Source organism: Lasiosphaeria miniovina, assembly GCF_030549165.1.
Source record: "Lasiosphaeria miniovina strain SMH2392-1A chromosome Unknown B0T26scaffold_1, whole genome shotgun sequence".
NCBI lineage: Eukaryota > Fungi > Ascomycota > Sordariomycetes > Sordariales > Lasiosphaeriaceae > Lasiosphaeria > Lasiosphaeria miniovina.
Window position 1 is genome coordinate 5,134,829 of NW_026848220.1, and position 1,009,534 is coordinate 6,144,362.

The following is a 1,009,534-nucleotide window of genomic DNA, read 5'->3' on the forward strand; positions in this document are numbered from 1 at the left end:
AAGTGCAACGCATCGTGTTTGTTTGTCATGGTGGGAAAGGCAAGGCTCGGGGTACAACTCTTGCTTACGCCGGGCTGGTGGGCCTTGGTCAACAAAACAGGGTGTTCCTAATTCAGTATTCCTTAGAAAGAAGATAATATGCTGTAGAAGAAATGACGACTAGGGATTAGGCTAGCAGGCACCCGGCACGACACTTGATCGCAGGGAATACACTGGTAGTTTTCTTGTTTCTTTTTTTCTCTTTGACCTTTCATCTCCTCTCCTCTCCGCAGTGGATCGAGAGGCGGAAACTGATGCGAAGCAATTAATTGACATGTTTGTGAGCACCAAAGGTATGAGGTACGTTAGGGGTGCTGCTGAGCGTGTAAGCGAGTCAGTTGAACTGTTTCTGTGTCCGTTGTGTGGTATCACCAATCCCGAGACAGAAACTCTGTCGCATGTTTGTTTGTTTGAGAGTGAAGAGTGCGAGTCAAGCTGCATTTCTATACGTACTACCTATTTTGACTGCCTTCCATACGCAAAAGCGACTCGTTGCCATGGTGAGAGATGTGCTCCGTATTGTGTTTTGTGTTTTGATAGGCATCAATGGGCTGCATGAGCTGCTTGGGGTCTTGTTTGTGTGGACGCATATATTCACGGATAAGTGTTGCGTACATATTTGCCGTATAGTTCCCGCGATTTTTGGCTCCTGGGCAAAAAAAAAGTCAGATTGCGATCTACCTCTACCCGCACTAATAAAGGTAGGTAGATGCAATTCCTGGTGACGATAATAACTGCTTCCGGGATGGGTGGGTGTTGGATGAGTGGTCTCGACGGGCGTTGGTGGACCATGAGAGAGAATGGGGGTCACCTTTGATGGCTGGCGTTGAGCGGTCGGAAGCCAGCCCGGCTTTGTTTGGCATGTTTCAATCACTTCTATTTTTTGTTCTACATGATTCTTCAAGAGCAACGAGTCAGGCTGGCAGTACGAGTCACGATGCAACTCCTTGACCTTTTGTTTTGTCGCCTTGTTTCCTTGGAACACCACTCACTGGCACTGCAGCCGCTGGTGATTAAGACATGCAAGTCTGGTTGTGCGTTCGTCGGGGAATAATAAAATGAAAAATAAAATGGCAATTTTTATCGACCTGTGATGTGAGGTTCAATTGCCACAGCTAGATGTCCTGGTGCGACATGTCTTGTGTCCTCGGCCTTTAAAAGACGGCAGTGGTGGCGGTTTGTCTCTTGTCGGTGGAGCCGACTGATTTGAGCCCGAAGAGGCCGTTGCGGAATGACGTGCAAGTGGAAGGCTTCGATTCGCTAAGTGAGACAGGGTCATGAGGGGCGGCGGCGGTAGGTTGTTTCGACGATCAAACCCGGCCGGCCCATAGCGAGAACCGACCGGGCTCAACCGAGCCTCGACAGGCACTAAATCCAGCTTTCTCGAGACGATAATGCCGTGAGACAATGCCGTTTCTCGTGTGCAGGCACCCGAAAACCAGGGAATCGCCCTCGGCGCATCAGTTGGTGATCCGATGCCGCGTCGTTCTGCGGGTAGCTCAGCGCAGATCAATTCGATCACAAAGCCGGATCTTCCTTTTTTTCTTTCTTTCTGCACCCCTTCGAATGGGGCCCCGACGACCAGCTGCGCGGGCGGCCACAGGGCGAAGTCTGGTCGGCGCCAAGGCCTGAGGCCGGTTTTCCCTAAAAATATCTTCTCTCAGGAGCCCTTTTGTGGGTTGCTCTGGGCTGGTTCCCTGCGGATCTGTTCTGCCGCCTGCGGAATTCAATAATTACACATCTAGCGATCATCGCGGCGGCGCGATTTCAAGATCGAGAAAAGCAAGCCCCCCCTTGATCGACCCCGCTTTCGACATCGCCGCACGCTCGGCGAGGAAAAAGGCAAGCGGACGGATAATCAAGGGGCACGGATCGCACAGAATGGGGATGGGATGCGGCAAGGCTTTGGGGAACTGGCCAGCTCCCTGCCGAAAATAAACCTCGACAACAGAAGTTGTGCCACAACCTTTCCCCAGCGCACAATGGGGCTTGCGTGCCGCCGGGCGGCGGGACGTGACGCTGTTTGCGACTTTGTGTTCACCGTATCGGTCGGCGAAGCGCCCTGACTGCTAGGTAGCCAGACCGGAGGCAGCTGAGGCAGCTGAAGCGCGCGCGCAACCCACAGGGTTGTTGCAACACCAACCAGCAGCTTTGGAGTTTTGACAACCACTCATGCTTGGGATTCATTTCGCTCTCGAATTACGGAATAATTAACCAGGCAATAATGATGATGGTCTGGTGATGGGCTGCTTTTGCTCTGATGGTTTATCGGCGCTTCCAGTGTTGCAGTTGCATTTCGGTCCCAAAGTGCCGCCGGCCCAAAAAGACATGATCGGCTTGTTGATTTAATCGGCCGATCCCATCAGCCCAGCTGGACTTTGGGAACATTGAGGGTCTCTGTCTCTTAACTTGAAGACTCGAGGGTCAACGTTGACGGCAGCTTGGGATCCTTTACATGATGATTCCCGTTTCTGCAGAACAAAGTGAATCTTTATCAGCCAGCCCCGCGCTTTCCTTCTCGACCTGCTGGTTCGCTGACGCAGGGGCACACCAGAATATCGAACAGGAGGAGGATAAAGGAGGTTCCATTGGTGCTTCAAACTGGCAAGAGGCCCTGGGATCGGGAGGGACGTGCGTGCTGCAGCATGCAGGTACCAAGCAATCTAGGCCGCAAAGGGTCGGGGGCCGGGGCCAATTGGAGGCGCCCAAGGGTACCCAGGGGTGTCCTGTCGTTGGCCCCTTCCTCGATTTGCCAAAAGCGGATCAGAGGATGGCGATGGCGCCTCTGGGGTGTGGCTAGTGTGCCTACCCTGCGCGCAAAAGCACGACAACGACTGGTTCGTGCGGGCGACTGTTGTAATGAGGCTGCCAGTGCCAGGCCCTTGCGGGCGTCAACGGCCCCCTTTCGATCTTTTGCTCGCTTGCTGCTGCCCACTGGAGCCCTTGCCGCTGCTACACTACAGTGCCTTCCCCGGAGGGCCGGACTGAAAGAAAGACGGCACCTCCACTGTCTAACCTGACTGGACTGGCTGCAACTGCAACTGCAACTGCAACTGCGACCGCAATCTTTCTCTTCTCCCTCTTTGTTCCCACCCTCTAGTCTGTCGGCCGACCGACTCTGATGTGTGATTTCGCAATTAATTTGGACATTCTCCCGTTTGTTGTCGCAGAGCCAATCCCGCGCTGCCAAGCATGTGGTCCCGGGTTTGCTGGTCTGCTAATTGAATGAATTAGTCCAAGCAAAGAGCCGATTGCCTCCTTGTTTTACTCTTTGTTATCTATACCATACTATGACCGCCCTCGAGAGTCCGCCCGCGGGGGCCCGACACCCCCCCTCTACCATATCCGAGATACAACTGGCATCTGGCATGGCATCTGGGCCATCTGATACGACAAGTGCTTCATCGTCTGAAGGTACTGCCGGCTCGTTAGGACCGAGCCCGCGCCCGGTCCCTTCGCCACCGAGCCCCCTCGAAACATCCGACCCAGCGGGCGACTCAGTGTTTCCGCCGCTGGCCGTGCTGGCCTCGCTGCCGTCGAAACAACACCCACTTCCAAGCCCAAGGACCGTCCGCGCTCACACCCTCGCTCACAGCGCTGCTCCCATCCGCCGCAAGCCTCTGTCTGCCACGGCCTCGCCCTTGGCCACGAGGTACTCGTCGTCGCAGACCCAGACCCAGACCCAGACCCAGACCAAAGCCGGCGTGGGCCCGGCTGCCGAGCTCGAACTCGAGCTCGAACTCGCCCGGCCTGACCAGAGGTTTGCGAGGTCCTTTTCACTCGACAGTCCAACCCTGTACGAGTTTCCTGGCCATTACGGCTTCGACGCACTTGGCTTGCTGAGCACTCTGAGCTCGCCGCCAGCCGGCTCCGAGACTAGCCAATCGTACGTCGTAGCCCTGACTCAAATCTCCCTCCATGTACCCGTGATATGACCATACCTTCCCGGCTAAAGCCATGCCAACTGCCGACTGACGGGATCCCAATGTCAAGTAGATCGTCTCCCGTCTCCCAAGATTCTGTGGAACCTCAGTCTCCGACTGGCACGGTTGACTTACAGCTACGAAACATTTCGGAAAGTGGCCCTACAGCGGCCCAGGTAGCCACAAGGCCTTACTCACCAGAAGGCCGCCTAAGCGCCGAGACCACCAGCCCGGCCTCGCCAGAGTTCGCCCGCGACCTCGACCTCGTTGACGCCCCCCGTTTCGACTCGCCAGAGTCACGGGACAAGCGCAACACGGCCACTACTACCATGTCGTTGTTTGCCCGGAAGTCTCCCCCTCCACACCTAACTCTTGGGCCGCCGGTCGACACTGGCTTCCGATCTTCAACCATCACAAGCCTCCCAGAGAGCAGCAGTATTCTTAATAAACCACTCCCAAAATCACCCGCCTTCTCAAACCTCGCGACCTCCCCTGGCTGGGCCGCCTCCCCTTCGTCCTCAGCCGACTTCTCGGACGGAAGCTTCTCCCCGCTCCCGTCGCCCTACTCCCTGAAGCCGGCCACGGTTGCGACAGGGTCCCATGAATCAACGCCCTACGTACCGAGCTCCACGTTCACAGATGCCCCAGAGGAGAGCCCGTTGCGATACTGCGAGGGCAACCTACAGACACCGCCGGTCGGTACCACACCCGCCGTTCACACCACCACCACTGCCACTCCTCTACTAGTGCAGCTCGAGGAGATGGAGGATGAGCTGAAGGCCATTAGCGCCGAACTGGCTGGCTCCATTCGGCGTGAGATGGACCTAGAGGACCTCGTCGATAGACTACAGGAGCAGATCAACAACCCCCGAGCCTCCGAGAAGAGGACGAGTGACTACTATTCGGACTCAGGCTATAGCTCAACCAAGTTTAGCGAGTACGATCACGTCAAAGAAGAGATCTCACAGGTACAACGCAGGGCAGAGCAGGAGAAAGCTCAGATCAGACTGGAGCTTACCGACAAGCTTCAAGATGAAAGGTCACGGCGTCGGGAGCTGGACCAGCAGATACAAGAACTGTCCAGGAAAGCATCGCAAATAGACCTCGTCCAACTCAACAGCAGCAGTGGCGCGAGTGGGCGCGTCAGGGAACTAGAAAACACATGCAATGACTTGCGCCGAAAGCTATCAGACGAGCGCCAAGTCAAGGACAACTTCGAGGGCCTGCTCAGCGCACTAAAAGGAGAGCTTGAGAATGCAACCAACGAGCGCGACAATCTTCGCGACGAGATTGTCCCCCAGCTGCGGGCTCGGGTGGAAGGGTTAGAAGCAGAGGCAGCTGAGGGTGCCAAACTGGCCTACGAAACATCTAAAATGCAGCAAGAACTCCAATCGCTCAGGTCCGAGAACACGGAACTCAAAGAGTCGGAATCTCGTGTGTCAATTGCACTCTCCAGGTCGGCCTCTGTTGCGACGGGCTCATATAAGAAGATGCGGCCGCAATCCGTCGCGCGGTCAAACACGGTCAAGCAGAGCGAGCCCCGCGAAGTTCTTGCCGACAGGCTCCAGGACGTCGAGGCACAGCGTGACGCGCTTCACAACGCGCTTAAGAACCTACTCGAGAGACAGGAATTCCAGAACCGCGAAAACAGCAAGAGAATTCGTCAACTCGAGATAGAACGAGACCGCCTTCTTGCTGCATCGCCGAGAAAGGCGGGCTACGAGAGGGAAGTCTGCAATCTCCGCGAAGAGATCAGTACACTTCGTCGCAGGGCCGAGGAGGCAATTGAGCAGAAGTGGCAGGTTGAAAAGGGCCTGAGTGGTCTGAAGATGGACCTGGACCGTGCCGAGGAAGAAGTTGCCTCGCTGCGTAGCCTGCTCAGGGAGAAGGACATACTAATCCCTGAGGCGATTGGTCGATCCAGCAGCAGCAGCCTGGCCAGGCTTGCCGTCCCCGTAACATCTGCTTCGCTTGAAAGGACTTTCAAGGAGTTGCAAAGTGCCTACTCAGAGGCACTTGAGCGTGTCAGGACGCTCGAGGAGAGCACAACTTCGGATGAAAAGACGCGACTCGCAATCGAACACCTCGAGCAGTCGCTCTCGGCCGCCGTCTCGGACCGGGATCTTGCCCGGGATGAGGTCGCCACGTATCGCACCCAGCTCGAGTCTCTACAGGCGTCAGAGAAAAGGCACCTCGATGTGGAGAACGACTTGGCTGATCAGCTACGGAATTCGGCGTGCCGGGTCGAGGAACTTGCCCAACAGGTGCGGGCACAACTCGAGACTAATGAGACGCTTCGAACGCGCCTTTCTGACACGATCGCACGGGGCGAAGCCGACCAGCGTGTTAGTACGGAGCGCATTGCATCCCTGCAGAGCCGCCTGCGCGAGCTCGAGGAACAAGTCATTGCAGCCCAAACAAGTGCCGAGGAAAGGGTGGCACGCCACGAGGAAGAACTTACATCCCTCAAAGATGCGCATAATATCCAGCTGCAGCGCTTGCGGGATGGCTCGGGCGGCATGCGTAGCCCGCGGAGCCCCCGTCTCTTCCCACCCAAGTCGCCCCTGACACCCTTGATGAGCTTGAGAAGCGGCGCGTCGGGCCGATCTCCACGCATGTCCTCACCTCTCCTCTCTCCAGGAGTCGATCGACCAGGCATCCGGCGGTCAAGCACATCACCCCTCGACGGCAGCGCCGGCAACATGGCGGGGCAGGTTGAGGCGCTCAAGGGACGCGTCGCCGAGCTGGAGGGAGCTTTGGCGTCTGCGGATGCCGAGATGCAAGAGGTGGTCGGCCGCATGAACACGGCTCAGATCGAGGTCATGATGCTCCAAGAGGAGCGCGAGGAGGCTATGCGCGAGACCCGAAGGTTGCAACGCGTCGTAGAAGCTGAGAAGGTGCGCGTGTTTGAAGATCAATTCAAGAACATCACGACCCAAGTCAGGTAGTTACGACTTGGCGGCGAAATGTCAATGTCGCTCTCGTGGACCTGAGCACTTCATCTCGCGGTTTTCCTTCGACACTTTATCGGCTTACTGAGGCCATTGCATTGGATCGGCGCAATTTTGGGGTGCTTTCCCCTTCTTTTTTTTGAACATAGCATTTCGGAGCATTTCAACTTGTACAACACACAACAGCACCCATCGCCACCTGGATAACCCTCCGGTCTGGTGACACGACACTGTACGACATATAACGGCTGGTATACCACTGTTCTTCGATTCTTGCCCCAGATGGCAGCGGCTGTATGCCCTAATTATTTTGCACAAACATAACTACTTTTGGATGAGGTGCGGCCGGACAGGTTGGAGAGGCAACAGTTTGGATCATGTACCACTGTATAGATTAAATCACTTATTTTGGAAAGAGGGGGTTGAAAAGCTCTGTACGGACAGGTTGGTGCACAGCTTCAACTTAGTTTAAATGTTTAAACATACCATTTGATACAGGCACTTTTCTCTGGTCAAAATTTGTATCGTTCTGTGAGTTTTGGGCGCCATCTACGTTAGTTCAGAGTTTGATAAGGGTGTCTTGTCGTGTAGATGCTTTTCACTTTCTTACTATAACCTCTGTTGGGAAGCATTTCGGACACACCGAGATAGCAGAACAATAGAAGCCTCTTTGTGCGGAAAAGGTAAGGCGCTAACTGAATTGGCCGCCACCAGTCTATCACGACGAGGATGCGCATCCTTCGCAGGAAACAAAAGCAGCTAGCCTGAGGTATATTCGCATTTGGTGCTTTCATTCTCCGAAGTAAGGATTATCCTCCCCGCAAATTGATCTCAAGCGTCTTCTCAAGGACGCACTTCCGAAGTTCTAAGAGGAAGTAGAAGATTGTAGCGTACAACGCACATCAGAGCAGTAGACAGAGGGGGTGGGATCATGGCCCTGGTCTAATAATTTGTTCAGGCAAGGAACCAGGAACGCTTTTTCGATACAACCACCTACACCTGCAGGTACTCCGTGCTCCGTACCTTAGTGCTCACTGTAAGCCGTGGATTCGTCCTAGTGTTGGGGATGAACGCGTAAAGTGCAGACATTCAATAAAAGTGACATATTCTCTAGTCACTGCATGGCCCCGTCAAGATTGTGCTGCTGGTAGCAGAGCAGAGCAGCGCAAAAGGAGAGCGAGCACTGAGCACTCAGCCCAGGCAGGTCCAGTCGACCGTTTTCGTCTCTTTAGAACCTGGAATCACCTCCCACAGTATATATATCTTCCCCAGGGGCAGTTTATTCCCGTCACGTCACTCTATTCCGTACTAGTAGTTCCCCCTTGGAAAATGGGGACCGCTCGCTCGCTCACCCCACGGGAAACCAATGGCGGACCCTGCTGCAGGAGCCGTTGGGCTGATAGCACCAACGCCATGCCATGGTGCTGCCCGTACGGTGCAAACACGGAGAAGGGACGAGGAGGGGGGAAGTACATCGACAGTGGTGATAAGATCGGGCGTGAGAATAAAAAGAAGATTGCAAGATTGTAATCTTCTCGACAAGCTACCCTAGTGCACAACAGACACGCCATTTCAACAACCCGGACGAATGTTGTTGATGCGGACACTAACGGTAGAACATGGGAAAAGCGATCGATCGGTGGCAGCGGCGCTGATCTGGCCGGACTGTCCGATTCTTGTGCGAGAGATAGCTAAATCAATGAAGCCCGCTATGAGTGTGGCAAGTCTAGACCGATTAGCAGTTAGTTATTAGACTGAGAAGTACGGAGCACATAAGGTGGCCAAAGACGGATGCAGAATATTACATTCGATATCTATTTTTCTCATGCTCCCTGGATACAGAAGTTTTCGGACTGAATGGGGGGTTCCCCTTAATTTCTGTCATATACCTATAGCCAAGTCAATTATCATCCGCAACAAAATTTTCCAATGCCGTGTTACCAGGGAACGGGCCACACCGAGTTATAAGTGTACGTGATACAGATACTGAATAGATGCGGTGAGAGAAGAAGAAAAAAAGACACTCCCGCCACGCCGCCCACACTCGCGGGAGAGGGGCACGGAGGTGGCGCGCAGCCGTGCGTGCCGGGTACCTTGCGTTGTGTGGTGTTCGTGGGACGACGACAGGTCTGGGGGAATGGCGAACGAGGCATCAGTCGACCCCAGCGTCACTTGCTGCTTTGGGAACAACCCCCCCATCTCGCCCCCCCCCCCCCCCCCCCAAAAAAAAAAAAAAAGCGAGGACCCGAAGATGGCTTCTGTGCCTTGCAGCAGGATGATGGTGGAAAGTGAACAAGCATATTACATGCATGCAGTAGCAGCAGCAGCAGCGGCAGCAGCAGGAACATGTGGTGCTAGGGAGGAGCAAGTAGGTAATCAATATCATCCAGCCTCCAGCATCTAGGCACGGCATTGATGCAACGTACCAAGATGGTGATATAATCTAGCCAGCTCCACCAGGCATCTGACTTACAGCATCTGGAGATACGGCAGGTCAAGCGGGCGAGTGGTTTCGAGGTGGCCTGCCTTGAAGCTGTGTCGATGTCGTGTATAAGGAGTTCGTCTCTTTACGACATACTGAGATAGATTATCCTCGGCTCGTTGATTCCAGGGGCTTGGGTTCGTGTTTGACTGTGCGGGGTGTCTGTGTCCTGTAGGTGATTCTGATGTGATGCTCGAATCTGGAGTACAGAGTTCTGCAGGTCCATCAAGTGCCGCACGCCAGGAGAAGCCCCCAAGCCCAAGTCACGTTCCAATGGGCTGGGATGTCGCTCCTTCCTTCTCAGTCGAGCGGCCTTTGAATGCTCAATGCTGAGCTAATCGTCTCTTCAACGGTGTGTCCCCCCACTTGAGGACCCTCGCGAAGAGGGGCACCGCCGAGATAGCTGCTGTCACCCAAGACACTGGGCCAGCCCGTCCAATCAGCCAGCCGCTGGCTTATCTTTACGCTCACATTTTTTACGAATCAAGCAACCGTCGCCCGTTGTGGTCCGAGGACCCACTGCTCTTGACCAGGGAGAGCGGGGCTGCTCGGGTGGCGCATTGATGATGCCGTCTTCCAGAACCTCGCGTAACTCGAGTCCAGTCCCTGTTCAGCGGTGGCTTTCGTTTCCTTGAGAGAAATGGGGGGCCGAGAAGTGCCAACCCCTCTCTATACTCTCTCGACCCTTCTCACAAGTCTTGTGTCACTGCAAGTCTCGTGTATGTACGTTACAGGCAAAGCGACAGTTGCCTGTCGACTTCAAGTCAGCAAGACTGCATGATTTAAAATCTGCACTTTGTCATCAATGGCCGTCTGTTCTAATTTGTATCAGAAACCCAATTTCCTCTTGCTGCAGGACGGGTCGGGTTGGTAGCATAATTGGGGTTGACCCCCGCCTTTTCGTCTGGTTCCGAGTAAAAGGCACAGAGCAGGCACGTATTTCATATGGCTCTCAGAGAGAGCAATGCGCCTGCCGCGTGCTGTGGTGCTGATGTCGCGCTCACAACCACCACGGCAGAGTTGAATGAGACTAGCCCAGCCTAGCAGTGGTCTGTCTGTCTGCGGGTCTCATGGAAAGTGCAGGCATGAAGTGTGGCCACACTTGCCTGCAACTAGGTGCCTCCTTCCCCCCTTCCATTGCCGTGCATGTTCAGTTGTGCTTTCGCGTTGCGTTGATCGATAAGCTAGAGAGGGCCGGGTTGTTGTCGTGCCACCCCTCATTGGCCCGAGCGAATTGCTTCTTCGCCCGAAAAAGTCGGAGGGGGGGGGGGGGGGGGGGGAAAGGAACATGGCTGCCAGGCCCTGCTTAGCCCCATTTTCCTTCTGATCGTGAGCGTCTTTTTACTCGCAGCTAGTGTCATCCCACGCTGCTGCTCTTTTTCTTTGCCCGATGCCCTCTTGTCTGTTTGCGTTCTCTAATTTCGGAAACAAGAAGAGAAATCACCACATGAAGTACGGTATCTCGGGCTAAAAAGACGCCCAGGCCATACAAGTCGGTTCACAACTCTGAGCGAAGAGGTTGAGAGCAACACCAGCAGCATTGTCAGCAGTATCAGCCTCGTCCATCTGCAATACGCAGTACACACGCCGTTGTCAGTCATTAATACACCACAAGCTCTCGAAACCCAGCCTTGTCCGCCTCAGCCGGTGAGGTTTCTCCTACCATGGCAGACGACAGCCCACCGCAAGACTTCATACCTCTAGTGCCGTACAATGGCACCGGCCCAGCAGGAGGGAATGCCCTGACTGACGATCTGAACATCTGGTACCAAGTAAGCTCACCTGTGCCGCATGGAGATCGCGGATACCCGATCGATCAGACGGGAGCCGGGAGACGGACACGCTGACGCCGCATATCTGCATTGCTACAGTCAGGCGACATCGGATTCATGATCATAGCAACTGCCCTTGTGCTTCTCATGATCCCAGGTGTTGGGTAAGTTTCAATGTTTGGACTGCAGATCAAACCCTCCCCTCCCCAAGTGCGTGCGTGCTCGTCCCAAGCCTTTCTGTGTTAGGATCATTGGCCTGGCTGTATGTTTTGTTCATCTCTCTCTCTCTAACAAACGAAACCCACCCACCATGCAGCTTCTTCTATTCTGGCCTTGCGCGGCGAAAGTCCGCTTTATCCTTGATTTGGCTGTCGGTTATGGCCACGGCCGTCACCACCTTCCAGTGGTTCTTCTGGGGTTATTCCCTGACGTTTTCGCACACGGCCGGCCCCTTCATTGGCGATCTCGCCAACTTCGGCTTCAGGGACGTTCTCGCCCAACCGTCTGTCGGCTCGTCTCGCATCCCGGATCTCCTATTCGCCATCTACCAGGGCATGTTCTCGGCCATAACAGTGGCCTTGGCAGCTGGTGCCGTGGCTGAGCGAGGCAGGATGCTTCCCTGCGTCCTCTTCATGTTCGTCTGGTCCACGATTATCTACGATCCCATCGCTTGCTGGACGTGGAACACATCCGGGTGGTCGAACAAGATGGGAGGTCTTGATTTTGCCGGAGGCACGCCCGTGCATATTGCCTCGGGCTCAGCCGCACTTGCATACTCGATGATGCTTGGGAAACGCCGCGGCCACGGCACACACGAGCTCAACTACCGGCCGCACAACGTCACCCATATCGTCATCGGGACTGTATTCCTCTGGGTCGGGTGGTTCGGATTCAATGCAGGCTCTGCTCTCGCTGCCAACATGCGCGCCGTCATGGCCGCGGTGGTTACTAACCTCGCTGCTTGCGTCGGTGGCATCACTTGGTGTGTCCTCGACTACAGACTGGAGCGGAAGTGGTCGACTGTGGGGTTTTGCTCCGGTGTGGTTGCCGGACTGGTTGCCATTACTCCCGGCTCTGGTAAGTTATCTGTTTGGATAACCCTGAAGTGGTGTTTCGTGTGCACATCCCTAATATGGTTTGCAAATAAAGGTTTTGTTCCAGCTTGGGCTGCTGTTATTTACGGTATCCTCGGCGCGGGATTTGCCAATTATGGTACCAAGCTGAAGTTCATCCTACGCATCGATGATGCCCTTGATATCTTCGCCGTCCATGGTATCGGCGGTTTGGTAGGAAATATCTGCACGGCCTTCTTCGCGGCTGACTACATTGCCCACCTGGACAATGTGGCGGTAATTCCGGGCGGATGGATCAATCAACACTGGGTCCAGCTTCCTATCCAGCTGGCTGACTCTTTCACGGGAGGCGCTTACTCGTTTGTCGGTACAACCCTGATTTTGTTCACCATGAATCTAATCCCGGGCCTGCACCTCCGCGCTTCCGAGGAGGCCGAGATTCTTGGCATTGACGACGCTGAGATTGGCGAGTTCGCCTACGACTACGTCGAGCTTACCCGCGAAGTGCTCAACGACGTGGACGGCGAGACTGGTAGTGTCTTCTCGGCGGCTGACCGTAACAGTGCCATTCGCGACTATCCTCCGGTCGGGAGGGAGAAGAACGCCATTCACATGATGGATCCACGCATGTATGGAGCGGGACAGTCTAGTCAATAATCACCAAGGTGCCCTCGTTTCTTTTCATGTTGCCAAAACGGCCACTTCTTTCCCCCTTCGTCTTTTCTTTTGTTCGTATACATGTCATACTCTGGGCGGGGAATACAGGAGCGACACAGGGGAGTTATGGTGTTTATTATTATCTCTTTCCTTTCCTTGGTTGGCCTGTGAAAGGAAGAACAAGGCGTTACCGTGAATCGCAAAGAACAGGCCAACAATGAGTGGAAGTTTCATTCAAATGAGGCCCATCCAAGACGGGTCTTGGAAAGGGGTCAGCTCAAATTTAGACGCAGCCCCGAAAATGTGAGAAGAGTATGCGTAATGACGGGATGGGAAGGCGAGCTCGCCGCGGAATCGTAAACGGAATTTATATCCCGACAAGATGTTGTTCAATGTAAATATATAGAGCTAAATCCGAGGTCCTTCACTTTTAATGATTTGCAAACTTTACCGCTCAGGTGGAAACACTTGCGCGTGCTTGGTTGAGATTCTTTTCCGTAATAGCGAACACGGTGCTGCACGCCCCGGGAATGGCGCCCTCCCCCAATTCTCCTCATTTGGTTTAGCGCGGCCATTCCTTACGCCTAAACATAAATAAAATTACCTCCCCCGGCGTCTCTTTCTTGTATTATTGACCTTTGCTCTTCTCCTCATATTCTTCGTAATTGCACCAGCATGTAATACGGCGGTGTGTGATCCTTAACCCCTGTTTAATTGTTAGTCTGTATCGCTGTTTAGGGTGCCGTTCTTAGCAGCCTAGACCCGCTAATCTCGGCACCTAAAACACTACATTTTCGGCGGGGTAACCGAAGCAATTGCTCTACAACACCTATTCCTTCCGTCGTCAACAAGCAAACGAGCTCTGCTCCTTGAAGTCGCCCTGGGTGCACCAACATTCTATCTCTATCATCAGCTATCCGCCCATATGGATAGCAAAGCAATCACACCGCCCAGCTCGATTGGCTCCCCCTCAATCGGCTCCCCTTCAATCGGCTGACTCTCTACCCGGCAACGCCTCCAGAGACGGCATCCCCCAACTCCCCCACACCATCCGTGAGCTTACCGGTCTCTGGTGTCGATAAGATTATCGCCGAAATTCGCAATCGCATCTGTGGCCGAGTCGAGGTCGAAGAGGAGTGGTGGTGCATCAGCCTCAACCGTGACGAGTTCAAGGCTTTTGAGGCGCGTTTCGAAGCCGAAGGGGACTACCGCTAGCCAAAGTAGGTAGCCTATCCCTTTGTCCCTCTGTCTCTCTGCCCCTCTTCGTCTAGCTGCCCCTTGTCTAGCATTACATTAGCTAACCTCTGATTAGGTATGATACTTCCCTCAGCTCGCCAAGTTCGTCTTGCGAATGCCGGGCACTATCCACGAAGCCGTTGTCAGAAATTTCGAACACCTAGTTACACAACAGCTAGATATTATCAAGCAGAGTAACGACCAAGTCGCTGCCGATTTCGCTCGGGGCGTATCCGTAGTAGGAAGTCCCAAGATTGAGAGCGATGGTGGTTCCCATTACCCAGACGGGTCGTTTGCGCACGAAGATGCGGAGGTAGAATGTGTTATCTTGGAGGTCTCCCATTCACAACAACGACAAGATATGCCATTCCTTATAGATGACTATATCCTAGGTTCAAATGGGCGGACCCAAGTCGTTATTGGGGTTGACCTTGAATACCGGGAGGAGAAGGGAAAAGAAGCCAGGGTCACTGTGTGGCGACCAAGATATATTGAGGAAGATGGGGAAGCCGTACTTGAAGCAGCTGAGACGGAAACGAGTATCTTTCGGGCAGTGAATGGTAGTTTGGTCGATGGGGAACGGATCCTTCGCATCGGGCTCAAAGATTTTTGGTACTGGCCTGATTACCTCAGAATCGATGACATCCCCGGGGAGATTACTGTTTCGTTTTCTCAACTTTACGAAATAGTACAGGGGGCTGAGGCTAGAGCGGAGTGCAGGGATCGTGGGCGCAGGAAGATCCAGCAAGAGAATCATCTGAAGCGGCCAAGGGTTCGGTCACCACCACAGCAACTCGCAGAATCAGGCGAGGAGCTGTTTAAGGCAGCCGAGAAAAGAGTCAAGAGGAAGCTTAGCGACCAGTAGGATCCTATTTTGGGGCAGGTGGCAAAGATAGAGCTTGTAGAATATTTAGACCCGTGGATCCTGGGTTCTGGGCGCCACCCCCATATATATATTTTTAAGCTATAGTCTGCGCGCTCCTTAATACGTAGCCATAACCATATCCTTTTCCTGCTCTGTACTTCTTCCTTTCTGTAGCTTTGAATCTAGGCTTATTGGTTGCGAAGTCCTCCATCTAAGTTCGAAACGGGGCGGCGTATACCCAGATCCCAAATGCCCCTAGAACGGATGAATTGATCAATTATGTTGTGCTGTCTCTTGAAGCCCACCTAGATACTCTTTCGACCGTGACGGAGATGCGCTAGGAAGGCCGCTATGATATAGGTACACCAATGGTACGTGTAAGAGACTTGTGCGCCTGGTGTTAAAGCCGCCGAAAATGGCAGCATACGTTTGCCAAATTCGGCGGCCAGAATAACGCTTTCTCTGTTTGTGGAGTATTTTCATGTCGACTTAATAGCACAGTGCATGTAAATGCATGGTATCCTGGAAAGTACAAACCAATCCCTAGAAGCTTGCCCTACGAGGTAGAGGGGGTCAAAAACCGGGGGTACTTGGGATCCAAAAACGGGTCCCTCTTTCCCTCTGTTAGTGACCCACGGACCTGTGTAAATTAACCGTTATAAAACGGTGACTTCCGTTTTCGAACAGGCTGCCTCCTACCCTATGCCCCGCTGAAAGAGACCTCGCGATAAGCCAAATTAATAGCTAGCCGGCTCGGTCAGAATACGGGCCCCAGCGTACATGCCTTTATGGCGTACCGCTATGTTCTCGCTTCGAGCGAAATTCCAGCGTTGTCTAATCGTTGCGCGAGCAATTAAAGGCAGTCGAATACAAATCACTCGCGGCGACTTGGCTAGCGCTAGAGTATTAGGTCAATACCAGTGGCTTGCCGCTATTAATATGGTTCTTACGTACGGATCCGTAGTAATGAGTGCATTGGGAAGCTAAAACTAGAAGGAGGAAATCTCCCTACAAAATGTGTGGGCGAGAACTCCTCGGCATGTGTAAGGCACCCCCGCCACAGAAGCTCTCGCCAGACATCCGCCGCCAGGGTTAGGGTTGGCCCCACATTGGGGGATTCACCTGGTATTCGTAGCTTCGGGCCTTCGGCCACTGAACTTAGAGAAAACAAGCTATTCCATCGACAAATTTTCACCCCCGAGCCCCAAGCGACCGAGCCCAGCAAATACAATGTCCGACAAAGACAAGATTGCACAGCTCCTTCGCGAGCTGGAGGAAGTCAAGGCACGAGAGGAGGAAGCCAAGGCACGAGAGGAGGAAGCCAAGGCACGAGAGGAGGAAGCCAAGGCACGAGAGGAGGAAGCCAAGGCACGAGAGGAGGAAGCCAAGGTACGAGAGGCGCGAGAGCGACAAGAGAAGGAGCGGCTTCACCTGGAGAACCGACGGACCACGCTCAACGAATACCTGGGGAACTGCCACAGTCTTCTCTACGACAGCCTACGACTTGCCGACGCATCCATATCTTCAACAGGCTTCACAAATGTCTTGGGCAAGTACTACCCTAAGCAACTTCGTCCTTGGACCGAGTTCGAAACCGTCCTCCTGCCACGACACTTCGGTTTAATGAGCAGGATCTGTGGCGAGAAGCGACGCTTCCACCAAAAGAGCACAACCATGGATCTGGGGGCGGTAATTGCCCGGAGGGCAGCTGGTAACGAAAATGCGATCGAATACTTCGAGAAGCTTGCTGTCGAGGAGCCCGTTGCGGAGATCGTCGGTGTCCTCGCGACCGACGAGGAAGCTCGCGTCGCGTACGACTTTACGGGGTTTCGGTTTAGCGGGAACCTCCGCGAGCTCACACAAACGAGTAATTGGAGTGGGATGATAGAGGGTGAGACCAGCGAGGGTGGTTCGGAACAACGACGGCAAGCTGGGCCGAACAAGCGTCTCGCGCTCGAGCAGAAGCATAAACACCCAACGATACAACCGGACGGAATCGGCTTACGAACACGAACCGACGGCGGCCAGACCCAGGCCTTTGTATACGACTATAAGGCAGCCCACAAAGTCGCTACCGAGCATCTTCGGTCAGCCGTGGCGAAGGAGCACCTGTTCCGCGAGGTCGTCACCCGGGTCAACGGTGTCAAGCTCAGCCGCGATACTAAAGTACAACACCGGGAGGAGGCCGAGGCATTCATCGCCATGGCACTGACCCAAGTCTTCGACTATATGATTACCTACGGGATATCATATGGCTATATCGCTGCGGGACGGTCGTTACTACTGCTCTATGTCGATAGGAACGACCCGCAAACGCTGTACTGCCATCCGTGCCTGCCGGCCGACGATGTGGGCGAGCTGACCGGCGACTGGACCGACCGCCTGTCCCGTATCGCAGTAGCTCAGCTAGCCAGCTTTTGCCTACTGAGTTTTCAGTCCGAAGCTCTTAGGGGACCATCACTCCTAACAACATTATCTATGGCGGAGACAACACTACAAAAATGGCCGGAGCCATATGAGGATGCGGCCTATCCCGGGCTCAAGCCCGCCGAGTCATCGTCCACGCAGTCATCGTCCGCGCCGTCATCGCAGGCCTCGGACGGCTCGGAGTTTGAGTCTGACGCGGAACCGACCGGTCGCAAGGTGGGCTTGCGGCCTCGGTCGTCTTGTAAGCCAGCAAGTATGCTCCCCCAAGGCGATGAGGATGACGAGGATGACGAAGAGGACTATCCGGAATACGACCCATCTCAATCCCTACCGGCCAATAAGCGGAAGGACGGTCCGTCGAGTGGTAGCGAGGACGAGGATATCGCCATAGTCGACTCGGCACCCACCAGGCAATACTGCACACAAGCGTGCCTGTTAGGTCTTAAGAGACGGAAAGACTTGGACGAGAATTGCCCCAATATCTTATTACATCGCTCCGACGGCTCCTCTCGGCATCCCGTCAATGCTGACCAGTTTACCGATCTGGTGAAGCAGCAGCTCCTCCGGGATCCCTACTGGAAATGCCAGATAGTGGACTTCTGGAGCAAGAGAGGAGCGATAGGCTGGCTTTTCAAGCTGGAGCTTATTCCATACGGCTACACATTTGTCGGCAAAGGGACGCTAGGATGCCATCTCGGTCGTCTGAAGCACGAAGGCCAAGTCTACGCACGACTTGACGATCTCCAGGGCGAGTTAGTACCAGTACATTTGGGCCTCGTGCGCCTCGATCCTGGCTATATCCTACCGGGGTTCAAGTTCGTCGTTCACATGATGCTTATGTCGTGGGCGGGCGAGACACCAGACGCCAGCGTAGAAGACGTAAAGACGCTGAAGGACAAGTCGTTGACGGCCATCTTGAGGAAGGGTGTTGATCCTATGGATCACTGCAGCGGCAATTTTCTCTGGAACGCAGAGCGCCGTTGCATTATGATTATCGACTTCGACCGAGCCCTCCTCTTCCCACTCCCCAAGCACCAGGCGGTTTCCAGGCTATCCGGGCCGCCCAAGAGGAAGCGTGGCCGTATCGAGGCCGACGCTCGGAACCGTAGGGCCCTTACTTCCCTATAAAGGGATCCCTCCAGGCACCCAATTTACACTTAACGGGAATTCTCAGATTGTCGGGCGCAAGGCCCGTCTTCTTGCGGATCGGCAGGAGTCCGAGGCCGGTCATTAGGTGAATGATGATTTGATAGGGAACGATATCTCTAGCTGGCCGCTGGCCTTGGCATTGTGGTTATTTTGTACATATGGAATATGGGGCAAAAAGTCTTCGTCACTCGCCAGGGTGCCCGGGTCCTCTGAATCCGTACGAGAGGCCGAGGGGAAGTCGTTTGCACTATATTTTGTTAGCGTTCTACATTCCCTTTGACCCCTCATTAGGGTTGCACCAAACTTGTATCTTAGAATCCACCCATCCATACGGATCCGTACCACAATTGAAGCTGAATTCGAAGTAATGATATATACACGCGTTACGAAATGTTTGCGATAGCGAGAGCTGCTAACAAATAGGGAGGCCCAGCTCCCCTTAAATAGACTACGCCGCCGCCGGAACGGCGAAGCTGGCGAAACGGTCATATTAACAGTGTGCCGCAAATTCAACGGTATTTTCGTCTCCCCGCCTGACAAACCTATCCCTGAATGTTTATTAGCGGGGGATTTCCCAAGGCTTTAGGAGCGTACGGCACAGTACATGCAGTGCAGGGACGGGACTGCCTTCCTGGGCCGCAGGGGCTACCGGACTGCACAATAGCAGCCGGTCCCAACGGCGTACGATGATATACCTATCTAGACCCCATTCAGCCGGCGAGTGAGGATCGAGGAGGAAATACATGATGGGCTCGGCGACTCTCTAGACCCCTATTTCCGGGCGGTCTCGTTTTCTCAAACTAGGCATTGCCACCTCACCCGGTGTGGCCTGGACCTGGACTTGGGCCTTAATATCTCACAGCTTGCCCTAAAGATTTTCGAGGAGGGAGGTAATAGGTATTGGAATCCCTATTATACAATCTTAAAGGAGTGTCTCTCTTCTAGAGATGCCCATCAAAGGCTTTTCCTAGCCGGTTTACTTGCAATAATCATGATTCATTAAGTACCTATCCAGGTACCACGTTAACAAGCATTCGGGGATTGGACTGTAAATCAACCATATCCTAGATATTGTCCAACTTGATGCCATGTATCAACACCAGCGCTCCCACGGCTCGCGCCACTTGACGCCGAGGATGTCAAAGATCCTCCGCTCGTCACTGCCCTCGAGCAGCTGGCCGTCGGTAACCCGGGCCCGGTCGCGCCCTCGCATCACCTCGGCGTACAGGCCCCGCTGGTTGAGCCGCATGCCCTTCTTGGACGCCAGGAGCCGCATGCTGCGGTTGAAGATGTCGTCGCCGGTGAAGTAGATGAGCGCGGCGCCGTACTCGGACTCGGGGACCAGCAAAAAGTCGATGCGCCGCCAGATTGGGGTTCGTCTTGGCGCCGTCTCTGCGCCGTTGTCGTCGTTGTTGTTAATGGCCATCTCGCCGGGCGGAAGCACGCAGCAACCGTGCCATTTGCTGCCCGGGCGGTCCTTACCCGGGCGATGGCTGTGCAGCGCCGCGAGCTCCGCCACGAGGAACCCCCTCTTCGTGAGGACGTCGACGAGGTCCATGAGGAACGGGACCAGTTCGCTGGCGGACGTGGTGTCCTTCTTAGTAACGATCAGATCGATGTCGCCCGAGCTGTTGGACCCGCGCCGGTAGCTGCCCCCGATGAGTAGTTCGACTGCGGGGTCTAGGTCGCGAGCCGTCTTCTTGACGTACTCGCCCAGAGCGGCCACCTCGTGGCGCGGAATGCGTGTGTTGAGGTCGTCGTAGTACTCGATTCCAATGCGCTGGTTGGCAGTGAGATCGGCTCTCTCCTTTAGATCTTCGAGGGTTCGGAACCCCTGAGAGACCCATTTGCTGGCTCGGCTGGTCCCGACATCGTAGATCTTCATAAATGTCTGGAGCGTCTGGTCGAGCGACTCTTCGTTTGCATAGTCGAGGCGCCGCAGATTATTGGTGTTGACGATTTCCTCAATCTTCATGGCGAGCCGTCTGCCAATGTTGGGAAGCAGGTAGGCTTCTTCCTCGGTCGTGATCTTGACCGTCTGTCTGCGGAGGGTTGATATGGCTTTTCGGTAGGCGAGGGTCCTCCACAGATCGCCTATCCTGGTGTAGTAGTCAAGCATGCTCTGTAGGACGTCGATTGTCCGAGCATTTGGGTTCTGGTCTTCGCCTGCGGTTTCCTTCGTTCCTCCGTGGTTGCAGGCAAAGCGATCCGCAAAGACAATGTCTTTCTTGCCTCCCGGGCGACCAAGTCTAGATGATTGCCTCTTTCTCGTGCGGTCATCGCTGTCTGAGCCACTTTCCACTTCTTGCTCCGAGATAGCTTGCTGCCCGCCTTCGGAAGGCTGAAGCTCATCTTCGTCCGCATCTAAAGGGAGATCTTTGTATTTCTGCATCAGCTCAATGTAGTTTGATAGCTCATCCTGAGCACTAGTCTCTGTCTCCGTCCCAAGAGTTTGCGGGAGGCCCGACATAGACTCGCCCGTCTGCAATCCGTGACCAACAAACTGGGCCTGGGCAGAGATAATAACTAGATTCCGAGTGTCCTCGGAATTATTCAGACCAATGTCTGCCTGTGGGTTTGGTTCATTGGCACTAATTTGAACAGATGATTCCGCGCTGAGCGTCGGCGTGGCATTCCGAGAAGCATGGCCGTGTCTTCTTGAGCTTGGTAGGGGCTCTTTTAGGGGCAGTGAAAGTTCCCTATCCCGAGATGGCAGCGCAGACCGAGCCGACTCTGAGGGGATAGGTTGGGACGGGCAGCCAGGGACACCATATCGGTGCTGGTGCGGATTGAGGAGGGTGCGGAACTGAATACACTCGAGTGGATAATCCTCATTCACAAGGACCAGAAAAGGAGCTAGGGCGGAGCCCAAAACAGGTTGGATGTCTTTGTGCTCCAGGCGCTTGTCGACGACGACGTGGGTGGCCAGGGATAACTCCCGAACCCACTTGGCGCCATACTCCTGGGCTCTTCTAATGCGAAGTTTCCTGGCAGGGGCAATGTCGTTGTTTGGAATATAGAAGAATGACAGGTCTCGGAAGATGCGGCCCGATTCGGGTACCGCAATAGTTGACTCCTGACGCTTCCGCTTCCGCTTTCTTAGAGCAGAGCTCATCGAGGGCGACTGGTCAACAAGTGCAGACGAGACGGCAGGAAGTGGCATCGTCGCCGTCCTCCGCAGCGACGCGACTATGTGGCGGTTTGAATCTGGGACTGGCGTTTCCTCGATGAACGACACGGCGCCCAACGGGGTTCGCCCAAGTCTGCCGAGCGCCCGGCCTGCGGGTTTCTGGGCAGTGGGGGTGGCCTTGATAACGTCAGGAGGCAGTGCGGTTGTGGATGGCGAAGGCGCTGACACAATCCGGCGAGGGCGATGGAAGGCTGTCCCATCTCTGGCAAGTTGTAATGGTCGAGAAAGAGGCTTTGCCTTCTCTGCCGGCTTGAAAAAGGCCCGCGATCTCGCCCGGTGGTCGCGCTCCTCAATGCCGACCTGGTCCTCCCCGTCGCTCAGGCCATCGAGTGCTTCCATGGCCTCAAAAAAGGCCACCTTCTCCTGGAGTGATTGGCAAGCCATTCTGGCTGTTGATGTGACCTAGAGCGTGGATGCCCGGTTTGCTGTGCTTGATAATTACAAGGGAAATAATTGGCACCAAGGAAGATGTGAAGTTGGGCGTTGGGTCCGTCCGACGCACGCACTCACTTATATGAGCGACGAGGGCCTAGCAATGGAGTCCATTTCCATCTAGAGTTACTTGCTGCCTAGGCGTGAGCCTCAAGGTCGTTGGTCCTTGCGCGTCATGAATGGATGTCATGGACGAGACGGGGCGGGATTGCGTGCAGCTTTAGTTAGGTTGACAATCCAGCTTAGCTCTAGCGCAATTATTCTGAGCGTTTGTAAAGTGGAGACTAACCAAAAAGCAACTGCCCCAAATCGTCTAAATTTAACACCAATTTACGAAGCTTTCACGGGTAAATACACGTCGAACCAATCCCATTATTCTCACCATTCGCTTTTTCTCACGATACATACCGGAATAAATTCTCGCTTTCTCATTAGGTAGGGTTGCTATTCTTGCTCCAAGGTTACCTATATGAATTACTGTAGCCGTTGATTTTCCCAGTCGCGACTGGACGACCCTTGCCCCACCTGCCGCGAGTAACGGGATTTCTCCCGACAGGCAGCCATGTCAGGGGGCTCCCCAGGGGAGGGTCCTCTCGCGAAAGTAGAACGTCGGCACGTGCATCGAGTGCATCTGCCCATTCAACGGAATAATTGGGTGTTAATTACCAATCCAATGTGCGCCTGTAGTAAAAGTGCTTGGCCGTTACAGACCTAATACTTTATACAGTACACAGGGCATTTCGTACGTACGTTAGATCCTGCAACGTCCCGCACTTCGCTCGTCTCGGTGCTCTAGGTACCCTCGGTACGTACTACTTCAATCCCACTCTCCCTTCATTGGCCGATGGCGGGGTAGGCGGTCTGTACATACCCATTGAAACGCCCGCACTTCCCCCTTTTATACGTTGCAGCTAATAAACCGTCCTGCCATCACTTCACAGTACCGATTAACTTTTGTCTCCCCGCAGCACGGCAACTGTTGCTGTTTTTTCTCATTCCGACCTCACATCGTGAGATCTGCCCCAAACGAGACGCGCCTTCCCTCGGCACTCGGTCGGGCTTCCGAGCTTGGTACTGTACTTTATCCCCAACTATGGCGAACCTCTTTTCTGGAATGTGAGTGCCCGCGGCTTCGTTCTAGACCTTGAACTTTATTTTCGTCTATAGCTTTTCTTCATTGCGATGCGAAGGATCGCCTTTCCAATCTTGAGACACCCAGATTAAAATTTCCTGCCTACCTACCCGCATAGACCTGTGCGCGATCGGCCAGGCATGCTCGCGATTTGCTTGCGAGTTTCCCTCCCTTTTACGTCGAGAATGAATCTCTTATATCCCTTCCATCCAACCCCAGCTTATGGTTCGAATATCACGAACTTGCCGTAAGCGCTGGGGCTTGATGCATTTACCTTGAAACGAAGTCGATTTGAAAATATACTGTTCACTGCCTAAAGTTGGGCTAGTACTAGCTGGAACGGTCATTGAACTTTAGATCAAGACTTTTATGAGTGCGGTGGACTTTGGATGTTGACCTTTGTTGCAGCAATGCCCGGCTGAGGGGGACGGCGAACAAGCCCGGGAACAAAAGTCCCTTGACTCCTACAGCAGATGACGGCCAACTGCCTCTCCCTGGTTACCTGTCTCAAGCAAGCCAGTCGTCCAACGCTCTTGCTTCCAAGCTGCCTCCTTTGCCCGCCTCGCCTTCATTCTCCCAGTCGATGGGCATAATGGGCACTGCTGAGGAGGCGCTGAATTCGTACCAGCTGCCCAAGCCCCTTCCCGTGTGGCTCAACCCTGGCTATGCCAAGCACATAGTGAGAGGCAATTTTATGACTCTCAGTGCTCGGCCGAAGACAGTTGAACAAGGAGAGTGGATAGCTCATCAAGGTAGCTGCTGACCTGACCTGACCTGACCTAACCTGCTCTGACCTGCTCTGACCTGCTCTGCCCTACTCTGCCATTGCCAACTCAACCGCGCAGTTGCTGATTTGTTTGCAGTTGTCGAGCACTACCGTAACCTGTGGAACTTTGTCCGCGTCATCTACGAGAAGGAGGAGAACGGGAAGTCTATTTGCGATGCTACGTCGTGCCCTCGCATGTCGGCTGGAACGTGAGAGCTTCTCTTCTTTCCTCTAATCTGCTTGCCTGCCCATTCTGACCTGGATCTTCTGCGTAGAAACCACTCGTACACGTGGCTCAACAACCGTTTCGAGCCCATTGAGCTGCCGGCCTTTGAATACATAACCCTGATGCAGAGGTGGATCTCTGGCAAGATCGACGACACCAAAATGTTCCCCACCGAGGCGTCTGGAGTCTCTTTCGCACACAACCCTCAAATCACAACCACATCACTCTTGAACGGGCCCGATGAATGGGTCGGAAAGCGCAGCGGGTTTCCCAAGGAGTTTTTCAGCATCTGCCAGACCATCTTCCTCCAGATGTTCCGAGTCTACGCCCATCTTTACTGGGCTCACTTTATAGACCCATTCTACCACCTGAACCTAGAGAAGCAGTTGAACAGCTGCTTCAGCCATTTCGTGCTAACGGCCACCGCCCTCGACTTGCTAAAGCCCTCAGAGCTCGAGCCAATGCAGCCTCTCATTGATCTCTGGGCTGCCAATGGCACCTTCCCTCCCGAATCCAAAGCGTACGAGTATGCAAACCTCAAGGTGGGGAATCTTCTCTTACAGCTTGGGGGCATGGCTTGACCGCGCCGCGTTGATCGCGTGCACATTATTGCCAGTTTACCCTTTACGCCCCCGGTCCGGTAGGGTCCGTTTCCGCCACACTATCTCCGAGCCCGATGGATGTTGACAGCAAGAGGGGCCGTGTTCTGATTCGGAGTTTATACCCATCTACAAGGCAAAATATGTTAGGATTGTGTGGGCAGGGAGGCACGGGGCTACGAGCTGAGTTATGAGACGGCTGCTTTGTTGGCAATTTCGATTTTAGCGGCTACCTGACCCTCGATCATGGTCGATTTCTTTTTGATAAAAAAACAGGTGTCTCGGAGTTGGGGTTTAGTTCCAGCCCAGAAATGACACACGGTCCAGGTCGTTTGAGCAGGTACAGTGCTTTGGTCATCAACAGAAGCTGCCGATACTAGTGTAGAGCTGTTTCGGGCCGCACAAATATTGGCGGACCATCGATGATTGTGGTAATTGTTAGGGACAGGGCTGGCCGTGTTGGCTTCGCTAGGAAGACAATTAGCCACAAAGAAAACCAAGGAATCTACCGCCGTTTCTCGGCTTTTGTTTGTATTCCATGTCACAGTCGTGTCGGGGTTACCTGGTGTTCTAAATCGAGCATGATGCCATGCTTTGCCGTCTTTGGACGCTTGTGGGCCGTTCTTTTTTGGAACCTTATTCGCTTGTTGCGCCGCAAGGTTCCCTCACGACAAAGCTTTGCGGGCCCAACGACAGGGAAGAGGCTGCGGGGCAAGCCCCGTTAGGCAGTTAACGGGTTGGCCTGCTTGGATTTTCTTGCGACCCAAATTCTTTCAATACAGGCCGTTCCCGTCGACAGTCGCTCCTTTCCGTCAAGTCTCGCAAATTTTCTTGAACACCTCGGTCTCTCTTTTGACTTATCTTCATCACATTTCAGATGAGCGGCGACAAGATGGATATCGAGACTGCCGAACAGCGGCTCAAGGCCCTCGAGAACTCCGAGCAGCACTATTTCAACAGGTAAGCCCACCAATATGTCTCTCTCTCTCTAGTTCCTTTGTGGTCCCTCCCTCCTCAGGCCCCCCCTCCGCCGATTTTACGTTTGTTTGCACTGGCGCATCTCAACGAGGCTAACATAATGGGTGCAGCTATAACCACCATGGTAAGAACATGCTCGCCTCTTACTTATACACTTCTGCCCCCCTGGATTGGCTGCTGCCCTGTTATCTGCAATGGCTCGCTAACACCTGCTGTGTTCCCTGAAATTCAGGCATACACGAGGAAATGCTGGTACGTAGCAAGAGCGAAAAACAGCCCAACCCCCGTCTTTTTCGTTCAACTCGAGAATTCCCGGCTAATAATGTCCCTTTGCGATCCTGCAGAAAGATGAGGTCCGGACGAGATCATACATGAATGCCATTGTACAGAACAAGCACCTCTTCAAGGACAAGGTGGTTTTGGATGTTGGATGCGGTACCGCGATTCTGTCCATGTACGCACCCCCTCCCCCGCCGAGAGCCCTCTCTGGCGCACGAATGCGCCATCGTGAGCCTTTGGATTAATGGGAACTCACACAGGTTCGCCGTCAAGGCTGGCGCGAAGCACGTCATTGGCGTCGACATGTCGACGATCATCTTCAAGGCCCGCGAGATCGTCGAGGTCAACGGAATGTCGGACAAGATCACACTCATTCAGGGAAAGATGGAAGAGATTGACATGCCATTCCCCAAGGTGGACATCATCATCTCGGAGTGGATGGGCTACTTCTTGTTGTACGAGAGCATGCTCGACACCGTGCTCTACGCACGCGACAAGTATCTGGCCAAGGACGGCTTGATCTTCCCCGACAAGGCCACCATTTTTGTTGCCGGAATCGAAGACGGCGAATACAAGGAGGAGAAGATCGGATGTGAGTACACAGCAGCGAATCTGAACTGGGCCGAACCGTCTAACCCTGTGTTCCATGCTTTGGAAACACTTTGGAGTTTGCCCGCGAGCTAACCTGGCTCAACCCTTTTAGTCTGGGATAACGTCTATGGCTTCAACTACTCTCCACTGAAGCTCACAGCGCTCTCGGAGCCGCTGGTGGACACTGTCGACATGAAGGCAGTGGTGACAGACCCGACGCCGGTCCTGACGCTTGATCTTTACAAGTGCACTACCGCGGACTTGGCCTTCAGCTGCCCCTTCGACCTGACGGCTCGGAGGGACGACTTCATCCACGCCCTCGTGGCGTGGTTTGACATCGAATTCACCGCCTGCCACAAGCCGATCCGCTTCTCCACCGGCCCGCATACTAAGTATACGCACTGGAAGCAGACCGTCTTCTACCTCAAGGACATGCTTACTGTGCAGCAAGGCGAGAAGATTGAGTGCTCGCTCCACAACCGGCCCAACGAGAAGAACAAGCGTGATCTCGATATCAAGATCCAGTACCGGCTAGAGACTCAGGACTCGACGAGACAGGCAGAAGGAACATGCCTGTACAAGATGTGCTAGCGAACAATGGGTACACAAACTGAACGGCGTGGTGGTTCATTATGGTGCAAGCGAGACCTACATACGGCGCACACATTGGAAGACCCTGGCATACGGGGGAGGGGGCGGAAGGGGCACGGCGACTCACGACAATATCGGCATGGGATGGCAAAGAGGATTTTGGCATGCATTGCTGGGCTTTTTCTAGACCAGGGTTCATTGGGCGTTTCCCTTGTTTTGGTATCTCAGTTCCTGTTATGTTTTTCATGGTATAAATGAGCAAAAAGAAGTCACTGTTTGAAGCGTGTTCGTCCCCCCCTTAAATGTTGTGCACGCCTATTGCGCCAAGACCATGGCCATACATACTAAGTCAAAAATGGATATAAACCATAAAAGGGGAAATCCAGTGTTCATCGTCCCCCCCTTGATAAATTTACACCCTTTCTCAGTGTCTGTGATGATTACTAGTATTAATTGTACTGGCTGAGGCCTTACCGTTCCAAACTTATCTTCTCTTCACCCTTTTAATTGTGTGACACGCGGTTAGATGAGAGAACGTAGCCAGTGAGTCAGTGTACCGGCATTTGATTTGTCCGACTACCTTTCGTGACTGCTTGGTCTACTACCTAATGTACCTACGCGCCAATGACGACGCAACAGTGCCCGATTGTGACACCCGAGAGGTAGATACAACTAGGGAAAGTTCTAAGCCGAGGTGAGTGGCTAGCTGCGATATGTAGTGAGGAAGGAAAGGAAAAGACCGACCGAGGAAGAGCCCAACACACAAGATTGCATCAATCATGAGTTCGTATATCCCTCCCAAGTCTGATATCCTGCTCCTTGTCTAGCATGACATCTATCTCTCTTTCCCTTTCCCCACGTTTCCAGATCTTCAGCCGCGATAAACCTATTTTGCCGTCCTTGAAGGGGGGAAAAAGTACACCAACATTTTTTTTATTTTTTTTCGACTGAAAAAACATCGATTGAAATTTCTTCTTGAAGTTTTAGTGTTTTGGGTCGAAGGCCCAGGCAGGCTCGCGCTCAGTATTCCGAACGGTATGGAAAGGGTGGCAAATCGAAAACAAAGACTTTTCCTCCTTTCCATGCAAGTTCCTCGCCCCAGGCAGGATATAACGCCATTCGTCATCCGTAGCTTTTCATCAAGGAAGTCGTCGCTTGCTTACTCAACACCGTCAGAGCTGTCTGAAGAGCTCCCGTGAAGGACAAGAGCATTGTCAGTCGAGGGACTTCCATACGTATCGTCAGCCGAGGAACTGGCAAACACATCGTCAAAGCTGAATTCGCCGCCGAGTCTGTCTGGATCATGCAAAACCAGTGCACTCTGGAAGGACTCACGAAGTTCTCGGTCGCCACCCTACTGGTTTCCGTATCGCTCAATGATGCGTGCAACGCGTTCGGCAAGTTCGTTGGCCTCGGACCACGTAGCAGCCTCGGCGTAGACGCGGCAAGCGTTCTCGGTACCGCTGGCGCGAGCGAACGAGCGTGCATTCTTGAACTTCTTCACCTCGTTGTCGATTTCATCCTGCGCGCCCTGGGGGCGCGACAGGCGGCGCTCCGCATCTGTCGTCTTGAATAAGTCCTTGTCGCCGACTTCGATGCGTACAAGGCGGTTGGGCAGGTCCATGTATGTCATGGCCCAGTCGCTCAGTGTCCAGCCCTTGTGAGCCAGGATGACCTCGACTAACAACATGTCCGAGATTGCGTCACCCACCGTCTGGTTAATCAGATCGCTCAGAGCCAGCAAGATATCGAGACAATCCTTTTGAGCTGGCGACTGCGGTGCCGTTGTCTTCAAAGCGCTGAGGGCATCAGGCGAAAATAGGACGGTACCGTGTCCGTTCGCCTCGAAATAGATTCCAATATCGAAGTTTTGGGCGACGTGATGTAAATGCTTGACGCCCGTCGGGGTGCAGATAACAGGCAGCTTTAGATGCTGCGAAATGTACGCCGTACTGGCCCCATTGGCATAGGCAGTTTGGACAACTCCAATGCGGAGTTCATCTTTGAGGCCGGCGCCCTCAACAAGGTTGCCAAGAAAAAGGGCGGCAAGGGAGGAGATGCGGTCTCCATCTAGCATGCTGAACCGTTTCTCAGCGTCGGTCCAGTAGTAAATGAGCCGGTCTGCATCTCCGTCAAAGGAGCAGGATCTGCCACTCGGCACTGGCTCAGGGGAAAGGGGGGCTCTCTGCTTCGTCTTCACGAAGTCAGCACCACACTAGAAGGAAAATTTTAGCGGCGGAATTCAACGAGATATGGAGAAAGGGGATATAGGAGAACATACATTGAGATTGAGAACATCTGGCTTGACGACGTTGTCATTGACGACTTTGACAATAAAGTTCACCTTGTCTTGAGGGAGGGACTTGAGAAATTTGATCAACTTTGGAGCACCAATACCGTTGGCGCAGTCGACTGTTAGGGTGCCGTTGATCTTTCTGCCATTCATAGCGCGGATGAACGCATCGGCAAGCTTCTCGTAGTATCCATCCTCTGAAACTTTGCCGTACGAGAGCGGGTTGCCCTCAGTGTTGGTAGCGCGGACGAGATAGTGCAGTTGCGGGGTCGTCAACCATCCGTAGTTAATAAACTCCGTGTTGGTGGCGGCCAGAGCGTCCGTCAGCGCCGCGACCAGTTTCGGGCCAGAAGGTCGGGTATCGCGGCCACAGATGACCTTGGTAGGCAGCTTCAAATTGATCTTGAGCTCAGACGCGATCCGGTTGAAGATCTTGACCAACTCTTGATCAGTGGCTGCGTTGACAAGGGCAGTGGCGTACTTCTCCCAGTCCTGCTCGAGCATCTCGCCCATGGGGTCGACAATCTTGACACCGTTGTCGGGAGCAGGGTTGTGACTGGCTGTCACCATGACTCCGATTGTCTGAGAATTCATGAACGCACTACGGAGGAATGCTAACAGACCGACCCGGAAACAAATGGGCGCGAGAAGTTCGGCCTTCATTCGGAAACCGGCCGTTCCATAGGTGTACGCTTGACCTCCACCAAGGGGCACAATTGGGTAATTCTGTGAAGTTGCAAGGATGGCAGCCTCCATAGTGGCGTGCTGCAGCTCCATGGTGATGAATACCTATCTGGAAAGCAGGAGGGGTGGATGGATGGACTAGCAGCGGCACAAAAGGTGGGATGAGGTTGGAAGACTTGAAAGCCTGAGATGAAGGATGGATCGGTGAATCGGACGGGGAGTAGAAGTCGCGATTCGCAGAAAGGGTGCGGAGTAGGAGGTAGAAGTAGAGGTAGAGAGGAAGAGGAAGGAAAGCAGCGATCGACGATATTTTAGAGGTGGACCACTCACTCCCGCTCGAACTCAGGAAGTGTGCGGTAGGTGAAGAAGGTTAAACGTGGACGAGCTGCCCCGCACTACCAGTTGGCGAGAGAAAGTGGGATGAAGGCCTTGGCGGGGTGCAAGGTCAGGTCAAGGTGAGAATGCGAACCGACGAAGAAGGAAGGCGCGCTAGCTGAACTGGGTCTCGAGGCGCGGAAGAGGAGAGAATCTTAAGCAAGGGTCTCGGCTAGTGCAGCCCCACTGCCCCTGGTTGACGGTTGCCCCCGCCAACCGCTTGGATTGATTACATCACACTGAATCCTAGCACGTGACTTGGCGGAAACGTTACTGGACGCTAATCGCGTGACGGACGCGTCTTCTAGTTTCGATCATGTCTAACAAGCTGCAAGCAATTGAACTCTGTCTCCATGGGATAACGGACGTGTTCGTTTGATTTCACCCATCCAATTTGGTCTCTGTAGCTACAATTTTTAGTCGCCTGTTTCTGGCACATGGTTGCTGAATTTTTCCTCCCCCCCTTATTTCCTGTGTTTTCTTTGTGTTTTTTTGTCTTCTTCCTTCTGAGCACTTGCGAGACTTCGCTCGTCCGCCTCGTTAGCTTGTTTGTTTCTATTCTATTGCTCTTGATCTCTTGCCTCTACCACGGAACTGTTTTGATATCTAGCCTCTCGTCATGGCACAAGCTTCCTGTGCCAACCCGCTGATGCTCGGGTGGGTTAAAGAATGGTGGGATACCGCCCGCGAGCGCAACTCCAAAGGCGTTACCACGTTCAAACATGCATACGACTCTCTGAAAGCGTGTCCCATCACCTTTGGCCACCCCTCGTCGCTGCAGCAACTGAAAGGCTTTGGGCCGAAGCTGTGTGAACGTCTCACAGATAAGCTCAAGCAGCACTGCGAGGAGAATGGGCTGCCTATGCCGTCAGTTCCCAGGGGTAAAAAACGGGGCGCCAATCTAGCGAGCCTCGGAGGCGATGACGAAGAAGATGCGTCCTCAGGCCCGGTCAAGAAGCCGAGGAAGGTCAAACAATATATGCCGACATACCGCTCTGGAGCCTATGCCTTGGTCCTCGCTCTCTCCACCCTCGAGGAGACCTCGCGGTCGGGCATGACCAAGACCGAGCTTATAGAAAAGGCTCAGCCACACTGCGACTCGTCTTTCACCGCCCCTTCTGATCCGACAAAGTTCTACACAGCCTGGGCCTCCATGAAAACTCTGGCTCAGAAGGACCTCGTCTACGAGAAGGGCCGGCCCCTGAAGAAATATGGGCTGACAGACGAAGGATGGGAGGTCGCAAAACGCATCCGACAGGCCGCCATCGCAAACGGGACTTTGGTTGGCACCGAGACTGGGGCAGGGGCCGGGGCTGGAGGTGTAAACCTGCCCAACACTGTGGCTCAGCCTGCGTCTGGAAGTGGAAGCGGAAATGCAGCTGCAACTTCGATTGCGAGACCACCGCATTCTGGTGGAGCTGCTATGGCAACCGGGGTTTCTTCTCGTCGCACGGCAACGCCGCTTACCTTTTTTGTTGACGACGACGACGACGGCAGCGTCGACGATGAGGATATCGCAGCCCGGGTTCAGAATGGAGAGTACGGAAGCGTCGTAGCAGATGGCGATAAGGTCCCTGATGGTACGGCTCTACCTACATTTACGCCCATTCGACTGAACCCAGGCATGTTTACCGTCGAGTTGGTCCTCGACGTCCGCGAAGTCAGGGCCAAGACGGACCGCGACTACATGCAGGAGGAACTGACCAAGAAAGGAGTCAAGCCAATCATGAAGGCCCTGGAACTGGGCGATGCCCTCTGGGTCGCCAAATGTAACCGCCCAGGCTGGCTCGCCCGACAAGGCGCAGAAGGCGACGAGGTGGTGCTGGACTGGATCGTCGAGAGAAAGAGGCTGGACGATCTGATCGGGAGCATCAAGGATGGACGCTTCCATGAACAAAAATTCCGGCTGCGGAGGTCGGGGGTTAAGAACGTCATCTACTTGGTTGAGGAGATATCGATGGACTCAACCCACTTCCAAAAGTACGAGGAGGCGGTGCAGTCGGCCACTGCGTCGATCCAAGTAGTTAATGGCTACTTCCTGAAGAAGACGCAGAAGATGGACGACACGATCCGCTACCTAGCATCCATGACCAGGCTGCTCAAGAAGCTCTACGAGGCCAAGCCGCTCTTCGTCATCCCAACGCACATCCTCACGGCCAAGAACTACATGCCGCTGCTGAATCACATCCGGGAGAAACAGCCCTCGGCCAGCCACCACATCAGCTATCCCGCCTTCGCGTCGCTGGCCTCCAAGTCGGACATGATGACGCTGCGAGACGTCTATCTCAAGATGCTGATGTGCACAAAGGGAGTCACGGGGGAGAAGGCGGTCGAGATACAAAAGGTATGGAAAACGCCCAACCACTTCATCAAGGCCCTCGATCAATGTGGGTCGGGCGAGGATGGGAAAAAGCAGAGGATTAGTCTAGTATCGACACGACTGGGAAATCTTGTCGGCTGCAAGAAGATCCCAAAGCCGGTTATCCAAAAGATCGTGGAGGTATGGGGTGATGCATAGCGTGGCATAGGGACGGGTTATAGAACCTTTTCAAGTCTGTTGGCAGGGGTAAACAGGACTTGACAGACTTATAGATGCGGCACAAACCAGCGACATGTAGGCATATCACTTGGGAGGAGGCGCAGGATCTCTTTGCGTTCTTAGCGGTGAAATTGAGAGAAAGAGAGAGCGAGAGCTCAACAGTCTACGAGAAGCTCTGGGCCACCATCCTTTCTACCATCTTCTGCAGCAGCGGGAAGCCGCCGGCGCCCGTCTCCTCGAGACTCAGCAGGTAGGCCGACAGGCTCTTCTCGACGTACTTGGCCGTCATGTCGACCTCGACGTTGACCGTGTCGCCGGCCTTCTTGGCGGCGGTGACTATGCGCTCCTGCGTGTACGAGATGAGCATCACCTCCCACCAGCCCTCGTCGTCGTCGACCTTTGTGACGGTCAGGCTGGCGCCGTCGAGCGCGATGAAGCCCTTGTAGACGACGTAGCGCAGCACGTCGCGCGACCGCGGCGCGAACCGCATCGTCACGGCGTTGCCGTCGGGCTCGCGCCGCGTGATGGTTGCCACCGTGTCGACGTGCCCCTGCACAAAGTGCCCGCCCATGCGCGTGTCCGCCCGCACCGCCCGCTCCAGGTTCACGCGCGACCCGCCCACCAGCTCGCCCAGGTTCGTCAGGCGCAGCGTCTCGGGCGCGATGCCCACGGTGAACTGCGGCGGCGCCCCGGAGGCGGTGGCCGCGTCGAAGGTGGTGACGGTCAGGCAGCACCCGTTGACGGCGATGCTGTCGCCCAGGTGCGCGTCCGACAACAGCTGCGACCCCGCCGGCAGCTGGATCGTCAGCGACGTCCCGCCCGTCTCATCGTGCGGGTTGAGCTCGGCGACGACTGTAAAAAGAAAGAGCGGGTTGCGCGTGTCAAATACGATGAGCCAGGCCTTTTTTTGGGGGGGAGGGGGGGGTTTCTCTCTCGGGATACATGGGCAGGGAGGAGGGAGAGAGCTTCTGAATCGTACCCCGCGGCGGTGGTCATGGCGGGGTAATTGGAGTGGGAGGGAGTTTGTACGCACCGCCAATCTCCTCGACTATCCCCGTGAACATGGTCGTCTGCTATTTCTGGAATTCCGTCACCGCCGTGTGGTCACGTTAGTCTTTAAAAGCGATGCTGAGTCGTTGGTTTGACTCTCGGGAGACGGGAGACAATGCTTGTTCGCTGGCTGTCGTTGTCAGAGATCGCCGCGGTGGGGATCCGGGACGATCGCCATCCTCCACTCTCCTCTCCCCTGGGCCGCCCCCGTACCTTCCCTTGCCCCAAGCTCCGCGCTTGGCAGAATCGATCAGTGATCAGCTTGGTGACAAGCTTTTTCGAATTGCCTAATTAAAACGCTATATTCGGTACAGTACATATTTAGTAGACGCAGGCAGCAGCGATCTGACTTGCAAGCTGTCCGATCAGTAATATAATAATAGAAGCTGACAGTCGTTCTAGAATTTCTGTTATTTCTTTCTGAGGTCGTTATTCCCCGTTCCCTGGGCGCCCAGTCCCGTGGTTTCATTCGGTATTTCTCAGGATTTGGGAAGGCCATCATAAGCTCACCGGAAGGGGTTTAGCGCAAGGCGTAGGAGCCAAGGAGGAGACGTGAAACCGACAGCTGTGGGATCCGTTTCAATGGAGATGTTAGTAGCAAAGAACATAATTCAGTTACTTACCTTATCTAGCTAGAGCGCGGTCCTTTGACATACCAGAATAGAGTCTGGCATCGCGGACGGGAGCGAGGTTACAGAGCGGTTCACAATAATTATCGAGTCCCGGTCAGACAGTATTTCAATGGTTTCTCCAGTAGTACTGTAATTACACACTCCCCAAGCGCAACTTTCTACCACAGTACAGTACCACTGCCCCTCGCTCTCGCCTCGCATCCACTTGTCATGAGACACACGCGCCAGGCCCCAATCACTGCGCCGCGTGCTACAACGCATGGCGCCAAGTCCCCCTGGGGCTTAGGGGCTAGCAGCACCTACTGTGGTATTCCGTCAGACGACGGGGAGAAAGAGCTCAAAAGGAAGGATAGCTCCAAGGAGGAAGACAGACATCATGGCGTGTGATTGAAACGTTCTTGGTCGTTGTCGTTGGTCCGTTTCATTCACCGTTCTGTTTTTTAAGCTTCCTTCTTTCCGCTACTTTCTTCTAGAACCGACAATAATCGCCATCGCTGTTGCCGTGGCGCGCTTACAGCCAGCCCTCGACTTTTCGAAATTTTGCGGTTCTTGGACATCGTCTCGCGTTGGCCCAGCTAGCAGACAGAGGTGAACTGGTTTTGTGTGAACAACGACGACGGGCACGTGCGCCATGCTCATGCAATGGGGACACCTTTGGCGATGGGTCAGGGCCGGCGCAGTGATTGGCATTGTGTGGATGCTCTACCTCGCGATGCGCTCGTCCTGGGCGCCGTTCGACCCATTGAGCCCGACCAAGAACTGGAACTCGGGCCAGATCAGCCGGCACGACAGCTGCCGCCGCCACGGATGGAAGTCGTTCAAGCCAGCATCCGAAGACACGCCGCGCAAGGTGTACGACCTCATCATGGTCAACACAGAGCTCGACTGGCTCGAGATCCGCCTCAACTCGACCTGGCACGCCGTCGACTACTACGTGCTCGTCGAGGCCGCCCGCACCTTCACCAACCTGCAGAAGCCGCTCGTCCTGCAGGACAACATGGCCCGCTTCGAGCCCTACCGGTCCAAGATCATCTACCACGAGGTGGCGTTCCCCCCGGGCTTCGTGGCCCACCGCACCTGGGACATTGAGGACCTGCAGCGCAACGCCATGCTCACCCAGGTCTTCCCCAAGCTGGCCGGCGCCCAGGCGCCCACGTACGGCGACGTCATCGTGGTGTCGGACGTCGACGAGGTCCCCCGGCCCGTCACGTACGCGGTGCTGCGCGACTGCTGGTTCCCGCGGCGGCTGACGCTGCGCAGCAGCTTCTACTACTACAGCTTCCAGTACCTGCACCGGGGCGAGGAGTGGGGCCACCCACAAGCAACCTACTACCAAGGGTCGCGGACGGTGCTGCCCAACGACCTGCGCGTCGGTGACGGCGCGTGGCCGTTCAAGTGGCTGGACCAGGGCAGCCTGGCCAACGCGGCGTGGCACTGCTCGTCGTGCTTCGCCACCGTCGACGAGCTGCTGACCAAGCTGTCGTCGTTCGCCCACGTGTCCATGAACGCCGACGAGTTCCGCGACCGCCGGCGCATCGCCGACCGCGTCCGCAACGGCAGGGACCTCTGGGACCGCCCCGGCGAGCTGTACGACCGCATCGACGACAACAAGGACGTGCCGAGCTTCCTGCTCGACAACAGGGAGAGGTTCCGCTACCTGCTGGACCGTGACGGCCCCACCGCCGGCTTCTCAGACTACGAAGATTAATTAGTAAGCGTGAGGGGAGATGAAAAGGCTGGGCGAATATAGGTATGGGGCTGCGATTATTTTATCCACGGCGCACGGGAAATTCTGGGAACCACGGGAGAAAGACTCTGAGGGTTCGATAAAATATATAAATGGACAGGTGTTCCATCATGACCATGGCGTTTTTTGGGGGGTTTGTTGCGGGCGTTTTGGCGTGGCCCGATCGGCGGCGCAAGACAAGAGGGGGCTCTTTTTTTCTTGATATAAAATGGAGTCGGTGTGTGTTTCGGTTGCAGAAAACATTAGACTATTTGTAGAAGCAGAATGGTAGATGAGTGGATGTGTTGTCGTTGAGCTGAGCGAAGTCGGCTATAGTTCAGTAATATGACCAACTCCGTATCCGCTTCCGAGGTACCCGACATATATTGTTGGGATTAGGGTAGGTTACGTACCAGCTATCAAAGGGTATTCTCTACTTTGACTCAGCGTATTTTACATTAGTCGGTACCAACAGACTAGAGGCTAGTAGTAACTCTGTGAAAATGTTAGCTGTTGGTTTTGTTGTTGAATAGGTAGACAAGTCTTGACACGGATAACTGTGGAAACCATGACTGGCGATATAAGCAGCAGCAGATGGTTTCATAAGATGGCTAGGTATCGAGTTTCAAATAGGCCCATACGTTTATTCTAATCCGCGTCTTCACCTAGGTAAAAAGAAAATAATTACTAAACTTAGGACCCCAATTTCATCCAAACGTCGCCGTCGCCGAATTACTAGAATCCCCGCCCTGTTGATCTCCAGCTCGTCCCCTGACTAGAGAAACTGGACGTGTATGGCTCTGACGCGAGACTGTTGGCATGTAGAGAATGTTAATAAAATGCCGTTGAGGCTGGGTATGTATGTATTGGTAGTTCTTGATGTGGTATCGTAAATTGCATTCGGCGTGATGAGTCGTCATAGTACTTCCCCCCCCATTCCCCTGGAAAGCCATGGGGTGGAGGGAAGGGGAAAAAGGGATACAAAGGAAAGAAAAGGGACGCTCATATCGCTCGGCAATGTCGGCTGGGTAAGCAAGTGTTGTCGTTTGTTGTTACCGTCTCCCTTGTAGACGTCGATCAATTTGATCCTTGTTCCTCCTTTCAGCTTACTGTGCGGTATCCTGGACGTTCGACTTCGGCAGGGCGAAGCATGAAATAGCAGGAAACCTGCACCTCCTTTCCCCCATCGGTTCCGTTTTTGGTTGCTGAAAGCTCAGTCTTCGCTGCGACCTCTCAAACAGCTGTCTATGGCGCCACGAAGACAAAGGCCACAGCACATGCTATCGACCATGCAAGCCCGAGTCCGAATATTGACTGGTGATCTGCACCAGACGACGATATTGCAAAATAGGTTGGCGTGGTGATCGGGATACCACCACCACCGTCGCCGCTCTCACTTGTCGGCGAGATGGGGATGGGGCTCGGGAGCACGGTGTTTGATAGCGGCAGAACCGTGTTCGACGACGACCAAAAGCTCGCTGTCTGAGAAGGCCGCACCAGGGTCCTGGACACGGTCTGCGAGCTTTGACTGCCGCCTTCAGAGCCTCCCGGGGCACATTCACACACTGGTTTATGCCTGCGTCAGCAACTTTGATCCTCTCAAGCCTCAGACTCCAGCACTCCCTGTCTCGAGGTGTAGATTCAAGCCTCACCTTCTGTGGCGCCGTCAATGACATTCTGGGCCTCTGATTCCTCGCACGAGCTGGCCACGCAGCCCTCGATAGCGGCGTACATGGCCGATTCCTGAGCGCACTGGCAGGCGAAATCGAAGCCGCCACAGCCAATGGTCGGCGCCCCGTCGATAAAGCAAGACTGAGCACACCCCGGGATAGCCTCGACGGCTACGGCGGCGCAACCGGTCAACTACGAGCTGGCGCGGGTGGCGAGCAGGAGCGCGCCCCCGACGAGCTGTGCGGATGAGAGTCTCATCGTGTCTCCGAGACGGGCAGAGAGGAACAAGCAAGCAAACAAGATATCAAGATGTCATTAACTGGGGAAAACCGTGTTCGCGTACGCGTGAGAGGTATGGGGATAATGTTTACTTTTAGCAAACAGGGAGAGAAAGAGTCTAGATGGAGAGTCAGCTGCAACTAGGGAATCTGGATGAACAAATAACAAACCGGCCGGGGACTATAAGCCACGACGAAAACGAGCTCGAGGGCGATATCCACCACCTTTCCGCATCCTCCCCTCATTCACTCGTCCCCTGCCATCCTCCTCTTTCTGGAGAAGGCAAGCACGACCACCCAGCGGGGCCGTGATGATGGAGACAGAAGTGCTCTCGCGCTTCTCAGTGGCCCACCGTCGCACCTAGCCCACTAACGGCATTCCTAGGTTGGCTGGAGGTGGGGAAAGTTGGCCATGCATGCTGTCCATTCTGGACGGACAGGGCGAGCACTGTACCTGATGTGTGGCGTCTCCCTTCACGATTTCGAGGCTGGAGACATGTTGGCGAGAGCTGCAATAAAAATTTCACATGGCTTTTCCCGTATCCAAGCTCGTCGGAGCCCAAGGAGGGGATTTTTTGACTGGAGAGGGGGGCCAGATCCATTCGATGAAGTCATGCTGCCCCAAAGAGCTAGCATGTCTCTGGGAAGGGACAGTTATGGACGGGTCTCTCTCCTAGTCTAGGGTTATTAGACAGTGAAGATCTAGGGATAGGTCCGGTCCACTTAAGCCCACAGGCTACATGTTACTACTGAACTGGGGAGCGACATGAGCGGCGGCCCCACCCTCCCGCGAGCTCCGTATGCTCCCTCCCGCCCGGCTAGACAGACAGACAGAAATAAGGGACTCTAGCCAGTCTAGGATCTGGAGCCGGAAACTTCCAGCTCGTCCTGTTCTTCACAGTTCACCCGCATTTTCTGGGTGGGCGGAGAAGTGGTTCTCGTGTTGGTACATAAAGACACAATGTATTCACTAGATATTCCCGGCGTACAGTATTTGATCGAACCTGAGGGCATCGGGGTATGTGTCTCGGACGACGAAGCCACAAAATCACGGATAAGGCCGCAAGACCAGTCATGCGGGTTCTGGGTAGGTAGAGGAGAAGTTAGAAGTGGAGCTAGAACCCCCTTGAGAGTCGGGAGACCCTGCTTCTCGACAACTGTACCCGTTATGTGGTGTGGGTCAATTAACTTGAAGCTGTCTTTCTGCTTGGCAACCTGGAGTTGGTGGTTCCTGGGGAGGAGTTCCTGCAGCGCCGATCGCCAAGGCAAAAGAGACAAGTGCTGTTGACACGGCTGGCATCTGATGCGGCCCCTCACCCGACCCCAATCTTGCAGATGTCTGGATTTGGCAGGTGAAACGCAGAAAATCCAATACTTCAAGCCTCGCGAGTGTAGCTGGGGGTAAAGAGGCGTAAGTAGTCGATCAGTCGGGGAAAGGTAATCGAAGCGTGGTTACAGGAAAGCTGCCTTCTGATTAGTCCTTCACGGGGGATCGCACTAACGAATCAAGGTTCCATTCGCAAGACGACATCTGTACCCACATTCTCCCTAGGTAGTAGTACCACTTGGTTTCTATGGCAGGATGCATGGCGGTTGAGCTAAAAGAAACGTATGGAGAGATATTTCCTTCTCGTGGGCTAACTTGAGCATCTCAAAGATGCTGAACGTTTAGACCGAGCCGACCCAACAACGAAATCGCCCATCAACGAAATTGACCCACACCATGCCCAAACCCACGCAAATTATCCATTTCTACGCAAAATAACTAGCAAAAAATTTTTTTAAAAAAAATACTCAATCCTCTTCTTCAGCCTCTCTATATTGTTTAAGCCCACGGGCGATTATTTCCCAGGCTCCTTCGACTGCTTGTGGCTGACTTGGTGCCCGGTCAATGCGTCCCAAAGGTCTCGCAGCCATACTAATGCTATCACATCTTATCACGGAGCGCGTCAAATATCGACATCAGCTCATTTCTGCATGTCTAACCGCCGCTTGATTTGGCAAATGAACCGAAGAAGGCTCTGACTGCAGCAGGAAATCTGCTAGGTGTTCGAACTTTGATCGTGCCCAGACATGAGGCAGAACCCGTCAACCCGCAATGTTTCGATGGTTGAGCCTGGGGGATTCTTCCCTAGTGGGTGAGACAACCGCTAGCATAGGCAGATTCGTAACCATGACGGCGTTGTTCGCGAGGTCGTTGAGGGCAGCGAAGGTTGGAATCATTATCGCGCATGGCGGCAAGCCGCAGATGGATATGGCGTTGAGTGGAAGGAGCGAGGTTGTGGGAATTGAGTTTCTTAGTACTGTTTCAGTGTTTTTGACGCAAATGGGAATTACAACTCTCGTGCAAGGAATACATGATATTTCACAGGTGGTTCCTAAAGTGCGCGCAACAAGGGTCACGAAATACGACGATACAGCTGCGTTACTAACAATAGAGGGGACTAAGAAGATGCCCCGCACTTTGCTGCACGCGCCTTCGGCCAGCGAACGCGACTTTAGGTAGGATTGATGCCTTCCACCTATTTGTCCACCTGCTGATGCACTCGTCTTTAGCTCTTAGCCGTGTTGAGCTGAGCTGAGTTGAGCTTCGCATACTCAGTCGTAAAAAGGCTATTTGGCGGCCTACTGAGACGTAGTACTGATACTAGCTGAGCTGTTCCTTGTTCGATTCGCACATCTGCCTCCCTTCCTTTCCCTTCGCTTCACCGCGGCGGCTGTTAGATGCCGTACAACGATCAGGGAAACACCAAGAATTCCAAGTCCCAATCCTTCTATCAGTCAACCATGGGGTCCACTGGCGCCGATACGTCGCAGGACGAGCTGACGGTGCTGATTACCGGCTTTGGCGTGAGTTTTCTTAAACTTTACCACTCTCTATTTTCTGACCACGGCCGTTTGGGTTTGCGGGGAAGATGGCGCCACGGGGCACAACTGACTGGGCGGCGCCGCAACCCAAGATGGCGCTCAGCTAAAGCTGGCGATACTTGGCGGCAGCCGGACGTTGCAAAGCCAAGATAACCGAATAATACCATTGCAAAATATTCTCCACCTTTGATGAACTACCTAAACTTGGAGATTCGCCAAAAGAAGACTGCCTACCTTGATTATTTCTTATCTAACGGCATGACCAGGCATTCAAGAAGGACTTCCCCGTGAACCCCTCATGGGAGATTGCCAAGGAGCTTCCCGAGTACCTGCCGCCGTTGCGGGCCAAAACGCGCGCGGCTGGCGCTACCTCGGATGACGCAGCGCCCTACCTGCCGCCCGTGAGGCTGCTGGTGCATCCCGAGGCTATTCACGTTAGCTACGACGTGGTGCGGGACCTGGTGCCGGGCCTCTGGGACCTCGACAGGCAGCTGCACCCGGAGCGGCCCAAGATCGACGTCGCCGTGCACATTGGCATGGCGGGTCCGCGGCCGTATTACTCCATCGAGCGTCGAGGCCACCGCGACGGCTACGCCATGAAGGATGTCGACGGCAAATTTCTCAACGACACGGAGCGCCGCCTCCGCGAGGGCAAGGACTGGGTGTGGGAGGATGCACCAAAGGAGCTGCTTACCGACCTGGACATCGACGATGTACTGAGGCGGTGGAAAAAGTACAGCCCGGTGAGTAACACACTTCATATTTCACTCTCTATTACTTTTCAACTTGGGCAGCGGGAGCTAACAAGTCCCCCTTCCGTACCCTTGGGATCCGCGCTCTGAAGAACGACGCAGACCTAAGGGTTTCCGAAGACGCAGGCCGCTACCTGTGCGATTTCATCTACTTCTCGAGCCTCGCACACCTGGACAAGGCGGGTGAGCCGCTCAATGTCATCTTTTTGCATGTGCCCTCGGACAGCACCGACCAGGCAGTCACTCTGGGCAAGGATCTCCTTCTGCAGCTGGTGCGGTCCATCGCCGAAAGCGAGGTTGCGCGCAGGGCGCTTCGTAAGAAATGACGAGATGAGCGCCGAGACGATTCAGGCATTCTCTGTGGATATTTAAGGTGTAGATGGGAAGTGCAGTCTATACAATGAAGGCATCATGAACTTGGCGTTTTCTTCTTTCTGGGGGTTTCATCACTTTTCGTCAGGTATCTTCTGGCTGCCTCCTACTTCCGAAGTACTCAGTGCAGTCAAATCTATCGATCTCAATTTGACGGCCACGGCACGTCTCCTCTACACACAGGGGTTTCCTGCAAGGTGGATAGTCGTTCAATAGGCTCGCAGTAGCAACACATTGGATTGGCCTTAAATCACACTAGTCAAGTTATTGCAAACAGGTGCTTCCCCCGGAAACAGGCCTTGCATGCTATGGGCACCGGCATAACATGATATAGCGTCAATTTGGCATCTTTCTGGGAGGGGTTGTAGGTTGGGACATTCCGTACGGCTCATACCTAAGTAGCTTGGAACTGGTCGCTGTATGAATACGTTACGGTTAATCTGGCGATGGGTCGTGAAGTCGCATTAAAGATATTGAGGCACAAGGAGGGGTGCCTGTCCAGCTACCTTAAGCTATATGTTATTCTTGAACCTTTACCTCGAGTCTGGTATCGATACGGATAAGGATGAGGTTATTCAAAGGCCCAGGGTTGACCGGGTGCGGGGGTGGGCCTGACCAGAGGCGAGTACAAGCCTAAAATTTCAGACAGGCTAGGCCGCTACGCGGAAGTTTGACATCAGTGCCCGGAATACCTTAAATCAATTCAGCCTTGCAGCCGCAACGCAACCTACCTGAGAAAAACTGCGTTCGCGACTCTCAGCCTTCTTGCGACGACGACGCGACAGGCCCCTACCGACCCCCGACACAGCCACCACTTACCCCAACTCTCAGCAATCATGGATGACGATCTCTATGATGAATTCGGCAACTTCATGTACGTGCAGTCCCGTCCAGGCTGGGTTGTCGATGGCATCCTCTGTCGCCCCAGCCAGACAGAGACCGACGAGCGCCGCTTCGTCCTAGCTAGTGCTTGCCCCTCCTCACCCCTCACCCCCTCTTCTTCCTGGCCTCTTGTCCTTGTCATTATTTGACTGCTACGATACTAGGTGCTGACCTTCTCAATTGCAGTGGCGAGGAGGCTGAGACGTCCGAGCTAGAATCCGAGCATGGCATCGACGCCGGCAACTACGCCTACGATGAATACCCAGAGGAAGCCCCAGAAGTTCCTGGTCAGGACCTGATGGAAGTTGACGGTATGCGGCTGCCGGATCCTAAGTCGCCGACGGGTGCTGTCTGTGTTACTGTGACTTACTTGCCTACAGATGAAGGGCCATCGAACGCAGTTGTGCTGCACGAGGACAAGCAATACTATCCGACCGCCGCTCAGGTGTACGGGGAGGGTGTCGAGACTATGGTCCAAGAGGAGGATGCACAGCCTTTAACACAGCCCATCATTGCCCCCCTGGAGCAGAAAAAGTTCAGCATCGAGGAGGCCGATCTTCCGCCCGTCTTTTTCGACCGAAGCTTCATGACGGATTTGATGAACTTTCCCGAGCAGATCCGAAATATCGCTCTAGCAGGGCAGCTACACCATGGCAAGACCGCGTTTATGGACATGCTCGTTCTGGAGACCCACGATATCGCAGACAGGCTGGAGAACCGCACGGGCAAGAAACGTGATGAGCAGCTGCGATATACCGATGTCCATGTGCTCGAGCGAGACCGGGGCCTGTCCATCAAGGCTTCGCCCATGAGCTTGGCCCTTCCCAGTACCAAAGGAAAGTCGCACCTCTTCCATATCATCGACACTCCGGGCCATGTGGATTTTGTCGACGAAGTTGCCGCGTCCATCAGGTTGGTAGACGGTATCTGTCTTGTGGTCGACGTTGTGGAGGGCGTCCAGGTCAACACAGAGCAGATCATCAAGCATGCTGTTCTTGAAGACATCCCCATAACCTTGATTGTCAACAAGATGGACCGCTTAATCCTGGAGCTCAAGCTCCCGCCCAACGATGCGTACTACAAGCTCAAACATGTTATCGAAGAAGTCAACACGGTGATCGAAAATACGATTCCCGGCCGCGGCGAGCTAAAGAGACTGAGCCCCGAGAAGGGAAATGTGCTCTTCGCCTCTACTGACATGGGTTGGTGCTTTACTCTGCAGTCGTTTGCCAAAATGTACTCGGACGGGTGTGGTGGTGTAAACACGGAAGAATTCGCCCGGAGACTCTGGGGTGACGTCTACTTCAACCCGCGCAAGCGAACCTTCACAAGGAAACCACTCGAAGAAGGTGCAAAGAGATCATTTGTCAACTTCATATTGGAGCCGATATATAAACTCTACTCGCACACCATCAGCGAAAGCCCCGGGGATTTGAAGAGAACATTAGAGAAACTTGGCATCTGCCTCAAGCCGTCACAGTTCAAGACCGACCCCAGGGTTCTCTTGAAGTTGGTTTGCGAGCAGTTCTTTGGTATGTGGATCTCGGATATTTCTTGTTTGGAGACCTTGTATGGACTTGATTGGGCGTGCTAACGTGGATTCACAGGTCCTGCTACTGGCTTTGTGGACATGGTCTGCCAACACATCCCGTCGCCTGTGGAAGCTGCCGAGAAGAAACTCGAGCATTACTATACGGGGCCGCTTGATTCCAAGGTCGCAGAGTCGATGAAAGCTTGCGATCAAAACGGCCCTTTGGTCATCTACGTCACTAAGCTGTTCAATACGGTTGACGCCAAGGGGTTTAATTCGTTTGGACGGGTGATGAGCGGCATAGCACGACCAGGCACAGAGGTTCGCGTCCTCGGCGAGGGCTATTCCCTCGACGATGAGGAAGACATGGCTATGGCTAGGATTTCAAGCGTCTTCATTGCCGAAACTCGATACAACATCCCAACCGACGGTGTGCCGGCCGGAAACTGGGTCTTACTTGGCGGCGTTGACAACTCGATCGTCAAGACAGCCACCATCATGGACAAGAAGCCCGCTGATGACGAGGAGGCATACATCTTCAAGCCCCTTTCTCACTTCACCGAGTCCGTTTTCAAGGTGGCTGTTGAACCTATCAACCCGTCCGAACTGCCAAAGATGCTTGACGGCATTCGAAAGATCAACAAGAGCTATCCCTTGGTCACCACGAAAGTGGAAGAGTCGGGCGAGCACATCATCCTTGGAACGGGAGAGCTATACATGGACTGTGTTCTGCACGACTTGCGGCGCCTCTACGCAGACATGGAAATCAGAGTGTCCGACCCCGTCGTCCGGTTCTGCGAGACTGTGCAGGAAATGTCGGCGACAAAATGCTATGCTGTCACACCAAACAAGAAGAACACAATCACGATGGCGGCGGAGCCGCTCGATGACGAAATTGCCGGGGACATCGAGTCTGGAGCCGTCAAGATTCGCGATCCCGTGCGGAAAACTGCCAAGTTCTTTGAGGAGAAGTATGGCTGGGATCTTCTTGCGGCCAGAAGCATCTGGGCATTCGGGCCGGACGAGATGGGCCCGAACATTCTGCAGGACGACACTCTTCCGTCAGAGGTGAGTTGTAGAGTTTCATCCCCCGCATCACCGGGAACCCCGGTATTATCGCCTCTCAGTCCCGGCTGTTCAATTCGGGCCTTCTTCACCAACAGACAACTGACAGAGTATACAGGTCGACAAGAGACTCCTGAACACGGTCAAAGAGTCCATCCGGCAAGGATTCAGTTGGGCGACGCGGGAAGGACCGCTTTGCGAAGAACGTAAGTGCTCAGATCTCAAGTTGTCTCGCATCTATGCCACGACCAATTGCTGCCCTGTCCCGGGCGCATTAGCTCGGCAGTGTGGGCTTCGCCGTTGGTATCAATCGTTCTATCGTCGCCCAGGCTCTGCAGATAACGCTCTCGGGCTTAGCCGACCTGCTTAAAACAGTGTGGCGAGTCGAGGGCGGATGCAGGCACTCTAGAACAATGAGAGAAGAAGCGGCAATGGCTATCTGTGCCGATTGCGGTGTGGATCCCACAGGGCTCCTGCAAAGCAGGGGTCTTCTGGCGGGGGATTCACGGGAGCAAGACATGGATCAACCCTGCCTACCTTCGTCTCGTTCACACACACCACAGCAGACAGCAGACTTGCTTTCTGTCCTTGAGCTAATGAACCTTGTTTTACTCTAGCAATACGCAATACTAAATTCCGCCTCATCGACATGTCGTTGGCGCAGGAGGCCATCTTCAGGGGTGGGGGCCAGATCATTCCCACTTCCCGTCGAGCCTGCTACAGCTCGTTCCTGATGGCATCACCACGGCTGATGGAGCCCCTGTACTCGATGTCCATGACAGGTCCCCAAGACGCAGTCAGCACGGTCTACAACATCCTGGCTCGCCGCCGTGGCCACGTTCTATCGGATGGGCCAATCGCCGGAACGCCCCTGTATCGTGTCAGTGGTTTGATTCCTGTCATTGACAGCTTCGGCTTCGAGACGGATCTGCGCATCAACACGCCCGGCCAAGCCATGGTGAGCTTGGTGTTCGACCGCTGGAACATTGTGCCTGGCGACCCGCTCGACAAGGAGATGATCACTCGCAACCTCCAGATGGCGAGCGTCCAAGCAACTGCGCGAGACTTTGTGCTGAAGACGAGGAGACGCAAGGGCTTGAGTGAGGACGTTAGTGTCGCCAAATTCCTCGAGCCGGAGTTCTACCAGAGTCTGATAGAAAGCGGCACCCTGGGCGAAATGTGATTTTCGGGAAATCTAGCGGGGCGACTTCTGGCGTTTTAGGTTTCCATGACGGCATAATGAGAGGAGGACGGCGGTGTAAAATACGTGTTTTATTCTTCTGTAACTCGATATAGCACGCACATCGGACCCGCCGGTCTTGCTACGGAAAGCTGGCAGACGGCCTACCTGCCTAGTGTATATTGACGAGACATGAAATACCTGAGCATATTCCGAGGAGCCGGTTGTACCAGCGGTGGCGTGCGAAATTCCAGTTCACAGTCAAAGATGCCATGCATACATACCATGTGCAGAAGAGGAGTATTCGTTTTGTTCGAGAGTCAAGAGGCGCGTGCGTTGAGAGCGATAGCTGCGAGGGCGTGGCGGCAACAACCTAAGTATCTTTCTGCGCCCCACGTCTCCTCACTTTGCTAGCTAGCTGCTTGCTGACCGACCGGCGCCCCCGGCGCGGCGAGAAAGCCAAGACGGCGGGCGCCACACGGTCCAATGCCCATTCCCCCGGGACCAAGTGCGAGGGAGCCACGGCCGTGGAGGCCATGGATTATGTATTATTGGACACACACGCCACGGACCACTTGTGTTGGTGCGCTGTTCAAGATAGGCAGAGCGGCCAGTTAGTGGTCGGGAAGAGCAGGCAGCGTGCAGAGAGACAGAGCGTTGTTTTGCAGATTATGTGGAGGGATGGTTCCTATTTGTCAACCTCGACTAGCAGCAGTGCGTGAAGCCTGTGTGTATGTATATACGGGATATGTATGGCCTGTGTGCATGGGGGGTCATGTGCTACCTGTCCACCTTTTATTCGTGTTCTTTGTGCGGTATGATGTGCGTTTTGACTCTTTGTGATGCTGTTGGGTGTTGAATGTGTGTGAAGAGATTTGTGATTGTGCGTATGGGGGTGCGTATACATAATCCGTATGTGCGTATTCCGTACTCCGTATCGGTTGATGTGTTTATTGGTGAAGTGAAATTGCTTCAAGGGGTCCCCGACGCGCAGATCAGAACCAAACCCCCCGACCCAGTGGACTTGTGTCTGCCTACCCAGGCATGAGGCAGGAGGTTGATAACAAAAGAGATAAAATGCCTACCTAGGTAGGTAGGTAGGTAGTTTGCTTGCTGTTTTCTTGTTGCTAGATCTATGGATGTTGAGTGCAGAAAGTGGAATCAGTAAGTACGGTTGCTCACCTAGTAATAGTAACGTCAACGAATACTACGCTACCTATCTTTGGTAACATTTACCGTACTTGGTAAATCTTACAACCGCTGCACCCCTCCCCCTCCCCGTCCTCCCCCTACACCGTGAGATATATTGAACAAGGCGGGGAAACCGATTCGTCGGGTTATAGCCGGCAGCCACTTGCATCATCGGTGACAAGAGTGAGACTGGGCATGAAAGGAGGGGTTGAGTTTAGTTAATTGTGGTTTAGAGGTGGGAAGGATTTGGCTTCCCACACCAAGGCCCAATTAACAAACGGACATTCCCTGCTGGTAAACCGCCGAAAAGAGGCAACAAAATCATATTCGAGGGTTCCAGACTTGCAGTGCCGAGGACTTGCTAAAAGCCGAAGACCGAACGCCAAGGTAACGTAGCTTACCATAGCATTATGTTAGGTAGGTGGGGAGGGGAGGCAGGCAGGCACGGGTAGCTGTACTGTAGGGCATGTGTGTGCTGTATTTCCGTATGCGCGTACGGATACAGCGGGGGGGCTCTTACCTGTCCCTTCCCCGCCAGTTGAGGTTTCCATCTTGGTCGCCAAGGCGCGCTCTTCCCCTCCGCCCGTCCCCCCCGCCCCCTTCTCGCCGACCATATCCGTCCTTCCTTCCTGAAAGCCACACCGAGAGCCAAACAGGTGCGGCCGAGATTAATCCCGGAAGTGATCGATCGATATGCTAAGTTGCAACAACGACAAACCAACAAGTCCCCTTCCCCATCGCCCCCACTTAACCCCCCCAAAGCACCCTTCTCCTTTTAATAACTTTGGTTATCGGAGCCTGGTTTTATTACTTGTCTTTTTTTGAGTGGTTTGGGATGCCTGCGGAATGTTTCCACACGACGTCAACTGAACTGAAGATAATAAAGCCGACGACCCGGCCGTCCGGCTGCCCGGCCTTGTCCGCCAACAACAACAGACTTGTCGCAAACTCAATCCTTCCCTCCTCGGTCAACATACCCGGTAACTTTCCCCCTTTCTTAATTTCTTATTTATTAATGGGGAATATGTAGTTACGGAATGCCCGGGGAAGAGAATACCCACTTCTTACCTATCGGGACTTAAGTGACGGTATATCCGCGTCTTACTCAAACCCCGAAGCCAATCGGGATTTGCAAGCACAGTACGGATGCATAGTAGGAGGTGTTGTATGGATAACCTTCTGTCTTGTCAGCTAAACCAATGCTCGCTCTCTAGGCTCGATTTGCTCGCAATACATCGGGCATGTCCTCTGTGTAACTCAAGGTTCAAGGCAGAAAGAAAGCCGTCTCGCATCTGACACCTCGCGACATGAAAGCTGTACTCAGTATTTGGCAACAGTTTGTTTCCATCAAATATGATCGCAGAACGGCCTCGTTGTCACATATAGCTAGCTTTTGGTGTGTTTTGATATGATACCACACTCATTCTAACGGAATTCTGGTTTGGGGAGGACGAAAAACGCGGTAGATGTTGGGGGTTCCTCCTTTTTTGTTCATATTGTTATATATTGTTCGAAACGACGGCCCCTGCCGATCATCGATCGGAGAGTGGGGGGAGCGGCAGCAAAGCTCACTTTATCTCCTTTTATTTATTTTTGTGTTTCTATTTTCCTTTTCTGCAATCAATCGAAACTCGTTTGTATCTTTTCGCTTTAAAGAACAATCAAATACGCGAAACGGCCTTGAAAATGGGGTCTTGAATTCAAGATCATGGACAATTGGGCAGTAGTATCAACCCTCTCCATCCTTCCCCCTGAGGGTACGCATCCGGATATTCAGACACCCCCTTGAAGCACCCCATCTCCTCCCCACAACGGAATTACGTGACGCGCGGGCCTGGCTTTTTCGTCGTCAAGCCAAGCGGGCTGGCAGGCATGGGGACATGGGGCATGTGGCATGGCGTGCATTGTCGAGATGGGAAGCAAGACAGACAAGCTGTACCGTACCGCAGTGCATCCATCGAGGGTTGGGATCACGCACGTGCGACGTGGCTGGCCAGTCTGCAGAGAGAGTACTGTTTACATGGTGCATGTACTGTGCCAAAAGCACACCGCCAGCAATAAAAAGAAGCTGCGCTCCAACCAAGGACCGGGCAACATGTTGCGAGACTCGAAGGCCCGAACCCCTTTACCAGACTGCTGGGACGGGCTGATGGGCATGATAGGTTGTGACCGAATGGCCCCTTTGGGGTCTCCGCATGAAAAGGCAACTCCCATCAAGCAGAGGTGGGAAGCACCTACTACACACCGCGCACACACAGCCCTGGAAAACATGCGGCGCACGCCTGGAATTATAAAAAGATGGGAGAATTTGCTGATGAAGGCGGAAACGGCAGCCGCGCGCGGTGATAAAGAACCCTGGAAGGACCAGGGAAAGAAGAGAGCAAGGGATCTTTTGTCCTGTGCAGTGTGCAATATCGAAATAAATGTGGCACGACGGCAGGTTGAGGAACCGTCTGATGAACCCTGCACACGGGAGAACGTGCAGGCGCCACATCCTCACGGACCGCAGAAAAGGAGAGCTCCCGAGTGGGTGGTTGGGGTTTGACCGAATTGGCCCCGCCAATGACGGCACCTGTAGCCCTTGAGTGGGTATCTAACCCTCTCGCTAGCGTGGGTGATTTGTCGAGGCAGACGCAGTTGCAGGAAGGAAGCGCAAAAAAAGAAATAATGAACAAAGTCTGCGAGTGCATTTGTAAACTGATTACACAAAACAAGCAACGATCTGATGAACAAAGGGCCATTCTGTTTCGTAAGTGGCTACTCCGCACCTACGGAGTAGGTCCGCCGTCCACGCTGTGCAAAGCGGCTCCAACCCGGTCCACCGTTCACTAGCCTAATGGCCACGCGACAGAAGTCGCCCGTGCATTTCTATTTATGCGCACGTCTCGAGCATCTTGTCCACGACGTTTCGAAGCGTGTCGTTCTCGAGGGCTGCAGCGACCCTTTCCTTGTCGCCCAGCTGCTTGTTGACCTGGTCGTCCTGGGCGTGCGAGCCGTCCTTCATCCTGACGTCGACGCGATAGCTCGGTGGCAGAGCTTGCTCGAGCCTCCACCGCACCGCCAGGCCAATGACGGTGGCCAGCGAGCAGTGGTTGACGGTGGGCGTGAGATCAACCAGGACCGTGGTCAAATTTGACCGCTGCCCGGCAGGAGTGACACGGATGTCAGGAAGCCTGACGACATTCAACTCCCCTAGGGTATTGGGATGCTCAGGGTCCGATATTGTGGAGATCAGGTCTATGAGACGTCAGCCGTTTGATCGCCCTCAAGGTCACTTACAAAAATAGCATCTTAGAGGCAGAACAGGCGCATCAACCAAGCCAGCAGGCGACAATCGGCCGTGAAACATTTGACTGCGTTAGCACGCGGAGGCTCATGGGTCCATCCGTCTCTCTCATGCGCCAAGGGTCAAGACAGCAAGCGGCTTAGCTGCTGGTTTTGAGGTTTGGGGGCTGATGAGAGGAGGAAGCATGGGGTAGGCCAAGCGAGACGCTGGGGTAAATTTGCACAGGGCGAACGAGGGTAACAAACCATAGATTTCCTGCTCGTCAACAGGCGCCTCCCATATCTCGTCGTGAGCATCGCCGTAGTCGCCATCGATATCATCGTCCGAGTGCCACGACGGAGTGTCACTCGACAGGGAAGCGAGAGCTGCATAGTCGTATTTAGAGTCGGGTCCGTGCCTTGCTGTGCCTCCCGTCGCCCTCCTACTCGGGAGCTGCGAGACACTGAGGATTGTGGGGTTGGCGTTGTCCAGTTCCGACTTCTGCATTGTCGAGGCGGGGCCTTGGAAGGCTGCGTCACGATCCCAGGAGATGAGACTGTTGTTGGGCAATTCCGAGATTGTCGAGATGCAAATCCGGTGCTCTGCCGACGAAGCTAGTAGCGCGTCGGGCTTTTCTGCGTTTTCTGACTAAGATGCGGAGAGAGTGTGTGGTGTTACGTGCAAAGCAAAATGCAGGGTGAGGTTGATGACGATGGAAGCTTGTTGCTTGCCACCTGCCGCCTGGAATCGCCGACGGCATCTGCCGCAATGGGTAGGTTGGTGCCCGGGTGCCCAGATTCTGTAAACGGCTGCACCCTTTTCCGATCTTCGTACGGACACTCCACCCTCACCCCCACACACCCCCTCGGAGGAATGATTGAAGGAGGCCGATCTACTATGTATCAACGAACATGAACGCTGGTGAGTGTAAGTGGCGGTTTGGTTGTCAACCCTTTGCGGATTTGCCTCACGGATTTGCTGATTACTATAACTCGTCTACAGTCACGAAACTACCCGAGGTAACTGATTGAATCACGAGTCAGAATATGTATCCTAGGTATGGAGCACCGTACCATGGTCCGTACCTTTGGTATTCATGTATTGCTTGACGGCCGGAACACCTATCGATTCCGAAAACCTTGGACTAAGGATTGGTATCTAGGTCCAACGCGGGGTTGTGTTCTCAAAGCCTCCGAAGTTCGGGCTCCCCGCCCTGGCGACGCGGCCTTGTCCGGCAGTTCCTCACATGTACCTACGTTTTTTGAGACGTGTGCTTCTGGCCGATATGCACGGAGGCCGCGAGCTTTCCAATAGCGCAGGAAGCTTCCACAACCCCTGCGCAGAAGATCCGAAGAACGCCAAGGCGTCCGTTGCTGTCGTTCGGGCGTTCGTGCCCTCCCCACGTTCACGGGCGGTAATGACGCACCTATCTTCGGAGTTCCTTCTACAACAGGCCTGGAATGTGCGATGAGAACAAAAGAACCGATGAGATTGGGGCCTGCGATCACCAACCTTAAATTCAACGCATATCGTAGCGGCGGCCCTTGTACCTGACATCTGCCAGTTCCGTTGGCACGGATTGTTCCTTGACCTCGACAACACCCGACACACGTTAAGGTACGCAATCTTACTATAAATGCTAGCGCGAAGGTCTCGTCCGCAACGCTCTTCCCGTTTTATTTGCTTCTTTTTCCAGTGACTTGCATGCGGCATCCCTGGAAGCATCGTCCTTCCTTTCCGGTCCAGACTCTAGACTAGACCAAGCACAGCGCAGGGCTCGCTTCGCGGCCATGACCTGCGAGGATGCTCCGATATGCCTGGGTCGCTAACCCCGCCATGTGACTTGCGCCGCATTCCAGGCCCGTAGGACGCCAAACCAGACATAGAAAGACGCATGGACCATGGCGTCCCGCAGCACACTCGCAGCAACCATCTCGGTCTCTCTCAAAGACAACGTCTCCAGTATTTGGGAAAAGAAGCGCCTTCTGTTCTAGGCAGTACGCTAGTCACAACGGCGTTCTATGTACCACACATTTCTCTCTTCAGTCGCCCTCGCTTATTATTGGACGCGTCACAGTGTGCCATCTTCTTTGATAGGTTAACGCCGGCAAAGCTTTGCCCTCGGTCCTGAGGATATTGTGTCTCATCCAGCCCTTTGGGCATGTGATCGTGGGTGGTCCGGGATACCCATGCCTTTAACACTAGGCGGGATCGAGAAATCTTGCGGAGGTTTGTTGTGCACGAAACTTGAACTCGTAGCTGGAACCTCTCGTTCATGGCCGCTCGGGAAGGAACGGCTTTAAGTTCCGACATCCACGTGTGAGATCAGTCACTTCTCATTGTTAAAGTCGCCGTGATCAGCGAGTCGGTAGTGACGTGTCAGTAGCAACGGACTGAAAAAAGGTAGGCCCGGAGATGGAGGCGAAGGAAAATTTCCGTCAGCTTATTAGTGATGGCCCTCTTTTCTGGTCTTTAGAGTGGCCGCATACGGCTGCTCTTATGCGGTGCACCCGTCTTTCGGAGTCCAATACTATCGCAGTGATATATGGTAGATATTCAAGGATCGTTGCTTATTAAATAGACAGATTACCTGGAACTGCCTACCTTGGGTAGTGTTAGTGAGACAAGGGAAGTTGTAGAAACATCACACACACGTATTCGGATTCCGGGGAGCTCTTCGGGGTCCAACTGCATCTCAAGAGTCCCCGAATAATACCTTGAAGATCTTAGAATCTAGTGGGCTCCAGCCGAAGGTCCTTTGCCGATGCCCCCCTGACGATCAAGAGAACTTACCCTCCCACGGCGACATTTGTCGACACGCATTTTGACTTTCTCATTATGTGCCTGGGCCAAGCGATATAAATGGAACAACGCCCGGGGCCAAAAGGAAGCGAGGGCGTTGCCGCAGCTGAGATTTGCCTTCCATCCCACTTGTTGACATCAAGTAAAAACTTTGGACTGGCGTGGAAAAGGCAAAAGGCGAAGAGGAAGGAACTTTTCACGGCCAGTCAATTGGCTACCCATCTGGAACAAGTATAAGGCAGGTACGGACACAGTACGGATTAAGTCACGATATTCATGGCTGCAGCTCGTCCCCGCCGGCCCGCCCTGCTGAGGTGATTCCATCTTCTAGAAAAGTTGGAAACATGCGGGGACGGACTGGCACACATGGATGGGCTGGACATACTCCACCGAAAGATGTCATCAGAGACAGGAAATAGACTCTCTTTTCCCACTAGAAGTCGTTAACCATCTTCCATGGCATGGCTTGCATGGACATGCACAATCTTTTGCCATGGGTTGCAAGGGCCCAGCGGCTCCCCACGTTGTTGGGTTCAGCGGGTTATAATTGCATATTTCAATCCAAGCAGTAGAGGTAAAGTGCGTGGTGACACCCGGATACCGACACCCTCTTACCCCTGGTCGATAAATCTGCAGTAATATCTAATATCAATGTGTCCACATCAAGGGCGACAGGCATTTGAGTTTGTCGCCACGCTCACTCACCGCTAGGCCGCCACACCACCACGACCACGAGGCGGCCGGCCTGGCAATCAGCCTGGTAGCCTGGCAACAACCTGGAAGACTACCCGCCAGCCAGCCAGCCTCCCGGGCATCGCGGCCTCTCTCTGTGCACCCTGCTGTAGGGCAAGTCCAAGTACATACCTATGGATGCATCACAGAACACAGAGGTATGCAGGTGGTGTCGGGCCGGAGGGAGCCAGTGAGAGATCGCCAACGGGAGAACAGCGCTTTACAATCCTGATTTGCCATTTCCACCTGCCTTCCATCCAACTCCGAGTTGACGATCAGCACTGCGAAATTACTACCTAGGCAGCTAGGTAGGTACGAGCAAAAAACTACGTACCTTACCTACCTCGGCCCCAAAGGCATTGGGATATTAATAATTGGCGTGGCCAGAACAGAGAAAGCAAAGCCGAGAGTCAAACTTCGGTTCCCACGCGACCCTGTGACCCAGGCTGTCAAAAACACCCAAACACACCTCCTCGATCTTAGTAAATTTGAGGTAGGCAAGACCGCCGTCCCAGTCGTGCGAGTCCGCCGTCAGTGCGCCTTCTCTCCATCTGGGCTTCTGGCGCTCCTCCTTGGAACATCCCTGCCTGTGGGAGGGGGACGAACCCTGGTTCGCTGTGAGTGTGGGCGAGTCGTGCTTTGATAACCCCACACCATTCCCTACCTGGTCCGCCTCAGGTAGGGTGACCCCTCCCGCCCCTTCATCGCCCCACTCGATGGGCCCTTGGCTCCCCTGCCCTGGCTTTCCTGCTCTGGGCTCAGGAATGGCGCATCGACACGATTCGCTTCCAGGCTGGCCCTCACGACACATTCCCCCGCTCAAAGCATCCATTGTCTGTCGAAAGGGTCTTGCGGAATCTACGCTGGGCCAGCCTTGACGACTCCCTGTCGTTTCACCCTATACGACGCCCACTAATGTGGATGCCAGGCCGCCGCTGATAATAACACTAATTGCCAGACATTTGAGATATGGCGGCAATTGGTAAAGGCAGTGTAACGGCAGCAGCGGCAGCAGCAGCAGCAGCAGCAGCTTGAGCTTGGAATATTGAGAGGTAAGGTAGTTCCTGGTGTCCGGGCAGCTTTCGTCGAAACAACAACCTACACACAGCACGTACAGCTCTTCTCTTTAGTCTTGGATTGCCAGTCTCGGTTTACCTGACTGCCTTACCTATCTTATACCTACCTTGCCCACCTAATGTAGGTAAAGCTAAGATAATTCCAGGTGTTGGTCAGTTCATCCCTACTCGGGTCTGTACAGTACTAGGGGCTGGAGCGCCTGCAGCATCTCGTGCTTTCTTCACTTCCCAAGGTATGTATGCCGTGTACGTATCTACTGCACACGGTCCAGTCCACTCTGAGGCTCGTCCCTGACACAGCATCGCGAAACTCGTCTCCCCGAATGCCCACCCCTAGTGTGTGTCTCTGTCCACTGTCACTGCCTAGAGGAAAGGTGCGATTCATGACAGGCCCTGGCTGATCCTGATCAACCTAAGCCATCTACCACTCGCTCGACCCTAGGTCTGTCTTCTCTCGAGGTCCCTTCTCCGCAGGCCCTCCACCGCAGTCTTGCAACAAGGGTTGCCCCTTCTTTTATAGCCCGGCCCCTACCTAGGCCGCCCTTATTAGCTCTCTCCATTTCGGACCAGGGTCACTAGCCTGGGCTTTTGCGAAAGCCCCGAGTTGACTAAAATCCCGTCCAAACCCACCTTCGTGTGTTGCGCCGATCGAGTCTCCCTGCCGTTGCATCATCCCGACGACAATAGAAACGTCTAAAGCGCTCTTGTCTGCGCGAGCCTCCCTCCCCGTTCTGTTCTCGGCGCCATCAGGACGAGAACGCTAGAGGGGACCGTGACGACACTCACCCACTCGCCTCAGTCGTGCCCATGACTTGACTTGGATGCGGAGTCGCCAATCTCAACCGTCACGCCTGCGAGCGTCCGTGCCAGTCGTCCGTCGTCAACATGTCAAACGATCCCACAGTGCGCCGCCTGCTTCCCCAGAACTCTCAAATGGGAGCCTTTTCGTTTGCACCGCAATCCTCTTACCAGCAGCCACGCGAAACCCAAAAGAGTACGCCTCCTCTTCGGGACGAGACCTCTCTCTCCCTCACTCTCTACGTGTAACGCATCTTCCTGGGTGCTAACTCGCCGTTGCTAGATTATGTCTTTGTAGACGAGCATAACCGCCACAAGCGCTTGAAGGGTATGGAAGCGGCCCCCAACCGTCCTAGCCATGCCTAAGTGCGAGACTGACTCGTCTACACAGTGATGAGAGCATGTGAGGGTTGCCGGAGAAGAAAGATCAAATGTGATGCCGCCACGACAAACACCTGGCCCTGTACCGCGTGCATTCGTCTGAAGCTTCACTGTGTTCGTCCCAACGGGTACGATGGTTCGGCCGAGCCCCAAGTCTACGAGCCACCGCGGCCACAGTTCGAAGCCTCACATGTACAGGATGACTTTCGAGAACAGCTACCCATTGCGGATCAGCAGCTTCTTGGCCATGCGCCAAAGCCCGCGCCCATCTACACCACGCAGCCCTCCTACCAAAACCCGGCCCTCTACCACGACGTGCAACAGTACGCAGAGTCCCAGGGGGTGCAGCATAACCTGCAATACGCCAACGCCCATACTCCAGTCGACATTGTTGATCAACAGTATACATCACAGAACTCATTCCCGACACCACCGCTGCAGCATTCGTCCCAGCCCGAATCTCCAGAGGCGTACCAGTCCGAATACGCACAGCAAGACCTGGCTGATCTCTTGGGGTCTCTAAAGGTGAACGAGGCGGGAATAGGTAAGAAAATAAGGCCGTAGATGTGGTGATTGTCTAGCCTAGCTAACGTTAAAAATCCAGCCCCTTACCTGAACAGCAAATTACGATCGAAGAGGGCGGAAGAGCCCGCTGTTGAGGATGCAGATGACTACAAGAGCCCCTTGCCGCCTCTCACATCAGGCCCTGGCCTCAAAATCCGCATACCCCCCGAATTGATGCCAGATGACGAAACAGTCCTCCATTTTTTCGATTTATACTTCAGCAATGCTCACCCTTATGTTCCCGTTTTGGACAAAACATCGTTTTATCAGCAATGGCACGAGAATAGAGAGGCTGTCTCTCCGCTGCTTCTCGAGTCGATTTTTGCAATAGCTGGTCGCTTGGCCGACGAGCCCGCACAGGGCCAGCAATGGCTCGCACTCGTAACGCGTATGATGGGTCCCCACTATTTCTAATGACAACCGGACGCTAACAACCACAGGGCACGCGGATTCCTTTATGGACGAGCCGAGATTGAGCACGCTCCAGGCGCTGCTGATCATATTGAAAGCGAGGGAGCAGGCGCCGAAAAGGGGCTACTACTATCGTTCATGGATGAGCATTGTCCAGTGTGTTCAGATGGCCAAGGACCTGGGCTTGGACGAGCATCTCGCAGACCACCAGGCCGGGAGGCCGTGCGACTCTGACCCGTCTGAATGTCTGCTAAAGAATAGGATCTGGCAGACTATCTTTGTCTGTGAAGTCATGATTGGCTCTCCTCAAGGTAGGGACACCTTGGCTCTCGTAATTCTCCTGTCTAAGCTGACTAACGCCTTGTTTAGGCCGAACCGATCTGCAGGTTGACGAGGACACTGTCGACTTCAACGTCCCACGGACAACACCGAACAGCGATGGGTCAGAGTACCACGTGTCTCGGAATTTTTCATACTTCGCCAAGGTCGTACGCAACGTCAGTAAAATGGGAAGGGCCTATGCGCGCCTCAAGAAGAACAAGGAATGGGGCATCGACCCCGAGTTCGTGCAAATCAGGCCTGCACTCGACCAATGGTTGGCCGAACTTCCCGAAGATCTGGCTGTCAGCTACCCGCCTGATGGGTCGCCGCCTTGGCTCGCCTCGGCTTATATCGGAAATCTTCACTCGTACTACTACCTGAGCATAATTTTGTTCCATCGGCCTCAACTAGCGTTTCTGACGCCAGGCGGCGTAGGCGGCCAGTGGAAGCATAACATGCTGGTGTCCTATAATGCGGCTAAGATGCTGTGCAGGCTCCAGGAGTCGGTTATGGGTTCATTTGGACTGCCCGGGTTGCAGTGCATGCAGCGAGGCATCAACTTCACGATCTACGCGGTGCTTGCCTGCATCGTGCTACATTTGGTAGGCACCAACCACCTTTCTTCGCCCTCCAGATTCTTCTTCTCGAGCGTGATCCTCCGGGCACAGAATTAAAATTTCACATAGGTCGCCTTAACATCGCCTGATCCCGACCTGAACTCTGAAGCCCGAGGCTACTTTACCCGTCACATGAGAATCCTGGAGAAGTGTATGGGTGCATGGCCTATGCCTGACATGCAAAAGCAGGTGGATTCAGTCCGCCTGGCCTTTTCCGCGGATGTCAGAAAGCCATTTGTTTTGAAACCGAGCTTCCCTTATGGCAGCCCGCCGTCATCTACACATCCGAGCCCGCCTGGGCCGTCATACCGGACAGGTACTATGGGCCGACAAGTAGACACACAAATGCCGCCATCGCATGTCAGTTATAGCGGTCATCCCATTTCACCGCCAATTTCTGCGGGTCCACTGGATTCGAAAAGTGACTCGCCTCGTGTACAGTCCTTGGCCATGATAGCCTCAAACCACAGTTCCCAGCCGCAGCAGCTGCAACAGACGCTGCCTCTGGCGGACGCCCCTGCGTGGAACCCCTCGCGAATATTTGAGTAAGTGGCCATAATGTCTTCAAACTAAGGTATACGACAGCGAGGCTTACCCCATCACAGTCAGTGGAATACTTCTTTTGGTACGCCCCCGCCCCAATCTTCCCCGACTTCGGTCACCGGCCAGGGCAGTTCTCTAAGTGCGGTCTCTTCAGGCGCTGTCGAGGCCCCGACGCTCCAGGACATCCAAGCGGCCCAGGCCCAGTTACGGTCCGGATCTCAGCAACTTCCGCCGCAGCAGTTCTCAGCAGCACAAGTGCAAACATTTATTACCCCTGCCATGTGGCGAGAGTCGGTGGCCAGTGTTTACGAAGGCGGCCTCAAGCGTTCGTGGGACTACGACACTCATGCGCCTGTGAAACGTCACTGAAGGACACACTCCTTTTTTCCCTTCAGAATTTGATGCATAAAATGCTGTTGCTTTGGATTATTCTGGTGGGCCTGAGCCACCTATCCCATGCCCTGCATTTTATATGTGTGCTGCAGAGAGATATCGCTTCGGGAAAAGGCTGCCAGCAACGAATCCAAGCACTAACGTGAGAAATAGCTGGGAAAACCAGCTGGAATTGGAAGTCTCAGTATCTCCATTTCTTATTTTTACCCACAGATGTTGATGAATATGATGACGAGGTTTGCACCGGATGCGATGTTATTTATGGTTAGTTTGGGGGGCCTTTGGGAATTTCAGAAAAGGGGCGAGGTATCAATTCTGGGTTGGAAGCCAAAGCATGGTGTCAAGATGGTAGGGGATGGCACTGACGACATGGAATGGTCTGGTGGCGGTTCTGGCGGGCGGGGCTTCCATGGAACGGCGTTTTAAAAAGGCTGGGGCTCACTGTATTAGGTGGAAAAAAGGAGGCAGTGTTCCTTTTTGCGACAATCGGTGATGTGGGCGTTTGTTCTTTTTCTTCCAATCTGTATGAATAGTAACGACTGGTCTCTATCGAACGGCATATGGATATAGAGAGAGGAAGGCGGACGGCTGCGTGACATGACATACTGAGTAGGTGAAGGCTACGACTGCTACGAAGTATAGTACATATATTCAACGGTATCACGGTTTATATACTATGCTGAGGTAGTTCTTGCTTCTCAATTTGAACACTCAATTGGGATTTTATCAAGTTTTTTCTCCACATGTCGATAATCATACTCTACTTCCCGGGACCGGATAGAGAAGACGGCCTCCAAATATTACACATTGTCCAAAACACTCTGGTCATAACCTGTTATTACTAAAACAGTGAAACCCAACCACGTATTGTCTATCGTGTCTTCGAGACTGAGATGTTGAGTTGTCGTTCGGTGCTGTGTAGGGTTAGGGTTGGAGCTGGAGCCGTCTTGGTTTCTACCGGCTGTCTGCCACCTGCGTCTTCAGTCCAAAAGCGGGCAGCTCTGGTACCACCCCTGTCGCAAAGCATCATTGCCTGCAGCTCCGGGAAGGCGTTCTGGACAGCTGGTGTTAACTCAGGTACCGGCATTATCAAGCACCAACATCCCACTTTACACTACAGTTACGGAATAACTACCAGCTTCTTCTCCTTCAGAATCGACAGCCTCGATTCAACCATGACATGACAACATCTCGGCATCCTTTCTTTTCTTTTACGACTGGTCGACGATGAGGCGACATCTTTCGTGGTTGTTTCGTAAGTCGGCCTGCCTGCCCTAGTCGCGCTGCCCTGCTGCCCGCAGTAAAACATCGCTATCGCGTGCTAACCTACTCTACCCCCAATTTTGCAGTGCTTTTGCAGTTTGTCCTCTTCTCTTGCGCCGGGCCGCAGGTCGCCCAACATGTCCTCGATGCCGACTCTGCAGGGGAAACAAAGGGCGAGCGCGATACATTCCACGCCGAGGTGGCAGCCGCGCAAACCGGAGGACAAACGGTTCGGGAACCCGGCGCCGACCTAGTCGACTCGGCCCTCGTCGAACTGCGAAAGATATACCAGCCGCTGCACCACCACACGCGCAAGTCGCGTAGCATCTTCAGCACCTTGGGACACCTGGCGCTCAAGGCGCTTCCGACCTTCCGCCTCAGCGCTCCTCCCGCCGAGCCTGCTAAGAGTGTTCTCACTGGCCCCCTCCACCACGCCGCCAAGCTCCTCGAGGAGTCTGCTCGACAGAACAACTCCGATGCCCTCTACCTGCTGGCCGAGCTGAATTTCTATGGCAACTACTCGCACCCCAAAAACTTCAAGGCCGCCTTCGACTACTACCATAAGCTATCCGCCCTCAATGGAAACGCTTCGGCCCTGCACATGCTAGGGCTCATGTACTCGACCGGAGTGGGAAGCTCCGTCGAGCGAGACCAGGCCCGGGCCCTTCTTTATTACACCTTTGCCGCCAACCAGGGGCATACGAGGGCCGAGATGACGGTGGCATACCGGCACCATGCCGGAATCGGGACGCCTAAGAATTGCGCCACGGCCACAAAGTACTACAAGCGCGTCGCAGACAAGGCCATCGATTGGTATCGGTCGGGTCCCCCGGGCGGTATGGGCTGGATCGCGGAAGCCTACTGGATCGCTGACGAGTCCGGAGGCGTCTATGGCGAGGGAGCCAGTGTTTCGAGCGCGGGCATGAATGCCATCAAGGCGCACCCCAACTCGGATGCGTATGCGTCGATCGAGGACATCATCGAGTACCTCGACCTCATGTCCCAGAAGGGCGACTTCAAGGCTTCCTTCAACCTCGGCCGCATCTACTACGAGGGCCAGCGGGGTCTTCCCAAGAACTTTGACTTGGCCAGGAAGTACTTCTTCACCGTCGCCCAGAAATTCTGGAAAAAAGGGCGCCCAGTCGAGAACTTCAAGCCGGGGCTAGACAAGACGGCCAGCAAGGCAGCCGGGTTCATCGGCCGCATGTACACGAGAGGCGAGGGCGTGGACCAGAGCTTTGAGCGCGCCAAGGTTTGGTTCGACCGCGGAAGCGAATTTGGTGATGCCCAGGCACACTATGGCTTGGGCTTGTTGCTCCTCCACGGATACGGCGTCAAGAAGAACATTGTCAAGGCCACCAACCTATTCAAGGCGGCTGCGGACCAAGACTTTGCGCCCGCCCAGGTGCAGTATGGTTCACTTTACATTGATCAAGGCTACGCTGACGACCTCTCGGCCGCGAACCACTACTTTGAGCTAGCCGCGCGCTATGGCAACATCGAGGCCTTGTACTACCTCGCAGAGATGAACAACTTTGGGGTTGGGCGTGAGAAATCGTGCAGCCTAGCTCTAGGGTTCTACAAGAACGTGGCCGAGAAAGCCGAGCCTCTGGTGTCGTCTTGGGCCGAGGCCAACCTGGCCCTCGAAGAAGGCGACCACGAGCTGGCGCTCCTCGAGTACTTGGGCGCGGCGGAGCAGGGGTATGAGCGGGCGCAGAACAACGTTGCCTACATGCTAGACCCCGAAAAGTCCCGATTAATCATTCCTCAGTGGCTCTACCCCCGAGCCCCAAAGTCTTCGGTCCTCCAGAATCCTACCCTGGCCTTGATTTTTTGGACGCGCTCGGCGAGGCAGGGTAACATTGACGCCCTGGTGAAGATGGGAGACTACTACCTCAACGGCATCGGCGCATACCCCGACGTCGATAAAGCCGTGCAGTGCTATACTGCGGCCTCGGAATACCACCAGAGCGCACAGGCGCTGTATAACTTGGGATGGATGCACGAGAACGGCGTGGGGCTGAATCAGGACTTCCACCTAGCCAAGCGCAACTACGACTTGGCTCTGGAGACGAACGAGGAGGCCTATCTCCCCGTCGCTCTGAGCTTGCTGAAGCTACGGGTAAGGAGCGCATGGAACACGATTACGAACGGGCGGATCAACTCTATTCAAGACGAGCCCAGTAAGTCTCACTCTCACGGGCCTACTTTAGGGCATGGTTCTTGGGTCTCCCTGAATCTGACACGACGAAACTGACATACCTTTTTCCCCCTCCACTAGCCCCTAAGAAAGACTGGTCCCTCAGCGAGTGGATTGCGAATTTCTTGCAGGAAGACATGCCGGGGTACTACGAAGGTGATGACTATGAGGACAGCATATATGACGACACGATGCCGGGCGGCGACCCGGGCTTGGCGGGCGACATTGATGAGGGCATTGTGGAAAGCCTAGTGATTGTCGTTCTCGCGTGCGCCCTCGTGGGGTTGCTTTTATACAGACAGCAAAGGCAACAAGCGGCGAGGCGCGCCGAGGACGAGCGCCAGCAGCAGGGCGTTCTCGGGAATCAACAACATCAACAGCAGCAGCAGCAAATACAGCAGCAGCAGCAAGCAGAGCGAGGTTTCTTCCCCCAGCTAGGTGATCCCGACTTTGGGCAATGGGCTGCAGGCGGAGTAGGGCATTGAAAAGGAGCGCTCTGATTTCTGAATGGTGTATATTTGTATTTATTTTTGGTACGTTTTTTTCCCAGACTGACAGCGTGTAAAAAAAACCTGAAGAGAAAAGAAAATGGTAGGGAATAAGCAACAAGCTGGGGAATGTGTCAGAAGATACTGGGCATGGCTAGATATGGTTCTTCTGGTTTTGAAAACCTACTGTGTACTTTTCATTCTCTCCGATGTTCGATGCCACTACTCTTTCCTCTAAATATTATCATCGACATTGAAGCCTAGGTACCTAGGATATTGCGCTCTCAAGACACACGACCGTTCACTTGGCAGGTACCCATTCCCTCGCTTGCAAAACACTCACTACTCAACACTGAAGCCATCCCCTTTTTTTCTTCTATACACCTAGGTAAGCATGTGTTGGTCCATCCTCCAAGACAAGGATACTGCCAGGGACACTACCACGGCCACGGCTACTCGTCAATAAAAGGTGTAAGGACGAGAGAAATCCCCTTTCACTGCCAATCGCTCATTATATTGCAATTTGTTTGCGGGCAACCACCATTTCGATGCTAGATAAAAAAGTCAAGGTCGGCAACCCAATCTCCCCTTCCGTCCCAGTCACAAGATGATCGAAACTAAACGCCCACTCCATTCCATCCATCTATTCCATTCATTCCATCCATTCATTCTAGGTGCAGCGACAGCAGCCATGTTCCCCCCAACCCAACAAATCGGGACACCAGCCCAGCTCAGCCCAGTCAAAAGAGGCAGGAAAAAGTACAGTCTGTTTCCTCCCATGTCGAAGAATTAGAGGAAATTAGAGAATAAGGTATATAGAGCTCTGAAGCGCTGCCGCCCCCTATCCCACCTTATCTTTCTTCCCCCCTAGACCAAACCAACCAAACAACCTAAGGCAGTTAAGAGACCCAACCTGTCCCTGTCTCTGTCCCAAATGCCAGCCATCCATTCCCCTAGGGCCGCTCGAGAGAACAGAAGAGAAAAAAGAGGTTTAAATGCAACCGGCTCAGTATGCTTCGCTCACCACAATTCATCACAGACTTTGTATATCTACCCTTTTGTCATGTCCCCACGGAAGGTAGAAAATTAAAGTAAAGAATAAAAATGAAGAGTTAAAAGGGAAAACAAAACAGACACAAAATTACCCTCACATTACATATACGTACACACGCTGGAAATCCTTCTCTCCCATCTCGCTGCTCACTTCCGGCCGACAAGTTTAGAAAATTAGCAAATCCTCATCGTCCGCCCGCCGCGCAATGTCGTACATGAGAATCGTGTGGTCCATGTAGTGCAAAATGAGACGATACTGCGCCGCGGGAAGTGCCGAACTGCGGCGGCCACCCCCCCGGGCAAAGAGCTCGACGCCCTTCGCGCGAGGCTCAGGCACGGGTGAGATGGCGATGCCATGGAGGGCACACCAGGGCCGTAGGCGGCGGTCTTCGTCAGCTTTTCGGGGAAGCACGCGGTCAACCCGGAAGCCATACCGCAGCGTGCTGGCATCGACCCGCCTGACCGACTTGGTCAGCGTCAGAAGCGCGACTCGTCCGTTTCGCGAGCCCACCACCACCAAGTTCAACTCGGGCACGTGCTGTACCATGCATGCCCGCTCCGAGTTGATGCGTGCGAGATCGTACGGCTCCACCCGCCGGCGGTGATGGTTGTGGTGCCCGAGCACGTTCTTGCACATCACGCCCGTTCCCATCGGGTTGAATGGCTGAAGCTCAATATCCGTACCCGTCGTGCGCAGGATGGTTAGGTTCTTGGTCATGTGAGGCGAAAACTCGGTCTTCCAGTACCGCACGGGTCTGGTTTTTGATTGCCGCAAAGCGCTAGTCGAAATAAATTCCATGAATTTGGGCATGCTTCCGTCCAGTGGAGGCGTCTGTCCGAGACCTGGGACGATGGCTCGGGCGAGTTGAACGATATTGCCGATATCCTTGAGCTGGGATCCTTCAGGGCCCGGAAACTTGCTTAGATGAATCCACCTCCTATCCGACGACACCCTTGGGAAAGACTCGTCCCGCGCAAATGAATCGCTCTCAGATTCGCTGGCGTCCTCCCAGGGGTTAATTATATTATCGTCATCATCATCGTCGTCATCGTCGTCGTCGTCATCGTCGTCGTCGTCGTCCTCATCCAACAATCCGGCCGGGTGGACTGGGGAGCCCTGAGGGAAATCCTCCCCCTTCGTTACTCCGGCATGTGTCTTGTGATACAGGTTCCAATTGCGGTTCCGGAAAAAATCATCCAGCCTGGGGGCAAAATCCTTTACATACCACAGGCTGCAGGTGGTGTCTAGCCAGGTAATGGTTTCCGGGGCCGGAGCCGACCTTCCAACTATGATCTCGTTCGGCGGAAGCCCTAGTGCCTCACGCAGATTCTTAGTCGGTTTGAAATGGCTGTCTGAGAGCACCAAGACGCCCCAGCCCGAGTATCTATGCCGCGTGTAAGCTTGCGTTCAAGGCCACGGTTTCTTGACAAGAAAAGAAGAAACACACCGTTGTGTCGGAAATCCCCGAAGCGGAGTTGAGGGGTACAGTACAGGAAAGGCACCGATCTTCCAAATGTCCAGGAACCAAGTGTTGCCGTCAACGTCAACGGCAATGACCTTGTCTGCATTTCCAAACTCGTCGTCGGCGAACGAAATCGTAGGGATATTATGACCGTTTGGGCCGAGGGTCAAGACGATCCTCCAGGTTCTCGTCCTCTCCTTCAAATGTTTCTCAAGCTCCAAGGCTGTCTGGCCCGACGGTACCTTGGGCGAGTCGTCAACCAGAGGTGACTCACTTTCTCGGCGCGGGTTCGGCTTTCCTCGACCTGGAGGGGTGTATATTGCGAATGCAAAGACATGGACCTCGTGTTGGTTCGAACTAACAGCGATCAACCGCGACTGTTCGTGAATGGCGAGACCCCACGCCGACAGACCGACGTTTGCGTGGAAACACTCCTTGGGTACTGCTGGACGAAAGGTCAGGGAGCCGCGGCGGCCTCGGTGCTGTTCGCTGATGACCCTGATGTAGCGGGCTATGGTGTGTGTGTAGTATGCGCCGACATCGCCGTCGTCGTAGGCAAACAAGACCACCTCGTGGATTCCCAGATTCCCCACCATGATACTGTTCATCTGGTGCGGAAACTGCCTGTCCAGGGCGCCCCCGATCAACTTTGCCGCCTTTGTCTGGCGCGGGTTCAGGATGAGGGACGGCGGGGGGAGGATCTGAGGCGCCTTTTTGGGTTGGTAGACATATATCTTGTCTTGGTATGCCGCAAAATATAGCTGTTCCGTAGATGTTTAGCACATTTGTTTGGCTCACCGTTTTGCCATCCCACGCCTGTCCCATCACTCGGAGAGCGAGTTCACATACATTATAGCGCTGTGAGAGGGCCGTCAAGTTACATCTGAGCCTGGCGACTCGCGGAAAGCCCTGTTGCTGGTGATGCTGTGGGCTATTAGTGGTAGGCGCTCCCCACGATACCGGAGTATCCGTCTCGTGGTTGGGGTAGAACCAATTTCCGTGCACGCCCGCCGATTGAGGAACATCTATTCCCTCGACCAGATCTACCCAAAAGATGGGCTGGGATAGATCAGCGAGGTCATCTACGGCGTCAAAGCCATCGTCAATAAAATCGTATCCAACATTGTCGTCCTCCTCGTCGTCCTCCTCGTCATCATTTTCATCTTCCTCCTCGTCGTCATCGTCGAGATCCATCCCGTTATTGGCGTATGGATCCTCGAACACGTAGCTCTTGAGGTCTTCAAGAATGTGCGAGCCGAACTATCGCCAGCGAGAGACAACGAGGTTAGAACATGTCCACAAAGTCATACACTGCCCCGATCCGCTCCGCCCCCACTCTTCTCTCGTCTTTCTACATGTCCCCTCTCACGGCAAATCATGGCGAAACAACTCGAAAGCCTCCAATGGGCGGGCCAAGCGAGGCCAGGCCAGGTTTGAGAGATGTAGCGGCACGGCGAAGTCGAGTGGCTATTTCGGCTGGGAGCGCCCCCACCCCCAACCCACCACGGCCGCCCCATCCATGTGGTCGTGTACAACCACGATTGTGTATAAACGTCTTTTCGGGACCGGGAGGAGAATTGGTACGTCGTTCACTTGTGTTTCTCTCCGCACTCTCTTTTTGATTACCAAACGAATTCCCCCCCCCCAACCCACACCTCCCTCCTTCCCCACTGTCCAAACACCTGGGTGGCGATGTGTGCGTGTGCGCGCAAGCCCGCAAAATGGAGGCAAGAAGGGCAGCGAGGACGAGACAAGAGAAACAGAGACTGCGGAGATAATGCTGTCACTTACCCGATTCTCGGCCGTCTGGACATGGCACGTTGGGCCGACGTAGATCTCCGAGTAGGCGGCCGCCTGGTGAAGGGAGGTAGTATGGGGAGAAGTACAATCGCTAGCAGGAGTCTTTGGGCTAGCAGTGGCAGTCTCGGCGGCGGTGGCGACAGCAGGAGTGCCGGTTGCCACTGGCGGTAGCGATAGGTCCATTGATTCTGGCGCCGGCGTTCCTTAATATTTGGCACTGATGGTTCTGGTTCTGGTGCTAGACTTGGTAGTGGAGAGAGATGGCGGGGTGCCGAACATGGTCGGATGGGTGGGCGCTGAGAAATGAGGTTGACGACGAGGCTAGGTTTGGTGTACTGTAGGTTAGGTTTGTGTTAGGTATTCAAGAGACAAGAATGAAATCATTCCTCCTTCCAAGTTCTACGTTGGTTTGTGCTGTGGTGTGGTGCTGGGGCCGCATTTGATGGCGGAAGGTGGAAGCCAAGAATTGACTGATTGCTTCGGGCGAGCTTTAAGGTACCTATCCTTTAGGCTTTCCCTCTAAAGTTGCTTTCCGCTGTACGTGTTATCGATAACAAATGGCGGGGTGGTAGACCCGGCCTCAATGCTACCCCAGAAAACGGTTGCGGGAAAGCAAGCGATTCGGAATGCGGTGGGGCCGATCTACAGCAGGGTTGCTTCAGTCCTGAACAGCCGGGGACGGGAGCGCTGCATTTTACACGCGTACCGAATACAGTGCCTACCAATAGACGGAAGATATACACACTGGAACATATCGGCATCGAAATTTTTCCATGTCGGCTGCTAGAAGCATGCTCCGAATGTGAATAAACGCCTTAGGGACTATATATGCATTATTCAAGCAAAATGCCAAGAATAAAAAAAAACCCCCTTTTCATATACTATCGGCTTATCGTGGTATAAAACCCGAGTCAAACGCTGCTTCAAAACAAACAGTTAACATCTTTGAGCCCTCAAACATCCATCCCATGTCTCGTTTCGCCTCAATATCCCAATTCCTTGGTATCAAAAAAGCAGCTGCAGTGTCCCCTAGTACCTAACGATAGGAAATAAGGAAAAATGCATCGCTAAGTGTATGCGGTATAACTGCATGCGATCCTAGAGCCCAGCAAGAACAATTCTCGCATACCCAATATCCCGGAAACTCATCCCAGAAAGCAGACTCCATGCAATACAATGTAGCGCTGATGGAAAGCAACAAATCATGCCCCGCTTCTCTTGCTTTTCTTATTGCAGCTCCAGACCCAGCCCGCCTGACCCATCGGCGACAGCCGTGCTCGTTTGGCGCCAGAAGAAATCAGAAGCCATGCACTCTAATTGCTTTTGTTTCCCAAATCGTCCAGCCTCGCGGCCAGAAGGGGAGTGGGCGAGAAATTTCATTTATCGTCCCTCGATGTCCTTGATATCCCTTTCCGGGTGTACACCTCGGGGTTATCTCAACCCCCCCTCATGAGATCCGTCATGTCTTTCATGCGGTAGTCGAGTACGGGGGTGATCCAGTCGTCCTCGACAAGGCAGTATGACTCCTTCTCGTTCTCCTTGGGCTTGCGTGGGTTGAGAGCCCAGTAGGCAAAGTCGGCATCGATCGACTTGAGGTAGCGCATGAGATTGTTCCAGTAGTTCGCGTCGCCTTTTGACGGCTTGTGGGGTGCGCCGAACTCGCCGACCCATACGGGCGCCAGGTTACCCTCGATAAGGTAGGCCCAGTTCTGGCGCATCGACTTGACAAACGACGGGTAGCTGCGCTGGGCGTAGCGCCCTCCCAAGCTGCCCCAACCGCTCCAGGCATAGACATGCGCCGAGTAGACGACACGGTGGTTCACGTCGAGCTTCACCGGCCGCTGCAAGGCACCGGACAGGTCGTTGCCCGACTCGGTGCCGCCCACAATCATGAGCCAGTCCGAGTTCATCTCAAGGAGTGCGTTGCCCGCCCTCTCGGCTGCTGTAGCCCATCGGTCCCACGACATGGTCCCCCAAAGCCCGCGCACTTCGTTGCGAAGGTCGGCGCCAATTACCAGAGGATTGTCGACAAAGGGCGCCATAATCTGACGCCAGTGGTCAATCCACTCGTCCTCGGTCTGGCGGATGCGGCATATCGGGCCAAGGTGGTCGTTAGCCCAGCCGGCATCGCAGGGGTCGGCGCCGCAGCACCACGTGGCGTGTGTGATGTGGTTGTTGATGATGACGGCGAGGCCAGCATCCGTCAGCGACTTGACAACGGCCTCGAATATTTTCAGGGCCGGTAGGCCCACTAGGTCCTTGTTCGCCGCCAATAGGTGGGGGAGGATGTGTGGGTTTGAGATAACCATCTCGTCGGCGTAGGGTAGGCGAACGCTGTTAAAGCCGAGGTGGCGGATGGTGAGGGCGATGCGGTCGCGGTGCTGCACGTCGAGACCGCCGGGGATGAAGAGCTCGTCGCTCGCGCCGTACCAATTGACAGCCGACAGCTTGAAGCGGCGGCCGTTCTTGTCCACAATATCACGGCCCTTAGTCCGGAGCGGCAGTTCGTACTCTCCCGACGACAGGAAAGAGGATTCGACGGGGGGTTGTAGAGGTAGCTGGCTGAAGATGCGGGCGTCTGCGGTCGGGGTCCACGGTGCGCTCAGAGCCCTCTCCCTGTTCGAAATGTACCAGAACAGGGCCCCCACCAAGAGGGCGGCAATGAAGAGAAACATGCGAGGCGTATTTCGCTCGAGAGAGAAGCGTCCTTTTGTTTCGGGAAGATAGCGACAGCGGCGATGTCTGCGCGCTGGTATTGGTGTTAATATAGGAGTTGTTGTGGTGGGAGTCGGGCAGCTGTCCTCTTCGCAGCTGCCATCGAGTTGGTTCGACATCGGAGGGGGGGATGGTGGCTACCGCACCGCAGTCGGTGGGTAGCTCAAGATTAATAAACTTGCGCGGGTGCCTGTCGGGGGTTCCACCTCATTCTCTGTTTGAGCTTGAACTAGACTTGTAAGATGAGAGAGGCGTCAACGCCATGGTCGGTTAATCCAAAACCAGCTCCAGCGGCAGAGCAGGGAAAAGGCCGGACGAGGTTGGTGCCTGGGTGGAGAAGCTATATATTATACGCGACAAAAGCGAAAGGGATGCCGGGTTCAAAGAAGTTTGGGAAGAAGTCGCTGCGCGGCAATGGAACGTACCCGCGTGGGAACTTGTCTTGTGGGGCGGGCGGGCGCAACTCTTAGTCTTCGGTGGGTTTTGTTTGACAATGAAGCAACGTCGAAGGACCGGGCTGGTCGGAGACAGAAAGCAGCGTCTGGAAGTGTGGCTGCTGGGCTTTTGGGCTTAGGCTTGCTAGAGCGCTTTGGGTATCAAATACCGGTCCGCTCGGTAGATGAGAAACCTGAGCTTCTTTGAGCGAGGCAGGGACGAGGAAACCTAATGAAGAGGCACACAGCGTATGTACAACCATGCCCGTAGATAGCTTGCGGCGGTTGCGGTGAGAGGGGTGATGTGATGGCTAACAGTCAGCACCGGCCGCCAGTCAGGGTTGCCCGGGGAGGTTGGTTTTGCCGCAGCCTTAGTAACAGATGCCCTGCGCTGCGGGTATTGGGCCTTTGAGCCTTTTCCACGTCCAAAATGGCCTGGGCCTGGGCGGGGCGCCACGGAACTGGGTGTCACAGCCGAGCAACTCGGATTCTCAGCGGCCAGGGCGGCGCCTCATATACCCCTAGCAACGACTGCCGCCAACAGCTTGGCCTTTGTCCGAGGAAGAGGAACTTGAATTATTCAGGTCTGAGGAAAGCAAGTTCCAGAAGCGCGAGAAGACGGAGACGCGGATGCATACCGACATGCGTGCTTATGGAAGCGACGGATCTGGGGACAGCTTACATATACCTCTCTACCTTCGATGTCCGTTCCTTCCTGACCTGGTATAACTAACCTATAGTTGGTATGGACGGACCCTGCCCTGAAGAGACCCCTGTCCGGGATAACAGTGGAAGGAGCCCAGTGTTGGGCGGGAAGCATGCAGGTCAGTCAGTCACTCCACTGCAACGGGGAATGGTGGATGCCAGTCAGTGCCCAGTGCCATGGACGGCCCACAGGAGTTGCGTTGCGGCGGGCAGCGGGCAGCGGGCAGCGGGCAGCGGGGAAGAAACAGAGTCCTGGCCGTCTCCAAGGCTTGCCCACCTCTACCCAGCCCAGCCTCGACTAACAATAGACCTTCCATTAGGTAGGCATCCGTACTGCGGAAGGCGTGTGTGTACCTATGGTATAGATCTTGCCGGCCGGCGGAAGGATTCAATTCAGTGCTTTGTCAAACGCAAAGTGGCCTTCATTCGAGGCCGAGTAAAGCTTAATCATGACCCAGCTACACCCGTGCCCTCCAAGTTGGTTGTGTGTGCAAATCCTTTGGAATACCTTGGGTATTGGATGCCCCGGAGACGGCCACATTTCATCCATTTAATGGACTCGTTGGCTCGGCCCGCCTAGGAAACTGTCAGCCGCCTGTCCGTAGGTTGCACAGCAACAAAAGCGGCGGTCCTGGCGAAGGTTGGATCACGTTCTTTTTGTTTGAGGGGGGTTTCCGGGTTATTAGTGATCATGTGAGCAAGTCATCCTCCCAGCGACCGCCCCCCGGCGGGTGCCGAATTTAGATCTCAACCCGCCAACACCTCAGCACTCCGTAACCGCCGCCGGCCTCTTCGACCTCTTAGCCTTGCGAGACCAGGCTCCGAAACATCTCTCGGAAACAAATTTGTGACCTCGTTTCTCTTCTGCGTTTCAACGAAGAGAAGAAGTTGGGATTATCTATTGTAGGATTATTATGTAAGATGCGTCGTAGACGTACTGTGTACACACTTGAGTTCAAGCCTACGTGTCTGGTCCAATGTCCAAGGTCTATCTATGTATGTGGGTATGTATGTACAGGCACAGCACGAGGTCATGCATCCCGTCCCCCGGGGCCTCAGCTAACCATCCACCGCCCTTTTCCTCAACTACAGTAGAGGTATTTCTCTTCCTTATCCTTCGCTCTCGCCCTCGCCCTCGCCCTCGCTCTTAGCTTTGCTCCCGTGTGCGGCTGAGAGTCGGCATGCTATGGGCCAGCCGACACAAGAAAAAACCGTGCCCGATCTTTTCCGAACGCAACCGGTAAACCCGACAGAGAGACAGGGTGACACGGAAAAAAGAGGTGGGTTGCTGCTTAGTCGTAATCCGTCATCGAGCATTTACCGTCCCCGAGGGACTCTGCGACTCTAGGACTCCCCGTAGAACCGGGGTTTTCGGGGAAGCATCCTCCTGCATTATAATCCCCGCCGGCAATAAATTTCTTTGACGTAGGTGGTTGGGCCAAGCGAATCGGTCAGAAACATCGACCATCGGCGCGCCCCGGACAAGGCCATATCAGGTGGCCGGCCTGGTGGTCCCCCGCCCTCCCCCACACTCCCGAGCCTTCCGCGCATGTCCCGAGCATTCCGACCCGGTAGTTGTTGCCAGCTAAAATATCGAGATCCCGCGCGCGGGAGAAGAGCCAAGGAGGTCCCGTTTCCACCGCGCGCTTACTTATCATATAGCCCGTCGCTTGTGCTGTTTGCGCAAAACAAGACTCTGCATGCGAGATTTCTTCCAACATGATATTCCGTAGAAGACCGTGCGTCGTCGCACACGTATTGCCTCCAACAAATAAATTCGCCGCGAAGCTTGTCTTCTCCATGCATGTTGATCGCGTGCCAAATTCAGCTTCGACCGAGACGCATTAGAACGGAGCCACATACTATATAGCTGCAGGAAAGAAGACGGGTTGACCACATGGGTTAGACGCTTAACGAGAAAGTCCTCGTGGTTTGGCCCTAGCCGTAGTCGGCTGCCGACCACTAGGGCGTGTTTGATCCCGATCCGATCTCGAAACGGAGAAAGAGAGAGATTGACGAAAGCACGTGAGTGCATAATATAAATCTTTTTGGTAGTGACCGAAACTGCCTTTCGGAGCGATCTGACGAGAAGAATCCAAGCGGTCGTGTCGCAATTCGGCTCTCATCTCGGGTCTTCCCCTTTTCTTTTTATCTCTCTATTTTCTGCCGTGGGTATTCGCCTCTTCCGCCTCCATTAATGTATTTCATCCTTCATATCCTATTCATACCCAGCGGGTTGACGTAATCATCATTTGGTGACTGTCCTTGTTGCTGCTGCCTCGGCGCGTATGTCTCCCGCGCATCCCATGTCACCGTCTGTGTCGGTGGTCGGGGGCTAGAGAACGACCTTGTTGGCGCGTGATATCTCGCCGTGTTCCCGAAATAGTCAGGCGTTCGCCGCCCGTCGTCGTCGGTCATGGATTCCTGGTTGCCCAGCGGGATCCCAAAGGGCGACCTCATGTGCGCCGGCGAGATGGGTGTCACTACGGAGGGTGTTACTGCTTCGTCCATCGTTTTCCCGGTATCCCGGGACAGCATCTCGTACGAACGTGTGTCTTTCTTGAGATCGTCCAGCCGCGCGTCGACCGAGACGAATTCTCTCCTGGCCCGGCTCGCAGGGCTCAACAAATCGCGCCAGCCCGTAATCATAGTCCAGCGTCCGAGCAATAGGACAAGCCAGATGCCGTTCATCTATACGAAAGGGGTTGTTAGAATAATTGGCCCTCTATCAGGATGCAAAGACCGCCGTAAGACAATAGACTTACCGCTAGGAGCAGCAAGACTGCGCCGACTGTTGCGATGTTGACGACAAGCGAGCCGGCCTTGTCTAGACAAGCATTTTTGTTTCCGCCGCTAAAGGCAATGCAGACGATCCAATCTTGCGCTTTGTTTTGGTCCGTCTTGACTGACTGAACAGTGTTGTCCTGGAAGACAAACACCACGGAGAAGAAAATAACGTCGGAAACAATGATGAGGACGATGGCGATACCTCTCCACTGCAGCGAAATGACGCGCCGCACTCGTCGGTAAGCCTGCTTCGGGGTCATGGTTCGGATGCTGTTCGTGTAAGAAGGGAGGTTGGAGCCCTCGGTAGACGCGCTGTTGTCGGCGAGCGAGGCGAGATAGACCTTGATGCAGTAGCCGAATGTTGCAAACTGGATGATGATAGTTAACCCCGCAAAAATCAGCAACGGGATCCAGAGGTCTGCAAGGCTGTTCTTGTGGTTAATGTGGCAGGTTGCTCCAAATCGGAACGAGACGCCGCTGAAGGTGAGGGCAAGAATGACACCGAGGACCGGGATGCCCCAGCCTAGGGCTTGAGAAAACCACATGAAGTTGCGGCCGACCACCACCTGCCAGCAAATCTGCAGGTGGAGCGACATGGCTCGCAAGAACACCCACATAACCCCTGACCAGCCTCCAAGTATCAGGAGTGCGCCTGATGTACCGCATACTGAGCTTGTCTTCTGGTAGTTGGGCGTGATGCGGTCGAAACACTGGTCCGGTTTTGCTGCCAGAGGAACAACAAAGCCCAGCTGTAAGACAGAGTTAGCAGGGCCCCTCCCTCATACCGGGGGAATCACAACTTCGAACGTACGTTCATCAACAAGACAGCTGTAGTTAGGCATATGCTGAGGTAATGCCTATACGTCTTGTCGACTGGCAAAACTGCCCAAGAGACTAAGAGGAAGGCGCAACAGATTGTGCCCACGACTGCCACCCATTCTGCTGCCACGCCCAAGGTGACGAACCTGTCTGGGTACGCCCAGTCGGTCATTGGGCACGGCAGACAGCAGCTCAACCCATTGCCCAGTTCTTGACACAGTCTTCCATCCACGACTAGACTGTTGGTTAGCAACACGTTGCAGAGAGTTGGAGCTCGAGCGGCTTACAGCCTCCGTTGGTGAAGAGAGTTTCCTCGAGGAAGGGCGTAGGACACCGACTGCTCGACATTTTGAATATTGTTCGATCGTCCCCCGTCGCTTGAGTTCCAGATATATATCTCCCCACGGCCTCCCGTCTTGGGGCGCGCGACTTGCGTTCAACCGGCCGCCTGGCGGTTACGAATACCGAAAGGAACCGTCCCCAGAATCGATCCGGGTTAACAGTGGGTAGAGTTAGATCCCGAGTTCCCAGCGTCCTTCCAAAGTTCAACCAAGAACTCCCAAGTCTCGAACTAGTCGGGGTGTCGTGGATACGGATACCGCCGTTGTGAGGGCGTACGTGTGACGCTCTCGGGGCTCAAGTGCCCATTGACCTTCTCAGGGGTCCAGGCCTCGTATGCCTGTTAGTTGAAGGATACGGCTCCGAGTGATGGTGATAAAGAGATATGCGCCGATGTGACAAAACGTGTAGGCAGTAAGCAGACTATTAGAATTCGAATATGGCCAGAGGATGAAGGATTATTGGCTGTATAAAATGGCCGAGCAAGTCTCAAACAAGGAGCGAATTCGAGTTGCACGTCACCAGTGGGCGTAAGAACGGAGTCAGACAGAAGACCAGAAAGAGTTCCCACCAGAGGCAAAGACAGGTTGGTAGAGGGAGGGTGGCACATATGTACAGTATTGTGTTGTATGTACAGTCGATAGGTCGAGATCTCCGCGCCCTTTTCGCGGGGGGGCCGTCTGGCTACTGAACTGTTTGTGCTTGTCTTGTTCGGTATAGCCAAGCTAGGTACATCCAAGCCACGCCTGGAAGGGCAAGAGACCAGACCTCGCAGGTCCTACAGGCACGCGAACGCACTACCCAATTCTCCTTGGTGGACCGAGGCCGAGGGACAAGGGCCAGCAACCCCAACTAGCGTAGCTGAGCCGGGCATGATGATGCGGGGCGTTGTTGCATCGGCGTGCCGGAGTGGGAGGCTTCTGGTCTGCCGTGCTATCCAAATGGTCATCTCGCCCGAGGTTGGATCCAGGAAAGAGGGCTCTCATTGGGACGTGCCGTTTTCCTGTTGACGGGACCAGGATGGTGGGGTCCATTCACGATGGGAGGGATGGTCCTTCAAGGGGGCGAGGGTGTGCAGGGGTGTCGAAAGCCACAGCCATGTTCCTGGTCCGAGCTGCCTGGCTGGTCCAAGACTCGTCCAGGGGTGCCACCTGTGCCCGCGGCCGCTCGATATTTCGCACTGTCCGACCACGCTGTTGAACTCTGGGCGCATTGCTGTCCGAATTTGCGGTGTCTGCGCCAATACAACGACTGTAGTGCAGTGAAGGTCGGTCTGTCTGAATACCTACCCAAGACTCCGCTCTTGAGGTCCACCACCTTGGCTTGGCCAGCTTGAACTGCCAGTGTATGTATGTATGTAAAAGGTTCAGTTAGTTAGGCGGGCCATCGTGATTCCCATCGCTCAGCGGGCTTTCGTTTGTCGTTTCTTTTTCGAGACGGAACAGCGCCGCAGCGTATGAAATGGGATGGGATGGATGGGACGGGGGCTGAAAGTCGAAGGCCGAGAGCCTTCGGCCTCCCGAATCCTAACTAAGAACTCCGCAGCTGCAAGTCGGCGGTGTGGTGTCTCCTCTCTCTTCTCACGTCTTGACTCAGATCACGGCGTGCAAAAGCCTAGATGACGAGAATGTCTCGGTCGGCCGGAAGCGCAGTGCAACCCCTCCGCCTGCTTCCTCGTGGTGCTATACCCCTCCATCGCACGCGGTCCCTCACGAGTATTTTGTATAACAATAAGCCGGAGAGACAGGCCATCCGCTTGCCGCAGGCTTGTTAGTGGAGTTGTTGGTTAGAGATTGGTCTGCGAGGACGACTTTGGTGGAGTGTCTATCGGAGCGTCCACAGGCGCGGAGTAGAGGCTCGGCACAAGAATACAGCCAGTCTGGCTGACATTCAGGTCTGTTATTAGAATCTCTGTTCACCTGCCTGCAAAGATCCAGCATCAAGGTGGCGGCGAGCACCCCCCACGCGGCGATCTGGTGTCCGATAGCTGCCAATTGTCTCGGACCAGGCCGAGTCAAACAATGCAAGGCAGCGAGCATGGCTGCACACCCAGCGGCCCTCCACCTCCATCCCAAGGCCGAGCGATAGGATCTGGGATGGCTGGTTGTGGCACAAGCCCATCGCCTGTGCCGAAAATCTCAAGATTGTCGAGGCCGCGGAGCTTGACGCCCCCCGCAACTTCGCCGCTCGTTGGTGCCCTTTTCTTTCGAGTCGCTCTTGTTAATGCTTCCAAAGAAGTGATCGAGCCGAGGGAGGAGCCTGTGGCTGGGCGATCGGCCGGCATTGGGGTCCCTGGTGCAATGGCGTCACGAAGGGCTTGATCGATATCGTGCCAAACGGCGAAAAAAAAAGCAAACCACAAGTGCGCCTGCCTTGCAGGCACCTTAGTCCCTTACGAATTTAGTAGTACTTACCCGAACGACGAGGGCTGCCACGAGTTCTAGCTATCTCGACATTCGTCGTGCCTTCCTAATTTAGAAACCAAGAATGTTGTCCCACGCAACTTCTACTAGTGCAGCAACAACCAAGAGAAACTAAATATACACTGCCTGCCTGCTTAAGAAGCTGAAACTGAAGCTGGCCTCTTGTCGGTGAGGGCATCCGTATAGCGCATGTCTTCTTTTTGTCTTCTAAACCGCCTCTGCAGCCCTACTTGACCTCGCGGTGACTGTCTCAGGTAGGTAGTCAGATCCTGTAAGTGTGTTGCGTGATCTCGAGTGGTTGGGTCGTGGCCTCTCCCGCCAAAGTTCGGGTCGAACAGAAGGGTCTGGAGGGCGGGGTGACAGTGAGCATTCACGCAGAGCCGGACGATTGGTGGAGGTGGGCGGAATTCCGAGCGAGCATGAAGAGATCGAATGCAGCATCAATTCCAGCCAACGGGCTTGGATGCCAAATAACACTTAGTCCTCTATGTGGACTCGAGATTCCAGTGCAATCTCCCTATGCGACCACTTAATTACACACTGGTTAGTCGCCCCTGAAATCCCAATTACGAGACTACGAGACCGTAAAGCGGGTCTCTCTAAATAAATTAGGAGTGGAGTACCTAAGGCACTGTAGACATCTGTCATGCCGTCAAAGTCGTTTACGAACGGTTGGGTGAGGTGGGTATTAGACTGCCGCATCTCGAAATAGCTTCCATTGGCGTCTTGACGCGCTTTATTCACGACGCGGCTCTTATTTAAAAAAAAAACTTCCCGTCTCTTCCCGCCCCCTTGTATTTCTTTTTTTGGGAGTTCCCCGGGATGGCGTCCATAGTAAATGTCATCAGAGCGTATACCTCACAGGTCTAAAGGGGGGAAAAGCTGGGGAAGAGTAGTTTAAAGGAGCAGCAACTTCATTTTCCTCATCTGGAGCTCTGTCCTGCACACTGTGTGGCCAAATTTCCAACCGCCCTTTGCGCGGATCTGCCATCTCGCGGTGGGAGAAGCCTGGTTCGGCATTTTGACTGGCCGAAGATGTGTCGATCTTTCCCACCAGTTGGGATCCCGTCCTGGCCCGCCCGCCCAAAGCAAAGGCCCAGGAATCCTGGGGCTTGACGTTCCACACGCAGCCATCGAAATACCACGTGCCGTTTTTTTTCTGACAGAATGGAAAGGCTTGCCAATAACCATCGCCTAGTGGAAGCGGTTCGTGAAAATGTCTCAGCTTGCCTCGTGGGAAAAGAGAGACTGCGCTACTCCATGATGGCTCTGAGACCCAATTCTACAACGGCACTAGCTAGATCATCCCCCCATTATCCATCCTCTCACCCCCCCACCCCCCCAATGACGGGAGAAGACGATGTTTGGGTGTGGACGACTCCAGGTTTCCAGGTATCTACTAACGCATCCTGCCAACGATCTATACCAGATGAAGCTCAATTGGCCAGAGTAGGGGAGGCTACCAGCTGCATCTTGAAGAATGCGGGGTTAAGCTCCTGACAGCATCAATAGCTTTTGAACTACTCCGCAATTTCACGTGAATTCAACTTTGTGGTTTCTCTGCCATGTGAAGCCCAGAAGGAGCGGGGATCACCAAAAATGTGGCTTGAGGGCAGTGGTTGTGGCTTCTACAGAGTTAACCGAATTGGGTGCGCCTTTATCACACACAGTGAGTGCACCTGCCTTGCCCCTTGTTAGCGCCCCATTTCACGGTGCAGCCATTTCGCCACTAGGGGGGGAACCACGATTTGCGATGGCTTCGCTAGAGTTGGACAGGCCTGGAACGCTTGGCGCTTTCTACTCCGTACAGTACAGGATGTCCACCTCTTCCCTCGACATGGACGCTTGGGAGTTGTCATCGGTCTAACCCGGAGTCCAATGAAACAGACTGATAAGCCCATAATGTTCGGTTTTATTTTATTTTATTCCGTTTCTAATATTACGTACCTAAGTTTTGCTTTTCTTACTCTTCCAATAAGTTTGCTTGATGAGACTTGCCACTTTGCCTTGGGATGTATCAAGACTGTTTTGGCGAGAATCTGGCTTCTCTCATCCGGTCTCAGACTGCTACGGCCAGCCCTCTGGTAATCGGTCCGTGTAAAGCTGTTGGACGTTGGGGCGCCGATCCCGAACCATACAAAGTACGACCTCGTCTACGAAGCTACCTTAATTAACTTTTATGCTCAGCTTCGGTGTACTGCACATACAGCATGTAGGTGCCGATATATTACTCCCGTCCTCAGACAACCCAGCTAGTTAGTTAGTGGCTCGGCGTCGCACCACCTACTGACCCGGCGCTTGCTAGAAGTCCTGCCGTGCGGTTTTGCGTTTACCAAATTCGGTCTTGACGCATTCGCGAATGTCGTCCCAAGTGATGGTGCGGCATGCAGGAGAGTCCCGGGTTTTCTTTAGACCTAGCACAATGAAACGCATAACAACAAGTAGCAGATAGTGTCCCAGAAAACATGGCCAGCGACAGGACAACCAACTGCCGGGTCAAAGGCAAGAATGAGGCCATGTCTGCAGAACATCTTCGTACAACGCTTGTTGGTAGTTTATATCTTGCTTGCGTGTCCAACGCCGCTCGACGGACGGGAGGAGGGGGATACCCATACCATACCCACTGGGACGGGGCGATTGGTAAACAGGGCCTCCTTGTCTCTCCCCCGCGGAGGGTCAGAGCGACAGTTGAGAGACCATCCATTTGGTCCCGGCGCGGGTTGCCGAGCGGTGTTGTGGGGAGCTATTCCTAGCGTTCCTTTTTTTCTCTTTTCAGTCCCAGACTCTCTCTTGTCTGGTTTGGTTGATCTTGGTCCCGCGCGCTGGTGCATCGCCTGTCACGCGAATGCAACCTCGGTCAAAGGGTTAAAGAGAAGTCAGTTCACATTCAACAGGGAACAGAATTGGAGTCCATCCACAGTTCCAAGCCGGCTGAAGAAGAGAACCAATCTTTTGCTTTCTTGGAGATGACCTTGCGAGGAGTAGCGGGAGGAGACCAGCAGCAGTCATCAGCAACAGCACGTCAGTCAGCCAGAAGGAAAGCAGGGGGGCTGCCTGCCTACCGTTGGGAGAGAGATGCAGGTGTGCAGCTCGAACGCTAGTCTCCGTCTCCTCCACACGTAAAATAAAAATGACCCTTGTTTCTGGAAGTCCCATCGAAGAAACCTCCTGAGTACGCTTGAGACCGAGACGTGCTTGCGCTGCGCGGCTCGGGATCAATTCGGCGTGCCTTGCCTCGTTGAGCGCAATGCAGCGGAATCTGGGGTCCTGGTTGGTCTGATTTTCTTCTCTTCTCTTACACCTCCCTATTCCGGAAGCGAATGCGCAACGCCCTCATTAGATAACCAAACTGATCGTTTCCTTTTTTTTCCCCTATTTTTATGTGTATTTCTTTTTTTTTCCGCGGACGCGGGATGCTATTGCTTCATGACATGATGATGAAACGCCTTTTACGCGGTCCGCAATACACGGCAGAGAGCATAGTCAGTCAGCTCTTGTCATACGCAACTAGGGAGGAAAATAGAGGTCTGATGGGAGACGACAAAGAGAGAGGCACAGTTGTCTAGCACTGTGCTCGCGCCACCCCCGTCTTCCATCTACAGTGTTCTTGGCGGCATATTACGATCTTGGCCAGAGCTTCAAAGTCGACGCCCTTGAGAAGGGTTCGCGATGGGTTCTCTCTCGTATTATATGAATAGTAGTCATCGAACGACAGGGCTCCAGTACACCGCCTAAAAGACCGACGAAGAAAAGATAATAATAAAAGTAAAAGGAATAAAAGAAAGCTTCCAGAACAAGCAAAACCGTGACGATAGGACGGTCCCGTCAGGACGGAAGGAATCCTGCCTGCATCTTCCTTCGTCTGCACTGACGAAAAGCTCTGTGCCACCCTTCGCCTCTCTTCGCCTTATGAGCAGTGGTATTATAGTATGTATGGCGTAAGGCAGCAGGATACGACTTAGCCACGCTGATGCAAGAAAGAAAAAGGCGTGTGCGTACTGTTGGTTCCTTCCCTGTTTCTTCTTCTTCTCTTCCATGAGCGATCTCACATCCCAGAAAAACGAGAAAAGAAGACACCGATCCCTGAAGACTGACACCTGTCGCAATGGCACAGACGTCGTCTCCCGCGGCACTGCAGCAGCCTATGGATACGCTGCGGTGCACTGCACGGTACCTATGTTTTTTTCTTGCCGTGATTTGTTTTCGGCAATACCGTCATTGTTCATTTAATTCTCATTCTCTCATCTATCTTACATACACCAAGACTGGCGTGCATTAGGCAGGCAGTCAGTCTGTGCCAAATATCTCCTTTCGGGCATCTTTTCCAGTTGCAGAGTTTCCGCCTTTCAGCTCGAGCCAAATCTCAAATTCTCAATGCCCTGCAAGTTTAGCTCCAACGGGTTACGACGTATGTATCCGTATAACGGCAAACAGGTTGGTGAATGACGGGGCTTGCCGTTGCCTCTCCAGGGGAAGGAGCGGCGAACTGCTTAACGATTCGCCAGTTACTGGGCATCCGCACGGGGTACCGAATGCTAGTATTCCTTACCTTGTGTTCCCCTCTCTAGTATTAGAAAAAAGAAAAGTTTTTTTTAAGAAAAAAAAAAAAAGAGAAAAAAAAGTTGTCATCAAAAGCAAGTAAAAGCCAAGGCCGCCACTCCGTTGGATGTTGCGCCGGGCAGCTAACGGGATTCGGGTCGATCTCCGTGAATACCTAGGAGGCGCAGGAGGTCCGTCCGTCTCCCGTTCTGCAGGGCCCGAAGGATCGAGTGCCAGGAACTGCAAGAGGGGGGCGCGGGCGGGGCTAGGAACTGCAGAGCTCGGACACATGAAACATCCTCGATGACAACGGTACTTTTGCCAACCCTTTTTTTTTCTTCTCTTGTTGGTAACGCAATCCTATCGGGATCCTTTCCTTTGCGGGTTGCTACGTATAAGACGCTTTAATAAATTATGTGAGTGCGGCTGTCTGGGCTGTTATTGTCGCCTCAAATCACGTCATGGCCACCATCATCAGTCTCAGGGGGTTATTTGTTAATTATTGTGCTGACGTCGGAGTTACACAAAAAAACGCACTTCAATGAGCTTCAATGTCCCGGCTTGGACACTTGCCATCCGTCCCATGTCACCATGACATGTGCCTTGTCCGCACGGACTGACATGGGCGCAAAGCCGTCGAATGATTGCAATCATCACCAACCGCGCCTTGCAGGGTAATCAACAGTCTCGTTTTCGCTTTACTACGTAAGCAGAAGCACACATCTGTGTTGTACTGTAGCGTGGGGTTTCTGGTACGTAGCAATTGCAGATACGCAAATACGTCTCGTCTCGAGCTCGCCACCAGGCTCTCGCATGATATCGAAGCGAATGTGTTTCTCTGCATCATGACGCCGAGCCGATAGATATCGGCAGACACATGTGCTATTAGGCCTGGAGGCTGTGCCTCTGGGTATCGGCTATCGATGCGTGCGGGTTGGTTGTATGAGTACCTCCGTAGAGGAGAATATTCCATTGGTTCCCGGCGAGGTTGTGCGGCATCTGGGGAAGGGATAAGAACCCGTGCCGGCCGTTAGTTCACTCCTTCTGCCTACAACCCACTAATACGGGCTATATTGCGATTGCGCTCCGTAACAAGTACCGTAGATGCGTCTTTCCATTCTCCAGGTTTTTGCGGGGGAACTAGCTGTGTCGGTGTGTGTGTGCGGCGTGTGCATTGTTTGCAGTCTTATCTTGAATGCGGCTAAAATGATAATTTGCGGAAATGCAACTTGGGAACCAAAACTTTCTTCTCACTGCTTCTGACCTCGTCGTGCTTGTCATGCAGCGTACAGAGTAACATCCGCAACTCGGTACATACGACCGGGTACTGTGCGCGTCCCTTTTTGCCTACGAATGTACGCATTGACGCGCTTGGTGGGTGGGAGGCAAGCTTACGCAGTAGTATGCACGAAGAGGTCAAAACTCCGCTTGATACGGAATAATAAGAGGTGTCTGCCACACGTGGCAACTGTCGATGCGTGCTAGTGTAGGACGCGTTTTCCATACTAGTATGTATATCGGGACCGAAAGTGGATTACCAGCGCGCTTCCCTGCCCTGATAGAGGTGAGGTGCCTGCAAATGTCCGCCTTCTGTCAGTCCGAAATTCTTGTTCCGGACTAGAGATTCCACTTCGAGAGCATGATGCAGGGTAACCTCGACGCAACGTGGGTGAGCGGAGCCGTCTGCACCCTTCCAGGAGTGCAGGTGTCGAGCTCCGTCAGAACCAGAGTTCGAGATGGTAGCGCGGTTTTACGTTGCGTGCTGGTCCACAAAATGTCCGCTACGGGGTCTCCCAGGGATCGGCCGGCGACGCTGTTAGGAATAGGGGCTCCTCATCGGGGAGCCCACCGGGCGGACAACGGCGGACAACGGCGCCCATCGCGAGCCAAGCTTGCCTAAGGTAGTGCAGTGCCAATGTGTCCAACGCTTTGTCTTCAAGCTGTTAGCTTGGGTTGACGAACCGGCTTGGAGGCGAGAATCAGAACGAAAACAAAAACCTCGCGGAAGGCAAGAAGAGCCGAGATAAAACGATGGTTAGATCTCGGCTACCCTATCCCAGAATGGTCAAACAGCCGTGCTACTAGTACTAGTCGAGGTACCTCGTAGATGACAAGACCAAACGCTCCTTCTTCATGCCTTAGGCCGATTCTTCTTGATTGCCCAAGGCAGGAACGATGCGCGACAGCCCAGTCACCCGAGTCACAAGAGCTTGAAACTTTGATATTGGGCCAATGTGGGTTGAGATGGCAAGTACGCATCAACACCTTGCTTATCCTTTGATACGAAATGCCGAGATGTACATGTCTGGTAACCAGGCAGTCCGCCCGGGTAGACCTTCGCTGTAGATGTGCATGTTGATGTTGGCGGGAAATAGAAGAAAAGCCGAAGCGCCCAGATTCTTCTGCATACATTTCGTTTCAAGTCTGCAAATCCAGCATGGTTGACGTAGTCTTTTCGGCCCGTTTGGGTCTATGGGCCTTCTTTTGGGCACGCCTGTTGTGTTGAGAATGCCGTACTACCTTGCAGTCGGACAGACACGACCTTGCCTCTTCATTTGGTGGCTGATGCACGCCTCGTTTGCGTCTGGTTCGCCATCGCTTCTCTTATCATGCCATAGACACCTTAGCTAGCTAGTGCGTTGCAGCTGTTATATCTCTTCTGTGCTGTCGTCAGTCGGGCCGGCTGCTCATACTGCCTCGCCGGCCGGGCACTATCTTCTGAAATGGCTGGAAGCGGAGACAGGATGAGCTTAATGTCTTGGGCGAGTATCGGCTGCTGGGCTGGAAAGAAACTTTTCCTCCGAAATAGCGCTGCCGACGTTGCGTCCGCTTCTTTCATCTGCCTTCCAACGTGAACTCAGGGTGAGCTACCTAGCTCTGTCGATATCTCTGTTGGTTTCAGCAGGCGGAAAGAGAAAACGATGCCGTACAACCAAGCCGGGATATCCTGGTCTTCCTACGTTACTTCCTGGTAGAGCGTTTTGGTCGGGTTTACTCTGGTGGTTGGGTAAAGCATGGTGAAATCCCCCCTTTCTTCCGATTGCCAAGAGCACCGAGATAGAATGAGGATCTGAGGCATTGAGCAGAGTGTGCCATCGCGTGCCTCGCCGTAGGCAAGCCTCGCCTCCTGTCTAAGGTATCATATAAATCAGAACAGAAATAACGCGCTCAGATACAAAAGAAGTATGCAATCAGCGGCAATGTCCTATCAACTCAGGTAAACAGTCGTTATCGTGAGCTGTTGTTGTTTCTCTATATACATAGTACCACAGGTTGGCTGTCCCCGATTACACAGAAAAGAAGACACTGCCCCAATACCAAAGGCGTATCTGTATGTGTCTACGTTATTCGAGGCCGGATTTCTGATATAGTAACAGACACGAGAATTTATGGGTATAGTGCTACTCGTTCAAACAAATCCCCATCCTAATGTATTGTTCAAGCACGATCAAGGAAGCCTTCCAACCACCATTAGACTACTATTGGTGAATAGTCACAAATATCCTACACATTCACAAGCCCGGATTTGGTCGCATTTCATGAGTTTTCCTCCCAAGTCTCATCGTGTTGTTCGTTCAGGCTGTGCCACTGGTGACTACATTCATCGTGAAGCTTGTTGGCATATGCGTTGCAAGTTGGTTGCTGCCTACTCGTTTGTGGGAGGTCTAGGTGCGGCAAAACCCAATCAAGACATATTCCCGGGCACAGACCTGCGTAGAGGTTAAACCCGAATAGAAAGAAGTACCCTAGCTAGAGGAATGGAGAGAAAAGACAAATACCCGAACTGTGACTTTGCTCTGGCAGATGCTCGGCCATATCCCGAGAAGTGGTTATAATGGCTTGCGGCAAGGAATGCCTCTCATGTGTAGAGTGTGCCTCCTAGCACGGCAAGCTCACCTACTATCTGTTCCTAATACCTCCTAGAAATATTATTGGTTGACTTTATACCCCCGACGAACGTACTTCAACAGCACTGACACCATAACACCCGTCTACAGTTAACGATAATTGAGAAGCTAAGTAGCCGGCCCATGATAAGAGCATAAACCCCAAAAGTTTTCTATGCAAGCACAGGAATACTGATTGGTTGTGACAACATTTAGGTAGCAAGAATAAAAAGGGCAGCACAAGACACAACTTGGGAAGCTGCAACTGGCATCCTGTATGACTGCTATTCCTGTGCCGTTTATCCCCGACCATTACAGTCTGAAGAGAAACTCTCTGCAAGGACTCGTTGTCTAATGCAGAGGGCCCGTACCAGCTCAAAAGGGAAAAAGATAGGAGGTATAGACCCGAATAGACCCAGGTAGACGAGAAGCAACCTTTTCAACTCATATTCGAAATATCGGGGGTCCCGTTGCTCAAACATAGAGTGAAAGACTCAAGTCTCGAAAAATCGACAACCACAACAAGGACCGTGGGGCCAAGCAGTGGCTACAGCGATTGCTCTGTGTAAAGAAGAACAGTCTATTCACTCCTGGACTGAAGAGTTAAGGGCACCGGGTTTGTGAACTATCATCAATACCTAGATATAAAGGAAAGTGTTACTACCTAATTCAAGTACTCGAAAGACCAAAAACTAGAGGCCTAGGTGACGACGTGGGAAAGCCACCCACGTAAATGCAATCAGGGGTCACACCCAGACCGACAGTTAGATCCCTCCCGTACCCAGGTAGGCAAGGCAGGTTGGGTGGTAAACGGGTGCCTATGCTCTGATGTTATCTTTGTACCTCCTGCTAGCTATTCCTTTTTCCCTTACTTGAACCGACCGGGCCAAGCCCCCAGAATGACTCTCAAGTGGCCAGCTGATGTCTTGCCTTGCCTTCTCATGGGACATCAGGTTAACACTCCACTCACTCTATTTCCTTCTTTCTAATACAATCCAAGTAGTCCCGAGCGCTCCTCGTTACGAAGGAAAAGGAAAAGGAAAACCGCTGAAAGGGGTATCTCCAATCTACCCACTCGACGAGACGTGATGATGCAACAAAGCCCGGAGTCAAGGGTCTACCAGGAGGCACTAAACTTCGTTGTTATCAAGTAGCAATTAAAGCAGAGACGGACTCCTTTCGGTTTCTCCAGACTTTTTATGAGTTCCCTGGACAGAAGAATGAAGGGAGGGGGGTAATGAAGCAAAATGAAACACGGAGTAGTATTCAGTGTCTATGCGGTGATGGGTATCAGAAATATATGTCACTTTGGTGATAGATCTAACTGTGGAAGTCCCTCCTTGAGCAGAGCCTCCCTGAGCGGACGAAATGTTACAAAACACGGAGTGAATACAAGGAAATAATATGACTGGAATCAGATACACATCGCCGCACAATCCACGGCAAGCTGTCCTAAGCCCTCGCCATTCTTACAGACAATAGCTTCTGCGTGTCCCATCAAGCAACGATCCATACCTACTTTAGGTAGTTATGTTGTGACAAAACTAGCATTGGTGCCAGCTACACATTGCCTTCACACGGTCCGGAGAATCTTGATAATCCAGAGCAAGGGCGTTGATGGCCGCACTCTCACGAAATAGACTTAGACAAACAGCAACCGGGATATTAATAAATAAACGCATCATATGGCTTCGGCTACCAACATTCCATGATAGGACGTAATAGCTGGCCCTGTTCGCTCTCGCCAGCTGTCTCTTCTCCTCTCCGGGCTGTCTCTAAGCGCCCGCGCCTGCGCCCATAAAAGACATATATATTCTCTGCCTGAGCTTAAGGTTGTCAAGGGCATCTCAAAAGCCAAAATCTACTTGTGAAAGCAACAATGGCAAGTCATTTACTACCACCTTTGACCTGCAACATTGCCTACCTTGTTACCTACATATCTAGTATATCACGCCTAGACCTCGAAATAAGCATCTGCGGACGGGAAGGAGGAAATCGTTGGACCTGAACTCTTGGCAATGCAGACTTAGTTGCCTTAGTGGCTTGGATCGTACCCGAGTGAATACTGGTAAACTGGGGGCGAGGGCAAAAAAAGGGGGGGGATGGGGGAAAAAAAAGCAGATTGTCATTTTTTTCGCGATTATGACAGACTCATAACGGACGAATGACGGGCTTTTGACGAAACCACACAAAATCATCCTCTATCTCCGCCATATCACCTGCTCGACCCTGGAGCCACCGAGCCTAGAACACGCCATTTCGTGTTTATTGCTGGCTGCGAGATAATCTCGCAGCGCAGCAAGACTCGGCGTGTCGAATCTAGTGGCGATGGCGCGAGATGGTAGGAGACTCGACGAATTACAACAAGGAGAGAAGCAGCGCTGAGAATTCGCCGCGACGACAACATAGAAAAGTGGGTGTTGAGCGGAAAAACCCATCCACTACAAAAAACCCGAATTGGAGCTCCGGAATCAGGTTGGGACTCACCGGTGGAGGGTACTGTCGCAACCGATGCAAGGCCCGTCACAGACAAAGGGGTGTGCTGTCCATATCGGCCAGCCGGACGGCGCACGTCCGGAGTCGCCAATGGCTGGTCTCTCTCCCTATCGCAGGAAAAAGGAAAAGTGATACAGGGGTACAGGCAGAGAAGACAGAATTCAGCTGAAAGTCTTCGGCCACAAAACCCATGGGGATCGAGTCTCGCGCTGGCATCGAGGCCGGTGAGACAGATACGAATGCTCATCACCTGCGGTCGGCCAAGCCACGGTTGCAGACCGACAAGAACCCGAAGGCCGATACCCCATCAACGCAAGCAAGACGACGAGCACATCACCAGCCTCAACGCCGCCGCCGCCGCAGCGTGCGGTGAAACACGAGCCGGAAACAATTCCTAGTGGCCCAGGGTTTTATTGTCCAGTTCGGGCAACCCGCCTGGCAGCCAAAACAACCTCAAGTAACAGGAATGATAATGCGTCGACATAAGAGGTTGTCAAAACTAACCTTTGCCAGTTACACGACAGGCGGGCGTTCGAGCGAGGGTGTCAACACGAGCCCGGGGCGACGTCGCAAGGCCCGCATCGAATCAACGACTCTGCCGGATCTGGAAGAGCTTGTGGAGTACCGATCAACGCGGAGTCTCCGATTTTTGCGCCCTGGTTGGTGCGAGGGCTGAGGAGAGGTTGGCATGACGGCGGTTTCTGGACGGGAGAGCGGGAAAAAAGAAAAAACCAAAATATGAGAAGTGACAGAGAATGAGGGGCAAGAACCTGGAAGAGCCCGAATAGACCCCGAATGTGACAAGGTTCATAGTGACAAGGCAGATGTCGACGACCACTACATGCTCGTACATAATGCATATGTATGCGCTTCAGGGACAAAGCGGTGTGACGTTGGCGTGAAGCGAGCAGCTCGAAGCGGCCAGGGGCATGGTTCGGAAATCGAGTGTTTTTTTGTGTATTTCCAGGGCGGAAGCGAATCGGATTGCCAAACTTTGCCCGCTTCCTTCCAGTGGCCAAAAACAGCGCAGCGCACAAACCCCAGCATCTCGTTCACACCGCTCGGGCCGAGCCCAACAAATCGGTTGGCTGAAAAAAGAGTGATGCCGTTCCACACCCGCGGGACGGCGGGGGCTGGACGGGAAGGGTAACCTGGAATACCCAGTGAACGTATGTGTATGTATGTGCCTGTACTACCTACGGATACAAGGAGCACTTAAAATGGAAGATTCGCAGCTTGACCTGGGCCTAGGGTTGGAATCATGGGACATCGCTGGGCTGACAAGTCAATGGACAAGAGACGAGAAATAGCCCAAATGAGGAAAGTAGAGGAGACGGGACACTAAAAAAAAAGATTAGAAAAGAAAAAGAGGGGAGATCCCCCGGCACACATTAAGCATGCGACTCTGGTACCGCACAACCCTAGTGATTCATGGTGTTTACTTAAAAGCCGGGAGGGAGGGAGGGAAGGGGCGTAGTCTAAAATTCCCATACTTGACCTTGATCTACCCTGTCACGTCATGAGTGTCGACGGACCACCCCAGGGCTGACACTTTATTTCAACGACTGACACCGCCTATCTCCCGACAAAAAAATCCCCACATCACGACTCGGGACTGAGGTTCAGCGGCGGCAAACTGGGAAATAAAAGAAATACAGAAAGAAGGAAAAAAGAAGAAGAAAAAGGGAAGAGGCCCCGAAGTCGCTCCCATTGGAAAACTCCGGACGAGATAGGGAGTCCGCTTATGTTCTCTCCCGCAGGGCAGACATGCAGCTAAGAGAGCGGCTTCGATCTCGGGCACCGCTCTAGACTAACTCCGGGTCGGCGACACAAGACTTGGCGGTGATCTTGGCAACATGCACTGCCGGTGATCCTGGTCCGGCCATCCATTGGCCGATCCCTGGGTTGCTGAGCGAGTAGCGCGGAGCACCGTAGCAGCGAGCCTCGATAGTTCCTAGCTTTGGAGGCCGCGGAGCCACATGGCCCTTCCCTGATGCGTTCGAGTTTGCATTAACCCATCTCTAGGACGCACCCGAGAACGAGACAGCTGTCGGCCTTGGCCGGCATGTTAACGCACGACCCCACAGGCTAGTGATACTACTCATGCGCTCTGAGCTGAAGTAGGGAAAATCTTCCGTCCCAGACCGCGATCAACCTCAGCCTGCCTTACCTCTTCAGGTTGTACTTGCAGCCAGGCCTGGGTTGGCAGACCCCAAAGGCGTCGAGCCCGATATCTGACTAATATGAACACATCGTTAGCGTCTGCGTCACAGAGACGTCAGAGGAGAATCCAGCCTTTGTGAATGGCCACTTTTAGGCGAGAGGATGCAGCTCTAAAATACATGGTGGAGAAAGACTCAGCGTCCGGAAGTCGTCCGGGCTTGGAAGGGGATGAGGCCATATTAGTTGCATCCGACACGGCAATTAGCCGGACCTGGCGGCTCACTTGCATCCTCGGATGCCCTACCTTGGCGGCGCGGCCGCTGACGCTTCTCTGGATAGACTCCCGGCAAGTCCCCCGGCTGCTCCATCACTGCCCTATCTCTCGGAAGGATCTGCCAAAAAGGGCGAAGGCCTCGCCATATCACTTGTCTTGCGGGCCCGGATCCGTTGACTTGGCTCTCTGCGGCAGATGGATCGGAAAAGAGGAGTGATGCCGGATGATGCTGTGAGACGCGATCAGTCTCGGCCTCTACATAGGTGCGCTCCTTTATGCGGATTCGAGCACCTTGCAGACGCACCGAAGGGATACACAAGCCCCGGGCTCCAATGCCATGGACCGCTTGTCTCTGGTTCCGCCGTCCGAGCACGAACTGCAAACTAAGCTGGCGACCATCTAATGTAGCATAGCGCCGCCTGGCGATCCTGAGAATGACGAGTAATTTGAGTGAATACGCACTGAACTGGCATTGACGGGCTTCACACGAACCCAGGCTTCTCGCAGTCAAACAAATCACAGCACAGCACAGTGGTACGCGGAACATATGCGTGACGCCGCCAGCGGGCATGTATTTATTGGTCCACAGTCCCTGCATGAGGGCACGCAGGATATCGACGAGCATCTTGCATCCCCCCTCTTCCATAGAAGACCTGTACTGTACCAAACTCATCAGTTAGGAAATTAGCCGGGCAACGCGGAAGGATAGTCATCCACCCCTCTCCTTGCATTTTCCCATCTCGTTTTCCTTTTTGATTTTGTGACTAGCCGTGCGGAGTTTTCCCCCTTTACTGCGCCCCTACCCTCCAATAATGTAGGAATGGATCAATGCTGACCGAGACGCCGCTTTTCCAAGGCCCCAGACCCATGCCATACCTAGCCAATAGCCTGAGAGAAAGTACCAAATCCAATTAATAAGAGAGTGACAGAAGAAAACGAGGCTTGTGCAGAGGAGCCGATGTTGACGCCTTGGCGTGCTACCTAGTTCGGCTGGCTGCGGAGTGGGAAGAAGAAAGCGGGCATGGGCTCAAGGTGCCAATGTTTGACGCCCTGTTTGTTGAACGCCTTATCCCACTCGTGAGATAGCTCTTTGGGGATGCGCCAGCCCAGCTGGGCGCTGCGGAGGCGCATGCGCACCAAGTGGCGTTTCTCGGCCGCGTCGCTGCCATTGACGAAGCCCTCACGTCGATGGAGGATGGCAAGATTGTTGATGAAGTGCATATCTCCTGCCTGCGTCTTTATCTCCATCTGGGTGGCTCGTGCCACAGCCTCAATGGCATCTAGAGCTTGCACCTGGCGGGGCGTAAGCGAGGGCAAGTGGCTTGGTCGGGGATGTGCTTCGTTGCCGAGCAAAGCGGCACGGCCAAAGTTCATGATCAACTTCGAGTCTTGGTAGAAGATGACCGGCCGGCATTGAAACCGTGGCCTGCGATGTGAGGCAATAAGTTAGTACTCGGGTTTTGTCTACATCAGGGGGTGTCTTCTCCTCCTGTTGCCGATCTGGGAATAACTCACAAGGCAAACGGCCAGTCTGAACGGGCCAAAGTTCGAATGACATCAGGACGAGTAGCTGCCAAAACGTTGTAGATCGTATAGGCAGAAGCAATTATGCACTTGCCACCGGCAGCAGCAGCGCCCCGCGTCAACCAGCTAACGACATCGCCCGCCTCTTCGCTGTGGAAAGTCTGCCAAATAGGGACAGTGGTTAACCCTTCCGTGCCTTATGGTATAGACAACAAGAACGGGCCAAGACAAGCGGCAAACTCACGATGGACTTGGTCGAGTGGCGGTGATGCTCGGCAGCATCCTTGGTGCTGTTGTCGGCAACGATGTGAACTTTGATGCATCTTTAGTTAGTTGGTGTTGGCAGTCATCAAAAATCATGGCGGGCCCCCCCTATCACAAACTAACCAAGCATATTTCCACGCTTGTCTTGGCGACCGCGTTGTTCTGCAATGTATGACTGGATGCCCAAATAGACCAGCATGAGGTCTTCGACGGAGTAGGCAGTCGTATCAATGCCACGAACGGCGCAAAAGCCCTTGCCGTAGTGAACATCCCAACTGAGAGCCGAGAGCTTCGGCCCTAGAGTGGGAAGCGGAAAACATGTCGGATCGACAAGATCTCCGTCTTGATCAAGTGCTGGGCTCAAGTCAGCTGGAAAAATAGACAAAATTGGACAACAAGATATGTGCGCGTAAATAAAATGGAGGGTGCTCTCTTACATTTATAAAATCTGACGGCCTCGTTGATTTCGGCCACGTCGTTGGGGACAAGAACAAGAGCCCAGTCCGAGGCCGTCGGAAAGTCGGACCCAGTCCACGCAAACTTGGCGTTCAGCTTGGCTGGAAAGCCGGCCGGAAGAGCCGGGACGTCAGCGTTGGATTTGGCTGCGCTGGGACCGCCAGCGATTGGGGCAATAGCCGCAGCCAGAACGGGTCCAGCGCCAACAGCAGACATGGCGGCGGGCGAATTGCAGCTGGAGATATATGACTACCTGATCGGCTCCGGGTCAACGCCTTCCCTGTTAGACACTACCACAACAACACCGCCACGTCCGCCCCCTTAGACCCGATCTGACGCGCATTGGCATTGCATGCGCGACGACCGGAGCGATGCTATGATATGCTGCCGCCAACAGGATACTGGGTGCTTACCTCGAGAGAAGATCAACAGAGGTTACAGAACCTCAGCACGTGCCACCCTTATAGAGGATGTGCAGCGACTACCTGGCCTAGGAAGACGGGTCGATAACCGAGGGAAGGCAAGGTACGCGGGCAGACTTGTTGGACATCCAGGTTTTCCGGCGGGGAGCGGGAAACCTAGGGCAGGTTAGGCAGCGCGGAGAGCTCCAGCACGGCGAGTCTCGACGGTGCCTTTAGGGGACAGGGGTCGAAAGGAGTCCGGGTGTCAACCTGAGGTGGGTTCCAGGTAGGTTGGCAATGGGAAAAGGCTGGATATGGGGGTTGTGGACTGTGACCTTGGCTGTGATTGGGATCTGACTGGGAACGAAGAACGGGTCTCATGGTTTTGGGCAGAACCGAGTTCCGTGGCCGGGCTTGATATAAGAAAGAGAAGATGCTCGTCGGCCGGGCAAATTATCCCTCCCGTCTCCTGGCAAGAGACAGACGGACTGTTGAACAAGACAAGGCACAGCTCGAGAGCACGAAGGGCAAAGAGAGAGAGACATACAGAACAAACATCGGACAGGAGGAACAAGAATCCAAGACCTGGGCACTGCCAGCCCCCGACCTCCAGCTGCCTCTGTGTAGCCCAGGAAAGAGGAAAGATGCAGCCGGGCAACCTAGCTGGCAAGGGCAGGCGCATTCAGCATGGAAGCTCAGGACCACAACGAGAATATCGATGTTTTGCAAAGGCGCCACAGCAGGACCGGGAGGGACACCGACAGTACAGTACCTTTACGATCGGAAGCCAAACAGAGAGAACATTCCACTTGCGGCTTCGTATGGAGGTCCCAAGCCGGCATGAAGGTAGGAAGTCCCGTCAGGCGGGCACCCTCGAGGTGGTCTGAGGGAGATAGGACAAGAAGGGCGGGTAAAGTAAGGTAAGGCAGGCGCAAGGTGAGCTAAAGCAAGCTGGGAAGAATGGACATAGATACCTACACTAGCCGTCCTCGTTCTTTGTGCAACGCGGCTTCCCAACTACTAGGAGCAGCTAGCCATGATCGGGCCTTGGAGGCGTTCTGGGGATTCCATCCCCGGTGTGGGCAGAAGCAGCACCCATAGGGCGAACTTGGAGCGGGCATGCATGGCTTGACACCCTGGCCACCTCAGGTGGTAGAAGCCGCTCGCAAACAAATAGATGTAGAGTGTGCGGGCGGGTGCGAATAGGTATTTTTCTTTTTGGGAAACCACCCGGCTCTCGCCGAGAAAAGTCACCACAGGCCCAGGGCTGTGCAGCACCTGGGCTCAGAGACTCGACATCCACGAACGCAGCCGCTGCCAGAGACGCGCAGTTGCTGAGTCCCCAGAAACAAACGCGCAGGGTGACGGGGAGCTAAGGTATGGACTGGCTCAGACTCTTTGAAGACAGGCAGGTGAGGTTGAGGTGGCTTCATGCACACGTCCACCTCGAGGCACAGTAGGCCAGGTACCTGACCCACCTCTATAAGTAGGTAGATAATATACTTTGGGTTGAGTGCCAAACCAGCCTTACCGTCAAGTCTTGCCGGGCTTGGCTCGTGGAGGACACAAGGCAGGGGCGGTACTTAGTACTAAGACCCATGGTAGTACTTGCCTTGGCAGGGTACTTGCCCCAGCAGCCCGCTTCGCTGACATGTCTAACCAATTGACTCTACCAACCTGAAAGGCTGGAAGGTGTAAGTCTTGGGCGAAACCGTCGTGGACACCTAGATCTTGGCAGATTCGAGACATCCAGCGTGAAGCATATAATACGCCGTGTAGAAGACATACTTAGCCCTCTCGGGATCGTTTCGCAGCAAGGGCCCGCTAGCCAAGGGGACCTCCCTAAGATGGAAAAAAGTGCAGCGGTAGCGGGAACGGCAGGAGCAGCACCGGCAGCGGCGGTAGTGGAGACGAAAGGGAGGAAATGCCTTTAAGCAGAGCCAAGGTTCCAGGCCCAGGTGGTACTAGCCCGGAGCAGTGGAGGAGGAGGAGGAGGAGGAGGAGGAGGAGGAGTTCTGGAGTCCCTAGGGTATCGGGTGATACCTAACCCAAGGTCTCGAATTAAAAGTGGAGCCGAATCCACGCTCCCCCTGCGAGCGAGATCGAACCCGCCGCTGTACGCGATGGGATGTGACATGGGAGCACACAGCAGGTGCGGGAGGAACGCGCTTAAATTGCACACAGACGCCCTTTTTTGCGCCGGGTGGTTAGAAGGGCTGGCATAGTTCCATGGTAGATGGTACCAAGGCAAGTACGGTAGTCGAGAAGTAGGCAAAGTCGGAAAGGAGTCCAGGAAGCTGACAGGGGAGGCAAGGGAGCCAGGGGGCCGGCTGATGGAGGCAGGAGTGATCTGGACACAGATATTGAGCCGGTCAACAAACCATGGCATTCCGATGGGAAAAGTCGTGGAACAAGACAACCTGGAGCCCAACAAGTTTTTTCTGGCAACAGCAACAGCAACGGCAGCCGAAGCCGGAACTCGACTCGAGGCGGAGAACGAGAACGGACAAGGAGGGCGTCGCTGTAGTCACTCTGGTTGACAAATTCCGTACTGTACTTCGGACACATGCCTTGGCTACCGAGGTAAGATAGTTGAGCCTGGGGCGAGAACTCACCGCGAGACAGGAATCTCGAAATAGCTCGAGATTTGTGAATCGGGAAGAGAATATCTGCCACCCGGCTGCAGTGTGGGTTCAGAACTGACTGTCAAAGGTCGAGGAGTGGCTACTCTGTTCATGGAGTCAGCAAGTCACTTTGGCTAGATGGTCCTGGAAGGTACCGGATGGGATTCTGGAGGTTGAAAGACAGCTTGGCGAAGGGGTGGTTCTAAGAGCAATATGGAGTGGTACACTGAAGAGAAAGAGATGCCTTGGGTATGGGGTGTGATGGTGATTTGGAGGGGAAAACCGGATGGATGACCAAGACGGGGATGCGGAAAACTCAGTCACACCAGAAGATGGCAATCTTTTTTTGTGGCTTTCTAGCTGCTTGACCGGTCAACGAGAACGGGGGTGTATGGCGTCGATGGGGTTGCTTTGCTCGCGCAGCGTGGCGGCGACGGCTCTCGGATATTGCGCAAAGCGCTGGTGTGAAGTCGGGGCATACATACGGAAAGCATACGACGGGAGCTACTTGATTTGCTGGCCGTCCTGGCCTGGCCCCCGACAGCGGGCATGCCGATTTCGGGGGAAGAATGGCAATCAGAAAGGTTGAGCGACCTGGAGATCGGGATGCCTAGGTATGTGGATGGAATCACTCCGGCATGTATACATGTTCGTCTCACCGTTCTAATATCCCTATCACACATCACACTTGCGCACCCACGCTCATGCCGCACACAAACACACAAACACACACACACACACACTCAGACGCATGCAAGCACGCACAATTTTCTCTCTTTCTCGCACGCACGCACACACACACACTCTCTCTCCCCCTGTCTCTCCTTCTCTTTCTCTCTCGTTCATACCTCCAGCTCGTGCGAAGGCCAGACCGACCCCAATGCACGCTGGCCTAATCTTCCCGATTGTCACACTCCTTTCCCCTCGTTGCCGACAAGGGCCCAACCGAACTCACTACTACCCGCTTCTCAAGACTCCAAGAGCCGGCAAGGTGCCTGGAGCAGGCCGTGCCGGGCGGGCCATCTGCCGCCGTGGAAGCCCAACACCTCGCTACCACCTATCCACCTTACCTCCCCGGTGTCACGGCCATCGCTGGTACCCACCAGCGGTTCAGCACCCATGGGCAGAAATCGTGAGCCGCATCGGAAAGGCGCGCTGGGGACACTCATCGTGCCATGTCGCCTCGAGGTTGGGCCGTCTTGTCTTGGCTCCAGCTGACCGTAGTGGGGTAATGGAAACCCGCGAGCTGCAGTGCAATCCATTTACATCCCCGGACTTTCCCGTGTTTGGCTAGCAGTGGCACTTCACCGTGCAGCTCACATGTGTGGGACGTGCTTCTCGATGAAGCCGGTGTTGCAGCGAAAGCAGACCGACTGAGCCGGGGTTTTGACTCTGCAAATATCATATCGACCTTTGATTGGGGGGTTGTCTGCGTCGAAAGCCGGCTAACCAGCCTGGAAAGGCACATGAGCGGCACGGCATGGCTTGACGACTATCCAGTATCTATTTCCTCGCAAACAAAATGCAGCTCCACTGGCCAGAAGCCCATCTATGCCAGCCAGCCAGCCAGCCAGCCAGCGTAGGCCTCGGAGAAACACTGCGACCAGGACAGGCTCAGGCTTGCGGCTGGTTGGCTGGCAGACTGGAAGGCAAGATATAGTGCTACTAGTAAGAAGCAGTTCGCCAGCCCCGACTTGCAGGCGTCCCATCTCCCTCATACGACTGGGCTTGCTGAGATGTTTGTGGTGCTCGAGGAAGGAACCCCAGGGCTCAGAGACTAGGCACCCAATCCAGAAAGACGCAGCATGGCACGCTGTCCGCCTGTCGATGTGTCTCTAGCCAACAGAGTCCGCTCGTTCAAGCGTCCTCCTCAAAAAAGCATTCTCTTTTGGCACACCTGCATCAAACAACATGCATTGACCTAAGACAGGAAACGCAGAAACCCAATCATTCCTGCCCAATCGAAGCCCAGACTAGGTCATTGTTCGAGGCTGCCAGTTTGGCTCAAAGAGCTGGCTCACGTAGAAGTACTCATTCTCATACTCGTCCCTACGCCACGAGTCTTCCCACTGCTGTTCTGTTCACAGGGGTGCACATGCATTAGCGCCGCCCCAGTGTCTTGGTCTGCATGGTCAGGAATCGGGTGGGCCAGGGCCTGCTCACTTTGGTTAGATGCCAGCCGCCTTGTCTCTCCGACAAATCTGATGGCGTTCTCGTCAAGCTCCGCCAAGCTATGGAGATCTTGATCCTTGCAGTCGTCCGAGAATGGATAGATGCCCTTGTTGCAGTAGTGGAAGTAAGCGAGAAGTGTGTTCGCCCCTGCTCTGCCAGTCAGTGAGGGCGAAGGAATTAAGGAGCCCAACTAGTTCGTAATTCTCACCTAGATTATACTCCTTGACATTCTGCTCTCGTGCAAACCGTCTCTGTGGTAATAAGCAACCGTTAGCCGACATTGTCCTAATCTTGATCCCCACAAAGAACAGCCTTTTGCCATTTTGCGGACTAGGAAGCGACTTACCCCCATCCCATGCTTTTTAGCATAGTCCGCGTCGTGTTTCGTGATGAGGGCAATGTTGTGTAACAAGATAAACGTTACTAGGTATGTTGTAAGCCACGTCTTTTGCTTCTTGTCTTGCGTCATCTTCTGCAGTTCTTCGAGCGTTCTTCGGCGAAGTTGAGGCTGAATTTGGTGTATCAGAACCGAATCGATTTGCGCGCCCATCACCGGCGGAAGGGGAATCTTATGATATAACGGATTGTCTTGATCATCAATTAGGTCCTGAGGCATGCCCAGTGTCTCTTTGCCGACGATTTCGAAGGACTTGGTGGTCAACCTAACGGACATCCAGAGGTCGAGCGTGCTCATGAGCAGCTTTCGCTCCGTGTCGCTCGTCGAGGCGTTCCTCATCGTTCCAATGGCGAGGAAATACGTGCGCCAGAGCAGCTCCTGCTGGGCGTCCAACACCTGCCTGCAGCATTGGATCAACCCTCGTTTGATGTATTGATCAAAGGCAGATTTGGCAGCATCCATATCGACAATAGCAAAAGCCGGAACCTGCACCTTCTTCTTGACGCCACCCGACACCCAGGACCTGTCCAACTTGTCGCCCTCTTGGGGTCGAAACTGTCGAACTTGAAGCGCGACCGATTCACCGGTGTATCCTTCGGTTACGTATATCGTTCTCGACTCTGGAGCTGCCCAGTTCTCGATGTCGTCGACCACGCTGTCTTTCCAGCGGTTGGTCCATTCAAGGCCCTTGACCTGACCGGGCTTAAAGAGCTTCACGTCCGTGATCTTCCAACGGAGACAGTTCAGTCGGTACACCTTACTGTTGACGGCGATTTTCTTGCATGACACACATGGGCCTCGCTCATCCTCGGGATCAAGGTTACACTAAGCAAAACTGTCAGTAACGTCCCAGCCTCCCGAGCAACACCGTCAGGCTCGTCAGGCGCAGGGAGTGTGAATTTCTCACCCGAATGCGCTGCATCCGACACCTGATACAGCTTCCCATTTTCCTTGTGAGTGCCGTTTTGTCTCGCTTGTCACGGTCCGTGAACGGTCCTCGTCTGGCTGGGAGCGTTCTCTGGTGTGGGAAGAGATCGAATGTGGCCGACCTTCCTTGAAGCTCTAACCCATCCGGGTCGCCTTTGACTTCATAGCTTTGAGATGAGTGGTAGCGAGGAGGAAGACCCACGAAGCTGGTGTACCTGCTAAATGGTGGGGAATCAAGCTCGGCGTTGTATGGACCTGGCACGGAATTTGATGGTCTAACAGAAGGGCTCATGAGGTGAGACTGGATGGGAACTCTAAGATCTGTGCCATTGCGTGGCGTGTCCACGTTGCTATCATATTTGACAGTCACAGGCGGGACCGGGTAGACCATCTCTTCTCTACTCATCTGAGGCTGCGTGCCCATGACCCGGTTAGGCTGCATCGGCGGGTAACCACCCGCCAGGGCGAACAATGCGGGCTCGTCGCAGGCGAATATTCCCGTCTGGTCCGAAGCTATCGGCGAAGAGTTAAACGAGGCTTGGCCATGAGACTGGATTGGCAACATGCCGCCGTCAAAAGCTGGCCTGGCGGCGTCGTAATCGTACGACGCAGTCGTAGGCAGAGGTTGATATGCTAGCATGACCTGTCAGGTCTCGAATTCGGCACATGCGTACAGATTAGCCATAACTTACAAGTAGAGGGCTCGTAGGTAGAGCAAGGCGGGCACATTCCAAAGCTAGCAAAGCAGTCGGCAAGCCGCGTGCCTGTCCATCCCGAAGGAAAACCGTTGTCGGTCAAGGCGGCCGGCGGTCGCGGCGGGAGGACACTTCCATTGTGCCCTGGCCGGGAAGTAAGGGGAGACTTTTCCAGGCCATTGTGAGAAAGAGGTTCGTCGCCCGAGTACGGAGCTGACATATGAAGGCTCGTATTCAGGCGAGGTCTCTTGTGAATATGGTGTTGCCGAGTGCTGAGCTCTAGGAGGAAGGGAAGTGGCCAACCAAGGTTCAAGGCGGCTTGTTGGAAGATATAATGCTGAAGGTCTTGCTGATTCAGGCCCACAAGCGTGGAGATGGGTACGTCAATCCTCACATTGGCAGAGAGGGCGCGCTCCGGATTATATTGGTAGTTGCCCGGTAGGGATAGGGGATCAGAGCCAGCCGATGAGGGATGTGAGACGTCCTGGAGCACGGACTCCGCAGGGGAGTCCTCGTGGCAGTAAGCCCGACGTTTCTTGATATTATTATTCTAGACAAGCATCATCAATTCACCGCACGTTGGCGAACGGAAGGAGCAGCTGAGAAAATGGGGCGTTCGCAAAGTAATGCGACTAGACCGGTGAGGAAAGGCCATGTCAAGCATGGAGATCGGAGGGGGCTGATGTAGAAGATGTGTAAGTGACGAGGAGGGGGGGTGTGTGTGTGTGGTGGTACAAGCGTGCGAGACAGACAGGTGGGCGGCTGTAGGTCGACGACATAGCTCGAGTGGGCACCAGAGGGAAAAGAATGGGGAGATCGGTGCCTTTTCGACCATGTAGCCTGCCGCCAGCCGCCAGCCCGGAGGCAAAGACGGGGTTCTTACCATGATGGAGGAGGTTAACAAGCTAGGTAGCAAGTAGATAGGTTGGCCAAGTAGGCAAGGTATCGAGAGCGGATGGTGTAGACCGGGGATGTACTTGGCCGATAGGTACCGGGTATACAATAGACGGGCACAAGGAAGCGAAAAATGGTCCTTAGCGTAGCACAGAGATGACCAAGGGATAGGCCGCTCCAGACGCAAGGCGGTGGTGGTCCTCGGGGTGGGAAGAATGGGGGGTGTGCGGGGGCGAGACCATCTCACAAGAGCGCCATCGCCACGGGGACAACAGCCCGTAGTACGACGACGGATGGACAGCTGCAGCAGGGCTCGGGAGGACTTGGCGACTGGAAGCAGCAGCTGGTGCAGCTGCGGGCAGAGGAATCGGTAAACACCAGTTGATGAGTGGAGGGGTGAGAGAATGGAGAGACCGGGAGGGTGACGACCTGGGGTGACGGGCGTGACGACCTGGGGTAACGAGGCGGAGCCGACAGCCAGCCAAGAAGCAGGAAGCAGGCCGAGAGGAACAAATTAGGTACTATTCGGCTACCACCACCCCAGCTGTGGTTGCTCCCATGTGCTTCGGGGAGCTCTCTCTCTCTCTGCCTCGCAGACCAGACCTTGGGGGGGGGGGCAATCTCTCGGGTCGGGAACCCTCGATGAGCCGTATGTGGCTGCGGCGCTGAGGCGAGCGGGGAGGGGGGAGCCAAAAACAACCGACACGGAACGTGTGGCGTCGACTAGATCTGTCTTGGCTGGATGGGTGGGCGAGTCCCGGGCAACTCTAATGGGACCGAGACCAGAGACGAGACGAGACCAGGACCGGGACACAAGAGCTTGACCTGGGCTGGGCCCCTTCGGCTTTCAGGCGAGGAGCGATGGATGGGGCGACACAGACGACGGCAGAGACGACACGAACCTGAATGGCCTTGGCTCCAGGCCGTCCGTCCTGGCGCAGCAGCAGTGGAATGGACCCTGTAACCTCGAGCTAAGGTAAAGGAACCCGAGAGAGAAAGGCCCGGGCAGGTTTGGTGGCCCCGTCGGTGAGCGAGGGCGCCCGGGCGTTCGTTGGGTTGGGCGCAATTCTCCAGAACTGACCTGACCTGGCGGGAGGTGACTGGTCTGAGTCCACCTCAGGCACCTATAGGTCTTCTGCGGGCGGCGGGTGCTGCCCTGCGAGGTAAGCCGAATTGGGCGTCCAGTGTGATGTGATGTCTCACGGTCTAGGTCGACGGGGGGAGCTGGAATTGCCCAAGTCGGTCAGAGGCAGGTCCAGTGCTGGGCCGACAGTGGAGGCAGGCCGTCGTTCAAAGTCGGGCAGGTCGGTGGAGACCTCCACCTCAATTCACATGGAGAGTCGGGGGTGAGGGGACGCGAGGATGGATGCGATTCTCTCGTTTGCTGGCTGGCGTGCGAGGGAAGGAACAGGTCGGTGAGGAACTGAACTTGTAAGTGAAGAAAAGAGATTCACCGGTCGTGGGGAAGGCGCACTTGGCCCCCTCTCCTCCCCAAGCTAGGTAATTAGGGCAGGAAGCGACGTTTGAGCGGGACACGGCTGGGGCAACGTAGCGCAAAATGCGAAAAAGAAAAAAAAATGCAAAATGCAGAGCGCTTCCGGTCATCAGGAATACCCGACAACGGTAAGGTGGCTACCAAACAAGGTGCAATGGGCCCAGAATGAAGGCATGGACGGGCAAGCATGGAAGGGGCGCCAACCTGGGGGACCTCGAGGAACCCTGTCTCCCCGATCGTTTAACGGCTCCCATTTTCTAGCTTCCTGCGGATGCGTTGCACAGAAGTTCACAGACCCCGTCACCCGGTCCACATGTCATGGATATTGCTGTCGGCTCATTGCTCAATCGGCGTCTGCGACTGGTTCAACCGCCGACCCAAAGTCCCCTCCTCGACCATGTGTGGGTATATCAGGAGGAAGCTATAGGTTCCCGGCTCCTCTCTACCGTAGTAGTTTCTAGAAAAAGGAAACAAGAAGGGGGGGCGATGGAAGGAAAAAGAAAGAAGGCGCCAGTTTCTACTCATTACTTGGCAGCCTGACACGCACCTGCCAGGAACTAAAATTCTCAAAGTGGCCTGAGGCGCGATAAGCATCGAAAACATGCAGAACAGCCTAGATCCGAGAACTGGCCCCCTGGTCGCTGTATCAATCAATGGGTGGCCGTTGAACACTGAAGCTCCCTTAGATGCTTACCTAGACCGACCCAAGGCTGCCTCTAGACTAGGGGTGGCAGCTGCAAACTAGCACTTAGGTAGGTACCGTAGTGAGGCGTTTTCGGCTGCTGCCGATGGGATGGATACTTCGAGGTGAATGAGTGGATGGATCCATCCGTTGTCAGCGCTGACACGAATGCGGAGGCCGGGGAAGATGAGGGGTGTGTGTGGAGGGGGGACGGTGGAGGTTCTCTGGGGGAGTCGCGATGGAACTAAACCTAGCGGCCGTGGAAGGCGGCAAGGGCAGCCTCGCTCACCCCAAGGCCAGTATTTGCTGATTTTCGGGCGAACACCTTTCAGTTACATACATTCTTCATAATTCAGCACATAGACTGCAAAACGCACTTGTGCATCAACAATACGACAGAATGGCGGCTGGCAGAAGCCACGCCACCAGAACTTCAGAAGCGGCTGTGAAAAGTCTCCACCATCTACTGGTAGCCGAATGTGGTGATTGGTCGGTGCAGGTACCCAACTCCCATCTCACAATCCCTTGTGCCCACCGATACCCCACCTCGCTTGGCTGTAAAGTTGTCGACTTCGATACGAAGATAAATTTGGAAATTTTGGGACTTTCCCATGATGTTAGAACGTGTATGTACCTACCTTATTTTACATGCATCACATGGTAAACACCCAGATAGAAGGTGCAATGGGGGCCTCAATGGCGCTTTCTAAAGGCAGGGGTCTCGCTGCGGATACTGTGTAGATATCCTCGAATTTATAACTATAATTTCCCTGCCAGATACTCCGTACATGATGCATGCATTCCATTTGGTCCGTCACCCAGATCGGCGAGCGCGGGCCACTCAATGTTTTGAGTCTTCCGACTGGCCACACCACTATATTCCTCTCCAACCTCCTCAGCAAGTAGACAGACACATAGTAAGGACAGACACCACCCTCTCACTGCTTGGCGATGCCGAAATTTGCCGGACTCGAGGGTTCATAGACGCACCCTACGACCCTCATTTCGAAGCCCACCAAGGGTAGGCTGAGAGTCACGATCTACAGATGTTAGCTCTCGCTCAGCAGAATTCCTCTACTCAGTACATGCACTTCGGAGTGCCGACCTGGAATATTGAACCCATGGGCTGCGCACAACCTCCTACGCAGTAAGCAGGCGCCAAGAACAAACGCATAAGGCATCCGTACTGTAACCTGGAAGGTATCCAGAACCCCACTCTTGGCGCCTCTCTAGATTCCTTCTCCAGGTTTAAAAGGTTAGGTATCATGGTCTAATCTGGTAATCAAATCCTAGCAATTCAGGCATACGGCATAGAATCGGCATCTCTATTGGTCGCCCAGCGAAACAGAGCACAACCTCACGACATCACAGCGCAGGAACACTCCTACCTAATCAAAGCTTCTAACAACAATGGAACAGATTAGGTCGAGCCCGAGCGGGGGGGGCATTGCCCAAATCCCTGAAGCTGCCAGAAACAGCAGAGTCTTGGCCCCGTCCTCGACATTTGACATTTGATCGACTTCCCTAGTCACGACCCCAAAGAGCCTTGAATGAACCGAAAACTTTGGTCTGGCCCTCGTGAAGTTAGCGATACCTTCCAGAATCCACGCAGAGCACAGATTGCCCGGCAGAATATTTAATAACAAATGTATAGGTCGGCAAGACTTCCTTCTGCCACAGTCGGATTCGTGCTTTCGCTCATTATTTAGCAGTCGCGTCCTTGACACTCCGTCAATTGGTATTCCGTACTGAATGTATGTACGCATGGTTCCCGTCAGGGCCGACGACATTGCTTCGCGCACATGACAATATGCCGAGTAATTGCATGGGACTAGCGGCATTTGATATATGGAGTATATCATTCTGATATATAACTGTTGCTTCATTTCCACCCGACAAGGGCCCCGGGATCGCGATGGCTCGGTGTCTGGGGAGAAGGTGTGAGGAGTACATTCGCATTGCGGCGGCAATGCATGCGAGCCCAATGCATGCGAGCCAATGGCCACACCTCCATCCCCACAAAGCGACGGCGTCTCAAGCCACTCTTGTGGTGTGTGCGCGAACCTGCGGCGTATCTTCACCTAAAGCGGCCTGAGTTCTCGAATCTCAATGGCCCCCAAGAGGCTGGTCGTCGGGCTGTATTACCTATCCGACTTTCACACCGGTCACTGGGAACTAACCCCGGCCCGACAACCCGGCGACGATCAGTTGCGAGCCTGGCTCCAATGAGAATAGAATCACCCCTCATCAGCAATGGCCAGCCTGCCATGGCCCTCTACAAGAGAGAGAATGCGTTTCTCATCAGTGAGCCCTGTCGCCAGCCTTTTGAGTTCATTCGGACTCGGCCTCGAGGTGACCCCACATCAGCAAGAACCCCCCTCCTCCCCGGATGCCGGCCCCCATTCCGCTTCCCGCGTCGTCCTCCCAGCTTCCCCGCTCGCTCGCTCGCTCGCCCGCTAGGCCAGGGGACCGGAGTCTAGCCCCACACCAGCCTTATCTCCAGGGCGCTGTGCCGTAGCGTGAGGCAAAGGCCTTCGCTGCGTGCTAGTATTAATGTTCCTTAAACCCTCCCGGAAGTCCGATCCGGACTAGCGAATCTCGCAGCCAAGCAAGTCACAGCCTTCGCCGCTAGAAGGTTCGTCGTTCAATCTCGAAAACTCGTGCAGACGAGAACAAGCAAGCACTCGACGTCGGAGCTTCCATTTGTCATTTGTCCGTGTCAGTCAGCGGTGCTTATGAAGGAAGGAGACCACCATTTGATGCCTGCAGGGCGGGCTGCTCGGTCAGAGCAAGCTTGCATCATCCCATATTGCGGACTCTTGGATGGACTTTTCTGTTGGATTGGCGAGATGCAGGACGCTTATTGCGCCTCTCCTCACCGGTCATTAAAGGCTTGCAGATTAGATGCCCGACCCGCAGAAAAGCTTGCGAGACAAGTAGAGGACAAGTTCTGTCGGTACCAGATAGCATCAGTACCTGGCGAGGTAGGTACCTACGTATCCGTACTTGCTTACCTCCTTGCCTTAGTATGGACTTTTGGGCAGCTGCAGCGACCATCTGCAGTTGGGGAGATGGGGGCGGTCGGGGTGCCCGTCAAGATGCCGTCAAGATGCCGTCAAGATGCCGTCAAGATGCCGTCAAGATGCCGTCAAGATGCCGTCAAGATGCCGTCAAGATGCCGTCAGGATGCCGTCAGGATGCCGTCAAGGTCCCGTCATAGCTGCCCTCATCGCCGAGTTTCAAGACAGAAACTCCTGTCATTGTTGCTGTAGTTGAGATTCGGACAATCCATCTAGCTCTTGAGAACCTCGTAGCGTGGGGGCACTCAGGGGGAGTCATATTCTTCCGGCTCACGGTAACAACAGGGCCCGCTGACCTGCCCGTCTCTCGGAATTGGGAGCCAGAGGAAAGTTTTATGTGAAGTGGCCGCTCTTTTTGACGGTTATGACGATAGCAGTCCGCCCCCACTCTCTTCGAGTGCCGTTTCTCTCCGTAACCTACCAAAATTTCAACTTCTTGCTGTGTCGAAAAGAAAGCCCGTATTTAGTTTTCAAGTTGTTCCCCCTCCCCTCATCCTCGTCCAGGGCAAACTCGCAATTCACCTTCGGCTTGTGAGACGGAATCGCAGACATCATGCGAACGAGCAAAGTGTTCCGGCATATCTGGCCATATTCCAGCCAGGCAGCGTGATCATAATGGTGGGATTCAGCCAACCCCTTCGCTCTCATGTCTCTCTGGTATTGAGAGAACCCCATCTGGTGCGGCTCGCTGCCACCCTAGCCAAGTCCTTCTTTGAGACGGCGATGTCATATCAACACCCAGGTCTAATGTGGAGAGGCCGTGGAGCTGAGAGGAGAGCAAGGGAGAGAACGATTTATGAAAATAGGAAGCCCTGGAGGGGGGGCGAGGACTAACAAAACAATAACGAGAAGGCCCTTGAAGTAAAGGGGCCGGCAAGGTAAGACAGGAAACTAAACGTCAACAGAAGACATGTCCACTTCATACGTAGCTGCTGTATGCTGGACCGACGACTGATGTCTCTTTTGACGTATTCTTATGGACCGAGGTCAACGAGCGGCTACCAAGTTTGGCAAGCCTCCAACAGCTACCCTGCCTATTGCTGTGGCCTGCGGCCCACTGCCACCCACTGCCCGTCGTCCTCCGCCACTCTTTAGTGGACCTGGCCGCTGCTCCCTCGCAGCAACAAGGAGTGGAGGGTTCTCGGCGGCTGGCCACGGCAGCTATCGGGCTGCCACTCGCAAAGGAGGCCATCGCGTCACAGCATCAAAAAGCGGTGCCTCTCGCAGCATCTCTCTGCTACATCCTCGTCTGGGGCTGCTGATAAAGCGCAGAAGCGAACGAACGGCGGCCTGCAAAACACAAAAACCCACGAGCCAATCAGATGGAGCTTGAAACTCGATCCTCTTGCAGGGAACAAAACGATTTCCCGCCCTTCGATAGAACGACCGAGAGATGTTTGTTGGCCCCGTCATCGCTTGATACTCTCCCGAAGGCACCCCTCAGCCAACCAGCCAACCAACTAACCTTATGGCGGCCAAGCTACAACACTCTATAGAGAGCCTCATTTTCTGTCCAGCGTCTCGTTTAAATGCACGGGAAGCTGGATGGTCAAACGCCTTAGCCTGATAGGACGCCATCACCACGCCCCAATAAACCGCCAGCGAGGCGCGCTTCCCGCGCTGACGGAGGGAGAGAGAGGGCGGCTCGAAACTCCTCTCCTGTTTCTTGCTCTTCAGCAGGTGTGTGTGTGTATGTTTGCGTGTGCTTGTGGATGAGAGCCTGAAGGATCGGACGGGAGCCTGCAGCCGGTGAGTAGACAAAGAGGCTGATGGTGCTCTCAATCTTCACACGTCCATGGTGGCCGCCCGCGGCTTGGGGCAGATTATGCAACGCGAAAAGAGCAATCGTTCGCCGATCCGCCCAACCCCCGAGCGCATGGCTTCAAAAAGCTTCCGCCGACTTGTGCTCTTTTTTTTTTTTTTTGGCTGCTGATCCGTTCCGGCAGTTCCGCCATCCTCCGGTCTCGAGTCTGACGGTTCCGCCCCCCAACCCCCTTTCCCACAACAATGGAGCTCAGCTCAAAGTCGATCCGTGATGTCATCCACCCGACGGCGGCATTCTCCAAGAGCCCGCCGCGGGTCCCGCCCCCTGTCCTCGTGGAGGCTGACTCGTGGGGCAGCTCACAACTGAACCCCAAAAACCGGATCGATAGTCTCGGCCCGCTCGCCGACCCCCTTTGGAGGATCGACGGCTGTACTGGCCTGGGGACCCAGTATTATGTGCTGCCTCTATTCCTGGGAGCCACCCCGCCCATGCGTTTCGACGTCTTCATACCAGAGGAGGCCGCCAATTCCCCACTTCTCCGGCAGCTGCTTGATCTAGAGGCCACGTTCCACACTAAAGACCCGGCCCGAGTCCGCCGCCTTGGCATCGCGAGCCACATTCTTCGGACGCTTCAGGCCTGGACGGCAACGAGGCGATATGAGGGGCCGGACTCGGTGTCGAGCATGTACAAGAACTTGCCGTTTGGATCTCGCATCATCTTTGAGAACCTGGACCTCAACATCCACAACATCAAAGTCACCATCGCCCCAACCTACTATGTCGAAAAGCAGTTGATTGGCCTGGCAAGGCTGGCTAGCTCTCTCGGGCTGGCTCCGGACCTCTTGCCGGAGGCCATTGATATCTCGCGGTTGAGCATTGTCAAGCAGCTTCACGACAGCGTGTGTCTTGTCCACATCGACCACGCCAACCAAGGCCGGGACGACAAGGGTGGCGATAACGAGAATGACAGGGAATTGTGGATCCTCAAAGCTCTGACAAGCGGCCCCAAATATCTCTACATCGAGCTGCGGAACCTCCTGCGCATGGAGCCGCATGCCCACGTAATCTCTCGGCCGAGATATCTCGTCACGAAGTACTGCCGGTTCGGCGGCAAGACTGCCGTTGTCGGCTTCGTTCTCCGTTTCCACACGGGTGGCAGCCTCCGCGACACCCTGCCGCTGCTGCGCATTCACGACCAGCTCGCCCTAGACGTGCAGCTCAAATGGACCACACAGCTGGCGTCGGCAGTGCTGCACGTTAGGGAGCGCGGGGGGATGTTCTACCCGGACCTCCGCCTCGACAACATCGTGCTGTCGGGCCTGGGCGACGTGGTCATGGTCGACTTTGAACAGCGCGGCGTCTGGTGCGAGTTTGCCGCGCCCGAGGTGAATGCGCTGGACTATGCGCGCATCCTGGCGAGCAGTGACGAGTCGTCTCCTCCCAATAGTAGCGGCAGTAGCATCGGCAGCGGCAGCAACAATGACAGAAACAACACGGACGACGATCCGGCCGTCCCCGAAGACGTCCGATCGCGCTTCGCGGCGGTGCTGACGCGGCAGCTCCCGGGTTGGGAATCGCTGCAGGACGACGAGGAGTATACGGCGCGCGGCCACGCGAGCTACAACGTGCCGTGGCTGTGCCTGTCGGCGGCCGAGCAGGAGGCGGCCGAGGTGTACATGCTGGGGCGGGTGCTGTGGTGCGTGTTCGAGGGTCAGAGCGCGCCGCAGCTGGCCGCCGTGTGGCAGTCGTACCAGCGCGAGCCCGAGATGGAGTTCCCCGAGTTCCGCCACACGCCGCCGCACCTCCGCGACCTCGTCAACCGCTGCACGCGCGGCAGGAGGGACGGCCTGTCCAGGCTGATCACCAGGCGCGGCAGCAAGCTCGTGCTGCGTTCTGCTCCTGCTGGACGACAGCAGCAGGAGACAGACCAAGACGGGGATGCTGTTGCTGCTTTCGAGGTGCATAGGGTCGCGCAAGAGTGGTGGCGGACCGAGGTGAAGGCCGCCGAAGACTTCTTGCTGATGCGGGAGCGGATGAAGGCGCGCGGCGAGTGGGATGACAATTATTTCAAGCGGCCCACGCTGGAGCAAGTGCTAGACGAGTTGAAACAATTCCAGGCGACAAGTGTCGGCTTTGCCCCGAGCTGAAAAACATGGCGGTTTCTTTTTCCTTTTCAAAAGGGGTTGGTTGTCAAATGTTCATCGATCTCGCGGTGATATATCTCCACGGATCACAGCCTGGTTATGCGTCAGTCTTTTCATTCTGGTCAAGGTTTTCCCCCGCTGGTAAGAACGAATAAGATACCTGACCGGGGCAAATTGGCGTGGTTTTTTTTTTTGGAGTACTTAATTTGAAGTAGACTGTAGACGAATCATGATGTTTAAGATACTGCACCACCTTCTGCTTTCTTTCCATCCGTAGTTGTCACACCTGTCGAATGGCCACAAGCACTGGATTTTGGCGCCTACTGCACATCATTAAAACATTTTCTCGTATTGACTAAGAAGGGGCTTTGCTGCATCTCGAATGCTACCCCTGAAACCCCTGAATCGAGCATTGGTTGGTCTAAATAGAAAATTCCGAGCGAATCCTGTCCAAGATGGAGTTCCAGCTCGTGCTCTCCAGTCCCCGTTTTTCTATCGCTCATCTCGTATCATCGCTAATTAAATATAATAGAATTGAAATAGGCCGCTTGCTTCTCACAAGGGCAGTTGCCGACTTCTGGACCAGCCGGAAACCAGCAAAGCCCGAGATATCACCATCCATTCATTGAAAAACACAACATTCAGCACAACAAACGTGCCAAGATATGAGAGGTATATGACGATGACAAGGGAAGCTCATCGTAACAAACGCCTCTAGCGTGCCCGCTTTGAGCCTTTGCCCCCTTCTTGCCCGCTACCAGACACTGATCGTTTCGAGCCCGCGGTGCCTAAGCTCCCGGCTCTCCCGCGCCCTCCTCCGCGGCTGCCTCGACCGCCTCGACTCCCCCGTTTTGATGCGCTTGCCGGTACCTCAGGGGTAATAAATTGTCCGCTACTCGGACCAGAAGAGCCCGAAGCCGGGGGCTCCTCCTCTGGCGGCGTCTCCAGAGCAGGTGTCTCGGTCCGGGGGATACCGCTTGTGCTGGCACCGACAACAGAGCCGCTGCCGGCCGTGCTAGCGTAGTTGCCGGCCGTCGTATGGCTGCGCATGCGGGTGATGAGACCTCGCATGTTAGCGGCGTACGAGGCCGGAGAGCCAAAGCGGCCAAGCAATTCCATAATTCCCTCGAGCTCCTCGATGAATTGACTCTGGTCGACCAGCGTGTCGAGAGCCGAGTAGACAAAGCCGGTGTCGTGGTTGCCCACCAGGCACATGTATAGATTCCGGTCGTCAAGAGTAGCTCCGCCGTGTGAGTCGAAGTTGTGATTTGTCACGGCCTTGAGGATGCTCACGAGTGCTCGTGCTGCCGATGCGCGAGCCGACTTGGCTAGGGGTCTGGAGCCGCGCGACACAAGCTTATCGATCTGCACAACACATTGCCGAATCTGTGTGGCAGCCCAGGCTACACTTCGCGGGCCTTCTGCCTCTTTTCCCTCCTCCTGGCGGGCGGCGACGGCAGCGGGGTCATGAAGAGACGACGAATAACCGTCAAGCTCTGCGAGAATACGCAAAGCACGTAGCTGCAGGTGACGAAAGGGGTCGACAGCTGGGTCGGTGGGGTTGAGCTGGGCACGCACCCAATTGGCTAGGGAGTGCGACGCAAGTATGAGGGAGAAGAGTGTGGCCTCGAGATCACCACGGCGTATCAGGTTGTCGCTGTTGTACGATGACTCGAGGTCGAGCCTGTAGGTGTCGAGTTCCGAGGCCCCGACTCCAGCCACGGCGGCAACAATTTCCCGAGCTTCTCTCACACGACTTCTGCTGGGAAGGGCGGTATCGCGGCTAGGGGCTGATATGTCGCAGTGGAGGCTGTCGGCCAGGACGTCAAGGCGCATTTGCGAGATATGCTGGAAAGGGTCTTGGAGCTCTTGGGGGTAGCCCATCTCTGTCATGGTGAGGTCTGAATCAGGGTCATGGTCAAAAAGGGCTTGCTTCGAAACGTGGTCAAAGAGCCACACTATGTGTTTACACGGCTGGGCACGTCGGTATCTGGCATCGGGACATTCGCACCGGGGAACCGAGAATCGCGTGCTATTTCTGGCGCCAATGCGAACTGAGCAAGGGACGGTTTCGTGCATTTGAAAGGCGTAAAAAATGCCACCACCTTCGGAGCTCTCCTCCTTTATCCCGCATAGCTCGAGCGATATCTGTGGCGACCCCTGAACCGAGGCTTGGCTGATGAGTTCTCGCACCACATTCTGTGTCCTGGGAGAGACGCGAGAGATGTTGTAGTTGAGACCCGAGGGTAACGAAATGACGTCGTCTTCATCCTCTTCCCAGTCGCTCTCGTCCGAGTGCTGTTCCGACCCGTCCGTCGAGGAGCTTGCCCGAGATTGCTGCATTTGGAGATTGGCTCGGGTAGGTGCGGCTGCAGTTGCCTCTAAGGAAAGCCTGCCGATGCCCGTGGTAGGGGACAGCGACATTGGAGCGAGCCTTGGGCGGAGGGAAATAGGGGAAGAGGAGGAGAGGAGGAAAAAGAGAGATAAGGCGAGTAGGAGCGGGAGTTCTGATATCAAGGGATTTAACTATACTCGAGGCATCTGTCGTGTGAAGAAGATCAAGCAAAGGTAAAAAGCTGATAGGGCTGAGCAGTCGCAGGCTGGGCGTAGAGGGGGTAGATAGGTGGTTGCGGAGGCCCAAAGTCGCGGCCCGCCCCTGTTGGGCGAACCGGGTCTGAGAAACCTGATGGGGTGCGACTACGGCCAAGCTGATGAGCCGTTGGCAGCACAATGTCGTCAAGCGAGCGAACAGGATCACTCGGAGACAACCACCTTCAACGGTGAGGCAACGAAGGTACTTATCGTCCGTACTCAGAAGCAACCAAGACGGGACGACGCTACCTCCGAGTTGCCGGTCGCCACTGAGTCGGCCTGGCCTCCTTTTGCTGTCTATCGGTCTCTGAAGAGCCGATATCGAGCATGTGCGGGCCGTTCCACATACAAGGTGAGAAGTGTAAGGGTAGGCCCCGTCCCTTGTGACAATGGCAAGGGGGAGAGGGGCCGAGTGCCTCGCGTCGGCCAGGGATCGAGATCCGGCTTGTGTCCACGGCAAGTGCCTTGCGCCTTGGGCCTTGCAACTGACCTACGCCGAGAATGAGGCGGATGACGGGTGGACGGGAAGGGATTTGAGGGAGGGGGTGGGTCAACCGAGAGACAACCTGGCGGGAAGCATGGGGCCACGGCAATGGAAATATCAGGTAGACGACGGGACAGGACACGTAGTACAAGATAACGCCTCCTCGGAGTTGGGTAAGAGATGACAATGTTAAGGTCCGATGGGCATAACATGCAACGGAAGCTGGTGGGCAGGCAGGTAGGTAGACAGGCAGATGAGTATTTACAGGTAGCTTGTAGGTAGATACTGGACTTGCAAAAGAGGAATGTTAGATGTATGCTAGGTATCCGTATCTTGGATAGCATCATCTCAGTTTGTCTCGATCGCGATCAAGAACAACTTGAACTGAACTGGATGGGACGGAGTAAAAGGCGGGTGGGTACCTTGCCTACGTGCATGCCCCTAATACCAGAAGTCATAATTATTAGAAAATCTGGCTAAGGTAGGCAGAAGGGGGAACATCCCGTTGGGCAGGCGCGCATGAGTGCAGGCAAGAAAACACCGAGCCCCGAGTTGGAACCTGCAACTGCATTCCATTGTCATGATTATGGCCTTTCCGACTGCTGGCGAGCATTATTGACAACTCCCTAACTTGTCTAGGTAGGTACGGTCGAGGAGGCGCCGACCTAGTTAGGAAGGGACGGCGTGGAGGTGCGTGCGGTGAGTCTGGAAAAGGAATCGCGCGGGAGGTACTCCTTACATATACATACCCAAATGAAGTACCTTACCTTAGTAATGGAAGGTTCGGATAACCTGCCTCGAACCTGCACCAGGTTCAAGGCAAGTACGAGCTAGGTACGGAGTATTGTGTGTACATGTGATTTCCCGCATCTGCACGCTTTCAAGGTCAAAGATGTGTTGGAAGGAAGGTCTATCTCGACTTGGCGACCGACGGAGCAGCCTCGACAAGCTTGTCTGCCTGCCCACCTGCCTCCCTGCCTGCCTGCCTAACTCTCTTCCTACGACCATGACGGGATCCGGAAACCCCTTTGGCGACGGGAGCACAGGCTCATCTCAGGATTATTCCTCCCTAACCTTGAGATGCTTACGTTGTCCATGGTGCCGTCGCTGCACGCCCAATGTCGGGCGGCGGTCGGCGGGCTGTGAACCGTTGCGGCTTGGAGAGGCCAGTTCTGGGGGCCACCCCACGCAGCTATTGTCGCCTTCGATTGGTCGCCAGGGTGCCATCGACTGAGGATGCGTCGGTTTCGCCGCCAGCCCTACGCCCGGCCCCAAGTCCCGGGCCCCAGACGCTCACGAAGAACCCTACCCTCCCTACCGAAGGATGCACTTAAGGATCCGCGAGAACATACACGGGGTAGCAGCTACCGATCTCCACTGCGGTACGGAGTACGTAAGGCATGTACGTTGCAACTAGAACCCCCTACACACAACTCCGTATGCTATTTATTTTTAGAGGTGGGAAAATAACAAGGGACAAAATAGATTGCATCCCACCGAGCATCCGACCTCACTGCTCCGTAGATCAAGTATGGAGTGGTATGTGAGGGTTCAGCACTGGGCGGTTGAAGGCTGTTTTCAATACCACTTTCCATATCTTCGGCCTGTTCTGTCCCCCCACCTACCAGTTACAAGAGAAGCTAAAGCCCCGAAAGGCGGGATGGCTACGCCTGCCATTGAATGGCAATTGCCAACCGTAACGGGCGGGTCTGCCTTGCAACGTGCAGCGCCCGACTTGGACACACCGGTCGCTCTATCATAAATGTCGAAGATGGCCGCATTTCTGCGGCCACGTCTGTTGCGTCTTTGCTCAGGTTGCTCATCCCAAAACGAATGTGGACTGTCTCGAATGCGGAAAGACGGCGCCTGAGCTACTACGCACAGTGGACAGATGCCCCCGTTCCTTGCCTTTCGGTGAAGTTCTTTGCAGCATTGACCCTTCTCTCGCGTTGTCGTGTCCGTCCTCGTCTCGCTAGGTTGAGCGTGCATCTAACCAGGACTGCTGACCGCCCCTTGGTTTGCCATGGCTATCCATGGTACTGTATTCGTACATACAGTACTTCCATACTTCCATACCACTCTCCTCTTAACTTCTTCAGTATCTAGCATGGATGAGGCCGTTGGTGTTAGTTTCTTTTCTAGAAACGGGTAAACATCAAGTGCATCCGAGGCCTTGTCAAGTCGATCTGCGCCGTTACAGTGTTATGCGAAACAGGAATCCTGGCGATGGCAGTCAAAAGACAGGGTTCCCTCTGTTCACAGTGATGCAATTTAAGGTGCAGCATCGTGTATTCCTGCCCCCTACACCATGATTTGTAACCCCGCCATAGCTCCTGCACATAAGTCATGGACGATGAATTGCCCCCCGCGTTGCTATCTGGATTCTGGGACTGACACTCACCGAGCCTCTCACTGTCCTGACAGTGGCCGGCTCGGACCCGCCACCGAGCTTGTTCCCTAGCGGCCATTGCCATGTCCCGGCCTAAACTCGGTTCCGAGGCGATCAAGCTGAAGACTGGATACCAAGAAAAGGGCCAAAACCCCCTTGATGAGAGAGCCATGGTTGCTTTTTCCTTTGAAACGAATATACACACTCACAGACCTCATACAACCTTCGCCTACCAAGTTATGGCCGATGGCTCGGCCACTTTCCAGTCGCCTACTATCCGTGCCTTGGCCGCCGCAGCCTCTGACCGGCATGCCTTCAGCACCAGGGGCAAGCGACAACTTCATACCTCCCTACATATGCCGTATGGCCAGCCACCTTTTCAGCTGCCAATCAGGACCTGATTTTAGGCTTCGTCACGAGCCACACGTCCGCCCATGCCGCAGGATTTCCGCAGGAGATTTTAAGAGACTAGCGAACAGCCCTCTCCGGGTCCTCTCCTGGCATATGCTTCTCAAGAACCTGACATAATCGGTTCCAGAATCCTCCAAGCGTTGTAAGCACGAACCCCCTTTTCGCGCCCGATAGGTATTCCCGCAACGTTGCTATTTGCTATTGTTTATGCTTTACAGATGCAACAGCCCTATCACAGCTCTCTTTCTGGCAGATCTGCGCTGATAGGCCAGCCAGCGAGGCAGACAGAGCAGGGCGTCGAGGCCTGCCTGGGACGGAATGCAGCCGCGATGGGAACCCGGCGGAGGGATTCGAGCGGACCCGGTGGAACGGTAACGGGGGGGCCACTTGCATGGAGGATGTGCACAATGTCCGCTCCGCGGTGGGAAAAGGGGCTGTGGAACGACCCGAGTCGGCCGTCGTCTCGAAGGCCGACCCAAAAGGCGGAATTCCAGACACGAATGTTTTGCACTGCCTCCGAGTGGCCAACCTGCATGAATTTTTGTTTCTTTTTTTTGGAGGTCTTGCCCTCCATTTTCTCCCCTCCGGCCGTTGCGGAATTCCGAGCCTGAACAATTTTCTCGCCTTCCTCTTTTCGGTTGCTTCGGGGTGACTCTACAGGGTGACAATGAGAGGATGCAAACGATATCCGGGCATTCCGTCATGTCAATGTCTACGCAACTCTCCAAGTCTAGGCGATTGCGACGATGCGATTTTTGGCGATGCACTGGTCGCTGCCGGCTAGTACGGGCGGTCTTCTCAACCGTATTGGTTCGTCTTGAGGGCGACATTAGGGCATCACTACCCTGTACCCGCAGGTCATGATAATGCCGCCGACGCCAAGGTCGCGTTAGCATCGACCCCCATTCGCATTCGTCGCGTCCGGTCTGTCGCCGCCTCACCTGATAAGGGGCTCTTGAGAGCTATTTACAGCAGCCTTTCACCACACGTCTTTAGTGTGTGCCTCTACATTAGTGTGCGTGTGTATGTACGGATACCCGTGGCATCGCAACCGGGTTTCAAAGCCCGTGTCCGTACCGACTTTTACCTCCACCTCCATGGAAGATGGGCTGCGGAGGCTTTGGGATGACGTAGGTAACGTAGCTTTCTGCTTAGAGATCTGACGACAGTGTTTGGCTTGAAGAAAGTGCTTACTCGCCCAGGGGCCTACCTTAACTACCTAATTGTCTGGCGCGCTGCGGGCCAGCATCATTTTTCGTAATGACGTTGCTGGCTGGGCGCACGAACACACGAATTGATGTATGATTGCATGTTGCGGATACTCCGTACGGACACATACATACATACATACATACATACATACAGTCCCGATGCTTGCCTGGCAGGTCTCGGTCTCCATCAACTGGTCAGCTCACACTCTTGCTTGGTCAAATACAAGGCTCTCACTCACATGACAAAAATGGCTGCGGGATGGCTTGGGGATTGGTTGCATCGTGGCAGCCATTCCTCTTTTCCAGCCTCCGCGGCCTCAGTAGAATGTAAAGGACATACTGTATATATGCATATACATACAGTACAAACGCACAGTAGGGTACCTCTTCCAGGACACGCGCACGCAGGGGCTATGCTCGGTGCTTCCCAGAACAGAACGGCTGCGTTGTTTGGCTGCTGTTCGAGACGGGCAAACGAAACTCACCGTCGTTGCATTCGTGACTCACTCACTCATTGCTACTGAGCAAGAAACCATCACTAACAATACGAAAATGTCGTGCCTCGTAAGGGAGAGAAGTGACGATAACTGGAACCTGCGAGGAGGTTCGCAATCTAAATTGACTAATCGAAAGACACAGCGGACACTCAGTCATGTGCGAAACTTTTTCCCTCTTCACTACGAGATTTTCTATGATTCAAAATGAAATATCCAACGCCTACATTCATTCCTACAATGGCGTAGATACCCACCAACTTGTGTGTGTGTGTTGTATTGAGCACCTTACACTAAAGAAGGCGGTCAGCCATATGAAACCAGAGCAGCAAGCCAAAGCTAGCCACCTTAGGTATGTAGAGAAACAAAGTAGAAGAAAAGGACACCGCAGATGAATGAAACATGGCCGCACCGCACCCATCCATTCCCATTCCAGGCAAGTAAGGTATGCCATGCACGGCGCATGCAAGTAAGATCTAAACAGAGAAAAGTCCTTCCGAGGCAAACGCACGTGGACAAGTCCGTTTGGAGCAAGTTTTTTTCTCTTGGTGTTGCTGCACGATGGGGTAAGCAAGTCAAAAGAGGCAATCCCGCAAAAAAAGAAAAGAAAAAAAAAAGAGAGGTGTTCTTGTGTTCCATGTTAGTGCGTGCGTTGCGTGCGTTGTTACGCGCATTGGCACATGGAAGAAGAAACTGCGAATCACGCCCGGCGTTCTTAATCTGGTTCACAATACCTAGGCGAGAGAGACGAACAGGCTTTTGTCTCATTTTTCTCTGCAAGTTATCGAGAAGAGGGAGGGAAAAGGAGGGGCGAAAAAAGGATTACCCAATAGTAGGTAGATAGGGACAGTTACCGTAGGCAGGCTTGATTGTGAATGGGATTCGTCTGGCAAAAGACGCAATTGTGAGGTGACCACCCCTTTCTCTCTCCGTTGTCAGGCTGGCTGGCCGGCAGCCTCGTAAGTATTCCTCGCATGCTCATTCGTTGCGCAACCCCGCCCCCCCGCGCAGGAAAAAGGAAGCTCCCGACGATGTGGTGGCTTTGAATGGGCGACTGATTTCCTACCTGAGGCAAGTAGGCGATAAGGGATGATGGATGGGGAGGAGCGTGGCTATGGCTGTGGCTGAGGAGCAGCCTCTTGTTGAAGTGTGTGTTGGGTTGGGAAGGGGGGTGTCCTAGGCAACGGCATTGACGGAGAGCGGGAACAAGAACATTTTTTCTCCCCAGTATAACACCAACACTAGCACTAACAGACGCGTACAACAACTATGCTGCGCCGAAATATCTAGGTAGGAGGTAGGTAGTCAGTCACTCGGTAGAGGGCAGAGGGCAGAGGGCGGGCTCCTTGCCGCTGGCCGGCCGCCTTGCAGGAACCAGGTCCGAGCATGTGATGTTTTTCTCTAGACTGTTAAATAGCAGACATGCTAAGTTTTGAAACAAGGCAGAGAACTAGTGCAAGAGGGAACGAGGGTATGCATGACATGGCATGAATCCAACGGGGGCAGAGAACCCCCAAGCTTCCTTCCTACGAGCCTAATCTATATATATCCACCCCCCCCCCCCCCAAAAAAAAAAAAAAAACACGGCCAAGCCCCAGAGCACAGCACGGACGATATGGCTGTTGCTGGTCCTTTCTGACAGAAATCGCATCTCGAAAGATATATCTTCGGCAGGTTTCTGTTTGACAAGATGGCTGTGCGAAGCTGTGTGACGACAAGGAGTCAATGATATGCCGAAATACCTCAAAAACTGAAATACCAAACGTGTATTTCTCAAGTCATAGTTAAAGTGACCGTGAAAAGTTGACACAGGCCGAGTTTGAACACGGTTGGGTTCAATAGCCGCCGTGTTTTTATCAGAACACGGGATTCTCAATGTCATGAAGAGTCTCCATATGGCCGACAGTACACCAAGGCATACACCAGCTAGCTCATAATGTTTGCTAGTATGTTGTCCAGACCTGCTCTATTAGGTCAAGGGTGTCACGGCGAGGTCTCTCTTCTCCTTACTTCCGTTCGGCAGCGCATTGGCGATCTTTAACCATTCCCCATTAAAGGCGTTGACAAGCCAGTTGCTTAGTTCTACCGAGGCCGGATTAGCGTTTTCACTTTTACCGTGGGGCTACTGCAAATTAGGGAACACTCACTGTCATAAACAATCCGGTTGGCGTTGTGGAAGTAGATGCCGTGGTCGCTATCGGGGAACACGTGGACGTCGTAGTTCTCAATGCCGACCAGGTCGAGCCGGTCCAGCAGCGTCAGCGAGTTCTGCATGTGGACATTGTCGTCTGCAACGCCGTGCATGAGGAGGAACCGCACGTTCTGCGAGAGGGCCGTGACATTGGTGATAGCGCTCGTATCGTAGCCGTGGCCATTTGTCTGCGGCGTGAGCATATATCGCTCTGTGTATATGCTGTCGTAGAAGCGCCAGTCCGTCACGGGCGCGACGGCCATGCCATAACTAAAAGTCTCGCCGGCATCTTGCTCCAGCGTCTTGAGAGTCATGAAGCCACCGTAGCTCCAGCCCCAGATGGCGAGCCGAGCCTCGTCGACGTATTTCCTTGCTGCCCATATCTTGGCAGCCGCAATCTGGTCGTGTGACTCCCAGTGGCCCAGATTGCCACGGACGAGGACACGGTTCTTGCGACCAATGTATCCGGTGCCCCGTCCATCGACCGTCACACACACATAGCCCAAACCAGCAGCCGCGTACGCTTGGAAGTCGACAGCAAACTTCTTGTTGACAGTCTGCGAGCCCGGGCCACTGTATTGCTGGAAGAGGACTGGGTACTTCTTGCTCTCGTCAAAGTGTGGCGGCCGTCGCTCAATGTAATTGAGCTCGACGCCGTCTACGTTTACGGTACCGTAGATATTGATGGGAAGCTCGTGCTTCCTGGCATTCTCGGCCAGATTCTTATTCTCTTCTACGACATGTTCGTATTTGGCCGAATTGCTTGGAGTGCTGACAACCTTTTGCCACGGGATTCCAGGGCCTGAATACGACAGCAGGGCATAGCCGGCCCCAGCGGAAAACGAAATGCTATAATAGCCCTCGACCGTGGTATCAGACACGGGTGCCAGGTCATGTCCGGTGAGCTTCACTTGGTAGACGTGGCGCTGGATAGACGACTCCTTTGTTGCGACAAAGTAGACAATATTCCTGTCCAGGTCAACGGCTGATGGAGCATCAACAACTTCCCAGTTTCCAGAGGTAAGCATGACCGGCTCGGGATTGTCCAAAGGCGAGAAGTATGCCAGGTGGTCACCATCGTCGTGGATGACAGTGTCAATATAGCCGTCGTGCGCTCGCCCCTTGGAGGGGTCGGCCGGGATGAACTTTGTCTTCTGCGAAATCTCGAACCAGCCTCCGTCAATCGCCTTGACATCGGTAGTCTTGACGGCCTTTCCGGTGCGCACAACCACATCGACGAGAACGACGCGCATAACATCGCTGACCCTGTTCGTCTCCTTGATCAAGATCTGACTGCCGGCCCAAACAACTGTAGTGATGAGCCGATCATCATCAGCAAACCGGCCAGAGATGTTGTCGACCGAAAAGACATCACCGCGGACCACATCGAAGAATTTCAAGTCGACGACGGGGTTGTGGGCGCCGGCTTTCGGGTACTTGATGTTCCGGACCTCGGGGTACGCTTCCTCGCCGGGCTTCGGGGTATTGCCGCTCGGTCTGGACACAAAGTATTGGATAGGGTACTCAGGAACGCCTGTCTCGTTGGTGCGCAAGAAGGCGATGTAGTTGCCGTCATCCGACACCCAGGTGGCGCTGGCTCCGCCAAACACTTCCTCCTCGTAGACCCAGTCAGGGACGCCGTTGAACACCTCTGAGCCGCCGTCGGTGGTGATCTGGGTGATCTTGTCGTAGCCGACCCTGCGGATGAAAAGGTTGTTGTCTTTTGTCAAGACAACACTGTCGCTTGTCGGACTCCATTGGGCCAGCTGGACAAGCGCCTCGGGCTCGCCCGGAACCAGAGGGTCGGCAGTTTGGGTGTTCACGTCAAAAATCCAGTAAATGCCCCGAGTCGAGTGGCGCCAATTGGACTGCATATTTGTCCCAACTAGCACTCTCTGTAGATCCCTGCTGGGTTTTGTCGTGGACGCTTGGTACGTCTTTCCGCCGTACTCGAAGGTGCCAGACTTGATCAAGGTCTTACTTTTCAGGACATGAGGCTGGCTTGCGGCACTCGGGTTCCTGGCCCGAATGTCTTCGACGACGAGGTACTCCTTGCCAGCCGCGCCCTGCTCGAGCAGCAGGCCGTCCTCGCCGTCGGCACCGGCGATCCAGCTGATGCTGTGGCTCTCGGCGCGCCAGAAGCCGCCCATGACCTGATCCAGCGTCACCTGCTTTCCATTTCCTCGCGAGACGGTCGCCTGTGGGTCATGCTCGAAGGTAGAGGCATGCTTGTAGGACTTTGTAGCGATGTAGGCGAAGAGGCCGATAACCCAGGCAGCAACCACGAGGCCGGCGCCGATGATAAGCACTTTACGTAGCCCCCGATCCATGCGCTTGGGACCGAGTACGGGCCCCGGGTGGTCCTCTTGGGAGGCAGTGCCATTGCCGAGGAAGGGCCCCGTCTCGAGATCATCGTGGTCGGGGTCATCCTTGAGCGGGTGGTCGTCGTCGGGGGAGCGGGCTTCCTTGGCGGCGAGGCGCTCATCGATGCGCTCGAAGACGAGGCTCGTGGTCGAGACGGAAGACGCTGTTTCGTGCGACATCCTCCTTCGGCTTCGGCTTCGGCTTCGACTTCTGTTGCGGCTGCTGCTTGTGCTGCTTCTTCTGTGTCGGCTGTGTCTGACAGCAGAGACGAAAGGGTCGTCTGAGTAAGGCGTCGGCGCCATTGGAGGCGGAGGCAAAGGCCCTTGAGGGGCACACAAGGTGCTGCGCTGCTGTGCTGCCGTCGCACAAAGAAAGGCACGACCACGACTACCAAGCTCGCCAAAGGTCGAGAAAATTGTGCAGTCTTTGTTGAGCGCACAATAAAACCATAGCTGGTTGTTGATTGGACAGCTATTCAACTACCATTCGGGAATGGGGTGGTTTGTGTTGCTTTGATTCGATTCTTCTGCCAGCAGAGAGACACGACGACCTGAGACGAGGTGTTGAGGTGCTGGCGTGCCGCGACGACGTGACACCGCCCACTGTTTTAGCGGGCGGGCCATGCCGAGCTAGACCTCCATCGCTGTTGGGGCCTGGACCTGGACCAGGCCATTTAATCCCTGTAACCCGTACTGACCAACCCTAACCCTCCACGGCCCCGGCTCCCGAGCGGGGTGAGTGAGATGTGGCTGTCACCTGCAGTGATCAGAGACCTGAACATGTTTACGAAGGTGCGCCATGGTCCTCTCAAGTCCCACGAGATACACGTTGGCAGCTTGAACGGACTGTCCGGAGGAGAGGGAGGCAGAGGAAATGGGACTGGACTGAAACTTGAGGCAGTAGGGGTTTCCACGGAGCTAGATAATGGCTGCAGGATGACGATTAGTAGTCAAGAACGATTCGTCTGCTCGGGAAATCACGCCAGCCTTCATTATCAACCCCAGAATGACTGACATAGCCCACCCAGAGTTTGGCGGATTAGTGAAGCCAAGGAGAGACTTGCACGGTTAATTAGGTTATAAAAGTAAAATAGCTTATAATCATCACCACGCACACACTAGTGTAAAGGGGACTATGGGAGTACTTTGAACCCCCTCATCGACCACTCCAGCTCGCGTGGGAAAAGGAAGCATAGCAAACGATCACGGCCGCTCTTTTCTTTTACCTCTATCACTCCAGCTCGCGCAGGAAAAGGAAGAATCGTAGACACTCACGACCGCTCTTTCCTTCCACATCAGCCACTCAAGTTCCTGCAAAGAAACGCTCCAGAACGGCCTCCTCAGCAAGACAAGAGCAGCATTAGCTTATTCCACGCTCAGATACCACAAGCGCGCCAGTGCCGATTTCACGAGCGTTGCCTGGTGCGCATCGCGGGCTTGAAGTCCTCCTTACCTATAATCGCGCTAGTGCCGATTTCACGAGCCTGGTCCTGGGCGTATTCCGGTCTTAAAGTCCTCCTTGACCAAAAGGCAAGGAGAGGCAACTTCACGGGCTACTACTCCCTTCGTACCAGGAGCGTCCGGTCGCAAACTTGCCTAAGCCATTTTCAGGGGCATACTATGAAGTCTATCCCAGTCTACCGCTTCACCATTTTATTTACCATAGCCCTTTGTCTCCTATCCAACCCAGATTTACCTTACTACGTTCACCAATTTAACTCACCATACTCCTCCTATACCAATACGATAACGTCTATTTCACGAGACAAATAATCAATCTACTAATATATTTTACGATGAGGCGCTTCTAAATATGCCTCCGAAAAAGTAGAAAAACGCCACTGTGGTAGAAACGACTTATTCTATATACCTATAGGATAGAGATGACTTGGATAAAAGCCGTTACAAATTATTGAGCATTAGGCCCGCGTACCGTGCCTTTTACGCGTACAAGAGGGACATCAGGTCAACCGATAGCATTCCTCTGACGTTGTACCTCGGGGCGCTGTAACCAGTGCACACAGAGTAGTGCCTTTTCCTTTGTTTTTTGACTCCCCGGCTGTGGAATCCGGAACCTGTACTCTGTAAGGCTCGCCTGCGGCTCGCCTTAGTGTTGTGGTGCCTTTCACCGCTTCAGTACAGCTAACAGAGAGAGCCGGCCTGGTGAAATGGCTGATCGAGAGAGCCGATCTAGTGGAAGTAGCTGCCTGGAGAACACGGGGAAACCAATCCGGTGAAATATCTATCTGGAGAACACAGAGAGGCGATCTAATTAGATTCTCAGGACAAAAGAGAGATTATATCGCTGGTGAAACTTACTCTATTAATCTAATCCCTAAATATGCCTTAATACCGCACGGCTCTCCCTAAAGATTTCTCGCCGAGGGAGGTAATAGCTATTTAAATGCCCATTTTAGAATCCTATAGGCCTAACGTGTGTGATAAGCGAGATGAACAGACAAGCGAGTTGAACACTTTTGACGCGACGCGCCTCCTCTCTACAAAACACCAAATTCCTCAACAAACTCAAATGTCTCTTCCTTCATACGAAGCTAGGGTGAATTTGGCCCTCAGGGCTATTCAAAACGACCCAAAACTCAGTATTCGAGCTGCAGCAACAACATATCAAGTCATGGTAAATACTATACGCAACCGACGCGACGGCAAACCTGCACGACGTGATACTCCAGCCAATTCGCGTAAGCTTACGGATTTGGAAGAGAAAACGATTGTTCAGTACATCATTGAGCTATGTGCGCGCGCATTTCATCCCCGGCTTTCGTACGTAGAAGATATGGCCAATCGATCGCTACGCGAACGCGACGCGCCCTCTGTCGGTACACGCTGGGCTCACAACTTCGTCAAGCGCCAGCCAGAACTTCGGACGCGTTTTACGCGTAAATACGACTACCAGAGGGCCAAATGCGAAGATCCAAAAGTTATTCGCGAGTGGTTTGCGCTTGTGCACAACACGAAGGCCAAGTACGGTATCCTTGACGAAGATTTGTACAATTTCGACGAGACCGGCTTTATGATGGGCATTATCATCCCCGCTATGGTAGTTACTACCTCTGATGGCCGTGGTAGGGCTAAGCAAGCCCAGCCTGGTAATCGAGAGTGGGCTACAGTCATCCAAGGAGTGAATGCTCTAGGCTGGACTATCCCACCATTCATTATCTTAGCTGGGCAATATCACCTTGCTAACTGGTATCAAGAGTGCAACCTTCCGGGTACCTGGCGTATCGCAACAACCGACAATGGCTGGACTACTAATGAGAAAGGCATGGATTGGATTCGGCACTTCGATTTCCACACAGCATCTCGTACGAAGGGAATATACCGACTGTTAATTCTCGACGGCCACGATAGCCACCACTCCGAAGAATTCGAGACTTACTGCCGGGAGCACAACATCATCACACTCTGTATGCCTCCGCACTCTTCACACCTACTTCAGCCATTGGATGTTGGTTGCTTTGGGCCGTTGAAGAAGGCGTACGGCTGTCAGATTGAGCAGCTGATGCGGATGAACATCACACATATTAGCAAGCTGGAGTTTCTTTGTGGGTTTAGAGAGGCGTTTTTTGCTTCGGTTACGGAAAGGAATATCCAGGGGGGGTTTGCTGGAGCCGGCCTTGTGCCGTACGATCCAGAGAGGGTGATATCCAAGCTAGATGTGCGTATTCGGACTCCAACACCCCCAGCTACAAGCCTAACTACATCGCTACCTTGGGTCTCCCAAACGCCACAAAACCCGAGAGAGGCTGCCTCACAGTCAGCGTTCATCAAAACTCGAATTTCCAACCATCAGGGCAGCTCTCCAACACCAATGCTGACTGCTGTGGATCGATTAGCTAAAGGTACGATGGCTATGATGCACGAGGTGGCTCTTTTGCGTACAGAGGTCTCAGCACTTCGGAAGGCCAATGAGGGGCTTAGTAAGCGACGGAGAGCCAAGAAAACACGTGTTCGGCTTAGAGGATCACTTACTATACAAGAGGCACAGGATCTACTAGATCAGAAGGCTGTGGGTGGGCAGTTAGTCCAGGAAACACGACAAAATGGTGGTGGTGCAGGGGGGTCTCGTACGAAGATTCGATGCTGTGGCGTATGCGGCAAGCCTGGCCATAATGCACGTACGTGCAAGGAGGCTGCAGAATCGTCTGATTCATCTGTTTCCGATTCAGTTATTGTTATTTCCTAGTGTTGTGGTTGTGTAATTGAGGGTAGTTGTGGTGAGGTTGTGGAAATTGTTCAACTCGCTTGTCTGTTCATCTCGCTTATCACACACGTTATCTATTCCCCAAAGATGTCTAATAAAGGCCTTCCTTAGTTGGTTTGTTTACTTTAAAAGGAATTTGGGGATAAGACTGTAGGTGTTTATTAAGAGCCGTGATGTTGTGAAGAGAGAGGTTGCAGGTACTGCAGTGGTTTCTTCCCGATGATGTCGCTCGTAACGCCAGCGGATATTTTGGCCACCCTATCTAGGTATCTCCCCGGGGATGCTATCGCTCGTGAACAAGCCCTGGCGACGTTTTCCACCACCTTGTCTGGGTTAGCGCGCTGCCAATGGGGCCTTATTTGGAGCCTGGGTATCCGTAAATTTATTAGTTCTGAATAGTTAACGAGTCTAAGGCCGTGAAATAGCTAATAGCAAGAGCTGATCTAGTGAAATGGCTGACTGTGACGGCGCCAGCCTGCAGCACTCACTACCACTGCGCTAGAACCCCCAAAAGGATGCCAGAATTGCAAGTTAACAACTTGCAACCTGTAGTAAGCTATATAGTACTGCTACGGCCATTGCGCGCCGTGACACTGACAACAAGAGCCGAAAAGCCCGGTTGCAGTACAACCCTCTTACCGAGAGAGCTTTGGTGATTTTGGTATATATCTTATACTAAGCCTTAACACGTTATTAAGGTCAAGAAAAACACACACACACTACCCGCAAAGCTCAGTCAGAGCCGTGGTATAGAATAGTGATAAGCCCTCTTCATTCTTAGAGGCACCGTCAAAGCCCTCTTTCTTCTGAGGCACCATCTCAAGCCCTCTTCATTCTAAGAAGCACAGTCAAAGTCCTCAACAGAGCCTTCCTAGCCGACCGAGCCAAACAAACAATATCAACAGATGGATCGACAAGCTCAACGACTAGGAAGATGAGCTTGATCAACGGCAACAGGACCTCAGCCGACAAGTTGAAATCCTTCGGACCTAGCAAGCCGACTTGACAGCCGAGTCAGAAGCCTTCAACCTTCAGTTGGCTCAGTTAAGCTAACCAAGCTAAGCAGTCCGAATGCTCTCACTTTTCCTCGCCCGGATCTAGACAGTTATCTTAATCTAGCCTGTCGATTGCGTTGTCCTTCCGATAGTCCTGACGACAGGCCAGTTAATTCCAACAGGCCAGCCAAACCCTAGCTAACTAGCCGACCGTCGGACCTGCAAAAAATGCAGCTCCATACTGCCTTCTAGGAATGCCCTCTTCTTACATGTGTATTCTAACACACAGCTTAACACCAGCTGCCCTAGGGCAGGACTTATGGAGACAGCGTCGGATATGGTAGAGAAGTATGAGTATGAGAAACCGGTGATGGACGAGGAAATGAAGCCCCCAGGGCAAAAAGTCGAAATAATCAACTAGCAGCTTGGAAGATTTTAGTCTAACTCATTAGTATTCCGTATTATATTTCTAGCACCCAACCAACAACATAAACATCACCCAGCGTACCTTCTTCACCTCACTACAGCGCACCCCCTTACGGCCAGCACTCTATCTCCGGCAGTCCTTACACCTCACAGCTATCTAACGGCCACCAGCCTTCTTCCCCAGCTCTTAGTTTCTTTTCCTCTTATATCAAATACCTCATCCTTTCTAGTCTTATGGACAGCCGACCGAAGGCGTTCACAGCTTCCTGAAGGCGTTCACGGCTTCTGAACTAAAAGCGTTGACTGCGCAAATCATGAACGTCAATCGCACCCACTTCCACATCATTCCTTACATCGCATGCTCATTCTTCAAGGCGCCCACCACTGCAAATAAAGCGTCAAGCACCCTTCAGAAGGCGTCGACAACACAAGCGATACATGCAAATGGATGGGGAGTCCCAACTATATGAGTAAGACGTCGACGAGGAAGACGTCGACGAGGAGGGCAACCCTAGCACCCTATCGGCGGGGAGCAACAGGACCAAAGCATCATCAGTCTTGATCCCAGTCGTCCTCAGCCCAGGCAGTCTGAAACGGTTAGCAAAGTTCAAACGAGAGCAGGCCAAGCGAAGAAAGCTAGAGTGTCAGCAGGCGTCTAAGGTGGCCGCCGCGCCACCTTTGATCAGGCCTCGGCACTCACACGAACGTGTATATGAGGCAAATCCCGATACGAACGCAACCATCTTAGCTTCGATGGAAGACCATATCGCCTTTAAGCGAATCGACTATTTTGTTCAGGCGTTCGGGTGTTTTCATGCCGAGCATGACGTCAACGAGTTCTACTTCCAGCTGAGTAGAAGCCAGTCAGGAGTAAACAGCAGCCACTACTTGTGGCGCAGTGTTCGCCCAGCCTGGGAGGGTATGCAGGACTGGATCAACCAGACGCTTGGAGATACGACTTATGCCGAATCAGTCGAGCGGGGACACAAAATGCCTGGAATCGGTGGACCAATTGACTGCTTGGCCCTCATGGTAATCGACTCTACTAAGGAAGACGCTAATATCAAAGATACCGGTACAGTCTAATCCCCAAATGTCTCTTAAAGTAAACCAACCAACCAAGGAAGGCCTTTATTAGGCATCTTTGGGGAATAGATAGGCCTCTAGGATTCTAAAATGGGCATTTAAATAGCTATTACCTCCCTCGGCGAGAAATCTTTAGGGAGAGCCGTACGGCATTGAGGCATATTCAGGGATTAGATTAATAGAGCAAGTTTCACCAGCGACAATGCCTCCCTCTTGTCCTGAGAATTCAACCAGATCGCCTCTCTATATTGCTACTTTCATCAGACCGGCTCTCTCTATCACCCACTTCACCAGATCGGCTCTCTCTGTCCGCTATTTCACCAGATCAGAGCGACATCAGTCGGCCGTTCTAGCGCTTCTACTTATCGAAGACGCCTTTACGCTAGCCGAGGGGCATATCTAAGTCCTATATTTTTCTTTTATTTTCTTCATTTACTAGTTAGAAAATTGCTCGGCAATCGTAATCGAACGCCTAAGAGATCTTATCTAAGCGAAAGATTCACCAACCCAATCGAATAAGAGAACAAGATCAAAAGCACGGAGTAGACGCATCAATAAAGAGTGGGCTAAACCCCCGGCTAGCGCAAAGGCGCCTTCGACGAGTAGAAGCGGTTATCTCCATGCTAAAGTAATGACTAATCCGTCTAGGATGAGACCCACTAATTAACCTTTTAGGCTAGATTTTGCAACGATAACCTTCATAGAATTACTGAATATCAATAATCGAATCCCCAGTCAATGGTTATTGTTGGAACAGCGGCATTCATGACCGTACCTTTAGTGCAGGAGGGAGGTAGCGCCAGGCACGTGCCGGCTCACGTGGTACGTGAGCGCACGGGGGCCTGCGTGCCGATCCACCAAAACCAAGCCCACCCAGAAGCATTAGTTACTTCTGTAGACAATCAATGAAAACTATTACCCCCTCCACAGTAGTACTACTACGAACCATTCCGGAATACCACGAACAGTTATGTCCAGCGCAAGCTGCTCATGGTCTGGGACAAAAGGAATCGAGTGCTTGGTTGAGTCTCTGCTCTATTTTACAACTAGTTTGGCCGGAGAATCATTTCTCACGCGTCCTCCCCCAGTCCAGCAACCAGCGAGATAGAACACCCCCTCTCTCCTCTAGAAAACACACAACGATACGGTATAAACAGCCACCCCCTCTCCATTATTTCCCTCAACACGCCGGGTACTCTTATATCGAATGCGCAATTAAGCCAAGAAGGTCTTGGTGAAGGTCGAGATGACGTCCTTCAACCTGGCCTCGAGGTCCTTGCTGAGCGCACCCTCCTTATCAATCGTCGCGAGCAACTCAGTCTCGTTAGACTTGAGGTGAGCCAGGAAGTCCGCCTCCCAGGTCAAAATCTTGTCGACGGGAACAGTGTCGAGGTGACCGTTGACACCAGCATAGATAAGAGGAACCATCTCGTTAACAGCCATGGGAGAGTACTGCTTCTGCTTGAGGAGCTCGGTCAACTGTATAAACACATGGTTAGCTCTGCCACAACCGCAATTAGCCGCTAAAAAAAACTTACCCGTTCGCCACGGTTAAGCGTCTGCTTAGTTGAGGCATCCAAATCTGAGCCGAACTGGGCAAAAGCAGCCACCTCACGGTACTGGGCCAAGAAGAGCTTCAGGGAGCCAGCAACCTGCTTCATGGCCTTGAGCTGAGCAGCGGAACCGACACGCGAGACAGAAAGACCGACGTTGATGGCAGGACGAATACCCTTGTAGAAGAGCTCGGCCTCCAAGAAGATCTGACCATCGGTAATGGAAATGACGTTGGTAGGGATATAGGCAGAAACATCACCGCCCTGGGTCTCGATGATGGGAAGCGCAGTCATGGAGCCACCGCCAAGCTTGTCGTTCATCTTGGCAGCACGCTCGAGCAGACGAGAGTGAAGGTAGAAGACGTCACCGGGGTAAGCTTCACGTCCAGGGGGGCGGCGGAGAAGCAGAGACATTTGGCGATAAGCAACCGCCTGCTTCGATAGATCGTCGAAGATGATCAGAGAGTGTTTGCCATTGTCACGGAACCACTCCCCGATTGCCGCTATGAATATATGTTAATTGAATACGCGTGCAACAGAAACCTGGGGGCGTAGATGTCTGGGGGTGTGGATGTCTAGGGTGTAGATGAACGCGTGCAACAGAAACCTGAAGGTGTAGATGCCTGGGAGGATAGGTGTCTGGGGGTATACTAACCACCAGTAAAAGGGGCGATGTACTGGAGAGGAGCAGCCTCCGACGCCGTGGCGGCAATAATGACCGAGTATTTCATGGCATCATTCTCCTCGAGCGTCTGGACGAGCTGGGCAACAGTGGAACGCTTCTGGCCAATGGCGACGTAGACACAGTAGAGCTTCTTCTTCTCATCGGTGCTGTTGTTCCAACGCTTCTGGTTGAGCATAGCATCGAGGGCAACGGCAGTCTTGCCGGTCTGACGATCGCCAATGATCAACTCACGCTGACCACGGCCGATGGGGACCATGGCGTCGACCGACTTGAGGCCAGTCTGCACCGGCTCTCTAACAGACTGACGGGGCAGAATGCCGGGGGCCTTGAGCTGCGCACGGCGCTTCTCAGAGGTGTTGATGGGGCCCTTTCCATCAATGGGGTTGCCCAGAGCGTCGACGACACGTCCAAGAAGCTCCATGCCAACAGGGACATCGACCTATTTAGGTCAGCAGAGGTTGACAGGTTAGGGCGTGTGGCTACCCACGATTTGACCAGTGCGCTTGACGATCTCGCCCTCCTTGACGAGGCGATCAGAACCGAAGAGCACGACACCGACCTGGCCGGCCTCGAGGTTCATGCACATGCCCTTGACTCCAGAAGCGAACCTGCAGCCCGGTTAGATCTTTTGCTCCGACCAATACCAAAGAAGAGAGGGGGTTGCCACATACTCGACAAGCTCCTCGGCCTGGACATTGGCCATACCGTGCACACGGGCGATACCATCACTGTCCGGGTGCCAAAGTTAGCGTCCATATTCCATATAGCACCGCAGCAGCGCCGTCCCCATATTCAATTGGCGTCGGTGGCGGCGGGGGATTCGTGACCTCGCTCGGCTTCGTGTTCTGTCGCCAAGACTCCCAGCAGGCTTATGGAAACGTACCCGATGGACAGGACACGGCCGGTCTCAGCAAGGTTCGACTCCTCCTGGACACCGCGGATTCTCTGCTCGAGAAGGGACGAGACCTCTGTCGGCGTTGCCTTGTCGGCGTATGTGCGGGCTTGGAAGGCAGAAACGACGGGTGCGGCATTTCGCTGCATGCAAGTTAGCCGAGCCGAAACGCCCCGAGGCAGCCAAAAACAGTGGCAGCAAAAATGCAACAGCTCCCATCCCAGCTCATCGAGAGCACCGAGAGCCCTTGCACGGCGGGGGTGAAGCTCAATTGAGTTTCGCCGATGCGTCCGGGAGCGATTGGGATGGGATTCGAGGCGGGAGCGATGGAATTGAGATCGATGCGGACGGGCGGAGGGTCACTCACCACGGCGACTCTGCTCGAGGCAGAGATGGCGCCGACGGCACGCGTGCTCTGTCGGAGGGCGTTCCGGAACATCTTGGAGAGGCGTCTAGATGTGGCTGGACGAAAAGGAAAACAATTGCAATCGAATTGCAATTGCGTGGAGAGGAGATTGAGGCAGAGGTTGATGGAGGTTCGGAGAGCCGGCGTGAGGAAAATTGTCGAGAAAGGGCTGGCTGGCCTGGTTGATGAGGGAGCGGAGTCCAAGCTTGGCACAGGCCAATCAGAGCAAGCGAGAATTTTGCTCATCCAAAGGCAGGCCAAGGTGGAATGTGTCCCCACTCGGCACGTCGAAACGCGAGCGTTACGAAACCGGAAGCTTCCCAACGCTACGAATCGATCGTTCCGTTCCTTGTCGATGAAGTCTTGTTGAAATCTCAAAGTAATGGCGTTGCCTTGGGAGGTAGCCGATTTCGTCCCAGCATTGTCGCCGACAAATTGGTAGTTGCAGCGTCCCAATTGCACCTTCCATCCACCACAGCCCTCGTCTTGTCACCTGGGTAATCCCGACCGTACCAGCGTTTGGAGCTCTGACCAACTCCAAGTTGGCCAAGTTGGATCCGGTGCACCACCACGGACGGCACTGGGCCCTCAATTCAGCTCGTCTCTCGCTCCGTCACATACCTAGTTGAATATTGTCGCGGCCTCAAATAGAATCTGAGAGGGGCTTTGGTTAACAAAACAGGCCTTTATTATTCGATATTAGAGATACTGGTAAATAAAATCAGCCTGAAAAGCCGTTACCAGGGTTCTAGTAAGAAAGAGACAGACCTTTGGGATTCCATATTTGGGGTTCTAGGAAATTAGTAGAGTATTAGTTTGTCCCCGTATGGGAGAAGACGACTTGGACGTAACTAAGTTCAAGGCTGCCAGTAATCGAACAGCCTACCAGGCGTTTTACGAGAAACTTAAAGCTATCGAGTCAAATCCGGAATTGAAACTGCATGTCGTGGAGTACCTTGGAGCATTGGCCGTCTACTATGACGAGCAAAAAATCACCCATATTTCTCGAGCCCTTCTCGACTCCTGGGGGCGAATGGCAACAAACCCAATAAAAAAATCTTTAGAGCTTTTCGCCAGATCGCCATCAGATTTGGATCCCGGGAGGAGTTATCGAAGACGACGGTCTGTCCCTCCTTACTATTCACGAAGTGGCCGTAGAGTCCCAGAGGCGTAACAAAACCAGACCGTCAAGACTAAACGGAGTGCCGGTTCCTCGCGATCTCCGTCGGCTTAGAGAGCCAAACATTCGAAGCCGGATAATAAATCCGATAAGAGATCTAATAAGTGCCATGATTTAGGGTCTGGCCCCAAGATCGAAGGTAATAAATTTAGTATTGACTCCAAAGCCGATGACAAAGCCGATGGCAAGTTAGAGTCAGAGGATACTGACAATGACTCCAAAGCCGATGACAAAGCCGATGACAATTTAGAGTCAGAGGACAGTGACAGCGACTCCGAAGCCGATGACGAGTCGGAGCCAGAGGGGCAGGGCAGTGGCCCCAAAGTTGATGACGACAAGCCAGAGAGCGAGCCGGAGCCGGAGGAGCAAGGCAGTGGCTCTACGTCCGTCAAAGCTGACGGCGGCAAATGGACACCTATGAAGCTGTCCCCAGATATTCTATCGGATAATGACGAGAAGCCCGAGGGCTTAGGCCCAGAGAACCAGTTGGACGAATCTGGTGGCGATAATACCGAAGCGCCCACTGGTGAAGGTCCGGTTGGTCAGACTGATGAGGAGATTGAGCACCACAGCACCCATGATGGCGATATCTTCGGAACTAGGTACCTTGGTAAGAAAGAGATAAACCTCAACAGTAAGGACCTTGGCAAGAAAGAGAGAGACCCTTGGGATTCTACGTCCGGGGCTTTGGTAAACAAACCCGGGCTGAAAAGTGTTCGAAGGCATCTGCAAGACAGGAGACGGCCTTTGTTATTCTGCATCACGGGCTCCAAGGGCTGCCACCCTACTCGGAGAAACCCCTCGAGGGCGGGCTGTACGACATTTAGGCCTCTAAATATGTCAATGACACGTTTTTTTCACGTCTCGGAGCTGGAATATATCCAAAGATGGTTCAAGTATTGGGTATTTAAGTCCTGTTGGAACGTCCCAGCCGTTGCCATCCCCAACGACGCTTCCTCCACGTCCCAAAAATGCAATTTCTCCCACGAGTAACGACCTAATTACGGCCCCTTCGACTTCATGCGCTGGCCATACAGGTCCACGATCCGAACTGAGGGGTCGAAGCAGCTCTTGCGCAGGAGCTTGTAGTTGGTGCCGACAATGTTCCACGGCACGCTCAGCCGCCCTCCCTCCTTTGCGGATGCAGCTTCGTCCAAGTTGGGCACGCTCCTCTGTCGAGTCCGGCCACCGCAGAGGTCGTACTTGTCCTTGAGGTCCCGGTAGTCATCAAAGCCTCCTTCGTCGTCGCTCAAGAGCGGCGCTGAGAAGTCTTTGCACACAAGTTAGTGCCGGCAGTTCCACACTGATGACAAAAAGAAAACAACTCACCGCCTTGGAGATAGCTGTCGATCATGTGCTGGCAGATGGCACTCGCAGTCCTCCTTCCCTTATCGTCGCGCTCGGAGCGGACCAGGTAGCTGCGGCCGACGTAACTCTGGCGGCTGTACTTTTGGTCGAACAGGGCGGCGACGTCGAGGAACATCTTAGGGCAGCCGCCGAAGAAGGCGGCCTCGAACTCGGAGCCGGCGTCGTACTGGGCGACCAAGCTCAGCACGTCGTCGTCGGCGACCTCGGCGGCGAGCCCGCCAAAGTTGCGCAGGAACCCCACAAACAGGTGGCACAGGTGGTGGGCGACCCCGACCGAGGCGTGGAACTGCAGCCGCCGGAACCGCGTCGTCTGCACCACCTGCTCGACGTGGTCGCGCCGCCGCCGCGCCAGGTCCGCCTTGAGCCGGGCCTGGTACAACTTGTCGGCCAGCTCGCGGTCGAGGTGCAGCACGGCGGCCGCTTTCGGATTGAAGGATAGCCGCTGCTCGCGCGGCGCCGACGGGCTGCCCCGCGGCTGCTGCTTCTGCTCCGTCTCGCCGCCGCCGTCGTCGCTGAAGAAACCCTCCTTGCCGTCCAGCCGCACCGCGGGGAACTGGTGCCTCACGCACCGCAGGAACTCGGCCACGGCGGCTGACGGCCGCACCTCGCGCTGCGGCAGCTCGACCGCCGAGAGCGGCTCGTACGCATTGTTCAGACTGCTCAACGGCGCCTTGCCGAGCCAGACGTGTATCACGCGAAGAGCGATGTCCTCGAGAGCTGTGGGTTGGAACGTGTCAGACGTCAGTAAGTCTGGTTGGATTAACCGCCCGATGGTGAGCTTGGGTAGGGGTTATGAATCATTGTTTACCGCTTTTGGACATTCCAAAGAGACGTTGCACTTGTACAACCAAGCCGGGGTAGGGGCTCTGGACCGTTGCCCACCCCTTTCACAAGCCATGGGAGAGGCATGAGGTATGAGACACGAGACACGAGACACGAGACACGAGAAATATACGCACCATATCGTCCGCGGAGGCTTTCGAGCATGCGCAGGCCGAGGTCGAGCACGGCGGCGACGGCAAACGTCCTGCCGGAGCCGCGCTCGAGGGGCTGCTGCTCCGAGCCGAGGGCGCCCTCGAGCTCCTCCGAGACGGCGATCTGGTAGATGCCCTCGGTCGGCAACTCCTTCCACGACTCGGGCCGCACCAGACCGAGGCGCAGCAGTCCGCGGTGCGATCGCGACAGCCGCTTCGACAGCGCCCGCAGGTCGACCGGCCCGTAGGACTCGTCTGCCTTGTCGATCGAGACGAACGGCATCGTCGTTGGAGGCCAAAAAAATAACTAACTACCGAGACTCTGTTTCCTGTGTGACAACTCTAGGTAGTCTTTTTTTTCGCGAAATTTCCCTACGGGAAAATGGTAACAGCACAATGCAAAACAAGAAAGCACACACAATCCCTCCGGCGGCGGCCGGCATCGTTTGTTTTACACACTGAGGGGAGGTCATTTGCAGAGCCATGGATGGGTGGTGGCCGGCCTCGTAAGCAGTGAAGCCAGCCCAGCAAGTCAGTCAGTCAGATAGCGTGTTTGCGGGAGTGTGGGAAACAGGTCCTAGTCTGAGGCCCATCGTGTGTGGAAAAAGTTAGACTGTCGCGATTCACAAAAGTTTGAACCAAAGACGCGGGTGGCCAGCCGGCCGTCTTAGTCGGCCAGGTCCGGGTAGCCACCCACTCCTACATGTCGTGGGATTCTGGGGTCAGTTTATAAACCCAATGTTTCCGTAGCAGTTGCTGTATCGCGTTAGCCAAAGTCGGCCACAGCTCTTGATCGTTCGCGTGATTTTTCTTATTTGTTCCGTTGGCTTCGTTTTCCGGCCCTGGTTGGAATTGCCCAGACAGACGGCTTCACGCGCAGACGGCTTCACGCGCAGACGGCTTCACGCGCAGCTGCTGAATGCAGTCAGCCGTCTACTGTCCGGGGAGCTGTGCGAAGCACCCCAAAGTTTGAACCCTGAAGGATGTCGGACGGGGGCGGGCGTGGCTGGCCTCGGCGGCTGTTTCAAGCTGTTCTACAGGCCTGGGTCTGGGGGGGAAGGCCCGCCTCAACCGTGAACCCGCATGTGGTGGTTACACAAAATGGCGTTCACGGTTAGGCTAGTGCTGTGCCGCTCTCAGCGGGCGCCCATCTCTCATCTCCCATCCATCCCATTCCATCCATCTACCCGAAACTACCTAAGCGCGTGGCGAACGGCGTCTCGTCTGTTCTATTTCAAGCTCATCAACAATTTCTTCTCGCCATCGGGCGAAATAGACGCGCAAGGGCTGATTTCCACAAGTGTCATTTGCGTCGGGTGAAAGTAGCCGACTCTAAGGCTATAGCTTGATTCAGAGGGGGGGATTTTAAACCCTTTCAAGAGCTCAACAGCTGTAAAAGGCTAGTGAGAAGCGAAAAAAATGAAATCGGTATATTGATCCTTCTACGGATATGTCTTCGAGAAACCCGATAGGGGAGGAGCAGTAGTCTTATCAGGGGTTCCGCGCTGCCAACCGCTTATGATGCTGCTCGTCCCACGCCCATCAAATCCTGAAAAGCAGACGGCCGAAGGCGCGTCAACCCTGGTTCTTCAGGTAGAACAGCCGGTCAAACTGGGACATGTTCTCGAACGTGCAGAACTCTGGCGCGCCGAGCTCAAACTCTTTGGGCATGTCGCGAAAGTGGTCTGCGAGCAGAGTAGCGATCTCGTCTGCCTGCGCTTGGTCGAGGTAGCTCAGGTAGTACGCCATGCTCAGGTGCAGGCCGTAGTTGGCGTGGTGCGGGTGCCGGATCTGCAGCGCGTCGGCGAGGAGGTCGCGTAGTGTACGGAAGCGGGACTCCTCGTCGGCCGTCTGTAGCCGGAGGTTCACGCAGATGCCGAATAGCTGCGACGTGACGGCCGTCGCTGTCAGCCGGAGCGGCGGGCCGCACTGCAGGTCGAACGCCGCGAGCTTCTCGGCAAAGCGCGCCGTGCAGGCTTCCAGCGGCGCGTCTGCGGCGAGGTCGCGCGGCCACGAGCCCGGCGCACGCACCTGGTCGCAGACGCCGTCGAACACGGTCATGTGCCAGCTCGGAGGCGGCAGCAGCGCATACAGGTGTGCCAGAGGGCTCGCGGCTAGCTTGTCGTAGAGCTGCTGCATCGAGCCGTACAGCTCGCTCGAAGGAGAAAGGTGGCACAAGATGGTGTTGCCGGGGAACCGTTGGACGTTGCCGTCGGGGTCAAACTTTCTGGGAACTCCGACTGGGTGATGGGGGCGCGTAACCGCGAACTGCTGATGCTGCTGCTCCAGCTGATCCTCCTGGTATTTCTGCCGGCGGCGCCATTTAAACATGGTCTCAGACTTGAGATAGCCCTACAGGCTACGGTGGTGGTGTCAACGGAGGTTGCCGTGCTTTCAGGAGCCGCTTTCGTACAATCTTGAAGTTATCTCGGGATAGCGTCCAAGGTAGATGGCGGTCACAAATACGAAGCCCGGGTCGGCATGGTTGCCGGGGCTTGCGAGAGCTTGGGGCTGAGGAAGCTCACACTATGCGATCAGAGTCCTGAAGATGCTTCGATGTAGGTCATGGCTAGGATAACGGAGAGTGATTGGTTGGTCTCAGCGCCACGTGGCTGACCTTGTCCTCATTGAGGAGTCTTGCGGCATGAGAATCCCAAGCATGGACGAGGCTGCGAGAGCATGCGGCCGCGTCCAAGTCTGTGTTGGTAGCAGAATAAGTATGCCTTAGGCCTCAAGCCTCACGGCCTCATGGCAGATGGTAGCCTAGCGCGACGGGCTTTCTTCAATGCTGATTTTGGATCCCGGGCTTTGTTCGTTCGATTGGATGGGAGAGCTCGGTTTTGGGCCTTGCATAGCTGGTGTGGGAGACTGCGAGCCCCTGCGTCAGTGGGAAAAAATTTCTGGTGGAAGCAACTGCTGGAAACCATGCTGTCGATTGTGGCCCTGAGTAAGGCCGTTTTGAGAATTTACGGCCCAGCAGGCGTTACCAAACTGTCGGGTCCATCCTCCCAATCACGACCGTCTGTCTAAGCGCCAGCTGCCAGCCTGGCCCCCCTTGTTTTTTTTTGGCAGGATTCCCCACAACAACACTTCAGCTGTCGGGGCTGTTTATGTCCCGGGGGACAGGGACGCGTGTGTCTCTTCTGTTGTGCAGAGATTAAAGAAGAGAAGATGGTCGTACTTTGGGTCATTCGCGCTTCTGAAAGGGGCTTGCTGCCACCTGCCTCGCCGGTATGCCCTGACCCCTGACATGGACATATCAAGCTCCCTGAATGGCCAGTCCCTTTGGAATGTCTGGCTGCAGAAGTGGCCACATGCTTAATAGGCAGACTCCTTTACCCCTTACGGTACGGGCCATGACGGACCCGCCCAAGGCTGTGAACATCCGCAAGTGTCAATGATATAGACCAGGAGTGTTATTTAAACAGCCGGGTCTAGTAACCGATATGCGTCGGCCTAGCGCGGAAACCAGTCTCTCAGAGTTTAGTTATAACCAGTCAGACTTTGATGCTTCGTTCGTGTGTCTTGTCTCGTTCTCTGTTCTCTTCACACTCAGCATCCGCGTCGTTTGTTCGGGAACGAAGTTAACCAAGCATGTCTAACATCCCCAAAGTAAGTAACATAGGCCCAAAAAGCAAACTCGAAAAGAACCCACAACTGACTCATTGCTCATAAAGACGACGTATGAGGCCTGCGAAGGACAAGATCGGCCAGTTTCAAGGCGGCTCACAATCCTAACACGCTCCAGCGAATATTCTGAGCTTAGCGAGAGCACCGATCACCAGAGCAGCCTCGATAAGAACTTGACCTCGCGCTATACCTGCAAAGGCTCGGTCGGTACAGAAGGTGCCCTGCGGCAGATGGCTCTTTCGTCGCTGGAGGCCGAAGGCTGGCTAAGACACAGCCAAATGAACCCGTATCACGCCTCAACACCTCCACCAGAGGACGACGAGACAACTCAAGACCTCCTGATGAATGGGATTGGCTGTCACTTTCCCAGCAATTCGCCATCCAGGGCGTCGTCGTTGACCGTAGATGGCGAATCCGTATTGAACCACCCAGCCACTCCTCGTCGTGGCTCTGCAGATGGAGACGCCAGTGGCAGCGATGACAACATCACTCCCACCGCCACCGCCTTGGAGACCGTGCTTGCCATAACTCCCACCAAGCGCGGCCCTCCCCAAGCAGCTGTCAGGGCGAGCATGCCAATGTTTAGCAATTGTCTGTTGACGCCAAGCCCATCGCCTAGGGTCAAGAGGGGCGCGAGTCCCCCGGCCACGCCGCAGCCCGTCAAACGGCCAAGATCTCGGGCTCAACAAGCCCGCTCGGACACGCACTCCGACGAGCCGGGGGCTTGGCAGGCCTTTCGGAACGCGAGACAGCTCACGGCCGAACTGGCAGAGTCGGCGAGTCTTCTTGCCAGAACTCCGATGACATCCATGGAAGCCATCGCTCGGGCCCAGGCTCCCCGTCATGCTGAAGCTTGCTCTCCGGCCGTGAACAGGGCGTTATTCGAAGATCCCGCAGAGGGCGAAGGTGAGCATGAATTTCTCCATTCCACGGCCTCCCTCGCTAACAGCAACCGAGGCCGAAAATACACAAGCATAATCCCGATACAGTACAGTCTCGACAAAGACGAATTTACGCTCGAGCTCCATTGGTTTACCGAAGAAGAGATCGAGAAGCAGCTGGCCAAGCTTCTGCGGTCGTATCGGAGGTTCTACGCTGCCCCCGACGACCTCGAAGACGAAGCGTCGGCCGCTGATGGCGATGCCAGCCAGGCGGCAACAGCCCGGGACGCTCTCAAGACAATATTCATCGGACGACTAGACCTGGTCCTGGAGGGAGACGAGAGCCAGGACGGGAACGAGGGCAAGGATTTCCTTCTGCTCCAGGAGGAGGAAGACGTCTTGAACACGTTCATGATGTGGATCCGGGAAATGGCGATCCCGTCGCATGCGCACGTCGAAGTCATCCAGGACATGCAGGGCTGCATCGGCCGTCTGATGCAGCTGACAGTTGAGCCCGCCAGGCCGGAGGGCTCGCAGAAGACGGCGGCCTTCATCAAGAAGATCACGTAGGTCCCAAACCCGCACACCATGAGCCATGAGTCAGTTCCAGACCAGACATCTAACGCAAAACAAAACAAAATAGGCTGCTCTCGAATTCCCGCAGTAACCGGCTTCTGCTCGACGACTTGCCCGGAGCCCGAGGCTTTGGTTCGCCCACTAGTTCGGCTGGCGGGGCCCTCTCTTGGGAATACGCCGACATCTTCTGCGGTCTTGAGCAGTCCGAACGCGAACAGCTGCGAGTTGCGTGTGGCAATATCAGGCTTCGTGACGACATTTTCCAGGGCCGCTGCTAATAATTTGCCCGACGATGGGTACTTTTCTCACTTGCAATGTAATGTAAAATTAATTGGTGTTTTCATTTCTTTTTAGTTGATGGGTTGAGGTGGTGGTGTTGGCAGGATTGGCAGTGTCAAGTTGGCGGGAGTGACCGTGTTCCGTCCGAATGAGATACCATCGAGATTAGTTGATGGAATTGACCGACTTAAACCTAGATATTTCTGGAAGCTCCTCATCTGTGGCCGGATTCTCGTGCTCATTTCTTGTCGACCATGCCTGACGTGTTCTCTGGTGCGCCAGACAACTCCTTCCGAGTTTGATCAAGGATTTTGGCGAGGAATTGGGAACTAAGCGGTAAAGGGTTAGGGTTAGTATAGTAAACCCTGTCTCCGCCCTGAGATACCAATGATCCGTACTCTACAAATGCTCTGCACTAACAAAGGCCTGCCGATCTTATTCGCCAAAATTCCAGGTCTAGCTGGGAGCTCCATGGAATTATCAGGGGATCAGAAGTGCTGGTGGTGGAGATCTCCCGAAGTGAGTGTGGGGTTTGGCCGAGTGACATGATGCCATAGAATCTGTGTGTGTAAGCATCAGAGCACTGTGCCACTGTTTCAACACATCTCAATGCTCTGCGCAATCCAACTCCAAAGCAGTGCTTGCCAACATCACCAAAGAGAAAACTACCATCTGCCTCACAAGATCCCACTTTGAGAGAAAAATTGTTGAGGTTCTCCCCAACTTCGATTCCCGAAGGTACGTTTCAGGGAAGGCGCCCCGGGGTGTCCTGACCTTCCCCAACTTGGATCCCGCCTCTTCCCTCGCTGTCGCCTTCCTCTCCGAGCCGGACAGTGTAAAATAACTGCTCTGACCATCGCCAGGATAAACCGGAGAATTGAGACATGCCATCTGACTCGCCGTCGTCGTCGGATCCTACCATGTCCGCAGCTACAAAAGAGATGCTTGCGCGCGTGCAGCGCATGGTCCCGCCCATGCTTGAGAAGTTCCACAAAGGTGCGAAACCTAAACGGAAGCTGGCTCGTGCTTGCTGCTTTCTCATCACTCACCTGATGTATTTATTCAGTTGAAAGACGCACTTGCTAATCTGTAACCATGGTAGGCCAACTTGGGCGTGTCGGCGTCATTGGCGGCAGTGAGGACTACACAGGCGCGCCGTATTTCTCGGCCATGGCAAGCGCGAGGCTGGGCTGTGATATGGTATGTTCTCTCGTTTCATTCGATCTTTTTGTAGCCGCCAAGGGTATTGGAAAGGGGGTTATGGCGGAATAGTCTACTGTGCTCAGGTCGGTGGTCTCTCTGCTTCCGGAGCGGCACTTGATCTACAACTACGACTACCCATACATGTTGTAGCATTGGAACACGACTGACAGCCCCTTTTCCTTGGCTCGCACCAGTCCCACGTCATATGTACACCAACTGCGGCCACAGTCATCAAGACCTTCTCGCCCAATCTCATGGTGCACCCGCTCATGCGCTCCACGCCGTCCTCATCTCCGCTATCCACCCAAACACCCGGGTCGGCGGCCGACTCGGACCCGGACCAGGTCGCCAGCCGCATCATCCCAATGCTAGACCGCCTGCATGTTCTAGTAATCGGGCCCGGCCTCGGCCGTGACCCGCTGATGCAGGACACGTGCGCGCGGGTCATCAAAGCCGCTCGGGCAAAGGGTCTACCCATGGTCCTCGACGCGGACGCCCTGCTCATCGTGCAGAAGGACCCGTCACTGGTCAAGGGCTACGGGCAGGTTGTGCTGACGCCCAATGTGGTTGAGTTCGCGCGGCTAACCAAATCACTCGGGGTCGACGACCAGGTTAGGGCCACGGCGGAGAGCGAGGGGGACACGGCCAAGGTCGAGGCGCTTGCGCGGGCACTCGGGGGCGTCATGATTCTGCAGAAGGGTGCCAAGGACTACCTGAGCGACGGGAAGGTAACTCTGACGGTCGATCTCGAGGGCGGAAAGAAGAGGAGTGGCGGACAGGGCGACACCCTAACCGGAAGTATCGCGACATTTCTCGGGTGGCGGAAAGCCTACCTCGACGGCATCTGGGATCCGGCGGGAGAACGATTGAAGGACGAAGAGCTCGTCGGGCTAGCCGTCTTTGGCGGGAGCGCGATTACGAGGGTAAATTTCTTTCTTTATCCCCCCCATTCCCGTCCCTGTTGATTAGTGCTACGATCTCGGCTATTATATTGGCTGGGGTTTGGTGTTGTTGTCGCTGCTCGTATCCGGCGAGCGAAAATAGCTGACGTGGGCGCTCCAGGAGTGCTCCCGACTGGCCTTTGCAAAAAGGGGCCGCAGCTTGCAAGCGAGCGATCTGACGGAAGAGGTGCACACTGCATTCATAAACCTTTTCGGGGGCGTTGACGGTGAAGCTGGAGCCGCAAGACTATGAGGCTCACCCGGTTTCCCCCCACACCACCTCCACCCCGGCAGATGATATTCTCCTGAAGAGGCTGGCGATCTCCTGGGAGCAGTTCCCCCAGTCAGGGGTTCCTCGGGGGGAACAGCCGATCTCAAGGGAACGGGCCGCGATTCGATATAATGCACATCGAGTCAGACTCCTGGGTGTCCGGCCGATCAACCAACTTCGGAGAGTTTTCAGGGCGGGGAAAAAGAAAAGGCACACTGCCATTCAATGAACTAGGGACTTGTGAGGATCATTGGCGTGAGACATCCCATAGACGCCTGTCTTGATTGTTAAATCGAATCATGTCAAATACTGCGGCTGGGCGCCGCACCCCTGAAATCTGGTGTGCCTTGTGACATCCAATGAAACACCCTTCTACAACACACCTGCATTTCGCTTGTTGTCCGAAATAAGGTACGAGAGATTCCAGTGTGTCGTCCTCCACCAGGAAACCAAACCGACCACGCGTGATGCGCGAAACAAGCTTCGGAAAGAAATCCCCCCACCCCCTTCCTTCCAAGAACTGCCCTTTGGGTGGACACGAATTTGCATTTCTTTCTCCCTCTCCCGGTTGGTTACACTCGTGTCCAAACCCCATCCAACGTACCATTCTGTATCCTGTGTTCTCTTGCCTGTTTCCGAAAAGGGGAACCGCCCGAGATCACCGCCGTGCCTGCTGCCTTCCGGACAGCGCATCACCATCATCCATTACCCTGTTAGGGCTCCGGAAGCAAGCCGTGCTAAGGCTGCCGCTGCCGCTGCCGCTTCTGCTGGTGGTTACAGTTTTATTTTCATCTGTCCGGAACAGGTAGGACTCGGTGCCGTGGAAACACGGTCTCATATTGTTAAATTACAGAAATACGTTTGACATCAAACACTGCCACTGCACAGTGAGCCGTGCGTATAATTTCGGCGGCCTGAAAAATTTCTGTTCAATCTTGTTTGGTCGGGCCTTTGGCTGTTGTAATAAGTAGAGTACATCTGACGAGTACCTAGTTGGGATGTTTCGAGCAGGTGACCCAAAGTCACTCACCTCAAGGCCCTTACAGAAACTCAAATTGACCATGTGTTGATGTCCACGGGCACATGATTCTGCGGTGCAGGTCTTGGAGTCGTTGCTAATGCCTGCCTGGCCTTTCATGTTCAGTCTTGGGCCCCCAAAGATAGACACGCTTGGCATACTGATATTTGTAGCGTAGTTCTAATGGCGACCTACTACGGATTACCGACGGAGCAAAAGTTGGACGCCTCCTCAAAGACCGGTTGTAGCCTTCCCCACACGAGCTGGAAAGACAGAACCGACACTCGCATGAAATGCGAGAGAACCAGAAATGCGAACGAACCAGAGAGCACAGCTGAAGAGGGTAAAACCTGCGAAGCGCGGGGAAAAAATACCTATTCAGTCTGGAGATAGTAAATCTACTACCAAGACGTAGGGTGGGAAGGTGAAGTAGGGGACTGAGACAACAGCCGCCCCTCGCCTCCCAATGAACGGTCCGATCTAAACGCCTCCTTTTCCATTAACCACCCCACTCTCCTGAAGCCGCTCTGCCGTAACGCCCGTTACCAAGGTCTGGCCTGGGACTAAACAGGTCCGATAGAGCAAAGCGGCAAGATTGGTTGTGCTGTCATCGGCTGCTTGCAGCTCAATGTCTAGGAACACACTATCATTCCGAAGAATCTGACTGTAAAGGGTAACTTCGGACCCGAGCTTCAGACTAAACTATTGGCATTGTTTTCGTCTCGGGATTTAGAGCCATTAGTCTCGCTGGAGAGTCAAAGTGGCAAAGAGTTGTCGTAGGGATATTTCCCCGGGTCCAGGTCATCCTAAGAGAGCTGGCATGCGCAATCTCGTGATGTTGTCGGGACCTGCTGGAAAATATTTTAGTGCGCGTGGCGAAAACGACCCATTCGGGGACCTGGGGGAGCCCTATGGAGCCCGAGACGTAACTGTAGGACGTTGTACTACCACACGCTGCGTTGCCTGGGCTCATGAGTACAGCTCTAGTTTTAGATTGGTGTTCGCCATTAGAAACGTTTAGCCTTTTTTCGAAAGGCGACCTGGGATGAGTGGATTTCGAAATCTCATGCGTATTTTGCAAGGTGGTCAAGGGGGGTGTTTCTGATTTCCGAACTGGAGAACTAACTCATTGGAGATGAGGTTAGACAACCAAAGTGTATGTCTCATGACAGGCAGGTAATTTGGACATGCCGATTCCGGGAACAAGAGCCATATCGGCGAGCACACCGTGTGCTCGATGGAGAGATAACTCGTTGCACTAGAACTAGTCGTCATTCTATTGCCGCGATGTTAAAAACGAAAACCCCCTAGGGAGCGCAGCTGAAAGACATCGGTAAGGGCTAAAACCACTTGGGATTAAAAGATATGATGGATGCTGGATAGCACATACGTTGTTCCCGAGACGCAGCCAATCCTCAACAAACCTGAGTCGCAACAGCCGAAGCACGGATCGGATCTGGGCTTTGAGCCTCCGCCAAAAGGGGACGGGAGTGACCGACTTTCGGTACTCGGTGCCGACGGTGACTCAACCAGCACTGGCCAGGCTGCCGGATTTGTTCGCGTGCGGCTACAAAGGGATAGCAAGGGAGAAATTGATGCATTAGCTCAGCAGCTAGCCCCTCGTCTTGCCTAAGAAACTGATCGCGCTGGACGCAAAAGGAGAAGGGAGGCCTATAGTAGACCCGCAGCTGCAGACGCATTGTCGATCACTACCTCAGTTCGAATACTTGAGAGACACACATATCTGAAGCGAATGAAGGTCTACGCAATAATAGGTAGGCGGAAAAGTCGACTGCTCGTGGACCGAGTAAGGCGCTGCTCTACCATAGTAAGGGGACAGCTGGCCGAGAACCAGAGACTGTCCAGACTGCCTATTCCGTACAGTATCGTACACCATTTCTGTCCTGAAATGCGATGCGAACCTGAGGGAGGGAGCCCAAGGAAGTTGGGTGGTCGGAGCCAAGATCAAATGAAAGCCTACACCATCAAACTGTCAGTCGAGAGCTCGTCCTGCGGGCTGGCTCGCCCGACCCAAAACGAGAGCCCGTGGGCGGCGTTGAGTCAGGGTAAGGGTATTGTGGGGTTAAAGTCCAGGTCCGGCGCCCCAGTCGCTTCAATCGCTCCTTCCGCGGGGTCGGCTTGCTTCCCACAGGAAAGTGCAACTACTGCCCAGGGCCTTGGATTTGTTGACACCGCCAATTGCTCGAGCAAGGGTTCGAGTCCAGGTTCCTCTTTTCTTGAGCTGTCACCTGCTTCATCACGCCCCGCGATGCTACAATGTGTGCGAGCAACTGCGGTGACAGGCCTTGCCGTATCCTTGCCAGTGGATGTTTCCGCCGTTTGACGTCCGAACGTTATGCCCGTGCGCCGCAATTACTAGACTCCTAGCGTAGTATTTTTTGTTTGTTAGTGTATTTCACCTCGATCACTGCAGCCTTCTTATTATTAAGTATTGCAACGCACTGATATTGCGTCTTTTGGTGATGCCTTTCTCCGTCACCAGCTGTTTTCAACCTGTCACAAAATCGGCTTAATTTTGTTATTGTTCCGTCGCCGCCCAATCCGGAGCTTTAGCAGCACCTCATGCAGTGTCAAACATGTGACGGACTATGTTGCCTCTTTCGAGTTTCGATTCAGCGTGAACAGCTAGGGGAGCTAGATGACCGCTCGAGAACAATAGGAACAACAGTGTTGACGCCCCGATGCCGACCTTGGCTGACCAGCTGGTTAGCTTCTCATCCCTTTGGTCAGTCCCTAAACTCGTGCTGACCAAGGCACTCCCTTGGAACGTTTTTCCTACGGCCTTAGACGACAAGAGTCGGTGGTACACAAGAGTACTTAGAGCTTGATGGCCATCCCAACCTACTCACCTTACGTATCAGGGACAGGGGGAGGTCGCGCAGGGATGCAATCGTCCGAGTCCTCTCCCACATTGGATTAGCTCTCGGCGGGCCAGGCAGTAGCGGCATGTTTCTTTTTTGTCGAGACTCGGATCACCTGCAGCTCAAGCGGAGGTGGAGGCAGGCCGTTGAGCTTATTCTAACCGGATTGGTCGAGTCTATTGTTGTGCATGCGCTGTCTCCCTCCCTCCTTCCGTCTTTCCGTACGACCAAGACAACAATGGACGGTCTGGAAAGGAAGGCACTCTCTACACGACTACGCCAGCGCGACTGCTGCAATGGCAGGAATGGTCTGGTCAGCCGAGCTAGCCAGGCCCAGTCCGCCGCCAGTCCGTCCGCCGCTGGTTCTTTGCCACAAATGCTAGGCCAAGCCAATCGGTTCGTGTGCTGTACCCTTTGGTCTGGAGGGATGTAAGTGGAATCAGCCGATCTCCATCTTCAGTTTTCCATTGTATCCGCTCAGTGTGCGGGCCAATGAGTGTCGGCGTCATCTGGGAGGTCGTTGTTTGGTAGCTTCTCGTGCCTGCCTCCTACCTACCGTAGGTAGCAACCTACTATCATCCCTAGTTGCTATCTTACCTCCCCCCCTCCCCCCCCCTCGGCAAGTCTGCCAGCCTTGTCCGATCAACATTCGGGGCGCCATCGCATATCAGACACACCCCCTTGTCACTCCTCAGTTATCTTTGTCTGTGAGCCCTGCCCTATATGATCCATGTCCTCCCCCAGGATTGATGTACTCCATCCCTGCTCAAAGCTTCGACAGACCAGGCTCAAGTGATCTCCAATAAGGTGCCTACGGGAGCACGAGAGTCTCTGACGACGGCCCTTCAACTCGCACCAACATTCTATTTCCCGCTTTACACGACGACTTCCACGGCCTTCGACATCCTGCCGTGTAATTCGGCATTGTCTTCGGCATAGTGAGGCCAGCTCTCGTTCAACCTACGCGGCATGTCTCTTGCTGGGAGATCGTGACGGCGTTGTCCCACCAGCAAGCTAGAGTCTCGGCCCAAAATCCTCGGCGATCCCAACTGTCTTCAAAGTGAACCGCAAGCCCCTTGTCCCGCCGATCGATCTCGCAGGTAACTCTTCTCCCTCCCACACCTTGCGGTCTAGCCCGGGGTGCTCTCCAGCGGGGGGCCCTTGTTCCAAACTTGAAATCTCGCATTCGAAGTCAAAAAACAATAGTTGAGGTATTGGTGAAAGACCTGTCTTGCGACGCATTCTTTTGTTGGTGCCCCGTCAAGAGATGTTCAACAGTGCGGTGTTGGCTGACACCGACACTCGCAGACGTTATTTCATTTGCACACAGTCACAATGACAGCGGCGTTCGAGAAGCTGGAAAGAAGGCTTGACCGGCTGGAGAGGTTCTTCTCAAAAAAGCGGAGGGTACAGCCTGACTCAATCGCCATTGGGGATGGACCTATATCACCTCTTTCTCTCTCACCAAAACCGGGGGCCGTGTTCCAGACGTTTCCGCAGCCATCCTTCATCAGGCCAATGTCAACGCGGATGTTGGCTCGAGAAGAAATCGCCTGGACCTCGAAATCTAATCGTCGGGCTCAGAGTCTCCCCGAGTCTCCCAGCACACCTCGCCTCATGTCTCTAACAGATTCCGCGAACGAACCAGCCACGACTCCAGTTTCATCCGATGAAAATTTTCCTTACATCCCTCAGCGCATCTCCTCACTCAGCCACAGGCATAGAACGGCTTCTCTAGCAGAGCTGCTGGAGTTCAGCTTCTCCAGCGAAAACCGGAAAAGCGCCGATAGCTCACTGTCTTCTCCAATATCCCGATCGCGGCCCACCTCCAGATCGATATTACGGCCCACCTCGCCTTCTGTGTCACCTAAAGCCCAGCTCAACAGGAAACGCAATTTTAACGAACTTCGGGTGGAGGGTTTGATCGCACAGCACCCCGACCCAAACACGCCACCACTGTCCGCCCACCAGAACAAGTCATTTGCTTTGATGCAGCTACAGCACAGGATGCTAATCCCCGAGCTCCTCCCGTATGGCAATCCGACGCCGGAAACCTCCCCTAGGCTTGTCCCGCTCCCTGAGCCGGAAGCCGACGAGCTTGAGCTAGATCAGACCGTGATGTTGGAGCGACCCAAGAGCCTAGATGCTTCGGTTATGGTCCCTAAAGCGGCCATTTCGGCGTTGCGCAAGTCCACAAGCCTCTCAAATATTGTAGCAGGTGCGGCCATCAAGCGCGATCCTATCCTCAAGGAACCGAGCTTCAGCGATTTTCTCTCGCTAAGCGACGATGACATTGCCGATGGTCAACCGGTACCTCGCGCCCAGCTCCCCGCAGCATCGGAGCCTCCAAGCTTTTCTTTACCACCCGACCCTCCAGCGCTTGTTGCAACTTCCCTCATCGCCAACGCTTACCCGCTTCTCACACTGTCACCACCTTTGGCCACCAGACCAGCAACTGCTGCAGCTTTTGAGGCTGCACGTATTGCAGCTCGGTACGGGTTTGACCTCGTCTACGTCGTCAACTTGTGGCCTCACCACATCGCTTCGTCCCAGCAACGTCCTGTCACGAAGAAATCGTCTTTCTCGTCTCTGTCGACTTCCGCAACCGTCTTGCATACACCGTCCTCGCCGCAGGACTCAATGCTGAGTGGAACTACTTACGTCCCTAGCACCGATGGACAAGTATCAGCTGGCATTGACAAGCCAGACAAGCCACGCATGAGAATGACTGGCCGCTTGCTGGCAGCGTATGGCTTGCCATCAATCATGTTCCCATTCCGAATCTCGGCGCCGGTGCATCAAAAGATGCTCAAAAACGAAGGATGGCTTGAATATAGAAGCGACAATGCCGCCGCCGACGAGTTTGCTCGCGGCTACAGCTGCTCCTTCTATACTGGCTACAACCTTGACGGAAGACTGAACGGCTTCGAATCCGAGGCGGATTCTGACACAAAGACACGGAAGCGCAAGGGGCGAGCTGCCAACCGCGGGATAGTCTTTTCAGCATATAGGCTTCCCCGCGCTGACGGGAGCAGCCTTGGAAGCGACACCGAGGAGCTGGAGGCCCTCAGAAGGGACGCCGAGACCCTCGTCGATATGTTGATCGATATCCACATGACACAAAGACAGAGACGGCCATCTGCGCCAAAATTAGAGACCGGACCACTTCCGGAGCCGAAGACACCAACCTATTCTGACTGAGGAAGCCGTGCGCTGTCCTTGCCTGGCTCCTTGATGTTAATGACAGAACGATTGATGATGTATGTGCTGGCCGAAATATGGGGTCTTCTTTCCTTTTCTTACCGTCGTCGATTGGAGCAAAGGCTCTGCTCCAATTTCCTATTCGACGCTTTGAGACCTTCACAGAGACATACTATACCCATGTTTTACGGCCACTTTGTATGTAGATATGAATGGAGAGCCTCATCGGCAACGCGAGTACGAATTTGATGGCAGTTATCCCCATATCTAATCCTACTTGTCCCACAGCTACAATAAATATCTAGAGATCACAGAGAGCCGATCTGGTAAAATAGCTGTCTAAATAAGTCGCGACTGGTGAAACCCGAGGGAGGTAATAACTATTAGAACCCCTGATCTAGAATCCTAGAGGTCTATCTCTTCTTTAAAACTAGTTAGGAGACCCCTTTAAAAGGTCTTTTTGGAGAAGAGATAGCCCTCTAGGATTTTAAAATAGGTATTCTAATGGATTTTGCCTCCCTCGGCGAAAAATCTTTAGGGAGAGCCGTTAAATATTAAGGCCTTTCGAATCTTGGAATGTCCCCCGCTAATAAAAATCTAGGGATTGGGTTGTATGAATGGAGAGGCGATCTGGTGAAATGGCTGCCTAGAGAATACGGAGAAACCAATATAGTGAAATAGCTGTCCGAACACAGACAGACGATATAGTGAAATAGTTAATAGAGAGAGCCGATCCGGTAAAATGGGTAATAGAAAGAGCCGATCTAGTGAAATAGCTGCCTGGAGAATATGGAGAAACAAATCTGGTGAAACAGCTATCTAAATGAGTCGCGACTGGTGAAATTTGCTCTATTAATATAATTATTAAACATGCCTCAATATTTTACGGCTCGCCCTATAGGTTTTTCGCCGAGGGAAGTAATAACTATTATAAACCACCCTATTCTAGGATCCTAGAGGCCTATCTCTTCTCTTGAGCAAGACGGTCAATAAAAAGAGAAAGTTTGACGAGATCGAGGACAAAAGAAGGGCATACAGGAAAAAGCTCAAGGTCCGATGATACCAAGGGTGGGTCGAACTTGCGAAGGAAACCCGTCATGGCGATGTACCTAGGTTTCCAAGGCATCGTCTGTGTCTTGATCTTGACGATGGCTTCGACTTTGTCCGTCGTGGTTGACAGACCCAGTCCATCGACCTTAAAACCCGAGCAATTTGACAGAGGGGAATGATGGTTGCTATATGGCCACAGAGACCGATTTCGGACGGGAATTCGAGATCGTTGCCGACGTCGAAGCAATCCTCGACCTGTCAGACGAGAAGGCTACAGCCCTCTACCAAGCACTGCTCAATGACACCGCAAAGCAGAAGGCACCGGGGCCAAATCCTCATTGATCCTTCCCGTCCTCTTCCAAGTGAAGTCCTTTATGGCTATCACGCTACATCACGGGTACAACCTACCAGGTCGACCTCATCGCAAGTATTTTCAGCAAAGGAACGGGCCCTTCAAGGTGTTGGAGATGAAAGGTCCTCTGGCGTGCAAACTCGAGCTGCCACCGCGACCCCATGAACCTAATGGACCTGATTAGCGCTGTGAACGACCCCTAAAGATTCGAGCACGAGGCACGAGGTTAGCGGGGAGACATTGTCTCACAGTTGGGAAACCATCAAGACGCAATGAACGACATCACGTATTAAAGCCCTCTTCTGCTAGTTTATTTACGATAACATTCTCCTTGTTCCTAGGTACCAGGCCAAAAAAAAAACATGCAGAGATTGGAGTGTATGAGCAGGAAACTGTAACTCTAACGCTGAACGTATAAACCTGTCGCCTAGATCACGAAGATGGTCATCATCACGAGTCGGCTAGCCTGTGGCTTTGGCCTGGTATTGAAACCGAGAAGCATGAGTTCTCCAAAGAACAATGCCACGTAAATTGAGAGAAAGGGATGGGGAGCCGGCATAGCGCCGGTCGGTCTCTGAGGCCGCAGCTTGACTGATAAAATTCAGACCAAGCTTGGATTGACGAAAAAGCGTCAAGGTATAGAAGTGCATCTACATATCCGTTATGAAAATGTCACCCATTTTAAGTTCCGAGTCGACAATGACCTGCCCCAGAGGACCAATGGTTCCCAGATCGCCTGAACTCCCCACTCCGTGATATGCCTTTCCCCCCCGTTGCTGATGGACCCCCACCAGGATGGGCCAATTTAACGGACAATGGCATCGAAGCGCTGCTTGAACCACTTGACGGTGTCGTCGCGGTTGATGCGGTGGTTGGAGCCGATGCGGCCCTTGCTGCGGCGGCGGCGAGCGACGCGCTCACCGGGGCGGGTCATGCAGCAGTAGAAGTCCATGCCGTAGATACCAATTGCCGGGTCGTACTTGATGCCGAGATCAATGTGCTCGCTGATGCCGAAGCCGAAGTTGCCAGTCTCGCTGAAGTTGCGCTTGCGCAGCTCGTACTCCTTGACCTTGAGGCCACGCTCGAGGATCTCCTCGGCCTTGGGGCCACGGACGGTAACGTGGACGGCGATCTTCTCGTTACGGCGGATACCGAAGGTACGGACGGTATACCGCGCCTTGCCTAGAGGTTGCGGAAGAGAAACAGTCAGCGGTTTGTCCGAAAATTGCAAGTGTAGGCACTTCAGATCTCGCCGCGCTCGAAGAAATACTACTGGGGCCCGGAATCAAGGACAAACTCACTGTAGACGGGTGTCTGACCGCTCAGCTGCTCCAGCACCTTGGCGGCTCTGGTCAGTCTGTCACCAGACTCGCCGACTGAGATGTTCAGGACGAGCTTCTGGATGCGGAGGTCCCGCATGGGGTTTTGGGCCTTCTCCGTCTACACATCGCAGGATTGAATTAGCAAGAGCAGTGGCAGGGCATTATAATAGTTTTATCGTACCATGATGGCTTTTGTTGTTGTCGATGATCCGGGTGGGAGGGAAAATCTGGCGATGGTTGAGGAATTACAAGATCAAGGTCGATTTTCGTCCTCGATTTTTGAAATTGTGCGAAAGTGTGGGGCCAATTGCTCCTCAGCCCAGAAAATTGGGTGGGGGACAAGCAAGTGCGGCGTGCAGGAGCGTAAGCCGCAATGAGGTCCGTGCAAAGAGCAGAGCGATTGTGGCTCATTTAGCGGCCGCGGGGGGCCGCGAGAGCTTTCAACATCCTGCGCCTCGCCTCGCGTTGAAATTTGAAGTGCTTTACTAACCCGCGAGATTCACCCGATTTCCTCAAGAGTTTCGAATCGCGCCGGCGAGGTCACCGAATTCATTCGCAGACAAATCACCTGCACAGAACAAGAGGCTACTCGGTAGCTCCAGCCGCCACCATGGCGTCCAACAAGCAGGGAAAGATGGTGAGTTCAATCCTTCCGCACCTTCCCCGTCACCGCTTTGGAATCGTCAAATGTTGACATCAGACACTGACAAGGCGCATTCTTTCTAGGTCGGCTACGTACGTACTCTGTTCGATCTGCGACGGAATATTCGACTCTCTGCAGGAGGAGGAACTAACATTTGCACTCCTAGATCAATTATCGTATGCGCGTCACCCTCAACGACGGTCGCCAGATGACTGGACAGATGCTTGCGTTCGACAAGGTACGAGCGACCCCGTTCTTTGCGTGATTACAGTATTGGTAAGTGCTAACTGATGCAAAAGCACATGAACCTAGTCTTGGCCGACACCGAGGAGTTTCGCCGCGTCCGCCGCAAGCAAGCCAAGTCGAACGCTCCTGGAGCTTCGGGAGTTCAGGTCATCGAGCAGGAGGACAAGCGCACCCTTGGTCTGACCATCGTCCGCGGCGCACACATTGTGTCGCTCTCTGTCGAGTCGCCTCCCCCCGCCGAACCCAGCGCACGTCTCGGCAAGACCACCAGCGCAGGCATTGCTTCGACCCTCACCGCCGGACCTGGCGTTGCCCGCCCTGCTGGTCGCGGCGCACCTGCCCCGATCTCGTCGCTTGCTGGCCCCGCCGCTGGTGTCGGAGGCGTTGCACCTCCCTCACAGTTCCCAGGATTCCCTCCACGTCTCCCTCCCGGCTACCCCGCGCCTCCTGGATTCCCTGGATCCGCTGGATGTAAGACATTCCCTTCCCAATCTTCCTCCTCCTCTGCCCTATCCTTTAAACCACATATATCCAAGCCTCCATTGACGTAATAACCAGCTGCCCCTCCTGGTTTCTCGGGCGGATTTCCACCTGCTCCGGGCTTTGGCCCACCTGGGTTCGCCGGACCTCCTCCTGGCTTCAACCCTTCTCGGCGTTAAGGGATACTGTGTTTGGGCTTCATGATGGGCTATAGGGCTTTCTGAGACGTTCGATACCGTGTCTACTATGGTCAACTCTTTATGATTGCTCTGGACGCTCTGCCTAGGTTTATGAGGTGGGATTTTTCGGCGGCGTTCTGGGGTCAACGAAAAATGTGCTTTAGAAGTGGAATGGGAGACTGTATTTCGACACAGATCAGAAAGCACGGCGATCTTAGAGCATCAGGAAACAAGCTTTGATTGCTGCGGGGCATTGCTACTGTGAATAAACTCCACATTGCTTTTCATATATGTTTTTGTTGTTCTATCCACGTGACCTCCCTTCTCTGTCTGGAGTATCTCCGATTTTGAGGCTCTCGGTGGTGAGTCGGTGATCGTCGCGAAGAGCTTGGGGTCCGTGCTGGCGCTACAATCCAACCCCTGAAATCTTGTTAGTGGGGGACTTGCCAAATTTGAAAGGCCTTGATAACTTACGGCTCGCCCTGAAGATCTTTTGCTGAGGAAGGTAGCCGTTATTAGAACCCCTATTACAGAATCTTGGAGGCCCTTCTCTATCCTTGAAATACCTATCACAGGCTTTTTCTAGCTGGTGTACTACGTATAGTATCCGTTATGATCTTGTACTGCGCTAACAAACATTTCGGGATTTGGCTGTACATTCAGTTGCAGCCAAGCCAAGCCCCGAGCTCGGACCCCCAACTTTGTTTGCCCGATAAGTCAACTCCACCGTTGGCAGCTGCACGGGAAGCTGCTGGAGCTCAACATATCGCCGTCGCGTCAACGTCGTCGAGAATCGCTAGACTACCCGTCATCATGGCTGCCCTTGTCAAAGCGATCAATACGAAAATCAGGTCTAATGCCGTCCTAGACTATGTCTGCTCGACACGTACGTTCCCCCGATTGCCCCAAGTATTTTTTGTGCCGTATGCTCGTCTGTTCGGCCGCTTGCCGCAGTCGGACTTTCCCCGGATCCCACACTTGGAACTGCCATGGGTGGTGCTCGTGTGCCGCGATTGTTGGAGCCACTCGGCGAAGCCAATTGCTTTTTTCTTTCTCTCTACGAATGCGCTCCGATACTATCTGGGTGCAGCTTCGTGCAATGGTCGGGAGCTATGGATAGATAGCTGACGCTACGTGTGGTTCTCAACAGATTTCTGGGGCCCCGTCTCCAACTTCGGCATCCCGGTTGCGGCGGTGATGGACACCCAGAAGAGCCCTGACCTGTGCGTAGCCCCGATCACTTGTTCTCCTTCCTTGGTAAGAAGAGCGCGATGAAGAATTACAGGCAGCTGATTTTCGCTGGGCCGGGTCTCGCTCGCAGAATATCCGGAAAGATGACCCTCGCGCTCGTCATCTACTCGGCCACATTCATGCGCTACTCGCTCGCCGTCACCCCCAAGAACTACCTCCTCTTCGGCTGCCACTTCATCAACGAGGGCGCCCAGCTGACGCAGGGCTACCGCTTTCTGCAATGGCACAACTGGGGCGGCAAGGAGAAGGCCGACCTGGCGGGCGCCGTCGACGCCTCCGTGGACAAGGCCAAGGAGCTCGAGGCCAAGGTCAAGAGCTCCGTCAGCAAATAAATCGTAGTCTGGGTCATTAAAGAGTCTGGTTTTCCGCGGGGTTGGGGCTTGACGGCGGGGGCTCGACATTGTCGTTTACCTACTGTCCCGGCGCCGGATGAAGGCTCCCGAACAAACCATCCGAGAGGAACAATTGCGAGAGTCGTGAATGGGCTCGAGACATCGTTCGCGAACATTGAGGAAGGCGGCGTTTCCAATGGGCTAGCTGTCTAGGTGTATATTAAGTATCGGCGCATTTTAATTTGGTCCGCTGGCAACTTCCTGCAGCATTGTCTCGCTTTAGCCTAGCCGAGAGAAGAGAGGGAGGGGGCTTCTGGTAGTACGGGAAAGTGAGATGCTGAAAAGATAAATCACCAACGTGCCCCGTTGAGTTGCTTCAACAAGCCGCGCTATGTTAGCGGAGGTGACTAGGCGTTGACCTATCCTGGTTCACCTTCACTGAGGGACAGATGGATATGAAATGGTATAACGGCTTTACTCACCTTTTGTTCGTGGCGAATTGTGTGAATTCTTTCCTTTGGTGCTTGGAAACAAAGTGTTGTCAGAGTCGTCGTGTGGCTAAGAAGAAGAAACGAAGAATTAGCATATCCAAAGAGGAAATTGTAGAGCCCCTCTGCCTCTGCGCTTTACGAGACCGAAGTTTGGGCGGGCGGACTTTGCTCAGTTCTCCGCTGGCAGTAATGAGTTGTCGAGACAATCAAGCAGGCGCATTGCGGAAGAAGAGACACCCGGGTCTTGGCTGTGCTCCTCTGCAAGCAGGATGTTCGTCTTCTCGGGCTTCACCGCTTGACGATAAAGTCAGAGAGGGAGAGAGAGGGGGGGGGGGGGGTTGGTACGGCGATCTTGATAGAGTGTGTGACAACTCTTCCTCCTTTTCAACTCTCGGGCTCTTGGCAACCTCCCCCTGGGTGCTCCGAACAGTCCAATCCCTGAATGTTTGTAGCGGGGGATTTTCTAAGACCTTAATGGTCTTCGTACCTTATTTCTCGCCCTTATTATTATTTGCCGAGGGAGTTAATAGTTATTAGAATTCTTATAATTGAACCCCAGAGGCCTATCTATCTCTTTTCTAGAAACGCCTATTTAAACGCCTTTCCTAGGCCATAACGTTATACGGTTGTTTACTAAATCTTTATTCCGCCCAAGTATCCGTACCGCGCCATCAGACATTTAGGCATTGGATTGTACAAAAACGAAAAGCCGCCCAGGTCCTCAAAAGAGAATTGCGCCGAGACAGCATTTGCTTGGCACGCAACACAACACATCACCGGATCTCACGGACTTGGGAGCTTTCCAAGAGATCTGCATCTTACAGCCGCGACGCCAAGACGGAGGAGAGACGATGATGATGCCGACTCCCCCCCACCCTTAGCTTCATCTATCGTACGCGTACACCATTCCACTGGGAAGGAATATGGTTTATCGTCACTTCCAGTTTTACTGGGTGTACGATCTTATCTCCGAATTTTTGTTAGCGGAGGACTTTCCCAAGATTTGAAAGGCTTCCATATCTTACGGCTCGCCCTATATACCTAGTCTTTGCTCTTTAATACATATCTAGGTACCATACTAATATACTAACAGGCTTTCAGGGGTTAACTGTAGCTTGTAAGAGCTTGCTTCCGCTCCGTGACTTTGACACATGATTTCGTTGATCTGTCAACAGATAAATGTTTGTGGCAGGTAAATAGTGTACTGTAAACTTTGTAACCGCGGCCGCCTATCGCGGAACGCATCCGTGGAGGTTGCTCTGTGTCTTTCGCGATGTTCTTGGCCATGGATAATCCCAGCCAATGGACGTCTCGATTATATGACCAGTATGCACTCCGCGCGCGGGTTGCTCCTAAGGCGCCGAAGGCCGGTCATCACCGTGGGGGGAAGGGGGGAAGTGGAGGCGGGACCACACACCTACCGTACATACACACTCCCCGAAAACGGTTTTTTTCTCTTCCTTTGGGAGAGGGGGGTGGGAAATGCATGGCTTTTTCCTTCTTTCCCCATGTGACAGAGCGGCTCTCACCTGATGGGGAAAATAGCTCAAATGCGGTGTAGCCTGCATACCAGTCCCAAAATGCAGTTTTTTCCCTTTTCCTTTCCATTCTTCATGTCGAGTCGAGTCCCCGACTGATTGGGATGGTTGCGCTGTCGGGAACCACAAATGACTCAACGAGCCGCAGGGCACTTTGACCAGAGAGGTCCCGTGACAGGATCCGACCGCCTTTTAATGGCGCAGGCAAGACAGAGATACCTGGGTAGCTGCGGGAAGCATGTAAAGAGGAGAGGAAGAAGAAAGGAAAAAAGGGGCAGAGGTACGGCAGCTGTTGTGCTCATCGAGATGATCCATCTCTTGGCAGACCAGCCGGGTCTGTGAAGGGAAGGGAATGAGGGGAAAAAGAAAAGAGAAGGAAGAGGAAGAGGAAGAGGGGCCAGGCAGGACGAGACAGACTCTCAGCAATTCATCAACCTCTCACACAACTGTGCAACCAACCATCTTGATGTTGATTGAAGCGGCACAATTGATACCCAGCATCAGTATCCCCGGCAATCGTGTGGGGAACCCAGCTATCTTTGGGGCTATTGAACGTCAACGCTGACGATACTGGCCCCCTCTCTCTCCCCCTCTCTCCGTCTCTCTTTTGAGCTTACTGTCGGCTAGATAAAGCCGGTCGTGGTAGGTGCAGAGCTTAGGTTGGTAATGTAGCTCGGTAGGTACCTGGTATGGACCAAGGGAACCCTGCCCATCTGCTCTGAGCTGAGCTTGACACCTGATGGGTTGTCCGTCCCAACTACCGACTGCCCGAGGTGCGGTGCTGCTGTGGTGCCAGCCGGGCTACTGGATATTCCGAAACCACCCTGTTATCCGAGGCATGTCTCAATGACGAGATGGCGAGGAATGGGCTTCTCGGAAAACGCCCCTTCGTCACCTTGATGGCCACAAAGTTTTGGTGGACTTCTTGAGATTTAGGTATTCATTAGCCATGAAATGAGGGGGTCATTTAGGTTAGCCAATAAAAGGCCATATGGAATCTCTTGTGAAACTCCTTCCCCCCTCCCCCCCACAAGCCATTGCTGCAAGCCTTTAGGGAAAACCAACTTTCCCCCGTTTTGCAAAGAATCCCACCGTCGAGCTCCTCCCAGCTTGAGCTAGGAAGCGGCGGCGCACATTGCCAGTGCGCGCCGTGGGAAACCCATCAGCCCCGCTAACAACACCATTGGCCGGCGTGTGCACCATCTCAATGCCTGTCAAGTGCTGGCTTCACCTTGGTGTAGCAAGTGCAACTCGAGATCTAACGCCAAGAGGGCGGCAAGCATGGTGATCGCTGTTCTGGGCTCTGGCTGTGGAGCTCAATCAGCCAGAAGTGCCGGGCATAGTGTATCAATACCTATGTATGTACGCAGTATGTACACGTACAGTATGTTTAGGTCTGGGCTGTCTACTCCGTGCCGCTGTGCGAGCGACGGCGAGAAGAGATTGCGCAGTCAACCGTCCGCAAGACCGAGATATTTCCTTTCCCGGGGGAAGGGGAGGAGGGATGAGAGGCGGCATTGGATGCAGGCCGCCGATGTAGCTCAGATCGCCAAGCCGATATCTACCTACCTACAGTACATAAGGCGAGCTTGGTTGCCGTGTGCAATGTGCATGTTGGTGGAGCTCCGATTTGCCGCTGGAAAGCGCCCGTTGCGAAAAAGGACTGACGGTCACCCGGCCGGGAGACACACACGCACACGTCCGCCCGCACCCTTGAGAGTTGAGACCTCGCCCATCACCGAGCTACCTGTGGCTCGGCCTGCACGCACGATGCAGTTCGGCATGCTCGCTTCCTGATTTTAAAAGAGGGGACCATGGCATGGCATGGGAGCGGCGAGGCTTACCCTGCTTTGCTGGACTCGGTCGGACTGATGACTGGGTTGAGTTTTCCCACCATTTTAGATCCAGCTTGGCACGACGGAGCTTGATTATTGATAAAGCAGACCCGGGGCTGCCCTGACTCTTTCTTGTGCCTGGCTTGACAGAAATCCCCTCACCCCAGGAGCCCCGTCCCTGCTCTTTGCCCTCGCTTGGTTTTGTCTATTTTTTAGACTCTGCCCCTCCAATTCCCCTCGCCTCTCTGTCCGAGCTACCGTGCCTCCCTCGAAATCTTTTGCAGGATTGTCGTTGAATTGGCTGGCATCTCTTGCTGCTGCTGTTATCGTCTTCCGCCGTCTGTCTCCGCCTACTTTAAGTTGGCCCCACTGCAGAAGCACCCAAGGTTGCGCCCGCCGGAGCTCCAGGAGCTCTCCCTCCAACCCCGCCATCGACGAAACCCCACTGTCGTCACCCCTCGTTCCTCGCCTCGCCCTGCGCACGCGAACGTCGGCTCCTCCGTCTCTCTCCCTCACCCTTCGTCTGCAATTGACCTTTCAATCCCACGCCAATTGAGTCGCCATGGCCGCCGACAGCGCAGCCGACAAGTACGAGGAGGTTTTTGAGGATGGCGAGGTTCCCAAGGAGGCCCATACGGTCCACCGCATCCGCGCCAACTCGACGATTATGCAGTTGAACAAGATATTGGGTTAGTCACCTGCCTACCTCTCGCGCGTCCGCGGATAAAGCTTCTCAACAAGCTCTCTTGAAGCGCCCCAGAAGCAGCATTCGTCCAATCAACCCCCTCTGAATTCGGGACATCATGGCTAACGATATCTTGTCTACTTAAACAGTCGCCAATAGAGGAGAAATTCGTATGTAACCCCCTCCCCCTTTTCCATCTGCCCACTCAACCGGACGAGAGTCTTGTTAGTCGCGGCGATGCTGACATCAATTAGCTATTCGTGTATGTCCGCGCCCGTTGCCCCATGCGGCGAGTCTGTTTAGCATTCGGATAGCCATGTTGACTGACAATGCGCCCGCCCTATAGATCTTTAGGACAGTAAGTATCTCTCGCCCAGCACTCCTTGTCACTCTTTCATAGGCAGCTAGTTCCGAGAACTAACCCCGACCTCTAGGCCCACGAACTGTCTCTGCACACTATTGCTATCTTCAGGTGAGCTGCTCGGCCTCGTCTTCGGCCTGCGCAATTGCTGATTTAGTAGCTATGAGGATCGTCTCTCGATGCACAGGCAGAGTATGCGCGATTTTACTTTACATCCCCTGACACCGCCCGATTCCTTCCTGTCCTCCTGCTGACAGTGAGACCCCAGAGGCCGACGAAGCATACGTCATCGGAAAGCGCGGGCAGTACACGCCTGTCGGAGCCTATCTTGCCAGCGACGAGATCGTCAAGATTGCTGTTGAACATGGCGCCCAGATGATTCATCCCGGTAAGCGGAGCTTTCTTCGCGTATAGACCAAAAGAAACGCGCATTGACAATCTTACAGGATACGGATTCTTATCCGAGAATGCCGACTTCGCTCGCAAAGTCGAGAAGGCCGGGCTTATTGTAGGGCTCCCTGTCCCGAGGTTGGGGCTGCTATCACATTGCTTACCGAGTGTTTCTTCCAGTTCATCGGACCATCCCCCGAGGTCATCGACGCGCTCGGTGACAAGGTTTCGGCAAGAACACTCGCCATTGCTGCTGGTGTCCCCGTCGTCCCCGGCACGGAGGGTGCGGTCGAGAAGTTCGAAGACGTCAAGAAATTCACCGACGAGTATGGTTTCCCCATCATCATTAAGGCCGCCTATGGGGGTGGCGGTCGCGGCATGCGAGTCGTGCGCGACCAGGCCACTCTCAAGGAGTCGTTCGAGCGAGCCACGTCCGAGGCTAAGAGCGCCTTCGGTAACGGAACTGTCTTCGTCGAGCGGTTCCTGGACAAGCCCAAGCACATCGAGGTTCAGCTGCTCGGAGACAATCAGGGCAATGTCGTCCATCTGTACGAGCGTGACTGCTCAGTTCAGCGGAGACACCAAAAGGTTGTCGAGATTGCCCCAGCAAAGGACCTTCCTGTCGAGGTTCGCGACGCGATTCTGAACGATGCGGTCAAGCTAGCCAAGTCTGTCAACTATCGCAACGCTGGTACCGCAGAGTTCCTTGTCGACCAGCAAAACCGCTACTACTTCATCGAGATCAACCCCCGTATCCAGGTGGAGCACACCATCACCGAGGAGATCACGGGCATCGACATCGTCGCGGCCCAGATCCAGATTGCGGCCGGTGCTACGCTCGAGCAGCTTGGACTGACCCAGGACCGCATCTCTACCCGCGGCTTCGCCATCCAGTGCCGTATCACAACCGAGGACCCCTCCAAGAACTTCCAGCCCGACACAGGCAAGATCGAGGTGTACCGGTCCGCTGGCGGCAACGGTGTGCGCCTTGACGGCGGCAACGGATTTGCCGGCGCGGTCATCACTCGTGAGTGCACCTCCTCCACGTCATGCCCTCACCCTCGGACTAGAAGTCATGCTAACTCCGTGATCAAGCCCACTACGACTCCATGTTGGTCAAGTGTTCAGTTCATGGTTCCACCTACGAAATAGCTCGCCGGAAGATCCTCCGCGCGCTGATCGAGTTCCGCATTCGTGGCGTCAAGACCAACATTCCCTTCCTCGCCTCGCTCTTGACCCACCCTACCTTCATCGATGGAAACTGCTGGACAACTTTCATTGATGACACGCCGTCTCTGTTCGACCTTGTTGGCAGCCAGAACCGCGCCCAGAAGCTTCTGGCGTACCTTGGCGATATCGCCGTCAATGGAAGCAGCATCAAGGGTCAGGTTGGCGAGCCCAAATTCAAGGGTGACATCATCATCCCTGAGCTCTTTGACGAGAGCGGACATAAGCTCGACGTCACTTTCCCTTCCACCAAGGGCTGGAGGAACGTCATTCTCGAGCAAGGCCCGAAGGGCTTTGCCAAGGCTGTGCGCGACTACAAGGGCTGTCTGCTCATGGACACGACGTGGCGTGACGCCCACCAGTCTCTGCTTGCCACCCGCGTGCGCACAGTCGACCTGCTGAACATTGCGAAAGAGACCAGTCATGCTCTCGGCAACCTCTACGCTCTGGAATGCTGGGGGGGCGCCACTTTTGACGTGGCCATGCGCTTCCTCTACGAGGACCCCTGGGACCGGCTCCGTAAGATGCGCAAGCTGATTCCCAACATCCCCTTCCAGATGTTGCTGCGCGGCGCAAACGGTGTTGCGTACGCCTCTCTTCCCGACAATGCCATCTACCACTTTGTGGACCAGGCCAAGAAGAACGGAGTCGACATCTTCCGTGTCTTCGATGCGCTGAACGACATCAACCAGCTCGAGGTTGGCATCAAGGCCGTGCAGAAGGCTGGTGGTGTTACCGAGGGCACCGTCTGCTACAGCGGTGACATGCTGAACCCCAAGAAGAAGTACAACCTAGAGTACTACATCGACCTTGTTGACAAGCTTGTTGCGCTCGACATTGATGTCCTCGGAATCAAGGACATGGCAGGTGTTCTCAAGCCTCATGCCGCGACAATCCTGATCGGCACAATCCGCAAGAAGTACCCCGACCTTCCTATCCACGTCCACACCCACGATTCGGCCGGTACTGGAGTAGCTTCCATGGTTGCTTGCGCCATGGCTGGCGCTGATGCCGTTGATGCTGCCACCGACAGCTTGTCCGGCATGACATCTCAGCCGAGCATCAACGCCATCCTTGCTTCGCTTGATGGCACGGACAGGCAAACTGGCCTCAACCCGGCACACGTTCGTGCTCTCGACACGTACTGGTCGCAGCTCCGCCTGCTTTACTCGCCGTTCGAGGCCCACCTTGCCGGCCCAGATCCAGAAGTTTATGAGCATGAAATCCCTGGCGGCCAGCTCACAAACATGATGTTCCAGGCCTCGCAGCTTGGCCTCGGCTCCCAGTGGCTTGAGACCAAGAAGGCGTACGAGCAAGCCAACGATCTGCTTGGCGACATCGTCAAGGTTACGCCCACATCCAAGGTCGTCGGCGATCTAGCTCAGTTCATGGTCTCAAACAAGCTCTCGCCCGAAGACGTCAAGGCTCGCGCTGCCGAGCTTGACTTCCCCGGCTCGGTCCTCGAGTTCCTCGAGGGCATGATGGGCCAGCCGTATGGCGGGTTCCCGGAGCCTCTCCGCACGAATGCGCTGCGCGGCCGCCGGAAGCTTGACAAGCGCCCTGGTCTTACCCTCGAGCCCGTCGACTTTGCCGCCATCAGGAAGGAGCTTTCCCGCAAGTTCGGTGGCAGCCCGACAGAGTGCGACGTCGCCAGCTACGTCATGTATCCCAAGGTCTTTGAGGACTACAAGAAGTTCGTCGCTAAGTACGGAGACTTGTCGGTCCTGCCCACAAAGTACTTCTTGTGCAAGCCTGAGATCGGTGAGGAGTTCCACGTCGAGCTGGAGAAGGGCAAGGTGCTTATCTTGAAGCTTCTGGCCGTTGGTCCTCTCTCCGAGAACACGGGCCAGCGCGAGGTGTTCTACGAGATGAACGGCGAGGTCCGGCAGGCTACCGTCGACGACAAGCAGGCGTCGGTCGAGAACGTCAGCCGGCCTAAGGCCGATACAGGAGACTCTAGCCAAGTCGGTGCCCCGATGGCTGGTGTGCTTGTCGAGCTTCGCGTCCACGAGGGCAGCGATGTGAAGAAGGGCGACCCGCTTGCCGTACTGAGCGCCATGAAGATGGTTCGTTTAATTCCCCAATTCCCCGTTGTTCCACCGTGCAGCCACCTTGTGCTGTTGAAGAGGAAATTGCTAATGATATTCAACAGGAAATGGTTATCTCCGCTCCTCACAATGGCGTCGTCGCTTCTCTTATGGTGAGAGAGGGAGACTCAGTAGACGGCTCCGACTTGGTATGCCGCATTGTCAAGCCCGAGAAGAAGTGAACGTCAGCTATTTCCATAGCATGACCCAAGTTTTCTTTCTCGATTTACACTCCCCGTGTTTAGAGGCTTTCCAGTCCTCCACGAGGTAGTATTCCATGACAACAACGGCAAGTCAAGGACGCTGGCAAGCCCCGCTGTGTTCGATTCATGGCAGATTCTTATGTCTCTGGGTGGGTGGAACTTTTTACACGCGCACACACATTTACGTGGTTGCCTTGATGAGTGCCTTCCGCTGTCGGCGCTCTGGGAGAGATACCTGAGAAAAAGAGGGAAAAAACAGCTACACCATTTCCTTAGCCTAGGTAGATACGTCAAGAAGTATTGGCTTATAAGAATGCAAAGCAAGAATCGAGCAACTGTTTGTTAGCTTTTTATCGCGTGGGATTGGGCAGTGTGTTTTGTGAAGCTTGTGCATAACCTTTCAAGCCCTGATCAGAGTAAGAGACAGACCGGGGATCATGAGAGCAGCTCTTTACGAACTCCTATTGCGAACCCTACATGGCTAATTACTTGAGTTCTTGTCTCAAAGGTAATTATCTTGAGTGTAGGAATTACCGATTAATCAGGGTCATGCGGCTTAATCAAGCTCATGCGGCTACAGAGCTGTGATTGATTGGCCAAACATGTAAAACAGTAGGAGTCAGGTCAGCGCACGGGCCACCTACGCCCGACACGTGACCGCGGGGTATCACAAAAGCAGCCCTCTTCCTGTTCCCGTAGTTCGTGATCCTTTTAGGTAGACATAGCAGAATACAACCACCACAACCCCCCCATCCTTTCGCAGTTACTATAGTGACTTGGATGAATGACCTTGTCATTCCAACATTGAGGACTAGCAATCAATGTTACGTACGATGCACCTTAGCCAAGCTGGTAGGTTTAAGCCAAGGGAAAGCTGGGTCTGAGAGCCTCTACAATGCCTCTACAATGTATTTGACCGTCTCCTTGTATTTATAACAGGAATATTTGCCATGACTTGTTCCGCGTCGATTTTGTCTCGAATGAGGCGTGATGTTAACAGGAGAGAACAGAAGGGGACAGGAGAGGACAGGAGTTGGCGAGTTTGGGTCACATGTCTGGGCCACAGAAACCCAGACTGTAAGCGCATGTCGTTTGCCACAGCAAGTCTCTCAACGAGATACCTATCAGTAGAAGGTCGGAAAATAGATTTGGAGCTACCTAGAGCTAATCCTCAGAGGAAATGCAGAGGCTGGCTTAACAACTCATCCACATGCTCCTTTCCACGAGTTCAGTGGAACCTAGATTCTGGGCCCCAGATCATCTCCCCAAAATTATGGACACGGAAACTCGGAAAATAAGTGGTCAAGCAAGCTACTCCGACAACAGCAAGCGAATTAATACAGGTATAGTGACACACAGAAACCTCTTTGACCTGCAGCAATACCATGCAGAATCAAATCCAGCCCTCCGCGTAAAATCCGTGTTTTCATTCCCGTTAACTAAAACTACAGGGGCCAAGACTCCAAACCTTGAAGGGCTCTCCAGGAGCGGCAGGAGCCGCAATCGGATAGAACAATTCGTTTCGCAGGGGGTCAAAGAGGCAAGGGCGCTCAAATACGACTGGGGCAACCTTCTAGAAGCCATAACCAGTCGACTGCGAGGCGAAGCCATTGGTCTGCGCAAAGGGTGCGGGCGACAAGGGCGCTGCAGGCCCGGCAGTGATCATAAGCCTGCCACCGCCGAGAATGGGGGTGTTGTCCTCGACTTTCTCCTGCTCCTTCTCCTTGGCCTTGCGGGCCTCGTTGTCCGCTTTCAGGAGAGCGAGCTCTCGCGTCTGCTGGGAGAGAAGGTTGATAAAGTACGGCATCGTGAAGTCGTCCAATCTGTTGCGCCACATAAGCTCTAGGACGAGGTCGGGGCGGATCAGGTCGTAGCATGCATAGAGAATGCCGACATAGCACTCCCGGTTACCGATATCAACGAACTGCAAGCTTTTAGTTATCATGCGCGGAATGTGAGCGGAGACAGGGAACTTACATATCGGAGAAGCTCTTCTACCACCTCTGTCTTGCCAGACAAGGCCGCCGTCTCGATGGCATCCTTCCAGAGTTTGTCCTGCTTGGACAAGTTGATTGACTTCTCCCAGCGCTTGTTCTTGCGGTAGATGCCGGCAGCGATCTGTCGGAAGAAGACCAAATCGTGCTTCTCGAGGCGACCAGCAAGGTCGACGGGGTCGTAGTTGTCATAGTTCTCCACCGAGTCGCGGAGCGTCTTGTAGTCTTCCTCCTCAATGAGAAGGTCGTTGATCGCGTCGTTGACAGTGCGCTTGTTCTGCGGCTGGACGTTGAGCAGGAAGGGCTTGATGAGTGGTAGATTGTCCGACTTCTGGAACATGCGGACCACCCGGTTGACGTCGATGCGCGGCGTAAGAACTTGGAGGAGATCCGTCAGTAGCGAGGGGTGCTGCTCCAGGTAGAAGTTGATGGCCTTATAGTAGATCTCTAGGTTGGCAACCTTGACGGTGATCTCCTTGAACTGCTGGTGCTCCCAAGAGTTCTCGGGTCGCTCCATGACAGCGAGCACGGCGTTGTCGAACTCATCGTAATGGTAGTAACAGAAGACCAGCTCAGGCCACAAATTGGCTTCCTCACAGGCCCGGATCATCTTTGGCAGGTTCATTCTGCTCCAGAAGAGCTTGAGGTGCTCCATCAATCGCCCAGGGTGGTACTTGGACAGGGCAATGCCAAGCTCGGTGAACATTCCCATGTGTGCGCGCTCCAGACCAAGACCCTGGTCGAGCAAGCTGATCAGCTCGTCAAAGTAGCCGTTGCGCTCGTACTGCTTAACCAGAGCCTGAAGTTGCTCTGCGTCAACGATCAGGTTGAGACCGCAAATTTGGGCAAGGCGGAATTCCTTCCTCTCGACGCAAGCCTCGTGAACTTCCTTCCAGACCTTGATATTGTTGGCCTTACGGGCGCAGTCCACAGCTGCCTGGTGGTCGGCAAGGTGGACCAGTGTCGTAGCAAGCTTGGCCCAGTTGGAAATGTTGGTATAGAAGATCTTGGCTGCCTCAAAGAAGCCCTCAGAGTAAGCCTTGTCTCCCGACTCCTCGATGTTGGCCACGTTGGTTGCTCGCAAGAAATCTTCAAGCTCGGCGAGAAGATCAAGGCGCGCATAGCAGAAGGCAAGAGCTGTGTCGATGGTGGGCTCGCGCAGCGTCTTGCGAGCCATGCGAAGATATTTGATGAGCTCTTCATTTTTGCCTGCGGCCACCGCGATCTCAATGACTTCTTCATAATTCTTCGGGTCCTCGGCCTTGATGTAGGAGTCGATAGAGTCGCTCACACGCAGTCCATCAAGCTGGGCCTTGGCGACCTTGCTCCAAACCTGAGGAAGATCAACCTCTTCAGCATAAGCTTGAGCACGGTCGATGCTAACAACGTGCTCCACGAGGACGTTGACGGCAGCTTCCTTGTTGTCAATCTTCTTGAATACCTCAAAAGCCTCCTCATACAGGCCGACCTCAATGCACACATTGGAGATTTCGTCGGCAGCGAAGTTGCTAAGACGGTGGATATAATCCATGACACGAGCCTTATCAGCCTTGGCGGCGGTGAATATGAGCAGATTCTGGAGATTCTGGTTGTCGCTGAAAGGTGTGGGTTCCAACACAATCTTCTCAAGGAGCTCGATGAGCTCGGCAGGGAGATCGGCGTTCAGGAAACAGTTGACCGCCTCCGAAACATTGGCTGGATCTGTGGACTCGGGCACAGCAGTCGAAATGACTTGGTCAACTACAGACCGGCGATGAAGATTGTTCTCGCTGAGGACAAACATCCAGAGTTCTCGGTCCGCCCGCTCAAGAAGATATCTCGCTTGGGCCTTGTACATTGCGTTTTCGTTGGTGATGTTGACCAGTTCGAGGTCGTTCTGGCCCTTGCGATAGGCGATATAAGCGAGGTTGGGATCCCGCTTCTCGCAGTACTTTCCGACAGTGAGCGTGTCGTACTGGTCATTCTCCTTCAAGAACTTCTCGGGATTGTTGTTCGAGTCAATATAGATTTTAGCCAGAGCATTGTAAACCGCTTGCTGTTGGTTTCCGGCAGCAAGAGTTGCCTCGAGGAAGGGGAGGAGCAGCTTCAAGCGATTGCGAGTCTCAACCTCTTGGACAAGCTCGTCAATCTTGATTGCGGCTGGATTGACTGTCGAGAGGAGGTTCTTGATGACGGTCTCATCGCAATCGACATCGAGCAATCCACCGATGACGCCGGGGGTTCTCAGGGGGTTAACCTGTTGCACATATATCTCGATTGACTTGAACTGCTGGTTCTGGTAGAGGTAGAGCACTAGATCGTGGACAAAACCGAACCGGTCGCACACAACCATCAGGGGAAGCAACTCGGTGAGCTTCGCTTCCTTGAGGAAGTTTTTGACCTTCTCTGGATTGTAGACGTTGTTGTCACGGCAGATACGTTCAACCTCGCGGATCTGTCCCATCTTGGTTGCTGCCTCGACGTACTTGTAGACGACCTCGGGGTCCTCAGTTACGTTCACAATACTTCCAAGGAAGTAAAATAGACCTTCGGCCGTCTTGTACTTCTCAAACAAGTCAATCAAACGCTGAGGCCCAAGGAGCTCGGCGTACTTGGTAGCCACCTGGACGACGGACTGGAGGTTTTGGCGGATGTTCTGCTTCATCATGGCATCGAGGCAGTCAACCGACTGCTCAACGGACAGACGGCCAAAGAACTCAATCAACCAGTCGGGATTGAAGTTGGGTGTTCCGGCAATATTGACAACTACTCGCTTCACGGCTGCGGGGTCCTCGTAGAGCTCCAGGGCCTTCTGCAAGAGTCCGGCCTGCTCGCACAAACTCGCAATGCGGGCCTTATTGAAGTACGAGAACATCTCGTTCCCTAGGATGGCATCTGCAACCTGAGGCGCATTGATGAGGTTCATCTCCAACAGCCGAGTCTGGAGGCGGCCCTGCTCGGGCTTGTTGTCCTTGAGCGCATCGAGTAGGAAGGCGGTCGCTTGTTGGACCATGCCCTGGGACTGGAAGATATCCACAACCCGCTCGAGGTCAACTAGAGACCCGCCCTCGGTGTTGGCTAGTGCTGTCGCAAATTCAGCGCCCTTCTCCGGGTTGAGACGGACGATGTGCTGAAGAAGTTGAATGAAGTCGGGCTTGTAGCTGGTTTCGGCGCAGTATGGGAGAATTTTATCAAACTGGCCTGTCTCGGCAAACCCAGCAACCACTTTATGCGGCACGTTTGCCTTGAGGTAAATGGCCAGGGCCATGGGCAGGTCGTGCGGTCGCACCATATCTCCAAGCTGCTCTGAGCACTCAAGCTTGTTCTCGCCAAGCCATTTTTGCAGCAGCTGCTTGCGATTCTGAGCAAGCACCGGCTGGGCAAGCTCGACCGATTCGTGCTGATTCAGGGTTCCCTTATCGAGCAGGAGACCAAAATATTGGAGAATATGCGACATCTGGCCTGGCTGCTGGGGAAGACGCTTGAATCGCTCGATGGTCTGTGGTGTCCGCAGGAAACCCCGGGGCGAGTTAGCGGCGACCTTTGCAGCCTCTTGATAACTGCCAGTGCTGAAGAGCTGCTCAAACCGCTGCTGGTAGAGGTTGTCGGCACCTGGGAGACCTGCGCGCGAGGCCAACTTTATCGCCAGCTCGTTTCCGTGGCTCTCGAGAACATAGGGGACGATGGTGTTGTCATCGGCACTAACGAAGAGCACCTGACCCTTGCGATTGATGCCGACAACGCCACTCGAATCCTTGTCCCCACACGCCGTAAAGATGGTCTCGCTCGAAATCCGGTTCATGAAAATGCATGTTCCGGTCTCGAGGTCGTACAGGTGGATGAAGCCATACTTGGTGATGAGGTAGATGATCCCGTACTTTTGAGAGACCTGCAGGGCGACAGGGAAATCGTTGGCAGCCTCGGGAGGGAAGAAGACGTCAACAGCCTTCTTCGTGAAGACAGGATTCGTCTCGGCATGATCAACCTCGACGATGTGCAGCTTTGCGCCGGCAGCCGAGCGGACCGCGAAGGTGAAAAGCTTGGTGTCTTCGGGGGCGCCGTCTAACCGGATCGTGCCAAAGGCGGCCGCGTGGCCTTCGATTGCCTGGCTGATACCGCGGTCTCTCGAGTATAATTGCATCGCTCCAACGACGCGGCCTTGGTGCTGGGAGATGCCTACTACTACCATCCACTTCCCATCGGCGCTAGTCCGGTAGTTGATTATCTGGTTGGCCTACGAAGCTGTCAGACACGTCACACACTTGCGCCAAGCATTTGAGAACATACCTGAATGTTTGCGTTGCGATCAAAGACCTTGACCGGCGCGGCTTGGGTAGGCTCGAAGACATCCCAGTGGTAGATGGAGCTCTCCGTGACCAATCCCAGAGTGGTTTCGCTGATCCACTTCCAGAATGACACGTCCTCGCTCATTGTCGTCGACTTCAACTTTTGCTTCTGCTCGAGATCGAAGATTTGTAGGGTCCGCAATTGAGCTTTGAGGGCGATAACTTGACGCGTCCAATGCATTATGGCACTGTCGGCCTTGATGGGCCGGCGGATCACATTGTTGCCATTCTTGAGGTCGATGATGAGAACCTCGGCAGGGGCGGCTTCATCCTTCTTGTCTCGAATGCAGATGTAGGAATCTGACTCTAGGGTCTGTCACACGGTTATATCGGGTTAGCAGAGCGATCGGCGGAAGGCAGGTTTGGAAAGGAGGCAGACGCACGCAAGAGTTGAAAGTGATGGCAGGCTGGTTGACGCCCAGGCTGCTGAGCTGGAGCAGCTCCTGGAACTTGATGGGCAATATATTCGCCATGATGATCCTGATGCGCTGGACTGCGCGCGATCAACGAAGGGTAGCAGCCAACTTGTCAAAAGTTGCTGGAGGGTGGGTGGAGGCAGAAGCTCCAAACGTGACGTGCAAGAGTGGAAATTGGACTGAAATCGGGGGCGCAAAGGAAGGGTCGGGTATTAGTAGAACCGGCAGCCGCAAGAGCCGCTCAATTAGAAAGAAGTTCCCGAAGAGAGCACCGCGGTTTCCTCTGTGCGATGAATGTGAGGAAAGCTCGTTGCAGAAATGCAGATGGAAAGAGAGTTTGGGGACGCAGTAATGTTGTTTGCAGGAGCTTGCTTGCGTGAGGTGCTTGCTGCGGGTTTACTTTTTTTTGAGTGATGTGTTAAGACTGGCGGGTGTCATCTCGGGCGCGCGACGCTTGATCCTTTCCTTCGCATTCATTCTTGCTAGGCGCAGGGGGCAGCGTCAGCTGCGCTAGCAGGGGCTACGAATTCGGCAACGTATTGAGGGCGTGCACTTTGAACTTTGGGGACCCGTGCCACATGGCTGCCACTGTTTGGCAACTGGCCGCCTCGAGCGCGCTTCTTATCGATAAGGCCGAGAGTGGGAAAAAGATCCCCAAGCCAAAAAAAGTAGTTGCGAAATATCCTGCGGGTAGGCAGTCTAGTCGGCCACACCGAACATTTCCCAGACCAAAAGCGGCCAGCCACCTACCTTGCTATCAAAATGGGTGTCGGCCGTCGCATGCAAAAACAGGGTCCTCCCGAACCTCTGTCGGAAGCACATTATGCCAACCTGAAGCGGAAAAAGGGCATTCCCGTCGAAGACGCTCCGGCTGAATTTCCGTCGAGCAAGAAGCCGAGGCGGGGGAGCCAGGCGGCGATCAAGGCGAACAAGGCCAGAGCCGAGGCGTCAAAACCGACCTCCAAGCAAGCCAAAGGCGCAAATCGGGAACCGATTGCCCTGAAAGATGGCAAGAAGACGGCGGGCTCAAAGTCTAAGAAGGCGCCGGCGCCTGCGCCCGGGTCCGGCTCAGACGTGGAGATGGACGACGAGTTTGGCGCATCTGACCTAGATCAAGCAATTGGAAGCGGAGATGAGATGGACGTTGCAAAAGCCGGAGATAAATTCTTCGCCTCAGATGACTCGGTGTACGACTCGGACCAGGATGCGGCAAAGAAGGAAACATTTTTCTTCTCTGACGACGAGGACGAGGACGACGAAGACCGAGAAGAGAAGCTGACGGCCGCCAATATCGAAGGCCTCTCGAAGAAACTCGACGACAAGCTCGCAGAAGAGGCAGCAGACAACGAGGCCGAACTGCGCGACGGCGCCCTTCAGACCAACATTGACGGCGACAAGCCCAATGTCCTAGGTGATGACGACGACGACGAGCTTTCGTCCAAGACCAAAAATCTGCTAGCGCCAGACCTACAGATGCTGCGGATCAGGATAACGGAAGCAATCCGGGTGCTTGAAGACTTCTCGAATCTCGCGGAGGAGGGTCAGAGTCGGGCCGAGTACACCAGCCAGTTACTGAACGACGTCTGCGCCTGTGCGTCTTTGAAACCCCAATTCTCTTCATTATCTTCTGGCTGGACCGGAAGCGACGGCAGTCGAATTTCCGCCATCTTGGCTCGATATTTTTGAGAAGGTGCTGACTCTGGGACTCACAGACTACGGCTACAATGAGTTCTTGGCAGAGAAGCTTATGTGTGTTTTGACCCCTGCGATCACTGCCTTTCTTTTTTGCTGACTCTGGGCAGGAATCTATTCCCAGTAAGGGAGGCGTTTGCATTCTTTGAAGCCAACGAGGTACGTACTATAACCCGAAGGAACGAGGGGCACACCCTCCCAAGAGTCCTGCCGTAGATTTTGCTTTTGCATCAGCAGCTAACCCCGAGCCAGAGCGCCCGTCCAGTCGTCATTCGAACGAACACGCTGAGGACACATCGTCGTGATCTTGCGCAATCTCTCAGTGAATATTCCTTCTGCGTCTTCGTCACAGTGGCGGCAAGCTAATGCGTCTCTTCAAGTCAACCGTGGTGTCACGTTGGAGCCAGTTGGCAAGTGGTCAAAAGTTGGTCTCCAAGTCTTCGATTCCAAGTATGTATTACCTTAACGGCCATCGCGTATGATCACAATACTCGATTCACTTTGTCTGAGACTCGACCCGGAAATCCCCCTTCCCCTTATTTCATCCCGTGTACGCGAGAGATTCTAACGTAATTTCCAGTGTACCGTTGGGAGCGACGCCCGAGTATCTAGCGGGCCATTACATTTTGCAAGCGGCTTCGTCTTTCTTGCCCGTCATGGCATTGTGCCCCCAGGAGAATGAGCGTGTTCTTGATGTAATTACCCCTTCCCGCAGTTTGTGCTTCGATGCTGACAATGGCCGTGAAAAGATGGCAGCTGCTCCCGGAGGCAAGACAACGCACATGGCCGCTCTGATGAAGAACACCGGTGTTATCTTTGCCAACGATCCGAGCAAATCTCGTTCCAAGGGTCTAATAGGCAACATTCACCGACTCGGCGCAAGGGTAAGAAGCCCCCAGATATCATTTCTTCTCTATACGGATTATAGAATTGACACGCTGTCACAGAATACGATTGTTTGCAACCACGATGCGCGGGAATTTCCCAGGGTAATGGGAGGGTTTGACAGAGTTCTTCTTGATGCTCCGTGCTCAGGAACCGGAGTTATCGCCAAAGACCCCTCTGTCAAGACCAACAGGGACGAGAAGGATTTCCAAGTGCTACCGCATACGCAGAAGCAGCTGCTTTTGGCGGCCATCGACTCTGTAAACCACGCCAGTAAGACTGGCGGCTATCTTGTCTACTCGACATGTAGTGTGGCAGTCGAGGAGAAGTAAGTTTGACTTCCATTTCTGCGCTTTTCGGCGTTCCCCGTTTTGTTTTTGGATTGCCTGGCCTGGCAAGAATATTCTCTTACTCTTTTGGTAGTGAGCAAGTTGTCGCGTACGCACTCAGCAGGCGGCCCAATGTCAAGCTCGTCGAGGTATGTAGGATCCAAAAAGAGCAAACCCAGAAACCACCCCAATCAAGGCACTCGGATTGCTTGGAAGAAGATGCTAACTCGATACCTCTAGACTGGCCTTCCTTTTGGCAAGGAAGGATTCACTAGCTTTATGGGCAAAGAATTCCCCCCCAGTCTTAAAATGACCCGCAGGTTTTACCCCCACCTGTACAATGTCGACGGATTCTTCGTTGCCAAGTTCCAAAAGACGGGCCCTACGCCCCCTAATGCTGTCATGGCCAGCAAGGACAAGAACAACAACGCCAAGCCCCGCAGCTCTACTGCCACTGACGAGAACAGCGTCGTGGATAAGACGCCCATCACTGAAGAGGGAGACAACGACGAGGATGGGTTTGCCGAGTTTGATGATGAGGAGGATAAGGATTACATGGTTCGCGCCAAGCGCAATGCCATGCGGAGGAGAGGACTGGATCCCAAGGCTCTAAACAAAAAGGCGCCTACAAATGGGAAGGAGTCCGAGAAAAAGGCGAAGGCAGTAGAGGAAAAGGGGAAGGAAGCAGAGAAAAAGGTGTAGGGACAGATGAGCAATTCTGATCTAGGTATCCGGCCATAATAGATGTAGATTGGTGTAAAATCTTCACGTCATCTGCCTATTGCACTTACGCTTGCTTGAAATGATGGGAACACAATACTTGACGTTTGAGGTGACCATGCAATTGCTCTGGTGTGTAAAGAGAACTTGACGATGTTATCGTCTAAGGCTCTGTAGGATACCTTGTGTCGCAATTTTCAGCATTGATGTATCCACCAGCAACCAGCAGACACTCTGATACAACAGGCTGGTAGGCCCCGGATTTATTGACAATTTCAATCAGGGGCGGCAAAGAATTCTCGGGTTTCCTTCAAGCCTTGGCCAGTGTCTTACGACGTGCGCGATTGCCGACCACGGAATCCGCCGCACAAACGACTCGGTTTTACAGTTTTGCTCCTTAACCTACGCCTTGCCGCATCCTAAGGGCGACATAGCAAGCGACAAATACAACAAGAAAAGCATTACGGGAATGAAAAAGGTGCATCAATTAGTTAAACTAGCAGCAGGCAAGCAAAGCGGTGAGGGTTTGTACGTGCAATCATTGCGGTCCATCCCATTGAGGAAAAAGGGAAGCACCGCACCCAAGATTGTTCGCTGGTAGTTTTTCTCCATTCTGTTCGAAAAACTTTCGATCGGGTCGTGGGCCCAGCTCAAGGTGCAAGCACCAAGGGGACCTCACCATCGAAAAACAAAGAGTTCCGAGAATGTGGTTTATTGCGTTGTTCATGATAAAGGAAAAAGAGAAAGAGAAACAGAAGGGGCGGACGCTTGCGGCATGCTTTATCCCCAACGGGCGGGATCAAATTTTTCGGGGCGCCACAGTGTGGCTCCACTTTGGCAATAATTTAGCGTGTGTGTGTGTGGCGCTTTGTGTTTCGTCCAGATCCGATGACGCCGGACGTGGGGTACAAAGCCACAGTTCTTTCTGCCACTTCCATGCTTAGGTTAGTCCGAGTCGGCACGTGGGGCCAAGCTAGCAAGAAAGCAACTACAGGAGTCAATCGCCGAAGAGATAAGTAGCGCTTTTGCCCATTGAAGGCCCCATACGGAATACCCTCCGACGCTTTTCTAAGTGGACGTGTCGCTGCGAGAGCCCCAAACATGAACGTTACGCAAACACTCCCGAGATTCCTGCTGCCGCGGCTGAGCTGGACTGGCCCGCGGTCCCCGGCGACAGCAGCCACAGCAGCCACAGCAGCCGCCAGCTTAAGCTTACCCCGGACGACAAGCGCCTTCTTCCCACCGGCATCTGCGGACCAGCGAGGCGGGTGGCAGGCTGCGGGACGACCGCTACACACAAGCGCACGATGCGGCGGCCCTGACCCTAGCCGGCGCTCCGACGACAGCCGGCAGGCCCGCAGCTTGGGCGCCCTCGCCCGCAGCCCTCCCCTCCGGCGCGCGTTCCACGGTTCCGCGGCGCAACGGCGAGACCACCACTTCGACACGCTCAAGTTCGTCCAGCGCCTGGAAGAGGATGGGTTCACAGAAGAGCAGTCGGTGGCTATGATGAAGGTGCTCAACGACGTGATCGAGGAGAGGTAGGCTGCTCTACCTCCTTTCCTTGTTCGTCCTCAAACTGACCGACTGTTGCCCGCTTCAGCATCCAAAACCTGACCCGGACCATGGTGCTGCGCGAGGACGCGGCCAAGGCGACATACACGCAAAAGGTGGACTTCGCCAAGCTGCGCAGCGAGCTGCTGTCGGCTGACAGCACCGAGGGCAACACGACGCGGGCGGCGCACGAGCGGCTGACCAACGAGATCGCCAAGCTCAACACGAAGCTGCGCGACGAGATCGGCCGCACCCAGGCCAGCGTCCGCCTCGACCTCAACCTCGAAAAGGGCCGCATCCGCGAGGAGGCCGTCTCGCAAGAGCTCAAGATCAAGGAGACCGAGACAAAGATCGAGCAGGAGGTCGCCGCCCTACGCCAGCAGCTCGAGCAGGTCAAGTTCCAGACCCTGCAGTGGCTCATGGGCGTCTGCACCGGCTTTGCCGCTCTGCTGCTGGGTTTCTGGCGCCTGCTAATGTGACGAGGCGGGCGTGTTTATATTTTGCCTTTTTTTTGGGCCAGTTCTAGCGTAGTTGAGCCATGCACAGCGAATTTCATTTGTTACGAATACTAGGTCTTCGGGCCAGCCCACTGCCCAACCCGGCCAGGTTACAGGTTTCGTGTAAAGTCTGCTTTGTGCACACTCGATCTCTCAAACCAAGAGTTTCGGATTTCTACCAGCGTGATCCCTAGTCGTCTCTGCGGTTGTCACACATGCATATATTCGTATGGGTGGTGTCTCGGGAGTATGTATTTATAGTTGCCACGGTCATCCACTCCACACAAGGAGAAGATTCAAGGAGGAGGGGGAAGCAACCAACTACCTAGGTACACACGTGGCTCTCAAGCAACAAACACAGCAACACAGCGAGAGTAGCGCGTCATCCCCTCGATAGTCTTTGATGTCTTTACAACAAGAGCACAAAGACTGAATCTCAGGCTGCCTTTCTTTATGTATCTGTTCTTGTCAGACGAGCAAGCACCGCGATGGTAAACGCGCGCGGCTCTCCGTCAAGGCAGCTGAATTCTTCCTGTAGGGATTGGGAATGAGAGTCCCGTATACCACACCAAATTACATCACAAGTCACGCCAGCAAAGCAAGACAATCTCAAGTAGAGTCATCCTGCTCCCAACCAATTTGCAATATATATTTGTTTCTTGCAAAGAAGAGAGAAAGAAACCACACATGGTATAGACACGGGTAAAATCCCTGAAAACTGGTCATAACTGTAGACAAAGTCCCCATCTCGCTTTCATGACCGCCAGCCGCCACCAGAAAAACACAATGCTTCCCTGATGAGACGGGGCCTGTTTATGTGTGGTAAATAAAAAGCGTAGCCACCAGAAAGGAAACTCCCAAAGTAGCGCTCAGTGGGTATCAACTGCAGACAGCCAGCTAGAAAATGTCGTGCTTGTCTCGAATGTCTGCCCGGCCCGCCCCGGTCAAACGAATACCTTCGTCTCTATCTGTACCAGTGACACGGGAGAGACAAGACATAATATCTGAAGGGGAGCTGGAGAAGTAAAGAAGGGGGGGGGGGGCGCGAGATGGGGGGGCGTTAATATTTTTTTCATGCCCTGCCCACGAAGCGGGCAAAAAAATGTCGGAAAAGATGAAGAAATAAAAATGGCATGTGCTTGCGACGGTATTTTCCCCCAAGCAATGCATCCGTCTAATCATGACTTTTGTGTGCCCGGAAAAAAGAATGCGCATGCCACATGAGTAGAAGTGAAAAAGTTGGAAGAAGAGAAAATCCAAATGCTACCACCACCCGTTATTACTGCTCAACCTCTTTCACATAAAGCCGTAACGTCGCCATCCCACGGCATCACCTCCGAGACTCCAGTGCGAAGACGCGGAGAGATGCCCAAGACATTAGGCGTCTGTGGTAAGAGGTTAAACGAGTGTCCTAAGAGGGCTTGAGGGGAAGAAAGAGGCTCACCTATTCGGCGCTGGCGGCATCCAGAATGCTGCGGGCAGCATTGTAGATGGCGTGGAGGTCGCGCTGGGCCATGGCGCAGGCGCCGCCTGGGGCGTTGCACGAGGCCATGGCCTCGGCCTCGCGCTTCCAGCAGGGCTGGCCCTTGAAGGTGTTGCACCAGGGGTCGGCCTCGCGCTTGACGCGGGCCTGGGGGTCGAAGGGGGTGTGGCGGGGGTCGTGGGCAGCGGAGCTCTCGATGGCGCTGACGACGGCCTCGGCCGCGCGCTTGGCCTTGAAGCACGACTGCCCGTCCGACAGGCAGCGCGCCTTGACCTCGGCCGGGTACTCGGGGTCCGACGGCGCGCGCTTGGCCTTCCAGCACGGCTGCCCCTTGAACGTGTCGCACCAGGGCTCGGCCTCGCGCTTGGCCTTCCAGCACGGCTGTCCCTTGAAGGTGTTGCACCACGGGCCGGGCTCGGCCTCGCGCTTGGCCTTCCAGCACGGCTGGCCCTTGAAGGTGTTGCACCACGGATCGGCCTCGGGCTCGCGCTTGGTCTTGTCGTCAAGCTCGAAGCGCTTGTCGAGTGCGAGCGACTCGTAGTAGGCCTTGGCGTCCTCGAGGCTGGTGGCGATGATCACGCCCAGCTCGTCAGTCTGGCGCTTGGCCATGTTGGCAACGTCGGACTCGTCGCGCGCGAACTTGGTGTCGGACTGGATGGCGTCGGCGAAAGCCTCGGCGGCGCGCTTGACGGTCCAGCATGCCTGGCCGGGGGTGGAGCACCACCGCTTGTCCTCCTGGACAGCGGCCGCGTCGACCGCGGCCGCAATGGTAAAGAGGGTGCCGGGAATAGAGAACTTCATGGTGACGAAGGCTCGAAAAGGATTGTTGGTGAGTTGGTTGGTTGGTCTTGTTGTCTGGACCTGTGGGGTCTCTTGGTGTTTGATGGAAGGAAGGTAAAGTTGGTATGACCCAAAGTTTGGCCTGAGTTGTTGTGTTCTTGGGTAGAGAGGGAAAAGGGTGGAACAAAACGAGCGATGGCATCCGCGGGGGATGGAGCCCTTTTATAGACGAGTGAAGAGTGCCCAGAGCCCTCACCATGGAGTCTATTGTCCTGCGAGATGAATTGGTTGCCCAAGTAGTCTAGGCGCCGCGGCATCTGAAAGGGCGTCTAGGTCACGCTGGCAAAGCGTAGGACGAAGTCCCTGCTGACTTGAAAGAACCATATTGTCGACAGGGGTCGAGGCTCGAGGACGGGTCAATGGAACCGTAACTATTCAGACCCCGAATCGAAAACCGGCGTCTTTCATGCGCGCAGAGGTCCCTATTTCCCCTGGACAAAGCGTCTGAGGAGGGTTGATAGGGGTTGGTCAGTAGGTCCATGGCCCAGATCCGCCCAGAAGGGCCCGAGGGCCACAGGGGCAGTCTGGACGAATCTGGGCAGGACCCCGGCCGCCTCAATAGAACATGGCCGCTGTCTTTCTCCGTTTTCAGGGGCGCTGTTGTTGAAAAGTGGGGCCGTGTGTGTTCTATTGATTTGTTTATTCAGACCCCCTTTTAGAAAGGCGTTTCATGATCAAAGGAGCACTCGAACCACCTTGAATTTCAATTGGACAGCCCGCAGACGGGAAAAGTGGAGTAACAATAGAGCACAGGAGAAGACCGGATGAAAAGTTGCGGCCGCTTTTGGTGGCAGGGTCCCTACAACCCGAAGCGTTTGGGGGAGAGAAATTAGGCGGGAAAGCACTTGCCGTGCTGCTGTGCTTTCGTGAGTGTGACTCGGGGGAGGAGCAGGTGGTGGCCCCTGCCGTCAATTTTCGAGCCGACCGAGGAAGGAAGTAACCACATCGTATGCTTGAACAAATATCCCTCAAAAAGTATTATCGAGTCTTGTGTTTTTCAAGGTTTACCTCGGCTATTATTCTCTCGCACAATCTCATCTCTTTTAATCTATACAGTAGACTTGGATGAAGGGAAACGGGTGTTCACAGTCTACCATCACAGTTTGTTGTTCTCAAAAACTCAATGTTCAGGTGGAATACTTTTTTATTTTTATTTTTATTCATTACAGTATATATCCGCGGTGACTGAATCCAAAAAAGGTTGTCTTTTTATCAAGTCATATAGTCAGGCGTTGCCAAGCCAGTTTCTCTACTTGCCCAGTTCCGGGTAATTAACTTCTGACGCCCTATGCGAGAAAAGACAGGCTAGTAGAAGGACTTGTACAGTCGGCTTGACGCATTTCTAGTATCGCCGTTCTCATCGTCGTATCCTGAAGCTCCTTCCGAGCCTTGTTCCTGCTCCTCCTCTCCGTATGGAGGTGCATTGAGAAACTCGTCCAGGTTGTCCAGGGTTATTATGGCGCTCCGTCTAGGTCTAGACCTAGCGCGTTGTCCGCCGCCACGTCTCTTATCGTTCTGAGTTTCATCAGTCATCTCAGCCTCAGGTGCTTTCGCCTGTGACGCCACCGGACTTCTCGCAGGCTCGCTTCTTTTGCTCGAATCCGTAGCGAGCAGCTGGTATCCCGTGTTCCTCCTCTTGACTGGTGACCCCATCAGCGCCTCCGGCACAAGAAACTCATCATCTGGGCAGGGGTGGTTAGAGGGACGGGATCTGCCCACCTCCCACAGTACAACTTCCGGCGCTGTCGCCGTTGCGGGATGGAGGACCCTCCCAGAGGGATGGTTTCCGGCCGATGAGACTGCGGTTGTGCTGCGATTCCGAGGCCGCATTGAACTTTCCGTCCCCCGAACAGAGGCGAGTCGTGTCACGCTTCTCACGCTGAACTGCGGCTGCTTCTCACTGGAAAACGCCTCGGAAAGCGCCTCGGCCATCCTACGACGAAAGCTTCGCTTGGAGTAGCCGCTGTTTTCACTGGGGGCAGCCATGCTTACTGTTTCTTGGTCGCTAAGAACAATCCCTGGTTATCCCTGGTCTTGTAACTTGGGTTAGATGGCGACTGAGGCGAGGCATTCAGTTAGTCTCGTGTCTGTCATTTGTTGACATTTGCGGGAACGTCTTTATAACCACGGCCTTGTCTCTTCTATTCATTGCTACATAGCTCATCTAGCTTCTGTTAGGATAGCAGCCTGGTTCGAGAACAATTCCATTCATTTGTTCAGTTCAATCAGAGATCGTGGTATGTCTTGAGGTGTTACCATTTCTGCCTTTGTTTGCCCCTTTGTTCAATTGTTGTCTCTTAACGTGAGCACAGCTCTGTTTCCAGGTAGGGCTGAAATCAAAATTATGTCGCTACTCTACAGGACACAGACTGTTTCTGCCACGAGTTTCTGTGAATGAGGCTGGAATCTGTTTTAGCTACATTCCAGCCCCCTGTTTTTATGTATTGCAACCCGTTCTCTACCTTACCTCCGGCCGGACACCGACGGACCCACGAGCTACCCCTACCTTAGTGCCAAGCCTTTTTAACTGCTACCGTTTGTGTCGACGTGACTGCAGGTCTCCCTTACCCATTTCTTAGTAAAATAACGTCATTCATAGGCACTACGGTTTCTTACTAAGGGCTTCCCACAATTATCCCAAGGGCCACCTCCCATCCCAAGTTCCCTTGCTCGGAGTTATTGCCGTCAGCGCCGTTCCGCGCACTATTCGAGAACCGAGTCACGCTAACCCAGCAAGCAGCCAAGTGCATCGAAGCTGATTATAATAGAATTGGGTTGGCAGCGGTCCGATCCGGCGATTCCGGGAAGTAGAAAAAAAGCCTTTTTTCTTTCCTTTAATTCCACATTAATATAAGGAACCATCCCTGCCTTCCGGTTCTGGCAGCCCCGGATCCTCTCTGACCAGTGACCGCCAAAATTCACACTAGCGGCTCTCTCATGTCCTTCTTCCTGCCTGCGCAAAGCGAATTTGAGCGAGGATCAGTAGCCCTTATTCCCGGCCGGTCGCGGTTTCCTCCTGCAAGTGCAGGCGCAAGCATTTCTCCGTATTAATTATAGGCTAAAATTATCATTCAAGCCCAACGAAGCGGCAACGGTCCGCAGACAAGCTGGAACTGGAACGCACACTGCTAAAAATGAGTCATGGTGACTAGGCCGGCATGCCATTCCTTCCTCCTACTATTGCCGTCAGACCATCGGCTCGTGACAAGGAGGCTTTTTTTTCCCGATCTGCCGCCGCCATTTCCATCCGGACCTTCCGGATCGGCTCTGGGGGTGACCCTATTCGGGATTCCTACCTCAGGGCTCAGGCTATCGCTGCACGGCCATGCTGTCCCATTTGTTATGACCTCTTGTGACCTGGTCACTGGTAAGGTACTCCGTAGTCGGTGTTGTTACTGGTGCTTCCCATTGAGGGCAGACAGGCCACTCTATCCCAGCCAGTCCGCCTTTTGCGCTGACAAATGTTGGGATTGGGTCAGCGGGTTGTGTGTTTTTGGTGCCGCCCTCGACGGATTTCTTTATCTCGAGCCCGGCCGGCGCCACAAACAAACACGCAGGTTCCGTGCCATGCTCACCTTACACGCGCCCACACGCAGTCATCCACCACCCTTTTTTGTGCTACACTACACTACCTTACTTAGCTGCTGCCGCATGCGATCATTTAGCTAAACTGCCAAACAATAATAGTCACGTTATAGTGATCCGTTTCCAGTCCTGCCCTGATCATTTTCTTCTCCCTGCCAAACTCTAATTAATCATTCGCAACAAGAAAAAAAGTCTCGGGCAGCCAGCTATCCATGTCTGCGGCAATCATGGTGCGTCCTACACAAGAACCAGTAGCATTTGAACAGCAACAGCAGCAGCAGCAGCAGCAGCAGCAGCAGCAGACGCCGCAGCGGACATCAGAGGCGTCCGATAGCGACGGTGTCGTCGACGAGAAGCACAATGCACTGCTACCGCCCACCGCAGCAGCAACCCAGAAGAAGAGGAAAAATGGCGGGGGACTGGATCTCGACCAGGCCGACAAGGCGTCGCTGTCGAACCGGCTCAAAACGTTCCGCAAGTCGTTCAAATACCTGTACAATTTGACGCCGCAGCAGGTCGACGACTTCATGGCTTCGTACGTAATCTACAACCTGGACTGGGCCGACGAGGCCCAGATGGTGGCCGAGCTGGGCCCAAACTACCGCGAGAAGGTCGGCGAGTGCCTCAAGTCCTACTACAGCATCATGAACCACCTGTGCGCGCTGGGCGACGTCGAGAAGATGTACATTCCGCCCTTCATGGACAAGAACGCCTCCGTCATCGAGAATCAGCTGCTGTACGAGAAGGCCATTGCCCGCGAGATTGGCCTCGACACGCTCGGCCTCCGCGTGCTCGACATTGGCTGCGGTCGCGGCCGCGTCGCCGCTCACATGGCCACGGCGACGGGTGCTCTGGTCACGGGTCTCAACATCGACCCCAACCAGGTTGCGCAGGCGCGCGAGTTCAGCGTCGAGCGCAGCCTGCGCAACGAGTTCATAGTGCGCGACTTTAACGACCTGCCACTGCCCTTTGCGGACGCCTCATTCGACGCCTTCTACCAGATCCAGGCGCTGTCGCTGTGCAAGGACCTAGGCGGGCTGTTTCGCGAGATCCACCGTGTCGTGCGCCCCGGTGCCAAGATCTCGCTGCTCGACTGGGCAAGTCTGCCCGCCTACGACGCGAGCAACCCCGAGCACGTGGCGCTGATGCGGCGCGTCAAGCCGCTCATCGGGGCCGTCGGCACGCCGACGCCGCGCAGCCTCGAGAAGGCGCTTGAAGACGCCGGCTTCGTTGTGTTGCGATCTGAGAACGCCAGCCAAGGCGACCTGCAGACGCCCCTCATCGAGCGCGTCGACGTCTATTTCCGCGCCATGCGCCAGATCATCCTCGGCCTCGTCAAGCTGCGCTGTCTGCCCGCGCACTTCAAGACGCTGATAAATCGCCTGTGTCTTGATGGCGAGGCGTTCGTCAAGATGGACACGATGCGGCTGATCACGACGAGCTACTGGATTGTGGCCGAGAAGCCGCAATGAGCATGTTCTTAATGTTTGCGCTTTGGTTTGCTCTGAGGGAAGCAGGGAGCATGGTCGGAGGGCAGAGGCGCGGTGTCACCCTCTTTTCTTGCTCTCCCTTTTCTCTTCCCCCGCATCTCGGCCTTTTCATGCATGTAACCGGCCCGGCTCGTATGAATTCTAGATGGCAGCATTTTCGGAGCATGCTTTTTTCTTTTAATACAAAATAATTCGTTTGCCGTTTGATTCGCTGCCTACGGTGTGTACCGGCGATTTGTAGTTGCTTTTGTTTGTGGTGTGACAGGCCATAGCACAACAGGCTGTGTAAGCCAAGCGACGGAAAGGGGCTGATATTCAGGGGTCGGGAAAGGGTAGGTTGACGTCTAATAGATAAGTCAGCAGTATTGTCCGACGTCGTACAGCTGCTTGGCTGATAACTACACTCCCCGTCTATCTGCCAAGGTAAATATTGCCGAGAGAATGTGGCATCGGGCGGGACTCCGCCAAAAGGTGTCTCGCTATTTCCGGCGCTGGTCTTCCAATTCAATAACAAACAGAGGGTGTTTCATGTCCTCTGGATCAAAGCTAGGAGAGTAAGGACATCTCACTAATTTAAGATAATGGATGAATGAGTGAGACGTTGTGTGAGTAGAACGGCTTGATGAAGTGCATGATTTTCGACTCTCCAATGCAGACGGGGGTAGTATAGCTACCTTAGGTACGTAATAAATTCCCTGTCAAAATAATTATCTCACAGGAGCAGCTGTCTAACAGGAGTCTATTCAATGTCTAGCTGAAGTAGTTGTTTTTGAAGAAGCAGCCACGGCAGACGTGACGTTGAATTTGGCACTGGGGGGACTTGGCAGTGGCGGGCTCGGGCTTTTTGCTTTAAAGTCCGACCCGTTACAAAAGTATGACTTCTATCATTCTGATAGGTGGCTCGCTCAGCGTTGTGTTCACTCAGTAATAATAATGCTTACGTTATGCAACGTATGAACGTAGTATACATAACGGCTGCGGAAATAACTAGTTCTACACAATGGCCGAGGGTTGGGAGCAGGTAATTATATAGAGAGTAATATATTCCAACCAGCTTAGATAGCTACCCAAGTAAATAGCTAGAAACTGGGCTTTGGAATGACCATTGTTCTCCTTCTAAAATAAAACAGAACCAAATAAAAAAGACAACGCGCAACCCCCCCCCCCCCCCCCCCCCCCGGGCACACACACTTTCTCTGTCTCTCTCTCTCTTTTTCTTTCTTCTCCCCCCTCCTAGCCAATTTTTTTTTTTTTTTACATATTTTTTAATACAAAAAAGAAAACAATAGTATGAAATTGCATCAGGAGCCAAAACAAACCAAAAACAATATCTCTCCAACATTCCCTCTCGTGTTGTACAAATCGTAATACAATGCCAACTCGTCAGTCTCAACTGGAATAAAGACAAGGCAAAAAAAGAAAGAAGCAAAAAAAGGAGCGCAGAGAGTAAAAGAAAAACACGCCCTTACTCATCATCATCATCATCAATATCATCATTATTAACATCATTATCATCATCAACATCAACATCAACATCAACATCATTAAAATTATCATTATTAATATTAACATCACCATCATCATTATTAATATCATCATCAACATCATCAGCATCAGCAACCCCCACCCTCATCCATATTCTCATCCTCCTCTCCCCCCCTCTCCACCCGCACCAGCCAGCACCCCCTCGCCCTCCCTCTTAACCTTCCTCCTGCCCTTGGCCCCCTCATCCTCCTCATCGCGGCACGCCTCGCGCAGGAACACGCACCGCGCACAGGCGCCGCCGGGGCCGCCGGCGGCGCGCGGCAGATCGTCGCCCGTCACCGGTGTTGCTGCTGTAGCTGTCGGCGCTGTTGCTGCTACTACTGATGGTGGTGGTGGTGTTACTACCGGTGTTGCTGCTGCAGCTGTCGGCGCTGCTACTGCTACTACTGATGGTGGTGTTGTTACCACCGGTGCTAGTGCTGCTGCTGCTTGGGGTACTGCTGAGATACCGGGATATCAGTGATAAGTTACCCACGCAGAAGGGCACGTGTACTCCGTCTCAGGTTTCTTCTTTTCCTGCCGTTGCCCTATCTAGTAGCAAGGAAATGGATGACTTACCAGCAAAGAAGGCGCGCACAGCGCCGGGATTGTTGTGCCCGTCGAGCTTCATAAACACGAGGATGTTCGCAGCTATCATCATTGTCCTAATTTCCTCGTGTGAGCTCTTGTGAGAGGACTAGATGAACGGCATGACTATGCTTAGGATAGGGAAGGCTGGTGGTGAGTGGGCATGGGATCGGGTGTGTATCTTTGCAGGGGTGAAGATGTAGGTGGGCACTGCTGGGAAACAAGAGATCACGTACTTATCAGACGTGATCCCCGACGCAGAGGCGAGGAGCGGAGTGACGGGCATGGCCGCAGAGAAGCTGAACGCAGTTGGTGGTGGCATTCGTGTCAAAATTTCCGTCCTTGACCACTGCTGTTGACTGCGTGTGCTATATCTGGGGAATAAAAAGGCCCCGGGGCTGGGCAGACTGCCAGATATTTTATACCCAGCGGTCTGTCTGCTTTCTCCGATATGAAGGTTCCCAGTTTGGGCAGCACCTAGCCATCGGAGATGGGTAGGTTTTTGTAAGTGGGTTTCAAGGTGTGCCATCGGATATGGGTGGGTTTCTGTAGAGGTGTGCCTTCAGGTTAATAAACTCGGCCATATGTTTTTTGGCTGTGGTTTATTGAAATTATGATGGCTCTGGCTACACTGTCTAGGGGTTTATTTCAAAGCTAGTATGGTTAGCCAACCCGAAAATGGTCTCTCTGTTTGTGAAATCCAGAGCGGGTGGGATATTGCGCAATGTGCCTCAAAACCGAATATCTCGAATTTCTCCACTCCCCCGAGGCAAGAACTCCCAATCGAGGCATCTGGTAAGCGCCGACCTAGTCTCAAGAACAAAATCTCGTCTTCCTAGGCCTCCGAACTTCTCAGTTGCCTCCTAGGCCGTTCAGGAATATTACGCTTGTTAATATAGAGATTCTGATAAGGCTGTGGCAGCTGGTGCGCCGTTTACCGTTTGCCGTTTGCCGTGTGGCACTTAATTCCGTGTCTGTGGATGCTTCCAAACTCTATTCCGCCGTTTCCCAACTCTGTTGAGCCGTTTCCAGTAAAAAGACGAACCTTGACGCCCCGTTACTTCGTCTGATGTACGTTCCCAGCCTGGTCCAGCGTCAAGAATAGGAAACGCACAAGTCCGAACGTGTATCCAAGCGTCTCGGGCCGAGATTTGTCGGGCGGCTCGCTTGGGCGGAGGACACTCTGCACCAGGCGCCATCTCGGAACGTCGCCCTCGCCCGTGCAGTCCGGCAGGCTTCGTTGTACTAGAACTCGCCCTCGCGGTCTGATGCCGCCGTGCAGAGATGTCTGGCCTCTAACTCGACAACGAACTCATCGTTAAGCCCGTGGACAGGACTGTTGCACTTGATCAATTAGATGCATTTGTGTTGATATTTGCTGGGACATTTGAAGTGTCTCGTTAGTAGGCGGCACACCTCGTCGTTTGTATGAAAGTTTCCGTGTCTTCTCGAATCCTCTTAGGTTCTTTGCTTGTTTGGGGAACGGGCTTGGGTAGGCAGGATCGACAGACGACTGTTGAATTATCAAGAAGAGCTGCGTAGACTAGCAGGCCAAGCCCCCCAAAGTTGCTGCGTTGATGGAGAACAATTAAGAGAAAAACGAAAAGAAAAACCGGCTTCTGTTAAGAAATTTAAACCAGGTAGACGTGGTAGGATTGCGACCATATAGCTGCTGTTGCCCGAGTGCCAGGCAACTGGTAATTGTCTGTTTTGACTGCTGGCGCAACGGCACACCGTTATTTACACTAGAAACTAGAAAGAACTGCCTAGAACAACTTCTTTACTTCGTTTTCATTTGAATTCCCTAAAATATATTAGCAAGAAGACCCATTCAAACGCAAACCAAGGCGCTTTGGATTTTCTTCCATGTCTTATGCATACCTAAGGATAACTGTAATAGGCCTTAAAGGGGAGTCTGTCAGCCTACTCGTTCACTCAGATATCTGGACTCCATGCACCTCTGGGATTTCTTGGACCCCGTCAGGCAGAAGTGCTTGCGGTAGTCTCCATCAACCGTAAGAAGTAAGAAAGGACATGACTAGGACCTTTAGGGCCTGAGCCCGACCGGCCGTAAAACTCTAGGCCCTCACTAGGACTGGCTACCACATTGAAATTTCTTTGCGCTCCAGCTTGGAGAGGACTCGGGGGAACAAGCAGCCCATAATGAACGCCCCATCGTGGCCTGGAATAAAGATAAAGTTCCAGAGGTGCCACGCCTTCAGAACATGGTGGATTATCCGCCCGAATTATCACCTTAGTTACAAGCCGATAACCACCGCCGCTCCAACCACCCTAGCTGTGACGGCGGGGCTCAGCACCTACTACCGCTGCACCACACCTTCCAAACGGATGCCAGAATTGCAAGCTGCCAAGCTGCAATCTGTAGTAGGTTATAGTATGGTCACGCACCCGTAGGCCTGCTCACAGCGCCTACGGTACCGTGCCGTGACACTAGCCCACCTCGTTGATACTGGCAACCTGGAAGACGGAAGAAAGAAAATGGAAGTTTTATTATTCGTATATGCACACACACACATAACTCCAGCAAATACCGTATATTCTCTCGAGACTCAGAGATTACGGCGGGGTGAAAATATGGGGGATTTTGCGAGAGCAACCAATTATACGTAAGAAATAAGAGGCACCTTCAGTAGATTTTGAGATGGGAGATCCTATGATCGGTATAAGATTATTGGTTACTCTTTATAGGACCCCCCGTAATTGCACCCCGCCGTAATCTCCGAGTCTCGAGAGAATATGCGGTACAGCCAGTCCAGAACCCGAGATTCAGAGAGACATGTACCCATGTACCCAAGGTATTTAATTACATATGTCACGGTGCGCACGTGACAGGGATTGACTCTATTGGCCGCATTGTATTTAGAGTGTGGTCCATGCGCACGCCCACCACGTGCCCTGCACCGACACCTATTTCCCCGCGCCCTGCGCGGTCCCTGCAATAGCTTCCTCTTCTCCTTCCTTAGCTTTAAATCCACATTCGTTACTGCCTTCAACCATTGACATCCCTACTGCGTAAGGCGGGCCGTCACAACATACATACAGAAGCTTATTCCCAGAACTTAATAGAAGGTAAGGTACGGTAGGTAAAGCAGCTAGCAGTAAACCCTACAGTAGATGGCACTAGCTTCACAGTAAGTACTCTTACTTAACTACCCAAACAAAAAACAGTCCAGTCCAGTCCAGTCCAGTCACGTCGTTGCAGCACCCAGTGTTATCCCAACAAACCCCACCCTTCCGTCCCTGCCCAACACAACCCCGCCCAGCAAGAAAATGAGTTGCAGCCGTTGTAGCCGTTGTAGCCGTTGCAGACAGCCGCCCCTCTCACAGATAATACGCTTAAAAGTTTATGCCTGCCGTGCGATGCGAAAATGCAAAGCCAACTAAGTCTAAAATTAGGCAATAATAAACCGTCATCATAGTAATCATTCAGCTCAACCGTTTATTCGCCATCGAGTCGTACCCGCTTTCATGGGGGGAAAAGGAAAAACCAGTGTCAAAACCCCGCCGAGACCGTTTCCCAATCCCGATGACGAACTAGGGCTATACCGTCAACTTGGAATTTACCAAATTAAATCACCGATCCCTATGCAACGGCGCATGTATGATGGCAGCACAGGGGACGGACACGCCCGCATTAACTAGGCGATTGAAGAGGAGGTGACAGCCACTACGCCAAGTAGCGGTAGACAGTCGAGTCGCCTTCCGTGCGCTCGAGGTATTCGCGCACCAGGAGATCCTCGATCCGTCTCTTGATCATCCCAATATCGGGTTTGAACCGACTCGAGAGCTGGGTGATGATCTCGGTGGTGAGCTGGATGTGGCTGAGATTCTTGCGTTGTCTACACGGCAATTTGGTTAGAAATTAAAGTCTCGAAAAGGCAAGGTTGGCAACCCACTTCATGATCCGCACAATCGCCGCATCCACCACATGTTGGCGAGTTTGATCGTTCTTTTTCTCCGTCTCCTTGCGCTCCTCTTCACCCTCCACCTTGGACACGCCGTTGAGAGTGGGCGCCTTGATCTTGATAGCTTTGCTGACAAACTGTGGGTTGAAGCCAAACTTGTCTGCCGGCTTGATGTTCTTTGTCGGCGGCTCTTTCAGGAGCACTCTTGCCTTTGGCGCAATTGAGAGCGACGCAAGAGACCGGACGAGATCTGTCCCAGACATGTTCGTCTTCGCCTGGATCTCCTCAAAGCTCAGGGTTTCGCCGTCGGGGAGGTCGTTGAAGAGCATCAGGATGACCATTCCATGAGTGGGAACGTTCAATTCGTATCGACGCTCCTTGCTCAATGGGCCTGTCTCTTTGCCCGGCACCTTGGGGAAGACGCACTTGATGTCGGCAGAACCCGCCGAAGGGACCCAAGTCAGCACTCTTCCACTCCGGTTCCGGAGATAGTACTTGAAGAAGCTATCTTGCAGCCGCCTAATCTCGGGTGGGAAGATGCAATCACCCTTCCCCTTCCACTTGGAGCCTTCGTCCTGGGAGCTGCGCGTGGCTTCGGGCGGCCAGTTGTTGGAAGTAAGCACATGGATGCCGAGATCGACCCGCCTTGAGTCGGCGTCTCCCAGGTTCCGGATGTGGTCCCTGTAGTTGTCGCTCAGGTCCTTCGATATCTCCATGTCCTTGAACATGCCGTCGAACTTGTGTGTGAAATGGTTTCCCATCTCGGCCCTCATCCGTCTTGCCAGCTCCTTCTCCGTCTCAATCTCGGATTTGCCGTGCAGCAGCCGTCGCGCAAGGTGTTTCTGGTAATATCTCTCGAACATGTCTCGATCGCCGAGATATCTCAGCAGAACAATGGCCTTGTCCAAGACCACTTCGATCTCCGCGTCCGACCTGCCCTTGTTGCCTCGCTTCAGGTTGTCGTCTATGAAGAGCGACACGTACTCGGAGCTCATTTTAAACAGGTTGATGAATTCGGAGAAGCTCTTTGTCACGGCGGACTGGAGAACGAGGTCATTGTTGAAGCACGTCACGCACAAGTTGTCAAACTTGTCCTTCAGTCGCAAGACATCGTCCACCCATTTAATTGCCGCTGCTGTCTGCTGCGCGGCCGCATTCAAAGTCTGCGCCTTGGGCTTGTCTCCACCATCGTCACCGTCGGCAGCGACGTTGGCGGACGGGTTCGAGAAATCCGTCTCCCGGAGAGTCTTCTCCACCTCAACCCCAAGGTCCATGACTCGGCGCTGCAGCGCGTTCTTGAGCGGCATCTTGGTCTTGTCTACCCTCGACACGAGATTGTACACGATGGTCAGATCCTCGATGCGGTCATGGTCGATCATATTCTTCAAACCCACGCCTTCCATCCCGAGGAAGTCGTCCAACTTTGAAACTATCAGCTCGGCATCTATCACCGCCGCTATTTTTTCCGCAGTGAGATGAGATATTGTTGTGCCACACCGGTCATGTTCCTCTTCGAGCCGTCGCCGGGTGTGTCGGAGCCACGTGCCTGTGTCGGATTCTCGAAGGAGCCTCTCAGACTCGTTCCGGTAAAAGGCTCTGCTGGATTCGAGAAATCGCGGTTCAAATACAGTAAGATATAGCTTTTGCTTCTCGAGCTCGTCGTCGGTTTCATACAAAGACTCCAGCATGGTCGTGATGTTGCGGAGGAGATTGCGGTCGATATTATCGCCATCTCTCTCCATATTGATCAAATCCAGCACCACGGCGTTGAGAATGTCGAAGATGACAAAGGGCTCTCCAAGATCTTGCACGGCAGAGCCCAACGTGTTGCGTAAAATGTTGTCCCGGAACAGGCCGATTGTGGTGGCAAATATGGAAGGTTTCTTATAATCCGCCGTATAGGTTCGGTCCAGGTACATGAGGACGTCGGCAATCATATTCATGGACATGTTGTGGTCGCGCCACGAGTCTCGTATGCCTCTTAGGAACTTCTCGCCCGTCTCCCGCCGCTCGTGGGCGCTCGACCCCGACGGCTGGACCAGCGCGGTGCTAACCAGGTTGTTGGATACGAGCTCCGTGATGACGGGCATAATGTGGTCACGGAACCATTCCATCTCAAAGATTTTGACTCTCTCATAGAGAAGATCCCCTTTTTTCCGCAGGACAATCTTGTAAGAGGCCCGGTAGAGCTGCTCGAAAGAGAGGCGGCTGGCATTTTTCGTGTGGATGTCGACGAGCGAGGACCGGAGCAGATCCCAGCAGGGCTCGAACTCGCTAACCTCTTTGTTCATGATCGGCTACAATCTGTTAGCGTGGTTGGGACACGAGGGGCACACAGGGGAACTAGGAAAAGCGCTCTAGCTTGGGGAAGCGGAAGAGAGGGACGAGGACCGCGGGGCGGCGGGCCCAGCATCGACTGACCTTCCGAATGGGCCGCGGCTTATTTGCGCGGTTCGCCATCATGTCTGTGGGTAGGCCACAAAGCTTAGAGCTGTTTGAGGCAGGTTGTAGAAGAAACTTGCGAGCGAGGGTTGCGATGCCGAGGTGAACCACCTGGGGCTCAGATTGTTCGCGGCAAGACGGGTGAATGCAGAGACCCTGCGACAAGGCCGACGACCATCGGGCAAATGCGCTCTGTCAGGACTGCCCGGTTTTTTTGTTAGGCGAGATTCTTCATAAAGAGTTGGGCGTGGAAGGCGGGTTTCGGGCGCGTTGCCGCGGGGATGTGCGCTGCGCGTCGTACAGAACGGTACCTGTAGCTTGTTCGAGATCGGGAGTGTTAGAAGGCAACAAAGTGCACGACACGACACGACACGATATGACACGAGCTCAAGACTCACCTGGGAGAGGCTGCAACCTAGAGGCTGGCTGCGATGCGAACGGGCGAGAAACACTTGAACCTAACCAAGCCGTGCGTGCCGTGAAGCTCAACGCGGGACCGACAAAAGATGTGTAGAGTTGCCTAACGACAGAGCTAGGTGAGTGCAGCTGTACCGTCCCCCGTCGGTGCCTTTTGAAGCTGCCCCTCTATAAGGTACCTACAGTAAGCCTAGGTGGGTTACTAAGGCCTTAGCGGAAGAAACGCTGATTTGCTGTTGCACAGCAGTCGATCAGGGACTGTAGGCTAGCGGCAGCCCCCCCGCTAAGACTTGGCGGTTGGGGTTATCTTATCGATAAGGAGGTTTTTGGACGACGATCCGGCCGGCATCCGCAGGCCGCTCCACCTTTTTTCTCCAGACTCTTTAGCCCCCAGCCGGACATCAGAAAGGTCTCGAAGCATCAGTCCCAGCCGTGCACGATAAAGACACTACAGCCACTACAGCAACAGCAACAAAACAAGCATCTACCCCACCTTGTTTTCTCGCTCGCACCCACAAGCAAGATGGGCTCTAAACGCGCCGTAGCTAGCTCGCTCTCGTGCCTCGCACGCCTCTCCGCGGCGGCGCCGCAACCGCCACGCGTATCCGCGGCTCTCCTCAGCACCTTCATCCACCCAGCGCGTACGGCCTCGCCACGCGAACAACCACAAACGACCACGACCAACACCAACACCGACACCTCGCGGAGCGCCGCAACACCACACCCCCAATGGCGACCGCCGCAGCATTCACAACGTCGCAACCTCAGCACCTCCCCCCCGGCGCAGCGCAACTGGAACCTCGACTCTGGGCTCGACCGGACGCGTGTGACGCGCGAGCCGTATCCTCTATCACCGACGAAAATCGTCGGGCCGGCGTCGGCACCAGCCTCCGCGGACCCGCTAGACCCAACCCGGCAGCTGGCGGGGGACCGAGCGGCGCACATCCAGCCGCGGTACGAGCTGACGTTTACGTGCGCGCCGTGCGGCGAGCGGTCGCGGCACCACGTGTCGAAGCAGGGGTACCACCACGGGTCGGTGCTGATCGCGTGCCCGGGGTGCCGCAACCGGCACGTCATTAGCGACCACCTGGGCGTGTTTGGTGATAAGGGCGCTACGGTCGAGGACATCATGCGCGAGCGCGGCACGCTTGTCAAGCGCGGCACGCTCGGCGAGGACGGCGATATCGAGTTCTGGGAGGACGGCTCCACTACCGCCCGCGCTGAGCGCGACAAGGACGTGCCGCTGCCGCCGCAGCCGAAGTCGCGGGATGCTGCTGCCGATGAGAGCGTGCCCGGGTCGACCTTTGCTAGTGTTCGGCCTGAAGGAAAAGACGGCCAATGAGAGGGAGACGGCTGGCGGCTTCGCGAGTGGGGACCCAGGAATGACCCTCTCTCGTTGGGTAAGTGGGTGTGGTCGGCCAAGGCCGCAGACCGGGGTATCTGGTGTAAGTATCCGGTGTAACAAGATGTATCTCTAGTATCTCTACTTTGCGCGTTGCAGCGTTGATGAATAATGGCGTTGGTATATCTGTGGTGGACCTCTCTGCTAGGCATCTGCTCTCCAGGAACAACAACTCCTTTTTGAAACCCTTTATATACAGTTCCTTCTCATTGCAAATGCCCTCCCTGGCCTCTTCATTGGTATCCGCTCCGGAGGTCTCTCTGTTCTCTGCCCCGGACCTTTCTTTTCTCCTTCTTCTTCTCAAACTTCTTCCGCTTGTCCTGGCCGTGCTTCTCCGGCGCAGTGATGGCCTCGATCTTGCGCTTGCTCGACCTGTACTGCCTCCTGTCCCTGACGCTCCTGCCGACCGCCACCAGAGCCTTGGTGTACTCGGAATTGCCGAGCTTCTTTTGCAGAATCTCCATGATGGCCTGCGACTTGACCTTGAGCGCGTCGTACCGAGTCTTAAAAAGCTCGTTGACCGAGAAAGGCACTGGAATCGACGGGTCCGTCAGGTTTCGCAGCGGCCTGAGTATTGTCTGGACCGAGGGTAAAAGGACGTCGCCCGGCGTCTTGGCGCAAAAGGCATCGAGCACGTCCAAGGCAGCCAGCTTTGGCACAAGCGTTTCGGGCTTGACCTGCCTCTCCTTCCTTATAATAGCCGCAAGTCTCCAGAACAGGTACTTGAGATCCGCCTTCTTCTCAGACTCATCTGCGCCCTCGTCTTCGTCTCCCCCAGCCTCGTCGTCGTCATCCTCATCATCCTTATCGTCATTTCCAGAACCGAGATATCCACCAAGGAACATGAGAATTTGAACCGTCTCCTGCGCTAGGGGTTCGTCGACCTCTGCTGATGTGAGAATGTTGAGCGCGCCCTTGACGAGACTGGTGATGTCGTCATCCCCAAGCTCTAGCCCATGAGACCCCTGGAGCGGTGGTTTTTGCCCCGCATTCCCAGCATTTCTTGCAAAATCGGCCAGGTAATTACTCAGAACCTTAGTGGAAGTGAGTTTGACCGTGGGGTTCGTGTGGGCCAGGCATTCCCGGACCTCAGACCACAACTCGTCCGAGCCGCGGGCCAAGACCTTTTGCGGATTTGTCTCAACCAAAGTCTGCAGCGCGATGAGGGCGGTATTGGCCAGCTCCCAGTCCGATTCTCTGGTCTTTTCGTCGCCCAGGACTTCGGATACTTTGTCAACGACGAGAGACAGATCCTTCTTGTCTTTGGCATTGGGCTCCCTGCCATTGAAGTATAGGCCAAATACCTGGAGGGCAAGCTTGAGCACCGCAGGGTTGTCTCCCTGCTCGGCCCACGACCGAAGGAGAGTGAGGAACTTCTGCAGGCGCCCCTTGTCCGCCACGCGGAATATCTCCTTGATCAATTCTCCGCCCGCGAGGCGGCACTTCTCGCTGTCGTCATTGGCCAGGACAAAGACCAGCGGGATGAAGCAGGTGGCAGCGACCTCCTGAGCGAAGTCGTCTGCGGATTTTTTGAGCAGGAGATTGATAACCTCCATGACCGACAGCCGTCCTCCCTCTCGCTCATACTTGAGGTTGGCGACAATGAACTTGAGCTGCTTCTCCCACCGGCCCCTCTTCTGCGGGTAATCACGGAGAAATTGGAAGAAGGCACCGCGGGCTAAATCCCGGGTGTCCTTGTCATGGTTAGTGATCATAATGGTGCCGACGTGGTCAAGAGTGTCGTAAACCACGGCTGTCTCTAATTTCCGGTCCAGGACCGCCCGCAGGAAGTTAAACGTGACATGGCGATAGAGAGGCTCCGTCAGGTCGTCCTTGAGTTTCCCTAAAAGCATGTCCAGTGCGGCATCCTTCATCGGGATTTCTCGCCTGTCTCTTAGAATGATGGATATGAGCTTTAGCGCTGCCTGGGCAAGATCAGAGGTAGTCGACTGGGACATTGAGATCGCCTTAATGGCCTCCTTGAAGGCGACTTTGTATAGGTTGGTGGAATCGTCGTTCTTGAACGGGACCTTGGCAATGACGTTGAGAGTCTTGAAGGCCGCAATCTTGACTTCTTCTTCCACCGACAGCACAGCGTCGCCCAATATAGACAGGAAGCCGGTAATATGCACTGCGGTTCGCAGGTTGTCGTGGTTCTTCAATATGGATCGGAGAATGTCAATCGCAAACCTGACAAGTTTGTAGGTGTGCTTGCTCGTTAGTCCTCCGTCTGTCTTCCTCACACCTTTCTGGACGAGATATCTCTTGAGCCGAGGATCTAGCTTGGCCTCGACCTGCGGCTTCTCGCTGTTGTATACCGCCTGGATTGCCTGGTAACAGAAGATCAGGATGTCCTGGGATGCTGCGGCTGGGTTTTCCAGCAGCCCCTTTGTGATGCGAGTCAAGAGCTCATCGATCTTCCGAACCGTGCGAAGATCAAGCTTTTCGAGAAGGAGTGACTGCAAAGGCGCCGTAAGCTCGCCGAGGTGTGCGATAGAGGCGTTCTTGGCAACGAGTTCTACGGAATCTTGGCTTTTGCTGCTCTTGACTTCCTTCATCTTGCTGACGTAGTCTTCGGCGTCCTTCTCTTGGCCCACGACACCAAAGATATCATCCATGATGACCGCCATGATTGACCCGAGGCAGTAGTCGAGCTCGCCTTGCTCAAACATTGGAATGATGACCAACAGGATTGAGTGCAACGTGTAGGAAAGAACGTGAAGTTGGTAGCCCTTGGTGAGTGCGCCTCGCAGCTCTTTGAGGATAAACTCAAATCTCTCTGGGCCGAGGATACCTGCAATCCTCGAAAGAGTGTCCCGAGCCATATCTCGGGATTCCATCGACTTGCTTCTGAGAATGTGGCAGATATCGGTGAGAACTCCAGGGAGCTTTTCAGCAACCAAGTTTTCGGGGAGAAGAGTAATGAGTTTAGCAATGACGATACCGACTGGCACCCTAGCACTGACAGTTGTCTCATCTTTGTCGTGGATGTATTTGAGCAACGTGGGCAGGAAACCGTTGACGATCTCGCCTTTCAGCTTCTCTTGGTCGGGCAGCGTCGTGGCAAGCCTGCACGACGTAGTCTGTGCTAATTTCTCGCTGTCCACCTCCATGGCATCTTGGGGCCTATCGGCCATGGCCGTGCACAGCGTGTCAACCTCTTTCTCCAGGAGTCGAATGACCCGCTTTTGCCAGTCTGGTTTAGACTCGACGTAGGAGATGAACCGCCGTAGAATAGCTCGATACTGTTGCCACTCTAGTGACGCGCTCAACCCTGCGATCGTGCTTATCGCCTGTGCGCTCAGGCCATGGTCATCGCCGCCTTCGGCCCGATAGAATACCAAGTGCTCGATAAGAGGAATGAAGAACTGGCTGATGTGTTTGCTGCGGAACTGGTTTTTCTCGTTGGCCGGCTCCAGCAAGCGCAGAGCTTGCAGCTGTCTGGAGACAGCAGGACTCAGAATGTGGAAGAAAAATGAGCTATCGGAATCATCGGATTCAGGAACCAGAAGGGCCAGGTCGGCGACAACCTCCCAATTTGGCAAATGGGAGATCATATATCCAAACACGCGCAGGATCTCGCGCCGGACAGTCTCGGACGTCTCTCTAGCGCCTGCATAGATGGCTGGGAGAACGACGGTTGACATGACATCAACAAAGGCATCCTGCTTGGGCGCCCCCCAAGCAGCCTCAGCCACGGCGATGAATCTACATATGCCATCAGCCGAGTTGGTTGACAAGACACCAAACTCCTCGTCCTGAAGGATATAAAAGAGCAAGTTGTGCAAGATTGGCATCCACTGGTCGAGTGTCAAGGATTCTTCACGGTCCTTGGTGATGGAGTTGAAAGCAGAGAGCCGTGTATCGTAGTCGGGCTCGTCCAATCTCCTCGCAGAATAAGAGTTGAGGTCACGACAGAGTTCAGCCACTTCCTGGGCCCAGGGCTCTTGCGAGGCAAATACCAACAGAACCTCTGCAAGTGTTTGCCTGTTCTGCTTGTCCTTGAAGTATCCAAACAATGATGCAATTGTGCTGTAGACCTTGCTCTTCAACTCCGGGTTCGCCTGCAGGTCATCAAGCACAACGAACTGCTTTAGTATCAAAAGAATAGACCCCTTGATCTTGGGGCTGACTTTGCGCGACGGCTGGTTGAGTAGGAAAGTAGAGATATCCACCATGTCCTGAACAGTGGCCGAAGTTTGCACGATCGGCGCCAGATCAACAACAGTGTAGACTGCGTTCGCAAGAAGGTCTCGCCCGATATCGTGCTGGTCTCTGAGAAGTCCGCCAATATCTTTGAGGATGAGATCGATGTTCGAGTCCAGAAGCTCGGATCTGATCAACTCGTTGTATTCCGATTCAGCCACCGGGGCCTGCGCCAGCTTGATAAGGTTCTTGACGATGTCCAGAGCAAACATCTTGACCTCGTCCTTCCCCTTTTGGACTCCCAGGCATGCGACAATCTTTGGTATAATCCGCTTGTCGAGAGACAAAAAGAGGGCTGCTTTGGGCAGCACGGACCACGCAGCCATGAGCTTCCAGGTTCCAGAGATGTTCTGGGTGGTCTCTTCTGGCAGCTTGTCAATCCGAGGGCTGATGATCTCCTTGACCATCACCTCCTTGTAAGGCGTCCAGTCGAAGGTCGGGTCATTTTGAAAGAGCTTGCACAGGCACTTCAAGGCGGTCGTCTTGATGACCTTGTACAAAGAAGCGTTTTGGACAGGGTCGGCGTCCTCGGACTCTTCTGAGACTCCCCCAAGTTGTCGGCAAGCAGAGATGAGGCAAAAGAGTACAGTATTGGCGATGGCCTCCATGTACGCCTCGACGCTGCTGCCCAGTTCGCTGATGATAGATTCAACCATATTCAAAAGACCAACCTGCTTTCTAGCAGGGAGAATCTCGTGTGCAAAAACGCTCTCACGGATGCCTCGGTCATCAACGACTCGGACATCGCGAAGATGGCCGAGGGCAATGCCCAGGAAGCTCCCCATGTCATCCACGTTTAGATGGCGAATGACAGCGAGGCGGGTGGCGTGGAGACCATGGCGGCCACTAGCGGCGCCCTTCTTCGAGATTGTACGCCCATACAGTAGGCGAAGGAGAATCGGCATTATTTCCGCGTGATGCTCGGCCTGAATTTTGTTGTCTCCCTGGAAGAGAACAGTAAGCTCGTTCTTGAACCTGGATTCGTCCAAGAGGAACTCGAGATGCTCTCGGTACGGCTTGATAGCGTCGATTTTCCACGCCAAGATCGCCTTGAGAGCTGGCTTCTGGAGCTCAATGTCGCCATTGGCCAACAATTTCAGGAGCGCTTGATACAGCTTTTCGCTCTGATAAAGCACTCTGGGGTTGTTGAACAACGCAAAAACTCCTACAAGCGCCTTCCTGTCAGGCAGCGTCCAGGTGCCTTCGAGCTTCTCTTCCGCCCACTCATCCCCGGTTTCTTCTTCTATCGGTGTTTCATCCTCGTCTGTGAAGGAGAGGAGATATGGTACTAGCTTCCTAGACCGCTTTTCGGCTAGGCCAGGCAGGGCAGAAAACACCTTGAGTGCCTTGTTCCGCGCGTTATCTGAGCGAGGTTCAACAATCTTCTGGCCCATGTCGAATGTTTCTAGCATTTCTTCCGAAGAGGCTTCCACAGCCTGTCCGGTAAACACGGCAGTCTTGCGCAACTTCATGTGATTGAGACATTCAAAGTCGGTCATAGCGATACGACCGCCCTGGGTCGGCGACTTAAATGGCCCAGACCATCGAGGAGAGGGCACATCCAGCAAGTCAAAGGCTAGATCTGCCAATTGTTCCTCCCCAAGCTTAGTCTCTGCTGTCTTCTTCATCGCCTCTAGAGCTTCGTCCCAGACGGGAGACAAAGGCACAGTCATCATACCGAATAAGAAGGCCGGGATGGCCCGTATCAACCAAGAGTTTTCGCCAAGATGAGCATATTGGTGGCCAAGCTTTCGAAGATACACACCAATAGTGCGTGCGTTTTGAAGATTCAGCTCAAGCTCTTCGACTTGAATCATTGTCGACAACGCCGAGTTTTGGTCGACGGTGGACTCCAAGACATTGAGAATCTTGAGAGACACGAGCCGTAACGGATGGGATGGAGCTGAGAGATTGCCGATGAGCGACTTGACTAGGGGGTTTTCCTCTTCTTGCGGACTGCCGATTCTGCCGTTTACTTCCGAAGTGGCCTTGCCGCCAATTTCACATTCGTAGGTAAGGAGGGCTTCAAGGAAGGCCGGCGATCGGCAGAACCGTGGTGCCGCAGCTCTCAGTAGGGGAGCCAAGCTAGCATCCACGGACCCGGGGACCGCACACATCCGCAGGTAGGCCCGGAAACCATCGCTGACGATGAAGTTTGCCTCGTCGGTGGGGAGAGATGACGATGGCCGGAGAGCGAGCTTCAGTTTCTTGAGCAAGACCTCTGCTATCCTGGAGTTCGTAGAAGGGTGCACTAACGTCATCTCCAGTACCCGTAAGAGTGCCGAGTATTTTGGCAAGCATTTGTCTCTCCAGGTTTCGGGGTCCTTGCCAAACCCTCCGCTCTCTGGGAACGGGGTATCCTCGAGTCTCACAAACTCACTGACAATTTGGTCCTGCCATGATTGGGGGAGTGGAAGAGAGTCGCGGTCACCGCCGCCGACTTTGATGATGTGCGGGAGGAGAACACAGAGAATGTCCTCGTTCGCGCTCTCAGACCAGTGTGCAACGACAAATCTATCCGCGTTAGCCCGTGTATTGGCGAACCAAAGTTAAAGAAGAGAAGGCAAACCTCTGGAATTCCTTCTGGAAGAGACTACGGAACCGATCCGAGTTCAAATCCGCGAGATAGGAGCAAAACGGTATGTACCACCTCATCAGGGGCTCCTTGGTCATGGTCCCGTTAAAGGTCGACAATGCAGGGATCAGAGCGTCGATAGGTGCCTGGCTCCATATGATGGTCACATTGATAATAATGCGCTGCCAGACCTGCGGAGAGGAAGAAATCTGGTCCTTCTCCTTACATGTGGCGAGTTCCCCTATTAGCCGGTTGAGCACCTTGACAAAGCTGTTCCAGTCGTTGATGCGGCCGCCCCTCCGGACACCAGCGATGGTCCCGAAGAGTTGAACGAACATTGCCGCCCGCTCTGGCGCAGCTTGCGCCTCCTCTACGATCCTGACTTCAACAATCTTAAACGTCTCCGCTGTCGAGTGGTGGATGGTGCTGGTGATGACACCGCAGCAGACATCCGTCCAGATGTTCTGCTCGGGCAACGCCAGCTCGGCTTCGGGCACGTCCCGTATTAAAGCGGCGAATATCTCTGGGCCAGCCGAATGGACCGAATTCCCCGCGCTCTTGATTGCCTCGGCGAACATGGTCATGATCCCCTGGCTGTATAGATCGAACTGTTTTGTCCCGGCCACGCTCTCGAGGTCTTTCCTGGCGTGCTCAACAATCATCGGCAGCGCCTTCTCCTTGTGGCCGGGCGCGGCAGCCTTTTTGATGAGAAAGCTCATTGCTTCGGCGGCGAAACGGGCAATGTGCCCTGGGATCCTCGACTTGCCCATGAGCGGTGCCACGGCATCGTATGTCGGGCGTAGGTCGGGTGTGATTAGTCTGGCAAGGTACTTAAAGAGGAATGCCAGCGAGGCAAATGTCCACTCGATAGCCTCGACATCGTGCACCTTGCTAGCGAGGTCGACGATCAGGGCCAGGGCGCGCGGGTAGTGCTTCTCGAAGCGCACGCCAAGATCGTGGGCAAAGGCCGTGACCAGGTCCAGCAGCGGCTCGAGGGCCTCCCCGTCGTGGCGGGCTATGTATTCGGCCAGCAGGCCCATGATACGGTCTTCATGGTAGAGGATCTGGGCCAGCGACTCGGTGAGGGGGTTGACCTGCTTCTTGAAGTCGGCATAGGACTTGGAGACATTGAGCTCAGCCCACTTGTCGAGGCCATTGCGCAGGTATGAGGTGGTGGCGGTGAGGTCTTCGGCGTCGAGATCGTGTCGGCGCACCTTGCGCAGGGGGTCGAGGGAATGGAGCTTGGAGATCTTTGCGCTGAACGACTCCCACCGATGGTTTTTCTGGTGGAGCGTCTTCTTCGAGTTCGAAGGCCGTTGGGCCTTCACGATGCGGCCTGACGAGGTGGAAGGCATTCTAGCGGCGTCGGTAGCGTGGCCGTCGTCGCTTCTGTTGACGAAACCGACCAAAACCTTGGGCCCTTCAAGTGATCGAGACCCCAGAATGGGATTTCGAGCTGGATTTTTTTTGGCTGGGATGCCGATGAAGCTAAGATAAGCCGATAAGGGAGGGGTCACCGCTTCGTCCAAAGCTTAATGATACTGATACTGATACTGCTTCTAAATGCATAACTACTTCAATTAGCGCATAAGGATAACTGTTTGCGCAACTGCATATAGACGTATAAGTCCCCTTCTGCTGCTTATATTCCGTATCAGACACCGACAACGAGAACATTACTACGTATCTCAAAGAGTAGATATTGTGTTTGTGATGTTCTCAAGCTAAAGGGTGCATGTATTCTGGACCAATGCATCTCTCACAGGCTTTATGTGAATGTCTACCTATACTTTTCTTCGATCACATATTTTCATCAAGATTTGAGAAAGTCAAGTCAATTCTAGTCGTCGCCAATAGGAACCTTTCAGGTGAATGTGAAGGGAAAGAAGGGAAGGAACGAAGAAGAAAAGAACCCCATCTCTACAGAACGACCCAAAGTCTATATTGTTACAATCGTGGGTTCTTCTAGACCGGCAAGGCACGTGCAGCCCATGCAAGCGATCAAATTCCGCAAGTCACATATTAACCTCACGCTTGTGAAGATAACATCGGTTTCGGTTACCGACAGTCTTACTAAGGTATTTTGTACAGTAAATTTGTGTGCTGCAATTGGCGCAACAAAGAACAAAGAGACAAAGAGAGAAATAGCTAAGAAAGCGCCACCCAGATCCCACCGATTCCCAGTCTTTTAGAACTACCGAGTCCGATCCGTGCGCCGATGCCAAATATATCTACAAGTACTTTATTGAAAGGGGCGAGCTCGTGTTGTTCCCTCCAGCAAGCAAACAAAAAAAAGGGGGTGGCCTTAAAGCCACTTATCCATGATTTACTGCGCCAGTAGCGTGAAATCGTAGGGCTTGAACGCCTCGCGAAAAGCGGCGACGTCTGCCGTCTCCTCCTGCTCGGTCTGGCCCACCGTCTGCCAAACGACGCGGTGCTCCAGGCTGAGAAGTTTGGCCATGACCTTTCTGGGAAACTGAAGGTCGAACGGCACGTGCTTGTCGAACTTGATCACCAGGCTCTTGGCAACCGTTTCCAAGTTTAGATTGTTGCCATCCATCCCCTCCGCCCAGATCCAGACGCGCAGATAGTCTTGATCACCCCCGGCCTCGTCAGCTGTGCCAAAGTCCTCTTCCTCAAACTCCCCAAGCTCGGACTTGACGGCTAGTTGTTGGAACACGGCTTCGACGCTGCCGTCGAGGACCTGTGCGGCCGGCACTGGCATGGTCTGCCAGTGCACGTGGATGTTGCGGGCACGGTTGAACTCCCAGGCGACGGTGCCCAACCGGTGGCCCGAAAGCGCCGAGACCATCTTCTGGAGAGATTTGAGATACATTGCCATGTCCTCGTACGTCTTCTTGGCCTTGTCCACGCCCATGACCTCGGTGCTGACCGAGGGGGCATGATCCAGCGGGGCGATGATGAAATGGCACGGAAAGGTTAGTCCATATTCCTCAAAGGTATCCACAGCCAGGAGCGGCCCCTTGGCGGTGACAAGGTAGGCCTCATCACCGATGCTCGTGATCATGTGTTGCGGCAGATTCGTGTTGGAGAGACAGAAAAAGCATCGGTCCGGGCCGGGGGGAGGCGATCGGTCCCTACGATGCTTCCGGTTGCCATGGCGGTTATCGTGGCCATGGGAGAAGCGAGAAAACCCAGCGTCTTCGGCCGAGCGCTTCTTTGGCGCCAGTCCGAGGAATGGTGTCGCCGTGCTGCCCGGCGGCGGGGTTGTGAAAGCTTCACGGTTGATAGTAAAGGCGTACATGCTCTTGGCCTTCTCTGCGTTGCCCCATGGGGCTAGCGATATGAACCGAGTGACCGCGATGCTATCGCCATCTGCACCGCCTCCAACAGAAGCAAAGGGCTCTCGCTCGAAGCACACATTGCCCGGGGACGTGGCAAAGTGATACGCGGGCTTGAGCGCGTTGCAAAGATCTGCAATGGCTTTGTTATTGGGGGCCGTCGTGGAATCAATGCTCATCTCGACGGCCTTGGCGCTCTTGTTCCATATCCCAGTTGGCCAGATGGAAGTTAGCAAGATGTCGACGTTCTTGGCGGACTGGAGAGACTTGGCATCGTCGTCGCCGTGATATGCCAAGGACAGCTCCTGCGACGTTCCCGGTGCGGCGTTCTCGGGGACAGGAACCCCACCCAGGGTCACGATGCGCACACCCTCGAGGGTGTTGATGATGCTGCGCTTGCCGAGGAAATGGAGATTGGGAGCGATCTCATCCCCCTCTTGGATCTTCTCGACCACCCGGTGGGGAAGCAGGACTGTGCCAGAGGTGAAGTAGACGGAGCAGGGGATCTCGATGTCTCCATTAAGAAGGGAGCTTAGTTGCTCGTCATCCTGCTCCGTGGCAAAGAGATTGCCCGTGACAATCCCAAAGCTGAAGTCATTTTTGGCGTGCAACACGCCGATCTTGGTGAAGGCTGAGCGAAGCTGCCCGTTCACACTTCCGAAGACGAAACTAATAAAAGAAAATTGTCAGTGAAATGCAACATCTAGCTCTCGGCGCGATGGGAAGTGATGGTATTTTACATTTTAGGGGCCTTCTTCTCGGTCGCCATAGTTGCGACGGTAGATGTGGTTTACTGGTGAGATGAGTCTAGTGAAGGTGAGTGTGGAGGATTAGCGGTGGTAAAAGAGAGGCAGCGCGAAGTAAATTCAGGGCGAAAATACTTGACAAGGGGTCCCTGGTCATTTTGTTACACCTAAATAACGGGACCCGGAGTGGGGCGTTGTATGCATATATGGGGGTAGGTTGTCTTTTGCGGGGCATTGATTACGTGGTACGGATACTCAAATCACTCGAACCAGATTTCTCGAAGCAGCAAGGAAACCAAGGGCGATAACTCAAACCTTTTCACTCTTAAATGACATGCTTTTTTGCGACTAAAACTCAGAGGAGAGAGATGGGTTTACCCAGTAGAAGCGTACAAGACAGATCTTATAAGGTGTTGCACTTGAGTGGCCAGCTAAGACATAAACCGTTACAAACAAGATATCAGGTATATGTAGCTGAATACACAACAGGCAACTTCCTTACAATTTTATCCCTCCAAGATCGTTGATTTTTCAACATTATCGTAGCCGAACCCCTGCTCAGCTCGGCTTCAGCGGCTTCACATATTAAACCTTCTTACAAAGAAGTCACACATGGCAAACAAACCGAGTGCACAAAAAATAACAAAAGCCCAGCTTGTGGGCACGGGGAGAGAGAACAAGTATTCAAGTCCAACTCGAACAACACTCGTATCAGAGATAGTACCACACAGGATGACGGTTAGCCTGACAAAACAAGCATCAACGGATGCACATAGCCCGTCTAGAGACAAGGCTGTATTCTCAGCCAGTTCAATCCCTCCATCCTTCCTTTCCTGTCTGGGAGAAGGCGCTTGAAACCACCAAGCATGTGATTACCACCCGCAACAAAAACGTGCCCTGCCCTCCTCTGTATGCACATGCACTGCAGCTCTCTCTCTTCCTCCCTGACCTCTGCGCGCAGGGAAGAAACTTGCAAACCACTGCAACCATCAAGGCGGAGCCTCATGAATCTTCTTCGCATAGCAGCTCTTGGGGGAAGACGTATCATTTCGAATCAACATAGAAAACAGTGAGCTAGCTCGGTGTGTGTCGGACCGAACCGGGTTTGTAGTAGTGGTATCATTTTTCGTACATATTTGTTGTGAAGGGAAAAAACCCGGCCCGAAACTGGGCAGGTTGTGCGTCAGACACCCTGGCGAAGAAAAACAATCCGGGGTATGGCATTGATGCTGTCTTTGGTCTGCAAAGGTATTATGAACCACCGCCAGTCCATGTCGCAGCAGGACTAGCAAAATGGCGTGTGCTGACCGCCGAGGATTCGATCTCGGCGTGGCCTAAAAAGTGAAAACGCTTGCCTGCCGAACTTGAGAATGATGCAATGCTGAAGCATGAACGTCAAACGTGAATGCAGTATGATACAACCCAAATAAGCGAGCTAACGGATGCCGGATCCAAAGCCCGAAATGCTCGGAAGCTGCGATGCTATGCCAATGTGATGAACGTCGTAGGGAAATATCGAGTTTGTCAACGATTGTCGGGTGGCAATCCTCCCGCCGACAAGACCCGCCGGGTCCTCAAGAGCTGCGAATAGGGGGTGGCGGCATGCGAAAGAAGAAATATGTATAATGAAAAAGGGAAGAAAATGATGGGGCGGGGGGCCCGTTTCTCAAAGAGAAACTAAGGCCCCGGAATGCCAAGTCGTAGTGCTTACAGAGACGCACAAGCAAGGCGTGAATGACTCTGTCAATGATGATTAAATCCAACAAAAGAGACTTCGAGAAATTCTCGGCGCAGTTTAAAACGAGACCATGCGCCTCGCAGGGCGATCGTTGCCTAGGATAGGAGAAGCTCCGATCATGTCGACGAAGTCGCAATCGCGGGAACCGGCCCGGCCCGGCGCGGTGGGTGAGTCTTGCACGGTCCGGCCAGAGCCGAAGGCAAATGTCTGAGCTCGGCCCAAGCCCCGGCGGCCCTGGCGCAGACGGCCCATTTTCCTCTCGCAGGTATTAACATGCTCGGCTGCGTTCATCTCGACATATGCCTGAGGGTGGCACCGATTCCGATGGGCGGAGAAGAAACCACTATAGCCGCCATCCAAAATGTAGACTTCGGGATACGTAAGCTTCGGGTAGCACTCGATATTCGCGTTCCTATCCTGGGCTCGAATATGGCGAGCCATGATGGGCGCTCGATGGGCCGAGTACTCGCAGTGGAAAATAAGGAGCGTGCGGCCTTCCATTGGCGTGTTAAACAGATGGCTTGCCAACAACTCCTTATCATTGTAGTTTATTGCTCCATCGATGTGACCACCATCATACTCGTACTCAAATCGGCAATCAACGATCATCTTCTGGCTGAAGTGCTCCGTGTACTTGCCGTCCAAGACACCGAGCATGGTGCTCTGGGAAATGCGGGGAATGTTGTCGTCGCTGCCCTCGGGGAAGAAATGCGGCAGAACCGGCTCGGCCGACTCGTCAATGTCCATAACGGCCTGGAGCGCTTTTGGAGGCGTCGGCTCCTCCTTCTGGGGCTTCATGATCTCGCCCGGGTTCTCAAACATGCTCAGCGAACGGCGAAACTGTTTCCGAGGGCGCATAAAGGGGTTTGAGGTTCGTCGGGCATGGCTGGTGATGGGCGAACCGTTGCGCGAGTTTCCCATACCACTCAGGCTAGCGAATTGAGGTTTCACGCGTAAAGATGCCATGGGAGGGCAGGGGCTGTTTGCAGACTGTGGCCGGCGTTCTTGAGGAGGCGAGTCTTGAAAGCACTCGCTCAACGACATGGATGGAGAGCAAGAGGTAATCTGACTATCCCCGCCAAAGCGAAAGGGGGGCAGCTGGTTTTCAGGAGCGTGCGCACGGGCAGGTATAGCACCCGTGCTGTAGCCTTTCACACGATTTAACGATGGGCGCCGCAGGCCAAGCTTCCTCCGACTTTTTAGAAAAAAACATTAAACAGTTAGCTGGGGATCTAGGGGAACCGGCGGAAACTGGTAGTTTAGACTTACTCAGCCACAACGGGCTTTGGCGGCTCCAGAGAAGTCTGTCGCGGCAGAGGAGAGTCCAGCATGATTTCATCGGCTGGCGACTGCGTCGGGGTGGGCGAAGGCACCTCGACCTGAACAACGTACGGAGCCTTGTGCGGCAATGGTGACATCTCCATCATATCGACATGCCCAGGTGACGAAGACAGGGGCATCGGAGGCGTCGTCACATACTCCGAGTCCTCTGCAAATCCCCGAGCTCCGTACCCGACCCAGCGGGTTGGCCCCCTCTTCCCACGGCCCTCAATAGCATCCATCATAGCGGCTGTGGTGAACAGGGCTCGGCGTGGAGTCGGGAACATGGGACTACTACAGAATGACGCAAGTGAGTACAGAGCACTGGGACGTTTTGGGACGCTAATGGAAACTAACCTCGAGTCGTTGAGCTTAAAGTTTTGTGACAGGTCGGCCGCCAGAGACGCCGTGGGTGAAGAACCTCGAACGGTCTTAACGTTAAAGTACCCGGTGGTCTGGTGAAAGTTGAACTGCTCCCGCAACGTTAGGCCGCCGCCGCCAAGAGACGACGGGGTGAAGTGAGCGTTGTGCGATCCGAACAGGTCTCGCCGGCCGAACGAAGGAGGCGCTGGCCGCATGGCAGCCAGGGGCGAAGACGTCTCCATGATCGAGATTACCAAAGACCCAAGACTCAGCGAGCGTGCGGCAGATGCTGCATGTAAAGACGTGGTTGGCCGAGGACTCAATTGGGACGTGCGTACAAGTCAACGGCGGGCGACAACGGCTGGTGCGTGGGTGCAACGAGTGGAGGGCGTCCGAGTTTGAGGCTGCCTTAGCCGTCACAGCAAGGTTGAAGCTGCTGCAGCGTGTCGATGCACCTGTGCTCGATCGAGCATCAATCACCAGCGATTGCCACTTCAATTGAGACCTGTCGAGAAGTGAGGATGCTCAATTGTGGCAGTCGATTTCTAGGACCAAGCTTAGCAGGGTTTTTGATCGGTCGTCCCGTGCAACGGCAGGGCGGTCTGCGGTGTGCGGCTGGCAAAACCAGGACTGGAAGATGTGATGGCGGGGTCCGTGTGGGCGCAACCTGCCAGGAACCTCCAAGAATAGGGTGTGGGATCGTCTGGGTCGTCAAAAACCAAGAGGGTTAGAGGCCGGAGTGAGGGTTATTCCTGAATAGTATCCGTAGAACGCGAACACTTTCCAAGTGATGGGACGGAAAGGACGCGAACCGACGTCGGTTGGTAGGTTAGGTTGTTCTATCCCAACCTCGAACGCAGCTGGACCAAGCTGCCGCTTTCCTGGCTACGGCACCAATTCGCCGTGTAGAGAGAGAGCCAGACGGAATCTACCAAAGTGCTGCCGAGCTGAGGTACGGTGTTGGCGCGCGTCGGACCGAAGAACGTCTGGCGTTGAAAGCTAGATGTCTTCCTCTCGAACTCCAGGGCACACGACACCTCCAAAGGGACGGATAGGCGATGAAGTGCACGCTGGAGAACAGAGCTCGGGGCCAGAGAAAGCGGCCGTAGTCACGATGCTTACCTATCCCAACTCGGCGGTCGCTATCAAGAAACACAGAAGAGGTTGCACCTGGCGCGGGTGCGTGGTGGTTAAGAAGGATTTTCCCACGCCGGCCTGATGCACGGCGTCGACAGGGAAGCCCAAACCAGCAAGTTGCTTTCTTCACGGGTTGTCAGGGGCGATTCGTCGCGGTTGCTTGGTCGAGAGAGGCGCTGGAGCAGCGGGGGCCCCTGCTGGTCGGAGAGCTTCGCTCGCTTTTGGAAAGAGTGGAGCGCTGGAGCAGCTTCCCTGCTCACCACCTCCATTCGCCCACTCACACATCCATGGAAGTTGCTGCACTTGCACGGTTCCAGCACCCCACGCCGCTAAGCGCTGGCGTACGACCTAGGCGCAACGCCTATTGAGACAAAGTTACATTCGCGCCGCCCACATCACGCAGCGGCCCAAGGTACAGTCTAACACGCGAGGGCCGGGCTGAGGTACCTCTAGCTCTTTCTCACCTCACACAACTGCCCTTTTTGGGCCAAGTCTGATGTCTTCTCTCGATTGTGGCTGCGATAGTGGGCCAAACCGTGCCGCCCTTCGCCCTTCTAGGGCAACATGCAAGCAAGCAATCAATGAATGCAGCCCAGCGGGTGCAGCTGCCAGCGGCCTGCCTGTTCAACAGGTCGGTCGGTCGTTGCCAGGCCAAAGACATGGTGACTCCGAGGGCGGTGAGGTCGATCGGCGAACGACGGAGGGCAACGTCGGGTGCTCTGGGCTTGTGTGGGCCGAGCTGAGCTCCAAGTCGAATCGTCGATGGACACAGGACAAGACAGACAGACAGTCCGGCTGCGAACCACTCGGCCGATTCGGGACATATTTGCATCTGGATCCTGTGTCAATTCCCTCTGGAATCTCCTCTCTCCCGAACCTCGCCCGTCATCCCATTCTTTGTGCACGCACTGTCCGCTCCATCCCATGTCCATGCTCCACGGCAACACACTGCACTATAAGCTCGTTACATAAGGTTACGGCTCGATTAGTTGCCCAGGAGAGGCTTCAGTGCTGAGGTGACATGGACGGGTATCAGGTTCTTGGTCGGCAGAGCACCCGCGTTCGGATCGCTTCAGGAATAAATTAAAGGGCACCGCGAGCACATTGATGACCTCTACCTGGCACCCAATCTTGGTACCAGCCCAGAGCTCTTGTCAACTTCTTAGCAGATATTTCTTGGCTCCAAAAGTCAATCCAGGCGGGTTTCAGCGACGGCGCGGGCATCACAGTTCCCACCAGAAGAGCCCGCTCCTATCCCACGCCGCCTCAGCAACCGTGGGACCGTGGTGGGGCTACCCCCCAGCCCTGGCGTGCCTGGGCGAGCTTACACAGTGAGGCGGCTGAGACGCCTTGCCGACCCTGGCTGCGAGTTTCGGAATCGCATCACAGCGAATGGGCTGCCGCCTGTCGCTCGGGGGTTGCACCGGAGCCTCCTCGAACTGGAGAGGTGCTGACAGTCGACAAGGAGGCGCTGCGGTTTAGCGCTCCTCCTGCTCACCTCAGTGCGACTTTGGCTCTGGTAGGGCGCCCACGGCCCCGAAGCGCGGTCGCTCTAAGATGAGTGGTGCCACCGCCAGCCACTGAGCGCCTGGAATGGCCAAGGGCCTGGACTGAGAGAGACGGCAGAAGTGAAGAGGGCCGAATTGAGGTGTAGAATTTTGCATTTACGCTGAATGCTTCGTCCACGTGTCGCCCGCCGCAAAAGCAAGTTCAGCGGCTGATCGAGGTCTCAGATCTCACAGTCTGGGCTAGCCTAGAAATAAGATAGGTATACTAAGCTCAGTAGGTAAGACGCCGTTAAAACCACACATTCCGAGAGCTATAGCCCGTCGACGGACCTCAAAGTTTCTAAAGCCTTGGGAAAATACTAACACCAAGCCGTATTGCCGTATTGCCGTTTCCGTCTTCAGCACAGACGCGCTCCGGACTAGAGAGAACGGAAGATCAATAAACTTGCGGCAAAACGTCTGGATACTCGTCCGTGCCCTGAGAACCACCACGCCAAATGAAGCGGCACTTTTGGTGCACTCCACGGAAATACAACATCGGAAAAAGAAGCACACATTATCCATTCACTATTCACTCAATACTACACATGCAGAGAGAACAGGGACGGCAGCTCTTCTGTTCCAAACTTCCAAGAGCAATGACGCTTTGATCGTCGGTTCCCCGCCAGCCGGCCTTGGCCCATTGACAATGGGTCGTTTTGTCCAGGTTTCCGGGTGAATTGTGCCAGGAAAAATCGGCAGAAGAGGGCGCCCTAGCAACTATCGCCAGGGAGGAGGTGGGGAGAAGCTCGAGCTCTTTTCGTCCCGCTTTCGATGCGGGTCCGAAAGGCGGCGACCTGGTTCGCGCGCCTTGGAGCCGCGACCTTCCCCGCGGCCATTGGTCGGCCATTTGTTGCTGTGCCCCTTGGCGATATTTCGCATGTGCCAGCAGGCGAGCGGGGAGAGAGCTCGGGGGCATCAGAAACTGCCCTCGGCCGGCAAAATCCATCATGACCTGTCCAGCATCCTCAAGCCGGATTTCAACTCGGCGCGAACATGTCCCGGGCGGGCCAATGGCCAGCTGAAGTCGGCTATTCCGTCCCAAGCGCCAGCGAGACGGTCATTGTCCAGCCGTGCCCCTTGCAGCGTGTATACAAACAGTATCCGTATGTCGTCCAGGTATTCTCCAGCTGCGGGATATGGAAATATCGACTCGGTATATAGCTCGCTAAGCTTTCGGAGAATACGGAGCTTTGAGCTTTGAACCTTGGACCTGGCAGCTCAAGCTCTTGACAGCCTACCTCCCTAGCCGCACAGCCGCCCTTGAGGGGCTTCCTGGAATACGTAGCAGAGGACCTGCTGGTGAGAGGGGTTTCACGTTTCCGATCCTTCAATCCGAAGACGTCATCCTTCATAAGGCGGATGGGCCTGCCCAACTCAGTACCCTGCTCCGAGCAGCGCGTCACCCGAGGTGGTCAAGATCGCCCGATAGCGTCTTGCCTCTCGTCATTCTGCGTACCAATCCAGCTCAGTGATGGAGCTCACAATGTGCGATCGAGATCTACTAGTTATCGAACAACTGACAGAAGACCGTCTGTTCTTCTTCTTGCTCACTCTTGGGGCGGATGCCAGTGCTTTGTTTACACGGCACTTGCGTCTCCGCACTTGTCTCCCTTGGCTCCTCCCCGAAGACGGACAGTGCGCAGTGTCATGCACATCGTCTGTTGGTCAGCTCGAACTGGCTAGGTAGGTGCTTTCGCTGCCACGACATGATGCTACCCGCAGCGCAGAGCAGATAGAGAGGAGAGGCGTAACCTGCATAGTCCCAGGAGATACGGTGTAAGCACACCACCAAGTGCACCACAGCTCGCGAATCCCGTCCAATGGCAGCTTGCAATTGACATGTCGGCGTGCCGCTCTGTTGGTGTTAGACCCCGCGCCTGGGCCACTTCAAACGCCAACCATTCTGGCTCGGTCTTGGTTCAGCTCTCGTCAGACACGCCAGCCTTTCCGGAAGGAAATGCCGCAGCATCCTCCCGGCCCTGCCCTGCCCGTGGATCGATCACGCCGACTATCAAAGCAAAAAGAAAGCGCATTGCTCGGTCACGTTTAAGATATGTCGCACAAGGCGGGGAAGACGTCTGCCTTACATGGGCTGTGAATTTGCCGAGTGCGGTGTGCACAGAAGAAGAGAGCACGCACGCACGGTGCACGTGTTGCATCGCGACATTCGTTAGCGAAAGTAAACAAAAGAAATGACGCGCCAAGCCCTGTGTCAGATAAACATTCTCGAGCCCCCTGTTTGCGGCGCGGGGTAACCAGCCCTTCCCACGCAGGGGGCACACGGATTCACGTGATCACGATCTTTCTCTCGGTCTTTGTACCCTTATCTTCCCCACACCTCGGTGAGCGGCTTGGCATCTTCTGCCCCTGAAGTTGTTTAATGTCAAAGTCTTTGGGCAGCTCGCATCACGAACAACTGCGCAGTCTGCACCATTTATTTGCAAAATACTTTGTTGACGATATCTTCTCAACGCGGCTGTGAGAATAAACACGCCGATTGTTTTTATTTGTCAGGGAGTTCTTTGTGACTGACTGTTGCCTGCTGACCGGACTAGGTTCGCGGCGGGCGGTGCGGCGTAAAAGGAAAGGGAGGGGGGCGGAGGAGGCACAACAACCCGAAGCCATCCATTCCACCCGGTAGGACATCGTAGTAAGAGTCTGGTAAGTCAACAACTCCGACGGGCCTCCAGATCCTAACCGGCGCATTGATACAGATACAAGCACAAGTCGACGTAAACCAACCAACCGCGGGGGAAAGCGCTTTGTTTACATAGCATGCAAAATAATTATCCGTCTGACTACCTAACTCTTGGAAGCTTACAGCCCCATCCTTCAGTGATGTGGTGGCGTCTTCATCCGCGGCCCACACTGCCGGTGGATACTTCTTTTTTTGTCTGGAGTGGAAAAAGTGTAGGTTCCTTGGTTTTTTTGAGTGTTTGTGGCGATATGCGATAGGGGGGCTTTACTATTTACTATTTACTATTCTCACTCCCTATTCCGCCTCATCTCTCAATGCGTAATGTGCATATCTTTGGAGCCAGTGTTAGCTAGCAAATAGGTACTGTCATGCAATTCTTGCTATACTGCGGTAAATGCTTAATTGTGTTAAATTTAGTGTGCGCATGACGACAGGTGTAAGACAATTTACTTTGGCGACAAATCTAACTGTGGGAGTCGCTCTTCGAGTGGACGAAAGAAAATAAGTACCGTCATGTGTTGAGCATGCGTCTTGTAAAAGATTGTCTGACCTTTAATCCGTTAACAAACGAATCATTTACGTCTACTTACATAAATAGATCCTTATATAGGTAGGTACTGTACCTAGGCTGGTCTCTGCATAAAAGGTAGTTAATTGTTGCGACCTTTTTTAGGTGCGCATATACATATAATTACCCAGTACGAGTTATTCAGTACAAGTCAAGGGGCATATATCAAGATCAAGAGAGGACGTGTGATTGTAACAAGAGAAAAGAAACACAGGTAAGAGGCTCAACTCTATATTCCTCCCTTTTATTTTCTTAACAAACTAGCACATTGCATCTGCTCTCTTCATTCAGATTAGCGACTGAGGTTAAGTGTTTAGTTTGGTATATGCCTTCTGGAATACTGTATTGCGGATTTGCTGCATTTGGGGTTTGGTAACTATTCCGCTCTCAGGTGTCATTTCTTTGGTCATACTATCTGCCTTGGGTGTGTGTACATCGAAACAGATATTGACGTCGGCAGTTATCATAAATAGCCTCCCGAACTTTTTCTCAATATTATTCCCCAAAAAGATCGTGAACAGGGCGAGAAGAGACGCAGATGCAAACAATACTGGTGGCTGTGGGCGGAAATAGTGAGGGTAATTAAAGCACTAGAGGCAACATATAACTGTGTTACAGATTAAGTCGTGTTTAAGAACTCGCTGCAAGTAAATCCCTTCCCCGAGCTCTTGAGTCGTGAATCGTAGAGGAATTCGAAGTTCGAGTTTCCCTAGGCTATGGAGGTTTGGAATTGAGTCACTCACAAAGAGCGTCAGACAAACTTTCCCATATTTGTATTGCTCAAATATATTGATAGATTTACTGTAATAGTATTCGTATTATTCTACATTTCCAGAGACGTTGTGCACATATGTAGCTTTCCACACTGATATCGCCCTTTGTGCCCCTATTCCAGAGCCAAACACGCTCTCCACCTATGCTTTGGTGGGATGGAAACTTTTTACCCCTGATACCCGGCTAGAACAACTCTAGAATTTCTGACATGCATGGAAGAGCCAGGGTCCGAAGAGATTGAACTGGGGACCGTTGTTTGCGCTGTGAGCTACAGCGAGATCAGTGCTGTGCAGTTTGAGATCCTCCACTGGACTACCCGAAATTCTCTTTCTCAGCCCCCCTACTCTTGCCACCTGGATCCTGCCGTGCAAGGAGACCGGGGTCTCAGACGAAGATACTGATTCGGCGTACCCTGCTATTGTGCCCTGTCGAGGCGAACGGGATCGGCGAGTGGAGTCCAACCGGTGATGCCGACGCAGAAACATGGACGCCGTGACAGGCCGACCCCTACCACGGCTCTATCTGGTTCCCCGAGCTTGATGTGAGTTCAAGGAACAGGACGAGAAAAACCAGAGAGTCTGCGCGGAGACGAAGGCAAACTCTCCTCGGGCGCCAGTCCAAAGAATAAAAGAATCGGCAGGCAGGCAAACCTTGCCATGAATAATGCAAAGCTTTTTATCCCATACAAAACGTGCCTTCATGACCAAGGTAGATATCAAATACCAAAGAAATAAAACGAGTGAGTCCAAGACAATGTTCCTCAAACCGCTATTTGAAGTGAATTGTGAGTTTCTGACAAAGTTTCAATACCAAGGCAGGTACGGATACCGTAGGCGTCAAAACCTGACAAACAAGCATGAATAGGTTCGTAACGATACTAGGCCGAGCCAGACATTAAGCAATTTTTCTGTCGGGGATAATATCGCATTCGTGGAGAATGCTAATATGGAGCAAGGCAGGATATGCCGGCCCTCGCGAACCACTTTGACGACTTACACAGTGGAACACCGGCATTAATCCGGTACTGCACATATGCAGATCCAGGAGCACCCCCGACGTGCAATAAGCGGGGTTACCCTTGTGGATGCACGCAGCTTCCCCAGCTTTTCGGGGCTGGCCAGAGCGGTGAACCGTTGCAGAAAACGGACCTGCTAAAAATTTCCAGGCGGGTTGATCGAAGCATTTGACGGGGGATGCTGTATTCAAGCCTAAGCCTGCCGGCCGTGCTCCATCGGAAGCGACCCTCGAAGCTGTTTTCTTTCCACAAAATGGGTAGCAAACGCAAGCGCACGAACAAGGAGGCCGTGGGTGACATCCAGCCGTCGCAGAAACGATCAAAGAACGGCCAGGCCAAGACCAAAACGGACAATGCCCTCGACAAGTCCCCCTTCACCGAGCAGCACACGGTCGAGCAGCGGAGGAGGGAACTCGAAATCTACGAGCTTTTGGGAAGCGAGGATATCGCCGATCGCATCAATGCCGCCGATGCCATTATCTCGGGCCTCCTGGGCGGAGACGGCGTCCCAGAGTCGGTCCTCCTCCGGCATCTCGACAAGCGTCTCTTCCGCGGGCTTGCCAGTGGGAGGAATGCCTCGCGCCTGGGCTTCAGTCTCGTTCTGACGGAGATTCTCGGCCAGCTGTTTGGCGAGAAGGACCTGGCTGGCACAAAGTACACGAGCCTGACTTTTGACAAGGTCTTGGGCCTCTTGGTCGAGAAAACACACACGGGCGGGAGCATTCCCGGCCAGGAAGAGAGGAACCACTTCTTCGGCCAATTGTTCGGCCTCGAGTGCTTTATCCGCGCCGATATTCTCTACTCTGACAAGACAAGGTGGTTTGCCGTCCTGGACCTGCTCCTGAAGCTTGCCGAAAAGAAGTCTTGGCTCAAGCCGCAGTGCGGCTTCATCGTCGCCCAAGCCGTAGCCCAGATGAAGCGTAAGTTAGCCGAAAAGACGCTGCAAGTCCTAGCCGAAAACGGCTACCCCAAGACACCAGAAGGCGTCGGCATCTGGATCGCAGCCCTAGACCGGTTCCCAGAGATGCAAGTCCCCTCTCAGCCATGGAAACACCCCCTGGCTGCCACGTCCCTTTCCGCTCTGCCTGCAGCCCTCAAGGACACAGGTAGCGAGTCGACTGGCGACCAAGAGCCGGGGAAGAAGCAGAAGACGGCCAACTGGACCGCTCGGCTTCATTTTGTGTGGGATACCATCGTTGCTCACTTCGTCAAACTTGGCAAGCAAGCTGAGGCTGATGCTGCTGAACAATTCAAAAAATTCTGGAACCGAGTTGTAGATGGTTAGTCTTGACAATCGTTTTTTCTTGTACTTTTTCTCACTAATACGACTATAGAGGGCTTCTTCTCAAAGGGATCGTCAGATAGCCAAAAGTTTTCTGGATTTATGATATTCCAGAAAATGCTTGAAGGTGCCCAGAACTGCCCCTTTGTTCTGCCAATTCTTTTCAGTAAGAACTTCATGGCTTGCTTGATGAACCAGGCCTCTGTTGAGGACCGTTACCTCCACCGTGCGGCCCTCAAGGCACTGAAGGCGATCGAGGCGGCCACGGGAAACGAGCCGTCTTTTCTTCCCACGACCCTCAAGCAGCTTCTTGGTAACCATGGTGCCTACAACTTTGACCAGCGAACCAACACCAAGACTGTGGACAAGCTCCTTCAAAAAACCAGTCCCGCTACCATAAAGGCTGTCCTTAAGCTCTTGCAGCTGAAGGACCCCTCCAAGAGTGGCCTTGACGAGGCTAAATACTACCAGGCCCTCGGCAACTATCTATACAGGCTCTCGAGCACAACCTCTGAATCGGACGAGGAAAGCAAGTCCAAAAAATCTGTTCCGGGCTCCGCGATTCAACTGTTGACAGAGCTCGCGTATTCCAACAAGTCGGTACCCGAGAATATTAAGGAAGCACTCCGGACCAAGTCTACGTCCGCATTTGCCAAACTGGTAAAGAGGCCCGAAGATTTTGGGCATCTCTGCAACGCCATTTTAGCAATTGAGACGGACCTGGACCCAGAGGATGAGATGGCTAGCTCAATTCTCCCTCAAGCCTACGAGAGACTCAAGGACTTGCTTGACCCTGAAAACGAGACTGATGCTACCAAAGGCACCCGGAGAGCGCTTGCCCTGCTGCACTCGGTGGGGATTCTGCAGTTTTACAACCAGGACCCCGATGTAATGGATTTGTTTGAAGAGCTTGAGGAATGCTATGATAAGCTGGCGGACGAAAAGCTCCAGGACGGCGAAGGGATCTCCGAGTATCTGGTCGAGATCCTGCTGGCCATGGTTGCTCGGCCATCATCTCTCATGCGGCAGGTCTCGCAGCAGGTATTCGAGGCCTTCACCGGCCTCATGTCTGCCGAGGCCCTCGAGCTCCTTACGGGCCCTTTAGCTGCCGACGAGAGCGCTAAGGGCCAGCAGGCTCTCTTTAGCACCGAAGACGAGGATATGCATGACGCTGAAGGGGGGAGCGAGAGTGGAAGTGATGAAGAAGAGCTTGACTCCGACGTGGAGATCGTAAATCTCGAGGAAGCAGGGTCTGAAGACGGCGACAAGAGCTCAGGGGACGAGGAGGACGACGAAGAAGAGGAGCAGGAAGAAGAACAAGACAAGGATCAAGAGGCCCTCGAGGCTCTCGACAATGCCTTGGCAGACGTTCTCCAAAGTCATCGACTTGACAAGGACAACGAGGCGGAATCTGAGCCCGAGTCGGATATGAGCGACTCGGAGATGATGGCTGTCGACGAGAAGTTGGCCGAGATCTTCAAGCTGCGCGCAAAGTCGACAAGCAAGAAGAAGGATAAACGAGATGCCAAGGACACGGTTGTCAATTTCAAGCACCGTGTCCTCGACCTTTTGGCAATCTTTGTCAAGAAGGAGGCGACAACTCTCAACCCGCTTGCCTTTGGCATCCTGCTTCCGCTCCTCCAACTAGTGCGCACGACAACAACAAAAGCCCTTGCCAACAAGGCCTGCGACATCCTCATCAACTTCTCCAAGGGTCTGAAAAAAGCGAGGGCCAGCCACGCCAAGCTGGGCGAGGAGGTGGACGCGGACGCGATGACGGCGCTGCTCCGGGAGCTCCATGACGAGGCCCCGAAGGATCCCTCGCACGCTTTTGCCAGGGCGGTCTCGACGGCCAGCCTGGCGGTGGCGTCGGTACTGTGCGGGATGGACGACAAGGCCACCCAGGACGTCTTCCAGCTATACGCCGAGACCCAGCTCAAGTGGTATCGCGGCCAGGTCAAGATCCAGCCAGCCTTCTTCTCCGACTGGCTACACTGGTGCCAGAGCCACGTGAGCACCTTGGCGGCGCAGGACTAGAAATAGATTCCTAGCTCAGTTCCGTAGGTAGGCGAAGAATAGAATGCCCTCTGATGTAGTAAAAAAGAAGACTAAAGGGGAAACCCAACCAACCGTAAGACTGTTATGGTGCACTCGTTGGGCAGCTACTTTTAGCCACCCAAGTGAGTTTTGATGCGTGATCAGTCAAATCACACAAGACAGACACGGAGCAGGTACCGCTTTCTCAGGAGTGACGATGCCAAGAGGAAAATTAGTCTATCTCCCACCGGGCCGAACCGGAACTTGGCCACCATGAAGGTACAATTACAATTGACGCGCCCGCTTGCAATGCCCCTACCGGGGAAACCTATTCCTGCATCTTATCGTCCTCCTTCTTTTCGTCGTCGTCATCCTCGTCCTCGAGCGACTTCTTGGCCAGCCGCTCGGCCTCCTCGCGGAGGGCCTTGGGGACCTCCTGGTGTAGCCCCTTTGTGGGGCCGTCGGCGCCGCTGATCCAGCTCATCTCGAGCTCGAACTCCTTGTCCTTGTTGTCGTCGTGGGCGACGTAGATGATGCGCGCGGCCTCCTTGACGGCGTCGAGCAGGCTGAGCGCGCCCGAGCCCAAGTCCAGCTTCTCGAGCTCCGCCTTGGCCGCCTGCCGGCCCTTGCCCGTCGCGGCGCCGTAGTAGCCCCAGTACAGGCCCGACGGCTCGATCATGTACAGGAAGGGCCCGCCGTACTTCTTGCCGGCGGCCTTGCCACCCGCCCCCACGCTGGGCCCGCTGCCCACCACGCCGTCCACGGCCGCCTCCAGCTCGCTGTCGAACCCGCCCACAATCGCCGTGATGCCAAACGGCCGCACCGACTGGTACAGCGTGTACGCCTGCATGTACCCGCCCATCCGGCTCGCCAGGTCCGCCGTCGGGATCGGCGTCTTGAACGTGTCGCGCCACGACCGCGACTCGTCGCGCGCCCGGTCTATGAAGTGGCGCCCGTCGGGGATCATACCCGAGTATACCTGGGCGGGGAGGGGAGGGTTAGTGGGCGGGTTAAAGAAACGGCTGGGTAGCAATGGAGGGGGAATGTCAGGATATACAGAGCAAGAGGAGATAACGATAGACCGTAACCCTGAGAAAAGGGAAAGAGAAAGAGAAAGAGGAAAACTCACAACTCCCAAATGCCTGTCTACGGTGGCGATGCGCTTGTTGGCGCCCTGCTTGAGCAGCTTGGACGTGACGACCTTCTCGACGGCCAGCACGACGCCGTCCTTGCACCGGATGCCGATGGACGTGCCGCCGTTCTCGACCGCCTTGACGGCATACTCGACCTGGAAGTTGCGGCCGTCGGGCGAGAAGATGGAGTTGGCGAGGTCGTAACCTGTGCCTATCGACGTCTGTGTGTTTCGTTGTCAGCCCCTGTCCCTTTTGCCTATTTTGTTCTTCCTTCTTATTGTCCAACGGGGAGCGGGAGAGAGCAGTGCCCGAATGGGGAAGCTCAGAGAGTATTTTGGGCAGTAGTGCGCGCTCAGCTCAGCTCTGCTCTGTCCGTTGCGCTGCGGGCGTGCGGGCGTGCGGGCGGGCGGCATCTTACCATTGTGATTTAAATTTGCGGGGGATGATCGAAATGTGTTGTTTCTCTGACGGGCCCGATGTGCAATTCTGTGCGTCGCTTGCTTTCAAGACGCGGGGGCAAGGTGTGCGGCGGTTGAGGAGGGAGGATGCTGATTATTTCGTCGACGTTGCGGCTCGGGAAGGTTGGCGGTTGTTGCTGCTTGACTAACGAACGAACCCCAGAGCTTCAGGCAGCCTTGGGAGCTGCGCGTTGCCTTGCCGTGATTGGCGACTGGCTGGCTTGTGGCGCGCTTGTGGCGCTTACTCCCGCCTCACTCAGCCTCAGCCACAGCTCCCTAAGCAGTGAGCGCACTGGCCATGTCCCGCACGCATGCACGCACGCACCTAGACGGGCTCAGCTCACCTTTCCAGCGAGGCAGGCACATCAGCAAGACGCGGCCACGCAACCCCCTCAATCAGACGACAGGAGAGCGCGTAGATTCCCTCTCACTCATTGGTAAGTCGCCACGACTCTCATAAAGTTTCATTGAGGCGGGGTAATATCTCATGAGTTTATTTTCTTCTATCTTACAAATCTCAGGTGAAGCTGGTTTCTGGAGCACGAGACCAGCTAGTAAGGTTTTGCACTATCCTAACCTGTTTGGAGACGGCAACTGACCAGCCTAGTGGCGGTTATTGCTCTTTGTACGTCTGCTATGGTGCTTACCGACAATTCTGAGCCTCAACCCCTCAACCCCTTTTCTTTACAAGTCTATTAGCTGGCCAGGCGGAGAACCTCAACCAAGTTTCGGCGTCGCTGACTCAGAAAACAGGCTGCCCTGCGTCGCCAAATTCTGTCCCCCGCCATTCAATGAAGCATCTTTTCTATTAGCCGCCCTGTCGTATAAACGGCATGTCACTTGACTTGACATGACAGCAGCGCATGACTGCAGTAAGTCTGGCCTTGGACTAAGCGGCGCAACATTTCTCTTGCGCCAGGGAGGAGGCAAGGCAAGGAATACCTTACCTAGGGTAATTACTGGTTCCGGGTGGTCCTGTGAGTTCGGTCAAGATTGTGAAAGTGAGCATAATCTGAGCTTCGGTATGATTTCCGCCGTCTTCATAGTTCATCAAGGTCTTTGATTAGCTCATTCGGACCCATCCTGGTCTAGCATCGCCCCGCCTCCACAAAACAAGCTGATCGGATTTACTAGCAAGTTGTGGTCAACATGAAGCGACAAAATTTCAGACTCTTGCTCTCCGTTGCGGTGATAGCTCTCACCTATCACAACCTACGACATGCGTTCAATTCGAACATGTATCCCTCGAGACTCGTTGCCGACACGCCCAAGGTTAAGCAGACGCCCAGTCGCGAGAGAAAAGGCGTGCCCGATGAGCAGTCCGGCGCCAATGGGAAATAATTAGACTATAGACTGAGCCTTTGTTGGAGGCAAGACGAACAACCAAGCCGTGTTACCAAGTCTGTGCCTACGGCAGTCCGCTATCTGAGGTGGGGATATCTTGACAGCGGCCGATATTTCTTAGGGTGGAATTAAATAGTTCTGGCACAACGCTTTGACGGAATCATAAGCCATGTATTATGTGGTTACACTGAATTCTTGAGGGGCGAATTGCTCTCCAAGTTTCCAAATTTAGTCCCAGGCCCACGGAGTGAACTAATGAGACCAATTTGTCGTGACTTGAATTATACTGAGTCACCGCTTAATCAAGTGAGTCGACTGACGTGGCGTGAAACACCATGGTCTGCCATTCCAAGATCGTACACGACTCATGAGAGGCAAGGAAATAGGCGTGGCGTCATAAAAGCCTCAGCCAAGCACTTCGCACTTGGTGACACAGCAGTCCAGTCCCTTCATGGAGACAGACCAGACCCTAATCATAACTTGAGCTAGTCTCTTTTTTTTGCAATGTGTTCTAAGAACCACAAGTACATTACGCAAAGTACGCTCCTCGCCTTCCAGGTTGTCAATGAAATGAATTAGAGCTGTAACAAGAAGGTCTTAGATTGGAGATAAAGCTCCCCTCGATCGGCCTCGGCGACTTTTATCTGATCAGAATCTGTGTTACTCCATACTTGTTGTATTTACTTGTATGCCACAGAGGAGCGAAACTCAATTCAGTGTGTGGCGGAGGGACGGACTGATCTATTTTCTGCGTGCAGTATCAGCACAGTAGCCCAAAATATACTCTGCTAGCAATAATGAAATATAAAAAAGTAAAAAGAGAAAAAAAGAATAGAGTGAATCTCTCCCGCCGGGAATTGAACCCGGGTCCCGAGCGGAGTCTGCTGTGAAGTTGACAAGCTCATATACTGACCACTATACTACGGAAGATTTACTAGTGTGGATCACTAACTGTAGCTTGGAATCGATGAGTGGAGAATGCCGATAAGGCATATAAGTAGGTAGGTAGTCTGCGGGCAATTGCGAAGCGGGATATGGGTTTTCTGGCGTGCATCCAGGGAGTGCCTGGCAAATTTCCGTTGACTCGAGGGGGTGGTCCCTGCGATAGTACCCTGCAAGCAATGTGAAGCTCTACAAAGTCCGACGACTCCCGCTGTTCTGTGATGAGACGAATCTGGGCTCACGAAATTTCCTTTTTCGTACATACGTCGTCCATGTGACATTGCTCACCCTGGCTCTGGCTCGGCTCGGTCTTTGCTCAGGATTTGCTCAAGCTTGCTCATCTTTGCTTACCCTAATTCCGTGTTTAGCAGGCTGCGCCGCGGCGTAGCAGCGTGCTAGATTGCTTTAACTGCCCGTAGTTAAGCGAGCCCAGAATTATGGAAGTAGTCCCTGCCAGCCAAAAGAAGGGTTTGGACTTAAGTACCAAGTTGACGCAGTTCGACAGTTCCAGGCCCTTCTTTCTGACAGTGGCCCGTGTTCCTCTTTCCGCACCGTAGTGCCTCTACTTCTCTTTTTTAATAGCTGAAACTGTTGTCTGCCGGCTCGGCAGTATTCAATGACTCTCTAATACCCTCCGTACCGATTTGATGCGGCTTTGCGCAGCGCGCTGTATTAAATGACGAGAATGATCGTTGTCTGCCACTTATCGAACTTGGCCCTTGCCCATTGTGCTAACCTAGTTTTCCATGGTTCTGAAGAGCTGTAATATGGGCGGCGTAGTTGCAGCACAGCACACCGACTAACTTACCTATTTGACAGCAAGCAAGCCGGCCTGATAGTGATAGGAATGGATCATCTTAAAGTCTAGAGTACTGGTGGCAACCACCCAGTCTTGGGATCCGGCAGAGAAGGAGAAGAAGAGAAATTTCCTACAACTCCCTACAATTCCCCGTCCGGTCCGCCGCCCACGGTAATATTATTAGCATCTGGGGGGTTAAACCGTTGGACAAACCCTCAAGATCAGCCACGGCCTGCCGGAAAACCGTCGGCCGGATTTTCTTGAGCGCCCTAACAAAATGCGACCTTTCGAGCCGCAGCCTCTGCATCTTCTTGCCCCTGGGCGTTGTCCTCACCTACTCCACGGCCCAGATCATGGCAGCCTCGGCGCACACGTTCCGCAGGTCCGAGCCCGAGTAGCCTTTGGTGCGGTGCGCTAGAGAGTCTCCCTCGTCGATGAAGAGCACGCAGGGAAAGAGCTTGGCCGCGAGCGAGAAGGCCGCCTTGGCGACCGCTCTGCTGAGGTGTGTCTTGCCGGTCCCGGGAGGGCCGTAGAAATGGGCCCCGCCGATGTGGATATGCTTGAGAAGGGAGCATGATGCCATCTCGGGTGGCAAGTTGGAGAGCGACACTAGGTGACTAACTATCTGCTTGGTCTCTCTATCTATAATGACATCGTCGTACGTGGTCCGTATCTCGCCTGGAGGGGTGAGTCACGAGTTAATTAGCGGATGTCGATGAGATTGTCAACACCTACCCGAAAAAGGCTGGTGCGCTTCTAGGACCTGCAGAACCTCTGGAGAGAAGAAATGGGGTATGTGATATCGTAGCAGGCGCTTCAGCCACACCATATTGAACCCCCCCTCTCTTGTTGGTGCACTTGAACAGCGAGACCACTATGGCGACTTTCTGTCCGGATGCCCGTCGGTGGTGAACGGTGTTCCATAGTCCTGCCAGAATCCGATGACCTTTCGGTAGGCGCAGTACTTGGCTATAGTTTCGGAAGTGTAGCAGAAGGGGGGTTTCGGCCTAACCGTTGCCATGTGCGTCAAGCACAGTCGTGATGTGATGGCTTTGCTATTCTGAGCCTAGTCATCATTCGATGCGTGCTGCTGGTTGCGGACGCTAAAGTAGTGAACTGCCATCCTCGCGAGGGAGTCGAGGTCGGCGGGGCATGGAGCCTCCTTCTCCGAGTTTGATGCCGTCTCTTCACCGCCCTCCAAGTCTGCCATACGTCGATCCTGCCCATCAAACTCCCATCCCAGATCCTCAAGGTCTTCCAAGCCCCATCGACACCAGATTTGCCTCGAGGGCTTTCGCAAATGCAGAAGCATCCTGTCCATCAGCGGCATGGCGTCGTTGGTTGGATAGCGGATGATAATGCTGGCCTGCGATGGCGATAGGTTTCCCGCTCGGCCCAAGGCCAGGCTTGCGGCCGTGGTGTCTCGCACCTCCGAAAACGCTCCATCGAGATGGTCGGTACCGGAGAACACAGTCGCGAACAGGGGCTCAAGGTCGCATAGCTGTGCTGCGGTTCGGACATTGCGGCTCAAAAACTAGCCGGGCAGGAGGTATTCTTCTGTGACCCCGGCGGCTAATACTTTGTTCTCCTCTGCAGGAAGTGCTGCACATCTTCAATGTGCGACATCTGCGTCGACAGTGAAGGCGGCGCTCCGGTCATTGTGACGGGTCACGGTCTTGGTGAGGAATGCTTTCCTGGTCGTTTGTGAGATGCTTTATCAGAATTAACTATCTACCTACCTAGCAGAAGTCGGATCACTTCGGTTTATGGATATCTGTGATACTTAATAGGTACTTAACTTATCTGAACCAGAAGCTCGTTCAGGACTGAGCCTTCATTGGTGCCTGATAAGCACCTACCTCGGGCATGAGAAAATCGGCGGAAGGGACGGCCCTTCTTACTAGCGTTTTACCTACGTCAATATCATATTGTGGCGGAGCATAGCAAGGTTACAGTTATGACTGGTTTGCCACTGTCAAGGCATATTATTCCGTGGAAGGCGATAAGTCAGTCGCAACGTTTGGTTTATTTACAATCTCTTGTGCAGTCCGCCGAGATAGACCTTTGAGTGACGGACGGCGCTTCTCCCCTCATAGGAGAAAAGAATCTGGCGGTGTAGAGGTCTTGCATAGAAAACCTTATGCTCGGCCGGACGTGCACCTTCTGGGAATCCCTCGGCCATGCCTCCCTCGGTACAGTGCCCTACGTGGACGGGCAGGCTCGTGAGACGACGCACACCAAGACTGAAGTCCTGCGCATGTTACCGCCCGTGTATGTGCTCGCCAACAGGACTTTCATCTCGGGCTCCGCAGCCGGACGAGCCTTCATCTCGACGACGAGCGGATACGTGGGACTGGGCCTGACGGCAAGCAAGCCAGGAGACGAGATTGCCTTCTTCTTCGGGGGTCGTGCTCCCTATGTCATCCGACGTCTCGCTTCTGGCAAATACAAATTCATTGGGCCGTGCATAATCCTCGGCATTATGGGCGGGGTGGCTCTTGATGGTCATCCAGCCAAGCTTGTGGAAGATTTTGTGCTTGTATAGCGGCCTTGTCTGATGGCTTTGTGGCACTCTCTAACCCTATTACTACGGTGGATTACTGCAGCATTCAATAAAACAGGTTCAGCTGCATTCCTGCCGTTGCGCTAAGCAGTGTTCCGTCTACGGACATCACATAACTGCGGGCCGTTCATGTGCATAATCATATTGCATGTTGTAGCATCGACTGTTCAAGTCTCGCTTTGGGGATATTGATAAAGAGAGAAAGGCTGCCTGAAAGGTAGTTAAAGAAGGGATCGCGTATGGCAAGTTCTCTGCTTTTTATACAGACCGGAAGGCTGATTCCCAAAACGCCCACAGCTCGGGCCAAGCTGAAGCGCCAGAAGGGGCAAGCTGGCTGACTTGCAAATATAAATCAAATCCTCGTTGAGTGTGCCCCGTAATAGTAGGGAAGAGAGTTACGGTCTTTGTCTAAATGTAGGGGTCTGAAGAAACAGGAGAAGAAAGTCACCGGCAAACACCTTGTTCTGTTCTGCATGGAATCCCATCTGTATAGCTTGATGGCGACCCACTTCGACTGGTTGGTTGAATGGGTCTTGATACCTACCCTCCGCGATACTCTGGAGAACTATTTCAAATTGCGGGTCGGGCTTGCCTCAGTCTTACATGCCTACCTAGGCATTATGCACTCCAATCCAAGCAGCTTAGGTCCAAAATGCCGCATACATTCTTGGCAGCTGCGTTGAAGGAGCAGGTTGGCTGGAAGCTCGACCATTGAGTGCCTGGAAAGCCGTGGCAAGCTTCCTAATGACCATTTGATGACTCACGATGAACAACAATCCGAGAATCACTTGGACAAGCTCTTCTAATTCCGGACCGTAGCCTCTACTTCAATACCTTACCTTAGTGAATGCCTTACACGACGTACTCCGCTGCCCTCACCGTCTAATTATCGTGTTGCCTTTTAAGTGGGTGGCTGTGTCGGGAGATTATAAGGTACCTTAGGTAGACACGTGGCACGGGAAGCGCGACTACAGGCTCAGCGGCGTGTTCGATAATAATAGAAGGTACCCGGCTTCAGTTACCCGGCGACAAAAGCAACCAGATCACAGACGCTCACACGAACGCCCCAGGCCTCGGGGTCGGTCTGCACGACGGTGCTGGAAGCGCAATGGGAACCCCTAGCCTGCGCAGTACTTGAGCCAAGGGTGGGATGCCGTCGCCGACACGCCCAGGAGGCAGGCATCACGGCCGTCTCTGACGTCTTGCATATAGAAATTTAGCATGCGGAGGGTTGAGTCTCGCGACGGCCCGAGCCTGATCACCTCGTTCGCGGATATCCGCCCGCGCCCACGGAGGGTTCCTAAGTGGTCCGGGACGTCGGGGACAGACCTTCCCGTGTCTTTGCGGAAGCCGAGCTGGACGTCTTGGACCAAACCCTTGCTCTCTTGACCCACCAAACCCAGTGGACGTATTCTCTCACGTTCCGCATTCCAGCCAGGGCCAGAGATCCAGCTCAACTAACTCCCTGGCGACATGCCTAAACGGGCGCTAGGACAAAGACCGGGAGGAGTCGTCCTGGAGGCGGAAATTGTGGCGATGTCGTAGGACGTCGGACCTCGAAATAGGGTTGTCCGAGTAAGCACACGGACTCTGCCACTCGTCGTCGAGGAACGGCTGAGGGGTCCCAGTCCAGGCGGGTATGGTTGTCTCGGGAAGGGACATGGAACCGAAACCGCAACGCTTTTTGAGCGTTTCTAAATAGCGGGCGATCTATTGTAGAATAGTAAAATCGCCCAGGAGAAAGACGCCCAGCCACCACGATGTTATACGAGGTCGGCGGCATGCAAAGACTTTAGTGAGCTGGCCTAGGTTACGGGACTCTAGGACGGGCTTGAGGAGTGGGAGATGGAGGAGAGCTAGGGACTTACCAGGTTGGTTTCGATGTCGGGTTGCCAAAAGATGCTCCAGAGCGCGGACCCAAGACACTTTGTGTTCATACTGAGCGTCATATAGTACCGAAGATCGGCAGTGTACTGTCGAATCCGAGCGGGTTCCTTTGTAGCGGCCTTGGCTGTGCCGGGGCTCCATCTCTTGAGAAGGGGGCTGGGGAATTGTGGTTGGAGGCCGTCGGAATGAAAAAATGGAAGCGCGAGTGCGGCCAGGAAAGCGCTGGTAGCCGGTAATAGCTCCGGCTGACGGTCATCGGGCTGGTGCTCGGGCTCAAAAAGTCCATATATCGCACACAACTGGATCAGGAGCTCGGTGGCCTCTGCCGAGTTGGGCGGTGATTCGCCGGGAGGGGGGAGGCTCGCCGGCCCGTCGGCGGTAGCGACTGCAAAGCGGACGTGTCCGGAACAGAAGGCGGCCCATGGAGGAACCCCCTCGCCGTTTGCGGTCTAGCCGGGTCGAGGCGATAGGATAGCACAAAGCCATCTTATCAGCCTGGGGGAGGCTGATTCGCCGCGATCTAGAAGAATCTCGCCGGCACTGGGCTTGAAAGCCCTTGCCGTAACGGGTAGCAAGCAGTGCTGAGAGTAGACTGGCTTCCTCCGCTGCAGCTCCAGGAGCCGGACGGATAGAATGTACGGCTAGCACATGGTCAAGATGGACAGGCCTCGCTGAGCACTCAAAAGGTCGTGACCAGGAAGCGAGTGGTGGGAGTAGACATGAAATTCGACTGGTTTCGGGCGGGAGACGTGGAAGTAGACGCGGCGGCCGGAAAGGCGTGCGCAGGGAGCGAGTTGGCGCGCTTGAGGAACGCCGTCAATGTTGCACGACCATCCCGAAAGACGCGGTTGATGGCCGCCGAGGGGGGTATTGGAAGGTCGTCGTCGTCGTCGCTGTCGCCGTCGCCGTTGCCGTTGCCGTTGCCGTCGCTGCTGCTTGACCTTGACCTTGACCTTGACCTTGAACTTGTGGACGAGGGCGGTGACGCATCCGGAACCGGCTGAGCTGCGCGGTTGCTGTTGTTGTTTATGTTTATGTTTTTGCCGTTGTCGTCAAATAGAACACTGTTGCTGCTGCCGTCCAGCGGCTTAACGTAGTCGGCCTCGACGACATGCCTGCCAGTGAATATCCACCCGAGAACGCGCTCATGATGCCAGGCATTCATCGCCGCGGCATTATCTCGGCCCCGGGGCTTGAAGGAGTGCGGAGTCGACCATGTTTGGTTTGAGGGAGAGAGCGTCGTTCCATTACGTCCAGAGGTATGGTTGGCCGAGAGTGCCCTGGCGGGGTAAGGCGGGGGCACTCAAATGTCCATTTCCGAATCATTGGCTTCTCGAGCTTCCCCAGTACTTCAAGGTACTCTGGCCATGTCTAGGTAGTTTCAGAGTGACGAAATCCATAAATACCGTGATAACTTCTTGGCTATTAGCTGTTAGATGGATGGGGCACAGAGTTTAGGCGGTTTCTGCTGTGACTGCTGACCGATAAATCTTTGCAACTGTCCTGTTACAGCACCTTTAGCGGTGGACGGCTGGCTGAATTGAAGACCCGCCCGAATATTGTCCAATCACTCATTTTCACAAGGCTGAATATTCGACAGCATTCCCCAACCAAAGGCAAATAGACTGCTTTTTTGAGAGAAAGCCTTTGTACAACTTACAAGTCAAGGACAGAGGCAACTTGGCGTGAAGGTGGACCAGAAAGGGGCAGACTGAGTGTAACCCGGTCTCTTGGTACGGAAGTACATACATGTACATACAGCACACATGCGGGGATAGGGTAACGAATAACGACAAGGGGCAAACACCACTCCGATGAACGAGATAGATAAAAGAAAAGCCCAACAGGTGGTTACCCACTCGCGCACCTGCGGGCAGCATTACCTTACTAAGTAATTAAATAGGCAACCATCTGAGATGGGCCATGAAATGATGACGCCAAGGGCAGACACCTTGGGGGATGAAGTCGCCCCTAGTCTCCACAAAAAATATTAGTGCCGAGGGAAGGAGAGCGCATTTCCATATAGTTGCAACACGATTGCAGCAGTGGCCGTTCAAAGGGCTAGAAATCTAAACAAGGATAAGTAGAAGCCGAGGCCAAACGTGACTTTTGGTCGTCAAAAGGTCGGCTTCCGGCCGGTTGCTGGGTGCCCTTCTCGACCTGCAAACTGGCCTCTGTCTCGGGCTTGGGCTTGGACGGCTGGGACCCGGCGCGCCATCCCTTAGTAGGCAATAACGGGAGCCTATTTGGGCAACCTGGCTTCGCCTAAAGCCGCAGCGCATATCTGGCAGCTTCCAGCGACGGCCTAAACTGTAAAACGTCGTTGACCCTGAAACTTTGCAATCGTCGGCAGTGCCATCTTTCTCTTTTTTCTCTTCACTTCCTTGCCTTTCGTCCACTACCAACCGGACTCATTGGCACATGCTATAATGCAATCATGAGGATTTCGGCTCTCTCCCTAGGCCTCTTGGCCCTCATAACGCCATTGACAGCAGCATGGACTAAGGAAGGCAAGTTTCTAGCTCAATCCCCGGATATGATGGATCCTCGGCCGGACGAGCCAAAAAAAAAAAGTAGCACCCGACAGTCAGACTCGAGCTAACCTGGCCTCCTAGACAACGAAATCTTCCGCGTTCGCGACGAGCTCATAGCGCACGAGGGCCCCGATGTTACCTTTTACGAGTTCGTGGGCGTGGAGCGGACGGCGAGCCAGGAGGACATCAACAAGGCGTACAAGAAGAAGTCGCGGCAGCTGCACCCGGACAAGGTGAAGCAGCAGCTGGCGGCCGAGCGCGCGCAGCAGAAGCTCAACCACAAAAACAGCGGCAAGCCGGGCGTGCACGTGTCCAAGCCGCCGACGGCCTCCGAGGTCAAGGCGGCTATCAAGCGCGCCTCGGAGCGCCAGACCCGCCTGTCTATCGTCACTAACGTCCTGCGTGGGCCCGGCCGCGACCGCTACGACTACTTCCTGTCCAACGGCTTCCCCACCTGGAAGGGCACCGAGTACTACTACACGCGCTACCGCCCGGGCCTCGGCACCGCCATCTTCGGCGTCTTCCTCTTCGCCGGCGGCGCCGCACACTACATTGCCCTGTACATGGGCTGGAAGCGCCAGCGCGAGTTCGTCGAGCGCTACATCAAGTTTGCGCGCCACGCCGCCTGGGGCGACAACCTGGGCATCAACATTCCGGGCATTGACGGACAGCCGGCCGCCGCGCCCGCGCCCGCTCCGCCCCCGCCGCAGCAGGTCTACCACGACGAGGACGGGCGCGCCATCCCGGTGAACCGCAAGATGCGCCGGCTGCAGGAGCGCGACGCCAAGAAGGAGACTAGCAAGAACTCGCAAGCCAGCAGCGGGCGCCGGGGCCGCCGGGGCCGCGATCAGCCGGCGTCGGGCACCGGGTCGGGCACCGCGACGCCCCTGCCGCAGCCCCAGGGCAGCGGGCCGACGGGCACTAAGAAGCGCGTCGTGGCCGAGAACGGCAAGGTGCTGGTCGTGGACTCGCTCGGCGACGTCTACCTCGAGCAGGAGGACGAGGACGGCAACGTGGCCGAGTACCTGCTTGATGCAAGTCTACCCTGCCCCCCCCTCGACATGTGATCCCAATCCGCCTTGATCTCTCAAAGCTAATTCATTCCTACAGCCCAACGAGCTCCCCCGCCCTTCGGTCAAGGACACGGCCATCGTGCGCCTCCCCCTCTGGGCCTATTCGCTGACGGTCGGTCGCCTCTTCGCGAAGCAGGGCGGCGGGAATGGCGCAGAGGACCAGCCTGCCGAGGACGAGTTTGTTGACAACGACGAGGAGGACTCTGAGCCGGGCAAGGCCACGCCCAGCACGGACTCGGCCGAGGAGTTTGAGCTGCTGGAAAAGTCGGTCGACGACCTGGGCCAGGCCAAGACGACGGGCAGCAGCCAGAAGCAGGGCGGCAAGGCGGGCAAGCGGAAGAACAAGAAGAGGTGATCGGATCGAGGGGAAGAAGATGGAGACGAAGAAGAATAGAGAGCAGTAAAATGGTATATATGCATACAGACACGCAGGCGAGGCATCTTTTTCTTTGTTCTTTTTGGTGTATACAACGTGGGTAGTCAGGAATTGCTTCTTGGTAGCGGAAAAACGCAGAGCTACGGAGAGAAGAGTAAACGTTTGCCAACCCCTCTTTTCTACTTGATCACATAGAATTCCAAACTAGCAATTACCCATCGAGATAAAAGGAGACAACCCGAGCAAGAGCCATGACCCAAAACGAAGTAGGTAGGCTGTTTGTGAGGAACCGATTCGTGCTAACTAAGGTACTTAAGATTCGCACAACGGCAATGAAAAGAGAAAACGAATTCGGTGCCTTGCTGTAACCCTGCTCATCGCCCGCCCCAAGAACCCGAACCCTCCAGTCGAGGTGTTCATGGCTGAAACTCCAAAAATAAAAACGACGCACGCCTGCCACCAAACCTAGACCCAAACCTAGACCTAAACCTAGACCTAAACCTAGACCTAGCCCCTGGAACCCAAAACCCGGAACCCTTAAACCCAGTCCTATCCCGATCTTTCCTCCCCCAGCATTGCTCATCGCGGCTCGCCTAGGCGCATGGTTTGCGAAAGCCAAGTTCTCGTCGCGGGAAAATCGAAATCTCTGTTTAGATGCCGACGGCGTGGCTAAACACCCTCGCGGCCAGCTGGCTGAGCAGCTTGGCGCGGTCGTCTTGCGGGAGATCCTAAACAAACAAAGGAGAAGCGGGCAGGTGTCAACAACCTCACTGCTTTTTACTCACTCACTACCACTGGCCCTCATGAACCAGTTCAAAACCAAGGGCGCTCACCTGGAAGACTGCATAGACGCTCTTGCCCTTGGCGTCGCGCACGGCGCCGAGGCGGTTGCCGGCGACGGCGCCCGCCAAGAGGCCTGGCACGTTGGCAACGATGAACCCCAGCGCGCCGCCGCTGAGCCCGCCCAGCAGCGCCCAGAACTTGCCCGTCGGCCGCCCCGTGGCGGGCTCCGCCAGGCCCTCCTCGCGCAGCATCTCCTCGAACACGTCGGCGAACTGCGCGTCCTCGGTCTGCGCCCGCTGCTGCTCGCGGTTGTTCCCTGCTCCTGTCCCGGCGGCATTAGTGTTGGCGTTGGTGTTTTGGCCCGTGAAGAAGTTCCATGCCCACGAGTATGCCCCGCCTGCGGTGTCATTGGTGGCGTTGTCGGTGTCGTCGGCGTCCGTGTCGAAGCCGCCGGGCATGTTCGGCGACGACGCGCCAAAACCAGCGCCAGCACTTCTACCACCCCCAAACAGCTTGCGTTGGGCGTCGTACTCGCGCCGCCGCGCGGGGTCCGACAGCGTGAAGTAGGCGTCGTTGACGAGCTGGAACTTGCGGGTGCGCGCGACCCGCTCGGGCGAGTCGACGGGCACCCGGTCAGGATGTGTCTTTAGCGCGGCGCTGTGGTTTGCATGGTCCGTTGTTTAGTATGTGTGCCTATCGGAGACGAAGCGATGGTTTCCGAGAGGGAAGGGGGCATGTCAAGCGTACCGTTTGTATGCATCGCGGATCTGAGCGCTTGTTGCCGTCTCGGGAATGTCGAGGATCGCATCTATAAGTCCGCCGTCCGGGGGTCAGCGCAACTCTATAGCTAAGGTACAGCCTTGCATGTCCCAGGCAAAGAGAAAGGCGAGATGGGGTTTGTAGACGCACAGTAGTTGGGAGGCCGTCCCGATGTCGACATGTTGGCGGATTGCTTCGTCACAGGTTAAATTGAAGGTCTCGTCCGGTCTATAATGTAAGTAGATTCGTCAGGGAGTCGTGTGGAAACTCAAGATTGAAATGTTAGGTATTCATTCGTATGTATGTACGGAAATGGAAGAAAATATACAGCGAGGCCACCAAGGCGCAGGCCAGCCTCGAGCTAAGGTATTCATTCACATCAGGCCGGAAGTCGCAAAGACACAAACTGTCAACGTCATCTGTGGCGTTGAAATGTGGCTTCTCCGCACATGTACCACTGTCCCGAGGCCTCGACGCCTCACCGGCTCCCGCCCCTTGTCCTTCTTTGGCTTGGCATCCAAGCAAGCATCGAATCTCTCGCTCGCTAAGATCACTTGAAGCCCAGGCCCCTTGGCCTCCGCCCTGCAGGCCGGGACCGGGCCATTCAAAAGCTCCACAGACCCGCGAACAAACTTTACGGTGACTCGTCCGTTTCGCGGGGAGCCACCTTTAATCTTTACTTTATTGGCCAAGTTCTGGCCACAGCTTTCAGCCGGCTGTCCTCAACACATCAACACAACATGAATCAATGGCCGTATCGCGAGAAGCGGTGCGTATCGGTTATCGGTCGGTTAGGTCCTAAGGAAAGCAAAAAGTCAAAAGCTCGTGTCGATGCTTCATTGGCGGGGGCGACTCACAGGTAGCCGCTTTAGGCCCGTTTCATGTCGCCTGCCCTGTGACGCATGACTGCTCTGGGGAAGGTCTGACTGTGTGACTGCCCAACCGGCACCCTATGGGCTTGAATGGGAGCCAGAACAGACGCCGGCCGAAAAAGGGTCGAGTGCAGGATTTACCTGCAACTGCAAGCACTGGCCTTTAATTTCATCGAATGTCCTTTTTGCAGCCCGACATTTGGGTTCTGCGATGGGTCGGTTCCATGCTGCTGCTGCTGCTGCTGCCCCTGGGCTGCCCCTGGGCTGCCACTGGGCCTGCCAGGCCGCCGGACCTGCGTCCGCCCACCTGTCCGCCTGTCCGCGTCAATCAGGATTAGAGGTTGTCGATCCGCAGCGGTCGTCCAGTGATTAACTGCCCCCTGTCTTCCAGGCTGTAGACCCCCCCTCCTCCCCCCGTCATCACATCGATATCTCCCGTCCTTCTCCTTAAATAGCAAGCTTCGTTGCTACCTTTCCCCGTTGCATTTGCCTTCTCTTTCTATTCTTCTTTGCAGCTCAACATCTCGACTTCTTCGCCAGCTCCGACTCCGACTTCGCCTCGCCCTTGCTCCTTCCCCTCTTTGTTGTCCACCCATAACGCCCAGGCCAGGTAGCGCCGAGCCTCGCTTCCTCGTGATAATCCCGCACGGCACCGCCCACCTGTCTCTTTCTGTCTCCCGAAAGATAGTGCGGGCTCCTTGTCCCCCTCCCTTGTTCCGTCCGATACGACGCTGCCTTTGCGGCGCCAGGTCGAACTGAGCCCCTCGACGAACAATTTCTCGGTTCACCCTCAGCTTCCAGAATTCTTTCTTTTACTGTGTTTTAGTCGCCCGAAGACTGTCCGTTTCGGTTTTCACCTCAGTACATAGCATAGTCAATATAAACGAGTTGTTGCATCCCGCTGCTCGGACCGAGCCCAAAGCTCCCCCACCCTTTTTGCTGGCCTTTTGCCCCTCCGCTGATCGTTAATCACGACACGCTCTGCTTGCCGCCAGCACCCGGAAGAGGAGTCTGCTGAAGTTCGGACCGCTAGGAGGACATTGGACATTGGCCCAGGTACACGACAATTCTACATTCCGGGCTTTGTTGTTGCACATTTCACCGGGTTTCCTTTTTCGTCCTTCAGACCTCACTTCCCCCCCTTCCGAGACACAACCACAACACCGCTGACCATGGCATCACAGCCAATAGCAACCTCCGGCATGGCTGTGGTTCACCCCAACAACCCGCAAGCCCAGGAGGAGCTGATTGCCCTATTCGCTCGGAACCTAAACTTTGAGTCTCAGCAGCCCACGCCAGCGCCAGCGCCGGTGTCGGTGCCGGTGACGGTCACTGTGCCAGCGCCCGAGGAGAAGATCGTCTACATTTCACAGCACTACAACCACTCGTCTCACATTGCCAGACACGATGTCCACGTGACTCAGCAGCAGTCATCGAGGCCCGCCTCGGAGCCGCCACAGGGTGAGCATTCAGCCATAGAATGCGTCCTGAGAGAGCACGGTGTCAACACGTCGGGCCTGTCGTCGGCGCAGCTGCAGCTGTTCAAGACGGTTGACGACGCGCAGAAGATGCACCTCATCGACCTGTGGCGCATCTGCCCTCCCACCAACAGCAACGACAACCCTACCCTTGCTTGGAGCATGACGAGCGTGAGTCAGGAGGAGATCCTAGCCAAGCTGCGCTACGACCAGAGACAGCAGCAGCAGCAGCAGCAGCAGCAGGTGGACACACCAATCATGAGCCTCGACGGGACGCCCATCCAGGCGCGCGATGGGCGGTGGGGCACGAGCGCTGCCACAGCGCAGAGCTACATGGAGCCGTACATGGCATCCGGCTACGAGGACATGGCTCGCCGTGAGTACGAAGAGTCCGAGCGTCGCGCGGCTTTCTTTGCTGAGGCCATGATGCAAACACGTCAAAAGGACGCGTACAGCAGCAGCCACTTCGCCATTGCCACCGCCGGCCCGACCTATAACCCCGCCCACGCCGACCCCGTCTACAACGTGACGACGGTCGACTGGCGCCGCCAGGAGGCCATGGCCGATCAGTACGGCCGCATGATGGCACTCCGCGGCGGCGGCGACGAGGAGATGCTCTGACGCTCTTGCTCCCTGCTCTATACCCGTCACTCTGAGACGGGAATAACTAGACTGCACATAGGTACTTTGATATCGCCGGGCCACGACAGACTACATCTCATTGCTTCTGCCTGGGTAGCAGGCAGAGGCGGGTAGTAGCAGGAACTTAATAGCAGCACTCTTGTGAAGGGGTTTCACTGATCTTCTTTGTAAATTGATTTTTATTCGCATTTCGCATTTCGCATTGCCAGGGAGTGAAGGACGCATGACAACAAGGGTCGATTGATTATTGCTAGACAGGCGGGGAAGAAAGAGGGCGACAGGACAGACTGGAGGCGGTTGTGTCTCACTATCAACTATCCCCCGCCCTCGTCCTTATGCTGTTTGGTGCTTGATCCTTGCTGCCTGTTACATGCTATGCTGCCTGATAATTCCTTGCTGGGGCGTGCTCTAATCGTACTAGGAAGGTATGCGCTGCCTCTGCTGTAATATTGCAATGCTCGTGCCGTGCCGTGCCGTGCCGTGCCGAGATGCTCTGGTACTGTACTTGATCAAAACGTCGTTCATGTAACCCCGATCCCGTGCCGGCCGATAGTTAAGTCTCTGCCTCTTTTGCTGCCGCCGCGCCGCGCGCCGCCTGCTCCCGCGCCCGCGCCTCCACAGCCTGCCTCTCGGGCCAGCTCAGGTGCAGCATGCTGACCTCGGCGATGTCGATGACGGGCTTGTCGGGCCGGAGCTTAACGAACAGGGGGCGCACGGCCGGCGCCGCACGCACCGGCAGCCCGGGCGACTGCCAGGGCACGGGCTGTGCCGCCATCGCCGCCGCGAGCAGCGCACCGCTCTGTGCCGCCACGTCCGTGTACGTGATGGTGCGGTGGTGCTGGCCATAGGGCAAGTGCCCGTCGCCCGCCCACACCTCGCCGGCGAAGTCGGCCGGCACTTCGCTCACGATCGGCACCTCGCTGCTGAGGCCGCTGTCTTCTTTGCCCAGCAGCGCCGCCGCCGTCACCCGATGCCGCGCGTTGCTGTCGGCCGTCGCCCCGTCGTCCGTCGTCGGCACCACCAGCCCGATGGTTTCGAGTGCTGGCAGCTGCACCATCAGCTCCAGCAGCCCGGCGACGCCGCTCACCATGCACCGGTCGGGGTCGGCCGGGTCCGCCGCCAGCTCGACGCGCCCTGCCGGCTCGACGTGCACCGCCACGTGCTTGATCAGCGCGTACTCGCGGCGCTGCTCGAGGTGCGGCCAGTTCTGGTAGCCCCACCGCGTCGGCGTGTACAGCAGCGCGCGGCCGAACAGCACGACGTCGACGTCCGGGTTGAACAGGATCGCCGGGCCGGGGATGCCGGGGAAGCTGCCGAACGCGCGGGACGACGGCCGGAACGGGTCGGCCATGGTGCTGCGCAGCTTATTATTGGCCGTCAGCTGCCGCTCCAGCATGCCGTACATCTCGGCGGCGAGTTCGCGCGGCACCACGCGCTGCTGCGCCATGTGGTGGAACGTCGTGACTATCCACCCCGGGTCCGACGCCGCACACGCCACCAACAACCGCGGCTGCACGACGGCTACGTACGCCCAGATCTTGAGCTCCAGCTCGACCGGCAGTAGGTCGAGACGCGTCTTCTTGAAGACGCGGTGACCGGGGAGGCGGCGGGGGGCGGCGGTGCCCGAGGAGACGGTGGAAGAGAAGGAGGTGGGCTTGGAGGGCGACATGGCGTGTGAGGGTTTGCTAGAAACAGATATCGGCGACGAAGTTACCGGTTACAAAGTTTAGAAGCTCCCCTTTTCGAGTACGACGGGAGAGAGCTTTCTGGACGCCGATTGGGGATGCGATGTTTGGGTGCTGGCTGCAAAAAATCAAAAGAATAGTCAGTAAAGGTTTACCAGAGCTAGATATTGGCGACAAAGTTTATGTGAGAGCGCCTAGAAACTTACCTTGACGAGTACGGTTGGGGGAGTTTTCTTGCCGCCTATTGCGGATGTGATATTTGGGGGTGGGGGAGTTTTCTGCACGCCTTGTGCGGATACGATAGTTGGGTGCCTGCTGCTAGCAATGAATTCAATTGTGAGTAAGGGCTCACCAGAAAGAACTAGATGCCAGTGGCGAAGTTAAATGTGAGAGCGCCTAGAAACTTTCCTTGCCGAGTGCGGCGGGAGAGGAGATTTTCTTGACGACGTTTACGGGTGCGATATTCGTGCGCTGCTAACTATAAATCAAATAGTGAAAATCAAATAGTGAGCAAAGACTTACCAGACCTACTAGACACTAGCGACGAAGGTAAACTGCGAGAGCGCGTAGAAGCTAACCTTGCGACGAGTGTGATGTGTGTGGGAGACTTTCCTCGACGGCGGGTACGGATGCGATGTGTGCAACGTTTGATTTTCCGAGGGTCGAGGGAGGCAAACACTAGACGCGAAGAAATTTATACGCCGTCAGGAGACCGAAAAGGGCCGGGTTCTGAGGGAGATCGGATGGAAGGTCGAGTTTACTACTGTGGCTGTTGTGGCAATTTTTGAAAAAAGAAGCAGGGGGGAAAGGGTAGGGAACAAAAAACCGGGTCTCACTCGTAGAGGCTGAGACTAGGCTTCAGGCTCTGGCTCTTTGAATTAGCAACAAGCAGGTGAGTAGGTTCTGATATTCAGTTTGAATATGAGACGCATGGCTCACCGGTTTGCACGCTTCTGCGGTCGTCTTCCCTGGAGCCTTGTCGAAGTTGCTCGCCACGTCTGGGCTACTGGGCGCCGACAGCAGCGTCATGACTATTCTCTCAGCCTTATGTGCTACGTTGTTACTTGCTGCTAAACGTTAACGACATGTCACATCGCGCTCCCCGACTCCTCGGTGCCTGTCCCTGCGTACTTGCTATTCTAGAGGTACGAAGGCTCAGGCTAGAAAAGGGCCACCTTCCCCAGTGCAAGGTCCAGAATGCCACGTCCGAGGGGTACGTTTTCTGATTTCTCGTCCGACGTTTGCTACCACCGTCGTTATAACCACCCACCTACAGGGGTTAGATTGAACTTGCCAGCTGCCAGGCCAACAGGCAAATCTTTTTCGTGGAAGAAGAAAACTAGCTTTAGGGGTATTACAGGGGGCTTAAGGAGCTTGAACGGATCCGCAGGGTGTAGAACGGCAGCTGGTAAATGAACTGGTACATGCGGTAATATTTCAAATCCTGACCACTGGAAGGTGACTCTTTTTTGACCCCAGTCGAAGTTACCAAAATAGCCTTCGTCATCTGACTCCAGCCATTGCCCACAGCGTAGCAGTCAGGCTTTGATTTTGACCAAACCATGAGACGCCGAAGCTGTGCCTGGGCGGCTCTTGGATTCCCGCAGACGATGTTGCAGGCCATGGCGACGGCAAAGCTTGGCATGCAGCAGCGTTTCTTGGCGGACATCGATCGGAGCCTCATCTCACTCAGGCCATCGGATGTCGTCTGTCTGCAGGCCCACGGCTTGTCTGGGGTATATTGCACCACGCAAGTCCCGGTGCAACCACGACAGCACACTCCACATAATCACTCCACGGGCAATCAAGAGAGCGCGGGCGGGCTCGGTACTGTGCCCCTCGTGGAGCGGCTATGCTGAAGCTAGGATGCTGCCCCTCTCGTCTTTTTTGATTAATCCCGGGAAAATGGACGGGTCCGTTAGGTACAGGTGCGTCGAACGGCCACCTCGGTTTGTCGACTCCTCATTCGTCAGCGCCGGACATGACTGAGCGTCGAGTTGTACAGGATTCGCCGCTATTTACCCCCATCGCGTCCATGTCGGCAACACTTGCCGTCCCCGCGCCATCGTGGCTCCCCACCCGATGCCGGCAAAGAGCACGAGCGAATCGGGTTCGCCCGGAGAAAACCCACGCCAGCTTGGACGGTCTGCATGCGGGGATGGCAATATGGCGCTGGAATAGCCTCTGCAGTATTGAGTCAACAGTGCCAAGCGATGTCCAGGGTTGCAGGCTCTGCGCTCCCTCAGTGATTGGAGCGTCTCCTGGCTCGACTCGTCACGACGATATGATCTCTCTCTCGATTCCCGCTTCCAGGCGGGCGGCGCGGCTGGGCCAAGCTTTCTTCCAACCGATGCTGTTCTATTGTTGGCAACCAGGTCCCAACGGCAACCGATCCCGGGCCACGGCGCCGAAGCTGACAATCAGGTAGACGCGTTAATTAGTAGACATGTAACGTACCAGTCTGTAATTATCTCACAGGATCGACACGGCCGTCTTCTCCAAGTACCGCAAGTACGTACCGTGGGCTGGATAATGGTGAACATAAAGCACCCCGTGCTCCTCTCTCGTTTTTTTTTTCAAAAGCCTAGGGTATTGCCCTCGAATTCAAACTAGTCCCCGCAGTGCCACTCGGGCTCGTTTACTGCTGTCGCATAGCATCTGATATGATGGCACTCCTCAAAGGCGCCCTCGTCCTGGCATTCGGGCTAGCCTCGGTGGTTGTCGGCGGCCCGCTGCCCGCCGCTGCCCCGGTCGACGTGACGCCCGCGCCAGAGGAATCGGAGCCGGACGCGGCCAGGCCTGCCAAGTGCAACAACTGGCTGCCGACTGTGATATCGGGCCTGACAGACGACCTCGCAACCATTGCCGTGTGTGCTCCCGAGCCGACGGAGCTCGCGCAGGACGACAGCCACGGGGCCCGCCACGACGCGCTTGACGATCTCCCGACCACGACCGTCACAGTCACCGTCACGGCCACCCCGACGGCCTCCATCGTCGTGCCGCCGGCCCCCGAGGTCGTCACTGTCCAGCGAACATACACGGTGACGGCGTGGACGCAGACGGCCACCATCGTCGAGACGCTCAACTGCACGCAGACGGTGCTCGCCCAGGCCTCGCAACCGCCGGCCCGCGCCACGCCCCCACTCCTGCGCCGGCAGACAGGCTCGTCGACAACGACAGCGACGGCCGCCACACCACCGCCGCCGGCCCCGAAGACACCGCTGCCGACTTCCAATGCCACGCTGCCGGCGCCGCCTCCGCGGCCGGCGCGGACGCGGACCGTCTGGACCGTGACCACGGCCACGCAGACGGGCCCGCTGCTGCGCACCCGCTATCAGTGCGACGCGACCGTCGCGTACGCCTTCACAGTCGACAAGACGGCGACAGTCCTGTTCACGGCCACGACGTGGGCCGCCAGCAACATCGTCACCACGACGTCGCTACTGTCGTGCAACGCCTACGGCCTAGGCACGCCGAGCCTACCCACGCCGGCGCCAGCTCCTCCTCCTCCGCCGGCAGCTGCGTCACCCGCGGCAGCCGCAGCCGTTAAGAAGCGCCAGGGTGCCACCGCAAGCCCGACATCGGCATCGGCAGTGGCGGCGAGCCCCGCGCCAGGGTCGACCACCGTGGCCGGGCCCACGACGTCGACCATCGTCGTGCACCTGACGCGCACCACCTACTCCATCGTCACAATCGAGGGACCCGGCACCAGCACGCGCCTGACGTACGCGTGCATCCCCACGCCCGTCGCCCCGCCGCCGCCGCCGCCTGCCGTCACCACGACCAGTGTCAGCATCATCCCGGCGCCTCCCACGACGACGACGAACCCGCCCGCTGCCGCCTCCTCGCCGGGCGCTTGAGTGTATGCTGGGTGCGGTGTAGGTGTGGTGCGCAAGGTAGTCAGATTGCTGGTCTTGCGCCAGATGGTGGTGGCAGTAGAGAGCGGCAGTCGGTTCGGAGGGGAAAGAAAGGAGATGTGTGGCTGGATAGGGGCGCCTCGAATGCGAAATCAAATACAGTCTGTCGTTATCATTTTCCGGAGCAAATATTCATGCGAAACTTCACTTGAACGGATGTATGTATGCGAGAGCCAAGCGCCTGACCATGAGCCGCCGGGTGTGTTTGTCGGGGTCGTGTAGAAAGCAGAGAAAGAAAAATCGAGAGAGGGCGAGAAAAACCAACGGTATACTTTTGGAGCTCCAAGCCACACGGCCCCCATTTATGTGTATATTCAAGGCAAGGTTGGTTCGCAAAGAAACTCAAAAAGCAGCCGAGGTGGTAGTACTAGCAGGAGGCAAAGAACGAAACTTTCAAAGGGGAAAAATGCCCAGCGGCTGCAGTCTTTAAAACAAATAGTAACAGTAACAGCAAACATTAACAGCCAAACTCCTCTCCTGATTAGGGCTCAAGACGGGCAGATAGACGCATTGTCTTCCCTCCTTTCTCCTCCCACTCCCGGGGATATAAAGCTAGCAAGAAAACAAGAATAAAAAAAGAGATGCGAAAAGGGAGTCCAAGCTTCTGACACCTGCCGGCGTCTCTCAGAAGAAGCTGACTTGGCCGAGCTTATTCGAGTGCGGGCGCTCGTTGCCTATGCACCAGAAGCTGTGCGAGGAGAAACACGGGGTTGTTAGATGTAGCGAGATATTGAGGAGGGAGGTTGGGGATGGCCAGAAGAGAAAGAGAGAAAGAAAGAGAGAAAGAAAGGAAAACTCACCCGCGACGGCTGTCGTTCTCGCGATCGAAGCCCTCGGGGCCCCAAGCCTGCTCCATGTCGGTGCGGTGCTTGGTCTTGGGCTTGCCCTCCTTGAGGCGGAGCTTCTCGAAGAAGACATAGGCGCCGTAGTAGACGCCAGTGGTAGCACCGGCGCCGGCGCCCTTCATGCCGCGGAAGCGCGACAGCTGCGAGCCCTGGATGCTGGCGGGACGGCCGGGGCCCTGCAGCTGCGCCAGAATGTCGCGGCAGAACTGCGCCTGCGTCACGCCTTCCTTCTTGAGGTGCAGGTTGATCTTGCGCCGCACCTCGTCGCACGAGTCGAACACAGGCACGGCGTCCGTCGCCTCGCCGGGCAGCGCGATGTCGCCGAGGTCGACGCCCGCCGAGTTGAAGGCGGGTTTCCTGCTCGCTGCGGTGCCAGTCGTGCCGGGGGCCGTGGCCGTGGCGCCTGACGTTGTAGCTGTGGCGGCAGTTGTCTTGAGCCTCTTGACGGGCAGCTTAAGGCCGACCATTTCCCGCTTCTTGAAGAACTCCCAGGCGGCACGGTACGAGGCATGGTTGTAGCCCTTGTTGGGGCCGTTCTCGGCCATGAAGCCGCTGAGCGACTTTGAGCTGACGCCAATCTCGCGGGCAAAGGCCGTCTTGGTGGTGGCGCCGCCGTCGATGTAGCGGTTGATCTTGCGGCGCACCTGGTCGGGGTTCTCGTCGATTTCCTGGTTTCCGAGGTAAATGTCGTCGACGTTGAATTCCGGTGCGGGCGCGAGGGCCTCGGTCGACTTGCGCTTCCTGCTGGCTGCTGCTGCTGCTGCTGCTGCTGCTGCTGCTGTTGCTGCTGGCGCCTTGGTGACAGTGGGGAGGGGCAGGGGCAGGTTCTCCTTGTCTGGGGCGGCCGAGAGGAGGCTCGAAATGGGCATGAGGCTCGACGGGCGGTTGGCCGCGATGGGGAGTGCGCCCAGCGCGCTCCGTGGTTGCTGCAGCTTCTCGTCAGTCGCGTGCTCACGTTCAGGCCGGGGAAACGGAGACTGACGAAGGGAGGGGCCTGTAGGTTCATGGCGGGCAAGCTGTGCTGGGGGGTTGGCGACGACTGCGCGCGGGGCTCGAGGGTTGCGAATGCTGCTGCTGCTCAGGTTAGGTACCTATCCACCGGACACCGAGTATTCCGCGTTTTGGCAACAAAAGACGGTCGACGACAAGGACAGCAGCACGTTTGCAGCAAACTTATTGAAAGGGCAAAAGGACGGCGAGACGCGTCTGTTTGCATTCCCAAACATCGATCCACGTCTTTGGAGGAAAAAGAAAGGAGAGCGTGTTTCTCCAGCGCTAGCAGGGTCCCCCCTGAATTGTGAATTGAATTGGGCTTCTCGCTTCCCAGGGACATGGCTCTTGGGACCGCAGTAGCACTGACTGCCGGCATGGCGCCCAAGAAGCTGAGACAGCTCATGTCTGCTAGCTGCTGGGATAGTTGCTAGTGCCAAAAATAAGGTAGTGAGGTGATTAGGAGCAAAATCAGGAGCTTGACATTTTGGTGTCAAGGTTTGGATCCCCCGCACTTGGGCTGACGAGTTGCTGCAGGCCGCTGACAGAGTTGCTGCTGGCCTGCAAGGGTCCCGGGACAAGCTCTCGCTTATTCCTGATTAATGAGCCTTCAAGGTTGGCGGGAAGCTGGGATAGCTAACCGTAAGGTACGGATGCTGCACCTGCATTTTACGGGTAGTTCTAGATTCTTGGCCAATGGTGTCGGGTTATTAGGTCGTCATGTACTCCGTAGTACTATGTAGAGCCTTGGCCGAACTGCAAACTCACGGTAGCCCTAACCATCACCGCCTCGACTTGGCGTTTCCAAAAATGACATTCTTAGCTCCGGCTGCTGGGCATCCCGACATGAAGTTGAGGCAGCAATCATGGGAAACAACGAACTGGATGAAAGGGCAGGGCATGAGCGCCGAAGACCTCAAATGGCTCAACGCTTTCGTGGCGATTGATCTCTACGACTCGCCGAACGAAACTGTCAGGGCTTAGCTCAGCCCGGACCGCTGCGCGATAGAACTGAATAGAGGGTTCTGGTACGTGATAAGTTTCGTTGCACTTCTAGGACCTATTCAATTATCATGGCCTCTGCGTGGACAGGTCGGCAAGACTGACACCGTGTTTACTGAGTAACTAGGGAATATTTCATAACAACGACCGCTACAGCTTCCTTGCTATCGACTGAAGAGTTTACTGATTCAGACGAGGACAAGTTTGGATTCACCTCCAGGCTTTATTCCCCTCCGAGCTCTGGAGGCCCTCAGTACTTTGACGTTCCTCTGAGCATTGACGAGTTCTGAAAGACTAACGGAGCATACCAGCTCCTCTGCCTGGTCTATACTCTACTTTTAATTCTCCTTAGTTTCTCTCTTGTGCCCCGAATGAGAAGGATAATGGCATTTTCCTTTCACCCCACAACTCAAAGCTTGCTCAGCAAATTAACCGAGTCTTCATGGATGCTAAACGCGCTATTATAGGCTCGACACGCTAGAAAACCCCAAAGATTGGAACGTGGTGGGAGAAGATAAGGCGGCAGTTACAGCGGAGAATGTTGGTGAGTGTTCATCAAGACAAGCATTTACCTGAACCATCCGGGCCCTGTTAACAAAGTCCCGCCATCCAGCTCTGTATGTTATTTGGTCAGCCCTCGGCCACATGAAATGCAGCTCGCATGTGGAGAATTCGATATTCGAGGGCGGTTATCCTGTCGACAAATCGTGGCACCCGGAACTCCCAATAACCGATCTTAGGTGGACCAATATCACGTACTACCCTGACATCACGGCGCTAGATCCCCAGCCACCGAAGCAGCCACCACCGCAGCCCAGGCAGCCTCAACAACCACCGCCGGGGCAGGCTGGGCAGCCGCCGCAATGGCAGGCTCAGCAGCTACCACTAAGGCAGCGACGACCACTGCAGTCCGGGCAGCAGCTGCGAAGACCAATGTTGCAGGCCCCGTAGTCGCTACAAGGATAGCAGTCACGATGGCCACCACCACAGCCGGGACAGTCTCAGCAATCGTCCCAGGGGCTGCAATGACGACCCCCAGGGCCGCCTCAGCAACAGCCGCAGCAGCCGCAACAACAACAACAGCCAAGGCGACGTTGAATCAATCTCAGAGCCGATATGATTGATTATAGCTCGTTTTGGATGGTTCCTTGGCACCGGTGTTAAGAGTTCCTCGATTAGACAGTAGAAAGGAAAAGTGGTCCACGGTACTTTTTCAGATTTGGAATCTCATTTTCTCCATCTCTTCCCATTTCCCTTTTTTACCTCTTTATTTACCCCATCCTCTCTCTTCGCATCCAGAATCCTCGCTGAGCTATATTACGACGTTTTTGGCTAGGATGTCTTTTTTCTTCATTTTATTTCTGCCACTGCGGCTTATTTGAGGAAGCTGCGTTTCTATTGTTGGAGGGGGAAACATATCGCATAGCCCAGATACGTCTAGGCGGCTTGTACGAGGTTCTATCGCACCGCACTGAGGATTGGGGGGCTTTCTGGATTGTCTCCTTTTCCTTCTAATTAGAACAGAACAAAGACTGCGTTCATCACGCCAGTCTGTGGCGACTTGACACAGGTATGTTTCATTTCGTCTACTCGAGGAGCGACATCCACAACTAGATTTATCACCATGTATTAGGTACGCTGCAAATATGGTTATTACGCCCTTGCCAAATACCCGATCCCTTCTTCTTTATTATTCTTCCTCTCTTGATCGTCCTCCAGTGCCATACGCGTCCCCACTTCTGCAAACTTGCCAACTAGGCTGGTGTTTTGATTGACAATTAACTGATTAGATGCTCCGAACTCGCTATTACTTGCTAGATGAGGCCCCGGGCCATTGGTCTGAAGTTACAGCGGAGAGAGCCCCAGTGACAGTCCAGAACGTTGGTGAGTGTTTATGCACCTTATTTGCGCAGCGTGATCAGTTACACACAAAACAAAATGGAGCCCCTACTGGGCTACCTCGGAACCGAGCTTCCAGTTGTACCGAGCCCAGGTGCTAACACAAATCCTTTGCAAACTTTAGCCTTGTTTATCGTCTGGGAAGCTCTCTCGGATATTAAGCGAGCCCGCCACAGTAACGCCGAGGTATTCCGGGGTGGATATTCTGTCAGCAGCGAGTGGAGGCTTCAGATGCCCCCAAATGCCGCGCCACATGAAATTCTTACCAACACTCGTCTGAGGTCAAAAATAGCATACCTGGAAAACATTACAAGAAACCAGAGATCCAGGGCCGGGGAACGGCAAAGCGGCAGCGGCAACCGCAACGTCTCCAGAATCCCCAAAACCCCCAGAATCCCTAGCATCCCCAGCATCCTCAGAATCCCCAGAATCCCCAAAATAACAAAAATAATGGCACTGGAGTCAGTCGCAGTCACAACAACGGCAGCCAAACCGGCCCCAGCAAGGACAAGGAAAGCAGCATTGGCGGCAAAGCCTATAGCGGCAACACTAGCCCCTAGCAATATTCTCAAAAACCACGCCAGCACCACCGAAGCCAGCGATAGCATCCGCCACAGCATCAAAACGCAAAGGCGACACCAGCAACACCAGCAACACCAGCAACACAGCTAATAACAGCCTAATCACAACTCTAACAATATCGAAAAGCATGACAGCAGCACCAAAGACAGCCGCAGGATTCTCCTCAGCAACAAAACAGAAAGTCGTCACCAGCGGCCAAGGTGGCAGGAGCACGGCCACACCGGTCCTTGCGGTGAAAACCGACAGCCCCGACAAGAAGAAAAAGACCAAGAATACCGGTAACGGCCTGAGAAACGTCGGCAACGTTAAATAATCGCGACCCGGACCTGGTTGCATTTGACCCCCCCGCTCTTACACCAGTGGCCGTCTTGAAAGGGACCTCGGCCTAGCACAACTCTTCCGATTGCTTTACCCCTTTTAATTCTCTATATTTACTTATCACATAGCCCCTTTTTTGTCTCTTCCTCTATCTCTTCCCCATGGCCACGGCATCCATACCGACCAGTGAGCAGTCAAGAAATTGGTAGCTTATGGCTCGTCATCGCCACCAACACGGCGCCTAATTAGACAGGTTGCGTGTTGACCAATCTCTGGGATTGTAGGGAGGAGGAAATAACACATAATTGGCCATGTCTAGGTGGCCTGTACCTAGATCCATCACAGACAGCGGAGATTGGTATTTCTTTTTGGACTTTATCACCCCCTTTTCTGGCAACAAGCGAGGGCTGGCTTTACGCGGCCGAATGGCTTCACACGCACACATACACGACAGGAACCGGGCCTGCTTGACTGGTAGTTAGGCTAGGGCGGGTTGGTTTTGGAGGAATTTTCACCCCCTTTTGGAACTCGCGAATGCGCAGATGGTCAGATAGTCTGCTAGGCAAATACACTCTTTTAAGCGCACGCCAAAAAGACATTTTGAGTGGCGAGATGTGAAATGAGATTCAGAACCATTCTGTGATGGCAATTGAGTGTCCACATGCGGCAACTCGTAAGTTGGACATGACTGTGCAGTTGTCTGACCACTGACGAGTGCTATATCGTCGATCGTCGTAAAGGCATGGGCATCCCCCTGGCTAGTAGCTAATGATGAGTAAGGTAAGCTAGGTAAGCTCCCTAGGTAACCTACGTAAGGTTACCTGTGCCTCCTCCAATGCGTGTTTTCCTTCCTCCGACCTCTCGCGCCCACAGAAGAAAGTCATGGGTATATTTTGAAACGCGCTTGACGGAGCTGAGGCCGGCTAGTGGCAGCAGTGCCGAATGCTAGCACCATCTAAGGAGGTCGCAAAAAATCCGAACACATTGGACGGCCGACGGATCAATCCTCTGTGCTGTGCCGGGCGTCGGCGCCACTGCCGAGGAGACCGTTGGCCGCCCCCAGGGCGCCGTACCAGAGATTCACGTCAATGGAACCCTTCCAGAACAAAAAAGAGGCTCGGGTACCTGGCGGATGGACTGGCGGATGGACTGGAGCCGTCTGCTGTGCCTGGGCTGGGCCGCTGCTTCCCTGCTCTGGTCTTGCCTAAAGTCGCCAATCAGAATCCCCACTGGTCCCGAAGGGCTTGCCCCAGTGGGGCTGCTACCTTAGCCTGGTTCTTGTGGTTCGGTGGTTCGGTGGTTCCGTCAGCTGCCGCAGAATGGCCGATGGATCCATTGGCAGATCGACCGCCCTTGCCCCTTTTGGCAGCGTGATTCGGGATTGCATTTTGAAGAGGAGACTAGGATCGACACCGGGCCCATCGGTCGACTCTCTTGCGCCCCAGACCCCGGGTACGGTTGCGTTAGCTAGGCGCCAACAAAATGATGATGTCTATTTGTCTTGCTCGGGTGCTACATTCCATGGAGGGTGGGTTTGCCTCCATTACCACGCCTTACATTTTCGTCCCGGCGGCCCCAAATTAGGTCGTGCATGATTAAAGCCGCGTGAGCGGCCCCCCTTCCTCCCCCTTCCTCCCCACGAAGCCTACTCAAACGGTCAAATCACACGCTGCACCGCCCTCCGCCCGCCTAACAAACTGGATCTTAGAAATCCGTGTTGGTTGGTTTGTCGTTGCAATGACTATCGATTCCTAATGAAAACGGGCATGGCCGAATCTTTTTATAATCTGAGAATCCGCCTATTTTAGCCGCACGCTTTGGATATCCATATCCATTATTCGACACTCTTTACCATCATTATCCTTCACCAAACACCAGTCTTTTCCGCCATGCGCTCCTTTCTCTTCCCCTTGCTCGCCACGGCCAGCGGGGTGGCCGCTTCTCGCTATGTCGTCTACTTTGATCAGTAAGGGGCTGCCAAGAAGCCGAGGCCGTCGAGACCGGAGCTGGAGCTGGAGCTGGAGCTGGAGCTGATCGACCACATAGATACCACACGGCATCCCTGCCCACCAAAGAAGTCACGGCCGGCATCACACATGTGATTACCGCTTTTGCGAGCTCGTCTCTCTTTACCACAGACCCTCCCGGCGACTATCAGCCGTTCATGAACGTCACACAGGTCAGGGCCTTGTTCGACCGCGGCACCAAGGTCTGCATGGCCATTGGCGGCTGGGGAGACACCGACGGCTTTTCCAAAGGAGCCGCCGACGAGGCATCAAGGAAGCTCTACGCCAAGAATGTCGCCGCGACGGTCAAGCGGCTGGGCTATGACTGTGTTGGTAAGATATTGGAACCCCAGACGATGGTCAGAAATCACTCCTCGGCCGTATCGGCCACAAGCTGACGCAGCACACCACAGACGTCGACTGGGAATACCCCGGCGGCAATGGCGAAGACTACAGGAAGAACCCGAATTCCAACAAGACCTCGGAGATCGAAACCTTCCCTCTGCTCCTTGCCGAGATCAAGAAAGCCATTCCATGCAAGGAGCTGTCCATCGCCGTCCCAGGCCGCGAGGAGGACATGATCGCCTACACCGCAGAGCAGGTCCCCAAGATTAACGCTGCCGTGGACTACATCAATGTAAGTGCCCCTTGTTTGATCAAAACAGCCTCCATCTCTGACCGGGCCTGAAGGCCATGACGTACGACCTCATGAACCGTCGAGACAACTTCACCAAGCACCACACCCCGATCCAGGGGTCTCTCGAGACAGTCAAGACGTACATCTCGCGGGGCATGACGCCGAGCAAGATGAATCTGGGCCTTGCTTTCTATGCCAAGTGGTTCATGACGGCGAAAGGATCGACGTGTACGTCGCCCGTCGGGTGCCCGACGGAGCTCCTTGAGGCCGCCGACGGCACCGACACGGGCAAGTCTGGGGCCATGACCTTCGAAGCGGCCAACTTCGCGCCCGTGCCGACAAACCTGACCGAGACCACGGACGGCACGTGCGGTGCAGGCACATATGCCAAGTGCAAGGCGTCAGACTGCTGCGGCCAGTACGGCTTCTGGTGAGTCCCCCCATCCACAGGCTGAGGTCCTTGCTTGATCGATACCTGGTGCTAACTTATTTACCTCAGCGGCACGGAAGTTGGCCATTGTGGCACCGGATGCCAGTCGGGCTTTGGGCGGTGTGAGGGCGTGTCGACGAAGGACTCGTTCAAGAAGGCGGTGGCCAACGCCGAGTACGACAGCACCAACGGCGGCGAGTGGTACTGGGACGCCGAGGGCGGCATCTTCTGGACTTGGGACACGCCCAGCATCATCCAGGCCAAGTTCGACCAGATAATCGGCCCCCAGCGCCTTGGCGGCGCCATGGCTTGGAGTTTGGCAGAGGACAGCGAGGGCTGGAGCCACCTGCTTGCGATGCAGGCCGCAGTGAAGAATCGCCACACTCATGGCAAGCACCGCCGGCGGCACGACATGTCCTGATTAGGTGGATAGCTAGATGGCAAGCAGAGGCTAGATTCATGTGGTTTCTTCTTCTTTGGAAACATACTTAGCTTACTTGATTACAATAATTGAGGCTTCTTGAATAAATCACTATTTATACAGGTTTGGATGAGCTGCTCGAGTCTGACCTGTCTCGAGCTATGTTCATGGCCGACAAATGGCGGAGGGAACGTGGAGGGGCAGCTCACCGGAGGGATTGTGGAAGCCATCATCGGCGAGCGGTCGCTCCCGCTGACCCCCGACCTGCGAAGCGCCCCATCACTAAGTCTACCGCGGCGTTTCGATAGGTTTCCAGCCGTGGCTAGACTGAGCGGTGAGAAATGTTGGCGTGGATTGATTGCAAACCGGACCGGGCCGTAGTACAGACCATCCTTCGATAGATGAAGTTTGCTCTCAAAAGGAGCCACATGACCAGCTCACGGACGTCAGAGGCAACGCCTTTGTCCCGTCGCTGGCCTTCTGACTCAAGAGCCTTGAGTTTACGGGGGACGGAACCGTAAGTAATGGGCGAATCATACAAGTCCCTCGCCTCCGTAGCCGAGAGAGAGAGAAAGAGAGCCGAGCAGTTAACGTAATTAGCTCCATCCCTGCCGAACGAGGCAACCAGATGTTTCAAAGCTCGGCTGGATATGTAATTATTTGGTGGCGCTTCTTGTTTCCGACACTTGTCCCAGACTCCGACGGTGTCAATGTCAGCCCGCCCTGTCTAGTCTATCTACCCCAGACAGCCGAAGCATTATTCTCCGGGACAAATTTCCTGCCCGGCCGTCACCGAAGGAGAAAGAGGATGTGTGTGTATACATGCCCGTGGTAGCACCAGGGGTCTGGGCCCAGGCAATCAAATAAACAAACACAATTAAATCAAAAAGCTTTGCGCACGAGGCCTCTCCAAAGCTTGACTGCATTCGGGTCTTGGTTTCTTATACATGGAGATAATTACCGAGAACCCCCGGCCTGTCTGACAATGGATAGGCCAAGCTGCGGGCGTGACGTGGCGAGGCGAGGCGAGGGAGGGGACGGGCGTAGGTTAGGCTATTTTGCTTCCCATGCGGACACCCGAGACTATCTATTGCTTGCTTACAAGGAAGCCGCCGGCAGTTAGTTAGATGAGATACACGAGAGCCTGTTTCCGAAAGCCGTTTGAGACTTTGCTTGGTGTAATACCACCTGTCAGTTTTTTCCTTTCTTTTTCGTTGCCTCGTTTGTCTCAGCTTACTGTACGTGGGTCGAAATGTCTGAGAAACTTAGCTTATCGCAGAACTGACGTCCGGAGTGCCAGCCAGGCAGTCAGTCATGCGGAGAATTTGTGCTTTGTCGAAACTGGGGTAGACCCGGTAGTTAGATGACAGCAAGTGGTTGCTAATATGTAGCGAGCCCGCCGCGCCATCTTGCTGTGACAGCAATGCTGTCGGATGCTGTTTTGGCGACGATGCAGCGCTATCATGTGGCGACATGAAGTACTCAACTGCTCTTGGCGCTCGGGTTGGTCACTTCCGAGCCGTCGAGGTCTCGTCAGAAAGGGTATGACATCAGAGGCCTCGGCTCGGCGGCGTCACCGGCGTCACCAGCGGTGAAGACTTCCGGACAGGGGACTGTATACTAATACGCTTGGTCGGTGGAAATGGGACGGCACTGTTGCTCTTTTGGGCCATCTTGGCGGCGGAATATGAAGGATGGCTCGAGGTGCGAGCTAAGTGTACGACGAGGAACATGCCTGTGGTAACACAAGCGGACTGCCAGCGTGTACTAGCACCAACGCTCCTGCAGTGGACCACATCCTCGGCCTTATTGTTCTACCGTGGTAAAGTGTCAATTTGGGATGCATGATGGCAGAGGGGGGCGCCTTGTTTTTCTGCCACCCGTCGAGGACTCAGGAGGTGACACATATCTACTCCGCGTAGACCTGCCCCCAAGGGGGTGAAGCTCGGTATCGCTGAGCACGAAGAACTCACTGCCGCCAAGAGCATGCAGTGCGACAATGCCGTTGCTGTGTAATAGCAGAGCTGACGTCTTTCTCCTGGTCGTATGATAAATGGCACCGATAGCCGAGTCGAGCAAATAGTAGCTAACTACTACGATTCCCCTGGTAACAGAACTTGGGAGAAACAACACACCACCCATAGGCACATGTTGCGAGTTTGGATCTCTCTAGCGGTGTGAACGTGGTAGCTAGAAACATCCAGGGGTATTTCTTGAACGACGGGCAGTTTCGTCGGGGTTGGCGCGTAGGATAGACATCAACGGCCTGTCACCAACAAGGATTCAACCTCCTGACAGCGCGGAATGTGGGTTCAGCCACCTCGTTGTTGACCATACCGACTTAGAAATGTCTGCCCATAAGTCCAAGAAGCGCCGACATCAAGCCACATGCAGGGAAACATGGGCCGGCGTCGACGTCGTGGCGTGTCGGCGTCTTCCTAGACAGGGCAAAAAGGGAGCCAAAAAAAAGGTAAGTGAAACCAGTGGAACAAGCTCTCTCTCTCTCTCTCTCTCTCTCCAAAAAGGCGTTAAACTCGGAACATGCGAATGAGACATGTTGTGCCAAGCAGGTGCGCCAAACGTACACAGACCCCGGAATCCCCTTGACCCGAGCATGGGCTTCCTGGAGTACGGTAGCAGTTTCTTTTTACCGAAGTGTTGGACTACACGTGTACGACGGCCATAGCACACGATCGAAGCCGGTCTGTCGGCTGTCCGTATCCCGGGCCTATCAAGTGGCACCTCATGTGTGCGGCTTTTAATTGCTGTATACACCGCACACCGCGTACTGCATCGCATTCTTTCTTTTCATTTTAGAAAAAAAAGAAAGGAAAAGAAAAGCTCCAGAGATTCCGTCGACCTATGCATAGCGACACCCGTCTCCCCCCCTTTTGTCCTCGAGTTGTGTGCCTGCGCTGCAATGCAGACATCTAGTGTCAGCCCTCGACTACATGGCAACGTGGATACCTCGGAAGTGAGAATCTTGGCCCGTTGTCCCATCCGGAGATGCTGGGTCTTGTGTGGTTGTGCAGCAGGCCTCGCGATTCCCAAACCAAGTTTACGATTTCCGGGACGGGACACCCGGCGGCGCTAAGCAAGCAGCTAGCCCTCTGCTAGGGGCTACTCGGGCAATGGTTCCTGATGGGTAAACATTGGGAAGTAACTCCAGAGGGGAGCACGCAATTGTGCTTCTGGGGATAACAGGGGGAGGGGGACGGAATGAGGCAACACAGTGATCCTCGACTCGGGTTCCGGCCCTGCTTGCATGGAGCATTTAACGAAAACGCACTGTGTGTGCCCTATACAATTATGTAGTTTTGCGTGTACAACATGCTGCACCTGCCGTGGTGCATTGCGCGTGGCCATCCCGTGTTGGCAACTTTGTGTTCCCACACATGGCTGTCTCCGAATCGACCCGAATGCTCTAGTTCTCATGTGCCAACCTTATGCAATGAGTGTCCCTGGCTGGATGAGAAGTGTTTATTAGCTCTGGACAAAGCACTGTAAATAGACGCTTGTCACATAGCCGGGTATCCAGTCAGATGGTCAGTGTAGGACGCTGAACCTGTCAAGGGGGTATTTTGGTCTTTGTGTTTACTTGGATGTTTGGGTTTCTGGGTTTCTGGTCAATCTCTTGGGGGCTACCAACTCTCTTGAGGGCCAGGACAAGACAAAAGGACACGGGAGAAAGAAAAGCCCCGCCTCGCTCCGGTGGCGCTACCAAGGCCCAGGGGCAAAGTAGGGAGGGCCCGGCAACGGGAGTAGCCAACCTGCCTCCGGGTACGTTGTGCCACGACGTGCGGCCAAGATCCTAACCTCTCGGATTATGCATGTACCATTAGAGCCAGTGCGTCTGGACATGTTGAGGAGCGTCTACACACCACACGCCACCAACAATGTTTTGGGTACTTGATTGCCTTAATATCTTGGCCTTTGGAGAACACAGCATATGGCGCCGCTCCGACACCGAACCAGACCGACAGTCTCACGCGTCCTTGTCGAGCCAGGCGACCCTCGGAATCTCAAGACTGGAACTCCGTGATGCGTCAGTTCCTGCAGCACCAAGGCGTCAAGCGGTCATCTTCTCGCCCCCCCGAGCTAGGGTCAGCCATGACGACCTCTTCCGTCTTGCGATACCCTCTGACCCGATGTTTTGCCTATAAATTGACCGTCTCCCGCTCCTCAAGGGCATCTGAATATTATCATCATCGAGCATCATCAGCCCTCATCAGCTCTATCAGAAGACTCACAACCTTGAAACACCACCCCAAGATATCTCATTCAACCGCCTACCCCTTTCTTCCTCATTGACCACCACCCGCCACCCAAAATGAACCAAGGCAGCACCACCTCGAACTGTAAGCTCCTCCCCAACAAACCACAACCTCCCCCCCAAGCCCATTGACTTACACGTGCTCCCACAGCCGGCAAGTCGACGACGTACGCCGGCCACGAGAGCGGCGCAGACCCCAATCCGCACTTCAGCAAGTCCAACGGCGGCAACGGCGACTACGGCATCGTCGACTACCTGAAAAGCGCCGACGCCTGGAACTCTGTCAGCGCTACCACGACTCTCAGCGGCGGCAGCAGCAGTGGCAGCACCACGTCGACTAGCGTAGGTTCAGTCTCTTCGTTCTCATCTTGAGACCTTACGGAACTGTTTCGACACTCTCTGTTCTTTTCTCTCTCTCTCTCTCTCTCTCTCTCTCTCTCTCTCTGAAGTAGTATTGGTTTCAGAGAATGCTACAAGCGCGCTGGCTAACGTCTGAGCCCACCGACAAAGAACGACACGAGCAAGAAATATTGATAGCACAAGGTACTTTAGTAGGCTCTGCCTGCCGAGTAAGCGAGGGCTTGGATTTACCGGCAACAACCGCAATTCGGGTCTCCTCGTGTCCGGTGCTCATGTTGGATGGGAACTCACTTGGGTGTTCTGGATCATGAAGAGTCTTGGTGGTCTGGAGCCGTGATGTGGAGATATTGTGGAAACATGATGGATCAGGTGCGGAAATCTAATTTGTTTGTTTCTTGAGAGACTGATTGGTGGTATTGAAGGGGTGAGAGGCCGAGGAGGAATGTGATATCTCTTGCTTTTTGAACCGTTTCTTTTTCCTTGTTTGAGTTAATGAATCTATGCCGCCTAGTTCTTCAGCTTTGAAGTTCCCTTGAGTGTCTGAATTAGGTAACATCTCGTTTACTCTTGATCGGAATGCTTTGAGCCATTCACGTTACTGTTTTTGTCAGTATCTAACGGTGCTAATAGTGGTGCGTAGCCTGGGTGATGTGAGATGTCCTCTCACCTAAGGACCTGAGTTAGAATACACAGACCTAATTAGGAAGACAAGTTGGTTAGTTTCGTCGAGGTAAACCTCACCCCTCGACACTTTATTTACTAGCACTAGATGCCTAATCGGTTTTACGTGTGAAACCCGAGTTTGGCTTCTTCCATCATTCTCTAGGCGACTGGGTCTGGTATGCCCCCTACTTCCTTCAGTCATTTTACATTTGCAATTCAAAGCCTACGTAAAGCCTCAGCCTTTGGTTACCGTTCCAGAGTCCCCTAAAAATAACATCACGTCAGGTATGCAAACCTCCTCTCCGGAATTTGAAGGGTAGACACACAATGTCAAAGACTCAAATACCACCCTAATTAATTACCAAATTCGAGCTGAAAGTGTCGTTCACAGACAAATTAGCACCTGCATTCATCAGTATAGGAACGATTTTGATTCAAGCTGGAAACCTTGGGTATCTTCTCTAGAACGTCGCATGCTTTCAATTCACGGCTCGCACTCTCGTTGATTGCCTTCTTTATCAATCGCGACAGCAATCTTTAGCCTTCGACTGGCACCTCTCATCTCACTAATTGATGCAGAGGCCGCCGCACCATCTGGCATTCATAGATCTTGGCAGCAATCCGGCATGAATGAACAAACTGAAGTGGCCCGTTTTGGGAAGGGCTGCTATTATGTTTTGTCGGGGGACGGTGTTGAGGGGAGAATAAATTAATTTGCAGTTTAAATTGAGCCGACGAGTCAGCATTTCGGACCCCGTTGAGGGCTGCGCCCGTGAGGTGGTTGTGGCTTGAGGCTTGGCACAAATCAAAGTGCGACGATGCCATTCCACAAAATGCAGCATGCGAGGCCCCAATCTTATTCGTTCCGACGCTGCGCACGTGACGTCAGCAGAGCACCACGCTTGTTGCGCTCTTTCAAGGCACAAGATTAAAATTTAAGAATGATTACGGCGCAGAGTAGAGGTGCCATGTCGTGTTGTGTGGATCAGACCCGTGGGTGCCTGCTAAGCACCAAACTTGCGCGGTGGAGCGCGTCCGGCCGGGCTTGGCAGCCACTTTGGCAGGGTGACAAGCAATGGCGGGGAGCGGGATGCACAGCCGTCACAAAACTGGGTCCCTTCACAGGTTTCCACTCGTGTTGCCCGTGTCCTGCAATTCTATACGCTACGGAGATTTCCGAGGGCGTGTCAGCATCATCGCCGCCTCGCTCTATTTTAGCTCAGCACGAGAAGCAGGAGCCTGGGCTGAAATCGATTGGCTGCTGGACTTGCGGTCCGAGACAAGAAAGACTCAGCTGCCCGTCAGGCCCAGCCACGGTGAAACTCGCAGAATAGAACAAATAATCGTAGGAATCGTTGGGAGCGACGCAAATGGTCGCCGGCACAAACAATAAATGGGTCATGGGTGCCTTTTCGTGGGTTGCATTGCCAGTTTTTAGGTAAAAGAAATGGACCGGCCTGGTCCTCTGGGCTCCACTTTCCAGTTCCTGCCGAGCAGCTCCGGGCACCCTCCCAGTCAAGCCGTCTCGTCAGCAGGCTCAATTCCCTGGTTTGGCTGGCTCCCACCTGGGCGCCCCGAAAAGGTCTCAGTCAGTAGCGCCCCAATTGCCTGCACGATTGCACCACCCACTGCAAGCAAGCTGGAGTGACCGCCGCCCAGTCACACAGCCGGGTTTCCTGGGTTGCTCAGTGACCCTTTCGCCTTTCTTACAGGCACCTTCCTCTCTACCCATTTCCCACTTTCTCACCACCTCGCTCTTCACCCACCTTCGTTCCGGTGACGCTCGTTTTCGCCCCTCCCCAAAGGCGGTCGATGGTTCTTGCGCAGACTGGAATCGTCCAGTATTTTGTTGGAAGCACAGGACATCATCAGCATTCGAACAACACTCGCTGGGTCGGCGCCGCGAACCGAAATAACTAGAGTTTTGGCGAGATCCGCGACACGCCCCGGTTCCACAGGCAAACTCTCCCCTGGTGCATGGCATAGTGCATTGCATTCCTTCTGGACGAAAAAGAACTTTACGAGCACGAGCACCAGCACCAGCACCAGCAGGCCTGATCGTTTTCACCCAGGTCGCAGCAATCCGTTGCGAGACGAGCCCTTGTCTCTCGCGGTACCAATATCCGCTGCGGCACCCGACACGCGCAGAATCGTTACAGGGGAAGAATAGGTGGTCAGGTTTCGGACAGGCAGAGAAAACACGCCAATTTCCTTCATCTCGACTGTTTGGGAAAATAGACGGTAATCTATCGTTTGTGTGTCTTTTTTTTTTGTGGAAAATCGACGTTCGCGGCGGGATATCCGGACCACTTTCCTGTCAAAGGAATCGATTCTTGTTCTTTTCCGGGAGACCCCTCAGACACTGGTCGGGCCTCGATTGACGGCCACTTCGACGCAACGAACCCAACTGCACGGCGATCTGTTTCGTGGATCCGCTGCAGCCCTTCCCAGCCGGTCGCTTGACCGAACCCAGAGAGCAATAAAGTTGTGCGCTCGCATCCTCCGCATGCGATTTGCATACCCGGAACTATCCACGACGACTCTAAAAACCGCCCACGATGGCAATGCGTATGTCTTAATTCAATTGTGCTTTTGCTGCCTGCTTCTCTTCGCTCCCCTCGTGCCCGGCATGCGATTCGATCCCATTTCCCCGCTAGCCACACCTTGGCAGCTGCGCGCTTTCCCACATCCTTCGTCACAAATGCCGATTGGGAGAGCAAAGCTAACCAGTCCCTGAGCAGAAACGACACTATTCCCGCTACAAGCGCTGCCCTCTTGCGTCGCCGCAGGGGGTTGCGGTAAGCTCTACGACGCAAATGGGAAATGCGTGCCTCCCGCGGCCGGCGTTCCTCAAAACGCGCCCGGTGTCTATTCCAGCTGCTTCTGTGCCGACTCGATCCTAGCGCCCTTCAAGACAGGGAGCACTGGCGTCTGCGACCCTACAATATGTACGGCCGGGAGTGATCTTGCCAGTATTCAAGGCTGGTTCACAAACTTTTGCGGGATCAACGGCAATCAGGTGGCAAAGACAACATCATCATCTTCATCTTCAACATCCACGCCCGGCACAGGATCCGCAGGGGTCACTAATGCCAATAGCGGCGGTGGCGGTGGGACATGGTAAATACACCCGCTATTTTACTCCTGTCATTTGCTCATGAAAGTCGTGTCGCCCTTTCATGTTGGTGGCTGTGGACTTCACCTGCCAAAAGGCTGCTTGGTCTGGCGATGCGGAAAATTCTCGGATCAAACATCATGGGAGCTGACACCCCCTTGTTCACAGGCTCTCAAATCACTACCAATGGGTCATTTTCCTCGTTGTCATAATCGTTGCCATTGTCGGCATATGGGTTGGAGCGTGCATGTGGCGGCGCCGCTACCTTCGCAAGAGGGACCGCCAGTATGCCCTGGGTGCCAACCTAGCACACGCTACTGAGTCGGGCCGGGTAGTGCCGAACGCCAGCAATGGCGAGTCTATACACGTCCCTGCGGCCGGCATGTTCGACCCTGCGCCCATCGCTAGCGCCGGTATCTACGGCGAGAAGTCGCCCAAGAAGCAGAAGAAGAAGTGGGTCGTCAAGGAGCGGACTTGAAAGGGCCGTCCCTTCCTCCGCACTCTTCCTCCGCACCCCATTTGACATATACACAACTCGCATGTATATACGAATCCTCTTACTTCGCCCCTCATCACTGAGTGGATTACAGTGGGCTCTGGGCACGCACACATTGCAATGCGTGCATGCACCCGAGTCTCTCGGGATTACTGTGTTTTTGGGGTTTATCACGACCTAGAATAATTACCTAGTGGGAACATGATATTTTTTCTCCGTTTTTGGGTTTTGCTTCTTCTAAGAGAATGGGGTTTTTTTTGGGTGGGATGAAAGGAAGGGATAAGGACGGGAGGGATTTTCCTTTGTTCAAGGGGCCACACACATCAAAGTGTTTTATGTTTTTCTTTTGGCGTTTTATTGACTCTGGAGTTCCAATGACGGGTTAAATTGGGGGGGTCTTAACTTTTATTGTTCATTATATATTACACATTACACTATCACATCGACATTGCTTGGTCTTTGTTCGTCCCTTTGTGTACGGTTCCATCCCGAAATCCTCTTCAAACACACCTTAATAACTGCAACACGACATAGCCCGGAGTCTTGTAACCCGGAGTCAGAGTCGAAGACTCCCGAGTATATGCCTAGGTCTCAAGGATCCCTTTGAGGGGGAGGAGCATTGGCATGCATGTCTATCTGTCCTCTGTTTATCCAGTTGTGCATTTACCGCCAACATACATCGCGAGCAGCTCAGATGGCTTGGATGAAGAAGAATATTACTTATTAGGCTCTTATCTCTGTTTCCTTGTGAGACTCTTGTGTAAGAATCCCGGAAAGCTCCTAGCCGAGCCATGTTCCCCTGTGGGACGCCGTTTTTACGGGATCTAATCTTGCCGTGCTTGTTGGGCAGGTTGGTTACATATACCTGGAGTCTTGACTCTGACTTTGGGCTACGAGACTCTGGGCTACGTTTGGTTGCAGTTATACAAACACAGAGTGATTGAGGAATGGTTACTTGTACGTAGTGCTATTTTTGTCCTGTGACGAAGAGTCTAGCAAGCAGACAAGCCACCAGCACGGCAGTCAAATTTGGAGACTATCAGCCTTTCATCTCATTAGTACTAATAGCTGTATTCATAAGGTCCCACGAGAACCTTAATACCATGTTGTGTATTTTACCTGTCTTTATAATAACCACGTAATGCGCCTGCCCTTACGCGAAATACAATCTGAATACAATCACTTAGACCAAAACCGGAACGCCAGCACATTCATATCTAGGTATGCAATTATTTCACGGCCTCCTTCATGCCAGCCCGCCCCCGCACTCACCGCAGCGGAAGAGTCTGAGAATCTAGCTTGGCTTGCTCATCCGCCGCATCCATATACAGGTCGATCAAGCAGCTGGCTGACCACGCTTGAGTTGGAGACTGTGAACATGTTAGCACCTAGTGATTGAAGACACGACCATCAAAAAGACAAGTAAACTTACAGAGTCAGCGCAGTGCTCGCCGTTCTTCTGGGTCAGCTCCGCAAGTCCAGCCCAGGGACTGCGCTCAATCATCTCTTTGCAGCCGATGAGTCTCCGTGTAACCTGCTGGAATGCTTCGGTGCGACCCTCTGCATCATCACGACCGCGGCGCTTGAGGTCAAACTTGAGAAGAGCGCGAAGGAAGAAGCCCGTAGGCCACAGCCATTCTGGGCCTTGGTGGTAGTTGCGACCCTTACTAGTGGCAAAGTCGGTGCTGTCTTCGCTGTTGTGGTAGTAGGGCCGGTAGTTCATGTCGCCGGGGTCAAGCGTCGCCATGCCAGTCGGCCCCCTGAGGACGCTGTCGGCAATGCACAGTGCATGCATGGCGTGCTTGTCGTCGAATAGATCAGGGGCGCTCGTCATGGCGATGGGGAAGTTTGGCCGGAGCTGGTAGTCTTCGTACTCCTTCCCAGAACGATACAGATCTTTGTAGATACCGCGACGGTGGACCACCGAGGTGTTGATATCATAGGCGCTGTCCTCGGAAGGCGAGATGGGGACAAAGTAGCACCTCTCAAAGTTGCTCTTTATGAGGCTGGCCCATCCCTCAAAGGTTACCTCTGAGCCGTCTGTCTTCCGGACGCTGGCGTAGCTGTATTTGCCAGATTTGTTCAACGACGCGACCCACCTCAAGCTGCTGTAGAGCAGGCCCGTAATTTCGACAGCGGCGCCGTCTCGAGGGGTACCCGGAACGCCCTTTGAACCCGCACGATCGCTCTCACCCATCTTGTCCATCCAGGTACCGCAGTTCTTCTGGTTGCCACCGAAGATGAAGCCATTGCTCCAGTCGACCCTGATTTCTATATTGAAGCCCTCGTCGCCCATCTGCATGTCCAGACCGGGACCAGCATTTGCCTCGCGGAACTTCATGCCAGCTGCATGGCGCTGGAGCACCTCGAGAACAATATCACCAATGGTACTCTCTTTGCTGTACGCGCGAGGGTCGTCGGTGGGAAACCAAGTATCATCATACGGCAAGAAGCGCCGCTTGATCTTCTCATCCAGCAGTGACAAACCATCCGGGGCGATGCGCGTGTAGTCTTGGATGCACTGCAAGAAGAACCAAACAGAATCTCGAGCGTTGTATCTTGGTGTGTTGCCGCTTCCAAGAAGATTGGGAATCATGCCGTGCTTGAGAACACCGGCAAAGGCACGAATGTGTTCCTTCGCTTCATCGAATCTTCCAGTGCCGAGGTACAAACCACGAAGAGAAATGAAGACATCACGGCCCCAGCAGCGAGCCCAATCAACCGCGAAGTGCGGCAGGCCGGCGGCGAGAGACGGAACAAGCCGGTTCGGATAGAGAGATGCCGACTTGACGAGTCCAGTCTGTTGAGTGCTGACCATGGCCAATTTCTGCAAAAACCACTGCCCATTGCGGATATTGTGATTCATGAGAGAGACGCCCTGCTCAAAGGCAGCCATGTAAGCAGTCCGGAGGACCAAGCCAAAGTATCGCGGAAGGAGGAAGCTGGGAATCCCGCGGATGGCATCAAACCGCTCCCTCAGCCAAGCTGCCGGTTTTGCGAGCCGGCTGTAGGCCTCAAGTTTGGAAGCGCGCTCAAGTCTCCCGACAATGTAGTCAAGAGCCCATTGTCCGTCTCGGAGGTGCTGGCAAAGTGGATGAGCCAGATTGTTGTCCTTGATGATGTCCGCAAGAATGCTCCACCAGCCTTGAAGGCCAGCATAGACAATTTTGCCGTGTCCCGGGATATCGTAAGTTCCATCCCTTCCATTGCTGACATCGTGTTCCTCGGGCTCACACTTGTACAACAAGAAGTTGAGGTCGATCAGGCTAAGCTCATCCATAGCTACCTTGGCTCCAGAGGTCACGAACGTGTCCAGGCCACTAGAGTGCTCTGCGGCCGGAATCCACGTCTCGAACAAGGCGATGCTGCCAGGAGGGAATCTGTCGCGCACGGTGATGATTGTGTCATCGCCCTTGACCTCCATCCGAATGCCTGGGAGAGCAATCAGCCGGCTTGGGAGTCCTCGAAGATACTTCTTGTCACTCAGGACTTCCTCGACCGCTTCTTTGCTCGAGTCAACTTCGAGCATCCAGCTTCCAAGATGCTTGGCCTTGGTTCCGGTCAGATGAACCGCATTGAACGCGCCATTTCCATTCCCGTAGCCGGGGAAGGCAGTGTGGGCGATTAAGAAGTAGCCCTTACGGGAGCCTGGATGGACACGATGAACCGTAATATACTGGTCCTCGTGGTGGATGTGCGTCTCGTCATAGCCGTCTAGACCCATCAGAGTGTGTATCTGGTTCAGCAATTTCTTGACACCGCCAATACCGCCCTTGCCGTCGCCAACCTTGACTGGGAACTTGGACGACTCTGAAGTGTAAAGGCGCGACTCGCTGACTAGATCAACCAGCTTTGGGTAAATCTCATCATAGCCCATGACGCTACCAGTTGCGCTGGAGCACATGCAGACCAGTGCCGCGTTGGGGAGCGTGTCACGGGCATCTCGCTTCTGAGCAGGAACCTCGTTGTCGTGTGTGCAATCCATGAACAAGGCCTGGACGGGAACGGGCTTGATCCGGCGGATGATCTCGCGCGTGTATTGGTGCTCGCCATTCACCGTCTCGCCGTTTTCCTTGACGGGGCCTCGGACGTCGAGGCTCGAGATCTCATCAACCTCGAAGCTGCCAATCGGACGGCCGCCATGCCGATGGACGAGTCGGCTGAGTTCCGCGGTGCTCCATGCCTGCATCGCTTCGCGAACGAGCGAGCTCAGACCAAGCCGCTTCACAAAGACGTAATCCATCTCTTCCGAGCCTGTGAAGAGCTCGGCCACAACAAAAAGGTCTGGGCGAACGCGGCGGGCTTCGTCTAAAATATGCTCGGCTACATGGAGAGGGGTAGAGTGGCAGTTGTCAATCCGGAAGCCGGCGAAATACTTTGCCAACATCCGGGCGTACTTGGTCATATGTTCCCAAAGCCATGGACTGTCGTTGGGACCGGCCCCATACCGGAGCTTCGTGCAGTCACCCCAAACGATGACCTCTCGTCGGAGATAGACGCGCGATTGCGGGCCGGCATTGTCGACGAGCGCATTTCCGCCCCAGACCCATCCGTTGTTGACGAGCGCCAGATCTTCCTTCCTGTGCTTCACCGTCTTCTCGTTCAGAGGCAAGCGGGTAAAGTAGGTCTCAATCAAGGGGTTCTTTGCGTTGATCGGCCCCTGCTTCGGCCCATGTTCATCCAAACGGACATACTTGATGCGGTTGAAGAGCTGCTGGAGAATCTCGGCCACCTCGGCGTCGTATTCTTTATAGAAGGGCACGTTCACGATGTCGAGTATTTCCAAAATTTTGACTCGGGCTGCTGCTTGATCCGTACTGTCACCCGATTCGCCTTCGTATCGGCCAAATATCGCAGACAAGAGCGCTGCAGCAATATTCGGGTCGACTCTCCTCCTAAACCGCTCTCCAAGGCGGTCCATACCCTTTAGAGCGTTCTTGACGAGGAAATCCGCCTGGTCCTTAGGCGCGGCTGCGCGAAGAGCATCGATGCCACCAGGGCCAATGGAGCCCTCGGGAAAGGCTGTCTTACCCACCACCCAAGACTCGATAGCCGCGTCGGCATCGCGATCGACGTCGAGAGCGTAATACTCCCAGAGGCGGATCTCTGCCATCACCTCCTTCTTGATTGCGTCCATGATCTTGACGAGATCGTCCACAGACTTGAGATCAGTTGGTAGCCCTAGCTTCTCTAGCTTGTAACTCAGCTCGAGCAGCTTCGAGTCCAGGAGGTAGGCCGACTCCAGCCACGGCGCCGTGGTCAAATTGTAGCCTGCCTCTGGGTGGTCTAGCAACCAAGTGCTGTTATGCGCAGTGTGGTTCAGGACGATGTCCGTCAGACTGAGCATGGAGTGGTTCTTTTCCAAGCTCTCCACCAACTTTTGCACGTCCTTCTCGCCTTCTGGGAAACAGTTGGGGTCCCAGCCAAGCTGGTCATACAAACTGTATGGCGAGTCCGAGGCACCCCTGACTTGCAGCGGGGTGAAATGGATCATGTTGTACCCGCGATCGCTTATGCCCCGGAGGTGCCGCTCCCAGTCTTGCGGATACCTGCCCATGAACTTGCTGATGATGGAGAAGACGGACAGCGCCGGCAGAGGCAGCGGCTGGCCGTCCAGCGTGAGCCTCGGCGCAACATCGATGTAGTACAGAGGCGTCTTCTTCGTCTTGGTCGTAGAGACGCCATTGGCCTGGGCGAGGTTGTTGGCAAGGTCGGGCAGCTCGGCGTACGTCGTGTAAAAGGCGTATGCGCCGGCTTCGTAGATTGGGATGGAAATCTCGAGCGTGCGGTTGAAGTCGGGAACGAGCCTGAGCGGGTACGGGTAAGCTTTCCACACGCAACCAACAGGACAACTCTCATCTTGCCACGGGGGCAATGGCAATCAAGGGGCATCGTACTTGAACTCGCGAAACTTGTCGCGGCGAAACTCGGCCCCACGCTCGGGAATGTTGACCCAGAGGCTGCCATGGCGGCAAATGCTCGACGTGCCCTCGATTGCAAAGCGGATTGTCACCGACTCGCGCGTCTCGGGCGCGAGGTAGATGTACTCTCCAGTGACCTGGGGCGAGCCATCGTCGTTGAGCGGCAGCAGGTAAACGTCGTTGGAAACCATGGTTTTGGGGATCATTGTGAAAGAGGATCGCTCCGAGCCCGTAGCTGGGTGGGAGCTATTGGCCTTTTTGGGCAGCACTGCTGCAAGCGACTTGCCCCACGTCCGGGATACTGCCGGCTGCAGATCACACTAAGCAGCAAATCAGGCAGAGGCAGAAACAAAGCGTTCGGGCGATTCCTCTAGACATCAGGTATTGTGGTTTGTTTTCCCTAGGATATATGCTAGCGACAGTACGAAGTAGGCAAGGTTGGTGACCTAGGATGTTCCCACTGACAGGAACGAGCCAAGGCAAGGAGAGCACGGCGCGGCGGGACGAAGACGTCGACGACTGCGGGCGTTCCGTTACGAGTTAGCCGCTAAACAGGGAATCCAAGGGCAAGGTTCAGGTCAGGCGATCCAGTGTAAGATGGACGGCACGGAGTGGAGGTCTGTTTCTCTCAGTTGGGACTCAAGCAAGAGCTGTACGTGTAAGATGGACGAAAGTGCAGGAGCAATCCAATGCGCGCGCCGCTCGCAAAGAAATTGAAGGGAAACAAGCTAGACGTGAACCGAAGGCACGATGCGCTTTACTAGTATTACAAGAGAAGCATGGAAACAGTCTGCGAAACGACCCGGAGGACGGAAGCAAAATCCATGTCGGGCGGTCAAGGCTCCGGTCACCTCAGGGCAGGCTGACGCAGGTCTCTAGGATTTCTTCGCCCTTCAACTGGTTTCCAACAGCGAAGATGGAAGCTCAGGGCACGACGGGCATCCATTGCTGGCCTGGTGGGCGGCCCTGTCCAGCCTGACACCATGGAACAAGGTCGGATAACCTGCCCTGGAAGCCTCGTCAGACGGCAGCGGGCCTGCGCTTGTAATTGCAATGTTTGCGGAGCGGTTGTGGCTGTTGGTTTCACGCAGGCCTGGAAGGGGCCAATAGTAGTGCAGGCTGCTGGCCGAGTCTCCATCCCGGTGGAAGCGGCACTCCGCATTCCAAGGCGCCTTGACGACCCGTCCGGGAGGGTCTTGGGCTCTTCGCCGGCCATGCCTCTCTCTGATCGGGCGCACGCTGTCAATGGGGGGGACCTGGGAGATGCGAGGCGATGACGATGACATGCAGCTGGTGGGGCTGTCCCGCCCGGTTTGGTTGGCCTGAGCTCCCTGTCATCTCGAATGCCAAATCCCGAGCAGCTCCAGCCATTCCAGCTCTCGCAATGGTATTTCTGTGCTTCAATCCGGCAGGATACCGCTCAGTTTGAGCCTCGTTTTGTATCAAACACAGGGCACGCGAAGCAGCCTCACTATTGAACGGCTTCAGAGTGGCCGGGTGGTGTGTTTTGTCAAGGATCTTCGCGATCGCCGATTCCTTCTGGAACCGAACCTTGCTCACCGACAAGGCCTGGGCCGCTCGAGCCCCGCACCCCCTCAGCTGCCATCCATGGTTTTAGCGCAGACTGCTGAGCAAAGCTCGCATGGAATGCTCAATGACATCAGTGCCCACACCTCGCAAGCCACGTAAAATTTCAACTGCACATTCGGCCAAGGTCGTCAACTTCCCGACTCCGGACAGTCGTATCCTCAGAGTCACCGACCATCGCAGGTATTGGGAATTGGCATTACCACAAGGCGAGTGCCGTGCTTGTGTCGATTAGAATATTCGCCGTCGGTAAGCCCAGGACCGGACCTGTTGGTGTGAGATGCTCAGTGGGGGCTAGTGTATGAGGGCCACCTTCGCCTCTGACCTCGCCAACCTCTGGGCCAACAGGCCGCTGGCACGAGAAACGCACGTTACCTTGCTTTGTGAACTGGAACAGTAAGGTGCATAGGTGCATTCCAGCCCCAAGTATCATTGGTGGTTCTGAGAACCAGGCCAATGGTTGTGGACCTGGTTCCTTCCACGCGCAGAGTCGCCGCATGGCTAGCATTGAGGCGGCCCGCGTTGGTAGCAGAACAGACAATCGGACCCGGGGCGGAGATCTGCAACGATCTCCGTACGCACCTTTGTGAAACAATTGCTTTGGTTGGTGTAATTAATCATCGAGGGTGAGCTAGAATATGGCGGGCGAATACTCTTCCTTAGTGCAAACCCACAACAGCGTTCCGCAGCAGGTTCCCCTTTACGGTCCAGAGGAATCCGTGGGGAAGGATTCGTACTCCGTTGTTAGTTGAGTATAAATCTGTCGACCCCCCTTTCAATCGATCTTTGAGAATGAGCCATCAGACAGGAGCTACCTGAAGACAGCCTTCACAATCGAAGCCTTCCTGGCAAAGCTTTTTGCGCTAAATAGGACTCGTTAGCAGCATTAGTATCTGTACGCGCTCTGCTCCGTACTATCTTCAGTTACGGCATTCTTGCGTTTTATGTCGATAATGGAGACATCGGGGTTGCAGATGGCTCGGCAATATGGTTGGGAATGTCTTGTTGGCTCGTTAGTCTGTGGCCCTGGAGGTTTATACCGTGGTTGACGTCGTTGTCGGACTTAACAAAAGGCACACCCTAGCTGGAGCAACCGTTGTTTTCCTATTCGACTTCTGGGCATTCGAGGAAAATGCCCGCTATGATGTGCTTGGCACAAAGATTGGGTCGGGAATATAGCTGATGCGCCATTAGACATGGCGACTCCTGTGACTAATTGCTAAGTAGATCTGCAGATATGATAGGATACGACCTTGTTAATTTTTTTCTCTACCTCGCGGGGATGCATTGTAATCCCCGCAAGGCGGCCCGGGTCCGCGTGGCCGAGATTTCCGTTCTGCGGTCCGAACTGTCGTCGGCCAGTGACCAGGAGTCCGGTCCGGCAGCCCGCCGTCCCCATCGGCCACACATCAGCGGCAGCGAGCGGCCTTCTTACCTGTTTACCGGCGTCGCGCTTAAATGTGGCCTGAATGAGCCGAATGGCCGATGTGGGAGCTCGGTTCACCGATCGACCATAGCAAGCAGATAGTGTGCCCTCAAGAGGGCATTGCAAAGGAGGAATACACTGCACCTTCGCACTCCGTCGGCCACCCGTGATGCCGGTATTTCAAATTGCAAACAACGCCCAGTTTATCTCGTATTGGTAGTTTGGCGCATCGTGCCTCGGCCGACGGCATTTGAGAGCGCTGCCGAAGGACATTCCGCCGTCTAAGCTTTCTAACCAGACGCCTCGGCGCGGAGGAAGCGATGACGGGATTGCGGCCGGCCGAGGTTTCTTGCAAGGAAATGCCAGCTGTACTCTACGGAAGGGGTACCTGCTGTCACAAGCCTGCAACTGGCCAATCAGAATCGTGCTAGAACCAAAAAAAAAATTCGAAGGCTGAGCCGCGGGAGACTAGACGAAAGGGGTAGCCGGTCTGAAGCGGCAGAATGGGCGGCCTGCACTTTGTTGCGTTGTGCACCTGCGTCATCTGTAAATTGAGCAGCCAAGGCCCAACCGTTTTGCTATCTTCCGTCGTCCCTTCCCGGTACGTCCTTGGTGGAAAAGGAAGGAGCGCAGCGACGTAAGGTCACCTGCAAAGAACCGAGCTACTAGCTTGACCGAAGAGAGAGCTGACGCCACGGCCGCCCTCGTCCGGCGTCTGCCCAGCCCAGTGACAATCCCGAGGCGAGTTTGCAGGTTTGCCCCTGATGGTTCGAGGCTTGGTGCGCTGTCGTGTGGCCCCCCTGTATAATAAGAAGGGCGTGAGCCTTTTCAGTTGTCTGAGCACTCCCAGTCCAGACTTGACATTGACCTATCCGCATCTGCATCCGCGCCTGCAACAGACACAGACGCAGACCCTGACATTATTCAAGTTGCTTGTTGGCCAGTCTTACCACTCGCCCTCGCTCTCACTCTTACCGCATCCGCCTCCACCTCCCCCCTCGTCGCCCAAACCCAACGTGACCCAGGCCCGGACCCAGACTGGGGCCCATCTGCATATCCACTCTGCTGCGAGCCGTCGTCGACCCAAGGGTTTCCAGTTCGAGGCCCACCTGCACTCGTCCCTGCGCCTGCGCCCTCGAATTGCCCATCTCTCGACCTGGTCTCCTTGCCTCGCCGCAGCCCACGCACCAGCATCAGCATCCGCACCCGCATCTGCACCCGCAGCCGCACGCACGCCTACGCCTATGCCCACGCCCACATCTGTCCTCACACTTGCATCTGCATCCGCTTCCGCTTCCGCTTCCGCTTCGCTGTTCACGCCCCGTCTAGTTGCCCGCAGTGTCCGTAGCTTCTCCCAGTCAGCTAAACTCAAAATGACGGCGTCTTCGGTATTGCCCAGTCGCAAGCACAAGGTGGTGGTGATTGGCTCGGGCAATTGGGGCACCACCGTCGCCAAGCTTGTGGCCGAGAACACGCGGGAGCACCCGGATCTCTTTGAGGAAAATGTGCAGATGTGGGTGTACGAGGAGAAGGTGACGCTGCCCAAGGTCTCGCCACACTACGACGCCTCGGCTGGCGACGAGCCGCAGAAGCTCACGGCCATCATCAACAAGTGCCACGAGAACGTCAAGTACCTGCCCAAGATCGCCCTGCCCAGCAACATCGTCGCGAACCCCTCCCTCCCGGACACGGTTAAGGACGCGTCCATTCTCATTTTCAACCTGCCCCATGAGTTCATCGGCAACATCTGCCGCCAGATCAAGGACCACATCCTGCCCTACGCCCGGGGCATCAGCTGCATCAAGGGCGTGACGGTGACAGACGACAACATCGAGCTCATCTGCGAGTACATCAGCGAGTCTCTGGGCATCTACTGCGGTGCCCTGAGCGGCGCCAACATTGCCACCGAGATTGCCAACGAGGAGTGGTGCGAGACCACCATCGCCTACAACACGCCCGCCGGCGACGTGCACCACGCGGGCAACGCCGTGGCCAACGGCAGCAGCAGTGGCGCCGCTGCCCTGACTGAGTACAAGGACGCACGCGGCCGCACCAGCAAGAACAAGCTCACGCCGGTACCCGGCGATTATCCGTCGCTGGACCACCATCTGCTGCAGAGCCTCTTCCACCGGCCCTACTTCACCGTGTCCATGGTCTCGGACGTCGTGGGGGTGTCGCTCGGCGGCGCGCTCAAGAACATTGTGGCGCTGGCCTGCGGCTTCGTCGAGGGCCACGGGTGGAACATGACGGCCAAGACGGCCGTCATGCGCCGTGGCATGCTGGAGATGATTGCCTTTGGCCGCGAGTTCTTCCCCGAGACGATCGAGGAGAAGACGTTCTGGGAGGAGAGCGCGGGCTGGGGCGACATGATTGTGAGCTGCACGTCTGCGCGCAACTGGCGCTACTCCAAGATGGCAGTCGAGCGCGGCGTGTCGCTCGAGGAGATTGAGAAGACGGAGCTGAACGGCCAGAAGCTGCAAGGCATCTCGACCACGCGGGAAGTCTGCGGCTTCCTGCGGGCGAAGGGCGTCGAGAGCAAGTACCCCCTGTTCATGGTTGTCGACCGCATCCTGGACGGAACGGTTAATGTGGAGGATATTCCCGAGCTGTTGAGGAAGTAAGCAAGGAAAACAGAAGGGCTGCGGTACGGGGTATTCCATCTACATCTGGCGAGGCACGGCGAGGCGCATCACGGGGCCCATTTACAGGATATCAATGATGGTAGTCAAAGGGGAGAGAGAGGGGGGGAAAGACATATTGTCCCACACGGGGCCGGCCTAGACGCGAACAGTAGACGCACGACCTGGTCAATAATGAATTGAGTTTTACAAATGTTCAATTTGGTGCGAGGAGCGACGTGATACAGAGCCGTGATACCCAGAACCCAGAGCTCAAAAGCATGTACCCCAAACCCAAACTTCCTGTAATAAAACTCCTAAGGAAATATATCAAATTGGCCGCCACCTTGTTTCCAGCTCCAGTCATTCCAGCAAGTGTACCTTTTCCTCATCAACGATCCCTCCCCGACCTCGCGCGAGCCACGGCCTCCTCTCACCCACAGCAGCCCGCCGTTGGCCTTCCTCATCCTCGGGTAGCGTCCTCTCACCGTCAAGAAACAGCGGCTTCCCAACAGCATCATAACTAATCCACACAAGATTGAACAACACAGCCGACGTGGCGGCGAGCCAGCCGGGAACGCGCCCGCCGTCGTCGGCCAGCACGCGGCCGGCCTCTACCAAAATCAGCACGAACGGCATCCAGAACCCCAGGAATAGCAGCCGACCCAGCCGCTGCCGCCCCGTCGTCGGCGCGTACGCCGCCATCGCGCCAAGGTGCGCCTGGTAGGCTGCCGGCAGGTCGTGCTCGCGCGCCCCGTCCCGCAGTAATTGTAGGTAGCGTGCGGACGGCTGCGCGTAGTCCGCCTCTGGCCGCCGGACCGGCAGGAGCAGCTTGCGCGCCCACGGCGGGAGGGTCGGTTTGGGTAGCTTGTCGTCATCGTCACCGTCGTCATCGTCACCGTCGTCATCCCCGTCGTTCGAGCGTCGGCTGTTGTTGTCGTTCTCGTCAGGCACGTCGGGCAGGCGCGGCGCGAACAGGGTGCGGGCGAGGAATGGGACGGGCACGGGCGGCGCCGGCGGCTTCTCGGGCACGCCGATGGCGGCCGGCAGCGCGAAGCACGGCACGACGATCTCGTGGTAGCTGGCGCCGCCGCCCTCGGTGGCCAAGATCGTGCGGTAGTCGTCGGCCGTCACCTCGTACACGACGCCGACCAGCCCGCTGTCCCACTGCTGAGACTGGGAAGGGGGCCACTCGGGCGCTGGCGGGATGTCGGGGACGCCAGGCGGGAGTTTCGGCGGGGAAGGTAGCGGTGGCTGCCCCGGGATCTTGCGCAGCGCCGTGTTCGCGAAGCACGGCTCCTGGTACGGCAAGCCCGGTAGGTCGAAGGTCAGGCGTAGCGATGGCGCGGACACGTTGACCTGGCTCAGCGGCCGGATGCCGCGCATGCCGAGGAACGTCGATGCGCACATGTTGGACCCGTAAGCGAGGTAGAGCACGCTCGACGGGGCGGCGGCCGCGGCGGTCGTCCCATTGCCATTGCCATCTCGTTTCTGTTGTTGTTGCTGCTGCTCGGAGGATGCGGGGGAGGTAGTGGTGGTGATGATGGGCTCGGTAGGAAAGGGCGAGGGCGAGGCGTCAGGCTGGGCGAGACGCGCGGCCGACGTGTGCGGGATCGACGAGATCGGGGGGTATGCGGGCCGTGTCCGCGACAGGAGAGAGCGCAGCGGCTGGGCATAGAGGGACTCGAGGTGTCGCAGAGCGGCCGGCGCCGAGTGGTGCTGCGGGCTCTCTTCGGCGAGAGATGCCCGAGAGAGAGCAGGAGCCCTGGTGGAACCCATGGAGCAAGGCTGAGAAGTAATTCTGTGTGGCGGTTAGGTTCTTACGTAAAGTCAGCGGGCGGATCAGCAATGATACTGATAATACGCCTCGGCTAGATCCCGGACGTGCACTTTGCGATTTGTGGTGATGATGGCGAGCTCGACAGATTACTCGACGACGTCTTTATCGGGAGGCTCGGATGATAAGCTGGCGATGGGCGAGAGTGAATGTGGTGCCCGCAGGAGGCACACGTAGGAGGCACACGTAATCCAATCAAAGGAATGGCCTGGCTCTTGGACCAAGCAGCATCGTCACAGCGGTTTGTGCACTAACAACGGACCCCTCACAGCGCTGAAAGCCCCACATGAGCCCGCAATCAAGACGGGATTCTGCATTAGGCAGGTATCTGTGCCTTTCTCGACTCTAGACTTCTAGTGCAAAACGTCCAGACAATGACGATTTTTGATGTTGTAAACCATCGAAACCCTTAGGTTTCCCTTTTAGCGACGTCTCTTGCCTGCATCACTCTGCTCCCTTTATTAGATCTGTGACTGTTGACAACGAGTCTAGGTTTGATCTGAAAGGGGATCCCTCTGAAAGGAACGTACCCGATCTCCCGTCGTCTTCGTTGCCTAGTTGCTAGCCTCCATCGCTGCATCAAGGGGCACATAACCGTCCCAGTTCGACCTATCGATGTGTGGTAAGTTGAGAATATGGCGTGCTTTTCGTCATCACCGGCATTTCGATATCACTCTTCAAAGGCTACAGTGTCTAATTATACCAGTGGCAGGTTTACAACTCGCATTGGCTGCAGCGGGCTCTACCCATCACCCGGGACCTTAGCCATCCTCTGCTTCTGTGTCTAGACTCGGTAGACGGTAGATTTACCGACGAGAGAATCAAGCATTTGCCATGCACTGCTGCCGAGCCTTGCGGCTCGGAAGCCGGCTCATTCTGGGACTTCAATATAGCTGATACCCCACGTCGCCAACTACCTTAGTGCCTAGGCATCTCGACCATGGGCCGTCCAAGCTCGGATCACGACCCAATATTGCATAGCTTCCCCTCGCCTCGTTGACTTTCGTCATCCTCCACATTACGCTGCCCAATATCCGCACTTAGCCGAATGTCTCTCCTAGGTCGGCAATCTTGTCCAACCTCCCAATGTAACAGTCCACTGGCAGATCAACGCGACCTCGTCTCGTCCGGCTGCTCAACAATACGCAGCTTGCAAATGGCGTGTGCTAGGAACTACCGTGTCCCGTCGTCAATGTCACCGTGGAAGGACCCGAGGCCAACCAATGCAGGGACTGAGTAACCCCGGGGCTTTAACCGACGTCAATAGCAACGTGGAAGCTTCCCGCCCGGCTTCTAGACCTGTCACCTATCTGCTACACTAAATGGCCGGCCACTATATAGGAAAGACGGCCGCCGAGCTTTGCCAAGCGTCCGGCTTGACGGCGGCTTGGAGGCCGTTGCTAGCCTGCCAAGATACAGATCATCTAAAACAATAGGGATCTCAAAAAATAATGCAGATGCGCTTTCCAAGACGAAAGGTCCTCTTGCTCACCAACTCGGAGCTTGGTCAAGCCAATGTCTTCCTCGCCACGAGCCATGCTCTCCTGCAGCTCGGAGCCGAGGTGCACTTCGCCTCCTTTCCAGCCATCGAGAGCTCTGTGAGGGCACTGTCCAGAGAAATCGTGTTCCACGCCGTGGAAGGGGTCGACATGAAGACGGCATATCCCCGGGCTGAGGTCGAGGGGTCTGGCTTGGAAGGCAAGACGCCGCGCTTCTACACCATGCCCGCCGTGCTCCGGATCTGTCTCCACACCACCATGCCGTGGTCCGGACCCCAGTACGTCGACATCTACCGGTCCATAGTCGGCATTCTCCAGCAGGTGGCCCCAAACATCATAGCCGTCGACCCGGCCTTCTCGCCGGCCGTTACCGCGTGCCGCCACATGGGCGAGAGGTTTCTCATCTTGGCCCCCAACACCATCAAGGACTTTGCAATCTCGTACCAACCCCCAGGCGACGTGTTCTGGAAGTACCCATGGTAAGTTGTCTCCGCTTCACGCTCTCAATTTCACCGTGCTGAGGGTCTCATAGCATAGCCTCGGGTCTCCCGTTTCCAATTCCATGGTGCTATGTCTTGCTGAACATCTACTACGTCGCCCTGGCCCTGGCAATATGCTGGGGCGACCGGCGGCTGCGAGAGGTCAAGCAGTACATCAGGGACTACACGGCAGGGGACATGATCAGCCTCGAGGACCTCAACCAAAGGCCGCCACCCGGCGTCAAATACCTGGTCGCCAACCTGCCCGACCTTGAATTCCCGCTCCAGACAAGCCCACCGCACATTATCCCCTGCGGGCCAATCCTCCGCCCGGCCGAGCCGATCTCGCAGGCCGACCCGGATCTCGCCTCGTGGCTGTCCCGGGGCCCGACCGTCTACATCAACCTCGGCACCCACGCCAAAACCACCGAGGGCACAGCTGTCGAGATCGCCAAGTCGGTGGCGCTGCTTCTACGCGAGGCTGCGCAAGAGACAGGCGAGGAGAAGATGAAAGAGAAGCTCGCCGGGCTGCAGGTGCTGTGGAAGCTGACGCGCAAAGGCCAGTACGACAACCGGCGCCTCGCGCAAGTGCTAGGGCAGGAGATGGAACAGGACAGGGTGCGGATCGTGGGCTGGGTCAAGGCGGAGCCGCCGGCGGTGCTCGCGCACGGAGGTATCGTATGCGCAGTGCACCACGGCGGCGCCAACTCGTTCCTCGAGGCCGTGGCAGCGGGCGTGCCGCAGGTCGTGCTGCCCGTGTGGATCGACTGCTTCGACTTTGCCAACCGCTGCGAGTTCCTCGGCGTCGGCCGCTGGGGCAACAAGTCCACGCCGCCGCGCTGCCGGGCCCCCGAGCTCAGCCCCGTCCTCGTCGACGTCGTCTTGGGCCCCAAGTCTGCAGGTTACCGCGCCAGGGCCGCCGAGCTGGCCAGGCTGTGCGCGCGCGAGCCCGGCAGGACCAAGGCGGCGCGCGTCATTCTCGGCGAGATTTGACCTACATGTCTAGATGCCTAGGCAAGGTACCTAGTCAGACAACTAGATCATATAGATAGGCTATTAAGTTTGACCGGGAGCGTCCCGCACGGACTTTGCTTGGTTACCTGCCTAGGCATCTACCTGGGTATTCGAGCAACACCGGAGTATTCGAGCAACGGGGTCCTGGATGTTCGTCCTGTTGCGATTATAAATCCAAACTATTCGTAGTTACTCGTCTGCCCTAAGCATTGATGGGATGAAATTTCAGGCGATAAGCAGCAGACAATACCTAATTGCCCGTCTCCGTTACACATAATTGGAAAACCGCAGGTCAACCACTGCACTGTTTCAATAAGACTTGCCTTGAGGAGGGACTTGCACAGTTGGATTTATCACAAAAGTGGAATGGTTCATACCCATCACCACCTACACATTAAAGGTTGGCACAGGCATTTGCCGCGGTACAGCAAAAAGTCAAACAATTGAACGGCACTACTCTTATGTCCTGTATCATCTTGCAGTTGCAGTCGAGACCATAAGAGCTTGGCTCCGTCTTTCGCTCGCCGCCCACTTTCAAGCCCCCACCAGTTCGGAAACAGCACTGCCGTGTGAACTCAGTAAGTATGGCAGAAATAACCAGTTTGGATGAGTGTGGGGCCGTCACTCATCAAGCATTAAGCAACAAAATGGAAATCCAAGTAAGGCAAGAGTCGTCGGCCCTTGCCCAGATTCCCTCCTCCCCATTCGATCGCGCTTGCCTTTCTGGCTGCCAAACGTGCTCAAAGTGGAAAGCGCCTGCCGTCTGCTTCACTGGCTCGCAATGGGAATGGGATCCTGGTAGAGATTTCTTTCCCGACACCCATTCGTCTGGCAAGCTCACAGCACTCTCTGCCGCTGCCTACCAGGAGCCGCCTCTCCCGACGCCCACGGCGCCCTTTGACCGCTCACCATGGAACCTCCATATTGGTCTCCGCAACCGCCCAATGATGAGCTCGTGTGCGGCTACCTTAAGGAGTCCTGGACGGGAGTTAATCAACCAAGCAGGAACAAAATCGACCCCATCACCTTCTCTGACGCAAACGACCTGGTTTACCTCGACCCTATTGCGCAATCTAGACGTGGTCGCTCAAAAGCGAAGAAAAAGGACCTGCTGCCAGACTTGCTGAGAGGCGTCATCGACACGTCCCCCGTGCGACACGCCCGGCTGTCAATCCGCTCTGCTCAGCGCTCTTCTCAGGCCCAGTTACCAAACATAAAGACTCAGAGAAAGGAAATCAACAGCGACACTACCGAACCGCACCCCGGCTCACAACCAAACAGCAAAAGCCAACACCCCGAACTTCCTGCCTCTGAGGCAATCGAGGTCTCAGGCTCTCAGCCATGTACACCGCCGTGGCCACCTCCCCGTCTCCAAAATCTTCACGCCAACGACCGCTCTGACTCCCCCGACGGTGGACAGCTGCCATCCAATTTTCCGCGCAAATATTTCCTCGCCAACGACTGCTCTGACTCTCCCGACGGTGGACAGCTGCCACCCAATTTCCCGCGCGAAGATGCCCTCGCGCTTCCGGCACTTCAGTCCCCGCCTAACGCGTCCCCTGTCCTTCCATCGTCAGACGACGATGTCGTCTTGGATGAGACCCCACGCTTGGCTTTCCCGGTTCCCGACCTCTTGGTGAAGTGTGGCCATCGCCTTGTTTTAGGCTCCAGAGCGACGAAGTCTTCGCAGGCAAACATAGTCCCGGATAACAATTTTAAATACACCAATGGATTAGGCTCAACGAGCTTGCAGTCTGAAACACGAAAGAGACACTCCTCTACACCGCAGACAGAATTTCAGGATCTAAACGAAAATGAACAAGATTCAAGACCCGAAAAGAGAATTAAAGGCCCTCAAGCCTCTCAGCATTCCCACAACCTGCAGCGTATTGGGCCATCAAGTGACCCCAGAGACAGGGGCCATGTTTCTGAAGACGAATCACACGAGAAAAGCCAGGAAGCAAGATCAGAAACTGGAGTTCTCGAGATTATGCTAGAGCCTCCCCTCCGGAAGGGAGAGACTTGCACTCCAGAGGCCTGGGAATGTTATGAACAATCCTCGGATGTGCAACACTATATTGGTTCTAAACTCGGCTCAGGAGGTAACAATTATCACGGCAGACTAGCCGTGATAAAAGACCGAGAGACTACTCAAATGTTTAAGCCTAGGATGGCCACCTCGATCATCGCCCCGTTCAAGATAACTGGTGACATTAACATACCGAAAGGATCTGCGCCGTTTCTCACCATCTCCCCTCCTCAACTTCCTCTCCCAGTTCAACGTCACTCTCTGCATACGACCCCGGAGTGTGTGCAAAGAGGTCAGCCGCAGAATTCTCCGCCTTCCCTTGTCAATAACAGTTCCCCACCTCAGTCGCGAAGTCGACCCCCTCCCACCCTTGCCATCGGCGCGGATGTCTTCAACTACAGATTGCGGCCCAGTCCAGAAGAAATGCGGAAACAAGCAATCGCCGATGACTCTCCCCCAGCTGTCATGCACAAAATTGTCAATGTAAGCAGCAACCTCCAAGTATAGACAATTCCAGTCTCTAACATCGCCTGTCTCTAGGTGCTACATCGTTCGTTGAAATCACGCGAGGACTCTATCGGAGACATTGCAAAGGAATATAATAACAACGCTTTGAAACTAATTAGGAATCTGGAAGACCGTCACAAGATGGAAAGAATCGAGACAACAACCGCTCTCTGGAGCTCAACCCGTGCTGTTCTTGCTACATTCACCGATGCCGAACGGGACACAAGAGAATTGGTTGAGCAAGTGCGATCCATTGTCATTACTCGCACGACGCCTACATTCGCAAAGCCCCAGCTTGCTGGAAAGGTTGAACTGTTGGAGCGCTTGCTCAATGTGAAGCTAAGGGGGCGTTGCAAAACGACCAACAACGATTTGGATGCAACATCGGAGGACCCCCGAAGCGACTCAGGAAGTGCAACTGGTGATGAGGAAACACTCGAAGAGATGTACAGAAAAAGCTTAGTATGGAGAGCAAGCCTTCAGGCGCAGCCACCCGAGGGTTCTTGAAAAGGTTGGTCTTCTAATCAATGAAATCTTCGGAATAGGGGGCAAGAAGTCCACTTCCAGTCTTCCCAAACCGGCGCCCAAACCTGGCCAGGGCGGCCCTGGAGTCCTCGAGGAGCTTGTGGGCGGGTGGATCAAGTCCCTGCAAGAACCGCCCAAAGTTACGAGTTCAACTAAGCTTCCGAAGAGGAAAGGATAATCAAGGTCCGAGAATCCCGTCGACTAGCCTTGTGCCTTAGGCAAAGAAAGCCCCAAAGCATGAAACTCAATTCAATGCCTACCGGTGCATTCGATTCGGTTTCAGATGGGCAGGTTTTATTACGTACTGTAACCTTGGGGCGGCCAGGTCGGGTAGTCCGGAACAATGGTCTTGGGAGCATTTGTTTAAGACTTCTATTTTGTAACTATGTGATGGAATGTCAGAGTTCGGAAGCAGCCATGATCTGTAGCACGTAGTGGTGATTAGACAACTTGAGGGAACAGGACGTTGCAATTTGTGCCGTAAACATTTGCCACTGCAACAATATCATTCTGCTGTAAAAGACTTTATGGCATCTAGCTAATTCTACTATGGTATATTAAGCCTCGCTGATCAAGGGGAACAAATCAACCCTCTTCATTCATTACCTGCGCCATCGCTGAAAAAAGGCAACCACCTGGTGTTGATTGACATGGAATTGGTTTTCCTCCAGCGGCAAATACATTAATTTCAGACCCCAAACCCCCTACCGGAACTTGATGATAGCAAAGAAAGCAAATTAGTGACGTTCGTTGCCGGCTAAACCGCTGCCCGTATACTTTTTCCAACTCTGTAATTACTTTAAATGACAGAGTTTTTTCTTCTTCCAAACGCTGTTCTGGAAACCCTTCCTAGAACAGTCCACCGCCGAGGAACATGGGCAGCTGGCGCACAATCGGCAGCGGCGCGTTGTTGGGCCAGGGCTTGTCGCTGTTGTTATTGTTATCTTTCGTGTTCCTGGGATTCTTGTCCGAACCGGAACCGGAGCCGGATGCCTGGTTTCCGGGTCTTTCGTCGTTGTTGGTCTTGTCATTCTTATTCTTGACGTGGTTGTTGCCGCTGCCTTGATCGTCGATGCCGAGCTGCTGGCTCGAGGAAGACGATGAAACGGAGTCAGAGCTAGAGTTGGGGTTGAAGCCAGACCGGCCGGACCACGATCCCAGTTGCTCGTTGATGCGCTGGAGCACCGACGACAAGGTCGACGCGCCACCAATGCCGCAGTTCAGGGTCTTGAGCTGGCGGCTGGACTTTTCCTCCGTCGCTGTAAAGGTGTTGTCCTCGTCGATGTTGTTGTTCTTGTCAAGGTGCGAGGCCGACGCTGGGCCGCGGCAGAGATTGCTCAGCACGGCGAGGCTCGGCACGTCGGTGATTTCTGCCGCGCTTCGCTGGCCGCTGAACGACGAGGATTTGAAGGGGCCATTGCTGCCGCTTCCACCCGGCTGGGGGATGGTCTGGGGCGCCGTCTTTGTCAGAGTGTTGGCCGAGGTTGTGTAGAAGACGGCCGAGTTAGACGGCGACTGCGAGAACTTGTTGGGGCCCGTGGCAGCGCTGGTGCTGGCAGCGAGCAGCGACGAGGGTCCGGCGTGGGCTCGGCGGTGGAACGACGCGAGGAGGACTTGGTGCTGCTGGCCGGTTGCGGCCGCAGCGGTTGGTAGCTCGCTGCCGTCGTCGTGGGAGGCGTACGAGATGTTCCACACGTTGCTCTTGTGCTGGGGCGTGATGAACTTGAGGTCGAAGACGGTCGGGCGCTGCTGGTTCTGCTTCTCGGTGCCCTCCTGCTCCTGCTGCTTGCGGTTGCGCTCCTTCCACTGCGCTATCTCCTCGAAGCCCATCGTTAACTGGCTGAGAGTGCGTGTCTGTGTCTTCATCGCGGTGACGCCGGCGACGAGGTAAGAAGGCCCCCGCGCCGGCTGCGAGAGAGCACGGTGGGACAACATCCTGGCAGACACACGAGGCTAGTGATGGTGTCGTGGTGGGAGGAGATGTATGAGATTTGGCTGCGAGGACGCTGTAAAGCTGGATCGTGTCTCTCTTTCTTGATGTGCTTCTTCTGCGGATTGTGCAGGGGAAGTCACAATAATTGTGTCGGTTTTGGTGTCAGAGGAGAGCGCCCGTGAATGGGAAGAGTGGAAGCGACCGTGGGTGGGAAGTTCGCGGGTGGGTGGCGCCCCGAAATATGCTTGGCCACACAGCTTTTCCCGAAGGGACCCACGAGCTGATATATGAACAATGTCTTTGTTCAGACAGAGTTTAATTCTGGACTGGTGCTCGGTAAGAATTTTTTTTTTTGCACGCGTGCTGAGGCGGCGGATTTCTGAAATATAAGGCCAGGAAGGTGCCGTTCCTAAACCTTTCTCCAGGCCAACCTCCTGATATCGGCGCTCCTTCCGTCACAGAGATGAAAGCAAGGGGAGCGGATGGTTGCGTGTTGCCAATAACTTCTGTTGTAACTCGGAATCTCAGATGTTTTCTACATTGACGAACCCTTTGGGCGGCTAGCATAGTTGAAGTTCAACGAAAGAAGGGCCATCTTTGGTTCGTGGATAAGGCTTTGCATCTGACGAGATGGAGGTGGAAGTAAACAATGCCAATGCTAATGCCAACGCTTCCAAGCCACACCGCCAGGATCCGTTGCATCGACGTGGGCCTCTCAGCAACGGAAACTTACACATTCACACGGCTAGAAACGGAAGGAAAGGCGGCTGGTTTGGCAATACGAGCGGATTGTGAGCTGAGCAATGAGTTCTGGCAAACTTTGAGGCTGTCGTCAGCAGGTACTAATAACCGATGGAACCTCACACCTTAAATTGGCCGTTGACTGGGCTTCTAAAAACATTTTCTGTGCAGTAAACTTTTACTCCTTTTCTTTTGGGTGCTTACCGAGGGGGGGGTAGTGCTGTGGAAGATGTTCTATTGGGAAATGAGGAGGTGGAGACTAGGACTAGGAAAGAATGTTCCTTTCACCATCCCATGTTTACGGCCTGTGCCACATGCGTTGCATCCACAGTATCGATTTCTTCAAGGCGCAAGTTGATCTTAAACAATGTGGCGTTTGTTTGCTCGTTCAGAGTGTTGGTTTCTCGACTAGGTTGTCGATCACCTGGTCTGGGTGTCATTCTCTGCCATGTTGCCGTCACATTTTACTCACAGTTATTAGACCCCAATCTCAGTTATTATTCTTCGTTGCAGTCTATTGCGGTGCGTATAAGCCACATCATAGTCTGATTCATCAACTCTATTGAAGACGCAATTCCGGATTCAGGGGTTCTCCACCCCGCAGGAGAAGAAAGGGAAGAAACAAAGAAACAGCCTAACTAACAAGAACACACAGCACGGATTGCTTATAGGAGGATGAGCGTTGAGAAAAAGGATCAGAGAAGAAATAAAAAAAGAGGAAACAAGGAAGAACAATTTGAGCCACGAGGTGTGGCTCTCCAACGTATAAACGACACACTCCATCCGCAACTGGAAAAGGAGAGGAGGATCGTGCTGTGCTGCGGTGACGTCTCCCCTCTTTTTGGGGTTGTCCGCTACTAAAGAAGCCTAGCGCAGCCGGAGCGTTGCAAGGGTATCTGCCGATTCCCGCGCCACGCCAGGGGGGGCTGTCGCCAGCGTTCCAGTCGGACAGTGACGTATTGACAATTGTGTGGCTCGCGCTCGCAGCAAGGCGTTTGCCCGCCGTGTCGACAGTCAGTAAGCGTCGGTTTTCAGGATGAATGTATTGTCCCGTCTCAACCCGGCGCTATTATCTGTGGCTCAGGCCCGCAAACCTGAGATCCAAGGCAGGCCGCTCTGTGTGTACTATTGTTCCCTATTGTCCAGTTCTCTTCAATAACGTCAGCCCGGTACTTAGCGCACAGCCACAATGCCCCTCCACAATACCAAGCGGCCTGTGTAGGCGTGCCCGGACAAAAATGCGGGGTCTCAAAGTCCCGCGACTTCAAAACCTCGAGGTCTTCTGCCTGCCCGCCGTGCCTTTTGCCTGACTGTCGCATGTCCCGCCCCCCTACTGTATCCTATTGTCCAAACCTTGATGACGACTCTGTCGTGAAGCTGAGCTGTATTGCGCCCCTCGCCCCGACCTGACGCTATTGTGCAGTAATTGTTTTGGCCCTGACAGACTGACCGAGGAACAATAGGAACAGGCACGCATCGTGCTTTCGCGACGCCCATTTGCAAGGCAAGGGCCGACGAATCCGACACACCTCGTCAGCGACCTCGTACAAATACCTCCGCCGCCCCCCGCCACCGCGACAACCGCTCCTGAAGTGAAGCCGACGAGAGAATGCCTTTCCGACAGAGAGTCGCAAGACACTTTGGAGACAGTGTGGGCAACTCCCATCTTCTTTGAACTTTGAACTTTGAACCCCTTTTTCCCTTTTCTTCGAAGTCGAACCAAACGGTAGAGAAAATGAAGGCGCAGGAGCAAGCGCAGGCGCAAAAGCAGGTGCAGGTGCGCACGAAGGGAGAGGCACGGGCGCAAGCCCAAACCATGTCTCCTCGGCCCCGTGGAGTCACGGTCTGCAGGATTCGGGAGAAGTTTTCTGCCCGTGCTGGGCCCAAGCCCAAAGCCTCTACCCCGGGCGCTGTGGGCCCGCACAAGTCTGCGAGCCCTGGAAAGACGGAACCCAATGCCAACAAGGTCACGAAGCCGATGACTGTTGGCCGCCCTGTCGCCGCCGCTGCCGCCGCGGCTGTTGTTCGCAAAGCCCCCTTGAGCAGCAGCAGCAGAGTCTCCAAGAGCACCGCCGCTAAAATGGCGGCGAGAAAGAGCGCCAGACTGATGGGCCAGCAGTTGTCTCCCACGGCACCATACCTGTCATGTAAGTCCAACCCCTTCTCGAATATTGAGTTTCTATCCCGCTGACTGGTCGCGCTTTAGACTATGACATCCTTTGTATGAGCCCTCGGTTCCCCGCCCATCTAGAATGCCACATCTGACTCTTTCTTAGTGACGGGCGACGACATCAGATCCCTCAAGCAAGATTGGCTTACTGACAATGTAAGTCGACATCCTCATTCGCCGACCGTTTCAGGTTGCTAACCAGACGTAGAACATCGCATTTTGGGAAGAGTATGTTGATTCCCTTCGTCATGGTTCTGGGCCCTTCAGACTGAGTCCAGTATCAGCTCACTCCACTTCCATAATTTATCACCTCCCAAGTTAAGTCGGCTTTGTTTTGCCTTGGTCCGAGTCTAACTGTTGTCTTAGATGGCTAGAGCGAGAGATCTTGCCCAGGTACCCGCAGGCTCGGATTGTCCTCCTGCGTCCCAGTATGACATTTCTGCTCATGCAGTCTGTCGATGTCAAGGGCATTGGAGCCGCTCTGCCCAACTTCTCCAAAGTCACACACATCTTCCTCCCCGTTAATGACAACCGGGATCGAGAGCGTGCCGACGGCGGATCCCACTGGTCGTTACTCCTTGTGTCTGTCATCGATGGTGTGGCGTTCCACTACGACTCCCTCGGCGGGGCGAACTTTCTCGAGGCACAAAGGTGCGCGGACCGACTTAGTAGGGTCCTCGGCATGGCGCTCCGGTTTCACCAGATGGAGGACTGCCCCCAGCAAGAGAACAGCAGCGACTGCGGCGTGTTTGTGTGCATCCTAATGCGCCACCTCCTGATCAAGCGCCTTCTCAACGCCAACGCCAACGAGAAAGTGTCCATGTCGATGGCGAACAAGATGATCGACAGCTACGGCGGCCGGAAAGAGATGATGAAGATCATCGAGTCTCTGCGTAAGGAGGGAGAACGACGACGCAGTGCTAGTCCCTATGCCTCGTCGCACACCCCGCCCCGCATCGAGTAGGCAACGGCGCAACCACCCATTCTGTCTTGCGGGTTCAAATATAGGCTTTTTGCGAATTTGTCTTGTCCGACACGCCATCTGCCTTTTCTTCTTTTTCGATCAAAAGCAAGCATTGCAGGTGGAAGGGGCGTTGAGCCGCCGTTTTGAACGATGGTGTTGTCCGAAGGGAGGTTGGTTGCAGGATTGGTGTGCAGGGTCTCTGGAACCCAGGGACGGGGCGTTTTTCGTGTTGGCATTCGGCGTTTGGCAGGTATGAGTACCCCATGGTATTATTGGCAGTTTACGACGGGAGAGGACGACAGGGACAGTCAGGGACGGGGACGGGGACGGGGGTGGAATTGACTCGAAAATGGCTTGCAAGTATGTGTGGGCTGGCAGGAGGTTCCTGAGTAATATACCTATTCATTGCCGAGCGGGTAGTAAAATAATCCGTAGGCGCCGGGATGGATGCATCGTCTTAATCTAAAGCGGCATCCGGGTAACAGTACCCTCGATACCGGAATATACATACATTCTTCTTCTTGAACACACGTTTTAGTCTGCTTTCGAGAGGTCGGCGGCACCTGTGACGCACCTTCCGTATTTACAAGCTGGAGGTTGACTTAGTCTGGAAGGTCCGTGGATCTAGGGCCAAGTGATGGTGGTTTATGAAGAGTTTCAATTCATTTATGTCCTAAAAAGGAAGGATTTTGCTCCATTGTCGCCGAGATGAACCCTCTCAGCGCCGCCCACCGGCTCGCCGTGACTGGCGCCACCGCCGCCGCCCCAGCCCCAGCCGCAACATCCGTGTCCATGTCTTCCGTAATCGCACTAGAAGCAGAAGCAGCAGGCGCTGCCGCCTTGACCTCGGCCAGGGCCGTCAGCTGAGCCAGGCTGCGCCCGAACCGCTCCATCTCGCCCCGCACCACCTTCTCCTTGCGCTTCAGCGCCCCCGGGCGCGACCGCAGGCTCTTGTGCCGCACCTTGCCCTGGCGCGCCTGCTCCGGGTCCATGGCATCCGCGTCATCTGCCGCAATCCCCGCCGTGATGTCGTCGAGCGCGTCGCCGAGCGATTCGAGCGTCGCGACGAGTTTCTTGGACGGCCGCCGCCGCTTGATGCTGCTGCCATTATGGGTCTGGGGAGGCGTCTTGGCGATCCGCGACACGAACGAGCTGTGCTTGACGATCTGCTTATCGCGCCTGCTGTTGCTGAATACACTCGCCCTGAAGCTGGAGGTGGAGGCGGTGTTGGTGGCTGGTGCAGATGTTGGCGACCGCGCGGCGGCTTGCGCTTTCGACCGCGCGCTGACGCGCTTCTTGGCCGCTGCTGTTGGCGCTGTGGGTGCCTTTTTTTTTTCGTCCAGTGTTGTTAGAGAGAGAGCGGGACTGCGGAGGGGATTGGCCAATTGGCGAGGGAGGGAGGGAGCGAGAGATACCATGTCTGTGAGAGTTCTATCGGCGGTGAGAGAGGGTTAACGGTGATGGCGGATTTCGCGATCGATTTGATGGACGCCTCTCTTCCCAATGATGAGCTGCGCGCCCCCGGCTTGACTTGATTGACTGCTGTGGCAAGCAAGCGGGGCAGTTTGGACTTTTTAGTGGGGTCCGCGGTCGATGAAGTCTTCACCGCCTTCCATGGTGGGGGTTGGATGCCAAGAACAGCTAGGATTGAGCTCTTTTGGTGGGGTTTTGGTATGCCTCAGCCTTACATACATGCACGCACATATGTACAGCGAGCGGGCTTGGTGGGGGACGGGACTTGGGATTGCAGAACCTCCACTTGCACTTGGTCAGAGCTTGACTTGGTTTGTTGCTGACAACCTCGACAAAAGGGTCAAGCCGTGAGACTTGAGTGCAGCTGCTATACTCGGGGATGCGCCTGGAGTGCTTGATAAGTGTTTAGACATCTATAGCTCGAGAAAGTGGCCATCCACCTCATCAGCGGGATGAGCGGTCCATAGCGTGTCACTGTCAGCCAGCAACGCCACGCAGACAATGAGAAGATGCACCAAGACTCTGAGAGGAACGGCGCCGCAGATGGGGACGCCAACGGCAAGGATGGACACAGCCGGCGTCTTACGGACGAGGAATTCGAGCGGTATTCTCGCCAGATGATTGTCCCTGGCATGGGTAAAGAAGGTGACGTCTCCCTCATCCGCATCACATACCTGTGCGACTAACTCGCATGCACATACATACAGGCCAGCTCCGCCTGATCAACTCCCGCATCCTCATCATAGGGGCCGGCGGGCTCGGCTGCCCCGCCGCGCAGTACATCGCCGGGGCGGGCGTCGGCACCATCGGCCTCGTCGACGGCGACGTCGTCGACAAGTCCAACCTGCACCGCCAGGTGGGTCACGCGACGTCACGCCTCGGCATGAAGAAAGTCGACAGCCTGATCGAGCACCTGCGCGGGCTGAACCCGCTGCCGACATACGTGCCGCACGCGTTCCACCTCGACGCGCAGAACGCGGCCGACATCGTCGCGCGGTACGACGTCGTCGTCGACTGCACCGACAACCCGGCCACGCGCTACCTGATCTCGGACGTGTGCGTGCTGTTGCGCAAGCCGCTGGTCTCGGCCGCGTCGGTCCAGAAGTCGGGCCAGCTCATCGTGCTCAATTGCCCGCCCACGCCCCAGGGCGTCGTCGACGGCACGCCGCGCGCCGCCCCGTGCTACAGGTGCTGCTTCAAGAAGCCGCCGCCGCCCGGTTCCATGGTCTCGTGCGGCGAGGCCGGCATCATGGGGCCCGTGGTGGGGATGATGGGCGTCGCGCAGGCCGGCGAGGCCATCAAGATCATCGCCTCGGCGCTGCACATCCCGCCAGACCCCTCCTCTTCAGTCTCGCCAGAAACAAACCTCGGCCAGCCCGCGCTGCTCATCTACTCGTACGACCTGGCCAGCGGCGTGGGGCCGTACACGTTCCGGGCGCTCATGATGGCGGGGCGGCGCAGGACGTGCTTCGCGTGCGGCGAGGGCTCGACGCTGACGCTAGAGGGGATCCGCGCCGGGTCGCCCAACTACGAGCAGTTCTGCGGGCTCGCCACCTCCATAAACCAAACCCGCCTGCCGCCCGAGGACCGCATCACGGCGTCGGCGTACGCCGCAGCCGCGGCCCGCGGCGAGCTACCCCCACACATCCTGCTCGACACGCGCGAGCGCGAGCACTTTTCGTTTGGCAGCGTCGACGGCGCCGTCAACGTGCCGTTTGGCAAGCTGCTCGTGGCGGCCGCCGCCATCAAGCGCGACGGGGCGCCCGCGGACACCATACTCCCTACCACAAAACCGTCGCTGCCCGACGACGCGCCCGTGTTTGTCGTCTGCCGCAGGGGGCTGGACTCGCAGGAGGTCGTGGAGAAGCTGAGGGAGCTGGGCGTGGACAACGGGGGCAAGAGGAAGATTATGGACATTATCGGCGGAATGAAGGCTTGGCGGGACGAGGTCGATCCCACGTTCCCCTTTATTTAGGATAGAATGGAACAGGTAGGGGCATGCACGCCGTAGCTGGCTAGAGGCTTTGACGGCTATTGGTGGTGTCACTTCGCCTCGCGACTGGAGGTTCACCACCTTTTCCGAAAGCGAAAGGTTGGGTAAAAAGGGGAGAGTGTCATTATTGTCCTGTCGATCCCCGAGCCAGATATATGGTTGGTAGTTACTTGTACAATGAGGGGGCTTTGAACACCGTCCGACACAAAAGAAACACATAAGGAGAAAAAAGCGTGACAGAGATAGTAAGTGTTGTATAGTGGCAGCAACCACCCGAATGCCATCAGAGAAAAACAATCATTTGTGTGTTTTTTGTCCCATCCATGGGGAGTCCCAACTTCAATTTCCTTTCCTAGGTTTCACCTCTTCTGTGATTTCCATCTACTCCTTTCTTTTGCCTGCCTGCTTGCCTCTCATGCCAAAGACCTTTCATACAAACGTCGTCCGCTTCTTGTTGAACGCTCTCTGGTCCCTCAGCCACTGCCGATAGCCCGCCACGCTCGAGATCTTCTCGCCGTAAAAGTCGGGCACTTGAAAACAGGTTAGCAACTGTCACTTTAGTTTCGTACCCGAAGTGTACATGGAAAAGCAGAACAAACCAAAAAAAAAAAAAGGGGGGGGGGCTTACCTGGGTTCCCCATGGAGCTGGTGCTCGGATCAACACGATGCTTCTTGATGCGCGCAAACAGCTGGCTCTCCTTGACGGCCATCTGGCTCTTGTAGCTGCTGCGCAGGGCGTTGAAGATGGCGGTGCCTATGCTCGGGCCGACCAGCCAGCCCAGTGCGGCGAAGCTCATTGTAATAATACCCATGGTGAAGATGGGGTCCAGCGGCACCTGGCCCATGATGCGGTCGGCCGTGCTCGTCGTCACGAACAGCGCGCCGCCCGTCGACGTGCCCAGCGCCGTCGCCACGCTCAGCACCAGCTGCAGCCGCCGCCGCGTCTTGCGCAGCTTGAAGAACGTGTTCCAGTCCAGCGGCGGCTGCTCCGGGTGCGCCGCCGCCTGCGCGTTGGCTGCGGCCTGTGCCGCGCTGGCGTCCACGTCGTGGTCGCTGCGGGGCTGCGTCGCCGTGGTCGTCGTCGTGGTCGAGGCGTTGCGGCGCTGCTGCTGCTGCGTGCGGAAGCGGATCAGGAGGGCTGACGGCGCCGGCTTGCCAGAAGTAGCGGTGGCGGTGGCGGTGGCGGCGGTGGGAGTGGCGGCAGCAGCAGCCGTGGAGATGGGTCGAATGCATATGGCCTGTGGCCGGGCTGCCGCCGACGCCGCCGCCGGGGACGACTGCTTCGACGGGCGGGTGGCAAGCTGGGGAGTGGCAGCCATGGAGAAGGGCGAGACGCCGGCGCTGGCGGCCGAGTAGGGGCAGGCGGCGTTGCGGAAGAGGATGGGCTGGAGCCCGTTGGACGAGCGGCCCACGCCCGTGCGGATCATGCTTGTCGCCGTCGAGGTCAACATGTTGTGCTGTGCGTGGTGCCCTCGGGTTGACTTCCTTCGAGGCCGGAGGAGAGAATTGACAAAACTATCGACCGATCGGAAGGAAGGCCCTGATTGATCGTGGAATTGAGTTGGCGATGTTGGACAGGTGCAATCCACCTCGTCGAGCGAAGAGAAGTCGAACTGCTGCTGGGAGCTGCTGGTTCGAGGATTTTGCGAGCCTCATCTATCAGGCGGCAGCTCGCTTAACGGCATAGTGGGCTGCTAGCCCGGGTAGATAAGCGATAAGAGCTTGGTGCTTGGTGCTCTGACCAACGTGCCTAACCCGCTACCCGCCCTCCACTGCTGTCCAGTAACTGCAGGCCCCCACCGCAGTAGCAGCTATAGTTCTTGCCAAAACAGCCCATCATGACGTCTTCTGTAGGAAGAAAAATGTATTATAACCGATTGTTTATCGAATCTACTTGATGACGGCAGCTCCACGAGGGTGCTCTTGGAAAGTTTTGACACGAGTTCATCAGCCAGAGAGGCCTCGGCTGCAACTTCGCCAGATACCTCTCTTGGTCTTTATACCCTTTCCAGTTTGACAGACGAATATATTGTACTCACTCCATAGGTACTTAAGGTAGGTATAATTCTATAAAATCCATGTAAAATTGCTCGCGTCGCTTCGTTCGTCAGTCGCGTGTCCCTTCGCTACGCTACGGGACGCTTCCTTCCTCTCTCTCGCTCCTGGCAATTTAGGGCGCGACAGTCAGCTTATTTGGATAACGTGGAGAGCAAGCGAAGCGACAATATCCTATCCGGAGGCCAATAACTCCGATGCTCAAGAGATCTTTTCTTACAACGATGGCTAATCCTACACAACTAAATCTTGCATCTATACAATAGAGCTATTAGTTATATACCCGCTCATATCTCTCGAGTCAACCTCCTCTTCCTGTGGATCTAATAGCTGTAACTTGTGATGAACCGCGCCCGTCCTGGGCTAGTCATAGTTCTGAAAGTGGGGCCGGCCAATAGGAATGACGAGACAGGCATGCGGGGCAGGGACCCGCATTTGCTCTGTGAAGCGGGGCACGGAGCAACGGTTTTATTGGCTCTACGGGGTTGCTCTGTAGCTCTGCCAGAGAGCAACAGAGCAATGCTCTGTAGCTCTGCCAGAGAACAACAGAGCAACAACCTAATTGGGCCGCTCTAGGTAGATATATACGACGACCGTAGCCACGGTCTTAGATAATTCTTGCTTGGTTCTTCAAGCAAGCAATACACATTCACTGCACTCATACACTTTGAGTGGCATTCCGATTTGACTGTATTACCCGTGCGATAGGAGCTTGCCCTTTGTTCTATCTTCATAATTACCAACCCTAGCATTCTGTGGAGCCCGTGCTCCCTTACAGACAGACGACCCTAACAGTCGAGTGGTTTGTAATATAACTTCCTTGCCTCGTAATCTGCTATCTTCAATTGTATGCTCTGTACCGGTATTTTGCGGTATATCCTGCTCCGATCAAACGGCGACTCAAATATTAGGCCATCTAAGGTCTTGACCCTGGAAACTGCCACGTACGATAGGCCGGATGCGAACTCTGGCGCGGAGATATCATAAACCACCTTGTCGAGAGTGACGCCCTGTGACTTGTGTACTATGATTGCGTAGCAAACAAGTAGTGGAAACTGCTCCCGGTAGCCAGTGCCAGCCCCAAGAACGAACTCCTGCCGAACCCTAAGGATAAGAACCACCAGCTTAGCCCTATCACGAAGCTCTTCTCCGCTAGGTAATAGGAACGGCGGCCTAGTATAGTTATCAAACGTAACCATAATAACCTGCGGTGGGTCTTCCAGCACGTTAGCGCCTTCAGCCTACTATTACAAACCACTCGACTGTCAGGGTCGTCTGTCTGTAAGGGAGCACGGGCTCCACAGAATGCTGGGGTTGGTAATTATGAAGATAGAACAAAGGGCAAGCTCCTATCGCACGGGTAATACAGTCAAATTGGAATGCCACTCAAAGTGTATGAGTGCAGTGAATGTGTATTGCTTGCTTGAAGAACCAAGCAAGAACTATATAAGATCGTGGACACGATCGTCGTATATATCTATCTACGTAACCAATAACAGTGGTTCCGTTGTCCCGTGGTCCCGCGTCCGGGTCACCGCCCGGCCGGACCTGTCCCGCGCCCCCGAGCTCCAGAGCTCGGAATCCTGGAACGCTCCTGATTGGCTCGCGCCAAAAGTGCATGCCCCACCTTTGTGCATAACCACAGGGAATCCACAGGGATTCGTGACAGGCGGGACTTTGTCCGCAGGTTACGGCAACAGCTACAGAAACTCTTACGTTCGACGCGGCTCTCTGGGAATGAAGTTAGCAAGGAAACCAAGGAAGATACGTCTAATAGACTTACCTGCTGCCTGCCACGATTGCGGCAGTCCGCGTAATCAAGGACGATCCGTCGAGGGCCTCGGAACGACCGGAATTAGTCGATATCCTTCTCAACGCCGCAGGTCTGGCAAACTTTGCGGGCAGCCGCCTTCGCCGCGTCCGCCATAGATACCAAATAACCTGGCCATAATAGGCAAAACGGTACTACGGAGGAAAGGAGGTTAGCTACGAAGAGCGGGCAGATTGTAAGGTTCGTCGAAGGTACTACGGTACGACTAATTATTGGAAAAAGAAAAGCAATCATAGGGTGGGCGAGGAGTTTCGAGGCGGGGTTGAAGGGCAATTCGCGTAGTCACGTACGCAAGCCCGCCCTGGCATTGGCACTACTTGCGTACGCCCCACCACGCCAGAAAGCATTTAAACGCTTATATCTTAGCCAATTTCTATTATAATACGAATCAGACTTCAGATTCAAAATTTCCGTAAAGTTATACACATAATAATACCAGTTGCATCAATTTTGGAAAGTATGCTGACTGAATAGCAGATAGGCACGTAATAGGGGCTGCTGTTGGAATAGCGATACTGGTGACTGCACACTAGCAGGGAGGAAGCAGAGATCGCGCGAGTACGCACGTGCAAGTAGGCACGTGCGGCGCGCGGACCTCTCACACACACACACAAAAACCCCGGTCGCAAGCAGAATCTACCTTAGTTCCGGGGAGAGAATGAATCAGAACAACTTTACACCCCCCCCCGGTAGTACTACCACTTTTTGACCCGTTGGAACACCTACGTGGTTGGAATACCACGAACAGCTGCCCATATTGAATATGACTGAGAAATCGGGTCCACCTTTCTATGTAGGTTAGCCAATCCGGAAAGGCGATAAGGCGTCTTATCAATTTCACATAACGTGGTTTACCACCGAGCGGGACACCCCACCGACCGGGACACTTTTCCTCGACCCCATGACCTATAGACTGAATTGCAACCGCACCACAATGAAAATTCAATCGGAATCCATCTCATTATCTTCGCCCGACAATTCTTCATTCATAGGGCAGGTTCGTACATTATGCCCAGGCTTTGCGCATTGTCTGCAGCGCCGAATAGTCGCCGGCCCCGCTTGCGACGGACCACCGTCTTCGTCCTCTTTGCTCTTTTTCTGGCGACTGGAATCTATCTTGGCCATTAAACTATGCGCATCTTCTACAGAAAGTGCACCGCCTTCTTGGAGTCTCGTACGCTTAGCTCGCCGGCGCTTTGCAAGGGCCTTATTGGCCTCCTGAGTCGTACGGAGCTCTGCCCGCAAGAGGGTCATCTCGTACGCGATTGCCTCCGTACCCTTTGCCAACTGCTTGATAGCGTTAAATATTGAAGTCTGTGAGCTCCCTTGATGGTCGTTGATTCTCTTCCGTACGAATTCGGACTGCAAAATAGCCTCGGCCGCCGTATGTGGCGTCTGGGAGGTCCAAGGGCTGGCGTCGGCGGAAGGGGGACCAGTCGGTGTTGGCGTCCGAAGCTTGATATCTAGCTTCGATAAGACGGCTTCTGGGTCGAAAGGTACTAATCCAGCACCGCGGAATCCAGCTATAATGTTTTCAGGCGTCATAGTATCGTGGTGGGCGGCAGTAAAGGCGATGAAGAACTCGGGCTTCATAATGTGGTTGATATGAGCCCGGATGAAGACCTCAAGTTGCTTGCCATACATTCGCTTTAAGACGCCAAAACAACCGACGTCGAGAGGCTAGGTGAGGTGTGAAGATTGAGCAGGGAGGCAGAGGGTAATAATCTTGTTCTCCTTGCAGTACTCCTCAAAAGGTATAGAGAGGTGGCTCTCATGACCGTCCAAGACGATCATGCGCCAAGAACCCTGTTGCCGGGCAATAGTATGCTTATTAAAGTGCTTAATCCACTCCATAGCTGCTTTATTATCCGTCCAGCCGTTTGGAAACGTTTTAACGACCCAGGGGTCGGGGAGATCGGTGCCCTCGTACCATACACGAGGTGGTTTTTGCCTTGTACGATGAGGAACGGCGGCACCACAAAGCCGTCGCTACATATACACTCGATCGCTGTTGCCCATTCTCGATTCCCTGATTGTAATTGCTTGCCTCGTCCGCGGCGGTCCGCACGTGTAACGGCCATTGCAGTGCAAATAACGCCCATCATAAAGCCAGTCTCGTCGAAGTTGTAGAAATCGCAGTCCTAGATGCCATACTTCGCGCGCATGTTCTTTACCAACTCGAACCACTTCCTGATAAGGTCTGGATCCTCGCAGAAGGCTCTCTGGAAGTCGTACACGCGAGAAAAACGCGTCTTTAGCTCTTGACGGCGTTGTACGAAGCGGTATGCCCAGTTCTTGCCGACGCGTTTCTCGCCACGCGTCGCGCGAAGGAGATTCGCCATTTCTTCCACACCCTCGATCCGGGGTCAAAATCCTCGCGAATCTAGGTCGAGAACATATCGGACAATCGTTTCTTCTTCGACTTCGGTCAATTGAAGCGCGGCGTTACGCGCTTCGCGTTTCATAACGCGACCGGTCATTCTAGCGTGGAGAGTAGATCTAGGTACGTCGTACGCCTGCGCAGCACGTCGGATTGACATTTTCTTAGATGCACGGATAGCCTCGATAGCAAGGATGATTTTGGCTTCTTGGGATTAGTTGGACATTGTTTTGGTTGTAGTGTACGATGGTTTGAAGTCTAGAGGTCATGGAGTCGCGGAAAAGTGTCCCGGTCGGTGGGGTGTCCCGCTCGGTGGTAAACCACGTTAGTAATTTTTTCAAAGTTTCGCAGTAGTATGTCCTCCGGACAGGAAAATAGGCCATTAGTCCATGTGGATACCCGAGCCGAAGCTGATTGACAAGCGCTCACTCATGCAAGTTTCATGCTCCATCCTTTATTAGACTATTCACATTGCTTTAAATGCTGAACGAAACGCTCATGCCATGTTTTTAACTAAGTTAACTAACCCAGATTTGGCCAGGCCCTACATTTGGCCCATGCGCAAGCCACCATGCACTTACACCAAGGGTGATTGACCGATTTTTCTTCATCACACCGCAACTTCCTCAAAACAAGACCAAATTCTTCCATTTCTTGGTTAATCGAGAGCTCAATCAATCCTCTATTTACCATGCCTGAATACGACGAATTGGAGATGCTGACCGCGATGAAGTTTGTGCGAGACGGCGGCAGTGTGCGTCAGGCGGCAGCAAAATATTGTGTGCCGAGGAGTACACTTCGGCACCGGCTGGCCGGCACAAAAGCCCGTTGCATTGCGTTTGAACACATGCAGACTCTAGATAAGCCTGTGGAAGAGCGTTTGACCGAGTGGATCGTCATGCAGGGTGCCCTCGGCCTGCCTCCTACGCATGCGTAGGTTAGGGAATTCGCCCGCCGGCTGGCCCGGGAGCTCGGGAAGCCTGACGAGATCGGGGTGAAGTGGGTGCGGCATTTCATGGCCCGGAACCCGACCATTAGGACCCAGAGAGCACAGCGGATCGACTCGGTGCGCCTCAACGGAGCTACGAAAGCCGTGACGGCCTGGTTCGAATACCTGGCCCTCCCGGTTATTCGGGGCATCAAGCCCGAGCACCGTTGGAATAAAGATGAGACAGGCATTCTTGAAGGCCAGGGTTCCAACGGCCAGGTCATAGAAAGCTCAGAAAACAAGTTGTTGATGAAGGAACAACCCGGATCTCGCAGCTGGACTACCTTCGTGGAATGTATCTCTGCAACTGGCCAGTCCCTACCTCCTGCGGTCATTATGAAAGGAAAGACCGTTCAACAACAACACTACCCAGAAAAGCTCAAATGCTTCGTTGGTTGGCACTTCACAAGCCAGGAAAAAGGCTGGATTGACGATGCAAGGGCATTGGAATGGCTTCAGAAGGTCTTCATTCCTAGGACCCGGCCAGCCAACGGAGAAAAACGACTACTTATTATTGACGGCCACGGCAGTCATACCACCAATGATTATATGTGGTCATGCTTCCAAAACAACATCTACCTTCTTTATTTACCTCCACACGCTTCTCATGTTCTTCAACCTCTCGATTTGACTGTCTTCTCAGTCCTGAAGAGGGCATACAGGAAGGAGCTCAATAGCAGGCCGACGTTATCGCACAGCACGGTTCTAGGGCGCCGGCTTATGTTGCTTTGTTATTTCAAAGCCCGGAAAACCGCATTTCAGCCCAGCAACTGCAAGGCAGGTTGGCATGCCGCCGGGTTGTGGCCTGTCAACAAGCAAAAGCCCCTGCGAAGCAAGTTGTTGCTAGAAAACAGGAACCAAGGCACCACAAATACAGCTTCACAGGCCCTGGAGGAAGCCAGGTCATTAGCTTACCTGCAGCAGCAGGTATATGATAAATACGGCGTCTGGAAGACTCCTCAAAAGGTCACGGAGCTCACGGTCTCCCTGGCGAAATTGAACATACATTCGGCGGCTCGCCGCACTCGCCGTACGCTATTCAGGAAGATCGAAAAGGCATTCAACATCAAGGACTTCGAATTGGCTAAGCTACGACGTGAGAATGAAGCTCTCAAGGCCGAAATTGAGAACAAGAAAGGCAGCAAGAAGAAGAAGGTCCAATTGAGCCCGAATTCCAAGTTTGCTACGATTGAGGACATTCGCAAGGCACAGAGGGCAGCTGGGCGCGATATTGACAGTTCAGACGAACCAGAGGGCTCGGAAGATGAAGAAGAAGACGAAAGTTGCATTGTAATTAGTTGATTTGACCTTTTTCTATAGCTTCAAATGTCATGCGTTGCGTTGTGTAAGTGCGGGCGGCGCCTGGGCCAAAAGTGGGGCCTGGCCAAATCTGGGTAAGCTAACTTAGCTTGTAAATGTGAAGGATGATGAACAAATGAAGCAACACGAAGGGACACGATTATATAAATCACCCCCTTACTCTTGACCACTAATTATTAGGTATTATTTACAGGATAGTCGACGGTCTCCCCCTCCGTAATATTCCAGACATGGTAAGATATTGAGGCTTGATAGCCTACTTCAATGCCTTTACTTCCTGGCTTGGCCTTTGCCCGCAACATGGGCTACTTTTTACTGCCGACAAGTTATATTGAACATGCGGAACCGTGCATCAGATAAGAGCGGTTAATTGCCGTCGCCATCCCGGTGCTTACTCGAGGTAGATGCCAAGGCCGAGGGTGTTTTACTGCCATATAGCTTATATTGCCTGAGACTAGGACTGGCGCGCTTCATAAGTAAGGCATGGCACCCGTTTTACTCGAGCAGGCGATGACTATGGGGTCTTGACATGATGCCCAACCCCGGAAAGAGATAGCCTCAGCCGAGCTTTTCAATGTTGTGCAGAATCCTCGCCGCCGTGGCACTGCTCCGAGTTTTCCAGGATGGCGCCGCCCAGAATGTCAATGTGGGCAGGTTGCTGCGGTTCTCATGTAACCAGCTCGTCATCGAGCGTATCGACCCACTGGTGACCCCTGGCATGAGTCCGTCAACGCACACTCACCAGATAGTCGGCGGCAACTCGTTCAATGCCACCATGGACCCCGACAAGATGGACCCGGCGTTCGCCTCAACCTGCACGTCGTGCACTTATGCCGAGGACTTCAGCAACTACTGGACCGCCAGCCTGTACTTCCGGTCTGCCGAGAACGGCTCGTACAGGATGGTGCCGCAGCAACCAAACTTCATCGGGCTCGACGGCGTGAGACACCCGCAGAGCGGCGGCTTCTCCGTCTACTACATGGCGCCGTTTCACTCCGCTAATCAAAAGGTGGTCGCGTTCAAGCCGGTAAGCCAGCCCTCGGCCCAACGGCTTACAGCTAGTAGAGCTGTATGCTCTCGCTCCAGCCTCAAATATTGAAAACCCCAAAGGGCTTCCGGATGCTCAGCGGCGACCCGGCGGCGCGCAGCGAGGAGGCCAAGTTCGCGGGCATCTGCCACCGGTGCAACGGGAACGGCGAGGGCTTCATCCCGTGCTTGGCACCCGACGCGTCGGGGTTCCCGGCTCGCATCTGCCCCAAGGGCATCCGGGCGTCGGTCAAGTTCCCGTCGTGCTGGGACGGCAAGAACCTCGACAGCCCGGACCACCGGAGCCACGTGGCTTATTGGTCCGGCAGCGGCGTGCTCGCGGGCGCCGAGTGCCCGGCCTCGCACCCTGTCCGCATCCCGCAGCTCATGTACGAGATCAACTGGGACACGGCGGCGTTCAACGACCCCCGCTACTTCGAGGGCGGCAGGCAGCCGTTCGTGTACAGCTTTGGCGACGCCACGGGCCACGGCCAGCACGGCGACTGCCTGTTCGGCTGGCAGGGCGACGCGCTCCAGCGTGGCATGGACGCGCTTCTTGGTGATGACTGCCTCAACGATGCGTGCGCGACCCTCAAGTCGCAGTCGGCCCAGGACGTCGTGAAGTGCACCAAGAAGACACAGGTGCCCGAGGATGTAGGGATAGGCGGCGAATGTGAGTCCCCAATAGTACTGACCCTAGTGTTGTCAATGTTGCCTTTTGTCACTCGTTCTACTTATTAGTAGCCGATACTGGCGCTCGATTTCTGCAGGGCTCGACGCGCTCCTGGGAAATGTGCCCATCATGTAGACCTAATGGCTATGCTTGGCTGGATATGTCGTAAAATTACTCTGTACTCTGAGCTTCTTTGGCAGCTACGCTCAACTCAGACGGCCAAAACAGGATCTGTCATATTATGGGAGAAGAAATCCCTCATAAATGTGGGAGAAGAAATCCCTTGTAAATGTGAATTGTGGTGAAGTTGATGACACTCATGGTGAAGGACACACAGATGCCCCATACGTATACGCCGTTCTGCAGAAGCCAGTCTCCTTGAATTATTCTAGCATATTTCCAGTTCTGAGATCAGCATAAAGGACAGCTTCGAAACCAAGTCGAGATTGTTATGCAGACAGATTCTTGAAATTGCCTAAATATCTAGGTATACCATCCCCCCCCCCCGATCACCCAGGCTAGGCGATCACTTTTTACACCAAAACGCTACAACTTTGAACAACCGTAGCATAGTCAATTGTGAAGCTATTTATAAATAAAACATGGAAAAATGTAGCTAATTAATCGCTTAATCCATATATTGTACCAACATCCTGGTTGCTCGCCCTAATCTGGTCATTCTTGCAGGTGGAATGTCGTCATCTGCAGCGTCATCCTCATCGTCTTCTTCATCCACCTCTTCTTCTTGCGGCCTGCCTGAGCGGTATTTTGAGCCTCAACTTGATGCTCTGCGGGAGCCTCGCCACCAAGTAGTATGGTAGCCAAAGTCATGAACCGTTTATTCGGGTTTGGAATTTTCCTCCTTTTCTTTGGCTTCAAGCGTTCCAATTCGTCCTCTAGGCCTTCGATTCGTGCCTGCTTCAAAACCAACTCGGCTTGAAGCCCGTCAACTGCTCGGGCGGCCTTTCTGAACTTCATTCTTGTGCCTGGACTAGCCCCCTTGCTCATATCCATTATCTGGCGGCCTGACACGGGGGTATCAGGGACTTCAGGGAGGGCCGGAGGTTCCGGGGTCTTTTTTCTGTCTTGTTGAATCTCTGGATGATTCAACGCCTTTTGCCTACTTATAGGCCAATTACCGGTTGTTCGCCATGATGATTTGATGGTTCTTGAAGTAAAACCTTCCTCTCTAGCCACCTTATAGCAGCGCATGAAGTTAACTTTGTCAACTGGTGCTGCATCGGTTAGACTGGCTAATTTGGCCAGCTCACGTCTATAGTAAGCTTTAACGGCATTGAATGGGCCGTTGTCAAGTGGTTGTAAGCCGTGAGTGGTGTGGGCCCGTAGGAAGCAAAGATATATGTTGTTGTGGAAGCAGGTAGTTATTACAAACCACTCGACTGTTAGGGTCGTCTGTCTGTAAGGGAGCACGGGCTCCACAGAATGCTGGGGTTGGTAATTATGAAGATAGAACAAAGGGCAAGCTCCTATCGCACGGGTAATACAGTCAAATCGGAATGCCACTCGAAGTGTATGAGTGCAGTGAATGTGTATTGCTTGCTTGAAGAACCAAGCAAGAACTATCTAAGACCGTGGCTACGGTCGTCGTATATATCTAAGGCGGACCAATCAGAGTCCTTCTCCAAAAGTCAGAGCGATCACTGCGATCAGTCTACACTGATCGCACTGATCACACTGACCGCTTCCTGACTGGTTGACCGTCCTGCCAGTGGTGGTCAGTCGGGCCTTGGCGGCCCGTCGTGACTGACCACCTCCTGGTTGGCTGCACCAGCCCCTAGGTGGGTCTACCCCACCTGGCTGCCCCAGCCAATCTGGCTGATAAATCTACACTAATATTAAAGTGCACACAATCATCTAACCAAATCTACTTTTTACTTGTGAATACCTTCAAAATTGACTATGCTACGGTTGTCCAAAGATGTGGTGTTTTGGTGTAAAAAGTAATCGCCTGGCCTGGGTGATCGGGTGGGGGGATGGTAGTGTATGTACTCCAGGGAATTGTTTACCAAAGCTCTCGGGCGCGCACCATGTCACACCAAGGTCTGTAAAGATGGCAAGCAAATCGAAGCCGAATAGCCCTAATCTTTTCTCTTAGCCTCGAATTGTTGGAAAGTGCGTCTTTGAACAAAATCCGAATAATTAATACGTGTCGAACGTGATAACCATGGCGGGCAAAACCCCAATATCGCCAGACCCGAAGGGAAAGGGATGGGTCGGCTGGTGGGGGGGGTGTGGTCGATATGGGCCCCACGTGACGATAGATCCCATCCATGCTGACGATTGGGACCACGACCGCTGTAGCTAGCAAAGCTTTGGCGCACTGCTCCAACTTTGGGAGACCTAGGCCAGGCATTGAAACGACGACGCGTCGTGCTGGCTACGAGACATGCACCGTCCGATGTCCTTCTCGTGTCTGCTCGGGTTTTCGTTTCACGACTTTCCCTAACTTACAGAAATACCTACGGCCACCACACATAATAATTTAGGCTGCACCTATTAGGAAAACTTTCTCGAGGCGCGCATCCGCATCCGCACAACCCACCCCTTCTTCGACATCTCCGTCTTCCTCGCTGCCATGGTTCCCAAAAAGACGGAGCCGAGTCGCAAGACAACAATAGAGATCCCCCTCCCCTCGGTGCGAAAATATGTGCGCGGCTCAGGCCCCCCCCTCCCCAAAATCTCCCTGATCCCGCCACACGACTCGACGGGCTACATTATCGACAAGTTCGTCCTCCCCCCACGCGAGCAGACAACTGCCACGACGCGCCGCCTCATGTACTACCGCATCGGCTTCACAGATCTCCCAGCCCTAAAGGTCCTGGTTCCTTGCCACAAGGTCCTCGACTACGTCTCGCCCCGCGAGCTGGAGGACTGGGAATACCAGAACATGGAGAGGAAGGAGCAGGAAAAGGCCCGCGAGCTCGAGGACGAGGACAAGGACAAGCAGAAGTCAAAGTCAACCGCTCGCAGCGCTGACCGCCCCGCCAAGGCCCGCCAGGTTGAGGTTGCTGCTCCGGAATCCGTCTTGAGCCCGCCCGACAATGCTCTCCTGCTCGCCAAGCAAGCGGCCGGCCCGTCCCTTGCAACTCCCCAAAAGAGGAAACTGGGCCGCATGTTGGACGACGAGGACCAGAGCGAGAGCACCAGTAGTCTCGAGTCCGACAGGTCTGCCCTCCGCCGCCAGCTCTACTCAGAGATGGAGGAGTCCGAGGGCAACGTCGAGCTTGGCCGTGGGCCAACGAGCCCGTTACCTTCTGGACTCCCATTCAAGGCATCTGCCCTCGAAGGCTCGTCCCGGGCTAGCAGCCCGACACCGCCTGCGAAGGACCTGCTCTTCAAGGCGACATCAACCTCGAGCCGCGCGACTACGGGACCCCCCCGGCAAACCCCTGTCCCTGTCCCTGTCCCTGTTCCCGGTGCCGCCTCGAGTCTCGGCGTGATTCACCCCCTGTGGGCCAACTCCGTTGGACTTGAGACTCCTCTCCAACCTAGTGGTAGCGGTAGAAACACTCGGACGAGTAGTTCGGCGGGTGATGTGACGCCCAAGCCGCAACCTAAGCCCCAGAATGGTGCGAGTCAGTCCAAGCCGTCCAAGCCGTCCAAACCGTCTAAGCCATCTCCTGCCACCAAGTCGACGCTGGCCGACAAGGCTCCTATTACTTCTCAAAGCTTCACACCTTATACTCCTGCTCCGGCTGTACCTAGTGGAACACGCTTTGCTTCGGATTTCTCAGCTGGACAACAGCTGGAGCACTCGGCGAAATCACAACCGGAACAGTCCAAGCGGAAGTTTGAGGGCCCGCCCAAGGAAAAGAGGCAAAGATACCTCACATCCACAAATGGAAAGAAGCCACGCCAAGCGGACGAGGACGACGAAGACGAGCTCGCGGCAGATGTCTGGGCGGTCAAGGAACTGCTCGACGAGAGCTGGGTGTTTGAGAACGGCACCAAGGTCCACAAATTTCTCGTCAGCTGGGAAGGCAACTGGCCCCCTGGCCAGAATCCGACCTGGGAGCCGGTCGCCAATATCCAAGAAGAGCTGGTCAAGATTTTCCGCAAGAAGAAAAACGCAGGCCTGCTAAAATCGCAGCCAACCCAGAGGACGATGCTCTCGTACATATCGAGGGCCCAGTACTCCAGCCTTGCCGAGGCGTTCGAGGGCGATGCTGCCGACCACCTCCACCCCCAAGCCTCGGATGCCGGACACGTTTCGGACGAGCCGGATGACGAGTTGCTGCCAACTGAGAATTTCTCGCTCAACGGCAAGGCCATCACGCCCATCTTCCCATCCTTTGACGAGAAGCTGTCAAAGTACAGGCAGAGCTTTTCACAGTTCTAGCCTCGGCCTGGTCGCTACTTGCTTCGCACATGCTCAGACTACCGACTATAGGCACCGTCGTGGCCTCTTCTGGAAGGAATGGAGTGAACGTGACTGACGTGACTATGACGCTTTGAGAGGGGGGGGAGGGAGGGCTTCGGGGCGAATTGCAGCAAATTTTGTAAATATAGCTGGCTTTGCTCTACCCTTTTGGTAATTGGATTATTAGAAGGCGGCTGCTAAGGCTCCGTCAGTAAGAATCGAGTGCGCTTTATTCCCCATTGTGGAGCACATTTCTCTTGACGCTTCGTTGCATGTTTGTGGCTTCATCGAGTGACATGCCATGTGGGTCTAAGTCTGCCTTGAAAGGAAAATGGGCTGGTACTTGGTGGTGATGACAACTATATGGCTATTTTTAGGCCTATTTGTTTGCTGTTCTCCGGTTGGCGAGATACCAGGCTAGGTTTTGCCCCTTAATTTCACCAGCATAACATGTGGACAAGGGCTTTTTGTGTACGGATGACCCTACCAAAAGAAAGTTCTCGCCGCCCTGATACCAATTCTGCCGCCAGAATCCATTATAGGGGGCCATAGCATATGTAACCAGGCCAGCCTAATTCGGAAGAACGCAATACGTTGGGCAGCAATATGGTGTAAATAGTACCTAACCCAAAAGCCCAGAATTTCCCTTCTTTCTTGCAACATCATCCTTTTGGCTATCATTAAACAAAATACCATATTCCGACATTGCATCTCGTGTTCAAGCCCTTACTTTACAAGCCCTCGGGTGGAAAAATGAAGATATTGAGAAGCTGACTGGCATTAAATCGAGGGCCCTCAATCGAGGGCCCTCAATAAGCTACTTGACCGTGCTATCGAACGCGGATTTGAGCCTAGGAAACTCCAGATTCAAGATTTATATGTTACGAATTCCCCCAAATCCGGCCAGCCACAGAAGTAAGAGGCCTTTAAAGAAGAGGTGCTTGATAAGGTACGCAAAAGCCGTTATGGGCGCGAGTTATCCTATGCTCAAATCGCCTCGGATTTAGGTAACCGGATCTCTATTATAACGGTCTGGCGTATCCTTCGGAAAGCTGGCATGCGCAAAACAAAGCCCACGCGTAAGCCAGGGCTTACAGCGAAGATGAAAAAGGAGCGTGGAATGGTACATAGCTCATAAAGATTGGACTTTGGAGGATTGGAAATACATGATTTGGTCTGATGAGACTTCTATTATATTGGGCTTTCCCCGTGGTGGTTATTGGTTTGGAGGAAGTCAGAGGAGCTGCACTTGAAGACTTGTATCCGCGAACGGTGGAAAGGCTATTCGGAATACATATTCTGGGGTTGTTTTTCTTATAACCAGAAGGGGCTATACTATATTTGGAAGGTAGAGACTCCTACTAATAGGAAGTTGGCTGATGAAGATTTGGAGCAGATGAATGCTGTGTTGGAGCCGATCATAAAAGCTAAATAGGAGCTTACTAACCCAATATCTCGTTTAAGAATCGACCGTCTAATTCAAGGGCGAATTCCGTAATGGAAATGGATAAAGAAAACGGGGAAATTAACACGCGGTAAAGGGACTGGAATTGACTAGTATCGTTACCAAAAACTGGTTATGATTCCTAAGTTAATTCCATTTATGTAGAGGTGTAGCCCTCAGGCCCTTATACAGGAAGATCGCGCTCCAGCATATACTCACTATTCGCAACGCGTAGTATACTCTACTACACACGTTTTACGCCTTCTTTGGGTTCCAAATTCGCCAGATCTTAATATGATTGAGCCTACAGGGTTCTATCTAAGGAGGAAGACTACAAAACAAGGTGCACTACAAAGTCGGAAGCAGGCGGAAATTGTATGGAAGAAGGCCTAGAAGGAGATGCCTTAGCAGATGATACAGGAGTAGATCTAGCGAATTGTAAGGAAACCACCCTCGTAACCACCATGGCCACCGCCACCAGGGCCACCATCGCCACCATCGCCACTATCGCCACCGCTAACAGGGCCACGCACTATCGCCACTACCACCCTGGCCACGCAAGGATGACTCGTAACCCCTTTCACGTGTATATAGACCATGGCCTTCGCACACCTCTTTAGCTCAGGCCAGGTTGAAGTCTTACGCCAATACCAGTCATTGCTCGCCCTGCTTGTTGCTTCTATTGTGACCACCTTGATCAGGCGTACCTGCCTTCTCTTACACGAATCTTACACCACGTTAATGAAGTTATTATTACAAACCACTCGACTGTTTTGGTCGTTTGTCTGTAAGGGAGCACGGGCTCCACAGGATGCTGGGGTTGGTAATTATGAAGATAGAACAAAGGGCAAGCTCCTATCGCGCGGTAATACAGTCAATTGGAATGCCACTCAAAGTGTATGAGTGCAGTGAATGTGTATTGCTTGCTTGAAGAACCAAGCAAGAACTATCTAAGACCGTGGGTACGGTCATCGTATATATCTAACTGTGTAACCAATAACAATGGTCCCACTGGCCCGTGGTCCCGAGACCTTGCGGTCTCGGGACGCCGGGCGTGCGGGGCACTGTCCCGCGTCCCCGACCTTAAGTTGTCCCGAACCTCGGGACCCAGGGACACTCTTAATTGGTTCCTTCCATGGGACGCTCCTGATTGGTCCACACCAAACTGAGCGTGCCCCACTATTGCGCATTTCAACAAGGATTCGTAACATAGAGGTTCTAGAGGAGGAAGAAGAAGGTTTAAAAGGTACTGATTCAGATGATCTGATAGAAGATTCCTGTTACGATCCTGGCTCAAGTCTGCAGGAGGCGCTGGGACCCGGTCGCTGATTGGGCAGCACGGGCAGGTGGGCCGAGCCACGCGGGAGCCGGTGCGGCCAATCAGGCGGCGCTCAGTGCATCTGGCCGCCAAGACTGGAAAGACCCACTGAGCAGGAAGTGCAGCCAATTGGGGAAGTGCTCAGCTACCATTGCGGGCTCAGTCGTCCTGAGAGACTGAGCGCTCTGGATCACTGAGCACTGCAAGAAACGGACTCTGATTGATTGTACGTAGTTCTATATAGGAGCTGGCAGCACGCTCTCTGGGAGAACGGTTCTGCAGCTATCAATGCATCTGGTTAAGCATAAATTGGTTGTGTGTTGAAAACCTGTCTTTCGCAATCTGTGCACATACTCCTTGTCTCCTGTCATCTCCTACCTGCCGTCCAGACCCCCACAATCCTAGGCCGGGCCTAGCTCCGTGGACCTATTGTCCAGATTGTAACAATTCCGAGTCAGAAGAGGATGTTTGGACTGAGGAATCCGAAATTTAGATAGATAGGAAGAATAAAATACTATAGTTGAATCTTTTAAGTAGTATTACAAAGTAGGTAAAAAACAGTACTATAAAGTAAGTGGGAAATAGTACTATAAAGTGGGAAATAGGCTGTAAAGTAAGTGGGAAATAGTGCTGAAAGTGGGAAACAGGGTGTCACGGCAAGTGCAGACAACTGGCTGGATTGGTGGGTCCCGCCCCGGCCCCACCTGGCCACACTGGATTTAAGCGGTGGTCTGTGCACACCATAACCACGCGACCCACAACACAACCTACTTCCCCCGCGCCCTGCCTGGGCCTTGGAAGCTTCTTTCCTTTTTTCCTTCTTTAGCTTTGGATTCTACGAATACAGCGACTACATTGCAGCCTTGCCTCATAACAGTTGACTGTGCGGTGACACAGGGCTGTAAAGTAGGTGGGAAATAGTGCTGCAAAGTGGTAAAATGATTATGTAGGAGCAGATCAATGGAAGGCGCTATAATTATAGTGGGTAAGACCTGAAGCGGCGAGATCTTGGCAAAGGCGGTGAAAACTTTCTTTTGGTAGGGTCATCCGTACTCTGGTTCTATAGGTATCTATCCCCTTTGACCATTAATCAGTGATAACCGACCTAACTTTGCTATGCCTACTTTGTGCTTGTGAGATGAGCCGGGGCAAGGGCCTCACGCTTCGATCTTCCAGCGTTGAGCGACCCTGCAAATGTCACCCAAGTGTCGATGAAAGAGGAGCAGCTCCGGCATATCCCTTCTTACATCGGGCTGGATAGAAAAGCTTCCACGCTGGGATCCTTGCAGAAGTTGGCAGGTGATCAGACAGACGAAGTCACCCACTGGACGACATGAGTGACGCCTCTATGCTGTTGAATGAATGATACGATCCGAGAACCACCGTATATCCTTTCCATGTGTGCATTACTACCTAGGTACCTAGCGGAGCTGTTCTTTGATTGGCATAGAGAGGTCAGGTGTCTGTCTGTCTGTCTGCGGTGCGTAGAATAAAGCCGGCAGCTTTCGTGCTACGTGTGTGTGACACAGGAAGTGACTCCTCTCTCTCTGGAGATACGATGACTGGCCGTCTCGCCCGACATCGGCGCCGCCGCCGCCGCCACCGCCCTACTGACGACAGTCTTGATTCGACTCGCGCGGCGTTTAGTCTAGAACTTGGGTGGGCGTCTGCAGCGTCATGCATGTATGTCTGCATGTATGTGCAGCTCGCCCAGACGCAAGGCTTCCGAGTCTAATAATTCTACGATGCAGTTCAAGCAACCCACAAGCACCTCCTCGTTCTCGTTCTAGTTAGAAACCAATGTAGCAACTTGTACGTGCCATCTCACTATTCAGATCTGGGCCCCCATTGTTTTGCCTGGTGTTCCTTCTTTCTTGCCCCAAACCCTCATGGCATTGGTCCCTTGGTCCTGCGTTTTCTTCCCCAACGCCGAGAGCGCTTGCCGCGGTGAAAACGTCCAGCTAATGAGAGGCTGTTCCTGGATTGGTGACCCCCACCGGGCACGAGAGCAGCAGGGCAGGGCAGGACAAGGGTGCTTCTGTCTGCCTGGTCAGTTGACCACCCCTGCTTAGGGTTCTGCTTCTGCGTCTCGGCAGCCTCTCGTAACCAGATAGACACTGCATCGTTGGAATATAGCTGAATGAGAGAGTAAAGCACTGTGAGAGTAAAGCACTGTGGTAGGGGGCTGCGTCTAGGGACAATTCAGCAACCGGGTCGTTTCTCGAAAGGGGAAATATAGCTCGGATCTGTCCGAATGTAGGCGGCTCCGTTGGTAGTAGATTGACGAATCGAGCGGCTTGCTGCGGGTGTGGCTGACTGGGAAAAGGCAGAAGTGTGTGGTGTGTGTGGGCAATAACCCAACATGCGGGAATTTGCGGGCCCCAAAAGAGACCACACACACGCACACACGCACACGCACACGGCGAGCGGTGAGACCCAGCCAAGCCAAGCACCCGTCACACAAGCAAAAATGAAAATCATGTTTACCTTGACCAACCGAAGCAGAGCAAAAGATCCCGGCCATGGAAAAAACTGCATTCGGGAAACAGCCAATGGAATGGCAAGGTTAGGTTGTCCGTCTTTTTCTTCCCCCTCCTTGCATTACTAACCTGGGTTTCCCAAAGAGGAGAGCGGTGTGTAAGTGCGTGTCACGATGTCTGTCTGTGATGGAAATCAAGACGTCGGTTGGGTTGCCAACGGTAATCCCTTCAACAATGACAGCCACGTGCACTGGGTGGTCTGATGTCTCGGTGTTTTCTAAACTATCGAAACTCTTCTAGTCTCCTTTAGGCCTTGCACTATTGAAAAAAAAAGAAACCCGAACGGGGGCCCTTCTCATTTCAACTTGGCCTAGACCTAGTCCTGAACAAGACCTAGTCCTGAACACGCACTCATCAGGGAAAAGACCAAAAAAATCACATTACACAATGAGAGATGGGTCTGTGGTTTGAAGGTATTTGCGTCACGGTAACGTATCTAGATAGTCAAATGCATCGCTCATCTGGGTGTGTGAAGCATCCGAATGCAAGTGCATGTCATGATTGGATGCCTCTTCCGCACAAAAGCGACCCGGGTGTCTGCAGGGTGGGATGCAGCATTCTGCAGCTTGTGGGAAGCGAGACGCCGTGGGTGGCATGGTCCGTCCGGCCCGGGGCGCAGGGCAAACGTTCCTCTTCCTCCCAAGGCGTGGGGGTTTCCATGGTTGTTCGTGTGTGCGTGCGTGTGTATGCGTGTGTGTATGCGTGTGTATGCGTGTGAGATTAGTGCCCGAAGCCATTGGGTGAGCGGGTTGGGTGCCACTGGCTCTCGCTCTCGGCCGAGATCTGTGGTTGTGATTGCTAGATGGTCCGCCATGGCGTAATCAGCTATAGACCTAGGCAGTATCGAACGAAGATATATCGTGATTCGCGAGGAAGATCCAACCCTTTCATTTCTGGTTAAGCAGCTGTTGACGAATAATCACGAATTAGCAGTTTCAAAACCTGCCATTATCAGAGCATTTCGCAAACTTAGGCACCAAGCAAGAAAGCTGTTGTACATGGAACTGCCCTTGTGCCGAGACATGTACAGATGAGGAAATATTGTCCTGTGGAAGCTGCAGAAGTCAGACATCCTGTACCACGTGCTATGAGGAGCAATGCTAGAGGTCTGGTTGGATGCAGCTTGATACCTCGAGGACTCTCAGAGCCCCGTCATGCACTTTATTATAGGGATTTGACGAGCAGTCTGAAACATGCACGAGCGCCTTCTAATGACGGCGTGCGCGCTCCGCGGTCGGACTGTTCTAGGTTACACCAGCTCGACGGGCGAGTCTAGACCTGTTCGCTCATTGGAGCAGGGGACGTATGAATGGAAGGCCCGGGAGGCAGTACGATATGAAGAAGGAATCGTGGGCGCCGTCGGGCTACGTAATCACGTCCACCCGCAGACATTTTAGCGATGACGCTGGCATGATGCACAGAGTCAGCCTCACTGAAGACAGGTTGGGTCACGAGTGCGAGTGGGGGTAGGTCGCAGAGCGAGTAGAAATCAATATCAAACAGCCCGCGCGATGCTGTGTTACCCCTAAAAGCGTGGCAGGCGGCGTTGGGCAGGGATTGTCGGAAATATCTCTGGGGGAGCCTTGAGCCTGACACAATCATGATTTTATTTGCCTCGTAACCGTCTTTCTGATCGCTTGCGCGGTCTAATCTCTGTCTAGGAATCTGTCCCTGCCCAGTAGTAGTAAACACACGGGAAAACATCCCGAAGCCTGGCCCAATTGGCCATCTTTTGCAAACCGTCGTGGCTCATAAAGACAAAATCGAAAATCCCCTGCTTCTCCACCCCTGACCGCTCACTCGCTGGCCGCCGCGGCAGCCAGCGTGGCCTCGATGGCCAACGCACCAGACATGCCCTGCTCAATCTCCTTGACCGCCGTGCCGTTCTCGTCCAGCCTGGTGAAGGGGCGGCGAGGCTCGGCGCACGAAGCCTCTCCCGCGCCGTGGAAGATTGGCATCGCGGCCTTGACGCCCACAAAGCCGTAGCGGATGGCTAGCCAGTCGGCTTTGGCCACCTCGTGCTGCAGCTCGCGCGCCTCCTTCAGTCTCCCCTGCTCGTACAGGTCGCAGATTTTCACACAGGCTCTCGGGGCCAGGTTTGCGAAGCCGCTGATAGTGCCGTGGCCCCCCACCACGAGGCCCTGGAGGATGAAATCGGCGCTGCCTCCGGCCACAAAGAAGTCGTCGCAGCCGCCTCGAATCTTGGGCGACTCGGCCACCATGCGGGCCAGCTTGCCAGTGTTACCGCAGGTGAGCTTGACGCCGACGACGCGGGGGTGAGCGGCAATGCAGAGCAGTGTGTCCGAGTCGAGGTCGACGCCGTTGGCGGCCGCGGGGAAGTTGTAAATGAGCACGGGGATGGGCGAGCGATCGGCCACGTCGTGGAAGTAGGTGACGATGGCGTCCTTGTTCAGGATTCCGGCGTAGTATCCGGGCGGCAGGATGAGGGCGTGCGTGGCGCCGGCATCCTTGGCCTCCTGACAAAGCTCTACCGTCTCCCGCAGCGACTGGGCGCCGCAGCCAGCAATGATGGGCACCGGGGCATGGCTGTCGGTCTCGTGCCTAACGGCGTCGGCCACAGCCTCGATGACGGAACGTCGCTCACGCCGCGACATGTGGACAGCCTCTCCGTTGGAGCCGTGAACAACGAGCCCGCTCACGCCCGCAGCTACGAGGCGTGCTGTGTGCCGCTGAGTTGCCGGGACGTCGATTTCGTCAGACGAGGTGAAGAAGGCGAGCATGGGGACGTAGACGCCATTGGGAAGACAGCCGGACCGGGCCTGCTGAGATGCTGTGTCATCGAGCTGGAGCGAGTCCGATAACAGACTGGTCGGCGTAGTCGACATGTTGAAGTCCGTGGCGTGTCCAACGGGTTTTGCGGGGTTGTGCTGGCGTTGGTGATCCGGGGCGGGAGGAAGGGCGGGAGGACGGGGACTGCTAGTCTATGTCTAGGTCTAGGTCAAGGTCAAGGTCGAGGTGAAGGTCTGGGTCGAGTGCCGAGATGTGCGTGGCATATGGTGTGGCTCGAGGCGGCCAAAGTAAGGTGAGATGAGGTAAAGTGATTAAATTGTGTGTGGCCCGGATTCAACGCGTTTCAAACGGTAGGCGGGAGTCTAATAACCTAAGTTGCTGGCTGGGGGTGGATCGGGGGGGGGGGGGGGGGGGGGGGGGGGTGGTGGAAACAATAAATGTGTCGGCCCTGGACCAAAGGCCGGGCCCGCCATTTTAAACACTGACTGGACTGGACCAGACGACCAGCGGACCAGGGCACCTTCCTCTCTCCAAATTGCACCTTAGTAACCCAAGGCCAGGGAGGGAAAACCCCCTGGAAGCCTGGCAGATGAGATGCACCAAAGATTTGCACCAGAATGAGGCTCCAGGGATCACCAGCCCAGCAGAGAGCAGACGGCAGCCACGGAGCGGAGAGAGTTCCTTGTCGTGCTTCGCCAGAAGAGTCCTTTTCCGGCCACGACTGGCAGGGCGTGGGGGTCCCAAGGGCTTAAGATCCACACTTTGGGAAAGTGCACAGTATAGATACTGTCCTACGACGTTCCCTAGGTTTGTATTATGTATGGACTGCTGCTGGGGAAGGAACTATGTGCGATTTTGTGGATTTACCTCGAGTGGGACAGGGCCTCTTTCTCCGGAATTGGCGTTTGGAAGGTGCTGCTGGCATGGCGGGGATCCCATCCATGTTCTACCGTCCGACCTGCAGCCGTCCGTCTCGACGCCACACAGTGACACCGGGCCTCCGTGGCATTCGGAGGAGCCAGTTGAACATGATCACAGGGACCACAGGGAACTTCGCGACTCCAGAGACCCGCAAGTAACCCCGCTGCGCATTGGCCGTGTCAATTGTTGCTAGTACTTCTCGTGCGCTTCACTTGTGGCGGGCGCAAGCGGCGGTGAGGCCGACGTATGAGCAGGGCTTCGTCGAGGCGAAGAGGCAACCGAATCCATGACGTCGGGCGCGGCTTACGGGGGACTGCGGACTTCCAAAAGACAAATCAGGGACCGGCGCAGGCTTCTAGGCAGCATCCCATCGGACCACCGTGCGCCAATCACTAAGCTCGGCCGCTTGCCTCGCTCGGCGAAATCCAAAATGAAATTATGAGCCCTGCGTGGACGCCATGTCTGTCTGCCGGGCTATGATGGGAGTGCCTTCTTCCATCCTGGGTTCTCGTCGAGTTTGCCCGAGACAAGCTGACGAGTTGCTTTCCCGACCCGAAGCTTGGGGCCAGCAGCCAACCTGACCCCCACGCCGTTTGGCTTCTCCTTCTCCACGAGGTGGGGCCTTTGGCCTTGGGAGCTAGGGTCTTTGTCAACCCCCCGAGACTTGTTCCCCAGACCCCAACCGCTTTTCACTTTTAGGAGCTGCTCTTGCCCAGACCGCGCCGTCTTCCCAGGGGCAAAGTCGTCCAGCGTGATCAGCTTAACGCCGCCATCCCGAAAATCTCGTTGGGTGTGCTGGCTCGTCTGCTCACTGGCCAATTCGCCGACTCGCATCACCGTGTCACTCTCTTTTCGCTGTCTGCCGCCCACGTCGACGCCCCAGGCCTGCAGAGTTGCAGCCCCGCCCTATTCCCAGAACTGCCACGCCCCCGAATCCCAGCTGGACGGTAAGACTCTCGGTGTGCAAGGACCTATGCCGATGGCTTGGGCTGCACCTCGTCTTGCCGGCCGTCAATGTGCAAAAGACTTCTTTTGACATAGAAGGGAAGGCGTGCTCGTCGTGGTCAAACCCCGGCAATATATTCCGCAGCCCTCCGTATACAGAGTGATTCCCTGGTTGGAATGCGAAGCCGCGCAAGAACTCCGTCGGCCTTTGATCACCCGACTAGCTCCACAGCCCCATCACGTGTTGCGAACAACTGGACCTGAAGAAGCAACGAAGCTCCGACACTCGACACCCGACACCCACACCCCGCCCTCTCCTGTCGCCAGCTACTCTAGTGTGCTGTGACTAGGCTATTCATCACAAACTAAAGATTCCCACTTCTCCCCCCCAAACTCATCTCGCATTGTCTACCCTCCCCGGGGCGCAGGGGCGGCAGGCAAGCAAAAATACAGCGCCAGAAAGTGCAGCGTCGGTTCAGTGATGGGCCCCCTGCAGCCAAGGACACTCACGTGAGCTGAAACCATATCTCGAGGCGCGGGGGTCCCCGCGACGGCCAGTCGTTTCAAGTGCCGTCATTGGCCCGTCCGGGCCTGCTTTGTGAGCTGAGCCCCTAGTGAAGCTCGTTTTCGTTTCAATAGTCAAGGCCCGGGCCCCGGCCTTATTGGCCGCCGGGCGGGACCCGTGACGATGATGTCTCTTCCCATCACCTTATCTCCCAAGGCCGCGTGACGCAGACGCGTTCCTGCTTTATCCCTGCGGTAGCGCTCACCTCGCACACACACCTTGGGCATGGCTGATGACGGCATCCTTTGCACCGCTTTGCTGACTCATGCTGGTTGGAAGCAGGCCATTCCCTTGTTGTCCGTCCCGACGCATGGCTCTCGGGATAGCGGAACCATCGGAATGTTAGCGACGATAATGCCCGCCCTGTGATGGGCCGATGATTGCGCAGCATACACAAGCTAACAAGGTACGCGGTGCTTTCATTCAGCTTAGTATTGTATCCTCGTGCAATCCAATTGTCTCCCGACGAGGACTTGATATCAAGAAGCAAACGCGCTAAAGTTCATAACCTCTCGACCCGACAAGGCCAGGGCAGCATGCGGAGGTTGCGAATGCGATCGGCGGAATTGGGGGGCCCATGTGGCCCTGAGCCCTTGAGCCTCTGGGATGGATGGACCCATTCTAGTGCGTACGCCAGGCACCCTTTTTTGCACTCACGCCTTGCAGCCGCGACGGCCGTTAGTTGTGGGATCGGTCACCGCAGAGCTATGGGGGGTCGTGGTGGGTTCTGAGCGGGAGGGGGTGGTTTAAGATTGCGCCGCTTGTCCAAGGGGGCAAGTGCTCAAGAAAGGTGAGCAGTAGCGCATGGTCCGGGGGACTAGAAATAGGAAAGCGTAGGTACTACCATACCCCCGATCACCCTGCCACCCGATCACCCTTTTTACACCAAAAGAGTAAATATTTGAACAGCGACTGTGCAGTCAATTCTGAAGCAATTCGCAAGCCAAATATGGCAAAATGTATCTAATTACATGTTCAACGATTATAACGAGCCGGCATTCGTGTTGCACGGCCAGATCGGGTCATTTTTGCCGGTAAAACGTCCTCATCCTCGTCATCTTCGTCCTCATCTTCATCTTCGTCCTCATCTTAATCTTCCATCTCATTTTCATCTTCCATCTCATCAGGTTGCGGCTCTGCTTGAGGCTCTGCTTGAGGCTCTGCGGAAACCTGACCGCCTAGTAAGATGGTCCCTAAGTCCATGAATCACTTATTTGGGTTAGGAATTTTCCTGCGTTTTTGGGGCTTGAGACGTTCCAATTCAGCCTCAAGGGCTTCAATCCGAGTCTTCTTGAGAACTAGGTCTATTTGAAGCCTGTCAACGGTCCAGGCCGCCTTCTGGAACTTCCTTCTTGTACTCGGGCTGCTCCCTTTGCTCAGATCCATAACTTGACGCCCTGTAGTAGGGGTATCAGGGACTCCGGTAAACATAGGGGGCTCAGGGGTCTTTTCCTTGTCCTGCTGAATCTCTGGGTGTCTGAGGGTTGTGTACCTGCTAATAGGCCAATTCCCAGTCGTCCGGAGCGATGATTTGATAGTCTTTTCCGTGAATCCTCCCTCCCTAGCTACCTTGTAGTAGCGAATGAAGTTCAGCTTATCTACTGGTGCCGCGTCAGTTAGACTAGCCAGTTTGGCTAGTTCACGTCTATAGTAAGCTTTAACAGCATTAAAAGGTCCGTTGTCAAGCGGCTGCAAGCCGTGAGTGGTGTGGGCCGGTAGGAAGCATAGATATACATTATTGAAGAAGCATATCGTCATGAATTCATCCTATATATATATATTGTGAGATAACTAGACGAAAGAGCGTGCGGGACTTATCTCTTGCAGTTGTATGGCTGCCGTGGCCATCGAGAATAAGAAGCCAGGCCTCGCTGTCGTACTCTAGTAATGCGTTGGTTTGTGGAAGGAAAACATCCTCAAGCCAGCTAATTGCTATTTGGGTGTCAGTCCACCCCTTTTCAGCGGTAACGAAGTGTCAGGGTACCATGTTCTGCATCTCTTGCTCGAACCAGGAGCTCTGAAGGTCTTTTCCTTTGAAAATAATGCCTGGATCGAGTAGAGTACCCGTAGCACCGATTCATTCGATTATGGTAGACCAGCCGCGGCCTTGATCGCTTTTTAGGTAGGTTTTCTTCGTTTCTGCAGTCCCTACGACCAATGAATCAAGCCCTAGATAGTATAGGTAATAGAAGAGACAATAAATATTATTTTCTTACCAAAGCCCGCCATGATACCAGCCTTATCGATATTGAAGGTAAGCTGAGGACTGATCCAGCCGTATTATTTCTCCCTGATATTGAAATACCAGTTAACAGCCTTACGAGTAACCCCGTTAAAACGAGCGGCTTTCATTCTCTTGCCGACCTTGGATCGAATGGCGGGATTCCGGGCTTTGAAGCCAATAATCCAGTTTTTCCCGATAGGCTCTAGATCCCCTACTTCTTTGCAGAGCGTTGCAGCAATGCTAGAAACTTGTGAGTATGTAGGCGCATAGCCGAGGCTTTCCTGCTTGATGATCCACTCAATGAGCTTCTTTTCTTGAGGCTCTGCTAGCCTGCGTTGAGTTTAGAGGCTCTCTTCTTTGGCAGGGATGCCTTTGAGCCTGTCGTTCAATGTTGTATACGGTACGCCGTTCTTTTGAGCAGCCCGACGAATAGAAAGCTTGTTATCCGTGACATCTAAGTAGGCATTGCAGTAGTACAACAGTTAAAGGTAGGGATAAGGGAACACAAGGAAGCTAACTTGCAATTAATTTGCGACGAGCAGGAAAATTCTTTAGGGCCTGCGGGCTGACAAATTTACATTAAGCTTAATCTAAATGCATACGGCTAGCCAAATCTGGCAACGGCTTGTGAATAGCTTCATAATTGACTACGTAGTTGTTGTTCAAAGATGTAGTGTTTTGGTGTAGAAGGGGTGATCGGGTGGCAGGGTGGTCGGGTGGGGGGTGGGGTATGGTAGGTACGTTAGCGCTAGCGCATTTCGCTTACTGTGCATAGCAGTAGCATCTCGTCCAGTCAAAAATGAGGTTATTCCAGGTGTGTGTATTGTGTTGTGTTCAAGAAAGAAAAAGGCCTGCCCAGGCTCCCTAGACTATGCCGAAATTCTGACAGGAGCCTCTAGGGCGGCCCCCAAAAGCGACCGAAAGTAAGTTGCGACCCTATAGCCTAGGGACCTTCGTGGCTCTACACGCGCCCCGGATCACGTGATAGGTACACCATTTCAACCTTTGAACTTCAACCGAACTTCAACCTTTCACCCTTTCGAAAAAAGGCCCATATCGTCTTTCGCCCGCTCCTGCTAGTCAACCGCGCAATCACGTTGACAAAATGGCTCGCGCTAGATCGCCAGATCCCGACCTACAATTTCCACCACTTCGGCCACCCTCCCTCGCTATAGTGAAAGACGAGCACCAAAGCGTACGGCGTACTTCGCATGAACTGCAGAAGGCATACGAAAATCTATGGAAGATGGCGATAGCAGCAGTGGCGATGAGGACGAGGACGAAGATGAGGGTGAGGGCGAAGATGAGGATGATTAGACAGGGAAGGGCAGTAAAGTCACCAAGACTTTGAAGCGTCCAAAAGAATGAAGGAGTGACCCCACCGGCGAGTGACCAGGGGGCACCTGGGGTCGTGGTTGGCCGATCAATCATTGTGCTGCCGCTACGGCCAATTTTCTTCACTATACCCAGTCAGATACAGTTATTCGACTGCAGCATATCCCTTGGCCAAAACAACAGGACTTGCATGTCCTGGTTGATTGATAAGCTGCATGGCGGAGCGCGTGCTTTGAAAGGGTTCTTATCCGGGGCAACCAATACTTTTTCAGCACCCCCTTGTGACTAATGAGCCGTCCAAAATGCATACCTCAGCCGTGTAATAGGTGTATACTTGAAGCCTCTTGAAAGCATAAATAAACTGTTTTAAATCTCAATAGAAACTCTTCATAGAACCCTAACCAACTTCAACTTAGTCGAGATAATAATTAAGTAAAACCGACTTGGAGAACGTGGACCGAAGTAGCGACGGCTGGAGCCCGGCCAAGGCCAAATTCACCATAATTAAATGTCAACAGAACTCAAGTGTGTTCTGTAATTATCTCTCAAGTAAAATCAGGTAAGCTCACCTCCGTAGTAGTATTGGTATCCTTTGTTAGTAAAATAGGAGGCGGAGTTTAGAGCTGGGCAACTTTGGATACCGGTAGCGAGTAAATACAAGCAGCAGGTATCGAGAACCCGGCGGACCAACACGCTATTATAGAGCGTTTCATGAGCTGCTCTCGTATGGTTAGTCACTAGTCTACTGCCCTCCTACTCTATACCTCCACTGCAAAGCCATGCCTGGGCCCCGGCTACCCTGCGCGCGTCATCTACCAGATCGACGAGTATAGCTCTATGCGTGTCGAGTACATCGCGTATGTCGACCAGGACCTCGCCTTCCTTGCCCACGACAACACCATCCCAGTTCGAGAGCCCATCTTATACGGCAATAAAACGCACCTCAACCATCAATATCTTGAAGTCAACCAGAGTAGATGCGATGATGGAGACGTGTCGCAGCATCTCCGTCCCCTGGTCGAGCGCGTCCGGAACGATCCGGCCCTTAGAGACTGGTAGATCCGGAACTAGACGGTTCCAGGACAGTAAGCTACGGCATCACAGCAGAACCGGATTCCGGAGACTTGGTTGGCCCTTCCTTTGTGGGCTTGGCATTAGCTGGCAACGGCAGCTACAGATTCACCGCATTTGTAGCATGTTAAAGGAGTCGCTGTTACTCACGGCTTCGGCGAGTCTGGCAGCTTGGAAGACTCTCACAGCTCTGACGACGGCGGCGGACAGTCGGAGATACGGGAGACAGCACGATAGCTGGAGACAGACTTGGTGACAATTTCAAAGTTACCTAGGTAGTGGGCATGCCCCTCGCATGGTAGTATACTCAATCTCATCGTGAAATAGAGATGCAGGGGCCACGGATGCCGGTTGTCAGGCTCTGCTGGGGGAGGGAATATCATTGATAATAAGGCCTGTTCTTTTGGACACCCAGCTTTTCTGCGTCAGCGTCCGATAGTTTGTTGAGTTCACCAACGCGCAGGTTGTGCTTGGCAAGCGGTCCGCGTTTATCTGCGACTCACTCAGATCTGCTTCAGAGACTGCCCTCGGTCAAACTGGAGGAGTGGCTAGTCTATTATTACCTCTACGAAGCCTTCCACTAGTATATGAGCTGTCGCGCCATATCCAGTCCGCTCGATTTTGCGACACCATCACGAAAACCAACCCTCACGACAAATTGCCCGACTGGCCTCACTCAAACGAGTTCTTGGCAGCCCTCAGGGACGTGGCAAAGACCCCTCTAGGTTCCATTTCTCCCTGTGCGTTCCCAGGGTCGAAAACGACGAATCTCAAATCAGACGCCGTAAAACTTTCTCGCCGCAGATGTTGAAATACGTTAATAGTGTCCCAAACGATTGCTAGTGGAGTCTATATGTTCCCGTCATATATTTATATCTGTGTATATCACATATTGCCCTTCCTAACTCTCTTGAACATGCATTTCTCTCTCCGTTTCGCTAGTTAGGCTTGTCCTCCTTACTATTAAGATCCAATACTTAGCGCGTACAGCATACTGCGTAAATAAATGATCAGCATCTACTAGGCCGCTGTGATCGTATTAGAGGTCAACCGTAAGCGCCGCAAATCTCTTGTCATGCTCGATCAATGTATTCACCTTCTCGATGATGTCGATGATAGCTTGGTTCTGGGTATCATTTTTTCTAAGCAGTCCCTTGCGTCCAATTACAGCTTGGGCATTTTGCTATCTAAGTACCTTGGTTAAGTATATAGTTTATAAAGGGAGCATAGTCACGAAGCTGTGATGAATATTTCAAAATTTCAGTGCATTCATGAGGGGGTACCTACCGCCCTACCTTGCCGGGCTTTTCCGGTCCCAAAAACACCCGCCCAAGAAAAACCTCCTCTCACCCCTTTCCAGTCCTCCCCTACGACTTCTAAAAAAAGAATGAAGCCGTAAGTCTTTACCTAAACCAAAACCTTGTTAACATACCTAGTACTAGACAACAATAAAACAAAGTCAACTTAAACACTTACCGATGCTGAAACTAGACCAGCTCGTGCTCGGCGAGCACCTGCAGGCGGCGCTCGCCGCGTCGGTGCCGGCGGAGCCGCAGACACACCCAGCAGGGCAGGCACAGCACCCGCAGCGCGAAGCGGAGCGGGGCGAGGGCGGGCTGGACGGGCTGTGCGTGTGTGTGAGAGAGAGAGAAAGAGAGAGAAAGAGGCGCAAGGTTTTCTGTAAAGTCTGCATTATCAACTGTTAGCTGGGATGGGAGGCTTCGATCCTATCTAGTATGCGTGAGATAGCGCGAGGGATGAAATTACTTGAGTCTTTGGATGCGACTGAACTGACGAACTTGGTAAACCTGAAGAAAGAAAAGAAAAGGAAAGCGAAGGCAGAACGGGGGGGAAGGATTTATTTATACTCCCTCCCTCGAGACGGAAAAAACGAGCCGCTTGGTCGAAGTATCCACACGGCATGAGACAATAGCAGTGGTATGAATAAGTGCGGACGGTGATGTTATGTTGCTGTACGTGCCTTGCCATTGTTTGACGGCTGCGAGGTATCCACCGGGCGTCGAGACAATAGGATGAGGGAGAAGAGTTCGAGGTTCTATTGTCACTCATCATGCGGTATCCACTCACGCGACGGACAATAGACTAATTAACGAACAATAGCTACCTAATTCCTTTTGTTTAGTCTTCGTCAAGAGCTCGTCATGGAACTTCTCGCCACTCTGACGACGTCGCCCGGCAAAGGCGCGCCTATTACACAGCGGCGCGAATATAAGAAATGGTGTACGGGTCGTTCTTGGTGATGCATCCGGTCCACCACTTTCTCACAGACTCGCTGTCTATGTAGGCAAACTATAGATTACTGGATTTTTCGGAATAATTACTAGATCCTGCGGAATAATATGTCACCTCAATAAAACCCTCCTCTCCAAGCTAGATATTCATTTCCCACAGAGTAACTCAAATAATCTGTAATATTCCAAGTATTCAAATCCGGAGTGACGTAGTTGACGCATGTAGCGAGCTGCAAGATATTCAGAGGGAGCAAAACACAGTGGTTACGAAAGAAAGATAAATTGTTCAATACCTGCTACGTATTCCAAAATAATAATAATAGGGGAAATGCAATCCCCCAACACATTCTACAGCTCTCAACGAGTTTCATCAGCCCAGGGGGAAGGTGTTTAGCTAGGCCACTTCTATTGGCTCCGCTACGGACCCGTCGTCGGCCATGATGGTCTCGCTCCAACATATAAAGTCTGGGAACTCGCGGATGGCGACGAGGTGGCGCTCGGTGCTAGGGGCTTGCGCGACGTCGCGGTAGTGGCGGAGGATGGACAGGCCGATGTCGGGCAGGCGGGTGAGGGCCTCGACGTTGAGGTCGGTCATGATGGGGGGCACATCGAGGGCGAAGCGGAAGCCGCAGAGGACGCGGGTCAGGCAGTCGAGGTCGCCGTGGTAGGCGCCGTCGACCCAGTAGTAGCTCAGGGGCTGGGTGCTGTACCACTCGGCGACGGTGCTGCTGCCGAGGAACAGGTGGTTGCGCGCCGCCGCGAACGCGCGCCGCCCGCGCTGCTCGACCGCCTGCGCCGCGTCGAGCGCCGCCGGCGGCTGCAGCAGGTACACTTGCCGCAGCCGCGGGAACGACGACGCGAACTTGACCAGCGCCGCCTCGCACCGCGGGTGCCCCGACTCGGCGTCCATGAAGGTCTCGCGGTCCGAGAGAATGTCCAGCCCTAGGTGCTCGATCCCACTCAGCCCGTCCGACATCTTTTCCACCTCGAGCCCTAGCTGCCGGAACTTGACCAGAAAGGCCACCGTCACGTCGTCAAGCATGATGACGTCCTTGCTGAGGTCGCAGCGCAGGACCCCACCGCCGCGGAGGAAGAGGTAGTCCGGGAGGAGCGAGTGGCAGCGGAGGATCTCTCTCCTGGATTCGTAGCAGGCGCCCATGAGAGCGCGCACGCCCTGGGTCGAGTCGACCAGCGCGGGTGTGGGCTCGAGCTCGAGCTTGGTGCCCTCGAGACAGCCGTCGCCGTCGCCGTCGCCGTTGCCGTCGGTAGGCGATGTGATGACACAGCGGACTCGGTGGACTCTGGCGTTGGCGGCTGCGGCACCCATGGCGAGGTGCCAGACGCGCAGACGCAGTTCGGGAGGTAGTATTGGGAAGAGATGGAAGACGTCCTCGGGGTTGGCGCCGGCCGCGGCCTCGCCTGATATCATGTCGAAGTCATCGTGAACAGTACTACGCGCCGAGTCGTCGGGCTTGGCGCATGACTCCTCTGCGGGCGGTTCTTGATCTTGAATAGCCGAGCCTAGTACCATCAAGCCAGCTGCAGTGTGCATGGCGTATAATTAACAAACAAAGCAGCACAAGGTAGGGCAGGGTGGTCCCTCTGGGCGGTCCTTTGTGCGGCGAGGGAGACTTCTTTCAAGCCATTTTCTTGGGGGGCTTTTCCCGCATGATTTTGCGCGGCACAATCAGGTATTTCAACCTGAACATGAAGTGCCTGGCCGAGAAAGCGGGCGGGTGGACCGTCCCGGCGGCGGCGACCGGTTGTTGGCCGCCACGGGCCCCGTACTGGCCCCCTCGGGCCGGCACAACTCGGACGTGCAACAGCACCACCTCGCCGAAACAGAGGGCCAATGTTTCATGATGGGCTGAGCCTTGCAGTCCCCAAAGAGGCCCCAGATGGTTTTCGGGAGGGGGCGCTCAATACGCACCGTCGCGTCCATCTGATGTCTGGTCTGCGTCAGCACGTTAATTTGGTAGTAAATACGCCCTGGTGCGGGCCGAGGTTGTCAGTGAGGCTCAAGACAGAAGCCAGTGAGTAATCGGATGATGCATGAGCCATGAGCATAAGCCATGAGCTGGTGCATGACACGCCGAGACACCATAGTCACCATCAACTCACTGTCGACGGTCTGAGCTGATTTGTCGAAGATGACTTGGATGATGCTTTATCTGGCTCCCATGTTAAGCCGCCAAAATACTTGAGGACCGGGACGGAGTTGCATCTATCGCTGGCTTAGCCGGCTTGGCTGGCTTGGCTGTCTTGGCTGGCTTGGCTGTCTTGGCTGGCTTGGCTGGTTCTTGGCCTCTTGAGCCTTGGTAGCCCGCTGTTTCGGCCATTGCATCTTGGTAAAACGGACGGAATGAGGGGGTATTCCGCAGCCGATCCAAACACCACAGAGTCTAGATCAACCAGGGCACTTCTTTGCCGCCTCTTGAACGGGCCAGGTGATGTCGATCATTCACAGTGGAGGGCTTGGAGTGGCGGTGGACAGGTTTGATTTAGTGTTTATGTTTGGGGGGGAGGGCGCTGAAGCATCAGGGCGCTGGCTGCCTGTTTGGGGGGCACAGTTCTGAACCGCCCCACCAGCCCTGCCCGTCTCTTTGTTTCGCGCCGTGTCGGGGCTGTCAGCCACAGAAAGCGGCCGCCCGGCGCGTGGGAGGGCTGGGAGGGTCATATTTCCATTTCATTGGCAGTCAAGAACGCTCCGTGCGTGGAAAATATAGGGGAAATTAAATGGAAAATGGGAAGTGACTGCGCTGTTTTGCCCGTTTCTCGGCTACCTGGTAGGTAGCACAGGCAGGCAGCCAGGCAGCCAGCTAACCAGCATGAGCGCAAGTCTTTCGCTCTTGCCTCACAGCCCTCGTCCGTGACACCTGCGACACGCGCGTTATTATTAACGTTGCCCCCCCTGCAGAAAAGGAGGAAGAATTAACCCAAAAAGTCGAACGACATATTGCGGATACTAATCCACCCGAAGTTTTGAATCCACCCGAAGTTCTGAATCTACCCGAAGTTCTGAATCCACCGTACCTTAGAACCGACCCCGAAACCCACCCCAGTTGCCGCCGTCATGAAAGTAATTGTCACAGGGGCGACGGGGCTCGTCGGCAGCGGGGTGCTCGCCGCGTGCATCGCTGACGAGAGGATCACCCACGTCTTCGCCATGTCGCGCCGGCCGCTTCCCAAAGCGCTCGCTGACGATCCAAAGGTCACGTCCATCATCCACCACGACTTCGGCTCGTACCCGCCGGACATCTTGAGCGAGCTTGCAGGCGTCGAGGCATGCATATGGTTGGTTCTCCTCGTTTATCACTGATGAGGCTCAGAGAAAGGCATCGGCTGGCGCGTCCCGGGAGTGGCACCCAGAGCTGTGTCTTTAGACTTAGTCAAGCTTGAGATTAGAGTTCAGACGACAGTAACTGACATTTTTCTTCTCTTCCATCTCGTCTGCAGGGCTATTGGCGGCAGGGCCCACCAGTTCCCCGACATCGAAACCTACAAGGCCGTCCAGGTCGACTTTCCCGTGGCGGCCGCGAACGCGTTCCTCGACAACCTGGTGCCGCAGCTGCCCGCGGGCAAGAGGTTTTCCTTCATGTTCTGCAGCGACCGGCACGCCGAGTGGGACGAGAAGAAGCCGCTGTGGTTCAACCCTGACACGCGCCGCATCCATGTGAGTGCCTCTTAACTCGATCTTCTATTCCTCGCTTTTCATGCTGACGGGCCGTGACCAAAACCCCCAGGGCGAGGCCGAGCAGGAGCTATGCGACCTGGCAGACACGCGGTGTGGCAGCGCCGGAAGCAAGCACCATTTCTCTGCCTACTGCGTGCGGCCCGGCCACGTCCTCCCGGCCGGCGCCAACATGGCCAGCAAGTTCGTCGGGAAGCTGCACTGCTCCATCGGCGCCGACCAGTTAGGACGTGCCATGATCCGCATCCTGCTTGAAGGCTACGACGAGCGCATCGTCGAGTACGAGGACCTGGTGAATCTCTCATAAGCTGGGTAATCACGCCTCGGAGTAATAGATGGAGATCACATCTCCGGCTGGTTGGGTCCATATCGGCTGTTCCAGCAGATCTTCGGGCCTTTGTCTCTCTCTATCTCTTTTCTCCCCCCTACGGAGTAGTGTTCTTTTTTTCCCTTTAGTCATTGACACCTTTGCTGTCCGGCAGTTGAGGGGCTTGAATTCCATATCGGGCAGGTGATCGACTGGTGCTGCAGGTCGTATTTGATGTCGTGTGTGATCCGTTCGTAAGCGGGGAGACCGGCCTACCTTAGACAGCCGTCTTCTTTTCGGTCTTCGAGAAGCGGCTCGTTGGGTTTGATGTAACAGGTTCGCCCCGACGTTTTCCTTCGGCGATTAGGTGCCCTCTTTGTACCGTGATGCGACTAAATCGTTGGACCCGGACCCTGCGGGTCAGAATCTCACACAGAATCGCTTCCATGGCCATTTCCAGGCCGAGATGCCCTCGTCGTATCGGAAATCCCCAAGTCCCGTCCCGTGACCGTGTTCATTGGTTCCCACCCCAACGTTGGGGAGTTGGAGAGTTCGTATAGTAATGATCCTTCCCCCTTGGCTGCGTGTGATGAATAGTGGAGACGCAGTTGGTAGGTTTAGACGGCGAGTTAGTCGCGAATCAAAACGGTTTTATGTACGTCCGCGTTGTTTCCGGGTAAATCGAGTCTTGCCCGCTTGATATGCCTGATGCACGGCATGGTCAGCGACGCTCTTGTCTTGGGGCTTGGTACGTGTTACGAGGGCGGCAGTATCACCAACGCCACCCTCCTGCTGGCAACCGGCTTCTAGCTGACATATTCACAGACCCGTATCCAGATTTGGCTGGTGGTCAGACGGTGTCCCCGTCATCCGTGCGACGGAAAAAAACACGAGGTGGAGTCGTGCAGCATCGGTGGATTCAGGAGAAACAAACAGTGGGCAACCAAGGTCATCCGGAGATTATACAGATTAACACGCAGTCTACTCCGTAGTTGGTGTCAAGATGGATATAAAGGCCAAGCTTTGCCCATGATGGAAGTGGCGTTCTCTAGTTCCCCAGTAGCACCAGCCGAAGCACACTCGCAACAACCTTATCCAGATAGCGTACAAGCCAGTAAACAAACACACGGCAGACTTCCTACCCTCCACCTCAAACCCAAGCCAGAATCGCCAAGCCAGAATCGCGAAGCCAGAATCGCCAAACAGCTCCAGCCTCTCTCCAAGATGCATTTCGTCACCTCCATGTCTTCCGTCATCGTCATGGCCATGGCGCTCGGCGCCAGCGCGCTGACGTTCCGGGCGGACGGCTTCGCCAAGGTGACGCGCCAGGACCCGCACATTGGCGATATCCGCATCTTCGGCGAGACCGGCTGCTCGAACCAGAACCTGGGCGTGTGGACCGTCACGCAGTCGGACCTCGACACGTGCAACGACTTCAGCGACGTCGTCAAGTCGGTGACCTTGACCGATATCAACGCCGGCTGCAGCTGTAAGACACTCTCGCTGCTGCCCCTTTTCTGGACAAGAACTTTGATATCTGACCTGAGAGTTTTGCAGTTTTTGTCTGGGCCGAAGCAGGCTGCCATGGCGTTGGCCGCTCGTTCAGCACCGACAGCGGCTGCGGCAACGTGGTTGAAGGCATCGACTCGTGGGGCTCTTTCGCGTTCACCTGTCCCACGAGCGCGTCCAAGGCATGATTGATGCAGGGGAGGGATGGTTGACTGTTACTTGGGGTGTATATCGAGTAGCCTGTGTGTGATTATATTATCATTCTCCTCTTCAGGGTTAGTTCAGTCGCGGAAAATTACCTCAAATAATGGAACAGAGATTGAAACCTGTGAGCGATGCCAGTTCATCATTATATAATTTACCGAGACACGAGACGATATAACAACAGAATGCTGGTGATTCGGTCCCTGATGATGCTACTCAGGGGCAAAGGAAGAGGAAAGAAGAAAGAAGAAAGAAGAAAGAAGAAAGAAGAAAGAAGAAAGAAGAAAGAAGAAAGAAGAAAGAAGAAAGAAGAAAGAAAAGAAAAGAAAAGAAAAGAAAAGAAAAGAAAAGAAAAGAAAAGAAAAGGGGCAGACAATTTTCTTTCACGATGCGCGGATGTTAAAGATGACAGGTGACATCCCTCACATTGACCGAGGATTAGGGCAGTGTTTGACGCCACCCCACGATTTGTCTCTCAGATTCCAAAACTTGCAGTTAAAAACTCCGAAGATGGCAGGTGAACAGAATGCCTCTTGTCAGATCTCAAATTCATGGATGCCCGCTGCGGGCCAAGTGAATCTGACCAACAATGGAGAATTGTTATTGAATCGGAATCTATTAGCTCCCAAGTCCGCACCAACGAGCCTCAGTAGGAACCTTGACCCTAAAACTAATGACTGCACCTTCACCAACGAAACCGAATACCCCCGGGCTCCAGCTGTTGGTAATTTCCAGATACGGACTTGGCAAGCTCGAAAGCTGTGCCACTCCGCTCCCCATTCCGCCATGAACTGCCGCTGCGCTCGGCTCAAGCCGAGAGAGAGGCGTAATCATGGCGCAACACATCCTGGAAAAGTTTGTGCTACACGTTGTACCGCTACCCGGCTCGACTCCCAAGTGAGTGACAAGGATTAAAGCTCATCTCACCAATCCTGCTATAAGTCCGAGGTACTAATTAATTACGAAAGAAACCTCGCTGCACCGCAGCTCTGGTACAGAGTGTCCGTGAGAAACATGGAATGTCTCACCTGTCCCTCTGCACAACGCTAACGAGCCTTTTAGGGCCGACGGAATCCCGATTTTGCAAAAAAAAAAAAAAACCCCTTCTGAATTCCGCACCAGTGTCTCGTAGGCTTGGCTGCTCACCCAACCCGCTCTTGGCTTTCGCGGCAGAAATGGAGGATCTGGTGAGGGTTAGGTGTGTAAAGACGAACAAACGAATCTGGAAGTCAATCTTTCAATCAGAATCAGGTAGGTACCGAGGTATCCCAACCCTGCTCCGCAAGCGCGCAATCCATCGTGGCGAGCTAGTGGTCTTGGCATCGAAATGTGGGGCTGTGAGTGGTCCGGTTTGGTGGGTCCAAAGCCACTCGGAGGACAAATTCCATCACCTTTTTTTGTAGACACACACACCACCGACTGTCCTCACCGCATCATGTTTCCACCACCTTACGAATACGATATCTTAGCGAGTGTGCAAGAGTAGCAGCAGCGGGCTGGCCAGCAGCACAATGCAAGTTCAGCACGGTTTAACTCTCGTTGGCTCTCTTCCCCAGGTCGCATGTCCGAGGCCACCAATGGGGGCCGCTGAGCGGACGAGAAGCTCCGATTCTGCCAGCCCGATGTCAGCAGGGTCGCAGTATCGGCTTATTCCGAGGACCGGGGACCGAGAGAACTTGAAATGAACGAACCGGGCATGGGGTATCAGAAACGGGTTGTCATTTTTTCCCTTTTTTCCCTTTCTTCCTTGTATTTTTACCGAGAAATCCGCACTCGAGTGCGACGGCAGTTGGGAGCTCCTGGCGATCTCGATCCACGCTGGCTTTCTTTTTCGGCGCCATCTGAATGACAGACCAATCGCATCTGCGGATCCCAATACCCAACCTAATCTAGGTGGGAGACCAGAGTGTCGGGACACGCACCAGCAGGTGTGAAGGCGTCCCCACTTCCTGTACTACAACGCCTTGCTCTTTCTCGTGCCGAGCCTTGCTGCCGTCACTGGCTCTGCGGTGATGTGCACTGACTTTCGTTCCTTCAGTCCACCCCTTTCTGAATATTTGCGGGAGCATTTAATTGTTGCGCGGTCCACACCTTCGGGTGTTCCACTTTAAGTTACCTCACCTTAGCTTCTTGCCCAGCCCCCGACCCGTAGGTGCGGGCGGCACCACTCCTTTTCAGTTGCTTTTCGCGGACAAGCTCAGCAATGAGCAAGGGCGCGTGCACGCCCTTGCCCGGGGTGACAGGCCCTTGGCGACTACCCAAAGTCGGCCCCCCGACGCTGCCAACTGCCTGCCAGGACGTAATTTCTCCCAGACACCCGACATTCCCGATTCCCCGCTCACTGTCCAGGACTCCAGCTCGCCCTCCGGGTCACAGTCATTCAATTATGCGCACAGACCTGACCTAGCGTTAGCTTGCGCAATTTGTGGAAGGTGACCACGGGTGCGTCTTAGCCCAGCTTGGACTTAGACCCGACTATTACCAGAACCAAGCTATTTTTTAGGGCCAGACGCACCCCCTCCCAACCATGACTAGGATCCGAACGACTGGGATCCGAGTGACTGGGATCCGAATGACTGGGATGCCAGCAACCGTCAGGTACTCTGACATTAACTTCCTAACTGTGCCTACGTTACACGTACCTAGTACTCCAGACTTGGGGTCTGAGGCTTGGCTTCTTGGGATGTGGAAACGTGGGAACGGCAACCGTATCAGTCCCACCTTGGACTGGTTTCGGGGTGAGATGCGCTAACTTGAGTAGCTTCCCAATATGTTTATATAAACCACACCCCTCTCCCTCCCCCGATCTCGACCTGCAGAAGGTTTCTTCTCGCGGCTTCCTCTGACTACCAATGCCGACCTTCTCCTCTACCGACCTCAATTTTGTCCTCGAGGGAATACCCAGCAACATCATGGCTACCAGCATGTGTCAACCCGCTCGTCCCGTGGCTGCATATGGCTGCCAGTCTCGGCGTGCACCGCCGATGATCCAACGTGAACCTGGGCCAGAGTTCCGCGTTGCTCACGTTCAAGAGCTTGCGTCTTTGTCGCCCTCAGCACTCGACATGACCGCGCACGCACGGTCGATGCAGCACGTGGCCTGGCACCCTGTCCCCAACCCCAGCGAGCTCAAGAGCGGTATGCCACCGTCTCTCGACCTCCTGGTAGCTCTCTGGCGCACGGAACAACCGGGCCGTGCCGCCGATGAACTCTCAAACATAACCACAACGAAGCTCGGGCTCAGACCTCGGCGGAACCAACAACAACCCGCCGCCTCGGCCTCCGCGGCCCCGACCCCACTCATTCACATACCACAATGCCGCCTTGAGATCACATCCGGCGACGAGCTTTTACCGATAGGTGCCAGCTCGGCCTCCTTCTCCGGGGGTATGCTGGAGCGAGTGGCTCTTCCAAAGTCGCTTGTGCAGCCCTTCCTGTCTCGCCTTCCTCTGCCCCACGGCGTCTCGGCAGGCGCTCCTCACTTTGACGATGACGACGAGTGGGTGTATTCGCGGTGTTTGCTGTCAGACTTCACTGAGATGGGAGAAGAAGGCGCTGCTGTCCTGTCGCAGCAGGGTCGCCTATGCTGCTGGGCCAGCGTCGTGCTCATGAGGTACGCCGTGGACGGCGGCGGCCACGACAACACCGAAGCACACTGGGATCTCGGTTTCATCGTCCACAGGGTTCTCACCAGACGAGACCCCGACACAACGCTCTGCCCCTGCGTACTTGGCGAATAGCGCTGCGCGTGCCTTATTATGTTCTGCGTTTGTTTCATTCTCATGATGGGTACTGTGTCGGTGGGCGCGGGTATGGGGGCATATGGATGTATCTTTACGTTGCCAAGGCGTTTGGATTGATTTATTGGGGTGCTGTTGGGAACTCAGCTCTGTCAAGTGCGAGGAAATTTCTGTTTGGATTTTATTATACACCTGTACAATTCAACAAGCTCTTTTCTGCATCGAATGCAAATTCCTTTTTTTTTTTTGTTTATTCGAGCATATTCTTAGTGCTAATGATCTTTTGGCTTGGCCAAGGGTGAGAGGTGTGTCTCGAGATTCACTCCCTCTCCAGAAATGTATCTTTTTGGTTTGGGCGCTCGCTGTGTTGCAGTCCAAATATCACGTCTCCTCACAAAGCTGCGAGGAGTGCAAATGAGCGAAAGTCGGCCCGAGACTGGGCAGTAGCAGGGAATCGGATCCTTAGGTGAGCTAGGCGAGTCCAAAAACCTGCGGGGCACCCCATGGATGCGAAAAGATAGCGAAAACGCAGAAACTGGGGGCGCAGTAAGCTGACTGCCGGCTCGCTGAGGTCCTGCACCGGGCAGAATTGCCGCAACCAGCCCCAAAGAGGAACGAAGAGGATGACGTCCGCAAACCGGGCAGCTACAGCCTGCGGAGGCTTTCGCTGTTTCCGGAACCGGAATCGCCCGGGATATCGGAATTATTAGGCTGTTGGTTCGGGCTGGGTTGGGTTGGGTTTGGTCAGCCCTCTTACGCACGCACGAACCCACGCATTAAATTCAGTCTCTTATGGATGGGGGATCCTCACACCGCAACCCCCTTGCATTTTGATTATTTATGTTCTGCTGAGCCAACGACCGGTGAGCCTGGAAATGGGGATTGTACGTGGTACCCGACGCCAATCAAAACATCGGATTCTGATGTCAGCTTTCCCAAGCTCCCGGCCCCCCGGCCGTCCATGGAGGTCTGGACTTTGAGATATACGTATCTTTTATCCGCGGAGGGGGGCATAAAGGAGCGCCCAGGCGCGCATCCTGGATATTATAGATCAACTACCAATTCGTTGAGCGCAATGACTCGTCGTGTGGCGTTTCACAGGTCGCCGACCGCTTGTTTTGTGTTACCCCCAAGTTGTGAGTTCTCGGTGAGGGACAAACCTGTCTCAACTTTTCTGTCTTATCTTAAACCATTTTGGGTCTTCAAGTTCAAAAAGGGAATTAGGTTTCAAATTTCATATTAGAGCCTTGAAAGTCGCACCAAGAGAAGTGATTGCTACTTGATACAGCTGAGCTGTCTGCTTGGGTTTTATAACTAAGGTACCATCCCACCTGTCAAAGCTTTCCGTCACTACCTAATATCAAGTACCAACGTCGCCTACGCCGGTAGAGGAAAACTGTCACAGCAAAATGGAAGGCAGCTACTCCCCTGATGCTGCCCCGGAGGGTTTCATCTCTCCCTCTCCCCACACCCAACCAACTCAGTATCAGGCAGCCTCGGTCGAAATCAACGGTGCGGTCTCGGAATCCTGAGCCTGTTCTCGACCGCCGAAAGGCTCGGGCAGTAGCGCGCTCTCTTCGTCCGGCTGGGCACCGGACTGCTCCGAGGTCTCGTCTAGAAGATATCTCCGATCGAGCCACGTGAAGACGGCGGCGGGATAGAAAACAAGCCTAGTAAGGTGGCGACTTGTCAGCAGAGTGCATAAGGCCTATGACCGATCGATCCCCTCGCTCTGAGTGCTTGGTCGGTACCACCGGCGGCGCAAACCCATGCGACTTGAGCGGACAGACATGACAACACAGCTAAACTCACAGAAGCACAATTCCAGAGGTCCAAGCCGCAATGACATTGTAGAACCTGAAGTCGCGGCAGGAATAGTAGGAGCAGGGAGCCAGGGCACCGAACGCACTATGATCGGTAAGTGACGAACCAGACTGGGCTAGAGTGCTAATATTCGGCAGCAAGGGACACCACTCACAGCAACAGGATCCACAGCACAGTGGCCAGAATCGACTTGCCGACCTCGAGGCGGAAGTTGAGCGTCTTGCGGGCCACGCCCAGCTTGCGCTGGACCAGGACGTAGAAGAGGATGGAGCCGGCCAGGACGGCCAGGGAAAGACTTAGGATAAACGTGGCGATGGAGTGGTCGGGATAATTCTCCATGACGCTCATCACGGCGGCGAGCGTGAAGGCCAGGAACAGGATGCCGGTGATGAAGGCCTGGAACAGCCACAGGCGCGTGAGCATGACGCGGCCGATGTGGCCGACATCCGACACGACGAACTCGACGGTCTGCGGCATTTTGATGACGGTGAGTAAAAGGTTTTTTTTCTCGAAAAAATTCGCGATATTGAGATTGAGAAATGAAGATTGTTGCGCGTTCTAATTATCACCCCCTCATTAAACACGCAACCCTTTTTGTTTGGCGAAATCTGTCCTGTTTTTGAACCGTGCAACAGATTCCGCTGCTGCCTGGTAGGCGGCCGACGCGCTCACGTTGTTCAAAACGGAATTGCAAACCGCAGCCCCACCCAACAGCCCGTTACATAGGGAGCTACAGGCCCCATCCTCCTCTCCAGGCTCAAAGCAAAAGGCAATGCTACCCAAAGGAATTAGAACCTTGCTCGCCCCGACGGACGAGGGGACTGAGGCGCGCGTGTGTGTCGCGACTCGCGCGCCTTGATTGCGCAAAGGAGCAAGGACTGGATAAAATGTAACTTTGGAGAACCACGCTGCTTATGCTATTAATTAGGTAAATGGTTGGCTTATTGGTTAATACGCGGATTACCCGTGGCTGGTGGCTTGATGACCTTACGCGGGCAACTAATTGGCTTGGCGGGTTCTTTTCTGTCCCCAACGTGAAACGATTTATCGCCAGGCAACATCATTCTGTTTGTTGTTCCATGGGGGTCGATAATTATAAGTAGAACTACGGCACCTAAGTTTTTGTCAGCTCAGGGCTTTGCTGATGGTTTAGGGGCGATCAAAACGCTTGCCGTGGGGCGAAGGAGAGGAAAAAAGAAATAACGGGAAAGGCCGAGAGAAGAAGAAAGGAAAAAGGAAAAAGAAAGGAAAAAAAAAGAAAGAAAAAAGAAAGAAAAAAGAAAGGAAAAAGAAAGGAAAAAGAAAGGAAAAAGAAAGGAAAAAGAAAGGAAAAAAAAAGAGGAAAAAAAAAAAAGAAACAAAATTTTGGAAAGAAGTTGGAACTGCCAAGACTCAAGGAAGTTGTTGAGCTAGACCTAGACTTGTATTGCGTCAGGGAGGCAAACTGTCAGCCAAGGATATACGGGTTCCTGTATCTCGGCACCCGCACTTCTTAATCTCGGCTCTTTACATCCTTAAGATGTTGTGCGTGCCGCCGTTGTAGATCTTGCCTCTTATCAGAGACGGCGGGGGGTAAGGTGGGGGGTTAGGGGGGTCCCTGGGTTTTGGGGGGGGGGGGGGGGTTCAGCCACTCGCCGTCATCATGATCTCATCGTGCATGGGCTCGTCTAGGCACACTGGCCGGTGAAGGAGAGGAGCCTGTACAGACACGATCCGATTCGTCGCGGCGATGGGTCCAACACCTGTCATAGGTCACGACTATGCAGTCCCGGGTAAGGCGGTATGCAGTAATTAATGCGCTTGCTCTGTAGCAATTATTATGTGTTCCGCAAAAGGAGTGATCGGAAGAGACAAAGAGCAAACATTGCCATGAATGCAAGTTTATGCATGTCGGATGAAGTAATTTCACTGCTACCTAGATGGTAGTTAACGGATATATAAATGGGGGTGCCGAATGAGTTTGGCTCATGTACATAATCCCCACGGAGAGCTCATACACTGCTCCCGTCTCCTTCAAGCGAATGGGAGCTTGCCGGCCATCGCGCTGCATATGATGCAGGCGAGACAGGTAAGGTAAGTCGATATGCCTTCCCGCCTTCCACACAACAGTCGCCATTCGACCTTTGTACCTTCCTGACCCAAGACAAGGCGTCTCCTTCCGTGGTGGTTCTTGGCCTGGAGGAAATAAGGTTCAAGCCCAGGGCCCGAACCCAGCACCGCCTGACCCAGCAAAGACGCCTCCACTCCACTTGCGAGCGGGAAGGTGCCAACCTAATGCATGGTAGAGCCTAGACCTCTGTCCCAATCACAGCCTGGGATCAGATGGGCTTTTGCCTCTCTGCTCTAGATTCGAGGTGCTAAAGGGGTTTGCACCCGACTGTACCGCCTCAAATTCATTCCAACTTCCTGTTGACTTTGTTGTCTACGCTCTCACCAGGCACTTCTTTCCCTTCCGTCAGAAGCTCGACCTTCCTCCTCAAACCCTTCACCTCGTCCTCCAGCGATAAGATATGACATCCGGCGCTTCGAACGACCTCGTACTTGCTCAATCGCTTCTTCCGATTCGGACTTGAGGTCGGGGAACTCGCACCGTCCTCGCCAGCGCCAGCGCCACCCTCTCCCTCGGCCTCAGGCAGTGCCTTCAGCAACAGCTCAAAGCCTTGGTGCAGTCGACCCCGATACTGCTTCTCCACCTGGTTGTGGTTGGTCCTTGCGAGCCGCTGCTGGGGCGACTCGCCAGGCTTCATTGGACCCTGGGTGCGCCTCGTCCGACGAGCTGCCGTCCGCAACGCCGGACCTGGTGGTGGACCAGGCACCGCCGCCGTTGCTTCCCCACCCGATTGTTTGGCCTTCCGTCTCCTCGACGACGGCGGAGACTTTCCCCCTTCTGATGTCTTGTTGCTCTTGGCACGTTGACTTTCTCGACCCGCCTTAGTTTGCGATTCCCTGCTCTTCTTGGTGCGCGCGGAACCGTCTTCGGAACCCTCGCTGCTATCATTGTTGCTGCCATCATTGTTGCTGCCATCATTGTTGCTGCCATCATTGTTACTGCCATCATTGTTGGAGAGCGTCCTAGTGGAGTTGGATCCCGCGAGGCTGTACCCCAAAGATCGACTTTGGCTGAAGTCTCCAAGTGGTGCCGTGTGATCCTCTGGCAGCCCAGAGTATGCATGGTGGACATACGAGGTGATGTTCACCCAGCCGTGGGGAACAGTTTCCACGCCCGCTGGCGATGCCGGGGCACTTCCGGCGTAGCTCACCGAGCCTGGGTGGCCGTGGAAGTAGCTGGTCAGGCCATCACCTTCAAGCGGAGTCGTCGGCGTGATTGGGGCCCAAGTAGAGCCAACCGACGAGCCGTCATGGACGGAATGGCCGAAAGACGCTGTCGCCGGGTCTCCCGAAGCCGTGCCCGAAGAATAGCTGTACTGTTCCATGTTTCCATATTGTGAACTTCCGGCCGGGGCGAGATATTCGTGCGACGACCTGTCGTGATAAAGGGCCGGGCTCGAGGTTTCGCCGTTGATCCATGCAGGGGTTCGGCTCTCGGCAAGTGCGTCCTGATCAAAGTCCTGGGGCATCAAGTATTGATAGGGCGGTTCCTCAGAGGGCTAAAGTCGTCAGCTTCATCCAAGTCTCCTCCACGCGTGACAGCTGTGGGTAGCGGAGTAGCTGAGGGCATGACTGTGAGGTGCGAGGGGCAAAGCTGAAGGAGGAAACAAGACTCCCCACGACTCGCGATCGCGGTCATCGCCAGACGTACAGACATTCTCAACTAAACAGTGCCGAATCCCGCCGCTAATGCAGCTGTTAAGCACTACGTGCCTTAGGATTTCATGTATCCTTGCTTCCCGACGTTGGGGATCGACCGGGGTTCAAGCACGGACAACGAGCAGACAAGGCAGCAAGAACACGCGAATGTCCAGATTGGCGGGGTAATAACGAGACAAACATCCTTGACATACCTGGGACGGAGCTTGACCGTACCAGTCCTGATCTTGATTCATGGCGCTCTGGGACTCGGCAGCTTGGGATTCGGTGTGGGATGAGCCTGCTCTTGGTTTTGAGTGAGGGTTGGGACGGTTTGAGTTGGGTGTCGCCATTTTTGTGAACGTGGGTAGTTGCCGTTTTCCATCGGTCTTATAGGGTACTGACTCCGGTCACACTCGCTGTGATGTGTGCTTTTAGTGGGAGCTCGGTAATGGGCCCACGGCGATCCCTACCAGATCCGCGGGCAACGAGCCCGCCTTCACTCTCTGCCAGAGAATGGAAGCAAAGCGAAAACGACAGAACCGACGTGGACGGTTTCCCGGGACCGCATTCTGCAAAAAAGAAGACCGCTGTAGGGGTATTCTGCTGACAACAGGCGGCAGGTATTGTTCCATCCGTGAGTCTGGCGCAAAGAGGCCTGAATGTACGCCCGGCCGACGCTCTGAAAGGGCCCGACTGGGTGCCCTCTAATTACGTGTGCTCGCTGTAGAGTGCGCGCAGCATCACGCGAACGCCAGATCAATGCAGTCATCAGCAGACTTTACGCCACAGAACGGTCCAGCCGATATCTTACCTGCCGGTGGACCGCATCTGTTGGAGCACCAGCCATTTGGAGAGCAGGCAAGGCCCAAACTTCCAACCCGACACCGTGTCCCGGTGGTAATGCCTGTCAATAGGTTCGCCACCTCGGGCTCCTCGAGGCCAGATGCTGTGGGTATACCCCAAACGCTCAGATGTGTCCCGCCATGCCGCGGCACGACAAGCTCGAGGCGTCCGGTGCGAGGCCAGGAGAGACGGCCTTGCAGATGAAATGCAACCGAGACCAGGATTCGCCAAACAAACACGACACGCCCAGCCAGAGCCCCAAGTTCGGCGCCTCGGCCACAGGCGGCAGCTCGCTGCCAGCACAGGGGCGCTGTCGCTGGACAACTCAGAGGCGACCAAGACCAATATTTGGTCATAACTAGGTTCCGAAAGGGCAAGGCGAGTCGCCACTCTGGGAACCCATAGCAGGCAACATGCATCGCAGCAGCAGCGCTGTGCTGTACCTATCCAGTGCTAAGTCGGAAACAGAGAATCGTGGTGCGGTGAGAGACAGTCTTATCTGCGGTGACTGGAGTGCATGATGCGAGGGTGACCAGTCGCGTGGCGGCGTCCGGTCCGGAAGGCCTTCCGCCAATCGCATCCCCCCGCGGCCTGGCTGCCCGAGTTCGCTCCACCTCGTTCTTGTGCGAATGCGGAAGACAACATGTATGTATTGAACGAGGACATAGATACGTGGGATGCCCCAGCGACGTGCAGCGCAGTGGGATTGGCGGGCGAAAGGGGCAAGGTGGGCATGGCCGGGGGCCCGGTGCAGGTCGTGTCGATGTGTTTGGACCTGGCCGGTCTCCTTTTGAGCAGCTCGGCGGAGGGAGGGTGCGCACGGGCAGCTGCCACCTGCGGACGTCATTCGACGGTCGGGTGTCGATCATTGAGCGGCGGCTTTGAAGACCGTTATCGGCCCCAATTCTTTTCGGGCCGGAATTCGTAGTCGCGAGAGACTTGCGCCCATGTCTCAGCGGCCACCCAGGCCAACTGAAGTTCCACTCGTGCCGCCTCCGCCGGATGCAGTTAATACAACTCCACTCGCTCGCCGGTCTGTCGATCTTTAATCGGCGGCCAAGCTAAGGCAACAAGCTACAAGCCACCGGTCCACTCTGGAGCTGGTCTGGCGTCAACCGCCAGCGGTGCAGCAGCCCCACCAGTATTTGGACACTTTGAGCCTGGCGTGCTGGCGGATTTGACAAGTCATATTTCCGAGCACCACATGAAGCACGGCACCCGATGTCAACATCCATGCGAGAGTCGGTTGCGTCAAGCATGCCGCACCACTGCTATACATAAATAACGTGATATATTGGCGTTGAGGGGCCAAGAGCGCGCTAGATTAGGCCGTGTAACAGCGCCTTGCCTAGTCGGACATACTGTCGCAGCTTATCCTGTGTCATTTGGCAAGAGCGAGACTGGGTAAGGTTCGCGAAGAAAGCGGCAAATAAGTAATATAACGGGGATCGACTGTCTGGTCGCAGGAATTTTGGCAGGCTGCACTGGTTTGCCAATTCTCCAACGATTAGATTGGACTAGGTACCTACGTATTAGTGGAAGATGGGCAATCGAGAATCCGATTTTTTTTGGGCACATTTTTTGGGGCACATAGTGTTCGTTTAATTTCAGACCCATTCCACGTTTCAGTGGGGCCAGTATAGTTCAGAGTCAAGCTCGTAATTAGACGAGTAAAGGGGTTGGGGGGTAGCAGAAACAAAACAAATTTGTGGGTTTCCATTGGACATCGGCGGTCTGTCTCCCTACGTGCCAATTGGGGGACCGCGTGCACTAGGCGTTGTCGGAATAGTCAAACTGAACCTCCCTCTCTAGCTGCCGTGCAGCACTTTTTCCAGTCATTCTTGAACTGCTCCTCTTTTACCACTGTCACGGACATGGACTCTTGTGGTATTCGCGGCGCCGTCGGTGTCAAATGGCGGTATATTACCACTCAACCAAAGTCATGCAAGTAACTATTCGTAGGTAGGTAAGTAGGTAGGTAGGTAGGTAGACCCTTCAATACAGGCCCCAACTCTCGATGGAGTGCAAGTCTGTGAAGGGTAGAGAGAGAGTTAGCTACCAATGTAATTGAGTCTAGGAGGACGACATGGCCCGCTCATGCGAGCAGAAGGAACCTATCGAGATGAAGGTGACACTCCTAGTGATTGCTTGGGGAAAGATCTGCAGCAGCTGAGAAACAGCAGTCGAGCAGTGGTTCCTTCAGCGTGTCTCGGCGAGCTTGTTGGCTTCACTGGCACCTCACACTGCGGAGCTGACCCTGCCTGCAGATATCTAGACGACCCTTGTCGGTGCATCTTGCATTTGCCCACCCTGGAGGGAAGCAACCCAAGATCTGAGGCCTGCCTTGTGTTGCATACCTGCCTACCTACACTAGGCAGGAAGCTGGCTCACTTGGAGGCTAGGGGGCGCTGGAGACAGAGGGTCGATGGGAGTGTCCACTCCAGCAGGTCCTCAGGTCTCCGGAGACTGGAGGGTCTGGGGCCCAACACCTCTTTGGGACTCGTGCATATGTCCATGTATGTGTCTTCGGCTCCGTCCATAGGCAGGTCAGGCAGGTAGGTAAGCAGCTGGGAAAATGTCTCCGGGCTTTAGCACACCTAAGCTAAGACTTTACTGGCTACAGGGCCACCACAATTTGAAACCGGCGAAGACAAGCCAAGGCGGAAGGAAGGCACGGACTGGACAGACCGGCTCCTCTGGATCTTTCACAACTCGAACCCCCTCCACCTCGCCCCAGCACCACCGAACATCTCCTCGTCTGGTCTTCTATTGTCTTGAGAGAACCCGGAAGGTGCACTCTGTGCCTACTATTACGCCACTCTCTCCTTGTCTTGTGCTGCTTTCTTGGTGAGGCCAACCCCCCCAAATTAGGTGCTGAGATTAGCACCTACCTAGCTTTCCGAGTTCCGACATTCCCTGTCTACAGGCCTGCCATGGATCCTTCTGTGTAGGTACTGCATAGGCATGCCTAGCTCCGTCTCTCATCCCCTGCGCCGAAGCTTCCCGTCGCAGGGAGCTGCCTAGCGGCACATGGGAGGAACAAGGGAGCCTGGGCAGGCGCGTGAGACTGCCTGCATGCCGTGCACGTCCATCGGGTTAGAGTTCCCGTGTGTGTCCGCCGACATTGAGGGCGCACATGGAGGCGGCCGCGATTCTGTCTTTACCCGCGTCCCTTCCCGCGTTCTGGAGCTGACCCAGCGTCACACTGCATCGGACCAGTGCGCGCCTCGGCCGGGGAAACACGACAAAGGCCGGCGAAGGCAAGAGGAGAAGATAAGCAAACATGCAAGAAGAAAAAGAAAAGAAAGAAAAAGATGAAAAATAAGCACAGAAATGTTGACGTGGAGCGCGCGCTACCTCTCTTTACTCTGCCCCTTTGTCGACTCGGAAACGAGGCAGCCAGACATAGACGAACAGACGGTCCGACCGACCGACCGACCGACCGACCGACAGACAGACAGACAGACACACAGACAGACAGACACCACCCTCAGACGAACACGTTCGGCTGCGCGCCTCACTCGGCAACCAGCCAAGCCAAGAGTACGTACCTAGTGTACAGTACATACATGCATACATACATACACACCCGGTTGCATCTAGGCCGGGCGTGGCAGCGGGCAGTTCCCCAACGCGACCAATCTGTCTTCAGTTAGAGTGGTACGGACAATGCGTAATGCACGACGCTGATCATGTGCGACGCCAGCGCGGCTGGTGCCATGCCATTCCACATCCCATATCCCACATCCCTTGTCCTTTAGAGGCCGGCTTCAATGTTTTTTTTTTTTTGGCTCGAGGCAAGCCGCAGATCGCCCACCACGCTGCCAAAACCATCGCAAGGCTCTGGGGATTTTGGAGTTCATGGGAGGCTCGACCGCGGTGGCTGCTGAACCTAGTTGCCTAATTCGTTGCTCTCGTCGCAAATCTCTTGCACCTCAGCTTGGATGCTGCGCACGAGAATGGTCTCTGCCGCCAACCTACGCACCTCGGCCATTGAACCTCACCTCACTCGGCTCCGAGGAGATGCGGCTGTTGAATGTGCGCTCCCCTTCCAATCACAGACAAACGCAGCTCTTCTGTTCAGTTCACACATTACAAGCAGCCAGCGATCCGAGCCCGAGACCGAGAGGAGCGGAGTTGGTCGTCCGAGACGAGCTGCTGCTGGGGGCGTCGAGTGAGGGGGACTTGGCCTCTGCTGTCATTCCCATCCCATGGCTACCTTGGGTTAGTTGCCAAGCGGCTGGGATGAGCGGAGCATGAACGGCCGAATCCGGGCGGCGGCCCACCCACCCCCGACTTCCGTCTCCCCCGCAGTATACTATGTACAGTACAGAATGTGCTGGGTGCTGGGCCTCGACAGCTGCCTTATCCGCAACCCACCCAGCAGAACCGCAGGACGAGGGAGGAAGAAGCTAGGACGAAAAAAGGATGGGCCAGCACGACATGCTCACTACGGTGAACTACTACGACGACCCGGGCGATGGAAGCCCGCCGACTCCAGTCTACGTGGGCAGGTAGGTGCTCTACTGTGCTTGCTTGCTCTCAACAGGCTAGGCTTCGCCCCTCCCCCCCTCCCCCCCCTCTGGCTGACGCGAGACGAAGCAACCAAGTCACCAATGAGCGGCCCATGATAGCAACCGCCGTGGCGGTGACGGATGTCACAGGCAGCGAGAGCAGCTTCACGCTCGACAGCCACGGCTTCCAGTTCCATGGCCACACCACCAGCCAGAGTGACGGCTTCCACGACGATGACGCCCTCCGCGCTCGCTATTACCCCGAGTGCGAGCTGCTGGTCAAGGAGATGTAGGTTTGCCTGTCTCGTTTCCTCCCCTCCATTCCTGGCACTTGTTCAGGCCTGCCCTCGCTGCCAGTCATTTGCCCATTCATCTCGGGCTCGGCGGTTGTGCAGGCCCACCACGATCTGTTCTCTCACCGTGCTGATGCAGCGCATGTCGACAAACCAACCAGCACCGGTGCATCCCGCGTCGTCGCATTCGACCACAAGGTCCGCCGCGGCCCGTCGTCCTGGCACAAGCTGGGCGAGAACAACACCGAGTCGCGCGGCCCCCTGCACCGAGCCCACGTCGACCAGTCCTACGACGGGGCGCTGGCGCGGATGCACGAGCAGTTTGCTGCCGACGAGGACGTCGGCGGGCTCCTCCAGAGACGGTGGCAGATTGTGAATGTGGGTGTCGTGCGTGTCGTCATCCTGAGGGATAAGCACTGATCATGGAACGAAAAAGATCTGGCGCCCCATCAAGACGGTGTACAAGGACCCGCTGGCCTTTGCCGACGCCACGTCGGTCGCCGACGCCGACCTCGTGCCCGCGTCCATCGTGTACGCCCGGACGGGCCGGCGCAGGGAGTCGTGGACCGTCAAGCCGAGCGCCGGCCACCGCTGGTTCTTCAAGTACGCGCAGCGGCCCGACGAGGTGGTCCTGATCAAGTGCTTCGACAGCGACGCATCCGTGGCGGCCCGCCGCGTGCCGCACTGCGCGGTTGAGGACGCCGAACACGTCGACGGCGAGTGCCGCGAGAGCGTCGAGGTGAGATGTCTGGTTCTGTTTTGAACGTGGTTCTAGTCGTTGCTGTGGATAAGGGCGCTTTTTGAGCTTGCTCTACTTTCCCAGCAATCGCCGCCGTCACGTGCTCAAGGACTGGTGTGAGAATGATTGTATGAGAGGGAAGGAAAAAAAAAGGGTTGCTTGTCATTGTACTAAACTATCGTGCCATGTGGCCTGGTCGGTGATATGCAAACCAAACGGATACAGTGAAAGGTTCCCTTTCACATTAACATGTCGCTCTTCATGCCTCCGTTGCCCATGCAATGGGCAATGGGCAATGGGCACAGGTGACGTGAACGTGTTCCGGAGAGAAGCTGTCATCAAGTGTCCCTTTTCAGCTAACGGATAGATACCGGCATCTTGACAGACGAAAGGAAGAAAACGAAATCAACGTCACACGCAATCCCATGGCAACCATATAGACTTACTAACAGTACACGAGCTACACATGCACGGTATTCGGCGTACAGACCGGTAGCATGCCAGCCAAGACACGCAATAAATTATATTAATTAGGTCTAGCTAACTACATCCGCAAGTCATCTCCACAACCAAGGCAGACTCGCGCCCACATACTACTCACCATCTGCGGCAAGGCCACACACCATCAAGCACACCGCACACCATCAAGCACACCGCGCACCATCAAACACACCGCACATCATCAAGCACACCGCCAGCTGGCCGCGCTGTTGACATTGCCGCTGCCGTAGACGGCGCGCTGCGGGAACGGACACAGCGGGCGGGTGCGGTTGACCGAGAAGTCGGCATTGAACGCAGTGGCGATGATCTGGTCGACGGCGCGGCCGGCCTCGACCCACTGCACCAGCGCCGCCAGCGCGTCGTACCGCGAGTCGTTGAGGTGGCCCGGCACCGACCACCCCTCACCAACCGCCGGCAGGCCCACGCCCAACGTCGGCAGCAGCCGCAGCTGCGTCGCCTGGCCAGACCCGGCAAAGTCCCAGGGCGCGTTGTACCGGTTCGAGAACCAGCAGTGCTGCATCCCCGGGACCTCAAACAACCTGAACCACGACCGTGCCACGTCAGCCGTCCTGCCAGTGGCGGCGATGGTGCGGTTGTAGAAGCGCTGCGTCGTGCGCGGCGAGATCAAGCCGTCCGCCAGCCCGTGGTACATGACGATCCTGCCGGGGCGCCCGGCGACGCCCGCGCCGGCTGCGAAGCCCGCTAGGTTCGCGAAGCCGTCCGCCGTCGCCTGCCCCGCGTTGACGCGCTCCGAGTCCGCCACCGCGCCGTCCGTGTAGTCGGTCCACGCGTAGCTGCTCCGGTTATACACCCAGTACCGCTCGTAGTCGAAGTCAAACCCCGTCAGCGTGCTGTCATCGCCAAAGTAGACGGCCCACTGGTCCTCGGAGCTCAGCCCGAACCCCTCGTACACGCCCCGCCCGCCGACGACGTAGTCGCCCCAGATGCGCTGCGCGGTGGCCGCCTGCGCGGGCGTCACGCACCGCGACGCGTCGCCGCAGGTTATCGTGCTGAGATTGAACGCGCAGTTTGCTGGCGCGCTGACGATGCCGTCGGCGACGCCGTCCTGCGCGTCGCACTGCCGCAGGACCTCGGCCGCGAGGATGCTCAGCTGCGCGGCCTTCAGCTTGCCGGCGCCGCTGCTGCCCAGCTGCCACGTCGCGACTTTCGAGATCCACGGCATCAAGTGCGACGTGTCCCACGCCGGCGCGCCGATCAGCGCGCCGTCGAAGCTGCGCGCGTCGTACTCCATCTCGCGCAGGCCCTGGCGGCCGCCCGTCGAGCAGCCGCTGTAGTAGCTGTACGCGACTTCCGTGTCGGAGTAGTAGTGCGCCGTCAGCAGCTTGCCGACGACCACGGCGCCGTGCAGCGCGCGGTAGCCCCAGTCGTAGAGCCGCGCCGGCGTCGCCCACGACAGGTCGCTCCCCGCGGAATTGTGGCCGTTGTCCGTCGACACGGTCGCGAAGCCGTAGTGCGGGCCCTCGCCCATCCCCGGCCAGTTGATCCCGCCCGCGAACGACGCCGAGCCGACCGTCAGCATCCGCCCGTTGTAGTTGTTTGCGGCCGGCAGGAACAGGCCCACGCGGTAGCTAGATGCCGGTTTGGTGGGCACATCGCTCGTGTTGGTCACGCGGACCGTCACGGCGCACAGCGCGGGGAGCACGTCGATCGTTTGGGGGAAGCCTAAGTTGCCGGGCTCTACGTACGAGCCCCGGTTGGGGACCGCGAGGACTCGCTCGACCGTCACGGTCACCCCTGGGAGGTTGACGGCGTTGGCGAATGAGGCCGTGACGCATTGAAGCGCTGCTGCGACGGGTCGCGACCGCCGTTCGGCATGGTTGGCGGCGGTGGTGGTCAGGGGGGCAGCTACTACACCCGTGTCACGATGGAGGACGAGACCGGAGGTGGCGAGGAGGAGGCCGAGGAACGTGGGGCCCAGCATGGCCGGGAGGGACAGGCCGGGAGTGGCTGCCCGGTCGTCTAGTTAATTACGAAGTATAGGTAGGTAGGTAGGGAAGGCAGCTGGATAGGTAGGTATGCAAGACCGGCTGGTCCCGGAGACGAAGATTGCGTTTAGATTGAATAGCAATCAATCTGATATCGAGTAGCTCCCGGGGCTCCGGTCGAGCGGTGATTATAGCCAGTCTTAATATAGCTAGGGGCTGGATGGCTGGCCTCTTGGTCTTCTTGGTCTTCTCCAGACTCTCTCTGGCCGCTCCGCTGGCTCAGGCTGGCATGCTGGCATGCTGGCGTCGCATCCAGAGAGAGTCTCTGATGCTCGAGAGGAGGCCATGCACGCTCAGCAGCTGTCGACACTGCCACGCCAGAGGGCGAGGGAGGGAACCGTGATGGCGAGCTGGTGACCGCGTCTTGCCTTGCCTTGCCAGCCCGCCAGCGAGCCTGTCCAAGGTACCCATTCTGCCTCGCTCGGTCAGCGTCGAGTAAGTAAAGAGCCAGCATCATGACCTTCGTCATCTACGAGAATGGATCAGTGCGCTGCTGGGGGGGAGGAGGGAAAGCAAACAGCCAAGATCGGCGGCGATGCGGTGCGTTGGTGTAGGACGCGGGCCGGGGATTTCTGTTTTCGGTTCTTTTCCTTTTTTCAATATTTCAGCAGGCACTGCAACCCTCCCTTCCCGGCCGGTGCGTCCGTGACACAGGCCGGCAGACCGACGAGAGTGGGCGATCAGATGCCGGATGGGGCTGGGGTAGGGGTGCGGGCGTGCGGGCAGCAACAGCGGCTCGGCTGAGCAGGTAGAAGAAAGCTGGCCTCAGACAGGCGAGGGCTTTTTCCTGTCCTTTTTTCTGCTCTCCTTTTTTTCGTTTCCTTGGCCGCGAGCATGTGAAGTGATTATTAGACTTTGCATCCATGGTGGTTTAACAGAGGGGGAAAATTGACCCGAATCCACTTAATTACCCTCTCTAGCGACAAATAGTCGTAGTCATGGTCGTGGTGCGTGCATGCGTGCGTGCGTGCGTGCGTGTGTGAGTGCGTGCCGTCTTCTCGCCCGACCGTTGCATCTGGCCCCGCCGTATCGGGCCGGAGTCGGGCACTGGGATGGACTCCTGACAGGAATGCCCTTCCCCCATTTCTTTCCTCTTCCCCGCAATCAAGGTTCTGGGTAGGAAGGAACCGTAGGAGTGGGACGAGGCCCGAGACCGAGCCCCGACCGGGCCCATTAGGGAGGCAGGTGACACAAAGCCCCCTCTGTCTCTCCCGTCCGTCCCAGGACAGTAAGCAGGGCCGAGCGAGGGGGCGAGCTTGGGGGCGGGCAGCCCGTCGCCGTGTGACCAGAGTTGTTCTGCCAGCGCAACAGCATCTTCACGTAAGCAAGCAAGCAGGCAAGCAAGCAGGCAGGCAAGCAAGCAGGCAGGCAGGTAGGTGCTCCTCCCGGGCCTTTTTTTTCTGCAGCAAACCAGGACAGAGACAGAGACAGAGCATAGACAGAGACAGAGCATAGACAGAGACAGAGCATAGACAGAGACAGACAGAGGGGGTTGCTTTCCCCCAGACTGGGCAGAACATACTGACGGACCCTCGGCACTGTACTAGGTAGGTAGCTTAGCTAGGGCTGAGACTGCGGGGAAAGCAGGGCAGGATGACCCAACTGATCGGAAAGAGGGCGTCGACGCAACGCTGGGGCGAGTCACGCCCTCTCCCAGGACGACCGGCTGCTGCGTGATGCAGCTTGGTGGTCAAAAGGTGGCCAAAAGGTGGCCAAAAGGTGGCCAAAGTCTGAGTAAGAGTGCGAGTCGCACTTTCTCGTATTCTGAGACTATTGGTCAGGGCTGTGAATCGTGTCTGGAGTTGGTGTCTGGTTTGTCGAGTCTCGGTAGTTGTCGTGAGGCTGCCGTCACGTGTATTTCGGCCGTCGGCCGTTCGTTGAACAAGTCTAGGTATTTAGCCAGGTCAGGGCCGCATCTCGATCACCCCAGTCGCCAGTGGACCTTGGTAGCCTTGGACGGCGCCTATTCCTGTGTCCCGGAATGGTGGTAGCAATCTGTTGAGCCTCCGATTTTAGGGAGCCAATGCGGTGGTTGGTGAAGAGTGTGGCGTGCAGACCCTATCGAAAAATAGCTAAGCCCGGGCGCAACCTCCTCTCACTCGTAGACTCCAGAGCCGAAAGTCCAGACATGGCAAGAGGAAAGCAAGAGATGTTATTAAGCTACTCCTGACAGCTCCCAAGCCCGCGTGCCTGTCATAAAGGCGGGGCAGTGATAATAATGTAGAGGCGACGCGGCTAAATACACCGCGTCGGGGCCCCTCGGGCCACACGAAACCTTTTAAAAAAAATTCCCCGAATTATCATATCATACATGGTATACACACAAGATACGTCCAGGCCCCTGCAAGGTCATGCGGCGATAGCGCTGGCTCGGCAAAGTCATCACAGTTAAAAAATTGCCGTCCATTCTGTTGTGCCCGAGAGCGGTCCACGAGCCGGAAGGGCTCAGTTGACCCGGTAGGCGTCGTAAACAATCTCGGCGCCTCGGCGGCAGCCGCTTCCAACCCAGATGCCCGTGTTGATCTCGGCGTAGCGCGGATCGCCAGTCTCGAGCTCCATGGTGACGCGGAACTTGTACCGCTGCGCAGCAATGTTATCCGCCGCGACGGGATCTTGGAGCCGCTCCATGATGTCCTTTTCGCCGAGCCACCAGCCCTTGATGTTGCAGGTGATGACGGCCGGGTTATCGTCCTGCGTCTGGATCAGGTATCGGGCCGAGATGTGAGTCGACATGTCTTTGACTGTCGTCTGCATGTCCTGGCCTCCGGGCTGCAAGAAAGACACACGGGTTAGTCGAGGAACTAGGCGCAGAGAGGAAGGGGAAGACTCACGAGGACGGTGCCCTTGCCCCAGCGGCCAGCCCACTGCCCGCCGATGCACGAGATCCAGCTCTGGCGGCCAAAGTTGCCCGTGCCGACGTTGATCTTGGGCTTGACGCGGATGCTAAGCCGGAAGTCGAGGTCGAGGGTGGGCGAAGGGAGGGCCAGCGAGCTGGCGACATCGTCCTCGTCGAACTGGTGGCGGAGGTTGTTGGCGGGGATCTTCTCCTTGAGCACCGACTGGTAGCCGGAGCAGGACAGCAGGTGGTCGCGCTGGCGCGACGTGTTCTTTGCGCGGACCTGGTTGCAGTAGATGCAGCGGGCCGACACGCACTTGTCGTCGTCCTTTACGCGGAACTCGACGAAGGCGGCATGGACCTCGCGCAGAGGGATCTCTGGGAGGCTCGACGTGTTAGCCTTAGCGACCTTCTGGCGCTTAGCCGAGGGGGTTCCGTCGGCGGGCGTGGACAGCGAGTGGCGGGGAGGCTGGATGTTGGGGGTGCCGTTGACGTTGACATTGACGCCGGGGACGCGGGTAGGGGTGGGAGCGGGGTAGCCGCTCAGGGCAGTGGTGGGATCGGCCGAGCCGTCGAGGCTGGGGCTGTCGGCATAGCCGTCGGCGGCGGCGTCGGTGATGCCACCGATGCCGCCAGGGTGAGGGTGGGAGGGTCCGCCGATGACCACGTCGGGGTGGGCTTGGAGGTAGGTGGCGCACTGGGCCAGGTGCTGCTTCTGGCGCGTCGTGTTCTTCGCGCGCACCTGCTGACAGTAGATGCACTGCACCGACATGCACTTGTCGCCCTCTGGGGTGGAGCCGGGCCGACCGAGGAGCGCGAGGTTAGCACAGAGGCCATTGATGGATCGTAAGATGACGGTACAGTAGGCAGGTTACTGTCAATCCTGTGTACTCGCAGGTACGTGTACCGACCAGCGAGTATCCGTACAGCGACGCGGTAAGAGCGAATACAACGGAACGAACTTACCCTCTGCGCGAAATTCGACAAACGCGGCGTGCACGTCCTGCTCAATGTGCCGCGCCATGGTTTTGGCGCGTTTAATTCTTCAGATGGGCCCCGTATATAACAGACGAGTCGTGGCAGGCATTGGCGGGCAGCTAGACGGTCGAGAGAGCGATTGTAATGACAGCTGGTCCTGTGCTTTGGCGGAGTCGCTGTGCAGGGTTAAGAGCACCAAGGTCGAGCGGCCGACCTGGCCCGATGAAATTTTGGAATTACCGCGTATCCCAGACGGTCACGTGCCCGCCCTGCACCGAGATTACTGCCGTCAGCTGCGCTAGCTGAAAGCGGAAAGCTTAACGAGATAGGGTTAGGGTTACTCCACAACTTCCTTCTGCTGCCACCGTCCGCCAGCTGCCATTTCCTGCCGGGCCGATAATTAGGTAGCTGTCCGTGTTGCTGGGATCGGGCGGACCGTACTAGCGACCACTCTCAATCGCTCCAACCATTCCCTGGTATCCTATTGATATCGCCGGACAAGTCCCCAGAGCAGGCTAAGGAAATTGTTGTCGTGTTGTCGTTCTGCGCCTAGGGCGCACCGGTACCGCATACGTCTTCATGATCTGGATTTTGCGGCGAGCTTTCGTCCGAATGCCTCCCTTTTCCAGCGCGTGCGACGGATCGGAACATGCCGGTTGTGCTAGTTGGGCCGCGTTAAGTATATGCTTGTGGTTGATTTGATGGATTTGGTTGGTCTGGTAGACTTGGGTAAGGATTGGAAGGTGTGTGCAAGGAAGACCCTTTCGTCAATGCAGCATTCTTGTTCTATTTGTACTCGCGCCGGCCGATTGAGTTTGACACCACGGCACGGCGTGTAGTACCTGTGATGGACTTCCGAGTTCAAGTCTCGGCGGAGCCGTCAAGTCCCCTATTTTTTGTCTTTTGTCTTTTTTTCCTTCTTGTTCCACTACCATGGAACCTTCAGCCCATTGACTGTTCGGGCCACCAGAAAGTCCTTGCTCTCTCTTCGTCTTGTCCATCACCACGCACGCCTTCGGCTCCAGCATGGTATTGTTATCCACCACCTCCCTTCCAGCGACCATTGTTTTCTTTTCAACTTCGCATTCCTGCTCACTTTCTGGCTTGTATGTACACAAAATGCCACCAGGTTGTCTTTTTTTCAAATCGGAGAAGCACTGTCGATTTATGTCAAACGACATCCATTCCGATTGAACAATACCGACATCTTATCCTAGTCCGCCGACCTTCCTCGTGATGCACGAAGAGCACATATAATTTCCTCAGCTGAATACCTGCCAGAGCAAGGAACATGATTTTTCATTCTTGGTCGCTATCGTTGGAATGGGGAGAAGACGAACTAGTCACTAGACAGCCCCTGACCCCTGAGCAAAACACTCGCCATTCACAGATCCGTTCGTTCTGACATTGTGACGAATGTAACGTCGTAACCAGAGCAAACGTGTCGGACGATTGCCCTGCTTGCCATATTCTCGTCGGTACAAGGCGAATGATGTGTGTCAACTCATAATTCCCAAGTGCTTTGCATTCTCTCCACATCGCCGCCACGGTTCAACGTCACCTGGCCCTCCCTCACTTGGTCTGCAAACGCCCGATTCCAGAAACACGCGAGCGCGTGTTTACGGAGCCATTTTACCCGAGATGATGGGAGCTTCAGCCTCTCCTCCGTGAGGCAATGAAACGATAGACCTTGTCCTCACTACCAGCACTTGAAAATTTGGCCCTCGGTTTAGTTGTTGTTTGTTTGATCAGCTAGACGCCCTGGTTCTCCAAAGCGGAGCCTAGGGAGGGATTACAGATGCATACTGCAATGGACTCGGTTTGGGAAAGTGTACTGGAGATCACAAGAGTATCTGGGGGTAGGGGTCATTGAACTAGCTACTGAATCACGAAATTTGAACTGTGTATATGTTGAGCCTTGGAGAAGGGGTCGAAGCTTCGTTCGAGGACGTGAGCCAAAAAACCTGCACAGTCCCTGGCGCAGGTAAGAGTCAAGAACGCATTCCACGAGATGGGAGAGGTTGAAGCCAGTAAGCCTCGAGAAAGCCCTTGGCATGGTCCGATGACACCCCTGCGACCCATGTAGCCAAGCACCTATCACGAACGCTGCCCGCCGCGGCAAGGTAGCCACAGGTAGCCAAGCATTGGAACGTGCTGATGTCGATGCCAAGTCGCCAAGATGCAAACTCGTCGATGGACGCCAAGTCTCTCTAGTTTAGCAGCTATTGTGGATAGCGAACGGCCCGAGATGCTTGGCTGGCCTAAGGTGGAATTTTTGCCTGACCCGAGCTGAGAGAACGAGCTGTCTGGGCAGTCATCAATGACAATCATCAACGATTTAATGATGATAGGCGACGCATATGGTGCGAGGCATCTGCGCACCATATATGCACATCCAGAGTCCTAGTGTATCGGGGATAGTCGACAACAGCTGCAGCAGCAGCAGTGAAGTTTGGGAGTCTGAGTCATTCAGGGGTTGTAGAATCGTGAATGGGGCATTTCAGGTGATTTGGAACGAAGCTGCAAATGTTTAGGCTAGTTCGCTACTCAACCAAGGTAACGACATGCCACGCAGCTCCATCCGTGACCCCAGGGGTGAGAGGCGCATATGGCCGGCTTTGCAAGTCGAAGGAGCGGGGCAGGGGTCAGATGAAATACCGAGTTTTCGGTTGGTCGTTGTCGTTGTCGTTGTCGTCGCGTTGTCGCTGCCGTGCCGTTCCCAGAAGGATTTAAAGACGTCCGAGGCCGGAGCAAACTCGGCAAGTAAGACGGGTTGTGCCGTCGTGTCGTTCAAACCTGGGAGGAAACCTCTCTCGCGCTCGCCTCGGGCTTTGCAACAAAGAAAGCTTCTTATTGGCCTGGCAGCTTGTTCTTGTCCTTGACGCCTGATGCGCACACTTTACTGGACACAGCCTGCATGGGCTATTGACAATGGACCGCTTTTGATGGGATACGATCCGAACATGGAGAGAAGCAACGGCTCGTTAGTTTGGGCTTGACAGGTGTAAGTGCCAATACAGAGCTCGCTCTACAGGTGGCGAGCCCTGAAGAGCGCCAAGAACACTTCGCTTACCCATTTCCCACAGATTCGAGTGTCCACTTGACAGGCTAGCCGCTACGGGCGTGCAGTGACCTCATTTTCAGATCCAGCACCCCAGGGCTTGGGCAAACCAACGGCAAGCATCTTCCAGGCCCCTTCCAGGCGCTCTGCGACTGCATTTTTTTTATTGCAGGACGGGCCGCGAATGAACGAACTCTCCACCGCGTCGCCTTCTCGGAATCTGCTGCTCGTCAAAGAAGCACACTCCACACCGGTATCCTTTTGTCCTGTTTGCATCTTTTCTTTCCTGTGGACCTATGTGGGGCCTCTGTGCGCGCGTCTGTCTCGCTGGGATTCATGATGCGTGATGCACCAAGCAAAGAGACCCCTCTAGGTAAGTATTTTGGCCAATCGAAGGACACAAGACACTGACGGGAGGCTAACAACAACACTCGATAGGTAGCGAAGCAGACTCTGCAGCTGCGGCTTCTCTCCCGTGCATATACCGCCGCACCGATGCAGACTAAGCTTAGCGCAGCTGAGAAGCGGGCACTGCGTCACGGGCAGAGACAGAGGCGATAACAGCCAAATATTTGGTCGAGCTCGCCTTTAACTCTGGACGCGACGCCGAGACGTGGGGCCAGCCGTGGATTCTTTTGCCATTCGCCCAACGAAGAAATGCCAAAAGACCCCTGTCGAGTGGGTATGGTGTTCGCAAATACCATGCCTTCTCTTTTTGGTGTCGTGGGCGGCCATGCAGATACCGCACTGCGCTCCGGCCCCATCTGCTGCCGCATTGAGGATGAAGATCGATGCAGGGAAAAAACCCGCAACCCGGTCACAACCTCCAGTACCTGTCCAACATTTCCGAACATTCCCGAGAGACGGCCGTTTCCAGCTTGTTTGTTGCCATCTATAAGACTCGACAGGGCCGCCGCCAAGCTGGATTGTCAATCTTGGGTTGGATATCTAATTCTTCGACATCGACACAGGGGCCAGGCTCAAGCACGAGCCGGATTGCATTCCTTTCTTGACCACCTTCGCTTTCGCTACTTTTCTTTTTCCCTCGAGGAATCGGAAGCCGCTCACTCCAAGCATTCTCGCTGGGGACTCCAAGCATTCTCGCTGGGGAGTAACAAACGACGCATCGTCTACCTACTCACCCACACACCCGAATCAGGATGGCCAACGCAGGTCCTCGGCCCATAGAGCCGGCTCGCCGCTCCAGCTCAGCACGCTCCTCTCACCATGCCGCCGCTGTCGCAAGAACAGGCACGGCATCGGCTGCCCACGAGCCCGTCGATGTCAACTTGCCCTACCGCACCCTCTCGGCCAACGCAAACATGGCCGAGTACGAGATCGAGACTAAGACGGGCGTGTTGCCGGCCGGGCCTCTGAACGGCACCGAGCGAAACTACAAGCTCGTCACTTTCGTCGAGGGCGACCCCGAGAACCCCAAGAACTGGTCCCGCGCCTACAAGTGGTACTGCACCATGGTCGTTGCCGTCACTTGCTTCATTGTCGCTTTCTGCTCCAGTGTCATCACAGCCGATATCCCCGGTGTTGCCGAAGAGTTCAACGTCAGCGAGGAGGTTGCTTTGGTTTCTATCACAGTCTTTGTTGTTGGATTCGGTGTCGGTAAGCAGTACTTGGAGCTCCCGCCAGGCTGGGGCAATGAAGGTGAACGGACAGGAGGCTAATGTCTTGCCGCAGGGCCCATGATCTTTGCACCGCTTTCTGAAATCTACGGACGCCGCGTCATCTAGTATGTCTTTCCATCCGGTCACCAGGAAGAGGTCGTATGTGCTTACCAGCCTTCACAGTGGCTCGACCCTCTCTATTGCCGTCGTCTTCATCATCCCTTCCGCTGTGGCCAAGAATATCGGAACTCTGATCGCCTTCCGGACCCTTGACGGCATTGCCTTTTCCGCGCCCATGACGCTCGTTGGCGGCACGCTTGCCGACCTTTGGCGCACGGAGGAGAGGGGCGTACCCATGGCTGCCTTCTCTGCCGCCCCTTTCATTGGCCCTGCGAGTATGTTCCCCCCCTTTTCCGTGACACTGCGCTCCTCTAACCGCGAAACCCACAGTTGGCCCCCTCGTTGGCGGCTTCTTGGCTGACGCCTGCGGCTGGCGCTGGCTATACTGGATCCAACTCATCGCGGCTTTTGTCGTTTGGGTTCTGATCACCTTCACTGTTCCCGAGACATACGCACCCACTATTCTTGACAGACGTGCCAAGAAAATGCGCAAGGAGACGGGCAACGCCGACCACGTTACCGAGCAGGATCTTGACCTGCGGCCATTCTCTGAGCGCCTGGGAATCTTCTTGATCCGTCCGTTCCAGCTCCTCTTCCGAGAGCTCATTGTCCTTCTCATCAGCCTCTACATGTCGGTTCTCTATGGGCTGCTCTACATGTTCTTTGTCGCCTACCCTATCGTCTTCCAAAAGGGCAAAGGCTACTCGGCCAGCATTACTGGCTTGATGTTCATTCCTATCGCGTTTGGCGTCGTTTGCGCCGCCTTCTGCGCGCCGTGGGTCAACAAGCACTACCTCGAGACCGCTAAGAAGTACAACGGCAAACCGCCCGCCGAGATCCGTTTGATCCCCATGATGTTGAGCTGCTGGTTCATTCCCCTGGGTCTCTTCATATTTGCCTGGACATCTTACGAGCGTCTGACCTGGGTTGGCCCTTGTCTTGCCGGACTGCCCGTCGGATTTGGCTTCATCTTCCTCTACAATTCCGCCAACAACTATCTTGTCGACTCGTACCAGACCCAGGCGGCCTCAGCCCTTGCCGCAAAGACGTGCATTCGTTCATTCTGGGGCGCCGCTACTGTTCTGTTCACAGAGCAGATGTACGAGCGCCTAGGAATGGAGTGGGCCTCGAGCCTGCTCGGCTTCCTCGCTCTTGGCTGCTGCCTCATTCCGTTCCTGTTCTGGAAGTATGGCGCCCAGATTCGGGCCAAGAGCAAGTACGCCAGCGGTGACGAGGACGAGGAGAATTTCTCGTCGTCTTCTGAACTAGAGCATGAAAAGCACCCTGATCAAGGCCATCAGAACGCCGACGACTTGAGACGAGCCCAGAGTTATGTGAGCAACCCCTAATCGGGAGGGTCTACCTGGGATGCTACACACGGCAGCCTCCGAGTCCTCTGGAAAATAGCTTTCCATCTAGATATCGCCGCCGCCAAAGTACAGCCTGCCTGGCTGGCATTGTCAAGTAGACAATAAACACGCCGAGCTGCAAAGCTCTGAGACATTAACAAGACGAGAATCCTAAAAAGTCTCTAATTACTTTAAAGGCCAAGACAGCTTAGTGGATAGGCCTAAAGCTTTAGGCATCAACCCCCGAGCCTTGTCATACGCTACGCCTTTTTTTTTATCAAGTTTTGATTGGGATTTCGTGGAATTATATAGCGTCATGGACAAGTATAGAAGGAAGGAGTTACGAGGGTTAGATTACTGATGGGCCATATTGAGTCTTGCAGTCTATTAGTAGTTCAGCTACTTTAGTTTCGATAGTTCATAATGCCATACAAATTACCATGTTTTCGTCGATGCGATGTCACCATTGGCTGCGTAGCTGCAGTTCCTCGTGATGCATCAACAACAAAAACAAACGATGCTGGCTAAGTCAAAGAGGAGCCACAGCATCGTGCCGCGAGATCCGCACTTGACAAAGAGTGGAACAACGGAACCCGGTAATGTTGACAACCGGAATGCTTCGCCATTTCCTCGCGTTTAACTGCCTGTCCCCCACGCAACGGATCTAATTAGCGAGGCGGATGAAGCGGCAACAGTTCGCATGCTATCGGTTTAGGGCTACCTTGCCAGTAGACCGTGCCCGGTGCATGCTACAGGCTCCCTAGACGTTTAGAATAGATAGATGAGTGAGTGGGGGGTTTCCATCAAATAATTTCTCGCTGCAATTATTGGTAGGCACCTAGGTAGTAGGTATGTACCCCCTTCTGTCATTGTTCAGTGTTGCATTTTCCAGTGCAAGGACGGATCATCACAGATTGACGCGACGCGTTGCTGTTCTTTTTTCTTCTAGGTTTCCTTTTAGTATTGGGAGTAGTCTCTATTATCCTGCCCAGAGGACAATATTACTGCGAAACTCTGAGAAAATTACCATGTGAAATTGATAAGATGCCTTATCGCGTGTCTGGGTTGGCTGACCTGTATAGAGAAGTGGACCCAATTTCTCAATATGGGCAGCCCCTATCACGTGCCTATCTGCCATTCGGTCAGCACACTTTCCAAAATTGATGTAACCGGTATCATTATGTGTATAACTCTACGGAAATTTTGAATCTAGAGTCCAATTCGTATTATAATGGAAATTGGCTGAGATATAAGCGTTTAAATGCTTTCTGGCGTAGTGGGGCGTGCGTAAGGGTGGGCTTGCGTACGTGACTACGCGAATTGCCCTTTAGCCCCGCGTCAATTTCCTCGCCCACCCCATAATTGCTTTTCTTTTCCAATAATTATTCGTATCGTAGTACCTTCGACGAACCTTACAATCTACCCGCTCTTCGTAGCTAACCTCCTTTCCTCTGTAGTACCGTTTTGCCTATTATGGCCAGGTTATTCGGTATCTATAGCGGACGCGGCGGAGGCGGCTGCCCGCAAAGTTTGCCACACCTGCGGCGTTGAGAAGGATATCGATCAATTCCGGTCGTTCCGAGGCCCTCGACGGATCGTCCTTAATTACGCGGATTGCCGTAATCGCGGCAGGTAGCAGGTAAGTCTATTAGATCTATATTCCTTGGTTTCCTTGCTAACTTTATTCGCAGAGAGCTGCGTCGAACGTAAGAGTTTCTGTAGCTGCTGCCGTAACCCGCGGACAAAGTCCCGCCCTTGCGCCTCGCCAGAATCTCACCTTTCGTTTGATAAGTCGGTATTCTGAACCACAGTCCAATGGCAATAGGGTGAAGACCAGGCTCTATTCCGGCAAGCCCTGAAAGAATTACGGCAGGCCAAAGTATCTGTTTCGTCGTGGGAGCTTCTCACGTCGAGATGTGCGATCAAACTGCCTCCGGCCTGGGTTAAGGCTTTTGATAATGCCCTCCGCATCTTCCCCATCAAGGCGCAGGTCAACGTGTTACAATCTTGACAACAGGGTCCACGGAGCTAGGCCCGGCCTAGGATTGTGGGGTCTGGGACGGCAGGTAGGAGATGCTAGGAGGCAAGGAGTATCGTGCACAGATTGCGAAAGACAGGCTTTCAACACACAACCAATGTCTGCTTAACCAGATGCATTGATAGCTGCAGAACCGTTCTTCCCAGAGAGCGTCCTGCCGGCTCCTATATAGAACTATGAACAACCAATCAGAATCCTTATCCTATATGCTCAGCATGCTCAATGTGCTCAGTGTGCTCAGTATGCTCAGTGTGCTCAGTGTGCTCTTTTGCCACTGAGCCAATTGAGCGTACTGATCATACTGAGTGCCTTCTGATTGGCTTCATCCGCCTTGCCGAGAGCCCTACCCTAAATGCCGCTCCAGCCAATCTATCGCGAGCGGGCAACGCCCTCTGCACCTTTGAACCAGGATCGTAACACGACGACCTCTCCCTCCAGGCTTCGTCCCGAAGCCAACAATCGTTAGTCGGCAGCCAGAAGTCCTGGTGAGTTTCCCTCAATCAACCTAACCGCGCATAGCTAACTATGAGTTTCCTTCCTAAGAAAACGATCGCGAAAAGCACTCTTCGTCGCCACAAACGCGCTGCTGCCCTATCCTTATCCGAAGAAGCCATGCCCTCCTGTATGCGGTGCCGTGAGAACTCCCTGACTTGTCGAGCTCCGCCGGGTGCTAAACGCTGCGGCGAGTGTACCCGCGTTGGAAATATGCAGTGCGGCCTGGACGGTCCTGACCGTACGTTCCCTCTCAAAACTGCAAGTTCCCTGATTCTGACCTCCGTCCTAGCGCGCGCACTTCAGCGCGAGCGCGCTCAAATTGAGGCCGTGGAGGATGAGGCCATTGCTTTGGACGAGGAAGCTGCTGCTCTGCATGCTGCTGCCGCTGCTGAGTTCGCGGCCGCTGCCACTGCCGCTGCCGCGAAAAGCGCCGCCGCTGTCGAGAAGAGCCAGACTGCGGCTGCCCATCGGCGACGTGCACAGCGCCAACGCGCGGCGTTCCAAGCCAAGGTGACGAAAATCCTGACTCACGAGGACTCCGCCATTGACTGGGCCTCGATGAAGGCCGACTTCGCCTCCTTCTTGGAGTCGTCTGCAGCACTGCCCGCACCTTCTGTAGCTAGCTGACTGCCGCTCCCCTCCGGGTGCGCCTTCCGGAGGCCCTAGGCCTGTCCCGGTTAAGCTGATGAAATCTTTGTAGCTCTTTGCTACAGTTAGTCAAATTTGAAAGTGGTTCCTACTTATCGTGCTCGTGAGTCTAGTCTTTCCAGTTGACTAGGTATTCTAGTCCCGAGGGTCCTTCCCTCGAGTCGAGGATGTCGTAGACTTCCTATTTAGTCTCGTCCTCTTCCACTTCGGTGGTTTGGTCTAGGCGGGCTCCCCGTGGAGCTGGCTCTAGAAGTGAGATTTGAAACACCTTGGTGCGTAATCTTATAGTAGGCGGGAGGTCCAATTTATAGTTGGAGGCTCCTACCTTCTTCAAAATCTTGAACGGGCCGAGCTTCTTGAAGTCGAGTTTGTCGCTTGGCCTACTAGTTTTGAGGTTTTTTCGAATAAGGTAGACCTTGTCTCCTATTACAAACCACTCGACTGTTAGGGTCGTCTGTCTGTAAGGGAGCACGGGCTCCACAGGATGCTGGGGTTGGTAATTATGAAGATAGAACAAAGGGCAAGCTCCTATCGCACGGGTAATACAGTCAAATTGGAATGCCACTCAAAGTGTATGAGTGCAGTGAATGTGTATTGCTTGCTTGAAGAACCAAGCAAGAACTATCTAAGACCGTGGGTACGGTCATCGTATATATCCAACTGTGTAACCAATAACAATGGTCCCACTGTCCCGCGTCCCCGACCTTAAGTTGTCCCGAACCTCGGGACCCAGGGACACTCCTAATTGGTTCCTTCCATGGGACGCTCCTGATTGGTCCACACCAAACTGAGCGTGCCCCACTATTGTGCATTTCAACAAGGATTCGTAACAATAAGCTAACTATCGCGCTTTAAATTACAGGAGCGAGAGAGACGGAGGAAGCGTCCCGTAGCGCAGCGAAGAGTCACGCGACTGACGAACGAAGCGACGCGAGCAAATTCAGACTATTATTATATAGAAACGCGCTGGCCTGAATTGCTTGAATTTATAAGGGGTTTAACTGTAGAGTGGTGGACAATATGGTCTACCGCTTCTACTTTGAAAAATAGAAACTGAACTAGACCGGGGCCGTGGTCAATATGCCCACTCTTCCTTCAAATTCTGCTACTTCATTGGTTAACAATTTAACTGCGATGTTAAGATTGATAAGATAAACTTATCGATCGCATCGACGAGTGAATACCGACTAGGCCAATTAAACAGACGAGCTGAAAGGAAAAGTGGGTATGGTGACTGGGCCCCGGTCTAGTTCAGTTTCTATTTTTCTGAGCAGAAGTGGAGGAAATCCTGCACTGACGAAGACGGAAGTACCAAAGTACCCTGGGTAAGGGGAGTTTGATGCCCCCGATTTTGCCCCCCGGCTGTCACGACCAGGGCAAGGCATTGAGGTGAACTCAGTCCATTGGGTGCTATCGACGAAGATTCTAAACTGAGGAGGGAAAGAAGGAAAAGTCCGACAACGCGTCGCGTGCTCGCGAATAAGTTTTCATCTATCAGTGGGGTAGGTGGGGCCTCGAGGAGGCTTCTGATAGGCCCGGGGGTTCTGGGCGGCTCTGGCTGCTTGAGGGCCAGTTTGGTGGACGGGTCCTCACACCGGCCTTCAAATTGGGAAGCCGCCCTAGCTAGCAGCAATTGCCCTTGGTCTCTGCGACAATCTTTGTCTTTCCTCCGAGCCATTCGCGGTGGTGGTCTACCCAAACGCAATTCAAGATACACCGAGGTGAGTGTTTCTTTTATCTCTTCGCCTCTCACACGACACAATGTAACCCCATAACTGTGTTGACGAAACGCGATTGCAGTACAGCGTCGATTGTCGGTCGCAACTTACCGCGCAATATTGCGCCCCCGAGCGAGCGCCGAGTCTTGACTCGGCGCCCCCGACATTCAGAGTCAACACAATGATCACCGCCACCGCATAGAACAAGAGGAACCTAGCCTCCTCGACAGCTTATCATGGTATCCCTTTCTTTACGATACACCAGCCTCTCCTGGCGGTTGGAATAGGACATCCAGAGTGTGCAGCGAGTTGAGCGAGCCGTGGCCGTCCAACGGCCTCGTGCAGGCGCCAGCCGCTGCCGACAGCGACTTCAGTTTCACCCCAGGACAGGGCTGTATCTCACCTCAACAACTAATGTTAGTTCCTGTCATTGGACCGTATCATTCACTGGCAAACACCACCTCTCCGAATCCCGCCGAAGCAGCCTCGTCGTTCGACTTCAACTCCCCGCTTAAGCATCCCAATCACCCCCACGACCGTGGCCTCGCACTCTCCTACGTCCAACATCCAAACACCGCCACGAGCATCGCCGTCCTCTGGTTTGCCGCCGCTGGCCTGCGACCATTGCCACATCCCCGCGACTGATGTGGCATTCTTGGTGTATGTAACACCGTCCCTTGCTTCATTTGGTATGGTTCAGCCGTATCCTGTTCAGCCCGAGGGGGAGCTGTGCAATTCGCGTCATGATGGATGATCACTCGTCAACCGTTGAAATGTCTGGACAATCGCCGTTTTCGCTAGGGGCCGCGAAGGCTGCGCAAGACGGCCGCGCCGACACCGAACCAACACTTGGAGTTGTGGGCAGGGAAAGGAATTTGTCTTGTTTCAATGAGACACAGGACTAGGAAATACCCCATAAGAAGGTTAATTAGCCTTGTAGGTACTGACCATAGTACCTATCTACCTACAATCAAAAGACATCGTTTTTTTTTCTCAAACCCACATCTCACCTAAACGTGCCGAGCAACCCCCTCCCCCCGGCCTCGAGCTACACGCAATAAACTTAGAAACCCGCCAAGCCATGTTCTTTACAAGGGAAGGATTTCGCGTGAAAGAGATTCCTAATTAAAAGAGTGGCTAATATAAGGTCCCATCCCTTACGGTACGTTGACGGTCAACAAATCTTCCTCGACGTCCGACTCAGACTCGAGTACACAGGATTCCAAAGCTTGCTCGGTTGACTTTAGTTGCCTTGCCAATGCCTCCCACCTCCCAGCCAACTCGCCAAACGTTGTCGACAAGGGGGCAACATTGTCCTGCTAGGTAACAACCGTGCGCATCTTCTCCCGTAGCTGCTCCCGCTCTCCGCGCAGCGCTTCCACGTTGCTCCTCTCCTCCTGTCGCCGACGGACTCTCTCCAACTTCTGCTTGAGCTCCCTGAGGGTCTTCTCGGCGTTTTGAATCATACCGGGCAGTGCCTTAGTGACGTGTCGCACCGTCATCAGCCGGTGCTTCGCAAACCGCGTCACCCTTTGCGAGTCTCCTTCCATTGCCTCGAGCTCGGCGCGTGTCGGGCCCGCTGCTCCCGCACAACGACGAGGCATTAGTCCTTGTAGTTCTGATCAACGCTAGGCATCCGGCTGAGTAGCCGTTCGAGAAAGATAATCTCGCTCTGCTTGACGGCCATGTACTCTTGCATGTACGCGGTGCTGGTGAAGTTGAGGTTCTGCCGTGAGAGGTATTTCTGCATGTACCCCAGCAGCACGGTGCTCGTGCCTTGCAGCGCCTGGCTAGAGTTCTCTGGGATGTCGTCGCGAAGCTGGCCGGTTTCGTCGTAGGCCAGGTACAGGAGAACCAGCATCCAGAAGTTTTCCGTGTCCCCCGACTCGTCGAGCTTGGCGGCCGTGCTGTTGTCGCCATTGCTAGGGTCGCTCTTGGGCTGCTGCCGTCTGGCTTGTCGTGCGGCTTGGCGACGGTCGCGTTGCCTTGCTTTCTTGATTCTTGTTGGTAAGGCGATTTGCGCGGTGGGTGTTGCTTTGGCATAGGTGCGCCTTGGTCTTTCTTGCCATCATCGATGGCAGTTGGGTTATCGCTGGTGGCACCATATTCCTCCCCCACCGAGACTTCCACCGTATTATCTGAGCCCTTTGCGACTGAGGCAACAACCGAAACCTGTGTTTTGGACGTTTCATTACCTAGGTCCCTCGGTTTTCGATGTCGCCCTTTCGGTACACAACGATGCGATAGGATGTCGTACCGGCTTCGAGTACAACACGGTTAGCAAGCCTCTTAATGCAGCTCAGCTGATGACGTCGTATCTTAGGAGGCACCCTTTGGGGGTCAATCAAAAAGAACCGCGCCTCGTGGTTAGGGCATTCCTGCATACGATCTTTCATTGTATTAATAACAGCGTAGACCTTGCTGTGGCTCTCAATCCGCAGCCACTGGCCGACGACAAAATATCCGAGGCCAATTCGTTAGTGGAAGGGGTGCGTTAGAGTGCCTTCGGAAACTGCTGAGCCTCGGGGCGTTGACGGCATGAATGCATCCATGATAGTGATACCTCGAACTGGTATGATAGGTGGCTGGGGCTGCAACAACCAAGGAGAGAGATTTAATCTGGCTATTTTTCCATGGATAGTATGTTCCTAGGCAGTGTGACGTGCTTACACGTGGTATGGGTTGATAATTGAACAGGGCTTGATTTTTGAGGCTGGCAAGACCCAAGGACAAATTCGCATGAGCGAGTACAGTATCTACCTCTTTAACACCCTATTGCAGCCTCATTTTGGTTCTGTGCTGGTCATTGAGGGCCAATTTGGTGATTGGCTGGCACTATTTTCTTGGCGCGCAACTCGATAGTGACGGCCGTACTGTACCTCGCCCAGCTGCCCGGTAAAGGATTGGCTGAGAAAAATGGCCCTCATCCAAGATCTCACAGTCGATCTCGTTTCCGACGGTCAAAGCCAGGGCCAATTTTGTAACTTGCTGGCCAGCATATGCCCCTATTCGGGAGTAAACAATTAACTAATGAAAAAAGTGGCCTTCATTTCAACCGTTCGGTTACCGAGGGGCGGCATTGAAGCAGGGCACGTCGGGTACGGTCTACTCATTGTGTCTAGGTGTGTTTGTTGGGACTCGAGGCAGCTTATATAAATGCTGTCATGAGTGGTGGCTCAGAGAGATAACTTACTCAGTGGTATTTTCTAGTGATGAGTAAATGATTGACACCGTACGATTAAAGTCAGTAACATTAACCCCAAGATCAAATTCAGTAACATCAACCCCCTAATTTACCGGCCAATTTAAATCAGAAGCCTCCTACACACAACCCTTCGCCATGGACCCTAGGAGTTTCTCCAATCAAGAGACTTTGGAGCGTGAGTGTACCAAATTCTGCAACCCAAGTGCTAGACTTTGAGCTGACGAGCCAAACGCAGAGACCACCGGCCCCCTCATGGACTTGCTGTCCTAGCCAAAGGATGAAGACCCGTGGTCGGAATTAGCTCGATTACCCCTAACAAACAATGGTACCCATCAACCACGAACAACAAAGGACATGATGGAGATGGCGAGAACATGGATGTGGAGGTTGGATTGGCAACAGAATGATAGCGGAAGCTGAACCGATTCACTTGGTAGGAGCCCAAATAAAATATGTGTTACAAAGTCCATCCATGGTATCACGAACGTCATTCCTTCCTATCAATGACGCCAAAGGGTTGATAGCCCGGTTCCCTTGAAGAAGCCCTAGCTGGTGCGGGTTCGTTCTTTCTTTGCCCACAGAGCCGGAGTTGAAAGTATTTAACCGCCTGCCCCCCCCCCCCCCCAACCTCCCACCCACCATACTAGGGCTTTACCGAGCTTATTGCTACCAACAACCTCCTTCGCCAACATCTTCTCTTGTACGCTCTACAAAGAACACCTAATGCCTTTCTACGGAATACTATTCTACGGTAGCTAACATACCCATTGACAGGAGGGGGGTACGGTCAATCCAGGCCTTCCAGGCTGGTATTGATTTTTCGTGCATCACTCAGATACGGTAAGTGTAACCGGGATATCCCTGAGACTCACCTCGGCTTAGAGTAATGCTTAGTACGCCTCAGCTTTTGCTTAGGTTCTAAGCCTAATACGGATTTGGCTAAAAAACGTTGTTGGGGGTGACTATTGAGGTAGGTAGGGTAATTAAGCAGATGCTTCTTTGCTAATTACTTAATATCTGAGAGAAAAAAGAAAATATATGAAAGGCTTGAGCCCCTCACACACCTCACACACTTCGAACTTGACACAAAGGAGAACCGACAATGACGTACGCCTTTGCCATGTTTCAATGTGCAGGAAATACCTGGCTTTGGCACAGGGAGTGTTATGGCAGGGACGGATGGCTGCAGTGAAAGTGTGGTCGGGCGTGGTGACATATTACCTGGACGAATAAGCACGGTATTATGAATTTGTCTTTTTGGCAAGGTCAAGCGGAAACTCCAAGAGATATGTACACTCATGTATTTTCCATGTTTAGCTAGAATCCCATGCCGGATATAATGGTACAGCGCCTTGCGAGGTCAAGACTTCCCGCTAGATGACAAGAGAAAAGATGACATCAAACCAATTTCCGAGACGCTGCAGCGTGTCACGCCGTTCAGATCCATCTACACTGCGTCGAATCTTTTTGGAACAATGAAAAGGGGGTATTTATTCGGGGTATTGCTGGATACAAGGCCGAAATGGGGAACCCATCTAGCACCGCCTCCACTCAAAGTCCAGCTTCTCTGTAAAGGCCTCAAAATAGGCCTTGCCGTCGCCATTGAGGGCACCGCGGAAGTTGACGTTGAGGATGCCGATGGACCCGCCGTCGCCTGTGCATGGCGACCAAACCTGGCCCGAGAAGGTTTGGCGGAGAGTAACGCCCTGGTCGATGGTGCCGTCGCCGCCATTCGTCCATCTGCCGCGCAGGGAGGCCTATCACCGGGTTGGACGCGTCAGCCATCGACTCTGTTGGTCAAGGTAGGTGGGGTTCACTTGGGTCTTACCGTGTTGGAGGCCGACTGGCTGAAATAGACAGTCGTGTAGTAGTCAAGGGTTGTGCCGGGGCTCAGAACCAAGTGGCCCTTGACCCAGTTGTTCTTGAGAGCGACCTGCCACCCGGGACTTGTGCCCGCCGTCTGGATGTGGACCTCGCAGTTGAGCGTCTGGTTGGTGCCCGGTAATGAGGCGGCAAAGTTGTTGTATGTGAAGACTGGGGCGTTGAAGTCGCCGTCGAATTTGGGATCCCGGGGGCACCCGTTGCCGGACCAGCTGATGCTGGTGATCCTGGGAGACGACGACGGAGTGTCGGCCGCGGCGAGCGCCGGGTACACTGCCGCCAGCAGGAGGGCGAGGTGCGAAAGAGGACCCATGGTCGATTGTGAAATGGCGGTTTCTGCTTCAGTCGAGGACGTTATGCTGCTGAAAGAGAGCAGGTGGGCGGCGAGGGTGGAGATGCTTTTCATTGCTTGTGAGCGGACGCAGCGTGCTTTCTTTATATACGCGCATCAAATGACGACTGTAGACGCCCACGGGAGTTTAGATTGAACAGGCGACGGTGGTGGTGAGAGGTTTGGACATTTTGCCACCTGGGCATGATGGACGAGCATCAGTAGCAGCGTCGGCGGTGTCGCGGGTGCGGAGCTTGCCAATTTATCCATATTGCAACCCGCGAAACCGAATGCCTGGATTGGCAAAGACTCTGGATTAGATTGCAACCCAAAAATAGGATCATTATAGGTTCCGGGTAGCATGCCATTGGCCTACCGTCTGGGGTTAGATGAGCGGCGATAACCTAAAGCACCTGGGGTGGTCATCTCGGAGGCTCGATGTAAAGGGGTCGCGGCGGCCAACCTGGGAACGGTCAGTGGGCGCGGCGCGCACAGATGCACAGCACTCAATTTAAGCATAGATTGCAAAGATGGGATTGCCACGCCAGGGTCACACCACGGACAACCTGACGATGCGATTGTCTTTGGGGACGCAATGGCGAACACCCACCATCCACCCCTAAACAAGACCGGCATTCCGTCCGGGACGCTCTCACAGGGGACGTCGCTGATGCAGCCAGAACCGTTAGGCCGACCATGCTCAATTAACGACGCGAGCGCGGAGACCATTTTCCGTCGTCATATTGCGTCGATGCGACACCACACCTGTTCCTGATTAGAACTAGTTCTACAGACAAGGTGCAGCCCGGGCTCAGTCTGCCAGCGCCAGTCTGGGAACCCAGGCACCGGCAGAGCCGCTTTCGACTGTCGACGACCACCCAGGCCGGCGGCTGATTTGCCCCAGTCGATTCCAAGGGCGAGCGATCATCATATGGAGATGGCGAAAAACACTCAAACCAGGGTGGTATCGTCTCCCAACCCCGGAAAGCTCTGGTCCTATTTATGGCAACGTCAGTAGATCCAAAGACCTTGGCGGCCGCGATTTTAACTCGGGGGCTGCTGTGTTTTCCGCCCGTGCCTTGCTTTGGTCCGGGGGAGCTCGCCTGCTCCATGTGCCAATGTGGGTGTGGTGACGAATCGACGATGGCGTTTTGATTGCTGGGGCAGGCTGTTTTCCAACATCGTCGCATTGCGTATTTGCTGCGACCCGACCTGGGCCTGCCCGTCTGAAAACCAAACCTGTCCGCACCGCTTGTTCCTTCCTCCGTTAACTAGCGGCAAGCTAAAGCCAAAGTTCATTGTTCGGTCCCGCCGCGAGGAAGCTGCGAACCATGCATCTTGCTTTCCGCCAACGACCGTCTTTCAGATTGCTGTGCTTGGCGACTGTGATGTAATTAATCCAGACTCAAATGCACACTCTTCAAGTTCAACATAAGGAAAATTTTGCTTTGGGGACCGAATAAGTTGCTTCCCGTTCAAATTCTCATCTCGCCCAAATGAAACCCACATTCGCTTGCCAATTCAATCCCTTTTGACCGTTCCTGCGAGTTATAAGTCGTGCCGTCAACGTGGATTTTCGGGTTCCTCGGAGAGGAACATCCAGTGGTAAAACCCGGCGCAAAAGACGGCACCCCCGACCATGTTCCCGAGAGTAGCCGGAATGATGCCTGACGTATAGAGAAGTGCGAGAGATTAGCTCGTGCGGTATCATCTGCGTCGGCTCAACTAGAAGGAGGTCACTCACCTTTCCAGATATACATGCCAACGCTCAGGCCAGGCGTCTGCAGCCAAATGCCCAGCGGTATGAAGAACATGTTGGCAACCACATGGTCCAAGCCTAGGGTGGCAGAGGCAAAGGTTGGCCACCATATGCCGGCGATCTTGGAGATCAGCTCCTTACCCTGCATGCCGAGGCAGCACCCAAGGCAGACAAGCCAATTGCAACCCACGGCGCGCAGGAATATTTGGTGGAACTGAGGGCTGACTTGTTTTTCTATGGCGGTGGCGATGGCTTGGTCCCGGTACGGTGAGTGGTCGAAAATCCCGCCGTCTGGAAGGAGAGGTTGAGTCAACGAGGAACTCAGAGTCTGCTTTTGATCACACAAAGACTGAACTCGATAGGATTCTAATTAATCAAACTTACAGCCGCATATTATGGCCGTCACAAAGAGTGAGCCAGCCAGGTTTCCCCAGAAGCAGATGAACCAGTGCACCAGCATTTTCCAGATGGACAACCGCCCGTGAAGAACGGCCACGGCTGTGTACTAGAAGTCCATCAGTCGGAAACCATGGCTTATCGGCGGGGTGTTTTGGTCGCCAACGGGCTGCTTACCAAGTTTGTTCCTGTGAACAGGTCGGCTCCGGCCAGGCTATTTAGTCAACGACACCGTCAGCATTCGCACCCGACTGGCAAAACTTGACAGGACCGGCTGAGCCGGAACATACACTATCATAACCAACCCTATCGGGAAGATTAGTGCGCTAATCATGCGAATCAGCCCTGGCGCATTGGCCTGGAACCACGGGGCCGTGTTGGCGCTGAGCGATGCGGCGGCCGCAAAGCTCAGAAGACAGCCTGCTGACACTGCTGACAAAAAGGCCTTGTCGAGCCTCATGTTCCCCTTCTTGACCCCGGCGCGGGACACGAGCTCGATGGCCTCTGCCGTCGTGTAGGCGTCGGCAATGGCCATGTTGATGGTGGCAGGGTTTGACATGCCCTTGCTGTCACGCTGTGCCCCGTGTGATGCCGTTGCTACTAGTGCTGTGGTCGATGCAACGTACTTTTGTGGTCGAGGTGAGCGTTGGCCGATGTTCAGTTACAGGTTGCACTCGCGTCGCAGTGAAAAACGAGCGAGGAAGAATCAACAAGGAATCATGATGCAGACTGTGGATCTGCCGGGCCGCGAGTCATGTCAGAGACAGTATCGAAGGGCAGGCGAAGCTGCTTACCGCAAGATGCCGAGAGCCCTCCAGCTCCGCCGTGAGAGTCCATGCCTTCAAGGAAACAAAGAAACTGCGATGAATAGAGCATCACCGGTATTCGACACAAGATTTTAGCTATGCATGGGAAAACACTGCCTAAGCCCCAAGATCGCGGTAAAAGTGGATCAATAGGAGCCTAGTGATGCACCACTAGTTCGTCTCGAAAAGTGGGGTATCAAGGAGGCGCTGGCTCAGCTGCAAAGAGATAGCGGGTACATCACATCAAGAATCACTTTGGTATGGGAGACGCGGATACGCCGATCTAAATTAGATGCTGCATGAAAAGGCGAGATCTCAGATGGGATAGCGGGCTTATTTCATCAGTAATCATTAATTATTCCCGTAAAATTGCCTGAATTTCCGCGGAACTGGGCGTCCAAGTAGGCCGCACTAGAAATTGTGACTGGGCGTAATTAATCATGAGACATTATTCTCAAATATTTTGGTGTCTGCTTTAACAATGGGCTACTAAGAAGATGCTGGGTAATAAGTTACGTGATTATGCAGCACTGCTGTCATCCAGCCGAATTTCCTCCGTAGCCAAAAGTAATGCTCCGGACTTCGCGATGGACTTTTCACTGCATTGCTCACGCGTTGGAAGCCGGCTTTCAGAGAACAAGGCTCCAGCCCGTGACTGAGCCAAATACGCCAAGAGGCAAAGGGCAAACACAAAGGTTGGTACCAAGTGGGTAGTGCCTTACTAGATTTGACTTTTGATTTAGAGATGGCGTGCAGGCCACGATGTCACACCCGCTTCAGCTCATCTGCACATTAGCTTCCTCAGACATACCAGGGCTATCGACAGAAACGTTACCTGTCCATGGAAGGCATGCCCTTGACGTCAGCAGGTATCTAGGATCTAGTCCACAGTTCGCTTATTTTTCTAACAGAATTTCCTGCTCATTGGAAGCTGGAGCATGTATTCACCCTGAAGCAAGAAATAATTACCTAGAAACTCGTGTTACGCACATGTCAGGCTATGGACGTTGACATTCGCTCAAGTTACAGAACAGGCGAAGCATGTCGTTAGAAGTACCCTAAATTGATATAATAACTCTTTAAAGTTATTATCCGGCGGCACTTACGCATCTAGTCCTTGTAGTATCACTTGATTACTTGAATGCCAAGGAGTAACATCATTTCACGTTACAGGATTTCTACGCATAGGTAGGTAGGTAGGTAGGTAGGTAATCAGGCAGGGAGGGACACACACGACTTGTCGCGTCGTGGTTTATTTTCTTGCCAATAGAGAGGAAGAAGATACCGGCTAGTGACATGGGGTCGGCCGCAGAGATATCGGGATATAGCCATCCCTTTTGTCACGAAACCCAGGCCCAAAACGTCCAACCACGCCCAAATCCCGGCGCCCCCCACTCAACGCTGCTGTTCTGACCCAATCACTCCTCCTCATCCAACTCCATGCCCCACTCCCAGCCGCTCTTCAGTTGCTTCACCACCTCCTTGACGCCAAAGACGGGCGTCGCGACGATGTCGTCCACGACGGCGGCAGGAACCAGGCGGCGGACTAAGCGCGCCGCGGCGCCGCCCTGCTCGACGACGGCGGTGAGGCGCTCGAGGCAGCGGAACACGGCGACGACGTTGTCGAACTCGGCCAGCTCGGCCCGCTGCGCATGGGCGCGATAGTAGTAGCGGAGGTCGCAGTCCGCCGGGTCCTGGCCCGTGACGAAGCGCGCGCGCACGAGTAGCTCGGCCAGCGCCTCGGACGGCAGGCAGCCGGGGATGTCGATGTGGGGCTCGCCGCCCAGGATCTCGCTGCGAGGCAGCGCGATCTCGTACTCGATGACGGCCTCGGCCGCCGCGCAGAGCTGCGCTATGTCGCTGCTGCTGCCGGAGCGCGTGCCGACGATCTCGGCCTCGTCGTCTAGCCCGACGCGCACGCCCGCCGACTCAAACGCCTCGACGATGGTCTCGCGCATCGCCGCGCCCTTGGCCGCTTGCCGGTAGAGGTACCTGCGCGAGAAGCCCTCGTGGTCGCGCTTGAGTTTCCAGCGGACGTACTCGATGATGGCGGCGAACAGCGGGCCCTGGGCCTCGACCTCGGCGACGGCCTAGAGTTGGGTTGGTGCGGTGGTTAGCTAAATCAAAACGCATTGGCTTTGAGCATGCTGCTCGGTGTGCGTGACGTGACATCATAGACTACCGCTGCTCTAGCAGACAAGACATATAATGCCTGTTGCCTGGATACCTGCGCAGCTGTGGCTATATGTGGACACAGGGCGGGCTATATGCAGCATATGCGACAGGCGGAGACTAGATTGCCTAGCCTAACCAACTAGAAGATGAAGGGAACGAGGGAGAAGGAGTGAGTGCGATAGGTGATTGAATATAGGGTGGCCTGGTTGGCCTGTGCCTTGGACTAGGAGCACCAGATGCTTGGCACACTACATCTGCGGAGCAATGCTTACGGCTAATCGCGTCGACCTGAAGTTTTCCGACCTGGTGGCGGTATCCTGCTGCCACATCTTGGTTGTGTGGTGGTGGTGGGGATGGCGAGGGGCGAGGGGCGAGGGGCGGAAACCCGAAGATCTAGATGTTACTGGAGTAGGTAGGTAGAGTGGGTGATACTGGTCGTTATACCAAAGCCGAGGAATGGAGGGAGACTTGGAAGACTGAACCGACGAAGAGAAGGAATCCAGGAAAGAAACACGAGGAATCACAGGCAGCTCCCAAATTTATACCTACGGGGAAGAACTCTACGGGTGGGGCTGGGCCAGCAGAAAACGTAGAACAGTAAGATCACTTTCACTTCCTAGTCCCCGCTTCGCATTTTCAGACGATTAGCAAGCAGTGCAGATATACGAGGAACCTGACGAGTAGGCCTAGGTACACAGATTCTGCAGAGCAGGCCCAGGTACGCAGATGCCGTAGAACAGGCCTAGGTACGCAGGTACAGTAGAACAGGCCCAGGAACGCATATACCTCAGAACAGGCCTAGGTACGCAAGGACCGAGAACAATAGGGTCACGTTCACCTCCTGGTCAGTATTCACCGTTTCGTCTGTTCAGTCGGGGAGTGAGAAGCGGGGCTGGTGGCCAGCCCAGAAAAACTTCACGCAGAAACCGTGCAGAGATATGAGGAAGACGAGGACCTTGGCAAGCAGAAACCGTGGAACAACAGGATCGCTTTTATTTCCTATTCACCATTTCGTCTACTCGGTCTAGTAGTGAGCAACTAGACTAGTAGGAGCACGGAGAGCTTCACGCGGAAACCGTACGGAAACACGAGGGACTCGACGAGGGTCTGGGCGAGCAGGCACTGTAGAACAATATAATTTCACTTCTTGTTCAATATTTCGCCTGTTCGGACAAGTAGTACGCAGCGGAGCTCTGGGAAGTCCGAGACAACTTCACGCAGAGGCTGTGCAGGGATACGATGGACTCGGCGAGGGCCCGGGCAAGCAGACACATTAGAATTTCACAGAAAGAAACGCAGCTGTGAAGTTAGTACCGATAACAGGGCTCAAAACGGAGAGAAAAGCTGGCTGGTTTTATTCTGGTAATATGCTGCTGCGTGGACGCAAGATTCCCGAAAACGCTGCTAAAGAGGGGGCCTGTATCATCTTCAAAATTTCGACCAGGTTTCGAGGCGGAAAGAAAGGCCACTGCGCCTGCCCCGCCGCTCCTGCAAGTGCCAACGTTCACTTCTTTTTCAACTGTTCGCCTGTTCGGACGAGTAGCAAGCAGCGGGGTGGTAGGGCTCTCCGGATCGCGCTTGCAATGATTTGCATGGAGGGTCTAGTCACTCAAAAGCAGCTGGATGAGTTCCTGGAGAAATTACTAGAGGGTCTGTACAGTTTGTACACGCATATTTTGCTTGGGGTACCGGAAATCTGCTGCGAAATAGTCCGTTGTGCTCTACAACTGTGCAGAAATATGAGAATCTCGACGAGCGGGTCTGAGCAAGGAGAAATCGTAATCAAATGATCGAATCACGTTCGCTTCCTACTTGCCATTTCGTCTGTTCAGTCGAGTAGCAGGCGACGGGCTCGCAGGCAGTCTGGCACAATGCCACATCGCTCAGGAACTATGCAGGGAATCTCAGGCGGCCAATGCCGCCTGTCCAGGTCCACTGCATCGCAACATTATTTGTAATGGACGGCGTCATTATAGATTACCAGCCTCTATCGCCTTCCATTATCCAGGGTTTCGTGATTCAATGCTTATGTTTTAGCTCCATTTCTTTCCCATTTACTTGCGGGAGGTGTAACAGACGCGCATGGAAGGCGTACCAGATGGTTTCGTCTGGAATCTGAGCTAGGCTCGGATTTAAGCCCTATCATTAAGGCAAGCAAGGCAGCGAAGGGGCGGAGAAGAAACAGAAGACGTAAAGGACACAGGGACGCGCGTTGAGGGAGGCAAAAGGACACAGGGACACGTGGAGGAAGTAAAAGGTCACAAAGGGGACAAAGCATTGCCATTTTCGCACATGTATACTACACAAATACGTCAATCAGGACGTTAGGAGGAAGCAAACGTTGCCTGGAAAATGTCACGAGGAGAGACAAGCCGCTTAGAGAGCAAATGCCACTGGACGTTCATCCGCGCCCAGGGCGTACTATAGCGGTCGATTTTGTCGCTGGCCTTTCGGTCGCCACCGAGTCCAAAGTCTGGGCGGTACCCAAAGCTAGCTTCTTAGATTTCTCATCTAGACTATTCATTCATCCATGTTTCTCGCATCATGCTCTGCCCAGTGCCGCTTTCACGGATTCGTTCATTGGTATATAGCGTGACACTAATCGCCTGCATTGATGCCTTCATGTTTGACTACTGGAACTGCTCGGCGTTGCGAAATAGCGGTGCTAATTATAGAAAGATGCCGTGTCTCTATTGGTCCATTTGTAATTGACACCATCATGAGCTTGACAAAGGCCACATTGATGCTTCATAAAATTCCATAATATTAAGCCGCGGTCCAAAGAATAGTAGGATTGCTAAGCTTATTCAAATACCACAAAATACCATGACCCAGCGCAATTTTCCTGACCAGTATCCAACATGAAGTGAAGCTCAAAGCTGGTCCCTGAACCGCTCATTCCGCCCTATTTTCCCGTCCAGCAAAACGCCGCGCATCCCAAGCCCAGTAGGTATCCGACTGAAAGAAAATAATCCTAGACCCTTCTGCGATCCTGCGCAGGCACTCATGATACTCCGTAATCCAACATTCAGCCACCATATCATATCTCGACCATATCGCTGCTCCCCTCGCCGTTGCCCGACTCCTTCATCTGGCCGTGTTCTTGCGTTCTATCTATTGTCTCCCGAGACGGGAACTGGGCTTTCTGGGACCTTTGTCACCTCGACGGATCTCGTCACGTGGATAGAGAGTCGCAAATGAGCCTTGGGCGGAGCCCGGAGAGCGCCGGCTGCTTCCTCGTCACATGCAACAGTCGAGATGCTGCCCGTGCGCTGCGCCTCGAGATCCTCAGGCTTCAGCACCCCCAAGCAATGCCCTCCCTCGAATTCCTCCAGTTGCGGCAGCACGCTTCCCTTGCTCCCGCAGCCCGAAGTGCCGCTTGGGTGGCTGACATGACGTGTGATTGGACGCGAAAAGGACTGTCTCGAGTTCCTGTTGGTAAGGGGCGTGATCCATGGAAGGCTCCGGTCGCGAGCGTAGCGTGAGGATAGGAGACTCGGAAACCATCTTTGGATGAGGGGCTTCAAGGTCATCATGCACGCGCAGCATATCGAAGCATTAACCTCTACCGACGTCCAGAAGATGAGCTTGGCGCTCGTGTATGTCGAATCTAGTGATTGCTGTGCCTGTGCCTGGACGTTGATGAGTGTAACGAGGCGTAGAATGGAGATGATGCAGATGCTGGTTGGTCAAAGCTGTCAGTCCTACTGAGGTGGGAAGGTATCCCGAGCAGTTGCTGCTTACATAAATCCAAGAGCAAAGACGCCAATGAGGGCAATCTTTTGTCTCCTCGGGAGCTTGAGCGACGACAGAACAGGTAACTATGGCTGTTAGATCAAGTCGCCAACTAGACGCAGAGGCTGGAATACATACCGGCAGCGTCATTATGACCAGATCGCATACGATGTGTAAGGCCGCATTACCCCACCACAAGTTTGGAGGTTGGCAAAAAACAGGCTGTGTGTAAAAGAGCCCCCAGTTCCAAAACGCCTCGAGCGGGACGCATGCGGTGCATACAGATGCCACCAGCCATATGCCGATGGCAATTACGAGGGTTAGAACAACCTGGATGGCTTTCTTGGTCCAGCTGTAGGTGAAAATCCGCCTATACAGCAGCAGAATGGAGATTCGAGTGAAGACAAGGCTCAGGGTGTAGAAGAGGATGCCGTACCAGGCCGCCTGAATCAATCTTAAGTCAGTAAGTTGGCTCGCAGGGAGTTTGGCTAGTCGGCATATCGGAGCTTTACGACAACCTACTTTCTCGAGGTCCGGCACTGACCAGAAGTCCACTTGCCAATAATGTTTCCCTGCGCCCCGGCACGCCTCTGTATTGTGTTAGACATGGCCGGCAGTGAAGTTGGAACGCGTGGTCGACCTACGTTCAAGTGAACTGGCCGTGACACCGGCGGCAAAAAGCTAAAGTTGAGCTGTTAGCAGCACACATGGAATGGGGAGAGAGGATTGCGTACAAGAGCCGGTAACAAGAACCAGTCGGCTGGGCCGAGAACATGGTTGAGCCAGCCTCGGGTGTAGAAGCGAAGCACGACGAATGCCAAGGCGATCAGCCATGTGAGAATTGCGCAGACAAAGATATCCGGCTGGAGGGACCTCCTTTGATCATCTGGAATAGGGGGCCAAGCTATTGTGGAATTGGTCGGAAGCGTGTTGTTCCCGTCGATGGTGAAATTTGACCAGTCAAAACTAGTGGCCATGATTATTTGCACTCCACTGTTTCAATGTCAAACAAGCGTCAAGCACTTGTTTACTTGAAGTCGGCCGAGTCCGCACAGTTCACACATGCTAATTAGCTGGGCGGTGGGCAGGCACCGGCTGTCGTAAAAGTGCCAGAGATGGGGACCATATACACACATCAACCCTCCCCCGCAAACACAAAATGTGGAATCGGAAGAGGTACGGGACATGGAGGGCGATGGCTGGTCTGGCCATGGCCTATGGCCCAGATCAGGCCGTTTTCGAAGTAGCAACCCGAGGAATCTGGGGCCAGGAACGGTGACATGGCGGTGCCTGTCAAGCGGGGAAGCTTTCGGGAGGCCGGGAATCTGTGTTGCAGCCTGGGGTTGTGACTGGCTAGGCAGGAGATGGCAACGGAGAAACTGCGAAGGAGCGGGCCAAGGTTCACTCCGGCCGTTGAACGCGCAGCTGACGTTGTGACAGCACGTCGCAGCCCGGAGCCCTCGATCATTTTGGCATGATTATCTCGGAGGCGATGGCCGTTGTCATTCGGTGGTAGGTGGCCAATGCGGGGGAGCAAGGGCGGCGAAATAGATTAAAGTGAGGTTTGGTATGCACAAAAGCGACGGCTTTCCAGTTGGGATTGGCCGGCTGCGAAACCAAAAGTTTGGGTCGGCTATAGGTCAAAGCTTTTTGATATATCATTCCTCATCACGCTTGCTGCCCGCTTGCTAGCCAAGCTAGCTCCAGGACCAGACACTCTTGGCCAATGATGAGCAGAGCCAACCAGGTTGCATGTTGACAGAAATTTGCCCAGGCCAAGTGACCATCGCCCCACCCACTTCTGGACCCAGAGCAAAACCAAAACGAATGACGAAAATGAAAGGATGGGAAGTGGAAGTGAGAGCCGGAATAAGCAGAAACAGCTCAGTAGACGATGTGATGGAGTTTCGACCTACAATTCTGTGTCTCACAGGCAGAGTGAGGCTCTTCTTGTCGAGAGAGCTCTCCCGACAATAAGGCAATCACAATGTGTGTAAAGTTGCCGGAACGGGAGATAAAAGACCGGGGCATGGCTGGTGCGACGCGGGCCCAGATTTCCCAGAGCCGAGTGTAACACGCACAGACAGACGGTAGCTATTAGGCCGTGGAGGCTCCAGAAACCGCTCCGTTCCTTTCCTAAAGCGATGTCGCTACCACCTTGCATTCTGGCAAAATTTCGGGTGTGTCCAGTTTGTTAAGGCTCGCTGGCTGGGTTCCGGGGAATTCTGCGGCAGTTGCTCATGCAAAAATTCTCTGCGCTTTGCTTGGGTGCCTCGAGAAGTAGGATGACAAGCTTTCGCACAGGAAGATGGGGAGTGGTCAATGCATGGCAGTATGACGCAGATGACGCAGATGACCCAGTACTACTACTAGTTAGTACCTCGAGGCGGAGTGTTCAAGCTGTGTCGTGGCTGCCTGACCGAGCGGTCTAGTTCAAATGGACGAGACGTTCGGGAAGGAGCGAGTCGGTGCGCGCTTCGTCATCGCATCAACTGAGGCAATTACCAATGCGGATAGCTGCCAATTATTAAAGCAGGCACAATCCGCCCGGCCCTGGAATCATCAGGTTGCGTGGTTCTTGCTACGTCTGCGAGCATGCGGCGCCCCAAGGCTACCCAAGAGAGGAACAGAGCTGCCCACTCCCGCCCATCAGGACCGAATGGCAAGCTGCCTTGAGACACCGCAGGTGTCTCGTCAATGCAATCAATCGGGAATTTTCATGGACCCGTCTCGCGACTTTGCGTTGGACGGCATCCCGTCTCGCGACTTTGCGTTGGACGGCATCCCGCCCCGTCCGACTCTCCGGTCCACGTCACGCCATCGCCACGTTCTCCCAGCAACTTGATCGAGGCTGCGCACGACTCAAGCATGATTTAAGCACCCCAAAACTTCACAATCCGCCTTTTTACTTACCTTTCTCAACTCAAATGGTTTCCGACTTTCTGACTTGTTGCAAGACAATATCGCTCAGATTGGGAGTTGGGAGGGTCGGCGGACGGCGAGCGGCCCCGGCCGGGCGGTCGGGGGCCGGCGTGCCGAGGACAAGGGCAGCCGAGAGCCGAGCCGGACCGCTCAAATGATTTGGCGAGGCGCGCACCGGAAGCCACTATTGGAATGCCAGCCGACGCACTGCGCCATTCGAACGCCAAAAGAGGTGTGGAAGAGCGCTGTTTGTGAGACTTGCGTAGCCGCTAAGGCAGCCCATTCTCGTTAATATCCCAGCCCCGGCGTCGTGGCATCCAATCAGCTATGGAATGCACGTGCGCATTTTTTAACCTGTGCATAAATCCACGTATGGTCCCGGGTGGCCGCATCCGTTCATTCTCGGGCTGCCGGCGCCTGGCCACGGTCTCCCTGGTGGCTTGGGTCTTAGATGTTGTGAGAATTGCAAGACACAGGATGGACAGCCCATATGCGTGACCTCGGAGAGGTGCGAAACCAGTGGTTCACCGAAAGCTGCACTGCTAGTGAATTTAGTATAAATCGCATAATCTCTTGCATTCGTCCTGGCACTCTGCGCCACATCTTTGTTTTATCGTCGTTGACTTGCTCCGCTTGATAGTGCACCAAAGAGACCTCGTACCGCAACCTTGCCGACTCACTGACTTTGAGTGTGCAACAATGGCCCAACCAGATGTCCCTACCCAGCTGGATGCCTTGGCTCAGGAGCTGAAGGATGCTGCCAACGGCATCCGCGCCGGGACCCTCTCCTTGGAGACGGGCGCGCGCTTCAAGGTGCTCGAGGCCGCCAGGGCTGTCATAGGCGCCGTCGAGGCCCCCACGGATCTCCTGATGCAATGGGTACCATCCGTGACCCAGCTCACAGCCGTCCGTCTCTTCAACCAGTGGAAGGTGTTCGACGCCATCCCGACCGAGTCCGGGTCGTCCATCTCGTACAAGGAGCTCGCCGAGAAGGTGAACGCCGATGTGATCCTTCTAGGTATGACAGCCTTACCAAGTCGTGCCATGCACGAGATGCAGGGCAGACACTGACATTGCACACCTGCCTTGCACAGTCCGCCTGGCCTGGATCCTGGTTGCCACGGGCGTTTTGGAACAGATCGGCACGGACCGGATAGCGCACACGCGCAAGTCCAAGATCTACATCGGCACCAACCCCGTCACGGCCATGGTGCGGCTGATCTTCGACGACAACATGCCGTCGTTCATGGCCATGCCAAAGTACTTTGACAAGTTCGGGCTCAAGGAGCCCACGGGCCGCCTCGACACGGTGGTGGCCTTCGCCTTCGACCAGGTCGGCAAGTCGGCGTACGAGGTGATGCTCGACACGCCCGAGCGCACGGCCAACTTCATGCTGGCCATGCAGTCGCTCGAGGTCGAGTACCCCTTCCTGGGCACCTACGACCTGAGCTGGGCCGTGCCCGCGGCCGGCGACACCAGCGACCGGCCCCTCGTCGTCGACGTCGGCGGCGGCAAGGGCCAGTCCATCAAGGCCATCGTCAAGGCCACACCCGGCCTCCCCGTCAGCCGCTGCGTCGTCGAGGACCTGCCTGACGTCGTCGCCGAGGCAAAGACCATCGACGACCCCGAGCTCGCCGGTGTCTCCTACGTCGGCATGGACTTTCACGCCGAGCAGCCGGTGAAAGGTGAGTTCCCCTTGTTCCTGCACACCTGCATTGAAGAGAATAGCAAAATCTGATTCCTGCAAACAGGCGCGCTGGTGTACTTCATCCGGCGGTGCCTGCACAACTACGGCGACGACGACAGCGTGGCCATCCTGAAGAAGATCGCCGACGCCATGGCGCCCGACAGCCGCCTGCTGATCGTCGAGCAGGTCATGACCAACCCGCCCAACCACTACTCGTCGGGCTTCGACATATTCATGTCCACCATCGGCGGCAAGGAGCGCACCTACGACATCTTTGAGGACATTGCGGCCCGCGCCGGGCTCAAGATCCTGTCCCTGTCCCGCAACCCGGGTAATGATGTTGGGACTGTGGAGTGTGTCAAGGCTTGAACGTGTGTGCGTGTGTGCGTGTGTTTGTGTGCCCATGGGGAGGGGTGGTTTGGGAGTAATTGCTCGCCGGGAAGCCGCAGTTGGATACATAGCTACCTATATAAATACGGTGCTTGGTCTTTGTGTGCGTGTCTTGGTTGCTAGGCTAGACTTTATTAGGTGATTGTAGCAATAAGAAGCTGTCCCCAATGATCCATGAATTATTGGCTCTCGTCGTTCTCTCCTCTCTCTTTGAACAGTATGAAATGTTTCAAGCCTCTACTATCTAATAAAACCCGGAGCTTTCATGGAGTTGGCTGATAATAGTTAGAACTAGGTAGTTAGGTAAGTGTGACTCGACGCCTGTAATGGCTGCGTGAGGATTCGGCACGCACTCGGATGCTGAGCAGGGGAAATAACCCACGCTTGTCAGGGGTAGCCGCCCTGCGGCCTAGCGTTTAACGATAAAATATCTGCTCCAAGGCCCTCTTCCTTTCTAGGAAACATCGGTAGTTACACCCTTTTCCGAGTTACGGCTCGCCCTGATTCTGCTTTTGTTGTTGTTTTTGTTACGTTGTGGTGCCTTTTCACTACTTCAATGCATCTTGTTTGTCGGAACCACCGTTACGGTACATTTACATGCCTGTGAGCCAATTGTTCCCTGCCTGAGCAGAGATGGGTGGCTGTGCCATTGTAGCTCATTAGCTGAGAATCGAGAACCCGCAATTGGCACTGGGAGATTGGCTTATTGACTACCTTAACTATTAACCTCCTATTCGTCGATCGGTTGCACCACCATGGCTGTGCATTTCAGCGGCTTTTCGAGCTTTCCCCTCGCCCCCACGACTTCAACTTCCCACAAAAATCCCGCCAAACAGTCTGTTAACCTATTCCCAATCGCCCGCCCCCTTCGCCTGCACAGGTGCCCTCACGCATTTTGGCACCATGGACCATTTTACGGCGTTCAGCTTGGCATCGAGCGTCCTGTCATTTGTGACTTTTGCCGGGACGCTTGTCAAGGATGGGATGAAGATACACGAGTCCGGTGGCCTGGAAGAGAATGCGACTCTGGAGAGTGTTACTATCAGAATGAAGGCGTTCTGGTCCCGAATCGACCGCCCCTTAGCAGCCCTCAGCTGGGAGGAGATGAAGAAATGCTTTAGAATCTCCTCGAGGAGAGCGATAAAGTCGCCGCCGACCTTCTGGCCCTGCTTGGGAAAATGAAGGGGCCGACGGGAGGTGGCCTTCGAGCACGGTGGGCGAGTTTGGCGGCCTCCTAGCGAAACCTGATTGGCGAAAAGAGCAAGAAAGATCTCGAGGCCCAGCTTGGTAGCATCGAAGCGAGAGCAACAATAGTCCTAACGCAGATGACAAGATTTGCTGCCCCCTCGCCCTCCCTCCTTTCAGTTCTAGGATTTCCCGCGCTACCCATCTAATTATCTACTTAATTACCGAGAGACTACGGCTTCGGGGTGCTGGCTAATTCCCCTAATAGAGCAGAGATGGAGAAGATTGTCTTGCTGGCAAAGCAACACGACGACAAGCTTGGCGATCTGATGGAGAATGTCGACGAGCTCAAGTCGCTCTACTCGAGGCTCAAACCCCTTAGCGAGGACACAATACGAGGGATCCAGAGCATCCTTGACGTCATTGACAGGGCATGCGCTGATCGCGTGTTAAGCGCTCTGAAGTACGACACAATGATGGAGAGGAGCACTTGGGTCAGGGATGACCCCTTTGCAATCCAGAGGGATGTCGACTATGGAAACGCAATTAACTGGATCTTCGAACGAGGGAGAGTCCCGGATTATCGGAGAGGGAGAAGATCGCCATGGAGGAAGCCAGACGTCGATTTGAAGACTGGTTGTCGTCCTCCGCAGGGGGGATCTTTCACATTGCCGGAAACTCGGCTCTGGCAAGTCGACCTTGATAGAATTTCTATTCAGCCATGAAAGAACAAAGAAACAATTGACTCGCTGGTCAGGTAAGTCTGTGCTAACCCCCCTACTCTGTTCTGACTCCTGTGGATTTGCTGACGAACTGCAGTGGAACGCGGCAGCCGCCTCAAGATGGTTAATTTCTCCTTCTCGATGCTTACTGGCGGCCTTCAGGAGCGATTCGACGGCCTATACCGAACTCTACTTTACCAACTCCTCAGCGACGACCCCGAACTAATCTCAAAAGTTCTAAAAGGACCTTGGGGGCGGGCATCCAGCACCAAACGCGACGTCAACATCACCATGGAGGAAAAGGTCCAGGCCCTCACTGATATATTCGGCGGCAATGCCTCCGCAGACGTCAGCCTGTGCATATTCATGGACGGCCTGGACGAGCTCAAGGAGGTCCAAGTGGGAGACATGATGGACTTGGTTAACCAACTTAGCGCCTGGGCCGCACCAACTGAGAGAGGCGTTAAGATCTGCTCGCAAACAGGGTGGATTGGCCCTTCATGAGCATGTTTGATCGCGAGAAGAGATTTCTGCTTCACGAGATCACTCGGTACGATATGGAGCGCTTTGTCCAGAAAAGAATACCAGAGCACAAAATTCCAGCGACGGTTCGGGCCCATATCGTGAAGGAAATCCCAAAGAAGGCGGAGGGCGTGTTCCTCTGGGTCCGGCTAGTTGTCGGCTTCATACGCGACGAGATAGCGGATGACGAAACCACCGTTCAGGCTCGAATTGATGACGCAACACGACGACTATATACTAGATTCAAGGGATTCATCGAAGCCTCGACGGATGATGGGATCCTCAAGTTTATCCACCGTCAGTTTGGGAGTACCTCAAGAGCGACGACATGGACAAACTACTCGCAAAGAGCAACCCCCATTTCAACGCTGCCGATGCCGCCTCTATCATCTTGCTTGCGGAGGTTCGAGTCCTGGGTATCGAGTTGTACGTGGATATGGAACGCGAGATGTCTTTGTGCTGGGACATTCACCGACTCTGCCTGGATCACAACCTTATGTCAATTAACGTTGTGGATTGTCTTCAAAACATCACGGATGCCAGCCATCAGGTGAAATTTGGGCATTTTACTGAAACCGGCTCTCTACGAATACGTTACTTGCACCGCTACCGCAGCTCAAGACCAGTTAGGGTTCCAGAGGGTCAAGAAATTGCATACTCGAATATACCGAAAATGTGGAATGGTTCCCTTTGGGTAGGATCGATTTGCACCTTTTTCACGCCTCTCCATGCCGGCGCGTTCATTGGGGATTATCGCTACTGCATACAACGACTGAAAGGCCACCCCACGGAAGCCATGAGCTTTGCCACCTTCGTCACGCTGTTTTTTCTCATCCGTCACGCTGTTTTTCCTCATTCGTCGACGCGGGTTTCGTCACGGGTTTCGTCACGGGTTTTCCGAAAAAGTGGGCGACTTTCTCACTCTTGTTCAGACAAAACCCAGTGCACGTAAAGAGAGCAACGTCCTTCTCTCCTACATATCGATTGGAATATCACGACATATGCACAAGACGGGGGAATATTAACAAGGAGAGGCCAAGCGTTTGGCACCGCTTCCTCACAGAGGAGTTTCTCTTCAGACTGTATGAGTTCATCTCTTCGGCAGTCCTCTTCCGGCCAAAGCTCTTGACGCTAATTTTGGGCTTATTCTCAAGTCATTTTCACGATTGGGTGTTGACCAGCACTTTCGGTGCTACTGGACTCTCGGTTCACATGATTGGGTACTCTCGGAAGACGAAGTGGACGAAGACGAAGTGGACGAAGACGAAGTGGACGAAGACGAAGTTGACGAAGACGAAGTTGACGAAGACTTGGGCGGGCATCTGGTAAGATTTGAACTCGGCAGTCAGAAGACTATAGTGGAAGCATGGATGTCAAGAAATAATTGGATCCGCCGGGACTCTTCCAGTAATCCGTCTCCGTTGTTAGAATGGGAGGAGAACCTGAATGGTTCGTCCCTCCGAGACTGGATTGAGAGAATGGACTTGCCAAACAAGACCACGATATTGAACCTGCTCGGCCCCAACCCTCCTACAAGCGACGAGGCTCCGGTTGAAAAGGAGACAATCACTGCCGAGGATATGCAGAACACAGATCAGGCAACCCCGGGGAGCGAGGAGAATTCGCTAGCCTCAGAGAAGGGGATCTCGGTCCATGATGACCACTAACAAGTGTCCATTGCCGCACTGCCCTTACCGCCGACGAGTCACCCGAGGTACTCGGTCGTATTTTCGCTAGGTTCGTTCCACCGATTGGGTTCAAATAGTCCAGAAGCTGACCATTCTACCTCAATTAGGCGCATGCTTTATGCTCGTGTGCGTGTTATCCCTCGTCCTCTATCAGGTATTCAGGCATTAGCAGCACCGCGCCCCGGAATAATAATGTCTACCACTCGGGCAACACGCGGGCCTCGTTCAACGCCTACGCCGACTCCCGTATGTTTTACGAGCCGCTGAAATTCTAGGCCACGGTGGGGATCAACGTTTTCGCGTCCGCACGCATCGGCGGACGTTGGCTCAGCAAGAACGGCAGCGCCGAGATCCACGCCGACGCCGAGCTGCACGGGCCGCCCGTCGCCGGCACCGCCCACCTGCACTTTTGGTTCTCCAAAGTAGGTAGAGCTGGAAGCGTGTCGAGCATTTACCAGGGTTGCTTGGCTCTTACTGATCAAAGTTGGAAAGCCATTAATTGAAAGTTCTCATACCGCCCTGGTGACGTGACCTCGATTTGCACTCTGAGACAGATCATGTCTCTGGCGTCGTTACTAAGTGAGGCTGTCATGGCTGGGTGGTCTGACGGTCATATCAATAGGATATCCCCACCTGGCCTTTATGGCACATCTACATTCACTATTCACGCGGCAATTGAACGACGTACACACTCAGCGCAAAACACGGCGCATCGACACTGCCCGAGTATGAAGATTCGACGATTCAATCTGGATGAAATACTTCTTCCAAGCAGCACTTGCAGCATGTTTGCACTCGGATCCAGTGCACACTGAACGAGAGAGGCAGCTCGTGCATGGGATTCTGCATTCTCCGATCAAATCCAACCGGAAAGGCTTTTTCGACGGCGGGGCTTGGCGATACGACCCTGTAAAGTCTGCGAAAGTCTAGAACAACGGATTTTGGGGGTGTGCAGGTAATAATTATACAGATTGGGGTGCCATGCAGCCATCACATCATTTTTTCTAATTTTCCCATGCGGGCGGTATGCGCGATCTGTGCCTGGACGGGTCTCGCCCCAGGGCCTCGCCCCGTTCCTGCCACCGCTGCCACCACCACCACCACCTCCACCACAACCCGACACTGTGTTCCGAGACCGTGCGCGCTGAGCAGACGATATCCTCGGAGAAAGGTATCGGCCCCGCCCCTCCGCGGATTGCAACTCCAGGCCCTCTGATTGGACCTTTTGTTCCCCAAAGTCTGCCCCGCCCACCTGGCATCGGGCTGCCAGTGCCAGCCCAGCGCGCCGGGTTTTGGGGGCTTTCGCAGCTAATCTCTAGCGCTTGCTATTGGACGCGCGCTGGCGTCGAGTGCCAAAACGAGCGCTGCCAGCTCTCTGGTTCTTGTGTGAGGTACATGCCCCCGCCATCCCGCAAGTACTGTACGTGCTGTGGGTGGTACATGCAATTCCGGTCCCCACCTCCCGTTCCTCGTGCCAGCAACCACGGCTTGTGTTTGAAGTTCGGCATATGTTTTCTTCTTCCTACTGCTACTTACTACCAGGGTCTCCGGGACAGTGGAAGCGGAGAAGGAGCGGTCTGTCCCTCCCGTTGTCGAACCTGGTGGGCTGACCGAGGGCGAGCCTGGCGGCTGTGGTATGATGGCGTGGTATGTCTTACAAATCGGGATCCAAACTTCTGTCATTATGTAGTATTTCCTAATTACACACCCCTCAATCTATCCCTTGAGCCAACCCACCGGAACGAGATGCTGGGGCTGAACTATCGAATCTCTGCCGCCGAGGATCCCCAGTCCAGATCCAGAGCGGGCGCACTAGCCGCGGGCACTGATGCACGGGTGCACTATGCTGGGACCAAAGAGAGAGGCCCGGGAGAGAGGGACCAAGGTCCCCGGCGGGCGAGCAAGAAAGGAGGTGTGGGTTGTCTCCCTCCCCCTCTCCCGAGTCGTCCCCAGCCCAGTCCCGGAGATCTGGAACGCTAGACACCCGACCCAAGGCGCAGGCGGACGGATCCTTCGGTCACACCTACCTAGCTGTTCCCAGCTCCAGGTCCCCGGGTTCACGTCAGACTGCCTACGTAGGCTAGGTAGACAGACACGTGGCTGTCCCCGTGCATCAACTTATGGCTGTCCTGCCGCACCAGTCTAGTAAGCTGAGACCCGAGACCCGGTTCGAGTAAAGTGGAAACCCGTCTCCCGCGTCCCAGCCCCTCGGCCTCTCCCCGTGAACCAAGCTCGACACGACATGCGCAAAGGTACGGAGTCGATACTGTAATATGCACCTGTAATCAGCCTCACACCACGTCAGCCAGCTTGACGTGATGCAGACCCGCATGCACGTGCACAAGCACAGTATGGGTAGGACGGCCTTTCATCCCTTGCATCCCGGGACCCGGGTTGGTGGTCCCTTACGTCAGCCCCCATTCCCATCCGAATCTGTCACAGCACAAACAACCACATTGTCTTGCTCTCCACACTGCGTGCAGTCTTCAAGCCATAGTGCAGTAAAATGGGTTATCCGTAGAATGATGTAGCTCTTGATCATTGAGAACCAATCGAGACCTCATTCAATGAGTGATGGCAAATAATGTAATGCGCAGGGACTTCGAGATGACGAGATACTCTTCCAATTCTAGGCAGAAATTGTGCAAACTAATTCTACGTGATTAAGCCGTCACATCATATCATTCATGAGCGTCATTAAATCCCAACCCAACCACCCATTCCCATGAAGGAAAGACTTAGGACACGGTGAAGAAAACCCGAAAACCGAGTGCAGTTATGCTCTAGTCTAGTACGACCGAGCTAGACTCTCAGCCTTGAGCACGGCGTCGCGCAGGTTAGCCTCCTCCCTGTTGACGGCCTCGCGCATGCGGCCAATGTTGACCTGCAGCTTCTGCGTCTCGCGCTCGAGGGCGCCGCGCTCGTGCTCGATCAGCATGATGCGGCGCTGCGACATCTCCAGCGCCTCGGCCTTGCAGATGCGCCACGCCTCCTTGCGGATCTGCTCCGCCGACGCTGCGGCAGCGGCAGGAGTGCCGCCGGGTGTCAGTGGCGGGCTTTGTGACTTGCGTTTGGAGGAGGAGCCGCTTTGTTGTTGCGGGTGGCTGCTGCTGATACTGCTGCCGGCGGCCCTTTTGGATCTGGCGTCCGATTTGCTAGCTGACACGGACTTGGCCTTGGCCTTGTGTGCTCTCTTGGGTTTGGTGGTGTTTGACGGCAGGGCGGCCGCCACCGGAGACGACGACACCAGGGCCATGTTCCCCGGCGACGCTGGCTCGCTCGAGCTGCCGCCGTGCTTCAGGTTTGGCCGCCTGGTGAAGTCGAGGCCCGAGCCGGCGCTGAGCCCGTTCTCGGCAGACACGCTCCGGATTAGGGGTGTGTGGTGGGTGGCGATGAACGGGGGCGCCTCCGAGTGCGGCGAGTACAGGGGCTGGTCGTGAGATCCCCAGACGCTGCCGGCTGCGTAGAGCCCGCCGGGAGAAGCCGGCAAGCCCGAGGTAAAGTAGTCGACGGGGGACGGGTCCGGGTGGCTCCACGTGTTGTGGTGGTGGTGCGAGGATGGCATGGGGCCGAAGGAAGACCAGTCTATCTCGGCGCCGTCGGCGCCAAACATGGTCGGGTCGTCGTAGTCTGGCCCGGGCAGGCGGGGCAGGCTCCCGTGCCAAGCATTGACGTATTGCGTGTTGGACGTGTTGTCGGCGGCGGCATGGCTGTCGGCCCCGTCTGCGCCCGTCCACGGCACGTATTCAGGGCTGCTCTCGAAACAGGACTGGAGGCTCGGAACCTAGAGGGAGAGGAGAGGCCTTGGTCAGATCAAGGTAATTCTACGCTGTGCTGACACGGCTGTGCCAAAAGGCCAACGCAATCACTCTAGCAAGGTCTGGCCCGCGGCATTGGTGTGATGTCATGGGTGGGTTTGCCGTCCGATATCAAAGAAAGAATGCCAAAAAGGTACATGCCGCTAACAGCACCGACGCAAGCAAACAAGTCTCTTACATCGCCCGCATCCATATCCGGCTCGGAGGAGTAAGAATTGGCTAGCATGTTGAACTTGTGACGACCACAGTCTAGGCCTCTGAAAATGCTGCGACGGTGGTGTGATGTTGACGTGGGGCTGTCAAGGCGACGATGGGACTAATGGACGGTTTTATTCGTACCGTGGCTTTGTATCCAAGTGTAAGTCGGTCGGTGGTGGTGGGGTTGCGGGCAGTAGGTACGTGGTTCGTTGCGATGACGCAGGGCCAGACCTGTGATCGACAAACGACTAGGGGAAATCCAAGAAGTTCCTTTGGGGCAACGACATCATCCTCTCTCGGTTGGGCCCATCGTGCCGCACGACGGGTGGGTTCCATCTATATACGTACTCTCTCGGCGGTTAAGACGATAACGATACCTAGATACATGACGGAGGGATGGGGTTCAAAGTCGGCTTTTTTGGCATCGAATTTTGCGTTCCCTTCCATTTCACCCATGCGCATTCTCGCACATGGCAAAGCGAGATGGATGGTCATGTCATTGCATGTACTTCTTGCTGCCCGTACCCGTCCTTTGGGTACAGCCCGTACAGTACATACACCACACGAGCCGCGGGTACGCTGGGCAGCCACAGGCCAAGTACCGCATGTCTCGCCGGCACCTGCCTTGAGGGCCTAAGTGCTGAAGGTTCAGACATTTCAGCACCACCTGCAGGTCTCGGCTAACGACAGGGGTCATGGCCACACCCCGGTCATGCCGCACCACTGCCTCCTGCTGAGCAATGTCTATCCGTACCTCCGCGGGAATCGCACCCAAACGCAAAGCACACCTATGGATGAATTGGCGCCATTTTCAGCCGTCGTCTTTTTTTGCGTCGTCGGCCACGTTCTAGATTAGTGAAAGCCCCTTCTAGCCTCGAGGCGGCGCATCCAAAGGGGAACAGCATGCCGCGCTACGGAGCCTCTGCAGGGAGCCGAGAAGTCTCCATGCCAGGGCCCCATGGACGCCCGACGCGACCCGGCCATTCACGTTTGCGTGCCTCGCACCAAAAACCCTAACCTTGGGCCCCCAAGACCCCCCCAAAAAGGAAATCCATTAAAGGAAGGAAGCTGCCATTGACGCGGCATCCATGAAGCCGGCGATGCACATCCCTTCCTCGTCGTGCGTCTCGGGCCAAATACGAGACATGGCAACCCCGAGCTTTTTTTTCTTCTGGTGATAAATCACAAAAGAAATGTCATAAGGTTATCTGTACGAAGTACTTCGCACCGCCTGAGCACACACCACACCGCATCCACGCTCCGGTCCCGAGCGCCTGGAAACATCTCGCAGGCTGCTGCCGCCGCCATTCCCGACTCAGCTCGCTATACTGTCGCCAAGACGCACCTCCGGAGCTATCACCATATCCGCCCGTCCATCTATCCAATCGCGTGTGTGGCTCTTGCGCCTTAAAGCGGCATTGCGATATCGCAAGTACAGATTACACCACCTGCAAAATAATCCACACCCCTGCTCTGCTTGGCCTGTCAGGGCGACAGAAAGAAAAAGCCTTGCTGCAATTGAAAGAATGTGATTTCCGCTCACAAACACATAGGTTGGGTCGGTCAGCTATCCAAAGCAGTCGTCTATCTAGTCAGCCTCTTCGTCAGCTCCCCCAGCCCACCCGCTTGGGTGGTTGCTGCCGAGGAATCGGCTCTGCACATTGCACAGCGCACTCCGGCTAGCCACGGCTCCGGGGCTGTCTCTGTCCCACTGCACTTTCACGCTGTTTTCCCACCCCCAATCTAGATGTCTGTCCAGTTGCGCCAGTGGCCCTGTACTGGCCCCCTTCTGCTGCTTCTGCTGCTGCTGCTCTGGGAGCGCGGTGGCCTCGGCTATCTTGAGCTTCGCGTCGTCGTCGCCAAAGGGCCGGCAGAGAGCCTCTAGCAATGACAGGGACAGGCTCACATTGGAAGAGTCAGAGCCTAGAGGAATGGTGAGGAGATAATCCGCCGGCGGTGGGGGCTCTGAGAGCCCGGGAGGAGCTTTCGGGGACGAGTATGAGGCGACCTGCGTGTAGATTGGCTCCAGGCAATCGTAGAAGTTGAGGGCCACGCTGTCGATCGTGCCGCAAAACTCAAGGGCCTTAAGACAAGTGTGCGCGTGAGCAAGGTCGTCTTCCCAAGAAGACTGGGGGAACAGGTGCAGTTGCTTTTGGATGGCCGAATGCAGCATCACCATGCACGCAGTTTGCGACTGAAAGCTGCACGGACCATGCATGTTAACAGACCTGTCGGAAGAGGAGGGGTGAACATTGGGTAATTGGTAGGCTGGCTCACATGACGATCCAGCACCTCTTGAATATGCCCTTCTTCTCCAGCATAAGACCCAATATCCGGGCCGAGTGCCTCGCGGCCGTCACCCCCTCCGAGGTCTGGCTGACGAGCGTCGTCTCGAACGCCCCACCAGACTTTGGCTGACCCAGCTCGAAGCCAAAACACTTGACAAACTGCGAGGCTATGCGTCGGTAGAGCAGCATGATGGTGCCGAGATAAAGAAGGTGGGCGTGGAAAATGGAGAGTAAAACGCCGTCGGGGAGGTCCTCACGACTGACGTTGCTTAGCCGCATGTGACCTGGGAGGCGGTCGTGCCAGTCGTGGAGATCTTTCATTATTGTTTCAAGGGCTGGTCCTGTCATTTCTTTGAAAGCGAGTTGCACGTGCAGTATGTCTGCTTGGAGGAGGGAAATCTTGGTCATCTCCATCTGGACGACTGTGAGAAATACTGTCAGTCATAATCAACTAACCCAGGGCGAAACACGGATTTCGGGCGGCCGGAGACGCACTGTTTCCGATATCGTATGGGTTATCGCCTTCCACGTCGAGAAACTAGAAGAATAGAAATGGTTAGTAATGCTAGCAGTGGGGGGTACTCAGCAGTGGGAGGTACTCGGCAAGGGGTGGGTCAAGCTCACGGGAACCATTTCCCGAAATTGGATACCCGCGCCAGATATGTAGCCTAGAGTTGACGAAAGCCAGCTGTATTGTCAAGTCACATGATGAGCTTGGAATTTTGAAATTGAGCGTCAATCGGGAAAGACTTGCCTGGAGAAAAACATCAGAGTTCGCCATGTTCTGCGGTAATCAGCCCACGCCTTGTCCGAGACATTTGGGTCACGGCACTGCTTGACATGGAGGCTGTATTTTCTCGACATATTCAAGCCGACCTCTGGAACCGGGAGGTTGGGCCTGTTAGTCTGTCTGCGCCACCGTATCGTTTGTCTGAGGGTTCTAACCAATATATGCCAGAGCCACGGTTGATTTGTCCATGATATTGTACATGGCCAGCACTGCGCATACTCTGATGGCGTCCAGGGGCAGCTCGCCAAGAAAGCTGGAAAAGTAGTGAGCTGCGATGTTGTAATAGACTTCGGACATGCCTTCTCCAAAATCATCTTCGTTGTATTGCACACCGACAGCTGCAACGGCAGCGAGACAGCAGGTTGCGATTTTCTGGTTCGGGATGGGATTGCTGTCTCCTTGAAACACGTCCGAGTGGTAACTTGCGACCTGCTCCTCGGAAAAGACGTGGAACAACCTGCCACTGGAGCGATAGAAGCTCTCTGTGGCTGCCTTAGTAGTGGCAGGGTCAGGCATAACCAGTCGGATCAGAGAGGCAGACGCATTCGCCAGTAGCTGTGGGTTGGAGAGACTGCTCGAATTCGAAAGCGGTGAACCGAAAGAGAACCGCACCTCGTCGTCTGACGACGCGGTTAGAGGACTTGCGCGACGGGGTGTCAGCTTTTCGTCGATGCTCATAGAGCTGCCCGAGCTGGGAGATGAAACCACAGAATCGTCCATCTCAATTAAGGTGAGAATGTCACTGGACGAGCGAATGCGACGGAAGAGGCTCTCGGCGTCACTATCGGGGATCGACTTCAGCGCCACGAACAGCTTCTCCATTGCCCGCATGCGCGACTTCATGAGTGCCTTTCTCGACTGGCCGGCGTGGCCCTCATAGTAGCATGGCCGTTCCTTTGCGGTGCACGTCCTGCATGTAGGACGACTTCTATCGCACTGGTAATGGCGGTGAGCAAGTGTACGGCGTCAAGGGCCGAACCTGAAGTTCTGGGCATGAAAATAACGAGGTACAGGTTAGCGGTCGGTTACCTTGACCTTGTTCTGTCGACATTCACGGCAAGCCTCGGCAGCATTACGGATTCTTTTCCCGAGGCTCTGGTACGACGAATGCAGCGGCCAATGGGCCGAGTCCGAGGGTTGGATGAGGCGGTATGTTGAAGCCATGACGAGCAGCGCGCCGGCCGCGACTATTTAATCATTGGCTTGGAGCTGCGGACCTCTCTGTCGTCTGATGCGCGCCTGCTAGCCCCGGCAGGATAGAGCGACGAGAAGCTGGAAGTGGTTGTGAGCGAGCTGCTGAGTCTCGTCATGAGGGGAAATCAAGCCGAATTTGCGATGTGGGTGCGGTCAGCGCGGTGGCACAACTGGCCGCCAGTGGTTGGACAGCTGGGGCATATCGTGGTCCCGGCACGCCGAGCTTTTGGCGGCGGCATGTCGCTGGAAAGGGAAATTATCGGCGCCAAATGCACAGGGAGCGTGCCCGGGCGATTCACATTCGCGCAAATTCCACACATCAACCACCGAGACGAGAGCCACTTGTTGGTTCCAGCGTGGCCTCCGTCGCTGTGCGAAATGGAACTGAGGTCAAGGATCGGCGGAGGAGGAGAATGCAGCCCGACGCCAGCTAAACGCACCGAGCGAGGAAATGACGTTCGACACCCCAAGACACTAGGCTGAGGTAGGCACATTAAGTACTGGATGGAGGATTTTCATTGAAATTGTTTGAAATTGCTGCCAAGTTCCCAAGTTCCAGGTTCGAGGCAGGGACGAGGAAGCTCCCAAGCTCCTTCCATTTTTCGTAGTCTTCAGTGAACGCCTGACTACCAGCTGTACGAATTAGGCTACTGCACTTATCAAGGTTCCCGTTGCAAAGCAATACGTTCTTTCCCTTTTTTCTACCATGCCCAATGGCGTTCAGCCCTCGGTGTTACTGCACGCACTAGCGGCCGAATTCCGAACTTGCATTGCAGATCTTCAAGAGACCGTTCTTCATTAGTTGGGGCTGGGCTTCCCGAGAATTACTAGTGCAAACTCTCCGCAAGATCCGCTGTTTTCATCTCATGCTGGATGAATGGCTCTATCTACTAGCGCTACACACGCCCATTACCGTTGCCATAGCTAAAGTTTGTTGCTCTACCTAGTCCGTCTCGTCGGTACTCTTTCGATCGACGTTGATGTGCTGCCGTGGCGGCTCGTGAGCAGCGAGCCCAAGATGGCGGGCCCACCAGCGCGGTGAAACTGAACGCCACGGACTACCGGACAAATCGAATCGACGCGTTGATTCAGAGGCAGGTGCGACAATAAATGGCGGTGAGGTGAGCTTAAGTCGGCCGTTTGACCGCTGCCACTGGTCTCACAACGTTGACCCCTCTCCACCATGGCACCATCGCAGCCTCCTCAACGTGCGACTCTGCGAGTGTGTGGCGCATCCACGGTTTGATGGTTATCATGAAGGCCAAGTTCGCTCTCGGGACGCTCGTCGTCGCGTCGCTTCCGATCCTGGGAACTTGCGTCAACCCACTGGTCAATCTGACATACGCCACGTACATCGGGCGGCCGCTTGTCAATGGAATCACGCAATGGCTAGGCATCCGCTATGCAGCGCCGCCAGTGGGCAACCTCCGGTTCGGACCTCCCCGAGATCCGCTCTTCGTCCCTACGCCGCAGCAGGCCAACAAGGTAGGAAGCGCGGGCAAGCCATTCAATCGACAGGCTGGGACATGGGAACTGATCTGCCAGATTGATTAGCACGGGAAGTTCTGCCTCAAGACGGGAGACAGGCCGAACAGAACGATGACGTCCGAGGACTGTCTCTTTCTCGACGTCTACGCGCCCAGCAATGCGACAGCCGACTCCAAGCTGCCCGTCTTTTTCTTCATCCAGGGCGGCGGCTTCAACGGCAACTCGAACCCCAATCTCAACGGTACAGGCCTTGTCATGGCGAGTCAAAACTCAATCGTTGTCGTGACCTTCAACTATCGTGTTGGACCCTACGGCTTCCTGACGGACGGGAAGAACGCGACTGCTAACAACGGGCTCCATGACCAACGCAAGGCGCTCGAGTGGGTGCAGAAAAACATTGCCCGGTTCGGCGGCGATGCCGGCCACGTCGTGCTTGGCGGCTCGTCGGCCGGCGCCGCCAGCATCAGTCTGCACATGATCGCATACGGAGGCAAAGACATGGGCCTCTTCCACGCCGCAGCCGCCGAGTCGGTCTCTTTCGCCACGGCCCTCACGGTCAAAGAATCCCAGTACCAGTTTGACAACTTCGTCATCAGGCTCGGCTGCGTGGGGAGCGACCCGCTTGCCTGCCTGCGCGCAAAGTCGGCCAAGGAACTGCAGGCTCAGAACTTCAACATACCCTATCCCGGATCCGCCAACAAACCTCTATACATGTGGAACCCCGTCATCGACAACGACCTTCTCTCCGAAATTCCCTACGTTGCCTTTGACAGAGGCAACTTTGTCAGAGTTCCGGTGATAATCGGCGATGACACAAACGGGGGCACCACCTTTGTGCCATCAACCACTTCGACACGTGGCCAAAGCAATCAGTTCTTGAAAGACCAGTTTCCCTACCTCACACTGCAGCAGCTGAGCAAGCTCAACGACCTCTATCCGAATCCCGATCAGGGTGACTGCCCCAATGAGGGCTGCTGGTGGCGCCAAGCGAGCAACGTCTACGGGGAGATGCGGTACATGTGCCCCGGACTGTTTATCAGCGCAGCTGTCACGCGATACGGGGTGAATGCATCATACGCTTACCGCTGGAACGTGGAAGATGCAGCGCAAATGAGCGCAGGGCTCGGCGTCCCTCACACCGTTGAGATTAACGCCCTGTTTGGGCCATTCAATGTGCAAAGCATGCCACCTGCCAGCTACTTTCCCAACGGCACAAATGCGCACGCAGTCCCGGTCATTCAGGGATACTGGACGAGCTTCATACAGACATACGACCCGAATAGGAAGAGGTGCTGCGGGTCTGCCGTATGGAAGCGCTGGGACAACTGCACGAAGGAGCGTCTGCGGTTTGATAGCGGGGGCTGGACCACAATAGAGCCAATCGATGATGGGCTCAAGAAGAGATGCGAATATCTACACAGCATAGGGGTGGGCCTTCAGCAATGAAGCAGGAAAACTCACAGAGAACTCGCAGAGTTCTGCTTTATCACACCCTGAATTCCCGAGTAAGATTCCTATTATACATCTTGATGGACATGCATTAATTCCGAGAACCATAGGAAAGCATTGGTATTCGATAGCAATAGTAATATTCTTCATGTTTCAGCATTGGGTTTCTTCTCTCCTTTCGGGACGTGAACTAGTACAAGATTTGACTTGGAATCGAGTCGAAGATCAAGGACCACGGTGACGTGATTGGTCTCGTCGTCGGATCACACGAAACATTGCTGGCGAGTGGGAGATTGGTTGCTAAAAGGTCTTGGCACACGGTCGCTTTCGCCAAACAGACTCACGGAAATTGTCCATCCGCTCCGAGGTTGCATCTCGACTAGCGTCCACGAAGCCCCCTACCACTCGATCAGCGGGCTCGGGGGACGTTGGCGCACTGGCGGGCCGACAACGTCGAGATTAGTCCGGTTCTGGAAATCGGCCCAGTCCCCACCGCCCTCGCTATGGATGGCATGGGGAGCTCGGCGGCCGTCTGTCCATGCACTAGACTGCAAACCGAAGGCTAGCGAGACGGAGCGCTTGGCACGGTTCTCGGGGCTCGCAATGCGACGCTGCTCCGCCTTCCCAGTCATGCTTCCCGGAATTCAGTATTAGAATCCCGGAACGTACGATCAGGCCGCCAATCAAGTGATGCTGGCCAAGGAAACGAGGGCCTTGAGCCGCATTCCCCGCGGGGGGCCGACGGTGCACGCCGATCTCATCATTTCGTCAACGGCACGATGAGAGCAAGAGGGGGGGTATAAGTCTCGATACGGCGCCGCTGTAGACTTATCTCTGGCTTCCTCAGCAGTCGCTCCATTGTTCCCCGAGAACCAAGCCCGGACCTAGCTGCATCCCGCCATGAAGTCTTCGATTCTTGCCAGCGTCGCCACCAGCGCTGCTGGAGCTCTCGCGGCCGGTGGCGCCTGGCAACAGTGCGGTGGCATTGGTTGGAATGGAGATAAGACGTGCATCTCGGGCTACTCGTGTGTCTACTCGAACGATTGGTATAGCCAGTGCCTACCGGGCGCTGCCGCTCCCACCACCTTGTCGACGTCGACGACCTCAAAGGTCAGCACGACTTCTTCGACCAGCACGAAGTCTTCGGCTGCTCCTACAGCCACACCGACGACCACACCTGCTGGCAAGTTCAAGTGGTTTGGAGCCAACGAAGCCGGCGCAGAGTTTGGAAACGACGTCTTCCCTGGCACCTGGGGCAAGCATTTCACTTTCCCTGACAATGCCGCTGTCCAGGTAGGAATCTCGAACACAGCGTCCTGGCGTGCTTACTGACACGTGACAGACCTTAATCGGCCAAGGGTATAACATCTTCCGCGTGGCCTTCTCCATGGAGCGCGCTACACCCAACACGTTGACGGGCGCCTTGGACACGGCCTACATCAAGAATCTGACAGACTCGATCAACTACATTACAAATGCGGGCGCTTACGCCATCCTCGACCCCCACAACTTTGGGCGCTTCTACGGCAACGTGATAACCGACACGTCGGCCTTCCAGACGTGGTGGAACACCATCGCCAAGCAGTTTGCCTCCAACTCCAAGGTCATCTTCGACACGAACAACGAGTACCACGACATGGACCAGAACCTGGTGCTCAATCTCAACCAGGCCGCCATCAACGGCATCCGGGCCGCTGGCGCCACGTCCCAGTACATCTTTGTCGAGGGCAACTCGTGGTCTGGCGCGTGGACGTGGAACACGACCAACACCAACCTCGCTGCTTTGTCGGACCCGCAGAACAAGATCGTCTACGAGATGCACCAGTACCTTGACAGCGACGGCTCGGGCACGAGCACGGCGTGCGTGTCGACGACCATCGGTGTCGAGCGCGTCGTCGGCGCGACGGCCTGGCTGCGGGCCAACGGCAAGCAGGGCATCATTGGCGAGTTCGCTGGCGGCGCCAACAGCGCGTGCCAGACGGCCGTCAAGGGCCTGCTCGACCACCTCAAGACCAATAGCGACGTGTGGACTGGCGCCCTCTGGTGGGCCGCTGGGCCGTGGTGGGGTGACTACATCTACGGCTTCGAGCCCCCCTCGGGCACTGGCTACACATACTACAACTCCCTGCTCAAGACGTACACCCCGTAAGCTGGCCGAAGCTGCGCGCCAACCGGCTGAATGCTCCCTGGCAACATGGGGGGGAAGAAAATGGTGGTAGTGAGAGGTGCCCTGACGCACATAAGACGTTGACTCGATTCTCTGTACATACTTTAGTCGCATGTTCCTCGTCTGGCGGAATTGTCCATAACTTCATTCTACACCTGCTTGCATATATATAAGCAAACGAATACTACCACACCCATGGAACCATTGCATGTCTTATCACTCGTCATCTTTTCTTCGGTCTTTCCTGCGCCGGACCGGCCGAGTCCTCGTCTTTTCGTTTCCGCCCCCTCTTCGGCGGGGGGGCAGCAGCTTGCTGGGCCGCCGCGGCTGCTCCGCGGGCAGGGGGACCAGGAAGAGGACCGGCAGGGCCAGCGGCACGTCCAGGTGGAGGAGCAGCAGACGCTGGCACGTCTAGCGCGTGAGAGAAAAGGCCCGGACTATCACCGAATCTGGCACCGGGAGGTCCCGGAGAAAGAAGCCCGGGAGCTGCTAGGCCCGGATCGCGAGTGGGAGGACCAGGACGGGGACCAGCGGAATCGGGAGGCTGGAAAGCACCACTGCGAGGACCAGAAGCTGTAGGACGAGCAGGGCGGGGACCAGCACGAGGTGTAGGACCAGGAAGGACAGGACGAGCAGGGGTGGGACCAGCACGAGGTGCAGGGGGAGCAGGGCGGGGGCCGGGTACGGCTGATGGATCGGGACGGCGCCTAGGCTGCCAAGCAGCAGGAACTGGACCATGGGGCCCAAGAAAGTATAGTGTCCCATCGATCATAACTCCTTGAGTTTCGGCAAGAGTTTGACCACGGCTCTCGGGAAGCCCAGCCGGTGTAGGGCCAGCACGAGGTGCAGGACCAGCAGGTGTAGGACGAGCAGGGGCGGGAGGAGCGGGAAGAGGATCGGCCGGACGCCTACCAGGTGTAGGACCGGCCAGACGCCCACCAGGCGTAGGACCGGCATGTATAGGACGAGCAGGCGCGGGAGGAGGAGCTAGATGGGGGCCGAGAGGATGACCAGCACGAGGCGCAGGACCTGCAAGTACAGGACGAGCAGGGGCGGGAGGAGCTGGACGGGGAAATACGGCCCATGGCTTGGGACTGCGAGCAGCAGGAACTGGACTAGCAAGTGTAGGAGGAGCAGGGGCGGGAGGGGCCGGATGGGGACCAACCGGACGCCGAGCAGGGACTTGACCAGCACGAGGCGCAGGGCCAGCAAGCACGGGACGAGCAGGTGCGGGAGGAGCGCCAGCCGGACGGCGAGCGGGGACGTGACCAGCACGAGGCGCAGGAGCTGCGAGCACAGGACGAGCTGGGGCGAGACCAGAACGAGGTACAGGACGAGCTGGGGCGAGACCAGCACGAGGTACAGGACCAGCGGGACCAGCAGGGGCATTGGCCCGGGGCGGCTGAGGCCGAGCGCTGCCACTACTGGAATCAGGGGGAGGAGCGCTGCCACTAGTGGGCTCAGGAGAAGGAGGCAGAGGTGGAGGAGCGGCACGAGGTCCAGGACCAGCACGACGTGCGGGACCAGCAGCGGCGGCGAGGGCGGCCTGATGCTCAGCAGCGGCCTTTATCCGCGCAGCAGCAAGTTTCTGGGCCCGAGTACGCGGCTCCAGAGTAGGAGCCCGAGGTGGAGCCGGGGGCGGAGGAGAACCACGAGAAGAAGGGACAAAGGGAAGAAGTGGAGACGGCGGCCCCGCGACGTCGGGGCGGCCGAAGAAGTCGCGGGCCCAGGCGCGCGTGGCCTCGTCGGCCTGGTCCTCGGAAGAGTACTCGGCGTTGATTTTTTCGTCGATCGTCTCCCAGAGTCTGCGGAGGTCGAAGTAGGAGCGGTCGGCCGGCACCTCGCTCATGAGCACGCCCACTACCCCCTTGAGGTCGTCGTCCAGGCCGTTGGCGACCATTTCCGTCAGGTACATCTCGTACGTGTAGCGATATCTCGGCACCATTGTCCCCGACTCGGGATCCAGCTCCAAGTCCCCTGGGACGGTCCTGGGGCTTGGCCATGGCTTCTGCGGAAACCGCAGCAGCATTATCAGCTGCCACATTATCTGTTTTTTTTTTTTTTTTTTTTTTTTTAAAAAAAAAAAGAGTCAGTTCGGAGCCAAGGTGCGTAGGTATCAGGGGGGCGGACACTCACGAGCCCGATCCAGTAGGCGTTGGTCCTCCAGCTGTACTGGCCTGCGACGGTCGGCTTGAACTTGGTTTCCTTGTCGGGCAGTCCCTTGATGTAGTCCCACTCTGCGTGGAATTGTTCCTGGATGGGTTAATCAGACGGTGGTGAGCAAAGACCGGTACGTTGCAGACGAGATGGATGAGACTGATAGGGTGGGATCGGGTGGGCATTGTGATGATTACCGGCGACAAAAAGCCACCGGCTGGCTTGCCCACGTGTCTCGTCAACCACAGAGTCTTCCTGCAGTTGTTGTTCTTCTTGTACTTGCGCATCTCTTTCGCCAAGCCTAGGTCGGCGATCTGGAATTTTTAGGCGACGAAAGTCAGTACCGCGTTCTGGGCGGCCCGGAGGCCAGCTGTAGACGGATGTGTCCACTATCACTAATTCATACCTTGAGAATGGGCAGGAAGCGGTGCGTGTGGTCGCCGTACGGCCCGTTGTCGAAGTCGCCGACGAGGACTAATCAACCAGCCAAGAGGACATGCTCAGCAACTCGTCGAAAGAACTAAAGGGTGGGGGATCGGGATCCAGGGCCGTCTTACTGTTCAAGGGGTCAAGATCAAAGTGGATAAAGTCGGGCGACTCCTTGTGGCCAGCGCGCGGGAGCATCTCCTCCTCCACGGGGCCGTCCTCCCCGCCCGTCTCCTCGAAGTCGGAACGAAGAGCCGGCGGGTAGGCCATGGCCAGCATGCCGCGGAACACTAACGGTAATGCGCCGCCACCGGGCACAGGTCAGTATACTAATACTGATACAACAAACCAGACCACGGGGCAGCTCACAGCAGTCCAGCATCATCCACAGCACCCTGTTGGTGAAGTATTTCCCCGACGACGACATCTTCTTGATCCACGTGTCGAGGTTGCCGCGCGCCATGACCTCGATGATCAGGATCCTGTCGTCGTCGTTGATGTCGGGCTCCGAAGGCGGCGGCGACGGTGAAGGTGGCGGGGGTTCGGGCTTCTTGCTCTCTGTAATGGCTTTCTTTCCTTTCTTTGCGGCCGCCAGCATATTCTTGGCCACCATCTTGACCGGCGCGACGTGTTCGCGGATCTTTTTAGCCACCTTGGCGCCACGCTTGGCCACGTTGTCCAGCGCGTCCGCGAAGACCTGCGGTCGCTTGCCGCTCTTGCCGCGCCCCTGTCCCACCATTCCCCCGGCGGCAGCCGTGGGGACGTAGCCGGACTCGGAGCGCTGCCGCTTCCCCCCCCTGCCGCCGCCGTCATCGTAGTAGTCGTCATCGTCATCACCACCATCATACAACCGGCCGCGCTTCCTGCTGCCGTCGGCAGGTTCGACGCGCACGGTCTGGATGACGTGGTGGGCGCGGGCCATGAGGCAGTGGTTCTGCTTCTCGCCTGCCAGGTCGCCGGCGTCGGCACTGGGGTCGATGTTGCACTTGACGACGACGCTGCACTGGCGCCGGCCCGCGCCGTCGCGCACCTCGTACAGCGCCGCGATGCCCAGCCCGCCCCACCCCAGCAGCTTCTTAAAGTGCAGGTTCCCGCGCTGCGCTAGCGACGCGCGGCGCATCGTCACCGCGCCCGTCACGTCCCCCGGCGCCGAGTGCTTGGAGAATATCTCCTTGCTCTCCCCCGCGTGCATCCGTCGCGCCGACAGGTTCGACAAGGTCGGCATCTCCTCCACCTCCTCCCCGTGACTCGGTTCCGCGTCTGCCTCATGGCCCGGCCTGTGCGTGTATGTCAGTCGACAGCAGGTCAAGTGGCCGAGGCGGTTCCAATGTTTGATGGTTACGAAGGGAACGAAAAGAGAGAAAACCCTCACCACACGCCCGGGAAGGGCACTCCCAGTTCCTCCCAAACATTCTTCCGGCCCTCCATGTTCCACTCGTCTTCCTTTCCCTTTCGGTAGAAGTCAAAGTAGTCGGTAAATTGTTGACGCAGCTGCCAAAACGTGCGCTCAAATTCGCCATTTGCCTTAACCATGGCGGGTAGCTGCAGCGGTCTGTCGCAACCAAGTGTCTGTCGAATTATAGTCTTGTGGCCTAATTAAACGCGGGCGTAATTATCTTGGAATGACGGGCTGTTGCTGTTGTTTGCTGGTCTGGCGGAAGTTGAAACAAGTCCATTGCAGCTCGTCCGACGGATAATAGGGGCCACAAAAGAGCAGGCGTGACAAAGTACGGAAGCTGATGTAAGGCATGCGCAAAGAAACGCGGGGACATGGAGTATTGCGGATGGGCGACGACGCATGCGGAAGTCGGAGAGACAAAGAAAGGGGTTCAATGTCATTTTTGTGTAAAGGCGTAGGTCTAGATCAGACCTTGTTCGTCCGTCGCCGGGGAAACCGCGCCTTTGTGTCCATCCCCCTTTGAAGGCTGTGATCGAGTAAACAACCCCTGAATTGCCTAAGAACATTGTAGGTCCTGGGAGAAACAAAAAACCACCCGATGAATACCAGGACTAATAAAAGAAGAAAGGTAAATTATGTGCCTAAGTGCCTAGGTAATTGATTCAGGAAAGCGGCTCTTATCCGCGTTCCCCTGCACTACCGTGATTGCACCGCTCACGCAGACAATGCACCGCTAACGCAGATAATGCACCGCTCACGCAGATAATGCACTGCTCACGCAGATAATGCACCGCTCACGCAGATAATGCACCGCTCACGCAGATAATTGAGTGCCAGAAGCAGCAAGCAGCAAGCAGCACCAACAATACACAACTAACTCACTCACAAACCAACTACCTCTCAGCAGCAGCCAGCTCAGCACGCATCCTACGGCCACCAATCTCATGATACGGCGGCGGCGGCTGATGCTGATGCTGATCCAACTCCACACCCACACCTCCCAAACCCGCCCTTACAACCCGCGACTCGCCAGAACCCACCGTCGACATCGCCGCCCGCCCATCAATCTCCGGCCTGGTCTGCCCATCACCGCCGCCTCTTCCCCCAAGCGAAGAAGCAGACCCCGCCTTCCCGCGCCGCTTGCGCCAGACCACGAGCCCCGCGCCGCCGAGAACAGCTAGAAGCAGCGGGATGCCGACGCCGAGCCCCACGCCGAGCCCCACGCCGAGCGCGAGTTTACGGCCGTCTTGGTCTTGGTCTTGGCCTTGGCCCTGGTCTTGTGCCGGCTGGTTCTGCTGCCCTGGGACCGACGACGACGATACCAAGAATGGCGAGGACGATGAGTCGCGGCCGTCGGGGGTCGCTATGCCCGATGTCACAGGCGGCGCGGTAGCCGTGTTACCATTCCCGCCAGTACCGTCATCGTCATCATCGGCCGTCAGCGTCGGCCTGTCTGGCCGCGGGATCTGCGAGAAGGATGGCCGTGTGACGGGTGTCAGGCTGGGGCGCTCGACGGGTGAGATAGTCGGGCGCTCGAGCGCATCGGGAGACGATGACGATGATGTGGATGTGGATGTAGATGTGGATGTGGATGTAGATGTGGATGTAGATGATGTGAGTGTAGATGATGTGAGTGTTTGTGCGCTGGCTGCTAGCGGCTGGATGAGGAGGAGGAGAAAGATGGCCACCAGCGGCAGGGCCAGTGAGGGGCGCGGGCTTCTGTGTCGCGGCATGGGCGGTCAGATTTGATCATCTGCGGCTGATGAGAAACGATATGTAGCGATGGCGTTTTGTGTCATTACAGGTAAACAGATTCGAACCGGTAGTACAGAAGCTCAACACGTCTAGCGGAAAGAATGAAAGACTGTGAGACGAATGCATGTCGCAAGCAATGGGAAGAACTCAAGTTCTTTGCATTCCCCTCTCGTGCCAAGAGCCTGCGCCCGCGCCTTTTCAGCTGGCACCCGAGACGGCCGCCGGGCCATGCACGGGTCCTGCCAGGGTAGCATTGTTATCGTCACGTCACTGGGCTTGGCGGGCTGCCAACAAGGCATTGATCGCGAAGGCAGACGCGGACAAGGGGGCCACATGGCTGTGTGTGCTCTGCGTGCGCGAGCGAAGGGCAAAAACTGGTCCTTAATAATTACTAAACGCGATATTCTAACCGGCACCGTCTTTGTTCTCGTCGCAGGACCAACTTGTCCGACTTGGCCGGGAGAGACATGATCCTGGAGGAAATCACAGAATGTCCCATCGTGCCCGTCGTGATCCAAAGGCATCTTTGCAGTGTTCGCCATATTTGCAGTGTCCGCCATCTTTGCAGCTATCGCCATCTTAACACACCAAAACATTATCGTCTAATTATCCCCAGCGCAGCCGTTGACCTTTAACCCCCCCGATCATCCTGCGAGCAAGATAACTATATCTATGCTCCCCACAGCAGTCGAGACCACTACCAGACATCGCCGTCGTAGTTCCACGCGCGGATGGCGGGCGGCAGCACGCGGCTGCAGTCGGTCAGGTTGTTGATGTTGTAGACGCCAAGCAGGCTGAGGCGCACATACTCTCGCGCATAGTCCTGTTGCGATGGGGTCAGTCCACCGCTCACTCTGTCTCCCGAAGCGGAACGAGGTGAGAGGAAATCAAGAAAGGGGACTCACATCGTCCCAGTGCTCCTGGCCGCCGGGCCCGGCAAAGGCCTGGAACTCGGGAAAGATGCGCGGGTCCTGGGACAGGTTGATGTCGCTGGGGAAGCGGAAGACGTTGGGCGGGGCATGGCCGAGCGTCTGTTTGTAGTAGAGCGTGTCCCAGACACCCGGAGTGCTGTCCTGGGACGCGCCGGCGCGCGCCTCGTCGACGAACCGCTGCCGGCTGGTCGAGTGCGCGCCCAGCAGCGCCGCCAGCCCGCGCGGCTGGATCGTCTTGTCGCGGAACAGCTGGATCAGCTCGTCGGCCTTGCCGAACGGGCTGGGCAGCAGCCCGTCGGGCGCCGCATGGTAGCTGTCCCGCCGCCCGACGAACGAGAAGACACGAGGGCCGCTGATCAACGCCAGTCAGTTTTCTGCCCCTGGCAGGAGGGGAGGAACACGTACAGAGGGCAGACCACGGTGGCCACGTTGGCGGCCATCTGGATCAGATCGGCCACGCTGACGCCGTAGCGGCCCCACTTGTGGTGCCACTGCCTCATCTGCTCGATGATCTCGCGCAGGCCGCGGTTGGGGAGGCGCTCGATCTCCTCGGGGGCCAAGACGATGGAGCCGTCGGCGCCGCCGTACTGGCCCGTGTTCTTGGACCAGCCGGCGGCGTCGTGGAAGCCGAGGCGGATGGCGCCGCGGGCGGCATCGGTGCAGCGGCCCGAGGGGTCGCGGAACAGGCGCTCCATGTCGTTGGCGATGTACTGCCACACGCAGCACGTGTCGTACGAGCAGGCCGGCGAGTGCAGCGGCGGCACGTACGTGTTGTACTCGTACGACTGGCCCGACGCGTACCCCAGCAGGATACCCTTGATCAGCCGCGCCTCGGGCTGCAGCTCGTAGTCGGACAGCCACAGCAGGTCGCCGATCAGCTCCTTCGAGTCCCAGCAGTCGGCCTGCTTGAGCTCGACCATCAGATCGTTCATGTTCGGGCCCGGGTGCGCCACGGCCGCTCCGGGGAGCTGCCACAGGCACAGGGCGGCCGCGACCGCAGCGGCTGCTGCGCTGCGTGAGGTTCTCATAATGGTGGGAACGTGTCTGCGATGGGGATCGTAGTGACGAGGAGGGAGCAAGGACAGTGCCAAGGTTGACCAAAGAATCTCGAGGCGACGCAGACTCGTAGCAGAGTGCAGAGGATGAGGAAGGCTGAGGATGAGGAAGGCTGAGGATGAGGAAGGCTGAGGATGAGGAAGGATGAGGATGAGGAAGGATGAGGATGAGGATGAGGTTGCGGCAAGCCTATCGGAGGACCAGAGGGGCTGGTTATATACAATTCTTTGTTGCATTCAGGTCGCCACTAGTCCGCCGGAGCTGCAAGCCCTCGCCCACTTGGGGGCCTCCGCCCACTTAGGTGCCAGAGCGGAGGTGAGCACCTAATCCCTCCCGGTAGCGCGTCTGTGGTTGAGAGGTTGGTAGGACGCTTGCCTGTGATGTTGAGCCGCCATCTTGCGCTGGTGTGCTGCCATTTGGTGGGAGACGTTTTCGAGTGGTAAGCGAGAGAGTAGCGAATGTGCTACCACTTGACGAGCGGAGACGGCTCAGGTCCTCTCACAAGGTCCACCTCGTCCATTGTGTTGAGGCAGCTCTGTCAAGCCCTGGTTCCTCCGCCCCGATGCGCCGAGGTCCGGCCTAGGAGCCGGCAGGGTATGAGCAAGCACTCCGTGGCCCGGATAGGTCTTGCAAATCCGCAGATGGCAAGCCCGCGTGGAGTGCGTCCACCTAGTGTGCGCATCTTGTGTGTACCATCTCCGCAACACCTCCAGAATCGTCAACAAGACAGTCTTGGTTTCGGCGCCATCCTCGCTGCTGGGGCCGCCAATGAACCACAGCCGAGGGTACTGATTCCCGAATTGAGTTTCTGGCAGCCATATGGAATTGGCGGTCACGTCAATAGCGCACTTGTGAAGGGGATAAGGTAGCCACTTGTGAAGGGGATAAGTAGCGCACTTGTGAAGGGGATAAAGTTTGAAGTGGCCGGCAGCTGAGAAACCGGCAGCGGCAGTCGCTTAATGTGAGCAAGGCCTAGCCAAGTTACAGGCCATCATGGACAGACAGCGTAGCCGACGTGCGTTAGGTTCGTGGTGGCGTCGACGAGGGCCCATCAACCCTGGCTTCGAGGTGTAATCGGGAACACAGGATTGGCTACCCGGTAACATGTGGCCGAGGCTCTACGAGTCCACGCAACGAAAGTGACGACCCCGTGCTGGAAGACAGGACAAGACATGATCCAGTGTCCCTCGCCAATGACACGTCCAGACTCCAGTGTGGCAGCCACCACGGCCTGACTGTCGACCCAGAGCGTGTCCCATGCGATTTCACGCTTCTTTACCACGGGTATAGACCAGGCTTCTCCACATCCCAGCTCAACCCCTGCCCGCTCGCGGTGGCTGTCTCTGGCCCACCACCTCGACGTATGAACGCAACCCCATCTGCCGACTCCTCGCTTCTCGTGTTGTCTGTGTTGGAGCCGCCTGTGCTCCTGCGCTCCCTCGGCTTTCCCTTTGCTTGCCGAGACAGCACTCGTCCGGTAAATCGTAAAGGCGTGAACGAGTGGCTGGGGATCTAAGCAGCTCTCGGAACATTCCCGCGCAGCCAAAGACTGTGAAAAGGGGCCCACTTGTCACCCCGACGTTGGAAATAACGAGGTCCACACCACGTAGTTGCACCTTATCAAGCATACCCAACTCGTGCTTTCACACGCATAAACACCTCGTGGTTTTCTTAATTATGCTGGAGAAAGACTCGGCCACATGCATTTTGCACGTATTCAAGGAAATAGAGCCGCAGTTTTTCTTTATTTTGTTCCTCGCTGGAAACTGCCGGAGGAAAGTCTCAAAGGTTTGCGGAGTAGGAAGGAGTTCCCTAGCTCCCTAGCTCCTTACTTTCTGAACAAAAAGGTTCCTCCCTCACGGCTTTCGTAGACTTCTCCCCCCAAGTTCCTCACAGAATCACACGCTGGCAGGGGCATGCACCACATGCTGGCAAGGGCATACACCACATGCTGGCAAGGGCATGCACCACATGTTGGCAAGGGCATGCACCGCAACATGGCTCATTCCCCCTTTCCAAATATAAACTTCGGACCCACCGCTGTTTCATTATTTGTCCATCTCTTAACTCTCCCAAACCTTGGGCCCCGGAGCCGTGTAGGTGGTGCGCACGGGGTAGTATGACCACAAAAGTCCTTGATCGCTTGCCTTGTACGCTCCTGGGAAGGCAACAAGCGGGCTGGGTGTGCCGGAGCCTCCTCCCGTGACCTCCACCTGTGCGCACGACAGATAGATCTGAGCGCCGCCGGCCGACTGCGCCTGGTGCAATGCGATGCTCTCAACGCGCACGAGGTACTTGCCACTGGGCACGTGCTTGGGGATGACGAACTCCACCGTCTGCTTTTCTGTTGCCAAAGAAAAGGTTGGTTAGTATCTTGTGCCTGATCACACCGCAGCCGTAACTGTGGCCTAAAAAGGAAAGAGAGAGAGAAAAAGGACACACTTACGGTATGCTGGCCAGGTCCACCCAGCGTCGCTCTTAACGGCGTCGATGCTGGCAGCCTTGAACCACACGTTGCCGGCGGGCTCCCACGTGTTGATGTCGGCGCTTTCCGGAACCTTGGCCATGTAGAACTGGACGGGGCCAAAGTGCGTCACGGCCGACGCGGCAATGAATCCGAGCGTCCCGCCTGCAGTAATCGTGGCCGTCGACGTGCCGGGTCGATTCTGGAAGCAACGCATGTCGGCGCTGTTGACATCTGTCACCCCCTGGTTCCCCTGGTAGTTTTTCGTCTGTCGCACTGCCGTCCACTCCTTCGCCTCGGGCACCCCGTCGACAATGATCTTGGAGAAGCGGTCTGTGTTCTTCTGTCTTAGCATCGGGCTGGCAGTGGAACGGGACAGCGGGCGAGATACTGACAGTGGGCCTGGACGGTGGATGCCAGTACCAGTGCAGGCATGAGGAGCTTCATCTTGGCGGCTCAGAGACTGGAGCGTCGAACATGGGTTGAGGTGACCAGAGCCCGGTAGAGGTCCCTGGAGAGAGAGCGCCGCGGTAATAAAGAATTTGAGCCCAAAGAAATGACGACGCGGGACTTCATATGCCGGCTGCAATATGGATGCCAAGCGCAGGCCCTTGAGTGTTCCCCAGTCTCGCTAGCCAATTCGTAGCTGATATTGGGAAGCCTTGATTTAGCCTGTTTTTGCAGCAAACAAATGGAGCGCTGCGTCTTGGTCGTGCTTGAAATGTCCGCCACAACGTTGTGCAAATACCGAACCCGCCAAGAAGGCTAATTCGCATATTTTGGATCATGAGACCAATCTTTGAGTGACTCTTTCTCCACGGGGTTCGACCCATAAAACCAGAGCACCATAAAACCAGAGCACCGACAGCCTAACCGCAATATATCCAGGACGGTGGGGCTTTTGATTGTGCGGCAGGCGGAGGGAGGAAGTGGTTAGTCTGGATATCCTGCTAATAGGCATGCTCGTAATAACGCAACTCGTGTCCCATCGCTTTGTGATGACCCAATTGATATTTGAGTTCCAATCTGTTGAAATAATCTTGGTAGGCCGAAGTGTGTTGCGACGGTTTGGCATCGTCTGCTTCCACGCGGGCATTCTTCAACATGTCGTATATATGTGGCGTCGTCCGAAGTGTGGTGCGACGGTTTAGCATCGTCTGCTTCCACGCGAGCATTCTTCAACATGTCGTATTTGTGTGGCCTCGTCAACGCAATGAGGTGGTACGGTAGTTGAATTGGCTGTGGGGTGGAGATTGGCTGTAGGGTGGAGACTAAGAGACCACCTTCAAGACTAGGTACCTTCTTCACCTCTTCGTCGGGTGATGCAAATTGACCAAGAATCTCCATAATCTAGCTCGTCTACGTGACGCTAGCAATCGTCGAGGGGAGGGAGACTGAGAGACCACTTTGAGGACTACTTTCTTCGTCTCTCGTCAGGAGATGCAAACTCTCGGAGAAGAATCTCCATGGTTTGGCTCGCCTTCGTGACACTGGAGATAGTCGAGGGGGGCTAGACGCTGGTGTCTGCATGAATTGTCGAGGCACAGCTCTGGATTGTGGGGTGCCAAAAGGAAGGCGAGACGTGCCGATTTCGGAGGATGGGAGTCAGACGGGGTAGAAGATCCTTGATGGGAGACTGCATCTGACTGATGCTGACCACGGTCATAATGGACCGGAGGGCCCGCTTGAGCTTGGAGGCGAACAATCTCCGCCTGACGGCGGGCAAGTTCCTCCTCGACGAGAGATTGGTATTGACTATCCATCTGTTCGGGGGTTAGTCGAACTGCCGAATGTCTCCTCGAGCTTGGCCTCCATCTCGTCGCGCTTGACATCGGGGATCATGTTGGCCGGAAGAAACGAGCGCCGGACACGAGGGGAGGATAGAGTTGTTGAAAAGTTGAAAGGCGGAGAGACGCTGGCATTTGAAAGACGGAAACGAGAGAAGTTTTGAAAAGAATTTCAAATTACGGGAGCTTGGCGGGGTTATTTGGCGTGCAGGTGCCCGAGCCCTCTTGGCTTGACCCACTTGTTCCTGGTGCCTCCAGACGTAGACAACTATAGGTCCCCAAAGGCGGAGCTGAGAAAATTATAGGTAGCAAGGTCCCTGAAAGAGGACTAGAAGTGCCCCTTCGCTGGGAAAATTCCGGTAGAAGGGGGAGCAACCGAGGTTTGCGGCTGGGACGGTTGGAAGGAAGCCTCAAGTTTTCGAGGTTATGATCAGAGCCCATAGACGCTGTTTCTCCAATATCGTAGCAAACCGGGTCAAGAAGACCGAGCTCAAATATCATGCTTTTCTTGTGGCAGCTTAGCTTGTCGCCTTCCCTGTGCTGTCCCTGCTACCAGTGCTGTTCCTGCTACCTGTGCTGTCCCTGCTACCTGTGCTGTCCCTGTTACCTGTGCTGCCCCTGTTACCTGTGCTGTCCCTGCTACACTCGGCAAAACTATCTCCTCTGAGCCGGCCCTTCCCTAGATTCCCTCCCTGCCGACACGTGTTATTAGCACAGTCACGGCATCTCCAGGCCGTCCTTGATTAGCGATACTACATACTTGGACACATGAGACAGGTAGCTCAGATAGTTCTCCGACGAAGCACATGTTTTCCAAGAGAATGCAAAATTCGTCAAACACAATCTTCAATTTACTACCAATCCATCCCAAACCACATCTAAAGCTGACCTCCTCAATAGACTCGCCAACCTTCTCATAACCCCCCAGATACCCTCGGAACTGTATTTGGTTGTATGTCTGAACCAACAACCGACTTCGATCATTCTGAAAGACGGCCCTGACAATTTAAATCTAGTGCATGTTTCAGGTCCAGACATTGGAGATTCTCTATTGTTGTGTGCCGAGCCACGACCGACAGTGGATTTGCACAATGAAGCAGTCCAGCCATCGTTGCAAACTCTGCCCGTGCTTCCCCCGAGGGAGAAACGTCGAGCAGTCGCAGACAGGGCGACTGGGGGTGGATAATTATACGCAAAGGTGTGGAATTCGGGTGAACACGCCTAATGATTACCTGGGTATTCATCTCGAAACTAGTGTAAATGCCACTCCAGTGGTTCTTGTTTGGAGACCACAGCAAGCGCCAATTAACAGAGCACGTTGATCTTGCCCAGGACGCAAGCTCGAGGAAGGACACGACCATGTCCACCACGAGCCGCGCCCATCCCTCGGTCGGCCAGCCCATACCTTTGTCGGCAAAAAGGTGAGCTGGAGAGGGGGCTGGGAGATACAATACCTTGGTTACAAGTTTAGGGGTTCGAACCAGATCGCGCCATGGGGTTTGGGGCGATCAACAAGAAAATCCCTCGGTATCTCGCCGATGTTTGTTTTTCTTTAAAAGGCGCACCCCATGAGCCTCAGATTGTGCCTGTTCAAAAGAAAACAAAGATTGATGTATGCCCAGCCATATCAGACTACGGATATCGCCGAATCAAACAGGAGGATATGAACAATCCAACTTCTGGGCTATCCTCCGGTCATCCCCGAGACTTGGGAGGAAGCCAGCGTATTCCTGGCTGGGCAAAACGAAGGCGAGGAAGAGGCTGTGTGGAGATGCAAAAGGGAAGAGTTACAAAGGAAGCACAAGACAAGAAGCAAATGAAAATGAGAAATATACCTTGTCGCGCGCTTTGTGCGGGCCATTCTGCTGCTTCGGCAGAGCCGGAGTCGTCATTGTCTGTGTGTCTGCAGCGTCCTTGAGCAGGGGCGATCAGGTGGGAGCATGGCGACTGGGCCCCTTTGGGGTAGAGCAAGTTCACGCACTCTGTGCGGAATCTAGATGAGGTTTGCTCGTCAACGTCTTTCTATGGTTCTGGAGAAAGAGAGAAAGAGGGAGGGGGCACTTAGCTTGGCGTGCTGACACACAGTATAGTCAAACTAATGCGCAACGCGGGTTGACACTGGTTATACTCGCTGAGGTCTCCCTTCTCTAATGCGATCCGGGCATGGATCTCGTATACGGTTGCTGGTCACTGGCGAAAGGGTTGATTGCCGTTAAATGAGAGGAAGAAGAACAAGAACAAGAAGAAGAAGAAGAACAAGAAGAAGAAGAAGAACAAGAAGAAGAAGAAGAACAAGAAGAAGAAGAAGAACAAGAAGAAGAAGAAGAACAAGAAGAAGAAGAAGAACAAGAAGAAGAAGAAGAACAAGAAGAAGAAGAAGAACAAGAAGAAGAAGAAGAACAAGAAGAAGAAGAAGAAGAAGAACAAGAAGAAGAAGAAGAACAAGAAGAAGAAAGGCAAAACACCTGGAGAAAGTCAGAAACGGAACCGCTGAAGGGAAGAGGAGGGGGGAATGAAATGGGGATCGGCGATATCAAAGTGCTATGCTCGGGCAGGCAAAAGCCGATCTGTTGGCAGAAAAGAAGTTAGCGAAAAACTTGAGAGAGGCGAAAATCAAATGCTCAAGTTCAGGCTAGCAGTGATGAGGAAGGAAGGCATAGACAGTTTGCTAGAGCCCAAAGTTCATGAGCTCATTGCCATGATCCACGAGGAGGTGCCCAGGAAAACCAGACATCCTCCCCTGGGCAGGTGCCTAGGGAATACCCAGACAGCAAATACCCAGACAGCCCGCCCAGGGAATGGAAAGAAGAGAATTGAAGATGTGAAGATGTGCGATCGCAGCAAACAAGAGTAAAAGCAAAAGGTGAGAAGGCGATGTGTGATGTGTGTGAGAAAGGAGAGCAAGCTCGAAAGCAGGAAGAGTGAAGAGATTTCTTCTGACCGGAGACTGGAAGAGAAGCAGGTTTGGCTTTGGGCGGTGGCTGGAAGAAGAGGGAAGAAATTTTTTTGCCGACCGGTGTGTGTGAAGTAGGGTAAAAAATGAAAGACCAAGGCAGGCTGGCAGAGCGCCCGTTGTCAAGGGTGACCTCGAAAAACGAGAAGAAAAAGCTGGGAAAATGAAAATAATTGAAAACCCCTAGAGGATGGAATGTGCGATGATGCTAAGCAAGCATTCATATGATGATGAAGCGAGCGTAAAATACCAAGGCTGTGTTTGATCTCCCCCGCGGTAGGCATACGTACGCGGTAGTGTGTATAGCCTTTGAACCTGGACCGCGGGATGGTGGTTGGAAAAGGGAAAAGGGAAAAGGGAAAAGAAAGAAAAAAGGAAACGGAAAGAAAATTGAACCACTCACCTGGTAATGGACTTACCTGGGAGATGTTGTGGCCAAAAGAACGCGTGCCGGCCGTCGCTCGCAAGGCGAGGGGGAAAAAGAGAAAAATGAAAAAGAATTGGCTGTGCCTGACCCGGTTGGTCTCCATGCCACAAAGAGGCAAGGCATGGAGGTTGGTGAATTGGATCAGGATTTCGATCTGCAAGATGTCATGTTCTTGAAGTGATGGCACTGAATGAGGGAACCATGTTACAAGGCAGACGGATGTTGAAGAAGAGAAAAGGAAAGGAAGAGGGAGAGGCGGGAAAAGTGCCGAGTATTTATTCACAAACAGTTGGTCTATGCACGACCGCGAATTTTGGTGTGGGCCCCGGGGACGCGTTCGAGGAGGAGGGTGCCTCTCATAGGCTAGTCATCGGAGGGGCAGACTGCCAGGAAAGATGGCGGACTCCCCTGGAGCAGCCTGCCCCCGCCTGGCAAACTTCTACCCCCTTCTGGGGACTTCCACCTTGTAGCGCACCCCCTAGGGGCTTTTCCCCTTGCCACGGCGCCCTCCCGAGCCATCTGGCACGCTCGAGACTAGAGGCCGTAGACAATAAAGCCTTTGACTGCAGACGTGACTCCCTCTTGCCCTAGTCAGTGACCCAGCCTGCTCTCGTCGGTGACCCAGCCTACCCTTACCGTTGCTAGGGCGACTTCTTTTACCGTTGTGTGACGCGTGTTTGATTTCTCTGGTGCCTTTTCGGCGTGTCTGCGCCAGACTGCCCCTCGCGTGCCGCAGTCGCGTATTTTGGCACCCGAGGACTCGGCTACCTCGATCTTTGTTGCCCACCCGACTGAGAGAGCAACCGCACCTTTCCCCTACCAGCAGAATGAGGCTCGACCTCACTCTCTTGATAGTGATACTGAAGCTTTCGACAGCAGTCAAACCGGAAAATAACGCCATAGAAGCCACGCGCCGTAGCGAGGAACGTGATTCTCCAGAGAAGCTCGCTCCATGGCAGGTAGGCTGTTTACCGAATGCGAATCAAACCGATCGTCTGTGCCAGGTTTCTATCCAGAAATCCGATGCCAACATATCATGCAGATCGGCAGCCTCATGGCTCTCGAAAGCCCCTCCACTTTCGATAGTTCTGCTCCATGGACGAGGAAATCACCACCACGCTCACAAACAAGCGGACGACCGCTAACAAGAAAACTTTCAGCCGGAGTTAAAACGGAGTTCACCTCGCTTATTTATCCGACACAGCACGGGCTACTTGATTTATCACGACGATTGTCAGTACACCTACAACTTGGACGCTGGCTCCGAGATGCCCTTTTGGACTAGTCACGGCTTGCGGCTTTCGGGGGACGGCGTCATACAGGAAGGGAACGAAAGCAGGTAGCCGTGACAACAGAACTCGGCACCTATTCAAGTCAATTCCAACTGCCTACCAAAGTCCAACTGCCTCCCCAAGTCCAAGAAAGAATTCCCATGCTAATTTGCTTTTTGCCACAGAGCGACTATACTACCTGCCAGTCATGCCATTGCGTCGGCTACCTCGCCCAAGCCCCCGAGATCTCGACCAGCTACTCCTCGAATATACATAGCAGATACATGTCTAAACACTCAGCTCAAAGGCAGTACCATGAGGAAGACTGAGGGCTCGCTCTCTAGTCCGAAAATCTCTCCCGTTTCGCCGCTTTCACCGCCACATTATTCACGAGCGACTTCTTAGACTGGCTGGGGTGGTAAGGCTGTGGCAAAGCACCTCACCCGGAAAAGATGAACAGTGGGATACGAGAAGCTGGTTGAATGATAAAATGTTGGAACATTTGGATCAAGATTCTGCTTTATTAGCTCTGGGATATAGGGGCGGTCTTTATACTAATTACAAAATACTAATCTAAAGTCGCTGCTCGATAGAGTTCACGACTAGTATCACGGCTCAGTCAACGTAAGGAGACAGGGCTGCAGTAATCATTGCTGAATTCGCAGAATCTAAAGATGAAGAAGGAAGCTATGGCAGAGACCACGCAGGACGCGGGAAAATAGGTGGTTGTGGGCCACGTGCCATGTCATGCACGGGCCATGCCGTGACAACTAGGCGTTAGATAGTATAATTGTGAAACACTGGTGGAGCCAGACACCTGGCTCATTTTCTTTTTAAAAAGTTATGCTCGGTATGTTATACCGTCTAAGTCCCGTGCAGAAATGTGCTGTTGATGGCCGTTTAGAGCGGGAGCGGGCCGCTGCATGGAGCAGATACTTCCTAGTAATGTGTAGAAATCTCAAAAGGAGTCTCGCAACCAGAACAACTGCAGTTTCTGAGAGTGGAGGATAGCGAGTGTTTGCACAGCTCCAAATTCCGCGAGCATAACCTTGCAAAATATAAAAAGAATCACGGCACGAGAAACGTCTGGTTGTAAAACACCACCTCACTGCGGTCTAGATGAGAAATTATAGTTACCGCTCCCGAAGACATCTAGATATTGTCAATCACCAGCGGGTAGCAGAAAGCCCAAGCAATCATGAGAAATCCGAGGCATGAAAAAGATAATCAGATTTGGCGACAAGTTGCTGTCTCGACGGCGGCCCGGCCACCTCCCCCTCCCCCTCCCCCAAAGAAAGAAAATCAGACAACCTGTTTGTATTCCTCCAGTCCTCACACCTCCATCATTGTCTCTGCGCCGAGGTGGTAGCCTGAACCTGTGTAAATGTCCTGCCGTTGAAGCATCGATCCCCGTCTGCCTTGTGCCTGTAACTGCCCGCCGTTGAAGCATCGATCCCCGTCTGCCTTGTGCTTGCAACTACCCGCCGTTTTCGTTGTCGCCGTCGCCTTCAGTGGCGAGGCAGTATAATGCGGCGTTGCGCATGAAGGCAAAAAACTGCGGGAGGCGCACCGAGCCGCTCTGGTCAATTGGAGAGGATGCAAATCCACGCATCAGATAGCGTCGTAATCCTCCATCATATCGCCGCCAAGATCGAGTGCGCGCTCTAGTCGGTGATATCTACACTGGTGGAATTTCTTACCGCAGACCGCCCGGTTGCTGGGCCAAGCGGCTGGCGGCGTATAGTCCTTCAAAATCTAGTTTAGATTGAGGTCGCCCTCGAGTCCCTCGCAGGCGCGCACGAGCTTCTCCCGGTTGTCGAAGCTGCCGGTGTCCGCCAGAGGCACACCGAGAGGTGCAAGCTAGATGACGAAAAAGAGTGTGTCAGCAATCATCTAGCGAAGCCGGAGGTTTTCGCTTCAGAAATAGGAAGGGGTAAGTTGGCTTACCATGACATGCTTGTATTTCCTCTTCGTTCAAAAAGGTGCTTCAAATGAGGCACATAACGGTGTACACGCCCGGTGCAGGGACACAACTCTCTTCAAAATGAGAAGAGGCCCACCGATGCTGACGAATCTTGCGGCAGAAGGACTCGTTGCCAAACGGAGTTGTGTTGCGCGGTCTGCGGAAAGAAAATCAGAACGACGGCGAATGACTAGGACGGAGGTGCGAGGCGCAAATTTGAGAGGCTGCGAGGGAAACCGCCCAAGTTCTTAATTTTGCTCTCCCCCGACCTAGAGAGCCCACGTAGGTACCTGGTAGGTACTAGCACTTTACGTGGACAAAATTGGATGGAAGGCACCTGTTTCTCGCTGAAACGCAGGCACGGTCCACCACTTGCTGCCTGGTTTTCCAAGGCGCACGCCAGAACATGCGCAAAAGCCCAACCACGACAAGCTGGAGGACGCCAATATGGCCTGTGTGGCCAGCTTCAGAATAGGGAGGCAGGGCGCGAGGCAAAGCCGGAGAGTATCTGTTGGAATTTGTCAAGCAGAAGGGCCTCGAAGGTTTTAGATAGAGACTTCGCCACCCACTTCGCCACCACAATAGTAGTATAAGAAGGGGCTTCTGGCACTGCCAGAAAGCTAGAGAGAAGAACACACATCTACAATCCATCACTTGAACCACCAGCTTTCGGCGTACAGTTACGCCCTGTTGATTCCAGTACCGGTACCCTGGTGAATCCAAAAGTATCAGAAACATACACGCCCGGTCGGCACAAATACCCGGGGCAAGTGGCCTGATTGTAGGATGTACTCTCGCCCAAGCTCCGGCTATGTAATGAAAGGATCTATATGGCTATCGACGTGAGTCAGGTATTAGAAAACTCACACTTGAGCTTGCCGTAAAAGGGCCGACGCTACCACGACCAAAACGAGCTACACCAGCCAGCGACGCAGTGTGCTGCTCGCGGCGAAGGGGTTACGAGAGCCATGTCATGGCAAGGGGCCCGTGACGCTGCTCAGCGTCGAGTTCCACAGACAAGCACATGTGTTCGCGCGAGAACCGGTGCTTTTATAGTGAGGTCTTATAGTGAGGTCAAGTTTCTAAGATCCCTGATTGCTGACCCGAGTCTGCGGTCTTTACCCTAATCACCTCAGCTGGATGCCCCGGAAGCCGACAGACGGGACGCAGAACCAGTTTCTCGGCGCTACATTGTTTATGGACAATAGGACGCGAGAATCATTGGAGAAGATTATGAGTCTTTATCAGGCCAACAGCTAAGCCGGCTCGGCGGTTGAGGGGAATTGATTAGTGGCTTGGGAAACATGTAAAATTTTTGGGCCTAACTATGTTAGAAGAAATTGTGTGCTTAAAATATCTGGGGAATGTATCCGTATGATGCTGGGAACTGAAAATGCCGTTGCTCTTGATTAGCTGGATATCGTACCAAGCCGAGCGTTGGCTAAAGTCTGGGAAAGGCTCGTCGGTAAGTTCCCAGCGGAAAAGAAGGTAGAAAGCCACTGCGCCGAGAAGGCAGAACTGGAGATTCCGGTTCCGTAAGGCACCAGCCGTCTCGAGCCGGCCGTGCTGGTTTTGCTTGCCGGCACGAGTTGTCATGATGGGCGGCATACAGCGGGTAGGGCCTTCGTCAACAAACTCGAAAGTAAATAGATCCGAGAGCTCTAGAGCACGACGGTTACCACCACGAGTAAGCATATAGTGGCTGAGAAGGATATCGACCATTGTGCGGAGGTGGCACTCTGGCGACTCGCTAGACTGTGCCCAAAGCTCCTGGCACACCCGTAAAAGCTGTGGCTCTGTATACCCATCGAGGAGTGTATCGCGGCCTTGGTCGGCATAGTTGGCCTTGTCGCGTGCCGCATCCCGGCGCTGCAAGGCCTCGATGTAGTCTCGTACGCTGTGCTCGCGGGGGGACGGGTGGCTGTTCATCCCTAGAGCCCTCTGGGCACAATAGAGGTCGGTAACGGCCGTGACATAGCTCCGGACCGATCGCCATGCAAGCCGAGTAGCCGCACGAGGTGTCTCGGCAGCCGTTTTGTAGCTCTTGCCTCTGAGTGGCCGCTGTGCCACACACTCGACGAGGAAGAGGGGCTTCCACAGTTAGATTTATTATAAAATATTGAGGATTATAATTACGACATCCGTCTAGTACATGTTGGAAACCTTTCTCTGGCTCAGAACTGGCATTCATTTTGCTAATACAGAAGAGATCGAGCCTCTATGTTTATCCGGCAAGGAAAAGGGTGGTTCTGAGCATTTCTACCTCAAGCATGTTCGTTCTCTTTGTCTATTCTAGGACCAACTGCAACTGCTATATGTATTATCAAAGCAAAATGGTTTACATCTAGTACTAAGTAGATACTGGATGAAGGAAGTTAACTATGTGCTGCGGAACAACAAAAAAGCCAAACAATTGAACGGCTTCTGAAAATTCATGTAATTAATGAGATGGGGCTCATCAAGTAACACGCCGTGGCCAACATTAGTAACTAGTGCCAATGATATGACAGCATAAATCTGACCCGCAACTGGGCAAAGGGTCCAATCTACACTCGATAGCTGCCTCGCGGTATAGTTTGTCTTGGTACGTGTGACTCAATTTTCGACTACCTTGAACGGAACAGCAAAGTTCTGGTTGCCCCTATTCTCAATTGGCAGGGACCCCACAGTCCTCTAATTGGAACCTGGTAAACAAAACAATCACCTGGCATGGTTCTCTGCGGCTGCGGACATACAATGCCCCTCGCGTATTCGCAAAGCTAAAGTAACAGTATTTTAGCGGAACCCCCGAACGCATTTCTCCTTGGCTGGACACAAATCACCATTTGAACGTGGGGGGTGGTTCATCCCGAGTCTTGGTGGCCGTCGAGCGACCCCTGCCGTGTCCCCACATCCGCTCGCCCAGGCAACACCATGCCGCTGGCAGGGCACCACTGACCTCGAAACGGGACCCACCCACACGGGACCAGACCCCTCAGCCTGCCCAAGTGTGGGTGCCCGGGTAAGGGAAGCAGCACGATTGAGGGATTGAGGCGGCACAGCCGAAAATCGTGAAAGATAATTAATTATTGTTGGAAAAAGCTTCGGTGACGAGGTAAGGCGGACCGGTTTTCGGCTTCAGGTATCGTGAAACCAACATTCCATCTTCGCACGTCTCCAGCTTCGAGTCCAAGGGACGGTCTGAAGTCAACAAACTCAACACACTTCCTCGGGTGGCGCAACGAGACACTACACCCTGCCCTCTCCCGTATGCAGTTTCAACCGAGGGACACGGAGAAAGATATAACCTTGATTCCTTCACGAGCCTTGTTATAATGACAAACTCGACCACTCAGAGTGGCAAACAAGGCAGCATCTGGCAGCTGGCAGCCGTCGGACATTGGGACGGGGTTTCATGCTAAGACAGGGGCTGTTTATGCTTATTACCTTATCGAGCTCGAGTTTTTGCGGGAATGGGGGTCTTTGGGAGACTGAGACGGGTCCCTGTAAATAAAAGGTTCCCAGGGGCCTGGTCGGTGGCTGCATTTGGCAGTGCGGCCGCCGTTTGGTGCAATGCTTGGCCTGCCAAGACGGAAGCCCGAGGCACTTTGGAAAGCTTTGCTGCTGCCTCTGCTCCTGCTGCCTCTGCTCTTGCTGCCTCTGCTTCTGCTGCCTCTGCTTCTGCTGGCCGGCCGACCTCGACGATGTCATAGGGCCGTGGAAAGCACGGGGTTGCGCTGGTGCGGTCTGGACACTTTGGAGAGTCTCAGAAGAATGCGCACACCCGCGTCTTGCCTGCATCTGCTCCAGTGATACTTTTGGGGATGGCAGAGCCAATTGGCTGCTGGCGCGGGAGGGCAGGAGACTGGTGTGCAGCTGCAGGCTCCCATCTGTCTGGGGAAGGAGCTAGCTGGCAGGAAACCATGATGAGTAAAAATACCCAACAAAGCCGACGGGCGGACAGCCTCGATATCTAGCATTCGTCCCTGCCCGAGATATTGAAAGAAGTTCCTGGCATCTAACCAGAAAAGCCCGAACACAAGACAGACGACACAGCTAAACGGTCCGAACTATCCGCAGTGCAGTGCTGCATGATCGGTTGGGCGTGCGTGATCACCAAAACACCGCCGAGTTGCACTTGAGATGATGAGCAAGCGAAAGAAGGATAGCGCGGATTTCCCACCGCGTAGGGCGGAAACAAGAGCTCGTCTTGCGGACCGTGTGCGCGGTGCGGTGGAGGTTGTAAGGCGACTCGAAACAAGAAACCGGAGCGTTGCAGTTCCAGGCACCTCAAATCTCTCCAATTCCCCTGAGGTGGAGGCGGCCCCTGGGGATGGGCGTTTGGACGTCACAGGTGGAGCACAGACCAAGCCCCAGCGCAGGGGCGGTGGGGGGGTTTCTTCCCGCCCGCAGTAGCGGCGAGCTTGCTTTCCTGTCGTGCCTGCCTTGATGAACGTTGACAGCTCCGGACCAGCTGGGAACAGTTGCAGAGCCCCCCAAAACCACCCCGCGGCAGCTGACAGCCAGCCTGTGCAGGGGACACACTCCGGCCGGACAGGCACCCCGTGAAAGTTGACGTCGCAGGCCCCTTCTCTCCTGCTCGTGTCTGGGACTGCCCCGCCATGTCCAATCCAATCCACCCACAGTGCACACCAAAGTCGCTTAGCCAATTCGGACGACGAGAAGTCGCTGCCCCATCGTTTCGCATCTGGGATGCCTTTTGCTGCCAGCGATGCTGCGCCGCCTCTAGACTGCCATCCAGGCCTTGCCTGACGTCGCCGTTGAGTCGAGTCGAGTCTAATGCAGCCCTTTGCGGCCCTTTGCGCCATCCGAGTCTCAGGCACAGAAATGCGGAACGAAATGCCTCCGACATCATCACCACCGTCACTCACCATCAACCTCGACACAGCTAATATGGCCATCGCCACGAATGGCTCTCGTCACAATGGCATTCGAGCTCGGCCACAACGGCCGCTTTCCACCGATCACCTTCTTGGCCCGCGGTGATCGGCCCTCGCTCGCCTGGTTTCTTGCGCACTCGAGGCTTATCCAGAGCCCACACCATGCAGGCGAGGCGGCTTGCCTCGAGAGCACCCCGGCGCCGATCCGACTCGGCGACCCGGTGCGTCGCATCCTACATAGTACACACAGCAGCACACAAGCTCAGTAGGTACGTACACACAGCAGCACACGAGCTCAGTAGGTACGTACACACGCCGCTCGGCCTCGATCCTCCCGTCGCCCAGCAAGAGCTGACCCCCTCGCCCATCCCACAGCCCCGACCTCAATTCACTGCAGGGCGCCCAGCAACTCTTGGCATGTCTGGAAGCCCTGCCCAACGTCCGGGTGTCATGTAGCCGCACTGAACTTGAGCTCGTGGAAACATCATACCGCGATAAAGACTATGGATCACCCGGGCACTGCTGCGATGATCGCCTCGGCGTTTCCTCTGGTGTCCTTCTCGTCCGTCCTTTCCCTTTCTCCCGCCTCGCTTCTGTTCTCTCTCTCTTCCCTTCTTTCCTTGGCTCAGTCCAAGCATCACCGAGTCCGTAAACATCCTCCTCTGGTGTGTTGTTTGCGTTCGACACGGTGATATTTTGTCATTCTTTTCTTGTGCGGAGCCGGATACTCGTCAACCATTTGTTCCTCTTCTTCAGAGCGCCAGTCGTTCACTTTTATATATCGACTTGACTCCTTCGACTAGTCTGTCTTTGCTATCCACCACCCATTTCATAATCTCAGCCAAGACGCGGCTCTCAGCCAAGATGCGGCTCTCAACCTCCGCTGCGCTGGCCATGGCCGGCCTTGCTCGCTTCGCGACGGCTACAGAACCGATGATGCCCGCCCCGCCTATGCCGCAAATCATCACCTCGACCGTCGTTACCACAATGTATGTCACCATGTCGACCACGATGCACGAGACTGTCGTCACGACAAATTTCTACACCGTCTCGACCACGATGCATGAGACCGTCAAGGAGACAGTTCACATCACCGTGCCTACTACGATCAAGGAGACAGTGAAGGAGACGATACACGTCACCATACCGACCACGATCAAGGAAACAGTGCACGTCACAATCCCGACCACGATCAAGGAAACAGTGCACGTCACAATCCCGACCACAATCAACAAGACAGTCAAGGAAACAGTACATGTGACCATCCCGACTACCATCAAGGAGACGGTTCATGTTACCATTCCCACGACAATCAAGGAGACGGTCCACGTCACCATCCCGACAACCATCAAGGAAACCGTCCACGTCACCATCCCGACCACAATCAAGCAAACGGTCCATGTCACTATCCCGACAACCATCAAGGAGACGGTCCACGTCACGATTCCCACCACCGTAAAGGAAACGGTCCATGTGACTATCCCCACGACAGTCAAGGAAACGGTCCACGTCACCATTCCTGTGACCAAGGACGTGGTGAAAACGGTCGACATCCCGACCACCGTCAAGGAGACCGTCAAGGAGACTGTCCACATTACCGTCCCGGTCACCGAGGTGAAATCGCAGCTCGTTACGACTACTATCAAGGAGACTGTCAAGGAAACCGTTCACATTACGATACCCATCACCAAGACCGAGGTCAAAGAGCACTTCGTCACCTCTCTCGTCACCAAGGTCGAGGAAGAGCTGGTCACCAAGACCGACATCAGAGAGCAGCTGGTTACCAAGACTGATATCAAGCAGGAGCTGGTCACCAAGACAGACGTCAGAGAGCAGCTGGTTACCAAGACTGACGTCAAGGAAGAGCTCGTCACCAAAACCGACATCAAGGAGAAACTTGTCACCGCCATCGTGACGAGCATCCACGAGACGATCGTCAGCGTCCCAGTCACGGTGACCAAGGTTGATGTGCAGAAAGAAGTCGTCACTTTCCCCGTCACCAAGGTGATAACTAGCGTCGAGAAGCAGTTCGTCACGGTGCCCGTCACGCGGACCGAAACCGAGCACATGGTGGTCACGAGCGTCCTGAGGCAGCTCGTCACCGTCAGCGTCCCTGTTGTCCAGACCGAGATCCAGACCAAGGTGGAGGAGAAGATTGTCACCAGTGTCGACGTCGAAAACAACACGATCGTCAAGACTGAAGTTATTCACAACACCGTCGTCCAGACAGAGCTCAAGGAGAATACCGTGGTTCAGACCGAGGTGGTTCACAACACCGTGGTCCAAACAGAGGTCAAGGAGAACGTCGTCACACAGACCGACGTTGAGAAGGCGACGGTGACGGTCCCGGTCACGCTGACTGTGACGTCAGTCAGGGAGATGATTGTGACCAAGGTCAACGAAGAGAAGGAAGTTGTCACCATCTCTGTCACAAGTGTTCGTGAGATGGTCGTAACGCAGACCGAGTTCAACTACCGCACCGTGACGGTGGAGAGCATGGCTGTCCAGACCGAGACCATGCATGAGGTGGTTACCGAGGTTATCAACGAGGCTGGCTACGTCAGCACGTCCACCGTGACGGTTCACATGACTGTCACGGATGTGCGCCAGATGGTGACAACCAGCATCGAGACGATGCACGAGGTGGTCACGGAGACAGTCAACAACGGGCTTGCATACTACGGCACTGGATACTCCACCAGTACGGTGACGGTCCACATGACGGTGGCACCCCCTGAGTGTCTCATTGCCACTCACGTCATGCCACCGCCCTCGCACCACACGGTGGTAGTCGTCACCGAGGAGGAGTCGTTGCAGATTTCCCATCCCGTGGTTGGGCCAGTCCATGTCTCGCCTCCTCTGGTCGTGGGTCCACACGTGGTGTTGCCTCCGCAGGTGGCACCGCCGCACATCATGCCTGCGAAGGCTGCAACCCCGCATCTTGTGGCTCCCCAGGCCAAGGTCACAACCGAACACGCCATGCCGCCGCGCGCAACAGCGACACCCCGCGGCCCGATGCGAGCGATGCGCTTCTTCCGCTCGTGAGGAGCACCTAGTAGGCGATGAAGGCTGTTGATGTAACGATACCCAGTGCATATTAGTGTGTGTGTGGCCCTTAAACCTTCTTGATTCTGTTGTTGTTTATCTGTGCGCTAGAGGACAGACTTCACAGAGGATCCCCTCTTTTTTGTCGCGGTAGGAGACGGACGGACCCTGTTATTCAGATTGCCAGACAATGGCGGCGGCCCAGCGGCGGGCTCGCTGGGCAACGGATGGAGGACTCTTTCTTGTTTCTTTTGTGTTTTTCACCTTTATGCTTTAACGAGTAAGTACATATAATCCATGTCTGTGCGTGTCGGAGTGTAGGCAACGGTCTTAGACGAGAATTCTGGGGCGAGGAAAAGGTCTACGTTCACTTGGCATAGCGCTGGGAAAGCTCAACGACGAGCACCTGTGGACGAGATAGAAGTAGATATCGACGAAGTATATATAGTGACACGGTGTGGGTAGGTCAGTCGAGAAAAGAACGATAATTTGCTTCTACGTCACCCAAAAAGCGAGCGAGATACATATACATGTACTTTACCTCGGCTGTTGCCGGTCGGTAGTCGGCTACTAATTTATATGCTTCCATGCTGATCTGCGCTAATAGGGAATCTTGTTCTTCATTATCTGAAAGTGTTAGATTCACCAGGGTACCGGTACTGGACTCAACAGGGCGTGGCTGCACGCCGAAAACTGGTGGTTCAAGTGATGGATTGTAGATGTCTGTTCTTCTCTCTAGCTTTCTGGTAGTGCTAGAAAGCCCGTTCTTATACTACTATTGTGGTGGCGAAGTTGGTGGCGAAGTCTCTATCTAGAACCTTCGAGGCCCTTCTGCTTGACAAATTCCAACAGAAAGTTCTTTCGACGAGACGGTGGAATTGTTTTTAATTTTCGACGTACTTCGAGAGCCTTTGAACACTCATCACAGAAAGTACACTCAGCCGTATAAAATCCTTCTATATCCCTTTGATATACCATTCTGGTGGCCATGTCGTTCTAGCCGGAAATGCTCCATATCGACCCTTTACCCGTCTAAGAGAAAATTTTAAGTGCTCTTCAGTTCGATATATTCAGCATCGGAGAGCTGTGCTATGGGATTGCTGTCTTTTGATTTCATCGATCTGGCCCCTGTTGGAATGTGGGCCTCGAAGGAGCCAGGCAGAGGATTTGCTGCCCACTTCGCGACCTACCTCGCAGCCTAAATCGCGACCTACTTCGCGACCTACCTCGCAGCCTAAATCGCGACCTACTTCGCGACCTACTTCGCCACCTATTTCGCCACCACAATAGCAGTATAAAAGGGGAGCTCTCTTGCACTGCCAGAAAGGGAGAGGAAGAACATATACAGAACAATCCATCACTTGAACCACCAGTTTTCGGCGTACAGCTACGCCCTGTTGCTTCCAGTACCGGTACCCTGGTGAATCCAACAGCCCCTAACCCATTGTAATCTAGTGTTTTTGTTGGAATTTGTCAAGCAGAAGGGCCTCGAAGGTTCTAGATAGAGACTTCGCCACCAACTTCGCCACCACAATAGTAGTATAAGAACGGGCTTTCTGGCACTGCCAGAAAGCTAGAGAGAAGAACAGACATCTGCAATCCATCACTTGAACCACCAGTTTTCGGCGTGCAGCCACGCCCTGTTGAGTCCAGTACCGGTACCCTGGTAAACCCAACAGTTTTTCTTTTTGTTGCTTATGATCGAAGATGACAGCGCATTGAATTGTCTATTTAGGCTAGACGAAAGGTTGAGAGAACGAAGCCGAAGGCTCCCTTATATAGACCCTGTTGCCCTGCGCCTCCTGCCGCCGCCTCCGCCGCCTATTGTTCTGTTAGAACGTGAGATGACGAAGTCGACTGTGGCTTGAAGGGGGGGTTAAAGTGGCTCAAATATGGGCGACACTTTTCTTTCCTTTTTTCTCTTGGGCGACCATGATATTGGCATACATGCCCAACTTTTTCTAACGCGGTGGCGTTCTTTTTCTGTTATACTAGGGCCACATGACAACTCCGGCAAGGGATAGATGAAAATGCAAACTAAATACGCATAGAACCTATGGAATTATTTGTTCCACTTAGGCGGAGGCGGACTCCCGTACAAGTTCCGAGGAAAGAAAATTAAAACCGTTCTCCCGATAAATCGGCCCTCAGTTCAAGTTCCGGTCATGTTCATAGATGTCTCTTCGAACGTAGACACCAGCCAGATTTGCAACCATCTCGGCAGCCGCCTGCGGGTCCGCGGCATCCATCAGGACAGGAACGACGCATAAGCTGGCGGCAAAGGCCATCGGGAACCAGTTGAGAACTCCCTCGATTGTCGACTCTGCGCTCTGGGACAGCGAGCCGAGAAGACTAAGCGTCGAGAAGAGCACGGTTCCTCCAAACAGCCTCCGCTGCAGGTTATTGGGGCGTTGCATGAGCTCTAGGACGAACAACACTGACACTGCCGTGCCCCAGGCCGCGTAGGCCATGGCCCAGTACCCGTTGTCAATGAAGTCGCTGCTCCGTAGAGGTGGAATCGCTGCGCTCGCCGCGACTGAGATCCCGGCGGCAAGATGCTCTGCCACGTCGAGGGCCGCGTGTGGATGCCGGACCGCGGCGGCCATGGGGAGGGCGGCGATCCCAGAGCAGATCGCCGCTGTGGCGGCTATCTTGCATAATACTCTGGGCCTGCTGGCGTTCGGTCCATGGTACCGGCGGCTATGTGTGGTTTCGCGCATGGCCTGTCTCAGAGCTGGACTTGGCATTCTGAGTAGGTTGTATGATTCCACGTGTCTCAATAAGTGCATGGCAAATGACAAGCCACCCTCAAATGCTGGAAGCTCTTCACACGCCAGCAGTGTATTCCTCTCACATGTCCTCTCGGGCTTGTCTAGGTGGTTGCTGTGAACCAATGTCAGCGTTTGTTTGGGAAAGGCCACCGGGACATGGCGTAGACGACGTCTGGGTAGAAGGGCGTAGGAGGAGGCCATGGTCGCCAGACCTTGTGCCGGAAAACAGACGGCCTTGGATTTCCGGGGCCCGTGCCATAAAGGGGAGAGGAATGTCGTAAGCAAGGTGTCCGTTTCGGTAACCTTGAAGGCAAGGTGTCCGTGTCGGCACCCTTGGAGGTAAGGTGTTGGTATCAGCAACCTTGGAGATAAGGTGTCCGTGTCGGTAACCTTGGAGGCAGGGTGTCCGTGTCGGCACCCTTGGAGGCACCCTTGGAGGCAAGGTGTCCGTGTCGGTAACCTTGGAGGCTAGTTGTCGGTATCAGCAACCTTGGAAGCAAGGTGTTCGTGTCGACACCCTTGGAGGCACCCTTGGAGGCAAGGTGTTCGTGTCGGCACCCTTGGAGGCACCCTTGGAGGCAAGGTGTCGGTGTGATGCAAAAACAAGACAGAGCCCTGCACGCTTGCTGGATGAGGCCCCGATCAAGAGGTTGGCAAAAAGGGCAGAGAGCTATTTTGTTCCTGCCCGGAACTTTGCAATTCCAATTCCCTGGTTAGGATTAGATGCGGGGTATGCTGATTTCTTGTCGACGCAAAGCTCTGTTCCCGGTGCTGTTGCGGCGTGGCTCGGGGTTTTCAGCTTGCGCACCAGACTGCGTCTACTCAACTTCTCCAATCTATGGGCCACTTCGCCATCTTGACTGCCAACAAGCCACGACGGGCAGCTATCTCGAAACCTACAATGGACCCTATTACCGTCGTTGGCGCAGCGACCCAGATCTTCGGTCTGTGCAATGCTATCCTGAAGACCCTTAAAACCTCCGCCCAGTCCAAAGTACTCCAGCCGGGCTTGCGATTGAGTGTTCAAATCCTTCACCAGACACTCGAGAGTTCGCTAGCGGTATATGAAGCCCTCGCAGAGGAGCTAGAGATATTAGACGAAGACATCAGCCAGCAGCTCCTACCCGAGCCAACTAGACCGGACACACTCCCCGACCTCGTCTTCGCGAGCATATCGACCCTGGAAGAAATGAACTCCCTCTTTCTTCGTCTACAGACCCAAAGCGACAGCGGAATATCCAGGTTGGCAGCAGCGCGGATAGAAGAGCGGTGGGAATCGAGAGAGAGCATCCGCGTTGAAGCTGCCCGGCTGGAGGAGTGGTACATCCTTGTTCGGAGGTCGAAGTGTCTCTATCACGCTGACAGCCTCCATAGCTTGCAGGAACTCGAACGTTTCGTCGACGACAACCGCGCCAAGAAACTCGCTCTCAGATCCGCCGACGACGTCTACAAAGCATCCGGGGCATTAATATGCCATGTGGGTAGACTGGGCGAGACGGAGCACAACGATAAAGCGGAAGGGTGGGCGCCAAATAAAATGGCCTCGTTCAAGCTAATGAAATATACCTTCAACCCCATCCTCTTGCTCGCCGCGGCCGGGGCCTGCGTGACGAGCGTCTGGGGGTCCGATTTTTTTTGCTCTGCGGAGACGGTTTACCACGCGTCGTGGATCACTTTGGTAAGACATTGCACGTTGCTATACCCCCTCGACACTAGAGAAAGAGTAGAAGGACTGACAACAACTCCCATCCCTCTAGACGCCCCACAGCTCCCACCTCAAACTCGACTCGGCCCTCCACTCGCCGGCTACCCTCGTAGCGGCCATCGCAACGATCAGCCTGTCCCTTACGTTGCACCACTACAAATTACAGCAGGCTGGGAAGCAACGAGATGGAGTTCTTGCTGGCGTCTTAGGGGGCGGCACGGTGACGGGCCTGGTGCTGGGCCTGGACGGGATAACCATTCTCCTCCGCGTGGCGCCGTGGCTTGCCATTTCGGCGTTCCTTGTCTCCGCCGTCCTGAACGCCGCATCTTAGGGCCTGCGGTTGGCAACAAGCGCAACGGGACGACAAGAATGATGTGATTGGTTGAACGGAGATCATGAAGGGACAGGGGTAGGGCCCCAGCCCAGGATGCTGCCGTTGTTGCTCATAGCTCTTGAAATTTTACTAGAACGTTCTGGGTTCGTCTGGAGAGGCAATCACGCTAGAATTGCGGTTAGCTTATCTACTCCGGCAGTCCTGCTCGTCAGGCCTTGTTCAACGCCTGTGATCTAGTTTGGTTCTAAGTAGCTTAGCCCTGCGTATCAGCGCATTTACTTAGAGCCTCGGAGATCTCGTGCTCTTTTTTCTAGCACCGGTTTAGGAGTAATATGATAGTTCACTCTGATAGATAAAGAGCAATCAGGCAGTTTTCAAGTGGTCTCCGCAGCACATGAGCTATCTAGGGACTGCTTACCGTCCTCAACATGATTCAAGGCGGGCAACAAAACACGACGAAAAAAACGAATAAGCCTCTATATGCTAGGTAAACGAAGAAGCACACCCGCCCCCTCGCTCAATTAGAAGGGCAGGCAACCTTCCTTATACAGGGGATTATAGAGCTAAATCTTCACAACAGCCGCAAGGTTGCTTGTCTAATATGGAATGGGGAAGGCCAAACAATGGATTGCCTTTTCTCTCTTTTCTCTCCGTGATTCCTGAGTCGGGGGCCTTTATTCACACTGGCCGAAGATGCCGCCATATCGCATCTCGATGCGCTACACGCCGCCGGGACGCCGGTATACCGGCTCAAGCACCAGCTCCGCATGACGGAGGGGCTTTTTGATATGGTCGCCTACGAGGCCAACTCTCGCTGCTGTTCTGGTTCTTCTGCTGCTGTGAAGGGAGGCCATCACCCAGTTGAACTGAACCTTACAACTATGCGAGGTGCACAGTTTACTGGGAAACGTGGTGGACTGCTTAAGAAAATCCAAACTATCTGCCCGCAGGCGAGAAAGGTATCGTAAGTGTTGTGGTGACAAAATGTGTAGAAAGTGCATTAGCAGGCTAACTCTAGGAGGGGCCAATCCCCGTACTAAATGTGTGGGCGAGAACCCATGTGCGAGCTGGTAGCCCAAGCGTCCAACCAGGGCTAAGCCCCGCAACACACCCCCTTTGGCCACACTCCAAATATGAAGCTATTACGAGATGTGATGTGTAAAGTAAACAATGGAAAAATGCCGTGCTGTGTTGTGGTGGGGAAAGGGTATAATACTGTACAAATAAGCTCTGCTCCTTTCTTATTGATACCAGGGAACCTTCCTTGAATGAATTACCAGCATTTGACGAATTTAATTTGTAAGTCCAGTGCAAGGGGCTTCGTGATGTCGAATTCCTTCATTTGCCACATTCGGTTCAGCGACCGTATTGGTATTGCGAGGAGGCCCTATAGCTAAGTTAACAGAGCTGTGCGGCTCCGCGGGTAAGCTCCGGGCAGTAGGCTGAGGCTCAGGATGATGGATTCGAGGCGTAAAAAAGTTGGTTGAGAATAGTAGACTCGAATTACCCTGCGTGGAAGGATTTGCGAGGCCTGAGCCCTTGTGAACAACAACTGCCATTGTTGCGCCTGAAGCTTTACGCTTCTTCTTCTCTTCCAGTGCTCTTGTTGCTATGATAACCGCATGCCTTATGTTCCCAGGTAATAGGGATATTTTCTTTACAGCCATTATAACCACAGACCTTTCTTCCTTTCCCTTCCTCTTTCTTGGTTTCTTTCGCCTTTGTCTCTGATCCTGAAGGAAGTTTGGCGAATCGTGATGAGGTTTCCTCGCTTGCAGCAATTTCCTCCAGCTCTTGGTTGAGCTTGTTCCAGGTCAGGGTCTTCTCTTTGAGGCCATTCAGCCAGAAGAGGTGGCGATCCGGGTAGGTCTTCTTGAGCTTTGTAATTAGCAGGTTGAGGTGGAATTCCTCTGTTACTCCTGCCTTCAGGTTATCGATCTTCTTGTAAAGAAAGCGGAGCCTCGTCAGGAAAGTTTGTATGGTAGTGAAAGAAGGTCTATCAATCTTTACGAATTCTATAACGGAGTCTATGACGGCTTCCTGCGTCAGGCGGGGAATGACGTGCTTGATCAGGTCATAGGTGACTTTGGGGTCCTGTTGGCGAGGATCTTAGCCTCGGGCTAATAGTCTCTCATTGTCACGGTTAATAGGATTTAAAGAACAGTGCCAATAAGATACCGTATTGATTTGGTGTAAAACTAAGCTAGAGAAGAAAAGAAAGAAAGATCGCAGGAGCTGCGGTCGGTGGAAAAAGGTTTGTGGGGAGTTTGCACGTGGCCTACACGCTAACCTAATTGGCCTTTTTCCATGAAAGAAGGTTTGCGGGCGAAGTTTACACGTGGCCCACAAACTAAGCCTAATTGGGTTTCTTGGAAGATGACGTAACACGGCCACCGACAATGAACTCACAATGCGCTGTGCCGTGACACTCATGAACCTGAGGTGAGAGGCTGTTATTGATCATAGATACTATGACTGCTCTGTTCGTACGCCACTCTCGCTTTTGCTCAGGCACGAGTGCAGCTACTACGGCTGGGGTAGTCTCGGTAACGGTAGGCTCTTCAACTTCGTCGAGAATAAAGTGATGAAGTCGTAAATGTTGAGATAACCCCAAAGAGCGCTGTCCCACTGGGTCAGGTTCTTTTCTCCTTCAAGGACTGGTATGTCGGCCCGGAGCAGGCGAGTGTTGCCCATAGTTATGGTGGAATTGAATTGGCAACCTGGTTGGTCGAATAGTCTGTCAATCTGTCGCCGAATTGACAGTGTTGGAAATGGCCTCAATATGGTCCTATGGAGGGGACAAATGAGGACTTTGTTCCGCAGGGCTGTTGCTCCGCATGCTGGCCGAAGTAATCGCTCGATTACCTCTGTTCGGGTCGCAGATCCGGCTTGTTACCTGCGCCCTGGAAAATACTGGGTAGATCAATCAACTAGACTAAACTCCCGAGTATGCGCTCTCGAATGCAGAGTATGCGCTCTCGAATGCAGAAAGCGGCTTGGTGATAGCTTCAATTTTGGAAGCAGTAGGGCGTCATAACCTGTTGTGGTGACAAAATGTAGAAAGTGTTCGTGGTACTCAAACTACGTAGGGATCCTACAGGTCGAAGGGTTGGTAGATCTACCGGGGGTAATCTTGTGTCTCCTCCATCCCTCTCTCTCTCTCCGGAATTAAGGTAGGTTCTGCGCGCGACCGGGGTTTTTGTGTGTGTGTGAGAGGTCCGCGCGCCGCACGTGCCTACTTGCACGTGCGTACTCGCGCGATCTCTGCTTCCTCCCTGCTAGTGTGCGGTCACCAGTGTCGCTATTCCAACAGAAAGTGCATTAGCAGGCTAACTCTAATCCCCGTACTAAATGTGTGGGCGAAAACCCATGTGCGGGCTGGTGGCCCAAGCGTTCAACCAGGGCTAAGCCCCGCAACAGTAAGGGAAAGGCCCCTCCATAGTTTCCGTCCATGCGTCGTCCAGATCGTATTCCCGCCATTTCATTATCCTGGCAGTCTCAAAATTGTGACGTCAACTGCTGCCTTGTGTCCTCTCATCATCGTTTGAGGGAGATAGGGAGGGCATTTCGAGATCTTGATTCTACTACCCAAGCCTCGAGCAGAGGGGGATAATTGTCGTGCTCTAATAGAAGGCTAGCAAAGGTTTTTTGAGGGCTGGGTTGGGTCGTTTGCCTAGCCTGACCCTCCTGTTGGGTTTTCAAAACTCAGATGTTGGTTGCGAGGTTTGATCGAGCCGTTGGTCGTCCTAGGAATCGCTACGCTGGGCTCGAAGCTGTCCTCAGTGAGGATGTTCAAAGGTCCTGAGCCGGTACCCATCTGAGCGGGTACCCATCTGAGCCGGAAGTCGACCCATATGGGGGAAAGGGTGTCCTTAACTCGGTAGGAGAAGGCGCCTAACCGTCTCGGAATCGGAGAAGAATCGTGGCCGTCGCAGACTGGATGTGGCGGTCCGGCATTCCGTCATTATGGATCCGGGAAATGCGCAAGGAGGAAGGAACATCTTTGCCCAGGCCCGTCGATAGGGAAATAATTCGGTTAATTCAGCCGTGATAAAGTTGATCCTTAAGCGCGGCCATTTTTCGAGATTGACCTCGGCCTTTGCCGTTCCGTCGAGGGAAACCCATGGTCGGACTTCATGAGGCGGATCTCCAGGGGTGTAAAGCGTATGGTGAATCGTCGGAGCATCCTCGTTGGCGAGCAGTGCAGAGAGATTGCCGGATTGTTTTCGGGGAGAAAACTGGGCACGCAAGAGTTAAAAAGGCAAAGGAAAGAATCTGTCGTTTCGTCCGAGGTCAGTGCTTTTCCAGCTATTGGGGTGGAGTAACGAGGGCCCAATTCCTGCCCTTTTTCTTTTCGGAAAGCCCACATACACCCCCTTTAAACTTGTCGATCAACCTAGCGCTGACAGACTCTGAAATGGAAGTTTGGAACACTCTCTGGTTTGAGATATTCATAATTATTTAAAGTCTAGTCCCAGTTTGAAAAACCCGAGCGAGCCCACAAATCAAGGCTAGGTACCAAGTAGACACAAGATAGGAGAAATCAACAAAGAGATCGCCATGTTTTCTCCTGACCTGTTTAGAATTCATCATCATTACGTAGAACCGACTCCATCCAACTCCCCAACCCCCCAACTCCCCAACTCCCCAACCCAAGCAACCCAATCAAGCCTCTCTAATCATGGCCACACCGTAGCCTCTCTGCGGCTGAATCGTGGTGCGCGGGCCCGTGTAGAAGTGGCGGCCGTGGGTGAACCAGAAGCCGACTGAGAAGACGACGACGACGAAGAAGACGACTAGGGCGTAGTTCATCTAGAGACAGGATAGTCAGCATCTTCGTGACCACACCAAGAAAAGAGGAAAGAAGAAAAAAGGAAGAAGAAAAAAGGAAAGAAGAAAAAAGGAAAGAAGAAAAAAGGAAAGAAGAAAAAAGGAAAGAAAAAAGGAAAGAAAAAAGGAAAGAAAACTCACATTCTCGGCCGTCACCGGCAGCCGCGTCGGGAGGAAGAAGATAACAGCCATGAAGGCGTTCCACGCGACGGCGACGACGTTAAGCACGACGCTGGTGCGGCGGCTGAGGTGCCAGGGCCCGCGCTCGAAGCGGCCGTAGCGCAGCTTGCAGACGAGCGGGATGGCGTACGACAGATTGAGTGCGACAGTGCACACGTTGAAGACGGCGCCGATGGCCGTGTCGCCGGCCAAGCCCAGCAGGTTGACGGTAATCTCAAGCGCCGCGTACAGCCACACGGCCGCGATCGGCGTGCCTGACCGCGGCGAGATGCGCCGCCAGATGTGTGACAGCGGGAGCAGGTCGTCGCGCGCAAAGGCGAAGATGGTGCGGCTGCCGGATTCTGTGGAGACGGGGTGGTGTTAAGCGATGGCTCTTGGGTGGAGGTGGGAAACATGGGCGGAGGTGGGAAACAGGGGCGAGAGTAAAACCGGAAAAGACGCACGCAGCCCCGGGATAGCCACAAGATTCATAACCACAAAGCCGCTCAGCGTAAAGAAGATGGCGGGCACGCGGCCCATGGCGTTAAAGAAGAGCTGCGCAACCTATACTCACAGACCCTCTGGTCAGCTCGGCCACTTTTCCCTTTCTACAAGAACTCTTCTCGGGAGTGTTACTTACCGGCTGGCCGCTCGGGCTGTTGATCAGGTCCAGCGGGTCACCCATGCATAGGACCAGAACGAGGTTGAACAGAAAACCGACGACGTATGTAAAGGTAGTCGCGTTGGCGATGGCCTTGGGCACAATCCGCGCCGGGTCCTTCGCCTCCTCGGCGATGCTTTATGCAGACTGTCAGCCTCTCTCTCGCCCCTTTCCAAGAAGAGAAGGGAAACGAAAGCAACCCACCGTGCCGTGCTGTCGGCACTCGTCATGATCCACGCCGGGGTCAGACAGCCAAACAAAAAGGCGAAGCCGGGCGGGCTCCAGCCGGACGAGGGCTGGAAATCGGTGAAAGCGTAGGCGACGTCGTGGCGGCCGGCGCGCTGCTGGGCCAACAGAGTGGCGCAGGCGCCGACGAGGACGCTGACGTGGAACACGACGTAGCCGCTGGCGAGGCGGTTGAGCCAGACGGTTGGCAGCGAGTTGACCGAGGCGTGCGCGACCGCCAGCAGCGCCATGACGGCCACGACATGGTGCGTCGTCGGCGTGTAGGCAAAATCCGACGCGATCGACACGGCTGCCAGCAGCATCTGGCTCGACGCGTATTCGGTCGCCGCGCTGCCCGTGATGGTGCCCACCAAGTTGATGTAGCCTGCGAGTGTGGTTAGGTACCCTCCCAGACTCTTCTCGGGGAGAGGGAGAGGGAGAGGGAGAGGGAGAGAGAGAGAGAGAGAGAGAGAGAGAGAGAGAGAGAGAGAGAGAGAGAGAGAGAGAGAGAGAGAGAGAGAGAGAGAGAGAGAGAGAGAGAGAGAGAGAGAGAGAGGGAAGGAGAGGGAGAGGGAAGGAGAGGGAGAGGGAGACAGAGACACAGAGCGAGGCCACGCACCAGAGATCCAGCACAGCACTGGCACGTACTCGTCGGGCGCGAGAAACTTGAGGGTAAAGTACATGGCGCCCGAGCTGGGGTAGGCCGACGAGAGTTCGGCCAGGCTCAGGGCAAGGGCTAGCGCTCCAGCGCCGCCGAGCACCCAGGACCACATGATTGCGGCCGCTCCGCCCGCCTGCAAGCCGTAGATCCACGTCGACATGAGCGACCCGTACACGCCCGAGATGCTCATGGCGAAGCTGAAGCTCGACCAGCTGGAGAACTCGCGCTTGAACACCTGGCCCGTGTCGCAATCGTGTCAGCGGGCTAGCTGCCAGACTTTCGCAGCACGTTTCCGGACGGGGAAGCTCACCGGCGTGTATCCCATGGCCTCGAGCATCTTGTCCGCCTCGTCGACATCGTCGCTGCTTGAAGGCGAGACGGGCGTGGCAGACCCGCTGGCGACGGCAGTGGCCTGCTGGGTGATGCTCGGGGTCTTTTCGAGGCTGCCGGTAGCCATTGCTGCGACTATCTGTGGGGTTCTTGTCTGGTGTCTGGGGCTTTTGTCTGGTGTCTGGAGTTCTTGTCTGGTGTCTGGGGCTCTTGTCTGGTGTCTGGGTTCTTGTCTGGTGGCTGGGGTTCTTGTCTGGTGGCTTTGGGCCAAGAGGCAGCTCGTGGACGAGCCTAGAGTCGGGCCCCCTTCGTCTGGCCGGGATTCGAGGGCTAATATCATCTCGTAGCTGCGCTGGGCGCGTGGCTGGGTGTCCCTGGTGGCTTGCCGATTCCGGGCGTCTCGATGTGTTCTCGGCCGGTCTCTAGTTCGGCAGGGGTTCGTGGAATATGGGAGAGCCGCGACAGCCAGACACGAAAATCAATCCGCAGTGCATGTCTGCCGCCCTGCTAGGCTCGCAGGTCTCTCACAACGTTGAGGCCTGCGCCATTGGTGATGCGGGGGGCTCGGTGTGGTCGAGCTGCATTCTCGTCGAAGGTTTGGCTGCAACTAGCAGTGGCTCCCGCGTCTCTGATATCGATATCTTGACCGGCCGCATGCATCATGTGCATTCTCCAGAGCCGGTCACAGCAGCTTGTCTTGGTGGAGGGGAGAGTTTCCGACGCCAGTGCTCGGATTTCGGATAGGGGGTTCTAACTCGTTGACGGTTAGCTTGGGAGCAGCTGCCTGCAGGTGCAGCAAGGTCGTGGGAGGCGTTCCGATTGCTTGGAAAGTCTTGGTCAGAAGCGGCAGAATTGCGGACAGGCACGTCTTTTCTGGATCCGGTTTGGATTCGCAAGTGGCCGCCGATGTAGGAGGGCCGGGTTGACAATCCGACGCGACTTTCCCCGCCCCCGGCACTGTCCATGGATCGGATAGTGGCCGCATATCCGGGGCTGGGCAGCAATCAGAAAGCTGCTCCTGGACTGCAGCAGTTCAAGCTTTGTTTCCGTACGGCTCTAGAGAGGCAGAGGCAGCTGGTGTAGCTCCCACACGGGATGGAACTGCGGGCTCGAGCATGCAATACGGTAATCACGTATTGGCAGAACTTGTAAACCTAGGTCACGTATTGGCAGAACTCGTAAACCTGGGTAGACCAAAGAATTAAGCAGAAAGCTCGGCTTCGATTTCGAGTATGTGAATTGGCTTGACATGTCTTGTTTATCTCGAGCAGCCGCAGCGAGGCACGCCTGCAAATGCTGGCCAAACTTGACTGCCTTCTCGAGAAGTCAGTGTCGACCAACCCGAGGGGCGTTGATCAGGTGCAGTGCCGTTCAGGTCTGGTTGGTCGAGATCGATCTCGGCCAGCAGAGTCTCGTCTGCCCTGCCATTGCTTTCCTGGGCGTTATTCGTCCATTCAGAGACTTGGGAGTATTGTCCGTCGCCCGGCAGCTGTGTCCGTCAGTGCTATGTCCGTTGCCCGGCAGCTATGTCCGTCGCCGGCAGCTATGTCCGTCGCCGGCAGCTATGCGCATTTGCTGTGCAGTCTTGTCCCAGATTTGGATACCACATGCGTGTGTGCCGGAGCTAGCTGTTAACTGCAACGGGTAGGGACAGCTATCTGGGGGTTGGTTTCTCTCCATCCATGTGCCAGTACCTTAATCGCGAGAAAGAGAACCCGAAAAGAGGTGGGCGACGTGATGTGAGTTTATCCCTGAGCTGTCGGTAAGTGTAGACTAATTCCAGCGATGCCGAGAACGCCCAGCGATGCCGAGAACAGCAAGACAAGATTAAGCTTTCCGATTGAGACAAGTAGTGGTACAACTCAACATTATAGCTCCTGATCCTAAGCCCGTTCCGTTCCATTCTTCACGGCAGACTCGATATGAATGCCCAAACGCCAGAACCAGCCGTCCAACGTCATACATGTACACACTACCCTCCAGCCCTCAACGCCATACATGTACACACTACCCTCCAGCCCCCATCATCATACACGTACACACTACCCTCCAGCCTCCAACGTCATACATGTACACACTACCCTCCAGCCCCCCGTGCCGTGGACGAATCCAGCCCATCCGTCTTCTCGAGAGTTTTTTCGTGTTTGGTGCTTCTTTATCCTTTCTCACTTGTGCGAGGGGTTCGACTTCCACTCGCCGGCGTCCTTGACGCCCTGGGAGACGGAGGCGACGCCGCCCTCGAGGCCGGAGCCGATGTTGGCGATGCCGTCGCCGAGGGGCTTGCCGAGGCCGCCGGTGGCGCCCGTGACTGTCTCGCCGATGCCGCGCGACGCGGCGCCGACGACGCCGCCGACCGTGTTGGTCAGCCCGCCGACCGTGTTGCCGACCGTCGACGTGACCGTCTTGCCCACGCCCGTGACGCCCGACATCTTGTCCTTGTTGTTCATCGTGTTGTTCATAATATGGGAGAGACTTGGGGAGTGGTGGCGATGGGGTTGATGTGCGGTGGTTGGCTGCAGTGTTGATGTGCGGTCGTTGGTTGCAGTGTTGATGTGCTGGTGGTTGGTTGCAGTGTTGATGTTGGTTGCAGTGTTTGGAGGTTTGGTTGCAGTGTTTGGAGGTTTGGTTGCAGTGTTTGGGAGATTTGGTTGCAGTGTTTGGGAGATTTGGTTGCAGTGTTTGGAGGGTTGGTTGCAGCGTTTGGAGGGTTGGCTGCAGTGTTTGGAGGGTTGGCTGCAGTGTTTGGAGGTTTGGTTGGTGTACGGGTGATTCAGTGAAATGACTAGAGAGCGACTTGACTGCTGTGCTGTGGTGCTGAGCATCTTATACGCCGGAGCAAGCTCCCATCGGCGCATCAGACTTGTAAGTGGGCTCTGCGTAGTGCGTAGTAGGCCACAGCCTGTCGACTACCCCACCACCGCCGACTACGTCATAATTAACGGCCCATCCCCCGCCTTTTCCCACGTCCTAGCTTATCTCCAAGTGAGAGGCGTGTTTAGCCTACGGATCATTACCGAACGTTCATTATCAAAGAATGACGTTTGAGACGCAGCTCATGAGCCGCATCCCTTGGATTTGACCGTTGTGTGACATGTTAGATTAATTGAGTGCACCCGACAAACGACCGCCGCACACTGCGTGGAGAAAGCCAGCTCAGGTTGCCAATGCTCTAAATGTCAACGAATTTGTTGCTCACTATTCAAATGATAGGTGGCGCGGGCACGAAAAACGGGCTACAACAAAGAGTAAACCAACAGAGACTTGCAATCTCGCAGCCGCCGTCCTCGTCGCCCTCTACCAATGTTTTTTCCATCGCTTGGAAACGTTGTCCGGGATCGTTGTCCAGGATCAGAGATCAACAATGTGGACCGCGGAGCAGGGAAGCTATGCTCGGCCAGCAACGGGATGTCCATCAGCCATGTAATCAAAGCAACTTGGCATCCATGGATGATTCCATGTAATCAAAGCAACTTGGCATCCATGAATGATTCTCGATGAGGTAATACCCTGAACCAGATGATGGCTCGCTCGCTCCTGCTCAGATCCCTGTAGACCTACAGCCAGTCCAAGAGCTCCCGTCTCCGTCATCCCCATCGCTCGCCATGATCCTCACGTCCTGTGCGTGTCATCCTTGCTGCGTTCATATTTCGTCGTGCGAAGCATCATGCTTCCAGGCAGCGCAGTGCACAGCCTGGCCCGCCATTCCCGTCGTGAGAGTTCCCAAACACATTCATCTTCGTCAGGACCAGTTCCGCCAAAGTTTCAAACCATGCCCGTTTGATTCCTTCAAATGCGTCCGCAGCGTCGATGCGGCACTCCGGACGTGCGCTGCTGCCTGTCGTCGGGGTATCGAAAAAGAAAATCCCAGCACAATTTCCTCCCGTTCCATCTCCGCATCTCCGTCCCGATGCCATCAGTCCGTCCGATTTCATCAGACCTGTAATTTTCTCCCGTTCCATCTCCGCATCACTCCGTCCTGATGTCATTAGTCCGTCCCGATGTCATCAGTCCGTCCCGTGTCATCAGTCCGTCCCGTGTCATCAGTCTGTCCCGTGTCATCAGACCTGTCAGCTCGGCTCCGGGGGATCGTCTGCCCGGGGCGGCTCCGGTTTCGGTGCGGGGCCGGACGCGACCTGGGCGAAGAGCTCCGTCCTCCGCCGCTCGTTGAAGTGGACCATTTCTGCCTGGTTGCACGCCACCAGGTTGAGCCTCTTGGCTCTGCTGCGGCGGACCGACACGTATATGTACCCGACGCACGCCATGAGGAGCAGGTAGACATGCACGATGCTGTTTGTCCCGGCGAGAGTGGTCAGTATGATTTCCCTCGTGTCGGGTCCAAGTCGCCATTGCATTTGCATCTCCCCGCTCAGGGCACACGGGGGAAACGGCCAGGGAAAGACGTACGTAAAGACAATCATGAAGATCATGGCATTATTGACGTCGACGTCCCACTCCGACGAGCCCGACACCACCACCACGCTGCCCGCTGGCCGGTAGATGCCGTGATCGACGGTTCCGAGAATCAGAAAACAGAAGATGCCCACGGCGATGAAGGCGATGTCAAAACACGCCGCCACGGGATTGACCGGCCACTTGCGGTCCAGGAAGCACAGCGATATGACCTCGTATGCGTTCACGAGCGCTGCGGCCACGACCTGCAGGCAAAAGCGCGCGAGTCAGCCAGCCTCGCTCACGTTTGGTGATGAAAAGGGCCAACCAGCCTGCAGGCAGGCGAAGTCGGAGCTTACCGGGAAGAAGGACGGGAAGATGACTTCGACCTTGACGCCCGGCTCCGACCTCCAGACGTTGTAGATGTAGCTGATGAAGGAGATGGTGCCGAGCTCGAAGAGGATCGCAATAAAGCGCGACGCGGCCTGGACGAGCTTGAGCGAGAAGCGCAGCGTCGGGAACTGTCGTCCGTAGCGGCGGTCGGGAGGGGGCCCATAGCCGGGGTGCCAAGCGGTCTCCATGACGTTCCAGCTTGCTTGCTTGCTTGCTTGCTTGCTCGGCGGCGAAGACGGCGGCGAAGACGGCAAGGTCCGTCTTCAGCTCGGATGCGGGGCGACCATGGGCGACCGCTGTTAGCTTGCTTCTCCGGGATGACGAAAACGAAGGAAGAGGAGTCGGAAACGAAGGCAACAAGAAGAACGAAAGAGAAAAAAAAAGGAAGGGGACCCGGGTGCAGGGTCACTCGGGCACGGTTCCCGGCCGGTTTGTCGCTTTAAATCCGACACCCTATCTGTCTCGAATGTTCAAAAAATGGATACATCTGACAAGCAGCGAGCGATCAATTTTCCGGGGAGAGGCGGGGTGGTCTTTTTGGGGGTGGCTTTCCCCGATTTCACTCGGCGTCGCAACCGCGCTTCCGCGAGTTCCGTCCAGGCTGCCATGGTGCCCTGCCAAAGAGCCCGCGGATGGGGCCAGGTCTGTGCCGCGGCAATCAGCCGTTCGATTGGCGGCCTAGCGAACAAAACGGCAGCTGGAAACTTGGAAGGATCGGGGTCCAGCCAACCACAGCGCTGCCCAGGGGCGAACCATGACTCCGCACTGCCTGGACCAGGGGATGCCAGCCCAGTCCCCCAGCCCCTTCCGACTTCTGTCCTGACCTGACACCAACTGCCCTGTGTCGTGAGCCCGGGAACTGATCCCGGTGGCGGAGTTGCATCCTGTCTTATGGGGCCCCCAAAAGCTTCAATACACGCATTCACTCGCCGTGGGGTGCTGAAAGAGGCAGTTCGACGGCCAAATGAATCAATGAATGAGCCAAGACACGTGATTGAAGCCATTTTGATCGCCTTGACACCCCATTTACATCTGCCAAGCCTGATCTTTCTCGTTAATGGAAAACCAATATTGGCGGAAAGTACTATTTTATCACTCCTGGTCAGAGATCTGCGAGAGCACCGCATCAGGGTAAAGCCCAGTACCTATTGTGGCACTGAAGTGGGATTTAGTTATATACACCTTTCTATATACTGCCGGTTCTGAGGCTGAGAATATACCGTGGGCCGGCTAACTAATTCTTCATATAAAACAGGCAGGCACCCAACCCAACCCCCTCGGTTCAAACTCTCGGCTACGGCAAAGACAAACCTAGGTACCGGATCCACGTGTGATCGCTGATCTGGTTGCTACGTAGTAGGCGAGCATTTACAGTGTGCCTAGAACTAGTCGAGTCCACTCTTGATCTTGATGTAAGCTTTTCGTTGACCAGCTGGATAGGTGGTTATACAGTTGCTGTTCAAAGATACCAGAAACTCAAGTAAACAGACGCCATGCAAGGGAATTGTCTTTTCCGTTGCGTACTGTCCTAGCCGGCGAAGAATCAATTTAGCAAGGTCGCCTGGATTGAAAATTAGACAGAAACAGAGCACTCGACTCAACATCACGACACGGCCGATGCACAGCGCGCTAGTTTAGCAGGCGGAGCGATGCCCATACTTGTCTAGTAGGTTTCCCGGCAAGTCACGCCCTCGTAGCTCTTGATAACCCTGCCGAGTGGTAAAATTGTTTGCTTGTATTTTTGTTCGTTGCCCAGTTCACCCTCCTTTGTCCCCTTAAACCTCCAGTAAACAACTGCACCAGCAACACTGCCCGTAAATCCCGGTAGAAGCAGCACCAAACCAAACAAACTCAACCAAGCAAACCCAACCAAACAAACTCAACCAAACAAACTCAACCAAACAAACTCAACCAACGACAATGGCACTATTAGCAACGCTCTTTACATGGACCGCCCGCAGCGCCCGCCGGCTGTCGTTTTTGGTGACGGCGCCATGACCCCAGGTTGGCTTCTCCAACTGGTCCAAGGCCGGCCTGTTTGACCTCGATTTTTTCCCCGCCCGCGTATCTCCCAGGAAAGACTACACGCCGTGTCGCCCGTCGTACGTCCAGGAGAACCACGGCCCATCAAGCCCGTCGATGGCTTCTTTGTACTGGGAAAGGATGCCAAGGGAAATTACTGGGCCTCGGCCTACAAGGTCAAAGGCCAATGGGCGAATTTGGAGACCCAGATCCGTCAATAAACAATCGAGACAATGTGCTTAGATTTCCAGTCATGATATGATTGCCTATGCCTACCATGCTTCTTTCCGTTTGAAACATTTCGTGACATATCAGGAAGCATACTTCCTAACCCATTCGCGCGCTGTCTTTTCGAACCTGTCGCGGTCTGTCCTGTACAAGTGTGCGATTTCGGGAACCGCAACACTGGCCGGCTCCAGACGCGGTGTTGATATGAGCTTGGTGATTTCCACAAGGACTAGATGATGGCGTAAGCGAATGGTTGAATATTTATCAGCTTCGCAGGGCAAGGAAGAAAAGCCCCCTTCTAGAGGGAGAGGTTTTTAGGCTTTCGTACCGTTGGAAATCGTAAACATCGGATACCACTGCTTTGCCAGCATTTCGACGCCCCTGATTTCGCCTTTGGAGTTTATGTTGGGGTGGTAGATCCTCGTCGTGAAGTTCACCCGCGGTTGTGTCAGGGGGTAGGCGATCGGGAAGTCTATGCTGAGGAAGAAGAAGCCGCCTGAATAGAGGGACTCGTTTGGCTGCGGATCCATGTCAGTTGAGAGGAGACACCGGCGCATAGATGAGTCACTCACCGCCATGATAGTTGCTTGCCAGTCCAGCTATAGGTGAATTGGCGTCAGTCGATCCGCCGTTTCTGCTCGACAGCCCTTGGACCAGAACTAGAATGAGTTGTCAACCTACCATGTTATCGCCAATGGGCCCAGCTGCCCAGTTTAGATTTGGATTTCGCTCCAGATCCGCGAGTTCCTTCTTGAGTCTCCTCTCCACGTTAGACATGGTGTTCCGGAGCCTTTGGTGGTCTTGGGTTTGGGATTCTGAAGTCTCAGCTATGGTCGAGGAAGAGTCCATGGCAGAAGAGAAGGCAAGAGACAAGAATCTCTTAAGCTCCGTGTCGTTCAGTGGAAGCTTGATGACGGCAATCACGGATATCTGGGCCAGGCTGAGCCCGGACAGGATGGACCACGCCCGGGACCTGGTGGTCAGTATGGTGCTCGCCGCGTCCGTCTCCCTGTCGCGGTTTCGGTTATACACCCAGGTTTCTGACAAGATGTCGTCAAAGTTTGCTTGGGGCATGCTTGCCGCATCCGCCGTGACGTTACTGCTAGGCGGTATGGGTGGAGGTTCCGGAGGATGGCCATTTCCAAGAGCTCTAACTTGGACTTCAACCTCGGCCGACTCCGCTGTATCTCCATCTGGACTGCCTGGACCTAAGGGGGTCAGATCGTCAAGCTCGATAGCGCCCGGTGGTAGATCGAGCTGCTGCAGCCGAAATGCTAGATCCGAGTCTCGTTCTAGCTGCTGCTCGATGTGGTCTTGGAGAGACGCGGCGCTATCGAAAGCCTCGACGTTGGACTCGCTTGGAGTCCGGTCAGAATTCGCCTCACAACTCGCTGAGACCTTCAAGAGGCAGCCGCAATTTACCATTGAATGATCTGGAGTAAAAGGCCCAGAGAGGTCTTGTGCTGCTGCAGTTGGCCAACGAGACGCAGAGCCGCACCCTGTTGCCATGTCCAGGTGACACGATCGCGGAGCCGTGATATCGCATCTTGAGACGATGAGGAGGCGCCCCTGACAACCGTCTCGAGCTCCGAGAAGACCAGAACGGTCTGGGTGAGGATCGTGACGACATCTTCGAGCTGGATGAGAGCAGCACGTTCGGGGTCGAGACGGACCGTCCTGTCAATGAACCGTTGCAGAGCCGTCACAACGATCTTGATGTGGTTCACCTCGACCACGATTGACTTGATGGTCTCGGGAGCATCTTTGACCTGGCCGAGAATCTTGGCTACCTGCGCCGCAGCTGACAAGATTCCAGCCACCGAGGCCGTGATGCTCAGGGGGTCCATTACCGGTGGCCCACGTAAAGATTGGACGCGGTCAACTGGCGACACAGTCGGCTCGTTTATGATACTAACTAGATAGCTCCTGGCGGGTCGAGGAATGGCGAGGCTCTAGGCTTGACGAGAGTGCAGTTTCCAAACCCCTCTCTGAGACTCAGCCGCACTGCCACTCTGCGTTAGCGCCACGACGCCTGGTCGCCAGCCAGTCTGCCTTGCCACTGGCCAATGGCTTTGACTCTAGTGAGCAAGCCAAATGCCGTCCAGTAATATGCCGGAGATCCGGAGCGCCCCGTTCATTTCTCTCCTTTTGCTTTGTAGCGCTTTTTATTCTCTGGTGTTCCCACCGCTCGTCTCCTTTTCACCGGGGTATTTCTGTTGCTTGTAAAGTTATGCGGCTTGTGTTCCGTGTTGTTATTTCCATCTCTTGTCGGTTTTCCTCGGTCATTATTTCCTGCTCTTGCCGGTTATTCGTTGTTATAATCCTCCTCATGCTCCTGCATTCCAGTCTGGTTTCTTCCTTTGCTTATATGTTTCATATTGTCATTTCCATCTCTTGTCAGTGTTTTCCCCGGTTATTATTTCCTCCTCTTGACGGTGTGTCCCCTGTTGTAATCCTCCTCTTGCTCCTGCGTTCCCACTTCGTTCCTGCCTCTGCTGATATGTTCCGTGTTATAATTCCCTCCTCTTACGGATGTGTTCCCCGATTGTTCTTTCCTCCTCTTGCCGTTGTATCCCGGTTGCTGTAATCCTCCTTTTGCTCTTGTATGCCCTATTATAGTCCTCTTCTTGCGCTTGTATTCCAGTTCATTGGGTGGCTGAAGCCCTCATTTCCATCAGGCCCAGAGCTCAAAGCCGGGAGCCTCTTCGTCGTAGCGAAGCCGATTGATCTTGGACAGCTCTGATAAACGAAACGATTAGCTACAATCACATACACGCCTATAGCTGTCATTGGGGGAGAAGTCGCGAAACTCAATTTATAGTATGAGAATGCTCTCGCTGAGTTGTCTCTCTGTAGGAACTCTTCTCCACGTCAAGACCATGTATAGAGACCTCCGTTTAAGGCAACGCCTGTGGCTTTCGGCTGAAAGAAATCTTGTCGGCACTCGCGGTGTTTCGGAATCGGCCGAGGTCCAGGACGTGGAGATCAATCTTTCGTATCGAATCGGAATGAAGGCTGGTTCAGAAAGAATCAAAAGGAGGCTTTTCTACCAAAGAACCAATGGTCCGGGAGAAGTGTCTTGGATAGAATGTCGTACGACCATCAGTATAGCGTTGGAAGAAACGCGTGTCTTGGGATTCAAACAGTAGATCTAGGGTCTAGGAACTGTCTGCCAGAGAAATCAGGAGAACGATCGAGCAGGCTTACGCGTGGCTCGTCAGGGGAGTGTTAAGCGAGTGGGCGTGTAAAGAGAAGGGAAGGCGAAATGAGTTTGAGGTAGCTTGGAGAGAATGGCGGCGTGGCGTGGCCGAGAAAACGAGAATGAGGGCGGGCATACGGAAATTGATTGGAATCATGTTGGAGGAGAAGAGGCAGGCCTGACTAGGAAATATTTTGGATAATCTGCGACCCTGCGGGGACTTGTTCTGGAGAGGGGAAGATGCGAAGGTGGTCAAAGTAGAGGCACGTCCTGTGGAAAGAGGAAGAAAAGAGCAAGGATTGCCGTGTGCAGCTCTCCTTTCCCTTCTCTAGCTTTCAACCCTCAGATGGCAACAATGAAGAGAAAAAGCGCAAGCGAGGTATGGGACGTAAGATATTGGTTTCGGTAGACGGGTGTGGGATATTGAAAAACGTATCTCGCAAATGCAGCCCGTTCTCTCCGGAAATCTGCAAGCACACCGAGTTGAAGAGGGCACCGAAGAATGAAGTGCGCGGACTCGAAATAATAAGACGAAATCTGGCCAGGAGTGTTATAATGCCCAAGCTTTCAGGGTCCGTACCTTCCATAGGGGGCATGCAATTTTTCGTAACTCTAGAACACTGCTAGTACTAGTAAATCAGCTCCTAATGGTGACAGATCTAACCCTCTATGGAGCCCTGACCCTGCTACGATCCACTGAATAATTACATATGACCATGACCTATATATAATGCCTAACATGCCGCGGGTGCTCAGATAGGTGCCTTGGGTACCTAAACTTATCGCAAGTTGGTGAAAAGATTCGTAAGATAAGGTATCTTAGTACCTTAGATTACAGTACAGAGCTAGGAATGTGGACCGCGCTCCCGTTCGGCTTTTTATAAGTGCACAACACATTCTTTTCTTCAAATTTTAACCTACCAGCCTGTCCGTCAGCTTCTCTGCAACCCTTCATACTGAAACTATCAACCCCGTCCTGCTTGGTCTGCTTCTGGCCACACCATCCCGAGGCGCGTTGGGGACTGGATCCCGACATGATCCGCCACATCCAAAAGCACCCCGAGGCGTCTCCTTTCTGCACCTCCAAGTCGACGCACAATGAAAGCCGCACACACCCAAGGCCTCATCTCAGCAGGAGGAGACCTTTGTCTCGCCTCCTCGTCCTACCCAAATCCATACCTCGCCAGGACATATGACCGTCGACCGTATCCAAAAGGAGATGGATCGTTTCCCAGTCCGGCTCCCCTCAGAAGAGGGGCTTGTCCAAGATTCAGTAGAAGCTCCAGAGGGTACGGGAGAATCTGGCCATGAGCCAAAATACTTAGGAGAAGGCCTGCACGTCTTTCGTCGATCCTTTTGCCAATCCCTCACTTCAATAGAAGAGCGCGCTCTCCGGCATTCCCTAATCGACAGCGACAGTCTCGAGCGACCCAAGCTTATGCGACTATTCCAAAGACACAGCCAACAGTTTCAGGAACCGGGCTGCTCCCCTCGATGCCTGTGGACGCCGTGATCGCCGAATCGTGGTCGCCGAATCGTGGCCACTCCGGCTTGGCCCCGTGGAAATCTTCTTCATTTCGCTAAAGCGACCGTCCGGGACCATCTTCAGGTGCGTCATGGCAGCTTCGAGAGCCTTTGGGCACACATGGCTCATTCCAGGACACTGGCTGGTGCCAGTGCCCTCGAAGATACCGATGTCGCCGGCGCCAATTTCAATAACTACAGCCGCGATGCCCTAATGCGAAAGCTCGCACGGACTGATGAGCCAGCCGCTGTGTTGTTCTTCACAACATGTTTGGCCTATCGATAACATGGGCAGCGCCATGCGGTGTGGAGAGACATGTAACTTTCAAGGAAGAAATAAACAGAATTTAATACACTTTTCTAACCTTGGCTTGAGTTCCTCACATGCGTCAAACTAACCTACTTTGAGTCTCAAGCAGGGCCGAGGAAGATTGTATCTACAGAGTACTGGTAATAAATCAAACAAATCAAATTAGTTGCCAAATTTGACAGGGTTTGAGGGTATCACTGGAACGATTGGGCCGGGTAAAATGCAGATTTAACAGACCAACGCAGATGTCCGCCTCACGAAAAGAATGCCTTGATTAATTGAGACGAAAAAGACCCCGAAGCTAAGCAAATATCGGATCGATAACGCGGAATTCGGGGCTAAGTGAATGTACGGCTCGGAACCCAGATAACCTAGAAACCAGATAACCTAGAAAAAAACGCACAGAACGTTGGCTAATATATCCATGGATGGAAAATCACTACAAATCGCCCAGTCTAACTCCAGTCTAAAGTTAACCAAATCTGGCCTCCAAAGCAGCCAAATCTGGCCTCCAAAGCAGACACATCTGGCCTCCAAAGCAGACACATCTGGCCTCCAAAGCAGACAAATCTAGCCTCCAAAGCAGACACATCTGGCCTCCAAAGCAGACACATCTGGCTTCCAAAGCGGACGATTTAACTATTTAAATTTCCCAACCTACCTCGATCAATACTCTATATTCAGACCTCCAATCCCCTTCTGCCACACGGCCACTCAACAACTTCTGTCTTCACGTCCATCCAACACATCCTGACATTTTCCCACAACACTCGACAATCCCTAAGTCTAAACCATGCTCCCCTTCGCATCACTCTTCATAATGGGCATAGTACCATACATTTGCCAGGCCTTGTATCAAAACAAGAATAAATCCCGTCTGAATAAATGCTCGCTGGGGATAGTTCCCACTTAAATCATCGACATGATCATAGTCTACCTTGAACCAGAATCAACCGTTTCGCTCGCGCTCATCTGCCGCGACTTGTACTTCAAACACTTCGACCCGTCGGTCCTCCAGTCATCGCCTGCATCAAAAGACACGCTGCCGCAGTGGCTTGAGCAAGACATCCTCAGCCTTTACTGCTGCCACGGTTGCATCCGCCTGCACACTCGGCACGAAGGGGCCGAATCCAAGGCTGGTCATGGCGTTAGACCTTATACTGGCGCCAGCAGTCAGAGATGCCAGACGAGCCAGTGGGACCTGGGCTTCGAGGCTAGGTTCCCCCACACTAGGGCGCGACTTGTGATGAACAGCCATCGCTACGGGCCCGCTCACGGCATTCGTACACGGGACCTCAACGACACGGTGGGTATGTGGCACCCTCAGCTGGGGGTACGCATCCGGCAAAAGTGGAGGGCCAGGATCATCGAGGATAATCTACACCTCTACGGAAGTGCCGTGCTGGCGCAGCTTACGGGTAGCGGCGACCACGGGTTGTGGATGAACCAGGATATCATCCACCAGTTCGACAACTTTCTAATATGCCGTCGCCTCCCAGCCCCACTATATCAATCAGGGGACGAATTATTCTACGACGGACCAATATTCGGTTATCAGCCGTCGCATAGGCTGTTTCAAGGTGGCCAGAACCCAATCGAGGGTCGAGTTCTCTCCTGTACCGTGTGCTTTACCGACTACAAAATGGAAATCGCGTTTCTAGACAACAGTCAAAGGAGAGCGACATCAGGCTCTGCTGCGAGAGCCAAAGTCTGGACCATCCGGATCCAGCGATGGCACAAGCTCGGGGAGTGCCGCTCTCCCGACGACCCGCTATGGCACTCCCTCGTGACCTCAAACCCGGGAGATGAGCAGCAACGGCGCAGCGTGTGCATAATAAGAAAGATCTATAACGACTGGGTAAGCCAAGAGCATTGAGCTGCCGTCATGCTACGGGAGAGCACATAGATCAGACCAAGATGCCGCCATAGACAGTGTGAGCACGGCCAAGTCGTACTGCGAAGATGTGTAAGACGAGTAAGGCCGAAATGAATAAGATAACTCGTCACGATCAGCTGGCATGGCAGCAACGCCACATTGAGAAGGGAACAAAGCATAACAGACGGCAAATAATGCAGCAGATTGCGAATAGTGGTATGTATGGTGGAATGCTTGCCGGTCCTAGAACTAGAGTTGGACGCGTGATGCTCTGATATCCAAATTCAACCAACTTGCCAATGCCGGCCCAGGCAGGTGCTAATTACTTCACAAATTCACACGGAACGCGTAATATGTACCCAAAATGAGTGCAACCAGACGCCTTGGCAAGTGCACCCGTCCAGGTCCAACCCTCCCGGGGGCTTCTGGGGGATCCACCCTGTCTTGTGAACCCCTCCCCCAAATTCTCTGCTTTTCTTTTCTTTCCTTTCAACCTTTCGAAAAAAGTCAAATCACAGCCTTTGGACCGCCCACCCCGCCGTCGTCTCTGCGTTCAGTTGCGTTGCCGCGCAAAAAGCTTTAACGGCACCTGTGCGAGTATGAAAACCTAGCCCTAGTATACAAGCTACCATTCTTGAAGGCGTCGTCGAGTTTACCCACGCAATGGCCACCAACGGTGTTAACGGCCGCGCGGTGACAGGTCGACGGTCGCAAAGCGAGGAGATTTTTGAGGAGCAAGGCTCCCAAGAGGAAGCGTGGCTTCGCTCTATACTATCGCAGAATCTGGTAATAAATTCGCTCCTTTGATGCTGGCTCTCGCCGTTGGATCATTACTAACCCAGGCAACCCCAACCCAATAGCGGCCGGTGTCAACGGCTCCAAGACCGTCAACGGCTCCAAGACCGGCAACGGCACCAACGGTGTTAGCCACGCCCCCCTCTCCCCCACGGCCAGGGCCGGCGACACCTTCAAATGGCGGGAAGTTCCTAAAGCTCAGGCGGGCGGCCAAGCCTCCCACAGATTCGACTCGGACGGTGTTCGCATTCCTGAAAAGTTATTAGGATGGGTTTATTAGTGGCGGCGCATGAGGAAACTATCAACCAATTCGGAAGCTGAGGGGCTTTGGCTGGTGGAATTTGTTAGAGAATAAAGCGTATCAAACCATTTATTTGTGCAGAGAATCCAGTGTCTCATCGGAGGTACGACAAATCTGCGGTATTATCTTGTAACTGTCGGTCGTGCTCCGGCTGCGTAGAGCCTTCATCAGGAGATGGAAATGCTTGCCTCAACGATGTCCGGGTGTCACCAGATGCGTATATATTTCCAAGAGCATAATGATCTCCTGAACCTTGATTATTATGTAGGCTTGTTGGCAACTAGAGCTTTCCCTTTGCTGTGGCTCCATTTCGAAAGTGGGGCGGGCCCTGAATCCTCAGTCTGATCTTCCTTTCAAGTTTCCGCTTCATATTTAATTAAGCGAGAAACCCCGTTTTTGTACATCACCTAGATACTTGAGGTAGCAGAAAGCCCAGGTACTTAGATAACTAGAGCAGCTGCCGAAGCAGACAAAAAATAATTTCTGTTCTCCCGCTTTGATTTTCATACAGTGTCTCCGTTATCAGGCCGCGAGTGCTTCGCGCTTGTTGATAATTGCACATTATTCGACCTTGCCATTAGCGTTATCAAGGCAGACCCCAGGCCAGCTGAGAGCTGGAAAGCACTACAGCGTGGGCCATGCACCAAACGGCCAAAACTTACCCAAAATTTAGCAGAGAAACCTCGTACTATCCGTGTTCTGCCACTCGCAAAATTCTCTCATTCAACGTCGCCATCATTCACATAGCCACGCCCATTTCTGTATCCAGAGATTCGAGACGACGATATCTTACTAGTTTCTCATCATCCGCTGTAGAAATCTACCATCCCCTTTCTCCGTGAAGCCATCGCGGGCACCCCGGGAACCACGCGGGAACGATCGCCATCCGCAACCTCCCGACAGGCCGCCGTCCAGACTGCACAGAGCTATATTTGATTCTTCATTTCACCCCTCCACAAGCAGATAGCCGCCGTGAACCCTTCAAGATCTCAATATCGATATGCGGTGCATTAATGACCCCAACTGTCGCCAGGACGACGAGCAAATCTCGCTTTGACCGCCACCCGTGGCCAAATGATGATATGAATGAATAAGGTTACCGATATATGCCTCTCGTCGGCTAGGTAAGTAAAGAGACGGGAGATTCAATCAAATGTGTCAATAATACGACTAGGTAGACGCCCCGATGGTAACGCTTCAGAGCAGACTCCGCCTCCGTCTTCTTCTGCGTCGAACGCCGCTCCTTCTGAGGCATCTTAGCACATGATAAACCCTGACCCGTTCGTTCTGAGAGTTGGAGCACCAAGATTATAGTGTCAGCGCCACATCTCGACAGCCGGCTAGCGAGATTCATACAGCTTCGGCCTCACCGTTGCCGGCAACAACGCCCCTCCAGCCAACCCCCTCCTTTCTTCGATCTCAGCATCTATATTTGTGCTCGGTCAAGCACGTATAGCCGTTGGACACGGTGGTGGTGGCGGAGCATGTGGAGAAGCTAGAACCCAGACCACTCTCTTGAGCCGCATCTCCAACAAGACATCAAGTTTGATACAAAGGCAGAAAGACGGGCTAGATATAAACATGTTTCCTTCGGCGGTATTCTCTCCTTCGCCGCCACTAGCTTGAGGTATTCCTGGCTCTCACCGGTTCTCGTATCAAAAAGGAAACGCACAAGGGACGTTCTGCATCACTTTGGTTGTTCGTCCACTGCCCTCCGGCACCACTGGCCTTGGCATAGAACGGATTTCTCTCGAGCATTGTGGGATTCTTGAGCAGCCTCTCTCCCAGTTCTACCGACCGCCCTTCGCGACTGCCGACAAGTCTACATCGCAGAGATTTCAAACCGGTAAAGACTACCTTTCCAGCAGAAGCAACCACGAGCGACAACTCACTTCCTGCCATATCCTTGCCTTTCTAATCGACTTACCCTGTACGGAGGCTCGGGCAAAAAAAGGGTCACCCTCCCCAGTACAAAGACTGGAACGCCATATCCCTGATAGGGACCAGATTAGACTGGCCAGCTACCTATTCAACAAGCCAATCTCTCACAGTGCAAGATCCTACTCCACAGCCAATAACATATATCTTTGGGGATTTTGCTCTATGGCTACCTGATTTCCCAGCAATCGCGCGCCAGCCTACGGGATTGGCGGGCGCCGCAGAGTCAAGACGGGAGATGTGACAGGTTCTTGCAGCAAACCAAGATGGTGATGTTCTGGCGCATCTCGAAGGCGAGTCAGAAAACCCAACCCATCTTAAGCCCGACGTAGGGGATAGCTTTGGAGAGGGGTATGAGGAACTCCAGTACGACGAGTACAGCGATGATACCAAGAACTCGCTTCAAGAAGGGGAAGGCTTCGCGGAGCTAGAGGTTTACGCCGCAAAAGTAATCCACATCAATCTCCCCTATTCGAGAGATTATACGGTAATCTTTCCGCAATACCACCAGCCAAGAAGCCCGCGCTCGCGGGCAGCGCGTCTGGCCATAGTTCCTTCGCGTCGCCTCAGCCGACGTTAATTACGAAGACTTTTGACAAACATGGCGACCTTGTGTTCGTTGTCGGACCCAAGAGACATTGATCTCGCGGACTACCGCCGCAAACCTCACGAGTCGGAAGACTCTTCTTCAATAGACTGTGTACCCCTAGCGAGCAAGTATCCAGCGGAGAAGTCTTCAAGCGTATTCTTTGACGACGACGGTTTTCTATCGAGTACTCGGACGATAAAGACCATGCTTCTCATATCCACCAACCCGGCGAGAAAACGCGAGACGAGATCCTCACCCCAAATATTATTGCCGAATATCAGCAGCAGAAATACCACCGCCAAAGATTTCAAGACCTACACATTGTGAAGGGTGCCCCTTTTTGGCCCGAGCCTCCGCAGCTGTCTCTCAAACGACCTACCCTGCACTTGCTGTATCTCCGTGCCGAGGAGATTGGCAATTCACTAGAGAGCTGAAGAGTACGCTCATTACCAGCGGATGGCCTGCCGGCGACGGTCGCCTGTCAAGTCGAGCCGCAGGCGAGCCTTACAGAGTACAGGTACTCAAAGCCGGATACTCGAAAACGCCGGAGAAAGATGCATGACTGCGTGCACTGGTCTGGGGATCTCAATTCGTGGTAAAAGGGAAAGTTGCACGGGGACACATTGGATTGGAGTCACGACAGCGGATTGGAGCCACGACAGCTGCAGCGGTAGCAGCGAGAGCAGTGCGAGCAGTCAGCACACAACCCCAGATTAGACACAGTCTCTGCTCGGCGTTGCTATCGTACCTGCCCATTGGTCTGAGGAAGATATGGGACGGCGCGACTTCTCGGCAGCTCGGATATCTTTGATTCGGCCACTCTAACCATCCCGAGATCATCGAGTATATTCCCGAAGATCTCCGCATGGGATATGTGGTGGGGGTGTTGTTGCCCAGAGTTCCAGGCATCAGGGGTCTGTTTTGTCTGGTGTTGTAGGGGCACGCCGTTGTGAGAATTTCCGTGGAAGTGGACAATAGGGGCAGCAGCAGCAGCAGCAGCAGCGGCGGCGGCGGCAGGAAGTCCTCGCGTGGTCCCTCGCCACGCTCGACCTGCCCCGCGCCGACACGGGCACCGAGCATAGAGCATGGATGACTTCGGAACCGACACGTCGAGCCGTTATACATACCTCTGTCACTGCGAGGTATGTATAACGGCTCGACGTGTCGGTTCCGAAGTCATCCATACTCGCTGCGAGGGCAAGAGCCTAGGTAGGCGAGATACGCGGTCTCGTCTGGCAAGGGAACTGGAAAGGGAATCTCTTTGCTGGGACTATTCAGAAGTGCGGCGAATGATGGCTGCCGAGGGGGTTCCTGTGGTGGGGGTTGCGACCATATAGCTGCTGTTGCCCAGAGTGCCAGGCAACAGGTATCTGTTTTGTCTGCTGGCGTGACGGCATACCGTTATAGTTCCCCGGTCACTTGCCTGGGAACCTTGGGACTATATCTATTCAATTAGTGAGAACGTCAAGGCCAGATCCCGAGGCCAAGGGTAGGACTATATATTGGGGCCTGAAAATAGAAGTTTCTTTAATTAATAATACGAAGCAAAAGATCCAACACGTGCTAGGGTTATATCGGAAATAACAGCCTAGCTGTGACCACAAAACTGCCTTACCCTGTTATGAACTTAATGATAATATTTACCAGTGAAAGTGTGAGATTTATTATCCGATGCCAGATTCTTTCTTGTCATATTATCTTCTCGAAAGAGAGCAGCGACTTTGAGATAAGATGCCGTAGCATACCAAAGTTGGTTCCGGGTACCGCGGTCTATCTACTGTAGCTTGCTTACCCGATCACTCAAACCGTTTTCCCTCCTTCAAGCTACTCCCAGCATACGCTAGTTGCCCGGAACTAGACCTTTCTAGTCCAAGAAATGATTATGGTACTAGTATTAGAGGAGTAGAGAGATTGCTCTCTCTATGGTGAAAGTTCTCTATTAGACGGTCCGCCCTCCCAACACAGCAAGCAGCTAAACCCTCTAAAACCCAACTGGGCTGTTTTGGTACGGGTTGCGACCAAATAGCTGCTATTGCCTAGAATGCTAGGCAACGGGTATCTGTTTTGCGCCTGCTGGCGTAACGGCTCACCGTTACCAGATTATAGAGGGCTGGACCCCTAGAAGTCACACTGCTAAAGCCCTAGAGTTTGAGGTCAGTTTTCCCAGCTTAACTACGCTCCATAGGGCTCCGTTAACCTGGGGCGGATGTGGTAGGGGCTGCGACCATATAGCTGCTGTTACCTAGAGTGCCAGGCAACAGATATCTGTTTGCGCCTGCTGGCGTAACAGCTCGCCGTTACAGCTGCTCATTACCGCCACCCAGGAAAACACCCCATCTTGTCCGCCTTGAGAAAAGAGCCGAGGTTTTAGCCACAATCTGTCTCGAGATTCAGATCCTCGCACGAATACCAGGACCTTCACCCCTCCCAAGGACGACTGAGAGACCACCTAGCCACCAAACGAGAGAAGCCTTTCCACATTAAATAACAAGATAAGAGGATCGAAATGAGCCGGGTATACCACAAAGAGAGAATCTAAGGGGATATAACATCAAAACGAGACGACAGCCTATCCTCAACGCGATACAATGCGTTCGTCAAAGCATATCCCACAGACAGTTCACGAAAGCCCGTTGGTAGTTCACGAAAGCCCGTTGGTAGTTCACGGCCACGACGAACAAAAGGAAGACATCCACTCCAAACGACCCAAGCTATCGCCAACCGCCACGTCGACAAACGGACCAAGCCAAGAAAGGAAGAAGGGACACTAGGATAAGAAGTGCAGCACATACAGAAAAGGAAAGAAAAATCTCAACGGAACATAATCCAAGCTCAAAGATGAGGCTGACAGCAGCACACAGAGGGATAGAAGAACGGACCCGTGCCAACCAGAACAAGGGAGAGCGAAGGAAAAGAAGAACACGAGAGACAAATTCAGAACATCACACACAGGCCAAGAAGCAGGAGGACAAGCACCACGCCATCATACCCTACCAGCTGTCTCGCCCGACGAAGCCCGACCGAAGCAACCGTCGAGAAACAAGAGAGATTAAACGAGGCGAAATCCCCTGAACACCGCTGTGGAGGTTGCTACTGCCACCCAGGCTCTCAAGCAAAAGACGCCTGGTTTGTGTGGTATTGTAGCGGTACAGCCGGTAACAAAAGCACAGGCAGAGACAGATCCGGGGGTGCCAGTAAACGAAGAGTACTAAGGATAAAGAGCACGCCGCCGGTCTCGACTTGCGTTGATGGAATAAAACGAAAAAAAAACAAGAGAGACAAAGCAGAGCCCCAGGCCGGCCGAAGCGAATAGCCAAGCCACAGTAACCGTGGGCCTCACAGACAACGGGAAGAGGAGAAGAACTACAACCGCGTTGAAACAGGGAACGCAACTCGTCTACCAGGAGGGGAGAAAGAAAAGAGCAGGAAACAAACGGAATAAGTAGGCCGAGCGAAGGAAAGAGAAGCTGTAGTCCGACCAGATCAAGACAGAGAGCTTGCGAGATCAGCTGCAAACCGATAAGCACAGAGTAAAGCAGGCATCCTACATACACACACACGCAACTAGCCACCAGCAGACATACAGAGACAGGCAACGGAAAAGGCAGAAAAGTAAACGGGGAACACGAGCGGGTGGCACGAGCAGATGCATACAAAAATAAGCAGGCAGGTAAGCAGGCAGGCAGGCAAGCAGGTAAGCAGGCAGGTTAAGGAGGGAGGCAGGTAAACACACCGTAGAACCCCCAGACCAGTCACAAAACATAACCTAGAGAACGAGAAAGCTACCAGAACAAGAACATGCCCAATCCCAAACAGTCTCGTTCCCTCCCCTCAGTTCCTCAAACGCAACCTAGTGATTACCTACAGTAGACAGGCAAGCAAGCAAGCAAACTAGCACGCTAGGTAGACAGGTAGACAGGTACCTAAGAACAGAAACAAAGCAGAATGCCCAACTAGGGGAGATGAATAGATAAAACAGCGTAGCCAGCCAAGTCAAGAAGCCCTAAAAATCCAAGCCAGACAAGACAGCTTCCGCGGCAGCAACGAAATACAAAAAGTCCTCCAGTTAGCCTCCATCTTTTAAAGAACCATCAGCCACCTGAACCGCATTACCAGTCTTTCAAGGGACGAATCTAGGAGGACAGCGAGCTCGAGCAAGGCTAGACATTACAACTCCTAACCCGGTTCACGAGACTCACAAAGCACAAGGCCAGGCAAGGCCAAGCAAACAGAGGCTTGCAAAAGCCAAAAGACCGCCAAGCGTGCAAGACAGCAGAAGCACGCGAGGAAGATTAGGGGCGGAGACGAAAGAGCATAGACGCGAACCAGATAACATTGCTGAATAAAGTAACGTGCTAGAGACAAGGTACGACCCCTCAACGAAGAGGAGCCAACTTGCCGGGTCAGGCGGTGTGCCAGGGCAAAACAGTCCCTCAGTGAAGAGGACCCGCTGCTCCAGCGCTCTCCATGACCAAATAGCCGTATGACGAAGAATCTACCAAGATATCTTCGATCCGTGAAGTTAGGAGGTTAAGGAAATAGTCCCCCGTTAAAAACCTCGGGTCGTGTGGCAGCCTAAAAGGGGGCCGAATGCCCCCGTCTGCGGTTAAGAATGAATGTATCTGGTGAAGGAGAAACAAAACGCAAAGCAAAGACAAAGGGAAAATCTCAGCGCTTGCCACTCGTCATTCCTTTCCTTTCTCATTTCCCGTTGTAGTTGTTTCGGAAGATTCGTTTAGAGAGCCGGTGAAGAACCATGTGATCGAGGCCCAGAGGTCGAAAGGAAAGACGCCGTGAGATGCTGCAAATAAAGCTGGACTTGGTTTCGGGAAAACGATTGGGAAAAGAAAAACACCAATCCCTGCAGTGAAAGGCAGTTTTAAGTCTCCGGGGACGCCCTGCTCCGAACTCCATGCAATTTTCCCCGTCGCAAACAAAGAGTACAGTTACTAGATGCCGTGGTTAGCCTTGTCTTTTTTCGACTGACCCTTTCCGCCCCGATTTCTTCTGCTTCTCTGACTGCTCCCAGACAGGGAGGTAGGGGAGATGGTGGGAGTAGAAGACATGACTGCACGAGTCCACCGTACCTGCATGCCGCCAGGAGGGGGGCCCTGGGGCGGGTTACCACCGAAGTGCTGGGGTCCGTAAGGACCCGGAGGTCCCTGGCTGTGAGGAGGAGCCATGTTCACGTTCATATAGTGCGGCGGGGGAGGGGCCGGACGATAGGGGGTGCCAACACCCGAGTTGTTCTGGGATCGGCCCCAGGACAGGCGGACACGCGAGTTGCCGATGGGATATCCCTGCATCTGGTTGATGGCCATCTCGGCGGCATGGCGGTGGACAAACTGAACGAAGCCGCAGCCCTTGCCGGGAGGAATTTTGACATATGTTATTTCCCCAAACCCCTGGAAGAAGGATCTAAGCTCGTCCTCAGTCACGTAGCCCGAGAGACCGCCAACAAAGACGGTCGTGTTGTTTGGGTCCGTGAACTGGTTCATCGGCTGCATGGGGTTGAAGGTTCCCTGGTTATAGTATTGAGGCACGCCCCAGCCTATGGGACCGGCAGGGTTGCCGGCAACAGGGGGCATCGCTTGGTTGCCGCCCTGACCGCCGTGACCATATTGATGCGACCTATAAATGGTTAGCAAAGCTAACAGTACACGCGGAGGGGCAAGAACAAACCGGGTCTTGGGGGTCGCAGTCGAAATGCGCATGGGACGGTTTCCACAGTAAACGCCCTGCATCTCGACAAGGGCGCGTTGCTGGTCAGACTCCTCCGCAAAGCGCACAAAGCCATATCCACGCGACTGTCCGGTCATAGCGTCCGTCATGATCTTGGCTGATTTGCACGAGGGGAAGCGAGACTGGAACAGCGAGACGAGGACAAACTCGTTAACCTCTGGGCCCAAATCGCCAACGAAGATGGAATACTCGGGACCACGGTCATCGCTGTATACAATTGTCAGCCCGAGACTACAGAGGGCTGGGCTGGCGGGGAAGAGGTAGACTTACCGGCGGTCAACCAAGCCTCCTCCGGAAGCCCAATTCAACTTGAAAGCGCGTGCCGAGTTGGGCACTTGGGTTCCATTCAAGGTCAGTGCCTTCTGGGCACCCTCGGGAGTGTTAAATTCGATGAAGCAGTATCCGGCATTACTTTGAGAGTTAGCTTTATCAAGCACAGGTTGAAAGACCCAGCAGCTTTGGACTCTCCGATGCGAGAGCAAGATGTTGAACTAGAACGGGGCGGTGGCTGAGACAACGAAGAGCGGTATCCAGAAGCAGCCGCGCAGCAAGGCAAAACAGGAAGATCGCAGCAAGGCAAAATAGGAAGATCGCAGCGAGGCAAAACAGGAAGATTAGAGGGTAAAATCAAGAGAGTCAAGATGGGGGGATAGCAGGAGGGGAAAGAAGTAAAGAGAAAGAACGAGGGTGCAAAGAGAAGACAGGTCCGAGGGGTGGACATCCGAGCAGCAGGAAGAAAGGACGAAGCAGAAAGAAAAGGAAGGACGAAGCAGGAAGAAAGGACGAGCAGGAAGAAAGGACGAGGTACAAAAAGAAAACAGGAACAAGGAACATACCCAGAGTTGCGGTCGCGAATCACCTTGACCTGGACGGTCTCGCCGAGGCAGGTGGAAAAGACATTCTTGATGAAAGACTCGTCCATCCAACCCTCCATCTCACCCATCCTGTCGAAGTCAATTAGACGCCGCGGCCATGAAGCAAGCCGGTATGTACATGCAGAGGGAGGATGACTTACCAGAGCGTCTTCGCAGCGTCGCTAGTGGCAGGCATGCCTCCGCCGGCGGGGAAGTTTGACTCGGACGAGCCGTTCATGGGTCCATTGTTGGAGGTGCCGGGGGCACCGGGAGCGGTATATTCAGACATCGCCGAAATGCTGCCGGTGCGTGAGAATGTTAGAATGTGCCGTGATGCGTGAAGTACGCTAATGATTTTGAGATGGTATGGATGCTGGTCGCGGATGAAAATGAAGAAATGCAGCCGAGTAGAAGAGGGAAGGAAGGACCTGCGGTGTTGTGTGCAAAAGGGAAAAAGCTTGGCGAAATTCAAAGCCAGTCAAGGTTATAGACGCCACAGGCGCCCCGTCAGGAGTGGGACACACCCTTTCCATCTGCACTGCAAACTCTCTCTGCTTTTCCAGGCTGTGCTATTGTCCCAAACTTGGACTGAGGGGGGAGAGATGAGAGGGCAATATGGGAATAAATAAACTAGCTAGCAGTTTCGGGCCACTCACCCCTGTCTGGGGCGAGGCACGCGTCTAAACGAAACGGGAGTACCTACTGCGCTTGATCAAAGACGAACGAAGACAAGAATCACTCCAAGGGCTGTCGACTGCTTCGTGACACCGCGGTTAGCTCCACGGACAACAGCTACGCCCTGTGCCGACCGAGACCATTTACCACGCCCACTCCCCAGCACGAGGTCCCGCCCCCGAGAGCAACTTGCCATCCAACACACGAAAGGAACATGTTTGCCCTCGAAGACTACTTCGAGCTGAACATAACCGAACACACAACCGAGGCTGCTCAGCGACATGCAAGCCACACGCCCGTCTGAGGCGGCAAGAAAGCCAAGGCACTACCGAGGTCCCTGTCACCCGAGGGCTACAAGAGTCTGAGGCTAAACAACCTTTGGGGAAAACGCACGCTAGGCCCGGCTGGGGACCTAGGTTTGTGTGTGACTGGCTGGTTGATCATTCAAAAGAACAAGACTTGAACGGTGACAAGCGCCGGGGATGTGATAAAGCCAAGACGGAGGCGCGTAACTGATCAGCGCTGCTGTTGCGCCGACTAGCTCTTGACGACTAGTCAAGCACTGGCTAAAACCCGTACAAGTCGAGAGAAGCAACGGCTTTTTCGACTACCGTTAAACGCTCACCAAGAACAATACAGGCGAAAATAAAGACAGGAGAGAAAAAAAAGCACAAAAACATGCAAAGACGTGGAGGAGTTATATCACCACTCACTTAAATAGTCGAAATTTGATCAAAGACGCAGAAGAGATGACCTAAATAGCATTAGTGCTGAAATTGTCAAGCTGGAAGCCAAATGGCAGTGTGACGAAAGGGATTGGGAGAGCGTTATTTTGGGACCGGTGAAGAAGGGATTATTTATAGGCTACGTTGAGGGCGACAGTCCGCCATGTGACTCTTGCGCAGCCTTCTCCCGTGCATGATACAAGGCTGTTGGTTTAAAGAGGCCCAACGAGGAAAGAACACCACAATATACCGAAAGAGTTTGGGAACAAACACTAAAAAGAGGGTGTTTCGATTAAGAAAAGAATAAACACACCTGAGTCTGGGGATCGGTCGAGAGCAGAAACCGAAGGACGATCTAGTAAAGATTGTTAGTAATGCAATTAGGCCAAAGCTTCGTCACATAGATAAAGCCGAGCACCACATCTTCCACCTGAGCTTAAGCTTAAACCTGAACATGATAGGGCATCTGAACATATTAAGTTGCGAAACACAAGCCACACCAACAAGCCTGCAAGATAAAAAAGTGGCTTGTCACGACAGTTTGCTGAAAAGCTGCGTGCCCCCTGAACGCAAAAACACTACAATAGCAGCTTGCTCGCAACAGCCATGCCGTCGCCAACTATGAGCCACACTTGATGCGCTCGGTGTGTATAATGGCAAGGGCGAGCTTTTTATTTCGTTCCAGCGAAACGTGGGCCAAAAGAAATCAGAGCTAAAGAGAGACCAGACAGAATGCATGCTTACTTAGAGTCGAGTATTTTCGCCAAATGGTATCGAAAGGTTGGTATCGAAAGGTACGACAAATACGGCGAGTAGAGGATGGTTGGTAAAGCAGCCTACCCCAAAGATGAAAGGCTTAAACACACGGTTAGTAAGACTGCCGTGCTGGACGGAAGACTGCAGAAAGATATAGGGCGCGGAACGAGGCAAAAGGTACAGAGGGGTAACAAAACCAGGCCTCAGCGCGTCAGAGGCCACACAATGGTGCCCAGTTCCTAGGAGCCTTCGAAGAGGATTCAACGGAGCATCTCAGCGGCCCCAATCACAACGAGACCAAGGTAAGAGATACTGCTTTAGAAGACAGCGGTGCCGTTCCCCTTCGGGCCTCCACTCCTCGGACCTCCAGGTCGTCATGCCTCCGAGCGGCGCAGCAAACACCAAGGAGAAAGAACAAAAGGCATCGACTTACTGATCGAAACCGGAAAAAGCAGCGACCGATTTTCAAGACGCCTGATCACGGCTGGTAGGTTGCGATCAAGTTGAAGATCGTATCCAGATCCGAACCAGGACTGTTGATGACAGGGACGCCTCACGCCTTGAAACTCAAAAACGCCAATCAAGAGCCGTCGAAGATGCTAGCATAAACCTGCGTGTTCGATAGGTTCGTTGAGATAGCGACCGGAAGAAGGCAAGACTGTGAGACTGCAAAAGGCTGTTCCGAAACCAGATCAACCTGAAGGACTATTGCCGCCCCAAAAGGACCCGAGATGCTGTGAAGACGGAAGGTATCGAAGGAGGAACACCGGTATCAGATGATAAACTATACGGCCTCCAAGTCAGTCACCACACTCAGAAATACGAGAAGACGTCTTCGGGCCACTTGGCAACAGTTCAGGAGTCTTTTGGCGAGGTCGCTGCCAAGCCATGATCATCACAGTCGACCACGGGTCCGCCAGTAAATCGTAACAATCCGTCCGTCCGCTCCAGACAAGGCCCAGCAACCGGCTCCGAAATCCAACAAAATCCGCATTGGCGGTAGGCTTCTGTGTTCTAATCTCCGAGAGGATCGTGGATTCGTGGGAGTTGTTCAAGACATCCAACGCGCAGAAAAGAGACCATGCCACCCATCGCCACAGCCCCCGAGCCTTGGCGAGATCTAGCTTTGCTTCAACCGTCTGTAGCTGCCGTGGTAGTGTTTTTCTGGGAGAGCAGAAAAGCTTTGGTTCCGAGGTCGCGAAGTTTGGATTATTGTTCCCTTCGGCTTGTTTGAAGATTCGGGAGAGAGCAAACACGACGGATCGGAAACAGGCCGGGGTAGCAGTCGGCGACATGAATTCCGCCGGACGGCGCCAGGGCACCGAGGATGGCTGCGAGGTTGGCTGAGGTTTTAGTGGCTGGGGTTTTAGTCGCTGGGGCGATGTCTCAAGCCGTGCCATAGCCTTGTCCAATACCCAAATCTCGGTGGTTCCCCAACTAGCTCCTATCCCACTTAAGACGCCGACAAATCTAAAAGCCAGAGCTCTGCCACACCAGGTAGGACAGATGCCGGGGGTGATGGGGGTCGCGGATCCTTGGAGGATGGTGGACAAAACCAAGGCCGCGTGGTTTTCCAGCTTGTCCAGGCTAGCTAGCCTCGACTTGTCCGACAAGACTCCCAGGCGTCTCAAAGCCTCTGTTCCCGTCCGCAGTAAGTGCATTCATCGGCCGCCGGCTTGAATTCCCTTCGGCGCGGTGCTCGCGTCCAGACGGGTCTTCCCTCCAGTGTCCACCTCTTCTCAAGTGTTCCAACTATTATTGCTGAGGCCCAGAGCATCTCGGGGCAAACGCTGCCGGTAGGTCATCGAGCAAATCCTCCGGGCAAGGCATCGTGCGGCCGCCAGGACGAGCCGTATCGGTGGCACGGTGTCAACTAACGAGGAGGTAGGCAATCAAAGGCGGGTAGCTGAAGAGCCTCGGAGGAAACGCGGCCTGGTTCGCTCCAAACTTCGGATCTCCGGCGCAAAGGTCGCACCATCTTGAAATGGCAGACAAAAGCAGGGCATTCGACCGCCTGACGCCCAGTTCGACCATGAACACTCGATCCGGGGCAGCCGCGCCATAAAAGGCAAATTTTGAGGCGGTTTGGCGCGCGCGCGCAAGGCCGAGCTTGTCGGAATGTCTGCTTCGTATGGGCTCCGACGGTCCAGTGTAGGGCTTCCCGTCGGGATGGCATCGGTCGAGCGCGGACAGGCGCAAAAGGGGGCAGAACACTAGCAGGCAAACACAAACAGAGGCACATTACTCACTCTTTATTAGCACCAGGCAACGAAGACAAGCCGTCCAAATTTTTCAAGCAAGCGCAACTGGTCAAAGCCTTCTGAGGAACAGCTCCGATAATCCCGACTTTTGAACTCCGAAAAGCAGCTGAAGGGACTGTCGGCGGTCGGTGACGTCGCGAGAGAAGAGGGACCTCGTTTCGATAGACAGAACGGCCAAAAGCGAGGCTAGAATCGGGCCGGGTGCAGGTCTGGCGCGCGAATTAAGGCGTGATGCGGAAGCTCGTGTCGTGTTTCTCCAAGGTCTGCGGCGGTGCCGGCGGGAGGTGTTTCGGGGGTGCGTTGCTTGTGTGTGGGAGGGACAGACAGGGGCGCGCGGCGGCTACAGGACAGCAGCGGACGAGAGACGGTCAACGCGCAAAACAAAAGTTCCCGAGGAGACGACGACGGGCTAAAATGGCAACGCTTTTGAAATGATGCTTTCCGAACTTGCAAAGTGACACGGTCGAGAGGGGGAAACGCAAGGGGGAAACAAGAGAGAAGCACAGCAGCGTGGGTGGGTGGAGGGGTAGGGAAAAGAGAAGGGAAAAGAGAGAAGAAGCCAGAGCACTGGAGACAGTGGAGCGGAGCAAAGCAACCAGTGAAGGTGGTGTGCAAGCCGAGAGGGGAAAAAATCGAGGCAGCAGAACCTTACTTGTCGGGCGCGCGGGCGGGCAGCAAGTTGGAAACTGGGAAAGCGCCGAGGACCCGTCCCGTGGGCCGCTGGGGCCTGGAAGAAAGCGAGAATTTGCCTGGCGAGTGGAGGGATTGGTGGGGAAAGTCCAAGCCCAAAAGCTTCCACGCCATGCCGGGGCCCCCAGTCCCAGTCCAAGCTTCCAGTGAAGGTTCCTTCCTTCCAGTGAAGGTTCCTTCCTTTTAGTGAAGGTTCCTTCCATTCAGTGAAGGTTCCTTCCTTCCAGTTCACACCACCTCGCCTTCCTTGCCTGCGGAGGCCTGGAGGGAGGGCGCTCCTTCCCTCGCAGCGCAATCATCGCATCAGTCTGGTGCCGTGCAGGTGCTGTGCAGCACCACCACGACACCCTAAGCCGGCGCGGGCCCACTACGCGGCGGGAAGTATGTACAGTACAGTGCATGTATATGTACCCTGCCGAACCACCCACCGTCGGGTGCGCCAGTGGGTGAGGTGCATCCATTCCCGTCCGTCCCCCTCCACACCTCACCTACACTACAGAGGCACCTAAAGCACAAAGTACCTCAGGTGCACATCGACCTGCTTCCAATGGCGAGCTCCTGCCCAGCATTGAAAACGCTGACTTCCCACTTGGACCTTTAAGCCTTCAACAGCAACCTCGGATAACCAGCCGACTCCAGCTTTGTATCTCCTCCCTTACCCTGAATATTCGACAGGAAAGAAAGCTCGGGATATCGGTACAGACTCAAACTTGGACAACAACAGCCTCAAGGGTTTACGGTAGACCGGTCTACAGGGAGAACAAGTGGACAACAGCAACTAATCTCCCCTTGCAGGGTAAAGAAAGTGATGGCTTCGCCATGCTTCTAATCCGGCCGGGCGGCTGGACGGGACGGGGCTGTTTGCTTGGTACTTGTATTGTACATGCACACACACGCGCGCACAGCACGCACACACACAAACACACACACACGCACACAGCTACTCATCGGCACAATGGAACCACGGGCTACCCCCGGGCTTGGTTGGCAAAACACGACAACTCGTCCTTTTGCACCACCGGCTTTGAAAGCTAAAAAGGGCTCAACTACTCTCTTAGCTGCGACCCGAACCTTCCTAGGTTGTAGATGCCGAGATCCCTCGATTGCATTTTGCTTGCTGAAGTGTGCTGGCGAGAGCTCTCGGGGTCCAGTGTGCGATCGAGATCCGACCGCCAGTAGAAACCCCTACCTTGCCTACAACCCCTTCTGTACATGCACACAGGTAGGTAAGGTACCTTGGTGCTACAAGTCCGTCAAGAGGGAGTGTACCTAGTTACCAGAGACAAAAGGAACAGTTTTGTGTATTCCTTGTCCTCTCCAAACCGATGCGCGGCGGCCCGTTCAGGGTCCTCTGGCGGGCATCTTGTTAAGAGATGCCGCGACTGACCCGGGCTGACCTTAGCAGGCCTGCGCCGACCTACGCTTACTGGTAACCGACGCTACTGCAAGTCTTGGACAACACCTCTCTTCCTCCCGTCTTACTGTACCGGCTGGCCGACCGACTGGACAGACAGCAAAAGGAAAGGCAGGGCCCCAACGCCCAATCCTCCGTCGGACCGAAGGTATTACTCTATTACCAACCGTAGCCAACCACGAGGGAAGACCTGCCAAGCCAACCCACCGAGCAATCCCCCCCTGCTGGAAGAGAAGGGAATGAACGGAGCGGACAGATTAGGCAGCTGATATTTTTCAACCAGCCGGCCGGGACGCCGCCCGCCCATAAGTGTTTCTTCATCCCGCGTTTCCCTTTCCTCCTTGCTCTCACTACTATCTCTTGTCTCTGCACGTCGGGGTTCGGAGTGGCCGATGGCCGGGTCTGGTCCCATCTATATAAAACGGCCAGAAAGAGAAAAGGTGCCGCTGTCTCGTCTCGGCCCTCCTGTCTCGAAATGATATCCGCGTATATGTAGGCAACAGGCTCATAAGCTTGGAAAGCCGTAGTATTTCCCCCAAAATTGTCTCTGTACAATGTTTCGTGCTTCAAAAAAAAATTAAAAAAAACTAAATAAAAAAAAACACACCCAGAAGATGACGAACATTAAAATTAGACGTCATGTTTCGTTTATTATCCCACCCGAGATTTCCCATCTCTGTGGGCCGTCTGCCCTACGCCACGGCGATCATCTCCAATGCATTGTCGGAGGATGGGAGGGGGGGCCGCCAAGCCAAGAGGCGGGACTGCGGGACGGACCTTTTTTTTTTTTTTTGGAGGGGGGGGGCGGCGGTGGCTTGCGGCGCTCTCTCGTTCGTTTGTTCGCTTTTTTGTTCTGTTTTGCTTTCCCAGTGTGGCTCAACGGCTCAGCAGGAAGAGGAAACCGTTTTCACATCTTGTCTGCCCATACGAAGTGTGCCAAACACCGCAGAGTTTATACGTAGACCAGTCGGCCCATGTAGCATCGGACGGGGCTTGTTTACAGGGGGGGTTCACTGATCATTGTTCTCCCAATGCCCCAGGGATGGGAGGGTTCAAATTGGAAAGGGCTGAAATAGCCGTGACCTTTTGGCCTCTCTCTCTCTACACAGTATCTCGGTCTGGAACGTGAAGGTGTCTGTCCATTGTGCTGTTCCCAGTGATGAACACACCACCACCACACCTAACAGGCCCCCCCTACTCCATTGCTGTAACCTTCCCCAGATCTCTCCAGTGGCGTTTTTCTCGTCTCGCGCCAACAATTCCCCTGCGCCTCGGCCGCAACGTACCCCCCCGTGTCGCATGGCATGATGATCTTGGATTTGTCCATTGCCTTGGCCGCTCTCCTACACTACGTACTGCGTACTAGTAAATCAGGTACTGTACACCTTGCCAGCTACAACACGGTAACTTGCCAGCTACAACACGTACCTTGCCAGCTACAACACAGTACCTCGGATGTAGGCCAGGCACAAGCGCGCCTCCTCTCTCTCAACGTGCGCCGAGATGTTTACCGTAGCTTAGCTGCATTGGTCACCAGCAGTGGTTCAAGTTCAATGCTGCGTATGCCGTGTGCTGTATTTACCGAGGGAGGGGGAAGCAACAACATTTCTAAACTGCGAGACTACTAACAAACGGGGGGTGCGTGGATGTGATCATTTGCTTTTGCGTAGCTGTTCTTGCCGAGCAAACACACGTTCCCCACAGCACCGCAAACAGAGAGTCCCGCCGTGCCGGCACAAGACGTCACTAGATGATACCAGATGTGTTTCCAGTCTTCGTTTTGTTGGCAGCTGAGGATGGTGTTTCTACTCCTGAACTTGGTATTTATTTTCCTAGGTACCCCCCTCTTAAGGGGCGATGGCGCGCACGCACTCATGCAGCGTTGGGGGAAAAAGCAAATTGCGCGTGCCCGCGCTCCGCTCCACATGGCAAAAGCTCTTGGCAGCAGCACAAGGCCCAAGGGAGGCAAGGAGGGTCCTCGGTAAATAACCTTTGAGGGGGGGGTGGTGTGGAATGGGAATCAGGAATGGAATGCACAGAACAGCCACTGGGAGCTTTTCGCCTTTTTCCCTCCAGCCCACGACACAAGAACCCAGCCGGACTCAGACGGAGCAGCTTGGGCAAAGAGTCGATTTGTAGTTTATAACGCACCATCTATTCTTCTTGCTAGCTTCTCCCAGGTAATCAGGTACCTTAGTTTCCGTCTCCGTTTCCTTAGCCGCGTTTTCTTCACTCCCGCACGGGCATACAACGTCATCCGTGGAAACGCGGATCCTAGGGCCGTTCGTTTGCTTGGTAAATTACTCCGTAGTCGCGTTGTTTCGCGCGTATCTCCCGTGGCTAGCTCCCCCCCTTTTTTCCCCCAAGCTTTCCCAAGCTGCGTCAACCGTGGCAGCTGGACTCGTGGAGAAGGCGAAGAACAAGAAAAAGAAAGCGATGGAGCTTCGCCAATCTCATGGCGCGCCAGGAGCACATGCAGGTCAACGAATGGCCAGGGCGACTGACGCCGCGCCTTTTCGATCACCTGCATACGTGGTTGGAGGGAGCCAAGGAGCCAAAGCAGCAAATCAGGCTCCTGGCTGGCGGGTTTCGTGCCTTAGAGCAGCGGACTAGGGTTCGAGTGAGCAGATGTGGCTTGCGGGCAGTTTCGTTTTGTTTGTTTCGTGCAGCAGCCCTAGTGTGTCCAAGAAAAATAACGGAGAGGACGGAGAGCCTAAAACGTTACAGTAGCCGCCCAAACAGGTCTAGTGCTCTCTCTCATGCTAACCCGAGAAAGGAGGGACATTCCCCAAGCACGCACGGCATTGCTTTGATACCGCAGAGAGGCTCCTTTTTTAATATTCCGTTCCCGAGTCCCAAGGCAGCTTGGTTGGCCACCTTGCCTTCGCTGGGCCGGCTAGCTCTCTTGCTTGTGCCACATGGCATTCGATTCTGGCAGCCACCAAGCCTCCGCGCGTCCAAGCACCACCGTCCGGGACGGGCGGGCTTCCCACGGGCCCCAGAAAAAAACGCGTGCAGAAACACAGATCGGCAGGATCCCTGTCAGTCCTTTTCGTTCCTCTTTCGTCGGCCCTCTGTCCGTCATGGAAGAAGCCGAGAGCTGGTGCCAGCTACTCCGTCCCGGTCTTGGCTTTCCCTATGGCACCCAGCTGCCATGTCCAGTTGCCCCCACTGGTACCGTAGGTGAGGTAGCTCGCTTTCGCTCTGGCCCAAGAAAGAGAGCAATGCTACCCATCAAACGCGTGTGGATAGCCGCGCCAATAGCTACGCTGGTTTTGCATCCTCCCGTTTCCGGTGGTGTGTAAAAAAGCAAGAAAAGATACGGCCGGTTCACGGGCATTCGTGTGCGAGTTAGGAGGACAGCGGCCGTCTTCAAGGACCCTAGGAGAACCCGGGAAAGGAGACGGCCAAGGCTTCTCAGTCATGTTCAGTGTCGACATGGCGGTAGGGCGTGGCTCTATCGGGGACTTTTTGCGCGTGTCTGTGGTGTGTTTGGCATCTCACAGACGTCTTGCAGCTCGGCTTCGTTATTTATTTTTCTGTTCGCTTGCTTCCCGTCTTGCTACAATGCGCTGCTCCCGGCCGGCCGGCCGAGCGTGCAGGGACCTTGTTCGACTGTGGGGGAGGGACGCGTACGTGTCCGATATTACCGTTCCTTGTGCATACGTAAGCCTCTCTCCCTTCCTCCTTGTGGTGTAGGGTGCCATCGGGAGAAGAGATGTTGCTCTGGTTTGTTACAGGTTGTCGAGGTTCATGTCGATGGTTCCATCTCCCGATTTAATTACCGTTGACTATGTTTGTCCCACCTCTTTGCTAGTTCTATTTGCTGGTTATATTTGCTGGTTCTCGGTTGAGGCTTTGGGGGAGCATAGAGGACGGAACGGCAGCAGCACGCAGCTCGGAACGGCAGCAGCACGCAGCTCGACGGCGGCGCGGGGGTGGCCGTGGTTCGGGTTTGCTGCTCGCGTTATCTTGCAGACAGAGACCCAGGATGCATCGAGCTTGAGAAGGCCGACGGGAGCCACTTCTTTAGGGCGGCCTCGGCGTCGCATGCTGGCCTCCCGGAAGCACCGGGCATCGCCAGCTCAACTATGAACTGCGCCCGTGACATGGGATATAAGCAACTGCCGGTCCCTGGTCCACGTCGATAAGTTGGAGAGATTGGGCCTGGGGTCTCCGCAGTAGGGCGGTGGGTGACTTTTCTTAGCCTAGTATCCGTTTTGTCCGTCGGCTTTGCGAGGTACCCCGTACCTAATAGGCAAGGCAATTCCATCCGCGTTCTGCTCGCTGCAGCCGAAAGCGGATCTGACCTGTGCTGACAGCAAGGAAGGAAAGAGAACAGCTACCTAACCTGGTAGTCGCCTCTATATCGTGAGTCCCCTGACAATGGCCGACTTCCCGTCTGCTTCGGTTTTCTCGTGCGAGTGCAAGTGCGGGCGCTCGGTAGGTCGGTTACAGGTCACGGGTTGTAGGTAGGACTGCGATAAATCCAGAGCCTGAGGTGGCGAGCGATTTTCAAATACACGTCCAGTTCCTGTGCTCCCAAGAATTGACTTTGTCCTGTGGGGTTTTTCTTCGGCCCCAAGTGAGCTCGGGCTAGCAGCTCAGATCATCCCATAATCCTATTCAAATTAAGTTGCAAGTCGCAAGCATCTTAACCTCGTAATCTAAACTTTCGTTTCTAGCCCACAGATTTCGTCAAGATTACCAAATCTACCCGAGTACTACTCAGTATTAGTACCTTACCCACTAGTCCATATCAGTATATACCAACACTTGGCTCGATACCGGAGAGCTCATCCGGGCCTATTGCCCGCCTGTCGGTCCGCCAAATCAGTCGGGCCATCCCTGGGCCAAGGCTGGCATCCCAGGGGAAGCTCTCCTTTTGACTTCCAGGCTTCGACGAGAGGCGTCTGCATACTCTTGAACTGATAGTCGGCCAAGAATACATGAGTGTCAGTTATCGATTCCCCGCAATGTACCTACCGCCTACCTATCTAATGTACCTTGGCTCCTTACGTACCCAAGTAACGTTGCAGGCTAGGCTATTTCATGTTCTAGTATCAGCCCTTTTTACACTTCTACTAGATTTCTAAGCTGTTCGCCGACAGATTGTGGTGAGTGTCGCTACAAAATACAAAGTACCTTGTTATTAATTACTCGTTAGGATTTCTATATGGAGCGGGCTAAGATTAGCACCTGTACGGCAATTCGACAAGCTGCTGTTATAGAATCGTCGTGGTGAAACGATGTTTGCCTCCAGGAACCAATTAGTCCAGCGAGATAATCTAGATATGAAAGCAGGCAATAGTTACCTTCATAATGGTCGTGAGAGGGCTACACCGTAATTATTTCGCAGTTTGCTGGCTCAATACTATCAACTTGATTGGTTTCCGTTCAATACCCAAATGAGTCCACCCAGCAGCTCTGGCCAAGAGAAGATTGAACAGGACATGCCATCATGCAAACATCGAAAACTGCCTGTCGACCTCGGTGTTCTGGAATTGGATGTGTCGTTGATCGCCTGATACGGTCCGCTAGATATACTGTGATTGGACGTTCCAGTCAGGGGCGGCACATGTCGCCGGGAAGAAACAAACAGGCTGGAGCCGCATTATGCAGACAGACCAAGAGCAGCGAAGCGGCAATCGGAAAATACATAGCTCTACAGGCTGATGTCTCGATCCGCCAGCCGCGGTTACCCGGTTCAGACGCAAAACGGGACGGCGGCTCCGGCGATCTCGACAGCCAAGGCAATCTAACGGCATTGACTCTCATACAATCTGGTTTCTAGAAGACTGATTTCCCGCCCAGTGACGCCGAAGAGGTGTTTCACCGAGGTGGACACGAACAAACCCTTGATCCGGACCACCGGCAAGACGGGGGTTCCCCAGGGGGGTAGTGAAGCGCGACACGTGGCGGAAACGAGCCATCGGGAAGGATCATCGCAGCATCATGAACAAGCCTGCCGTGGCCACATGCCGCCTCGCGTCCGGCCGCCCGTAAGTGGATAGCACGACACCATATAGACACGGACGACCAGTCCGTCTATCTTCCTGTCTGTGAAGTCGGAGAATTTCCCGTCCTCATAAGCCGCCATGCAGGTACAGATTGTCATTGACTAGGATCACCACGGATGCCTCTATATGACCCATGCTAAGGCCGGAGGCCGAGAGGCATCGGGCTGCTAGACCTCGAGGAAGCGGTCTTTGCTGGCCTCGGCCAATTTACTGACAGTGTGGACTTCTGCTGAACACTAAGCGGGCATGTAAAAGGGAGGAGCCGAAGAGGGCCATCCCACAACATGTGGTATATTTATGACCCACAACATGATGTATATTGATATGCTCCATGAACTGCCGACTTTTAGAGACGAGAGCCGAGCATTATTTTCAACACCGCCCAGTGCCAACACTGAACAATTGTAGTTTTTGTCTTTCACACTCTCATACTCTCATAACTATCCTTAGCTCCTTTATTGGTAGCTAGCTTTCAAGCGCACCGAGACAATAGACTTATAATTAGGAATTCGATTTAGTAATTGAAACTAACTCAGGCAAATGAAAGGTCCGACAGTTTTTACATAGCTTATAAATACCATGCTGGTGCCTGTGCTTAAATCTCTTGGGGAGATAGAAAAGAGAAAGGAGAAAAGGGAAAAAGAAAAGAGAAGGAGAAAAGGGAAAAAGAAAAGAGAAAAAGGGGAAAAGGGGAAAAGGGAAAAAGAAGAAAAGAGAAAAAGGAGAAAAGGGAGGAGAAGAAAAAAAACAAAAAGGAGAAAAGGGAGAAGAAAAAAACAAAAAGGAGAAAATCGTAAAGAAAAACTTAATAAGGACCCGAAAATGTTCTGGGGAATGAATGTATTGTATATAATCTGAGAGGATTTCACCTTTCGAGCTTCGAGCTTCAAAGTCTGCTGGGCAACTACTGAGTACAGGGATAATTAGTGGACACTGCGTGCCAAGGCGAAAGGTGGCCCTTGCGGGCGCGGCCCAGCTCTCGAGGCAGGGTCTCCCGATTAGTCACGGGAGGGGGCCCACGGCGGTAGAAGCAGGCATGGCGGGTCGCGGTTTTGGAGCTGCGGCGCAGACTTGGTGGGGCAAAGCATCCGTACAGCACCCTAGCGCCTGAAGCTTACCTGACCACCGGGAGGAGTGCATCATCGCGGAAGCCTTCCAACAGCCAGTCAGGCATCCAACAGACACGCGGTTGCGACCCTGACGACGAGCAGGAGACGGCGCCCTTCGTTTCGTCGCTGCATTTGAGCGTTCTTTTCGTCGTTTTCTTTCCCTTCTCCGTAGTTTCCCTCGAACCCTTTTCCTTCGTTCGCCGCGTCTTCGTCTCCAGCATCGCAGAATCGCGGAATCGCAGCCTTGGCGCATGAGCCGCGGAATCGCAGCCTCAGCGCATGAGCCGTCCCTTGAGCCACCAACCTAACCCTCCACCCCCTTGACTCACGATGGCCGCCTCTACTGAGTCTCGCGAGCTGGAGCTAGTGGAAAAGGTTGACTTTCGGATTCTGGCCGTGGCAAACAACGTCGTAAAGCTGCAGCCGCTCCTCAACACCTACCTCCCCCCCCTTCTCCTGAAAGCCGGAAGTGAGCATGCTTCTGTGCGTGATAAGGTCACCCAGATATGCCAGAGACTTAAGACGTTTATCCAGGCGCCGGGGTGAGTTTTGCTGCGACCCCTTTCATTTCTACACAGTAGTTCTCCAGACTCAGCCCGAGTCCAGTCCCTCCCCGAAACAGACCCTCCCCAAAACAGAACCTCCCCGAGTCCAGTCCCTCCCCGAAACAGACCCTCCCCGAAACAGACCCTGAGCCGTCAGGTTTCTAACTGCTCTCACAGGATCGTGTTGCCAGTGGCCGCCTTGCTCGCCCAGTACAAGACAAGCCACGCAGCTCTCGTCAAGTACTTTGACCTAGTCTTTGTCCTGCATAGTCTCGCTAGACTGGGCGTCGAGGATCGCCGCCCCCTGATTCCCGTCGTGCTCCGCGGTATTTCTGCCGGCTCTGACCCCTCCGCCGTCTCTGGCACCTCCGCCGTCTCTGGCACCTCCGCCGCCACTCTCCCAACCCTCTTCAACGTCTTCCTTCGCCTACTGCCGGACCTGAAGCTGCCCTCGCGTGGAAGCCAGGAAGATGCCACCTTCCGCAAAGACATTGGGCTCGAGGACCCCAAGGACGCCGAATTCGTCGCCGAGCACCTCGGGAAGCTCCTGCTGTTCCGCCTGAACAAGACGCCCCTCGCCGAGCTGCCCGGGCTGACAGAAGACGACATCCACTTCCTGACTCTCGGAAAGCTAGAAACTTGGAACCCGCCCGGCGGGCTTAGTCTACCCCTGACGCGCATCAAGGTCACCGGCTTCCTGGCAAGCGGCGCTTTCACCGACGAGGAGCGCTTCATGCCTGCGGTCTATGCCGCCGCCGCCCCTGACTCGCGAGTCTCGGGCCCTGGCGACGACATGCTCAAGAGATGCGTTGTCTCCCTCGAGAACGTAGACTTGGTCAACAAGCTGTTCCGGGCACACTCGGAGCTGCCGCCACCCTATCGCATCCGCATCCTGGCTCTCCTGACAAAGTCTCAGGTCTCGACCACGCTCCCCCAGGTCTTGGACGTGTTCGAAGACGACGTCAACAAGCAGCGGGCTACCCCGACATGGCACGGCGAGCAGCACGCGCCCGTGGCCCAGGCCCTGAAAGCTACGTCGGGGCTTGAGCTGACCAAACTTCACGGGGCCCTCTTTGAGTACATCAACTGGGTTGGCCGCATTGGCCCTTCCCAGCCCGGCTACGGCCCCATCGGCGCACAGCTGGTCTACAAGCTGCAAGAATTCATAAACAACCAAGGCTTCCCGGTTGGCGAGGGTCTGTCCCGGGACGACATCTCTCTCCGGGAGAGAGCTTACGAGACCATGGGGGTTGTCGGAAGAAGATCCGAGCTGAAGCCCTCCGAGTTTCTGGCCATAATATGGTTTTTCTTGATGGGCCTTTCGAAGGATCCTGCCCCTGAGGTTGTCGTCGGCATTGACAGCGCGCTCTCGTCTCTCGTCTCCGTCTTCAAACCCGGCCACGGCCTCGACCATCTACTCGGCTCTCTTCTTGAGGGGTTCATGCTACAGCAGATAAGCGGCCCCGTTGTCCGCAGCGCCCGACACGCAGTTACCAAGTACGCGAACGAGTGTCTCCCGCTGTCCGACATCACGGCTAGGTGGATCGACATCGTGGCCATCGCCGGCTACGAGGGCGAGCGCAGCGATGTGGTCGAGGAGGGACAGAGAGGCTTGGATCCGTGGACATACCACGCACACACGGACGCGTCGTCGGCGGCACTGCCCGACTGGCGTGCCATGACCCACGCCTACTTCGGGGACCTGAGGCCGCCTATACAGCCAGAGACCTGGATCGGCAACCTGGTAAACGAAGTACCGCAACCAACAAGGGACGTCGACATGGACGCACGGTCGCTACCCCAGTTCCCAAACTTTGCGCCCCTTTCGCCCCGAGCGTTCCCCATCGCCATAGACTACGTCAAGCGCATCATGTTCCTGACGGCCCTGAAAGACTTCAAGCTTGAGACGGGCTGGGAGCGTCGGCTCGAGACGTTGGCACAGTCGGACCTTGCTACTAGGCACGCGATTCGTGGTTACCTTGGGTCTACAACGGAATCCGCCAACGACTCGCAGCGGCTTACCGATCTCATAGACATTGCCTTCCAGGGCATGGTTAAAGAGCGCAATACGGATGCTGCTCGACAACAGTGCGCCCACTCCTTTGTCGATATCGCATCCTTCAGCCCGTGGCTCAATCTTAAGTGGCACTGGTTACGGGCTGGTGAGCTCTTGTTCCTAGTCAAATCGAACAAGAAAGAAGTCAGAGTTGTCGGCGCAAAGGCCTTTGGAATTCTCGCCGGCCATCGGAGAAACGACGCCGCCTCCGTTGCCAGGTACACGTCAACCCTGGTCCAGATCATCGATACGCGGGAGACGGCAGTCGGCTCCGAGCTCAATGCCGTTGAGGGGGCCTTCCTCGCCCTCGCCCACATGCTCTCGAGACACGTCTACGCTCGCACCGACGACTCGTATGTCTACGACACTACCGATTTGTCCCGCAAGTTCCCGACTCTCGACAAGGTTTCCTCGTCGCCCCTGTCTACTCAGGAGGCGCTGTTTGACGCGTATTCGCAGCTTTGGACCGCCGGTATTGGTCTCGTACCCGGAGCAGACCAGGGGGCGACGGCCGAATACATGTCCAAGTCCTTTATCGACCCCCTGTTTGTTCAGGCGCAGAAGGGCAACGAGAAGGCCACGCATGCCCTGGGCCGGCTGGCCATTTCCCTCCCGCCCGCCGCAGCGACAGAGCCCGACGCCGGTGGGAACAGCATTCTCCAGGTCATCCTGGACAAGCTCTATTCTCTCTACGAGATCAAACAAGCAGACTCGCACTTCACGGTCGGAGAGGCCCTTGCGGCGGCGGTTGCCTGCTGGGATGCCGAAGTCGTCCAGCTTGCCGTCGACGTCGAGTCCGGAAACGACTCATACCTGACGCCCAAGCGCTCTGGCCACGTGACGGCGGTTCTAGAGAAGCTGCTGACCGACTGCAAGTCTGCAAGGCCGTCTCTGCTCAAGGCATCGGGGATCTGGCTGTTCTGCTTTATCCAGCACTGCTCGCACCTACCAGAGGTGCAGGCGCGGCTGAGAGAGTGCCAGGTCGCCTTCGTGAGGCTGCTCAGCGCGCGGGACGAGCTGGTCCAGGAGACGGCCTCGCGAGGCCTAGCCCTCGTCTACGAGAAGGGCGACGAGCGGCTCAAGGGCGAGCTCGTTCGGGATCTCGTCTCGGCCTTTACCGGATCTGGTCCGCAACTGAAGGTGAAGGTGGACCAGGACACGGAGCTGTTTGAGGCCGGCGCCCTGCCGACCGGGGAGGGCAAGTCGGTCATGTCGTACAAGGACATCATGAGCCTGGCCAACGAAGTCGGCGACCAGAGCCTCGTGTACAAGTTCATGTCGCTGGCCACCAACGCGGCGACGTGGTCGACGCGGTCGGCGTTTGGGCGGTTCGGGCTGAGCAGCATCCTCTCCGAGTCCGAGGTCGACCCCAAGCTGTACCCCAAGCTGTACCGGTACCGCTTCGACCCGAACCAGAACGTGCAGAAGTCGATGAACGACATCTGGAAGGCCCTGGTGAAGAACTCGGGCGCGGTGCTGGAGGAGCATTTCGACGCCATCATGGATGACCTGCTCAAGAGCATCCTCGGAAAGGAGTGGCGGGTCCGAGAGGCCAGCTGCGCCGCCGTCGCCGACCTGATCAGCGGGCGGCCCTTTGGGAAATACGAGGCGTACTACGCCAGGATCTGGGCGGCCGCGCTCAAGGTGCTCGACGACGTCAAGACGACGGTCAGGAACGCCGCCCTCAATCTCTGCATCTCGCTGTCGACAACCCTGGTTCGACAGCTCGAGGAGTCTAGCACCACGGCCTCAGCCAAGGCCATGATGGACGAGGCGCTGCCGTTTCTGCTGTCGGACAAGGGCATCGAGAGCAGCGTCGAGGACGTCAAGCTCTTCTCGACCATGACCATCACCAAGATCGCCAAGAGCGGCGGCAAGTCACTGAGGCCCTACATCCCCGTCATGGTGCCGCACCTGCTGGGTCTCCTCAGCACCATCGAGCCCGAGGGCATTAATTATTACTACCAGCGCGTGGCTGAAGACAAGCGGGACCAGATCGACAAGCTGCGCAGCGCCATGGTGTCGCAGAGCCCCATCGCCGAGGCCATCGAGGACTGCCTGCGCAGCGTCGACGCCGACGTCATGGCCAAGCTGTGTCCCGGGCTCGAGGAGACGGTCAAGACGGCGATAGGCATGCCCAGCAAGATCGGGTGCAGCCGCGTGCTCACGACGCTAGCCATCCGGCACGGGGCCGACTTCGCGCCCTACTCGTCGCGGTTCCTGCAACAGATGCTGAAGCACATGCTCGACAAGAACGACGAGGTCAGCAAGGCGTACGCGCGCGCCACGGCCTACATCATCCGCGTGGTGCCACCCGAGGGAACCCGGTTCCCGCCACAGATCATCAAGCTCTACTTTGGCGCAGAGGGCGAGGCGCAGCGACAAAAGGTGGCCGATGCCGTGCTGGCGCTGTCCAAGATCTCGCCGGACCATTTCAGCGCCCTGGAGAACGAGCTGCTGCCGCTGGCATATGTGGCCAAGCACGACACGGACGGGTACGTGCAGAAGGAGTTTGAAGAGGTGTGGAACAAGCACGCCGGCGGCGTCTTCACCGTGCACCGCTACACGGCCGAGATAGTCGAGCTGCTGCTCGAGGCGCTCGGCTCGCCCCAGTGGGCCCTCAAGCACGCCGGCGCCCTCGCCACGGGCTCGTTTGCCGCCGCCGTCAGCAGCGGCAAGACGGTGTCGGGCGCGTCGGCCGTCGCTGTCCTCGAGACCATCTGGCCCGTCTACGACCGGGCACTGGCGCTCAAGACCTTCCCCGACAAGGAGAAGCTGCTCGAGCCGTTCCCCGACTTTGTGCGGGCGAGCAAGCCGCTGTGGGAGGAGAAGGGGGGAGCGCTGGGCGACCAGCTGAAGAAGGGGGGAGCGCTGGGCGACCAGCTGAAGAAGGGGGGAGCGCTGGGTGACCAGCTGAAGAAGGGGGCGGCGCTGGGCGACCAGCTGAAGAAGGGGGCGGCGCTGGGCGACCAGCTGAAGAAGGTGGCCTTGCGCGAGGCCAAGCGCAACAACGACGAGTACCGCCCGCACGCGTTCCGCTGCCTGTGGAAGTTCGCCGCCGCCCGCGACGACCTGGACATGTTGCTGTCCGACATCGCGCCCCTCGTGCGCCCCTACATGGACGTCTCGGAGGACCCGGACGCCATGGACGTCGACAGACCGACCAAGAAGACCAAGCTGTCCGGCGGGGGTGGCGGAGGCAGCAGCAGCAGCAACCTCAAGACGGAGACGGCCTGGGCGGCCATCGAAGCCGCCGCGCGCGGCTACAACCGTGCCAAGATGGCCGCGGACCCGTTCGCTGCGCTCGCCGACGTCGTGGCGGCCGTCGACGGCAAGAAGCCCGGCGAGATCGGGGCCGGGGCCGCCGGGGCCCCGTTCATCGCCGGGCCGGAGCTCGACGCCATCCGCCCCGCGTTCTGGTACGAGTGCGCGGCCGAAATCTTTGACGACGCCGCCAAGGGCGCTGCTGCTGCTGTCGCTGTCGCTGCCGAGGGGCAGCAGCAGCGGCGGGAAATCCTCGCGTGGTTCTTCGCCACGCTCGACCTGCCCCGCGCCGACACGGGCACTGAGCACCAGCGCCTGGCCCGTGCCAAGGCCGTCCTCGCCGTGGCCGGGCTGGGGCTGGGGCTCGGCGTCAGTGGAGGCCTGGGGCAGGTCCGGGTTGGCGAGCAGGAGACGGTCGCGGATTGCGTCGCCCGGGTCTCGGACCCCAGCGTCGAGCGGTCGGCCGACGTGCTGCGCGTCTGGAAGGACTGCGCGGCTAAGCTGCTGCTCTGATGCTGGGGGCCGAGACCTGGGGGTGGGCCGGGAAAATCAGGACGGGAAGGCGAGCGGAGCGGGGTGTTTGGCGTTTTTCTTTTCCTTTTTTCTTTTATTTTCTTTTACCTCTTGAAGGAAAATGTATTCATAGTGTCTGCACTTATCCCCCTTGGGGGTTAATGAAGAGGCTTTGGATTTAATGGGTGATGCGTGTTGTGCTGTGCTGTTTGGCGTCGCGCCTTTTTGATAAGGGGTCTTGATGGTTGTGTACATGTGTTTATATGCTTGTACTATGTATGCGTATATGTTTTTGTGTATCGGTGTTTATAGCGTAGTTCTAGACGCCTGTACATGTGTTTATATGCCGTACTACGTATGCGTATATGTCTTTGGGTATCGGTGTTTATGGCGTAGTTCTAGACGCCGCCCCCGCAACCAGTTCCTTCCAACGCTGACAAGCAAGCTATTTATCATCAAGCAGGGTGACAACCAAGTCGCTGCCGGTTTCGCTCGGGACATGCGCGGACGGGGAAGTCCCGATATTAAAAATAAAGATATTCCCTAGACGGGTCGCTTATACACAAACATACGACAGAACTTGGTATTATTTTGGAGGTCTCACATTCGCAACAAAACCGAGACTTGCCGTTACTCGTAGATTACTGCATCTCCGTTCAAATAGATTGACCTAGGTCTTCATCGGGATTAACGTCAAATGCCGGAAGAACAAGGGGAAGGGTCGATCCTGTCCTCGAAATGTCCGGCGCGCTCCAGAACGTCGTCAGCAGGGTCGCCCGCCCAAAGATGTCGGCAAAGGGCTCGAAGAAGACGCGGGAGGGGTGATGGTTCTAGGCCTCGTCAAAAATCTGGTGCGCACTCGCCAGGACCGGGACTGACGCGTCTTCACGCTCGACCGGAACGTGGACGACCACGAGGGGATGATCGGCGCGCTGCAGCACGCCGTCGCGGAGCAGGCGCGGGAGATGGCCGGCCTGCGCCGCACCGCACCGCCGAGGGCCAGGCGCTGAACATCGCCGGGCTCACCGCCGACCGCGACGAGATGCAGCGCACCATCAGCGCCTGGACCAGACGTGCAGGCCGTCGTCAGGGCCGCCCACGAGCAGACCACCAGGATCGACGGCCACGGCGCCACGCTGGAGCGCCACGAGGACGGCATCGTGGACCAAGCCAAGGACGACATCATGGACCAAGCCAAGGATAGGCTGACGCGGAGAAGAAGGACAAAAGGAAGACCAGGAGAAGAAGGACAAAAGGAAGACTAGGAGAAGATAAAGACGGCCCAAGAGCTGGGACACCTGCTTGCAAACCGCATCAACAAAACGAGTACCGTCATGGACTAGTCGAGTCGAGGAGCATACCCTGCATTAGACATGTTCAAGTTTGGGCCGACGCTGACTTTGATGCTCGAAGATGCCTTGCGTACTGGCGCACAGGCCAACATAGGCAGCCAGGACACTGCCGTTGCCGTCCGATCTTTTTGTCAATTAGGCCCGCCGATATAGTCTCCATTTGTTAGACTTTTGGTTTGCGTTTGCCTTCCCTCATGTAGCAAAATAAAAAAGGGAAAAAAGGGGGGAAAAAAAATAAACACCACACCATACAGGGTTTGGATTGAACGAAAGTTACCTTGTCTTTTATGCCATTGATAGGCGAACAATACGGCATATACGCATGGATGAACTTAAGAACACTGTTTCATTGAGTACCAGACAAACCACCAATATCCGACGAGCGGGCGAGCTGGCCCTTTGCGTGGTTTCGACTTCGTCCGCCGCCTCGAGATATCTCTGTCGCTCTCTTTCTAGTGCTTGGTTTACCGACTGCAAAAGCCGAGGCGGGCACCTTTGCGTGGTTTCGACTTCGTCCACCCCTCGAGAAGTCTCTCTCGCCGCCTTTCTAGTTCTCGGTTTTTTACCAACTGCAAAAGCGCGGGCTGACAGTTCGTGGCCGTCGCTGCTGCTCTCGTGCTGCTCTCGTGCTGCTTTGATTTTCCTAGAATAATGCATGATACCTCTCTGGAAGCCCTCAAACAACCTTTGCCATAATTATACATTCTGTGCAGCGACTTGGGTACGAAGTATGCACTGTACACGTATATACTTTGTAACGGCCTAACCTGTAGCAGTAATATTTACTGCTCTGCCAGACTCCCTGCAAATAGACGCTAGAGTCGAAACCTAGTTGACGACTCGCAATTTAAGCTAGGCTAAAAGCATGGTCGTGCACCCGAGGCCCGCTGCGTCCACGGTGCCGTGCATCTTACCTAGAATACATTCTTACACAGTAATGACCCTGACAACCGCTTGCTTGCTACATTCTACTGTTGTATTTTAGCGATAAGCAACATCGGAGGAAACTTGATACCCTGGAAAAGGAAGCTAGAATCAGGTGCAAGTTAACGACTCGCAACCTGAACTGGGCTATAGCATGGCTACGCGCCCGTAGGCCTGCTGCGTACTCTGCGCCTACGGGTGCCGTGCACCTTACCTACCTTCTTTTTGAGACTGACAACCGCTTCCAAAGTGGTGCACATCTCCACGTGCTGGCATTTCCAGTCAGTCGTTAACAACACGTCCGTGCTTGCTACCAAAAGTAAAATCCGCCACACTGGCCACTGGCCGCCAACAAAGAGCTCGCGCCATAAAAAGCGGCCCATTCTTTCAGGCAGCAAGCGGCAACACCCGTGCGCCCTGGACTTTTTACCTGAGGCATCTGATAAGTCGGCGCACGCATGTCTAATAATCCGGTTTCTCTGTTGCGTCACAGGCGGCCGCCTTGAGCCGGAGCTTCCTTCCTGCGCCCTCACCACTGCACGCCAGGACTCGCACCCAGGACTCGCACGCCGTGCCCTGATACTTCTCGTAGTCGAGGTGCTCGATAGACAAAAACCATCTCCCTCCGAGGTGCAGCAACCCGCTGCCGGTTTCAGTTTGCCCTTGCGCTGAAAGTGGAGGCTGCCCCCCCTGCCCTGCCAGTTCAGTACGTTCTTGCCCTGCAGTGCTCAGGCCCACTTTACCGTACCTAGTTGGTGCTTTCCTCAGCTGCCATCGGCTGCCGCTGCCCCTCAGTACCGTGCGTGACCTGACCCTCCTCCGTCCGCACGTCACCTCGAATGACCTAAGCTGCGGATACCTAACAAGGTGCCTTGCACCTCTTCCCGACTTTCGTTCCTTTGGTTTTGGGGCCTTATCGTCCCTTCTCCTCGCCCCGCGCCCGGCCCAGCCTAACCTACCACCGACATTAAGCATTAAGGCACATTGTTTCCCGAGTCGCGGATTTCCTTGAGCTCGGCGCCTCTCGCGCAGTCACTGTCGTGCCTTCTCCGAATCACGCACGCTACAACTACAGCCCTGACCCTCGATCGGCTTTCTGCCGCCCCCGGCCTCTCCTCTCCTCTCCTCGTCGCTCTACATAGCGCCACACCTCTCCTCTCCTCCCCTCCTCGTCGCTCTACATAGCGCCACACCTCTCCTCTCCTCCTCTCCTCGTCGCTCTACATAGCGCCACACCTGGCATCTCTCTCGACGCACACACCCAGCTGCCAGACTACGAGCGCCGAAATGGTGGGCCAGGGGGAAGTCGAGGACTTCATATCCGTGACGGGCGCTTCGAGCGAGGCGGCCGAGCGAGTGATCGAGCTCTGCGGCGGCGACCTGGGCCAGGCGATATCACTTTGGTTTTCGGACGAGGACCTCCAGCGGGCTCTCGTGGCGCCGCCGGTTCCCGAGACCGGCCCTGTAGCCACGGCTGCGGGCCCATCACACCCCCCGCCCGCCGCCGCAGCCGCCCGCCCCGCGAGGACGCCCAGGGCGTCATCCACATAAATTCGGATGACGACGGCGACGATGCCCTCATGACCGACAACGACTCGCTGGACGCCTACGAGTCGGACGGCACCGCAGGTGCCGCCAACATTGCCCGCACCGCACAAGAGGAGGAGGACGCTGCTATGGCCAAGCGCCTGCAAGAGGAGCTCTACTCGGGCGGAGCCGGCGGAGCCGCCGCCGCCGACGACGGCGTGCGTGCCCCCATGGCCCGCATCACCGAGACATTGATCGACGCTGGTGCCTCGTATGTCGTCGACGACGACGACGACGATCACATGCACGATGCCCTTCTTGAGCAGATGCGGAGAAGACGTCGGGAGCAAGGTAAGTCTCGCCGGCCTAGTCCTGGTCCTGTTTTTTTTTACTTTGCTAGGTTAGAGAACCGCTACGAGAGATGAGTGCTAACGAGTTGCCCTAGCTGCTCGACCCAACCCCTTTGCGCAGTCGATGTGGGAGAACGGGTCCTCGGCCAGCTCTGCCTCGCCCGCCATCGGTTCGGGAAACAGCCGCGCGACCCGCCTGGCGGAGCTGTTCCGCCCTCCTTACGATTTAATATCCCACATGGGCTGGGACGAGGCCCGCGACAAGGGGAAGGACGAGAAGAAGTGGATTCTAGTCAACCTCCAGGACATGGCCGACTTCAACTGCCAGGCCTTGAACCGCGATATCTGGAAGGACGAGACGGTAAGGTCTCTTGTTACCGAAAACTTCATCTTCTTGCAGTACGAAACGAACGACCCGATTGCGGGCCAGTACATCTCGTTCTACTTCCCTAACCAGTCACACGAAAACCCGAACAACTACCCGCATGTGTCCATCATCGATCCCCGCACCGGCGAGCAGGTCAAGGTCTGGAGCGGCATCCCGTTTCCCAACCCGGCCGACTTCCAGTCTCAGCTCATGGAGTTTCTGGAACGGTACAGCCTTGCTGCGAACAGCAAGAACCCGGTTTCAAAGGCGAAGCGCCCCGAGCGTGTGGTTGACGTGGACCGCATGACAGAGGAGGAGATGCTCGAGCTGGCCATGCAGAACAGTCTCGCTAACGGCGGGCCTAGCGTGCCTGACGTTATCGACCCTGACGAGCTGACCAAGTCGGGCCGCGACGCGTCTTCGGACAAGGGAAAGGAGCGAGCCGGCTCGGAGTCGCTCTCGGCTACCCCCGAGCCACAGCAGTCGGCGTTTGCCAGGATCCCATCCGGCCGCCCACACGTCGAGCCACAGGCCGATCCCAAGACGACGACGCGCATCCAAGTCCGCAACCCGCCTCAGCGCATTATCCGCCGATTCCGTCTAGACGAGCCCGTCTCTCGCATCTACGAGTGGCTCAAGGCAGAGCCGCTGGAGGGCAAGGAGGGAGTGGAGTTTGAGCTCAAGTCGATGCCTCAGGGCGCGGACCTGATAGAGCAGCTCGACAAGACGATCCAGGAGGCCGGCCTAGCTAACGCCACCGTCATGATCGAGTTTATCACGGAGTGAAGGGCATCATCTTATGGCTGCCTTATGGCTGCCCTTTGGCTGCCTTTTGGGGATCTTTACACCTCCTGTAATACGACCGTCATGATCTCTCGCTACTCGTGGTTTTTCCAGTTCGGCGCGCAACTCTACCCAGCTATATCCAGTTCACTGCGCAACTCTACCCAGCTATTTTGATGGCACGGCATAGCGGAACACGACACCCTACAACACAAGCCACACAACACATGTTCACAGAGCACTACATACAACACCACACTAGCTTTGCCTCGACGAATCTCCCAGGTACATATCACCTCATTATCGGACGGATGCACGGACGGACAGGCGGACGGACTAGGTTGGGCCGTTTAGAATGGCGTTACGGGAATATGAGACTCGCACTCTGGTTCTTTTTACTGGGGGGCTCTTTTCTGCTTTTTATTCATCGTGTTTTGCTTTCTTTCGGAGCGGATCCTGCCTGCCCCCGTTTTCCTTTTTTCCCTCTCCCACTCGGAAGCCATCACGACAAGGGAGATAATGTGTAGTAGCACACACGAGCGGGATAGTTCGGTTCGACGGAGGGTTTGTTCGGGTTCGAGCATGTATGGTACGATCGACCAAACGAGGCAATACAGCTCAGGAACGGGCATCGACCTGCCTGCGTACCTTAGATAGAGGATTGGAAGAGGCAGCAGACGAGCAGGCAATGCAATGCAATGCAAGCCTAGATGAAAAACAAAAACACTAGCGGAGAGAGGCATTTTTCCTTCTTTATTTCGGTTCGACTGGCTGTCATGTTCATGTTGTGTATGTTGTGCTCGGATGCAAAGGAAAGATGAGCTCTCGTTGCTTTTCTTTCTGGCCTATTTATAGGCGGTCGTCGTTCCGCGTTTCTCTATCTCTTTCCGTCCCGTTCTGGACGAATCTCCCCGTTCCGGGCGAATCTCCCCTTTCTGGGCGAATCTCCCCTTTCTGGGCGAATCTCCCATTTCTGGGCTTCGCATGGGATTTCACATTGGAGGGAGTTTGATTTGCTTGCTTTGTTGCGCAGTTTGCAGAGTAGAGCATTAGACGAGCTGGACTGAACTGAACTAAGCCAAGACGTTGCTTTTTTTTACTCTGTTCTCTCTTTTCTTCCTCGTGCCCGTCTTGGCTTTGGCCTTGTCTCTTCGCTTGGTCTTATCCCACTGCGCAGATGCCCGGGGTCGATATCCTGGGAGTTACTCGCTGGCATCGAGAACTGTAAAGGGGGCAGCGGACGCGGCCTTGGTGGGTTGTGCAGCAAGTGGGTGAATATACATGTTGGTGCCTCAGGCCGCAACCAAGTCGTCTACCCAAGTGGGAGAATACTATAGAGCGCTACACGGCAAACTCATGTTCGGATGAAATGTCGCATACTCCTTCAGAGTATACGTTTCGTTGACCTGGACTTGTTGGACTGTAAGGTCCACGCCGTCCAACGAACCCGCCCGCCGTCCAACGAGCCCGCCCGCCGAACGAACCCGCCCGCCGCCCACACACCACTCCTCTGATCCCAATCCCAAGAATCGTATTACCGGCTTCTCATTCGCCAAAAGCGGCATCGACAGGGTGCCCGCGTGGCGTCTCGACGACCCTAGACCAGCTGGCTCGAGGAATGCCCCTCCCCCCTCCCCCCTCTGGCTGCTGGCAGCAGCCCAGGCCGGCGCGGGATGATCTGGCCTGCGGCGGTGAGGCTAGTGACGCGATTTATACATTACCCAGCCAGGCCAGGCCAGGCCCTGGGGTCTGCTGGGGAGAGAGGGTCAGGGTTTTGATTTGCTTGCCTGTCGACGGATGCTGCCCACGACTGAGGGTTTCTTGACATCTTGGGAGGTGCTGTACCCAATCAATCAGGTCCTTGGCCCTAGCTCGCGCAGTGTAGTTAATTAGGTACTCGGCATCTCCGTCCCTACCTAGTCTGTTGGTGTCCCCTACCCCGAGTTGCAAGCACCAGGGCGGCTTGCTATTGGCTGCTCCCACCGCGGAGGCCGAGATTGGTTGGCTCTCGATGCTGCCGTCCGCCCGCCGGGAAAGGAAGGGCACTCGAGGAACTGGAGGAGAGCGAGAGAAAGAAATGGGCAAAGTACCCGGGCCAGACAGACCCCGTGCACGCCTCGCCATGCGCGCAATACCTAGGCTGTGTGCTCTTGATCCCTTTCCCAGCGCTGCTGGGCTGCTGCTTGGTGGGGAGATTGCCAGGGTTTCCGCTGTTTTACTGCTGGGTTGCCGCTGGCGAATCGTTGACCCTGACCGGTGTGGCGGAGATATCGGAGTTGCATCTGACTGCCAAGTTTTTGCTCAGGGCCGCTGCCGAAGGCTGCTGTACAGCTGTCAGGAACAGTGAAGAAGAAGCGGATGGCCGTGGCAACATTAGGAGATGGATCGATAGGCTCTGAGTGGTTTCCCCTTGGCGATAAAAATCAAGTAAAAATACAGCCGCGTCAGGTCCAATGCCTAGACTCAGTAACTCGGGGGCCCAAAAGGGAAAAAAACATGCGTGCCTGGAGATTCCCGTCCCACGGTGACAACGGCGTACCCCGCTCACTCGCAATCCAGCCTTGAGGCCCGGCCAGGGGTAAGCTGGCCGGCAGGGACAGCAAAGCAGGGGCAAGGCTGGGCGGGGTGGTGGTGGGGTGGGGCTTGCCGGTAAGGAGCCAAGGTAAAGCAGCGGAAGTTTAGCGCATTGTAAACAAAAATTGCCCACCCTGGCACCCCCAGGCCGTCTGGCGTCCGTGTTGTAGGTTTCTGCTGAATCCGACCCCACCACTGGCAGTGTCCGCACTGATACCTCCACTGTATCTACCTCCACTGTATCTACCTCCGCTGCATCTACCTCCACTGTATCTACCTCCGCTGCATCTACCTCCGCTGTATCTACCTCCGCTGTACCTACCTCCGCTGTATCTGGGTAGGAGGGAACGACAGGAACATACGAAACAGACGTCTCGCTCGGAAAGACGCATCGCGCCTAGCTGCACCGCGGCAGTGCACTGAACCTCAAAGCCAGCATCTTGAATTCTCTATTCTCCCCTAGCGTCTCTAGGCTCCGTTCCAGGTCCCCGTCTCTAGGTTCCGTTCCAGGTCCCCGTCGGTTCCAGTCCAAGTGGCCGTAAGCAGCAGCCCACCCCGCGGCAGCCAGCGCAGTCCTCGGTACCGGCACACGACACGGTGCACGCACAGCACAGCAAGGTAAGAGGAACGGGCAGGACTCGACAACATCAACAGCTAGTCCCACCCTGCCCACTCTCCCTCTGCCTCTGCCTACTCTCCCTCTGCATACTCTCCCTCTGCATACTCTCCCTCTGCATACTCTCCCTCTGCATACTCTCCCTCTGCCTCTGCCTACTCTCCTCTGCCTCTGCCTCTGCCTCTGCCTCTGCCTCTGCCTCTGCCTCTGCCTCTGCCTACTCTCCTCTGCCTCTGCCTCTCTTCTCGCTGGCCCATTCGTTCTTTATTTCGTCCCTTCTTCCTCTCGCACCCCGCACTTTGTCGTTAGGTAGGTTACGTTACTAACGGGCGTTATACTATATACCCCTAGGGACACTACTCCGTGCCTTGGACTTCGCTCCCTCCCTGGTCTCGTCTCAGCTGGCACATCCCTTGCCTCGCTGCCTCCTTCCTTCGATCGCGCCGAGCTGCGGAAGACGATCCCGAGCCCCGAATTTTGCAACACAACTACATCCGGAGAGCGGCAGACGGCTCCTTTTTTGCATTGGCACCCCCAGTTCGCTCCGACCGAGCACTCAGTGGCCCGTGGTTGCAACTTGCAATCCTCTTCCCTTGGCTTCCGCCGCGCTTGGCGAGAAGTGTCGCCGTTCCTGCCGTCTGACTTCTCGCCTCGACCCGACTCTTGGCCGAACCCGAACCTCGCCCTTTTGCTCTTTCGTCGCCCGACAGACAGACAGGCACGCACGCACGCACGCACGCGGGGTGCTAGGCTAGGCCTCCCTTGAACCCAGTAAACCGATCCGAGAGAGGTGCAAGGGCCAGAACATGGCGGACCGTAACCGCGAGCCGCGAGACTACGAGGATGCCGAGGCATCGCTCGACCCGGAGCTGCTATACACCAAGGAATACTGCATTGGTACGTCGTCTCCCTGTCTGGCCGGCCGGGGCCGCATGCCGTGTCCTGTAGGAGCGGGTCTTGCTGACTATAGGGAACAGGTGGAGGCAGCTTTGGCAAGGTCTACAAAGGGTAAATACAATCCGTGATCCGTACATGTCCATGCCCGTCCCAGGCGGGCAGCCACCGCTCGTCCCCTGTTTGCTAACATCTGACAACACAAACAGCGTCGACAAACGGACTGGCCAGGCAGTGGCAATCAAAATCATCGACATAGAAAGCGCTGAGGATGAGGTCGAAGACATCATCCAAGAGATCGCCATCCTGTCCGAGCTGCAGTCCCCCTACGTCACAAAGTACTATGGGTCTTATGCCAAGGGCGCCGAGCTCTGGATAGTCATGGAGTTCTGCTCGGGTGGCAGCTGTGCCGACCTCATGAAGCCCGGCCTTATCGGAGAGGACTACATCGCCATCATCGTGCGCGAGCTGCTCATGGGGCTCGACTATCTGCACTCCGACAAGAAGCTGCATCGCGACGTTAAAGGTAAGCCACGCCCTCCCCGCACCGACAGAGACGAGACGAACCGGCTAGCTAACCAACGGGCCTGTAGCTGCCAACGTTCTGCTCTCGTCTAACGGACAGGTCAAGCTGGCAGACTTTGGCGTCTCCGGCCAGCTCTCGGCCACCATGACCAAGAAGAACACGTTCGTCGGCACCCCCTTCTGGATGGCCCCTGAAGTGATCAAGCAAAGTGGCTATGATCACAAGGCCGACATCTGGTCCCTGGGCATCACGGCCCTGGAGCTGGCAAACGGCGAGCCCCCCTACGCCGATATTCACCCCATGAAGGTGCTGTTTTTGATCCCCAAGAACCCGCCCCCGCGCCTCGAGGGAAACTTCACCAAGGCCTTCAAGGAGTTCATCGAGCTGTGCCTGCAGCGAGACCCTAAGGAGCGTCCGCCAGCAAAGGAGCTGCTCAGGCACCCGTTCATCAGGCGAGCTAAAAAGACGAGCTACCTGACGGAGCTGATCGAGCGCTACAACCGCTGGTGTGTCACGCACAAGCAGGACGACGAGGAGAGCCTCAGCGGCGACGAGGCCAACTACGTCGAGAGCCGAAACCCCGTCGACGAGGACATGTGGGACTTTGGCACGGTGCGCTTGGTCGGCGGCGCCGGCGGCGTCGTCCACAGAGCTGGCATGCTGAACGCCATGGACGAGTCGGCAACCAACGCGAGATCCACCCGGACGAGCGAGAGCTCAGACGACTACGGCGAGAGACGACGGGAGCAGAGCCCTGCGAAATTTGCTGCGGATGCCAAGGACACGCTCAAGCCGTCAGTGGGCATGGCCGGGACGACGGGCACATCAAGACAAGTATCGCCGCAGCGGAAGCCCGTGCCGTCATCTTCTGCGCTGCCGCCGTCACCGGGCAAGGCCCCGCTCCCACGAGAGCCCGAGAATCCTCGCCCTAATCTACTCCAGAAACCAATGCCATCCGTCGCGGTGGGCAACTCGCCCGACTACGACCGTTTCTTGCAAGAGCAACTCCGGCGGGACGTGGGACAGATGAATCTGGGCCCGGCCGTACAGAGCAGTGCGGAGGCTGGACTAAGAGCCCTGCAGCAAACCCCCTCGCTGCAGTCCAGATCGTCGACATCGTCCCGAATCGCGCCCATGAAGCTGCCCGAGATTCCGCCCTTCAGGGGCCAGCAGCAGCAGCAGCAGCAGCAGCCACCCCTGCAGAGAGTCACAAACCAACAGCAACCACTGCAGAGCAAAATGCTGCCCAAGCAGCCGCTCTATAGCCAAGGCGCACAGGCACAGCTCTCGTCGCAGCAGCCGTTCCCGCAGCCACCTCAGATCCCTTTGCATAAACTTGGCTACGGCAACCAGAACATACCCCCTCTGGTGTCCAAAGAGCTTCCTCGAAACCCGTCCTCGTCAACCCCCGAACCGGGCGGAACGCCCCTCTCCTTCCCATCGCCCGCTCCGGCGAACCCGAACGGCGACCTCGACGCGCTCAACGATGTGATATTCCCTGCGCTCGAGGAAGCCCTCAAGCGGCGGCAAGTCCGGCTGCAGCAGCTCTACCGGCCCGAGCCTGGCGGCCCCGTGCCTCCCGTAACCCCCAAGCAGCAGCGGTCCGAGGCGGCGCATGACAGGATACGCAAGCTCGTCTACAAGCTAGCCCACGTCTGCAAGGAGATCGACCACTATGACAAGGCCGAGCCAGTTGGCATGGGCAAAGACGTCGGCACCTTTTTGGAGGGGCTGCTCGAGGAGATCTTGGTGCGCGTCGAGCCGCTGGACGAGGAGGAGGCTACTATTTGAGGCTGCTATTTGAGGCCGCTTCTCGCTCTGTGGCCGAGGCTGTCACGTTGAGCGGGACCTGGCCGCAATATTCTTGCTTCTGCCGAACGGCGGCGGCAGACGAGCTGATGCGCGCGATATATGTCGACTATATCGCGCGCGCGCCTGCAGCTCACGCTTATTGCGAGTCTTGTTTGTATGTTTCTGTCTGTGCTCTTGTGAGGCACAGCAGGCAGATATGACGGATTAAGATGTCGGATTATGGAGAGAGAATTATATCCCACCCACCACTGCACAGAGCTGCGGAGTGTGCCGTTGGCCACCTCTGCCCTTGCCTGTGGTACTGCTGCGGCCCGCCGGCAGTGTCGCCACTGGCGGTTGTCTAGCGGAGCGGCGCTTGACTGCCTAGATCCCTAGGCAGGTAGCTAGACACGCTCGGGTTTAGCTACGAGGAGGCACCTACCCATCCGGGTTACTTATAGTCTAGGGATCTTGCCTGCCAGATAAGGCGCCTCACATAGCTGGTTGCTAGGTAGCTAGGTAGCTGAACGACGCTCGTTCTCGGGTGTCGACGTAGCTTAGCTTGGGCAGGCAGGCAGGCAACTCGAGAAGAGAAATCATAACACGTAAAACTTGGCAAATTAGGGCGAGAACAGTGAGATATTGGTAAGGGAGTTGATGCGGGGATGTGTGTGTGTGTGTGTGTGTGTGTGTGTGTGTGTGTGTGTGTCTGCGTGTCTGAGTGTGTGCATGTTCCTTTCTCCTTTCGGTTTGCTGCGTAGGTAGTCATTTTGGCAAGATAAAATAAGGTAAGAGAAACGGCGATGTAAAGTCTTTTTCTTTTGTTGTTCTGTGCTTTCTATCACGCGCATTCACAGGGCAACGGAAATGGAGCATTTGATGCAGGGAGGTAAAGCTTGAATTGTCTGAAAAGGTCTGTCTTTTTGTTTCCTTTAGGAGGGCCAAAAGTCTCTCTTTTATAGTTATGAATAGTGGCAAAATCTAGTGGCGAAGAATCAAGTGGCAGCTTCTAGGTCCTTTTGCCCACTAATCCTTATTGGCCCACTAATTCTTATTGTCGTGACACTTTCCTAGGACAAGCACCGAAACCATGTCTCTGCTATAGGCGAGCGTTATTGATTTAGATAGTCTGTCGGTTATTGACTTCTTTGTTTCTTTCAGCCCCTTTCTTTGTTGTTGGCGTTGTTGATGTTGTCGTTGTTGATCTTTGGCCTCTTCATATACTATTGCTATTCTCTCGCGGTTATATAACTGTCTTGCCTTGCCGCCTTCCTGTCGTCTTGTTAGCTGGTAGCTATATACCTTGTCTAGCTAGCTACCTAGTTAAATAAGTTGGGAGTCTAGGCAGCGTGTCTAGTGTGATATACCTTGTGATATACCTTCTTGTGATATACCTTCTTGCTAGATAAAACAAGGGCTTGGTTGGGTTGGCGGCCGTATGCGGTATAGACTCGGACATATATTTAGCTGTGGAAGTAAGGTTGGGGCGGTGTCCATGTTGTTGCCTCGGTGTCTTTCCGTGCCTCTCTCTATCATCTTACACGGTAGTTTACGGCTGGCAAAGAACTGGGAAACATGATGACAATGTGACAGCAAGCACCCATGTTATGTAAGTAGGTACTCATGCTTGGTATTTGTATTCCCGTTCCCTTTCGCCACGTCTCTTCTTTTCTCTAGAACAAGGCTCAAGGTAAGTCGAAGAGTTATCCCGTCTTCTTCTTCCAGCTCGCACCTAGAAGAACACGATACACCGATGCACCCTTGCCTTACTCTTGCCTACCTCTCTAGAGTGCTGATGTGTCGGCAGGTGCCGTCCGATAGAGTTGGGAAGGCACCACCTAAAATGGAAACTGTAATTCACGTTCCTTCATTCTTCACCAAGTACGTGGACAAAAGGAACAAAAAAGCTTCAAAAAAGCTGCCCGAGCCCCACCCCACAAAAAATTCATACAAGTAAGCAGTGATTCTTCAGCTTTTGTCTCACCATTTTTTCGCCACAAAACCCAACAGCAGACGTCCCTCTGCCGTATGCGACCATGCTGAGTGTTGCAGCAAGCGCGGCCGCGGGCCCGTCCTGTATCCCGCCTGTCAAAAGGCGCGGCATGACGGAGACAACGGCTTCACCCATATATGGCCCACTAGCGGACGACCGACCACGACGCAACTTGGCACAAGTGCTCCTCACCGAACAGAACTGTGGTAAGTTTTCCCCACCGAACAGAGCTGTGGTGAGTTTTCCCCACGAATCAATGCATGGCATCACTACCTAGTGTTCTGGGGCCATTGGGGCTAACACAGCCCAGAGTTTCGTCAGAAGTGGAAGACAATGTTTGAGATTGCAACCACCAAGAAGTCGAGCATGCCGATCCATTAGGCTAGGTATTTGGCCGAGCATGAAGATGTCAGCGGCCAGGGCCAGACCATCGCGCGGATGAAGAAGATCACACACCTACGAAACACAGTCCCGGAGTTCGTCGCCTACGACCAAATGTACTTTGATTACACGAGGAGCTACTGGCTGGTCGAGATGTCCTCTTTGCGATCCAAACTCGGCCGCCCGGTCGACATCCCTCTCTTCGTTGGCCAGTGTCCAGTCCACGTCAGGGAGGCACCAGGAATCCTTCCCCTTTCCAACCCCTACATATACGTCTACGACCTCGACGTTCACCTCGACAGCCGAGCCGTTGCAAGCGATCTGGCATGTCAGACCATTGCACAGGCGTTCCCTCGTTCGATTTGAATGCGAGTCCTTGTCTATGGCGCCGTCGAAATCCTGTACCGAGACGACAAGGCAAGGCGCAAGGATGTGCGCAACATCAAGTCGTGGCCCCGCGACATTGGGATCGACCACGCCTACACCCTCAAGGTCGTTGAGGTCGAGTTGACGGCATCCCGGACGGCCTTCCCCTTCTCACATGCCGGCTTTGACCACCTCCCAGGACTCTGAGGCGCAGTCCAGCCCAGCGTGCCTGTCGCTTCGGAAATGTCGAGTATGAATCCGAAGGGCTGCTGCGCCGGGCTCCGCATCCGTCGCGAGGGCGGCACGCATGACAGCTGGACCACAGTCACGCACCCGTGGCTACAAGGGGGGGCGCCACCAATCAGCATGGCCAGGCTGGAACGCGGCGTCCGCATGTTTGGCGCCAACATGGCCACGGCGGCGAAACGGACCAATGGCTGGCTCAACAAGGACACAGAAAGATGGGCGCCGGCCGAGAGTCGCGACCAGCAGCGGCAGCGGCAGCGGCAGCAGCAGCAAGGTGTGCTAGGGACCAACATATACGTCGCGGGTGAGAAAACGAAGGTTCGTGACGGCTACTTTCATCGTCAGCCCTGGTACTAACAGCGAGCAACTAGGTCGGCACCATTAGCGCATGTTATGACAATCCCCTCAGCTTGGAGGTCAAGGAGCTTCTCTTTCCCCTCGGCATCGATCACGACCTCAGCCTCATCACGGCGTCCGAGGGCGCGCTGCTGCCCCCATGACGCAGATCCCCAACCACGCCCGCATCGCCAAGACGTTCATAACGCCGAATGAGATTTTGAACGCAGAGTCGCTACAAGCGCGATCGGCGAGGAGGCCATTTCGTGATAGGCGCCGCCCGCAACGCCGTGGTGGCCGGGACGGAGTACTGGTGAGAGCAGCGCCACCTAAAGATCAAGCGCGCCATCATTTAGCGGACCTTGATCGACGACTGGCCCCTGCGAGGCGGCTCTGGCGGCGTCGTGTGTCTAGGAAATCCGGCTGCAGAAACCTGCCGAGCGGCTGTGTTTCAGAATTACGAGAGCGCATCGATGTTAACCAATACGTTTTGGAAACAAGACGTCCGTCGGAAGCTGACGGGACGTAGTGCCGCAGGAGCGGCGTTCGGTGTCGGGCCCGAGTGGTCCCGTTCATCCTGACGGGCGAGTGAAGCCAGTGGTGGCTCGGAAGAAAAGAGTGTACGGTTGATACCTTGGTATGCTTGGAGAGGAGGTTCTGGCCTGGCAGTGACTCCCCGCCATGTGGCATTCCATCAGAGTCAGAATAAGGTCCGGGCTCGCCCAGTCCCTGGTTACCCATGATACCTCTTCTCAGCTAACACCAAAAAGACCGTATGCTCCCTAGCCCTGTAATAGCATATAAAATAAATAATGCCGTGGCGAGGAAAGCACGTTCCCGGCGCCCCCGGGGGTGCCATCCAGCAAGACGAGAAAGCAAGCAAGTAACTGTGAATATTCCAAATCACCACCGCTAACGCGTCCTTCCCCTGTGTGTGTGACGCCGCGGCGTGGAGTGGAGCGGTCGATCGGCACCCCCCGTATCTGTAGGGAAGGCGAGTGATACAACACAATACAACACAGCAACTAGGTAGGTTGCTCTCGGGCCCTGGCAGCGAGGAGGTACGGCACGTACGTCGTCACGCGTTGTGCGCTGCTTGCTCTTTCTTATTTCGCACCAAGGAATATGTGGCATTCGCCGTGAACACGAACTTCGGGAGCAGGTAGCTGGGTACCTGGTCAGTGCCGCTCCTAGAGACATGTGATAGAATGCCCGATTTGTGTCGAGACCAGCTGAAAGGGGTAGCAATGCCGCTAGGCGGTGTGTCGTGCGTCCAAGGGCCAGTCAAGCTTTAGCCCCCTGCATAACCACAAACAATTTCGAAAGAGCACAGTGAGCACAGTGAGCACAGTGAAGCTTCCTGTGGGTAGAAATGGTTGCATTAAAGAGTCCTGTGCATGCTGAGAACACATCTCGACTCTGGTCTATCTCTATGGCAACTGAAAGAGCAAGCAACAAAGAGCAAGCAAGATTATGCCCAGCATCTCCCTCACAAGGCCTAAGAACGTTCGCTCCCGAAGCCTTGGAAACAAAGAGGAACGCCAATTCGTAGCCACATCACCTCATTACACCCTCGCAACAACCTCGGCATATACCGCGGACTATGGTACAAGCCTAAGCTTAAGACCAAGCCGAAGCGTAAGACCAAGCCTCAGCTCAAGACCAAGCCTCCAAGTCGTTAGGCACAATGGTGACGTTCAGCAGCCCACACTCGACCGATTCGGTCGAGTAGACATGGCCCGTGGACCAGTTCCCATTCTGCCAGCGGCTTGTAGCGCAGTCGAGGGGCACTGTCGTGGTTCCAGACGCATTGAAGGTTATTCTGCCGCAATGTCAGCATTCGTGTAAGGGGGCGGCTAACCGTGTGGCCAAGACTCTCGCCGCCGGTCGCTTGTAGGGTATCGATGCTTGTAGGGTATCGATGCTTGTAGGGTATCGATGCATGTAGGGTATCGATGCTTGTAGGGTATCGATGCTTGTGGGGCTATCGATGCTTGGGAGGGTCACTCAGGTCCGGGTAGGGTGTTTGGAGGAAGGGCCGGGGGATGGCAATACCGTGACTGGGGGTCAGCGTCTGGACAGACCCAATTCTGCGAAATGTCGAAACGGCCCGTCGCCCGGTCGAAGCGGAACTCGGCCTCGCTCACCGTGGCGGCGTCTGGTGGTGCCGAGCACGAGAACCACTGGTCGCCGTAGAAGAACTCCTGTAGCTGGGAGCTGCTGGCGAAGCATGACATGGCGAATGGCAGGGCCGGGTTCCTCAGGCTGAACGACACCCAGCCGCCGACGATCTGGTGGGCCGGCGTGCTGAAGGTGACAGACGAGTGGAAGTCGAAGTCCTGGGCCGTCCACGGGAGAGCGTTCATCGACGCGTCCGAGCACGACTGCCCGGCATCTCGGCGTCGCAAACGGCTCTCGCCGAGCACGAGAGGAGCCGACGCGGTCAGGCTGGCGAGCAAGAGGCCTAGGACTAGGTTCAGGGGCAGAAAACGGCCAGCCATTGGGGGCAAGGCTGTGGAGGTCGGCAGCAGTATTCGAGGTGGACTGACGTATGTCTTGTTGGGCACTTTGCGCGAAAGCATAGACTGTTACGGACTGGCGAGAGTGGTGATTGGACTCTGCATTCTTTTCTCCGGGCTCGACAGTCTGTCAGTGATTCAGTCAGTCGGCCAGCCGGCCAGGCGGGTTATATGCTCCTCGCGTCGATGTCGGAGCGGTCCCCATGCTGGTGAGACGCCTATGGGGGGGCTGCGCCGCACAGAATAGCAATCGTCAATATTGTAGCTGTTCGTATGTTCTCTCGAGAGCAGGCACGAGACGTGAAGGAGATCGTGTGCCTCGGGCGGTTCCCGAGTGGCCCTCGCAAATTTGGCCATTCGGATCTGTGCTCGCACTCTCGAGGCTGCCTTGTGTTCAGAGGTCCAGCAGATGATGCCGTACCCAACCGTGGCCGCCCTCCTTCGTATTCTAGGGAGCCCTCGAGGTAACATCGAGTTTCCACAGGCTGAAGTTGGCGTTGCACCGTGGGAAAGACTCGCGACAAGCTCGAGGAGTAGGTATTTTGCGCCAAGTCAGTTGGCTCCGCCGTGTCCAGGCCACATCGATTGGGCCATACCCTCAGGCCCTTATCGGCTGTTGTCCGTTGGCCGTGACCAATTCGTGTCTCAGCCGCCGCCTGCCACCGCATGGTAGCATAGTGCCGTCTGTCACGAGGAGAGGGAAAGCTGTGGATGGCATCGCACCGTATGGTCGAGTCGTTTCTGCCGAAGCGGTAGTACCGAGTTGGATTTGGTCGGCAGGCGGAAGCGGTGAAAGTCGAGAGTAGGGGGGACGGGACACGGGCAAAGAAACCCTAAAATTACAGGTCAAATTTGGCCCAAACAGAGCCAAGCGGGAGTGGTACCTTGGGCAGGTACAGCACCTTGGGCAGGTCAGCACCTTAGGCAGGTCAGCACCTTGCCTTCAGATGGTGAGACCTGTATTGTGGGTTCTGGGTGCTCCGTACTCCCCCGGCAGCATGTCCACGCCCTCGGTGCCGAGAGGGACCTGCCGTGAAGGAAAGGGAAGGGGACGGGGGGATGCAAGTGATGTCATTGGTGTTCCCCACTTGAAGTAACCTGGGGTGACACTTTGCAGGGAGGGCAGTTCCGGGCAGGCACGTGAAAGAGACGCCAACGACATGGACGAAGGGAAACTGCACTCTGGAGAGGAAACCTCACCTCCACTGCCTGGCAAAGCGGCAGTTTAAGCTCAAGCCACGCCACCGTTTTGACTACCAAACACCGCCGAGCAGCATTATTAACCCGGGTCAACCAGCTTAGCTCGATAAGGTCAAGGAGGTAGGCAACTGCTAGGGTATTTATTAGTACCTTGGGGGTGGCTGCCTGAGTGATGGATCTAACGGCTTTCCCTCACCTTGCCCCTGTTCCGAGAAGACGGGCAGACAGCCTGCGGTGCTATCGACATGGACAACGATACAAGTACTTGTGCAATGGCAGAGACAGTGGCAGACACATTGGCAGACACAGTGGCAGACACATTGGCAGAGACAAAGACAGACAAGGACAGTGACAGGGGCAGAGAAAGAAGCGGTGGGGGTTGGCCAAGTCGCCCGTCAACACGTCTATCTTCTTGCTCAACGCCGCCACTGCGCCCAAGGTCATCCAGATGTTCGTCGACGCGGGCGCCGCTGTCGAACTCTTCCAGCCCAAGTTCGCCTTGGAAGGCGGAGTGGCTCCCAGCTTGTGCACCTGGTCCGGCACGCCGCGCATGCCGTCGCCATCGACACTCTCATCTTGACGGCCAAGACCCCCACGAGAACCAAAATCAAGAGGGGTGGCCTCACCGCCTACGACATCGTCGGTGTCTGGGGGGGACGAACTGTTGAAAGGATTTGCGTATTACTCGAGACTGTGTGGATACAGGTACTTTGACTTTTTTCTTACTTTCTTTTGTGTTTTTATTTGAATTTTGGTTCTATAATCTCCAATTTGCGTATTACTCGAGACTGTGGATACAGGTACTTTGACTTTTTTCTTACTTTCTTTTGTGTTTTTATTTGAATTTCGGTTCTATACTTTCCAATCGTCTCTTTACTAATGTTTTGTTTGTCCAGTGTCGCCTGGAATTGACCCACTTTTCAAGGACTTGAACCGCATTTCAGGCCCTGGTTAGCATGCAGTCTAGCTTTAATCAATCGTGCTAATCATGGTCTAGATTGCTGTTCCTCGTGCCTGTTGGTTATCATGATGATAAACTTGGGTGTGATGCCGTGTATCACATGCTTGATGTGATAGAGAATGTAGACAAGGTTCGTATTCAATGGAGCCAGTAATTGGGCCTAGTCTGACTAGGCACCTAATTAATTGACAATAACACGGCGCGAGAACCCCTAGCGAGTCTGTATCATGTCAAGAAATCAAGCAGTCCTCTCGTTTACGCTAATTGGGTTTTCTGTCTGCAGCTGACCTGCCCCTTTTACCTGGATGGAAATGCAAACAAAACAGTCAATCACAGCCGGTCCATCAGCTGCGACGCCACGTAGTCAATGTTTGACCCCCAGCGCTCGGCCGTCGTCTGCAGGTACAGCACCCCGTCTTCGATGTCGACCTCGCAGTACGAGTCGTACTTGAGCTTCTCGACAATGCGGAACGCCACCTCGTTGGTGCTGACCGCCTCGAGGAACCCCTCCTGCACCATCTCGTCCTCGCCCACCTTGAGGTACTTCATCTGGTACGCCAGCGCCGCGAAGTACTTGGCCGCGAACCCGCCCAGGTTCTGCTGCCAGTCGTCGCGCACGTCGCTGCCCTTCTTGGCGGCTGCCGCCTCGAGCGCCGCAAACGCGGCCTCGAACCCCGGCGTCAGCGTCACCGCGTCGGCCGTCTTGCCGAGCAGCTCGGCGATCTCGGCGCGCGTGGCGCCGATCTGCGCGTCGTATTCGTTGCGGATCCCGTTGCGCGCCACGAAGCTCAAGGGCTTCCCGGCCGCCGCGGCCGTGGGTGCCGTGTTGAGCGCTCTGAAAAGCGACTCCTCCTGGCAAGCGTAGTCGATGTTGGTCCCCAGGCTGCCGTCGACGAACAACACGCGCAGCTTGCCGTCGGCGGATACGTCGCACCCGCCGTACGAGAAGCGCGGCGGCGCGGCCTCTTCGAGCTCGAGCGTGAGAATGTGCGCCGGGCACAGGTCGTTGATCTCCGTCTTGAGCTCGTCGCCGTACCGCCCCGCCAGGTACTTGATCTGGTAGATGGCGCCTTCGACGTAGCTGTTTGAGGGTGGGTCAGAGGGGATGACTAGGGAGCGACGAGGGGGAATCGTGGGTTACCTCTTGATGCAGCTCCCGAGCGACTCCTTGGCGTATCCGTCGTTGTGGTACGGCCAGATGGCGTTCGGGTTCGCTTCGACCGTCCACGGCACGCCCAGCAGCTCTGACAGCTGGCCCTCGATGGACGCCTTGTTGCTGTCCCACTCGTCTCGGACTGGACGCTCGCGGCGTTAGTCATGTCATCTTGGGGGTGGGGCAAGGAGAGGGCCGTACCGTTCTTGCGGACGACAAGGGAGAGCTTCTCCGCAGGCGGCAGGCGACCCATGGCGGCGGTGGGCTGTCTGTAGGGGGGTGAGGGGTGGGGGATGTGGGTGCAATTAGATGAAGATGGGCTGCTCTTGTGAGTGGTGCTCGAGCTCTCGCTTCACCTCGGAAGCGGAAACCCTCTGCTCTTTATACCCATAATCATCCAAACCCATACCCGCCCCGAAGAGCACAGTCGTCAGAGCGCGTATAACTCCTCAAATGTCGTTAGTCCGAAAGAGGACCCCGGGGTGCGCTCGGCATCGAGGCGGACAGTGTCAAGATGCCGAGCGAGTCACACAGCAACACGTCTGCCTGGCCAGCGGCCTACCATGACCCTGTCTATCCGTCCCGTGTGTGAGGACAGGACAGGACGTGATGCAGATGCGGCCCTAACGAAGCTACCGCAACGAAAATGTGGAAATGAGATGGGTCCCGGCTGTCGTCGAGAAGCGGGGTTGAGAAACGAGTGCGAGCTAGTGTGCGGCTGAGGGCGGGAGGCAGGGGTGGTGAGGAGAAGCAAGCAGGGAAGACACCGACACGGGCTTGGCGAGGCAAGGCAGCACCCCCCTTTCTCCCTCAAGATGGTAGTAGTATGCAGCTGGCGCGGGGAGTGGGCAAACTTTGAATCAAGACGGGCACGGGAATTGGTCATGGACATCTGGCATCCCAGGACCCGGCGTTGCACCGAGGCCCGACTGGCTGCGATCCGCCGTCGAAGCGTGCATGTCGGGTCTGGTCGCTTACCAGGCTTGTGAACAAGCTCCAAAAGTCGGAGGAGAAACCACGAAAGAGCCACGGACTATACCCGTCACAATATGCCACGGGAAAAGAAAAGAAAAGAAAGCAAAAGAAAAGAAACAAAACAAAAGAAAACAAAAGAAAACAAAACAAAGCCACGCCATAGCCCTAGAGGCTGCATGCGTGTAATGAAGAAAAAAAAAAAAAAAACAAAACAAAACAAAACAAAAGAAAAGAAACGAAAAGAAAAGAAAACAAAAGAAAAGAAGAAAAGCTCCGTTTCAGATACACCGAGACACAATACAACGCACAGTCAAACAATTGAACACGACCATGCCGTGATTGTTTATGGCTCGCCAGCTGCGGACTCAGGGGGGCGGGGTGCAGACAATAGGAGCAATAGTTAGTTACCCTGGCGATTCCGCCTCGCAAGCTGCCCTGCCAAGCCTTGGCCATTCAGGGGCAGCCCCCACAATTAACCCTCCTATTGTGCAGGCTCCCTCCCTCACTCACTCACGCTCGCGTCTGAATTTCGACAGAAAACTAACACAGCTGGAAACTTCACAGCTAGAAACTTGAGAGAAAACAACCCGTCTAAACATAATCCGGCAAGAACGGGAACCGAGCATTCGTCCAAGATGCTGGCTATAGAAGATGACAAGAACTTGCAAGTCATGCTACCCACATTCCATCCCTCCCGAGCCATGCTAACCTTTGCGCATAAAACAGGCCGCTCAAGGTGCGGCTGGGGATCCGCGAGCTGTGGAACAAGCCCGACGGCGAGCTGCAACCAGCACTGCGAGCGCTCGAGAAAGCAGTCGGCGTGCGAGTGCGCCTCGACATGGACTGGGGCCTGCTTCTCAAGGAGCTGGGGCACCTGTACCCAGACAAGACGCACTTCGTGGGCGTCGTCGCCGGCTGCGTGGCCGCGTGGGCGCGCACCATGGCCGAGCTGGCCTCGGACGAGGAGAACACGGCGTGGGCCGACACGCTGGCCGACAAGGCCCAGGCCGCGCTGGGCATCGAGCTGTTCGTCGAAGCGGCCGGCGTTAGGCACGACGGCGTCGCGTGGTACGAGCTGCCGCAGCATTTCTCGCTGATCCTGCCGCGCAGCGAGCCGATCGCGCGCCCCGACGATCTTGTGGCGGGCTACCGCGCCGACATGCTGGCGTGCTTCGATAAGCCGAGCGCCGTCGTTGCCGCCGGCGACGACCGCGCCGACGAGGTCGGCAAGCTGACCGTCGACGCGGGCACCAGAAAGCCGTCTGCTGCTACTGGGCCGTCCCCGTTCCTGCCGTCCATGGCCTCGCTGCCGCGCCCCGACGAGCTGTTCCTGCGCCCGCCCTACCACCTCACCGTGTCCGGCGGCCCGCAGGAGATCCACATCGACGCCAGCCACAGCCCGTCGCTGCAGCTGCTGCACGACTACCTGGCGCACTGGTGCCGCGCCAACCAGAACGACACCACCCACGTATGTTCCCTTCTCCGTCAACTAGTCTCCTCCGTCAACTAGTCTCCTTCTCCGTCAACTAGTCCAAAAAACTAACATTTGCGCAGCCCCCGGCGATCCAGATCACACTGCAGCGGTCCGCGTTCGGCGCGGCCCTCACGTACGACCGCCTCGTGCTCAGCACAAAGGACACGCGCTACGCCAGCGACAGCTTCCACGTGTCGGTGCCGGCTGTGGCGGCCTTCGTCGAGGGCGTGCTGGGCTACGAGCGCGTTGCCGTGTCGGCGTCGGCTGCCTGGGTGTTTCGTCGCGACGCGGAGATCAAGCAGAAGACTGTGGCGCGTTGATTTCTTTTTTTTCTTTTTTTCTTCTTTTCTTCTTTTTAAATAGGTCCTTGACCCCCTTTTTCCTCTTCTTTATTTCTCGAGCCTCCACTTTCCTTCGTTTTTTTCACTCCATCATCCGGGGAGTGCGGCTAAACCGCCTTTCAGCTAAGCAAAGGTTGGCAGGACGAACTAAAAGCAAGGGATGGGAGGGTAGGCAAACTGGTCGGTAGGTAGGTAACCCTAGGTAGGTAACCCTAGGTAGGTAACCCTAGGTAGTAACCCTAGGTAGGTAATCCTATAGGTAACCCTACGTAGGTATTTAATTACCCCCTTCTCCTTCCGAATATGACCATGAAATTCCAAATCATAAACATGTCTTTATCTGCTTCTTCGAGATTCGGAGTGGCTTCTGGCCTCGATGACCCCTTTTCTCGCCTGCCATTTTGCGAGGTAACCCCCCCCCCCCATTCTCTGCCCCGCGCTCTGAATTTTCACAATCGAGCACCCCTCAGTTCGGCTGGGCAAGGAGGAGATCCCTACCGAGAAGCCAGGAAAGGAGAAAAGAGAGGAGGTAATCTTAGCTAGCTCACCGAGGGTTGGGGTTTTGGGGGCAGTCGGGGGTTGCCGACCCTTTAGTAGCATCAATCCCACTCGTCCCACTCGTCGCAGTCGACCTCTTGGGGGCCAGAGTTATTGAGCATCTCATTGTATATAATTATGTCCAACAGGCTGCTCGCTGCGTTCTCGGGAATCGACACCGAGAGTTGGCATTTCGTTCAAGCGTCGTCAGCTCTTGTGGGCAGCTATTAAGGGTCTCGATAGCCTTCAACTAATTTTTTTTGTCATTGGGAATATTTCAATAGCAGGAAGGAATGGTCATACAAAACCAAGATTGCGACCACGTCGCCGAAGGAAATCTCAATCGCCACCAACACTTCCTGCTCGGATAAGGGGCTCTTGATCTTCCCGCACACATTGCACATGTACGGATTCGTTATGTGTGCCTATACCTGGGGAGGGATGAATCAGCATATATAGGAAATTGCTCGGCTCTTCCGTGCCGTCAGGTACGTGAAATCATGGCACGCAGGGGCACCGTAGCCGCCGATTTCCATAAGGCTGTGGCGAGGCTCACACTCAACCTCGGCCACACCCACACACTCGGTGGTGCGCGATTAGGGAGCCAAGAGCAGAATATATGTAGTACCTGCCAATCCTGTAAGCCCATATCCTCCAGCCTCTCTCCTCCTGGGCCATATCCAATGTCATTTGATGACGGGGCGCGAATAATAGTACGAGTACGGCGTTCAATTTCGTTGTCAAGACGATCGGGTGCGGACGTAGTGGATGGATGAATACGCCACTAATAGTGTAGTGATCTAATTTATTTTGCTGTTGTAGATGGGACCAAAGGAGGTATTTGGGGGGAAAGTCTTGAGATGAAAGGAAAAGGGGCAGATCTTGCTTAACCCTAACCCTCGAGTTCCGCTCCGAGACATATTGGAGAAGAAAATAAAAAGACAAGATACCGTGGGAAGATCGAAGCCAGGGCCAATGGATAAAATTATAAATACCCTAGGGCAGTAATTCGTATTATCGACAGCAATGCGGGAGTGCAGCTCGACCCGAATGTGTCTTGTCGCTTGCGGTGCGTTGGAGACATGCGGTCTGATATCGTTGGCGCCTAGTTCAAGCCCAAGATGCACGTATACTTGTTGTTTTGATGCTCTCGAATCCGCAGATTTGCAAGCCAGCCAGCCAGCCAGCCATCATCACGCCCCAACCTCCCTCCAGCGTGTATATATCTTGGCCTCCCACGGCACCAGGGGCTCGCGGCCCACCCAGTCGGCCGGCACGTCTCTACGCTGCGACACCTCTCTCCAGCCGGGCAAGTCCCTTCCGGGCCAGTTCGGCACCACGTACTGCGAGCCGGGGGTCTGCTCGTCACTAAAGTTGGCCACCACCACGACGTGCGTGCTCGTGGTCCCCGATGCTTGACCCCGGCGCCACGCCATGATCTTGCCGCCGCGGCTGGCGTCGACGTGGAAGAAGTCGGTCTCGTTCTCGCCCAGCGCCGGGCACGCCGTGCGGAACCTGACCAGGTTCGCGACGTAGTCGAAGAGGGCCTGGCGCCAGCCGCCGTCGTTCTTGCGCGAGTAGTTGACCGGGTCCGTCTGCTTCTTAGTCATGTCGACGCTGCGGTCCATCTGGTCGGCGAACTCCTCGCCCGCGAAGATCATGGGGATGCCGACGCTGGTGAGCAGCAGCGCAAAGGCCAGCTTGGCGCGCCGCTCGACGTCCCAGACGCCGTTGCTCGACAGGAAGTTGTACAGGCGCTCCTTACGGAAGCCCTCAATATCGTGCGACGTGATGTAGTTGATGGCCTGGGCGCCGTCGGCGAAGCGGGTACCGCCGTCAAGCTCACCGTCGAGCCGGCAGTCGACGAGCTTCCGGACCGTCGACGTGAAGTCTACGTCGTTCGCCACCTCGCCCAACAGAGCCGCGCGCAGCCTGCCCTGCCACGGCTCGTTCCATAGCGCGTCGAGCACGCCCTGCTGCACCATCGAGATGGGCATCGACAGCTCCTCGCCGATGACGAGGAATTTGCTCGGGTCAGTGCCGGCGGGGCCCAGAGAACCGCCGTACCGCGCATTGTAGAGCTCCCAGGCGCGCTCCTTGTACGAGCGAACAAAATCCCAATTGCCAATGTTGTTGACGCTGTCGAGGCGTAGCCCGTCGACCCCAAAGTCGGCCATCCACCGGGCGAGGTGAGAGCGGTGAAAGGCCCAAGACGGGTGGACGCCAGCGGTGCCAGCGCCGGACTCGGGGTCGTAAGACTGCACGGTCCGGAGGTAGCGCCACGAGTCACCGCCATATCCGTCTCGCAAGACGCCGCTGGCATGCGACTGGTAGCTGTCCGGGTTGCTGGTCTCCAAGGTCGGGCGGATGTGGAAGTCGGGAAAGTCGATAGAGCCGTACGAGTCGTGGCCAAAGGCCATGACCACGTCGGTGAAGAAGCGCGTGTTCTGGCTGTGGACGGCATCGACGAGGCGGACTAGGTCTGAGGCGGTTCCCAGGTTGTAGTCTGGAGCAAAATAGTGTGCCGTGGCATAGCCCCATTCGTCTTGCGTCTTGGAGTCTGCGGCGGGAAGCAGCTCCAGGGCGTTTACGCCGAGGTTGGCAAGGATGGCTTCCTCATGAACGGCAGCTACGGCCGAAAAGTGGTCGCCTGGGGCGTCAGCTTTGAACAGGGCCAGGACGTCGGCAAAGGTCCCAACGTCTACATCGACGCCGCGATTGTCGTTGCCAATCTTGGCCCAGGAGGTTGGGAGTTCGTAGATGACCAGGTGGTTGTTGCTTGGAAGAGCGGCCAGGCTCGGAACGGCAGGGAGTGGAGGATCGGCGCCGTCGACGTCGCAGGGCCAGAGCTTGCCGTCGCGGAGCCTGACGACAGAGGCGGGTTGCGGCGGCACACTGGGCTCCGCGGTGTTGGCCACGCCGTAGTCGACGGCGAATGCGAAGGGATCAGAGACCAAAAGGGTGCCACGGCTCTCAGGGGAGGTGTCGTCGACTTCGAACCAGTAGTGGTAGACGCCGTCTGCTAGCGGGGGCGATACAGACTCGGGGCCGAGGAGCCAAAGGCCGCTCTTGTCGGGGGAGGGGACGAGAGGAAGTCGGGCGATCTGGGAAAAGGTCTTGGAGCCGCTACTCTCCATTACATTGCCAATGATGAGCTTGGGAGCGTTGGCCGCAGAGCTAGAGCCCGGCACCCAGAGAACAAAACTCTCATTGCGGCGGTTGAGGAGGTCGACGGGATACATTTGGGGTTGGACGATTGGTAGCCGGATGCCCACGCTCAATCCCTCGAGGCAGGTCAAGGCAGGTTGAGGCAGGTCGAGAGAAGACAACAATTCTGATGTTGATTCTGTAGAAGACGATGCCGAACCGAACAGACCTGGCGACTCTTGTTGTTCTTGTAGGAAATAATATACGTCGAGGAGTAGGATCTCAAAGGACGAGAGGGGGCACACAGCCTAGTCGTGGCTGGCTGAAAGCCATGAACGTTTTCGGCCGGCCCCCCAGTCTTAGCCTCATCTCACTGCTAGCCTATTGGTGGTTGTGATTGTGGTTGCGCGATGCACCTGCCATCCCAATGCACCGGGCCATGGCAGGGTATGCATGGCAGGGCAGTTGGCTACCAAAACAGACAAAGTCCGAAGGCGCGGAAGAGCGGCGGTACCTTGACGGTGCCCAAAACTCAATAATCGAGTGGCTTTGTCTGCTATGGACCTGCGCCGAGCTAATTGGCTTCTTGGGAACGTTCTGTTGCAAGTTCTGTTGCAAGTTCTAGTGCCGCATACAGAGTAATCGACATTAAAAGATACGATGGATGAGAGGAACTCAATTTCAGCGCTCGCTATCAGCCGCTGTCAACCGTCGCTCGCTGCAACCGTCGCTCGCTGCCAACCGTCGCTCGCTGCCAACCGTCGCTCGCTGCCAACCGTCGCTCGCTGCCAACCGTCGCTCGCTGCCAAGCCTCTGCGGGTACTTGCGCCAGGCCTACAGCGCGCTGCCAGACGTCACGGCGCTTGATCCGTGCGCGCTGCGCGCCTTTCCAGTTCTAGGCTAGCGCCTTGTCTCGCCTTCGCCCTTTGGCTTCGGCTTCGGCAAGGCGGAGACGACGAAAAGAGCTCCACCAACGCTCAGCATTTTGTTTGCGGGATTTGCTCTCCTGCTCGCTTCCCATCCAACTCTCGCCATCTCCCGCTCTCCCTCCACGCCCTCACCACACACCACCTCCGTTCTTGGTCGCTGGCGCTCAATTCCACAAGATGCTCTCAAGGAACTCCTCTCGCGCCGCCCAGGTACGTTTTCTGCCACCCTTTGGCGCGCAATTGCGCCTGCACGCCCAAGTCAAACTCCCCCGCCACAACCGCGACCGCCGTTGGCCTACCCATGAACATCCAACAGCTGCCGACAATCGCGCATCGACCCCGAACCCGCCGCCCGAAAACAAATCCCAGACCCGACAACTTCGGCTCTGGGCCCCTGCTGACTGCTTCTTCGTCCCCTCTAGCGCCTGCTGCGGACGGCGGCCCAGCCCTCGCAGCGCCTCAACTTCGCGCGCGGTTTCGCCAGCGTCCAAGACGAGGCGCCCATCCAGACCATCCAGTCAGATATCTTCAAGCCAACCAAGTACGGTGGCAAGTACACCGTCACCCTCATCCCCGGTGACGGCATCGGTGCCGAGGTCGCCGAGAGCGTCAAGACCATCTTCAAGGCCGACAACGTGCCCATCACCTGGGAGCAGATCGAGGTGTCGGGTCTCGACAATGCGACACCCACCACCCGCACCGAGGACACCTTCAAGGAGGCCGTCGCCTCGCTCCGGCGCAACAAGCTCGGCCTGAAGGGAATCCTGCACACGCCCATCAGCCGGTCCGGCCACGCCAGCTTCAACGTCGCCCTCCGCCAGGAGCTCGACATCTATGCCTCTATCTCCCTCTTCAAGAATATCCCGGGCCTGCAGACGCGCCACAACAACATCGATCTGTGCATCATCCGCGAGAACACCGAGGGCGAGTACAGCGGCCTCGAGCACCAGAGCGTGCCCGGCGTCGTCGAGTCGCTCAAGATCATCACGCGCGCGAAGTCGGAGCGCATCGCCAAGTTCGCCTTCAGCTTCGCCCTGGCCAACCACCGCAAGAAGGTGACGTGCATCCACAAGGCCAATATCATGAAGCTGGCCGACGGCCTGTTCCGCGGCACCTTCAACAGGCTCGCCCAGGACTTCCCCCAGCTCGAGTGCAACGACATGATCGTCGACAACGCCTCCATGCAGTGCGTCAGCAGGCCACAGCAGTTCGACGTCTTGGTCATGCCTAACCTATACGGCGGTATCCTGTCCAACATCGCCGCCGCCCTCGTCGGGGGCCCCGGTGTCGTCCCCGGCTGCAACATGGGCCGCGACGTTGCCGTCTTCGAGCCCGGCTGCAGACACGTGGGTCTTGACATCAAGGGCCAGGACCAGGCGAACCCGACTGCTCTCCTCCTCAGCGGAGCCATGCTTCTGCGCCACCTCGGCCTCGACGACCACGCGAACCGCATCTCCAACGCCGTCTATGACGTCATTGCCCAGGGGTATGTGGCAGTCCTCTCTGTAACCTGTTCCGTTCTAACTGAGTCTGTAGCGCTGTCCGGACCCCTGATATGGGCGGCTCCAATACCAACCACGAATTCACCCGCGCCATTCTCAACTCGATGGAGAAGGCGTTGTAAGATACCCATCTGCTTAGGGAACCGTGGCTCGCGCGCCCTGTAGATATTCCAACCGTCTGGCGCTCACCCGTCACTGCCCTTTCCCTAACCCTATAGAATGCCGGGGCTCCCGGTTGGTGGAGATACCACGACAGAGCGAGATCGAAGGACGGCTGAGGCGATAGAATGGACCACGAGGGACTGGCGACTTGGGACCTCTACCCTTGTACTGTATGTAGAGTTGGCTATGAGGGAATGCACGTTCCTTTCTTTTTTCGTACATCTTTTTCGTATATCTTTTTTCGTACATCTTTTTCGTATATCTTTTTTCGTATAGCGCTTTCTATCGTATGAATATTTGCACCCTGCCAGAGGTCAAAAATAAATGCTATCAGAACTATGCCGTATTTACTCTGTTGGTTATAGTGTTTAACTAGGGGACGAAGAACTGCGGTCGAGAGTGTTGAAGAATATCCTCTTCCAGGTTCGTTTATACGCGCTGTGAGATCTAGACAGAGGTCAACGGGAGGGGGACAAGAAAGGACAGAGCATAACTCCGGCTTTCCCGTTCAGCGTTTAACCCTTTCTTTGTTATCCCACTTGCTACCGAGCTCTTGGCATTGTGATGGTAAACAGGCAGGCGTATCCCTGCCGGATAGCAACGACACAGGAAGCACTGGCTCGCGGTGAGACCGCTAGTATATATATCCACTACTTTACTAACGTCGCTCCAGATCCTATGTCCTCCCCAGCAATGAAATGTGGCGAGTTACTTCTGGATGGTGTAGTTTCATGGTGTAGTTTCATAGTTTGTGCTGTGGCGGCTGTGACCACATAGCTAATTAGCTGCTGGTGCCCAGAGTGCCAGGCAAACAACAGGTATCTGTTCTCTCTCTTTCTCTCTCTCTCTCTCTCTCTTTCTCTCTCTCTCTCTCTCTCTCTTTCTCTCTCTCTCTCTCTCTCTCTCTCTCTCTCTCTCTCTCTCTCTCTAGCCCCCCCTCCCTCCCCCCCACCCACCACCCACCACCCAGAAACAATCACTCCCGCCGAGAAGGATCCTGCAAGCTATAAGGCGGCAGCTCCATGTCGTCGGTCCTGGTGCCATCGCTAGTCTTTGCAGCAGGCGGCGGGCGCTGTGGCAGCTCCATGGTATCGGTGCTGCCGGGGGGCTGCTGCTCGACATCACCATCGAGCTGTCGGCCTGGCGTGTTGGGTGTCCGCTCCCTCAGCGCTGGCCTAAGATTAAGAACCCACCGGCACAACTTGACCCAGTCGACGCCGCAGCACGTCTGGCCGGGGGCGCAGCAGAAGTGGCCGACGAGGTAGAACGGTACTAGCACGATGCTGACCGCGAGCCACAGGACGATGAGCGCGGCAGCTACGGGCCACATGAGAGATACCAGGAAGACGCCTGTCAGCGCCAGCGCGTACAGGCAGCCGTCCTGCCGCACACGCGGCCAGCGCCGCTTGACGTCGACCGTATTGACAAGGGCGACGGTGATGAAGATCTGGACCATGGCGACCAAGACGATGACGGTCGTCCGGTTTTCTTGTTCCTTCTGTGTGAGGGCGGTTGATTCTGACATGGTGGAGTTCGGACTGGCGGTGCCAGGTACTGTTTGAATGTAGCTTGGAGTCGTTGGTTCGACGGGTCGCGCGATTTTAGCCTGGAAATACCGTCTTGACTGGTTTGGCAAAATGAACGAAGCAGAATGGCGTGAGTACTGCGACTTTAAGCCGGGCTAGCTGTTTGAGTTCGGAATTTTGGGCTACTCCGGCTATGGCTGCCGTGTCCTGAAGATTGAAACTTAAATGGAAGTAGAGTTGTGGGGGGTTGGCTAGTTGCTGGTCGAAAACTCGGAGGGGCCGAAATTGTAAACGGTCAGCTGGTGGCAGACAGAGCATAGCGAAGCAGGCGATACCACGAGGGGTATTACCTAAGGTACCTAATCTGTGATGGTATTACTGCCACCTCTGTCAGGGAATTCTCAGGAGGCTTCCCTCCGGGCACAGTCATGCTACGATTCATCCCACTCGCCTCCTGATTAGTCAAGATGTGTCGGACAAGACACGCTACCAGATTCCTGGCCTCCAGCAGCCTCGGCCGTCATTGGCTCTAGTTACAATATGTGGTAGGGGCTGCGATCATATAGCTGCTGTTGCCCAGACTGCCAGGCAGCAGGTATCCGTTTTGTGACTGCTGGCGTAACGGCACACCATTACACAATAGTTCCTCTCAACATTACCAAACTCTGTCAACCTAGTGACTGTGGCTACCAAGATGTCGAAGTCGCCACTCGCAAGATTACTCAGAATAAGCGGCTGTCTACCGCCAATGTATTATCTTCAGGTCTTGTCCATAATTGTCATCATTCTATTCACGCCGGTATTGTAAATTCATAGCTATCACGACCGCGGTGTATTCGTTACTATCGGCAAGCCCGAGATCGGCGAGGTCCTAGTACTTTCCACACCATCCCTTTCCCACTCTCCGCTTTACTCGAGGCAGCTCGACCACTACCCGCGTGGACTTAGATCTTGGGCATGAATGACTATGAATTGGACTTTCAGCAGAGCCCATGTCATTCTCAAACATGGCGGCAGCTCCATCTCACCATTATCCACAGTATACCCTGTTACCTAGGTACCATTTTTGCGAGCCTGCCACTGCGCCAGGGGTAAGCGGTGCCTTCCCCAACTGTTGGAATAGCGATAGGAGTGACCGTCGTCTGGAAGGGAGGCGGCGCGAGTCCCGTGTTGGCGCACGTGCCTATAGGCACGTGGGCCTCACGAACCTCGCGCACACAAAACCCGGCCCCCACTGTAGACTTACTTGGACAGAACAAGAATCAAGACAACTGACAACCCCACTGACAACCCCACCGATAGTACTACCACACCTTTGACCTGCAGGCACCTCTGCGTGGTTAGAATACCACGAACACCAACGTCTCGGATAAGCCTACCTTCTCCCGTTGGTCTCGTCCCCATCGTTGGTCTTTCACCTAGAACGAGCCATACTGGGCGTTTAGGCACAAACACTCTTTGCTCCTGCCAAGAACAGCCCAGCTGGTGCAGTGGTTATTGCGGATGATGATCTAACTAACGATCCATACTTTTGTCACGATCTAACACATCCTGCGAGTTTGATTCACGTATTAACTGCTTTGGAATAATACTCCGGGGTCTCCCAGAGACTCACTCGGCTACTATTAGGAACCAAGTCTGTTGGTCTCTGTGCAGAGGATTGGGGAAATGATGAAAAAAAAGTATAGTTCTGAGGCAATATTCTTGTGTTGGTGTCTTTTGATTAACTTTTTTTTATGTGAGGGTGAATGCTAGTACTGACAACTTTGAGATAGGGAAAATCTAGATGATTAGAAAGGAGAGAAAAGGGCTGGAAAGGAGAGCTTGGTATTTGTGCTGTTGTCGCAACGTAAAGGTTTGTTGTTTGCAAAGGTTTGTTGTTGCAAAGGTTGGTTGTTTGCAAAGGTTTGCTGCTTCCGAAAGCTTGTTGCTGGTAACCACGGGCAAACAAAACTTTTTAAGAGAAAAGTGGTTAACTTTGGCCGGGCAAAAACGCTAAAGGGTAGTTGGCCCGTTTTGCAAGCGAGATCGTCAGTAAGGGGGCTGAACAAGTTTACTAGACCCACGCACCGAACGTCTTTGCCATTATTTTTGACTTTCTGGAGCCCTCTTAGATTTCAGCTTTGAAGAACGGCAGGTCTACCACACAGCCTGTCTCCACGTGCTCCTCCCCAAAACCGCGAGTAGATGGCGGCGTCCCCGGGGAAAGGCTGTCGAGGAGAGAAATTTTACGTAACCTCCTAAGCTAAACATACAAAATTCTTATCACCCGTTCAACCGTAAATGAGAAGGCCTAGACTTTTGAGTCTCTTCAAGTATTTACCTAGGTACATGTAGGAAGTTAGAAACGACCCACGATTTCCCACATCTTGACGATCATATCAAACACCATCACGCAATTAGACCCGAAGCCAGAAATTTAATCAATATATTCTGCGCGATTAAAAGATTATTAAGCTAGAACTAAGATACTGGTAGGTTGGTGAGCATCTGAAAGGGCAACATGCGAGATACAACAAAAAGACCGCGAGGAACAAAAAAGAAGTATGTCTCAACAGCGAGTCAGAGCCATGGGCTGGCGGCCGTGCCGCCATGACGGGGGCCACCCTTAAGACTCACTAGGCAAGGCTCGCAGGGCTCACTTCGGTACTCGGCGACGCACGATATGGCTCCAGCCTGCACTGCCTTGTGGCGAAAAAGCTTGTTTCAAAGACGGAGACCGCCGAATCTTTCCTCGGTTTTTCTAATGGCGGGCCCAGGAACACCCACCCGCCCGGCCGGGCTTGCATCCTTCAAAGTAATCAAGATAAAGAAAAACAACACCCCCGTATAGGGAATCATGTTTCAAGGGTGGCAATAAAAGGGATCCAGCCGAAGGATCCCAGCAAGCGGCGAGAGGGGGGGGGGGGGGGAGGAGGGGACAGGTAAGCCAGACAAAAAAAAGAAAAAGACCGAACTGCCGCCATAGCCCGAGCTCAAGGGCGGGGCGGGCTTCACACAGTGCCTATGTAGGCGGACATGCGTGTCGGTATGTCTGCAGGGTAGGTTTGATGCAGGAAGGATGGGACGTGGGCTAGGTTAAGCCAGGGCTGTGGACACATTTGAAGCGTTGAAGCCACGGGGGAGTTCCGCAGAAACACAAGGACAGGGAGAGGAGTACCTTGGGTGATAAACAGACACGTAGTAGAGTCTGCAAGCTGCACTGCAAGGTAGTCGAGTTAGTGAGTCGGACGGGCTGGGTAGATATCCAATATCCGGAGCAAGCCGCAAGGAGGAGAAAGACGAATGCGGACATGTAAATTCGTGGCGATCTCGGAAGGCCCGGTCAGCTTCGAGACCTTTGTGTAACATGACATGCCTAGGAGGGGGGGTGATGGTTTCCAGGCCTGGCTTGGACAAGGACGGACGACAGGCGAGTGGTTGACAATTTATGCTTGTGCTACCAATAAATTTAACCGTTCAAGAAAATCGCCGGCACCGATAGCCCGTGGCAGGGGGATTATTTTCTCTTCTTGGAAGTCTGTGTGGCGTTTTTGGTTTCGGTTTTCGTCCCGGGTCGGTGAAGACAGAAAGCGGAGACGGCTATTGGAGGTTCGCTGGACTGCAGTCAGCAGCAGCACAGGCGGGCAGCTGGCACAGTCCCGGTTGGTGGGCCCTGCGTGATACGTTTAGTTAAGTAAGGCGGTAAGACGGTAAGACGGTACGACGTTCCCCTCCGAGGTAAGCGCGGCAAGACTAACAAGACTCGGGAGGAGTGCATGCCACCCGAGTTAAGGCTGGGGGAGGGAGGGATCATGGCCCCGGGGACGTGGTTGGCGCCACGTTAGGGGCGGGCTGCCGGCCGCATGGACATCGGCCTAGTGAGATTCCGAAGGCGTGTTTCTCTTGCTTGGGACTGACTGGCAGCCAGACAGCCAGACAGCCAGACAGCTAGACAGCTAGACAGCCAGACAGCTAGCTAGCCAGCCAGCCAGCCAGCCAGACAGGGAGGCTGGGTGTTCACCGCCGATGAGTCCTCGACTTGCTGATCTCGCGCTTACGGCACGGAACTGACCCAACGCGGCCCCAATCCTCGAGCGTGGCCGTGGTCGGTCAGTGGCATGGGGCAGGCAATGCTCTTGTCAACTGACCATGGCTGCTGAGTGGCGGTCCAGCGAGCCGCGTCTTGAGAACGAAAGGGCTGGGCGAGGCGAGCCCGTATATAAGCACCCAGACTGACGCCAAGCTAGGAAGGGCACCTGGTTGAGCAAGTTTTGTACTTTGAGAGCAAGAAAACACCGAAAACACCGAAACCACCGAAACCACCGAAACCACCGAAACACTAGACGTAGACCCAATTTGTGAGAATATCATCGAACCAGCGACCAACCATGAGTGCCAACATCGCCATTACCGGTGTTCCCACCACCCCGGGCTCCAACGGTAAGCTCTTGCTCGGACGTCCCGCCTACCACGCTCAAGCCGCGCCTACTTGCCGTTGTCCGCTGATTTGACGGCTGACCCCGAACAACCAGGATCTGTCCCGCTCCGCCGCGAGATCCGCGAGCTGCAGCAGACGTTCCCGGACCAGTTCAACCTCTACATCCTCGGGCTGCAGGGCCTGCAGGGCCTCGACGAGTCGCAGTTGACGTCCTACTACCAGATCGCCGGCATCCATGGCATGCCCTTCAAGCCGTGGGACGGTGTGGGCAGCGACTCGGACTGGGAAGAGTCGAGCGGGTTCGGCGGGTACTGCACTCACTCGTCCATCCTGTTCACCACCTGGCACCGCCCGTATATCGCCCTGTATGAGGTAAAGCGAATCCCAGGATAGCTGCTCCATCGGACCGGGCTCGTGACTGACGTGGTGTGGGGGGTGAAGCAATCGCTGTACAAGTCTGTCCAAGCCGTGGCCGCCAAGTTTCCTGCCGGCGCCCTGCGGGACAGGTATGTGGCCGCCGCCAAGGACTTCCGGGCGCCCTACTTTGACTGGGCCAGCCAGCCGCCGGCCGGGACGTCGGCGTTCCCGAGCGTGCTCAGCTCGTCGACCATCCGCGTCGTGGACGTCGATGGCAAGACCAAGTCGGTCGGCAACCCGCTGTACCAGTTCAACTTCCACCCGGTGAACCCGTCGCGCGGAGACTTTAGCTCGCAGGTCAGCATCTCTCTGCCTCCCCCAGTGCCGGCGTCAAGCTGACAAGCCGGACACAGTGGAGCAAATACCCGACGACAGTGCGGTACCCGAACCGGGTGACGGGGCAGTCGCAGGACGCGCGCATCGCGCCGATCCTGAGCAACGAGCTGGCGTCGCTGCGCAGCAACGTGGGGCTGCTGCTGCTGTCGTACAAGAACTTTGACGCCTTCAGCTTCAACCAGTGGGACACGAGCACGAGCCCGGGCGAGTACGGCAGCCTCGAGGACGTGCACAACGAGATCCACGACCGCGTCGGCGGCGGCGGCCACATGTCGTCGCTCGAGGTGTCGGCGTTTGACCCCTTTTTCTGGCTGCACCACATGTGAGCTGCTTTCGTCTGTCCTGATCAAAGACGCTCGGCACCTTCAGGCCGAAGGGACAAAGCTAACAGACCCCAGCAACGTCGACCGCCTGTGGGCCATCTGGCAAGACCTCAACCCTTCGAGCTTCATGTCGCCGCGGCCGGCACCGTACTCGACGTTTGGGGTGACGCAGGGGGCGACGCAAGACGAAAACACGGCGCTGACGCCGTTCTGGGACAAGACGGGCCGGGCGTTCTGGACGTCGGCGCAGATCAAGGACACGGCGTCCACGTTCGGCTACGCGTACGCTGAGACGCAGAAGTGGCAATACACCACTGGCGCTGCGTACCAGGCCGCGCTGCGCCAGGCCGTCACCAAGCTTTATGGTACTAACGTGTTTGCTAATTTCGTCGCCCACGTCACCCAGCGTCGCACGGAGGTCGCTACCGCCGCTGCCACCGCCGCCGTGGCAGCAGCCCCAGCGCCTGCTGCCATCACTGCTGCAGCTGTCGCGAAAATAGCGGCCCCCGGGAAGGATGTCCACGCGCCTGCGGTGAACGTCGCGGAGATTGCGCCGTCAGCCTCGGCCTCGCCGTCGCCGCCTGCCGCTAGCGAGCCCGAAACCCCGGGTCAAGCCCAGAAGCTGCTCGGTCTCGACGCGCCGGCCAACGCGGAAGCAGAAGGTAGCGTTGACAACCCCTCCCAACCTCGTCGCCGTGAAGTCTACGTGTTTTTACTAACCCACCCCTGTCCAGGCCCGATCCCCGCCTCACTAAAGCACCTCGCCCCAAACAACAAATACACGGAATGGGTGGTCAACGTGCGAGCGGAGAAGCACGGGCTGGGGCAGCCGTTCCGCGTGTTGGTCTTCCTCGGCACATTCGCCGCAGACCCCGACGCGTGGGACGGCGAGTTCAACTGCGTGGGGCGGGTATCCGTGCTGGGGCGCAACGACACCACAACGCAGTGCGCGCGGTGCCGGGCGGACGGAGCAGCAAGGCTGATGGTGTCGGGGACGGTGCCGCTGACGTCGGCGCTGCTGCAGGACATTGCCGAGGGCGAGCTGGCGGACCTGACGCCGGCGAGCGTGGTGCCGCACCTGCAGAGACAGCTGCAGTGGCGCGTGGCGCTGTTCAGCGGCGACGAGCAGCAGGCTGCTGACGTCCCCGGGCTCAAGGTCAGCGTGGCGTCGACTGAGGTCACCATCGGCGCCGATGACGGCCTGCCCGTGTACTCGGGCCACTACGCCGTGTACCCCGAGATCACCGCCGGCAAGCCGGCCGGCCTGCGCGAGGGCGAGCAGGCTTAGGAGGGTCGCCCTGCTGAGCGGTGGAGGAACTGAACGGCGGGAAGCGATGAAAGGGGGTGCTGGCAAATCAAGGGCGGGGGAGACTGGGACATGGAAGATGGCTTTGGTAAGCAGCCGGACAAAGAGAGCAAAAACTTGGGGCCCTGTCGGTGCAGGGACTGGACAGGCGGCCTAAGACACAGAGAGCAAGAGAAGACGACAGGCGCTTTTGTGAAGGAATAGCTGGGTATGAGGACGAAAGTTCAAGCCGTAGACTGAGCCGTGGACGTGATAGGAAAAATGTAAGCCGATGACCGCCGACAGGCAACATGGTGATTTTGTCCACCATGGAAAGACTTTGTCCACCATGGAAAGAAACGTCCAAAACGCACTTCCCATGCAGAAACGAAAACAAAAACAGAAAATAATGAGAACCCCCTAAAACTGCACCCTCCGCTTCCGCCCCGTGTACTTGGACGTGGCCTTGACGATCTTGCCCTTGCGCTCCATCTGCTCCTTCTTGTTGAGGATCCAGATCTTGCTGCCCTTCTTGATCTCGCCCTTGCCGCTCTTGGGGCCGCGGCGGCGGCTGTCGAGCACGTCGACGCCGTCCATGCCCTTCACGACGCCGGTGATGTCCTGGCCCTTGCCGCCGGCGACGCTGGCGCCGGCCGTCAGGACCAGGTACAGCTTGACGTTCTTGGTCTCGGGGTCGTCCTCGAGGATGCCGGCGCCGAAGCCGGCCTTGACGGCGGCGGCGGTGATCATGTGGCGCTGGGCGTCGTTCTTGGGGTAGAACTGACACACCGCGCGGCCGCCGCGGCGCAGCGAGGCGTACAGGCCGTTGAAGAAGCGCGACAGGCGGCCCGAGGGCGATGTCTCGCTGCTCTCGGCGTTGCACAGCCACTGGATGGCGCTGATGCTGATGGCGGCGTCAAAGGTGCCGGCGCGGAAGGGCACGCCCTGGCCCATGTCGGCCAGCAGCAGGTCGCCGTCGACGTCGCGCTGCAGGGCCACGTCGAGCATGGAGGCGCTGATATCCATGCCCACCCACACGTGCGGGCCGCCCTCGTCGGCGGGCACGCTCGACAGCATCTCGCCCGACAGGCCGCTGCCGCAGCCGACGTCGAGGATCAGGCTCGGCGACTGCAGGTTGAGTAGCTCGAGCGCGCGCGACGACATGGACGCCTGGATGTTTTTTATCCGCGAGCTCGTCGTGTACTTGCGTGCCTCGACATCGTCGTAGTGGATGTCCGCCGCGCTGGCTTGGGTCAACCTTCTCCGTGCCGGGGGGTGGCAGTGCCCAAATCAGGGGGGAATGCTCACAGGGTGTCCTCGGGGCGCGACATAGTGAATTGTCCGCCTCTTGTTCTTCCCCGCTTAACGCCCTTTATACCAAGACAAGACGAGACAACTGCCCAACAGAAATCGTAACCCCCTAGAAAATCCAATCGTCTCTTCTGCGCCGTAGAAATAGGAGCAGTGGCGGGTCGAGCTATGTAACTGTTGTTGATGGGCTCGACTAATCGAACAGGCTTAGGGTAGTGGCGTGTGTTTCGGTAGCGATTCTCCTGGATTGGCGTTTAACCGGTGGGAAGTTTGGCCGGCTGTTCGTATGTGCAGTCGAAGCTGGCGACAGTTGGTGGCGAAAGTGGTGCTGGTCGGATCGGTCTGGTCGTCTTCAATGGGCACTTCTTGGTGATATTCTTGACCGCATCCGAAGCGGGGCCAAAAATATGACTGGAAAGTTGTAAGATTTTAGGTGGGCAGGGTAAAGGGTGGCATGGTGGGTAGTTGCGGGGTAAATTATTTTACTGCTAATGTCTGCCGCCTGCCCAATAGGGTAATTGCCACTATTCCCCGCCTACGCTAAGTCCCAACATGGTAAGTGTCCTCTATTATCGTCGAAAAATCCTTATCGGCTCACGCCAAAAAAAATCCGCCTCGCAGTCATAATACCACAGAACGATAGGAATCGGGTCTTTTTCTTCCTTTTATAGCCTTATACCAATTCATCTTGTTCCTATACGTCTTTCTCGTCTTTCTCGACTTTCTCGACTTTCCCGCCTTCTAGTTACCCTAGTCCATTGATCAAAGGTCCTTGTGGCGGCTCGCGCCGAATGTCCAGAGAGCTGCGCCCAGCACACGTTCGATCGACCCTGAACTTCGCCGCGGTAAGGAAAAGCCTCTCTGACTCCGGGATGTTGTCGCCAGAATACCGCTGACTACTGTTGAAATTGTACAGGCCTGTACAGGCATATACCAGATCAATCTGGCCGTCGATCGAATACTCGGGCGCACTTTCCCTAACTAATTTCGACCTCCTTTTCAGCCAGCCAAAAGCTTGCTCGACCTTCACACGCATTCGACTGTGCCTCAAGTTATAAAGTTTCTTTCGTGTTACCGGCTTGTTTGGAGACTCTCGCCAGTCCTGGAGATGGTACCGAGTCCTGAAGAAAGGCACGACGATTCTCTTTTGCATGCCAAAGCCCGCATCGGCTAGGTAACAACGGTTCTCTGGAATCCTGAACCCTTTCGTGATGGACAGGTTCAACAATCGAGAGTCATTCATCGAGCCTTCGGCACCGGCGAGTACATAAGAAAAGGAACCGTCAAGCTTCACCGCCGCGAACACGTTCTACGAGGTCTATCCTTTCCGGTCACGCCAACGGACTTGGTCCTTGAGAGGGACCCGGGCATGGATGTGTGTGCCGTCGATAGCTTCTATCGCGCCTGAATAATGCCGTACAGTTGGGTCAAGCTCGATCTCTGGAGCCACGAAGTCATCGTCAGGTTGGACCATAAAGGCTGTATGCAACCTACAAAATGAGGCAGGTATTGCTTGACAGTCCCTGAGACCGTACTCTGGCCGACCGCGAAGAAGTGAGCGGCGTTCCTTTGCGTCTCATTAAAGGCCAAGATCTATAAGGACAGCATGACCTTCAGTTCAACGGTATAATACCGCGTGTTCGAGACTAGGGAGTTCTCACGTAGTCATTCCACCAATGCCGTGAGTTCTCACGTAGCCATTCCACCAATGCCGTGAACTCGGTCTAGGTCATCCGAAAGAGATCGAAGAAGTGCCTCTCTGAGCCAGTCAACAGCTGTGCGGCAAATCTATTCGCGCTGAGGGGCCCTCCGTTAATTACAGTCCTTTCGTCTGACTGTGTTGACAGTGATGCCGTAATTTCGGCGAGAGTCATCGCCAGGAAGCCGGCTTTTCGCTTCTAGGCGGCCCGCGCGGCATCGTTGTCGTCCATTGTATCGGCTTGAACGTGGATAACCTTCGACTTCTATTATGCTGCTCTTTCTAGCAGTATACACTTTTTTGAAGCTTCAAAAACACCTCGGGCATGGTCAGATCACGTGCGCGCAAGCCGTTCAAGCCCAACCGACGCTCAAAACCAGCTTTTGAGGGCGGTTAGCGATTTGGCTGTAAAATGGCCATTTGGAGCCAGTTCAAGCGTCTTTTCTTGGCAAATATTCCCAAAATCAACATCCCGAAGAGCCACTTTTTCGATACATCTGTCGGGGCCCTGGTGCCCGACTTGCATAAGAACGTGGCTGAACTCGTCGGCACGCACTAAATCGGTGCCCAAAAGGGTTTGGTGGGTTCCTTGGCGGTTTTTAGCACGGCACACGATATTTTGTGCTGACGTGTTGATCGAGACTGTGTGAGCCAATCTCTTATCGGGTTCTTATCGCACAGATAAGCGGTCGGCCGGCCGAGGTCCGTCTCTCGGCCTGTTGGAACGAAAGCAGCGAAACACAGCAGGGCCCACTTGGGTTAGGTAAAGTCTTGGGGAGCCAGCGAGTGCCGGAGTGGCTGAAGTGGACACGTTCCCGGTGCCTGCCCAGTCTCGGCGGAGGGTGGACACGCTAAACACCCACTAAGACGCGCTTTTGGCCCCCCCTCCCTTTTAGCGTAATGGGATGAATGGCGTAGCTTAGCTTAATTGGACACGTTCCAACGACGGCAGCGCAGGTACGGATACTTGGGCCATTCCATCCGACAACGCCAAACCGAGCTACCACCTACAACACCACGGATTAGACGATTGCGGCTGCCGTCCGTCCTGCTATGCCCACGGAGTAATCGAGCGACAGAGCAGCGACACACAGCTCAGCAGCCAAGATGTGGATCCTTCCGCTTGTCGGCTACCTCGGGTCCGTCATGGGCTTCTGCTTCTTGACGCTGGCCATAGGTATGTACTTTCTCTCTAATCCAAGCCCCGAATAGTGGCACGCCGGCCTGCTAACAATGCGACACAGCGTCGGGACTCTACTACCTCTCCGAGCTGGTCGAGGAGCACACGGTGCTGGCCAAGCGGTTCCTGTCGCGCCTCATCTACTCTATCATGGGCTTGCAGCTAGTGCTCTGCGTCGTCGACCGCTTCCCCTTCTCCCTGACCCTGCTCAGCATCGTCTCGCACCTCGTATACCTCGGCAACATGCGCCGCTTCCCCTACGTCAAGCTGTCCGACCCGCTCTTCCTGGCGTCCTGCGGTTAGTACTGCCACGATACTGTCTGCGCTGGTCGGTCTTCGAATAGGGAGCCCCTTTCCCCTCTTACACGAGACGAATCCCCGCCCTTGCTGACACACTCTTCGCAGTCCTCGTCCTCCTCAACCACTACGTCTGGTTCAAGCACTTCTCGGACCACCAGGACCGCGCCTACCAGAACATGGCCTCGTACTACGACACCCCCAGCGACATCCCCTCCTTCACCGAGATCGCCTCCTACTTCGGCATCTGCGTGTGGCTCGTCCCCTTCGCCCTGTTCGTCAGCCTGTCAGCGAGCGACAACGTTCTGCCTACTATGGGTAGCAGCGAGCCGCTCGGATCGGGGCCAGGAGTAGGGGGCTCGGGGCAAGGCGTGGCCAGCTCCAGCAGCAGCGGGCGCTCGAGACGCGGCCAGGGCATGGCCAAGGCGCTCGTCGACAACGTGCTGGGCGGCATCGGTCAGGTCGGCGACGCGTTCGGCTGGAAGAAGCCCGACGAACGCCTTGCCTGACACTGCCTCGCGGTTGGCTCGGACTCGACGGCTTAGTAATTCGCACGGGCTGGGTTGCGGGATTGGTATAGGCGCGCTTTCAGGCATGCAAGCAAGTTGGGTGTTGTAGGAAAGGGGGCATTTTCCTCGGCGTTTGGGGACTCTGGGTGGATTTCCTAAAAGAGAAATCTCATATTTGCATCTGGCGGCATACCCATCGAAGGAGCATTTGGTGAGTCCTTCACTTTCTGTCTTGTTTACTTGTGTTTTGGTCTTTCGTCGTTGTCATCATGGTCATGGTCGTGGTCATCATTACGGTGGTCAACATTACGGTGGTCATCATTACCAGTCGTCATCATTACCGGTCGTCATCATTACCGGTTGTCATCATTACCGGTCGTCACCATCCCCCCTTTACCTCAAGCACGCGGCTGTCGAGTGAATAAACGCATAGCATTCCTTTCCCTATCCCACACAGTTGTCATATCTTCCGCCGCATACATTCCTATGCGCTAATTAACTCCGTGCCGCTAGGTATCAAAACAAAACAAGCAAGCAAGCAAAAAAAGGGGGGTAATCCGTGTACAATAACTGTATCAGGTGCTAGGTAGGTAAGTAGGAAACCTGCTAAGCGAACCGTCCTAGCTCAGAGTGAGATGTGCCAATATCAATCCCATAATGCGATGAAGGTGCCAAACAGAGACACCCCCTCAACCTCTCCTTTTTTTGGTCTTTTCTGGGTCTCCTTTTTGGTTCCCCTGCTGCTCCTGCTTAGCTTGTCGACAATGCCGCCCACCCAACCAACCCCCTATCGCTTTGTTTCTCGCGAGTCCCTCCCTGTTCGTTCGTTCCGCCTTTGCATGGCATCATTAGCGTGACTCCCTCCCTCCGAGACCTCGACACGGGTTCTTCTCAAATATCCAGCGTCATCTTGGCGCGGAGGCTCTCCGTGACCGTGTACGGCCCCAGCGACGCCGGCGGGCCCGCCTCGCGCGCCGGCGGCGCTAGCCCGTTCGCCAGCCGCCACTGTAGGTACCGCTCGTTGCGAACTAGGTTCGCTAGCGTCAGTGGACCCGAGCCCCAGAAGCCGGCGGCATTGGCATGGGGGTGGCTGTCTGCCAGGGTGGCCCTGGGCGTTGCGGCGCTGGCGCTCTCGCATGCCGTTGAGACGCCTGCTGCGGCTTCTGCTGCGGTGCTCCACCCCCCGGTCGCCGAACTCATGGCTCCAGAGCACGTCTCGTATCCGGACGCGGCTTGCAGGAGCTGCGGGCAGTTACGCTTGTTGCTATGCTGCTGGGCGGCCGGCTGCTCGAAGCTGGCTGGGCGCGGGCTGTCGCACACGGCCGAGATGGAGGCTTGGTCGGCTCCGTCGTTGTCGTCGTCGTATTCGTCGTCGATATAGTTCACGGCGTCTCCGTCTTCCTCGCCCAAGGCTCCGTGCAAGTAGCCATGGCTCTGGCTTTCTCCGTTCTCCGCTAGCTGCGACAAGGCGGCGTGGGCCGATGAGCCGGGCGTGCTTTGCCTCTCGTCCTTGTCCGCCGTGTCAATGTTCGCCGTCTCAATGTCCGTCCGCTGATCGTCCTTGGGCTCGAGCCGGCCGTCGTACAGCATGTCCTTGCTTGGTGAGCCGGGGAGGGGGTGGGTTTGGTTTGTTTGAGGTCGGCGTTCGTGGGGGCGTGTTGCAGGTGCGCAGAGTCCACAAAAGTCTCTGGCCCGCTTGTTTGTTCTTGGCTGTCGCAACCTCGAGTCTGCGAGGGGGTTTGTTGTCGACTGCTGGACAGGATCGCGGGGGCTTTATGCTGCTGGTCGACGACCGAGGTCTTGCCTGCCGCGCCAGGCGGGCCAGCATGAGAACCGACGAGAAACCCTCTCGTCCCTCGTAGTCTAGGAACCGGTGGTCCCGACGTGCGACATGGCTGGGCAAGGGTTGGTGCGTGTGTGGGTTGGTGTTAACTGCCCAGACTCAGGGATCGCCTCCTTGACGTGGCTAGCCATGTGGATAGCCGCAGCTCTGTCACACGCAAACAAGTTGTCAGCTACCGATCAACTGCCGGAGGAAGCGGACTCGCCCGGCTGGAACTGCCAGTGGCAGCAGCAACAGGAGGAGGAGGAGTGGGCGTGGGAGTGAAAAGCCAGGATCCAAGGGCGGCGTTTAGTGAGAGTCGCTACTGTTTCACGTAATGCTGTGGTGCCGCTGCTGGGCGTTCCAACAAGTACTGTACACCGAGTGACAAAAACAGACGTGGCAGCGAAAATGAGGCGGGCGAGCTCGCCCGGGGCCCTTTTTCAGGGCTTGCTAGCTCTAACCACCACAGCTAGAAGGAAAGCAGGACGACAAGGAGTTTCGGGCTTTTGTTTGACTCCGGCATCCCGCGAGCACGGGAACACGCACAGGGAAAGATCCAGCGCACTCGTTGGGTGGACGCTTGCGGAGCCGTGCTGCGAAGCCTGGTCTAGTGCCGCAGACACACACACACACACACACACACACAGTCGCCATGTCGCCGTCGTGGCTTGTGTGTGCGCTCCGGGCTTGATCGGGTTGGGTCAGGTTAGCCGACTAGCATCGCATCTAGACGAGCTGCCCTGGTTCCACTGGCTTTATTTGCTGGAATCATCGGTAGCCTTTTGATTTCTGGTCCACATGGCAGCGCAGCCGTCAGCGGCACCCGCAGCTCGCAGGTGTTGAGTCTTTCAGTTGTTGACAGGCGGCAAACTGAGCTTCGTTGGCAATTTCATCTGATCTGACTTTCGAACACCATGCGCTCGCTGCTTTGAGTCTTGCAAAATGCTCACAAAAATGCTCACTTCCCTGGCCTTCTGGGCAGCATTCCCAGCCTCGTCCGTGCGTGAGAAGTAGTGGAAAGAGGTGGACAGGGACGTCAAATCAAGAAGGGGAACCGGAACCGATGAGAACCTCCCAAGGAATCAACTACGGCTCAAAACCCAGTCCCAGTCCGGAGTGGGAAGCTCTCATCGCCCGGCTCAGGTGCATCCTGTGACGCTCCCTGCGGGGATCTCCTGCCTCTGGCCATCCATAGGCATCGCTGCGTCATCCGCCCACGGCGTAGCGCTAGCATGGCAGCCTGCTCGATGCTGCTGCTCTGGCCTCTGGTGTCTCCGTGCGTGTGGCGAGGCCGTGACTGGGACTGGGGCGGCCGGACGATAGTTTCCTACTTAAAAACTAAGCACCATGCTGTAGAACGCTGTTGCAATATACTGGGCAGCTTCACAGCACACCGCCGGTCGTGTCTATGGCCTCTCGCCTCGCATGGTACAGCCACGGCATGGCATATAGGCAGGCATCGCCATGCACCGCAGCCTCGGCTGCACGATAATGCACCATCCTTGCTTCCGTGATGGCAGAATCTGCCAGCGCTCTGGCGTATTGTGGGGAGACACACTCGACCGACAGCATGTGAACAGGGCCTGATTCCGGGACAGCAACGGGCCTATGGGACTCATGGCGGGCTCGTGCTGGCTGTGGCCTCCATCGGCCCGATAGACGCCTTGTGAGGATGTCGGGCTCCGTTACTCTGTAGATCATGCACGCGCCCGTCGGAATAGTTTCCATGGACTGGGAGGAGCCGCGGGTATTCTTTCCTTACCTGCGCTTATTCAAGGCATGGTTCCCTTCCGAGGTGGTGTCTACACTAGGTACTCAATATTTAGACACCTATACCAAGTGCCAAGTAATGGCCAAGCCTTTTGATCATGCGCTGTCTTCGTTCGCATCTAGCCGATATACTTGTGTTTCCAAATAATCACCTGCTCTTCGTGCCTGGAAGCAGGTCAGGTGGAGGGGGTGACGGCGCCTCCGGAGTCTAACTAAATTTTCAGGACCCCGTGACTGGGCGGCTTATTCTCTTCGTCCTGGCCCCGTATACTCATACTTTCAGGCCCCCACTGACTCAATACCCACATCGACAACGGCTACTGCGCAATGATTATTCAAACCCGCGAGTGGCTGAGCCCGCTGGATCAAGGCGGGGTGAGCCTGAATGGCGCTTTCTCGGCAGACCTCGTCACTGCGGACTACACGCCATTCCAGGACTTTGACGTTTATCTACCGAGGAGAAAGTTGAACATTTTTGCACAGCCACCCCCTATTGGCCGAACTGGGGCTTGTTTATCTGATCGACGCTGAGAAAGATGAGACAGCCGGTGCTTACTAGGCCAAGTCTCGCAGGCTTCCGAGCACGCAAGCCTCGGTGCCGAGCCTGGGCTAATTATCCGTCATCAACCCAAGTCTTCTCCGTTTGTCGTCTGATTTGTTCGGATTGCCTCCCCGCCACATTCTGGGTGGCAACTCGCCATCGTCTGACCGACATGTAGATCGGTTCCAAACAACATCAAAGTTAGCAACCCTCCCCCCGGTTTCCATTGAGCCTCATCTGTTATCCTTGCCAAGCGTGGCGACACCCTTTTTGTTCCTCTCCTTACTTCACCCATCCTGGGGTTGACATCAGACGTGACATCTCCTTTGCTAACACTCTTGGTGACTTCCAAGGAAAGAAAGCTGAAAGCAGCAAAGAAAGCTGAAAGCAGCAAAGTAAATTCGTTTCTCCATGCCGGGGTTCATCGGCAAATGCCAGCAGCCCAAAAGCACGGGCAGCCGCCGCGTCGCCAGACAAATCGGCGTAGTGTCTGCCCAAGACGCTAACTTCATTGGTGTTCTCGGGGCGCCGTGCTTCATTATCACTCGCTAGGCACAGTGGGACTAGGCCGGGTCCGTCGTCTGCGGCCTCAGCCTCGGTGGCCCCGATCGTGCTAATTTTTCAGGCAAGACCTCTATCGAGTTCAGAGGCGAGATGTGTAGGAGCTTTTTGTTAAATATTCAAATCACCGCTTGTTGGGAGAGAGGACACGGAGGAATGGGGGCAAGAGATAGATAACACATGTCTTGGATTACCTAGTTATCATAGTGAAGCAGCCATGGTGTTAAGAATGCCCAGGCAGGGGAGGTACTATGGACTTGGTTAAGTGGGGGGGTATTATAGCGACCAAGCTCACGAAAACACTCGCATGGCCGCTTCATCTTTCTAGACCAGAGCCCGCCAGCACCTTAACGGAATAGCCCCATTTACTACGCTGTTCTTTCCAAATGAAGAGCATACTGGGACATGAGAAATGCAACTGATCGAAGTATGTGAATAAGAGATGGTATTCGAGACGCGAATGGCAATCTCCTATCATTGCGCGCTATAATTAATGAATTGCCCCCGAACCCGCCGGGAGACAAGAAATGGAACAACATCGCTAAAGACACGATCTAGTTAAAGCAATGGTATCTCCGTCTCTAGTACCTTGAACAATCGTGGCAATATCCCAAGACATCACCTAAACCCAAACACGACCGGGGCGGGAAATGAAGGGAAGGAACAAACGACCCTGCTCGTTAGTTTTCTGCTCCATGGTAGATTATACCTTTCCACAGAGGAAGGAAGCAATCTGTATAAAGGCTTCTTCAGGCACGCTAAACAGAACTCTGGCTGGTTTGCCAACCAAAGTGAGAAAGAGAAAAAAAGAAACACAACGCCTGGGCTTTCGCAGCTGTTATTGATACAATGAAGAATGGGCTTGTGGAAATTGGAAAGACAAAGAAAGGGGCGCTCATCATGACAGGTTTAGTAATGTTCGCTGTGGATTTCGTGGGTCATGAGACAAACAAGCAAGATATAAGCAAGAAGCAAGAGGCAAGAGGCAAGAGGCAAGAGGCAAGGGGCAAGAAGCAAGTAAACTCTTCTTGTCCCCCCGTCTAGTCATGAAAATTTCATAGTGAGCCGCCGCGAATCACCCGCACAGTGCCCACCCGCGGGCTAGTGGGACTTGTCATTTCTTGCCCGCCGCTGTGGCACTGGGGTCCTCTATCGCGGAAGCCGGAAACACCGCTGCCCAGTCGCTGAGACCGGAGGCCTGGCCACCACCTGTCCTTCAAATCTCCCATCTCATCTGTGAGTACGGCCCAGCTCGTGGCGCAGAAGATGACTGCGTTCCATACGCCCTGGAGCGGCAGGACGACAGCGCTCGCGAGATTAAGCTTGAAGCTTGTTGCCGAGGGGTGGGCGATGGAAAAGACGCGGTTGATGCTGCTCGGGGTCCACGTGACAAGCACCGAGATAGCGAATACGAACGAGGTACGGAGGTAAGCGAGCTTGATGGGATCGAGGTTGCGCAACTTGCCCACAAACTTGTGCCATACCCGGAAGCGTTGCTTTTTTCCCTTTCTTCTCTCCCGTACGTGGGAAGACGATATGCTCGAGATGGTCATGAAGGGATTGGTGGATACCGGCGACATGGGCGAGCAGGATTCAATGTCGTCGTACCGCGAAGTCCAATCGTGCAGCGGGGCGGTTGGATGTACACTTTGCAGAACTGGAGCGATTGAGGGAGCGGGTGTTGATGGTGGGGTCTGGTTGTCTGAAGACTCGGCCGTCACTTGGACTTCAGTAGTCACCGTGCCATAGAAACCTGGCTGTCCAGCTAGGCTCTGAAGCGGAGTGGGAGGGATGTCAGCAGGCGCGGCATGTGGCATGTTCTGAGAAGGCGTCAAGTAGGACACGAGCGACGTAGGATCGTGCGACGTGGAGGTAGAGGTAGCAGCAGCAGCCCAAGACTGATCGCGGCGACGGGAGCTAAGGACGGAAGGGCTGGGCGGGAATGGCATTTTCGCTGGGCTTACCTTCTCCGCCGAGCCCCCAGCGTCGGTTCCAGGAAGGTCTTTGGCCTGGTTGCTTAACGTCAGATTGCGCAGCTGGTTGCGTTGGTGGAACACATGATAGCCGACGGCCACGTAGATGACAGCGGATAGCACGATGCACATCCATATGGGCAGATAGTAGAGAAATATGCGGAGCTGGTTGTACGTGTCGCCGATCCAGCACCAGAGCTACCAACCCACAATTAGCGCCTGTCATATCGTCCGAAGGTGGCAGCTCAAAGCTGAGACGAGACGAGAGATCGGTTCCTACCGTGGCATTGCCGTATATGCGAACATTATTCGGGGCATAGAAGAGGCAAATCACAGCAGGGAGCAGCGGCAACCCGAAGCAGATTAGGCAATAGACCCATATGTATTCGCGGAATGAGTTTGGGTTGGCCGCCATGAAGAACACCATGTAGACATTGACGGCCATGGCGAGCGACCACCAAGGGTCTGACTGCATGAACCTAGGTCGATGTCAGCTAGCTGTTGGCCGACTTGCTGTTGTCAGGCCGGTGCGGTGCGGCGAGGTCTGGGGACACCGCCACTTCGGGCATTCCTTCCTCATTGCGGGGGCAGTCGCAGACTTACATCTCAAGCAGAAAGGCCTGAACGCGGCACAGCCCCGAATCGTCTCCGGCTATGATACCGGCGTAGCCAATGAGACACGCGGTAGTAGCTCCGACATTGGCTATAGACGCGAAGACGATGAAGGTGTTTGGGACTGTCCGCAGTCGCTTGAAGAGGGCATATGCGACGAAAATCAAGGCGACACCAGCCAGACTGAGAGAGGCCCCAAACCTCTCGACGTGCTGGATGGTCTCGCGCTGCGGCGTTGTGAGATTCATGTAGCCGCTCTCGCCGGGGACAATCTTGAGGCCCATGTTGAGAGAGGGAGGGAAGATCAAACGAGAGACAAGAGGGCATCAGTGTTAGGGTCGAGGATATATTAATTGGCCGGTGGGATGCGACCTAACCAGACTCGGGAGAAGCGCGAGCGGGCTGGATCGACGTGGCTTTCGGAGGGGCAGCAACGGTATCAGTGGCCGGCGAGACTGGGCAGCGGACGGGCGTGGTGGTGTGGAGGTGTGTCTTTCTCTTGCGGGGGTTGCGGCGTGTGGTGCGGGCCAAGGAGGGCTGGCGGATTGGTCTCACTCCCACCAGCAGAACGCCCTATTTCCCGAAAGCCAATAGGGGGCTGAGGCGGGGAGAGGAGATGGTGTGATGGCGATGTTTGTCCCCGTGTCCACGATTCTGGAGCCGCCAAAGACAAGCAAGACCATCGATCCCCTGGAAGACGAGGCGTGGCAGACAGGGGGTGGAAGGATGATGTGCCTCCTCGAGACGCCTGGTCTGGGGAAGATGGAGGGTGGCCGCGAAACAGCTGAACGGCAGCCACCAGTTCTGGAACGCCCACGCGCTGCGAGGCTTGGAGGACTCGAGCGAGCAACAGGCCCGGGAGGCGGGCGACGCTCCGCTTTACGTGCCGATTAATGTCCCAACACGAACGAGAGGCTGACGGACGGCGGAGTTTCGGGGCCTGCATTAGGACAACGCAGCTGCATGCCACCTGTCGCCTGTCGGGGAGCAAACCCTTTTGCCGCCGCCCGTGTCTATTCGCTTGCCCGACCAAAGCAAGCAAGCAACCGACGACTACCCGTAGGAAACCCTCCCAAGTGCCAACAGCCCAGGTCGAGTTCGAGCAGAGAGCAGAGAGCAGCGTACGTGTGGGAGCCGATATCGTCTCGAATGTCGTGTCAAAGCGGGCCCAACGATTGCACAGTGGGCGAGCAAGGTCTTGCTTAACAGCGGAGGCCGGGTCCACGAATTTGTTTCGATCCTGCCCCAAGCGACACACTCGCTCTGAGGGGGATGAGAGTGGGACGGGGGACGGGGAGAGGCCGTGGATCTCGACTGTGCCGCGCTTCTGGCTTCAGGCACTGCGCTGGTACCTTTGCGCTTTCTGTCTGAACTCTGGCTGCCGGCTGCTGGCACTCCTGCGGTCCAGTGTTCTCTGGTCTGGTCCTGCTAGACGATCGGATTCAGGGCAATTTGTCGGTGTGACCCGAGGTGCCTTTGTCGGACAAGGTTGATTGGACGGCAACGGATGGCGACCGGTTCACGACAGGTCGGTCCTCATATCAGCTGCAGTCGATTTCAGACGTCGTGCTCACTTGAGAGAGACACGGAGACTGCTGAGAGAGACGGCGGGGCGCGGGGGCGCAACAGAGGTCGGGGGACAATGACGAGAGGCCAACAAGGATTGTGGCATCAGAAGCCGCGGATGCAGATGCAGACGCAGAGTGTAACTGCCTCTACTAGCGGTTTGTGCAGGAATTTTATTTTAATGGGCAGGTTTGCAGTACGAAAAAGAACGTTTAATTCGTTGCAGGCGTGGAGGCTTGGGGGCTTTTGTTTTGTTTGCTCCTGCGAGGCGGCTTGGCGAGGAGGGAAAGGGAAACGTGAATGGCTGTGATGAGCCCAAAAGACGCCACAGGCGTGGGCAAACACCGACTCTCCCACTGCACCTCAAGCCATCACCGTCATGGAAGCTGGAGCTAGGGCTAACCCGACCTGAAGTGCAGAAGGTGGAGCAACGAGTGCTAGAAATAGGCTCAAGTCAGATGCGAGAAGACTGTCCTGTCGAACCTAATCTCGGTGCGATCGGGGAGCAAAAGAGCTCCTACCGATGAAGACCTTCCAGAGTTACAAGAACGGAAGTTGGCCCTTCCGTAGATTTCGATCACATGAACGGCCGTTGGATGACTGGAAGCTATTACCTGGACGCGGTGTGTGCAGCTGCCAATTTCGTGTGCTATTTTGGGGAGGAAGCCCTGAAGGAAGGAGCGGCCGATTATTTCCTGCCAGATACCGATCGCGGCATGGCACTAACGTTTTCCGGAGGTAAGAGCATGCGCTTTCCTTGCCACCCAACCTGAGCTGTTCTGTACTATTCCCTTGGGCAGGAGCTATGGACGCCTTACGGCGCTAGTCGAGCTCGAGGCGTAAAGCAATCCACTCTCTCCTACCGCCCCTACCTGTACCGAACAAGAACTAGGGAATAAGGCCGTGCTGTAACTTTTAGTAAGTGCTTGTCCTTTCCACGTCGGCTAGCTGCGTCTTGCGTGAGGGAAGCTCGTCTATTGGGCCTCCACAGAACCGGCTGTCACACCGCTTGTAGACGCGACCCGTGTCTTTCTCAACCCAAGTCCTCCCGAACGTGTTTCCCAGGTCGCCAACTGGACAGAGTCTCGGGATTCTTTGCAGATTACTAGAACTAGTGAAAGCATGGAGCCGGCTTGGCTGCCCCCGCGGCGAGTCTCCTTCATCCATGCTCAGGGTTTGGGCAATTTCAGGTTTCGGGAACACGCTGGAATTAGAAGTACCTGAGTCGAGATAACTCGAGATTATGTGGGGAGCCATCTATGCTGCTGTGTCTGCGACTGCTGTACTCCCTCTCGAGGTAGGAGCATCCATACCTGCTAATTTGATACCGTCCCGAGTCTCAGCTCGCCGCAGCACGCAGCGTGGTCCGCATTGGGCAGGACTCTTGACACTTGCTTGTCGTGGGACAAACTTACCTTTGATGTCCGTGTTTAGGGTCGTTCCTGCATTAGACATTGTCACAATTTGAGAATTTGTCGAGCGAGATGGGGCCTGGGATGAATTTATTCCGGCAGGGTCCTTTGATTCTGCGTAACAGTCTCACACGATCTCGTATCACGGCACGCAGGGAGGTGAAGAGATGGCAAGGGCACTGTTGCGGTGCCTGGCAAGCAAGCGTGGTTGTATTATTCGAGCACGCATGCCAATGGTCTAAATGCCATCCATGACTTCCAGGAATTATGTCAAATGATCGCTATTAGCTGCTCTCCTACTGGCAGGACACATCATGTGACAGGCGAGGTGCGAGAGATTGGAATGGCCAGTTCAGCTCTTACTTATCTGAAATTGGCACATCATGAGAGAGCTGCTTCACTGTAGCCGGATCTCTAGATAATCGGACTCGCTTGGCAAGGCTGGACAGGTCGCTGGGAGAAAAGTCCCAGGCCGCGGCCGAGACCGACACACTTAGATAGCAGGCACAGAGATACCTACTTAGATAGCAGGAACAGAGATACTGTTGGAATGTGTCAAGCAGAAGTGCCTCGAAGGTTCTAGATAGAGACTTTGCCACCCACTTCGCCACCACAACAGTAGTGTAAGAAGGGGCCTTCTGGCACTGCCAGAAAGCTAGAGAGAAGAACACACATTTACAATCCATCACTTGAACCACCAGCTTTCGGCGTACAGTTACGCCCTGTTGATTCCAGTACCGGTACCCTGGTGAATCCAATAGATACCTAGCAATCAAATAGCAAGCAACGCCCGATCGAAGTATTATTAACCGCTGAAAACTCGTTTCCGCCTTGGCATGATTGTTAGTCGCGTGAAGCACCTTACGGTACCGCCGTGGTGGTGAGGCCGATAATTCAAGGTGTCGTGGTTGCCCTAGGAGACGGTCAAACACGGCTCGGTTGCCACTAGTGGTGGTTTCTTTTGGCAGGTCATTTCTTTTGGCAGGTCGAAGGAAGAAAATGTAGAAAACTTCGAAAGCAGCGCGTTAAAATCAACACGGTTGAGCGATGATGTGAATTCTGTAATGCCTCTAAAATAATGCTCGGGTCTGTTGCCTACCTCAGCTCCTCTCTGCCGTTGTCGTGGTCACGATGCCAACGCGTCCGCGCGCCCGCCTCCCCCAAAGCGACGCGAAAATCACGAAATTTGGAGCACATACTACGCGAAATAATTGTATAGCTGAAACACCAGGATACAGGATCCACGAGTACTTTCCTGCTCCAAGATTACTGAGGAGTTATTCAATGTAGACGAGCGGCGGCAACGCGTTCGACTGCCACCCACTGCGTTGATTTCGGAGACCGTCACAACACCATATGGACACTGACCGGAAGAGGGACGTAACAAAAGGTCTCTAATGAAATCTATTTAGCCGCTTGTGCAACGACGCGACATCCACACAGTCAGAGAGCCAACGCCAACAACGAGAACAACTAAACATACTACTGCATGCTGATTGATCATCAAGTCTTTCTTCTCCATGACACCACCCGTAGGCGGCGATCATAGCGAAAAATGAAAAGTTAGGGCCGCTCCAAGGAGGCAGTGTAATACCAAGGAGCAGCGGAAAACAAAAATTATACGAAAGTCCGTGGTTACCCTTACCCCAGGACCCACGCTTTCCAGCTACTGGGGGGAGGGGACTAGGGGGAGGGGACAGTAGCGAGAATGAATGAAGTTAGTTATGAGGGAAAAAAAGAGAAGAGGTTGAAGGCGGGTAGGCCGAGTTATTTTATAAAGAAACATGGTGGTCCATATACGAGTGCAAAAAATGGTATGGGTCCCTCTCTTCACTCGTAGTGGGTTCTTTCCCTTCCCTCCTTTGTCTGAAGTCGAGGGAACCGGGCGAGGAGGTGGGCGAGGGAGGCTTCCATGGCCTTCCATGGTCAGGCAGGTCCAGAGACGTCCCGTAGGCGGGCTAGCCGCTAAGCGATGCAGCTCGACCATGAGCGAATCTCGCCCTTTCCTGGTCCCTAATACGTTGGTAGAGTAGCTGTAGGTATTGCTTGAGGTCCTGTTGAGCAGGTCATTTAAATTACCTCGCGTCGTGATGCTGCCTCGCCTCGTCTTGCCTCCCTTTACCTTTGACTTGCCTTATCTCGTCTCGCCTACCTTGCCTCGCTCTAGAAAAGTGGAGCACCATCGCCAAATAAAAAAAATTGAAGCATCCCACCTCTGGTTCCAGCGTGTCTTTGATTTACGCTAGCATGAATGAGAAACCAACCCCTCAATTCACATTCTTCTCAGCGCCCTCAGTTAACAGTAAATCAACAGATTCATACCTCTGCCGCAGCCTTGCAAGCTCCTACGATCACCTTTCACCACAGCCACCAAGCGGCGCGTCCTGAAACCGACAAGACCCTCACATACACCAGGATACAAACGAATGATCAACGAGCCATAAGAATTGGATTAGAAAATCGCCACCTGGGGCTTTATCGCCAGAGATGGAATAAATGAGAGGAGGAGACCACAAGGCATGAGACAATAAGGCGGATGCGTACACTCGACGCCAAAAAGCAGCAACGTACTGTTGTGGATGAATAATATTGGTACGGCGAAACTATATCGGATGAATCATTCACTCACTGGAACTGTAACGGCGTGCCGTTACACGCCAGCGGACGCAAAACAGATACCTGTTGCCCGGCACTCTGGGCAACAGCAGCTATATGCGATAATACACTGCGGGGTGGAGAGAGGCCATAGAGAAGAAGATCGCCACAAAGTTCCACAGATACCTACCCTTTTCTACACACATGCGGAATTAGAGGACAGAAAAAACCCAGCAGCGTCCGAATAACCTCAAAAGTATAAATCGAAACCAAAGCCACAGCCATATTCAATCTATATAGGTTCCCTAGATACAATATTCACCGTCTATACACGCCATCAATGGTATAGTCCTTTTTGGGGCCCCTGACGGTGTACGCGAGGCGCCAGTCGCGCATGTTGACAGCTTGGAAGTTGAAGTCGTAGGCGACGTCGTAAAAGTCGTCGACGCAGAGGTGGCCGGCGGAGGCGCACCAGCCGCGCCCCTCATCCACCAACGGTGGCTCGGCAAACTGGACTTGGTGGAACAGGTAGTCCGCGCGCCTGGGGTCGTCGGTGCGGACGAACCACACGCTGAGCGCGTCGGCGGGCTCGCTGTAGCGCCACACGTAGCGGCGCGAGGCGCGGAACCGCAGCCCGTTGTCGGCCGTGAAGTCGCCCTCCTCGATGTACAGGTACTCCATGCCGAGGTCTGCGTCTGCTCCGGTCTCGTCGCTGTCGTCATCCACCTCTTTGATCGCGGCGTCGTCCCCGCGGCCGTCGCGCGTGCCCTCGCGCAGTAGGAACCGCGCCGTGCCACTGAAGTGGCCGCTGGGGTGGCTCGGCAGGCGGCTGACGAGGCTGCGCTCGAGCTTCCACTCGCCGAGCAGCGAGCGGAAGACGGCGCGCGCGACGAACCTGGCCGAGGGCCCGAGGCTGGCGCGGACGGTGGCTTCAGTCTGGCGAAGCGAGGCGGCGACCTCGGCGCGCTGGGCGTCACTGAGGGTTGCGGCTGGGTAGCGCGCGGGGGTGAGGACGTCCATCGCCTTGTGCGCGGGCGGCAGCCGCGGCATGTTGGACGGCGGCGGTAAGCGTTGCAGGCCGAGCGCGGCGGCAAACTCTTGCATGAGCCACGCGTAGTCGCCCATGGGGAACTGGGAGGCGCGTGGGTCAGTGCGCAACGCGAGGGTGCGGGCGACGGACGTGTCGCTGTCGAGGGCGGCGCGCAGGGCTGGCGGCAGCGAGCGCGAGGCTGGGCCGCCGGCTATCCAGAGCGCCGTGACTAGGCGAGCTTGCATCTCCATCACGCCCCAGTACGGCGAGCGGTAGAAGCCCACGAAGCCGAGCGCTGGCACCGCCGGGTGGTGCGTGCCGTGGAAGGCCAGGGCGAGCGTGTTGTTTAGGTCTGAAGGGGAGAGGGATAGCGTCTCGCGGATTGAAAGTGGCAGGAATGAGATGGAGGAGGCAGCTTCGAAGCCGGTGGCAAGTATCACGGCAGCGATATCACCGATCTGCTCTCCCGAGGGCGAGAGGGTGGCATTATGGTCTGAGAGGGACTCGAGCTTGCCGTGGGAGACGGATATGAGCCCCGAACGGACAAAGTCCATATAGTGGTCGCTGACGGCGAGATACGGCGGTCTGCTGGTATCCTCGGCTGTGACAGCGACGGCTGGCGAGAAGATAGACTGGTCATTTCCGAGAATGGTTTGGTAGATGGAGTGAACAGTCTTAGCTGCATCAACCGATATATGTCCTTGGGTGTTGACCAGCGGCTCTGGGCGGTTGGCAAGGTTGTAAGAGCCCAGATCCAACGGCAGAAAAGGGGGCGACAAAGACGCAGGCTAAGTGAGTGGTGTTGTTAGTCAAGGTTTGAATTCTTTTCTTGGCGGACTCGACTATTAGACCAAGACTTGTTATCGCTCTTTTCTCACCTTTGGAGACGTGTGCAGCGGAAAGACCCAGGCAGGTTTTTGGGTGATATGATGGATAGAGTATTTGCCTGAACTTGGTATAGGACTTTTCCCAGGAGAGTGTATCGCGGACGAAAGATGAGAGGCAATGGTGCCGGCGATTTCAATGCCCGACATCTGACCTCCGACGATGAGAATCTTGTCCCCTTTCCCCCCCGTCCCATGGAGCAGGCCGGCCAAATCCCGGTACTGGCTGCTGTGTATGACGGGAACAGCCGGTTGCTCGGCGGACAGGGTCGAGGGGATGGCAGGCCGGCCGAAGAAGCCAGACGCAACTAGCAGAAAGTCAAAGGCGAGTTCGCTGGTTTTTCCATCTCGAGAGCGGGTGTGTATACGCCATGCGGGCCCCGTGTCACTAGCGGGAAGTAGCTCGGCCTTCTCAACGCGGCAGCCGAGGTTTAGCTTTGCCTGGCGACAGTATGTCTGGAAGTAGCGCTCTAGATAGCGGCCGACCTGCCAGGCACGCGGCAGTTCAGGGTCGGCGTCTCCCCAAGCCAAGTCACTGAACTGGACGGTGTGCTTGCTCTGGTTTGCTACCATGCGGGGGTGGAGCAAGCCGACGCTGTCATTTTTCTGCGCCGGCCATAGCCCGCCAATGCGAGACTGGGCGTCGAATATGGCGACGTCAAAGGTGCCGCTCGGCACACCGTGGAGCAGCGACTTGGCAGCGACGAGACCGGAAGGCCCGGCCCCTAGCACATGGCGAGTGGCGTTAGCAAAGGATAGTCAATGATTGACCATGGTTCATGATTGATTGACGGCGGCCTAGGGACTCACCGACGATGCAGACCGTCTTGGGCATCGAGGCAAAGGCGCGGGCTCCGAATTCGGCTCGGACGGTCAGCGCGTTGAGCTTGAAGCTAGCGACTCTAGCTGCCTTCGTCCGACGTCGGGATCGGACCGCAGATAGACAGCGGGGCCGAAGCAGGGTGGGCAACCTCTAACCGCCGATGGGGGCGGGCTCGGGTGCGGGAGATCGGAGACGGGTTGAACAAAGCAATTTCCCGAGTCCATCGTGGGGCAATGCGATAGGCTGCGACGACTCGGAGGGGCTGATGGGATGGGTAATCGAGGTCTTGGCTCCGAGTGGATACCTCATAAGTAAGACCGACGCATTCCAGGTTCTTGGGAATATGCCCGTATTAGAAGGTCTGCATTTTATAGCATACCTATGCCGAGGAACTGTTAGTAGGCAGGCTTGTCTCGAACCAGAAGCTATGAATATGAGCTGATCAGCTAGGATCAACTACTAACATCCTAATGCTGATTGTTCTTGTTTCGTCCTCTGGCGCTGAACCCTGACCCCGGGAAATGTAGCTCTCGGCTTAATCCTTAGCGTCCTAGCTCTAAAAGCTTGCTTACACTGCGCTCTGGCCGCACCTGCCTCGAGCTAACTCTGTCTGCACCTGCCTCGAGCTAACTCTGTCCGGATCTGTCGTGCTAAGCTTCAAAAAGGCAGGTTTACATAAGCGGCCCTTGACATACTGTCAGTCGTGCCTGCTGCTCACGATGGATCGCTTTCAGATCACTTGCAGCCAACTGTATGCACGTCTAGTGCTGGTGGCCATCGCTGTTTTAGGGGAGGGGCTAAGGTTTTCGTCTGTCCCCACAGAGTGCAGCCAGATTCCATCCCGTCACCATCTTCGACTGCTTTGCATGAGCAAACTTGCAAAGGAGAAACGCAAACAACGCAACATGGGAACAAAGCAACCTGGTTCTTGGGTCGCATTTTGTCGCGGCTGCCCCGACCCCGAGTCTGATCGGATCTCTTCAACTTGGCGTGGCTGAACGCCTTCGGAGGCCACGTCCAGTCGCGTCGTGGGGCTCGGGGAATCTGGGCGCTGTGGGTGCCCTGGTCACAGCGCTCATTAGGCTTGAGCGGCACCATCGCCCCAACACCCCCGAACCGAACCGCGTTCCAGAATCCAGACCCAACCCAAGAAGGCACACGACGTTGTGCTGGTTCATCGCCAACGACGGGACGACGCCATGTATGGATAAGGCATTCAAAGCTCTTCTCGCTGGTGGGCGTGCATCTCCGGCCTCGATCGTCCGCTGGGGGTTCCCTTCGACCCCGCGCGACCTGACTTGTTGAACACCTCACCTCGAGAGTATCGAGCACCCCCACCACCTCAGGACCGACCGCATTATTTCCGACGATAATATTGGGACGTCAACGCCACGGCAACACGACAGGTGCATCCGATAGTTTGCGAATCCCCGACCCACCAAGCGGTGAAAACGCTTTCCAGTCCAGCAAATGCATTTACTCTTGGCACACTTCCTTTCATGGGAAGATGCAAGCTTCGCTCCGGCCGCCCTATGCGCCTAGCCAGACGCCGTCCGTCGGGCACCCGACAGCTCCTCCAGTGGCATGGCAGAATTCTCCGAGCTGAATTGCTCGGGAGCAGCCCGGTTTGACACGGTGGTGGCTAACAAAAACATGTTGCTCAACAAAACCACAACGGGAACTGACCGAAGAACAATGGTCGATGGTCGTTCCTTGCCTTGCCTCGGCCGCCCGTGTGACGCGGCAGACAAATCCCCTGGAGCTGGCGCTGGTGGTGCTGGTGCTTGCGCCATTGATGCACCCCGCAAGTTCCCCAGCTGGTATAGAGTCTCGTTAGAGCTAAGATCCGGCGTCTTGCTTTGTTTGCTCACGCGAGCCAGCGGATGACTGTGTGCCCCGCAGCTGTGAGGCATGCCGAAGCCGAGGGGGGCCGACTCGATTGGGGGCCCCTGGACCGGCGTGAAGCCTGCGAGATAGATACGACTAGGCAAGCGGTAGAGTAGCAAGGGCCGCCTCTCCGTTTTACGCAGCCTCATTGCCAATCACAGCCAAGAAATAGCCTCTGCGAATAAACGCCCACCAGCCTTCTACCAAGTCAGCATTCTACCGAAACTCGGCGGCCTGTCACCACTCTTGCTCAACATTACCGTCCCCATTGCGTAGATGGGACCCCTACGGGCCCGACGCGTCTCGGCTCCATGGCAACAGAAACGTTCGGCCCCGAATGCTCTCTATCGGACGGACAGTACAGCAGAATGTGTGTAAGCCTGGTTTTGCTGGGCCGGCCCTGGCACCCTCGGCCGTCAGTTGGACAGACTCGGGTGAATCAGTGACGATGAGGCAGTTGGGAGGGACACCAAGACCGAAGCGGATAGCCGCAGCAAAAGATTGTGACACCATCTCCATGTCCAATCGTCCACCAGTGGAAGTGCCCCTACAGCCACGACCACAGCTATCAGCGATAGCGAAAGTGACAGCAACAGCTATATGGTCGTCTGGACCATTTACTGGCCGCGGCGCACGTGGACGTCGAGCCCCATGCCTCCAATCCGCGGGCAACTACTTGGGAAATGCCATTGCAGGCAGACCGAGACCCGCAAGCCACAAATTCACGCATGGCCCGGACGTCCTGTTGGTTGACATATCCGATATTCCGGGTGCACACACAAACGCGATGCCCTGGCCAGCAGGCACCCTTGCCAGAGAAGCGTTAGTCGAGAGCAAGCGACCGTCGCCAGAGCCGCGAGCTCCCGAAGTCGACGGATGCCATGATGCGAGGATAACGCCTCCAAGGCCTAAAGGTGAACTTTATTCGGGCTTGCCGCCCTAAAGAGTGCTACTCTTCGACCTAGTCGCCACACGGGCATGTCGCACGGCGAGATGTTCTTTCCCGAGCGAGCGAGCAGGGGCGGGCGCGCACAATAGTATGCACCCACGAGCGAGAGACACAAGAAAGCAGCGGTACTTTCCCGGTCAGTGACAGCACCTCGGACTCGAATGGCTTCAGTCTGTCACACCTGTCCGATGTCGCCTCGAGCGTTCTGGACATGCATCTTGTGTGCGGGTGCCGTCTAGGATTTGCGAATATTGTGGTGATGCGAGTGTGGGACATATGTGCTCTGTGCGGAGTGCCGTCCTTGTTTCTGGATGCCCGTCGGTCTTCCCGTACTCGAGGGATTTGAGCGCACACAAAAGCGATACTATATGTATGGACGCGGCTACGGGCCGTGTCCCCAACCTCAAAAGGGCGGACCCTCAAAAGGGCGGACTGAAGGGGGTTTCTTTGTCGGCGCCCCTTCTCTCTTTCGCTCTCTCAGCCTGGTCTGGTAACCGGTGTCTTTGCGCGGCCGTGTAAAGGCCGTAAATGGCAGAGCACGCTGAATGTCTCGAGGGTCGGCTGGAGTCTGAAGACAAGAGACAGATTGTTAGGTCACACCGTGCCTTTTTAAGCAGTCGGACTGACTGGCTGTCTGGCTGGCTCGCCAGCTGACCGGATGCCTGGTACGTGGTCTGAGACCCGATGACGGCAAAGCTAAAGGACAAGAGCACCGTAACATCTCTGGCCAAGCTCTCGTCTATCTGGCATGCGTCTACATCATGCGAGGGTCCCACGGAGCGGTGGAGACTCTGGAAGTTCCCGCTAGGGATGTAGCCGGGGCCATGGCATGAGGAGACCAGAGGTAAGACAACTCGGCTCTGACGGTTCGGGACAGGGGCCCACAACCTAATTCCTCTCCCACTGCCATCCACTCCCGTCGCCTCCCCTGTCAGCTCCTCGACTACCTAGTGTACTAGCCCGTACCTAGCCCAAGACTTCCGGGGCAGGCATTGGAGCGGTTCTGGAAACGCGGGAGCTCTCTTGGCCATGGGTACGGACCATGGAGATCTAACAACCACCAATCCTACGGCAGCATCCTACTCGGCTCTCGCTTGGGGGTTCGGGCTCTCGCTTGGGGGTTCGGACTGCCGCATTGGCTTTGTCGAGGCCCGGTAAGTGATCCGGGGCTAAGAGAGTCCAGAGCGTGCTGGGCTCGACGGAGGCACAGGCCAATGCCGTTTGTTCTATTGAGGAGCGAATGGCAGAGCGCATTCGGCGTCGTCACGGAGAGTGCACAGACAGGGCGAGCGAGGGGCCAAAAAAAGCTACTAATCGACTAAGCAGCGGTTGGCCGGGGGGTAAAAAGACACGGGTATTGCGTCTGCATGTCCGTCCGGCCGGCCAGAGTTGCCAATGTCGGGGTCATTTTGAGACAGCATCCGCACAGTGGTGGAGGGTGGCATCCGCGCGTGGAGTTTTCCATTTGGCGCAAGCAAGCCCACCTCATACTTTATTGTATTCCCCAACTTTAAAAGCTTGCCCAGCAGGACCAGAGGTGTTGCTGTTGTTGCTCGTGCTGGAGCTGCTGCTGCTGCTGCTTCAGCTACTGCCGCTGTCACGTCCGCACTTTTAACTCGCCACCTGCTGTTGCGTTGGTTTGCTTTCCCTGTTCTTAGACGGTTTTGTCGAGGCCCCTGGCGCCGCCTCCACGACGCCTGGCCGTCGCCAACCAATTGCCGGTCGAACGGCACCTCCCTCGACAAGGGCGGGGCCTTTGAGATCATCGCCGACTCAATTGCCGCTTTTGACTATTCCGCAGAAGCCTCCTCCCGATTTCCGTCGCCCTCTTCCAGGTTTCCTGCAACGCAACCCCGTTGCAGAGAAAGGGGAGCCGTCGAGGGTCACATCCCTCCCCCCTCTCCACCTACCTAGCCCCCCTTCTCCACGCGCCCGCATCTACACCCACACGTATTCCCGTGGGCCTTTCGCTGAGAATCCCCGTCTCAACGGCGGCGCCGAAGAAAGCGGAGCTAGCATTTGCGCTTGCGACTAATGCCGAACGAGAGGTTGTTCTGGGACCAGTAAACATGAGCCATGGGTGAGTGATGAGGCCAATGCACCCTCAGCGAGCCCCGGATGCTTTTTGGCGGCTCCATGTTCCCTTGCACTCGGCCTTTGTCCACTGGTCCCATGATCGCTCCGTTGGCTCCAGGTCGTCCAGTGTCATTTTGACTTTTGGCATAAGTGATCGAGTCTCGCCGCAACTTGTTCCGCCTGGATTACAGTTCACTTCCCCGGGTTTATCTTCCGTCCCTTGCCTCCCCCCTCTACCTGGCCTTGGTCCCCCGCTGTTTGCCATCTGGAAAACTCGAACCAGAAATTCCCCGCGAAATTCATTTCATTTCCTGGCCCGACTTCCCCTTCCCTCTGCATAGCTGCTGTACACCATCTCTTCGAGCACGTATGGGACCTGCCAGCGCCAGCTAACCCCAGTCCTCTCCCGGGCAAACAGCGAGGACCGTCAAGTCAAGCGGGTGGTTCGCCCTCGAACCTGTAGTGAAGATGAGCGACGAGAAAGACGTCAACTCCAACGATGGCCACCGCAGCCACGATGAGGGCGCGCTGGATCTCCCCCCCGACCCGGATGCCCACCTCAGCGAAGCCGAGAGGGCGGATATCGTAAGTGCCCGCTCCGGTCCGTCCGTCCCGTTGCTCGCCGAGAGATGCGTGCTATGCTATACGATGCAGGTGTGCACATGGCACATGTCGCAAATGGCTGCACACAGAGAGCTGACGGCTTCTTCCGCTTGTTCTAGGACCGCAAACTCCTTTGGCGCCTTGACTTGAAGCTTCTTCCATGGGTCAGTCGTGCAATCTGTGCCCCCCCCCCCCCCCCCCAACAGTGCCCCTCCCCCCCACCACGGCCATCCGATCTCTGTTTGCCCCCTTTTCCCCACCCCCTTAATATGCAGTAGGAATCAGCCACGCAGCTAGATGCTGACAAGGTGCTCCAGCTATGCTTCCTATACCTGCTGGCCTTTTTGGACCGCACGAATATTGGCAACGCCAAAATTGCTGGCCTCTCGCAGTCACTCCATCTCACCACTTCAAGCTACAATGCCACTCTCTCTATATTTTTCGTCTCGTACGCCGTGTTTGAGCCTCTGACGAACATCCTCCTCAAGAAGTTAAGACCGTCCATCTTTATCCCCATCATCATGTGAGTACAGTCTTCCCCCGGCTCTAGGACCAACGAGCTCACGGCTCTGCGCAGGGCTCTGTGGGGCTGTAGCATGCTGGGCATGGGTTTCGTCTACAACTGGTCTGGCCTCATGTCGGCCAGATGGTTTCTAGGCCTCACCGAAGCCGGCCTCTTCCCTGGCGTCAACTACTACCTGTCGTGCTGGTACAAGCGCTCCGAGTTCGGCGTCCGTGCCGCCATCTTCTTCTCGGCCGCCGCGCTGTCGGGATCATTTGGAGGGCTGCTGGCCGCCGCGATCGAGAAAATGGACGGTATCGGCGGGAGGCCGGGGTGGGCCTGGATATTTATTCTCGAGGGGCTGCTGACGGTGATGGTGGGGCTTGTGTCCTTCTGGATGGTTCACGACTTCCCAGACGAGGCGGCGTTCCTGTCGGACCAGGACCGGGCGCGTGTGCTGCGGCGGCTGAAGATGGACCAGCAGTCATCGGCAGAGCATGAATCGTTCAAGATGGCGTACTTTTGGTCCGCGCTGAGGGACTGGAAGATGTGGCTCGGCATGCTCATCTACATGGGCTGCGACATGCCTCTCTACGCCTTCTCGCTGTTCCTGCCCACCATCATCAACGACCTGGGCTGGAATTCAAGCGTAATTCGCGCCCAGCTCATGTCGGTTCCGCCATACGCCGCGGCCGCCATCTTCACCGTCGTCATCGGTTTCATCGCCGACCGGACGCACCAGCGTGGCCTCTGCAACATCATCGTGTCCCTGTTCGGCGTCGTAGGCTTTGCCCTACTGCTCGGCTCCGACAACGCAGCCGTCCAGTACGTAGGAGTCTTCCTCGGCGCGCTGGGCATCTACCCATGTATCGCCAACACCATCAGCTGGATGGCCAACAACATCGAGGGCGTCTACAAGCGCGGTGTCGTGCTGGGCTTCGTCATCGGCTGGGGCAATCTCAGCGGCGTGATCAGCAGCAACATTTACTTCAACGGCCCGCGCTTCCCCGAGGGCCACGGCGTCGTCATGGGCTTCATGGCCGTGTTCCTGTTTGGCGGCTCCTGCCTCATGACAATGCTGCTCCGCCGTGAGAACGCCAAGCGCCGCCGCGGCGAGCGCGACCATTGGGTCACGGGCCTCGGCGACAAGGAGATTGAGATGCTGGGCGATCGCCGGCCAGACTTCCTATACACTCTTTAGATAGTGCCTCTTATCTCTTCTCTGTTCTCTGCACGCCTGGTTCTACCCGCCTTATTCTAGTTCATATTCTTTTCGTGTTTTGCCTCCTTTTTATTTTCCCCACATCGGCGGCAATATTGGGGGGACAGAAGCAATAAACTATCAAATCTTGACATTTTGGGACGGAGGGCCAGCTAGCATCCGTTTCCAGATTTTGATGAATGGGATTATTCTTACCCTTGTGAACTGCGCTTGTCCCTGCGTGCGTGTGGTGTGCGCGTGTGGCATGTTCATGTGTGCAGATCTCTCCGGGTTGTGTTGTCGGGGTTGTGTTGTCGGGGTTGTGTTGTCGGGGTTGTGTTGTCGGGTTGTGTTGGATTCACCAGGGTACCGGTACTGGAATCAACAGGGCGTAACTGTACGCCGAAAGCTGGTGGTTCAAGTGATGGATTGTAGATGTGTGTTCTTCTCTCTAGCTTTCTGGCAGTGCCAGAAGGCCCTTTCTTATACTACTATTGTGGTGACGAAGTGGGTGACAAAGTCTCTATCTAGAACCTTCGAGGCCCTTCTGCTTGACAAATTCCAACAGGTTGTGTTGTCTGGGTTGTGTTGTCGGGTTATGTTATCATTTTATGGGCTGGAGGTTGATGACGTAGGTGTGATGCGGTTGCTTGGAGACTGACTGCGATCACGATACCTGAGTCGACAGACAGCCTCGGAGTCGTAATTATAATGTAATTTACAGAAATATCAGACAGGCAGGGACAGTTTCCTCGTATCACGAACCCGTTCCGAAGATCACCTAACCAGTCGTCCAATTATCTGTCCATTTATCTGTCCATTTATATAGGTACGGAAATAGTATTTTTCATCCGGTTGTTTTAGCTCATGAATTTCTAGACTGTGGTCTTAGTCTGTGGATAAGGTTTGGTTAAGAAATAGAATAAAACAAGTACAATATCGTATGTGTAGAGAGAAAGTTAGAGAGGATGAGAGAGAATTTACTTAGCATATGTGTCAATTGTGCTTCATTTCGTCTAGTATACTCACACCCCATGTGACGGCCTAGGTAGTCAAGTACTTCCGTCGTCTAGACAGCTTAGTTATCCTCGATATATGCGGTAAGGTTACGAAAGCACAGGTTGGGGCGGTTGGATTGCAAGCCTCGGCTCAAGCCCATTTGTAGGCCTGGTGTTGTTCTCTGTTTTCCCTATTTACCCACTTTACTGTATATTCTCTTTAAAGCCGAAATTAGTGGGACTAGAGAAATATTCTAGAGTAAATTGTAATTACAAAGCATTCTGCAGCCCTAGAAGCCATTGACGGGGTTTTATATTGCACTGTATTTGCCTTTCATTAGCAACTTGGATGGATTTCTTTTATTAGTCGCCTTACTAATAATCTTCAACCTTTGAGAGAGTGTACGGTGTGTATTATTTTGCCTGCTTCAATAAGGCTTTGCTTAAGGAGGGACTTCCAGAGGTAGATTTATCACAAAAGTGAAATGGCTCATATCCATTATCACGTGCACGTTTAGTACACGGTACATAAATCATTTTATAAAGTACGCATTGCAATTCTGGTTTCTACTTTGTTAAAGTAACCAGGAGATACCCAAGATTATGTCTCCAGGGTAAGAACGACTGCCTAGCGAACAGAATCGACATTTGCCACGTATTGGACCAATTTGGGAGTTTCCCGTCTCAGTCCCTCCTTCCTTGAAGTTTCGAGCTCGGACACAGTGGTGTGATGGGCCACCATTAATTATCGGCCAAATCTGCGAAAATAATTCTACCTACTGAGAAATGCCCAGCCGGAGACGGGAAGGCTGTGGCATGCATCAGCTGTGCCAGCCAGAGCTGAGTGGCAGGTCCTCGCGCTTCCATTTCTGGACGATCTGCAGGAAGCCACGCAATATTACGTGCCGAATTTCGCTACAGGCGCCGAATTCCGTATCTACGGCCAATACCGTCAGGCAGCGAAGATGTGAAGGCTGCAACCGTGGACTGACTTCAAAATAAGGGCTGCTGGCAGTAAATATTTCCCAATGTATTGGGGCCGCTGTTCATTTGTCAATCGCATTAATAATGGGTTAATGAGATTGACAAGGTGACGCTCAACTGCGAATGGATTGGAACCCGACCGTCAAGAACTATTTGCACATTTTTCTTCATTGATTATCTCCCACCATTCAACTACCCGAGTGCCTACCTTATGCAACTATCATGGCGCCAACCAGCGTGGACGACCTGTGGATGCGCGCGTTAGCCGAGTACGAGGAGGAGACAAGAGTCGAGCTGAAATCCAGAACGAACATGTTCCAAAAGATCATGGCGTATTGGAGGGGAGAGGCTGGCAGCGCGCAGTCCGAGTCCGCGATGAGGGCAACAAGCACAAGCCTGGTCGATTATCTCGTGCAAGAATGCTCAGACTTCAAGACGGCAAGACACGGCAACGGCGTCATGGACAAGACCCGGAGCGTTCTCTCCAGAATATCGGTCCCTCTGAGGTCGCTGGCGCCCACTGCCGGCAATGCTGCCAGCGCTGCCTTTCCTGCTGCCCCCGTGCTGATGGTCGTCTTCACCCACATACTCGGCGCGTGTGCTCGCCTGAGCGACGACTTGGACTCGATCGAAAAGCTTTTCGAAGTCACCAACCACTTCCTCGACCGCCTGCGCCAGCTCGAGGGCAAGCTGCCGCCCGATACCGTGTACCAGGAGCAGGTGACTCGAGTCTTTTGCGCCGTCTTGGCCTTTTGTACCAGGACGCACAAGCTTGTTGCGCCCCCCAAGCCGTCTAGCAAGATAAGCAAGAGCTCCGAGCCGGCCAGGCCGCGCGTGAAGAGGCTGAGTGCATGGTTCAAGGCAATGGGCCGAGAGGGAGGGGACCAAAAGCTCAAAGAAGCCTACGAGAATGTCATCAGGGCTCTCGCCGATCTAGACTCGGCCACCATCATGCAGACACTGGCTTCGGTCAGCGAGTAGCGCTCCGAGGCCAGGGGGGCTGCCGATCGAATTGAAAAGGCCATGGTGAGCCTCAAAGGCGAATTCAAGGGATTCACACGGCTCTGGGAGACGCCCATCGAGCAGCAGGCCACGCTCCTGAGGCAAATGATGGCCATGCTCAAGCGCCTCGATCACCCGGCCAAGCCGAACACGGTAATGGAGCAGCGAGGAAAGCCCGGCGAGATTCCCCGACAGGACAAGGTCAGCCGTCTCGACAACTTGCCCAAGGTGGATGGTCCCGACCCCATGGAGCGCGAGTCCCAGACGCTCGAGTCCATTGCTCACATCCTAACGGTCGGCGTCGAGAGCCAGGTGGCGCTGCGCCTGGGAATTCTCGAGCAATCCCACGTCCCCGGCATATTCGACCAGATCAAGCGCAGGGACGAGTACCGAAACTTCATGTCAGACAAGGAGCGCCTCTTGTTCGTCGGCGGGGCCTGCGGCATGGAGAAGAGCATGCTGTCGTACTCGATCTACAAGGACCTGCTAGACGAGTTCAGCGACAAAAGCTCGACTTCGGTCGTGTACTTTGCCTTTGACGACGAGGCGCAGGGCTTGCAGTCGGTCCAGAACATGCTTTGCTACTGCGCCGTGCGGATTGCGAACCAAGATGACGCGTACTCGAACGAAGTTCTGGACCTGATCCGAGGTGGCACCAAGGCCGAAGACGACCTTGGCCGCAACGCGTGGGACAGGCTTTTCCGCGAGCGGCTCGACCCCGAATTGAAGACGGCGAGGAGTCTGGTCGTGATCCTCGATGGCGTCGACCAGCTGCCAGCCGAGGAGCAGAGGGTCTTGGCCAAGCATCTTTTATATTCCCAGGCGTCAAATCTCCCCATTCGCTTCCTCCTGGCCGGGGAGTCGGAGAACTTGGAATCGGAACCGGATCCAGAGAGAGCAGTCGAGGTTCCAAAAGGTCCCGATGCCCTGGCCGTGGAGAACACGCTGTTCACCTCTGTTGTCTTGCCGGGAGTCTGGGCGACGCCGGAAGCGGGTGAGGGCAATCTCCCTCACACTCTTCGAGGGGCTACCATCGTCCTCGACCGAAACATTATACGCGACGAAATAAGGCGAGTTGCCCAAAGCCGCATCAAAACCCTTCCGGGACTCTCCCATCTTCCACACTGGCTGAAGACCAATATCGTCAAGAAAATGAGGGAAAAGGCCGACAGTACGTCCCACTTGGGCTTTTAACTCGGCCAATCAAGTAGGGAACTAGCCTGAGAACTGACAATTGTCGCACCGATTAGGCTTCCTCTACGTCGAGCATACACTGCGCCGATTCAACGCTATCGGGAACTGGTCAGGAATCTCCCGAGCGTTTGATTCGTTGCCTGAAAACACCACCCATTTACACAGTTCGCTCCTGAACGAATGCCTACAGCACCAGACGGACGCCCACAAGGCGGCTCTCCAGAGGCTTTTTGGCTGGCTCGCATACTCCAAAAGCCGGCTGAGCCTGGGCGCCGCGACACGGCTGCTGACGCTGGGCTATCCCAGTTCCGGCCTAGTCATCGAACAGGAAGTTGGCGGGCAGCTGTCGAGGTGAGAAGGAGAAGGGCGGCGGGCACTTGGCTGGCACGTGGAAGCTAGGCTGATTGGGTTCGCGTTTGTGGCAGAGTGCTCGACATAGTGGATCACTACGACCCAAGCGAATACGACGACAGCGACAGCGACAGCGACGATGCCTCGAGCAGCCACAGCGTGGCAGTCAGAAAGATCAAGAGCTTCCTTGGCTTCCAGGAGCGGTCGTTTCGAGTATACTTCCGCAAGGCCCTCGAGTCAACCGACAACGACAACCTCCGCTTTTCGGACCACGCCGCCCGCGTCATGATGTTTGAGATGACGGCCGAGATTCTGACCATGGCTCAACCTGATGGCGGATACAGCGATGCCGAGAACGAGCTGATCTCGTACGCGTCGGCATCATTCCGTGGACACTTGCTCGGCTTGAAGGGGTTGAGCGCCGAGGAAGCCGGGCTGGCAACAACGCGCCTTCTCGCAGTGCTGCAGGACACCAACGGCGCCCTGAAAAAGCTGGAGGAGACCAGCGACCCGTACCGCGGCGATCAGCCGTATAGCGTCTTCGGGTCGACGAGAAAGGAGGTAGACGAGGCATTTCGGGTTATTGTGGATCTGCTGGAGCTGACGTCGGTAGTGCCATCCGTTCCGGCCCTTGGCGACCAGCAGCTTAGGCCCCTTCGAGATGCCGAGCTGACCGTGAACCAGCTTGGAGATCGCGCAGCTATCCTGGGCCACACTGCCAAGAGACACATCCATAACTGGCTATTTGAGGCCGACCTGCCGTCGACGGCCTACAGGTCTTTTCGGTTCGCCCACCAGGCCCTCTGCTACCTCCCAGGCGCCACCTCGAATATAATGTTTGACCGGCTGGTCGCGAGCGAAGTTGTCGACGCTTTCCGCACGGAGCGGACAGAGCTGGCTGTCAAAGACAAACATATCACGCCAGCATCATTTTCAGCCGTCGCAGATTGGGGCCACTCCGGCAAGACAGCAGAGGTCCACAAACGGATCTCCCTAGCCCTGTTCTTCTACAATTTCGTAGACGAGGCACTGCGCCATGCCCGGCTGGGATTTTCAATCACCAAGTCGGATCGACACAAATTCGAGCTGAGCTATAGGATCGCCCGATCAAAGTTTGCCATGTGGGAGGCTGCCTTCAAGCCGAGGAGCAAGACCTTCAGCCGACTAATCGAGGCCGAAGCGAATTACCCATTGGAGAAGGTCGAGGACGTCGAAGTCCATGCGGGCGAGGTGGACAAGAGCAACGGCCTCGAAATGGCGACGGCAGGCGCTGCCGCGGCGGACGTCGTGAAGGCACTGGAAACGTGTTTGGCGTATTGGGCTAACGGGCTTGGATCCGATGAGGGTCTGGGTCTAATGTATAACATCGCGTACCAGATGAAGGCGAGGCTCGAGGTGACCCTGAAGGGCCGGGAAGGCGAGGCCATCGAGAGCATGGAACACGCCGAGGCAATGAAGACGCCGGGCTCCAGGATCCGCTTCTTTGATGAACTCATCGAGGCACTGGGAGAGGGCGAGATGTGGGGCCACATTGTCAACCTGCTGAGAAAATTGAAGAAGGACAATCCGCTCAACGGGAATAGGTGGGATATGACGTATCGGGCGATCCACAGGGCGGCAAAAGAGGGAGAGCCCGAGGACCGGGCGATGGTCCAGGAGCTGTACCTAGATGCCATTCCAGCCTTTTTGGAAGGGGCGGGATCCGAGGCTCTAGAGACGATGCTGTGGTCTGCCAGGTTCCACTACCGCGTCCTCAACGACGCAGCCACGGCCAAGGAGCAGCTCTCGAGCATCCTCGAGGTTCGCCACTCGGGCCTGGCCTGGTCCGCCAGCGCCAGCAGGGCGCTTGCCAACATCTTGACCGAAGAGTTCCGCATATCTAGCGACCCCGACGCCAAGACCCGGGCCATGGACGATATGAGGAGGCTGGTCGACAAGGCTGAGAAGCGGCACGCGGGCTCGGCCAAGACGGAGCAGGGGCACACACGCATCCCCCTGGCTATCATGCGCCGGAAGATGGGGCCAGCCAAGGCATTCTACGACGAGATGAACACCATATTCAACGGCTGCATCGAAGCGCTGCGCGACAATCGGTCGGATAACGACAACTACAGCTTTCGCATGCTCGCCAAGACGCTCGCTCTCGTGCCCGGCCTGGAGACGCAGGCCCGGGTTGCGCTCTCGTGTCAGTTCTCCATCGCAAACAGAAAGCTGTATGACAGAGAAATGGAGGAGAGCAAGCAGAGGCGTAGGGACGACAAAGGGGCTGATGGTAGCAACGCAGGAGGCCCACCTCGCTCAGAGCCGTACGAGCCGTACGTGAATGACCGCGTAGCGAGCCACGAACCACACATCAGCCACGGCTCTTTTGCATCTAGAGCCACGTTGGCGGACCGGGAGGGCAGGAGCCAACGCTTCGGTTCCCAGGCTCATGGAGATGCGGCCAGTCCTCCATACGAAAAGCAGCCACACCAGTACCCACAGTACGAGCGGTCACAGTTATATGCGGACGAGCACGAGTTGTCCGTGCTCAAGGGCTCTCATGTTGTCAAAAGCGAGCCAGAAGAGGGCGAGCAGCCCACGCCGCCGCTCTCTCGAGCGGCTACCATGGGCCTTTACGGAGCGATCAAGGGCAGCAAGGACAACAGCGACCATGGCATCGGGAATAGCGCCGGCGGAAATAGCGGGTACTGGAGCATCACCTGTGCGGATTGCCGGACCACGACGACCACGTTTGAGGACGCGGCCGGAAAGCACTGGTACCTGTGCTACTACTGCGCCGACACGGACCTGTGCGAGGCGTGCTACGACGCCCGGGAGAGACGACATGGCGCTGATACGCCCGGAACGAAGGATAAGATCGAGGCGTGCCCGCGCGGACACGGCCACGTCAAGGGCCCCGTGGAGGGGTGGAGGGGTGTCGACGACAACGGTGTAGTCAGATATGGCAATGTCGAGATCGAGGTGCAGGACTGGCTGACAGGGCTGGGGAAGGAGTGGAAACAATGCTGGGACGAATATTGGCTGTGAATATGCGGTGGCAGGCTGCGAATGCTACCAGATTTGAATATTTCCGTTTTCAAAACCGGGGCATGATTAATTCTCCTCTTTAAGTGCCTTGAGCGAGACATGTAATTACTCCTATTCATTTTCCTCGCCAGCCTTGTCTCCGCCGCTCTCCCGCTCCTTGTCTCCGCCGCTCTCCCGCTCCCTGTCCTCCTTTCCCACCTGCTTCTCCATGTCGACCGTCACCCAGCCGGACGTGTCGGGCGTGTCGGGCACGTCGGGCGCGTCGGGCGCGTCGGGCGCGTCGTTGCCGCTCAGCACCTCCACCGTCCCCATCCCCGTCGAGCGGTCGAGCTAGTAGAAGGCCAGGTCGTTAATATCGTGCTCGGGCAGCACTCCCCTGGCGGAGCAGGCTCAAAGTCCCACGGGACATTCCGCGGCCGCGCCGCGTCGGCAAGCGCCCAGATAGACTCGAGCACCTTCTTGCCGGGCGTGGCGAGGCGCGGCCGCAGGCTGCTGGCGCTGCGTGTGCTTGTCGGCGACGAGTTCGGAGCAGGCCTCGAGCAGCGCCCGCGCGTCGCTGTGCTGCCCGGCCAGCGCGCTCAGCACGTTCAGCGACGCCACATCGTCCCACGTCTCGTCGAAACCGTCGTCGTGCTGCACAAAGCCGCGCGTTAAGATCGGCGCCACCGCCTCGCGCGCGACCTGCGCTGGCTGGCTGGCTGGCCGCGCCAGTCGCGGCTCCGGATGTGGAACATGTCGGCGGCGGTCTGGTTAGTTATGAGGTGGTAAGTTATGGGGTGGTAATGATCCAGGCACCAAGGTAGGTGGTGGGTAGGTATGTGATTACATGGGGCGAGTGATTCTTGGGCTTGGGGTCAAGTCTGCAACACGTTGGCGCCCTGCCAGAAGCGGCAACGATGAGAAGCGGTAACGATGCCCACGCTGTGAGTATCTGTCGACTGCGCTTGTGTGCTCGTCCATCACCGCCTACTGCATCTCGTGGTCGTGTCTGCAGTAGCGCCGTACCATGTAGATGATGTATGTACGCACACGAATCAACGCCTGGGTAATCGTCACGAGGCGGTGCGTTGTTCTTGCATCGTGTAACGACAAAGGTGCGCCGAGACTGTGAGGGCGGAATCGTGTTGCACTTTCTCGTTTCCTGCATGTCGTATGCGGTCGGTCCAAGTTCAGGGCGGACGTGAACAAACAAGTCCGCAGGTGGCAGGCAAGCAAGCAATCAAGCAGCCTGTGGGCGCAAAGGGACAGACAGGACTCGGCCAGGAGGATTCGGGCTGAGAAACCGGCCCATCATGGCATCACCAGATGACAGCCACCAATTGCAGATGCAGGCCGGGGTTTGTGTAATTAAGGAAAAACGGCCCTTTTCCCCTAGCCCCTTGGTTCCTGTGTCTTCGCGCCAAATTCATGTCGAACACGTTAATTTAGACCTGGGGAGGCATTCGAAGCCGCCGGCGGGTTTTGGCGGCGGCGACCTTTCTGCAGCACCACGGAGATGCGAGCTTGCCCTCCAGACGTGGACGCATACGGGCGGCGAGAAGACCGGTCGGGTTTTGTGTCGTTCTGATTCGCCGCCCTGTGCCTCTTGATCTGCAGATTAGGTTGTGATAGCTGTGTCTGGGAAGTGGGCGAGCCGCAAGGCTCTCGGATGGGGCAAGGCTGCTGTAGCGTTGCGGCGTGGCAAAGTGCCATGTTTCGGGCGTTTTGTTTCGCGCATCTTTCGGGGCTTTGGGCTTGCTTTCCTGCACTTGTGATTGACGGAGCGGGCTGTGGGGGTCTGCCTGCATGCTGCCGCGCAGTGGTGATCGAGGCCGACAAGGCCTGCCGCCGGACTATTATCAGTGGGGCCGTCTCCTCATACTACCTCACGTAGTGTGCCCTGGCTTTGCCTCGTCGTTGCAGCCTCTGCCGGCTCGACTCCGCCTGCCGAGGCACCCAATCGGCTCAGAGCGGCCTCTTCGGAACTTTGGTGATGTGGCATGCACGCGTATTCCCCAGGCTTGGGTTGCTTGGCCATGTCTTGATTTAACTGATCGGGCTCGATGTTGGGTCCTGCGTCAACCAGAATAACCTGACATGCAAGAACATGGACAAGGGACAAGCAAGAACATGGACAAGGGACACGCAAGAACATGGACAAGGGCCCCGGCCGTTGTCCACTACTGGGCCGCTGAGCAGCATGCAGCTATGTTGTGCAGATTCAAAAAGTCATGCTCGGGGCCTGGTCCAGTGCCGAGCTGCCCAGTGCCGAGCTGCCCAGTGCCGAGCTGCCCAGTGCTGCGTGCGGTGTTTGGCCACGAAAAAAAACCACCTTTCTCGGTGAGTCATGCACGCTCACAGGGCTGGGCTCGACCGCCTCTCCGTTTTGGCTTCGCATGCATGGGCACAGTGGAGAGGGCCATGGCATGGGCGAGCATGGGCAAATTGGTCAGACAGGACCTGGGCCAGAGGAGCCCAGGCTTCACCGCTCCGCCGCTCCTCCTAAACACAGCCTCCCACGGCCTACAAGACAGCCAAATTCCATCACACCTATCAGGACAGGAGTGCACTTAGTGCCCAAAGCCAGCCTGACAGCGTTGGGGGTTGCCGAGTTGGACTCACCTCGTCAATCATAGAAATGTTGTATTCATACTCGTAGTCTCCTATTCAACGTCTGCTTGGCTGGACACCGGACCCGAGCACTCTTCCTTGCACGTTCCCCATTACACACCTTAGCCCGTCTTCTATTTATTCAGAAAGGTCCGACTCCAAACTTTGCTTGTTAGTCTCTCAAACAAGTCCCCTTCCCGTCCTTCACAGTTGACGATTTGAACCCAAATTGTTTCCGCACCTCGTCGCTTTCAGACTCGCCAACCACACAACGCCTCTTCAAACTTCTTCCCAAACCGGCTCTACACAGCAATTTACCTCGGTGGTCAAACCAGAAGAAAGAAAATGGCATCTACATCCGGCAACACCGACACAAAAGAGGGGAGCACCACCGAGAAAGGTGCCGCGGAAACAAACAGCACGAATGATAATTCGCAATATCAGGTAATGCGGCCTGAGCTTCGGTTTTTCGGCTCCAAAATCAGACGATAGCTGACAGTTTCGGACACTGGCCGGGAAGATCGAGAAGGCTACTAAGCGGGATAGCCGGCGCTACTACATCTGCGCCTGTCAGGTCTGCATTTGCGGAAGGTCTGTCGACTACCCCGGAGACGCTTGCGACACGTGCTCTCGCCACGCATTCTAGCTAGGCTAGTCCAGGGCGACCACTCAAAAGCCGTAAGTTGCAATGTACTCAAAGACGCTTTGAATACAGCAAGGCTAATAAACACAAAAGCCCGAGTTGATCAGGAGCCACACAGCGCCCGGACCTACCACGCTCGCTCGACCCAGTTCAGAAACATGGGATGAAAGAGGCGGGAGGGATGCGGGGATACTTCTTGTAATTCTAGCATGAGTTTGGCACGAGACAAGACATGTGGTGGAAGCTAGGGGGTTGTAGAAGACCTCCCACAATGAACTTGATGACTTCCTCACAGCCCACAGGCAAGCACTGGCCGAGTACTCTCAATGAAATGAGCGGATCGCCCGTGAAGCCATCCAGGACACGAACTGGACTGACTCTCGGGGCACCTCCAGGACACGAACTGGACTGACTCTCGGGGCACCTCCAGGACACGAACTGGACTGGCTCTCGGGGCACCTCTATGACACGGCTTTCATGCTCCTTCTGTCCAAGCCCATTCGATTTACTGTGCTGTCGCATATCAGTCTTGTTTCAAGGGCAGGGAATTGACGTGAATTGATTGCATCTCCAAGTGCTCGGAATCTCAGCCTCTGGACAACACAGATGACGAACATGATACATACTGCGACAAACTAGGGGGCAAGGAGCTTTTAATCTTCACTGTTCGGAAACGAGTATACAAACCTAACCACAACTTGTATACAAACCTGACCACAACATGTATACAAACCTAACCACAACGTGTATACAAACCTGACTACAACGTGTATACAAACCTGACCACAACGTCAAGAATACCCCAGCGCGGCCTCTCCTTGCATCTCAAACCCAAGCCACCACAAAGCCCATTGATTCATTCACCCACCACCGCATTCCCACTCCCCACCTTTAAAAGAACCACCCATCATCAGACACCCAAACCAACCCATTACCCAATCACCCCTTCACCCAAGAAAGAGCACGCTCGCGCCCGCCACCGCCGCCGGGACGGCCTGGACAAAGAGAATACGGCGATTGGCCGTCGCGCCGCCGTACACACCGGCAACGACAACACAGCCCAAGAAGAACAAGCGGATCTGCGCGGCGAACTCGGGAACGGGGTGCGCCAGACCCCACGCCAGCCCCGCGGCCAGGAAACCGTTGTAGAGGCCCTGGTTGGCGGCCAGCGTGCGCGTCTGCGCCGCGAACTCGGCCGTCAGCCCGAACGCGCGCCGCCCTCGTGGCTTCGTCCAGAGGAACATCTCGAGTACGAGGATGTACGTGTGGATTAGTGCGACGAGGGCGGTCGCAGCGGCGGAGACGGGGGACATTTTGTGCTGCGGTGCGGGTGCGGTGTGGTGGTGAGACGACGGGGGTGAGATGAGATGAGGTTAGGGGGCCGGCTTGTCGTTTGGTTTTGGAGTTGAATCTGTATATTTTCGAGAGCGGCGAGAACGGTAATGACAGCGAGCGACGGTAATCACAGCGACGGTAATCACAGCGTATGTGGTAAGTGACGGATATTTGCAGTTCAATGGTGGTTGGGAGGAGTTGAGAAAAGACGAACTTGGAAGCGACGTGAGAACGGGGAGGCGGTAATAAATCAATGCCTGGCGTGAGTGATTTTATGTGCGCAACGCAGCCTCGTTTATCAGGTTGCAAGGCACGCTATAAACCGAATCAACAGTCCTTATTCGGCCACGAGATTTCCTTGCTGCAAGCGTGTATTTGCTGTCAGACGGCCAGCTAATTAGCCCCTTGCCTCTTGCTTGACTCCTATGGAGGTCCTTTTGTTCACTTCACACGGACCCAAGGTTTGGCAGCCGATGACATGACTTTATCCCGCCAGGAGAGCTGCGACCCAGCATTCTTGACCCACGTGATTGTTGGCTCCAAACAAAAACACATTCTCGGCCGGGACGGGACCCTTGGGCCCCCTGTGGAGCACGATAAACGGCTGAGCTAGCAGGACCAGGGTCTCTGGCGTCAGGGGTCGGCCCAACCGCGTGGCGGGGTAAGTCGGCCCTAGCATCGTCCAGTGCCTTGAACCTTCCTCGACGGATGCGCACCTTACCTGAGGAGGTGCAGCACAGTAGGTGCAGCACAGTAACGTAACAACTGGCACCTACCTACCTAGGCGATGCATGCCTTAGTGTAAAGCATAATCGCCCATGTCCCATCGTTAAGCCGAGAGCGGCCTGGCATCTTGCTGCTGCGTTTTAATTCCTCCCAGCTCTCCAACCAAGACGCGCGGCACAGCAGTGGTACCTGCCAAACAAGTCGCGGGCGTTGGGCAATGCCCAGATTCACCATGTTCTTGGCGTCGCACCAGGCAGCTTGAGCCTCAGCCTCGGGAGGGGCAGAGCACAAAAGCTCAACATCACTCCAACTTCCCGCTCTACTACCTAGATACATACCATCGCCCAAGACCCAAGGTAGCTTAGCTTCCTGAGATAAACCTACACGCCATCTCTCGACCTCCAGCATACGACTTGCTTGCCTTGCAACGACCTGCTTGCCTTGCAACGACTTGCTTGCCTTGCAACGACTTGCCTGCCTTGCAACGACTTGCCTGCCTTGCAACGACTTGCCTGCCTTGCAACGACTTGCCTGCCTTGCAACGACTTGCCTGCCTTGCAACGACTTGCCTGCCTTGCAACGACTTGCCTGCCTTGCAACGACTTGCCTGACTTGCAACGACTTGCCTGCCTTGCAACGACTTGCCTGCCTTGCAACGACCTGCTTGCCTTGCAACGACCATCCACCCCGCCGCTGTTGAGCATTTCTCTTCTCCTAGGCTGAGCGACTGTTCGGTCCAGACGCGTCGCATTCCTCCTCTCCCCAGCAAGCCGTCCTACCTACCCACCCAACATGAAGCTCGCCATCTTTGGGTCCAAGCAGTACGACAAACGCTTCATCTCGGCCGTGTTCGCTTCGTCCGAGTTCGAGAGCAAGAAGTCGGTCGAGCTGGTCTTCCACGACTTCCCCCTCTCCACCGACACAGTGGCCCTCGCCCAGGGCGCCGAGGCTGTCTGCGTCTTCGTCAACGACAACCTCAGCGCCCCCGTCCTCGAAGCCCTGCACGGTGTCGGAGTGCGCGCCATTCTGCTGCGCTGCGCCGGCTACAACAATCTCGACCTCGAGACGGCCGAGCGCCTTGGCTTCTTTGTTGCCAATGTCCCCGCCTACTCGCCCGAGGCCGTTGCCGAGTTCGCCATCGCCCTCATCCAGACATTGAACCGCAATACGCATCGTGCCTACAACCGCGTGCGAGAGGGCAACTTCAACCTTGACGGGCTGCTGGGTAAAACACTGCGTGGAAAGACTGTCGGCATTGTCGGTGTGGGCAAGATCGGGTTGGCATTGGCCAGGATCTTGCAGGGCTTTGGGTGTCGGCTGCTCGCCTTCGACCCCTTTCCGACCGATGCCTTCAAGCAGTACGGCGAGTACCTGGCCCTTGACGACCTGCTGCCGCAGTGCGACTTTGTGAGCCTGCACTGCCCGCTGATGGATTCAACGCGGCACATCATCAACGAGCACTCGCTGCTCAAGATGAAGAAGGGCGCCATGATTGTCAACACGTCCCGCGGCGGCTTGATCCACACTAAGAGCGTCATCGCCGCCCTCAAGAACCGACACCTTGGCGGCCTCGCACTGGATGTGTACGAGGCTGAGGCTGCGCTCTTCTACCAGGACCATAGCGACGACATCATCCAAGACGACGAGCTTATGCGGCTCTTGACCTTTCCCAACGTTCTCGTCAGCGGCCATCAGGCCTTCTTCACCGAAGAAGCCCTCACCGAGATTTCGGAGTGCACTCTCCGGAATCTCGACGACTTCCTCCAGAAGGTTCCCTGCAAGAACTCGCTCGTCAACAAAGAGAAGCCGCTGGCGAAGCGGGCTTCCATTCCCGTGAGAATCTGACGAGGCTGTCCGCCTTTTCAGCACTACACGGCTCTTGAAGCACCACTTTGGTGGCCTGCACTGGGCTAAACGTGTTTGGGTGGCTTCTATGACCCCCTGGTGGCTTTATATTACGGCTGATGACGAATAAACCACACTCTGCTCGACCACGACACGAAGGAAACGAGATACCTACCTATATAGACTGGGCGCAAGTTTGTTACATACCACTCAATACACAGAATTCTCATGCTTGCCTGCTGTGCGTGGCTAGGATGCATCTCCGTCGTGGAATGTATGCCATGCTTGACTTGACGTGGGTTCCCCCTTACCCCTTCAACGGACTAACACCATCGCTCTATCACACGGCCGCAGCAGCTGCCACCAATTTTAGTTCAACATCCTATCCCCACATGGGAAGCGAAAGACGACGAAAAAAAACGCAGGTTGCCCTTCTGGCGTGACCGAAACGTCCACAAGCGCCTGAAGACAAGGGAAAAAAAATCTATCCAAGTTGCCCCCTAATTCTCTCCTTGTTCCTTCCAGCCTCTCGGTCAGCCCAGACTATTATCGTCGGCAACCTCAAGACTGACTCGACTCGGCAGGGTTCCCATTGAATGCGATCAAGTTAGGACTGTTTGGGCCCGGGTCGGTGACGAGACTAGCCGTTGCTTTGTCAACGACCAGTTTGCGAACCTGATCTGGTGCCAATGGACCGTACAGGCCCATGAAGTAGGCAGCCAGGCCAGCGACGTGGGGCGAGGCCATGCTGGTGCCACTGAGCACGGCAGTGGCGTCGTCGGCGGCGTTCCAGGCCGACGTGATGCTGTCGCCGGGCGCAAACACCGCGACCCCCGCGCCGAAATTGCTCCAGTACGGCCGCGTGTCGCTGTCGTCGATGGCGGCCACAGCGATGGCGTAGTTGCTGCCGGCTGGCGAGACGTTTGCTACATCCTGGTCTTCGTTGCCCGCCGCCACCACCACCGTCACGTTGTAGTGCTGCGCTGCGTTAGCTACGGCGTCGTTGACCGACTGCATGACGCCCCCGCCCAGAGACATGTTGATCACCGACAGCCCGAACGCGTCGCGCGCCGCCGTGTCGTTGCACGCCCACTCTACCGCCTGGATCACGCCCGACCACGTCCCCTCCGAGTTCCCGTCAAAGACCTTGAGCGCCACCAGCCGCGTCTTGACCGCAACTCCATAGTGCAGGCCCCCGATTGTGCCCGCCACGTGGGTGCCATGGCCTGCCTCGTCGTCTTCCGAGTCGTTGTCTTCGATGAAGTTTTGGCCCCACACGGCGCGAGACGGCCCGTCCGAGTCCCCGTTGACGAACTCGGAATGCGTTAGCCGGATCCCGGAGTCGATGACGTACACGGTCGTGTCGTCGCGCGGCTCATAGACGTAGCTGGACACACCGCGATCTCGGTGAGATATGCGTGCTTGGCCCCTGGGTGCACAAGGTGTCAGTGACTGCTTCCCTCGAGAGGCTGACAGATTCAAGGCGCCCTTGACATATCCTCGCATAGTCACATGCCCGCGTTGTGTGTGGATGATAGGAAAGACGTCTAGCCACATTACATACCAGCTGCCCGGCGTTTCCACGGTGCGGACATTGCCGTATAGGCCTCCCGCAGCTGCGGCGCTCGCGCTGCCGCTATCGAGCTTGGGCTCGGCCCTGCGGTTAGTGTCAACGTGCTTGCCTTGACCCATAGGCGAGGCGAGGCGAATCACGGCGTCCTGCTCGACGCGTTTAATCTATTCGCGGCCGAACACATATGTTAGCTAGCCAGCTTCAGATATTCCAATGTTGTCGCCGGCTTTCTCATAACGTCCCCAACAGACATAACGCCCAGTCCCAGAATAACCAAGTCAGGGAGAAAGAGAAACGCTTACGAGGTTGTCATCCCTCAGCTGTTGGACCTGCTCGGGAGGGAGCTCGCCGTGAAAGGCCGAGAAGCCGCTTCCGATGTTGATGTGCTTGATGACGCCGCGGTAGGCGCCGGCGGGGTTGACCACGGCCGCGGCGTGGACCGAGTTGAGGTGGGCGACGCGCGCCGCCGCCTCGACGCTGTCGTGGTACTGCACGATGTAGTGGTTCGGGATCGGCGTCGTGTTGCTGAAGGCCACCGGCGGCGGCGTCCGCGCTGGCCCGGACAGCGAAGGGGCCCGCGCGGAGCTATGGATGTTGTTGGTGGTGACCTTGCTCTCGCATTCCCTGCTGCCGATGGCGAGGACCAACAGGAGCGAAACATGCCTTAGGCGGAAAGCAGACAGCGCCGCCATGGTTTGACTAGGTTTTCGTGTTCTGGACAAGGAGACTGGCTGGCTGGCTGACTGAGAGCGCGAGTGGCAGAAACAGACAGAGTTTGCCGATGGACGTGTAGTCAAGCAAGCAAGCAAGCAAGCAAACGGGTTATTACTCTTGCTGCCGAGTGAGATAGCTGGATGGATGGTGGGTAAGCAAGCAAGCAAGCTGGCTCGGAAACCCCCTTAAAACGCTGTCTTGATAGTCAAAGATATGACCCCGAGAAGAAAACTCACGCTTGCGCACGAGTATATATGTGTGAGTGTGTCAGTACAAGCCAGTCAGGTCCATTGTAGACACGTTGGCGACGGGGTCGCTTTTATAGACAGACTCTAGACGAAAGTAAAAAGCGGTTTCCCTGTCAATCTGTCCATCTCGTCTCTTGCTCTCACTGTGTCCGTGTCTATGGGTGTGGGTGTGTCCGTGTCTGTGGGTGTGGGTGTGCTCGTATGCCGAGTTTGCAACGTGTGCAGAGAGCATGTCCATCATTCGCGATGTTCGTTCGTCTACTCCGCCGAGACCAATACCAGAGTCAAGCCACGGAGTCGATATTGCCACCTGCTAGTCTAGTCCGATGGCATGGGATGGAAAGCGCTGCTCGACGTGAGTTTGGCCCCGTTCCGGACAGCTTTGTTTTCGCGACCGAGGCCATCCGTCCATCCACGCATCTGGAGCAAGGCAGCTGGGTAGCTACCTCTAGCCAGGCATGTAGGTACGCAAGTCATTTTTGTGTGCCAAGTCACGCGCCAAGTACCTATCGAGTCCGCGTTGGGATAGATATTGGAGTTTAGTCTGAGGTGGTCGTATTCTAGTCATCTACTTACCTAGTCACTGGCAAAATCCCCTCACCCGCCCGGCCCAGCATTCCGGGTTCGGACGGCGTCGACACACGTTCGGTCTCGGGCATATTGGTAATTGTGCAACGGTGGCTAGATGGGCTTGCCACTCCGTTTACTCTAAGACTAAAAAGGAGTGGAAAGTGAATGTGTGGCGTTCGAGCTCCCTGGGCCTGTAGTCATTCACCAAGAAGCAGGGCTGGCGATGTCTCCTTACAGTGGCAACCTTGTGACACGGCGCCGCATCGGCAGCCTCGCAAAATGGAAGGTAACAGTGGTGGGAAAATGTAAATATAGTTATACTCGCTAAATAGGCCCGCAATCCTGCCGAGGAGGCGCAAATATGGTCGTAGATTTTCGGTAGAGTCCGTGAAGATATCTGAAACATAAAAAAAGGAGCACGCTCTAGTATTTAAATGCCAAGAAATCATATATCCGAACCCCAAAGTGGCTAACACCTAACAGGAAATTTCCTCCACGGGCCCCATCAGGAAGGACAAGATCCTGCCCGGACACCCCTTTCCCCGAGAGCGAGTGACACAATCGCCGTGGAGGCTGAGACCAGAGGCTGAGACCTGTTCCACAAGAGCCGCCAAGTCCAGTAGGAGGAGTGGTAAGAAGCAAGGCTGCTGAGCGACTCCGAGGGACACAGAGCGTAGCCAAGCCAGGCGGGGAATTTTAAGATCTGCGACAAAAAGTTGGCAGTTCGTGAGTCTCGTGCCATGTTTCTCGCTGGGGCCATTGGGTTAGATGCGAAGCAAAAATGCCGAAGCGCTGGCTATCGAATCAAGCCCGGCCAGCAGCCTTCCTCGCCGAGGACTGTCGGCGTGCATACTCGGCCGGGTCCAGAATTTGTCCCGGACCATACGGCCGTGAGTTGGTAGGCGTATATGGGGTGTTATTCACGTATCCATTAGGGTAATATCGCTCCGGAGACGATTCCTGGTTTCCTATTGGTGATGCGCGTGCCGGCGACTGTGCATATGCCTGAGCTTGCGTGTGGCTATTCCTCTCCTCTGTCTGAATCTTGTCTGGTCGTGGCGGGGGAGGGGGTGCATCCATTGGGGGCCTCGAGTAGCGGCCATCAGCCCCGTGTTGCAAAATAGCGGACTGGTCGAGCCTGGGGGGCGCGTGTCCGTTCGGATCGCCAGTGGGGGCGGCAGTTGGCACATATCTGTGTCCATTTCTGCCGTCTCTATCGTCTCTGCTGGCCTCCACAACGCGGGGCGCAGCAACTTGCGGGGCTTGCGCTTCTTCAATAGGCTGGCGTGCCGGGCGCCGCGGCTGCCTCGCGGATGGGCTGGAGGCTTGTCTCTGCCTCTCGGAGACTTTGGCAGTATCCTCTTCGGAGCTGTCGCCAATATCGTCTTGATCATCTTCCGGCTGCTGTAACCCGTGTAAGCAATAATGCTCGGCGTGTCCGTTAAGGGGGTCACTTACCACTCTCAACTCCTTCCGCATGGCTAAGCTGGCGCATATGTCCTTGGCCTCCTCAATAGCCTTCTTCTGTAGCTTGAGCGTCTGCCGCCGGCCCCTCGTCTCCTTGTTTTCTGCCGCGATTGCTTCGATGACCTCGTCGGTCATGCCGAGGACTTCGACCGAGTTGAAGATTCCGTACATCCCCTGGAGAAGATGGCGCTCCACGACCTGCGTGATGGTGTTGCGGATGAAGCTCTTGGCTGACAGCTCATAGTAGATAAGCATCTTCTCCAGCACCTCCTCGGCTTCCGAGAACCTCGCCTCATCTTGGGAGGACAGGGCCTGCCAGTTTCTCAGGCGCTCCTCGTACTCGGGGTCGTAGGGCTGCACCTCCAGGTTCATATCCTGCGCAAGGAGGTCCAGTTCCTGCTGTGCTTTGGCCATCAAGGCCTTCATCTGGGGGTCCAGGAAATGCTGACGAAGAGGGTGTCGCATGCGTTTGGGCCACGCGTAAGCGATGACCTCGGCAAGGAACTCGTTGCAGACTACGCCGAGGTTGTCCTTGTGCTCCTGGGCAAACTTGGGCCAATACTCGCCATAGCTCTGGAAAAGCATGTAGACGGCTCTCGGCTTGGGGTCCATGGGGAATTCGGAACCGCGGATCTGTCGCAGCAGCGGCTCGACCTCCTGTCGGACAAAGTCTCGCTTGGCGCCAACAGCGGGGTCCTGGTTAGGAGACCGCGGATCCGGCGCAGAGAAATTGAACTTGCGGCCATGTGCTCTGACCTTGGCGGCGAATCGGTCGTTCTCTTCAGTCGCACGGGCGCGCAAGTTCTGCGCGGGTGTTCCTCGTGGGTCCGCAGTCACGCGGAAGAAGGCCTTCTTGGGCGGATTTTTGTAGAGACCGTACACAGCGGGAATGACGAGCTCCTTGGAAGCCGAGAAGAGCTCGACTAGCTCTGTTCGCATCTCTTGGGGTGTGTCTTTTCCGGTGCCTAGGGATTTCAGCTCGGCCTCGCAATCGTCCAGGGCCTTCTGGATCTGTTTGCGGAGCACCTTGACGTGCTTGCCGATGTGGCGTTGAAGCTGCACGCTGAGTTTTTGCATCAAGGCGCGAGCTCCACGCATGGATTCGGGCACCGAGCTCCATTTTCCGTGGGTGAAGAAGTCCTCCTCAATCTGTCGGCGCTCGTTCGCATCGGGCCACGGCTGGCCCTGGTCGCGTGGCCCTGGGTTCAGCAAGACATACCAGCCGAGGCGGAACTCGTTCCTCTTGTCCTTGTTATTAACCAGCTCGATGAACTTGTCCTCGAGTCCGATGGTTTCTGTGAGGTCGGGCTTGGTCAGGACGCCGATGGTCCTTGACCCCTTGGGGTCGAATACGCGCGTCTTCGTCAGGATTGGGGCTTGCACGTAGTCGCTATTCCCGCCCACCACGGCGAGGATGATGGTCCGGGAGCTCTTCATGTAGCGCTCCGAGAGAGCCTCGATAGTCTTGATGTCGTCGTTGGACTGGTCGTTGTTGGCGTTGCGGACGAGGCCGGGGAGATCGACAAGGGTCAACAGGGGCATATCGGGGCCGCGCTTCTCGACAACCAAGATGTCGCGGGCGGCAAAGCGGCCGGGGATGTTCTTGGGGGCGATGAGCTCGACGGCGGCCCTCATGAGGCTGTCAAAGGACATGTTGATGTCGACCATTCCACCGAACTGCCTCAGCCGCTCCTGCTCCTTGAAGTTGCGGTTCTTGTCCGGGATGATGGAGACGGCGATGGAGTTTTCCGGAGCCCTGCGCATGCGGATTTCGGTGGCGAAGCGTGTGCAGGCGCCGGCATCTCGAGGAAAAGGGGTGCCTGTGATGGCCTCGAGGACGGAGCTCTTGCCGGCCGACTGGTCGCCGACGACAACGATTTGGGGCAGCTTGACATTGTCGAGCTGGGCAAATTGGAGCTTGTCAATCAAGTCGAGAAGCTCGCGCTGGTCGCCAGCGAGCTCCTGGGCATCGAGGGCCGAGCCGAGGCCTGGTGCCATTTTGTATGTCTGCTCGTCGTTGCTTTTGGAGGACAAACTTTAGGTCGGGCTCCAACAAGGTTGGTTCAACAATAGCAGAAGTACTAGTAGGAACAGCTCGAAAGTGGGAGGCTCGAACAGATTTAAAAAGGGCGAGAGACAGGGCGAGAGAGGCCAAGACCCGATACCCGTCTGTCTCGAAGGGCAAACGCAAAGCAGAGAAATAGTTTGGATGAAAAGGTTGCAGACTGAGAGGGAGCCTACCGTCACTCGACGTAGGTGTAGACAGACAGACGGACAGACGGACAGACGGACAGACGGACAGACGGACAGACGGACAGACAGACAGACACAGATAGGGCTATGAGGACATGATGGAACAGACCAAACCCCGCGCATTTATTCGCCTTGCGTCGCGGTGCGTTGGGTCGCCAGCCGTGCTCTCTTGCCCTGTTGCCCAAGAGCCGCGTGGCTGGGGGCACAAGAGCGCATTTTGACACATAGAGCCCGCCCAATGGCATCGCACGAGCATGTGCGCGGAGAGCAGCCCAAGAGAGCCTCGTCTGCCATCCGGTGCCGTGGTGGTGTGCTGCCTCGGGTCGAGAATTGCTTTGCTGCGATAGCCTTGGTGGGGGGTGACGACGAGGGCGACGTGTCGCAACCTGTCGGCCGCTCGCTGCAGTGGCAATGGATGACCACTGACAGCAAGCGGACCGCTTACTCCCGTCAGCCTTTCAACTAAAAGGCTCTCTAACAGTGGGACAAGCTGTGGCGGCTTGAACGTCCCTTCCTTGGGCAGCGCGTTGCAGACTGGACCAAATCTTGGGCAACCGGACGACACTGGTTCAAACTTGCCTCGTTGGGCGATCAGCAGGCTAACGGGGGCTGTGGCGCCTCCTCTGTAAACTGGCTGCCAAAATGCGAAATTGTCGAGAGGAAATGTGGCGCAGTGTGTAATGACGCGTGGCGGTGCAATGTAAATGTGCTTGGCGCCTGGCCCTCCCATTGAGGCGATACACCTGCAACCACTTAAAGTTGGGACAAGAAAAAGATCAAATACTTGAGGCACATGGGCATCGTGCTGGTGGTCCTGTGGGATATCAAAAAGGCAGAAGTATCGTCGGAATAATAGCAACTTTGTTGCTCGTGAAGGATCCCAAGTGATTATAAGGCAGAACCGACGCGTGCTACCGCGCTAGCAGAATACGCCTGTAACTTTGAGCGGCCTGTTAGTGCTATATTGTATCACAGTACCTTCCAACAGCACCCGCCAACAGCACCTTCCAACAGCACCTTCCAACAGCACCTTCCAACAGCATGTGGAACTTTGACAGATGTGCAATCTTTTGGCATCCAGGACCAAGACAAGGAAAATTTATACCGTGCAGAGATTCAATAAAATGACTCATCGTACCCAAAAAAAAAAAAACATCATACAGAGCATCCGTAGAGGCAATGTAATTATTGAAACATGTCGATGCAAAAAAACGGGATGGCGGGGTCCGAGATCCGTGTCCCAGCTCCAACAGGGCCCCAACAACCAAACGCACGAGCCACTTTGGGCTAGAGGGTGGGCCGGGTCACGTCACCACGCATTCGAGTGCGTCTGGTAGGCAGGTGCTCTGGGACCCGGCCGGCACTGGCTGGCAATCTGCGCCGCTGCGCTGCAGCGTATGCTATGGAGCTTCCAGGCTCTGCCCAGCGCCAAGCTTGAATCCACCAGCCTTCGTCGTCCAAGCAAGCGGGTCGCAAACATAGTAACGGACATCACAAACGCAGTTACGGACATCACAAGCGCAATAACGGCATCACAAACGCAGTACGGACATCACAAACGCAACACGCTGCAGCCTCCGCAAAGACCAGACCCCTTCCCTCAACAATCTTCGAGTCCACACGGCAATCCCGGCGTTCGATGATCGCAGCAGACAGCAGCCGTGGACATGTTTGACGGCGGCGGCAAGGACAAGGAGAAGTGCGGCGATGATGACTGGGTCGGCCCGAGCACCAAGGACACCCAGGTCCAGCTGGTCATCTCGCTCGCCCTGGGCTTGTCGGCCTTTCTAGCCTTCTGTGTAGGTCGCGTGTCTTTATGACGAGACCGTCGACACGACACGGCTTCGTGCTAACCAAAATGTGCGCCCCCGCCCCAGACCCTCCGCCCGCGGTGGAAGTCGCTCTACGCTGCCCGAAAGCGCCATGTCAATTCCGCCATCGGCCTCCCGGCCCTGCCCGACACCTTCTTCGGCTGGATCCCCGCTCTCTATAAGGTCACCGAGCAGCAGGTCCTCGCCTCGGCCGGTCTCGACGCTTTCGTCTTCTTGACCTTCTTCAAAATGTCCATCAAGCTGTTCGGCATCATGTTCTTCTTCGCAGCCGTCGTGCTCGAGCCCATCAACCAGCACTTTGTCGACAACAAGAAGAACGCCACAGCCTCGGCCGGCTACTCCATGTTTAGTCAGTATCCAACCTACCGCGACTACGCATCTGCGAGGCTGTTCGACGACGGCGGCGGCGGCGACGACGACCACGACGACAACAGCTTCAACAAGAACATGGGTTATCTCTGGTCATACCTCGTCTTTACGTACTTCTTCACCGGCCTCACTCTGTACTTCATGAACAGGGAGACCTTCAAGGTCATTCGAGTGCGCCAGGACTACCTCGGTACCCAGTCAACCATTACCGACCGGACATTCCGCCTGTCTGGTATTCCGAAGGAGCTGAGGACTGAGGAATCCATCAAGGACTTGGTCGAGAAGCTCGAGATTGGAAAAGTCGAGAGCGTTACTATCTGCCGCAACTGGACCGAAATCGACGACTTGTTGGACCGCCGACAGACTGTCCTCGCCAAGCTGGAAGAGTCATGGAACGTTTACCTCGGCCGCAAGCTGTCGCAAACCGCTGAAGGGTACGGCCGCTCAGACAATGGGAACGGCGGCAGCGACTACAACGCCCGAGACGCCGCTACAGAACCCGAAGCTGTCGACGAGGAAGCAGGAGAAAACGACCAGCTGATGCGCCTTGGCCCCCATCGGTTTGGCGAAAGAGAAAGACCCCAGACCAGATTCTGGTATGGCTTCCTGCGCCTGCAGAGCCGAAAGACAGACGCTATCGACTATTACTCGGAGAAGCTTCGCTTGATCGATGAGGAGATCCGGGCAGACAGGAAGAAGACGTACGAGCCGGCCGACCTCGCCTTTGTGACAATGGACTCGATTGCAGCCTGTCAGATGGCGATCCAGGCCCTCATCGACCCACATCCCGGCCGCCTGTTGACCAAGCCCGCTCCGGCGCCCTCCGATGTGGTCTGGAGGAACACGTATGCCCCTCGTCTCCAACGTCGTATTCAGTCCTGGACCATTACCATCTTCGTGGCCATCCTCTCCGTTGTGTGGCTTGTTCCGGTCGCCGCCTTGGCCTCGGTCCTCAGCCTCTGCACGTTGAAGAACGTTTTCCCAGCCTTTGCTGATTGGCTCAAGACGCATGATATCGCCAAGGCTCTCGTGCAGACAGGCCTGCCAACCGCCGTCGTGTCGCTTCTCAACGTTGCCGTGCCCTACCTCTACGACTACTTGTCCTACAACCAGGGCATGCTCTCGCAAGGCGATGTCGCGCTGTCGGCCATCAGCAAGAACTTCTTCTTCACCTTCTTCAATATCTTTCTCATCTTTACCGTCTTCGGTGCCGTCACGTCCATCATGGACGTCCTACGAAGCAGTCTCAAGGACACCACCTACATCGCGTACACCATGGCTCGAAAAATCGAAGATCTAAGCGTCTTTTACACAAACTTCATCATGCTCCAGGGTCTGGGCCTGTTCCCATTCCGCCTGCTCGAATTCGGGAGCGTTGCCCTGTATCCCATATTACGGCTGGGCGCAAAGACTCCGCGCGATTTTGCGCAGCTGGTCGAGCCCCCCATGTTCTACTACAGTTTCTACCTCCCCACAGCGTTGCTGGTCTTTATACTCTGTCTCGTGTACAGCACTCTTCCGAAGGGGTTTCTTGTCCTCGGCCTCGGCGTCGCCTACTTTACCCTTGGCTTCTTCACGTACAAGTACCAGCTCCTCTACGCCATGGACCAGCCCCAGCACGCCACGGGCGGCGCCTGGCGCATTATTTGCTACCGCATCATCCTCGGCCTGTTTGTCTTCCAGCTGACCGTCTCCGGATACCTGGCGCTCCGTTCGGCCTTCACTGTGGCGTTGCTTGTCGTGCCGCTGCTTATCGGCACCCTTTGGTACAGCTACTCGTTCAGGGCCAAGTTCGAGCCCCTGACCCACTTCATCTCGCTCCGCAGCATCAAGCGCGGCCAGGGCCCGGGCGGTGACGCCATCCTAGACGAAGACCTTGGCGGTGAGGGGGAGAGACAGCGCGAGTTCCTCAGGAGGGGCAGCACTATCGACGAGGACCGAGAAAAGGGCCTGCGCTTTATCAACCCGAGTCTCGTCCTACCGTACGTTATTTTCCAACCGGCCCCAGCCACCCAACCCTACCCGCTTTCATGATATGTGCTAACACGCTACAAAATAGCCTCGAACAACCGTGGATCTACCAAGATCCCCCGCCCCCGCAGTCAGACTCGGACGCTAGCGACGGCCTGGAGTTTGATGTCCGCGGCAGCGAGCGCGAATACGAGCCCCAACAATCACCGCCCTCCCTTGGCTCGAGAAGCGCTCGCCCCGGTACCGCTGGACGTGGCGGTGAGACTAGTAGTGCCTCGTCAACAAGTTTAGGAGATACCCATGTTTGGAGGGAGTAATTGGCTTGTCGGTGGCATTGGGCTGGTGTTTTTCTTTTGCGTATTCCTGGGTCTGCCCTTTCGTCTTCGCCTTTGGCAGGCATTGTATCGAGGTGGTATTTTATCTCTGGCATTGAGCGAGCATAAAGGGGGGGGGGGGGGGGGGGGGGGGAAGTTGGCACTTGGCGGTTGGGGCAAGTTTGTCATTTTTTGACGTAGTTTGTTGTTCTCGGACGAAAGTCGCTGCCTGTCTGCCATTCCCTCTGGATGGAATGTGTTTCTTTTCTTTTCTCCTTTACCTTTTTGTATTCCAGGGTTACGGGCGTTACAGTGCGGGTGCGTAGGCATATACCACTTGAATGACTTACAAGGACATGATGCAGTGTTGTCTGTTTCTTCCCTTGGTCTTGACATAGCGGCGCGCAGTGACACAACTGCGCGCAGTGACACAGCTGCGCGCAGTGACACAGCTCTCAGTAATTAGGAGCTGGCTGCCAGCGTAAGAACACGAATTCAGGGATAAGAGAAGTGTACCGGTAGATAGCACATCGTTTACGAGTAATGTATGTACCTAGGATAGACGACTAGCTAGTTTTTTGAGCATTAATCCGCAGCACCTTTCAAGCTGCCTTGGCTACGGAAAAAAAAATGAAAAAAAAAATTGAATAGAAGCCAGTTCGATAACCATCCCAGTATCTCTCTAGGGCCGCAACTCAGCATGACAAATAACCCGAATAAAAATACCCTCATTGTTGACAAGGTGAAAGAGATGAACAATGTTCTGTGCCAAAGCAAACATCAGCCCTGCAGATCGGCTCCAAATCGTAGGTTCCGTCACAAGTAGATGAATAACAGGAAGAATGCGCTTCCGTCCTAACGCTCCCACCAACCACAACTGCTACGTGAAAGTGGTGTACTGACATCGGGGAGGCCTCATCTCGGCAAAGATCCGAAAAACGGAAAATTTCTCAGGCGTGACCACGACGATGCAGCTTTATCTGCAGGCCGACCAGAACTGCTCTGGGTGTCCTGTTTGACGTCCTTGACAGCCGGGCCTTTGCCCTTGTCGTTTTCGATGCCTCGGTGCGACGACGCTTTGGCGGCATCGCTGGCGTGAAGCTCACGCTCCAACTGGTTGACGGGCCTGACGCCCACACTGCGCCCGAAATCGGACTTGCCCTCAGCGCTCCTCACGTCCCTCTCTGGGCTCGACCTCAGAAACTGAAGCAATGAGAAAGAAGGGCTCTTCCTCAGCCCTGGCCTCGCGCTGCTCTCGGGCCGACCTGGCTCGGCGTCACGCGAGACAGGTTTGGGCTGCGGCTCGACGGGCGAGGAAGACCTCAGCAGTGGAAAAAACGAGAAGTAAGGGCTTCGCCTTCCCTCCGGATCCTTGCTATTCTCATTCTCGCTCTGGTCCTCTTGTATTTTGGCCGGTGAGCTTGGACGGACCTCACTTGACTTGCCGTCTGAACGCTTGCTCCGTCGGGTCTGAGAGGCGGCAGCGGTAGTTTTTCTGCGGGGCTGGGAAACGCGTGGAGGGTGTGGGCGGCCCAGTTTCTTGCGAGACATGCCAGCTCGAGGCGGCGGAGATGGGGTGTCACTGTCCGACGTCTCCAGCTCCCATTCATCTTCGCTGCTCGAGTCAGATGAGATGGAGATGGCTGACTGCGATCCCTCTTGTTCTCGGGTCTTCATGTATTCTCTGCGGATGTCGGCTATGCCTGTCACGGCATTGGAATTTTTTTCAGGCTGCTTGCCCTTGCTCACTGAAGATGTGGGTGGACGTTCTGATGAGGCTTGGAGGCCTTGTTGACGTTCCCTAGCCTCCCTCTCAGCCCGAAACAAGGCGGTTATCAGACCTTCCCGATAGAAGATTCGCCTAGCACTCGGAGGAGGGGTTTCGCATTTCAGCAAGCTGGATACTCTGAAGCCGTCATTGTTGATGCCCGTCAATTCGATGTTGTGCTGCCAGCGAATGCGACGTAGGTGGGCCCGCATGACTCTCTTTTCGCCTTCGTCGCATTTCTTCTTCCAATCCATCAGCTCTTCCTTGTCTGGTTTATCCAGGACGGGCTTCTCAGCCGAACGCGGCGTGTTGGTTGTGTCTTTCAAAGCGTCGTCGTCAGCAACCTCGTCCATTCTGACAGTGAACTCGGTCTGGAGCCTCTCCAAATAGGATTCGAGGGCGGAATCGTCCATATTAGATCCATGTGCCTGCTTGAGCAGGTCTGGCAGAGCTAAGATGAGCTTGTTTTGCTCAGCTTCCCGGCTCATCGGTCCCGGTTCCTCTGCTATTTGTCTGCTTTGCAGAAATCCGGACACCTTCTCGGCATTGCGAACGATTTGTGGCAGAAAAAATCGGCGCGACAGGTCGAGGCCGTGGTCTGTTTCTTCAACCGGACCACTGGAGAGCCTGTGTGGCAACGATATTTGGGCCGCGTCGGTGCTCATGACGCTCCGACCTTCAAAGTGCACATTCAATACACTCTTGGGCTTCCAAGAGTTCAGGACGCGCGCTACCAAGTCCGGGTCGTTAGAAATGTATGTAGGTAAGACTGGGAGGGGGCATGGGTTGGGATTGTTCGACTCACCAATTTCCGGAAAGTGCGTCGCGAAAAACACGCGGCAGCCAATATCGATTAGACTCTCTGACATTGAAATGGCGATTGCCAGGCCATCTTTACGAGATGTCCCACGACCTAACTCGTCGATGATGACGAGACTATTTTTTGTCGCTTTCCTGCATCAAATTGTTAGTATCATGGTAGGATTTTACGTACTCTGAGGGGGGGTGGGGTTTACCTTAGTACCACGTTCATCTCCCTCATCTCAACACCCAAAGTTCCCAAATTCCCTTCGGGCCTGTCCTCTGTCGACACCCGAGTGAAGATTCTGTCGCAAATCGGAATGCCAGCATACCGGGCTGGTATAAAACAGCCCATCTGTGCCATAATCTGAATCAGGGCGATGGTTCTGATGAACGTACTTTTGCCACTCATGTTGCCGCCCGTGATGACAAGAAAGCGTTGACCATCCTTTCCTGAAAATACGTCGTTGGCGACGAAATTTATCTTGCGGATCTCTGTGATCGGGTTTCGCGCGGCCTTGAGGACGAGCGAGTCGGCAATGACAGGCCTGACATAGTTCTGGGACGTAGAGAGGTCGGCAAATGAGCAGAGCATGTCCAGCTTTGCTACCGCGTCGCTCATGGCCAGCAATGCCGGCGCGTGGCGTAGGAGTCGGCCCTTCAGCTCCAAGACGAGTCTGTCGCTTTGAGTCGTGACGATATCCGCCTGGAGTTGGATCTCTCTGCTTCTCTCGAGCAGCTCAATGGTCTGGCAGTAGTAGTGCTTCTTGCGTCGAACACCATTTACGATCGGCACGCCACCAATCGTGTACTGCTTCCAGTGATATGCGTGCCCGACCTTTTGAGTTTCAACCTCTCGCCAACGCCGAGACACGTCATATTTCACGTCCTCCCAGTGGAAGCGGAGGTGATAGTGCCTATCTTTGTCGTTGTCCATGCATAACTCGGCAATCATACCCAGGTGTTCTGGTGGACGTTGTTAGCAGGGAAAAGGAGATCAATTGTCGAAGGCAGATCAAACGACATACTTGTAAAGTGATCATTGAGGCGGTCGACATATTCGTTGAGTTCATCAACGCGGCGTCGGAACAGCTTTCGCGCGCGCTCCAAGATCCCGTTCGGCTCGGCCTGCAACATTGTTAGTTGCGAGTTGGCAAAGGGGAAACAAAATACTAACCTTGACTGCCCATAGCCTGTTGTTTCTGATGTCGATCGGAGCATTGCTGTATGTTGCATCCTCTTCAATGGAGTCAATTAAGACCTGGACAACGGGGCCAAGCGTCCCGAGCGAGAACTTTTCCAGGATCGAGTCGACTAGGCTGCTTGCACAATGCGCAGAACTGACGGTGCGGTGAAGATGCTGCACACCGGCAATATACCTTCGGAGCATCAGGATGTGATTGAGCTCTCGCTCCGCCTCGTATAGCTCGGCGTGGACTGGGAGGAAGATCTGGTAATGCCCCTGAATCATGGCCACACCCTCGTCCAGAGCAGGATGGGCGTCTGCTGGCTTCTTGGCGAGCTATCAATGTGTCAGTCTAGCGAACATGATGGGAAAGGGTTGGGTTAGATTGCACGTGCCCAGGGGATTGACCTCTCAACGTCCATGCCTGTGAGATCCTTGAGCCCCTTGGACACGTCCTGGAAGAGGTCCTCGTCGTCGCACAGCGCTTGGAGCGCGTCGTAACGGCCTAAGATCTCCTCCTTTTTGATACTCGGCTGCAACATAGTGGAACGAAGCAGCCGCCTGCCTTGCGGTGTGCGTGTGTAATTCAACACCCCGAACAGGGTGGAAGACTTGGTCTTTGGCCCACGAATATTGTACAACAGCTCGAGGCTCATGATTGTGGACCGGTCGATGCCCATGGCATCAGCCGGCCGGCTGTGTCGAATCACGAGCGATTGCTTCGAGAAGAAAATATTTAATTCTTCCCGCACATATGTCATAGCCTGGTGATAATTGACTGTCAGCTGCCTGCGGCTCGGCGGCAACAGGAAATGAGATACGTACTGCTGCAAACGCGCATGACCCGTAGAAACTGCTTCCAAGACTGTCCCCGGTGGCCTTTGCCTGTCTGTTGACAGAAAACAGATCGATCAACCGATGGGCTTCGAGTTTGTTCCAATTCTCTCGCACCAGAGGAAGGATAGGCACATCTGGAAACTCATGATCGAGGCTCGGAGCCAGCCGGGACTTGCTATTCTCGCTGACGACATTCTTCAAAACCAAGAAGACCTCGGGTGTACCCTGAATCCTCCACAGAGTCTCAAACAGCCGCTGGTATTTGTCGTCGTTCAGAATCGTAACTATGTCGACCTGTCCAGCCGTCAGATTGATAACCGCCAGACCTAGCACATCTGACGAGCGACTCTCGCTGATAGCGCAAATGAGCTTGTCCTTGTCTTCGTCGCCACCCAGCCCTTGTCTAGGCGTACTCGTTGCGCCGACGAGCTTCCCTAACTCTTCCTCTTCGTCCGTATCCCAGCCCGAGTCCGAGTCGCTGCCGAGCTCAGATTGTACCATCTGTTGGAGACTAAGGATGCCGGCATCGCTCGAAACCATGGCGCGAGGGGGAAAGCCCTCAGTGGATTTGCTGATGTCGGCTGCGACAAGGGAGCTCCCGCGAGCCGTGTCCGCCATTGAAGAGTCGTATGGGTGAGCCCTGGCGCTATCGAGAGACGAAGAGTCGTTATGCTTTCGCTTCAAAGCACTCCGGGCTGAGTTCGATTGGGCACTCTCGCGTTCAGAAATCTGGCGAATGTCACGCTCCAGGGCCTCGACCGATAAGCCAGGTCCAAAGTGACGAGAAGCGAAGTCTGTGCCTAGATCTCTCGGAACAATCGGGCTCATGAAGTCCTTTCCCCGACTAGGCGGGCGATCGCATGGCTCAGGCTCGAAATCTGCAGTGGAAGGACTCGAGGTGTGCTGCGCCCGCTGAGAGTCGAGAGCTTCTGTCGAGGGACCGGAGGCGCACTCGACAGAAACAGTGTCAGGGGGGGAATGACCAGACCGTTCGCCAGTGGCCGAGGAGCTGCCAACGTCGGATGAATCCACCGCTGTCTCTTCTGGTCCCCTCTGGTGGGGCTGTACTGGACGAGACGCGAGTGAAATACTCGAGCCGTCGTGTAGTCTCCATCCATCTTCCCACGCCACATTTTTCTGAGGTAGAGGCTGAGACTGGCTCGTCCGCAGTTGAGGGGTAAGTCGGCGGCTGCTCGAAGGCATGCCATCTCTGCTCTGGGTTCCCAAGTTCCGAGTTTTTGCCTCCTGCGGATGGGTTACGCTTGCAAACACGCATTCGGGGGCCGAATAGTCAAATGGGATCTCGGCTCTGAGACCATGACGGTAGTCGAATACAAAATGGATGCCACGACGGTGATAGATCTCGGGGATAGGGGAGACGAGGTCCTTCGACTTCTCCTTTCGGAACTTCGGCAAGGCTTGAACAAGGACTGCGTGCTTCTGGTTGGCGCCCATGAAGCGTCCTAGTCTGGTGTCAAAATAACCTTGCCGCTCAAGATAGTTCCTTAGAGATTCAAGTTCGTAAAGCTTGCTCCACCTGTAGGGGTCGACAGGCTCAGGCCAACGGGTCTTGTTGCTGGCCACGGGCTCTGGGTTTGAATCGGGCTCCACGACGAGAGGCTGAGGCTCCGATTGCGATTGTGTCATCTCTCTGTCCAGCTCTTGCTGGTACTCTGCCGAGCTCTTGAATGCAGTATCCATTGCTATGATGCGAAAGATACCGGATGGCTCCCTTAAGAAGTTCGGCCGAAGGGACGGGCTGGGGCCATTAGGCACTCGGCCTTGACCGTCCCCGTTGGAACGGTTGCTCTCCATCGTCTGGGGCGCTGGTGTGGTTGACGACAGGAGTCAGGGTGTGTAGTCTGCCCTGGGTGCTTGTCGATTGTCGATCGAGGACTTGGATTTCTTAAACAGACGGGCGAATTAAAAACAACGAGGTTGATGACGATGAGTTTTGGGTGACCATCAGAGGGATAACGCTTTGCACAAGAGACAGCAACACTGGAAGAACTGGAGGACCGAGCGTGTTGCTGTTGGTTGTAGAAATGAAGGTTTTTCGGGGGTAAACTAGTGCCCCTGGAAAAGAGTCACTGGAAAAGAGTCAACTTTGTGCGAGGAGATAGTTGCAGAAGGCAGGTGCGTTGATTCAGGGCGCATAGGCTCTTTCCCTCTTCGACTACACCTCGCAGGCAACTAGCTCTCGTGTACAAGACACGGATGGAAAGTCGGACAGGGGTCTGGACATTTGTGGTATGAAGTTCTTGAAAGACAATCTAAGGTGCCCCAGAAATTGAAAGATCGTGGCACCTGGGGGGAGGTTCGTCAAGTTGCTGTGAGGTCAATTTATCTGATTGTGTAACCAAGTTCGCTGCTGGAGCTCTTGACAACTCGCTCCGAATTCAATCGTATGGCTACCTAGGTAGGTACATATACATAGTCACAGCAAGAGTTCCTCTAGCTGGCCAGAGACTGTGTTACTTGAATACTGTATAAGGTAATTACGTGGTGGTCTTTGGTCTAAGCCGAGGCTTGGTGGTTTGGTGGTTTGGTGGTGGAACTTCTATTCGCGAAGACACGTTCAGTTTCTCGTCTGATTTCCGAGTTCCGACTCTCGACTCGAGTGCTCCTGTCGAGCTTGGCTGGTACCCAGAAGTGCGAAGAAACCGAACCCCGATCTATGGTTTTTAATCAAGTGAGCCCGTAGCTCTTCCCTACAAACCGGTCACTCGACACCCTGCGCGTCTGACAGACCCATGCTCCAATCGGCAAACCTAGGTAACTTGCTCCCTTGGAACTCATATTGGTCGAAGAGGCAGGTACGTTGCGCACAAGTCGCCGCAGGTCAAGAGACGGCCCGTTTTCAAAAAAGCGGCATTTTGACTCGGGCCCCTGACGGAGTCTTGGGGCTACCTAAGTAATTACAAGCAGCTAACTCGACATTTACAAGAAAGCGAATAAGTGGACACATTGAACGAAAACGTTTAGATTTATTCTGCCATTAATTAATTAACCACCAGAATCAGAAGACCTGTTGTTTGGCTCCTAATTAGACACGAAACCCTTAGGTGTCGCAGCCGTTGAGTTAGTTGAGTAACATGTTTTAACTCTTGAGGTTCACCGTTCAACCGACCATTCAGCTGTGGCCGGAGTTGTCTCCGCGTATTCCCAATTTCCTGTTACACAGCCGTTCAACCCTACCCCCATCCAGCCAGCCATAGCGCCGAGACAGTCCGCGTATCCAAGGCCAGTACTTACGGTATGCCAGTTATGCGTGCCGTATTTATTGAGCCATACGATGGTAAGTCCACCACACAGGGTGTCTAGGCTTGGCGAATAAGTAATACGCCCCCGACGGGCTAACAGCATGCCAACCGAATGCACGCCAATGCCGTACGCCGGCTCGGACTCTGTGTTTGGTCAACCAGTCGCCGCGATACTAAGGGTTGCTGATCCTCAGCCCCACCGAGCGATACCCCTGGTTCCCCTCCCTCATTTTCGTCCCGCCTCTGCCGTGAATTCCGCACGCCTGCATTCTGCCGTTTTCGTGTCGACTGTTTCGAATCCTTACTGCTATCAGCAGCAATTAGCTGTGCTCTTTGTTCCCAACCGACCCCCTAGTATAGGACCCTCGAACCTCTGCCAACAACCAGCCAAACCCTCTCCCGACATCCCGTTCCACCGTCCAGCACACACACACCCGCACGCACACACACACACACAAACACACACACACACGCACACACACATACACACACGCACACACACGCACACACACATACACACACACACACACACACCATGGCCGACGATGCCCCTGCCGCTGCCCCAGCTCCCGCGGCGGAAGCGTCGGAAGACGCCATCAAGCCGGCACCAGCACCGTGGCACTGCAAGTGCACGTCGTACATGATCTCGTTCTGGACGAGCGGCGCCACGGCGGCGAGCCTGCCGGCCAAGGCGTTCTCGCCCCTGGAGCGCGCCTCGGCGTTTGCGTCGCCCGAGCAGTCGGGCAGGGCCGTCGGCGGGCTGAGTATGGTGCAGCTGGTCCGCTACACCGACACGCCCGTCGGGCCCTACGACGAGCTGATCCTGGCGCCGGGCGCGTTCGAGTATTCCGCCAGCGACGATGCGGCGATGCCGGGGAATAAGAATAAGAAGAGGAAGAAGACGGCCAAGGCGATGCGCATCACGCGCATCTACGTCAGCCAGAAAGAGACGTGCTGGAACGGGCGCACGCGTACGTGAACACACATGTCTTGTCCTTCCTTTCAGCCCTACTGTTCCACCGCGCACACCAACGCCGGCTGACCCACGGCACCACCACAGTATGGAACCTCCCCAAACACCTAGCCCGGTTCGAATGGAGCACGACGTCCTCCGGCGCGACGCACGTCGCCGTCTACCCACACGACACCAGCACCCCCTACAACTCGCGCGAGGCGGCGCCCAGCAACGAGCCCTTCTTCCAGTGCAGCATCAAGACCATCCCCTTCATACCATCCTTCCCGCTCTCAACACGGGTACTAGACAAACTGCCCGGCGTCAGCACGGTGCTCGTGCAGCCGCCGCTGCCGGGCAACGCCGACGCCGCGCACGGCGAGCTGCCCGGGACTAAGCTCTGGTGCCGCCTCGGCGACTACGCGCAGTACTCGCGCACGACGAGCCTCGCGTGGGCCGACGTGCGGCAGCCGGCGAGGGAGGCGAAGGATAGTGCGGGCGAAGAAGGAGAAGAGGAGGAGGAGGAGGAGGAGGAATATTTTGAGAACTTCTTCCCCGGCCTGAGGAGGTGGAATCTCGCGCTCAAGATGGCTGACGGGGAGCTCTTTTTCCCGGCCGGGGACACGTGGGAGGCGCCCAAGGATCTGTCGTGAACGGGAGCGGCTTTGTCTATGTGTGCCCTACTTGTTGCTGGCCTGTCGGGATATATAGGTAGGTAGGAATGTATTTCCCGTGGAATTAAAGTAGGGATAACTAAGCTCTCGGGAGAGTTTACGAGCTGCCTACCTTGGCTACCTCCCAACTGTCTTGGGTCTGCCGACAATTGGCGCTGGAACGTCATGCTTGGATCTTTGGCAGCCGTCTCTTCCTGTCGGTGGCTCTCTTCCTGCCGGTGGCTCTCTTCCTGTCCGTGGCTCTCCCTATCAAACGACGCGTGGGGTGTCACTGATTACACTGCCGTTATGCTATGCCTGCATACAAGGACGAGAGACTGCACATCAAAAGCCGAGGACATGCATGCATGGGACGGGTTTAGAGGCTCGGGATGGCCAAAAGTAGAAACTTGATAAGGGAGTCGTTACCATGTCCAGACTACCGAGTGCTCCCCGGCTCCCATTTTATAGGGTTCAGCAAGGAGCAGAAGATGCATCTGCCTGCGTCGTATCGTTCTGGCCATCTTGTAGTGTCACTATGGATGGCTCGTATATCCAGAGAATCAGCCACCACCATCGTCAACATGAACAAAAACAAGGCCGTGGCCACGCGCTCTCCATTCCAAGCTCGTTCTCGATCCAGTAGTTGGTTACTATGAAATGCCCGAATCGCGTTATGCTAATCAGAAATCCCCCCTGACTTTGCCTTGCCTTGCCTCGCAACTTCCACCCAAAACTTCCACCCACATCCAACAACCCCCCTCCACACGCAGCGCGTGTCATATCTCCTTGATGAAGCCGACCTCGACGACCCTGTCCATAGCGAGGCGCAGGTTGGCGATCTTGGCGCGCGTGTTGTCGCGGATCCACAGGAACACGGACAACACGACGCGGCGGCCAATGGACGACGTGCCCCTGACGCGCATCTGCTCCTTGCCGACAATGTACATGATCTTGGCCGCGTAAGCGCGGTCGAGGCGCGCCAGCTCGGCCGCCACGGCGCTATCGCGCAGCTCGAGCGGCGGCAGCGCGGCGAGGGGGCGCTTCTCGAGGTTCCCATTCCCGGTCGATGCGCTGCTGCTTTCCGTCGCGTCTGCGACGGGTTGAGCGCCCGATGATGCTGCTGCCTTTTCGGTGTCGCCGCCGCCGTCGCCGTCGTGGTCGCCGTCGGGGTCGTGGTCGACGGTCTTCTCCACGAGCTCCAGCTTCTCGGCGGCCTGGCGGATGATGCCCTTGCGCACTTGCTCGTAGATGAGTGCCGCGAGGTCGGGACTGATGACCTCGTCCATGAAGCCGTGCTTGATGACGAGGCGGTAGCAGCCAGGCACGGCCGTGAAGCGCGACACGGAGTAGCGCTGCTCGGCCGGGACCGTGGGTACCTCGACGGGGTGCAAGTGGAAGAAGACGGCGATCTCGGGCACGGCGACGAACTTGCTGACGAAGTGCGTGAAGACGGCGGGCGTTAGCACGCCCGTCTTGTCAAAGTAGATACCCAGCCCGCGGATGACGCTCAGCGCGTCGCCACCCCACCTGTCCGTCAGACGCAGCTTGTTGTCCTCGTCCTTCTGCACCAGGTGCGCGGGCCGGAACCGGTCCTCGGCTTCGGCGCGCCACTGGGTCTCCTTACCGAATCGCCACAGCAGGAAGAGCGAGGTGAGGATGCCGGCCAGCGTGAGCGTGAACCAGGCACCGTCGGGCACCTTGTTCAACGCCGACGAGAGATACAGGCCGTCGATCGAGGCGAAGCACAGCCACGGAAGGAATACCAGCAGGGGCGAGAGCTTCCAGACGAGCAGCGAGACCAGCGTCACCATGGACGTGTCGAAGAAGGTGACGAACATGACGCACACGCCGTACGCGTTGCCGAGGCGCGTCGTGTCGCTGTAGACGGCCGTGACGAGAATGGAGCCCAGCATGAGCAGCCAGTTCAGGAAGGGGACGTAGATGTGGCCGTGGAATACCCGCGACGTGTGCACCACCTTGACCTGCGGGCAGTAGGACAGCTTCATGATCTGGCTGATGAGCTGGAACGTGGCCGTTATCATGGCTTGGCTGGCGACAATGGCCGCGAGCACGGCCACGACGAGGCTGGGATACAGCATGCCGGGGGGCACCGAGTTGAAAAACGGGTTCGTGTACGCATCAGGGTGGACGCTGATGAAGGCGGCCTGGCCAATGTAGGCCAGCAGCAGGCAGGGGTACGTGTAGCACATCCAGCTGAGCTGGATCGCGCGCATGCTGAAAGCGCCTAGGTCGGCGAAGAGGGCCTCGACGCCGGTGAAGGCAAGCAAGATGCCGCCGAGCATACGCCAGCCGTCTTGCTTGTTCTGGACAAAGAATTGGATGGCGAAATACGGGCTGAAGGCCTTGAGGACGCTCCAATCGAACTTGACGAGGTTGTAGATGCCGAAAGCGCCGTTGAATCCGAGCCAGATGATGACGATCGGGGCAAACGAGGCGGCCAGTTTCGTAGTACCGAGTGGCTGGATGGCGAAGAGCAGGATCAGGATGCCGCACGACGTGCCAACGATGGTGGCGCTCGAGATGCTCGAGCTGACGACTTTCAATCCCTGCACTGCGCCGAGGACCGACTGGGCCGGCGTCAGAACGCCATCCGACATGACCATAGAAACGGCCAGCACGCCGATCGTCTTGAGCAAGACGTGGGTGAATTTGCTTTTTTCAATCTTGACCCGCAGCAGGCGGTTGGGCGGTCCAAGGTCCTGAGACAGATGCCTCTCCATGCGCACCGTGACCTCCTCTCGAGGATCTCGGTTGGTAATATTGACCTGAGCCATGTGTGAGTGTCCATGTGGAAGAGATAGCACGATTTGATTCGAGGTGATGGCAAGATGCACTCACAAATCTCGTGAGCAGGGAGTAGCAGCTGAATGTGCCTCCTTCGCCCTCGTTGTCGGCGTGGAGGATGATGAAGACGTATTTGAACGTCACCATAATGGTTAGAGACCAGATGATGACAGAGAGTGTCTGGACAAGGTCATCGTATGTTGGCGTGTCCGAAAACGTCGACGAGTAGACGTAGAGCGGGCTTGTTCCGATATCACCGTAGATGACGCCTACCGACTGGTACGCCAGCCTGCGAGCCTGTCAGCGTGAACTCGTGAGAAATCCCCTATCACACAAGCGCATATGAGAAAATACCAAAGCAGCGTCTTGCCACGGAATATCTGTTTCTTCTTGCCATCGATGTTCCGCCAGTCGTCACCTTCCTCGACATCGTGGTCGGCACGGCGGTCGCGTGAAATGCGACTAACACTTCGCCTGTCGAATGATGCCCGCGAGATGCTGCGGGTGTGGTAAATCCCGCCGGCCAAGGCCGAGACTGCGGTAGAATTGCCACTGGAACTGGGATCGGGTGCGCGGAGTAGGGAGTCCTCGTCAATTTTGATGGTTGCCGGCGCCGGAGTTGGCCCGGGCACCGAGGATTTCGGGACCTCCATTATTTCCGAAGGATTTATTTCCGGGGGGTCTTGAGCATTAACAGTCGGGTCGGGCTTGACCAAAGCAGTGACGGGGAATGCGTGGGCCGAGATGCCGGCGTCAAGTCGAGCAAGACCTACAAAGCTCAGTTGCTCACGGTCCACACGAACATGGCTGTGGCCGACACAGAACACGAGGGGTGCGGAGGGTTGGAGAGGGGATATCTCGTGGGTAGATAAAGTATGCGAGATATATTTGCTGATCCTCTGATCCTAGACCGGACTTTCCTACGTCAGCATTTTTTTTTTTAGCTAACTAGTGGTGCTATGCTAGGAGCTAGAGGGTACCAACGCCTCTGAGAGCGTGGTTGCGGTGGTGGGGTATCACACACGAGCTAGACTGTCTTCCGACCAGTTCTCGTCTGAAGGGCGAAAGGAGCGCAGTGCAGCCGACCAGGAATTGAGCTGCGGACCCGTAGCTGCATAATCTGCACCCAAGTCATGGCAAGAACGGACCAACCCCGAAGCTAGGGACGAGAATGGACGGGTGGAGAGCCGCAACTCGGGCTGCCATGAATTGAGGTGGAAGGTGGGTGGGAAAGGCCTCTCTCGCCCAAAGTCTTTGACGGCCTTGCCGCTTGCAATTTGCTGCAATTTGCTGCACGGCAGCTTTCCTTCCTGGGCCATGATCACAAAGACGACAGCTTTTGCGAGACGGGGGCAAAAGGAGACGGATGGATAGCGGGAGAGAACAAAGAGACCCCTACAAAGTCCTCTCCAGAGTCGCAGCCCGGTCCATGCTAGCCCGAGCCACTACCCCGCCGTCAGTAAGCCGGCGCCCAGCGGAGCATTGGGGGAAGCTTAATCTCACAACCGGTTTCAATCGGGTCAGCCACCGAGAGGGCACATGTCAGAGGGATGTCAGAGGGGCAACAGCATGTTTCGCCTGCGCAATATCGGCCGTTAGGCTGAGCCCCGTTCTTCTTTCGGGCTACCCTGGGCTCCCAGACACTGTCATATTTCGTCGACTGGCGAGCAAAGCGTTGCGTGGGGACGAGACGACGATTTCGAAGAGGGAACAAACCGGATGCCGTTATGCTTGCCAGCCAGTTTATGATAGCCTGCTGCCGAGAGCGAATCGCATAGTGGAAAAATCAATCAACAGGGCACCCGCAGCGCCAAGAACATCTTGGCAGCCCAAGCTTTTTCGTCGCATTGCCGAGAGAGACCTATCACGCCGCCGCTAGCAAAACGTGTGGGTGAGAGCCGCAAGTTTCCAGTTGCTTGTTTTAATAACGACAATTCGCGCTGGCGGTCTGCGAGATTGCAACTTTGGCCGGGCTGACGATTGTCAATCTCCGGTGTCGAAGAGGCCAGGTTGGGCTTCCGTCCCACAGCGCTTCATGGGCTGCGAAGGCACGCTCATGTGGAAGGCACCTCAGGCACCTCATGTGGAAGGCACCTCATGTGGAAGGCACGTTCGTATGGTCGGGATGGGATGGCCCTCAGCGCCAAGCCTGAGGAAGGATGGGATGGAGGAGCACGCAAAAGGAAAGTGTTGATAGCCCAGCTCTTCAAAGAGGAAAGAGCCTCTGAGGGTGCGAGGGGGAATTGAACTTGAAAGCCCGCCTCAGGCGAGCTCGAACTAGAAAGACGAATGGCCCGAGGGAGGTGAGGCGGCATGCGGGAGAGGCCCTCGCCCTTGCCGTGGGTGAGGGGTTTATAGCACCTGAGCATTGAATGGAAGGGCCTTGCCCTACTAAAGACGCGCGGTCAGCATCTGGAGCTTTGCAACTTGCAGCCAGAGAGCTTGGCCGGATACATGTCGAGGAAGGAACGACGAGTGATGTATGGCTTCCATTTTCCCTTTCGTAAGTCAATTAGGTTGCGTCTTGTCCGTGCTCGTGCATTGGCTAGGCCGGACAGTTGCAATGGAAGCTGGGACGGAAGGTGCAGCTACGGCGGAGGATTCCGTGGGGTTGAGGGGCAGCTCTAGCAGGCACGCTCCCCGATAGGACGATAACGCAACGGTACGGGAGCTATGACCGCCGCGCGGGGGAGGGGGAGGGGGCTCCAAACCAAACCGGCATGCAGGTCAAGAAGCATTGGGAAGAATTGGTGGATGGTGCAAGGCAAGAGCCATTATTGGCTGGCTGGTGTTGTTTCCAATTCTTGGAACTTCCGGACAAAAGGTGGTGGGTTGCGGCGCTGCTTGGCCTTTCAGTGCGGCCGCAAGATCGTTTTTCGTGGCGTCTGTGCAATAGGCATTGGCCAGTTGACGACGGCGGGCAAATATCAGGGGGCTATGACACGAGGATGAAGTTCGAAGACGATCGAGGAACAGTGTCTGCCAATAATTGGAAGTCATCAGCAAGTCAGAGAAAGGCACCCCTTACCATGCACCACACTCCTTACCATGCATCACCATGTCACTGCAGATCTCGGCGGCCGAGTTTACCTATCTTCTGTGACCGGGCTCAATATCACGACGCTCTTAGTCGCACAAGACTCGTCACTAGGTAGAGTTATTTGGCAAAGATGCAAGTGCCATTTAATACCTCTATTCGTGGGGGTTCACCACCCAAACCACCGGTTGGACCGCCGGCCACGGACAGGCTCGTGTTCAGGATGATGCCGGGCACGTTGGTTTTTGGGTTGTTGGCCCCGGGGCTGGCACGGTGCCGAACAGTTATACCTATTTTGCGAGAAATAGAGTCATAATACGGGCTCCTCGGAGATTTCCAAAAAGACAAGAGATAATTGGGATACACGCGTGAAGAAATCCAACGCTCGTTTTCCGGAAGAGGACAATGAGAAAGATGACTTGACAATACTTGCGGAGATTCTCAGCTTCACGAGAAGGAGCGGTAAATCACTAGAAACATGTATCAAGAGGGGGAGAAGCTATAGTCTATGCCAAGACAACCAAGGATGACTACAAGAGAATGTTAACTCGAAATTTGTAGTCCAAGATGATAACAGACGGCCAGGATGGATCGGCAGTCGAACAATACGCCATGGTTCCCGATATTCCACCACCGGGAGGAAACATGGCCCCTGGTGATGAACCTCCTGGTCGACCCCGTTGCAGAACCGAGAAGCGAGGACGTGTTCGCCCGGAGCTCAACGGCTTCTATGCAGATGCATCTGCGACCCAGGCTAAAGATATCCTCGCCTTTCTCTGTTGGTGTTGTTTTTGCCCAATTGTCTTCCTGGCAGCTCAAGTCGGCCTTCACCGCAGCCTTCACCGCAGCCTTCACCGCAGTCTTCACCGCAGACTGTCAGCTGGAGACATCTGGGCCACCGCGAGCATCGTCCTCGGCGGCACCCAGCCAAGCCAGCTCGGCTGAGACATGCAACAAGGGCAACAAGATGGCGAAGCGGAAAGCGAAGACGTGGACCCGGCTACTATTCAGATCTCCGTGTCGAAGAACGGGCCAAGACCCAAACGCGCAGACTGAGGTCCTGCGAGTTCAACGAAGTGTGTAGTGCCTCCAGCGGCACGATTGGCGGCTAGAACAACGACCGGCCGGCGATACGACCGTGCTTCCTGCATGCCCGAAGTTGGCAGCGAGTAGCTCTCGGGTCTCGCGCCCTGGTCTCTATGGCACATCCGAGTCGGCATTGCCCGGGGCTTGGCCGGCCTCGAGGACACCAACCACACCACACCACCTACTTTCCACTACACTACTTTCACACCACACTACTTTCCACTACACTACTTTCACACCACACTACTTTCCACCACACTACTTACCACACTACTTTCACACCACACTACTTACCACACTACTTTCACACCACACTACTTTAGCGTCGGTAACACTGCCGTTGTAAGGTGCAGTTGCCCACTCACCCACCCAATCCAAGTCCATATCTCTCTTCCTCCTGCACTCCGCAACAAAACTCGCCAAGATGGCGGAAGATGCACAAACGACCAACACGCAGCAGCAGTGGCATCCAATAACAGCAAGAAAGTGACAGTGCTTTTCCCGATCTTTATGTGTGTTTTCTGGTCTAAAACTCCGACCGTCTAAACCATCGGATGTCGTGGTCGCGTGCCGTCCTTCGACCTTGTTTTCCCACCTCACCCTCCCAGTCTCTCGGGAACCCGGTGTGGCTTGCTTACTTCCATTGGCAGTTATCTCTCCACTTCCACCTTTTTTTTTTAGTTGCTCTCCCACCCCTCGCATTTTTACACAATCCCATCACCTGGAATTTCTTCTCTACCCACACCCACGGCCACCCTAGAAGGATGCATGGCGTCCCACCCCTCCTCGTCCAGCGCGAAAACAAAACGGGGCAGTCCACGATCTAGCGCTCGGTCCCCAAATTAAAGGGGGGGTGGTCTAGATCATGTAAAACATGACCAGCGACCTCTAGTCAAGCTGGTCGATCGTCTGCCCGTTGGTATCACCAGCAGGATCAGCAGCAACGCTGCCCAGGATGGCCTTGGCGTCGCTCTCGCCGACGAGAAAGCGCCAGCCGAACCGGTCGTCCTCGCGGCCCAGCTGGATGCCCTGCAGCTTGGCGAGCAGCTTGGCGCACAGCGCGCCGGCCTCGTCCACGTCGGCCGGGATGTACGTGACCGTCTCCTGGCCGTCCTCGAGCGCCACGCGCGCGTGCGCCTCCTGCTGCTGCGAGGCGCCAGCAGCAGCCACGCGCCGCGTGATGGAGCGGATCGGCACCAGCGCCGCCGCCGTGCCGGCGGCCATAACCTCGGTGAAGCTGGGCAGCTCCGAGTAGTTGATCTGTTGTTGTGTTTGACTGTCAGCAGGGTTTGGGGAGAAGAGAACTGCAGGTTCAGCGAGAAGAGAACTGCAGGTTTGGCGAGAAGAGAACTGCAGGTTGTTGGAGAAAAGGAGGCGTGCTTACCGGCCGCTTCTCCACCTTCCAGCCGAAACTCTTGGCGATCTGCTGGATGCTGTCGCTGGTGACGCTGTTGATGACGGCCTTGCTGTCGGGCACGACGAGGGTGACGTCGTCACCGTCGACCAGCGCGCCGATGAAGCCGCTGGTGCTGAACTCGTCAATCTCCTCGTGACGCTTGCTGTCGAGGTGCAGGGTGATGCCATAGCCCTGGGTGCGGGCGCGCTCGCTCCAGCGCAGCACGGGGGCGTAGTTGCCGCCGACCTTTGCGCTGCCGGTGCCGTTGGGGGCGGCGCGGTCGAAGTCGTCCATGATCAGCGCCTTGACGGGGTGGCTGCCGTGGTAGACGCCCGTGGGCAGCACGAAGACGCAAAAGGTGTACTCTTCCGGGGGGTTGAGGCCGAGCTGGGCCGAGCTGCCGTAGACCTGCGGGCGGATGTACATGGCGGCGCCCGTCTCGTGCGGCGGCACGTACTCGGCGTTGAGGGCCACGGCGCCCCTTACGGCGGCCAGGAACAGGTCCGTGGGCACGGGCGGCACGCTGATGAACTCGGCGCTGTGCTGCAGGCGCTCGGCGTTGCGGTCGGGCCGGAAGATGGAGATGACGTCGTTGCCGGGCAGGCGGAAGGCCTTGAGGCCCTCGTACGCCTGCTGCCCGTAGTTGAGCGCCGGCGCCATGCCGTGGATCTTCATGTAGGGGTCCGTCACGAACACGGGCGCCGTCCACGTGCCCGTCTTGACCGAGTAGTGCGACTCGACGTGGCCATTGACTGCGCACACACACACGCATCAGCCGGTGGCCACCCTTTTGTTCCGTGTGTCTAGCTGGCTGCGGGTGTCCCGGTGTCGGGCTTCACTCGCAGCCAATCTCGACAAGGGCACGAGACTCACCTTCGCGCACGCGGAAGCCCACGTTGGACCAGTCAATGGTGTTGACTGGAGGAGGAGGGAAAGGCGCCATTGTCACTGTGCTGTGCTGTGCTGTGCTGTGCTGTGCTGTGCTGTGCTGTGCTGCGTTGCTATGTGCGCGTCACGATGTCCGGTTTGAAGGGGTTTTTGGTGGAAGCTGGAAGGCGAGAGAGTGTGTCACTTGCTTGGCGTGAGGAAAAGAAACAGAACAGACCAAGGATTTCCACTTTCCACTTTCCGCTTTCTACTTTTTTCTCTGAACAAAAAAATAACTCGCCGCGCCACAAATTAAGCGGTGTGAGACGATTATGGAACCCAGTAATAAACACCCTGACCTGACAAACAAATACACTTGTCGGTGAATGGCCTTGTCCGACGGAGTGAGGTGAGATGAGGTGAGTCGACGACCTCGGATTTTCGCCCCCTTGTTTCTGGGGACGGCTGGCTGGGTGCGCAACTCCGATATGCGGACGTCGCGGGGTCAGCACCGCGCCCAGCCCTGGCCCTGGCCCTGTTTGCCCTGCATCCAAATCGAATCGCCAAGCTCAGCTGTCGGCGAGCGGGCCGAGATTGGCTGACGCAATGCGGGGTGGCCTTTGGTGCTGTGGGGGGTGGACGGATTTCTTCAGCGAGCTGGACCAATACCTGGATGGGGGGTGGACGGATTTCTTCAGCGAACTGGACCAAAACCTGGAATGGAGGTGGCTGTCCGACAGCACAACGCGGCTAATTATCCACTGGTTACCAGGCTAGGCACTGGCTACCAGGCTAGGCAGTTACCAGGCTAGGTGGGAGCTTAATTCGTGTCGGTATCGACAAGAAATTACAATACGACAACCTGGGTCCCTAACTTAATACACTAGCTCGAGCAAGATGTCGAGGACCTTGATGGATAAATATATGCAAAAGCCTAGAGAAGGACGGCCCCCTCTTCTATAAAGTTAAATATCTTAGATAGGGGTATCGAAAACATCGCTAAATGATTACCTTGTCTCGGCGATCCAAAGCAGAGCAGAGAGCCCTTAAAGTACGCGTCGTAGGCCAGAGATATGCTCCTGAAAGTGCAAGTCGTCCTTTATTATCCCTATATTATCTACCTTTGTCTCGACCACCTGCCTCCGTCACCGGCAGGCGAGTAGAGCAGAGCCTCAAAAGTATAGAAATGCTTATTAAATTATAGATACGCGATTCAACGCACGAGTCCTCGTACTCTCTACCGTCCATTTAATACCAAACCGCCTTCGCCGAAAATTAGGATAAGAAAGCGTATCTCTTCTTATCCTGTTTCCCTTCCGATATAGACGAGGAACTTTAAAACGAATCTCAAACGGCCCGCTCGCTAGTCTACCCGAGCCGTATCTTATAAAAGAGAACGAAGAGAACGAAGAAGAGGTTAGGCTAAAAGTTAGAGACGGTGGACGACTTCGCAGTCTAAGCTCTCGCTCCCACGGCCTCGATTAAGCTTCTAGATATGGATAATCCTAGAAGACATTAGTATTACTCCAAGGACTTCATTTCTAGAGAGTCTTATCTTGAGAGAGCAGGAAAAAAAGAAGATATCGGATTAGATTACGGTATGAGCTTCGGTAAGAAATAAACCTTAATTGATACAGCAGCACCAGATGGAAATACATGCCCCCCTTACGGTCACGCACGCAAGCAGCCAGCGAGAACAAGACGTCATATGCTTTTTTCGTATCATACAGGACTAAACTAAACAGAAGTACCGCCAACACCGTATCCATGAGTGAGTGCAATGTCGCGTGAGCCATGTTGCAGAGTCAATTCACCCTCCCGCCTTTCCTTTTCCCTCTCCCAGACGGAGTAAGGAAAGGTAAAGCAAGGCCAGGAAGGTTCTCCTCCTCCCCTCTCCATGTCGCCACAAAAGTCTAAAATGGTATTTTATATTCCGCCCCGAGTATCCATCCACACTAGCCCTCCGTCGTTCTTGTCCTCCCCTCAAGGACCCGGCCCCATGCTCGCTCTCACCGCTCGGTTGCTTCGCTGGAGACACTCTCGACACAAGCCGTTTGCAGTTCGCATTCATCCTATCAAGGTTTGGTTTTAAACGATGCAGGTTGCGTAGGTGGCCTGCGCCGTGTGTCTCCTCCTCGATAAGCGCGGCTGCTGGAGGTTGAACAGCGGGCCCGGACCTGGTTCCGTTCCTAGGCCTCGGTCTTGGCCGAAATCTTCGAGTCCTTTTTCCGTCCATATGTTATACCCCGTCCCATTTCCCCACACCGTAGAGGTGTTCAGCTCCAGATACTGACGCCATTCGGCCCTGCTGTTCAGAAATGGCCTCATCAGTTCACGGCAGATGGACAAGCAGGCCATGGTCAAATTGCGCACAACAGCACTAGTAAGACACGACGATAAAAGACGCAGGACCTTGCCGCTGAGCAGGGTTGCTCACTCGCAGCAGGCAACAAACATGGAGATGAATCGGAAAAGAAGAAAAGGAGAAGAAAAGGAAAAGAAGAAAAGGAGAAGAAAAGGAAAAGAAGAAAAGGAAAAGAAGAAAAGGAAAAGAAGACAAGGAAAGAAGACAAGGAAAAGAAGACAAGACGAAAAGGAAAAAAGAAGAAAGCAACTATGAAGCCACAATCCAACGCAACAGAAGACGTCTTGTAAGAATGCGTGTACGCGCGCTTTCGATCAGGGAGCAGGCAGCAGGCAGGCGGCAGGCAGGCGGCAGGCAGGCGGAGGCAGGCATGCAAAAGGACTAGCAGGCGAATAAGGCAGTGGCAATGGCAGAGTGGACAGAACCCACGTCGTAGTCAGGCTGGCCAAGAAAGAGGCCGAGGCTGTCGGCGGCGTGGCATACGCCGCGGCGATAACGATACACCTAGCGGGCTCTGCGGTATTACCGCCAGGTCCAAGTGCGCGCGCTAAAATCACGAGGCGACTGCTTACGCGGATTGTGCCAGCTTCTGCAGCGCCATGAGGACACCTGTTTTGTGGCCGTCAGCACTGACTGTCTCGCTTGGACCTTGGCCATTGGCCAACACGAACAAAGGGGAGGAAAGTGGCAAAGCGCTTACCGCTTACGCCCTGCGTCAGAGTGGCGGCTGCCTCGGTATTCCGGCTTCCCAGGCTGACCGTGACAACCTCCTTGACCATGCCCTCCCCGCCCAGAGAGTTGGCCCACTTGAACACCTTTTCGTCCTCGCGGCCGTCGCCTATCACCATGAGGAAGTCGACGGGTGACTTGTGCCTCTCGTCGGGGGCCATGCCGTCCTGCAGATCCGAAAAGATCCTCGCGGCCGCCGTCGTCTTGGTCCAGTCTATGGGTTCGACCAGCACGCAACCGTCCAGGGGGATCGCATGCACGTGTTGCTCCTCGCACGCGTCGTTGATGTGACTAGCACAATCCGTGGCCTGCCGCATTGCTGCCTCGTAGTCCTCGGCAGACTTGTAGTGGAAGATCAAGGAGCAACGGCGGTCTTCGATTTCCGCCCCCGGGGTGCGCTCCAAGTAGTACGTCAGGATGTTCTTGACTGACTCTTTCCACGACCGGATCTGTTCGGAGTCGGCCATCTCGGTCCACGTCGAGCTGCCGCAGTCTTTGAGGAAGCAGCCGTTCTCGGCGATGAGCCCCAGGTTGGGAACGCGGTGGAACAGGCGGTCCAGCTCCTCTGGCCGGCGGCCCGACATGACGTAGATGGTGTTTCGGTCATCGAGAAGAAGATCGTTCAGCACATCGAGAGTGCGCTGTGTTCCACACCCACGTTAGAACACACGCAAACACTCGAGGCGTGCAGTGCACTGCGTTAGTAGGGGGGTGGGGTGGGGCGAGGGGGGGGAAGGGGGGGAGAGGCGAGGGGGGGGGAAGTGGGGGAGAGGCGGAGGGGGGGGGGAAGGGGGGAGAGGCGAGGGGAGGGAAGGGGGGGAGAGGCGAGGGGGTCTTCTTACCTGAGGGCTGACGGGAATGATCTGGTTGACGGGTCCCCAGCTCACCAGAGTGCCTTCAAAGTCGAGGATGAAAAGCCTCCGGTCGGTTCGCTTGTACTGCTGGCCGAGAGCGCTCATCGAGAGCCGCGGGACCGACGTCTGGTCGCGGCGGTGTTGCTCTTCGTAGACGCGGTCCAGCCTGGACATGAACTCGGTGAACCAGTGGGAGCCCGTGTGGTGGTTTACTGCCTCGTATAGCTTGGACCAACGCCGCTCCTTCTCCTTGTCGCCCATCTCCAGCGCCGTCCTGATGGCTTCGGCGCAGGCCCGGTAGTCCCACGGGTTGACAGACAGCTCGTTGCCGCCAAAGAGGGACGACGTGCCGGTGAACTCGGACAGGATCAGGGACCCGTGCTTCTTGTCGCCAATCTCTCCGTCCTGGCAAAAGAGGTACTCGTGTGACGTCAGGTTCATGCCCTCGCGCTGGCTCGTGATCATGAGGGCGTCGGCGATGCTCAGGAGCGCGAGGTACTGGGCGTAGTCAATGTCCTGCTTCAGGTAGACGACGGGCTGGTATGCCAGGTTGGCCCACGACGAGTTGACCCGCGTCACGATGTCCGAGACCGTCGCATCCAGCTCGCTCTTCTCGCTAGTAGAGAGCGCAACCTGGATGAGCACGACCTTGTCTCGCCACTCGGGATTCTTATTAAGAAATAGCTCGTACGAGAGGAGCTTCTGCCGAACCCCTCGGACGTGGTCGAGCTTGTCCCGGGCCACGATGAGCTTCTTGCCGGCATAGCGCTCGCGCATTATGTCCAGCCACCTCTTGACCTCGTCCTCCTTGCGATGGTGGCTGAGGCTCACGGGGTCGATGCCGATGGGCAAGTTAAGCACGTCGACGAAGCGGTCCTCGAGCTGCAGCCCGTCGGGCGTAGCCTCGGCACTAAGGAGGCGGCTGCACGTCTGCAGAAAGTGTCGGGTGTACTCGTGGATCTGGAAGCCGATCAGGTTGGCGCCCAGCATGCCCTCGAGCAGCTCCTTCCGGACGGCCAGGCACCTGAACACCTCCGACGACGGAAATGCCACGTGCAGGAAGAAGCCGATCTTGGCGTCGGGGAGCTTCTTGCGCACCATGCCGGGCACGAGCAGCAGGTGGTAGTCGTGGACCCAGACGACATCCCCCCTCTTCCAGTTCTTGACAATCTTGTCCGCGAAGGCCTGGTTCAGGTTGACGTAGTACTTCCACGAGTGGTCCTCGTACGCCTTGCTCTTGGGGTTGTCGGGGATCTGGTAGTGGAAGACGGGCCAAAGGATCTGCTTGCAAAAGTGCGAGTAGTGGCCGTCGAAGTCCTTGTCGGAGCAGAAGACGGTCAGCATGTCGTGCTCCGTCGCTAGCCTGTCCTCGATGTCCTGCAGCTGCTGCGTGCCGAGCAAGGCATCGGTCGGCATGCCCAGCGTCCCGACCCACGTGTAGTCTCCCAGCTTGCCCTCTCTTGAAGCGGCCTCGGCAGCATTCCGCAGCCCGCCGTTGCCCTGGTCCGCGCTCGAGACTTTCCAGTTGGCGTGGGCAAAGACCCTGTCGTGGCTATCGCTCCTGACGAGAGTCCTCGGCTGAGTTATGCCCTGGCGGCCCAGCTCCTTGGCCTTTGCCTGTATGTTCCGGATGTTCTCCAGGATGGAGGGGGGAGGAGGCGAATTGGCGCGCGACTTGGGCTGGTCGGCGCGGCCGCCCCACGTGGGAGAGTTCCGGTCGATGGGGGCCCGGAGCCCGTCGGCGGGGAGCTGGAGGGGCGGCAGCTGGATGCGCAGGCCATCCTCGTTGGTGAAGGGGTCGTCGCGCTTCCGCTCCTCGGTCGGGGTATGAGGGGGCGTAGTTAGGTTGACTTGCGGCTGGAACAAGCTCGGCTGTCTCTCGAGGGGGAATCTGTCATCGGCGGGGGGAGGCTGCTTCTTCTCCGAGTGCGAGCCGCGCGGGGGGGTCCCGGGAAGTGTGAAGTGGACGGTTTTAGGAAGGAAGCTATCCCGGAGGGACCAGCGTCAGCCATCTGCGCAAACCGCGCTACGATGCATTGCAATCTCGAGAACAGAAGCTGCCTGTAGGGCAGGAATGCCATGCAGAGGGGCCAATGGCGAGTACGAGGGGATGGGTGGGAGCAGCAGACTTACAGCGAGGCAATGAAGACGGTCATGATGGGCGAGCTTAGGTGCAGTAGGACGACCGAGATACAGGTTCAGACGAATTGGTTCGTAGGATGTGCTGTGTGCTATGCAGCAGCAGCGTCGACTGCGCCGGGAGTCAGTCTGAAGGGGGAGGGTGGTGGTGTTGGGGCGGTAGCTGGGGCGGTTTAAAGCCGAGAAAGAAATCGCCGTCGGAGAAAGAAAGAGATGGCCGCCGGAGGGGAAACAAACCGCCGGAGAGGAAACAAACTGCCGTCGGAGAGTGCGCGGGACTGCAGCAGCTATAAATAAATATGGGCCGCGGCTCCAAGCAGAACCGGTGTCGCCGTGTTTGGCCTGGCCAGAGGCAAACCGTCTCCTACACACGTTCAACTCGGAGCTGGAGACGCGCGATACCGAATACCAAGACCATCTGGGGTGTTTGTTTTCTGGGCAGGTAGGTGGCTGAGGCGAGGCGAGGCGAGGCGAGGCGTGATTTTGTAGAGGTGGTCTTCAGGGTTTCCGAGGAAAGATGCGCAAGACGAGATGCGCAAGACGAGATGCGCAAGACGAGATGCGCAAGACGAGATGCGCAAGACGAGGTGAGACGAGGCGAAACGAGACTCAAAAACTAGCGCGATTGTACCCGTAGATGTGTTTCCAAGGTTGACGGGGACGGACTAGAATCCGGGGGAGAGTTGAGACTTATGGGAGGGAATGCGGAGGGGGTGCGCCAAGAAGGGACGAAGAAAGCGACCCAGGGAATCGGATCCTCTGAGCTAGTCTGGCGGATGGAAGGGAAAGAAGCTGTTACTGTCTCACGAGACTAGTCAGTACCTGGCACGGGAAAGGGTTGGCAGTTACAGTCGCAGTCGCAGTCGCAGTCGCAGTTGCAGTCGCAGTCGCAGTTTCCGGTCGAGGTCGAGGTCTGCCCAGGGCCAAAAAGTGGCAGCTCAAAATAAAGCCAACAAGGGACAAGGGCAGCGGCAGCGGCAGCGGCAGCAGCAGCAGCAGCTTGGGGCAATGACGATGGTGGTGTTGCTGGTGTATCCACCCAAAAAGGACCGGGACTAGGCGGGACTAGGCGGGACTAGGCGGGACTAGGACTGGGACTGGACTGGGACTGGACTGGGGGGGGACTGGCAAAGTCTGACGTAACAGTTGTTGGCCCAACCCAACGCTGCTTGACGAGGCAAGAAACACAGGCCAATGCAGCACGTAAGCCGGCAAGCTAGGTATGACTTGACCAGGCCGTTGCCGCTTCAGAACTCAAAGACCCAGAGAGAGAGGCCAACAACAGAAACCAGTCGGGCCGGTCGATACGAAGTGCGAAGCGGGAGGAACTTGCTTACGTGCCTTGGCTAGGACCTGGACGCCGCAGAGCTTGTCACGGCGTGTGTACGGATGATGCTTGGCTGGAACCGCGTTGACGGGACGAGCAGGTACAGTAGGTGCGTAGGTACGGTAGGAAGACAGGGAAGCCGGTCAATAGGAAGGGGGATCTGAGGTAAGGTAGGTAGCTTTAGAGGTAGGTAGCTTTAGAGGTAAGGTAGGTAGCTTTAGAGGTAGGCGTAGGTATACGGCAACTCTCTATTCCTCATCATCTCCGAGTGTGCTGGGGCGGGCAGTTGGAGGCGGACAGAGACCTGAACTGGAGAGCAATGGAAGGGAGCAGATGCAAAAGTTTTTCACTCCGAGCGGCACCAGCAAGCAGCAGCACAACAGATCCAGGACCACTACCACAACCAGCAAGCAATAAGCGCCTCAGCAACGGCAGGGAGCTCGCTTGACTCGGCCAAGGAAGTTCTCCGTTCTCTTGGAAGCAGCGGAGGTGGGGCGGGCGACTGGATGCATTGCCTGCCCTGCCCGCCCCGAGCTGCCTGCCCCGCCCGCCGAGCAGCCAGCTCTTGGACAATTCTGTTAATGTTCTCTGTTAATGTTCTGCTGCAGCTTCACTGCTCGTCATTGCTGGCCCCGGGGCGGGCGGCTCTTGTTGGAATGGTGGACCGGCTGGGGGTCAGGTCAGGCCAGGCCAGGTTTTGGTTGCCGTTTGGAAGCCCGCAATTGAAGGGAATGGGACGGCCGAACGCTTGGCGCAACAGCAGGGAGCGAGTGGGAGGGGAGTGCAGCAGGGGGCGAGTGGGAGGGGTGCAACAGGGGGCGAGTGGGAGGGGAGTGCGACAGGGGGCCAGGGCTGCAAGCAAGCTGCGAGCTGTGAGCTGCGAGCTGCCAGCTACGGGCGGGTTCGAGTTCGACAACGGCAGGGCAGGTTCGAGTTCGACAACGGCAGGGCAAGCAGTTCCAGTTGAGGTTGCAGGGCAGGGGGGCAGGTTCAAGCCACCGATGGGCCGCCGATTCGCACAAGCGCCACGGCAGCCTGCCTGCACCTCCCGTTCGATAAAGGACAGACAGTGACTTGCTCCTGGTACTGCATTGTACTTTTAGTTCTTTACTGTTAGTTCTTCAGAGGACTGTATTGTCGAGCCGAGTTGTGTCGAGTCGAGTTGTCGAGTCGAGTTGTCGAGTCGAGTTGTGTCAAGTCGAGCTGTGTCGAGTGACAAACCACAATCCGGCTCTTGTTAGCCGTTACGTACTCCTCTCTGCTCACGAGTATTTCTTGTCACGCTGGACGAGGAATGCGTGCCACCATCCTCTTTGGAGCTGCATCACGTAATCTAATGCCTCGGGACGCACTACAGGCCACATGCTGGCACCAGCTGATAGCCCGCCAACCCAGACAGATACCGTCGACGGCCGTTGGCAAGTCTTGGCCACGTCCCGTTGGAGCGGTGCAACAGCCGGCGCCCCGTGGCCAGCGGACGGATCGACGGAGCAGACAGGTCACTTTGACGTCTTGTCACAGGCCCGGAGCTCACCTCCCCTCCTCTTTGTTGCCTCGCTGCGTTCGAGTTTAGCCACCTTCTGCACATACCAAGTACTACCTGCCTAGGTTAACAGTTCCCCGAGACAATTCAACTCAAAGCATGTTGCGCGTCTCTGGCGAGCGGCCTCCCATGGAGTGGAGTCTCGTCAGCGCGCATGCAAGGCTGTCTTGGCTTGCACAGCACTCGCCAAAGTCAATTCGATATATCACAAATAGGTGCTGCACCAGAGCCAAATCAGAAGAGGATCACCCAGCCGGCCGTCTCTTTCTCGGGTAATATCAACTTCATGATTCGCCGTGCAGGATACGTATATAATGCATACATGCATACATGCGTACATGCGTAGATACGGTAGTAGGTAGGCAAGTAGGTAGGTAGGTAGGTAGGCAGGTAGGCAGGTAGGTAGGTAGGCAGGTAGGCAGGTAGGCAGGTAGGCAGGTAGGCAGGTAGGCAGGTAGGCAGGTAGGCAGGTAGGCAGGTAGGCAGGCAGGCAGGTAGGTGCGGTAATTGCTGGATACGCCATGCCATGCACCCTCCATCAAACTCTGCGACGGAGCTAGGTTCCAAACTCAAAAGACCGATACAAAAACCTCCCCGATTAGAACAGGCTCAAGGTTGCAATTGACTTCGCCCCTAAACTCAACTAGACTTTGCCCCTAAACTCAACTACCTGGGTAGTTAGGTACTGTACCTGGATCTACCAAGTACTGAGTAGCTCTGAGAAAAGCACGTGGGGCAAGGCTTTCCTCCAGAGTCTCTCCACAACGCACAACGGCTTCACGTCCGTCAATCCGGCCGGGACCTTATCCGGCCCAAAAGAAGTGCCAGAGAGGGGCTGCGGTTTGGCGGTTTGGTGGTCACGTTGGCTTCGGCGTGGTTTTTGTCAACCCCTCCCCCCTCCATCTTCCACCTCGGGACATGCTGTCAGCGGTAGCCAGGTTCCAGCAGCCCACGGGCTTGGGCCCTCCGGCATCCTCGCCCTGTGGCATCCGTAGTATCTTGCTCGTTCCATTGCTTCAACATACCCGAGCCATGCTGCACTCGTACGACCAGATATTGGCCTCGGGTTGCCAGCCTCTACGTAGTTCGGTTGCCAGCCTCTCGTAGTTCGGTTGCCAGCCTCTACGTAGTTCGACCTGGCAGCATGTGCCCGCCCCTGTGCCGGGCTGTCTGTACCCGCCCGGTGCTAACTTCGGGTTGACATTTTTGGGTCCGCCGTAAGCCCGATTTTAGTTTTTGCGTTTGCCCGTCGTTTTCTCTGACGGCCCCGCCCTCTATCGGAGGTTCAACTGGACTCGGCGGTAAAGAAAGAACATAGAGGAGAATTCGGCCGTCGTCTCTCCACGGCCACCCAAGCAGCCTGTCCTGCCAGCCACGGTCCAGTAAGAAACAGGAAACCAGGAACGTGCTCACCTCAGCGTTTCACTACACGTCGATGGCGGGGACCCAAGGCTGGGGCCTAAATATATCTGCCTCTGTACGAAGTATGTCTGTCGTATGTACACCTCGATAGACTATAGCCGTGCTGAGACATGAGACATGTGCAGCACATGCACGTAGCCTGCTAAGGTATTCGACTTTGCTTTTTCGGCCAAGGTATTCGACTTGCTTTTTCGATTGTGGCTCGAGCCGCACTTACTGATAGATAATTCCTCACACGGGGGGCCGGCCGGGCCCGACTACAAAGAGCTAGACTCACTCCATTGCAACGGCAACTGTCTCTCCGCAGAACACTTATTGCCGCACCTTGCAACATGGCATGCCTACCTTGCCCAAGTTACCAACTCTAGCAACTGAGGTAGCCCCCAGTGAACCCCTCCGGTAGCGAGTGTGAAAATTTTCACTCATGCCCAGCACGGACTCGGTCGACGGGACCCTAAGTCGGTCTCCAGAGCGAGAGGGCAAGTCTTAAAGTTTAGATTCAGCGCAAATCCGGGAATCCCAGCCGCGTGGATGGGCAGGGCAGCCCCAGCCGATCCGAAATTTCCCGAAAGGATGGGCACCATGACAGGCTAAAACCGGCCGAGCCAGCCCACCTTTTCGTTTTTTTCCATAGGCTCTCCGAGTCTCTGATCCAGCGGGAATCGCTGCCGCAACCCGCATCAGATCTTTTTTGGCCGCCCGCCGCAAGGTAACATGGTAATCGATCCAAGCTAGACCCACATCTCGAAACATCACAACACCATGCTCTCAACAATCTCGGCCATACCCATTTTTTTCTCTTTAAAGTTTGTGCGCGCTTGGGGGGGCTGCTCACAACCACCCACCTCTCGGAGGGAATGAAACAGCACGCTGATGCAATTGAGTGATTTTCTCCCCCAGTCCATCAGTCAGAGACGGGCCATGGCGGTCGTTTCGCAAATCTTACAGGCCCGTCACAGCCGCCTGGAGAGTATTTACACGTCAAGAAGTAGTCTCGGCAAACCCTCTCGTATGCCAGAACTCCATACATGCACAGGGCAGGGGAGATTAGGAGGGTAAGGTCCTTGGATATCCAACCTGACGGAGCCAGAAAAATTCAAGTGTCTGAGAGAGAAAAAAAGAAAAAAGCAAAAGAAAAAAGCAACAAACAAAACAAGGCAACCGAACCGAAGACAGAAAAACAGTAGCGTCCCAATCGACAGCTTGCAGAGGGACGGCCCGCAATTGTAGTGTATCGTAAGGCGGGCAGTCCACACACCTCCAGTAATGGATGCCCGCCCTTGGGAACCTTGCTAGTAAACCCCCCCCTCGCACGGCATGTGCAAACGACTGTAAAAAGAAATGCAGCACTGGCCAACCAGCTGAACAGCAAACAACAGCAAACTGCAATGACTATCTCCCATACACTATGTCCGAGTTACGAAGTACTTTTCAAACGAATTAATTTTCTCTCCTCGGTGACATGTTGCACTCTTCCGGGAGGGGTTTGCGTGTTAGGGGGTTTGTTACCTCGGTGTCCCCGCATTGGCATTGGCAGTGGCGCCGAGGCGCTGAGGGCCTCTTCCGCCGAGCTTACTTCTTCGACGAAGCTTCTCGGCTTGGCTCAATGCATGTAGGTTAGTAACTTGCAAAGTTGGGAGTAGCAACTTACAAAGTTGGGAGTGAGATACTGTACAGCACTGCACTCTACTTCACTTTTATCCAGCCTAGGTGTGCACTATACATCCAACCTAGGTATGCACTATACATCCAACCTAGGTATGCACTATACATTCAACCTAGAACCTCTAGCTAGTTGTTAGTAGGCATGCAGGCAAAGTTGATGTGCATTGGGCGGGAGAGGCACAGCGAGAAAGAGCGAAAATCACCTCATCCAACGAGCATCTTGCATGCATCGCATGCGAGCCAGGCCCATGAACTAATACAATCCCCAGGCAGTGGGCGAACTAGTTGCGGAACGAGGGCCGGGCCCATCACGGGACTTTTTCGGCGTCTGCGCCTGAGAGAAAGGGGAGAGACGAAAAGATGGGCGCTGCAATAGTGAATGGGCGTATGTACATACGCAGAGTCACCACAGACACGGAAAGAGGCTAGGGATTGACGTATGTAATATGTACGTAAGTTTGCCTTTGCTCTCCAACTGCTCAACAAAAGTGCGTTGGTCGTTTCCCTTTGGAGGACGGAGCCGCCATTGCCGCGGTTTTCTTTTACCTTTTTAAACTCTTGCCCGTTCATAGGGCTTCAGGGAGACTCTCCACAGCCGGCTGAGCCTGCAGCCAGTTAACAAACACTTCCCTTTCAGCGGCTAGGGACCCGGAAGAGATATGCACCACCTAGGCAGGCGAGAAGACGCCAAAGAAAGGAAACACTGGAGTCTTCAAACAAACAAGCATCTATCTAGGCGTGCAAGAAGAAACCAAGTCAAGAACAGGAGGGGCTTAGCCCAAAGACTTCATTATAGCAGCCGAGGAGGATACAGAAGGACAGAGACTCCTACGAGCCCCCTTTAAACGCGCCTTGGGCATGTATGTAGAGACCGGGCTAGTGTAGGTAGTAAACATCAACGAACACCAACTCACACGTGCCTTACTTGCCTACCTTGGTGCATATACGCAGCGCGTAGAGTATGCATGCATATATATAGCACAACTCGGGCAACCGCATGAACTAGTACCATTGCCTGTTCGCTGCGCCCACGTTCACTGTTATTTTTTGTCTCCTTGCCCCTCGCACAACCATATCATATGCCCAAGGCAGCAGGCCGGCAGTGTGTAGTGCAGTGTAGCACTTGTCCACACAGTCAATACAATGGATAGGTGGGTAGGTACTGTTGTCGGACTGTTCCAAAGATAGGTAGATACCAAGCAAGTCAGTCAGTCAGCCAGCCAGTCAGTCGCGAACACATGCCGTCCTTTCCCCATGATTCCGCGAACCGCAGGCGCATCGCGTGCATGCCGGTACAAGTCCTTTCCACCATTTCCGTCTTTATTTCCCTTCGTCTCCCTTTCTCCTTATCTGACCTGTCACCTCCGAGCATCGTGCCACCTGCTTAGGTACTGGTTCCCCGGGTTCCCCATTCGGAGGACGGTCGAGGAATAGGGATGAGGTGGTGGTGGTCCCATTTTTCGGCCTGTAGCATTCATTATCTGCCGTAGTTGCCTACCTTGGGGTTCGGCTTTCCTAATCTGATGTGTCTCCAACAAACTCGTTTTTCGTTGCATCCAAACTGCTTTGGCGACGATGGCTAAGCGCTCGCTTCGGGGGAGCTCGGCTGGTATCAGCAGCGCATTACCATCGCACTCACACACTCACATTCACAGCAAAGATAGCAAAAAGTCACGCAACGGCAGTTTAAATAGGGAGGGAGGGGGTTTGGCCGCTGTCGTCATCCCGAATTTTGTGCGAAGGGGAGGGTATCATTCGTTCCCGCGTCTCCATCTTTCTTTTGTGCGCGAGAGTTCTAAATTGTGTGGTTTTTTTTTTTTTTTTTTTTTTTTTTTAATTTCTCCACGTCCTGACGGCCTTGTCCTTCCCGCCTGAACCGACCATCTTGCCGTCCGCTGCCCAGTCGACGGCGTAGACCTAATCGCACACAAAGATTAGTACACGTGCAAAAGCAATGCGATCTCGGAGCTGGGGACCGGGTGTTGGGTTCCACGAACCTCGTCTTCATGTCCGGGAAGGTCCATAGCAAGACTCCCGGTGCGCACGTTCCATACTTTCAGCGTGCAGTCCTTGCTTGCCGTCACGAGCAGCCGGCTGTCGGCAGACCACCCGCACTGGTAAACCTGTGCTCGGAAATCGATTAGCCCGTCGTGTTCAGTGTCGGAGAATCGGAGGCAGCAAGCAGGTAGAGATCGACGTACCGGCGCAACGTGGCCCCGCAAGCTCTTGAGAAACTTGCCGTCCCTCGCGTTCCACATCTTTGTCGAGTTGTCCCACCCGGCACTCGCAATCAGTGTCCCGTCTGGCGAGAACTGGACTTGGTTGACCTTGTTCTGGTGTCCCAAGAGCCTCGCAACGGGCTTCGTGCCGTTGTTGGTGGGATCCCACAAGTACATGGTGAAGTCGTCGCCTAGCGTCGCTCGTTAGCTGAAGCCGGGAGGCACGATTCGCGTGCATACTCACTCGCAGAAACAAGGCGCTCTGCTACCTTGCCGTTGATCTTGGCCGCGTTCTCGAACCGCTCCTTGGCCTTGGCTCTCCTGCCCTCTTCGGTGTCGGGCACATCCTTGGTGTGGTCGAAGTACCCGGTTCTGAGCACGTGGTCGCTCGAGAGGGCGATATGGTTGATCCAGTGGGCGTGGGAGATCAGAGTGTGCACAAGGGTGCCGCTCACGGAATCCCAGACGCGGATGGTCTTGTCGTGCGACCCTGTGTAGATCAGGCCGGTTCCGCCCCATCTCACAGAGCCGACCGAGCCCTTGTGGCCACTGAGGACGTGCTCTGTTCGGCCCGTGTTCACGACCCAGATGCGGCACGATCCGTCTTTGCTTGCGCTAGCAAGCCGAGGGGTGTCATCGCGCCATACTAGGTCAGGGCATTAGTATAAACCGGACTCGGGGTAGGTAAGTTCTAGCGACCTGGACTTACAGTGGTACGGCTCCCACGCCATGGCGAGCACCCATTTGGCGTGGCCTTTGAAGTCCGAGCCAGAGGGCTTGCCGGTCTCGGGGTCCCATATCCTCACTGTCTTGTCCATGCTGCAGGTGGCCAGGCGCTCGCCATCGGGGCTCCAGCTGACTCCCAGTACCCAGCCGGTATGGCCCTTGAGTGTGTGCTTCGGCGTGCCAGTGTCTGTGTCCCAGATTCTGGCCGTGTTGTCGCCGCTTCCTGTAGCGAGCCTGCTAGACGAGTTCGGGGAGAACTGGCAGGCAAGTATGGGCTGCCCGTGGCCTGGGATGCGATGCGCCAGCCGCGAGACGGCCTGGACTTTGAAGACGGACTGGGGCTCTGCACTCAGGGTAATGGTGGTTCTAGAGGTACGCGTCAGCCTAACTTGGACTGTATGCCTTCGACTCCATGCCGACTATTCTCTGCCGACTATTCTCTGCCGAATATTCTCTGCTGACTGTATTTCGGACTATATTCTCGACTATACTTTGTCGACTACAGTATGGTCGACTACATATATAGTGAGAGAGAAAAAACTGAACGCACTCGAATGGGTTCTCCACGCCATGTTTTTGGAGGAGGCCTAGGAGGTCGGCGGGGTACTGGTCGACGATAATGTCCTTGCCGGGGATGTGAATGCGGAAGCGGTAGGGGGTGAAGTCTTCGCGATCCTGAACGAGCACAGTAGCGGTCAGTTCAGCGCCCAGCGGAAATAGGCTTTAGGGTTCGGGGAACAGAGGGCGGCGCACCCTCTCCAGCAGCGTGTTGAGCAGCACGGATATGTTCTTCTCGGATGCGTCTTCAAAGTTGATTTCAATGACCTCGGTCATCTGGTTGCCGTCGCTGTCGACAAAGTTGGCCTTGAAGGAGCCCAGCTCGGGGGCGAGCAGGGGAGCGACATCCTGCTGCGTCTGCGTACGCTCGAGCTCCTCTCTCCGCTGCCGCTTCGAGGGCGGCGGTAGTACGGTCGCCATCTGGGAGGGCAGTAGCAATCGGGGACGGATTCGTGGCTGTCGGAGAAGGGCGCAGCGTCGTCGTAGTGGTGCTAGGAATTGGCGGGGAGCGTAGCCCCTCAATCTGCGAAATCACTGCGCTGCTTGCCCCAGCTGCAGAAAATTTTAGCGGTGAGAAGGTGCAGAATCTGCGCTACCTTGACAGGCGGGCATAGGGCGGGCGATGACGATCTAGAGGGGCCGATAAGGATTTTTTAACGAGAAGAATACGCCGTAGGCTACTTGGGGACTAGCGTAGGCGGTAAAGAGGGGCAGCTGTCCAATGAGGCAGGCGGTTTACTACGGCAGTAAAAAAGTTACCCCTCCGACTAGCTAACCGAATCTCAGCGAATTTATCGATCAGGGCCTTATCGATCAGGGCCTAGCCCTTGTTGGATAGCGTGCAAGGCGGTTTAAGGAGCGTTCGCCCAACCACGCCACTGAACTTTATCCGATGCATATTCACTGCGTGACTTGATTGAATGGAATACAAGATTCGTATTTCCTACTAAAGTGCAACCTATTTATATAAGAGCTGTCCGTGACAAAGGAAAGGAAATGCGCCAACTCGACTGCCGTCACTCTGTTCCCTTGTTCCAGCGCCTTACCAGCCCATTCATCGCTTCAAGCCGCCCAATCCGCACCCTCCGATGTCTACACCTGGCCTGCCTCGGCTGCTTGTCTAGTTCTATTATCTACGTGTCTCGGTCGTGGGCATCAGGCTGCTACCTCTTGCGGCCGCGCGACTCCTCGTTGTACTTCTCATTGTACCACTCGTCCTCGCCGTCCGTCTCGTAGCCGCCGCGCCTCCTCTCGCTCTCGTGGCCCCTGCGCTTCTTCTCCCTGGTGCGCGGCGACTCGAAATGCACCGTCGAGCTTCTGGGGGCGGGCCGGAACGCGACATCCGAGAAGCCTGTGGTGACGGCAGCAGGAGCAGCAGCAGGGGCAGCGGGGCGCGGGTACGTCGCCGTCGCCTGCCGCTGTAGCCGGATGAACTGGTCAGGGGTCGCGCCCACGCGCCGCCCGGGCTCGGGAAAGTACTCGATGCTGCCCGCGCTCTGCGGCTCGGGCGCGTACGAGAACGAGTGCCGCCGGCCCCGGTCCCGGTCCTCGTAGGCCCGCGAGCTGCGCGACGACTCGCGGCTGGTGCGCGACTGCGACTGGTCATCCCGGTACCGCGACGACTCGCGCGAGTCTCGGGACTCAGGGTGGTGGTGGTCATGGTGGTGGTCGCGATGCTCACGGTGTTGCTTCTCGTGAAAGTCGCGGTACTCGCGGAGCTCGCGCAGCTCGCGGTCACGAAGCTCACGGCGCTCGCGCGATTCACGGCTGCGCGACGAGTCCCGCGAACGAGACGTCGATGACGACCGGCTGGCGATGGTGCGGCTCTGCGGGTTCTCCTCGAGCACTCTCATGTGCGCTCGAATCCGGCGCAGGGCAGGCACTACAGTCACTCACCGTCAGAAGATGCTCTGGGTCGTGCGGCACGCGGGAAAAGACTCACAGTCTCTCTCGATCTTGGCCACCATGAACTTCTCGTACCACTGGTAGTATTCAGCACTGGTCAGATACCCATCCTTGTACGCCCGGCGCAGCCTGTTGAAGATGCGTGGCGCCTCGTCTTCGGCCAGCCTCGTCTCCTCCTTCCGCTTCATCATCTTGCGGAGCTCTATGGCCGACTTGATCGAAGTCACCAGGCTGCCCGTGGCAGCAAGCGTTGCTAGGGCGACGGGAACAGGCATTTTGGTGGACTTGTTTCCTTTTGCTTGGGAGACGTGGTCACGGGAGGGGCGGTCCGGCGGGAAGGGCGATCTGTGGGCGATCCTTTGGTGATTTGCGTGCAACGATCCGCGTTCAGAAACATGCGAGAAACAATTTCGAAGAAGATGCGAAGATGAAGAGTCGGTCGTCGAGCGACAGCGCTGGCCTTCCTTGTATGCGAGTAAACCCACGCGGCGAGTCGCAGAGAGTCGGAGGACCTGAAGCGGAACTGTCTCGGACCGCGGTCAGCCCCACGATGCAGCGTAAGAGAGATCGGTCTTGTGACGCGTCCGCAGACTGACGGCCGGCCCAACCCTCCGCCCTTGCCCTGTGTTTCTGTGGCATGAAACGGCGCAACGGGGCCCACTCCGGCCGGCCACGCCTCAGCCGGGCCGGCCCCCACCACCCGCCCCGGACCAACCTTGTCAAGTGCGCATTCAGTTCTGACGTTGTCCCCCGCACCAGGAGCCGGACCTCGTAGATCTGATACGGGATAGCTTTGCTGTCTACCGCGAGCTGGCTTTGCCATATTGCATGCTGTGGCGTGGCGGCTGACAGAGTGTCAGCCATTGACGCAACGGAAACGAGATGCAAGATGCCATTTACAGGCGCATCTACCAACGAACTTGACCATTAGTGGACAGTGACGTATTTATCAGTTCTATTACATCGGTAGATCAATTCACGTCGTGTCGCGAATAACTTGTGTGGTCAACAAATCCCCCTTTGTCCCCTAGGCCGCACGGCCCCCGAAAGTAAACAAGTCTCGCCTTTGTCGAGTCCAACAAAACATCATCCCGCCTACCCTTTCCCCCCTTCCCCCCCACCAGATTCCCCGATCCACCCTTGAATCCAATGCGGGAATTACTCCACCATGTTTTCCCGGAAACCTTGGACGGGTGCACGCTGCTCGTAATGGCCAATCCCGTCGGCAAGGTAATTAGGTAGGTCACTCGCGCATGGTGCGGCCTGCCGACCGGCCGCCCGCCCCCCGCCGCGGCCACGGCCACGGCCACGGCCCTCGGCAGAACACACAAATGAAACGGCGAGGTTTGGACCATCCCCCAGGCCAAGGCCGGGCTTGGCTCCTGCCGGCGAGGATGCACTTTTCTCCGAACGCGTCCCATTTGTTGAATCGCTTTCCCTTTTCGGGACGCTGGAACCATGGCCCGGCCAAGCCCTCGTGGGAGTCGCATTGACTTCATGCCCATGTCTGTGTGCGTCCCTGGGGGTTGGTTTGGTTTTGGTGTGTTTGGTCTGGCTTTTGTCCCGTTTCGTGTCGCAGCCTGTCAGGTCTGTTGTTTTGCGTTTCCTGGTTTGCGAGGTTTGTGTTGCGAGGGCTTGCGTTGCGAGGGCTTGCGTTGCGAGGGCTTGTGTTGGTGCATCCGTCCCAAACGGCGAGAGTAATGTCTCGGCTGGATGCTCCCTTGTCCACAACTGCTGCAACACTGGCCAACACTTGGGGTTTTAATTTTCACTTGAATCGTACCGTGTGCAGTGGCCTAGCGCCAAGCAGCGTACGTGCCACATCCCAACCTGAGAATCGCCGGGGAATAATCCCGCCTCTCCCAAACTGAAAGCTCAAAAAGACGGCAAGAGGCGAGCAGCAAGCCAGCCATTAAATCGCATTTCAAAGCCCTTGCCCCTTGCTCCTGGCTAGTTGTGGGAAGAGCCAGCCTCCATGGCTACAAACTGAAAAGCCCAGTCTTGGAGAGGCCCCAATGCAATTTTCCTTCCCAGAAAACGAACCCTTATCTAGTTCCCCTTGACTCCCAGTTGAAATCATGATCTCAACCCCGACCGCCACTCGCCGCAGCTTGCAGCATTCTACTCTCGAAGGGAAGCCGCGGCATGCCGCTTTGGCCCCTCAACCCTTCCCGTGCGGCAAACACGAGATGTTGAACGGATTTGCCTCCCTTTTCATTGTAATAATTTCCCGGTCTTGACATCACGACGCACCACATCTCAAGTTCAAGACGCGTCGCTTCCAGGTAATCAAGTAGAGTAATCAGACCCGCGCTGCGGAGGGTCGGAGAATCATGATCAACACCCACTACCATCCCCTGACCCGGCAATCTGATTTCACGAAGAGCGAGCAAAAAGACGCACCCACTCACTAGCTCACCTACTCACCCACTAACTCACCTACTCACTCACTAACTCACCTACTCACTCACTTACTCACCGACTGACTGCCTAAAACACACAAACAGTCCGGGGGGGGTGGTCTCGCAACACGGCCGCCGAGAGAAAACCCCAACCAGTCAGTCGGGTCGCGAGCCTGGGCCGGCAGCCCTACATAAGACGGGCCGCGACACTGCGTCAGACGCGGACGGGCGCGCACAATGGGTCTTCCCCCCCATTCCCTCCGCCCTCATGACGCGGATTCCGCGGGGGTGCCAAGGGAGGACGAAAGCAGCAAGACCCAGCTCATACGAGAGGTTTTTTCACAGTTGTTGGTCTCTAGCTGCCATCTTCCCATCGTGGTCACTCAGATGGATTTTCTTCCTTCGCGGCTGTTGCCACCGCCGCCACCTTGCCCAATTACCGCACATCACATCACCACGCGGCAAGATGAATTCAATGGTCATATAGTAATATTTACATCTTTTAGCTACCTGACGTGAGAGCCAGCGAAATCGTCTCACGGCCATGCGAACGAAGGAGACGGAATGCCACCACATCGTCAGCCGGCAAATCCCGCCAGGGCATCCCCCGGCTGCCGCTCAGGATGGCCAGTACATAGCAGCTCTTTTGTGTTCGAGATACATGATAGTAAAGTACAATCAAACCCATACCCTCTGGTCAACATCTGACAGAGATACTGGCTACCCATCTACGTAGCGGAGCCGCCGCCGATGGCGTTGGCGGCGTCGGCGTTGGGGTAGAAGAAGGCGGCGACGGCGATGATGACATAGGCAGAGCACAGCAGGGCGCCCTCGAGGTAGTTGCTGCGGCCGTCGAGGACGAGGAAGTTGACGATGAAGGCGCTGACGAACATGCTAATGGTCTCGAAGAGGGTGAAGAAGAGGCTCATGTCCTTGCCCATGATCCAGCCGAGGATGACGACGAGCGGGGTCACGAACAGGGCGATCTGGATGCTGCTGCCCAGCGCCACGCCGATGGCCAGGTCCATCTTGTTCTTGAAGGCCACCGTCACGGCGGTGACGTGCTCGGCGGCGTTGCCCACGATGGGCAGCAGGATCAGCCCGATGAAGGCCTCGGACAGCCCCGAGTCGTTGGCCACCACCTCGTTGATCGAGTCGATCATGAACTCGGCGCACACGGCCACCAGCCCCGTCGACACGAGGAGCAGGATGATGGCCGTCGTGCGGGACGTGTCGGGCTTCTCGTCGTCCTCGTCGTCCCCCGCGGCCGTCGTGCTGGGCGCGTCGTCGACCAGTATGGGGACGATGGGCGGGATGGCACCGGGCGGCGCGTGGTACGCTTGCGAGCGCTCCGTGGGCATGGATCTGGCACGCTGGATCGGGCGGTCCGGCCCGGGGCTGAGCACCGGTGGCGACCCGACCGGGTTTATCATGGGGCGAGCCGAGAACACGGGCGAGCGCATAGATCGCAGGGAAAAGGGCTTTGGCCTGGTCTCGTCTTGGGCCTCCAGGCTGGGGGCCAGTGCGAAGTCGACGCGTCTCGTCTCTTCGGATCTAGAAGCCTGGGCGAGCTGGACAAGCTCGACGCCGCTGTTACCGTCCCCGGGACGGGGCGTCTTTTTGCTGTGGTGCTTTCGCTTGTTGTGGTGCTTCTTCCTCTGCTCGGCAGGTCTGTCCGACTCGCTGAGCGTGCCATCGGCGACGGCATCGAGGGACATGATCCTGTCCTCGTCGCCGACCGATCTCGAAGTCTTGGGCCCCATTGTGCTGGGGGTTGATGATCCTGGCTCTTCGCGAATGCTGGCCGAGGGGGGGTCCTGACGTGCCGGAGACCGCTTCCCTCGCTTCATCATTCGCTTCAGTCTATTGGCGGTGCTGGTGGAGCGTGATGACGACCCAGACTCGGAGTCGGACGACGAGGAAGAGGACGACGAGTCGGACGACGAGCTGGAAGACCCGTTGAAGTACTGGGCGGCCGGTCCTGGAACAGACTCGCGCTCGATGATGTGCTGTGGGGTTGACTCGTACATGTACGAGTGAGAGCTGAGCTGGAAGAGCAGGTATAGGAAGTATACCAGCAAGAGGATCACGCTCGTGCCACGGCTGACTTTGAGGACTTTGTCGTCTGCATTGTTGACGTCGCTGAAGGAGGCGTGGAAGGCGGTCGGGAGCAGCAGGCTGGTGACGCTCAGGGAGAGCAGACACGCGCTCATTTGGGTGACGGTGCTGTTGTAGATCTGCTCGCGGTACCGCAGGCCGCCAAAGAGAAAGCACATGCCCATGATCAAAAGCAGGTTGGCCAAGATAGAACCAACAAGAGAAGCCTGGACAATTCGGATCTCGTCTTTGACAAGAGCGATGCTGGACCAGAGTTAGCCATCTATCTAGGTATTGAGTCAGGGCCAGGGAGTTGAGAGTGCTTACATGAAGATGATGAGCTCGACGGCGTTTCCGAACGTCACGTTCATCAAAGCGCCGATGGTGTCGCCGAGCTCTCTGGCCACGATCTCAGTGGCATGGCTTAGTAGTCCTGCCAGTGGGATGATGGCGATTGCGTTCATGGCAAACACGACCCCACCGGGCAGATGCGCAAAGTCTAAGAGCAGAGACGGCAAATCAGAATTCAAAGCCCAGAAACATCAAACATGGGATCACGACACGTCGTCAAGGGGGGGCAGGTAAAGGGGTGGGGCACTTACGCACTGCTATCCCGACGGGGACAAAGACCAGGAGAACATTGATGGGACTCGAGAACAGGATGTCCTTGACTGTTTGATAGAACCGGACGGCGACGCTCTTCTTGGACCTGACTGAGGGCGCTGATATCGCCTCTTCTGCTGGCTGCTCGGGTTTTGACTGCTCAACGGCTGGGTCCGGGCCCGGCGTTGGTGCGGCAGAGGCTGGGAAGGGGACCAGCGGGGGAGAGGCGTGTATTGTGTTGCCATTGCGCACTCTGGAATTTGACCTTGACGGCGTCGATGTGAGCGACGGCGAGCCATGAGGCTTCTCGCGCGCCTTTTGGCGGGCCCATGCCTTGACCCGATCTGCAGTGAGAGTGAGGTTAGCACGGGGTGTAGAGAGTGGTAACGCCGCCACGGCCCGTTTTCGTGGCCATGTCCCCGCTCAGTGAGGTAGATGGGGCGAGGTGAGAATGAGAAAGGTGTGGGTGTGGGTGTGGGTGTGGGCGGCGTGGGCATGAGGGATGCCGATGAGGATGATACATCACGTAGGCTCGAGACATGTTCATGAAGGAAGAACTAGGAGAGAAGGTAGGTACTCACGCATGGCTGAGTTGAGGTTAGATGCGTTTGGATTAGTAGGTGGGAGACCGCAGGATTGGTAGGTAAGAGACCGCAGGATTGGTAGGTGAGAGACCGCAGGATTAGTAGGTGAGAGACTGCACGATTGGTAAGTGAGAGACCGCAGGATTGGCACGGTAAAAGCGCGCGGCGTTCAGAGGGAGCTGGCTTGAGACGCGGCGGATTTCATGGGCAGCGTAATGTGGTCGTCGACTCGTGGCTGGCGAGGGTCGAGTACCTTAATGGCTACGACGCGGACCCCTTTTTTGCCCTTGACTGAACTGAACGGAGGGGGAGATGGCCAGCAAACGTGGCAACGGGCGGGAGATCGCCTCCCCGGGTTTACGGCGAGGTTCCCGAGTAATGCAGGCAGTCGACGTGGAATTACCTTGGGTGTTGGGGCAATTAAGGTCAGGTAGTGCTGGTTTCGACGTGTCGGCTTCAGTGGTGGCGACCAGAATTCAAAGTGTGGCCCACAGCACAGACAGGGCAGGGCCAAAACAGACAGCAGCGGAAGAGGTCAGTTGGGTGCAGGCCGCTGGGAACGCCATTGCGTCACTCCCATGTTATGTGGGCGCCAAGCCTTTTCCGCCACGCCCCAATTCTGCAACATTGTTGGCGGCGCAGAGCGCTAAAATACCGGATGTTTGTCGGTGCGTCATGTGGATCTTCTGTGCCCTATCGGCAGCGCAATTCATTGGCCACAAACCGGACGGCAATCCCTGCCGTGTTAGCCTCCGCTTCCAACTTCCTCAAGCGCCGTTTCCGAAATCTGACCAATGATAAAATCCATCAAAGCGTGCGCGTCTTCCATCAACGCGTGCAGCGTCTTCCATCAGTCATCGTCCCCAGACAGCTGTCCCGAGCTCAGCGACGCATGCAATGCCACAGACTCACTATGTGCTTGAGCCAGCCGTCATGTCAATTCGGAGGCATCGAATCGTGAAGCTGCTAGCTAGTTTAGTTCCATGCAAACAGCCGCTTTGACGACTGCTTTCAGGGTGTTGATAATCAAAGTGCATCAACAACAACAACCGGTAATGATGATGACATTTCAACTAGCACGCAGTCTCGTTCATTGGCTTCTCCTCAGCCAACAAGACGTCTAGTTGGAATCGCACATTGCTCAGTTTCGGGGGGTCAAAACAATCAGAAACCACAATCGTGTTTAAAGATACAGGCATTCGAGTTTCAGTTCCTATTAAAGTCTTGCCAATTCAAGGCAATTGCAAGTGGACCCCCAATTTCAAATCTCCGACAGAGCCATTTTGCGAGCCGGTTAATGAATAAAGCGCAGAAGCGAAAAATAAAAAGAGAAAAGGTCAAAAAAGAGAAAAAGGTCGAAAAAGAGAAAAAGATCAAAAAAGAAAACGAAGGCTGCGAGATGCGCGATCCGAGGTTTGAACTCGGGTCCCTCGCTAATCCAAGAGGAGATGGGAAGCGAGAATTCTAACCACTGAACTAACCGCGCCTATTTTTGTTGAAATCCATCCCTTCTATTTCAACCTAAATTATGTGGACACTGGGGAGATACTAGTTGCCAAAAAAACCAGGACGCAAGCACCGCCTGCCACGGTATCATCCTCAACAATCGGAACTCACAGGCAAAGTTGTGGGCAATATGGAGTCAGCTCAACCTGCGGTTCACTGAATGTCACGCCATTTGGAACAAGTTCCCCCTCCCTGACTTGCTCTGGACCTGTCACGCGCAAAACCAAATGGTTGAAGTGTGAAAGCGGTACCATTCAAATCTATTTACATGCGGCCCTCAATCTCCTCGAGGAGGGTCAGTGGCCATGCCACTTTATCTGTATGTGCCGCACCTATGGCCCGCTCCATCACCTCCATCGCCAGGCGCACAATCGGCGATAAGCTGTCCATGCCACTTTGTTTGTATCTGCCCCATGGCAAGTTCCACCGCCGGGGGCTGGGCCGGGGGCGAAGGACCCCCAACCCGTGCCCAGCCCTGTTTACAACAGACGTAAACAGAAGCACAAAAACAACACAATACCCAAAGGAAGAATGCACAAAAAAATAGCAACAAAAGAAAGTACAAAAAAGAAACGCAAAAAAGAAATACAGGAAAGAAATAAAAGATAACAATATAACAAAACGAAGCAAAAAAGAAAGGAATACAGAAACCAAGAAATCCATGTCTCCCCCAGAGGAACCCTAGAGTTCTCACGCGTGCCACGCGTTTGTTGATACAGGAGCTGAACGAGAATGATTCAACACCTGACGTAAAGTTCGCGTTGAAGTCGAGCTCTGATCTCTCGGCTTGCCGGAATCCCGAGCTCTCATGTCCAAGACTGGCGAGGCGAATGAGTCTTGGTGCGAATTTCGTACACGGGAGCTGGGATCCTCTGTAAAACACTGGGTCGGCAACTCGAGGTCTTGAGAGGACATGTGTGGGCGATCACGTGAAGGAGATACGTACCCAGAGCCGAGAGATCGGAGTTCGACTTCAACACTGCATGTCCGCTCGCACGGCGGAAGCTTGGCATTTCGATATTTATGGACTTAGATCGGCTCCACCGTGCGAGCGGACATGCTCCTTTTTTTTCTGAATATGAAAACACGAACACGTCGTCCTCGTTTCTCATTTCTGTAACGGAGTCGATCAAGAGGATGAATGCACTCTCGAGCCAAGCATGTAGCATACGAGACAGTCGAATAAGAGGTGGTGCTATCTGAAATTGGACCAAGGTGGTTGTCTAAAAATGGTGCTGGCATAGGGAATTGAGCCCTAGTGCAACCGAGGAACACCCGATGAGGGCATGTTGGAAAGTGTCACCTAAGATTTGAGCCACGGCTATAACCGAGTTGAACCTTAAAAGGCCCTCTATGACGCTCACTTCCTAGTATCACGAGATTTCCTTTGTTTACTTTTTGGATATAGATAGGGGCTTCTTTTCCTGTATCTAGACCTTTTTAGACAGACAATTCAGACAATTCAATGCGCTGTCAACTACGATCACGTGCAAGAGAAAGCGGATGCGCTCATCCCAACAGCTTGTTGCTGTCTTGCTGCGGCATACAAGGTGTTGACCGAGGTGAACTAGAAGATGGAGAAGGATGCCGCTGTAATACATTGCCGGAATGAGTGCAAGGTGATGTCCTTCGAGTTTGGGAATGGAGACTTGATTGATGTGGGGTTCCCTGCGTGGAATGTCTAGGCTAGCTATTGATTGCGGCGAGCACTGGAGAGGTGGCGCCGATCAGAGCTGGAGGAGAGGTTGTTTAGAGAGTTTGGAGCCGCTGTTAACTCGGGAGCAGGAGCGAACAGGCTAAGGAGGCGAGGGGTAGAGATTGACCGTCGATGATGGTTGAAACCTGTGCGTTCCGCCTGTGCGTTCCACCTGGAGCCTCAGCTTGCATTCCGTTGGAGTTGTGCCGTTTCTGGGGATCATCCGACGTTCGCCGGCTGCCAACTGAAGATCAGAGCACAGCATATCTGGCGATTACATAGTGATGAGTGAGCAATGGCTTGTCTGGCAGAATTTAGAGGAGAGCGAGATACCTAGGGCCAGAAGTGTGTGCTATGGTTGCAAGTCCCCGAGTTGATGATGGCGGTGTCGGCGGCAAGAGTGAATCGACCTGAGTGCAACTCCGAAACTGAGAAAATGTATGGCACTCTTGTGACTGTGGTAATCAAACCCTCTTAGGCTCCGAGTTCAAGTGTGTGTCACCACAATAGGGACCAGATCGACGGGCGACAATGCCAGTGCGTATGGACCTGGGGTGTAATCGACATGTGCGTAATGTGAATCTTCCTCAGGCTTGGCCTTGGTCTTCATTGTCTTGACTGAGCTCTGCGGCCGCAGCGTCAACGGCCGTGCGACATCTTGATGCTGGCACCGGGCAGATATCGGCCGTTATTGGGCATGGTAATGAGCCTCTAGACATCCTGGTGCAGAGCTGACATGGGTGTCGCCAAATGCTCAAGCCGAGGACAGCACTGTGACGAGGGTCGAGAACTCGGGTAGGGGAGTATGTCTCTGCAGGCCTTTCTACTACTGTCCACGGCGGTGAAGCCATGCTTGAAACTGCACAGCGGAGCTGAGGCTGTAGGGAAGACAACAGGATGCAGAACGGCAAGAAGGACGCTGGCAGAGACTTGGAGAAATGATTCAAAGACAAAGAGAGAAGAGTAGGTAGAGAGACAAGAGCAGAGCGAGAAGAGGGAGATCAGATCAGCGAGCGAGCGGATGCTGGATAACTCAGAGAGGACAGTAATTAGAACTGAAAAGAGCGTCACGGACAAAACGTCGAAGAGGAAAGAGGGAAAAGAGGTGAGAATCGGAGCGAAGCAGGGCGAAAGAGAACGAAAATCTCTCAAAATCGTGGAGGGCAGTAACGGTGTCAAAAAATGACAGGGAGTGGAGTAAGAGCCTGCCTGCCTGCCTGCCTGCCTGCCTGCAAAAGATACATACCTTACCCACTAATCGGTGGCCCAGCTCAGGGCTAAGGTGCCTACCTACCTTGGTTTGCACCTAGCATTTCAGACAGCGGCCCTCGGAGCTCATGGATCTGAGTTCTGAAAATACCGCCTGAAAGGCTGCCTGAAAGGAAGGAGCTGATGGACCTGGCCAGGTCCTCCTTTTGAAAGCTGGAAGACGCGTCATCGGCCTTCAAAGCTCCCCCTTGAAGCCTCTCATGTCGTGTCGTGTCATACGGTTGTCTTACCTGCCCTACTTTTCCAGTTGGGTAGATACAGCAGGCAATGAACCTACCAATCTGGGGGCCTGACTCACCTCAACAAACCGCGCCCAAAAATATGGATCGACACTGCATTTTGGTCATGATTACATGTTACCTGCTGAAGATGAGTTTCCGATGCTGGAAGGTTCAACGGGCAAATACCGCTCAGCTGCCTTCGTGGAATGGGTGATTTGGTACCCGAAGTTCGACGAAAGGAAAGGTCCACATCCCCAGTGGCTAAGATTCGAAGTTCTACAGTGCTGCCTCGTCTGCGAAGTGCCGTCGTACACCCACAGATGAGTCGAAGCTCGTCGACACCACTGCGATGGCTCTGAAGGTGGGGAGGGGCCTTGGTCATTTCCTTGAGCTGTGAAAATTGGCTCGCTGCCAAGTCAAGCCCAACACCTTTTGGATGTAGCGTTCTGGATCTTGCACCGGAGAGTAGAGAGGGTGATGCTTCGTTTTGACTTTTGCATCGAGCATTTGTACTTTGTACTATGGCAGCTGGGCGATGAACCAAGCTGGAAATTTTAAATCACAACGAGGCTGGGACTAGAACTGAAAGACACCGCTTTGTTTATTTTTTATGCAACTGTGAAAATCTACGCGCTGTCTAGTTTCTGATTCTGAATGTCACAGATCCTCTCCAGGCCCTGCTCAATGTACCATAAAACCGAATACCGCTTTTTCTAGTTAGAAGTCTGGCGCAAGGCCGTACTAAGAATGATGAAATGATGAGATGATGAAATGATGAGATGATGAAATGATGAGATGATGAAATGATGAGATGATGAAATGATGAGAAAAATGAGAAAAATGAGAAAAATGAGAAAAATGAGAAAAATGAGAAAAATGAGAAAAATGAGAAAAATGAGAAAAATGAGAAAAATGAGAAAAATGAGAAAAATGAGAAAAATGAGAAAAATGAGAAAAATGAGATTAAAAACCAAGAATAAAAATGAAAGAAGATAAGAAAAAAAATAAGAACGCAGAAAACTCAAAAAAACCCATCGACCGAGAACACGATGGTGGCCTTGCTTACTGAGGGTAGGCCCCTATTCGCCTAAATTTCCCAGCGACAGGTTCCCAAGCAGAAAGAAGAGAGCCGCAAAGAAAAAAAGAACAAAAAAGTAAAGAATAAAAGAATAAAAGAACCGCCCGAAACGCAAGGCATCGCATAATTCGATAATAGCTAATAGCTAACAGTTATACCACCCACCCCTCTCCATCTTCTAGCGCCCAGTCCCCTCAAGCTCTCCTCACTACTCTCGCCACGAAGCAGCTGCGTCCTATGTAGTGCTCGGGGCGCGCCTCGGCTTGGGGACATTACTAGCTGACGCATCATGGTCGCGGTCGAACTCGTCAATGACGCTGCGGGGCTTGGCAAAGACGCCCAGGGGCGCGTAAGTGAGGTGGTCGAAGCCGAAGGCCTTGGGCCCGCCGAGGTCGAGGCCACGCTGCGAGCCGGTCCAGCGGTCCGACGCCGCGAGGCCGAGCACCGCCACCAGCAACCCGTATCGGTACTCGGGCGTGCCGATGGCCTCGCCGTTCTGCGCGTCGACCACGCACACGAGGTCCGGCACGATGGCCAGCACGTCTTCCTGGCTCTCGAGCGCCGGCGCGTCTGGACTGTCTGTGGAGCTGCTGCTCTCCGTGGGCTCTGGGATGCGGATCGCGGCAATGTTCTCGTTCTTGAAGGGGATCTTGATGCGGCCTGTGAAGCGGCCGCCTAGGCCCTCGACGATGCACTCTCCGTAGATGTGGCCCTTACGCAGCGTGCGGTGAACGCCGACAATCTTGCCCTTGAACAGCACGCGGCCCGAGGCGTCGCCGCCGCACTCGTCGACGATGGTCTCGGCGACGGCGTCGACCGTGTTGTTCTGCCTCGCCCTCGCCACGGCGCGGCCGATGCGCCACGCCTGCGACACGGTGTGCTCGACGGCCCAGCGCTTCATCTCGGCGCCGGTGACGGGGGGGTCCGCGCAGCCGACCTGCGAGCCCATTTCGCTGAGGGCGACGCGCATGACGCGCTCGACCTGCAGGTCCGAGGCGGCCTTGGGCATGACGACGACGTTGCCATTGCCGTCGGCCACGGCGATGGGCGACCAGATGGGCGACCGCTCGTTGAACACGACGGGCGTCGTCTGCCACTTGGTCGGGTATGCGCGGCCCATCCAGTCGCCGTCGACGCACGGGATGTCCATGTTGGAGCTCGCTGCCAGCGTCAGGCCTTGTATCCCGTTGCCGCCGCCAATCTCGAGCGCGATCATGTGCGTGGCCCGCTGCTCGCACATCTTGTACAGCTCCGTCTGCGCCTCCATCATCTCGTCGCCCTGAAGCTTCTCGATGCCCACTGTCGGGCTGCCTGCGCCGCACCCGCACCCGACCGCAGAGTCGTCGGCCACGTCGTCGGGACTCACCACGCGCACGACGGCTCCCGCGCGGAGAAGCTGCCGGAGGAGGATCATGTGCGGATAGGGAGACCCGCCGCCGCCGGTGCCCAGGACGTAGCATCCGGTAGAAATCCAGCCGAGGTCTGTCTCGCTGATGTACCAGACGCGGCTGCGTACATCTGGCTTGTAGGTTCCGATGTCGACTTCTGGTGCTTCGACGGATCCGGCTGCGTTTGTCTGTCCTTTTTGTCGCGTCTCAGTCTCTCCTGCGTCTTCTTCTACCTCTGGCCTAGACTCTTCGCTGGCAGGTGGAGACTTGGCGAGGTCTGTCCGTGAGAAATCAAATTCTCCGGCTGCCCGGACGATAAAGCGGGACTTATTGGCAATATACTGGACGAGACAAAATTTGTTAGCGTTCCGCTCGCGAGGGAGCGCGGGAGAAGGGATAAGACGTACCTGGAGTGGCAGTGTCTCCATCTCGACGACTTTGACAGAGCCCGGCGTGGCACCGGCCGCCACCGTCTTCTCGATGGCCTCCTTGCAGATCTCGTCGAGCAGCTGCTGGGATGTCTTGGACTCGGTGGACTTGACCGTGTCGACGACGGCGCTGACGCGGGCCGTGGCAGCGCCAATGGCGTTGGCAACTTCGGACCACCGCGGCTTGAGCACCTTGGTCGCGCCTTTCAGCTCGTTGGGGGCGATGATGGCCCCGCCGCCGACGAGAATCACCGGCAGGTCGTCAGGCGACGTCTTCATCGTGTCGATGACCTTCTCAAGCTTGCGTCTCACAACATTCTCGATCTCCGCCTCTTCCTCGGCCGTCAGCATCCCCTTGACGAGGTCTGCATTACCAATGCGAAGGCCGGGGTCGGCCAGCACTGCGCAGTCTGTTGCGGTGAGAACCTGCCCCCCGAATATGGTGGCCTCGTCCGTCAGCCTGTAGCCCACGCTGTCTGGACCGATGGTCGTGGGCTTGCTGTCTGTTCCTCTCCTGACAATCGAGCCGCCGCCAAGCCCAATGCTTTTGATATCTGGGCACGAAAAGTTCTTCATCGGATCCGAGTCAGCAGCCAATCAATCTTCTCCAGGGTGGATCCAGGGTGGAAGGGGGAAATGCGAAATGCACACCATTCTCACACCGGCCAACTCGCTGTAGGCGGCCTGCTGCCTCGGAAAACCGTTGGCCAGCAGCAGCCCCACGTCCGTTGTCGTTCCACCAATGTCTACCACCATCATGGCCTCGCCTTCGCTGCCATCCGTACTCTGTCGACTACCTTGGACGAGGAAAGCCGCGCCTCGCATGCTATTCGTTGGGCCACTCGAAAACGTCCGGATTGGCAGCCGGGCGGCCATGTCCCCGGAGAGAATGGTGCCGTCATTCTGGGTGATAAAGACAGGGCAATCGAGTCCCAACTGGCGGACAGGTTCTTGGAACGAGCGGATGGTGGCGCGGGCGAAGCGGAGGATGGACGCATTAAGAATGGCGGCGTTCTCGCGCTCCAAGAAGCCCAGGCTGGCCACCTCCTTTGAGCAGACGACATCGGAGCCGGGAATCTCGTCCCGCACAATGGCCGCGGCGCGCTCCTCCTGGCGCTCGAGATTGTCGATGGGGCTGAAGACGCCATTGACCACGACGCTGCGGATGCCGCGGGCGCGGATCTCGCGGCACTGGGTGCGGATCTGGGCCTCGTCAATGTCGCCGATTAGTGTGCCATCCACCTCGAGCCCTCCCCGCACCAGGGCGTAATAGCCCAGCACCAGGGCCCGCATGTCGGCGGGCCAGTCGACGCACGGCGGGACGTGCTTGGAGAAGGGCCCCGACAGGCGAAGCACGGCCACGGGCGAGAGCCGCGATGCGTCGCGCTCGACAACTGCGTTGACGAACGCCGTCGTGCCGATCGTCACGCTGGCCACGTCGCCGGCAGAGATGCCGGCCGTGGTGAACATGTTGATGATAAGCGCGCTGATGCCCGTGCTCGGGTTGCTCGTGGTGGCCGTCTTGTGCCACGCCACGATGCCTCGGTCCTCGTCCCACGCCCGTGAAGGCTCCAGCACGACTCCGTCCGTGTTCGTCCCACCGACATCTACCCCGATCCGGAGCCGTCTCCTAGGCCTTGCCTGGGGCTCGGCCTTGGCTTCCATCTTTTTTTTTTTTGTACTTTTGCAGTATTAGCACGAGATGCGCGTCTCCTACACGCCTGCTCGGATATGGTGTCGTCTCACTTGGCTCGCCGGATGTCGAGGAGCTGAGGAGGCTCTTACGTGGATGGGGATGTGGAAGGGGAGGGGGAAATTGCAATCGTACGATTAGACGATCGTGTGGTAACACAAACCTGAAGGAAGAAACTCAGAAGGCGATTGGGCGCTTCGGCGCTGATTTCATGCCCCAACAATCCTCTGGGGAGCTCGAAAAAAAGAAGGCAGCTCCCAGTGACTGAAGTTGGCAAAAATAATTAGAAACGTCGATGTTGGCGAGCTCTTGCTGCAGAACATGAAAGGAGGCGATAAGGTTGTCGTGCTTTCCCTGCCTGCATTTGCTTTGCAGCAAGCGGCAGGAGTCTGTCTGGGCTGGTGCACAAAACGAGATAGAATTTACCCCACGAAAGACGGGCAGCCAAGCCGTCTAGAGCCGTTCTCGGAGTTAGTTTCTGCGCTGCTGCACCCAGGATCCACTAGCACCCAGGATCCACTGGCACCCAAGATCCACTGGCACCCAGGATCCACCGGCCGTTACTATCTGCTCATCTGATAAGGGGCCTTGGCAGCGGAGTGCAGTAGACGATCCCTATTGGTCCCATTTGGCTCATCTCCAAGGCGGGAGTGGGCCGTATTATTCCCTAGAGGACCACTGAGGACGAAGTCCTGGAACCTGAAGACAACGCTGTCGATGAGGAACCAAACCCGAATTCCCTCAATAAACCTGGAGTTATTTTCCCAGCTCCTCCTGGACCATGGCCACGACCTCAGATGTCGTGCCTGGTGATGACTGGATAAACAAAGATCTCGAGAAACTCATGCCAGCTATTGCAGAAAACCTACCTGATGGGCTTTGTAACAGCCCTCATGTCCCGGGAATTTATGTGACGATCACGCTTCCTACATCTATAATAATAATGAGCTTTGATGCACGCACCCACCACTTTTTTCCTCGCACCTGCCTGGGGACCTTGGCAGCTGTTGGCAGTTGAGATACGCAGAGCCTATTTTAGGCCGGTAAAATCGTGATATACCATCTTCCCGCCCATGCGCTTCCCATGTGCCAACCCAGCCGCCCGGCCGCCCGGGTCATCAACGTTGAAGCCATCAAACCCTTCAAAAGCCGTGAAAACGCGTTTACCGTAGTGTTTTCCATTTTGACGATTTCTTCGTCGTTGAGTCGGCCTCGGAATTGTTGGAATTTGTCAAGCAGAAGGGCCTCGAAGGTTCTAGATAGAGACTTTGCCACCAACTTCGCCACCACAATAGTAGTATAAGAACGGGCTTTCTGGCACTGCCAGAAAGCTAGAGAGAAGAACAGACATCTACAATCCATCACTTGAACCACCAGTTTTCGGCGTGCAGCCACGCCCTGTTGAGTCCAGTACCGGTACCCTGGTGAATCCAACAGAATAAAGGACCTTGCAAATGGCAACTCTGAGGCCCGGGTTTGTACGTAAATTTGCCAAATTTCATGGTAGGCGCCCAGTTGCCTAAATGATCTATCTGTTCAATCCTGATTTATTAAAATAGTGATGCAATTCCTTGGTGTCGACTCTATCAATCTAGTAACCTAGTCTATGTCAACCTGGTCACCCTCGCCGCCCTTCCTACGAGGATAAGGATCATCTTCACGGGACAGCGACAGCCAGCGCGAGGGAGCTGGGGACAGCGAGGTCGAGGGAGCCGGAGCCGGGGACGGCGAGGGCGAGGGAGATAGGGAGCTCGAATCGTCAGAGGAAATCTCGATAAAAGGCATTAAGAAGACTGAGCGGAAAGGTAGGTTGATGATGTGTTCAAGGGTTGTTTGGCAAAGGAAAAGCCTGCAAAGGCCACTGGCCGCTGCAGACCTTAAAACACCAACTGCGCACACAAATGCTGGCATGTGGAAGTTTAAATAGTGTCATTTTGACTTTGCCGGGCTTCCTTAGTGCCCAGTAGGCCGTTGGGTGGCTGCCATGCAATACGGCATTTTACCATACAAAAAGCGGTCCCTGCGTTGCCAGCTGCCAATGGCCCCCAGGTAGGTGCGAGGGAAAAGGTGGTGGGTGCGTGCATCAAAGCTTATAATAATCGTCGCCCCACCAGAGTCTGGGTACTCCCATCTCTCCCATAACACCTTGTACAATTCGGTTACGAACTTCAACTTTCCTAACTGAAGCGTGAGAATATCACGGAGCATGGCCCCGCTATAAATTTGCTTGGGGGGGGGGGATTGGTTCTAGAGACTAATCCCAATCCTGCAAGTCCTCTGCAAGTCCCCTGCAAGGGGCTTGGGCCGCGAATTCCGACCTGGCCAAGTCTACGAAAAGAGGTTCCTAAAATAAATTAGTCGAGCGATCCAAAGACAATGTGGCGTCGCTGTCGCAGCTGAGTGAATCTAGATCTAGGTTTGCATCCGGAGGGCCGGGTTGTCCACAACTTTAGACGAATACGAGTGTAAATATATGTGGCAATTGAAACCGACCGCAATAATTGTGCTCTGATCAAGAAAAGGGGTTCACTGAATGTCTCAGAAATTGCTCGATATCTCATTATTTATCACGACTCGTGCACGAGCTCAGGCAACGCTTTTCACATGGTTTCTGTCCTGTAGTCATCGATAGCTCGAGCCTGAGATGCCAACTATTGCACAGCTGGGCTCAGCTCACTCGTGACCTCCTTGTTGTGCAGCCTTCCCCGTTTCGCCGCAACTAACACGCTTGGGGTGTTGGTGTGGCTTGTCAGCCCGCCTCGAGGATGGACGGCGGCTGGGGGCGTCTTGAGGCGTCCGGGGTCTGTGTTCGGACATATGGGGGCACAATTGATGGCGTTGGGCGTGGATGGTTGAACGGCTTTTCCTATTTGCCGTTCCGTGTAAGAGAACGATGCTGTCTGTGTCTCATTATTGTCTCAGCCGTGAAAATAGTGCGTGCACCATGGCTTTTGTTCAGTTTCGACAACCATGATAAAGCCTTTACGGACCAACCCACGCACAGAACGGGCCAAGCCTTTGATAAACAATCATGCAGTAAAATTTCAGGAAAAAGGTCTCGACTTGCTGGCGTGGGGAGATTTTCAGCTCGCAATTGTCGCAAAGTCTTTCCGGTGCTAACTCTTTTGAACTGGCACCAAGCCATGAGACTAGCTCTCTAGCTGCCGGGAAACCAAACAGGTATCGTTTACCGACATCGCCCCAAGGCCGTGATCAGTTTTCCTGAACTAGAAAGGTTAATTGGCGTTTTGGCGAGTCCTCGGACTCCGTGGGAGTAGGGACTGGATATAATCAAGGAGCCAAGTCACCTACGTTCATGAGACGGGTCTTTTGCATCATCGACTTCAGCAAAGGCAGCCATGATGTCCTTTCGCTCCCTCGGCCTCGACACCCTTTGGGGGGCGGGACTCAGTGCTGCTACCAACGAGCTCACGGGCGGTGGTCAGCTCAGCATCACCGGGGGCTTCGCACCTACCAGACTCTACGCCCTCAAATATCCCGGATCTTCCGAACCATTCGAGTGATCCGCCATTTCCCCGTCATAGGCCTCAGAATGGAGGACATCAGGCCCCTGCGCAGGTCCGGTGACTCGGATGAAATGGTGTGCTGCCCCCCCCCCCCCCCCCCCCCCCGGACCATCTTCACAGCGGCAAATCCTGCGTCTTCCTCGCCTCCCAGATCTGCCCCAATAGCTTCACGCTCGACGACACCCCTAAGAGCGTCTGCATCGGCAAAAGCCTCCTTGCCGGGAGACTTCGTCCTCAGGGATGGGCTCGGTGTTTCTACCAAGGACCCTCAATGTGCGGACCCTCTCGCGGAATTCAACAAGTAGACGCTCTAGTGCGAGTCTACCGTGGGCTCCGTGTGCGATGGACGACTATTGAAATTCAATGGCTCTCTATGTATCTCGCTCAAGTCACCATACTGCCCTCCCGGCTTCGAACACAAAGGCAAGCGGTGTGTCTCGACCCAAAAGCCGACAAGCAGTTCGACTCGACCCAAAAGCCGACAGGCAGTTCGACTCGACCTGGGAGTTGCGTGCACTCTAAGCCGTCATCCTGCAGCGCTGTCGCTGGACCCCGCGACCAACGTCTGTGTCAGCAAGGACAAGGACCCCTCCAGCCCCGACGGCACCACCCTCGACAAGGACAAGGTCAAGTGCATCACGCGCTCGTGCTTCGTCATGCTGGCCTGCCCCGACGTATTTGACGACACGGCGCCAGCTATCGGCGGCGATGGTTCTCCCTCGCCGGCTGTCGGCAGTGGCACTCCCTCGAGTCCCCGCCGGCTGCTGTCGACAGTGGTTCCTCAACGGGTGCTGACGCTACTGCTTCCCCCTCGGCGGCTCCCTCGCTAGGTAATAGTGGTACGACTCGCCAGTGAATGATGACGGCGGGGACGATCTGGAACCATATGATACCAATCAATTCGGGCTCTGAGGCTTTTCCAAACTACCCTGGTTTGACGTTTGTAAATGTTCTTATTCAACATTTAAGTGCCTACCTACTTGAAATCTTCATTTCCTTTTTGGAATTATATTAATCACAACTTCATATATTCAATATTACTTTATTATGTACTCAATCAGTCCTCTAATTAAATATCTCCCCGGGATATTTTCTTTCTTCAAAAAAACGTTCCACGTCCCTTGGATACCGAGGTATTCAAGCCTCAGGTTGCGAGGCTAAACCCTTGCCTCGGTATAGAATATGGAAACCGAAATATTAGTGGACGAAGAGACCATTGGTCACGGTTCCTTTCGCTTGTCATGCTCTGTAACCGTAGCACAATACTGTGCTCTGGTGCGTTGCTTGCGACGCTATCGATCCTATGCCATGAAGGAAACGTGCCCTTAGCGGCCATTTAGAGAGGTGCCAAGCATGATTGACGATTTGGCGACAGTCAGAATCTTCTCAAAGGGGTTTACAGCGCGATCACATTATGTACCCGATGCCAGAACCCGATAACATGATAGAAAGCAACCTGCATACCACCCTACATGGAGACGAAGGCGAGAGTCCAACACGGGCTGCCATTGAAGCGCCAAGAAGTGGATACCCCAACCAACATCCACGGATAGAAAGCGGGGAGCTAGAGGTAGCTTAAAGTTATGATGCACGGATACCAATAGGTACTATTGCAAAACGTTTCTACTAAAGTACCTACCGTACCTTGGGATGTCACTTGACGGAGTGCGATGGAGTGCGAGAGAGTGCAAATCTTGGCTGATTTTGCCAATGTCGCATCTGCTAGTCTAGGTCACATTACATCATTGGGAACCTTTGCTTTACCAATAAAAGCCCAGCCGTTGACGGATCTCGGTGAACTAAAACGGGCCTGGCAGTTGCAGGCCCAATAGCGTGTGTCGACACCGAATGGCCTTCAGTTTTGGGGTTGCCTGCTCCGCCACAACCCCAAAGTCTTATGACGCGTTTCCCGGTCGGGCGCCACAAGGCGCACTGCTTCGTTTCCCGCCTGACAAAGGCCCGATTGAGGGTCCATATGTAGACAACCTCTGGCACTGAGCTGGGCTCCGCATTTCTTCTTGTTCAGCTCTGCATCAGGCTCTGGTCCAGTGCAGCGCAGCGCAGTGGCCCCCTTGGGCACGACAGACACGAAAAACAACGAAACACAATTCAACTGTCAGCCACCTCTCGGAGAGACTTGTCAATCCTCGACAAATCCATCCAAGATGCCCTTCAAGAACCTCTTCAAAAAGTCGTCCCCCGCCCCGGACGAGACCAAAGACGGCGCATCGTCGCCGTCGTCCCCGACCGAACCGAAGCGGTCGCTGTACCAGCGGTTCCGCGACTCCAAGACGGGCGAGATCAGCGAGGAGGACGTGCTCAAGTACACGGGCAAGTCCAAGTCGCAAATCATGGAGTGGGCCAAGAATGAGCCGGGCGTCGCCGGCAACCGCGCCGCCGGCACCCTCACGATGGGCGAGACCACGGGCTTCGGCGGCCTCGCGACCGCCGAGGGCTACGGCGGCTGGGGACCAAACTCCAACGCGCCCCTCAAGTTCCCCCCCAAGCAGCCCGCCGGCAAGAAGGTTACCGACGAAGACAGCGACGGTCAGTGAAGGTTACTTCTGGGACAGCGTGGGACAAGCCTACAAGGCCTCGAGGGAAAAGGGAAAAGGGGGAAGAGCTGATATGCTTGGGTGGGCGCGTGCATGGACTCTGGAAGCGAGAGACAGTCCGTGAGAGGCTTGGTATCTGCGCTGCCTGTCGACGGCCTAGGTGGGGAGAGCCTGGATAAGGCAGTTTTGCTTTTTGGATCATGATAAGTTCAAGTAGCTTTTCCTTTTAACAACGGTATTTATTCCACGTGTTCTCCCCATTCTGCAGAGGGGGTTTTTTTTCTTTCAATTTCCCTGCTTCCTGCGCTTCCTGCAGTGTCTTCCGTAACACCTTATGCAACTACAAGTTTCGGCTTGCCACCGTTAAACATAGGAAATTAGACGAGCAAGATGTATTCCAAGGTAATTTTTCGGTTTCCATTACTTGAAGCTAGAAGAAAGGCCTTTTTGACAGAAGTCAGAGGCAGAATCATGTAGAGCACGGGCCGTGGAGACTTCTCAGGGCCTACAGCCATCCATCCGTCTTGGAAGCAAATTAAGCGGGCCAGGTGACATCCACGAACGAGGAGCTGATTTCCTCGTTCTACGGAGTAATTGGTGCGGCGTGCTCCTTTAACGTCACAAGCCTCACTCTACATCGATGGCGCTCCCGACTAAGTGCAACTGCTAGAATCGCAATCGCCATGGCGAGAACAAAATGAATCAGGCACAATAACGAAGGCCCCCCTCTTCCCTACGTCGTTCGGGGTGAACACGGTCGCCGCATCGACCAGAACCCGAACCCGAACTCGAATCCGAACCCGAACCCGAACCAGCAGAGCCAGAGCCAGAGCCAGAGCCAGAGCCAGAGCCAGAGCCAGAGCCAGAGCCAGATTGACAATCAGGACCAAAATCTCATTCCTAGCCCCACATCGCCCGAGCCATCAGTACCAGCGCTATTGCAACTGCCCAGTTTCGGCCCACTAGCCCGCAGAATCGACTTTCTCAGGTCGGTGCCGCCGAGGTGGCCATCGAGATCCTGCGCTGCCTTGACTACGCCGACGTCTGTCGCGCTGCCTTGGTGTGTCGTGAATGGCGGGACCTCGCCGACAACTTCCAGGTCTGGCATTACATTTGGGAGCAAGACGCTGGCGGCAGTGTGTCCACTACCCCGTTGGTGACGGATGCCTCGGCCCCGTCTCAAAGTCATGATCAAACAACGCCGGTGGACTGGAAAGCGGCATACGCAGACCGCGCGGAGCTGTACGTCAACTGGGAGCTCGGGCAGAACCGCAGGGCCCACCTCATCCCGCTCGAGGGCAAAGCCCCGTGGTTTCCGCAATACTCGTTCGGCGAGAGACACGAGCTCTTGACTGCCGCCGGGGACGGAAAACTCGCCATCTGGAGCCTGGCCACGGGTAAACGTCTCTGCCTCATCGAGAACCTAAGCGACGACGACACTGAAAACGCGCCTAGGCTGGCAGCTTTCAATGACGCCGTCATTGCCGTGAACCAACGGCGCTACAGGGCCTTCAAGCCTGGAACCGCTACACGGCCGAGCTCGTTCTTGACGAGCGCCGCATCATAGCCATCAGCTTGGCTGCCAAGGCCAACTTGCTTGCCACCGCCTATTTTGGCGGAGATGAAGGAGGCGGCGGAGTCTTGTTCCGGGATTTCACTGTACACCCCCCACCCCCCCCCCCCCGAACCTGGGCCTCCGCATACAAATCCAGGACGGAGACACGTCAAAGGTGGCGGGCGGCGTCATGATAGACCTGGGCGTAGAAGTCTTCGCGCTAGACCTGGACGTAGCATCGCGTACAGTGCTGGCCGCCACGACCCAATACTTGCGGCTCGTCGATCTCGACACACGCCAGTGCGTCAGGGTCTTTCCGGGGCGCCGCACCGAATGATCTTTCCTTGATCCCAGCGACGCCTTCTTCGACCTACTGCCCTAGAACCGCGGCATCGACGGAAGACTGGCGGCAGCAACGCCTTCTTCGACCCACTGCCCTAGAACCGCGGCATCGACGGAAGACTGGCGGCAGCAACAGCCCTTGACCAGGCCAGCCTCGAGGCCGCCTTCCGAGGGTCGCTTGGCCCTGGCTTTGCTGACCCATGCAGAAGCTTCTTACCGACTTCGCCTTCGCTGCAGTCAACCGTGCCATTACTGAAGCTGCAGTTTGGGACCTGTTGGCGCCAGGCAGCGGCAGCGGCAGCGGCAGCGGCAGCGACATTGACAGTGACAGTGACAGCGGCATCGTTCGAAGCCTCGGCCCTCACATAGTTCCGGGGCGCACTGACTGGGACCGCATCATGCGGCCGCTGCCATCGACTTCGCCTGGCCTTGCTATGCTAGTTCACGATGCCAAGTCCTACAGTCCTCTTGTAGAGGTGTGGAACTTTGCCCGCGGCACCGTCGATGTGTACCAGAGAGGGCCCCATGTCCCATGACTATGAAACTTGGCCCCAATGGCGCCTATACTGCCACGATCACATGCGAGGGTCTGGGCCGCACATATGAGGGCATTGTCGTTGAAGACTTTCAGGGGGTTGTTAGCAAGGGCGGTACGTCCCGCTTGAGTAAAGTAGGGAAAGGAACGAACACAAAAGCCGCTCGATATAATCCCATTTCGAGTAGAGATTTGGCTCTAGCTTTCTGAAGAGGGTCCTGAGGCCGGTTACCTCGTTTACACACAGGCACAAGATGCGGGCTATCCTAGCCTGTTATATCCAGTTCATTATCATCTCCTTCTTAGCTGCCCAACTTACTCAATTTGGGTAGCACGCCGTCTTTGGTCCAGCGGGGGGGCGTCCTCCCTTGTTGTCTTCCCTAGATTCCTTCGAAGGAACCTCGGCGGGTGTTGTGAGAATGTTTCAAGACTTCTAGATACACGGGCGAGCCCTGTGTTTTGCTTGCAGGTACGGGATTTTCTAAATCTCTTTTGGGCTTTCGGCGAGTTTAATCAAGCTTTCCTTTATCACATGGTTTTTCTTTTTCCTTTCCAAAACGAAAACTTTGAATATGTATTTCCTTGGTGAGTATTTGCTTGGTGAGTATTTGCTTGGTGAGTGAAACGAGCGTCGGGAGTATTATCACAGGGTGAATTTTAAAGCGGCCTGGCGAGCTCCCCCGTAACAATTGGAAATATTTCCCATCAAAACGGACTCTTCTTATTCGTGCCCTTGTTCTTTGCATCCCAGTGACGGGTTTGATTCTCGAGAAATTGACGGAGCTTCTGGTTTACTACGATTTCTTCTACGTCCGCTGCTAAGAATTCCACATCTCAAGCTTGCTGGCATCGCAGATCCCCTTCAGGGGGAACAGATAGGATCTAGAAACAATATCGTTGTTTTATATGATACAAGCGGTGGAACTCCATCTGTAGTCTACACTATGATTCATACTCTATATATACAAACTATGCGCAACACGTGTGCTCAGAACGCTAAACTAGCTCCAAAAATACTCTGTAACGAAGCCAGGGTTTCCTCATTAATACCGCGACTGTTCAGCAGGCCTGGTTCGGGTTAGTAATTAAGTATACCGTCTAGCGAAAGGTCTATATCAAAGCAGCGGCACTATCGTCAGTCCATTGTCATATCAGCCTGTGTAGTGGGGAAATAGTCAAGCACGCTTACATCCTCTGAACCGTGGACGGCTAGGCTCGTTGCCATACGCTAGCCGTCGAAACTCTTCTACGGCTAGCCCGCCATGGAATCGTATCGGTCCTGTCTGGCCTAGTCCGAATGTCGAATTTGCCGACGTGGCGAAGCAGATGTCGACGGCGAGCTGTTTTCCCGAACTAGCGCTTCTGTACACGACGTATACGTGCAGGTCGAGCAGAAACCTATCACTGCCATCCAGGTCAATCGGACAGTCATCGCGGTCCTGCCACCCGAACAAAGTGCCTTTCGTCATGCACCAAGGCTCGTCTACGCGCATTTGGACGCCCTCAACCATCTAGAGCATGTCCGCTGTTAGCCACGGTGTTTCAATGTGTAGCATCTCAAACGGCCTTGAAGAGGAAACGTACAGGCTTATAACCGAGTCTTCCATTTGGCTTTTGACCGAGCGATGCGAGCGCCACATTCACCAGGGCAGCCAGGTCGACGCAGTTGACCAGGTCTTTCCTCTTCATCATGATGCTCTCAAAGTTGAAAACGCCCTTCTTCCAATGGTGCCGGTCCGTTCTCCAGCAATCGTAGCAAAGGTCCTCTCCCCCAAGCACCCACAGCCTGGTTAAGATACGGCCGACGATATCCCGCTCGACGTCGGCCCACTGACTCCCGCACACCATATTGTGTTTCGGGAACGACAGGCGGATGAGCTCCAGGGGGAAGACGTCGCGGTGTCGTTCTAGGACTAGCGGTCCCTCGTGCGGCCCGAGCATGAAGTAAATCTCCAGATCTGTGTGGGCTGGGGCCACGTCCGCGGCTGGCGCGTGGTACGGGCTCACGACGACAGTCCACGTCCACCTGCCGTGCGCCTTGAAGGGGCCAGCGGGAGGGGGCGACAGGTCCGAGAATTTCGTTGCGATTAGGAACCTTCCTTCATCTGTGTTGAGTGGCGCCGAAAGGATCCTGAACGTGCCGCAAGCTCCCAAAAGCCTGGACCGAGCGAGGTTGGCCCCGCTGGGCAAGTTGTCGAGCTGGAACTTGACGATCAGCGGGACCACAAACGGGCCTCCCTTGTAGAAAAAGGCGGTCGGGACTGCGACAGGGTGATCGCCGCGCTGGTAGATTGAGCTTCCGCATCCACTCTGGATATAGCGAAGACTGTTACCGAGTCCCCGGGTGATCCATACGACTTCGGGGCTGTAATGCTGGCTGTAATCCTGCCTGATCTCAACGATTTCTAGAGCCATGCTTGGTAGTACGAGGTAGACGGAAACAGATATAAAGGCAGCCGCAGATCTGGTGGTGGCAGGGTCTGGTGGGGACGAGGAAGTCTGAGGGCGATTGATCGTAGCTGAAGGGTGGATGGTGAAGGGTGGATGGTGAAGGGTGAAAGGTGAAGGGTTGGATGGTGAAGGGCACAAGTTCGATGCTAAACCCTAGGAGATAGATAAGGAGCCTAGGGCTTTCTCCCCGTACTAGGCACATGCTATCAAGTCTATACTACTGGGGCGAGGACTGTTCTGATAAGGCCTGAGGTCAAAGTGATATGAGTGAAAATCTCTGCTTAGTTATTTGTGAATTAGGTACGGTAATATTTACGAGGAGAAATTGGTAACTTGCTAGATAGGGCCAGGCAGGACGAGAGTCATAGTGACCACTAGTGAGAGAGGTTTAGAAACGAACGGGTCAGGAGAGAAGGAGGAGAACAAGTGGGTAGGATAGAATCAACTTGGACAAAGACCGGTGGGAAAGGCGCTGGTTGGGCAGATCAGGTCTCACAATCAAGATCTTAATGCCTGGAGCTAGCATGGTTATTCTTCTTGTCCTACAAAAATAGATGATGAATAATTTAGCTATACTGAACTTTATTGCAGCCCAGTAATGAGAAAGACTCGCACAAAGATGCTTGACTTCAATTCTCTATAAACCGTCCAAAATTAAGACAATAAGATCAGCTGTTAGTCATAAGCAGGACGAATGCCGTCTACAATCGCAGGTTCAAATTACGAGCACTGATAGGGAGAAATTCGTTCCGCCCGTTACGGGTAATGGTAGTGTTTTCCCCTCCGTGGGCAACCCCTCTCTCACCAGGGAAATCCCGACTCCAAAGAAAACAAATAAAAAAAAGCGCCCTCCCCCCCTCCCCTTCCTCCACGCACAGACTCCATCACCGCCGTCCCCCTGACGAGACCCCCCCAACGAGACCCTCCCGACGAGATCCCCCGACGAGATCCCCCCGACGAGACCCTCCCGACGAGACCACCCCGACGAGATCCCCCGCCTCGAAATAGGCAGGCAGTAAAAGCTTGGGCCTAAGCCCGCGACGAACTGGCAGCTGGGGCAGACGCGCCTGGCACGTCGACCAGGGTGGGCTGCGCCCACATGACCAGCTTGGACGCTCCGATTGTCTCGATCTAGGGGAAATGTCAGAAATCAGCACTAGTCAAATAGTTTTTCTTTCTCTGTTATTGTGGAAGAGGAGTGTGCAGACAGAGGGAAGGGAGTTCTGTAAACGACGGTGTTAGCTCGTCCGCCACCTGATGCGGTAGAACGTCGTGCTTATGCCATCATCGCTGCTCCCGGTATAGATGCCGTGGGGAGAGCTTGGAAGGAGGTCGTATTGAAAAGTAAATGGGCGAAGGGATTTGTGGTGAATATGAAGCAGGTGGGATGGATTTGGGGGCTACTTGGTAGTTGGAACTGGGAAAACACCGGCCAGTCACTGAATCTGTCCAAGAATTGCTTATCACACAGTTCCGTCGTTATTGGGGCTGCTTGTGCCATATGCGAAAGTGGGCTCGAAGTGCTTCCCAGGGACGATAACAGTGATGTTGACAAGCTAGAGCGCACGAAGAATGGGTTTCTCGTGTAGGAGCTGCAGGTTCGTTGCGTGTAGATATCGAGGACTGCCTGTCGCCTTTCAAGTCGCAAGTAATATAGGTGATGTCTCCGTTGGAAGATGGAGGGAGGAAGTAGCAATGTTCGGAGAATGTACTTTGAGCTAGGGAGGAGGGGGAAAGAAGTGTGTAAAAAGGGTCACTCACCACCGGCTCCTCGCTGTCGTTCAGCCAGGACGGCTCGTCATCTGGCTGGGCCGCAGCCCCGTTGTCTTGTTGGGCCGCAGCCCCCACGCTCTCTTGAACTGAAGCCTAGTCGTCTTCCTGGGCCAAAGCCCCAACATTCTCCTGGCTCGCGGGCCCGGCTGTCTCGTCGTCGCCGCCGCTGCGGCCGCCCCCCGCACGCTTCTTGCCCCAAAGGGCCGCGCCGAGCTTCGCCTTGGCCCGACCAAAGGCCCTCTTGGCCTTGGTGCGAAGCGCCATTGTCGTCTTTTTTAAATTAAAGAAAGTTGTAGCTAAAAGTGCGTCCTGGTGAGCATCGTGGTCTCAGCTGCCCGAGACGGGTACATGTATAGCTGGAGAGCTTTGAAGGAATGCATTATAGACGATTGACGTGCATTCGTTATGACTGCTAGAGAGAAGATGAGTTAGCTTTGATATGATCTCGCAGGCATGAAGAAGGTGAGTTCTTGCAACCAGCTGGGTTCAGCCTTGCCGTTCTCGTTGGAGAATGAGAGAGGGGCGAGGAAGGAGAGAAAAAGAAAGGAAGCAGAGATCATGGAATCGGTAGAAATACCAAGGCAGCGGGCACAGTTGCTCGGTTTTTGTGGGTCAAAAGCACGCGCGCTCAAACGCCAAAAGAGTATCCTATTGTCTGGTTTTCTGAGTCTATTGTGATATCAAGGTGACTGCTGTGTCCGGGGAGTCACTGGAAGCAGTCCTTACCAACCGATATTCATCTCACTTTGTCAACCGCATCTTCAGCCCTGAAAAGTTTCATTGTTCAATTCCTGAGATAAAAACCTTGATGATATGTACTAAATGAGCCAGATACCACCCAATAAGAAGAGCTATTACCTCATTGTCGTGCTGCGAGAGTCAAGGAATTGGACGCCGAGATAGTTGGATGGCAGAGGGGATTTAACGACCTTAGGGCTCGACCCGTTGTCTTCGACCAATGTGAAACGTATGTGAAGATTCGGGAGCTATGGCATAATTAGCGATTTCCCTCCTATGGAGTGAGCAACGCACTCACCACTCTTCGTACTATAGTCTTTCTATAATAAAACTCCTCTCAGTCTTCTTCAGCACCTTCTGTTGCGCCCAGAAGACCCCGAAAGCAGAGTATAGTCCCGCTCTGCAAGCTACAGTGCCGAGTCCACTGTAGCACCCTGCACAGGACTAACTAGCGATAAAAAATGGCTTCGCGCGAACCCCCGGCCGAATTTGACGATCCCTTCGCCCTGAGCGACCGTGAGGACGATCAGGACCGCACACCGCACCCCCCACCGGACCACAAGCTCCTCAACCACAAATATGAGTCCCTCGATTAATTGATGGAGCATCTTCAAGCCTGGGCAAATAGTAAGGGCTTTTCCGTCAAGAAAATGCGTACCAATAACTACATTAAAGACTTTGGTCCTTCGCGAGTCGATATTTCCTGCCTACAAGATAAAATCTGACCAACAGAGGCTCATTTGCGCAAGCCACATACCAAAAGGCGAGATTGTCAGTTCAAGCCCGTTGCAACAGCTCTAGCCCTAAACAACAGACAATGGACCTTACAGATCAAAGAGCGAGCTCATAACCACCGCCTTGAGAAAGATAGCACCGCCTTGAGAAAGACAGTAACGATATCTTTATTCTCTGCCGGGGCTGGACCAATGAATAGAAGGCATTCGTAGCCAGTTATAATGACCGGCTGAGCGTCAGGAACCGCGATATCAAGATTAATATACAGAAGAAATTCACGGGCATCTAGGTCACCAACAGACAGCTCCGCAACCTTCGTTATAATACACGTAAGGATGATCTAACCGGACACCTTCCTTTCTAAGCCACGATGAAGCTTCTTAACGACAAAGGCATCGACTATGCAACTCTTTAGGCGGCTGAGGAGAAGACTAGATCAGAGGGCTTGTTTTGGACTGATCCCTGGCGTGAGAAGATGTGGCAACTTCATCCCTGGGTACAGATGTACGATAATAGGTATAAGACAAACAACAAGGGCCTGGCTTTCTTCTAGATCTGTAGCCTCAATATTCTGGGCAAAGTGTCACGGCGCGCAACGGCCGTAGGACACTATAACCCACTACAGGTTGCAAGTCGTCGACTTGCAATTCTGGCATCCTTTTGGGGGTTCTAGCGCAGCGGTAGTGGGTGCTGTGAGCTGGCGCCGTCACACAAAGTCTTCAATTGTACTTTCGGGCTGATTAATAACGAACGTTAGGAAGGCTTTGACTGGCTTATAGATTAGGTCAATAGTTATCGTGAGAGAATTGGAGCTGGAAAACTGGCTATTACGCTTACCGACTTCGATAACGCGATGAAGAATGCGGTGGCGCGTGTTTACCCAGAAGCCGATGCCTAGATCTGTATTTTCTACATTGACAAGAATGTGGTCCTACAGGTCAAACAGAAGTGGGATAAAAAGGCTACAGCAGAGGTGAATACAACGTATTTAGCACGACAAGCTCAAGCTGGCTCCGTACCTGAAAACCGAGCCACTAATGCCGAGGAATCCGACGATGAGGGTAGGGAAGTCAAAGGTTGAAGGCAGTAACGAATGTGGATTCAAAGCTAAGAAAGAGAAAGGAATCTATCGCAGGGTCCGCGTAGGGCGCGGAGAAATAGGTGGTGGTACTGAGCAAGTGAGGCAGTGCGCACAGACCACACTCTAACCACAATGCAGCCAATAGAATCAATCCTGTCACATGAGCCCTGTGGCGACCGTGACAACCTCATTGTATATTTTTATACTAGCCCCTCTACCCTTAGGGCGGCTTGTCTCAAGCAGCCAGATTGCCTTGTTACTTCAGAGTTATCACTAGTAAGCCTGTTGCCTCGTTCCTTTCGACGGCTCATTAGTCTGCGAAATTAATCTCGTCGTTAATATCCCACCATGCTTTAGATACGCCGTAACGTCCCACCATACTCAGATACGCCGTAACGTCTTCTATACTTAGATACTGTCACGAGCCTTGGCAGGGCAAACCATAATGGCCCGTGCGCTCTCGGCACCCCACTATACCCCCGCACCCTCGATCGTACCTTTGTAGACTTTCTTTCTTTCTTTCTTTACTTTTAGAATCCTAAGACAATGGTATAGCCATACTAGCGACTCTTCTTCCTAGATGCTGTTGACCGCCGTCACAGATACGCCGTAACGTCTTACTATACTCAGACACGCCGTTAACGTCCTACTTTACTTCTCAGACGCCGTCAAATACGCTTGTTAAACTATTAAGCCTTAGGGCGATAAGTCCGGGTTCTATATCATCGCTCTGGTATGGTTCGACCTTCGACTTACATGGTAGTCAGACCTTCGCATCCTAGCCTTTCTGGGGTTAGGGTTGAAGGAAAAAGGAGTCCACTGTTCTCGCGCTTCGCCCTTCTCGGACTTGGTCGCGAGCGTTGGATGATTTATAACACAGTTGTGATTTGTAATGGCATCCCAAGGCCGACATCGCGAAGACAACTTCACAAGAAATAAGACAATCTCTGTACCCAGATACTCACTCATACCTCGGTATGTAAATGTGTAGCCATCTCCCACTACATTGAGACACAAACCAGACGCCAGACGCGTGTTGCCTGGCACTCTGAGCAGCAGTTCCTAGCCACACGATCACAACCCCCGCCCAGAAATATGGTGTTTTAAATACCAGTCCATCTGCTGTTTCCAAGCATGTCCTCTCCAGCTCTCTATGCTTTCCCTACCATAACAAAGCGGCCCTGAAAACATCCTATCTCTAGAACACAAACAAAGAACTAGACAACATGGCCCATCGACCCATTAAATTCGCCGCGCCGCCCGCGATCCCTCCCGGCTCGCTCATCCTCGTTACGGGCGCCAACGGGCTCATCGCCAGCCACGTCGTCGACCAGCTGCTGGCTGGCGGCTACCGGGTGCGCGGGACGGTGCGCAGCCTGGAGCGCAGCGCGTGGCTCGAGCCGTGCTTCGCAGCGCGCCACGGTGCCGGCCGTCTCGAGATCGTCGAGGTGCCCGACCTCGCGGCCCCGGGGGTATGGGACATGCAGTTCTCAAGGGGCGTCGCAGGAATCATGTCGGTCGCGGGGTTAGTTGATCTGATGCTCAGCGACGTCGAGGCGGCTGTCGCAGACGACCTCGCGGCCGTGCACGGTATGCTGCGCGCGGCACAGGCGCAGCCCAGCGTGAAAGCGTTCGTGCTCACGAGTACCGTGTGGGCGGCCTGGACGCCCGAGGCCGACGTGGCGCGGACGGTCACCGAGGCCTCGTGGAACGACGCTGCCGTTGCATTGGCCGGCGACGCGAGTGTGCCGCGTGATGGCAAGGGCATCGCGCCGTTCATGGCCTTCCGCACACGGGTCGAGCAGGCCTGCTGGGACTGGGTCGGCCGCGAGAAGCCGCGGTTCGCCTTCAACACGGTGCTCCCCGACATGGTGCTGGGCACCGTCTTCGACGCTCGCGCCCAGACGGCCAGCACGTCGGGCATGGTCAAGTGGCTGCACGACGGCGCGCGCCTCGACGTGCTCGAGCGCATCCCGCCGCAGTGGTTTATAAATGCTGCCGACAACGGCCGGCTGTACCTGGCGTTGCTGGCGACGGGCGTGAGTGGGCAGCGCGTGTTTGGCTGTGCGGGGCGGTTTGGCTGGCCGGCTGTACTTGAGGTTCTCAAGGCGCAGTATCCGGAGAAGCAGGACTTTGTCGACTTGGCGGACGCCGGGCAGGACAAGACGGAGCTGCAGGTGCAGTCGGATAAGGCCCTTGCTTTGCTGCGGGCCACTGGGCAGGACTCGTGGACGAGCATGGAGCAGAGCGTGAGATCTGCAATGGAGAGCTACCTGTCTGTGTAATAATAGGCATTTTCGTTTAGTTGGTTTGTGCGAGGAAGAAGTGGGAAGGAAGAAATGGGTTTCAAATTTAGATTGACGTACAAGAGAGCTGTCCATATCCGTCTGTCTACTAGATTCCAAACCGGCTTTCTCTAATCTCTCCCACGTCACATTACTCTGCTCCTTTAAGCTTCCACTTTCCACTTTCCACTTCCACTTTCTAGAGCGGAGCCAGCCGACCAGGCTGAGGTAACCCGTATTCGCTAAACTGTCTAACAGCGAGGCTTGTTTCAACCTCCTGTTCTTGGTATTCCCGTTAGTATAGGATATTCTCGTTATTTCTGAGGCCCAAGAGGCCCAAAACCTTCCAAAAACCACCCTTCTGAAGCTCTTATCATCTGTGTCCACGCTCACGCCATACTCCCAGAGGCTGTCTCTTCAACCTCTGTCGTTCCATTTGAGCCTCCCACCTCTTCTTCAACGAGCCACCGGAGGCGTTCAATGTCGGAGTCGGTGGTCTTGCAGCAGCCGCCGACCAAGATGGATTCCCACTTGCCGCGGGCCCGGGTCCCCTTGACAGCTTCAAAAATCTGCTCTTGCCATGGAGTCTGTTGAGGCGGCAAACACAACGTCAGCACTAGACCGGCAAATAAAGCGGCGCAACAGACCAACCTACCCGTGAAGTTTTCTCTTCTTCTGGAAACTCCCACGTCTTAGTAGCGGTGTTGTAGACCTCGCCGTTGGTGCCGTCGGGACACAGCACCAGGCTCGGCCACTTGACGATACCCCCGGCGTCGACAAGCGCCTGGACGGCAGACTCGAACCTCCTGAGCAGGCCCGGCAGCTTAGCGACCCTTGTGCAGTTGATGCCGATGCCCCAGGGCACGACAGATGCTACCTCGGTGCTTAGCGCGGTGACGACGACCTCCTCGACCGACGTCCCGTCGGGCAGCGTCTCGCCGTCGCCCGGGAAGACGCACGATATCCACGCGCTCATGCCCGTTCTCGAAAACTCGCCAAACCGAGTAAGGAGGTGCGACTGCGCCGCCAGCAGGCGGCGGATGGCGAGGATCTCGTCGACGCGCGGGATGGTCTCGAAGGCGAGGTAGTCGGGGACGCGCAGCAGGCCGGCGACCTTGGCGAACAGCATGAAGCGCTGCGTATGCCAGTCCTCGAGCTTGTCGGCCGTGTCGTGCTCGCCGTCGTACCGCGCGCTGTACTCGGTCGACGGCACCATGGTGGCCCCGTAGGGCCCCAGCGAGAGGGCGACGCGCGGCGCGCCCGTCTGGCGCGCGATCAGCACCGCGTCCTCGAGGAACTGGCCGACGTTAGCGATGCTCACGCCCCGCGGCCATTCCGCCGTCCGCGTGGCCGCGAAGCCCTCGATCGACGCCTGGTACGTGGCCGTCAGCAGCACGTCGGCGCCGGCCTGCGCGAAGTCGGACTGGCAGGCCAGCAGCTTCTGTTGGTCGGCCACGAGCAGGTGCGACGACCATAGCGGTGTTTGCTCGCTGAACACGACGCCGTACTTGTCCTCGAGCGACGTGCCGAGGCCGCCGTCGAGGATCAGGATGGGCGTGCCGTCCCTCATTTTGCGAGTCCGAGCTGCTGGACGGGTCGGACGGGCCGGAAAGAGTCGTGCATGACGGGATACCCGCGTCTCGAAACAGAGGCGCGCAACGTCGGTGGTGATGATGCCAGGTGCCTAGTGCTTCCCCGCTTTGGGGGTGCACAAACCCAAGGTCCGCTAGTGGGCCACTTAGGGCACGTTATACATGTAGCCTTGGCACAGTCAAGTGCCCTGTCGGCCTTGCAATATCTGGCTTGGCTAGTGGCAGTGCTCCGCGGGATTCTCAGTGGAGCAACTGTGGAGGTGCAGCTGTGGAGGTGCAGCTGTGGAGGTGCCTTTCCGTTCTCTGCGCCGCTGAGAGCGTTTAAAGTTCTGATCAGCGGGAGGGGCCTAGCTCTCTGTGTAGTGTCGCTCCGGGATGGGATAGATGGCGTAAGAGAGGGTCGCTGTCACCCGGGTTTCATAGAGCTCACTCATTGTTATGCAGCTTACAGCGTACACAAACAGCGTTGGCTAAAAGCCCTGATCCTAAAAATCGAAGCCGAGACGCTCCTTTGGGCCGACAGATCACATGAATGCCTTTCACAGGCGGCTAGCCGCAGCTGGGGCGGAGGGTTGCTGGAGGATTTGGTGTAACAACCTCGGGGCCAACAGCTGCGCTACGGCCAACAGCTGCGCTACCTGGCTCGTTCGGACTCTGCATAAACTCGGATGTATATGGTGGTAGTGCAGCATGCTATCTACATATCGGTGCACCCGTCTTGCTCAGATTGCCCTGGCATTTGCGAGCCACCCAAAGAGCATGTACTGCGAGATGCCCATCGCTTTCGACAGCTAATAATTAACTTGACTAGTAATGATCGAGTTCAGTCTGATCACACCAATACACGACTCTGCAACATGCACTTCGGCCATAGCAAAATGCCGTGGCTGGTGCTCCTCACACTTCTTCTCTGCCAATGGCAAGCCGCACACGCCTGACCGATGCCGCTCCACACAACCTCGGTCACATCTCCACTGCAACTCGTCCACACAACCTCAATCACATCTCCACTGCGGCTCGCCCACACAACCTCGGTCACATCTCCACTGCAGCTCGCCCCCGGCACTCTCGACAGGAGGATAGCGTCGCCAGCACACATCAACGACATGCAAGACGTTGCCTCAAGGATAGCGAGCCCGATTGCTAGGATCGAAAGAGATGGAACACCAGCGGCGGTTGAGTCCCGGCAAGAGGCAACCATCACACTCTCGACACGTCCTACCGCTGCGCTCTGGCAAAGAGCAATCGACCATATGCAGCGGTTCAAGTCGTCCCACAAGTCGCCACGGCTGCAGGCAAGCGGTCCGTGTTCGATGGTGTCGAGGGCTGAACGTCGGCCTCGCCATCGTCGTCGTTGTCGGCGTTCTCTTGGGCGTCGGCGTCGTTCTCTTGGGCGTCGGCGTCGCTAGCATCGCCGTCTTGGGCTTCGAGTGGAGGCGATACTTGGCCAAGTCGGAGCCGAGGCTGTGAATTTACCTAGGCTGTGAAGTTACCTAGGCTGTGAAGTTACCTGAGGATGAGCTGGAGGTGTTTGCTGGTTTGTGGTGGAACCGGGGGAAACGTTCACGGCTGCCACAATGGACCCCCGGGGGGGGAGAGAGGTTGGCGGGAAATTGTAAATTTTGGAAGGGAACAACAGAAAGCCGGTGGAGACTTCGCGAATGGCCCTGCTTGGAATCTGCGGGTAGACAGTGAGCTTCCACGTGGAGTTGTTGGCGGGGAAAGAGCCAAGGGCATTGTTTCTGGGCCGGCCCAGAGGACAGGGGACGTTTTGACTAGGCGGACTTTTACAGCGTGAATTTCTTCTGTACAATCACAATCCAGTCCCTGATTATGTATTGCCAGGGGCTTTGCAAGATTTGAAAGGCCTCGAGTATTCCAGTGGAGGAAACCTCTTGGAATACCTTGAGAAAACATGGGACAGCTTCTTTCAGTTGTCATTAGGTTTACATGCAACCCATAACCTAAACCCCACGGCTGAGAACGAGAACGAGCCCGGCCAGTGGCACTTGAAAGCGTTTGTACCCCCGTCTTTTCTACGCCGGCCGAAATTCTTCCAACACTTCTATTAGAATTCACCAAGACATACAGCCCCAAAACATTTGGATCGCAAGAACACTAACAAATCCGTATCGTGTTCGGTTTAAGCTCGTTGATTTTAGAGCCGCGCATGTCCGGAGCTGTCGTAATAAGGACTGGATACCATGGGCGCCCAGCAAAAAGCGAATGGGGGGTTCAGCGCACCAGAGTCACGCCGCGATGACAGCTTGACGTCATATCTCCGCTGGTGAGCAACATCATTCTTGAATACATGCTCGTCGCAAATCCTGGTGACCGAGCAAATGCCACTAAAGCCTACCAGGCGTGGAGTAATGAAAGCAGCAGCGCCCGGCTCATGGGGGGCAGAGAAATTTCGTATCCCTCGCAACTACCACCTGTCTAAGAGGACAAAGCTTCAATTCGAAAAACAGGCGTTCCTGGTAATATATTAGTAGAGATTAATAGGGTAATGATCGTAAACTATTCGGCTTATCTGTTTATAGCTAGAAAGCGATAAATCGTACGTGCGATTGACTGAAGTTGGTTATATTACGAGGTTGAAGAGGAAAGTGGCTTATTTTAGAGGGGGAGCTGGCTAGAAAGTGGCAGGTCATAGCTCAACATGGGTCATAAAAAGCTCAAAATGGGTCATAGAGTTTGACCCATGTTGAGCTTTACAGTCAGCACATAGCATATACTGAAAGTCAGCCGACCAACCCAAAGTAGAAAAGACCGGCGAGTAAGGGTAGACATCTGCAACGTACAAAAAAAAATAAGATTCAAAATAATATTGCCGCACAATTATTACTCTGCTTCAGCATATGCCGAACTTGGACTCAAAACCCAATCCAATAATACCAATTCAGGGGAATTGATCCGCAATGGATGCATCACCAACCCACAAAGGAGCAACAGCCGACTTTGAGAACAGAGCCTTCAGGCGCCACGTGGCTTATGCCGAGTATGAGTATGAGCCTACGCCGTCCTCCTCTCCTTCAGACGGTACCCTTAGCGATACCGGCGACGAAGAGTCTGCAGGTGATGAGGATGAGCAGGTGCTCGAGCAAAGTGTGGACGATGCGGTAGAACAATTCTGGAACGATGACGATGATCCGATTGCGGAGACAGCGGGAGAGGTCGTCCGAGGGATGGGTTTTACCAAGGTGAGCTGCTCCAGCATATGCTGAACCTCGACTGACTTGAAGCAGAATACTTTTAAGGATTACGGCCTAATTATCAGCGGTGGCTGTAAACATATTATCTCTATGGCTGAGATTGTTAATAGCATTACTATTCTAAGCTATCCTTTTACTCATAAGGATGGCATAGCCACTTTTATCCACCTACCAGAACCAATTCTGTACGTCGACCCGTCGAATATAAATATTCTTCAGGAGTTTCCTCGTGTATAGGATCAGTTGAGCATGTAATTAGCTACATTTTTCTATATTTGGCATGCGAATTGCTTCGAAACTGAACTGCGCAGTCGTTGTTCAAAGATCTACTATTTTGGTGTAAAAGGGGTGATCGGGTGAGGGTGGGGGTTGGTACGGTAGAAGTGAGCGGCCTCACAACTATGCAAGTGTTTCGTCCAATGCTTCAGCGCAGTGTTGCAGGAGCTGTATAAGATCGAAAATGAGCTCCATGTCGAGATTATCCCCGGGACGGAAATCATGGCGGACGTCGAGAGCTATCATTTCGTCAAGAGCGAGGGCAAATCTAACCACGTGCTTGTTCCCCAGCCTTCCAACGACCCCCATGACCCCCTGAACTAGACCAAGGCCTGGAAGCCGTCGGCTCTGGTCGCCGCCTCCACCATGACCTTCTCGTAGGGGCCAGGGCGTTACACCGCTGGCCCTCTCGCCCGCCTTTGGCTACCTGATGAGGGATTACAACAGGTCTCTGTACGACGTCATCTAGTTCTCTAACTGGTAACCCTACCTTTATTTTGCCTCGTTCAACTAGCAAGTCTCAAAACAGTTTTGTTAGTGAGAATTGTCGGGGACGCAACGCCGGAGAAGCAATACAATTTACGGGTGAGTCCCCGAAGGAGTGGCCCTCGAGTTTTCGAGGTGATCAGAGCCACCCAAACGCTGTTGATTTGGGAAGACGAAAGATTCGAAAATAAAGTGGCCTTGGACAGGGCAGGGTGTCTTGGCAGACCACTCCTAATGTTCATTATCCGGAACATGGACGGGCTAATTACCCGGTTAACTCTCAAAGGTCGAAAATGCGGTCGACAATGAAAATTTCATCAACTTGAGAAGAATATTGACGCACTCTCCTCAAGATACCAAAACGACAAATATAAATCAAGGAAAGGGTACCTAGGTAACTATTGAGCAATTAAGAATTGGCAGGGCCTCCGTAAGCCGTGATTTAACCCCAACTGAAATCAAACAATCCCAAGCCAAAAAAGAAATGCAACAACCAATCAAACAACAACAGCAATACAAGTAGCAACATCATTCCTCAAAGCCGTCTCCCCAACTCAGTTCTCATCAATGACGGGCGGGCAAACGGCCACATAGACACCGGTCGCCGTGTTCATGGCGGAACCCAGCCAGCTATCGAGATGCCACGTCATGGCGTCCTTGGAGAGGGACGAGTGGCTGACGCGCAGGCGCAGGTTGCGGCCGCACTCGTATTCGAGGCCGCTAATGGCCATCGTGACGGCCGGCGCGGCGCGGTACGCAGCGGCGCTGAAGTCGACGACGCCAGCGTTCTCGGGGCCGGGAATGTCGTCGGTGCAGAACGACCCGCCCGCGATGTTGGTGCCCCCCCTTGCCGCCAGCCGTAGGGAACGCCACCCACGTCACCGTGGCGCCGCCCAGGTACACGTTGGTACCGAGACACGCATTGGAGTGAGGTGGTATATATGTACGTAGTACGTACTATGTCCGTGTCGGCACCCGCCTCGACGTGCAGCCGGAACTTGAACGGGCTCGCGTCCGGGGCGTCGTCTTGACCCGCCACGCCGCGTCCTTGCCGAGGCTAAGCCTGTAGAACCACGCCAGCACGGTCGGCGGCGCCGCCGAGTCGGGGAAGCGTTCGTCGAACTTGATCGTGGTGGATGTTTTGAGGAGCGACGAGGGCGATTTTTTTCCGCCGTTGGCCCCCCACGCCGAAGCAATATCCCACTGGCCTGTCCTGATGGCCGGCTCGCTGGCCGATATATCTCGAGCCACGAGCAGGCTGCCGAGTACATGCGCGAAGTAGGGCCCGACGCAATGGAGACGGTGAAGTCGTCTTCCGACACGTCTTCGGCGCGCGCTGCCACCGATAAGTTGGTGGGGATTGCCTTGTCTGGCCTTTCCTGTTCGCGGAATTGGAAATGTTGCTGTTGGGCCGCGGACGTTTGCGTTGGGGCTCCTTAAGAATGTAGTAGTCCGAATAGTTACTCTGCGCCTTATCTTCCTATTTCTCCTTTCAACTTTCCTCTTATGCCTACTATTTGCATTCCCTTCTCGGCACTCGTCTCCCCCTCCTTCCTCTTATTTCCGCCTATCCCCACACGGAGCCGGACCCAAGGGGCCGGTCGGTGTTAGGACCAGTGCCCCTTCTTTGAGCCGTGAAAACAGGGTTCACTTTTGGCGCTGCATCCACTCGCTACCCACGGCACCCCCACAGTGTTTACTCATCCTTTGACAAGGTTCACTTTGGGATGCTGGCTGGGCCTAGACGGACAGCTGAACGCCGAAAAGCATTGCTTTTTTTATATTGGAGAAATTATTCCGCATTGCTCGTGGCATGTGAGAGATTGCAGTACAACAGGGCCGGTGGACCGCCGACTCAGATGCTCTAATCTCTCCGGTCCGCTCCTACTGAACTCGATCAACACTTGGGTGCTAGACCTTTCCTAGCTGGGAGCGCGCTACTCGAATCTGACGAATTATCCATCCCTCTTTCCTACGTTCCGCGTCTCGGGGCCACGGCGCCGGATCCAAGGAGGCGTTCGAAGGCGTTGGTGCTAGGGCCAATCTCGGGCAATGGGAGCAGGGATCCCGCTCCGAATTTTACGCGTTTCCCATGTTTTCCCCATGTCCCCTGTCAAAGACGCGCTCGCACAACTGCACTTCTCCGCAGCCTCTCTGGTTGCCTTTTTTGCTCCCCATGCACGAACCAGACGAAGATGGGTCGTCCCCTTGGGCCGTCGCGGCCGTCGCGGCCGTGTGTATCTCCACCACACTATCTGTCCTCAGTCTTGTGGTTTTGGGCCTTACACGATACCAAACTGACCCTAGTGGCGGTATCTTTTCCATGTTCAAGAAGAGAAATGCACCACGTCCTATTGTCCCTCGCCAAGCTCTCTTTATCTCCGTTAGCCTTACTTTCGACTGTCTCCGGATTCTCCAAATCTCAGTTGCCTTGTTCATCTTCCCCCTGTTCAGCCATAGCAAACACGAGTTTGCGCTCGTTCTAGCGATATATGGGAGTCTGGTGGATGTAAGTCGAGGAACACAATATGTGGAATTAATCTATTTGATCTGACAGTAGTAGTGGATGTACCCGATTCGTATCTGGACGGAGCCGAGAGGTGTAGAGAAGATATTCCTCGCATTTTCCTGCAGCTTTCTAGTACCTGGAGTGTTCATTGGGAGCATTTTCTTGGTACATGGGCGCGGGAGCCCGGGAGTGTACCTTGCCAGAAAGCTCCTGCCGCTGTCAATTGTCTCTCTTGTCGGCATATGGTCATTCATCAAGTGCAAGAAGATAGTAGGGCTGCTTCGCTGGCCATAGAAACTGTGGGCGTATTTTCTTTTGATTTTCTCTTTTCTGCCTATGGGCTGCTGGGTTGCGTTGTTGAAGCAGCAGAACCAGCGGAATGACCTAGTAGTAAGTCCTTATCGATCTAGCTGCTGACTTGCTTGTTTACTAATGATATAGATATTGTACTACACATGCCTACCGGTGCAGTTGCTCTGGTCATTTGGTATGCTATCGGCATGGGGGAGGCGGAGGTAGAGGCGGAAGAAGCGGAGGGACAGGCAGGCATCTGGGACTTCTTCGTCCCGAGGAGGGTATGCATTACGAGCCCTGTCAGACTCTCGAAGACGAGCGATGGGAGCGGCCGCTACACTAGGCGGAACGTCTTATCGGCCGCGGAGTTCCTTTTCGAGTACGGTGACTACGGTGGTGAGCCTGGAGGTCGACAACAACCATGGCTCCGAGAGGTGGAGAGTGCATCCCACGTCTCGGCTTGACTCACATCCGGCGGCGACTTGGGTATAAAGCACCGGATCACAGGACACTCGCCGAATTACAGCTGTACTTAGACACAGATATTGTTGGAATAGCGATGTTGGTGACCGTACTCTACTCTGGAAGGGAGGCGGTGCGATGCACGTGCTAGCGCACGTGCTTACAGGCACGTGCGCCGCACGGCCCTCGCACGGCCATGTACAAAGCCAAAGACCCCCACCATAGATTTCTAGAGCAGAACATGAATCAGAACAACTTTACACCCCCCCCCGGTAGTACTACCACTTTTTGACCCGTTGGAACACCTACGTGGTTGGAATACCACGAACAGATATGGCATTTTTTTGTGGCTCCTCTACGATGAGCGTGGCTGCATATGTCGGCGTGATGAAGGCTGCAGAGTGGGCGGCAATACAACTCCGCTTTTGGCGGGCGTGATAAAGAGCAGGGGATGAGACGAGGCCGGGAAAAGTCCTGTGGTATTTAAAGAGTCGGACGATCCCTAAGGAGATTTCTTGAGCATAGATGAACCGATTCGCACTTGTTGTTTTTTAACTATACTATGGAGAGATTTCGGGAGTACTTCTTAGCTGATTGGCAGGAGAACCTTATTAGTATAGGTACCTCTACTCTCCTCGTGTTTCCGGTCATCCAAGCGCATTAGTCGGGATACTCTATACTCTTCAAAATTTCAATCTATTTTCTGGTCTTCTTTTTTACATTTATATCTTGGCCAAGGCTTAGGTACTGGGTGTCGGCTGGCCGACGCCTCTGGGATCCGTCGTCTGACGCAAGTACATCTACAGCTTAGGTGGTTTCATTTTCGTATGCTCTTTTCTTTTCTCCTTCTCTTCTGTTGGTATTTTCCCCAGGAACGAATTCTCAACCTGTCACAGTTTTACGCGATACATAATTTCCCTGACCTCAATCACGGCAAGGGTGCAGCCCCCAGCAACACGACGTCTTAGCCGCGCTCTCGCTCGTCTCTTTCTTTCCTCCTTTACTTGATGCTACATTTACACAACATACTTCGTACCTATCTTTCTCTCAGGTTCTCGCTCCGCTCTCTCCATTCTTTCCTGTTCCCCGAAGCGGGGCTTTGCCCGTCTACCCACCACGCTGCGCCAAGAGCCGAAGAAACTGCCTGCCTGCCTGCCTCCTGGCCAATTTTTTTGACAAGGAGGAAGCTAGGAAGCGGAGAGGACGGAAATACTCGTGAGTTGACTTGCAAAGTATGCTGCCTGGTCCAGCTGATAGAGTGCTAATTGACATACGCCTGCACAGTACTGGACTATTGCAACACCCGTATGATCTTATTGGTGACTCTCAGCAATCCTTAGGCACAGGCCTCGTTTACAGCACCGAATCTCCCTCAAACAAACATTCTCAATAACCCTGACCCTTTTGTCAGCACTATTGTGGAAAACATGGAGGGCTCCCTCTCTCCCTCACCGCCAACATTCCAGAGCCCTTATCCCTCCTATCCCCTTAGCGCGCAGTCGAACTTACAATACACTCTCGACGTTTCGCTTCCGCCCAAATCCGATCAACTGCCACGAGGCCAGAGTAGTATATCCCTTCAGGATGTCAACACGCCACAAAAGGGAGAAATGAATCGGCAGATGGCGCAGGAGCAAGCGAGCACAGCTAATGAGGCACCGCTCTACGTCAACGCGAAGCAATTCGACCGTATCTTAAAGAGGAGGACCGCGCGGGAGAAACTAGAGACCAGGCTAGGTAGTAGGAGCCGCCGGAAAGCCTACCTCCATGAGTCGAGACACAACCACGCGATGAGGAGACCAAGAGGCCCCGGGGGACGCTTTTTAACCGCTAAGGAGCGAGCGCAACTGGAGCCCACCCAGGGGGCACCCGTTAGGGGACCTTCAGACGTTAGTACGGGCAGCGAAGCGGCCGTGCATATTGAGGAGAGAGGAGGGGAAACTGTACTGGGGAGGGCACCGGCGAGCGCGCAAGAAGCAAGAGGAAGCTAAGTTGACCATGCCTATTTTGGCCAGGCCCACTTTTGGCCCATGCAAGCCTCCATGCACTTACAACACATGTGATGAATCCTTTTTCTTCAACACACCGCAACTTCCTCAAAACAACACCAAATTCCTTCAATTCTATTACAATCGATAGCTCTTTCACTGTTATCTCGAAGATGCCTCAATATAACGAATTGGAAATGCTGCAGGGCATGCAATAAGTCAGCGAAGGCATTCCGGTGCGGCGCGCGGCCCTAGAATGTGGCGTTCCAAAGACCTCTCTTCGCAACCGTATAGCTGGCCACAAATCCCGCCATATTGCATTCGAACACATGCAGGCTCTTCCTCATGCGACGGAAGCCCGGCTCGCCGAATGGATCAACCTCCAAGGCGCTCTCGGCCTGCCTCCGACGCATGCAACGGTCCGGGAATTTGCCCGCCGGCTGGCCGTGGACGGAGGGAAGCCGGAATGGGTAGGACCGAAGTGGTTGCGCGGCTTCATGGCCCGGAACCCGTCAATCCGGACCCAGCGGGCCCAAAGCATGGATACGGCCCGCCTCAACGGCGCCACGGTCCCGGTAATCACGGCTTGGTTCAACTACCTGGCCCTCCCGGCAGTCAAGCTGATCAACCGGAAAACCGTTGGAATAAAGACGAGACTGGCCTTCTTGAAGACTAGGGTAATAACGGCATGGTTCTCGGATCTGAGGAAAGAGCCAACAACAAGAAGCTAAAGAAAAAGAAGTCAGGATCACGGAATTGGACCACGTTCGTGGAATGCATCTCTGTAACGGGCAGGTCAATACCTCCTTTGGTAATCATGAAGGGAAAAACCTTACAACAACAACACTACCCAACCAAAATGAGTCCCTTTAAAGGCTGAAAGTTCCACACGCAAGAAAAAGGCTGGATTGACGACGAGGATGCGTTAAAATGGCTTCAGGAAGTCTTCCTTCCTCATACCCGCACGGCCAACAACGAACGCCGGCTCCTCATTGTTGACGGCCACGGCAGTCATACAACTGATGATTATACGTGGACCTGCTTCCAAAACAACATTCAGCTTCTTTACTTACCGGCACACTCATCACACGTGCTTCAGCCGCTTGATTTGACGGTTTTCTCGGTCCTGAAGCGGGCATACCGGAAGAGGTTTAACTCCCTACCCCGGTGCTCCGATTCAACGGTCTCCGGCCGGCGCACTATGTTGATCTGTTACCGGGCTGCCCGGGAAGAAGCATTCGAGGAAGAAAACTGCAAGGCAGGGTGGTATGCTACCGGCTTGTGGCCGGTAAATAAGCTCAAGCCACTCACGAGCCCTCAAGTGCTAGAAAATAGCAACAAAGCCGGTAAAAGTACGGCTATAGCTACTCTCGAGGAAGGGATGGATACGGCTCATCAGCAACAACAGTTGCTTAACGATTACGGCACTTGGAAGACTCCTAATAAGGTTACGGACCTTACGATTGCTTTGGCCAAAATAAACATCAGCTCCCCGGCCCGCAGGGCACGTCATCAGCTATTCAGGAAGGTCAGGAAGGCATTCACCCTCAGGGACTTTGAGCTGGCTAAGCTCAGGCACGAAAATGAGGCTCTGAAAGCCGAGCTTGAGAACAAAAAGGGAACCAAGAGGAAGAAGGTGGAATTGAGCCCAAATTCGAAGTTTGCCTCGATAAAAGACATTCGGCGCGCGCAGAGGGCAGTAGGGCGCGAAAGTGACAGCTTTGACGAATCAGAGGGCTCGGAAGAAGAAGAAGAAGTCGAAAGTTGTATAGTAATTAGTTGATTTGGCGATATTTTACATGCTTCACTGTAAGGTGTCATTCATGAGTCGGTGGCTCAGCACGGACCAAAAGTGGGCTGGGCCAAAATAGGCATGGTCAACTTACACGAAAGGTAGATGAGGAACGGCAGCCAACTTCCTAGAACGCTGGAGCCGGTCGTTGGGGCAAGGCAATGCTAACTTTGTAGATTTATTGCTTGACATGTCAATTAGAGTTGTTAGCCTGGCGTAATTTCTGTTCGTTGAACTGAGGCGACCGAGGTCAGGACCAGTTACGTCTTCTATCTACACACTGTCGATGACCTAGCAATAGAGTCGTCATTTAGATTGGGGTCTACGGAAAATCCTGGGGCAGTCCATTTCCTTGCCGCGACAGATAGATATACGGATGGGTGTAAGAGGGTCCGAGAGTAGAAGCTGGGCAGGGTGGGACCTCAATCCCATGGGGCGGCCACCGCTCTGTCGGTGCCTTGGACGTCTGACTCGGCATTGTGGTGTCGTATATCTCACTGTATATAGATACCATCCGATATTGGTTTCGCAGGCAGCATGATCCTCAACGAGAGCGCGCACCAAGCTGCACAGAAATAGATAGTGGGCCCTGAGCATGACACGCACACTCAGCTGAGAGACTCCCGGCATCATGCATCCCTGTAGAATCTGAGCGCTTGGTTGTTTCTGCCCTCTTATTTCTCAAGCTCTCCTCGATTTGGACCCCAAGCTGTGAGAGGGATGGTACTTGGAGCCCCTGCTGCTGCTATGAAGCTGCTCGAAATTGGAGCGCTACTGGCGCCTCCAACTGGTGCAGGCTCTACACTAACCTCTAAAGAAGGAAGTCGGTCGCACGTACGGCCACTCTCGCTAGACACCCGTCTGTAGTAATCCTCATGCCGGCATAGCCTTGGACTAGCTCCGTTACCATCGAACGAAGGCGGGCCGGCAGAGGCTATTAAGCTGCTTGGAGGTCCCGCCTCGCCGTCACAAGCTCCCTTGCTTTCCTACCTCGGCCGCGTTCACTTGTCGCGGCTGCCCTACCCCAGCTTTTCCCCTAGACATCTACTCCACGCGGGCCTTTCGACACTCCAGTGAGTCAGAGTCTCGAATACCAGACGCCTCGGACCTATTAAGCATCGGCCTAGTCGCGGATACAGCAGCCAATTCGTGCCACAGGCTGCCCTCCGGAGCTCGAGCAGAGCACCGACAGCTCTACGCAAAGGCAGGACGGAGCTAAGCAATCCCAGCCTGTCTTTCAGCTACCTGATAGCAGGGCGCCCTCGCCCCCTGCCACCCAACTCTTCCCATCATGGCCCGACCAAAGGTCCCCGACGACAAGCGCCGGCGCACCGCCCAGGCTTGCACTTTCTGTAAGCGCCGGAAGTTAAAGGTTAGTACTGTATATATCGTCCCGGCTGGCACTATCAGTCCGTCTCCATCTCTGTCTTGGGATTCTTGCGTTAGCCTCGTGCTCTCCCCATTCTATTTCTTTCGTAGCTTCATACCCCCCTCTACTCCTCCTTGACAACCCCCTACCCTCCAAGAGATCTCGTTGAGCAAAGAGACGCCGTATTTTATGTTCGCTTAACATGAGATACAACTCTGGCCCCTCGAAACGTTACTCTAAGTGCCGGCAACTTGCTGTGAGATGCATTTTCGCTGATGCTCGTTGCTCTCAGTGCAACGGCCAGAAACCATGCCAGGCGTGTACGAAGAAGTCTCTGACATGCCTCTATACGCTCAACCTTGGGGATTCGCCAATGTCGCCGCCGACGGCGCAAATGACGCAGATGACACAAATCACACAGACGGTACATACAACGCAGCCAGTCCAGTCGCCTTCGAATAATAGACAGGCTCCAAAGCCTCCAATCCACAGCCCCCGAAGCCAACCCCCGCTGGCGAGCCCGAACGGGCAAATCGAAGAGATTAATACCTGCACCGATACCAGGATATTAGAGGATCAAACTAGACGACTTCGTATGTAGCATATAGCATTGACTATCTGCTGCCAGGCGTTTTCTGACCAACTTTTCTACTCCAGTATATATCGGAGATACCTCTACTCTCTCTATTCTCCAGCTGATCCGCATCATTGTCGAGGAGACCGCCGGAGCCGACATTACGTCTCCGTTTGTCCACGACCCCAACCGGCATCGCATAATAGAACACACTATTGACTTCCCCGCAAATACTAATGTTCTCGGTCTCCTGCCCAAGAGACAGACGGCGGACATTCTCATTGACTCGTACTTTACCAACGTCAGTTAAAGCCTTTTTACCCTCCGTCTTGAGCCTAGCAGACACTAACATATACTGGCTAGACGTGCGGCATAATGGAGGTATTTGACAAAAGTCATTTATGGCGTCCGTCGATATCTACTACAGACATTTTCCGTCCGAAAGCAACTATTTTCTGTGCCACCTGTTCCTAGTTTTTGCTCTGGGTTTGCTTTTTGCGGCCCCAGTTCCCGATAGCCCAGAGGAAGCCGTGATTAAAGAACAGTTGTTAGCAAGACCGGACAGGCCGGAGCTTTTTTCCGAAGTGCCAGGTGTATGAGCGACCCAGAGGCTGGTTTCGAGAATGCCGACTTCTGGTCCATCCAGGCATTGTCTTTAATGACTGTCTATATGCTGCCTGTTTCCAAGCAGAATAGAGCCTATGCATATCTTGGTTAGTTTATCCAGTATACTACATATTACTACATTCCCCAACGTCCTTACTCTTTATAGGCATGGCGGTCCGGTCGGCTTATGCCCTGGGATTACACCGCGAAGAGACTATGCCAAAGCTCATCTTCTCACCAGTAGAGATAAGGATACAGCGAAACATGTAGAAGACGCTATTGATTCTCGATAGCCTCCTAACCGCCACCCTCGGGAGGCCCGTTGCTATCTCGGAAGACGATTGCTCATACGAAATCATGCCTGGAAATGACTATGCAGATAGTTGTTTGGCGGCCGACGGGCCAAGTCCGGATTTTGTTCACGCCAAGTGTCTGAACGTATGTATTCGTTCATGTCATGTCATTAGGGCCACCCTGAGAGTCCTCTCACAAAGAAAGATATCAACCACCATGGTCCAGGAGATTGCCGATATGTCCAAGGACTGGAACGAGGCCCCACAAGCTAACCTCCAAGGGCACAGAAACCCTTGTCGTCCGGTAGATGCCGCACAAGGTATTGGAAACCTACACGCAGGTCTTTTTTCCTTACACTCAATAATCCTCCTAACCCGACAGTTCTTTGTAATGTACAGCTAGGAGCTACAAAGACATCGCTCTAGTCTGGCTAAGGAGATACCAAGCTATGATTCACCAATAGCCAAGTACTCCGAGGCGTGCGTGGTCGCATCGTATCAGACAATCCAGTTAGTCCAAAGAGCCAGAGAAGCGAGGTATCTTTCACAGAGGAACCCTTTCGTCGTGTAAGCTTTCGTCTCTCTCAAAGACCCGGTTATATTAGCGGAGCCGGCTCCTGGCCGGTCTCTAAGTCGTACATTTCGCTAGCCGGCACTCAGATACTTCCTCTTCGTAGCGAGTCTTAATGTCTTCATGAATCAGTTTGCATCGATATACCACACAGATGCCTATAAGAAGACGGCGATGGATGCCATTTCGATCATGAAATATTGTGCTCAGCACGATCCAGAAGCAAGCAAGGCACTCGAGATTATGAACCGATTTTCGGAAGTCGTCGTAAGGTGGACAAGAGATGATGCGGACCGCGCACCACCTCTCTCAACCAATCCCAGCAACCTTTTCAGTCAACCGCCAAGTCCGGAATTGTATTACTTGTGGCCCAATTGAATCAACCAGCTCGGCCTGTCTAACAAGTGGGCTTTAGGGGCCGCCTCATGTATGCAGGTAGTGGGGGCTGTGTATGAGCAAACGAAGGCGGAAGGGGCGTGATATTACACGGATCCCACTAGAGCCGCGTACGCTAGGGGTGCCACGAAACGCTCGATAAGTACAGCTGTATATAAACAACGACGTAGTATCACCAAAATTGCAATGGGAATGCCATACCTTTCCTCGTTAGACGAATATACGGGTCGCCATAGACCGCGGGGAACGGAACTGGTCGGCTGGTTGTCAGCAGCAGCTCTCTGCCACCATGCTTGTCAAAAATCCGAGCGCGCCTTTTTGCGGCATTTGGCGACATTTTCGGCCTCGATCCTGATCTCACGGAGCTGGCGTCGTTTGTCAGCTTCGATGCAAGGAGGATGGAGGCAATTCTCTTGCAATCCGGTGCAATTCTGGGGTCTGAGACGCCTGTGGATTTTGACGTGTTATTAGGTGAGCGACTGCTGCTGCAACACATCCCGATTGGGGCTCTGGATGAGGTTTGCAAGGTTCTGCAGACAGAATTGGTTCACAACATTGGATACGGAAAGCTGAATGAGATCCGGCTCACGATGTAAGAATGCTAAACCCCCATGTGCCACCTCTCTAAAACTTGTGCTTACCAGCAGCAGATCAATACTACATCGCGAGGTGCCTTCGCTCAAGGATGGCGGGGTTGACATGCTGGTGCTCATATGCAGTATTACTCTCTGTTCTACGGCTAAGCCCGGGCTACGCAGCTGGCTAGCCTCACGGGAGGGCGAGAGTTTCTACCAACACACTCTGGAGAGAATGCTCGAGTCACGGAGCCCGGAGCTGAAGGTCTTGGTTATCACGGCTCTGCTCTGGCGCAGCCGAATTCTCCGCTTGAGCACTAATAGGTGTTTAGGTCCTACGCATGGTTCATACTTACTTGATTTCGACCAGTTACTACGCGGCCGGGCCGGTCTGAACGAGCAAGCCGTGTGGGAGCGGATTGCTCTCTCGTTCGAGCGTGTTATGGGTGACGGATGCCATCCCGCTATCCGCTACTACCTCTATAATGATTGAAGCGGAAGCAATCAGTAACTTGCCACTTGATATGATGGACGGGCTATCTGATAAATACTGTTCATATATGATGGGCCCTCTACAGCACGTGGATGCTTGGACAAAGACTTGTCAAGAATTCGAAAGCCGCGTTGACTGGCATAATGACGTCCGGGACGATGAGTAGTTCGTAGTAGGGGAACAAAGCTTCATTAGCGAGTCTGCAGGCGGAGAGGAGCAGGGTGGGCGACGAATCAAAATATTCGCTTATTCGTCAACGGATAATTCCGATCCGGAATATCGCGGATATTGACGAATATTCGTAGCTGACTAAGCACAACCTGCCACCCAACAAGTGTTTGGCTGCCCAACGCAACCCAACCACCAAAACTTCACCAATTCATCAATTCCTTTAATCCACAAAGATGTCTTTCATTTCTGAGGGTTCTTCAATATCCAGAGATACAGGCCGAGGCTCAAGCTCTGTTATAGAGCATACTCGGCTACCACAAGACGACGAGCCAGCGCGAAAAGGCAAAAACCGCATGTATTATTGCAAATATTGCGAATCATGGGGTGCTCAAAACACAACCAACTTCCGGAACCACCTCAAATCCAAGCATGGAATCACGACTACCAACCAATCGAGGAACGTCGATGATCTCAGCAATACTGTATTGCAATCTCTATACGAGAAAGCAATGGTGACCAACCAGACCTCTGAGTTAGACGCTCAAATTATGAAACGAGTGTTAAATAAAGAGGTTATCACACAAGCGGTTGCTTCACTTATTGTTGTTGAGAGCCTTTCTTTCCGGATTGTTGAAAGTCCATACTTTCACACCGTTTGCAAAGCCCTCAATCCAGCTGTATCAAACGAAGTCATCGCATCACACTCGACAATCAGAGAGCATATCAAAAAATCTTGGATTTCGAATAAGGACATCGTTCGGAAGAAGCTTCAATCATCCCTTTCAACAATCCACCTCTCTCTTGATGTCTGGACTTCCCCAAATCAGAAACTGTTCCTTGCAGTTTGTGCTCATTTCGTTAATCTTGAATCGGAAACCCTTCAGAAAGCACTTATCGGCCTCCCATCTATTTTGTCACACCATGCAATAACACAACACGAAGCTCTTCTCTGCGTTTTGAAGGATTATAATATCTTTTCAAAAATCGGGGCAATCATCGGCGACAATGCTTTTACCAACGATAAGCTTTATAAAGCCCTCGAAACAACTCTCAGCGAAATGGCAATCCCTTGGTCATCATCAGATAATCGAATCCGATGTAATGGCCATATCATCAACCTTGCTGTTCAAGCATTTCTGTTTCAAGATATTGATGAAGAGAATGAAGAGATGAATGTGAAGGAGGTGAAGATCTCCTTTGATCTGAGTCCCCTGATCAAACTTCATAATATCGTCAAACATATCCGAGGATCCCCTACTCGAATTAGCTAGTTTATTTAGCTTGCTGGCCGAATGATCCCTTTGGATAATTCTACCAGGTGGAATAGTTGGTATTTAATGATTCAAGTTGCCCTTGAAAAAGAAGCTGCACTTGATTCGTATATCAAACTCTGGTATGAATCTCTCCAAAAGGATTACCTTTCTCCAGATGATTGGGAGAATCTTCGATTAATATCAACTTTCCTACATCCATTCTTTCGAGCAACAAAAGCAACAGAAGGAGATCATGCAACAATCGACCGAGTTTTATTCACTATGGATATCCTGATTCAGCATTTCAAAAAAAGCCTTTCAGTATATCAGTCAAATCCTTTCCTATCTTCTCGGATTGAGAAAAGCTGGGCAATATTCGACAAATATTATCTGAAGACGGAGGAGTCTTCATTTTACGCAGCAGCAGTGATTTTTCACCCATCACGACGAACCTTATATCTCAAGCAAAACTGGGATAAAAAATGGATACGGCCAGCAATCAACTCTGTCAGAGAACTCTGGGAGAAGCATAAGGATCAATTAGCAAATACTTCTCCAACGTTACCATCAATGCAAATTGATGATCTTGATGAATTCGACATTCTTGCTCAAAATCTTGATGTTATTCCACGGCAACACGTCAAGGATGAGTTTGAAGAGTATATCTCAGAAGCAGTAATTTCGATCGAAACATCAGCATTATCCTGGTGGTTGAATGGACAACAACGACGACGCTGGCCAAGATTATCTCAATTGGCGATCAATGTTTTATCAATTCCTGCAATGAGTGCTGAGCCAGAGCGAGTGTTTTCTGGGGGTCGTCGTACAATATCTTGGGAAAGGATGCAACTGGGTGAAGATACTATTGAGTTTCTTGAGTGTTTGAAGCATTGGATAAGGTCAGGCCTTGTAAATAGTAGCTTGGAGGAGGTGGAGGAGGAGGATCTGGATGACTAAGCAGATTGTGGTGGTTCGGACCCACACTGACGAATATTCGTTGATCTGTCAGCAAATAATTGACGAATATTGAAAATTGATTTGTCAGCCAACGAATCGATTGTCGCCCACCCTGGAGAGGAGTATGTTTGAGCAAATGCAGGTGGGAGGAATTTGGTGTTACACAGGGATTGCACCTGGAACCGTTTGGGAGGCAGCGGATCATAGGACGCTCGCCGAATTACAGCTGTATATAGATACTAACGTAGTATTATTGAGATTGTGGGTAACAAGCCATACTTATCCTAATTGCCGCAGACTGTAGAGAGCGGAGCTTGGTCGATGACACACCTAACTAGAAGGAACGCTCCCCGCCGTCTGCAGAATCAGAGCGTCTGGCCGAAGGTTCTGCAATCCCTACGGTACATACGTAGTAAGCAAGGGCCACGAGGAGGGCGATGAGGTGCTCAGGGATGAGCCAAGGACAAGCTTTTAGAACCCCGGTAAGAAATCGCGGATACAATTATTATGAACTAACTCTATACTACAGTTTTCAAATCACCTCCCCCTCCCTTCGCTCCTGGACTAGTTCTCAGGCTTGTATGAAGCATTACGTAGTACCACCTGGTCTTTCACCTCAGTCGCTCATTCGAGAAGTGCCGGATCCTGACGCCACGAATTGCTCTCAGTATACTCTACTGGAGCGTCTTGGACGACAGAGTTATTAGCAGGAGCAGGACCGCCCACGGCGAGGGCTGTTGTCGCTCTGTAATAGTTCAATGCCTCTTCAAAGTGAGGGATATTGAACGGCGAAAGATCCCGAGCTCGCGCCCACCCAAGAGATCTGAATTAAATAAGCTTAAATATCATATTCCAATCGTGGCTATACATACCCTTGGTCGTCGAAGTATTGAATAGAAAACTCTCGCTCCGCAACCGACGTACCGCCGTCCTCGTACAAAGGCGCCCACCCTATAATACGTCCCTCCGAAACCTCGTAACAGCTCGGCACGAAGTTCATTTCGACTCAAAACCGCTCCAGTAGACCAACACATTGCACAATGGCTACGGGATATTGAATGTTGTCTTCCTCGTAGCGATGTAGGTATAAATTCCCTGGGACGGCATCTGTAATTCCAGGGTAAAGGGAGTCGGGAGAGTCATTGATTATCGATTCGCCATGCTTCTTTGTTTTGTGATTTCTTAGGTAATAATTCGACAAAAACGTTCTGGGGCACTGAGAACATTCGTAGAGTTTAGGCTCCACGCCTCTCTTGTCGCTGCATGTTCTCGTGCGTCGGTGTCGCTTTAGTGCGTACGATCCCGTAAAAAGCTTGTTGCATGGAGAGCATTGGTAGGTTAGTGTTGACATGTTTAGGAAGAATAGGAATAGAGAAGGTAAGTAGTTTAGGTATGAAGTGGAGTAACTGGGTAACAAGTCGGGGCGTGGTCGCATTAAAAAGGAAAGAGGGATTCGGGGGGTTTTATCGGCGGTTCACTAGGTAGTTGATTGGGCAGTCAATTGAGTCCTTGACTGGGTCCGCCGAAAGTAGGCAATCCAGCTGCAGGGCGCACAGAGCTAAGTGCGGAGGTCTCAGGTCCTAGTCCGGCAATTAGCACGATCCAAACTAGAAGGTAATTGGCGGTGCTAGAGCCGCAAAAACCAGCGCTTAGCGAGCGGGAGTTGGGGTCTCAGATGCCCGACTCTGTCGTTAAGCTCCGTGACCATATATCCCACAAGTGCAACTGCCCGAAAGTGTCATATGTTATTACTATAATTAATGGCGGCGGAGAAGGGGGAAGTAGGTATTACAAACCACTCGACTGTTAGGGTCGTCTGTCTGTAAGGGAGCACGGGCTCCACAGAATGCTGGGGTTGGTAAGTATGAAGATAGAACAAAGGGCAAGCTCCTATCGCACGGGTAATACAGTCAAATCGGGATGCCACTCAAAGTGTATGAGTGCAGTGAATGTGTATTGCTTGCTTGAAGAACCAAGCAAGAACTATCTAAGACCGTGGATACGGCCATCGTATTTATTTAATTATGGCGGGCCAGTAAGAGCTGCGCTCTTACTTGCCCGACCGGAAGGAGCTGCCCGGCGCCGGGCACTGCTAGCGTGCCGGGCCATTTGCCTGGTGCCAAGACCCTTCTTGGCACCGGGCCACCCCTGATTGGCCGTCCTTCCGTTTGCCTGGTGCCAAGAGGGCTCTTGGCAGGGTAAGAGTGTATTGCGGTGTCGTCCCGCCTCGTTTCCACATGCAACGTACGAGGAGCAAGCCGTCAGAGAAACGACGAAGGGCAACCCAGAGTTAAAGGGAAGAGCCAAGATTGCCTTGCAGGCCAACGCAGGGATCAACAACGGTCGACTGAGCCAGGAGATGAGTTCGAGGACCTAGAGAGGTTCTTCATGCTCATTCACGCTAGCGAGCCAGATGAGGACGACTCGACCAAGAAACCGGATGAGTTCGAGGGCGTACCACACGAATACCTCAAATACGACATTTTCAGAGAAAAGATGAGAGACGAATTACCGCCATATACTTCATTTGACCACGAGATCAATTTCAAGGAGGGCGCGAAGCTCAAGAAACACAAGATCTACCATATAACCCCACAGTAAGATGAGGCAATGAAGGAATACCTGGATGAAAACCTACCAAGAGGCTTCATTAGGCGTTCACGGTCACTAGTAGCGTGCCTAGTGGTCTTCGTACTAAAGAAGTACTGGAAACTACGTATGGTTGTGGACTACCGTTCACTAAACGAGGAGATGATCAAAAACCGCTACATACTCCCGTTGATCACCGAGGTGAGAGACCGGTTATCCGGGGTAGAGTGGTTCACGAAGCTTGATTTGCCTTTTGCGTTTGGCCATATCAGGATTAAGGAGGGAGACGAATGGAAGACAGCCTTCAGAACCCGGCATGGGCACTTCGAGTACTGTAAAGGAAGAGCACTGTGAGGACCCGTCCACCAAACTGGCCCTGAAGCAGCCAGAGCCGCCCAGAACCCACGGGCCTATCAGAAGCCTCCTCGAGGCCCCACCTACCCCACTGATAGATGCAAACTTATTCGCGAGCACGCGACGCGTTGTCGGACTTTTCCTTCTTTCCCTCCTCAGTTTAGAATCTTCGTCGATAGCACCCAATGGACTGAGTTCACCTCAATGCCTTGCCCTGGTCGTGACAAGCACCAACTGGCCAGGCCACTGCCCGCTGGCGCAAGCCACTAAGCCACGCTAAGGCGCCACAACCCACAAGCTTTCACAAGCACACGCAGGACTGAGCCCCTGAGCATGTATATAAATAAGTGGCCCTCGCCCCCTTCCTTTGCGAGGGCCAGGTTGAAGTCTTACCCCAATACCAGTCATTGCTCGCACTTCTTGTTACCTTCATTGTGACCACGTTGGTCCGGCGTACCTGCCTTCTCTCACAATCCCTCACTTGACCCCCTTCTTGGAAAGAGACCTTGCTTCAAAATTCTGTGCGCAGTAGAGCCGCTCTGTAAGCCTCAACAGTCTTCCTTTCTTTAATAGAATTTTCCACTCAATGGAGTAGTGGATGCATGTGGGCGGGGATTCGTTAGATGGCAGGCTGGGGTTCCAGTTGTCTAGTTGGAGCAGTGGCAGCCCCGGTCTGCTTCTCTGCGACTGATCATGCGGGGCCGGACTCGCGCCGCGGCTGCTATAGGTAGGTTCGGGAGTTCGGTAATTGTGAGGGCCTGGTCCTCCAGGCCTCCCAGACGCTCTGACTAATCAGACGCCAGCCGGGTGGATCCACCCGACCAGCCAGAGGGATCCACCCCACTGACCAATGGAAGCTCGGCCAGAGCCCCACCTTGAGACGCCCTGGAAGAATCTCGCGAGGGGAGGCTTTTAAGCTTCTTTTCCCTTTTCCCTTTATTTTAGAATCTTCGTCTATAGCGCCCAATAGAGGAGTTCCGCCCTCATTCCAAGCCGGCCGTGACAGTAATCAAGATCATTCTCGTTATACCACTAGCTTATATCGAAACTTGGGTTAGCCCTGGTGGCGACTCTCTACTGCAATCTGGTGCTGGTGATGACTCGAGACAACCCATGCGGCATGTCAGCACTCCAAAACATTAGCTTGACTGGCAAACTGTTGGAAAAAAGCCTCTATTTTGATACAGCCAATTGCGCCCAGGCAGGCTTAGGTCAATGCAGGTCAACGGAATGGGCCTAGCCCAAGGCGACCCCTCTTTTTGGTGGTAAAATGGGGTCCCCTGCTGGCATGTCCCCAGGACCTACCTTTTAGACACTACACACAATCAGTGCATTGCATCTGCTCAAAAACTTTGGTCCACTTTTGTGCCGTGTTTTCCAACAAGTTGGCGTATTCCTGCTTTGTCACCATCGAGAATCGACTCTTCAGCAATCGTCGTTATTATATGTCAACTCTTCAGCAATCGTCGCCATCGAGAATCGACTCTTAAGCAACCGTCCAACGGCCATGATGCAATCCACGTCTTTCGGAGCCGGAAACCGGGGCCAGCAGGTGGGGCTGAACTACGGGACGGTCAACGCGGAGTTCCATCTCCCGCCAGGTAACGCTAGCGCCGTCCGTGCCTGCGCCCAGCCCACGCTGACGCTTCTACAGAACGAGCCGAAACTCCACCAGTCCCCTCCGCGACTATCCCCTTCTCCCGCGACCCCGATTTTATTAACCGTAGAGACATTCTCGACCAAATCGACCAGCGATGTTCTAAGCCAGCCGCTCGTATGGCCCTTGTGGGCCTGGGTGGCGTTGGCAAATCGCAGCTTGCCATCGAGTTCGCTCACCGAATCGCCACGGGGCGGCCCGACACATGGATATTCTGGGTCTACGCTAGCACGCAGGCGCGTATCAAGGAGGGGTTCAGGACGATTGCCGACGCCGTCAAGCTACCCGGCCGCAACCAAACTAAAGCCGACATCCCACAACTTGTGTACGGCTGGTTGTCTAACGAACAGAACGGTAAATGGATCATCATCCTTGATAGTGCCGACGACCGAGACGTGTTCTACGCGGCAAACGGCGGCCGCGAAGGAAAACCGTTAGTGAGCTACCTTCCACAGAGCCGGAACGGGTCTATCCTTATCACGACGCGTAGCAAAGACCTGGCATTTAGGCTTACCGGGAGCCACAAGAACATCGAGGTTGGGCCGATGGCGTTGAGTGATGCACTTCTTCTCCTAGAGAAAAAACTAGACCCGCTCTCAGATATGGACGCAGCCAAAGATCTAGTACAAGCGCTCGACCTTATTCCTCTTGCCATCAGCCAAGCGGCGGCATACATCCAGGCAAGGTTACCGATGAGCTCGGTCACCAAGTACCTGGCCGAGTTCCGCAAGTGCGAGCGCAAGCGGGCTCAGCTTCTCAAATACGATGCGGGTGATCTACGGCGGGATGGTGGGGCATCAAATGCTATCTCCACCACCTGGGAGATCTCCTTTAAATACATCCGCTCGCGGAGACCTTCTACAGCCGACCTTCTCTCGCTTATGAGCTTCTTCAATCGACAAGGCATCTCTCCGTCACTTCTTAGGCCCGTCGATGTCAAAACTATTCAGCAAGTAACGCACCTTACCGTATCAGAGGATTCAGGATCTGAGTCTGGTAGTAGTAGTAGTGGTGACGAAGGTGGGAGGTTTGAGGACGATGTGGCCATGCTAAGAGACTTCTGTCTTATAACCGTCGACGAGGACGGTAGTGCATTTGAGATACACGGGCTCGTACAGCTATCGACGCGGAGGTGGCTGGAGTCGGACGGGCTACAAGACAAGTTCAGGCAGCAATTTATTAAGCGGATAGCTACGGCGTTTCCTACGGGAGACTACGATAATTGGGCGACGTGCCGGCAGCTCTTTGCCCATGTTGAAGCGGCTATAGATCAGCGACCAGCCGAAGAGAGCATAGAGGAGTGGGCAAGTCTTATGTATAACGGAGGGTGGTATGCGTGGTCGCAAGGCAAGTATAAGGTAGCAGAACAGATGATAGGCAAAGCCCAAAAGAGCCGTGAGAAGACATTAGGAAAAGACGATAAGAAGACTTTAGATAGTATGTTATTATTTGCAACGGTCCTGTTGGACCAAGGCCGGTGGAAGGAGGCCAAGAAGCTGTTTATGCAGGTGATGGAGACGAGCAAGACCAAGCTCGGGGCCGATCACCCAGATACGCTGACGAGCATGGCCAGCCTAGCGTCGACGTACAGGAACCAGGGCCGGTGGGAGAAGGCCGAGAAGCTATTTGTGCAGGTGATGGAGACTCGCAAGACCAAGCTCGGGGCCGATCACCCAGATACGCTGTCGAGCATGGCCAACCTAGCGTCGACATACAGGAACCAGGGCCGGTGGGAGGAGGCCGAGAAGCTATTTGTGCAGGTGATGGAGACTCGCAAGACCAAGCTCGGGGCCGATCACCCAGATACGCTGACGAGCATAAGCAACCTAGCGTCGACATACAGGAACCAGGGCCGGTGGGAGGAGGCCGAGAAGCTATTTGTGCAGGTGATGGAGACGAGCAAGACCAAGCTCGGGACCGATCACCCAGATACGCTGTCGAGCATGGCCAACCTAGCGTCGACATTTTGGAACCAGGGCCGGTGGGAGGAGGCCGAGAAGCTATTTTTGCAGGTGATGGAGACTCGCAAGACCAAGCTCGGGGCCGATCACCCAGATACGCTGACGAGCATGGCCAACCTAGCGTCGACATACGGGAACCAGGGCCGGTGGGAGGAGGCCGAGAAGCTATTTGTTCAGGTGATGGAGACGAGCAAGACCAAGCTCGGGGCCGATCACCCAGATACGCTGTCGAGCATGGCCAACCTAGCGTCGACATACAGGAATCAGGGCCGGTGGGAGGAGGCCGAGAAGCTATTTGTGCAGGTGATGGAGACTCGCAAGACCAAGCTCGGGGCCGATCACCCAGATACGCTGTCAAGCATGGCCAACCTAGCGCCGACATACGGGAACCAGGGCCGGTGGGAGGAGGCCGAGAAGCTATTTTTGCAGGTGGAGACTCGCAAGACCAAGCTCGGGGCCGATCACCCAGATACGCTGTCAAGCATGGCCAACCTAGCGCCGACATACGGGAACCAGGGCCGGTGGGAGGAGGCCGAGAAGCTATTTTTGCAGGTGATGGAGACTCGCAAGACCAAGCTCGGGGCCGATCACCCAGATACGCTGTCGAGCATAGCCAACCTAGCGTCGACATTTTGGAACCAGGGCCGGTGGGAGGAGGCCGAGAAGCTATTTGTGCAGGTTATGGAGACGAGCAAGACCAAGCTCGGGACCGATCACCCTTCTACGCTATCGAGCATGGCCAACCTGGCGTCGACATACGGGAACCAGGGCCGGTGGGAGGAGGCCGAGAAGCTATTTGTGCAGGTGATGGAGACGAGCAAGACCAAGCTCGGGGCCGATCACCCAGATACGCTGTCGAGCATGGCCAACCTAGCGTCGACATACTGGAACCAGGGCCGGTGGGAGGAGGCCGAGAAGCTATTTGTGCAGGTGATGGAGACTCGCAAGACCAAGCTCAGAGCCGATCACCCAGATACGCTGTCGAGCATGGCCAACCTCGCTTTTACTTGGAAAAGTCAAGGTCGACATGCTAATGCTTTAGCTCTGATGGAGGATTGTACCCAGGCTCAGCGGCGGGTTCTTGGCCAAAAGCATCCCGAAACGCTATCGTCTTTGGCTACCATTGCAAAGTGGAGTAGCTAGGGTGGGCTTTATTATTACTTTGTACATATCTGGAGGATTCTTCTAGCTTTTTCTTATGAGACGAGTGATACGTATAGTATTTACTAGACAGTATTGTAGATTAGGTATGCAATTAGTGGATTAGTTTGCGCCTTGTGACCTTGTATTTGATTAGTCGGTCGTTACAGGACTTGTTCGCACGTGGTGGCGCGCGAGCCAAGCGCCGAAAGCAGTCAATGCATTTTTGTTCCCCCAAGCTTCCGGCTCCCGGCTCCAGCAAGTTTTGGAGCCTACTTGTTTCGATATAAAGCGACCTGCGATGTACTGTGTGACCCACAGCCAAGACAAAATGGCCCGTGCGGAGAAAGTTTGAACATTGAAATCGTGGACACTGATTTCGGTCTGTACTATATTCGGAGAATCTAAAAGCCAACGAAGGAAAAGAGGGAGCTATCTACGCTAGTAGGGGAGCTTCAGCAGAATTAGGTAAATATCAGGTACAAGGGCCTGCATGGTACCGCTAAGAGCTCTATTCACGGTATATTCCGTAGCGTTTTAATTGGGTGCATCCCATTTTACGTGCCTATGCGAGACGGAGTAGTAGGCGTTTCTAAAAACGGCATTCTATCAGCTAAACTCGACACGGAGTCCGTTTTAATCAAGATAAGAGATAAGACGCCGCATTTTTATTCGGTGCACTTCTGGAGCCCCATTTTCGACTCCTGTATAACCTCATTTTCGGGCACTTTGAGTCTCAGAGACAAGGCTTCTGACCGCCATCTTAGTTGTCGGAGTGAGCAACTTCTTTTTTTCTCCCGGAGCTACCTATTGGCTGCATTTTATTTAGAGTGTGGTCCATGCGCGCGCCCACCACGTGCCCTGCATCAGCCGAAAATTATTGCGACCCGACAGCCTAGGGGCTTACGTGGCTCTAATTGTTGGAATCACCAGGTACCAGTACTGGAAGCAACAGGGCGTAACTACACGCCGAAAACTGGTGGTTCAAGTGTTGATTGTTGATGTCTATGTGTATCTAGAAGAAAGAGGTGGCCGTAGGCCACTTGCCTTTCACCTTTCGAAGAAAAAACCCACGTCTTTCGCCCGCTCCCGCCAGTCAACCGCGCAATCACGTTGACGAAATGGCTCGCGCTGGATCGCCAGATCCCGACCTACAACCTCTACTACTTCGGCTACCCTCCCTCGCTATGGTGAAAGACAAGCACCAAAGCGTACGGCGCACTTCGCATGAACTGTAGAAGGCATACGACAAGCTTTCTCGGGAACTCTTCCCCGAAACTGAACCAGACGAGGAGCGCATCGAGCCAGACCGGCAATCGAGCTTGAAACTCACGTCTCTGGGAATTGAGCTTGCGCTTAAGCAACAGGAAGAGCTGCGGTCTGAGCGCGAGACAATTATCCAAGAGTGGGACGGCAATATTATCCCGCCCTCCAAAGCTGATATCCGAATCCGGGACGTGGGTAAACGTTACCTATCGGCTGGTGATGCATTGTGGCAACACCATAAAAAGAAAGCAAGGCTGGATGATCCTAGTATTGTCCGCCTGCTAAAGCCAGGCGGTGAGGGGGTTTCGGAATGCCTCCTTGCCCTTTACAAAAAATGCGACGGTCTTGAGAAGACAAAAAAACGGCCAAGCGAGTTTCGTCGAGAGTCGATCAAATACTACGCAGGGGAAGGCCCCAACAAAGACGTTTGGTGTCATGTAAAAGGGGACTGGACCTCTGGAGACAATATAGTCGCTGCACATATTGTGCCCTTCTTTCTCGATAGCGATGAGATTGGCGAGATACTCTTCGGCAGCCGAGCACCAGATCTCCGAAGGGCCGGAAACTCGCTCCTGCTCCGGAAGCGGATCGAGAAATGGTTCAATACATACCATGTTCTGATTGTTCCCATCAACCAGAGAGAGACACCTATTATGCGCTGGCGGATTGACGTCATCTCATCTTCGATCAAGAATACTAGGTGGGCGGATGGCCCGGGAGGGTTGGGAGGGGATCTTGACGGGAAAGAATTGACGTTTTATAACGAGAAGCGTCCAGTTTCACGCTTTATGTATTTCCATTTCGTCATGGCTCTGGTCCGTATCAAGGACGTCAAGCGATATGGATGGCAAGATATTTGGGCCCGATACTACCAGCAACGCCCATTTCCTACACCAGGTAACTATATGCGACAGAGTATGTTACTCGCGTTGGCCACCCATTTTGGGACGGCTGATATGCACGTCGTCGAATCCTGGATTAAAGATCAAGGCTTCGACTCTCCATTGAAGTTAACCAAAGAGGAGACACAAGAGGCAGCACGCCGAGTGCACGTGGCCGTGGAGCAGGCGATCAATCGCGCTGAGAGAGACGAGAGCATGGAAGATGGCGATAGTAGCAGCGGCAATGAGGACGAGGACGAAGATGAGGGTGAGGGCGAAGATGATGGTGAGGGCGAAGATGCGGGTGAGGGCGAAGATGAGAATGATTAGATAGGGAAGGGTAGCGGACGGGCCGATAAATTATACGTATTTAGCAGCGGCCTCGACCCTCTCCTTCGTGATGTCGAAGGTTTTGGCCTCGTCGGACATGATCAAATGGGGTAGAACTGTCGGATGCGGCGTGCTCGTTCGCTGCTTATTCGGTGTACTTCTAAAGCCCCATTTTCGACTCCCGTATTCCCTCATTTTCGCCCGCTTTGAGTCCCAAAGAGAAGGTTCCTAACCGCTAGACTAGTAGTTGGGTGGGCCAGTGGCATTCCAGTGGTGGTCGTGGCGGCGGCGCATCTTTTTCGTCGCTTGGCGTCATTGCTGCTGCAGCCGTCGCTGCGCCGCTAATAGCACCAAACTATCAGACTGCAACAGCACTTTTAGGATTGTGTGCACCAGAGTGAATTGTTTCTATTCTCCTCTTCCAGTCTTTCCACAAAAGACTCTCTCTTATACTTCCTTATGTGGCAATTACATGACGAATCCCAGTGGCGAGGATTACGCATCGTAGGTCCCAGCACCTTCTAGGCCATTCCATCTGACACAAACAGACTCACCCCCGTCAAGATCAGCGAACTCCTACTAGTCAACGTTATCATCACCGTCAGGCTTCTTAGAGACGATGAACCCTAGCTTGAATAAGATAGTAGCCCGATCTATTTCTTACCAAGTCCAAGTCGGCGGGCCCGCATTTGAAAAATAGTACTACCCAACACAATGGCGGCTACCTTCCTCATTCTTTCAGATACGCACGACGATGCCTTCCCCGACCCAGCGTCGCTCCCCGGCAAGGTCGACGTCGTGCTCCACTACGGGGACCTCACCATGATCGGAGGCCTGAGCAACTATAAGAAATCCATCGCCAATAGCCGCCTAGATTTGGCGCCTGCATTTGGCGCATCGGGCGGTGGGGGCTGCGGTTGAGGGACCCCGACCGCAGCCATCGCGGCGCCTCGAAAAACACGCGTTCCGGGTGATATATTAGTAGAGATTAATAGGGTAATAATCGTTAAGTATTCGGCGTGCCTGTTCATAGCTAGAAAGCGATAAATCGGGCGTGCGATTAAAGTTATATTACGAAGAAACTGGTTCATTTTGGCGGGGGAGCTGGCTAGAAAGTTGAAGGTACCGCACGGACCACCCACAACGGATTGACAGCTATCCTACCATCGAAACAAATTGTCGTGATAATTCTATATTTCGATGTTCATGGTCTAATTGTTGGGTTTCTAGGGGGCAAGCCCCCTACGACCCCTAGTGCCTGCGGCGCTCTTAGCCTGCGGCGCACTCCTGTAGCTTACAAAGCGGTCCGTTCTCCTCCCAGATCCAATTAGGAATCCCCCCAAGGCGTTCCTTCCTTCGACGGCCTCACGACACAGCAAAGCGGCATTTGACAGATTAACACGTCCGAAGATTATCCGATCGACCAGTCCCCGTTGTCCATTTCGATACGGACGTAAACTAGCCAATCCCGATGCGAGAAACTTCGGTACCCTTACTGTAATATAGAATACAGCTGAACGGAGCCACCGTAGGCGAGCTTGCGAGCCGGAGGTGGCGTAGAGAGGCTGAATAATGTCAGCGCAAGCATCCGAGGCCCGGAGTCTCCAGAGATACGTCGGCGTTGAGCCATGGCTTCTACGTCCCATGTCATCACAGCCGGCTGCTATCTCGACTCCGACTCCAATGCAAAGAACCATGAACAGCGCCGACTTCCATGCGTCAAACCTGAGCACAGGGCACGTGAGACGTGGTCCCCAATAGAATTACCGGCAATCAGGGGACTGGGCAGGAAACGACAACCCAGGCCCCAGCAGTGGTCGTCGTGGCTTCGGATTGCCCGTTCAGGCCATCCCAGAATATGGTGATGGCCATACCCTGCCAACAAGGCCCTCTATGCCTACACATGCTCCCATTCGTCCTCGTATCGGAAGCAGTCACACCGACAGCCCCAATCAGTTTTCAGCACGCCATACATCATCCCCAGCTGACAGCCCCAATCAGTTCTCACCACGCCATACATCATCCCCAACCCCCAACATACTTCCCAGGCGTCAGACAATTGATGAGCACTTTGAAATCAGTGAAACCGGCAGATTGTCGAACCAACAACAAGCAGTTGGGCTTGGCATCGAGCCCCGCCCACACTTCGCCACACGCCAGAGAACCGCGACCGTTCCTCTGTGATCTCAACCATCCGATATTTTTACGGTTGAAGAAATTTACATGACGCTCATCAACCCAGCTAACAAGTCCACTTTTAAACGATTCTGGACGCCTCTGGTACACAGTTGCTCAACAATTTCCCGCGTTTAAGAGAAACCGCGGATAGACTGAAGGGCAGTGAGGGACGAGACCAAGTAATCAACCCATACTTCAGAAGCAACATTGTCACTGACACTCGGTTTGGGTTAGGTGTGCGTCGTCGACGATTCTCTCTCTACGGCAGTCCATCAACAGATGGGGAAGACCGTGGGAGTCCTTACTCGTATTCTGAAGTCAGGGGATGTAGATCCAGACAAAATCATCAATCTGCACTACACTTCCAGCCGGAAACCCGTGTCCAAGAGCCGAGCCACGCAGCCCCAGGACGATATCGGCAACTATGAATTCTCGGGAAAACCATGCGATATCTTCGAAGGCCTCGACTCGATTAAGACCGACTACGATGGGACCAAACCTCCGAGTATCTACATACTCACTAGACGTGGCGACCCAACAAAGAAATCGCCCCACAACGAAATTGGCCCACGCCATGCCCACACCCACTCCACGGGCGCAAATTATCCATTTCTACACAAAATAACTAGCAAAAAAATACTCAATCCTCTTCTTCGGCCTGTCTATATTGTTCGAGCCCACGGGCGATTATTTCCCGGGCATCTTCGACTGCATGTGGCTGGCTTTCTGCCCGGGCCGTTTTTTTCCGCTTTGGGAGTATTTGACTAGCTTTTTGTGCCTTGGCGATGTCCTCTATACGTGCAAATCGCTCATTTCCATCTTCATATACCCTCTTACGCGTGCGAGGCTTTGAAGCCTCTAATTCGGTTGTGAGATGCGTAATTTGTGCCTTCAAAGACGCGATCTCTGTATTCTTCAGATCCAGGGACCTCCCGACCTTAGTAAACAATGCCCGCACACGCCGCTGAGCCGGACTGAGGGCATTCCGAATACTGTCCTGGTACTTCTTGATGTCCTGACTGCCGTGCGGTGTTTTGAAGAGCCTGTCATCGTCGTTCGGGGCCGTCGTCGGCGGTGTTGAAGGCCGGGCCGGGAGTGCCTCATTGTCCTTGACCGCCTCAGGGTCATCAAGTAAATAAGCCGGGTTGAAGGGCCAAATCCCGGTTTTACTGAAGCCCGACATGATGTTACGGGCACTCATGCCTTTACCCGAGGCATCTCTGTAGCAGTAAAGGAACCGAACCTTGTTGACAGGAGCTGACGATGTGAAGCTCGCGAGGGCCTTGGTATTTTCCCTAAAATAGGTCTTTAAAGGTGAAAAGACCGAGCGATCGAGAGGCTGAGACTTGTGCGATGTATGAGAAGGTAAATAGACGAACTGGACCTTATTTTGGAAGGCCGCTAACATGAATTTTTCGTTCATATGGCTCGAATGTTCGTCAAGGATCAGTATACGCCATTCGCCCGGCCTTTGAGGCTTTGTTTGGATCAGGTAGACCTCTTTGAGCCATTTCAGCGCAATACTGGCGTTGCTCCAGCCTGTAATTGAGTAATCGTACTTCCATTCCCGGAATTCCTTCGTCAGGTTGAAGTTATCAGGAAAGTGTTGTCCTTGAAGACTGGCCCCGGTAAATATGATCACGGGCTTCAAACGAACGCCCTCAGCAGTGCCGCATTCGATAACTGAAACCCAGGTTGTTGCATCAGAGCTTTTCACGTAGGTTCGGTTCGTCAGGGAGCTTCCTATGACCTTTCCGGCCCGGTTCTCGAGCTCCTGCATGCCGTGCTCATCCATATTAGCGATGTTGGCCGGGATGACCTTTTTATCCTTGATTTGGAAGGCCAGGCGCTTGGAGAAAGCTTCATAAGCTTCACGAGTAGATCCGCAGACTCGAGAGGATTCCAACAAGGTTGAATTCTTCATCTTCACCGCCGGGTTGCGGCGTAGGAAGCGGTCCACATATCGCTCCCCAATGGTCTTTTTCGTGCCGGCCTCATTGAGTATAGCTTGAGCGAATCTCTGCACCTGACGACGGCTAGGAGCCCTGCCTGCAGCCTCCTCATTGAGGCACCAGTCGGCTAGGAAGCTTTCCTGCGCATTGGAGAGGTTTCTTTCGGCTTGTTTACTTTGTGCTCGATTTTCTGCCCCGTGGATGCGTTTGCAGAGGGTAGAAGGAGGGATCCCGAAGTCATGCGCGGCCTGCTTCTGCGATGCGCCCTGTTCAACTGCAAGTATTGTAGATTGAATTAGCTGCTCTCGACGGTTCGACATGATGTATTTTGAAGCTATTCGAGCCTGAATTGATGAAGTTGTGTTGTGTTGAAGTTGAAGGGCGGGAAATTAGATGACAGGGGCAGAGATTTCGTTGTGGGGCGATTTCTTTGTTGGGTCGCCACGTCTAATGGTAGATGGAATGCCGCTAAGGATATACCCAAGTGATGTTCGTAAGCTTGGTTCCATCATCAAACAGATACTGCGCCGTAATTATGACGCGGCGAGGATTAGCAACAACGTCGGCATCCAGTTCATCCGGTTCTAGGGAGTGACCAAGAAGATGCCGTGGGTAAAGAGCGACTGCAGTTCCTGGATGACCGTCATGAAGAACAGTTCGGGGGGCTTGGAATACTGAGGACCGATATCGCCGATACGACTGACTGGGACGGTGACGTGTGCAAGATGCTCCTTGGCGGTGTTTTCACGGATGCTGAAAATTTGGCCTCTCCTGACCAAGTTTGGTGTCTCAAACCCTGTGGTGTGGAAAAGGGAGAAGGGTGATCAAGTAAGGGCATTGGTTTTCATTTAAATACGTTTCTATCTAGAGCTGGCACGACGGCGAAAACTGCTAGATTCCGGACGAAAATGAGGACTAGACTGCGAGTATGCAAATGCAGCTTTGCGGCGGCAATCCGAACCAAGGACGAACTACACTGTTACCTCGGACCAAGGTCCAACGCTTTCTAGTTTTCTTGTACACGCCACATTGCCACAAAATCCGATGCCCAGCTCGGGAACCGCCGCGATGGCGCAGCGCATTTACAAAGGATCGGCCGGGCTAGCTACAAATGGCAGACGTTAGCATCTGGCTGCAGGAACGAGAAGTCTAGTTGGCGTATAATTACCTCCGCCCACGAGAGCATCGTCTTCGGCATGATAGTCAAGTCTCCATCGGCAAACGAGCATATAATTCCGGCTTGCCCATATCTCGAGCCGGGCGGAGGCACCGGAGGAAACGAGCAGTTGAGCTTGACGAAGCCGCTCCACGTCCCGTTGAATACCGTCCTGAGGCCACAGTCCATCAGCACATCTCCTACACTCATAACCAGCCAGCGAACCCGACGAAAACAGCGGGAGACTGGTGGGGCTGGAGTCTGGATGGCACGCGAGGGGGGGACTGGTGGGACTGGAGTGTGGATGGCACGTGAGGGGAGGACTGGTGAGACTGGAGTCTGGGGGCACGCGAGGGGGAGACTGGTGGGACTGGAGTCTGGATGGCACGCGAGGGGAGATTTACCGCATGTTGGGCGTCTTGTCGGCGCAGTCTCAGCTGTGGTTCAGCTCGATGTAGCCATTGGAGGCATCGAAGCGCACGTCCCACGAGACCACGTCCTTGTAGTACCCGCCCCTGATAGTTGTACGAGTACGTGGTTTTGGGCTCGAAGCTGCCCATGTACGGCGTGAGCCGGCGGTCCCACTGGCTGCCGGGGAGGGGGATCAGCTCGCCGCCGGGGCGGGGCGCGAGCGCCGAGTTCTCGAGCCCGAACCGCAGCACGGTGCGCGCGTCCGACGGGTCGCGCGCCTGCTGCCACCCCGTCGACACCACGGGCCCGCTGCTCTGCACCAGCCGCCACACCACGGGCCGCCCGGCTGAATTTGCCATGCAGCTCCACTCGCCCGGCTTCGGGTCCGGGTCCGTCAGCTCGTGCGCCGGCAGGCTCTCCTGCCGCGTCAGGCCCCCGCGCACCGTCGCCGGCGGGTCCGCGCGGATGTCGCTGTTGTCGTTGTTGTCGTTGTTGTCGTTGTTGCCGTCGTTGTCGTTGTTGCCGTCGTTGTCGTTGTTGTCGTTGTTGTCCTGTGGGTTGAATGCGCACCACCGCCCCGTGTTCACGGACCCGCACGTCGTATTCGATATCTCGCCCCGGCGGGACACCCCAGCCCCGGCGGCAGCGGCGTCACCGTGTTGACCGCGCCGCAGTACGTAGCTTTCAGCGAACCGCTGCCAGCAAAGAGCATTCTATGTTATGTCAGTAGGGAGCAGCAGCTGCCACGTCTGGTTAGAAGAAAAGACGAGAAAACATCTTACGGCCCAGATGTGTCCGTGTCGTTGCAGTACTACGTCTGGCTCACCGACACGGTACTCTCGGCCAGGGTCAGGTTGAGGCTGGTGCTGCTCTCGGCGGCACCGGGGACGTAGACGGCGTCGTCGACGGTCCAGTCGGGATGCGCCAGCGACATGTCGGTGCAGTCCTTCCGCGGCGCGGGATCCATGCCCTTGGCTACGTATGGAGGGCTCGGACGCGGGACTAGCTGTGCCGATCCCGTGGGCAGCGTCGGGGGTGTCCATTTCGCCGTGGCTGCCGTCACGGGGAGCGGTGTGGTGATGTTGCACGCGTACGTAGTCTTGTCGTCCGGCACCGTGGGGCAGGTCATGTTGATGCGCACCTCCCCTGCCGCCTGGTGAAGTATTCTGATCGCGGCTATCAGTCAGAGACGGCTTCTCCAGAGCAGGAGAAGACAAAAACTCACGGGTAGGATCCGTCCTTGGCCGCGCAGTACTACTGCTGGACGATGGAGATGGGGTCCGGCGGCGTCCTGCTGGGCGAGTAGCTGAAGGTCTGGACGCTGAGCAGCGTCCTCGCCTGGAAGCTGTCGGGCGCGGGAATGCCGGCGTCGTCGGGCACGCACGCGTCGTTGACCACGTACACGGGGCTGCGGAACTGGTCGGTGCACGGGCTGGGCAGCCGACCCGGCTGCGGCGGCGTGTCCAGGCCGTTGACGATGGGGCCGAGCTACGGGGACGTGCCGTTTTCTGGCGTGCTGTTTCCCACAAATGCCGGGTAAGTTGCTTGGCACTTCTCACTTTCGATTCGGATTCGTGATGGGTTTGCTAGACTTGCCTGACATTGTATTCCAACGAAGCTATAGCCACGAGAAAAGGGGCAATAGCCCAGACAGCAGCTTAGAACCGCATAGCTGTGATTATCTCTAGCCTGGCAAATTCTGCCAAGCTTGGCCTAAAGTCTGTGATGAAGCATCGTTGTGAGAACGGCGTTCTGGTCTTCTAATTATATACCTCTCCAAACACAAAGCCCACTGCAGTCGTGAGGATCAATACGAGAAGAACATCGCAGTCTTTATCTCCGATGGCCCTTTATTACGCCCTAGCACTCTATCAACTAACACCCAGTGCTATATTAGGCCCCGTGTTCTGGAACCGCATCTTCCCACGCAGGCCCAATCTCGCTAGCGTCACGGCGAGATCTGTGGATAATTGCTGTGGGCCAAGGCAGACTGCCATTGTTCTCCGCTTCTACAGTGCGGAGGCTGTGCCGCGCGCCGTCAATAACTACTCGGATATATTGCGCCCTATTCTCCACCTAATATACTGCCTGGCGGGAGCGTCGGAGTAACCAGATTGTAGGATCCTCGTTAATTAATTACTTGCAGCCGGTTCGCTGCGGGCAACGAGCTTGAATGGAGACTCAGAACAGAAGTTGTGTTGTCCGTTAAACACGCCGGCCCTGCCTTCTCGTGTTCCATTTTCGCGGTGGCGTGATGTGCTTCGGGATTCCCTGGAGATTTTAATAACCGGAATCTTTTGGATGTCTCTCTACTAAACAGGACGCAGTTCAGGACGAAGGGATGCAATTGACACAGGTGCTACGCGTCGTCGAGTTCCAATTTTTGATGCAGGTCAAGGTTGCGAAGGGTGACTCATAGTCTACGGATCTATTCTATTGGGTAGATTCAAGGAATGAACTGAGGGTCTACTCCACCGTGCTAAGACCTGCTCTGCTCGCGCCTTTCTACGCAGGTTGCATTTTTAGCGCTATTTGTTTTGGGAAGTTTGCAGCGATTGCTAAATCCTAACAGCACAACTTATTCAACAGCTCTAGTGAAGTTTCCCGGGCAGTTATTATATCAATCATGTTTGACAGCGTCAACAGTATTGTCACTGTCGAGGTTAACGAGAAAATATATACCATAGAGAAGTTGTTGTTGACTTCGTCGGTTGCTCTGGTAACGTTTGCTGTTGGGCTGGGTTGACGGGCTCGGCGTTTAGAGCAGTATTTTCCCAATCAAGAAGCTGAAGAACGGCTGCCAGAACTAGCAAACAAGCAACGTGTCTAATGGGCAGGATGTCAGGCCGGCGACCTGAAACCAGGTAGTGTGGCCAAGCATCAATACAGAAATATCGCTCTAGATTCCACTTGGTGAGGATGCAAATAGACTACCTTGTTGCTCCTGGTCCCTGAACCCCTAGTCAGTAATATTCGTTCAATATTATGCGTCAACTGTATCGAGAACGGACTCCCTATTTCCGGCTGCATCAAAACTGCGAATGGCCGGGTTGGCAAATGCAGCGTCGCTAGTACGGTGCGCGACGAGCACGGCTACAGTTCAGCTTAAAAAACACGGGCAGTTACTCAATACTAGCACAGTTGTTAAGCCGCAAGCCCCGTGAATGCTTTTGAAACATTTTATAATTTAGGGTCCGATTAACTCCTACAACTTCTAGCACACTGACATCCCGTCCCTCGAGCCTACGAGGGCCCACCTCTTAATTTCCAGACCCAAGCTTGCGGGGAGGTTCTGTCTCTGATTTTCCTGTTATTTATTGTTGGCGCGGACCAGCCAGCCCGTGTCTTCGGGCTCCAGCCCGATGTTTTTGCTTCTACCAAATTGAATGTAAGGACTAGCCTGTTTCTCAGTTTCCAGGCTGATCTTTACGTTAAGGAGTGTGTCTCTCACCCCCGTTTTCCTTCCGAGGACCTGCCCCCTTTTCGTTTTACTGGAACCTGGCCATCTCTCCCTCTCCCTGGGAACCTGCCCCCTTTGACTGGGGGGGCTGCCTTCCTCGTCTCTCTAGATCGGAGAATTATCAAGTGCCCGCCCGCCCTTCTCCTCGAGCCGCCTTTACTATGTCAGTGACATTGAACCCTTTCAGGACCAGGGAGCAGTCGCACAAGCTACCAGACCGTCCATCGTGGGAAGGAGAAGAACAGGAGCAAAGAAAAGGAGCAAAGAAAAGGAGCAAAGCAACACCCGATGCCCTATTTTGGAAAGCAACCTGTTGAACTGTTCGGGTGGGATGTTTTTCAAGATTGCAGATGCCCCCGCTTCGCTTGATCGGCCTGGGTGGATCACCCCCATTGCCCAATTCCGTGTCTCGTTTTGATTTCCTGCTACACCTCTACAAAGAAACCTTGGTGCGGTGAAATTGGCAGGGGGGTTTAAGAGGGGATATAAGCTAAAAATACAGGGGGTTCGAAGTTCTCTTCTAGCAAGTTCCCACCATAAAGTGACTAAAAGTCACGTGGTGGCTTGGTTGTACTGCACTAAGCAAATCCTTGCGGAGGTACTGCCTACAGATACCAGCACGACTAAATGCACTTGACTGCGTTGTGCTAGGTCCGCTGGAACCAGTGGAGGCGGCTTTTGGGAATTTACACCCACGTGTTGGTTTGGCCTGAATTTGCCCCAACTGCGCCTGCTTGAGCCGGGATTATTACCACCTCAGGGGGAAGCAGCCAACGCTACGACTAAAGAAGTTAGATATCTAGTCTTGTTTCCGTCAGTTCCCGGAAGGAATGGAAAATGGAAAATGGAAAACAGCCGCCGCCGCTGCCGCCGCCGCTGCCGCCGCCGCTGCAAATATCGGTGGCTGACGGGATAGTGAGCGTCTCGAGACGCGAACCTTTTTCACCCTGTTCCTGTCAGACTGCAACAGCACTTCTAGGATTGCGTGCATCAGAGTGAATTGCTCTTATTCTCGTCCTCCAGTCTTTCCACAAAAGACTCTCTCTCTTATACTTCCTTATGTGGCAATTACATGACGAAACCCAGTGGCGAAGATTACGCACCATAGATTCCAGAACCTTCTAGGCCATTCCATCTGACAGTTCCGCCTAGAGATAGGCTTTCGTAAAAGTTTCTGTGAGTCGAGTTGGCGGCGCAGCGCAGTGCAGCATGTGCACAGTGCAGCATGCAGTGGCTGCGTGGCACGTGTTCACAATCCAATCCAATCCGCGACTCCCCGACCGCCGGCAGCTACGTTGCTTACCTACTACACGAGGAATTTGGACACCCGGCCGTTCAAGTTCAAGTTGTCTTCTCTGTTTGCCCTAGCCCCGCATGACCAAGGTTTCCCTTTCGGGCTGCAACGATCGTGGAGATCTGCGGGGGAGGGGCAGCGAAGACCCACACCGCCCACGATGGAGGGGAAGCTGCGTCCCTGCTTGATCCGGCCGGTCTCGGACCAAGCTCCCCCCAATTGAGTCACCAAGAAAAATTCGTTACCGTCAAGATCCTCAAAACTTTGGTTGCAAGAACGAGCGAGCGGCACCGAGGAACATACATACCAAACCAAAGACTGAGCGAGCACGGGAAATGTCTCAATTACCCGACCCCACTGTCGACCTCGACTGGTCGGGCTACGTCGGCTCGATCCAGGAGCACTTTGGCGCGCAGGCCAGGGCGCACCCCGATCGCACCTGCGTCGTCGAGACCAAGTCGTCCACCACCCCCGAGCGACGCTTCACCTACCGCCAGATCTTCGAAGCCTCCAACACGCTGGCATGGCATCTGCACAAGGCCGGCGTCACTAATGGCGATGTGGTCATGATCTGGGCGCATCGCTCCGTAGATCTGGTTGTGGCCCTGATGGGCATTCTGGTACAGTGCCTCTGCATCTGTATCTGCCTCTCCTCTGCATCTGCCTCTGCATCTGCCTCTGCATCTGCCTCTGCATCTGCCTCTCCCTCTGCCTCTGCCTCTGCCTGCCTCTGCCTCTGCCCCTGCCTGCCCCGTGGACTTCCATCTTCTGACAAGATTCCTCCGACCCCAAGGCCTCGGGCGCCACCATGACGGTCCTCGACCCCGCTTATCCCCCCGCCAGGCAAAAGATCTACCTCGAGGTCTCGCAGCCCCGCGCTCTGCTTAAGATCGGCCGGGCTACCGACGAGAACGGCCCTCTGGCCCCGTTGGTGCAAAAGTACATCGACGACGAGCTGCAGCTCAAGACAGAGGTCCCCGAACTCCGCCTGCGAGATGACGGATTCCTCTACGGCGGCGACGTCGACGGCCAGGACGTATTTGCCTCCGTGAGGCAGTCTGCCGCATCGCCGCCCGATGTGGTTGTCGGCCCCGACTCAAATCCCACCTTGTCATTCACCTCGGGGAGCGAGGGGCGGCCCAAGGGCGTGCTAGGCCGCCACTTCAGCTTGGTCAAGTACTTCGGCTGGATGGCCGAACGCTTCCACCTGTCGTCGGAGAGCAGATACACGCTCCTCTCGGGAATTGCCCACGACCCGGTCCAGCGAGACATTTTCACCCCGCTTTTCCTCGGCGCACAGCTGCTTGTGCCATCGCGCGAGGACATTCAACACGAGAAGCTTGCCGAGTGGATGCGCGAACACAACCCAACCGTCACCCATCTCACTCCTGCCATGGGCCAAATTCTGGTCGGCGGCGCCACAGCCGAATTCCCCAGCCTGGAGCATGTCTTTTTCGTCGGCGATGTTCTCACCACGAGAGACTGCCGCGCCCTCAGACGCCTTGCTGCGAACGCCAACATCATCAACATGTACGGCACGACCGAGACGCAACGAGCAGTCAGCTATTTCGAGATCCCGAGCCGCACGAGGGAGCCCGATTTCCTCGACCAACTTAAGGACACGGTCCCGGCCGGCAAGGGAATGCAGAACGTCCAGCTCTTGGTGGTCAACCGGGAAAACCGGACCGAGCAGTGCAAGGTGGGCGAAGTGGGCGAGATTTTCGTCCGCGCCGCTGGTCTTGCCGAGTAAGTGCTGGCTCCGCCTCAGCCCACGTGCGCTGTCGGTTATCTAACACTGCACTGCAGGGGCTACCTCGGCGACGAAGCTTTGAACGAGCAAAAGTTCTTGGTGAACTGGTTCGTCGACAATGAAAAGTGGGTCGCAGAGGACAAGGAAGCTAGCAAGGGCGAGCCGTGGCGGCAGTATTACAAAGGGCCAAGAGACCGCATGTACCGCACCGGAGATCTTGGCCGATATCTCGAGTCGGGCGACGTCGAATGTGTTGGCCGTGCCGACGATCAAGTCAAGATCCGCGGCTTCCGCATCGAGCTCAACGAGATTGACAGCAACCTGAGCCAGAACCCCCTGATCAGAGACTGCAAGACCCTGGTCCGGAGAGACCGGAATGAAGAGCCAACCTTGGTCAGCTATATCGTGCCCGAAGAGAGGGAGTGGCGCCGCTGGCTCTCGGACCGGGGGCTGGCCGATGTCGAGGACGGGGGCGTGGAAATGGGGTCCGTCACCGTCTTCCTAAAGAAGTTCCGGAGGCTGCAGACCGAGGTTCGAGACCACTTGAAGACGCGATTGCCGTCATACGCCGTTCCGACCATCTACATCGTCCTCAACAAGCTGCCATTGAACCCCAACGGCAAGGTTGACAAGCCTAACCTGCCATTCCCCGACGTCGCTGAGCGCGTCGAGGACGCCTCGGAGGAGGACGTCAAGAACTGGGAGTCGCTCACCGTGACTGAGCGAGCAGTGGCCCAGCAATGGGCCGATGTCATTCGTGGCCTGAACCCAAAAACTATCAAACGCGAGAACAGCTTTTTCGACCTCGGCGGCCACAGCCTGTTGGCCCAGCAGTTTCTACTCAGCGTTCGCAAGAGCCTGGGGACCGACGTTTCGATTAACGCACTCTACGAGCATTCCAGCCTGGCAGGCTTTGCCGCGCATGTCGACAACCTCCTCCAGCACGGCACAGGCAGTGTTGGCCCCGAAGCTGGCGAGGCTGCTTACTCCAAATCTCTCCACGAGCTGGTTAACCAACTCCCCGCTAAATACCAGTCCGCGGACCCGTCGGCCCTCGACGCTGAGCAGCTTACTATTTTCCTAACTGGCGCCACCGGATTCCTCGGCTCTTATCTTATCAGGGATATTCTCGAGCGGACGGCTCGGAGCGTCAAATTGATCGCTCATGTCCGAGGCGTTAAAGACTCAACTGCAGCCCTCGATCGGCTCCGCCGCTCCCTCCAGTGGTATGGTCTCTGGAGAGAGGAATGGTCATCCCGGATAAGCGCCGTTGTTGGTGACCTGTCGCAGCCCCGGCTGGGCGTCGACCCCGCGACATGGCAGACTTTGGCGCAAGAAGTTGATGTTGTGATCCACAACGGTGCCACAGTTCACTGGGTCAAGAGATACCAAGACATGATGGCGTCCAATGTCCTTTCAACCGTCGACGCCATGAAGTTGTGTAACGAAGGGAAGCCGAAGGCGTTCTGCTTTGTGAGCTCAACCAGCGTTCTCGACACGGACTACTACATCAAGCTGTCGGAGGAACAGACGAGCACCGGGCAGGGCGCCGTCATGGAGGATGACGACATGAACGGGAGCTGCAGCGGACTTGGCACGGGATACGGGCAAACCAAGTGGGTGTCAGAGCAGCTAGTGCGGGAGGCCGGCAGGCGGGGTCTCTTGGGATCGGTCATCCGGCCTGGCTATGTCCTGGGAGATTCTGAGACGGGCGTCTGCAACGTCGACGATTTCCTGATCCGCATGCTGAAGGGCTGCATCCAGCTGTCGGCGCGTCCCCGCATCGTCAACACGGTCAACGCCGTGCCCGTGAATCACGTGGCCAGAGTCGTGGTTGCTGCTGCCCTGAATCCCCTCGCCGGCGGTGTCCACGTGGTCCACGTTACCGGCCACCCGCGCCTCCGCATGTACGAGTACCTGGCCATACTTGAGTACTACGGGTTCAAGACGCCCGAGGTCAGCTACCAGGCGTGGAAGAAGGAGCTCGAGAAGTTTGTGTCGGCTGGCGCGCTCGAAAAAGACCAGGAGCAGCACGCCTTGATGCCGCTATACCATTTCTGCATGAGCGACCTGCCGGCAACGACGAGGGCGCCAGAGATGGACGATCGGAACGCAGTCGCCATTCTGAAGGCTGATGCCGACAGGTGGACTGGGGTTGACGACAGCACCGGGTACGGAATCGGCCGGGAAGACGTTGGCAGGTTTCTACGATACCTCGCCGAGATCAAGTACATTGGCGCCCCGACGGAGAGGGGTAGGCAGCTGCCCGAGATCAAGGCCGAGGTGCTGCAGGGGCTCGCAACGGGAGGCACGGGCGGCCGTGGAGGTGCCCAGTAGGGGTCGGGTTGTTTGGATTTAGGCAAAGGGATCGGCGAATCTACCATGGAAAATTTGTAACGGCGTATAAAATGGAGAGCGATTTGCGGTAAAATCAATACTTTTTCAATGCAGGCTACCGTGTGTGGATTTTCGGCTACGACTAAGACACCTAGTCCCACGTCACCTACCACATGATCCACATCACATCCAGGGCCAGACGCAGGCTGTCACACACTCACACTCAACACCAGAACACCAATCAATCTATTCCAGTCGCCTCGCTTGAATATGTGTGTATATCATTTCCCCCATTTAGTGTTACTAGCCGGCAGCTATCTCAACGCCCTACTATATTCTCAATTTGCTTTCTTTCCTTGGTCATCATAATACGGCGTCCGAGAACGTTACGGCATCCGAGAACGTCAAAATTGCTCACTAAGCCTTGGCAGCGACTCGGAATATTTGATAATATCCTAGAAAAAGCGATTTCCAACCTCCTTCGACTCGGCTGATATACGCTCGAAAAGTCTATTCCAAAAAAAGACTACAATGAAAGTAAAAATCTTGCTGGTCAATGGTAGACTTCATGGGATGGAGTCACGTGAAGGGCACGTGATATACAGGGAGGCCCGCCTGGGGCTTAGGGACGCACAGGCTCGTAGGCTGTGCGTATAAAGAGAAGACCTGGCTCACAGAGACTTAGATCTGAGCCAGAGGTTAGTGCTGCACACCAATATGTGGATTTTCTACGGGGGGTGGGCGGTAGGAAAGGCAAGTGTGGGTGCGCCGAGGAGCCCCCCTTCTTCATTAGCTGACGGCTGGGGCTCTGCCGTGAGCACCATTGCGGCCTGGTCACGTGGGAGGATGCGCATGATTTCGCTGCGGAACGTCGAGCCTCGCCAGGGCGCGTTGAGGTTGGCCCCGGCGGCGATGAGGATGCGGAAAATCTCGACCACGTCGGCGCCGTACCGCGGCGGCTGGGCGTCGTCGCCCTCCAGGCGGTATAGAAACGCTTGCCATGGCCCTGCTGTGATGGGCTCCATGCAGGGTGGCGCCGAGGGGCCAGCGCCGGTTTTAATTAGGACGCCGTCAGGTACGGACGCTCGTGCCACGGTATCTCGACGAGGTAGAGCTAGGCGACGTTGTCGGCCACAGCGTCGAGCGTCTTGGTGCTGCTGCTCGACCCGTCAACGGCCCCGCGGTGCCCCGCGCGCCTGACACGACCTGCCACGCGACGTCGATGGGCTGCAGCACGTTGCAAGCTACGCCGAGCGCGGACACGGGCTCCATTGTCGCGGATACGATGTGACGCGTGATGCGTGCTTGTCTTTGCTCCAACTGACAGTTCAAGATTGGAATGACTCAGTTACCTGACAGTGATTGCCCAAGGTTTATTTTGAGATTTTTCACAAGGTAAGCACGATGGTTGCCGCTTGGATCGGGTTGTCCCCCGAATGAGCCCCGTGCAGCCACCACAGCCATTGCAGATGGCATCTATTGCTGATTGGCTAGATAATTTACTAATGGAGGTGTGTTTTATTTCGTCACCTACGTCGAGGAGGGACTTCCGGAGTTGGATTTGTCATAAAAGTGAATTCTTAGTATCTCAACTACCAGCAGTTGCCAAGGGCCCGCAGGTAGGCGCAATGAAAAAGTAGACGTAGGTGCGCCGATCAAAGCTCTAATTTATACCAATCACCACGCACACACCACAGCAATGTGCATGTATTATTTCTCTTCGCTTATCAGTGTATGAGCTCTGAATTATTCTACACAGCCTATAAAGTAAAATAAGCTACCTGACTAGTTAGGAGGGGGTCAGCTGAACTGATGGCTCCGGTGGCGCCTGCCGCGGGCTGTCCTCGCTTCGCTCGAGGGAATGGGTGGCTGGGCCATTTTACTAAGAAATTAGTAGCCAAAGGTAGACTCAACTGTGTCAACTGTGTTAAAAGTAAAAAACACAGGAGAGTTATCACAACGTAAACATTATTGTGTTGAGGCAGAAAAAGTCGATTCTGCTATCTAGGCTACACCCGGAACCAACACCTCGCCGGCGTCAACATGGCGCTGGTAATCCGCCGCACGCGAGGCACTTGTAACGACATTCTTGACCTGGATTTGGTCTAGGGCAAAAGGAATGTCAAATATTAAGCCCTGTAGACTAGTAACGCGTGAGACAGCCATATAAACCCTAAAGAGAAATCCCGCTCAGAGATATCAAGCACAGCCCTGCCAAGCGTATCTCCCTGTGACTTGTGAACCGTGATGGCGTACGTAATAGTAACCGGGAACTGGCGGCGAGAGCAGGCCGTATTACCGCTCTGGAATTCCCGCAAGGACTCTGCCCGGCTGAACCTCGGGATACCGGATTTACAGCTATTCTAGCCCCCCAACACCAAAACAAATTCTCGTGATAATTCCATGTTTCGATGTTCATGGTCTAATTGTTGGATTCCAAGGGGGCAAGCCCCCTAGGACCCCTAGTGCCTGCGACACTCTTGGCCTGCGGCGCTTTCCTTCATACAGCTTACGCGTTAATCTACGAATTGGGAAATTGCTCCTCCCTGACACAACCACGACACAGCAAAGCGGCATCTCACGGCTTAACCTGTCCGAAGTTCATCCGACACGGACGAGAACTGGCTAATCGCTGTCCGAGAAATTTTCGGCACCCTCACCGTAATATAAAATACAGCCTCTCTACGCCACCTTCGGCTCGCAAGCTCGCCTACGGTGGCTCCGTTCAGCTGAACAATATTATGCCTGACTATTCGTTGTTAAATCATTATTCAAAAAATACACCCCCGCACCTTCCACACCAAACAACGTGTCAATTATTACGCCGCTAGATCAGAGTGCAATCCCATCATCTTGCAGCGGGTCTTGTGCCCCGGCGATGGTCGGCAATGGCGATGGTCGGCAATACCGAAACTCTTGAGATGGTAGACAACCCGAGCGTTATTTTCACCTCACCTACATTGTGATATTTGACGCAATGCTAACTGGAACAACTCTTGCGTGTAGCACGTTCCTGTCGTGGAACCCTGCCCTCGGCGCCAGCTCTACCGGTCTGCTTTTGGCTACTATGTGTGCATTGAAGTTGGCAGCGCTGCTGGAACGACGATCACGAGTTGGACTCCGCTGCCCGCACAGAGTTAACTAGGCGCGTAACTAGTGCCGGGATAGTGAGATTGGGCATGTTTGGGATAGCCCTTTTTATCGTAGGGTTTTATTTACATAATTAATTACTATTCTGAAGAGGACATAAGTAGGCGCAGTGTAAGCTCTTTTCCATATTCTTTTATCTGTTCATCAACTCTATGGAGTGCATTATCCAGAACTTTACGCGACTCAGCACAACCTATCTATAGGTCTAGACTAGATGCCTGAATTCCAAGTGTTGTAGGTATCTAATATAACCTGCTTTAATTAACTTCAACTTAACGCGCCTTAAATGCAAATATTAGACAACAGCTAGTTATCCGGTTCTAACAAAATCTCAAAATAACAAAGGAGAATTATTCTATTCAAAGTTCATCCATAACGCTCATAGATCTCAGAGCACCAGTCCCTCCAAGTCTAATTAGCCGGCACCCACCAGCGCCCCTGAATGCAACTGAAAACCGACACACCAAGCTACAACGGGAGAATACGAGGAAAGCTCCGCGTCGTCAACACCAACCTAGCCCCCGCTTAAAACAAGTCATAGGCCGGCCAGGCGACTCCACCGATGATCCCATCCACAACCCCGCGGAGTTCGAAGCTGAAGCCGTCCCCGACCTGCAAGTTCCCCGAGTTGATGTTCATGACGACAGCAAACCCGAGCCCGGTGCCATCAGTGCGCTGCGAGAAGAAGGAGCTCGTTCCGCCAAAGGCACCATTATGCCCGCGCCAGCCGCCCGGGGCACCGCCAGCCGCGCCACCGTTGACGATCCAGCCCTTGGCATACCCGCCGCCGCTCTTGCTGCCGGGCGTCCACATCTCCGTTTCCGTGGCTGCATCAAGCGCGTCGGGCCGCCCCGGCAGCCCGTCAAAGCGCGTGTACCACCGCGCGAGGTCCGGCATGGTGGCGACCCAGCCGCCGAAGCTGTCGAACTCATGGATGCGGAACGACCCCGACGCGCCGGCGGGGTAGTAGCTGGCCTCGCCGGGGAGCGCGCCGGCGTTGCTGGCCAGCTGCATGCCTGCCGCGCCGGCGGGGGCGAGGATCTGACTCCGCACGTACGTCTCGTAGTCGCCCGCGCCGCCGAGGTCCGCGACCAGCCGGCCGAGCACGAGGAACCCGAAGTTGGAGTAGGCCCACTGCGTGCCGACCGTGTAGTTGAGCGGCACGGCGGCGAGGATCTTGCTGACGGCCTGCGCGGGGGTCAGCGTCTTGAGGGCGCCCTCGGGGTCGTGCTCGGGCCCAAACCCGGCCTGGTGCTCGAGCAGGTCCTGCACGCGGATGTCGGTGAGCCCGGCGGGGTACTGGCGCTTGTTGTTGACGAGCGGCATCTTGTCGGCGTACGTGTCGCCCGTGACCGACCCGGGGCCGAACACCTTGTCGGTGAGCTTGAACTTGCCGGCGTCGCGGAGCTTCATGACGGCCGTGGCCGTGATGGATTTGGAGATGCTCATGATGCGGAACCGGCTGTTGGGCGTCGCGATGGTGCCCGACGCCGTGTCCGCGAAGCCGTAGCCCTTGGCGAAGACGAGCCGGTCGTTTTGCGTCACCGCCAGAGACAGACCGGGGACCTTGTACTTGGCCATGTATGCGCCGATGCCGGCGTCCAGCTTGGACAGGTCAGAGCCCTTCATGGCGCGGTTCTCCCACACCGCCGCGTAGTGCCCCGCCTGGTTGTACCCGCTGACGACAGTGGGCACGTACCCCTGGTACAGGTTGTTGTCAAACTCAGCCTGGAACTGGCTGCTCGTCAGCCCGTGGCGGGCCACCCACGGAGCCGCTCCCGGGGCCTTATCCCAGATGGCCACGTAGTAGTCGGTCCCGCCAACCTGGTACCCGTTGACGAGGACGAGGCGGTAGCCCTGGTTCGCGTACGTGTTGAACGCGCTCTGGTAGTCGCTGCCAGTCATGCCGTGCCGGGCCACCCAGGGGATGTTGTCGTTGGTCTTGCGCCAGATGGCCGCGTAGCGAGCGTCGTTTTTGACCGAGTAGCCGCTGACATGGACGAGCCGGTACCCGGCCTTGCTGTTGGTGTCGAAAGCCGATTGGTAGTCGGCGGCGGTCATGCCATGGCGGGCCAGCCAGGCGCCGGTGGCTGCCTTGTCCCAGATGGCGGCGTAGTAGTCGACGCCGGCCACGTTGTAGCCGTTGACGAGCACGAGGTTGAAGCCCTGCGAGACGTACTGGGTGAATGCGTCCTGGTACTGTTGGGCGGTCAAACCGTGCCGGGCGACCCATGCAGGGCTCGACTTCTTCTCGAAGATGGCGGCGAAATGCGGCACGTCGTCCAGGGCGTATCCGCTCAACCAGTTGAGACGGTAGCCCTTGCTGGTGAGGTCGTTGAACTCTTGTTGGTAGGCCGCCGCGGTGAGGCCGTGTCTGGCTTCCCAGGGGTTGACTTGGGCCTGGGCAGCCAGGAGGAATGCCGTTAGGCAGAGGAGGAGGGAGTGAATCATGTGCATCGTGAGTACGCGTTGAAGAACTTGAATGTGGATGCGTCTCTAATCATGAGCGGATGAAGCGGCTCCTTAGCAGCACTTTATGTAGGTTTTTTTCCGTCGACTGGTCGCCCTCAAACCCCATCGCGCACTGGTTTCTGTCTGGCGGCCGTCAAATCTCGCGATTCAACAGGCAGGCAAGAAATGTTGCTCAAGCATTGGAAGCTGGCCAAATACGGATCGGAGATGTTTTTTTTTCGAGGCTTGTCTACCATGACTGACAGCACAAGGCGGAGCTCATTTGAACCGCAGCGAGCCGGCGTCCCCTAATTAGACGCCAATTAAACCGTCAAGATTTCCTGCCAAGAGACGTTCCCCTGTCGTTGGCCGTTGCGGCTGACGAAGCTTGTCCGAACCAAGCCTCCATTGCGCCGCGTTGGATTCGCCACCGCCGACTTCACTAAGTCGACGGTATTATCCCGGAACTATTTAATTTTCGATTTGAAGCATCTAGTGGCTGGTTGGTTGGCGGCGGCCCAAAAACGCCATGGTGCTCAAAGACAATCGTATGGTCGTAATTATAAGAGAGATCAGGCAAGCTGAACGTGAGCCAGACTGGCGGGTTCAACGCATCCATCCGCAGCCCACACCAGGGTCAGCCCCAAATGCTCGAAGCCGTCTTGTGGCGGTGTTGACTAAAGGTCTGGGGCAGGCACAGAGCTTGCACCGCTCTGCAAGCCCAAATAGGCACCCCCAACGAGCATTTGTTACGCAAAACGTAGTGGCAAAAAATGGTAAAAGTCGTGTAGTGTTGAAGGAACTTCAAGGAAGAAAGAAGCGATGAATGCTCTGCGTATTACAGATAAGCCGTTGTTGGTGGATATTAGCGCTTTCAACGCGCCCCTCCAACGTTAGCGTGTCGGAAGAACGCCTACATGTACAGTGGGGACGCAAAAGTTCCAAGCCCCACCCACTTTACGCGAAAACACGTCGCAGTACTAGTAGGTAACTAACCTCAAACTTCAATTGACAATTCTACGCCCAATTTCCATATAAAATACGTAAAACTAGATACAAAATACTCACAAGAACCCCCGCTATCTGTTGATACTAATCACAAACCCCCTAGGACTTGGTATACCACCCATGGTATACCACCCATCCGCAGCGATAACTGCCGCCAACCTGCGCCGCATGCTCTCCGCCAGCTCCTGAGAAGCTCATTTGGAAAATCGTTCCACACCTCATCCGCTGCTTCTCGCAGCTTTTGTAAGTTTTTCTCGGTTTTGGCATATCCGTAAGCTCCGGATACCTTCTGCAGATTTCCTCTTTAAGCAGTTTCCAGAGATTTTCGATGGGGTTTAAATCAGGTGAATATGCTGGCCAGTCGATCAACTCAATGCCTTCCTTCTCAGCCCAAGGAATCAACCAATCTTGCACGATAACTGCTGTATGCGTACGAGCGTTATCTTGTATAAATATAGAGCTAGGATCATAAATTTTAGGTGGCTGGGCCTGAAGGGTTTCGAGTATTCGCTGTGCGTTGACACCTCCGTGGGGAGAATCAGGTATTACAAACCACTCGACTGTGAGGGTCGTCTGTCTGTAAGGGAGCACGGGCTCCACAGAATGCTGGGGTTGGTAATTATGAAGATAGAACAAAGGGCAAGCTCCTATCGCACTGGTAATACAGTCAAATTGGAATGCCATTCAAAGTGTATGAGTGCAGTGAATGTGTATTGCTTGCTTGAAGAACCAAGCAAGAACTATCTAAGACCGTGGCTACGGTCGTCGTATATATCTATCTAGGGCGGGCCAATTAGGTCGTTGCTCCGTTGCTCCCTGGCAGAGCCATAGAGCGTTGCTCCGTTGCTCCCAGGCAGAGCCATAGAGCGTTGCTCCGTTGCTCTCTGGCAGAGCTACAAGCAACCCCGTAGAGCCAACCAAACCGTTGCTCCGTACCCCACCGCACAGAGCAAATGCGGGTCCCTGCCCCGCATGCCTGTCTCGTCATCCCTATTGGCCGGCCCCACTTTCAGAGCTATGACTAGCCCAGAATGGGCGCGGTTCATCACATCAGGATGGCCATATAGTCTAGAGGGACCAACGCGGACTTTCTAAAGAAAGAAAAGGCTCCCCAGAACATCTGGCTATGCCTAGTTGGTTTAGTCTTGCCCTGAATATGCCTTGGAAGTAACCGCTCCCGATAAACGTTATTAGTAATAATAATATATAGGAGGGGGTCAAACGTACGCGTCGGTAGAAAACCCACTTCTGCCGTTCACCATCACCATGTGCCATAGTCGCCTCGTCGCTGAAAATCCATAGCTTCTAAAAGTTGTTAGGCTTCGTAATATACCTTTGGGCAAACCCTAGGCGTTTCTAGGCAAGTTCTGAGTTTAGTTTCGGCCGCCGGAGGGCCTTCCTGTGCCGGATGCCCTGCGATTTGAGTCATTGGGTTATCGTGTCGACATGGCAGGCTACATCGGCCTGCGTTTTGATTTTCGTGTTGGAAATGAAAGGATCTTGGTTGATTAAGCGTAGGATATGCCGTTTATCGTATTCTGTAAGGACCTTTGGCCGGCCTGACCTGGGTGTGCGACTGCTGATTGTTGGACGCGATAGCGTTTCGTGATGCCATGGACCGACCCCGGCGAACAACCTCTTCAGCGGCAATCTGGGCCCTAGATTTGCCATTCTGTACCCAGACGGCAATTCTAGTACGCTTGTGAGGGCTGTAATGCTTATTTGGAGTCCTTGCCTCCATTTTTGGTCGATTTGCAGCTATTTGAAAGAGGGAGGGCGTGGGAGGGTGGTGCGCGACCGCGACGCGTAAAGTGGGTGGGCTCGGAACTTTTGCGGGGTAACTGCAGGTAATTATTGCTAAGCACCCTTTTGCCCTCTCCTCCCCCTCTCGGCGACCTTTTTCCTCATTTCCATACGTACCTTTCCAAAATGATTGCAGAAATGAGGAATTTGAGATCAACCAAGTGCGACGAGTTCCAGCTTCCCAGGACCGCAAGATAATAAAATTCATCCACGCCAACAGTGCGGCCCGACAATATCACCGTTTTCTTTTCGCAAACCATCCAAACCCCACTCAACCTCCAGCAAGATGGGATCAAAGCAGTATCGTACGGAGCATAATCCCCCGATCTCGGTGAATCCAACGTGGACGAATGTTTTGTTGTCGTTTCTCGACACAACCGTCCGGAAAACGATGTGGTGTTTGGTGAGGTGCACATTCTCTGGTAAGTCACTTCTATTGCATACGTGGACGCCGTCTGTCGGGGTTGCATGATCGGCCACCGAACAGTCCTGTGGGTTGTCCAGCATCGGTATCAGCTCGCCTGATATCTCGTCGAGTCGGTAGTAGGTGTTGAGGAAATGCGGTCCCATGGTCCCTTTGAGGAGCTCTATGCCCACATTGTCGTAGCGCTAGGCGGACCAGCTCCAACTTGGAAACTCGCCAAGACCTCGCCGGCTGGGCAGCTCCTCGCCTTTCCGGTAGCTATTGGGGCCGTTCCTTTGCCGTACTGCCGAAACCGGGAATCCTAGAGTCTGCTGGATCCCCCGAAGCGGCAACGATGGTGAATAGAGGCGCTTCGGTATATATCCTTCATGAGAGGGATCTGGAGAGCATAGTCGAGGGGATCGTCCTAGACAATGCACAAGGCCACCCAAAGATGGGTATGTCCACCCAAAGATGGGTATGCCCAAGGGACTTCACGACACAAGACGTCCGAGATGGTTTTGGGCAGTTGACTTAACCCTCCAAGTTCGTGATAGCGAGGAATGTTCTTCTAGGTGAGCAGGTAGCTCTTTGAATCTTGGTTCCACACGTAGCTGAGAGCGAAATAGACTAATCCGCTGGTAGTAGCCCCGTCACCGAAAGACCTCGGGCAACGGCGCTCCACGTTGACGAGCCGAAACCTACCCCCGGCGCCCACCCCCGACTGCCGTGGCAGATGACACGCTCCAACGCTGCGGCTGCTGTTGCACCTGCGTATCAGATTGCGGAGGACAGAGAAGTCGCAGCGAGCGGGCCGGTACCGGCCGATACACTCAGGCAAGGGGCCTAACAGCAACATGGAACCGAACACGCCCGCCTCCATTTCGTAGCCGTCCACTCTCCACCACCAAAGATTCTCGCCAGCGCATCTAAACACGATGCATCTGACCTCGACTCCGTGTTTGTACGCCACCTTGCCGTACCAGCCGTCGGCAGGAGACATGGCATCGGCAGTCAGAGGCATACAGGGCCGGCGCTCGATGGAACACCTGAGACGGCGGTAAAAAATGCCTCCACATTGAGGGTTTGACGGCAGGTGAACCCTCGCCGACTTGGTGATGCATGCGCAGAGCGGGCGGCCAGCAGCCGCAGGGAGGTCGATCCCCTCGAATGTTCCGAGGTCGTGATAGCCAAGTTGTCACGCGCATTCACAGGGCAACGGAAATGGAGCATTTGATGCAGGGAGGTAAGGCTTGAATTGTCTGAAAAGGTCTGTCTTTGTTTCCTTTGGGAGGGCCAAAAGTCTCTCTTTTATAGTTATGAATAGTGGCAAAATCTAGTGGCGAAGAATCAAGTGGCAGCTTCTAGGTCCTTTTTTTGCCCACTAATCCCTATTGTCGTGAGACAAGTCGAATTTTTCCTTGTTGGCAGAGAGTTCGCGCTCGAGCCTGAGGATTTTGTGTTCGTGGTATTCTGGTCATACCACTGGTGGCTGGGTCCTGAATAGGTCGTAGTAGTACTGGTGTTGGGGGGGAGGGGGGGTAAGGTTCTCATATTTGTTGCTGTCATGTTTGTTGCTGCTTTAAGAACTAATTAAGGTATGTGCGATCTTGGTTTTGGAGATTTTGCGCAAGTCCCGTGCGCCCAGTCGGTACGTGAGCTAGCACGTGACTTACGCCATCTCCCTCCTACACCAAAGGTACGGTCATGAATGTCGCTATTCCAACTGAGAGCGTCGTGTCAAAGGCGGAAAAGAAGGTTGTCAAGCAGAGCATTGTCCAACACGGCTCATGCAAACCGTGTCCAAACAAGGACAACAGTTCTCGAATCGAGTTGGTTTATGTTACGTAACTAGGCCTAATCAGGCCAATGTCTTCTAAGCGAGGATCTACGCCTACACCGGCCTAGTGCTTGCATGTTGGAAAGGAGCATTTTTTTTGAGTGCGTCTCCTACTACCGTCAAATCGTCCCGTTATACTGTAATTCACCACACATAACCCTAACCCTGACTGTATACCCCTCCGCCAGTACATGCAACTTTCTGCCGCGCAGTAATTTACCACTTTTTACCACAACGCAGCCGAACCTTACACCTTCTACTGCAACCCACCCTTACACCTTCTCCTGCAACCGACCTTCCACAACCACCAAAAAACATCGTCGGCACTGCGTTCAATCGATGCATTGGTATGGCTTCATTTCTTAATCGCTTATTCGTCGCGGAGTACTAACTAGTGATAGAAATGTCCGTTTTTGAACATCTAAGCGATCTCAGCGACTTTGGCGATGAAGGCTGTCAGTTGCATGCAGTTGTGAGTAGTGTAAGCAGGCCTGTAGTTTTTTATTGCATTTTTGGCCCTGTTACGTAAGTGAATTCAACGAAGTCAGCTTCGCTTTTTATTGCAGATTTGAACGATTTGAGTGAATCTTGAATCTACGGCCCTGAGGTGGAATTATCGCATTCGGAAGTATGTTGACGTTGGCGACGGCGGGGAGGTGTAATTGCGGTCAACTGCGTTGCTAGTGCTTGGAGTGGCAGCAGCGAATGCGGTAATTTTGGGTGTAAAATTTGGTAATTTCCTGGGTGGTGAGCTCTAACGCTTGGGCGCCTATGTACCACAGTATGCGGGGACGATTTGACGGTAGGAGACGCACACTTGTTTTTTCCTACAGGGAGTAGGGCTTTCGCACTGCTTCCTTCCCTCCTTCAACAATTCATCAATTGAATGCACCTATTTTGACTGCTTGTGTGCAACAGTTTAGTTTTCAGTGGTCCACGTCGTGATTGACTGGCAGGAAGGAGCCCTAGTCGATCTCGCGCCATTTCCAACAGATTGTTGATTCTGTAACTGTTGGAGCCGGACATAAAGGCTGAGCATGGTTCATGATGACGACGCTCTGCGCCTTACTGGACGTTGAGAATGCGGCGCAAACAGAAAAATTCAAAGGCTGGTAGCTTGAAGCTGCGGCGTCTCAAGCTGATCTTGAGAATTACTTCGATTTCCATGTCTTTTCCTTTCAAAAACGTCAAAGATGAGTTCGTGTCGTAGGTTGCGGCATGGCAGTGTTGTCAGACAGGCCTTACTACTTTCGGCATGGTCTAGTGTGCCCGGGCAGGGCCCGCACAGGGCACCTAATTAGACCGCGGTTTTACCGGGTCAAATTGGTCCCCGGGCCTTCAGGGGCAGGCCGGTTTTTCCTTCCTAGAACACAACACAATACAGAATTGGAATACCCTCATTTTTTGACTGCTTTTGCATGCTCTTGGCCTCTGAGAAATGTTGAGTAGCGATGGCTACTTGGGCTTCCCTCCCTCTCACAGCACGGCTGAACTACAAAAAATCGTAGTCGCTGCGCCTCGCGCCATAGTTTTCGCATGCACTAATCATAGGCCGACACAAGTAACGCATTTGGTAGCACAGGAGCAGACCTGTCTCAAGAGCTAGATAATTGGGCACCAGAAAACTGAGTCTGCGCCAAGTCAATCTCGAGTCGGTGCAAGTGCTAAGCAACGAGAGGAGCAGCTGCTAGAACAAGCTGCCGCCACGTCGGACGTGCGAAAGAGAGGAAGAAAGGAAGGAAAGAAGGAAGAGAAAGAAAATATCGGCCGACGTCTAATAACCCCCTCGGTCAAGGTTGGTGGTGAAGCGGGCACACAGACTTGACCAAAAGGAAGTTCTCGCGAGCATTATCATATAGGCAGGCAAACTTGAAATCTGAGCTTCGGGAGTTTCGCAACGCATAACAATAAAAACTAGTCACAATATTATAACACGTGTACAAGGCAGAGATATCCCCTGGCTTATACACCCGCGTCCGGGTCGTCGCGTTGTATCACAGCGCAGCCAACGCAATAGCCACCGCGACAAGCAGCGCCAGCACGACCGCGACCACCGACACAACGCCCACAAGACAAGCCAGACACGCCAGCCACGCCAACAGCAGCACCACAGAGCGAGCAAGCAGGGCGGGCGCCCAGCGCAGCAGACAGACGGTTCGCGAAAGGGACGCTTCCGCGGCATCAAGCTCACGGCGCAAGCCGCGCAGGCTTGCGTCCATGGCGGCGTGCGCGGCGTCGATGGGCGCGCCGTGGGCGGCGTGCGCCAGCTCGGCGTAGTACCACAGCAGGCCGAGCGTGGTCATGGGGTACTGGGCGAAGAAGAGCAGGGTACGGAGGAGGCGCGGCAGCGCGGCCGTCTCGTGGCGGTTGGCGCGCAGCAGCTGGATGTGGAAGGCCGACGAGGGCGAGAAGCTGCTGCTGGACCGCCGCAGCGTGGGGGTGTCATCGCCGGGGATGGTGTTGCCGTCTCCTGTCGATGCCGTGGTGGTGATGACATCTTTGATCTCGGCCAGCACGTCGTCTTCGGCCACGGCCGTGCTGCACTCGGCGGCGAACCAGGCGTCGTCGAACGCGGAGAAGCGGTCTCGGATCCGCTGCCGCAGCCGGTGGCGCGCTTCTTCTTTGCCATGTTGGCGAGAGGGGTCGTGGTCGTCGTGGTGGTACTGGGGCAGCGCGAAGTCGGCAATGTCAATCTCCCACACGTGCGGCGAGCCCAGGTGTCCGATGCTGACTCTGCGCAGTAGCTTGGTCGGCATCTTGGGCTCTTGCAGCGTCAGGGACCCCGTCAGCTCGTTGATGTACGCCTCGCCGCGCTTGATCCATCCCCGCGGCAGCGAGTGTGCATTGCCTGCGACGGAGCCCGCGGCGGAGCCCGCGCTCGCGGATTGGGTGCTCGGTGCAGCTGTTGCCGTTTCTGCCCCGGGTGTTGCTGAGGGCCCATTTCTGGGAACGGTCAAGTGCTTGCCAGAGGCCGCGCCACTTCGCTCCCAGGTCGGAGTCCGTGAGAGGCCCCACGGGTTGCGAAGGAGAGGCGTCGTCTCGTTGGGTCGGTCTCTGGCCCGGGCAGCGTCGATGTCGTTTTGCTCAGCCAGCAGGTGCCGGAAATTGAGCCGCAGAACCTGGAACACGGCCCCGTAGTGTCGACGGTCGAGCGCCATGTCCTCCAGGGCCGTCGAGGGCGCCGCCGTCGTGGTGTCGTCAGCGGTCGAGGGCGCCGTCGTGGTGTCATCAGCCGCACGACTCGGCCCGTCGCGCGAGGCCACCGTCATGAAATATCTCGTGGAGCGACCGCGGGTTGAGCCGTGGCCCGGCGCCGTTCCCGCAGCCAATAATACTTGCTCGTAGCGACGGCAGATCTCGTCCGAGACGGCAGGAACTGTGGCCACGCGGCAGCTGCGGAGATAGTGGCCCAGTATAGACCTCAGCGCCGGCAACGTCGGATGATTCTGCAACACCTGCTCGATGCGTGCGCCGAACTGCATCAGGAGGAGAAACCGCTCGAGCCGGGCCGACTCGTCCAACGTGTCGGGGCTGAGGAGCACCTCCCACACCCCGTACGAGGGCCGCAGGCTGTACACTTCGTGGGCGCCGATCTCGCCTCTGCACAGCCAGGCGAGCGTGCAGATGTCGAGAGGGGGTCTGGCCTGCAGGGCGAGCTCGACAATGTTCGTCCTCTTGGGGACTCTGTTCCACTCGTCTAGGTGGAGCGCCTTCGCCCGGAGGCAGGCCACGCCGTACGGTGATCCTGGCCCATCCATGTTGCGCGTGCGCGACTTGTTGGAGATCAAGCTCTGCAGGCGATCATGCAGCTCCTGGACGTCGCCTTCACTCTTCTTGGGCTCCCAGGGCCGCCAAGTGCGCCGTCTTCCCCTCCACCATGCATCGAACGCGGCCGACTGTTGCGATTTGACGCTAGGCGCTAGAGAGCGTGTGGGTGTGACGCCACTATCGGAGGTGCTCTGTGTTTCCTCACTCGAGCCAGGCCGAGGAGATGCTGCGGGAGGGGCCGCAGCCGAAGCGTCAGCTGTTGATGTAGGGTCGGGCGATGCGGCGGGAGGGGCTGCAGCCGAAGCGTCAGCTGTTGATGCAGGGTCGGGCGTGGTGACGGCGGTGTCGGGTGTGGTGACGGCGGTGTCGGGCGTGGCGACGGCTGTGTCGTGGTTCAATGCCGTGCCATGCCTGGCTTCCAGCCTGCTTTCTGCTGCCTTCATGCCTCGCCACAGGGCGCGGGCGGCGCGCTCCGTCCTGCTGTAGAGGTACTTCCACGGGCGTTTCTCGACACGGTGTTTTGGTTCAGCGATATCTGGATCGGCGTCGAGCTCGTCGGCCAGCAGAAAGCCCTCGCACACGGTGCTATCCACCAGACGGCCGACGTGGCGAACGAGCGCCGCCTTGCTCCCCATCGGGCTTCTGTAGCCGCCCTTGGGGTCCATCTCCTTGAGGTGCCCGGGGAGGTGCACGCACGGGTTTCCCCCCCCGTCTTCGGAGATGGGCGGCTTGTTGCCGCGGAGCGTGGGAGAGAAGGCGCTCCAGACCAAGGCCCCGTATACAGTGCGGTCAAATGACATCAGGGTCTCCCGGTCGTGTGTCTTCACCAGGGGGCCGAACCAGTGTGGCCGCCAGTCTGGGGTGCCTCGGTACCTATATCTTTCGGTAGCTGCTGTGTCAGGATCGCCGCCTGGAGGAGCGAATGAGCGCGAGTGGCCGAGGTCGCAGAGCTTGGCCGTCCACCTGGGGCGGTCGCTCGAGACAAGCACATTTCTCGGCTTGAGGTCGCCGTGCGTCATGTTCAGGTGGTGGAGGTGCTGCAACCCGTGCCCAATGTCGATGCACAGCCCGCGTACGACCTCGTCCCTGTCGATGCCCTTGATGATGTGAAATCGCCGCGATTCGCGCAGTGTCCCTGGCGTGTCGACTCCTGCTGCACCGTACCCATGCGCGGCCTCGGCCTGGAAATCCGCCGCGTCCGCGTTCTCACCACCCACGTATTCGTTCAGCGTGGAGCCCGAGAGAGAATGGCTCTCGGGGCGGGCGGGGCCTTGAACCGTCATGTAAGGTGTAGACACGCCCTGGTCCCCGGATCCAGGCTGCAGCAGTGGCGTCGAGTGCTCCACTCGGCCGAGCTCGGCAAGCGACTGCGGGTTGTGGTGGCCACTGGCCGAGGGCTCGTCGCCAAACAACTCGTACAAGAACTCCTTGAGATCGCCCTCGGCACGCTTGAAGACCAACAGGGGCAGGTGGAGGCTGAAGGCGGACAGGTCGGTCGGCGGCTTGGAGAGGCTCTGGATCCATTCGATGGTGTCGAGACAGAGCCCCCAGCCCTGGAGCTGGATGATGTTGGGGTGGCCGTCGGGCAGTTTGGAGAAGGCCTGAATCTCGGCTGCGGCCGAAGCCAGGTAGTTCTCCAACCGTGGCCTGGGTTGGCCGGGCGTTGCGGGCCGCGACTGTGGCCCGTGGCGTTTGATGGCGAATTTGTGGGCGATCCACCCGGGCGAGTGGCTCTTTCTGGCTCTGAGGATTTTCTCCTCGGCCTCTTTGTTGGTGCCCTGGACATTTCCCTCGCCGCCGTATCCCAGGCTCTTTGAGAAGTCGGACCAGGAGCGGAGCAGTTCCGGCCCCGGGATACCGCTGGCTCTCAGCGTGTCAACCATCTTTTGCAGGATCTCGACGGGGTTGTCGTCTTGGGCGCAGTCCCTGGCCGACGAACGCTCGCCCTCCCTAGCCGACGAATACTCGCCCATGGAGAGGTGGCGTGAGAGGCTAGGAGGCCGAAGAGCGGTCCGAGGACCCAGATCATCTGCATCGTCACTTGCGCCGGCGACGTATGGGCCAGGAGCCTGATCGGTGGTGTACTCCGGTTCGTTTAGCTCCTCGTTGGGGGTCACGATGAACTGCGGCTCGTCCCCTGTTTCCCTCAAAGCCGGCGTCTGCAACTCTTCGTGGAACCGAGGTCGAGCCAGGCCGCTTCGCGTGCTGCCGGTGGAGCTGGTTCTCTTCAGGGCCAGACGAGGGTGCTGTCGATGGATTGAGGTGTCCTTGGTTGGTGATGGCGGAAACATGGTGCGCGGCGTCGGCTCAGGCTCGAAGGCGACATCTCCAAACTGCACATGGCTTGTCCTGATTGACTTTGTCCTCTTCAATGCCGACCGGCGCTCCTTGGAGGGGGTAGGAGGGGTCGGAGGTGGTTCGGGGGAGTAGAGCGTGGCGCTGGGAGAGACGGACATATCCATGGTGATCGACATCGGCAGACGCCAAGTGCTCTAGAGGGAGTTTTAATCTGGTTGAGTCTCAGTATAATTAGAGAGCGGACACGCAGAGGATATGGCCCGCCCAGCCTAATAATTCCTTGGACCAAGACTGAACACGAGGTGGGTGCAGTGTGCTTCGGTTTGCTCCAAGTTCGGTTTGCTCCAAGTTCGGTCTGCTCCAAGTTCGGTCTGCTCCAAGAGCGCGCCACAATCGAGGAATGGGAGGAGCAGAAATCATATCAAGCGGCCGCCGGCATGTCCGAAGAGTCTAGCGGGCGACAGACAAGCGGGCGACAGACAAGGGGGTGAGAGTGGGGGTGGGAGCACCATGGCTGGACGGCCGGCCTGATCACGGCAGCTTCGGTCAGCCGCGAATATCCTGCAGGATGTGTAGGCATTGACAGCGCAGCTCGTCGAGAGAATGGGGGAAAAGGCGGCGAGAAGCTGGAGGCCATTGGCCAGAATGCGGTGGTGGTGAGGGAGGACGTGGCGCGATTGGATGTTTCCTTGCTCCTCACTTTCGATAACCATGCACGAGCTGCTTCGGGCTGGGATGGAGTCTGCTCATTGGATGCAACATTCGGTCCCCGGACCCATGAGCTGGATGTTTGGTGTGCGCAGCGAGCGAATCCGTAGCCTGGTTTCGCTGCGGCTCCCTTGGGTGAGCTCGGTAACCTGAACATGCCTGCCTCCCTCACCTCGAGAGATGAACCCGATCCCCCTCGAGAGTGATTAACCCGATCCCCCTCGAGAGTGATTGACCCGATCCCCCCTCGAGCTATGCCGGCCACGAATTGTGTCGACTTTGGCTCCTACATTTGCCAGCCACGAATTGTGTCGACTTTGAATTGTGTCGACTTTGGCTCCTACCTCTTGCAGGCGTGATCTGCAACCTCGTCGCCAATTCGGGAACCCGCACCTGAAGCTGCCATAGCCAACATGGCGGACCCCTTGAGCATCGCCACGGGCGTCTTGGCCCTCTTCCAGGGCGTCTATCTCACGTCTAGGTTCGTTTACCGGCAAGTCTTGGTCGCGAAAGGCTTCCACGCCGGGAAGGCCGAGATGGCGGGGGACTACCGCTTCCAGATCGTGCGGCTCAGGACATTCTGGATCGTCCTGACGCGTGAGATTGGCCCCAAGACCACTGCCAACTCGCTTGCCGGTCTTCACAAGGCATGTCCAGTATCCACGGAGCGGGGGCGGACCGGCGGATCGGCGCATGGAGACCACAGCACTGACACACTGATTAGGAGGTCCTGGGGCAGGTGCATGCCGTCATGCTAGACATTGCCACCGGGCTGAACGCATACGCGACAGTTGCCAGAGAGATGGATGAGGAATACGCAAGATACTCGGAGAGAGCATTCGTCCTCACCGATGCCAGCAAAGCGCTGCTGGAACTCCCGCTCGACCTCGACGACGCTGCCGGGCCGACTAAGGCGGAACGCGATGCCGAAAAGTGTGCGGCAGAAGACGCAGCCGAAAATTGTGCGGCAGAAGATGCAGCAGCAGCAGCAGCAGCAGCAGCGCCCAACGCCAAACCCGAGCCCCAAGAGAGGGGTTTCTGGAACATTTTCGGCAAGAAGCAAGACGAGAAGCAGGCCGACAAGCAGGTCGACAAGCAGGCCGACAAGCAGGCCGACCAGACCAGGTCCGGTGTCCGGTGGAAGGAGATACCGCGGGCGTTTGCTTGGTGTTTCGAGGTAAGGCGGCTGCGGAAGTCGCTCAAGGTGCTAACCGGCAAGATCGACAAGCTCCTACTGCTGGGCCCGTACCTGGTCGCGACTCTCGACCACAACAGCACCGTCGGCCAGACAATTCAGACGGCGGACAGCGGGAGGGCCTTCCAGAGCTACCGGGCCCACCTGATGCTGCAGAAAAAGGCCGCTGACGTCAAAAGCGGCGTGAAATGTAAGTGTAATTATCCAATCCCTCCTGTCTCTCTAGTTCACTGCTAGGTCTTTGTTCACTGCTAGGTCTCTGTTCACTGCTAGGTGACGTGAGGCAACTGGTGCTCGTGGGCCGTGGCTGACACGCACACGCAATGCTAGTGACCGACGTCGACGAGTCATCGTGGAATATCATGCAAGCCTACATCGCCGACTCGCGCCAGACGTCGACCCGTATCCTGGTGGAGCGCAAGGTTTCGAGCAACTTCGCGCGCAGCAGCATGGACCCGGCGGCGGTGCGCGAGAGGAGCGAGGAGGTCAAGTTCGCGCCGCAGCTCGCCAGCTTCCTTGCCGTGGCGGGCCAGGAGTTCCTCGACGGCGCCACGCTCGGCATCCTGCCGTTCAAGGGCTTCGCTAAGGACCCGGCGCCCAACGGCTGCTTCACCTTTGCCTTCGGATTCCCGCGCGGCACGCTGAGCCGCGCGCCGCCCAGCCTGCACGAGCTGATCGTCTCGGACCGCAAGGCCCACCGGCTGGGCCTGCCGGCGCGCTTCCAGATCGCCAAGGCCGTGGCGCAGTGTCTCGGCACGCTGCACTCGGACTGGTGGCTGCACAAGCGCATCAGCAGCCGCGTCGTGCGCTTCTTCTTCCGCCAGAGCCACGGCGGCGGCGGCGAGTCTCTCGACACGGCGGCGCCGTACCTAACCGACTTCGCCTTCGCGCGGCCGACGTTCGGCGTCTTCTCGGCCTACGAGAGCGTCGACAGCGTGGTACACGACATCGACCGCGACGTGTACCGGCATCCAGAGCGCGTCGGCGCGCCGCCCAAGGCCTACTACAACCCGATGCACGACGTCTACTCGCTGGGCGTGGTTCTGCTCGAGATTGGGCTGTGGCGCACGGCGCGCCAGCTGTACGACGACGACTTCAAGGACGCTCAAGGGGTCACGGGGATTGATGTGACGAAGGCGTTCCTCAAGCGCGCCAGAACGGAGCTCGACCACCGCATGGGGCCCGCATATCGCGACGCCGTCGTGCTGTGCCTCGACGGCCGCAAGCTGGGCAGCCACCAGGGCGGCAAGAACTTGCAGTTTGGCATCGAATTCCAGAAGCAGGTCGTGCAAAAGGTCGACGTTGCCTGCCTGAACGCCGTAGCTACCGGTGACTTCGTGGACGACGATGCCGCGCCCCCGTCGTATGAGGATGTCGTGCCCGTGCGAGGAAAGCTGCCAGCTGGCTCCACCTGAGTCGGCTTGTGCCGGAAGAAACCGGCGGCATGGATCAACCGGCAGCATGGATCAACCGGCAGATGGATCAACCGGCGGCATGGATCAATCGGCGGCATGGATTTGATGGCGCACATACTGGCCACCTGCGGCCTGACGAATTCAACAAGACCCATTCGACACGCAAAGTAGGGTATCGAGGCCATGGCTGCCTCTCTTTCTTCCTTCTAATAGAAGCACTCCTTTTACCGCGTCCTACATGCCGTCGTACTTGACATCACATCTTGAGGCCTCGACACTAGACCCGCGTGGACCATGGTGCTTGGGACTGGCAAATCCGGTAGCGACAAGACTGTGTAAGTCCGGTAGCGACAAGACTGTAAGCTAGCAGGAACGGCACAGGGCGGTGCTCCCGGGTTTCCCTGCGGCACTAGTCGCGCGCAGCCGCATGGCCGGGCCGGCGTCGTGGGTGGTGCATGAACCTTGGCCTGTTTTTGTCAGGGGGCACGAGCCCGATTGGCGTATAGTCCCGTGGGCCGTTAATTTTATGCTTGTCTCTCCCGGCAAATGCGCCGCGCCCGCATTGTCGCCGTCACCCCCCCCCTCCCCCCTTTCCCCCCCCGCCTTCCCCCCCCCCCCCCCCTGGCCCCTCCCCTCTGGCCCCCCCCGGCCCCCCCGGCCCCCCGGCTAATCCAGCCCGCGGCTAGATCCAATATAGATGCGGCTCTTTGGCCTCCGAGAATGCCACCTTGTACTTTGAGCTTGGCAGACGCCACCACCACCGGACAAGACTACCTGTGATCTTTCGGTGTCTGCTGCGTGTTGAGGAGAGAACAAGCTTGCCTGTCTTGTGTGGCCAGCTACCTGTCTTGCGTGCAGCTACCCGTCTTGCGTGGCCAGCTGGCGAAAGCACGCACACAGTTTGATAATTATGGCCGTTGTTCAAGTTCCTGCTCTCCCAGCTGCGGTGGCCGCCAAGGCCCTCGTCGGCCAGCCCCCGCCCCGCAAACTGACCAAGGAGGAGCTGATCAGGACGCACAAGACCCATCTCAAGAAGCAGGACCTGTCGCCCGACGAGGCACGGCCAGTCAAGCAGCCCGTCCTGTCCGAGGCCTACCCGGCGTCGACGAAGTCGATCCGCGATGTCGAGTTTGTCTGTCCCCCAACATCTGCCGAGAATAGCATTCGTCCGAGAAGCATTCGTTGCTGACTTCTTCATGTAGATGCCCCTGAGCGAGCTGCGCGTGGAGACGCACCACCGCGGGCGCGGCGTCATCGTCAAGGTGATCAGCCCGCCGTACATTGGGGCGGGGGCCGTGAGCATCGTCGAGGACGGCTTCGGCAACGTCGACAAGCTGGCCATCTACAACCAGCCCGACTCGTCCATCCTGTCGGCCGTGCCCGAGGGCTGCGTCGTGGCCGTCAAGGAGCCATACTACAAGCACAACGGCGCCGAGCACGACTACATGATTTGTGTCGACCACCCGTCCGACGTGGTGCTGTTGCGATTCGCCGACCCCCTGATCCCCGAGCAGCTGCGCCTCGGCCCGCTGCTCAAGTCGGCCGACGAATGGCGTGCCGCAGGTGACACGGCGTTCATCGAGAAGGATCTTCCGACGGCCGTCTTCTGGTGCGTCTCCGAGGCTTGACCTTGCATGAGAAGGAGGAACCCCCAACCACGCTGACACGGCCTAGCTATACCGAGGCACTGGAGACGTCCGAAGACGAGAAGTTCAAAGCCCCCGTCTTCACCAAGCGCGCCGGCACCAACCTGCTGCTGGGGCGGTACGACGCGGCCATGGCGGACGCGCTAGCATCGCGGACGGGCGGGCCAGGGGACTGGAAGGCGTACTACAACGCGGGGCGGGCTGCGTACGGGCTGTGCCAGTACGCGGCGAGCCGCACGCACCTCGAGCAGGCGCTGGAGCTCAGCTCGGGCAGCAGCAGCTCGGGCAGCGGCGGGATACGCAAGGAGCACGAGCGGTGCCTGGCGCGGCTGCGCGAGGAGGAGCACGGCGACTACGACTTTCCGGCCATGGCGGCGTCGCTGAGCCCCACCGCCGTGCACCTCGACCGGGGGTCGTTCCTGCGGCGGACGCGCGTCGACTCGTCGCCACACCACGGCCGCGGGCTGTTCGCGACGCAGGCCATCGCCGCAGGCGAGCTCGTCTTTGTCGAGAAGGCCACGCTCATGCCCAACCAGTACGAGCCGTCTCGGGCGTCGGCCGCCTTGTACGCCATGACGGTGCGGCAGCTGTGCGACAACCCGTCGCTGGCGCAGTCGGTGCTGACGCTGTACGCGGGCGACGGCGTGGCGGGCTCGCGGACGGGAGCAGAGGACACCATCATCGACGGCAGGCCGGTGGTCGACGTGTTCCTGGTCGAGGGCATCCGCACCAAGAACTGCTTCAGCGCGCCGCTGTCGACCGTCGAGGACACGCGGCCTGCCGCGCCGCCTGGCCACATGGCCAAGGGTCTCTGGGCGCACGCCAGCCACATGAACCACAGCTGCGTGCCCAACACGATGCGGTCGTTCCTCGGCGACATGCTGGTCAGCCGCGCGACGCGCGACATCGCCGCCGGCGAAGAGGTCTTCCAGCAGTACGTGCCCGTCAAGTCGCTCGTCAACCTCCGCAACGCCGAGTACAAGGCCGGCTGGGGCTTTGAGTGCGGCTGTACGCTGTGCTCCGGGGAGCGCAAGAGTCCCGCCGCCAACCTCGACCGCCGCAGGGAGGTGCTCATCGCCGTCGAGAAGGCCTGCAACAAGCGCGGCCCCGGAGCGGGCGACAAAGGCATCGTGCCCAACGCCGTCATCCGCAACATTGATCGCCTCGCCCAGAAACTCGAGGACCTCCACGAGCCCGAAGTCTACGATGGCCTGCCGCGGCTGACGCTGATCTATCCGTGCAACTGGTATGTGATTTTATCCAAGCTCCAAATTTTTTTCTTTTCTTTTGTTTCTTTTCTTTTCTTTTCTTTTCTTTTCTTTTCTTTTCTTTTCTTTTCTTTTCTTTTCTTTTCCCCCATTCCTTCCGTGTCTGCCATCTGGGCATGTGTATATCTCCGTCGCTGTAGTAGTGGTAGTCCTTCCGTGTGTCTGCCATCTGGCATGTGTATATCTCCGTCGCTGTAGTAGTGGTATTCGATTGCGCGTGGCAATTGGGAAATCAGACACGAGATCGAAGGGTCGAACGAAAGCGGCAGCTAATTTGGATCGGTGGCACAGGCTTGTGGGAGCGCACCGCGGGCGGAAGAACCACGCCAAGGTTCTCAAGTACGGGCTGCGGGTGCTGCGCAACTTTGGTTTCCGTGTGCCGCTCGAAGAGGGGAGCGCCTGGGAGCCGAGGGACATGTACACGCGGCCGGGAGACGTGTCGCTGATGACAATCCACGTCGTGGCCGCGCTGCGTAAGATGGCCGAGGCCCACCAGGCGCTGGGCCAGTCTGTCATGGCTGCGCGTTGCACCGAGGCGGCCGAGTTTGGATTTCTAATGGTCACTGGGTTCAAGAACGATCCGAGCATCATCGAGCCGTGAGGGGAAGCGAAAATGAGATATTGTGTGTTTACTTGAGGTGTCTTTTTGTAGGTAATCATTGAGCCTGGTCTTGAGGCCTACGAGCGAGCGTATGATTTTGGGCGGGAACTAGGTGTTTTGCGGCTCCTTCTTTCCGTGGCGAGCAGCGGCGGGAACAAGGCGTGGCTAACTGGGCCGTGACATGCGGCGGCGGTCGGGTGCTTTACAGGGCACGTTCACAGGGCACGACGGGCTGCGGCATGGCGAGACACAAAGACTGCGGCATGGCGGGACACAAATACAGCAAAGATAAGCCTGAAAAAGCAGAAAGAATAGAAGTTTCTTCTTCTCCATGTCACCACATAGTGCGGTGATCACAGTGAAAAAAAAAAAAAAAAAAAAAAAGATTGTTCGCGTTACCTGGAGGCAGTGTAATACCAGGAGCACAGTGGTCTGCTCTCGAAGAGAACACGACCGGGTTTTCAAAAATTGATTCAGTATGGCACGAGTATGATAAGGATTCGCCGAGAGCACCATAGAGAAAAAAAGAAGGGAAAGTCGAGGGAGAGAGGGCAGAGGCAAAGATATTTATAATGAACCAGGTTAGTCCGTGCACGGCTGCGAAAAACGAGGGACCCACCTCTGGCGGCTGTGTGGTCCCCCTGATGCCTTGCCCGGCGTCCTCAGGCGCGGGCCGTGACGTCAGCCGGGCTGTGGGCGCTTCCCTGTTATCCTGCCGACCTGGGGACGCCGCTGGGATGCTACTCGCCCTCCCTGGGGCTCAGCTGGGACAGCTGGGACGGTTCTGGGATCTGCTTCTGCCTCCATCTCTACCAGACCAGGCACTGCCTTGTCGTTGGCGTCCATGGAAGCTCCTTTGTTGACTTTGTCTGTCTTCCCTCGTTCCATGTTTGCCGTCACTACCGACGCTCACCAAGCAAAGCACCGCTCTGTCGCAGGGTTGTCTTCCACTGGCTGGACTCCCGAAGTTCCTACGCACAGGGCAGTCTTCCGTCCCCCTCTCCCGTCAGCTAGAGCACTTTGTTTTCCTTTTCGGGTCCGATCATTGAGCAACTACAAGAAGCACCACAAGCCGAAACTCCAGCAGCCTCCAGCAGCCTCCAGCAGCCTCCAGCAGCCTCCAGCCACCCTTCTGCAGACTACCGTCCAGCTGCCTAGCATAAACCCCGCCCAGGCACCACAGATAAGCACCCACACACCACAGCGCGATTTTCACAACCTCAAACTCTTCATCGCTGACCCCCGATCTGCAGAGTCCCATGTCTTCCCCAAGACGTCGCTCTCCACCGCATTCGTTAAAGACCGGATAAACTCGAGACCCTGATCACAACCTGCAATCATGTTTGACACTTGTGCCAAAAGTGACTGTCACTGTCATGGAAGAACGAAACTGCCATGCCGTGTCTTACGTGCCATTGTTTAGCAAACGAGAGTCGCTCCGATCAGCCCCGGAGGACTTGAGGAGACGGGTTTGTTCAAGACGAGTTCGTGGGCAGAATACTAGGAGCAGAATGCAAGAATCAGAAAGAGACTTTATTCCGAGACTGTGAGCAACGATAGCCAATCGGTCGCTGGCTGATGTGAGAGTGTAGTACACGAAAACCACCCGCGAAGAAGTCCCGCTGCAACGCCCTCCCCTCCCTTGAATGTCCAAACCAAACCCTCCAAAGCCCCAGCTCCAGACAATATCCCCGACCCGCTTTTTTTTCCACCCCTGCCGTGCCCTGAGATGCCTCTGTGTCCGCGATGCCGTTACCGAAGATGGCAGCAACCATTGCACATCCGAGAGGATTGGTGATGAGTGTGTCGAATTCCGGGAACCGAACTGAGAGTGGTCGCAAATGAAGATGTGCATGCCGCTGGGCCCCATGAGCCTCGGTGATCTTGCGAGGACCTGTCGACTTGTCTGGAGTGCTTGTCGTGCACGTTCAACATGTGACGAGCTGTGTCGTTGTCTCCGGAGCTGTCAGGCTGATGACGGTCGCTGACTGTCTCCCGCAAACGAAGTGCATGTCGTGTTGGGTGTGGGCAATTTCTGGTGCTTGTGGCATTAGCTGCGTTCTTGCCTGCTGCACTCGTCATGGCAGAAGACGGAGCCGCTGTCAAGTCATTGTGCGCAAGTCACTGGATGAGGCACTTACCTTGCATTGAATGACTCTGGGCCACCACCACCGTCTGTTGTGACTGGTGGTGACCTCCACCACTCTGTTGCGGCTGGTAGTGGAGGCCACCACCGTCTGCTGTGGTCTGGTGGTGACCTCCACCACTCATCTGTTGTGGATGGTGTGGTGACCTCACCATTCCTCTGTTGTGGTTGGTGGTGAGGCCACCACCGTCTGTTGCGGGAGGTGATGGCCTCACCATTCATCTGTTGTGGTTGGTGGTGAGGCCACCACCGTCTGTTGCGGGAGGTGGTGGCCTCACCATTCATCTGTTGTGGTTGGTGGTGAGGCCACCGCCGTCTGTTGTGGTTGGTGGTGAGGCCACCGCAGCCGCTGACCGAAGCTGGAGAGTGACTGATTCAAATAATAACTCACCCTCTGGTGTGGGTGATTGCCGAAAAAAATGTAAAAGGAAAAAATGAGTGTTGGTTAGGAGGATGGCTCGGCCGTTTTGTTTGGGAAGAGAAAAGTGTTTACATGGTCGCTGCTAGCGCGTCGAGTCATATTTTTGCACGCCCGAACCACATCCAACAACATCCCTGCTGCAAGCAGGAGCCATGGACATGAGCGATTTGGTTACACCGTTGACTCCTGGAGTTGGTCAGCGGGATAGGGACTGTAATCGTCGCGCTTTCCTTCAAGAGTATTTCTACTGGCGACTTGGACTTTCTACCTCTTGCTCCCTCTTCCCACACTTCCCTTCCCGTCCGTATCTCAGCGCCAGGTTTCCAAAGGTACCTTGAATCTGTACCATTGCAGTCTTCGCGCCTTCCTTCTCCATTTCCTTCACGTCGACGAACGTAGCCGACCATCTACTTGCCGAGTTCCTATCATAGATCAACACGTCTTTAGTGACTTTGGTGACTTGGTGACTTTGGTGACTTGGTGACTTTGGTGCCATCTCCTAGTAGGCGAATCTTGGCGATACTTGGTGATTACAGGGTAGAGGAATGATCCTCCTTCGTGTGCTTTCACGGGTAATGGAGCGTTGATCAGAGCTGATCAATTGCCCTCCTACAGCCGTACTCTTCCGTTACCCGCAGCCTCCCCCCTCAGGTTGATATCCTCGCTTTCTCCAAGCCACCTGACATGCCAGTTTTCAGTGTCCAACAACATCAACTTTGTTCTAGTGCCTGTCAACATGTCAACAGCAATGGCGGAAAATTCAATGTTCAAATTTAGAATCAATTCAGGCTTCTATCGTGGCGAGCTACCGAGGCCAGGGTGTGGACGTCTACAAGTGTGTCGAACCCAGCCGAACCTGCCAGTGCTAACCAGTAGTACCAGTTTGAGTTGTGCGGGTGCTGTAAATCAGGTACTGGGTAACGGCTCATGCAGCCCGAGGCAGCTCCAGCCGCCAACCCTGAATTTGCATGTTGCCTCCAGCCGTTTCGCGAGCTGGTTTAAGACCACACTAGCCGACGGAGTAAGGAATGAAAGATCGTAAGTGCCAGTAGATCTGTTGGAATGTGGGCCTCGAAGAAGCCAGGCGGAGGATTTGCAGCCTACTTCACGGCCTACCTCGCAGCCTAAATCGCGACCACTTCGCGGCCTACTTCGCTACCTATTTCGCCACCACAATAGCAGTATAAAAGGGGGCTTTCTGGCACTGCCAGAAAGGGAGAGGAAGAAGATATACAGAACAATCCATCACTTGACCACCAGTTTTCGGCGTACAGTTACGCCCTGTTACGCCCTGTTGTGTCCAGTACCGGTACCCTGGTGAATCCAACAAGATCTAGTCAGGCTGGCGCACACAGCAGTGGAAGCCTTTGAGCTTGGGCCACCCCCTTCTCAGCCAGCGGCAGATCTGGCGGATGACGCCTTGGGGCACCTCTTAGCAGTCTGGAAGCCCCACCTGCTTTGCTCTCCCGGTTCCCTCCAGCCTCAACATTCAGGCGTGGAATGATACAGGGGGTGTTCCTTCCTCAAGCAGCATTGAATCTCCAGGCCCTGGAAGTTCGCAGGACTGGACCTGGACACAGGCTCCACGGAGTCCTTGGTTCTCGTGCGTTCCTTCCGTTGCCCCAGCCTGACGCTGACTCCTCGAGTCCTCTGTCTGCTGCGGCAATCACGCTGACTCCCCGAGTCCTTTGTCTACTACGACAATCACTACTACCCTATACACGATAGGGATTGACTACCGCACGTCTCAAGATTTGACGCGTATTCATCGACATCATTATGGGCTACTTCATGCTTCCTCAACTATAGGCTCCTTCCACACCCCACCCTCCAAGTGTCCTCACTGGTACGGGCCTGTATCTTCCTCGTGATGGCGTGATCAGATGGCTGCTTCCTGCCTCTACTTCCTGCCTCTACTTGCACTCCATACATGTTCCTGTGCACCCTGACCGACACGTAGGTGCCTGAACCTTCCGGACTTGTGGTTCTTCCCTCGGGCGCCTCGGCCTCCTCGGCACCGCTACTGTAGGCCAACCCACGGCGTAATTTCATACCCAGTCATGTTTCATACACAGTCATTTTCGTCTCTACCAGACCACGTAATGTGCCAAGAACAGTGACCAGCCAAGGGTAAGCGCTTTCCACTTCGTCCTTTCACCTGAATTCAGCGACCCGTTAGAGCTTAGGTGCTGCGGAAAAAGTGCTGCGGAAAAAGGGACACGGACTGTTCAGACGATTATCGAGTCGCAAATAATGCACATGTTGGGCCCAGATTTGATTTATTTCGGTTAACAAGCATAGAAGCTGGGAAACGAGGTCGGCGGAGTGAGTCCACTGACTTTAGTACTGGACTACATCCAGATTGTGTTCCTCAAGGTACAGTCGGGTACCAGTGCCTAGGAAAGCGTTTTCTGTCGGCGTATCCTTCTTAATCTTGCCTCTCCAGCTGGACACGAGACGCGAGCAGGTAATGAGCGTTGCTGTCTGCTTTTTGCGGCCGGGGCAGGGACGCAGGATAGTCCTTTGAAACCTGAGCCGTGTTGCAATTAGGGGTGGCAAATTATGTGGGCCCCGACGGTCTTCTAGGCATCAGATGAACTTGCTCTCTGGCTCCGATTTTGATTGGCGGCGAGTCAAGTCCCGCTTGTTCTCCGAGCGACTGGTTGCCCCACCCTTCTCGCAGTCACCGCTCCAGGACGCGAGCAGCTGCTGCCTGTAGTTAGTTCGGGAAGGAACGGGAAGGCAGGCATGGCACGACAGCACTGGCACTTCTTCAAGCAGTCCTCACAAGTTTTGGCTCCGCCCCTTTCCATTGTCCTCTTCAGGTACCGCCAATTTATTTCGTCCGGTTTCGCCCCCGTTCTTCCGACCTAACGCGTGTCCTTCTGTCACCCGCGGGCCGTCTTTGACAGAGAGCTGTGCCGGGAAGCCCTATCGATGCCTTTTTTTTTCGGCGATCATTTACCTTGCGCCCTCGTTGTCTCTTCCTTTCTCAGACAATTTTTCGACACCTTGGCAGTCTCCCACAGCATCCTCAACACGTTTCTTTGCACTCCAATCTCCCGCTCTCCTCCGCCTCTTCTTCTTGTTCTTCTTCCGACCCAACACGGTCGGCCACTTTGGCGGTCTGGGTCCTGATGGATTGCTTCCTGAATTTGCCTACTCTGGATCAGGTGCTTGGCATGTGTGCAAATTCTCTCGTTCCATTTCTGTTGTGGCATTTCACTGACTTTATTAGAGCCGCAGGGTCATCTTACCGACGCCGGCAACACGGCTACAACTGTCTGACGCAGGCAACACTCCTACAACGGTCCTACCAGGACTTAACCTAGGCAACCGCCCGATGACGACAGACTTCTGCTTCTTTCAGCAAACCTCCAGTCATACACCCCACTCAACACGGCTCCATTCTTCTTGTGCACCAGCATGTCGTCCAAGCTCCTAGACTCGCCCAACCCATGCTCTCGTTCCCGTCCACTCAGGCCAACTGAAGCGATAGCGCCGTTCCTCTAGACACATTTCAGCAAAATCACAGGCAAAGAGGACTTGAATTGGTAGAAGGCCGCTAGAGACTGCGGCCAGTCGGGTCGATACGTCCGCAGTTGAGGGCTAGAACTACTAAAACCTATTTCAAGAGTTGGATCGACGTTGGATGAGTTCTTCTTGGCCATCTGGGTTTCTCTTCTCTCGGACGCTTTCCCGGCGAGACCTGCTGCAACCACTACCAGGACCGCGGCAACCACTCCCGGATTTGCATCACACCGGAAATTCCGAGAGCTCAATCGCTTCCGCAGTGACAACCTTGTCATGGGTTGCGCTCTGGACACGCACTCAGGAGGAAGCTGGATCGTCTCACCCAGAGCCAGAAGTTGGCTCTGATGGCGTGAAAGATTGACATAGCCAACGCGATGCGAAGAGTTTCTGTCAGATGGAATGGCCTAGAAGGTTCTGGAATCTATGGTGCGTAATCTTCGCCACTGGGTTTCGTCATGTAATTGCCACATAAGGAAGTATAAGAGAGAGAGTATTTTGTGGAAAGACTGGAGGACGAGAATAAGAGCAATTCACTCTGGTGCACACAATCCTAGAAGTGCTGTTGCAGTCTGACAGTTTCTTCAGTTGAATAGGCTGTTGCTGTCGATTACCGCAAGTACAGCGGCGGGCCGAGAAGTTTGATGCGGCCTTCGACAGCATCATTGCCCACAACAATCTCGGCAGCATTCCAAGCATCATCGCCAGCAGCTTCGAAAGCCGCATCATCATCAACATTACTGCCAAAGTATGGCTGGTTACTATAGCTATAAGGCCCTAAAGTTCAGGGCACTGTAGTGGTTGTATTGGTGCGGTTGTGGCACTGCACAGTATTGTGGAAGCAAGCATTGCACTCACCACTCTTTGTACTCACCACTCTTTGTACTCATCACTCTTTGTACTTACACTCCTCATAATACAACTCCTCTCTGTCTTTTTCAGCACTTCCACCGCCCAAAAAGACCCTGACCACAGGGCAGAGTCCCCTGTGGCCCACGAGGTAGACTGCTGAGCACAGTCCTCACAGTCTAAGTGGCAGGTCTGTAGCAGAGTTCTACAGGTCTGCAGCAGTCAAGCTGCTTACCTCAGCGCCTTCTACAAGGCACTGTTGTACCAGACCGTAAGGCACGGTTCCCTGCGATCTACCCTGTACTTGGCTCCCCAGCCTACGCTAAAACGCTTCCACTTCGCCTGCCTGCCACACGCAGTACAACAATTATCATTATCAACATCATCATCAATGTCATCACCATCATGAACACTAGCACCACCATCTCTTGCCGAGTGACTCTTGGGGTTGGTGGGGAGATTCTCCGAGGGGCGGGAGCCAGTGGGTTGAAAGACGTGTTTTTTATGGGAGGTTTGGGGGAGGGTAGGGGTGGGGATTGGGTTGATGGTGAGTTTTCTTGTCTGGTGTTCGGATCCCTCGACTCGTTGGAGATTGGACCCCTCCGGCAACATTGCCGAGCCACCTGCAGCGAGGTTATTTTGTGAGAGTGGGCGTCCACTCCAACGAGGTCACTTGGCGAGGGGCGGCCCCGGCGGCATTTAGCGTGGAATCGGGAGACTCCAGTAAAAGTGTCTCCCTAACCCTTCTCCACGTCAAATGCTGTCGGGGACCGAACTCGCCTAGGGAGACTCTTGAAATATACCAACTTCTTGGGTCGAGGTTGATAATTGATTACTTCACCTCATGCATGTTCTTTAACGCCCCGACGTGCTGCTCCGTTGTCGGCGTCTCTAAGAGTCTGTGGTTCTTGATTGCCATGATTGCTATTAGACGCAGTTGGTCTGGTGTACCAGACTAACTTCCCCTCCATGTCCCACTGTAACACGTAAACTCGACCAAGAACTAAGCAATGCAGTTTGGCAGTCATCACATGTTGCCGCTGTTCTTTGTACGCGGGCTGTGGAGTGCCCATTTCTTTGTTCCTTACCCCTTTTCGTTGCGGGGTTACGAGGTGCCCCTTTATTAGTATACGTGATTAGGCACTCGGAACATAGTGCTTCATTCAAAATTCTCCAGTGCGTCTGAGGTGTTCCATACTCTATTACTGCCCGCCATTTGGATGCGTTCAAACCTCAGCCCATGTTTGCGTGCAACACTCGTGTTTCCAGTGGAGTCGACCCTGAACAGTCACAAGATCTGACGTATGGTCGACCGAAGTAAACCCTTCATAGGTCAGGCCGTTACACGAACGAGGCTCTTGTCTGCTTGAGTCAGGTTGTCGTACCATCGTCCCTGTTCATCTCGTTCCCACAAGTGGCAGGCTACAAACTTTGACGCCGGGCTTCGAAACTCAACGCATCCCTCCTGAATGTGCAACATTCCTGCTTCATCTCCTATATTGCTATAGAATATATATATCGGCCCATCAATATGTCGATTTAAAACTGCTTCCCTATTTACTTAAAACATCAATTTACCCTGCGTCTTATATTCCACCTACTTGCTAGTTTCCAACAACAACCCTTAATGTGGCCCTGCGATATCCGAATCAACCCAATCTGTTGTCGTCCTTCCGCGCAACGCGCTCAGTACATGACTGGTCTGGTAAGAGGAAGCCTCGCTGTGAGATTGATGACCCGCTCGAGGAGCCCAATTAACGCGGATAATATTGCAGCGGCTAACAATTTTCTTGCGCGGATCAGAGAGATGGCGGACGCAGGAAGTGCGAATTCTAGGCAAAAGGAGACAGTTACTATCGGTAATTTATGGTACACTCTCCCTGCAGGAAATATTCCACCTCCCGCAGCATTCAACTACGGAGCTTTCCAGAGCAATAATCCTCCAGGAGATATTCAGACCGTTGGGCCCGGGCGCACCCCCCCTGACATCGGCGCTGGAGAATACGTTGGCCAGTGGACAAATTTGGACAAGGTTGCTAGAAACTATTCCCAATCTTTGTACCCTGCAGCCCAGAATTATCAGGCTGCAGACGATTCCCATTACGCAGCACACAACTTCGGGTATCAAGGATACGATCGGGGCGTATATCCTGGAAACCAGCAATGCCGTAGGCATCAGCAACATGATCATTGCAATACCCATGGGCAGTAATATGCGACCTGCGATGCACATCACCAGTACCAAATGAACTCCAACACTCAACAGCCACCCGGACATCAAGTCGGAGGATACACATCGCGGGACCCGGGTTATCAACAAACCGGGTCGCAAAGTCCTCAGGCCACGGCAGTCGAAGAGCACGAATTCTACAACACGGACGCGGAAATGGCGTCTCCATGGTCGCAGCCAGAGGGCAATACCAGTGGTTCCATGGTGCTTTCGAGCAATGCGGTAGCTAGACGACTGAAATCTAGTCATAGCAAGAATAGCAAGAAGCTAATAGCAAGAATAGGAAGAGGCTAAGGTAGTTCACAAAGGGGGGAATTGACCAGACAATTGGAGGTGGGATTTCTTTGGCAGTCTGCGAGTGTGGATATTTACTGGGCGGATGATTGATCGGTTCGTTGAATGGACCTGCTTGGGCGGAAAATAGATGCGGTCGTGGACTCTGGTTGTTAACTCCGTCTTGTTCTCTTTGAGGAGCATGGCTTTGCGCAAGAATGCATATCGACATGAGTGGAAGGGGTGCGAGAATGACTTTTTTATTTCTTTCCTTCCCGAGCTGTGCGCACATCCAGTCCTGGGGATACCAATTAGCAACCGTTTATCTGACCATACCTTAAAGAAAGTTTTTTGCCAGGATTACGGTATCAATGATTACTTAACGAGCGGACAAACCAATTCCTCCGTCCAATCTTAGTGCCCTGCTTATCCGGCATTCCAAACTTCGATCTCATGTTCTCAGCTGCCCCGGGAACTTTTGCGTTACGCGTTGACAACTCGAAACCCGCCCTCTTTCAACCATGTGGACTCTCTGAACTCAGTTTCAGCCGTGAGCAGTTGATGACCTGCCGCGTCATGTACATCCAATCCGAAACTTGTCTTTCTAGCCACATTAATTCGCCTGTATCCGTGGTATACATTTCCAGTGGTATAAATGCAGACACTATTGACCAACTAAATCAATTTCACTTTCTCGTTCATATCGCACAATCACGCATTTCGCCACGCTTCCAAGCCAGTTCGACCACAGGCTTGCACAACTCTCCTAGATTGACTCCATACAGTGGTATATAAACGAATCTTTATTTTCTTTGGCACGCAACACTACCCAACGTTTGGCCTTTTCCAGAGTAACACTGTCAGCACCATACCCCAGACTGTCGAGCAATTTGGAAGGTATATTGGACTCTTATTCCACTGTAGATTATCAATCTCGCTGACCATAGTTTAGTATAGGCGGGGTTATCGATCAAGGACCGTGGCAATGTCGTCCTCCGTAGGCGACGAGGATGATGATATTGAGCAAAGACGCAGGACACCCACTAGGCCCAGTCATTATTGGAATTCAAGGAATACAATCGCCTACTGGTTCCACCAAAGACTCGAGTCAATCGCAGTCTTGCAATTCCGATACAATCGTCCAACAGCCACCAAAGCCGTCTCTGCGCTCCAGGGCATTTGGAAACTCTCTCGGACCCTTTTCAGATCTGGCACACAGTTACTGAGCCACTTTAAGTGGTGTCGACCGCCAGAGAAACCTATCCACTTTCTCGTATGGGCTATTCGTGACCAATTGGTCACAATTGGCCAGAAAGGGGATCACTCACACGGACGGACCAAGTTCCGGAAAATGCCATCCCAAACCAAGCAAACCGCTCCGGGCCCGCCAGAACCGCCAATATTCGCATGTATGTCGAAGAGCTGAAGAGTCGTGTGGAAATTATGCGGGCGCTGAACCTGAAGAGATTGTGATTCCGGTCCCGCTGGGTGTGATTCTAGCCCCGATGGGCCGAAGCAACTCGGAGTCGCGCGATAAAGCCTCTAAGTCAGGTCATAAGAAAGGGGGAGGCAAGCCAAAGCTCAGGGCAGGGCTTGCTGCGAAAACGGTCCTGTGGGCCGCGGGTGCGTCAAATAAGGAGAAAATGAGAGTCCAAGGTCTGAAGACATGGAACAAGAAGAAATCATTGGAAAGCTGCCCATTCCGAGACATGAATCTTTGTAACGTCGGTGAACTCAGATGCAAAGTATTCAATGTCAAGGGCACGAATGCTTCTGTTTTGGCAACTGAAACGTGGTCGTTACTGTATTCCGCGACTGTTAAGTCACTGCTCGGATGGAGCACTCGTGTTGCGGATGGTCCACCGATGATTTCTGTGTCAGCCATCTGGATGCTGCATCCCCTGCTTCGACAGTGCTCACTCGCCGCGTAGTGTGTTTGCTACGTCATGCACCGCGAGCACGAAACGCGCCCTCTTCGGCCATGTGAGCTTTACCAAGACCGACGCGCGATGGAGTATTAATACCTGAACGGACCATGCCCGCTCCAATTCCAACCTTTTGCCATTTGCATCGTCCCCAGACTCGAACCACCCGCGGCACAATTTAACCAGAGCCTTGCAATCGCTTTCGCACCTTTGCTTGGAAACCACTAAATTCCTGTCTTTGCTTCACGCCCCACCTCGTAGCATTGCTTGCTTCACGCCACACCTCGTAGCATTGCTTGCTTCACGCCACACCTCATAGCATTGCTCCATCTTCCAGGGGCGAGTTCAGGCGATTGATCACACCCTATTTAGCTGGCCTGAAGGTATCATTATCTAGGTGTTTTCCATTCCACGGCAATGTACCAAGTTGGTTGACTAAATATGCAGACTATACTCGACCAGCTCATAACAATGGAGCACAACCTAGACGATCATGGCAGATTTCTCAACACTCAGCTATCAGCCTACAATAGCGGCGAGGCATCTCACGACAAACGCTCCCTACCAAGCAGCCAGCGGCCACACCGCGATGGCAGTGGGGCTGATTTCCAGGACGTACCAGATCAAATAGCAGCCACGATTAAGAACAGCGATAGGTTTATAGGCTCCAACCCAGACTTCGAGCGGGCGCGCCGCAACAACGGCGGGGCTTCTTCACAGGACGTACTGGAACCAATGCCGACCAACTTCGCCGGTGCAGGAGAATTCATAAACACCGAGCCAACTTATTACCCTTGGGCAATCTCCACAGCGAACGGGGCTCATCCCTACGGCAAAGATCTCCAGAGGGACAGCCAGCTGGCACTCCCCAATGACGGCGGAGTACCTGCTCAGGGCGAAACCATTCCATTGTCACCCATCCTCGATAACGATGAGACGTTAATAGACCCCCAACCAAACAACGCACCGGCACGCCCAAATCAGCACGGGGTTTTCTACGAGGACGTTCCGGACCTAGATCACTCCGCGGAAAGCGACACGGCCTTCGAGTTGCACGAGATTGAAGGACCCGAATATAATGTCGCCATACAGCTTGACGAAGTTGAGGCCTCGGGGCAGGATTTTTACGACCCGGATATGAATCAAGAGTTTTCAGGAGCTCCTCCACTACGAATGTATCCCCTACGAATGTATCCCACACTGAGAGGTGAGGGCGAAGCGGATCGAGATTAGGAATCCTTTCGGCCCCGCGCCCTCGAACAGCCTAGACATGGGAAGGGACATAACCGCGTTCAAGAAGCCCCAAAAGCCTTGGAGAATACCAACCTTTACGGCACTCAGTTTCAGGGGGCCCCGCTAGTTCACGATGAACGGCAGTTTGCACATCAGGGGCAATTCCAAGTGGAACCGAGATTCAAGCAACATCGTTTTGCACATCAAAGCGCGATACGGAGCCGTTGGCATTGCAACACCGAGTTGCATACAACGAGCCGCTACGGATGCACCAAAACAACCCCCCACCGGCAGTGTCCCCACGAGCGAGATACACACCTAGAGACCAGAGTTCAACACCTGCCAGTTTGCGAGTGGGTCAGAGACCCGCACGTGGTCCCAAAGAACCACCTGCCAACTTTATGAATCACGATCGACACCCAGGGGCAAGCTCAAAAGGAACATATCACCGGCCGGTACCAGCACCCCAGCAACCGGAATATGTTCCCAGAAGCTGGTCTGCGACACCTAACAGTCGCCCGTCTGCGGCTATGCCCCATCAATCAGAACTCTGTCCCGGAAACCAGCGCTTGGCGCCGAGAGCTAGCCGGGGCGGCTCGAAAGTGCCCCAACAGTCAAAGGATCCCACGCGTCTCTCACAGGGCCTGCCCAAGACCCTAGACTTGGCGGACCCTTGGGCGCAAAACTCGTCGGCCGCAGTCGGACAGAAATGGTCGGCGTGCAGCCCAACGGCCCCATTACTGCACTTGGAGTAAACCGTTCAACTACCATGCCCGGGGGGATCCCCATGCATAGAGCCCCGGGCACGGGGGTTGCTCAGGCTGTAAAGAAGTCCCTTCTTCGACGAATTTGGACTTCTATATGAGGTCCAAGGAAACTAACTAATCAACGCGTCCAGGCAGCTTCTCCCCAATTACAAAGCCAACTGGGAAGAACCGGTCCTCTGCCACAAGGAGGTCAACAGGTACCGGTGAGTAGACAGCACCCAATGAGTCAACAAGCACAGCAACATCCATTCGCACTGGGAAGCACCCAGGGACTAGGGATTTTTGACGCGGGATATCAACAAGCACTGGGAGGCACCCATAGACCAGCAAATCCTCAAGGAATAAGAGGTCAACGGGACCCAAGACGTCAGGAAGGACCGATGGATAAACAAGGACCAGCAACAAATCAGCTAACACGGGTCCGCGGGCAATCACCTGCGCATGAGCAACCAGCAATTCAAACGAAACCGCAGCCTCCTCCGCCGCCAGCAAGTTACCCGCCACGGCCAGTTTTTCCGCAGCCAATACCTCGACCGCATACAGCACCTCCCCCGCTAGTTGTTCCGCAGCCTGTAAGTCGATTGTACACGGCACCTCCACAGGCACCAGCACGAAAGCAAGCAGCCAAAATGTTAACAGCAGCCGCGAAATTAGGAAGCCTCTTTAACAGATCCAAGACTCCAAACCCAAAAAGCACCAGAATACCACTAGGTGCACAAATGCTAGCAAAGCCCACGAGGGCCGCGACCATTGCGAGAACAGGATTCACGACAGCGCCAGTGAAATCATCAGGAGCAATAAAGCCGCAAAAGCCCCCAGTGACGAGAAAGGCCCTGAGGACAAGAAGTATCATGATGCCGAGTAAGGCACAAAGACAAAGTTTATTGGTAGCAGAGATCCGTGGTATGCAACAGAGAGAAAGTGAGAAGCAAGCGAGAGAGACAGAGAAAATGGATGCGAAAAGGAAAAAAGAGCAGGAGGAACAACGGAAAATGGAGGCGAAGACTAAACAGCAAGGCTGCAAGAAGCGGCAAAGGGAAGCTAAAATAGAAGCGTAAGAAGTCGAGAAGCAGCGGAAGGCTACAAAGTAGTAGGAGAACGAGCGGAAAAGGAGGTAGGATAAAGCTAAATAGGAGATTTTACAAAAGACAAGCAAGAGCAAGGCGAAGAACAACGACAAGGTAATGGACATCGGAAGGGTCATAGCCAAGGGTGAACAAGCAGAAACAGAAAAAGCCAGAGGGCCAAGGCAAAAGCTGGTAAAGCGGGGAGAAAAAGGAAGAACGGAAAGTAGGAGGTAAAATGACCGCTTACGTACTACGTAGGGCCTTGGCGAGATTCAGATTCGGAATGCGTACCCAAACTATGGCTAGCTTGTGGGAGGGGTGGGAGGGGAGCTAGGAGGATATTGTGTTGGGGGCTGAGTTTGTCTTTGTTCATCAGAAAGATTGGGCTTTTTTCTTCTCGTTATTTTCATTTACCTATGTTTTTTCTTTATTCGCCTTATTATACGATGTATAACTCTATCCATAGGAGACTGGCCACAAATTTACTAGTCTACTTAGTATATATATCTGAGTTATAAAATGGTGACTAGATGTGAGATAGAGGTGTTTCCACTTCTCGGATTGGAAATATTGCTGGATTGGGAATATTGTTGAATGTTGGTTTTCGACACTGGCTTTTTATCATCATCTGCACTATATATACTACTGAGAAACCTCCTCCAGTAATACGTGTGTATTTGATGTACTTAGATAACCTCTCGATACTCATTTATTACTCCTAGTTGTTATCATGTAGTGTTCAGCATTTGAAGAAAATGCCATCGTTGCCTTGGAAATTGTGTAACAGACATTTGGCAGGATAAAGTCGAGTTATCGTTACCAGAAACTGGCAGTTGGTCGCGTCATTCTGAGATTACATAACTCGACAAAAGTCATGGGCAGAGCCATACCCGCCCCGAGCTCTGACTGGAGAATTGAGGCACACAGTTTTGAGAGTATAAAAGGAAATACAATCGGCCTCAATCTTGCTCAAACAAACGTCAACATGGAACCTTCAACGATCATTCAAGAGCCAAAACACCTCGTACCAAGACCTATCCAAAAACTTCATTTCCAATATCTTGCCTTAACATGGAGAGCAGATCTAAAAAGCATGGAGACACCCACTATACCTCGCCCCATGAAGGCGAGGAGCCAGCATTAACGGAGCAACTTGGAGAGCCACTGTGGACGTTCGACTCGATTTATGACCTGTACTCTACAAAATCGCCAACAAACCCTGGAGCGACGCAACACTTCGACCTATCCACATACTACGATTCCTTACCACCACCGACCTCTCCGCCTCCCGAAACTGCGCTCCCCCAACCACCGTCCCAGTCTTCGCAGACATATTACGACGTCTCCGGTGTGCAGTACGCGCCACCCAGCGCCGAGGCCTACACTTCACCAACACGGAGCGCTGCCGTGCTGGAACCGTCGCTGTCGTACCATTACGGAAACAACGCCGCGTCTGCGGGCTACGAGAGCTACCTCCCGAGTTCTTCAAGCAACACCTACACCGCCGGGTACGCGAGCGGAGACTACACCTCGGTGTATGGGGCCACGAGCGAGATGTCGCGGCAGGGGAGCAGCGGGGGAACGTACTACGACGGGCTCGGAATCTACATTCCCGACGGCGCGCCAATGTACGCGAGCCCGACTACTGACGCTTCCAGCCCGTACAGCGTGTCGTACTCACACGCAGCGACAACCTCCACCATAGCCCCGGCCGTAGCCTACATCCCCGAATCGCCTATCCCGGCCCCCGTGCCGCCGTCCGCACCGACCCCTCCCGCGGCTGCCGTCATGCATCTCCCCCAACCCGACCGCAAAGGCAAGAAGCGCGAGCCCGTGCTCGTCCGCAAGCCCGTTCTCGTCCGCAAGCCCGTTGGGTACTTTCTCGACGGGTCCAGCAGCAGCAAGTCCGACGACGAAGGAAAAAAGCCCGGTTTCGCAGAGAAACTCGTCTTGTTTGCCGCTAGCGCTAACGGCATTAGCTCGTTCAAGGAGGTGAGGGAGAACTGGAAGGATTATAAGGATAAGGATTACAAGCCGACGAAGAAGAAGTAAAGTGACTTGGGGGCTGGTGTGGGGTTTGTCGTTTGTTGAGCTGCGGTGGTGCGCTGCATTCTCTTGTATTTGTGAGTGTTGCGCTACTGCGTTCTTTGTCAGGTTTGCTTTTCAGGGGTGTGACAGATAATAGTGGTAAGTAACTGCTGTTGTGACCTGCTTTGGGGTTATCAGTGGGCCTTAGCTCTACCATCTTGACTGTGTTTGTCTCGTAATTATGTGCTTGCTAAACGGACGTATGTGCTTGTTAAACAGACGTATGTGCTTGCTAAACGGACGTGGTTTTTTTGTTTACTGTATCACGTGGCTCGTGACCTTGGTGGCTGAACATGATCGAGCTATTGGGTGGTGATAGTACCGCGAGTGTCTTTTTTTATGTTTTTTTTTTTTCTAGTCGATAAAACAGAAAATAAAGGGCGGTGTGCGAAGCGGAGCTTTAAGTCAGTAAGTTAGGTGGGGGAGTAAGCGAACGCCACTGATCCAGAACATTCTAGATAAGCGAGGAACACAACCAACCCTCTTATATAAAAAGCCCATAACTCAACCAATTCTTTTCCAATTCTCTTCATCTTCAATTCGTTTTATTCTTCTCTTGACAATGGTTTCATATACAGAAGAAGACCTCCGCAAGGCTTGCGAGGAAGCCGTCAGAACACATCAATTACGCAAAGTCGCGCGAAAATGGAACGTTCCACCCTCCACCCTTTATGGCCGTCTACATGGCTCCCTACCTCGAAATGTTGCTCATCAAGATGAGCAAAGGCTTACACAGACCCAAGAGGATCGTTTAGTCGAATGGATTCTTCTTTAACAAGATTTAGGATTGCCCCCTACACATGCACAGATCAGGGAGCTTGCACGCCGTATTCTAGCTGAAAGGGGGGACTCCTTACCACTTGGAAAGGGGTGGTGCCGTGCCTTTCTTAACCGCAATCGAATTTTGAAGACTCAGAGGGCCAAGAGAGTCGATTCGGTCCGCGTCAACTGCGCTACAGAGTCAACAATTCGACCTTGGTTCAACCATTTCCAAACACCAGCTATCAAGACGATTAAGCCAGAGAATCGCTGGAACAAGGACGAATCTGGTATTATGGAAGGCAGAGGAACTAACGGCCTTGTCATTGGAAGCCGTGCCTTTAAGGCGCTTCAAAAAAAACAGCCTGGAACCCGCACTTGGACCACTTTTGTCGAATGCATCTCAGCAGCTGGCCGTTGCCTTCCTCCTTTGGTCATTTTTAAGGGGAAAAGCGTTCAACAACAATGGTTTCCTTTGGATATGAAGCCATTTCAGGATTGGTTCTTTACAGCAACTGAGAAAGGATGGACTACCGATGAGACAAGCCTCAAATGGTTAAAAAATGTGTTCATTCCTCTCACCAAGCCAGCAAACTCCTCTGAGAAACGACTCCTTATTATTGATGGCCATGGCAGCCACACAACTGCCGATTATATGTGGGAGGCATTCACAAACAATATTCACATTATTTATCTGCCTCCCCATACTTCCCATGTCCTCCAACCCCTAGATTTGGCCATATTTGGCCCCCTAAAACGACTTTATCGCAGACGGCTTGAGGACCTTCTTGCTAACGCCTTTGACGACTCTTCTGTAGCCGGAAAACGTGCGTTTCTGGAATGCTACCAGATTTCACGCACAGAGGCAATTACTAAGAGTAATGCTAAGTCAGGATGGAAGGCATCAGGCCTTTGGCCCTTGAATGTCAACAAACCGCTAAGAAGCCCACTCCTCCTCAAGAATTCTAATACTTCACGCCCCTTAAGAACTACTATAGTTACCCCAGAGGTTCGCACACTCCGTATGCCAATCCTGGAGGATTATGGAGACGATCGGGTGCAGTGGAGGACTCCTAGAAAGGCACGTGATTACGTTGAGCAGGCAAAGAAGTTCGCACGCATCATCAAAGCAATGCCAGCGGATAAGCTCTTCCTCAGAAAGATTGGTAAGGCTTTGGATGAATAGGCCTTTGAACTGGCTATTAGGAAGCGAAAGATTGAAGGTCTAGAACACACTCTCGAATCAATAAGAGCCAGAAAGAAGAAGAAGGTTGAAGAAGATCCAAATACCACCTTTGCGAATATTCAGACTATTCGTGAGGCCCAGAGAGCTGTAGGGCGTGCAGCAGAGGTTTTAGAAGATGCGGAAGAAGCGGATGATTCAGAGGATATCAAAGATTGTATTGAAGTTTTGTAAATAAAAAGATCACCCTTTCTTTTGTTGGAGGGTTAGTTGGGACTCCTGCTTATACAGAATGTTCTAAATCAGTAGTGTTCGCTTACCCCCCCACCTAACTTACAAAGTAAAATACGGAGGCTCAGGCCAAAAAAAAAAGGGTCACCTTGGCAGTGCCCAACAAAATCAAGCCACGGACCAAAAGAGGCATAGCAACACCACCCCCCTGGTCAAGCCAACCGAGTAAAAAGAAACAAAAGAACACAGCTTCTTCAAAATGGAAGATTTTTTAATTCTGACAACTTTTATAGAGGTGTAGCCTCTGCCTACCGCGTCTCTCGTGTTTATCTACGCCCCCGAAAGTCTACGAGTAACCGAAAAAGGTCAGAATTTTTTAACAAGCATTAATGAGTGATGTGATGTGTAGTATAATAAAAGTGCCAGCACTATACCTATTATATGTGCTGGGCACAGGCCAAACCTCACCCAGCAGGTCCACCAAATGGCCCCTGCGGATCCACCCTATCCATGCCATATAGATTTCCCGCCTGCGGGCCGATAGATTTTAGCTTCCCCAAGCAATTCATCACCTTTCATACATCGCCGTACCTCGCATATTATATTAATGAACGACAGTCTTGCAAGTTCGGGAGTCACTTACCTCCTTCCGAAATTAGCATCTATTACACCAACGGGGAGCTCCAAATTTTGGTTTGAACGATACACGGCTACAACGCAATCAGCTTCATTACCTTTCTTGTCCCCAGTGTTCTGCTTAGTTCTGTGCTGGTCACCAAAACCTGTGAGTTTGCAAAAGACTGAAAACCAAAATCTTTCCTGGCACGACCAAGCCTCATATACTAATCGCGCATGCATTATTCGTCCGCACCCCCATACCCCATGTCCGACACCGTCTCTAACAGGACCTAGTGCATTTTGCTCACCCGAAACACCGAGGTTGGACAGCCCAGCGGCGGCAACGAGCCCCACCCCCTAGACAGTCACCCTACCCCAAAAAGAGTACCAGCAAGACTGCCGTGAAGGGCGATGGCCTCGGCGGGGAGGAGGCCGATGTCACCACGTTCTCGACGCCAACAACGCCGCTCGAGAAGCTGCCGCGCGTTATCGCAGCTAAGTGGTGGCACCTCTGCACGCTCGCGCCACGCTCGCGCCTGGACGTTGAGGGGCTGGTGCACGCTCGCGCCTGCGCCGACTGTGTCTTTGCCAGTCACTACGGCACGGTCGCTGGCGGCCGCGCGAGCGCCAGCGCCACTCCGCTGCGGTGGCCGCGCAAAATGAGCGCGAGCTCTTCATGATCTACCCACATTGCCTCAGGTAGTGAGCAAGGTCGGAGTGAAATGAGTGGTGGGTGGCTTTTGTGTTTTGAAGCACGCGGGGAGAGGGCTTGTTTGCCTGCGCGGGCGGATGGAAGAATACTGTTTGGCGCGGCGTCGGGGCGGCACATGTGGCTGATCGGTTGCTTGTTTTGCTTGCTTGCTTGCCTGCTTGCTTGCCTGCTTGCTTGCTTGCTTGGGGGACAGAATAAAGGAGGGATGTGGCAAGGGAGGCACGGCGGGCTAATTAAATGAAGATTCTGCAACTATTACGGACAGCTCTACTGAGCATGTCATTTCCGAGAGATGTTTGAGTCTGGGCAAAAATCTTATGATGCCGCGAGTTTCTAAGCCAAGTGCGTGGCAGATATATCACGCCACTTTTGGCTGCTTGGCAGCCGTGCATGAGTTTGCCGGGCTTGTGCCCCAAGAAGCCATCGGCTATTGCAAACGATTGCGTAACTAGTTTCGACTCTCCCGCCGCTGAATAACACACTGTGCCGTGAGTCTGGCTGGGCCAAAGCTCTTTGAGTAACACCAGGGAGAACTTAAACAAGAGACGGATAGAAAGCTGAGACATAGCAAGTGTTGCATTCACATTCTGGCCGCTCTCGAGTCAAAGGAGATCGGCTCTGATTTCATCCCGTCGCATTTATTGCCTGCCAGACTTGGCCTTGCCCAGCCGCAACCCTGTTTTGAAGGCCAAGAGCTGGCTGACCTGGGGTGTACTGATATAAGAGCTGAACCTGTTGGCGCGCGTGGGATTTCGACCAGACGGCGCGGACAAGGTTCAAGATGCGCTTGATGCACAAGGCCAAGGTAGCGCGGGCGCAGAGCGAGAGCGTAGCTTTTAACGCAGCGTTTATGTAGGGAACTTGATGGTGTGGGAGCGTGGGATGGGCTCTGGTTCTTGGACATCAAATATAACCGAAGGGGGCAGAGGCGTTGAATCAGCTGGAAAGATGTAAGGGAACACGAAAAAGGCAAGATATATAATAGCATCAGACTTGTGCAATTACCCGAGACCTCCGCCTTGGTTCTTAGATAGGCAGAAATATGATGACAACCTTGGTGATTACTGCTGCATTTGTCAAGATAGTGAGTCTTGTTGTTCTACTTACCTAATTATTGTCAGTGAATCGGACTGTGCCTATTACTACAACGCAACGACACCCTGTTGTGCTTCTAGGGTCGTACAGGGTGTTTTATGAGCACATACTTAGCTACCTGAACGATCCATAATCTTGGCAAGAAGTTTGAGTCTAGTATATGGCTGGCCTGTTCAGCTGTCGTCCTCCGCAGCCTGAATTACTACATATGTAAATACTCAGTAAATACCAAGTCAGGGGTAGTTACACCTGCTCAGGAGTCGCTCAAAATTTACTCACCATAGGGCTGGAATACACTGAGGATATTCTGAAAATGAATGTCATTCCTCTGACGGGGTTCATCCTGGGGCTCGCCGGGACAATTTCTAAGAGAGTAAAATAAATATCCTGCGACGCCAGCCTGCCACTTCTCCATTTTTAGAAAACTGAGCTTCACCTTTCCATTTTCCTTCACAAAAGAAAACTCGTCCAGAAAAGTCCATCGTATGTTTTTAATATTACTCCTTCCCGCCCATAATTTCTTGCATTCGAAGGCTAACCATTATGCTCACAGATTCACAAAAAAACCCAACCGCCGCCACAAGATACTTCGTACGTATATCTGTGCTCCTTTTCGCCCATAATTCCATTCATTCAAAGTCCCTACCCTTAGTTCGAAGGCTAACCACCCGTGCTCACAGACTCACAATTAAACCTCGACCAACGCCATCACAAGATGGCATACCTGTCCCCACCCCCCGGAGCCCAGCAGCAACAGGCCCAGCAACAGGCCCAGCAGCAGGCCCAGCAACAGACCCAGCAGCAGGCCCAGCAACAGGCCCAGCAGCAGGCCCAGCAACAGGCCCAGCAGCAGGCCCAGCAGCAGGCCCAGCAGCAGGCCCAGCAGCAGGCCCAGCAGCAGGCCGCGTCGCCCGCCATGCCCGTCCAGCCCTCGCCCGCCCTGCCCGCCGCCGCTCACGGCCACGTCTGGGACGACGACCCAGCGCGCCCCGTCCGCTGCACCTACTGGGTGCACTTCTGCACGGTGGCCGACGAGTCGGTCTACATCTCGACCGAGTACGTCGAGTCCTCGGTGTCGGCGGACCCGGCCACGGGCCAGCCGCGCTGGGGGTGCGCGGGTTGCGGCGCCGTCAGCCGCGAGAGCAGCGTACTGGCAAACGAGCAGCGCCAGTACGTGCAGACGGTCGAGGGCGAGGTGCTGATGGAGGAGCGCCTGCGCAGCGCCTTCAAGCGGTGCTGCCAGTGCGGCGCCTGGCGCACCAACCCGCTCGCCGTTGCCGCCGGCCCCGTCCCTGCTCCCGCCGCCTGCGCCCACTGCGCGTGCCGTGCCTGCCCGACCTGCGTGCGTCTCAACCAGTTCTCCGAGCCAACGTTTTTCATGCTGCTCGACCGCGCGTGCCCCGTCCCTGGTGGCGTGTGGGACGCGCACTATCGCGCTGTCCAGGCCAAGGCGCTGCGCGAGGCGGTCGAGTCCGTGGCTGGCCTCGAAATGCCGCTGCTCGACCAGCAGGTCATCGACCCGGCGCTGCTGAACACGGGATCCACGGATTAAGGCCGGCCAAGAGATGACGAGGGAAAGGGTGTTTTCGGTTGGCGGCTTGACCGCCGGGTTGTCTTTTCTTTGGGGGCCCCATCACACAAGGCTCTAGGAGCAGCACTGGCCCTGAAGGGGTGGAGAGGCGACTTTTTAACTTTCTTTCTCTACACCGTGGCTGGGCGTCTCTTTGCCGTTAACATGGGTATCCCGGCTGTTCTGTCCGGTGTGAATCTGGTAATTCGTTGGGACTATCTGGTGACTCTTGGGCCATGCGTGATGATTTTGCTTTTATTAAGGGCTGTAATCCAGGCACACTATCTGTTCGTGGCGCTCTAGCCACGGTTGTGCCTAGGCGTTGTGTTGCGATGCAACCTTGGGGGGTGATGAATAGTACGTTTGATTCATGTTCTATGCTACTTCTAGTTCCAGCTGTGGGGGCCTAATGAAGTAGGTGCGGGGCGACGCCCGTGCAGCACGTCCCTCCGTCACGTGCCGGCGCACCCGACCCTCTCCATCCTTTGTTTCACGGCCCAAAGTGTCGCTATTCCAACACTATCTAAAAATCAGGACACCCTACTTTGCATTCCTGACACCTGTTGGCAGTTGTGATACTCAGAGCCTAATTTAAGCGAGTAAAATCTTGAAGAGTAGTGTTCGTGGTACTCAAACTACGTAGGGATCCTACAGGTCGAAGGGCTGGTAGATCTACCGGGGGTAATGTTGTGTCTATCTCTCCCTCTCTCTCTCTGCGGAACTTAAGGTAGGTTCTGCGTGCGACCGGGGTTTTTGTGTGTGTGTGTGAGAGGCCCGCGCGCCGCACGTGCCTACTTGCACGTGCGTACTCGTGCGATCTCTGCTTCCTCCCTGCTAGTGTGCGGTCACCAGTATCGCTATTCCAACAAGTAGAGTTATAGGTTCGAGAGATTGACCTCAATGTCAATTTATCTGCCGAGTCCGTTCCATTTTCCGTCCACCAAACCAAGGGGCAAACTAAGCACTAGCCTAACATAGGCTAAGCTTAAACGCTCGTAGAGGCACCATCAAGGCTGCAAGTAAAGAATGGCTGAATTTGTAAATAACTAAGCTAAAGAAAGGAAAAGGAAAAGAAGAAGCCTGCGAGTCCTGCAGGCTGCAGTTTTGATGGTTGCGTGCGGGGAAATTGCGCTAGTATCGATTGGGAAGAGTGGGGCTGCGACACGGGGTTTGCAGCTAGGGCATGGTCGCGGTACCAGGACTATAGTTCGGCTGTGCGTTGACACGGGCTTAAAAGTGAATTGAGCATTTCGCCATCTACCGGATAGAACGTAAAGCTTTAGCGCGCTGTAGGGAATGTTAGTTCAGCATATGCTGGGAGCGACTATTCTACATACTTCTAGCCTGCATTTGCATGATTGACTGCAATATTGTTCGTGTGCGGGTTGAACACTGATTCTTACCCGCTGTTGGATTGGCCCGGTACCGGTACTGGAAGTAATAGGGCGTAACTGCACGCCGAAAAACTGGTGATTCAGGTGATGATTGTTGTGTCTGTATATCTAGAAGAAAGAGCTGGCCTACGGCCACTTATATAGATAGAATTTGGGACCCTGCGCCTCCACTGTCACTCTATGTGGCTGACTCGCGCGGTATTCCAACATCGGCATATGATCAGCTGTGAAGGGTGATCACTACCTAGATCACGGAATGCGAGTGCAGTACGTGCAGAACGTGAAAAGTAGGTAAAAGGATGATTCTAGAAAGGAAGGTCGGCTCGAGAGAGCTGCCCGGCGCGGGCACCTAAGTGCCCTGCGGGGTGGCTGACTACCCCGGTCTTGGGTTACTCATTTGCTCCATGTTTCTTTCCAAGGGCCTGCCTTTCAGAGCCAGCCTGATTTGTTTTTGGGTTTGTTCTTGGTCTCCGTCCTGCCGACATATTCTTCGAGTCTTTCACTTACCTAAAAGCCCTGGGAGAGTAGCGGGGGCTCTCGCCCTCTAGGAGTTTGTGCTTCTTCTTCTCTGTCTGACGAAAAAGCATGCGCAGGACGATGATCCGCAGTTTCTTATGCCCTTTCCGTCAGTGATGCACTCTTTAATTCTTTAATGATTAGATCATCATCAACTTCTTCTCATAAATACATCCCGGCGTGGCCTAGATAGCTGCAATCTCGGGCCCTGGCCAACGGCATTCCAACATCAACAGCAACAAACGATCAAGCACACGGAAACTCCAGCCGCCGGTGAAGCCGCGCGACAATCTCGACATAATCCCTCTCCCCCTCCGGGGTGACGATGCCGTGACGGACGAAGAAATCGATCAGCACGAGCGCGCAGTTGGTCTTAAACTCGCCGCTCCGCAGCGCGGCGCACAGCTCGGGCAGGCGCAGCAGGCGGAAGTCCTCGGCCTCGTTGTCGTTGGGCCGTGGGACCAAGTCGGGCGGGACCTCGAGGTCGTAGACGTACATGCACTCGGGCTGCAGCAGGCCGGTCTCGGTGCCAGGGGCGGCGCGCTGGTCGCGCACGTCGAAGTAGCTGACGAGGCCGCAGCAGCGGGCGTTGCGCGCGACGTAGTCGGCCGGGAACGAGGCCTCCTCGGCGGCCTCGCGCACTACGCTGGCGAAGGGCGCGTCGCCGCTCGAGATGCCCCCGCCGACCGTGTCATCGAGCATGCCCGGGTACGTCTGCTTGGTCGCGGCGCGGCGCGGCACCCACACCTGCAGCCCCAAGTCCGTCTTGACGTACGCCGTCATCTGGACCCCGTACGTCACGACGCCGAACAGGGGGCTGGCGGCGCGTTCGACGTTGACGAGGACGTCATGGTCCGGCCCGTAGACCGGGTAGAGCTCGTCGCGCCAGCCGGTGAGGACCTTGAAGTGGGACCGCTGGCGTTCGGCGGCAAGGGTCCGGGCCATGTTCTCGTCCCTCTCGCCGACGCTTGCGCCGCAGAGCAGCACCGTCTTGCGCTGGTGGTCCACCTTCCAGGCGCTGGACCACTGGAAGTCCTGGACAATGGAGGGAAGCATGAAGCCCAGCACGGAGCTACATCCTTCCACATGGAATTTATAGATTGCCGAGACCTCGCGGGCGTAGGTCTCGGGCTCGGTCTGAGCATACGGAAATCTTGCATATTGATAGAGTCAGGGTGCTGCGATCAAAATTGATTTGACCGCGAGAGGATCCTTACTTGTCGCATTGCTTGACCAGGTCAAGGTTTGTGTATGTTGTTGGCATGTTTGCGGGAAGACGGGGCTCGGAAGTCATGGTTTTTGCCAAGCTGGAGGCCAAAGTTATGACGACGGAATGAAGTCTCTTTGGGCCCGAGGCAATTATCTAAGCACTAGCCGTAATAGGCATAGAATAAACGCAGCTTCCCGAGTCGCATCGGCCCGTGACGAATGAGGTCACATCCCGAGTCGCATCGGCCCGTGACGAATGAGGTCGCAAACGGCGAAGTGGGTCTTCGCTCTCAGCCCCTTCAAGGCCAACCACTCCAGGGTTACTCGCGGTTAACGACCTCTGATTGGCCGAGCGTATTCAAATTATTGGCGGTGAAAGTGTGGATTTTCAAGCAACATGGAGATGGCGGTGTTGTCGGGAAGCTCAGTCGGCGCAGCTGGGTACGGCTTCGAGCGTGTCGTGCCCCATTCGGCAACCTCGCGCATCTCGTCAACACCCAAGCCGTCGATCCACTGATTGAGCCTCAGGACGAGGATCCGCGGAGGTTGCCGGACGGTGTGGATATTAAAGGTGAAGAAGCCCCTCGCGAGGCCCATGCTCTCGTCCGCTTTGACGATGGCCGCTACGCCTTGATCGTGGCCATGCATCGCTGCGAGGCTCACCGGGAGCAGGTCCTTGAGCTCCGGAATGGGATCATTGACGCGGGCGCCGCAACTGAGCAGAAGCTGGAGACACCTTGTCCGTCCCAGCATGGCAGCGAAATGGACGGGCGTCAGGGCGACCTGTTTTGTGGCGCGCCAGCTATTCGCCTCGTACTCGAGCAGCAGACAGGTGACAACATCTTCGTGGCCCTCGCAAACGGCAATGTGAAGAGGTGTCCGGCCGTACATGTCGGCGTGGTTGACTGAGGCGCCGGCTCTGGCAAGCCTGCGTACGCCGTCAACGGATCCAACTGCAGCCGCGTGCCAGAGCGGTGTTCGGCCAAAACGGTCTTCTTCGTCCAAATTCCACTGTTTCACAACGCTTAGAAACCACTTCAACGCCTCCGGATGTTGCGAGGCTGCAGCTCGGTGGATCGGACGCTCCCCCTGGAGGTTTGCCAGCCCGGTCCAGTATACTCTCTCTCCGCGCGTGCACAGGGCGTTCAGCAAGGCATCGCTGCAGTAATGCGAGGCAGCAGCAAGATGAAGAGCCGTCTCCATGCTGCCCCCGGTCTGTGCCATCAGAAAGCGCTTTTCGGTGCCCGCGTCGGGTATGTGAGACAGCAGAGTGGTGACAATGGTCGTGTGGCCCATAAATGCCGCGACGTGAAGAGCTGTGAGTCCGCCATCCGCCGTGTTGAATATGTCTGCCCCTTGTTCTATTAAATGTTGGACTGCGGCATACTGGCCAGCAGCTGCTGCCAAGTGTAGTGGGCGCCAGTTGTAAAAGCCTCTCACGCGAGCGTTCATGTCGAGTCCCATCTTGGCTGTCTCTGAGTAAAAGGTAATTGGCTGGTCCAATTCGCCGTCAACGCAGAACTTCAACAGCAGTGAATAGAGCTTCTCCATCTCAAACGTTATCCTAGGTATAAGATGTACTAGCGGCTCCATGACTTTGGCGAAAGCGTAGAGAAGGGTTTCGCTCTGCCCAAAGCCTCCATAGTCGGAACAAAGCCTGATAAAATCATGGTGCTGTGGCTGCGTGTGGCGGAGCAGAGGGTAGACTAGGTTATCCGTTATGGAGACGGGCCGCAGAAGAATCTCTAATTTAGCGGTGATCTCGTCGAGATCCCGAGGGGAAAATATCGGCGTTTGCGGCAACACGGGCTTTGCCAGCATAGGAGTGGCGTTGTAGTCGGCACGTCGAGTAGGTCTCGGCGCAGGCACGACCTCGTACGAGATGCCGGCGTCCCCCTCAACTTCGCTCTTTCTCACAACCTCGACCGAGAGGCAAGGCCGGCCGCGGCGACTCACCTCCCGCACAATTGCCTCGCACTCTAGCTCGCTGAGTCTTTGCTCTCTCCTGTTTGTGCCTATTCCTCCTGCTCGATTGTAGATGTAATAGATGTCTTGCAACGTCAATGAGCCGTCCCATGTCTCCAAAATGTGATCTGCCTCGTAGGCGGCATCAGTGCTCCGCAGCGTGACAATTACGGCAACTCGCCGCTCGCCCGAACTGGTCGGCATGGAGAATCCAAAAACGCCCATTACCATGCCCAGCCGGCTGCGGTCGGATTGTAGAGCCATGGCCAACGGGTCCCACCGCTCGGGCGGATAGACATCGACTAGCATGTACTGGCCCCTCGTCTGGTACCTGATTCCGTCGCCGATGGAGACTCCGTCGTACGAGAACTCGGGCAAGATCCAAACAGGCTCCCGCTGAACGTAGATGGCCTGGTACCTTCCCTCGGCCTCGCTCGCGCTGCTCTCCGAGCTTGGTAACTTGACCATGACGAGAACGTTTGAGCGGATGCGGGCGTATTGGTTACCCCAGAGGCGCTGGAGGACAATGGCGGGATATTCTACGGCCCCGAGCCAAGACCGCACCGAACAGTCGAGAATGCCGTAGTAGTGGGTTTTGCCGACGGGCTTGAGGAAAAGCTGGACCTGGAGGCCCTGGCTAGACATGACGGTGGGGACCTTGTCGCCCGTCAAGAGCGGCGGCAGGGCGCGAATATTGCGGGCGGTCTGGAACAGCTTTGGAGAGTCTGCCAGCAGCCCCGAGAGGTGGTTGGGTGCGTCTCTGGAGAGGGATTTCCAAGCGAAGATAGACTGGTCGTCGGTCTCGCGAAGAATGGCTTCCTGTAGCCGAACAAAAGCGCGACGGCCCTCCCCATACAGCAGCGGCATATTGACAGAGAAGACGCCGAGCAGGCAGTAGGCAATGTCCTCCAGCCGCGTGGTCTCTCGCGAGGCTGCCCAACTCATGCGGGTAGCGACGCTGACTTGACGGGGCTCGAGGGTGCCTTGGAGCACCCGCTGATCGATCGAGGTTATTTCAGTGAGGAGATTTTTGCCGATGATGTTTGGAGACGGGGGGATACTGGAAGGAGCCGACGTCGAGGCCGTCTGAGACTGAGAGCCGAGATAGGACCAGTCTGATGCGAAGAAGCGGACCTCTTTCGGGGCCAGCAGCTCCTGCAGCGTCCATCCGCGGGTGAACCACCTGCTGCGTCGAAAGGTCGAGTTCGCGGCCGAGGGCAGCTCCTCCCTGGCAGGCACGACGTCGGAAAGGTAGGCGTAGCACAAGTCCGACTCCTCGTACCAGCGGTACATGGAGTTGATGGCTTCGGAGAGCTCGGCCGACGAGGCCTTGTCAATGCAGCACGTGTCGATCCACAGGTAAGCGAAGCCGTCCTCAGCGGCCAGGGCGGCGGCATTCTTGACCTTTGCGAAGCCCTTCTTGCTCTTGACCTCCGAGTCGAGATTGAAGACGGCCGACAGGTTGCGGCTGCCGCTGCTGAGCGACACGATGTCCTGGTATGTGATTTCCTGGTCGCCCCACGTGTGCGACAGGATCGAGTAGCTGGGAATGGCGTTGTCGGCAAATTCCACGACGCGCAGCTTCTTGGTATCGAGGAGCCGCATTTCGTCTGCCTTCGGGGTTTCAGTCCCGCCGGGCCTTCCAGGTTTGGATGAATGCCAGGTCGGAGCGAAGCGCCAGGTGTAGGGCACTAGGAGGGCACTAGGGGGGCACTGAGGGGGCACTGAGGGGATTCCGGGTCCAGGCCAGAGCAGGCTGCGAGCCCAGGCGAGAGCCAGTGTGCAGGTCAACTGTCCCAGTCCCCTGCACCTCACCTGTCCCACCCCACTTTTCTTTTGATGTAAAGCTCCGCCGACCTGTCCCACCCCACTTAAGGCCCACATCTATACTATTTAGGTATAGCGCCACAGCGCGCCCCGCAAACTGAGAATTTTAACAGACCTCGTCGGAGGGAATTGAACTTCAACATCTTTCCACAAGAACAAAAGTATGGGCAAATCCCTACAGGTTCCAAATTGATTCTCAATTGGTTCCAAATGGATCCGGACAGAATTCCATTATCTCTCCTCGACCACGAGGTCACAGCAGCCATATGGTCCTCTCAGGGCCTAAATAACAGCTATGAAGAGTCTGACGAACTTCTTTTCAACACTGAGGAAGATATTCCTGAAGATGAAAATATCGACAAAGACCCTGAGGAGGGAAGCTTAACTAGACCCGTTCTTAACAGGTTTGGAACCAATTTAGGACTGATTCTTAACTAGTACCAATCCTCATCTCTGCCAAAACCCAGAACGGTCAAGCCGCTAATTCAGATCCAACAACGGTCAAGCCGCTACTTCAGTTCTAACAACGGTCACAGAAGTTATATATGTAGCGACTATTCCTGACTATCCGAAGACTACTATAAATGGTATTGCCTATGTTATACCAATACATATTAATTATGAAGGCGTTGGGATGCTCGGGCAGTATAAAATTAGCTAGGCACACGACTTGGTATGCTTTATAAAATAGGTTACCTGACGGGTCAGGAAGGGGTCAGCTGAACGGAGCCTCTTTTTTTCATGAATTTTGCCTCCGGCGGCGCCTGCGGCGGGCTGCCCTCGCTTCGCTCGAAGGAGTGGGTGGCTGAGGTTGAATTGCGAGATTAAGGAAGAAAGTGGTTTATTTTGGGGGGAGGGGGGGGCGGAGGGGGCTGGCTAGAAAGTTGAAGGTACCGCACGGACGGATTGACAGCCATTTCCACCTCACGACACAGCAAAGCGGCATTTAACGGGTTAACACGTCCGAGAACTATCCGATCGACCAGTCCCCCGAGCCCATTTCGACACGGACGAAAACTAGCAAATCCCTAGGCGAGAAACTTTCGGCACCTTCACGGTAAAGTAGAAGAGACAGCCTCTCTAAGCCACCTCCGGCTCGCAAGCTCGCCTACGGTGGCTCCGTTCAGCTGAATCAATAACTACCGAACCGATTTAGTACCCGTTCTAAACCGGTTCAGAATGAGTTTGGGGCTAATTATGCTATTAATACCAGATCCAGTACTGTAAAAAAGAACTACGCCACCGAACCCCAGGCATTTTGGCGGTGAAATTGCCAAACTAGTTTGGAATCAATTTGGAAGTGATTGCGGACTTGTGTTGTCTGACCAGAAAACCAAGTGATTGGGCCGTGCACGCATCAAAATATTGCGCTACCTGCGCTAGCCAATCAAAGTGCGCAAAGCAAAAAAGTGGGGTGGTACAGGTGTAAGGGACTGGGACAGTTGACTTATGGTCTCGAACATTTAAGAATTGAAACCTACCTCGCTTAAATTGGGAAGTGCACCTAGGGCATTACACGGGCGCGGCACTAAATTAATTAACTCGCAGAGAGCAGAGTTACCATTTTTCTGATCTTAAAATCCTCCTGTCTCTCTCCGAGCCTTTTTGCGCATTGCACCTGTGTTGTTCTCCCACCGTACAGCAAAAAGATCGACCTCACGACAGACCCTCTCGAGTTAAACAACTCATTCATGCGCTTGATATTCGGGTCCCCTCCGAATATGCCCCCACCTCTACGTAATTCATGAAGAAAGTGGCGCATTGCTGTTTTGTCGTCTATGCCTTGCCCGTCAGGGCGGTCGGCGGGAGCGGGATGCTCCTCGGTGAGAACCGAAAGATCAACGACATCCTCTGCGCCATCGGCGTCGTAGTCAACATGCGGCAGTCTGCTTTCTCGCAGCTTGCACGCGAGTGACGATAGTGCAGAGTCGAAAGCACTGGGCGTCCATTTCGAGGTATCGGAACCATCCGACACGACAAAGCCGTCCCGGGGTGGAGGCGTCGTGTCGAGGTCGGGAGAGCGTGAGAGCTCAGATAGCCTGAGCCAGAACAAGGTTTCGGCCATGTGAACTCGCTGCTTCAGGGTGGCCAGATCGTCGTGGCTGATTATATCCAGGCTCTGCAGTCTCTCCACACCTTGGGCCGCAACTCTGGCAGCGCTGGCATCAATTCAATCAGGCCAAATATGAAGCCTTATTTAACTGTATTTGAGGCCCGGAGTGGTGTATTTATCTGTGTGTAGGGCTCTCTCTGATTGGGTGGGTTTTATTTGACTTAATTGACGGAATTTGCCGCTCGACCAAAAAAACAAGGAAATCGAGCCCCGAATAGCACCCTAAGACCGGAAAAAAGCCCTCGACCTTCAGGACCTTTATTTCGTCGCCCAATTCTTCGTGCACATGAGGTAATTCAGGGTTTCGTCGAGCATACCATGCCTCTGAGTCCCAAGGATCAGTTTTCCCTGGCTGAATGCCCTCTCGCACTCTGTTGACATAGACGGTATTGACAACAAGTCAAAAGCCATCTTTGACAACCGGGGCCAACGCTCTCTTCTTTCCTTCCACCAAGCCAGTATGTCATCCACCCGCCTGACACTTTCGTAAAGGTATTCAGCTACTTCGTTCTTCAGGTTGGGGTCATCAGGGTCATCATGGTAGTCGTGGGTGATAAGATGACTCCCTCGACCTTCGTGAGGCGTACGAACCGGCACTGGGAGAGGGATGCCGGCGTACTCGGCCTCGTAGAGATCCCGGAATGCCCTCATCGCTTCTTCAGCCCGGTCGCTGCCCAGGAACTGGTTGACCCACTTCTCCTTGTGCCCTGGGTGTAGTATCATAGCCGACCAGTATGCTGGGCTCTCCTCCATCAATCTAACGTATTCTCTGAGCTTCTGAATGGCCAGGCCAACGCTTGTTCGAAGAAAGGATAAATGATCGTCGTCAAGATCAGGTGGTGACGGCGGCGGGGAGTGTAGTGGTTCGTCTGGTAGGTCTTCAACAAGGTCGGCAACAAGGTCGAGGGAGGGCGGCCTGATCTGGCCGGTCGGCAGGCGCCGGGGTAGGTCGATGACCGAGCCGTCGAACCGGGTAGGAAGACGACGGTTACGCTGCGACCGTTGTGATGCTTCCCCGGTAAACAAGACGCCGTTGTCATCGTCGTCGTCTATACCGAATGATCGAGGCTGTTGGCTTGCGACCGTGATCTCTGGATGGGTGTGTACCGGGCCACCGGTAAAATCGGTGACGGCTTCAAGGTTCGGGTGTAGGGTTCGAAGGCGATCCTCAAGCAGATCGATTAGCCACTCCTGCGTAGCGAGGACTTCAGGAAAGGTAGCCGCGCGCCCTTCAAACCACTTCGTGATCTTTTTGAAGGGTTTAAGAATAGACAAAACAATGGAAAGCAGGTGCCAGTCACTTGGTTGTAGCAGGTCGGCGGCGGGCATGCGCTTTTGAGGGTCCTTCTCGGTCAGATTTTTATGGCACCAGTAATCCACTTGGCTCTGTAAACGCACTGCGCGTTCGATCATGAAGAAAACAGAATTCCAACGCGTAGAATTATCGCCACAAAGCTGTAAACCTTCGACTGACCTGTCAAATATAGCCGCGCCGAATTCCTGCGCATCTCCCTCGCCGATCTGATTGCGCGCGACCTGTAGAAAGGATTCCCGGCGTTGTGGTGACCTCCGAATGAAGTGGACGACGTTGTGGAGTTTTCCAACAGGCCCTCTCTTTCGCCATATCTTCAACAACGCTTCTTCCTGCTCGGGCGGTAACTGGCCGACGAAGTCATCGTCAAAGGTTCTTTCGAGGTTAGTCGACTTGCCGAGAATGAAGGCCTGCGCTGCTAGGTTGAGGATGTGGCCGAAGCAGCGCACACGACGCTTTGTGCCTAAGGAATCCCGGGAAAACCGGTCAAGGCCAGGAATTAGCGACTCCAAGGTAAATTTTACTGCCCAGTTGTTCGAATCCACGTTGTCACACTGAAAATAACCGACGCTCTTAGCGAAGCCGTAGTCGTTAACTAGCCGAGAGATGTAGAGAGCCTGGTTCTCGCCGCTGTGAGAGCCTCGAAGGTGGGGCATTCCAAGCAGGTCTTGTTGTATGGCGCCGTCAACATCAGTGTAATGTACGAAGACCGCTAGGTAGGAAACTGTCGCGTTGGAAGTCCAAATATCGAACGAGAGATGCTTCTTGTATGGCGATGCGGCTAACCTCTCACGTAGGGCCTGTTGTTCAGCCTCAAACCTCTTTCGAATATGCTCTCGAATGGTATTGTGCGAGGAAGGAATCAGGGTAGCTGTCTTCTCGGCATTCAGGTCCATACAAAAATCCCGAAATCCCTTATGCTCAACGATGCTGAAAGGCAGGTTCGAGCCGACGACTAGATCGACGAGCTTTTCTTCCAAAGAGAGCTTGTGAGGCAGTAAAACAACCCTCGCGCGCTTTGTATTGACAACTTGAAGCGTGCCTTGCCTTTTTCCGGGCCTATTCATACCAGTAGACGATGACTTGGGTGCGAATGTTGCGTGCTCTTTTTCCAGATGTATAATCGCCGAGCTTGTTGAATCCGCCTTGAACAGGCTCTCGCAATAGTGGCATGCCCAGAAATATTCTCCCTCGATGATAGCGTTGTTGATGATCTGGGCGACCCAGTAGCCGTGATCACGAATCCACGATGTCCTTTTTGGTGTTTTTCCCGCCCACTTTTCCGGTATAAAGGACCCTCTTGGTATTTTTATCTTCGGCCAATCCTTGACTGGAACCCCGGAAAGATCTTTGACATCTACTCCTTCTTCATGGAGCGCATCGTGCTGTCTCGATAGTCGTGATAGCTTCGGAGGAAGGGAGGGAGGAAGATTTCCGGCGGTAGGGAGGCTTGTCGAGAGGGTCGCGACATCAACGGTGGAGGCAGGCATTTTGTCGAGGACTCGGGAGCCAAGGAAGTAGGGAAATCGCTGCAAGAAGGTAGGATTCGGTAGGATTCGGCAGTTTGTTTACAACGGTTGGCGATAGTTGCATTGTAGCGGCACGGCGGCACTCGAATTCAGGGCATTCGAGGATTTTCCCGGGGCCAGAAAATGCAGGGTTGGCCTTGGTCAGGGACTGCCCTGGCGCCAGGAAAACCCGGAAAATTGGGCCTAAAAATGGCCTAACCAATGGAAATATTTGCAAATACGCCAAATAACCGGGCCCTCAATTTGGCCTGTATTTGACCTCAAAAATGGCTTATTTATTTGCAAATACGGATTTCCTTATTTAATTGAATTGAATATATTTGGATTGGTGCCAGCGCTGAACTCTGGTAGCAAGATGGACGAGATTTATGGCTAGGCTGGGTGGCACCTCGCTGGTGGTGATGGCGAGGCCATCATGCCAGTTTCGCCGTCGGATTTGGCCGCCCCGTCCGCTTGTTTCTGCTGCCGCGGTTTCATCGCCGTCGGTGGTGTAGAGGTATCTACCTGCGATATGTACATGGTCTCGTTCCAACCTCGGCGGTACTCGGACGCCATGAGTTGGTCGAACGCCTCCATGTGCCCGGCCATGACTGCGAAACCAAGTGGCGTTGTCGCTTCTTTGTGGACGTACAGATCTCCGAGACTTGGCGGGTCAGGGAACATCTCGAGCACACTCTGCAGGATGGATGCGGAGATCTGGCCATGACTACTCCCTTGTCCACTCATATTGGCCACGAGCGTGTGAATGACCGATATCCCTATCCCGTTAAATGACCTAATAGCGAGAGGTGAGAGCCGTATCATGCTGTCTTTGCGGTTGTGGAGGGCAGCCAGGTACTTGACCCCTCGGAGGTTTGCTGGCTTGTGCTGTTCCGTCATAAGACCTAGCAACGAGCTCAAATCACTCGCGCCGCCGGCTCGGGAATGAAGGCAGTTCAAACTCTGCCCAGCCCCTCTTGAGATAAGAAGATCGGCGAGGTCATAGTAACCGCTGCCGATAGCCCAGGCCAGCGGTGACGGCTGGTCGACAGGATCAACGGGGCCATCGGTCTTATCCAGGAGATACTCGGCAATGACGGAAGAGTCCGAGGGTGTCCATCGAGGGCGCGAGGCCAAGGCACCAAGAAGAGAAGAGGCGTGATCGGGGACAGACAAAGGCGAGCCTCGGCTAGTAAGCAATTGGAAGATGTCGAAGTATTCTCGAGCACGGCGACCTCGATAGGCCGGCAGCCTGGGGAACCCTCGACAGGATGGCCCAGGTCAAGAAGAATCTCGACAATCTCGACATTTCCCAGGCGTATTTCCTCGCACATCTGACGTCCCGGAGGATGCCGCTGTTGACCAGCGAGCGCCGGAGAAGTCTTCGACAGCCTCTGGCTGCGAGCGCTCAATATGGCCATGGTCCTCCTCAGCCAGTCCTTGTAGTGAGCTCCGCACCGGACGACCCTACTTTGCATTGAAAGAACGTCAAACTCGGCCAGCTTCTCCATGCGTGCCATCTCGAGCATGGCACACTCGTCCAGGACGTCTTGCTTGGGATTCGTGCGGTTGAGGGCATCCAGCAGCTCTCCAGGACGTCTTGCTTGGGATTCGTGCGGTCGAGGGCATCCAGCAGCTCCTCGAGGATATCTGGCAGCGTCAAGATCACCGCCAGCTCAATCGGAGACAGCCATATACCAATCTCTGGCCTCTTCTCCAGAGGATTCGTCCCGTGCTTTAGGAGAACCCGCACCGCTGGCAGACTTTGCATGAAAACCGCCCTTCCCAAGGGCGTCACCTTCAGCCCCAGAGTCTCGTCCCAGTCCGCAACATATAAGCCCCTCTTTCGATCCGACGACTTCTCCAAATCGGCGCCTGCGTGCACGAGTCTCGACACGACCTCTTCCATCTCGCCTTCCGAGCTAAAGGAGCTGATGCAGTGCAACGGCGGGTCCCCGGTATACTCGTGGCCGTCCGGATCTGCGCCCTTCTCGAGACAGTACAGGACGCAGTCTAGCCATGCCGAGCGGCAGGCACACACAAGAGGCGTGTCCCGGGTTCGCTGCGCCTGCAGGTTGAGGTCACACGTGTACATCTCATACAGGTGCTTCAGCATTTCAAGCCGCCCGAGAGAGGCAGCCATGTGCAAGAGTCCGTGGCCCCACTTGTTGACGTATATGCGGTCGAAGCGATTTTGCCCCTCGCCTCTGAGGCTGATCGCTGGGTCGTCGGGCGATCTTTCTGCGGGAGCGTTTATCCAGAGACACGAGCCATAGCTGGGCCCAAGGATCTGTTCGATTTTAGCCTCGAGGAGCTCCGGGTCCTCCATGTGTTTAACGGACCAGTTGCCGAGCAGCTGCGGTGCACGGAAAAAGAGCATCCCTGTAGAGCTGGTCCCCATTCGGTAGCTGGCTATGGCGTTTCTGGAGAGTCTGTTCCATTCGGATTTGGCGGCGTCGTCAGCATTACTAGTCTCGATAAGACTCTTGGCCTCGTCGATGCAGTGTCGAAACCCGCGTTCAATCCCCCAGCGGAGATAGCGCTTGAACCGTATCTCTTCAGGGTCGGGATTTTGAACAGTAAACGCCTCGTGGACCCTGCACACCTAGGCGTGGGACAAGATGTCCGTGGTGGCAGACAGACTATGGCGATGGCTGTACTCTGCTGCTCTGTGAAGCCAGTAGCACGCCTTTTGCGGGGATATAGGCACGCCAAAGCCGCATAAGTACGACCGAAACAGAAAGTACGATGCCTGTGACGGGACGAAGCTGGAGCCAGAGCCCTGCGGAGGGCCATCAAACTTTGCGGCGGCTTCGAGCTCGTCGACCACTTGTTTCTGCTGGCCCTAGTCCAAAAAGCGCCTGAAGGAATGCGGCTTGAACGAGAAATACATGGCGGGCGGATGTGGAAGATCGGGACGAAATCCGGGGAGGTTGATCTGGGCATCATAGTCGTCCCCCATGCTCCCAATCACAAAGCCTGTCTTGTCGAGGGCTATTCTCTGCTGGCCCGGCGGTCCCCTTTCGTGCTCCGCGTCGTCCAAGATGGCGGCATTGGCTTTGTCCTTGATGTCGGCATACAGATGGGCCTGGACAGCGTCCAGACCTCGCATGCGCGCTAGAGCGCGGTCGAGGGCCCTGTGTGCCGGATTTCCGCGCAAATTGTATCTCAGTGCCGCCGTGGCAAGAGAGAAACTGTGACCCGGGAGGTGGTTGGAAAAGAAATAAGCAGCCAGATTGTGGGTGGCAGCATCAAGAAGCCCATCGGATATCTTCAGCCACCTCATCTTTTCTCAGTGTTGCTCGGTCAGAACCGCCCCTTCCTCCCATCCGATCGTCTTGAAATGAATCTCAGATGGGATATCCTTGCAATCAATCACGCATCTCCAAATCAACATGCCGTAAGAGAATGCGTCCGTCTTCTTGGCGCCGTCTGCCGACAGCTTGTCGCCGATTTCTGGAGCCTCGTAGGGGAAGGTGTGCATGCGGACACGATGAGTGCCGGTTCCATCGCGGCTCATGTCCATGACGGTTCCACCAAAGTCGGCCAGCTTGGCGGTGAACGGCTGGTTCGACGGCTCGGCGTATCGATTGGCGAAGACGAGCACGTTCTCGTGCTTCAGATCCCCGTGGACCATGCCACAGGCGTGGATGATGGACAAGCCACGTCCGACATCGTAGCACAGCTTCTGCTTGATGCTGAATGGAAGAGGTCGGAGGTCCTTCTGGATCTTGTCAAGTGTTCCGAAAGCCGCGAACTCCTGGACCAGGGCAGGGAATGGGGAGCCAGTGTCGGTTGACGAGTCCCACCGGATGTCGAGGAGCCGTACGATGTTGGGATGGTAGTGGATCGGCTTGTGCATCAAGGCTCGAATCTCGAGCAGGACGTCTTGCCATTGGCCTTGTCTGTCTTGGTCATCTCTTACCGTCTTGATGACGACGGTTTTGCCCGGGCCGTCAGACGCTTCGAGGATCACACGATGGACAATAAATGACAAGCCCGCGCCAATCCTGGTCTTCTCCACGATACGTCCATGGTGCTGTGGGTTGGAGAATGTGGACTGCCGGCCATTATATCGGCGAAGGCCTTCCCCCAGAAACGATGCATGGCAGAGCAAAGCTGCGAGACCATCTGTCAACTGAACGGCAGGGGCGGCAGATGAAAGAGTCGGGGCGACGACGGCTTTGCTCTCGGCCGTTACTGTAGAGTCCGCGGTGGCCGAGGTTTGATCCTCCGCGGCGAACGCTGAGGGATAAACGAGACTAGACATTGTCCACCAGGGCTCAGAGAGAAAAAGAGGGTGGCGGGGTGGTGAGGGACGAGAAGGCTGGGAATCTCTATGTGTCTTGTCGGGCTCCGAAGTTATGTGATGAGCTGCTCCTGCTCAGAGGGCTCTACTTCATGGTCCTCCCACCGCTCTCTCTCGTGCTTCAGCCCCCATTACCCCTCCTCAACAGAGACTGCCAAGCACACCACCGACAGCTCATCGAGGCGCGCTTGCAATAGAGCCCGGCACGTACATCGCCGTCATCACGCTTTCCTACGCGTCAGCTTGTACAGCAGTCAAGACATTCAGAAAGGGCCTCAACTATGGCAAAGATGCCAAGAGGCTGGTCTTGGCGCTCGAATTCGAGAGGTTTCGGCTCCAGCTCTGGGGAGAAAACTCGGGCTTGACGCCGCGAGATGGCGAGAAACCCACTCTCCCTGGAAGATTGCATCAACATGATCGTCGTTGGAAGCGCCATAGACGATGCATCACTGCAGCTCATCCGTGCCGCTGTCCGGTCAGACCCCGACACATCGAGTCTGCGTTCTGGCATCGAGCGCAGGGCCCTCCTCGGCGAACAGTCTTCCTCCGAAGTGACAGCAGCCATGATGCACGTCGAGCCGCTTTCGCTCTCCATGTTCGACCTGCCCGACGACTTTCCCACCGCGGCTCGCTTTCTCGCACAGAAGACAACCCAACCGGATGACGGGAGTGATAGCATACCTCTCCTGGACTGGTATCTGTTCGAGCGCAAAGACTTTGACCCCAACATCAGCCCCGAGGACAAACAGAAGCTCTCCAGCCGCATGCAGCGGCTGGTGATGCTGCTGCGCAAGCCGCGGTCCCCAGCCTTCATGACACCGCAAGCCGGAGGCTACATCCACGATGCTTCGTCGTCGTGCTGGTGGCTCGTCCTCCATTTTCCACTCGAGCTGCGCCTCTCCCTGCACTACCAGCTCCCTTCGTCGACACACCTGACTCCGGTGTCGCTACTGTCCCTCGTACGGTCCAAGACAGCCCCCAAACCGCGGCTCGAGGCGCGGATCGCACTTGCAAGCGCCATCTGCACGACCTTCTCGGAGCTCTACACCAGCGGGTGGCTGCACAAGGGGGTGCGAAGCGACAACATCCTGTTCCGCACGTCGTCGCTCGACCCTCTCCTCCCCAGCACCACCGGGGGAAACCAATCACCGCTGCCGCGACAAGACTCTCCTTCACACATGGCCACGCTACTGCAGTCGTTCCTTGTGGCAGGTTTCGACTACTCGCGCCAGGAGAGCGAGGGCGCCACCATCGACAAGGCCAAGACGTCAGGCAACGTGGCCGTGGCGATGTACCGCCACCCAAATTACCAAGGCGACGCAGCCCAGGGGTACAATGTGCAGCACGACATGTACTCTCTGGGGTTGGTGCTCGTCGAGATTGCACTGTGGATGCTGATTTCGTCGTTTCTAGACGCAAAGCCGGCTGCGGCGGCGGCGGCGGCGGCCGGCATATGCAGTAGCTGCAGGAAGAAGAGGGGACGACGGGGTTCGACATCAGCGAGGGCTGGCGGTCAGGCGGACGGCTCTGCGTCTTCTGCTGTTATTCTGTCGTCTGATATGAAACTATTCCACGAGCCGCATGCTGTCGAGCTCAGACGTCGGGTACTATCCAGGGCGGACTCGGAACTGGGGTTTCGCGTTGGGTCCAAGTATTATGGTGCTGTCAAGTTTTGCCTCGAGATGGATGACGGACGGCTAGGAGCAGCTGGGGCCGCGGCGGAGGAGGACGGCCTGGCAATTCCCTTTCACCCGGCCATGGAGTTTTACAACAACGTCGTAGTTCCGTTGGCGTCGGCAAGTCATGGGAGCCTGTGAAGCCATCAGGCAGTGTGATCTGGGGGAATGGGCTGCTCTGTTGGCTTTTAATGTCGCTGAAAAATCTGTTGGCTTTACTGTCGCTGAAAAATCTGTTGGCTTTACTGCCGCTGAATAACTATGTGAACGCTGAGGTAACCCAGGTACCCAACCTGGAATGTCACTCAGACAACTGTAACCACACGCCGCTCCCACGTCTGCAACCCAACTTCGTCCTCGGGCTTCAGGGCCGCGTCGTGCGTCTTCCCGACGGCAACTTTCAGCATCGCAACCCCGATCCTCCTGTACACCGACCCCGTGCCATCTACCGCTTCGAGAAGCAATCCGCAGTACTTCCGCACGAGCCTCGAGATACTGAGCTCTTCCCTCCTGAAATGCCACTGCCAAATGCCCAGGTGCAGAAGAAGCAAGCGACCCGAGGAGGGGCTCGATGTGTCGAGAAAGGAAACGCAGGTTCGCGTTTCATTATTCGGAGGCTCCCCCATGGACTCGGCTAGAACGTGGTAGTTCCTGGCCAAGACTGACGTGCCCTCGATGGCGTGCCCTTCGATAGCCAATCTAGGCTCTTCCTCGACAACTCTCGCCATGCTGCCGGTGCCAACCATCTTGGGCATGATGCCGTTGCTGTCAATAACCACCTCGCACTGAACTCCACCGATCAGGGACGCCCAACTCCATGACGGTGCCGAGCAGGCGTCCGACTGCGGACGCAACGTCGACCTGGCAGGATCGATGCTCCTCCAAACAAAGCCTTCAAGTAAGTGGCGCCGGAAGAGTCCGGCAAGATACCTGTCGCCTAGCCGCGCCTGAAAAACCGACGCCACACCGGCCAGGGCTGGAAACACATCCGACGGCACCGTCAGAGCTCGGGAAGAGTAGTTCTCGACCACTCTGAGCCACAGGCTGTGCATCTCGTCTCGGGCCGCCGCGTCCGCCGCCGTCCCGGCCGGCCAGTGCAGCACCGAAGGCAGCATCATCTTGTACGAATACACATGTGGGGCCTGCAACGCTGTCATCTTATTATCGGGCAGCGCCAGCGCGTCGATGCGGCCCTCGGCGTAGGTGGCGTGCGTGCACTCCCAGAACAGCTGCTGGCTGGCGAAGTGCAGGGTGCGCGGCGACAGCAGCGACTCCTGCAGGACCCAGCCGCGCGACGCGAGCGTGTTGTGCTGCCGACCCGTGATGTACTCGAGGTAGTTGTCCCAGCGCCCGGCGCGCAGGTAGAGCCACTCGCCGCCGATGCCGAGCCTCTTGCTGTTGAACGGCAGCCGGACAGCGGCCAGCGCGGGCGTGGTGCTGCTGCCTCGCTTGCCAAAGATGCCGTCGCGGCACCCCCGCCCAGAGCTCGCGCTGATGTTGAGCACCCCGTGCCGGTACACGTCGCCCATACGCGCCGCTTCGCGCTCCCAGTCTTGTCGAGAATCTTGCACGATGCTGTCGACCAGTCAGCCAGCCAGCCAGTCAGTCAGTCAGTCAGTCAGTCAGTCAGTCAGTCAGTCAGTCAGTCTGCCGGTCAGTTTACTATCGGCAACTTGGTGCAGGATGGACAGTCGGAGATGTTCGAAAGGGAAAGTAGGCAGGCCAAGTAAATACCAGATCGAGTCAATCCACAAATGCCGATACCCAAGGCGCCGGGTGATCGATACGGCATCGCGGAACGTGAGTGGGAGGAGCGGCATCGGGATGCCGGAAGCAGTCCACTCAGCCAACGTGTCGTGCGTGAGCATCAGCGGGGAAGAACCGCCCCAGCAGTGAGTGAGAGTGAGCCAAGGCAGACGCTGTGGCCAGCCGTTCCGAGTCACGGGGCCATCCGTGTCGTGGACCGCCAGGCGAGGATCTTCCGAGCCATCGGCGGCTCCCACGTCGATAGTGCGAGTGGGCATGAAGGACGATGACGTCTCAGACTCTAGCTCGTTCTGCTCAAGACACTCGTCGAGCCACATCCCAGCCAGCCGGAAGCACTCGTCCGAGTTCGAAAAGGGGCTGACCGGCCGCCCCATGATGCCCAAGCTGTGACCACATCGCGTCGGGTCGCTGTCCGTGTTGTCAGTTGGGATCCGCTCAACCAGGCCGGGTAGGGGGTAGGGGGTAGGGGGCAAGGGCAGTGCAGGGGGCAAGGGCAGTGCAGAGAGCAAGAGCAGTGCAGAGAGCAAGAGCAGTGCAGAGAGCAAGAGCAGTGCAGAGAGCAAGAGCAGTGCAGAGAGCAAGAGCAGTGCAGGGGGCAAGGGCGGCGCATTAGCTAATTACATCTTATTGGTATCGCACTCCGCCTTCGTCCGGTTCACGAAAACGCCGTACATGCCCAGGAGCGTCGTCTGCGCCCCCCTGTCGGTGACGAAGACGATGAGGGTGGAGCGGTCATGCTCGATCCCGATCCCGTCGCTCGAGGGGACCAGACGGAAACACATCTGCTCGCCATGCCAGCCAGCATCTCCACGGCCGGCGATCTCCATGATCTGCGAGTCGTCTTTGAGGGTCTCCCACAGCCCCGCGCAAAACGCACAGTCGCTGCATTCTGCCAGGGCGGAAAGGGATGCGTGGTGCGCGTAGCCCGACGGCTTCCACTCGTAGATGAGCTGGTCGAAATCGACATCTCGACATACGTCGCATAGCATGGCTGGAGTGAAACGGCACGAGCCGTCAAGGTTCGGCACTGAGGTTGCGGAATAGAGAAGAACAACAAAACAATGTGACGGGATAAGCGAGAGTCGCCGGGATAAGCGAGAGTCGCCGGGATAAGCGAGAGTCGCTGGGTAAGCGAGAGACGAGACGAGACAAAGGGTGGCGGCATGGCAGCCTAACCGTCTCACCCCGCCGTCGTGGAGCACATCAAGCTGCTGGTGGGGAAATTCTGGCCAAGGCATGTTCATACAGACCCGGTCGCCTATTGGTGCCGGACAAGTGCATTGCTGCAGTATCACCCCGTCATCGCCTCGAGGTCGTCATCGCCTCGATGCCGTCATCGCCTCGAGGCCCGTCATCGCCTCGAGGAGGGAGTCGAGAGCCCCTGTCAAACAAATCACGCGCCGTCCATCATGGCGGCCATCCAGACCAGCGACCCAAACTCATCGATAGTCTCGCACCAGTGTTCCAGATCCCTGAAGGTGCCCTCACGTCCAGCCGCGTCAGATGCCGACTCACACGTGGCAATGGTTCCGCTCCTCTCCTGGCGCAGCCGCCACAGATCCTGCATGACGAGGCATGTCCCCGGCTGTCGGCGCGCGGAGGAGGAATAGCTGCTGCTCATGGAGTTGTGCTTCTGGTACCTGGCCGTCCACGTCACGTTGTCCACGGGCTCCCACAGGTAGCGCGGCGAAGGCAGCGGCACGTAGCAGTGGCCCGCGCAAAAGTCGCGGCCCGACGACGAGAAGATGACGTCAAAGACGCGCTCGATTCCGTATAAGAGACAGATAGTCCTGCAGCGGTCTTTAGTCGGAGCGGTTCATCTAGGGACCATGGGCAGCGCGTCTCGTCTCTCACCTTCGCGCCGACTCCCGCGTCACCCACTCGCGCCGGCTTAGCACACCGTCGGCGATGCCTTGGTAGCCGTTGAGCAGGTGCAGCCGTGTTCCGATTTCCTGTTCAACTACCGTGAGCAACTGGTGGACAAACCACCGTGAGCAACTGGTAGACAATGCCGTTCCGCCTTAGTGATACAATCTCGAGAAGAAGAGGCACACCCACACTTGTTGTCGTGACCAGAGAGCGCGCATCGTTCTTCTGGATCGTCTGCAGGTCCAGAGCCTGTATCAAGATGTACATGACTGTCGCCTGAATCGCCTCGACCAGCTCCTGAACGTCGAGCGAAGGTGTCTGTACAAGCGTTAGATCGAGATCTCTGTACATAGGGGAGGTGGAGTGAGAATGAGGACGAGAGCAACGTACTCTGCAGCGGATTTGCCGCTGGTGGTCGAATATCGTCTTCCACACAAAGTCGCTGCTCGCCGCCGTTCGGGTGAAGAACATGTGCAGCAGGCTGGTGCACGTGGCGAGCGTCTCGGGTAGGCAGGTGTGGTTCCCGCTGCCGCGAGACGTGCATTCCGTCGCCGACCTCCCGTCGAGGACGCACTGCGGGTGGATGAACGGTGGCAGCCGCCCGCTGCCGTCCGTCATCATCTGCGGGTATGCCATCATCTGGCCGAAGAGCACCTTAGACGACAGATACGTCTCTAGCTTGGCGATCTTGCGCTGCGACAAGGTCCCGGGATTCTGGAAGACAGACAACGTACTACCTAGCGGCTGGACAGACGACGTACCTAGCGGCTGGACAGACAACGTACCTAGCGGCTGGGGCGCGTTGTCGCTTGTCGGAGGAGGCAGCGCCATGCTGCTGCTTTCCCACTGGTCCAGATAGCCGACTGTGCCGGTGGTGTTCACCTCGCAGCTCGTGGCCGATGCCGGGAGGGAATCAGCCGCGACGGTGTTAGGCAAGTCCCCAGCGTTCAGGTCCTCAAACACGTCATTCCCAAGCGGGAGATGCCAGGGTCCGGGCAGGAGATGCCAGGGCCCGTGCGAGGGAACCTGGCGAGCATCGGCGTCGTTCTCATGGCCCTGCCCTGCTCGCGGCGAAAGGGGCGCCGCAGAGCGAGCAATCTTCCGGTAGGGTCCGTGGCCTTGGCCCAGCGCTGGCGCCGGCGCTGGCACTCTCTCGTATGCACAGCGGAGATGTCGCTGGACACATCGCGCGCAGGGTAGGTCCAAGCTGCAGCGCGTCTTGGATCCCCGACATGACGAGCAAGCCTTCTTCCGAGAAATGGGCATCCTGCACGGATTACTGGTCAATAGTCATCGGCGAGGGTGTTGCTGAACTGCAGCCGCGCAGCGTGTCTTGCAATGGTGGCATCGAGGAGCGGAGACGCGGGACGAGCTCAGTGTTGCTAGCTCCCCCAGCTGCTTGCCGTGTTGCCGTTAACGCCGGAGCGCGGAGTCGCGACCAATCACGGAGCCCGGAGTCTGCTGCGAATCACGGCCTTCGTCCTTCGGAGTTCAAGTGGATCCGCATACGCTGGCGCCGAATTTACGTCGGGGTTGGAATGGGTCCCATGTCGAGCTATACGACAGCTTTCGGGTGCTAATCGCCAAATAACTGTCCTGATGTTACTAAATGTCTGTGATGAGCTGACTAGGCAATGGTGGCTGGCTCCCTTTTATAAATAATTGACAATCCCCGATCAACAATCCCCAATCTACAATCCCCAATCTACAGTCCCCAATCAACAATCCCCAATCAACAATCCCCGATCAACAAAGCCATATTTCCTTCTCAAACTCATCGCAGATATATCGATAAACAACAGCCCCCCCTTTCATTCACATCGCAGATATATCGATAAATAACAACCCCCCCTTTCATTCACACAGCTAAAAGTTTGTCTTTCTCGGCCATAGTTCTCTGTCACCATGGCTCCCCCCATCAAGGTTGGCATCGTTGGGCTCACTGGTCGGTCTGGCGTCTTTGAGCCTGGCCAGTGGGCAGTCAACGCCCACCTCCCGCCCCTCGTCGCCTCTCCGTCGTACGAGATCGTTGCACTCGCCAACTCGTCCGTCGAGTCGGCTCGCAAGTCCATTGCCTTCCACAAGCTGCCTCCCACGACGGCAGCGTATGGCAGCGGCGAAGATCTGGCCAAAGACCCAAACGTCGACTTGGTCGTCGTGAGCATCCGCGCGCAGAAGCATTTCAGCCCCGCCAAGGCAGCCATTGAGCATGGAAAGGACGTCTTTGTCGAGTGGCCCGTCGGTTGCAGCCTCGCCGAGACCGAAGAGCTGGCCAGGCTGGCCGAGCAGGCCGGCGTTGAGACGGCTGTCGGTCTGCAGGCGCGGTCGGGCAAGGTTGTCGCTGCCGTCAAGAAGATCCTGGCCGACGGCACCATCGGCAAGGTCGTCAGCTCCCACGCGCTGGGGAATGCCAGCTTGGTCCCCGTCGACACGTGGTGGGCGGGCATGGAATACTACCTGGACATGAGCAGCGGAGCAAACGAGTTCCACATCTACTTTGGCCATTGTAAGCCGCTCTCCCTGCCCTCTTCCTTGCCCCCATGTCAAGGCCATGGCAGCTACGGAAGCGCCAGAAGCCCAGTGCGAGATGTGCCGAGTGCGAGATGTGCCGACTGCGAGATGTGCCCAGTACGAGATGTGCCCAGTACGAGATGTGCCCAGTACGAGATGTGCCCAGTGCGACATGTGCTCAGTGCGACATGTGCCCAGTGCGAATGTGCACCCAACTGACTCTCTTCCAACAAAAAACAGTCCTCGACTCGTTCATCGACATCCTCGGCGACTTTGACACGCTCCAGTCGACCCTCACGACGCAGTGGCCCACCGTCCCCATCGTCGATAAAGCCGGCAAGATAGTAAACCCCGCCTACCCAAGGACCGTGCCGGACCACACCATGGTGCAGGGCCGGCTAGCCAGTGGGGCCGCAGCCTCGCTCAGCTTCCGACACACCAAGTCGTCAGGCGACGGCACGGGCATCCGGTGGATCATCGCGGGCACTGAGGGCGAGATAGCCGTGACGCTCCCCGAGTCGCTGGCCGACATCTCGGCGCAGTGGCAGACGTCGTACCCGCGCGCCAAGGTCCACGTCCGGGTCGGCCGGGACGAGCCCGTCGAGGTCGACCTCGACGCCGGCTTCGCCGCCCACGACCCAGCCGTCCTGGCCCTCGACCACACACCCCTGAACACGGGTCTGGTCTACGACGCGTTCGCGCACAGCGACAGGAGCCGCTACGCCGACTTTGCCAGCGCGCTCAGGACGCGCCGTCTGCTGGAGCGCATCGCCAAGGCCGGGGGTTATCCGTGAAGAATTGGATCGGAGTGATGTTGAGTTGTTGATGTGGTTTTGGCCAGTGGATATCAGCTGAATGCAAGACATGAAGCTCCTTGGTTTTTGTGGTTGGTGTTATCCTGGGTCTTGAACCAAACTCTCTTCCCCTGAGCCTACTTTGACGGTTATACGTGTCCCTTATTGAGTGAAAACAGAGACAAAGGCGGACCAGATCTTGGAAAGGCTGACATCTTTCTTGCCCTTGGAATTTGTCAAAATGGTGCCCAAGAATCTTGTTGTTTAATTAGTTTTCTGCAGCATCTTTTTTCTGCAGCATCTTTTTTCTGCAGCATCTTTTTTCTGCAGCATCTTTTCACGCAAAAGCATATATCAGCAACATCGCCGCATTCGCATTGCCCACAAAGCACACAGTTGGCATCCCCCCCGTGCAAGTCTTCTCAATGCCAAATCTGACAACACTGGCATGGCCATGATATCCAGGGAGACAGGCAGGAGGCGTTAGACCTCTGCCTACGAAAAATAACCGCCGTCTTCCTCAAACGGTATCCTCCCCATTCCTTCGGCTTGCGCGGGGAGGCTCGGTTCGGCTGCCACGACCGTAAACGCGTATTCGATACGCAGCCGCCGCCGGTTGTGCCTCAATGCATATGCCCACGCCTCAAAGGAGATAGCCAAACAGTAGTACGGTCACACGACAACCCGAAATCTCCCGCTTTTTTCCCCGATGTACGCAGCAGTACGTCCCGCTCGCGTCGCGAAGATATATAGACGTAGCTTGGCGCGCCCTCTCTCCAACTCCGTCTGCATTTTCATCGTCAAATCGCCACAAAAACAAAAAAGATCAGCGCACGCAAAGATAAACAGTTTAGTCCCGCATACATACCGTCTAACACGCCGATATAGTCACAAAAAGAAAAAGAAAAAAGGGAAAAGAAAAAAAGGGAAAAGAAAAAGGGAAAAGAAAGCCATCCCTCATGGCAGCCCTAGCCAGCGCACTCGGCCTTGGCCTCGGAACCGGTGCCGGCACCGGCACCTCACTGCTCTCGACACCAGCACACAACCACGCAGCCGGCCTCCTCGGCTTCCACTTCGTCTGGGCGTACGTCGTCCTCGCGCCGCGGACACTGAAACAGATCCACGGGATCGACCACCAGGCGTCGCCGCGGTACGACATAACACTATACGGCGCGGGGGCCGTACAGGCGGGAACCCTCACACAGGCACAGCTCGAGATGATCCAGCGCTGCGACTCGGCGCACTACAACTCGGTCGAGAACTACGCGCTGCTAGTAGGCGCTTTAGGACTTGCCTCGCTCGCGCGCGTCGACGCGCGGGCCGTCAACCGTGCCGGGCTGGTGTACACGGCTGCGCGCGTGGCCTACGGGTTTGTCTACGTGCTTATCGACCACCCGCGCTGGTCGATCAGTCGTGGTGTGTTGTGGTGGATTGGTAACGGCAGCTGCTTGTTCCTGCTGTGGAAGGCGTCGGAGAAATTGGGCGTGGGCGGGTGAGTTTCCAAGGGGGAAAGGGGGATTGCCCCATGGGTGGGATGTTACAGCCGAGAGAGGCGTGCTGGGACTCTGGGAGCGAGCTCCGTGTGTAAGATATTATTCACTGCCGTGCTTATACTCAAATTCCGCTCCATGATGATCCAAGCGGGTTGAATCCCGATTGCTGTAATTACTGTACGTTATAGTTGGGTTGGAAAAGCGAAGCACGGCTCATTTACTGTTGGAATCACCAGGTACCGGTACTGGAAGCAACAGGGCAGCGTTGGCAATGGCTCAAACAACTCAATCTTGAGGCTATATTTGGTTGAATTGAGCCACCAAAAATGGATATGTGGCTGGGTTGAGGCTAGAATTGATTGATATGGTAACAATTGATGATATTTGACGGCATCTTTAGCTCCACCAAAAAAGATGTAAAAAGTTATCAAAGAGGTCTAAAATAGTAAAAAAAATGCCCTAAAGCCTAGAAAAGCTCGTCAACGTACCCGATCCTTCAAATACATGATGTTATTGAAGGTATCGTCTCCCATTCTATCTATGCGCCGAAGACCAGCTTATCGTTACTGAATGCCCTCTCCGGGTCCGCTGACACAAGTCAACTAGGCCAAAAGCGGAACACCCTGACTGCGGAATTTGCCGTAAGACACAAACCCATCACATCCTTCGCGCAGGTCACACCGCCCAATACGCACAACTGCTTCATTGAACGGTAGTAATTTGTGTTGAGGCTCTAGCTTACACGGGCGAAAAAGCGCCACCGGCATGTTCCGCAGCTAGGGTGTTCTGCTTTTAGCCCAGTTGACTTGGACCTCAACGCCGTCTTCCTCGACGTAAAACTTTCGGCATGCTCCCTTTGCAAATGGCCTGCCGCCGAGCTTGTGCTTACGGCCGTGAAGAACTTCTCGTAAAAGTGATATGTCTAGAATCGCTGTAGGAATGGAAGGTTCGGTAGAAAGGTCGGATTCGGTAGACAGGCCGGATTCGACTGTTTATTTACGTCGTGATGGTTGTATTGCAGCTTCAACGGTGCATTGCAGCGACCTGCGGCCTGCCTGGCAGTCAGAGATTTTCCCGGGCCCAGGAAAATACGGGGCTGGTCTTGGTCAAGGAGCGCCCTGGACCCAGGAAAATCCGAAAAATCCGCCCTAAAGATGGCCTGGCCAATGGGAAATAATTGACAACTCGCCAATTATTTTGGCCCTACTAGTTGGTTGAATTTGACCTCGAAATCGTGTAATTAATTGCTCTAAATGGCTATATTTGATCGATTGAATTGGAAAAATTTGAGTTGGTGCCGGCGCTGCAACAGGGCGTAACTACACGCCGAAAACCGGTGGTTCAAGTAATGGATTCGTTCATGTCTGTGTATCTCTATGACAGAGGGGAGAAGTCCTACGGCCACTTATATAGAATCTGTGGCCCTGTGCCACCACAGCCACCTTCGTGGATGGCCCTCCGTGGCTGACCAGCGCGTCATTCCAACATTTACATTGTAAATAAATGCCAAAACTAGAATTGACATACTCTACCGGCATTTCCCTCCTTTGATCTCGTGTTCCCATTTATTTATCCAACGCTCTAGGGATTAAGTATACTTAGACTTTCCTCGGCTTCCGCACGGCTAGCTCGAAACGAGGCAAAGCGGATCACGAAGACGGCGAGCTACAACGGCGGCAAGTTTCAAGCTAGGCCAATTATGTTCTAGGCGAAATCTGGAAACCCCTCCCTGTAAAGTTTCTGCATGATGCTGCACTGCATAAGTGCTTTGAGCTTAGCTCGTGTCCAGCCTTGCGAGAGCGGGTCTTGGTCTAGTACGGCACGGAGCAATCAAGGTGCTGTGTCTCGGGATCAAGGTGCCGTGTCTCGGGCTTTGTGCAGATTCACATCAAAAATAACACTCCAAGTAACAAGACTCCAGTTATGGCTCCAGTTATGACAAACACCGTGGTGGAATTACAAGGCTACATCCTAAGTGGCGACCCTCGAAACAGAACAAGAAACATGTCCACAGATATTACTGGAGCAACTTTTTCACAACATCCCAGCTCCGCACCATGCCCCAGAGACCACCCTGTCTACCCAACAACGAGCGCTGCCCGGTGTGGGCCGACGGACTAGCCCCGTGTTGCTTCTCTCTCTCAGGCAGTCACGTCGACGACCTTCTCCAAGACCTTTCCATCGGCCACGATGACCTTGTCGACCTGGAGCGACGCCTTGACCGGGTTGGGCTGCTGGTAGACCCACTCGAGCTGCTCGATGGTGCGGCCCTGCGACTCGACACTGATTACCGCCACGAGTTAGCACAATTTCACGGCAACAGGACTAGAGCGACGTCTAAACTTACCCAAACAGGTACCACAGGAGGGCCTCGACGACATCCCAGCCGACAAAGACGTAGATGTATTGGTAACCAATGTTGCCGAGAGCAATGGGTCCGGCGAACTGGTTGATGAAGCCGACAGCATTGACGAGGAAGCCCGAGAGAGCGAGGCCCTTGGCGCGCGTAGTCGTCTCAAGAGCCTCGGTGGGGATGGCTCCCTGCAGGGGCGTGTAGGTGAAGGAGAAGATGACGTTGAAGAGGAAGTACGAGGCCAGGGCACCCTGGCCGTACGAGATGTCGATGTTTGCGCCCTGGTTGGCAAGGGCAGCCGAGAGACCCGAGTTGGTGGCGAGCGTGGCCGAGCAGAGCAGCGTTCCAATAATGAGCACCTTGCGGCGGGGCATCCTGTCAGTGAAGGCAACAGCCGTCAGGGCGCCGACGGCCGACAGGACCTGGTTGAGAATGTTGTAGCCGAGCTGGGTCGGGACGCTCTTGACGCCGAGGTTCTCGAAAATGACCGTGTTGAAGTAGCCCAAGCCGTTTCCGGAGAACTGGCCGAAGATGGAAATCATGAGCACCTGGGCCATGCGCCAGCGGCCGCTGTGGGTGAGGAAGAGCGGGCGGTAGTCCCACCACACCTTGTCGATGCCGTCGAGCGCGATGCCCTCCCTCATCTCCTCGACCTGGAGCACGACTAGCTTCGCCTCGCGGTTGCCGTTGCCGTGGAACTTGGTCAGGAAGGCGATGGCCTCTTCCTCGCGTCCGTTGGCCATCAGGAAGCGCGGCGATTCGGGGAGGAAGAAGACGGAGCCCAAAACGATAAGGCAGGTAAAGGCCTGGAGGATCAACGGGATGCGCCACGAGTAGTCGTTGTCGATGTAGTTGGTGCCGAACGTGACGATGGCGGCCGGGATGGAACCACCAAACCATCCGCAGTTGTAGAAGCCCGTGCAGCGGCCACGCCAGTGCGGCGGCGCGATCTCGATGGCGTATGCCGGAGCAGCCACCGTCATGATGGAGATGCCGAAGCCGAGAATGAAGCGGCCGACGACGAACTGCGGGAGCGTGCCGGAGCTGGCGATGATGATGGAGCCGAGAATGATGACAATGGCACCGCAAAACATGCCCTTCCTGCGCCCGAAACGATCCGAGAGCACGGCGGCAAACGGAGCGCCGACCATGGAACCACTGAAGTTCGCGCGGTTAGCAAACGAGGGGCCACACACGACGGCGCCCGGGGACTCGGGGAGACCAACACAGTGTAGAGGGAGAAGATGACCGACACCTGAGTGCCCGTCTTGCCGGTCTGGAATACGTTTTGAAAGTGGTCCATGGCAATGATGGACGTCATCAGACTGCCGTCATAGCCGTTGGCGCAGGCGCAGCAAAAGGCAACGAAGATGCAGTCTTGGCGTCACTTGTCAGCTCGGGTTCCACCTTGTCTCGGGCATCACGTATGGCTGTGGGGGCACCAACAGTAGAGCAGGAGCGACTGCTTGCTCCAGGCTCTGATTTCCGACTCTTGGACGGCGGCGAAGAACTCGGCCTGGCGCGCTCAAGTGGTTAGCAAGATAGATTCGACCTTGGCCGGGGGCGGGGGCGAGGGCGAGGGCGAGGGCGAGGGCGAGGGCGAGTTGTCGAGGCTCACGTTATGGACTGTTTTCTCCTGGGCGCCTTCGACCTTGGCGGCCTCGCCATGGCCGGCCTTGACGATGGGGATGCGTTGGCGGACGCCGACAGGCTCGATGTCGTGAGAGGCGGCCGTCTTCTCGGCGCCGCTGCTGGCGGCATCGTGAGACCCGTGCGACGACATGGTGGACTCTTGTCGACTCGAGGCGAAGGGCTCGGACTCGGGCTCGTCGTCAGTGGCGGGTTAGTGAAGGGAGGATGTTGCGAGCACGACCACTTGGAGCACGTTCTGACATGTTTGGGCGCGGAAAGCATGCCATCTTTATCAGAAAGCGAAGCCAGGCGACGGTGCGTATCCATGGCCTAAATTGAAAGGGTCGCCATCTTTCCGCTTTCGGACCGGACGGGCCGCCTCCGAGGTGCCAAAATGGGCTGCCATCAGCGTGCCACACTTGACCGTGCCCGGTCCCGTCGCTCTGCCAGGCAGGCAGGCTCTGCATGGTTAGTACAGGTATGTACTTGATTAGAAGCGGCCATGGAAGTCTAGGTCCAAGTCCAGGTCGAGGTCCAGGATCGTCCCGCTCTTCCCCAGGCCGCCGTAGCGCGAGCATGGCTGACGGCTGACGGCTGACGGGGCGACAAGCAATCCAACTCGCCCAGAGTGAGGGGATTTTTTTCTGGGGAAATGCTGACGGCCCACCGGCTGCCCATGGGGTTTGGAGCCTCGCGCCCCCCGACCTGCGGATGTCGGGCCTCAGTTCCCGACAGGGGCCGCTGCCCTTTGCAGCGTAGCGCCCAAAATACACTGGGTTCACGGCTGCCCCCAGGCGACTTGGCGCCCTGAGGCCTGGACAATGCGCGATCGGTCGGCAACGTGCAACGGCCTCTGCAGACGGGGCCAGGGGTCGTATACCCGAGGCATTGGGACGAGACCCAGTGGCCTGTTCGGTGGAGCAACATCTGCAACTTCATATCATCCACGCCGTCCAGCCCTCGCTTGCATGCCGTCTCAATCACGAACCGCTGGCCGCCGCCGCCGCCGAGTCGAGTTCGCACGGCAAATTATAGTGCCCTCGCCTGTCTGGGTATCTGGGAGACGCCAGCCCGCCCGCCCAGGACATGCGACACTGTCATCTCTTGTTGCGGCCATGCGTGCAGCGTGCCCAGCAAAGCGCAGAGGCGGCTAGTTAAGGGCGGGACATTAATTAACCTTCGCTACCGCAGGGCGTCTTGGCCTCGCTGGCTTGGTTTCGCAAGGTACCTACGGAGGTACGGTAGCTTGGGATTAGTATATTTCACTTGGCGGCGCCACTTAGCGCGCGCGCCACCAATCGACGTGATCTGGCCAGGCGTGCTGCACTCGTGCGCTGGAACTAAGGTAGTGTAGTCCTTACCATCTTGGTACGCGGGCCGCCGTTGCTTGCTTGGGCCGGGGTAAAAGTTGTTTGGTGGCCGCTGCGCGATTAGGAAGTCTACGCCGCCTCCAAAAATCCGGGGCCCCTCGCTTGCCCATTCGTCGCGTCGGAAATGTTTGGCCCGGGTCCCGTCTGCTGTTCTGCGGAGAAGAGACGAGGTAGCACCGGTGTCCGGCAGTACTCCATCGGAGGAGGAGTCGCAGCCCACACCCCCTCAACCCATCCCTGCCACCTGTAATTGGCCTTGAATCTCTCTCGGCTCTGGACCAGGATTGATGCCCCGGGATCCCGCTAGCGGCTGACAGACTCGGTTCAGAAGGCTGTAGCTTCCCTTAGTTCTCGTTTGGCGGCGTGTGCCACGTGCACATGCGTCGAGGTAGCGTTTACGAGCGAGTCGACGTCGAGCTCTATCTCGAGCCACGGAGTCGAACGAAGGAGGCATTGCAGGCCCAGCTTAGCTAGACGCCGACGCCACCGACGCCACCAACGCCGCCGACACCGCCAACGCCGCCAACGCCGCCAACGCCGCCAAGCGATGCGGCTGCGTTTCGCGCTCTAATCGAGCCAAGTCAAAATTGAGGTGCTAGCTGTTTCGGGCGCGCCTGAACCCATCGTCGGTACTGTTTCCCGGTCCCAATCCTGGCCCGCGGCAGGAAGGACGGCCCGCACAGCGACCAAGGGCTTGTCTCTTCTCCCAGCGCTGAGGGCAACATGTTTACGCAGCTTTTGACTTGTCACGCGACTCGCTGGCTTCGGGCTGGGTGGATGTTCGCGCTAGATTCCTGGTCTTGGCTTGCGGGGCTCGGCTACCTCTACGATGTCTTGGTATTGGTAGTGTCTAGCGTATTCGCCGTGGAGCCTGTTCTGTCTCCTCTCCTACTAAGCAAGACTCCGCTGTGGAGCGAATGACTCCCCAACATGTGCCATTTGGGATTCTCCTCCCACTGGCACCTGATTTCCGGGATTTGGCGACCCGTCTTTTGTTGTTGGTAATTAATGTGTGATTTTCCGTCGACATGGTGAAGCTCTGCAAGCTGTTCTGCAAGCTGCTCTGCAAGATGCTCTGCTCGTCGAGGTCCCGTTGGAACATGTGTCCGTTGTGTGATTCGTTTCTTGAGGTGCTTATCGGGTTCCCACTCTTCACCGCAGCGACACCGACGAACCTGCCACAAGTGATTGTGTCTGCCTCAGCAACATATGAGGCTAGAGGCTCTGCTCGCCGGCAGGCTCACGATGCAGATAGCCGCACCACGCCGAGCATATGTCCAAGACGCCGATCATGCCATATCGCTCAAGTTGGGCGCTGTTAGTAGCGGCGTGCCTGATCCGTTCGATGTCGGCGAATGGAAGGCCCGTTTCCTCGGCAGCCGGGATGCACTGCGCCGCGCAGTAGCCCTTGTCGCCCGAAACCTGTTTGGCGAGAACATTGTCTTTCGCTTGGTAATTGATAAGTTCCGTAGACTGAAATCGCCAGCTGCCTGGTCAACAAGCCAATCTTTCACAGTGCAAGAAGATAATTGTCTTTGGGGCTGTTCCAGGGGGTCAAACGAAGCTTGAATGGATCCATAGAGTGTAGGACGGCACCTAGCAGACAAACTCGTACCCTAAGATTTCAAATCCTGGCTACTGTGGAGGGTGACCCTTTCTTTTGCCTGAGCCTTCGAAGTCGCCGGCAGGCTCGTGATGCGGCTGGATTCAGAGCCGCCGTTAGTATGCCTGTGTGGGAATGACGGAAGGAGGAAATAAACTAGGCATCACGCACACTCCCGTCGTGCAGCCGCAGTGACGTTAGGCAGTCGCTATGCTCCTCAGGGCTGCAAGCGCGATCCATGCCGTAGTCGGTGGCACGCAGCGGAATGGTGCAGGAGTCGAGAAGGGGAGAGGAGAAATTAAAACTTGGATAAGGTAGCTACCGCATTTCAAGAGTACCGCATTTCAAGAGTGAATTCTTGTCTGTTCCAGGCAACAGCTGCTGCATTGTCGGCAGACTCCGACAAGCCCAAAGATGGTTTCGTTGTTTGCCGACAAATCTTTCGTGCTGTTCCGAGAAGGCTAAAGAATATGCTCAGTCAAAACCGTACCTGCACTTACCTGGGCCTGTTTGCTAGTCGGGCGAAATTGTTGCCAAAACTGATGCACCTCGGGTTATCAAGGTAGAAAGTGGGTCCAGGGCCGAAAGACGAAAAGACGGAAGGCGCGAGTGATAGCATTCCCGTTGCGTCTGGGCTGCCTAGACTAAGATTTGCTTTTTGTCCCATTGCTCCCCCTCGGTGTAGACAATTCGCTGATCCAAATCTTTGCTATTTCAGGCCGTAAGGATTTCTTCGAGGGTTGGATTATGGTGGACTTGGTTGGCAGGTTTGCATCCTAGCTAGGTAGTCTTGGGCTACCGAGAATCCTGTTTTCTTCATCGACGGCCTTGAATGTAACCCTTAGATTAATATAATATGCCTTCGATCGTGGGTCTGTTCCCCCAGATCACAGCTCTCCGTCGTCGCTGGCAGTTTCCAAAACTGGACATTGAAAGGAAGGACGGGTTCTAGGTTACAGATAACTTCACTCTCTAGCTTCGAGTTTTACAGCCGTCCTGTAGCAAAAGAAGTAGAATTCGGGATCCTTGTCTAGCATCCTCAAGTACAAGCAAGCTAGGCTTGCTTATAAATTTGGCTAAAGCACCCATTTATTTTCTTTTCCTTTATATAATACTTTTTTGGTCTTGCCGGTTCTACATTCACCTATCTGTTGCTAATTATATCCAAATCTGTAATGAGCCTGGTGAGCCGGTTTCCCGGAAAGACCTGCACGATGCTGTCTTACTTCTTTCCCAAAATTTCCGACCCCCATGTTGAGCGCGTGTGTACTTATTGTGAAGTTCAGATGAAACAATAACCACAACTACCATTAACTGCGTCTCCACTTTCAGCGCGGCCGGACCACAGGTTAGGGACGAGTAAAAACCCAATACTCGAGACCTGCACTCTCTTCTCTTACTCTTTTTTCTTCAGGTTTTCGTGCACATAAGTACACATACCATGCCCCACCCCCCAACGGATCACCCTAGCAGTGAATCACCCTTTTACACCAAAATACTACATCTTTGAACAACAAGAGCTCACTCAATTGTGAAGCTATTTACAAGCCAAACATAGCAAAATGTAGCTAATTGACTGTTTAATTCATATATTGTGCTGACACACAAAGTGCACGGCCAGATTCTGTCAGTCTTGCAGGCGACTCTTCTTCAGCCTCTTCTTCATCATACACCTCTTCAATTCAAGGCTCTGCTTGAGGCTCTGCGGAAACCTCGCCGTCCAGTAGTATAGTCCCTACATCCATGAACCGCTTGTTAGGATTGGGACTTTTCCTTCATTTTTGGGGCCCAATACGCTCCAGTTGAGCCTCCGGGGCTTCAATGCGGTGTTGCTTGAGTACCAATTCAGTCTGAGGCTTCTCAACGGCTGCCGCGGCTTTCTAGAACTTCCATCCAGTCTAGGGACTGCTTTCTTTGCTTTTGCTAAATCCCTAATCTGACGCCCTGTAGTCAGTGTACTAGGGACTCCAGAGAAGAGAGGGGGTTCAGGGGTCTTCGCCCTGTCTTGCTGAATCTCTGGGTGGCTCAGGGCTTTTTGACTATTAACAGGCCAATTTCCGGTCGTCCGGGATGATGATTTGATGGTTCTTCCTATCAATGCTTCCTCCCTGGCTACCTTGTAGCAGCGAATGAAGTTGGTCTTATCAACAGGTGCTGCGTCGGTTAGACTAGCCAACTTGGCTAGCTCACGTCTATAGAGAGCTTTGATAGATTTGAAAGGCCCGTTATCAAGTGGCTGTAAGCCGTGAGAGGTGTGAGCCGGCAGGAAGCAAAGATATATATCATTCAGGCCGCATATCGTCAAGAAGTCGTCCTATATATATTGTGAGATTACTGGATGAAAGCGCGTACGGGACTTATCTCTTACAGTTATGTAGCTACCGTGGCCATCAAGAATAAGCAGCCGAGCCTCATTTTCGTAGTCCAGGAGCCTGTCGGTTTGTGGAATAAAAATATCCTCAAGCCAGCTGATCGCTATTTGGTTGTTAGTCCAGCCCTTTTCTGTTGTAACGAAGCGCCAGTTACAGATTTTCTGCATTTCCTCTTCAAACCACGATGTTTGAAGGCCTTTTCCTTTAAAAATGAGAGCGTAACCAACCCTCCACTGTTAAATCGTCGCCATGCACTGTAAGTACAAAGGCGCCCAAGCGTTACGGCCCACCGCCCAGGAAAATATCACATTTTACAGCCAAAATTACCGCGTTCGCTAGCTGCCCCGCTCCAAGCGCTGGCAATGCAGTTGTACCGCAATTGCACCTCGCCGCCGTCGCCCCCGGCACTAATACATTCGATAATGGTGGACCAGCCTCGACCTTAATCGCTTTTTAGGCAGGCTTTCTTCGTCTCTAATGTCCCTAGGACCAATGAATCAAGCCCTAATAGTATAAGTAATAGATAATATAACTAGGCACTATTTACTTACCAAAGCCCGCCATAATGCCGGCCTTATCGACATTGAAGGTAAGCTCAGGCCTGATCCAGTCGTATTCTTTCTCCCTTATATTGAAGCACCTGTTGACGGCTTTGGGAGTAAACCCGTTAAAACGAGCGGCTTCCATCTCTTGCCTACTTTGGCTCGAATGTCGGGGTTTCTAGCTTTAGAACTAGAAATCCAGTTTTTCCCTACAGGGCCTTTTTGCCCTGCTTCTTTACAGAGTCTTGTAGCAATGCTAGATACTGTTGAGTAGCTCGGAGCAAAGCCGAGTCTTTCCTGCTTGACGATGCACTCAATGAGCCGCTTTTCTTGAGGCTCTGTGAGCCTGCATTGTGTTTGGAGGGCCTCGTCTTTGGGGGGACTCCTTTGAGTCGTCGGTTTAACGTTGTATAAAAAACTCCATGCTTTTGAGCCGATTGACGAATAGACAGCTTATTGTCTGTGACTTCTAGGTACGCATTGACCATATTATCGTCACTTCGTTTAGACATTGTGGTAGTACAAGACGCAATTCACACTCAGAGGTAGGGAGAGAAGAATGTCAGGAAGCTAATTTGGAGTTAATTTGGAGTTATTTTGCGATAATGTAGCGAAAAGAACGTAGGGCTTCTGGGCTGACAAATCCGTACTAAGATTAAACTAAATTCAATTACATAACTAGCTCAACTGTCTACTTGCGAATAGCTTCACAGTTGACTACGTTATTGTTGTTCAAAAAGGGATTGTTTTGGTGTAAAAGGGTGATGCACTGCTAAGGTGATTCGTTGGTGGGTAGGGTATGGTACACACAGCGCGCGCGCGCACAAGCCCACACAAATATACACATCTCTCTCTTTCGGCTAGCTTCCTTTTTTTCCTTTTTCTTCTTGAAAAGAAAAGAATCCTCACCTACGAGTTCTTCCTCAACCCGAGAAGCCCGCCGCCCGTCTCTTGTCCAGCTGTGCCCACCTGGCACCTCTGGCTGCGCTCCCGCCGCCGCCTCATCCTTGGTAAGTTTTACTCCTTTTCCTTTTATTTCTGTCATTTGATTTGGTTCTCGTAGCGTTGCCTGCTGTTCCTCCCACGGCAGTCGCTTTACTCTTTGTTATCCTTCTCTCTCAGCCTTATTCTTTCCTTTTTATTGGTACTTTATAAACCATTATTCGCCCTTACCCTTTCCAAATCACGAAGAAAGTCAGACTAGCGTACGGCATCTGGACATGCAACACCAGAGCATGCCGTGCTAGACCGCCGACGCCTTGCGCTGTAAGTTAGGTGGGGGGGTAAGCGAACACTACTGATTTAGAACATTTTGTATAAGCAGGAGTCCCAACTAACCCTCCAACAAAAGAAAGGGTGATCTTTTTATTTACAAAACTTCAATACAATCTTTGATATCCTCTGAATCATCCGCTTCTTCCGCATCTTCTAAAACCTCTGCTGCACGCCCTACAGCTCTCTGGGCCTCACGAATAGTCTGAATATTCGCAAAGGTGGTATTTGGATCTTCTTCAACCTTCTTCTTCTTTCTGGCTCTTATTGATTCGAGAGTGTGTTCTAGACCTTCAATCTTTCGCTTCCTAATAGCTAGTTCAAAGGCCTGTTCATCCAAAGCCTTACCAATCTTTCTGAGGAAGAGCTTATCCGCTGGCATTGCTTTGATGATGCGTGCGAACTTCTTTGCCTGCTCAACGTAATCACGTGCCTTTCTAGGAGTCCTCCACTGCACCCGATCGTTTCCATAATCCTCCAGGATTGGCATACGGAGTGTGCGAACCTCTGGGGTAACTATAGTAGTTCTTAAGGGGCGTGAAGTATTAGAATTCTTGAGGAGGAGTGGGCTTCTTAGCGGTTTGTTGACATTCAAGGGCCAAAGGCCTGATGCCTTCCATCCTGACTTAGCATTACTCTTAGTAATTGCCTCTGTGCGTGAAATCTGGTAGCATTCCAGAAACGCACGTTTTTCGGCTACAGAAGAGTCGTCAAAGGCGTTAGCAAGAAGGTCCTCAAGCCGTCTGCGATAAAGTCGTTTTAGGGGGCCAAATATGGCCAAATCTAGGGGTTGGAGGACATGGGAAGTATGGGGAGGCAGATAAATAATGTGAATATTGTTTGTGAATACCTCCCACATATAATCGGCAGTTGTGTGGCTGCCATGGCCATCAATAATAAGGAGTCGTTTCTCAGAGGAGTTTGCTGGCTTGGTGAGAGGAATGAACACATTTTTTAACCATTTGAGGCTTGTCTCATCGGTAGTCCATCCTTTCTTAGTTGCTGTAAAGAACCAATCCTGAAATGGCTTCATATCCAAAGGAAACCATTGTTGTTGAACGCTTTTCCCCTTAAAAATGACCAAAGGAGGAAGGCAACGGCCAGCTGCTGAGATGCATTCGACAAAGTGGTCCAAGTGCGGGTTCCAGGCTGTTTTTTTTGAAGCGCCTTAAAGGCACGGCTCCAATGACAAGGCCGTTGGTTCCTCTGCCTTCCATAATACCAGATTCGTCCTTGTTCCAGCGATTCTCTGGCTTAATCGCCTTGATAGCTGGTGTTTGGAAATGGTTGAACCAAGGTCGAATTGTTGACTCTGTAGCGCAGTTGACGCGGACCGAATCGACTCTCTTGGCCCTCTGAGTCTTCAAAATTCGATTGCGGTTAAGAAAGGCACGGCACCACCCCTTTCCAAGTGGTAAGGAGTCCCCCCTTTCAGCTAGAATACGGCGTGCAAGCTCCCTGATCTGTGCATGTGTAGGGGGCAATCCTAAATCTTGTTGAAGAAGAATCCATTCGACTAAACGATCCTCTTGGGTCTGTGTAAGCCTTTGCTCATCTTGATGAGCAACATTTCGAGTTAGGAAGCCATGTAGACGGCCATAAAGGGTGGAGGGTGGAACGTTCCATTTTCGCGCGACTTTGCGTAATCGATGTGTTCTGACGGCTTCCTCGCAAGCCTTGCGGAGGTCTTCTTCTGTATATGAAACCATTGTCAAGAGAAGAATAAAACGAATTGAAGATGAAGAGAATTGGAAAAGAATTGGTTGAGTTATGGGCTTTTTATATAAGAGGGTTGGTTGTGTTCCTCGCTTATCTAGAATGTTCTGGATCAGTGGCGTTCGCTTACTCCCCCACCTAACTTATCTTCGGACAAAGTTTACCAGGCTTCTCTAGTTCAAGTTCGCTCGATCACACGAGCTAGTGGGGTGACGGACTGCGTCGATATATACGCCTCCCTTCAAGTTCGGAGTAGCAGGGACGACTGATGAGCCTGGAGACGAACCGTCTTTCAAGTTCCAGCAGGCACCACCTTGGGCGTGACCCAGAGGCCAAGAATAATCGGCTATGACGAGGACGAGGACGAGGACCACTGGCGACTTCCGCGCCGGCAAAAGAAGCGCGGCTCGATGGGCAAGAAGATGGAACACCGACGATGAAATTTTGCGGCGTACGGTGCCCCCGAGGTAAGAAGGGGCAGGAGGGGGGGAGCCCGCGCCACCATGATACCAGTGAGCTCCAGTTTTCTTTCCTAATCTCTTTTCTTTCCGCATCTCTTTTCTTTCCGCATCTCTTTTTTTTCCGCATCTCTTTTCTTTCCGCATCTCTTTTCTTTCCGCATCTCTTTTCTTTCCCCAGACCAAGTCTTTCTATCAGCCGTGTTTAGAAAATCCGAGCAGCTCACAAGCGTCAACGGATCTAAGCATTGGGACGGCGGGATTACCAAGACTGGTTTAGTTACATCTTTGACAGAAATTGCACATTTCATTCTTCCATATTTGTTTTGTGAGGATTTGTTCTGTGAGGATTTGTTCTGTGAGGATTAGTTGCGTAACAAAATATTTCCAAACGTGTTTTGAAGTGAAGTGACGAAGACTTTGAGGAGAACAACACTGCCTTGTTTACCTCGAGCAAAACTCCAAGCACCAAGCGTCGCCTCATATTCATGCTTAACTAATGCATGGACGAATGTAAGTGACCCGTCTCCTATTACAATGGAGGCAGCGTATAGGTGGAAGTGTATACTCGCGTGCATCATGAGCCGGAAAGGGTTATTTAATTACCGCCTACCTAGACATCTATAGGTCCCGCCCGGAGACCGATTCATATCCTTACCTAGACTAGTTCATATCCACCTAGCTCTAATCTCTACATCGTCAGAAATATCTAAACTCTACAGCTGCTCTAAGCTGCATATCAAGATCAGCTAACCTTTAAGGAAAACCGGGCCTGCACCGAGATACAGTGCTCGGGATCTAAAAGAACCTCCAGATGGAATTGGGGCCCTTGGTCTGTTTGAAAGCGCCGTACCACCGGCAGAGAGGGTACAGCAAGGCGAGCGCCAGCGTCAGGTGCGCCCAGTAGACATACAGGCTGGGGACACCAATGGTAGGTGCGTCGTCGAGGGGGTCCTGGAAGGACGCAGGGCTACCCATGAGAGCCCTGGAGGCAGCGCCGAAGCCGAATATGACGAACAAGTGAACGACATAGAAGAACAGCGCCGAGCTGCCGAAGACGAGCAGGACCTGGAGCGCGCGGGCGGCAGGGCGGGCCGGCAGGGCGGCAAAGACGGCGAGCAGCGCGAAGTTCCCGGCCATGCTGAACGCCCAGTACGAAACATCGGGGGGGTACTTGGCGATGTAGAAGAAGGAATAGGCCGACACCAGGAACTGGTTCGCGTCAGCGGGGGCCGCGTCGTGCTCGGGCATGTGCAGGCAGCCCTCGGTGAGGTTGCCGAAGCGGTACAGGCGCGTGAGCACGAAGGCGACGGCGAAGGCGGCGCCGGCGAGGGCGTTGCCGGCCACGATGGCGCGCGTGCTCCAGGCGCGCGCGAGGATGACGCGGCCGTAGACGAGACCGAGCACGGCGAACGACAGCCACGCCAGCGGCGGCAGCCCGGACAGCACACGCGGCCCCTTGACCTCGTAGAACCAGACGCGCACCCAGCTGCTGGCGGGCAGCAAGGGGCGGGGCTCGGCGCCGCAGTGTCCTCCCGTGGGGCTGAGCCAGATGTTCCACCAGATGGTGGCGACGGCGAGCGCCATTAGCGCGACGTTGTGCAGGTGCCACGAGATGTCGGCGGCGCGCGTGATAGTGCGGTCCGGCGCGACGCGCTCGTCCCCCGAGCCGCGCGCCTGCAGGAGCGGCTCGGCCGCGTCGTCCTTCTCCTGCTTGGGCAACACCTTGAGCAGCGCCCAGGCGAGCGTCTGCTCGGTCCTCGCGACGGCCAGCCATAGTAGGCCGACCAGCAAGTAGTCGACGCCGAGGGCGAAGAGGATGACGTTGAAGAACCACAGCTGCCCAAGGGTCAGGATAAAGCCTATGGCCTCGGTGGTCAGCGTCAGCACGACGCCCCTGACGAGAAAGTGGCGGGCCATCTGCGCGGCGGACCAGCCGAGGCTGGTGCGCGACCGGCCAAAGTAGACGACGCCCATGCCCAGCAGGAAGGTGAAGCCCGGGGCGCACAGGTGGGAGAGGGTGCGGACGACATAGGCTACGGGGCGGTTCCACTCGTGCACCACGGCCGAGTCTATCTCGCCGTCGACGGCAGTGCCGTGCGGCCAGGTGCGGAGGGCCAGCGCGTTGTGGTCCATGGCCATGAGCACGGTCAGGGCGCCGCGCAGCAGGTCGGGGGCCAGCGCGCGCGCCGAGGCTTTGCGGGCCCCCGGCGGAGCCGGCTTTGGAGCTTTGGTGTTTTGCTCGTCGGGGATGGGTCGGTGCTCGAGAACCTCGAGCTCGGGCGCGGCGTCGGCGGCAAAGCTCGTCTCCTGCACGCCGGCTGCCGGCTGGGGCGGCATCACTGCCGGCTTGGCGTGTCGGCGGGGCATCGTGCTTGAGCCAGCAAATTTGGCCAAATTGCCTTCTGGCTTGGCTGGGTCGTGCAATTTCGGTCCCGCTCCGTTCCCAAATTTATTAGCTCGGATTGCGGTCGCGGGATATTGCAGTCTGATGACCTGGGAAAGCCAAAGTCGAAGGGGTGGGGGGAGTTAAGATCTGCGGAAAGACGATTGGGAATTTCACATGGGAGCATTGAGCTAGTGCAGAAACGAAGATAACGCCGACAAGGGCCTCCCTGCACCCGCCAAAAGGGGCAGGCAATGCCAAATATCTGCTGATTCTTGCTTGTCAGCGGTCAGCTAACTGCCAACAGCAAAATCTCCTGTCTGGGGTATCCACAATATTGGATCCTTCGAGTTCCATCACGCCACATGAACCCACGGGCAGAGTCTCTCATAGCCAGCGCACGAGAACATCAGATGTGGCTGAAGCGCATGGAGATCGGTTGCATAATCCGCCTCGGTCTGTCAGCCCTCGGTTCTCCGTAATGCCACCCTTTTCGAGATATGGTCTTCTTGCGGTCCCTCAGCCTTGAATCTTCTTGCGGCCCCTCAGCCTTGAATCTTCTTGCGGCTCCCCAGCCTTGAATCTTCTTGCGGCTCCCCAGCCTTGAATCTTCTTGCGGCCCCTCAGCCTTGAATCCTCTTGCGGCCCCTCAGCCTTGAATCTTCGTGCCGACGACTTCCGCTGACATACAAAGACAAACTCGGCAATGCCGGCGCCGGGAAGGCCCTGCTGGTGCGCGGCTTTGAAACGCGTCACCAAGAGAACCCAGGTCTGACTAAGAGATGGGGGATACATGTCTGAGCCAAAATTGATGGCTTCAATTCTTCAATCTCCCCGCCTAGAACCATTGCGGCATCGGCCTCAATTTTAACTAATTATATAGGGGGTAATCCGGTGTGAGCCGCGTGCGGGAGCCGCCGATATTTCTCGCGGGGGAATGGCAGGTTTTGGGAGACTGCGGGAGATGACGGCGAGAACGGAAGTCGAGGGCCTGGGGACGATGCGAAAGGTGCCTACCTAATTATTCGCCAGGAAAGATGCCTGCCCTGTGGTCAGTGATCGATGGTTAGCCAATTTCTGTTCACTGAAGTCGCCAACGGCGGGAAAACGAAACAGGATAAGAATGAAGGTCCTCAATAGAAGCAAGCCAAAAACGCGTCGCAGGAAGTTGTCTGTGGTGATAAATGTCGGAAACGATAGGAAGAAAGCGAATTTAAAGACGAAACAAAGGATTGGATAGAAATGCACAGAGAGTGGGGAAAGCCTAGGTTTGAGAGCCAACTCAGCACAGAACATGCAGAGAAAACGCCACGTGGGACGTAGTTGCAGTTCATGGAAGCTGCGAAGCGTTACAGGCCCAGAGGGTTTTTCACCACGCCCCCAGCTTAAGATAAGGTTCACAGGGGGGGGGGGGGGTGGCTCAGTCATTCCGGGCATTCTTAGATCTCCTCTATCCCCTCACTTCAGCTACCTAGGCACCTACCTATCCTTGGCTCCCTGGCTCCTTCCTAGCACAAGTCTGTTTCGCTTCGCCCAGCTTTATGACGGCGTCTTGAATCGGCAATTTCCTGTCAAGCTTGACCATGCCAGAAATTCGTGAGTGGAAGCTTGGGGCAGTCCCTACGGTTCTCTGTCGAACCCAGTCCCTTGGTCTCTTGATCACCGCCTCACGCCTTCCCTGCCCCAAGCCCTCCCGCTTTTGCCATCCCGCAGGTGGAAAATGCTACATAAATTGTCACTCTTTTCACCAGTGCAGCAAGTCGAGGCCGAGGAAAGCTGAGTGGCACCTGTCAATTTTCATTTCACATCGCCTATCGGCGTGGATAAGTAGGCTCGCGCCTCTAGCTAACCAGTTGCCGACGGATCGCAGGCCGCCCATCCGAAATGCACCTGCTGCGTCAAGGCAATAGAAGCGTCGTCGCCCGTGAGCGTGCCCGACGCGCTGTCGTTGTTGGAGTTGAGGTTGATGCGCGTGCGGATCAGCAGCGTCGTGTTCTTGCCGTCGCAGGGCCCAACGACTCTTGCCGCGACGGGCACGACGTCGTGCTTGGTATAGACGGCGCCGTCAGCGTAGGCGCCACCACCCGCGATGGTCGTCTGCGTGGCACTGCTCCGGCCGGCGCGGCCGGTCCTGCGGTCGTCGGGGAACGAGTACGACGAGCTGACGCTGCCCACGACGCCGCTGTCGAGCTGCGCGAAGCCGTGGTACGTGGCGTCCAGGACGGCGAACGTGTACCCGCTCGGGTAGTGCAGGTTCAGCCGGATGTCGCAGTTCTTGTCGCGGCTCGTGTTGGAGTTGCCGTAGCGCCGCCCGAAAAACGTCTGGAACTCGTCGAACCCGAGCGTCACGACCGTCCGGTCCTCGCTGATGTCGATGGTCACTGCGCGCCGCGGGCACCCCGATCCAGAGGTGCGGACCGAGTTGATGGTGATCTCGTCTTGGGAGAAGGGCACGATGTCTGCAAACTTGGCGAGGGCCGCACGCAGGGGAGACGCCAGGGCAGCATGAGCCGACGCAAGGCCGTAAACTAAGCTGGTGATCTTCATGTTTTAGACTTGAAGAGAGTCGTTCTTGTCGCTTCAGCAGCGGCGCCCACAGGTCCAGAGACGGCTGCCCTGGTTCATATCGTCTTTGAGAACGAAGGGCGTCGAGCACAGACGATGCACGGTTTGCCATTTTGGGGCTCAGCCGGCCCTCTGGTCCCTTTCCCAGCCGTATGGTAGCAATATAGGAAGCGGACGGGAAGCGGGACGTGGCGTCAATGTGATGCTCCGCGCGAGATTGAGCGAGCGCGGCCAACGGGGTTAGCGCATGACGACGCAGATCCGTGCAGGATTACCAACCCAGATGCAGGCCGGCAACTTATATTTAGCTGTCCGCTGCCGGTAATTGGCCCGGACCCAGATATTTGCGCCGTTATAGGTGAAGCAGGTCCGACCAGACGTCGCCTTGTGACCACCCTGAGGCCCTCTGGGACGAAAACACTTGGCATCGAATGCATCCTGATGTTACCGTGGCAAGGCAGGTAGCATCTCCAGGCCATGGTGATAAATCCTGTCAGCCCCTCCCTGCGCCACAAAATGAAACGCGGGAGCGTCCTTCACAGCGCTGTCTTCACCGAGACCCTTGATCCTTTGTTCGGCAGTTCGCCGACACTCGCCGCCCGTGAGATCCCCAAAAGGGAATGTGAGATTGTAGGTTATGTGCTTCTGCCATTCCTGACACTGCCATGATGCGAACTTGTGTTTGTGTCCACTAGCATATTTGTAACAGTCAGGTACTAGACGGCCCGTCAATCTCAATCCGTCATCGAGTATTTGCTAATTAAATGAGATCCGAGTGAATAAGGGACCTCTTTACGCGCGGCTCCTAATCCCTTACTTCGCCAATTTGTTTCACTTGTGATGGTTTTGATGTGATCCATGATTGTGACCTTACCTCCGGTGAGCGGCATTGGCTTAATCAAGCGGCCTTGGCTTAATCAAGCGGTCCTTTGAGCTTTGTTTATTACTTCGAACTGAATGTACTTTGTTCTCCTAGTGTAGTAGTACGGGTAGAGCACGAATAATTAGGTGATAAGTTTGTGTTTCTAAACGCCGACGTGGTAGCCGAGAATTCTTTTTGCGACCCAAAGATGCATGAGGTGCGTATTTCTTTTCACAGCCTCAGTCTAATGAACGACCTAAGTCTGCATCTATCATCTCATATCATAGCGGCATAAAATAGATACAATGGTGCTTAAGCGTGAAATACACTCTAGGTACCGAGAGTCGGGATGTGTCAGAACGGAGGAAAAGTGTGCCTTTTGAAATGTGATATCGGAATATTGCATATTTTTATAGGTCTGGATCTAGCGATATGTTTAGACACCAACTACAAAGTAGCAACAAAATATACGCAGCTCGGTTGGGGAAGAAAGCACTTTGCCATTGTTGCCCTGGTAAGAGCCGGGCTGTAGATCAAACTCCGGATCAAGGATACAAGCCCGTGAATACCGGAGGTAACTACTATATATACTAGCTTAGCATAGCCAACCTTTTTAATAGAAAGTTCCTCTATGACATGTGGCAGCGAAGTCACTGAAGTCTACACGTGGATGACGGGTGGGTCTTTACCTGCAGGTAAAGGCTGGGGACACACGACCCTATGTCGATCAGAGCCGGTGAAGGGTCCGCGAATAAGACAGTTTTGACGGCAACTGAGTGCCGAGGCGCTGACTCGGTGTTGGTATACGATGGTGCCTATTCTAGCCGCCGAGAATAAGTCGCGGTAGGTGTAACGCGTCTATCGCGGTAAGAAAAAAAACTCAGAGAGTGTGAAAAAGGATGTCAACCCTTTGACAACAGGGAGGACGGCGTTGTTTCCTGCAATATGGTAAAGTGAACCAGAACACAACTAGATTATTCACCCAAGGTCTGTGAGCGTCTTGCAGTATTACGGCTAGTCTGCATCTTGCAGTATCACGGCTAGTCTGCGTCTTGCAGTATTACGGCTAGTCTGCGTCTTGCAGTATTACGGCTAGTCTGCATCTTGCAGTATCACGGCTAGTCTCGTAATTTGACAAAGTGTTGATGCCCAAATGTTAACTCGGGCCCAATACCTACTACCTATTGGATTATTCCAAGACTCTTGTTAAAGTTGAAACCTATGGCACACGGGGCCGAGCTGGCCGTCCCGAAACTCCCATTTCTCTGGAAATGCGCTCCGGCGTTCTCCACCGCTAGACTGACGTTGTCCAGCAGACTCCACGGCGGTCCGAGGATTTGGGGCCTTGGGGAATCAGAAAAGGGGGCGTTGCCAGGTGACACGGTGTAACCCGTAGCGGCAGGTTACCTATGGCAAAAAAATTCAGGCCGATCTACAGTACCCGTTAGGTAGGTACCCTGTCGTTCAAGCGTCCCACCACGGCATTGGCTCGGGGGCGTCGGCCATGAGGTGATCGACACACAGTGCCATCTTGCTGCAGGTTCTTACTGTGGTACGCCGGTCGGCTGTCTGGGGCCGTTTTCGGAATTGCAGACCGTCTCTCGGTCTGATAAGAGAATTGCCCAATGCTTGAGATGTAGTGTGTGGTTTAGAGTTCATTTGTGTTGGAGAATAAGGTAATAGCACTTGCGACTACGCTTAAACTATCTCAGGTTGTGCAGCTAACGTCGGAGTCGAAGGCGAAGCTGGGCATGGCCTCGTCTCTTGGAACAAAGTAAGACGGGCAAGACGGGAAGGAAGATCCGGATTCCGCAGCTTTGTCGCTGACGAAGTTGCCGACATGCTATAATCATGCACAGCGAAGCTCTCGATCACAGCGCAGCGACGACCAAAAACCCCCATATGCCGATCGTGACATAATGACTAACGCTCTGGAGTGCCTTCCACCAATTCCAGCGTCATGGATCCATCGGGGTTGGGATGTGTCAGATCCAACTGCCCACCCAGTGCCGAGATGGGGCTGTGCATGCATACCGCAGTACACTGCACCGCAGGCCACTTGCAGGTACTCGTCCCACGGATAGAATTACTTTATTTACTCACAGCGTCTTTGGCTTGAAGATGAAGGCGGGCAGATAAGCAACTGTTGGTTCCCTAGAACCGAGGCACAGTATGAACCCAGTGTCTCGAAACAGTGCCAACCTGATCGGGGTGGGGGTGGGAAGCGTGGCAGATGGCATGGCCGCTTTCCAAAACTGGGCAGGCAGGGTTGCAGTCATGGTTGTGGCATTCCTTCCTTCCTAGCACCTGCAAACCGACTGACTGTGGTGACTGTGCAATGTGGTACATGGGCAGGCGGGGTCAATGCTGGATGGTAATTACATGGTACAGACTACAGCCCGACTTGCGTGTTTGCCTCGGGGGAAAAGAATCCCATGACGGCAACGTTTCAGTTGCGCGCAATGTCTACGACTACTTGTGTGTTAGGTCTTCGGTATTCCACTGACAGGACTCGGGCTGGACCAAGTACCAACAACACGTGGGGGTCAGGGTGTCTAAGACGCTGCCTGCGGAGAAGCCACAGCTGAGAATTCGGGAAAGAAAATCGCATTATCTTGGGATGGGGCAGAGAATGGGATTTCATGAGACCCCCCCAGGATTGTTTCGTGGTCAGCGAGTAAATGACATTTCATCATTTGGTGACACGAGACTCTGCGTCAACCCTGCCGACCCTTGGCCATACAGCCGGGCTTCCACAAGCCAATCAGTGGGTCCCACTCTGGCGTCATAGGGGCAGATCGACACCAACTACATCCGGACTAACCCTTGAAAAGGGAAAATGGCCCCACCCCACCCCACCCCTGAGGGAGAGGAAGGTTGTGTCTGCCGGAAGGCTGGCCGCCTACTGTGTTTACCCACAGAACTCGTAACCGAGTAGCAGGGTATCGCAAATTTTGCAGTCGCATTATTCGGAGGCTACGATTATTCTATCGCGGCTATTGGCTAGTAACGGATTTAAATGGGGAACTTTTCACTAGTCTCTTATTAATTCTGCGAGTCGCTGCGGTTGATAGGTAGGTACCTATTCCGTCTGTACATACCGGGGCCGCAAGCGCTTGGCACCCAGCGCCCCAGGCTGCGCTGCCTGCTTCCACTGCAGGCCAAAATCCAAGACAAGCACCAAGGGCCACGCGACGGAATGCGCCATCTCAGCCCTCTATAGCCTCTCACATCTCACGAACCTATCTGAGTCTGCGACCGGCACTACGCTGCGTCGCCGTTTTAATTCCATACGACGCCGCCGAAAAAGCCTCGAAATAAGAGCGAGGTGGACGCTAGACCAGCCGGCCGATTGACTTCTTAAGGTTGTCCATACCGTGCGCCTCCCGCTTCTCCTCCCACGATCGACAACCTACCTTCCCAGAGTGTCCTAAAACAGGTCCTGGGCCCTGCATTCCAGTGACCACACACCGACAACGACCCCTCGCCACCACTCAAACGCCAGAGGCAGCAAGGCACAGCTTGCTGATCGCGGCAGGAAAACTGGACACGGAATCACCTCCTGACCAGGTCCCCCGCCTTCGATCCGTGCCTCCTTCCTCCAGCAGGGCACCGCAAAACCCGCAGCGGCTACCACCGCTCCGCAGTAGTCCTCGATTCGCTTGCTGTGCTTGGCCGCCGGCTCTGGCTCTGCCCGCAGCTCTTGATCTCTGGGTAATTGCCTCTCTAATTGTCTTACCCGCCGCTACCTGACCTGTCCGTCCAACTTGTTTCCGACCTCGTCTATCCGCGAAAGCCTCCTCGATCTAGGGCTCACTGCGGCCTAGCCTACACTGCGGCCTAGCCTACACTGCGACATAGCCTACACTGCGACCTAGCCTACACTGCGATCCACAGAGCGCTTGCCAATCTCGAAGACGACTGCCACACCGTCCACCCCTTCGGATTTCCCCTCTTGCGCCACCTTCCGATCCATTCTTCTAATACCCCTTCAAGCCCAACCCTCCTCTTCCAAGATTCACGATCCCGCGGCCCCCAGCCCAGCGGCACGTCCCCAAGACGACGAATGGTTGCGACAGTCGCTGTGCTGAGCTGAAGGAGACGGAGGAGGTGGATTGTCTTTTCTCCGCATCACACGACAGTGTCGCTTCACACTATTGCCAGTGACTATTGCCAGTGCCGCCCTTTCCCGCCGAGTTGCCATTATCTGCGACAACCCGATACATAATAAATAATGGACGAGATACCGCCACCAACATCCACCATGGACTGGTCTGACGCGTCGTCAGGATCGTCAATCGACCAAACCAGCATTGCGCCAACTCCCATCAGACCCCGTCTGCCGAGCCGAAAAAGCAGTGGGACCATGATTGTACCCCGAGATTCCTTAGAGGTAGGGCCAAACGAGATGAAGCTTGGCCCGGACGACGTCAGATCCATGAGCCCGAGGAGAACAACCGAAGACATAGAGGCCCTAGGTAAGGAGGCAAGAGAAGAGCTGCAAAGGTGAGCCAAACCGGTCGGGCCGTGTCACGGCTCCATTCGAGGTCGCTTGGATATCTTAGAGGGTTTCTTCTGCAAGGGTGCCTAGTGCTAACGGCTTCATTAGGCACGCGAAGGCTCTTCAAGACTCCCTCATCACCCTCTTCAACCGGATCGAGGCGGTCAAGGAGGAACACGACAAGCTCGACAACAACAACAGGTTCTTACAAAAGTACATCGGCGACCTGATGACGACCAGCAAAATTACTGCCCCCAGTAGCAGGTCCAAGAAATAAATTCTCTTTGCCTATGGCGTACCAGGGGAGCGTCGAGGAACGAGGGGGCTCGACTTGAGTTATGCTCGGTTGGGTAACCGACATATTCGTCGCAATCTCGAGAAATCCCGACAACTGTCAGCTAGTCATAGCGACAGCGCGGCTGTTCGGCAACCGCTGGACTTTAGTTTTTTATTGTTTGCCACGAAGACGTGTGGGCTGGCTGTCTTGTCCTTGATCACAATATTAGTGTGACGGCCCTCGCTAGGATCCCCACCTGGACGAAGCGCGACAATCAGAGCGGGCCATCATCGTTACAGGACTCGCTGTCGGCTAAGGACAGACAATGGGGCTTTTTGACAGGATGCAACGTCATTGTAAAGGTGTGATTTTTATTGTTTGCCGTTTTGAGCATGGATAATATGCGTTTATACCACTATTGCGCCATGGGGTCACCGGCTTTTAGGGGCAAAACACTACGGAACACAAAAACTCATGGCCAGGGCAACGAACTTTCTGTCAAGCAAACTCGGCGAGTAGTTGGGGATTTGGGAGCATACCACTATGGCGTTGGCTGGGGTTGTGTTTTTTCTTCTTCGTCATTTTGTTTTTATTTAGCTACAGTGCCCTGCCGTGATCATTGATAACCCTGTAACTAGGTAGGTTGCTCCGAAAAGACAAAGAAAAATGGAATTTGCATTGCCGCATTAGTTCACTGCTATGAGGAATGCAATGATATCATCGGTGTTCCGCCTTGGGCAAAGGAAGCTTTGCCACGCCGCCGCCGCCGCCGCCGCCAGTCCAGTCCCTCGGGTAAGCGATAGGGGTCTTTTTTGTGCGTGCAGTCCAATGTTTTTGCTCCCATTGACGTCACAGCTGCGGCTGAGTGATGAGAAACCTTAGGTACGAAGTACTCGTCAGCACAGCAAGTACTCGTCAGCACAGCTCCGCTTGACTTTTAGAAGTCGCTAATAACTTAATAACGTCAAGTCGTCTCTCTCTGGCTCTCTCCACCGTTCCCGTTCTGGAGCTTTCCGTTAGCTAGCCCTAGCTGCTTCCCCGTTAGCGGCGTGTGTGCCTTTCTGGACTAGGGGATTTAGTCTTTTTCCGTGATTGCCGTGATTGTGATTTTCAGGGTCCCCGCAACCCCTTTTCTTTTTTATTTCCCTTTCCCCTCGATTATTCCAGGCTCCTTCTAGGCTTGCTCCACCCTGTGCGGCGTCGCCTGTGGGCCAACAACAAACGCAGCATGGATAGATGTCGGGAGTTTTTCCGTATGGCGCAGGAAGACGAGCTTGAGCTCCGCCAAGTTCCAGCACAGAGAGACAGACCCAACGGCCAGGTCACCCACCGTGCCCCGCCCCGCCGCGCGGCCGCCCTCTTCTTCTATCTGAAGCCACCAGCGGGTTTCTGCCGTCTCCCATCTGCCACTGCGTCTGCCTCCCTGCCCCATTATGGTTCCAATTAACGCCCCTACTCTCAACGAGCACAGATGATGGACTTCCTCCTGTCGACACAAAAAAAGCCGGCGTGGCGCAATTGGTTAGCGCGTCAGACTTTTAATCTGAATGTTGCGAGTTCGAGTCTCGCCGTTGGCGGCTTTCTTTTTTGGTCTTTTGTAATTATCTAATTTTCATTTTTATTTTGGTTTTCCATCGGCGCTGTTAGAGGTTGCATCGATTCACCAACCGCCCAGCTTGGGCAACAGCCCCAGTACTGCACTGCTCCCGGCGCTTCCCGCCCGAAATGCCACTGCGCCATGCACCTCCTCAGCTACTACCCCAACCCCCTTTTTTGTTCTTTGTTTTTCGCACTCTCGCTTGCGACGATCCGAATTTTTGTGCGCTTTGTTCGTTTATTTATTTACCTAGTCAAATAAAACAGCTGCTTTTCTTTTTTTTGCCGTTCATCTCTCCGCTGACGCCTTTTTCGTTTGCCAAAACCAACTGTGCGGCGCGTTCGGGCACAACTTGCTTTATTGTGGGTCCGGTGGCCTGCTGTGAGCGTTTGGCCGCCCCTTTTTCTTCTGTAAACTGCGCCACGAATTGAGGTTCTAACTTCGCTGCCGATGAAATAAGTGGATTGGCTTCTTTGACCCGTGCTGCATTGGTCAAATCCGGATCAACAGCGTTTGTTGACGAATTAATATACTCTGGGCTAGTGGAATGTTGCCTCGATATTTGGCTGTTATGTCGGCCCACTGACCATTCTTCGTCGAGGGTCGTTGACACGCCGCTAAACAACTAAGGTGGGCGCGTAGGCTGCCTAGGTTATTTGTGGCCGAGATGTTGCTAGCCTGCGGAAGGGTGGTGACGTCGTTAGCGAAGACGACGACAACACGATTATGACATTAGTACTGCATCACCCTATCTGTTTTACCGGTTATCGAGCAGGGGACAAACAGTCACAGACGCAACCAACTCATCAGCAACTACTGAACAAGGTTGTTTCCCAGCACGGCAGCAGAGGCTTTGAAGTGAAACTAAATACTGGCATTCTGCGTTGTTAAATAACATCTACTCTAAGCTGAGAACTCCTCCCCTTCTACCTGTAACAAAGAAGCCAGATGCCTCGGGAGACACTGGTGTAACTGGACCAGCACTTCAACCAGCCAGGGCTTCCCAACGGCGCAAGTCGTGGGGACGCGGGCTTGTGCAGGTCAAGCAATGAGCTGCCTTGGTTGGTTGAAGTGCCGGCCAGCATTGACGTGCACGCTGCCGGCGTTCCCAGTTGCTAGGATAGTATTTGCCAAGAAAAAAAGAAATAAAGAAAAGAATAACAAAATAATCATGATAAATAAAAATGCTGGGTAAAAAAGAAAAGACAAAAAAAGAGTACCAAGAGTACCAAAAATAGTAAGGAAGAAAAAGAAAAACCCCTTCCACAAACACTTCAACACCCCAACAGCATTCCCCCTCCCAATGCTGTTTGTGTGTTGTTTGGGTGGTTGGAATGTGGGTTGTGTGTGACACACAAGCACACACGACCGAAATAAAGTCGAAATGTGGTGAGTTGGGCTCCCCCCTGCCACCAGGTGATGTGTGTGGCAGGAGAGGCGCCGTCCAATGGGAGGCCGCGGGGGGCCGAGCCGACCGTGAAACCATGGTCGGCCGGCCGGGCCGCCCGCAAGCGAAGTTGGTTTTTTGTGTGGCTAGTATGTGAGCTGTGTGTGCGACGGAAACACACGACCGGACCAAGTCGAAGTGTGGTGAGTTGGGCTCCCCCCCTGCCGCGGGCTGACAGGTGTGGCAGGGGAGGCGCCGTCCGATGGGAGGCCGACGGCCGATTGCGTAGTTGATGTTTTATTTCGTATGCTCAATGAGGCTCCCCCTTGCTCTGAGTGACGACTGTGGTTTGTATGTGGGGTATGTGTGCGACTCAAGCACACCTGGCCGCATTAAAGTCGAAATGTGGTGAGTCGGGCACCTTCTCCGTGGCTGGGTGACGAGCGTGGCAGCTGGCGGGAGGGCGCTCTCCGATGGACGGCCGATTGATGATGGGTGGTCTCTTCTGGACGGAGGGGAGTGGATGTTAGTTTCCTCTGCCTAGTTAAGATGGCCGCGGTTGAGGGGACGATGGGTGCTGTACCTGAACAAGTGCTGGCAGGACTGAGGTGGCTAAAGGCAAAAGCCGAAGTTGCTGGACGCAGCCGAATGACGAGAGCCGCAGTGAGCCGTATGGGTTCGCTGTGGGAGCCCAGAGAGACTATCTCCGGGGCGGAGTGCCGTAATGGTTTTGGACGATGCTCTCTAGTGATGTCGAGAAAAGAATGCCGATTAAAAATGAATTTCAAAAAGAACAAGAACAATAGGATTTAACGGAATACCGGCTTTGCGGGGTTTGGCTTGCTGTTTGGCGAGGATTTTGCTGTTGCGTCGTGGAGAAGAAGAGTGAAGAGGAGCAAGAAGGGAGAAGAAAAAACGAAGCGAGTGGGACGGAGGGGTTGTCATCTCTGGGGGGGAATTTTGCTCGAGCTGCGAGCCCAATGCCCAAAGAGAAGGCCCGAACAGAACACCGAAAACAAGATACCTGAGGGAGACTCCTAGCCTGTCAAAGCTCCCACACGCCTGCCTATTCTAGCTCTTTGGCTATTGGATGCTTCTGGAACTCTACGTGTGGGAGCAGGAGTGCGGAGTTTTCTTTACTGCAGATGGTACCAGGGCGAATGCCGCTTCTCTCTTCTAAGTCTCCTTATGGGCTGATAGTGACAGTCTGTTTCCTTATTTGGCCTGTCCAAGGTCACGGATGGGAGAAAGAGTGAATGCAACAGTCTAACGGTCTGGCTGCCAGATCAAGATACATGCACGGCACACTTGGTCCCTGCCCGACGTTGCGAGCGCTGGTAGGCTCTATATAGTGGCTATAACCTAGTAGCACTATAGAGGCTGGCAGTGTTTCCCTACTCGTCTCCTATTGTCAACTACGGCAGGTACTACGGCAGGTACGGTTTGGGGGAGCTGGGATGAAATGCCGTCCGTTTTGATTGCCAAGCGACTTTTCTAATTCGAGTAATTCCATGCTGCTAACACCCGGGGGGCTGCCATATCAACGTCCACTGGGACTTGGGTGGATCCCTGGTGCCAGAGGTTGCTGGCAGGGTTTGCGTGCTTTCAGCCTGCCGGAGATTCGCATCCGCAAGCGGATTCAATGCTAGTCTAGAATTGCCAGAGGGCTGTCGTCCTTGACTCGCCACAACAGCACACACAGGTGGGAGGATAATTAGCAATGGCGTTGCAGTCTAGCTCCTGAACAGCTTCTCTGTCACAGAGACGCTGTTCTGTGACAGAGACAACGATCTGTTGCCCTGGTGTTGCAGAACAACGCCGTTGAATCTGCACTTCATAGCACCCCGGGTGATATTTTGTGCCCTTTTACTGTGCAGTACATAGCGCACCTCTCGCCTCTTTGACGAGAAAGCCAGTGGAATCCTGGACTGGCGGCCCGCTTTTCAACAGATTTGTCCCCACGCCATTCATTCAGTCAAGGATACCCCTAATAACTCTTGACTGGAAATTTGGCAACGAACAAGTCTGTATCTGGGTCTCGCGTGCAATTATCAGAAGCCCAGGGGCTTGACTCTTCGTTGCTAGCCTCAAGGTTTCATATATCAGCGGCTAGGAGCACGCCGCAGCTGCTGCCAGGCCTTATTTGCGCCCCCAGATTTCCTCGACCAATTGGGCTGCTGGATTGCTGCCTGTGGCGTAGCCAGCGCCGAGCGTTGCAGTTGGCTGCCCCCTGTCAGGTCCGCTAACGACGTTTCGGCGACGGCAAAATGGAGAAGCCAAGCCCATCCTCGTCCATCACCTTCTTCCCTCCCGTCTTCTCACCGCCCGCGACGCCACGGAAGACGCGATCGGGAACCCAGACCCCCAGAGTCAGCGCCGGCCACCGGAAACACGACGCCATGTCTTCAGAGACGCCCGCTTCTGTTGACGGCGAGCGGACGGCACTCCTCAGCAGCCAACACCCCCCGACACATGACGCCGACGCCGACGCCGACGTCGACGTCGACGACATCGCGAGCGCGGAGCCGTCTCTGAATGGGACAAACGGATGCGACTCTGAGCACGGCGTCGTCGGCGGCACTTTTTCACGCAACCTAGGCGCCCTCGAGGCGTTTGCTATCGTCATTAGCATCGTCATCGGGAGTGGCGTTTTTACCTCGCCCGGCTCCATCGACACCAATGTGCCGTCGCCCGGCGCGGCCTTGATTGTGTGGCTCATTGGCGGCGTCCTGGCCTGGTCTGGCGCCATGACGATGGCCGAGCTAGGCACGGCGATCCCGGGAGAAGGTGAGCTGGCGGCCCCCCCCCTCCCCTCAATGGCATCACGCCGTTTCGTACTGACGCCATCTGCAGGCGGCGTGCAGCCGTACCTCAAGTACATTTTCGGAGACGCGTTCGGGTTCCTGGCCGCGTGGACGTGGATCGTGGCCGTCATGCCCGCCACGCTCGCCATTCTCAGTATTGTCTTCGTCGAGAGCATCTACTCCGCCGTCGGCGTGACGGGCGAGGGCGACAGGCTGGTGCACAAGGTCCTGTCCATCTTGGTTCTGTCGGTCATCGGCGTCGCCAATTCCATCAGCACCAAGGCCAGCACCGGGCTCAACAACTTTTTCGTCGTCGTCAAGTTCGTCACCATTGCGGCCGTTGTCGTGACCGGGGTTGCCGTGATAATCCTGCATTCGTCTGCGCCAGACCGGGACGTCGGCGGCGGTGATTGGTTCAAGAAATCCTGGTTTGCCTTCCGCGACAGTATCAACCCTGATGGCAGCATAACCGACTGGACGCGTTTGAGCCAGTGGGAGATGTTTGGGCACTATTCAGCGGCGCTTTACGCCGCACTGTGGGCGTATTCTGGCTGGGACAAGGTGAGCTGAATTGTTTGAATTGCAGCACTGAAGAAAGCCTGACAGCCTTCCAGGCAATCTACATCTCGGCAGAACTCTCGACGCCAGCGGTCCAGCTCCCACTCGCCATAAACACCGCCCTCCCGACCATCATCGTCTGCTTCATCACCGCAAACGCCGCCTACTATATCTTGTTGCCCTGGAATGTTGTTTCCACCTCTGACAGCGTGGCAGTGGTACGTGCATATATATATCTGCCATCTTTTTTCATGCCATCTTGTTTTCATGCCATCTTGTTTTCATGCCATCTTGTTTTCATGCCATCTTGTTTTTATGCCATCTTGTTTTCATGCCATTGCTGACATGGACTAGACCGCCTTTAGTACTCTCCTTGGCCCCGGTTTCGGAATACTAGCAGCCGTCTTCATCTGCCTCGTCGTCGCGGGATCCCTGCTGGGCAACTCGTTTGTGGCCGGCCGCATGGCGGTTGCAGCGGCGAACATGGAGTGGTTTCCCGAGGTTTTCAGTATCGTCGGACGCGCCGGCATCAAGAGGACCGCGGACGACGATACTGCTGCACCTGCGGAAAACGGCCTCGTTGCCCCCAGAGCTTCAAAATCTGACGCCCCCATCAACTCCATCATTCTCTCGACGGCCCTCGCGGCCCTGTACATTCTGTTTGGCAACTTCCGAGCGCTGCTGACATTCAACGGGCTTGGCGAGTTTACCTTTTTCTTCCTGACGGTCGTCGGCGCGATTTTCCTGCGGTTTCGCGAGCCCGGCCTTGCCCGGCCGTACAAGCCTACGATTCTGATCCCCGTCATCTTCTCGCTGGTGAGCGGCTTCGTGGTCGTGCGGGGAGCCGCATTCGCTCCCACCCAGGCTATCATTCTCCTTGGTCTCTGGATCCTAGGGCTGGCCTTTTATTGGGCTAGAAAAGCATATCAAAGGCGGTCAGGGGTCGTTAGCTCCTGACTTGTTTTTCTTTTCTGTTTATTCCTTCAACTATTTTGTTTAGCCTATTTCACTAAGATGTGTGTGTGTAGCTTCGATACTTTGTGATTGGGTGTTTCTTATATCTTTGCTAGAGTCTTGGGGCGGTGGCTTATGACCGCTAGGAATTGCAAGCTACTGCAAACAAACTTCGTATAAATCTTTCTCGGCTACTTCAAGTCTAGAACATCTCGAAGCACCCTCGCCAGTTCCACCTCACGCCCCGTGCTCCTCCCTTCTTCTACTCCAACCCAGTCTATCTCGTCCCATCACGGCATCGTGGTCTTGACCGTCAGACTTGGCCCCGACGGGTTTCCATCCCTCGAGAGAGGCGTAGGGCCTGCTTCGGCGAACAAGGCAAGCCGGCCTCCGTCCATGCCCAATTCCCACGCCTTCGGCATCAACTATGACTGTGACAAGCTCCACGTGCCGTTGTTGATTTTACCATCTTCCCATTAGAACTCCACCATTACACTCGGTGAAGAGCATCTGCTCTGCCTGCCGCGTGGCCTTGGTGGTCGTATGGCTCGATGCTGAGGCATGGGATTCGCGCCACATGGCACAGCAGGCCGCGTCCCTCCACAGCCAGACTTCAATATATCTGTGACTTCACGACACTCATAAGAGCGGCGATGCGATGTGGTCATCTGACACATTGGCCCTGCGGGCGCGGTTCGTGTGCAATGCGTGCTAGGAGCAGAAAGGCTTGGTTTGGAATCTAGGAGCAGAAAGGCTTGGTTTAGAATATAGGAGCAGAAAGGCTTAGTTTGGAATCTTGGCCAGCTGTGCCACCGGGGGAGGTCAAAGCAATGCGTACCCGAATCCCCAGGATCCCAAAAGTGCAGACTGCCTATGTCCCATAGGCCCGAAGGCGGCAACTCGGCAGCCGGCATTGGATTGGGGGCGGCTCGCGAGAAACCTTAGCTGGGCTCCCTTGTCGAGTGCCTGGACTGGGTATTCAGAGAGCTGGGATGTTCAACCACCCAATTACCTCCCCGCCTAATTCGGCAACTTTGCTGTCGAGATGTGGAATCACGCTCTGATTAATTGCTGCGCGGGTACAAGTGCCGGACTTTCGGTTTTTGTGACGGTTGCATCAAGACTGAACAAACGAAACACGACTTGGGGGCTGAAAAAAGAAACAAACGAAACACGACTTGGGGCTGAAAGAAGAGAGAAAATCACAACTTTGACTGACGGGCGTGTTTTGTATTTGGAGGCTGTAAAGGAAGGTTCTGGTTGAGAATGGGTTGACGCTGGAAATAGTACGTAATTAGTCCGTTTTCGGCAGATTCTGCCCTGAAACCTCGTCTCCGCACCCCTCACGGGCTCACATCAATCACAACTTACTTCCTCCCAAGCTGCGCATCACCATAAACGAACGAAATGACGCTCCCTCGGCTCCCTCGCCATGCGGCATACGTACACCTCTCCAACCCTCGCCGGCGCAATGCCCTCTCGCTCCAGGTGCTGCGCTCTCTGCGGGACCAGCTGATTGCGCACAACACGTCCCCCGCCACGGGTCAACGTCTGTTCCTTCCGCCCTTCAAACCCGCCATGCTCACCCAGCTCGAACAAGCATGCAATTCCAAACCCACACAAGACACCAGCTACGCCTGGCTCGTGTCTGCCCGGGCCTGGGCACGAGACCGCGCCGGCCTGCCCAACATGCTCGTGCTCGCCTCCCCCAACGACTCTCCCGAGCGCGCTCCCGTCTTCAGCTCAGGCCACGATCTCTCCGAGCTGCGCGCCCTCAGTCCCTCCGACGTGCGCGACACCTTCCGCCTCTGCGCAGAAGTCATGTCGCTGATCCGCCGCAGCCCGGCGCTCGTCGTCGGCCGCATCCACGGCTTGGCCACGGCCGCCGGCTGCCAGCTGGCCCTGTCGACGGACCTGCCCGTCGCCCACGCTGCCGCCACCCATTTTCAGCTCCCCGGCGCCGCGCTTGGCCTGCCCTGCTCGAGCCCCGCCACCGCCGTCAGCCGGCGCCTCGGCAACGGCCGCGCCTTCCGCATGCTCGCCATGGCCGAGCCGGTCCCCGCCGCCGACCTCGCCGGCGCCGGCGTCTGCCTCGTCTCGGGCGCCGCAGACGGCGACCACGCGGCCCAGCGCGACGCCCTCGACGCCGAGGTCCTCCGCACCGTCGAGCGCCTGGCCCAAATGCCCGCCCAGCAGAACGCCATGGGCAAGTGGGCGTTCTGGACCCAGGCCGGCCTGCACGGCCAGCACTGTGATCTCCGCGACGGCGGCGCTACGGAGGACCCCCGCCGAGGCAGCGGAGCCGACGGCTACGAAGACGCCGTCGACTGGGCCGGCCGCGTCATGGCCCTCCACGCCCGCAGTGAGGACGCGCGCGAGGGCTTCGACGCCTTTGCGCACAAGCGGAAGCCCGTCTGGGTCTGTCTCGGTGGCGCGGCAGACCCTGGGCAAGACACCAGCGACTGATTTTGGAGACCCCTGTCCTGCGGGTGGGTTTGCCTGCTACCGAGACAGACCCAACACGGCTGAGATATTTCGGTGAGCAAAATCAGGGCTGTTACTGATAGCCCCCCTGCTGCTGCCTGCCCTGTGCAACCAGCTACGGGCTTCAAACAGCCCTCCTTCTCTCCCGTATTACTTCTGTGGGTGACACGAGGCAGTACGAGAGGGGCGTGTCTGGTCCCACGAGACAGAGAGTCCGGCGGGAGGGGCGGAATTGCGAGCCGGCCACGGAAAAATGAACAATAAGACTCCATCCGAGACCTGTGACGAAATATCTGGCCCCCTCCAGCCTCCGTGAGCCCGTGAGTCCGTGGCTCGTCTTGTGAACCACAGTATGGGTCTACTGTGTTTCGCTGGAGGCCACCCTGTGCCTCTCCGTCGGAGTCTAGATCTGTTTGTCCCTCAAAATACGAACAAAGCGCCACAGAAGAAAACACGCACGTCATTGTCTCCCAGCTCTGTGGTTTTGCCGTTAGCCAATTAGGTACTCTTGCTTATGACGCGGGGAAGGATGACAGGCAGATGTCGCGTTGTTGTTGTTGACACGCCAGCAGCCCACCCCTCGGAGGTGAAACAGCAGAAATTCAAGCACCTGAAACTATCTTCGTATTGAATGCGCGTATTCCGGAGGCTGGCAGTTGCCAGCAAGGTTTCATTCACAAATAAAAACAATAGCACAAATCCAACACACCATGGCTAGAACTAGAGCCAACCACTAGACTTGGGATTGCGTGTGCCACCTAAATATACCAACCCGATCCCAAACACACACATGAATAAATCACTTGGGCACAGCGATAATGATTGAGTCCTCGGACTCCTCCGCATACCTCGATACGGGCTTGACGACAAACCCGGCGCGGTCGGGCAGGGCGTCCCACTCGGCGCGCGACCGCTCGACGGCGGCTAGGCACGTTACCATGGCCGTCGAGCACCTATGGTTTTAGATCAGTTAGTAAGTTACTGGCCTACGACGACAACCTGGTTCTGTAAGACAATACGGCCGCCGGCCGCGGGGAACCGGTCCTTGAGCGCGATGCGCTGGTGGCCCCTGGCGCCGCCAATGTCGACGAACAGCGGCGCCCACGGGTCGGCGCCCGCGGCCACCCCGCGGCCAAAGTCGACCACGCGGAGAAGCTCGGCTGGCCTCGCGGTTGGCCGTCATCTAAGACAGAAACGTCGCCATCTGCTCCAGGTGCAGGCCCTCAAGTAGAAGAAATAAATAAAGAATAAGCTTTATAAAAGGAAATAATATATGCTGCAGCCACGGGAACGGGAGCAGCTCCGTCTTGTATGTCGGCCTACGGCGGTGGTTTCAAGGGCCAATCACAAGAACTGAAGTTGCAAGCCCTCTCCCTTGCATGGCGACCTTGTGACCGGATACCTTTCGGTGTTGAGGTCAGTAATTACCTATTGCGTGGCATTTTATTTGTTCTCTCCTCGTTTCCTTTTTTTCTTCTTTTTTCGTCGTTCCTTCTCGGAATATGGATGACACGACTCCTCCTTCTGTAAGAGAAGGGCAAAGAGAACAGAAAAGTGCCGTGATGATAATGCTAATTGCTTAACTCAAATAATTAGGAGCAATGACAGGTGGTTTGATGTGTGGAACCCTGCCGAGAGAGATGCATGTCTGAGCCGGGGGTGGGGGGGGGGGGGGGGGGTGAAGGGGAAAGCTTGTCATCTAATTTCTCGATCTTACTGTGTAACCCAGACTGCTACTACATGGCTATAGAATACAGCCCTCCAAGATCTATCCTATCTAGTCTGCCAAACACAAATCTCTTCCACCCCCACGGCCACATCTCACACCATGTTGGCGCCATTCACCCTAATAACCTGCCCCGAGACCCAGGCACTCTCTGGCCCGGCTAGAAATGCAACAACACTAGCGATCTCGGCGGGCTCGCCGAGGCGGTTGAAGGGGCTGGCGGCCTTGATGGCCGAGACGAGCTGCTCGCACTTGCCGTCGAAGAAGAGCTCGGTGGCGGTGGGGCCGGGGGCGACAGCGTTGACGGTGATGTTGCGGCGGGCCAGGTCTTTGGCCAGCACGCGCGTCAGCTGGTCGACGGCGCCCTTGCTGGCCGCGTACATGACGTAGGCCGGCGACACGTTGGTCGACGTCGTGAGCCCCGACGACACGAAGATGACGCGCCCCCCGCCGCTCGTCGGCATGTGCGCCACCGCCTTCTGCACCAGGAACGCCGCGCCCTTGACGTTGAGGTCGAAGTGCCGGTCGTAGTCGGCCTCGGTCGAGTGCGCGAGGTCCTTCATGCCCATGTAGCCCGCTGGCCGTTGTGTCTCTGTCAGCGGTTTCCACGGGCTCGGGTCCAGGGGATCGTCTTAAGCCTTATCAGCAGGGTCTAAGTAATTACCATTGGGCATGACCACGTCGATTTTGCCGAATTTCTCGACCGCTGCAGCCACGAGCCTCTCAATGTCGGCGACCTTGGACACGTCGGCCTGTACGGCCAAGGCGTTGTCACTGCCAATGCGCTCGACCATTTCCTCGGCAGACTTGCTGTCGGACAGGTAGTTGACGACCACCTTGGCGCCGTCGTCAGCCACGCGCTCTGCAACGGCTCGGCCGATGCCTTTGGAGGCGCCCGTGATGAGAACGACTTTGTCGGCGAGGAACATGGCGGGCAATCAATTGGTCACGAGGCGAGACTGCTGGTTCGTGGTCAAGTGGCTGCGAATAATGAATTGGACTTTTTTTTTTTTTTTTTTTTGCAGTAATGTGTTTAATTGGGCTCGATTTATCTGACCAGAGCCTGGCTGAGCGTCTGCCATGTCCGCAAATTCCAGCCCGCGAAGCTAAACTCCGCGAAGCGAGCGCGAGTGGGTTAGGTTTCCAGTCAGTCATTGGGTAGTTACCTTATCCTCTCAATTAACCCAGTTGGGTGCCAGGGGTGCTAATACGCGGCAAGCCGAGAGGCTATACGCTTTTTTTTCGTCTGAGCCTCTGGCCATGCTGCCAGGGGAGTGGGGATGGGGAGTGCCACGGGAGTGTTACGGGCAGCTTAGGGAGAGGGGTGATTTCTACTTCTCTTTCCACTTTTTTAGAGAGGCGACTGCGGATTAGACTAGTTTTGGAACTGCGGATAGGTTCGGACACAGTGGAAAAGAATGCCTGGGTTAGGGTTCGGGAATTCGTTGCCCTGTACGGAATAACGGATAATTATCCTCCAGACCCCACATAGGATTTACATTTCGAAGTTCTCTACCTGAGCAGTGCGGAACAGCTCGAAGCACCTTGGTAGGGACAGCCTCAACCCAATGGGAAGGGCGTTACAAATTCCGTATTTTTGCGCTTCTTTGCCCGATGCGCAGAACGCCATGTTTCGGGTTAGCGCCCGTAGCACCCGCTGATAACAGCGCCATGAGCCAATAAACGGCACCACTCGGTCTTCGGAACCGGGCTTAACAAGATCGAATCGGATTTGGAACAATTTGGCTCTATAATTCCGACGGCGGGCCAAGGAACGTCAACGTTGGTTTCGAGCGGTGATGCCGGCAGAGACGATGCCGTCGGCAGCCAATCATCAAAGCCCGCTGCGGCCGCCATGTCGCAGCCAACGGCAGATATCTAACTAACACTCGATTTAACATGACGTCCGCGGAGCTTAGGGCCTCGATGGCATACGGGTCCTTACTCAGCCCGATCCCAGTGCCCAGCGCGGACTCGAGACTCAGACTAGCCAAGACTCTCTATCGGCCGGGATGAGTCGCATCTCTCGGATTCCCTCTCCAGCTTCGCACGTGCCTTTGTCGAAACTGTAATTGTCTTTCAGGTATAAAGTCGGGCCCGAATCCAGCATTTGAAAAGCCTCTGCAATTTGTCTTGCCAGACACGATCCTGACACAACAGAGCCGGTGAATTCAACCGAATACCATCACAACTCCACAACTTCACAACTCCACAACTACACAACTTCACAACTCCACAACTACACAACTTCACAACTCCACAACTCCACAACTCCACAACTACACAACTTCACAACTCCACAACTCCACAACTTCACAACTCCACAACTCCACAACTTCACAGCTCCACAGCTCCACAACTCCACAACTCCACACAAACCGAACCTTGACCATGTCGTCTCTCCCCAAGACATACAAGGCCGCCGTGCTCAAGGCCCACGGCGCCGATCTCGAGCTCCAAGATCTCCCTCTGGTGCTGCCAACCAAGGGCCAGATTCTCGTCAAGGTGCTCGCCTGTGGTATCTGCCACTCGGATGCCTGGCTCCAGGAGTCGGCGCCCGTCACGTTTCCCGCTGTTCCCGGCCACGAGATTGTCGGCGACGTCGTGGCCATCGGCGAGGATGTGACGCTGTTCAAGGAGGGCGACCGCGTGGGCAGTGGATGGCACGGAGGTTCTTCCGCCCCGCTCACATGATAACCAGACAAGAAATCCAAGAGATCAGATGAAAGACTAACCTTGTGCTCACATCAGGCCACGACGGCACCTGCCGCACGTGCCAGCGCGGGCACTTTCAGAACTGCGAGAGCCAGGCGGTCAACGGGCTCAACAAGAGCGGCGGCTACGCCGAGTACGTGATCCTGCGGGCCGAGGCGGCGGCGCGGGTCCCGCGGGACATGGACGTGGCCACAGTAGCGCCGCTGTTCTGCGCCGGCGTGACCGTGTTCAACGCCATCCGCAAGATGCATGTTGAGCAAGGCACGCTGGTGGCGGTGCAGGGGCTGGGCGGGCTGGGCCACCTGGCGGTGCAGTTCTGCCGCACCATGGGCTACAAGACCATCGCCGTGTCGCGCGGCACCGACAAGCGCGACTTTGCCTTCGAGCTCGGCGCCCACGGCTACATCGACACCAACCTCGAGGACCCGGCGGCGGCGCTGCAGAAGCTCGGCGGCGCTGCTATGATCGTGTCGACGGCGCCCCACGGCCCGTCTATGACCAAGCTGCTGCCCGGCTTGCAGCCTTACGGCAAGCTGGTCGTGCTGGCCCCCGTCGGCAACGTCGAGTTCGACACCACTGCCATCGCTGTCCAGGGCCTGCAGGTCGTCGGCTGGCCGTCGGGCATCGCGCTCGACTGCGAGGAGACGCTCGACTTTGTCAAGACGCACGGCGTCAAGTGCATGGTGCAGACGTTTCCCCTGGCCGACTTCCACAACGCCTTTGAGGGGATGAAGGCCGGCACGCCGCGCTTCAGGAACGTCCTTGTCATGTAATTTTGGATGGGCAAACGCGTTGCAACCGGTTCCATTCCGCGACGACGGGTAGCTCGCGCCGGAAAGAAAGCCGTGGGCTACGGACCTGGAGTTAGCTTGACGAGACAAACGAAATTCAACTACAACGCTTCTTGCACTACCAGGTTTTTGTCGGTACAAGGTGCCATCGTTGTTCTCGGCAACCACCCCTATTGATACTATTGAGTGTGCTCGTCGAGCTTCCTCTCCGTGCACAGTTCGCCGCATATGACAGGTTTTTCGAAGTTCGTCCACTGGGTCAGCAAGCAAACCAAACAGCTGACGTGTTCCCGCTAAACGTTGCTTCAAGTTAAAATTGCCGAGGCAAACTTGTGGTGCAGAAAATCCGTACAAGACACGCAGCGGTAGGTTGGCAGCGGATGCCGCTGGAAGAAGCAAACAAAATGTCACTGGTTCTTTTTCCCGCCCAGCTCGCAAGATTCTTTGATGCCATTAGCGACCAAAAAAGTGAAAACTTCCCGCAGCGCACCAACCCTTACTCCGGCACAACCCAAACACTCTAAACGGAGAAAGCAACCGAGACATCGAGTCTTAATATTACAAGTAGAATACATGAAAAATGACCAAAACACCAACAAAGCTGCCAGATACCCTGCCAAAGGCCAAGACGCGACCTCAGCTATGCGACGCGTCGCCGCCAGCGGGACCGTAGACCTGCCGGATGAAGCGGTCGGCGTCGGCGATGATGCGCACGCTCTGGTCGACGGAGGGGGCGGTGGGGTCGCCGGCTACACGCTGCCAGCCCTCCAGGAGCTGGCGCAGGTGGTCGCCGGCGGCGAGGACCTCGGGGCCGATGAGGTTGCGCAGGGCCGGGATCTTGCACGCGGCTAGGAGGACCAGCATAGCGCCTGCCATTCTATTTTCGGTGTGTGTCAGATTGGCGATAGAATAGGGGTCGTATAGAAGATGGTAGGGATAGATGGGGGGGGAGGGAGGGAAAAGGGGAACGACTAGAGATCAGGAAACGAGAGACGGAAGATGGAAGACAGGAATCAGGAATCATACGAGAGCGAGCAGATCCACGTGTCGACCAACACGGTCTGTGAGAAGCCCCTGAGGTTCAAGATATGCAACAGACACGCGTCCAGGCAGGCCTTGCAGTTCGTCAGGACCTCAGTGCTGGCCGCCGGGCGCGCGACGCCGCTGCTGCCGCTGCTGGCGATGCTGGCGCGCCGGCCGTCCGGGACAAGGCCTGAGCCGCTGCCGCTCAGCATCCACATCAAATATCTGCCACGCGCCACCCGGTAAATGTCAGTGGTCCATGTCTGTCTGTCTCCCCGTTGCAAACTTACGGCCGGTAGATGACGCTGCGGCAAGTGAGGTAGCGCTGGCGCAGGAAGCCGCCGTGCTCGGTGGCGGTGGGCTCGCAGTTGAAGCCGACGGAGAAGGCGAAGGCGGGCGGCAGCACGTCGCGCCAGTCGTCGAGCTGGTGGTTGAGCTCGGCGACGACGTAGGGGAAGCGGGCGTTGTCGAGGGAGGCGCCCGTGTCGCGCGCGTAGAGCAGCTGGTGCACGCGGTTGAGCAGGCGGCGCATCGAGATGCACGCCAGAAAGTACAGCGACGACTGCTCCTCCTCGAGCGCCGACGTGTGCGTGTGGTAGCCGCCGGGTAGGGGGATCGACGACTCGATGCGGGCGATACCCGACAGCGGCAGGCTGGACAGTTCGGCGAGGTAGTCGCTCTCGAGAATGTAGCACGACCAGAAGATGCGGCGGATGCGCTCCAGGTCTTCGGGCGTCTCGTCCTGTGGCGGGTACGAGAGCAGGAGGAGACACTTCGCGGCGGCGGCGCTGATGTACTCCCACGCTTGGAGGGGGCGGCGGAGAAAGGCGAAATACATGCTAAAGTTTGGCGAGTTCAGCTTTGTTGGGCTCAAGATATACACGGCAGGTGTCAAGTAGAGCGTACTCACGCAACAAAGAAAAGACAGTGTGTCGCCGTTGAGCTGACATGTGTGTGGGCAAAGTGCAGCTTCTTGAGCACGCCGTCAAAGTAGACATCACCCATGGCCCTGCGGCTCGCCCGGCGCTTCCCGTCTTCTTCGGACAAGTTGCCGACATTGGTTGCCAGGCCCGCTGTGACTTGGCTCGCGCAGCCGAGGGCCATGGTGAGCAGGGCGAGACAGGTGGACGGCCCGTCCTCGTCGAAGACGCCGTCAGTGACGATGGTCCGCGTCTTCTTCAGCTGCTCCTGCGACATGGTCGGATACCAGAAGTTGACGGCGTGCTCAAACGAGTCGACGATGCCGCCAACATCCTCAGCCGTCACGTACGGGTACATGGTCGACGTGCGCATCCGGACCGGCGGCCGGGACTGCTCGAGCTGGAATATGGAGACGTAGTCGTCGCGCAGGCTCGGATACACGTCGAAATGCGGCCACTGCAGCAGCGATTCCGTCGTCGAGGTATGCCACGAGTCCAGCACGGCGTTCTCGAGGCTGTTCGAGTGGTGCGGCTCGCTCAAGGGGGTCTGCTGGCGGTGATGTTGCGGACCCGGGTGGATTTCTGCTAGCGGACTCCCAGAAAAGCTCTGCCTGCCAATCGATGACCCTTGGGCTCCAGGAGAAACCATGAGTTGGCGAGCACTGTCGGCATATGACGACGACGACGAGGCGGCCTGGCAACGAGTCAGCTGTGCAACCTCGGGACACCGGTGCATTTAATGCAGAGAGACACACTATAGTCGCGTTTATTTCCTGGAGAAACCTCTCGACGCGCAGCACGCCCTCGAGGATGAGGTCGCTCTTCCCCCTCCTTATTGGCTGTCAGATGCGCACTGTTTTTTTTTTTACTTCAGGGGCGACAGGGAGCCGGGGGGCTGCACTGACGAGTTCGCATCCGAGCCATATGTGCAGTCATTGTCGGCTGCTGCACAGGCGGCGCAGGGCGTGTTTCCATTACATCTGGTGCGAGCGCGAAGAGTCAGCACGTAGGCAGTTTGGTTCGTCGTCGAGGACGATCCCAAGACATGACGCAGATCTGAGAAACGCCGAGACCAACCGGATTTTCCTAGCTCGGCACACATCGCACTGGTCAAGAGCGTCTACATTAGCGCCGGTTCCCAGACCTGGGGAATGCGATGGGATGGGGACCCACTGCATGCGAGGTCCTGAGCCTCTTCCTGTTCGGCTCACCAAAGGGTTCGTTGTCCATCGACATGATCACCGGCGACTTACAACTGGCTGCTACATTAGGTAGTCAGCAAGGCTTGCTCGACGACAAAGCAGCACTCGATCCGAAGCGGACCGAAGAGCGGAGGTGCAGCAAGATCAGCAGAGGAAAAGAGGGGCCCCATGGGCAGACGGGACTGGGGACACCTGCCTTAAACCCTCTAGACGATGCGGGGAAGCGGAGACGGCAGTCTGGTACTTGGGGTCTGTAGCCGACTGCCTGGGACCTGTCTCGATGAAACCGCTATTTTCGGGTCTCGTCGGTCCGGTGGGCCCAAACATTCGTGCTTTCCCGTCTGCTTGTCACTGTGTCAGGGCACAATGTGGGCCAGTTGCCCGAACCACCGCCACGTGGGTTCGTGGGTCATGGTTCACTGAGAATTAAAACAGCTAGCCTCGACGGGACCGCGTCTTGGCTTATTTCCATTCGACAGACTGTTAACTGCGCTGTCCTAAAAGCAACCGACCCTCCGCTGCCATCTCCTCCTCCCCGCTTAAGCAGCTTGGGGGAACTTCTCGCCACGAGAGGCACCAACAGTGTTCAGGACTGTCAGGGCGTTCCTCTTCTCCAGACTCTTCTTGACAGGGTTGGGGGCCGAAAACACCTCTTCCAACTCCTCAAGCGTGCGGTCCTTGGTCTCTGGGAAGTAAAAGTACATGACAGCACACTCAACCAGGTCCCAGAAGACGAAAACGAGATAGAAGTAGTAGCCAATCTTCTCGAAAGCGGGCCCTGAGGCGTACTGCAGAATTGTCGAGGCGACCGAGGATGAGAAGTTGCCAACAGCGGTACCTTTCGCGCGTGTGGCCATAGGCAGCGTCTCGGCAATGTACATGCTCTGCAACGGTGTCCACCCAAACGAGAAGACGATGCCGAAAATGAAGATGAAGGCGATAGTCGTGTTAGCCGCCGCCACTTGGGTTGGGTCGTCTGTGGCCAACTTGCTGGTGCCCGTGATGATGGCGAAGCACACGGAGGCGAAGACGATCGAGTAGAGCAGCAGCGGCCGGCGGCCTATGACGTCCGTCATGCGAGCACCGAGGACGGCGCCAAAGAAGCACAAGGCTGGGTTGATACCATTGAGGGCCAAGACCTTGTGCTCGTCCGTGATGCCAGCCGACTTGAGCATGTTGACCATGTAGTAAGACGACAGGCTGTTTCCGCTGATCTGGCCAAAGCACGCCATGCCAATGACGCAGATGAGGCGACGGCGGGCAGAGTGCGTGTTCCAGAGCTCATGGTAGTCGTACCACTTCTTGTCCGACGCCTCGGTCGAGATCTGGTTCGCCATCTCCTTCATCTGCAGTTGAACAATGGGGTGATCGGGTCGGCCATCGCCATGGTATGTCGCTAGCACCTTGATGGCGTCTTCGTGGCGGTCTTGGGCCATCAACCATCTAGGGCTCTCGGGAATTAAGAAGACCCCCAGAACCACGAAGCCAGACGTGATCAGCTGGCACCAGACGGGTATGCGCCAGGCATCGGTAGTGTCGAGGTAGGAGCAGCCATAGACGACCCAAGACGCGATGATGCTGCCAATATACCACGTGCAGTTATACAGGCCGGTCAAGGTGCCGCGCCACTTGGGGTGGGCCATCTCGCTGACGTAGCACGGGGCCGAGACACAGCAAAAACTCACGCCGAAGCCGAGCACGAAGCGGCCGCCCAGGAACTGACCGCTGTTGACGCTCGTCGCCTGGACACAGGTCCCGACGATGACAAGAGCAGCACCAGTAAACATGCCCCATCGACGGCCAAAAAAGTCGTTGACGGGTCCAGTGATGAAGACGGCCGCCACCGATCCAATGTTGTACATGGCAAAGACCAGGCCTGTGCTAGAGCCTGCAGTTGACCTTGAGTTGATGGAGGATGTCAGCGAGCCGGCGTCGCAACTTGTTTGGCCCGACAGGGGCCTTTTGTGGAGCTGGGAGAAGAGGCCTACATGTTGAAGTATTGCTGGTAGGACTTCATGCCGTTCAAGCCTCCCATGAGACTCCCGTCGAAGCCATTTAGACAGCCGGACAGGTAGGCCACAGATAGGACGAAGTACAGGCGGAACATGGTGGGAGACCACGGCGGGTACTTGGTGTCGTCGACATCGTGAGCAAGCTGGACAGCAACATCGGTGTCGGCGTCATCGTGATCGCGGTGGTCGAAGCCTCCTACGGCAGCGTTCTTCTCGGTGCTGGCGGCCATTACGGTGGCAGACAGGGTAGAGGGACGCGGTGATGCGGTGCTGCAGTGTCTCAGTCAATGTTGAGCGACAAGCAGGCTGGTCCAAGACGGTCTGGAGTCGAGGCGATGTCCCGGATATTAAATGCAGGCCCGGCTGCTTGATGGAGGCTCGAAGCTGTCGAGTCCGGGGTCTGGCCTGAACCTCCACCTCCACGCCTTGCTCCATCGCTTCGCCGGGCGGGCGGGGTGAATGCGACGGTATCTTGGAGATGAATTGTCGACCCGTCAACATTCCCGGGGCCATCCAATGGTCCCATGCCTTCATAGCCAACATCCATCGCCATCCAATGGTCCATGCCATCGCCATTTCCCTTCCGTCTCTGGCGTGCCCCGCACGACGACCGACGGCCAGGGGTCATGTCGTGTTCTGGTGGTGTAGTGCAGCTGTACGTGGGTAGTGTAGCGAGCGCGTGCGGTGAGGGCCGGTAAATGGGAGGTTTCCCGGATATTGCCTGTATGCAACCTGCTTTTTCGCATCATTTGAACGGGCCTTCTTGCACGCAAGCTCCCTGGATGGATTGATTCTGCTCCATCCGGTGATCAGAGTCGGGGGAGAAAAGTTGGGGTACCTTAGCGCAGAGTGGCAGGGGTTCGGGTTCTTTGGGGCTTGTCAATTGGCTGGAAACTTGGGAAGGCGCTTTGGCTCGCGCTCGGCTCCGACTTCCCCGCCAAGGAACCTACAGCGTCCAGTCTTCCACAACGAGCCTAGCGCGGCCCGCACCGGCTGCGTCGCTGCCAGAGTGATGAAATCGTCCAGTCGTCTAACGTTGCGGTCCCTCAACTTCCATTGGATTGCTGGTTCCATAGTTCGCAATTCGAACTACTCGTAACGTCTTGCTCGGGTCTCTCTCCCCCGCGACATGTGTGCATCTGTCGCCTGCTCCACGGCAGCTAGGGACGCCTCCGCTCAACAGCTGCCGCTCGTCACAGCCGATTGGAGACACGAGCTTGAAGAGGTGCGCACCCGAAAACGGCCCGTCTTGCATCTTTCATCCATTTCCATTTGCTGCCTGGTGCAGGTAACACCGCGGCTCGTCCAGACACGGCAATCCACATTTCATCTGGGGCGGGCGACTTGACTTTGTAATGCCAAATTACTGGTGAACTGGAAGGCCAACGCCGCGCACCATTTTGGGGCCATTTGGCATGCATCACCTCGGATTAGGGGCTTTTACAGTGGGCAACGCCGCCGACACGCCCGTTCCACAATTGGAAGCGCAGGTAGCCCAATGGCGACGGGCAGCTGATGCCTGGAAAGACTGGAGCCCGATCTGATCCGGTAGAGGAGCGCAAGCTGGTCTCGGCGTAAGCCGGTGCCTCCTCCGACGGAGCATCCGCAAGCGCGGGACGGCCTGCACGCTGCATTGTGCCCCCTGTGCCCCGCGCCCCCGCCCCCACTCAGCCTCCACGCTCTGTTTCCAGGACGATATAACTAACGGGCAAGTGCTCTCGGTCTGTACGTGCTGTACCAGATGACCGGAGTGCTAAGCAGTTTCTGGAAGCATTGAGTTTCTGGAGAGCAAGACTCGTGGCGTCCCCGTCTTCATCCTCCTGCCGTCCCCCTCGTCCTCGTCTTCAGTTAGCCATAGCCACTCCTCAGTGAGCCATAGCCACTCCTCAGTGTTTGGCTTTCCCCTTTCATCTGACTGCCTTTGCGACTGAGACAGCAAGAGAAGCCGAGGCAATGGCATCCACGCAACGCGGTATACCAACCCAACAGGTAGACGGCACTCCCGACTACTGCAACGAGGAGGTCTTCAGGAGAAACACGCTGCCGCCACGCTCGTACTACATCCCCGAGACCGCTCTGCTCCTCAACGGCCAGTGGGACTTTCATTACGACTCGACCCCCCTCGAGGCGCCAGAGACTGCTTGGGCCAGCGAACCGGCGGCTGCCCAGGGCGAGGACTGGACCACCATCCAAGTCCCTGGCCACTGGCAGCTACAAGGCCACGGCATCCCCCACTACACCAATGTCCAGTTCCCCATCCCCGTCTGCCCGCCCTTTGTGCCTACAGAGAACCCAACGGGCACGTACCGGCGCACTTTCTACGTCCCCTCGTCGTGGGACTCGACCTCGCAGCTGCGGCTGCGCTTTGACGGCGTCGACAGTGCCTACCATGTCTGGGTGAACGGCGTTCTTGTGGGGTATGCACAGGGCCCCCGGAACCCCTCCGAGTATGATATCTCGCCCTACGTCGACAGGAGCGGTCCCAACGAAGTCTATGTGAGAGTCTACCAGTGGTCCGACGGCACCTACATCGAGGACCAAGACCAGTGGTGGCTCTCGGGAATATTCCGTGATGTCCACCTCATTGCCTTCCCGGCCGAGAACCGTCTCGAGGACTGGTTTCTCCGAACCGATCTGGACAGCAAGTACGAAACCGGCACTCTTAACGCAACTGTCAGTGTGACAGCGAGCACGCCAGCCACCGTCAGAGTGGTCCTTCACGAACTGTCCAAAAATGGTGGTGGTGTGGTATCCGTGACAGAAGGCACCCTTAGCGCCGACGGCAAGATTGATCTGAGTCTATCCATTGACAGTCCCCGGAAATGGACCGCTGAGACGCCCAACCTCTACGATGTTGAGATCTCCCTACTGGTAGGCGAGACCACAGTGCAGAATGTGACTCAAAGAGTCGGGTTCCGCAAGGTGGAGCTCAAAGACGGCCTGATCTCGGTCAATGGCACGGCTCTCAAGTTCAGCGGCGTCAACCGCCACGAACACCACCCGTTGTTTGGGCGGGCTGTGCCACTCGACTTCATCAAAAGGGACCTGCTCTTGATGAAGACGCACAACATCAACGCACTCCGTTGCAGCCACTACCCCAGCCACCCAAAGCTCTTTGACCTTGCCGACGAGCTGGGGCTGTGGGTGATTGACGAGGCGGACCTGGAATGCCACGGTTTCTACGACGCTGTTGCACGACCGCAAGACATCCCGGAAGAGATGGACTACGAGGAACGCAAGAAGATGACGTTTCCCAAAGCCGCCAAGTACACGAGCGACAATCCCTCGTGGAAGGCTGCATATCTGGACCGCATGGTGCAGATGGTGCAGCGAGACAAGAATCACACCTCGATCATCATCTGGTCTCTCGGAAATGAGGCCTTCTATGGTCAGAACCACAAGACCATGTATGACTACGCCAAGGAGGTTGATCCGGGGCGGCTGGTGCACTACGAGGGCGACCCCCATGCCGAGTCTGCAGACATGTATTCCTTCATGTACCCGTCGGTCGAGGGCTTGATCAAGCTGGCCAAGACTGAGGGCGTCGACGCAGATGGCAGCTTCAAGAAGCCCATCATCCTCTGCGAATATGCCCACGCCATGGGGAACGGCCCAGGTTGGCTTGAGGACTACGAAGAAGCATTCCGCACATACCCCCGGCTACAAGGAGGTTTCATTTGGGAATGGGCAAACCATGGTCTCTGGAAGGAGAATCCCGACGACAAGTCCTTTTACGCTTACGGCGGCGACTTTGGCGACACTCCAAATGACGGCGCTTTTGTCCTGGACGGCCTTCTTTACAGCAACCACAAGCCAACACCAGGGTTAGTTGAGCTCAAAAAGGTCATCCAGCCTGTGAGGGTGAGCGTTGAGGGGGATGACATTGTCGTCCTGAATCTCTACGACTTTATCGGATTGGACCACCTCGTTGCCACGTACATGGTAGAAGATTTTGGCGAAAGGTAAGCCATGACATGACGTCCCGCTCGTTCAATCTTGATCTTGTCTAATTCTACTCACAGCGCTTCTCTCCTTGACTCTGGTGTTCTTGAGTTGCCGCCAATTGCACCTAGGACGAGTGCAAAGGTCCCACTACCTTCCTCTGCTTTGAGCATCAAGTCGGAGAAGGAAGTCTATTTGACTATATCGCTCAGCCTCCGAGACCCAAAGTCTTGGGGAAATGCCGGCCATGAGGTCGCGTGGTTTCAGCACAAACTCTCTAGTTACGAGCCGTCTCTTGCGTCAACGGCCCTAACCCGCGTGTCTTCGGCGTTCCGGTGCGAGCAAGCTGGCGCCAAAACCATCATCAAGGGCAGCGGATCTTCGTTCGTCTTCGACAACGCGCGCGGCCACCTCACCAGCTGGAAGGCCGGAAATGTCTCCTTCCTTGAATCTGACCTCGCTGCCAACGGAGCCGCCATCAGCTTGTCTTTCTGGCGCCCGCCCACCGATAACGACAGAGCACTGGCACTCCCCTACTGGCAGCGATTTGGTGTCGATGCCATGACAAGCCAGCTGCGGTCTAGCAGCATCACATGCACGCCTGAAAAGGTCCAAATCACCACCACCGCTTTCCTCACCCCGCCCATTCTCGCCTGGGGCTTTCTCGCCACGACGACCTTCACCATCTGCCCTCTCGGGACTCTTACCATCGCCGTGACCCTCAAGCCGTCCGGCTATGCCCCTCAGGACGTACCCCGCGTTGGCCTCAACATTCGCCTTCCCCGCCGCCTCAACGCTGTCAAGTGGCACGGCCTCGGGCCCGGCGAGTCGTACCCGGACAAGCGCGCCGCGCAGCGCGTCGGTGTGTGGGCCGTCGGCTCAGTCGCCGATCTGCAGACGCCTTACGAGGTGCCGCAGGAGAATGCCAACCGCATGGCAACGCGCTGGGTTACCCTCGCCGAGCCCCACGGCCGCGGCCTGCGCGCCATCGCCGGCGACGCCGCGAGCTGGTCCGCCAACTGCGACAGAGCGTTTAGCTTCGCGGCCTCGCACCACAGCGCCGCCGCTATCCACGCCGCCGCACACCCTTGCGACCTCGCGGAAGAAGATGCGACGCTTCTGCGGCTCGACGCAAAGGTTGCCGGCGTCGGCACTGCGGCGTGCGGCCCCGGTGTCCGGGAGGATCTCAAGGTGAAGGTCGAGGAGATGGCATTTTCGTTTGTGCTCGAGGCCGTGAGTGTTTGACGGACTCACTGAGTATCTGAAGTGTTTATATATGGTGCGCGGCAAAGTGGAATTCAACACTGTCCTTTGCGATTCTCCGGACACGGTGAAGGAGGAAAACGGAGGAATACTTATATAGGAAGCACATTTCCTGCCGGCAGTATAGTGCAGGCGTCATTATTGTTTTAAATTTGTCATTCTTTTTGCATCAAGCATCACCATTACCCCATTGGTTCTCGCATCTATTTGGTAAGGGGGGATTACTGATGCGTATCGACCGATCAGATCCCTTTGAGCAAACAGCCCAGACGCTGACAGTGCTTACTTCATAGCCGCTTCGGTCGCAGCAAATAACACCAGTAAAACACGTCTGGGTCCGTCACCCGCTGCTTCGGCGTCGGGATCTTGCCAACGACCTCAACCTCGAACGGCAGCCCCCCTTCAAAGTCCCCGCCATCCAGATCGTACCTCGACGCCGAGTAGCTCAGCGAGATCCAGACGCCACTATCACTCAAACACTGCCGCACATTCTCAGCCATGGCCAGCACGGCGTCGTTCCTGCCGCACGCCACGGCGTCGGCCGTGCACTTGTCGATTGCGAGGTCATAGTACTTCTTCCCCTCGCCCGCACTGTCTCGTCCTCCCAAGTCCATCGAACCAAACTCGAGATTGAGATCCAGACTTGCCGAGAGCTGCACGCCGCCGTCACCGCCACCGATGACATCGGCCGCGAGATAGCCCATGCGCACGTCGCCAAACACCTGCTCCTCTAGCTGGCGGCCCCGCTCCAGCGCCAGCGGCTCGTAGTCGACGTTGGCGACGCGCTCGAACCCCCGCCGCCGCAGATCAATGTGCAGATCGCTCGTGCCGATACCCAAGTGCAAGATCCGTGCTGCTGCCCCCGCCGCGGTCAGGTGCGGCTCGATGAGCGCCGTGAATGTCGCCGACGGCACGAGCCACTCGAAGTTCTCTTCGTGCGCGAAGCGGGCGTGCCAGTAGCTCTGCTTTTCGAAGTCTAATGGCATGGTGGGGACTGAGTGGGCGAATGCTTTTGTTGGTATGTGTGCCCTAACAAGAGCCGACCACGGCAGACAGGTTTTAAAGTATAGGTTTGTAAATAACAAGACGGGTTGGCTGTGATTGTGCTGGCGGCGGCTAGCTGACCGAAGTTGTTCCGATTGTAAGAAATCATTGGAAGATGCCTTCACCGACAGACCCGCGCGGAAAATGTCGCAGGTTGATTATCTGATATCCGTTGATAAGTTGATAAGATAGGCGTGTTCGAAATACCTATTATAGGAAAATTAGCTGGTTTCTTTACCAAAAAATACTAATCTTCACAAGAACCTTGGTAGGTAGGTACTCCAACGCAAGCTTCCTCGGGACCAAAAGAAGAGTTGTGATCTGGGCACCCCATCTAAAAATCAGGGCACCCTACTGGGGGTCCCTGGTACCCGCCAATATAGAGGCCGCTTTTTGTATGGTAAAATGCCGTATTGCATGGCGCTACCCAACGACCTATTGGGTAGTTGACACCAAGGAACCCTGGCGAAGTCAAAATGAAGCCACCTTAATTACACTTTCAAATGCAGGGCTTAGTGCGCGCAGTTAGTGTTTGAAGACCTCGAGGCTAGAAATAACACATCGTTAACGTAGCTAAGTTGACAGACTCAACACCGCGGAAATACATCACTATGACAACAAATCATGATCTAACAGACTTCATAACCTATTCGCATGACTTTTGGCAAATTTGCATACAAATCCAGGCCTCAGGGTTTCAAAGGAATGCCTAACCAGCAATGAAGAAATCGTCACAATGGAAAACACCTCGGGAAATGCGTTTCTGGGGCTTGTGGCAGTTTTGACGGCTTCAACGTTGTTGACCGGGGCGCCCGGGCTGCATAGCAAGCGTATGGGCGGCGGGATAGTAATCTAGGATTCTACCGCTTGTATTAGGCTCTGAGTATCACAACTTCCAACAAGTGTCAGGAATGCAAAGCAGGGTGCCCTGGTTTTTCGATGGGGTGCCCAGATCACAGCTCTAAAAAAACATGACGAATGAATGGAAAAAGCAGACAGAGAAAAAGCTCCTTGTGTTGCGCCCCCCAGCCCCCAACTGGCCAAGAACCGCCACTGCTGCCCATGCCACGATCCCGAGTGCTTAATAGACCAACACACCCCCAGCCATCATACTCGTTTCCAGTTCCTTGCCCCCGATAATGAAAGTTGGCGCCATCGTCCTATATAGGTGCGAGAAGTCTCAGATTCCGAGTCGGGGCACCTAGTCGAGTAAATGCTTCCACGGCGGTTCTAGAAAGCAGAATATTCCCGAAGTAACATTCTCTGAGTCATGTTTGACCTTTACATTTGGCGTCTACTTAGCTGGTCGCTTTGCAGCGTTCATAATACGTTCATCCGTTTGAGGAACTGTCATAAAGCTGGCTTGATTAAGACTAGACGGCGTAGGCGGTTTTTCATTGCCGAATTGGGCATTATTGATGGGAGGAAATGCCAGTCGGGATTGGCATTGACCCCCGGAAGCGGTGGTTGGCCCGCTGCCCTTATTTTTCTTGCTCGACAACGCTGAGGCCTTCGTAGAGCCGTTAGGATTGTTGTTCTGGCTAGGCATGTTCAATGTTGAGAGGCGTGCAAACTCGGTGTAAGAGGGGAGTCGCGGGTATGGCGGTTCTGGGTTCTGTGGCTATAGGTTGGTTGTGTCAGCTACTAGTGATGATTTTGGAGGGAGATGGTTGGGAGAGAGCGATGATTATATACACAGAAAGAAAAGAAGCATGACGAGTACAACGGAGGCCAGCAGGGCGTTGAAGTGCACAATGAATCCTCATATTAAAACGGGTCAGGCAGAGTGGCCATCTGATCCCAAAAGAATGCGGAATAGGGGCTACTCGTTTTGGCATTGTATTGACACAAGTTTGGACGAAGCCCTCGTGAGTGTACATACGTACGACGGCAATGTGATAAAGCTGCAAAAAGTGGGAACTAGGCCCAGATCTGCCATGCTTTGATTGATGACCCCCTATTCTCGTTCAACTCGAAGCAAAGCTCCAACGGCTGAACCTCAACAGCTGAGCCGTACAAGACTGTAAGTTCCAGCCAGCCGTGTTTCGCAGATGACCAAACCATCACAGGCGCCGCTCAGTTGCGCTATATGAGGTACCAACCTTAAAACAATGTCAAGTTTTTTTCCAAGATACGTCACAACCACCCTGAAACTCGGAGTGTCTCACGGATTGCAGCCACATCACGTTGCATGGCAACCTGCCTTTGACCTTCAAGTTAAGCCGCACCCAACATTTCCAGCGCTTTTCGAAGTTCCTTCACAGCAGTTGACACGTCCTCAAAGTTGAGTGCTGAAATGGCCCATTTGGCATGCTTTTGCGCGCCGACCATCGCCGCCTCGTCAATAGTAACGGTTGCCGCAGGCTGAACTGGTGCATATCGTGCAGGTTGAGCCACGGGAGGAGCAACTGGCCTTGAAGTGTGCGCCGTTGGAGTCATGTTCATATAGTACGGGTCGGTAGGGGGGTTGACAGGCGGCGATGCCACCGCCGCCGTTGATGGAGGGCTCATGGCAAACGTCGGGGGCGCAGTTGGAGGGGCCGGGGGCTGGTAGGTGACAGGGTTTGGTGTCCATCCAGTTTGCGGAGGCGGAGCGCCGGGGGCCTGCGACCATGCCGCCCGGGGCGGAGGAGGGATATCGGGACTGGGCTGGCGTGGCGCCCATCCGGCAGGTGGTGGCAGATCAGGTGCAGACTGGTAGCCGTGCGAGTCGTGTATCGGCGGCGATATGGGTGATGGCATGGACTCGGTGTCAAAGTACCCGGCGTGCGATGCAGGAGGGCCGAGTTCGGTAGGTACCCCGGGCAGCCGGAGCTCGCCATCAGAGGGTGGAGAAGGCCCGGCCGAAACTGGACTGTGTGGCAGAGACACACCAGCAGCATCCCTCCGCAAGTCCACATCTGGCACCTCTTCTACTGTTGCTGGCCGCGGTGCTACGGCCGGCGAAGACCTGCCCAGCATCTGCACCTCTGGATCGCTTAGATCCAGTGCTGGCTGTTGAGGCTCCTCATGCTTTGGGTTCGACTCGTTGGGGTCTTTGCCGTCCTTTATCGCCTTGGCTATACGAGCGGCATTCCATTTTGCGTACTTGATCTTCTGCTGCGTCTCCTGATCCGGCGTCCCCCAGATGTTGACCAAATGAAAGAAGGTAGCAGCCGCGTCGAAAGTCGTCGCCGTTTGTCTATCGTAAATTTAGCTAGGTCCACATTGGAGGAGAAGCGGTTGGTCATACTGCGTGACTTTGTTCGCCTTTACAACACGCTCCGCGCGATCCAACGTTTCCTGTGCGAATTGCTCGACGTATGCCTGCCCAGCCGCGTCATCCAAGATGGCAGCTTCGTTTCCGTACTCGGCTTTCGTCTGCAGATGGCGCGGTTAGCGCGATACGGCCTCGACGGATGCAGCGCGGTGTCTTCGAACCTGCTCCAGCTTGTCCATCAAGTTGATCGTGTACTGCATGATTTCATCGTCGGAATTATGTAGTTGTTTCGCAAGTATTTGGTTGACCACCCAGTATTCGCCTGTAGACGTCAGCGGATGACATCTTTGGCCGGTCGCGAGACATACACCAATAGGTAATTATGGGCTTCACCAACTGGAGCTGCCCTGCCTTTGTCGCGCATTTCCAAAGGTTGATGTCGGCCTGCCGGAGGGCCGCTGGGATCTTGTCGGCCATGGCGGGCGACAAAGTATCCGCTCAAGGAATCGACAGAAAATCCGCAATCGAGTCAGGTGTAGTTAAAGATAAAACTGGCTCGGAGTTCGACGCTGATGCAGACAAATAGCTGGCTTGTTGGACAGGTGCTCGAGGATGACTTGCTTTCGCTGGAGTGTCGCCTGAAGCTCCGCGTAGCGCGGCGACGAGGACAACCCCACATTGGGGGGAAAAGGGAGCTTGGACCACGGAGCGGCCAGGGCCGCAATGGGGCAGCCATTCTGGCAGATTCTCGATTACCTCACAACATGGCAATGTGTTCTTTTGCCGAACAAGGAAAGATGCCAGCTTTTCCTTCTCACGCCGCCGTCCGGACTGCAAACCCAGCACCCGGCGACTGAACAATATATGCCTCGGCAGCATTCCCATCTGGCCTCGATGAAATAGGTCCATCCTCCAGCTTCCCTTTTTCCTTCTCCCAGCTTAGCCTGCCGTTCTACCGTACACATCGCAGCAGCTTGCTTTGTTTCTCCACACTTGTTGGAACAGCTTCGCTAGCTTCGCCAGCTTTGCCATGCATCACCCCACCATCTGCGTCCTGGCAGTCAGCCTGCTGTCTGCGCTCCCCGGGGCCCAGGGGATATACACCAAGAAATCTCCTGTTCTTCAGATTGATGCGAAGAACTACGATAGACTGATTGCTCAGAGCAATTATACTTCTGTAAGTGGAACAGAGGAATTAGAAGTGCAATTTAGATTGCTGACTCCTCCATCTTTAGATCGTCGAGTTCTACGCCCCATGGTGCGGCCACTGCAAGAATCTCAAGCCAGCCTACGAAAAGGCAGCCAAAAACCTCGAAGGGCTCGCCAAGGTTGCGGCAGTGGACTGCGACGATGATGCGAACAAGCAGTTCTGCGGCTCGATGGGCGTGCAGGGCTTTCCGACACTCAAGATCGTCCGCCCAAAGAAGGGTGGTGGCCGGCCGGCGGTCGAGGATTACCAGGGCCAGCGGACAGCGAGTGCCATTGTTGAGGCGGTTGTGCAGCGCATCAATAACAATGTTGTGAAGCTTGAGGACAAGAATCTGGGCAAATTCCTGAGTGACAAGAACGACACAGCCAAGGCTATCCTGTTTACCGACAAGGGCACTACCTCGGCTTTGCTGAAGAGCATCGCGATCGACTTTGCAGATGTCATCACAATCGGCCAAGTGCGGAACAAGGAGTCGAAGACAGTGGAGACGTTCGGGGTGGACAAGTTTCCAACCTTGGTGCTGCTCCCGGGAGGCGATGCACCTGGCGTTGTCTATGACGGCGAGATCAAGAAGGAGACCATGGTCAAGTTTCTCTCGCAGGCCGGAGAGCCGAACCCCGATCCGGCGCCACCCAAGGCAAAGGGAGAGAAGAAGGAGAAGAAGTCATCAAAGGCGCAAGCCAAGACGGCCTCGTCTGAGACATCATCTTCGGCAGCCGAGTCCCAGTCCGAGACTCCTACCCAACAAGCGCCAGTCATTGTGGAGACTGCGCTGCCGATTCCAGCCGTCAATACCCCCGAGAAGCTGATCAAAGAGTGCCTGACAGAGAAGTCCCACACCTGTGTGCTGGCATTTGTCCCGTCGGGCGAGGACGAGAATGCCAAGGAGGCACTCGCAAGTCTTTCCGAATTGGCCTTTAAGCATGCCCAGAGCAAGCGCCATCTATTCCCCTTTTTTGAGGTTCCCAAGAGCAATGAACGCGCTGCGTCTCTTCGCAAGGCGCTGGACTTGAGCAAAGATGTGGAGATCATCGCGATCAACGCCCGCCGAGGATGGTGGCGACACTACCAGGCGGCCGACTTTGGCCGCGTGAACGTTGAGAATTGGATTGACGCGATCCGTCTCAGCGAGGGAGTTAAGAAGAAGCTACCTGAGGGTATCGTTGCCATCTCCGTCGAGGAGCAAACGCCGGAGCCAACACCGGAAGAAACACCAGAACCAACTCCCGATGCCACAGAATCCGTCAGCAGCGAAGAGGCAACGCCAGTCACTCCCGAGCCCAGCATCGACGCTGCTAGCGACTCGTCCGAGTCCACGCCAACGCAAACTGTCGACCCCACTGTGGAGCCAGAGACTGCGGCAGAGACACCGATCAAGCACGAAGAGTTGTGATGCGGTCGGCTGGCCGGTTTTACGTTTTACTAGGTATGTCTGTCATTTAGCTGGGAGCTCTGTAGCGCTGGTCATCATTTAGTCATGGAAAATTGAACTTGGAAACATTAAAAGGCATTGAGATGTGGGCGAGGACACAAGGCTGGCAAGATAGGAGAATGAGTCTTCTCACCTAAGCATAATGTCATGGTTGTCATAACATTCGTAATTCGGACCCGAACCGACCCATCTAACGGTACACCCAGAGGTTGTAATTAAATGCCGGGCTGTTATTAGTCGACGTCCATGTCGTTCAGACCAACTCCCTTCTCCACTGTGCCCTCTTGCACCATACGACGTCCCTTTTCCCGGACTACACGATCTAATATCTCTCTGACTTGCTTACAACCGTCGACGCCTACCGCCAACATGCCCTCTAAACGGCTTACCTGCACCCTGCTCTCGCACACCAGCACTGTCACACGGTCACTGTCGCCGAGCGTAGCGACGGTCAAGCCCGGCAGCTCCTGCTCCTCTTGGTGATTGAGATCTAAGAGGGGGTCTGCGGCTTCGTCGTTCGCAGCATAGGTAGATGTCGAACCCGCAGTGCAGGCCGCCATGTAGTCCGTCATGGGGATGCCGGCGTCCACACACGCCAGCGTGGCTGCGTTTATAAGAGTCGCCAACAGCGATCCATCCTGCGAGAGGACGTGCAAGGAGATGTTGATGGCGCTGTGTGGGAACAGGTGCGTGTGCAGGCTGGCGGCGAGGGCGTTGGAGATGGTAGATTGAAGCTCGAGGATGCGTCTTGATTACAGACCGAGTTAGCCAACCAGTTACAGATATAGGAGCAAATACGGTAATACAAGGAAAACACAGATCCCACGCTGGGTCGGGCCGCCAACAGGCCAACCCCGGGGGAGGGGGACTATGGCTGCTAAGAAACGGAAAGAGATGAGCCTGCGGCCAGGGAAAAGAGCTTACTTGTCGCCCCTCGCGGTCCGCTTGCGGTCGACCGAGCTGAACCCGGCGATTACAATGCTCACGGCGACTTCGGCACCCTTGGACTGTGCCGCCCCGCCGCCCGCCCCGCCGCCTCCAACCCCGCCGCCCGTGCTGCCGATTGCACCGCGGCGAGAACCAGGCTCGCTAGGCCCAGTCACTACGCACATGACCTTGGTGTGTCCAATCTCCAGGTAGCTCGAGCCATCTGCCGCGGCCTGCGTGCGGATCTGGGCGTGGATGCGCCGCAGCTCGTTCCACCTTCGCCCGTCGACGCGGAGCAGCGCAAGGTTGTAGGCCGACGTATCGAGGGGCATCGTCTCTGTATCTGTCTGCGCCGAGGAAGTGGAAGTGGAAATGTGAGAAAGATTACGGAGCTGTCGCTGCCTGTCTCTCGCTGTCCCTGGAGAATGCCGTGTCGGTCCGCTCCGTTGCTGACGAACCTCGAAATATGAGCTAGGGCGGATCTTACTCGCCTCGTCGGTCGCGGGCGCAAAAAGGCCAGAGGCCCAGTGATGTGGCCTTGCTTGGGAGAAACCCCGGCTGCTTGGCAAACTAGAGAATTGAGTTTCTGGCGTGAGTAGACTGGTTCCGAGGTTGTGGGTGGTGCAAGATCGTGTCCGGCTGGCTGGTTGTTCAATTGTCACGGGTTGATGACTTTTCGCAGCTCTCGAATCCACCAACCAATGCCCAAATTTAGAGCAGGATAAGTGCTTGGTGGGATGGAGCGTGACGCGCCAGCACAAATCTTTCCTGTGGATGAGTGCGGATGTGGGGCCGGCATTGTGGGTCAGAAGGCTCTTCATCCAATAAAGTGCTCAGGCAAATGTTCCGTCTTTTTGTCTTGTGGGGGGGAGCCCACGAGTGCCGATCACAGATCTGATCCAGACATCTGGTCTATTTCGTGCGAGGCCCAAACTGGCCCAAACTCAATACCTTCCTGCCCGTCCAAATGCATTGGACACAATAAACTCTAGATGAAATTGGCCGCTGAAAGGTCGCGCGGCTACGGTTACAGTCTGGATAAGGCCGAGCCCGTGGAGGTAAACAAGGTATAAACATGGCGGCCACGCTGCGTTTGCATGTCACACTGTATGGGGTATCCGACGCAGTGCTACTGTGTTGGGATCGCTAGGCCTCGTACGTCTGCCTTCGTCTGCCTTCGTCTGCCTTCGTCTGCCTTCGTCTGCCTTCGTCTGCCCTCGTCTGCCCTCGTCTGCCCTGCAGTGAGCGTTTCAGGAATGCGGGGTGAAGCAGCGTAGCTCTGTGCACCAAAACAAAATGATTGGGCGACGGTCCAAACCCTGGGCGAGTAGCATCGTCCCATTGCAAGTTCAGAGGGCCAAGAGGGCACCGGTTAACAGAAATCAGGCATATCCACCAACGATAGTGTTAGCGTAGTCTTGCCGCGCTGGCGCTCTCGTCTCAATTCCCGCCGCCCAGACGCCGACGGAAATAAGGCCACGGCCACGCCAGTCGCCACGGCCAACCGACAATCTTCACCAGCCCTGACCGAGAGAGATAGCTACGCCTCGGTCCGCCAAATGCGCTACGGGAGCAACGCGGCCAGGAAACTCGCGCAAGCGCATCTGGGCCATGGCCTGCAAGGAATGCGGTGGAAACTTCCGAGATCAGCAGCACTTGTTGACGTCCACGACCGGGTCGTGCCTGGCAGATGTGCCTGAAAAGCTGGCCAAGTCCGCATTAGTCCCGGCTTGCGTGGCACTATGGATCCAGCAAGCAACACGTTGGCTGTGCGCGTGAGCCGGGACAAAACAAGCTGTTGGCCGAAATGGGCGCTGATTGATTGACGCTTCCCGCAGATGGCGTGGGTGCCGTGGGTGCCAACCGGCAAGAGACCGGCTTAGTGCCAATCGTGGCGGCGGGGCCAACCTTGATCCCAAAGGCCAATGAGAGGCGATTGGGACCTGCGTGCCCGGGGGCCAAGGCGAGAGCACAAATTGAGCCGGGATTTATTAGCACGCTTCCAGGCTCATTTCCTGGCCCCCCTGCTCTCCAATCTTGGGTCGTCTCTCTTTTCGACACACCATTTATCTGTCTCTCCTTTCCTTCTTGCTTCTTCGAACGCCGTCGCAGTTTCGCGCTTCCATCCACTCTTTTTTCGAGATATCGCATCTCAGCCGCTCCTTTGGCATCGTGCTAGGCATCACGGTCGTAAATCGCTGTCCCGATTGCAGAGCATCGATTGCACGCATCGCCTACCACCGCACCCTGACCCCGGAAGCATTGAGAATTCGGCAGATAACGGTTTGAAACCTCGAAGAGTCTCGCCCACACGCGCCTACCTGCTTCACCAAGCTCACATCACAAGACGTCTCGAACGATCAAAACGAACAACGCAACGACTTCACACGTCATATAGACACGCCTTTCGGCAACATGCAACTCTCACACTTTCTCTTCGTCGCCGGCGCCATTGGCGCGGCGGCGCACCCTTCTGGGCACCACGTCCACCGCTCGGCCCACTTGAAGCAGCGCGATGCGCTCGAGTTCGTCAAGACTGTCCACACCACCGAGGCGGCCAACCCCGCCGCCGCCGCCGCCGCCCCCTCGGCGTCACCCGCGGTCCTCAAGGAATCTGCTACTCCCACGCCCTCTCCCTCCGCGTCGGCAGCGCCCGCCTACACCCCTTTCTGCGGCGCCAACGCTAAGGTGAAGCGTGCAACCCTGGGTCAAATCCTGTATGAAGGCAACACTGGAAAGGCCAACGGTTGCAAATGGGGCTCCAACTTGATGGTCGTCGACAACTCGATAGCCGACAAGTACGACCGCGTCATGACGTACACCAACCACGATTCCGTTCCCTACCAGGTTATCTGCGCCAACAAGATCGGCCCTGACGGGGCCATGACGCCCATGTTCCCGACCGATGGAGAACTCAACTTCTCAGTGGCGCCCGGTCAGACCAAGACCGTCGTCGCTGACATCAACAGCCAGGGCACATGCGCGTTTGCTCCCAACGAGATCCCGAAAGCGGAGAACGGCCAGTACGCAGGGCTTTGGATCGAGTTCGACGTCGGCAACACTAGCAACGGCGGGTGGTCGGGCGCCGACTGCTCGGCCCTGGTTGCTCAACACTATGGTCTTTCTGTCCCGACGGGCTCCGTCTGCAACTTTGGCACCACATACTGCTCGCACATGCTCCCCGGCGGCACGGGAGATAACGCATACACCAAAGGCATGGAGGCCGAGGATGGTGTTGGCCTCAACTTGAACTCGCCCAAGGTCCACCTGGAGATTTCCATGGGCCAGTACTAGATGGATGTGTAGTCACTTTCCAAAGCCTTCTTACAAGCCGACGGTGTTCCAAGCAACAGGGGCACCTGATAGGGGATGATTTTTTTCCTTTTTTGCTTCTGCTTTTATGGGCTTGTCTTCTGACATGTTTGTGTCTGGGCCAATTTTCTTTTTTGGATCATGATGGATTTTGGATAGGACATACCCCAGGGCAAGGAATAAGGTCACACTCCTGTACATTTCCCGATCACCATCCAGACACAGATACCGCAATGTCAAACGAGTTGTTCAGAGCTGCTTTGTTGTTTTTCGCCAAGCCAACGCGGTATCCTCTTTAGGCAGAACTAATTGTTTCCGTGGCATCCTGGTAAACATGCCGGGTGTTATGTTAATCCCGGGAAACTCAGTATGCTAATTGACCAGACAATTGGAAAATCGCGGCGATCAGGCAATCAGGGCTGTTTAACCAAATACAGGGACCGTGTTGTTTTGAGTAGACAAGATAAGGTTATTTTGGCCTGTGCCTTTCCTCGTCCAGTGCTTGGTTCTTCTTTTCCCGATCCGATGTTTGTACGATCCTACCCGCACGCACCGGCAGTCCTTTTCCGAACCTTATCTATATGGCCCTAGCCTATAGGCTGCCGGGACGCCCCGTGGCCTGAAGTCCGAACAACCTCGGACTCTCCGCAGCCACGGGATAGGACCCTCTGGCGACCCCCCTTGCACGGCAGCTGTACGGCGCCGGACGCGGGGTATCCAGGCCCGGCCATAGGTCAACTGTTGCGAGGTGGGCTTGCTCCGTCATCCGCGGCTACGCAGACATGGTCTCGCCTGTCCTAGACATATCTTGTACACGTAGTACAAACGTAGTACAAACGTATTACACCATTCCTCGCTTGTTTGTCTGGTAGGGAAGCCAACAGAAAGTCGGTCCACTCCCGCGCCTGTGCGCTGTGCGGGTGCCCTCTCGGTCTAGGATGGCGGTTTCACTGCATCGTTCGTCTCGTCTCTTTCCGAGGGCACGCCCCGCGGGGGAGGACTCATGTTGGACGACATCAACCCCTTGGATGGGTTCACTCTACCCTACGGAAGCGAACCGGCCCGCACTGCAGGCAACCTACGCAACCCACCCCGCGTACTGGCCTCTTGATGGGCAACCCGGAAAAGGTAAACATGTAACACAGCCTGCAGGATAGCGAATAGTGCTTCGTCTTATAGCGCTTTGTGTTTCGAAACAACCAGGTGGAAAGGGGACGGATGCTGCACAGCGCTCTCTCTTGCGGAAAGGCTTCCTGCCATGTGAGGACAGAGCTGTCCTCCCCTTCTGTGGCACAGTGACATGTTTCCGCCGTGATCAGTCAGGCAGGGAACTATTTGGCTCGCTCTAGAGTCTAGACTGTACGGATCCGTATATGAGACCAGTCACTGCATCCTCCTTTATTTTCCCTCCCCGTCACAGCTTCCCGGTCACTTGCTTACCAACCTCCCTCGCTGGCTACCAGTTAATTACTTCTATGCCGAGCCGCTGGAGTTGTCGTCGATAACTGGTTGACGGAAATGGTAAGCTGCAGGGCCACGTCTGCAGGGCCGCGTCTGTAGGGGGTAGTCAAGCAAGCCGGCAAGTTGCTAAGCTTCTATTCGGTTTCATGACCCTCTGCTGCTGTGAACCCGCGAGCCTCTGCCGGTGCAGCTACCTGGGCTAGCACCCAGGCTATAGTATAACACGAAGATTGGCGCCGGGAGGTGCGAAACCGAACTTTGTGCTTCTCGGTGCGCCTTGAGGAAAGGTTGCAGTTCATACCTAGTTAGCATACTACCCGCCCAACATCGGATGCGTTGGCAACAGGCTATTACATTTTGACCTTTTCCTCAATTCCTTTTTGTGGCTCCTCTCATGTTGTTCTGCGTCTCTCCTTTACCCATCTACAGTCTAGTCCTGGATTTTTTATTAACGGGGGACTTTCTAAGATCTGAAAGGCCTTAGCAACGTACGGTTCGTTCTAAAGACTTCCGCCGAGGTATGTATTAGCTCTTAGAGTCCGTATTTTAGAATCGTGGAGGACTACCCACCTCTTCACCAACTATTAGAGAGATTTCCTAGCCGGATTTTCACATTATTCTTTTCATTCTTTGTCTGTACTACGACAATGAATATTCAAGCACTGGAGTGTAGACTTGGTTTATAGATCAAGTCCTTGGCTTCTTTAGAGGGCTTCATGAATAATCATATCGCCAGGTTTGGCTGTAGTTCGTTGGTTGTCTATGCAAAGAAAATATCGGAAAGCGAGGGAGTGTAAGCGGTGTCGTTTACAAGCTATAATATTTACCTGGAAGTCAGGCAGGCTAGCAACTCCTGGGTCCCTTGCAGTGACCTTGTGAGGGTTTCCTCCGCCGAGAATGAGAGGAGGTTAAGTTGTGAAATTCTATCTGACCTCTAATACAGCTCTTGAAAACAGAGAGGGATTTATTTTCACATAATACTTTCCTCTGGATTAATCAGTCTGGAAGTGATATTTTGCACATATTGGGACTTTGATGCAAATTTTTTTCTCGTCTAATGAAGAATTGGTGTTACGAGACCAAGTGGTATTGCCTTTTTTCTGAGGGTGGGCAAAGGAGCGACTCATTATAATTTTTACATAGGGGGTTGAAAAGTCGAGGACTAATAAATATTTTAGTCTAGCTATCTCGAAGTAGTTACATAAAGGCCCGTTCGATGGTAGACCGAAGTTTGGAATGAAGAGTTGCCCTAGCTATTTGATGCAATGGCTCAATGGATCCAGCCAAGAACTGTCCTCGCCGAGTTACCACCTTGGTGTTTGGGTTGAGTCTTGAATCACTTGGTCGATTTACTTACCGCCCGCGGCACGTCGGAAAATGTCACAAGTCCATCAACCAAACCTCGTAATGACAAAAGGTTAGGACAAAAACAAAAGAATGGCAAAAAGAATAAACTAAATAGTCGTAGGCCGGATTTGAACCGACGCTCCCGAAGGAACAAGATTTCTAGTCTTGCGCATTAGACCACTCTGCCACCACGACTCGTGGTTCAGCTTTGATTCGCTGCTGCTAATGACTACCAAGCGAGTAAATGCAGCTTACCAAGGCAGGCGGGCGGGCATTTTTGCTGTCGAGGAACGGCCAGCCGCTTACCCTTTCCCGTGGGGTGGATTGCAAGTGGATACATCACTGAGATTCAGGGGTGGAAGAGGGGCGAATGTGCTGAATTTTGACTATAGCGTCTCTGGGCATCCGAGGTGGGCATCGCATCTAGCCCGTCCAATTGCCCTCGCACGGATTGCCTGGCCCACGTGAAAGGTGTTTGCATGCCGGGACCTGAAAGCTACATAGCTACAGAGTTCAGTGTTGCATCAAGACATTTCTAGAAGCTAATTGAAGATACCGGCTGAAAAGTCGACGACAACTGTCTTCAACTCCTCCACCAATTCGCCAATGATGGCCTTGAAGGCCTGGTGCGCAGGGTCTGTGTTCACATAATACTCTCTGTCCACGGGCGAGGCAAACTCAACGACAAAGCCATGAGTAACGCCGCGCTTTTGGGATGGACGGTCAGCAGGACGAGGACAACTGATGTGGGAAATTGGGAAGCCATGCCTGGAGACCTTCGAGCGAGTTATCTTTGCCTCCCTTGAGGGAGAGAATGTACGGGGTCGTCGTGCCCGGGAGGACGCAGGCGTCTTTCAGCGCGAGGAAGCTCTCACATGCCTGGCCACAACATCAGCGCCTGCCTGCGGCACGCTGTGGAGGTGCGTGAATAGTTGAGACGTACTTTGTTCACAACCTCTGGTGCGATGCCTTGCTTGAACCCTAAGAGGACGACGTGAGTGATAGACATGGTGTTGGGTGTTGGATCAAAAGAGCCTAGAGATTGATGTCACGCACAGCGAGCGGGGTACCAAAAGCTGTCAAAAAAAGGCAGTTTCGACTGAGGGCAAATGGCGACAACGAGGGAGGAGCCCTATTTTACAGTGAAAATAATGCCTTTCAGCTTGCATCGGCAACGCCATTGTCGACCATTTTGGTTTACCACATATTGCAGCTCAGCTTGCTGTCAACAGCGCTAATGTCGATTATTTTGTGTAGTTTGGCTGACTACATTGCAGCTCAGCTTGCATCCATAGCGCTGCTGTCGGCAATTCAGGCATTCTGCTTCGGTTCAGAGAGGCAGAAAAGCGAACGAACAAGTCTAAAGTCGGAGCACTGGGTCGCGGCTTCTCCCCACTTGCGCATATGTGTACATGTACATCGGGTTCGTCGACGCCCATCGTGAATGATCCTCCTGTAGGGGATTTCTGTAGCAGCCTACCCCGTGGGTGATTTCTGTAGCAGCCTACCCCGTAGGTGGCGAGGGGACCTTCCTGTAGGAACTGAGCAGCCAGTGCCCCTGACCCCGCACGCCTTCGGCCACAGCACAAGAAGCCCCACCAAACACCCGCCCACTTACCTTACTTTCTAGTCTTCCGCGGCTTGCCCCACTACGGTCAATTCTGCCCGAGAACCTGGGGGCTTCCAGACGGCGATCTTGCCCGTCTTCGGTGGACCATAGCGGCCTTCAACAACGTCGAGACGCCGCTAGCAGCTCCATACCGGGCCCCGGGCGCACTGCACGTCGTGCACTGTCGACATGGCCTTTACCAGTAAGTGCCTATACCAGTAAGTGTTCATTTTCGCTCGCTGCCTTCCACCCACGCTGCGTCATCGCGCACGAGCATCAGTGGTTGGGACGTATGTGCCAATCCAGCACAAACAGAAACACAAACACAAACAACAAGACACGAAGAAGTCAAAGCTATTAGGCAAGGCAGCTAGATACCTTGGGTACCGCTGTGCTGACCTCGCCCCCAGATACTTTGCGCCGGACCAGGCCACGCGCCCTAGCTCGTCGGATGCCGCGCTGTCGGCCTTTGCCCAGCTCGCCGCGCTGTCGGCCTTTGCCCAGCTCGCCGCGCTGCGCCTGAAGCACGCGCGCCTTGATCTCGCTGGTCCACCGGGCTAACTAGTACATCCTCACTGAGGCTACCTAGACATCTGGTCTCTTGTCGGGCGCCACCCAAGACGGCGACGATGGACTGTTGTTTGGCGCCACGACTCTGCCCAGTTCCCTCGGGCTCTGCGGAAGCGCCCTCGAGGTGCTCTCGGCGCAGGATGATGGCCTGCGCCAGCGGTCGTGGCGCGTCGTCCCCCTGATAGTGAACGACCTCGCCGAGGACCACGAATTCAAGAGGCACCCCTTTGTGGCCACACACCCCTCGGTGCGCTTCTTCACCGCTATGCGCATCACCACCAAATCGGGCTTCAACATCGGAACCCTGTCCGTCAGGGCGACGAGTCCCGCCAAGGACTGAGCCAGGCCGAGACCAAGTTTCTGCGCGACATGTCGCTTACCATCATAGCCCATCTTGTCATGACCAGGGCCGACGAGAGCCACAGACGCAGCGAGACGATGATAAAAGGCCTCACCGTCTTTATCGAGGGCCGTACCGACCTCGACGACTGGTGGCTTGGCCTCAGGAGCAACAAGCCGCGATCGCGATCGCCACAACGAGCGTCGCGTCCCCAGCCCCAGCCCCAGCAGCACAAGCCCCAACCGAACTCCTCTCAAGAGGTTTTGGCCGCAGCCGAAGACACCAATGGGGATTTGGTAAATGGAGACGTGGCAGATCATAGCCCAGTGTCTGCCCCTGTCGAACCCGTCAAGGCCGACGTCGCTGATGCTCCGTTGCCTGCTGAAGCAGAAATATTGCCCCAGGAAACTCCTGGGACTGGCCTCTAATTTCAAGTTTCGCCATCTCGAACACCCCCAGGAGAGTCACTCTGATCTCCAGGGCCTCCAATGCCGGACGCTCGCGTCGGGCGCATTCATACCGTGTTGGCGGACCGAGGTCGATTCTCTCAGACGCCGAGGCCGACGCGCAGATTCGTCCACCACGCCCAACTAGAGGGCCGAGCGTTGAATCCTTTGCCGCCGACTTTCATGAAAGCCTCATATCAAAGAGGCTGAAGGAGATGTCTTCCCGTGCTAGCCATATTATCCAGGAGTGCATCGAGGTCGACGGCGCAGTGTTTCTTGATGCCGCCGTCAGCACCTAGAGCGGACAGTCAGGTGAGCAAGACTTTTTCCATTTATTTCTTTTTTATTTCTTTTACTTCCTTTTTTTATTTTCCTTCCTCCTCATATTTTAATGGAAACCCTAACCCCCCCTTTCATTAATTCATCGTTTATTGGTGACCTGGCAGGCTGACACACCGCAGCTGATGAGGACGCGTCCGAACCGGAAGAGTCGGAGGAGTCTAGCCTGGAAGCTTCGAGCGAATTGGCAAGTTCAAACCACTCCGATGAGGGCTTTGGTGAAAAGAAAATAGGCCAGCGAAGGAGGTCGTGGAGCTAGTGAGGGAAGATCATGAGACAAAGCCGTGCCGAGTGCTTGGGCTTTGGACAGGAGAGCATTCGAGCCTGCACGGGAGAAAGGTCTCGACACTGATCCCCTCACAGAATCATTTCTCCGGCCTCTCCTTCAGAAATACTCCCAGGGGCGGCACGTATTCAGCGCAGATGAGGCGCGCCATGCAATGTCCAACAACCACACAGAAGACTCGGATGGGGGGCAAGGGACGGGCAGATCGTCCAAAAAGAGGCAAAAACGGCATCCCAAGGAGCCCTATCCCAAGGAGCCGGACGAGTATGCCAAAACAAAAGCGCTTCTGGGAATGTTGCCCGGCACGCGGAGCATTGCCTGCGTCCCGCTCGGGACTCGCACGGGGAGGGGTGGTTCGCTGGGAGCTTTATGTGGACCGTTCAGCAAACGAGGCGCGTGCCCACCCGCACCGAGGACTTGGATTATCTTGCTGCCTTTGGAAACAGCATCATGGCCGAAGTTGCCAGGCTCGATGTGGTTGGCGCCGATAGCGCCAAGTCGGACTTCATCTCGTCCATCAGCCACGAACTTCGCTCGCCCCTTCACGGCATTCTTGCCTCGGTCGAGTTTCTCCAGGATACGACAGTCGACATGTTCCAGCATAGTATGGTTGACACCACCGAGCGACGTGGGAGGACGCTGCCTGATACGATCCAGCACGTGTTAGATTTTGCAAAGATCAACAACTTTACTGGAAGTAGTACGAGAGAAAAAGAGAAGACACGAGAAGCTAAGGAAGCTGGCGTACCATTATCACCCGAAGCAGAAAACTCGCGCCTAGCTGTGAACGTCACGGGTTTGGCTGTCAGTGTCGACCTCAGCTTGCTTACCGAGGATGCCATGGACTCGGTGTTTGCCAGCCACGAATTCTCTCAGGGCAACTTCTCGCGTCTGGTTGTGGCTGGCGGCGAGACCGGATTCCCAAAGGAAGGCCTCCGGAGGACTGGCGCCCACGACGACGGCGACGACCCCCCTGGTCCTAAAAAGACGTAGTCCAAAAAAGAGCGAATTGATGTTATGATCGACATTTGCTGGAGACCCAATTGGACGTACAACACTAAATCCGGGGCGCTGAGGCGAGTTTTGATGAATCTCTTTGGCAACGCCCTCAAATATACGGACAGCGGATGGGTCAAGGTTTCTCTCAAAGCCCAAGACATCGAGCCAACGGCGCCACTAGAACTAGAGAAGTCTATCATTACAATCACTGTCAGCGACAGCGGCAGAGGAATCGAGCAGGAGTACTTGCACAGTCGCCTGTTCACCCCCTTCACCCAGGAGAACCACCTGAACCCCGGAACCGGGCTGGGGCTGTGCTCCAGATTGTGCGCTCGCTTGGCGGGATAATTAACATCACGAGCGAGCAGGGCGTTGGCACCAAGGTTGTGGCGGCGCTTACCTTGAATAAGGCCCCGGCTGGCAAATCCCCCACACCTGGTTTTGACGTCGAGAACATGATCAAAGATGCGAGGGAATAGATAAAGGGACTAATCGTTGGCCTCGTTGGTCTCAGTTCCGAGACATACGTTGCTATGAAACGGGCCGCGGGCTCAAAGCTCAACCCAGAGGCCTCCAGGAGGAGGGGTCGATCGAAGCCGCAGCCAGCCACCGGTTTGACATGAAAGTTTCGCCCGCGTCAACGTGGAAAGTTTCCCCTCTAGATATTTTCATTGCAAACGAGTGAGTACACCCGTCTTCGCTATTAGGTGAACCGCACGCATGATGCTGATTCGAAATCTGGGAGCCTGGGCCTTCGCAGTGCATTCCCCGGGGTGTCAATTATCATTCTCTGCTCCCACGAAGCTCTGTATCGCGAGCATAGCTAGAGAATTGCGCAGGGCGGAGCTGCGCGTCAAAATGCAGCTATCCACTTTGTCTCTAAACCGTACATATCCCACTGTCTTCCAGCACGAATCCCTTGTCCTCCCCCAGACTTGACGATGCTACCCGAATCTTTCCTATCCTGACAGATGCGGCCCTCATAAGTTCGCCAAAGCTTTCGCGTTATGCCTCGGCAACAAAGGAATTTTGCCCTTTTCTCCCGGGTTCGGAGTTGGCGTCCCGCTGGACATGGCCTCCCCTCAGAGCCTGTTCCGAAAATCTCCTGAAGAGTACATGTCTCGGATGGGGCAGGACACTACGGATGGGATAGGACACTACGGATGATTTAAACTTCCCTCCAACGCCCGCCTCGAGATCGATTGACAATGACATCGACCCCTTGGCCGCCATGGGCGCCGTAATGGCCGTAGAAGAAATAACACACGTCCCTGAGAACCCCAAGCCGCTATTGCTTCTGGTTGAAGACATTGTGATTAACTTACAGGTTGGTCGCCCGTTCTCGAGCATATCATGCGTTTCTGGGAACTGGAGGCGTTGGGATCAGCAGCTGACATGTCGTCCAACCAACTATAGCTTCTTACCACGTTTGTAACGAAAGTTAAATACGAGTTCGCAACAGCGGAGAATGGCCTTATTGCGCTGGAAGCTTGCCAGAATGCAAAGAGATCTTTCGACATAATATTCATGGGTAAGCCGCCCTCTTGACCATGGTCCGGCATAATGCTAAACTGGCCTAGACGTTTTGATGCCCGTTATGGATGGAATGGCGGCCACGCGCGAGATCCGAAGGTTATAACGCAGCAGGCGGCAGAAGCCCGCCCTAACCATTGCCCTGACGGGCCTCGGCTCGGCTAGCAGCTAGTAGGAGGCATTCACGAATGGCTTCAACGTATTCCTGACGAAACCGGTCCGCTTCAACGCCCTACGTAAGATTCTGACCGAATGGACGCATGATGCCGAAGCGGAAAAGAGCAGCAGCGTCGGCATCTTGGGTTAGATGCGCGGGGTTTTCGATCACTCATTAGCTAAGGGAGGTTTATTATTGCAAAGGCTCGGTAGGTTCCGAAGGAAGTAAGTACCTCCCCACCCTGAGTTTCTTTTCTTTTTCTTTGCTCTCGTCTTTGTTTTCTTTCATCTAGTTACTGATGGCCAAGGCCATGCGACAACAGGCTCGTCGGGCACTGCCGCTTGGCAATATCGCTCTTCGAAGACGTAATCATGCTAGGTTGCCTCTAGTCTTTTGACCGTTTCGGAGACTAGGGGGCGTTTGGCATGTTTCGGGTCGTTGTCGAGTAGTGGCTCCCAGCCAGCTCGAGTGCCTGTCTACCTGACCCTAGCTCCTCACGTGAAACCGGTTGCCGTCTGATCTGACTATTAGCGTTCATAAACTTATGCCTATGCATCTCTATACTCGGACCTGTCTCCAGTCTCGTATCTGCTAGCAATAGGCAAATTAATGCGCGGATGTTGATGCTATTGGAACATGTGATTCAATTATTAACTATATCGGCGCCTATATTCATACTGATATCATCAATGCGTGGAGATAGTAGTATACCTTTTGTTTCACGCAAGTTTTAGGGAGTTTGCTTGCTGAAATATGAGTTCGAAGTTGATGAACCTTGGCGGGTCTGCATCATCTCTCCAGCCTCTGCTTGCTTAGCTGGACGGCAACATCGGCCGTGGCGCCGTCGATAAAGTCGTTCATTAACACGACCAGCTGCTCGGTGCCGCACGTCTGCAGCACATTGTCCCGGACCCACGGCAGCGTCTTGGAGTCGCAAACGCCTTTGGTAGCCAGCAGGCAGCTCGTGGTCGTCCCGGCCTCGAGCACCGAGTACACAATGGCCTTGGGTATGTTGCTGGCCGTAGCCTGCAGCTGGACATTGATGAAGGCCTTGCCACGAGCCTTGTCGGCCGACAGCACGCGCGGGAACTCGGCCACGATGCTGTCGCCGTTGAGCGTCGCGTTGCCCTCGTCCGTGTACGTCGACAGCGAGTCCACCCCGACCACCACAATCAGCCGCTTCTTGTCCCGCCGCAGCTGCCCGATGCTCGCCCGCCGCAGATCGTCCTCTCCGCCGACCGCCAGCTCGCCGTGCGCCTGCCCCAGCGCCGCGTCCAGGTATTCGCGCTGCTCTTGGTCTGACGGCCGTGCGCAGTCGTTTGGCACGCCATCCCACCGCAGCTGCACCACTACGATCTCCGTCGGGTGCGCCAACAGGAACGACACCACCCCGCGCAGGAACTCCTCGTACGCCATGCCCGGGATCGCGCTGTGCTGGAAGTACAGTCGGTCGGGCAGGGCGCCCGTCGGGACGATGGCCTTGTGGCTGTTGAGCGTTGGTTAATTGCCCAGCTCTAGTGACTGAAAGGTCATGAGACTGTTGAAGAAGAAAACTCACCAATGCGCAGGCCGGAACTCAAAGTAGCGGGCGCCGATCTGCAGCATGGCGTCCAGGCTGTCCTTTTGCGTCATGGCAATGCTGAAGATGATGTTGGGGGCAATGAGCGAGATGGCGCCGCCCGAGACGGCGTCTGTGATCTGGCCCAGCACCTTGCTCTCGACCATGGTGGTGACGATGGCGCCGCCGACGCGCTTGAGCACGAGCTCACTGCTCTGCATGCTGTTCATGCCGACGTCGTGCGCCGACGGCAGCACGAGCCGGCTCAGCGGCTTCTGCTCGAGCGGCGAGCCCGCCGGCGCCACGTCGCCGATCCAGCGCGCGTAGTTGGGCGCCACCGTCACGTAGCACTGGTGCCGGCTGGGCAGCACGCCGTGGCCGGGGCCCGCCTCGTACAGCCCGTACGACACGACCACGTCGCTGCCGTGGAAGACGGACGGCGTGTTGCTGATGGTGTCCATGGTGCCGCCGCTCGCGTTGCCCGTGATGGCGTTCACGTCGATCCACTGCTCCGTCACGAGGGTGCCGTTCTGCCACACCTTGAAGGTGAAGCGGCCCTTCTTGTCGAAGAAGCTGTCGATGTTGCGCGCGTCTACCTCCATGCTGCCGCTCCAGAACTGCCGCAGCTCGTTGCGCTGGATCGTCTGCTTGGGCACCGACAGCTCAATCGAGCAGCCGGCCACGGCGATGTACGTGTACACCTGGACTCCTTTGCTCGGCATTTTGTTTTGGGTTGGTGCTTGCTCGCTGCGGAGGTTGTGAGAGGTAGGTATACCGGCCAGTGTATTTACCGGGACAGCAAAAAGGGCGACCGAGACGGCGGGTCGGCGGGTCGGCGGGAGCCCCGAGATCGGCAGTGGATACTTCTCCTGTACCATGTATCTGCACCCGAGTCGTGGGGACGGCGAGATGCAAGGGTATTTGTAGGTCTGTCTGTGACTCGCCCGAGTCAGGATCAGGAGGGCTGGCCAGCTGATTCGACCACGGGGTTGTGCGAGATCCAGCCACGTCTTTTGCTGTTAACAACTGAGGGGTCACCTTGGGGTCTTGGGTCTTGGGTCTTGGGTCTTGGGTCTTGGGAAGAGGGCTTGCATCGCCACAGGCGCGCGCATGAGCTCTTCTGCATGTTCCCAGCCCTCGCTGGGGCGCGGCCTCTGGGGTCCACGAATGTGGAGAGCTGAATGGCCCCGGCCAGCCCACTCGGCGCTGCAAGCCAAGCGCCAAGCAATGCAGGTAGGTGATGAGAGGGATAATTAGCTATCGTCTCCAAAAAGTGCGAGAGGGGCTGCATGAGCTGAGGGCCAGCCAAATAGGACAAATCCGAGTATTTGCTCGCACGAATTATCACCTTATACGGAGTAGTGTGTCGTAAGTGAAAACATGGCGATTGTTTCCCACAGCTCGGATGATGCTATAATCAGATGATGGGAATTCATGGTGCCTGGAGTTGATCGAGCCTGTCACGATGACTGCGCCACGTGATGGCGTAATCAATGTCTCAAGTGTGAATACAGCCGAATCCCGAGATGATTGTTGCCGCGATGCTTGTAAAAAAAAATTGTAATGGGATAACTAGGAATTTCACAAGATGAAATCGGGTTGGAAAAGCCTCTATCAAAGGCGTCTCGATAATTACCTAGATACCGGCTCAATTTGGGTCTCGGGACAACTCTTATAGGGCAAACTGCGGGGGCGACTAACTACCTAGGCTCCAGCCAACAATCATTCAGGGAAATGGGTGTATGTAATCCGCTGACCAAGCCACCAAAGGCCAGGTGGGGATACCCTATTGGTATCATTTGTGTGCTACGCTGGGTTGTCCCAAGTTGGAGGCTCTGAATTTGCAGTCTGGACGACAATTTGAGGAAATGGAAATTAGCTTCTAGATCTGGAGATACAATTTGAGTTGACGAGATACAGCATGTATGTGCATACATTCACTAGGTACTTTGAGTACGGTACCTACCTACCTCAGGAATGTCCCTTCCGATCGCATGCGGCAATCTCGATAATATACACCATCATCACGCGCTTCCGGGTTCTCTTATCAATCCCCGAATGATTATTAACGCGGTACCTAGGTAGATACTTCGGAACAATAAAGATTATAATTAGCAAATGAACCGCCTAGAAAAGCCATTGATGGGTATTTCTATGAGAAGGCCTACAAGAATTAAGAATTATATAATGAGGATTTTCTGTAATCCGGCAGCCTGCTTACCTGGCTCAAAAAACACCTACTTTCGGTGCTCAAGGCACTTTCAATCTGAAAGATCTAATGAACGGGCTGTCAAGCCCGGCCTGTGGAGTGGTGACATTTCTCAATTGGAATAGGCACAAATACATACCTTAGGTGGAAGCCGAAGTGCGGGGTTTCCTTGCATTACAGTGCTGCAATGTGCTGGGTGCCTGTTGTTGTGCTATACCAAAATTTGTCAAAACTGTTCACGCCCGCAGGCCGAAACAAGTGTGTGTGTCAGCTCTTTGGCGCTGCGCCGACCAACCGTATCCGAGTGATGGCCCTGCTCCTGCCCCTTCGGTTTCTCCGGCCGGCTCACCAGTATTTCTGTCTGCCACACTCATTTCCCCCCTCCCACTCCTGGCATCTCCGAAGGAGAAGGCAAAAAATCAAACGCTCCAAATTTTGAAATTCTTCCCTCGTCTCACCAATTTTTGAACCCTTGTCTCTCGCCAACGTCGCCAACCCAGTTCTCCGACAATCACACCCTCGATCCGATTTTGCTAAAAAGACGTTATCGGTGTTCAGACGGGCCTTGGCCACCATCGGATCGCCTCTCTCATAGGATTATTAATTGCCTACCTTGCTTAGGTTCCTTAGTAAGAGCCTGCTCCTGGCTTGATTCGGAGTCGTCGCCAATCCTGGCGTCGGCAATAAAGCGACGGCCCGTATCGGCGGTGGCGACCCGGGCTTGGATTCGCCCAGGTGACTCACTCGCCACACACGACCTGAGCGACCGGCTCGAGCTAGTCGAAGAGGGCCGAAAGGAAAAGAACGGTGTGTGTGGCTCCAGCTCAGAGTTCCTGCAGACACCAACATTTCTCGTCTCTTTTCTTCCCCCCTCTTTCCTTACCTCTTTCGCCGAGATCCGAAATAAGAAAACTCACCATTTCGCCCCATTCGGGGACAAACATCAATAGACATCGCGCGGAACCAAACAATCTGTAGGCCGAAAAGGTTTCGCAAAATGGGCGTCTTTCGCTTCCCCCAGATCTCCGTAGCCACCATCGCGCCCGACTGTCCTGAGTCGGACGAGGCTCGACAGGCCGCCGAGATCCTGCTGAGTCTTTGGTGGGGATCTGCGCTGTCGCCCTCGTCGCCCTCGTCGCCCTCGTCGGCGACCAGTTCGCCCGAGGCCGAGACGGCCCTCGGCAATCACGACACCATCATCATTCCCGCCCGTGTGCAGCGGAAGCGGAAGCGCGACCAGAAAAAGCAGCAGCAGAAGAAGAAAGCGACGACGCTAATCCTGTCCGGCTTCGAGAACGGGAAGCCTCGCTACACCGAGAAGGTCGAGGAAGTCAAGAACGAGATTGTTCATTCCTTTAGCCGCTGACCCTAGACTGACGAGAACCAAATGGTGAGCGAAATAACGCGCGACAATCAATAGCCACGCCGCCCCGTGTTCACCTCTCTATACCTAAATATCGACAGTATACTAAATGGCTATCCTCTAGGCCCGCATCTTTCCCTTCCCCGAGATGGTAACGAAGCGGCGGTCGGGTTTGTCCCTGCCATCCGCTCGCGGGCCATGACGATATAATGACGATAGTGACATCACGACGATGGACGGCGCAAACAGCGCCGCCCCTGTAGACGACGGAAGTATTTCCCGTCGTCGGCCTGGCTTTCACGACACCGATTAATTGATTATCGCGGGAATCAAACCCGATCGCGAGCAACGCCGACGGGCTGGCGAGCAGCCAACCTCTGTCGATTGATTGATTACGGCGCGCGCACGTAAGCATCGCCACCCGCGCTTGACGATCAATCCCGGTCGATCCGACTCGCCTAGAATAGGTTTTGCGCCATTTTAAAAAAAGCTCTTTGGCGTCTCGTTGGCGCATTCAAGCCGCTTACTTTTCCTGCGATGCTTGACGGGGCGGTACTCGAGCCGGATGGCTTCGGCGCAAAATCGCTCAGCCACGCCGGCTGCCTCGCCGCTGGTCCACGCGGCCTAATGCGGCGCCCAGGCCATCCCTCCCCCATCCCTGGACGGCGCGCGGCCGCGGCGCGCAATCCACAGACCGTCGCTGGAAATATCCTCAACGACCTCAACCCACACAGTCGGGGAGGCAGATTGACGGCGCACGCGCGACGCGTTACGAGCCGCTGCGACCGCCCCAACAGCACCATTGCGCTCTCCAGAAGCCGTCGCCTTCCCTATGACGGCCCAGCTGCCTGAGCTACACCACCAGCTGCGGGAGCACTGTAGCCGTTTGCCGCTGCCGATGGAGGAGTTACTAGCAACCATGCCGAACCAGCGAACCCATGCGTGCGGAAATCCGGCGCGTCGGAGCCGGTACGGAACGCCCGGACTAATTAGTCTTGGGGAGACGGGCTCCACCTACCGTTGCGCCTCGGCTACGAGATTGGGCCAAACCGACAGCACCTGCGCTGGTGCCGAACCGCTCGAAAGCCAGGGAAAGAGTCCCGCCACGGGCATTATCGCAATCCAGCTAGGGGGCATAGTAGTTAAGGGTCGTTGTGAGACGCTGCGGGATGGGTTATATTATCGGGTCTGAGTAAGTGCGGTGGGAATGGGCTACGAAGGGGTGTATGTGAGGTCGTTGGTAGCGTTGCTACTTGTGGTGTATATTTTCCAAGGCAACTTGACAATTGTGATGACTTAGATCGGCCCAGCCGATCTGCTTCATGAGTTAACGACATAAACCAAAAGCAATGTTCTGTTTCAAGCTCGGCGTGTTCTAGGTGCATGGCCGACTGACAGATGTACCTACTTTTGACTTTTCGTGTAACTTCACTTTCTGTCACGGAATCGTGGGCTTAGCGGCTCAACTTTAGCACCTCTTGCGCCACAAATTGGTGAAATTTATGTTCGTTTCAGCATGGTACTATCTTTGGGCCTCACTCTTGTCTGCTGGTTGAGTGAGTAGCCTGTTGTTTGCCAGCTGCGATAGTGAGTCGGGCGAAACGCGTAAAACGGATTGTTTGCCTGGCACGACAAGAAACGAGATCTCTGCGACAGGGGGTGGTTATATCTGAGTAACTGGGAAGCATTGAAACGGGTCTGCAGACTGATTTAAAACAAGGGCAGCCTAGCAATACAAATCATCGCTATCTCATTGGCGACGGGCTATAAAAAGATTTGCTCCTACCTAGCCTACAGAGTGGTCTTTACTCCTCAAACAAAGCGGCACTTTTCCAGCTCCTTGAGAAATTCAGCCTCGATGTCCTTTTTAATAAAATAAGCTACCTGACCAGTCAGGAAGGGGTCAGGTGAACGGATGCCTCCGGCGGCGCCTGCCGCGGGCTGTCCTCGCTTCGCTCGAAGGAATGGGTGGCGGGGCCATTTTACTAAGAAATTAGTAAGGACAACCCCGCTTTGTGCCATAAGTCGTAGCCAAAGGTAGACTCAACTGTGTCAACTGTGTTAAAAGTAAAAAACACAGGAGAGTCATCACAACGTCATGGTGTTGAGGCAAAAAAAGTTGATTCTGCTATCTAGGCTACACCCGGAACCAACACCTCGTCGGCGTCAACACGGCGCTGGTAATCCGCCGTACGCAAGGCACTTATTACGTCATACTTATCCATCTTGACAGGCAGGACAAAGGGAGCCTCGCGGCGAGCGTCTTCCACGTCGGCAGCTCAAGCGATGTCATAAAACTTCGGAAGGACTCTGCCCGGCTGAACTTCGAGACAACGGATTTACAGCTATTCTAGCCCTTCAATACCAGAACAAATTCTCATGATAATTCCATGTTTCGATGTTCATGGTCTAATTGTTGGATTTCTAGGTGGCAAGCCCCCTAGGACCCCTAGTGCCTGCGACGCTCTTGGCCTGCGGCACTTTCCTTCATACAGCTTACGCGTTATATCTACTAATTGGGAAATTTCTCCTTCCTGACACAACCACAACACAGCAAAGCGGCATCTCACGGCTTAACCGTCCGAGGTTCATCCGATCGGCCAGTCCCTCGAGTCCATTTCGACACGGACGCAAACTGGCCAATCGCTGTGCGAGAAACTTTCGGCACCCTCACGGTAATATAGAATACAGCCTCTCTACGCCACCTCCGGCTCGCAAGCTCGCTTACGGTGGCTCCGTTCAGCTGAAAAAAGGGGGCTTTCTGCCCCTGCCAGAAAGGGCGAGGAAGAAGATATACAGAACAATCCATCACTTGAACCACCAGTTTTCGGCGTGCAGTTACGCCCTGTTGCTTCCAGTACCGGTACCCTGGTGAATCCAACAGGAATGAAGCAAAGGCGAGTGGAAAGAAAGGAAAGATTTTTGTTTTGCGAAATATATAATTGATAACCCCGCAGTCTCTACCCTATAGGTTTGAAGGAAAGTGCGGGGGAGGGGGAGGGTGGGGCCACCTAGGCCGCGTGATGTATATACATATAGAGTACTTCCGAGGGACCGCGCCCCTCGCTGTCAAGGCCGCCTCAAATGGCGGCATGTGCCAGCTGGCTTCGGCGGCCGTAACAGTGCCTTCTCGCATTAACCTGTAATTACTTTAATATGACATTTATATAGGAATTTATTAATTTTCACGAGGTTTTGCCATTTTCGACTGCTTATAGCAGCATTGGGGTATATGTTACACACGAACTCCGGAAACCCAAGTGAAACCTCACCCCTTGGAAGGTTTAAAATTCGGTTTGCTACGCTAGGGTAAAATATAAACCTCACGCCACCCCCCTAGTGGTTCATTAAATAGCAATGTCATGGATCGGTGAACGATGGGAAGGGGACGACGAGAAACTCCGCATGCTATTTATCTAACCAAGTCTTAGGTTTGTTTTCTGTATGGGTAGTAATTGTTCGTAGACACACCATTATACAGGATTATGGTCCTCCCGTCCCATGACTAAATGGGTTGAGTTGTACATACAATAATTCAGTTTCAAGCCGCCTTGAGAGAAAGCTTCAGAAGGAGAATGCAACGAGCCAAGTGTTTGATATCATTGCACAAGGACGAGATGGCAAACGTGATATCTTAGTAATAGCTAGGCATTTCCTACCTGCCAGAGTTTGGCTGACGGATTAGCGGTTTGGAGCCCCCTCCCTCACGCGCGAAACTGGAGCGTGCATGCTGCGACAGTAATCCGACTGCGGGGTTACGTTGTCGCTCGCGTCGGACCTCGAAGCAGTTCCCAACCCCTCGACTTCTGGAACCTGTCTGCATCAAGATTCCACACAAAATGCCATCGCCTCTGCACATCAACCCCGAAGCCAGGAGGTGGCGATATGGCGGCGATAGCGAAGCAGCCTCAACTCTGGAACAGCGCAGGCAGGCCGTGCTGAAGTTTCACGGGCATCTCCCCGAGTACCGCGAGACTCCGCTGCGCAGCCTCCCATCGATAGCCAACGAGCTCGGGCTCGGCCACGTGCTCCTCAAAGACGAGTCGAGCCGCTTTGGGCTGCCGTCGTTCAAGATCCTCGGCGCCTCATGGGCCGTTTATTGCGCCGTCCGCGAGCGGGTCGACCAGCTTGAGGGCCTCGCCCAGGCAATAACTGCCGACGAGGACCCGCTGCTGGCGTTGTCTGTCCTGGCCGGCCGGGTGGAGAGAGCGAGGCAGAAGCTCGGGGACGTGAAGCTCATTACCTGCACCGAGGGCAACTGGGGCCGCGCCGTGGCGCGGATGGTGGGATATCTCAAGCTGCCGGCCGTGGTCTATGTCGCCGCGTACATGAACGAGACAACGCGCGAGCTTATCAGGAGGGAAGGGGCACTCGTCATACCCGTGGAAGGCGGCTATGACGGCGCTGCTGCGGCGGCAAAGCAGGCGGCCGACGAGGACGACAACTCGTTGCTGGTGATGGACATTGGCTGGGAAGGATACGAGAAGGTGCCGCAGGTCTGTGCTTCCCGACTGTCCTCTTCATACCTATTATGATCACGCTGCGGCATCAGGCTAATAGCCAACGGCCAGCGGGTGGTTGAGGGGTATCAAACCATGCTCGACGAGTCGCAGAAGCAAGTGGAAGAGCTCACAGGCGGCAAGCAGGCCACGCATGCCATCGTGCCAGCTGGATGTGGCTCTGTCGCCCAGGCAGTGACGCAGCACTTCAAGAGCCTTGCAAGCGACAAGCACCCCGCAGCGAGAGTGATCGTAGTGGAACTGGACACGGCGGCATGCCTTAAGCTATCGCTCGAGAGAGGAGAGATGACAACCGTGGCGACCGGAGACAGCATAATGTGCGGCATGAACTGCGGGACGCTGTCAACAACGGCATGGCCTGTGTTGAGGGCCGGCGTGGATGCAAGCGTGGTTGTGAACGATGCCGACTCGCACGCGGCCGTTGAGCAGCTCCGGGAACAGGGCACTCGGGCTGGCCCGTGCGGAGCTGCCAGTCTGGCCGCTCTGACGCGGGCTTGTGAGCTGGAAATGGATGCCCTTGGGCTCGACGGCGAGTCGGTTGTCGTCTTGTTCTGCACAGAGGGCGCCAGGGAATACAGGGTGCCCGTCTAAGGCCATGTACGTAGAGTGGACTCACAGGAAATACGGGTTCTATGTTGACAGACCAGAGACCCCCTATTCGGAAGAGGGAGTCTGTTTGGACAGTAGACTACTTTGTTGACTGGTGGAGTCAATCCGACGAGACGGAAAAATCTGCAGGGCTTGAGGTGGAGGCTTGTTCGTTTTAAATGCGGGTTGCATTCAGCATTCAGGGTCTTTAAACACGCCATCCGTACTTAATTCGGTTAATTCGTGTGGTAGGTACCTATTCAGGGCACGTTCGACAGGGCACTCTAGCTGTAACTATAACCGTAAAACGCTCAAGCCATTCATATGGTAATCACATGAAGGCCAGACCTGCGCGTGTATGGTGTAACGGAGCTAAGGGCTCGGAGATCCTGGGAGGGGGCTAAATGTGGAGCAGTGACGCCATAGATAGACAGATGGTGCCTACCATTTTTGCCGATCTCTCCTCTGGAGTTGGATATTCGCTTTCTCTTGCCAAGCACGGATGCCTTGGCACCTTCTTGACTTGACCCTTTTCTCTTTCTCCTTTCCTACAGCCTCGAACGTGATCTGGTTCTTGAAGACCACTCGCGATATTCGAACCCACGCCAAAGGCGACCACGTTTTTCGTGGGCAGCCATCTTGACGGGTTCCACAGATTAGGCGCTATTGAAGGGAGGGCTTTTAGCATCATTAGCACCAGTGCGACAAACGGCACTTTGTGCCGAAGCAACCCCGCAATGATCTCACTCCCCACGCGCGGTGGAGTGGCTCGATCACGCCCTTGCCCGACCGAGTCGGCCAACGGTGCAGCATCCGTCTTGGGCCGGCCCAGCTGCTGTGCTTGGCAGCATTGGCCGGATGCAACATCGCGCTTTGAGAAACAATCTGCATGCCGATGATCCCAATGCTGCATCGTCACACAGGCCTGGCAGACTAGATGCCGCCAACGTTCCGCCGCCAGCGGAGACACTCGGCCACGGCTGCCCAGACGAGCACCTGCACTAATTAGATCAGCAGGAATTCTCCCTGGCATCCATAAACCCGCAGGGACTGGGGAGCGCTTCTCCACGATGGCCCACGCCGGCTCGCGACGGCTCCCCGTAACACGTTCCACTCCGTTTCACCGCATGCTAGCCGGTCCAAGCTTCTCTGTTTCGACTCCGGTCGTGGCCGGTTGTGCGCCTGGTATAAAGGAAGACGGCCCGCCTCCTGGGTTCGAGGCCCGTCATGTCAATATAGCATCGATTTTCTGATGACTTGAGTTGTTTTGATCTGCAGGATTCCGTTCAAATGGCACCTCCAAAGTTCATGGGCCTCTCGGGCCGGCCACTTTCTCTGGCCGTCTCAATCGTGGCAACCACGGGCTTCCTCCTCTTCGGATATGACCAGGGGTGAGTTATCCCCACTCCTATCTCATTCTGCTGTGGGATGCTAACGGGATGCGCCAGGGTCATGGCCGGTCTCATCACCGCCCCCGCGTTCAACAATGTCTTCGAAGCTACGAGAGACAATTCCACGATGCAAGGGACGGTAACAGCAATCTACGAGATAGGCTGCTTGATGGGCGCCATGTTCATTCTCGGCGTCGGCGATTTACTGGGCAGACGCAAAGCAATCATCTTGGGCGGCGTCATCATGGTAGTGGGAGTCACCATCCAGATCACAGCCATGGCGGGAGCAACACCCCTTGCGCAGTTCATCGTGGGCAGGGTGGTCATGGGAGTCGGCAACGGTATAAACACGTCGACCATCCCCACATACCAAGGTGAGTCACGCGAGGGAGCCCACCCACGCTTCCATTGTCCTATCCCTGCAACTTGCCCTGACATGTGCAAAGCCGAATGCAGCAGGACCTCCAACCGTGGACTGCTTATCTGCATCGAGGGCGGCGTTATTGCGTTTGGCACGCTGATTGCTTATTGGATCGACTACGGCGCCTCGTACGGTAGCGATGATCTGACCTGGCGCTTCCCTATCGCCTTCCAGATATTATTTGCTCTGATCATCTGCATGCCCATGATATTCCTCCCCGAGTCGCCCAGATGGCTGCTCAGCCACGGCCGCGTGGAAGACGCCGACAAGGTCATCTCTGCCCTGCGAGGGTATGAGATCGAGAGCGAAGAAACTGTGCTGGAGCGATCCCTCATCATCGACTCACTTCGCGCCTCTGGCGGCTACGGCCAGAAGAGTACCCCGATGAAGACCCTATTCACGGGCGGCAGGACGCAGCACTTCCGGCGCATGCTCTTGGGCGCAAGCTCCCAGCTGATGCAGCAGATCGGCGGCTGCAATGCTGTCATCTACTACTTCCCTATCTTGTTTCAGACTTCGATTGGAGAAACGCACAGCATGAGTTTGTTACTGGGGGGCATTAACATGATTGTCTACTCGATCTTTGCTACTTTCAGCTGGTTCGTCATTGAACGGGTCGGACGTCGTCGCCTGTTCCTATACGGCACAGTCGGGCAGATGTTGAGCATGGTGCTCGTGTTTGCGTGCCTTATCCCGAACGACCAAATGACGGCCCGTGGAGCCGCCGTCGGTCTCTTTACCTACATCGCCTTCTTTGGCGCGACATGGCTACCGCTGCCTTGGCTGTACCCGGCAGAGGTCAACCCCGTCAAGACGCGTGGAAAGGCAAACGCCGTCAGCACCTGCACCAACTGGCTCTTCAATTTCCTCATTGTCATGGTGACACCCATCATGATTGCCGAGATCGGCTGGGGCACTTACCTGTTCTTCGCCGTGGTCAACGCGTGCTTCATCCCCATCATCTACTTCTTCTACCCCGAAACGGCGCGCAGGTCGCTCGAAGAGATCGACATCATCTTCGCCAAAGGTCACGCAGAAAACATATCCTACGTCAAGGCCGCCGAGGACCTGCCGCACCTCCAGCCCGCAGAGATCGAGGCCTACGCCCTGCGGTACGGTCTCATTGAAGAGTCCTCCCTGACTGCCGCTGGGCGGAGGGCGCGCGACGAGGAAGAGAAGGCCGCGCGAGACGGAAATGTGACTGGCAGCGAGGGTTCCATTGCCAAGGAGCGCGGTGTCGAATCTGAGTTTGGGAGCGGCCTGAGCACGCCCAATCGCGCGCATCACATCTGATTATGTGTGCCAGGACGGCGGCGCAGGCGTTATGTTGGGGCTTTGCTACGATGCTAACGTTCGACTTTAGAGCCTGAAATGGGCAGAGCCATGTTGTTTCACCGGAGGAATATAATACCCATAGAGTTGAGTGTGATGAATACATTGACTGGCTGTTTTATCACCCCAAACACCCCCCAACACCCCCCCCTACCATAGCTTGATGGTATTTAAACCCTTGTGCTCAGTCTTTCAGCCCGGGCTTGGTTTCTGTTGCTACTCTGTAAGACCATCTTCGGTGACTCATGCGGTCTTACTAGGCAATCTCTCCTGGTAGTAACTGCTGGGGAGTGAACCCCCGTGCTGCTCGACGTTTCTCTGTAGATTTCCAAAATGACGTTCCTACAGCTTTACTAATACGGATCTAATATCATTGCGCGATATGGTAAACGGGATCGACGGCCTCAAGGTTGTGGCAGTAGGCCGCACCCGTAGCACCAAGAGCAGCAGCAAGCGCGGCTTGGTAGACGGCCGCATCGAGCTCGGCCGCGGGTTTGTCGGCGGAAGCCGCCATATTATTAAGCCCCAGCATCTTCTCGACCCCGGCCACCACGCGCCTTCTCCAGCCTTCGCTTATAGCGCTATTACAGGCGGTATCGAGGCCGAAATGATAGCCCTTATCGATAATATCGAGGACCGGGAAAAGATGGTGACTCCTATATTCTATTAGGCCCATCCTCGTATATAGCATGATGCCGGCGTAGTGGAGGCGGTGACTTCTTAAGCCGGTGGGATAAAAATGGAAAAATGGAAGCTCGGTGCGCTGATCACGTCTGGCTTCGAGGAACTCGTCGTACGGTGGGGGAGGGTGAGCCAGGCTGTTTTTGTTGTTGTGATCGGCGGCGTCGTCTTCGGTTGGAATGCTCCCTGGAGTGTTGTCTCTAGGGGTGAGACGGAAGGGGTGTCGTGGCGCTTGGATTCATTGGCCGCATAGTCGTGAATGATTTGTGCCATATTGCTCTTAGTAGTAGGGGTGATCCTGGCAGCAAAGTGGTTTATTCAAAGTTATGAGTTTAGGTAGAAAGAGATGAATTATTAATTAGAAGAAAATAATCACTACGGGGCGGAGGCCCGTTTATATCGTTGAATGCAAAGCTTAAGTCTCAGGTGAGTCAACACGATGCTTTCTATCAAAGTTTCCCATCCCATTCTTCCCATTTCATATAAGATTGAGATGGTTTTATGACTGAAGTCGGTCTCGGCAATGCTGGTGTCATGCGACATGGGTCGAATCAACATGTGCCTGCCTACCTAGGTACCTTAAGTTGGGAATCTTGAGCGTAAAGGAAAGCCAGATCCAGAAATAGTTATATGCCCAGAACGGACAAGTATAATTCCCATTTCCTCACTGAAAAACCAATGAGCCAATTTCACTATAATGATGTTGGAAATCGGCACCCGCAATCCCCACTCAACATCACCCGGAACCGAGCAGTTGCCGCCTTAGGCTGAGCGAGGGAGTTTCATCCCTCTCCTTCTTTCTTGCTGCCTTAGGCTGTTACAGTTACCGTGGTTCGAAGTGACAGTGAGGGTGTGAGGATGCTCTTTCGAGGCTAGTTTCGAGCCGCTGGTGCTCTACCTACCCGCGTGGCCCCTCATCTCCCCCTCCCCCCCTACCGGAACGAACTTGACCGGCTTATGTTTTCACGACGTTGCAGCGGTGGGCGGGCAATGATCGACATGTCTCTTTCTTCCGCCGTCCCTCAAGTCGGTAGTGCTCAAAACATCTACTGGTGCCCCAAATACAACACAAAGATTGGCCTGTATGGATCGGGTGGCTCGGGCCCGCTAAGTCTGTTCACCACACTAGACGGCAACGAGCACAAGGCGTTGCGGAAAGCGCTCGGCGGCGTGGCATATAATAAGGACCTGTTGGTGAAGTTGTCTGTTCGTGGTGAGTGAGTCGAGGTCGGGATTATGTTCCTCACATCACTCGGGGGGTAAAAACCTTGGGGGACAGTACCCTTCCGACTGCACCCTACGGGAAATTTTCAGAAGCAATGTGGTGGGCTAGAACTCTTTTTGAGATTGTGCTGCCTATATACGTCGAGTGTCAATAAACACACCTCCATTTGCAAACACACGCGCCCATATCTACCTCCCTACCAAGCACCAAGCCATCATTCTACGGCACATAGGAAAGATAGAGATCCAAGTACGCGTGCACCAAAATCTCGGCGTGTGCCGGGCGCAGGCATGTACGTGGTGAGGTGCCCGCCGCGGATCAGGAACATGTCAATGTTCCCGACTCCTGCTCTTCTCCCTCGTCCCAGCAGAACGATGTAGGCCAGTATCCACTCGTAATACAGCATCCACGCGTAGTACAGCATCCACTCGTAGTACAGCATCCACTCGTAGTACAGCATCCACTCGTAGTACAGCATCCACTCGTAGTACAGCAAATTCACGGGGGTTTAATCGGGGTCATATTCAGAAATCTGTATTATTCAGCTACATGGATAAATGTCATCTGTAAAATCGAGCATTCCCCACAAGAAAGAGAACCGCTGCCGAGAACCCTGCAAACTTCAACAGCTTAGATACCAACAAAGGAAAGCGCAAGACATCTTGGGGAGGATGGGGTTGTGACTTACCTTCCTTGACAAGGACTATTGTAGTCACCGGTAAAACCAGACAATGAACGACGCCGTGGCGCTGCCTCTCCATAGGCTGCTGTCGCGGCTCTTCTTGGCGCCGCGCTCATGTCCAAGGTGCACCACTATCCCAAGTTAGATTCACTCGTCAGAGGGCTGGTTGTACTGGTTGTAGTGGGACATCTGGCAGGGGAACCAGTTCGTGGGCTGGATCTGCGGCTCACCGATCTTGTACACGGTCGTGCCCGTGCCGTTGTTATCCTCCCCGTCCAGCTCTTGCACCTCGCAGAGATAGTCCCTGGCGGGTCTTGTGGCAACACCATCTTGGGACGATGCTTCTTGCTGCTGCTGCTGCTGCTTGTAGAGGGAGCGAAGGTCCGCCGATCCGACGGCCGACAGCCTCAGAGACAGAGCCTGGCGGCGGAGCGACGGGGTGCTGTCGATGGTACTGGCAGCAGTGCTGTTACGCTGGCAGCTGCTGTCGGTCGTGTGCGGGCGGGTCGACAGGTCTGAGCCACGGCGGGAATGCACCTCATGCACCGTGCTGCTGGTCCAGTCGTGGCATTCCGGTCCGCTCTCAGATGGTGGCAATGGCGCATGGCTGCAGCGTTCAAACAGGGCCAGAGACTCCGGGTGCGCAGCCGTGAAGGGGATCCAGAAGCGCTCCGCAACCATGTTGGGCGCCGTCTCGGGCGCCAGCCGCTCTATGCTGCCGAGCCCAGCCAGGGCGGCGGGCTTGGGGTGCACGTCGTCGTCGCCGCAGCCGTCGTCGGCGATGCGGTGCAGCAGCCAGAAGATGGTCCGCGTGATGTCGCCGAGCGTCGTCTGCTGCTCGGTGCTGTCGCCATCGCCATCGCCGGCAGTAGCCTGGGCCTGAGCGTGCAGCACCACCCAAGCGCTGCTGTAGTGGTCCAGCAGGCTGGTGAGGGTGAGGACGCGGGCGGCGGTGCGGATCGTGGTGCCGAAGCAGCCGCTGTAGGGCAGCACGGCGTCGGACGCGGGCACGACGCGGCCGAGGGCGTCAAAGACGTCGGCGTCGACGTACTGGATCCGCAGCTTGCGGACCTGGCCGCCCGGCGTCGGCACGCCCATCACGTCCGGTTGCCTCTCGAACAGGTGCCACCCCGACGTCCTCGCCCAGCCGTGGATGACGCTCCTGGTGTCGGCCGGGCACAGGATGCCCACGTGTGTGGGCAGGCGCTCCGAGAACCCCCACACGGCCAGTGCTGCGTCGCAGCTGACGGCGTAGCGGAGGTGGGAGAGGGCCCTGTCGATGGTGTCGAGGAATTCGCCCAGGACCTGGGCAGCCATGGGCTGTGTGGTGGGAGGCAGGGGCTTGTTTAGCATCCTGCGGACCTTCAACTGGGATGGGGAGTTAGAAGCTGGCAGAGGGGTGGGTGATGCCTCGGCGGCGGCGATACTCTGCTTACCGGTTGGAACTGGCTTGCGAGGAATGTTCTGCGGCATCGATATCATGTACTCAACGCTAGCCTCGCTATGACCCGGGTCTGAGAAAGAAAGAATCCGCGGGTCCAGACCAGCTAACCTCTGCTTCCGCTTTGCTTCGTGCCTCTCGTTTGCTTCCTTAAGTTCGAGAAAAGCGTCAGGAGGAGGGCGAGGGTATGGGCGGTATTCATAAGGAGGGCGCTCCTTTTTGCACCATAAACAGGTCAAGGCGATGAACAGTGATGAAAGCATCTGGTCTATGCTGAAAGAGTTTGGTCTGCTGAGAGTCTGGTCTGCTGAGAGTCTGGTCTGCTGAGAGTCTGGTCTGCTGAGAGTCTGGTCTATTGAGAGTCTGGTCTATTGAACAGTCCGATAACAGAGTAGGAAATACTCAAAGCTGAAGATGTGTCAAGCGAGAGATGTGGCTTGACTACCGAGAAAAGAAGAAACAAGACATCGCTGAAATTGCATTTTTACACAGACCAGAAGCTAGGCAGAACTGATCGATTGGCACGAAACAAGAAGGGCGAGACACGACAGCATAAGTGATTCGTAATAGTGCTTCCGAACTTGCATCCCGTGAGGGGTATATATTCCCTGCGAGTGAAACAAGGTAGCAGAATCAAAGACACTGAACTCCTCCCACATCCGACAACACAGGACAAAGGGGCGGCCATGCTATTTGCCCAACACCCGCACCCAAAGCCACACAGCTCAAAGGACCAGTCCGCGGCAGGCAGCAAAGTGGGGCAAAATGCATGTGCTTTCATGGCTACAAGTCTAGCTCCTTGCCCTTTCCCAACGCCTAGTCATACAAGCCTGTCTAAATAGCTGCCCGCCAGAGGTTATGCTGAGGTTGCCGTCTTTGCCGTCTTCACTCATAGCTCCTCTTCCACGTCCATCTCGTCACCGTTGGGGTGGCCGTTGGACCCGGCAGGCTCGTCCTTCTTGGCCATGGTCGCCTCCTTGTCCATCATCTGTCTCGACACGGCAACAATGTTGTCTTCGATGAGCAGCTGGCCGACATCCTCCAAGTGCTTCTTTGGATCGAGCTTGCCCACGTAGCGCGTCTTGAGCTGGTCCTTGGTGAGCTCCGTCTCCTCCTTGACCCGCTTCTCGTAGCCCTCAGCAAGGCTGACTAGGTGCTCCAGTCTCTCCTTGGTCCGCTGGCCCTCTGTCCGGAAGTCCTCCATCTGCAGCGCCTCGGTCCATACGTGCTTGTGCAGGTTCATCAACATGTTCTCCTCCAGCGCCGTTTTGCGGTAGTTTATGCCAATCGAGTAGTAATGGCGGTTGAGGCCGTGGATTAGCGCCTGGATGGAGGGCTTGTTGAGGTGACCCAAGTTGGACGTGCTCTGGCGGGGCTCTTGACCGAGCATCAAGGACTGGGGGTTGATGAGCCGGAAAGCGTCGATGACAACCTTGCCCTTCACGGACTGGATCGGGTCGACGACAACGGCAACGGTTCTGGGGGTCAGCCGCTCGAAACTCTGTTGGGTGTTGATATCAACCGACGAAAGCCAGCAGCCGAAGCCCGGATGCGAGTGGTACCAGCCGACAACGGACTCGGGCCTATAGTATTAGGGTTAGCGGGGTGCTTTGAGCGAGGCAGATGCGACGCGCATCCATTCGTTCACGGCCATCCGTACCTCCCCGTTTGTCGCAGCATGTCCATCATATTCTTTTGGAAGACGTAATCGATAGCTTCGACGCTGACACCGGTTCCGCCCTGTGGCATCGCGAACACATCGATGACACGGACGGTAAAGTCGTCGACAAACTCGCCCAGCATCAGACCCATGACCTCCATGGGGACACCGGCGCGACCGTGCCGGAGCATCTTTAGGAGCGCGAGCGAGGAGATGTAAACGGTCTCGGAGTTATCGATCAGGTTTGTGTTATCCTAGAGAATCCACAGCCATTAGCCCATGGCCGCAAGAGTGCATGCTGCCTGCGTGACGAGCAAGAACCGCCGTGCAGTGCTGCGAGGTCTCGTGCTCGATGCGAAAGTGCTCCAGAATACGTACAGTCCCCGGAGCAGCTCCCATGCCCATGCCCACGGCGCCAAGCATGCTGCTGAAGCGCTCCATGATGGTGTTGGCGGCGATGGGAAATGCGGAAGGTTGAGTGGCAGGTATTTAACGGGAGAATCGTTGAATTCGCTACGCGGATGATGGGTCGAGGTGCGAGGTTGTGGAGGGGAAGCCGAATTTGTGATTGATGATGCGGCTGCTGCTTTCCTTGCCAGGCCAGAGCGCTTCACCCAACTGCTGTTGACGAAAGCTCTGGCAGCCTGCAAGCTCCCACTAGACGCACGGGTCCGTGCGCTTACGTAAGTGTGAAAGTCGCTGACAGAATTCTAAAAATGCATCTAACGCGGCCCATTTTTGCGCTACCTTTTCCTCCACCACAGCCAACGTATCGCAACCAACGTATCGCCCACACCACGCCATGGCTACCTTCCCCGACAACTGCCTCCCTCCCGAAGGCTTTTTCTAGTCTCGAGAGGCCTTATTCGAATTAATTAACGCGTACGCAAAGCCTCGAGACTACGCTTTTACAACCTACAGGTTAACTAAGGAGAAGACAGGCCTTTTAACTGTCATATATGCTTGCGATCGAAGTCGTCGACTACCTTCGTCGCCAGAGCGAGACCGCCAGAGAAAAACGACTACCCGTATGACGAAATGCCCCTTTTTGGTCCTTGCTAAAGAGTCCAGCGAAGGCTGGACTCTAAAGTATCGTCCAGATCGTCGCTTCGCAACCCATAGCCACGAGCCGAGCCTACACCCGTCTGCACACCCTATCCAGCGACAGCTCTCCAGCGGTATATCACAATTACTAGTACTCTCAAATGCTGGCCTTGCGCCAAAGGAGATCCAGACAGTTGTACGGCAAAGCGGTTCTTTAGCAACACGTCAAGACATCTACAACCGTATCGCTGAAGTCCGCCGGGACTCTTGTCAAGGCCAGAGTCCAATCCACGCACTTGCAAATCAGCTCGAGGAAGAAGGCTTCTGGAGCTGTGTACAATATGGGCCAGATAGGCATGTAACGGCAGTTCTTTTCGCACATCCCGACTCTCTTGTCTACCTTCGAGCGTATCCTGAAGTCCTCCTTCTCGACTGTACATGCAAAACAAATAAATACGGCATGCCACTTCTTGATATGATTGGCGTTGATGCAACTGGACGCTCCTTTTGTATTGCCTTTGCATTTTTAAGCGGCGAGACTGAAGAAGACTATATAGGGGCCCTTGAGCGGTTGAAGACCTTATACGAGCAGTGTGGTGGAGTTTTCCCATTAGCCATTTTGACAGACCGGTGCCAGGCAGTTATTAACGCAGCTTCAACTCTCTTTCCGTCGACAACATCTCTCTGTACCTGGCATGCAAATAAGGCAGTTCTTGCGCGGTGCCAACCAGTATTTCCAGAAGCTGAGAAGTGGAAGGAGTTTTACGGTTTTTGGTTCTCTATTCTTAACTCGCCAACTGAAGAGATCTACGAGGAGCGTTTGAAGGAGTTCGAAAATAAGTAAGGCTTAACGAACCTTGCACAAGTTGGCTATATTAAGGAGACATGGCTTCTACCGTTTAAAGAGAAGCTTGTCTCTGCGTGGGTTGACCAACAAGCTCATTTTTGGAAATACGGCTACGTCTCGTGTTGAAGGGATCCATGCGCTTCTTAAGTCGTACCTCCAGAGGTCAATATTTGACCTTTTTGAAGTATAGAAGGCAATTCGGCTTGCATTGATCAACCAACTCTCTGAATTTCGGTCCAACCAAGCCAAACAACAGATCCGTATACCCCTTGAGCTCGACAAAGCTCTATATAAGGCTGTACAGGGCTGGGTCTGATACGAAGCACTACTGAAGGTCGGGAAGCAGCGGCAACTACAGTGGGAAGACCCTCCTCCGCCACCTACCTGTACAGGTACTTTTACACGTATCTACGGGCTTCCATGTGTTCATTTACCTACTGGACGTCAAGAGCCTCTTCTTCTTGAAGACTTCCATTCGCACTGGCGCTTAATACGTGATGGGGCTCCACTTCAGCTTTTAGAGCCCCATCGTATAGAGCCAAAAGCTACGATAAGTAGGCTCCCAGCGTCAAGTACGAAGCGGGAGCCCAGTGAATTCGAGGTCGTCGACGCAACACAGGCAACACGGGCTAAGCGGCCAAGCTAGTGTACGGCGTGCGGTGAAATTGGTCATATACCGACCTCTCGGGTATGCCCGAAGCGTTATTCAGATGTTGTAAGGATTGATTGAATGGCTAGCTGGTTGCAGTGTTGGCGACACGTTGGCTGTGGTGAGGGAAAAGGTAGCGCAAAAATGGGCCGCGTTAGATGCATTTTTAGAATTATGTCAGCGACTTTTACACTTACGTAAGCGCACGGACCCGTGCGTCTAGTGGGAGCCCAGCCTGCAGCAACTGTGATTACGTAAGTTTAGACTACAGTTTGGGTGGCGCGGCGGGGCGCGGCGGGGCGCGGCGCAGGTGCAGGGCAAAAACTTCTACTCTTGCACGGCAAGCCGTGCAAGAAGTCCGCCGATTACCGTCGACTGAATCAGAAGACCATAGATGGTTGCTGGCGCCAAAAGAACTGCACCATAACCATTAGCTAGAAAAGCTTGGCAGTAACGCGATTACGAAGTATTCCGTGGGCCTTTCACAAGGACTTGGAAATGCTGTGCGCTAGTGTGTTGGTGGGATGGGCGATTGGGACTTGTAATCCGTACATGGGACTTGTAATCCGTACATACGGATACATGTGCGCATAACTTAGGTAAAGTCTAAAGCATTCATGGTTTACCACAGGCGTTGAATACGTACGATAAGGCCTTCGACTTTCTAGCCATGTTTGCAAAACAATAACGCCTAATCTAGAAATTAAAATTGTTGATAGATCTCCTCGGAGCATCTTTCACCTAACCCGCGTCCAGGTTCCAATGTTTCCGCACGTACTCTAGGGATCCTTTCCCCGATAAGATGGAAGGATAAGAGCTAAGCGAGCCAATCAGATCTTGGCAAAATCAGACTACATGCAGGAGGGCTCTGCCTAACATGGTTAGCGCCATACCTTTTCCAGCTTGCAGGCCACACTAATTCGAAGCTTGCGGGCTGCAACGGGCGTCCTGTCTCATTACTTGAGCTCTTCGCCTCCGCGATTTTGTTCCCACCGCCGCCATTCCCTCCAATCCTCCCTCGAACGCGGCGCGCACAACGAGGTTGAGAACTTCGTTCTCGGGGCCTGCTCAGCAACATGCCCGCAAATATGACAGATCCGGCTGGAGTCCAGCGCTCCGACCCGCTCTACTCGGTCGTCAACAACGACAAGAAGCGCGTAGCTTACTTTTACGACTCTGATATTGGCAACTACGCGTACGTTACGGGCCACCCTATGAAGCCGCATCGGATTCGGCTTGCACACAGTTTAGTTATGAACTACAACGTGTATAAGTTTCTCGAGATCTACGTACGTGGCAGGCGCATGACCCCGCTTCCCCCGCCGTGAAGCAGCGAGAATCGCATTCTGACAACATCCTCCCGCAGCGCGCGAAGCCGGCCGTGATGGCGGAGATGACGCAGTTCCATACCGACGAGTACATCGAATTCCTGCAGAAGGTCACCCCGGACAACATGGACAGCTTTATGAGAGAGCAGGGAAAATACAATGTCGGCGACGATTGCCCCGTCTTTGATGGCCTGTTCGAGTTCTGCGGCATCAGCGCCGGCGGCAGCATGGAAGGCGCCGCTCGCCTGAACCGCGAAAAGTGCGACATTGCCATCAACTGGGCGGGCGGGTTACATCACGCCAAAAAGAGCGAGGCTAGTGGCTTCTGCTACGTCAATGGTGAGCGTGCCCCTCCCGATCGTGCCCCTCCCGGCCTTGCGGCCACGGGGGGGAGCCGCGCGCCGGGCTCGGTTGACATCTCCGGCCGACAGATATTGTCCTCGCCATTCTCGAGCTCTTGCGCTTCAAGAAGCGAGTCCTTTACATCGATATCGACGTCCACCACGGCGACGGCGTCGAAGAGGCGTTCTACACGACTGACCGCGTCATGACGGTCTCGTTCCACAAGTACGGCGAGTACTTTCCCGGCACTGGCGAACTTAGGGATATCGGCATCGGCACGGGGAAGAACTACGCGGTCAACTTTCCGCTCCGCGACGGCATCGACGACATCGCGTACGAGACCATCTTCGAGCCCGTCATCGACGCTGTCATGAAATACTACCAGCCCGAGGCCGTCGTCCTCCAGTGCGGCGGAGACAGCCTTTCGGGTGATCGCCTTGGATGCTTCAACCTGAGCATGCGTGGCCATGCCAACTGCGTCAACTTTGTCAGGAGCTTCAACCTACCAACGTTGGTGCTGGGTGGTGGTGGCTACACGATGCGCAACGTCGCGCGCACCTGGGCCTACGAGACGGGCCGGCTGGTGGGTGTCGAGATGCACCCAGTTTTACCGTACAACGAGTACTACGACGTAAGCTCGCTTCTGTTCCCTTCCACCTTGTGCATATCTTGTCTAACGGCAACCAGTACTATGGTCCCGACTACGAGCTCGACGTCCGGTCTTCCAATATGGAAAACGCCAACAGCTACGAGTACCTCGAGAAGATCAAAGTCTCGGTGATCGAAAACCTAAAGAAGACGATTCCTGTCCCCTCGGTGCAGATGACCGACGTTCCACGCACAGGTTTCGGAATGTCGGACGAACAGGAGGACGAGCTAGACGACCTGGACGAGGACGAGAACAAGGACACTCGTGTGTCGCAGCGGCAGTGGGAGAAGAACGTCGAGCGACAAGACGAGTTTGAGGACGACGACGACGACGAGATGGCGCAGGCGAATGGCATATTCCGACCGAACGGCCGGCGTCCGGGGATTATGGACTTCCAGAACCCCAACGCCGTGGACGACGGCATGGAGATCGACAGCGGCGTGGCTACGCCTGCGGCCGCTCCCATCGACACAGCTGTCGATAATGACGAGACCATGGTTGACGAGACAGAGGAGCAAGCCGCTGAGGCCGAGACGGCTGCGGAGGAGGCCTCCACCGTTCAGGCCGAGGCCGAGCCAGTAAAGGCCGACGCCGATGGAGATGTCGACATGGCCGAGACTGAGAACAAAGAGGCATCGTCTGAAAAGAAAGAGGCCGACGAAGCCAACAAAAAGGCCGCCGAAACCGACAAGGAGGCCGCTGTGAGCCCTAAACCGGATGGCGCGGCGCCTGCTGGGTCGCCACGCAATGTGTCGGCGACGGTCGAGCCTGCCCCGGGGCCATCGTCTCCCGCGACTGCCGCCGCACCAACGGATAGTGTGGTCAAGACCGAGGAGGAGGAGGAGCCAACCAAGCCGGATGAGCCAGTGACCGACAAGAAGGAAAATGGAGCCGCCAACGAGGAGGCACAGAGTTAGAACCGCTGGCTTGAGGAGGTGGCTGCACACTTCGCGAACAACTTTTGAGGAGTTCGGGTTTTGGTTTGTCTTGGCTTGGCTTGGCTTTTGGCGTTGGGGTTTCGGGCGGGAAAAGGATGCGAGGGGTGGCTGTCACTTATGGACATTGGATCCGGTGTTTATGGCCAGCCACATGATCCCGGATTAGCGGTAGTTTTACCCTGGCGTGTTGGAGAGGGCTTGCAGCGTGCTGCGGAGACGTGCCAATCAGGTTGGTATTCGTTGTTGCTCTGCAGAAGTTCTCCATAGCGGCGTGAACCTAGAAATCCAACCGTGATTTTGACCTCTCTTGCGCTACCCCTGGGACTTGATCTTTCCTGGGACTTGATCTTTCCAACTCGTGCATCTTTATAAAACGACGACACCTACTATAAAGTGAATGAGGCGTGCAGAATTCTTTAAGACGTTTATAAGGCGCGGTAGGAGTCTTTGAGGCGTAATTGCTCCTTATTTCCCCGCCCTACTTACCGTCAGGTTGTGAACACGTTTTATGTCACGGATCGCATTCGAGTAGCTATTAAAATTTAAATTTCCGAACGTTTAATATTTACTTACGGGTTCGAGCGCGAAACCGGAAACTATATATATATCTACGGTCGAGGCTCGCCGGCCGTAAAATCGTAGTTGGACTGCTGTTGACGGTTGACGCCACCCCCTTTTTGCTCGTAACACAAGAAAGCGCAAGCATCAGAGAGAGTGTAAAGGGTCATCGCGCACTTTACAGCGTGACAACCAAGATCTTAGCAAAAAATGAAGAGCTTGTTTCTCTAGTGCTAATGTCGAACCTTGATGCACTGAAGCATGCAGTGCAAGAGAGATAGCGCGCCTTATCGGCATCTCCAAGAGCGATAAGAGATATCTGCCACTCCCGCTAGCGCTGGCGCTGGCGCTGGCGCTGGCGCTGGTGCTGCAGCGTGGGCATCCTTCCCCTTTTTAGGGCAGCGCGCTGAAGTGCCGCTTGATGTTTCTTGTGCGCTTGGCCTGGACTTGGCCGCGCCCAGCCCAGCCCAGCCAAAGCGGCGGGGAAAAGCCCTTTCCTCCTACCGATTTCCCGCGCGCGATATATGACTCTTTCGGGTACCTTACGTAGGTGGGTGGCGCGCCGCTGGCAACTCAAACAGCAGGACGTCGGCTCGGACCGCATAATGGACCCAAAGCTCCGACCTGACCTGCCCGGGGTGCCGCTGGCAGACCCTTTTCCCGGGGCATGGCCATTCCCGCTGCCAAGGCGGACTAGACGGGAATGGCGATTCCTACGGCCGCTGTTTTGGGGGGGAGCTGTCCGGCGGGCTAGCGCTCTCGTGACGGTCTTCTGTGTGCTGGCTCTGCTGGCTCGTCGGGGATGCTGGCCGGAGGCGGGCAGCAGCAGCAACGTCAACAGCTGGTGTCTGTTGCCGTGGCCATTCCGAACATGGTTCTCTGCTGCACCTGCTGACGTGTCCGGCCGTGTCGCCCACACAGGGGACGGGTTCAAGTGGCTCGACATAGCGCCCAGCCGGACCGTCGAGTGGCACCCTTGCTACGAAGACGGCTATGACTGCGCACGGCTCGACGTGCCCATGGACTGGCTGGACCCGTCGGACGACCTGCGCGTCGTACTAGCTGTCGCGCGCCTCCGCGCTGCGGCAAGGAGACAAAGCACGAATGGCGATGGTAACAGCAACAGCAACGGCAACAGCAACAGCAACAGCAACAGCAACAGCAACAGCAACAGCAACAGCAACAGCAACAGCAACAGCAACAGCAACAGCAGCGACAGCTACCGCGGCCCTGTCTTCTTCAACCCCGGCGGCCCAGGCGGGTCCGGCATCTGGTCGCTGCGCCACCACGGCCGAGACCTACAAGCCATCGTCGGCGACAACCACGACATAGTCAGCTTCGACCCGCGCGGCGTCGGCGCGTCGGTCCCGCGCATCCAGTGCTGGCCGTCGCCGCAGGCCCGGCTGTTTTGGGAGCTGCAAGACGTCGGCGTTGTTGACGCGCACCCGGGCGTGCTGTACGACGCCTTCGCCCGGGCCGGCGCCTTCTCGCGCGCCTGCGAGCGCAACCACCTGCTCGCCGTCGACGACCAGCAGGACCGCTCCGTCCTCCGCCACAGCAGCACGGCGTACCACGCGCGCGACATGCTCGAGATCCTCCAGCGCATGGGCCAGCACCGGCTCAAGTACTGGGGCTTCAGCTACGGCACCGTGCTCGGCGGCACCTTCGCCGCCATGTACCCGGACCGTGTCGAGCGCATGGTCAACGACGGTAGGTTGCACCCAGCCAGCCAGCCAGCCAGCCAGCCAGCCAGCTTGCCGCGGTCCCAGGGACACTGTCTGACGCATCTTTGAACCACAGGCAACGTCGACTACACGGAGTGGTACCACGGAGGGTACATCAACTTCCTGCACGACACCGACAAAGTTATGGACGCCTTCTACGACTTCTGCCACCAGGCCGGGCCGGCACGCTGTGCGTTCCACGCGGCCACGCCGCAGCAGATCCGCGCGCGGCTCGACGGGCTCCTGGACGTGCTGCGCACCGCGCCTGTCCTCATCGCGCCCTCTTCGCAGCACGACACGGGTGGCCCCGAGATGCCCGAGCTGGTGACGTACTCCAGGGTCAAGCGCATGATCTCGACGGCGCTGTACCAGCCGATCCGCCGGTTCCGACGCGTCGCCGAGGTGCTGGCAGCGCTCGAGCGCGGCGACGGCGGGCCGTTTTACGAGTACACGTCGGCCAGCGGCGACGACAGTGGCAGTCCGTCGGGCATGTGCCGCGCCGAGGCGGTGCCGCCGACGACGCCCGTGTCGGGGCCTGACGTCGAGGGCACCGACGACGTGTTCGCGGCCGTCATGTGCTCGGACGCGTCGGGCGCCATGCTCAACGAGACGGCCGCCGAGCTGGCGCGGTACGCGGCCCGCCTGCAGCGCATGAGTGCCGCCGCCGGATCCGTGCAGATCGCGTTCCGGCTTGCGTGCGTCGGCCGCGCCGTGCGGCCCAAGTGGCGCTTCGCCGCCGGGACCGTCATCAATAACGCAACGGTGCCGATCCTGTTCGTCGCCAACGTGGCCGACAACGTCACGCCGCTCGTCAGCGCCAGGAACAACTCGGCCGCGTTCCCGGGGTCTGTCGTGCTCGTGCAGAACTCGTTCGGCCACACCAGCCTCGCCGCTCCGTCCACCTGCACCGCGACATATATCCGCGACTACTTCCAGCATGGCGCCCTGCCGCCGCCCGACACGCTCTGCGAGCCTGACGCCGTGCCCTTCGAGGCTGCCTTTGCCGATGGTGGTGCTGGTGCTGCTTCGCCGGGCTGCCTTGGCGAAAGCGCCCGCGGCGGCGAGGAGCGGATCGCCGCTGCCGTCCACAGGCTCTCGCGCGACGCCGGCTGGCCGCTGCGGTTGCGGCCTGGCTGACTACCTACCTACTCTGGTCTGCGGGAGGGCAGTCATTCCTTTGCTTTCATTCCGTTGCTTTGCATCACCGGCGTTGCATTGCATCGCAGCCTGTGCGTTTGTTTATTTTTGACCCTTTTTCTCGTCTTTTATTTCTTCTCCTTCTCCACCTCCGGTGTTTCGGCTGCTGTGTAGACATCATGATTGCGGGTCATATCTCTTACCTCCAGATCAGTAGTTGCAGCAGTTGGATATGACTATACCCCTTCTTCTTGGTTCGCTACGATGTTATCAGTGTCTATGTCTCCTTGTCCCTTCTCGGTTTTCTCTAACCGCGGTTCCGTCTCGTCACGAATAGTTCCAAGTCTTTGATGCACTGCCTCTCTCGAGTGCCCGAGCCTTTTTTTTCACCATCTTTTCTTGTTTAAACCAGCTGTCTTTCAAGACATATCCTACGAGTTGTCAAGCCCGGATGGCAATCCCAAGATTTACCCCTTTAGTGAAAATAACTTGGCCAGAAGCGTGCCTGCAACATCAACTTTGTTCTCCCTCCCCGTCTCTATACCTGCCTAATCGCTCCTAGCCCGGGAATCGATGCCAGCTCACGCATGGCTATTAGCCGGAGCCCACCGGACGGGTTTGATCTGGCAGACGAATAGCTATGCGTGTCGACGCTAAGAGACTAGCTACAACTCCCTTGAGCTCGACGTTGCATTTCACGATTTAATCTCTGAGCCGCGATGCGACGACGTGTTGGTGGCGAGCCGTGGGCTCTCTCGTGACTGGCTCGCGTAGTCGTATTTTCTCCCAGGCTCTTGGTCTTTTATATACCAAGACTTGTTGCATATCTCTTGGACAGTTTGGCACCCGCTGGATCTTTTCACGAGCACATCACCGACGCCACGCGATTCCACCTCAAAGCAGCCCTCCGCCTACACGATGAGGCAGCGGCACAACGTCCGCGCCCTCGCCCTCTTCGGGCTAAGGCTAATGGCCCTACACCGCGCAGCCGTCGTGCTAGCAGAAGAAGAGCCGTTCGCCACGGCTTCAACGGCTATTACAGCGGCGGCGGTGCTGGCGGCGCTGTGCTTTGGCGGCTCTGTTCTGTAATTCAACATTGATTCCCAACTTGTGCTTGAATAGAATGCTTCCCGCGAAGCAGAGAGCTGTCGTCTGGCAGCGTATGCCGGTAGGGTTTAGGTACATAGGTAGGTCTTGTGTAAATGTTCAAAATCAGGGGCACATTAAACGGCCCAAGTTTTCTGCGTCTCAGCTCCTCACGTCAATAGAGACGATTACCGTCCCATAATGATTTCGACCAAACAAAGAATAATTGGTTGATATTGCAGATTTGATCAAGTTGAGTTCCAAACATCCTGCATTCGGCACGCCAAAGGGATTTGATATAGTGAGTCGTGCCTCTGTCCTCGCAATCAATGGCACAGGGCAGCAGGGCGATCCCGTTTCCGGCCGGTACCGCTATGCTTAGTGTTAGCTAAGACGAATGACTGGAGAGGCTTCTTTGAGAGCCCGTAGCCAAAACAATATCCTGCTCTGCAGTCTTTGTCTCCAAATCTAGCGCAGATAGGATAAAAGTGCAATCTACAGAAAACAAAAGAAAACGTCAAAAGAGACTATGGCCCTCCGCACTTGATTATAACCTGAGCCTCCTAGGGCACTTAAAACCCTCAACGCACGTATCTTTAGATGCTTCCTCACAGATATCATGAAGGCTAGCAGAGACGTAGGCGGTTAGACACCCTGAACCTGAATCACGTAAGTCGTAATCATGCCCGCTCACAGATATGGCCGGAGCATTTCCTGGGTGTGGTCCCAAATCTTCTGCTGTGCCTTCTCCCGGAGAGCGGCCATAGTCTTTGCGTTCTCGACGCTGTCGCACGTGTACTTGGCGAGAAACACCCCGGCGGCCTTATTGCCGCGCGTGTTGACGCCCGGCTTGCCGGTCCACGGCACGCCGCGGCCGCCAAAGGAGGCACTGGTGCACTGGAACAGGTTCCGCTGTGCCGACGCGTCGTCGGTCATGGAGAATAGCCGGACGAGCGGCTCGAGCACGAGCCACATGAGCCAGTCCGTGATCGAACCCGCATCCCGGCCCCTCAGCACGTTCCCCGTGCTGACCCAGCCGGGGGAGGAATGGATAAAGGTCACGTCGGAATTCAGCTGGGCCAGCTTGTCCAGCCCCACCGAGTTCATCGTCCCGTACTGGAGCTGCGCCTTGCCGCCCCAAAAGTTTCCGGGCCGCTTGAGGTCGATGTCGTCGAGGTCGACCCACGTCGACTCCATGCCGCCGGCCAGGACGCTGATGACGCGGGGGGCCTCGGCCTGGCGCAACACAGGGAGGAGGTGCTGGATGAAGAGGACACGCGTGTAGTACTCGAGGCTCTGAGCGACCTCGACGCCTTCAGCCGTCTCGGTGCGCTTACCAAACGGCGCGTAGCCCGTGGTGAGGAAAAGGAGGTCCACGCGCGGCTCCTTGCTCTTGATGAGCCCGCACACCCTCTTGGTCTCGGCCAGCAGCGACACTTCGGCTTCGGTCCAGATAACTTCGGCTCGGGCATTGATGGCGTGCAGCTCGTCGATGAACGCGCGCGTGCGCTCCTCGGCGCTCTTTCGGCCGACGAGGTAGATTCGCGTGCTGGCGCCCGTCTCGACGAGGGCCTTGAGCGTGAGCTTCCCGATGCCAGCCGTGCCACTGACAAATACGGCGACGCGCGGGGCCGTGGCGTCGTTGATGAGCGCGTTGGAGGCTTTTACTTCTGTGAGAGCAACCATTGCGTAGTCGGGGGATGGATGCTGGCGTAGTCGGGGGGATGGATGCTGGCCAACCCAGTTTCTTATGGTTGGGCAAACAACTTCGGGGAAGGAGAAACTTCGGGGAAGAAATCAACATGTAAAGAGGCTTTCGAATGAAACCATCTGGCTTCGAGCTCGTGCTATGTTATACCTCAGCCTTCGGGCTCTCGGGGTGTGTATTGACGCCGCAAACACGTGTCTATCCCTGCCTACCTCGTAGGATGCAGCGCCCAAGGCCACTGCGTGCAGCCCCGCGTTTAGGCCCTGCGAGGTTTGTAAGCAACGGTATCAATCACGATGTTGGTTGAAGACGTGTCTGGGTTCACTGCCTGCCGGTTCGCTGCTGCCCAGGTATTGGACAACGAAGCAAACCCAGAAGCCATAAATATGTCCTGTACTGGATGATAGTCTTGAACTCCATACTCCTTGTTTGAAGGGTAAGCGTGCCAAGATTTCATGCACCGCTAAAGACTGGGCCTGACGGACAGGTTCCGTCAGACAGGGGTCTCTCCACCTGGCCCTTTACCCGGGGGACCGTCTTCCAGTTGATGTGTCAGTGTGTCAGAGCTTTGGTCAATTTCGACAACGCAAGGACGAATCACGAATGGTACCACGGAAATGCTGCCGCTTCTGGATGGGGCAAGCTGGCTGTGCAGCATCGACTCGGGACATATCGAATGTGTTATAAGGGGTTATTCCACATCAGGTGTCGCGGGCCCTACTGGCCCGCTCTCGCCGCGGTTGTTGGTTATTTTACGAACCAACCCCTGTCGAGATCGCGACCTCATCGATGCTGCCGAGATCGCTAAATTTCCAGAATGCAACCCTGGTGCACTTGCCCCTCCACGCTGGAAAGTTGGCGGGGAGCGTTTCTGGGCAGATGCTCTCTCTAACTGGATATTGTCGTCGCGAGCCTGCTTCCGCTAAGTTTGTTGGCCTAGAACCATGGGTCGAGAGCTGGAGGTTCTGAAATTGGACCGTACACGTACAACTCGCTGCTGGTGGGCAGGCCTGGTGACATCGTGGAAGGCTTTGCAGAGAACGAGACAGCAGGTCCGGGCAAAACGTCGACGAGGAACCCGGGGAACCTGTCATCTCCGCGCTCGCGTTCGGTAGCATCCCGGTCTAGAGCCCCTCCTTCCACGGTTTGTAGAGGTACAAAACGAGAGCAATCCCGAATTCTAGATATTGGCAGAGGGGCTTTGCCTTGCCCAGGCTCTTGATGTTCTGCGACCTCCCTGATGACGAGACCCCAAGGCCTGAATTGTCAGATCTCCCACAAGCATGTGGTCACTTGTCCGCTCGTTTCTCGTCACTTCCTTGATGACTTGGACGTCTGCCGGAGAGCTGAGCTTTTCTGCAACAGCTCAGCAAAGAGGAGAAGATGTTGACATGTCCGATGTCGAATTCGTGCCAATCCCGCCCCGGCAACACCACGATCAGGGCCCCCCGCTACGTCTGCACCCCAGGGCAGAGCGGGACAGTGTCAGCTATAGCGGAAACTGGTGTGGTGCGTCGCAGCACTCGACTCTGTCCGATCCGATCACCAACGTCTTTGGATACTTCACGGCGCCGAGTTTGACGTTGCGATCGAACGTGCTGGCTCCACAGTTCGCCGCTGCGTGGGTAGGCATCGATGGTGCAAGCTGCAAACAAGCCTTGCTGCAGGCGGGCGTGACTACCATTGTATGATGCAAACCCTCGGCGTCTCAGTGATCGATCGAGTCAGGGGCTCATATTCTGTCTGCAGGTCAACTCGAACGGCGGTCAAAGTGCTTCGGCATGGTGGGAATGGTACCCCGACTCGGCCTACACCATCAATGGTCTCCCGGTCAAAGCCGGCGACTGGATTTCGGTCAACATCACGACGAGCTCGCCGACATCAGGCAAAGTGGTCATCACCAACGCGCAGAGAGGATACGTGATGGTCCTCACCATCTCGAACGGGCCCAGGTTGTGTGGCCAGGATGCCGAGTGGATAGTCGAGGACTTCTACGATGCGAAGGGCCAAGTGGCCCTGGCCAAGTTCTCCGACGTCTGGTTCGAGGAGACGGCTGCCGTGACGAGTAGGGGGAGACGGATCGGCATCAACGGAGCCGCCATGGTACAGCTTCAAGACGTCGATGGCGCCATAGCATGCGCGTCGTCGAAGTACGACGATTCGACCTTTGTCGTGTCATCTCCCTAGATTGCATTTGTCGTCCTGCTGTGCTTTAATAGGGGAGGTCTGGCGTCGCCCATGGATCCTGTGAAGCGCGTCGTCTATCGATTGTGCGTATGGTGGAGGCGCAGGGCGGAGAATAGCTGAAACAAAATAAATGGCGTGTTCAGAGAAACCTGCACTTAATGTTACAATATTGCAACGGATGCGTGGAAGTTGTGCTGTTCCGATCGCATCGACTTGGAGATTTTTCGGAAAAATAGGTACGAATTGGGTTGAGGGACTGGAACCTGCTCTCAATTTGAGTGGCACACTCAATTAGGCCATATTGCGTTTTCGAGAGGCCTGGGCCTTCTAGTACGAGGACGATAGGAGTGCTGGGCTAGGAGAGGCAGGTGGGGCGGGGCATGTTTTGGTGCCTGGCAGCCCCGAACTTCAGCCGCATCTGCAGCGCACGTCGATAGAACCTGGAAAACAGACTCGATTCATTGAAACGACATGCACATCCCAAGCAAATGGACGTCCATCACCTTATCGTCTGATGGTGTGATTGTCGCACCAGCATGTCTGCTGCCCGGATCGCCACTACGCGCGTTTTGGCAAAAGTCGAGCCCGGCACCAACCGGGTTCCCATTGTTCCTGATCCCCACCTGCCGAGTCAATCGGGTCCAGCCAGGGTGTTGGACATGGCTATTCGCCCGTAGACCCGGCGACTCGGCAGCTGCTACTAGTGGCTAGCAGCGGCTGGTATTCGTGAGCAACAAAGTCATCGAGATACGAACTTGTTGGAAGCCCATTGCGGTGGGTATCCTTTTTTTTTTTTTTTTTTTTTCGCTAGAGCCAGTTATTTCCTGGGCCTGAAAGTTATGACGTAGGTACGGAGTCACTTAGCTTTCTGCTGCCCTGGCCTGCAGTCAAGATCCACACATACCGCAAAATCGAATCTTGACGGCCCACCGTGGTGGCGGCTAACTCTGTCGATCACTTCGCTGCCCGAGAACATGGCGGGCAGCGTGACTGGCGCAATTGACAAGCTGGCCAAGCGCTGGCATGTTTTTGCGGCGGTGAGAGGGAGTATTGCTGCCCTAACCCAGGCTGCTGGACGCAATGGACGGGCCAGAAAAGCTAAAAGGTCGGATTCCGCAAACTCAAAATTTCCCTCTTCCCGCAGCACGGCAAGTGCAAAGTGCTGAACATTGGAGGAAGCCGAAAAGCTCGTAATGGAAGGCGCCTTCCTCGCTGCAAGACAGCTTGAAGCTTTTCTTGCTCCACTATTGACGCATTCTTCTCGTCGCATCCATGTCCCCCAGGTTTGGTGCAGGCAGGTCCCTCCTGCCCCCCTTTCGCCGTCTCCGCCGAGCGTGCACTTTGGCATCCAGAGAGAATCCTGCGACTCCGGCGCCCGCCCGCTTATATCCATGGCAAAGTGGAGAGATGGCCTCGTCAGGACGTCGAGAATCGCCCCCCATTTTTGTTAACCGGCTGTCAGGGTCCACACCTCTCAACTCAGGCTGGACAAAACCACTTCGCCCTACCAAATCCCCTTTGCTATCGCTGCATCTTTGTCCTACCCCGCGCCTCTTTGTCGAAGGTCGACCGGCCGCGTATCGAACATCCACTGTCGATACACATGCCACATGCTTGCAATCCCAGACTCAACGTGATCGGCAACACTTTTCTGAGAAGAAAGAGGTACTGCGGTACCCTCCTGACGCTCGTTTTTGAGCTTTTTTATTTTATTTATTTTTGCTTTGCTTTGCTTTTACAATTTTTCTCTTCTCGCCGCCATGGCGTCGCCGTCGTCAGCCGGTTACTCGCCCGCAGGCAATGGAAGCGACGAACTCCAGGAACTCCAGGAACACGAGGAACAGCATGTAGCGCCACCGCAGCGGCAAGGGGAGGATGGTCAACCCCAAAAGAGCAAGGAAAAGAAGAAAGTCGGCTTTGCAAACGAGTCGCACTCGCAGCCGGGCGATACCCTATCAGCGCCCCCTCAAGTCACGCCAGGAGACAGCCAGCTCGAGGGCTTGGACTACTTCTCCATGTCCCCGGGCCGCGATAGGTCTAGTGGTTCGACGCCCTTGGAGTCGGAAGGCCCCGCAAAGCGCGAGTCTTTTAACCGGGCCGAGATCACTGCTGCCCTGGAGAGGATTCTGCACCCTCATCGCTCTGGCAGCCCAGTGCCGCCAAGCAAGCCGCGTCCCGTACTACGCAAGCCGGCCGCCGTCGACAGTCCAACAGACCAAATCTCTGCGTCGAATCCGTCCGAAGTAGAGGCCAAGAACCGTGCCGACCGGCTTGCGTTTGCTGTGGGAACATCTTCGATCCCAGGTTCCAGGAGGACATCTCGGTCCGATGATGATGGTCCCTTCGATGCTGACGCCTTGCTTGGGGAGCCCGAGTCCCGGGTGACGGGCACCGAGAGCCAAGACTTTGCTATCCATGCAGAATCGGCCGGTCTCAGGCCGCGTAAACGACCGCAGGAAGCAGCCAACGACCTTGTGAGATCTCATACGCGCTCGTATAAGGCCTCTCATACGCGCCGCGTGACTCCCTTTGCCCACCCCCCTCTCACCCCCAGCCCCATATTCGTCCCCGGTACTGGCGATCGGTCCGGCACGGCTACCCCGATCCCCGATGACCAGGAATATATCCCGCGGCCCCATTCATACAAGGGCGGCATTCTGGGCAACTTGCTCAAGTTGTACAACACAGACGAGAAGAACGGCGGGCTAGGTAACGAGCCGACTGGTCCAAGCACCCCAAGCTGGACACCCAACCGCACACCCAACCGGACACCGTCTAGTACCCCCCCTACCTCGAGGCCAGGAACCCCGCGCGGTCGGCCCGGGCTGGGGTCACGGTCTTTCTCGGGTAGCACACTGGCGGGATTGATGGAGTCATCCTTCATATTTGCTGCTCCTGCATCCAATGACATCTCTGGGGCCGTCTCTAACAAGTTAAAGCAAGAAAAGGAACGAACAAGGAAACGGTCAAAGTCAAGACAGAACCTCAAAGAATTCCGCATCACCAAGCACATAGCCGAAATAATCAGCCGGCATCAGTACCTGCTGAAACTATGCTACGCCTTGATGATGTATGGCGCCCCAACCCATCGTCTCGAGGCTTATATGACCATGTCGGCTCGTGTTCTCGGCATCGAGGGCCAGTTCTTGTACCTGCCCGGCACCATGATCATATCTTTCGACGACAGCAACACGCACACCACGGAGGTCAAGATTGTGCGCGCCCCGGGGGGCCTCGATCTTGGCCGTCTGCGTGACGTACATGAGATCTACAAACAGGTCGTGCACGACCTCATGGGCGTCGATGAAGCCACAACCAAGCTCAAGGAGGTCATGGGCAGGCAGCAGAAGTTTGTGGTGTGGTTCCGAATACTGCTTTTCGGGTTAGCGTCCGCATTCGTCGCCCCGTTCGGCTTCGAGGGCCGCTACGTCGACATGCCTATCTGCTTCATACTTGGCTGCATGGTTGGATTCCTGCAGCTGCGGCTCGCACCCGCCAACGAGCTGTACGCCAACGTCTTCGAGATTACGGCCGCAGTCTTCACCTCATTCCTCTCGCGGGTTTTCGGCTCGATACAAGGCGGGTCCATCTTCTGCTTCTCGGCCCTGGCCCAGTCGTCAATAGCCCTGATCCTGCCCGGTTACCTCGTTCTCTGTGCGAGTCTGGAACTCCAAAGTCACCAAATCATATCCGGGTCTGTGCGCATGGTCTACGCACTCATCTATTCTCTCTTCCTGGGCTACGGGATAACGATTGGGTCCGTCATATACGGGTATATCGACGAAAACGCCGTTAGCGATGTCCACTGCTCGACGAGGGAGGAGTGGTATTACCAGAGGCCCGGCCAAAACTACTATCTTCTCTTCGTCTTGCCCTTCACGCTGTGTTTATGCGTGATAAACCAGTCCAAGTGGAAGCAGACCCCGGGTACGTTGACCAACCCCCCTTCCCTCCAAACTCTATGCCAAGCCGTCAAGGGTTTTATCCCTTGTAACGAGGACTAATGTCGGCTGCAGTTATGGTGTTTATTTCCTTGGCTGGATACTGCGTCAGCAGCTTTTCGGCACGGTACTTTAAGGGGACCAGCACGCTCTCGAGCTCGCTCGGCGCCCTCTGCATCGGAGTCTTGGCGAACCTTTACTCCCGGTGCGGCCGCTACGTGCAGAACCAGATGCTGGACATCTGGGAGCGATATATCGAGCCCCGAGCTCATCTGTTCACTGGGAAGAAGAAGCGGCGCGCTAACTTCTACTCGGTGACTGTCGACTCGGACGATCTAGACGTCGAAATAGGTCGCGAGAAGACCAACAGCAGCACCACGCCTCTCACGAAGCATGCCCGCAGGGTTGGATACGGATTGGCAGCGGCCGCCATGCTGCCTGCTATCTTTGTGCAGGTGCCGTCGGGCCTGGCCGTGGGCGGCTCTCTTTTGAGTGGCGTGACGAGCGCGGACCAGATCACGCGCAACGAGACACTCCTGGCCAACGGCACTGTCATCAACGGCTCGTATACCACGACACAGACGACCGACTTGAACAGCACGTCGTTCAACGTTTTATTCAGCGTCATCCAGGTAGCCATCGGCATCTCGGTCGGGCTTTCTCTCAGCGCTCTGATCATATATCCATTTGGCAAGCGGAGGAGCGGGCTCTTCAGTTTTTGAGAATTCAGCCTTGCGCTGTGATTGGGCACACCCAAGGTCACCAGTGGGGATGGTTATGACGGCCCATGACTAGGGAAGAGGGCTGATAATTCATGAAGGTGGTACGCAGGACATTCGGGATAGCGCATGATTGTTTAACAGCTTAGATTTTGTAATTCTAGGGACCCTATAGCAAGGATTAGTTTAGATAGTTCGAGATTTGATAGACGAGTCTCTGATTTAGGATAGTGAAAGACATTTGGTCTTAACTAGAGGAGGGCGTTGAGCTTGGCGTTAAACTTGGCGTTAACTTGGCGTTGAAACTTGGCGTTGCATGTATTAATCAAAATATCAACAGATTCCTAGTGTAAGTGTTACTATCTGTTCTTCCTTTCCAGCTCATAAGGTTTTTCTCAGACATGAGCATCACGCGTATCACCTCGAGAGCACGCGATCGGCTACAGCCGCGATAACGCTGCGTCTCCCTTGTTGGCGTGGTACCTTCCAAGATCTAAATGGTCTTAGTATCTTACGACTCGCCGTAAAGGCTTTTCGCTAAAAGAAGAAATAGCTATTTGAGTCCATATTTTAGAATCCTAGAGGTCTATTCCTTCTGTAGAAATACCTATCAAAGACCCTTCCTGGCCGGTTCGTTTGGTATTTTCTTTTCCTTCGCAAATACCACGCCAACAAACATTCAGGAATATGTTTGTCTGCAGGGGAGACGAAAACACCGTTGAATTTGCGGCACACTGTTAACATGACCGTTTCGCCAGCTTCACCGTTGCGGCGGCGGCGCAGTCTATTTAAGGGGAGCTGTGCCTCCCTGTCTATTGGCAGCTCTCGCTGTCGCAAACATTTCGCAACGCGTGCATTCCGCAAAAAGCATCCCTACCGAGTCGTCGCGCCAAAATGTCCCGACGCCCCGTCATTGTTCTTAGTAAACCTATCAAGTTGCGCGACCACAAAGAGCGACAACGAAAAGCGGACGAGGACGATGAGTTACTCGCAGATGATAATATCGATAGTAAGCGGAAAGTATGTTTTCGTCTGCAAGAAGAGCGGTTTCGCGTATGGCAAACGATGCGGCTGTAAGTAATCTCGCGGGTTATGTTATTTGCTCTCGTTAACGATAAAATATTAGATTCGTTGAGAAATATAAGGGTGAGAACTTTTACCGGATTTGGTTGGGTCTTTGTAAGGACCAGAAACGCGAAAAGACTATCATAAGGTCGTACTTTCGAGATTATGTTGAGTCATCGCAGAAAACCCGCCCAGCCTTCGAGAATGGGGACGACGAAAGCCAGAGTATCCAGACGATTACCAGGACGAAGACCGTAATATCGCATTGGAGGAACTTGGTTGTAGAGGCGGACAACACGATCCTTAGAGAAAAGAGGCGCGACGACCCCAGCATACGTGGGCTGTGGAAGTTGAGGTGGGATAAAGGGGATTCTAGAGACAGCTCGGTAGCTGATATCAGTAATGTAAGGAGAGTCCGACTTCAAGATGGCCTCCCCGTGCTAATACGTTTAGTGGATCCGGTCGGATCTCGCAGATATATTCGGCTTAACGCGCGAATCGGAGCTTTCATTCACGAAGGCCGAGACAATATCCGAAGTTTTTTAATACTCCTCGATACCTTATGGACGCGGGCTGAGGATGTACCTTATCCGCCTGAGTTCTGTGTCGCGCTCTACTTGACGCTGGTCCCCGCAGGCCTCGGATTCCGGCCGGGTTCGTTAATGAAGTTCCGATACAAGCATATCCGTCTTCTGGTCGTCCCGGACCCAGAGAACCCGTCGCAGAACACGATAGTGGCAGAAATCACAATAACCTACGATAAGCTTCAAATGGCAGATGCCCGAGCGTAAGGGACCGGTACTATAAAAGCAAGGTATAATTACTCACTTCTTCGATATCTTTAGCATACTAATTTTCTTTAAAGCGTAACTTTTAAAGTTTTCCTCGCTCCCTACTAGTTCGTCTGTCTTGTCAGCCTCATCGCTATCCAAGCCATCGCCGCCGGTGCCTTTAATACCCCCTTCGAATCTCTCGACGAGATACTCCGCCAGCCGAACCTCGAACATACCCGTAGTTTAGTGCTCCATTGGAAGGATGATTTTATAGATCGTGAGATGTTTCCGATAAACTACCCCTCCTTTTGGAAAAAATGGTAACGTAATTGCATAGCGAGTGGCCATGTATAGCGAGTGGCCACTCTCCCCACCCCAATTGAGCTTTCGCACGACACACTAATACCACAAAAAAAATGATCAATTAAAACTACTTAGAATCCAATCCCTTATCCATTTTCACATCCTCCTGGCACGTACGAGAGTTGTGTCCTGTTTTGCCGCAATTGCTACAGTGCCGTGAGCCTGCTGTATTGCTCCTTGTACGGCCACCTCCTGACTGCTTTTCCTCCTCTAGTAGGGCGTATGCATCCCTTTCAGCTAGAATATCGCTTGCATCTTGTACAGTCAATGGCCCTCCTGCTTGGATACGACTTTTTTTTAGCCCTCTGGCGTTTACTTAGGGCTGTATTTGCCTCCTCAAGCTCTCGTATACGAGCCTTCATCAATACTACCTCGTGTATAACCTTCGTTGTACCCTTTACAATTTGGTCAAGGGCCTCAAGAATTGGGGTTGGTGAGCTGCTCTGATGCCTGGTAATGCGATCCTTGATGTATGTTGATTGTAGAGAGGCCTCAGTAGCATTCTGTGGTGTCTTAGAGACCCAATTGTCGTACGAGTCCTCCGGGGGTCAAATGGGACAAGGCCTGCCCCTCGGAAACCTCCTTGTACGTTTTCAGGTTTGAATGTTGCTTGAAATGCGTTGTAGAAGGCGAGAAAGAAGTCGGGCTTGGTGATGTGGTGAATATGGTTGCACATTAGCTTCTCGATTTCCTTGCTATAAAACCGCTTCAACACACCAAAACACCCGATATCAAGTGGCTGAAGTAGATGAGATGAGTGCGGAGGCATAAAAAGTGTTATAATGTTTCTTTGCAGTATTTTTCGAATTTGGCCGAGTGGTGGCTCTCATGCCCATCAAGGATTAGGAGACGTTTTCCACCTATTGTATAACGGCGAGAGTGTTGGTCGAAGTGCTTAATCCAATCAAGACCAATCTGGTTATTCGTCCAACCAGTTTCCGAGAGATCAACGGTCCAATCGGGGGGGAAAGGGCTGTCGCGATACCAACTTTCGAGGTGGATTTTGCTTGCAACCACCACGTACGGAGGGATGCTATTACCACCCGACTGTACAGCCTGGATCACTGTAGCCCATTCCCGATTACCAGGCTGGATCTTCTTAACCCTCCTACGGCCTTCAGACGAAGTAATAACAAGCATCGGCGAAATTTGGCCCATCATAAACCCAGTCTCGTCAAAGTTCCAGATATCCGACTCAACAATCCCATGTTTCGCGATTGTATTACGAAAAAGGTCAAACCACGCGCCAATTATCTCTGGATCTTCGCATTTGGCTCTCTGGTAGTCGTACGGACGCGTCCAACGCATCTGGAGCCCTGGTTGTCGTCGTACGAAGTTTGAAGCCCAGCGTAGTCCGACGCGTGACGCGTAGCAAATTGGCTATATCTTCAACCACATCGTATCCTGGCGAAAATCGTTGCTCATATAGGTCAAGAACCTTTGTACAATAACCTGCTCTTCAAGGGGATTGAGATTCCGAGAGTTGGCGATAGTGTTTGCTGTGAGGACCCGTCCACCAAACTGGCCCTCAAGCAGCCAGAGCCGCCCAGAACCCCGGGCCTATCAGAAGCCGCCTCGAGGCCACACCTACCCCACTGATAGATGAAAACTTATTCGCGAGCACGCGACGCGTTGTTGGACTTTTCCTTCTTTCCTTCCTCAGTTTAGAATCTTCGTCGATAGCACCCAATGGACTGAGTTCACCTCAATGCCTTGCCCTGGTCGTGACATTTGCTCGAGGGAGGATTCTCTTTAATCGCCGCTCAAGTGTTTTTCGGGGTACCGAATACAGTTTTGCAGCTGCAAAGGGCTTTAGTGATTTATTGCGTTCCATAGCTTGGACGGCAAGCTGTATTTGTGCTTCATTTCGTTTAGGTGGCATTTTTAGTTTTTTTGTAGTGTTGGTGTGTCGGGCGAAAGTTCAATTGGGGTGGGGAGAGTGGCCACTCGCTATACATGGCCATTCGCTATGCAATTACGTTATCGTCTATGGCTAGTATCTGGCAACCGAGAGCATTAGCGACCATATTCCCTCCGAGTCGGTGCTGGTTCAAAACTTGACGGTATATTAGCCTTTTGTAAAGAGATATTCTATTGACCTAATATTATATGTTCTTCTAGGCGTTTTGACGCCGGCTTTACGGTCATAATTCGTGGCCAACTCCGAGACTATCTTCTAACAAAACTACCTTCCCGAAGTACTCCGAAAGAAGTAATGCCGATCATATTTGGCATAGAAACGGCAGGGATACGCGGCGAGCTTTAGAAAATATTACGGAGCGCGACTTTAAAGAGAGACGAGAATGCTCCGATATACGTGACCGTTAACGAGGTGAAGAACCTTCTTGAAGAGTGTCACGGCCGGCTTGGAATGAGGGCGGAACTCCTCTATTGGGCGCTATAGACGAAGATTCTAAACTAAAGGGAAAAGGGAAAAGAAGCTCAAAAGCCTCCCCTCGCGAGATTCTTCCAGGACGTCTCAAGGTGGGGCTCTGGCTGGTCGGGTGGATCCACCCAACTGGCGTCTGATTAGTCTAGTCAGAGCGTCTGGGAGGCCTGGAGGACCAGGCCCTCACAGGATGAACGTCAAGCCGAGGATCTGATTCGTGATTTGCCATTCGATACGGCGGTTGAGGGCCTTGAAGTCATCTATCGTTGGCTCCTGATGCTGCGCCGCGCTTGAAAGGTCGAAGCAGGCCTCAGGTTGACAGATGGAAGCGATGTACGCACCCCGGGCTCGCTGCTCAACGTACTGTTGTTTGGCATCAGCCGCGCTGTGATCGATAGGTCGCAGCCTTACGGCCTGTCCCTTTTGCCGGAGGGTAATCGTATCATGGGTTAGGGTAGCGATTCCTCCGTTGAACGCCAGGGGCTCTTCGGGGGTTAGAACCTGCTTTGGTTTTGCGTTGAATGCGGCTTTCTTTAGCTCTTTTTCTTCAAGGCGGGAAAAGGCTTCAGTTGACAGGCCGATCGTGTCATCGGTCTGCATTCCGACGCAGGCGAATTCCGGGTTTTCCGTACTGGAAACTAGCAAGCAGGGGTCGTACGTAGACACCCTCATCTGGAGCCTCTCCAAGTGGTGCCTATGGTAGGTAGCCCACCAGTGGGTGCCTGCCTCGGCCAGGCCGTACAACGGCTTGATTACCCGCATCACGGTGCCCTCGGGGTACTGGTTTTTGATCTGCTTGGGTAGGTAGGCGAGGATTTCGCGGTTGAGGGCGGTTTCGGACTGTACGTAGGCTTGCGTAATGTCCCTGAGCCAGGCAACCATACCGCGTTGTAGAAGGGAGGGAGCGAGAGCGAGAATAAGGCGTTGACTAGCCCGCTGGATCGTTGGCGACTGGGTCAAAATGGACTCTTTCCCGTTATCTGCGTAGCCTTGGATAACCAGGCGTGATTTTTCGTAGGGCTTGGTGGTGATTTTGCCTTTGACTTCGTTGACGATCCTGGACTTGAAGATGCGTAGGTCCTGCCTCTGGTCCTGGTTGACGAATTCGAATACCCCTCGGGCGATGAGGCTATAAATCTCCCGTTGAGTAGACTCTTCGAATGGCGCGCCAGGCGTGGTGATCTTGCCTTCGGCGCGCAGCTGTACCGCTAGTACGGCATCTGCCTGCTCCTTATTCGTCATGAAGCTCTCAGAGGCTCCGGCTTCTTGAAGGAAGACATGTGGCCGGGTTCGGGGCCTGCCGCGGGTGCGCTTTGGGGGGGCGACTACGATTTCCTCTTCGGCTTCGTCCTCGGGGACTGGGCTAGGTTCCGGCGTGGCCGGTGTAGCTGCCGGTGGCTGACCCGGTGCTGCTGTTGCCGTAGGATCTTCGTCGTACGGCTTGACTGCGGTCGACCGGAAGACGCGTGGTCCGGTGATCATTTCTAGGGTACAGTCTTCTCCGTTGACTGCGATTAGCTTGTAAGGCCCCTGCCAGCCGGCTTCCTCACGCCATACCCGGACTAGGGAGTCAACTGGTAGGTGGGTAGTCCGGCTGGTATTCGGGCCATTGCGGGCTGCGAGAGCATCGTTGACTCGCCGTGTGGCTTGGAGCCTCCTGACTGCGTCGGTGGCCTTCTTGACTGCCAGAGCGCGTTGTTTAATCGAAGGCGAGGGTGCTGAATCTTCGGTTAGCCGGGGGTAGGCTCCGAAGACTAAGAGGGTAGGAACAAGGCCGTCAGGGCCGGCCGTGTCGTTAACTGCTTTGATGGCCATTTGCAACGCTGCTTCCGGGCTGAAATCAGGATATTCGGCTCTGAGGATGGTGTAGGCTCGGCGTAGCGGAGCGTGGTACCGTTCAACCTTGCCAATGCTGTTGTGGGCTTCAATAGGCACCTCTTTTATCGAGATACCCATTTCCTTGGCCGACTGCCGGAACTCGGTTGATCGGAACGATTTACCGGCGTCGGTAACCAGCCAATCGGGTGGGCCTTGGTAAACGTTGATCCAGCAAAGGCAGAGGGCTTCCCAAACCACTTTTGAAGATATATCCTTGAGGAATTGGCCCGCTGAGAAGGAGGTAGCCGTATCAACGACATGGAGGGTAGGGCGTCCTTCAAGGTAGAAGATATCGATAACGACTTCGTAGTTGAACTCGCAATCGTCGTGGAGGGTGAACTTGAACCGGGCCGGGCGGCCTGCGTTCATTTGGCATTGGTGGCATATCCGTGTGAGGGACTCAATAGCTCTGATCTCCACGGGGTGCCCGGCTGTCTTCAGGACCTTATGGAGGCGGGCGACTGACGGGTGGCCAAATCGGCGGTGGATTTGGCGTAGTTCAACGTCAGTAAGGTAGTTGTAAGCGAGGGTCCTTTCTTTGGTTAACTGGAGCCACGGGTGTCCCCACTTCCGTACGACGGGGACGGTAAGGGTGCCTTGACGTAATTGGTTACGTAGGTTATCGAATTTCACGCCTAGGCGATCCATATCCCGTAGGCAGAGTAGGAACGGTGTATCCGCGGGGATCACATGGAAGTCAACGGGGCCAAAAGGTGTAGGTACAGTAGTAGTGCCTAGGGGGGTAAGTGCCTCACCCTGCCCGAACTTGATCGTGGTCTCCTCGCTTGACGGTCCTAGTTGTAGTGATGGTAGCTCTCTCTGTAGGGCACGGAATTGTTGGTGCCCCGCCGTTGAGAAGCCTGCCGCGCCGGTGTGAGGCATGATGCCGTGAAACTCCATAGTTGAGTAACGGCCGTCGAGGGTGAACACCGAAGCGGGGTGGTTCTGGCCGTCCTGGCCGTCCTCGTTGTTGAAGGGGTCTTCCTTGGTTAGACCGTAGCGTACTGAGCTATCGGCAAGCAGGGTAGCGATCACGTGGCCGTTAGCAGGCGTGGAGTCGTTGAAAAAGGTGCCTAGGAAGTTGTCGTCCTCACTGCTGTCGGATTGGTCCTCCTGGTCCTGCGGGGTTTGTGGAGCATTGTCGTCTTCGTCGTCTAGGCCTTGGATTCCTTCGTACCCGGCTAGGAACTGGGCGTACGTAGTGGACGGCTGGGCAGTGTGCTTGCTCTTTTTGAAGCGGTCGTAGGCCTGGCGCCTTTCTTCCGGTGTATGGGTAGTTGACCAGCAGCCAGGCTTGCCACATACGTAGCACTTTTTGTTTAACGGGGGCCCTCGGGGTGGGGAGCTACTACGTAGTGGTTTCCCTTGGTCCTTACGCCCGAAGCGGGCCTCTCGGCCGTTGCCTTTGAAGGTCCGGTCAGTCCAGTACTGCCCGGCTTCTTCGGAGCCGGAGGTGCCGAGGTGTTGGCTCTGGGCTTCAGCTGCAATGCTGACTGCCGACCGGAGTTGGTTACGCACACCTTCGTAGGTTGTAGCTGGGTTGTACAGGCAGAGTGTGCACTCGGGGATCCCTCGGCAGGCGTTAATGACTTGCATACGGAGCATTTCCTCTGACTGGTAAGCGGTTGGTAGGGCGTGTTGGATCGTGGTGAGCTTATTGAACAGAAACTCAAGGCATTCGGTCCTTGACTTCCCTGGGCTTCCTTCGATGACTTTGCGTAGCGTTGTGCTACCCCACTCTAATAGGCGTAGCTGGTTGTTATCTTCGCTTTCGAACTGGGCCTTAGTCCGGGCAATTAACGTGGCGAAGTCGTAGTTATGCCCGCAGAGCCGGTTGTAGTAGTAGGTCAGGGCGCGGCTCTTGAGCATAGTCGGGAAGGTTGCGGCGTACTGGCCCTGAGTGACACCGAGGCGCTGGCAGCAGTCCTGGAAGATCACTAGCTTAGAAGCGAGTACATCATATACATCGCCGCCGTATTTCATCTCGTCGTTATACAGCTTGGTCAAGTCTGTAAGTTGCTTCGCGAGCGGGGTTTCCTGCGGTGTGGGTTGCCGTACGCGGTCATCGAACCGGCGGTTATCGACCCGGCCACGTTGATGGTCGTCCGTTGGCCACGGTTGTGGCTGTGGTGGTGCCGGGTTGCGCTGGGGTCTGTATTGGAACTCCTGCTCTGGTAGACCGAACGTGAGGGGCTCTCGAGGCGGTAGTCTTGAATGGGCTGGTTCGCTCGAGCGGCTGTGCCGGGGTTCCTGAGGTAGATCTTGAGGTGGAAGTGCCGTAGGGGGTTTGGGTTCCTCCACATCGTCGTCCGGCTCTTGGATCTCCCGGAGGAAGTCAGGGTCCAGGGTGTTCAGCTTGAAGGCTTTGTTCCGTTCTTTCTCGTATTTGACGTCCGCGTCAGACCATTTGTGGAACTCCTTCGACGTTGCTGCCCGTCGGAGGTTGTTGTAGATTCTGTCACCATCCATAGTAACGAAGACTCCGTTGCCCCGGAGCCAGTTACGTAGGGTAGTCTGCGTTCGGCCCGGGATCTTCGTCCAGGTGGCGTTATCCCAGTTCTCGAATTCCTCGGTGAACTGCACCCATGCGTATCTTCCTATCAGGGGGTTGTTTTGCCAGCAACGTAGGATGAAGTTGATGTGCCCGTTGATCTGTTTGACCGTTGGTTCCTGGAGTTCGTCGAATGCGGACAGCTCGCCCCAGGTTGTAGGGTCTACCTCGCCCCGAAGTTCGGGAGGCACAGCCGGGCCGGGATCAAGACTGCGGTTGGGTTCCCGGGAGGCCAGTCGGCTGGGCGAGGGTTCCGGGGACGGGGACGTGGTGCTGTCGTCTTCAGGCATCGTGGTAATTGCAGGGGTACAAGGGTTTGTCAAGGGTATGAGAGGGTTAAGCCGTTGGTAGGCTCAAAAAATGGGGTTGGTTGAAGAGTAGAGGGTAACCCGAAAGAATGAAGGTCAAAGCGAATGAATAGAGGGCAACAACAAAAAGGGTTTCAGTTGAAAAATGGAGGGCAACGCGAAAGAATGAAGGTCAAGGCGAATGAATAGAGGGCAATAACAAAAAGGTTTCAGTTGAAAAATGGAGGGCAACGCTTCAGTTGAAAAATGGAGGGTAACGCGAAAGAATGGAGGGCAAAGTTGATGAATGGAAGGTAACGCGAAGGAATGGAGGTCAAAGCGGATGAATAGATGGCAACAACAAAAAAGGATTTCAGTTGAAAAATGGAGGGCAACGCGAAAGAATGGAGGGCAAAGTTGATGAATGGAGGGCAACGCGAAGGAATGGAAGGGTAAAGTTGATGAATGGGGGGGTAATGCGAAGGAATGGAAGGGTGTAGTTGACGTGCGTACGCGTTGAACGCGTAGGTTGGTGCTCGATCGTTCGAGCTGTGCGTGGTAGACGCTCTGCGGCTAGGTGACGCCAGGGAGTCGGTCGTGGTCACTTCTTCCGTAGATTCGAAGGTCCTTCGGCTGCGGTTGAGATTCGAAGCGAATGCTCCGTTATACCGTCTCTTCCGTAGGCGTGGATGCCTTCCTTAGCACAGGTTCGTAGGGAGGGCCGACTTTTCGGGTCGACCGGTTCTCCACGGCGCTGTCTCTTCTAGTTGAACCTTGCTGATCTGTGGCGTTGGACTGTTGTCCCAACAGTGGTGAAATAACCACTGATCAGTGTAGGAATCACCAGGGTACCGGTACTGGAAACAGCATGGCGCGCTGCGCGCCGTAAGGTGGTGGTTCAAGTGATGGATTCGTTTGTGTCTGTCTGTCTTCTTCTCTATCTGAACAGGTGGGCGTAGGCCAATATATATGCATCTGTCAGGCCCGCTCCTCCACAGATGTTGCTGTGGCCAGGAATGCGGAGCCGCATTCCTTGGATCAGCGCGTCATTCCAGTATGTTATTCCAACAATAACCAATAAGAGCTACTGGCAGTTTCTGTTGCAACGCATCTTTAGCTCCAAGGTACAATCCCGATGCAAAACTTCATCAAGCACGGCCAAGACCTTGTCGTCTGTGCTAACCTTGAGGATTTAGTAGCGGGCATGAACGAGTGAGTTGAATCGGTTGAATCGTGCAGCACTTATACTGAGAGCTAAATTAGGAAGGCTCGCGGCTACGATGGGAGACCGTGCCGCACTGCCGGTAGGCCATGGCTGATGAGGTCTGGTCTTGGGAACAACAGCTTCTGCGAAGCTGTGAGTTTGGGACATCGAGATAAGTCACGATGGTGCATCGATGATTACCTACTACTCATAACCTTGCCCGCTGCAATCATAACCTTGCCCGCTGCAATCATAACCTTGCTCGCAGCAATCATAACCTTGCCCGCAGCAATACAATGATGCTTTAGCCCAGATTCTCTCCACTTTCATGAAACTTGCCGGCTTCCTTCAGTTCTTGACTAGGGATCCTATGTGATCAAACATTGAAACGAATTGCCTTGCGCAAGATAGCAGTACCAACAGTTTTGTACAGTTTTGAGCCCTCGGAATTATGATGACACAGTGGGTGGGCTGTGCGTAATGTAAGTAACCTGTTACCATGCAGATCTCTCCCTTTTCCCATATTCATTCTTGGAATCCCCATAGCCCTGCTCGTACTCGCCATCATCATAGCGACCTGCCGATCTGGCCTCACTGGCATAGTCCCCAGACACAGTCCGGCCAACCTTGTTCACAAACAAACCCCGATCCGATCCCGGACTGACTGGTCGACCCCAACGGTCGTCATTGTCCGCAGCAAGTCTGGACGAGTACCCAACCTCTGGTTGCAACTGACCAGAGAGTGATCCGTTGCTAGTTGGGTTGTGGGGATGCTCAGCTCTCGAGGGAGACAACCCCCGTCGTCCCTGGTATTGCGGTGGTGGCTCAAGCAACGACGCATGACGTGGTCGGTTCCCGGACCGGAACATGGTTCCCCTCGGCGGTCTCCCCCCGGGGCTCAACAGCGGTCTCCCCCCGGGGCTCAACAGCGATGGGTCCCCACCTAGCGGCTCGATCCCATTCCCGTGGCCCCCCTCATCGTGCCCACTTCCCTTCCCGCTCTGGTGTCCGGTTGTCCAGGACTGCCCGGGGACACGGTCGACACGAGTCTCCGCCTCCCTCGCAAGATCGGCCGGGGTCTGGCCAAAGAAGACTCTCTTCATGTATTCCTCAAACTCGACGGTCACGCTGTCCATGAGCCTAAAGTGCTTGACTTGCAGCTTGGGCGGCGGTGGCATGTCGGTTGACCCGCTGGCCCGCAGCCTCTCGGCTTCGGCGGCCGCGTCGGCGTAGGCGAGACTGCGCGCCATCTGGAAGGCATTGCGGATCTGACGCCCGTTCCAATGCGCGGAATCGCCACCACGATTACTGGTCAAGTGCTCCTCGGCGAACTGAAGTATCTCCTCGGCGGGAATCTCCAGGGGCCGTTTTCCTGTTCTCCGTTGGTGCTCGGCATCGATGCGCCCCAGTCTCCGAAGATTAATCTCCCAGATCTCTCGCGCCTGCTGTGGGCTGAGGGGTGGATAGAAGATATTGCAGTGGATGCGCGAGCGAAAGGCTTCGTCTAGCGCTCCCACTCGGTTGGTTGTCATGAAGAGGATCCCGGTGTAGTAGTCTAGGATTCGGAGAAAAACTAGTAAGGAGCGGCGTGTTAGAATGTGGCTTGGGGGGGGTGCGCTGCAGGTAAGAATGAAGACAAGAAAAGAATTGCACCGGAAACTAATGCATTTTTAGTCATCGCCGCGTCTCCCTTTGAGCGCTGCGAGAAGAGGGTATCAACCTCATCCATAAGCAGAATACAGTCCCACGAGTTGGCCAGTCTGAAGATACTCCCCAGCGATGACTCAACCTGCTCGGGCGTCAAGCCAAGATCGCCGCAGGTGATCTTGAACAATGGCTTGTTGTGCGTTTGGGCAATGGCTTCTACCGTCGCCGTCTTCCCGACGCCGGGGACACCATGGAGCAGGATGAACAGGCCAGCGCCTTTACCTCGGATAAAGTCCTGCGACTCTTGCCCCTGGCCGTGTCGTCGCTCGTCGGCCTTTTGCATCAGATGTCCCTGGACTGATCTTTGGATCAGGTCTTTCACGCTGTGCGGAATCCGGAGCGAGTCGAGCGCATCGCGGGACCCGGACGGGGGCGACATGTGTTGCGTGTCCATCTGTGCAAACTTGCGGTCCTGGAAGACGTAGCCAAAGACGCGGCACGCAATCAAGCCCTTGTCTATGGGGCTGAGGTAGTCTCGAGTTGTAAGTTGACCCCTGGCGAGGTTCTCGCTCATCTGGGAAAGTAACGGGTCCGTCGAGACGAACTTGTTCTGCTCCCACTTGCTCACACCCGTCCGGACGGGAACGACCTCGACGCTCTCGGCTTTCAGCTTGGCTCTGTCGGGTCCCGACCACCACAGGATGGAAAAATCATCCGACTCGGCCAGTTGCTTGACTGGCTCTGGCTTGAGGATGCTCCGTTTCGGCTTCCAGTGCGGGCACGCTTGAAACGATTCGTTGAAGTCCACCATAACGTCGCTATTGATATACTCGGGGTGTTTCATTTCTACGCCGCTGGCGTCACAGGTCGCGTCGCCCTTTGGTGTCCGTGTGACGGTCCACGAGTCATAAGAAACATGCTTGATGTCGATGTACTCAAGCGTTTTGTCTCCAAGCTCGGCGGCGTCGGCAAGGTACTTGTCCAGCTCGGCTGGGCCAAAGCGAAGGGGGTAGACGGGTAGTGACCGGATCCGTCGAAGACCCTTGAATGGCTGGATGGCGAATTTGGTGACCACAGTGCAAAACTCTTCGCCCGTGTATTCGAGATAAAACGCTTTGACGATGAACGATGCGTCCTGTTCACCGGAGTCTTGGTGAACGTCGTACTTGCGATGGTCCGAATGACAGACGCGGTAATCCATATCCCGCGAGCGCAGGCCGTAGCACCGCCAAAGACGCTTTCCCGTGCGTTTCCAATCCCGTGGATTGCCTTTTCCCGACGTATCGGTCCCGTACGGTCGGTATACGAGCTCCCCCGTTCGGAAGAGGTAGTGAAGATCAGAAAATCGTACTTTTGGGTCGTCAGACGCCGTTAGTCCATCGAACTGGGTGTACTCTGGGATGATGTTCTCATCGACGAATTTGACATAGCATCGCACTGCCGCCAGTGCTTCAGGGCAGTTATCGACGGGCCCTTCCGATTCTTCCACCCCGCCGTCGGTGGGAGCTGGCGTATGGGCATTTGTGATGGAGGATTCCGGGGTGGCAGCCCCGTCGAGATAGCGCCCCCATCGACTCTCCAGATCTCGAAGGGCCCTCTTCATCTCGGCCTGAAAGGAAACTATGGTGATAAAGGGGCGGAGATATGTCCGCGGCCGGGATGACCAGGACTCCCCTTGGATGTTGGACAGGATCTTGAGGATCGCCGGCGACTGAATGCGGACACGGCGCATCCAAACGTCATCGGACTGGGCCGTCTCCAGAGCTTTGGCGTTGAGGATGTTCCTTGCCTTCAACGCGGCATCCTTGGCCTTTCCTGACCGGGAGGACATGGCGGCACTGCCTGAGCGGTGTTTGCGGAACTGTTGCTCCTCATGCATCTCCTGCTGGAGCAGGGCGCCAGAGACGAGCACGTCGATGGCATATCGGCCATCCTCGTCGGTGAAGCGATTCTTGAACTGCATAAAGTTGCATCTTCGCACCTCTGGAATCGTGTCCTTGTTGGTCAACTGGGTTGGGTGTTGGAAGTCCGTTGAGTCCGTCACCGAGCCTTGGTCGCCCAATGAGTTGTGCCTGGCTGTGCCATAACCTCCACCGCTCTCTGCGCCTGCGACCTTTTCCTCCAGGAGCCTTACCCGCTCCTCGAGATTTGAGGGACTCCCGCCATTGCCGCTCAGAATTGCAGACATGGTGCCTCTGCGAATAAGTCAGCTCACCTGGTCGCACGCTTGTCAGTTAATTCGACAGCAACTGACCTCCACTTCTGCAGGTCCTACACTTCCGCAGGTCCTACTTCTGTAGGTCCTACACTTCCGCAGGTCCTACACTTCCGCAGGTCCTACACTTCCGCCGCATGCAGTTGCCCGAGGGCTGAGATCGAATCAGATCGGATTTCGCGCAAGGTGATGAAATCTTGAGAGAAATGCCGCACAGCGACTATAAGTAAGTACGCATCTCTTTGCCCCCGAGTCTACCAGTGCTGATCCAGGGGGGGTGCCTTGGTAAGAAGTATTTGAGTAATGGAGCCTCGCCAGTCCATTGCACAACCCTTTGGCGATGCTGCCTATTTTATCGTATTCGAGGCAGCCTGCTAACCTCGAGGCAGCCTGCTAACCCCGAGGCAGCCTGCTACCCTTGTAGCAGCATGAGCTGCATCGCGGCAACAGACTCACTCGCAGCCTGCTTAGGTACTACTTCCATGGTTCATCAAGCCCGAAAGATAGCATAATGGAGGCCTCTAAGGAATGTTTTCGCCGGTGTGTGCTGCACCCTCCCCAACTCGGCGTCCCCTGATGCTCTTTATTGGATGGCTGCTCAGGTGTGGGTGGCAGCCACAGACGCCTCTTGCCCGGCTGTGGTGAGTGTAACCACCCCCCGCATTCTCCTGCAACACGCATGCTTGCTCAAGGCGTTCAGCAAGGCGTTCAGCAAGGCTGTACTAACTGTCCCATCTGATCAGGAGCTTGAGGGGCAACCCCAGCCCCCGTTTCCAACCTGGCAACCCCGACCCCAAGGAATAGTATAGTCAGCCAGATGACAAGCTCTGCTGCGAGGCACAAATGGCCCCTCAAGAAGACGACAAGACGTATCTCGCTCGACAATTCATTGAATCCCATGGTGCAGCAATTCATCCCGTTTTTGGACAACCATCTCATTTCAACATGTCGACGATGAGCTACGAGCTCAAAGAGGTGCAGTAAGATGAACTAATCAGCGTCGGGTCTTGTTGAAACGAGAATGAAGTTAGCTAACCTAAGAAAGCGAGCTCCGAGAAGCATTAGAAAACTTTGAGGACAACACCGGGGAATCCCTCAACTTCAGTTTCGACGTCAAAGAATGTAACTGGGACAACGTTCTCGCCGAGCTAAAACGCGCCCTGGAGGCGGACGAAGAGCGAGCGAAAAAATGGCACCACAAAGCGTGGCGCATTTTTGGATCAACAGCCCCAGTGTTAGCCCCTGGTTTGGCGGCATTTCCAGATGAGCTTTGCGTCCTGCATGGAGGGCTTGCTGTTATCTTTGGTGTAGGTCAGAACTGGTGCGACATATGCAGGACCGCTCGATAACTTGTAGCTGAATGTTCCAAAGATTGCTCAACGCCGAGCCCAGCACCGCTCGAAAATACTCGCGGCCTTTGGGAACATCCCTCTCACCATCACTGATGCCCGTCGCAAAGCAAATATATTCCCCCGGCACGTAGACAACCCCGACAGCATTCTCCTTCATAACAGCATAGACGACCTCAACCAAACTCTCCTTCAGGTTCTGCCTAAATTAATCCAATTGCTGAACCCGGGCACAATCAGTATGACCCGCCTAGTGGGGTGATGGCAACGTGACAAGGCACTTACCCAAAGAGTTTTAGTTTTAAAAGCTACCAGCAGTTTTAAGGGCGACAAGATCGATAGCCTCTTGGAACGGATTACCCAAAGCTCTCAATACACAGAAGCTTGCGCCGGACGCTTAATAGAACAAATCACCATCGAAACGAACGAGACTGTCAAAATTATCCACGCCGATACCCGAAACACGGTGGCGGGTGTTGATGATCTTCGAAACCAGGTAGATGAACTGTTACGTCGACAGCAGTCGCTGCAGGATACGTTAGACGCCATCTCGGGCAAGAACGGCCTCTTCCAGTTTGTCGTTGAAATGCTAAACAGTGAGTCATTTCTTCTTCCCCCCTATTCTCGAGCGGGCCGCTAAACCAGACTCCTCGTAGATCCTCAACTCAACGTGGCCCCTCCCCCAGAATACACCCCAGCCGTGTACCCCCCGGCAAGAGCAAACGAGAAGGTGCTCACTGCTCTCGAGCTCCTCAATCTCCTTGATATCCAGCTGCTCGGGCCCATCGAAGAGGAGACTCAAATTCTCCGCCGTGGTAGCTCTATCGATGACTCCCTCCTTAGCCGCGCATCATGTAAGCCGTTCCACCAGAAGCCCCCTTCAAAAGAAAAAGAAAGGAAAAGGAAAAAAAAATGGCTGAAAAGTTCTCCTGTTTAGACATGCTTCAAACCATGGCAGTCAGAACCCTCCTTTTCTCCCAACAGCCCGGCGTCGTCCTCGTCGACGCATGCAGCGACCGAGCACAGGGGGGCAGTAGCGTGACGCCCGTTTCTGTCATCTGCGCGACCCTCACACAGGCACTGCGCCGGGGTGGATACGGCCCTGCGCTCTCGCCCGCTCTACCCACATCCGCGTCAACGCCAGTGATCTTGGTCTTCTTCTGCGGGCTCCACATTGCCACCGAAGATCCCCTCCAGGGCCCGCTTGGGCTAGTGAGAAGTCTGCTCGCGCAGTTGGCGCTAGAGCTGTTGAAGAATAGGTGGGTTACGGAGGAAGGGCCGATGGGGGTGCTGCCGGATGAGAGTATGGAGGAGGGGTTGTATCTGGCCGATCTGTGTGGCTTGTTCCATAACCTGTTGCGGCTGGTGCCGGCGGGGACGTCGGTGTACTGTATCGTGGATGGAATTTCGTCGTATGAGAGAGAGTTCTGGAGTGAGGACTACGGGGTGGTGATGGGGGCGTTTGCCAGGATTGTGCGGGATGAGGGGTTAGAAGCGTGGTTCAAGCTGTTGATGACGGGTCTGGCTTCGAGTCCAGGGCTGGATAGGTGGATGCCACACCAGAGGGTGTCGTTGAGGAGTGGGAGGGTCGGGGGAGGGTCCGTACAGCGGGCAATGAGGGCTGCGTTTAGGGATGTGAACTTGAACGATGACTACTACTAGCGGCGGGCGCCATGTTGACGATTATTGTTATTCGACATAATAAGCAATTCAGTCACTCGAACGATGGAGGCATACACACTATCACCGAAACAAGCGGTGTCCCTCCCAAGAACGTCAATGTTCTCACGTCACCCCCGCCAGTGCCCTCATCTTACAGCAAGCCGGCGACAAAGACCAACTTTGTCGAACTCGTGCATCAGGTCGCCCAACAGGCTTCATCTACAAGCCCCAACAAACTAATCATCATCTGCTTTTCCGGCCCGGCACCCAACGCTATCCGGACAAGAAGGGGAAAAATACCTACGACGAGTGTCTCTGCACCCTCGGCGAAGACTTTGCACATGTCGATTTTGCCGGCATGCTTAAGAAGCTGACGTATAAGGGCCTCACCGTCCTGGCGCTGCTCGACTCGTGTCAATCGGGCGGTGCTGATCGAGACGCACATACAGCTCACGGGGTTGGCAGGTGAAATGCGCACAAAGTGAGAAGGACAGCTTAACTGGGCTACACCTGCCAGTCCCGCACTGTCATCTACTTGGTAACGTATATTAAGCAACTGTTGAACCTACCTAGATAAGCCTGCGGCGAGTTGAGCTGCCTTTTCTTCTTCTTTTACCTTCCAGCCAACGACTTGCCTTCGCTTCTCTCTGCTCCCCTTCTTATCGCTCTCTCCATCCGTCGTCTATTTCTAGTAGATCGCGGATGCTATCACGGTGGACTCAAAAGGATTCCCCACTGGACGCTTGGAGTATTCGGATTTCTGACAGTTCCTGAAGGTTCCGCCGAGGCTTCTACATTCGCAACGGTATCCGAATCTCCCACCGCCCCTCCTGCCCCCACTGAATCAGCCGCGTTGCCCTGATAGCTTGGAGCAGCCTGCCTAGTCCCAGTTCTCCGGCGCCGTATCCAGCCCCATAGCCGTAGTTTCGGGAATTGCCATTGGCAGTAACCAATGAGCACAGCAATTACCGCCAGAACTATTACCACAACCGTAAGAAGAAGGTCGCGGAGGCCCTCGTCATTGCTGCCTCCATATCCAGGGACCATCGGTAGCTCGCCCATATAAACATCGATTCTCCTCGAGGGGTCCATGGCCATGTGCGCTCTTCTGCCACGGGATGCCCGTGATCCGCAGACTTGCATTAGCACAGCACGACGCACCCCCTGGATCAACTTCGGCTACTTCTTTTGACGAAACACAGTACTCGCTGTAGGTGCTGCACGCCCATAGGGTGATTTCGGGCCATCCGTCTGGGACATCGTGCCTGTCCCTGACAAAGTGCTGCGGGCATGGTAGAGGCCAGGAGGGATTGGTACAGCCCGCTAACGTCAGAACACGGTCTTTTTCAAGATCTGGACTGAAGCCCATGCATAGCCCGTTGTCTAAGCATAGATCGAGGCCGTAGCAGCAGTGGCTGGCTTCCTGTCTGGCTTGCACGAGAAGCATTTGTCGAAGCCATTGTAACTGTAATCGTTGAGCGTGCCGTCGTAGCGATAATGTTGGAATCACCAGGTACCGGTACTGGAAGCAACAGGGCGTAACTGCACGCCGAAAACTGGTGGTTCAAGTGATGGATTCGTTGGTGTCTGTGTATCTCGAAGACAGAGGGTGGAAGTGGCCTACGGCCACTTAATAGAATCTGTGGCCCTGTGCCACCACAGCCATCTTCGTGGATGACCCTCCGTGGCTGACTAGCGCGTCATTCCAACATCGGTGCTATATGTTACTTCGTCTTTTTTTTGCCCTACCTCTCTAACTTCAAGATAATATTGCTGATATGTAAGTTGTTACTGACGTACACACCTTTGCCGTAAATTTTATATTCTTGACAGGTAGGGTGGATTCCCGAGGCCGAAGCGTTCGAGTGGAGGCTTCTCGACGGTAGATAAACGTGCAAGGTCGAGACCCTGCATTGAAGCATTATCGATTGAATCAGTATTCTAGGTTGCCGGCCAGGAAGCCGAACATTACCGACCAATTTTTGAGAGCTGGGAAGTTCTTGAACAAACCACAGATCAATTCAATCACCTTTTTCTTCAATGATTTGACCACATCCTTAACATTGTTTCTGACATGTATGAGACGAATCTGGGCGCTTGCACCTTGGCCTAGCCCACGGTGGCATTGCTTAGCTTCAGTGCCACCGCCCGCTGTGATCAGCTGTGACCTCGCCCAGTTCCGACATTCAACCCTCATTAGAGGCCCGCTATCGACCGTGCGATACTTGGAACTCGGCAGCCGAAGGCTCTGTTGCTAGATCCAGACCTGGTGCATCCAAGTCTGTCATTTCGCGTGTAAGCGGCTAGCCCTCTCAATGCAAGTGAGTCTGCGTACTGGGGATAAGAGCTGACATGGAAAAGGCAGATCCTCCTCATCGACGTCTGGCCCAAGGATTCTGTACACCCGCCGATATTTTCCGTATTCGCTACCTCCACTCTTCCATTTCGTGAGCAGTTCCCACTGCAGTTTACCGATTCCTCACGTCAGTGACCGCTCGAGAATTTGGTATGGTTGGCCTAATCTCTGATGTTGCGTCAATTGGTTTGCATCGGTGAATGTCTCATAGCAGCGGCTGCATCTTTCTGGCTCGAGGTGTTGACGATAGAGGTGCTCCCTTGCGCAGAACAATTAGTGCTTTTGTACTCCAGGCAGGGATGATACCCATACTTCAGCCGGTTGATATTTGGCCATCCAATGAGGCAACAGTTCTCATGAGCAGAATGGCGGTGATTCTCAGAGGAACAGAATGGCGGTGATTCTCATAGGTCCAATAATCAGTCACTGCCACCACCATCTTCCCCTTCACCTGCTTCTTCTACCCAGCGATACCTACCTATTTTGAGAATGGGGGTCCATCCAAAAGTCGTTGAGACCCAGAATATCTTGCTCCATTATCTTTCTAGGGGCGCGTCCGTCGTACGGTTCTGTTCGAGACGTTCGTTAATTTAGATGCCTACTTCGTACCCAAGGCACGCATAGTTTTAATAATCGAGTAGGTACTTAATGGTGCTTCGGGAGGGCAAAAAGCTCTTAAGGCAGTTTAATATAGACATATTATTCAGCTGAACGGAGCCACCGTAGGCGAGCTTGCGAGCCGGAGGTGGCGTAGAGAGGCTGTCAATCTGTCTGTGCGGTACCTTCAACTTTGTAGCCAGCTCCCCCCCAAAATAAACGACTTTCTTCCTCAATCTCGCAATTCAACCTCAGTCAATCGCACGTACGATTTCTCGCTTTTCAGCTATGGGCAGGCACGCCAAATACTTTACGATTATGACCATATCGATCCCTACTAATATATCACTAAGAACGCGTGTTTTTCGAGCCGCAGCCCCCGCGGCCCGATGCGCCAAATACAAGCGCGGTGGCTAGCCTCCGGACCGCCCGATCCTCCCTATACCTAAAGAGACCCCGAACGACCAGATTGCTCCCGAATAAAAGAGATGCCGTGGTTATAACTTGGTCAAACATAACTAGCACCCCTCGGCCAGCCACCCATTCCCTCGAGCGAAGCGAGGACAGCTCGCCGCAGGCGCCGCCGGAGGCAAAAAACAAGAAAAAAAAGAGGCTCCGTTCAGCTGACCCCTTCCTGACCCGTCAAGTAACCTATTTTGTAGTTAACGTTAGCGTTTTTATAGTCGAAAGGCGACTGCTTGTTTCTCGCCCCTTTAACAGAGATTTGTCAACTTAAAGTATGGAGAGAGGGAAGAAGGCCTCTCGACATCCTCCTCTGTTATAGCAACGATCAATTATAGAAGCCCTTTAATCTCAGATTAGCTGAACCGCTAAGATCATAAGGCTCCAACCCAAAACCTTACCTCCTATTTAGGTCCACCTGATCCGAGGCAAGCAAAGGCAAAGACAATATTAACACTGACAAATTGCTCGACTAATACCAAACTCAACTGCTTTTCTCAAAGACTGTAATTGTATATCCCCCCCTTCCCGAGGCGCTCACAAACCTCGGCCCTCTATCCAGCCCTCACAAATCCACCAATCCTTCAGGGTTCACGAACCCCCTCACACCATTCCTCAAACAGAGCCAACACCGCCTCGTCCGCTCCATATCGAATTACACCCCACCCCACGGACACGGATTATAGCACTCCCCCGGCATCGTCGGCCCCCCGATCCCGGGGCCCACGAACCAGCAGGGAAAGTCGTGAATACACAGCATCCCCCCCGGACAATCGCCCGGGCTGGCGCACGGGGTAGGCGACGGATCCCGCACGGGGTTCAGAGCCCTGAAGCATGCGACGCGGCCCTCGACATTGTGCCCGCACTGGCAGCCCGGCCAGTCGGGGCTCTCGAACGTGAGGGCGGTGTTGGGACCCTCGCATTTGGAGCTCGGCGCAGGGTCGCAGCGCTGGTCGAAGCTGCAGGTTGTCGTGGCCAGGGGCGGGTTGCTGAAGGTCTCGATGGAGATTTTCCACGAGGTGGAGGAGCTGGAGGGGCTGGAGGTGGTTGATGAAGTGCTGGTTGCCGTGCCGGGCTGGTTCGTGGCGGTGCAGACGGCTGGGTCGGTGCGCGGGCGGACGCGGGCTGGGGGTCCGCCGGCAGCGGCAGCAGAGCTGGCGGGGTCGGGCGGGCCGGGCGGACCACCGGGCAGGGGGTTGGGTCCGGCGGTGGCGGTGGGTTGGGCCGGGGGATCGTTGCAGCCGATGAGGATGTTGGTGTTGACGGGCGTTGTGAGCGGGAGCGTGGACGGGCCCGAGAACAGGCACGATGCCGTGGCAGTGCCAATGATTTCTTGGTTGAATTGCATGCTGGAGGTGAAGCGGATGGTGTCGTCAATTACCGAGGTCAGGAGGTATTGGTACCCTGGCGGGTCGCGGATCTTGAGCCAGACGAACTCCTTGAGATCGGTCGTCGAGAGACAGACGCTGGCGGCGATGGCGTTGGGGTCGAGTTGCTGCGCGTCGATGAGCTGCTGCAGGTACATGAGGTCCTTCAGCCCCGTCATGGTCGAGCTCCACGTCGGCGAGAAGTACGGGCTGTTGAGGATCTCGGCGGCCGCGCCGCTCAGCGGAGGCAGGTTATCAATCCCGGTAGAGAGGATAGACACAAGACTCGGTGCGGGTACGAGAGTCCCGAAGTCGTCTCTGGAGTAGCCTAACTGGCGTAAAAGTTCTAGCTCGCACATTTGCTCACGGCTGGCGGGGCTCGGCCACATGCACGTCCACTTATAGAGCCCGTTAACGCCTTGCATCCAGACCCCGTTGATGATGTCGGCGCGGTCGCGGCATTCGAAGCCGCCGCCTATGGTGAGTGTGACGTCGAATGGGTCTGATGGTGTGTTGCCGCACTGGTCAAAGACTACTACGTCCACGAAGTAGTCGATGGGGTATCCTGATGCCACTCGTCGCTCGAGCTTGCCTTGATGATGAGCATGGTGAAGGAAGGGGGACCGCTTCTTGGATTTCCTGGTCCCGCCGCCACCACCACCACCCTGCTGGATCAGATAGTCGTAGAACCCCGGAAGCACGAGCGATAGCACGCTAGAGCAGTCTGCAGAGATGACGGTGATGCCGGAGCCGTTGAAGACGACTGCCGAGTTGTCTGGATACACGATACCTAGCTGGACGGGGTCGCTGATGTCAAAGAGCAGGTCCGTCTGGCTCTGCACGTCACGCAGGCCAAATACGGGGAGCACTTGGCCGAATTCGTCGAGGAAGTAGCTGAGACCGCCGACAGAGTCAGAGTCGACAGTGCCGTTGTAGGTCGCCTTGGTGGCCGTGGTGGTCTGGATGGGGAGGGCGTAGCATGTTGAGGTCGAGGTTGCGATTACGGTCTCGGCTGCGTCGAAGGGGTTGCCGGGGAAGTCTTGGGACCAGGCTAAAGTTGCAAGCTGCGGCAGCATGGCGAGGACATGTTTGGGGAGGAACATCATGGCAGACTCGAGGTGTCCAGTCGCAGGTGGCGGAGAGTCTGGGAGGTTGGACAGCTCACCTCAAGGCTTCACATGGGATCCTTTGAATATATGTCCCCAGCGGTGTCAACAGACACCAGGGGTGTCAACAGAAGTCCGAGGGTGGCCGAAAGGGATTTTCTTGCAGTTCCGGTCAGCCAATGGATTTCCGTGGGGCTGGCTCACGCATTTGTTGATCGGGGAGACTGGGCCTCTGGGGCTGAGGTTTATAGGGTCGTATTGCAGGAGAAAGGGACAGTGACACGGACGATAGATACCTAAACGAGAGAAAGGGTCACGAAGGAGTGAGAAAAGGGTCACGAAGGAGTGAGAAAAGCATGGGTTTGGATTCGTGTGACTGGAAGCAGCATTCTCTGCGGCCAAATCGTAGTGGTCAATATACGATTTTGTCCCGCGTCTCTGGGTGAGTCGGGGAAAGCTCCAAGTTTAAATCTTGGCAACGAACCTGTCTCCATGAAACCCTTTCAAGCGGATACAAGCCGCATTAGTTTCGGGTCTTCTAAATATTCCGCGAGGGCAAACAAGGAGGCTGTGACGCGAAAAATATTTGTTTGATTAGAGCACTGTTTTACGGCTCTTTCAACGGCTCAAGCTATTGCGCTTCGCGAATCTTGTACCCGTCAACCCTCATTCGATCCACTACCCCTCTCTAGTCGTGCTGAGGGGCTTGGCGTGGGTTCCACTGGCTCGGTCCCTCATGACAACTCCGTGACAAATCTGATAATCAGGGGCTTGCATGGCTCGCCCAACCGATCTTTCGAGTAAGATTTTTTTTCTTTTTCCCTTTCGCGCCGCTAGTATCCATCTGGCCTCAAAGGGCCACGATCTTAGCCCTAGCTCTTTCCGGGTTTCTCCTACGCCACAGCTGACTTCCATTCGCGAGCAAAATCATATCAGGTGACTCGAACCCCGTCTGGTCTGAAGCCTAGACCTTCAAAAGAATGAGGTTGTTCCAAGTGTGTGTATTGTGTTGTGTAGGGTGCAGAAAAGGCTTGCACCTGCAGGTCGGGGGCCCGTGTTGACCCTGTGGAATCTGAAAGTGCAGACAACTTGGCGGAGGTTATGTTTGTCAGTGGATAGGTGGCCTCCTTCGGATGGGACAGGGACTTCGTCGGACATGAACTAATTCTGGAGCAGCTCCTTGGCTTTTCTTATTACTAGGAGTCTTGACACTCAATATCAATAAAAGTAACTTATAGAAACTATACCAAGCCTAGCCTAGCCGGAACCACCAAATAGTCCCTGCAATTCCAGCCTATTCCCCCACTATAGAGTTTTCGTCCACATGCAGATAGTTTAGTTTCCTCAAGCAATCAACAACGTGTAAGTGAAGGCAGGTAAGCCTGATTAAGGTGGTCACAATGATGGTACTGAAGACACAATGAAGGTACTGAAGAGAGCGAGCAATGACTGGTATTGGTAAGAGACTTCAACCTGGCCCTAGCAAAGGAAGGGGCGAGGGCCACTGCTTATGTACATGACAGAGTGCAGGGCGGGCCATTGACAAAGGAGTGGGTCTTGGCCCGCTCGGTACGCGTGTGAGTTGGTCTTGTATGTGGGTTGGGGGTTCTTTCCTTACGAGGTATTAAAATTCTCAGTTTGCGGGGCACGCTATGGCGCTATACCTAAATAGTAGAAATATGGGGCTTCAGTGGCGTGGGACAGGTGAGGTGCAGGGGACTAGGGCAGTTGACCTGCCTGCAAACTGCCAAAAACAGCAGTCCAGACCACGGCACATGTTGTCTGCGTGGAATGTGGAGGGCCTTCCGCGCAAAACATTGGCCTTCGAGTTTGGCCCCACTATCACCCCCGAGGCTCTGCACGTTAGACGACACGTTGAGGGCCTCGATTCGCCCAGGCAACTTATTTTAGTCTCACCGGTCAACGGAGACAGACCGTCCAACACTTCAATGTGGAATCGTATCGATGGGTCAAGAGGTTGATCTGTACCAGCGTTGGCAATGGCTCAAACAACTCAATCTTGAGGCTACATTTGGTTGAATTGAGCGGCTAAAAATGGATATTCGACTGGGTTGAGGCTAGAATTGATTGATGGCAATAATTGATGATATTTGACGGCATCTTCCGCTCCACCAAAAAGATGTATAAAGTCGTCAAAGAGTTCCAAAATAGTAAAAAAAAAAAAGCCCTATAGCCCGGAAAAGCTCGTCAACGTACCCAATCCTTTAAACACATGATGTCGTTGAAGATATCGTCACCCATTCCATGTCTCTGTGTGCCGAAGACCAGCTTACCGCTACTGAATGCCCTCTCTGGGTCCGCTGACATGGACATCAAATCCAGGGCCATTGTTGACAGCCGGGGCCAACGTTCCTGACCACTAAACCCTCAAGATTCCATGTCATCTACCGGCCTGACTTCCTGGCCTGCTCCTCTCCCAGGAACTTATCAACCCACTTCTGGCTAGGCCAATGCTTATTAGAAAGAAGGATACATAATCTTACTGTGGATCAGTATTCGAGGGCAGGGAGTTGTCGGGTAAGTCGGCGGCGAGGTCTAGAGAAGGGGGTCTAATGTGCCAGGTCGGGAGGCGCCGTGGTAGGTCGATTACCGAGTCGGCTAGGTAGGCAGGTAAACGCATATCACGCCGTGGCCGTTGCGAAGGGACTTGACTCGGTAAGGAAGACTCAACGTTATGAATTCGACGATTTCCAGCCAACGTATCGCGGCCAAAATCGTACATATCAGGTACCAAGGACTGCAACAAATGCCTTACGGCCCAGGTATTCGAATCAAGTGTTGTCGCACTGGAAATACCCGATCTGGTCCTCAAAGCTGTATCCTTTGACTTCTTTGACCATGTATGTGGCCTGGTTCTCGCCCCTGTGAGAGCCTTCGATATGTGATATAGCTAACAACTCTCGCCATGTACGTCGCCGTCAGTACCGGCGTAATGTACGAAGATCGCGAGGAAGGAAACGGTCGATGCCGAAGTCTATATATCGAAGGAAAGATGCTTCATGGATGGCGATGCCCTCAAGCGCGCGCGTAGGCCCTGCTGGTGCGTATCGAAGCGATCCCTGACATACTCTCGAACCGCGTTGGGCGAGGAAGGAATCAGGGTAGCTGTCTTATCGGCATTTAGGTAAGTCCAACAGAAATCACGAAAAGCCTTATGCTCGACCATATTGTATGCAAGATTCAAGCGAATGATCATGTTTTCCTTCGATGTGAGCTTGTGAGGCAACAAAAACGACCTTTCCTTGATGTTCGAAGTCACTTCTAAGGTCCTTTGCTTCTTTCTCGGCGCCTCGACGCCGTCACAGCCTTGAAGGCCTTCTCGTAATAGTGGCACGCCTAGAAGTATACTCCCTCTTTTATGACGTTGTTGACGACCTGGGCAAGCCAGCAGCCGTGCCAAGTAATCCACCATGACCTCGTATTCTTCTTGCCCGCCCAGTATTCCGCTATGTATAGCGCCCGTGTTGTTGTTATTTGGGCCAGTCCTTCACCTCCATATTCCCCAACTCTTTGATGTCAAATTTGACCAACTCCTCGTATTGTGTAGAGATTCGCGATGGCTTCCTTAGGGCATCTGTTGGATTCACCAGGGTACCGGTACTGGACTCAACAGGGCGTGGCTGCACGCCGAAAACTGGTGGTTCAAGTGATGGATTGTAGATGTCTGTTCTTCTCTCTAGCTTTCTGGCAATGCCAGAAAGCCCGTTCTTATACTACTATTGTGGTGGCGAAGTGGGTGGCGAAGTCTCTATCTAGAACCTTCGAGGCCCTTCTGCTTGACAAATTCCAACAGCATCAAATGCTCGCTTTTGGCCTGTGGAGAGGGTTGCGGCATTAACGGTCAAGGTAGGCATATTATCGGTAGTTCGGGCGCAAGGAAATCGCTATAGGAATGGAAGGATTCGGTAGAAAGGTCGGATTCGGCTGTTTATTTACGTCGTGATAGTTGCATTGCAGCTTCAACGGTGCATTGCAGCGACCTACGGCCTGCCCGGCAGTCAGAGATTTTCCCGGGCCCAGGAAAATACAGGGTTGGCCTTGGTCAGGGAGCGCCCTGGACCCAGGAAAATCTGAAAAATCCGCCCTAAAAATGGCCTGGCCAATGGGAAATAATTGAGAATCCGCCAATTATTTCGGTCCTACGAATTGGTTGAATTTGACCTCAAAATCGTAGAATTGATTACCAATGGCTATATTTGATCGATTGAATTGGGTAAAATTGAGTTGGTGCCGGCGCTAATCTGTACCTAGGGTTGTCAGTGACAGGTCATGCACATCCAGGTAGGCAGAATAACGTTGAAAGATGCTGATTCTGGAGATTTCTGTACGTCATTAAAAGAAGGACTGAGCTCTTTAAGCGAGGCAGGCGACGACGTATAAGCTACCGGCTATGCGCGTCCAAGAATTAGTGCTTATTCTTCCTTAGATCACGAATATCACGATTCGGCTGCATCCACAAAACTTCAACCGCCTTCCTGGTGTTCCCTTTTCTAAAAACTAGCTAGACCTCTTCACACGGAATCGCTCCCGCCATCCTCCGCCTGGGCCTGGGCCGGCGGCAAGGCCGTGGAAATGTTGCGCAGCTCGGCCCACGGCGGGTACGCCGACCTGCCATCGGCGCCGAGGTGGACGACGCGGCCGCCGTCGACGTACTTCTCGACCCACCCCAGCGCGGCGACGGTGTGGACGAGGTTGACGTAGGGCCCCTCGGCGGCCTGCAGGGCCTGGAACTCGGGGTCCTGGTTGACCCGGGTGAGCTCGGCCAAGTTGTGGAAGTAGAACTCGACCGTGATGTCGTGGTCCTGTTGACATGGGGGGTTACTGTCAGCGAGCGCGGACGTGGACGGGTTTGGTTGTGGAAATGGAGACTCCGGAACGCACGTCGATCACCCAGCCGCGCTTGTTGCGCCGGTTCATGCCGTCGAGTGCCTCGCGGAACGGTGCTGGCGTGTAGACCTATGCGTAGCGAGACAATGCTGCCGCGTGAGCAGGACTTCTACGGGGAAGGCTAAGGCTAACACTCGCCACGAACCATCTGATATATCTCGATGCCGTTTCTGGCATGGATGCTAGCGACCTTGGAGAGGTACTCGCGCGAGAACTTCTCTGCTTCCTCCAGCGGCGTTTCCTTCTTGGTGTAGATCTGGAGCGTGAGGCGCAGCAGGCGGCCGGGCGAGGTTGCGGAGGCTGACATGGTTGGCAAGGGGCGCTTTGCAAGGAACGGGATTCGAGGCCAGGCCGAGGTTAGTGAATGTCAAAGGGTACTGTGTATCTCCCGTCTTCTCTCCATTAAAAAGATCCCAATATGTAACATGAATACCGTCTCTATGTCAACGTCGAGCCGAGGCTCGCCGGACTTAGCGGCGTTAGTAGCAGTTCATCCGTCGTCGAGACGGGATTGAGACTATAAACACCGATGGCCGTTGCCCTCGGCGTATCTCTCTTCCTCGAATACGGAGCCATTGTTCCGTTGCTGTGTGATTTCATCAGGTTTTTGGTCAGCAATATCGGATTCGGTGCGCCGTGTTCCCGACCAGCGGCGCGAGACCTGGCCGACGTTGCACTGACACTCTAGTCTGGGGCCATCTTGGACCGTACAGACGTGCCTCTTTGGTCTAGTAGTGAGCAAGGAATACGGCTGGGTGACGCTCGCATCGGCGAATCGGGGGCCGCGTGTCCGTCTGGGCAGGACAACCTGCGAGTCAAGGTGTCGAGCTGTGTCTGCATGCTTGTAACGACTGCTTGGCCAGTGTCTAGGATGACACAGGCATGTGGGAAGTGATGTCGAGATGTCAAACAGATTTCCATCAAAATGAAGGAAATTCTCCGTTTGGTTCTTTATCCTCGCGAGACATGAGCCCGTGGTCATGCGAGCGCCCGTTTCTGCTCCCGGATTTCTCGCAACATTTATCTAATTCTCGTCTACATGTGAAGTAGCGCGTAGATAAACAATTCTATGCAGTAGCGCGTAGACAAACAATTCTATCGTTGAACTTAGTGGAGGAAAAGTCCAGCATGTTGACCAGTCTGCTTCAACGCAATGGGAGCGGGGTGCTGCGTTTCATCGCTGATGCGTGAAGCGTCATGTCAGGCTATCGAAATGGGCTTGCTGACTGACCCGGAAGAGATGGCAAATCACAATACTTACCCAGTCAGTTGGGACGGGAGATCTTCATATTGACGTCGAAAGCAGGGGTAGGTCGAGTTGCGCGCAGGCACCGCAAACGGCATCATGAATCATCGACTGCAGACAGTCATCGTGACGCAAGGAATGGGCACTTTGGATACAATCCAACTAGACGGGCACCGAGGGCACAAGCCGACCTGATCACGTCCGAAAATAACTGGCAGCTGTGAAAATAACGTCCAACTTCTTTCCTACGCTTGCATTAGATCTGTCTGGCGCCATCGCATCGTCTTACCGCCCCAGACGGCAGCCATGTCTCGCAATATCTGCATCACGGCGGTCGAAGGCCAGACGGGCTTCCTCATCGCCGAGCTGCTCATGAAGGAGGCCAAGTTCTCGTCCCAGGTCGACAGCCTGACGGGCCTGACCATGGACCCGTCGGCGCCCAAGATCAAGGAGCTCGAGTCGCTCGGCGTCAAGGTCGTCACCCACAAGCCGGGCCGCGAGCGAGCCGTCATCACGACGCTCAAGCAGACGGGCTGCGACACCATCTGCCTGATTCCACCCACACACCTCGACAAGTACGAGATCACGCTCGAGCTGGTGCACGCGGCCAAGAAGGCCGGCGTGCCCAACGTGCTGCTCATTAGCTCCGCCAGCTGCGACTACGCGGACCCGGTGCGGCAGCCCCGCCTGCGCCAGTTCGTCGACATTGAGACGGCCGTGCTGTCGACCAAGGGCGATACGGGCACCGCCACGGGGCACTCGGCTTGCATCATCCGGTGCGCGTTTTGCCGTTGCCGAAAAAAGAGAGGCGTGGAAAAAACAGAGCTAACGAGACCACTGCGGCCAAAGCGCCGGCTTCTACGCCGAGAACCTGCTGCTGTACTCAGAGCAGGCCAAGGTCGAGAGCGTGCTGCCACTGCCCATCGGCGAGTCCAACAAGTTTGCGCCCGTCGCCCTCGGTGTGCGTGCCCGCCGCCAATCGTTCTGGCCCTTCGAACAGTCCCGGCTGGACACAGCAACCCATCTGCTAACACGCGTATCCTGCAAATCTAGGACGTCTCGCACCTCGCGGCTCACGTTCTCGCCGGCAAGGGTAAGCACGGATTCGACGACAAGCACCGCGGCCAGATGATGGTCATGACAGGTAATACGCTTCGAATACCAGACCAAACAAGACGGAAAAGGAAGTACGCTGACCGCAGCTCCGTGCTCGTCTACCGTGCCCGTCTACCTAGGCCCGTTGCTGTGCGCAGGCGACGAGCTCGCCGCCGCAGCGAGCAAAGCGATTGGCGCAACGCTCGACTTTGAGAACATCTCCGTGTCCGTCTCATCCCATATTCCCAACGCGCGACTGCCCACAAGAGACGCACCCGTCTGACAGAATATACGTAACCAGATCCGAGGCGAAGCGCATCCTGTCGGCGCAGTCCGAGAGCGACAAGTCGGAGCAGGAGTACATCCTCGACTACTATAGCCTGGTGCGCGAGGGCAAGACCAACTACGTGGCGACGACGGCTTTCCAGTTCGTCACGGGCGTCCAGGCTACCGAGCCCGACGACTTCTTCAAGCTGTACGCCGCCGAGCTGCGACCCCGGAAGAAGGTCAAGGCATAGACAAAGAAATGGACGGCGATGTGGTGTGATGGGAGATTTGGAGAGAGAGAGAAGGGTTGGTTGTCTGCGTGGTCGAGATGTAGCCATTGCGGTATATTGGAATCCACGCATGCTGAACATGTGAGTCAAGGGGTTCAACGACTTTGTTGTGGGTGTGGGAAAGAATCTGTAGTGACTCAGAGTATAGCTGAACCGGTTTGCTCGTTGGCAGCCCCCGGCATGGCTGGTTGCACCGGCAGTTTTTATCGGCAGTCTTTATCGGCAGTCATACCGGCTAGGCAGGGAGCAATCTTCTCGTACCTAGTTGGCTTTGTGTGAATTAGACTGGTGCTGGGTGCACTAGAGTTGAGGTTCGACGCATCGCAGTGGCTGCATTTGGCCACAGATGTGGTGGTCTGGACTATCTAGACTGGGCCTAGACTTCTAGTGACCCAATGACACCAAGGGAAACGCGTTCGGTAAGCCTTGAACCAGAAATCATCCAGCCACTCCATCCGGCGCAAGGTTCAGCGGTGGGAAACAAAGAGACAGACAAGCTCGTCAGGGCGGTCGACTTGGAAACGCAGCCAGATCAACACAAGCAGATGCCTAGTCTGGGAACGAAGCCATTAATCTACCTTACTACCTTATGACTATGACGTGCATCCAATAGCATAGCGTCTAAAGCTTCAATGCGGAGTCGCAGGCAGCAGGATCAACAATCCACCCGCGTGCATTGCAGTAGCTTCTTGGAAGGACAACGCACAAGAGGCACGACATCGAGTCTCGAACCGAAACAGGATATGGGCCTATTGGGGAATGACGGCGGTCAAGGGGAAGAAGAATCAATGGTGGGCCTACAAACCATGCAGATATCTGGCCGCCATGGCTAATTAATTACCTGCTGCCGAATGACTGGCCAAGTTCGCCAAGCATATAATCAAGAGCCGTTGTCTGCAACTCTGCATCGCAGCAGTCCGCCGCTGTCCGTCATCGGCACCGGGCCGGGTGCGGTGCCACAATTGAAATAGTCGTGCGGCATTGATGGCGCAATGTTCGGGTCAGGTCATGCATCATTCGATTCGCTTTGAAGTGGCCATGTTCCTCTACAGCGCGTCGGAGTCGGCATGGCTGCGTGTGGAATCTCCGCGGCGCGGCAATTGGACCCGGGGAAAGAGATAAAGATGCCGTATTGTTGTTTGTTTCGATGCAAAACCGGCGTCCGATTGCAACCCGGCCATGTGAAACAGCATTTGGCTTGAGGCTGGCCGCAGACGCCGTCCCACCCTCGGAAGCGTGGTCCGGTGCTTTTGCGGTGAGACGGGCACAGCTATCACCAAGGCTGCTGCCATGCGTATCCGAGAGCCTTGGGCGTAAATGTGTCTTGGCACGCTGTTTGTTGAGAGTGTCTTGCTCGCCCGTGCGACGTGGCGGTTATCAGCATTGCACAATAACTGAGCCAGCCAGGTGCGTCTGTGTCGCTGTCGGGGCCGCTCGCCAAGCCATGCGACAGCTCCCGGCAGGGTCTGTCCAAAGTTCGTAATGTTGCCTGCCGTGTCCTAGAGTAGCGTGTCCTAGAGTAGAGCCATTCGTGGCAGCTTTGGACAGATCCGGGCACCGGCGTCGGATTGTCCAGAGACCACGTCGGCGCTTCCCAACATCTAGAACGAATTAAGGTAGTTCTGGTCTACTCCGTAGAAGACGCAGACGAGGCTTCTAATCTGGGTCTGGGGTTTCTAGCGCCGACGGCACAGTGAAACACGCGGTTGGCTCGTATGTGCGACTAGGCACTGGAATAAACTCTGCCTTACCCGACTAGGCAATCTGCGTCTCTGCGGTCGGTGTCGAAAACCGGCAGCAGCGATTCAATCCAGAAGCCTGGTGTCGCGCGTCTGTTCCCGGGGACGTTTTTTTTTAGCTGCCTGGCCCAGCCCTGGGCCTTCTGGCGGCTCCGACGAGCTGGGAGAAACAACGGAGCCCACTGTCCGCCCACATGGCGGGCCTATCCAGGCCGGTGCCGTTCTGTCGGATTCCCAAGGAAGGCTAGGGGCCGTTCCTGTGAGGCGCTGGTGGCCAATCCCGGAGGCAACGGTAGGGATTTGTGAAGCCGAAAAACACGGGGGCCAATCCGGGAAACATAGCCACCGTGTTATCGGTTTGGAGTTCGTCACCATAGCCGCCAGGCGGCCTCTGTCCATCGGCCGGCGAAGGAGGGGGACCCGACCAGAGTCCAGACAGCGGGTAGTTTTAGTGGCTGTGCGCTGTTAATGCCCCCGCTCCGCATCCGTCGCTCCTGCACCCTGAGGCCTCTAATTCCACGCTGCAGCCTGCGCCTCTTATTGACGAACAGTGCGTTTAGCGTCCTCGTGACTGTTCTCACACTGTCCCATCTGGTGCACCTTCTACATCAAGCTTTGCGGGGTCCGGCCGCACTCGCACAGTGGAGACAATAGTACAAAGTTCGGCCGTCTCTCGTTCGTCAATCCTTGCACGGTGAGCAATGCGCTTAGCCCAGCTTGGTTTCGGCTCATTTCACCTTGCGTTCTGCCTGCCCCGTCCGCGCGTCCTCATTCGTGGGTGACGCTGCGGAGTGGATCCCCCTCCCCAGATTTGTGCCGCTTGGCCCTATTGGGGATTTTGGAGCCCTCCTCCCCGATGAGCCATCGCCGGGAGAGGCACCCGGCCGGCGTGTCAAATGAGGCACTGGCGTCCCCGTCCTAGCCCCCAGGCAGATGCAGTGAAGCTTGCTGCGCATCCGACAGACCACCGCCCATGTGCTCTGGTGGAACTATATAGAGACCTTGGGCACCCACAGACTTAGATGCCTGGACTGTCTGACAGAAGCGACGATCACTTCAAACATCACTTGCATTCATTGTTTTTTGTCGCCACCTCACACCACAGAGTGACGATCAAGTGGAGTGCCTGCTGCCTGGCTTCCTGCCTTATACATTCATTAGCTTGAGTGTGTATAAGAGCAGCCCACACCTTCGCGCACGTCACCAGCTTCGCATCACCAACTTCAAGTCAACAACCGACACGGCAACACAGTGTCATCACCCAAGACAGACGCGATCTTCGAGGTCCACACTCTTCAACCCCAATTATCACTCACGGTATCTCAGTTCACACTCCACGATGCCTCACAATTACAAGGCCGCCCACGTCCGATTCGACCCGGTTCCGGAGGTCCACAAGATCCACAAGGACCAAGCTCCCCGCCCCCAGCAGCCCAAGGTGCCCGACTTCCGGTTCTGCGTCGAGCTGGGGCTGGTAGTCCGCAGCCGCACGTACAAGCACGCGAGCAGCGCGGGCGTCGAGGAGGAGATCAGCGCGCGGCTGGCCAAGTCGGGAATCGCCAATCACGTGACCGGCACCAAGGCCGAGAGCCAGACGGAGTGGACCGTAGCCAAGGACCTGGCCATCCCGTCGCACCCGCGCGACCACAAGTTCGGCGTCAAGCTCGTGTCACCCTTCTGGCGCTTCTCGCGCCACGACACGTGGATGCTGCACCTGCGCGGCGTGCTGCAGACGCTGCACCACAGCTTCGAGGTCACGGCCACGCACCAGTGCAGCACCAGCATTCACGTCGTGCCCGCGTGCGGCTTCTGGCGCCTGTCGCAGGCCAAGGCCCTCGCCAAGAGCGCCGTCTACTTTGAGCGCTGCTTCGACGCGCTGGTGCCCCCTTACCGCCGCCGCTCCGTGTGGGCCAAGAGCAACCGCCACAACGCGCACATGGGCCGGCTGTCGACGACCGAGTGCTTCGAGAGCATCGTGGCGCAGAAGTCGTTCGCGCAGCTGGGCGCGTGCATGAACTGGTGCGCGGCGGACTCGGCCACGGGCGCGGCGCTGGGCCGCACGGCCGACTTTGCGCACTCGGGCTTCCGGTGGAACCTGGCGTCGCTGATGAGCGAGGGCGACGGGTTCGGCAGCGTCGAGTTCCGGCAGCCGGGGGCGTCGACGGCGGCGTCGGACGCCATCGCGTGGGTCATGATGGTGGTGTGCTTCGCGCGGTTGAGCTGCACGTACGGCGACTCGCTCAAGCCGCGCGACCCGGCCCGCCTCGCCAGCCTCGGCGAGTGGCTGCTGTACGAGGCCGACTGCTCGGGCGTGCCCCACAAGGCCCTGCTGCGCAACATGTTCGACGTCGCCCAGCCCGTCAAGGGCCGCGAGGCCGGCCTTGATGCCGGCGCCATCACCTTCGACGAGGACCAGCGCCTGCGCTTCAAGGAGAAGGAGCGCAACATTGCCTTGGAGAAGTACCGCAAGCTGGTCAAGCACCTGTGAGGGAACCAACTTGACTTTCCGGCAATACGTTGTTTGTTTTTGTTTTTGTTTGTGTTTGTGTTTGTTCGTTTTTGTTAGTGTTTGTTCGTTTTTGGGTTTGGGTTTGTTCTTCTTTGCATTGCTACTCTCAGATCTCACGGCAAATACCCAGGGCTTCCCGCCGTGGGAAGGCGTAATTGGGCTGGCACATCATGGTTGGCCAAAAAGGATGACACGGTCCGGAGTTTGGGACTGGATATGCATTGGAAAAGCACCCGACAAAGGGGCTTGCATGGGTCCGGCTGTTATTGGTTTTGGGCCAAGGAAGGCCCCAGCAATGGTGCTGGCATACGGAATTGGATTTCTGTAGCTAAACATGACAGAATAATACCTCTGGTTTTCTCTGCTTCATTCTTTCACGTGACTTGCTGGTCGGCTTATCTGTTCTTCCCGATCGTAACTGGCGATTGTCTTACTAGCTAACTCGGGTTTGATCTTGATGGCGCAGCGGTAGTGGACATATGCAGCCCTAAGGCTCGGCGACGAGTGACAAATGGTGCTATTATGAGGCACTCCTATTAGGAATATTGGAATGATCACCCCACTGACCACTGGTCTGTTGAGGGGCTTGGTGCAGGTGCAGGTGCAAAATGCACCACAGTCTTCTGGTGCATTCTCATTTCCCCCCTGTTCTATGGTCAGGTGTGCAATAGTACAGACCTCAGAAGCAGGGTTTAAGGAGCTTCGAGAACTGTAGCCTTCGGGGTCCCCAACTCGCCGAGGGCCAATCATGTGCGTTGTGCTCGATTTGGAAACAGCGACAGCTGTGATTCAACCCGATGACTTCCTGTTGGTCACTGGCGGCAAAGAGGGTGGTCCGGGGATAAGGTTAATTATCTGTGAGATGCCATGCCGACGTCAAGCCATAGGCGATGGGTAACTGCGGGTGCGTGATGCTAGCTGCAACATGATTCTTTGTCGAAGTGGTGTTATGGCCCCCAAAGCTGCAACAAAAAGGCTCATGTAAGATAAGCAAGTACATGCAGAGCCTAGGGCCAAAAGTCTCTACACACTTGCACGTACCCCTCGTATGTAAGGACAGTGTTTAAGAAACTAGCTAGCTGCTAAAGCTTTTAGGTGCCCTTGCTGTAATTTAGCGGTTTTACCGCTAAACCTTGGTGCACTCCTTATCGCCTTGTTATTTTAGCGAGCTAGGTGGACAGTATCAATAAGACGCCACGGTAGCAGGCACTGTCCTTACGTAAGACAGCTCAGGCAAGTGTGTAAAAAGTAGGTAAAGACTTTTGGCCCAGGCACCGTACAGGGCGCCGTTTAAACATGCCTAAAGTCGAGAAAGGCGCTTAGAACCTAGCTACTGGGCTAGGTGGCCCGTACGCTGATGCAAGGGGGGGTTTTTTTTTCTTCTGTCGTATTTTCCCTGCCTGGGGGCGGAAGATGGCGGGAGGACCCGAGGACTCGCGGCCAGAAATAAACGTCGAGGGATTCTCGGCAGGATTTCTCACTGTCGCGAACCTAGGGCCACCAAATGAAGGGCAACTTTACCCTCTGCGCGTAATGCCCTGTGAGATTTCCGGGTAACCAGGGCGAAATAGGGTTCCAAGGTTCCATTCGCTGCAACGGCAATGCGTGCGCGACGCGTGGGGCGCTGGGCACGGATCCGACTTTTCGCAAGACGGGAACGACGGTCCCAGGGCGGAGGAAGGGGCGGCCGAGCTGGAGCGGGACCGAAACCCTATGCGAGGCCCGCCGCCGATCTGCATCCCAGGACGCTGTTCTGGCCCCCCCACCACCAACACAGCCTGTCTAGGCGGCCTCGTTGGGCTAGCTTTTCTGACTTCCAGCCCCTCTGGGGCAGTGGTTCAAACTTCAATCACTGTAGTTGAGAGGCACAGATTGTCGCCAACGGCATGGTGTGTAACATTAGGTGTGTTCGCTCTTTCACATTTTTCAAGACACCTTACGTACGCAGCTGGCAAGAGCCTTCTAGTTTGACTTCGCTCTCAGGTGTAACCTCGCACTACAGTTCGAGGCACACCTCATAGAATCCCAGCAGCCACATCCCTCGCCCGAGGAACGAAGCTCACGACGCCGCAGCCACCACGGCGCAACAACACCTCGAGCGCCCTCATTCGTCTGCGCTAACTAAGAACACGACTTGTCCGCTTGGGAATAAGCGCGAGAATGTTCGCACTGCGACCACTTCATCCTGCCCGCAATGGTGTGCAGTGGCGTGCAGCCGTAAATACATGGCCAACTACCTATCTACGAATACGCACATGGCAACTTTGGTACATGTCAACTTTGGTACATGGCAGTTTTGTTTGAGCAGTCTGTCATCGGACCCTCGTTTGGCACAAGATTCCGAGCCCACCCTCATCCTGCCACCTCCACGACCAACTGCCATGGTGGTTCTACACAGCTCAAAACAACCACGTCGCGCCGCTAGACCGCAGCATACTAAGCACTTGCGCTAACCAGGATTTGAAGGATGCGGCGAGTCAAGGAGTCGGTGTTCACGACGAGAGGGGATGCGAAGGATTTATCTTAACAGCCTCGCCCCGGCAATCTCGTCTTGTTTTGCTTTCCCCGGATCCCCTTCCCTGATAAATCAGCACTTAATCAGCCCAAGCGCGACAGCTTCCGTCTTTCGTCCTTTGTCAGACGTTTATCGTTTATGCATCTTACCGGGATCCAAGTACCGTGAACTGATTGTTGGCTTTATTCGCTCCTTGCAGCACAGCATTCCTTGCTCTTGTCTGAGCCATTACCTCCACCGACCCGGTACCGGTCGAATAACTCGGCATTCCCCAGACATGGGCAGCGTGTCCGACTCTCCACCCACGCTGGCAAACTTCTCCCCGGACTATATAGCATCCAACGAGGGCCCAGTGCTCGTGAGAACATGCATCGCACTCTCTGTCGTCTCGGCTCTCACCGTTGCCGTGCGGTTTGCCGTCCGATGGCGTTCTGCCATGGGACTCGGATGGGATGACTGGTTGATACTGGCCGCGTTGGTAAGCGACGACAACCCTCCACCCCCCGAGAGGAGCTGCGCTGATCCTCCACAGCCGCATCTGTTCTCGTTCGCCGCAATGGCCATCCTGTGTACGTGGCTCGAGCCGACCCCTCCCCCGCGCCGGTGGCTGTCTATCGCAACCTCGTTCCGACCCGTCACATAAATCATGTCTCTGACCGCATCTTGCAGCTGTTGAATATGGCGGCGTCGGGAGGCACCTGGATGTTGTCTTGACCATTGATCCCGCCATGTTTGAGAGGACCCTCCTGGCACGTTCTCCCTATCCACGAGCCTTCAAGTCTGACCCGTGTTGCACATTGACAGCTAACACTGACCCAGTACTTGTTTGTGTCCGAATTCAACTACTTCACTCTCATCGCCGTGATCAAGGCCTCGATCTTGGTCATGTACTGCCGAATATTCCCGTCGCGCTTCATGAAGAAGGGTGTCTGGGTGATCGGCGTCTTCGTCGGGGTGTGGTGGTTTGCCACTATACTCGTAACTCTTTTCCAGTGCAAACCTATCGACAAGTTCTTCCGCCCTTTCATGAAAGAGGGCATGTGCTTAGACACAACCAAATTGTTCGTCGGTAACTCCATCATCAACATCATCAGCGACATCATGATCCTGGCCCTGCCTACACACGAGGTCTGGAGGCTGCAGGTCCCCAGGCCGCAGAAGTTGGCCATCTGGGGTGTCTTCATTCTCGGGTTTCTGTAAGCACGCCCTACTTCCATGCCTCTAGCCGCTTCGGCTCGTGAGCTACGCGCTAACAAATCGCCCGCTCGCTCGTGCGTAGCGCTGTCGTCATGACATGCATCCGCCTCAAGTCGCTTATCAATCTGGTCGATGGACAGGCCGACTTTACGCGTGAGTTGTGCCCTCATCCCGAACCTCCAACTCAATCTCACAAGCCTCGGTGCAGAATTTGTTGCTCCAGCGTGGATCTGGACCCTTGCCGAGCCCACCGTCGGTCTTGTGACGGCGAGTCTGCCGACAATGCGGCCGCTGCTGCGCTTTGTGTTTGGAATGACGTTCAGCGGCCGGCGACACCATCCAAACGTCAACAGAAACCCCAACGCCGACGCCAACAACCGCGGTGACGAAGGTGCCAAAGGAAACAACACCATCGTTACCATCGGCGGTGGGTCTTTCAGTCGACGCGTCAGTCTTGGGCTGCTGCCTGGGAAGTTGAGAGCTCAAAAGCCACCCAAGCAAGCCAGCAAAAGCAGCTGCGGCAGCAGCAGCAGCAACAATAGCGCGGCTGCCAAGGCCGCAGACGATATGGCGAGAAACCAAGACCAGAGACAGTATGCGAACCGCGGGCCATATGACCGGCTCGACGAAGAAAGTCAGTTGTACGATATGACGCCCACAAACACCGCCCACACGGGGCGGTGGCCGACACCACTCGCCTCGAACCCTGCCGCTTCGGCTGCTGCCACCAACAACTACTTTCCAGCACCGGAGCCACCACGCTACGGCGGCGCCCATGTGCAGACGGTCGTCTATGGTGCGCGGAAGCCGAGCGTGGCAGCGAGCGACGAGATTCCGCTGGACGGCATTTCAGTGACCCACGACCTGCGGTGGGCCGAGAGCAGGGGGGAGTGATGGCCCGCGGAGGCGGCCCATACCAGGTGGCTTCAACAGATGCATGTCCTAATGTATGTGCACTTTTATGCCCTTTTCATATATTCTCTTTGCCATGTACGATATTTCAGTCCTGGGCCCCTACTTCGTTTCATTTGATGCGGCACGACATGAAAAGTAATGGGAAAATGAACCGTGTTTGGAATGATACCAGCAATTAATGGACCCAAAGGCTTCTTCTCCCACTTGCAGTCATCCCTCGGAGCCCGGATCTTGGAACTGAGCTTGGCACCCACCAGTCCGAGATGTGGCTTGATATCGAATCCCGCACAGCCCCAGGGTCCGAACTACGTAACAAGCCCCTTGCAGCAAGGATCGGTGCATTTTCCTGGCTCGCTAGTCGGTGGTGGGGTGGGAACGGAACGGAACTAGCTGTGACTGTCAAACTAGCGCGCGTGCGGACGGAGCCAGCCGTTGGATCCGGAGTGACTTTCTCTTCTGAAGAACCGGACATGTCAGATGCCCAGGGCTGAAGGTGTGTCACCGGTGAGGGACCTGTAAACACCCGAGGTAGGTAAACGTCGGGCCGTGAGTCACGGCTGGCACACGGTGCTGATATAAGATCCCCCGACTGCGGATGTGACACAGCAACCCCGCACGATGACGCCGTCGGCTTAGCTTGGCTTGCGAAGTGCCGTGAGACTGTCAGCGAGCATGTCAGCTCGGCAAGTACCGGTTCCCGGATCCAGAACTGTTCTATTTGGCTGCAACAAAGGTCGGTCAACGGCACGGCCCATCATGGATGATGCGAATCTCAGGCCCGGACATGGTGTCAGCAATATCGTCCCGGTGATTCGAGTCTGCCGAGAGCAACGTCCCTAGCGAGTGACTATCGGGAGGTGCATATGTACTGTACTTGTACATACATGCTGTACGGAAGCGTACCATGGGGAGTGCATGAGAATGGGTGGTTCGGACTGAAGCAGGTGTGCTTGCTTCTTTTTAGCTCGGATTCGAAAACCGGTTCTCGCTAGGCCAAGCGAGCCAACGCCAGGTCAAGCGAGCCAACGCCAGGCCAAGCGAGCTAACGCTAGCCACCGCTACGCTTGCTCTCCCTCGGGCCTCCGCAATCGCAAACCATCAAGCCCCAACCCGGCTGGCCGCCGAAAGCGCAGCTGAGTTGCATGCACCCGCCCAACCCCGCCGAAAGCAGGCAGCAGGCAGCAGGCAGTAGACACGCGCCCGCACTTCTTACGGGTATCAGGCCATCAGTCGCAGACAATTACCACGACGCCTCAGACAATGCCCGCCACCCTCTTCACCAACGGCCGCATCTTCCAGTCGGGCGTGCGGCCGGGGACCAACGCCGGGCTGCATGGGGAGCCGACGTTTGCCGAGAGCCTGCTGGTCCGGGGCGACGTGATCGAGTACGTGGGGCCCGCGAGCGAACTACCACCAGCGGCCGACGATGACACGGTGACGGTGCGCGACCTAAGCGGCCGGACGGTGCTACCAGGTTTTGTTGACGGCCATATGCATCTGATGCTGCTTGGGCAGTCGCTCAACAAGCTGGACCTCGGCGCATGCACGTCGCTGCGCGACATCCAGGCCGCCATCCGCGCCCACGCCGCCGCGGACCCCGACGCCCCACGCATCCTGTGCAGGAACTGGATGCACAGCATGACGGACCCGACAGGCGGCGTGTCGGCCGCAGACCTCGACACGCTCGACGACGCCGCCCGCCCCATCTTTGTTGACTCCAAGGACTTGCACTCGACGTGGTGCAGCTCGTCGGCGCTGGCCGAGCTGGGCGCCGAGGCCTGGCCGCCCGTGCCCGGCGGCAAGGCCGAGCGCGACGGCGACGGCAGGTTAACGGGCGTCATCAGCGAGGCCGCAAACTTCACTTACGTGTGGCCGCACCTCGCGCAGGCCGCCGCCATGGCCGACCGCGTCGCCGCCATCAAGGCAGCCGTCGCCGCATACCATGCTGCTGGCTACACGGGGCTGATCGACATGGCCATGGACGAGGGCTCGTGGGAGGCGCTGCAAGCACTACAAGCCGCCGATAGCCGCATCCCCATGCGCATTGCCGCGTATTGGCTGATCCGGCCGGGGCAGAGCGACGCCGAGCACGCGGCGCAGGTCGACCGTGCCATCGAGCTCGCCCGCGCCCACGACGCCGCGTCCTCGCCCGACTGCCGCGTCGTCGGCATCAAGGTCATCTGCGACGGCGTCGTCGACGCCTGCACGGCCGGGCTGTCAGAGCCCTACACGCACAATGGCGCGAATGTCTACCCGACGTGGACGGCCGCGCAGCTGGCGCCCGTCGTGCAGCGCGCCGACGCCGCTGGCCTGCAGGTCGCCATCCACGCCATCGGTGACGCGACCGTCACCGCGGCCGCCGACGTGCTGACGGCGCATGCGAGCCCGGTGCGCCGCCCGCGCGTCGAGCACGTCGAGCTGGCCAGCGCCGCCGACGCCGCGCGCCTCGGCGCCGCGCGCATCACGGCGTCGGTGCAGCCGGTCCACGCAGACCCGGCGATCCTGCGCGCGTGGCCGGCACTGCTGGGCGCGTCCCGGTGCGGGCGCGCGTTCGCGTACCGCGAGCTCGCCGACGCGGGCGCCCCGCTCGCGCTCGGCAGCGACGCGCCGACGGCCCCGCACTCGCCGCTCGGCAACGTCTACGTCGGCACCACGCGGAAATCGTTCCGCGACCCGGCGGCGCTGGACCAGCCTGTGAACCCGCACTTTGCCCTCGGGCTGTGCGAGGCCGTCGCGGCAGCGACCGAGGGTGCGGCGTATAGCTGCTTTGATGATGGCCGGATAGGCGTGTTGAAGAAGGGCCACAAGGCCGACTTTGTCCTTGTCGATATGCAGTGGGATTGCGAGAAGCTGCTCGAGGCGAGGACGGTCGAGACGTGGTTCGCCGGGGAGAAGGTCTGGGCGGCGGAGGCGGAGGCGGAGTGAATAGGATCTATTTACATGTCTCTAGGTGCGTCTCTAGGTACCTAGATTAGTGGCTAGTAGTGCCCGTCTCCGAGTGGCGTGTAGATAGAGACAGAAACAGAAGAGGTCGGGTTAAAGACATCAGCTGGCAAAGAACAACACGAGCAGGTTTAACAGTCAAGATTCATAAAGAAAGGCCTTGTTTCGCACGCCAGGTATCACTACTCGACCATCAGGTATCCGGGCGGTACTGCCTCGGCCAGATGTTCATGGCCGTCTTCAGGCCGTCGACCAGCGGGAGCCCGGCATGATTGGTCCGCACGTCGCCCGTCCAGTTGGCGTGCAGGTTGACCCAGAAGAGGGCGTTGCCAGCGACGGGCCTGAACGCCAGCCCGCCGTCCTCGTGCTCTCTCCACAGCGGCTTTGGGCCTGGCGACAACGAGTCCGTCTCTTTTCCATCCTCGTCCCCATCATCACCAACACCGCCTCCACCGTGCCACGACGGCCCGCCCCAGGGACTCGACGGCGCGACAGCCTCGGCATGGGGGAAATACGTCTCGCCTCCAGTACAATTATCCTGCAGGATGGCAAAGAAACTAGCGATACGGTTCCACTCTCTGCTCGTCCCGTCGGCCGCGGCGCGCGGCGAGTCGAACCAGTCGTGGTGCACGTTGAAGCGCTGGCCGGCCGTGTAGCGTACGAGCTGCGGCGGGCCCATCTCGTCGTAGTCGTCGCGCAGCAGCGTGCCGAGGAAGCCGCGCGCGCGCGCGACCACACACCGCACCGCGCCGTCGTCGCGCGGCAGGCCTGCCGAGCTCGACGTCCGGTCCGACGTGCGCTGCTGCCGCCCGTTCTTGGTCACCTGCGACGGCGCGAACAGCGGCTCCGCCGTGCGCAGGATCGAGGCGATCTCGGGCGGTGTGACAAGGGCGTGGATGTAGATGAGCAGCGGCTCGAGGGACACGATCTCGGCCCGGTACGTGTGGGACGCGTCGCAGACGAACGGGGCTTCGGAGGGGTTGTCGTCGGTGTCGTCGGTGTCGCCGTCGGTGTCGTTGGTGTCGCTGCCTCTGAAGAAGGGGAGGGCGAACGGGTAGTCGGGTATCGGGAAGTCGCCGACAAAGGCTGTGAGGCGCTGCGATGACAGGTGTGGGATGTGTGGTATGTTCAGCGCGAGCAGCACCGCGCCGGCGGAGATGCCGGCTACTTTAGCCAGGCTTGCCATGGCCATGTCGTCAATCTGGTCAGACAGTCATTAGAGATCTGGTCGGCTTGCCGTGGTCGAAGGGGGCTTGCCTCAAGCTTGAGACTTGTGCTACAAAACGAACATGTGCGACATGTGTTCATGTGCGACATGTGTTGTAGGGGATCGGATGGGATTTGAGGCGAGCGTCTAACTTGTCAGCCATATCACTGTCTGCAACTGGCTGGAGCATGGCGCTCCGAGCACCTGCTAGGTACTGATATGTGGTGGCCTCGACCAGCAGCACACCAAATGCCGAGATACCCCTTGTCGAGGTCGCCCCCCCCCCCCCCCCCCCCGCATAACCTCCAGAGATGCCAGGAGGCGTGGGTAGCGACCCCAGTGGCTCGGAGAACATAGCCGAGAACGTTGCAGTCATGCCCCGCCGCGATTGGGCTCGGCGAGTCGTTCGCCGGCCCTTCGTTGAAACGGCGTTGCAGCTCTCGGATAATCTCCCCGGGAAGCCGCTCTAAAATGCGACCTCTCTGCCAAAACAGGCAGCGCTGTCTGCTAGCACACCAGCCCGCCAATCCTCGCTGGGACGGTCGGAAGGAGACTGCCTCGGAGGGCCAAGAATCTTTCTTGGCGAGCGTATGGGCGCCGCCGACTCTTTACTCCACCAATCCGCATGGCGGCGGCAGCTACGCGACTTGGCGCCTCGCCTGCGACCCGGATTTCCCGCCTCGCTTGTCGACTGTCGTGGGTCGGGTCATGGGCCTGCCCGGCACGGGACACATGTTTCTAGGACCAAGATGGCGCTAGCTGGCGCTCCACAATGGAGATCTAACCACGGCTGCTTCACGATGTTCCGGGTTGGATTTCAGTGGGGAATATGGATCTAGCAACGACGGAAAACCTGGAAACGCGCGAGAGGCCAGAGTGGGTACTAGTAAAGTGCTTTCAGCTGCTTAGCTCCAACCATCAAAACGGGGGCTGTTCTCTGTCTCGTTAGTTCATGACTTTGTACGGCACTTCATCACATTAATTATTCTGACAGCGACCCGAGGCATCATTGGAGTGAATAAAGACCTAACTACCTTGGTTAGATGTAGTCATTTCCACGCGTTCTCCAAGTGCCCTTTTTGTGGAAAGTACTTACCTACGGGGGGTTTATTTCCTACAAGAGCTTTGGACACAACGGAAATTTGTCGAAATCGTTTCTTCCTCGTCTTGGTTTGTTATGTGCTGATATTTTCAAGCTCGCCTTCAAGGAATCTTGTGCTCGTAACTAAGGCGTCGAAAAGGCCCGCTTTATTCGATTAGAGCGCAACATCAAAGGTCCGCATCTCCCGGGTAGTGCCGGAGTTGAGAGAAATAGTAATTTAATACCACTTAATTCTCCCCTCCAACACACACTCGTCTCGCTACGTTGAACACTCGTCTCGCTACGTTGAACACGTCTCGCTGCGTTGAAGGGCATCTAGTTTAATTCATTGAAGCTCTTTTGCAACTACCCGGGTGAGTGATAACATGTCGACACGTCTCATCGGTCTGTTCACGGTTCCCCCTAGGCCAGTCTAAGGTAATACGGACCTTATTTAGCTCGTCATACTAAAATATTTCGGCCAGTAGCACGTTCTGCGGTCCGAATAAGCGTGCCCGGGGCATTGAGTGTAGTGCCCAAACAAAGTCCACAACGCCTCCATGATATGCAGTAGGTAAGTAAAGATGCTATTCAGGAAGCATAGCCACATGTAGTCGAAGGTTATGTGACTGTGGTGACCGTCAAGGACTAGCAAGCGAGCCTCTCTAGGGTCCTCCGGAGCCGTGCCCGGAATGAACACGTCGCGAAGCCATTCCAGGGCGATTTCGTCGTCGGTCCAGCCCTTATTTTGGGCGGTAAACTTCCATTTCTTGAATGGCTTCAGCTCCAAAGGAAACCACCGTTGCTGGACCTTCCCCTTGAAAATAACGCATGGTCGAAGTGCCTGCCCGGCGGCCGAGATGCATTCAATGAAGGAGGCCCAGGTGCGGGCCCCGGGCGATCTCTTGATCAGAGTCTTATATTCCTTGGATCCTGGGACCGTACCGTTGCTGCCCTGACCTTCCTGCAGGCCTGTCTCGTCTTTATTCCAACGGTTCTCGGGCTTCATGTCCCTGACGGCAGGAAGGTCGAAATACTTGAACCAAACCTCCATTATTTCTTTGGTAGCACCGTTGAGCCTCACCGAGTCAATACGCTTCGCTCTTTGGGTGGCGATTTGAGGGTTTCTGGGCCGCCCGGCGCAAAGAGACGCCATTTTCGACCATTCCGAGCGCGTTCGGCACCCACTCTTCTTCGTAGTCGCACAGATGATGATGCCCAGTCAATTCTGCGTCGAATACAGTAGAAAAGAAGGAGTTTGGGAAAATATGAAATTTGGAAAAATAAGGAATTTGGAAACGAATTGAACAAGTTGTGCGTGCTGAAGCGGTGTGCGCGCGCGGAGGAAGTGGTGGCGTTGGTGGCTTGCACGGCTTGTTCCGCTTCTAGGGTGTTCCGCTTTTAGGGTGTTCCGCTTTTGGTAGTTGATTTAACTATCACCTCATTGCCGTATAAATGTAGGCTCCGAAGTTGAACTTATGATTGTAATTCGTTCATTTCTGCAATAACCACTGTCCTTGTCAACAACTAATTACGTTGACAGCGCATTTAAAGACAGGGGCAGGCATCGAGATGCCCTCTCCTTTTCCTACTACTGTCAACGGCTGTATTGACAACTAGGTCACTGTCGACAAAACTGTTAATTAGGCGCTAGGAAAAGAGAGGGCATTCAGATACCCGGGTGCAGTGCAGTCACTCCGGCTATCTGAAAAGGCCTGCCATCTACTGAACTCGGCTTTTTAGGTATTAAATCTGACTTTAGCTAAGCTAGTGGCTTGGCGCCCTGGTTGTAAAGTCACTTTCTAGATGATGCTGTTCGAATAGGAGCCTTGATCTACGTACCCTCCTGCTTTTTCACGCACCCTCCTGGGTTCCTTGGCACCTAGTAACATGGGGGCCGCCTTTTCTCTCTTATGGTAAAATGCCGTATTGCATGGCGTGATGGCAGGAACCCAACGGCCTACCGGGCACTAAGGAAGCCCAGCGAAGTAGGTAGCGAAGTAGGCTGCAAATCCTCTGCCTAGCCCTTTCGCGGCCCACATTCCAACACAGACTCAACACTACGAAAATACATCACCATGTGAACAAATCATAACTCAAGACTTCAAAACTCACTGACCCTACGCTGTGACTTTTGGCTAATTGATTGCATCAAAAGCCTGGCTAGCAACGAAGAAATCGGCAAAATGGAACACACCTCGGAAAACGCATTTTTGGAGCTTTTGACGGTTTTGACAGCTTCAACCTAATCGGACAGCAGGGTTGCATGGCAAGCGCTAGGGCGGCCGAATGGTACTTCGGGATTTTACTGGCCTAAATCAAGCCCTGAGTACCAAGTATATCAACTGCTAACAGGTGCCAAAGACCTACAGGTGGTTACGTGGAGAGGGTAGGAGAGTACGCAGATCAATGCCCTTAAGTAGACCACCTTTTTAATATTCCCTGTGAAAAATGGACCTTGAAGCCCGAGATATCCATTGTTCTCAAGTTACTACGCACAAAGCTCCACGAAAACTGGGTATCTACGGCCCTTCGCACATATTAACCCTAGCCCTGTGACGAAAACCCCCGTAAACCCGATTCAGACTCCAAATTCCAAAGCCGCTGCTTGGCCCGTATCCCGATTCTCAATGTCCATCGTGGCCACGGCCACGGCCACGGCCACGGCCACCCTCTCGCTCGTCAAGCCAGTCATACGCGCGAGCGTATGCGGTAACTATGGCCTCTAGACCCCGCATCATGGTCCGAATATCTGCAGCGGTCATGTTCGCAGGGATGAATCTCTCCCGGAGGTGGTCAGGCAGATCATCGGTCGTCAGTTGACCCGCGGTACGGGCTAAATTGCTCGAGGGCTGCGGCTGGATTGCGGCCGCTCCGACCTGCTGGGCTGGCGGGATCGTGGCCGGCTGGCGAGCGGCGGATCGAGTGACCTGGTTGGGAGGAGCCTGCGTGGTTTGGGAGACGGCAGCCGAAAACCGTGGCGCGGTGTCAGTGGCCTGTTCGACTTCCGAGCCAGTACCCACTTGCCTCACACGACGTCTCTTTCCTCTATGCCCAGCACGGTCGGGGGTATCAGGGGTCTCCGATGGCATGTCGGCCGTGCGGACTCGAAACGAGCATCTTGCTCCACCCGAGCCGTAGTGGCAGCCCCCGCATGATCCATTTCCGGCCAATTACGAGACGGTGCATTCGGCAAATGGGCCCTTTCCCGCGGTACACTGGTCGCATGGGTGCTCGGGGTAGTCTCCGACGATTTGGATCAACACTGCTTCGGTGTTCTGTGGACGGGGCCAGGACACAGTCTTCCCGTCACGGAGCTTACACTCTCGCCTGTACTTTATTATTTTCCTGTTAGCTTGACATGACTAGTGGCCATCTCAGGTTCATACTGCAGGCTGCTTACCTCTGCGTTAATAAGTATCCGTAAAGACCTCGTGTTCTGATGAAGAGATTTTATAGTCTTTAAGACCGAGTCGATGGAAATAATCTGCGACATCTTAAACCAATAATTTCTTCGGCGTCGGAGGCGTTACGCGGCCTTAGAATTTGGGTGGTCGCAGGTTTCTCGGGAGCGCCGATCAATTCTCTTTCGGAAGGTTTGCTAGTCTGGTTGTTAATTAGCAGGAGCGATCGTTGGGAATTGGCGTGCGCACCGCTCCTGTTGGCTAAAATGTGACGGAAATCACAACGCGGTGTCGGTGTTGGTTTTTTCGTCCCTGCGACCGCGCATGCGTTAGCAATCTGGGGGAAAAAAGGCGCATGCGATATACCAATGCTTGCCTGCCTGATTGACTTGTATGTTTTTTGAGGCTCTCGCGCCTTTGCGCGGTCGAAGCCGCGGGCGTTGGCAAAAAGTTCACACAGGATCAATTGGTTGGAAGCTTCTAGTCGCAGGTCTGGAGAAGAGCGGGAGTGGACTTTAAGCAGCTATGAAAATTTCAAGCTCTCGAAAAACCCGAGCCATTCCGTCTGATGTGAGGGCCCAACTACGGAAGTCGATAACAGTCGGTGCACTCTATCAACCACATGGGTGTGTTTTCAAGGCTCTAGCTCATCTATGTGATAAAATAAGCTACCTGACCAGTCAGGAAGGGGTCAGGTGAACGGATGCCTCCGGCGGCGCCTGCCGCGGGCTGTCCTCGCTTCGCTCGAGGGAATGGGTGGCTGGGCCATTTTACTGAGAAATTAGTAAGGACAACCCTGCTTTGTGCCATAACTCGTAGCCAAAGGTAGACTCAATTGTGTCAACTGTGTTAAAAGTAAAAAACACAGGAGAGTCATCACAACGTAAAAATCATTGTGTTGAGGCAGAAAAAGTCGATTCTGCTATCTAGGCTACACCCGGAACCAACACCTCCCCGGCGTCAACACGGCGCTGGTAATCCGCCGCACGCAAGGCACCTGTAACGTCATTCTTGACCTGGATTTGGTCCAGGGCAAAGGAACGTCAAACATCAAGCCCTGTAGACTAGCAAAGCGTGAGACAGCCACATAATTAAACCCTGAAGAGAAATCCCGCTCAGAGATGTCCAGCACAGCCCTGTGAAGCGTAGCTCCCTGTGACTTGTGAACCGTGACGGCGTACGCAATAGTAACCGGGAACTGGCGGCGAGAGCAGGCCATATTACCGCTCTGGAAGTCCCGCAAGGACTCTGCCCGGCTAAACTTCGGGATAACGGATTTACAGCTATTCTAGCCCCTCAGTACCAAAACAAATTCTCTTGATAATTCGATGTTTCGATGTTCATGGTCTAATTGTTGTATTTCTAGGGGGCAAGCCCCCTAGGACCCCCAGTACCTGCGGCGCTCTTGGCCTGCAGCGCTGTGCCTGTGGCGCACTCCTGCAGTTTACAAAGCGTTCCGTTCCACTCCCAGATCCCAATCAGGAGTCCACCCCCAAAGAGGTCCTTCCTTCGACGGCTTCACGACACAGCAAAGCGGCATTTGACGGCTTAACGCGTCCGAGGATTGTCCGATCGACCAGTCCCTGTCTTCTATTTTGACACGGACGCAAACTGGTCAATCGCTGTGTGAAAAACTTTCGGCACCTTCACGGTAAAGTAGAAGAGACAGCCTCTCTACGCCACCTCGGGCTCGCAAGCTCGCCTACTGTGGCTCCGTTCAGCTGAATTATGTCCACGGAGGTGGAATTGCCCAGTGAAATTACGGTTTCGTGTCTTATTGCACTTATCTGAGATACCATTGGGATTGGTGAAATACCTTACCTAGCCTGTCGGAGGCAACACATTGAGTTACGTGTAGTCTAGTGTATTGTGTCACTGGGTTCCATCAACGGGGCTTTGGTTTTCATGTCTTATTGGGATTCTGTGGTGGGGGTTGGTCCATATAGTTGCTGTTGCCCAGAGACCAGGCAACAGGTATCTGTATTGTCTGCTGGCGTAACGACCCACCGCTATAGATTCTGTTTCTGCTATACTGGCGGTTTTGTAATAATCACAAACACCTCATCAAAACTTGCCCTCCATGTACCTGACGGCCTATCAAGAAATCTAGCGGCTTCGAAACAAAAGCTAGAACCGACAAAGAATATAATAAGGGTATGAAGTAGAAGGATTTGGCCCCCAATTCAAGATAGATAAATAATTAATTAAACGTCGGCCTGCATCCGAGTGGCTAAAGTAAGCCTTTCTGCACGAGAACCAACTAACGGGAAAAATTGCTGCTTTTTACGATAGGTTCAGCATTGAGGCTACCGGGTATTTGATGCACCCGTTGCGGAGTCGACGGATATAAAATTCAGTCGTCTTGCCCTCTCCGAGTCAAGATTATACCTACAATCTTGGTAGTTTGTCTCGCCAGTCGTGAGCTAGGTCTAGTCATCCCACTCTTGAAATCCCCACCGAAGACACTGCCATCTGTCGAGCTTGTGCTGCTATCATCCAACATGGCTTTCCCACTCGTAGGCTCCGGGCCCGGCATCTTCATGCCAAACTCTGGCGTTTTGCCCGAATTCAAGGACGTCTTCCCATACAGCGACTTTGTCCACTGGTATGAGACCGTGCACATTCCGGACTGGCTGCGCTGGAAGCCTGGCGCCATCACGTCGGCCTGGAGATACCAGTCGGTCGATGCCGACCGCGACTGGCCGTTCCTCGTGGCGTACAAGTTTCCCAACATCTCGGACCTGAGCTCGCCCGACTACATAACCATACCCTTAACCAACCCGATGCTGCCCGAGGGCGGGCCAATAAGCAAGTTCACCCACATCGAGGCTGTGGCTGGGCCGCATATCGAGACATGGAGGAGCGGTAGCACGGGCGACGGTACGTATTGCACCAGCGCGAGAAAGAGACTAATTAATAGCAACAAGAGCTGACGAGCGGCGAGTGGCCAAAAAGACCGAGGCCCCATCCTCGTGACTGAAGAGATTGATCCCGCCAACGTCACGACGGATAAGTTCCAGGAATGGTATCGCGACGTCTACATCGGCGAGGTCTCGGCCATGGCGGGCTGGCGGCGCACAAGCCGCTTCGACAACGGCATGGGCCAGCCCAGGTGGCTCGCATTGCACGAGTTTGAGGAGTCGAGCTTCGGGCCGAACACCACCAAGATTGCGGGCCTGCTGGGTAAGTCGAGCGAGACACAGGAGATACAGCGGGCGGCCAGCAAGATAGATGTCGGGCTGTGGAAGCTCATGCGCGTATATGGCGATGGTTCGGCGCCATGGGGTCTGCCAGGGGAGGATAAGATTATTTGACTATGTAAATTGGGCCTAGAGTTTCTGCTGTTTAGAGCTCAAAAGGGATCTATCGGTGCAGGTCTAGATGGGCACCTAGTTAGACAGTCGATAAAATGACTTTGGGACATTCTGTTATTTTAGAATGTTTGGTCTCTACACCACCGTGCATTCCGGACACGTCAATAATATAGGCTAGGCTGCTATTTGAGGCCTGGGTACATGCATGGATCACAGGGAAGCAGAATTGACAACCGCATTGACCATATATGACGGTGTTGGAGGGACGGGAGCGATTGTTACACTACGGGTGGTTCGCACAAACAGGCTGCGATGCGGCGGCACATTGGAGGCAATGACGTCAATGGCGCTGTCAACATGCAGTGGACAGATCCGTCCACTAGCGAGAGGCGGTGGCGCCAGTGTAAAACATTTGTGGAGCCGGAGAACCGGGGAACCGGGGAACCGGAGCCCATCCCAAACCGGATCGACGAAATAGCTGAGAGAGAATGATCCTCCATCACTCCGTATCTTTGAGGAAAGGGGGAGCAAGACGCAGTAGGCGCGAACAAAACGAAGCAACAATTAACAAAGCAACGTGGAATTGGAAATGCAGGGATTGTCTTACTACAAAACTTTAGACTTTGCTCCGTAAGGCTAACTCACCGACCGTGAGACAGTAAAAGACGGCAGGGAGAAATGTCCAGTTCCTAGCCCGCTGCATCTCTGGCAAGCGCATCCCTGGCTTCCGTTCATCGCCAGCGACAACCTGAAGAGGGGAGACTCGGCCGCAGCTTCAGATGGCAGATTTGCGATCGGCAGAGCAGCGGCAGTGGCTCACTCCTTCGGCTGCTGGCAACCCTCAGCTTAGCCCACCGAGATTGAAGCATCGCTGGGTTTCATTACCTTAGTTAAGGACGTGCTGTACAGTGGCTGCTCTGTACATACCCCAGACCACAATGCCCCGCAGAAGGTGCAAATTACATTGGAACATCTTCAAACCCCCCGTAGCGCTTAATTGGGACTTCAGGGTTTGGTGTACAAATTGCATGTGTATCCAAGGAGTAATGTTCCGTGTCTGACTTGAAAACTGTGGATATGTACACCTTGCACCACCCCACTGGCGTAGGCGATGAGGGGCTGGTGTATCCCTTCGAGCTTGGCATATTGGCATATTGATCGCAAAGGCTTGATGTTTGTCTACCAAACCACCAAGTTAAGAATTCCTTGGATAACCCAGTCCAAGTATACTATGGTAAGCAAGCTCAAGACTGCTTCGAATCATACCCCAAATCCGCCGGAAGGGACAGAAGGAAGCCTGTGGAATCACTGGACAGATTTTCCGCGGGCTGGCTGACAGATTGGCGGGGCTTTTGGGCGGGGCTCCTAGGTGGGTCCGTGACGCACTGACGCTGCACACTACGTCATTGGGGGTCCAAAGTGGTCAACATGGTACGCCAGTGGGCTGAAGTGTGGGTGGGCTGCAGCGTCATCCAAGGCACGGGGCCACTGCGGTCATTAACCCGACGAGGTTGGTTGGGGTCTTTCTCGGCACAGGGCTGTGCAGCGCTTAACTCGGCCACAGCAGCAGTGAGGCCTGTTTTATTGTCAAAAAGGTAGTCGCAAACCGTCCTTCGGCCTCGCACCACATCAACACGATTCTCTCCTGCCCGCCTAACTCCGACGCCCTCGTAGCAATCTCTGTTTGCGAATACTGCCAGCGTCCGATTGCTCAAAGCAACGCAACAGTTCAGTGCCCAAATCGCAGATAATCGAGCTTTAGCGTTTCGATTTGTCTTCCTTGACCGAGACAGCACGAGTCGCCTCCGGTGCCTGCACCACCTCGCCCACTGCATCGAGTTGTTAGCGGTGCGTTACATGCAAGACGAGTGCAAGATGTCGACAATACAACAGCTAAAGAATTTTATCCGACACGGTGCGTCTTGTCTTTTCCAGTTGCAGCAGTCACATGCGGGAGTCACGACGGACTGCACCTGCTACGATCTCGTGCCACGGGATCTGAGACTTACGTCCATGTCATCGCACAGGAAAGCAAGCACGAACGGCAAATCTTGACGAGCCGACGCGTAAAAATCATGAGTCCTCGCCGCCCCGACAACACCAGCCGGTAAAGAACAACATGGCCGCTCCAATCTCAGAACCGGCATTTGGCGCCGTCCCCGCCAGCCAGAATCGCGCTGCCGTCCCCGATGCTTACTCAGTCGCCAACGCCGGCGGCCAAAACCGCGCTGCCCAGGCCGGCCAAGCCGCTGCGCACCACGTCGAGGTCGACCAGACGGTGAATTCCAAGGCGAAGAAGCGAATCCCCGACACAAACATCGCGCAACTGGTTGCCGAAGAAAATGAGAGCCGGAGCACGTTTCCTAGGTATCCCGGCCTCGAGAGGTGGGAACTCGTCGAGAAGATGGGCGACGGCGCCTTCAGCAACGTCTACCGAGCAAGAGACCTAGAGGGAACGCAGGGCGAGGTGGCCATCAAGGTTGTCCGCAAGTACGAAATGAATAACATGCAGGTATGTTGCACATCTGGGGCTTGAGCATTCTTCATTTTGCCCTCCCAGTTTTCAGGCTTGGTTTCTTGATCCCCTGTTCTCCTTTTTCCCCCGTATTTCCTTTTACCAACTCGCGGGATGTCCTAGAGCGACAAACATCTCCATCCGGACTTCAAGCCAAAGGCTCCCAAAGCTGCAGAGGTGCGAGAAATTTTCTTTCCCTTTTCCTTGGTTTTGTCGCTTTCTCTCCAGAGCCGGGAACATCCACAATTATTTCTGGGTGCTGCCGACGCTGCCAACGGCCCGTTGTAGCGGCAGTCGAACAAGACACCCCGGGTGCGAAAATCCGCGCTTGTCTTGTCCACCATGGTTAACAACGAGTACAGCGAGCAAACATTCTCAAAGAGGTGCAAATCATGCGCCAGATCGACCACCCCAATGTCATCAAGCTTGTAGACTTTGCCGAGTCCAAGCAGTACTACTACATAATACTCGAACTGGCTCCTGGAGGAGAACTGTTTCACCAGATTGTACGATTGACATACTTTAGCGAGGATCTGTCGAGGCATGTAATCACGCAAGTTGCGAATGCTCTCGAGTATTTGCACGAGGAGCGAGGCATTGTCCATCGGTGAGCACCCTCTCCGGGACTTTCAAGACCTCACCCATACCTTATCTAATCCTTCCCAGCGACATCAAACCCGAAAACATTCTTTTCAGCCCCATACCATTTATGCCTTCAAAGAATCCGAAGCCCAGACCAGCGGGTGACGAGGACAAGGAAGACGAGGGCGAGTTTGTCAAGGGCTTAGGTGCCGGCGGCATTGGCCAGATCAAGATTGCGGACTTTGGTCTGTCAAAGATCGTATGGGATAACCAGACCATGACACCCTGCGGTACTGTCGGGTATACGGCGCCCGAGATAGTGAAGGACGAGCGGTACTCCAAATCGGTCGACATGTGGGCCATGGGCTGCGTGCTGTACACACTACTGTGTGGCTTCCCGCCATTTTATGACGAAAGCATCGAAGTGCTCACCGAGAAGGTTGCGAAGGGCCAGTTCACTTTCCTCTCGCCGTGGTGGGACGACATCAGCAAGTCGGCACAAGATCTGATCTCCCATTTGCTCTGTGTAGATCCCGAGAAGCGCTACACCATCAAAGAGTTCCTCGCCCACCCGTGGATTCGCGAGTCTGGCCCGACTCCTCGGGAGGAAAAGAAGGCAGCCGCAGGTACACTGCGCGCGTTCGACGTGTCCAGGATCGTTGACGGCGACAAGCGGTACGATTTCCGGTCTCCTGGTGCCGTCAACCTCCGCGAAGTCTTTGACGTTGGTTACGCCGTCCATCGGCAAGAGGAGGAGGGCAAGCGCCGAAAGCAGGTCGGTGGCAAGGCCGGCGTTTCTCGGCTAGTCGGCCTCAGCGAGAACTCGGACGAGGAAGAGGACGAGGACGCCAACATAGCTAGAGTATCTATCCACAAGCCGGTCCAGGGCTCGACTCGGCATCTCGAGCAGAGTATGCGGAACACGCAAATTGAAGACGCACAAGAGCCCCGAGGGCGGGATCGCGAGAGGAAGGCCCATGCTCCGCCAGCCGCTGTCGAACAGAAGGGCTACGGACAGCACTCAGCCGCCGTTACCGCCGCTGCCAGGCAGCAGGTTCGCGACCAGAACCGACGGAAGGGTGCATTTGAGCTGAACCTCGACGGCGCAACTCTTCTCGGGCGTCGTGGAGTCAAGCCGACTACCCGGGTTGCATAGAGTGCACCTGGACAGGAAGGCCATGGCTCAAGCGGAGAAAATACTACAGCGGGGGACTGCCAGGCCACGGCAGCTGATGTCGAGGCTGATACCTGTGACGGAGTTGATGGAGCGTGAGTGAGCGAGTCGTTAGATCCACGGACGCTAATTATTATCACTTTATTCTCTCTCTTCGTGACATTATACACTTTAGTCTCTGAATGTTTAGGAGAAGATTATCGAAATAAACCGGCAGAGAAGGCCTTTAATAGGTACTTTTGGAGAAGAGATAGGCCTCTAGGATTCTAGAATAGGGGTTCGGATAGTTATTGCCTCCCTCGGAGAAAAACCTCTAGGGCGAGCTATAAGGAATTGAGGCCTTTACATCTTGGAAAGTCTCCTACTAATAAATATTCAGGGATTAAGGTTGTGCCGGTTAGGCCGCGTCAAGTATATGGTTCTGGTTGATTTGGTGGATGTGGTTGATCTGGTGGATTTGGGTAAGGACTGGAAGGTCTGTGCAAGGAAGACCCTTTCGTCAATTGCAGCATTCTTGTTCTATTTGTACTCGTGCCGGCCAATTGAGTTCCACGCCACGGCACGGCGTGAGTCTTCTCGGTGTTCGTGTGCCGAACCTTGACGGCTCCGGGCCGTTCAAAGTTCGGGTGTGAGGAGCGGAGCGCCGGCATGTGATGCGCCAGTTGTAGCCAGCCGGATCCGAGAACCTTTCGTGTTGGACTCGTGCTTTGTGCTTCCGCCGGGTATTGGATTTTTTTTCGTGACCAAATTTAATCTATATATCGCATTCAGGGATTAAATTGTATCTATTGTGGTGTTCGTCATGCCTTGTTTTCCAATAACGTGATTCTAGGAGGGGCTGTAATTACCCCGCCATCGGTCTTTATCGGTGCCCGCTAATCAGCCTTCCAGCTGATCTCTGTAATTATGGGGGACTCTCCAAGATTTAGAAGGCCTGAATAACTTACGACTCGCCCTAAAGGCTTTTCGTTGAGGGAGGTAAAAGCGATTAGAATCCCTATTTTATAATCTTAGAGGCCTTGCCATATCCTAAAAATACCTATGAAAGGCTTTTCCTGGCCGTCTAATTTACTGTGATCTTTACTATTTGTAAGTCTCTAGGCATGTACAGTGGGTCGACAAAAGTCTGACCCCAAACCCCACATTCTAGCAACACGCGACGCGTTTTTCTTCATCCAACATCACACTCGGCCTTCAAATAACGGAATTTAAACCACGAAGAAGCCCTAGGTCTCCAAATTAAGAGTACTCGCCTCAAAAAAGGACGAGGATTGTAACGAGCTACGAATTGTGCCTATCCCGGCCCGCTATCGCGTTCAAAGAAGGCGTCAACCAGGCGTCCATTTTCAAGGTCGTATCTCGGTACTAGGACCAGATTTCGGGCAAATCTTTAGCGCGTTCAGGCCGCCCCAAAGCCCTTAATGAACGTGAAATAAGGCATGTACTATGCTACACAGACCTTGGACCCATCATACCGATCGACAAAATACGCACAACGGTACAGCTTAATCGTAAGATTACCCGGGAGCTTCGTCGACTAGACATCCTACACAACACAGCCCTAAGAAGACCCGAATTAAGCGACCGGCTCGCTACAGCTCGCTTAGTCTTCGCGCGCCTACATATTAGGAAGCCGCCTACGTGGTGGCGGCGCGTAATAGTATCTAACGAATCTACTATCGCCCGCGGCCAGGGAGAGCGCCAAGCACGGGTTTTCTGCCGAAAAGGAACCTGCTTTTAACCCCTATTTGCTAGACGACCACTAACCGGACAGGGCGAGCGATTAGTTCCTAAGAATATGTAACCAAAGGCCAAACCAACGAGGTATTCGTAGATGTTCTAGGGCGCCGGTATACGCACATCCTTCGTACCGATAATTAGAGACCCTGATATTCTTCATTTTGAAGAACCTCTTCCGGGCATCATTTTAATCTAGTTCACAGTCATTTTGCTATATAATTGAGATGGTGGCTTGCATTTGAAGGGGGATGGTTACAGTATGGAAAGTGGGCCAAAGTTGGATGGGTCAGACTTTTGTTGTGTACCACGCTAACAAACATTCAGGGATTGGAGTGTACAGTACAGTACATACTGAGTGGGCCGCTAGAGACTTGTTTTTAGCCCCTGAACACGACATGACGACGGCGACGAGATATAGAGCCCTGAACAGGGAATGGGTAGTAACCCTTGCAAGTTGTACAAATGTAGTGTTCTTAAATATATATCTTTAATGACATATCTAAGGACTCTCTGTACGGCCGGTTGCTTGGTAGTGGTGTTGCCCGCCCCCTTTGTCACTTATCATCAAAAAGCAGCACCCCTTAAACCACCCCCAAGGACGGCTTTGGAATTTGCCCAGCAATAAACAGGGAGGAATTCAATTAGGGATTCAGTTTTAGCATTGCCCTCGCATTCACGGCCTCTATGAAGTCCGGAATTATTGAGCCAAGTGGCGACCAAGAGCCCAGGACTAACTACTGTGGAGGATATCAATGACGCAAAATATAGGGATCGGAATTGGAATGTGACCCCTGACCTCTGGGCAGCCATTTTGCTGGTTCTCGCGAGAGAATAACAGATTAACAGCTCGCGCAGTTGGGTGACTATCTCGTATAAGACCGCATGGCTCCTGCTCTCTCGTCCTCCTCCATCACCATCATCATTCACCACGCCGACCAAGCACTGCAGTGCACTGCACTGCACTGCACCAGTGCGCTGGAGAACCGCCCAACAAGAGTCACCCAGAGTCAAAACCACGACAGGATGTCACTATTAGTCCCCAGACTGCCGAGCAGCCTCGGCGTCGTGACCGGCCCGGACAACATCTGCCAGATCAACCTGGCGGCCCTCATTTCCTAGTGCAGCTCCATCGTCATCGGCCTGGATGACCAGCCATTTGCCATCAACGTCCACCCGGCCGTCATCTACGTGATCCCTACAGCTCCAAAACCCAGGGGAAGCTGGGGGAAGCTGGGAGAGGTGGCGGAGGGGGACAGGCTTCTGGCCAGGCTGGGGGCCAGGCTGATGGGAGTGGTGCGGGAGGATTGGGAAGTTTGCTCGATGGGCAGGCTGGTGGGCAAACCGGAGGCCAGGCTGATGGGCAAAGTGGTGGAAAATTTGCTGGTGGTCAAACTGGGGGACAGTTCGGGGGTGGAGAGTCTGGTAGTCAGTTTAGCGGTGGGCAAGCCGATGGACAAACCGGTGGCCAGTTCGGCGGACAGACCGGAGCACAAGCAGGGGGGCAGTCTGGCGGACAGCCTGGCGGACAGTTTGGAAACGGCCAAGGTGAAGGACAAGCCGGAGGACAAACCGGAGGGCAGGAGGGGGAGGGTGACAATCTGGATCTGGCCAGGGAGGCTCTGGAGGAACGTCAAACGGAGCAGTTGGCACTGGATCCTCATCCTCCTCATCAAACAGGCCAGCAAGCGGCTCTTCCAGCGGCTCCGGAGGATCTGGCACCACTAGCCTCGGCAGCACATCCTCCGGGTCGTCGGCGCAGTCACTGACAAGCACCATCCTGGAGCCCTGCAAAAGTCTATTGCTGGACGTCTCGGTCGACTTGCTCGGGCTTAATATCAATATCGACCTCTACCTTCACCTGGCCGGGCTGCTTGATGGCGTGGGGGGCCTACTCAACAGCCTTCTCGGAGGCGACAGGTCGCGGCCCACCACCATGACGCAGCGGTACCGCGACATTTGCGGCACGTCGTTTACAACCCTCGGCCCCGGCAGAAATGTAACGGCCACGAGCCCGACGGACTGCCTGCAGCAGTGTGAGATCGACGCCATCCTGGCGACGGTGCAGCTCGGCACGCTGAACGACTGCCTCGGCGCGACGCTGGACCGAGGCATCGCCATCGACAACTGCCTCTACTTCATCGGAAGCGACACGGACATTCTCGACTTGCACATGGCCATAAACACCGATGACAGCGACTCGTTTTGCAAGTCCTGCTAGCGAGCTGCCGAGCCGCGAGGTCTTGGTGGTGTGGGAATGGGTCAGAAAAAATGGAGATAATGGGTCAATAGCGACAGGAGAGTGAAAAAAAAAGACCAAGAGCTAGCGAATGGAGGTCGATCATATACCGCCACTCTGCCAAATTCCTTACAGGTTCCCGCAACTCACTTTTGATTCTTTTGGGATGTCCAGGCTGGCTGGGGATTCTGGTTTGCCGAATTTGTTATCCAGATGTGATTTGCCAAAAGTAAAGGGGTTGGTGGCGTGGACCCATGAAAGAACAACACATGCTCTCTTTCAGTCCAGCCTGTCTTGCTGTTCGGTCAGGAGGCTGAGTACCTCGGCTTGTTGGCGTCTTTTCAGCGGATGAACTCATCACATTGCTGCATCGGAAGATGACGGCGTCACCACGAGTAGAATTGTAGCGTGATTCGGCACGGGGGAGGCTGAAGATGGCAGCACGGCCAATCATTAGGTTCTGCTCCCAGGTTCCAGGCCCACTCCTCTGGGTCATGGCTCTTCCTGCCAAGCTCCATAGCTAGAACAAAGGTTCCGCAAACCCGAGCCCAGTATGCTTTAACCTTCCTCAGCCCGACCTGGAGGCATCAATATTGATCAGCGCACGAAATCAACACGAAATCAACACGTGAAGCTGAAACTCTCATCGGCTTGCTCAACATGTGGGGGGGAATAGTGGAGATGATAAGGTGGTGAGACCACGCCACCGACGGAGTATCTCGGGAGGGTGTAAATCTTCTGGATGCATGCCGACAGAGCAAGCTCTAAATGTGAAATCTTTTGCCCTTGACTCAGAGCTTCGGATGAGGGTAAATAGATGTCTTGTCCCCCCCAACCCTTTCTTTTTCCCAGCTTCTTTCCTCTCCATCAGCATCTCATCTGCCGTCTCGTGTTCCCTCGGTCGTGTCCAGCTTGGAAATGCATCTCGTCGTTCATCCACCGGGTTGACTGCGGGAAGAACCAAGAAGCGGTTGGCCAGGAAACGCAGTTTGTCGAGAGACGGCGATTTGCTCACGTTGCCGTTCTTGGTCGTTTCGGGGGACATTTGATCCGTAGATGCGGTAGCAACGGAGGAGATGAAAAACTCTATTTCTGGAGACCTTTTGTGGAAGCCGGGCGGTGAAATGGAGTCGGCATCTAGTTCGCTGTGGTGAAGCCAAGGTGGAGGCTCGGCTCAACACGTTTTCCGCTGTCTCTAAGGTTTTGATCTCGGTCTGAGCTGTACCGTAATTTGCACCGTCTTCCCGCTACATATTCCAGGTGAATCCAGGCCCCCTGGGACCCCGGCTTTGGGTTTGCTGCACCTCCTCGTCTGCTCTTTCCCATAAAGACTTGGACGGCACCGTCAACCCAACCACGCCTGCCGCTTTCGGAATTTCAGAACCAGCCTCACACCGACAACTCCTTCCAGAACCAGCCTCGCACCGACAACTCCTTCCAGTCTGGCCCAGTCGGCCAGTCCCCACTCCGTGTCCCCAATTGCCAGTCCATTGAATTAGAACTTCCGGGCAGATACCACCCGACCCATCCAATGGCTTCTTACCAGGCTATGTTGATCATTATTAACTATTACCAGCAGTGCGACTGTGTGAGTGTGAGTTCGAGTGCCAGTGACCCCAACAGCCGGCGGTATACGAGCTCGAGTTTGGCCACGGAGCCGGCGAGTCTGAATGAGCTCAGTGTTGATGGACAACTGCGAGCCATCTCCATCGAATCCGAGAGCGAGATAGAGCCGTTGCAGCTGGGGCCGCCGATATTTCCCGTGCCACAGTTGCCGGCACCTTCACCCTTCTACCACCAACCCGCGCCGGTGTCGGGAGCGTTAATTGCATCAATTGCATCAGGTGCATTAGGTGCATCAGGTGCCTCAGGTGCCTCAGTTGCGTCAGTTGCATCGATTACATCAATCGCGACTGCGCCGCCCAGCAGCCGACGGAGCTCCTGGTTATTCGGGGATGGGTGGCTATTCGCAGATGGATGGCTATTCGCAGATGGATGGCTATTCGGGGATGACGACTCGCATCCGCCTACACCGCGGAATGGCACCAGCCGGTATTTTCTCGTTTCTGTTTTTTATGCTCCCAAGTCCCCTCTGTTTGGGTCAAGTCGACCTTTTCACCCACCTTCGTTTAGCTGCTTCACTACCTATGTTGCTGTTTGACTCTCGCTCTCTAGCCCTTTAGGTACATGCCTGCATCAGGATCCTTCGCTAGGCTAACATGGACGTGCAACTATAGCTTCAGTGCAGGTGGCGAAGACCGACTCAGCCAGGTCGCGAGCCTGTATGACCTTCGCATGCGACACTTCATGACAACTCCTAACAGCTCCCGATCGACGGTGCATGATGAGATACCCATCGCTCAAGCCGAACCCCAGAACGAGCTTCAGATTAATACTCGGACAGCATCTCCCGGCGCCAGCGATGAGTGGGACATTGAAGCATTGCGCGAAAAACACGCCAAGCTGCTGGCCACTGAGCGCGAGGCTTTCCTAGCCAAGAGACGCAAACATAAACAAGAGATCCGTGAGCACTACCGAGCCCTCGGCACCCCCAATTCTTCTTCCGGATGGTTCACTCCGTCAAGGCCGTCGTCACCGCAGGTCCCCGGACATTCACACATCGAACAAGTATCTGCAACAAGCATCACCCGCCATCTTAACCAGCAATCCGCCTCCGGCAATGCCCTTCACAAGGCCAGACCAAACAGCCAACTGCCCTTCATCCTTCGGGATGCCGCAGGGAAGGCACACGCCTGGGTGGGGGGCGAGCGGATGTGGTTTACTTGGATGGCCCGCAAGCGTGAGCTGAAAAAGCAGTTCCGGGACCAGGAGCAGCACTGTCTACAGATGGCAGAGCAACAACGCGTCATGCGGCAGATGGCCGAGGAGCAGCTTACAGGCAAGCCGCACCGCCCCTCAGAGAGTGTGGCCGAGACCCCAAAGGCAACCCGTGGCCTCGCTCGGTTCAAGCGCTGCTTTGTCGGATCACCGGTCCAGCTCGAGGGCTGTCCGCCTGGTATCCCACCAGTGAAACCGCTGCCCCCTACGTTGCGGCGCGAGCTCTCGACCGATTCCAATGACAGCATGCGTCCATGGCCAAGCGATGGGCCATTGCCCGTCGAATCGCGCCCCGCCGAGACCTACAAGAAAAGGGTCATACGAAAGATCAAGAAAAAGCTGTCGCGCATTCTCTCCCCCCCAAACAAGAAGGAAAAGGAAGAAAAAAATTGAGACCAAGTCACGCCTCTTTGCCATCGCAGCCAGAATCCTTGAGCACTCCCGCCGTTCGTCTATTTTCTTCCTGGATGACTATCACGAGTGTGTTGGGAATACTCGTAGGACTTGGACTCATTTGGCGCGGACGGCGGGGACGTGATTTCCGTTTGCACATACAAGGACCAGCCGTCACAATGACTGGGTTTCAGGGCAAGAAATCTAGATTGCTCTCTGATTCGCTATCATTGCGCATTAAATACAGGGCTAGTGCCTACTTTGCTATACACCCATTACAGACCTGGCGATTGCTTTGGGTAGGGGATGCATGGCGTGGTGTCGGTTCGCTCACTGGTTCTCTTGCACATCGAGGTGCCGAAGATCAGATTGGGATGCCAAGTGGTCGGTCGCTCCCTGCCCCAGATTGTTTTCTACAAGCCCTGTGCACCATCATCTACCCATTTTTAGACGCGGTCGGCGAGAAGGTCAACACATAGTCACACACTCGACGATGTTTGTCTTGCTGTGTCATCATCATTATCCTGCGGAACGGACGGAACACCGTCGGAGAAATCCAAAGAGCACAATTCCACCCCATGGAGCGACCCACGCCATCCTATGTGCCTGCCGTTGGAGCTTTGTACTGGGAAATCCACTTCTTCATGATTTCGACCGACTTGTCCTGTACCTCTTGGACGTACGGGTTGATCCTCGTCCTGCTGCTTTCTAGACCCCGGGCAGTGAAGGCCTCGTCGCCGTGCTGGGCGTTTTTGATGAGGAACACGGCTACATTATCGCTTGACTTGAGCGGCCCCCCGGGTCGGATCTCGCTGGACATGGTGGTTGATCGCCACGGGTCGAACTCGCTGTACCGCACACACACGTGGTTAGCCCTGTGCCCTCATTATCACCGCCGCAATCACTGGTTCTAACAGCGTTTAGGGGCAGCGGGGAGTTGAGGTTGCGGAGTGTTGGGATACCCACCCGGTGGTGTAGATGACGCGCGTCGAGTTCCGCAGCCATCCGCCTGTCGCCTTGTTGAGCGTGTCGGGTGTCTTGCCCATGGCGCTCCCGTACTCCTGGCCGTTGGTCTCGGGGAAGTGCATCTCGCACTGCCGCTGCCAATACGTCGAGTCGATCTTGCGCGACACAAGCGACAGCTTTCCGGCCGGCGCCCCTGTCGCCCACGACGCGATGGGTTCGTTACACAGCAGCCAGTACCAGGTCCGCCATGGGTTGCCCAGTGTCCGGGCCTCGAAGAAGGGGTTCAACAAGTCGTGCGTGTTCAGGCACCACAGCGGGTCCTCTTGGCCCCAGACGTCGAAGTAGGTGCACGCTGGGGGGAGCGGGGCTACGTGTCAGCGGTCTTTTTCTCCGGAGATTGGTGATTGGATGGGGCAGAGGGATTTGGAAATGGTTCGACTTCTATGCTTTGGGTACCACTCACTTGAATCGCGAAAGTTCTGCTTAAAATAAGCCGCATAGTTTGTCACCACTCCGGGTATTGTGCCGAGAATGTCGTCCTGCACGGCCTGAGTGTCGCTGAAATCCACCGCGTCGCACATGTTCAAAATGTCGCGATATCCTCGTGTCTCCTGCCAGTACCTGAACGGCGAGGCCAGAGAGCTGGGTGCACGAGCAGAGTCAGCGGTGCTCTTTTAACCCTCTACAACACCATCTCGAGTCCGTTAACCAAGAGACTCACTAGGCAAAGTCGTCGTCCTCGATGGGGAACGTGGCGCCGAAGAACTGCTTCAGCGCATCGACCTGGGTCGCGTTGCGCGTCGGGGCGAGCAGGAAGCTGTCGACGAACTTGACGACGTTGCTGAACGCGAGACTGCAGCCCCCGCTCACGCTCGCCGTGTCGTTGCGCTTCGAGTTGATGCCCTCGCGGATCGCGTCGTAGTAGTACCAGTTGTTGGAGTTGGCCTCGACCGTCGCGCTGCTCAGGTGGAACGCGAAGAACGCCCCCGGGTGGAAGTGCTCGATCCAGCTGCCGAGCGTCGCCGAGTACGACGCGCCCCAGTAGACCCATGGCTTGTTTGTGCGTTAGTGTTTGTTGATTTCTCTTGTCTCTCTTCCCCCGGGTGTGATGACGGGATGACAGCCTCCGGGCAAGAACGAGAACAACACGAAACTCGAAAACTCACAGCCTTCGTGGCCACGCTCGACTGATTCAAGTCGAAGGGAAAGACGATGGTCCTCGCAAAGTTGACCACGTCAGCCGCCGCCTGCTCCATCGTCAGGTACTGCAGCGTCTCGGAGTCCATGCCGTCAAAGGGCGACGAGCTGCCAAAGAACCGGTCTGTTTCGGAGGGCGAGAAAGAATCCTGTCAACTACTGGTGCGCAACCAAATCCTTTGTCTGATCCAGGGGAGGGGGATGGGGACCAACGCACGCTCCAGCACCACCGTCGCGGCGCCGATCGCCTGCGCGTACATGCCGACCATGGTCGTGTTGTCGACGAATGTGTACCCCAGCCCCGGCGACACGGAGCCGACCATGGGCACCTCGCCGGGCGTCATGATGACGACCTAGTCCCAGAGACAGACATGGTTAGTCAAGTCCAACAGGCAGGCCGGGCAAGAATTACGAAAGATAGAGAGACTCACCGGAGACCCCGGCCCGGCCCACCACTCGCGACTGACGCAATACTGCTGCGTCCACGTGCCCAGGGTGCCGTTGGGGTGGTCGTGGTCGACGGGCTGCGTGAACCAGTCGCACGACACGCCCGGCCGCGCCTCGGCCTTGCTGAAGAATGGCGGCGGGCCACCTTTGCTGCTGTCGGACGACGCCGCCGCCACCTCGGGCGCACCCCTCAGCGCCGTCTTGGGCGCGATCCACGCCGCGAACGGCAGCGTCACTCCCGGCGAGAGCTTCATGGCGGCGTGCGGTTCTCTGCTGTTGCTGCTGCACTCTCGAGCTCAGATCCGGTCGCCTACTTATTTACCTACTTCCCCGTGTGAGAAAAAAAGGGAAAGGGGGCGTTGTTGATGACGGGGGGCAGGGACGGGTACGCGCAGGAGCCGTCGACACCTATTAATTACATCTTTCCCCAGGTTTTTTGCTTTGGATAGGTGTCTGTCTGCCGGCACTTATTTATTGCGCTGTGTGTCTGCGGCCGCCAAGCCGCAGTCTCAAGTACCGGGCGGAGGGCTGCGCTGTGGGGAAAGGTAAGGTGCGCTCTATGGATGAAGGCGGTGGATAAGTTGCATCTGGCCATACACTACACACGACAGGCGGGCATGTTCTGTGTGCATGTATATGTATGTGTGGTCAGCGCGAGGCTAAATGCGACGAGTCGTGGTCGCTCCGTGGGCGATGCATGTCGTGCACATGGCCCGCCCACATGTGAGATGTGAGCCTCTTGCCGGGCACGATCCCGACCAGACAGAGTGAGCTTCTTCTAATGATGACACGATAGGAGCTAGCCGGCAGCAACTGGGTTTGTCAAGCAGCAACTGGGTTTATCAAGCAGCTGTGGTAATCCTGGACATTCACGCCGACGGAAGAGGGCGGCAATTAATGAACTACTCGAAAGGTCGGGCCACCACGTCGACGCGGCTAAAGTGGCCCAGTGCCGCCGCTGGTGTGAGATTCGCCAGTGACGCTATGAAGAAATATCCCGCGTTTTATTTGCGGCGCAATCTATGCCAGAGAACAAGCAAGTTCCATCCCTCCCTCCCTACCTTCCTTACCTTACCTAGGCCTGCTACTCCAAGCAAGCGCAGCGCCTTCAATGAATTCTGGGAAAGAAAGATGCAATCTAATTAGGTAACGTAGGTTGAAGCTGTCTGACGAAGAACATGTGTGCCGACATGTGCCGTGGCTCCCACCTGCGGCAGATGCAAAGTCTCGAGAGTGCTTGTCGTCCCGGTGCCGATCACCCCATAAGTGTACTTGCTAAGCATAGTACCAGAGAGAAAATGTCCGGCACATCGCATACCCGCCCGGCGCCAGTCACGAGGGGCCGCTTTGTGCGGGGAAGGCGGCTGCCACTGCAGTTTGTGCGACGTTGGCATTGGCAATCCGTCACTGGAAGGGAGGCGGTGATGGTAAGATGTGTTGTGATCAAAGGCTTCATTCTGTTCATGGCCGTCGTGTGGTTTCATGGGGTAGAAATTGGATCGCCGACTTTGCCGAAATCAAAGGTCACAGTGGCGCGTTTCTCTCTCTCTCTCTCTCTCTCTCTCTCACTCTCTCTCTCTCTCTCTCACACACACACACACACAGATGTTCTGTCCCTCATTGTTTCGCCCGTCTTTGATGAGCAGATCGGCTCCAAGAATAGAACGAACGACGTGCGGTGCAAACGGAAAATCCTTCATGCCCAAAAGTCAAAGCCCAAAGGTCGAGGCAAGGTGGTTCACGATCGCCTGCACGATTTGCGGTCGCCATCATGCCACCCTGCGTGGTGGTCCTAATGGGCCCTGGTTACATCGCGGCCTGCTGCCAAGCGACTGTTCCCAGGGGTAATGCGCCAACCGAAAGGGGCCCAAACTCGCCGCGGCCGACACCACTGTTCCAAAGCCAGGCAGGGTTTACTGTGTAGGTATGTACTGTACCACGTCGCCAGCACGACATACGCGCTACGACCCCGGGAATCGGATCTGTTGAAACTAGGAGATCCCCCCCGGTGCCCAGCGCCTCGACAAGCGAAGGGAGCTTGGAGCTGCTAGCCCGTCTAAACCCCCCCGCAGGTTCCCAGCGAGAGCAGAGCCGCGAGGAGGCCCTGCAAAACACCATGCCGCGCTATGCCGCATGTGGATAGCATGGCGCGCCGACGCAACCTCGCGATCCGCAGACTGGAGACTCGCGAGTTTCACGAGCCATCCTAGCAGGCTGGCTGGCTAGCCGTTTCGGCGCGGTGGATTGGACTCCTGGAGGGACTGTGACACCGCGCCAGGCAGCACGTAAACAATGGCATATATTAACTGGAGGTATCTGTCGCTTCTCGTGGCTTTTCGTCTCATCTCTGCATCATCAACATCATCGCTCAGAGCTTACTCCCTTTGTGCTTCGTTCGTTTTCTTTTTTCAGCTGTGCTGTATTATTACTCTTTGGTGCCGGCATCATTCCCTTCGTCCACTCCTTTGCCCGCTCTCGCCTCGTCCAGGAATCAAACCACCCTCACAAAAACCGCCACCATGAAATTCTCACTCGTCCTCGCCGGCCTCGTGGCCCTCGTCGCCGCAGCCCCCGTGGAAAAGCGGGCCGTCTTCTCGACCAAGACGTACAACCAGCTGTCCATCAGCGGCGGCGTGGCCGGCAACGCGCAGAAGGAGGCCCTGGCCGTGCTCAAGGGCCTGCCCGCCGACCTCACCAAGGTCGAGAAGGCCGACCTCAACTTCCTCAACAGCGTAAACCAGATCGCCAACGATGCCGAGACGGAGGCCTTCAACCCGCAAATTGCCGCGGCGTCGGGCACTAAGGCCGCTGCGCTCCAGGTGGGTCTCCTTCGGTCAATCAACATGGGGAATGTCGGGAGTGGAACTGACTGACATCAACCACAGCGCGGGAAAATCAAGAACAAGGTCCTCAAGCTCACCGCCACCATCCTCAAGCTGCAGGCCCAGGCGGCCCAGGGGCAGAACGTCGCGTCGCAGCTGGCCACCGAGCAGAAGAAGCTCGACAACAACATCTCGCAGGACAAGGCCGCGGCCGGCCAGGCGTCGACGGCGCTCAAGTTTGACGCCACGACCAAGTCGTGATTGGGGTTATCCATATGGCATATAGCAGCTTTTTATCAATTATTTTTACTCTTCGCCTTCTTGTGAATTGCGGCGTGCGTCTCTCTTCGCCGACCAAGCCCCTTTTCGGTGTTGTGTTACACAGCCTCAATCCGGACCAGGTGCAAGTCCATGGCAATGCATAGCACGTGCCATGCAGTCAGGCAACCATGCAGCTCTGCTTGGTTCTTAGCGTGAGAGCCTGAGTGTCCGTTCGCCGTCGAGCCCTCGCCGTCGAGCCCTCGCCGTCGGGGGCCCCTTTTTCGGGGCCGACAAGCCAAGCTACTCCATCTTATCGCACACGTGGGGCGACGACGAGCTGAGCTACCAAGAGATCAGCAGCGGCCCCTGGATGGAGTACGAGCACAAGCGCGGCTTCCAGAAGATCGTAGCCTTCTGCGCCAGTTCGCCCAAGGCCGGTCACCTCTACCTCTACGGCTGGGTCGACACGGTGTGCATCGACAAGACAAGCAGCGACAAGACAAGCAGCGCCGAGCTGTCCGAGGCCATCCAGTCCATGTTTGCCTGGTACCACCGGGTCGCCGTCTGCTTTGTCTTCCTCGAAGACCTCGTCCCGTGGACGGACCCGGCCACCTAGTTCTAGAACCTGGTCAGCTGTAGGTGGTTTTACCCGCGGCTGGACACTACAAGAGCTCCTAGCTCCCAAGCACGTCGTCTTCTTCGACACACAGTGGGGGGAGATCGGCACCAAGGCCCAGCTCAACGACGAGCTGCACAGGATTACGGGCATCGACAGAATCAACGGCGGCAGCAGCAGCAGCAGCGCAGACCGGCTGTCGCACGACTTCGCCGCCGTATACCAGCGGCCGCCGATCCCCGTCAAGGACGTGTGGCGCAACCACCTCGAGCCGTGGTTCTACGGCGGCTGCCGCGGCCGGCTCGCCGGCGTCACGGAGCTGCCGCGCGTCTCGCGCGACGGCGTCTTCGCGTGGGAGCTTGCCGCCGACACGTTCGTGCGCGTCGAGACGGAGCGCCCCGACGGCGGCTACGTGGATTTCATTGCTTCGGCGAGCATCCGCGCCGGCCTCTGGCAAAACATCACCACGGTCCGTGGCGTGCGCCCGTTTGGAGATGTCTGTTCATGAACCGTTAGAGGGGAGGTGAGAGAGCAAAAATCACAGGGAAAAGACCAAGGGACCCAAGAGAAGGGCAAGTCTGTTGGGATTGTTGACAATCTCTGTCCACAAACTCGACATTGTCAAACATGCCACTGCAACGTACCGCAATTTTGACGAATGAAACCGGTGTATGAGAAGTAACCATTTTTTAACAGGCTTGTGCATCTCTGTGCCAAACAGTCGCCAAACCGGGCGTATCAATCGGAGATACAACAAGGGGGAAACCATAATAGCGATGACCGCCCTTAGCAAAAGAACTCAAAGAGGAGCGGTAAGTTATCATGGTCTTTTAAATCTCGGAAAATCCCCTACTAATTAAAAAACATTCAGGGACTAGACTGTATAACTCGAAGAATAAGAGGTCCCACTCTAGGAGCCGCTCAGGGATTCGGCCGCAGACCTAGCAGCGGTAATGAATATGTATTTATATCTGATCTTAAAGCCTTAAAACCCGATAATTTGCGCCCGTGTGTAGTGAAGGTTTGCCATGCCGCACCAAAACCAAGGCTGGAGAAATCAAAACCAGATTAGGTATCCGCACGCCGACTCAGGCTACCCAGAACCACACCCTCTGCACCCAGTTCTTGGGCACGGGCTCGACATCATCGGCGCACAGCTCGTCCATCTCCTTCTTGCCCGTCAACACATCGATATCCTGCACGGATCGCGCCCACGGCGTGCGGAACCAGAGCTTGTGGCCGAGATACAGCACAGCAAAGGCCGGCAGGGTGATGTACGCAGCCAAGAAGTCCTGGTAGCTGAAGGGGGCAAAGACCTGGAACCCGTTGGTGATCGTGAGGAGGCCGACGATGCCCAGGACGACCCAGGTGGCGTAGGGCTGCAGCGGCGTGCGGTAGGGCAGCGTGTGCAGCAGGCCGCGGAAGTCCATGGCGGCGCGGAAGCGCAGGTACGTGACCATGACGACGATCCACGCGATGAAGCCCGAGATGGTCGACAGGTTGGAGAACCAGGCGAACGCCTTGGCACCGCCGCTCGACACGTTGAGGTACGCGAGCAGGCTGAACAGCCACGTCACGAGCACGGCGGCGTAGGGGACGCCGCGGCGCGACGTGCGCGCGAATACGGCCGGCGCCTGGCCCGCGGCGGCCATCGAGTACAGCACACGGGACCCCGAGTACAGGAAGGCGTTGCCGGCGGACCAGGCCGACGTCAATATGGCGGCGTTGATGACGTGGTTGAGCCCGCCGATGCCGGCGCGCTGGATGCCGATGACCCACGGGCTGGCGTTGGCGTTGGACTCGGCCGACAGCAGGTTCGGATCGTCGGACGGCACGATGACACCGATGATAAGCGTGCTAACGCCGTAGAAGATGGCCAGGCGCCCGAGGAAGCGCCGCGCCGCCTTGGGCAGGTTGCGCCTCGGCGCCACCGTCTCGCCGGCCGCCAGCCCGATCAGCTCGGGCGACGTGATAAAACTGAACCCGGCGCGCACAAACGCCGTCCAGTACGCCAGGAAACGCCCCGCGGACCCCGTGGCCACATACTCCTTCCACGCGCCGGGGTCCTGCCAGTACAGGAAGCCAATGCGGTGGTGGTTAGGGCCGCCACCAAGCATGATGACGAGCCCGACCATGATGAGGCCGAGGATGGTGATGAGCTTGATGCTGGCGAACCAGAACTCGGCCTCGCCAAACACCTCGACGGCAATAATATTCAGCAGCAGGTTGACGCCCAGGATGATGGTCAGCCACGCGGCCGTCGGCACCGGCGTGTCCCAGTACTCGAGCAGGATGGCGCCGGCCGACGCCTCGGCGGCAACCAGGATCGCATATGCATACCAATAATTCCACCCCGCGGCAAAGGCTAGGCTCGGGTCCACGTACCGGCCGGTGAAGTAGGGCAGCGTGATGCCCTTCATGGGCAGGTACGTCGTCATCTCGGCGATGATGTTCATGACGATCCACACGACGGCCATCATGGAGAGGTACGCCAGCCACAGCGGCGCCGGGCCCACCACGTGCAGGATGCCCCCGGACCCGACAAAGAGGCCCGTTCCGATGCTGTGTTGTGCATGCCGTGTTAGTTAGACCAATCTGAGTACCCGACTAGCGTTTGGCCGAGACGTGAGACAAGAGGAGCAGAACTCACGCGCCCCCCAACGCCAGGAACTGAATGTGCCGGCTCTTGAGCCCGCGCTGCAGCTGCGAATCGCGGTCGAGCGAGATGGCGCCGTCAATGATGTGGTGCGAGTTGCCGTCGCCGTCGCCGTTGGCCGACCCTCCAAGCCCGCTGGCGGCCTCTTCATCCTTGCCTTCCTTCATTGCTGCGCGGCGTTCGTCTCCAATTCCGCCGTGATATTTGGGTATTATGTTGTTTTCTCAGCGATCAATTGCTTCCATGAAGAGGTCGTTCGTTGCCGAATTAGGAAATTCCCAGCTCCAATCAACAGGGATACAGAGGATACCGAGCAAAGGCGGTTGGTTGTATCGCCGCGTGCTAGAGTGCTCTGGACCTGGCCTGGTATTTCTCCCCGATGATGTTGTCGATCTGCACGCAAAGCAGAGAATATGGGGGCGGCCGGGTGCGCCCCCATATAATACTGATCGGCGGTCGTTTTCATCGTTTCGGGATGTTACCTGGCAATCGTTGGCCGATAGTGAGAATGATAGTGAGAGTGGTGAGGGGTTGTAGCACGTCGCTCCTTCGGAGGTGCCGTTGACGGTTCTTGGCTCCTGGCCGCCCTCAAGTTGTGCAACGTTGAAGAGCGGGGACCCTACTAACTCAAGTAGGCATCTGCTAAGCCTGGAAACCCCCAACCTCCCCCAAGCCCGGGGATTCTTTGGGTTTGTCGGGTTTGACAGCTCCAAATGGATACCGAGTGTGACCTTGCCCAGTTCCAGGCGGTAAACCGTCGGCCAAACAAGGTGACAGCGTACAATCCAATATCTAGAAGCTTGCCCTGGGTTCTTGGGACCCAAAAACGGGTCCCTCTTTCCTTCTGTTAGTGACCCACGGATCTGTATAAAATTGACCGTTATAAAACGGTGACTTCCGTTTTCGAACAGGCTGCCTCCCACCCTATGCCCCGCTGAAAGAGACCTCGCGATAAGCCAAATTGATAGCTGGTCGGAATACGGGCCCCAGCGTGCATGCTCTTTGTGGCGCACCGTCTATGTTCTCGCTTCGATCGAAATTCAAGCGTCGTCTAATCGTCGCGGGAGCAATTAAAGGCAGTCGAATACAAATCACTCGCGGCAACTTGGCCAGCGCTAGAGTATTAGGTTAATGCCAGTGGCTTGCCGCTGTTGATGTGGTTCTTGTGTAGCATCTAAGACTCGCGGTGGATAGGTGCTAGCTACCTCTAAAAAGTTAGGGCCCTGTCTGCCCACCTTGTCTGCACGTTAAACTGTTGGAGGCGTCTGGTAGGGTGGTGCCTGAACGCTAGATAAATTGACGGGCATATTTGTAGTTCTTTAATGACACGGGGTTGTATTAGTTATGCCGTATCTAGGAACCGAAAAGTGAGGCCGTGATTTAATAAGGACGACGAGCACGATAAAAGAAATGTATGGTTCATAGACTAAATAACTATGAATGCCTCCTATGACTCCTGTTCTCTAACGCGCTCCTCTTCCTTCGGTTTGTGGAATAACGACGCAACTCGAGGCCGCTTAAACTTGCCCGGCGCCTCCTTGAGCCTGCGGTAGCTTCCCTTGAGGCTCAGCTTGGAGAGCTTGCGCGTGAGCTTAAGCGTCTTCCCCTCGCTATTGTCAGTGCCCTTGCCCTTATCCGTACTAATACTCGTCTTCTGCTTTCCCCTCTCTCTTCCCTCTGGCATCTCCTTCTGCTCCTCGTGGCTATCGTTATGCTTGCTCTGTTGCATTGGCAGACGTTCCTCCTTCTCCTCCTTGAGACCAATCCCGCTGCCCGTACTGATACTTATCTTCTGCTTTCCCTTCTCTCTTCCATCCGGCATCCCCTTCTGCTCCTCGTCGCTATCGTCATGCTTGCTCTGCTGCATTGGCAAACGTTCCTCCTTCTCCTCCTCCTTGAGACTACAAATCCCGCTGCCCGTCTTGGTAGGTTGGCTGACCTGAACAATATTAGTACGCAACGCTGGGAGTATGGTGCCGGAGTATGACTTCTAGTCATCTTCGCCCTCCTCTCCTTCGCTCTCGGCTATCTCGGCCAACAATTCCTTATACTCCCGATCTTTCTGTAGAGCTTCATGGTACGCCCTCTCGAGAAGGGATTTTCTCCAAATCGCTTCTGTCCTCTCGCTCAAGATGCCGAGCTCGAGAGCCTCTCGGAGCATATTGTCCCAGTCGGTAGGCAAAAATGGCTCATCTCGACCCGAACCTGGTGTGTCATCGTCGGGGGGTTCGCCGCCAAAGATAGCTTGAAGGGCTCCGGCGGCTTGTATACCGGCAAATATGTGCTGCATTGCGTATCGCATCTGGAAGAAGCGGATGTCTAGCAGCGGGCGTTTCTCCGGGTCGGACATCCTTAACTCGTAGATGCGACGCCGATCTCTTCATTCCGACCGTCTAAGATATCAGCCGAACCTTCCTTGAGGCGTAAAGCACGTGGCATCAATTTGTCTTCGGCGCAAAGACATTCCATCGATATATATGCCTCGTGGGACTTGCGACCCTTCACTCATGCTGAATGATGTCCCCGCTCTCCCCAAATAGATCCCATTAAAGTCTCAGATATTAACTCGCAAGCCACTTGCTTGCCGCCTATTATCCGCACCCAGTCGAACGCGTTGTTCTTACCCTTGGTCCTATATCATATATCGATGAGGCTCCTTGAGCTGCAGAAACGGGAGGCCAAGTATTCCAAGGCTTGTCTGATACCAGCACCTGCCGCCACATATATTGCTAGCCCGAAGGATTCTGTTCTAGACCTAAGCGGTCCTGCATCTCGCAGGCTCATGCGGTGGCTTTGCGCTGTTCTAGCACCGGGGCTTGGCTGGTGTATGGTTGGCGATTCTCCGGTATGGACGGCGTACGGTTCTGGAGACGTTCGTCTCATAATCTTGACCGACAAGTCCTTCTCGTTCGATCCAAACGAACGACCCCCGAGTTCATCTCAAGCCACCGAACTTCTTATCGAGCTATGCAACCTTTTTGGACTAGGGATAAGCCGTTCGGATCTAGATGCACAGTTTGACACACTGACTCCGTATACGGCGGCATTCCCAGCGGCCATTGCGTTGCCGTTATATCGGTGTCACAGATTGGAGCCGCAGCTTGAAATTAATTACATGACTCCCAGCGCTGATACTGGTGATTTGCAGTCTATCTTGTAGAGCATGTTCTGGCAACCGGATATTCAATGCAACCTTGTTAGTCCGTGGCTAGCAGGCACCCTTGAGGTTTTACGGCCACTAATTGACGCGAAAGACTTGGTAAAATTGACGAATTCATTTGCATTACGACGTCCTCGTGTTGCACTGTGGTGGCTCGGCATATTCCTCCTCGGTAACCTCGATGTCTTGGAGCAAATAGTCCTGTGGTTGGAGACAACAGAGGGACAATATTGCCATGGCCTTTCGGCATTATCGTGCCCCGATATTAGCACATCCGCTTGGACGGCTTCTCCAAGTTCATTCTGGGACGAGGGCACGATCGGCCCGTACCCGAACCCAGTAGCAGCGTCAGCGTCTCTGGTTGATATGCTTCGCTCTAGGTTGAACTTTCTTTTAAAAAGCGAAGAATGGAAGAGAAGCTTTTTGTTGGCGTCCCTTTGGCTATATTCGCTTGATAGATATGGAGCCGGACATATGGCCATCACTGGAACGAGGTTTAACCCACGAATATTCGCATTAGCTCTGGTGGGCTAATAATGGTCCCGATGTCCAAGCTGGTTTCGCCGCGGACATCTGTTGTGGCTATCGGCAGGATGTTGGCTTTCTTTATGAAGGATGTGCGTGAGGATATGGTCGAATATAACGTAGCTTTGCCTGGTTTTGAGGATCACAGGTGGCACAAATACTGGAATATATTGCCGGGTCGTTGGTAGTATATAAGATAAGTTTCGGAGATTCTAAGCCAATCTTTTTCTCGACTTCTTGTATCCCATGAGAGAAAGCCCTCCATTTGTGAGGACCCGTCCACCAAACTGGCCCTCAAGCAGCCAGAGCCGCCCAGAACCCCGGGCCTATCAGAAGCCGCCTCGAGGCCACACCTACCCCACTGATAGATGAAAACTTATTCGCGAGCACGCGACGCGTTGTTGGACTTTTCCTTCTTTCCTTCCTCAGTTTAGAATCTTCGTCGATAGCACCCAATGGACTGAGTTCACCTCAATGCCTTGCCCTGGTCGTGACACCATTTATTTCCCTTTCCCCTTATCCTTCCCCTTGTCCTTCTCCTTGTCCTTCCCCTTGTCCTTCCCCTTGTCCTTCCCCTTATTCTTCCCCCCCGTCGTCTCGACATATTCTTCGTCAGGTTCTCCGGCTGGCTCAAAAGCCCAGAATATGTTGGGTTACCGGATTCGTCCGTCCCCTGATACCATTTCCAATCCTTCCTGCTGGTTTTGTATTCGCTATTATCGTACTTGACATGAAAATAGAAAGGGTCGGTAGGGTCATTGTCCTCAATAGCAAACTGGTCAAGCTGGGCCGTCAAATCTTTGGCTTGGGCTTGTGTAACGTCGTTCTCCTCGGGGCACACCTGGCCACCTACGTCCTAGGAAATTTCACCGCCAACATTCGATTCCACTTGGTATTCCACTTCTTGCTGTTCGATCCAGCTGGAATGAAGTGACTGTTGAGTTGTATCGTATTCGACGGAGTCATGGACTGGCTGGTAGGCTTCGTGGTCGACTCTATACTCCCATGATGCAAGCTCAGTTGCTTGTTTTGCTGTGTCGAGATAGTACTTCTCGCCACAATAACATAGGCGATAGCAAATCCTCCATCCCGCAGAGCTTTCCGTATGCCCATGCGAGCCACATTGACAAATACAGGCGCCAAAGTAATCCGGACCAAAACCGTAATCCTACTCCATCACGGTCCTCCATTTATATCCCCTCTACATATTGCTTGTGCGAAAGGCTATAGCGATATTGTCAACTACCTCCTTGAGAATAGAGCTAAGATCAACGCGACGTGCTTCACGACCTGCAGTCAACCAGGGCGGCCCACTTCCTACACGCCCGGCACCGGGCCCTCGACTACGAGATCAAAAGCACCTATACTTTCCTCTGCACGGCGGCAGTACTCGTCAATAGAACCAGTTAACTATACCGGTTAATAGGCTCAACACCGCAAAATACATTTCCACTATATTCGATCTGCCTCACATGCATCTAGTCGCTCGGCCTTAGGAACGGTATCCCGATATGCGTCCATACATAGTACTCCTCGTCCAAATCTCCTCTTCTCCTGGACCTCGAGCTCCTCTTTCCCATCCTGCTCGCCTGCCCTTCTCCCCACTTGTTTAACCAGATTGCTCTTTTCCAAGTGCAGGCTGTTTCCCGTATCAAAGCTCACGAACACGATCTTGCGATGTTCACTAAGCCCCGCGGGTTCGAAGCTGTACACGATAGCGCGCTCGTCCTACTCGTGCTTCTCGATCGCGGCGTAGCTCGCCGGGTTCAGGGTGCCGTAGTTCGGGTCGGGCCTGCCCGCGGCGTCTTGCCTCCGCGGCCAAGTGGTAGTGCTGGTGGTCCGGTGGTGGTGATACTTCTTGCACAGATTGTCATCGTCAAAGTTGAGAAGAGGGAACTTGCCCTCTGCTACCGTAGTAGTGGCGGCGCCTTTTGCTATCTCCTCCTCCTCCTCCTGCTGCTGCTGCTCGCCATGCGCCCACTGGAACGAGCCTCCTCGGAGGACATACTCGGCAAGGCAGTGGCAGTCAATACTATAGGAGTTCTCGTCGTCTTCGCGTTCTTGGAAACAGCCAGTTCCGCATGGCATGCTATTGCCCAGCACGTTGATGAATGTTTACGCGTCTGGGAACCACGTGCGGATGGCCTGCTGGTCGTCCAGGGAGCCGTCGATATAGACCTCGGGGCGAGGCTGGTGCGCTAAGCAGCGGCTCACCCAGGCTCTCAGCTCGTCGTTGTTGGAGATACGCCTGGTTATCCACATTTCCTTAAAGACAATGTCGGAGGTGTAGTAGGCGCACCGTCTAGTGCCCCCGTTGCTGTTGTCGAGCACCAGCCTGCCCTAGACGGCCTTGAGCTGGCCGGTATCGCTCCGGAAGATGTGGAAATGGAAGCCGCACCTGCGGATCCCGTTCGCGCTAAGGCAAGGCGCCCGGGGCACGGCGAAGGACTCCATGGCGTCAAATTTTTGTAGGCTCAGCGGGATCCGGATCCTGGAGTAGTGGGTGGATTCGGCGGCGACACTCTCGTTATAATGATCGGACCACGGCATGGCCGACAGGGCGTAAAAGTAGCCGTCAAAGGCCTCGAACGCCGTGGCCAATTCGAGCGGCCCGATCTCGTCGGGCAGGTCGATCCACTGCTTGGTCCAGAGGTTGGCGTACGCGTCGTACCCCTTCACATACCAGGTCGGACAGCCGCACCCGCGGGCTAGTATCGAGATGCCGATGACGACGAAGCCGTTGCTAGCTCGCGCGAACATGTCTTCTACGACGATGTTCGGGAAAGACTCTATTGCCGCGAGGAATGTCTGGCTCGTGTCGAACACGTGGAAAATGGTGGAGTGGCCCGACGCCTGTTGCACGCACGTGGAGGCGAGGACCAGGAGCCCCTGGTTGTAGCAGAGGAGCCGCTGCAGCTCCGGCTTGTAGGTCTCGCACGAGTAGTTCAGGCGCAGCAGCGTGGCCATGTCAATCCAACGCCGGCCCATGTACGGGTCGAATAGCGATACCAGGCCGCCCTTATAGGAGCAGTAGAGGGTATAGTCATTGTAGATCCACTGCTCTGCGTCGACGAAGGTGCTGATGTGGACGGGCGTTACAGATGCGCCGGCATCTTGGGAATGGGCGGATGCTGTGTAGCTGAAATTGATGCCAGATGAAATAAGATACTGGGTAGTTATTGGGTGGGTTTGCTTAATATCGGACCAGCCAAATACTTTAGATTAAGGGAACTAAGGACCTATACGAAAGCAACGATACCTATGTGTCACCGATGTATTTATATACGGGCGCTAATACGCCTTCAGAGCCCCCCCTTGCTACTGTTGGATTGGCTATTGTCAGATGGACAAGGGTTGCATGTGGAATAGAGCTCATCCCAGCTGAGCTCTGGTGTGGTCATCCGAGGTGAAAAGAGGCTCAGGGGAGCTGAAATGAAGTGGCCAGTTCAGCTGGTGTGGCTACTTATGCCACCACCATTGCCACCATTTACAACTATAATAGAGGCCCTCTGGCAGGACCAAAAAGAACAAGGAGGAGAGATGAATAAAGAAAGTTGAAGTGCTGAATCCAACAGCTACTTAGGGTTGCTTTTTGTAAGAGAAGGCAGGTACGCCTGATCAAGGTGGTCACGATGGAGGGAACAAGAGGGCGAGCAACTTCGGCTTTGACGACGCCCGAGCTAAGATAAATAGACGGGCATTATCGTACGACTAGCTTCGCATACCCCCAAATTACCAGATCATACTAAGGATTGCGGTATAATGGAACTCTGGCGTAAAGATATTACAGTCGTGTCTCCTGCTAGCAGTTACTGCAAGATATAACTCCAGCTGACTTAGTTATCCCCCAAACGCCAATAATAGCTTTAATATATATCCTTGACGAAGTAGTAGTTAATCGACACGAGTTTCGAGAGTTCCGCGAGTATTTCTTTCAAACGTTTAGCGTCGACCTCCACCTGGCTCATGTATTCGTTAATTCGAGTCTCAATTCCAACTAAGAAGCCATTAATGGTCTACTCGGCGAGGCTACCGTCCAGGGCGAGCACCTGGTCGAGGACGTGGTGGTAGAGCCGGACCCGGTTACGGCCGAGCACCCCAAGAATGATGCCCACATCTACTTTGTTGCGGCCTTTGAGCTACGCGTTCTTCTGCTGTTCAACTGCTAGGGTCTCTATATATGTCTGTAATGTAGCTCTCAGATTGGTGGCCTCGTGATCCTTCGCCACGACCTCAGCCTGAAGATTTTTCAACTGTTTACTGACGTTCTGCGCGAGGTCGGTGTTTAGGATCTCTGCCTCATTGCCGAGGCTCGCCATCTGTTTCTTCCGGGCCTTCCTATGCTTCTTCGCGGGCTTTGTAGGCTCCTCCAACCCGCGGTTGAGTTCCCCGCGGTTGCCGGATGGCTCCACCAGCTACGCCTTGAGGACGTCGACTTCTTGGCGGCTCTGTTCGACCGCGTGCTCGAGCTCTATATTACGCTTCTCGATTTGTAATATAATATGAGCTAACGAATCTATCGCCTCGGTACTATTACCCGTCATTTTGAGGAGCTCGGACTTGTACTGTTCCAACGCAGCGCTCTTTTATAGTATGTTGATCTTCTGTTGCTTCGCCCAGACGAGATCTCTCGCCGTGGCAAGTGTGAGGACCCGTCCACCAAACTGGCCCTCAAGCAGCCAGAGCCGCCCAGAACCCCGGGCCTATCAGAAGCCGCCTCGAGGCCCCACCTACCCCACTGATAGATGAAAACTTATTCGCGAGCACGCGACGCGTTGTTGGACTTTTCCTTCTTTCCCTCCTCAGTTTAGAATCTTCGTCGATAGCACCCAATGGACTGAGTTCACCTCAATGCCTTGCCCTGGTCGTGACACAATTCTAAACTCTTCACTTTATTGCTGGCGAAGCAATTAAAAGATATCTTTTAAAATCCTCCGCATTCATTTGCACTCACGTCGTCGGCTGCGCACGACGGAAAACTAGGCCGCAGAACCACCAGACCCGAGATCGTCAATGCCGAAGAAAATCGAATACGGCCCAGCGACGCGAAAATCTCAACGACAGGCAACAGCAACCGAGCAAGGAAGCCCTGCTGAAGACCGACCAGCGTCCTCGAACGAATCCGACGACGAAGTCAGCGTCGCGCCTGGTAGCCCAGAGCCAGACAAGCCCGCTACACCCCAAGAAGCCTCCACTGACCCAGAGCTAAACGAGCCTGTCACGAGCACCAAGCGCCCAGAGCAAGACAAGCCTGCGCGCCCACAAGAAGAAGTCTCTGCAAATCAGAAGTCAATCGAACCCCTGCAGAGCATCGAACGCGACGAGTCCGAATACTACGACCCCGCACCCGAAGACCTCGTTGTAAAAGACAATATGCTTCAAAGTAACGACCAACAGGACATGCAAGCCCAGCTCGCCGCTGCCTTGTCACGCATTACTCAACTGGAGAGCACCGCCCGTTTGACCCCTCCAGCGCGTGACGAGCGCGGGATCACGCCCGACAACAGCGCCTTCGGAGGAAGCAACTTCAAACCAACTGGCTTCGCCGCTCTCGAAGCTTTCAAGCCGTACGGAACCAGCCAGAAAGCCCTCAACCCCGCCTACGACAAGAGAGCCCGCCAGACAGGGATTGACCCAGGCAACTTCGATGGAGACGAAGAAGAGTTCGACAAGTGGATTATTAAGTTGGCTGACAAGATGGAGCAAGACGACGAAACCTTCAAGAATGAGCGTAGTAGAATGGCTGTCCTCAACTCCTTGACCAAGGGCGCAGCTAACGACGTTATCGCTGGACGTTACCAATCGACAGAAAACCCCTTTCGCAACATTGCTGAAATGGTCGCCGTTCTGACCTCCGTCTATCACGATGATAACCAGGGATCCAAGGCACGCGAGGAACTCCGCAAGATACGCTACAAACCAGGCGGCAAAGACCTCAATATCCACCAGTTTATAGCCAAGATTAACAGCCTGGTTGACAAGGCCGGCATCGCCAAAGAGGACCGCAAGACCATCCTCTACGAGCATATCCCCGCCGACCTCGACACCCGCTTGTTGCGTGACTCGAAAAACCCCTCCATGTCGTACGAAGACTTCTCTCTCGCTGTCGCCGATGCGGCCGAAGCTCATCAACGTTCGTACGAGCAACGGCGCGAGAACAGGCACGCCCGCCGCGCGCGCTCCCCGGCTACTCACTCGGACATTGGGAAAGAACGTCGTCATTCCAATGACCGCCGCGACAAGGCCTCAAGCAAGAAAGAGCCTGAGCTCGACGCCAAGTCGGGTGAAGCCAAGAAGGAAGAGCTAAAGAAAGACGGCTTGTGTTTCGTCTGTCACAAAGAGGGACACCAAGCTCGCCATTGCCCCGACCGCAAGGCTGTCTTGGCCAATATACTGGCCCTGGATCAAGACGAGAAGGATGACGGACCTTCGTCTGACTCTTCTTCCCTATCCTCTCTCGAGTCAAAAAACTAGTTCGGCTATCGGAAGTCTCCTCGATAGCCCACATACCACAATTAGCTAAAGTCGGCAGATCACCAAAATCAAATACATTCACCAAACAGGTCAACCTGTTAGTCGATGGCATTGGTCTTAAGACTCACGCTCTTTGTGATACTGGAGCCGATATTTCCCTTTCTATGACCCCGAGGATGGCCAAGAAGCTCGTTGACAAGGTCGGGGCGAAGATGGAACTCTTGCCTAAGCCGCTGGTACTTGGTGATTTTGACGGGACCGCCACCGCTCGTGCCACCCATCAAGTTCGGGTCACTCTCGAGATCGACGGCAGACGTTTCCCTCGTCAGAAGTTCATTATCATCCCAACCGCCAATGATGTCTTTATAGGACAGGATTGGTTTACCAAGCAGAACGTGTGGCTGCACCCCGCCTCGCGTACTCTTCGCTGGCCCGACGATACTCCTGCCCTAGCACAATACTCGCCTAGTATCCTTGTCGATCCGAGCACCAGTTCTATTGACATGCATGCCCAGTCAGAGGTGGTCCGCCGAAATCGACTGATGAAGGCCGAGGAACACAAGCTGAAAGTGCAAAAGATTCTGCAAAATCCCTGGCGCAGGACAAATACACAGACAGTAGTAGCCGCTACGACTCCAGCGGTCGCAACGGAACAGAAGCATAGCCCCGAGATGATTGCTTGCCTCCGCGAAATTGAGACCGACCCTCGCCAAGAGAGATGGAAAAGGCAGAAGATGCCCCAAACTGCCATACCATTGGATGGAGTCTCTAATCAGCCCACCGTGAGCCTCAATGCTCTCACCGTCGACCCCAAGGCTTGGAACAAGACCTTCGACGGAAAGCATATCCCGTTCCCAGCAGGAGAGGATTCCGAGCATATTGACAAAGTGCGCGCCAAGCTACCACGCGAGTTGGCTCACCTGGAAGGATTCTTCTCGAAGAAAGCCTCAACGCAACTGCCTCCCAGCCGCCCTGGCTTTGATGTGGTTCTTGAGCTCAGTAAGCCGCTAGAGGGAAGACCGTCCCGCTACCCTACGCCCTTCGCTTTCTTGGGACTCGAAAAAGAGACCACCGACGAACTACTAAAGATCGGGTTCATTGAACGGTGCATGACCGATAAACCTGCTCCCACTTTGTTCGTGCCTAAACCCCATTCAGAAGAGCACCGTTTCTGCGTGGATTACCGCTGGGTCAACGACTTCATTAAGGGTCGACAAGTGTTAGCCCCCGACGTGCAAGGTACCATCAGCCGCTGTGGGCGAGCCAAGCACCTGACCAAAATCGACATCATCCGTGCCTTCAATCGATTGCTGATGGACCCCGGTTCAAGGTACCTTACCGCCTTTACCACTCGCCAAGGCACCTTCCAATGGAAAGTCCTGCCCTTCGGGCTGAAAGTCGGGCCAGCTTGGTTCCAAGCCTTTATCAATGCACAACTCAACGAATTACTGGACCTCTTTGCTAGTGCCTATGCTGATGACGTTCTGGCCTATTCAGAGGGCGATGATGAGGAACACTTCGAACACGTTGAGGAGATCATCTATCGACTTCACAAGGCCGGACTCCAAGGCGATATCAAGAAGTCCTCTTTCAACGTGACCGAAGTCGACTACCTGGGTATGATTCTGGAGACCGGAAAAGGAGTGCGAGTGGACCCTGCCAAAGTAGCCGCCATCCTGGATTGGGATTGGGACGACTTGACGTCGAAGTCCTCTGTTCGATCATTCCTAGGCCTCTGCAACTTCATTCGGATCTTCTGTTACCACGCCAGCCAAGTTGCCGAACCACTCACCAGGCTGTTGAAGAAGGACGTTGCCTTCGAGAAGGGACCCGAGCAAAAAGCCGCCTTCGACGCACTCAAGAGGCTTGCTACCGAGGCCCCAGTTTTGGCATTCTACAAGCCAGGTTTCCCAGTGAAAGTCGACACCGATGCTTCCAACAACGCCACGGGCGGTGTGATCTGGCAACAGCAAGAAGACGGAGAATGGAAGCCGATCGGATACTCGTCCAAGACAATGTCCGTCCCAGAGCAAAACTATCCCATCCAAGACAAGGAGCTTTTAGCTGTGGTCAATACCTTGAAGGACTTTGAACCGGCTCTATGGGGAACCAAGTTCTTTGTACAGACTGATCATCAAGCTCTCATCTATTGGTCTACTAAGAAACTGCTGTCCGCCCGCCAGATTCGCTGGTCGTACTATTTGGCCAATTTCGACATTACCTTCCGTTACCGCCCAGGCAAGGATAATGTGGCCGCCGACGCTCTCTCTCGCAAAACCGTAGACAACCCGACGGTCAAAGCACGAGAAATCCAAGACAGAACGTTCGCCTTGATCCCACCCGAAAAGATTGAAGGGCTGCCGAACGACGGTGCGAGATCAATCAACGCCCTGACCTCTACGGAACTTTGTGGAGCGGATTTGGTCGATACTATCATTGCCGAGAACGCCAAGCAGAACTTGGGTCGTAAAGAAGGATTGTTAGTTGTTCCGGAGACCACCGCCGATGGAAGCGTCTTTCTACGGACTGCCCTGATTCGAGAAGCCCATGAACCTAAGGCATTCGCTCACGCAGGACAGAACAAGACGGTCGCCCTATTAAAGAAGGAATATTGGTGGCAGGGCCGTAATAGCGACATCAAACGGTATATCCGAAACTGCCAGAGCTGCCAAAGGAATAAGGTCAGACACGACAAGACTCCCGGACTTCTCCATCCGCTGCCGATCCCAAAGCACGTTTGGGAGCATGTAGTAGTAGACGGAAAGAACATGCCAACGGACGACGAAGGCTATGACTACGTTTGGGCTTTCATCTGTCGTTTCAGCAAGCTAATCGCTACCCTGGCCGGACGCAAGACGGATACCGCGGAGATATTAGCCGCCCGGTATTACCATTATCTTTACCGCTTCCTGGGAGTCCCTAGCCAGTGGATTAGCGATAACGCCGGACCTTTCATCTCCGAATTCCTCGATACCCTCAACAAGCTTACGGGCACCAAACATCGCCACGGAAGCTCGAGACACCCTCAAACGCAAGGAAGTATCGAGATCACCAATGCGGAGTTGGATCAAAAGCTGAGGTTTTATGTGGACAAGTACCAGACCAAATGGCGAGAACACTTGCCTGCCTTGGACCTGGCCCACAATATAGCCTACCATTCGGCTATTGGAATGTCTCCGTTGGAAGTAGCGTTGGGAACCAGCCCTCGGAATCCCTTGTCTCTGCCATTGCCCGAGCTAGACCTGTCTACCGATCAGCAGAAAAAGGCCTTGGATATCGTCAAGCAAACCCAGCGAGCCCAAGACCTGGCAAGACAAAATGCCATTGCCACACAGGCCTTGATGGAGGCTCAAGCTAACAAGAAGCGTCGCCCCGTTGACTTCGGTGTGGGAGATTCAGTGTATGTCAGCAAGAAAGGATTCTCTACCGAAGCACCAACAACTAAGCTGGATTCCCAGAACGCCGGACCTTGGACTATAGTCGACATGAAAGGCCACAGCTTCGTCCTAGACACCCCGTCATGGTACAAGGGAAGTAAGGTCTTTCACGCTGACAGGCTGAGAAAAGCTTCTGAGGACCCTTTACCTCAACAACGGGCAGAACCGGAACCCCCTGTGGAGATTAATGGAGAACCCGAGTGGGAAGTCGAGAAGGTTCTGGCATCGCGACTGTTCGGTCAACGAAAGAAGCTCCAATACCAAGTGTCTTGGGTCGGCCTGGATCCCGACGAAACCTGGTATCCAGCTGGCGACCTCAAGAACTCTCCATTGCTGCTGGAGTCCTTCCACAAAGAACACCCGGAAGCTGCTGGTCCGCCAGTGAGATTACAGCAATGGATACGAGACGCGGCAGACGATGCTTTCAGTAGCGATCATGAGGATGATGAAGTAGCGGAACACGATGCGACGGGAAGAAGGACAACGAAGAAGCATGCCACCAGGCATACTTGAATTGCCCCCACGGTACTCTTTCAAGCTTCCTGAACGCCAGGCGCTCAGAGCTTGGAAGGGGGTAATGTGAGGACCCGTCCACCAAACTGGCCCTCAAGCAGCCAGAGCCGCCCAGAACCCCGGGCCTATCAGAAGCCGCCTCGAGGCCCCACCTACCCCACTGATAGATGAAAACTTATTCGCGAGCACGCGACGCGTTGTTGGACTTTTCCTTCTTTCCCTCCTCAGTTTAGAATCTTCGTCGATAGCACCCAATGGACTGAGTTCACCTCAATGCCTTGCCCTGGTCGTGACAGCAAGTTGGTTCGAAATCCTTTGCCTCTCTTGGGAGGTACTCTGGGTAAACTGGTGCGCCTTACGGAGCTCCTCCCGAATCGTATTTGTCTTATAGAGTAAGGCGTTTACTCCGGCTTCCGGTGTGGTTGGTACGGGACGTAGGTTGATACGGAATCCTTGGTCTTTACCAAGCAGATGCGGGGATGGTCGAGGTCCTTATTGGAAGAGCGCGAGCCGCCTCTGCCTAGGGTGCCTACAGGTGGACAGAGCTAAGATGACAGGAATAATACCCTACCCGTTTTTAGCTATATTTATACTACCTAGTTGAGCATTTAGTTGAGCACCATCCCTGCTGCAGATTATATAACCCTACCGGACCAACGAGAGAGGACTACTACCACCAGGGGCTCTAAATCTGGGGAAGCAAGGACTCTGGAGTTGGGGACTTCGGCGGCGAGATATTACAATCCACTCGACTGTTAGGGTTCTCTGTCTGTAAGGGAGCACGGGCTCCACAGGATGCTGGGGTTGGTAATTATGAAGATAGAACAAAGGGCAAGCTCCTATCGCACGGGTAATACAGTCAAATTGGAATGCCACTCAAAGTGTATGAGTGCAGTGAATGTGTATTGCTTGCTTGAAGAACCAAGCAAGAACTATCTAAGACCGTGGGTACGGTCATCGTATATATCTAACCGTGTAACCAATAACAATGGTCGCAGGGTCCCGGCCCCCGTGCCCGGGGCGCGGGACCTGAAAGAAAGGTCCCGTTTCCCGTTCGCGGGAAACGGGACACCTCTTATTGGCTGTCAACCAGGCCCGGTCCCATGTCCCGCGCCAGAGGCGTGGGACACTCCTGATTGGCCGAGATTGACTCAGCAGGACCCACCGAGGTGCATCCCTTCAGGGATCCGTAACAGTTTCCCTAAAGCCTTGGTTTCTTTAGCTATAGTAGATATATTGCTTAAAGCTAGGTCTAGTCTCTTTAGTTATAATAGATATTGGCTTTGCTCTAGCTTCCACATCTCTATCCTACAGTTTCGTTCTGTTTTCTGAGCCATTTCTTTTTAACATGTTAAAATTGTAAGGCCCGTTAGGCTGGTTGTTTAGGGAAGAGGAAGGGTGACCAAGCAGCAATGCAACAGTCCCAGAGTTGGGTTCGGGGGTTCGGGGGCGCAACTTCGCAATTCCATCATGTTCTGGCAGTTTCTTCGGCTTTCATAGGCAGCGCGCGGATTTTGGTAGATTGGCAACTCTAGCTGGATGGCCCAAAAACAAGGCTCGGTGGCTGCATTGCAGGAGCAAACGCAAGCACACGCAAGTACACGCAAGCACACGCAAGCACACGCGCTAAGCAGGTTAGAGCGGCCACAGCACAGGCACATCCATGAAAGGGGAAAGTAAGTAAAACTCGATTCGTAGCTTGAACTGCTGTGTATTATGTAGAGCATGCCAATGTGAAGTGTAACCAAGCCAAGGTACGCAGTGACTGAACCCAAACACAGCTAGACTCCCTCCACCTTTGTCGAGTCAATAAAGCTCTTGATACTCAGCGCCGACTCCCTCAGCTGCCCTCTCTCAGACTCGCTCAGCAGCAGGGGCACGTCCTGGTGGGCGCCGTTGCGGTTGAGCTTGCAGGGCATGCTCAGGGCGACGTCGGCAACGCCGGCGTAGGTGCCGACGCGCGACACGGTGATGATGGCGTCGCTGTTGGTGATGATGGGCTCGATGATGCTCACCAGCACCGAGGCCACGCCGTAGTTGGTCTTACCCTTGCGGCGGATGATCTCGTAGGCGGCCTCCTTGGTGCGGCGCGAGCAGGCGTCCATGGCGTCCTGGTCGTAGGCGATGGCCTTCTGGGCGCAGTAGTCGCGCAGCCGCATGCCGGCGATGCTGGCTAGCGACCACACGGGCAACTGGCTGTCGCCGTGCTCGCCGATGATGACGGCGTGCACGTTGCGCGGGTTGACGCCGTAGTGGTGGCCCAGCTCGTGGCGGAAGCGCGTCGTGTCCATGGCCGTGCCGGACCCGATGACGCGCTGCACGGGGAAGCCCGAGAGCCGCTGCGCCGCGTGCGTCAAGACGTCGACGGGGTTGGTCGCCACCACTATGACCGTCTCGGGGGCGTTGCTGGCGACGCGCGGCACGACGTCCTGGAACAGGGCGTAGTTGGTCTTGACGAGATCCATGCGCGTCTGGCCGGGCTTCTGGTTGACGCCGGCCGTGATGATGACGGCCGCGGCGCCGGCGCAGTCCTCGTACTCGCCCACGCGCACGCGGGCCTGGGCCGAGTGTCCCGCGTGGCTGAGATCCATGGCCTCGCCCTGGGCGCGGTTCCCGTCGATGTCGATCAGCACGATATCCGCCGCGAGGCCACTGAGCAGCAGCGCGTACGCCGTTGTCACGCCTACAGAGCCGGCGCCGACAATGACGATTTTGATAGCCTGCGCCGGTGGTACTTTGTGTTAGCGCACTGCTATCTGGGGAGGAGATAAAAGGGGCAACTCACCATGAGGCTTGCCGGGCTTGGTTGAGACATTTTGCCTGGCGTTGTTCCCTGAAATCAGCTGCCCCTGGCGAATGAATTGGGGGTTACGGTAATCCAGAACTCGGAGACTGGAAAGATTGTTGTTTTTCGGAACGGTAACGCTTGAGCGAGAGCGAAGAGCAGATGTTGCGATAAATGAGGCAAGAGCAGCTGCTGTGGCATGTGGCATTTCGTCATCGGTTGTTTTAGTGGTCCAAGCTCAACAACTTTGCGCCCATTTCAACAAAAAAGTGGCCTGATGTTTTTCAGCGGGCACCAAAAATTCTCGCCAAGCCTCGTGCCCGCCGCTGCCGCTTAATTCAGGGGAAGCCCATTTCTGACCATGCTAAATTACAACAATAGGCAGGCACTTACAAAAATCAATTGTGCTACGCCGGCAAGGAGACATGGCAATGGCCTGGACCGCGACTAGACTCGGGGCATCCTCCCCGTCGCCATCTCTCCCCTGTCAAAGCTGTACCAGGATTGCGTGCACTTTCGCACCTCAATCTCGTGAGCCTCAAAGTACTGTTCGATCTAGTCGAGCTTCTCGAGGCGCATCCGTTCCAAGGCGAGCATGAGGGGCGCGTTGGCCGTGGTTTTGGCGTTCGGGTACGTCTCCTTCGCGATCGCATCCTGCGTCTCGTAGAATGGCTCGCTGACGGCCAAGACGGCGCTGAAACAGACGGCCATCTCGCCGATGTCCTTGCGGGAGAGGTCCTTCATGGCCACCGACAAGTATGTCTCATGTGCGAGATCGGCACCCTCGACAATGCTGCCGCTCAGGCTCCCATCGGCCTCCTTATCTGGCAAGCCGAGTTCAATGATCCGGGGGGGTATTGTCTCTTGATGGATGAGGGCCCAGCCGCAGCAGCTGGAGCGATAATGACTTGGTGGTGATTTACATGGAGCGCCAACGTGGCAGGGTGCGGCTTGAGAACGAAGACCTGGTCTAATCAAGTGAACAGCCAAGTAAGATTCGGAACCTATTCGCGACGGGGAAGTGCATTGCATTCTTACCAATGTGAGCTGCCTGGAGCGGCGCAAAGCAAGCGTCAGTCGCTGGCGAGTTGCCGGATTTGGGCCAGTAGCCGCGAGGGCCAAGCAGGCGAATACTGCCGCCCACGCCCTCTTTCGTACCGGTTGATGGTGATGAGATTTCGAAGGCCATTTGATGCGGAGCGGGATAGCGAGAGGGCACCCATGGGCTTCCGAGAAGGACGCGACCGAGTTCCGCGCTCTGATCGCCATTCCTGCCCTCACCCTGGGGCAGAACTGACGCTCCAATTCGCGCCCAGCATTCGCGCCCAGCATTCGCGCCCAGCATTCGCGCCCGGCATTCGCGCTTGCCGCAGACCCGTCCCGCGTGTCCGAAATATGCGCGGGCATATTTTGTTTCGGCTTGTTGTTTCGGCTTGGAGTTTGGCTTTGATTTGGATTTCGGAGGCGCGGCTCGTTTTCTCGGGTCCTTGTCCTTGATAACACCCGTGGGTTTCGCCTGGGCTCGTGTTCGAAATTTTTCTTGAGATTTCTTTCGGCGCTAGTTCTAAAACTGGGCAAATAATGAAATTGGTAAAATTGTGGAAGGTACGACAAATTGTCCCTTCCATCACAGGGCACGGTGGCCTGAGGCCAGAGGGTAGGTAGCCAGAATCCAAGTGATACGGTGGGAGACTGCACAAGAAATTTCCCAGATTGGTATGGAAATTACCTGGGTATCCGTAGGTGTTCCGTAATTAGGTAACCTTCAGTGTCTATTCCGTACAAGTCTTCTTTTTTCAAACCGGATGCCCAATTCCGGTACGACCGCCAACTTCGAAGCACTTCGCACGTATACGCGCATCTACTCCTAGCTGCGCATTCCCAACGCCAGCCGTAATTGAACCTACGGCGATCGACTCGGACACCGCTGCCACCCCGCATGTCGCTGCTCGAATGTAGCAATGGATGCACGCGGTAGGATCAGCGCCCAGTGTCGGGGCAGGGGGTGGTTGGGAGCTGCGGCCCTTGATTGGTTTGCTCGACAGCTGTTGGCGTCACTTCGGGTCCGCGGAATTCCAATAGACTTATGGAATACGGCAAGACAGCTACGGAGTGCGGATTCTTCATCTGCCGGTGTGGAAACCACACTTCTATCGTCTGTTCCCTGTCAATTGAAGCAACCTCGCTGTCCTCAAGATTTTCTCCAATTCTTGCAAGTACAAACGTCACAACAGCATCGCAGAAATGGTCAAGATTGCCCTCGCTGGCGGCACCTCAGGCAACCCCAGCCCCTTCTTCTACCTTAGGCATCCAGAACACGACTGACATACCCGCCAGAGGTTGGCCATGAGATGCTCGACGCGCTTGTGGCTACCGGAAAGCACGACATCACGCTCTTGCCAAGACAGGTAATTACCTGGTGGAAACCCAAGCCGCAAGGCCACCGTCGTTGCGTCAACTGAGTCTGCAATGTTTAACCAACGCATCTCCCAGGATGCCACCCCGGAAGACGCCGTGGACGGGGCGACTTGGGTCAAGGTAGACAGACTACCAGGGCCATCAGACTCTCCTCCACGCTCTGCAGGGCGTTCACACCGTCCTGCCCTTCATCGATGCCCCCCGGGGCCAAGACGGTGCAGCGCAAAAGGCATTGATTGACGCAGCTGTCCCAGCCGGCGTGAAGCGCTTCGCCCCATGTGAATGGGGTACGTAAGTCCAAGCGTGCCCTATGCTAGGCAGCAAGGACGCCGAGTTCGCGGAGCTGAACAAGGACAAAAAGGTAAACATGCGGTCTACTCGAACAAAAACCCCGAATAATGCCCAGTCGGCGCTGAACCCGCGAGAACAAAGGTCCTCAAGGGCTCGCTCTTCCAGTGCGGCCTGTTTCTCAACTATCTCGGCTACCCGCACAAGACGACTCAAGCACATGGCCGTGTTCGAGAGCTGTCTCGACCTCGAGCACTGCCGCGCCATGCACATCACGTCGTCGTGGGTGCCCATGGTCCCCCACCGCTCAGTCCCGCCTAGCATAGTCGAGCGCTTCTCGCGCATGTTCTTCGCCAACATGTTCCTCAAGATTAGCGCTGCCGACGGCGGCTAGAGTCTAGGGCGTCTCGGACGAGTGGAACAGCGTCTTCCCCGACCACGAGTTTACGAGCATCGAGGCGTTCCTCACCGAGGTCTGTGCGGGCAAGGAGTGATCTGGTCAGCGGTATTTGCATTGCAGTCGCATCTCTTGCTACTCGAATTGAAATTGGTTGACTGCAAGTGCCCTCCAAGGCTTACTACGCTATGCTACCAGCGTACATGAAGATGCTGCATTTCCTGCGCGCAGCCACTCGTGCGCATTCACAATCGCACGGGGTGCCTCTCGAGGTACTCCTCAAATGTGGCGAGCCGGCCGCGGGCCTTGGGCGCGTCGGCGGCGACCAGTTTCGCCGTCTCGGGGCCAAAGTAGCCGAACTCGTCCATGTAGGCGAAGGCCTCGATGAAGATCTCGGCGACGGGGCCGGAAATTGGTAGGCTCTTGCGGAACTCGTCGGTCGATACGTAGTCGACGACGATCTTCTTGCCGGCCGACTTGGACATGAGCTCCGTGATTTCGGCGAACGAGTACAGCGCCTGTGCGACGTGCAGCCTGACGCCGTCGTACTTGGCCGGCTCGGCCAGGATGGCGCCGACGAACTTGCCGACGTCGCCGACGGCGTCGATCAGCGGAAACAGGCTGGCCGCCGACTGGTTGCGTGACAGCACGTAGTGCGACCCGTCGGCCGACGGGCGCGGCGCCAGCATCCCCGGGGCCACCCAGTTCTCCATGAAGGAGCCGAGCGATACGAAGGCGCTCTGAACCTTGGGGCTCAGGCTGCGGATGTACTGCTCGGCGTCGGCCTTGACGTCGAAGGCGCTAACGGCCGTGTACTTGCCGCCCGAGATGGCGCGCGGCGCCGGCAGCGTGCTGAAGATGAGGTAGGCCGCGCCCTTGGCCACCGACACGTCGGCAATGGTCTTGGCCGTATTATACTCCTGCGTGTAGTCGTCGACGCCGGGGGTGAAGTCGACGATGGTCATGATGTAGACCGTGTGCGCGCCCGTCAGCGCCGCCTCGAGCGACGCCCGGTCCGACGTGTCGCCCTGCACGACCTCGACGCCCTTGGCCGTGAGCTGCTTGGCCTTTTCCGAGTCGACGTTGCGCACGATTGCGCGCAGCTTGTACTCGCGGGACAGCTCCGCGTCGCCCAGCACATGGTCGATGACGGAGCTGCCCTGCTGGCCCGTGGCTCCGAAGACAGCGAGGATCTTGGACATGGTGGGGCCGTTTGGAGGAGTAAGGTCAAAGGCTGCGGTTCTGGTGAGACTGATGTTTCGTGGTTTCGAAAAACTTGAAACCCGAATCGTCGGCGTCTCTATATACTGGCCAAGCTGACAAAACAACAATCGTTTTTGGGCCTCTGCAGTAGCTGGGATGACAAATGTGATTCATTTTCTGAATTGAGCTCGCAGTTCGGGCTAAAAACAGACCAGGCCGCCACTACACCTACTCCGGGGTAATAAATATCACCTGGGTACTTCGCCACCGCTACCCCGTTTCTGGCCCAAGGTACCAAAACCTGCAAATAGGGCCAAATTTGGGTGCAGAAAAGGTACCGGTACTCTGACCAACAGTCTATTCTCCCACCTCCGTTTTCTATGACCTTTTGCAGCTGACCGGGCATTGAATATGCCACCCTTCCTAAAAAAAATCAACTGGTATAGCCTCCCAAGCAGCTTCGACGGCTGCGCGTAGCTCCCACAGCCCTAACCGCTTAATATGGCGCTGAGAAGAGCTTGCAGTTGCATTGTGGTGGTATAGAATTTTTGGTGGATAACTTTTGTATTTCGTTTCTGGGTATTTCTGCATAGAAATCACTAAAAAGTGTCCTTATTTGGACAATTACGTCGATAGCTTGGAAAGATGGGGTGTAAAAGCACCAAGTGGGCCTCAGGTCAAAAAGTAGGTGTATAGAGGGACTCGGCAGCTACCTGCTGCGCGCATGCATTAGCCCTTTCCGATTGAGGACCAGGAACGAGTCCTGAGACTTTTAGCTACATATTGCACTGCAACTGCTGTGTAACTCTCGCGCGGAGATTTCTAGGAAGGTTCTCGTAATGCATCAGCTTTTCATGGCGAAAGTCCTGCCAACACCGGTGCTCAGCTAATCGCTTCGCACTCGACCAGAACCCCTACGTGATACAGATTTCCGCATCCGGAACAATAGCATCCGGAACAATGGCATCCGGAATAATGGCATCCGTTTTGAATTTATTATTCATCTTTTCTACTCTTTCACAACAGGCCTGTCCGCGCTTTCTCCGAGTTATACTTGTAAGGAGCGCATTACGAACAAAACTTGTTGACCTGTAGTAACCTGATTACAGTGGGACATTTCTCTGCAACAATTGCATGGCCCTCGCCAGTAGCCATGTATACTTACTCAGGTATCATAGCATGAGACTCATCCGCCTGACCGCATCCGAGAAGCACTCATAGCCATGCCAATTGCCGAACCTGTCTGCCCCGTTGATCCTTACCAATGACATCTGCTTCGGGCGGCGACTTCATCAAGGCCACACGAGCCACGAGACATACACATTCCTAGAGCGATGCCGCTCATGGATGGATCACAATTTCGGAGGGGCCCAAAAGATTGTCAACCAGCAGGGATCGTGGTCGAATAATCACAGTATTCATTGCGTTCACAGAGTTCCGAATTGACCAGGACTGAAGTGGAGCGAAGAAGACTTCTGTTCGAAATCAGAGTCTGTGGGCCGCACAAACCAAAGTATAAACGAAAATATCAGAAAAATGGGAGCTTGCTTCGCCACCGCGCCTTTTACTGAACAATCAATTCCAGAGTCCCGCACACCATTCGACGTTAAATCCGAGCCGCCTAGATCTTGCGTTGCGAGCTCGGACTTAGAGGGACTTAAAGTCCCGCCAATAGCATCAAGGCGGTGGACACGGGGAGAAGCTCTCTAACCGCTATTGGCAGCAAAGGATTCTGTGTTACATCACCCACATCGGCGCCCAATCACCGCCCCCTGCCCGGTTCGCCAACGGTGTATCCAGGCGGCTGTTTAGGGGTAGGGGTAGTGTATGTCCTAAGGACCAGGCAGAAACGGGTCATAAGCAGGAGGGTCGTTGGGAAAATATTGGGGACGTTGCGACGCGACGCTCCGCTCGCGACAGCATCACGCCCGTCTCCCGTTCCTCGCCACCGACGCATCTTGTTCCCACCAGACGAGCACCTAATACCATGGCCATGGCAAGGACCGCGGTGGCATTCGCTCTGCTCGCGTGCCTCGAATGGGCGCAGCACGCCGGCGCCCACTTTGTGCTCACGTACCCCGGGTGGCGGGGCATGACCCTGATAGCCAACGAGACGTTCCCGTTCGGGATGCAGTGGTCGTACCCGTGCGGCAGCCTGGGCATCACGACGAACCGGACGTACTGGCCGACGACGGGCGGGGCCGTGGCGCTGCAGCCGGGGTGGTTCCGGGGCGGGTCCTCAACGCTCATCTACGTCAATTTGGGTCTGGGCGAGGTGCCAAACAACCACTCGCTCAACATGGCCAAGTTCCACGTCGACGGCCCGCCTGGCGACAACCCCTACCCGGGCACCGCCTGCCTGCCCAACGTCCCGCTGCCCGCCGGCGTGGCCCCCAAGAGCGGCGACAAGGCCACCATCCAGGTCGTCGAGCTGCACAACCACGGCGCCGGCAGCTACAACGTGCGCCCATGACCGACAGTCACCAAGCCAGACCGTCTTTGCTGATTAGTCTAATAACAGTGCGTCGACATCATCTTCACCGACGACGCCAGCCTGGTGCCGCCCGTCAACGAGGCCAACTGCTTCAACAGCACCAGCCTAGTCGTCGACGGCGCCGAGATCGTCGCCGACCACGCCGCCCCCGCGTTCTGCGCCCGCCAGAGCACCGAAGACGGCGGCGGCACATCGTCCAGCAACCGCTCGACCCTGTTCAGCTCCACGACCGCGGGCGCCCCCGCTCCCACGAGCACCCACCCCAGCGGCGCGGGCGGGACCGATAGAGGGGTCGCGGCGCGCGCGGCGGCGGTGGTGTGGGGCGGCGTGGCGTATTTCGCCGTGTAGGAGAGGAAGAAAGAGATGGAAGGACTATCCGCGAGGTGTATGATAGATAATCAGGCACGGGGTGGGAGAGCAGGATACCGCAGGGGTAATTATGTTGGGATCTGATTATGTTGGAACAACGCGCATTCCAGCCACATAGAGGTGGCTGTAGCAACGCATTCATCAGCCACACAGGTGGCGGTGGAGGCGTAGGAGTCCCAGATTCCATATAAGTGGCCTACGGCCACCTCTTTCTTCTAGATAGACATAGACAACAATGACCATCACTTGAACCACCAGCTTTCGGCGTGCAGCACGCCCTGTTGTTTCCAGTACTGGTACCTGGTGATTCCAACAGATTATGATCATCCAGGCCGACTTGCCTGACCTTCGGCGTGGAAAACCCCAACAGTTTCCACCCGGCTCCGAGGTCTGCGCAGCTCCTTAATTCGTTTAAGCAAGCTGTAAACATTTGGGTATGGGAGTTGCAGTGGCGTGTGTTCAAACCTAGAGCGGGTCGGTGTGGCGTGTGTTCAAACCTGGAGCGGGTCGGTGTGGGGAAAACCAGCAAGACTTCAAAAGTAATCGAAATTTTTCTCCAATGGCACGAAAATTATTGCTCCGGCCGATAACCTTTCCTTGTCCCCTGTTCCCGCCTTCCGCGCATTTAACTCGGCGTCTCAAAGCTTCAGGCCGTAACAAATGGACGAGACTGACTGACTCCCTTGAGCAGAAATTCACCTCCCATTTAGAGCAGCATTCCCAAACTGCTCGACTCGTCGAAGGGGCGTAGGTACCTAAAGGTGCCCGAGACGCAGGGGAAGCACAGTAGATGGCCCAACCACATTTCTCGCCAGGTCTCTCCCTCCACCCGTGCGGCAGCGGCACTGCCACCACCCACACGCCCTCCGGCTCGTCCACGCACACCTGCCGGACCAGCTTCGGGTCGGGGACTTGGCAGTTGTTGGAGTAGAGGTTATTGACACGCTCGTTCCGCTAGGGGATGTTATGGTCTACACCCGGCCCTACATGGTGATGAGCAGTGTTTGGTGTCTGACAAGGGTTCGGCGGCCCGAGACCTCATGCCGAGCGATTTCAGTGACTTCGTCATCGGCAGCGAGGCAGTCAATGGCGGAAAATCGGCAATAAAGAGCGACATGTGCAATTAATTGGCTAGGACGGGCTATGATGCGGTGAATTAGAGAGTTTTAATGACAATTGGAGAGTATTAGTGACAATTGGAGAGTATCAGGGACAACAAGAATCGACAGCAAGTCGAGAGGTGAAAGATATATTACAAGGGTGAAGTATTACCTCGCAATAGCTCACAATTCATGCGGTATTTACGCTTGGAGGATGTCACGCACCTTATTCAGTTCTGCCGTATAATTACTCTCCCGAAAGTCAGAGACTGGTGCGGAACATGGAACTGGGGAATTACGTTTGAATCGCCAATTATACGTCAGAATGCAAGACGTAGCCCGAAGTACGCTTCGTGGATTCTGAGCTTGTAGAGCCCTTTACAGGTAACCTTTACAGGGTACTGTTATCGGTCTTTCTGGTATGAGTCTCCATTATTCGACCTTGCACTAAGGTCTAACTTTCGGGAGAATATACGATAGTCCAAGGTTTTCCAGTATCAAAGGTATTTGAGCTGAATATTTCCTAGTTTTTATTCACGTTGTGTGACTGAACTTTGTTACTAGGATGACGTTCGATGAAATGGGAAACTAAATCAAGTTCTAGCAAATTCCAACAACCCAACAAAACGTCAGGGTCCATGCCATTCGAACTGGACAGCTGATCAGATTAACCTTTCTGCCATGGAGAGATACCCACCCCAACTAACTTACCATGCAACCAAAACGGCGGTGCAAAGCAGGCGGTGCAAAGCAAGCACTGCAACCCAAGAACTCAATACGCACCCCCCTCAAACGGCGTCCCATAGCGCTTGTCGCTCTGGCCGGCCCGCCGCTCCGACCGGCAGTCGACATAGGCGACCCACTGCTTGTCGGTCCACTCGCGGAGGTCCAGCCCCGGCTGGCCCGCGTCGAGCGTGTAGGCGTTGACGCTGAGGTAGCTGGTCCGGCCCTCGACCCAGCCGCGCTTGGGGCTCCAGACCTCCCGCCGCTCCGTCTTCGTCTCTCCACCCTCCCCAAGAATAAGAACATCACTCTCCACGACCTCGCCCTCACCGGCAAACGTGAGGCAGCGCACGCCGCACGCGGTACAGAACAGGAAGCGCAGCCGCCGCTCAAAACACTGGTAGTTGCCGAGCTGCGCGAGCGGGTCCGGACCAGTCGGCGCCAGCAGCTGGAAGTCGGCCGGCGGGTTGTGCAGCCGCACGTGCATCAGCCCCATCTTGACGCACGTGCTGCAGTTGCATCGGTAGATGAACTGCCGCATGGCTGGTTTTTGCTGCTGGCCGGGCTGCCGCGCGGCCGCGAGCTCATCGATGGAGGGCGGCGTGTGCGGGAGCGTCAGGTGCGCAATGTACCGCACCGCGCCGCAGTGGCATGATCCCGTGTACGGCCGGCGGGCGGGCGTCGGAGCTGGGGCTGCGGGCTCGTGGTCGGCCATGGCTCGATGGACGGAGATGTAGTGCAAGACGGAGCGTGGACGGAGATGTAGTGCAAGACGGAGCGTGGCGACGGTGACGGTGCTGACGGGAATATCGAGGGCGGTGCCGTGTGCTGTGCTAAATACCTATTTATGGACGAGGGGTTGGCGCCCGCTCCACTCTCCATCGATCGGTCATACGGAGCAAGATCTCGCCGACTTCAGGGGCCAATGAATCCGCATCCGCATTGGGGTGACGAATTTCTACCTAGTCGATTTGGTTCATTAACCACCTTTCACAATTCCATCTCGACTCTTGTTTGTCGCTGGCGAGTCTGTCCGCACAAGTATTGGGTCGTATTCATGCCAGCATGATCATTACTCGATTTGGGTCCGTTGATGATTGTCAAAACGAGGTTCCTCCAGGAATTGACTCTCCTTTTTGGTAGCAAAGATTCCCAGCAAAAAGTTGATTATTTCCATTTCGGTTTGTGATTATATTCTCGCAATAATCTCCCAGCAAAAAGTTGATTATTTCCATTCCGGTTTGCGATTATATTCTCGCAATAATCTCTGTCTTTCTAGCCCTTCTCGTCGTTGACTGGTTAACGGGAATTATCCTTTGATCCTCCGGCGTCGGGGTTTACAAGCTCCGAGTTCCTACAGAAGCAAGCTAATTCTCGGACTTAGAAGATGTTCTCCTGCAGCCTACCTACACAGGTTAACCAGCTGGTGTATCTTCCCTGCTTGACTACAAGACCCGTGCAGGCAGTCTAGAATTACCGGTTGGGAGCCCTATTTTACATGGTTCAAGACGTAGTGCAGATGCCCCGATCCTCCGAGATGCGAGAACCACGAGCATGTCCCCGAACAGCAATACGAGCTTACTTTGAGGGGTATCGGGATCACCCACCTCGAGCAAATTTGGCATTTCTTCTTCGTCATATGTCTCAGGGACGGGTTGACAAAGAACCGAGCTACGTAGATATTCACCATGCGTCGGGGCTCTCCCGGCAGGGAGTTACGGATGCGCTGCGCTTGGTGACCGTCGCTGCAACATCTAGGTGGACAAGGATAAGCCCGTTGCCACGGGATGGGACGGGATGGGACGAGATGGCCATATTCAGACGCCGAGTTTGACTATTATATCAAGCTCAATTCGGGATAACAAACTTGCCGCGGATACTTGACGTTGGACGAAGCTATCTGGAACACTGAGAACGGCATGAATATGGTCCCTGGGTTGCATCATTTCCAACCCGGCGCCGCTCGGGAATTGGTGGCCAGACATGTCGAACGCGCTGATTTAGACCCTCATCCCGGGTTTCTTTTCTCGGAGAAGGAACTCTCGCAGTTGCCAGCATTGGACTAGCGGGCTTCTCGAGCGGGCTTTGAGAACGGTCGCCCAAATTTACTTGGCAAAATGCCGAATCATTCCATCTATAGACGGTTTAGGCAACTAGGCGTGCCGAGTATTCATGGCCGACTTCATAGCCGACTTCATAGCCGACTTATCCGGATTTCCTTGTCGACCCAAATAGTGCGCAAAGAAATGGTCCTGTGATCCGTCACAACCTGCCTAGGAGCATAGACTTGAAAATTGCCAGCTAACGCACTCTGTCGTTCCACTCGATCCCCAATCCAATCCGTCTGGTCTGGGTTCGTGACAGTGAAAACTAGGCCGCAGTAGATGATCGAGACCCACGTCGACATGTTGAGAAGTGGAAGGTGGCGGTCCCTGCAGCCGTGTACTTCTCAATAGCGTTTTCCAGACACTTTCTGTAGGTATCAGCTTTTTCTTTGTCATGTGCCGGGATGCCGATGAACGGCCTGGAGGCCAGCACGGCGAGAGGGCCCGGTGGCCTGGGCCTTTAGCTGAACAGCTCGATCATTTCGTGATCCACTTATACGCGCCCCTCTTCGAGAAGCTCAGCGCGTAGTGGAAGGACGGGGTCGCCCTGGACCTCCACAGCACCGTGAGCATTTCCCCAGAGCCGCGAGCATTTCCCCAGAGCTGCGAGCATTTCCCCAGAGCTGCCTTGGGTAGTGTTTGGGATATCGTATTTCAGCAGTTCAAGCATCTTATTTTTTTTTTCATGCGTAAGTCCCTTTTAGGCAGTACTGATGTGATCTACGCGCTGGTTCTTGCTGATGAGGCTGAACGTGAATCGCGCCATGTAGACCCCTGGGCTGTCTCGGTCGCGAAAATTGTGCAGGTGGTTTGTCGCCTCAATCTTCAGGTGTACTAACGACATGGAGTCGTAGTTAGCGCCCGGACTTTCAACGAGGTAGAAATAAACGTCATAGTTATTATATCTGACTTGGGCTATTTCTATAGACTCGACGTCTCTGTTGCAGATGCTAGTCTCCCAATCTTGAAGAGATACTGATGTGGTTTCGGAAAATTCGCACCCGTAAGTGGTCCTGGGTTTGGTTCTGGGTTTGTCGGTGGACTTGCTGGCGTTGCCTTTGCTCACTGCAGCAACCGCCGAGGCCTCGCTGGTGGCGCTTCTGGTTTTTTGGACAGCGGTGAAAGCTCTTTCAGGATCTTATCAACCCTCGGGTCAGATACCTTGCCACCTGTGGCTGCGGAAGCCATGATGGAAGGAACAGATCAGACAGATGGAGTTAGATGGGGACCCGACGAGGGACCGTGGCGAGTAACAATACAATGGGGCGCTGGGATTATCACTAAACATGTGCGTGCTGAAGTGGAAAGTACCTAGGTAGATATCGCGGCTTCGACGAGTTTCGTGGAATGAGACGGGGAATATCACAGGAAACAGGAAGATCGAAGCCAAGGGACCTCATTCGACAAGAGAAAGAGTCTAGTTATTTATACAAACGAGAGAGCATAAGGGGTGCGTCCTGTGCAGGATAATTGTGAGCGTGACACAGTAATTAGGGGTGTCACTATGACGGTTTCCTGGAGTCTCAAGATAATCAGCAACGTCCTCTATGTCCATGGCCAAATGGTACTCTGGGTCTATGGGAAGGAGAGAAAAGTGCAGTCACTGACACCTCAAGCCACAAGCGATCAAGCATTCAGAATACTACGAGCACTTCGTCTTGTGCGCTATGTCGATAATATAAACGCTGTCTTGGTGCAACGAACTGCTCATGATCGCTATTGCCTCCACCCATATAGCCCAATCCCCAAGGGTTCGCTAGCATGGTTCTTAGGCAAAATATACATTATTGCCCAGCAAATACACCGGCCAGTAAAGGCCTTCAATACCTAGGAATTTTTGAAGAAGAAATAGGCCTCTACGGTTCTAAAATAGGGATTCCAATTCCTTTTCACCTTCCTCGGTGAAAACCATTAGGGCGAGCCGTAAGGTATCAGGGCCTTTCAAATCTTGGAAAGTCCCCCGCTAATAAATATTCGGGGACCGAATTGTACTCCCCACACCCAATTCCTCCTTTGGTCACGGGTTAGCCTGGATATGAACCTGGAAGCTACGCGATAAGTCCCCGAGGGGCAACCGGGGGTGTGCCTGAAGGGGGTCGAGCGCAATCATGTCAATGGGAGAGACGGTATCGAGTTATGGACCAGGGCTAATTAGGTGGGATGCAAAAGAGAAATGTCGGTCGTCTACAGGGGGCTCGAAAAGACAAGTCGAAGGACGATTTCGGAGAAATGGAAGCACAACCCTCCATTTCTCTTTCTGTTGGACTAAAATATTACGGGAAAAACATGCTGCGTACCACGCCAGCTGCGTACCACGCCAGCAATTTCTCCAAGAGACCAGCTCTTCCAAGAGTGCATGCAATAAACATTTCCAAAGCCCAGCCCGGTCAAGGTACATACCTAGCTACACCGCACCTCTAATTCCCGTGACGCCGATTGGCTAACTGATGCAGCAATGAACTTGCTAAACTTGAAACTCACCATCTTGGCCCGCTTGAGAGGAGGCGCACAAGTTTATGCTTATTTTTTTAGATAGGCGTCCAGTTCCGGTTTTAAGAAAAAGCGCCCGGCTTGAACTCTCTCTTTGTTGGCCTCTGCGACTTGCCCCAGGAACTTCTGGCGTTCTTCGTCTGAAGGCAGACTCTTGTAAAGTTGGGTTTCCTTCGAGGCCATCTCGGCCACTAGTATCTCGGAAGCCTCCAAGACGGACAAGGCGGCCGACCTGTGGTTCGGACTTTTGATGAATGCAGTGATGGCCGCGTCGGAGAGTGATGGTTCCATGGACAAGGGGTTTTTGGGCTGGTTGAACAATCCGATCATGGTCCCGATCCACTTGACCACGCCCCAGTGCTGCTCGTCCAGTGCGTAGTAGAAGCAAGGGGTCGGGCGGCCCGCGCACAGCACCGCGAGCATATCCCCAAATTGGCCTTTGATGTCGGTGTTTGGGATTTGGTATTTCAGCACCGAGGCAGCCACGTCTTTAGAATGCTGGTCCTCGCTAATGAGGTCGAACTTGAACCGTGCCATGTAGCTTGTGCGCAGGTGGCCCGAAAGTGCCTCATAGTGGTGCTGGGCGTCTGTCGCTGAGATCCGGAGGTGCACTACCGACATGCGGTCGCCCGTTTTCTTATCGAGTACGAAATAAACGCTATGTCTGTCGCCCCATTCCGGATTCCGGCTGCCCAATATATCTAGGTACGCGACTTCCCTTTTGCAAATAACGGTCTCCCACTCCTGCAGAGACGGAGATAGGGAAAATTCGCACCCGCAATGATGCTGAGCCTTGGATCTGCTGGCTTGGACATTGCTGAAAAGCTTGTTCAGGATGCCATCAACACCCGAGCCAGAGCCCTTGCTACTCGTGGGTGCGGAAGTCATAGTGGATAGAACTAGGTAGTGTCAGCTGGGTGGGGAACCGACGACGAACCAGGAGGGATTTTGTCAGAATTAGAAATATCAGAGCCAGGAATTGCATGCAACAAGAGAGAGAGAGTTTAGTTTATTTATAAAATCGAGAGAGAGCAGGGCGCGTCTGCTTCAGGTGCTTAGAAGACACAGAACTGCTCCCTAACAGGGTATAATCTTTATCTCCATTTACGGCGGTGAAGAGGTCTGTTTGGTATCCATCATATATTGAAACACGAACGGACCAACAACGGCAACCGGCGCAGCAATCGACCGGACATGTCGACCGGACATGTAGACCCGACATGTCGACCCGACATCTCCACCTGACATCTCGACCCGACATATCGAACAAGGAACTGGAAGCAACAGAAAGTCCGGCTTTTTCCAGAAACGCATATAGCTAGCTAGACGAGGGCGATTGTGACCTGGTTTCTGGCCGCCTTGAATCCTTGACAGTGTGGCGGTTGGTTTCACATAATGCAAGGGACAGGGGTCTGCTGCCTGCTGGTTGGCTCGAATGTTGATGGGGAAGGCGATCCTACGCTTTCCCACCCCAGTACGGCATCCTTCGCACTCCACCCCGTAGACCTCGTTCGGGACCCGAACTTCGGGTCCACTCGTCTTCGCCGTCCGTCGTCGATCCCGCGCGCCGACTTCATTCCCATCCCCGGCCTGTCTATTACTTGCCTTGGCTAGATTTCGTGGTTGACTGCGCTGATTGTCGTATTTTTTTCTTCTTTTTTCTTTCTTTTCTTTTTTTTTTTTTTTTTTGGCAACGATAATAGACTCGAAGTCAACTGCGCCAACGGTGTGTTGACGAGTATCTGTGTTCGGGGCTTAGCCCTGGTTGAACGCTTGGGCCAAACGCTTGGGCCACAAGCCCGCACAGGGTTCTCGCCCACACATTTAGTACGGGGATTAGCCCCTCCTAGAGTTAGCCTGCTAATGCACATTTTGTCACCACAACACCACGCCCAACGCTTTTGCCCGACTCTTTACTTGATTGGCTTAAATAATCCGACAACCCAGAATCGCCATTGCGACCAATCCTCCATCGTCAGGTCTGTCTTATCTAATCGATTAGAATAAGTACATATTTTAGGCCAAACGGCAACAGAATTTGAAAGAAAATGCGGCCAACGGCCGAGATCCTTCACACGTACGGTACTACCGTGGGATTCCACTAATTGCTTTTTTAGGGTGTGGTCTGTGCGCGAGACCCAGGCTGCAACTGAAACTGATCGGTCGCGGCCAACCGTCCACAGGCTCCGCCACTGTATGTACAGCACACCTCGAGCAACTGGCTAAGGACCTTAGGTTGTACCTAGCCTACCAACAGGTCGACCGCAAATTCGGGTACCTGGGCGAGGAGCATTGGGAAAAAGTCAATTGGAGAAATACCTAGATCAAATGAAAAAGAAAGGGAGAAAAGAAAAAAAAAACCTGGCTGCCACACCTTTACTTCTCCTACCAGGCCATTTTAACTCTTGCCCACACTGCTCCTAGCTACCACCAGGTCGCCAATCTTGGCGATGGGCACGTTGCCCATAATGTCGAAGACGGCGACGGTGGCCTGGAAGTCCTTGCCGATCCAGTTGCGCAGCTCGACGGCCATGAGCGAGTCGACGCCGTAGCTCGACAGCGGCTTGCCTAGCTCGACGTCGTCGGCCGAGATGGCCATGGCCCGCGCCAGCTTGCGCGCCAGTGCGCCCAGCACAATCTGGATGCGCTCGTTGGTGTCCTCCGTTGCCCGGAAAGCTGCCGCCGCGGTCTGCTCTGCGCCGCCAGCCTCGCGGCTCTGTCCCCCGGCCCTGGAAGCTGTGGGCGCGTGGGCAAAGGCGGCGAACAGCGGCCGGTCGAGCAGCTCGGGCGGCTGCTGACAGCGGGCAAGGAACTCGTCGGGCGTGCGCAGACCGAACAGCACCTGCGCGTCGTGCTCGGCGTCGGGCGAGGGCGAGGGCGGGGGCTGGGGCCAGCTCGGGTCGCAGAGCAGTGTCAGCAAGGCCAGCAGCTCGTCCTCGTCCAGCTGCTGCATGTCTTCGGACGTCTTGAGGTTGCGCTGGTACTCGGCCTTTTCGGCGACGATGCCGATGCTGCGCATCCAGCCGACGTCGATGGCGACGGCACGCTGGCCGCGGCGCACGCGGTGTCGGGCCAGGGCGTCCTGGAAGGCGTTGCCGGCAGCGTAGTTGCTCTGGCCCATGCCGCCCAGCACGCCGATGAGCGACGACAGCATGACGAAGAAGTCGAGCCCCGCGGGCAGCTGCCGGTGCAGGTTCCACGACGTCTGCACCTTGGACCGCAGGGTCAGCTCCCACTGCGCGTGCGTCATGTTGGCAAAGACGGCGTCCTGCAGCACCATGGCCGCGTTGATGCACCCGCGCACGGCTGGCATGCCGTGCACCTCGTGGTAGTCGGCGAGCATGCGCGCCAGCGCGGACGCGTCGGAAACATCGCATGCAGGGACTTGGACGCGCGCCCCCTTTGCACGCAGCTCGGCCACTAGCTCCGAGGCGGCCTTAGACGACGCACCGCCCGAGCGAGACGGTAGGATGAGATGTCGTGCCCCCCGCGAGACCATCCACCTCGCTATGGCACGGCCCAGCCCGCCAGATCCGCCGGCAATTACGAACGAGGCCTGCGGGTCAAAGGTCCATGGCCGGTGCCTGAGGACGAGTTGCTGTCAATTGTTAGCACTGGGTTCGAGGGTTGTGTGCGTGGGTGTTGATTGCCCCTTTCACCTTGTTTACGGTCAACGCAAACGCCACAGCAACCACACGCAGCAGCTAACAAACACCACCAAAACGAAAACACGGAAACAAAGAAGGGAAAAAGCAATCCGAGTAATACAAAGAAGGGAAAAAAGCAATCCGAATAATACAAAGAAGGGTTGTGGGCGAACATACCGGCACAACGTCGTCACGACCGACGGTTATCATGATCCTGCCGATATTCTTGCCGCCCTGGAGATGGCGGAACGCGCGCTCGACCTGCGACACGGGATAGCAGTGCAGCGGGGTAGGGTGTTGGATCTTGCCGTCGGCCAGCAGGTCGACCGTATCGCGCAGCAGGCGCGCCGTCAGCTCCAGGTCGGTCCGGGCGACGTGGTGCAGGTCGACAGCGGCAAAGCTGACATTATGGGCAAAGCGGCCCATGGGCAGGCTGGCGTTCTCGCGAATATCCGCCTCGGCGATATCCACAAACCGGCCATACGGCGCCACGCACTGCCAGCTGGCCCGCAGGCCCTCGCCCGTCAGCGAGTTAAGCACCACGTCGACGCCGCGCCCGCCAGTGACCCGCATGATGCCTTTCGCAAACGACGTGTCCCGACTGTAAAAGATCCTGTCCTTGGGGATCCCGAGCGTGTCGCGCAGGAACGCCCTCTTCTCGGGCGAGCTCGTCGTGGCGAAAACGTCGGCGCCGGCCAGCCGCGCGACCCACACGGCCATCTGGCCGGTGCTGCCGGCGGCGGCGTGGACGAGCACGCGGTCGCCGCGCCGCAGCCGCGCGACCTCGCGCAGCGCGTACACGGCAGTCATGCCAGGCACCAACACCGACGCGGCGGTCTCGAGCGAGAGACTGTCAGACGGGATCCGCAGCACGGCGCGCTCATCGGCGCGCGGAAACGCCCGCATCGCCCCCGGAGCCACCATGACCACGCGGTCGCCCGGCGCTACGCCGCCCACGGCGCTACCCACGCGCGTCACGACGCCCGCGCAGTCGCTGCCCAAATCACCGCCACCACCACCCTCGCCATCGCCACAACCGCCCTCGTCATCGCCATCGCCATCGCCGTCGCCAACCTCCTCGGAAATCCGCCCCAGCGCCACCAGCACGTCGCGGAAGTTGACAGCCCACGTCTTGGCCTCGACCTCGACCTCGCGCGCGCCGAGCGGCGTGTCGGCTCGGCACACGGTGTCCTCGACAAAGTGCAGCTCCTCGAGCGTCTTGCCCGTGCGCAGCTGTAGCGGCGCGCTCTCAGACGGGGAAGCCAGCCACGGCTCGTGCCGCAGCCGCGGCTGCAGCAGCGCGTGCAGCGCCGTGTTCTGCGCAGCGTCGGCCACCACGCGCCCTGTTGTTAGTAGGCCGTCGCGCACGACGTACTCGAGCTCGGGCGACGAGGAGGAGGTGGAAAAGGCGGCGCGCAGGGCTGTTGCAATGAAGCCTGCGCACGCATCATTGCCGTCGTCGTCGTCATCGTTTTTGCCGTTGTCGTCGTCATCGTTTTTGCTGTCGCTGCGCGCGAACGACTCGATGGCTAGGCTGACCAGCCGCTTGGCCGCGCCCTCCTCGGCGCGCAGCGTGCGCAGGAACCCCTGCACGACGCTGTACTCGGGGGCGCACTCGGCGCCGTCGTCGGCGCTGTCGGCCACAGCCGTAACCCAGAGTAATCTGTGCGCTCGCCGGATCAGGTCCTGCACGGCGAGGAAGCGGCGCGGCGACAGGCTCGCGAGCAGCGGTTGGCGCACCTCGGCAATGCTCACCACCGTGTCGTGCTCGCCCAGCTCGGCGGCGTGCAGGGCGTCGAAGGCCACGACACGTGTCTCCTGCGCGGCCAGCTGGGTGCACAGTAGGCTGGCGAGGCGGGTCTGGTGCGTGGCGGCATCGTCGGCGACAACAATGGTCAGCCGGGACGGCGCTGTGTCGGCTTTCTCCTCGTCGCCTGCTGCCTCCTCGACAGCGCGCGAGACGATGACGCTGAACAAGTGGCAGTCGTCGCTGGCATAGTCGCGCAAACACAGATCATTCCCGCTGAACCCAGACTCGCGCAGCACCGTGTCCCACTGGGCCTCCGGAATTGCCGGCGACAGGCCGCGCCACGGCTCGCGCTTGCCCCACCAGCCCGGCACGAGCCCGAACGTGAAGTTGCTAGCGACATCGTCGGGCGCGATGGCCTCAAGCACCAGCAGCCGCCCACTGCCCGGCTTTAGCAGCCTCCTGACATTGCGCATCGTGGCCATCAAGTCCTCGGTCGCATGCAGCACGCTCCCCGCCACGACGAGATCATACGCCCCTTCCTCAAACCCCTGGCTTTCCGGAGCGGCCTTCATGTCGAACGCGCGGAACGCCATGCGGTCCCTGACATTATCCCAGCGCGCCGCCGCCCGCTCAAAGAACGCCGGCGACACGTCCGTGTACGCGTACTCGGCGAAGCAGCGCACGCCAGCGTTGCCGCTCGCGGCCTCGACGCCCAGCAGCGCGCCCAGCACCCGCCCCGTCATCCCGCCCGTGCCGGCGCCGACTTCGAGGATGCGCAGCTGCGGGTTCTCGTGCGCGGCGAGGGCCAGGAAGCTGTGCAGCCGGCTGTCGCAGACGGTCGCGAACATGTCGGCGTAGAACGTGTCGGCCTCGTCGCCGCCAAAGATGACCTGCAAAGGGTCGACGCTGCCGCTGAGCATTGCTGGGAGAGAGCGGACCACTGTCGCGTGCAGCTTCCAGGCTGGACGCAGGGTTTCGATTTCCTGTACCAGGGCTTCGAGGGCGCCGGCGCTGATGGGTTCGGCGGGAGGTGTGGTTGCTGTGGTTGTGGTTGCTGTGGTTGTGGTTGCTGTGGTTGCTGTGGTGACCAGCGGTGTTGTTGACGCGGAAAAGGGGCCGGCGGGGTTTTGTGTCTGCTGCTGCTGCTGCTGCTGCTGGACATAGTATCGCATCCAGTCGGCGTGCCTAGCAAGCGAGGCCGGGACGCGCACGGCGCTGGCGGGCGTGTCGATGGCCTGCAGCGCGCGGGCGATGGCGTGGTCGAGCACGACCCGCAGCTTGCCGTAGTGCAGGCGCATCGTGGCCTCGTCCTTGTCGATGGCGTCGGCGTCGCACACGGCGGCCAGCTGCGCGGGCGTGAGCAAGCTCAGCTGCGGCCTCCACTCGATGCGGTGTAGCAGTGTCTTCTCTATCCTGTCGTGCGTGTCCCCCGTGGACACGGCCGCCATGGTCAGGCTGCCCATGGTGCACAGCACCGTGCCGTCGTCGGCCAGCGCCGTGACGGCGCCCTCGCAGCGCTCGCGGCCGGGCGCGCCGCGCGACGTGGCCAGGTACCGCACCGAGCTTGTGTCGGGCGCCTGCCACCCGCGGGGCGCAAACCAGGCGTCGGCCACGCGCACGGGGATGTGCGTCGTGGCCGCCGACAGCCGGAGCCCGCGCGTCGTTGCGAGGCGCAACGCGTGGAAGACGCCGTCCAGTACGGCCGGGTGCACGAGGCTGGCCGTCTGGTAGCGTGCCGCAGCTGCAGACTTGTTGACGCCCAGGTCGACGCGCCCGACGGCCCGCGCCGCCCCGTCCCACCCCATGTCGCCCAGAACCCTGAACCAGTCGCCCCAGCCGATGCCATGCTCGGCCGCGTCATCGTAGAACACCGCGGCATCGATGGGCCGCGCCGCGCACGCCACCGCCGCGCGCTCGTGCTCGCCTTTGACGGCCGCGTCGGCCAGCCGCCGCTCCTCGCGCGCGTCTGCGCTCACGGCGGCGGCGTCGTCGTCGTCGCCGAACTGCGCCTGCACCGTGGCGCGGAAGCACTCGGTCCACGGCTGCTGGCTGTCGCGATACGAATAGATGACGACCTCGGCCCACGCCGACGCCGCGCGGTCCCTGAGGCTCTCGCCGGCGCCGTCCTTGCCGCGCACCGGGCGCAGGTGCACCATGGTCTCGGCGCGGTCGTCCCAGGCGGCCGGCACGACGACGGGGCTGAGGAAGCGCGCCTCCTGCACGTAGAAGCTGGCGACCTTTCGGGGCGGCGGGCACAGGTGGTTCTGCACGGCCTCGATGGCCATGACCAGCATGGCCGCGCCGGGCAGGATGACTGTGTTGCTGACCACGTGGTCCCCCGTCCACGGCGCCGTCTCCACGCTCCAGAAGTTGCGCCACCGCGGCTCCAGCGGGTTCCAGTCGCACGACCGTGCTCCCAGGAGCGCCCCCGTCGTTTCCTCCCGCAGCCGGTAGTCGCGCGACAGCCGCGACTCGGCCCAGTACCGCTTCGAGTGGTCGAACGGGTACTCGGGCGCGTCGACGGCGAACGGCCGCGGCTTGGTGTTTTTGTGCTGCTGCATCATGTTGACCGCGTCCACGCGCACGCCGTGGCCGCGGCAGAACAGCTTGCCGGCGAGCTCCATGGCCGAGTCGACGGCAGGCTGCGAGCGGTGCAGCACCCACGAGTACGTCCAGCGCGCGGCGCTGCAGGTGTCGCCGTCGGCTTTTAGCGTGTCCTCGAGGGGCCGGCGCAGCGCCGGGTGCGGGCCGACCTCGACGAGGTCTGTGATGCTGCCGAGCCCGACCCTGAGGCTGGCCGTCTCGCGCGTTAGCACGCGCACCGCCTCGGCGAACCGCACCGGCGACATCATGTTGTCGACCCAGTACTGCGCCGTCGCGAGCACCGCCCCGCCGTCGCGCACCGCCCGCCCCGTCACCGACGATACCATGGGCATGGCTGCACCCGGTGTCCGTTTGGCGTCCCCTTCCAACGAGCCCATCAACCCCAAGTACTCGTCGGCGATCTGTGCCATGTACGGCGAGTGGTAGGCCACGCCCGTCTTGAGCTTGTGCGCGAACACGCCGTCGCGGTCCAGGTGCGCCTTGAGCTGGTCCAGGGCCGCCTCGCTGGCCGACAGCGTCACGTTGCCCGGGCTGTTGATGCACGCCACGTTGACGGCGGCTGCCAGCCCCGGCACGCCCGTCTTGTCGATGTAGGCCGCCACCGCGTCCTCGGCCAGGTTGACGGACATCATGGCGCCCGGCTCGTTGCGGGTGGCTGCCTTGAGCTTCCCGGCCAGCTGCCCGCGGAAGAACGAGACCTTGCAGGCCGAGGCCAGCGATAGCGCCCCGATGGCGTAGCTGTGCAACGGTCAGTATATCCCTTCAATATCCAGAATTCCTCTACGTGTCTGTGGTCACGACAATGAGGAGGGCACTCACGCGGCCGCAATCTCGCCGGACGAATGCCCTATGACGGCCTTGGGCACGATGCCGAAGCTCTTGAGCAGCTCGACCAGCGCGAGCTGAACCGCCGTTGACAGGGGCTGGCTGTACTCTGGCGAGTCGATGCGGTCGCTGTTGCGCAACTCATCTGCAAACACGCACACATGTCAGCAACTCTCACTCTCCCTCCCCTCCACAAGGTAAGGTAGGTCGGGTAGGTAAGATAGTTGGGTAGGTAAGGTAGGTTGGATAGGCAAGGTAAGGAAGACAGCCACACTCACCAAAAACCGACCACCCGCACCCCAACCCCTTATAAACCCCATCTACAGCCTGCAGCGTCTCGCGGAACACGGGGTACCGCAGCAGCCCGGCACCCATGCCGGCATACTGCGCGCCCTGCCCGGTAAACACAAACGCCACCCCGCCGTCGCCGGACCCGCCAAAGCTGCGCGTCGGCTTCTTGCTCGTGGCCACCGACGGCGGCTGTGCACTACTGCTGCGCACGAGCGCAAACTCGCGCCAGAGCATGCGGCTGCGCCGCGCTGCGAGCGTGTACGCCAGCTGGTCGAGCCTGGCTGTGGACGTGGAGGTGTTGATGGTGCTGGCGATGAAGGCTGTGTATTGCTTCGTCATGCGCTCGACTGCTTTCTCGTCCGCCGCCGTCCAGACGAGCAGTCGCGGCGAGTCATCGGGTAGTGAGATGGAGGCTTGGCCGTTGGTTTTGTGGCTGTCGTTGCCGTTGGTGCCGTTGGTGCTGTTGACATCGACGCTTCCGTTAATGCCGCTGCTGCCATTGATGCCATTGATGCCGCTGCTGCCATTGATGCTGTTGACATCGACGCTTCCGTTGATGCCGTTGATGCCGTTGGCGCCTTCGCGGCGCGTGCCGTTCGTGCCGTTGTGGTCAGTTCCGTTGCCATTCGACACCGCGTGGCCGTTAGCTGCCGTCTCGGCAATCGGGTGGGCCGTGGTGTTGTGGTTCCCGGCCAGGCCGCGCTCCTCGAGGTAGTGCAGGGCGTCGTCCATGACGACGTGCGTGTTGGTGCCGCCGAAGCCAAACGAGTTGACCGACACGCGGCGCAGGCCCTCGCACGGCCATGCCGTGGGAACTGTCGGGACCTGAGACACTTATTAACCGAACTGTGCATAATGGCCTGCTAGAACTGCCTTACCTCGACGTGATACCACTCGGCGTCGATCTTGGGGTTCATCTTTTCAAATAGCGCATTGGGCGGGATCACGCCCTTTTCGAGCGCCACTAATTAAACAAGTCGGTCAGCTTTCGTAATGGTGAGCTGCGAGGCATCGGATGCGTACAGATTGACTTGATGACGCCAGCAAGGCCGCTGCTCCCTTCGAGATGGCCAATGTTTGCTTTGACGGAGCCGCTGAGAGTGATAATCAGTCGCTATTCACCAGTCCCTCGCTTAGTCAATGAATACTTACACGTAGAGCGGCTCTTCGGTTGAGCGAGAGTTTCGAAAGACTCTGCCAATGGCCTTCATCTCGAGCGGGTCGCCAACCGGCGTGCCGGTGCCTGGGCATCAAGTCAGTTACGTCCATCTTCGATAACTTGAATGAAGAGATGGAGTATCTACCGTGAGCCTCAAAGTAGCGTGTCTTGTCCAGGGGCAGGTCCGCGTTTTTGTACACACGCCGTATCAAGTCCTCCTGCGCCCCAGAACTCGGCTGTGTGAGGGTGGGCGTGTGGCCGTCTTGGTTAGACCCCGACCCCCTGATGACGGCCCGGATCATGTCGCCGTCGCGCACGGCATCCAGCAGCGGCTTCACCACGAGGGCAATGACGCCTTCGCCTCTGGCGTAGCCGTTCGCCCGGTGGTCAAAGCTAAAACACCGGCTGTCGGGCGACATGAAGCCCTGCGCCGAGAGCAGCTGGAACACGGTCGGCCCCAGGATCAGGTTGGATCCCGTGACAAGGGCCTGTTGTTTTGCTTAGCACGGGGAGTCAACCAATATTCGCGCACCGGTGCCACTCACGGCCGAGGCCTCGCCGCTCTTGATGGACTGGCAAGCCAGGTCGACGGCCAGCAGGCTGCTCGAGCAGGCCGAGTCGACATGGACGCTCGGTCCCCGCAGGTCGAAATACCAGCTGACGCGGTTGGGAATGATGGACGCAAAAGTGCCCGTAGTGGCCATGCGCGGATGGTCCTCGGGGTCCTGCGCAGTCATCCGGTTGTAGTCGTCAGACATGGACGCCGAGAAGACGGCGGTGCGCGACCCGTTGAGGCTTTCGACGAGAATTCCGGCTGCATTTTGACATCGTCTGTTAGCGAGCCAGAACGGCAGCGCAGTGATTGAGCAATGTCGACAGACCGTTTTCAAAGGCGCGGTACGACGCCTCAAGTGTCCACCGCTGCATCGGGTCCATGGATGCCGCCTCTTTTGCCGTGACGGAAAAGAAGGGGGCGTCGAAAACGGCCGGGTCTTCGTCGATGAAGTGGCCGCCTCGACATTGCACCTGGGCCAGTGTCAGAGTGAACAGACATGTTGCTTGGGATTCACAATGTCCTAATTACCTTATTGTAGTTGCTAGACGTGACTGATCCTATATTGATGCGCGACTCTGGCCAGTTTGTCGAAAGGTTCTTTCGGTGCGCCAGGACATCCCAGAAGCTGGCAATGTCGTCCACGCCCTGGGGGAGCTTGATGGAAAAGCCAACGACGGCTATGTCGTCCTCCATGGTCGACAAGCTAGTGACTACTACGGGAAAAAAACGTTTCTAACGGAGTGGGCTTATCTCGTTACAGAAAAGAACAAAAACGACGATAATTAGCTCGCATTCAGGATTCGAGATATCAAACCAAGATGTTACTCAAGTCTGATGTCAAAGTTATGATCGGAAACATGTTTCGATTAGACCCAAAGATTCGGGCCACTACGATTACTCTTTAATAGACCAAGTTCCGAGCAAACTAACGCGGAAATCACACCGAGCTGGACTCGATCAAACTGCCGCCCAGTTCCACGGCCTGGGAAGTTCCAAAGCAACATCAGACGAGATGCGCAAGCCCTGCCCATCTACACGTCACCGACGCACAATGCAGGAGAAGCTCCTGTCTCGGATCACAGAACGCAGGTTAAGCCCGCATGCAGTCACAGCAAGGGCTTTTCGCAGCAAGGGCTTTTCGGGCGGGAACTTAATGGTCTCGGCGAATGGTAGACCCGGATCTGGCCCGAGCCCGGACGCTAGGAGAGGCAAGGAACCTTATCACGCACGGTTGGGTCTGGATAGTCTCCGAGGCGGTTGTTGATCGAGATCTGTGGTTGGCGGGGGTGACAACTGTTCACGTGCTCCACTTGGTATGCGAACAGAGGGGATCAGAGGGGCGAGGAGGCAACGCGGCCAGAAACAGGCACTTTTGTGGAGATTCCCTCCAGTCACGGCTTGCCACATCAGTCGATGCTCCTGTCGATCGCCGTTCACCGTTGGGTGCCAAGCGGGCGGTGGCTGCAGAGTGTAGTCGCCAGTGCCAAGGGGCGGTGGCCGCAGAGTGCAGTCGCCAGTGTCAAGCGGGCGGTGGCCGCAGAGTGCAGTCGCCAGTGCCACTGAACACCGGATTAGACCTCGTCATCGCGCCAGACCGGAGCTCACCGTCTTGGGCTCTAGTGATAGCTCAGCCTATTTCTTCTTCCTCCAAGCCACTATCTCTCTCGCTACCAGAAAAAGACGCCAAACAGAAGGACGGAAATGGAAAGCCGAGGGAGACCGAGTTGGTGATGTCCCCTGTCTCCAGCGGCCGTGAATATTAATTATGTTGCACTGCGTGCCGTCCACCTTGCGGTGAGGAGTTACGAACATGGGATCAGAGCACAAAGAGATATGCTACGCGGATAACTGAAAGTTGTACGTATGAAATGGCGTAAAAAACACACGTAAAAGGTAGCCCGGCATCTACCCCTTTCTTCCAGGGTGCTAGATGGTTAACAAGTTGGGAGGAACTCTTCATGCTTGCCACGTTTCAAGACCAATTATACCCGCTTACTCTAACTCAATAGACGATTTCCGTAGGACTTGGCCGCCGAACAACGAGGTAATCTTGGGCTGAGACCGACTGTGCTATCTGGCGTAAGACGAACTCGGTACCGAAGGAGAAAAGTTGGGGAGGTATTAACTGCACGAGCCTAGACTTTGCACGAGCCTAGACCAACTTCAAGATATTTGGGGCCTGTGTGGTTGAGATAATTTTAATGCAAGAGCTGAGCCGTTTGTATTGTAGCTGGCAGGTGGCTGGCAAGGTGGAGGCCGAATTTCGGTTCTAGGCCTGTTGCTTGCTAGCGAGGGGGCTAAGTGAAAGGAGGCAAAGGGAAGCGATTCCCCGAACTCTATGCAGCACTTCGTATTTTCTCAGGTCATCGTGGCGTTTTCACGGATTCGTCGCTCCCCAGTTCGAATATTCCATATTCTAGTCCGCTACGTGGAAATTTCTCGAAGGTACGGGGACTCCGTGAAAAAAATAATAATAAAAATAATAATAAAAATAATAATAAAAATAATAAAAAAAAGAAAAAAAAAGAAAAAAAGAAAAAAAAAAAAGACAAAAAAGCCACAACCTCGCGTCACCACGAAGCACTCGCCGCCCCGAGTGCATTGTTTCCAGCGAAATTGCATCGAAGAGCTGCATGCCTCCCCAGCCGGGCTTTACTGGGGTTCTGATCAAAAGAAGAAAAACTGCAGGGGCCGAAACCGGAAATGGAGCCGTGGTCCGGCTCCCGCGGCGGGGGTTTCGTCCCAAAAGAGCAGCGATCTTCATCACCACCCCGGCAACGGCCCCTGACGATCGGCAGTCGGCACGCTAAGCCACGGCGAGCTCAAGCTTTCACTGGCGCTAACTCACTGCCGACGACGGCGCTCCACGAGAAAATAAACGTAAATAAAAAAAAAAAAAAAAAAAAAAACCAAAAGACGTCGAAAAGGGATATACTGACTTTGATGTTTATGCCTCTTTCCTCAACATTTAGAAGTATTTGGGCGTCTATCACCGTATCACGGTATTCGCTAGCCCGCCACCAACTTTTTCCCCGTCGAATTCGGCTGCCTGCCCGCGCGGAGACCAGAGTCGGCGGGACGGAAGAACAAAATGTACCAAGTACTATGTAGACTAATCGCCCCGCTCTATGCATACCGAAAGCAACTATGCTACGCACAATCTGCACTCTCAATGGTGCGTTCAATGGCCTTCAGCACCCCCTGCAGGCCCTCATCGTCGCCCGGCTTGGACCCCGGCACGTCGTGGGCCAGGCCGTGGAGACACACCTGGCGCACGTCGGCCTCGCACAGCTGGGCCAGTGCCTGGTGCACCTGGGACTCGCCAGGCGCGCAGTGCCTGGACCACAGGTGGGCAGTCGGGATCTTGACCAGCGCGCCGTCGTCGGCCGCGTCGAGTCGCCGGACGACTCCCGTGTCGACGACGTCGGGGTCCGCGGGGGCCGCCGCACTGAACAGCACGGCACACTTGAAACCGCTGAAAGAGGAGCCGCTGCCGTGCCGCGCGCCGCCGACGAGCATCATGGCCGCCACGGTGCCGCCCTCGGAGAAGCCCATCAGCCCATCAAATGGACCCTGGCTAGCCACTACGTCCGCCAGCCCGTGCCAGAGCTCGAGGTAGTTTTGCCGGCCGGCACCGTGGATGCCGTCCGTGAGGTAGCCAAAGAACTCGCTGGCGACATCGGCAGCACCTGCCCGTCCTGCAGTCAGTACATACAATGCAAAGTGCAAGGTGTAGCCAGTGCAAGGTGTAGCCAGTGCAAGGTGTAACCAGTGCAAGATGTAACCGTTACATGGCATAGCGGATAAATAAGACAGAAGAAAGGAAAGCGACGGACCTGCATCGGGCTCTGTTGCCACCGTGCCGTTAACGAAGACGAAGTCGTGGTCCGGGCCCAGAGCCTGGCGAATGCGAGCTGTTGTTGGCAGCCGTTGCAGAGTCGTCAGTCAGTGGTCAAGTCAGCCAAGACGGCCCCGCGCGGCGGAACGGGATTACGGATTACTGAATGGGATGGGTGTGGGCGATCATACACAAATGCAGCCGCCGCCGAGCCCAGCACACCGACTGTCCTGTCCGTATCTGATGTAGCGTCTTCAGGGATCGGGGTTTGGGGGGGGATTGTGATCGCCGAGAGAGAGGGAGACCTGCCTTACCTGTCTGCATCTCAAAGATCTTTCCAGAAAGTCGACGAGGGGTTTCCTGAGGTTAGATTTTGGGATGCCGTCGAAAAATACTGTAGGACTGAGACAATACCTGTGCACTGGTGCCTCGTCCGTGCAGGCAGAGCCATCGCATCTTGTCTTGTAGCCCGCGCGGATAATATCAGCCTCTCCTCAGTTATTTCGTCCTAGTGTTGGAGAGTTTATTTCGCGGTGCTGTTGTTGGCTCTTCAATGCACTGTTGTCAGCTCTTCAATGCACTGTTGTCAGCTCTTCAATGCACTGTTGTTGGCTCTTTAATGCACTGTTGTTGGCTCTTTACTGTCTGCATTGCATTGGTGACGAGGGAGGGAAATAGAGACAGTGTTGGAGGTGAGGCATGCGCGATCCCAGAGGACGCGATCACGCAACTCGAGGGTCTTTTTGAATGCAAATTAAGCGAGGAACTTTTGCCCGTGCCCGTTGAGCTAGGGTTTTGATCTATTGTTCCTTCCAAAACGAGTGGGAGCCGAGATGCACGGATACAAGGGTGGCGAGCGCCTTCGGAAGAAGGCTCGCTGACACAGCTATCCAGGGCCCGTGGGAATCAATAATTTTAGCCACGGTGGCAAGGGGTCACATCACCCCCCTGGCAGTTCGTCTGGATCGGCACCAACCCACCAAAGAGGAAGGATTTCTCCCACCAAAGAAGGATTTCTCCTCCAGAACTGCGTACGGCAGAGAGGAGTCGCAGCTGACGGCCAACAAGACGGTTGCAGCTACTAGCGCGAGCCAAACAGCCCCGTAGGCGATCGGCAGCCGCGCCCCCCATTCTCGGCAGACCGACGCAGTCAGCCAGGGGCAAGAAAAATCGAAGGGGAAAATAAGCAAAAAAAGAGAGACAAAACCGATAACCGTTGCGCATGACCCCTACCCATGCTGCCAACCGTGATTAAGTAATTCCCGGCTCCATGGTTTGCTTCACAAAACTTGAGACTGGTGTGTGGCGTGTGAAGTGGAAGGGAGTCGCACGAGGAGGCGTCCGGGGTTGTCAGCCAGGCCAGCCACATTCGCGGGTGGACATGGGCATGGCTTGAACGACAATAAAACAATAACAGACAATAAAACAATAAGAGAAACTTGCAGCTTTCAGAGGACCAGAAGGCCGGCGTCGTTCGTTTCTCTTTTTCTCGCTTCACCGTCGCCGTCGCCGTCGCCGTCGTCCACAGTCGACTACGCCGTCGTCCACAGTCGACTAATTCACTCTTTTGACGAAAGAAGGAGTGTTGTGTGTAGTTGATAGCAACAGGACAACAACAACAACAACAAAAATGGACAAGTTCCCATACCTCCCCAAGGCGACGCAGGACGCGCTGCTGGCCGGGCCCGCGCTCGCGCCGCCGCCCGGAGTCACGCCCAACTTCAAGAACCCGCCGAACAACAACGCGCTGGCCCACGGCGTCATGGCCGCCTGCCTCGCCGTCTCGACACTGTGTCTGCTGCTGCGCATTTGGCTGGCCATCCTGTCGCGGCGCGTCAAGGCCACCGAGTGTATGTCACCGCTTTCTAATCAGGGGCACTCTAATAGGGGCACTCTGATTAGGGGCACTCTGATCAGGGGCGCAGACACTAGCGAGACTGACATTTCTTTTTGAGAGGGACAGGCTTGATCATCTCGGCATTTGTTCGTCAATGTCTCTCTCCCCTTCAGAACTTTGTAATATCGCTGACCACGCCGCCGCAGGGCTGCTATCTGGGCTGGACCTTTTGCTGCTACCGCCTCGTCGACGTCGTCGGCTATTTCGTGCACCAGTGGGACGTGGTTCTGCGCAGCATCATCGACCTCAGCTACGTGTGTTTTTCTCTCCTTTTCGGCCCACACGAGACCCGGCTAACAAGACACCACCAGTACATCTCGATCGGCGGGGTGCTGTACTCGGTGACACTCCCGCTGCTCAAGGTGGCGATCCTGCTCGAGTGGACGCAAATGTTCGTGCCGCGGGGCACGCGCAACGCGTTTTGGTGGACATGCTGGGCGCTGATCGGCGTGCAGGTGCTGTTCGGGATCGCGGCCGTGGTCGCGCTCAACCTGGTGTGCGTCCCGTACCGCGCCATCTACGACTTCACGGTCCCCGGCAAGTGCTACAACAAGCACACGGTCGACCTGGCGTCGGCCAGCGTGCACCTGCTGACCGACGTCATCATGCTGGTGCTGCCGCAGCGCGTCATCTGGGGCCTGCAACTGTCCCTGCGCAAGAAGCTGGGCGTGTCGGTCGTGTTCAGCCTCGGCCTGCTCGCCGTCGTGTCGGCCATCTGCCGCCTGCAGGTGACCGTGACGTACGCCACCGCGCAGGACGTGACGTACACGCTGGGGCCTGTTGTGTTCTGGGCGTTCGCCGAGATGACGTGCGGCTTCGTCGTCAGCTGCATGCCGGCGGCGCCGCGGCTGCTCAAGGAGACGCGCGTGCTGCACCGGATCAAGAAGGCGCTGGGCATGCAAACGACGACGCTCGACGGCACCGCCGGGGCCGCCGCCGGCATGAGCCGCAGCAAGGGCACGGCGCTCAACATGAGCAAGCCGGCCACCGCCGCCGACAAGTACCACATGATCGACGAGGACGGCGTGTCGCTCGAGAATCTGGGCGGCGGCGCAAAGTCCGAGTCGACCGAGCATCTCCAGGAGGTGTCGGCGGCCAAGCTCGGCGGCCACTCGATCCTGCGCACCACCCGCGTCACAGTCAAGGGCGAGTACGCCCACGACGAAGGTGCCGCCGACGAGTTCGCCCGCCAGCCTGCCGCCTGGGCCGAGGGAGGACCGCTGCGTGCCCACAACCCGGCTGCCGAGTATGGGCGGAGGTGAGGCGGCCCTTCATCTGGCAGGGCCGTTGTGTTCAGCCTCTACATAAATCACTGTCCAGTCAGTCATTGGCACGCAGAGGCTGTTTTTTTCCTTTCGGGTACGACGCGTATATATTCAATGTTTACGTTTAGATGCAGTTGCGTATACTATTAAATAGAGCGCAAAGAAATGCTGCCCGATTTTCAGACCATCTATTAGAAGTCACCTACCTGAACATTGTTTCTTTCCCGGCCTGAACTTGGTTTCTTTCCCGGCCTGAACTTGGTTTCTTTCCCGGCCTGACCTTGATTTCTTTCCCGGCCTCACCTTGGATTTCTTTCCCGGCCTGACCTTGATGGGCTTTGATGCCTGCTTTGTCTGTGACTCTGCTCTCGACAACGTGGCTACGAAAAGTTGACCCTGTTTTCCGCCCCCACATATATACGGCTAGTTTCCGGAATTCGAAGCCGGGCGGCCCTTCCAGCGGCCTTCTAGTGGCTGCGCCGCGCATGGATTTTTACGCACCGGACGAGCCCGAGCGGGTCCGACGCTGTCAGCTGGCCCGCCACACTGGCCACCGTGGTTGTCCAACAGGGGATGGTGGGCTGGGTGGGCTGGGGTGGGCTGGGGTGCGTCAGGGGTCTGGGCCGGGTACAGTTCCGCGCTGGGCGGAAGGAGGACGCCTTCCATGAGCAGTACCCCGTAATTCCGCTGAGAATCCTCCCTAGACTAGCTACTACATGCTCGAGTAGTACTAAGTATGGCCGGCGCGGGCCGCCTAGAGCTAGCCCGAGAGGGCCTACTGGAATAAGTGCATAAATTTGATATCAATATTCCGCCCTTGACGCCGGTTGACTGGGGGCCGCCGATAAGACATGTCGTCCCGCCGACATCCGGCGCTATGGCCTTGTGCAGCAAGAGCACAATGTTGAGGTTTCTGTCGACTGTCGCTGCAGGTTGCAGGCTGCTATTCAATCAGAAGTGCAGCCCCGTCACCGCTTCGTTTGGGCCCGCGATGCAACGCTGCAATACGGGGTGGGGAAACTATTCGTTAGGCCACTTCGAGAGAGGGGCTACGATACTAGAATCCGTTGGAAGGCAACTGGGATAGTTCGGGGTAGAGTCTAGGTCTGTGGAGCAATTCCGGAGTATTGTGGCCGGCCGTCAGCACTTGAAACGCTGTTAGTCGCTGGTCCCTGCCGACTCGCCGAGTTGGGATGTGATTATCAAGGGCCACCAGGGTATCGCATCCACATTACTACACTACGCAAGACGCCAAAGGTCCACCACTGTCACCACTGTCACCGCTGTCACCACTGTCACCACTGTCAACACACACCCTATCACCACTATTAACCCTATCACCACTGTCACCCTGTCACCCTGTCACCACTGTCACCAACCGATATCGTCGCCTTTGCTTGGTCCAGTACTTGAACACAGCCGCAGCGGGGCGGCACTACACTGACAAGTCCACACCCGGGAAGGCCAAAACAAAAAGGCCGTCCCGTCCAGGGCGTCTCCCAACTTCCCCACCCAGACTAGGACTTGGTTATCCGCTGCAGACATGGCCAAGACGGAAGAGTTCCAGATCCGCCCCAAGGGCTGGGAGAATGACGCCGACGAGGAGCGGATCCGCTTCTCTAGCCTCGACTACCTGGCGGCCAGCACGTACAACAGCTACGCGCTCTTCTTCCGCCTCGACGACGCCGCGCGGGCCAATGCAGTTGAGGTGCTCAAGAAGGGCCTCGCCGTGACGCTGGCGCAGTGCCGGCAGCTGGTGGGCACCATCGAGAAGAACGCCGGCGACGACGACCACTCGTTCGTCAAGCGGCGCGACTCGGCCGTCAAGCTGGTCGTCAAGACGTTCGCGCCCGGCGACGGCGTGCCGTCGCTTGACGAGCTCGAGAAGGCCCACTTCGCGTCGTCGGCGCTGGGCGACTCGTCGCGGCTGCTCGTCGTCGACGGCATGACGTACGGCGAGAAGCCTGAGTGCCTGCCCAGCGCCAAGCCCGTCGTCGCCGCCTTCCAGGCCAACCTGGTCCCCGGCGGGCTCGTCTTCCTCATGAACCACCACCACTACGCCAACGACGTCATGGGCTGGGCCAACTCGGTCCACCAGCTCGCCGACAACTGCCGCGCCCTCGTCGCCGGCACGCCCCTGCCGCCGTGGGACCCGGCCAACCTCGACGCTTCCCGCTTCACCGCCACCGGCTTCCCCTCGGCCGGCAAGGTCGACGGGCCCATCCCGCCGGCGCGCCACCCGGACCTGCGCGAGCACGCGTCGCTGCTCTTCCACCTGCCGCAGAGCAAGGCCGCGGCGCTCAAGCAGCTCGCCACCCCGTCCGACCCGGACAGGTGGATCTCGACGTACGACGCCTTCACCGCCATGATCTGGCGCACGCTCACGCGCCACCGTGCGGCACTGTACAAGTCGGACCCAGCCGGCTCGCCGCTCTTCCTCGAAGCCGTCAACATGCGCCCCCGCGCGCGCCCGCCCGTGGCCCCCCGGCAGCAGCGCAACCTGTTCTGGGCCGCCGCGTCGGCGTACGCGCCGGACCCGCTGCTGACAACGCACGCCGTGGCGTCGGCGTCGCCCGACGACGGTGGCGTCCCGCTGGCGCGGCTCGCCAGCTACATCCGCAGCCTCACCGACGGCTGCGACCAGGCGGCGCTCGACGCCGCGCTGGCCACGCTGGCGCCCGTCCGCGACAAGACGGTCCTCTTCACGCGCGTCAACTCGTTCCCGCCGCTGACCATGGCGACGACCGACTGGCGCGACACGGATGTCTGTGGTGCTGACTTTGGCTTCGGCAAGCCCGTGGCGTTCCGGCATCTGTTCGATGCGGTGACGGAGGGCCTCGTGCTGATTTACCCGCCCCGGGCGGCTGCTGGTACTGATGAGGGATGTGAGTTTGTGCTTATGGTTGAGAAGGAGGTTGTGGATGGCTTGATGGCGGATATCGAGTTTGGACGGTACTTTGAGTTCAGGGGGTACGAGGTCAGGAGGTACGAGGTCAAAGGGTAGGTGTGTGGTTGGTGGATTAGTGTGGATGAGAGACGTGAGACGAGATGCAGGAGTAAAGGATGAACGATATTTCTTGAGAACTAAGGCCTCTTTGCTTTCACTCTGGCTTTGGTCCCGTTAAACAAACACGCTTTCAAATTCAACACCAAGAGTTTTAGGGACATCTCAACGTCTTCCAACTCACTAGAGCGTGCCTACTGACCAAAGCACCAATTTCTTTTTACAATCGGGTTTCATTTCTGGTCTCCGGGCCAGAAGCACCTCCCCTAGCGTAGGCACTAACTCGTATAAGAGACTCGGGTACGCATGGCGAACATCACGCGACTCGGCAGCGCAGGCGGCGTCAAATACAAAGCTGTGCCCGAAATCCCGAAATGGCGCAATGCCAGGGGGCTTGGCTGGGCGGGCTGGGCACGATGTTCTAGGCCGTGGCGTCACTGGCTGGACCGCGGGGCGTCACTGGTTGGACCGCGGGGCGGCAACGCTCCCACCGTGACAGTTCGCCAAGCTCGTCTACATAGGTAGGCCGCTGCCGACGGTCGAGAGCACGTCCGCAACCACCCGCTTCAGCACTTGGATGGAGTGATCCGCGTCGTACCTGACGCCATTTAGCCACGGCGATCTCGTGCCTTTTGGCCGCTATTTAAATGCGGAGGCGGTCTGCTCTCCGGGCTGACGATGCCGTTCTCGGGTTCCTGCATTTGTTTGCTGTGGTCGGGGTCGATCACTATCAGGACGGAGACCTCTCTGTATATTCATTCCTGCTGTCAACAAAACAGTCGAGATGAGGTATTTGGTTCTTGCCCTGCTCGCAGCACTGGCTCCGGCCAGCGCCGCCTACTCCGGGGACATTGTGCAGTACTGGTATGTCCCCTATCGGCTGTTGCTACATCACCTCCTCTGACGCCTTCCAGGGTCGAGCAGTCAGGGGCTCTTGTCAACGGCACCACCATCGGTAGCCTGCAGTCGCCTGTCTCGGCGTGGTACCAGGCCATCGTGCAGGCGGCCGTGTATGAGGCGGCCGTCAAGTCGAGAGGCGAGAGCCTGGCGTTCCAGCAGCTGGCCGTGTCGCACGCCGCCCACAACGCCATTCTGTGGGCCTTCCACGGCACGCGCATCTACAACGCTGCGGACGCTGCGCTGAGGGCTGTCGTCCCCGCCATCGGCCTCAACGTGACCTCGAACGACGGTAAAGAGGCCATCAGAGTCGGCCAGGACGCCGCGGCGAAGGTCGCCCGTGCCCGTGCGGCCGACAATATCGCCAACTTTATCGACTACGTCTTCGCCCCGGCCACGCCGGGCGTCTACCAGCAGACCCCCGGGTCGAACCCGCTCCCGGACGTGCCGCAGGCCCGCTTCATCGCTCCGTTTGCCGCGCTCGGCGACATCACGCGCTTCCGCGCGCCGCCGCCGCCAAAGACCAACTCGGCCGAGTACGAGACGGCCGTCTTGTACGTCAAGGAGTACGGCTCGCTCAACTCGACGGCCCGCACGGCCTACGACACGGACACGGCGTATTTCTGGAGGGAGTCGTCCGTCACGTGCGTCCCCCATCCCCCCCACCCCCTTCCCCTTGACTAGATTTGATTAATTAGACACAAAGACGCTGACCTCAGCTCGGCACCAGTGGCTGGAACCGCTTCGCGCACTCGGTCGTCGGCATCGCGCTGGCGACTGAGGTGGTCGAGTCGGCAAAGTTCTACGCGCAGCTCAACTACGCGCTGGCCAACGCGGGCTTTGCGTCGTGGGACACAAAGTGCTTGCCCCCGAATCCCTCTACACCCTCACCATCTGACCATGTCCAGATACGCATATAACTCGTGGCGGCCCGTCACAGCAATCCAGCGGACGGCGGACCGGTGGGTGGCGAGCGGGCGCGACGTGTCGGACGCGGCGTGGGTGCCGCTGCTGCGGCCGACGCCGTCGCACCAGGACTACGTGTCGACGCACTCGACGTTCGGGGGCGCCGCGGCCGCCGTCCTGCGCGCCTACAACGGTGGCAGTGATGCCGTGCGCGCCACCCTGACCAGTAACGTCACTATTGACGCCCGTGGGCCGATCACGCGCCAGTACTCCAACCTCACTGTCGCCGCACTCGAGAACGCTGCCAGCCGCGTGCTTGGAGGGGTGCGTTCTGTCTCTTTGTCCTTGTCTCTTTGTCCTTGTCTCTTTGTCCTTGTCTCTTTCCATATGCCTTTGATGTGTCCCGGGCGCAAGAAAGCTGACAGTCTCGGTGTCGTCGTGTGGTGAGTAGATTCACTTCCCGTTTGCTGGGTCTGCCGGTGTCGCGGTCGGTGACGCCGTCGCGCGCGCGACACTCAAGAAGTTTGATGAACACTGGGACGAGTTTTGAGAGTGGAGAGATGGGAAGGGGGAAGAAAAGGGGGAAGAAAAGGGGGAAGGAAAAAGGAAGCAGGTCTGAAGCAGGTCTTGTTCATGGCTACCTAGGTGACAAGGAATGAATCATGTGGCGCCCACCTGGCATCGCCTAGCAGCCAAGAGTCGAATTGGATCGAATCGTGTTGAACTATGGCCTGTCAAAGTGCGCAATTGTTGTCTAGTCAGCACCTAGACTAGCGCTAACAGCCTTGGAGCTGGTACTAACACTCGGAGCTGTGTTGACCCGATTGGGATGTGTCTCGAGAGCCCGCCGCTTTTTGTCACAGTTCTCACGCTTGGCCAGTTCACGCTCTGGCTGCTTATACAAAACTGAGGCTTGGGCTGCGTATCGCGGGCCGTGCCGCCGCCTCCACGCCTGCCTGAATCCGGGGCAATACGCAGGCATACGTTCGCCACGGCCCGAATTGTGAGAGGTCGAGGACGGAGCACGAAACAAATTTGCACACTAACGTCGGGTTATACAAGTCTTGGACCCGCACATAATTACAGCGCCTTAACTGAGCATGGGCTAGCGGCACGCATTACTCACGTTTGTCATGCGTAATTCCCTAATTATCGGAGTACCTACCCTAGCTCGCAAAAGGATCCGCACAGAGCCGCAGACCTCATCCCAGTGAGGGTTCACGGCGATGCCCTGCTTCCGCTGCGCCACATGCTCGAGTCCCTGCCACTCTCATCATCCGAAATGGAGAGTCAATAATACGTGGAGTCCATATGCGGAATCAACCAGGCCCCCCGTCCAGCCCCCAGTCCTCGGCGTGAGATGAGACACGAGACAGCCGCCAGGAACCAACCGACTCTGACATTCTGATCCGGACCGCTGGGACCTTCCAGGTGGCAAGATTGGCCCACGGGACAGACAGATATGAGACTGAGTAGTGGATGACCGCACCCACCTTGCGAGGCGGCTTATTACGTGCGGTTTTGAACGAGTCCCGATTGGCCCACCAAGTACGGAGTAAAATAATTAAGCCTAGAGAAACCTAGAGTAAGAAGCAATGATTGCTTGGGTCGAACCACGTGGTAGGAAGCGTTCTTGGCTGCCGGCGTTCACGTTTTGTGCCGGAGCGGAGGCGAGGAAGACTGCATCTCTGTTGCACGCGATCGAAGTTGACAGCGCATTGAATTGCCTGCTTAAATCCAATCTAGTAATACAGGAAAGAAGGCCTGTTATGCTTCGACCAAAAGACCGGGATTAGTCAACAGTATAGGCATCAAGGCCTATATAAGGGCCGATCAGCGTTGGTGGCCCAGTTGGTGGCAAAGTTCGGTCAGGGGGGCATGATTACGTGACAATATGCAGTGTTTGGAGGGATATGCAGGCAGTGGCTCAAAAGTGGCTGACAATCTCTCATCCCCACGACTCTTTGATAGCTCTCCTCTCAGCACCTTAAATCATTGACAGTTTGACTAGGCCTGCAATGGAGGGAGAGCTTGGCTGACTGGCTAGCCAAACGGACTAGCTTGCAACCGGCCTGCTTAACTACAGGTCAACCGCAAAACAACTGGCAGGTACCTTGCGACCGGCAAGTGCCGCCTTTTCTCGGTATTAATTACATAGTACGTAGTAGTTAATAGATTCGAAACTGGAGCTGATGAACTGGGGCCCCCGGCCACTTGCACACGCCAGCCATGCTCTTCATCCGGATCCTAATTGGCTTGACTGACCCAACGGGTGAGATTGGATTGCTCCTGCAGAATCATGCCAAAGCTGTGGCCAAGATGGTGCGCCAACAATGACAGAAAGCGGTAGTAACCAAGGTATCCGACTGCAAAACTGTACTAGGCACAGGCCAAGCCCGGCCTAGCCTGGATCACTTAATGGTCCATGCACCACCAGCCTATCCCCCTTGCCCCCTACCAAAAATTTTTCGCCTGCGGGCAGATAGCTTAGATTCCTCAAGCGATCCACTACGTTTTCTAGTAAACTGTGCACCTCGCATAAAAACTTGGTTAGACAAAGATTATTGAAGCAAAGAAAAGAGATGCAGGTCGACGCGCGCGGCCGATGAGGGGACCTGTACGAGGCCCGCGGACGCCGACCGACTTACCGGTGGTAGGGGCATGGAGGATGGTGGGAGGACGGAGGAGGGGTGCCCTGTCGACACCCGCACTAACTGCCGCACTGATATCAAGGCGGCCGACCAGAAACCTTGCCCTTGCTGCGCCCATATCTTGGCGTGTGCACCCTCAGCCAAAGGTGGTCGTCTCGCTTCTTCGTACAAGTTATTGGCCCAGAAGCGTCATGATAGTTTCACCGTCAACTCGTTTCGTCAACTCGTTTCGTCAACAGGCAGCGCTGGCACCAATCTAAATAAATGCTAAATCAATTTGACCTCCAAAAAACCGTATTTGTAGGCAAATAAGCCATTTTGGAGGTCAAATTGAGGCCAAATTGGGGTCAGGTTAATTGGCATATTTGTAAATATTTCCCATTGGTTGAGCCATTTTTGGGCCCAATTTTCCGGGTTTTCCTGGCACAATCCCTGAAAAGGCCAACCCTGCATTTTCTGGTCCCGGGAAAATCCTCGAATGCCTGAATTCGGGTGCCACCGTGCCGCTGCAATGCAACTATCGCCAACCGCTGTAAACAAACTGCCGAATCCTACCTTCTTGCAGCGATTTCCCTGCTTCCTTGGCTCCCGAGTCCTCGACAACATGCCTGCCTCCACCGTTGATGTCACGACCCTCTCGACAAGCCTCTCTACCGCTGAAAATCGCCCTTGGGCGAGTTAATGAGGACCCTGAAGGTCAAGGGCTTTTTTCCGTGCGATTCGGGGCTCGATTTCCTTGTTTTTTTGGTAGAGCGGCAAATTCCGTCAAATAAGTCGAATAAAACCCACCCAATCAGAGAGAGCCTCTTACACAGATAAATACACAATTTTGGGCCTCAAATACAGTCAGGCTGGCGGTCCATTCCATTTCCATCCACGCAGCCTCTAGTAGAATGTATGGACGTCCATTTGGGTCCACCTCAAATGGAATGGATGGAAATGGACGCTAAGAGTAGGCCCGTGGAATGGATGGACATGGAATGGAAATACGTGGACGCTAGCTATAAAGGGACGATACACGTGATCCTCCCCCCTGTTGCCTCCCGGGCTTCCGCAAAGCTCAACTCAGCCAACAGATCAGTCCCTGGCGCCTTGGCTTCTTCAAGAAGCTTCTCTGTACTCTCGATATATCCCCCACGAAGCCATGATCTCACTGTCTGTGTCATCCCGATCGTACTAGCGTCCAGCCTAGCTCGTTCGTCTCGAACCATTCGCCCGCATGTTGAGAACAGTCTCTCGACATCAGCAGACATAGGAAGGACAGAAAGCACATCGAGAGCCATTTGCGACAGACGTGGATACTCTTCCCGCCTCTCATACCAATAGCTAATAGGATCTAGGACATTCTGGTCAGACTTATGGACGTCGCGGAACCAATCGCTGTATTCGTCGCCAACAGAATGAGCTGAACCGCCGCCCACGTCCTCAGCTTGCAACAGGGGAGTCGTCGATGAAGGTAGCTGTAATAGAGTCGGGGCAAGACGGGATTCTTCACGATACTCATCAAAAGGATTCCGATATATGCGCCGCTTCTTCATGACTGGCTCGCCGCGGTCTCGATCCCGCGAGATAGTTCGCCACTCGTAGTGAGACCGGTATAGCCCCTCTACAACGGATTTTGCAGTCTGGATCCAGTCCGGGCGATCCGCCCAGACGTCCTCGAAATATCCCCAACGGTACGCCGGGTGAAGTGTAATGGCGGCGTAATAGACCGGCGTCTCGTCAAGCCGCGAGTAGTACCTGTCAAGCTTCTTCCAACAGAGGTTAATATTAACCTTGAAGTGTTCAGGATCGGGATATCGATGAGCGGTAGCCTTGTATATCTCCATTTTACCAAGGAGGTATTCGTAGCCAAGCAGGATATCCCATGGACACCCATACGCTTCGATGTATCCTTCTTTCCGCTTGCGCTGCTGACCATCGCCTTCAAGAGTAATCAGGACGTGCTCGAAGTGTTGCAGGACCTCGTTAAATAAGGAGATAATAGCCCAGTCTTTCTCTCCGAGTTTGTTCTCGTCCCTGAGGCAAAGTGGCACGTCGCTGTTTGACTTCTTTCCCCTCAATACCAGCCCCTCCCACTCGCTTTTCTGTTCGTACCAAAGATCCTGGAGGAAGTCCTTTAGGAGAAGGGCACGCCGAATCATATAAAGAGTGGATAGCCAACGGGTGACCACATCGGTGATAACATCTAGAGGTTTCTTCGCTCGAGTCGCCGGATCATCAGACTTGCTATACGCGGTAAGCTGAAGAAATCGAAGGTGACTGGTCAGAGTGTCTGAACGGTGGATCCAGAAGACGAGGTTATGGAGTTTCCCAACCGGTCCTTTTCGTCTCCATAGCTCGTGGAGTTTCGCGTCAGGTGCCTCGTTCCCTTGAATATCGTCCTCGAAAGCCTCGGAATCATGGCCAAAGAGAAGTGCTTTGACGGCAAGACTGAGGATGTGGCCAAAGCAGCGTAATCGCCGAGTTTTACCCTCAAAACCAAGCGCCTTCCCAATTTCTTCCATCGCCGTATCGTTATTCTTAGCGTTGTCGAGTGTGAAATATCCCACCTTATGAGCTATGTCGTAGCTTCGAAGGACCTCGACAACATGGGCGGCGATATTGTCGCCAGAATGGCGGTCGACCAGCTCAGGAAGGCCGAGCACGAGTTTTCCCGGCTGGCCAAGGGTGTTGAGAAAATAGCAACAGATTCCATACAAAGCGTGGCGATTATTGGACCTCCAGCCATCGAATGCAATATGAATTGACCCCGGGGCTGCCGCTAATACTCGCTTGATCTCCGCCTTGTTTTCCCCGTACACCTGAAGAATCCGCCTGCGGACTGTATCGTGCGTAATATGCGCTTCGGTTGTCTTTACGAGTGGATTGAGATACTCGAAAGCGGCACGGAGGTATGGATCTTCAGTTTGTCGGAAAGAAGAGTTGCTGTTGATGATCCATGAGACAACCAAACGCTGGAACACTAGCCGATCAAAGCGGCCAATGATCTGGTTTGCGATCTGCTGCTCTCGCACGTCATGAGTATCCAGCTTCATCATCTCGGCTATATTCCTCGATGGTGTCTTCTCCTTTGCTTTGCTGGGCGGTCTCCGCTTTCCGGAAGGGTCATAGACCTTGTGGTCATTCTAGAGATGGATCTCCGCGTTCTGCGTACCGCTTGAGGCTGTCGAATGAGGGTTGGGCTTGCGACTGTCAACACAGACCTTGCAAACCCATCGCCGTTTTGTATCATCGTCGCTCTTCTCAATATCGTAGCCGAATTGCCATATCCATGATGATGTGGACGCGCAGCGTTGAGATTGCGTGTATCCGGGAAAATCTTTCCAAGGGAAGAGGCCCCACGAGTCCTTCCGACTCTCCTGATCTGGCGACTTGAGAGCCATAGAGCTGATAACCGGCGTCTTAGCCATTCTACGCGGTACTCATCGAGAATGGACTCGTCTAGACGCGTTCGACGCGACACCTTTGACGCGAAATGTCCAAGACCCATGGCTGTTCTATTCTGTTTAAAGATCCTTTATTTGTATATGGAAATGACCGTATTATAGGTACCTGAGATCTCGGCCAACCATGACCAAGCTTGTTTCCACCTGAATTGCAGGGGTATTGAGGGGCCAGACCAGGACCACCCCTACCCTTTCACACCCCTGCTTCCATTTCCACGCATCCACTCCACGGAGCCCTCGCGTGGATGGATGGATTATGTAACGGGCAGGTCCGTGGAATGGATGGAAATGGATGCACGGACCATCCATTTCCACGGCGTGGACGCGTGGACCGTGGACGTGGAATGGATCGCCAGCCTGTATAATAATACAGTCAAATAAGGCTTCATATTTGGCCTGATTGAATTGATGCCAGCGCTGTCAACAGGCCGCGTGACTCGGGTCTGGTTGAGAAGAGGCCGGTCTCATGCTTCATCATTGTCGTGGACGTGGGACATGGCAACCGGCGCAACCGTGTCCCATTATTCAGCTAAAAGGAGCCACCGTAGGCGAGCTTGCGAGCCCGAGGTGGCGTAGAGGGCTGTCTCTTCTACTATGGTCGCGAGCCAAAATAAAATACCCCCTGTCATGTACCTGTGGGGCGCCCCACTTCCACCCATCAGGTTCTTTCTACGGCCTTCTATTTACCAGAATGCTAAAATCCGACGTTTAACCATAAATTCCACCATTCTGCATTCCAAATCGTCATCTTCGCAATGGCTCGCCCAAAAGGAACCTCTAGAATTAAGCAACTAACCCTCACCGGCCATACTCGCATCCGTACGCTATACTTCGATGGAGGCCTCTCTCTCTAAGGCCGAAATCCAAAGCCGGCTCCCCTCTTTTATAGAAGCGCAAATCCGGCAAGCGATTCAAGAAAAAGAGCCGAAAAAGAGACCTGGCCGCCCCAGAGTTCTTTCGCCAGAGTAAGAGGAAGAATTAGTCGAATTTGTTTGCTTGAGCAAGCAAAATCAAAGGATGACCTTTCTCGAGCTCTCAACTGTTCTTTTTCGGCAATCTTCGGAGTCTGGGTAATTAAAAAGCCCTCTACCGCCTCGGTTTTCGTCGTCGTATCGCTCGTCAGAAGCCTCCACTGTCTGAAAAGAATCGTCAAGCGCGCCTAGAGTGGGCCAGAGATCATGTCTCCTGGACTCTAGAGCAATGGAAGAAGATTCTTTGGACGGATGAAACGTGGGTGAAAGGAGGCAATCACCGAAGGTAATACGTCATACGCCGGCCAGGAGAGGAATAGGATCCGACCTGTGTAGTAGAAAGGCACCAGCGGAAGCGAGGCTAGATGTTTTGGGGGGTTTTCCACGGCTCAGTTAAAGGCCCTCGTTTATTCTGGGAGAAAGAAAGAAAGAGGCAAAATCAATAAGGAGAGCTATTGCGAGCGACTCGTACCTATTATTGACGGCTGGATTCGCTTTCGGAGGCAATATCACGGCGAGGAGCTTATTCTAATTTAGGATAGGGCTCCTGGGCATGCTGCTGCGGATATAAAAGCTGAATTAGAGGCCCGGGGAATAAAAATCGTATCGGATAAACCTCGGATCCCTTAAGCCGCATAATACCGAGCGCAGCGAGCAGCCCGCCGCAGGCGCCCCCGGAGGGCCGCCGGAGGCACCGTTCAGCGACCCCTCCTGACTTGCCAGGTAGCTTATTTTAAGTACGCCGGCGGCCACTCACTAATTAGTTAGCACGGCCAACATATCATCAGATCATCCAACCGTCCTGCCCAGCCCATGGAGTAATACGTGTCTCTTTTTATTCGCCATGCCTCCCTCCACTAGCGGGCAAGCCCCCAGCCGTCTAGGGTCTAGGGCATCTTAGACCATATCTTCAAAAATTTCACAACAGCCGTCACCCCGCTCAAGGACACCACGGGTACAGGGCCGGCAGGCAAGAAAGCCGCTGGCACTTCCAATACGTGCCCTGGCATTGGTATGAGTTTGTCGGCGAAACATACTGGCAGTCGGTCACTTGCAAAAGAGGCGTTAGAGAATTAGAAATCATGGCCGACAAAAACGAGTCCAAAGACATAGACGCCCCGAATAACTAGAGCGTATGCCTCATCATGGCACCCAAAGACGGCAATCCCCAGTCGGCGATACTTGTAGGGATTGCGGCGACAGACATTCCGCATAAATAGAAAAAATCCCAGGCGACAGTAACACCTAGGACCGATGAGGAGGGGAAGATGACGGGCGTATGGCCCGGATAACATTCAAGATGGTGACCTCCGACAACCACGAAGCCGCCAAGCTAGCCGCCGTGAAGGTCTACTCGGCCCCAATCAAGGGTACCGTGCCGTTCCGTTTGGCGACATGTTCGTGGCGCTGTGGGTGGGGCCGCGCGGCCGCTGGCTGTACTACGTCCTGAAGGCTGTACTACGTCCTGAACGACAAGTCGCGGGACCACCAGGGATGGATTCAGGACACGTTTGACCTGTTTTGCGGACGCGGCGGCGCGGAGCCCGACGCGCAGCTAGCGCCGCTCGCCACGAGGACCTTCATTGCCGACCCGGGCACGGCGGATGCCGGACGCGAAGCCCTCAAGAAACGATGGCTGACTCCGGCGGCGGCTAGGCCTACCCAAGAAGCCTTCGCCACGGACAGGAAGGCTATCGTGGTAACCACGGATGAGATCGTGCATAGATTTGAGCGATATGGGTCAGCATTATTAGCAACGCGTCATATGTTGCTGAGCAAGACCTGCCGGCATCGACATAAGACCTGCGGCTTCGACGGTTGAATTGGGCCGGGAAATCGAGCAGAGCTGGAGCTGGACTCCAGCCTCTATAGGTTCAGATGGGCTAAGCAGTCCGAGATAGCCGACAGGTTGTGATGGTCGAGTAGCCGAGTTCCATTAGCTATTATCAACCTCTGCTGTGGAGTCTGATACTCTCGGTAGATGGTTTTGCCTTTGCGTCATTCTGATACTGTTACTCTGTTGCTTCAATCTTACAGCTGGGTGAAATGAAAGGGAGATGGTGAGTGGGCACAAAAAGTAATTGGCTGGTAAGTTTAGGATTAGACGACAAAACTCAGACATTACTGGAAGGACGAGAGTGGGGGGGAGAGGGAGTTAAGGTACCAGAGCCAAGCCCAGGGCCACGGCCAAGCTTGCCTTGCTCGGTTTTACCCTAGTTTCATTGTGAGCCTTGCTGCCCCTCGGACCCGAGCTCGGACTTTCAGCCTCGCACTTTGTTGACCCTGAAGATGGGCAAAAACTAGATGTTTCATAGCTGAAGCGGCCGTTAGGATTTGACTGTGCCACTCCAGCGAACCCTAAAACGCCGTCTTTTGGCCATCTTGCAAACCAGAAGCCTGTCTAGAGTTGTCTTGCGAAGGAATGCCGTGAAAGACAGAAAAGGCAGGTCATACTGTGTTTTTTTTCAGCGTCTGATTTTCCCGTTATAAATAACAGAAGTGGGAGCCATATCTCGCCAGGCCAGTTCCAAAATGCCCATGATCTCCTACTTCTCCCAACATATATAGTATCCTTAAATTGGGCACTATCGACGCCATGTCCACCCCCACCGCCACGTTGACCTCGGGTGGCAAGCCAGTCATCAGCAAGACAGCCGCCAGCGAAAAGATTCCCAGTGAGCCCAGTTCGAGCAAAAATGTACCCAGCGAGCAATCCTCGAGCAAACACATGAACCAACCCCCGTCAGAGATTGAGGCTTCTCCACAGTCCAAACCTCTCCCAGTGCTCGATAATCTCCCAGAGGCCCAAAGTCATTCGGGGCCTTTCGCGTCGCCCCAGGAGGCGTTGAAATTCATATTCGAGGCCCCTAAGATTTCCGCGGTCAGCGGTAAAACGAAAAAGGGCTGCTATTGGTTTGAGTTTTCCGACCACCCAGATTGGCAATCAGCTATTTGCGAAAGGCACGTCACGGCTGTAGAAATCATGGCCGATAGACTCGTGCCAGCTGAGGGGTGCATGAACAAGTGGAGCATGTACTTCGTCCTCGCGGAGGAAGCCCGTGACTCTAGAGCGGTGATTCACCTAGATATCTCGCCCACAGACACCAGACACGAGTTCCAAGGAGAAACGCTGCTCAACCGGGGGAAGACAAATGTCGGCTTCATGGCCAGATTTACCTTTAGCACCATGACCACGAGCCAACACAACAAAGCCCGCTCAGACGCCTTGGCCTCGTACACCATTCCCGCCGCAGGCTCGTTCGCAGCGCTGGCATCAATTCAATCAGGCCAAATATGAAGCCTTATTTGACTATATTTGAGGCCCAAAATGGTGTATTTATCGATGTAAGAGGCTCTCTCTGATTGGGTGGGTTTTATTTGACTTAATTGACGGAATTTGCCGCTCCACCAAAAAACAAGAAAATCGAGCCCTGAATGGCACCTTGAGACCGGAAAAAAGCCCTTGACCTTCAGGATCCTCATTTACTCGCCCAATTCTTCGTGCACATGAGGTAATTCAGGGTTTCGTCGACCATACTATTTCTCTGTGTGCCAAGGACCAGTTTTCCCTAGCTGAATGCCCTCTCGCACTCTGTTGACATAGACGGTATTGACAACAAGTTAAAAGCCATCTTTGACAACCGGGGCCAACGCTCTCTTCTTTCCTTCCACCAAGCCAGTATATCATCCACCCGCCTGACGCTTTCGTGAAGGTATTCAGCTAGTTCATCCTTCTGGTTGGGGTCATCAGGGTCATTATGGTAGTCGTGAGTAATAAGATGACTCCCTCGACCTTCGTGAGGCGTACGAACCGGCACCGGGAGAGGGATGACGGCGTACTCGGCCTGGTAGAGACCCCGGAATGCCCTCATCGCTTCTTCGGCCCGCCCACCGCCCAGGAACTGGGTTACCCACTTCTCCTTATGCCCTGGGTGTAGTATCATGGCCGACCAGTGTGCTGGGCTCTCCTCCATCAATCCAACGTATTCTCTGAGCTTCTGAATAGCTAGGCCAATGCTTGTTCGAAGAAAGGATAGATGATCGTCGTCAAGATCAGGTGTTGAGGGCGGCGGGGAGGGTGGAGGGTTGTTTTGTAGGTCGGCAACAAGGTCGAGGGAGGGCGGCCTAATCTAGCCGGTCGGCAGGCGCCGGGGTAGGTCGATGACCAAGTCGTCGAACCGGGCAAGAAGACGACGGTTACGCTGCGACCGTTGTGATGCTTCCCTAGTAAACAACACGCCGTTGTCATCGTCGTTGTCTATGCTGAATGATAGAGGCTGTTGGCTTGCGACCGTGATCTCTGGGTGGGTGTGTACTGGGCCGCCGGTAAAATCGGTAATGGCTTCAAGGTTCGGGTGTAGGGTTCGAAGGCGATCCTCAAGCAGATCGATTAGCCACTCCTGTGTAGCGAGGACTTCAGGAAAGGTAGCCGCGCGCCCTTCAAACCACTTTGTAATCTTCTTAAAAGGTTCAAGAATAGACAAAACAAGGGAAAGTAGGTGCCAGTCACTCGGTTGTAGCAGGTCGGCGGCGGGCATACGCTTCCGAGGGTCCTTCTCGCTCTGATTTTTATGGCACCAGTAATCTACTTGGCTCTGTAATTGCACCGCGCGTTCGATCATGAAGAAAACAGAATTCCAACGCGTGGAATTATCACCACAAAGCTGTAAACCTTCGACTGACCTGTCAAATATAACCGTGCCGAATTCCTGTGCATCTTCATCGCCGAGCTGATTGCGCGCGACCTGTAGGAAGGAATTCCGGCGTTGTGGTGACCTCCGAATAAAGTGGACGACATTATGAAGCTTTCCAACCGGCCCTCTCTTTCGCTACATCTTCAACAACGCTTCTTCCTGCTCGGGCGGTAACTGGCCGATGAAGTCATCGTCAAAGGTTCTTTCGAGGCCAGTCGACTTGCCGAGAATGAAGGCCTGCGCTGCTAGGTTGAGGATGTGGCCGAAGCAACGTACACGACGCTTTGTGGCTAAGGAATCCCGGGAAAACCGGCCAAGGCCAGGAATTAACGACTCCAAGGTAAATTTTACTGCCCAGTCGTTCGAATCCACGTTGTCACACTAAAAATAACCAACGTTATTAGCGAATCCGTAGTCGTTGACTAGCCGAGAGATGTAGAGAGCCTAGTTCTCGCCGCTGTGAGAGCCTCGAAGGTGCGGCATTCCAAGCAGGTCTTGTTGTACGGCGCCGTTAACATCGGTGTAATGCACGAAGACCGCTAGGTAGGAAACTGTCGCGTTAGAAGTCCAAATATCGAACGAGAGATGCTTCTTGTATGGCGATGCGGCTAACCTCTCACGTAGGGCCTGTTGTTCAGCCTCAAATCTCTTTCGAATATGCTCTCGTATGGTGTTGTGCGAGGAAGGAATCAGGGCGGCTGTCTTCTCGGCATTCAGGTTCATGCAAAATCACGAAATCCCTTATGCTCAACGATGCTGAAAGGCAGGTTCGAGCCGACGACTAGATCGACGAGCTTCTCTTCTATAGAGAGCTTGTGAGGTAGTAAAACATGCCTCGCGCGCTTCGTATTGACCACTTCAAGCGTACGTTGCCTTTTTCCTGGCCTCTCAATACCAGACTGGGAATTGGATAGGTATAATTTGTGGTCTTTTTCCAAATGTATAGTCGCCGAGCTTGTTGACTCTGCCTTGAACAGCTTCTCGCAATAGTGGCATGCCTAGTAGTATTCTCCCTCGATGACGGCGTTGTTGATGACCTGGGCGACCCAGTAGCCGTGATCACGAATCCACGATGTCCTTTTTGGTGTTTTTCCTGCCCACTTTTCCGGTATGAAGGACCCTCTTGGTATTTTTATCCTCGGCCAATCCTTGACTTCAATTCCTGCTAGATCTTTGAGATCTACTCCCTCTTCAAGGAGCGCATCGAACTGTCTAGCTACTCGTGATAGCTTCGGACGACCGAATGTCCTTCTGACTCGGGCATTACCCCGCGTTTCTCGTGGCGAACATATGGGTTCTGAACTCCGCTCACCATAGGGCCGACTGGTTCTCGGCCCAATCTCCTTCTCCCCGCTCCGTTCCGCTCTACGGTGGTTGCCTGGTGTCTCCTGGTTGAGCAATCTCGTGCCGGAGCAATATCCACTTTAGTAACCGGCCCAGTGACCATTGTCGTGGCGAACGCACGTATCTTCGCTACAGGGCCCGCTGGTCTCGGCCCAAGTGTTGCCAATGATTCTCTTTCCAATCTGTTTCTGCCGAGCTTGGCCCATTCCAATACTTGAGCGGCAGACCATTCGGGCTCACCCCCCTTCTCGGCACCCGTCTCTCCCCTCCTTCCTCTTATTCCCGTCTATCCCCACACGGAGCCGGACCCAAGGGGCCGGCCGGTGTTAGGACCGGTGCCCCTTCTTTGAGCCGTGAAAATAGGGTTCACTTTTGGCGCTGCATCCACTCGCTACCCACGGCACCCCCACAGTGTTTATAGTCATCCCTTGACAACGTTCACTTTGGGATGCTGGATGGGCCTAGACAGACAGCTGAACGCCGAAAAGCATTGCTTTTTTTATATTGGAGAAATGATTCCGCACTGCTCGCGGCATGTGAGAGATTGCAGTACAACAGGGCTGGTTGGCCGCCGACTCAGATGCTCTAATCTCTCCGACCCGCCCCTATTAAACTCGATCAACACTTGGGTGCTAGGCCTTTCCTAACTGGGAGTGCGCTACTCGGATCTGCTGAATTATCCATCCCTCTTTCCTGCGTTCCGCGTCCCGGCGCTCTGGTGCCGGACCCAAGGAGGCGTTCGAAGGCGTTGGTGTTGGGGCCAATGCCTCGTCTCGGGCAATGAGAGCAGGGATCCCGCTTCGGCATTACGTGTTTCCCATGTTCTCCCCATATACCCCCTGCGGTTCCCACGTCGTTATGTTGGGGTGATCTGGGCATAGACGAACAGGTCCGAAGCCGAACCCGGGGAACATTGCTTTTTTTCGCGTAAACGGAGAGAATCATCCCCCGTTGCTCGTGGCAAAGCTCCCAATCTTTGTAATGCAAAGGCTAGCTGATTTCTTTGTCCTGTGGGTGCATATATGTCTGGCTACCCAGGCTTCCTCAAACTGCACTTTCCTGCAGAAGCCATGACGCCTGTCTTGCCTCACCTTGTCTCCCTTGCACTCGTTTATCCAAGATGTGGGACAACACCACTACCGATCGATCCATCGACGACCAGCTTCCAGAGGCAATTGCCGGCTACACATTGTCCTGCCTCCTTCAAGGGCTATTGATCTTCACCTCCCGGCAAATCATTCAACAGTCGTTTTCCAAAAAGCTGAAGACGCCACTACTGCGAGCTCGAGTTCCACTCATTTGCTCGACTGTTCTCTTGGTCCTTTTAGTTGGTTTTGCTGTTGTTTTTGGCCTCGCCCGGAAGGCGGTTTGCATTCCCCATCATTATGCATACCCGCTCTTTGTCGCTTGGAAAGGCGTTTCACTTTTGTCTGTTCAGGTATCTATGGTATTCTCCACCAAGTCCCCCTCCGTTCTCGAATGTTATTGACACACTACAGGTTATCGGCCGCCTCTATACATTCTACACCAAACATCCGATGGAGGGCCAGAAATTAATACTGGCAGCTTTCGTTGCATTTGCGACCCTGTACACCGCTCACACTGTTATGGGGATCGTGCTACTTGTTCATCCGAAGTTCGCTGATAAGCGGTTTGTTGATAAGCGACTTTCGGAGTTCTTGTGGTATTCACCGGCCTATGTCCAACTTGCCATTGGCATTGCTGGCATTGATACGCTCACCCGATTGCGTCTACAACGAAGTAACGGCGGGATATGGAAGAACCTTCGGTTAGGCTTTGGGAAGGGCATAGCATTCTGGAGGGTACTGTCATGGGCATTTATCGGGCTTGGGCTGTGTTCACTTTCGATAGTAGCTGCGGTATATGGTTTGCCGTATTGGGTTCAGTACTTATCCTGTGTGGTCTCTTGGCTTGAGTTTGAGGTATGGAATCGGTTGACAAAGCTGTGGGGATCGAAGGAAACGCAACCCGGTACTATGAGTCGGCTCAGTACCATGCCGAGTTCCATGGGAAATCTCTGCGCAAAGGATTTGGACAGCGGAGACTCCATCTAAGAATGGTACAATTGCGACTGTAGGAGCCGCCTCGAGTCTGCAGGCAGTGGAGAGTTCGGGGCCAGCCAAGTTTTCCACCTCCCTTTCGAGGCCCAATAGTTGAGGGAGTTGTTTCGAATCATTGACCACGGTAGATCTGGTACTGTTATTGCCTGATGTGTTAATTAGAATTGTTAGCGTGGCGTAATTTCTGTTTGTCGAACTGAGGCGACCGAGGTCAGGACCAGTTACGTCTTCTCTCTACATACTGTCGATGGCCCGGCATGGAGTCGTTGTTTAGATTGGGGTCTACGGAAAATCCTGGGTTAGTCCATTTCCTGGCCGCGACAGACAGATACAGGGATGGGTGTAAGGGGGTCCGAGAGTAGAAGCCGGGTAGGGTGGGACCTCAATCCTACGGGGCGGCCACCGCTCTGTCGGTGCCTTGGACGTCTGACTCGGCATTGTGGTATCGTATGTCTCTCTGTACAAGCTTCCCTGCTTTCCCACCTCGGCCGCGTTCACTTGTCGCAGCTACCCTACCCCAACTTTCCCCCCAGACATCTACTCCACGCGGGCCTTTCGATACTCCAGTGAGTCAGGGTCTCGAATACTACACGCCTCGGACCTGTCGAGCATTGACCTAGTCGCGGACGCAGCGGCCGATTCGTGCCACAGGCCGCCACGGTGGGATATACCCCTCGTGGACTACTTCTTCCGACCACCCGCTCCACAGTCGAGCTTCCCGGCCCCTGGGCTGCCGCTCAGCCTTTGTCGCTCTCTTGTGTGTTTCTGGCGCGTGTAGTATCCGTTTCGCCAGTCTCGGTCAAGGCGCCCGCCGACGATCGCTTCCGACAGCACTGACTCTATCCCTCGTCCTCAGCCCTGATCGGACCTCAACTACTGCTCACTTGCACACTTAAAACTGCAGGCGTTTTCCCATTCGTTTCCTGTCATTCTTTTCTTTCGCCATCTTTGCCTTCCATTCTTACGATTCCCCCAAATGCCTCCACCCTCGTCCAACTTTGCTCGGTACTAGCAGAGTCTGTGCCCTTGCCTCGCCCCCCCCCCCCCCCCCCCCCCCATTCCATCCTCA

The 1,009,534-nt window shown here is 55.2% G+C and overlaps 284 protein-coding genes and 4 non-coding genes across 288 annotated transcripts; 146 read left to right on the forward strand and 142 right to left on the reverse strand.

The window, feature by feature from the left end:
* Nucleotides 1–3,407: 3,407 nt before the first annotated feature.
* Nucleotides 3,408–6,910, forward strand: B0T26DRAFT_634910 (uncharacterized protein; the record flags this gene model as incomplete). The annotated part of the gene is made up of 2 exons (XM_060436671.1): nucleotides 3,408–3,925; nucleotides 4,036–6,910. The coding sequence occupies 2 exons, from the start codon at nucleotides 3,408–3,410 to the stop codon at nucleotides 6,908–6,910; spliced, it is 3,393 nt and encodes a 1,130-aa protein (XP_060303303.1).
* A 3,110-nt stretch (nucleotides 6,911–10,020) lies between these two features.
* B0T26DRAFT_688409 (uncharacterized protein) lies at nucleotides 10,021–10,656 on the forward strand. Its single transcript, XM_060440986.1, has one exon. It carries the CDS (start codon nucleotides 10,420–10,422, stop codon nucleotides 10,576–10,578), a length of 159 nt encoding a protein of 52 aa, XP_060303304.1. The 5' UTR covers nucleotides 10,021–10,419; the 3' UTR covers nucleotides 10,579–10,656.
* Nucleotides 10,653–13,343, forward strand: B0T26DRAFT_688413 (ammonium transporter). The gene is made up of 4 exons (XM_060440987.1): nucleotides 10,653–11,167; nucleotides 11,267–11,331; nucleotides 11,484–12,244; nucleotides 12,317–13,343. The coding sequence occupies exons 1-4, from the start codon at nucleotides 11,060–11,062 to the stop codon at nucleotides 12,895–12,897; spliced, it is 1,515 nt and encodes a 504-aa protein (XP_060303305.1). The 5' UTR covers nucleotides 10,653–11,059; the 3' UTR covers nucleotides 12,898–13,343.
* An 872-nt stretch (nucleotides 13,344–14,215) lies between these two features.
* B0T26DRAFT_688418 (uncharacterized protein) lies at nucleotides 14,216–14,662 on the forward strand (the record flags this gene model as incomplete). Its single annotated transcript, XM_060440988.1, has 1 exon — nucleotides 14,216–14,662. A coding segment is annotated over exon 1 (390 nt), but the record flags the coding sequence as incomplete, so codon positions are not given.
* A 162-nt stretch (nucleotides 14,663–14,824) lies between these two features.
* Nucleotides 14,825–15,366, forward strand: B0T26DRAFT_688421 (uncharacterized protein; the record flags this gene model as incomplete). The annotated part of the gene is made up of 4 exons (XM_060440989.1): nucleotides 14,825–14,905; nucleotides 14,940–14,994; nucleotides 15,026–15,096; nucleotides 15,269–15,366. Coding segments are annotated over 3 exons (207 nt in total), but the record flags the coding sequence as incomplete, so codon positions are not given.
* A 630-nt stretch (nucleotides 15,367–15,996) lies between these two features.
* Nucleotides 15,997–18,978, forward strand: B0T26DRAFT_688425 (uncharacterized protein). The gene has a single exon (XM_060440990.1). It carries the CDS (start codon nucleotides 16,229–16,231, stop codon nucleotides 18,551–18,553), a length of 2,325 nt encoding a protein of 774 aa, XP_060303308.1. The 5' UTR covers nucleotides 15,997–16,228; the 3' UTR covers nucleotides 18,554–18,978.
* Nucleotides 18,979–19,343: 365 nt separating this feature from the next.
* Nucleotides 19,344–22,412, reverse strand: B0T26DRAFT_688429 (uncharacterized protein). Its single transcript, XM_060440991.1, has one exon. The coding sequence runs from the start codon at nucleotides 22,146–22,148 to the stop codon at nucleotides 19,668–19,670; it is 2,481 nt and encodes an 826-aa protein (XP_060303309.1). The 5' UTR covers nucleotides 22,149–22,412; the 3' UTR covers nucleotides 19,344–19,667.
* A 1,138-nt stretch (nucleotides 22,413–23,550) lies between these two features.
* Nucleotides 23,551–24,901, forward strand: B0T26DRAFT_737109 (Mob1/phocein; the record flags this gene model as incomplete). Its single annotated transcript, XM_060443401.1, has 4 exons — nucleotides 23,551–23,575; nucleotides 23,802–24,080; nucleotides 24,192–24,303; nucleotides 24,370–24,901. 4 exons carry the CDS (start codon nucleotides 23,551–23,553, stop codon nucleotides 24,899–24,901), a joined length of 948 nt encoding a protein of 315 aa, XP_060303310.1.
* Nucleotides 24,902–25,796: 895 nt separating this feature from the next.
* Nucleotides 25,797–27,358, forward strand: B0T26DRAFT_631435 (S-adenosyl-L-methionine-dependent methyltransferase; the record flags this gene model as incomplete). Its single annotated transcript, XM_060436347.1, has 6 exons — nucleotides 25,797–25,879; nucleotides 26,008–26,021; nucleotides 26,130–26,149; nucleotides 26,242–26,351; nucleotides 26,437–26,768; nucleotides 26,880–27,358. The coding sequence occupies 6 exons, from the start codon at nucleotides 25,797–25,799 to the stop codon at nucleotides 27,356–27,358; spliced, it is 1,038 nt and encodes a 345-aa protein (XP_060303311.1).
* Nucleotides 27,359–28,712: 1,354 nt separating this feature from the next.
* B0T26DRAFT_634900 (uncharacterized protein) lies at nucleotides 28,713–30,407 on the reverse strand (the record flags this gene model as incomplete). Its single annotated transcript, XM_060436669.1, has 2 exons — nucleotides 28,713–29,573; nucleotides 29,640–30,407. The coding sequence occupies 2 exons, from the start codon at nucleotides 30,405–30,407 to the stop codon at nucleotides 28,713–28,715; spliced, it is 1,629 nt and encodes a 542-aa protein (XP_060303312.1).
* Nucleotides 30,408–31,028: 621 nt separating this feature from the next.
* Nucleotides 31,029–33,348, forward strand: B0T26DRAFT_688436 (ERCC4 domain-containing protein). Its single transcript, XM_060440992.1, has one exon. It carries the CDS (start codon nucleotides 31,330–31,332, stop codon nucleotides 33,226–33,228), a length of 1,899 nt encoding a protein of 632 aa, XP_060303313.1. The 5' UTR covers nucleotides 31,029–31,329; the 3' UTR covers nucleotides 33,229–33,348.
* A 64-nt stretch (nucleotides 33,349–33,412) lies between these two features.
* B0T26DRAFT_631619 (uncharacterized protein) lies at nucleotides 33,413–34,313 on the reverse strand (the record flags this gene model as incomplete). The annotated part of the gene is made up of 2 exons (XM_060436369.1): nucleotides 33,413–34,101; nucleotides 34,283–34,313. 2 exons carry the CDS (start codon nucleotides 34,311–34,313, stop codon nucleotides 33,413–33,415), a joined length of 720 nt encoding a protein of 239 aa, XP_060303314.1.
* Nucleotides 34,314–35,562: 1,249 nt separating this feature from the next.
* B0T26DRAFT_737114 (glycosyltransferase family 17 protein) lies at nucleotides 35,563–36,639 on the forward strand (the record flags this gene model as incomplete). Its single annotated transcript, XM_060443402.1, has 1 exon — nucleotides 35,563–36,639. One exon carries the CDS (start codon nucleotides 35,563–35,565, stop codon nucleotides 36,637–36,639), a length of 1,077 nt encoding a protein of 358 aa, XP_060303315.1.
* Nucleotides 36,640–37,756: 1,117 nt separating this feature from the next.
* B0T26DRAFT_70036 (uncharacterized protein) lies at nucleotides 37,757–38,514 on the reverse strand. Its single transcript, XM_060441538.1, has 2 exons — nucleotides 38,310–38,514; nucleotides 37,757–38,222 (listed from the first exon to the last, which is right to left on the reverse strand). Exons 1-2 carry the CDS (start codon nucleotides 38,389–38,391, stop codon nucleotides 37,903–37,905), a joined length of 402 nt encoding a protein of 133 aa, XP_060303316.1. The 5' UTR covers nucleotides 38,392–38,514; the 3' UTR covers nucleotides 37,757–37,902.
* A 2,879-nt stretch (nucleotides 38,515–41,393) lies between these two features.
* B0T26DRAFT_635349 (uncharacterized protein) lies at nucleotides 41,394–42,552 on the forward strand (the record flags this gene model as incomplete). The annotated part of the gene is made up of 4 exons (XM_060436713.1): nucleotides 41,394–41,456; nucleotides 41,741–41,935; nucleotides 41,966–42,217; nucleotides 42,319–42,552. The coding sequence occupies 4 exons, from the start codon at nucleotides 41,394–41,396 to the stop codon at nucleotides 42,550–42,552; spliced, it is 744 nt and encodes a 247-aa protein (XP_060303317.1).
* An 882-nt stretch (nucleotides 42,553–43,434) lies between these two features.
* On the forward strand, nucleotides 43,435–47,259 carry B0T26DRAFT_634698 (P-loop containing nucleoside triphosphate hydrolase protein; the record flags this gene model as incomplete). Its single annotated transcript, XM_060436656.1, has 6 exons — nucleotides 43,435–43,476; nucleotides 43,674–43,791; nucleotides 43,861–45,012; nucleotides 45,088–46,079; nucleotides 46,195–46,282; nucleotides 46,694–47,259. 6 exons carry the CDS (start codon nucleotides 43,435–43,437, stop codon nucleotides 47,257–47,259), a joined length of 2,958 nt encoding a protein of 985 aa, XP_060303318.1.
* Nucleotides 47,260–50,073: 2,814 nt separating this feature from the next.
* Nucleotides 50,074–51,138, forward strand: B0T26DRAFT_70359 (uncharacterized protein). Its single transcript, XM_060441676.1, has one exon. It carries the CDS (start codon nucleotides 50,342–50,344, stop codon nucleotides 50,990–50,992), a length of 651 nt encoding a protein of 216 aa, XP_060303319.1. The 5' UTR covers nucleotides 50,074–50,341; the 3' UTR covers nucleotides 50,993–51,138.
* A 181-nt stretch (nucleotides 51,139–51,319) lies between these two features.
* B0T26DRAFT_631104 (uncharacterized protein) lies at nucleotides 51,320–52,219 on the reverse strand (the record flags this gene model as incomplete). The annotated part of the gene is made up of 2 exons (XM_060436318.1): nucleotides 51,320–51,684; nucleotides 51,979–52,219. The coding sequence occupies 2 exons, from the start codon at nucleotides 52,217–52,219 to the stop codon at nucleotides 51,320–51,322; spliced, it is 606 nt and encodes a 201-aa protein (XP_060303320.1).
* Nucleotides 52,220–57,207: 4,988 nt separating this feature from the next.
* B0T26DRAFT_634632 (uncharacterized protein) lies at nucleotides 57,208–60,326 on the forward strand (the record flags this gene model as incomplete). Its single annotated transcript, XM_060436649.1, has 8 exons — nucleotides 57,208–57,316; nucleotides 57,404–57,448; nucleotides 57,512–58,045; nucleotides 58,106–58,453; nucleotides 58,506–58,787; nucleotides 58,846–59,399; nucleotides 59,484–59,959; nucleotides 60,020–60,326. The coding sequence occupies 8 exons, from the start codon at nucleotides 57,208–57,210 to the stop codon at nucleotides 60,324–60,326; spliced, it is 2,655 nt and encodes an 884-aa protein (XP_060303321.1).
* A 1,251-nt stretch (nucleotides 60,327–61,577) lies between these two features.
* Nucleotides 61,578–64,298, forward strand: B0T26DRAFT_670739 (uncharacterized protein; the record flags this gene model as incomplete). The annotated part of the gene is made up of 3 exons (XM_060439214.1): nucleotides 61,578–61,605; nucleotides 61,700–63,796; nucleotides 63,895–64,298. The coding sequence occupies 3 exons, from the start codon at nucleotides 61,578–61,580 to the stop codon at nucleotides 64,296–64,298; spliced, it is 2,529 nt and encodes an 842-aa protein (XP_060303322.1).
* A 1,009-nt stretch (nucleotides 64,299–65,307) lies between these two features.
* B0T26DRAFT_70818 (uncharacterized protein) lies at nucleotides 65,308–67,591 on the reverse strand. Its single transcript, XM_060441885.1, has 2 exons — nucleotides 66,803–67,591; nucleotides 65,308–66,739 (listed from the first exon to the last, which is right to left on the reverse strand). Exons 1-2 carry the CDS (start codon nucleotides 67,423–67,425, stop codon nucleotides 65,521–65,523), a joined length of 1,842 nt encoding a protein of 613 aa, XP_060303323.1. The 5' UTR covers nucleotides 67,426–67,591; the 3' UTR covers nucleotides 65,308–65,520.
* Nucleotides 67,592–70,053: 2,462 nt separating this feature from the next.
* On the reverse strand, nucleotides 70,054–71,292 carry B0T26DRAFT_632775 (glycoside hydrolase superfamily; the record flags this gene model as incomplete). Its single annotated transcript, XM_060436475.1, has 1 exon — nucleotides 70,054–71,292. One exon carries the CDS (start codon nucleotides 71,290–71,292, stop codon nucleotides 70,054–70,056), a length of 1,239 nt encoding a protein of 412 aa, XP_060303324.1.
* Nucleotides 71,293–74,526: 3,234 nt separating this feature from the next.
* On the reverse strand, nucleotides 74,527–76,592 carry B0T26DRAFT_70913 (uncharacterized protein). The gene is made up of 4 exons (XM_060441918.1): nucleotides 76,365–76,592; nucleotides 76,070–76,311; nucleotides 75,237–76,007; nucleotides 74,527–75,162 (listed from the first exon to the last, which is right to left on the reverse strand). The coding sequence occupies exons 1-4, from the start codon at nucleotides 76,423–76,425 to the stop codon at nucleotides 74,683–74,685; spliced, it is 1,554 nt and encodes a 517-aa protein (XP_060303325.1). The 5' UTR covers nucleotides 76,426–76,592; the 3' UTR covers nucleotides 74,527–74,682.
* A 4,545-nt stretch (nucleotides 76,593–81,137) lies between these two features.
* On the forward strand, nucleotides 81,138–81,952 carry B0T26DRAFT_70938 (uncharacterized protein). The gene has a single exon (XM_060441926.1). It carries the CDS (start codon nucleotides 81,348–81,350, stop codon nucleotides 81,807–81,809), a length of 462 nt encoding a protein of 153 aa, XP_060303326.1. The 5' UTR covers nucleotides 81,138–81,347; the 3' UTR covers nucleotides 81,810–81,952.
* An 11,227-nt stretch (nucleotides 81,953–93,179) lies between these two features.
* B0T26DRAFT_737126 (uncharacterized protein) lies at nucleotides 93,180–94,658 on the reverse strand (the record flags this gene model as incomplete). Its single annotated transcript, XM_060443403.1, has 5 exons — nucleotides 93,180–93,624; nucleotides 93,714–93,883; nucleotides 93,967–94,034; nucleotides 94,110–94,340; nucleotides 94,424–94,658. 5 exons carry the CDS (start codon nucleotides 94,656–94,658, stop codon nucleotides 93,180–93,182), a joined length of 1,149 nt encoding a protein of 382 aa, XP_060303327.1.
* Nucleotides 94,659–97,624: 2,966 nt separating this feature from the next.
* Nucleotides 97,625–98,852, forward strand: B0T26DRAFT_71062 (uncharacterized protein). Its single transcript, XM_060441989.1, has one exon. The coding sequence runs from the start codon at nucleotides 98,017–98,019 to the stop codon at nucleotides 98,683–98,685; it is 669 nt and encodes a 222-aa protein (XP_060303328.1). The 5' UTR covers nucleotides 97,625–98,016; the 3' UTR covers nucleotides 98,686–98,852.
* Nucleotides 98,853–99,440: 588 nt separating this feature from the next.
* B0T26DRAFT_737127 (uncharacterized protein) lies at nucleotides 99,441–102,493 on the reverse strand (the record flags this gene model as incomplete). Its single annotated transcript, XM_060443404.1, has 7 exons — nucleotides 99,441–99,544; nucleotides 99,631–99,786; nucleotides 99,848–99,890; nucleotides 99,986–100,861; nucleotides 100,944–101,596; nucleotides 101,656–102,208; nucleotides 102,491–102,493. 7 exons carry the CDS (start codon nucleotides 102,491–102,493, stop codon nucleotides 99,441–99,443), a joined length of 2,388 nt encoding a protein of 795 aa, XP_060303329.1.
* A 7,323-nt stretch (nucleotides 102,494–109,816) lies between these two features.
* Nucleotides 109,817–111,721, forward strand: B0T26DRAFT_633562 (uncharacterized protein; the record flags this gene model as incomplete). The annotated part of the gene is made up of 2 exons (XM_060436549.1): nucleotides 109,817–111,003; nucleotides 111,061–111,721. 2 exons carry the CDS (start codon nucleotides 109,817–109,819, stop codon nucleotides 111,719–111,721), a joined length of 1,848 nt encoding a protein of 615 aa, XP_060303330.1.
* A 798-nt stretch (nucleotides 111,722–112,519) lies between these two features.
* Nucleotides 112,520–114,142, reverse strand: B0T26DRAFT_618143 (uncharacterized protein; the record flags this gene model as incomplete). The annotated part of the gene is made up of 1 exon (XM_060436023.1): nucleotides 112,520–114,142. A coding segment is annotated over one exon (1,623 nt), but the record flags the coding sequence as incomplete, so codon positions are not given.
* A 3,438-nt stretch (nucleotides 114,143–117,580) lies between these two features.
* On the reverse strand, nucleotides 117,581–118,692 carry B0T26DRAFT_72114 (uncharacterized protein). The gene has a single exon (XM_060442523.1). It carries the CDS (start codon nucleotides 118,488–118,490, stop codon nucleotides 117,807–117,809), a length of 684 nt encoding a protein of 227 aa, XP_060303332.1. The 5' UTR covers nucleotides 118,491–118,692; the 3' UTR covers nucleotides 117,581–117,806.
* Nucleotides 118,693–121,268: 2,576 nt separating this feature from the next.
* B0T26DRAFT_746356 (dipeptidyl peptidase IV N-terminal region-domain-containing protein) lies at nucleotides 121,269–124,033 on the reverse strand (the record flags this gene model as incomplete). Its single annotated transcript, XM_060444682.1, has 2 exons — nucleotides 121,269–121,381; nucleotides 121,447–124,033. 2 exons carry the CDS (start codon nucleotides 124,031–124,033, stop codon nucleotides 121,269–121,271), a joined length of 2,700 nt encoding a protein of 899 aa, XP_060303333.1.
* Nucleotides 124,034–131,461: 7,428 nt separating this feature from the next.
* On the reverse strand, nucleotides 131,462–134,309 carry B0T26DRAFT_688563 (ATP synthase subunit alpha). Its single transcript, XM_060440993.1, has 7 exons — nucleotides 134,080–134,309; nucleotides 133,704–133,855; nucleotides 133,492–133,548; nucleotides 133,308–133,428; nucleotides 132,791–133,259; nucleotides 132,121–132,638; nucleotides 131,462–132,061 (listed from the first exon to the last, which is right to left on the reverse strand). Exons 1-7 carry the CDS (start codon nucleotides 134,149–134,151, stop codon nucleotides 131,798–131,800), a joined length of 1,653 nt encoding a protein of 550 aa, XP_060303334.1. The 5' UTR covers nucleotides 134,152–134,309; the 3' UTR covers nucleotides 131,462–131,797.
* A 1,818-nt stretch (nucleotides 134,310–136,127) lies between these two features.
* Nucleotides 136,128–137,605, reverse strand: B0T26DRAFT_688572 (uncharacterized protein). The gene is made up of 3 exons (XM_060440994.1): nucleotides 137,475–137,605; nucleotides 136,628–137,383; nucleotides 136,128–136,568 (listed from the first exon to the last, which is right to left on the reverse strand). Exons 1-3 carry the CDS (start codon nucleotides 137,485–137,487, stop codon nucleotides 136,300–136,302), a joined length of 1,038 nt encoding a protein of 345 aa, XP_060303335.1. The 5' UTR covers nucleotides 137,488–137,605; the 3' UTR covers nucleotides 136,128–136,299.
* A 1,610-nt stretch (nucleotides 137,606–139,215) lies between these two features.
* B0T26DRAFT_737133 (RNA ligase/cyclic nucleotide phosphodiesterase) lies at nucleotides 139,216–139,971 on the reverse strand (the record flags this gene model as incomplete). Its single annotated transcript, XM_060443405.1, has 1 exon — nucleotides 139,216–139,971. The coding sequence occupies one exon, from the start codon at nucleotides 139,969–139,971 to the stop codon at nucleotides 139,216–139,218; it is 756 nt and encodes a 251-aa protein (XP_060303336.1).
* Nucleotides 139,972–141,033: 1,062 nt separating this feature from the next.
* On the forward strand, nucleotides 141,034–142,899 carry B0T26DRAFT_72633 (uncharacterized protein). The gene has a single exon (XM_060442815.1). It carries the CDS (start codon nucleotides 141,501–141,503, stop codon nucleotides 142,719–142,721), a length of 1,221 nt encoding a protein of 406 aa, XP_060303337.1. The 5' UTR covers nucleotides 141,034–141,500; the 3' UTR covers nucleotides 142,722–142,899.
* A 1,027-nt stretch (nucleotides 142,900–143,926) lies between these two features.
* Nucleotides 143,927–145,403, forward strand: B0T26DRAFT_634862 (carbohydrate kinase; the record flags this gene model as incomplete). Its single annotated transcript, XM_060436665.1, has 4 exons — nucleotides 143,927–144,002; nucleotides 144,109–144,206; nucleotides 144,404–145,132; nucleotides 145,272–145,403. The coding sequence occupies 4 exons, from the start codon at nucleotides 143,927–143,929 to the stop codon at nucleotides 145,401–145,403; spliced, it is 1,035 nt and encodes a 344-aa protein (XP_060303338.1).
* A 4,812-nt stretch (nucleotides 145,404–150,215) lies between these two features.
* Nucleotides 150,216–152,879, forward strand: B0T26DRAFT_73000 (uncharacterized protein). Its single transcript, XM_060442994.1, has 2 exons — nucleotides 150,216–150,421; nucleotides 150,630–152,879. Exon 2 carries the CDS (start codon nucleotides 150,657–150,659, stop codon nucleotides 152,520–152,522), a length of 1,866 nt encoding a protein of 621 aa, XP_060303339.1. The 5' UTR covers nucleotides 150,216–150,421; nucleotides 150,630–150,656; the 3' UTR covers nucleotides 152,523–152,879.
* A 1,850-nt stretch (nucleotides 152,880–154,729) lies between these two features.
* B0T26DRAFT_670756 (ribosomal protein L5 domain-containing protein) lies at nucleotides 154,730–155,430 on the reverse strand (the record flags this gene model as incomplete). The annotated part of the gene is made up of 3 exons (XM_060439215.1): nucleotides 154,730–155,106; nucleotides 155,226–155,364; nucleotides 155,428–155,430. 3 exons carry the CDS (start codon nucleotides 155,428–155,430, stop codon nucleotides 154,730–154,732), a joined length of 519 nt encoding a protein of 172 aa, XP_060303340.1.
* Nucleotides 155,431–155,698: 268 nt separating this feature from the next.
* On the forward strand, nucleotides 155,699–157,081 carry B0T26DRAFT_688633 (uncharacterized protein). Its single transcript, XM_060440995.1, has 4 exons — nucleotides 155,699–155,883; nucleotides 155,973–155,981; nucleotides 156,056–156,127; nucleotides 156,189–157,081. Exons 1-4 carry the CDS (start codon nucleotides 155,857–155,859, stop codon nucleotides 156,684–156,686), a joined length of 606 nt encoding a protein of 201 aa, XP_060303341.1. The 5' UTR covers nucleotides 155,699–155,856; the 3' UTR covers nucleotides 156,687–157,081.
* Nucleotides 157,082–157,607: 526 nt separating this feature from the next.
* On the forward strand, nucleotides 157,608–158,377 carry B0T26DRAFT_737138 (uncharacterized protein; the record flags this gene model as incomplete). Its single annotated transcript, XM_060443406.1, has 3 exons — nucleotides 157,608–157,680; nucleotides 157,945–158,017; nucleotides 158,116–158,377. 3 exons carry the CDS (start codon nucleotides 157,608–157,610, stop codon nucleotides 158,375–158,377), a joined length of 408 nt encoding a protein of 135 aa, XP_060303342.1.
* Nucleotides 158,378–163,423: 5,046 nt separating this feature from the next.
* Nucleotides 163,424–167,253, forward strand: B0T26DRAFT_73201 (carbamoyl-phosphate synthase L chain, ATP binding domain-containing protein). The gene is made up of 6 exons (XM_060443079.1): nucleotides 163,424–163,479; nucleotides 163,556–163,675; nucleotides 163,734–163,795; nucleotides 163,858–164,704; nucleotides 164,773–166,970; nucleotides 167,057–167,253. The coding sequence occupies exons 1-6, from the start codon at nucleotides 163,467–163,469 to the stop codon at nucleotides 167,171–167,173; spliced, it is 3,357 nt and encodes a 1,118-aa protein (XP_060303343.1). The 5' UTR covers nucleotides 163,424–163,466; the 3' UTR covers nucleotides 167,174–167,253.
* A 1,058-nt stretch (nucleotides 167,254–168,311) lies between these two features.
* Nucleotides 168,312–174,345, reverse strand: B0T26DRAFT_688643 (uncharacterized protein). Its single transcript, XM_060440996.1, has 4 exons — nucleotides 173,897–174,345; nucleotides 173,455–173,826; nucleotides 169,172–173,401; nucleotides 168,312–169,118 (listed from the first exon to the last, which is right to left on the reverse strand). Exons 1-4 carry the CDS (start codon nucleotides 173,984–173,986, stop codon nucleotides 168,768–168,770), a joined length of 5,043 nt encoding a protein of 1,680 aa, XP_060303344.1. The 5' UTR covers nucleotides 173,987–174,345; the 3' UTR covers nucleotides 168,312–168,767.
* Nucleotides 174,346–174,597: 252 nt separating this feature from the next.
* Nucleotides 174,598–177,659, forward strand: B0T26DRAFT_688651 (NOL1/NOP2/sun family-domain-containing protein). The gene is made up of 10 exons (XM_060440997.1): nucleotides 174,598–175,520; nucleotides 175,642–175,678; nucleotides 175,732–175,780; nucleotides 175,874–175,943; nucleotides 176,002–176,071; nucleotides 176,202–176,316; nucleotides 176,371–176,505; nucleotides 176,569–176,834; nucleotides 176,930–176,984; nucleotides 177,076–177,659. Exons 1-10 carry the CDS (start codon nucleotides 174,692–174,694, stop codon nucleotides 177,535–177,537), a joined length of 2,088 nt encoding a protein of 695 aa, XP_060303345.1. The 5' UTR covers nucleotides 174,598–174,691; the 3' UTR covers nucleotides 177,538–177,659.
* A 997-nt stretch (nucleotides 177,660–178,656) lies between these two features.
* On the forward strand, nucleotides 178,657–179,585 carry B0T26DRAFT_670762 (uncharacterized protein; the record flags this gene model as incomplete). The annotated part of the gene is made up of 2 exons (XM_060439216.1): nucleotides 178,657–179,093; nucleotides 179,156–179,585. The coding sequence occupies 2 exons, from the start codon at nucleotides 178,657–178,659 to the stop codon at nucleotides 179,583–179,585; spliced, it is 867 nt and encodes a 288-aa protein (XP_060303346.1).
* Nucleotides 179,586–181,047: 1,462 nt separating this feature from the next.
* On the reverse strand, nucleotides 181,048–181,887 carry B0T26DRAFT_746370 (uncharacterized protein; the record flags this gene model as incomplete). Its single annotated transcript, XM_060444683.1, has 1 exon — nucleotides 181,048–181,887. One exon carries the CDS (start codon nucleotides 181,885–181,887, stop codon nucleotides 181,048–181,050), a length of 840 nt encoding a protein of 279 aa, XP_060303347.1.
* Nucleotides 181,888–183,231: 1,344 nt separating this feature from the next.
* B0T26DRAFT_670764 (uncharacterized protein) lies at nucleotides 183,232–183,912 on the reverse strand (the record flags this gene model as incomplete). Its single annotated transcript, XM_060439217.1, has 3 exons — nucleotides 183,232–183,608; nucleotides 183,646–183,736; nucleotides 183,805–183,912. 3 exons carry the CDS (start codon nucleotides 183,910–183,912, stop codon nucleotides 183,232–183,234), a joined length of 576 nt encoding a protein of 191 aa, XP_060303348.1.
* A 1,826-nt stretch (nucleotides 183,913–185,738) lies between these two features.
* B0T26DRAFT_632816 (S-adenosyl-L-methionine-dependent methyltransferase) lies at nucleotides 185,739–186,983 on the forward strand (the record flags this gene model as incomplete). The annotated part of the gene is made up of 1 exon (XM_060436479.1): nucleotides 185,739–186,983. One exon carries the CDS (start codon nucleotides 185,739–185,741, stop codon nucleotides 186,981–186,983), a length of 1,245 nt encoding a protein of 414 aa, XP_060303349.1.
* Nucleotides 186,984–188,642: 1,659 nt separating this feature from the next.
* On the reverse strand, nucleotides 188,643–189,399 carry B0T26DRAFT_746373 (uncharacterized protein; the record flags this gene model as incomplete). The annotated part of the gene is made up of 3 exons (XM_060444684.1): nucleotides 188,643–188,983; nucleotides 189,105–189,190; nucleotides 189,350–189,399. The coding sequence occupies 3 exons, from the start codon at nucleotides 189,397–189,399 to the stop codon at nucleotides 188,643–188,645; spliced, it is 477 nt and encodes a 158-aa protein (XP_060303350.1).
* A 3,402-nt stretch (nucleotides 189,400–192,801) lies between these two features.
* B0T26DRAFT_634050 (Cullin) lies at nucleotides 192,802–195,330 on the reverse strand (the record flags this gene model as incomplete). The annotated part of the gene is made up of 2 exons (XM_060436593.1): nucleotides 192,802–192,973; nucleotides 193,031–195,330. The coding sequence occupies 2 exons, from the start codon at nucleotides 195,328–195,330 to the stop codon at nucleotides 192,802–192,804; spliced, it is 2,472 nt and encodes an 823-aa protein (XP_060303351.1).
* A 1,517-nt stretch (nucleotides 195,331–196,847) lies between these two features.
* B0T26DRAFT_614186 (DNL zinc finger-domain-containing protein) lies at nucleotides 196,848–197,228 on the forward strand (the record flags this gene model as incomplete). The annotated part of the gene is made up of 1 exon (XM_060435950.1): nucleotides 196,848–197,228. A coding segment is annotated over one exon (381 nt), but the record flags the coding sequence as incomplete, so codon positions are not given.
* A 305-nt stretch (nucleotides 197,229–197,533) lies between these two features.
* Nucleotides 197,534–205,436, reverse strand: B0T26DRAFT_635460 (armadillo-type protein; the record flags this gene model as incomplete). Its single annotated transcript, XM_060436724.1, has 2 exons — nucleotides 197,534–204,020; nucleotides 204,076–205,436. 2 exons carry the CDS (start codon nucleotides 205,434–205,436, stop codon nucleotides 197,534–197,536), a joined length of 7,848 nt encoding a protein of 2,615 aa, XP_060303353.1.
* Nucleotides 205,437–206,407: 971 nt separating this feature from the next.
* B0T26DRAFT_670770 (CwfJ C-terminus 1-domain-containing protein-like protein) lies at nucleotides 206,408–208,152 on the reverse strand (the record flags this gene model as incomplete). Its single annotated transcript, XM_060439218.1, has 2 exons — nucleotides 206,408–208,052; nucleotides 208,124–208,152. 2 exons carry the CDS (start codon nucleotides 208,150–208,152, stop codon nucleotides 206,408–206,410), a joined length of 1,674 nt encoding a protein of 557 aa, XP_060303354.1.
* Nucleotides 208,153–208,417: 265 nt separating this feature from the next.
* Nucleotides 208,418–208,775, forward strand: B0T26DRAFT_73464 (uncharacterized protein). The gene has a single exon (XM_060443207.1). It carries the CDS (start codon nucleotides 208,459–208,461, stop codon nucleotides 208,654–208,656), a length of 198 nt encoding a protein of 65 aa, XP_060303355.1. The 5' UTR covers nucleotides 208,418–208,458; the 3' UTR covers nucleotides 208,657–208,775.
* A 1,047-nt stretch (nucleotides 208,776–209,822) lies between these two features.
* B0T26DRAFT_73461 (uncharacterized protein) lies at nucleotides 209,823–211,895 on the reverse strand. The gene is made up of 3 exons (XM_060443203.1): nucleotides 211,545–211,895; nucleotides 211,137–211,481; nucleotides 209,823–211,062 (listed from the first exon to the last, which is right to left on the reverse strand). The coding sequence occupies exons 1-3, from the start codon at nucleotides 211,790–211,792 to the stop codon at nucleotides 209,925–209,927; spliced, it is 1,731 nt and encodes a 576-aa protein (XP_060303356.1). The 5' UTR covers nucleotides 211,793–211,895; the 3' UTR covers nucleotides 209,823–209,924.
* A 7,650-nt stretch (nucleotides 211,896–219,545) lies between these two features.
* On the forward strand, nucleotides 219,546–222,611 carry B0T26DRAFT_746379 (DNA polymerase phi-domain-containing protein; the record flags this gene model as incomplete). Its single annotated transcript, XM_060444685.1, has 2 exons — nucleotides 219,546–220,572; nucleotides 220,627–222,611. 2 exons carry the CDS (start codon nucleotides 219,546–219,548, stop codon nucleotides 222,609–222,611), a joined length of 3,012 nt encoding a protein of 1,003 aa, XP_060303357.1.
* Nucleotides 222,612–222,939: 328 nt separating this feature from the next.
* B0T26DRAFT_737149 (nucleophile aminohydrolase) lies at nucleotides 222,940–224,165 on the reverse strand (the record flags this gene model as incomplete). Its single annotated transcript, XM_060443407.1, has 3 exons — nucleotides 222,940–223,590; nucleotides 223,741–223,965; nucleotides 224,163–224,165. The coding sequence occupies 3 exons, from the start codon at nucleotides 224,163–224,165 to the stop codon at nucleotides 222,940–222,942; spliced, it is 879 nt and encodes a 292-aa protein (XP_060303358.1).
* A 2,223-nt stretch (nucleotides 224,166–226,388) lies between these two features.
* Nucleotides 226,389–226,476, reverse strand: B0T26DRAFT_t27. The gene has a single exon. It is a non-coding gene; the product is annotated as a tRNA-Asp (tRNA).
* Nucleotides 226,477–227,621: 1,145 nt separating this feature from the next.
* Nucleotides 227,622–228,116, reverse strand: B0T26DRAFT_746381 (uncharacterized protein; the record flags this gene model as incomplete). Its single annotated transcript, XM_060444686.1, has 2 exons — nucleotides 227,622–227,965; nucleotides 228,023–228,116. The coding sequence occupies 2 exons, from the start codon at nucleotides 228,114–228,116 to the stop codon at nucleotides 227,622–227,624; spliced, it is 438 nt and encodes a 145-aa protein (XP_060303359.1).
* Nucleotides 228,117–228,353: 237 nt separating this feature from the next.
* B0T26DRAFT_746382 (uncharacterized protein) lies at nucleotides 228,354–228,946 on the reverse strand (the record flags this gene model as incomplete). Its single annotated transcript, XM_060444687.1, has 2 exons — nucleotides 228,354–228,821; nucleotides 228,896–228,946. The coding sequence occupies 2 exons, from the start codon at nucleotides 228,944–228,946 to the stop codon at nucleotides 228,354–228,356; spliced, it is 519 nt and encodes a 172-aa protein (XP_060303360.1).
* Nucleotides 228,947–229,427: 481 nt separating this feature from the next.
* Nucleotides 229,428–229,832, forward strand: B0T26DRAFT_746383 (uncharacterized protein; the record flags this gene model as incomplete). Its single annotated transcript, XM_060444688.1, has 1 exon — nucleotides 229,428–229,832. One exon carries the CDS (start codon nucleotides 229,428–229,430, stop codon nucleotides 229,830–229,832), a length of 405 nt encoding a protein of 134 aa, XP_060303361.1.
* A 1,136-nt stretch (nucleotides 229,833–230,968) lies between these two features.
* Nucleotides 230,969–232,902, reverse strand: B0T26DRAFT_670776 (uncharacterized protein; the record flags this gene model as incomplete). The annotated part of the gene is made up of 4 exons (XM_060439219.1): nucleotides 230,969–231,234; nucleotides 231,440–231,560; nucleotides 231,719–232,186; nucleotides 232,432–232,902. The coding sequence occupies 4 exons, from the start codon at nucleotides 232,900–232,902 to the stop codon at nucleotides 230,969–230,971; spliced, it is 1,326 nt and encodes a 441-aa protein (XP_060303362.1).
* Nucleotides 232,903–234,068: 1,166 nt separating this feature from the next.
* B0T26DRAFT_73719 (uncharacterized protein) lies at nucleotides 234,069–235,815 on the forward strand. The gene is made up of 3 exons (XM_060443413.1): nucleotides 234,069–234,247; nucleotides 234,353–235,305; nucleotides 235,382–235,815. Exons 1-3 carry the CDS (start codon nucleotides 234,175–234,177, stop codon nucleotides 235,697–235,699), a joined length of 1,344 nt encoding a protein of 447 aa, XP_060303363.1. The 5' UTR covers nucleotides 234,069–234,174; the 3' UTR covers nucleotides 235,700–235,815.
* A 555-nt stretch (nucleotides 235,816–236,370) lies between these two features.
* Nucleotides 236,371–237,321, reverse strand: B0T26DRAFT_634294 (DnaJ domain-containing protein; the record flags this gene model as incomplete). The annotated part of the gene is made up of 3 exons (XM_060436616.1): nucleotides 236,371–236,448; nucleotides 236,554–237,160; nucleotides 237,251–237,321. Coding segments are annotated over 3 exons (756 nt in total), but the record flags the coding sequence as incomplete, so codon positions are not given.
* Nucleotides 237,322–239,336: 2,015 nt separating this feature from the next.
* Nucleotides 239,337–240,233, forward strand: B0T26DRAFT_634168 (uncharacterized protein; the record flags this gene model as incomplete). The annotated part of the gene is made up of 1 exon (XM_060436600.1): nucleotides 239,337–240,233. The coding sequence occupies one exon, from the start codon at nucleotides 239,337–239,339 to the stop codon at nucleotides 240,231–240,233; it is 897 nt and encodes a 298-aa protein (XP_060303365.1).
* A 574-nt stretch (nucleotides 240,234–240,807) lies between these two features.
* Nucleotides 240,808–241,923, reverse strand: B0T26DRAFT_746388 (uncharacterized protein; the record flags this gene model as incomplete). The annotated part of the gene is made up of 1 exon (XM_060444689.1): nucleotides 240,808–241,923. One exon carries the CDS (start codon nucleotides 241,921–241,923, stop codon nucleotides 240,808–240,810), a length of 1,116 nt encoding a protein of 371 aa, XP_060303366.1.
* A 2,472-nt stretch (nucleotides 241,924–244,395) lies between these two features.
* Nucleotides 244,396–245,908, forward strand: B0T26DRAFT_73851 (uncharacterized protein). Its single transcript, XM_060443601.1, has one exon. The coding sequence runs from the start codon at nucleotides 244,603–244,605 to the stop codon at nucleotides 245,797–245,799; it is 1,197 nt and encodes a 398-aa protein (XP_060303367.1). The 5' UTR covers nucleotides 244,396–244,602; the 3' UTR covers nucleotides 245,800–245,908.
* A 744-nt stretch (nucleotides 245,909–246,652) lies between these two features.
* B0T26DRAFT_634599 (uncharacterized protein) lies at nucleotides 246,653–247,570 on the reverse strand (the record flags this gene model as incomplete). Its single annotated transcript, XM_060436647.1, has 1 exon — nucleotides 246,653–247,570. The coding sequence occupies one exon, from the start codon at nucleotides 247,568–247,570 to the stop codon at nucleotides 246,653–246,655; it is 918 nt and encodes a 305-aa protein (XP_060303368.1).
* Nucleotides 247,571–248,501: 931 nt separating this feature from the next.
* Nucleotides 248,502–249,644, forward strand: B0T26DRAFT_670783 (uncharacterized protein; the record flags this gene model as incomplete). The annotated part of the gene is made up of 5 exons (XM_060439220.1): nucleotides 248,502–248,663; nucleotides 248,713–248,719; nucleotides 248,850–248,946; nucleotides 249,161–249,237; nucleotides 249,328–249,644. 5 exons carry the CDS (start codon nucleotides 248,502–248,504, stop codon nucleotides 249,642–249,644), a joined length of 660 nt encoding a protein of 219 aa, XP_060303369.1.
* Nucleotides 249,645–250,631: 987 nt separating this feature from the next.
* B0T26DRAFT_670784 (uncharacterized protein) lies at nucleotides 250,632–251,487 on the forward strand (the record flags this gene model as incomplete). The annotated part of the gene is made up of 3 exons (XM_060439221.1): nucleotides 250,632–250,686; nucleotides 250,717–251,053; nucleotides 251,301–251,487. 3 exons carry the CDS (start codon nucleotides 250,632–250,634, stop codon nucleotides 251,485–251,487), a joined length of 579 nt encoding a protein of 192 aa, XP_060303370.1.
* Nucleotides 251,488–253,124: 1,637 nt separating this feature from the next.
* On the forward strand, nucleotides 253,125–255,109 carry B0T26DRAFT_73972 (glycoside hydrolase superfamily). The gene is made up of 6 exons (XM_060443750.1): nucleotides 253,125–253,458; nucleotides 253,539–253,701; nucleotides 253,810–253,831; nucleotides 253,912–254,135; nucleotides 254,189–254,565; nucleotides 254,635–255,109. The coding sequence occupies exons 1-6, from the start codon at nucleotides 253,382–253,384 to the stop codon at nucleotides 254,984–254,986; spliced, it is 1,215 nt and encodes a 404-aa protein (XP_060303371.1). The 5' UTR covers nucleotides 253,125–253,381; the 3' UTR covers nucleotides 254,987–255,109.
* A 7,731-nt stretch (nucleotides 255,110–262,840) lies between these two features.
* B0T26DRAFT_670786 (uncharacterized protein) lies at nucleotides 262,841–263,875 on the forward strand (the record flags this gene model as incomplete). The annotated part of the gene is made up of 3 exons (XM_060439222.1): nucleotides 262,841–262,850; nucleotides 263,072–263,402; nucleotides 263,566–263,875. 3 exons carry the CDS (start codon nucleotides 262,841–262,843, stop codon nucleotides 263,873–263,875), a joined length of 651 nt encoding a protein of 216 aa, XP_060303372.1.
* A 1,286-nt stretch (nucleotides 263,876–265,161) lies between these two features.
* On the reverse strand, nucleotides 265,162–270,005 carry B0T26DRAFT_635298 (glucanotransferase domain of glycogen debranching enzyme-domain-containing protein; the record flags this gene model as incomplete). Its single annotated transcript, XM_060436707.1, has 3 exons — nucleotides 265,162–265,263; nucleotides 265,326–269,700; nucleotides 269,791–270,005. The coding sequence occupies 3 exons, from the start codon at nucleotides 270,003–270,005 to the stop codon at nucleotides 265,162–265,164; spliced, it is 4,692 nt and encodes a 1,563-aa protein (XP_060303373.1).
* Nucleotides 270,006–273,371: 3,366 nt separating this feature from the next.
* Nucleotides 273,372–275,645, forward strand: B0T26DRAFT_688735 (NAD-dependent glycerol-3-phosphate dehydrogenase N-terminus-domain-containing protein). The gene is made up of 2 exons (XM_060440998.1): nucleotides 273,372–273,464; nucleotides 273,551–275,645. The coding sequence occupies exon 2, from the start codon at nucleotides 273,592–273,594 to the stop codon at nucleotides 275,446–275,448; it is 1,857 nt and encodes a 618-aa protein (XP_060303374.1). The 5' UTR covers nucleotides 273,372–273,464; nucleotides 273,551–273,591; the 3' UTR covers nucleotides 275,449–275,645.
* B0T26DRAFT_688736 (uncharacterized protein) lies at nucleotides 275,646–277,451 on the reverse strand. The gene has a single exon (XM_060440999.1). The coding sequence runs from the start codon at nucleotides 277,222–277,224 to the stop codon at nucleotides 275,809–275,811; it is 1,416 nt and encodes a 471-aa protein (XP_060303375.1). The 5' UTR covers nucleotides 277,225–277,451; the 3' UTR covers nucleotides 275,646–275,808.
* A 1,282-nt stretch (nucleotides 277,452–278,733) lies between these two features.
* B0T26DRAFT_670790 (uncharacterized protein) lies at nucleotides 278,734–280,253 on the forward strand (the record flags this gene model as incomplete). The annotated part of the gene is made up of 2 exons (XM_060439223.1): nucleotides 278,734–279,260; nucleotides 279,314–280,253. The coding sequence occupies 2 exons, from the start codon at nucleotides 278,734–278,736 to the stop codon at nucleotides 280,251–280,253; spliced, it is 1,467 nt and encodes a 488-aa protein (XP_060303376.1).
* A 931-nt stretch (nucleotides 280,254–281,184) lies between these two features.
* On the forward strand, nucleotides 281,185–282,032 carry B0T26DRAFT_746399 (uncharacterized protein; the record flags this gene model as incomplete). The annotated part of the gene is made up of 2 exons (XM_060444690.1): nucleotides 281,185–281,915; nucleotides 282,011–282,032. The coding sequence occupies 2 exons, from the start codon at nucleotides 281,185–281,187 to the stop codon at nucleotides 282,030–282,032; spliced, it is 753 nt and encodes a 250-aa protein (XP_060303377.1).
* Nucleotides 282,033–284,184: 2,152 nt separating this feature from the next.
* On the reverse strand, nucleotides 284,185–285,165 carry B0T26DRAFT_670792 (uncharacterized protein; the record flags this gene model as incomplete). Its single annotated transcript, XM_060439224.1, has 1 exon — nucleotides 284,185–285,165. The coding sequence occupies one exon, from the start codon at nucleotides 285,163–285,165 to the stop codon at nucleotides 284,185–284,187; it is 981 nt and encodes a 326-aa protein (XP_060303378.1).
* A 1,245-nt stretch (nucleotides 285,166–286,410) lies between these two features.
* Nucleotides 286,411–286,825, reverse strand: B0T26DRAFT_688745 (uncharacterized protein). Its single transcript, XM_060441000.1, has one exon. It carries the CDS (start codon nucleotides 286,790–286,792, stop codon nucleotides 286,592–286,594), a length of 201 nt encoding a protein of 66 aa, XP_060303379.1. The 5' UTR covers nucleotides 286,793–286,825; the 3' UTR covers nucleotides 286,411–286,591.
* A 683-nt stretch (nucleotides 286,826–287,508) lies between these two features.
* Nucleotides 287,509–289,160, forward strand: B0T26DRAFT_74356 (nedd8-specific protease-like protein). Its single transcript, XM_060444271.1, has 6 exons — nucleotides 287,509–287,660; nucleotides 288,129–288,156; nucleotides 288,216–288,230; nucleotides 288,286–288,335; nucleotides 288,388–288,407; nucleotides 288,546–289,160. The coding sequence occupies exons 1-6, from the start codon at nucleotides 287,619–287,621 to the stop codon at nucleotides 289,141–289,143; spliced, it is 753 nt and encodes a 250-aa protein (XP_060303380.1). The 5' UTR covers nucleotides 287,509–287,618; the 3' UTR covers nucleotides 289,144–289,160.
* A 541-nt stretch (nucleotides 289,161–289,701) lies between these two features.
* On the reverse strand, nucleotides 289,702–290,786 carry B0T26DRAFT_74360 (ribosome biogenesis protein SLX9-domain-containing protein). The gene is made up of 2 exons (XM_060444279.1): nucleotides 290,559–290,786; nucleotides 289,702–290,468 (listed from the first exon to the last, which is right to left on the reverse strand). Exons 1-2 carry the CDS (start codon nucleotides 290,559–290,561, stop codon nucleotides 289,806–289,808), a joined length of 666 nt encoding a protein of 221 aa, XP_060303381.1. The 5' UTR covers nucleotides 290,562–290,786; the 3' UTR covers nucleotides 289,702–289,805.
* Nucleotides 290,787–291,046: 260 nt separating this feature from the next.
* B0T26DRAFT_74392 (uncharacterized protein) lies at nucleotides 291,047–292,739 on the forward strand. The gene is made up of 2 exons (XM_060444324.1): nucleotides 291,047–291,261; nucleotides 291,324–292,739. The coding sequence occupies exons 1-2, from the start codon at nucleotides 291,126–291,128 to the stop codon at nucleotides 292,589–292,591; spliced, it is 1,404 nt and encodes a 467-aa protein (XP_060303382.1). The 5' UTR covers nucleotides 291,047–291,125; the 3' UTR covers nucleotides 292,592–292,739.
* A 299-nt stretch (nucleotides 292,740–293,038) lies between these two features.
* Nucleotides 293,039–294,060, reverse strand: B0T26DRAFT_737162 (mitochondrial import protein Pam17-domain-containing protein; the record flags this gene model as incomplete). Its single annotated transcript, XM_060443408.1, has 2 exons — nucleotides 293,039–293,139; nucleotides 293,238–294,060. 2 exons carry the CDS (start codon nucleotides 294,058–294,060, stop codon nucleotides 293,039–293,041), a joined length of 924 nt encoding a protein of 307 aa, XP_060303383.1.
* A 7,697-nt stretch (nucleotides 294,061–301,757) lies between these two features.
* On the forward strand, nucleotides 301,758–303,017 carry B0T26DRAFT_737163 (uncharacterized protein; the record flags this gene model as incomplete). Its single annotated transcript, XM_060443409.1, has 3 exons — nucleotides 301,758–302,210; nucleotides 302,294–302,882; nucleotides 302,980–303,017. The coding sequence occupies 3 exons, from the start codon at nucleotides 301,758–301,760 to the stop codon at nucleotides 303,015–303,017; spliced, it is 1,080 nt and encodes a 359-aa protein (XP_060303384.1).
* A 2,160-nt stretch (nucleotides 303,018–305,177) lies between these two features.
* On the forward strand, nucleotides 305,178–307,600 carry B0T26DRAFT_688779 (uncharacterized protein). The gene has a single exon (XM_060441001.1). It carries the CDS (start codon nucleotides 305,479–305,481, stop codon nucleotides 307,240–307,242), a length of 1,764 nt encoding a protein of 587 aa, XP_060303385.1. The 5' UTR covers nucleotides 305,178–305,478; the 3' UTR covers nucleotides 307,243–307,600.
* A 6,761-nt stretch (nucleotides 307,601–314,361) lies between these two features.
* On the reverse strand, nucleotides 314,362–315,411 carry B0T26DRAFT_737165 (uncharacterized protein; the record flags this gene model as incomplete). Its single annotated transcript, XM_060443410.1, has 1 exon — nucleotides 314,362–315,411. One exon carries the CDS (start codon nucleotides 315,409–315,411, stop codon nucleotides 314,362–314,364), a length of 1,050 nt encoding a protein of 349 aa, XP_060303386.1.
* Nucleotides 315,412–316,711: 1,300 nt separating this feature from the next.
* On the reverse strand, nucleotides 316,712–318,014 carry B0T26DRAFT_670800 (uncharacterized protein; the record flags this gene model as incomplete). Its single annotated transcript, XM_060439225.1, has 4 exons — nucleotides 316,712–317,122; nucleotides 317,487–317,512; nucleotides 317,693–317,785; nucleotides 317,966–318,014. The coding sequence occupies 4 exons, from the start codon at nucleotides 318,012–318,014 to the stop codon at nucleotides 316,712–316,714; spliced, it is 579 nt and encodes a 192-aa protein (XP_060303387.1).
* A 7,009-nt stretch (nucleotides 318,015–325,023) lies between these two features.
* On the reverse strand, nucleotides 325,024–326,181 carry B0T26DRAFT_746409 (uncharacterized protein; the record flags this gene model as incomplete). The annotated part of the gene is made up of 1 exon (XM_060444691.1): nucleotides 325,024–326,181. The coding sequence occupies one exon, from the start codon at nucleotides 326,179–326,181 to the stop codon at nucleotides 325,024–325,026; it is 1,158 nt and encodes a 385-aa protein (XP_060303388.1).
* A 1,382-nt stretch (nucleotides 326,182–327,563) lies between these two features.
* On the forward strand, nucleotides 327,564–328,820 carry B0T26DRAFT_74629 (uncharacterized protein). The gene is made up of 3 exons (XM_060444677.1): nucleotides 327,564–327,923; nucleotides 328,086–328,302; nucleotides 328,373–328,820. The coding sequence occupies exons 1-3, from the start codon at nucleotides 327,703–327,705 to the stop codon at nucleotides 328,625–328,627; spliced, it is 693 nt and encodes a 230-aa protein (XP_060303389.1). The 5' UTR covers nucleotides 327,564–327,702; the 3' UTR covers nucleotides 328,628–328,820.
* Nucleotides 328,821–329,516: 696 nt separating this feature from the next.
* B0T26DRAFT_688803 (uncharacterized protein) lies at nucleotides 329,517–330,653 on the forward strand. The gene is made up of 2 exons (XM_060441002.1): nucleotides 329,517–330,116; nucleotides 330,185–330,653. Exons 1-2 carry the CDS (start codon nucleotides 329,657–329,659, stop codon nucleotides 330,322–330,324), a joined length of 600 nt encoding a protein of 199 aa, XP_060303390.1. The 5' UTR covers nucleotides 329,517–329,656; the 3' UTR covers nucleotides 330,325–330,653.
* Nucleotides 330,654–333,405: 2,752 nt separating this feature from the next.
* B0T26DRAFT_635882 (uncharacterized protein) lies at nucleotides 333,406–334,080 on the forward strand (the record flags this gene model as incomplete). The annotated part of the gene is made up of 1 exon (XM_060436772.1): nucleotides 333,406–334,080. One exon carries the CDS (start codon nucleotides 333,406–333,408, stop codon nucleotides 334,078–334,080), a length of 675 nt encoding a protein of 224 aa, XP_060303391.1.
* Nucleotides 334,081–335,287: 1,207 nt separating this feature from the next.
* Nucleotides 335,288–336,081, forward strand: B0T26DRAFT_688810 (uncharacterized protein). The gene is made up of 2 exons (XM_060441003.1): nucleotides 335,288–335,988; nucleotides 336,059–336,081. The coding sequence occupies exon 1, from the start codon at nucleotides 335,512–335,514 to the stop codon at nucleotides 335,722–335,724; it is 213 nt and encodes a 70-aa protein (XP_060303392.1). The 5' UTR covers nucleotides 335,288–335,511; the 3' UTR covers nucleotides 335,725–335,988; nucleotides 336,059–336,081.
* Nucleotides 335,807–336,608, reverse strand: B0T26DRAFT_74723 (uncharacterized protein). The gene is made up of 2 exons (XM_060444820.1): nucleotides 336,059–336,608; nucleotides 335,807–335,988 (listed from the first exon to the last, which is right to left on the reverse strand). Exons 1-2 carry the CDS (start codon nucleotides 336,379–336,381, stop codon nucleotides 335,889–335,891), a joined length of 423 nt encoding a protein of 140 aa, XP_060303393.1. The 5' UTR covers nucleotides 336,382–336,608; the 3' UTR covers nucleotides 335,807–335,888.
* Nucleotides 336,609–338,297: 1,689 nt separating this feature from the next.
* On the reverse strand, nucleotides 338,298–340,004 carry B0T26DRAFT_670806 (uncharacterized protein; the record flags this gene model as incomplete). Its single annotated transcript, XM_060439226.1, has 2 exons — nucleotides 338,298–339,512; nucleotides 339,867–340,004. The coding sequence occupies 2 exons, from the start codon at nucleotides 340,002–340,004 to the stop codon at nucleotides 338,298–338,300; spliced, it is 1,353 nt and encodes a 450-aa protein (XP_060303394.1).
* A 4,815-nt stretch (nucleotides 340,005–344,819) lies between these two features.
* Nucleotides 344,820–346,180, forward strand: B0T26DRAFT_844858 (uncharacterized protein). The gene is made up of 4 exons (XM_060447584.1): nucleotides 344,820–345,011; nucleotides 345,100–345,300; nucleotides 345,466–345,682; nucleotides 345,741–346,180. Exons 1-4 carry the CDS (start codon nucleotides 344,926–344,928, stop codon nucleotides 346,065–346,067), a joined length of 831 nt encoding a protein of 276 aa, XP_060303395.1. The 5' UTR covers nucleotides 344,820–344,925; the 3' UTR covers nucleotides 346,068–346,180.
* Nucleotides 346,181–346,725: 545 nt separating this feature from the next.
* On the reverse strand, nucleotides 346,726–348,961 carry B0T26DRAFT_737168 (Tannase/feruloyl esterase; the record flags this gene model as incomplete). Its single annotated transcript, XM_060443411.1, has 2 exons — nucleotides 346,726–348,347; nucleotides 348,889–348,961. 2 exons carry the CDS (start codon nucleotides 348,959–348,961, stop codon nucleotides 346,726–346,728), a joined length of 1,695 nt encoding a protein of 564 aa, XP_060303396.1.
* Nucleotides 348,962–349,380: 419 nt separating this feature from the next.
* B0T26DRAFT_74890 (uncharacterized protein) lies at nucleotides 349,381–350,114 on the reverse strand. Its single transcript, XM_060445024.1, has one exon. The coding sequence runs from the start codon at nucleotides 350,001–350,003 to the stop codon at nucleotides 349,467–349,469; it is 537 nt and encodes a 178-aa protein (XP_060303397.1). The 5' UTR covers nucleotides 350,004–350,114; the 3' UTR covers nucleotides 349,381–349,466.
* Nucleotides 350,115–350,768: 654 nt separating this feature from the next.
* B0T26DRAFT_74857 (uncharacterized protein) lies at nucleotides 350,769–352,806 on the reverse strand. The gene is made up of 4 exons (XM_060444980.1): nucleotides 352,706–352,806; nucleotides 352,353–352,633; nucleotides 351,382–352,172; nucleotides 350,769–351,319 (listed from the first exon to the last, which is right to left on the reverse strand). Exons 2-4 carry the CDS (start codon nucleotides 352,408–352,410, stop codon nucleotides 350,996–350,998), a joined length of 1,173 nt encoding a protein of 390 aa, XP_060303398.1. The 5' UTR covers nucleotides 352,411–352,633; nucleotides 352,706–352,806; the 3' UTR covers nucleotides 350,769–350,995.
* A 3,779-nt stretch (nucleotides 352,807–356,585) lies between these two features.
* B0T26DRAFT_633282 (polyamine transporter 3) lies at nucleotides 356,586–358,513 on the forward strand (the record flags this gene model as incomplete). The annotated part of the gene is made up of 4 exons (XM_060436529.1): nucleotides 356,586–357,042; nucleotides 357,118–357,169; nucleotides 357,228–357,439; nucleotides 357,495–358,513. 4 exons carry the CDS (start codon nucleotides 356,586–356,588, stop codon nucleotides 358,511–358,513), a joined length of 1,740 nt encoding a protein of 579 aa, XP_060303399.1.
* A 2,512-nt stretch (nucleotides 358,514–361,025) lies between these two features.
* Nucleotides 361,026–361,673, forward strand: B0T26DRAFT_798355 (uncharacterized protein; the record flags this gene model as incomplete). The annotated part of the gene is made up of 3 exons (XM_060446942.1): nucleotides 361,026–361,036; nucleotides 361,095–361,284; nucleotides 361,336–361,673. The coding sequence occupies exons 2-3, from the start codon at nucleotides 361,164–361,166 to the stop codon at nucleotides 361,671–361,673; spliced, it is 459 nt and encodes a 152-aa protein (XP_060303400.1). The 5' UTR covers nucleotides 361,026–361,036; nucleotides 361,095–361,163.
* Nucleotides 361,674–363,550: 1,877 nt separating this feature from the next.
* B0T26DRAFT_74967 (uncharacterized protein) lies at nucleotides 363,551–364,286 on the forward strand. The gene is made up of 2 exons (XM_060445137.1): nucleotides 363,551–363,651; nucleotides 363,834–364,286. Exons 1-2 carry the CDS (start codon nucleotides 363,649–363,651, stop codon nucleotides 364,164–364,166), a joined length of 336 nt encoding a protein of 111 aa, XP_060303401.1. The 5' UTR covers nucleotides 363,551–363,648; the 3' UTR covers nucleotides 364,167–364,286.
* Nucleotides 364,287–364,627: 341 nt separating this feature from the next.
* B0T26DRAFT_761774 (uncharacterized protein) lies at nucleotides 364,628–366,525 on the reverse strand (the record flags this gene model as incomplete). The annotated part of the gene is made up of 6 exons (XM_060446402.1): nucleotides 364,628–365,473; nucleotides 365,670–365,790; nucleotides 365,976–366,003; nucleotides 366,083–366,125; nucleotides 366,352–366,417; nucleotides 366,480–366,525. 6 exons carry the CDS (start codon nucleotides 366,523–366,525, stop codon nucleotides 365,016–365,018), a joined length of 762 nt encoding a protein of 253 aa, XP_060303402.1. The 3' UTR covers nucleotides 364,628–365,015.
* Nucleotides 366,526–368,152: 1,627 nt separating this feature from the next.
* B0T26DRAFT_632795 (uncharacterized protein) lies at nucleotides 368,153–368,811 on the reverse strand (the record flags this gene model as incomplete). Its single annotated transcript, XM_060436477.1, has 2 exons — nucleotides 368,153–368,374; nucleotides 368,446–368,811. The coding sequence occupies 2 exons, from the start codon at nucleotides 368,809–368,811 to the stop codon at nucleotides 368,153–368,155; spliced, it is 588 nt and encodes a 195-aa protein (XP_060303403.1).
* A 1,394-nt stretch (nucleotides 368,812–370,205) lies between these two features.
* On the reverse strand, nucleotides 370,206–371,622 carry B0T26DRAFT_75041 (Formate/nitrite transporter). Its single transcript, XM_060445213.1, has 5 exons — nucleotides 371,275–371,622; nucleotides 371,162–371,198; nucleotides 370,973–371,093; nucleotides 370,574–370,879; nucleotides 370,206–370,496 (listed from the first exon to the last, which is right to left on the reverse strand). Exons 1-5 carry the CDS (start codon nucleotides 371,541–371,543, stop codon nucleotides 370,393–370,395), a joined length of 837 nt encoding a protein of 278 aa, XP_060303404.1. The 5' UTR covers nucleotides 371,544–371,622; the 3' UTR covers nucleotides 370,206–370,392.
* Nucleotides 371,623–373,208: 1,586 nt separating this feature from the next.
* On the reverse strand, nucleotides 373,209–374,294 carry B0T26DRAFT_670815 (uncharacterized protein; the record flags this gene model as incomplete). Its single annotated transcript, XM_060439227.1, has 2 exons — nucleotides 373,209–373,880; nucleotides 374,238–374,294. 2 exons carry the CDS (start codon nucleotides 374,292–374,294, stop codon nucleotides 373,209–373,211), a joined length of 729 nt encoding a protein of 242 aa, XP_060303405.1.
* Nucleotides 374,295–377,075: 2,781 nt separating this feature from the next.
* On the reverse strand, nucleotides 377,076–378,677 carry B0T26DRAFT_670816 (uncharacterized protein; the record flags this gene model as incomplete). Its single annotated transcript, XM_060439228.1, has 6 exons — nucleotides 377,076–377,646; nucleotides 377,710–377,786; nucleotides 377,839–378,144; nucleotides 378,223–378,290; nucleotides 378,345–378,381; nucleotides 378,435–378,677. 6 exons carry the CDS (start codon nucleotides 378,675–378,677, stop codon nucleotides 377,076–377,078), a joined length of 1,302 nt encoding a protein of 433 aa, XP_060303406.1.
* A 2,644-nt stretch (nucleotides 378,678–381,321) lies between these two features.
* Nucleotides 381,322–382,678, forward strand: B0T26DRAFT_670817 (S-adenosyl-L-methionine-dependent methyltransferase; the record flags this gene model as incomplete). Its single annotated transcript, XM_060439229.1, has 3 exons — nucleotides 381,322–381,640; nucleotides 381,717–382,307; nucleotides 382,374–382,678. The coding sequence occupies 3 exons, from the start codon at nucleotides 381,322–381,324 to the stop codon at nucleotides 382,676–382,678; spliced, it is 1,215 nt and encodes a 404-aa protein (XP_060303407.1).
* A 924-nt stretch (nucleotides 382,679–383,602) lies between these two features.
* On the forward strand, nucleotides 383,603–385,110 carry B0T26DRAFT_670818 (uncharacterized protein; the record flags this gene model as incomplete). The annotated part of the gene is made up of 5 exons (XM_060439230.1): nucleotides 383,603–383,734; nucleotides 383,821–383,912; nucleotides 384,153–384,456; nucleotides 384,620–384,641; nucleotides 384,704–385,110. 5 exons carry the CDS (start codon nucleotides 383,603–383,605, stop codon nucleotides 385,108–385,110), a joined length of 957 nt encoding a protein of 318 aa, XP_060303408.1.
* On the forward strand, nucleotides 385,107–387,482 carry B0T26DRAFT_867582 (uncharacterized protein; the record flags this gene model as incomplete). The annotated part of the gene is made up of 5 exons (XM_060447838.1): nucleotides 385,107–385,425; nucleotides 386,368–386,453; nucleotides 386,625–386,777; nucleotides 387,092–387,238; nucleotides 387,309–387,482. The coding sequence occupies 5 exons, from the start codon at nucleotides 385,107–385,109 to the stop codon at nucleotides 387,345–387,347; spliced, it is 744 nt and encodes a 247-aa protein (XP_060303409.1). The 3' UTR covers nucleotides 387,348–387,482.
* Nucleotides 387,483–389,475: 1,993 nt separating this feature from the next.
* B0T26DRAFT_75117 (uncharacterized protein) lies at nucleotides 389,476–390,686 on the reverse strand. Its single transcript, XM_060445337.1, has one exon. It carries the CDS (start codon nucleotides 390,427–390,429, stop codon nucleotides 389,605–389,607), a length of 825 nt encoding a protein of 274 aa, XP_060303410.1. The 5' UTR covers nucleotides 390,430–390,686; the 3' UTR covers nucleotides 389,476–389,604.
* A 1,282-nt stretch (nucleotides 390,687–391,968) lies between these two features.
* Nucleotides 391,969–394,985, reverse strand: B0T26DRAFT_75108 (uncharacterized protein). The gene is made up of 6 exons (XM_060445325.1): nucleotides 394,066–394,985; nucleotides 393,875–393,998; nucleotides 393,745–393,808; nucleotides 393,616–393,658; nucleotides 393,110–393,542; nucleotides 391,969–393,033 (listed from the first exon to the last, which is right to left on the reverse strand). The coding sequence occupies exons 1-6, from the start codon at nucleotides 394,751–394,753 to the stop codon at nucleotides 392,421–392,423; spliced, it is 1,965 nt and encodes a 654-aa protein (XP_060303411.1). The 5' UTR covers nucleotides 394,754–394,985; the 3' UTR covers nucleotides 391,969–392,420.
* Nucleotides 394,986–396,358: 1,373 nt separating this feature from the next.
* On the forward strand, nucleotides 396,359–398,038 carry B0T26DRAFT_737182 (Alpha/Beta hydrolase protein; the record flags this gene model as incomplete). The annotated part of the gene is made up of 2 exons (XM_060443412.1): nucleotides 396,359–396,589; nucleotides 396,659–398,038. The coding sequence occupies 2 exons, from the start codon at nucleotides 396,359–396,361 to the stop codon at nucleotides 398,036–398,038; spliced, it is 1,611 nt and encodes a 536-aa protein (XP_060303412.1).
* Nucleotides 398,039–398,807: 769 nt separating this feature from the next.
* B0T26DRAFT_75141 (glycoside hydrolase family 5 protein) lies at nucleotides 398,808–400,311 on the forward strand. The gene is made up of 2 exons (XM_060445372.1): nucleotides 398,808–399,334; nucleotides 399,384–400,311. Exons 1-2 carry the CDS (start codon nucleotides 398,942–398,944, stop codon nucleotides 400,188–400,190), a joined length of 1,200 nt encoding a protein of 399 aa, XP_060303413.1. The 5' UTR covers nucleotides 398,808–398,941; the 3' UTR covers nucleotides 400,191–400,311.
* A 4,603-nt stretch (nucleotides 400,312–404,914) lies between these two features.
* Nucleotides 404,915–406,121, reverse strand: B0T26DRAFT_688862 (uncharacterized protein). Its single transcript, XM_060441004.1, has one exon. It carries the CDS (start codon nucleotides 405,921–405,923, stop codon nucleotides 405,084–405,086), a length of 840 nt encoding a protein of 279 aa, XP_060303414.1. The 5' UTR covers nucleotides 405,924–406,121; the 3' UTR covers nucleotides 404,915–405,083.
* Nucleotides 406,122–406,288: 167 nt separating this feature from the next.
* B0T26DRAFT_688863 (uncharacterized protein) lies at nucleotides 406,289–406,974 on the forward strand. Its single transcript, XM_060441005.1, has one exon. It carries the CDS (start codon nucleotides 406,413–406,415, stop codon nucleotides 406,578–406,580), a length of 168 nt encoding a protein of 55 aa, XP_060303415.1. The 5' UTR covers nucleotides 406,289–406,412; the 3' UTR covers nucleotides 406,581–406,974.
* Nucleotides 406,643–407,797, reverse strand: B0T26DRAFT_631886 (ligninase H2; the record flags this gene model as incomplete). Its single annotated transcript, XM_060436394.1, has 3 exons — nucleotides 406,643–406,768; nucleotides 406,851–407,229; nucleotides 407,283–407,797. 3 exons carry the CDS (start codon nucleotides 407,795–407,797, stop codon nucleotides 406,643–406,645), a joined length of 1,020 nt encoding a protein of 339 aa, XP_060303416.1.
* A 2,199-nt stretch (nucleotides 407,798–409,996) lies between these two features.
* Nucleotides 409,997–411,274, reverse strand: B0T26DRAFT_867588 (glycoside hydrolase; the record flags this gene model as incomplete). The annotated part of the gene is made up of 3 exons (XM_060447839.1): nucleotides 410,793–411,274; nucleotides 410,380–410,730; nucleotides 409,997–410,277 (listed from the first exon to the last, which is right to left on the reverse strand). Exons 1-3 carry the CDS (start codon nucleotides 410,842–410,844, stop codon nucleotides 409,997–409,999), a joined length of 684 nt encoding a protein of 227 aa, XP_060303417.1. The 5' UTR covers nucleotides 410,845–411,274.
* An 11,438-nt stretch (nucleotides 411,275–422,712) lies between these two features.
* On the reverse strand, nucleotides 422,713–424,030 carry B0T26DRAFT_75207 (uncharacterized protein). The gene has a single exon (XM_060445477.1). The coding sequence runs from the start codon at nucleotides 423,697–423,699 to the stop codon at nucleotides 422,848–422,850; it is 852 nt and encodes a 283-aa protein (XP_060303418.1). The 5' UTR covers nucleotides 423,700–424,030; the 3' UTR covers nucleotides 422,713–422,847.
* Nucleotides 424,031–424,737: 707 nt separating this feature from the next.
* B0T26DRAFT_633922 (uncharacterized protein) lies at nucleotides 424,738–425,205 on the forward strand (the record flags this gene model as incomplete). Its single annotated transcript, XM_060436582.1, has 1 exon — nucleotides 424,738–425,205. A coding segment is annotated over one exon (468 nt), but the record flags the coding sequence as incomplete, so codon positions are not given.
* Nucleotides 425,206–428,412: 3,207 nt separating this feature from the next.
* On the reverse strand, nucleotides 428,413–430,056 carry B0T26DRAFT_688876 (uncharacterized protein). Its single transcript, XM_060441006.1, has 2 exons — nucleotides 429,921–430,056; nucleotides 428,413–429,833 (listed from the first exon to the last, which is right to left on the reverse strand). Exon 2 carries the CDS (start codon nucleotides 429,693–429,695, stop codon nucleotides 428,871–428,873), a length of 825 nt encoding a protein of 274 aa, XP_060303420.1. The 5' UTR covers nucleotides 429,696–429,833; nucleotides 429,921–430,056; the 3' UTR covers nucleotides 428,413–428,870.
* Nucleotides 429,980–431,022, forward strand: B0T26DRAFT_688877 (uncharacterized protein; the record flags this gene model as incomplete). The annotated part of the gene is made up of 1 exon (XM_060441007.1): nucleotides 429,980–431,022. A coding segment is annotated over exon 1 (684 nt), but the record flags the coding sequence as incomplete, so codon positions are not given.
* A 2,086-nt stretch (nucleotides 431,023–433,108) lies between these two features.
* On the reverse strand, nucleotides 433,109–434,227 carry B0T26DRAFT_670832 (uncharacterized protein; the record flags this gene model as incomplete). Its single annotated transcript, XM_060439231.1, has 4 exons — nucleotides 433,109–433,159; nucleotides 433,214–433,627; nucleotides 433,943–433,970; nucleotides 434,085–434,227. The coding sequence occupies 4 exons, from the start codon at nucleotides 434,225–434,227 to the stop codon at nucleotides 433,109–433,111; spliced, it is 636 nt and encodes a 211-aa protein (XP_060303422.1).
* A 1,971-nt stretch (nucleotides 434,228–436,198) lies between these two features.
* Nucleotides 436,199–438,526, reverse strand: B0T26DRAFT_844900 (amino acid/polyamine transporter I; the record flags this gene model as incomplete). Its single annotated transcript, XM_060447585.1, has 7 exons — nucleotides 436,199–436,345; nucleotides 436,505–436,884; nucleotides 436,987–437,086; nucleotides 437,163–437,319; nucleotides 437,388–437,793; nucleotides 438,028–438,304; nucleotides 438,380–438,526. 7 exons carry the CDS (start codon nucleotides 438,524–438,526, stop codon nucleotides 436,199–436,201), a joined length of 1,614 nt encoding a protein of 537 aa, XP_060303423.1.
* A 1,816-nt stretch (nucleotides 438,527–440,342) lies between these two features.
* B0T26DRAFT_867594 (uncharacterized protein) lies at nucleotides 440,343–443,824 on the reverse strand. The gene is made up of 4 exons (XM_060447840.1): nucleotides 443,148–443,824; nucleotides 442,804–443,054; nucleotides 442,533–442,686; nucleotides 440,343–440,954 (listed from the first exon to the last, which is right to left on the reverse strand). The coding sequence occupies exons 1-4, from the start codon at nucleotides 443,367–443,369 to the stop codon at nucleotides 440,565–440,567; spliced, it is 1,017 nt and encodes a 338-aa protein (XP_060303424.1). The 5' UTR covers nucleotides 443,370–443,824; the 3' UTR covers nucleotides 440,343–440,564.
* A 1,814-nt stretch (nucleotides 443,825–445,638) lies between these two features.
* B0T26DRAFT_688886 (uncharacterized protein) lies at nucleotides 445,639–447,516 on the reverse strand. Its single transcript, XM_060441008.1, has 4 exons — nucleotides 446,854–447,516; nucleotides 446,113–446,788; nucleotides 446,004–446,030; nucleotides 445,639–445,949 (listed from the first exon to the last, which is right to left on the reverse strand). Exons 1-4 carry the CDS (start codon nucleotides 447,276–447,278, stop codon nucleotides 445,746–445,748), a joined length of 1,332 nt encoding a protein of 443 aa, XP_060303425.1. The 5' UTR covers nucleotides 447,279–447,516; the 3' UTR covers nucleotides 445,639–445,745.
* Nucleotides 447,517–451,386: 3,870 nt separating this feature from the next.
* On the forward strand, nucleotides 451,387–453,415 carry B0T26DRAFT_746443 (uncharacterized protein; the record flags this gene model as incomplete). Its single annotated transcript, XM_060444692.1, has 3 exons — nucleotides 451,387–452,322; nucleotides 453,041–453,095; nucleotides 453,201–453,415. 3 exons carry the CDS (start codon nucleotides 451,387–451,389, stop codon nucleotides 453,413–453,415), a joined length of 1,206 nt encoding a protein of 401 aa, XP_060303426.1.
* A 7,510-nt stretch (nucleotides 453,416–460,925) lies between these two features.
* B0T26DRAFT_746444 (uncharacterized protein) lies at nucleotides 460,926–462,848 on the reverse strand (the record flags this gene model as incomplete). The annotated part of the gene is made up of 6 exons (XM_060444693.1): nucleotides 460,926–460,982; nucleotides 461,051–461,594; nucleotides 461,646–461,912; nucleotides 461,976–462,116; nucleotides 462,542–462,649; nucleotides 462,721–462,848. The coding sequence occupies 6 exons, from the start codon at nucleotides 462,846–462,848 to the stop codon at nucleotides 460,926–460,928; spliced, it is 1,245 nt and encodes a 414-aa protein (XP_060303427.1).
* Nucleotides 462,849–465,143: 2,295 nt separating this feature from the next.
* Nucleotides 465,144–466,482, reverse strand: B0T26DRAFT_75437 (uncharacterized protein). Its single transcript, XM_060445815.1, has one exon. It carries the CDS (start codon nucleotides 466,374–466,376, stop codon nucleotides 465,516–465,518), a length of 861 nt encoding a protein of 286 aa, XP_060303428.1. The 5' UTR covers nucleotides 466,377–466,482; the 3' UTR covers nucleotides 465,144–465,515.
* Nucleotides 466,483–470,193: 3,711 nt separating this feature from the next.
* On the forward strand, nucleotides 470,194–470,830 carry B0T26DRAFT_75472 (uncharacterized protein). Its single transcript, XM_060445859.1, has one exon. The coding sequence runs from the start codon at nucleotides 470,385–470,387 to the stop codon at nucleotides 470,706–470,708; it is 324 nt and encodes a 107-aa protein (XP_060303429.1). The 5' UTR covers nucleotides 470,194–470,384; the 3' UTR covers nucleotides 470,709–470,830.
* Nucleotides 470,831–476,233: 5,403 nt separating this feature from the next.
* B0T26DRAFT_819775 (proteasome stabiliser-domain-containing protein) lies at nucleotides 476,234–483,010 on the forward strand. Its single transcript, XM_060447394.1, has 3 exons — nucleotides 476,234–476,751; nucleotides 476,932–481,609; nucleotides 481,724–483,010. Exons 1-3 carry the CDS (start codon nucleotides 476,540–476,542, stop codon nucleotides 482,585–482,587), a joined length of 5,754 nt encoding a protein of 1,917 aa, XP_060303430.1. The 5' UTR covers nucleotides 476,234–476,539; the 3' UTR covers nucleotides 482,588–483,010.
* Nucleotides 483,011–483,243: 233 nt separating this feature from the next.
* B0T26DRAFT_746447 (uncharacterized protein) lies at nucleotides 483,244–483,746 on the reverse strand (the record flags this gene model as incomplete). Its single annotated transcript, XM_060444694.1, has 2 exons — nucleotides 483,244–483,417; nucleotides 483,477–483,746. 2 exons carry the CDS (start codon nucleotides 483,744–483,746, stop codon nucleotides 483,244–483,246), a joined length of 444 nt encoding a protein of 147 aa, XP_060303431.1.
* Nucleotides 483,747–486,150: 2,404 nt separating this feature from the next.
* B0T26DRAFT_737191 (uncharacterized protein) lies at nucleotides 486,151–487,893 on the forward strand (the record flags this gene model as incomplete). The annotated part of the gene is made up of 3 exons (XM_060443414.1): nucleotides 486,151–486,327; nucleotides 486,390–486,741; nucleotides 486,836–487,893. The coding sequence occupies 3 exons, from the start codon at nucleotides 486,151–486,153 to the stop codon at nucleotides 487,891–487,893; spliced, it is 1,587 nt and encodes a 528-aa protein (XP_060303432.1).
* Nucleotides 487,894–491,674: 3,781 nt separating this feature from the next.
* On the forward strand, nucleotides 491,675–494,411 carry B0T26DRAFT_75634 (kinase-like domain-containing protein). Its single transcript, XM_060446080.1, has 2 exons — nucleotides 491,675–492,500; nucleotides 492,568–494,411. The coding sequence occupies exons 1-2, from the start codon at nucleotides 492,113–492,115 to the stop codon at nucleotides 494,289–494,291; spliced, it is 2,112 nt and encodes a 703-aa protein (XP_060303433.1). The 5' UTR covers nucleotides 491,675–492,112; the 3' UTR covers nucleotides 494,292–494,411.
* Nucleotides 494,412–496,327: 1,916 nt separating this feature from the next.
* Nucleotides 496,328–497,383, forward strand: B0T26DRAFT_867602 (uncharacterized protein; the record flags this gene model as incomplete). The annotated part of the gene is made up of 4 exons (XM_060447841.1): nucleotides 496,328–496,490; nucleotides 496,595–496,619; nucleotides 496,671–496,993; nucleotides 497,039–497,383. 4 exons carry the CDS (start codon nucleotides 496,328–496,330, stop codon nucleotides 497,236–497,238), a joined length of 711 nt encoding a protein of 236 aa, XP_060303434.1. The 3' UTR covers nucleotides 497,239–497,383.
* B0T26DRAFT_867603 (uncharacterized protein) lies at nucleotides 496,930–498,059 on the forward strand. The gene is made up of 2 exons (XM_060447842.1): nucleotides 496,930–497,595; nucleotides 497,649–498,059. Exons 1-2 carry the CDS (start codon nucleotides 497,275–497,277, stop codon nucleotides 497,775–497,777), a joined length of 450 nt encoding a protein of 149 aa, XP_060303435.1. The 5' UTR covers nucleotides 496,930–497,274; the 3' UTR covers nucleotides 497,778–498,059.
* A 1,210-nt stretch (nucleotides 498,060–499,269) lies between these two features.
* On the reverse strand, nucleotides 499,270–500,114 carry B0T26DRAFT_633160 (uncharacterized protein; the record flags this gene model as incomplete). Its single annotated transcript, XM_060436514.1, has 2 exons — nucleotides 499,270–499,435; nucleotides 499,669–500,114. 2 exons carry the CDS (start codon nucleotides 500,112–500,114, stop codon nucleotides 499,270–499,272), a joined length of 612 nt encoding a protein of 203 aa, XP_060303436.1.
* Nucleotides 500,115–502,426: 2,312 nt separating this feature from the next.
* B0T26DRAFT_761818 (uncharacterized protein) lies at nucleotides 502,427–503,835 on the reverse strand. Its single transcript, XM_060446403.1, has 3 exons — nucleotides 503,648–503,835; nucleotides 503,435–503,588; nucleotides 502,427–503,374 (listed from the first exon to the last, which is right to left on the reverse strand). The coding sequence occupies exons 1-3, from the start codon at nucleotides 503,697–503,699 to the stop codon at nucleotides 502,624–502,626; spliced, it is 957 nt and encodes a 318-aa protein (XP_060303437.1). The 5' UTR covers nucleotides 503,700–503,835; the 3' UTR covers nucleotides 502,427–502,623.
* Nucleotides 503,836–505,072: 1,237 nt separating this feature from the next.
* Nucleotides 505,073–506,660, forward strand: B0T26DRAFT_761822 (uncharacterized protein; the record flags this gene model as incomplete). Its single annotated transcript, XM_060446404.1, has 3 exons — nucleotides 505,073–505,089; nucleotides 505,148–505,889; nucleotides 505,976–506,660. The coding sequence occupies 3 exons, from the start codon at nucleotides 505,073–505,075 to the stop codon at nucleotides 506,213–506,215; spliced, it is 999 nt and encodes a 332-aa protein (XP_060303438.1). The 3' UTR covers nucleotides 506,216–506,660.
* Nucleotides 506,661–507,966: 1,306 nt separating this feature from the next.
* B0T26DRAFT_670846 (glycoside hydrolase superfamily) lies at nucleotides 507,967–510,015 on the reverse strand (the record flags this gene model as incomplete). Its single annotated transcript, XM_060439232.1, has 1 exon — nucleotides 507,967–510,015. The coding sequence occupies one exon, from the start codon at nucleotides 510,013–510,015 to the stop codon at nucleotides 507,967–507,969; it is 2,049 nt and encodes a 682-aa protein (XP_060303439.1).
* An 875-nt stretch (nucleotides 510,016–510,890) lies between these two features.
* On the forward strand, nucleotides 510,891–512,852 carry B0T26DRAFT_688943 (uncharacterized protein). The gene is made up of 3 exons (XM_060441009.1): nucleotides 510,891–511,059; nucleotides 511,272–512,335; nucleotides 512,386–512,852. Exons 1-3 carry the CDS (start codon nucleotides 511,027–511,029, stop codon nucleotides 512,471–512,473), a joined length of 1,185 nt encoding a protein of 394 aa, XP_060303440.1. The 5' UTR covers nucleotides 510,891–511,026; the 3' UTR covers nucleotides 512,474–512,852.
* Nucleotides 512,853–513,489: 637 nt separating this feature from the next.
* Nucleotides 513,490–514,281, reverse strand: B0T26DRAFT_798385 (uncharacterized protein; the record flags this gene model as incomplete). The annotated part of the gene is made up of 1 exon (XM_060446943.1): nucleotides 513,490–514,281. The coding sequence occupies exon 1, from the start codon at nucleotides 514,036–514,038 to the stop codon at nucleotides 513,490–513,492; it is 549 nt and encodes a 182-aa protein (XP_060303441.1). The 5' UTR covers nucleotides 514,039–514,281.
* A 4,128-nt stretch (nucleotides 514,282–518,409) lies between these two features.
* On the forward strand, nucleotides 518,410–520,823 carry B0T26DRAFT_631977 (common central domain of tyrosinase-domain-containing protein; the record flags this gene model as incomplete). Its single annotated transcript, XM_060436405.1, has 7 exons — nucleotides 518,410–518,461; nucleotides 518,554–518,831; nucleotides 518,901–519,173; nucleotides 519,230–519,534; nucleotides 519,611–519,953; nucleotides 520,050–520,164; nucleotides 520,270–520,823. The coding sequence occupies 7 exons, from the start codon at nucleotides 518,410–518,412 to the stop codon at nucleotides 520,821–520,823; spliced, it is 1,920 nt and encodes a 639-aa protein (XP_060303442.1).
* A 417-nt stretch (nucleotides 520,824–521,240) lies between these two features.
* B0T26DRAFT_631804 (S-adenosyl-L-methionine-dependent methyltransferase) lies at nucleotides 521,241–522,151 on the reverse strand (the record flags this gene model as incomplete). Its single annotated transcript, XM_060436390.1, has 2 exons — nucleotides 521,241–522,063; nucleotides 522,129–522,151. The coding sequence occupies 2 exons, from the start codon at nucleotides 522,149–522,151 to the stop codon at nucleotides 521,241–521,243; spliced, it is 846 nt and encodes a 281-aa protein (XP_060303443.1).
* A 2,786-nt stretch (nucleotides 522,152–524,937) lies between these two features.
* Nucleotides 524,938–525,816, forward strand: B0T26DRAFT_670851 (transmembrane adaptor Erv26; the record flags this gene model as incomplete). Its single annotated transcript, XM_060439233.1, has 3 exons — nucleotides 524,938–525,007; nucleotides 525,075–525,308; nucleotides 525,416–525,816. The coding sequence occupies 3 exons, from the start codon at nucleotides 524,938–524,940 to the stop codon at nucleotides 525,814–525,816; spliced, it is 705 nt and encodes a 234-aa protein (XP_060303444.1).
* An 891-nt stretch (nucleotides 525,817–526,707) lies between these two features.
* On the forward strand, nucleotides 526,708–527,864 carry B0T26DRAFT_761836 (uncharacterized protein). The gene has a single exon (XM_060446405.1). The coding sequence runs from the start codon at nucleotides 526,953–526,955 to the stop codon at nucleotides 527,676–527,678; it is 726 nt and encodes a 241-aa protein (XP_060303445.1). The 5' UTR covers nucleotides 526,708–526,952; the 3' UTR covers nucleotides 527,679–527,864.
* Nucleotides 527,865–528,497, forward strand: B0T26DRAFT_75951 (uncharacterized protein). The gene has a single exon (XM_060446375.1). It carries the CDS (start codon nucleotides 528,050–528,052, stop codon nucleotides 528,425–528,427), a length of 378 nt encoding a protein of 125 aa, XP_060303446.1. The 5' UTR covers nucleotides 527,865–528,049; the 3' UTR covers nucleotides 528,428–528,497.
* Nucleotides 528,498–531,568: 3,071 nt separating this feature from the next.
* On the reverse strand, nucleotides 531,569–533,382 carry B0T26DRAFT_746463 (uncharacterized protein; the record flags this gene model as incomplete). Its single annotated transcript, XM_060444695.1, has 4 exons — nucleotides 531,569–532,411; nucleotides 532,478–532,684; nucleotides 532,767–532,965; nucleotides 533,090–533,382. 4 exons carry the CDS (start codon nucleotides 533,380–533,382, stop codon nucleotides 531,569–531,571), a joined length of 1,542 nt encoding a protein of 513 aa, XP_060303447.1.
* A 5,607-nt stretch (nucleotides 533,383–538,989) lies between these two features.
* On the reverse strand, nucleotides 538,990–541,420 carry B0T26DRAFT_737200 (uncharacterized protein; the record flags this gene model as incomplete). The annotated part of the gene is made up of 3 exons (XM_060443416.1): nucleotides 538,990–540,489; nucleotides 540,580–541,310; nucleotides 541,396–541,420. 3 exons carry the CDS (start codon nucleotides 541,418–541,420, stop codon nucleotides 538,990–538,992), a joined length of 2,256 nt encoding a protein of 751 aa, XP_060303448.1.
* A 2,118-nt stretch (nucleotides 541,421–543,538) lies between these two features.
* On the forward strand, nucleotides 543,539–544,379 carry B0T26DRAFT_75985 (uncharacterized protein). Its single transcript, XM_060446378.1, has one exon. It carries the CDS (start codon nucleotides 543,633–543,635, stop codon nucleotides 544,236–544,238), a length of 606 nt encoding a protein of 201 aa, XP_060303449.1. The 5' UTR covers nucleotides 543,539–543,632; the 3' UTR covers nucleotides 544,239–544,379.
* A 2,308-nt stretch (nucleotides 544,380–546,687) lies between these two features.
* On the forward strand, nucleotides 546,688–548,724 carry B0T26DRAFT_75989 (major facilitator superfamily domain-containing protein). Its single transcript, XM_060446379.1, has 4 exons — nucleotides 546,688–546,974; nucleotides 547,043–547,087; nucleotides 547,241–547,446; nucleotides 547,501–548,724. Exons 1-4 carry the CDS (start codon nucleotides 546,789–546,791, stop codon nucleotides 548,624–548,626), a joined length of 1,563 nt encoding a protein of 520 aa, XP_060303450.1. The 5' UTR covers nucleotides 546,688–546,788; the 3' UTR covers nucleotides 548,627–548,724.
* A 2,106-nt stretch (nucleotides 548,725–550,830) lies between these two features.
* On the forward strand, nucleotides 550,831–556,185 carry B0T26DRAFT_670856 (uncharacterized protein; the record flags this gene model as incomplete). Its single annotated transcript, XM_060439234.1, has 5 exons — nucleotides 550,831–551,577; nucleotides 551,629–552,781; nucleotides 552,861–552,912; nucleotides 552,970–553,155; nucleotides 553,230–556,185. The coding sequence occupies 5 exons, from the start codon at nucleotides 550,831–550,833 to the stop codon at nucleotides 556,183–556,185; spliced, it is 5,094 nt and encodes a 1,697-aa protein (XP_060303451.1).
* Nucleotides 556,186–556,296: 111 nt separating this feature from the next.
* On the reverse strand, nucleotides 556,297–557,332 carry B0T26DRAFT_670857 (uncharacterized protein; the record flags this gene model as incomplete). The annotated part of the gene is made up of 3 exons (XM_060439235.1): nucleotides 556,297–556,515; nucleotides 556,633–556,931; nucleotides 557,215–557,332. The coding sequence occupies 3 exons, from the start codon at nucleotides 557,330–557,332 to the stop codon at nucleotides 556,297–556,299; spliced, it is 636 nt and encodes a 211-aa protein (XP_060303452.1).
* Nucleotides 557,333–558,036: 704 nt separating this feature from the next.
* Nucleotides 558,037–558,371, reverse strand: B0T26DRAFT_688977 (uncharacterized protein; the record flags this gene model as incomplete). Its single annotated transcript, XM_060441010.1, has 1 exon — nucleotides 558,037–558,371. A coding segment is annotated over exon 1 (274 nt), but the record flags the coding sequence as incomplete, so codon positions are not given.
* Nucleotides 558,372–558,960: 589 nt separating this feature from the next.
* B0T26DRAFT_76097 (uncharacterized protein) lies at nucleotides 558,961–559,457 on the forward strand. The gene is made up of 2 exons (XM_060446390.1): nucleotides 558,961–559,218; nucleotides 559,295–559,457. The coding sequence occupies exons 1-2, from the start codon at nucleotides 559,120–559,122 to the stop codon at nucleotides 559,418–559,420; spliced, it is 225 nt and encodes a 74-aa protein (XP_060303454.1). The 5' UTR covers nucleotides 558,961–559,119; the 3' UTR covers nucleotides 559,421–559,457.
* A 742-nt stretch (nucleotides 559,458–560,199) lies between these two features.
* Nucleotides 560,200–560,961, reverse strand: B0T26DRAFT_76102 (uncharacterized protein). The gene has a single exon (XM_060446393.1). The coding sequence runs from the start codon at nucleotides 560,728–560,730 to the stop codon at nucleotides 560,365–560,367; it is 366 nt and encodes a 121-aa protein (XP_060303455.1). The 5' UTR covers nucleotides 560,731–560,961; the 3' UTR covers nucleotides 560,200–560,364.
* Nucleotides 560,962–562,270: 1,309 nt separating this feature from the next.
* On the forward strand, nucleotides 562,271–563,323 carry B0T26DRAFT_634001 (uncharacterized protein; the record flags this gene model as incomplete). Its single annotated transcript, XM_060436590.1, has 1 exon — nucleotides 562,271–563,323. One exon carries the CDS (start codon nucleotides 562,271–562,273, stop codon nucleotides 563,321–563,323), a length of 1,053 nt encoding a protein of 350 aa, XP_060303456.1.
* A 561-nt stretch (nucleotides 563,324–563,884) lies between these two features.
* Nucleotides 563,885–564,829, reverse strand: B0T26DRAFT_632330 (peptidase S8/S53 domain-containing protein; the record flags this gene model as incomplete). Its single annotated transcript, XM_060436435.1, has 1 exon — nucleotides 563,885–564,829. One exon carries the CDS (start codon nucleotides 564,827–564,829, stop codon nucleotides 563,885–563,887), a length of 945 nt encoding a protein of 314 aa, XP_060303457.1.
* Nucleotides 564,830–565,095: 266 nt separating this feature from the next.
* Nucleotides 565,096–565,733, reverse strand: B0T26DRAFT_76162 (uncharacterized protein). The gene has a single exon (XM_060446401.1). It carries the CDS (start codon nucleotides 565,586–565,588, stop codon nucleotides 565,175–565,177), a length of 414 nt encoding a protein of 137 aa, XP_060303458.1. The 5' UTR covers nucleotides 565,589–565,733; the 3' UTR covers nucleotides 565,096–565,174.
* A 1,499-nt stretch (nucleotides 565,734–567,232) lies between these two features.
* Nucleotides 567,233–569,893, reverse strand: B0T26DRAFT_746471 (P-loop containing nucleoside triphosphate hydrolase protein; the record flags this gene model as incomplete). Its single annotated transcript, XM_060444696.1, has 2 exons — nucleotides 567,233–567,832; nucleotides 567,887–569,893. The coding sequence occupies 2 exons, from the start codon at nucleotides 569,891–569,893 to the stop codon at nucleotides 567,233–567,235; spliced, it is 2,607 nt and encodes an 868-aa protein (XP_060303459.1).
* Nucleotides 569,894–570,191: 298 nt separating this feature from the next.
* On the forward strand, nucleotides 570,192–570,723 carry B0T26DRAFT_688987 (uncharacterized protein). Its single transcript, XM_060441011.1, has one exon. The coding sequence runs from the start codon at nucleotides 570,387–570,389 to the stop codon at nucleotides 570,612–570,614; it is 228 nt and encodes a 75-aa protein (XP_060303460.1). The 5' UTR covers nucleotides 570,192–570,386; the 3' UTR covers nucleotides 570,615–570,723.
* Nucleotides 570,724–571,519: 796 nt separating this feature from the next.
* On the forward strand, nucleotides 571,520–574,759 carry B0T26DRAFT_688989 (uncharacterized protein). The gene is made up of 3 exons (XM_060441012.1): nucleotides 571,520–571,947; nucleotides 572,026–574,331; nucleotides 574,409–574,759. Exons 1-3 carry the CDS (start codon nucleotides 571,816–571,818, stop codon nucleotides 574,635–574,637), a joined length of 2,667 nt encoding a protein of 888 aa, XP_060303461.1. The 5' UTR covers nucleotides 571,520–571,815; the 3' UTR covers nucleotides 574,638–574,759.
* Nucleotides 574,760–576,599: 1,840 nt separating this feature from the next.
* On the reverse strand, nucleotides 576,600–579,727 carry B0T26DRAFT_761860 (muts domain V-domain-containing protein; the record flags this gene model as incomplete). The annotated part of the gene is made up of 7 exons (XM_060446406.1): nucleotides 576,600–577,132; nucleotides 577,208–577,356; nucleotides 577,419–578,169; nucleotides 578,232–578,331; nucleotides 578,381–578,706; nucleotides 578,781–579,153; nucleotides 579,215–579,727. Coding segments are annotated over 7 exons (2,745 nt in total), but the record flags the coding sequence as incomplete, so codon positions are not given.
* Nucleotides 579,728–582,297: 2,570 nt separating this feature from the next.
* On the reverse strand, nucleotides 582,298–582,985 carry B0T26DRAFT_688992 (uncharacterized protein). The gene has a single exon (XM_060441013.1). The coding sequence runs from the start codon at nucleotides 582,590–582,592 to the stop codon at nucleotides 582,341–582,343; it is 252 nt and encodes an 83-aa protein (XP_060303463.1). The 5' UTR covers nucleotides 582,593–582,985; the 3' UTR covers nucleotides 582,298–582,340.
* Nucleotides 582,986–583,024: 39 nt separating this feature from the next.
* B0T26DRAFT_635209 (uncharacterized protein) lies at nucleotides 583,025–584,094 on the forward strand (the record flags this gene model as incomplete). The annotated part of the gene is made up of 2 exons (XM_060436701.1): nucleotides 583,025–583,460; nucleotides 583,550–584,094. The coding sequence occupies 2 exons, from the start codon at nucleotides 583,025–583,027 to the stop codon at nucleotides 584,092–584,094; spliced, it is 981 nt and encodes a 326-aa protein (XP_060303464.1).
* A 779-nt stretch (nucleotides 584,095–584,873) lies between these two features.
* B0T26DRAFT_631626 (potassium transporter-domain-containing protein) lies at nucleotides 584,874–587,555 on the reverse strand (the record flags this gene model as incomplete). The annotated part of the gene is made up of 3 exons (XM_060436370.1): nucleotides 584,874–586,883; nucleotides 586,957–587,191; nucleotides 587,257–587,555. 3 exons carry the CDS (start codon nucleotides 587,553–587,555, stop codon nucleotides 584,874–584,876), a joined length of 2,544 nt encoding a protein of 847 aa, XP_060303465.1.
* Nucleotides 587,556–590,525: 2,970 nt separating this feature from the next.
* On the forward strand, nucleotides 590,526–591,023 carry B0T26DRAFT_670866 (uncharacterized protein; the record flags this gene model as incomplete). Its single annotated transcript, XM_060439236.1, has 1 exon — nucleotides 590,526–591,023. The coding sequence occupies one exon, from the start codon at nucleotides 590,526–590,528 to the stop codon at nucleotides 591,021–591,023; it is 498 nt and encodes a 165-aa protein (XP_060303466.1).
* An 890-nt stretch (nucleotides 591,024–591,913) lies between these two features.
* On the reverse strand, nucleotides 591,914–593,364 carry B0T26DRAFT_737210 (aminotransferase; the record flags this gene model as incomplete). Its single annotated transcript, XM_060443417.1, has 3 exons — nucleotides 591,914–592,285; nucleotides 592,410–593,173; nucleotides 593,295–593,364. 3 exons carry the CDS (start codon nucleotides 593,362–593,364, stop codon nucleotides 591,914–591,916), a joined length of 1,206 nt encoding a protein of 401 aa, XP_060303467.1.
* A 2,912-nt stretch (nucleotides 593,365–596,276) lies between these two features.
* Nucleotides 596,277–599,392, reverse strand: B0T26DRAFT_635136 (glycosyltransferase family 20 protein; the record flags this gene model as incomplete). The annotated part of the gene is made up of 3 exons (XM_060436694.1): nucleotides 596,277–597,023; nucleotides 597,225–599,220; nucleotides 599,370–599,392. 3 exons carry the CDS (start codon nucleotides 599,390–599,392, stop codon nucleotides 596,277–596,279), a joined length of 2,766 nt encoding a protein of 921 aa, XP_060303468.1.
* Nucleotides 599,393–604,443: 5,051 nt separating this feature from the next.
* On the reverse strand, nucleotides 604,444–605,404 carry B0T26DRAFT_689016 (uncharacterized protein; the record flags this gene model as incomplete). Its single annotated transcript, XM_060441014.1, has 4 exons — nucleotides 604,444–604,771; nucleotides 604,817–604,946; nucleotides 604,982–605,058; nucleotides 605,177–605,404. Coding segments are annotated over 3 exons (264 nt in total), but the record flags the coding sequence as incomplete, so codon positions are not given.
* A 977-nt stretch (nucleotides 605,405–606,381) lies between these two features.
* B0T26DRAFT_689021 (uncharacterized protein) lies at nucleotides 606,382–607,167 on the reverse strand. Its single transcript, XM_060441015.1, has one exon. The coding sequence runs from the start codon at nucleotides 606,886–606,888 to the stop codon at nucleotides 606,691–606,693; it is 198 nt and encodes a 65-aa protein (XP_060303470.1). The 5' UTR covers nucleotides 606,889–607,167; the 3' UTR covers nucleotides 606,382–606,690.
* B0T26DRAFT_689024 (WD40-repeat-containing domain protein) lies at nucleotides 607,143–609,725 on the reverse strand. The gene is made up of 7 exons (XM_060441016.1): nucleotides 609,031–609,725; nucleotides 608,828–608,952; nucleotides 608,261–608,643; nucleotides 607,796–608,197; nucleotides 607,534–607,742; nucleotides 607,330–607,455; nucleotides 607,143–607,249 (listed from the first exon to the last, which is right to left on the reverse strand). The coding sequence occupies exons 1-7, from the start codon at nucleotides 609,253–609,255 to the stop codon at nucleotides 607,166–607,168; spliced, it is 1,554 nt and encodes a 517-aa protein (XP_060303471.1). The 5' UTR covers nucleotides 609,256–609,725; the 3' UTR covers nucleotides 607,143–607,165.
* A 480-nt stretch (nucleotides 609,726–610,205) lies between these two features.
* On the reverse strand, nucleotides 610,206–611,015 carry B0T26DRAFT_614001 (uncharacterized protein; the record flags this gene model as incomplete). The annotated part of the gene is made up of 3 exons (XM_060435947.1): nucleotides 610,206–610,398; nucleotides 610,642–610,717; nucleotides 610,778–611,015. Coding segments are annotated over 3 exons (507 nt in total), but the record flags the coding sequence as incomplete, so codon positions are not given.
* Nucleotides 611,016–613,870: 2,855 nt separating this feature from the next.
* On the reverse strand, nucleotides 613,871–616,257 carry B0T26DRAFT_746481 (Sodium/calcium exchanger protein-domain-containing protein; the record flags this gene model as incomplete). The annotated part of the gene is made up of 4 exons (XM_060444697.1): nucleotides 613,871–615,503; nucleotides 615,567–615,738; nucleotides 615,842–616,186; nucleotides 616,239–616,257. 4 exons carry the CDS (start codon nucleotides 616,255–616,257, stop codon nucleotides 613,871–613,873), a joined length of 2,169 nt encoding a protein of 722 aa, XP_060303473.1.
* A 1,569-nt stretch (nucleotides 616,258–617,826) lies between these two features.
* On the reverse strand, nucleotides 617,827–617,912 carry B0T26DRAFT_t26. The gene has a single exon. It is a non-coding gene; the product is annotated as a tRNA-Gly (tRNA).
* Nucleotides 617,913–622,431: 4,519 nt separating this feature from the next.
* B0T26DRAFT_737215 (uncharacterized protein) lies at nucleotides 622,432–625,677 on the reverse strand (the record flags this gene model as incomplete). Its single annotated transcript, XM_060443418.1, has 3 exons — nucleotides 622,432–623,925; nucleotides 623,992–624,582; nucleotides 624,664–625,677. 3 exons carry the CDS (start codon nucleotides 625,675–625,677, stop codon nucleotides 622,432–622,434), a joined length of 3,099 nt encoding a protein of 1,032 aa, XP_060303474.1.
* A 1,478-nt stretch (nucleotides 625,678–627,155) lies between these two features.
* On the reverse strand, nucleotides 627,156–627,837 carry B0T26DRAFT_76870 (uncharacterized protein). The gene is made up of 2 exons (XM_060446506.1): nucleotides 627,269–627,837; nucleotides 627,156–627,208 (listed from the first exon to the last, which is right to left on the reverse strand). The coding sequence occupies exon 1, from the start codon at nucleotides 627,614–627,616 to the stop codon at nucleotides 627,305–627,307; it is 312 nt and encodes a 103-aa protein (XP_060303475.1). The 5' UTR covers nucleotides 627,617–627,837; the 3' UTR covers nucleotides 627,156–627,208; nucleotides 627,269–627,304.
* A 1,147-nt stretch (nucleotides 627,838–628,984) lies between these two features.
* Nucleotides 628,985–630,205, forward strand: B0T26DRAFT_798409 (uncharacterized protein). The gene is made up of 4 exons (XM_060446944.1): nucleotides 628,985–629,225; nucleotides 629,353–629,505; nucleotides 629,622–629,662; nucleotides 629,770–630,205. Exons 1-4 carry the CDS (start codon nucleotides 629,065–629,067, stop codon nucleotides 630,060–630,062), a joined length of 648 nt encoding a protein of 215 aa, XP_060303476.1. The 5' UTR covers nucleotides 628,985–629,064; the 3' UTR covers nucleotides 630,063–630,205.
* Nucleotides 630,206–631,397: 1,192 nt separating this feature from the next.
* Nucleotides 631,398–631,787, forward strand: B0T26DRAFT_634073 (uncharacterized protein; the record flags this gene model as incomplete). Its single annotated transcript, XM_060436594.1, has 1 exon — nucleotides 631,398–631,787. One exon carries the CDS (start codon nucleotides 631,398–631,400, stop codon nucleotides 631,785–631,787), a length of 390 nt encoding a protein of 129 aa, XP_060303477.1.
* Nucleotides 631,788–642,223: 10,436 nt separating this feature from the next.
* Nucleotides 642,224–643,282, forward strand: B0T26DRAFT_631225 (uncharacterized protein; the record flags this gene model as incomplete). The annotated part of the gene is made up of 1 exon (XM_060436328.1): nucleotides 642,224–643,282. One exon carries the CDS (start codon nucleotides 642,224–642,226, stop codon nucleotides 643,280–643,282), a length of 1,059 nt encoding a protein of 352 aa, XP_060303478.1.
* A 389-nt stretch (nucleotides 643,283–643,671) lies between these two features.
* On the reverse strand, nucleotides 643,672–644,852 carry B0T26DRAFT_634215 (Homocysteine S-methyltransferase; the record flags this gene model as incomplete). Its single annotated transcript, XM_060436605.1, has 2 exons — nucleotides 643,672–643,869; nucleotides 643,938–644,852. The coding sequence occupies 2 exons, from the start codon at nucleotides 644,850–644,852 to the stop codon at nucleotides 643,672–643,674; spliced, it is 1,113 nt and encodes a 370-aa protein (XP_060303479.1).
* A 3,681-nt stretch (nucleotides 644,853–648,533) lies between these two features.
* B0T26DRAFT_632266 (uncharacterized protein) lies at nucleotides 648,534–648,689 on the forward strand (the record flags this gene model as incomplete). Its single annotated transcript, XM_060436430.1, has 1 exon — nucleotides 648,534–648,689. A coding segment is annotated over one exon (156 nt), but the record flags the coding sequence as incomplete, so codon positions are not given.
* Nucleotides 648,690–649,405: 716 nt separating this feature from the next.
* B0T26DRAFT_746490 (uncharacterized protein) lies at nucleotides 649,406–651,176 on the reverse strand (the record flags this gene model as incomplete). The annotated part of the gene is made up of 5 exons (XM_060444698.1): nucleotides 649,406–649,697; nucleotides 649,837–650,064; nucleotides 650,121–650,187; nucleotides 651,038–651,102; nucleotides 651,154–651,176. 5 exons carry the CDS (start codon nucleotides 651,174–651,176, stop codon nucleotides 649,406–649,408), a joined length of 675 nt encoding a protein of 224 aa, XP_060303481.1.
* Nucleotides 651,177–653,765: 2,589 nt separating this feature from the next.
* Nucleotides 653,766–653,978, forward strand: B0T26DRAFT_630163 (CCAAT-binding transcription factor, subunit B; the record flags this gene model as incomplete). Its single annotated transcript, XM_060436268.1, has 1 exon — nucleotides 653,766–653,978. A coding segment is annotated over one exon (213 nt), but the record flags the coding sequence as incomplete, so codon positions are not given.
* Nucleotides 653,979–657,187: 3,209 nt separating this feature from the next.
* On the forward strand, nucleotides 657,188–658,373 carry B0T26DRAFT_670881 (uncharacterized protein; the record flags this gene model as incomplete). The annotated part of the gene is made up of 4 exons (XM_060439237.1): nucleotides 657,188–657,268; nucleotides 657,558–657,858; nucleotides 657,923–658,140; nucleotides 658,314–658,373. 4 exons carry the CDS (start codon nucleotides 657,188–657,190, stop codon nucleotides 658,371–658,373), a joined length of 660 nt encoding a protein of 219 aa, XP_060303483.1.
* A 582-nt stretch (nucleotides 658,374–658,955) lies between these two features.
* B0T26DRAFT_670882 (uncharacterized protein) lies at nucleotides 658,956–660,773 on the forward strand (the record flags this gene model as incomplete). Its single annotated transcript, XM_060439238.1, has 7 exons — nucleotides 658,956–659,058; nucleotides 659,203–659,305; nucleotides 659,399–659,576; nucleotides 659,942–660,297; nucleotides 660,356–660,423; nucleotides 660,472–660,551; nucleotides 660,651–660,773. 7 exons carry the CDS (start codon nucleotides 658,956–658,958, stop codon nucleotides 660,771–660,773), a joined length of 1,011 nt encoding a protein of 336 aa, XP_060303484.1.
* Nucleotides 660,774–663,886: 3,113 nt separating this feature from the next.
* Nucleotides 663,887–664,762, reverse strand: B0T26DRAFT_689061 (uncharacterized protein). The gene is made up of 2 exons (XM_060441017.1): nucleotides 664,027–664,762; nucleotides 663,887–663,977 (listed from the first exon to the last, which is right to left on the reverse strand). The coding sequence occupies exon 1, from the start codon at nucleotides 664,587–664,589 to the stop codon at nucleotides 664,161–664,163; it is 429 nt and encodes a 142-aa protein (XP_060303485.1). The 5' UTR covers nucleotides 664,590–664,762; the 3' UTR covers nucleotides 663,887–663,977; nucleotides 664,027–664,160.
* A 5,814-nt stretch (nucleotides 664,763–670,576) lies between these two features.
* On the forward strand, nucleotides 670,577–670,858 carry B0T26DRAFT_631370 (uncharacterized protein; the record flags this gene model as incomplete). The annotated part of the gene is made up of 1 exon (XM_060436341.1): nucleotides 670,577–670,858. One exon carries the CDS (start codon nucleotides 670,577–670,579, stop codon nucleotides 670,856–670,858), a length of 282 nt encoding a protein of 93 aa, XP_060303486.1.
* A 1,235-nt stretch (nucleotides 670,859–672,093) lies between these two features.
* On the forward strand, nucleotides 672,094–673,618 carry B0T26DRAFT_761920 (uncharacterized protein; the record flags this gene model as incomplete). The annotated part of the gene is made up of 1 exon (XM_060446407.1): nucleotides 672,094–673,618. A coding segment is annotated over one exon (1,239 nt), but the record flags the coding sequence as incomplete, so codon positions are not given.
* A 255-nt stretch (nucleotides 673,619–673,873) lies between these two features.
* B0T26DRAFT_867637 (uncharacterized protein) lies at nucleotides 673,874–675,437 on the forward strand. The gene is made up of 2 exons (XM_060447843.1): nucleotides 673,874–674,236; nucleotides 675,334–675,437. Exons 1-2 carry the CDS (start codon nucleotides 674,047–674,049, stop codon nucleotides 675,393–675,395), a joined length of 252 nt encoding a protein of 83 aa, XP_060303488.1. The 5' UTR covers nucleotides 673,874–674,046; the 3' UTR covers nucleotides 675,396–675,437.
* Nucleotides 675,438–675,451: 14 nt separating this feature from the next.
* B0T26DRAFT_689079 (uncharacterized protein) lies at nucleotides 675,452–676,105 on the reverse strand. The gene has a single exon (XM_060441018.1). The coding sequence runs from the start codon at nucleotides 676,084–676,086 to the stop codon at nucleotides 675,829–675,831; it is 258 nt and encodes an 85-aa protein (XP_060303489.1). The 5' UTR covers nucleotides 676,087–676,105; the 3' UTR covers nucleotides 675,452–675,828.
* Nucleotides 676,106–678,875: 2,770 nt separating this feature from the next.
* Nucleotides 678,876–679,235, forward strand: B0T26DRAFT_689086 (uncharacterized protein). The gene has a single exon (XM_060441019.1). The coding sequence runs from the start codon at nucleotides 678,884–678,886 to the stop codon at nucleotides 679,187–679,189; it is 306 nt and encodes a 101-aa protein (XP_060303490.1). The 5' UTR covers nucleotides 678,876–678,883; the 3' UTR covers nucleotides 679,190–679,235.
* Nucleotides 679,236–680,450: 1,215 nt separating this feature from the next.
* B0T26DRAFT_689087 (uncharacterized protein) lies at nucleotides 680,451–681,290 on the forward strand. The gene is made up of 2 exons (XM_060441020.1): nucleotides 680,451–680,545; nucleotides 680,626–681,290. Exon 2 carries the CDS (start codon nucleotides 680,872–680,874, stop codon nucleotides 681,136–681,138), a length of 267 nt encoding a protein of 88 aa, XP_060303491.1. The 5' UTR covers nucleotides 680,451–680,545; nucleotides 680,626–680,871; the 3' UTR covers nucleotides 681,139–681,290.
* Nucleotides 681,291–684,118: 2,828 nt separating this feature from the next.
* B0T26DRAFT_635481 (uncharacterized protein) lies at nucleotides 684,119–687,870 on the forward strand (the record flags this gene model as incomplete). Its single annotated transcript, XM_060436727.1, has 3 exons — nucleotides 684,119–684,403; nucleotides 684,577–685,529; nucleotides 685,590–687,870. The coding sequence occupies 3 exons, from the start codon at nucleotides 684,119–684,121 to the stop codon at nucleotides 687,868–687,870; spliced, it is 3,519 nt and encodes a 1,172-aa protein (XP_060303492.1).
* Nucleotides 687,871–688,598: 728 nt separating this feature from the next.
* On the reverse strand, nucleotides 688,599–689,142 carry B0T26DRAFT_670886 (uncharacterized protein; the record flags this gene model as incomplete). Its single annotated transcript, XM_060439239.1, has 2 exons — nucleotides 688,599–688,879; nucleotides 688,950–689,142. 2 exons carry the CDS (start codon nucleotides 689,140–689,142, stop codon nucleotides 688,599–688,601), a joined length of 474 nt encoding a protein of 157 aa, XP_060303493.1.
* Nucleotides 689,143–691,545: 2,403 nt separating this feature from the next.
* Nucleotides 691,546–693,477, reverse strand: B0T26DRAFT_746499 (beta-lactamase/transpeptidase-like protein; the record flags this gene model as incomplete). The annotated part of the gene is made up of 1 exon (XM_060444699.1): nucleotides 691,546–693,477. One exon carries the CDS (start codon nucleotides 693,475–693,477, stop codon nucleotides 691,546–691,548), a length of 1,932 nt encoding a protein of 643 aa, XP_060303494.1.
* Nucleotides 693,478–696,673: 3,196 nt separating this feature from the next.
* B0T26DRAFT_798416 (uncharacterized protein) lies at nucleotides 696,674–697,982 on the forward strand (the record flags this gene model as incomplete). Its single annotated transcript, XM_060446945.1, has 4 exons — nucleotides 696,674–696,704; nucleotides 696,928–697,143; nucleotides 697,233–697,260; nucleotides 697,331–697,982. The coding sequence occupies 4 exons, from the start codon at nucleotides 696,674–696,676 to the stop codon at nucleotides 697,533–697,535; spliced, it is 480 nt and encodes a 159-aa protein (XP_060303495.1). The 3' UTR covers nucleotides 697,536–697,982.
* A 2,812-nt stretch (nucleotides 697,983–700,794) lies between these two features.
* Nucleotides 700,795–701,766, forward strand: B0T26DRAFT_689113 (uncharacterized protein). Its single transcript, XM_060441021.1, has one exon. The coding sequence runs from the start codon at nucleotides 700,827–700,829 to the stop codon at nucleotides 701,661–701,663; it is 837 nt and encodes a 278-aa protein (XP_060303496.1). The 5' UTR covers nucleotides 700,795–700,826; the 3' UTR covers nucleotides 701,664–701,766.
* Nucleotides 701,767–705,712: 3,946 nt separating this feature from the next.
* On the forward strand, nucleotides 705,713–707,909 carry B0T26DRAFT_670890 (uncharacterized protein; the record flags this gene model as incomplete). Its single annotated transcript, XM_060439240.1, has 3 exons — nucleotides 705,713–705,955; nucleotides 706,024–706,684; nucleotides 706,825–707,909. 3 exons carry the CDS (start codon nucleotides 705,713–705,715, stop codon nucleotides 707,907–707,909), a joined length of 1,989 nt encoding a protein of 662 aa, XP_060303497.1.
* A 910-nt stretch (nucleotides 707,910–708,819) lies between these two features.
* B0T26DRAFT_746502 (uncharacterized protein) lies at nucleotides 708,820–711,424 on the forward strand (the record flags this gene model as incomplete). Its single annotated transcript, XM_060444700.1, has 4 exons — nucleotides 708,820–709,041; nucleotides 709,112–709,518; nucleotides 709,584–710,801; nucleotides 711,115–711,424. The coding sequence occupies 4 exons, from the start codon at nucleotides 708,820–708,822 to the stop codon at nucleotides 711,422–711,424; spliced, it is 2,157 nt and encodes a 718-aa protein (XP_060303498.1).
* A 739-nt stretch (nucleotides 711,425–712,163) lies between these two features.
* Nucleotides 712,164–712,789, forward strand: B0T26DRAFT_77343 (uncharacterized protein). The gene has a single exon (XM_060446574.1). It carries the CDS (start codon nucleotides 712,269–712,271, stop codon nucleotides 712,746–712,748), a length of 480 nt encoding a protein of 159 aa, XP_060303499.1. The 5' UTR covers nucleotides 712,164–712,268; the 3' UTR covers nucleotides 712,749–712,789.
* Nucleotides 712,790–720,153: 7,364 nt separating this feature from the next.
* B0T26DRAFT_689129 (uncharacterized protein) lies at nucleotides 720,154–720,977 on the reverse strand. The gene has a single exon (XM_060441022.1). It carries the CDS (start codon nucleotides 720,848–720,850, stop codon nucleotides 720,236–720,238), a length of 615 nt encoding a protein of 204 aa, XP_060303500.1. The 5' UTR covers nucleotides 720,851–720,977; the 3' UTR covers nucleotides 720,154–720,235.
* A 2,293-nt stretch (nucleotides 720,978–723,270) lies between these two features.
* Nucleotides 723,271–726,172, forward strand: B0T26DRAFT_670893 (uncharacterized protein; the record flags this gene model as incomplete). The annotated part of the gene is made up of 6 exons (XM_060439241.1): nucleotides 723,271–724,006; nucleotides 724,579–724,744; nucleotides 724,931–725,002; nucleotides 725,526–725,660; nucleotides 725,953–725,980; nucleotides 726,125–726,172. The coding sequence occupies 6 exons, from the start codon at nucleotides 723,271–723,273 to the stop codon at nucleotides 726,170–726,172; spliced, it is 1,185 nt and encodes a 394-aa protein (XP_060303501.1).
* Nucleotides 726,173–726,937: 765 nt separating this feature from the next.
* Nucleotides 726,938–727,918, forward strand: B0T26DRAFT_670894 (uncharacterized protein; the record flags this gene model as incomplete). Its single annotated transcript, XM_060439242.1, has 1 exon — nucleotides 726,938–727,918. The coding sequence occupies one exon, from the start codon at nucleotides 726,938–726,940 to the stop codon at nucleotides 727,916–727,918; it is 981 nt and encodes a 326-aa protein (XP_060303502.1).
* A 5,550-nt stretch (nucleotides 727,919–733,468) lies between these two features.
* B0T26DRAFT_670896 (uncharacterized protein) lies at nucleotides 733,469–734,104 on the forward strand (the record flags this gene model as incomplete). The annotated part of the gene is made up of 1 exon (XM_060439243.1): nucleotides 733,469–734,104. One exon carries the CDS (start codon nucleotides 733,469–733,471, stop codon nucleotides 734,102–734,104), a length of 636 nt encoding a protein of 211 aa, XP_060303503.1.
* Nucleotides 734,105–736,278: 2,174 nt separating this feature from the next.
* B0T26DRAFT_631759 (thiamine pyrophosphokinase) lies at nucleotides 736,279–737,296 on the reverse strand (the record flags this gene model as incomplete). Its single annotated transcript, XM_060436385.1, has 2 exons — nucleotides 736,279–737,185; nucleotides 737,250–737,296. 2 exons carry the CDS (start codon nucleotides 737,294–737,296, stop codon nucleotides 736,279–736,281), a joined length of 954 nt encoding a protein of 317 aa, XP_060303504.1.
* A 767-nt stretch (nucleotides 737,297–738,063) lies between these two features.
* B0T26DRAFT_595453 (ankyrin repeat-containing domain protein) lies at nucleotides 738,064–738,705 on the reverse strand (the record flags this gene model as incomplete). Its single annotated transcript, XM_060435597.1, has 1 exon — nucleotides 738,064–738,705. A coding segment is annotated over one exon (642 nt), but the record flags the coding sequence as incomplete, so codon positions are not given.
* A 551-nt stretch (nucleotides 738,706–739,256) lies between these two features.
* B0T26DRAFT_737226 (heterokaryon incompatibility protein-domain-containing protein) lies at nucleotides 739,257–740,811 on the reverse strand (the record flags this gene model as incomplete). Its single annotated transcript, XM_060443419.1, has 3 exons — nucleotides 739,257–739,292; nucleotides 739,810–740,266; nucleotides 740,300–740,811. 3 exons carry the CDS (start codon nucleotides 740,809–740,811, stop codon nucleotides 739,257–739,259), a joined length of 1,005 nt encoding a protein of 334 aa, XP_060303506.1.
* Nucleotides 740,812–742,003: 1,192 nt separating this feature from the next.
* Nucleotides 742,004–743,397, reverse strand: B0T26DRAFT_798426 (uncharacterized protein; the record flags this gene model as incomplete). The annotated part of the gene is made up of 5 exons (XM_060446946.1): nucleotides 743,336–743,397; nucleotides 742,701–743,307; nucleotides 742,515–742,537; nucleotides 742,146–742,172; nucleotides 742,004–742,083 (listed from the first exon to the last, which is right to left on the reverse strand). Exons 2-5 carry the CDS (start codon nucleotides 743,096–743,098, stop codon nucleotides 742,004–742,006), a joined length of 528 nt encoding a protein of 175 aa, XP_060303507.1. The 5' UTR covers nucleotides 743,099–743,307; nucleotides 743,336–743,397.
* Nucleotides 743,398–746,309: 2,912 nt separating this feature from the next.
* On the reverse strand, nucleotides 746,310–750,297 carry B0T26DRAFT_798427 (uncharacterized protein). Its single transcript, XM_060446947.1, has 6 exons — nucleotides 749,362–750,297; nucleotides 748,858–749,160; nucleotides 748,610–748,655; nucleotides 747,564–748,571; nucleotides 747,109–747,519; nucleotides 746,310–747,052 (listed from the first exon to the last, which is right to left on the reverse strand). The coding sequence occupies exons 1-6, from the start codon at nucleotides 750,234–750,236 to the stop codon at nucleotides 746,360–746,362; spliced, it is 3,336 nt and encodes a 1,111-aa protein (XP_060303508.1). The 5' UTR covers nucleotides 750,237–750,297; the 3' UTR covers nucleotides 746,310–746,359.
* A 391-nt stretch (nucleotides 750,298–750,688) lies between these two features.
* On the forward strand, nucleotides 750,689–752,092 carry B0T26DRAFT_746510 (uncharacterized protein; the record flags this gene model as incomplete). Its single annotated transcript, XM_060444701.1, has 1 exon — nucleotides 750,689–752,092. One exon carries the CDS (start codon nucleotides 750,689–750,691, stop codon nucleotides 752,090–752,092), a length of 1,404 nt encoding a protein of 467 aa, XP_060303509.1.
* Nucleotides 752,093–752,742: 650 nt separating this feature from the next.
* Nucleotides 752,743–754,062, reverse strand: B0T26DRAFT_630143 (heterokaryon incompatibility protein-domain-containing protein; the record flags this gene model as incomplete). The annotated part of the gene is made up of 2 exons (XM_060436266.1): nucleotides 752,743–753,526; nucleotides 753,686–754,062. Coding segments are annotated over 2 exons (1,161 nt in total), but the record flags the coding sequence as incomplete, so codon positions are not given.
* A 935-nt stretch (nucleotides 754,063–754,997) lies between these two features.
* Nucleotides 754,998–756,953, reverse strand: B0T26DRAFT_77565 (uncharacterized protein). The gene is made up of 4 exons (XM_060446601.1): nucleotides 755,978–756,953; nucleotides 755,777–755,905; nucleotides 755,573–755,670; nucleotides 754,998–755,508 (listed from the first exon to the last, which is right to left on the reverse strand). The coding sequence occupies exons 1-4, from the start codon at nucleotides 756,851–756,853 to the stop codon at nucleotides 755,112–755,114; spliced, it is 1,500 nt and encodes a 499-aa protein (XP_060303511.1). The 5' UTR covers nucleotides 756,854–756,953; the 3' UTR covers nucleotides 754,998–755,111.
* A 51-nt stretch (nucleotides 756,954–757,004) lies between these two features.
* B0T26DRAFT_819882 (oxidoreductase) lies at nucleotides 757,005–759,142 on the forward strand. The gene is made up of 2 exons (XM_060447395.1): nucleotides 757,005–758,093; nucleotides 758,339–759,142. Exons 1-2 carry the CDS (start codon nucleotides 757,493–757,495, stop codon nucleotides 758,890–758,892), a joined length of 1,155 nt encoding a protein of 384 aa, XP_060303512.1. The 5' UTR covers nucleotides 757,005–757,492; the 3' UTR covers nucleotides 758,893–759,142.
* Nucleotides 759,143–759,851: 709 nt separating this feature from the next.
* On the forward strand, nucleotides 759,852–760,388 carry B0T26DRAFT_635740 (uncharacterized protein; the record flags this gene model as incomplete). Its single annotated transcript, XM_060436755.1, has 1 exon — nucleotides 759,852–760,388. One exon carries the CDS (start codon nucleotides 759,852–759,854, stop codon nucleotides 760,386–760,388), a length of 537 nt encoding a protein of 178 aa, XP_060303513.1.
* Nucleotides 760,389–762,526: 2,138 nt separating this feature from the next.
* Nucleotides 762,527–764,521, reverse strand: B0T26DRAFT_670904 (lactose permease; the record flags this gene model as incomplete). The annotated part of the gene is made up of 5 exons (XM_060439244.1): nucleotides 762,527–762,668; nucleotides 762,733–763,896; nucleotides 763,935–764,115; nucleotides 764,185–764,254; nucleotides 764,291–764,521. The coding sequence occupies 5 exons, from the start codon at nucleotides 764,519–764,521 to the stop codon at nucleotides 762,527–762,529; spliced, it is 1,788 nt and encodes a 595-aa protein (XP_060303514.1).
* Nucleotides 764,522–765,321: 800 nt separating this feature from the next.
* Nucleotides 765,322–765,826, forward strand: B0T26DRAFT_689178 (uncharacterized protein). The gene is made up of 2 exons (XM_060441023.1): nucleotides 765,322–765,598; nucleotides 765,732–765,826. Exon 1 carries the CDS (start codon nucleotides 765,339–765,341, stop codon nucleotides 765,522–765,524), a length of 186 nt encoding a protein of 61 aa, XP_060303515.1. The 5' UTR covers nucleotides 765,322–765,338; the 3' UTR covers nucleotides 765,525–765,598; nucleotides 765,732–765,826.
* A 1,129-nt stretch (nucleotides 765,827–766,955) lies between these two features.
* B0T26DRAFT_746516 (uncharacterized protein) lies at nucleotides 766,956–767,583 on the reverse strand (the record flags this gene model as incomplete). The annotated part of the gene is made up of 2 exons (XM_060444702.1): nucleotides 766,956–767,162; nucleotides 767,515–767,583. The coding sequence occupies 2 exons, from the start codon at nucleotides 767,581–767,583 to the stop codon at nucleotides 766,956–766,958; spliced, it is 276 nt and encodes a 91-aa protein (XP_060303516.1).
* A 6,908-nt stretch (nucleotides 767,584–774,491) lies between these two features.
* Nucleotides 774,492–776,245, reverse strand: B0T26DRAFT_689191 (uncharacterized protein). The gene has a single exon (XM_060441024.1). The coding sequence runs from the start codon at nucleotides 776,071–776,073 to the stop codon at nucleotides 774,502–774,504; it is 1,572 nt and encodes a 523-aa protein (XP_060303517.1). The 5' UTR covers nucleotides 776,074–776,245; the 3' UTR covers nucleotides 774,492–774,501.
* Nucleotides 776,246–776,713: 468 nt separating this feature from the next.
* On the reverse strand, nucleotides 776,714–777,491 carry B0T26DRAFT_689193 (uncharacterized protein; the record flags this gene model as incomplete). The annotated part of the gene is made up of 1 exon (XM_060441025.1): nucleotides 776,714–777,491. A coding segment is annotated over exon 1 (275 nt), but the record flags the coding sequence as incomplete, so codon positions are not given.
* Nucleotides 777,492–777,934: 443 nt separating this feature from the next.
* On the reverse strand, nucleotides 777,935–778,636 carry B0T26DRAFT_632170 (uncharacterized protein; the record flags this gene model as incomplete). The annotated part of the gene is made up of 1 exon (XM_060436423.1): nucleotides 777,935–778,636. The coding sequence occupies one exon, from the start codon at nucleotides 778,634–778,636 to the stop codon at nucleotides 777,935–777,937; it is 702 nt and encodes a 233-aa protein (XP_060303519.1).
* Nucleotides 778,637–783,563: 4,927 nt separating this feature from the next.
* On the forward strand, nucleotides 783,564–784,490 carry B0T26DRAFT_77784 (uncharacterized protein). The gene is made up of 2 exons (XM_060446641.1): nucleotides 783,564–784,022; nucleotides 784,126–784,490. Exons 1-2 carry the CDS (start codon nucleotides 783,751–783,753, stop codon nucleotides 784,292–784,294), a joined length of 441 nt encoding a protein of 146 aa, XP_060303520.1. The 5' UTR covers nucleotides 783,564–783,750; the 3' UTR covers nucleotides 784,295–784,490.
* Nucleotides 784,491–785,797: 1,307 nt separating this feature from the next.
* B0T26DRAFT_t15 lies at nucleotides 785,798–785,871 on the forward strand. The gene has a single exon. It is a non-coding gene; the product is annotated as a tRNA-Lys (tRNA).
* A 958-nt stretch (nucleotides 785,872–786,829) lies between these two features.
* Nucleotides 786,830–787,674, reverse strand: B0T26DRAFT_77802 (uncharacterized protein). Its single transcript, XM_060446643.1, has one exon. The coding sequence runs from the start codon at nucleotides 787,375–787,377 to the stop codon at nucleotides 786,877–786,879; it is 501 nt and encodes a 166-aa protein (XP_060303521.1). The 5' UTR covers nucleotides 787,378–787,674; the 3' UTR covers nucleotides 786,830–786,876.
* Nucleotides 787,675–789,677: 2,003 nt separating this feature from the next.
* B0T26DRAFT_631555 (amino acid/polyamine transporter I) lies at nucleotides 789,678–791,597 on the forward strand (the record flags this gene model as incomplete). Its single annotated transcript, XM_060436363.1, has 4 exons — nucleotides 789,678–790,065; nucleotides 790,132–790,643; nucleotides 790,697–790,858; nucleotides 790,995–791,597. The coding sequence occupies 4 exons, from the start codon at nucleotides 789,678–789,680 to the stop codon at nucleotides 791,595–791,597; spliced, it is 1,665 nt and encodes a 554-aa protein (XP_060303522.1).
* A 1,404-nt stretch (nucleotides 791,598–793,001) lies between these two features.
* B0T26DRAFT_632422 (ClpP/crotonase-like domain-containing protein) lies at nucleotides 793,002–794,060 on the forward strand (the record flags this gene model as incomplete). Its single annotated transcript, XM_060436440.1, has 1 exon — nucleotides 793,002–794,060. One exon carries the CDS (start codon nucleotides 793,002–793,004, stop codon nucleotides 794,058–794,060), a length of 1,059 nt encoding a protein of 352 aa, XP_060303523.1.
* Nucleotides 794,061–795,757: 1,697 nt separating this feature from the next.
* Nucleotides 795,758–796,825, reverse strand: B0T26DRAFT_689209 (uncharacterized protein). The gene is made up of 2 exons (XM_060441026.1): nucleotides 796,469–796,825; nucleotides 795,758–796,381 (listed from the first exon to the last, which is right to left on the reverse strand). The coding sequence occupies exons 1-2, from the start codon at nucleotides 796,731–796,733 to the stop codon at nucleotides 795,900–795,902; spliced, it is 747 nt and encodes a 248-aa protein (XP_060303524.1). The 5' UTR covers nucleotides 796,734–796,825; the 3' UTR covers nucleotides 795,758–795,899.
* A 1,370-nt stretch (nucleotides 796,826–798,195) lies between these two features.
* On the forward strand, nucleotides 798,196–799,292 carry B0T26DRAFT_634229 (chaperonin 10-like protein; the record flags this gene model as incomplete). Its single annotated transcript, XM_060436606.1, has 2 exons — nucleotides 798,196–798,475; nucleotides 798,556–799,292. The coding sequence occupies 2 exons, from the start codon at nucleotides 798,196–798,198 to the stop codon at nucleotides 799,290–799,292; spliced, it is 1,017 nt and encodes a 338-aa protein (XP_060303525.1).
* Nucleotides 799,293–799,946: 654 nt separating this feature from the next.
* Nucleotides 799,947–804,697, reverse strand: B0T26DRAFT_737236 (uncharacterized protein; the record flags this gene model as incomplete). The annotated part of the gene is made up of 9 exons (XM_060443420.1): nucleotides 799,947–800,187; nucleotides 800,337–800,558; nucleotides 800,624–801,172; nucleotides 801,244–801,838; nucleotides 801,917–801,971; nucleotides 802,009–802,084; nucleotides 802,159–802,233; nucleotides 803,014–804,354; nucleotides 804,444–804,697. 9 exons carry the CDS (start codon nucleotides 804,695–804,697, stop codon nucleotides 799,947–799,949), a joined length of 3,408 nt encoding a protein of 1,135 aa, XP_060303526.1.
* A 1,723-nt stretch (nucleotides 804,698–806,420) lies between these two features.
* Nucleotides 806,421–809,654, forward strand: B0T26DRAFT_635549 (beta-galactosidase; the record flags this gene model as incomplete). The annotated part of the gene is made up of 2 exons (XM_060436733.1): nucleotides 806,421–808,429; nucleotides 808,490–809,654. The coding sequence occupies 2 exons, from the start codon at nucleotides 806,421–806,423 to the stop codon at nucleotides 809,652–809,654; spliced, it is 3,174 nt and encodes a 1,057-aa protein (XP_060303527.1).
* Nucleotides 809,655–809,959: 305 nt separating this feature from the next.
* B0T26DRAFT_737239 (kinase domain-containing protein) lies at nucleotides 809,960–810,658 on the reverse strand (the record flags this gene model as incomplete). Its single annotated transcript, XM_060443421.1, has 2 exons — nucleotides 809,960–810,267; nucleotides 810,349–810,658. 2 exons carry the CDS (start codon nucleotides 810,656–810,658, stop codon nucleotides 809,960–809,962), a joined length of 618 nt encoding a protein of 205 aa, XP_060303528.1.
* A 2,181-nt stretch (nucleotides 810,659–812,839) lies between these two features.
* Nucleotides 812,840–814,604, reverse strand: B0T26DRAFT_78131 (Vta1 like-domain-containing protein). Its single transcript, XM_060446706.1, has 4 exons — nucleotides 814,284–814,604; nucleotides 814,137–814,237; nucleotides 813,949–814,076; nucleotides 812,840–813,897 (listed from the first exon to the last, which is right to left on the reverse strand). The coding sequence occupies exons 1-4, from the start codon at nucleotides 814,390–814,392 to the stop codon at nucleotides 812,934–812,936; spliced, it is 1,302 nt and encodes a 433-aa protein (XP_060303529.1). The 5' UTR covers nucleotides 814,393–814,604; the 3' UTR covers nucleotides 812,840–812,933.
* Nucleotides 814,605–814,945: 341 nt separating this feature from the next.
* B0T26DRAFT_737241 (uncharacterized protein) lies at nucleotides 814,946–816,518 on the forward strand (the record flags this gene model as incomplete). Its single annotated transcript, XM_060443422.1, has 2 exons — nucleotides 814,946–815,092; nucleotides 815,151–816,518. 2 exons carry the CDS (start codon nucleotides 814,946–814,948, stop codon nucleotides 816,516–816,518), a joined length of 1,515 nt encoding a protein of 504 aa, XP_060303530.1.
* Nucleotides 816,519–816,564: 46 nt separating this feature from the next.
* B0T26DRAFT_689289 (3' exoribonuclease family, domain 1-domain-containing protein) lies at nucleotides 816,565–818,428 on the reverse strand. The gene is made up of 3 exons (XM_060441027.1): nucleotides 817,482–818,428; nucleotides 816,691–817,304; nucleotides 816,565–816,585 (listed from the first exon to the last, which is right to left on the reverse strand). Exons 1-2 carry the CDS (start codon nucleotides 818,303–818,305, stop codon nucleotides 816,791–816,793), a joined length of 1,338 nt encoding a protein of 445 aa, XP_060303531.1. The 5' UTR covers nucleotides 818,306–818,428; the 3' UTR covers nucleotides 816,565–816,585; nucleotides 816,691–816,790.
* A 597-nt stretch (nucleotides 818,429–819,025) lies between these two features.
* Nucleotides 819,026–819,767, reverse strand: B0T26DRAFT_78271 (uncharacterized protein). The gene has a single exon (XM_060446729.1). It carries the CDS (start codon nucleotides 819,633–819,635, stop codon nucleotides 819,225–819,227), a length of 411 nt encoding a protein of 136 aa, XP_060303532.1. The 5' UTR covers nucleotides 819,636–819,767; the 3' UTR covers nucleotides 819,026–819,224.
* A 132-nt stretch (nucleotides 819,768–819,899) lies between these two features.
* B0T26DRAFT_746531 (uncharacterized protein) lies at nucleotides 819,900–820,778 on the forward strand (the record flags this gene model as incomplete). Its single annotated transcript, XM_060444703.1, has 1 exon — nucleotides 819,900–820,778. One exon carries the CDS (start codon nucleotides 819,900–819,902, stop codon nucleotides 820,776–820,778), a length of 879 nt encoding a protein of 292 aa, XP_060303533.1.
* A 2,939-nt stretch (nucleotides 820,779–823,717) lies between these two features.
* Nucleotides 823,718–823,799, reverse strand: B0T26DRAFT_t25. The gene has a single exon. It is a non-coding gene; the product is annotated as a tRNA-Ser (tRNA).
* An 86-nt stretch (nucleotides 823,800–823,885) lies between these two features.
* On the reverse strand, nucleotides 823,886–825,050 carry B0T26DRAFT_689292 (stress responsive A/B barrel domain-containing protein). The gene is made up of 3 exons (XM_060441028.1): nucleotides 824,548–825,050; nucleotides 824,373–824,483; nucleotides 823,886–824,311 (listed from the first exon to the last, which is right to left on the reverse strand). Exons 1-3 carry the CDS (start codon nucleotides 824,611–824,613, stop codon nucleotides 824,147–824,149), a joined length of 342 nt encoding a protein of 113 aa, XP_060303534.1. The 5' UTR covers nucleotides 824,614–825,050; the 3' UTR covers nucleotides 823,886–824,146.
* A 1,102-nt stretch (nucleotides 825,051–826,152) lies between these two features.
* Nucleotides 826,153–826,868, forward strand: B0T26DRAFT_746534 (uncharacterized protein; the record flags this gene model as incomplete). The annotated part of the gene is made up of 2 exons (XM_060444704.1): nucleotides 826,153–826,496; nucleotides 826,559–826,868. The coding sequence occupies 2 exons, from the start codon at nucleotides 826,153–826,155 to the stop codon at nucleotides 826,866–826,868; spliced, it is 654 nt and encodes a 217-aa protein (XP_060303535.1).
* Nucleotides 826,869–827,348: 480 nt separating this feature from the next.
* Nucleotides 827,349–828,816, forward strand: B0T26DRAFT_670922 (uncharacterized protein; the record flags this gene model as incomplete). Its single annotated transcript, XM_060439245.1, has 4 exons — nucleotides 827,349–827,516; nucleotides 827,579–828,183; nucleotides 828,232–828,519; nucleotides 828,708–828,816. The coding sequence occupies 4 exons, from the start codon at nucleotides 827,349–827,351 to the stop codon at nucleotides 828,814–828,816; spliced, it is 1,170 nt and encodes a 389-aa protein (XP_060303536.1).
* Nucleotides 828,817–829,089: 273 nt separating this feature from the next.
* Nucleotides 829,090–830,304, forward strand: B0T26DRAFT_78327 (uncharacterized protein). Its single transcript, XM_060446744.1, has 3 exons — nucleotides 829,090–829,520; nucleotides 829,610–829,724; nucleotides 829,774–830,304. Exons 1-3 carry the CDS (start codon nucleotides 829,425–829,427, stop codon nucleotides 829,830–829,832), a joined length of 270 nt encoding a protein of 89 aa, XP_060303537.1. The 5' UTR covers nucleotides 829,090–829,424; the 3' UTR covers nucleotides 829,833–830,304.
* Nucleotides 830,305–830,672: 368 nt separating this feature from the next.
* B0T26DRAFT_631943 (PLC-like phosphodiesterase) lies at nucleotides 830,673–832,163 on the reverse strand (the record flags this gene model as incomplete). Its single annotated transcript, XM_060436402.1, has 2 exons — nucleotides 830,673–831,369; nucleotides 831,442–832,163. 2 exons carry the CDS (start codon nucleotides 832,161–832,163, stop codon nucleotides 830,673–830,675), a joined length of 1,419 nt encoding a protein of 472 aa, XP_060303538.1.
* Nucleotides 832,164–835,447: 3,284 nt separating this feature from the next.
* Nucleotides 835,448–836,150, reverse strand: B0T26DRAFT_670925 (uncharacterized protein; the record flags this gene model as incomplete). The annotated part of the gene is made up of 4 exons (XM_060439246.1): nucleotides 835,448–835,471; nucleotides 835,541–835,637; nucleotides 835,744–835,878; nucleotides 836,032–836,150. 4 exons carry the CDS (start codon nucleotides 836,148–836,150, stop codon nucleotides 835,448–835,450), a joined length of 375 nt encoding a protein of 124 aa, XP_060303539.1.
* A 2,518-nt stretch (nucleotides 836,151–838,668) lies between these two features.
* B0T26DRAFT_689318 (tryptophan synthase beta subunit-like PLP-dependent enzyme) lies at nucleotides 838,669–840,514 on the forward strand. The gene is made up of 2 exons (XM_060441029.1): nucleotides 838,669–839,509; nucleotides 839,585–840,514. The coding sequence occupies exons 1-2, from the start codon at nucleotides 838,853–838,855 to the stop codon at nucleotides 840,122–840,124; spliced, it is 1,197 nt and encodes a 398-aa protein (XP_060303540.1). The 5' UTR covers nucleotides 838,669–838,852; the 3' UTR covers nucleotides 840,125–840,514.
* B0T26DRAFT_78424 (uncharacterized protein) lies at nucleotides 840,324–841,283 on the reverse strand. Its single transcript, XM_060446757.1, has one exon. It carries the CDS (start codon nucleotides 841,152–841,154, stop codon nucleotides 840,522–840,524), a length of 633 nt encoding a protein of 210 aa, XP_060303541.1. The 5' UTR covers nucleotides 841,155–841,283; the 3' UTR covers nucleotides 840,324–840,521.
* A 128-nt stretch (nucleotides 841,284–841,411) lies between these two features.
* B0T26DRAFT_746540 (sugar transporter) lies at nucleotides 841,412–843,226 on the forward strand (the record flags this gene model as incomplete). The annotated part of the gene is made up of 3 exons (XM_060444705.1): nucleotides 841,412–841,512; nucleotides 841,570–841,886; nucleotides 841,959–843,226. 3 exons carry the CDS (start codon nucleotides 841,412–841,414, stop codon nucleotides 843,224–843,226), a joined length of 1,686 nt encoding a protein of 561 aa, XP_060303542.1.
* A 2,546-nt stretch (nucleotides 843,227–845,772) lies between these two features.
* On the reverse strand, nucleotides 845,773–847,224 carry B0T26DRAFT_762096 (uncharacterized protein). Its single transcript, XM_060446408.1, has 2 exons — nucleotides 846,865–847,224; nucleotides 845,773–846,726 (listed from the first exon to the last, which is right to left on the reverse strand). Exons 1-2 carry the CDS (start codon nucleotides 847,204–847,206, stop codon nucleotides 846,001–846,003), a joined length of 1,068 nt encoding a protein of 355 aa, XP_060303543.1. The 5' UTR covers nucleotides 847,207–847,224; the 3' UTR covers nucleotides 845,773–846,000.
* A 516-nt stretch (nucleotides 847,225–847,740) lies between these two features.
* B0T26DRAFT_689324 (JAB1/Mov34/MPN/PAD-1 ubiquitin protease-domain-containing protein) lies at nucleotides 847,741–849,564 on the reverse strand. The gene is made up of 3 exons (XM_060441030.1): nucleotides 849,333–849,564; nucleotides 848,955–849,208; nucleotides 847,741–848,877 (listed from the first exon to the last, which is right to left on the reverse strand). Exons 1-3 carry the CDS (start codon nucleotides 849,393–849,395, stop codon nucleotides 848,184–848,186), a joined length of 1,011 nt encoding a protein of 336 aa, XP_060303544.1. The 5' UTR covers nucleotides 849,396–849,564; the 3' UTR covers nucleotides 847,741–848,183.
* A 2,877-nt stretch (nucleotides 849,565–852,441) lies between these two features.
* Nucleotides 852,442–855,058, forward strand: B0T26DRAFT_819936 (uncharacterized protein). Its single transcript, XM_060447396.1, has 4 exons — nucleotides 852,442–852,783; nucleotides 852,861–853,161; nucleotides 853,254–853,795; nucleotides 853,852–855,058. Exons 1-4 carry the CDS (start codon nucleotides 852,571–852,573, stop codon nucleotides 854,728–854,730), a joined length of 1,935 nt encoding a protein of 644 aa, XP_060303545.1. The 5' UTR covers nucleotides 852,442–852,570; the 3' UTR covers nucleotides 854,731–855,058.
* A 1,180-nt stretch (nucleotides 855,059–856,238) lies between these two features.
* On the forward strand, nucleotides 856,239–858,041 carry B0T26DRAFT_607332 (Alpha/Beta hydrolase protein; the record flags this gene model as incomplete). The annotated part of the gene is made up of 3 exons (XM_060435837.1): nucleotides 856,239–856,345; nucleotides 856,448–857,019; nucleotides 857,110–858,041. Coding segments are annotated over 3 exons (1,611 nt in total), but the record flags the coding sequence as incomplete, so codon positions are not given.
* A 1,047-nt stretch (nucleotides 858,042–859,088) lies between these two features.
* B0T26DRAFT_746544 (uncharacterized protein) lies at nucleotides 859,089–859,342 on the forward strand (the record flags this gene model as incomplete). Its single annotated transcript, XM_060444706.1, has 2 exons — nucleotides 859,089–859,255; nucleotides 859,312–859,342. The coding sequence occupies 2 exons, from the start codon at nucleotides 859,089–859,091 to the stop codon at nucleotides 859,340–859,342; spliced, it is 198 nt and encodes a 65-aa protein (XP_060303547.1).
* Nucleotides 859,343–859,946: 604 nt separating this feature from the next.
* On the reverse strand, nucleotides 859,947–860,942 carry B0T26DRAFT_670932 (uncharacterized protein; the record flags this gene model as incomplete). The annotated part of the gene is made up of 1 exon (XM_060439247.1): nucleotides 859,947–860,942. The coding sequence occupies one exon, from the start codon at nucleotides 860,940–860,942 to the stop codon at nucleotides 859,947–859,949; it is 996 nt and encodes a 331-aa protein (XP_060303548.1).
* Nucleotides 860,943–862,069: 1,127 nt separating this feature from the next.
* B0T26DRAFT_78526 (peptidase A4 family-domain-containing protein) lies at nucleotides 862,070–863,483 on the forward strand. The gene is made up of 2 exons (XM_060446770.1): nucleotides 862,070–862,649; nucleotides 862,714–863,483. The coding sequence occupies exons 1-2, from the start codon at nucleotides 862,248–862,250 to the stop codon at nucleotides 863,149–863,151; spliced, it is 840 nt and encodes a 279-aa protein (XP_060303549.1). The 5' UTR covers nucleotides 862,070–862,247; the 3' UTR covers nucleotides 863,152–863,483.
* A 1,428-nt stretch (nucleotides 863,484–864,911) lies between these two features.
* B0T26DRAFT_631455 (uncharacterized protein) lies at nucleotides 864,912–867,814 on the forward strand (the record flags this gene model as incomplete). The annotated part of the gene is made up of 2 exons (XM_060436348.1): nucleotides 864,912–867,078; nucleotides 867,168–867,814. 2 exons carry the CDS (start codon nucleotides 864,912–864,914, stop codon nucleotides 867,812–867,814), a joined length of 2,814 nt encoding a protein of 937 aa, XP_060303550.1.
* Nucleotides 867,815–868,518: 704 nt separating this feature from the next.
* B0T26DRAFT_798456 (uncharacterized protein) lies at nucleotides 868,519–869,667 on the forward strand (the record flags this gene model as incomplete). Its single annotated transcript, XM_060446948.1, has 4 exons — nucleotides 868,519–868,820; nucleotides 868,851–868,884; nucleotides 868,938–869,280; nucleotides 869,476–869,667. Exons 1-4 carry the CDS (start codon nucleotides 868,706–868,708, stop codon nucleotides 869,665–869,667), a joined length of 684 nt encoding a protein of 227 aa, XP_060303551.1. The 5' UTR covers nucleotides 868,519–868,705.
* Nucleotides 869,668–879,334: 9,667 nt separating this feature from the next.
* Nucleotides 879,335–882,638, reverse strand: B0T26DRAFT_819949 (uncharacterized protein; the record flags this gene model as incomplete). Its single annotated transcript, XM_060447397.1, has 3 exons — nucleotides 882,223–882,638; nucleotides 879,975–882,163; nucleotides 879,335–879,894 (listed from the first exon to the last, which is right to left on the reverse strand). Coding segments are annotated over exons 2-3 (2,742 nt in total), but the record flags the coding sequence as incomplete, so codon positions are not given.
* Nucleotides 882,639–883,128: 490 nt separating this feature from the next.
* On the forward strand, nucleotides 883,129–885,194 carry B0T26DRAFT_670937 (uncharacterized protein; the record flags this gene model as incomplete). Its single annotated transcript, XM_060439248.1, has 6 exons — nucleotides 883,129–883,163; nucleotides 883,229–883,490; nucleotides 883,555–883,771; nucleotides 883,832–884,128; nucleotides 884,189–884,386; nucleotides 884,491–885,194. 6 exons carry the CDS (start codon nucleotides 883,129–883,131, stop codon nucleotides 885,192–885,194), a joined length of 1,713 nt encoding a protein of 570 aa, XP_060303553.1.
* Nucleotides 885,195–888,822: 3,628 nt separating this feature from the next.
* B0T26DRAFT_762134 (uncharacterized protein) lies at nucleotides 888,823–891,082 on the reverse strand (the record flags this gene model as incomplete). The annotated part of the gene is made up of 1 exon (XM_060446409.1): nucleotides 888,823–891,082. The coding sequence occupies one exon, from the start codon at nucleotides 891,080–891,082 to the stop codon at nucleotides 889,265–889,267; it is 1,818 nt and encodes a 605-aa protein (XP_060303554.1). The 3' UTR covers nucleotides 888,823–889,264.
* Nucleotides 891,083–895,281: 4,199 nt separating this feature from the next.
* B0T26DRAFT_689368 (uncharacterized protein) lies at nucleotides 895,282–896,563 on the reverse strand. The gene is made up of 3 exons (XM_060441031.1): nucleotides 896,136–896,563; nucleotides 895,985–896,059; nucleotides 895,282–895,905 (listed from the first exon to the last, which is right to left on the reverse strand). Exons 1-3 carry the CDS (start codon nucleotides 896,295–896,297, stop codon nucleotides 895,615–895,617), a joined length of 528 nt encoding a protein of 175 aa, XP_060303555.1. The 5' UTR covers nucleotides 896,298–896,563; the 3' UTR covers nucleotides 895,282–895,614.
* A 979-nt stretch (nucleotides 896,564–897,542) lies between these two features.
* Nucleotides 897,543–898,849, forward strand: B0T26DRAFT_809027 (uncharacterized protein; the record flags this gene model as incomplete). Its single annotated transcript, XM_060447250.1, has 5 exons — nucleotides 897,543–898,012; nucleotides 898,086–898,197; nucleotides 898,290–898,380; nucleotides 898,472–898,556; nucleotides 898,633–898,849. The coding sequence occupies 5 exons, from the start codon at nucleotides 897,543–897,545 to the stop codon at nucleotides 898,847–898,849; spliced, it is 975 nt and encodes a 324-aa protein (XP_060303556.1).
* A 3,117-nt stretch (nucleotides 898,850–901,966) lies between these two features.
* B0T26DRAFT_737254 (uncharacterized protein) lies at nucleotides 901,967–903,115 on the forward strand (the record flags this gene model as incomplete). The annotated part of the gene is made up of 1 exon (XM_060443423.1): nucleotides 901,967–903,115. The coding sequence occupies one exon, from the start codon at nucleotides 901,967–901,969 to the stop codon at nucleotides 903,113–903,115; it is 1,149 nt and encodes a 382-aa protein (XP_060303557.1).
* Nucleotides 903,116–905,928: 2,813 nt separating this feature from the next.
* B0T26DRAFT_670942 (uncharacterized protein) lies at nucleotides 905,929–907,742 on the forward strand (the record flags this gene model as incomplete). The annotated part of the gene is made up of 8 exons (XM_060439249.1): nucleotides 905,929–906,129; nucleotides 906,184–906,220; nucleotides 906,321–906,355; nucleotides 906,456–906,605; nucleotides 906,645–906,847; nucleotides 906,877–906,888; nucleotides 906,931–907,001; nucleotides 907,072–907,742. The coding sequence occupies 8 exons, from the start codon at nucleotides 905,929–905,931 to the stop codon at nucleotides 907,740–907,742; spliced, it is 1,380 nt and encodes a 459-aa protein (XP_060303558.1).
* A 1,281-nt stretch (nucleotides 907,743–909,023) lies between these two features.
* On the forward strand, nucleotides 909,024–910,688 carry B0T26DRAFT_746556 (amidohydrolase 3; the record flags this gene model as incomplete). Its single annotated transcript, XM_060444707.1, has 1 exon — nucleotides 909,024–910,688. The coding sequence occupies one exon, from the start codon at nucleotides 909,024–909,026 to the stop codon at nucleotides 910,686–910,688; it is 1,665 nt and encodes a 554-aa protein (XP_060303559.1).
* A 211-nt stretch (nucleotides 910,689–910,899) lies between these two features.
* B0T26DRAFT_635018 (uncharacterized protein) lies at nucleotides 910,900–911,898 on the reverse strand (the record flags this gene model as incomplete). Its single annotated transcript, XM_060436683.1, has 1 exon — nucleotides 910,900–911,898. One exon carries the CDS (start codon nucleotides 911,896–911,898, stop codon nucleotides 910,900–910,902), a length of 999 nt encoding a protein of 332 aa, XP_060303560.1.
* A 3,723-nt stretch (nucleotides 911,899–915,621) lies between these two features.
* Nucleotides 915,622–916,086, reverse strand: B0T26DRAFT_746558 (uncharacterized protein; the record flags this gene model as incomplete). The annotated part of the gene is made up of 1 exon (XM_060444708.1): nucleotides 915,622–916,086. One exon carries the CDS (start codon nucleotides 916,084–916,086, stop codon nucleotides 915,622–915,624), a length of 465 nt encoding a protein of 154 aa, XP_060303561.1.
* Nucleotides 916,087–918,899: 2,813 nt separating this feature from the next.
* On the forward strand, nucleotides 918,900–919,779 carry B0T26DRAFT_670945 (uncharacterized protein; the record flags this gene model as incomplete). Its single annotated transcript, XM_060439250.1, has 3 exons — nucleotides 918,900–919,278; nucleotides 919,354–919,581; nucleotides 919,748–919,779. 3 exons carry the CDS (start codon nucleotides 918,900–918,902, stop codon nucleotides 919,777–919,779), a joined length of 639 nt encoding a protein of 212 aa, XP_060303562.1.
* A 1,480-nt stretch (nucleotides 919,780–921,259) lies between these two features.
* B0T26DRAFT_689395 (kinase-like domain-containing protein) lies at nucleotides 921,260–924,321 on the forward strand. The gene is made up of 5 exons (XM_060441032.1): nucleotides 921,260–921,627; nucleotides 921,740–922,224; nucleotides 922,351–922,404; nucleotides 922,590–922,834; nucleotides 922,894–924,321. The coding sequence occupies exons 1-5, from the start codon at nucleotides 921,570–921,572 to the stop codon at nucleotides 923,963–923,965; spliced, it is 1,914 nt and encodes a 637-aa protein (XP_060303563.1). The 5' UTR covers nucleotides 921,260–921,569; the 3' UTR covers nucleotides 923,966–924,321.
* A 2,425-nt stretch (nucleotides 924,322–926,746) lies between these two features.
* Nucleotides 926,747–927,941, forward strand: B0T26DRAFT_670947 (uncharacterized protein; the record flags this gene model as incomplete). Its single annotated transcript, XM_060439251.1, has 3 exons — nucleotides 926,747–926,788; nucleotides 926,843–927,365; nucleotides 927,406–927,941. 3 exons carry the CDS (start codon nucleotides 926,747–926,749, stop codon nucleotides 927,939–927,941), a joined length of 1,101 nt encoding a protein of 366 aa, XP_060303564.1.
* A 1,973-nt stretch (nucleotides 927,942–929,914) lies between these two features.
* B0T26DRAFT_670948 (uncharacterized protein) lies at nucleotides 929,915–931,190 on the forward strand (the record flags this gene model as incomplete). Its single annotated transcript, XM_060439252.1, has 2 exons — nucleotides 929,915–930,011; nucleotides 930,208–931,190. The coding sequence occupies 2 exons, from the start codon at nucleotides 929,915–929,917 to the stop codon at nucleotides 931,188–931,190; spliced, it is 1,080 nt and encodes a 359-aa protein (XP_060303565.1).
* A 157-nt stretch (nucleotides 931,191–931,347) lies between these two features.
* On the reverse strand, nucleotides 931,348–934,054 carry B0T26DRAFT_819973 (serine carboxypeptidase S28-domain-containing protein; the record flags this gene model as incomplete). The annotated part of the gene is made up of 7 exons (XM_060447398.1): nucleotides 931,348–932,038; nucleotides 932,157–932,508; nucleotides 932,620–932,714; nucleotides 932,878–933,209; nucleotides 933,323–933,477; nucleotides 933,571–933,706; nucleotides 933,785–934,054. The coding sequence occupies 7 exons, from the start codon at nucleotides 934,052–934,054 to the stop codon at nucleotides 931,789–931,791; spliced, it is 1,590 nt and encodes a 529-aa protein (XP_060303566.1). The 3' UTR covers nucleotides 931,348–931,788.
* A 2,265-nt stretch (nucleotides 934,055–936,319) lies between these two features.
* Nucleotides 936,320–936,883, forward strand: B0T26DRAFT_737259 (small secreted protein; the record flags this gene model as incomplete). Its single annotated transcript, XM_060443424.1, has 2 exons — nucleotides 936,320–936,619; nucleotides 936,686–936,883. The coding sequence occupies 2 exons, from the start codon at nucleotides 936,320–936,322 to the stop codon at nucleotides 936,881–936,883; spliced, it is 498 nt and encodes a 165-aa protein (XP_060303567.1).
* A 277-nt stretch (nucleotides 936,884–937,160) lies between these two features.
* Nucleotides 937,161–937,653, forward strand: B0T26DRAFT_616096 (uncharacterized protein; the record flags this gene model as incomplete). The annotated part of the gene is made up of 2 exons (XM_060435987.1): nucleotides 937,161–937,477; nucleotides 937,500–937,653. Coding segments are annotated over 2 exons (471 nt in total), but the record flags the coding sequence as incomplete, so codon positions are not given.
* Nucleotides 937,654–938,587: 934 nt separating this feature from the next.
* Nucleotides 938,588–940,322, reverse strand: B0T26DRAFT_635673 (amino acid permease/ SLC12A domain-containing protein; the record flags this gene model as incomplete). Its single annotated transcript, XM_060436747.1, has 2 exons — nucleotides 938,588–940,061; nucleotides 940,150–940,322. 2 exons carry the CDS (start codon nucleotides 940,320–940,322, stop codon nucleotides 938,588–938,590), a joined length of 1,647 nt encoding a protein of 548 aa, XP_060303569.1.
* A 1,280-nt stretch (nucleotides 940,323–941,602) lies between these two features.
* Nucleotides 941,603–942,505, reverse strand: B0T26DRAFT_762156 (uncharacterized protein; the record flags this gene model as incomplete). Its single annotated transcript, XM_060446410.1, has 2 exons — nucleotides 941,603–942,089; nucleotides 942,195–942,505. 2 exons carry the CDS (start codon nucleotides 942,503–942,505, stop codon nucleotides 941,603–941,605), a joined length of 798 nt encoding a protein of 265 aa, XP_060303570.1.
* Nucleotides 942,506–945,568: 3,063 nt separating this feature from the next.
* B0T26DRAFT_670953 (uncharacterized protein) lies at nucleotides 945,569–946,807 on the reverse strand (the record flags this gene model as incomplete). Its single annotated transcript, XM_060439253.1, has 3 exons — nucleotides 945,569–945,872; nucleotides 945,960–946,157; nucleotides 946,239–946,807. 3 exons carry the CDS (start codon nucleotides 946,805–946,807, stop codon nucleotides 945,569–945,571), a joined length of 1,071 nt encoding a protein of 356 aa, XP_060303571.1.
* A 9,238-nt stretch (nucleotides 946,808–956,045) lies between these two features.
* B0T26DRAFT_737261 (L-lactate dehydrogenase-like protein) lies at nucleotides 956,046–957,079 on the reverse strand (the record flags this gene model as incomplete). Its single annotated transcript, XM_060443425.1, has 2 exons — nucleotides 956,046–956,984; nucleotides 957,050–957,079. The coding sequence occupies 2 exons, from the start codon at nucleotides 957,077–957,079 to the stop codon at nucleotides 956,046–956,048; spliced, it is 969 nt and encodes a 322-aa protein (XP_060303572.1).
* A 265-nt stretch (nucleotides 957,080–957,344) lies between these two features.
* On the reverse strand, nucleotides 957,345–958,795 carry B0T26DRAFT_78969 (uncharacterized protein). Its single transcript, XM_060446836.1, has one exon. It carries the CDS (start codon nucleotides 958,454–958,456, stop codon nucleotides 957,605–957,607), a length of 852 nt encoding a protein of 283 aa, XP_060303573.1. The 5' UTR covers nucleotides 958,457–958,795; the 3' UTR covers nucleotides 957,345–957,604.
* A 796-nt stretch (nucleotides 958,796–959,591) lies between these two features.
* Nucleotides 959,592–959,762, forward strand: B0T26DRAFT_632843 (uncharacterized protein; the record flags this gene model as incomplete). The annotated part of the gene is made up of 1 exon (XM_060436480.1): nucleotides 959,592–959,762. A coding segment is annotated over one exon (171 nt), but the record flags the coding sequence as incomplete, so codon positions are not given.
* A 15-nt stretch (nucleotides 959,763–959,777) lies between these two features.
* Nucleotides 959,778–960,149, forward strand: B0T26DRAFT_867696 (uncharacterized protein; the record flags this gene model as incomplete). Its single annotated transcript, XM_060447844.1, has 1 exon — nucleotides 959,778–960,149. The coding sequence occupies one exon, from the start codon at nucleotides 959,778–959,780 to the stop codon at nucleotides 960,147–960,149; it is 372 nt and encodes a 123-aa protein (XP_060303575.1).
* Nucleotides 960,150–960,397: 248 nt separating this feature from the next.
* B0T26DRAFT_737264 (putative hscarg dehydrogenase) lies at nucleotides 960,398–961,354 on the reverse strand (the record flags this gene model as incomplete). Its single annotated transcript, XM_060443426.1, has 1 exon — nucleotides 960,398–961,354. One exon carries the CDS (start codon nucleotides 961,352–961,354, stop codon nucleotides 960,398–960,400), a length of 957 nt encoding a protein of 318 aa, XP_060303576.1.
* A 1,551-nt stretch (nucleotides 961,355–962,905) lies between these two features.
* On the forward strand, nucleotides 962,906–964,480 carry B0T26DRAFT_689419 (uncharacterized protein). Its single transcript, XM_060441033.1, has 2 exons — nucleotides 962,906–963,816; nucleotides 963,877–964,480. Exons 1-2 carry the CDS (start codon nucleotides 963,343–963,345, stop codon nucleotides 964,195–964,197), a joined length of 795 nt encoding a protein of 264 aa, XP_060303577.1. The 5' UTR covers nucleotides 962,906–963,342; the 3' UTR covers nucleotides 964,198–964,480.
* Nucleotides 964,459–964,988, forward strand: B0T26DRAFT_689420 (uncharacterized protein). The gene has a single exon (XM_060441034.1). It carries the CDS (start codon nucleotides 964,778–964,780, stop codon nucleotides 964,967–964,969), a length of 192 nt encoding a protein of 63 aa, XP_060303578.1. The 5' UTR covers nucleotides 964,459–964,777; the 3' UTR covers nucleotides 964,970–964,988.
* A 1,102-nt stretch (nucleotides 964,989–966,090) lies between these two features.
* On the reverse strand, nucleotides 966,091–966,723 carry B0T26DRAFT_600238 (uncharacterized protein; the record flags this gene model as incomplete). The annotated part of the gene is made up of 1 exon (XM_060435716.1): nucleotides 966,091–966,723. A coding segment is annotated over one exon (633 nt), but the record flags the coding sequence as incomplete, so codon positions are not given.
* A 2,123-nt stretch (nucleotides 966,724–968,846) lies between these two features.
* B0T26DRAFT_746576 (uncharacterized protein) lies at nucleotides 968,847–971,524 on the reverse strand (the record flags this gene model as incomplete). The annotated part of the gene is made up of 2 exons (XM_060444709.1): nucleotides 968,847–968,980; nucleotides 970,789–971,524. The coding sequence occupies 2 exons, from the start codon at nucleotides 971,522–971,524 to the stop codon at nucleotides 968,847–968,849; spliced, it is 870 nt and encodes a 289-aa protein (XP_060303580.1).
* Nucleotides 971,525–972,931: 1,407 nt separating this feature from the next.
* Nucleotides 972,932–982,161, reverse strand: B0T26DRAFT_845131 (uncharacterized protein; the record flags this gene model as incomplete). Its single annotated transcript, XM_060447586.1, has 14 exons — nucleotides 972,932–974,234; nucleotides 974,461–975,303; nucleotides 975,358–977,044; nucleotides 977,138–979,375; nucleotides 979,457–979,607; nucleotides 979,741–980,213; nucleotides 980,385–980,578; nucleotides 980,632–980,717; nucleotides 980,777–980,847; nucleotides 980,906–980,996; nucleotides 981,058–981,400; nucleotides 981,458–981,726; nucleotides 981,794–981,938; nucleotides 981,997–982,161. 14 exons carry the CDS (start codon nucleotides 982,159–982,161, stop codon nucleotides 973,035–973,037), a joined length of 7,956 nt encoding a protein of 2,651 aa, XP_060303581.1. The 3' UTR covers nucleotides 972,932–973,034.
* A 2,457-nt stretch (nucleotides 982,162–984,618) lies between these two features.
* On the reverse strand, nucleotides 984,619–986,051 carry B0T26DRAFT_798477 (serine hydrolase FSH; the record flags this gene model as incomplete). Its single annotated transcript, XM_060446949.1, has 4 exons — nucleotides 985,721–986,051; nucleotides 985,621–985,639; nucleotides 985,305–985,382; nucleotides 984,619–985,157 (listed from the first exon to the last, which is right to left on the reverse strand). The coding sequence occupies exons 1-4, from the start codon at nucleotides 985,760–985,762 to the stop codon at nucleotides 984,619–984,621; spliced, it is 678 nt and encodes a 225-aa protein (XP_060303582.1). The 5' UTR covers nucleotides 985,763–986,051.
* Nucleotides 986,052–986,981: 930 nt separating this feature from the next.
* Nucleotides 986,982–988,354, forward strand: B0T26DRAFT_627867 (uncharacterized protein; the record flags this gene model as incomplete). The annotated part of the gene is made up of 3 exons (XM_060436216.1): nucleotides 986,982–987,140; nucleotides 987,317–987,457; nucleotides 987,515–988,354. Coding segments are annotated over 3 exons (1,140 nt in total), but the record flags the coding sequence as incomplete, so codon positions are not given.
* A 1,194-nt stretch (nucleotides 988,355–989,548) lies between these two features.
* Nucleotides 989,549–991,628, forward strand: B0T26DRAFT_845136 (uncharacterized protein). Its single transcript, XM_060447587.1, has 2 exons — nucleotides 989,549–990,914; nucleotides 990,963–991,628. Exons 1-2 carry the CDS (start codon nucleotides 990,012–990,014, stop codon nucleotides 991,470–991,472), a joined length of 1,413 nt encoding a protein of 470 aa, XP_060303584.1. The 5' UTR covers nucleotides 989,549–990,011; the 3' UTR covers nucleotides 991,473–991,628.
* Nucleotides 991,629–992,256: 628 nt separating this feature from the next.
* On the forward strand, nucleotides 992,257–993,825 carry B0T26DRAFT_737270 (phosphatidic acid phosphatase type 2/haloperoxidase; the record flags this gene model as incomplete). Its single annotated transcript, XM_060443427.1, has 5 exons — nucleotides 992,257–992,336; nucleotides 992,387–993,013; nucleotides 993,100–993,228; nucleotides 993,278–993,599; nucleotides 993,727–993,825. The coding sequence occupies 5 exons, from the start codon at nucleotides 992,257–992,259 to the stop codon at nucleotides 993,823–993,825; spliced, it is 1,257 nt and encodes a 418-aa protein (XP_060303585.1).
* Nucleotides 993,826–1,001,646: 7,821 nt separating this feature from the next.
* On the forward strand, nucleotides 1,001,647–1,002,168 carry B0T26DRAFT_670965 (uncharacterized protein; the record flags this gene model as incomplete). Its single annotated transcript, XM_060439254.1, has 2 exons — nucleotides 1,001,647–1,001,759; nucleotides 1,001,799–1,002,168. 2 exons carry the CDS (start codon nucleotides 1,001,647–1,001,649, stop codon nucleotides 1,002,166–1,002,168), a joined length of 483 nt encoding a protein of 160 aa, XP_060303586.1.
* Between the last annotated feature and the right edge of the window lie 7,366 nt (nucleotides 1,002,169–1,009,534).

What these genes read in the sequence shown, in the direction of transcription:
- B0T26DRAFT_78526 (XM_060446770.1), top strand. Translation starts at nt 862,248, where the DNA reads ATGTGGTCACTTGTCCGCTCGTTTCTCGTCACTTCCTTGATGACTTGG. An exon ending in AGGCGGGCGTGACTACCATT is followed by an intron (nt 862,650 to 862,713) that starts GTATGATGCAAA and finishes TTCTGTCTGCAG; the next exon opens with GTCAACTCGAACGGCGGTCA.
- B0T26DRAFT_75989 (XM_060446379.1), top strand. Translation starts at nt 546,789, where the DNA reads ATGAGCGACGAGAAAGACGTCAACTCCAACGATGGCCACCGCAGCCAC. An exon ending in TGCTATGCTATACGATGCAG is followed by an intron (nt 546,975 to 547,042) that starts GTGTGCACATGG and finishes CGCTTGTTCTAG; the next exon opens with GACCGCAAACTCCTTTGGCG. An exon ending in ACTTGAAGCTTCTTCCATGG is followed by an intron (nt 547,088 to 547,240) that starts GTCAGTCGTGCA and finishes AAGGTGCTCCAG; the next exon opens with CTATGCTTCCTATACCTGCT.
- B0T26DRAFT_75437 (XM_060445815.1), bottom strand. Translation starts at nt 466,376, where the DNA reads ATGCACTTACTGCGGACGGGAACAGAGGCTTTGAGACGCCTGGGAGTC.
- B0T26DRAFT_75472 (XM_060445859.1), top strand. Translation starts at nt 470,385, where the DNA reads ATGATGATCTTGGATTTGTCCATTGCCTTGGCCGCTCTCCTACACTAC.
- B0T26DRAFT_78424 (XM_060446757.1), bottom strand. Translation starts at nt 841,154, where the DNA reads ATGCCAGGGAGAATTCCTGCTGATCTAATTAGTGCAGGTGCTCGTCTG.
- B0T26DRAFT_688989 (XM_060441012.1), top strand. Translation starts at nt 571,816, where the DNA reads ATGTTTGACGGCGGCGGCAAGGACAAGGAGAAGTGCGGCGATGATGAC. An exon ending in CGGCCTTTCTAGCCTTCTGT is followed by an intron (nt 571,948 to 572,025) that starts GTAGGTCGCGTG and finishes CCCCCGCCCCAG; the next exon opens with ACCCTCCGCCCGCGGTGGAA. An exon ending in AACCCGAGTCTCGTCCTACC is followed by an intron (nt 574,332 to 574,408) that starts GTACGTTATTTT and finishes GCTACAAAATAG; the next exon opens with CCTCGAACAACCGTGGATCT.
- B0T26DRAFT_688886 (XM_060441008.1), bottom strand. Translation starts at nt 447,278, where the DNA reads ATGGACCCCCTGAGCATCACGGCCTCGGTGGCTGGAATCTTGTCAGCT. An exon ending in TTACTCCAGATCATTCAATG is followed by an intron (nt 446,789 to 446,853) that starts GTAAATTGCGGC and finishes CCGGACTCCAAG; the next exon opens with CGAGTCCAACGTCGAGGCTT. An exon ending in GGCCCATTGGCGATAACATG is followed by an intron (nt 446,031 to 446,112) that starts GTAGGTTGACAA and finishes ATTCACCTATAG; the next exon opens with CTGGACTGGCAAGCAACTAT.
- B0T26DRAFT_688810 (XM_060441003.1), top strand. Translation starts at nt 335,512, where the DNA reads ATGCTGCCCCGGAGGGTTTCATCTCTCCCTCTCCCCACACCCAACCAA.
- B0T26DRAFT_689324 (XM_060441030.1), bottom strand. Translation starts at nt 849,395, where the DNA reads ATGGAGCGCTTCAGCAGCATGCTTGGCGCCGTGGGCATGGGCATGGGA. An exon ending in TGGGAGCTGCTCCGGGGACT is followed by an intron (nt 849,209 to 849,332) that starts GTACGTATTCTG and finishes TGGATTCTCTAG; the next exon opens with GATAACACAAACCTGATCGA. An exon ending in ATGCTGCGACAAACGGGGAG is followed by an intron (nt 848,878 to 848,954) that starts GTACGGATGGCC and finishes CTAATACTATAG; the next exon opens with GCCCGAGTCCGTTGTCGGCT.
- B0T26DRAFT_75108 (XM_060445325.1), bottom strand. Translation starts at nt 394,753, where the DNA reads ATGAAGTCGCGCATGCGGGCAATGGAGAAGCTGTTCGTGGCGCTGAAG. An exon ending in CGTGGCTCTGGCATATATTG is followed by an intron (nt 393,999 to 394,065) that starts GTTAGAACCCTC and finishes TCCCGGTTCCAG; the next exon opens with AGGTCGGCTTGAATATGTCG. An exon ending in AATTTCGGGAAATGGTTCCC is followed by an intron (nt 393,659 to 393,744) that starts GTGAGCTTGACC and finishes CTATTCTTCTAG; the next exon opens with TTTCTCGACGTGGAAGGCGA.
- B0T26DRAFT_74723 (XM_060444820.1), bottom strand. Translation starts at nt 336,381, where the DNA reads ATGCCGCAGACCGTCGAGTTCGTCGTGTCGGATGTCGGCCACATCGGC. An exon ending in GTGCTGTGGATCCTGTTGCT is followed by an intron (nt 335,989 to 336,058) that starts GTGAGTGGTGTC and finishes TACCGATCATAG; the next exon opens with TGCGTTCGGTGCCCTGGCTC.
- B0T26DRAFT_688563 (XM_060440993.1), bottom strand. Translation starts at nt 134,151, where the DNA reads ATGTTCCGGAACGCCCTCCGACAGAGCACGCGTGCCGTCGGCGCCATC. An exon ending in CAGGCCGAGGAGCTTGTCGA is followed by an intron (nt 133,429 to 133,491) that starts GTATGTGGCAAC and finishes ACCGGGCTGCAG; the next exon opens with GTTCGCTTCTGGAGTCAAGG. An exon ending in CATCGCCCCTTTTACTGGTG is followed by an intron (nt 132,639 to 132,790) that starts GTTAGTATACCC and finishes ATATATTCATAG; the next exon opens with CGGCAATCGGGGAGTGGTTC.
- B0T26DRAFT_688633 (XM_060440995.1), top strand. Translation starts at nt 155,857, where the DNA reads ATGGCGTCCAACAAGCAGGGAAAGATG. An exon ending in AGATGCTTGCGTTCGACAAG is followed by an intron (nt 156,128 to 156,188) that starts GTACGAGCGACC and finishes CTGATGCAAAAG; the next exon opens with CACATGAACCTAGTCTTGGC.
- B0T26DRAFT_688735 (XM_060440998.1), top strand. Translation starts at nt 273,592, where the DNA reads ATGGTTCGAGGCTTGGTGCGCTGTCGTGTGGCCCCCCTGTATAATAAG.
- B0T26DRAFT_689178 (XM_060441023.1), top strand. Translation starts at nt 765,339, where the DNA reads ATGCCGTCTCAATCACGAACCGCTGGCCGCCGCCGCCGCCGAGTCGAG.
- B0T26DRAFT_689209 (XM_060441026.1), bottom strand. Translation starts at nt 796,733, where the DNA reads ATGTTCCTCGCCGACAAAGTCGTTCTCATCACGGGCGCCTCCAAAGGC. An exon ending in CGACGTGGTCATGCCCAATG is followed by an intron (nt 796,382 to 796,468) that starts GTAATTACTTAG and finishes CACAACGGCCAG; the next exon opens with CGGGCTACATGGGCATGAAG.
- B0T26DRAFT_76097 (XM_060446390.1), top strand. Translation starts at nt 559,120, where the DNA reads ATGGCATCTACATCCGGCAACACCGACACAAAAGAGGGGAGCACCACC. An exon ending in ATGATAATTCGCAATATCAG is followed by an intron (nt 559,219 to 559,294) that starts GTAATGCGGCCT and finishes CTGGCCGGGAAG; the next exon opens with ATCGAGAAGGCTACTAAGCG.
- B0T26DRAFT_689420 (XM_060441034.1), top strand. Translation starts at nt 964,778, where the DNA reads ATGGCACGAAAATTATTGCTCCGGCCGATAACCTTTCCTTGTCCCCTG.
- B0T26DRAFT_688425 (XM_060440990.1), top strand. Translation starts at nt 16,229, where the DNA reads ATGTCCGACAAAGACAAGATTGCACAGCTCCTTCGCGAGCTGGAGGAA.
- B0T26DRAFT_689113 (XM_060441021.1), top strand. Translation starts at nt 700,827, where the DNA reads ATGGGGTACTGGGCGAAGAAGAGCAGGGTACGGAGGAGGCGCGGCAGC.
- B0T26DRAFT_74392 (XM_060444324.1), top strand. Translation starts at nt 291,126, where the DNA reads ATGCACCAAGACTCTGAGAGGAACGGCGCCGCAGATGGGGACGCCAAC. An exon ending in CCCTGGCATGGGTAAAGAAG is followed by an intron (nt 291,262 to 291,323) that starts GTGACGTCTCCC and finishes ACATACATACAG; the next exon opens with GCCAGCTCCGCCTGATCAAC.
- B0T26DRAFT_73719 (XM_060443413.1), top strand. Translation starts at nt 234,175, where the DNA reads ATGAGGATTTCGGCTCTCTCCCTAGGCCTCTTGGCCCTCATAACGCCA. An exon ending in AGCAGCATGGACTAAGGAAG is followed by an intron (nt 234,248 to 234,352) that starts GCAAGTTTCTAG and finishes CTGGCCTCCTAG; the next exon opens with ACAACGAAATCTTCCGCGTT. An exon ending in TGGCCGAGTACCTGCTTGAT is followed by an intron (nt 235,306 to 235,381) that starts GCAAGTCTACCC and finishes TCATTCCTACAG; the next exon opens with CCCAACGAGCTCCCCCGCCC.
- B0T26DRAFT_688651 (XM_060440997.1), top strand. Translation starts at nt 174,692, where the DNA reads ATGGGTGTCGGCCGTCGCATGCAAAAACAGGGTCCTCCCGAACCTCTG. An exon ending in TTCACCGACTCGGCGCAAGG is followed by an intron (nt 176,506 to 176,568) that starts GTAAGAAGCCCC and finishes ACGCTGTCACAG; the next exon opens with AATACGATTGTTTGCAACCA. An exon ending in AGTGTGGCAGTCGAGGAGAA is followed by an intron (nt 176,835 to 176,929) that starts GTAAGTTTGACT and finishes CTCTTTTGGTAG; the next exon opens with TGAGCAAGTTGTCGCGTACG.
- B0T26DRAFT_819882 (XM_060447395.1), top strand. Translation starts at nt 757,493, where the DNA reads ATGGCTCCCCCCATCAAGGTTGGCATCGTTGGGCTCACTGGTCGGTCT. An exon ending in CCACATCTACTTTGGCCATT is followed by an intron (nt 758,094 to 758,338) that starts GTAAGCCGCTCT and finishes AACAAAAAACAG; the next exon opens with TCCTCGACTCGTTCATCGAC.
- B0T26DRAFT_75117 (XM_060445337.1), bottom strand. Translation starts at nt 390,429, where the DNA reads ATGTTTGGCGCCGACGGCGCCGAGATAGACTGGTCTTCCTTCGGCCCC.
- B0T26DRAFT_689318 (XM_060441029.1), top strand. Translation starts at nt 838,853, where the DNA reads ATGCCATCGCCTCTGCACATCAACCCCGAAGCCAGGAGGTGGCGATAT. An exon ending in GATACGAGAAGGTGCCGCAG is followed by an intron (nt 839,510 to 839,584) that starts GTCTGTGCTTCC and finishes GCCAACGGCCAG; the next exon opens with CGGGTGGTTGAGGGGTATCA.
- B0T26DRAFT_70938 (XM_060441926.1), top strand. Translation starts at nt 81,348, where the DNA reads ATGAGGCCATGTCTGCAGAACATCTTCGTACAACGCTTGTTGGTAGTT.
- B0T26DRAFT_76162 (XM_060446401.1), bottom strand. Translation starts at nt 565,588, where the DNA reads ATGGCGGCGCTGTCTGCTTTCCGCCTAAGGCATGTTTCGCTCCTGTTG.
- B0T26DRAFT_688779 (XM_060441001.1), top strand. Translation starts at nt 305,479, where the DNA reads ATGGTTCCCAAAAAGACGGAGCCGAGTCGCAAGACAACAATAGAGATC.
- B0T26DRAFT_77343 (XM_060446574.1), top strand. Translation starts at nt 712,269, where the DNA reads ATGGAAGCTCCTTTGTTGACTTTGTCTGTCTTCCCTCGTTCCATGTTT.
- B0T26DRAFT_761818 (XM_060446403.1), bottom strand. Translation starts at nt 503,699, where the DNA reads ATGGGTCGCCTGCCGCCTGCGGAGAAGCTCTCCCTTGTCGTCCGCAAG. An exon ending in CCTTGTCGTCCGCAAGAACG is followed by an intron (nt 503,589 to 503,647) that starts GTACGGCCCTCT and finishes GCGAGCGTCCAG; the next exon opens with TCCGAGACGAGTGGGACAGC. An exon ending in CTCGGGAGCTGCATCAAGAG is followed by an intron (nt 503,375 to 503,434) that starts GTAACCCACGAT and finishes ACCCTCAAACAG; the next exon opens with CTACGTCGAAGGCGCCATCT.
- B0T26DRAFT_688992 (XM_060441013.1), bottom strand. Translation starts at nt 582,592, where the DNA reads ATGCTGTTAGCCCGTCGGGGGCGTATTACTTATTCGCCAAGCCTAGAC.
- B0T26DRAFT_762096 (XM_060446408.1), bottom strand. Translation starts at nt 847,206, where the DNA reads ATGCTAAACAAGCCCCTGCCTCCCACCACACAGCCCATGGCTGCCCAG. An exon ending in TTGACGCCCTCGGCCGCGTC is followed by an intron (nt 846,727 to 846,864) that starts GTGCCCGCGTCC and finishes GCTCAGGCCCAG; the next exon opens with GCTACTGCCGGCGATGGCGA.
- B0T26DRAFT_867637 (XM_060447843.1), top strand. Translation starts at nt 674,047, where the DNA reads ATGGCGGCTACCTTCCTCATTCTTTCAGATACGCACGACGATGCCTTC. An exon ending in TGCATTTGGCGCATCGGGCG is followed by an intron (nt 674,237 to 675,333) that starts GTGGGGGCTGCG and finishes AGCCCCAATCAG; the next exon opens with TTCTCACCACGCCATACATC.
- B0T26DRAFT_689419 (XM_060441033.1), top strand. Translation starts at nt 963,343, where the DNA reads ATGGCCATGGCAAGGACCGCGGTGGCATTCGCTCTGCTCGCGTGCCTC. An exon ending in ACGGCGCCGGCAGCTACAAC is followed by an intron (nt 963,817 to 963,876) that starts GTGCGCCCATGA and finishes GTCTAATAACAG; the next exon opens with TGCGTCGACATCATCTTCAC.
- B0T26DRAFT_78327 (XM_060446744.1), top strand. Translation starts at nt 829,425, where the DNA reads ATGGGCGCCGTAATGGCCGTAGAAGAAATAACACACGTCCCTGAGAAC. An exon ending in ACATTGTGATTAACTTACAG is followed by an intron (nt 829,521 to 829,609) that starts GTTGGTCGCCCG and finishes AACCAACTATAG; the next exon opens with CTTCTTACCACGTTTGTAAC. An exon ending in TTTCGACATAATATTCATGG is followed by an intron (nt 829,725 to 829,773) that starts GTAAGCCGCCCT and finishes AAACTGGCCTAG; the next exon opens with ACGTTTTGATGCCCGTTATG.
- B0T26DRAFT_71062 (XM_060441989.1), top strand. Translation starts at nt 98,017, where the DNA reads ATGCCGATTTCGGGGGAAGAATGGCAATCAGAAAGGTTGAGCGACCTG.
- B0T26DRAFT_77565 (XM_060446601.1), bottom strand. Translation starts at nt 756,853, where the DNA reads ATGCCCATTTCTCGGAAGAAGGCTTGCTCGTCATGTCGGGGATCCAAG. An exon ending in CTCTGGTCACGACAACAAGT is followed by an intron (nt 755,671 to 755,776) that starts GTGGGTGTGCCT and finishes GTAGTTGAACAG; the next exon opens with GAAATCGGAACACGGCTGCA. An exon ending in ACGCGGGAGTCGGCGCGAAG is followed by an intron (nt 755,509 to 755,572) that starts GTGAGAGACGAG and finishes AGACCGCTGCAG; the next exon opens with GACTATCTGTCTCTTATACG.
- B0T26DRAFT_74356 (XM_060444271.1), top strand. Translation starts at nt 287,619, where the DNA reads ATGCCTTTCCGACAGAGAGTCGCAAGACACTTTGGAGACAGT. An exon ending in CAAGACACTTTGGAGACAGT is followed by an intron (nt 287,661 to 288,128) that starts GTGGGCAACTCC and finishes ATGGGCCAGCAG; the next exon opens with TTGTCTCCCACGGCACCATA. An exon ending in AAGATTGGCTTACTGACAAT is followed by an intron (nt 288,336 to 288,387) that starts GTAAGTCGACAT and finishes AACCAGACGTAG; the next exon opens with AACATCGCATTTTGGGAAGA.
- B0T26DRAFT_867603 (XM_060447842.1), top strand. Translation starts at nt 497,275, where the DNA reads ATGTCGAGTATGAATCCGAAGGGCTGCTGCGCCGGGCTCCGCATCCGT. An exon ending in TCGCGGGTGAGAAAACGAAG is followed by an intron (nt 497,596 to 497,648) that starts GTTCGTGACGGC and finishes GCGAGCAACTAG; the next exon opens with GTCGGCACCATTAGCGCATG.
- B0T26DRAFT_689087 (XM_060441020.1), top strand. Translation starts at nt 680,872, where the DNA reads ATGGCCCTTTATTACGCCCTAGCACTCTATCAACTAACACCCAGTGCT.
- B0T26DRAFT_688429 (XM_060440991.1), bottom strand. Translation starts at nt 22,148, where the DNA reads ATGGCTTGCCAATCACTCCAGGAGAAGGTGGCCTTTTTTGAGGCCATG.
- B0T26DRAFT_75951 (XM_060446375.1), top strand. Translation starts at nt 528,050, where the DNA reads ATGAGGCGGGCGAGCTCGCCCGGGGCCCTTTTTCAGGGCTTGCTAGCT.
- B0T26DRAFT_844858 (XM_060447584.1), top strand. Translation starts at nt 344,926, where the DNA reads ATGGGCCAGCACGACATGCTCACTACGGTGAACTACTACGACGACCCG. An exon ending in GAGCTGCTGGTCAAGGAGAT is followed by an intron (nt 345,301 to 345,465) that starts GTAGGTTTGCCT and finishes CAAACCAACCAG; the next exon opens with CACCGGTGCATCCCGCGTCG. An exon ending in GACGGTGGCAGATTGTGAAT is followed by an intron (nt 345,683 to 345,740) that starts GTGGGTGTCGTG and finishes GGAACGAAAAAG; the next exon opens with ATCTGGCGCCCCATCAAGAC.
- B0T26DRAFT_688862 (XM_060441004.1), bottom strand. Translation starts at nt 405,923, where the DNA reads ATGCCGCGACACAGAAGCCCGCGCCCCTCACTGGCCCTGCCGCTGGTG.
- B0T26DRAFT_78131 (XM_060446706.1), bottom strand. Translation starts at nt 814,392, where the DNA reads ATGGCCGACAAGATCCCAGCGGCCCTCCGGCAGGCCGACATCAACCTT. An exon ending in GCCCATAATTACCTATTGGT is followed by an intron (nt 814,238 to 814,283) that starts GTATGTCTCGCG and finishes TGACGTCTACAG; the next exon opens with GCGAATACTGGGTGGTCAAC. An exon ending in TGATGGACAAGCTGGAGCAG is followed by an intron (nt 814,077 to 814,136) that starts GTTCGAAGACAC and finishes CGCCATCTGCAG; the next exon opens with ACGAAAGCCGAGTACGGAAA.
- B0T26DRAFT_73461 (XM_060443203.1), bottom strand. Translation starts at nt 211,792, where the DNA reads ATGGAGACGTCTTCGCCCCTGGCTGCCATGCGGCCAGCGCCTCCTTCG. An exon ending in TTTAAGCTCAACGACTCGAG is followed by an intron (nt 211,482 to 211,544) that starts GTTAGTTTCCAT and finishes GTCATTCTGTAG; the next exon opens with TAGTCCCATGTTCCCGACTC. An exon ending in CCAAAGCCCGTTGTGGCTGA is followed by an intron (nt 211,063 to 211,136) that starts GTAAGTCTAAAC and finishes TTTTCTAAAAAG; the next exon opens with TCGGAGGAAGCTTGGCCTGC.
- B0T26DRAFT_689129 (XM_060441022.1), bottom strand. Translation starts at nt 720,850, where the DNA reads ATGACTAGATTTCAGTCGTCTAGCTACCGCATTGCTCGAAAGCACCAT.
- B0T26DRAFT_74629 (XM_060444677.1), top strand. Translation starts at nt 327,703, where the DNA reads ATGAAAGTAATTGTCACAGGGGCGACGGGGCTCGTCGGCAGCGGGGTG. An exon ending in GGCGTCGAGGCATGCATATG is followed by an intron (nt 327,924 to 328,085) that starts GTTGGTTCTCCT and finishes TCTCGTCTGCAG; the next exon opens with GGCTATTGGCGGCAGGGCCC. An exon ending in CTGACACGCGCCGCATCCAT is followed by an intron (nt 328,303 to 328,372) that starts GTGAGTGCCTCT and finishes CAAAACCCCCAG; the next exon opens with GGCGAGGCCGAGCAGGAGCT.
- B0T26DRAFT_798427 (XM_060446947.1), bottom strand. Translation starts at nt 750,236, where the DNA reads ATGTCTAGTCTCGTTTATCCCTCAGCGTTCGCCGCGGAGGATCAAACC. An exon ending in AGAGTACAGCCATCGCCATA is followed by an intron (nt 748,572 to 748,609) that starts GTCTGTCTGCCA and finishes TCCCACGCCTAG; the next exon opens with GTGTGCAGGGTCCACGAGGC. An exon ending in TCACGCCTCTTCTCTTCTTG is followed by an intron (nt 747,053 to 747,108) that starts GTGCCTTGGCCT and finishes GTCATTGCCGAG; the next exon opens with TATCTCCTGGATAAGACCGA.
- B0T26DRAFT_688863 (XM_060441005.1), top strand. Translation starts at nt 406,413, where the DNA reads ATGATCCTGGAGGAAATCACAGAATGTCCCATCGTGCCCGTCGTGATC.
- B0T26DRAFT_689292 (XM_060441028.1), bottom strand. Translation starts at nt 824,613, where the DNA reads ATGTCTATCACTCACGTCGTCCTCTTAGGGTTCAAGCAAGGCATCGCA. An exon ending in CACCAGAGGTTGTGAACAAA is followed by an intron (nt 824,484 to 824,547) that starts GTACGTCTCAAC and finishes TGTTGTGGCCAG; the next exon opens with GCATGTGAGAGCTTCCTCGC. An exon ending in ACTCGCTCGAAGGTCTCCAG is followed by an intron (nt 824,312 to 824,372) that starts GCATGGCTTCCC and finishes CCATCCCAAAAG; the next exon opens with CGCGGCGTTACTCATGGCTT.
- B0T26DRAFT_77802 (XM_060446643.1), bottom strand. Translation starts at nt 787,377, where the DNA reads ATGGTTTCACGGTCGGCTCGGCCCCCCGCGGCCTCCCATTGGACGGCG.
- B0T26DRAFT_75985 (XM_060446378.1), top strand. Translation starts at nt 543,633, where the DNA reads ATGCTCTCTATCGGACGGACAGTACAGCAGAATGTGTGTAAGCCTGGT.
- B0T26DRAFT_688409 (XM_060440986.1), top strand. Translation starts at nt 10,420, where the DNA reads ATGAGACTAGCCCAGCCTAGCAGTGGTCTGTCTGTCTGCGGGTCTCAT.
- B0T26DRAFT_75634 (XM_060446080.1), top strand. Translation starts at nt 492,113, where the DNA reads ATGTCCATGCCCGTCCCAGGCGGGCAGCCACCGCTCGTCCCCTGTTTG. An exon ending in GCTGCATCGCGACGTTAAAG is followed by an intron (nt 492,501 to 492,567) that starts GTAAGCCACGCC and finishes ACGGGCCTGTAG; the next exon opens with CTGCCAACGTTCTGCTCTCG.
- B0T26DRAFT_70913 (XM_060441918.1), bottom strand. Translation starts at nt 76,425, where the DNA reads ATGTCGAGCAGTCGGTGTCCTACGCCCTTCCTCGAGGAAACTCTCTTC. An exon ending in TCTCTTCACCAACGGAGGCT is followed by an intron (nt 76,312 to 76,364) that starts GTAAGCCGCTCG and finishes CCAACAGTCTAG; the next exon opens with TCGTGGATGGAAGACTGTGT. An exon ending in CAGCTGTCTTGTTGATGAAC is followed by an intron (nt 76,008 to 76,069) that starts GTACGTTCGAAG and finishes TCTGTCTTACAG; the next exon opens with CTGGGCTTTGTTGTTCCTCT.
- B0T26DRAFT_689061 (XM_060441017.1), bottom strand. Translation starts at nt 664,589, where the DNA reads ATGCGACCACGCCCCGACTTGTTACCCAGTTACTCCACTTCATACCTA.
- B0T26DRAFT_689289 (XM_060441027.1), bottom strand. Translation starts at nt 818,305, where the DNA reads ATGAAGAGCCTTCTGACCCACAATGCCGGCCCCACATCCGCACTCATC. An exon ending in CGGACCGCGAGGGGCGACAA is followed by an intron (nt 817,305 to 817,481) that starts GTAAGCTCTTTT and finishes TCTGTAATCAAG; the next exon opens with ACGCATCCTCGAGCTTCAAT.
- B0T26DRAFT_78271 (XM_060446729.1), bottom strand. Translation starts at nt 819,635, where the DNA reads ATGCGATATCTCGAAAAAAGAGTGGATGGAAGCGCGAAACTGCGACGG.
- B0T26DRAFT_688413 (XM_060440987.1), top strand. Translation starts at nt 11,060, where the DNA reads ATGGCAGACGACAGCCCACCGCAAGACTTCATACCTCTAGTGCCGTAC. An exon ending in ATCTGAACATCTGGTACCAA is followed by an intron (nt 11,168 to 11,266) that starts GTAAGCTCACCT and finishes GCATTGCTACAG; the next exon opens with TCAGGCGACATCGGATTCAT. An exon ending in CTCATGATCCCAGGTGTTGG is followed by an intron (nt 11,332 to 11,483) that starts GTAAGTTTCAAT and finishes CCCACCATGCAG; the next exon opens with CTTCTTCTATTCTGGCCTTG.
- B0T26DRAFT_689021 (XM_060441015.1), bottom strand. Translation starts at nt 606,888, where the DNA reads ATGCAACGAAAAACGAGTTTGTTGGAGACACATCAGATTAGGAAAGCC.
- B0T26DRAFT_76102 (XM_060446393.1), bottom strand. Translation starts at nt 560,730, where the DNA reads ATGTCCCCCGTCTCCGCCGCTGCGACCGCCCTCGTCGCACTAATCCAC.
- B0T26DRAFT_688436 (XM_060440992.1), top strand. Translation starts at nt 31,330, where the DNA reads ATGGCACAAGCTTCCTGTGCCAACCCGCTGATGCTCGGGTGGGTTAAA.
- B0T26DRAFT_688876 (XM_060441006.1), bottom strand. Translation starts at nt 429,695, where the DNA reads ATGGCCTCCTCCTACGCCCTTCTACCCAGACGTCGTCTACGCCATGTC.
- B0T26DRAFT_689191 (XM_060441024.1), bottom strand. Translation starts at nt 776,073, where the DNA reads ATGCCCCGCCGACACGCCAAGCCGGCAGTGATGCCGCCCCAGCCGGCA.
- B0T26DRAFT_688736 (XM_060440999.1), bottom strand. Translation starts at nt 277,224, where the DNA reads ATGGGTTCCACCAGGGCTCCTGCTCTCTCTCGGGCATCTCTCGCCGAA.
- B0T26DRAFT_689086 (XM_060441019.1), top strand. Translation starts at nt 678,884, where the DNA reads ATGGCACGCGAGGGGGGGACTGGTGGGACTGGAGTGTGGATGGCACGT.
- B0T26DRAFT_688943 (XM_060441009.1), top strand. Translation starts at nt 511,027, where the DNA reads ATGCTCTCAAGGAACTCCTCTCGCGCCGCCCAG. An exon ending in ACTCCTCTCGCGCCGCCCAG is followed by an intron (nt 511,060 to 511,271) that starts GTACGTTTTCTG and finishes CGTCCCCTCTAG; the next exon opens with CGCCTGCTGCGGACGGCGGC. An exon ending in TATGACGTCATTGCCCAGGG is followed by an intron (nt 512,336 to 512,385) that starts GTATGTGGCAGT and finishes CTGAGTCTGTAG; the next exon opens with CGCTGTCCGGACCCCTGATA.
- B0T26DRAFT_74857 (XM_060444980.1), bottom strand. Translation starts at nt 352,410, where the DNA reads ATGGCGCGGCACATTGAGCAGGACGTGCACGCCGCGTTTGTCGAATTT. An exon ending in TGTCGAATTTCGCGCAGAGG is followed by an intron (nt 352,173 to 352,352) that starts GTAAGTTCGTTC and finishes GCTCCACCCCAG; the next exon opens with AGGGCGACAAGTGCATGTCG. An exon ending in GGGGCAAGGGCACCGTCCTC is followed by an intron (nt 351,320 to 351,381) that starts GTGAGTCTTCCC and finishes TCTTTCTTGCAG; the next exon opens with CCCGGAGGCCAGGACATGCA.
- B0T26DRAFT_688745 (XM_060441000.1), bottom strand. Translation starts at nt 286,792, where the DNA reads ATGGAGTGTGTCGTTTATACGTTGGAGAGCCACACCTCGTGGCTCAAA.
- B0T26DRAFT_845136 (XM_060447587.1), top strand. Translation starts at nt 990,012, where the DNA reads ATGGCCAAGACGGAAGAGTTCCAGATCCGCCCCAAGGGCTGGGAGAAT. An exon ending in CGCCGCTCTTCCTCGAAGCC is followed by an intron (nt 990,915 to 990,962) that starts GTCAACATGCGC and finishes CCCCGGCAGCAG; the next exon opens with CGCAACCTGTTCTGGGCCGC.
- B0T26DRAFT_689368 (XM_060441031.1), bottom strand. Translation starts at nt 896,297, where the DNA reads ATGTCAGCCTCCGCAACCTCGCCCGGCCGCCTGCTGCGCCTCACGCTC. An exon ending in GCATCGAGATATATCAGATG is followed by an intron (nt 896,060 to 896,135) that starts GTTCGTGGCGAG and finishes CGCTACGCATAG; the next exon opens with GTCTACACGCCAGCACCGTT. An exon ending in AGCGCGGCTGGGTGATCGAC is followed by an intron (nt 895,906 to 895,984) that starts GTGCGTTCCGGA and finishes CCATGTCAACAG; the next exon opens with GACCACGACATCACGGTCGA.
- B0T26DRAFT_70818 (XM_060441885.1), bottom strand. Translation starts at nt 67,425, where the DNA reads ATGAACAGTATCATGGTGGGGAATCTGGGAATCCACGAGGTGGTCTTG. An exon ending in CGGGGATTTCCGACACAACG is followed by an intron (nt 66,740 to 66,802) that starts GTGTGTTTCTTC and finishes CACGCGGCATAG; the next exon opens with ATACTCGGGCTGGGGCGTCT.
- B0T26DRAFT_798409 (XM_060446944.1), top strand. Translation starts at nt 629,065, where the DNA reads ATGATGTCCTTTCGCTCCCTCGGCCTCGACACCCTTTGGGGGGCGGGA. An exon ending in GGATCTTCCGAACCATTCGA is followed by an intron (nt 629,226 to 629,352) that starts GTGATCCGCCAT and finishes CCATCTTCACAG; the next exon opens with CGGCAAATCCTGCGTCTTCC. An exon ending in TTCGAACACAAAGGCAAGCG is followed by an intron (nt 629,663 to 629,769) that starts GTGTGTCTCGAC and finishes GTCATCCTGCAG; the next exon opens with CGCTGTCGCTGGACCCCGCG.
- B0T26DRAFT_70359 (XM_060441676.1), top strand. Translation starts at nt 50,342, where the DNA reads ATGGCGTGCATTGTCGAGATGGGAAGCAAGACAGACAAGCTGTACCGT.
- B0T26DRAFT_73000 (XM_060442994.1), top strand. Translation starts at nt 150,657, where the DNA reads ATGACAGCGGCGTTCGAGAAGCTGGAAAGAAGGCTTGACCGGCTGGAG.
- B0T26DRAFT_688643 (XM_060440996.1), bottom strand. Translation starts at nt 173,986, where the DNA reads ATGGCGAATATATTGCCCATCAAGTTCCAGGAGCTGCTCCAGCTCAGC. An exon ending in ATCGCAACGCAAACATTCAG is followed by an intron (nt 173,402 to 173,454) that starts GTATGTTCTCAA and finishes ACAGCTTCGTAG; the next exon opens with GCCAACCAGATAATCAACTA. An exon ending in TAGAAGAGCTTCTCCGATAT is followed by an intron (nt 169,119 to 169,171) that starts GTAAGTTCCCTG and finishes AAAAGCTTGCAG; the next exon opens with TTCGTTGATATCGGTAACCG.
- B0T26DRAFT_77784 (XM_060446641.1), top strand. Translation starts at nt 783,751, where the DNA reads ATGGACGAGATACCGCCACCAACATCCACCATGGACTGGTCTGACGCG. An exon ending in GCAAGAGAAGAGCTGCAAAG is followed by an intron (nt 784,023 to 784,125) that starts GTGAGCCAAACC and finishes CGGCTTCATTAG; the next exon opens with GCACGCGAAGGCTCTTCAAG.
- B0T26DRAFT_78969 (XM_060446836.1), bottom strand. Translation starts at nt 958,456, where the DNA reads ATGCCCGCGCATATTTCGGACACGCGGGACGGGTCTGCGGCAAGCGCG.
- B0T26DRAFT_76870 (XM_060446506.1), bottom strand. Translation starts at nt 627,616, where the DNA reads ATGCCAGCATTTGTGTGCGCAGTTGGTGTTTTAAGGTCTGCAGCGGCC.
- B0T26DRAFT_761836 (XM_060446405.1), top strand. Translation starts at nt 526,953, where the DNA reads ATGCCGTTGAGACGCCTGCTGCGGCTTCTGCTGCGGTGCTCCACCCCC.
- B0T26DRAFT_73972 (XM_060443750.1), top strand. Translation starts at nt 253,382, where the DNA reads ATGCGCTCCTTTCTCTTCCCCTTGCTCGCCACGGCCAGCGGGGTGGCC. An exon ending in TGTTCGACCGCGGCACCAAG is followed by an intron (nt 253,702 to 253,809) that starts GTCTGCATGGCC and finishes GCGACGGTCAAG; the next exon opens with CGGCTGGGCTATGACTGTGT. An exon ending in CTGCCGTGGACTACATCAAT is followed by an intron (nt 254,136 to 254,188) that starts GTAAGTGCCCCT and finishes CCGGGCCTGAAG; the next exon opens with GCCATGACGTACGACCTCAT.
- B0T26DRAFT_819775 (XM_060447394.1), top strand. Translation starts at nt 476,540, where the DNA reads ATGGCCGCCTCTACTGAGTCTCGCGAGCTGGAGCTAGTGGAAAAGGTT. An exon ending in ACGTTTATCCAGGCGCCGGG is followed by an intron (nt 476,752 to 476,931) that starts GTGAGTTTTGCT and finishes CTGCTCTCACAG; the next exon opens with GATCGTGTTGCCAGTGGCCG. An exon ending in TCGAGCCGTTCCCCGACTTT is followed by an intron (nt 481,610 to 481,723) that starts GTGCGGGCGAGC and finishes CTGGGTGACCAG; the next exon opens with CTGAAGAAGGGGGCGGCGCT.
- B0T26DRAFT_688987 (XM_060441011.1), top strand. Translation starts at nt 570,387, where the DNA reads ATGGCATCGCACGAGCATGTGCGCGGAGAGCAGCCCAAGAGAGCCTCG.
- B0T26DRAFT_73464 (XM_060443207.1), top strand. Translation starts at nt 208,459, where the DNA reads ATGACATGCTTTTTTGCGACTAAAACTCAGAGGAGAGAGATGGGTTTA.
- B0T26DRAFT_688572 (XM_060440994.1), bottom strand. An exon ending in CGACAGCTATCTCCAAGGCG is followed by an intron (nt 136,569 to 136,627) that starts GTGAGTTGTTTT and finishes TTGTGTGCAAAG; the next exon opens with ACTTCTCAGCGCCGCTCTTG.
- B0T26DRAFT_73201 (XM_060443079.1), top strand. An exon ending in TGCCGGCGCGGTCATCACTC is followed by an intron (nt 164,705 to 164,772) that starts GTGAGTGCACCT and finishes TCCGTGATCAAG; the next exon opens with CCCACTACGACTCCATGTTG. An exon ending in TACTGAGCGCCATGAAGATG is followed by an intron (nt 166,971 to 167,056) that starts GTTCGTTTAATT and finishes GATATTCAACAG; the next exon opens with GAAATGGTTATCTCCGCTCC.
- B0T26DRAFT_75041 (XM_060445213.1), bottom strand. Translation starts at nt 371,543, where the DNA reads ATGTCAAACCCTGCCACCATCAACATGGCCATTGCCGACGCCTACACG. An exon ending in GACGGCCATAATATGCGGCT is followed by an intron (nt 370,880 to 370,972) that starts GTAAGTTTGATT and finishes CTCTCCTTCCAG; the next exon opens with ACGGCGGGATTTTCGACCAC. An exon ending in TGGCATGTATATCTGGAAAG is followed by an intron (nt 370,497 to 370,573) that starts GTGAGTGACCTC and finishes TCTATACGTCAG; the next exon opens with GCATCATTCCGGCTACTCTC.
- B0T26DRAFT_688803 (XM_060441002.1), top strand. Translation starts at nt 329,657, where the DNA reads ATGATGGAAGTGGCGTTCTCTAGTTCCCCAGTAGCACCAGCCGAAGCA. An exon ending in TATCAACGCCGGCTGCAGCT is followed by an intron (nt 330,117 to 330,184) that starts GTAAGACACTCT and finishes AGAGTTTTGCAG; the next exon opens with TTTTTGTCTGGGCCGAAGCA.
- B0T26DRAFT_75207 (XM_060445477.1), bottom strand. Translation starts at nt 423,699, where the DNA reads ATGGCCATATTAGCTGTGTCGAGGTTGATGGTGAGTGACGGTGGTGAT.
- B0T26DRAFT_73851 (XM_060443601.1), top strand. Translation starts at nt 244,603, where the DNA reads ATGATGGCACTCCTCAAAGGCGCCCTCGTCCTGGCATTCGGGCTAGCC.
- B0T26DRAFT_74890 (XM_060445024.1), bottom strand. Translation starts at nt 350,003, where the DNA reads ATGCTCTGTCTCTGTCTATGCTCTGTCTCTGTCTCTGTCCTGGTTTGC.
- B0T26DRAFT_70036 (XM_060441538.1), bottom strand. Translation starts at nt 38,391, where the DNA reads ATGTACGCCGCTATCGAGGGCTGCGTGGCCAGCTCGTGCGAGGAATCA. An exon ending in CATTGACGGCGCCACAGAAG is followed by an intron (nt 38,223 to 38,309) that starts GTGAGGCTTGAA and finishes GGCATAAACCAG; the next exon opens with TGTGTGAATGTGCCCCGGGA.
- B0T26DRAFT_689079 (XM_060441018.1), bottom strand. Translation starts at nt 676,086, where the DNA reads ATGGCGTGGGCCAATTTCGTTGTGGGGCGATTTCTTTGTTGGGTCGCC.
- B0T26DRAFT_867594 (XM_060447840.1), bottom strand. Translation starts at nt 443,369, where the DNA reads ATGGAGACCGCTTGGCACCCCGGCTATGGGCCCCCTCCCGACCGCCGC. An exon ending in ATCTTCATGATTGTCTTTAC is followed by an intron (nt 442,687 to 442,803) that starts GTACGTCTTTCC and finishes CGGGACAAACAG; the next exon opens with CATCGTGCATGTCTACCTGC. An exon ending in GGACGGAGCTCTTCGCCCAG is followed by an intron (nt 440,955 to 442,532) that starts GTCGCGTCCGGC and finishes ACCAACCACCAG; the next exon opens with CACATCAACACTGCAACCAA.
- B0T26DRAFT_689395 (XM_060441032.1), top strand. Translation starts at nt 921,570, where the DNA reads ATGCAAGACGAGTGCAAGATGTCGACAATACAACAGCTAAAGAATTTT. An exon ending in ACGAAATGAATAACATGCAG is followed by an intron (nt 922,225 to 922,350) that starts GTATGTTGCACA and finishes GGGATGTCCTAG; the next exon opens with AGCGACAAACATCTCCATCC. An exon ending in GAGCGAGGCATTGTCCATCG is followed by an intron (nt 922,835 to 922,893) that starts GTGAGCACCCTC and finishes AATCCTTCCCAG; the next exon opens with CGACATCAAACCCGAAAACA.
- B0T26DRAFT_75141 (XM_060445372.1), top strand. Translation starts at nt 398,942, where the DNA reads ATGAAGTCTTCGATTCTTGCCAGCGTCGCCACCAGCGCTGCTGGAGCT. An exon ending in CTGACAATGCCGCTGTCCAG is followed by an intron (nt 399,335 to 399,383) that starts GTAGGAATCTCG and finishes GACACGTGACAG; the next exon opens with ACCTTAATCGGCCAAGGGTA.
- B0T26DRAFT_689024 (XM_060441016.1), bottom strand. Translation starts at nt 609,255, where the DNA reads ATGGCGACCGTACTACCGCCGCCCTCGAAGCGGCAGCGGAGAGAGGAG. An exon ending in AGAGCGCCTTGTTTCTGCGA is followed by an intron (nt 607,743 to 607,795) that starts GTGAGTATGCAC and finishes GAGCGACGCTAG; the next exon opens with GCGACGACTTCACCATGTAC. An exon ending in TGCGGGGCCACGTTGCGCCG is followed by an intron (nt 607,456 to 607,533) that starts GTACGTCGATCT and finishes TTCCGAGCACAG; the next exon opens with GTTTACCAGTGCGGGTGGTC.
- B0T26DRAFT_72633 (XM_060442815.1), top strand. Translation starts at nt 141,501, where the DNA reads ATGGCTCTTTCGTCGCTGGAGGCCGAAGGCTGGCTAAGACACAGCCAA.
- B0T26DRAFT_72114 (XM_060442523.1), bottom strand. Translation starts at nt 118,490, where the DNA reads ATGCTAACGCGACCTTGGCGTCGGCGGCATTATCATGACCTGCGGGTA.
- B0T26DRAFT_819936 (XM_060447396.1), top strand. Translation starts at nt 852,571, where the DNA reads ATGCCCGCAAATATGACAGATCCGGCTGGAGTCCAGCGCTCCGACCCG. An exon ending in ATAAGTTTCTCGAGATCTAC is followed by an intron (nt 852,784 to 852,860) that starts GTACGTGGCAGG and finishes ATCCTCCCGCAG; the next exon opens with CGCGCGAAGCCGGCCGTGAT. An exon ending in TGGCTTCTGCTACGTCAATG is followed by an intron (nt 853,162 to 853,253) that starts GTGAGCGTGCCC and finishes TCCGGCCGACAG; the next exon opens with ATATTGTCCTCGCCATTCTC.